Genomic DNA, 1,153,433 nt, shown 5'->3' on the forward strand with positions numbered 1-1,153,433 from the left:
AGCTTCCTAGGACCGGTTTCTGGCATTTCAGCCGTCTTCAGCCAGGCTTGCCTGAATCCAGTGGCAAAGTGAGGAAGGGACTCACGTCTGAGCATACCCTGCCAACTTATGGCGAACAAAGCGGTACAAAAGGGGGTGGTGATAGACGGAGCATCAGAACTAATCAAACACTCACACCCAGTCAACAGATCTGGGTTTGATCCATCACCGTTCTTTAGCCCACTCTGCCACCCCAGTTCAGACATGGCCATATGCAAATCAGTCTGACCCTGTGCCTCACGGTAACAGTCCAGCCCGAATTGCCAAGCCATGCCTTCCCATGACCGGAAACAAGCTTCCTAGGACCGGTTTCTGGCATTTCAGCCGTCTTCAGCCAGGCTTGCTTGAATCCAGTGGCAAAGTGAGGAAGGGACTCACGTCTGAGCATACCCTGCCAACTTATGGCGAACAAAGCGGTACAAAAGGGGGTGGTGATAGACGGAGCATCAGAACTAATCAAACACTCATACCCAGTCAACAGATCTGGGTTTGATCCATCACCGTTCTTTAGCCCACTCTGCCACCCCAGTTCAGACATGGCCATATGCAAATCAGTCTGACCCTGTGCCTCATGCGAACAGTCCAGCCCTAACTGCCAAGCCATGCCTTCCCTGGACCGGAAGCAAGCTTCCTAGGACCGGTTTCTGGCATTTCAGCCGTCTTCAGCCAGGCCTGCTTGAATGCAGTGGCAAAGTGAGCAAGGGACTAACGTCTGAGCATACCCTGCCAACTTATGGCGAACAAAGCGGTACAAAAGGGGGTGGTGATAGACGGAGCATCAGAACTAATCAAACACTCACACCCAGTCAACAGATCTGGGTTTGATCCATCATCGTTCTTTAGCCCACTCTGCCACCCCAGTTCAGACATGGCCATATGCAAATCAGTCTGACCCTGTGCTCATGGGAACAGTCCAGCCCGAACTGCCAAGCCATGCCTTCCTTTTAGTAGCATGAGCATGTCTGAAATTTTTGGGAGAGGATATTTATCAACCACTACCTGTTTATTAAGTTCTCTGAGATCAATGCATAGACGGGGACTTCTGTCTGATTTTCGGTCAGCTACGACTGGAGCCAACCACTGTGTTCCTTCTACCTCCTCTAGTATACCTTCTAATTTTAATTTTTATAGTTGATCTTTCATCTCCTCTCTAACTGTCAAAGTGACCCCACGTACATCGCTGGCAAAAGGAATAGCTCCAGATTTCAGTTTGAGCTTATGAATGTATTCGTTCAGACAGCCTAATTCATCCTTGAAGACATTCGGAAAGGAATTCTTCAACTTCAATGTGTATTCATCACCATAAGATTGTAAGTCAATTTTATTGATGTAGAAATTCTCTTTTAATAGAATGGGTGGATCACTATTTGGGTCCAACATCAACCCTAGATCTTTTTGATGTAACCAGCTCAATAAACTATCACCTTTATGTGAAACATAAATCTTTCCGGATATGTACCTATCTTTATACTCAATTAGACCATTAAAGTAACCCATCAACTTCATGGGCTCCCCACCATAAGAATAGGGGTTTATATCTGCCTTCAATAATCTCATCTTGAGGAGGAGCCTAGCGCGCAACCAAGATGGCCGCGTAGGTGCGAGGCCCCTGAGGACCTCCGCGACCTCCTACATAAATCCTGAAAATATCCTGTCCTAGATGAGGGGACTGTGTTGGTGAGCCCGAGCTGAGGTGTCACCCGTTTTCCGTTTCCAAATTGGACCTCGGACACCGGCGGGAGCGCCGATTGAGATTTGCGGCCTTCTCCACGCCGGCCCCCCGGATTGGAGTTGCGGGGTGATCCGGAGACTAAGTGATCAACAGCGGCGGGCAGGGCTGGGCGACTCGCGTACCCCGCACTTTCACTTTCGCTTTTGCACCCTCCTTGCTGCGTAGGCGAGGTTGGGTTGCGGTGGTGTGGCCTCGTTGGGGTGCCCTGCTGGCCCGCCGGCTGTGATCCGTCCTGCGGACCTGTGGTGGCCCCCCCCCGGAGCCCGTGAACTGGTTTGTCGGCCTTTTCCGAGGTGATCGGCACGATTTGGGGACTGGAACCATGTCCACAAAGCAAGATGGCGACCGGGCAAAGGTGAAATCGACCCGCCGTGGCGCAGCCCATCAGTCCAACAGCATGGACCGCTACACCCTCCAGAAGGGATCTCCCGAGGTGCCGCATAGGTCCCCTGAGGGCCCGACTGATGCTCCTGCGCTGCCCGCGGATCTGACCCTGCGAGATGTCATGGGCGCTATCGCCGAGATGAAGGCCTCGGTGGACCAGCGCTTTGACACACTGGCGCAAAAGATTGACTCGGTCCACGTGGATGTTGGCCTGGTGAGGGCCGATTTATCCAAGACCAATGACCGGGTCGATTCTTTGGCCCACACCACCTCGGGTCTTACGGCGGACGTGGCGGCCCTCCAAAAGGAGGTGCGCCGGCTTGGCCAGGCGAGCGCCCTGATGGATCGTCGACTGGAGGATTCCGAGGGTCGGGCCCGGAGGAACAATGTCCGTATTGTCGGGGTGCCGGAGGGACGTGAGGAGGCGGCGGCGGACCTGTTTGTGGAGGACCAGATTCTCACCCATCTCCAGCCCCGGGGGCTGAGTAAATTCTTTGCGGTGGAACGTGCCCACAGGGTTCCCGGAGGAAGACCTAAGGCCGGAGCCCCTCCGAGGCCTCTCATTGCCCGGATTTTCAAGTTTCGGGACAGAGACGCTATTCTTCAGACTTCTAGGCAACAAGGACCGGTCAGACTTGACAATATGGATGTAAACTTCTATCCTGATTTCACCCCAGCGGTCCAGAAGCAGAGACTGAGCTTTCTCGGAGTCAAACGTCGTCTACGGGACCTGAACCTCAAGTATGCGATGCTTTTTCCAGCTAAGTTGCGGGTGGAGGTGGATGGCCGCACGCACTTTTTTGATCGTCCCGAGGCAGCCGGGGACTGGTTGGACTCCTTGCCCGGGGATCGGGGCCGGGGGGGTGGGGGGTCGCGGTTGGAGGGGAGGGCTCGCCGGATCAGGACTGAGGGACTAATAGTAGGCCTCGCTCTGGACAACATTGTCGTCATTTTTGACTGTTCGTTAAGTCTCCCTCCTGTGGAGGTGGTACGGGGTCTCTTGGGGGCTCTCCCTCCTCCTCTGGGGGACTAGTTAGTTTAATCATTCATGGGGCGACAGGCACACTGCACTTTGGGGGGGCTGTTTGGGCTCATGCAGGGGTGCAGGGAGGGGGGAGTTCTGTTGGGATGGGTGGGTTGGGGTGGGGTGTTGTTTGTTTTTACCGCAAGGCAAACCCTTTATTGTATTGGTATTTTTAAGGTGCTCTCCGGGGGACGAATGATGGCTTCTGTATGTGATGGGGGTAGGGACCTGACTTTATTGTCCTGGAACGTTAACGGACTGGGGGATAGGATTAAGCGAGGTGTGGTCCTGCAGTATTTGAAACGACTTTCGCCAGATGTGGTCTTTCTGCAGGAGACACACCTTATTGGTAATTCCTTTTGTGCCATGAATCGGCGTGGCTATCGCTTGGTGGCCCACTCGGGCTTCACGTCGGGCTCACGGGGGGTGGGCATCATGGTGAAGAACTCGCTCCCGTTGGAAATAGACGAGGTGCGCCATGATGAGAGGGGACGCTACACTGTCTTAGTGGGGAGAATGGAGGGTAAAGTAGTTGTCTTTGTCTCAGTGTACGTCCCGCCGGGGTTACAGTCTACGACTTTTGCAGACCTAGGGCGCCTCCTCCTTGACCTTCAGGGGGGGCTTCTGGTGGTTGGGGGGGACTTCAATGCGGTGGTTTCTGGGACCGTGGATCGTCACCCCCCTAGGGACCTCCCCCGGGCGCAGGCGTGGCTGTCCGGCTTCTTAGATACACTGGGACTGGTGGACTGCTGGCGTTTAAAACATCCCACGCAGCTGCAGTACACTTTCCACTCGGGTGCCCATGGTAGCCTCTCACGGCTTGATTATGTCCTTGTCCCTGCGACCTATGTTGGGAGGGTAGGAGAGGTGCGCCATTTGGCGCGGGGTATTTCAGATCACTCCCCGCTCCTGTTGCAAATTGATGTCTTCCCGAGGGGGGAGGGCAGAGTAGCTCCAATCAATGCCTGGTACCTGCGCGACCCCACCATTCGCGCTGATTTGATTATATCCTTGCAGCGGTATTTCGATGAGAATGCGGGGTCCGTCCCTTCGGCTATCTCCCTGTGGGAAGCCTTCAAAACAGTTCTTAGAGGGGAGGCCCTCTCCTTTATTTCCCATGCCCGGAGGCGCGAGCAGGAGGAGGTGACCCGGGTGGAGGCCGAAATCGCTGAATTGGAGGGTGATCTAGAGGGTGGGGTGACGGATGCTGCACTACATGTCCTACAACTTAAGCAGGCGGCCTACAGGGCCCTCGTCACGGAGGCGGCCAGGGGCCTCTATAGAGAGCAACAGGGGCGACTGTATGATGTGGGTGATAAGGCTGGTAAATTGCTTGCATGGTTGGATAAAAAGGAGAGAGCGAGTCGTGTGGTCCCGCTGATTGAGAGGACGGATGGTGTGCGTGTCACCGAGCCAGACGACATTGTCTCTTGCTTCGCGGATTATTTCCGCGAGGTGTATTCCCCGGTTTCTCCCTGCTCGGAGGAGGATTCCCATGCCCTGCTTAGGGATATCGCGCTGCCTTCCCTTTCGGTGGAGGACAGGGTGTCGTTAGATGCCGCTCCTACCTCCGACGAAATTGCCCTCGCCATACGCTCGGTCGCATCCGGCAAGGCCATGGGCCCGAACGGCATCCCTATCGAGCTGTATAAGCTGCGACCGGATGTACTGGCACCCCACCTCCGTGCGATGTTCCTGGCGGCCCACTCGCTGGGCTCCCTCCCGCCGGACCAACGTCTGGCTACAATTGTGGTGATCCGCAAGGAAGGGAGACCTCGAGACCGGGTTACATCCTACCGGCCTATCTCGCTCTTGAATGCGGAGCCCAAAATCCTCGCCAAGGTGCTAGCCAACCGGCTGGTCGGCGTGGTGGGCGATCTGGTCCACCAAGACCAGTCCGGCTTTATTCCCCATCGCAACACGGCCCTTAATCTGCGGTGCTTGCACGGGGTGCTCGCGCGTGTCCCGTTTGTGCGGGAGCCGGCCATATTGGCGTCCTTAGACGCCACCATGGCGTTTGACACGCTCGAGTGGCCATACATCTGGGCTATGCTGGCGAAGTTTGGATTTGGCCCGGGGTTCATTAGCTGGGTCAAATTGTTGTATTCGGGCCCATTGGCGCAGGTGGTGGTGAATGGAAGAGTATCGGTCCCATTCGAGCTGGGACGGGGCACGCGACAGGGTTGTCCCTTGTCGCCGCTCCTGTTCGCGCTGGCCTTGGAACCCCTGGCGGAGTGGCTGCGGTGGCACCCTTCCATCCGTGGTCTCCGTTGGACCCCCGAGTATGAGGACCGCGTGTCCCTATACGCTGACGATATCCTTTTGTACCTAGCCTCCCCGCGTAAATCACTGATTGTCCTGGTTGATGTTTTGCGCTCATTCGGTCACAACTCAGGCCTTGTCATCAACTGGGCTAAATCATGTGTGTATGTGCTTTCCGGGGAGGCTCCCGTCCTCCCGCGGGGCTGTCCGATTCAGATTGCCTCACAGGGGTTTCGGTACCTGGGGGTTTACATTACTCTGGACCCGTAGGCCCGCTACGAGCGGAATTTGCTTCCCCCCCTCCAGCGCTTGAAGGAGGACGTCGCGCGCTGGCGGCGCCTGCCGCTTTCGCCGCTCGGCCGGGCGGCATTGTTTAAGATGATGTCGTTGCCACGCTTCCTGTACGCTCTCCAGAACACTATGGATTTAGTCCCGGCGCGCTACTTCCGTGAGGTGGAGAGTCTACAGCGCCGCCTGTTCTGGGACGGGAGGCCGCGTATTGCCCTGGCGAAGTTGACGCTCCCATGGTACGACGGGGGGATTGCCCTCCCGGATATTAAACGGTATTACTGGGCCTCCCAGCTAGCTGCAATTAATCATGGCCTTTACGGGCCCGCCTTAAACCCGGCATTTGAAATGGACAAGATGCTCCTGCCTGGTGGCGACTATAATCGAGCGCTCTACTCTGGCGCGCCCGGCCCCCGCCTGACGGGACCTACGCGTGTCATGGTACGAGTATGGCACGCGGCTAACGCAGCTATGGGGTGGAAGGACCGTTTGACCCGGGCATCGCCGTTGTACGCGTCTGAGAGATTGGGCTCCCTGTGGACCTCGAAGGGTTTCGAGAAGTGGGACACGATTGGCATCAGTAAAGTGGGGGACCTCTGGACGAGAGGGGGATTTAAAACATTCGAGGCGCTGCAGACGGAGTTTCAGCTGCAGGGCAGTGAATACTTTCGGTACTTGCAGGTCCGTCACGCACTGTGCTCAGTCTTCCCGGACGTCGCCTCCATCCCGGAGTCTTCCCCCCTGGAGGATAGAGTGCTGGATGGCCACGTTCCGGACAGCACGATCTCCCTTATTTACAAAAAATTGATTAATGACCGCTCGGGCCTGCTGACTGGCCTCCGCGAGGCTTGGGTTGCCGACGGGCTGGAGTTGGACGACGAAGACTGGATTTCCGCGGTGGCCTCTCCGAAGGAGGTGGCCATACCGGCTCGCCTTCGCTTCGTCCAGCTTAAGATACTCCATCGGGTTTACATGACGGGGCCAAGGCTTCTGCGTATGGGCTATGCTGAGGATGGGTTGTGCAAGCGTGGGTGTGGTGCTTTGGCGACTTTTTTGCATATTTTGTGGGAATGCCCGAAGATGGAGCGATTCTGGCGTGGTGTGCATGAGGTCCTGCGAGTGGTTACGCATGTCGAGCTGCTGCCTGAAGCGAGGAGATGCCTGCTAAATGTGTGGGAACCAACTGACTACTCGGTTCCGCAGACGCGATGGGTGACTCTGGGATATATGATAGCTAAGCGTGACATTGCTCAACTGTGGGGATCCCAGAGGCCCCCGGCGGTGTCGGCCTGGAAAGAACACATGGATTGGTGCATGTTCCGAGAAAAGGTGGTGTATGTGGCGAGGGGTAAGCCTGGGGCATGGGTGAAAGTATGGGGCCCTTGGAACGCCTACCGCGGGGGTATCTGCGCGCCACCACTGCTGCCTGCGGCCTCACCAGCCCCGTCCCCTTAGTTGACTCCTTTCCCTAGCCCTGAGCACGGAATTCCCCCAGTCCTCGATTTGTTCCCCTTCCCCTCTTTAGACTCCTGTGGATGGCTGGGGTCCCCCATTCGGGGAGCACGTGCTGTTACTTTCGATTGCTGGTTGCCTTGCGGGTGTGGTTTTTGTGTTGTTTGTATAAAATGAAACCGTATTGTGGGGTCAGAGTGATGTGGCCCACGACGCTGGTACCTCCTATTTTGCTCCTTTGCAACGCCAAGTGTTTTTGTACGTATGTCATATGCTCCTGTCATTCTAGCGGCCGGCCGAAAGGTTGTAGGCCCATACTTGTATATTCTTGAGATTGCAATAAACGGTTTCAAAAAAATAAATAAAAAAAAATAAAAAATAATCTCATCTTGTCCATTAAATGGTGCTCACAGAACTTTTTGGAAACAATAGTAATCTTCGCACCGGAGTCAAAAAGAACACCTGTTCCACAATGTTCCACCATAACTTCGTCTATGGGACCTTTCTTTTTGTCATTAGAAACTTGAGAGACAATTTGTCCACAATCTATGTCAGAGTTAGACGCACTGTCACTTTCATCATTCTTGCATATCATGTTGACTTTTGAATTACAAGAGGATGAATAGTGCCCGATCGTTTGCATTTATTGCATTTTGCCTTCAGTGCAGGACACTTCCTATCATTGGCTAGGTGAATGGGATTCCCACACCTATAGCATTTAAAATTGAAATTCTGATCTTTGGATGCAAATGAAAACTTCTTTTCAGAACTGAAAGTTTTTGATTTCTTATCATTCTTATCCTTGGTAGCTACATTATCCTTTCCGTGTATCTTTATCACTTGAACATTTTCACTCTTACTCTCATTCTTGGTTATCACTTCTACACATTTAACTGAATGTTCAATTTGTTTTGCAATAACTAAGACCTCTTCAAGAGTAGGGTCATCCTTCTGCCATATGTCAACTCTTACTTTTTGTACGTTGCACCCTAGCATAAATTGGTCTCTTATTCTTTCCTCTAATAGGCCTCCAAATTTGCAAGATGAACCTAATTTTCTGAGAGCAGTGACATCATTTTCCACTGATTCTCCTTCATTTTGAGTACGTCTACCAAAATGATAACGCTCAAGAATTGTGCTAACTTTAGGTAAATAATGACGATCTAATTTGAGTATGCAAATCTCGTATTCATTCAAGCTAGAGTTGTCTATATCAGGTAGGTGATCAAAGATTATTGACCTTCTGACCCTAGGCAGTGGAGAAGTAAAGCAGTTCTTCTTTCTGTGCTTACATTAGTTCCGCAAACCTTAGCATACCTCTCAAAGACTTTCTTCCATTTCTGCTATTAAATAGGCGGAGCGCCAGGATTGGACAGAAAGAAAGGAGGGGTAGCAACGTTCTGCATATTAACTAATCTGAGGAAATAGTTAAATTTGTGAAGAAAGTAAATAAATTTGAAGTAATAGAAAGCACAAATTATTGGATTGTATAAACATTTCCCTTATAAAATCAGTATAACAACAGATTTGTGCTATTAAAAGTCTTAATGCTTATAAACCAACATGAGTTGTATGCAAGTTTGTATATATATATAAATATATAAATTTCACAAAACAGAACCACCCCAAATGAAGAAATAAGTAATATAACAAAACCTTCAATAAATATCACTCACATTGAAAATAAAGTACCTGTGTGTTACATATAAAAACCACAGGAAAGCGCTGTTGTATGGAGTTCTGTTTTCGAGTGAGAGAAAACCAAGAGTACCTTCGTTTTCATACAAAGAATGGATGAATCAATAAAAACGACGATGAACAAAATATTCGAACTGTTGTATGGTAGAGTGTTTTTTTAAATTTTTTATTACGAAGTATTATGTTCCACAAAGCCTTGACGCAACCCGCTGAAAACACTCAAAATGGTTGACTTGTGACGTAAGAACGTGAAAATGTCAAAGAAGACTACGGGAGCCACCGTTGTACAAACCAGGGAAGAGGCTCCAGAGAGAAAGAAGCTCCAGAGAAGATCTATGCGCAGCGAAGGTTCTCAGCGTCACACAGTGTAGAAGCGATGACATAAGCGCGTCATCCAACTCCACACGAGGTAAGTTTTTAAGTGAAAACAAGTTTTGAAGGATGCGGTGTAATCTTGTCAAATTGCTTGTACGTTGTGCAAGACGTTATTTAAGAGGTTATTTAAGAGAAACAGAGTTGGTTGGTTGGTCACAAGAGTTGGAACCACAAATGTAGAATTTCAGGCTTGGCAAATTCGGCTGTACATCGTGAAAATACGTTATTTAAGATAAACCATAGAGTTATTTGGTTGGTCACAAGATTTTCCGAGTCACAAATGTACAATTTAATTGGCAAATGCGTAAAACAAATTATTTTGCCTCATAACTTGTCTTGCAAAGCCGAAGACACAGGTTGGCATGTATGAATTTTGAGCCACAGCTAGGCAGTTCAACCATCAAAGCACACAGAGAGGAAGACCAACATTCAGATTTACATAACAAAAGCTCAGCTATAACGTTTCCAGTAAGGTCTCCAGTCAAAGCAGACTCACCAAACAGATGAGTGTGTTGATGAAAAGAATAGATCCATACTCCACGCCAAGCAATGTTTTACTAGAAAACACTTTAAAATTAAATTTTGTGAATCCTTACTTTGTTAGCACAAAAATATTTGCCAAATCAAATAGTTGTGAAAAAGTGCTCCCAACAAAGTTTCCAGGATCACTTAAAGCCCACATCGATTTTCTCCCAATCCTCTAATACATTTCTTTTAGTTCAAGGGCGAGAAATGTGGTGAAAGCTTTAGATTTAATTATTTATGAGGTCAAATAAAGATGTCGTGACTCTAGGTAAAATAGGAAAACACTTACAAGAAAGTATAAGGTCCAGTCCAAAATCAATATCAGATGTTGGAATCTTCTTTAAGTCTTGAAATTCCTCATAAGAACAAAAAAAAAAATGAGTAGAAACTTCACTTCTCTGTATGGAAGTATCCCATGCTCGTCGCCAGTGTAAAATTATCAAAAATAAGTATTCTGGTTCAAGTTGAGATGAAAAGGAGTACGTTTATTGTAGAGGAAGTAAGATCGCATCCATCAGGTTCAATCTGTCAGGTGCAACTGACTCATCTCCACACCAGAGCATTCAATCACCATGGATATACTTCAACAAACAACAACTCCCCTGTACCTAATTCTTAAAGAAGTACCACAAGTATGTACAAGATAAATATATAAATAATAAGCACATTACTACACAAGGTTTTCTTTTGCGGAGAGAATTGAATGTTTTTCGGGGTATTTTCTTGTTTGGGCTGTGTTTTGAACAAGTAATCTCTGCCTTTTTTAGGTCTCGCTGAGTCAGCGCGCATGCGCTGCTCGGAGAGACTTTAGTAGGTGAGTTTTCAAAGTGCTGCTGGCTGGCGACAAGCTTGCGTTCACGCGAGCGTGCACGCGCGAACCGCCAGGCTTCAGCGCCATCTGTCTTTCCTCTTGCTTACTCCCTGCCTCCACCCCTCCCCCCGCCTTCGCGCTTACAGTGTTGCAGTGCATGGCTACCATGGTTACCAGGCCTCACCTGTTGGCGCTGTGCTAACAAACTTAAAGGTACACATTGTTAGTCCGTCTGACTCATTGCGACCCCGTAGCTCCCACAACAATGCATGCCCACCCCGTCAACACTCCGATGACGCTGCTTGTTTGTGTTGTGCTTATTCAGCTTTGGCGCCGCTGTCCACTCTTAACTTAACCTCACTGTGCTGGTCCCCACACCACCTCACCCCTTTAAGCGTGCTTTTATTTATTTATAAAGGTGCCTGCTGCTTTCAATTTTAGTGTGCCTTTATATATTTACCAAAGGCCCACTTTCACTTTAAGCATACCTTTATTTATTTATTTAAGTGTGTGTATAGCTTCTTTAACCCCTTTGATGAATTAAGCTACTTGTTTTTCTGCTCTCGGGATTCGAATCTCCATCTGACCCCGAACGGCAGCTGTCACGAAATCTCCGCTCCGTAACAAGGTATGTGACTTCTCACCAGAGTGATTTGGATTAAGGGTGTTCCCCACGTCTTTACCGAGGGCGAAGTAGATTATGGGTATAAACAAAAGGGAAGATCCCGGCACTCTTCAACTAATTTATAAACAATACACATTCGTTAGAAATTAATCACATACGCAGTATGTTCCAAGTCATAGAGAGAAGAGCCAATTTGCATGAGGAATATCAGGAAACAAACAAATATATGCTGTGAGTTTAGTTTAATGATTTTTAAACACAGAGCACTTCATCTAGCATATTGCATAATATATCGGACAAAACATCGGACAGAGAAGAATGTCTCCCTTGTTAATATGTATGTCCCAAATCTTGCAGTTCTTGTAAATGCTAAGTTTTGACACGTAGAGTATTCTCTCTGAAACAGCCAACGCGCGTTTCGTCACCACCGTGACTTCCTCAAGGCTGTAAGGTAATGGTAAAGCAAACATTGAAGTGTCCTGAAATTAATGCACAAGCTGCTGTAACAGCCCTTTATAAACGAATTTTTGAAAAATTCAAATAATGTTAAGAGCACTATACGTCATTGACAAGAAGACTGATTAAAAACAAGACCTATATACAATGTCACCCTCAATATGTGAACCGAAAAGTGAATAAAAAAGACATGCAAAGAAAAGGAGTAATGTGAGAAGCATAGAACAAACTCCAGATTTAGAAGAAACAATCATACCAAATAGTGACACAGTCAGAATGACTGGAAAAGTGTTCATAGCTATGCAAGAAAAAGATTGGAAACAGGTGAGAAAAAGAGAGTCTATGAGTCCGTGTTCACTTCCTGAATAAGTTAAAGAAAGACGGCTCCATTGTTAAGGAACCAAGAAAGAAAAAGAGAATTGTAAATCAAATTCTTGTATATTATTATATCACCTTCAGATATGATGGTTGCATAAATGTTGGCAATGGCTATAGTGGGCCCGATCCCCTATATATCTCCGAGGCCCCAGAAAGTAACTCGATGAATCCAGATATTCACTATCTCTTAGGGTTGCAAAAATCGTAGCTGGAAAAGGAAAGAGAGCGCAACAGTCCTTACAAGATTAGATAATTCAGTCGAGAACGCATTAATAATTACAGAGCTTAGGTGTTCTACTGCCTATACCCATAGCCGGACAGCCAGACATTCACCTTTATTTAGCTTCAAGTATGAAGTAAAGCATATTGTGCTGTAATGTGGCCGTTTAAAACCTCCAAAATCCTGTTGAGTATAGAGATCCCGTAAACCAGACGTGGTGTTGTACGGTTTGGCAACGACTGCATATGAGACAGATAGAAAACACAATTGTAAAGTAGTTTCTAGAGAATCATTTTGAAGATTTGTCAGACCTAGTAGAACGTGAACACATCGTATAAGTGTGACTTACGTACACATTAGAGTTTAAGAACACTGGTTCTTAGATCCAGGAGTAATAGATGTCTCTTGTCATTTGAGCCAAGTTAAAATACATCTATGGAAAACAGAGAGTATGCACATTAGATGCATACAACAAGAAACTAATTTAATTAAAAGATGAGTCACCTCATGTTCAATATCAATTTTGGAATAGCAAAAATAATTAAGTCTAGTAAAAGAGCACTTACGCAGTCACCAGCAAGCTAAATAGGCTCTGCTATTCTTCAAATATCCCGTGAATTCTGCTTAAGGAACCATGATAAGGTCCTAAAGTATAAGGAAAGTATGTAAAAAATTATATATCACAGTCATTTATCTTACTTTTCCAAAGTTAGACTGATGTTGGCAAAATTATAGCCATTTGACAAATAGAGAAAATAGGTATTACATCTTTGGCCAACCTTGGTGCTACACTATCTAGTAACAATGTTTAAGGCAGAAGGTCTATGCTTGTGGGTATAACTACTATTAACCATCAACGCGGACCTCCCGTCACACACCACACTATCCACTACATTTGCCCTCAATCTCAAAATACTAACATTAAAAGTTTGAGCCATTTTTCAAACAAAGACAGAAGAGTGATACATCTTTTGTCACTCTTGTTGATACGCAAACCATTTAAAACGTTTCGAGCAGAATATTTCTGCTAGCGAGTGTAGCAGCTGATTGTACGTCAACGCAGACCTCCCGCCACACGCCACACTACCCACTGCAAATACCTTCGATTTTGAAAAGTTGTCGTCCTAGGAATCCTATCCTCCTGCATCAGGCAGTCCCGTCCGAGGTCTGGTTTATGAACCAATTCTGTCCCGGAAGTGTTTCTAGCTCTGTGCCGAGTGCGCAAGCACACACGTACATTCAAAGACGGACTAAAGTTCGTCGGTGCGGGCGCCATGTTGGAGTAGGGAAATTAGGAAGAAATGAGATTCGTTTGTTAAGGTCACCACTGACCCGATATTTTAAATCATGGAATGTCCCAAAAGGTGGTGAGAAAGAGAGGTGAAGTGTTCCTTACATTGTATCGAGCGAAAAAACACTTACAATAAAAGACGGGTTATCATTTTTTAGTGCGGGCGCCATATTGGAATGGGGGAATTTATGGAAATTCATTTAATTGTTGGTGAGTCATATTAAAGTCACCACTAGCCCGATGTATAAAAAGAGGAAAACAGAGATGTGGTGCATAAAATTGATAGTAGCATAAACATATACGCTTCCAATGTCAGTACATAAATGAAGTTTCAAAAGATAGAAAAGAGGAAGGAGAGGGGAGTGCACAAAGATTGGGAGGGGAGTGCAAATAGACCCCCATCCGCCTTGATTCGAGAGTTCAATAGACCAGTCTATCGTTTCTGCATCTAAATATTTTCCGAAATAACCATTAGAAGAGTGCTGTACACTATCTTAATTCCAGAATTCAATAGGCCATTCTGTCGATAAACATCTATACATTTTCTGGTAGGGTCATTTAGGGAGTACTGTAAATGAAAAGCAAAGCAATTATCACAGTTCATATAGTAACAGTATTGACTAGTTCAAGGCAGCTTCTCCAATGCCTATACAATTTTCTGGTAGGGCCGTTTGGGGAATGCTATCAATGGAGAACAAAACAGTTGTCATCGTTCATGTAGTCACAGTATTGACTATTTCAGGGTAACCATCCAATACATCATCGTACATGAGTGTGGGTGGGAAACTCAGTTAATTGGGCAAGCCCACCTACACCAGGCGTGTTCTACTTAGGAAACGCTGATGTCATCATTGCATATGGAATTGTCTACATTTGGTCTCCATTAGTTTAACAACATGGGCAAAAGACATCTTAGGCACATTTTAACTGAAACATAATTATACATCATGGGATCACATTGCACATTACAGTAACCCTCTTGATTTAGAGCCCACAGTATAGAGACATATTCTAGTATACTTTCTTGAGCAGAGAGTCCATCTGTGACATTAGCTAGCAATACAAGTAATCACTCAGACAGGAAGACATGTAGTTCCTTATCAAAGTTTAGGCTCTGTTCTACCGCTCTTAATTTAATGATCCATTGTGTCTCCGTTCTCCGAAGCCTTAAGACTTGGTCACCCCCTCTTTGTTGTGTTTTGGTATGGGTGATGCCATGAAACCGGATATCTTTCATATTCTCTAATAAGTGTGAATCATTAAAATGGACCGCAAATGGATACTCTCTGTTGTTGTTCCTTACTGCTCTGATATGTTCCTGTATCCGCTCTTTGAGTGGACGCAGTGTACTACCCACATAGATAAGGCCACAGATACATACTAGGCAATAAACCACAAAACAGGTGTTGCAATTTATAAATTCACGCACCGTATATTTGACTTGGGTGTTGTATTTGAAGTCCTTTAGTTTGTTCAGTGCGAAGGGACAGACATTGCATTGTGAGCATTTAAAAAAGCCCTTCGGTTTGCTTGGAAGCCAAGTCGTGATTTGAACTTTGGGGGGCAAGTAGCTGGGACATAAGATGTTGCGTAAAGTAGTACCCCTCCTATGGGCAACCATTGGTTTCTTAGTGATGTGTTTAGTTAGGGATTTATCTAGATGTAATAAATGCCAATGCTTTAATAAGATTTTATACACAACATTGCTATGTGTGTGAAAATTAGTCACAAGTGCAATCTTTTCATTTCTTTTTCTGTGACTTGCCCCGCCCACTTCCGCCGGACTACGCGCCCGGAGGCGCTACATATTCCGAGGCTCCCTCGGTGGAGCGGGGGTCATCGCATTGAAGCCAGCAAGCATGGTCACTGCGCAGCTCCTACCTGGCACTTGGGGCACTTGCCATCAACTCCTGCACCTTGTGGACGCCTGGTTCCCCTGCCGCCTCGCGCCACCTGAGGCCGCCGCAGGGTCGAACCACAAGCCCCAGCATCCTCCTTTGCCCCGCCCACTTCCACCGGACTACGCGCCCGGAGGCGCTACATATTCCGAGGCTCTCTCGGTGGAGCGGGGGTCATCGCATTGAAGCCAGCAAGCGTGGTCACTGCGCAGCTCCTACCTGGCACTTGGGGCACTTGCCATCAACTCCTGCACCTTGTGGACGCCTGGTTCCCCTGCTGCCTCGCGCCACCTGAGGCCGCCGCAGGGTCGAACCACAAGCCCCAGCATCCTCCTTTGCCCCGCCCACTTCCGCCGGACTACGCGCCCGGAGGCGCTACATATTCCGAGGCTCCCTCGGTGGAGCGGGGGTCATCGCATTGAAGCCAGCAAGCATGGTCACTGCGCAGCTCCTACCTGGCACTTGGGGCACTTGCCATCAACTCCTGCACCTTGTGGACGCCTGGTTCCCCTGCCGCCTCGCGCCACCTGAGGCCGCCGCAGGGTCGAACCACAAGCCCCAGCATCCTCCTTTGCCCCGCCCACTTCCACCGGACTACGCGCCCGGAGGCGCTACATATTCCGAGGCTCCCTCGGTGGAGCGGGGGTCATCGCATTGAAGCCAGCAAGCGTGGTCACTGCGCAGCTCCTACCTGGCACTTGGGGCACTTGCCATCAACTCCTGCACCTTGTGGACGCCTGGTTCCCCTGCCGCCTCGCGCCACCTGAGGCCGCCGCAGGGTCGAACCACAAGCCCCAGCATCCTCCTTTGCCCTGCCCACTTCCGCCGGACTACGCGCCCGGAGGCGCTACATATTCCGAGGCTCCCTCGGTGGAGCGGGGGTCATCGCATTGAAGCCAGCAAGCGTGGTCACTGCGCAGCTCCTACCTGGCACTTGGGGCACTTGCCATCAACTCCTGCACCTTGTGGACGCCTGGTTCCCCTGCCGCCTCGCGCCACCTGAGGCCGCCGCAGGGTCGAACCACAAGCCCCAGCATCCTCCTTTGCCCCGCCCACTTCCGCCGGACTACGCGCCCGGAGGCGCTACATATTCCGAGGCTTCCTCGGTGGAGCGGGGGTCATCGCATTGAAGCCAGCAAGCGTGGTCACTGCGCAGCTCCTACCTGGCACTTGGGGCACTTGCCATCAACTCCTGCACCTTGTGGACGCCTGGTTCCCCTGCCGCCTCGCGCCACCTGAGGCCGCCGCAGGGTCGAACCACAAGCCCCAGCATCCTCCTTTGCCCCGCCCACTTCTGCCGGACTACGCGCCCGGAGGCGCTACATATTCCGAGGCTCCCTCGGTGGAGCGGGGGTCATCGCATTGAAGCCAGCAAGCGTGGTCACTGCGCAGCTCCTACCTGGCACTTGGGGCACTTGCCATCAACTCCTGCACCTTGTGGACGCCTGGTTCCCCTGCCGCCTCGCGCCACCTGAGGCCGCCGCAGGGTCGAACCACAAGCCCCAGCATCCTCCTTTGCCCCGCCCACATCCGCCGGACTACGCGCCCGGAGGCGCTACATATTCCGAGGCTCCCTCGGTGGAGCGGGGGTCATCGCATTGAAGCCAGCAAGCGTGGTCACTGCGCAGCTCCTACCTGGCACTTGGGGCACTTGCCATCAACTCCTGCACCTTGTGGACGCCTGGTTCCCCTGCCGCCTCGCGCCACCTGAGGCCGCCGCAGGGTCGAACCACAAGCCCCAGCATCCTCCTTTGCCCCGCCCACTTCCGCCGGACTACGCGCCCGGAGGCGCTACATATTCCGAGGCTCCCTCGGTGGAGCGGGGGTCATCGCATTGAAGCCAGCAAGCGTGGTCACTGCGCAGCTCCTACCTGGCACTTGGGGCACTTGCCATCAACTCCTGCACCTTGTGGACGCCTGGTTCCCCTGCCGCCTCGCGCCACCTGAGGCCGCCGCAGGGTCGAACCACAAGCCCCAGCATCCTCCTTTGCCCCGCCCACTTTCGCCGGACTACGCGCCCGGAGGCGCTACATATTCCAAGGCTCCCTCCGCGTCGCGGGACGCGCGCGGGCGGCGCCGGGAGAAGCCCGGGACAAGGGCGGGACCGTCTGTGGCCGTCCGGGGCCGGAAGAGGCCGGGCTGGGCTCACCCCCTAAATTGTAGGTATCTCCATAACCGGCCCCATACAGGTACTCTTGTTGATCTTTGTGAATTCCTGCAAATTACTGAGGCTGTGGACTGGGATTGTCAGTAGCGGACTAGTCTCTAAGGCAATTTTCTCTGAAAGTAAGCACTATAGAGTGCGGGTTATTCTGTGCTATTCTTCGGACTCTTGAATTTATCTCAGGGCCTTCTTGTGATTCTAGGTATAGCCCTGTTCAGTATTAGTCATGCCAACTCGCTCTGGGAAAAGTCTGAGGGGGAATGAGGGGGGCATGGTGGGCACCATGGATCAATTTATTACACGTGTGGCCAACGTCATTGACAAGGAAATCACTATGGCTGAACGCCGGCTATCCCAAAGTCCGTTTACTGATAGGCGCTCATCGATTGGCCAGCTATCCCAAATATCCTCCCCGGTTCGCACCTCGCTGTCCAACGCCCCCCACTCCTTAGATCACCCTCGAGTTGCGGCCTTGAGGGCCAACATCGAGGGCCTCGAAAGCCTGACGGCCACGACACTCAACACCCATAATCAAGTGGCTCCCATCTCAGTAGTAACTAAGTCAGGCACTCTTTCCTCCACCCCACATTTGGTAGACTCCACCATTTCCCTAACTTTGCCTTCTATGGCGGACACTGGGGTTCAGGCTGAAATCCATCTGGCCACTAATAAGAGTGTAAGATCTGCTACCACCCGGACAACTAGACTGTTAAAGAGCCGTAAGAACAAGAGGCGGGTAGGCATTAGGAGGGGTGATCTTAATAAAGTAATGAAAGGAGCACTTAGATCGCTTCAGGAAGAAAATAATCGTGAGGGGCCTGTTGCTATTGTGTCCACAAATTCTGCTGCGGATAGTGCGGATAGTGCAGCGACTTTCCCCCTAGAATCCCTCCCCACTAAAAAAATGGAGGATATAATAAAATCCTTACTCCTTCCAGTACTTGACAGAATTAAAGGGCTAACTGAGCGTGTGGATAAGTTGGAACAGACAACTTTAGACAATTTTTTTTCCCTAAAATCTTTTATAAAAATGCAGTTAAAGACGAGGGAAGAAGGACTTGGGGGGAAGGCATGACGGCAATTTGCGGTCAACAGCTCTATCTAGCTCAGTATCCTCCACTGACAGGATACCAGCTGGGTTGGAAACACCTAACTGTAACCTGTACCCTACTGTGTTAGTGGAGGATACTGCCAGTCATCTAGTTCATGCCTCCCACAAGCATGTGGCTAAATCTAAGATTCCCAAGGTTCCAAGCCATATCTCAGGCAACAAGATGACACGCCCGTTAGTCCCGGCTGGCCCAGGCGACGAAAACTTATCTAGCATGTCTACCCCGCCAGCAGCTCGTAGTATAAATGAGACCCCAACCGTTAGTTCAACTGGAATTGCAAAGGCAAACACAGTGGAGCCTGATGAGACCCCTTCTTTAACGCAGGTCCCCAATATAAATCTGCCTCCTGATTGCCAGCCCTATGTGGTTGTGCTGACTGGTGTACCGGTCCTCAGCCCGGGCAAGAGTGAGCCCTATACTGACTTGTTTAACAAGACCCTCTTCTGGCTCAAAGAGAATAGACCCTTGCCTGAGTCTTGGGAGGGCCGGATAATCCATGTACGCAGAGTGGGCTGGATTGGAAGTAGGAAAAAATCCATCAAAGGGGATTGCATTATAGTGAACTTTGAAGATCCAAAGGTTGTTAGCTACATATGTAGGGGCTCTAGGAAGGGAAATAGCATAGTAAGCAGTGTGGGCTCAATCGATACCCGGGATCTTAGTTATTTTAATCCTCCTAATCCGCTTGCGAGACAAAGTGGACCCGACACGAGGGAGAGCTGGGATAGCTACCCCTCCCGTGGTAACACTTCTAAATTCAGCTTATTCAACATAAACCTCAGCCAGCCACAGGGTTGCCCTTGGCAAGGCTATTGACTCACAACTTGCCCTAGACACGAGTGCCACATCGAAGCACCTGGTGAATTAGCCATCGGTAATTCTCCCATAGGAGATCAATTAGGGAGTCCCCCCACTTGTATTCTCCCGTCTCCACCGATCCCGTGCGGACACTCTCAGGCTACACATGATTCTAGTAGGGATTCGCCCACTAAGAGCCTCTTGACTACTTATGACGTGGCTCCATTTGTTGGTGATGTAAACAACATTACTAACTCTATTCTCACTACAGGTGCTTTAGCCCTAAGTCAGGGAAAGGATCCAATTGCGCCTCTGAAGGTAGCCAGTTGGAATATTGCCGGTTTAGCGAGAAACGTAGCCATCCCTGAGTGGAATGCATTTATTGAAACCTTTGGGATTTGCCTGTTCCAGGAAACGTGGCGCCTGGAACCACAGCATAAGCTGGGCTTTACTACCTATTTTGTTCCTGCTGTTCGACCCAAGGAAGGTAAGGGCCGCCCTTCCGGTGGCCTCTTAATTTGGGTAAGAATTTCCCTGCGGTGCTCTATTAAATGCATTGCCACTATTTCCCCGGATTTACAGAGACTCTCACTTCGAGGTCCGTGTGGAGGGCCGGAACTTGAAATACTTAATATTTATGTTAGAGGCTCCAGGGGTGGAGGATCTATTCTCTCTTCAACCGGCATTGATGAGGAACTTAAAAACTGTGGCTCAAACTCCCTTGTCCTATTAGCGGGGGATTTTAACTGTACTTTCGAACCTCTTGCAGCGGAGGACGTGCTGGGTTATAGAGATGATGACGCAAGAAGAGGCATCCCGCCCCTGTCAATTGCTCCAATTAAAAGATGGTCCCAAAACGCTATAGACCTTAACGCGCTCTGTCTGGAATATGGACTGAGAGCTACCAATGGCAGATCTAAGTCTGATCAAAAGTGGGCACATACATTTAACAGAATAGGCCATTCCTCCAAGATCGACTACATTATGTTGAACTTTTGCCTGTGGTCTTTCTTGGTGGATATGGAGGTCCGCCCGTCTATAGACAGTGATCACAACCCCTTGCTCTTGTCTTTGTCTCCCTTGTGGAAGGGCAGCCCTCCTGTCCCAATTCCTCATGTGTGGAAATTATCACATGAAGTATGTCCTTCTAATTGCGGCAGGCGCCTGAAATGGAAGACCTTTATTGGCAATGAGGCCAAGATGCGGGAGGCACAATCAATAATGGCTAATATTTCATTGCGCCTAGACTCCCCCTCCATTAGTGCACCAGAGGTATCTGCAGTTTTTGTACAAACCACAAGGGCTTTAGGTGAGTTATTTACAGCCAAGAATGCGGGCAAGGGGGCAAAGAGAGATCCAAGGAAGGGCCCACCCGGGTGGTTCTCAGATTCTTGTCGAGCGGCCAGAAGGGAACTATTAAAAGCAGTAAAAACCAAGAATAGAACCCTAGTATGTGCAGCCGGGGCAATTATAAGAGGGCACTAATAAAAGCAAAGGCAAATTGGGAAGACCAGTTTTGGTGCGATCTCAAAGCCGCTAGCACAAGGAAGGATGCAAAGGGTTTTTGGGACCTTTTGAGATCCAGGGAGAAACCTGCGGACACAATGATTACGTGCAATGTTCCAGAGAATGCATGGGTCGACCACTTCACCAAACTTTACTCAATGGCTCAGGAAGCGGGGGTTAGCTTGAGTGCTCGTCACCCTTACGATTCTGCCCAATTTAAGGATGAGCTTCAGTTTACACCCAAGGAAGTGGAGGGGGCAATAAACAATCTGGTCCCCAACAAAGCAGCAGGTATGGACGGCATCCCCGGAGACCTGCTACGCGCCAATCCAGAACATTGGGGAAAACTCATTGCTGCCCTATTAAATTTTAATTTTGAAGGGGCAACTTTTCCGACTTCATGGAAGGGTGCTAAGGTCGTCCCTATTTTTAAGAAAGGCTGTCGGAACGACCCAGCTAATTACCGTCCAATAAGTCTTTTAGATACCTCACAAAAGGTGGCTGGAAAGGTAGTTCTAACCAGGATACTGCAGTGGGTGGAAGATAAGGGCATTCTCTCTGACTTCCAGGCAGGGTTCAGAGCAGGCACGGGGACAATAGAGCAATCCTTTCGACTAATGATGCTCTATTGGAAGGTTGTTCTTTTGGCCAAGGGCAGCCTATACCTCGCCTTTATAGACTTGGGGACTGCCTTTGACCTAGTTCCCCGTAGCCAACTCTGGAGAGTGCTAAACGAACTGGGTATCCCACCCTACCTGTTAAACCTGTTAATAAATCTTCACGCTGACAACTTTGCACAGATCAGGTGGGGTAGCCAGGGGCAAAAAACAGCATGCATCCCTGTAAATAGAGGGGTACGCCAGGGATGTGTTCTTGCTCCTACCTTGTTCTCCCTATATGTTAATGGAGTGGTGGAGCACCTGCTCCAACACCCAGCAGATGCACCATCCCTGGCTGGTAGAAGAATACCTACCCTTTTATTTGCAGATGACACCCTCCTGATCTCAAAATCCCCGGCAGGTTTGCAGAGTCTGTTAACTAACTTCAAGTCCTTCTGCGATGCAAGAGGGTTAGTTATTAACACTGCAAAGACCAAGTATTTGGTCCTCAACCCCCCCAAAAAACTGGCTAAACCACCGATCTTAGATTCTGTCGCGCTGGAGAGAGTCTCTGAGTTCGATTACCTGGGTGTCCGACTCTGTGACTCTATGAGCTGGAATTGCCACCTTCAAAAGATGTTGCTGACACATAAGAGGGTGGTGGGTGCCTTGCTCAAGGAACACCGCGCTTCATCCTTAAAACCCATCGCTGCTGTTCTGGACATTTACAAGGCAAGGGCTGCTAGCGCTGCTCTATATGGGGCCGAACTCTGGGGGGTTCAAAAGGTAGATCTTCTTTCCCGTTCGGAAAATAAATTCCTTAAAGATCTAATGGGGCTCCCTTATAGCACCCCAACCCTCCCCCTGTTTCTAGATACAGGAATTCGCCCATTGAGCGACCAAGCAAAGCTTCGCCCTCTCCTCCTATGGGCAAGAATATGGAGAACACCAGAATTATCAAGCTAAGCAGACGGCCTAACCGACGTGCTGGGTTCATCAGCCTGGGCCAAAATTCCTTGGCTGAGGGAAGTCAAGCGTCTTCTCTACAACCTTGGCCTCGGCGTAAACTGGACCAATAGAACTGCTCCTCCTAAGCTAGAGTTGAAAAAGATCTACTGGGCCTGGGTAGCTGGTACTAGAAATAGTGATGCCAATTTGTGTAGGACATCTATGGACTTTCTCCTGACCAAGGAAGTGTATTTCTGTGAACCCTACCTGGACATTATTTCAAACCGCAAAGATAGGGCCTTGTACTTCCAATTCAGAGTAGGATTACTTCCCGTTGGTGATTTGACATCTAAGTGGAAGGTTCCAACCCAGACAACTTCCTCCTGCCCTTTCTGTGAAAATAGGCTTGAGTCTGTACCCCACCTATTGTTTGAATGCCCGGCTTATGCAGCCCCCCGGAGCAGATGGCTCAAGCCCCTTTGCAGAGAACTTGGAACCAGGTTCCACACAGAGGCCATGCGAATATTAAAAAACGACCCACGGCCCCTTTTTGCCTGTGGGTTAGCCAAGTTCCTAGGTTGGGCTTGGCGCATTAGATCAACTCGGCTTTCCTATCTTGTTTAATCTGTTTTTTATCTAAATATTTTGGCTTTTACTTAAATTATTGACACCAGTAGCGGTTCTGAAATGTTTGGCTATCTTTTAATGCACTGATGTCTTTTAAATATTTTAATGTGTACCTTGTGTATGTATGCTTTTAAGATATATTTATATCGAAATAAAGCCTTCTTGACTGACTGTATAATTATGTTTCAGTTAAAATGCGCCTAAGATGTCTTTTGCCCATGTTGTTAAACTAATGGAGACCAAATGTAGACAATTCCATATGCAATGATGACATCAGCGTTTCCTAAGTAGAACACGCCTGGTGTAGGTGGGCTTGCCCAATTAACTGAGTTTCCCACCCACACTCATGTACGATGATGTATTGGATGGTTACCCTGAAATAGTCAATACTGTGACTACATGAACGATGACAACTGTTTTGTTCTCCATTGATAGCATTCCCCAAACGGCCCTACCAGAAAATTGTATAGGCATTGGAGAAGCTGCCTTGAACTAGTAAATACTGTTACTATATGAACTGTGATAATTGCTTTGCTTTTCATTTACAGTACTCCCTAAATGACCCTACCAGAAAATGTATAGATGTTTATCGACAGAATGGCCTATTGAATTCTGGAATTAAGATAGTGTACAGCATTCTTCTAATGGTTATTTCGGAAAATGTATAGATGCAAAAACGATAGACTGGTCTATTGAACTCTCGAATCAAGGCGGATGGGGGTCTATTTGCACTCCCCTCCCAATCTTTGTGCACTCCCCTCTCCTTCCTCTTTTCTATCTTTTGAAACTTCATTTATGTACTGACATTGGAAGCGTATATGTTTATGCTACTATCAATTTTATGCACCACATCTCTGTTTTCCTCTTTTTATACATCGGGCTAGTGGTGACTTTAATATGACTCACCAACAATTAAATGAATTTCCATAAATTCTCCCATTCCAATATGGCGCCCGCACTAAAAAATGATAACCCGTCTTTTATTGTAAGTGTTTTTTCGCTCGATACAATGTAAGGAACACTTCACCTCTCTTTCTCACCACCTTTTGGGACATTCCATGATTTAAAATATCGGGTCAGTGGTGACCTTAACAAACGAATCTCATTTCTTCCTAATTTCCCTACTCCAACATGGCGCCCGCACCGACGAACTTTAGTCCGTCTTTGAATGTACGTGTGTGCTTGCGCACTCGGCACAGAGCTAGAAACACTTCCGGGACAGAATTGGTTCATAAACCAGACCTCGGACGGGACTGCCTGATGCAGGACGATAGGATTCCTAGGACGACAACTTTTCAAAATCGAAGGTATTTGCAGTGGGTAGTGTGGCGTGTGGCGGGAGGTCTGCGTTGACGTACAATCAGCTGCTACACTCGCTAGCAGAAATATTCTGCTCGAAACGTTTTAAATGGTTTGCGTATCAACAAGAGTGACAAAAGATGTATCACTCTTCTGTCCTTGTTTGAAAAATGGCTCAAACTTTTAATGTTAGTATTTTGAGATTGAGGGCAAATGTAGTGGATAGTGTGGTGTGTGACGGGAGGTCCGCGTTGATGGTTAATAGTAGTTATACCCACAAGCATAGACCTTCTGCCTTAAACATTGTTACTAGATAGTGTAGCACCAAGGTTGGCCAAAGATGTAATACCTATTTTCTCTATTTGTCAAATGGCTATAATTTTGCCAACATCAGTCTAACTTTGGAAAAGTAAGATAAATGACTGTGATATATAATTTTTTACATACTTTCCTTATAATTTAGGACCTTATCATGGTTCCTTAAGCAGAATTCATGGGATATTTGAAGAATAGCAGAGCCTATGTAGCTTGCTGGTGACTGCGTAAGTGCTCTTTTACTAGACTTAATTATTTTTGCTATTCCAAAATTGATATTGAACATGAGGTGACTCATCTTTTAATTAAATTAGTTTCTTGTTGTATGCATCTAATGTGCATACTCTCTGTTTTCCATAGATGTATTTTAACTTTGCTCAAATGACAAGAGACATCTATTACTCCTGGATCTAAGAACCGGTGTTCTTAAACTCTAATGTGTACGTAAGTCACACTTATACGATGTGTTCACGTTCTACTAGGTCTGACAAATCTTCAAAATGATTCTCTAGAAACTACTTTACAATTGTGTTTTCTATCTGTCTCATATGCAGTCTTTGCCAAACCGTACAACACCACGTCTGGTTTACGGGATCTCTATACTCAACAGGATTTTGGAGGTTTTAAACGGCCACATTACAGCACAATATGCTTTACTTCATACTTGAAGCTAAATAAAGGTGAATGTCTGGCTGTCCGGCTATGGGTATAGGCAGTAGAACACCTAAGCTCTGTAATTATTAATGCGTTCTCGACTGAATTATCTAATCTTGTAAGGACTGTTGCGCTCTCTTTCCTTTTCCAGCTACGATTTTTGCAACCCTAAGAGATAGTGAATATCTGGATTCATCGAGTTACTTTCTGGGGACCTCGGAGATATATAGGGGATCGGGCCCACTATAGCCATTGCCAACATTTATGCAACCATCATATCTGAAGGTGATATAATAATATACAAGAATTTGATTTACAATTCTCTTTTTCTTTCTTGGTTCCTTAACAATGGAGCTGTCTTTCTTTAACTTATTCAGGAAGTGAACACGGACTCATAGACTCTCTTTTTCTCATCGGTTTCCAATCTTTTTCTTGCATAGCTATGAACACTTTTCCAGTCATTCTGACTGTGTCACTATTTGGTATGATTGTTTCTTCTAAATCTGGAGTTTGTTCTATGCTTCTCACATTACTCCTTTTCTTTGCATGTCTTTTTTATTCACTTTTCGGTTCACATATTGAGGGTGACATTGTATATAGGTCTTGTTTTTAATCAGTCTTCTTGTCAATGACGTATAGTGCTCTTAACATTATTTGAATTTTTCAAAAATTCGTTTATAAAGGGCTGTTACAGCAGCTTGGGCATTAATTTCAGGACACTTCAATGTTTGCTTTACCATTACCTTACAGCCTTGAGGAAGTCACGGTGGTGACGAAACGCGCGTTGGCTGTTTCAGAGAGAATACTCTACGTGTCAAAACTTAGCATTTACAAGAACTGCAAGATTTGGGACATACATATTAACAAGGGAGACATTCTTCTCTGTCCGAGGTTTTGTCCGATATATGATGCAATATGCCAGATGAAGTGCTCTGTGTTTAAAAATCATTAAACTAAACTCACAGCATATATTTGTTTGTTTCCTGATATTCCTCATGCGAATTGGCTCTTCTCTCTATGACTTGGAACATACTGCGTATGTGATTAATTTCTAACGAATGTGTATTGTTTATAAATTAGTTGAAGAGTGCCGGGGTCTTCCCTTTTGCTTCTATTACGGGCCATGTGTGGCCTGTTTAATCGATATCCTTGGTAGTGGGATATCTGACCTCGATCGGCACCTTCCTGATATTGTGTTACAGTTGAATATACCTATTGTATTGAACTGCCCCACTATCTGATTCAAATCGATCAAGTGACTGTGCGACTCATTATCCACCACTACCTTGTGTATGGACTAGATTATGGGTATCTCCGTTGTTTCCATTTCAGAGGGGTAAAGGCTCTAATAAGACCTGCCAGTGTCGCCCTGCCCACCATTTTGGGTAGTACTGCTCACCAGATATGTTTTATGTTTTGACATCTCTCCTTCCCAACCCCGTAATGCTTTATACCCCCGTTATATTGTATTTCTTCCAGTGAGCGTTCACGTTATTCTGTTTGGTGCTGGGTGTTGTCCACTTTTTGGGGGGAGTTAGGTGGGGGCATCGTTCTCCACTGTTTCTCATTTGGGTAATTGGATATTCGCTAGACTAGCAGCGCACTTCTGTGAAATTATGACAATTAGCCTGCCTGGGCTATTTAACTCCGTATACAGACTGTTAATAGGAATGGCTACTTATTCTTAGTAGCAAGAATATATGCAAAAAGTGTTGATCGTAGCCTCCAGAAGGAGGCGCGAATACTTCATTTACATTCTAGTTTGTGGACTGTTGAGCCATTATTATTGAGTGCGGTTCCAGTGCACTGAGGTACCAGTCCCTGCCGCTTGGGAGGTACTTGGCAGTGTGCAGCCTTTGGGTTTAATGTTTGGGTTTCACGCTGTCGGGGTAATCTGGAGTCCCTGTACTGGATGAAGCCTTTTGAACGCGACTAGCATTTAAGCCCCAGAACATTCCCAGGCAAAACACTCTGCAAGTACGAGGGAAGAGCAAACTACCTACACGAGGCTGCTGGCCCCTAAACAGCGGCAGCTCGCAGTAAAGTATTTTACATTCTTTGGGCATAGTTCATGTCTCTGATGGTTACACGAATCAATCGAATGCATTAAATATTTAATTTTTCTACTCTTGAGTAGGCGCTCGAAATAGTATTTAGTTATGCAGCACAATATCTTGGCGCAACAACATCAACTGTTGCATGGCCAAACACTTATAAGGTACAAGGTTTAGCCATGCAACAGCTGATGTTGTTGCACCAAGTGTTAAATGGTAGCGGCAGTTTCAGTCGATAACCTTTCAAGTATTTGCCCGGCGGTAATCGCCTCTCATACCACTCGATAATTTACCAATAAAAGAGGCAGGCGCCGGAGACTGGAAGGCAGGAAACAAAGTTTTATTCCGTCGGAGCAGAACACATCAGATCAGACAGCAAGGTATCGTCACGAGGTGCTCTAACTGCATCTCTGAGACCTGGTCTCTTATACACTGGTTTATTGCTTTATTACACATAGTACATTCTTGAGATTCCCTTGATGTACGGGGGGAATATCCCCTGAAGCCCCGGTTCAGATCCGATCCCACACATAGATACAGTAGGAGTTCCCACCCCACCCACAGTAGGAGATGGCTATTGCGCAGCAGGGTATTCCGCCAATTCCTGGGGGGGTGTGTGACCGGTCGGGTCTCAGGGAGTAGGGGCTTTGATCTACTGTAATCCCTTTGATGTGGGGTGTTTCCCTTACAGTAGGGGCAATAAACTGCATCCGCAGGGCTAGGTGATGGCCTGGGACCAGTTCAGACAATGGGGCGCAGAGGAAGGGGGTTATCAAAAGGAGAGGAATGACCATGTATGGGTTGTCGGTCGGAAGTGGTTCCGTAGCAGGGCCGCGCAGAAAGAGAGGGTTTATGGCCTGTATGAGAGAGCGGGGGTGGCCAGCGCGCGGGGGATGCTCGCAGCGCCAAGGGGACCGCGCTGGTGATTGACAATGAGTGGGGAGAGAGTGGGGTGCCTAAAATGGCGGCCGTGCATTCGCTGTGCGTGGCGCTGGGGAGAGGCAAGATGGCGCAGATAATGTTCAGTTTGCAAGCTAAATTTCCACAGTCCTCCCTTTTAACATATCTCGCCAGCTTGTCTAGTTCGGATTTATCCCCATAATACTACGGACCTCCACCTCATAAAGGGCTTTCATCCGCTCTGTTTCAAAGTTCAAAGTCTTAGGGCAGATGCAGTTCATAAAAAGCAGACACTGAATCCCCAAGCAACATCCACATAGTATCACAATCGGTATTAGGATAAATGAAAACAGCCTCCATCCCCAACTTTTAATAGCGTCCCAAAACCAACTCCCCAGCGACCATTCTTCTTGCTCTTGATGGACCTCTGTGGACAGTCTGTGGAGGTGTTCAATTGCTTTGTAGACTGAGGGTGAGTTGTCTGGTACGTAGGTACAACAGCTGGATCCAATGATGCGGCATGCTCCTCCACGATCAGCCAGAACCACATCTAGAACGAGGCGGTTCTGAAGGGCCACTAAGCGGACGGCCTGGAGCTCGGCGGTGTTGTTGGCGAGGGCGCCAGCCGTAATGTTCATTGCCGTTTCGACTGCCTGGGTTAAGTGGCGGATGGCACGGCTGTTTGCCATTGGGCCCCAGAGTGGAACAAGGCCTTTGACTGCGTCCATGAACTGTGCTCCGGTGGAGTCGGCCTGTACAATGTCTTTGGCCCGTTTCTGTCGGTGATGGTTTGCTGGGGCCACACACGTCGGAGGAAGGACAAAGGCGATGTAGCAAGTGCCTCCCCAACCTCTCGGGAGCCAGGTGTAGGCCTTAGTACCACAGACGAAGTACATATTCGGGGAGGCAACAAAGGAGGGTGGGTCAACTGAATCCAATGTTCGGGTGATGAGGCAGGAGCTGTGGCCCACCAGCTGTGCCCCCAGGCCTTCGAGGCATACAGATCCAGTGATGTTGATGACGGACAGGGCCACTGTTAGGGTGGCGGCCGTCCGTTTTCGGAGGTAAGAGAAGGTGGGTCTGGCTGGATTGTTGAACACTTGCATTTCAACTCGTTCTTTGGCAGGGATGTCCATGTGAAAGGAAGTGTTCGATCTCAGAGGGCAGAAGAGGGCGGAAGTTCTACCAGTTTTGTTCATCCAGAACCCATGGTAGAAGTGTGACATGGTTCTGCCGGAAGTGGCATTGTCCTTGTAGCTCTCCTGCAGAAGGATCAGCCAGGCGAGGCAGGAACCATGGACAGAAAAAGGTGAAGGGATGAAAGGGATTGAGTGCCCAGTGGCATGCGGTAGAAATCCACAGATCCAGCAGTTAGTGGCGTTGGTGGCAAGATTGTGTTGGTGGAGCAACTGCACAAAAGAGTTATTCCAGAACTCCTTACGCCTTTCTCGGAGTTGGGGTGAAAGTGAGATCAGATGGTGCTCCTTCGTGGTGGTAGGTTGAACGGTGGTCAGCAAGGTCTTATGAGCGGGTGTGCTCTCCTCCATGATCCAGAAGGTGACCATGAGGAGAAGGCAAAAGAGAAGGGTAATAAAAAGTGTTATAGTCTTAAAGCTGTGCATTCGGTCAGTCTTTGGGTTTCTGTAGGGGATCTTCGGACGTCCGGTTGCTTCCATCACCTTCATGTCGGGCGCTTCCATCACCTTCGAGAGACTCGGTAGCGGGCAGAACCACAGACTTTGCTTAGTTTCTCTCCTGGTGGCCTTTGAAGTGACTAGGCTACCGCTCTGAGATTTCCACTTAGCCTGTGGTCTGCTTAGCCGAAGTTCTCTCCTTTCGTCGCAAGTTATACCCTTCTTTGGATGGCACAGTGGGATCGGGATATTCAATCAATTCAAGTGTCTCTGTATCCGGGCAGCGGCTCAAGGATGGTCGGTCTTTGTTCAGGAGTTCCTCTTGGGCGGTGACGTTGTCCGTGGTTGTCAGGGTCGGTGATATCTTCTTGCAGTGGTGTGCATGCAGCCAATTGCGTTTCCCCTCCACTCGAAGAGCTGTTCGGGTGGTGATCAGGACTTGCAGGGGGCCCGTCCACCGGGGCTCCAGACTCTTGGTGCGCTGGAAGTTACGCACTAAGACGAAGTCACCTGGTTGGATGTCGTGCCCGGGGCCCCTGGAAACATCGGGAATGGCGTGCAGCACCTGCTGATGGATGATAGACAACGTTTTAGTTAGATTGTACAGATAATCAGACATGAGGACGTCCGGGACGTCGTGGATGGATGTTGGTTTTGGTGCAGTCCAAAGGTTCATGGGCCGCCCGAAGACGACCTCGTAGGGGGTTAAGTGGTGTTTGGTGGGGGTGGAACGCATTGATAGCAAGGCTAGTGGGAGAGCGTCTGGCCATCTTAGCCCTGTGGTGGCGACTATTTTTGCTATCTTAGGCTTCAATGTGGCATTGTGTCGTTCAACCAGGCCTGCAGATTGGGGATGGAAAACCGCATGGAACTTCTGTTTTACACCCAACCCTTTTAAGATGAGTTGGATAACTTCGGCTACAAAGTGGGGGCCATTGTCGCTCCACAAAATTCGACAAAGGCCGTATCGGGGGAAGAATTCCTTCAGTAGTACCTTTGCGGTAGTCATAGCGGTGTTGTCATGGGTTGGGTAGGCTTCCACCCACTTGCTGAAGGCACACACAATGACGAGTACATACTTCAAACCTTGGCACCTTTCTAGCTGGACATAGTCCATTTGTAGGACTTCAAAGGGGTGATTGGGGACCCCAAACCCTCCCCGGGGTACAGCAGTTCCTTTCCCAGGGTTATGTTGGAGGCATACTAGGCATTGTTGGACTAGACGTTTGGCCGAGTCTGGTATTTTGTCGTTGTGCCAGACTTTAGAGATGAGTTCGATCATGGGGGCAGACCCTATGTGTGCGGGGGAGTGAGCCATGGTCAGCATGGGGATCAAGTATGAATCTGGTAACAACCATTTGTTCAAGTCTTTGGTTCGCCAGCAACCGTCATCGTCCTTCAATCCCACCCGGGCCCATTCAGTTAACTCGTGTGGTGTGCTGGCTAGTTGGATATCCCTAATTGTTTCCCTAGCATCCTTCCATTTCTCAGTTTGTGACCTGGTCACGTACATACGGGTCGTGGACCTATTCTCGGCTGTGGTCCGGGCAGTAATGTCAGCTAGTGCATTTCCCTGTCCTATAATGTCTGTCACCTTCTTGTGTGCCTGGCATTTGATCACAGCTAACCGTGTGGGGAGGAGGACTGCTTCGGTCAGGGCAGAGACTAGATCTCCATGCAGGATGGGTGTGCCATGAGAAGTCAAGAATCCCCTCTCTTTCCATAAGAGCCCAAAGTGGTGAACTACCCCGAAGGCATACTGACTGTCTGTGTAAATGTTTGCGGTTGTCCCTGCTGCCAGGATGCAAGCTCGTGTAAGAGCAATTAGTTCCGCCGCCTGTGCGGATCGCTGTGTGATGCGGGCTGTCTCAACAACTGTTCGGGCTGTGGTGACTGCATAGGCAGCCGAGGTGGTGCCATCGGGGAGCTTAATGCATGAGCCATCCACCCACAGTTCTCCGTCAGGGTCCGGGAAGGCAGTATCCCGGAGGTCAACCCTACTCTTGGTTTGTTCGTCGGTGAGGGTCACGCAATCATGTATAGGGGATGCATTGGGGTCAGCGTCAGGGAGAGGCAGTAGTGTAGCTGGATTCAGAGTGGTGCATCGTTTCAATGTGATGTGGGGTGCAAGCAGAGTCAGTTCATAACCGGTCAGTCGTGCGCTAGTCAGGTGTTGAGTCTTGGTTTGGTTCAGGAGGGTGTCAACAGCATGGGGTACCAATACCGTGAGGGGGTTCGAGAGCACGATCCCCTCACTTTGTCGGATAGAGACAGCAGCGGCGGCTACTGCTCGAAGACAGGCGGGCAAAGCTCTGGCTACGGGGTCGAGAGTGGCAGAGAAGTAGGCACAAGGGCGTTGCTTAGGGCCTATGGACTGGGTTAGGACAGACAACGCACACCCCTCCCTTTCGTGGGTGTAGAGGGAGAAAGGTTTAGTGTAGTCTGGGGTTCCTAGGACTGGGGCCGAGCAGAGGGCGTCTCGTAATTCTTTGAAGGAGGATTGACATTCAGGTGTCCAGGGGAGGGGGAAGGGGACATCCTTAGCCAGCAGGGAAAGCAGAGGTTTTATGGTAAGACTGAAGTTTGGCAACCACTGTCGACAAAAGGAGGTGAGGCCCACTAGGGATCGTACTTGCTTCTGAGTTTTGGGAACGGGGGTTTCTAGGATGGTTTGAATTCGGTCAGGGGTAAGTTTCCTCCCGTCTTTGGATAGTAGGTGGCCTAGATACGTTACCTGGGGCTGGCAGAATTGCAATTTCTTTCTGGAGACCTTGTGACCGCTCTCCGCAAGGAAGCGGAGGAGGTGAATGGTGGCTGTGACGGCAAGAGGAGTGGTGTCGGCCGCCAAAAGAATGTCATCGACGTACTGTATCAACACCACTCCATCGGGTAGTTGGACTGCATCCAGTTGTCTCTTGAGGGCTTGGCTGTAAATACTGGGACTCTCAGTGTAGCCTTGGGGTGCCCTGCAGAATCTGTACGAACGGGCTTTTAAGGTGAAGTCGAACAGGTAGCGGCTGTCTGGGTGGATGGGGATGGAAAAGAATGCGTTCTTGAGGTCAATAACAGTAAAGATGGTGGCAGTAGATGGAATCAGGGTGAGGATGGTGGTGATGTCTGAGACTACGGGGTACTGGGGTATGACTACTTTGTTAACCTCTCGCAAGTCAACAATGAAACGGTAGGCTTTCTCATCCCCCTCGCCTTGCTTCTTTACAATGGGTAGGATAGGGCTGTTGCAAACATTACTGACTACTTCTTCTACCACTCCTGCCTCGACCAGGGACTCGATGATTTCCACCAATGCCTTCTCGCCTTCGGGTGATATCCGATACTGTGGAAGCTTTGGGAGCACTGCATCCGGTCGGACGGTTATGTGTACCGGGTCGATCACCATGCGCCCTACATCTGAGTCGGTCTTAGCCCATAGATGTGAAGGTAATGTGTCGAGTAGGGACGTATCAGCATCGGTTATAGAGAGCATACGTCGTGTGTGACAGGGTCTGGATAGATCTGGGTTATCGTGTAGGATGACTCGAACTCCGTCTGGGGAGCATCTGATGGTGGCTCGAAAATGTTTTAGCAAATCGAGCCCCATAATAGCATCGGGGGTGTTGGAGGAGAGCAGAAAGGTCGTGTCAGTGGTGTTATCTTCTAAGTCAAAGGAGATTGGTGCTGATAAGGGGTTAGTGGAGGGCGTTCCGTCAAAGCCTATTGAGGTTACGTGTGAGCCAGACAAGGGTGCCCTAGGAATCAGTCGTTTAGATAACGCACTACGTGTCGCCCCAGTATCTACCAGGAATGGAGATTTTGTGCCCAAGACCTTAGCGGTGACGTAAGGACCTTGCTGGTCAACACGGAGTTCGACTGGATCACTCCCTTGTCCCTGGCGGTCCTATGCGAAGTCCTGGGTGCTCTCGTAGTCGGACTGCTGATACTGGTTTTGTCGGGGGCGATCAAAGGTGTTCGGTCTGCCTGGCCTGTCGTTGATGGTGTTGTTCGTGTGCCCTCGTCCCTGTCCTCTATTTCTGGGGTCATAGGCTGTGTCTCTGGGGTCCCTATTCTTGTTCATTTCCAGAAGGGCCGGGCACTGGGACTTCCAGTGTCCGAACCCTCTACAGAACGCACATTGATTCCCATCTAAGTCTCTCCGTCCGTTGTAGGGTGTAGGTGTATGGTCTCTAGGGGGTAGCTTTCTAGGGGCGGTTGGTTGGTAATTCTCTTTTGGGGGTTCCCTTCCTATGGTCACCCCTTGCAACTGTGCTATCATCACCCTCTCCTTTAATTCCTTTTTCTTCTTCTCTGATGCCCTATCGTTCTCGTTCTTCTGGTTTTCGTAGTACTGGGCCATCTGGAGAATTGCTGCGGGTTTGGAGGCTGCCCAACTACTCTCGCTGGTCTGTAGTTTCTGGGAAACTTCTGGCGACAGACCCTTTACATAATTCTGGACAAAGAGATGATGTCCGGTTGCGGTGGTCATGTCTTGGCCACTGTAATCGGAGAACACAGTCTCGAATCGGGAGAAGTATTCAGACACATCCTCCTGGGGTTTCTGGCGGCAAGCCGTCACTATCGACCAGTCTACCTTTCTTTCTGGGATTAGAGTCTTCAGTTTTAGTACAATCTTGTCTGGGAGCTCTAAGATGGCCTTCGGGGGTTTCTGTCCTGGTTCTCGCTGTTTATCTATGGTATCGAGTTGTACCCAGGTATATCCGAACGGCTCAGCGTGGTCAACTTTCCGGATTTGTTTCCACACATCAGCCGGCAGGCATAGCCCAAAGAACAAGTCGATATCTGCTAACGTCATTATCGTTGAGCCTAAGGCTGTACCCAATTCAGTGTAGAAGGCGGTCGGGTTCTTTCTCAAGTCGGGTAGAGTCTTTCTAAAGGTCAAAATATCTTGCCGGTCCCACGGCTGGTAGACCCAGTTATATACAACCCTTCCCTTCGCATCTTGGTGGTTGATGTCGTCGTGTGTTCCCTGACCCCGTGGGGGGACCCAGTAGGGGGCAGCTTCTTTAATGGGCATCATGGCATCGGACCTTCCTCCCTGAGGCTTAGTTGCTATGGGGGTTTCTGTTTTGGTGGTCTGTCCATGTTCTTTAAGGTGTCAGTAGACCTCGAGTGTACGAGTGAAGAGGTTCGCTACATCGCCCTCTCTTTCTTCCCCAATGTCTACCTTCCTATATAGGGCCGCTAAGCCTTCGGGACCTTTATCGTGGTACCTATCCTCATATGCATTCAGGGCGTGATAACAGAGCCGTACGACGAAGTGTCGTCTGCGGCTGTCGGCGTACGAGTTATACACGTCTGTTATATACTCCTCACTTTCTTTTCGTTCCACCAGCGTCCCTACTATCTTGTCAATTCCTGCTCGTTCATCCTTAGTTAATCGATTCATTCTGGTGGACTCTTTCTTTCCTATCTCATGGTCGTCTAGCGTTGTAGTCGACGTTGGGTTCGGCACAAGAGGCTCAGCCGGCGCGGAGGCCGTGAGGGCCGAGGCCCCTGTACTGCTTTCGCTCGTGTTCGGGGGTTGTGGGTGTTGCACTATTGATTGGGAGGGTGCATACGGAGGGGGCATGTAAATGATCGGGGGACCTAACAGTAACTCGTCATTCGTTCGCTGCTTGGAGGACAACTCAGGGTAGAGCAAAGAAGGGGTCCTAACAGCGTACTGGCCTGAGGTTTCGGGCTCCTGTCTTAGTTTAATTTCCCTTCTCTCCTTTATGTCTTCGTCTAACTTTCTAGCGGCAAGGTGAGCTGCCTTTCGTAATTCCTTTTCTGCTTTTACTTCTTCCCTCTTTTTCCGTTGCGTCGCTTCTTTGCGCCACATGCCGATACTGTCAAGCATAGTAGGCGTCGTCTTGTTGCTACGCAGAGCTATTTCTAGCGCTTCTATCTTATGGTCGTCGAAGGATCCCATCAGTGGCCACTGACTTTCGGGGTCCTTCTTGGTATACTTATGCCACAGTTTGCTATAAGCTACGGCAACTAGTCCATATTTAGTGAACATGTCCTTATTAGGGGTGCCTTCCAGTGGAGCCGGGTGGTTCACCTCTAATAAGCGGTCCGGGCAGAACCAACTACCAATCAGTGGGGAGAAGATAGGCATGACAGGTTTCAACGGGGACAAAAGTCAGCACTACCTATCTTTTCACTGCTTGCAAAGACTAGACAGAATATCTCTATTCTTCGTTATTTGTAAGCAGAGAATACCTCCAAAGAACCAATATCGAACAACTAGTGTTCGGACAATCAATCAATCAATCAATGGGGAGATAAAGATAGGCACGACGGGTTTCAACGGGGACAAAAGTCTGCGTTACCAACCCTTCACTATTTGCAAAGACTAGACAGAATATTCCTATTCTACGTTATTTGCAAACAGAGAATATCTCAAAAAGCACTATTCCTCAAAACAATCAATGTTCGGACAATCAATCAATGGGGAGATAAAGATAGGCACGACGGGTTTCAACGGGGACAAAAGTCTGCGTTACCTACCCTTCACTATCTGCAAAGGGAGAGAGAGAGAGAGTATTTCTACTCCTCCCCGTTTGTAGACAGCGAATATCTCAAAAAGAACAATCAATGAGCAATACTAGTATTTCCAAAGCATCAAACAATCAATCAATTATTTCTCAACTTGTCGTGTATCACGACCTTACCCGGACCGCGTGGACAGTTTCTCGTCTTCCGCCTCCAGCGCCCGATCGTCCTCTACTCTCCGTATTTGCCGCGGCACTCCTGATGGTTCCCAGTCAGGACCGTAGATCACTCGAGAGAGAGGTCTGCTCGGAACCAGTGAAGTTCGGATGATCGGCTGCCAGACGAGGGTCTATTGGGCAGGAGCTCTCCCGATCGTTGCAGTCGTTCACTCTGTCGTCGGGACCTCTCCCACTGGATCCACGTGTCGCTGATGGGCCCCACGTTTGGGACGCCAATTGTTAAATGGTAGCGGCAGTTTCAGTCGATAACCTTTCAAGTATTTGCCCGGCGGTAATCGCCTCTCATACCACTCGATAATTTACCAATAAAAGAGGCAGGCGCCGGAGACTGGAAGGCAGGAAACAAAGTTTTATTCCGTCGGAGCAGAACACATCAGATCAGACAGCAAGGTATCGTCACGAGGTGCTCTAACTGCATCTCTGAGACCTGGTCTCTTATACACTGGTTTATTGCTTTATTACACATAGTACATTCTTGAGATTCCCTTGATGTACGGGGGGAATATCCCCTGAAGCCCCGGTTCAGATCCGATCCCACACATAGATACAGTAGGAGTTCCCACCCCACCCACAGTAGGAGATGGCTATTGCGCAGCAGGGTATTCCGCCAATTCCTGGGGGGTGTGTGACCGGTCGGGTCTCAGGGAGTAGGGGCTTTGATCTACTGTAATCCCTTTGATGTGGGGTGTTTCCCTTACAGTAGGGGCAATAAACTGCATCCGCAGGGCTAGGTGATGGCCTGGGACCAGTTCAGACAATGGGGCGCAGAGGAAGGGGGTTATCAAAAGGAGAGGCATGACCATGTATGGGTTGTCGGTCGGAAGTGGTTCCGTAGCAGGGCCGCGCAGAAAGAGAGGGTTTATGGCCTGTATGAGAGAGCGGGGGTGGCCAGCGCGCGGGGGATGCTCGCAGCGCCAAGGGGACCGCGCTGGTGATTGACAATGAGTGGGGAGAGAGTTGGGGTGCCTAAAATGGCGGCCGTGCATTCGCTGTGCGTGGCGCTGGGGAGAGGCAAGATGGCGCAGATAATGTTCAGTTTGCAAGCTAAATTTCCACACAAGGATATTGTGCTGCAAAACGAAATACTTATAAGGTCCCAAAAGCGAGACCTATTGGCTATGCCAATGTTTGTTTTATTGCCTTTTTGGACAGGCTTAGCCTTTTACTTTTTGACACGGTCTGTTTTTGAACATGGCGGAGGTGTAATTCCACCGCGCCACTTTCAGTTTCCCAGTCTAGTATTGGTTGGTGGTGGGGCGGCTTGTTCTCTGCTAGGTGCGTCCCACAATATTTATATGGGACTGTGGTGGACTTGCGCAGCGGGCGCGCCACTGAAACACCGAAGGCACACCTAAGTCAAGCCCGTCTGCGTCCCGGAAGCAACCAGAGAGAGCCACTAAGCTCCTTTTCTCCATACTCCATTCAGTGTTCTTGTTTACTGTTACCTTTAGGGGTGGCCACTCCTTTGGCCTGTACTTTGTCGCTAGGAGTCACGGGAACCCCCGTTAATATGTTACATGGCAGCACCCCTTCTGTCTCGAACAAACCTCCCTTTAAGGTCCTCCTTCGTAATGTTCGGTCTCTGCCAAAACATGCATTTTATATTTATGACCTTCTTTGGGATGAGACCCAACGTCCTTTTTATTACTGAAACGTGGAAGTTGGTATCTTCTAAGCCTCTTCTTGAAACCGCTATTCCAGCAGGGTATAAGAGTAAACATTTTGACTGCTGTTCTGGCAGAGGTGGTGGTGTAGCTATTATTTTTGAAGATATGTTTCTGTGCACTACCTTTTTGGCTAAGGACTTTGCAGAGGCAGAAGCCTTTGGCTTCTGCCTAACTCTGCATCCCAATCAGGCTATTTGATCTATCGCCTCCCTGGCTCTGCTGGCCCTTTTCTTAAGTCCCTCATTGAAGTGGCATCTCAGGCTGTATTATACTTTTCTTAATGTTTGCTTATTGTGGACTTTAATATCCATTGGGATTCCCCCTCTGATAAGAACACTCTTTGTCTTACTGAAATTATGGCCCGCTTGGCTTTTCCCAGTCAGTTATCAACCCCACGCACAGCAATGGCCATACTATTGACTCAATTTTCCCTAACATAAGTCTAAGTATACTTGATCCCCTCCCTCTCCCTTGGACTGATCATCTTTTAATCCAATTTCGATTCCTGCAATTTCTCAAAGAAATCCGAAAATGTTGGTTCCCATGGATAAGTCCTGATTTATTTCTAGGATTTCTCAAGACAGCTTGCTTTCCACCCTGGAAAGTACAGTACCCTCATTGCTGGCCCACTTGACTTACATACTTAAGTTTTTGATAAATCGGTTCGATCCACAGTGATACAGCTAGCCTCTCCCAGTCGAGTGGGAGATAGGACTAAGAACTCTAGTCCTTGGTTCAATAAATCTCTTAGGGAGGTAAATAAAACCTGCAAGAAAGCCAAAAAAGTCTGTCACAGCTTTTAAAGATGGAGGATAAAATCAAGTACAAGTTAACACTCAAAAACTATACCAACCTAATCTATTTGACTAAAAGGAATTCTATGAGGATAAGATCAACAAGACAGATAATAAATTGAGATTATCTTAAAGAAACACGTTAGTTAGATTCCTTACCTTAGAATATCCCCAGGCGTCAGGCTGGATCCGGAAAGATTTTCGTCAGCAATACCCTTGCGCATCGCTAGGCGTCGTCTGCGGCTCCGCGTCCGTCATCGGCGTCGTGATCGCCGGGATGACGTCGTCGGAGTACTTAGACGCTGCCCTCGCGCGCTGACGTCAGTTCTTCTTTTTTCCGCGCCAGTAAGTGCAGATCCGGGAAGAGCATACCCTTTTAGTCACTTTTTGACTAAACTTTTTGAACTTTTTTGGTTCCTATTTCGAGTTGACCTCGACTCCTGGTGCCGGTAGGGATGCCCGGGTTCAAGCCGTGCGACGCCTGTCACCGCCTGATGTCGGTCACGGATCACCACCGCCGGTGTCTCTACTGCCTGGGGCCGACCATGATGCCGAGTCGTGCCTCGACTGCCAGGCTTTGACCTCGAAGGCTAGGCGGGAGCGGTCCCGCAAGCTGCTCGAGATCCGGCAGTCGGCTCCATGTCCCGGTCGAGGAGGAGGTCGAGGGACCGGCCGCGGAGCCGCAGCCACCACCGCTCGTCCTCGCATTCCGGTAAGTCGAGGCACAGTAAGAAGTCGAAGAGGCAACATCGCTCTTCTGACTCCCCTCGCCAGTCACGCGACTCGGCCGAGGGTTTGGGTGGCACCACCCGCGAGGCTCCATCGGAGCCGCAGGGGTCACATCCGGCCCCATACCCTTCGGTCCCTGGGCCTGATGCGACTCCGACGGAGATCCGAGACTTCCTTGTGGCCATGAGGAGTCTCGCTCCGCCGTCGAGGCCTGCTGGCATGCCTTCGAGCCCCGCAGGCCCGACTTGGAGGCCTAGCGAGCCGGCGGCTCCGGCCCCGGCGCCGTCGTCGACTTCGGTCCTGACGCCGCAGGCCCCCGTGGGTTCCAGGCCTGGATCCCGGTCGATGCCGGTCGACCTTACGACCCCTCCGCCGGCGCCGACCCCTTCGGTGCCGCCCCCGGCACCGTCTTCGGACGACGTCGTCCCCAGGTTTAGTCCCGGTCCGGGCCCGGCGTCGGAGCAGCGCCGCCCGGCGCCGTCCCCGGCGCCGATGGATGACAGATTCATCTACTGCCCGGCTCCGACCTTTCCGCCTGTCTACCAGGAGTCGGATGACGGGGACGACTGGGAGGGGTCTGAGGACCCTCTGGCACAGCAGTGCCAGTTAAGCCAGGACTGGACAGAAGAGCTGGGGAATGCCAGTGGTCTTGACACCTTCCCTGACACTGGCTTCATCTCTCCTCCCTCCGTGGCTACGGAGGAGGGTGCTACCTATTCTGTGGTGCTGTGCAGGGCTGCCGAAGCCCTTCATCTGGAGCTCCCTGCAGTGGCCGTGAGGACTAACCTCCTCACCGAAGTGCTTCAACCGCCAGTAAGCTCCTCAGAGCCTCTTCTGCAGTTCAATGAGGCACTGACGGACGTTCTGATGGGCACCTGGTCCAAGCCCACCACAGTCCCTCCTGTGGACCGGAACGTAGCCCGGCGCCACCGCCCCGCACCGGGAGACCCCAGCTTTCTGTCGGTGCACCCCACCGCTGAAAGCCTGGTTATCCAGGCCTCTACCTCCCAGACCGCCTTCCCGTCCTCTCCTCCGGATCGGGAATCCAAAAGGTTGGAACAGTTTGGGAAGAAACTGTTTTTCTCCCTTAGTTTGGGATTGCGGTCTTTCAACACTGCGTGCCTTTTGGACCGTTACACCCACTCCTTGTGGGATACAGTGGTGGACTTGCTGCCCCAGTGTCTGGAGGAGACCCAGACACGGCTCGCCCAGGCTCTTGCCAAGGGGCGGGATGCAGCATGGTTCTCGATACGATGTGGGCTTGACACAACGGACTCGCTAGGTAGGGCAATTGCGACCACGGTGGCGATTCATCGCCACACCTGGCTGAGGTCCACGAATTTCTCCGGGGATTTCCAGAGCACCTTCATGGACATGCCCTTCGATGGCCGTCGCCTCTTCGGGGACAAAGCGGATAGTGCGCTGGAGCGCTTTAAGGACTCCAGGGCTACGGCCAAGTCCTTGGACCTCTCGGCCCTGCGCCCGCAAACGTCCGATTTTCGCCCCTTTCGTGGCCAAGGAAGGGGCACCCCCACACGTCCGTCTAGCCACAGGCCGCAGAACCAGCCCCAACACGGTCGCAGACGTGGATTCCGCCGAGGCGGAGCAGGGGGACAGAGAGCCGGTCAGACCACATCTGCCCCAGCAGCATCTGCCTCAAAGCCATCCTAGTTCGAGCTTTCAGACCCATTCAACGCCAGTGGGAGGCAGAGTTCGCCATCACCTGTTCCACTGGCGTACCATCACATCGGACAGGTGGGTGCTGCAAATCGTTTGAAGGGGCTACTCCGTCCCCTTCGAGGCAACCCCTCCAGCCATGCCACCGCAGTACCACCGCATGTCGGGGGATCACTTGCGACTTCTGCAGGAGGAAGTTACGGCCCTCTTGGCCAAGGGGGCCATCGAGCGCATTCCTGGCCCAGAAGTAGGTCGGGGTTGTTATTCCCACTACTTTCTGGTTCCCAAGAAGGGCAAAGGGGGCCTACGCCCTATCTTGGACCTCAGGAGCGTCAACGCCTTCCTCCTGAAGGAGAAGTTCAAGATGCTTACCTTAGCTCAGGTTCTGGCTGCCCTAGACCCTGGAGACTGGATGGTAGCATTGGACTTGCAGGACGCATATTTCCACATCCCCGTCCTGCCGGCCCACCGGCTTTACCTGCGGTTCACGGTAGGCCACGAGCACTTTCAGTTTACCGTGCTCCCCTTCGGCCTCACCAGTGCCCCTCGGGTGTTCACGAAAGTGATGGCGGTGGCCGCAGCTCATCTGCCCAGATTAGGGGTTCCAGTCTTCCCCTATCTCGACGACTGGCTGTTGAAGGCGGGCTCGCCCCAGACAGTCGTTTCCCACCTCCAGACTACGGCCGACCTCCTGCATTTGCTGGGGTTCTCCATCACTGTGCATCTGAGTCCCTCCCAGAAGCTCCTTTTAGTCGGAGCGGTTCTGGACTCTGCGCAGTTCCGGGTCTATCCTCCGGGACAGCGGGTTTGGGATATTCAAGCTCTGATTCCGATCTTTCAGCCTTTATCCTGGATTTCGGTCAGGTTGGTGCTGCGGCTGCTGGGTCTGATGGCCTCCTGCATCCTGCTGGTACATCATGCCAGATGGCGGATGCGGGCTCTGCAGTGGGACCTGAAATTCCAGTGGGCCCAGCATAGGGGCAACCTGTCCGACCACGTCCTGATCTCAGAGGGCACTGCAAGACAGTTGCACTGGTGGCTCACGGACCGCAATTGGGTCAGTGGCAGATCCCTCTCCCTACCCCAACCGGAAAACTTAGTGGTGATGGATGCGTCCCTCCTGGGATGGGGGGGCCACATGGGAGAGGCGGAGATCAGAGGCCTCTGGTCTCCGGCGGAGTCCCAGCTCCATATCAACCTATTGGAGCTGCGGGCGATCCGGCTTGCACTGAAGGCATTCCTTCCCTCTGTCCAGGGAAGTGTAGTGCAGGTGTTCACAGACAACACCACCGCCATGTGGTATTGCAACAAACAGGGCGGGGTGGGGTCGTGGACCCTTTGTCAGGAGGCTCTGCGCCTCTGGACATGGCTGGAACATCAGGACATCACCCTGGTGGTTCAACAACTGGCGGGCTCTCTGAATGCCAGGGTGGACGAACTCAGCCGCCGGTGCATGATGGATCACAAATGGCGTCTGAACTCGGACGTGGTGCAAGGCCTCTTTCGGCAGTGGGGAGAGCCTTGGGTAGATCTATTCACCACCGAAGAGAACGCGTAATGTAATCAGTTCTGCGCGTTGGAATTTCCAAGGCGGCACTCGCTCTGCGACACTTTTCGTCGTGAGTGGAGTTGCGGTCTGTTGTACGCCTTTCCGCCTATACCACTTCTGCCCAGAGTGCTGAAGAAGATCAGGCGCGACCGGGCCCTAGTCATCCTTGTGGCTCCGGATTGGGCACGAAGATACTGGTATCCCGAGCTACTCAGTCTGTCAATCGATCCCCCGATTCGACTGCTTCTTCAGGAGGATCTTCTGTCGCAGCAGCAGGGGACGGTCCTCCACCCGAACCTGTCCAGCCTCCACCTCCATGCGTGGAGCTTGAGCGGCGGCAGTTGATGCCATTTGACTTGCCTCCTGAAGTCTGTGATGTCATTCTGGCAGCCAGGCGTCCCTCCACTAAAACGGTATACGCCTGCAGGTGGAACAAATTTGTGGCATGCTGCACAGCAAAGGCTGTGGATCCCCTTTCCGCCCGCTTTCTGAGGTTCTCCTCTTTCTTCTTTCCCTGGCCAAGCAGGGCTCTGATCTGGGCACCCTCAAGGGATACCTTTCAGCTGTTTCTGCTTTCTTACGGCTTCCTGATCAGCCTTCTCTTTTCAAGTCCCCTGTTGTTGCTCGATTTTTTTAAAGGCATTACTCATATGTTTCCTCCTGTCCCTTTCGTAATGCCTCAGTGGGACTTGAACCTGGTGTTGACCTATCTGATGTGCGCTCCTTTTGAGCCACTTCATAATTGTCCTCTTCGTCTTCTAACTCTTAAGACTGCTTTCCTGGTTGCCATCACCTCTGCTAGGCGGGTGAGTGAGCTCCAGGCTCTCTCTTCTAAACCTCCTTTCCTCTCTGTCCATCCTGACAAGGTTGTTCTCAGGACTCGTCCTTCCTTTCTCCCTAAGGTGGTAACTGCCTTTCACATCGGCCAGTCTGTTCCATTGCCCACCTTCTTTTCGCCTCCGCATCCCTCGAAAGAGGAAGAGAGGCTCCACCGTCTGGGCCCAAAACGAGCACTGTCCTATCTGGACCGTACGAAACCGTTCCGGGTGGACGACCAACTCTTTGTTGGCTACGTGGGCGCTAAGAAGGGGCGGGCAGTGCACAAGCGAACCATCTCTCGGTGGGTCGTTCTGTGCATTAAAACCTGTTATTCCTTGGCTAGGAAGGAGCCTCCTGTGGGGCTGACAGCCCATTCCACTCGGGCCACAGCGGCTACTACAGCCCTGGGTCGGGGAGTTCCTCTGCAGGACATTTGTCAGGCAGCTACGTGGGCCTCGCTGCACACGCTTGCTAAGCATTACTACCTGGACAGCCAAGTCCGGAGAGACGGCTTCTTTGGCCGTTCCGTTCTCCAGGACTTCCTGATGTGATCTTGGTTCGCAGACCCACCACCGGGGTTGGTATTGCTGGGGTATCTATTCTAAGGTAAGGAATCTAACTAACGTGTTTCTTTCAGATGAACAAGTTACTTACCTTCGGTAACGATATAGCTGTAAGAAACATTAGTTAGATTCCTTACCGCCCCACCCATCCTCCCCGTTCTGCGAACTGATATCTAGGGTTAGGGTCATCCCTTTCAGGGCCCTAGATTCTTGGTACCAGTGTCGGTCTCTTGCATGGCTCTGCGTTCCTGGCGCGGAAAGCTATGTACAAGAACTGAAGTCAGCGCGCAAGGGCGGCGTCTAAGTACTCCGATGACGTCATCCCGGCGATCACCACGCAGACGACGCCTAGCGACGCGCAAAGGTATTGCTGACGAAAATCTTTCTGGATCCAGCCTGACGCCTGGGGATATTCTAGGTAAGGAATCTAACTAACTAATGTTTCTTACAGATATATCGTTACCGAAGGTAAGTAACTTGTTCTTTAAAATTGCAAAAAAAATTCCTCAGTCCTGCAGCATGTCACCATAGTGCAGTTCCCTCGGCCAAACGGTGTGAACAACGTGCTTCTTTGTTTAAGAATAACATTGCAGAAATCCAAATTAGGCTTGCAGCAATAAATCCTCCTGACTTTTGTCTCCCTCCCCTGGATGTTGGCCATTGCAAGCTATCCTCCTTTGACCCAATCCCGCTTGAGGACTCAAGACATGCCATTTTAAACCTTAGATCTGGCTCTCCATCTGACCCTGGTCCTCCGTCTGTCTTTATCCCCTTCGCAGCTTCTGTCGGCCAACGGCTGTTGCAAGCACTACCTCAGCACAGAGACTACCCTTCTGGAAGTCTCTGAAGAGATTATGATGGCTGCAAAGCAGTCCTGGTTTTATTAGTTCTCCCGGCCGCTTTTAATATGGTCCCATATTACAGGCTACTCACCCTGATGTCGGATAGTGGCTTTAGGGGAATTGTGTTGAGATGGCTGGCTTGCTTTCTCGAGGACAGACACCTAGAGGTATGGCTGTCACCGTTTCCCACTAGTAAGAGTAAAGTCTCGGTGGGACTGCTCCAGGGCTCGGCCCTTAGTCCAACTATGTTTGACATCTGTTTGACACCTCTGGATAGCTTGTTCGAGTCCTTTGGGGCCATGATAGTGTCATACGCCAATGACTCCCAGGTACGCTTTACCTTTAAGAAAGTTGATTCAATCAATCAAAGCACCATTAAACCCTGTTTATTGTGGTCTTTCAGTGGCTAGGTTTTAACCATCTTAAGTGTAACACTGAGAAGACTGAGATTCTTAGCTTTGTACATACTTTCCCTTTCAACTTACAAACTTATTGGGCAAGTGAGGCTCCTTCTCCTCATGCCCAGACTGAAGTAGTAAAGAATCTGGGTGTCAAGATTGACAAACAACTGACTTTACAGTCCCAAATACATTTTGGAGCCAGTGCATGTTTTGTTCTGCTGCGCAGGGCCAAAAAATGTTTATGAATCCTCTCTTTGCCTGTTAGGATCACTGTTCTTCTAGCTCTGGTGATGTCTTGTCTGGATTATGCTAATGCCCTTTATGTAGCACTCCCACAATATTTACTGCAGAAACTTCAAACTGTTCAGAACACTGCTGCTCGCCTGGCATTACATCTTCCCAAGCGAGCATATATCATCTCTCATCTGAAGAACTTGCATTGGCTTCCTGTCAGAAATAGGATCTTGTTTAAGACCTTAACCCTTATGCACAGGGGGCGGTACACCATTCTGGCCTAGACTATCTGTCTTCTAGAATTCAATTCTACTCTCCCTCTTCATCTCTGCGCTCTACACATGGCCATGCATATAGTACAAACCTAGGTAGGAAGCAATGGAGCACTATACATTACATAGAGGGGTTGGGTTGCGAGATGATTTACAGGATTGTTTACATCAAGTGGGGATTACACAAATACAGTTCACACATTACATTTTGTATTTATATCCAGGGAGATTTGCCCAGAAACACACATGTTGTGAAAAAGTAATTGGCTTTCTTGACTTTACACAGCAAGCAACTGTCGGTGTTCACCTATATTACTTAATCATGTGAAACCGGAATAACAGAACAAGAATGTACTCATTGACCATTAATTCAGGGTTACTGAGTTACTGTGGAAGTGGACGGCAAGTATTCCTATTTTAACTCCATGACAAATCACAGTTTGAATTGGCGTGGGGGAGGATACCAGATGAAGCATAGAAGTGCTCACAGATCCAACACATAATTTGCATCTCATTCAAATGAACTGGCACCCAGTTGGTAAATAATTCTTAAGCTTAGTAGTAAATGTGTAGGTTGCAAGGTGTCAAACCTCGTATGACACATAACATTGTATTAACAAACTTGACAGTGCAAACCTAGATACGGCTAAACCTTTTACTTATTGCTCGCCCTCTTTCTGACATCAAATGCGAATACGCACTTCCATGATGAGCCCTGAATGTAAACTACACAGTTCAACCCAACAAACTAAGCGAGGCTCGAGATTAATTTCAATTTAATTCACTTTATTGGGTTTTTTCATATTGACTTGCAAAATTAGTTAAACACGACATTTGACCAATTTATAAGACTGGTTAAAATATTCCTCAATACAAAAGCGAACATTTAAATGTCCTCAACTACTCAAGTATTCTGCAGACTTCTTCAAAGTTCTGACATTTCATGCACTAATAGTGAGAAGAATTAAACAATAAAACGTGCATCACGTACTCTTCTTCCCAATTACATTACAAACCGACCGACTACATTAAAAACAGATCTTGTTAGTCGGCCATTTTTCACAGGCACCAATAACTGGTCTGACTGAAATCTGTCTATGTCTTAACATATGACTATGTCTATGTTTGAGCAGAGCGTATGTCTTTTACGTATTGAGGTAGACAATTAAGTAATGCAAGTCATACAATTTGAGAAAATGTCAACAATATTTTGCATTGTATATCAGCCTTTTTATATATTTACAATGATAATACTCAGTGTCTCACCAATTGGGCTGCGGTTTAATTGTCCTTTTACGGCTCTATTGTTAGAGTTAGCAGTTCACCAGGCCTATTTCATTAGTTATTTTTCTGTTTTGTTTCTTTCAATATTGACAAGTGCCCTAAATTATAGCTATAAACATAATTCTAGAGAAGGAGTAGCATTGGTTCTAGGTTTTTTGATGAGGATAACTATGTTCCCACAACAGCACACCTCTTTGTAGTTTTTTAAAGAGGCACAAGAGTAGATTTCTTTAAAAAAAAATACAATATATACGTTAAAAACCAATTGTCAGTTAAAAAACAGAATTTTTGAATACTATGACCCTGATTGAGATTGGGCTGGTAAATTCCGACCGTGCTTAAAACCCCGTTTACGATTGGGTCGGAATTACAAGTTTGTCTGTATTTAATGCATCTGATAATTATTGGATGCGTTAAATACCTCAGTTGTCATTAGATTTTTGCAGGATAAACTTGCTGAGAAGTAACATAGGAAATTGTACAGTATTTACCTTACCATCCGGATTTTGGTGCGTTAAACACCAAAATCTGCATATTATTCCCCACAAACTCGTGATAGGTGTGACTTATTGCACACGATAAATAACATACCCCGTGGTATCGTTATGTATTATTTGTGATAAATAACACCTAAAGTCGTAATCCGGGTCATAGAGTTTTCTTTGAAACCAATTTTATTTATCGTAGACAAAGGTAATCCAATACTAAGTCTCTTCATTTTTCTTTGTCATTCCAATCAGTTCAAATTGTAATAATGAACGTTTCATTTTGTTGTATTTCCGTTTCTTCATGGCTGTATAACTAATTTCAAAACATAATCATAACATCATTGCAGTAGTCTAAGCAAAAATCAAGACAGAGGAAGTTAAACAGCCAGACAAACCTCGAAGAGGAAAGAATTATAACCTGCACAAAGAGCACACCACATACGTCAATCCATGGATTAGAAAGGGATATTCAGCGGCTCCTTATCAGGGGCTTCTGGGCTCAGTCCTGCCTCCTGTGAGACCCTTGTTCATTTTTCAATTCAGCAGAGTTCATGAAAACACAAGTGTTGTGTTTTCATTCATACTGCCTGTGTGCACGTCTGCCAGTGGAGCTGGAAATAGAGGTATGGAGTGTGCTGCAGCACCCCCATACAACTTGAAACACTTAAAATGGAGAAAATAAATGAAGGGGCCCTTCAAATGTTTTTGTCTGACAGCATTTGTTGTGTTTTAGAGCTATCCCCTATGCTTTTAATTAGCCAGCATTCCCACTCCAAAAAAATTATTCCATCACCACTAAGGTCAGCCCTCTCAGTCTTATCTCCAGGCTCCTGATGACAGGAGGAGCATAAGGGGGCTGAAGAGGACGAGGCTTGCTCCTAATAAAGAGTGGGGGTTCAAAATAAAACACTCTGTTGCTGGATCTCTATATTGTGCATGTTTGTGGGGCTTAGTTCAACTATGATTCCCTCACACAGGCACAATCCATTTTATTTAGCAGACATACGATGCATGCCTCAGGCAGCACAGTATATCTGCTAAAAAGTGTCTGTCAAGTCTCACATCAGTACATCCCTGAAGCCAGTGAAAGGCCACAGATCAGCAGGGGCACGATCCCCAACACTATCCCAGCTTCTTACAGGGCTGTGCTTCCAGTCCTATCAAGAAGCTAGGAGAGAGATTGAGGCGGGGCTTCCCCTTTTCATTCCTGCCCTTGTTGCTCTGTCTGGCTCCTTGTTGGAAATCATGATTTGCTTATCCCATTGCCCAGCACCAGATTCCTTCCTGCTGCTGCCATTGAACCTCTGAATTAGCAGCTAAGTAAGCAAGGTACGTTGAAAAAATGTATTTTCCTATGTGTGGGTGGGTGTGTTTGTGAGTGATTGAGAGTGAATGGGATTGAGTGAAAGTGTAGTAGGAGTGTGAGTGTTAGAACAAGTGATTGATTGGAGGTTGTGAGAAGGAGTGGAAGTGAGTCGGTGTAGCTATCAGTGGTGCAGCAGGTGCATTTGGACCAGGGCACAGAGTCAGTGAGATTGAATAATATTAGGAAATGAGAATGAGACCCAGTGAGTTTGAGTATGTTTGTGTGTGAGTAACAGGGAGTGGGTATAAGTGAGAACAAGCAAGTGAGAGAATGTGAGTTAAAGTGAGTGAGAGGAAAGAATCTAAGGACCAGGTTATCAAAACTTTCACACAACACAGCCCAGCATCCAAAGCTGCTGCACTGTGTTGCGTAAGAGGGACAGAGCAGGAAAGTGCCATACCTACAACTAGATGACTCTATCCTGCTCTGTCCCTAGCACTCAGGCACAATTAACTGCCGTGCTCCATGCACAAACTTTTGGCTCATAGTGCAAAGATGTCTGCGTGAGTATAGCATAGGTTTTGTACTGGCAGTGGTGGCTCCTCCGCAGTGGCCGGCAAACGGATAATAAAATGATGCTCTAGCATCATTTTATTTTTTCGTTTGGCGGCTCTGAGCCAGCTTGAGCATGGAGGGGGGCGGGGCATGGGAGGGGGAGGGGGAGGAGGAGCGCATGTGTACTCCTAAGTGCTCATGTGTGTTTGGCCGGCTGTCTCAGGCCGACCAAAACACATGCACACATCGGTTTTCTCCAGCCCAGCTGTATTGAGCAGCCGGGCTGGAGAAACCCCACAGACTCCCAGGCCTGAGCAGAGCATCTTTCATGCCCCGTCAGGTCAATACCCGTGCTGCTCTGCAGCATTGGGATTGGCTGGGAGTCTGTCCCAGGGCCTGCTGGGACCCAGGAAAAGGCCAGCAGGAGAGCACGATGCGGGATGTGGCCGGCGGCGCCAGTTGCGTTCTTTTCATTATTATTAACCAGATTCGGCCCTGACCTGCCCCCCCCCCCCCCCTCACGCTCCCACACCCGCCTCACCTCCCTTTGTGAGTTTCGGCCGCCAATGTGTACTGGAAGGGTGACCTTCCTGTACAAAATACTATGCCTAGGCTAACTTGAAAACTCTCCCCACGTTGGATGTGTGCTGTACAGTGCAGCACATATGCAAACTGAGAAAAGTTAGAAATAAAAGCATTTCTCCTTTTCAACACCTGCTGTCAAGTGGCGTTATTTTGGGACACAAAACCCTGTCTACTTGTTAGTAGATAGGGTTTTGCTACAGAAGTCATGGGTGTTCTCCCATGTACCACCCATGGAGCACCCCTTGATGCAGAGTAATGCAAAGCAGCACTGCTTTGTGTTCTTTTGAGGCAAATTTCCAGCGCTAAACAAGTTTTGCTCTGGAAAGTTGATAAAGCAAACATTTTGCACAGGTTTGCCTCACGTTTGTGACGCAAACCCAGCCCAAAGGGTTTGTTAATCTGGGCCTAAATGTGAGTGTGAGGCAAATTTGGAAAAAAATGTGGTGAACTTGTAGCCTGTGTTACGCCTCACCACTTTAAAGGATCCTCAACCACCACTGCATTCTGTATAACGACTACTAAATGTTAACGGCCTCTTCAATATTCTAGCATTACAGGTATTTCATATTTAACATATTTACTGACATTAGTGCTTGTGTAATGTTATCTTTTGGCACAGGGTATAATAGTAATGAATCCTTTTTAAAAGGGCAAATTGGCAATTGCACGAAAAATCTTACCTCTATATTGATTTTTTAAAAGGCCATTCTTTAAAACATTTGAGTAGAGTACTATTTATTCGTCCATAATACATTTATATTGATTCCCTCCCCCCCCCTCCTCCTCAATGCCGCCAGATTGTTCAGGTCCCACTACCACCCTTGTAATCGTCTACCATGCATCATCCTCCTATCCTCCTATCCTCCTATCATGAATCACCAAAATCAACCAAGCAAATGAATGGCTCCTTCAAGGACTCTCCATGAGTACTTTCAAGCAAAACCTTGCACTCCGAGGACCACAGCGGAACCCCTTAGCTAATGCAAACACTCTGCTGGATTTTCTTAACTTGATCCTCTAAGCTAACATCAACACTTAAGCTCCCCCATCCCTTTAGCTACATTCTAAGCAATTATAGCATTATTTAGCTAGAATCTGCTGAACTCAAACAAGATGCACGAGCTACAACGGAAAGCGGGCAAAACCGAACTCTGGTAATCTTACACGAGTGAAAGTTCTCCGCTTCTCAAGCGGAATGGTCATTACCACAACTAAAGTCAACTGGTGCAAGTAAACCATTGCAGATTACTTTAATAGAAGCACAGCCCTCTTCAAAGCAGTCAAGCATGATATCAACCCAATACCAGGCCAAAATGCTTTACTAACTGTGAGTTGCGATACTGTTAATCAATTTTCACTGTCAAAATAAAATCACCAGCACCTGTCGCATTTACCCTGCCCGAGTGGCGGATTGTGTGAGATGGGGGTTTTCCCCGGCCAGATTTACCCATGTTAGCTGGGACTGTAGAGACCGTATTGTGGGGAGGTTAGTTCCACAGTAATCTGGGTGACAGGGGTCCAATTGGCTCTCAGCATTAAACACTGCCGGTTAAGTCTCCTACCCCTTCCTAGAGAGGGACGCAAGATGGGTTATAAATTTGCGCTCTTAGCCCTAGTACTTGCCAGGCGCTGGATAGCTATTCATTGGGCTCGGGTGGCACCCCAAACGCACACAAAATGGAGATCAGACCTATTGGAATGGGGCGTTGTGGAGTGGGTTTGTCTCCGTGGGGTCTGCACTTATGAGAATGTGGAGAGATATCTTGATCTGTGGGACATGATTGATCGCAAGGGGGTGGTAATAGTGAGTAGTCGGTGGACTCTGACTCGAGCCACTCCGCTCATTGGTGGGATCTCAACACTCCACTGCTTCCTCTGGATTGTGATTAGAGATTTGGGAGGCATGTAGATAATTTATGCCTTGCGGTGGCGAATGTATACCTTGTTGAGACTGTAGGATGTGATCGAGGGTCACGTACTAGTGTGGGTGGCATTGGACCCTTTTTGCTCTTCTGTGTGGGTCTTTTAGCTGGGCCACAAACTGGGTCCCTCAACCCTCCTTCCCACCCCCTCATGGTTGGTGGATATCATGTGATTGTTTTTACTGATTCTCTACCCCTTTTGCCCTTTCTTGTCCCTCTTCTATGCTGATAGGATTTCTTTCCTTGAATATGGAATATATTGTCATGTATCCTTACATACGATTTTTGGAGAAACCTGCGGTCTTCATCGTATGTCTTTGTACTGTTGTTTATTGTTTAAAAATGTTAATAAAGACATACAAAAAAAATACGAATCACACACCACATCAGTAGCACCGAGGAAGTTACTGCATCCATCTACACGACATACGCAAATGAGGCTTTTTTAAATGCTAAAACATAAAGACATAATGACCTCCTGACTGCTCTCAAAGCCACCACTATATGGATGTCATCCTCCAATCAACCATATTCCCTGACACATTCTTTGAGACAGATCCCTGTCTCTACTGAAAAATCACTTATGATGCTGATGAATTTCTAGCCGGCGACTCATCAGACCTTTATTGTTTCTCAAAATGCTTTTCAAAAAAATCATTGCCATGCTATGTGGTTACCAATCCGGTGTGAGATCTCGCTGCAACACCGAGACCTGTGGAATGAATGGCCATAAGGCTTCATTCCTCCTGTCCTCCTGCTGTTCATTCTCTACATCCCTCAGACTCCCAGAGACCTCCTTGCCAACCATTGGATGCACAATACACCAATACTGACATGTAGCTTGAGCCGAATACCTCAACCGCTCCTCACATAGGACTGGTAAAACTAGTGCATCATTGTCCTAACCCCTCCCCCCCTCCATCCCCGCAACCCAGTGGTCTAGGGAGAAAAACAGCTAAAACCTGTAAAATAGCCACAATTACAGTGCACGCCCATCAGTCGGAGAGCTTATTGGACTGCAGTACGGTGACTAGCCATACTCAAAAGCTTACTAGCCGCAGATTGCAGTTAACAACCATACTTTACTGGCTATGAACAGTGACTGCAAAATGTGCAACACAAATACGAAAGCTATGGGGAGCCACTTAGCAGAGACGTGTCTGATCTAGGCAAAGGAGACCGACTGAAGAGAAACTTTCAGTCGATGAACATTTAGGAAATGTTATGTTGGTGTGCATGAAAGCAAAGCCGGTTGGGGATGATCAGGCTACCAAATCGGCTGTGAAAAATCAACACACTCGTACAATAGCCTCTGGTGAGGAATAGGAGGAGCCAGTAACTCAGTGGAATAGAGTCATGCCTGCCCAGGCTGGCATAGTACCGCCATGGGCACCCTTCAGTCCCCCCTCCCCCAGAATGCATACCCAAATAACACACACACAGACTGTTGAGTTGGGTAAATTTGCTGCAGGTTTATTACATATTCCAATATGTAATGGGTGGGTTATCTTACGGGCGATCCAAGGGCAGGCAACCAACTGGGCCGTCTGCCCGCCTGATGAGCCGGCAGCGCTAGGGCGAACCCCGCCTTTGCTGCCATCCAGGTGATTCTTTTCCAGGATCACGTGCCGTTGGTAACTTCTACTCACGCCCCCCCTCTCGGGGCGGAGCGTCGCATAGCAAACCCCCGGTTGTTCAGGCCCACAACCGCCCGCAGGACTAGCGGGGTGCCGACACGGCTTCCGGGACACTCCCCTGAGGCTCCTCGGCTTTGGCTCAGGCACCCCCTATTGTGCCGCGCAGAGGTACCCTTGGTACCGCCCTGCTTCCAGATCGCCCTGTAACTCCGCCTGCAACGAAAAAAGAAACATTACAACGCTCTGAACCCCCCCACTCGACCCATACGCCGGGTAAGCGGTAGGGAGGGATGCGGCGTCCTAGGCGAACAAAGAGGTCACCAGGAGGGTGGGGGAAGGCTAAATAGCCTTCCCTTCCCCACAGTGTCCCGGAAGTGACGCGCTTGTGCGTCACTTCCTGGCGAGAGAGAGGGGAGGGAGACACCGGCCTGCGTCCCCGCCCCTTGGGAGGGGGCGGGGAGGGGTGACCAGTGCCCCGGCGGCACTAGGGCGCCGTCCGCTCTAGTGACGCTCTGCGGGGGCCGCGGTCGGCGGCATAGTACCGCCATGGGCACCCTTCAGTCCCCCCTCCCCCGGAATGCATACCCAAATAACACACACACAGACTGTTGAGTTGGGTAAATTTGCTGCAGGTTTATTACATATTCCAATATGTAATGGGTGGGTTACCTTACGGGCGATCCAAGGGCAGGCAACCAACTGGTGAGCCGGGCAGCGCTGGGGCGAACCTCGCCTTTGCTGCCATCCTGGTGATTCTTTTCCAGGATCACGTGCCGTTGGTAACTTCTACTCATGCCCCCCCTCTCGGGGCGGAGCGTCGCATAGCAAGCCCCCGGTTGTTCAGGCCCACAACCGCCCGCAGGACTAGCGGGGCGCCAACACGGCTTCTCGGATTTGGCTCAGGCACCCCCTATGGTGCCGCGCAGAGGTACCCTTGGTACCGGCCTGCTTCCAGATTGCCCTGTAACTCCGCCACAGCTCTGGAGGCGGCCACCGTCGCCGTCAGAGCCCCCCACCAAAACCGCTATAGTCTTACCTGCAACCTCTCGTGTCTAGAGCTTCCTGCAACTAGATGGAAGAGAACCATCCCTGCTGGTTATAGATGGCCCCATCTATATCCCAAAGCCCTAGACGCTATCCTGGGTCAGATAGTGTCTGCTGAAACAAAGGACCCGTTGGGCCTGTGAAGTTGTGCCAAGAACTATTCACCCCCATGCGGGAAAGTTACACCGCTTCACTAATCTGGGCCGGTGGATGCCGGCACCCAGGCTCACAAAGCCCCATCAATTTGGTGATCTCACCTAGCTGTCGTCCTCCTAACACCGAGTGTGCCTGAACCTGCGTGCCCATCTCTGGGACAGCAGCCCACTTGCTAGGTGACCACTACCCCACCCGCCTGCCTGCTTTGGCTATTATGGCGAGAAGGGTTTTACTTAACCTTTGGACAGTCCCCTTTATTCGCTAAATCCTGACGCCCGGGAGTGTTCATAGCTGACAGCGCGTGACCATGGGCAAGGGGCCCTCATGCCCTTGCCATGCATCCCTTATTCCTTATGGGAATTATGCCCCTTCAGATCCCTCTGTGGTGAAACCCCCTAGGCATCCCAGCTTCGGGAATCTGTCTGGTTTAAGCAGTGCGCACTGTCTGTGGTATGGTTCAAGCATTAAGGATTGGGTACGTCCTACTTCACCCCTCCTAGCATGCTCCCAGGTAGGAGGGTGGCCGGGGGGGTGGTGCCCACCGCCAACCCGGAACATCCCCAGCGGTGCCAAATTACTGCTCCGTTGAAGTTGAGTTTTAGTTACACCCTGGGCGTGCCAAATGTTCTATCCACATAATGTCCCCTTGTGTTTGACCCGCTGATACCCCCGTTATGGGACGGCAGCACAATATGTGGGCTAACCGCATCCCCTAAGCGAGGTAAAAGTGTCTGTATTCCAGGTTCCCAGTTTCCTGCCGCTGCAGTACACGACCAATGGCTCCGCTGGGAGATACCACCAACCGCAATGGTCCTCCGGACATTAAGAAATGCCCCATTCTCACCTGGGCCTACCTCTGAATGATAGTGATTTCACACAGCTGTAAGGCCAGAGGCCCGCCTATTAAACCTATTTACTTGTTTTTTGCTATTCAGCCCCCTTATGGTTGGAGCTCTGTGTTTGCGCAGCACGCGTGCTCCCAGGGCACGGTGTTGCTGGAAAGCTGGTGTCTGTTACCCACTCGCTGATACTCTATCTGTCGCTAACTGCCCTACTGCTGGATGCTTCCCAAGAACTGTAAACTTCGTGGTCCCACCTAGATTGATCCCATCGCTTGGGGGAAACCCAGTAGTAGTCAGGACCTTCATGGTACCTCCACCCCAGCGTAGACTATCGACCTATTTGGGACGCCAGAGCAGGAGATGCCCCCTCAAGTATCAGGTTCTAACCCATAGAAGGATAACCCAGGGGGCAGACAAGTCTGTGGTAACCAGCAGGAACCTTCGGTACAAATACCGGCCCTATCCTGAATGTTGAGGTGGATATGTCTTAATTGAAGCAACCCGAAACCTGCCTTTGGTTGCAGGGGAATGCCCCCCCCAGTGTACATCTGGACCTGTTTCTATATGGTGCCAGCAGATGTTCCTCATAAATGCCTAACCCTTGGTTTTGGTGCCAAGCTCAGTGTGCTGCCGGCTGGTATTTTGCGGCTGCTCACATGGCCTCCAAATGTATTTTACAAGACCACACTACACCTACAACACCCCTGTGCCGATGGCTTAACAAGGCTTGTTAGTTGTAGGAGATGACCGAAGCCACAATTCTGGCTTCGCCGCGTAGCATTTCAAAATTGCTTCCATTCTGAAATGGTGGGACTGTCACCTTTCTGTGTTGAATAAGCCTTAGGTGTCTCCCTTCAGTGAATAGCAAGCTCGCTCATTGCTATGCAGCGGGCACTGCGTCACCATTCGACCAACGTTATACTAAATAACGTGGCATGTAGGTAGTCCCATGCTAATGTTCTCTGCCTGACACCCCACAGAGCACTGTGCTTACAGCCTGCACTGCGCAATGTTGTGCCTTCTAAAATTCCAGGCCGCATCCTAGACAGAAGTTAGTCACACAGTGCCCACTGCTCCTCACCGCAAGACCCCTCTTCACATGCAGTGATACTTGGATTCCCGGTTAATCTAGTGTTCGGTCGATTCCGCTTACACTACCAAGTTTGGGAATGGGGGCCCTCTAATGATAACGAGGCTGTGGCAAATTTTGCCAGCGCATGGGCCGTCTGCACGGCAAACCCCGAAAACCCATACAACTGAAGAGGAGGTGTACCTTTCTGGAGGCCCCTTTTGTTCCCACTGCCCTGCACGGATGCTGGGGCGGGGATCTGGGAAACAATGACCAGCTGAGTGATCACTTGCGAGCCGATCGGGTTGGTTGCTGTTAGAAATGAGGGGGCTCTGGTTGACGCAGGTGTGAACCCACAACAAGCAGGGACCCTTTACTTCTTGTCAGGGCGTAGGATGACTCCCCAGAATAACCCCTGCTCACCCTCTAGGTGCGTGGCGCGAGCAGTCTAGGCTAAGTCTCAGGCGTACACGGTTAAGCAAATGCAATTACACATACAGTAAACCCCTTGCATGCACCACAAACGGACACCAATCAGGAAGTATATAAAAATAAGCTTTTATGTAGATTCAGCAGATTCAAATACAAGGCCCAGTAACGTTGAACTGATGGGGCCACAATTCGCAGGAATACGGTAAAGTTCTCTTTGTGTTACGGAAAGTTCTTTAGGCGGGCGCAAGGTAACTGTAGGCCTCAGCGTACTTGGGGCTGAGGCAGCGCCCGGGGAGCACACAGCAGATGACAGGGAAATAAGAACGTTGCGGACCCTGGATCCGATGCGAGCTCGCGGTCGAGTTCGTAAATACAGTACCTTGTTTCTTGACGCAAAGGCGGGTGCGGGATTTCAGCGGCTCTTCGACAGAAGAGCGAGGCGGCGTCCGGGGCTCCCACACTTCACGATGGGGGTCTGATCTTCAGGCTCACGACAAGAGCGGGGTGTTGCAGGTGGCGGGTGAACAAAGCGGGGCAGCCGGGCACGCAGATGCGTCCGGGCCGTCCGAGGCTTGGAGATGCTCACAAACGCCGATTCCGGCGGGAGGGTGAAGGTGCACAGCGAGCCTCCAACGAGCGAGGTGACGGGGCAGCCCAGCACAGCGTAGGGGGAGCGGCTCCGATCGAGCGAGGCTCTTCCCAAGGCGGGGGCGGCTAAGCAGTCCAGGTCACGGCTCAAGGAGGGACTGGGGCACGAGGGTCACAGCTCCGGCGAGGGACAGGACACCACAGTCCAGCAGCAGGCGAGTGAAGATCAGGTAGAGCCCAATGGTCCTGGGGCTCAGTTCAGGGGGCAAGCTCAGTTCCAAGCCCTTGGAGATCGTTTTGGAAAAGCACAAGTCTTGAAAGTAAAAGTAAAGTAAAAGTTTTCAGCAACAGTTTCTCTCCTCCCCTTTGGCAGCAAGGTCACCACTGCAGGCCAATCCCCCAGGATAGGGACAGTCTTCCTCCTACAGCTTTCCCGGTGCCTCCTCCTCAGGCAGAGATTCTTCTTGGTCAAAAGCGGATCTAGTTTCTTAGGAGCAGGGCTCCTCCATTTATACCACAAATCTTTTGTTCTCCCAGGCCAGGGGGGCCCTTGCCTAGTTCAGTCCGGTTCCTGAGCACTTTGTTTACGTGATGCAGGCTTCTCCTTTCAGAGTGCAGGGCAGAGTCATCAGACGCTCCACAGGGGGTGGAGCCGGCATCGAGGTAGCGGAGCACTGTCCTATTCAGAACCTAGGAGCACTCCTCCCACCCATCTACCTGTCGATCGTCCTATTCATACCAGGCTACCTAGCCCTGCCCATCTGGGTTCCCCCAGCCCTGTCACTCCCACCAGCCAGACATCAGATACACAACACGCAGAGGCGGCTGAAAGGTTTAGGCAAGCAAAGGCCAACTTTCTAAAAGCGGCATTTTCAAACCCGGAATATTAAAATAAACCTTGCGAAAAGGTGTACCTTATTATTCCGAGTTCAGGCATACTAAACTCGATCTCCTACCATGTTCCCTGGGTCGGTTAGGATCATAGGGTGTAATAATCCAGGCCGCCCATACTGGCCTATGAGAACAGGGTAGCCTTGCAGTAGTGAACACCAAGATGGCGGTAATTCACTACTAGGACATGCCACGCATCCCGGCTTGTCCTACCTTAGGCGTACAATGCACCCTGCCCGTGGGCCTACCAGAGGGGTGACTAACATGCAGCTAAGGGAAGGTTTCAGGGACCGGCAAGTGTGGGCACTTGTCGGTCGGTGTGTCAGTACCAGACTGCACGCAGGTTCTGCGATGGCAGACCTTAGACGTATTTTACCGGCCGCATCTGTGGGTGGCACAACCCGTGCTGCAAGCCCACCAGCGGTGTTTGCCTTTACATGCCCTGGCGCTCCTGGCGCACTTTACTGGGTCTGATAGTAAATCAAACAATCCAATCATGGAATCCAACCAACATATACAATTTACATAGGGAGCACTCGCACCGTGACACTGGTTGGCAGTGGCACAGCGCGCTGAGCGGCCAACACCATAAAAACACATGAGGCACAGCGACAAAAAGAGGAAGGGAGACTCACGCCAAGGTGCCAGGTCTAACACGTGTCCCCTCCAGCTGAAAAGTGGGGAGAACTACCCTACCCCAGGGAGTTCCTCATCACTAAGGCGGAAAAATCTGGACAGACCGTCAGCATTGGCGTGATCTGTACCAGGGCGATGTTCCACCGTGAAATCCATACCCTGTAGGGAAATGGACCACCTCAACAGCTTCGGATTCTCACCCCTCATATGCATCAACCATCTGAGGGGCCTGTGGTCCGTCTGAACCCGGAAGTGAGACCCAAACAAGTAGGGTCTTAGCTTCTTCAGCGCCCAGACCACAGCAAATGCCTCACGCTCAATAGCACTCCACCTTTGTTCCCGTGGGAGTAACCTCCTGCTAAGAAAGGCTACGGGTTGATCTAGGCCCTCCTCATTAATCTGTGAAAGAACAGCCCCCACACCATGCTCTGAAGCGTCTGTCTGAACGATAAACTCTTTGGAGAAGTTGGGAGCCAAGAGCACGGGCGCCGTGCACATAGCAGTTTTCAAGGCCTCAAAAGCTTTCTGACAGGTGTCAGTCCAGATCACTTTCCTGGGCTGCTTCTTCGAAGTCAGCGCTGTCAAGGGGGCAACCATGTTGCCATACCCCTTGACAAACCTCCTGTAGTACCCGGTGAGACCTAGGAAGGCTCTCACCTCCGTCTGGGTTTTGGGCGCCTCCCAATTCAGGATGGTTTCTATCTTGGGCTGAAGGGGTGCCACCTGGCCACTCCCAACTTGGTGTCCCAAGTACACCACGGAACCCTGCCCGATCTGGCACTTACTCGCCTTGATCGTGAGGCCTGCCTTGCGCAGCGCCATCAACACTTCCCAGAGGTGACGCAAGTGTTCCTCCCAAGTGGAGCTGAACACTGCGATGTCATCCAGGTAGGCTGCACTGAACGAATCCAGCCCAGCCAACACCTGGTTGACCAATCTCTGGAAGGTGGCAGGGGCATTCTTCATCCCAAATGGCATAACCCGGAACTGGTAGTGCCCATCTGGGGTGGAAAATGCTGACCTCTCTTTGGCCCCCTCGGTCAAGGCGATCTGCCAATACCCAGACGTTAAATCAAACGTGCTGAGGTAGTTGGCAGCCCCTAGCCGATCGATGAGCTCATCAGCTCTGGGGAGGGGGTGTGCGTCGGTCCTAGTGACCGAATTGAGTCCTCTGTAGTCCACACAGAACCGGAGTTCGGGTGTGGCTCCCGGCGCTGCAGCCTTTGGGACCAAGACCACGGGGCTGGCCCAAGGACTGCTAGAAGACTCAATTACCCCGAGGGCAAACATCTTGGAGACCTCCTCCTTGATGCATGTCCTCACCCTGTCAGTCACCCTGTAGGCCTTGTGCCGCACAGGTGGACTATCCCCAGTGTCCACATCATGGACGCACCAATCAGTGACACCAGGGACCAGGGAAAACAGGTCAGAAAACTGTCCCAGCAACTGGCGACAATCATTCTGTTGCTCAGGGGTCAGGGTGGAAGAGAGGATGACACCATCCACTGACCCATCTTGCTCCTTGGCTGACAGGAGGTCAGGAAGAGGTTCTGTCTCCTCTTCCATTCCAGCATCTGTTGCCAAGAGCATGCCCACTTGGGACCTCTCCAAGTGGGGCTTGAGGCGGTTGACATGTAAGACCCTTAAGGGGTTCCTAGGAGACTTCAGGTCCACCACGTAGGTAACAGGACTCTTGCGCTCCACCACCTCGAAGGGACCGGTCCACTTATCCTGGAGCGCACACGGCTCCACGGGGGCCAAGACCCATACTTTCTGTCCAGGCTGAAGCTCTACCAGAGTGGCATTCTGGTCGTACCCCCGCTTCATCTCCTCCTGGCTGGCTTCCAGATTTGCCTCAGCAAGTTGCCTGAATCGCCTAGTCTGATTCCTGAAGGCCAGCATGTAACTATATACATTCTGGGGAGGCTTCCTGGGAGATTGCTCCCAGCCTTCTTTGACCAGACTTAGAGGTCCTCTGACTGGGTGACCATACAGAAGCTCAAAGGGACTGAACCCCAGAGACTTCTGTGGCACCTCACGGTAAGCGAAGAGAAGGCATGGTAAGAGGACGTCCCACTTACGCCTCATGGCTCCTTCTAGGCCCATTATCATGCCTTTGAGGGTTCGGTTGAATCTCTCAACCAACCCGTTTCCTTGGGGGTGGTAAGGTGTGGTGAACTTGTAGGTTACACCACACTCTTGCCAAAGAGATTTCATGTACTTGGACATGAAATTGGTACCTCGGTCAGACACCACCTCTAGAGGGAATCCCACTCGGGAGAAAATTCCCATCAGTGCCCGTCCCACCACGGGGGCCGTCACTGTCCTTAGAGGAATGGCTTCCGGGTACCGGGTGGCATGGTCCACCAGGACCAGGATGAACCTATTGCCCATCGCTGTCCTGGGGTCCAGTGGCCCTACAATGTCAATCCCCACTCGCTGGAATGGGGTACCGACCACAGGGAATGGCTGGAGTGGAGCCTTCTGCTTCCTCCCACTCTTTCCACTTGCCTGGCAAGTCTGGCATGTCCTGCAGTGAGTATCTGAACTCCTGCGCATTTGAGGCCAATAAAAGTGGGTGACAAGCCTTTCAAAGGTCTTGTCCTGCCCCAAATGCCCTGCCAATGGCACATCGTGAGCCAGCCCCAGTAGGAAGGCTCTGAAGTCCTGGGGTACCACCAGCGCACGGGCTGACCCAGGCTCAGCAACCTTAGGCTCTGTATATAGGAGGTCGTTCTCCCAGTAAACGAAATGCGATCCTGACTGATCACCTGCGGCCTGGTCTGCAGCCTGCTGCCGCATACCCACGAGAGAAGGGCACTCCTTCTGTGCCTTGCAAAAGTCCTCCCTGGTGGGACCCCCTTCCTGCTGCCAATGGGTCAGCTCCGGCAGGTCTCCCAGTTCAGCTATCTGCTCCCCTGTAGGCTCCAGGGTATCCCCCTCAAGGTCTGCTTCCTCCTGGACCGTGGGAACTTCAGGGGCCGGCTTCCCGCGCCCCTTGCTCCTTCTCTCTGAGGCCGGTTCCTGGGCCTCCCTCTCAGGCTCCAGGACCTCTTGAGTACCTCTACTGGCTGCCATGGACCGTGTGGTGACACACGCCCAATCCGGCATACCCAATATCTCCAGGTGAGCACTCCGCTCCACCTTAGCCCAAGGTGAGCTCTCCAAATCGTTCCCTAACAAACAGTCTACAGGCATGGCGGGCCTCACAGCTACCTGAAGAGTACCAGAGACCCCCCCCCACTCAAAGGGAACCTGAGCCACCTTGCAGTGTCTCTCTGTGTTGTCAGCGGCAACAACGGGATAGAATGCATTGGGGACCACCTGCTCCTGAGACACCAGGTGACACCTGACAGCTGTCACACTGGCTCCTGTATCTCTAAGAGCTTCCACTCTATGGCCATTTATGGTCACCCACTGCCTGTACTTCTTAGTGTTCTCAGGCAGCTGGGTTGGAGGGACCACTTCACGGTCTCCTAGCGAGACCAGGGACATCTCTGCGGGACCCCACCCACCTTGGACATCCCTCTCCTCCCCCAAGGCTACACTAGTCACCTGCCGGGGTGGAGCACCAGTGGGTGCTGGTTTACCAAACAATGGACATTTTACATCAGAGGCAAAATGCCCCAAATTGTTACACCTGTAACATCTTACGGGCCCCTTTGGAACAGGAGGACCTGTCGGGGCCCCGGTCGGTTTCTGGGGTGGGGGAGGCTGAGAACCCTTCCCTTGGTTCCCTTGGGGACTATTTTGGGGCCCTTTTTGGAACTGCTTCGGTTTACCCCTGTCCCCCCCACTCTTCTGCTGGGGACCCTGCCCACCTTTGGCGGAATCTCCCACGGTACCCTTGTGGACCCTGGTACTGACCCAGCGGTCCGCCTCCTCAGCAAGCTTCCTCGGGTTAGTCAGCTTACTATCGATCAGGTGCTGGCGTAGCTCAGGAAAACAATTACTGGACAAGTGCTCCCATGCCATTAAATCAAGAAGTCCTTGATAATCATTTACCTTACTACCCTTTACCCAACCGTCCAGCGCTCTGCAAAAGAAAGTCACATACTCCACATACGTACTATTGGGAATCTTAGTGCAACCCCTGAACCTCTGTCTATATAACTCAGGGGTCAACCCATACCTAGCCATCAATGCTTCCTTCATATGGGCATAAGAATTACGAACATCAACAGGTAAATCTAACAGTGTGTCCCGCCCTTCACTCAGAAACCTTCCCCACAACCCCGCTCCCCAATCTTTCTCAGGGACCCGGTGGGAAGACATGGCTACCTCGTAGGCTCTGAACCACTGCCCGATGTCGTCATTCCTGAAGAACTCCTTCACTACATCCTTGGGAATATAAACTCTTGGTTCCGCCGGTACTGGCGGTGTGCTGCCACCAGAGGGATTAAGCTCCAAACTTTTTGCTTTCAGCTCCAGCTCCCTCAGCTTCATGTCATGCTCTAATTGTAGTTTCTTTTCTTCCATGGCTAATCTTTGTTTTTCCATATCCATCTGCCCATGAAGTTTTGCCATTTCCACCTCGTGTGCCCGGGTTGCTGCCCTGTCCGCCAACTCTTCTGGCGACAGGCATCTGCCAAACTCATGGACACTTTCTGGTGGAACCACTTCCACCTGATTCTCTGGGGCCTTTGACTCATACCAGGCCCTCAGCGCCTTCACAAATTGCTCCTTTTTCTTCAATCCAGTTTGGGCAATCCTGAACTTGGAGCAAAGACCTTTCAAGTCTTCATTGGTACGATCCAGAAGTGCGCCTTCTTCCCAATCTACGTCTTCAAATCCAGAGATTATGGAAGCCGCCCTTCCGGCGGAAAGTGAACCAGGCATGGCTCTAACAACGGAGACTCTTGGCAAAACAAAAACAAATGCTAGCCTTGTGGCTGTGTTACTGGTCTGCTCTCACTACGTGGTGATCAGTGATTCACTATACGCAAACCACAAATGCAAATCCGTAAATCCCACCGCTGCCACCAATGTTAGAAATGAGGGGGCTCTGGTTGACGCAGGTGTGAACCCACAACAAGCAGGGACCCTTTACTTCTTGTCAGGGCGAAGGATGACTCCCCAGAATAACCCCTGCTCACCCTCTAGGTGCGTGGCGCGAGCAGTCTAGGCTAAGTCTCAGGCGTACACGGTTAAGCAAATGCAATTACACATACAGTAAACCCCTTGCATGCACCACAAACGGACACCAATCAGGAAGTATATAAAAATAAGCTTTTATGTAGATTCAGCAGATTCAAATACAAGGCCCAGTAACGTTGAACTGATGGGGCCACAATTCGCAGGAATACGGTAAAGTTCTCTTTGTGTTACGGAAAGTTCTTTAGGCGGGCGCAAGGTAACTGTAGGCCTCAGCGTACTTGGGGCTGAGGCAGCGCCCGGGGAGCACACAGCAGATGACAGGGAAATAAGAACGTTGCGGACCCTGGATCCGATGCGAGCTCGCGGTCGAGTTCGTAAATACAGTACCTTGTTTCTTGACGCAAAGGCGGGTGCGGGATTTCAGCGGCTCTTCGACAGAAGAGCGAGGCGGCGTCCGGGGCTCCCACACTTCACGATGGGGGTCTGATCTTCAGGCTCACGACAAGAGCGGGGTGTTGCAGGTGGCGGGTGAACAAAGCGGGGCAGCCGGGCACGCAGATGCGTCCGGGCCGTCCGAGGCTTGGAGATGCTCACAAACGCCGATTCCGGCGGGAGGGTGAAGGTGCACAGCGAGCCTCCAACGAGCGAGGTGACGGGGCAGCCCAGCACAGCGTAGGGGGAGCGGCTCCGATCGAGCGAGGCTCTTCCCAAGGCGGGGGCGGCTAAGCAGTCCAGGTCACGGCTCAAGGAGGGACTGGGGCACGAGGGTCACAGCTCCGGCGAGGGACAGGACACCACAGTCCAGCAGCAGGCGAGTGAAGATCAGGTAGAGCCCAATGGTCCTGGGGCTCAGTTCAGGGGGCAAGCTCAGTTCCAAGCCCTTGGAGATCGTTTTGGAAAAGCACAAGTCTTGAAAGTAAAAGTAAAGTAAAAGTTTTCAGCAACAGTTTCTCTCCTCCCCTTTGGCAGCAAGGTCACCACTGCAGGCCAATCCCCCAGGATAGGGACAGTCTTCCTCCTACAGCTTTCCCGGTGCCTCCTCCTCAGGCAGAGATTCTTCTTGGTCAAAAGCGGATCTAGTTTCTTAGGAGCAGGGCTCCTCCATTTATACCACAAATCTTTTGTTCTCCCAGGCCAGGGGGGCCCTTGCCTAGTTCAGTCCGGTTCCTGAGCACTTTGTTTACGTGATGCAGGCTTCTCCTTTCAGAGTGCAGGGCAGAGTCATCAGACGCTCCACAGGGGGTGGAGCCGGCATCGAGGTAGCGGAGCACTGTCCTATTCAGAACCTAGGAGCACTCCTCCCACCCATCTACCTGTCGATCGTCCTATTCATACCAGGCTACCTAGCCCTGCCCATCTGGGTTCCCCCAGCCCTGTCACTCCCACCAGCCAGACATCAGATACACAACACGCAGAGGCGGCTGAAAGGTTTAGGCAAGCAAAGGCCAACTTTCTAAAAGCGGCATTTGCAAACCCGGAATATTAAAATAAACCTTGCGAAAAGGTGTACCTTATTATTCCGAGTTCAGGCATACTAAACTCGATCTCCTACCATGTTCCCTGGGTCGGTTAGGATCATAGGGTGTAATAATCCAGGCCGCCCATACTGGCCTATGAGAACAGGGTAGCCTTGCAGTAGTGAACACCAAGATGGCGGTAATTCACTACTAGGACATGCCACGCATCCCGGCTTGTCCTACCTTAGGCGTACAATGCACCCTGCCCGTGGGCCTACCAGAGGGGTGACTAACATGCAGCTAAGGGAAGGTTTCAGGGACCGGCAAGTGTGGGCACTTGTCGGTCGGCGTGTCAGTACCAGACTGCACGCAGGTTCTGCGATGGCAGACCTTAGACGTATTTTACCGGCCGCATCTGTGGGTGGCACAACCCGTGCTGCAAGCCCACCAGCGGTGTTTGCCTTTACATGCCCTGGCGCTCCTGGCGCACTTTACTGGGTCTGATAGTAAATCAAACAATCCAATCATGGAATCCAACCAACATATACAATTTACATAGGGAGCACTCGCACCGTGACACTGGTTGGCAGTGGCACAGCGCGCTGAGCGGCCAACACCATAAAAACACATGAGGCACAGCGACAAAAAGAGGAAGGGAGACTCACGCCAAGGTGCCAGGTCTAACAGTTGCCCAGACAGAACTGGTATTGAACAATTGAAACCTACATGGTCCATGTTTAACTCGGGCGCCATGAGGCGGCCTTGAACAAGGACCGGTGGACAGCAAGTCATCGGATTAACAATGAACTAATGGTGGGTTGGAGACAGAGGTACCCTCCAAAACACTGAAATCACAACGGTGAGAATAGTTCTATTAAGAAAAGCATTGAATGAATCGCTCCTCAAAGTCAAGGGACAAATACCCTGTCCGGTTACCACCAAGGCAGACGTTCCGCAATGCCAACTGTAGGCAGAGTGACACACAATCTCCAACCTAGAGCTATTCACGGCAAAATGTACCTAGAGAACCTAATTGTGCAAAACTAGAAATTGGCATACGCGCGCGCTTCCTGCCGCAAGGCAGTTCTATGGAACACCTGACAATTGTGCGACTACATGCCAGGGCTCATGGCAGGCGGCAACTTCCTATCGCCCACACCTTGCTCCTGCCGTGCTGTCCATCATAGTAATACCACAACCAACCTTGATACTCGCGCTGGCATGATACTAGCACCTGTTCCAAGCCCTCCAAAACTATACGAATGGCTTGTTCAGCTGGCAACAGTGATTTTAATGCCAAATGCATTGATCCATGCCTGTTGGGTCATCTCTACAATATACAGACAGCACCAACTTGTGGCAGACTGTCCCCAGCGCCAGTTTGCAATTCGCTCGCGTGCGGCGCACCCGCAACCACTTGGTCAAATTCCACCGGTAAACTTTGTGCTGTGATTTTGGCCTTAGTGGGTGCTAAATAGTGACCACTTAGTCTTTTGCCGCTATGTCAATGCATCCCTGTATTTCAATACGATTGGGGCACTAAGCTACACCCATCTATTGGCTTAATCAATGCTTCCATTTGCATCAGATAATAAACCACCATTATATCTCGGTTGCGTAGCCCTCCAAGAGCTAGCCACCCACCTGGGTGGCTAGGTTTCAGTTTGCTATGTGTGGTTTTTACCATATCTGTGCAACTATGAGTGACAGTTAAAGGCCTATGACTGGCACTTTCTTGCGAGGAAAACCAAACCATGCAGATGCAGAAGACCTATTGATATCAGTAATTACACAAACATACCCGTGTACGGTAGTCTCTAGGCCATACAATTCGTAGCTCTGACTAGTTGGACAATGGTGACCGTTACTGATAAGCCTGGCTAACAGTAGCCCCACAGCTGTAAATTGCTCCTTTACGTGTCAATCTCATCTTAACACCGTGCTCAGATAAAGGCCAACATAAGCACGTTGGAGGGGCAGAGTTGCGGACTTATAGCAAACCTCTTTTAGACTGTAGGCAGCGTTCCATGTTTAACTGTTTCCTAACATAGCCCAATGACCGTTCTACGTTAGGACTATCCCCACTATGGTCCGCCCTGCCCAAGGACTAATGCAATTGGGAGCGCGAGGCCTTAAGCAATGGGGGTTTGGATGTCAAGAAAACAACAACAATAACAGCCTACCCATGCACATTTCAGCAAAAGGTTAGGGCAGCGGGACCTGTGATGCAATCTGCCGATATAGTTCGAATTCTCTCGATGGCTCCAACAGTCAAACCCATAATTGGAAAGAACTCCCACTTGGTCTGTACCCCTCACTGTATTTGCATTGAGTGGTTGTTAGACCTGTCAGCCCTAGGGTGGTCTTTCCCTGTATTTTTGCCCTTGCCTCATTTTTTCCACCCTCTTTTTCGTTGGCCCTAGGTCTCTGAGCGCCTTTCCATTGCTAATCAGTGTTAAGGTGCAGGTGCTCTCTTCCCCCAATATGGCTGCCACAGGCCCCTGCTACTGCGGAGAGGCTATTTTTTTGTAGCACCCTAGTTGCCAGGAGCTGGCTGGGACCCTACAACATTGTTGCGACCCCAGCCCGCCTTTTTGTCCTATAGCTAGAGTGGGGAAGCTCCTGGAACTTGCTGGAACCTTCTAGAAAAAGGGTGGGGTTTACTTTTGCCGCCGTAGGGAGGGGTCACCTGACCTAGGGATACTTAAGGAAAGGAGGGAATATTTTTAGTCAGTTGGGGCGACGCAGACCTGGGGGAACCTACGCAGGAGTTTTAGGCGGTAGGGCCTAGTCAGGGACCTATGCCACTGAAAGTGACAGGGCTTAGGTGCTGCCTTTTAAGTTGAGTGAGGGATCCTGAACTAGCCCACTGATCTGGCCCAGCGGGAGGGGAACCCAGGGACAAACTACCAAGCCCGACTGGGAACTCCCTTCAGTCACCAACTCAACCTACCCCCCCCCAAGGAACAAAACTGCTAAGGGCGCCAGATCCAACAAGCACCAAGACTTACAACAGAAACGCACCACAGAAACGCACCACAGAACTGCTTGGGGATCGACCAGGTACCTGCGCTGTGCCACTCCTGTGCTCCCTGACTTAACCTGGGCCCCCTTCCTAGCTTGTTCTGCCACTGGCCTGTGGCCTGCCACCTCCCAGCCTACCTGCCCTGAGCTGGGGCATTTCTGGGGGGAAAAAGGGGCGCAGGGCTCCAAACCAATCGCCACCCCCCAAGCTGCAGGCCACCCCTTTATTTCCACCCCCCTCCGCTGAGGGGTTCTGAAACGCACTCACTGCTGCGGCCCGAGGCCGAGTATATTGTCCCCTGACACTCACGGGGGCCCGCGGTGAAGACCGGGGCCCCGTCGCGACCGAAGACGTCCGTGCGATGCAGGACGTAGCTGGGAGAGGGCCGCCAGAATCCCCGGGCAGGCCTCGTTAAGCCGAGACGTCTTGTCGAGGCCGCGTAGGCCTGAAGCCCACGACTCCTGTCACCTGACGGGGCGGCCTGCCAAGCGCCGCCCCCGCCGCTTCGCTATTTGTTGAGAGGGCCGAGCCCCCGCAGGCTGCGCTGACATCGGTGGCGGCGGGCGCGACGGGCCCTGACCGCCGGTGGAGGAAGTCCTTCAACCCCCGGGCAGCCTTCGGCCCGGACACCACCGGGCAGCGCATGCGGCTGGCGGGAGAGGCTCTGGAGGAAGCGAGCCCCAGCGCAGCCGAGGATCGTCAGCAGTGACCCGCGAGGGGTCGAAGATCCAGGTAACCCCTGGGGAGGCGGGCGGAAGGCCGAGGAGAGGCCCGGGAGTCGCCCCTCCCCCGGGGACGACTCGTGTGCAAGCCGGTGGGCAAGGGGGAATTAAACCAGCGATGGCACCCTCAGCTCCTCGCCCTGTGCAGGGCGGCATGAGTACCACGTGGAAGGAGTGAACTGGGCCTCAGGAGAGTCGGGGTACCCCCTATCATACCGAAGGCCTCCTACCGGCTACATTGTGGGTAATTGCCTCGCACGGCCTCGAGGGATGCTGTAAGGGGTGGACACATTTGAGGCCCCACTGACATGCCCGGATAAACTGCAAGGAATAGCGCTTTAAGGACGTAAATGGTTGGCGCTCTGATCCCCGGCTCTGATGCAACGCTACAGCTACTGCTGTGATGCCCTGACCTGGCTATAGTGCCCGAGTCCTTGCCAGCCTAGCGCTGTCATGAATTACAAGGTTTAGTGCCCTAATGAGTTGCTATGTGCAGCTCTATGTTTACAGGCCATGTTTTGAAGCGCTAAGGATATGCTATGTGCAGCGCTATGTTAAAATGCCATATTTAGAGCGCTATTGATTTGCTATGTGCGGCGCTATGTTCCAATGCCATGTCATGAAGTGCTATTGATTTGCTATGTGCAGCGTTATGTTAAAATGCCATATTTAAAGCGCTATTCATTCGCTATGGGCAGCGCTATGTTCCAATGCCATGTCATGAAGCGCTAATGAATTGCTATGTGCAGCGCTTTGCGTAAATGCTGTGTTTGACGCTCCCCAGGATCGCCAAGTGTTGCGCTTTGATTCCATGCCAGGTTTTGCTGTGTTAATGAACTGCCCAAGCTATTCCTAATGAAATGCTTTTGATCCTAAAGTTGATCTAGATAAAACTGATTGGTTTTGTTAAACCTACTGGTGTGGTGTCAATTATTGCGTGCGTTTCCTGTCTCAGTGGATGTGTGTGCTGTATGGTCACTTAACACGTAAGCCTTTGGATGCCTACCTGCTCGCGCCACGCTACCCCATAGGGCCTGGTGACCCCCGGTCCTACATTGTTGGCGAGCGGTGGGATAAGGACCTGTGACTATACAGCACCCTCCAGTGAGACGGAGGGCGCCGCAATTAGACGCCTATTGTGTATTTTAGCTCTGCATCTTTTATTGCTGCATTAATTGACCCCCACTGTCTAGACTGAGTGTGTGGAGTCCTGGTTAGCCCAACACTGTTACTCACATCCTAGTATTTTTCTTGCCTTGATGTCTGGGTCCCCACCTGTCACAATGGAGTTCCAGTTAGCCAACCTTGAGGGGTATACAGTAAGGCAGCTGAGAGAATTCGGGCAGGGGATGGGGGTGCCGGGGGTGCGGAGAGCCAAAGGACCGGAACTCCGTGCAGCCTTGAGGGAATGGGTAGAGGCCCATCCAGAGGGGAGAGGGGATGGGGGACAGGAGGGGCCGGGTGCACCTCAGGAGGAGAGCGCGTAGGAGGAGCTAGACCTGCTCAATGTTGATGTATCTGAAAACTTGCCACCAGGGAGACGTTCCGGGGCAAGCAGTAGTGCAGGGTCTAGGAGGAGTGCATCGCCAGAAGAGTATGAGAACAGGAGGGAGGAAAGGCAGTTGAAGTGGGAGCTTGCCAAGCTAGAACACGAAAGGGAAAGTAGACGACTAGCGATGGAAGAGAAGAAGCTGGCGCACGAGCTTCAGCTTAAAGAGTTGGAGCTGCGAGCTCTACAGTTGAATGCGTCAGGTAATGATAATGGTGGCAGCGTACCAAAGGCTCAACAGGAGCCAGAATGTTATCTACCCAAGGATGTGATTGCCAGTTACACTGTGGGGGATGACATCGCCAAGTTGCTGGAGGCGTATGAAGTGGCCTTGACAGCCCATGGGGTACCTGAAAGCAACTGAGGGGGTGGCCTGTATCGCTACATACCTCCCAATGTCAGGGACACCCTTTTGTATCTAGCAAAGGCGGATCAGGTCAGGTATGTCCCCATGAAAGAGGCGCTACTTAAGAAATTTGGCCTCAATCCTGAAAGGTATCGGCAGAAGTTCCGTGGCAGCCATAAGCTGTCCACGCAAAATTGGGTGGATTTTTTTGATTATGCCCATAAGGCGCTAGATGGTTGGGTGCGTGGCAGCGAGGTCCAGGATTACGAGGGCTTGTATAATCTGTTTTTAAGAGAGCACCTCTTGGATAAGTGTTTTCCGGAGCTGCGCCAACATCTGGTGGACCGAAAGTTGACTGATCCCCGTGAGCTTGAGGTTCTGGAATTCTCGAGACTGACTCCATTTTATATTGTGCCACCATTTTGTGTTGCCCTCACGTAGGCCTGTGAAGGTAGACTGGCGAACAAAGTGGCCTGGCCTTCTTAGTCTATGTATACATTAACTAGGTTTCTTTCTGACTCTGGAATGAACTGTAAGAAACTGACCTCGCAAAGCCAATTTCCCTGATCGATCTTTGTCTGAGATTGCCAATCAATGTTCAGGACATCGTTAACTTTTAGTTTCCTTGCACATGCCTTATCTTGTTCATCATCTGTTACTGTTTCTTTTTTTATGTTTCTTCATTACATGGGTTATGCTTTCAATTATAGGTTTGTCCGGCTTTTGGAGATTGAATTTGGGACATTCCTAATGATTAACTTTTGGGTTGGGATACTGTACATGTAATCATGCCATGCCCTCCAGTGCCATCTAAATCAGATTAACCTTTGTGAACTATGTAATTATAATGTTTTGCCCATATCCTGCTAAAACCCCAAAGGCTACTCACCTGCTGACCCTCCAGATTTTCCATTTGTTTAGGAATGTAATTGGTACAACACCCTTACATGCCTGGGGCAGGATAAAGAGTATATAAGACGTGAAGTAAGACCATTCTATGGACTACCTCATTCAGTTGCTACGGCTTCTGTGTGACGTAGTCACACTCATTTGATTTTAATAAAAATGTTCGATTATATTTCAGCTTCTGTGCCAAATTCTTTATTATTGGTTTGAATGGACTAAGTATCAGTGAGACCCCTGAGAAGGAGTTTATATTTCTTCAAATGGCGCCCTACGTAGGGCCTCATCAGAGAAGTGGCTATCTGTGGGAGTGATCTTGTCAGAAGTCAGAAATCTACTGAGGAGGACAGGACAGGACTCTACTAAGGAGGTACTCTGTGCATGGAGATTCTGGGGATTCTTTGTCTCTGCAGCCCAGTATATTTCTGATCTTCCTGATTTTGATCCTCCAAATGATGTCACCCCTGACTGAGAACCTTTTTGGCGTGAGTATTTTAAAAAAAAAGACCGTTAGGTCATTTAGAACTTGACAGTTAGAATTTGGACAACCATTTGTTTGGTAAAAGTCGTTATGCGGCTCTTACTGTTGGTTTTTGCCTTGGATTGGTAAGGTAGTTTAGTAACACTTACTATAGCTTTGGAATTTTGGAATTTGTGTTGGCCAACTTTGGATTAGTATAGGTTTGTATATGCGAATTGCAATTTGTGTAGGCAGGTAATGAGGAGATTTTTCTCTATCTGGTTTTGTTGAACGATGCAACGTACAGAGAGTACCTTAAGCACTACTTTGATTATAATATTGCATATTCTGCAGTATTTTTGGCATGCCTGTTTTCAAAGGTCACATTGAAGAATGTGTTACTTTTTCTTGGAGGTACCATAGTGTGATGTGAAGTAAATTAGCCGGCTCCCCTAGAGGGAATACCTAAATAGGTTTAGGTATAAAAACATATTTCTTCCTTGGTGAATCTGTATCCCCAGGGAATTAAAATATGGACATAATAAATACAAGGATCCTTTGTTCTGCGCAATCTTATGAATGGAGATATGCAGAGCGATTTTTGGTGTTCTGCCAGCCAAAGCTAGTGAATTGAGTGTATCTTGGCTTCTTGGAAATAAAGGTCTGTGGGGCTGTTTTTGTAGTCTTTTGGAACACAATTGAGAAGCGCTTCTAGTAAATATGACTTACAACTAGTATTTACAAATGGTTTGGTCTAAGTACTGTCTGTGGGCTGTCCTTTGTTTCTGTCTTGAGTATTGATCTGTGGGTTAAATGTGTGTTTAAATGTCTCTGTAAGTAAATAGCGATGGCGCTATTTATGAAATAAATGACTAAAGCGCGCTGTATTGTGTGTCCTGAGTGTTTGCTCCTAGCATTAAAATTTAATTTAAGTTGTGTTGAACCGCAGAAAAGAGAACATTTGCATATGGAATTTCACTTGGCGCAGGCGTAAAAAACTCATTTTTCTAAGGCTTTACATGAGATATGTCTAATGTCCAATCTCTGCAATTTGTAAAAAACATTCTGAGGATGATTAATATGTAGCACAATTATAGGATATTTATTTTTAAGTGCCCCAGGTGTCAAAGTCGAAATTGGGTGAGGGCACTATTTAGGCAGCATTTTTTTTCATTTAGAGTAGCTTTTAAAGTGCCTTAGGCTTCAGTAAATGCATACATTTAGGTATAATACAAATTTGCAGGTTGTTCTCATTTGGGGTTGCTTTTAATGGCTCAGTGAGCCAATGTGCCCGGTGCAGAGGTTTGAGTTTAATATCAGGGTTGAAGGTTTTGACTCTAGCTGGACCTACTAAGACGTTCATCCATTTAAGGTTGATGAAATGAGTACCATTGCATAGGGTGGTAACAAGCATTTGTTCTAAAGCTGGTATGTTGTGTCGTTGTGTTCTGTGAATTATTCACAGTAGATGTTTTTGAGTCTGGGAATAGGAGTGGATTGTGGCCCCTAAAGGGAGTAATATATATGGTATGTGGTTTTGGATAGGGTTGGTTATTGCAAGTTAGAAAGAGTTAGGTAGGCTTTTTGTCTTTGACAGCTTCAGGGTGAAGAGAGAGAGGGCTGAGGAGAGGCAGATTCTGACCTTGAGGTCAGTAAGGTGGGGGTTAGCAGTATGTTGAAACAAGATGAGTTTTTGTATGACTCCTTTGAAGAAAAAATGTTCGTGTGTTTTTCACGTTTTTGCATTTTGTCCTTCTATGAATTGTTCCTGCTGGTCCTGTGTGTCAGAAGCGACACAGTAAGTTGTATTTGACTGCTGATCACCACTAACTGGTGACCAGTTGTCAAAAGGAGGGTGAGTAAAGTAAAAAAAGTGTACTTTTAATTTTAAGCCTGACAAATTAAGCAGGCCCGAATATTGGGTTTTGGGCTGCATGAAGTGCGTGCGTCACCGCTCATTTACATGTGCTATTGTAATTTGTCTATGCTTTTTGTGCTTGGTATACAGCACGTATATCTGATGGCTTGACATGTGTGTTTTTTTTATTTTATGTATGTTTTTGTTTTATGTTGTTGCTTCTGATACTATTACAAGTTTTCCTGTGCTGTGAGGGGATGGCATGACGATGTACATCTTTGAGCAACAATTGGTTGAACTTGCTCTGATACTAAATTTCACAGATATGATATTTTCATACTGTGAACAAGACAGACAACACTTCACCAGTGCATCATGTCTATTTGGCTATAATAGTATTGAAGAAAAATAAAAGAGATATACAGGATCAAAGTGTGTCACCTGCAGTTAGTCACGTTACTGCCCTTTCCCCAAGGAACAGGCAGCCCTAGATTTATGTTTCCTTGATTGGACCTAAGGATGAAATTATAGATCTGTGACTCTTGTACAAGGTGACCTAATTTCTATATTGCATTAGTTAATCATGTTCTGCTTCCTAAGTACCAGGTTTCATTTTCCCCGGGGAAGGAACTGGAACAGTAGCCGAGATTACCATATATGGTGTAGCGGCCAGCGGTAGAATTAAAATTTGTGTAACTTTGGCCTTTTGTGTATCACCCGTACTCTTGGTATTGTGTTACATGCCTGACTACCACCCAAGTAATTTCTTGTCCTTCCTATAGATTTTTCTTTTGCCGCTTCTCCCCTGATCAATGTCACATTGTGCCTAGTTATTGGGGATTTTAATTGTGTCCTAGTTCCATTTCCCTTTTCCGTATTCCTTTCACCAGTCAGCCCATTTATTATTGTTGGTGTATTGTTCAGGTTCACACTTCCAGACCGTAGTGATGTACCAGGGAACCCCATATTATGTATAATTCCCTTTCGTATGACCAGATGGGTTTTTAAGGGAGGTATCTACATGTCCCTGATAATCTGTAGCATGTGCTTTCGCTTTTGAGGGGTTCTAGATAAGGAATTTAGGAACACCTAGACTTAATTATTGAGGAAAATATGTGTTTACCCCATTAGACAATGCCACTATGTGTGAGGACATCCATTCAGATAGAATTCCCATGTAAATATCTACCCCTAGATGGTAGAGGATATGCTCTCACATTGAAGCCACTCCTTTGAAGATTGCAGGCCACCTGCTTGCAGTCCCCTTGTTAAATACAATGAACTGTTTTTGTACTGAATTTGAAGGAAACTAACAACTGTGTCACATTTCCTACGTCACTAGGTTCTGCGGTATCAAGTCATGATAACCTGCAGACCGCTGATTTAAGCCTAATTCCCATTAGTGACAGCTACAAGATGAGGGCCGGAGGTCTTGGCCCTACAGTCCCAGCACCCAGAAAAGTAGCAAGGCTGGACAGTGATCGCCAGCGCGCCATCAATGGTATCTCCAAAGCATCGTGCTTGCTTCATCAGAAGGCGTTGAACATCAGAAAAGAAGGAGGAGCTGTTGATGGCAGGGTTGATTTGAGCCTTGAGTTTTCTACCTGTCATGTGCTGGTAACCTCTGACAGTGTGCAGCCCCTTGAACCCCTTGGCCTGAGTTTTGGCCACACACCCCCCCTTTTTCTTTGCTCAAATGGAAGGGCAGTGCACCGGAGGATCTAAGATTGACAAAAAGCACTACATTATGGTGCCCATGAAAGAGCAGCCTGAGCATCCTTTGACACTGAATAATGAGTGTTGGTGATGGAGCAGGGTTTTTACTTTAAACCCAAATACCTGTTTCATTTTCGCATGTTATAATTAAAAGTACTACTGATTAATTATTAATCACTAAAGATTTGTTGAGTCTTGTCTAATCAACCTTATTAACAGAAGAATTACACGTGGGAATGCTATTGCATGGCTAAAATAATAAGTGAACTAAGTTGGTGAGCAAACTGACAGAAATAGATGTTGCTTATGTAATGTTATTTTGTTTTGCGCTTATAATTAATACGCATTAATGGCTTTTGATGTCGCAAATGGCTAGGTAAATGCATAAGGGTATTAGCAGGGGAATAACACTGTATAATCATTTCTATGCAGTAATTATGTTTTGTGTTTCTTTTTACTTAAGTTAACCATTGTGGCCTGTTAGAAAATGGCTACCACCCGCAGCCTGCATTTGAGTAGATGAATAATTGAAAGGATGCTTCGCGCTGACTGCGACCTTGCCCTCCTGATGAACTGAAAAGCCATGAACATGATGACAAATCTGGGAGAGATGCCAAATGCCCCTGAACGTGGAGATTTGTTACTAATCCAAATACCGACATGATGAACTTATAGTGGTCCCACGGATGGGATACAATTTACCCTAAAGAGACATCCGTAGAAGTAACGAATTAGTTATGGACTCCTAATTTCTATTCATTATTTGAGACTATCAATGCGTGAGAAAAACTACCGTTGTATCTCAATGTACCAAGACGACATAATTTCCGCCATTCAACGGTTTTGTAAGATATGATTGCAACATTTGGAATGTAATTTTAGTATAAATATTAGTAGACTAGAGAGGTCTAGTGCCACTTCTTCCCGAACCAATGATCAGAGGTCCCGATGCTGACGGAGAGGACAGTGACTCTACATGACGGCTAAAAATTCTAACTATTTTGCTGAGGACCGGTTCTGACTTAGGATCTGACTTTTAGCCAGAATAGGTAAATATGAGAGAAATGAACTTGCATTTAATTGGCTTTTCTTACAATTTTTAGATAAACAAAATTCTGTTTGAATTACTGTGTCGGGTGGTTATTTTATTGTCATGTTATTTGAATATTGAGTGTAATATGATGTTTTTCACCAAATCTATAGCAACTAGTTGATGCCATTGACCTCAAGGTATATGCAGATTGGTTTAGGTAATGAAAAGGTGTTTCCCCTTATACATGGCACGGATAGAGTGGTAGGATGAATGTTGGTGTTATGGGCCCCACCAGCGTGTGATATGTGTGTGCGCGTGTGACTATGAGATCACTCCGTCTGTGGAAGTAGAGGGGATTCGGAAGCTCCGATCTGCACCAGTTTCTTGGTAGCAGAATGATGGTTAACTATTGTCTTGATCTGGTGAATTTGCGTGTATATAAGCTTATTGATTATTGATTGATATTGATGTTTGCACTAACACTGTTTGTTGAAATCGTATTGAGTTTTGTGTAGTGTGTACGGCTTCTGGGACGTAGGAAGTTGGTGATAGTTCCGTAGTAGGGCAGAGGGAGTGCTGCTCTCGGAAAAAAAGCGGGATTGTTAGCCCTGTATGTAGACAGGGAAAAACGTGTGACAATTGAAGTTGCGCGTCGCATTGTCTGGGTTCGATGAGGTAGCATCGCCGTGTGTTACCATTAGAAACTTATTTTCTGTGTGAGAGAAGTGTATATGATAGCGAAGGTTATCTGTGAAGTTCTGGTCTTAGGTATCAGGGATCCTTATGGCATTCCGTTAACGCTTATCACTAGAAAGGTAATAGGTATTCTCTGAGCATGTTGGAAGGACAGAGCAGAGGTAAGCGCTGCTTTGTTAACGTGTGATATAATTCTGTAGTAGGACAGACTGTTCGCTGTTCTCGGGAAAGACAGAATTCTGTGTGAATGTACTACATTTTCTGGTGTGAAAGTGTGTGAATGAGAAGGCATTCTGGTTAATTGTGAAACTCTTAGGAGCATTCCGGAGAAAACAGTTAATTGGTGCTTGTTAGAAGGGTAGAGTAGAGGGATGTGCTACTTTATCAACGGAAGTAACGATTCTGTAGTAGGGCAGAGGTAAGCGCTGCTCTCGGGAAAGGCGGAATTCTCGTGGGAAAGGTCTTTTGCTGTTCTGTGGCTAGCGAAGCAGACAATGGAGATGTTTGTATGTTGTAACTAACAGACTCGTAGAAGTTGAAACAAAGTCTACCGAGTAGTTTTGTAAAGGAGGGGTAGACGAGAGAGACAGGAGACAGGAGCAGAAGCTGCTGCAGCGACTGCTGACGTCAGGAAGACCGCGCTGTGATTGGACGGTGGGTTGGAACGGTGGAAGCACGGTGATTGGTGTGCTAGTGTACGCCGCGCAAGGATTGGGAGACATACTGGGTGACAAAGACGCTCCAGGATTGGTGCGTTGGTGAGGGTCGCGCTGGGATTCGTGGACTGAGTCAGTGACGTAGACGCTCCAGGATTGGTGCGTTAGTGTGAGTCGCGTTGCAATTGGACAGGAGATCGTACAGTTGTAGAAAGACAAAAGGGTTGGGGAAAATAAGAATATGTATTACCACGCTGAGGAAAAGAAAAAGAAATCCTTGTTTAGTAAAGTTAAGAACTGGTTTGACAAGGATAAGGATATTGTGACTAGGGAAGGACAGTTACTTCCTCCGATAAGGACCCCCGCATCCTTCATGGTTGCGAAATATGGGTATCATACCTGTATTTGGTTAGACAACTGGGTAAAGTATACTAAAGATGATGGAGTTTTAGCGTTCCCAGAGCATGGCTCATTTAATCTGGCCATAATGAGGAACTTACGGGAGAGGATGATGGGCCTAGAGCCTCGGCCTAGGCCAACGCAGTTCGAGGCATTGACTGAATGGGAAGATGAAGTGCATGAGCGAGAAAAGCAGAGGAGTGGAGGAAATTACAGGTATATGTTTGGGCGAAAGTATGATCGCGAAACTCATCATGATCGGATGAGAAGATGGCGAGATGCCAGCATGACTGAGGGATTATATCCTGTGAGAACTGCAGAGGAGACAGAAGGGAGAAAGTGTACAGAGAAAGAACATAATGTAGAAACAAGGAGATATGGGGCGAATGAGTCTGATGACGATGTCTTAGATGACATGTTCTACAAAAGACCACCCCCGTATAGACGAGAACCAGAGGTAGGAACAGCAGTTACCCCCTGCGGATTATAAAACAGAGGTTATGACTCCTGAGTTGAAAAGCTGTAATTCCCTTGCAGAGAGAGAGAGAGAGAGAGAGAAAGAGAGAGAAAGAGAAAGGGAGAATGAAATTGAGGATGAAAAGACCAGAGAACTAGCAAAAACAACATTTGAATTGACAGAGAAAATCAGAGAACTGACTAAAAATCTTGAGGCCGTTACGGTGCCTGTAACAATAGGTCCGGTTATGCCGATTTTCGACAAGCAGAGGACTGGCGAAAGTGGTTTGACAGTTCCATATGTAGCCAACAAATTGATAGTTCCTCCAGAGCAGACAGAAATGAGAACGGGAGAAAATCAGTGGAGACCAGGAGAAAATCTGTGGAGACATACCATATGTGGAGGAGAGTTGAATGTGAAGACTAACTCAGGTTTGAATTCTGGTTGTGTGGAAGGGAACAGAATGATTGGAGGATCGATCTTAGAACCATAAAGAGTGACAGAGCCAGGGAGTGCAGAAAAATCCGCAGGGATAACTGCGGAAGATTTGAATAATTGGCTGAAAGCTTTGCAGAGGAAAGAAAAGGAATCCCAGGGAATTGATGTATCTAGAATACGTATGGGAATGGAGGAGCTGATTGTAGGAACAATCCCACAGAAACGCTGAAAAATTATCAGGAAGGGGAGATTTTATTCCTGTGCAAGAGTATCACATGGAGAGCAAAGAACATACATGACAGATTGAAAGGAATAGCCAGTGAAATGGGAATCAACATGGACAAGGTAAAAGCTTTACAAAAGCCTTACCGAGTGGATTTTACAGATAGACATTGAGAATCTGAATAATGCAGGCCGAACAGGACAGATTAAGGAGATGATTGCTTTGCTGAGAAAATGGGGAGATGTGGAAAGATGGAAAGATAGATGGTATAGAAAGCGAGAGGATGCAGCAGACAGAACTTACTCAACATTCCCCCTGAAAGAAAAGGAGAAAGCAGTGACAGCTTATCCCATGAGGGAGATTCCAGGAGGAGGGTACGTACATGTCCTATGGACCAGACAAGATATTTTGTCATTTACAAATGATTTCCCTCGGCTAAGGGAGAAGCCCGTCGAGTGGTATAGACAGGTTGACAGGTTTGTGAAGTTGTCAAAAGTGCTGTGGATCGACCTGAATAGTCTGTTTGATATAATTGTACCAGCATACCTGTGGGCTGAATGTAAGATAGTCATAGACTGGCCCACTAAAGAATATCCGAGAGATCCAAAGACAGGAGCTCCAGACCCGGAGGTTATGAAAAAGTATGAGCAGGTTATGGCTTTCCTGAAAAAGAAGATACCCCCAAGGAAACAGACTGGGTTAAAATAGATCGAACACATCAGGAAGTGAAAGAATCAGTCCATGCTTACTATGAAAGGCTAATACTGGCTTTCAAACAGTTCAGTGGAGAGGAACATCTGGGTGACAAGGATCTGAGCCATTTTGTATATAGATTTGTGTATGGCTTGCGACCTGAAATCAGTGAGATGATTAGGCAGCATACCGTAGACTGGCAGAGCAAAAAGATTGATGAGATCCTGAGACATGCAAAATACTTCAGTGATGAGATTGAGGCAAAGCAAAGGAAACTGAAGGAAAAGGCAACGTGGGCACAGGTGAAAGTTGCAGAAAGACAGGCAGCTCAGTTGGCGGAACAAGCAAATAATCCAGGAAATAAACCTAGATTTGGCCCAGGAAAAGGGAAAGGTAATATTGAGGAAGCAAAGAAAAGGTTTCCCTGCCACAACTGTGGAAAATTAGGGCACTGGAAATCCGAGTGTAAGAATCCACCGTCTACTAATGATGACAATCCATCATTGAATTCACAGGTGCAGAGTGAGGGGTGTGGTCAGCATCAGCAACAGCAGAAGGCTGTTAAGCAGCAGAATCAGGTGCCAAAACCACCCTTGCCACAAAGAAGAGGATCCCAGAAGTACAGCCAAGATTCGGGGTTCTACGATGAAGAGCAGGTAAACAAGCCAAAACGCGCAAGCGCTGTGTCACAATATTGGCTAAGGAATGAGGGAAGTGATTCTGAGGGAGAATTTTGACGGTGCCGAAGAGAGGAGGAGGAGTGCGTACTTGGCGCAACTTTAGAAATAGACCAGGCAGGACCATTTGTAGATGGAAAAATCGATGGTGAAAGTGTTACTTTTCTAGTTGACACAAGATCAACTGTCAGGTCAGCTGATATAAAGAATCTTCCTCTCTCGGATGAAGCAATCCAAGTAGTTGGTGTGTCCAACACACAGATAAAAACTCATCTTACTGAACCAGTAGGGAAGTGATACTGAGGGAGAATTTTGACGGTGCCGAAGAGAGGAGGAGGAGTGCGTACTTGGCGCAACTCTAGAAATAGACCAGGCAGGACCATTTGTAGATGGAAAAATCGATGGTGAAAGTGTTACTTTTCTAGTTGACACAGGAGCTACAAGATCAACTGTCAGGTCAGCTGATATAAAGAATCTTCCTCTCTCGGATGAAGCAATCCAAGTAGTTGGTGTGTCCAACACACAGATAAAAACTCATCTTACTGAACCAGTAGGAGTTAGAATAGGGAAATTTTCAGAAATGCACCGATTTGTGGTGTGTGACACTAGTCCCGTGAACTTGCTAGGCAGGGACCTGCTGTGCAAGATGAATTGCACTATTTTCTGTACTCCAGATGGAATAACCTTTGAAACACCAGATGAGGATGTCCTATACAGAATGACCATGAATAACAGGGAATGTGAGGCTTTGGGAACATATGCTGTGTTTGAATTATTGTGTCGGTGGTTATTTTATTGTCATGTTATTTGAATATTGAGTGTAATATGATGTTTTTCACCAAATCTATAGCAACTAGTTGATGCCATTGACCTCAAGGTATATGCAGATTGGTTTAGGTAATGAAAAGGTGTTTCCCCTTATACATGGCACGGATAGAGTGGTAGGATGAATGTTGGTGTTATGGGCCCCACCAGCGTGTGATATATGTGTGCGCGTGTGACTGTGAGATCACTCCGTCTGTGGAAGTAGAGGGGATTCGGAAGCTCTGATCTGCACCATTGGAGCCTGAGAATGTAGACCCGGGTCTGCACAAGATGATTTGTGTCCATGTCCAATGAAGAGCACATTATTTGTAGTGTCTGCCGCAGAGGAGAGACACTGGTGCACTGCCTTGAGACATTGAGACTTTCGAGTGAGCTGTGAGTGTTTGCCAGGAGGGCACTCCAACTAAGCAGTACTATTTTCATGAAGAGGCCTGAATCGAGAGGCCCAATGCGGAAGAAGACAATGGAAGCAGATTTGATGGACGATAGAAGCCTGCCAGAGAGGCTTGGAACGGACTTTGGGCACAGTTGCACAAGCGATTTCAGTGCAATTGTATAAAGTAAATGTTAATTAAGTTCTCATTTGACTAGATTGCCATGGAAGAGGAAGTGGCTCCGCCTCTAGCATCCAAAAATGGTCCACCAGAAGTGAGTCTTTGTGCTACTATGTGTGTTCGGAGACCTGTCCCGAGAGAAGTAGAGAATAATAAGATGATGTTACAGCAACACCTTGACGACCTAATGAATATCGATATAGACCTAGATTCAGATTAACATGAGTCTTAGGTTATTGCCTACGTAATGGCAAAAGGAGGGTCTGAGGTTCTGTAATTCTCGAGACTGACTCCATTTTATATTGTGCCACCATTTTGTGTTGCCCTCACGTAGGCCTGTGAAGGTAGCCTGGCGAACAAAGTGGCCTGGCCTTCTTAGTCTATGTATACATTAACTAGGTTTCTTTCTAACTCTGGAATGAACTGTAAGAAACTGACCTCTTCACCTGAAACTGACCTCGCAAAGCCAATTTCCCTGATCGATCTTTGTCTGAGATTGCCAATCAATGTTCAGGACATCGTTAACTTTTAGTTTCCTTGCACATGCCTTATCTTTTTCATCATCTGTTACTGTTTCTTTTTCTATGTTTCTTCATTACCTGGGTTATGCTCTCAATTATAGGTTTGTCCGGCTTTTGGAGATTGAATTTGGGACATTCCTAATGATTAACTTTTGGGTTGGGATACTGTACATGTAATCATGCCATGCCCTGCAGTGCCATCTAAATCAGATTAACCTTTGTGAACTATGTAATTATAATGTTTTGCCCATATCCTGCTAAAACCCCAAAGGCTACTCACCTTCTGACCCTCCAGATTTTCCATTTGTTTAGGAATGTAATTGGTACAACTCCCTTACATGCCTGGGGCAGGATAAAGAGTATTTAAGACGTGAAGTAAGACCATTCTATGGACTACCTCATTCAGTTGCTATGGCTTCTGTGTGACGTAGTCACACTCATTTGAGTTTAATAAAAATTTTCTTTTATATTTCAGCTTCTGTGCCAAATTCTTTATTATTGATTTGAATGGACTAAGTATCAGTGAGACCCCTGAGAAGGAGTTTATATTTCTTCAAGCTTGCGGAGGAGGCGGACATTTGGGTTAGCACCTGGGTGTCTCACAAGGGCCCCGGGGGAGATGGCCCGAAAGGCGGACAGGGTTTTCCCCAGAGGAAAGAGGGGGGAGATAAAAAGGTGGAGTTCTCCAGAGGCCCACAAACTAGACAGTTTGGGAAAGGAGTAGGGACCCCACCTCAGTCCAATTTCCCAAAGCCCACTTACCCTGAGTCAGCAGCCAAGGATTGTGCGGTGCTATGAATGTGGGGAGATTGGACACTACAAGGGCGATCCTAAGTGTTGCAAGAGACCCCCAACCCCAACGGGCGGGAAGAGCCCTGGGGTGGCTAGTGTAGCGCTTGGGGTGGAGCTGCCCCTAGATAGGGAAGGGGAGTGGACAGGCCTGACCCTGGTTTCACTCGGGGATAGAGAGATGGTCCCAGTGGTGTCCCTACCCCCAAACACTGCTAAATACCAGCAGAGGGTGAGAGTTAACGGGGAGGAGGTGGAGGCTCTGAGGGACACAGGTGGAGGCTCTGAGGGACACAGGTGCCAGCATGACCACCGTAGTGAGGCGGCTGGTGTCCCCTGAGCAGGTGATCCCTGAGGAGTTCCATCCAGCCGTGTTGGCTGACGGCAGTGTGAGTCACTATCCAGTGGCTCAAGTTCCCTTTGAGTGGGGAGGAGTCAAAGGCCTATTGAGAGTTGCGGTGAGCCCTGCCTTGCCTGTGGGGTGCTTACTAGGGAACGATCTAGAGCACACCGACTGGAAAGATGTGGAATTTCGAGCCCATACTGAGATGCTGAGGTTACCAGGATGGACTTGCGTAGTCACGCGGTCCATGGCTGCCCGGCATGGAACTCAACCCGGGTTGGAGCCTGGGATAATGGCCCAACCCACGCCGATTTTGGAGAGGAGAATGTGGTGGAGGACACGCCCCGTGTGATAGATGGGGAGCCCGCGGAGGTACCCCCGAGTCCGCGGAGGTGGATGTCGTTCCCGTGGGGGACTTGCCGACCCTTGCCGACTGGCATGTGGAAGGAGGGCCTACCCGGGAGGAATTTTGTCAGACGCAGAGGGAGTGCCCCACGCTTGATGGCATGCGGCGGCAGGCCGAAGCCCAAGCGGCCAATCTGGAGACTGGCGGTTATCACGTGTATTGGGAGGATGGCCTCCTTTACAGTGAGCCTAAGGTTCCGGTGCATGGATCTTCGAGGGCCTTAGTGGTCCCCCAATGCTACCGGGCCTTCCTGTTGGAGTTGGCGCATGAGATACCCTTAGCCGGACACCTGGGCCAGGACAAAACCTTTGCGCGGTTGGTCCCACATTTTTCCAGGATGAGAGTTGCCTCGGACACCTATTGTAAGACCTGTAAGTCTTGCCAGGCGAGTGGCAAGACTGGGACTAAACTGAAGGTCCCTTTGGAACCACTCCCTGTGGTCGGGACCCCTTTTGAGCGCATCAGAATCGACATTGTTGGGCCGTTGGACCCTCCGACCTCAGCGGGACACCGGTTCATTTTGGTATTAGTGGACCACGCCACTCGGTACCCGGAGGCTATTCCTCTGAGGACCATCACTGCACTGGTGGTGGCGCGGGCCCTGTTGGGGATTTTTACCCAAGTGGGATTCCCCAAGGTCGTGGTGTCAGACAGGGGCACGAATTTCATGTCGGCCTATATGCAGGCCATGTGGAAGGAGTGTGGAGTGACCTATCTGTTCTCCACCCTTTACCACCCCCAGACTAACGGGCTCATAGAGCGCTTTATCAAAACTTTATAGGCGGATGATCCGGAGCCTGCAGAGGACTTGAGGCGGAAGTGGGACGTCCTCCTCCCTTGCCTGCTGTTCTCCTACCGTGAGGTGCCGCAGAAGGGAGTCGGGTTCAGCCCTTTTGAGTTGCTCTATGGCCACCCCGTTAGGGGGCCCCTCAGCCTAGTGAAGGAGGGGTGGGAGAAGACTTCCAAGAAGCTTCCCCGTGATATTGTCAGCTACATGCTGGCATTCCGCAGCCAGATGGCCAAGCTGTGGAAGGCAGCCTCAGAGAATCTGGAGGCTAGCCAAGCCGTCATGAAGAAGTGGTATGACCGCAACGCTCGGACGGTAGAGTTGGATGCTGGACAGAAGGTGTGGGTCATGGAGCCTGGGGAGCTTAGTGCCCTCCAGGACCAGTGGACTGGTCCATACGAAATTGTGGAGCGACGAGGCCAGACCACATATGTCGTTGACTTAAAGACCCCCCGTCAGCCCCATTGGGTGCTCCACGTCAACCGCCTGAAGCCGCACCATGAGCGATCTGAGCTTGCTCTCCTCATGGTGACGGATGGGAGCGAGGAGGAAGAGAGTGAGACTCTTCCTGACCTTCTGGCGGCCCAGGAGAAGGATGGATCGGTGGAGGGCGTGATCCTCTCCCCATCCTTGACCCCAGAGCAACAGAGGGACTGCCGCCAGGTGTTGGGGCAGTACGCCTCGTTGTTCTCCCTCACGCCTGGAATCACTCATTTGTGTACCCATGATGTGGACACAGGAGACAGCGCACCGGTAAAGAACAAGTCTTACCGGCTATCTGACCGAGTGAAGAATAGCATCGAGAGTGAGGTGGCGAAAATGCTGGAGCTGGGGGTGATCGAACCTTCCAGCAGCCCGTGGGCTAGTCCGGTGGTGTTGGTGCCGAAAGCGGCCCTACCGGGCACCACACCAGAACTGCGGTTTTGTGTGGACTACAGGGGATTGAACTCTGTCACGAAGACAGACGCTCACCCGATCCCACGAGCAGACGAGCTGGTGGACAGGCTGGGAGCAGCCCGGTACCTCAGCACCATCGATTTGATGTCAGGGTACTGGCAAATTGCCATGGCCGATGGAGCAAGGGAGAAAACAGCGTTCTCCACCCCCGAGGGCCACTTCCAATTCAGAGTGATGCCCTTCGGGCTCAAGAATGCTCCGGCCACTTTCCAGCGGTTGGTGAACCAGGTGCTATCTGGCCTGGAGTCCTTCTCAGCGGCATATCTGGATGACATAGCTGTCTTCAGTAGCACCTGGGCGGACCATCTGCAGCACCTCCAGGAGGTACTGCAGGCTCTGCAACGTGCTGGTCTGACTATCAAGGCCAGCAAGTGCCAGATTGGACAGGGATCTGTCGTTTACCTGGGACACCTGGTGGGCGGGGGTAAGGTGCAACCCCTCCAGGCCAAAATTGAAACCATCATGGCCTGGGAGCCCCAAACTGAGGTCTGAGCTTTCCTCGGCCTCACTGGGTATTACCGCCGGTTTGTCAAGGGATATGGTACCATCGTAGCCCCCTTGACAGAATAGACGTCCAAGAAGCAGCCACGAAAAGTAATCTGGACGGCTGCTTGCCAGGAAGCATTCGAAACTCTGAAACACGCGATGTGTACCGCTCCGGTGCTTGCGACACCGGACTTCGCAAAGGAATTCATTGTACAGACGGACGCCTCAGAGCACGGCATAGGTGCGGTGCTCTCGCAACTCAACCCCGAAGGCCAAGACCAACCTGTGGCCTTTATCTCCAGAAGACTCCTCCCTCGGGAACTACGGTGGAGCACCATCGAGCGAGAAGCCTTCGCGGTGGTCTGGACTCTGAAGAAGTTGAGGCCATACCTCTTTGGCTCTCACTTCCTGATGCAGACGGACCACCGCCCCCTTCGCTGGCTCATGCAGATGAGAGGCGAAAATCCCAAGTTGCTAAGGTGTTCCATTTCCCTACAGGGGATGGACTTTCGGGTGGAACATCGGCCCGGAGTTGACCACGCCAGTGCTGACGGTCTCTCCCGTTTTTTCCGCCTTAGCGATGAGAACTCCCTAGAGGTTGGGTAGCTCTCCCCTCTTTCGGCTGGGGGGGACGCGTGTTAGACCTGTCAGCCCTAGGGTGGTCTTTCCCTGTATTTTTGCCCTTGCCTCATTTTTTCCACCCTCTTTTTCGTTGGCCTTAGGTCTCCGAGCGCCTTTCCATTGCTAATCAGTGTTAAGGTGCAGGTGCTCTCTTCCCCCAATATGGCTGCCACAGGCCCCTGCTACTGCGGAGTGGCCTTTTTAGTAGCACCCTAGTTGCCAGGAGCTGGCTGGGACCCTACAACATTGTTGCGACACCAGCCTGCCTTTTTGTCCTATAGCTAGAGTGGGGAAGCTCCTGGAACTTGCTGGAACCTTCTAGAAAAAGGGTGGGGTTTACTTTTGCCGCCTTAGAGAGGGGTCACCTGACGTAGGGATACTTAAGGAAAGGAGGGAGCATTTTTAGTCAGTTGGGGCGACGCAGACCTGGGGGAACCTACGCAGGAGTTTTAGGCGGTAGGGCCTAGTCAGGTACCTATGCCACTGAAAGTGACAGGGCTTAGGTGCTGCCTTTTAAGCTGAGTGAGGGATCCTGAACTAGCCCACTGTTCTGGCCCAGCGGGAGGGGAACCCAGGGACAACCTACCAAGCCCGACTGGGAACTCCCTTCAGTCACCAACTCAACCTACCCCCCCCCCAAGGAACAAAACTGCTAAGGGCACCAGATCCAACAAGCGCCAAGACTTACCACAGAAACTTACCACAGAAACTTACCACAGAAACTCACAACAGAACAGCTGGGGGATCGACCAGGTGCCTGCGCTGTGCCACTCCTGCGCTCCCTGACTTAACCTGGGCCCCCTTCCTAGTTTGTTCTGCCACTGGCGTGTGGCCTGCCACCTCCCAGCCTACCTGCCCTGAGCTGGGGCATCTCTGGGGGGAAAAAGGGGCGCTGGGCGCCAAACCAATCGCCACCCCCCAAGCTGCAGGCCACCCCTTTATTTCCACCCCCCTCCGCTGAGGGGTTCTGAAACGCACTCACCGCTGCAGCCCGGGGCCGAGTAGATTGTCCCCTGACACTCACGGGGGACCGCGGGGAAGACCGGGGCCCCGCCGCGACTGAAGACGTCTGCGCGACTCAGGACGTAGCTGGGAGAGGGCCGCCAGAATCCCCGGGCAGGCCTCGTTAGGCCGAGACGTAGGCCTGAAGCCCACGACTCCTGTCACCTGACGGGGCGGTCTGCCAAGCGCCGCCCCCGCCGCTTCGCTATTCGTTGAGAGGGCCGAGCCCCCGCAGGCCGCGCTGACATCGGCAGCGGTGGGCGCGACGGGCCCTGACCTCCGATGGAGGAAGTCCTTCAATCGCCGGGCAGCCTTCGGCCCGGAAACCGCCGGGAGGCGCATGCGGCTGGCGGGAGAGGCTCTGGAGGAAGCGAGCCCCGCGCAGCCGAGGATCGCCAGCAGTGACCCACGAGGGGTCGAAGATCCAGGTAATTCCTGGGGGAGGCGGGCGGAAGGCCGAGGAGAGGCCCGGGACTCGCCCCTCCCCCGGGGACGACTCGTGTGCAAGCCGGTGGGCCTCATTGACCCCAGAAGGGGGAATTAAACCAGCGATGGCACCCTCAGCTCCTCGCCCTGTGCAGGGCGGCGTGAGTACCACGTGGAAGGAGTGAACTGGGCCTCAGGAGAGTCGGGGTACCCCCTTACCATACCGAAGGCCTCCTACCGGCTACATTGCGGGTAATTGCCTCGCACGGCCTCGAGGGATGCTGTAAGGGGTGGACACATTTGAGGCCCCACTGACATGCCCGGATAAACTGCAAGGAATAGCGCTTTAAGGACGTAAATGGTTAGCGCTCTGATCCCCGGCTCTGATGCAACGCTACAGCTACTGCTGTGATGCCCTGACCTGGCTATAGTGCCCGAGTCCTTGCCAGCCTAGCGCTGTCATGAATTACACGGTTTAGTGCCCTAATGAGTTGCTATGTGCAGCGCTATGTTTACAGGCCATGTTTTGAAGCGCTAAGGATATGCTATGTGCAGCGCTATGTTAAAATGCCATATTTAGAGCGCTATTGATTTGCTATGTGCGGCGCTATGTTCCAATGCCATGTCATGAAGTGCTATTGATTTGCTATGTGCAGCGCTATGTTCCAATGCCATGTCATGAAGCGCTAATGAATTGCTATGTGCAGCGCTTTGCGTAAATGCTGTGTTTGACACTCCCCAGGATCGCCAGGTGTTGCGCTTTGATTCCATGCCAGGTTTTGCTGTGTTAATGAACTGCCCAAGCTATTCCTAATGAAATGCTTTTGATCCTAATGTTGATCTAGATAAAACTGATTGGTTTTATTCAACCTACTGGTGTGGTGTCAATTATTGCGTGCGTTTCCTGTCTCAGTGGATGTGTGTGCTGTATGGTCACTTTACACGTAAGCCTTTGGATGCCTACCTGCTCGCGCCACGCTACCCCCATAGGGCCTGGTGACTCCCGGTCCTACAGTGGTCCTATAACGAATTTTAACAAATTGTGTGCATGTGTGAAGGCGTCTGCGAAGCATGGTTCATGTCGTAGCTGCTCAAACACGTGCAGTAAACTGTGCTGACTTCGATACTGTGGGACTGTTGTTAAATAGACATGCTCATCTATGATTAATATTAGTCAAACAGTGCAGCACACGACAACGGAAATTAATTCCATCATATCTCCTCCATATACCAATTCTTCCAGGCTTAGTGATGGTACAACATAGCCACGGTGCCAACCGGTGGCATACCATTTGCAATATGGGCAAGCCTACGGCGGCTGCCGGGATCATTTAAGTGCCCGCTGGGGGAGAGGGGTGGGGGGTGTTCACACTCACCGCTTGCCGCTCTTGGGGTACCCGCCGCTCCAGGAGGATGCCATGCGGCGTCCTAGGCGAACAAAGAGGTCGCCAGGAGGGTGGGGGAAGGCTAAATAGCCTCCCCTTCCCCACAGGGGCCCGGAAGTGACGCGCTTGTGCGTCACTTCCTGGTGAGAGAGAGGGTAGGGAGACACCGGCCGGCGTCCCCGCCCCCTTGGGAGGGGGCGGGGAGGGGTGACCAGTGCCCCGCGGCACTAGGGCGCCGACCGTTCTAGTGGCCCCCTGCGGGGGCCGCGGTCGGCGGCATTCAGACCAGTTATGCATATCTATCCTCGAGCAAGGGACCACAGTCACTAATAGAAGAAGGTTGAAAGGAAACCCCCAGACTGTAAAGGCCTCTGTATCCTAAAGTAAGAAGCTGGATTCACAGCCACAGAAGCCTGACCTTTTGGCATGGCTACTACAGATTCTTGAAACAGGCAGGAATGGATATGCTACTAGACCTGAAATGTCTCTGGAGACTTTGTGCCAAACATTGACCAACATCAGAGACTGCATATCCGTAGGTGACTAGAGGAGAGCTAACTCTAAACTTTGAGACGATGTCAAGCGCTAAATAAAACAAGCTTTGGCAAAGCCATTAGATCTCACCCTTGGGTCCTCTTGGCTTTGCCAGTGCCTTTTGTTGGCACTGCAGGTTTGATGACGAGTGCAGGTGCTTAGATCATGACTGTTGCAAGCCTACAAAATGACTTTGGTGCCATTTTTGTAGTTTACTTTTCCAATATGGTTCTATAAATAAAAGAAATCAAGTAGTGTTACTCCAACTCACTTTTTTTTAAGACTAAGGGAGAAGCAGCCATTTTCTGTCTGGTCCTCTCTCACCCCACAAAAAATAGAACTAAAATATTTTTAAAAAGTAAAATTACTGGGTATGGTAGGCAACAGAGGAGCGGGTGAGGAAAACAATGGTGTGGGTGGTGATGAGGGGACAAGCAGCACAAAAGAAAGAGCAACATGGTGGAGGGGGAGAAGCACATGAGCAAGAAAGCAACAGAAACGTGGATTTGGTGAAGGGCGAATCACAAGTGCTTGTGATCCAGCGCAGAGTGCAAAATCCCTCCCTACTGTCACGGACTAAAAGATCTCGCACACACTATCTATTCATTCGCTGGTGGGGCCCATAACACCAACGCACACTTACCATTAGTCCGTGCGAGAGGCGATCTATCCTTCCAAGCGCTGGATAAATGAGGGAGGAAAATACCGCTTCACCCTAATGAGTAACACACCTGCATACCCTTCTAATTCTCATTAGGCCCTAGACTCCACATTTGGTACTATCCTCCCAAAGACCGGGATGGATCTGTTAGTTGATGTATTAGTGAAACCCTAATTCTCTAATTTAACCTTTACATTAACACATTCCAATGAATAAACAACCCGACTCATTTCTGAAGTTATTGAAATCCCAATTTATATTAATATTGCAGATTAAATCATTCATTTGATCAAGTTGCCATTCATATTTACCTATTCTGGCTAAGGTCGTCCTCTATGTCAAATCTGGCCGTCATGCAAATCTATGCCCATCAATTTAGCAGGTTAAGTTCATCAGGAATTTGGGTATTAATTCAGTCCATCAGCGTTTTAGGCTAACAGCTGTCATGCAGTGTCACCGTCCTCTCCGTCAGCATATCATCAGGAAATCGAAGGAGCGACTTCCGACCTCTCTATTCTATGGGTTTTTATAATAATTTCAATAACAAAATGTAACAAAATTTAGTTTTAAATTGTTCTGATTGGCTGATCAGGGGTCAACCTCTCTGTTCCCATAAGGTTTAGTCCATGATGTCAGCATACTTGCTGGTTCCGGTTCTTTTATAAAGTCTTTTGTCTGTAGCATTGGCACCATTCCCAGTGGCCTTGATAAGTACATCTTGCCTGGGGTCAGGACGGGGCCATTGTTGCTCAACTTAGCGCAGGCACACTCCACCCAAGCCTTGTTCAGCGCTGGCAGTCGGGTTAGGAACCAAAGTCAGCCATCTTTAGGCAGGCCATAATGGACAACTTAAGCAAAGGAACACAAAATCGTAATTAATACATAGAAATGACTAATTAAATGTTATTCCCTCGCTAATACCCATATGTGTGTGTATTTATCTGGCAAAAGCAACACTCGTTGCGGGTTATAATTACAAAATAAAGCACGAATCACAATTACATCACCAAAGCAACATATATCATGCAATGTTCTATTTATCTATCATATGTATGCATACGAAATTTAGTTTACGTCATTAATTAGGCCATGCAGATGCAAATCCCACATGTATTCCGGTTATTAATAAGGTTGGTTAGTTATTTCCACATCACTCCAAACCATTAGTACGATTATAATTAATTAATCTAATTAATAAAACAACATGCAAAATGGGGTGGGTATACAAAATTTTGCATAACCCACTCCAGCAATCCCCCCTTTGGTGATTTTATCACCACACCACCCAAAATTTTGTTCTGTCTTTACGGAATCTTTAAAAAGTTTTCTTGCTCTTAATCACAATTCAGTTTCACCTTCGTCTTCTCTTTTTACTGATTCATACATACTCTCCTTCCACTCCTCCAATTTCTTCAATTTCTCTTTCTTGTTTCTTATCTTCTCTTTTTGATTTTTCTCTTTTTATTCTTTTCTTATTTTTCTTGTTTCTACAGCACATACAACATAATCTTATCATTAAAACTATGCATATTACACATGTTAATGGAAATAATATTTTACCTATAAGTGTACTACCTATTTTTACTAAGAAATTCTTAATAGCAGCTATTTTCTTTCCAATTCTATCCCAAACACCTTCAACCTCCAGTGGTGCAAGTTCATCGTGCAATTCAGTAATATTCCTAATATAAGTTTTCAGATCTTTGCTTTCGTCAGGAATGTAAGTACAACAATGTTGAACTTTCAGCATTCCACAGACTCCACCCTCTTTTGCCAATAAAATATCAAGGGCAAGTCGATTTTGCATTACCATAGCACACAAGGCAACCATTTTAGTATTAACCAATAACAAGCTTTTGCAATGCAATAGGTCTCGCATTTATAAGAGTTTGAGCTATTGGCATTGTAAAATTACAATGCCTTTTATTTATGTTTTGGTTTTAAAACAAATAAAAGCCATTGTCATTTACAATGTCAGTAGCATAAACTCGCATAAAAGCAGTGTGCGGCGTGCAGCAGTGTGCGGCGTGCAGCAGTGTGCAGCAGTGTGCGGCGTGCACCAGTGTGCGGCGTGCGGCATGCAGCAGTGTGCGGCGTGCAGCAGTGTTTCGTGTAGCAGTGTGAGGCATGCAGCACTGTGTGGCGTGCAGCGGCGTGCAGCAGTGTGCGGCGTGCAGCAGTGTGTGGCGTGCAGCAGTGTCGTGCAGCATGCAGCAGTGTGTAATGCAGCAGTGTGCAGCAGTATATGGCGTGCAGCAGTGTGCGGCGTGCAGCAGTGTTTCGTGTAGCATTGTGTTGCGTGCAGCAGTGTGTTGCGTGCAGCAGTGTGTGGCATGCAGCAGCGTGCAGCAGTGTGCAGCAGTGTGAGGCGTGTAGCAGTGTGAGGCGTGTAGCAGTGTGAGGCGTGTAGCAGTGTGAGGCGTGCAGCAGTGTGTGGCATGCAGCAGTGTGTGGCGTGCAGCAGTGTGCGGCGTGCAGCAGTGTGTGGCGTGCAGCAGTGTGTGGCGTGCAGCAGTGTGCGGCGTGCAGCAGTGCGCGGCGTGCAGCGGCAAGCAGCAGTGTGTGGCGTGCAGCAGTGTGTGTTTAGAAACGAGAATGAAGTTAAAAGTAAATTTACGTTTCATCATTGTCATCTAATGACTTCGTTATGAGAACTGATGTACCCTGTCTTACTTTGAATACTTCAAAAATAATCATCTACATAGCAAAAATCTTTCAGAGAATCAGAATGTGTACCCATTTCTATTAGTTTAATGTTTTGGCCCCAATTACCCAGGCTGGGACAAAGCAATAATAAAAAAAAAAAGAAGTAGGGGGAAATAATGAATAACGGTCCTTCAGAGAAGCAGCGGAGCAGGGCTGCACTCAAGATCTGTAGTAAACAAGCACAGTGTAGCCACACAGCTTGTTTACCTGTAGCTTGTAGTCATTTTACACAAAATGCTGCATTTTAAGACCGATCACATGCATAATCTTGTTTGCAGATTTGTTTTAAAGGCGAGCCCTCAACGTGATATACAATTTCTTAACTGTACACACAGGCCCCTAAACAGTGAGCCGTTATGCCTCATAAAAGAAGCCTAGTAAACAGTATGCCAGAATGTAAAGGTTTATAAAAGCAGCAGGCTTGTATTATGCTGTATGACGTTTGAGCACCGCATCAATGCTTACAGATGAATTACTGTACCTGCAGCCTTTTAAGGGAACCACATGCCTAATATTCTCTCCATAAGCCTTCAATTAAGGCTAGCACCCAACGCGGTACATGATTTTGTAATACCACAAGGACCGGCAATACCAAAAAAAGACTAAGTCAGCTGAATTTTTTAACAAAGCAGACTAGATCGTAGCTTTAACACATATTTACAAAAGCAGCTACCATAAGCAAGTAAAAAAAAACGAACACAAATATAGAAGACTCATGGAAACAACTAAACACTTAAACGAGATTGCACTCCTCATGTGCTTGTTAAGGAAAGAAGCACACATGGCGCCAGTGAGACGGCTGCCTATGTCCTCTCCTGAGAGTTGTAGAAACCTCAATTGTCGAACAACAAAGCAGTAAGCTAATTAACGCGGCGTGGCGCCAGATAAACACGTGCTGGTCTTGAACACTGAATGCTAGCACGTCTTTGAGCGCTTTCACAAGTTTTAGTCACGGCAAGGGCAGCAGTCTTGGCGGAGACAGAGCACACTAATAAGCAGATTTCCCCATGCTAGTGTTGACATAATACAGAGCTAATATAGATGTGTGCACACAAATTCACAATAAGCCTAAAAGCACCAAAAGCACGGACGAGACCCTTGCAGCCTTATTATGCCTTATTAAAAAAAGCTCATACATAGTAGATCAGCTGTTCGCTGAAAATGAATATCAAGTAATGCATTATATTAAAACGGACATGAAGAACACCGCTGAACGAGGGCAATGGCTCGTGATGCGAAAAAGCAGGCTTCGCTGCAGGAGGCACCACAAAGGCGGCAATCCTGATGCGGAGGGGGCACACTAATCCCCAGACCTCTGCATGCCAGTGGTGACATAATACAGAGGTAACTCAAAGAGGCCTTATACCCGATGGATCAGCAGTTTGCTGAAAAGTAATAGCAAGCAGTGCACTATATCACAATGTGCCCCAGAAACACAGCCTAACAATGTACACAGTTCGCACTGCTGCGAAAGCAGGCTTCCCTGCAGGAGGCACCCCAAAGACATCAGTCTTAACGGAAAGGCCTCATACATGGTAGATCAGCCGTTCGCCGAAAAGTAATATATGTGCTGTATTAGAACGGACACGAAGAACACAGCTGAACGAGGGCAACGGCTCGAAGGGAAGCTGGGAAAAAGGAGAAGTGTGTGTGTGGGGGGGGAGGGGTTGTGAGTCATTCGTTTTAATCAGAGAAAACTCTGAAAACAAGCGCGCACTGAAGCTGACGAAGAGGGAGTGGGAGGGGGGAGTGGGGGCGGGCACGCAGGCTGCCAAATGGTGCGCTGAAAGGGATCGCGATCGCGATCACATCACGGCGAAAGTGAAAGCAAACGAGTGCTTTCAGGCCTCCAAATGGTGCGCGCGCCCGGACGGCGCCCATGCACTGTATTTGGAGGCCTGAAAATCCACTGTTTGCACTTCCAAAACTCGCTTACTATAAGTCTCGCCAGCGCAGCGCTAAAGCGCTGTCTCAGGCGAGACCTAAAAATCCTCCAGCGGTGCTTGTTGACAAGCAATCCACTACTGTTGACAATTTTCTAATTTTGTTTGCATTCAGAGTTATTCCCACTGCTGGTATCAATGCCTGAAAAATATCACCTACAATTTCTGCCCAAGATTCTCTCTTGGTCCTAGCTAAATGATTACTTAAGCTATGTACACCATCTTCTCCTCTATCCATAAGAAAGATTTTTGGAAAGGCCTACGTAACATGTGCCATACCAATGGTCTGGCAAACGATAATATGCCCTGTTCCCACAACTAAAATATAATCCAGGAAAGACTGGATCTCTTCCACCTTTGAATCCCCATCCACCCATGATTCGATATGTATCATGGCACTCACTATTACCTAGAAAATAATTATCATACGCTGTTTGATTCCTTCGAATGCAAAATTTCCCTTTCTGAGGCCAATCTAAAGCTATAGTTGGACTAGCTTCTCCTTTCAAATGTTTTTCTTTCTCTATATCCCAGATTGTTTTCTCCACTTTCCCTTCTGCTGCTTTCCTTTGCATTTTTAATCTTCTTTCCTCAACCATGTCTAGGAATGTCTTTTCCTCCTTCTTCAAACTGCATGTTAGATTATTTCTAAAAATATACTCTAATGTTAGTTCATTAGTTTCCAAAAAGAATTCACCTAATACCTTAGCAGGTTTTACTTTGTTCAACTTATTATAAGAAGGCACTTGCGCAAAAATGTTATCTACATCTGAAAAATAATATTCTAATTTTCCTGTCTCATAGAACAAACTAGCTATTACACTACATGTTATACCATACGTTGCTGGAAGGTGATGATATGTCACTCCCTCAGAAACAGATGCAGTCCCGTACGTCCATTGTCTTTCCACATTCATACAATAATTTTGAAAACACATTATTAGAAACATCTGTTATTGACCTGTCTTTATGCAAATAATTTTTCTCTATTCTAGTTGGAACTACTTTTGGAATCTTCCCTATATTAGTTTTATTCTCACTATGTCCTTCTAAAGTGTCTATAGTTGCCTTAAAGGAAATGACAAGAGCAAGGATACTCCATAAAAGCATTAATAATCCTGTACAACAACAGCACATTTTACACCATCTTTTCATGAATGTACATCTACCTTTACTACTTTCTATGTTAGCCATCTTGTTAAAATGGACCGTGTCTTTTGACTTAGCCTCTTTCACTTCACAACTAGTTTTTCTAACCTAAGGTTCTAACACCTATTTGGTTCTACCAGTCACTAATTTTAATTCAATATCTTGTTTTCTTCATCAATAATTTTCTTAACTTATTCAGTTTGGCATCTCATCGTTCTTCACTCCCCTCTTGTCTTCCAAATATGGATTTTCCTGAACTTCCGTTTCTTCTTCTCCAATGTCGGACAAGAGAACTCTCAGGATTTCCGGTTCTATTTCATCCTCAACCACTTTCAGTACAGTCTCCTCTGGATTTCCTTGACTATCTGCCTCTTCTCCCTGTTCAGGCAGTGCCACGTACGTCCATTCTGGTGACTTATACTTCTGGTTAGGTTTCCTTGTTCTTCTACTCTCTTTGTCTTCAGTTAATTTGTCTTCTTTTGATTTCTCTTGACGTGTCACTTCATTCACCTGTTCAGCTCTCTGTGAATTTACTCGTGTCAGTCTGTATCTCAGTTTCCTTATTTTATTGGGCCAAACATCATCTCTTGCAACTCTTTTTACTTTACTTCCTTTGCCATTCTTTTCATTCCTCCAAGCTCTCTTTCTCAGAACTCGACCTTCATGTATTTTGTTTTCACTCTCTTCAGACTCTGTCTCAACTTGCTTTGTCTTTTAAGCAACTTCCTTTTCCACCACTTGTTTTGTTTTCCCTACTTCTGTCCCTCCTCGGGTCTCCGGCACGCAATCTTCCTGCTGACTACTTGTCCCTTCACCTAACTGGATGTTGCAATTCCCTACACCTCCTCGGGGGTCTTCCGCAATCTGTCCCTCTCTCTCTGTACCTGTCCCTTGTTCACTTAGATTTGTTACTTCAGGTGGAATTTCTCTCAGTCTCTCATCTAGTACTTCCTTTTCACGTATTACTTTTGTCATTCTTTTCATTCCTCCAAGCTCTCTTTCTCAGAACTCGACCTTCATGTATTTTGTTTTCACTCTCTTCAGACTCTGTCTCAACTTGCTTTGTCTTTTCAGCAACTTCCTTTTCCACCACTTGTTTTGTTTTCCCTACTTCTGTCCCTCCTCGGGTCTCCGGCACGCAATCTTCCTGCTGACTACTTGTCCCTTCACCTAACTGGATGTTGCAATTCCCTACACCTCCTCGGGGGTCTTCCGCAGTCTGTCCCTCTCTCTCTGTACCTGTCCCTTGTTCACTTAGATTTGTTACTTCAGGTGGAATTTCTCTCAGTCTCTCATCTAGTACTTCCTTTTCACGTATTACTTTTGTTGCATCTTCAGTACTCTTTCCTCTTTTCTTCCTGTGTTCCTTCTTGGAACCTTGCGCTTCTTGCTCGTTTCCAGAATCGCTGGATTCGGAAATCTGCAATCTTCTTCTTAGAGCGACACTTCTGGGGATTAAAGCTGATCTTTGTTCTGTTTCCCCCCTTTCAGAGCTTCCTTGAGTCTTTGACCCTTCGTCATCTGGTTCAGTGCTTGATCCTGATTCATCAAAGTATTCTTTTCCCGTGCTGTCCACTGGATTTGGAATTCTCAATGTATGACTGGCATGGATCCAGTTTTTCAGTCCAGCACACTTCACAGCTGTGGTCGTGGTCAAAATGACTTGTCGTGGTTTTCCCCACCTTGGAACCAGACAATTTCTTCTTCTGTGGACTTTTATCCTTACCCAATCACCTGGGCTCAGATCATGGGCTTGCTTCTTTTCAAGTGTGGTGGCATCTGGTCCAACCTGATGAAACACAGAATGAACTGCGTCAGCCAGGCCTTTACAGTATTCCAACACCATGTCATCAGAAATTGTCATCAGCTTGTTGACTGGTATAAACAAATGTTTCATTGCACGTCCCATGATTATTTCTTGAGGACTCAATCCTGTGGTTCTGTCTGGAATGGCCCTGATTGTCATGAGTACAAGAGGCAAGACATCAGGCCATTTCATACCTGTGGCCAAACACATTTTCCCTATTCTATTTTTGATAGTACCATTCATCTGTTCAACCACACCAGAAGCCTCTGGTCGGTAGGCACAATGTAGTTTTTGTTGTACATTCAATGCTTCACAAATTAATCCTACAATCTCATTATGGAAATGTCCTCCTCGGTCTGACTCAATCGTCACTGGGAACCCGAACCTGGGGATGAATTCTCTCAACAGTAGCTTGGCTACTGTCAACCCATCATTTCTTCTTGTTGGGAATGCTTCCACCCACCTGGAGAATAAGCAGACCACTACCAAAACATACCTCAATCTGTTACAGGGAGGCATCTCAATGAAATCTACTTACATTCTGGTGAAAGGCCCTCCTTCTCGACCTATTGTTCCCAGACTCACTACTGTCTTCCTGCCAGGATTGTACTGCTGACATATTAAGCATCTCTGACAAAGACTTTCTGCCACAAGTCTGAATTTTGCATTGTACCAGGTCTGTTTAAATGACCTGATCATAGCATCCCGTCCAATATGTCCTTGGCCATGATACATCCGTGCCATGGTAGACATCATGCTATCAGGCATAACTGGTCTTCCATCTCGATAGACCCACACATGACCCTTTTCCCTTGGGGCACATCCTGCTTTTACCCACTGTCTCATTTCCTCATCTCCTGCCTCATCCTGCAATTGTTTTACCTCTTCCCAAGTTCCCACAATGTTAGTGAACATCAATGAGCAAGAAGACATTTCTCTTTCCTTAGCCCGATTGACCGAATTCTGATTTCGTGCACAATACTGCGCCATGTCATTGGCGTACCTATTTCCAGTGGCAATATAATCACCACCTTGACTATGTGCAGCACATTTTACAACAGCCAATTGTTTAGGCAGCTGTATTGCCTCAAGCAACTTTCCAACCACTTCTGCATTCTTAATGGGAGTTCCACTCGAGGTCAGGAAACCTCTCTGTAGCCATAGTTGGCCAAAGTCGTGGACGACTCCGAAGCCATACTTGCTGTCAGTTATCACAGTCACTCTCACACTCTTCCCAATCTTGCATGCTCTAGTCAAAGCCACAAGTTCAGCTACCTGGGCCGATTTCACTCCTTTCAAATATGAGGCTTCAATTACTGCTGCAACTGTGCATACTGCATACACTGCACTCAGCACTCCTTTATCTGTTCTCAAACATGACCCATCCACGAACATCACAAAATCACTTTCTGGCAAAGGTACATCTTTTATGTCTAGTCGTGGTTTGGTACAAAAATCAAGCACATCCAGACAATCATGATCAACTTCATCTCTTACCTCCACAATCTCATTATCAGGCAACAATGTTGCTGGATTCACATTCACACATCTTGCAAGACTCACATTAGTTGCACCCAATATGACCTTTTATACTTAGTCAGCCGACTGTGTATCATATACTGAGTACGACTCCTTGTCAACAGAATTGCTACATCATGGGGTACAAACACTTTCAATGGATAACCCATCACAATTCCTTCACTCTGCTCCAAACTTCGACATGTTGCAGCCACTGCTTTCAGACATCCAGGTAAACCTACAGCTACTGGATCTAGCATTGATGAAAAATATGCAATTGGCCTTCTCAATTTTCTATGTTTCTGGGTCAACACAGAAAGTGCACATCCATTCCTCTCACTGCAATACAACTCGAATTCCTTCTCATAGTCAGGCATGCCTAATGCAGGTGCTTCACACAAACCATCTCTCAATTGTCTAAATGCTGCCAATTCTTCCCTGCTTAATTCAAGGGGATCTTTTACATCACTTCTCGTTAATCGCACCAAAGGCTTTGCGATCAAGGAAAAGTTCCCTATCCACTGACGGCAATACCCTACGATTCCCAAAAACATTCTTACTTCTCTTTGAGTCATGGGAGCTCTCATTCCTTTTATTATTCTGATCCTGTCAATGGTTATTTTCCTTAGTCCTTTCTCAATGTTGTGTCCCAGATACTGCACTTCCTTCTTACAAAACTGTAGTTTTGCAGGTGACACTTTAAGTCCTCCATCTGCCAAATGATTCAGTAAGGCTATTGTATCTACCTCACAGGCTTCACGTGTTTTTGACGCCACCAAAAGGTCGTCAATATATTGTACCAGTACAGAATTTTCTGGCATTTCTAGACTCTCCAAAGATCTCTTTAACAACTGATTGAATATTGAGGGGCTCTCTGTATACCCCTGTGGGATTCGGCACCATGCCAAAAAACCTCACCAAAACGAAATGCAAAAATTTGCTGACTGTCATGGTGCAATGGGATGGAAAAGAAAGCATGACACAGATCAATTACTGTGTACCATTCTGCATCATGGGGAATCTGATATAAAATCACTGATGGATTTGGTACAATGGGACAACATAATACCACAATTTTGTTCACCTTTCTCAAATCTTGTACTATCCTAAATTTCCCATTAGGCTTTTTCAGTCCCATTATCGGTGAATTACATGGACTACTCATTATTTCTCTCAAGATTCCTTGTCTGATCATTTTCTCTATTATAGGAGTTCTGATCCTGTCAATGGTTATTTTCCTTAGTCCTTTCTCAATGTTGTGTCCCAGATACTGCACTTCCTTCTTACAAAACTGTAGTTTTGCAGGTGACACTTTAAGTCCTCCATCTGCCAAATGATTCAGTAAGGCTATTGTATCTACCTCACAGGCTTCACGTGTTTTTGACGCCACCAAAAGGTCGTCAATATATTGTACCAGTACAGAATTTTCTGGCATTTCTAGACTCTCCAAAGATCTCTTTAACAACTGATTGAATATTGAGGGGCTCTCTGTATACCCCTGTGGGATTCGGCACCATGCCAAAAAACCTCACCAAAACGAAATGCAAAAATTTGCTGACTGTCATGGTGCAATGGGATGGAAAAGAAAGCATGACACAGATCAATTACTGTGTACCATTCTGCATCATGGGGAATCTGATATAAAATCACTGATGGATTTGGTACAATGGGACAACATAATACCACAATTTTGTTCACCTTTCTCAAATCTTGTACTATCCTAAATTTCCCATTAGGCTTTTTCAGTCCCATTATCGGTGAATTACATGGACTACTCATTATTTCTCTCAAGATTCCTTGTCTGATCATTTTCTCTATTATAGGAGTTACATCTTCAATTATTTCAGGTGTCAATCTGTACTGTGGAACATTTGGATACGTTACTCCTTCTTTTACAGTTATTTTAACTGGATCTACATTTCTCATTAATCCTACATCCTCTCCAGTGAAATCCCAAACCTCTGCTTTTACAGAGTTTCTTAGTTCTTTTGGTAATTCATCAGGGTTGAATACAGCATATGTTTCTGTAACTTCACTTTCTCTGTTAGCTAGGGTCATCTTATACAATACATCATCATCTGGCGTTTCAAAAGCTATTCCATCCGGAGTACAAAATATAGTGTAATTCATTTTGCACAACAGGTCCCTACCTAATAAATTCACAGGACTGGTGTCACACACCACAAAGCGGTGCATTTCTGAAAATTTCCCTATGCTGACTTTCACTGGTTCTGTAAGATAGGTCTTAATTTGCCTGTTGGACACACCAACTACTTGGATCGTTTCATCCGAGAGAGGAAGATTCTTAACATAAACTGATCTAACAGTTGATCGAGTAGCACCAGTATCCACTAGGAAAGTAATATTTTCATCATTAACCCTCCCATCTACAAAAGGTCCTGTCTGGTCTACTTCTAGAGTTGCGCCAAGTATGCACTCTTCTTCCTCCCTTCTGCACCGTCAATAGCTCTCTTCTGTGTCACTCTCATCACGTTGCAGCCAATACTGCGAGACAGCGCTAGCACGCGGAAGTTTATTTACCTGTTCTTCATTGTAGAATCCCGATTCACTACTATACTTCTGTGTGTTTTTGCTCTGTGGAAAAGGCGGCTTTGGCACCTGATTCTGTGTGGGAACAACTTGCTGCTGTTGCTGCAGTTGACCACTCACCTCATGCTGCACCTGTGGGTTCAATGATGGATTTTCATTGTTAGTACTCGGAGGAAACTTACACTCAGATTTCCAATGCCCTATCCTGCCGCAATTATGACACGGAAATTTCTTCTTAGCTTCCTCAATGTTCCCTTTGTACTTTCCATTATTACATTTTGGCTTGGTCCCTGCTTGTTCCACCAATTGTGCTTCCTGTCTCTCTGCTACCTTTACCTGTGCCCACATTGCCTTCTCCTTTAACTTTCGCTGTTTTGCTTCAATTTCATCACTGAAGTATTTAGCATGTCTCAATACTTCATCTATTTTCTTGTTTTGCCAATCTACCGTATGCTGTTTAATCATATCACCAATTTCTGGTCGTAGACCATATACAAATCTGTATACAAAATGGCTCAGATTCTTTTCACTCAGATGCTCATCTCCGCTAAACTGCTTAAAAGCTTGTATTAGCCTCTCATAGTATGCATGTACTGACTCTTTACTTTCCTGGTGTGTTCGATCAATTTTCACCCAGTCTGTTTCTTTGGGGGGCACTTTATTTTTCAAAAATACCATAACCTGCTCATACTTCTTCATTACCTCAGGGTCTGGTGCTCCTGTTTTATGATCCCTTGGATATTCCTTGGTTGGCCAGTTTATCATTAGTTTACATTCTGACCATAGGTCTGCTGGTACTATTATGTCAAATAGACTATTCAAATCAATCCATAGTACTTTAGACAATTTTACAAATCTGTCTACCTGTCTGTACCACTCGACGGGCTTTTCGCGTAGTCGAGGGAAGTCATTCCTAAATGACAAAATACCCTGTCTTGTCCATGGAACATGTACATATCCTCCTCCTGGAATCTCTCTCATAGGGCACTCTGTCACTACCTTCTCCCTTTCTCTTACAGGAAAGGCTGAAAATGTCTTATCTGAGGCATCATCACGTTTTCTATACCACCTGCTTCTCCATTTATCCACGTCTCCCCATTTTCTCATCAAAATGATTATGTCCTTAATTTGACCTATTCGTCCTGTGGTGTTCATGTTCTCAATGTCCTTTTCAGTGAATTCTACTCGATAAGGTTTCTGCAAAGCTTTTACCTTTTCAATATCAATGCCCATTTCATTTGCTACTTCTTCTAACCTTTCATGCAAGTTTTTCGCTCTCCAGGTTGCACTTTTACATAAAAATAACAATTCTTCATCCTGGTAGGTTTTCAATTTTTCTGTCGGGATAGTCCCTACGATTAATTCTTCCAATACCATTCGTAACTTGGCCACATCAATTGATTGGGATTCTTTGTCTTTCCTCTGCAAGATTCTCAACCATTCGCTTAACTCGTCTGTTGATGGTCCTACTGGTTTTTCTACGCTTCCATGTCCAAAATCATTTTGTGTTTCTGACACTGTCTCTATCATTGTCATGCGTCTCTCTGCACAATTCTGATCTACAAATGGATTATTTGTAAAATTCGGTTCCATTACACTCATAGTCTGTCTCCATGGATTCTCATTCTGCCTCATTTTTGGTTGTTCTATAGGATTACTATTTCTGTAAGGGACTGTCAAACAATGCTCACTGTCCTTCTGTTTTTCAAAAATAGGCATTACTGGACCTATTGTTACTGGAACAGTTACTGCTTCTAGATTCTTGGTCAATTCTCTTATTTTCTCAGTTAATTCCAGGGTTGTTTTTGCTAATTCTACTGAATTTTCTCCATCTTTTCTTCCTTCTGATCTCCTTTCTATTTCCCCGGTATCACTGTTTTTACTCAAGTTTAGGGATTCTGGTTCCGATTTTATAATTCGCATGGTTTCTCTCATTGGGGCACTTGGAGTTAACATTTCTGGTTCTGATCTATACGGTGGTGGATTTTTATAAAACATATCATCAAGAACATCATCCTCAGACTCATTCGCTCCATACCCTCTCGACTCCAAATTATGCCTCTTCTCTGCACACTTTTGACCTTCATTCTCTCCTACAGTTCTTACAGGGAACACACCCTCAGTCATGCTTGCATCTCGCCATCTTTTCATTCGGTCACTATGCGTTTCGTGTCCGTATGGTCTTCCGAACCAATACCTATATCCTCTACCACTTCTGTTTCTTTCTCGTTCATGCATTTCGTCTCCCCATTCGGTCAAAGCCTCAAACTGTGTCGGTCTAGGTCTTGGCTCTAAATTCGTCATCCTTTCCCTCAAGTTTCTTAAAACAGCCAAATTAAATGAACCATGCTCTGGAAAAGCTAATACTCCGTAGTCCTTGGTGTATCTCACCCAGTTATCCAACCAAATACAAGTATGATACTCATATTTCGCAATCATAAAGGATGCAGGGGTTTTCGGTGGAGGAAGTAACTGTCCTTCCCTAGTCTTAACTGGTTTGTCTTTCTTAAACCACTTCTTAATTCTCCCTAACCAGGTCTTTTTCTCCTTTTCTGGAGGGTCGTAATACATTTTCTTGTCTTTCGCACAACGCTAGTCCCTCTTTACAACTGTACCGCTAATTTATCCAATCACAGCGCGACTTCACACTAACGCACCTATTCAGAGCGTCCACGTCACTGTCACAGTCCTCGAATCCTAGTGCGACTCACACTAACGCACCATTAAGGAGCGTCTACGTCACCCTGTTTCTTCTCCAATCCTAGCGCGGCGTACTTTAACGCACCAATACGGGGCGTTTCACAATTCTGACCGACTGTCCAATCCCAGCGCGGTCGTTCTGACGTCAGCAGCCGCTGCGGCAGCTCCTGCTCCTGCTTTGGTCCACCCCTCCTTTACAAAACCGCTCAGTAAGTTTTTGTTTCAATTTCTACACTTCTAGAAACATCTCCATTGTCTGCTTCGCTAACCAAAGAACAGCAAAAAGACCTTTCTCACGAGAATTCCATCTTTCCCGAAAGCAGCGCTTACCTCTGCCCTACTACGGAATCATTACTTCCGTTGATAAAGTAGCACATCCCTCTACTTCACCCTTCTAACAAGCATTAGCTAATTGTTTCTCTAATATTTAAGACACATAGTTGGAGACCCAATGCTCCTGAGAAATAAACCTAGAGCTTCGCAATCAACACAAATGCCTTTACATTCTCACTCGTTCACACAAGAAAATGTAGTACATTCGCACAGAATCCTGTATTTCCCGAGAACAGCGAACAGTCTGTCCTACTACAGAATTATGACATACGTTAACAAAGCAGCGCTTACCTCTCCTTTGTCCTTCTAACAAGCTCAGAGAGTACCTATTACCTTTCCAGTGATAAGCGTTATCGGAATGCCAGTTGGATCCCTGGTACCTAAGACCAGAACTTCACAGGTAACCTTCGCTATCATACACACTTCTCTCACACAGAAAATGTTTCTAATGGCAACACACGACGATGTCACCGAATCGAACCCAGACAATGCGCCGTGCAACTTCAATTGTCACACGTTTCCCCTGTGTACCTACAGGGCAACAACAATTCCGTCTTTCCCGAGAGCAGCGCTTACCTCTGCTCTACTACGGAACCGTTACAAACTTCCGACTTCCTACATCCCAGAAGCCGTGCAAACAACATTAAACTCAACGTAACGCAACATAGAGTGTTAGTATATAAATCAATACCAATCAATAACCAAAATCAATAAGCAATGTACAAGCAATAATCACTAAACCAAACAATAACAAACCATAATTCTGCTACCAGAAAAACTGATCCAGCGCAGAGTGCAAAATCCCTCCCTACTGACACGGACTAAAAGATCTCACACACACGCACACTATCTATTCATTCGCTGGTGGGGCCCATAACACCAACGCACACTTACCATTAGTCCGTGCGAGAGGCGATCTATCCTTCCAAGCGCTGGATAAATGAGGGAGGAAAATACCGCTTCACCCTAATGAGTAACACACCTGCATACCCTTCTAATACTCATTAGGCCCCAGACTCCACATTTGGTACTATCCTCTCAAAGACCGGGATGGATCTGTTAGTTGATGTATTACTGAAACCCTAATTCTCTAATTTAACCTTTACATTAACACATTTCAATGATTAAACAACCCGACTCATTTCTGAAGTTATTCAAATCCCAATTTATATTAATATTGCAGATTAAATCATTCATTTGATCAAGTTGCCATTCATATTTACCTATTCTGGCTAAGGTCGTCCTCTAAGTCAAATCTGGCCGTCACGCAAATCAATGCCCATCAATTTAGCAGGTTAAGTTCATCAGGAATTTGGGCATTAATTCAGTCCATCAGAGTTTTAGGCTAACAGCTGTCCTGCAGTGTCACCGTCCTCTCCTTCAGCATATCATTAGGAAATCGAAGGAGCGACTTCCGACCTCTCTATTCTATGGGTTTTTATAATAATTTCAATAACAAAATGTAACAAAATTTAGTTTTAAATTGTTCTGATTGGCTGATCAGGGGTCAACCTCTCTGTTCCCATAAGGTTTAGTCCATGATGTCAGCATACTTGCTGGTTCCGGTTCTTTTATAAAGTCTTTTGTCTGTAGCGTTGGCACCATTCCCAGTGGCCTTGATAAGTACATCTTGCCTGCGGTCAGGACGGGGCCATTGTTGCTCATCTTAGCGCAGGCGCACTTCACCCAAGCCTTGTTCAGCGTTGGCAGTCGGGTTAGGCACCAAAGTCAGCCATCTTTAGGCAGGCCATAATGGACAACTTAAGCAAAGAAACACAAAAACGTAATTAATACATAGAAATGACTAATTAAATGTTATTCCCTCGCTAATACCCATATGTGTGTGTATTTATCTAGCAAAAGCAACACTCATTGCGGGTTATACTTACAAAATAAAGCACGAATCACAATCACATCACCAAAGCAACATATATCATGCAATGTTCTATTTATCTATCATTAGTATGCGTACGAAATTTAGTTTACGTCATTAATTAGGCCATGCAGATGCAAATCCCACGTGTATTCCGGTTATTAATAAGGTTGGTTAGTTATTTCCACATCACTCCAAACCATTAGTACGATTATAATTAATTAATTAATCTAATTAATAAAACAACATGCAAAATGGGGTGGGTATACAAAATGTTGCATAACCCGCTCCAGCACTTGCAGCGCAGAAAATGGAGGGGGCGGATATTTTGGCATGGAGGAGAGACACAAGGGAGGACTGAAGCAAAAAGAAAAAAGTAGTTCCCTAAAAGTGAGCTTTGGAAGGATGTAGGACAACCAACGAGAGAGATGGTAAGCGTATTCTCCAGGGGAGGGACAAACACAAGATGTACACGGTGGGACAAGGAAAACCATTGAGTAAGAAGCAGGCTAACGAGAGTCAAGATATAGGCAACAAATAGTAAGCAGTGGGCGGGCTATAAACCATATACATTCTTGGTAGACCCACAAAATGTCTTTTGCAACCAAACACTTGGCGCCGTCTGGCAGTCTCGATCTAGAAAGCTCTGGGGTAAATTAATGATCCAGCTACTGAAGTCTGTTCCTTCTGTGTGGACAGCAGTCTCATCCTGACTGGAGGAAGACTTGCTGCTGCTTTTCATCATTGATCGTGACTACTAGATTACGATCGTTTCTTCTCCGCCTGGAAGGAGATTGCTATCACTCATCCTTAACATCCGGTCTTGGTTTATAGATATTCCTGGTTGGGGATCTGATCCAAAGGACATCATCTTCAGTACATTCCTCACTATTTATGGAGGTTCACTGATTTCCATCGCACTCAACGCCCTGAAGAAGTCCTGTATCAGGACGAAACGCGTCGGCTGTGTTGTGTTCCTAACATGAAATGGATTAAAGAGATGATATCAAGGAACTCCCTCTTTCTTATTTGATTGGACTTGGATTATATAATTGTCCTAACCGACCTGATTGATTTAGTGTGGTGCACCTGTGCTTTTGTTTTAATTTAGCAGTCACATATGATCTGTCATGCAAAAAAGGTACTACTCTGTGGAAAACTGAAGACAAGGAAGGCATCCATCTTCCCTGCAGTTGCTGGTGTCTCACAGATAGGTCCGCAGACAAAAAGGAGCCGTACGTGGAACGTGTGAGAAGACACTAACAAAAAGCCACTCATCATCCCTAGTTTTCTTTTAATCCCTTACATATTTTATTATTTCGCTTCTCTTTTGTTTGTCCTCAAATTTTATATTGACAAACTCTTATCCTAATAGCATGTTTTTAAATTGTGTCCTCCTGTGTGAATGCAGTAGGAGTTTACGTACCGGTTTGCTCTTCTGTTAGAAAAGAGCAAATCTAGCTTGATGTAAGCCTGCTGGCTTTAAGGAGGAGAATTTCAACATTTCAGGGATCTATTTAAGACTTACCTTATTTGACTTTTCATCATAAAATTATTTACGTGTACAAAATTGTGCAACAAGTTCTCAAGGAAATCTTTCAGCATTTCTTCATCCAGCTTTGATGTGACCAACTCGTGGATTTCTGGCGCCACTCTGTGGCAACCTGGAAAATTGCTGCTCAAAGCTGTTAATTTGAAAGCAGAATAGAAGCAATTCTAAGTAAACGAGTCTCTGTGATCTGAGGCACAGTTTTTTAGGTCTCGCCTGGGCCAGCGCGCATCCGCTGCGCTGCAAGGCTTTTAGTAAGGACTTTAACCTCTGAACACACACTTGTGCGTGTGCTTTTTTTCCATGACCCGCTATTGGCCTTTGCATGCGTCTTTCTAAGAAAGACAGCACGCAATTGGCCAAAGACGGGTGCATGTCCGGCCTTCTCTCTCCCCTGGCCTAGGGAGCTCGGGAGCGAGCAGCAGCGCCATCTGTTTCCAATCATCGCGCCCGCGTCTCGTGGTCGTGTTAATTGGAAACAGATGTCGGTCGCGCCTTTGCTGCAGGCCATCGCTGCATTAGAGGTGCGTTTGGTCACAAAGAGAAAATGAGAAATAAGCCTGCCTTTCAAGAAATTTGAGATCATCTGAAAGAATGCGTTTTACAATCTGACGTTATGGCAAGCTGGATAAAATGCGCAAGTCGGCCTCTCGCTGCGTGTTCTGCGCAGTCAATTCCTGGACACTATTGAGTGCCCTGTGGGGGTAAGGGGGCTCACTCACCAGGCTTTGAGAGCAGGATCTTCCGAGTGCCAGCATGTAACCAGACGCAGGGCTAGGTCCGCCGTCATCCCAGCTCTCCTCCCTTCTTTAACACGTACTTTGCCTCCACCCTTCCCTCAGCTGCCTCCCCTCGCCTCCTCTATCCCATTTTTCCTCTCTTCCTGTGCTGACTCAACCTGAAGGTGTTGCAGCCCTTGTGACTGTCCTGCCACACATTTGGAGCGCTACTTGCTCTCTACAAACTCAACCGGAAGGTATTACTGTGCCTTACACTCAGCCTAATAGGTCTACAGGCTATTGTAGCGCTTTTAACCATCCCGGCACACATTAGGAGCGATGCAGCTCACGCTGCAGGCTCGTATAGCGCAAACTCAAAACAAAGGTATTATTGTGCCTTACACTCCACCTAATCGCTCCACAGGCTATTGTAGCGCTTTTAACCATCCTGGCACACATTAGGAGCCTGCCTTTCAAGAAATTCGAGATCATCCGAAAGAATGCGTTTTACAATCTGATGTTATGGCAAGCTGGATAAAATGCGCGAGTTGGCCTCTCGCTGCATGTTCTGCGCAGTCAATTCCTGGACACTATTGAGTGCCCTGCGGGGGTAAGAGGGCTCGCTCACCAGGCTGTGAGAGCAGGATCTTACGAGTGCCAGCATGTAACCAGACGCAGCTGCAGGGCTAGGTCCGCCGTAATCCCATCTCTCCTCCCTTCTTTAACACCTACTTCGCCTCCACCCTTCCCTTAGCTGCCTTCCCTCAGCTGCCTCCTCTGTCCCACTTTTCCTCTCTTCCTGTGCAGACTCAACCCAAAGGTGTTGCAGCGCTTGTGACTGTCCTGCCACACATTTGGAGCGCTACTTACTCTCTACAAACTCAACCGGAAGGTATTACTGCGCCTTACACTTGTAGCGCTTTTAACCATCCCGGTACACATTAGGAGCGCTGCAGCTCACGCTGCAGGCTCATATAGTGCAAACTCAAAACAAAGGTATTACTGTGCCTTACACTCTGCTTAATCGCTCTACAGGCTATTGTAGCACTTTTAAATATCCTGGCACACATTAGGAGCGCTGCAACTTACGCTGCAGGCTCGTATAGCGCAAATTCAACACAAAGGTATTACTGTGCCTTCCACTCAGTCTAATCGCTCTGCAGGCTCTTTTTGCTTCATTTTTATTGACATGGTTTTCTTCTTTTAACCATGTGCAACAAGCCATTGCGTGGTAGTTTCCGGACTTTTGTAATGTATGCTAGCCTCTCCCTTTGGACAGATATGCTGTTTAACATAATGCACAAAACCACGACCCAGTCAAAAATCTTGGGATCAGGAGGCCCCTCCTGCCCGACTCACTTTATTACACCCTCTAGTATAATTTGAACAGCACTAAACACACAAATTATTTTCTATTGCTGAATACTTGTAGAAATGCACGCACGGTCTTGTGCGGGTCTTGTGTGTTGTAGTGATTATTGCAATAAGTATGAGTTTGGGTAAACAGAATAATTTTACGAGTTCACATAATATTTTTATGAAAAGAACAAATCAAAGCTCTTCATTTTTCAACCTGATTACTATTGAAATTGCAAAGCACAGTTTAGTCAGTCAACCTTTTGAAAATATTGTTTAGTCCTAAACCTTCAAGCTACAGAAGTGCAGCTTTAATAACACAAGCATTTGCAATGCAATAAGTCTCACATTTGTGAGAGTTTAAGCTATTAGCATTGTAAATGACAATGCCTTTTATTTATGTTTAAAAAACAAACACATTAATAAAAACCATTGTCATTTACAATGTCAGTAGCTCAAACTCACGTAAATGCGAGACCTATTGCATTGCAAATGCTTGTGTTTTAATTGTCAGGGCTGCATTAGACATGCAGGTCACGTGGCAAGGAGGACCAGGGAGTTTATATTCCGCTGGGGACAGGTCCTTCAAGATCTGTGAGCAGCTGGCACTAGCTGGCGTTTCTGTGTTGGGACCCAGACTTGGAGTGTCAGGTAAGAAAATATTCTAAGATCTGTAACGTTTATGCTGTGCAGACTAAACTAGTGAAAGTGACTCACTTTGCACAAGTTTGATTCTTTGCGTCTTCGGCACAGTTCGAAAAAAATTTGCCTGTAACAAACTTGCACTAATGCAAGCAGTTTTACTAGGTTGGAAAATTAAAATGAATTGAGGTTATGTTGCATGTCATATGTGAATTGAATGCTTTTGCAGTTAATACACTGTATGCAAATATTCACATCTAGATTACGGTGACAATCTGTCTTTCTCGATACGCACTTCATTTCCATACAAAAGCTGGCAGTAGCCCCAGCTCACTTGGCGCCTCCTTACCATGATGATGGTTAAAGAGCAAAAGCGCTTGAGTTGATTTTACTGCTGCGAAAGTATGCCTTGAAATAAAATAAAAATGAAAAAAAAAAAAGAGAGTGCGACCCTTTCTCCGAGATGTGGTCTCGGGCTACCATCTAGTTAAGAAAGAGTGCAAGCAATTCAAACAAGCATTGGCATTGCCAATAGGTCTCGCCTTTGAGGCCTTATAGGTATTTAATTATACAGCACAATATCCTTGGTGCAACATCAACTGTTGCATGCCTAACACTTATAATGTCCCAAAGGCGAGACCTATTGGCTATGCCAATGCTTGTTCTAGTTTTCTGAAGGTCTCTTGAAGCCTTAAAGTTTTCTTCTGCAAAATATATGAAGCTTATGAAAACAAATCACAAGTTTGGTTAAGTACAAAGGGGCTTCAACGTTTAACCCATTCGCTGCTAGGCCTTTTCCTCCCCTGTGGTAAGCCTTTTTTTTTTATAAATGGGATAGATCGCGCTTAGGCCCCTGTAACTTTTTGACTATATAAGGTATGCATGCCAAATTAGCGTCCTTTTTTTCCAACATCATGGGGATTCTAAAGGTACCCAGGGTTTGTGGATTCCCCTGGAGGGGACCCAGAAAATAGGCAAAATACAGCTAAATTTTGTTTTTCTGGGGCAAAATGGGGAAAAAAGGGCTCCAGGTGAAAGCATCTGTTTTTTTCCCTGCAAATGGTATCAAAAAAGGGGTTGTGGTGCTGAAATCACTATCTTCCCAGCTTTCAGGGACAAGCAGACTTTTGTCAGAAAACCAACATTTTTTACACAGTTTTGGCATTTTTCTGGGACATAGCCTATTTTTGCTATTTTTTGCGCTTTCAACTTCCTTCCAGTTAATGGTAGAAATGGGTATGAAAGCAATAATGGATCCTGGAAAGCAATACATTTGTAAAACGTAGACAGAATTCAGCAAGGGGTCATTTGTGTAGATCCTTCAAGTTTTCTTTATAGAAACTAACAGTTAAATATAGGAAAAATTAAAAATTAGTTGAAAAAAACTGCCGTTTGTGTCAACGTTTTCACCTGTAACTTTGTCTAATTATGACAGCTCTTTGAAACCAATATACTGTTACATCCGCTGGACCTTTCTGGTTGTGGGTATATATAGGACTTGTATGTTCACCAAGAACCCAACGAACCCAGAGCCAATAACTGAGCAGCGACTTGCAATGATTTTTTATTATATATTGGGTGTATAGCAATTATTCTGGGAAAATGTATACATGGAAAATTCGGTATGAAAGACACCTATGTATTTCTGAAATGGGAACAAAATATAGAGTTTAGAAACAGTAGATATTTGCACATTTCCAAAATTGGGAATACCCATACTAGCATGAGAATAATAGGACATTTTTCAAAGTGACTTATTTTTTACACATTGTCTTTTATTTGGAAGGCAGAAATGCATCAAAAGTCAATAGGTAATAACAGTTGGTCTACTATTCTGTGTTACCCTAAGTCTCCCGATAAAAATGGTACCTCACTTGTGTGGGTAGGACTAGTGCCCACGACAGGAAACGGCTCAAAATGCAACGTGGACACACCACATTTTCACAGTGAAAAATGACCCTTTTTTTGCAAAGTGCCTAGCTGTAGTTTTTGAACTCTAGCTCTGCCGGCACCTTGGGAAACCTAGCAAACCTATGCATTTTTGAAAACTAGACACCCAGGGGAATCCAGGATGGGGTGACTTGAGTGGCTCTCACTAGGTTCTGTTACCCAGAATCCCTTGCAAACCTAAAAAATTGTCAAAACACATTTTCCTCACATTTCTGTGGTGCAAAGTTCTGGAATCTGCGTGGATCCACAAAATTTCACCCACCCCGCGTTCCCCAAAGTCTTCCAAGAAAAATGGTACCTGACTTGTGTGGGTAGGCCTAGTGCCCATGACAGGAAAGGCTCAAAACGCAAGGTGGACACACCACATTTTCACAGTGAAAAATGACCCTTTTTTTGCAAAGGGCCTAGCCGTAGTTTTTGAACCCTAGCTCCGCCGGTACCTAGGGAACCCTAGCAAACCTACACATTTCTGAAAACTACACACCCGGGGGATTCCAGGGAGGTATGGCTTGTGTGGATCCCCCAAAGTGTTCTTGCCCAGAATCCCCTGCAAACCTCAAATTTAGCCCAAAAAATCACTTTTTCCACATATTTTTGTGTGGGAAAGTTGTGGCATCACCAGGCTGACACAAATTTCCTACCACCCAGCGTTCCCCCAGGTCTCCCGATAAAAATGGTGCCTCAATCGTGTGGGAGACCAAAGTACCTGCGACAGGCAAGGGCCCAAAACATTTTATGATAGGCAATTTTGATGTCGCCTCAATAAGTTTTGGGCCCTTGCCTGTCGCGGGCACTTGGGCCTCCCACACGAGTGAGGCACCATTTTTATCGGGAGACTTGGGGGAACACTGGGCGATAGGAAATTTGTGTCAGCCTAGTGATGCCACAACTTTCTCACACAAAAATATGTGGAAAAGGTGATATTTACGGCTAATTTTGAGGTTTGCAGGGGATTCTGGGTAAGAAAACGTTGGGGGATCCAGCGAAAGCCATACCTCTCTGGAATCCCCCGGGTGTCTAGTTTTCAGAAATGTGTGGGTTTGGTAGGCTTCCCTAGCTGGCCGCCGAGCACGGGGCCAAAAACCCAGGTGAACCCCCCTTGCAAAACCAGGTAGTTTTGTGATAGGCAATTTTGATGCCGCCTCACTACGTTTTGGACCCTTGCCTGTCACAGGTACTTGGGCCTCCCACATGAGTGAGGCACCATTTTTATCGGGAGACCCAGGGGAACACTGGGTTGGAGGAAATTTGTGTCAGTCCGGTGATGCCACAACTTTCTCACACAAAAATGTGTGGAAAAAGTGATTTATTTCAGCTAAATTTGAGGTTTGCAGGGGATTCTGAGTAAAAAAGCGTTGGGGGATCCACGCAAGCCATACCTCCCTGGAATCCCCAGGGTGTCTAGTTTTCAGAAATGTGTGGGTTTGGTAGGTTTTCCCAGCTGGCCGCCGAGCACGGGGCCTAAAACCCAGGAGACCCCCCTTGCAAAACCAGGTTGTTTTGTGATAGGCAATTTTGATGTCACCTCAATAGGTTTTGGGCCCTTGCCTGTCACGGGTCCTTGACCCACCCACGCGAGTTAGGTACCATTTCTATTGGGATACTTGGAGAAAGGCGGGGCGTAGGAAACTTCTTCTTTCTTTCTGCAGTGTGAACATTTTGGCACAATAATGCAAGGAAAATGCGACAGACACATTTTGAGGTTTGCAGGACATTGTGGGTACGATAACTTGTTGGGATCCACAAGAGAGACATCACCATGTACTTCCATGGGTGTTTAGTTTACGACAATATCTACAGTTGGTAGGTTTTTCTTAGATGGAATGTACACCTTGGCAGAGAGACTAAAAAGACAAAGATTACTGCAAAGCCATCTATTCCTCAAGCACACACACATACTGGTTGGATTTGGCACTAGGGCGAATGATGGTTCAGTATATAAAATGTTATTAACAAGAGATTTCACAAAAATGAAATGCACTGTCAAGAATTGAAAGGACAAAAAATTGAACCAGTGACTCGCAGCTCGTGAGCTGTAAAGCCACGTCAAGACCCCAACCACTTTACAGGCCATTCACTCACCTTTCATTCGTGATACACACAAGACCATTCACACCAACAGGCACGAAACACATTAGATCTTTCACAAAAAGGGACAAGGTACACCCTGCGTAAGAAAGACCGAAAAGACAAATATTTCTGCACAACCACCTATTCTTCAAGCACACAGACAAACTGGTTGGATTTGGCACGAGTGATGGTTCAGTATATACAGTTGTATTAACCAGAGATTTCACAAAAATAAAAATGCACTATTAATAATTGAAAGGACGAGAAACTGAACCATTGACTCACAGCTTGTGAGCTGTAAAGCAACGACAAGGCACCAACCGCTTTACAGGCCATTCATACACCTTTCATACATGTGACACATACAAAACCATTCACACCGCCAGCCGCAGGCCCAGCACAGTACAACACTCACACCGGCAGACAGCGCCATTCAAGGGCCCCTCACTTTCGCACACCCACATTCCTGACACAACAACCACACCAGCTCACGTATTGCGTGGAGTGGCATTTAGCTAGCAGTGTGTGTAGTGACCAGCAGCAAGTCACTACTCGCACACCGCCAGCCAAGAGCCCGTCCACGCACACCGCCAGCCAAGCGCCAGTCCACGCACACTGCCAGCCAAGTGCCAGTCCACACACACCGCCAGCCAAGTGCCAGTCCACGCACACCGCCAGCCAAGTGTCAGTCCACTCACACCGCCAGCCAAGCGCCAATCCACGCACACCGCCCGCCAAGCACCAGTCCACGCTCACCGCCAGCCAAGCACCAGTCCATGCACACCGCCAGCCAAGCACCATTCCACGCACACTGCCAGCCAAGCACCATTCTACGCACACCGCCAGCCAAGCGCCAATCCACGCACACCGCCAGCCAAGCGCCAGTCCACGCCTACAGCCAGCCAAGCACCAGTCCACGCACACAGCCAGCCAAGAGCCAATTCACGCACACCACCAGCCAAGCGCCAGTCCACTCACCGACAGCCAAGAGACAGTCCTCGCACACGGTCATACATTTTTTTTTAAACAAGAAAGAAAACACAAACCAATTGCAACTAGATACAAAACTACAACTACAAAAACAACAGCAGTAACTAAAGACATCATTCTATTGCCAAATGTGAAACTGAACAACTATATAAAACCATACAGACCAGGCAGTACACTATTAGACTCACAGTTGCTTCCAGAAACTCTTTTGAGTGTGATACAATCTGAAACATGTGGGCACACACAACCCAGGATTAGAAGGACAATCGGCACAGTGCATACGACTCTCCTTCCGCACACCTCTTCGCAAGCAGACTCTACATCTCTTACAGGGATTGTTTTTTTGGAGCGTGGGAGGAATTAAATCAGGAAAGTGGCGATCTTTCAATGTAGCCACATTCTCTGCCACTCCAACTCTAGGAACACTTGCCTATTCCACAACAACAAGGCTGCCTATCACAGACTCCTGAAACTGAACAAAAGTCATCTATGACGCAGGAGAACACTCCTTGTACACAACAAAAGCATTGAAAGTTGCTAAATTGAAGAGATGAATGGCCAACTTCTGATACCAAATGTAAGTCTTCCGAATAGCCGTGTAAGGTTCCAACCTCTAATCTACTCTATCGACACCACCAATGTGCTTATTGTAGTCTACAATTTACACACGTTTGTGCACTTCAGCAGCCTGACCCCAAACAGTCACAGGTGAAGTACTCTCATCATGAATGGTAGTCAGCATGTACACATCCCTCCTGTCCACAAATTTCACAGCTAGCTGTTCCTCAATACACAAGGCACTGCACTGTCCCCTCTGAAGCTTTTTACAAACAAGCTCTTTTGGGTAACCTTTACGGTTAGAGCGGATTGTGCCACAAGCAAAAGTGTCCACTTTGAACAATTCCTTAAACAATTGCACAGCAGTGTAGAAGTTATCAAGGTACAAATGGTGGCCTCTGTTAAACAGTCTTCTAACAAGATCCCACACAATTTTCTCAGAAACTCCAAAAGTGGATGGACAACCAGGGGGGTCAATAGTGGGATCCCTACCAGTGTACACCCGTAAATTATAGACATATCCTGTCCTACTCTCAGACAACATATACATCTTAATTCCATAACGTGCTCTCTTGCTAGGAATGTACTGCCTAAAAACCAAGCAGCCCTTGAACAGGACCAAAAATTCATCAAGAGATATTTCTTTGCCTGAAGTATAGATCTCTGAAAATCGATCAACAAAGTGATCAAGAACAGGCCGAATCTTAAAAAGACGGTCACAGTCAGGGTTATCTTGTGGCAATGCCAAAGCATTATCAACAAAATGGAGCATCCGAAGAAAAAGTAAATAACGATCACGACTCATAATTGCAGGAAATATGGCTGTTGCCATCAAGGGACTGGTAGACCAATATGAAGCCAGGGACGGCTTCCTTATCAAGCCCATCAAAAAAGTCAAACTTCTTCATCTCATCCAGATTTGTGGGAGTCCACTGGGTAGCTCTAGAGCGGGGCCTAAGCCTGGCACTGTTGTCCCTCAAAATCTGTTCAGCATACAAATTAGTCTGCTCAACAATCTCACCCAAAAATTACATCATCCATGAACAACTGAAAAAACTGTATAGGCAAAACAAAATCACAATCCACTCTACACCCTGCATCTCCACTAAAGGCAGGCAGCACCAACTGCACCATGTTTGGATCAACCCAGAGTCCAGCATCCAGTGCTGCAATCCAGATGCCTCTTGCACCATCGGCACATCAGTATCCTCCTCTAAAACAGGCACTTCATCCGCACTGAGAGTAGCTTCATCATCCAATCATTCATGTGGAAAGAAAACTCACTGCCTGAATCTTCCCCTCCCTTCTCTCCCTCAGACGCACTGTCAGTCTCATAAGCCTGCTCAGAGGAAGATTCAAGAAGCATACTAACCACCTGCTGAGCAGTAATTCTACGGCTAGCCATAATGCTTACTAACAAAGTTAACTTGTCAAACAAGTCAACAATAACAAACCCTTTGTAAAAAAAGAAATAAACAAAATGTAGCTTTATGACAAAGACCTGTATACTCCAACACTATACCACTCACTTGCTAGAAGCAGCTAAACTCACCACTACCTACTCTGCACAGACACAGCAAGGACCAACAGTATCCCACTAATATAGAAAAAAAAAAAATACACATACGACAACGCAAAACACATCGCAAAGAATTTCATGCACAACCCATGAGCTAAATATGCTGCTATTATGACACCACTTACAAAAAATTCATCCATGCATGACAATAATACTCATTTGGAGTAAATACAACAAAAATGTTTTTCTTACCAAAGAAATGCGAATACGCAAAACTGCAGAACAACCACTGCTGAAACCGGAATCAAAAGCTTTACACTAGAATAACAAGCATTGGCTTAGCCAATAGGTCTCGCCTTTGGGACCTTATAAGTGTTTAGCCATGCAACGGTTGCATAACTAAATACTTATAAGGTCCCAAAAGCGAGACCTATTGGCTATGCCAAGCGGGCGTGCAGCCGCGAAAGTGATCCCGATCAAACATCAAAGCGGCCGCGAAAATTAAAGTAATCGCGGTTAAGCGTGGCGCGCGCGCCCGGGCACATGCACTGTAGCTCTAGGCTGGCCTGGTAGCACTTTTTGGTGCCCTCTCAATAAGTCTCGCTAGACCAGCGCATGCGCTGGGTCAAGCGAGACCTAATAAGGAGAAAAAAAAACATTACAATCACATATGCAAATTATGCACCAATCCACATACAATCCACCAGCCAAGCTAAGGGGTAGGTGGGCCTAAGAGTATAAATAAAATATTCACCCCCGAAAAATGGGAGCAACCCTTGCCCTTGAGGCCACTATACAAACATTTAAAAACCCCTGTTGTCTAGTGGCTTCTGCCCCCCATGGGGGCAGATGGGCCTAAAAAACATACTGCTAATCTGCCACCCAAAGTGGACAGAAATGGCCACAATCATCCTCCCATAAAGGGGAGCGACCCTTGTCCAAGGGCCCGCTCTCCAACATAAAAAAAAATAACCCGGGTGGCATAGTGGCCATACAAAAAAAGAAATCATCCAATCTGCCCCTCGGGGGGGGGGGCAGAAACGGAGCATCTCTTGCCCAAGGGGCCACTCCCCACAAATAAATCCCTGGTGACCTAGTGGCCATACAAAACAAAAATATGCCGATCTGCCCCCCAGGGGTGCAGAAACGGACACAATGCTTCCCAAAGGGGAGCGACCCTTGCCCAAGGGGCCACTCCCCACAAACAAATCCCTGGTGGTCTAGTGGGCCCAAACATGGCAAGACACAGCCCCCAAAGGAGAGCGACCCTTGCCCAAGGGGTCATTCTCACCCAAAAAAATCCCTGGTGGCCTAGTGGGCCCTAGATTTAAATAAAAGGCGAGATCTGCCCCCCAAACCCCTGGGGGGCAGATAGCCAAAAACATAGCCCCCAAAGGGGAGTGACCCTTGCCCAAGGGGCCACTCCCCACAAAGTATTCCCTGGTGGTCCAATGGGCCACTTTAAAAAAAATAGTGGCAAAATCTGCCCCCCAGGGGGGCAGACAGAGCCAAAAAACATTGCCCCCATAAGGGGAGCGACCCTTGCCCAAGGGGCCACTCCCCACAAACGGATCCCTGGTGGTCTAGTGGGCCAAACATGGCAAGACACAGCCCCCAAAGGAGAGCGACCCTTGCCCAAGGGGTCATTCTCACCCAAAAAAATCCCTGGTGGCCTAGTGGGCCCTAGATTTAAATAAAAGGCGAGATCTGCCCCCCAACCCCCTGGGGGGCAGATAGCCAAAAACATAGCCCCCAAATGGGAGTGACCCTTGCCCAAGGGGCCACTCCCCACAAAGTATTCCCTGGTGGTCCAATGGGCCACTTTAAAAAAAATAGTGGCAAAATCTGCCCCCCAGGGGGGCAGACAGAGCCAAAAAACATTGCCCCCATAAGGGGAGCGACCCTTGCCCACGGGGCCACTCCCCACAAACGGATCCCTGGTGGTCTAGTGGGCCAAACATGGCGAGACACAACCCCCAAAGGAGAGCGACCCTTGCCCAAGGGGTCACTCACTCAAAAAAAAAATCCCTGGTGGCCTAGTGGGCCCTAGATTTAAAAAATAAAAAGGCGAGATCTGCCCCCCCGTGGGGGCAGACAGCCAAAAACATAGCCCCCAAAGGGGAGTGACCCTTGCTCAAGGGGCCACTCCCCACTAAGTATTCCTGGGTGGTCCAGTGGGCCACTTTTTAAAAAACATTATGCAAAATCTACCCTTTCCTTTCCCCCGATGCCTCTTTTGTTTAAATACCCCCCTCCCCCGTGGAGAAACTCACCTCCTCTCTTCCCAACCCGCTGGAAGCAAATGGCTTCCAGCGCGTTGGGAATCCTCCAATGACGTGGAGAGGGTGCGGGGGAAGGGCTTCCCCTGCCTTCCCCGGTGGGGGAACGTAGATGGGCGTCCCACGTGGGGAGCGCCAGCGCTTCCCACGTGGTTGGGTGCTAGGACGGCCGGGAGCCGTCCGACGCACACGCCACCCGTGACATCGGACGGCTCCCGGCCGTTCGACGCACGGAAGGTTTTAACACATGCATGGGAAAACAGTCCTACAAAAATCATTTTTAGCAGGAGAATACTGTTTCTTGGCTGCAAGGTTTTGTAAGCAACTTTTTTTGCAAAAAGGTTTTTAGCTAAACTTTTCACCGTGGTCAGCATTTTGATCTACTGACAAAATTTGCAAACTTTGCGAAGTTTTCAACTTTACAAAGTTTTCAACTTTGCAAAGCTGCTGGTGAAATTTAAATTTCGCTCACTCCTGCTTTAAAGTAAACGCTTAAGCAACAACCAGGTGGGGCTTTTATGTTTTACCTTATTACAGAATGAGTGGATTCCTTTCAAGAAATGGTCCAAATTCGTGTATACATTATTAGTGTAAAGGCTAGATAGAATGCATGCCAATCTGCCTTGTCTGAAGACTTCAAGCATTAACGGATTACGTAGAAGAACAATAACATTTCTGTATTTGCCTTTTGCAGGGAGAATCCTTTTCATTCAATTTGGTACTTTTTTCCCCCAGAGTATATTTATTTTTTAAAACACTTGGATGGCAGTTTGGTGCAACTATTGAGAGCGGAACTTCATTCTTCCGTCTTCCAAATGCATTGGTGATGTCAGTTTGCGATGGATTTGTGATGGAATTGCGCCAGTAACTATTCAAATGACTTAAGCAGCTGCATTAAAATGTAAAAGATGCTTATGCCGCAACTCACAGATAAATTCTTCAATAACTACGTGCGTCTGACAAGGTTGCAGAGTTCTGTGGTACTGGCAGAAGGGTCCTTCCTGTCTTTGTGATTGTTTGCAGTATGTATGGCTCGCCTGGGCCTACGTGGGTGCAAAGGGTTCATCCAGGAAATGAAAGGAGTTGCTCAGTTGCAACCCAGTACCAAATTATTTGTTCACCCATGACCCCTTTTCATACTGGGTAAAGGCAATGTTCAGATGGCATCCCTGTGGTGTTCTGGTCCCCCCACATTCTGCTGGTTGCTCCTGAGTCATTCAAGCCAAAACCAGGTCTTCATGATGGTCAACCACAGTGAACTCAAGATTGAGACAGGGGACTGATTCAAGGACGTCCCATTCCTTGGATGCTGCTAAATTAATTGTGCAAACCCTTTTCAGCATAGTCCATTCTCATCACCTTTAAAGAATAAAAGGAAGAGAAAAAACACAAGAAAGAACAGTGACTGGTTTCTCTCCAGTTTGTTAAAAGTAGGAATAGCTTTGGAAGTTTGGGAAAACAACCTTTGCACATGTTTTCACACCAGACTCCATACATTTGCAAGATAGCCATCAACATATCATTATCAAACCGTTTCATGAACAGTACAGTAGAGAGAGACAGACTGCCAGAGAGAGAGAGACTGGCTGACTGACTGACCGAGAGAGAAACTGACTGACACAGAGACTGACAGACTGAGACTGACAGACCGAGACTGAGAGAGAGAGAGAGACTGAGAGAGAGAGACTGACGGAGAGAGAGAGACTGACTGACAGAGAGAGAGACTGACTGACAGAGAGAGACTGACTGACTGACTGAGAGAGACTGACTGACAGAGAGATACTGACTGACTGACTGACAGAGAGAGATAGAGAGAGACAGAGAGAGAGACTGACTGAGAGAGAGAGAGACTGCCTGAGTGACTGACTGACAGAGAGAGACTGGCTGACTGACAGAGAGAGACTGACTGACTGACTGAGAGACTGACTGACTGAGAGACTGACTGAGAAAGAGACTGACAAAGAGAGACTGATTAAGAGAGAGACTGACTGACAGAGAGAGAGACTGACTGACTGACAGAGAGAGACAGACAGAGAGAGAGGCTGACTGACAGAGACTGACACAGAGAGAGAGACTGACTGACAGAGAGAGGCTGACTGACAGAGAGAGAGAGAGACACTGTGATGGAATTAGGGTCAACGTGTGTAAGAAGCTATGAAATGCCTCTTAAGTTTGCTATTGTCTGCTGTATCCACCACTCAGAGCTGTTGCCTCCTCTCATCCACGGCAGGGCCCGGTGGAAGACAACCTATGAGTACACAATCAAGGGCACTTCTTCTGTTTCATCCGTTCACTGAGCTTGAGTGCCTCACAGAAAGGTGTACCAATCTGACTGATGAAAATGAAAAGGGGCCTGGCCATGAAGTGAGGGCCTCACTAAGAAGCACGCCTCTGTTTTTATGTGGTTGGAGGGAAGACACTTTTTATCGATCATTTATTGTAAAACGGTGTTTGGGGATGGTTCTTTATGTTTTTATATACCTGGTACAATAAATCAAGATTTTATGAGTTTATGCATCGTTTTTGTATGATTGATATATTTTATGGTTAAGCATTTAACTGAATAAAGATATGCATCTATCTGATGAAAATTTAGTTTTTTTCATTGATATTTTTGAAAACTAGTAACCTTTCAATTGTTGTGCTATGAATCAGAGACGCAGTAGATTTATATTTTTACAGTTGGAAAGTAAACAGTACATTGTTACTCTTGAAAATAAGGTTACTTTATCCTTGCACTGTCAAAGCAGTTTGGGTAATTTGGTATTTATGAACATGGAAGACCGTTTTCTCCTAATGGTATTCCTTCTGTTTTTTTCGTTTTTGAACAGGTAGCTGTAAATTCCCAACAAGGTTTGATTTTGCAGAAGTCTTGGAGATATATATAAACCAAAGTGTTTTTCCAGTTGGGAGTAATGTAATTTACAAGTGCCGACCCGGGTATGTTGTACTGCGTAGAATGAGCAACACCATAACGAGCCTTGATACATTGGAATGGTCCACAGTCCCAGAATTCTGTCAACGTGAGTATTTGGATGGTTCGCGCACACACATTTTTATGATTACAATAGTCCTATCAGATACTGATTCCCTTGTGAGTGCATGGATATGAAACATTGCTGTTACATGGGCTTGCTATTCACAGATTCACATATGAATGACTTTGATATTTTTCACCTGGCGTACACTTGAAACATAGGACCTGATGTACTAGTATCTGCTTGAAAAATATTATGTGCCAATTTGACACAGACTTTTTTTACGAGCAGTTACTTAATATGACCTACTACACAGAGATGGCTTTGTTAATTGTCCATTTACAGGAGGTTGCAAAACCAACTGCCGAATGTATGTTAATTCGGTAGGTCGATATTTGCGACTGTCTGCAAATGGCTGTGAACAATCGGATGGTTGCTTACAAGGGACAGAAGACCTCCATACCTGCATGTGCATTCACAAAAAGAAAACTTCTCTTTATTTTTATTTAAAAAGCAGCCTATATTCCGTAAAGGTTTCTTGCTGATGTGCCGAGGAGGTGCCTCTAATGTGTAGGGGCAGATAGTTCAAGAATATGGGAGCCAAATAGAAGAAGGCGCGACTTATTGTGTTTATGTTAAGTTATGTTATATTAAGTGTATTTGTACAGTGCACAACTCACCCGGGAGGGCACCTTGAAGCAGAAAAGCAGGGGCAGAGCCGGCCGTGTCTGGGGTCTAGGTGAAGAGTCATGTCTTCAATTTCTTGTTCAAGTGCTGAGGAGGTGCCTATAATGTGTAGGGGCAGATCATTCAAGGCTTTGGGAGCGAAATTGAAGAAGGCACGACTGCCCGCTCTGGTTCTGTGTATGAGTAGTAGTCCAGCCGAGCAGAGATGTCTGGGCAGGGTGTGGAAGTTGATGCTTCCGTTGAGGTAGGTGGGGCCAAGGTAGTGCAGGGCTTTGTATGTGTGTGAAGAGTTTGAAGAGCGCAATTTGTGAATGGGGAGGCAGTGAAGGAGTTTGACGTGCAGGGTGATGTGCGCTTTGGGAGGAAGCCTCAGTGTGAGTCTAGCCACTGTGTTTTGTACAGTATGAAGTCTTCTGGTCTGTGGGCGGTTATGCTGACATAAAGTGTATTGCTATAGTCTAGCTTTCTGGTGGTGAAAGCCTGGGTGACTGCTCTGCATGTGTTGACCAGGAGCCATTTGAAGATTTTCATGAGCATTTTGAGGGTGAGAAAGCAGTAGACGGTGGCTGTCTTGACTTGGCTGATCATTACATGCTGGTTGTACACCACTGTTTTGAGGTTCTTGGCTTGGGTTTTCTGGAACGGTGTGGGTTCATGATCTGCAAGCCACCAGGTGGAGCTCCATTGCAACGCATCTCTGCTGAAGAGTCCTACTTTTGTTTTGTCCGGGTTGAGTTTTAGACAGTTGGTCTTCATAAACCTGACAGCTTCAGATATGATTTACAAAGGGATATTGGATATTGGTATGTGATCAATGGTATAGAACCACAGTTTATAGTCACGAAAAACAGTTGATATTTTATTGTGACTCGGAGCGTAATAGTGATTTGTAATGAGTAATAGAACTCTTTTTAAGAGTCGGAAAGACGTATTCAACTCAAAGTAGGGGGTAGTATATCGCAAACAACTCTTGCAGTCATAAAAGTGTTGTGTATTAGGTCAGTGGACCTTTTTTTCATACCCCCTCCTGGCTGCTTCATATATTGCACACGGGATAACAAGTCCCTCCTTGCTCATTGTGCCCTAAATCACCTTTTGTGACCCTCTCATTCAGAGATTTTGTCTTGTGAAGTGTATGTTGTCACTTTAGGTTTCAAAAACATGTGTGAACTTGCTTATAAACGTAATTGCATGGCATTTTTGTTCCGCCTCTACAGTACACTGAGCCCATTTTGATTCTGTGGACTGCTTTATGTCGAGGACCTTAATTTATCATTACATTTCTTTCATCTGGTAGTCAGCCTCACCCTTTAATCTTTACCAGGGACTTTTATGAATGTTCACGGCTATGTAGAGGAGCAAAGATCTTCATCATGAGATTTTCATCACAACTTTCCTTATCTTCATGGTCAACATCTGAGACTAAGACTTCCAAGGCTAACCCTTCTGGCTTTTAAAATGAAAAACGCCATTAGCCCCTTCCCCTTGCTACATAGTTATGTTTCATGATATATATATATATATATATATATATATATATATATATATATATATATATATATATATATATATATACTGGCAGTCGCCAGTAGTTAGTTATAGTTAGGACCTATTTTCCATAGGAAGTCCGCAACATTCTATTTGGAATAACGTTGGCGCCGATTGATGAATCTTCGCGAAATTTTCCAAACTTTTGGCCAGCTCCAGTCCGCTCCTATCCTGAAAATTTCACGGTGATTCGTCAAGCGGGGGCCGAGAAAAAAGGGGGGTCCCAAAACACATTTTCCCCATGCATTTTCCCATAGGACATGTTGACGCAGCTACAGCCCGAACTGCTGAACGGAATTACACCAAATTTGGCAAAGAGGTAGTCCTCAGTTCAGACTCGTGCCTTTTGCTTAAATGGCGTAAATCCGTTCAGTAGTTCCTGATAAAATTAGAGTTAAAAAGATAGATATATCTGGGCGGAGCCTAACCACACATCTCATCGTGAGATCTGATTGGCTGCCAGTACTTCATCCAAGAAGTGTTGGCAGCCATCTTGGGACCAATATACATGATAGCACCTCATTTAAAAGCATTGCAGTTAATAGAAGGTTTTAAGACTTTAGTTACATTACAAATCATTTGTTGATGGTACCATACTCATTTTAGGAATTGTGGTGTGTTCTAAGGTGATTTTACCATGTGAAAAAGCCTTCTGCTGTGATATCATGAATCATGTTTGAGAGAAAACTATTTTCTCATGCTTTTCCCACAGAGGTTTGGAAGGTGATCTATAAGGTAAACTGAGAGCATATTTTCTGTAAATTCACATTATCTTTCTCAGTCATGTGAGAATGAAGTCTGAAATTCTCAGTAAAACATGTACATCCAACAAGGGCAGAGACTGTCAGTTGATTCCTTTGTGTTCTACTGCAGCTTCCCAGAGTATTCTAAAGAACAACTAGAGCGCTAACAGTCCTACTTATGACAAACGTATGGCACACCTGAAGCCATCTTGATTGGAATAAAGTGGTAACTCTTAAAACATTTAATTTAACAAGCATTTACAATGCAATGGTCTCGGCATTGTTAAAGTTAGAGCTATTGGCATTGCTCATGACATTATTTTTGTTTATGTTTTTGTTTTTAAAACATTTAAAGAAACGGCATTGTTATTTACAATGTCAATAGCTTAATCACTCTCACATGCGAGACCTATTGCTTTTGCACCCACACACAGAGCCACACACAGAAAGCCACCCACACACACAGAGCCACCCACACAGAGTCATATATACACACACACACACACACACACACACAACAAAAACAAAGGTTAAGGAGCGAGAAAATAAATAAATTTTAAGAGAAAACAAACTTATTAAAACTATACGAAGTAATTTATTTTCGAATTTTTAAAACCGATGTAAACAAGAAGTCAAACGATTCTTAGCACCTCATAGTAACTAAAGGCATTTGGAATTCAATGAGTATCAATATTTAGTTGTTACAGACTCAATGGGGTATAAGTTAGGAGGCAGGGTTTACCATAGCGTAAACAATAATGCACAGCAGAGTTTACCCTTTTCTTACTTTTATCTGCGATTTCCAGGGAGTTTTTTTCCCCCACATCAAGCACCTTTGCAAATAACTTGATAGGAGTAATCAGTGTAATTATATTTTGTAATGAAATTCAGGAGGAGCAGGAGTTATCATATGTACGGTTAAGGTATTTTAAACAAGGACATTTCAAGAAGGGTTTATAATAGTTGACTTGGTGAGCACCTGTGCTAAAAGTAATCTGCGTGGCCCGAGAAGCAGATATATTCTTGAAGCATTGGATCTAAAAGTGAAGTGTTTCCTTTGCTTCCAACTGGTCAGAGCCCACCGGCGATAGCCCGAATATTTGAAATATGGTTAGGATGGTGAATACTGAGGCATACTGTCCTCACACGCCGACCTGCAGGACTCCAGGGGTTCATGCTCGCCAGACAGTTGTCAGCCCTACGGCTCCACATGCATATATTTGAATGCATTTCAATAACTCCCACCCTTGTAACCCCACCACCATTTCGTTTATGGGTTCCTGGAACATATTTTTTTTATTTCCAGCACTGCCTATTATGCAGGTTTTAGCCAAAACGTACAATGGGGGGTTGGAATCACATTTATATAAGTTTAGGGATACGCGGTCCCCTAAAAGTTTAGGGTGGGGGGCTGCTGACGCTCTGTGTTGCAGGCCAGCAGGCTGTAGTCGACTAAAACCAACATACTCACTAATTTCCGGTACGTTCACAAGATTCACAGGGGTCTTCTAGCTGCCTCAAACACGAACTGCAGACAGACAGGCGAAATCACATAGCGAATAGTCAAATAGCCGGAAATCAGGATGCGCAGTAGCAAAATCCTGGGCCACAAATACAACAGGTACTGTAAAGATTGCTCTCGCGTGCTATTCCCCAAACCTCTCTACTCAATCCTAGGTACAGTCTATGGAGCAACATAGCCAATGAGCAACCGATAAACAAACTCCACTAGCCAATCGCATCACAACAGTTATTTCAACCAATTCAAGGCCATCATTCTTTCACGCCAGCACTAGAATATGTCTAACACTACCTCATTGGTTACCAGTGTTTGAGTGACTGTCTGCCAGTCTGCCAGGGCATGGACATTTTCTGAAATTTAAAGAAAAGGGGTTGAAGCTTCAATTACAAATGTGTACAAACATTAGTAGCTCACACCGCGGAATCTGACATCTGGTGTACAGTTATCCATTAACCACCAGTGGGTGCACAGGGACAGATTTATTGTTCTCTTCTGAACATGCCTAGTTAGATGACCCGTGCCTTGTAGTGCACAAAAGCGCAGAATGCATGCCGTTCATGTTGACTCAAAATTCAGCAGCCCGTATGGCAGTCAAACACAATGACACCGTGTTCTGTATCTAAGCTCTGAGATGCAATTTCCATCCCATAAAGAGCACTGAATCATCATTTTAATTGGGATATTATTCTTCCAGAACGCTAAAGCACTGAAATGAATTCTATTTAATCTTTCGACCTGAGATGTTAAGTTATTCCGTGTTGAAATATGCATTTTTTTTGTAGTACTGTGAAAAAAAGTACCAATGCATTTTGACTGAAGTGCTTGACCTGGAGACCGGACATCCATCCTTCTAAAGGTAGAATGTGCTCCAAGTCCAAATATTTAGGGGTGCTGCTTACGGGAGTTCTTACGTACGAGGTATATTTAATGTAGTCGATGTAAAGGCGGCCCGGTCATGTTTGTGTATTTCTGTTTTAGATAGATTGCGGGACGCCATTAGCCACAATCATCACGCAGGCACTTATGCGCGCGGCAGATAGAAGTGATACAATATTTCACTACAAATATGATGCGGTTCAACACAGGACGAGGTGAAACGTTAAAGAAATTGTCATGCCTGTGACCGAGATTCATGAACCATCTCGGTTCGACTTTTGATATGAACATAGTTTCACTTTCATTGAAGAAACATGTTAAAAATTGAGAGAACATAGTAAGTGTGCCTGGAAATCCGTATGAACAATGTATAGGGATCCAACACCTTTGTCATATTTAGGATTCGCATGTGCAATTTAATTCTGGCAAAAAAATAAATAAATAAATCTACGCATCACAGATCTAAAAATGAGTGCATTAAAGTTCCGAAAATGCTTGGTAAATTAAAGTAGCAGACACCCAGGGCCATCTATGGGCTTATTCAGGGCACGGAGTGCAGAAGTTTCAAAGTACAGGGGCTCTAGATCCACATAAAAACAGAGTTATACTCACACTTGTTCAACTATGCAAACAAAGCTTTATTTACCAGTTCTTACTTAAACCTAACGATCGTCCCTGTTTTCAGATCCAAAAGGAACGCGTGTATGTATATAGAAACAGAAACTAAGCTCAAAGCGCGGTCCAAGAACTGAAATGACAGGAGTATTCCATAGTGTTCAAGTCTTCAGCATGCCTTCACCAGGGGCCCACACTCAGTGGGAGTCAAGTTCAGAGATTAAGTGATTTCTAGCTCATCGGTGTTACAGAATTCACGGTGCCTGAGAGGGAGGGCCAGCAACGATGCGGCTGGTAGAGCACAGTCCGCGTAGCTGCCACCTCTGGTGCAGGAAACCAGGGGTTCGAGCCTCTAGGTCGCGTCCACATCCTGTGATTCTGGACGAATCACTTAATCTCCCTGTGCCTGAATGTGTAATGTAAATACTGTGCTTGTGTAAAGCGCTCCAATACCTTCGGGCCGAGTTCGCCCTATATAAATATGCAACCAAAAAAACATCTCGCGCCGTCAGTGCCGCGATACAACCCTCCACAAGAGTGCGGCCCCGCTCCCTCCTTGCCAACGGATGAGCAGCAGCAATAAGCAGGAGAAATGGCGCGCCTGGTCGCAGTCTCCAGGGACAGCGAGGAGAAGTTCCCGCTGTTCATCGAGGACACCCTGACGGTGAGTGAGGGCGAGGGCTGTGACCTGTGGTGCAAAGGTAGCTCGCCGACTTTGTAACCATGTTTCTCCTAGGTCAAGCAGAAATGCCTCAGAGAAACAGCGCCTCATTTTCGGATTCGGGGGCGTGTTTTTCTTTTTCTCCTCTTGCCATCGGCTGGAATGTTTACATTCCAGAGGAGAGAAAGAAAGTAAAAAACACACCCCGAATCGGAAAAAGACGGGGCTTGTTTGGAGAGACAAAGCTCTTCTCCAATGGCTGACCAGCATTTAAGAGGCCAGCCAATGAAGAAGAGGGAAGAAGAGGGGCGGGTTCAAGCCCCACTTCTGAAATCATTAAATCTCGCGAGCGAGACTGCGCAAGCGCAGCCTTCGCTAGCCGAGATCTAAAAAGGAACAACGTGAGGGGGTTCATTTTGCCATAGAAAGTATGATTAGTGCGGCAGAAAGAAAATTTAGGGCACATTTTGAGTGAATTCTCAAATCCTCTTCTATTTCATTAAAAACTTCTGACATGCAGACTGAAACATGCACTTTCAATACCAGCAGCAGACTTCCCTGGTGAGCAGTAGCTTTACTACAGTGATCTAATAAGCAACTAGAGTGCTAACATTCTGAATTTATGGCAAATGTGTGACACATCTGAATGCCTTCTTGATGGAATCAAAGTAAAAAACTGAAAGTATTTTCTACTGAGGAGACTGTAGTAAATGAGGAAATTAGGAAACTTCATAACAAATAAGTCTCCCAAAATGGCCACCAGAGACAAAAGAGCCCAAATGTAGCACAAATATCACCCAGATGTAGCCCAAGTATAGCCCAATGACAGAATGTCCCAGAGTGTTCTAACGAACAACTAGAGCGCTAACAGGCTTACTTATGACAAAAGTATGGCACACCTGAAGCCATCTTGATTGGAATAAACTGGTAACACTTAAAACATTTAATTTAAAAAGGAACACAATGAGGGGGTTCATTTTGCCATAGAAATTATGATTAGTGCTGAAGAAAGAAAAATTAGGGCACATTTTGAGTGACTTCTCAAATCCTCTTCAATTTCATTAAAAAATTCTGATATGCAGACTGAAACATGCACTTTTAAATACAAGCAGCAGGCATCCGTGGTGAGCAGTAGCTTTACTACAGTGATCTAATGAGAAACTAGAGTGCTAACATTCAGAATTTATGGCAAATGTGTGACATATCTGAATACCTTCTTGATGGAATCAAAGTAAAAAACTGAAAGCATTTCCTACTGAGGAGACTGCAGTAAATGAGGAAATTAGGAAACTTCATAACAAATAAATCTCCCAAGATGGCCACCAGAGACAAAAGAGCCCAAATGCAGCACAAATATCACCCAGATGTAGCCCACATGTAGCCCAATGACAGAAGTGTGCAAAACACTTATTTTTTGTGTATTTGCAGTTTTATATAGTGCAGACTTGTCAGGTATTGGAGTGCTTTACATGAGCATTGGTTACATCACACAAGATCAAATTCATTTTGGTTGTAGACATGGGGAGATTAAGTGATTTGACCAGAATCACAGAATGTTGAGCTGAAGCAGAAACTCCAACCTGGTTCCCCAGTTGCAAAGTCTGCAGCTCTGGAAGTAACACCACATCCTCTCCCTTAGGTGCAACATTTAATCAAGTGATCAACTGGATAAAAAAACATAAAGATTACAAATAATTTAAAAGTTCTTTGTCGCTATTTGAAAACTCAGAAAATATGTCCTCATTTTAGTTTTTTAGAGCACTAACCATAATTTTGATGCAAATAAGACCCTCTCATATATGTAATTTCTAAAGGAAATGCTCTAGGTATTACAGTTTAATTACATCAAGATGACGTCAGGCGTTCCACACTTTTGTAATAAATATAGAATGTTAGCAATCTAGTTGTTCATTGGGATACTGTTGAGAGGCAGAGGCCAGGGGCACGGACTCTGAAAATTGAAGGCAGGTAGGAGAGTGAAGAGGCAAACATTTGACCACACTGGGCAGGCAGGAAGGGCAGTGGGAGCACAACAGACTATGGAGGGCAGTGGAAAGGGGGGCAGGGGCAACAAACCAACAATACAGGACTGGCAAGAGAGGCTGTGGCAATATAATAGACCATTGTGGGCAGAAGGAAGAGGCAGTGGTAGTACAACCATACATGCCAACAGACCCGTTTCAGCCAGGAAATGTCCAATGTTTTTAAGCTCAAATGGGCTTTATTTGATCTGTCTCCTGTCTACAATCTCCTCTTTTTCAATGTAACTCAAAGGGAAAAATCAATACCCCAGTTTTTTTTCAAAATCTCCCTCTTACCAAGTTCAAAATGTTCGCAAGTATGGTACATTGGATCATGGTAGCCAGGAGGAATTGGGGTAGGGACATGGACTCGGATAACAGAGGACAGGAGGGACATGGAGAGGTACACCAAACTGACCCTACAGGACAGGCATCAGGGTTTGCAGCAGCACAATACACCACACAGGGCATGCGGGACGGGAGTGCAGCACAACAATCCATAGAAAGCAATAGGGAGGGGACAGGACCATGCACATGGACAACAGAGAACAGAGGGGAAAGAGGCAATGGTAGCTAGCTGACCATAATGGACAGACAGGAGAGAAAGCTGCAGCATAACAGACCATAAAGGGCAGGAGGGACGGATCAGGGGCATTACAATGGAACAGACAATTCAGAAGGGAGGGAATAGGGGTCTGCACATGGAAACAGAGGGCTGGGAGCAAGGGGGCAGGGCAGGAGCAGCAAGAGGACCATGGAGGTCAGGCAGGATGGGCACTAGAAACAAGACTCACCATGGAGAGCAACAGTGAGACTATGATGGCATACACACAGACCATGGAGGGAAGGTGGGAGGGGGTCAGGGCCAGCTAGCTGACCACACAGGGAAGGTGGGAGGGGCCATGGCAGCACAGAAGTCCATGCATGACAAGCGGGAGGGTTAGTGGCAGCACAAGGGCTATGATGGGCAAGAAGGAGGGTGCAGGGGCATGCACAAAGGACCATGGAGGTTAGAAGGGAGGGTCAGGACCTGGGCACAGACAAGAGAGTTCAGGGGAAGGGGCCTCACAACAGACCGCGCGGGGCAGGCAGGAGGAGCAGTTGCAGCACAACAGACCAGGGAGGGCAGAAGGGTGTGGCAGTAAAACGGACCATGGAGGACAGGAGGAAGGGGATAGGGGCATGGCATGTGGACAGGCAGGGTGGAGGTGGCAGAGTCAGGTTACAGTCATCTGACTATGCTAGGCAGGTGGGAGGGGAGTGTCAGCTCAACAGAACACTCAGAGTAGATAGGAGTGGCAGGTCCATGGAACACGGTGGGCAAAAAGGATGGAGCAGGGGCATGCACAAAGACATCGGAGAGCAGTGGGAAGGAGAATAGGGGCAGCAAGCTAAGCACAGAGGCTAAGCAGGAGGTCAATGATGGGCCATAGCATTGGGCAATGGAGGGCAAGAGGAGTGGACTGGTACATCATGCTAAATGGAGGGCAGTGGCAGGAGGGAGGAGGCTAGTCCATGGATTCAGACAATAGAGGATAGGGAGGAGGTGGATGGGGCAGCAAGCTAACTGTTCAGAGAAGATGGGTATTAGGAACTTTATTGTTTTTAAAATGTGTGTCTGTGCGAACTACTTAAAATATGAACAAGTATGCATCATAATCTCACTTTTATTCAGGAAGAAGAGGACTGTTAGAAATGGGATCTCTGGTTGGCTAGGGCTTGCGCCAAAGCCAGGCAGAGACCACCACTCTAAGTCAGGGCTGGGGAGTTACACGCCAAGATAACCCCTGCTCACCCCCTTGGTAGCTTGGCACGAGCAGTCAGGCTTATCCCGGAGACAATGTGTAAAGCGTTTGCGCGCGCACACAGCAACAACACCCTAGGCCCGCCACAAAAGAAACTCCACACAAGGTTATATATAAAAAATAGCCTTTGTATTATAATAAACACATTAGATGATAATCACATATTTTACACTGTGCCAACTGGCACTGGGCAGAATTTTACAGGGTACTATTTACACAAGCCAGGGCCACATGGACCAATGTCAGAATTAGCACAAATCACCAATAGTAAATGTAGAACATATACCAACGGAAACACAAAGTAACTGTAGAGCACAACCAGTGACTACTGGCGCAATAATGACCTCAGCATTATCATAATAGAATCAGGTATAAAACCTATCCTGTATACATCACAGGGGCATAAACACATTATGCAATTTCTCATAAGTCTAACACATTAGACCTTACCTCCTAAGTAGAATTATACTAGGGGCGTATATCACACAGGGAAGTATAATCTCCCTAACATAAACCTAAACAGGTAAAACAACCTCCTATGGAGAAATCATATCTAGAGGTATAAAACCCAGGGTGCGCACAACATACTACACACAGTACATTTCTTAACACCATAAGCATTAACCCAATAGTACTTCAATCACATTAGGGTCCAGGTTGCGCCAGAACCTAAACGTAGCAGCTGCCCACTACTTGCTGGGCAGCTGGGGACAAGAACAGGGCCTAAATGCTGCAGCTGGCACTAAGTGCTGCGCAGCCGGGGAAGCTGTCAAGAATTCCTGTCATACGAGGGGAGGAAAACGGTAACCAGCGAAAACGGACTACATCTCCCAGGATGCTTAGCGGTTGAGAGGTTATGTAAACAGGAGAGCTGTTACATAACTCAAGGGAAACACGCCCTTATGTAAACAGGAGAGCTGTTACATAACTCAAGGGAAACACGCCCTTATGTAAACAGGAGAGCTGTTACATAACTCAAGGGAAACACGCCCTTATGTAAACAGGAGAGCTGTTACATAACTCAAGGAAAACACGCCCTTATGTAAACAGGAGAGCTGTTACATAACTCAAGGAAAACACTCCCTATAAAGGGAGGAACCGGGAGGTACAAGGCTGTCGGATATTGTGTTCACACCGACGTACCTGCTTCGTGAAGAGCAGTGTTCCGGAGTGGTGCTCCAGTAAGGCAAGAACGGAGGTAGGTCGAGTCGTTACTCCCTGGGCCGTGTCTTGCCCCATCGTCACCTGTGAAGGACCCGGAAGCTCTACCGGTCAACCATTGAGCTTCGCTTTTTGACTCGGCTGAGTCCAAGCGCAGTGGCGCTTTTGCTGGTTGGAGTCGTAACTCCCAGCCCGACCAGAGACACAGGGACTGCCAGCTGTAACGCACACCAGGAGGTGTTTGCCGCGTTACAGACTCGGAAGTCCACAGGATCGATCGAGCGGCTGCTCTCGGTTCAGTCTTCTTGCTTGTGATTGGGGTATCGGTGACACATCACCAGGAGGTGACTCCGCGTCCCGGTGCAGTCTAAGGAAGAGGTTGAGCGGCTGCTCCCTTCAGGTAGAGACCCCGGCTGGGTGTTTCCCTGACTCCTCGATTCTCCCCAACACTCTTCGTGCCCCTCACAGCCTACCGATTGGCATTGTCGGCCATTTCATTTCTGCCCTCTGTTGGCATACGCCGGGATCGGCGTATATGCAGAGGACGGTTAGGACCATCCGTGCTGTGGGCTGGTAACGTACTTAGCCTGGAGGATTCCAGTGACTATAACTTTTGTTTGTTCTTTGTATTTTATTTGCCTTCATTAAAAGAACTAACCCTTCACAAGTGGTTGCGTCCTCATTGTCGTGTCTGTTAAACGATCCTGAGACGTTCAGGGCGTTACAGAAGCCAAATGAGGCATGGGCTCTCAGTGGCCCTTGAAATAATGTCCAAAACGTTGGAGCCACCTAGGCTCTAAAAACGACATGTCCCCCAGTACTGTGGAGACACACGGGGCTCCTGAAATTAATATGCGCCAAACGTTGGAGCCACGCACGGGCTCTAAACATACACATGTCCCCCTGGAGCACACTGGCTCCTGGAATAATCCTGCCCTAAGAAAGAGAAAGCACTTGCCCCCTTGGTGGAGCCATCAGGGTCTAAGATAATTATACTCCACGTTAGAGCCGCCCGCTGCTAGACGGGGCCGCTCTGACTGCCACGGGGCCCTCACTGGCCCCACATGGAGCTTCTACAGAAGCTTTGCATCTTCGTTGGAGCGCGTAGGCTCTTAAAAACAAAACATGCCCTCATAGCGTTGGAGCCACACGGGGCAATTAAGATAAACATGCCCCCTTTGTCGGAGTGGCCCGCTCTCTTGCGGGACTGTGGTAAATAATTTAATTACCGGGACTTAATTTGATGCGGAAAATCTATAACAATAGCTCAGTAAAATAAGAGGCAGAATCCGTGGTATTAGAGGTTCGGAACGGGCTTTATTCCAGAATCAATTTAAATTGAGGAGCTCCATATTCCATCACCACGAAGGTTCAGGAAGTGAAGAACGTTACTTTATTGACAAGTAATCATTTTTATACAATAGGCATTACAGTGAAGCAAATGCAGGGGGGCGTAACAATTGATAGTAAAGATAAAACATACATGCGTAGCTAGAGTGGGTGTAACTGGGCGTAACTAAAGAACGTCATCAGGTATGATGTCATAATAGGGTGGTTCCATGAAAGAAATTTCGCAATGTCAGCAGAAATACTTGGCAGAAATGCGCGCGCAGCAGCATGACGTGTGATTGACGTGCAACTAGGGGGTGAAGGGGACTTGACATTTAGCTCTACATGTGGCGACAGAAGTCTGGAGGGTCAAGTCAACCTAATCCCAAATCATATCTAACATCCTATGTTTAGAGAACTATGTTATCCAAAAGAGAGGTCTCTTAGAGTAGAATCTTATTCTATACTGACTATACTGACTGTTAGTGCGTGTACAAGCGTCTAAGTGTCTACACTAGATGCGAGGGCCGAAATCTTCCATAGTAACAGGGCTATGAATCACTTGCAAAATGACAGAGAAGCCGGGCCTTTTGCTCGGTAGCTGGAAGAATGTTTACTTAAACTACTAGACAGGAATGCATTGGATAGGGAGCGGAGCAGATAATTTCGAAGGTGAAATACAGTTTTTGGCAGGCAACAGGCTGATGTCAGGCACCGTTAGCCGCGCAGAGAATGAGGACAAAGTTCATGGATACAGATGCGAGCTCAGACTGAAGCTTTCAGAGGCAGAAGGCAGGAAAAGCTTGATGGCAGAATCAGGGCCTACTTGCCTGGACTGTAAAATGTCATAAGTAAACCATATAAAGCCGGTGGCCTTTCGTACTCAGGAATGGAATATCCGGCCCATTCATGGCGGATCTGAAAGAGGACATGTTGGCGGTGGACGCACATGTGTTTGCGTCTTCATAACTGGAACTGGAGGGAACATACATGTACTTGTGATTTATACATGAAACCGTTGGGGTCCAAGATAGGGGACATAACTGACCAGAAAAATCCATATTTCCACATTCCCTCCTTGTCCCCTACTTGCCCGTCAAGAGATATCAATCTTCATTAATCCATCGATCTGTTCATATAGCATCATTTGTTCTTCTTTCTTCTTCCGTGATGAATGAAATCTTGGTGGTGGAATACACGATGTGGCACACAGACCACAGATCGTTGGTCCACATTGTAGGCATAGACAGCAACTGAATAATATGAGGAAGCCAATACCTAGGAAGGATAGGACCTTCCATCCAAAGGTAGATAATACACTCCAAAACCAACCGGACCAAGTCCAGGTGCCTGGATTCTGGTGTATCTGGCTTACAATCTTATGAAGGCGAGTTATGGCTTTATATACAGATGGCGAATTTTCTGGTATGAAAATGCAACAACTTGATCCGATGACCCTACAAGCTCCGCCCCTATCGGCCAGGATGACGTCAAGGACAAGACGATTTTGAAGCACAACAATCCGCATAGCAGACTGCTCTTCTGTTAAATTGCCTAAGGCGGAAATAGTTTCGTTCACTACTGCTTCAAGAGTTCTGGTTAATCTACGTATCAGCTTACTATTGGTAACTGTACCTATATAGGGAAAGAGACCTTTATTGAAATCTGTATATTTTTCCCATGCTGTCTCAGTGTAATCGACTATTGGGAGATCTCTCCTTTCTCTATTATGTACTAAATGAGTATTTCTGTGATAATCAGGAGGAGCTAGGAAAACAGGTGGCAAAAGGAATCCGATGTAGCAGGTACCATCCCAATCTAGTGGCAAACGTATGTATGCCGTCTGACCACATATGAAGTAGGAATGGCGGGAAGCTCTAAATGTAGACTTGCCTTGATCACTAAATTCTATTACAGTGGTGCATCTACTATGGCCCATATGTATGGAACCATTCTTTCTTACACATAATTCACCTTTAACTGGAAATACTGACATGGCGGGCAAAATTGGAGTAGCTTCGGATTCGACATTCAGGATCATGAGATTAAGCGTGAAATTACCTAATCCATACACTTCATTTTCTAGATCAGTTCCTGTTCTTTTGGGAAGTCCCTCCTTGTTAGGGTGACAGACTTTGAGTAAAACTAAGTTCAAATTTCCCCATACCCAGTTATTCTGGTAAACTGCAGAATTCGAATCTAGGGAATTAATTAAACTAAACCATGCTCCACAGGAGCCGTTGTGTGTGAACGGGTATGGAAAGAGAGGTAGAATTCCTTTATAGTTCTGATAGGGAGGGAGTCGACCACATATCCAACAATTTGTAGCATTGCTAACCTGATGGGAATGATGTAACATACTAATAAAAGTGTTATTGCGCAGCGCAAATCTATAGGACAATTCATGCGGAGGTAATTCACTAAAAGAATGTTCAGCAGTAATATTGTAAACATGTCTAAAAATAGGATAATATATGTGCAACAATATACTTGCAGTAATTATTAAAAGACTTAAGAAAAACAAAATTAATAACGTCACTGTGCAATGACTACGCAGTGATTTACAGTACGCATGTCGTTTCAACTTTATCCTTCTGTTTCTTTCTCTGTACAGGTCTAAGGGATACATGTCAGAGACAAATTCGACCGATTCACCTTGGAGAGGACTTAAACAATCAAATTGCCTGACTTGTTAGACCTAAGTTTTAGTTTGTATTGTTCATGGTTATTCAATTCAACCAAAGGAAGTTTTGAGTCACTCGGGGAAGACACGCAAGATGTGTCGTTTACGTCTGACGGTAGTCCATGAAATTTCTTGATATGACTTGAATGTATCCAGCCTTTTCGTCCTTCGATCTTTACGGCTGTCCTCGTCGTTAGCAATACGAGTTGAGGCGACTTCCACCTAGGATCCAGCTGAGACTTCCGATCAAAGTTCCTCACTAGAACTAAATCCCCTGGAATTACGTCATGGGGTTTCACCTCGGTGTTGTCGGGAAAGGCTGCAGCTACCTGTGAACGACAAGATTGTAGTGCAGACATCAAGGAAGCCAAGTAATCTGTCAGCATATTACAGTCAATATCAGTTATTTTGCGTGGTATAGGCGTCCCCCACATATTTGGTGGTCTACCGAAGATCACTTCATAAGGGGATAGCCCTGTTCGAGAGTGTGCTACCATTCTCATGTAAAAGAGTGCAACGGGTAAGGCTACTACCCAGTCGACACCTTTCTCTCTGCATATTTTGGACAATCTAATTTTCAGGGTCTGGTTATGTCTTTCCACGAGACCTGCTGCCTCGGGGTGTCGGACACAGTGAAATTTCCACTGATAGCCTAACAAAAGTGAAACGTGTTTCATTAATTCGGATGCGAACGGCTGGCCATTATCTGAGTAGACAACACGTGGTAAACCGTACCGTGGGAAGAATTCTCGAACTAACTGTTTGGCAGTAGTCGGGGCAGTGTAATCTGAAACCGGGTATGCCTCTGTCCAACGGGAAAGAGCACAGACAACTACGAGAACATATTTGAATCCTCGACATCGTTCCATCTGGATATAATCCATCTGGAGGACTTCAAAAGGGTGATCAGGAGGCTGAAATCCACCCTGTTCTACGGGAATGCTTTTACCTGGGTTAAACTGACAACAGATCATACAGGTACGAACTTTTTGTTTAGCTGCTGCTCGTAAATGTTGGTTGAACCAAATGTGTTGAATGCTGTCTAGCATAGCTTTTTCTCCTAGATGTGCTGGACTATGTACAGTGTTAATAACGACTTGGACCATTGAATCAGGAAGGAACCACACAGATTTTTCCTTCGTCATCCATCCTTGATCCGTTTGGATCCCTCCTAATTCAGTCCATTTCTTTATTTCGTCTGGTGTAGCATGTGTCTGTATGTCGATTACGTCAAGAGCGGGATCCTTAACCATCATGCAATGTGTTGGTGTCGGGACTATTGTCTTTGTCATGTCGGATGTTTGAGTTTGAGCAGTCTGTTTAGCTGTTCTGTCAGCTAGATCATTGCCTTGAGAAATGATATCAGTAACTTTCGTATGAGCTTTACATTTCATAATTGATATTGCAGTGGGTAGATGTATTGCATCTAATAAGGCATGAATAAGGGGTCCGTGCTGAATGTGGGCACCGTGAGAAGTTAAATAACCTCTCTCTCGCCACAGCACGCCGAAATCATGTACAACTCCGAATGCATAACGTGAATCAGTGTATATGTTGACTTTTTTATTTGTTGCTTGAATACAGGCTTGTGTCAGAGCGATGAGCTCTGCTGCTTGAGCGGACAAGGTATTTATGCAATTTGTTTCAATGATTTCAGTGTCTGTTGTGACTGCATAAGCGGCCACTAGCTCTCCTGTACCTGTCCTCATACATGAACCATCTACATACAACGTCAGGTCTGGGTCTGACAATGGGACGTCTGTCAAATCTTGTCTGGGTTTCGTCGTGATAGTGATAACTTCAATACAATCATGTGCAAGTGGGTCTGTTCCATTTATAGGTAACAGTGTGGCAGGATTCAATGTACTACAACGTCTGATTTCTATATGTGGCTGAAACAATGTTAATTTGTAACCAGTAAGTCGTGCTATAGTCAAGTGTTGTGTTTGTGTGCGGTTCAAGAGAACCTCTACTGCATGTGGTACTTGTACTATCAATGGATGCCCTAATACTATGGCATCGCTTTGTCTGATTGCTAAAGCTGTTGCTGCCACTGATTTCAGGCACGCAGGCAAAGCCTGAGCTACGGGATCTAATGTACTAGAAAAATAAGCACATGGTTTGTGTGATCCTGCTTGTTCCTGTGTGAGTACTGACAAGGCAGTACCTTCGCGTTCTGTAACGAAGAGTGTAAACTGTTTATTGTAACATGGTGTTGCTAAAACAGGTGCTTGGCATAAGGCTTTCTTTAGGCTTTCAAAAGCTTGTGTATGTTCCTGAGTCCAAGGGAGAACAGTCGATGTGGCTGCCTCCTGTGTTGTCAATTGAATGAGGGGTTTTGCTAGAAATGCATACTGAGGGATCCACTGCCTACAATATGAAGTGAGGCCTATGAAAGCCCGCACCTCCTTTTGTGTCTTGGGTATCGGCATATTTGCAATTAGCTGGATGCGATCTGGTGTAAGCTGCCTTCCCTCCTTGGACAGCGAGTGACCAAGGTAAACAACTCGCTGGACACAGAATTGCAGCTTAGAAGGGGACACCTTGTGCCCCTTTTCGGCCAAAAATTGTAATACCGTCAGTGAGGCTTTCTCACATTCAGGTTCGCTTCTAGCGGTGATCAGCAGATCATCGACATATTGAAGCAGGGCAGTGTTGACTGGCATGTGGATACTGTCGAGTTCTCGTTTCAGTGCTTGGCTATAAATGCTGGGGCTTTCTGTAAATCCTTGAGGTGCGCGTGTGAATTTAAAGCTTCGTCCATTTAAACTAAATCCGAACAAGTATTGGCTTTCCGGATCTATTGGGACGCTGAAGAAGGCATTCTTGAGATCAATTACAGTAAAGAATGTTGCTTCGGAATCAATGGCTGTCAGTAATGAAGAAATGTCTGGGACTACGGGGTATTGTGGTACTATGCATTTATTTAATTCGCGCAGATCAATAACCAATCGATATACTGGCGGGGCTGTTGGATCGGTTCGTTTAAGAATCGGAATTATCGGGGAATTACATACATTGGAGTCAGTTTCCACAACCACTCCTTGGGTAATAAGCTCGTCAATGATTTGTAGTAAAGCCACTACAGCATCTGGGGGTAACTTGTATTGTCGCATTCGTGGAAGTACCACTCCTGCCTTTAGTGTGACTCGATATGGTGTAATGTTCATGCAACCAACATCTGTAGGGCCTTGTGCCCATAAATGTGTCGGTAAAGTCTGTAGTCGGTGATCCATGTCTTGGGACACGTAGTGCCCTTTGAAATCACGTAAAAATAATCTTACTCCTTCTGGAGAACAACATAAAATAGCTCCTAGAGCTTTCAAAGTTTTTATGCCTAACAAGTTTTCTGGACATGATTTAGTAAGTAATAAATCTGTAGTTCGTGTCAAGGGACCAATCGTAAGTGGAAGAGGCTGTGTTGCTTCGTTAATGATAGGTTTTCCTGAAAAGCCAAGGGAAATATTCTGTGTGCCTGAGAGGGGTGCCCCTGGAACTTCACTACGTTTTATTGTTGTTCGGCTTGCCCCTGTATCAAGTAAGAATTTTCTATCTTGACCTAATAGTTCACTGTGTACATAAGGTCCTTCTTGATCTACAGGGACCTCAATAAGGGGTAAGCCAACTTCCCTCTCTAGGCTGTTTCATGAGTATCGTTGATAATCAGGATAGTCATACTGTGCGGTCTGATACATCTGTCGGGTCGTTGTTTGTGTGGCAGCAATAGGCTGCGGTGGTGGAGCTGGCATAGACTGTTGCGGAGCTGGCATGGACTGTGCATGCTGCGGAGTTCCTTGTTGATTCTGATCCTGTCTAAGTGGTCTTGGTCTTTCTTTTGTGTTACCTATGGCGATATTATGTTTTAAAACGGGACAATCGTGTACATAATGACCTGGCTGTTTACAATAGTTGCACGTCCCTTTAACAGGACCTGTTAAAACACTGGACTGTGTTATACCCTTCTTATGACCGTCAACTGGCACTGTCTGGGAAACTAGCATTTTCATTTTCGTGTCTTTCATGCGTCTATGTTCATGTTCTTGTTCTTCTCTAATTCTATTGTGATGGTACTGTAGCATTTGTAACATTTGTGACGGAGTGTTACCTTGCCAGGTACTCTCGAACTTCAATACTCTATTCTTAACTTGGGGCAAGGCATTTTCAACCAATTTTGTCACAAACAGATGTGGATACGACTCGCTACTTGCTTTTATTCCACTATTTATACCAAAACATTTCTCAAATCGGGAATAGAAATCACTAGTGTCTTCATCTGATTTTTGTTTACAGGCTGAGATTGCACCCCAGTCTTCCTTTTTCGTAGTTAATAAACGTGGCAGTACCTGTACTAGTAGACCTGGTAGTGCTTTGATCTTGTCCCCGAGCCCTGAACCTGGACCTCGAGCTTTTTCTTCGTTTTCTAATGCTGTCCAATCTATCTTCTGGTCTCCCACCTCCCAATCCTTTTCCTTGAGTTTTTCGTAAATGCCCGCAGGCATTAATACCTTCAATATTGTCATAATGTCGGGGTAGGTATATTCTCCCATGAGTAACATATCTTTAATTTCACGATGGAAACCTGCTGGGTCTTTATCATGACTGGGTACCACTTTCTTCATTTCTAATAGTTCTATTTTAGATATGGGTGTGTATACAAACACACGTTTAAACTCATTGTCATCACCCTTTATCGGGTGCACTTCGCGTAAGGGATTCTGTCTATCCATGTAATGCGTCGTTCTTTCCTTGATGGGCGGCTAATTCTTGAAAGGAAAGTTTATTTGTTCTGGGTGGCGTAGAAAAAATGCTTGATGTACCTCCGGTAGCACCACCTGGGGTGCTAGATGTGAAAGGATTCGTTGAACGGGATATAGCAACCATAGGTGTGGATGCGGATGTAGAAACAGATGTGCTTGCCGGAACTTGTGTCGGAGTTTGCTGTTGCAGAGGTACAGACGGAGGAGGGTCTTGGCGTTGAACCCCCTCGGCAGGCGGTCTATGTGGCGCAGCATTAGCATACGCGGGAGCTGCGTCGTCTAAATAAGAGGAAAGAAAAACATCTTCTGCGGTTCTGGGATGCCCTTTGGGATGTGCTTTTATCGGAAACAATGGGGGTGGCAAGTCTCTTGGTATCTCCGGGGTAGCCTTAGGTAGTCCTTCGGCCAGAAGAGGATACATACCATTCACAAGGGCATTTCTTTGTCTGTCTGTTTGTTCTGACTTTACTCGAGTACCTTCTTCACTTAATACACTTTCTCGAACTTTATTTGAATTTTCCTTACTTTTCTCTTCCTGTCTGAGCGCTTTTTCTGTACGTCTGTATGATTCTTTACGCCATAATTCAATGGCATCTTTCTGTGACTGTCTAGCTTTCCTTTTCCATAATTCTTCTTCTACTTTCATAATGCAACCTGCATCCCAGGTCCCAGCTGCGGGCCACCTCTGACTTTCTGGTAATTCCTTGGTGTAGTCTACCCATAGATCAAGAAATAATATGGCGTCTAGGCCATGTTTATGATACATGAAAAACCCTGGAGTGTCCCTAGGAGGAATGGGAACAGCTTCTTCGAGTACCCCTTTTCTGGTTTTGATCTGTCTTAATTTCGAAAAGAGCGGCATATTGAGAACTGATCTGATACCTAATTTTGAACACGTTTAATACCATAAAACACAATAATGAACAGTCATTCACACCACAATATACAGAACGTATTTAAAACATTTTAACATTTAACATTTAATGAATAAACAATGATGGTCATTTAGGGAACTAGTCACTAAGCATAATACTCGATACTAACTAGGTAAATCTGAATTATATACTAGACATACTTGATATACTGCTAAACAGTACAGATACACTGCTGAAACAGTGCAGACCGGATTTGTGTACCCAAACCCGTCTTGACCGGCACAACCTATGTGCACGTCAGAACGCCTCCCCGATAATGGTACTCACCGGGTAGCTCGGAACGGAAGGCCTCGGAACTGAACTGAACTTGAACCGGACTGGACTCGACTCGGAACTTCGGAAACTTCGGAAACTGGTGGGCCTCTGTATACCTCGGTTCTTGCTCTCTCAGCTAGGCTCTGGTCGGGATACTTCGCACTTCTCACCGCCTCGTCTGGGTGTTGATCGCAGCCTCAGTTACCCCCGCTCGGCAGGAGGGAGATACAGGAAATCCTGTGGGTACGCGTTGTTGTCCGTCCAGCTGTGACAGGAGACCGGGCCTGCAACGCACCGCCGGCGCGTGAGATGAGAAAGTGTCCCTGTTCGGGCGCCATTTATGTGGTAAATAATTTAATTACCGGGACTTAATTTGATGCGGAAAATCTATAACAATAGCTCAGTAAAATAAGAGGCAGAATCCGTGGTATTAGAGGTTCGGAACGGGCTTTATTCCAGAATCAATTTAAATTGAGGAGCTCCATATTCCATCACCACGAAGGTTCAGGAAGTGAAGAACGTTACTTTATTGACAAGTAATCATTTTTATACAATAGGCATTACAGTGAAGCAAATGCAGGGGGCGTAACAATTGATAGTAAAGATAAAACATACATGCGTAGCTAGAGTGGGTGTAACTGGGCGTAACTAAAGAACGTCATCAGGTATGATGTCATAATAGGGTGGTTCCATGAAAGAAATTTCGCAATGTCAGCAGAAATACTTGGCAGAAATGCGCGCGCAGCAGCATGGCGTGTGATTGACGTGCAACTAGGGGGTGAAGGGGACTTGACATTTAGCTCTACATGTGGCGACAGAAGTCTGGAGGGTCAAGTCAACCTAATCCCAAATCATATCTAACATCCTATGTTTAGAGAACTATGTTATCCAAAAAAGAGGTCTCTTAGAGTAGAATCTTATTCTATACTGACTATACTGACTGTTAGTGCGTGTACAAGCGTCTAAGTGTCTACACTAGATGCGAGGGCCGAAATCTTCCATAGTAACAGGGCTATGAATCACTTGCAAAATGACAGAGAAGCCGGGCCTTTTGCTCGGTAGCTGGAAGAATGTTTACTTAAACTACTAGACAGGAATGCATTGGATAGGGAGCGGAGCAGATAATTTCGAAGGTGAAATACAGTTTTTGGCAGGCAACAGGCTGATGTCAGGCACCGTTAGCCGCGCAGAGAATGAGGACAAAGTTCATGGATACAGATGCGAGCTCAGACTGAAGCTTTCAGAGGCAGAAGGCAGGAAAAGCTTGATGGCAGAATCAGGGCCTACTTGCCTGGACTGTAAAATGTCATAAGTAAACCATATAAAGCCGGTGGCCTTTCGTACTCAGGAATGGAATATCCGGCCCATTCATGGCGGATCTGAAAGAGGACATGTTGGCGGTGGACGCACATGTGTTTGCGTCTTCATAACTGGAACTGGAGGGAACATACATGTACTTGTGATTTATACATGAAACCGTTGGGGTCCAAGATAGGGGACATAACTGACCAGAAAAATCCATATTTCCACAGGACCACTCAGCGCCAATGCCACCACAGGGCCGCAGTCGGCACCACCAATGCGCCTAGCCTCCCCCCGTAGCCGTCTCAACTCACCGGCTCTGGGCGGGAGGAGGACTTCTCTCTTCCGGGTCTCCGGCGGCGCCACTTCTCCCTCAAGGTCCAGCGCGGGGTGGGCTCCCGCCTGGATCCATTGGATTCTTCACCCGGGCCCCCTCCATGGACCCGGGGCTTTTCCTCTATCCGGCCATCACCGCGGGGCTCTCCCTCGAGCCTGGGAGCCCCGCGTCAACACGTACGCCGGCACTTCCGCTTCCGTCCGGCGGCCCCGCCCACAACCAGGTGGGCCACGGGCGGCAGCGGCGATCTCAGCAGCAATGAGGGGTAGGCTCCCTCCTTAATGCAAAATGTACAGTGGGGTGGGCACCCGCTAAGGCACACAACGCGGGGTGGGCACCCGCATGAAACAACGAAACCAGCGGGGTGGGCACCCGCAAGGGCTCACACCAGCGGGGTGGGCACCCGCTTTAATCCCGCCAGCACCACGAAGACGCAGAGTGGGCACCTGCGCTCCAAAAGCAAAAGATAAACGGGGTGGGCACTCGCAAGGCCGGCATCACGGGTGAATCCCTCAGCTGGGGATTCCCTCTCTCTCCTGGGAAGCAGCGCAGCAAGGCCTCCGCGCTCTTCCTCAAATAAAGGGCCAAATAAGTAAAAGCGCTCCCAGGCGCTAGAAGAAGGCAAAGGTCCTGGGGCAAGGAAAAATGAATCCCCAAAGGTCCCAGAAGTCCATCAGGCATCCAGGGGCTGGGCAGGGCCCAGGGAGGCAAGCCTTCCCCTGGGTCCCAGCAGCAGCACGCCCCTGGTCGATTCGAGTCCAAGAACAAGAACATTTTCATGGGGTCACAGCCCCTCTGTTATACACAGAATCCTTTGTCTCCAAAGGTGCAGGGAAACGGCGAACCAGATGCAACTGGTTCCTAAGCACTTTGTTTTGCTCAGCCCCTCTCCCTATTCACAGGACAGGCCAGGGACATTAGACGCACCACAGGGGGTGGAGCCAGCATTGTGTGGGGAAAGCCCAGCCCTATTCAGGTCCCAGGTGTACTCCTCCCTGCCATGAACCTGCAGCTCTCTCCATTCACCACAGGGGCAGACCCATCCTGAATCCTGGAGCCAGACACACCAGCCAATCGCAAGCCAGACAGTCACTGCACATTTATTATACAGACAGGCCAGCTTCTAGAAGTGGCACTTCTACACGAGACACCGTAATGCCGCACACATTATTGCGCAGCATTCACTCTCACGAGTTCGCACATACCAAACTCGACCCTGCACTCCTCTCACATCAGGACTTAACACGGTCACTCAGATCCCCCATGCATTCCTATGGGAGGGCAGGTCAGTCTCACTAAAAACATACACAGAGCGCACGCACTTTCCACTGGGACAGTGTGAAAGCGCCTAGAGGCCTAAAACCACTAGTACAACATAGGAAAAAGGCTAGGATAATGCAAAAAGTTCTAGGGGTGAACTTGCCCGAAGGGCCAAGTCCAACAAGGACGTTTGTGACTGTGACTCCGGGCTCACTTGGCAGAAACACCCCCATCGCAAAATGTAATGCCCGTGAAAAGAGTAGGTGGACGCAGTGTTATATAGAACATAGTCCTGAGAGCATGTTTGAAAATGAAAACTAGATATAGTATATGGTATAAACTATGCACCAAAAAGTGTGATATAAGATGAACCGGGGAGTGAAATATAATATGCACAATGACAGATTCATTGGAGAGCGCGAGATAGCACAGGCACTAGCGCGTGCTATGCGATATGCGCCTTGGAGTGTAATATGCACAGGACAGTGTTGCGTAACCTAACTAGTCTCTAAAGTTGTAATATAAAATATGTGCTGGGGAGTGTAACGTTGCATATGCACTGTGACAAAGATATGGATCCCAGATTGTAATATGTATGGCATAGCGCTGTGCGTTATAACATAGGCATCGAGGAAGGCACGTTAGATGGGGCAATATAACCCGTGCGAAGGCAAGTGTGGCATGACATATTCACGGGGTGGTGTTACAGTGCACATGGGCTAGAGAGTGTCATAGCATACGCACTTGCTGGTGGAATACAACACAGAGGTGTGTGGCACTCGGCGGGCACTGGTGGGTGTAACACCGCATTGGGCTCAGCCAGGAGCATGCTGCGACTCTCAAGTGAGGTTTGTCTCCTTTCCAGAGAGTAAAATAAAAAGTATTACACATCCGGCGGTGGATGTGTGTTTTATTAACCGTGAGGGTTTTTTTTTGCATAGTTTGGTCGAATTTTGTCGAATCCCCTTTGAATGGCTTGGTGTGCGTGTTTATTAAATGTGCCCGTCAATAGCTACCCATGTATGTATAAATAAACGACAAGGGTGTCTACTTGGAGAGTACCCACCGGCGGGGGCGCCGGAATTCGGCACGGTAGGGCGTCAGACATGTCAGAGCTTCACTAGCGGTGTAGATACATTCCACGTGGATTCATTGTATGCATAGTTGCCTTTTAATGAATATCACGCAAATCGTCATGATACGGTTTGTCCAGCATGTCCTAGGTGTTTCTATAAATATATATTTTTTTAAATAATAAAAAACAAAGGCCGGCCCCGGGGGATGGGGTCCCTGGGGCCATAAGTGGCCTGAGAAGGGGGGCAACGCAGCCCCCTCCTAAAGAATAAAAAAAAAAAAGGCCATGACCCGGGGGTTGGGTTCCCCGGGGGCCGATCAAGGCCTTTGGAGCGGGGCCACGCGGCCCCCTTCCAAACCTATTTTTTTCAACCAAAAAAAATAGGGTGCAGGCCCTGGGGGATGGGGTCCCCAGGGCCAATAAATTAGAACAAGAAGGGGGGGCCACACAGCCCTCCTTTTTAAAAAATAAAATAAATAAAAGACCGGCATCGCGCCGGAGGCCACGCCCCCTCCTTGCAGCACTTTGCAAACGCGCCCCCTGGCCATTTGTAAGTTGGGGAATTAATTCCCCTTCAATACTGAGGGTCCCTGAGTGCCAACTAGCCCAACAGGTATCTCCAGTATGCGCCAGGGAGCTGCGTTGCAGACAGGTGTTCTGAGGCCACGCCCCTTTTTACACCTCTATGCAACGCAGCTCTGTGGCGCTTACTGGAGGTACCTAGTGGGCTAGTTTGACCCTATGGACCCTTAGGATTCAAGGGGACTTAATGTCTCAACTTAGAACAGCCACAGGGCGCGTTTACCCAGTGGTGAATGGAGGGGACGGGACCTGAGGTGACGTGTGCAAACACGCCCTGTGGCGCGTTTTAAGTTGGAGAAATAATTCCCTTTCAATCCTGAGGGACCCTGGGGGCCAACTAGCCCACCAGGTGCTTCCAGTAAGTGCCACTGCTCTGCGTTGCAGAGAGGTGGTGCAGGCCGTGCCCCTTTTTACACCTCTCTGCAATGGCGCTTACTGGACGTACCTAGTGGGCTATTGTGCCCCTAGGGACCCTCGGGATTCAAGGGGACTTAATCTCCCAACTTAAAACAGCCACAGGGAGTGTTTACACAGTGGGGAAGGGAGGGGACGGGGCCTGAGGTGACGTGTGCAAACACGCCCTATGGCGCATTTTAAGTTGGGGAAATAATTCCCCTTCAATCCTGAGGGCCCTTGGGGGCTAACTAGCCCACCAGGTGCTTCCAGTAGGTGCCACTGAGCTGCGTTGCAGAGAGATGGTCCAGGCCGTGCCACTTTTTACACCTCTCTGCAACGCAGCTCTGTGGCGCTTACAGGAGGTACCTAGTGGGCTAGTTGGACCCTAGGGACCCTCAAGATTCAAATGAACTTAATCTCCCAACTAAAAACGGCCACAGGGCGTGTTTACGCAGTGGTGAAGGGAGGGGACGGGGCCTGAGTTAACGTGTGCAAACACGCCCTGTGGCGCGTTTTAAGTTGGAGAAATAATTCCCCTTCAATCCTGAGGGACCCTGGGGTCCAACTAGCCCACCAGGTGCTTCCAGTAAGCGCCACTGCACTGCATTGCAGAGACGTGGTCTAGGCCGTGCCCCTTTTTACATCTCTCTGCAACACAGCTCTGTGGCGCTTACTGGAGGTACCTAGTGGTCTAGTTGGATCCTAGGGACCCTCAGGATTCAAGGGGACTTAATCTCCCAACTTAAAATGGCCACAGGGCGTGTTTACACAGTGGGAAACGGAGGGGACGGGGCCTGAGTTGACGTGTGCAAACACGCCCTGTGGCGCATTTTAAGAGGTTGTTTTAATCCCCTGCCCTATTATGTAGTAGGGGCTTACAGAGGAGGTCATGCTAATCACAGGGGGACCCCAACGCATAGTGTTCCCTAGTGTATGTAGGTGTTTTCACTGTATTCTTAGTGTCTTTTAACATAGCACTGGCTCTAGGACTGGTTAGTCAGACTCAGTTACCGCCAGTATCCGTCTGAAAAAGTTGAGGGTACAGGATGATTTTGCAAAAAGGCTTCTTTCTGCTCTTCTGTTTGTTCTTTCTGCACGTTATCCTTCTTCCTGCACTTTTCTTCGTCTTTGAGGACTTCTGTTGCTTCTTTCTGCATTTCTTTTTTTTCTTTCTGTGCGTTTTTTCTTCTTTCTTCACATGTCCTATCTCTGTAGGAATAGTTAGAAATAGCATTTAAAAAACCTTTGAAATTCACTGAAAAAACCATAGGTTTCAGGCACGTTATAGTTAGGAATTAGCATTTAAAAAACCTTAAAAATTCACTGAAAAAACCATAGGTTTCAGGGGCGTTATAGTTAGCTGGACTTTTCACTCGTACAAAACCATTGAAATTCCCCTGTTATAGTTAGTTCAGCTAACTATAACTCGCGCGCCCGCAATGCACTGCTGATGACGTCACATATTACATCACTCATGACATGGTCAGTGACATCACTCACGAACCTGTTTTTGAGTTGGGTTCAGCTTGGATATGTGAGCTTCTCCTTAAAGCTGTATTGAGGCTCATCATTGGGTTGTTAGGGAAAATGTGCTGTTTAAGTAATTGTGGTGGTATGTGTGCTGATGTTTCTGAAGTCCCCTGTCTTTTCAGTAAAGGGATCAGTGGGCACATGAAGCTAAGCATTGATCTTTGCTGGAGAAGTATTGACTGCCATTAGGTCTGTGACCACAGAGCCTCTAAACTGAACTGATTTCCAACTAATCCATGCCTAGTCATAATGACTACTATGATGTCCCCAGGTATTAATGCCAGTGCAGCACCGCCTAATAAATCTGGAGATGGGCGTCATAAATTTGGGAGGGAGGATAGGGCTAATGTAGGATGGAGTCAGTGACAGCCTTTGGGCTGTCGGTACATATGCGTAATATTTACAAATTTAGCCTCCAAAGAAATTAACAAATATAGGAGAAATGCCAAAACAGAACTCTTCTGGTTTGCTTATTGATGTAACAAACAGATCTTATTTTATGATAGTGGAGGGTTACACAGAATCCGCCCCTGTATATCATTTAGTAGCTTATTGAGTTAATGTACATGCTGCAGGGTGTCAGATGTGAGCTGTGTGTCACAGAGTTGTATACTAATTAGATAGCTCAGCGAGTTAATCCATTGCAGAAGTTATTGCTTAAATTGCAGGTCACAAATTCCAATCCTGGTAAAATAATTTAGTAGGTCATGTGTCTCATGCACACAGTAGCATGTAACGTGCAGAAGCCTACATTTGAATCATTAGAAGGTTTAACTTTTTTCATTAATTCAAGCTTCATACCATGGTCACATTTAAGCTGGGAAACACCGATGAGTTAGTGCCAAAAAGTAATGCTGTTTGTATTTGGGGATTTATAAATTCTCATTGTTAGTGTGTTTTCATATCTCGGTTTTTGTTCAACTTGCAACTATGTCCAGCACTCTGATTCTTTCTCCAGTGCTGTAACAGGTCCCTGAATATAGCTACATTTTTCCACAGACAAATCAGCTCACCGGCTTTCAGCTGTCTATTGTTAATGTCAGACATAGTTCAGGCGCTTCAACCGGTCACATACAAATTCATGTTTCGAAGTGGAGTCACTGGAAACAAAATGGGATCTTGTGGCTCACACCCAAGTTTATCACAAAATTCTGGGTTCAGTATCTTTTGACCAGTTGTTATCGGTTACTGTATTTTTTGGTGCGGTAACTACAGATCCTGGGGCACTAGCATGACTAGTTGTCATTCAGTGGGGAGAAGGAACCTTTAAACCATAATACTCACACATTTTGTGTTGTGCATGGTTCAGAGTAAAGTGTGCAGTGGCGGCTTCTCTGCTAAGGTGGAGGAGCGCCGTCTCACTGCTTTGCAGCAGGCAAATAAAGGAAAGATAAAATGATAATAACTTAATGTTATCATATTATTTTATCCTTCTGTGGCAGCTTTGTAGGGCGGGGCAGGGCTGCCCTAAAGACAGAGGAGCAGGGGGAGAGGTAGGTACAACTCTGTAGGTGCGCATGAATATTTGGCCCGCCGTCTCAGGCCGGCCAAACATTCATGCGCACTTTGCATGTACTCCACCTAGGCTTTATTGCAGGCTGGGTGGACAGCATGCACAGGCTCCCACTGCCTGTCTAAGCACGGGACCACGGCTTTCAGACCAATCACAACACTGCATTGCAGCTTAGGGGAGCCTGGGTGTGCTTCCTCTTCCGTCCGGATGAGGGACGACAGAGGAGAGACACAGCAAAAAGGGAGAGGTACATTTTTTTCTTTGTTTTTTGCACCCCTGCCCCGCCACCCCCGATCCTTGTCGGCCGCCACTGAACGTATGATACATCTCCTCTAAGCTAAAAGGGTGAAACTGAAAATTCCTAAAGCAAAGCATATTTTATATATTCTGTTATAAATAGGTTTTTATTCACATTATCAAGGAAGTGCATTGTTCCTCTGGTTCATTGGCCCGAGTGCTTGCCTAGGCTCTGTAGCACAGGTATTCCGGGGACATGTTGATTGGCAGTGGAGGCTCACCCACGCATTCTCCACCTTTTTATGATAGGCAAGTGTAATTGCTTCAGATTCACTCAGGTTTAGCTAGGCCAAAGTTCTGCAGCTCCTGGAGTCATTCTCGAAATAGATCTCACATGAACTTCTGCATCTCCTATTCGTCAAGCAGAGGCAGTAGTTTATACTTTCTCCTCCATTCATAGGCTCAGTTCCAGCACTGGAGAAAGCTTCATTTAAGCATACTGTCCTCTCCGCTGATATTTGAGATCTTTTTCCAAAGCCCTAAAAATGACAAAATACTGGATCCAGCTGGATGCCCTTTATCCAAAACTGTAGACAATGGTGGGAAACAGTATCTTCTGCAACATGTATAGTTTGCAGAGGATCCCATCTGTACAACTGATGCTTTCCACACATGCCGCAAATCATTACAGGAAGAGGAATTAGTAAAGGTCCCAGTTACACAAGAGTGCACAGGTTTTACCAAGAAGTTGGTAGATGACTCTCCCACTGTTACTGGTAAAATGTCCAACGCCCCTCCATTTCAAACTTGCTGTTAGTTTCAAAATGGCCTGTTGAGAGGACAGTAGCTGCCCTTGAGTATATGTGGGAATACACTTTCAGTGTACCTCTTTTTTTTAAGTTCAAGAAAAGGTTTATTGAAAAGATCATTATGATCATAAAAACAATACTTCATATATGCAGTTATTTGTTAATACATAAATACATGAAGGTGTAATAAAGAACAATAACGATATATAATATCCATTAAAAAAGTAAAATGATAATATAGAAGATGATATGAATACAAGCAAAGGTTCACAGAAATCGTAAATAACAGTACATGTCAAAAATACACAATTAAAATAAAAACAATCTTTCAGTGTACCTCTAATCCATCTGGTACTCTCTAGGGAGAGAGCAAATACACGTTAGCATTATTCATTGGTCTCAGTGTGCAGGGCCGCTTTCAGAAAACAACTACCAATGAGTGCTATCACCCTGATGCTTGGTAGTAGCAGTTCACATTCACACTGAGGTTAGCAGAAAAAAGCTAGTTTTTTAGGTCTCGCCCACTTCGCCTTGGCGAGATCTATTGTCTTTGCTTTTCTGTCCGGCTTCCCTGGAAGCCGGGTTGGTGTCCGCCCTGTCGCCCATAGGCCCCGCCCAACCGTCATCTGTTGCTCGCGAGTCAACCTCCCCCTCGCAACGCATCCCTTGGGCACATCACTGAGGACTTAGCGGAACTTGGACTTCCAGTGAAAAATATAACGCAGATCGTCTCTCCAGCGGACAAGAATAAGAAGTTCCCCCTCTTTGTGGTAACCCTGTCGGCAAGCAAGGATGGGAAGCCAGCGGACCTCTCATCAGTCACACGGCTCTGCAGTTGCACTGTCACCACAGAAGCACCTAGAGGGAAACGAGGACCGGTCATGTGCTACAACTGCCAGCGCTTGGGGCACACCTCTGCTTTCTGCCACCAGAAGCCAAAGTGCGTACGCTGTGGAGGCGAGCACACCTCTAACCAATGCACTAGGAACCGTGAAACCGAACCAGCAATATGTGCTAACTGCACAGGACCCCACCCAGCAAGCTACCGCGGCTGTCCCTACCTGCAGAAGGCAAAGAAGGATGGACCGCGCAAACCGCCCCAACCACAAAAGACTTCCCCTCACTCAACTGCGGCAGATCAGGGACAAAGGAAGAGCTCCAAACCTGCATTGGCTCACAGGACCCCAACTGGCAATCCAACCAACAGCCCTAGCGACGCGCGTGTGGATGGAAGAACATACGCAGAAGTAACAGGACCCAAACAGAACAGCCCACCACCACCACCACCACCAACGCCACCACAACCACCTGCCCCAGCACCATCCTGTGAAATAGGCTCAGCCATCAACTGGCAGGAACTCATCACGAAGATTGCGAAAACAGTCGCAGACATGAACATCCACCCTGTGGTGACAATGGTGGCGACTCTCATCGCCGGACTTTTCCACGGCGAAGAAAACACACACAATGGCAGCAAAATCTAAAAGAAACTCCCTCTTCTTGATGTGGAATGCTAACAGCATTCAGAAGAAAACTGCAGAACTCCTGCACCTGATGGAAACCATGGATGTGAGCATAGCGCTTATCTCCGAGACCCATCTCCAAGGAAGCCAGAAGCTCAACTTAGCAAACCACAGGGTGTACCGCACAGATCGCACCACCGGAGCCAAGGGCGGAGGAACAGCGGTGATTGTCAGCACAAAAGTGAAGCACCACGAGATCTCACTACCACCAGTGGGGAGCGTTGAAGCAACTGGCATACAGATCCAGACATCTGCAGGCCCCCTACGGCTGATTGCCGCCTACTCACCCCCAGGCAAGCTAAGCCCAAAGGACTTGGATGCTTTATTGGATCCCCGCATCCCAACATTAATTGGCGGAGACCTAAATGCCAAGCACCAGTGCTGGAACTCTCGCGTGGCAAACAGCAAAGGACACGCTCTACTTGCCCACTCAAAGAAGGAGGACTTTGTAGTGGCTGGCCCAACTCAACCGACACACTACCCAGGCCCTGCACTGCATAAACCGGACGTTCTGGACATCGTCGTCATGAAGAATCTCTCCCAGTCTATGGAGTTGGAAACCCTAACTGCACTGACGTCCGACCACAACCCAGTGTTGATCACAGTTGGCGACGTGCTTGAAGACCAGCAACAGGGCACCAGACACAACTACAAGAAGGCAGACTGGAGCCTCTACAAGAGAAGCCTGGAGGAGACACTGGCCCCTGGTCCCCTACGCTGCATTGAAGACATTGACCAGGCGGTTCACCACTTCACAGCTGCAGTCCACACTGCCATCGAGCGCAGCGTTCCCGAGCAGAAACCCCAACGCTGCTCCATCTACGACCTCCCGAAGGGCATCAAGCAGTCGATTGCTGACAAGAACAGAGCCCGGAGAGAGTGGCAAAGGAATCGCACCCCCGACCTGCTGAAGAAATACAACGAGCTGACAAGACAGCTGAAGATGCAAATAAGCCAGCACAGAGGTGGAAAGTGGGAAGCAGCTACGGCTAACTTAAAGGACTCGGACAACTCTCTCTGGAAAATGACCCGACGCTTGACGGGAAAGAAGGACCCAAACCCACCGATACAAGGGAAGACTCACCTGGCATGCAGCAACAGGGACAAGGCTGAGGTCTTTGCTGACACGTTGGAGGCATCCTTCAGGCCTAACCAGGCTAGCAAACTGGCAGCAGAAGTTGAGCAAGAGGTCGCTAAGCACCACCGGGAGCACCCACCAGAAACCGAAGCTGCAAACATTGAGGAATGCTCCACAGGCGAGTTATCGGCCCTGGTAAAGACACTAAAAAACGGCAAAGCACCTGGAAAGGACAGAATAGTCAACCAAGCCATCAAGATGCTCCCAGACGCTGCAGTGGACCACCTTGCTGAGATATTCAACGCCTGCATGCAGCACCAGTATTTCCCTAAAGCCTGGAAAGAAGCAAGAGTCATCGTATTCCCCAAGGCTGGGAAACCATTACGAGATCCTGCAAATTACCGCCCTATAAGTCTGCTATCTGGCCTATCAAAGCTCTTCGAAAAAGTTATCCTTGCCCGCCTTGTGGACTTTGTGACAAGCGAAAACCTCCTCGCCAAAGAACAGTTTGGGTTCCGGAAAGACCACTCGACAAATCACCAACTCCTCAGAGTTGTGGACATCATCAGCCATGGATTCAACATCAACAAGTCCACTGGAATAGTCTTTCTGGATGTAGCCAAAGCATTCGACCGAGTATGGCATGAGGGACTGCTTTGCAAACTTATCAAGCTCAAGTTTCCAAGCTACCTGATTAAACTGCTGTCTAGCTACCTGTCAAAACGGACCTTCCACGTGGCGGTACGAGACGAATGCTCAACGCCACGCCCAATCCTCGCTGGAGTGCCCCAGGGATCAATCCTAGGACCATTCCTCTTTAACATATTCACAAACGACATCCCCACGGACCTAAAGAAGACAGATCTGGCTCTCTACGCCGATGATGCAGCAGTCATCTCCCAATCCTTCAGCGAACAGGAAGTGGCTAAGAACCTTGAGGCATCACTCAGCAGACTCTCCGAATGGTACAGCGACTGGCAGATCACCCTGAACACTAGCAAAACCACAGCAACACTATTCACCAGGAAGCTGAACAGAAAACACCCAGCGATCCTCCTCAATGGGGATGAGATCAAATGGGAAAACAGCAGCTCCTACCTGGGGGTGACTCTGGACTCTAAACTCACATGGAGAAACCACATAGAGAAGACCTGCCAGAAAGCAGCAACAAAACTGTCTGCACTATACCCACTCCTGAAGACCAAGTCGATGCCCTTGCAGAGCAAGGTGCGAGTAATCACCGCAATAATCCGGCCAACTATGACGTACGCTGCGCCAGTTTGGAGTGGCTGCCGCCCGCAGCTTCGGAAAGACCTGCAGAGACTACAGAGCAGGGCCTTACGGATCGCAGCAGGTGCTCCACTCTTCACAAGAACAGCAGACCTCCACAGAGACCTAGGCGTTGAGATGTTGGACGACCATCTCCGCAAACTCAACATGACATTCTACAAAGGACTGGATCAAAAAGATAACCCACTGATCAGGAAACTTGCAGACATTTCGACAAACCCATTTGACCGCTACCCGAGGCCCATCGAAGCGCTAAACTTGTGAAACTGAAACAACAACACAGCATCCAAAAACCCATCACTGCCTGAGGGCAAATCGCCCCGGCAGGTACCCAAAACTCATCACTGTCAGAAGGCAACCGCCGCGGCAGCCATCAAAAGCTCATCACCGCCAGAAGACATTTGGCAGACGAATACAAGACTCTGCGACTAAACTTGCTGACACCTCCGCAAACCATATTGACCGCAACCTGCGGCCTTTCACAGCGCTGACCTTGTGATCCAACCTCAACTGTGACAAAGCGTCACATCAATAAGACAACCGAAACAGCGACTAAAAAACTCAAAAATGAATGTGGAGTAATGAGGCTATCGCCTCGGTATCCAAAAACTCACCGCTGTCAGATGGAATCTGACAGGCGAAAACAAGACACACTGACCTCCCCCTCGGGGGCGCGCACTCCTCAGGTATGCAACATCATTAATTGAGAGGCACGGAGTGAGACAGTTTAATGTTTGAAAATTATTGAAAGAAGGTTGAACTGTGCAATTTGTTGGCTTTTTCTTTAAGATGTTCTCAATTCTATAGCTAAGTTTAAAATGAGTGTATTTCGTATCTGTTTCATATGCTGTTAAGGGTGTGTAATTGTCCTGTGGGCCTGTTGCCTTTGGAAATGCACGTTTCTCACCACATTCCAAGATCGCAGTCGCGCTGCCCTTTGCAATGCTTCTTCATTACGGTAAGGTCCGCTGCTCTGTATAACTGTCTTGATTCCGTGCGAAACAGTCTACTTAGATCAGTGAGAAACTGTGTTGTAGTTTTCAGGAATGAGATGGATTGATGTCTCTCCTGGCCTCTTTTACCAGTAGGAGATAAAAATCGATTGTCTCTAGCGTTTCTTTTGTCTGTTCCTGCCTACATCATTAGCTTACGGAAGAAGCACAATCTTTCACAACACATAACAGCATTGCCAAATTAAACACACGATTCGGCAAATAAACCTAAAGTGGATGCAAGAAAAAACAAGCACTTAGATAGCCTGTTGGTCTGGCTCTCCGCTATTTTTATTTTTCTATTACAAGAGTATGCCATAAAAAGAAAACAGACCTCCACCTAATGGGACCACCATATGCTTGCAATAAAAACGTAACATTTAAAAAGAATAACCGATAGGGATATGAAGCTGTTTGCTAGTTCTCTCTCTCTTTTTTGTGTGTGCAGTTTGTCATAATTTTTAGCTTCATCGTCACCCTAATTTGCTCACACCTCTTTAGCCAATGCGTACCGACTTTAATGCTTCTTATTGTGTTTGGCCCTCCCCTGGAGCATGTCCCTCCAGATTTTAGGTCGAGCCAGGCATGTAACCTGTGGCTGTTCATTGGTCAAAAGGCTTAGTAGTCCCTAGTTAGTCCCACCTTATCTCATTTTGTAACCTCCCACGGTGACACCCCCTGATATGTGTGTTGTTTCTTGGTAAGCTTTAATTACAGCCTCCGAGCACTATTTTTTCAAATAGCTTTGTCCTACCTGCTGTTGCAGGCAGGACACGCTCTCTCCTAACACTTAAAAAAAAAATGTTATAGCACGCATTTGCAATGCAATAGGTCTCGCATTTGCAAAAGTTTAAGCTATTGGTATTGTAAATGACAATGCCTTTTACTTATCTGTTTTAAAAACGCATAAATAAAAGGCACTGTCATTTACAATGCCAATAGCTCAAACTCTCGTGAATGCAAGACCTATTGCATTGCAAATGCTTTTTTATAGATGTAGTCAAAATTACATGTTATCCTTCTGTGTCAAATATTCTTTCTGACTTGGTCATGACTGTGTTTGCTAAGTAGTGTAGTGCTTGGGAACTTTAACGTCATCTTGAACAAATCACTTCCTTGTTTGGCCAAACTAAGGGAAAGTGAACACAAAAAGAAACATTAAGAATTCACAGTTCCAATTATAGGAGACCTTTTTAGGTCATAGCTAGACAGAAAAAGCGCTGTCTCGAAGAGAAATGTAGGGGCATATCAACAACAACCGGCGATAATTATCGCTCAGCGCTATTAGCGTGAGGATAATTATCGCCGGCTAGCGTGAATTTTTATCGCTGAGATAGCGTGCTATTAGCAACGCTTATCTCAATAGCGATAAAAATCCTCACGCTAACAGGCTAACGTGAGATTATCGCTGGAAACCCAGCGATAATCTCACGTTACCTTGTTGATAGGGAGAGGCAAATTTAGCCATGATATCCTCCTTCCATAGGATATCATGGCTAAGTCTGAAAAATACCAGACGTAAAAAAGCAGCGTTAACCGCGGTTAGCGCTGCTTTTTTTGTCTCTAACAGGGTTAGCGACATTCTTGATAATAGGAGAAATGTCGCTTAGCGACATTTCTCCTATTATTTTACTCTGGAACGCCCCCTTTGCATCTCATTAGAGATGCAAGGGGAAGCGTAGAGTAAAAGGGTGCTAACATGCAAATTTGCATGTTAGCACCCTGTTGTTGATAGGGTGCTAGTTTTATCTCTGCTTTTTTGGCTTTTAAAGCCAAAAAAGCAGAGATAAAGCCCTTGTTGATATGCCCCTTAGTGTTTTATCAGTGGGCTTCAGCCCGCCCATCGACCTTCCATTTGCTTGCTCCATCATCGCTGTAAAATTCTATGTTCCCATTTTTCCATGGCAAAAATGGTTTATGCCTCTCTTGTGTTTGGCCCTCCCCCCCAGGGTAGAGACCAAGTAGTTGTAAACATCCACTGACCCCATTTTGGAAACTACTTTTTTTCTTTGTCTTGGAACACTCCATACAGTGCTTGTGTTTTCAGTTCACTCGCTCCGTCCTTCAGGTCTTTTCTTATATGCAGTTTTATATAGCACAAACACCACACAAATGTATTAATAGAGTGCTTTAAATGAGCCTCAGGTACTTTATACAAGGACACATTTGTTGTAGAAACAGGGAGATTAAGTGATTTGCCCATGATCACAGTATGTGCCTACGCCGAAGCTCGAACCCAGCCAGAGCTCCATAGATGGCAGCTCTGGCTGTAATGCCACATCCTCGCCTTCTGCCCTGAACTTCGGACTGCAAGTGCTCTTAGCACTTTTTTTTTTAAACACTTAAAAAATTTGAATAAGTACCTCTCATTGCTGTGCCATAATGTGCCGTATTAATACCATTGTTTCAAAATGTTAAAGAAATACAGTATTCGAGTATTTTGTAAACCCTATCATATTTTACGTGATGTGTGTTGCATGATCTATATTGCAAACACTTTCAGAACTTTGGGCGCACAGTGTGCTCGCCCATGTCTTAGCATGGTAGCTACAGCTCTCCTGTTTAGAGCCCCTATCTCCGCAGTAATTCCCCTCAACATAATTTCACTCAACGCCACACAGTTCCATGCCACACAATTCAACACATTTCTATTCCACACCACATAATTGCACAACAAACCACATAATTCCACTCCACAACACAATTCCACTACACACCTCCCATATCCAGTCCACATCACAGAATTCCACATCATGCCACAAAATTCAACACCACCCCACATAATTCCACTCCTCTACATGCCATTCCATAACACACAATACCACTCTACATATTTACACTCCATGACACTTAATAGCACTCCACATAATTCCAGTGCACTCAATACCACATAATTGCTATCCGCATATTTCCACTGTACACCATGCCTGATAATTCCACTACACATAACTCCACTCAACATCACACAATTCCACGCCACACAATTCCACAACAAAGAATTCCAATCCGACCTACATAATACCACTCCACTCCACATACATCCACTCCACTCCACATACATCCACTCCACTCCATAACACATGGCTAAAAGACATCGTTGTCAAATACAGTGCCAATAGCCCTCGGATTACTGAGACCTATTGGCTTTGCCAGTGCTTGTTCTGTTTGTCTTTGTTTTACTTTTTTGCTTTGTTTGGAATTTCTTTAAGAGGTTTGCTTTTGCCGTCTCAAGGGTTTATGTATCATGTCCAGGTCTTTCCTTTTGCCCTCTGTGGTCTATGCCAAATATTGCAAGGGTTCTCTTCACTGGAATCAAGAAAGGCTGGGAGAAATGCTGTTTGTGCGGGGAGAATATGGCAAACCCCTTACATAGTGTAGATGGCCAAGAATTGTGTAGCTGATTTAAAGAAAATTAAATTAGAACTTGGACCTGCTCTATAGGTTTCATTCCACACTACCCTCGATCCTTTTGGCTCTACTGTTCATGGTTTGCAAGTGGCAGCGCCTGTTGAAGACACCCGACAATTTGTTGTGAGAGGATAAATTCCATAGACGTTCACCCCATCCCCTCCTCTCATCATTTAAAGGAGGTTTTAAGGACAGCACACAGCAAAGGTGTCTTAAGTTTCCTTTGTGATATCCGGCAGAAAGGACAATTCCTCCCAGTATCCACTATGGCACTCTGCACAGTAATATACATGTAAAACCTGTCGAGTATCTCCTTAAGAGGACCGCAGTTATGTGCTACAAAGAGCAGAAAAATCTGCCTGGCTTATTGACTGAAGGTGATAAATGGTACAGGAAGCAAGCACCTACACCACGCTGAATCATGTTGAGAAAGCGTCCAGCATAAGTCTTGCAGAAAAAGTAGAGCGAAAGCCACGGACAGAAGGTCTGTAGAGTGGGTGATGAATGTGACAAAAACATAAGGGAAAGAATGTGTTGTGACCCATGTTTCTAAAGGTAGTAACTTCTTATATATGATACACGCAGGAAATGACAGCACAGGAAAAAAGTATTGGCATAGCCTATAGGTCTTGCCTATGCAAGAGGTTTTGCTTTGCCAATGAATTTTAGCCATGTTGTACACGAGTGTGGCTGCTATTCAGCATGGCTAGAAGTTAGTGGCAGAGAGGGCAGTGGCATGGGTATCGTAGTGTGGATTGGCGAAGAGCAGAGTGTTGTGGAGTGGCATAAAGTGTCATGTATTGGAGTGGCATAGAGCAGAGCCACGTAGAGTGGCGTACAGTGGAGTGGTGTAGAGTTGAGTAGACTGGTACAGAGTGCATTAACATTGAGTGTTGTAGTATATAGTGGCGTGGAGTGCCACAGCATAGAATTTAGCAGTGTACAATGCAGCATCGTAGAATGCAGTGGCATCGATTTTAGTGCTGCATAGTAGAGTGCAGCGGCGTAGAGTAGAGTGGAGTAGAGTACAAGGGCGTACAGTGCAGAGTAGAGTAGCAAAGAGGGGTGCAGAGTATAATGCCTATGAGTGCAGTGGCGTATAGTGGAGTGATGCAAACTAGTGTTGGGTAGAGTGCATTGTCTTAGAATGCAATAGTGCAGAGTATAGTGGCATAGAATTCAGTGGCATAGATCACAGCGTTGTACAATGCAGCGTTGTAGAATGCATTGGCTTAGATTAGAGTGGTGCATAGTAGTGTGCAGTGGTGTAGAGTGCAGTGGTGCATAGTAGAGTAGAGTGGCAGAGAGTGTATTGGTGTAGAGTGCAGTGGCATAGAGCAGTGGTGTAGAGTGGAGTGCTGCAGAGTAGAGTGGTGTAGAGTACATTGGCATAGAATGCAATAGTGCAGAGCAGTGTGGCGTAGAGTGCTTTGGCTTAGAGTAGAGTGGCACAGAGAGCAGAGGCGTAGAGTACAGTGGTGCAGAGTAGAGTGCCATGTCATAGGGTGCAGTGTTGTAGAGTGCAGTGGCGTAGGGTAGAGTGGTATAGAGTGCAGTGGGGTACAGTAGATTGTTTCAGAGTAGAGTGGAGTTATGCAGGGCAGACTGCAGTGGCGTAGAGTAGAGTTTAATGCATAAAGTGGAGTTGTGCAGAGTGGAGTAGCCTAGACTCGAGTGGTGTAGAGTTCAGTGGCATAGAGTCCAATGTTGTAGAGTAGAGTATAGTGGAGTAGAGTGCAGTGGTGCAGAGTAGAGTGCAATGGCATAGAATGGTGTATAATGGCATGGCGTAGACTAGAGTGGACTGGTGTAGAGAGCATTGGTGTAGAACATGGCTACTCACAAACTTTTTCATGGGGGCAAGATTACAGTCTGGTTTGTACCCAAGGGCTACACCGATAGGCCTGCGGGTGGGAGCCAGGGCGGGGCTGTAGTAAAAAAAAAATCACCACCTTTTCAAAACATTACTAGACAATGCTTTATTTCGAAAGTAGATGTAACTACAAAGCTACAAGGAGGACATTTTGGTAATGCATTTTTATTGTCAGACAGTTGCAATCCTAAGCGGCATTGCATGGTAATTCTTATTAACTGGTTATTCAGCACAAGCCAAATGCAGCAGAGGTTTAACTGAGTCTGTAAAATATGTAAGTTAAAGACAGATATACTAGGTACAGTACATGTATGCTGCCCGCAATCTCGACCTTAAAAAAAAAAAAAGGACTTCCACAAAACGGAAATCAACTGTGGAAGAAAATAATGTCAGAAAATCAAACTAATACAGGACTGCAGCATATTTTAAGGGTGATAGATATGGATTCAAGACAAGCATTTTTTGCTTTTTTTTTATTTGTATTTTTATTCTACTGGAAGAAGGATTGCCACCTTTCTTAGTTATTGCCTGCAGCTGGTAGTGAGGCAGAGTATGGGGGTCAAGGAAATTACTGGTAGTGCTTCACAAGGACTACCCCCCCCCCCCCCCCCCCACCACCACCACCACTAGTTTTAAGGCTCTACAGAGGTCCCGACACAGTAATGAAGTCACCCTCATTATTATCAGCAATTCTTTTTTATTAGCAACGTCAGATTGAAACTGTTGTTATATGCGAAGACATGCTGTAAAGGTTTTTTGCAAGGTATGGAGGACTAAAAGAGGGCCATGTTTACAAGTTAATTGGATTTGAGCTTGCTGCAGGCAGTGTTAGTTTTAATATTTGGCAATTAAATAGTAAAAACTAGTGGCATAGAGTGCAGTGGTACAGAATAGGGTGTAGTAGAGTGGCATAGTTCATTGGCTTAGAGTGGAGTGCTGCAGAGTGCAGTGGCATAGAATGGAGTGATGCAGAGTAGAGTGGCGTAGAGTGTACTGGCATAGAGTACACTGACATTGAATGTTGTAGTACAGAGTAATGTGGCGTAGAGTTGCATAGTAGAGTGCAGTGGTGTAGAGTGGTGTAGAGTGCATAGGCATAGAGTGGCACAGAGAGCAGTGACATAGAGTATAGTGGTGCAGAGTAGAGTGCAGTGGTTTAGAGTAGAGTGGCATAGAGTGAAGTGGCACAGAGTGCATTGTCATAGAGTAGATTAGTGCAGAGTGGAGAAGAGAGGCATAAAGTGAAGTGGCATAGACTGCAGTGGCGTGAAGTATAGTGCAGTTGTGTGGAGTGGTGTGGAGTGGTGTGGTGCAGAGTAGAGTGGAGTTGCCTAGGGTGGAGTGTGCATGGTGTATTTGCACACTATCATTACAGACAGCACATTTTCAATTGAAATGATCATTACATTTGCACAGACATACAGTTTTACTAATAAAGCTATATGGTTTACAAATACTTGTACTGTTTATTTAAATGTTATGTGCTAGAAAAAAAGCCATTTCCTAACCCCAATTTCCAGCATGATTGTCACATAAATTCTCTTACTTTGAAGTGGGAGAAAAAAAGTAAACTCCAAGCTTCCTCAGAAGACAGAGCGTGATATTTGACCTCGGTCTTCGAATGCACAGGAAATGTGACATTATAAGGACAAGATTTAAATGTCTGTTTGCAGAAAGGAGCATTTGTAGAGGAATACAAGGAGAGGTAGTGTGAAAAGGCTTTGCTCCTTGGGAAAAACAAATTGACCCTTGACAGCCTAACACAAATAAAGCCAGCAAATAGAAAGGCAAACAATGAAAGTTACAAACCACAAAGATATCCCCAAGATGTCTTTAGCAAACCAGACAGCTGCATGTAGGCTTCAACCTAAAAAGAGGAACCTCAACTTCGATTTGGAACTTTATGCACAAACCACTGGACAAACAACCATCTTAGATATGCCTATTTTTAAGTGTAGCCACTCTTACATCAAACAAATGAGGGACAGTGGCGCAGTGAGCAAGGGACCCACGTCTGGGCATACCCATCCCACTTAGGGCGAAAAGTGTTACAGCAAACAAATGATGGACGGAATACTGACAATGCAAACATTCTCCCCCAGTCAAAAGATCTGGGTTAAATCCATAGTTCTTTTGCCCACTACGCCACCCCAGTTTGGACCCAGCAATATGCAAATCAGTCTTGACCCTGTGCCCCATGGGAACAGTCCAGACCGAACTGCCAGGCCAGGTCCTCCCTGGATCGGAAACAAGCATCCTGGGACCGGTTTTAGTGTATGTCACCATTCTTCAGCCAGGCTAGCTTGAATCCAGTGGCACAGGGTCAAGACTGATTTGCATATGGCCAGGTCTAAACTGGGGTGGCATGGTGAGCAAAAGAATGATGGATTTAAATCAGATCTCTTGCCTGGGGGTGAATGTTTTGATTTGGTCTGCATTCCGTCCATCAATTGTGTGTCTTTTGCTTCCTGGCCCTAAGTGCGCCGGGAATGCCCAGACATGGGTCCTGGGCTCACTGTGCCACTGGATTCAAGCTATCCTGGCTGAAGAGGGGTGAAACCCCAAAACCGATCCTAGGATGCTTGTTTCCGGTCCAGGCAGGACCTGGCTGGGCTGGACTGTTCCCACGAGGCACAGGGTCAAGACTGATTTGCATATGGCCAGTTCTAAACTGGGGTGGCATGGTGAGCAAAATAATTATGGATTTAACCCAGATCTCTTGACGGGGGGGTGAATGTTTTGATTTGTTCTGCATTCCGTCCATCAATTGTGTGTCTTTTGCCACTTTTGCATCTTCAGGAATGAGGCATTTTTCATGTTCAATAAGAAGGCCCCATGCTTGATATTCTTCAAGCGGCCATACCCTGACTACTGTCTTTCGAAACTGGCGCTCTGCAGAACACTCGTCCATGTATCCGTGATAGCAGAAATGATGACACCAATGGAGTGGCGTAAGTGAAGACACTGTCCTGGGCGCTGAGCGTGAAGCCGAAAGATGAGGTCTTGAGACCTGCTGCTTTCTTCTCACGGTATGCAGAAACCAAAAAGTACGCTGCTGTCTCCATTGAGTTACCACTGTAGATGTAACATGAGTCTACATTTCCGTATGCCATCCCTATGGGATGATTGTTGTTTAGGTTTCAATAATCTTTGAGGTTGGGGTCTAGTTTTGCATACACTATTTGAAAAGTCGTCCCACATTTTGTAACCATGACCATACAACGTTGATAGCTATAGTTCTGTGTTTCCCAACATAAACACCCATGGATATGCTGTGCTAGCTGATTCAGCTAGGTCTGAGTGTATTTTAAACATTTGAGGCAAAAGCAAGAGACTGCTTTTTATTCAAACCACCCCTGCTGTAGATTTGTGTTTATTTGTTTGAAATCTGTTTATTGGACCTTTACAATGAACATTTAAATGTATTTCCAAATATTTTTTATCAATCTGCTTAAACTTATATATTCCACAAAAAACACTATATAAAATAGAATTCTCATTGTAGTCAGCTGAAGAACCAATACTATATTGTTCTTTTGTAAGTTAAATTAAACACTAATGGTAGTTGTGGTACTTATTCCTCATTCTTTCAAACATACATGCATAGCCCCTCATGTTGAATGATACTCCGTCTAACTTTAGCAATTTCGATAGGTCATTGACCCTATCTTTAACATTTGTATATTTATCACCTTTACATTTTCTGCCAATGTCCTTTTAAGCTGCTCTGACCACTTTTTGACAACTGATTTTGTAATCTGATAAACGGGACATAATGTCCCAGAATGCAAAGTAAAAAAAAAGTAGACTGAAACTAGAGAGCTCTCTCTATAGTGCTATGACCGTGGATCAAACTCCAAATGTCTTTAGTACTTGCAGTTTTGGAACTTTATTTTTTTTATTTGGGTAGCCAACATTTTCTGTGAGTATACAAACAGAGATGGATGGAATGCTTGAATTAATTATAGCCTGTGGCAATCACACCATGCCCCCACAGTTTGGACCCATCTATATGCAAATCAGTTTTGACCCTGCCCGAGTAGGAACAGTCCAGCCCAACTGCCAAGCCAGGTCCTCCCTGAACCCAAACGCAAGCAACCCAGGACCGGTTTTGTCCTACTTATGGGTTCATCAGTTTGGTACAGCTTTGTTCCTGTGACGCAGTGGGCTGGACGTTCCTATTGGAGCAGGGTCAAGACTGATTTGCTTATAGCTGAGTCAAACTGAGGTGGCATGGTGTGCAAACTAACGATGGGTTGGAATGCGACCCGAATGATTACCAGTGTCTGAGATTAAATCAAGCATTTCATCACTGATGTGTAAACTTATTGTGACACCCTAAATCCGATGGCTGTGCCCAGAGGTGGGCCCCGGGCTCACCGCCACTAGAACCAAGATATACTTGGCTGGTGAGCCCTAACTAGGGCAAAAACGGTCCTAGTTTGCTTGAGTTTCTTTTCAGGAAGGGACCTTGCTTGTTCAGGCTGGACTGTCCCCATGAGGAGCAGGGTCTAGACTGATTTGCATACGACTGGGTCCAAACTGAGGTGGCATGGTGGACAAAAAACAGATTGGGATGAGGCCCAAGTGATTGCTAGTGGCTGAGATAAATTTAAGCATTCCATCCCTCACCTTGTTGTTTTTGTATTTGCTGCCCTAAGTACGCCAGGTATGCCCAGTCGTGGGTCCCGGGATCACTGTACCACTGGAACCAAGCTATACCTGACGTAAGAGCCGTAACTAGGGCAATACCGGTCCTAGGTTGCTTGTGTTCTGGTTCAGGGAAGACCTGGCATGGCAGTTCGGGCTGGACTGTTCCCATGAGGAGCAGGGTCAAGACTGATTTGCTTACAGCTGTGTCCAGAGTTGCATGGTTGCATGGTGGGCAAAAAACGGGGGATTGGGATGCAGGCTGAGTGATTACCAGTGGCTGAGATTTCAAGCATTCCACCATATTTCACACCTGCCCCTCAATTTTGCCTTTTTTTAGAGCTGCTATTAATTTAGTTCCTAGAGTCCAGGTTAATTCTTTAATTGGAGAAACTGATCCTCTTATTTGATCCTCTGGTCCTGATAAAATTGCCACTACACATTAGCCAATGAAACATGTCGACCTGCTTTGCTAAACGGAATAAGCATGTCCTTATGATTTTATTGTGTGCAGAGAGCGAATTAGTAAATTTCACACGCTCTTGATACATTTTTATCTGCCTGTAATTACCGTAATGAAAATTGAGAACACAGTTTTGTATTGATCCAATAAATATCCCTGTAGACCGAGTCAGATGTCTGCTGGACCCCTCCTTCTTTCCCTGTAACTTAGAAGATTTTGGGTGAAATGTCCCAAAACGTGTTAAGATTGCAAATCCCCTTAGAGTTTGACACCTATGAGAAGTCTGAGGCACAGTATTATTGGTATCTGTGTTTGCATAATGCACCTCTCCTGAGGTGTCTCCTCCAATTTGGCTAGAATTCCCTGCCTTAGTGTTTTGGGGGTCGGCGTCTTTAGAGGTGCACCCCGTTGGTTCTAAAGTTCATTGTTATTGCAGGAAGAGGTTTTTCTTCCTCATAGTGGACAGTGTGATATTCCTATGCAGCTAACTGATTAGGATTTGCAGTATTTGCCATGAGGGTGCTGTAGGAAAAAATATCAGGCTAGACGTACAGATATAAATGTACATATATATGTCTGTACGTGTGGGCTGATATTTTTTTATATATATATCAAAGATTGCTGGAAGCAGTAGACCTCAGTGTATTCTTGAACCTGGTATGCTTCTTTTTCAATATTTTTACTCCGCGCTCACTGCTCTTTCAGCATCATCATTGATACTTGTTCTATTTGACAGTTTTTGTTTTTAAATCAATCGATTGTTTTGCGCAACTTTATTTGTGTCTGGTTTATTTTATATGCAATATGTGACTTAAGAATCTGGGAGTACGTTTGAATCAACCCCTTTCAATGAAAGAACAGGTGAGGTCTACTTTTGGCTCCTGCTTTCATACTATGTGCCTACTTGGAAGAGTCTATACAAAAAGAAGGAGGGAGGGGGGGACCGGGAGCTAGTTATGGTCCAGTGTCTGTGCTCCGAGTTATAACTGTAGTATTGCAATGGAGACACTGTTCCTGAAGAGACGAAGGGAGAAATGAAACGAAAAAGTCTAGGCTAGTATTAGGCCCAACTACCTAAGGATAGGGGAGGGCATTCCTTAGTTTCTCATGTTGCCCTCACACACCCCGAAGGATGTCATGCTTCATCATTGGGCGTTTGCTCCTCGTCGGGCCGGCGCTGCAATGCCCTACGGGTCCCCCGAAGGGTCGCTTTAGCGGAGATCTTTTTGAGAAAACGCCGTTTGGTGCATGCGGGTGTGTGGTTTGGGTCCTAACAAAAAAAGAACTATGTGGTGGTGGAGTGTAATAGTGAAGTGGTATCCTAAAAATGTCTAAGGGTTACTAGGATAAAGTTTAATGTGAAGAGCACCCTTGACATAATAAAAGACCCGTAGGTCGGTTGTTACCTTTTTGAAATTAATGTATCAATGGGTAACAATGTGTGTGGTCAAGCGGTCGACATGTTTCGCGCCCCAATGGTCCGAAACAAAGGATCCCTGGCGCTTCTTCAGGACCAAAAAAAGTGAAAGTGCAAGTGCTCTAAGGGATACTACCCTCAGTTTGCTATCCGGGCGAACACTCCGAAGTTGCACTGCTCTTTGTGTGAGAGTCAGGTCGCACCAGGATAGACAGCCTAAAGGCACGGAGAATAATGCTCCATAGGTTAGGGGACGAGCGTACACACCTTCTAGTGAGTTTTGCTCCGGCGTGGCCTCTATACCACCTACCCCAGTCGTCCTCCTACCTGGATTTTGGGTGAAATGTCCCAAAACGTGTTAAGATTGCAAATCCCCTTAGAGTTTGACACCTATGAGAAGTCTGAGGCACAGTATTATTGGTATCTGTGTTTGCATAATGCACCTCTCCTGAGGTGTCTCCTCCAATTTGGCTAGAATTCCCTGCCTTAGTGTTTTGGGGGTCGGCGTCTTTAGAGGTGCACCCCGTTGGTTCTAAAGTTCATTGTTATTGCAGGAAGAGGTTTTTCTTCCTCATAGTGGACAGTGTGATATTCCTATGCAGCTAACTGATTAGGATTTGCAGTATTTGCCATGAGGGTGCTGTAGGAAAAAATATCAGGCTAGACGTACAGATATAAATGTACATATATATGTCTGTACGTGTGGGCTGATATTTTTTTATATATATATCAAAGATTGCTGGAAGCAGTAGACCTCAGTGTATTCTTGAACCTGGTATGCTTCTTTTTCAATATTTTTACTCCGCGCTCACTGCTCTTTCAGCATCATCATTGATACTTGTTCTATTTGACAGTTTTTGTTTTTAAATCAATCGATTGTTTTGCGCAACTTTATTTGTGTCTGGTTTATTTTATATGCAATATGTGACTTAAGAATCTGGGAGTACGTTTGAATCAACCCCTTTCAATGAAAGAACAGGTGAGGTCTACTTTTGGCTCCTGCTTTCATACTATGTGCCTACTTGGAAGAGCTCTCCTCTTTATTCCATTCTCTGGTCGAAAAACGGTGGTCCAGGCGCTGGTGATCGGTCGCCTCGACTACTACAACGTGTTGCTGACCTCCGCTAATGAAACACTGCTATCTAAACTGCAGGTGGTGTAGAACACTGCGGCTTACCTTATTTGTAATCTGCCGGCCATGACTACCTCAAACTCTTCACTGGCTCCCAGTTCGGAAGAGAATTATCTTCATACTCTGCTGTCTTACACACTAAGCCTTAATGGGCCGTGCTTCTGTTTATCTAGCCTCCAAACTTAAACAGTACTTTCCGCCCAGACTGTTGAGATCCAGTGGCAAAGCATTGTTAAATCCCACTTATCAGGAAGACCCGCTTAGGTAGCAGGTCCTTTTCCTATCTGTCCCCAGTATATTGGAATAAGCTCCCCACACTATATTAGGACCTGTAGTGGCCATTTCTGCTTCAGGAAACTACTGAAGAAAGCCTGTTCTGAGCTGGTCGCGCTATGCTGCTTGGCTGACTGGTCTCGCCGAGATATCCCTCGGGGTGATTCGAGCGCGTTATAAATGACTTTAACATTAACTTGTGTTAAAAGTAGATGCTTTCCTTCGGCCTCTCCTCTCTGTTCCTCTAATTCACCCGGACCAAAGTGAGGGAAAGTTGGCATGGTTGTCCTCTGAATCACAACCAACTTTTAGGTGCCGTCACCACCTAGTAGCTATTTCATGCAGCATGCCACAGCTTTATCTAGTGGCTATGTTATGCAAGATGCCAGCTTTATGTGACCTTCGGGGTATACCGTAGTGGCACTCCAGTATTCCATAGACATCAGAATCTTGTTTCTGGGTTTCCAAAGCTTCATCAAATCACAGACCTTGTCTGATTATCTTCTCCATTGCAACGGTGTTGTCTTCTCGTGATGGGGGTTTGATAGTGCCATTAACCAATCCAGAATGTCATAGTCAGCCATACCTGTGCATGGGGAACATGTGATCCTTGTTTGGGGAGGTGCCTGTGCTGTAAAGTGTAAATGAAAATGGCGTGCAAACTCCTCTAATAATGTTATTATTGTTATGGTTTTATAAAGCGCACAACTACCCATGATAGGTTTCCCTGGTGCTTTGCCCCTCACTGTACTTTATCAAAATAATGATGAAATATTTATTCAGAACAGCAAGATTTTTTGTTGTTTACAGAAAAGGGAGAGAGACTGATAGGATCTCAGTGATGGTGGAATGGTGTTCCACAACTTGGCCCCTAAATAGGCGAACGCACGGCTTCCTTGTTGGGCTCTTCATACTCTAGGAACTGCAGAAAAGTTGGAACAGCTAGAGGGTAGGGCAGGACGTGGTTTATGGTGTGCTACCAGATGCCTTATATATTATAGTTTGTACGTATAGCAGGGTGCTTTGAAATTAATTAGTTTTTCGACAGGTAGCCAATGGAGTTTGTTCAAAAGCTTAGATCTAAATGAGAATTTGGGGGCTTTAGAAAAAACCTGGCAGCAACATTTTGAGCTAACTGCAGTCGCTTAAGAGACCCTTAGTAACACCCAGCTGAAGAATGTTGCCATTATCCAATCTTGAGAGGATCAAATCCTGTATCGCTTTTCTCTGTGCTGAGGTTGGAAGGCAACTAAGAATCTTTCTCAACCATCTAAGCATTCCAAAGCAGGTAAAAGCTGCCTTGGTGATCTGGGTGTTCATTGAAAACTTGTTATCTAACCAGATGCCCAAATTCTTAACAACTGGTACTGGTGCAGGGCATGTCCCCAGAGCCTTAGGCGACAGATGAGGCGCCCAAAGATGGGCTGGTTACCCACTAACAGAATCTCGATCTGATCACTGTTCAATTTGAGGTGGTTGATATTCATTCAGGTCAAAACTTTTGACGGACAAGATGCATTTGGCAAGGAATGAGTGAAGGGCACTGTGGTAGAACATACTGTATTAACTCCTGCTTGTATGTATTTATATGTGTAAACATTGTTAGTTATATTTCACAAAACCAGGTAGGAGCTGTATGTTGATGTACAATTGGGGATTTACACATTTTGAATGACAAAATGCCATTACATTTCACACATATTTTCAATTTTAGGTACAGTGAAATTCAGTGGTTTTCCCTAAATAACAGTATTTTCAGTCAAGTTCTGGTGCAAGGCTTAGAACCAATGTGGCCAGGTTCCCACGTTGCACACACAGCTTACAAGACCACACCTTCCTTGCCCTGCTTCTAGTGTAATGTTCTCCTGCTTAGTCTAATTGTGTCCCCCACATTACAAAACACATATAGGTCTAATGAGAGCAGCCCCTTCCATTCCGTTTTTTTTTTTCTAGGTCTCGCTTACGCAGCGCGCATGCGCTACATAGGAGGGCCTTTAGCCGTCGCTCTGCTGGTTTTGGAAGCACACACTCGTGCTTGTGGCGGCATCCAGCTTGCGGGAGCGAGCAGGGGCGCGCCACAAGCACGAGTGCAGTGCTTCCAAAAACAACAGACTGCGCGCGCACGCACACGAGGCGCGTGCTTGTTGTTTAGTCTCCCCGGCCTTCCCCCTTACACCAACTACCCTCTTATCTCTTGCCTCTTGTACTTTCCATTCTTTTCTCGCTGTCCCACCTCCGTAGCTTGTGCTTTCCATCCCCTCTTCCTCTCACTTCCGACAGGTCCGTGCGCGCGGACCGAAAGCCTCTTTCTTGTACTCCCAGGTTTCTCTTCCTTCCTACCCTGTTTCGATCGCACTCTCTCCTCTTTCCTTGTTCGTAAAAGCCTGTTCATCCCTCCCATTTTACAGCACCATAGTCCCTCCCTCTTCCTCTCCATGTGTCTCCAGGGACTTAGGCATCTACCAAACGGCAGCGGATGTCCTGTCTGCTCTATGTATAGCGCCCAGAGGCCCAGTCACTGCTGCTTGGCGCATGACCCGCCTCCAGCAAACTCTGACTCAGGCAGCCAGCCTCTAACGCTGCGAGGACCGAGTCTGTGCACTCTTTTTAATTCTTGCTGTGCGTGAGAATGTATCCACGCTGTCTTTGGAGTTAAAGAACAGCGGGCAACCTTTGAAAAGAGGCTCAGTGGAGGTCATGTGTGTTCATGTGCACAAAGGCTGCAGCAGAGCGCGCTGAGCTTGCATCGGTTACAGTCGTGCAGTGCATGGAAGGCAGCCTTTGTAGCGCCCTCTCACAGACCCCACTGAGGTATGGGCAGCGCCTTGCAGTAATAACAGCTGCTCTCTCGGCGCTGCACAAAGCCTCACTAACACGGTGTGCAATGGAAGCCGCAACACTCTCTAGATATAGTGCCTAGAGGCAGCACACTGTATCAGCTGCCGACTCGTGGGAGTGCAGCCATCACCAAGTACTGCTCTGCTGCTGGCTTCGAGGTGCTAGGTGTGTGCCCAGATGTCACTCAGCCACACTCTCCCTCTCATCCTGTCTTCCACTTCCCTTCTCCTCCATTGCAATCCCTTCCCTCTCTCTCCACCCCCATCACGTGTGCCTCTTCCGGTTCCCACTTGCTCCCTCTCCCTTCACAGTGCTTGAATCCGTGGCCCACCGTTCTGCACCTCCCGTGCTCTCCCGTTCCTGCCCTACCTACACCTTTAAACAGCAGGGCCAGTAAGGAGGGGGTCTCAGATTTTCCAACAATTAGGCAGACAACAAGGGTCTAGCTTGTTTTTCCAGTCAGCAATACTCCGCGAGTCACCGTTTGGGGCCTGTTCACAGCTAGAAAATACTCTAAATTAATAGCACCGCTTAGCAATGCTTCCGATAAACACAGCTTAGAAGTGTTTTCTTGAAAGAAATCTACTTTCTATAAGTAGGGACTGGAAAGACGCTGGTTGGCCATAGTGTGTTTAAAATATCACTACCAGCAATGCAGCCTCGCTATTATGTTTAATGTGGGTGATGGAGTTTATCATTCTTTTTCTTGATTTTTTTGTCAAGGGGGAACAATTGCTAGCAACAATTTAGGCTGCCACAACTCATTACATACGTGGAATTTTGTGACTTCCTCTTGTTACTTGTTGAAGTGTGCTGTGCTTTATGAGGGGAGTTTGGCCTTGAATCTGATTGCGTCATTGAGAATTGGTGAGGCTGCACGGTACCGTTTTTAAAGTGCGGCTCTCGAGCCATTCCACTAACTTATATGGCATGGTTGCAGCCCCACCCCCTACAGAGCCTACTCAGGATCCTTACTTAACCTCCCCAGCCTATCCTACGGCTTCCGGGGCTCAACGCGTGCGCCTGTGCCAAGACACCCTTTTAATTCGTGTACTTTGCTGAGGTGAGATGCTGCTTAAATCATGCACACTTCTTTTTGCTTTTTTATTTTTTATTTATACTGTGCTTTGTGATCTGCAGTGGGACAAGCTTTGTAGTCGCATAGAGGCCCCGCACGATTGACTTTGCACATCCCTGGCTCACATATACTGTAACTTCCTTACACAGTATGCAAAAACAGATGCGTATGTTTCCTATGGCTGACTTCGAGGTTGTTCCTTTTCCCCCCACAAAAAATGAAAAATGTGACTATGTAGACACGACAGAAGCCTGAAGGCAGGCTGGCTCTCTTAAGTACATCTGTTGTAAACACAAGTAAACAGATAATGTCAGGTGCAATGTGTCTGCATCATGAAGCTGTGCATGGACCCCATTACACTCAAATTCCAGCCTCTGGCAAACATAGCACTGACATATCATGTTCGCTGCCGCATTTCTGTTTATCCAGTATGTTCATTTATTTAAAATGGATGTCGGTAATATTTATTAATCTGTGGGTTTAAGTAATCAATTCATTGCATCCAATCGCAAGTGAATGAAAGTTGTGAATCAGTTTTCACTAATGACTTTTAAACAATTTTTAGCTGTACTTTGAGTTGCTTACACGGGGGCCGAAACAGAGCATTTGGGAGTACGGAAAGCAGACAGTACAACAGGAGTACTCTTTTACGTAGTATTGAATGTCTTAGTGATTGGGCCCAAAATGTCCACGTCCTTATTAGAACAAGCATTTGAAATGCAATAGGTCTCGCATTTACGCGAGTTTGAGCTATTGACATTGCAAATAACAATGCCTTTTATTTTTGTTTTTTTAAAACATAAATAAATGGCATTGGCATTTACAATGCCAATAGCTTAAACTCGGGTAAATGCGAGACCTATTGCATTGCAAATGCTTGTTTAATATTTTAATAGGTCCTCCTATTTGGTCACACATAACCACCTTGTATTACATAGATTGTGACTGAGGCAAACACAAAGCAAACAAAGAGAAGAGCATAAAAAGGTACACAATGAATACAGAAAAAGACTAAGAAAACACAAGAGAAAAAGAACGCATGCAGTGGAATTCATACGAGAGAAGGGGACTTGAGGCAGTCTTCTCATATTAAGAAGAAACCCAAAGGCTATAATTTTGATCAGCATTTCACATTGGTGTTAAGAGGGACCCATCTAAATTTATTCCAAATCGGTTCAAAATGGTGATACCTCTGGCCTTAGCCATGGCCGGCTCCGCCTCGTAGATCTGACGCACAAGAACCTTCCTTTCTATGGCCTTAGAGGCATCTGAGCAGATCCATGCCCTGGATATACTTAGCCGTGCACTCACCAGAATGATCATTACCAGATATTGAGTACCTCGCTCACAGTCGTACTTAACCCCCATCATTTGTTTTCCTTGACTGTTAATGCACTCAAGTGGCCCAGTAAGGAATACAAGGATTGTGCGGTTCCTAAAGGAGGGGAAGGAAGGTCTTTTCTAAAAAGTGCCCTCACACACCCGAAGGATGTCATGCTTCATCACTGGGCCTCGCTCCCTGTCGTGCCGGTGCTGCAATGCCCGATGGGCACCCGCGAAGGAGCTCTTTGGCAGAGATTTTTTTGGATGAAGCCGTAGGGTGAGTGCGAGTGTGTGGGCTTGGTAGTGCGGTGAGTGAGTGAGTGAGTTGAAATAGGTCTAGGGCCGTCCTAACTAAATGTGTGTATTCCCAGGGGACGTTAGCCTAGTTTAAAGTAATCTGCCCCATCTGGATATAATGTTCCTATAGGGCTAGTGTGGTGCATAGGGGCCAAATGTTTCATGCCAGAATAGCCCCTAACGGGTCTGGTGGCACTTCATCAGGACCAAAGAAAAGAAAAATAGGTAATTTTTGCACTACCGCAAATCTGATGAAGTGCCACCAGACCCGTTAGGGGCTATTCTGGCATGAAACATGTCGACCCTATGCACTGGGCCCTTTTTGGCTTAGTAGTTATTGGTTAATGCGTAATACATCTAGGCCTAATTCTGCACGTTGTTTCGACTATCTGTTTTTATCTTCGGCTGTGTCAAGCCCAGAATCCTTTGAAAAAGGTGCCACCCACTATCTGGCCACATTTAAACAAATGTTTCCAGCCATTCAATTATATATATTAAAAGAAATCTCCCGAAAATGCATTCTAAACTAACTTGTAGACAATCCTTCCCTCTTCTATTACTATTTTTAGGTCTTGCCTGAGCCAGCGCGCATGCCCTGTGAGGCGAGGCTTCTAGTAAGGGCTTTTCAACTCCCACCACATGCTCGTGCGTGTCCTTTTTTTTCATCACACCTATTGGCCTTTGCGTGCATCTTTCTAAGAAAGACAGCACGCAATTGGCCAAGGCGGGTGCATGGGCCGCCTTCTCTCTGCCTTGGCCTAGGCAGCTCAGGAGCGAGCAGCAGCGCCATCTGTTTCCAATTATCTTAATTGGAAACAGATTGCGGTCGCGCAGTCCCTGGTGCAAATTCCTTTTAGCGCGCGTGAGCATGCACCACACCCAGGCTTGTTTATCTTTAATCACAGCCAGACCTGCTATGCCTCATGCATTTTCTTTCGCCCTCAGCATACAACCGCACCCTTGGCTACACACTGGCGGTGTGCGTAGTCGCGAGAGAGTGCTTAGTTTTGGTGTGACAAGCGCTGTGCCGTCTCAATGGTAATGTTTCCTCTCTAAGAGGCTGGTTTGTTTGGCATGGATAGACGGTCACAAAGAACACATCACTTGTGCTTCTTCCGGCTTCAGCAGGGGTCCTCCTAGGCCAGTATACCTATTTGAAATGCTTCTAAAATTAATCATGCAGCTGTTCTACAAATTTAAATTGCCTTCCTTCCATCCAATAGCTGTCATTAAAAAATATGCCCATTTGAAGAGAGACAGCTTTATCTCACCTACAGTTTTTGTTAAAATGTAGAGCGTCCATGTTTGAGTCGAAAAGCCCATGTCAGACCTCTGCAATGCATTGGGCATGTATAGATCTGCAATGTACAGTTGTCATTGCAGAAACTCGCTAGTCATTGCTCCCCGGCGTCGCCGCATGGACAGCCTGTGTACGTTGCTGGATACACGCATACAGCAAACCAGAAACACTAGCCCCCTAGACTTTCACCGAGTCAGATGGAGTACAGGTTCCGTATTTTGTCTTGTGGTGTTTTTTTCCTTTTACTGCCCGCATTTTCTTTTGTAGCAGTCTTTATAGTGCCTTTGACCTAAAATCAAAAAAATGTCAGTGGACGCGTATTAATGAAACGTATGGTTTATTGGAATTTTTACCGCCCAAAAAAGCCTCTAGACGTTTATCGTGCTAATGGAGGCTCCCGTGAAGTCATTGCTCGTCTACAATAGACCATAGTGGGAGAGGATTTAATTTGTACAGTTTAGGACAAAAAAAATGATAGATATCGTTGGCTAATTAGTGGACTTTGCCTTTCTCACACTCCTTCCTACTTGCTATGCATCCGTCACTCCTTAAGACGGCCAGGGAGACGAACATCGCCAAAAGATGTGCTTCAAATCGGATGTAGTTTCTTTCTAAGCAAGATAACAAAGCTGACAAAGCTGTCCCTCTAGAGGCCCCCACCGCTGCCACCCGGGCTACAGAAGTAATCTATGCTAATTTTCAAGCGAATCAAATTCGAAAATCAATTGCAGATTGTTAGAGAAAAATTGTCATTACTCCGTATTCCCTCCAACAGCAGAGATTTTCCCTTCATTTGCTGTGTTGCTTCTCACTATCTTACTGATGAGTTCCTTCATGGGTGTGTTAATTCCTTTCTCAGCTGATATGGTCGATTATCGTTCTGTCGAAGTCAAATGTATATACTAGCAGGGCCGGCTTTAGGGTGGTGCGACCTGTACGGCCGCAGAGGGGCAGGGTACTGACCTCAGGGGGCGCTGTGTTTAGCAATAACTTTTGATTTAATAGCACCTGCTGCAGAGTTCCTTGTGCCTCCAGCTTTCAGGCAGCAATAAAAATGTCAAGCTAGCTCTTGTGATTACTGTTCCTGCTAGAGAGAGAGAGGTCAGAGTTTAGTCTAGGGGCAGCTTTGACTCGCCACAAAGTAGCATAGATGGTTAATGTGCCTGCTGCAAAGAACAGATCTGTGTTTTATGTGAATAGCTGATTGGATTAGTAAAGTCAGCCTTTACCAGCTCTTTAAAATAAATGAAATGTTATGTGAGAGAGGGGCTATGGAGAGATGAGGGGCACTTTTACGGGTGGTAGTGAGGGAATCTGAGGAAGAGGTCATGGGGGGGGGGGGGTGAGTGACAAAACAGATTGTCGCACCAGGCGCCAGCAGCTCTACGGTATGCCCTGTTTACTAGTCTACATGATGAATGACCTTCCAGCTCTTGGTGCCCTGCTCCGCACACCCGCCACCTGCCCTGCATGTTCTGCGGTTCAGTTTGCCCATTGGTCCATCCATTAGAATGTTTTGCAATTGGTTTTTGGAACTGTGTTGTTTCCTGTCCTTTTTGCTGATCTTCTCTTGGTGTGTGAGGAGTTCTCGAACCACTGCTGCTAACTTCCCATTCCTGCTGATATTGCCATAAGTTTTCCTTTCGTTTTTTTTTGGGATATCTTGTACAAGGAACTAGATACTCTACTGAGGATCCCTTAGGTTCATGCACCCTTTTTAGCATGCTGCAGATGTCTGTACAGCACAGCTTAAAGACCTAGTCAAAGTCAACATCTCTGGCTAAATACTGATAATGTCCCAAAGGCGAGACCTATTGGCTATGCCAATGCTTGTTAAATATTTTCAGACCGTCTGACTACCATTTTTTCAGAGCCTTTCTCTCAAAGGATTACTTCCATCTCTCATCTTTCTGCTGTGTGTACACGCAGCTGCCGTCTGGAAACGAGATAGCCTTGAAAAGAGCAGTAGACTAGCACTGAACACAAGTAATCCAGTGGTAACGGGCAGTATGTTAGGTTTGTGTTGATCTAATGCAATTTATTGTGATATCAAAACAATGTTTTGTGGTGGTTCAGTGCTCCTAGGGTACCGTGGCATTGGTTAGGGCTCCTTGGGTACAGTGCAGTAGGTCAGTGTTGCTAAATTGCAGTGTGGGAGGTTATTGCCCCTTGAATACATTATCTTGTCCTTATTCACTCTTGGATTCAGTGCATTATTATAGGTTAATGTTTCCTCCTGGGAGGCATTGCAGTGCGGCTGGCTAGGATGCAGTAGTAAACTGTTAGAGTGCCCATTCCGAAGTAGTGTGTTCCCATCCCTCGCACATAATGTTGTGCATAGGGTTTAATGCAGTTATTCAGTTGTTCAGTGTAGTGAATAGGTGTCATAGGATGCAGTGTGAAGAGTTAATGCCACTGGAATGCAGCATACTGAGTTTGTGCTCTGAAATGGGTTAATATTATTTGAGAGAAACGTTCTCAGATGCACTGTAATATGGCGAAGGTGTGCCAGAGGATGCAGGGTGGGGGGTGCAGGAGAGTATAGTAGGTTACTGTCACTGGGGTGCACTGTAGTGGGGTGTGTTTGTGGCCCTACCATGCCGTGTTGTGGGTGTCTGTCTATGGGTGCAGTGCAGTGTAGTGTGCCTGGGTATGGATCCCTCTGATGTATTGTGATGTGGTTATTTCATTGTATCACTGGCGGCTGGTGACATTCGAAAGTGATGAGGCATAAAACAATAGCCATACTGCAATGTTGCGAGCAAGCGTAGCAAGCGAGCCCAAACCACTTACAAGTGTTCGGGGGGCTCCCCCCCACCTCATGCCCCAGGAAAATTTTGAAAAAAGAGTGGGCAAATGGTGCATTTTCAAGCAAATTTGAGATAGCAGGAAGGTTAATGAAGCAATTATGAATCTGTTCTAACAAAGACAGTGACTGGCAAAACTGTCAGTCTAATGGGATGCATATCAGACGCCGGCCTACCACATGCCGCATAGTTTGGACATAATTTAAATAAGTTATCTTAAACATGCCACTCCATCACGTAAAGGACACTGGGTCACTTGTGTTTACCTGGCTACCGATGCTGCCCGATAAGAAACAATCTTCAGAGGCTGATCAGGGAAGAGCAGTCAAGTCCTACAGCGCCCCCATCCACACTCATAACATGTCTGAATGCGTCTGGGACTTGTTTTAAATGACATTGACCCACAAGAACGTGCAACGTGATTTATTTTACATTCACTACTGCGTCCTCAGTAGCTCTCTTTTTCGAAAAAGCACAAACCTTTAAATACGCTTTACAAATAACTGTTTACTATAGTTTAATATTGACCTGTGTATGAAACCTGATCATATCGCTTTAATGTCTTTTCATAAAAGGATACTATATTTGTTGAAAAATAAAAATCTAACATTTGTGGCATACTGACTTGTGTACATTGATTGCATATCATTTTAAGAGGCTGCTAGGAAATCCAGTTGGGACAAAATATTTTTTGGGTCACGAATACAAAAGCTGCATTGCTTTTCCTGAAATGATTGGGTTGGCTCAATATTAGTAACTGTTGCCCATGGTTAAGCAATTTATTTTTGCAAGATGTGATACCATTTGTGATTCAGTAGAGTCCTTTTATGACTGTTTGTAGACACACATTTTGACACCTTGCAGGTCGGAATGAGCTCAGCCCCTTTTTGTTACACAGGTAAAAACCACTGTAAGCCTCCTCTAATTTTGACACTTCCCAACAGGGCCTGAAACCGTTCTTTACCCAAACACTCACTAATTACACCTCTGTGCCCCCAAACACATAATTGAAAATACCTCCTTAGCATTTTAACATCCCTAATTAAATATTGAACTTCTACTTTAAATTACAACTCTATGGTAAAGCAAGGTGGGAAGTTCGTGTCCTATAACGGTACTACCAGTGCAGCCAGTATTACACATCTTTAACCCCAAAAACATTGCATAACGCGACACTGCATTTGAACAGTTTTTCAACACAACATTTGTTCAAAGAACAGCAGGGCACAGAAAAATAAAACTGGTTAAAATGCTAGTTCTCCTTTAACCCTACTAATTTTTAATTTAGTGTTATCGATCAGTTCAATTCAGTTACATAATAATACTTTGAGTTTGCTTCCGCAAATTTGTAAGTCGATGTGTGTTTGACTTCTCCTTTCTCCTTGATACTTTGATTTTTGCGCTCTTACAGTACTGGAAACTATGCACATGGAAAAATAATACAGATGGCGCATAATATTGTCCCTAGTGTAGGTTTCATGATTTCAGGACGGGAGGTGAATCGCCAAGTTTTCGAAAACTGCAATTAACCAGAAGTCAGAATTCGCTTATGGCAAGTTAAACTCCTTTTCATTTACAGCGATGACAGCCTACTTTGAGAAATGCATCACAGGACATTTATTTTCTGGAACATGCTCATTCAAAGGAATAATTTGATGACAAACTGCAATCAATTAGAGTGAGTATTCTTCCATTAAAGGAATGACAGGCGTGTTACAAAATGACTCTATTGACCCCCAATCTATACCTCAGAAAGCGGCCAAATATACCCGTGCCATGCAAGGCACCATCAGTCAGTCCTAGTTTTCCAAACAAGCACTCTTCATGCTGGGGCTTTTTTAGCAAGACACTGAAAATGGGAAAAATGAAACTACAAATCCCAAAATGCATTTTTCTGTCCATGGTAAGCTCTCCCTTCACCACTCTTTATGGCTCTTCTCTCCCACAATGCCTTTCTCCCGTTTCTGGTTTTCACTTCCTTCTCTATTTTCCAAGTCTCTTGTTCTTCACAAAGAAACGTGCTTCCAATGCAAGCATTCTGTACTGCAGCATGTGACATACCTCAATGGCCCCATGTCAAGTTTGACACTCACTCCTCCAGCCAATCCAGTCCCTTTGTGAATAGAGCCGTCACGTCGAGAGTATACTACCAGTTTTAAAATATAAAATGTAAGTCCTTGCTGCTGAAGGTGCTAACCGTGACATGGGGCCACATGGCAGCCATGAGCGTGTACATTGTTTTGGTGGCTGTGATTTAGGGGGAACCCTTTGTAGATATGACCTTTCCTTTTTCCGTTACTGAAATGATATGACGTAAATTGAAGATAGAAAAAAAAAATCCTACCTTTTGTCGGGGCAACTATTGTAAGAGTAACCGTTTCCTCGTATGCTTTATGTAAAAGTAGTTAAGCACATACCCAAGGTAATTACACTTGAAGCAAGTATTTTGGTTCAGAACTTCAGAAAAGTTGCTAAAGGTTAGTTTATCGAAAGGGCACGCGTCTTGGGATCACTGTAGTAAACAGGTGTGCATTTTTGAGTAGCTATCGGTAGTAGTGGAAATGCAGCAGGTGCAGTAAGTAGCACCGCGCCGAAGGTTGCGAGTGACCGCAGCACTCAAATGATGGCGTTTATTACCAAACAAGGGGTGCCCGGGCCACTGCCATTGATGCCTTAGGCCGGGCCCACGGCGCCCCAGCTACGCAACTGCACTAATGCGGCATGTCTTCTTTGTTTAACAAATTACAAAGGTACGGTAATTTGGTAACTTGCGCCCCTGTGCAGTGCTGTCCTCTTCGCCTCTGAAAGTAGTGTGTCCCAGGCACTGTGGGCTCCTCGGGGAGCAGCGCTTTCCCTCAGTAAGAAAGGCTTCAAGCTGCAGGAGTTTGGTTTCTGTCACAGCAACAAGGCGGGAGAGGACACAACAGAGACTCGCAAGGGTTGGTGGCAAAAGCCAAACGGATTGGTTGGGACACATTTAATAATGCAATGTGTATTTCTACCGAACCCCAGTCTTGGGGAGGACAGGGGAGTACCATACCAGAGCTCTAGAAAGTTATCAATCAATTATCAAACACACACAGCTTCAAGAGGTTAAAAACCTGCACATTACCTAACAGGCCGCTGGGATTAGCTTCTTTGAGGTTCTCCAGGCGCTGCAGGGTCCCTCAGGTACCAGGGCGCAGTTGCTATAGAACCAGTCTGTGTGATGGTGCAGCCGGGTCCAGCGTGTTCCTGCTGCTGCTTTCCTGCAGGAACAGGAAGCAGCCAGCAGGCAGCCTCCTTCCCCAGCCCTAGGCCAATCACAACGCTGCGATGGCAGTGTTGTGATTAGTGAGGCGCAGCGGAGAGCGCCCCAGCCGGGCCATTTTCTCTATGAAGGCTGCATGCAGCAGCCTACATAGAGAACACTCATTGGCATAGCCAATAGGTCTCGCCTTTGGTATGTTATAAGTGTTTAGTTATCCAGCACAATATCCTTGGTGCAACAACATCAACTGTTGCATGGCTAAACACTTATAAGGTCCCAAAGGCGAGACTTATTGGCTATGCCAATGCTTGTTTTCACTTGCAATTGTAGTCGGCTGCATGTGCAAGGGCAGTAGGTAGGAGCGGACACCAGAGAAAGGTGACCACTATTGCAAAGGAAAGAGATGACCTGTGCCTGCCTACTCTGCAACTGGACTCCTACGCCAGCTGCAGTCAAGTTAGCTTAACCCAGATCTCACAACAAAAAAACTTAAACCCCACTAATGAATCATTTTAGGGGCTGCCTGCAGGCCTGGAATGGGCAACAGGTACTTCAGGTGTGGGACCAGAATATTGTTGTCAGAATACCGCTGTGAGAATACTGCGCACTGAAACATCACTTCAATGGAGTTCATAATACAAACCCTAATATTAGCTGAATTATATTTGTGAATACAATATTTAGGGCACAATATTTATGTCAGATGATATTTCTGCATACAATATTCTGACGTAGAACCCTCATCCTCCAAGAACCTACAGACAATGAAAGCCCCATACATTACAAATGATGTAGTGTGTAGTTTTGGACAGCCCTGTGCTTTCCCTTATGGTAACTTCAGATAGGGTGACAGTAAGGAAGAGCAGCTTGACTGCTGGAAATGGAGGTCAGTACCCAGAGCCGTGTTCAATGGTCTCCCTCGTGAGTGACCTTTGATCCCGGACTACAGTATCAGCGGATGCTGAGCCCGAGACGTGTCCTGGAGGTCCCTTAGCTGCTCGTGGCGGGGTCGTCTCTCCAGCTGTGCCAAGGGCACTCCAGAGTCAGCCTGCAAAGGACACAGTGGACTGAGCAGGAACATTACCGCTCATTCCAGCCCAGCAATGGGGCCTGGAAATAAACACCAGAGGGCTCAGATGCAGAGTGTAACAACCCTCAGTACAGAGGTATTCACTCCACTCTTACATTGATCCATCTGACCTGGAGGTCCCATGCGCCACCCCATGCTTCCGCCCCTTAAAACATAGTTACACACACTTAGGTGATGTAATTACCATAATGCTCTTTAGCATGAGTATAAACGTGGGTATAATGAGGGAGTATTGTTTGTACCTTATACTAGAGAAGCACGTGTACTCCTTTCCTAGGCAGTATGAGGAGCTACATTGTCTGTGCACTGTCAGGAGCTACACTGCGGATGCACTGTCAGGAGCTACACTGCGTGTGTGTGAGTTTAACGGGACGAGACCGCAAGCACAACCATAGCGACAACGAAGGGAAGCATGAAGCTTTATCAACGTACACTGTACTGTATGCGTCTGTTCTGACAATGAGTGGCCACGAGATGAGTGTCTGATAACAGAACAAACTAAAATCGCCTATTAAGTTTGGTTCTCCTTCTCGACTGTGCAGTTACAGCGCTAAGAAGTCAGGCGTTTGTCTTGTGATACACAACAGCCCAGAGTGTGTCAAATTCCAAACCCACAGCCCGTGCCGGCATCTGAACACCATCACAGCATATGGAGCATTTTTTTTCTTTTTCTAGTTCTTCTAGTTTTCTGTTGTATGTTGGAAGCTGACTAGCATTTCACCAACTCCGGGATGTTTTAAGCTCCGTGGCAATATTACTCCTGCCAGGCCAATATTTAAACTTCTCATGGTTCACCCTGATCCTACACGTGCATTGGAAGTTGGTGCTCCAGTTTCTCTCTTAGTATATGTGTCACATAACATAATAACAAAACTTAATCCGCTGACCTGTGGAAAGGTCTGTGGTGCTGAACTAGTTTAAATCCAGTCATAATCCCTTGTATTCTATCACATCATGTAAAATCCAACAAAAACAATTTGGGGGAGCGGGAGGGAAGCAAGCTATGGGTATGAGATCCTTTGAAGTGTGTGATGTGTTTTAATAAATGAGAGAAATCGTCTCTTGCCTCCGCAGCACACGCCAAGCGGGCGGGTGACTGAAAATCATGTACAGCGCGTGATACTGTTGTCAGCGGTGTTTCTTCGTGTTCGAAATGGACTAAATAACAGCAGAAACCACTGCCTACAAACAAGGAGTGTGACATTGTGTAATGTAACTAACGCTCATGTAAAGCGCTTTAACACACTTTGGGTGGCGTTAACTCTGTATAACAAGCACGCGAGTGGTGTTTAAAAAAAAAACGAGTGGTGCGCGCGCGCCACACCGAGACATGTGTTTTGAATTATCTTGCACGCATCTGTGCACGATAATTCGAAACACATGCCGCCCCTGCGGGTAACCGCAACCAATAGGCCATGGGCAGAGCAATGCGTCCGCCTTTGGCCAATTGCGTGCTGTCTTTGTTAAAAAGACGCACGCAAAGGCCAATAGCCTGGCACAAAACAGAAAGCACACGCACGAGCGTGTGCGAGCGTGAGGTGAATTTTCAAAAAGCCCTTACAACAAGTCTTCGCCAGAACAGCGCATGCGCTGTTACAGGCTCGACGTAAAAATGGAGAGTGCGCATGACTGGGTTGGTCGACCCTGGGGCCGACCAAACAGTCAGTACCCACAACAGTGGGCAAGCCACTCTCCCTGCCCTTAAGTTGGACTGCCCACCCTCCCTCCCACAACCAGGCACTCCAGGCACTTCTGCTTTCTTGCAGTGCGAGAAGCAGAAACATAAAATGGTAGTTTTACCATTTTATGTTTCTGCTTCTCCGCACTGTGAGAAAGCAGTGGGGCGACGCCCCTATGGAGGAGCCGTCACTGCATTGTATTGTGGTTTTTTTTTTTATAAGGTGCTGCTCAGTGTGCTATGTGGAGGGTTAGTGTCCCTAAGATGCAGTGCAGTGTGACCTGTTAGTGTCCATCGCATGCTGTTCAACTGTGGTGGGTTAGTGACTCTGAAATGCTTTGCCTGTAGTGCACTGTGTTGGGTTTATGTCAGTTGGATTCTGTGCAATTACTTAGTTTCATGAGGGTGCAATTGGTTATCTTCGTGCTCGTGGGATGTACCACAGTATTGGGGCCAATGTCCCAAGAAAGTCTTTTGCATATGTTACATTGGCAGGTAGAGTAAATATCTCTTAACCAGACCGATATGATCACCAAACCAACCCCTATAAGAACTCTTTATCACAGCAATTTGCATACTTGTTTATAGAGAGCCTGTTAGAAGGTGGTTCTGACACAATGGGCGGCCCGGATTTTCGCTTTTTGAGCACATAATTGTTGAGCTTTTACTGTGGGGGAGCCTCATAAGTTGGGACTCACCCACAGTAAACTCAGGATGTAAGAGACTGCATGGGGATTTTACTGGTGTGCCGCTGGCTTGACCAGGCCACTGCGCAGCAGCTGGAGTAAGGGACACCGGGCTGTTTACATGCAGACATGTGTACCTGCGTGTGCACATGTGTAGGGGCTGCGCAGGGTAGATTCCTAGTGCGCGCAGCCAAGGAGCAGGTGCAGATAGACTGGTGTGGCAGGACTAGTGCAGAATAGGGTGGTGACATGGAATAGGCTTTATACACTGGAAAGAAACATGCCAGGGAAAGTCAGTGTGTTTTACTGTGTTATTCACTTCATTATTCCCTTATGGGGAGGTGGAACCCATGGGCTAGGGTAACTTCCATAAGGCCTACAGATTCCAGACACACACTAAAGTCCACTGTAGCGGATGTGAAAAGAAGTATTCTGCAGTGTCCTAAGTCATATTTGTACTGCTTTTGAGTCATACAGAACAGTCATATTTCTCTGAGCCAGCCATGACCAGACCCAGGCTGAGGGCTGAACTCAGCTGGATGGATTGATAACCTTTCTTCCACAAGCTAAGGCCTCCTCTCCACGAAGAGAAGATGGGTGGGGCTTCAGGCTCATCCATTAGCAGCTGTCACTGGGTGCCAGGCACCAGGCTGCACCAAGGAGGGAAGACAGTGAGGGGGGAAGGAGTTGGGTTTCAGATGCCATGTGGCTAGAGACACTGGACGACGCCATTTTGAACAAACCCAGAGGCTGGACAAGGAGGGAGCAGGGGCAGGGAAGTGATGTGTCGCTGTTTGATAGGACCAACAGAGACTTCTGCCAGCCCCCTACTCAACTTTTAAAAAGTGCTTGGACAGGAAGAGAGGCTCTCTCTGGGGTGTGGTCTGCTGAGGCGGAAGGTGCTGGAGCCTGGCAATGGGCAGTTGGAAGGAGAGACCCCCTGACTGCCCCCCAGGACCCTAACAGCGCCAGAAGAAGAGCCCAGGGGGAGAGCCAGACGAAAGGCTGGCGCAGGGAGCCAATGAAGACCGCTCCCTGCAGAATGCACCATCTTGGAGACCCAGAGGGTGAAGGAGATTGCTCCCAGTGGCTGGGGGATGCCACCAGGAGCAAGAAGACGTGAAAATGGGGCAGATCGGACCCCCAGGGGCTGAGATATGACCCCCGGAAGGTAGGCGACCTTTGACCCCTAAGAAGACCGATGACGAAGCGTGTGGGGCTCCGCCGCCGGTCTCAGAGATGCCCCCGGGGTGGGTCAGGTCCCGGGGGCTGCCCCCAAGGAGAGGTAAAGACTGGGAGCGCCGTCGCGCTCCCCGTGAAGGTGCCCTGCAGGGGGGCCAGGAGCCCACCCTGGCTCCCACCGAAGACAGAGGCGTGGGAGCGCCGTCATGCCCCCCGTGAGTAGAGAAGCTGGGGAGCGCCATTGCGCTCCCGTGAAAATGCCCCCACGGGGTGCCAGGAGCCCACCCTGGCCCCCGACGCAAATGGTGATGGGGGCGCACTGTCGCGCAACCCCGGCTAGAGGAGGAGGGGCCCAGGACCCCATCTCCAGGTCCCGAGGTGGCAGAGTGAGGGGGGAACGCCATTGCGCCCCCCCGAAGATGTTTGGGGGCCTGGGATGCCATCCCCGGGCCCCGAGTGTGGAGGAGGTGGGGGGAGTGCTGTTGCACTCCCCTGAAGACCCGCAGAAGCGGGCAGACCAGAAGACTGCTGCCGGCTCCCGCGGCAGCACAAGAGGGTGCTGGCCAGGCGGGGAGCTGGTGGGGGCAGCCAGGGGTGGGCTTCCTGGGCTGCCCTCCACCAAGGACGGCGTGCGGAGGTCCCGAGTGGGACCGGGACCCCCAGGACAAAGTATTCGGCGCTTGAGGCCCGGGTGGGACCGGGCCCCCCAACCAGCAGTAGGAGCGGCCGGGGGGTGGGCTCCCCAGGCGCATAACCCTCACCTGGTGGTCCGGGTGGGACCGGGCCCCCACCGAAGAGCGGAGGCGTCGCGAAGCGCCATAAAGTTGATCGCGGCTCTCCCCGGCACAATGGGAAAGCCGCTGCTCTAATATTCATAAAGAGGAGCACAAAGCGGCCCACAATGCCTTGCCAGGCAACTGGAAATTCATCGTTTTTGTGCTTAGTGGCCCCCAGAGGAGGGGGTCACCCTCATAGGTGTGCAAAGGTGCTGGGGGAGCTGTTGAAGAAGCACAGTCTCCCCCTCCCACCCCCCAGCACAAAGAGAGGTCCCACCCTAAGTCACATGGGGACTTAAAAAGAATAACCTCTCAAGAGCTCAGCCAGCATGTTAACTCCTCTTGGGCTGGGACATTCGTTCTACAGCTGGAAGAGGGTTGAGAAGTGCATAATGGAGTGAAGGGCTGAGTAGGGGAATCCCCTGGAGGTGAAGAGATGAAATTGCACCAGAAATGCTTTTACTAATGTTATGTTCGAGGCATATGAGCTGCAGATTACACACTGTGCATAGATCGCCATCTGGTGTTGGGCCCGGATGTTTGCAGTTGTTTTTCCTCTTGGAAAGTCTTTGGAAGTCACGAGGTATGTGACTCCTCCTTTGGATCATATTGCGCATGGGCTTCGGCTCCATCCTCAGATTGTTTTTTTCCGCCATTGGGCTCGGATGTGATCTTCGCGCTCCGGTTCCGAACAGTTTCCAGATCTTCTATCGACGCACAATCCTCACCCCAATTTGCGGTATTGTTTTCGATCGCGATCTCCACACTCAGCGCGGCTCTGATCGATCAAGACCTTCGATTCCAGTCGTCGACTACGGCCTTTGGGCCTACCCAAGCTCCGGTCCTGGCTAATGGAAAGGACTCCCTTCAAGAAATGCCCTCGATGTGGGTCCAAATTCCCCCACACCGACCTTCACGAAGTATGTAACGTCTGCCTCTCTCCTGAACACGAGGCTCGAGACTGTCCAGCGTGCAAGTCCTTCCGGTCCAAGAAAACCATTCGAGACCGAAGGGCACGAAGAACTATGGCACACTCATTGACGGCGATTCCAGACGACATCTTCAGGGAAGGCGTCGACGCTCCAGAAGGACAACACACCGACGAGGGCCTCGTCAGCGCCTCCGAAGCCGACGATTCAGATGTGGAGGCACAGAGAGTCGTGAGTACCAAAGCCCCCCCCATACCCTACACGGCACCGAAAAAGGCTACGGTCACGCCTTCGCCTCCAGGCCTAGGCAAGACCAAAGACACTGCTTCCCACATCGCACCTTCGGGACCGGTAAAGAAGCCTATTAAGCCTTCCGGCAGCTCGGGCTCGAGCCAGCCCACCGTCGGTGCCGAGAAACACTCCTCCGCACCGACGCCGATAAAGAAAATGGCCTCCTCCTCGGCACCGAGCTCCATACCGAAACACTCAGCGCCGAAAACCAGCTCCGGCTCCTCGGTACCGACACCATCCCCGGAACCGAGCACAAAACACAAGGCCACCGACACCGATATCTCGAAGCCGAAAACCATCTCCGAGTAAGCAGACAGCCCTTTCCAGGCCGCATAGCTCCAAACAGCGGACTAGCGCAGACTCTAAAACAAGAAAACCCACGGCCCGATGCCTTTGGCGCTGACGGACAAACCACCCTCTGAAGAGCTTTTTACTTCTGATCCACTGCAAAAGACATTGATCAAGGACCCCAAAACCGGACATTTGATGCTCAGGGTTCAACCACTTACTCCAAAGGGCTGCACACTATCACGGGGTGGATCTCCATACCGACCCCGTGGAGGAGGACTTCCTTCTCGATACTTTTGACACCACGCATAGGGCCACCTCCATACTGCCCATGCTCAAAGGAGTTATAAAACATGCGCCGGAGGTCTTTAAAGACCCAGTCAGAGCCAGGGTCATTAACCCGCGCATAGACAAAAAATATAAAGCCGCCCCTACAGATCCCGCCTACATCAGAGGGCCAGCACCACTAGATTCCCTAGTAGTATCTACAGCACGAAAGAGGGCGAACTCCCAAGCGTCAGGCGAAGCACCATCACCTGACAAAGAGTCAAAACTCTTGGACGCATCGGGCAAGCGCACTGCATCCCAAGCTGCCAACATATAGCGCATCGCTAATACACAAGCGCTACTGGCAAGATACGACAGGGCCCATTATGATGAACTAGAAGCCATAATGCAACACCTCCCTGACAAATATAAAAATAGGGCAAACAAGTTAATTCAGGAGGGCAAAACCATTACCAATACCTCCATCCGCTGTGCCCTAGATGCAGCTGACACCGCCTCCAGAGCCATTAATACCAGCATCCTCGTCCGTCGCCATGCCTGGCTAAGGATCTCAGGTTTTAAACCAGAAGTGCAAGCTTCCATCCTGAACCACCCCTTTGACCAGGAACATCTGTTCGGCCCAAAAGTGGATGAGGCCCTAGAAAAAAATGAAAAAAGACACTGATACGACGAAAGTTATGGGAGCCTTACAATCACACCCTCCCAGGTGCTCCTTTCGCCGCTCTTCCTTTCGGAGCACATCCAGAGGCTACTCCTCTGACACCTCTTCCACTTCATATAAGGCCCCTACCCAATCCACCTTTACAAGGGGTTACCAAAGAGGCGGCTACAGAGGCAACAACAATAAAGGCAGAGACAAGACAAACACCGCCCGCTCTGCCTCCGCACCTACCCAATGACTCCCCTCCACTCTCCCCAGACCATCCCACTCCGGTCGGGGGCAGACTCCAAAATGTCCTTCCTGTCTGGACTACCATCACCTCAGACAAATGGGTAACACAAATAATTTGGTCAGGCTTCTGCCTAGAACTAATATCTACCCCCCAAACATTCCTCCCAGACAACGCCCAATGTCACACGAACATCTAACACTACTAAAGCAGGAGTTAATCTCCCTCCTACAAAAGGGGGCGATAGAACGGGTTCCTACCAACCAACAAAATATGGGGGTCTACTCCCTATATTTTCTCATACCAAAAAGGAACGACACTCTACGGCCCATCCAAGACCTCAGGCCCCTAAACCGATACATACACTCAGACCATTTCCACATGGTAACACTTCAGCAGGTTCTTCCACTGCTCTCCCACAACGATTTCCTGACCACTTTAGACCTCAAAGACGCCTATTTCCACATTCCTGTTCACAACGCTCACAGGAAGTTCCTCAGATTTGTAGTGAATGGCCAACACTACCAATTCAAAGTACTCCCATTTGGAGTCACCACAGCACCACGAGTATTCACCAAGTGCCTAGCAGTAGTGGCAGCATACCTGCGGAGACAACACATCCATGTCTTCCCATACCTAGACGACTGGCTCATAAAGGCCAGTTCATACAACCAGTGTGTACAACACACGCACGCCACTATCCAGCTACTTCACCAACTGGGCTTCACAGTAAACTACGCAAAGTCCCATCTCCAACCGTCACACGTAAAACAATATCTAGGTGCCACTATAGACACCTCAAGAGCGCTAGCCTTCCCCAGTCCTGCCAGGATAGCAAGCATTCAAGCTCTACGCGCAAAATTTCAGCCACAACACTCTCTTCGAGCTCGAGTATTCATGCAACTAATAGGAATGATGGCCTCTTGCATATTCATAGTACCTCACGCAAGACTCCAGATGCGTCCTCTCTAAGAGTGCTTAGCGCGCCAATGGAACCAGGCCCAGGGTCAATTAACAGATCTGGTGTTGGTAGACGGTCATACCCATCGCTCTCTGCAGTGGTGGACCACCAAAAACCTTTCCAAAGGGCGACCGTTCCTGGACCCGGTTCCTCAGATAGTACTGACAACGGACGCATCGCTCTCCGGCTGGGGAGCTCACCTATTACATCACACCATGCAGGGCAGATGGACACCTCAACAAAAGTTACTCCACATCAACCATCTGGAGTTACTAGCCATATTTTTAGCCCTAAAATCTTTTCAAACACAGATTTCAGGCAAGGCAGTCCTAGTCCGCACAGGGATCTCTGACATATTATCGACAGACACATTATCGAACTACACAAATATCGCAACAAATATATCGACATCAAAAATATCGACATTGTATACTTATTTAAAAAACTACACTAATATCGACACTACAATATCGTAATACAATTATATCGATCACACAAATATCGCACACATTAATATCGAAATACTAAATATCGACATAAGTTAATAAATATGACACATGTCACAAATATCGATAACCAAAATATAGACATCAATAATATCGTTTTTTTAAATATATCGACAATTCTAATACTAATAAAACCAATACTTTCAACAACATAAAGACAATATTTTACCAAAACATACATTTTCAAATGAGATTCTACTTAAACATAAACATAACATTTATAGCGATCTCTATATTTAACAACATAATAAAAAAAAACTAAAATAATTATCACATTGGCATTTCGAACACATTTAAATAAAATTAGTACACATTATAAACAATCTTTTTATATATAATAATTTAAAACTCTCCTCCTTTAAAACTAAATATACTCTTACTTAGCATTTTCCATAAAAGGAAACCAATTAACTAAAAAAAATTCAAACCATCCAATAGAAAGGCCACATACAGAAAACAACCAATAACATTCAAGAAACAATTTGAAACCACTATATAAACCAATTAAAACAAGTGTTCCACGGTGCCTTAAACCAAAGCATTGAACGAAGAAGAAGCTCTACTAAACAGAAGAAACCTACATCCTATTACTATTCTAAAAACGTAAGTAAATATTCTTTTCTAACTAAACTGCCAAATTAAACTAAAACACTAATTTATCTTTACTCAAATAAATAACTAACTTATATATTCCATCTCTTTATGTTTCCACTACAGATATTACTCCAAACAGCTAAAGAAAATATTGAAGATTGCCAGAAAAGACTCACTAAAAAGTAAGTATACTATCAAAATACTTTATAAAATATTAATTAAATCCTACTCAAACCCCAAAACATCCTAAACCCCTAAACAAATCCATGTTCTCTTTTTTAAATTGTAAAAAACCTGTATAAATTAACACCTATAGTCTATACCACTGGGCATGAGTGTAGGCTCTGTTTGCTTAGTGAGAGGTTAGGCTACTGCATCTTATTTATTAGGCAGGAGGGGCACATAGTAAGAGGGGTAGGAGACGGGGGTACATTGACATGTGGTGGGGGAGGGGGGGGTAGAGAACTGGGTGGAAAGGTTGTTCATTCTCCTGAATAATTGGTCTTGATGATAAATGTGTGGTACTTCCGGGACAGATGAAGGTGGGGGAATGTTTTTTGAATTGTTAATTTGTAAAACAATAAAATAAGTTTCTTCAATAAAAATATAGTCTATACCGAACAGCAATACCACCCCACTTAAAAAACTAAACCAACCACAACAATAAATGTTCTTTAACTTTCAGAGACTAAATCAACTAAACAACATTTTTGCGACAAACAACATCTTCATTCAAATACAACAAAAAAGACTTGGTAAGTATATATAAAAAAAATGCTTTTTTGCTAATTTCATATAAAGATATAAAGTACTATAGCATATATTTTCATATACATTTTTTCCAGAATTGTAACACATCACGATGGCAGAAGAAGCCCAATTTATAACTTCGCAGAAAGGAAAATTCCTATTGTGTTACATGGGTTACACATACACCCAAGAAAAGCAGACGGACCGAAAAGTGAACTGGAAGTGTACTAAATATTATTCTAACAAATGCTACGGCCGAGCAACAACAAGAGAAACAACTGTACTATATACAAGAGAGCATAACCATCCACCCAATCTCTCTGAAATAGAAGTCAGATCAACTCTTGAAAATATCAAAGAATTAAGCACAGGTTCACAAACTGCTACAAGTGTAATCCTAAAAGAACTATTACCTAGAGTGCCCAAAGAAGCAAGAGGCCAATTACCATCAATTGCTTCTATAAAAAGAACTATTGCTAGGACCAAAAAAGCAATCACGACAACTATACCATCCCCTAAAACTTTTCAAGAGATGAATCATTCCACCAGAATTAAGTATCACCCACAATAATGAACCTTTTATTTTTTTTGATAACAAAAGCCCAGAAAAAAGAATCATAATGTTTGCTACTGCAAACAATATAACTAAACTGCAACAATGCCAAACATGGATGATGGATGGCACCTTTACAATATGCCCAAAACCATTCTATCAGCTTTACACAATACACGGTCAATATCACAACACTTCCATACCTTTAATTTATGCACTATTACCTAACAAACAAAACACAACATAGAATGAAATGCTAGGAAAAGTAAAACAAGAATCTAATGATTTTTACCCTCAAACAATTATCATAGACTTTGAGCAAGCCATGATAAATTCCATTCTAAAACTGTACCCCCATACAGCTATCCAAGGATGTTACTTCCATCTTAACCAATGTATATGGAGACATTTACAAAAATCTTCACTAAGTGTAGAATACGCCACTAACATAAGTTTTGCACATCAAATAAAACTTCTAACAGCCCTAGCTTATGTACCAACCACAGATGTTGCAGAACATTACAATCTTTTATTAGAAAGTCCATTCTACAAACAAAATGAAGTAAAGTTATCTCCCCTGTTAGATTATTTTGAAGATACCTGGGTGGGGAGACTGCACAGATCAGGCCATAGACGTCAGCCCAAGTTCCAAATACCTTGGTGGAATGTATATGTAAGTACACTCAACCAACAAGCCAAAACTAACAACGCCGTCGAGGGCTGGCATAATGCATTCCTAACTTCTACTGGGAGAACAACTCCAACACTACAAAAACTACTAATTGCCATACAAAAGGAACAACGTTTCCAAGAATTAAGAATGCAACAATCTGTCCTACAATTAAAACCAAAACAGTCTAGACAAACTACTCAAATGTATAATTACCTACAACAACAGGTACAGCTATACCCATCCACAAGAGGACTTGAGTACTTAAATATAATAGCTCAAACTCTCTTCTAAACCCTTTTCTAAATATTAACCCACAATTCTACTAAAACAACTATCACAACATAAATAATCCACTTTATTATATCACATATTTAATTATGTGGTCTAAAATATATACATGAATTATATGGACATATATTTAGACAACATAATTAAACAAACCAAGTACACAACAACAATATTAAATATATAAGGTTTCGCCACCAACAATAAAAATATTTAAATGAACTTACCTGTGTAGTATCTCCAATGGGATAATAACATTCCTTCCAAATAAATCCAGGGAGTTCAAAATCCATAGTTATCCAAAAAATGACTATCCATTAACCATAAAAATCCCGAAAAATATAAAAAAGGTAAATAACCGCTCCTGGAAACCCGAACAATAAAGGAAGTGTTAAATAAACATTAGTAAACACAACTAATACACACTTCCTTTAAAAAAATAAGGTGTTTGAAACCGACGAAAATATCTTCTCCGTAAAACCTACAAAACAGAAACAAACATTCCCACCCACCCACAAACACACAAAACGCACGTACAAACCTCACTACAAACGTTATTCTTTTTTTTTTTTTTTTAAACTTTTTTATTGAAATCAGGGCAAGCGGTCCGCTTGGCAGAGTATACAACATTACAAAACAATTCACAAATTAAAGTATCAGATAAATCGGGCAGAGCAGAGGTACAAAAGTCAGAGTTAAAGATCAGAAAAATATTACTTATAATGAAGCAGGTCTAATATGCGTTAGTCATAGTGAACAAAAAAAAAAAAAAAAAAAACCCCAAAAGGGAAAAGTTCTAAGGAAGTAATAAGCTTCAATCCTTCCCTCGTCGCTCGCCTCTACAGCTCCTTCAAATGAATGAAGACCCCCAGATTCTATCTATCTTTTGAAGAGATTTAGCACCTCTAATCTTAGCTAGAGAGAGTTCCATGATATAGATTTCTTTGACAAGAAACCACCACTCCATCTCATGCGGTGGATTTCTTGTGATCCATGTCCGTGCAATAATCAGTCTAGCACATCCAATCAAAATGTTACTCAGAGCTACTTGTGGGACTGCTAATGAATTGCTTAAGATCGGAATTCCGAGTAGTACATTAGTTATGTTGAGTGTTATTGGTTGTGACAGAATCTGGGCCATACCTTGGCTAATTTTGGACCAAAATTCCGCAAGTCTAGGGCACATAAATAGCATATGTTCCAGATTTGCAGCTAAAAGGTCACATTTAGGACATATTGTCCGCTCGGTATTAGAGCCATTGTTGGACCATTTTGAAATTCTTTCTGGAGTATAATATAGCTGGCAAATAGTTTTATATTGCTGTAATCTCAGACTAGAAGAGTGAACAGAGCGATTTATATTACAGAGCGAAGAGGAGATCTGATTAGCAGTAATACTTAGGCCCAATCGCGAGCTCCATTTTTCCGCTATTTTCCTACAGTCGTCTAGTTTAAAGGAGCTTAAGACACTATATCCAAAACTGATGAGTGATCTGACCTTGCTAGAATAGAAACATTTCCAAATATCTGAGTCTGTTATATTTAGTAACTTCATTTTGCGTATTAAGTAGTCATGTATTTGAATATATTTAAAACGTGAAGTTTCAGATAGTTTATATAGTGTTCTTAGTGTCTCAAAAGCCAGTAGGCCATCATTACCGTATAAATCACCAAGTGTCTCTATTCCAGCCACTTTCCACACTAAAAATGTCCCATCGTGGAATATCCCTGGAAGACCAGGGTTAGCCCATAAAGGTAATTGAGGATGGAAAAGGGTCGTATTACATTTTGCCAAAATGAGTTGCCATATTTTAACGGTATCTCTAATGGTCTTGAATTTTACCCGCTTGAAATAGTTTGGATCAATCACTTTAGCTAAAAACATGTTAGAATCCTCTCCCAACGAAAATTGGTAGCAATAATACAGTTGCCTACTACGAATAAACAAGCTGCGGAGGCGACTGAGAAAAGCTGAGAAATAATACAATCTGAAATCAGGGAAGTTAAGACCACCTTGGCTAAGAGGTAATTTAAGCAGAGAGATTGATCGGCGAGCCTTCTTGTAGCCCCATATATAACTACTAAAAATCCCATCTAGGGTGCCGATCACGATCCGGCAAAAACCGGGTACGAACCGTCGGACGGAGCATAATCTCCGCCCGACGCGTACCCGGTCGTCAAATTTTACAAACAAGGAATTACGATTCGCACGGGTACACCATTACCGTACGAATCGTAAAAAAGCCCGACCGAACAAAAAACACCTACCAATGCGATCCTGGAAAGCGCCGACCTGACGTCGGGACGCACGCAGCCAGCCATTCACGACCCAGGAATCACGATTCGCACCGACGTCACCCCGCACGGTCAATATTTTGCGGCAGCCAAAAACTGCCGGGAAATCAGGACGACGCGAACAAGGACCACCAGTACGCGACGGACAGACGACGCCGCGAACAAGGAGGACCAGTACGTGACGGACAGACATGGACCCGAACCTACGAGTCATCCCTGCCCTCATAGCAGTCCACCTCCTCTACAGGTTACGACGCAGACGCCGCAGAAGGTCAGAATAACTAAGGGAGGGGGGAAAGTGGGGTGGGGTGGGGGTGGCACGACCAGGGCAGGCCACAAAACAACCACATGAGTGACACACTACACATGGCCTGGACATACCTGACTCCCATGCCCTGGTCACCACGAGGGGGTGGGGGCGTGTCCTGAAAAGCCAGCGACCGCCACAACGGAAGTCCGTCACCACGCGAACCGGCAACACAACCAGACAGGTACGTCCCGTACCCACGCCTGAAGAGCGTGGGTACGAGTCGGACCACGCCCACACACGTCACCCCAACAATGGCGGGACGGATCGAACCCACGTGGCAAAGGCCTGGGTACGGGCCGCACAAACATCACATAGCGTGGGGACGGATATGTACGGACCCTACCCCCACCCCGTATGCAAGGAGCGTACCCCCCACCCCAACAGTGCAAGTACGACCCGTACCCCCACCCGCGTATGCAAGGAGCGTACCCCCCATGCCAACAGTGTAAGAACGACCCGTACCCCCACCCGCGGACGTACGGAGCGTACCCCCCATGCCAACAGTGTAAGTACGACTCGAACCCCCACCCACGAATGCAAGGAGCGTACCCCCCACCCCAACAGTGCAAGTACGACCCGTACCCCCACCCGCGTATGCAAGGAGCGTACCCCCCATGCCAACAGTGTAAGAACGACCCGTACCCCCACCCGCGGACGTACGGAGCGTACCCCCCATGCCAACAGTGTAAGTACGACTCGAACCCCCACCCACGAATGCAAGGAGCGTACCCCCCAGCCCAACAGTGTAAGTACGACCCGTACCCCCACCCGCGTATGCATGGAGCGTACCCCCCATGCCAACAGTGTAAGTACGACTCGAACCCCCACCCACGAATGCAAGGAGCGTACCCCCCAGCCCAACAGTGTAAGTACGACCCGTACCCCCACCCGCGAATGCAAGGAGCGTACCCCCCATGCCAACAGTGTAAGAACGACCCGTACCCCCACCCGCGGACGTACGGAGCGTACCCCCACCACACCAGTGTCAGTAGACTCGTACCCTCACCTCGAATGCATTGTGCGTACCCCCACCGTGTATGTGCCAAGCGCACACATCCAGAAATCGGAGGTGTGTGTGCAGAGTCCACCCAGCAGTGCCCTGAGACAGGAGTGGTGGGTGCAGAGTCCTCCCAGCAGTGCCCAGACACAGGAGGGGTGGGTGTGGAGTCCTCCCAGCAGTGCCCTGAGACAGGAGGGGTGGGTGTGGAGTCCTCCCAGCAGTGCCCTGACACAGGAGGGGTGGGTGCAGAGTCCTCCCAGCAGTGCCCAGACACAGGAGGGGTGGGTGCAGAGTCCTCCCAGCAGTGCCCAGACACAGGAGGGGTGGGTGTGGAGTCCTCCCAGCAGTGCCCAGACACAGGAGGGGTGGGTGCAGAGTCCTCCCAGCAGTGCCCAGACACAGGAGGGGTGGGTGTGGAGTCCTCCCAGCAGTGCCCTGAGACAGGAGGGGTGGGTGTGGAGTCCTCCCAGCAGTGCCCTGACACAGGAGGGGTGGGTGCAGAGTCCTCCCAGCAGTGCCCAGACACAGGAGGGGTGGGTGCAGAGTCCTCCCAGCAGTGCCCAGACACAGGAGGGGTGGGTGCAGAGTCCTCCCAGCAGTGCCCAGACACAGGAGGGGTGGGTGTGGAGTCCTCCCAGCAGTGCCCAGACACAGGAGGGGTGGGTGCAGAGTCCTCCCAGCAGTGCCCAGACACAGGAGGGGTGGGTGTGGAGTCCTCCCAGCAGTGCCCTGAGACTGGAGGGGTGTAACACATGTGTGTGAGGCCAGAATTATCCACATGCATACTGGCTACAAGGGAACATGTCCCCATGAACTCATGTCAACAGACTCCACACACAAGTACAGTGATCACCAAGGATGCCACGATTGTCGCAGGTGGAGACATGGCCCTGCATGCATGGCCAAAGTAGAAGGGCTCCGTCACACACACAGCTCATGTAGACACAGCTCTGCGCTAAACATTGGGAACACCCTGCAGGGAAGAAAGCTGGGTACACAGAGGAAGGAATACACCCTTGGACAAGTGCACCATGCAGTAACTGCCTACATGAACAAAGAAAGTTAGCCAACACCTTGTGATGGCACACAGATCACAGGGTCCCACCAATGAGCAGTACACTACTACATATCCCACACACCCAAACCCTTACACACCACCCAAAACCATGTAGCAGCCCCACCAACACCAATACCAGCATAGCAGTAGTGTGATAATGAAAACAAAATTAAGCTTTATTCAGCAGGAGCACAATGTCCGTGGATCGCAGGCAGTTCAATCTTCACAAAGCCCATAGGGCAGTCAATGATTCTCAGCTGGATGGGGGACACAGTTGGATGCGTGTCCCCTACCTTGCCTGCACAGTCAAATGGCATCGTCTTCCACACTGGTGAGGGCATCAGGGGGGGGGGGAGCAACAGGCACCGCAGGGACATCAGGGCAAAGGGGCGGCGTTGTGGGTGCAGGGATGGAGGACTCCACCACAGGGGGTGGGTCAGTGCCAAAGGCGGAGGCCAGGATGGCACTACACACCTTTGCAAGGTCCTCCAGGGAGTCCCCTGCACCCGAAGGGACCTCAGGCCCCAAGGAGGGGGGGGGGTCAGAGGGATGGGTCGCAGCGCCACCGGGGGAGGGTGGAGACAGGGGGGGAGACTCAACCACCCTGACCGGGGACCTCCGTGACCGCTTGCGTGGTGGTGTAACTGTGGGGCTCAGGGACAGAGCGGCCATGAAGGAGTCCTTGGGGGAGATGTGGCCAGGAGAGCTGAGGGGAGGGGATTTGGAGGGAGTGGACTGGGTGGAATGCGGACTCCCACTATGGCTGCGTGTCACACGTTTGCCCCCCGACCCAGTGGGTGTGCCTACCTCACCCTGTGTGTGCGTGTCAGGAGGAGTGCGGTGGACCTTCCCTGCTGGTGTGGTGCCCGTTGATGTGGGTGCATGCCGACGTCTGGGTGTACGTGGGACAGGCATGGGAGTGGGAAGTGTGGATGGGGCAGGGGTAGGTGGGGGGAGGTCGCGCTGCAGGAGACCCACTGCTGCAGTCAGTGTGGAGTCGATGGACCTCAGCAAGTTGCGTTGGTCAGCCTGCGATGAATGAATGCCCTCCAAGAAAGCCTCGATGTTGGTGAGGGTTTTGCCGTGGGCATGGAGGACATTAAGGATCGCAGCCTGACCAACCTGCAGTTGCCGCTGGATGTCCACAGACTCTGCATTGGCGGCAGCAGTGGAGACAGGGGCAGGGGGCGCGGTGCCTGGCAGGAAGGAGACATGCTGTGACCGGGCACGCTGGGAAGGGACACGAGCAAGTGGGAGGCGGCTGGTGGAAACTGAGGGGGCGGTGCGAGGTGTTGTTCCGCTGTCAGCTGCTGGTGCAGCCTCCGCCCACTCGGCGACATCGTCCCCGGACCTGTCAGCCTCGTAGTCTGATGTGCCAGTCGACAGGTCCTCGGCCACACTCTCCTCCGCCTCTGTCCCACTCGATGTGCCAGACCCGATGTCACGGCTGGCACTGGTGCTCGGTCCCTCCGCCTGGTCTGTGTCCATGTCTCCCTCTGTGTCCCCCGACGATGCTGTGGGCAGGGTGGAGAGACAGAAATTATTCAGACACCTGTACACATCTGTCACATGAGTCCAATCTACATAGGTAACATTGCATGGCCTGAAAAGGAAGATCCCTAACATCTACTGAACAGGGTACCGATGTAGGGCATGAAACACACAGTTGGTTGAGCCACCATGCCACTGAAATACCATGGAGAGCATGAGACAATAGCTAAACACAGGAACAGGAGTCTGACATAGCACCCAGGTCCTGGGGACAATCCAGCACTGCATCTGCACCACACAGCGTTGGCTAAAATACCGATGACCAGGGACCATATCCATGAACTTGAGACACATGCTGCATAGGTAATGCTGAAAACATGCACAACATGACTCGGTCACTGCACATTGCGTGTGTGTCCAGGCACATCACACACTGCCCAGACCCAGCAAGTGGTAATCAGGATTTAACACATAGGCATTGCCCGCCCCAACAAGACCCTACACGAGGCAAATTGTGGAGACACAGGTGGCACCAACATCTCATGGTCTGGGTGATACACACAGGGGCAGGCAAAAAGCAAGATTGGACGCCAAACAGCCAAGGTGCGCCTGTACAAATAATGAGGTACCAGTGCCCATCCTCAGATGAGTATAACAAGACACACAGGCACTGGCAACTGTGAGTATGAAGAAGGACAATCAGGTCAGGCTGCACAGTGGACACCTGTACAAATTAGCACGTCTATATACATGGTGACAGGGGACAATGGCACAGAGCACAACTTACGCTGTAGACACTGACAGTGGCCACGTTCATGATGACACATACACCACTGAGGAAAAGGTGCCCCAGGGGACAGTAGTGGGCACGCAACTACATGCTACTGAATGGTAATGACAGCAACACACGTCACCATCCCTGCACTATGTGTATCGCACAGTCATGCACATCATGTCACAGGCCACTACATAGGACATGCGCGCTGTAAGGCATGACACATGAGAGACCAACTCCCATGTCTGGAGTCAGCATCAGTGCCAACTGACATGGAACCCACATGCAGTGAACTTGACAGTGCACAGGCAAGGTCCCACAACCTGTTACACACCACCCCCACACATGATGCTACAGACATTGTTCCCGTGGACAAAGCGCCAGCCTACATTACCCTGTGAAGGAGTGACTACACACAGACCAGGGAACACATTGCAAGGAGGGGAAGGGTGGCAGGGGCACAGCGCTATACTGGGGCAAACAGGATCTGCACAGCACCTTTAAACCCTGCCAGTGGATTCATGCTACTGTGCCCTTACAAATGCCGGTGACACACAACAAACACACATGTACCTACCCCCTTCCGGCTGCTGCATCGCCTGTAAGCGCCTCTCAAGGTCTGGAAAGACCACCGGCAGCACACGCCTGTGGAGGTGGCTCAGACGGCGGCGGCCGCGGTTCTTGTGGCTCTCAGGTGAGTCCCCCAGCAGGAGCCGTGCAATCCTCCGCGTCCAGCACCGGATATCCTGCCAGCGTTTCCTCACCTGGGCCAGGCGCCGCCTCCGACCATCCACACCCCTCACGGCACTGACGGCGGTCAGCCAGATCTGCTCCTTGGCAGTGGCGCCTACCTGTGAGGAGGAACAAGTGACACCACATCAATACACCAGCCACATGTCACAGAGAGACATATGGGTACAAATTAGCTGGTAACAACAAGGCATGTCATGCAGCCAACGCATTGCACCTTTGTCATAGGGACATCATCCCCTGGTGAGGGGAAAAGCACTACGTGCCACAGTGGGTACACAGGTGGAATGATGGCAATGTCACAATCAATGATCTAGGCTCACACTGTGCATCACACCCACCCCTCCTGGCTCAGGGCACTGCTGGGAGTGATGGGCACCCACCCCACCTGTCTCAGGGCACTGCTGTGAGGACTCCACACCCACCCCTCCTGGCTCAGGGCACTGCTGTGAGGACTCCACACCCACCCCTCCTGTCTCAGGGCAATGCTGGGAGGACTCTGCACCCACCCCTCCTGTCTCAGGGCACTGCTGGGAGACATCAGGCACCCCCCCCCCTGGGACCCCCCCGACAGTACATGGCATGTGTGTTACACCTGGACGCAATGGCAGAAGTCACAGTCACCACATAGGGACAGTCTGTGGCAGTGGCCTATGCACTCACCTGATAACCTGGTCGCCCATACAGCATGGAGTACTGTGGGAGGATCACATCCAGCAGAGCCATGTTCTCCTCCAGGGTGAATGGCTGTGTCCTCTCCACAGCCCTTGACATGGTTCCAGGGAATCAGTAGCAGCAGCTGGGTCGACGAATGCAAAGATGTGCAGGCAAGTGCTCCCTCATGGGACCTGGCTGCCTTATATGTGCCCTTCTGCCCAGTCTCATGCACAGGAGTACAGAGAGATTGGTCACTCACATTTGCATCCTATGTTTCCACCAATCCCTTCAAACCTAGCAGTCTGTGGGTTCTCTATCGGTTTCATTCTCCTGCATGATGTCAGCCCCACAAACACATTGCAACAAAGTAGACAAATCCCAACTGACTTCTGCTGTGCACCTTCCAGAACAATTTCGAATTTTGAACTTGGTCTCCATGACAACCAGCATGCATGTAGGCCTTAATACTTGTCCCCTATGTAATTTGGAGCATCACACACAGGTACGGTGCGTGTGGGGGCCCTAGGGCACCCCAAATGCATGGCAACGGCCCGTACATGCATGCCTACGCTCTCCATCACTTTTGGTCTGCACGCGTATGCGTACCCGTAGTGGTACGGACCGTACACTCGCATCTACGCTCACTATCACTATGGCTCTGCACGCGTATGCGTACCCGTAGTGGTACGGACCGTACACTCGCATCTACGCTCACTATCACTATGGCTCTGCACGCGTATGCGTACCCGTAGTGGTACGGACCATACACTCGCATCTACGCTCACTATCACTACGGGTACGCATACGCGTGCAGAGCCATAGTGATAGTGAGCGTAGATGCGAGTGTACGGTCCGTACCACTACGGGTACGCATACGCGTGCAGAGCCATAGTGATAGTGAGCGTAGATGCGAGTGTACGGTCCGTACCACTACGGGTACGCATACGCGTGCAGACCCATAGTGATAGGGCCGTACACTCGCATCTACGCTCTCTATCACTATGGGTCTGCACGCGTATGCGTACTCGTAGTGGTACGGACCGTACACTCGCATCTACGCTCACTATCACTATGGCTCTGCACGCGTATGCGTACCCGTAGTGGTACGGACCGTACACTCGCATCTACGCTCACTATCACTACGGGTACGCATACGCGTGCAGAGCCATAGTGATAGTGAGCGTAGATGCGAGTGTACGGTCCGTACCACTACGGGTACGCATACGCGTGCAGAGCCATAGTGATAGTGAGCGTAGATGCGAGTGTACGGTCCGTACCACTACGGGTACGCATACGCGTGCAGACCCATAGTGATAGGGCCGTACACTCGCATCTACGCTCTCTATCACTATGGGTCTGCACGCGTATGCGTACTCGTAGTGGTACGGACCGTACACTCGCATCTACGCTCGCCATCACGATGGGTACACATACGGCAGCACTCCCACAGTGATTTGGGAACATGCACAGGCCCTCTCAGCAGCAGTACGGCGGATTTTACACTTCACTGTGGTGATAGGCGACACACATGTCGGAATAGGGCGGACATACTTGTCCATGGATGGACATACTTGTCCAGGAATGGACACCAAGGCATCGTCTGTGCATTACCACATGTGTGGGGCACAGGTGTCACAGGCTGTGATGTGGAACATGCCTCCTGAGTGGAGAAGGCACCAGATGTATAATGAGATGTGTACATGTGTACTGTGTGAGGGTGCAATGTGTGCCAGGCATGCCCTTGACTCCTTTGACATGTGTGCATGTGGGACTGCGCACTTGGGGTGAGCGTCACTGGCATGGCACGGACACCAACACACGGAAGTGTCCCATGATGCCCGGTACAGGGGTCATGACACATGACTCATCACTACCCACAGTGCACAATGTGACTATGCCATATATGTGTCCGGGATTTACATCGGGTTGATGTTGTAGCACCCTCAAAAGCTGCAGCCGTTGCAGCAACCAACATGTGGCTGTGTGTAGATTGTCATTGCACACTGTTCCCAACACCATGCCACATGTGTTACCGGATGTGAGGTGCACATGTATGCAAGGGACACGGAGTAGCGTGACAAGGCCATGTCAGCAAACTCACAAGGAATGTGTGGGGAGTCATGACATGTGCACCTTCATGGCAAGGTGTGTGGGCTGGACTAGTGTAATGTCATGTGACCTGTGGCTCAAGTGTTCCGCTGCCAGTCTCTGCAATCAGCATCACACTTCTGCTGATGTGTGGGTGTATGTCACTCCTGTCTTGCGTCGGGCAGTGCACTTGCACTGGGACACAGCTATTTTCATGGCGTGGCATGGGGAGGTTCTCAATCACCGTGTGTAGCTGGGTCTTGGAAGGAGTGTCACCTTGCATCCATACGTGTCCTGGGCATGTAGCACATGCCTGACTCCCTATGTGGCATGTGTGTATTGCCAGATTTACATGTGCTCAGTAGACATGAGTTGTTCTCGTAGTGCACTCACTCTTCCTTGTCACTTCCAAATTACTGCAGAGCGCCTCCTGTTGCCCGAAGAATTCCCGACTTGGCCACCATGCAGGAGAATGACACGATCCGGCTCTACCGCTTCACCCAACCGTTGATTCTGGAGCTGACGGCGAGACTGGCACCACACCTGCAACCGCAGCACAGGTATCCTACGGCACTGACACCCCAGCTGAAGGTAATGGCTGCCCTACATTTCCTTGCCACGGGTACCTTCCAATATACCATAGCTCATGTTGGTGGCATGTCCCAGAGCATGTTCAGCGGTGTGCTGCATGATTTCTTGGAGGCCATGTTGATTCACCTGGATGACTTCATCAAGTTCCCAACCCCTGAACAGATGACTGAGGTCAAGCGTGGTTTCTATGCCCTGGGAGGGATGCCCCATGTCATTGGGTCCATAGATGGGACACATGTAGGTTTGGTACCACCACACGCACGGGAGGTGGCGTACCGCAATCGGAAGCACTACCACTCCATCAATGCCCTTGTGGTGTGTCTCTCCAACATGGTGATTTCACATGTCTGTGCTCGTTTTCCAGGATCAGCACACGATGCCTACATCATGAGGCGTAGCGGGATGCCTGATATGATGATGCAGCTGCGCAACGAACGGGCATGTGTTGTTGGTGGGTACAGTCTGTCTGTCCTGTATTCTGTTTGGCCGAGCAGCACTACCGCTTCGCCAGTTCTAACGATATCCATGTGCTTTCTATTTAGGGGACGCTGGCTATCCCAACATGCCTTGGCTGCTGACACCTCTCCGCAACCCCATCACGCCGGCCCAGCTCCGCTACAACACCGCCCATGGCCGGACAAGGCGAGTGATAGAGAGGACGTTTGGCATGCTGAAGAGCCGATTCAGGTGCCTCCACAAGACCGGAGGCGCACTCCCATATGCCCCGGCGAAGGTCTGCAAGATCTTCATGGTCTGCTGCATGCTGCACAACATGGCAGTTGAAAGAGCTGTGCCCCTCATCCTGGATCAAGATGACGAGGACCATCCACCCGTGGAGGACGAAGGGCTTGGCAATGGGGCTAGTGATGTGGAGGATGTGGAGCCGCAAGAGGACATCCGGACTCGGCTCATACGCGACTTCTTTGCTTAGTGGTGAGTACCAGGGTCTGAGTGTGCACGCATTGGTCCCCGTGTGGCATGCGTTGTGATGTGTGTCTCCACCTGCATGTATGGCACGTGGGTCAGAGGTGTGTGTGGGTGTGTCACTGGAGTGATGGTGGCAGTGATGGTAGTATTTCCCCAGGCATAATTGTGACCTAGCATGTTGTCATACATACATGTGTCGAGTAAATGCACATGCAAGTGGCTGTGCTTTTTGTGGCTGACTTCTTGTGTGTCTCTCTTCCCCAGGTACCTGCGCATGCCGTCTTCTGGTTGCATTGTTGTGGCACTGCTATTCATCATGGACATGGCATCGTGGGCTGACTCAGCGTTACAGGCACGGACACGTTTGGAAGTCTCCATGGGGTAAGGGATGCATCTGGGGTGTATTGGGTGTGGCAGTTGTTCACGATGTGTGCACACTGCCCCGGTCGGGGTTTGGGTCCTCTGCAGACATGTGGCATCCCCATGGGACACGACATGCAGCTGGGTACACCTGAATAGATGGGCTGCCTGGTTGTCAGTCATCAGTGATGGGATAGTGGATTGTGATGAAGGCATCAATGTGTGTGACACTGCCCTCGGACACATACGGTTAACATTGTCTTGACATGGCGTGGGACTTCCACATCAGCGGATGTATGGTGTATGGCAGTCTCTCCGTGAGCAGCTGTGGGTATTTAGCTGTTATCCGACACTTGTGTGCCAGTTCCATGGCTATCACGCATTTGTGCTGCAGAAGGGGGGTGCCAGTGTTGGAGCCACATGTTACTCCACATGATGTGTTCATGTGTACTTCAAGTTGCCTCTGCAATCCCAAACACATGACTATTAAAGGTGTCCCTATGCCTCCAAGGTGCCTCTTCTCAGTCAATGCTGGTGTGTTGGCACGGTGCATCCTGCATGTCTGGCATGGTATTCCTTGATTGTGGCTATGTGTCAATGTGTCGAGTGGCAAGATGCAAGCTGTGTGTGTGTGCTGAGACTGTGTAATGGGCATGATGTCCATGACTGTGTGGGTATTGTGACATGTGCCATCCCCATGCATCCAACGTTGTCCATGACCCCATTCTCTGCATCCACCGGACTCAGGCTTGCAGGACATGGTTCTGCCACCTGTCTACACGTACCTGGGTGCCCCCCAGGACACGGGCCAGGATCCCTGACCTCTGCGCATGACTGTTGCTGTACTCAATGTGTCTGTCAGCACGGTTGTTCGGCCACCCCCTCAGCTGGTTCTGACCATCACGGGTGTGTATGGTGCTCCATGTCTGTCTTGCCTAGAAAACTGTGACCCATGTGTCCTGTGCCAGACTCAGGCCCCAGGGTGTGGATGGTTGAAGTGAACAGATGACTCAGGCATGTTTAGACTGTACAAGACACATGTTAGGTAATAATGCTACCAGCAGGCATCTACTCTTAATAGTGTGATTTATTATTGGGGGGGGGGGCCAAGTGAGGGCCTTTCCGGGATTAGGGAATCCAAAGTTCAGTAGGGGAGTTGGTGTCCTTGCCATTGGAAATCCTCAGAGTCCATGCCACAGTCTTTGTCAACATTGGTCAGCCAGTGACCAGCAGGGCCATGTGGCAGAGAATGTCTCTTGATGCTGTGATGCTGTTGCTCCAGTGGGCCAGGTGCCAGGCCAGGTGTCCTGGGAGATGGTGATGTAGCAGCCACCCTCACGGTCCTTTCCGTGGACGACCCGGCTTCCTGCGGGGAACCTCAGCAGCAGGCCGTGACGACGTCTGGGATGCTCCGTCGGATGTTTCCTCCTCCTCCTCATGATCCCTCCCTGTGGGTGGTGATGTTCTCCGCCTTCTGGCACAGGGAGGGTCGGCCATGGTGTCGGCCATCCGACGGAGTTCAGCGTGAATCCCCTGGGACGCCGTCACTTGCTGAGCCTGTCTGTCCTCCATCCTCCGTTGGTGTAGCTGTAGACAGGCTATTAGCTCCGCATGTTGCTGGGCCTGCTGGACCTTGATCCCCTCGAGGACGGACACAACCTGGGCCATGCCCGTGGTGTCCTGCCGGTATGAGTCCAGGATGTTACGGACATGGGAAAATACCGGATCCCCAGCCAACTGGTCAGGCTCGCGCCTCCGCCGTCCTCCACTCCCACCACCCCTGCCCACTTGCGTCTGGCCTGCACTTGTGGGCACATCGGGTCTCCGGGACCCCTGAGGGGTGGCATTGGCGTTGTCGCCTGCCTCCTCCTGGGTGCCCGGGACACCGTGTCCCTCCTGGCGAGCCTGGCTGCATTGTGGTGTTGGGGCAGGGATCCTGGGTGTCTCCTGGGATGTGGCAGGAGTGGGGGTGGTGGTTGGCACGGTTGTACCTGACGCAGGTGCTGCAGGTGGTTGGACACCAGAGGGGCCAGGTCGGTCGGGGTCGTCCGCAGAGTGGTGAGAGTGGTCGCTGCCGGTGGGATCGGTCTCCTGCAGATCCGGGTCCTGTGAGTGTTCCCCCCCAGTGTTGGGGGGTGCAGCACGACGTTGACCTGTGTGTGAGAGAGACAATGTTAATTTTGATCCATGCAACATCCATGTTTCATCCGTTAGAAAGTTGGCACATTTCCTCTTGGAATTAGGATCTGTCTTGCATTCCACTCACAGTGCACTTGTGCATGTGTGTGTCCCTTGGGCACCAATTTGGCCCCTTTAACTATGTGTGGCACAGTCTTACTTGCTGCGTCAAGTGTGACTGCAGTCAGCAGTGGAGTGTGCATGTGTGCCGAGCTATGCATTTGCGCCTTCCTTGTAGCACTGTACATGTGCACATGGAGTGGATCCACACACTCATATGATGCAGGTGGCTGTCCTTGTGCTCGTGTACAGGTTGTAACATGGCCCTGCGTTTTGCCATGATGAAGAGGGGGGGTTCTGGCACTGGCCACCCTTGTCTACATGCACGCAGTCCACCTGCTGACGAGCAGACATTCCCACACACCAAAGGACTGATTTGCTCTCCCTGTGTCTCCTTCCTTCTCTGTCCCCCTCTCCCTCCCTCTCTGTCCCCCTCTCCCTCCCTCTGTGTGTCAGCCTCCTCCCTGTGTCCATCTTCCTGTGTCTCCCTCTCTCTCTGTCCCCCTCTCCCTCCCTCTCTGTCCCCCTCTCCCTCCCTCTGTGTCCCCCTCTCCCTCCCTCCGTGTGTCACCCTCTGTCACCTTGGCCCAGCTTCCTGGGCACACACTGTTAGCAGATCTTTGCGTGGCCCTTGGCCTGTTGATGTGAGTTTGTTTCTGATCTCCAGGCACCCATTTTGTCTGCTGTGTGTCTGTGCGCTGCTGCTGTGGTGGTGTGTGCTGCCACTCTTTCACACTGTTGGCTGTTCATTGGCTGCTGTCATGTGCAAAACAGTGCCTTCACCCCCATGTGTTGATGCAAGGCGTCCGCCATTTGCTGGCAAGTCATTCCTGTGTTGGGACACAGTGTTTGTCTGGCTGTGACCTAGGCCATATGGGCAGAGGGCATTGTTGTCTGCTTTGGAGTCGCACTATGTGATTCTTGGTGCCCAGCCTCCCGCCATCCGGGTTACCGTGTCATGTGTTGTTGTCTTCTGTGGCCTGTGACTTGACATTGTCCAGCTGGGTGCATGGGGCATGGTGGCAGCAGTGGCATGTGCCTGCTCATGGAGTGTGGTTGAGTAATGCGATGGCTTGTGGTGGTTGCGTGCCTGTTATTAATTTTGGTTGTGGTTGCAGTTCCCCCCATGTGAGGTGCGTTGTTTGTGTACTCACCCGGGTCTCGGAGTCCTTCTACTCCTTCAACTGCCTCCACCGGCAGTATGGCCATCACCCTCTCCTCCCAGGGATGGTACTGTACGGCTCTGCGGGAGGGCCCTCCTCCGGTGGCGTTGGCCTGGTCGTGTTCCTCCTGCCTCTTGGCTCTGACCCTCCTCCGCAGATCGTACCACCTGTTCTGGCAATCCTGCTTGGTCCTCCTGGTGTCCGCAACAGCATTCACAGCATCGACGATGGTCTGCCACATGGCTGTTTTGGCTGCCTGGCTGGTGCTTCTGACCAATGTTCCAAAGATCTGTGGCTCGACTCTGAGGATTTGATCAACAAGGACCTCCAACTCTCGGTGACTGAACTTTGGATTCTTGGTAGTGGGCATGGTGAGGGGTGTGGGTGGGGATGGTGTGGGTGTGGGGGGGGGTGTGGATGTTGGGGGGGGTGTGGATGGTTGTGTGTGTGTGTGAATGTGATGAGAGGGTGTTTGTGAGGGTGGTCGTGTGAAGGTGTGCAAGTGTAAGGTGTGGTGTAGCTTGTAGTCTGGTTCTGTGGTGTCTGGCAGCAGTGAGTCTGTTGCAAAGGCTCATGGTTTGTGTGTGTGGGCCCTTTTTATTGGTCCATGGGTGGGTGTGGCAGTTTTTGAATTTTGGGTGGGTGTGTTATAAGGAGTGGTGGTGTATTGGGCCTCTGTTTGTTTTTGGCAGTTGCAGGTCAGTGATTGTGTTATTTAAGTGGTTGTTGGCCATGTTTAGTGGCTGTGTGCCTTTCGAATGGTGTATTCTTGTGTTGTTTTATTTTGTCCTGGTTGTGTACGTGCGTTTTGAGCGTGTGTACGGTGTGTACATGGGCCATTTGGTTGTACGATTTTGTCCTTGTGTGTGGCTTTGTAAGACTCGTACATGCGGTTGTGATGTTGGGGCATGGGGTGCGCTCCGTACTTAGGAGGTTGTGTTGGGGGTGCGCCAGGAACGTACTGGGGTGGGGGTACGACTGGAACGTACTGGGGTGTGGGTACACGGGGGGTACGACACGTCCAGGGGTGGGGGGTGTACATTGACGGTGGTACGTCACGTACTGGGGTGGGGGGGTGTACATTGACGGTGGTACGACACGTACTGGGGTGGGGGTACGACTGGAACGTACTGGGGTGTAGGTTCACGGTGGTACGACACGTCCAGGGGTGGGGGTACGACTGGAACGTACTGGGGTGTGGGTACACGGGGGGTACGACACGTCCAGGGGTGGGGGGTGTACATTGACGGTGGTACGACACGTACTGGGGTGGGGGGGTGTACATTGACGGTGGTACGACACGTACTGGGGTGGGGGTACGACTGGAACGTACTGGGGTGTAGGTTCACGGTGGTACGACACGTCCAGGGGTGGGGGGTGTACATTGACGGTGGTACGACACGTACTGGGGTGGGGGGGTGTACATTGACGGTGGTACGACACGTACTGGGGTGGGGGGGTGTACATTGACGGTGGTACGACACGTACTGGGGTGGGGGTACGACTGGAACGTACTGGGGTGTAGGTTCACGGTGGTACGACACGTCCAGGGGTGGGGGTACGACTGGAACGTACTGGGGTGTGGGTACACGGGGGGTACGACACGTCCAGGGGTGGGGGGTGTACATTGACGGTGGTACGACACGTACTGGGGTGGGGGGGTGTACATTGACGGTGGTACGACACGTACTGGGGTGGGGGTACGACTGGAACGTACTGGGGTGTAGGTTCACGGTGGTACGACACGTCCAGGGGTGGGGGTACGACTGGAACGTACTGGGGTGTGGGTACACGGGGGGTACGACACGTCCAGGGGTGGGGGGTGTACATTGACGGTGGTACGACACGTACTGGGGTGGGGGGGTGTACATTGACAGTGGTACGACACGTACTGGGGTGGGGGTACGACTGGAACGTACTGGGGTGTAGGTTCACGGTGGTACGACACGTCCAGGGGTGGGGGTACGACTGGAACGTACTGGGGTGTGGGTACACGGGGGGTACGACACGTCCAGGGGTGGGGGGTGTACATTGACGGTGGTACGACACGTACTGGGGTGGGGGGGTGTACATTGACGGTGGGACGACACGTACTGGGGTGGGGGTACGACTGGAACGTACTGGGGTGTAGGTTCACGGTGGTACGACACGTCCAGGGGTGGGGGTACGACTGGAACGTACTGGGGTGTGGGTACACGGGGGGTACGACACGTCCAGGGGTGGGGGGTGTACATTGACGGTGGTACGACACGTACTGGGGTGGGGGGGTGTACATTGACGGTGGGACGACACGTACTGGGGTGGGGGTACGACTGGAACGTACTGGGGTGTAGGTTCACGGTGGTACGACACGTCCAGGGGTGGGGGTACGACTGGAACGTACTGGGGTGTGGGTACACGGGGGGTACGACACGTCCAGGGGTGGGGGGTGTACATTGACGGTGGTACGACACGTACTGGGGTGGGGGTACGACTCGAACGTACTGGGGTGTACCTAGACGGGTGGGGGTATACATACACGGGGGGTACGTGTCGGACGTACGGGGGCTGGGGGGAGTGTTGGGCGCGTATGCGGGCACATGTCTCCATGGTTGCTATAGGTGTTCGGTGCGGACGGTGTTTTTTCCATACGGTTGTACGCTCGGACGCACGGGATGGATCGTGATTCCTCGGTCGGACTTGGATTTTCACGTTTGTAAGGTAAATCGTCCGAGGACGTTTCGGACACATTTTCCGACCCGAGGACGTGTGGGGAATGATTCCCAGTGCGGTTCGTATGGACTTTTTACCATGCGAATCGTGATTGCCAGTTCGTACGGCACTTGTACGATTCGTACGGTAAAAAGACCCGATACGAGTCGCACGGGGGAATTTTTTACCGGATCGTGATCGGCACCTAGGCGTTTAAAGTACGTATTATTAACAAAAAGTGGTATGGACCTAAATAAGTATAAAAATGTAGGTAATATATTCATTTTGATTAAATTAATCCTGCCAATAATACTAAGAGGGACCTTATGCCACTTTTTTAAAGTTGTAACAGTTTCTTTGATGAGAGCCTCATAGTTAAGTTTAATTATTTCGTTTATCTCAGAAGAAATTTTAATACCAAGATATACAGCGGTTCTGCAAGTGCCTATAATCGGGACTGGAGATTTGTAATTCAGAATAATTTGCGTTTTGTGTGAGTTAAGTTTATAACCGGAAACGGCCCTGAATTTATCAGCCTCCTTGATAATACCCAATACTGCTTCCGGTATGTTAGTTGAGTAAACCGCTATGTCATCGGCATAGGCTGTGATTTTTAACGAATTCTGGCCATGTTTAAAAGGAGTAATATTGGGGTGAACTTGTAGCGCAGCGAGAAAAGGCTCTAACGATAGCGCAAATAACAAAGGTGATAGTGGACATCCTTGCCGTGTACCGCGGTTGATAGGAAAGCTAGTCGAAGTTAGCCCGGCATAGCAGAGTTTAGCCATTGGATGATCATACAAAGCCTGTAGCCATTTAAGATATTGGCCATGAAAACCCAGAGTGGTCATTGTTGACCAGAGAAAGTCCCACCCCACTCGATCGAACGCTTTTTCAGCATCCAGGAGTATCATTCCGAGTGGGGTGGGACCAAGTCTGGCCACATCAAATGCAGTAATGGCCATATTAATATGAGCAGTGGTATCTCTCCCCATAACAAAACCATGTTGTTGAGAGGTCACCAGCTGGGGTATAAGTGGGGCTAATCGAGTAGCTAGCACCTTGGCAAAAATTTTAGCGTCTACATTGATAAGCGAGATGGGTCTATATGACCCACACTGATCTCCTGGTTTACCTTTTTTTAGAAAGAAAACAATCTTGGTTGTATTCCAAGATTCAGGTGCCTTTCCAGTGATTCCTATATTGCTAATCACATTTGATAATAATGGCAACAGTTCCTCCGAGCATATTTTGTAAATATCTAATGGGATAGTATCCTCTCCAGCAGCTTTGCCTAGGGGAAGCGAAGCGACAGCCTTTCTAATCACTGATTCATTGATGTTATCAGAGAGAAGCGCAATTTCTTCAATCTGTTTTCCCTTAGTTAAATTAGTGTCCAAATATTCTTGAATTTTATTCATGGCCGGCTGCTCATCTGGAGTATATAATACCCGATAGTATGCCACAAACTGCTCGAGGATCTGCTCTGGTTGGGTATATACCATATTATTTTGACCTTTGATTGTTTTTATAAGTGTCTTGGATTTGTCATCAGCGACTTTGTATGCTAAAAGTTTTCCTATCTTGTCCCCGCTCTCGTATTGGGAGAGATGATACTTATGTAGGCTGTTCATATTTTTCTCCATTAACCTAGTTTTAATATTAAGCTTAGAGCTGGCTAGTTTCTGACATATATCAGCTACATTTGATATTCCCTGTAGCAGTGCCTGTGCCAGTTGATTTTCTAGCAAAATTACAGAATTGCCCAGCTCCTCCCAGCTGCGTTTATATAGCCGATTTTGGTTTAGAATAAACTGTTGTGTAAACCCTCGTATACTTGCTTTGACAGTATCCCAAACTATACTGGGTGACGCTGAATTGATATTTATTGTAATAAATTCCACTAAATGTGCTTTTAGTTGTAAGATATAATCCTTATTGGACAAGAGATGTCGTGGAAAAGTAAATATCCTTGGTTTCTGGCCAGTCTGTGGCATATTGAACGATAGTATAATTGGATTGTGGTCCGAAGACACTCTTGGACAAAGCTCCATAGAGCTGTTCGCCAAAATATTGTCTGATACCAAGGCCATATCGATTCTTGAACAAAGTTGATGAGGTGCTGAATAATAAGTAAAGCCAGCAATAGAGGGATATAATGTTCTCCAAGCATCTTTTAAGTTATGGATGCGTCCAAGTTCGATAATGGCAGCTCGGGATCGACGCATCCTCCGAAATGCTCGGTGTCTTGTAGTATCGATATCATAATCCATAATCAAGTTCAAATCCCCCATTATAATGAGTTCTCCACTGCTATCTAGTAATTCTATATTTAACCTGTCGATTATAGAGGGGTCGTCAGTATTTGAGCCGTAGAATACACAGAGAGTGTAGGTATTACCAAGCCATAGAATCTGAGCTATGGCCCACCGACCAGCTTTATCTACCTTAGTTTTAATTATTGCCATGTTAAGCCTTTTCTGTCTTAAGATAGCGACACCTCTGATTGGGGTACTACATTCTGCACATGCTATTACGTCATATCCTAGTTGCCCAAGAAGCTTACGGTCTTTGTAAATAATATGCGTCTCAGAAAGAAAAGCAAGCTGAGGTTTATAGATTTTTAGCTCTTCGGTGACCAATCGTCTCTTATTCCTACTATTGAGACCTGCTACATTCCACGCAAGACATCTAATTCTGTACATCATTAAACACATTTCGATCCTCCGCCCATTTTCGAATTTCCCAAAAATATCTCAATAAAGAATTAAAGTAATCAAATATTTTCCCACTCACCCTGATCATTTTAACAGTTTTACCCCCCCCCCCATCCACCCCTGCAGGCCCTCCCAAAGGGGTTCAGACCGAACCCCTGCCCCCAATCCCTAAGAGGAGGAAAACCTCTTATACCCTGCTGCCGTTGACTGGGCAGCTCTAGAGAGTAACAGCAGAGGAGATCAACCTGCTAGCCAAAATACATTTATTCCTTTGTGTATATTCAGAAATTCAATAAGATCCGAGAATTTATGATGCTCTGCTCCCGCCCCACAACCTGGCCACTTTCTTCCGACCAGTTGGACTGAACAGTAGCAGTAGCCTTTCCGTGTTCCAATATTTCCCCACTTTTTTTTTTATTTTTTATTATTTAAACTCCACCCTTCACTAAGATGTTAATTTAGAAAGCACTTGTTTCGCCTCCTTCTCATCTGTAAATATATATGTCCGCCCCCCATTAATCACCTTTAATCGAGCTGGTTCCTGCAAAAAAGCCTGACCGCCCAGAGCCTTAAACGGGTCAATGAACTGACGTAGCCTCCAACGTCTATCCATAGTGCTCTTACTAAGATCAGATCGTACAAAAAAGGATATAGATTCAGTCACCACTGGGGAGTTGGGCCTAGCTTTGAGTGAAACAGCCTGTCTGAGCAGAAAATTCCCAAAATAGATCAGAAAAGGGCGAGGAAATTTACCCCCCCTATTTGATACATAAGGTGGCAGTCTGTGAGCTCTCTGGATCTGGGAGTCCCAGTCCCAGTCGGATAGGTCGGGGAAAGCCTTCTGGAATAATAGCACAATATATGCCCTTGAATCAGCCCCTTCAGATCCTTCGGGAATACCAAAAAGTCTGAGATTGAGTCTTCTTTGCCGATTTTCCATATCCTCCAGCTTGTTCCCCATCTGTTCGATTTGCTCCTGATGTTTATTAACCACACTCTGACTGTTGATAGACGCTTCCTCAACAGTCGAGACCCTTTGCTGTAGAGATTCCAAATCCTGAACCACTCCTCCTACTTTATTACTTAAGTCCTGCATGAAGTGCTGAATCTTGATATTGTCTTCCCTCAATTGAAGAAATTGCTGCTGCGTTTCCTTATGTTGGTCAGATAGAGTCCGCAATAGAATATCTAAAGGAAGACTTTGTTTTCAGACCTATCGGAGTCATTAGTAGGAAGAGAATTTGAGGAAAAAAGTAAAGGAGTGTCCGACGTGATGAGATCTGGAGTTCGTTTGGGGGTGATGATATTACTTATAGGTACTAGTTTCTCAATAGGTATCGCCACAGCAGACTCAGGACCGCTAGGTGAATTAGAGACGGTTGGCAAAGAGTCAGTTAGTACCTGAGGAGGGGGAGATAAAGAGGGCGATGATATATCCACTTGTGTCTGAAATTGGGTTAGAGACACTTCTTTTGTCTGATCTTCCAATACGAGACTAGCGCCAGAAAGGCGGAGAGCCATTTTCTTCACTTTCCCGTTAGCCTGGATCCATTTACGAAGTGGGCTATTGTCCACTGTGGATCTCCCATGCGGCTCTGAGCGGCTTGTGCTAGCTTTAAAAGCCGTAGTTTTGCCCTTTTTTAGCTTGTTTTTGGCCTTAGATTTCCCTTTTTTGCGTGTATTATTTTTTTTTACAGAGTCAGTCGGTGATTTGAGTAGTGTCTCAGACTCCTCGTTATATTCCTCCTCGTTGTCTCCATTTGACACAGTATCTTCTTGATTTAGAACTGTCTCGCCCATCTCTTGTGTTCCCTGATTTAGATCATTTAGCCCAGCAGAGTTAGACACAGCAGGCTCCATGGTGCTGTTTTTCTCGAATACATCAGCTATAGTAGGTTTTGTTACATAGGAGGTGTCAGCTGATTCCTTATCGGAAGTGGATTCATTAAATCTCCTGCTATCAGTTGATACCCCCCCCTGTTTATAAGAAAAGACCGTGTTCATCTCTTCACCATCTATGCCCCCCGACAGGCCGGCAGTTGAAATGCGCGTTTCATTCGGGGCTATAGAAGCTGACAAAACCTCGAGCTCGGTGAGACAGAGTCCCGGTGTAGAGTGCCCCCCTCCATCTATGACTTGTTTTAGAAGGCCATTATTATAAATGGGGGACCCCCCTTCTACTTCACTTTCACGCCGAGAATCGTTTGGGATGGCTAGGAGAGAAGGGCGGATCAGCAGCTTACCCGTGATTGCTGAATGACCATCTGTCGGGTGTAGCTTCTGGCTGCTTCCAACACCGGTAGCAGTCTTGGTTGTAGTAGAAGAAACAGGACTAGTCTGAGAGGCGTCCGTGGGTGCTACAACCTGCTTCGTTTGCTTCGGTTGTATCAGTACATTCCGTCCTATACGGCCGCCCCGTGCAGCTGATTTAGGGGCCATAAGGAAAAGATTTAAGTATTTCTACGTGGCAGCTTGTCTCAAATTAAGCGCTGATATCGCCGGGGAAACAAAGGATGCGAGCAGGCGGGGCTCCGGGAAACTGAACGCCGGTAGAGCTGAGCGCACCGTCAACAGCAGCCGCCGAAGAGTTCTAAAGAGCGGATACATCAGTCCTTGACTACTGCAGAGAGACCAATCCTCGTGCCATCTCTCGCCTTTTGATAAGCCGGGTAGGTGTTCAGAGCGTTATTTCTCGAAACTAGTGGACAAGTAGATCAGAGTCCATTAGCAGAGACCTCCTACTGCTGTAACTCCATGGCGTGTCAGCCCGCCATCTTGACTCCTCCCCCGCAGCACTGGTAGGTCGGCTACAAACGTTATTCAAACACTATAAAACTTTAACACACCGAAATACCAAAACACTAACAAAGCAACAAACACGGAACACAACGTTAATTATAAAACCGTATACAAACTATTACTAACACCCTAACTTCTAAAACATCAATCAATACACACTTATTACAACATAACTACTTCCACAAAACACTTAAAACTATTTAATAATAGAGCAAATAACTCTTACCTTCTCAAACGCGAAACAGCTCCGAACCGCGACCTGGATTCGACCAAAATAACCCAAAACAACAGCGAGCGGTTACAAAATAAAAGAACCAAACAAACATAGGAAGTTTGAAAATTAAAGCAGCACGGTTTTAGGTGAATGCTCAGCCTGGACTTCTCACTTTATCAGTAACGATAATATTGCCCACCTCAAATGGTCAGCTGCTCAAATGACCACCAAGACAACAATTATCCACAAGTATGAGAGGCAACATATTGGAAGAAATGTAAATTAATGTCAAAATAAACTTTTGTGTTTCGAATCCACACAGTAGTTGAGTATTTGCTTGAATTCCTTTATTCCAAGATTTAGTGAGACCAGATCCGCAGCCAATGCATTTCGCACAAACATGGGATTTTCAAGGCGAGTTTCAACAATAAGAAATATTTACACGTCAAAACGGGGGGTAGTATGACGAAATCGGCAGGACCCAGAGTTCAATCTAGGTAATAGGTCGATAGCTTTAGACAGTTCGTATGGTATATATCAGACATGTTTATTGCAATGATGTAATTATTAAAATATGCGTAATAATAAACAAAATTTTCTCTCGAATGAATATACATTCCAACAACTATAAAATAAATATTATTTTCCTATCTACTATTTAATTTAAAAATAATTTGGAATTTGCATTCTGATATAACTTCTATGTTTTATCCAACCCAAACTAAAATCTACAGATTTTTTGTCAATTAAATCCAATAAATTTAACTATTCTTATTCAACTCTATAATTAATTCTAAAATTTGCTATTTACCAAACTTAATTAACATACTACTCCCACTACATACTGAACTTAATTAATTTACTATTCTCACTCCAACCTATATTTAATTAGGGTAGGTGCTGGACACTGAACTAAATTAATTTACTATTCCCACTCCACTCTATATTTAATTAAGATAAGTGCTGGACACTGAACTTAATTAATTTACTATTCTCACTCCAACCTATATTAAATTAGGGTAGATGCTGGACACTGAACTAAATTAATTTACTATTCCCACTCCAGTCTATATTAAATTAAAATAAGTGCTGGACACTGAACTTAATTAATTTACTATTCTCACTCCAACCTATATTTAATTAGAGTATGTGCTGGACACTGAACTGAATTCATTCACTATTCCCACTCCAATCTATATTTAATTAAGATAAGTGCTGGACACTGAACTTAATTAATTTACTATTCTCACTCCAAACTATATTAAATTACAGTAGGTGCTGGACAATGAACTTAATTAATTTACTATTCCCACTCCACTCTATATTTAATTAAGATAAGTGCTGGACACTAAACTTAATTAATTTACTATTCTCACTCCAACCTATATTAAATTAGGGTAGGTGCTGGACACTGAACTAAATTAATTTACTATTCCCACTCCAGTCTATATTAAATTAAAATAAGTGCTGGACACTGAACTTAATTAATTTACTATTCTCACTCCAACCTATATTTAATTAGGGTAGGTGCTGGACACTGAACTAAATTAATTTACTATTCCCACTCCACTCTATATTTAATTAAGATAAGTGCTGGACACTGAACTTAATTAATTTACTATTCTCACTCCAACCTATATTAAATTAGGGTAGGTGCTGGACACTGAACTAAATTAATTTACTATTCCCACTCCAGTCTATATTAAATTAAAATAAGTGCTGGACACTGAACTTAATTAATTTACTATTCTCACTCCAACCTATATTTAATTAGAGTATGTGCTGGACACTGAACTGAATTCATTTACTATTCCCACTCCAATCTATATTTAATTAAGATAAGTGCTGGACACTGAACTTAATTAATTTACTATTCTCACTCCAAACTATATTAAATTACAGTAGGTGCTGGACAATGAACTTAATTAATTTACTATTCCCACTCCACTCTATATTTAATTAAGATAAGTGCTGGACACTGAACTTAATTAATTTACTATTCTCACTCCAACCTATATTAAATTAGGGTAGGTGCTGGACACTGAACTAAATTAATTTACTATTCCCACTCCAGTCTATATTAAATTAAAATAAGTGCTGGACACTGAACTTAATTAATTTACTATTCTCACTCCAACCTATATTTAATTAGAGTATGTGCTGGACACTGAACTGAATTCATTTACTATTCCCACTCCAATCTATATTTAATTAAGATAAGTGCTGGACACTGAACTTAATTAATTTACTATTCTCACTCCAAACTATATTAAATTACAGTAGGTGCTGGACAATGAACTTAATTAATTTACAATTCCCACTCCACTCTATATTTAATTAAGATAAGTGCTGGACACTGAACTTAATTAATTTACTATTCTCACTCCAACCTATATTAAATTAGGGTAGGTGCTGGACACTGAACTAAATTAATTTACTATTCCCACTCCAGTCTATATTAAATTAAAATAAGTGCTGGACACTGAACTTAATTAATTTACTATTCTCACTCCAACCTATATTTAATTAGAGTATGTGCTGGACACTGAACTGAATTCATTTACTATTCCCACTCCAATCTATATTTAATTAAGATAAGTGCTGGACACTGAACTTAATTAATTTACTATTCTCACTCCAAACTATATTAAATTACAGTAGGTGCTGGACAATGAACTAAATTAATTTACTATTCCCACTCCACTCTATATTTAATTAAGATAAGTGCTGGACACTGAACTTAATTAATTTACTATTCTCACTCCAACCTATATTAAATTAGGGTAGGTGCTGGACACTGAACTAAATTAATTTACTATTCCCACTCCAGTCTATATTAAATTAAAATAAGTGCTGGACACTGAACTTAATTAATTTACTATTCCCACTCCAATCTATATTTAATTAAGATAAGTGCTGGACACTGAACTTAATTAATTTACTATTCTCACTCCAAACTATATTAAATTACAGTAGGTGCTGGACAATGAACTAAATTAATTTACTATTCCCACTCCACTCTATATTTAATTAAGATAAGTGCTGGACACTGAACTTAATTAATTTACTATTCTCACTCCAACCTATATTAAATTAGGGTAGGTGCTGGACACTGAACTAAATTAATTTACTATTCCCACTCCAGTCTATATTAAATTAAAATAAGTGCTGGACACTGAACTTAATTAATTTACTATTCTCACTCCAACCTATATTTAATTAGAGTATGTGCTGGACACTGAACTGAATTCATTTACTATTCCCACTCCAATCTATATTTAATTAAGATAAGTGCTGGACACTGAACTTATTAATTTACTATTCTCAATCCAAACTATATTAAATTACAGTAGGTGCTGGACAATGAACTTAATTAATTTACTATTCCCACTCCACTCTATATTTAATTAAGATAAGTGCTGGACAATGAACTTAATTAATTTACTATTCTCACTCCAACCTATATTAAATTAGGGTAGGTGCTGGACACTGAACTAAATTAATTTACTATTCCCACTCCATTCTATATTAAATTAAAATAAGTGCTGGACAGTGAACTTAATTAATTTAATACTCTGACTGAAATCTATATTTAATTATGGGATTAGTTAAATTTAAAAATAAATTTAAATTTTCTAAATATTAATATTTTTTAAAGTAACAATATATAAACATGTTAAATTAACTTCCCACCCTTATCCCCTATAACCCAACATTCCGCTCCTAAAATTATTTGTAACATTCTAAAAAAAATTTCTAAATTAATTTGTTAAAAAATTAACAGATATATAAACATTTTTACAACACTTCCCACCCTTATCCCCTATCAACCAACATCCCACTCCGAAATATATTTGTAAAAATCGTAAATTTATTTCCTATTTATAAATATTTTTAATAAAAAATTAACAAATATTTATAAACTTCCCACCCTTATCCCCTATAAACCAACATCCCGCTCCTAAAATTTTATTTAAAATGCAAATTTTAATTTACAATTTCTAAAATTTTTTTTATTTTAAAATTAAATAATATATAAACATCTTTAAAACACTTCCCACCCTTATCCCCTATAAACCAACATCCCGCTCCTAAAATTTTATTTAAAATGCAAATTTTAATTTACAATTTCTAATTTTTTTTTTTTTTAAATTAAATAATATATACAAATTTTTAAAAAACTTCCCACCCTTATCCCCTATAAACCAACATCCCGCTCCTAAAATTTTATTTAAAATGCAAATTTTAAATTACAATTTCAAAATTTTTTTTTTTTTTTAATTAAATAATATATAAACATTTTTAAAACACTTCCCACCCTTATCCCCTATAAACCAACATCCCGCTCCTAAAATGATTTCTAAAATTCTAAATTAAATTTACAATTTCTAAATAAATTTCAAAAAAATTCTAACAATATATAAACATTTTTAATACACTTCCCACCCTTATCCCCTATAAACCAACATCCCGCTCCTAATTTTTTTTATAAAATTCTAAATTTAATTTAGAATTTCTAGAAAATTATTTTAAAAAATTTACAAATATATAAAAAATTTTAAAACACTTCCCACCCTTATCCCCTATAAACCAACATCCCGCTCCTAAAATTAAATATACATTTCACATTTTAAATTAAATTTAATAATTAAATTTTACAATATATTACAAAAATAAATTAACTTTTTTAAAACACTCCCCACCCTTATCCCCTATAACCCAACATCCCGCCCCTAAAACAATATAAATATTTCTCATATTACACAATAACGATATTTTCACATGTCGATATTATTACGAACGATATTACTTACATCGACATATAAGTAAAAAAAAAAAACGATATTTTTCACATCGATATTAGCTATTTCGATATTTTGGACATTCGATATTTTTGACTCGATATTTATGTCCCTCGATATTAAAAAGTCGATATATAGACTGCTCACCCCGCACAGACAACATGACAGCCATGTACTATATACAAAAACAAGGCGGCTCACACTCTCCACAGCTCTCTCAGCTAGCACAGAGTATATGGAGATGGGCCATACCCCAGAAAATCTTTCTGCTAGCCCAACATGTCCCAGGAGTCCAAAACACTAAGGCAGATCTGCGCAGCAGACAAACACAACAACTCCACGAGTGGGAACTCCACCCGCAAGTTCTTCACCCGTACTTTCAAATGTGGGGGCATCCACAGATAGACCTCTTCGCCACCCACGAAAACGCCAAATGCCCAACCTTCGCCGCCAGATATCCACACCCATTGTCCAGAGGCAATGCGATATGGATGAACTGGTCAGGCAGATTTGCATACGCTTTTCCGCCTCTCCCACTCATTCCATTAGTGGTGCGCAAACTACAACACTCCCTCACACTAATCCTAGTAGCTCAAACTTGGGCCAGACAACCGTGGTACACCACACTTCTGAAACTATCTGTAGTACCGCACCAAAAGTTACACCTCTCTCCTCACCTCTTAACCCAGAACCATGGAGAGATCAGGCACCCGGACCCAGCTCAGCTCAAACTTGCGATCTGGCTCCTAAAATCCTAGAATTCGGTTGTCTAAATCTTCCCCCTGACTGCATGAACGTCATTAAAGAAGCTAGGCGACCCACCACTAGAGCGTGCTACGCAGCCAAATGGAAACGTTTTGTTGTCTATTGTCCCAACAATACCATCAATCCCCTAGATGTGTCCATTCAACACATCATAGGTTCTTTACAACACCTGCAAAGATGCAATCTAGCCTATACGTCCATTAGACTGCACCTTGCAGCCATAGCAGCTTACCTACAAAACAGACAACATCTATCACTTTTTAGAGTACCTGCCATTAAAGCCTACATGGAAGGCCTCAAAAGAATAATTCCCCCCAGAGTGCCACCCTCAACTGTGTGGAACCTAAATATCATTCTCACCAGACTAATGGGACCTCCCTTTGAACCTCTACACAAATGTGACCTTCAATTCCTAACATGGAAAACCGCCTTTCTTGTAGCCATCACTTCCCTCAGAAGGGTCAGTGAGATACAAGCACTTACCATTCAAGAAGCTTTTCTCCAAATGCACCATAACAAGGTTGTTCTCTGTACTAACCCAAAATTCCTCCCTAAAGTCATTTCTCATTTTCACCTAAACCAATCTGTAGAACTACCAGTATTCTTCTCGCAACCACAGACCGTTGCAGAAAGAGCTCTTCACACATTGGATGTCAAACGAGCCTTACTCTACTACATCGAGAGAACACAACCTTTTCGTAAGACCAAACAACTGTTTGTCTCTTTCTCACCACCACACAAAGGCAACCCCATCTCCAAGTCGGGGATAGCTAGGTGGATTGTCAAATGTATTCAGATTTACTACCACAAAGCAAAACGAACGCTATTCATTCCCCTTAAAGCCCACTCTACACGTAAAATAGGGGCTTCAATGGCATTTCTAGGGAACATCCCATTAGATGATATCTGCAGAGCAGCTACATGGTCAACACCGCACACTTTCACCAAACAGTATTGTGTAGATGTGCAAACTAAGCAACAGGCTAGTGTGGGCCAGGCTGTACTCAAAACATTATTTCAAACCACTGCAACAGATACGGGTAGTCGCCGCTAAGGATGGGTACTGCTATATAATCTATGCATAGTGTGTAATCTGCAGCTCATATGCATCGACGGCAAATGCTACTTACCAGTATGCATCTGTTCTTGGCATGTAGAGCTGCAGATCTACACAAGCCCACCCGCCTCCCCGGCTGCCTTTATCTGTTCCAGTTTATCTTATTTAGATACAACACACATGGGCATCTTCACTGTTATTACTACGCTCCATCTTTCCCTGCTGGCGAAAAACAATCTGAGGATGGAGCCAAAGCCCATGCGCAATACGATCCAAAGGAGGAGTCACATACCTCGTGACTTCCAAAGACTTTCCAAGAGGAATAACAACTGCAAACATCCGGGCCCAACACCAGATGGCGATCTATGCACAGTGTGTAGATCTGCAGCTCTACATGCCAAGAACAGATGCATACTGGTAAGTAGCGTTTGCCTTCTTTAAGAGGGACTGAAGGTCACATGTATAATGTGAAGTACTGGTGTAAGGTGAAGTCATAAGCAAAGTGGAATTAAGTTGTCAGACATTCCTGCTAGGATGTCTAGATGTATATGCATAATCCTGTGATTTCAGCTGTGATGCCTTTAGGGGCTGTAATTGCAATGCATTTTAATGATACCCAAATGTTATGAGTACTATCATTCTAAAGTGGTGTTTAAACATGTATTCTTGCTGCTGCACTTAGGTGAAGACCCCAGACTGCTCGCCCTTAAGATATGGAGGTGCATACTTTATGGTCAGTAGGAGATGCTCAGTCAGGGTTATGTGTCACCAAGGCAGGTGTACCCATTTTTAATTGCTTGTTGAGGTAATGGGGTGGGTCGCTACTGGGATGGTGCCAGTGCGCAGGGCCAATGCCACAGGTGATGTTCAACTAATTGCATTGGGGGCAAGATGATGTGCATACATGGGAGTGGTGGTACTAGACCCCACCCCCCCACGGGAGGAGTGGAGATGTTATGCAATGTCACAAAGTAATTCTAACAGCTTATGTATATTTGTAAATTGGTGCATAGTATTGAGTAGTGTGTGTGTTTAATAAATGTACTCTTACTTTTATAAAGCAAAGTACAGACTGGACAATCAATTATTGAGTGTTATTTTTGCGCACCTGCAAATGGCGATTAATAGACCACACCACCTCCCTTGACTAAGCCTCAGACTGCTCTGCAACGCTACCCTCTGAGAGTCAGGCTCTACAATTGGGTGTTTGGTTCCCAGTGAAGGAAAAATGTAGTCATGTTATTTGTGCAGGCCTCACAGATGCTGCCTCGTTTTCCAACAGAGCCACTTTTGTTGTACATGATTTAACCCGTTCCCCGCTCATGACGGAACCACTCCGTCATGAGCCACGGGTGCGCTGTGCTCATGACGGAGTGGTTCCGTCATGCTGCGGCCGTTGGCGGCCGCTCCTCCCACGCGGCGCTAATTCCCCGCCTGTGCGGGCGATTAGCGCAGTGGGTGGAGTCATGACGGAACCACGCCGTCATGAGCACAGCTCACCCGTGACTCATGACGGCGTGGTTCCGTCATGAGCACAGCGGCGCCGTCAACCCCCCCAAAACCCCCCAGCGCTGCGGCGGAATTCGCGCCGCAGCAAAGGGGTTAAAGAGACAGCGAGACAAAACTCTTTCCAGTCAGCCTTAAAACATAGCTAATAATTCCAAACGTTCTTTTCAGCCATCCTTAATATGTAGTTCGTCATTGGGAAACGTGTGTAGTCAGAGATGTTGAAACAATCTAGAGAGGCTCATGGGTGTTGATTCACCAAAATGGCTGGGGTAGCAGAAGTGACATCATACAGCTTTTCTCCTTAATGAAGTCACATGACATTAACCATCATGACATCACAACAATTGCACTCACTCTTACCATTACTCATTCACTCTCTTGCGCTCTCTTACTCTGACTCACTTCTACTTTCTCTCTCACACACACACACACACACATATATTGTTCCACATACTAACATACATGCTCAGACATACATACACTCTCACCCAAACTCTCTCTCACCCACATGCCCACACATAACGTATATTGAAAATCATTTTATTTTACTTACCAAAGATGTCCGTGAACGTCCCAGTTCAGACCCTGCTGCTCTACTTTTAATTGCATTAATACTGAGTAATAGATTAGCATTCACTGGTAATGTAATACAATATTTGCAGAAATTGAGGCTTAAGTCTGGCACTGGCAAACGCAAGTCCCCCTTGTGTTCTTGGCACTAATTTTACCACAGCTGAGGCCAGGGATAGCAAAGGCAGTGCCAGTGGTTGCACAGATCAAGCCAGGGGCCACAGGTGTGACCCCTAAATGACGACGATAGAGAGGCTACATATATGAGGTCTATTTTTTTAACCCCTTCGCTGCTAGGCCTTCCCCCCCCCCCCCCACGAACCTCCCCCCCCCCCCCCCGTGCTTAACCTTTTTTGGGGTTATTTGGGGTAGTTCGCGCTTAGGCCCCTGTAACTTTTTGACCACAAAAGGTATCCATGCCAAATTTGAGCCCTTTTCTTGCAACATCAATGGGATTCTGAAGGTACCCAGGGTTTGTGGATTCCCCTGGAGGGGACCCAGAAATTAGCCAAAATACAGCTACATTTTGTTTTTTGGGGAAAAATGGGGAAAAAGTGCTGCAAATAAAAGCGTCTGAGAATGTTGGGGGACCCACGCAAGCCATACCTCGCTGGACTCCCCCGGGTGTCTAGTTTCCAGAAATGTGTGGGTTTGGTAGGTGTCCCTAGATGGCCGCTGAGCCCAGGGCCCAAAACTCATGGGACCCCCCTTACAAAACCAGGTTGGTTTGTGATAGGTAATTTTGATGTCGCCTCAATAGGTTTTGGGCCCTTGCCTGTCGCGGGTCCTTGACCCACCCACGCAAGAGAGGTACCATTTTTATCGGGAGACCTTGGGGAACGCTGGGTGGGAGGACATTTGTGGATCCACGCAGATTTCAGAACTTTCCCACACAGAAATTTGAGAAAAAAAGTGATTATGTTCAGTGAAATTTGAGGTTTGCAGGGGATTCTGGGTAGGAGAATTTTGGGGGACCCACGCAAGCCATACCTCACTGGACTCCCCGGGTGTCTAGTTTCCCGAAATGTATGGGTTTGGTAGGTTTCCCTAGATGGCCGCTAAGCCCAGGGCCAAAAACTCATGGGACCCCCCTTCCAAAACCAGGTTGGTTTGGATAGGTAATTTTGATGTTGCATCAATAGGTTTTGGGCCTTTCCCTGCCGCGGGTACTTGGCCCACCCATACTAGTAAGGTACCATTTCTATTGGGATACTTGGAGAAATGCTGGGGGGGTTGGAACTTTGGTGTTACTTTCTGCAGCGTGAAAATTTGAGCACAATAATGCAAGGAAAACGTCACAGTCACATTTTGAGGTTTGTAGGACATTGTGGGTAAGATAACTTGTTGGGATTCACAAGAGAGACAACACCATGTACTCCCATGGGTGTTTAGTTTACGACAAAATCTACAGTTGGTAGGTTATTCTTAGACGAAATGTACACCTTGGCCGAGAGACAAAAAAGACAAAGATTACTGCACAGCCATCTATTCCTCAAGCACACACACATACTGGTTGGATTTGGCACGAGGGCGAGCGATCTTTCAGTATATAAAATTTTATTAACAAGAGATTTCACAAAAATTAAATGCACTGTCAATAAATGAAAGGACAAAAAACTGAACCAATGACTCGCAGCTCGTGAGCTGTAAGCCACGTCAAGGCACCAACCGCTTTACAGGCCATTCGCACACCTTTCATACATGATACACACAAGACCATTCACACCACCAGACACAAAACCAACACATTACAATATTCACAAAAAGGGACAAGGTACACCCTGCTTGACAAAAACAGAAAAGATTTTTTTTTTTACACAACCACCTATTCCTCAAGCACACATACATACTGTTTGGATTTGGCACGAGGGTGAGTGATGGTTCAGCGTATATATAGTTGTATTAACCAGAGATTTCACAAAAAATAAATGCACTGTTAATAATTGAAAGGACGAGAAACTGAGCCATTGACTCACAGCTCGTGAGCTGTAAAGCCATGAAAAGGCACCAACCTCTTTACAGGCCATTCATACACCTTTCATACGTGTGACACATACAAAACCATTCACACCGCCAGCCACGGGCCCAGCACATTACAACACTCACACCAGCAGACAGCGGCATCCAAGGGCCCATCACTTTCTCACGCCCACATTCCTGACACAGCAACCACTTCAGCTCACGGATTGTGTGGACTGGCGTTTGAATAGCAATGTGTGTAGTGACCAGCAGCTAGTCACTACTCACGCACTGCCAGCCAAGCGCCAGTCCACGTGCACCGCCAGCTGAGCGCCAGTCCAAACACAGTACCAGCCAAGCGCCAGTTCAAACACACCGCCAGCCAAGCGCCAATCCACACACACCGCCAGCCAAGCACCAATCCAAACACACCGCCAGCCAAGCGCCAGTCCACACATACCGCCAGCCTAGCACCAGTCCACGCACACCGCCAGCCAAGCACCAGTCCACGCACACCGCCATCCAAGCGCCAGTCCACGCACACCGCCAGCCAAACGTCAGTCCACGCACACCACCAGCCAAGCACCAGTCCACTCACACCACCAGCCAAGTGCCAATCCAAACACACTGCCAGCTAAGCGCCAGTCCACGCACACCGCCAGCCAAGCGCCACTCCATGCACACCGCCATCACATTTAGGATTTTTTTATACAAATAAGAAAACGCAAACAAATTGCATATAGATACAAATCTACTAACACAAAATCTGAAACATAATACACTACACAAATGCCAACCTTGAAACTGAACAACAAATATTTAACAATAGAGACCAGGCAGTTCACTTTACCACTCATGGATGCTCCCAAAAATGATTTTGCTTGTGGTACATTCTAAAACAAGCAGGCACACATAGCCCAGGGTTAGAAGGAGACTCAAATGTACTGCCCCGAGTGTCCTCTTTGCCAACAGACTCTACATCTCCTACTGGGAAAGTCTTTTGAGGGTGTGGGAGGAATGTGATCAGGAAAGTGGCGATCTTTCAATCTAGCCACATCCTCCACCACTCCAACTCTAGGAACACTTGCCTGTTCCACTAAAACAAGGCTGCCAATTACAGACTCCTGAAACTTAGCAAAAGTCATCTTTGACTCAGGACAAGAATCCTTGAAAACAACAAAAGCATTAAAGGTTGCCAAGTGGAAAAGATGGATAGCCAACTTCTTATACCAAATGTAAGCCTTACAAAGAGCAGCATAAGGTTCCAACCTCTGATCTACTCTGTCAACACTACCCATGTGCCTATTATAACCTAAAATGCACACAGGTTTGCGCGCTTCAGCAACCTGACCCCAAACAGTCACAGGTGAAGTGCTTTCATCATGGATGGTAGTCAGCATATAGACATCTCTCCTGACTGAAAACTTCACAGCTAGAAGTTCCTCGCAACGCACTGCACTGTCCCCGCACAAGCTGTTGACGAACAAGTTATTTTGGGAAACCTTCACGGTTAGAGCGGATTGTGCCACAAGCAACAGTGTCCACTTTGGCCAATTCCCTGAACAATCGCACACCAGTGTAGAAGTTATCTACATATAAATGGTGACCTTTGTTAAAAAGTCCGCTACCAAGTTCCCACACAATTTTCTCGGTCACTCCAAAAGTGGACCGACAACCAGGGGGGTTAATCTTGGATTCCTTACCAGTGTACACCCTGAAATTAGAGACATAGCTAGTCCTACTGTCACACAGCATATACAGCTTAATTCCATAGCGTGCCCTCTTTCTAGGAATGTATTGCCTAAAAACCAAGCAGCCCTTGAACAAGACCAAAGACTCATCCACTGCTATTTCTTTCCCTGGAGCATAGATCTCAGAAAATGGATCTACAAAGTGATCAATGACAGGCCGAATCTTAAAAAGACGGCCACACTCAGGGTGATCTTGTGGCAACGCTAAACCATTATCGACAAAATGCAGCATCCGAAGCAGAAGCAAATACCTATCACGACTCATGACTGCCGGAAATATAGCCGTTGCCATCAAGGGACTAGTAGACCAATATGAAGACATTGATGGCTTCCTTAGCAAGCCCATCAAAAAAGTTAAACCCAAGATCTTCTTCATCTCTTCCAGATTTGTGGGAGTCCACCGGGTAGCTCTAGAATGGGGTTTAAGGCTGGCACTGTTGTGCCTCAAAAACTGTTCGGAATACAAATTAGTCTGCTCAACAATCACTGCCAAAAACACATCGTCCATAAACAACTGAAAAAATTTTTATCGGCACAAAGTTTTCTGTATTCACTCTACACCCTGGAACACCAGTAAAGTCTGGCAATGCCAGCTGCACCATGCCTGGGGCAACCCAGAGGTCATCACTCCCAACTGGAAGCCTTGCAGCCCCAGGCTGCAACCCAGATGCCTCTTGCCGCACTATACCAACGGGAAGCTTTGCAGCCCCAGGCTGCAGCCCAGATGCCTCTTGGCGCACTATCGGCACATCAATGTCCTCCTCTAACACAGGCACTTCATCCGCACTAAGAGTAGCTTCATCCACACTGAGAGTAGCTTTATCATCCGATGATGTCATGTGGAGAGAAAACTCACTGCCTGAATCTTCCCCTGCCTCCTCTACATCAGATGCAGAGTTAGTCTCTGAACCATGGTCAGAGGAATACTCAACAAGCATTGGCATAGCCAATAGGTCTCGCCATTGGGACCTTATAAGTGTTTAGCCAAGCAACAGTTGATGTTGTTGCACCTAGGATATTGTGCTGCATAACTAAATACTTATAAGGTCCCAAAAGCGAGACCTATTGGCTATGCCAATGCTTGTTTCTTTGGCCAAGGACTGCCATTTTGGCTTTGAGATGACACATTTTTCTCATGACATTGAAAGCCTGTTGTTAGGCATCTAATGTGAGAAAAGTCTTCCTTTTCTGGGGGTTGAAATCTCCTTTCCATCAACTCCTTTTCCTTCCCCAGGTCTTGACCCCTTATCTTACCAAGTCTGACAGCTTATCCCTACAGTGTCTGTGTTCTGTTTTTTGTGTTTTGCTTTCCCCTCAACTACAGAACATTTTGACGTGCACGGCATTTCAGGACTTCGCAGTGGAGGTTTTCAGCTCGGTCCCAGAGTGACCCTAGGGCACTGCAGACATGCATTTCTTGTGCTATGGGTGTTTTGGTGCCTCTTCCTTTCTGCGATCAAAATTTTTGTCTTTGACGTTCGACCCTTCTCCCAGTGCCACTTCAGTCACTTCAAGCATTTCCTCATTACTCAACGGTCCCAAATCTCTGACTGAGGGCTGGATGATGTGTGTTCCCACATCGGTTTCTCTCTCTCACCAGAGTTCAGGGGAGAAAATCCTGGCACGCCTTACATTCGTCAGCCCTTGGGCAGGCAGAGGTTACACACCTTGTGTTTGTCCTTTAGGCAAGTTTGTGGAGGCACTTTGGACAAAATCTAAAGAAGGCATTTTCCATCCATCACAAAAACCACGTACCTGTACACTGTCCGACCAACATGGTCAGAACCAAATGAAAAACCTGAGATGCTAATCTTTCACGGAGTTTTTCAATTTCACTAGATTTTCATTTGATATTCCACCTATTTTCCTTGACTCGCTACAAAGCTGTCCCCATTACCTGGAGCTCTGGACCGTGCTTCTGAACTCAATAGCAGAAAAAAGAATCATACTGTGTCTGCTTCTCCAGTATTTGGGGTGTCTTTCATAGATTCACATGCCTGAATCATTCCCCGTCGTCGGAGTGGGAGTCCCACGGTACATAAAAAAGCAATAATTATGCATATACCAAACAAAAACCCCTGGTAACCTGAACCAGGAAGTAAAGTAGCCTAAGCTACAAGGGAAAAAACTTCCACAGCTATGACTATCACTGTCATTATATACAGTCCAAACTGCAGCCAATCAGGCGACAGCACCCACCAGAATGTTCTCCTCAGAGGCTCAGGCTGTCAGATTTTCTACCGCATGTCGTGTGAAGGGAGTCTCCCTGAGCTCTGCTCAGTTCTTCAAGTTTCTGCTGTTTCTACAACTTCTAGGACGTCAACTACAAAGAGATCACTCTTCAGATCTTGTGAGTCCTGCGGAAAGCTTAGGCTTTTTTCTGAAGACCCTTACAAAAAATGCATCTATTGCCTCTATCCTGATCATGAGGTGAAGGAGTGCAAGATTTGCCGCACCTTCTCTCAGAAGACCTTAAGGGATAGGGAAGGACGCCTTCTTCTGTGGCTACAGAAGCTTAAGGATAAAGATGCTCCTTTATCTGAGATAGAAACTGCCTCTGGATCCTCTATCTCGTCCAGAAAAAGGGTGGCTGAGGAAGAATCTTCTTCTACTTGGGCAAAGGTGTTGAGTAGAGCCCAGTCTGTTAAGGGCTTGGGGCAGTCTTCGTCTTCATCTAAGAAGACATCTCCACCTTCAGGATCCAAGCCCTCTACGCCCCCTAGGAAAGCAGAAAAAACCCAGCCAGCTAAGAGTTTTCCTGACAAGAAATCACCTTAGGTGAGATTGCCGTTGTCGACGGCGCCGTCGACGGCAGTGGCGTCGACAGTTATTATCGTCGACGCGATTTCAACGTCGACGATTACATTCTCGTCGCCGAGACCTACAATGATAATGTCATCAGCTTCATTGCCGTCGACGCTGGTTTCGGTGAGTGTAAAACCCATCTCGTCGACGAGGGAAGTGTCATCTCTCGTCTCCGTTCCGTCGACGGTAAAAATCAAGAAGCTGGCTCCGCCGACTACTTCGTCGACGTCTACTCCGTCGACGAAGATTGTGGCACCGTCGACAGTTGCCTCGTCGACGAAGCTTTCCCCGTCGACGGCACCCTCGTCAACGAAGATTGCCTCGTTGTCGGCATCGTCGTCGGCGAAGATTGTCCCATCGTCGACGGATGCCATCTCGTCGACGAAAACAGCCTCGTCATCGAAAATGGCTTTAACGTCAGGATTGGTCCCGTCGACACGAGTGTTACCACCTTCTCTATCTACCTGCATGGATATGCAGGTATGGACTGCGACTCCGTCGTCTGTCGTGTCTGATCAAAAGTCACCAGCATCTACGCTTCTTCAGCGTAGAGGATCGTCTTTAGAGGCTATATCGCCTCTAAAATTACCGGCGCAACTTTTACAATCGGAGGATAACGACTCCGAAGAAGATGAGAGATTTCGGACTGCAAGGAGTCCATCGGAGCTTCTCATCAAATATCAAGATGAGGATGATGAGGATGATGAGGATGAACAGTACGAACATCCTAATATGGAACCACAGCCAACACCACCTGCACCAGTGCCGTCTGGTCAAATGCCATTGGAACTACTTGATAATCTGCAGTATATGTTGCAAGATTACTATAGACGTTTTCCTCCTTCGGAAACGGCGGAATCTCTTCCGACTACACCCAGACCACGAGTACAGTTGTCGTCGCTCCAGTCACCAAGACCACCTTCTCCGTTGCCATCTCGGCAATTGCAGGTTTCAGACGATGAAAGGGAGGAAGGAGAGGTAGATGATCAATCTTTCATGTCGGAGTGGGATAATTACCAAGTACAAACTCCTTCTCCAAGTGCTCCAGCTCCGGTGGACTCTCCCCCGGTGGACATTGGGAATTTCCATTTACTTATGGAAAGTGCGACCAAGAGATTCCTGATTCCCATGGAGACAAAGGAAGATGACTGCTTCCTGTATGACTTCAAGGACCAACCAAGGAAGCAGGTTCGGGCAATCCCAATCATTGACTTTATTTGGAAGGAGGGATTGAGACTGATGGCTACCCCTAATTCTCTTCCAGCAGTGTTACCAAGGCTGGACAAGAAATATAGAGCCCCAAGTAATTCACCAGCATGCCTGATTGGTCAACCTAAGGCAGACTCGGTTATAGCACAAGCGGCTCAGAGACGGGCTAGAAATCCTTCAACGCCCATATCAGCTCCACCTGATAGAGATGGTAGAAGGTTGGACGCCATAGGAAAGAAAGTGTCTACGATGGCAGCCACCACAGTTCGGGCTGCAAACTCCCTGGCGATTTTAGGGCGATACGACTGCCAGATGTGGTCCGACATCTCTCCTTTCCTCGACATGTTACCGGAGCCTTCAAAATCCGAGGCTATAAAGATCCGGCAGGAAGGAGAGTATGCGTCTGCGGAAATCATCGACGCAGCAGTGGATGTGGCATCAACTGGTTTCAGGCAGCTGGCAGGAGCCGCAGTGCTGAGAAGGCAGGGCTGGCTGAAGTCAACATCGTTTCGCCAGGAGGTGCAGTCTAAAATTATAGACATGCCATTTGATGGTGAATCCTTGTTCGGTGCACATGTAGATGAAGCGCTACAGGCAATAAAGAAGGATACGGAGACGGCAAGGTCCCTGGGTAGTTTGCAATTCCGAAAATCTACCTTCCGGGGAGCCAGAGGACGTGGATCCTTCTCTAGCAGAGGAGGTAATAACCAACAGCGTTCCTTTCAAACCTCTCAGTATAACCAAAGATCTCAGAATTATCGCCAGCAGTATTACGGACAGCAAAATCAACAATATTCGCAGTCGCGTAAGAAGCAGTCCTTTCGCGGACGAGAGTCCGGTAAGAAGCAATGAGTTCAGCCACCTGCCACCATCTCTACCGTTCCCACGTACAAGAATTGGAGGTCAAATATCCCACTTTTATTCAAATTGGTCCAAGATTACCTCAGACAAGTGGGTATTAGATATAATATCCAGAGGCCATGCTCTGGAATTCACAAAAATTCCGCCAAATTCTCCTCCCAAAGGTCCACCCCCTGCTCATCTCAAGGAGCTTTTTTCCCAAATAAATTTGATGATTCAAAAAGGAGCAATCGAAAAAGTCCCTCTCTTACAAAAGGGAACGGGCTTTTACTCAAGATTTTTCCTCATCCGGAAAAAATCAGGAGAGTGGCGTCCAATTCTTGACCTTCGCGCCCTCAACCAATTTCTAAAGAAAATGTCTTTCCGGATGTTGACGCTCCAAGAAATTCTGCAGTTGCTCTCGATGGGAGATTACATGGCCACCCTCGACCTGCAGGACGCCTATTTTCATGTACCAATCCTACCAAGGCACAGAAAATATCTACGGTTCAGAGTGGCTGGCAGGGATTTCCAATTCAGAGTCCTCCCATTTGGACTCCGTTCTGCACCCAGAGTCTTCACAAAGGTCATAGCGCCAGTAACTGCGCATCTTCGTCTGCAGGGAGTTCAGATATTCCCGTACCTGGACGACTGCCTTATCAAGGCGAGTTCCGCCAAGGTAGCATCCGAGCATGTTCAGAAATGCCTCTTACTCTTCCAATCCCTGGGTCTATCAACAAATCTGGAGAAATCACATCTAATTCCTTCGCAAAGAAGAACGTTTCTAGGAGCGACGTTGAACACGGATCTGGCCAAAGCCTTCGTATCAAGAGAAAGGCAAACCAAGATATGCAATCTTGCGCGCTCTCTAAGTTCAAAAGAGTGCGTTTCAGTCCGTGTATACAAATCCTTCCTAGGGATGATTTCGTCTTGCATTCATCTCATTCCCAACTGTCGGTACAGAATGAGACCGTTGCAGGAGGAACTCAATCTGCAATGGCTTCAGATCACAGGGTCATTCGAGGATCTCATTCACATCACCCCACGAATGCGAGAGGCCTTTCAATGGTGGAGTCAGATGGACCACTTGAAAGAGGGTTGCCCATTTCTGGTCGAAATGCCGGATTTCATAGTCACCACAGACGCATCCCTCGAGGGTTGGGGAGCGCACCTTCTTGGAATGACAGTCAATGGCAGGTGGACTCTAGAACAAAGAAAGTGGCATATCAACCTGCTAGAACTGCGAGCCATATTCCTGGCTCTAAAATCCTTCCAGACCATCATCCGAGGAGCATGCATACTTGTAAGAACAGACAACACAACAAGTATGCATTACTTGAACAAACAAGGCGGGACGAGGTCAGCCCTCCTATCCCAGCAAGCGCAAGAGATTTGGGATTGGGCGATCCGCCACAAGATCAACCTCAAAGCCATTCACGTCCCGGGAATCGCGAATGTTCTGGCGGATTCCCTCAGCAGGACCACAACGTCGAATCACGAATGGGAGTTACACCAACCATTCCTAGACGAAGTGTTTCACGAATGGGGGCATCCCGATATAGACCTCTTTGCGACCAGCCAGAACCGCAAATACCCACTCTTCGCAAGTTGGGCTCCCCACAAGGACTCGCTGGGGAATGCCTTTTCGATGAATTGGTCGCAAATATATGCTTACGCCTTTCCACCGATCCCGTTGGTTCCACGAGTTTTGCGCAAGATCAAACAACAGCCTTGCCGCATGATCTTAATTGCTCCCAGGTGGCCCCGCCAGTACTGGTTTACAGAGCTTCTCCTCCTCTCAGAGGCCGCGCCCATACAATTTCGACCAATTCCACGTCTTCTGACCCTTCAGAACGGTCAAATTTGTCATCCGGACCCAGCATCGCTCAGATTAGCAGCATGGCTCCTCAACAGCTTGAATTTGCACACCTAGATATCCTTCCAGACTGCCAAGAGGTTTTGGCCAATGCTCGAGCGCCAGCAACTGTTAAAACCTACAAACTAAAGTGGAAGAGGTTTTGCATGTGGTGTCAATCCGTTAATCTCCATCCGATCCACGCAAAGCCGGAACAACTTCTGCCTTTCTTTCTACAATTGGCGAGGTCTGGTCTTTCCCACTCTACTTTGAAGGTGTTCTTGGCTGCAATTTCAAGATTCCGACAGGATGGTACTAACTCTCTCTATTCCAACAGAGTCATCCAACAATTTTTTAAGGGGCTATTTAGGATGTTTCCGCCTATTCGGCGTCCGCCTCCTTCTTGGCACCTTAATATAGTGCTTTCACAACTAATGAGGCATCCTTTCGAGCCCATCCACAAGGCGGATCTAAAGTTCCTTTCTTGGAAGGTTTCTTTATTATTGGCTCTAACTTCTACAAGAAGGGTTAGTGACCTGCAAGCGTTCACTATTCATCCACCCTTTCTGCAATTCACATCTGATTCTGTGGTGCTGCGCACTAATCCAAAATTTATGCCAAAGGTCACGACGGATTTCCATCTTAATGAACCCATAGTTTTGAAAACTTTCTTCCCAAATCCGCAAACAGCTGCAGAAAGGGCCTTGCATTCCCTAGACATCAAGAGATGTCTGAAGTTTTACTTACAACGTACAGCACCACTGCGCAAATCGGACCAGCTCTTGGTAGCTTATGGCAGATCACGTCAAGGCCATTCAGTATCAAAGCCAACCATAGCTCGCTGGATCTCAGCTGCAATTTGTTTATGCCATGATCAAGCTGGAAGACCATTACAAGCGACCCCAAGAGCACACTCTACGAGAGCAATCTCGTCATCTACAGCTCTTTTCGCCGGTGTGCCTCTTCACCAGATCTGTAAAGCGGCAACATGGTCCAGCTGCCATACGTTTACCAGACACTACTGTTTGGAAGCTGCAAGTGATGCGGATGGTTCAGTGGGACAAGCTGTTCTACGTAATCTTTTCAAATAAGGTGAGCCTCTGTTCTGTTGTTTTTGTGATGTGAAATTGTTTTGCATAAATTGAAACATGTGTATTTCTGTATGGTTATACTATTTCATAATGTATATGGTATATATATATATATATATATATATATATATATATATATATATATATATATATATATATATATAAAAAGTGGCGTCTTATGAGCATAAGGTTATGTACTGCTATCTACTCTGATTCAGGCATGTGAATCTATGAAAGACACCCCAAATACTGGAGAAGAACAATAGTTACTTACCTGTAATCTGTGGTTCTCCAGTATTGGTGTCTTTCATAGATTCACATGCAACCCGCCCACCTCCCCTCAGAGGCTTTTTAGGTTATGGTATATTACTTCACTCCTGTGCGAGAAAATCTGACAGCCTGAGCCTCTGAGGAGAACATTCTGGTGGGTGCTGTCGCCTGATTGGCTGCAGTTTGGACTGTATATAATGACAGTGATAGTCATAGCTGTGGAAGTTTTTTCCCTTGTAGCTTAGGCTACTTTACTTCCTGGTTCAGGTTACCAGGGTTTTTTGTTTGGTATATGCATAATTATTGCTTTTTTATGTACCGTGGGACTCCCACTCCGACGACAGTGAATGATTCAGGCATGTGAATCTATGAAAGACACCAATACTGGAGAACCACAGATTACAGGTAAGTAACTATTGTTCTTCCTACAGGCGTGACACATTTTGACAGCAGTCACATTAAGGGAAGACTATTCTGTAAGAATTTCAGTCTTCAAAGTCAGTAAACAGTGAGGAAAAAGTGGGAAGGGAGCACTAGATCCACATGCACGAGGAACTGACACCAGTGTGCATGGATAGTGTAACTTTTTTAGGCGAGATGGAACTGCCATGGAGCCCAATTGTGCCAGCTGTTGGTGCAGGAAGTTGCTGTGTCAAAAAATTACAAACTTAAATTGTGAGGCATCTGTAGTCAGAAGTATTCATCAGAAGTGAGCATTATCTATCCAATTTGGAGTGCAATAATATTGCACCCCGGGGACACCAGTGGTAAACAATTACCCACACAGTCTAAAACTGATTGACTAAGGCATCACAGACAAACAATAGAGAAAAGACAGAAGTTGGTCATCCGCCATATTGCGAAGGTATGCTGAATGGTTCTTTTGTGAAGTACTTGCCAGATTCAATGGCCTAACACAATTGTATCAAATGATACACATTGCCTTTGTCTTTCAAGCTAACTACCTCAAGAATCTGGATGTGTCCTGTGAACAACTTATATCCTACCATAGTTCAAGTCTTTGTTTTGTCAAAATCCCAACTAACTCAAACTTTTTTTGCCACAACTACTATAACATTTTTAACTCATTAGATGATGCTGTATATACACTTCACCAGAAACACCACTATACACCTAGCCAACCTCGATTATCTAATTCTATTAGAAATATTTTTTCAATGCACAACTCATAGAAAAAGCGTTGTTTGAGGCAAATAATTCCATTAGACTGATATGGCAGGATTGTATCACACCTAACAAGTTGTGCTCGATTTGGTGAGGTGTAAGAAAAAAGTATCTGTTGAAAAAAAATCAAAATAAGAACAAGATGTGGTATGAGACGAGAGGGTTTCATAAGGGTAATGACTTCAAAGGGTGTGCTGTAATATGTTTGTTTGATGTGCAAGTACAAATAAAAGCCGTAGAATCCTTGTGTTTTGGTAAAAGTAGGTGACATGCGGTTAGTGATCTGGAAGATGGAGTCAAGAGCGGTTTAGGGGAGTAGTTTTGCATGTGCACCCATACAGGTGATATGTGGGCATTGGTTAAAGCGTTGCAAGGTGCTAAAATATACTTTTGCATTGGTTTACAATGGAATTTTCATATAGAGTTATTGGAATATTTGCTATTATGCGAACAAGTCTTTTGCAAACCCATATATACAATTCTGTTATCAACCTTGAAGAAAATGTTATGAAACAGGGAGCCAGTTTAACACACTGATACTAAGACACAAGCTCATTCAGCTGTCCAGACATACAAAGTCTGTAATCAAAACAATTTCATTGGAAGCCTTACCGGATGTACACCTCTGACCGCGCACAACCACTAGGGTTTATGGGTAATTCTTCCTCCACCTGTTCTTGCTGATGGGAGCGGAACTTGTATTTGCGGCACAGCTCAGCACCAAACAACTGCTCAACAAGGAAGATTAAGGCATCATGATGTAACCCAAGCATGCGTAATCCACTCATCCCTGCAAGACTCCATGTAAAGGTAACGTCAGCTGCGAATGGAAAAGACTGAGAGCTGGTGCTGGTGTAAAGGACAGATACCCGGATAGGTTATGAGAAAGGAACCATCAGAAGATAAACAGCTAGGACAGGTTTGAGAGAAAGAAGTTCTGAGGGTGTTGAGGGGGAGAGAGAGCAAGAAAGAAGGCATAGGTGACAGAAAGAAAACCCAGATCAGAAGGGCAGAAAAAGGGTACAGATTTAAGGGATGACAGCAAAAGCAGGGGACACAAATCTGAGGGTCAGGCGTGAACAAGTCTGAGTTTCCTAGTTTGTATTAGTGGAACAGATCCTGGTATAATATTTCTGTGCAATACAAGAATGGGAAAGTTAAAGGAATTATGCTTCCCATTTAACACAGGAAGGACAGTTATTAGTAATATATTAAGAAATAAATTGTCAAATGGAACAGTTATTTGGAGTATATTTCCAGATACCCTGTACTTCTCCTTTAAATTATGAAGCCCTTACCAGTGAATGAGGTATTTCTCAAGCGACCAATGCCACGTGCCTCCTGAACTTTTTCTACTACTGCCTTCCAAGGAACTGCAAAAGGAAAACAAAAGAATAAGTCTGAAAACAATCCATCCATCTGCTCATCCGTCCATCCACGTCTCCTCTTACAGCTCCTTCCCTTAATTACTGGTAGGAAATGACATATCTACGTTCTTCATTTACATGGTGACACCTGAACTCGTTTCACCTGCTGTATTCCTCCACTTCAAGAACTCAGGTCTCACAGTGGGTTAACCCATACAAGCAATGAATGAACTGAAGGGAAAGATCTACCACTCCATCCATACAGTGCTGGAAGAAGGGGCACCTCTTAGCATGTCACCTATACAGGTTCTGACAACACTACCATTTACTCCTCTAACCAATCAAAGGAGGGAGACACTGGCAACTTCAAAATGGTACTCCCAAAATTGATCCATTCCTGTGGCACAAAAAAAACAGCAAAACGTATTATTTTCAACATTAAGTGTCCAAGGTGACAATATGTTATACATATATGGCTGTGGTAGAACATTTTAGAAATAAAACAATTTCTAAGTTGATTAATGTAGTTAAGGCATGAAGCAGTGCCACTGGTCAAACAATTCAGTTATTTCTGCAGTATTTTAGTTAGATTTTTGACCTGTCCACAGGCTGCCAGTTTATAACAGAAGTGTTTGGATGCCAGCTGATAAAACCATAATCCACACAGGCTTTAAGAAAACAATAACCTACAACAGTAGTTTTGCAGCCACACATTTTTCCCCTGAAGTCCTGAAAAACATTTAAATGTGGGTTTTGTAAGACTAATGAGGACTTACCTAGAATCCATAATGCCCCATTGAAATCGTAAATACTGTTGGGCAGAGTGATTTATTTACAGATGTTATTCCTTTAGAGGCAGAGAGGACCATCAGTTCATCTATTAGGAGTCAAGCTGACAACCCAATATAAACGATTTTTTTTTTTGCAGTGCAAATGCTCTTTATTGTCAGACATATTTGGGGCACTGTGGGTTTTTGGCCAGTGCTACTATAAGTCATATGAACTGTCTATATTTGACGCTCAAAAACTATACTATGTTTACAGTATGTGATTTTATATATTATGCCCAAGGTTCAGAATGGTACTAACATAATGCTGCAAAGCAAATTTTAAGAGCTGAAGAAACTTTCAAATCTTTATGTTCTATATATGTAGTAAAACATGGCTCTTCAATCATCTTATGAATGAAGTAACCTTCCTGCTGGTAACTGAGTTAAAAAAAATTAGCTGAGTACTTCTAAGTCTTGATTCTCAAGAAAAATAGACATAGCATTGGGAATACATGTATGCTAAATTAGCAAAACAGCTCTATCCTTGTGCATCTATAATACTGACACATCTCACTACTTGTTATAAGAAATGAAACAGAAACCTTAACAGCCTAATCGTTTGTTGCACATTTGTGTATGTGATCAACATAATAGGTTTAAGGACTTTTTCAGGAGGCCGGTGGGGGCGTGTTGTCATTTGCTTGAGACCCTCTAAAAAGGATATATTCATGACCTCCTTGACAAAGAACTTTTAGACCCTTAGTTTAAGCTTTTAGGGCACTCAGAGATGCAATGAATGCAGTACATTTTAGTTTTGTAACAGCTTGAAGGGGGAAATCTAAAACGTCCAGTAAATTAGTTTTAAAGGCAATGCTCGATGTATGATTGTTGCATGCAACAAATCACTTGCACTTTGCTGAAACGTATTTTATAATCAATTGCTTCCTCACCTGCTTTCCCAAGAGCATCTACAAAAATTCCTTTGCATGCAGGCTACAAGAAGGAGGTATCGAGGACTGCGAAAGCACCCACTTTTCCATTCAGATAACGCCTAATAAATCCCTTACGGGCACTCTAATATACCGTCCACCCGGCAGCCTAGGAAATTTTGTTAGCTCACTACTAGAGTCCACCATTTCCTCCTGCACCTCGACCCCTAACTTCATCGTACTCGGTGACTTAAACTTACATTTTGAGGACAAAACAGACAAAAATGCTGGGGACCTCACCTCAGAACTAAAAGCACTTGATCTTCATTTAATTAATTCAGAAGCCACTCACACAAAAGGCCATCTTTTGGACCGTCTCTTCACTAACCTGCCAAAAACTGAGGTTCAACCTGTGATCTCTCTCCCTTGGACTGATCACTTTCTCATCCCATTCACCTGGCAAACTCCAGTAAAAATGGCCCAAACACCAATCCCCAGAGTACACGATAGAATATGGTCTAGACTATCATTTGAGCGCTGGACACAGGAGCTAATCCGCTCCGCTCCTCAGCCACTCCCCGACCCGGTAAAAGCAGACGAGAACTTCACCAGTTGGGTCACTTCCACTCTGGATATAATCGCCCCTAAACAAGATCTAAAAAAGAAAAATAACTCCTTTAAATCTCCATGGTACTCACAAGAACTCAGGAACCTTCGAAAAATCTGCAAAATCCATGAGAGAAAGTGGAGGAAAAAGTGGGACCCCCTTATCAAGGAAGAGTATAAAACAGCAATGAGGACCTACAAAGCAGCGCGAAAATCAGCCCAAATCTCCTTCTTTGACAAAAAAATTAAAACTGCATCCAGCTCATCCCGAGAGACTTACAAAATAGTCAAAGAACTTCTCAAAATACCCAACCCCCCCTCTTTTCAACAACCCTCAGTTGCCAGATGCAACCAAATAGCAGGCTTTTTCCAGAACAAGATCATTAACATTCTGCAATCACTTCCGCCCAAAGCAGACAACAACCCCCCTATTGCCCCCCCTCCCCCCACCCCGAGACCAACCCTGGACAGCTTCAATCAACTGTCCAATGAGGACTTCTTGAAAGCCCTCTCAGACCTGAAAAGTGGTTCCCCCAACGACCCTGCTCCCATTCGAATCCTAAAACAAGTTGGACCTACCATCTCTCACCTGGCCTCCAACCTTATTAACACATCGCTGCGCCAAGGAGTGGTCCCCCCCAGCTGGAAGCATGCCATGGTCAAGGCATTACAGAAAAAACCAGGCCACGACCCCTCAGATCTATCCAACCTCCGACCGATCTCCCTCTTGCCTGGCATGAGTAAGATCGCAGAGAAGGCAGTCAACCAGCAATTGTCAGCCTTCCTCGAATCCAATAATCTCCTTCGATCCTCACAAACAGGCTTCCGTCCAGGCCAGGGGACCGAGACAGCCCTCCTGAAAGTGGTAGAGGAGGCCAGATGCATCTTGGATTCAGGGGGATCGGTTTTACTGCTCCTCCTGGATCTAAGCGCTGCATTTGATACGGTGGACCACAAGATCCTTATCCAACGACTATCTGAGCTAGGAGTGAGAGGCACTGCACTCTGTTGGCTCTCATCTTTCCTAGAAAACCGTACCTTCCAGGTTTGTGAAGGGAACGTTCGATCAGATATTCTTTCCCTCCAGTGCGGGGTTCCACAGGGCTCTTCACTGAGCCCTACACTCTTTAACACATATATGGCCCCCCTGGAGGATGTGGTCACCCCATTTGGGATAAAAGCCGTCACCTACGCTGACGACACCCAAATGATCGTATCATTCTCACTTGAAGAAGAAAAAATCAAAAACCTCCATGACTGCCTAGAAGGCATATACGTTTGGATGTCCAATTCAAGGCTTAAGCTCAACGGCTCAAAGACCGAGCTTATGCTCCTGGGACAACAACTACCATCTCTCCCCATTGCGATGTGGCCTTCATGCCTAGGACCCCTCCCCCAGCCCAAGACTGAAATTAAAAGTCTAGGGTTCTGGCTGGAACAGAATCTCTCCATGACAACACAGGCAAAAAAAACAGCCGGCACCTGTGTTGGTCTACTTCGATCAACTAGGAAGATTCTTCCACTACTCCCCACAACCTCACAAAAAATGCTCATGCAAGGTCTAATACTGTCAAGATTAGACTACTGCAATGCCCTTTTTTTGGCCGCCCCTGAAGCTACGCTCAATGTCCTGCAGCGAACACAAAATGCCGCTGCAAGGATACTCACGGGAACATCCCGCAGAGTTTCAGCCAAACCTGCCCTAAAGGCATTGCACTGGCTGCCGATCCGAGAAAGGGTCAAATTTAAAACCTTATGTACCACCCACAGAGCCATGCAAAATCAAGGACCCCCAATGTTGAAATCTATGATCTGCCCATACTTACCTAACAGACCCTTACGATCAGCGCAGGGCAACTTGGCAAAGGTCCAACGAATTAAAAGAGCTCGAACCGGTGGACGCCGTTTTTCAGTGATCGCCGCAACCCTCTGGAATTCTCTTCCAATCCAACTCCGGTCTGAGCCTAATCACATGAGATTCCGAAAACTTCTCAAAACCCACCTCTTTCCGCAATAACCTCTCCCCTCTCCCCGTCTGCTTCTACCCTCAGGTGTTTGTCTGCAATCTCAGCGCTGGGACGCTTCCGGGCAGCCATGCGCTATAGAAGTCCCAAAATTCATTCATTCATTCATTCATCAACATCTCAAAAGCAGATTAAAACGCGAAGCCTTCAGAGACTATGATATAAAATTCAACATTTCGAGGCCTTGCGGTGCACTTGGCTGGCTCTTCATCAGTGAACGGTGCAATGTGAACAATTTTGAATTGAGCGTTCTGGCCTTGATAATCAAATGTAACCCCCATGTTGGTGACATCACTACACTAGACAAGTTCATGTGTTATTGTTTACATATGTGGACTAGTACGAGTGGATTGGAAGTAAAATGTAACTAATGCCCACACTAATTGACTAACAGTGCATCATGCTTTGGCTGGTGTTCGGGAAACCCAGACTCGTAATCTGAGCATGTTTGTTCGCTGATAGTGAATAAATGAATATGCCTCAAAACACATTTCTTGAAAATCCTATCTAGTGCTTCTAGGTCTCATTCTCACTAGTTAGATATAGATCTAGTGTCTACGTGTAACATTCTCCAACACATGCATGTCTTATGATTCCAAGTGCCATATGTATAGGTGTTCAGTATTCTAAGGTGGGCTGCACAGCTGAGCTACAGAGGCTTTGCATTGGATGGTGAGGAGTGACTGAAAACCAAGGCAAATAGTCCCCAGGGGGGGGCAGAAAAGTATTTTAAAAAATGTGCCCCCTAAGGCTTCCTTTACATATTAAAAGGACTCCCTGGTGTCTAGTGGGGTATTCTACCCCCCCCCCCCACCGGGGGCAGAAAGGCCAAATACACTGGCCAATACACATTTAAAAAAAATGAGGGACCATGAAGCGACCCTTCCCCCAAGGGGCCGCTTCCATTAAAAAAAAAGAAAGAAAAAAAAGATCCCTGGCTCTAGTGGGCTTTTCTGACCCCCCCCCCCCCCCCCTCCGGGGCCAGAAACGCCAAAAAACAAAGGCAATCTGGCCCCAGGGGGGGCAGAAAAGTCTTTAATTTATTTGCCCCCTGTAGGAAGCGACCCTTGCCCAAGGAGTCGCTTTCTTTTACTGGAAAAAAATCCCTGGTGCTTAGTGGGGGCATTCCTGCAGCACGATCGCCACGATGTGTGCGATCGTGCTGGAGGAATATACTGTATTGAGACATCAGGGGAGAGGAAATACTCTTTTTTTCTCTCCCCCGATGCCTCAATACATAAAAAAATCTCCCCCCCCGCCGCCCCACCGGAGCACACCAACTTGCCTGCTCCTCCTGGACGCGCTGGAAACAAATGGTTTCCAGCACGTCCAGCGCTTCCTGATGACGTTGGCGTGCGCTGTGCACGCTGATGTCATGGGATTGCATGGGGGGGCCGGGTGGTGGCAACGGAAACTCTTCCGCTGCCATCCCCCTTTGTGGGGGCTAGATGGGCTGCCCATGGGGGGAGCGCCAGCGCTTCCCCCATGGGTGGGTGCCATGACGGAGCGGTTCCGTCATGAGCACAGCCCAACCAATGCTCATGACGGAACTGCTCCGTCGTGAGCATCGAAGGGGTTAAATGAACACTGGGAGCAATTTCCCCTAGCAAGAACTTTCTTTTTGCACGGTAGAGAAAATGTTTACCTATAAATAAGATTTGCCCTTTGAAGTTGACTGCCCAATGTGTATGGTGTTCATTCCCATGAGGCGTGCAGCGGTCTGCCCTTTATATTTAATCTCATTTAAGGATCTTTGGAAGGTGGTTTATCTATAAATGACAGTGACTCCACGATGAGAACTTTAGATTTAGTTTCCACTTAACTGTTGAGGAGTCAAGCCTGTGCTGTTGTTGTTGCTGTTTCATTAGTAGTACAGTTTGATATTTAATTTAATTAAAATGAAACTTTAAATATAGGCAAGTTTGCAGTCTTATCAGATTTAGCCCTGAGTTCTTTCACCAATGGTCTGTTGACATGTCACTTAAATTATACTCCCTCCTACCCCAGCAAAAGGTATAGATCAACAGACTAGCCGACTCCAGCCATTGGATGCTTTCACTTTGAGAGACAGCATTTTGCCCTTGCACATGTATACTTATATATTTAAATATATTTATAGAATATAGTCAAATCACAAAATAGATATTTACTCCTCCCAATTTCTGCAACATCAGATATTTTCGTAACTCAAAAGACATTTATTGTAAATTACAATGCTCAGTCCTTACTATTAACCAGCTCAAATAATCTATAGACAAGGAGCCCCATTGGTCAAAATGTCAAATGTGTGTATGCAAATTTCTATGCAAAAGCCACCACCCCCTCAGCTTGGTGCACGTCGTTATTCACAAGGGTGCATTAATCCTTCTCCCATAGAGGGCAGGTTCAAGACACCTAGTGGCGACTAGTAGAACTGCAGGATGATGTAAGAATTTCAAAGCTTTTGCATTTTACTTGTGGAATAGCATCTACACGAAAGACTATCAGTGCTTTTGAATTTGACTTGTAAGGGACACCTAGTAATGACTAGTGAAACTCCAGCTTTGTGTAAGAATTTCAATGAGTTTTCTTTTGATTTTTGAGGGGCACCTAATAACCACTGGTGGAACTGCAGCTTCATTTAAGAATTTCAATGCTTTTGCATCTGACTCGATAGGGACACTTAGTAATGACTAGTGGAACTGCAGCTTCATGAAAGAAGTTCAATACTTTTGCATTTGACTCGATAGGGACACCTAGTAATGACTTGTGGAACTGTACCTTCACTAAAGAATATACATTTGTACTTTGACTTGTGAGGGGCACCTAGTGACGACTTGCGGAACTCACCTTCATGAAAGAATACCAAAGCTTTATTAAAGCAGCAAAAGTGGATATGTGCATTTTTATGTTGAAGCCACACCCAATCAACTTTGTGAAGGACATTTGAATCAGTTGGATCTTACGGAAAATAGTCTTTACAATTCGCTTTTTATATAGCAGTGCCTTTACCGCACATGTACTGTCAGGCACGTTTTTTCCACGTGTAGTCCTTTACCTTGCATGCCTTTACCATGCATTTAAGGTAAGTATGGGGGCTTGGGGAGTCTCCCCCCAAAAAAGATAAAGATTAAATATATATGCACATATGTTTTTAGACTTACCTTACTAATACTTACCTTAGCTAGACTAATAATGCATGGTAATGGCATGCAGTTTTTTTTTACCTGCGTTGTTCCATCATACTCAGGGCCGTTTCTACCATTAGGCAAGACTCGGCAGGCGCCTAGGGCAGCAAAAGGGGGGCGGTGGCAAAAAACCTGAGTTTGGGAATCCTCTTGAACGGCCTTCGACCTCGAAAGCGCACTGGGTAGCGCCTTCTACAATTCAACGTGACGTGACGTCAGGCGCCACGTGCGGGGGCCGTATGTGCCGCTAATAGCCTGCGGCAAAATTCCCGCCCGCGGTGCTGCTGAGTCACTTGCTGACGACTACAGCCATGCCTGACGTCACCCGGCTGAGGTACTAGTGTGCAAGACGTCACAGCGAACTGCTAATGTGAGGCGTGCGTGACCTCTACTAGACCACCGACCTACCACAGAAAACCTCAGACTCCGGTGAGCCTGTTATCTTTTACCACTCTCTGTGAGTGTAGCACTGCACACTCGGAATAACTCAGTGTTTCATAGCTTTTTTATTTAGTTCGTTCCCACTTTGCGCTGCCTCTGGCATCGGCCTCTGCCGCCGGCCCCCGTCTCCGTATGCACCAAAACGATAGCTGCAACTTGAAGTTTAGCTGCAGTGGGTACGCTGTTTGCAGTGCACTACCGCTGGGGTGGTGTAATGGATCCCGCGGCTCTCTCAGGTTAACCCGACCACCATCGGCACTGGCTAACTCAGACTCCCCGTCGAGAGCAGGAACCTGCTGCCTGGCAGCCTGTAGCAGAGGGAGCTACTTGCTGCTGGCTTTTGGCTGCTGCCGAACTTAAACATCCCGCAGCAGATTCTTGACAGATTCTTGACTGTGACTGAATCAATGGTGTGTCACATAGATTTGAGCTGGGCCCTGCTCAGAGAGGTGAGTGCTGGCATGTTTATCACATTATTATTTTAGCATCACAACAAGCCCAGATCAAAACCTGTGATCAATTAAGCTGCCCCCTGTCGGAGCTGCCCCACAGGCTTTCCTCGTGTGCTGTTCAACATATGGAGGAGAACAACATGATCCGGATCACAACCCAAATGGGGCACTGGCTGCAGCCCCCACGCAGATCTGGTGGTGCCTCGCCTTCCGTTTTAAGTGCTGGCAAGGCACCCCAGCCAGTCACTTCTATGCACATGCAGTGTAGAGATTCCAGGTTGAAACGGGCTTTTTGGTTCTTTTTCCTGAGCTGCGCTAGGCTGAGTGTTGGCAAGATGCTTTTTTTATTCCCCTGGGCCCTGCATCACAAAAAACCGAAGGGCCTCCTGGCAGTCAGTGGAGCCCCCTTCCCCCGTCCCAAGCATAATTTCGTTCCCAAGCAGCCGCTCTGACTCAGAGAGCAGATCGTTGTACACCAAGGCCAGTCTACTCTGCAGCAAAACGAGCAGAGCGGCCACTGTAACTGGCAGTTGAAGTTCTCAAAGAGTGCTAAACGATTGCTGAAGAATAACTAACACCCTAAAGGCAATCCCTGACACCGACGCAACGCCTGTTTACATTTCACATGTTTTTCTCTATATTGCATTCCTGAAGACTGTGATGTTTCTGTAGAGTTTAAAAACGCACCAACATGGCGTGCTTATGGGCCATTTCAGAGAGACTTTGGAAGAGAAAGAATGAAAGTGTATAGAGATTGAAAAACTGCAGAGGACACTTAGCCTGGATGACAGGGGGAGAGAGTGATGGTAGTAAAAGGGAGGGGGCGGCATTTTCCAATTCTCGCCTAGGGCGGCAAAACACTTAGAAACCGCCCTGATCATACTCGGAGGGACATTTAGTAACAACATGAGTTATTGCAGCATTGGGACAGATTTCTTAAGCAGTTGCTTCGGACTTAAGAGGGCCATCTAGTAAAGTTCTGAAGGGCTACAGTCTTGTTAAAGAGGTCACACAGTTTTTTCTGACTCGGAAGGGACATTTAGTACTTGAGGTACCAGTAGCAATCTGAAAGGCCACACCGATTCGCTTTGCCAATGCTTATTTACTCTAGCTTTGGTTGGTTTGCCTTGACTCAGGTATCTCCTGTTGTAATAATTGCATACCATTACATTTATGGTCCTTTATGTAATTTTAAGATAGATGCTCCTTTTGTGAAAACAATGCAACAAAAGTTTACTTTTGTTACGCTATAATGTCTTTGAATTCTAGGGAGAGATTGTGGTAATCCTGGAGAACCGACGGATGGAAGTATAAATTATGATTATGATGTTAATGGCGAGGTGGATACCAAATTTGGTTCAGAAGCAAAATTCTTTTGTAACCCTGGGTGAGTAGTCAACAGCAATATTAACTTTATCAAGCAATTTTCTTATGATGGAAAGAGAACAATAAAATCATTTACTGGTACATCTAGTCCATCTTCCCCTAGATTAATCAGATTACTATGCTTTAGGAACGAGTTAAAGCTGATCAGCAAAAAATATGTGAAAGATGTTACAGTGCATGACCTCACTGTAGACAGTCTCTGCCTTCTGACGCCCTTCCTTTTGCTGCTAACTCCTCAGTCCCTTTCGCTGCAAAGTGGGTGGAAGTCATTTTTGCTAAACTCTAGCTTTGCATTAATTTTGATCCCCTTTTGGTTTAGAACATGTTGGCCTATCAATCAATCCTTATGTGTGGTTTGTTAGGTGACAGTTGCGGCGTTCTTAGCATCCTTTACCAGGCCTTTGAATCTAAGGTGTTTTTTAGGCCAAATACTGGAGTTCGATCAAGGGCCGCTGACATTTTTTGCTGGGCCTGTCTCTCTAATGTGTGTTGATGAGCTGAGCGTCATTCAAGGCACTGTGCTACTTATTGGGTCTTGAACGAGGATATCTGTGGGATCAAAACACTTTTTACTCAATGTATTACACTAGGTTGCTTATCTGGCTTCACTCAGGGTTCCCTGTGAGCTAAATACTGGGATTGCATAAAGCTCCCAATAAGAACCACATAATGACCATGCTGAATATATTGAGGCCTAACAACTGCCTTGTACAAGCTGCCCTCCAAAACCACATCTTGTCGTACACAAGGTATCCTGCTGAATCTAATCATTGGGTCACGGGGCCCAGGTAGGGTGCAAAACCCGAAATACAAGACCGGACCTGACATAGTGTAGAGCCTATGGTGGCCCGGCATGCATTGTTCCCGCATTGAGACTTTAGGGCCTATCATTACAATAGTTTTTCCTCCCCAAGAAACATCTTTCCTGCTGCAATGTTTTATCCACTTCTCTTGGCATGTCTTGCTTTGAGGATAGCCACTTTGCTGATGTATGGTTTGTGTTTTACCAAGTGTTCTTTTCACCATATCTGTATCCTATAGTCTTTGACTACTCTTGGACTTCTGGCTGGCCTTCGCTGGCATGGTTAATTTTGGGCATGGGTTAATTTTCTGCTTTCAGTAGAAGGGGATATCTCAATACTTTGCTCTCCAACTGTCCAGCAATCCCTCTGGGTCCCTTGATCTACCTGGCTTTGCTACACTGAGTTTGCCTAGATTTGACCCACAAATCACTCCGTCAGACTTGCCATGGGTTTCTGCTCAGGCTCTTCCAGGCTTTTTTTTTTTAATAACAAATTTTATGTATGTTTTTGGTGGTACATCACGGCCATGAAGGTCTATCACATACATTAGGTTGTAGTACATTGCAGAATAGTACTCATGTTTCAAACCATCAACTGAGAGGCTCTTCCAGGCTTTTGATGAGAAACCTTTCAGGGTCCCTCTGCAAAATTATGCCTGCTTGCCACAGGAATCCCTGAGGAGACTCTGGCACCAGTGTTTAGCTGTGAACTATATTCTTTTGCATCAATGCATGGGTTTTTTATACCTTGTCTCCAAGGTGCCTTCCCCAACAGGTCCTTTGGTTGTTTCTTCCATAAACATTTCCGAGCTGGGACTTTGCTATTTTTGGATTCAGAGTTTGGCATCTTCCCTATGTATTACAGTCGTGAGGACGATACTATGGGTTTCTCTGAAACCAAGTCTTCAAGGACAGGTCTGTTTGAAGCTGACGTCTTGTCCTTTGTGGATCCACTTCAGGTAGGTTGTTTGAATTTATGGCTTCTAAGTGTTGTGTTTTTTTCCCCTGACAACTACCTTGTCACATTCACAGGAGCTAGGTATGTTGAAGCATCATACAACCTTTGCCTGTACTACCGACTTTATTTGAGACCTTGCCTCATTCGATTGTTCATGGTCTCTTGGTGCTCTTTTTTGTTGATTCAATTAGGCTTCTGGCTTTACAAATAAGCTACTGCATTGGACAACTGGGGGTTGGATCTTAAGTTCTAGTTCATCAGTGGCATCCATAAGGTGCAACTTAGCACTTTCTAGCCATAAGCTGTTTTTGAGTTTCCCCGCGCCTGAGGCTGCCCCTGGCCATGATTCATAGCCTTCAGGGCAGGAGTGATGCATTCTTTGTGATCTCGTGACTTTAGCTTATCCAGAGACCTCTTAGTACCACATTCTGTTACAGTGTCCTGAGAGACGTCGCTTGTTGTTTTGAGCCACAGCTGCACTCTTTCTTCTGATCTCCTCCTGTGTTTTCTTACATGATTCAGGAGAAGTAGGGGTTTCACTCCCATTCCCTCTCTAATTGTGAGGTTGTGACCTTTCTGGTGAACCATAAATAAATGGTAGCTGTTCCCCTTTTCCCCCTTAGTCCCATTTTGGCTTGATTCTGAGTTCACCCTCCGTCTGCCTTAGCACTTTGAGTTATTCCCGGCCCTGTTTTAGTCATGAAGTTCTCTCTTGGTTCCCATTATGTAGGCAAGGGTTTGCTATTTTTAGATTAAAAGTCGAGTGGTAGGTGAATGGGGCTTTCTTATGGGTTCCCTAGGGTGATACTTATGTCAGTCTCTTTTGTCCAAGAGCTGCTCTTCTGTTTCCCTTTGGCAGATGTCTGCTTATGGCTGACTGGTCAGCTGATTTGCAGGAACTGGAAGATGGCCATCAGGATGACTTCTCCCTCTGCACTTCATTTTCAGACCAAGCCTTCATTTATGACAATGGTGATGGTGCGGAGCTACATATAGCTGCAAGCAGCCCTTTGAGTGAGTCTTTGGACCCAAGGTCCAAAATGTCTGTGCTCTTCAGGATTCCTCGGGTGATTGAGTAGCCCACAGTTTATTGGCACCATACACATCACTACAGTTCTGATTTATAGGTTAGTGAACTGGAGAGTCCCCTGCCTCGCTCAGAAACCATATCCTCGCCTATTGTTATCTGCCTGCAATTGTTGTCTGTCAACGTTGACCTGAGAAGAACAAGCATTTGCAATGCAAATCGGTCTCGCATTTGTGAGTTAGAGCTATTGACATTGTAAATAGCAATGTTTTTTACCTACACGTTTTATTTTTGGAGTGAATGTATGTAGTGTGCAAAATCCCTTGGAAAGGTCCTGCACTTCGTAATAAATATATTGAAAAAGACACAAAGTGTGGATTGTGTCAACAATTGCTTGGCACGTACCTCATGGGTGAAGTGTCGCCACACATGCACACCGTGGTGCTTTACTAGTGCGAAATTCATTAATAAAAGTGGTTCTTACAGACTAACCAACGCGGTCGGAGCATGTGAATCCGAATCCCGGCGTCTCTTTCATTTTCTATACTATTTGACTCACTCTCCTGCATCTTGGTTATCCCCCAAACACTGGGAGGCAATGAAGTTTGCCAAGGGGGCGGAGGGCAGGGGGCTTCGGGGGTACATGAAAATGTATACATTGCCTAGTTGTCAAAGGTCGCCCGGTGCTATTAGTTAAAAGTGTGCAGATTTCATTAAGATATTAAGTGTACTTTACTCGCATCTATGAGAAAATCGACATTAACTAAACAAAATGCCAGAATGCGTGTCAGTTTTCACAGTGTTTTAGACAGTACTGGTTGCTTAGTTTCATTGCATTTATTTTACTCTTTTACACAGCATCCAAAGTAGGTTACCTAACCCCAAAGCCCCGAGTTGTTAAATGACCCATAGAAGGGAGTGTTTTACAGTTGAGCAAATGTGTCCAAATGTAATTTTGGTAGTGCGATGGAATGATCAGCCAATGAGGTACTCGATGAGCAGGTATTTAACTACACGTTCAAAACGTACGGTATTGTGACTGTTGTTTGTTTGTACAAAACCACCTCTCTGAATGTGTTTATTAACACAGAGCTCCATCTACCAGACAGTGCTCACAGAGGGGCGATTAAAGCACAGGACAAAATGTATTCATTTATCCTGAGTGTGAAGGCACCCGGAAAGCTTAGGTGCCCGCCCGGAGAGGCTAGGGATCCCAGCGCTTCTACAGACTGATGAGGTTGGGGCATGCAGGAGTTGCCGGCAGACTTCCAGGTTATTGAAAGTGATGATTCTGATGTGAGACAATGGAGACTGACTTTGCCTGTTTGTCTGCACCAGTCTATATCTCTACCATCTACCGGGCTCACTGTCATGTATCCATTCATCTCTCTTTGTTAGAGGTGCTCGAGCCAATATATTAATTAGCAGGTAGAGCCGGAGACTAGTCAAGCATATCCGAGCCAGTGGGCGAGCCGTGAAAATGATCGGCATGTTAATCATACAGTAAACATGATGTAAATGTGCGATAATGTCCCTTCAGATTTCAAAAAAGTGCATTTCTTTAGTGCGTCACCTCAGTACACAAGATTATAGCACTGAATTGAGAGGAAGTTATTAAAAGTGCTTGTTTTAAGCATGAGTTAAAACACTGCCGCTCCTCCCGCCTGACAACAATGCCATTTGTGAACTAAGAGGCGTCAGTTGCCATGCATACCCCAAATGTTGCCTAGAGTCTTATTATATTTAGAGTAACATTCAAATCTAGTTAATTAAACACAAGACGTTTTTGTACAGCACGCATCTTGAACTCGCATATTTCAAAGTGGCAATAATAAAGATGAAAACGGAAATGCCAGCAGGCAAAAAAAACATGAACGGGAGTGGGGGGGGGGGGCGGGGGAGGGGGAGAAGTCAGACTGAGGGAGGGGGCGATCGGGTGGGGAGACAGGGAGGAAAATAGTGTTAGGAGTAAAGGGGCCAATAGCCGTGGAAGGATACAAATGATGAATGAGGAGGGACTAACAAGCATCAAACCAATCGGAAGGCAGCATTTGAGACAAAAGCCAATGGGCAGAGAGTGGGTGGAGCTTCCACAAAGCTTCCACACTGCAGTATATACTGCATGCCTCGCAAAGCAAAAGCAGCGCATTCGCGCTGCAACGCTAGGCGAGACCTAAAAAGGAGAAAAGGGCGTTGGAAAACAGCAGACTGCTGGTAGCCCTTGGATTTCTGTCATGGGCAATGGTAAGCATTAACTTAATTCTGCTGTGCCGTTATTTTGCATGCACAGGTTGGAGTCACTTAAGAGCCATAAGTCCCTGTGGCACTCTGCTTCTCGAGACACCTAGCAGAATGTCCAGCATTTAATGGGATAATCTAGAGACCTGGCATCAAGGGCTGCTAAATCTCATTTAGTCCCATTCCCAAAAATGATGAAGTAAAAAATAGATCAGCCCTCCCGGGCTAGAGGACCCTGGTGCTAGTGCTCGGCATTACATGGAAGCCTTGAGGAAGGCATCTAACCTGGCACAACATACTACCATGCTAAGGCTGTGCACTGCAAAGATGTCTTTCTTCTTGGGAATATTTGTTGATTGTCCTGAATAGTGAGAGGCTGTGGTGGGAGCAGTTGGCTGCTGGATATGAGGTGAGACAGTGGATTGGACATTTTGAAAAATTAAGTAGACTGATCTACAGGATTCTCCAACCCCTATTCCCCCTCAGCTGGTTTCACTTGGGGTATGTCCCATCCTGGCCCACACCTCTCACTATATAGACAGTGATAAAGTTCATAGTTCTCCAGTATTGGGGTGTCTTTCATAGATTCACATGCTTGAATATTCCCCGTCGTCGGAGTGGGAGTCCCACGGTAAATAATATAGCAATATATACAGTGATAATATATATATATATATATATACCTATACATACGTAATCATATAAAAACAGAGATATAAGCATATAATAACCTCAAGAATGTCCCTATATGAAATTTCCATAGAGATACATGGAAAGAGAAAAAAGACATTCCCAGTCTATCTCTGTCATTATGTTAGTCCGAACTCCGGCCAATCAGGCGCCAGCTCCTCTCTAGAACCTTCTCCTCAGAGCTCCTCACCTCAGATTTTCTACCGCACGTCGTGTGAAAGGGAGTCTCCCTGAGCTCTGCTCAGTTTTTTCTCTTCAGGATGACTTCAAGTAGAAGTCTTTGTTTAGACCTTGTTCTTTTGTGGAAAGCTACGTTATTCTCAGAAGATCCACACAGTAAGTGTATTTACTGTCTTTACCCTAACCATGAAGTGGGTGAATGTAAATTCTGTAGAATTTTTCTACAAAAATCTCTGAAAGACAGGGAAGGCCGTCTCTTGTTGTGGCTCCAGAGACTTAAGGATAAAGATGAAGTAATTTTCTGAGGTAGAAAACTTTACTTCTGGCTGTTTTCCCACACAGCCTCAAAACGCAGTAGTGTACAGGAGTTACCTACTCCTTTCCTTAAAAAGAAGAAAATGTCTCTGACTATGACATCTGCCACTTCTTCTTCTTTGAATACTGCTGTCGCCCACGAGACATAGTTCTCAGGCTAGTGAGGTTTTCAACTTTCCAGTTTCTCAAAGATGGCTTCATCGTCTACGATGGCTCCGTCTACGATGGCTCCGTCTACGATGGCTCCGTCTACGGTGGCTCCGTCTACGGTGGCTCCGTCTACGATGGCTCCGTCTACGATGGCTCCGTCTACGATGGCTCCGTCGACGATGGCTCCGTCGACGATGATTCCGTCGACGATGATTCCGTCGACGATGGCTCCGTCGACGATGGCTCCGTCGACGATGGCTCCGTCTACGATGGCTCTGTCGACGGTGGCTCCGTCGACGATGATTCCGTCGACGATGATTCCGTCGACGATGATTCCGTCTACGGTGGTTCCGTTTACGGTGGTTCTGCCTACGGTGGTTCCGTCTACGGTGGTTCCGTCTACGGTGGTTCCGTCGATGATGATTCCGTCGACAATGGTTCTGTCGGCAATGAATCTTTCGATGGTGGTTCCGTCGACGATGGTTCCGTCGACGATTCCGTCTACGAAGATCTCTTCAATAGCCTTCTATGCCTCAGAGCCCGTCAACTGCAGTCTCATCGGTGAATATACAGCGACTACTTCGTCCTTTGCTGCTGTTCCTTTATTACCATTACCACCGAGTACTTGACAATGTCGGGTGAGGTTATATCGGTGGAGGATTCCCGCCTTCCTTCACCATTGTTTTACCACTGACTCAGATCAAGATTCAGAAGAAAGTTTAGCTGAATCAGTTGTGACAACTATAATCGGCGGTTTTTCCTTTATCACCACAAGTGTCTGTGGTTCCGCTTACTCCAGTGGTGCCAACAACTATATCGGAACCGGTACCGGCTCCAATACTTTCTGTGGTAATACCTACAGTACCGCTGAAACATTCTTCAACTCGGACAGTACCTCCTCATGATACTGAAGAAGAAGAAGAAGTTCCTCAGGAGATCGTGAGATTCTCGATGATGGTGGCGATGCTGATGATGATGATGATGGTATGGCGGAGTGGGATAACTATCATGCCCAAACACCATTTCCCTCTCCGGTGCTACCTGGTGACTCACCACCTGTTGATATGCAAGTTCCACCAGTTAAGGGATAGGACAGCACTAACGTTCAAATTAACGAAGGATTATTTCCTGTACGATTTCGAAGATCAGCCTGTTAAACAAACACATACAATCCCTATAATCGAATGTATTGGGGAGGAAGGCAAAAAGGATTATGGAGGCCTCATAGTCCTCCAGCACGGGTGCCTAGATTGGAGAAAAAGGTACAAATCACCATTAGGAGCACCAGCGTGCCTCACTGGTCAAGCGAAGCCAGATTCTGTAGTCACACAGGCACGCCGGGCTAGAAGCCCTGCATCTACGATCACTGCACCACCTGATCGTGGTGGATGTCGTTTGGATGCCATAGGGTGAAAATTCTCTTCGATGGCTTCCACCATGGTGAGAGCAGCTAATGCTTTGGCCATCCTGGGTCGTTAGGACCGTCAAGTATGGGCGGATATGTCAACACTAGTTGAGCAACTGCCGGAACCGTCAAAGACCATGGCATATGACGAAGAAGAGGTTTATTCGGAGATCAGGTGGATGAAGCTCTCCAATCGATAAAGAAAGATACAAATACTGCTCGCTCTCTGGGCACATTGCAATTTTGAAAACAACCCTTTCGGGGTGCACGCGGACGCGGCACCTCCTCTAATTTTCGAAGAGGAATCAATCAATATCGACCTTATAACCAGGGTTCAAACCGATATTCCTCTAACCAACAGCAAACTTCTCGACAGCAATCTTCCAAGGCTTACAGAGGAAAATCCTCTTACAAGGGTTACACTCCTAAGAGACATGACTTCCATCAGTCCCAGAAAATTGGAGATCGAATCTATCGGTACTATTTTCAATGGTCCTCCATACAAGGAACCGTTGGGTTTTGGAAATTATAGAAAGAGGTCACACTTTGGAGTTCATCGAATTCCCTTCACCCACACCACCTACCGGACTGCCACAGGCTCATATCGAAGAACTGTTACAACAAGTTCAATTTCTATAACACAAGGGAGCCATAGGAGTAGTACCAAGATCTCAAAAGAGGGAAAGGATTTATTCCCGATTCTTCCTTATCACTAAAAGGAAGGGGGAATGGAAGCCCATTCTAGATCTGAGGGCTCTCAGCAGGTATCTAAAGAAACATTCTTTTCGTAGGCGAACGCATGTAGAGATCTTGCGATTATTTTCACAAGGAGATTTCATGGAAACAATCGACCTCCAAGATGCATATTTACATATCTCCATACTACGACAACATCGGAAATTTCTTCGTTTTCGAGTGGGTCGAGGGGTTTTTTCCAGTTCAAAGTTTACCATTCGGACTACGCTCGGCCCCTCGAGTGTTTACAAGGGTGCTAGCCCCTGTGCTAGCGTCCTACGTTCCAGGGTATTCAGATCTTTCCATTTCTGGACGACTATCTCCTAAAATCACAATCAAAAGTTCAACTTCTACAACACACACATCTTTGACAGGAGGTGTTTTCGCGCCTTAGGGCTCTCCATAAATACCACAAAGTCCCATCTACAGCCTTCTTATCGCACGGATTTTCTGGGAGCATCTTTAGACAGTGTCAGCAAGGGCACTTCTCTCCCAAGACCGTCTTCAAAAAAAAAAAAAAAAAAAAATTCTCCGACTGGTAACCCTTATCAGATCAAAAAGACCCGTTTCTGTAAGAATATTGAAGTCCTTTTCTGAAAATGGCGTCATCATGCATTGCATTGATCCCTCATTACAGATTACAGACACGCCCCATCCAAGGAGTACTGGATGTCCAAGAACGCCAGGTTACAGGTTCTATAAACGATGTTGTAAACGTCACAGATCGGATGAAGTTGGCGCAAAGGTAGTGGACGCAACCGTTAAATCTAACGGAAGGCATTTCTTTTCTGACAATGGTACCAGACATGACAATAACAGACGCCTCTCTGGAAGGAGGGGGTGCTCATTTGGAGGATTTATCAATAAAGGGAAAATGGTCAATATGTCAAGAAACCTGGCACTTCTACAGGTTGGATCTCATGGCTATATATTGCTGGCTCTCAAAGCTTTTCATCCTTTAATCCAAGGAGAATCAGTCCTGATACAGACAGACTATACAACCTGCATGCACTATATAAACAAGCAGGGCAGGATAAAATCTCCGAAACTGTCTCGACTAGCTCAGTCGATTTGGGATTGGTCTGTCAACCATTGCATCACGATATGCAGCAGTTAATCGACCGGGGGTATCCAATATCCTGGCGGATTCCCTGACCAGGTCCTCCTCATCGACCCACGAATGGGAGTTGCATCAACCAACTCTAGAGAGGATATTTCAACGATGGGGTAGCCCACAGCTGGATCTCTTTGCCACACTAGAGAACCGGAAATGCCGAGATTACACAAGCTGGCATCCCCACAAAAGATCTCTGGGCAATGCCTTTTTGATGGACTGGTACGATCTGTTTGACTACGTTTTTTCTTCCCCCAATCCCACTCGTACCTCGAGCTTCTGTGGAAGATGCGGAGGCAACCTTGCCATCTACTTCTATAGCCCCCCGTTGACCTCGGCAGGCATGGTTCTCAGAACTACTCCTACTGTCTCAATGCGAACCAATCATTCTACATCCTCGTGCAGATCTTCTCACGATGGACAAGGGGAAAATTTGTCATCCGAATCCCTCCTCACTGAGCTTATCAGCTTGGAACCTGAGCACTGTGAATTTGCCCATTTGGATATTCCACAGGACTGTAGAGACATTTTTAGCTCAGGCGAGGGCTCCTTCTACGGTGAAAACGTACAAATTAAAGTGGAAAAGGGTTCTCCACTGGTGTGCATCTAATGGGGTGCACCCGTTTTCACTCCACACCAGAACAATTGTTACCGTTCTTCTTGCATTTAGCTAACTCCGGGTTCTCTAATGCAACCTTTAGGGTTTTTTTTTTTTTCTGGCGGCAATTTTCCGTTTCCGTCAGGATGGTTCAACTTCCCTTTGTTCTTCAAGGATTATCCATCAATTCGTCTAGGGGTTATTTTGCAAATTTCCTCCTGTTAGACGCCCTCCTCCATTGTGGCATCTGAACATCGTATTGGTTCAACTAATGAGACCACCGTACGAACCGATTTACAAGGTCAAGTTGTAGTATCTAACATGGAAGGTGGCTTTTCTTCGGGCGCTAACGTCTTCACGTCGCGTCCGTGACATTCATGCATTTACAATAAATCCACCTTTTTTCCTACAGTTCAAAACAGATTCTGTAGTATTGCGTACAAATCCAATTTTCTTGCTGAAGGTGCCTTCAGACTGTCATATTAACGAACCAGTGATTTTAAGAACTTTCTTTGCTATCCGCAAACTCCTGCGGAGCAGAGATTACATTCCCTGGATGTGAAACGATGTTTAACATTCTACATCAGCAGAAGGGCTGCTTTACGAAGGACTGATCAACTATTCATAGCTTATGGACGCTTTCACAAGGGTCGTCCAGTGACGAAACCAACTATTGCACGTTAAGTTTTCAGCTGCCATCGTCTTCTGCCATCAAAAGGCAAACAAGCCATTGCAGTCACCAGTGAGGGCTCACTCCACCAGAGCAATGTCTTCCTCAACTGCTTTATTTGCTGGAGTGCCTTTGCATCAGAGCTGCAGAGCAGCTACGTGGTCGAGCAGACACACGTTTACAAGACACTATTGCTTGACAACTTTAAACGAGGAGGATGCTGCAGTTGGGCAGGCAGTGCTTCGCAATCTTTTTAAATAAGATGAGCCTCTTCCTTCCCTCCTCCATATTGTTTCCATTTATAATTGACATAATGATGCATTTATACTTTACAGTTATTCAGTACTGTCATATGCATAAGAAGATTGATTGTCATTACAATTTCGAAGCTGTGTGATCATGGAAACAATGATATTGTTACTGCTAGCTATTCTATATTCAAGCATGTGAATCTATGAAAGACACCCCAATACTGGAGAAGAACAATTGTTACTTACCTGTAAACAGGTGGTTCTCCAGTATTGGTGTCTTTCATAGATTCATATGCGACCCTCCCTCCTCCCTTCAGAGGCTCTCTTCTCCTCATACACTCTGAGTCACTATGGTGCTACGAAAATCTGACTTGAGGAGCTCTGAGGAGAAGGTTCTAGAGAGGAGCTGGCGCCTGATTGGCCGGAGTTCGGACTAACATAATGACAGAGATAGACTGCGAATGTCTTTTTTCTCTTTCCATGTATCTCTATGGAAATTTCATATAGGGACATTCTTGAGGTTATTATATGCTTATATCTCTGTTTTTATATGATTACGTATGTATAGGTATATATATATATATATATTATCACTGTATATATTGCTATATTATTTACCGTGGGACTCCCACTCCGACGACGGGGAATATTCAAGCATGTGAATCTATGAAAGACACCAATACTGGAGAACCACCTGTTTACAGGTAAGTAACAATTGTTCTTCCACTTCTCCACATCCCACTTTACCAAAGCTGTTCATCTGTTTCTTGCTCCAATCATCAAGAAATGAAGGAAGAAAGGATTCACATTCATGCTCTCACCCTCTCTCTATAAGGGATTTTTTCATAAGGACTCCTGCAATTCCTCTTTGTAGACTGTTAGCCCTATGTTATTACTCTTTACAAATTCACACTTTTATCTGTGACTGTTCTAGTGCTCACAGGTACAGTGGTGTATTAATGTTTAACTCTGTGCCTCACTGATGTTTTTGCCTCACCTCCACCGCTTTTATTCTATAGCCTTTTTTCACATATTTTAAGGGTGAAGCATGCACCCCTATACATTTGTTGCCCCATCCATAATGTAATGTAGAACATACATAAAATCAATTGTTTTTCTTACTTTCACAATCAGGGCAGTATTAATAAAGCTGCATTGTTCTTCCTGTTTTGCCGGTGATTGCACTATCCCTATTGCTTCCACCACCCTACATTGGCAAATTTGGTACCCATGTCACCCCTCACAGTTCATATTTCTGAATGGGCGATTTTCAGAAAAAAATGAAACTATTCCTGTAATTATTAATCCACCTATTGTGTTTAGAAAGCTGCTTAGATTGTCTCTCTCCTCCAAGCTTGTCACAGGCTGTCTAGAATGGAAGAACCATTTACCAGGTGCAGATCGGTGACCGGGCCGCCAATGTCTTCTGCCTCAGATACTGACTCCGCCACACGTGTTCCCCATTTGTACAGTTAGTCCCTTCTTGTCCACTGAATGCTTATCGCAGACAACTCCTGTTTGCTCCCATTTAATCCATTCCTGTTCAGTTGTTGTTGACATTTCTAGGCTTGCCTTACTCCAGTTCCCCTTCTAGTACTGCATTTGGTCATAAGTGTGATTTACTGTATTCATGCAGAATTAGGGCATTAATCCTTTCACTTTTTTGGGTGTTTTTGAAGAGCTGTCTGACTTGATTGTTGACTCACTGTCACCCTTCCTTTCTCAAGACAGAGCTTAGGACCTTTCCTGTTTAAATGCAAGTGTTGATCCTGGGTGCTGTTTGTGTTATGTTGCGCAGCAGTGTAGCAGTGTTCTTAAGGATGCTAATGTTGACGGTAATGTGGACTGTGTCATCAGAAGATTATTTCTACATCTCCTCCTTTTCTCCTGCTCAATGGTCAATGTGGAATTTTGGTCCCAAATGAGGGCCTTCACTGTAATTAATAGGGTAGATAGTGACCATAATCTTCTGTCATTAGAATTAAAACATACATTGGGACGCCAACATGAACTGGGGGTGTTGGAGACTTTCGCCGACTCGAATCTAATCAAAGTGGCGAGGGGCAGACGCATTAGGTGGGTCAAGTTTGTGCTATCTCCTGATAAAATAACTGAGTTATATCAACATGTTGCTAGCTCTCTAGCAGAGGCCTTCGAACTCCCGGTTGATAATTATGATCTTTCCTATTTCTAGGAGCTTGAGTATATCCATTCCAACCTTTTCTCTACCCTGGCTGACTATTTTTATACTACAGCGAACAAAAAGCCACGGGCAAAAATCCAGGCCCAATGGTTTAACAGTAACTGTAGGGCGGCTAAACGTGCTCTCGTTAGGGAGGTTAAAACAGGTTCTCTGTCGAGTATTAGAGGGGCTAGACACACCTATAAATGTATAATCTTGGAGTCCAAGTCGGAATGGGAGGCCTTGAGATGGGATAGCATAAAAGAAGCCCTGGAAGGGCCTTCTGGAACCTAGTTAGATCAGGCTCGGTAGAGGGGTCGTCCGCTATAATACCTAACCTGAGTGAGGAGGTTTGCATTGCCCACTTTAAGCCTCTCTTCACCCACATGGACACCGCATCTCTAGCAGACGTGGCTTCACCAATGAAGGATACATCTGCTTTAGCGCTATCGGATGTAAAGGATTCTGATTATCAACCTTGCACTATCCTCGAAATCCAGGCGGCCCTTAGAAGTCTCTCTTCCGGGAAGGCTCCCGGTTTGGATAGGATACCTGAAGATCTATTTTTGAGTGAACAGAAGGTTTGGGTTCCCTATATTCTGCTTTACTTTAATGCCATTTTACATGCCATGGAGATCCCCCCAACCTGGTGGGGTGCAGAAATCATTCCTATCCATAAGAAGGCTTCCCCACTTGACCCGGCTAATTACCGCCCTATTAGCCTCATCGACACCTTGCAGAAACTGTTTGCCCGCCTTTTATTATCAAGGTTGCAGTGCTGGATGGACGAACATCACATCCTTACCTCCCTTCAAGCGGGCTTTCGTGCCAAGGTTTCCACAATCGATCAATTGTTCAGACTCCAGCTGGTCTACTGGAAGACAGTGACCATGGGGGCTGGTAGATTTACTTGATCTTTGTGGATCTTCGATCTGCATTTGACTTGGTACAGAGGGATAAGCTCTGGTCGTTACTGTTAGAGATGGGTGCTCCGGTATATCTGTGCCATTTGTTCAAACGTCTGCACCAAGGCACTTTTGGAAGGGTGAGGTATGGGAGGAACAGGGAGCTTTCGGCTCCCTTTGCGGTGGAAAGGGGTGTGAGGCAGGGGTGCGTGCTGGCCCCTACGCTCTTTTCCTTGTTCCTTAACGGTTTGATCGAACATCTAATGGGAGCAAGGGATCTAGATTCTCCTAGTTTAGCAGCCCGCAAGATACCAGCCCTGATGTACGCTGATGATACCCTTTTGTTATCAAAATCCCTTATGGGTATTCAGCGAACACTGGAGGCGTTTTGCTCCTTTTGTAGATCGAGAAATCTGGAGATTAATCTCTCCAAAAGCAAATACATGGTTTTTAATGTAAAATCATCTAATTGCCCCGACCTCCATTTGGAGGGTTCCGTGTTGGAAAGAGTCTCCACTTTCGACTACTTAGGGGTAACACTCAACGACAGGATGGAATGGGGGTTGCACATGGCTAAGGCAAATATGAAGCTTGCTCAATTGTCTGGCGGTATACTAAAGGTTTATAATGAGTGTTCATTTAAGTCCTTGGGTCCGCCAGTGGAAATTTATAAAGCACAGGCAAGAGGTGGGGCGCTCTATGGGGTAGAGCTATGGGGCCATGTCAGCGCCACCTCCCTGTCTACTACTGAGAATAGTTTAATCAGGCGCCTATTGAGACTTCCCCAGAGCACACCCCTGATCCCTTTACGGTTAGATCTAGGTTTGCCCCCATACACGAGATCACCTCAAATCGCCCTTTGCTGTACTGGAGGCGACTCTGGTCTACCCCAGAGCTTCTGAGTTTTAGGGAGGACCTAAGGGATTTTTTGACCATAAGGGGTCTGGGAAAAATCCCCTGGCTAAAACACGTTAAGCAACTCTGTTATGCATTGGGTAGGGGAGACATGTGGCTTTTCCCCGAGGAAACTTGTGCCCTGACCACCAAGAGGTCGCCGCACTCAAGCAATATCGAATGGTTCTTATAACATCAAATCCCTTTTTGGGTAGGTTGACCAATAGATTTCTGGAGGTCAAGGAAAACTATTTATTTGAGAAACTCCTGGACGATATCCAGCCCTTACTGGCAAAGAAGTTATATGTCCAATTTAGACACGGAACACTTCCGGTGCGGGCTGTGACAAACAAGTGGTCTAATGTTCCCCATGTACCGAGCTCTTGTCCTGAGAAAGTGGAGAGGAGACGGATCAGCACATTCTTCTCTTCTGCCCTTTCTACTCTAAGTCCAGAGCTAAATGGATCGTCCCACTATGTAAGACTAGGGGTCTCAGGGATTATAGGTAGGTATTTCGAATTTTAAAATATGATACTACCCCCTTGATTGTGTTTGCTACCTCCAGATACCTTTTCTCTATGTGGTGCACAAGAGGCGTCAAAATGTAAAAAAGTTAAATTGTCTGAATTGAGCCACTGTAATTATTGTTATTAAGAAGGTACCCTTAACATTATCCAGCGCTGGGACTGACCCTATTTTTGTATTTTAATAGCTATACGATTTTATGACGTTTTTAATATTCTATTTTAAGCCATTTTAGGAGTAATGTCTGTATTTTGAGCATCCAGCATTGTTGTATAATGTTATGTTCGTATTTCAATTATTGTATATATGTGCTTTTATGGTTTTCAGCCGATATTAAAGCTTTTGACTGACTGACTGGTTTACAATGCCAGTAGCTCAAAATCTCGCAATTGGAGACCTATTGCATTGTAAATGCTTGTTTTAATGGCCAACACTGATCTACTTTGGTGACACTTGACATGGAATGCCCATGTTGCTACAGGAAAGGAGACTTCAAACCACCAGTACAATAGCCACTTCAGAAAATAACTACTTTTGTAGCACCTACTTTAATAAAAAGTACCCTCCCCTCATGCTTGGACATGTAGAAAATCTCTCTCTTGTATTGTTGCTACTATGATCCTGTGTTACAAGATACCATCCATTTTCCAACAGCACTTTTATGTTCGGCTTGACAGCTTGATCTGTCCCCCAGACTTCTTGCTTACAGTATTCTGAGGGTGGGCTTTCGGTCAGCCCACTTAGGGCCTGATTTATAGTCTGGCATATGGCTCGTTGTTGTACCAGGGCGATCAAGTAAAATACTCCATCACCCTGGTGGAGGGACCGCCCGCCAGATTTATAAATGACAACCAAGCTGGCTGTCATTTATAAAGCTTTGCCAGGAACCACCATTACCATGGTTCCTGTTAATGTTTTTAACAGTTTTGTGTAAGGCTCTGTCAACATGAAACAGAACAGACTTCCTCTGAGTCGACCGGTCTTGGCACTGAAGTCCACTTCAACATCAAAGCCACCATTGGCACCAAATGCCTCAACATTGAAGACACCAGCAATGCAGAGAATCCACTTAGCACTAAAATTACCATCGACGGCTGGCTCCAACGACTCGTACTTGCAGGAGTGGATGGTCGCCAGAAGCGGCATTAATTCACCCACAAAGTGGGAACATCTCTACCAAGCTCTAAACGAAGCCTCAGGAGAGGCTGCCAAGAAGAGGAAATTTTCCTTTGAGGAACAAATTGCATTGTAACCCACACCTCCTCCAAGACACAAAATACATAAGACAGGGGCACTAGACCCCTCCCTTCTCAACTTCCTCCTTCTCGTCCTCTTCCTTTGCTTCTATCTCCTCTTTCTTTCTCACTGCCACCACCCAACGTTACCTCCTCCAACTTCATCACAGGGGTCTCAGCACTCTTCCTATGATGAAGGGCAGCCCATTTTAAACATGGAAGTCCTATAATGCCACAATCCTAAGCCCAGTGATGACCCATAGGTCGGCTATGATATTGATCCTCTGGGTGATATATACCCTGATCTGTACCCGGCAGAACCTTCCCACCGAATGGCACTACCTCGTACCCCGAAGTTATAAAAAGGGTAGCTACTTTCCATTAAGTAGATATGCACGTCATCCAGGAAGTCAATGAATTTCTGGTTGAAGCACTTTCAAAAATACAGTGCATCCTCCATGTCCTCACCTTACAGAAGGGAATGCTTAGGACTGATCTTGAGACCTTCAAAGAGCCGGTCAAGGCTAGGGTCATCACACCAAGGGTCGACCAAAAATGCAAATACATACCCTCACCCTATGACCCGCCTTCATCTGTGACCATGTTCTACCGAGCTCCCTCGTTGTCCACATGGCACTGAAACACTCTAGTGCCCAGGGTACAGCGGACTGTACCCCACCTCCTGGCAAGGAGAGTAAAAAGGTTGATGAAGAGGCCAAGACGGTGTGAGCTGCACACTGTTGAATTGCTAACTTTGTCGGCTTACTCGCCTGATATGTTAGAGAAACTCCTCTGACACTTCCCTGATCAATGCAAACAGCATGTCTAGCAGCTACTTACTGAAGGCAAAACCATCTCAAATGCCACCATCCGCTGCACTCTTGACAGAGCCAAAACTGCAGTCAAGGGCGTTAATACCAAGAGTGACTCCTCCATTTAAATGGAAGAGCGTCATCCGTCTCCCAAAAATGACCCCCCCCCCTCCCCCCCTCCTCCCAGGGAAAGCCCCAATGATGAAAAATAAAATGGTCATAAAGTTAATTTATTACCAATTTTTCATCCACCCATTCTGAACCCAGTGTCAGAATGGGGCGGGGCCTTTACTGCTGAGTCGCAGCAGCGAGCTGTGACCTTAGGTTTAGAGTGCGCATTTCTCTTTGGCTGGCCATCTTGTGACGGCCTGCCAGACATGCACATTTTAAAACTCTCTAACACAGCTGTCACAGAGAAAGCACAGGCTTCCAGGGCTCTTGGGAGTGGTGTGAGAGACCACTCCCTCCTATCCTGGCATTGCTCTCATGCTGGCTACCAGCATGAGAGCGGCGCCAGGATTAGTTATGGGCATTTGCTGGAGCTTTCGGGGCCTGGAGGAGAACAGGACAGCAAGCAAGGTAAGTGGTTATTTATTTTCATTTACTCACATTGCTTGCATGCTTGCACACACCGACCACACATTTGCCCTCCGCCCCACTCTGCCTACCTGCCAGCCACAACTGGTTAGTACTAGCATCCTGGTCAGATCACACACCTGGCTCCGTGCATTTGGATTTACGCCAGAAGTACAACAGCATCTTCTAAACCTGTCATTTGGTGAACAGCTATTCGGACTGCAGATAGACCAGATGCTTGAAAAGCTGAAAAAATATATGGATACAGCCAAAGTGATGGGTGTCCTTTAGACCTCAACTCCCCAAGGGTGTTTTCATAGGTCACAATATAGGATGCGCAGTAAACTCCGTTCCCCAGACTCTCCCACCTCCTGCCAGAGGCAGCAACAACCATACCACAAACAGTCAAAATGGGGGGTTTTCAGGAGGAGATACGGAGGTAACAAAACCAGAGGGAGGGAGAAAGGAGGCTCGGCCAAAGGAGCCACCTTCTCTAAACAGTGACTTCTTGCACTTCCCCCTGATCACACAACACTTGTCAGGAGAAGACTACAGGGGTTTCGGCCTCGCTCGGAGGAGAAACCTCCAACCATGGGGTCCTCTCCATCATACCACCGAAGACCCCTCAACAAGTACATCCTCTCAGAGCATTTCCTTATGGTCGCTTTACAGGATGGCTTCCCAGTGCTGCAGCAAGGCGACTTCATGACGACCATCAATCGTAAGTATACCTACTTTCACATACCCACTTTCACATACCCTTCCATCCCACTCATCGCCACTACCTATGTTTCATGGTATGTGTTCAGGATTATCAGTTCAAAGTGTTGCCATTAGGGGTCCCCACTGCCACTAAAGTATTCCAAAAATACCTCTCTGTGATAGCTGCCCACTTCAGAAGGAGCAGCATTCAAATATTCTCTTACTTAGCTGATTGGCTGATCAAAAGTGCACGTAAATAGCACTGTCTCGCTCGCACCCAAATCACTATCTTCCTTCTCCACATTCTAGGCTTCATGATAAATATTATGATGTCCCGCCTTTTGCCCCTTTAGAGTCAACTCTTTTTGGGAGCCGTTCTTAGTACAGTCACTGGCAAGGCGTGCCGCAGTTAGGCAAGGGTACAAACATTCCAGCAGTTGCTTCCCTTCCAGACTTCCTAGTACGGTATCACATCCGTCGACGTGTGACAAGGTGTGAAGCATGAGGCGGGTTCTGCAAAGCACTGTGAGGCAGGAACGGCGGTCGGAGAACCGGACCAACCAGAGCGAAGCAAGCTGAAGAGTGAGTGGTGGAGGTGTGTATCGGGTGCCCCGCCGTCCGGTGTCCCTTTCCAGCACTCTACAACTGCACGACCCTGCCCTTCGCAGTGCCCTGAGGTCGGCTAGTGCAATGGCCAGGCCCCGTTAGCCCGCAAAATAATTCCGCAAACCCGTCAAGTCTGCGGGGGCCTGAAGTTTGAGTTGCCAGAGGAGCTAAGAGAGGAAGGCAGTGAGCCTTCCTATCCTGCCTCACTCATGGCCCCAGTCCCCCCATGCCAGCGAGTGCAGGGAGCCGACAGAGCTCTAGGCAGCAGCAGGCACCCGGTGGCACATGGGAGCAGCCGGCCTTAGGCCTGTGCAGCTTGGTCTGCTGAGGTGCCTGTGTCCCCTCTGACAAGCTTGTTCCCCGCAAAAGTGCCACTGGAAGTTAATGTGGCAGCCTGAAAGCAGCCAAACAGCCTGACAGTATTCTGAAGGTGCTGGAGGCTCATGTGTGCCCGTGGGGGCCCCCCAAAAGAGGCTGTTGGTTGTAAGAGGCCATGGGAGGTGACTTGAGTCCACTGAAGGCTGCTGGCAGCTGCGCAGGGAGAATCCCAGGAAGAGTGCACAATCCCCGAGGTGAGCTGTGACCAGTGCGCAGGAGGATTAATAGGAGGCACAAAGGGGTAATGAGGGGCGAGGATGAGGAAAGAAGGAGCTCACTGTGAGCCCTAGTCTGCCCTCTCACTCCTACATCAGATGGCACCAGCAGAAGCAAGCTTCCACAGCAGACCTCAATTCCACGTCCTCCTCAACAAACCTCTTGCTTCCATCCATACAGCCACTGACATCTTTACCTAGTCCCGAGCAGCCAAGCGGGTGAGCCCCTACAAATCATCTTCAAATAATTTTTAAGAGAGGAAATACCTGGAACGCCCTCATGGTAAGCACGCTCGTACCTCTCCTATCATCCTCGCCTCACCCCCCCCCCACCTCCCCCATTCAGGGCAAGTCCTTCGACTAGGAGGTAAGGCTGCGCTACCCACATCCTACCATTTAATTATCAGCCAATCTCTGCTGAACGCAGAATATACACAGAAAATGGACAGAATGCAGAACAAATCAAACATTCACACCCAGTCAAGAGATCTGGGTTAAATCCATTGTTTTGCTCACCATGCTACCCCAGACCCAGCCATTTGCAAATCCGTCTTGACCCTGCTCCTCATGAGAACAGTCCAGCCCAAACTGCCAAGCCAGGTCTTCCCTGGACCAGAAAGAAGCATTGTGGCAACACCCCTAATCAGCCAGGCTAGCTTGAATCCAATAGCACAGTGCGCTTGGGACCTACTTCTGGGCATATCTGGTGCACTTAGGGCAAGGAAGCAAAAGAGACACAAATGATGGATGGAATGCGTAACAAATCAAACATTCACCCCCAGTCAGGAGATCTGGGTTAAATCCATTGTGTGTGTCTTTTGCAGGACCTGGCTTAGCAGTTCGTGCTGAAACGAGTCCTTCAACCCAGGGTCAGTACCTTTAGGCTGAACTTCCAGGGGAGAACCACTATCCCCTCTGTGTGTGCCATTCAAGTCTGTCTGGTGCCGGACCCGAGTCCTTTGTCCCTGTGACAGTGCTTTTAGCCCACCATGGCTAGAAGTGGCCTCACCAGGGTCAGTCATGGGGTGCCCTGTTCTCCGAGCTAGCAACCCCATGCCCACTGGACCTTCCACTATGGACTGTTTCCACCTCCTACCCCCAGAAACCAGAACTGTTTAGGCAACTGTGACAGGCCTCCCCATCCAGCTCCCCTGACACCATGGAGGTCCCATCAGTGGACGGTCTCTTGGTACAGATCAGGTCCCTTGCTTGTGCACCAACTGAGAGCAATTCAAGCACTGGGGTTGGAAATAGGGCACTCTGGGTCTCCGCCCAAAACAACCTCCACTCCTGTTCTTAGAAGGGACATGGGTCCTCTCCCCCCCTACTATACTGTTACCTGTCTGGGTCACTACATACCTCCCCCTCACTGATAAGAGGGAACCTGGGCCACCCTCCGTAGGACAACTCCTTCTCAGACACTCTGAACCCACCTAGAGGTCTGGCTCCTTTGCAAGCTCCCTGGGGTTAGGGAACTTGCAATCAACCAGGTGTTGGCGTAGCAATCAAATTGTACAGCTCCTAAGAGTCCCTGTCATTTTCCTTCTCTTTCTCAGTGCCACTGCCCTCTTGGGACCCTACTTTGGAGGTTAAAAGTAAGTAACTCAGGCTCTGCATGGTCCCCCTCCACGAAGACGTCACTCTACTGGTCTGTTGTGGGTGCTCCATACCAGCATTTGACTTCAAATGTGTGTAGTGCAAGTCGTAGGTCCAGAAAGGTGGACCCTTTCTTCATGGTTGCAGAACCTCCTCAGCTCCGTCATAGTGTAACATGACAGGCAGTTGGGATCCATTTCTTTTCTGATAAGGTATCACAGGTGCAACAACAATAGAGTCCCAAGTTTATGAAGGAGAAGCAGAATTAAAAAAAATTACCAATTGAGATAAGCAGGAGAATTTAAGGCTCACAATTGTCTTATATGCGGATTAGCAGTATCCACCAGTCATTGTATGGCACTGCACAAACAGAAGTTCCATCCTCACCGATGATCACCAATGTGAGAAATTGGGATTCTGGGTGGTAGAGGTGCACACCCTGTCCAAGCAGGAACCACTAACCTAGCCCGGATAAGTCAGATTTTCACCATATATTTACACGTGCTCACCCTCTGGTAGCTTGGCACTTAAGAGGCAATGGCTAAAGTATTTGTGCAACTATTCAAACTGTAGCACAGTGCAAGAACACCACTAAAAGACTTTTCACCAGTTTAGAAAAATAGATTATATTTTTATGAACAAAAGAGGACTAAAGTGACAAAAATCCGGAGTTATAACGTTTTAAAGATTAAATAAAACTGCAGTGCTTAGAAGCTTAAAGTGTCAACCGGGTTATCTGTTTGCACTGGACTGGGTTGAATTCAAAAGTTCAGGCCGACCGCGATGGAGCGCGGGCTGGATATAGGGACCATTCTTGGCTTACTGAGAAGTACCTTAGATGCATTGTCGACATAGACAAGTTGTGGGAAGCTAAAGTTGATGCGTCACCGTCAAAGCACAGGATTGAAGACAATACGTCGATGCTGAGCAGCAGAAAGTCAGAAACGCATCAGAAACTGGAGAAGATGCGTCACAAAGTCGGCAATGCGGTGTCCGCAGTTCTCGCAGCAGCGGAGATTCGTCAGCATCGAGGGGGATGCGATCGATGCAACGATGTCGATGCATGTGTTTTGATTCAAGATGCACTTTATACCCACTTCCACGGGCCCAGCACTGGTTTGGCTCTGCTTGGCAGGGCAAGACTTCCAGCAAGCAAAGTCCAGGTATTGTTGCAGGATGAGTTGAAGTCTTTGATGTCCCTGAGACTTAGTACAGAAGGCAAGCCAGCATTCCCTTAGAGTCACTCGGGGTTCAGGTGAGACATGTCCAGTCCTTCCACAGTCGAGGTAGAGGGTAGCGTGCAGCAGGGCAGCACAGCAGAAAAGCAGTTCTTCCAGAGAAGCAGTCCAGCAGAGTGGCAGTCCTTGTAGCAGCACAACAGTCCTTCCTCCTGTAACAGTTATTCGCAGGTCGAGTAATGTACTGAGTTGGTGGTGTTAGAGGCCCAAAACATATACCCAGTTCTGCCTTTGAAGTGGGGGAGACTTCAAAGAGAGGCCTTTCAAGGGCACAGAGTCCCTCCCCATCCTGCCCTGGCTCCATTTTCAGAATTACAATTTAAAATCTAACTGCAGCTTAAGTTGAGATTTTAAATTGTGATTCTAGAGATATCAAACTTGGGTGTCCCATCTCTTCCAGATTTGAAATTACATCATAAGATGTAATCAGGTAATCTTAATGTTTACCTATGGGAGAGATGGGCCTAGCAGTAGTGCAAAAGGAATTTAAGAGTTTTTTTCTACCTGGATATGAACAATTTTAAAGTACATGTCCTACATTTTAGATACACTGTACCCTGTCCTTGGCTGTCCAGGGCCTAATGTAGTGGTGTCTTATATGTATTAAAATGGGAGGTTTTGTGCCTAGCAAGAGAGTTAACTTTCCAGGGCAATATGACAGTTTAAAACTGCACACACAAGCTCTGCATAGGCAGGCCTGAGACATGTTTAAAGGGCTACTGAAGTGGGAGGTGATGTAGCGCTTAGAAGGTTGAAAATCGTAGGGGTGCGTTATATTTACGGTTAGTCGGCACCCGCATATAATCAAATGTGTACTCAGGTATTTTTGTGTGCAGTGTATTAAGAATTGTATAACCTATGTCGATTTCAATAGAAGTGTTAGCTATGTACAATCATCTTATGTATATATTGAAGCAATGCATAGAGCTTAGTCCTTTGAACAATATGATGTTAAAACGTGTAGATTAGAATACGTGTCTGTAGACTGTTTAGTTTGACCACACATGAAAGAAAGACGTAAATGTCAATACTGTGATTTAAACCTGCTTGTGTAACCGAAGTAGTGGCCAGAATTCGCATATATCGTTGAGGCGAAAGGCCTGGTATTTTCTTATGTTAGCCAAGGGCAATAGGCCAAAAAGGATTTATTCCAGCAGAGGTTTTAGGCTGTAGTAAATTGCAAGTTAAAAGATGTGAAGTATGTCTGCCTTGCATGATCTCACCCCAGGTGCAAGGACAGTTGCTCGTTAGTAGAGAAGCTCTTTGTTCACAAATTGACTTATGTAGAAAAAGCCAGACATGGGAGTGCATTGGAATGTGCCAATCGTAACTCCTAGCGCGGATGGCGTCTGGGACTCAAGGCCAAGCGATGGACGATGGAACTGGACAGCGCTCTGTGGAAAATTACTGAAAGTCGACCCCGCAGAAGAGGAGGCGCAAAGGGCGTGTTCTGAGATTTGGGGTTCTGTATTAGGGACAGCGCCCCGAGGGTGGAGGCAGATCAGAGCAGCCCAGGGCAGAGGAAGGCTAGGCGAAGAGATAGAGGGGGCAACTTAGACCAAGCTCTCTAAGTGAAGACTTCTTAGGAAGTTTCACTCTGACACCTTTTATTTGATTGAGGGTCTCATGGGATTGCTAAGTAGGGATGTCATCTAGTGCAGAGTAGGGACAGAGATGGTATGGTTCAGTGTCCCTAGTATCGACATTTGCTTGGTGGTTTTCTACCTCATGCTTTTAGAGATTGTACTTTTAGTTATTTTTAGCCGTATGCGGATTCTTCGTAGAGTAGCATTTGTGTTAGTGCCTATGTACTTGTTGTGCCTCGTACTGAGGACTTTGTATCTCCAAATCTTTATGCTGATAATAAAAACCAGAGAGCCAAGAGATTAAGTCTCGAGTCCTTGAGTATGGCAATTTGGGGACAGTAATTTTGATAAATGTGTTTATTCCCTCTACGCTATTGGGCAAGTAAAAAGTTCCATCCGACCAGAGTGGGTTCTAGTAGATAATTGCGAGATACTAAAATGGGCCGGAGCAGTTGGTAGCAGAAACGGATGGTTACTTCCGATAGCGAGGGACGATTAGATTAGATAAGGATAAGTGATCCTCGAGGCCCAAAAAAAAAAAAAACGATAAGTGATGCTGAATCATCAGATGGCGAGCAGCAGACGGCAGCGGATGAGCATCGACGGCGAGTAGCAGCGCGGCCGAAAGCAGCAGTTCCAGGAGTGAGTATGAAAATGAGATGTTGTAGATTGCGGTGTTGATTTGTTGTGTGATGTCTTGCGGAGTTGACGTGTATGTCGTGTGATTGTGAGATCAGGCTGTGAGCGCGCGCAGCCTGGGAATTGTGGTGTAGAAGACACCTGAGATAGATTTTTGTTGACCACTCAAAGGAGATCGTGAGGTACCATCGATCACCTGGACCGAGATAGGGGGAGCGAACGTGTGTGTGTATGGCAACTTAACGCTGGTCGTGGGTTGTTGTGTGCGGATCGGAGTGTTAGTAACCTATCAGTGGCGATCTGTCTGGCCGGATGGGGGCAGACGGGCGCCAAACGAGGTCAACAAGGTCGAGAGACTGTGGACGAACAGTCAGAGGCTGTGGACGGACAGCCAGAGAAGTAACTTAATCGGTTATTTCAGTGTATGAATGGGACGAGAGCAAGCGTGAAACGTGTTTGGAGAAGGGAACTGCTGCGAACGGAGGAAGGTGACGTCAGAGGGTGTCGCGCTGTGATAGGCCGGTTGGTGTGAGTCGCGCTGTTATTGGAGGATTTAAGAATAAGAAGTAAACAGAGCGTGAGATCGAATTCGCGCATCATGAAGTGTCTCAGGGTTTTGCGAGAATTGTGTAGAGGCGATAATTCTTTGATAACTTTATTTCGGTCAGATGACCATAAAAGCACAGGTAAAATATGTACAAGCATAAAATACATAAATAATTCAGAATTTAAGATAAAAAGTTATTAAACAGCAGTTATCAAAGTGAAAACAATCAAGAGTACAAATATACATATTCAATCTCTGGTATGAGGTAAAAATATTTATAGGGGTACTAACGCCTTTAAAATCCGGTTACGCGTGTGCCAAACATTGGTCAAAAATTTTGCTAATGCGAAAACAATTGGGCCAGAGAGATCAGTTTTTAAGATTCTGTACATTGGTGCGTATTCCCTACAACCCATATTCCTTATCAACGGGAGGAGCCAGTATTTTCGTGCTATTTTATAGGCAGGGCAGAAGAAAACCACGTGCAAATCAGTTTCTTCCATGGCGTCACAAGCCGGACACTGCTTTAGGGTGGGACCCGAAGACCAGGTGCTTGTGAAAAATCTGAACGGCAATGTGCCGTATCTCCATTGGAGGAACAGCTTCCTGGTGAGTACGGGGGAGATGGGATCCAGCCCCCTCTCCAGTCTATAGACATCCTTGCTCTGCATGAACACAGAAGCTAGGGACCCTTCTGCCTGGGTAGCTTGAGCCCTGTCTAGTTTATATTCATGGTAAACCTTAGCCAGGGACCTTTTGGATATTTTCGGTGCGGCTCTCGCCGGGTCATTCCATAGGTCGGGGAGCCCTATTCCCACACAAATGGCTTGGATGTTTTTGACCCAGGGAATACTGAGCGCCATTGGGTCTTTCAAAAGTTCAGCCAATTCCGCCCTATATTCTTCGAGATCAGTACTGCTCCACAGCCTACGCCAAAGTGCTAGAGGTCTCAGGCTTATTTCGTCAGCTAGTGGACGCAGGCCCAGATCTAGCCTCAGGGGGAGGAGCGGAGTACTGGGAGGGAGTGCGGCTATCTGTCTAATAAACTTGTTTTCCACTAATGACAGACTCTTGCAAGACGTGTGGCCCCAAATTTCCGCCCCATACATTATTGCTCCCCTAGCCTGGGCTTTATATATCTGGATCAATGCCCCCAGTGGACGATATGATGAACCATTCATCATACGAGCAATACCCCCAGTGATCTGCGTGAGTTTGAGGCTTGCCCTGCTCTGGTGGGATCCCCAAGTCATGGTCTCGTTGATAGTCACACCAAGGTATTCAAAAGTAGTCACTCTCTCCAGCCGTCCAGCTCCCAATTGCGGATTTGGGCGAAGTTTTTGCCTCGGATTCAGAACCATATATTTGGTTTTTGCCGCATTAATTTCGAGCCCCCTATCGTTACAGAAGGCCACGAAGGAGTCAAGAATCCTCTGAATACCCATGGGGGTTTTGGATAGCAGCAGGGTGTCGTCCGCAAACATAATTGCGGGCACCCTGCTGCCATTCAATTTCGGGGCGTCAGTATATTCAGTGGCATTCAAATGGGCGATTACCCCGTTGACAAAGAGGCAAAACAGGGTCGGTGCCAATACACAGCCCTGCCTTACCCCCCGGTCAACGGGGAATCTGTCGGTCAGTTCCCCCGCCCTCCCACACCTCACTCGGGCATAGTTATTGTGATGCAATCTCTGTAAGATCAAGAGGATGTCCGGGGGGACGCCCATCTCTGCCAAGATGCTCCAAAGTTTCCCCCGGGGCACCAAATCAAAAGCGGCCCGTAAGTCCACAAAAATTGTGTACAAACTACCGCCCTCGATTTTCGCTACCCGCCAGTAGACCAGATTCAATCTAAAAACCTGGTCCACTGTGGATACCCCCCTCCTGAATCCCGCCTGGTAGGGGCTAAGGGCTCCCACCTCCTCAATCCAGTCCTGTAGCCTATTCAACATCACCCTACCAAACAGCTTCTGCGTCACGTCTATCAAGCTGATGGGTCTATAGTTGGCTGAGAGGAGAGGTGAGCCCTTTTTAAAGATGGGGACCACCTCAGCCCCCAGCCAAGTACTAGGGATCTCCATACCACCGATAACTCCATTGAAGAGTGCGGTAAGATAAGGGGCCCATACAACAGGTTCCTGCTTAAACATATCCCCTGGTAGTCCGTCCAATCCCGGCGCCTTTCCAGGGGCAAGTCCTGAAATGGCAGCAATCACTTCACCGAGCGAAAACATGTGGTCGTGCGAGAGGGAGAAGAAGCCCCTCCCGAGGACACCCCAGCACATTACATGGCAAAGAATGTGGGGTTACATACTATAGTTTGGATTGAGAATTGGCACAAGATTACACAAGGTGAAGGGGAATTAGCTTTCCCGAGGTATGGCTCATTTAGACTAGCAGTGCTGTACCAACTGAAGACGGTGATGGGGTCCTTAAGACCCTTGCCAAGACCGGCGCAGTTCGAAGCATTACATGCGTGGATTAGAGCAGCGCATGATAAGGAAAAGGGAAGAAGTCAGGAGAGGATGAGGAAGTCGATTAGGGCATTTCAGGATGCCAAGTGGGACGCAGCGGAGAAAAGATGGAGAGTGCAGACAATTGAGGAAGAGAAATTGTATCCCTTGCTGATAGACTCGACGGGGATAAGGCATGTGAAAGCACAGGATGAGGAGAGTGACTCCGATGATGGGGTATTGCAAAGACTGTTAGACGAGAGACCACCTCCTTATAATCCAGATGAAGTGGATGATAGGTGGGGTGAGAGGGGAGAAGCTAGAAGGGTAACGATCCAACCTGAGACCCGAGTAGAAGGGTTGGTTTCATTTGAAACAGCGAGTTCACAGGGTCAGTCTGAGGCTAGTGGGAGGATTGAAAGAGAGATGAGGTTACCGGATGCATTGAGGGTACCGGTCACCATTGGACCGATTGTGTCGATATACAGTCCGGAATCAGAGGAAAGAGAGAGGTCAGAACGTGTGGCAGAAAGAACGAGGAGAGAAAGCGGAGAAAGTGGGTTGGAAGGGGCAACGGCCCGACCTCCAAGCCCTGTACAATGGAGTACACCATTAGCAGCAGTGTCAGATACATCTAGGGGCGAAGAGGACCAGAGATCGGAGAGGCCGAGGACTCTGATGGAGTCGAGATCAGATTTAAGGTCATGGGTACCGCCAGAGAGGCACCTGAGCTGGAATATGGGCCAAGCGGGGAAAGCTCAAGACAGCTTTAAGAGTTGTTCTGCTCCCATAGAAACACCAGAAGAGAGGAGAGAGAAGGAACCAGAATGCGAATATGATGAGGGACGTGGAGCAAGTTGTCAGGTGTTGAAAGGAGCCTTGAAGGCAGGGATGATAGACATAGTAAGGCTCAAGGCAGAGGTGGATGAAATTATATATGGAAGTCTACCTCTTGAGAGGATAGTATCTTACAATCCGGATGAGCTGTTTTTCGTGGCGAAAGATGTGACGGTGAAAGCACGAATGGCACACGAGAAATTGAGGGGATTGGCGAAGGAATATGATGTGGATTTATCCAAGACTAGGGTGCTACAAGGAAGCCATAGGATGCATTATACTGAGCGAGAGTTGGAGGAGAAGAGGGTTGTTGGATTGAGGTCACATGCCAGAGAACTGGTCCTAGCCATGCGGCCATGGCTGACGCTGGATAAATGGGAAGAGAAATGGTCTAAGAAAAAGACCTCTAGGGGAGCAGAAGGAGGGACACCGGCTGAAGGGTTGTTACTAGCAAAGACCTTTCCCCTGAGGGAAGTGGCGAATGGAGGGTATGTGCATGTACCATGGAGCAGGGGGGATTTGGCATCATTTACAAATGATTTTCCCAGGCTCAGGGAGAAGCCTGCAGAGTGGTACAAGCAAGTTGAGCGTTTTGTTAAGATTTCGAAGGTATTGTGGATAGACCTGAACACCTTATTTGATATTGTGGTTCCAGGAGACCTGTGGAACGCATGTAAAATTGCTGTTGATTGGCCGGACTATGAGCCTGAGAGGAATATGATTACGAATGGTCCGTCGCCAGCGGTGATGAGGCTATATGAGAAAGTAATTACCTGGTTGAAATCGAAGGTTTCACCCCAAGACATTGATTGGGTGAAAATAGACAGGACGGTGCAGGAGCCTAAGGAGACAGTACATGAGTTTTATGGGAGACTTTTGAAGGCTTTTAAGCAGTACAGTGGCCTAGATGAGCTGGAAACGAAGGATATGGGACAGTTTGTGTCTAAGTTCGTGTTGGGTTTGAAGCCCGAGGTTAGTCTCATGATACAGCAGCATTTAATTTGTTGGCAGAATAAGCCCGTAGATGAAATCTTGCGGTACGCCAGGTACTGCACGGATGAGATTGAGTCGAAACACAAGAAGATGAAGGATAACCTATTGCTCATTCAGATGCAAGCTGCTCAGGGACCGCCGAATGGGGGTCCAGTGGTGAGGAGACAGGGAAACTATCAGACAGGGAATCAGAACGTGCAGGGTCAGGGAAGGCCGAGGCCCGTAGACCCTAGGACAGGCATAGATGTAGCGATCTTGAAAAAGACGACAGCTTGTCACCAGTGTCACCAGGTGGGACACTGGAGGCGCGAGTGTCCCTTGAACCCCTATAATCAGCCACAGATGGAGGGAGGAATGGGTCAGGTCCCTGGGGCGGAACAGGTACAGACGGTGACTGTACCGAGAATGATGCAAGGGGGGACCGGCATCTCGCAAGTGCAGGTTCCCCAGCCACCCAGGATACAGAATATACAGCAGGGAGCTCGAACTTATTTACAGATGCCCATGTTTGAAGTAAGCGAGGAGAAAGATGTGGATTTGCTGGCCCAGTTAAGTTTAGGCCAGGATGATGATTGCATACTTAGGGCCATTCTAGAGGTGGATCAGAGAGGACCCTTTGTGGAAGCAGAACTTGATGGACACCCTACTACCTTTTTGGTAGATACGGGGGCTACCAGGTCAACTATAAGATCAGCAGTAGTTCCGGGGGTAGCCCTTTCTGGAGAAAGCATACAAGTGGTTGGAGTAGCGAACAAAAGGCTAGTTAGCCCTTTCACAGAACCGATTCCAGTCAGGATAGGAAACTTTAGGGATCGACATCAGTTCGTGGTGTGCGATTCTAGTCCTGTTTGTTTGTTGGGGAGAGACTTATTGTGCAAGCTCAATTGCACAATTTATTGTACCCCGAAAGGAGTAGAGGTGCAGACAAGAGATGAGGATGCGACCTTTAAGGTTGCAAATCAGCGGGTGTGCGTGGAAATGTACCCAGCTTTGACAGTGGAAGAGCTTCCACAGGATTTGAGGGAATCAGTATCGGCTGACGTGTGGGACCTAAGTGGAGAGGAGATAGGCTTAGTCAGGGGAGTGGAACCAGTGAAGATACAAGTTAAGCCAAACGTGGAATTCCCGAGAACACCTCAGTATAAATTATCCCCTGAAACGATTGCTGGGATCAAACCTGTGATCGAGTCTATGATTAGGCAGGGAATACTGGTGGAGATTATGGGTAGTCCATGTAATTCGCCCATTATGGGATTGCAGAAACCAAGTGGGAAGTTCAGGATAGTGCAAGACCTGCGGAAAATAAACGACATAGTCGTTCCATGTTGTCCAGTGGTACCGAATCCATCTGTGATACTGTTTCAGATCCCATGTGAAGCTGGATGGTTCACGGTGATTGACTTGTGTCAAGCATTTTTTTCGATTCCCCTTCACGAAGAGAGCAGATTTCTTTTTGCATTTAGACTAGAAAATCGGATATTAACGTGGTGTCGTATCCCACAGGGGTATACGGAGAGCCCATCGATTTTTAATCAGCTTCTAAAGAAGAATCTCGAAAGTCTTGTGTTGCCGCGAAATTCTGTTTTGGTGCAATACATTGACGACCTGCTTGTCGCGTCAGAAACAGAAGACGCTTGCAGGACTGAGACCATTGCGTTGCTGAACTTCTTGGGAGAAAATGGTCACAAGGTGTCTCCAAGCAAGTTGCAATACTGTTTACCTGAGGTACAGTATTTGGGGCACAGAATCGAAAAGGGTAAAAGGAAGGTGTCTCCGGATCGCATTGATGCGATCCTAAGAATGCCAGTTCCCTCGACCCAGAGGGAAGTTAGAATGTTTTTGGGAATGGTGGGTTATTGCCGCCAGTGGATCCCAAACTTTTCCTTTGAAGCGAAGCCTTTACAGCGGCTGACGCGAAAGGATGTAAGTGATCCGGTACCATGGGACGACGACTGTTTGAAATCATTTCTGAGGCTGAGAGAAGCCTTATGTAGCGCTCCTGCGTTGGGAATGCCGGATTACAACAAGGCATTTGCATTGTTCTGCTGCGAAAGAGAAGGTTGCGCATTAGCAGTGTTAACTCAGAATCATGGAGGTGTCCGTAGACCAGTTGCCTATTTCTCAGCTACTTTAGTTCCAGTAGCTTCTGCGTTGCCCGGATGTCTCAGATCCGTTGCAGCAACAGGTGTCAGCATCGAGAGATGTGAGAGCATTGTGATGGGTCATCCTCTTACTGTACATGTGCCGCATTCTGTTGAATTGTTGATGACTAGGACTAAAACACAGCACCTCACGAATAATAGGCTGACTCGGTATGAGCAAGTTATCCTTGCAGCTGATAATGTGACATTGAAGAGGTGTGCTGTTTTAAATCCTGCTACACTGTTACCTGTTCCCAAAGTAGATGATAATGAAGATTGTGAGGACCATGATTGTCTCGACGTTACGGAACTATGCACCAAACCGAGACCTGACATTGTCGATGAACCACTCCCAGTTTCAGATGAGATTTTCTTTGTGGACGGTTCATGTTTAAGAGACAGTGTCGGTCGACTGAGAGCAGCGTTTGCTGTATGCACCATCACGGGTGTGGTTGAAGCCGCTTGTCTAGAAGGAGTACACTCCGCGCAGGTGGCCGAGCTCATTGCTTTGACTCGTGCCTGTTTGGCAGCTGAGAAGATCCGTGTAACGATTTACACGGACAGCCAATATGGGTTTGGTGTGGTTCATGACTTCGGACAGCTATGGTCCCAGAGAGGGTTTATGACGTCGTCAGGTTCACCCATAAGAAATGGTGACCACGTACGAAAATTGCTTGAGGCATTGCAAGGCCCTGATGAAATTGGCGTTGTTAAATGTGCTGCACATACGAAGGGGAATGATTTTGTTTCATTGGGTAACAACTATGCTGATGAAGTAGCTCGGTTTTGTGCAGAGCAGGGATGCAATTTTACGGGGACTCACATTGAAGAAACTGAGAAGGAATTGGTGTATGATCAAATGTTAGCAATGGCAGACTCTTGGGAGGAACTGAAACAGCTTCAGGAAGGAGTTTCTGATCAGGAGTGAGACAGTTGGATACGAGCTGGATGTGAGAAAGGAGAGGTGGATATATGGGTTTCGAGTGATGGACGAGCAATGGTGCTGTGCACCTTGGGAGAGACGCAATGATGAGAGTGTTTCGTCAGACTTGGTATAACCTGAAGTTTCGGTCAGTGGCTGAAACCGTGTGCCAGAGGTGTGTCACTTGCCAACAGATGAATGTAGGGAAGAGGACAGCTGTGACATTGAGTCACATAGGGAGGTCAGGGGGACCTTTTAATAGGATGCAGCTGGACTTTGTCGAAATGCCGAAGTGTAATGGGTTGAGGTACATATTAGTGATAGTATGTGTCTTTTCCAGGTGGGTGGAGGCATACCCTACACGTAGCTGTGACACGCTCACGGTAGCAAAACTACTATTGAGAGAACTCATTCCAAGGTACGGGTTCCCGACGTCCTTTGAATCGGACAGAGGAACTCACTTCCACAGCGAAGTTATGAAGTTGCTTTGTGCTGCCTTAAATATAGATCAGAGGTTACATTGTAGCTATAGGCCCGAAGCTTCAGGGATAGTGGAGCAGGTGAATGGAACTCTGAAGGCTCGAATGGCGAAAGTATGTTCGTCTACGTCTCTGAAATGGCCTGATGCCTTACCCTTGGTCCTTATGAGCCTTCGAAGTGTGCCTGATAGAAGGACTGGGTTGTCACCCCATGAAATCCTCATGGGAAGAGCGATGCGTTTGCCTGCAATACCTGCTACTGCTCTGATAAATATCACTGATGATATGATCCTGGACTATTGTAAAGGCCTTGCTGACGTGGTCCGTTCTGTGTCTCAGCAGGTGCAGACAGCAACGGTTCCAGCTGCGAGTGACTTGTGCCACGACCTGCGTCCAGGTGACTGGGTCCTAGTCCGCAAGCACGTGAGGAAGAGTTGCTTGGATGCAAGGTGGCGCGGCCCATTTCAAGTGATCCTCATCACGAACACAGCAGTTAAGTGTGGAGGTTTACCGAACTGGGTGCATGCTTCCCATACCCGTAGAGTTCCAGCACCCTTAGAAGATACAGCCCCTCTCGAGAACGAAAGTCCAGCTGAGCCGATAGAATCACCTGAGAGGGCCAGTCAAACTGTAAGGGTTGCTGAAGCGACTGATGGTGCACTGAATCGAGTTGGGGGAGGACGTGAAAGAAGTACTGACCCAGAAACAGGCGAAGGAGCAGGAGGTGCAGTGGGTAGTACAGAATCGAGTTCTGCCGAAGAGGAGGAGATCAGTGCACAGGGTATCGAGGGGAAGACCGGAGGTGCCACCGAAGCAGAAAGGGTTTGGCCCGCAAGACAGAACCGGGTAAACCTGAGGTCGGTACCGGACACAGATCTTGCACCAGTTTCGGAGGAGCCAGAAGAAGAATCAGGCGATGAGGAGTATCCTCAAGGTGTGAGAAGATCAAAGAGAACAAGAGTGCCAAGTCGGAAGTACGCTTCACCAGAGTGGGCATACCAGGTGACTGATGCCAGGGTTACCGAGCACGGGAAGATTGAGGTCGATGACATTGGTCAACAGTGTCCCGCTCCAGAGAGTGGAAGTGTTGCTGAAAGTTCCGGGACTGGAGATCGAAGGAATCCTAACAATTCATATTCCGAGTCCACCCTTTCTGAGTGTCATTCGAGGTATGATCTTGGACAATTTGGAGTTCCCGACGTTCACTACTGTGCCAGATCCACAAGAACTGATCATCCTTAAGCTCGAAATATTGCAGGGAGTCCTGGAACTGTTGGGACCAGCGGTTATGTTGGATTGATTTGAGAGGGTTGCAAGCAGAGAAGAAGATAACCTAGACCCGAGTGGAAGAAGAACAAATTTAGGGATTTTTCCGTTATAGAACGAAGAAGAAGTTAGGGAGGTTTGCCTAAGTTCACGAAAGAGACATTAATGAGAAAGAGACTTACCTTTCCAGAGACTGTATTGGACACTGAGTATATTCCGAAGATGGCAGATCCTGCAAACCCACATCGTAGGGCTAAATTGATAATAGGCACATTGATAGGAGTTGTGATAGTCACCATATTTGCAGTAGTGATAAGTTCGTACATGGTGGCTCACAGGCAAGAGGGAAAGGTTCAGGGAGCACCCACACCTATTACCCCAGAACAGAGAGGTGTCAGTATCAGAGAGCAGGGAACATCGAAATTGAGGGACGATCGCAGACTCCACATGGATTTGTCGAGGGGTGATTTTAAGCTTAACGCGTATGCAAAGCTGCTGTATGAGTATGTTGATGCGATGGATGTGAAAGATTGCTATGTGTGTATGCAGTTGCCTGCTTCAGTGGATGAGGGTATCAAGTATCATCATCTCCCATTGACATATGGGATTTCTTGTAGTTTATTGCTCAGTCTATTTTATGACAGGAGGCAGTTCGAGTATTTCTTTTCAAATTTTGACACAGTACTTCCTGAAGTTCCAGCAATAAAGCATTTGAACAAATACGATTATTATAAGAAAGAGGACAGACTCCTGAAGTATTTTAGACCGACTGTGAAGTTGGATACTGCGCATGCTCACAGGCATAACCTGACATGTGCGTTGTCTGAGACGGAGAAGAAATTCATAGATCAAGTAGAAGACAGATATAGAAAGTTGACCCAGACACGAGACACCGGAGATAGTCCAGTAGATTGGACTGAGGAGGAGAGGGCTCACAGGTCCAAGGGAAGTTATGGACCAATAGCGTTAGATGAAGTGCAGAGAGGGAATTTGTGTATTGGGCGGCCTCAATCGGCCATGGAGAAGGTTGCAGTAGGACATAGCACTTGTTCTCAGACCTTCACTCTGGACACTTCTGTTAAGGGTTTTATGCAAGGTCCAGTAGAAGTGATTCCGACAGTGTATTATGTATGTGGAAAGAATGCTTATGTCAGGTTACCCGCAAATTGGTATGGCATATGCTATTTGGCTATCATATTCCCGAAGATTTATCACGCAGAGGACTTGGAATTGTTAGAGACGAAGCAACATTCTAGAAGACGTAGGGCTGCAAACGCCGGTGCAGTGATTGGGGATATATACGGAGCAATGATACCTAGTATGGGTGTGGTGTTGAATGACGTGAAGATCAGGAGGTTGGCGACTGTAGTTGATGAGTTGTCTATGAACACGGCAAGGTCGCTGTTGTTGGTGGCTGGAGAGATGTTGTCGATACGAAATATGGTTATGCAGAATCGCCTTGCATTAGACGTGTTATTAGCCAAGGAAGGCGGAGTCTGCAAATTATTGAAGGTTCAAGAATGCTGCACATATATTCCAGACAACACGAAGGAGATAGGGAAGTACATAGATAACATCACAACTATTCACAAGGAGATTATGGACTTGACGGAGGAGAATGTATGGGAGAAGATTGGAAAAGGATTTGGAAGAGTGGGAACGTGGTTTGCGAATTTGGGAAGAGGATTTCTTGGATCAGTGCTGAAGCCAATTATCATTGCTGTGGTTTGCGTGATTTGTTTGTGGGGATGCGTGAAAGCATGGAAGTGGTATCAAGGAGGCAAGGTTGAGAGAGCTCTTAGGGCAAACGAGAAGAGGGTGGCGAAGCTCCAGGAGCAGCAATATGAGAGTCTTAAAAGAATGGAGGGAATTCGACATGGCGGAGCCATGACTAGTACGGTTTAAATCAGTTCTGGAAGAGGGGATTGTAATGGTGTGATGACAGATGTCATCAAAGGGGGGAACTGATGTAGCTCTTAGAAGGTTGAAAATCGTAGGGGTGCGTTATATTCACGGTTAGTCGGCACCCGCATATAATCAAATGTGTACTCAGGTATTTTTGTGTGCAGTGTATTAAGAATTGTATAACCTATGTCGATTTCAATAGAAGTGTTAGCTATGTACAAGCATCTTATGTATATATTGAAGCAATGCATAGAGCTTAGTCCTTTGAACAATATGATGTTATAACGTGTAGATTAGAATACGTGTCTGTAGACTGTTTAGTTTGACCACACATGAAAGAAAGACGTAAATGTCAATACTGTGATTTAAACCTGCTTGTGTAACCGAAGTAGTGGCCAGAATTCGCATATATCGTTGAGGCGAAAGGCCTGGTATTTTCTTATGTTAGCCAAGGGCAATAGGCCAAAAAGGATTTATTCCAGCAGAGGTTTTAGGCTGTAGTAAATTGCAAGTTAAAAGATGTGAAGTATGTCTGCCTTGCATGATCTCACCCCAGGTGCAAGGACAGTTGCTCGTTAGTAGAGAAGCTCTTTGTTCACAAATTGACTTATGTAGAAAAAGCCAGACATGGGAGTGCATTGGAATGTGCCAATCGTAACTCCTAGTGCGGATGGCGTCTGGGACTCAAGGCCAAGCGATGGACGATGGAACTGGACAGCGCTCTGTTGAAAATTACTGAAAGTCGACCCCGCAGAAGAGGAGGCGCAAAGGGCGTGTTCTGAGATTTGGGGTTCTGTATTAGGGACAGCGCCCCGAGGGTGGAGGCAGATCAGAGCAGCCCAGGGCAGAGGAAGGCTAGGCGAAGAGATAGAGGGGGCAACTTAGACCAAGCTCTCTAAGTGAAGACTTCTTAGGAAGTTTCACTCTGACACCTTTTATTTGATTGAGGGTCTCATGGGATTGCTAAGTAGGGATGTCATCTAGTGCAGAGTAGGGACAGAGATGGTATGGTTCAGTGTCCCTAGTATCGACATTTGCTTGGTGGTTTTCTACCTCATGCTTTTAGAGATTGTACTTTTAGTTATTTTTAGCCGTATGCGGATTCTTCGTAGAGTAGCATTTGTGTTAGTGCCTATGTACTTGTTGTGCCTCGTACTGAGGACTTTGTATCTCCAAATCTTTATGCTGATAATAAAAACCAGAGAGCCAAGAGATTAAGTCTCGAGTCCTTGATTATGGCAATTTGGGGACAGTAATTTTGATAAATGTGTTTATTCCCTCTACGCTATTGGGCAAGTAAAAAGTTCCATCCGACCAGAGTGGGTTCTAGTAGATAATTGCGAGATACTAAAATGGGCCGGAGCAGAGGCACAATCAGTGCTGCAAGCCCACTAGTAGCATTTAATTTACCCGCTCCGGAAACATGTAGTGCACTTTACTCGGGACTGTTAAGTAAATTAAATATGCCATTTGTGGATAATCCAATGTTACTATGTTTAAAGCAGAAAGCACATGCACTTTATTATTATTTAGCAGTGGCAACGTTCCCAGAGACCTAAAGCCAACAAAAACGAGGTCAGAAAAAAGGGGAGGAGGAAGGCAAAACATTTGAGGGTGACCCTGGTTAAAGAGCCATATCCAACACACCCCAACAAGCAAGAGTTGGCTAAGCTGTTTTAAGAACTCTGTTTTATTTCTTTGCATCATCATCTGGCTAGTCACCACTTAGGGGCGTACTGTTTTACAGTCTATGCTGAGCATGTGTATTTACAGACACACATGCTACGAATGGAATAGGTTTCTTACCCTGTAAGCATCTGTTCCTAGCATGTAGTACTGTAGATTCACATATGTCCACCCACTTACCTGGAAGCATTTGGTTATGCAGATGTATATTTCTTTTACTTAAACTCTTTGTATATACCTTTTTGCATGGTCATCACAATTTCCCATTCTAATGCTACATTTTAACACTCACCTCCTGTGGGGAAAACCATCTAACAATGTAGCTGATGCCCCTGTGCATTACCAACTATAGGAGGAGTCACTATACCTTGTGAACTTGAAAGACTTCTTCGAAGAAAAACAAGCTGAAAACCTATGAGCCCAACTCTAGATGGCAGGAGTATGCAGAGCATGTGAATCTACTGCTCTACATGCTAAGAATAGATGCTTACAAAGTAAGTAACATATTCCTTCCACACTAATGAAAAATGAGAAATTCAGACTGTATCAGTCAAACCTAAACAGTGTTATGTACATTTTTAAACAGATCTCATCACTTGCTCTTTACTATGTTTTCTGAAACATTTGTTCACACTGTACATTTGAGCACTTTTTTCATTTTGAAACACTGTGCCTAAATTCAACTTTGCTTACATTTTCACTTGTTTTAAATAAAAAGTAAAACTCTTCCAAGAATTTTTGTGTTTTAATTGTCCCACTGCCTACTTGATGACGTTCATAGAAAAGCGAAAAATTGCAGCATAGCGTGACATTCTGAGAAATGTAAACCAAATGGGCCACTGTGATCGTATAAGATATTTTATAAACAGCTAAGAGTAACCTACTTCACTTGTACGGTGAGAGCTACAGATTAAAATAGGAACACTTATCTTTCCTTGTCACTTATCCTGGCAATACCTGTAACTCCTAAACTGAGATGTTAATCCACGTACATTGCTTGTGTGGAAATGTGAATGTGAATGTGTATATATTATCCTAAATCATGTATACCCTATTTCTTGCACTCCACATTCACAAAGCTGTCAATCACTCTCTTAGTTGAATATTTATATAACTGCAGTAAATAAAATAACATGTTTTATTTTATTGTTTTGAGTTGATCATTAACCGTATTTATTTTTGGTCTGTTCAGGTTCAATATGCTTGGACGAAATAAACGAACGTGCATGGCTAGTGGGTGGAACAATGCTATTCCCATATGTGAAGGTTAGTAGGCATAGCAGAAATTGTAGCAGATAGGCAGTTTCTGATTTGAAAAAGCAGCTAAAGCCATTAGATAGCCTGTATCTTCACAGGATTAGCAATAAGTGGCATGCACATCACACACATTCCCCATATGAGTTTATGTACCGAGGTTGTAAATGACAGAATAATACATAACACGATATCCACCTAAGGGAAATGAAGCACTCTCACACACAGCATTCCAATAAGGAGCGGATAACCCTGCAATATTTTCCTGAGGGTATTTTAGCACAATTTACAGAATTTGATCCTCTTTCCCCTGAAAGTAAAGTAGTTACTGAGAAGTCATATTTATGGTTTTAATTTTATTTCATAGAATACCTTGGAATATTGTTGCCATTTTATATACACCCACCAGTTAGATTTAGAAGACTTTTGGCATAACCTCAAATATGTCAGTGCCACCCTCTTTATTAAATGCTAAGCTTCACATGCGTGGTCTAGAAAGGAAATAACATGAGCCCCACTCTCTTTAATAACTTATACATTTTGTGCCAAGAATAGAGGCGCATAATATTAGCAAGACAAAAACATGTTAATAATGCTAATGGCCTCATGGTCTTTGAGGGTCTTGAATGTTGAAACTCAGGCCTAGCCTGCAGCTCTTAGGATGTTTTCTGCTCAGACAGCCTCAAAAAGCCCTTTGTGCTTCTGGGTGAGTGGGATCCAAAACCCCGGAGTGCACACTAACTCACACATTACTCTCCAGATTGACCATGTTTGGCTGATAGTCAAGACTGGGCAAACATTGCTTCTGAAGGATTTCTGGACCTTGTCAGCATCTAGATGAACTAATGTCCTGTCACATGGTTTGCATGTAGCAGGGTCAAAAAATAAAGAAGACAGGTTTTTTTTAGCACTTTTTTAGGACTGTAAATGATGTTTAAATAAACTTTCTTGTGTGAAAATGACCAACCTGAAACAAAGCTTCCGTAATTAAAAGGGTCACCACAGCATCGCCAGTTACCTAGACAGAGTATTTAAAGAAAGCTCTGTTGCAGGGATTCTGTTTAGAAACAGATCTATGCCTGGGACCACAGGACGTCAGAATATAGGGATTGAGTCTCAGTACCACATCAGTACCTATGAGCCCAAATCCGACTAGCTCATAGCGCCTGACTTGCATTCCTAACCTTCCAGAGTAACATGTGAATTGGCAACCTAGAACACAAAACTCTAGTCCCCAAGGGAACAGTGGAAACAAATCATCACATTTCTTTCTCTCTCTCATGCATGTCCATAATCAACAAAAGGAGGACAAGAGGAAAGTTTACAATATTTATTGAAGCTACAGTTGCCTATTATGAAGCAGTTCTGCTGTGATTAGAAAACATATACAACTAAGCAAAGTAATCACCATGTCAAGCCCTATCATGGTGACTGATATGTCTATCTAAGTCTTCCCTCATTATATGAGCACAGAACAATATCCCTGATCTCTCGGATTAGCACCAAACCCCATACATGGTATTGTAGTTATGTGGTCCGCATCATTGTAGGTATAAAATCAGCTTATGCAAGATTGTTGTGACCGTTCCAAGACCTTTTCCCTCTGCATGAATCCTCCTCTCTATTTTTCAAAGGGCACGTCTCCATTTATATGATAAGAAGTGCTGTTTTGGAAAACAGCAGCTGTGCCCATGTTATGTCTGAATGTTGTGAGATGTTTCCTGATCAAGCACAACAAAACAAGGCACTATGTTGTTCGACCTTGTACGAAATGTACAAACTAAATCCCAAGAAGAAGAACTGAGTAATAATAACACGTGCAGCCTATTTCTAAAATTATAAGGTGGCACGAAAATAAGGGCCTAAGGTGGAACTTACACCACCACCTTGCTTGGGAAAATAACATAACTAGTAACAAAAAATATGAGGCACAAGACAAGCAAAGTTAATGCTATGGTAATTGACAAACCATTAAAAAAAAATTATAATCCTAATAAAAAAGATATAGCATGTAAATTGTGAAAACTTAGCCAAATTAAGGTGAGCCGGAGGCATTCAGAGTTTCTTCCACAAATTCAATGGTAAGTGAATCCAGAACGGATTCAGTCTCCGCAGACGCTGACTCCGCAGTTCCACAGTTTAAAAGCTCCAAAGCACAGATATGATGCATGTTATCAACCGATGCTGAGGAAGTATCCTGTTGTCCTGCATCAGTGTTATGAGAGCCAGAGTTTAGCATTCCTGGTGCTGCAGCGCCAGTCTCCCTTTGAGTGGCTCATACCATGTATCTTGAAGGAGCCGTAAGTTCATGGGACAACTCATGGGGCTGATTCCACAGTGTTGGAAGCATTAAAAATGTGTTGTATTAATTTGCCTAAAAGAGATTAGTGTTCAACAAGGACTATATTTCACTGGATGTCCTTGCAACTTGCAAGTCAAAAGTTTCTCAGGCATGGTTTGAGTCTGCTTAGCTTGTAAAAATCTGCCTTTAAAGTTGGAATGGAAGGCCACAACGAGCTATCATAACACCCTTGAGGGGGAAAGAAGAGCACGTTATTACAGCTGGTCTCTATCAGGAAAACTGATAAAATATATGGGATCATGCCACAACAATTCTGATCATTTACCATTAAATAGCTTCCATTTGTAAAGACTGTAATGAGGGAGAAAATTGAAATAACTAGTATTCCTTTTAGAAAACAGGCCAAATAAGCATCTGGTGCATTACATGTGTTGTGTATGACCTCGTATGCACGAACAAGTGAATGTCAGACAGAAGAGTTGCATACCTTTCTAGTAAGGAAGACTTTCCTATTTGTGCGTTCACAGCAATTAAAAAATGGGAGTGACCATAACTCATGAATGAAGCTGCCTCTGAGGTGCTCGTATCTACCAACAGGGAAATGTTTTGTGCAAGCTGTAAATTGAAATGTTGAAATTGGCAAACATATTACGCCATGTAATACCATACAGAAGAAAGCTTTTCTGCTATAGTGAATGGGAGCTGTTCTAACTTCTTGAGATGTAACATTGTCTATGAGGCATCTTTCTTAGCCATGAGGCATTGTTTACAAATCGGGCTGAAAGGTAACAACAGGCTTCGCACGCAAGAGCGGCGTGTGACTGATTCCCACATCCGGCCATCAGTATGAAGCAGACAATAATATCGTTGTCCTGCATTGAGCCCATCATCATGAGCTCTAAGCCATGGAAGTTTTAATCAAGGAAAATATCATCACCAATATTTATCATTGATATCTACGTGACTTCACCAATGTTATCTCACTAGTGCTCTTCGATATATCCAATCCGGAATATGATGCGGAAACAATACTAGAGATACCCAATACGAATGACGGTGTTGAAAGAATAATAGACTCAGCACAGATTCATTGGATAGATATTAGATCTTACAATTGAAGCTTTGTAGCCCTTTTTTCCTGACAAAGGCACGGTCCTGTGCCAAAACGGGCGTAGAGAAGAACATTGTCATACTAATTGTGCCACACATTTTTGTCAATGAAATTCATAATTGTATATCAATGATTATGGAAAATGTGTTTTTCTAAAAACTTGTGTGGAATGCATGAGACAACACGAATGATGGCATGAACGGATTAGTGTGATTCCATCATTCGATTTTATTAACTTTTCTCTTTATCAGAATATCTCTAATAAAATAATTTTTGTATTTTTCTATGAAAAAAAGTTATGTTGGTTCTTTCTTCTGTTTATCTATCACCTGTATAAAATTGATTGAATGATGTTTGTTGCATTTATGTTGCCTGAAGTATTTACATTGATTTAGAATTAGGGTACCGCCATGGTACGCGACCGTTCTTCATGGTCTGGAGTGTCCAGCTAAACTGCATGATGGATCTAAGCTGACTCTGCCCATGGTACAATGAAGACATGTCACTTTGCATGATATCAATAATAGATGACACAATGTTATTCAGATTGTAAATGTGAGAAGACAATGTATTAATAATATTATCAACAACAGCAAGCATTTTATCCAGATTATATTGAACAATTTGTCTTAAACGTGCAGCAGCTTCCATTTGGGACAATTTCCAAATTCAATCATATGTAGCATAAATAAATCTTTTGGAACACGGAGACTTAGGACCCAATAGAAAATCTGATAAGTCCATGTCTTTCAATAGAAGATAAGGATGTTGTTTTACTGCAGATAGTGTGGAATGTTCCAACCATTGTTGACATAATTTTCCCACTGAATAGGTAGTGACAATTCCTGAGTGTTGAGATTGGGAATAACAAGGGTCAGGTCTGCTTGCCTTAAACCCTGGTTTGGAATTTGAAAAACTAGCATGACAACCATGTGTTTCCAATGGCCACAGTAACCACCCACCAGGACCTGAGTGTGTGGTGTTAAATGTACCATTGTGCAACATACTGTCAAGTTGTTCAGCAATGAAATGTGTTAAATGTTGCCAATTTTCAAATTGTGCAAGGAAAAGAATGTTAGGCAATCCTAGACACATGGTCTGCTGAATCGTATTGTCCAGAAAAATCATTTGTGTTGGAATTAATCAAGTTCTAAATAAGGTGTATGTACCCTGAACTTGCCAGGCTTTAGTACCCCAGATGGATTTCATTTCATTTTTTTCTTTTCAGTAATCATAGCCTTTCATAGCCAATTGTGTGACAAATGAATCTGTATAGATCAGATTAGTTTGTGTACGCATATATTTTTTGGGTGGTGTAGGAACCAGTTTCAAATAAAAAGGATTTGTCATATCATATCCTGTAAAGTATGTGAATTTATCTTTATATGTTTTTGAACTCCCTTGTGGGGCAGTTGGACAATGTTCCCATTGTATATAATTAAAAAGTGTGTGTTGAACACTTACTCGAGGCAAATAGTGATGTCCATAATGATGGTAACAGAACATTTCACCATAATTAGCAGAATTAAGGTACAGCTCCTCTGACTCGAAAATGTATACTATTCCAGCTCTTAGAGCATGGAATTTACAGTTTCAACATCCCAGTCATCAGAATGTAACCCAGGTACTATCACATCCCAGGTAGAAACCCTAAACACACATGGCATCTGAAGGATCTCCGTAGGTCCAAATATATAAGGAACCTTATCCCAAATAATTCCATCAGTTACTGGAACATCTGAAATGTTCACGAGGGACAAGTTTCTATTTAGTTATTGTGAAGATGAATGAAGCGACAATAACTTGTTGACCAGCTCTGTGGCAAAACGTTCTGGAAGATAGTGGGCATTAATCAGCAGAAAAAAAACAGTCACAAATCCAATCCACAAGAATAGAAAATCAAGGAAAGTGTTATCCAAACATAAATCTAAGGAGGGACCAGAAAAGTATGTTTCATCCAGGAAAAGAAAACACAAACCTGTGAAGGTGGAGTGTCTACAATGGAGGAAGTGTCAAACAAGTAGGGTGAAAAATCATCTGCTCCCACAAGATAACCAGAAGGCATTTATCGAAATACAAGAGCTGCATGTACATTTAGAGAACTAATAAAATCCAAAATAGGTGGATCTGTAGAAATGACATTAGCTGCAGAAGATGCTGTAGTAAGTACAGTACTCGCCTCAGTCGTTTTGCTTGCTGTTGTAGTGGAAGCAGGTAGTAAATGAGGAGCATTCTCTACTGCCCAGCTGGGGATAAACCGCCTTGGAGGTGCTCACAGGCTGCAGAGGAATTTCCTGTATGCTATGAAAGGATTTAAAGAACTACCAAGGACACTATTTAGAATCTGCTACATGATGCAACTTGATGTGATCAACGTTTACAAAATGATTGTCTTTAGAACCAGGTCGTGGTGGCAAAATTATAGTTCATGTACCTTGAACGCCAAGGCCTTACACCGGTGCATGGTATGACGGGCCAAACTCCTTCTGCACAGAGATTCCCAACTTGTGGAAATAGGACTGGAGACAGTAATAAAAATTACACACTAGAAGTGTGGAGAATTCAGGATCTGTATGTTATAGTGTGAGAAGCAAAGCTTTCAATTCAGCCATCAGCGCAGTACGGTCTCCTAAGCACTGAGTGGGAGTTTTTTGCGGGTGGAACTTTCCATCCAACATCACACCAAAACAGTAGTATACACTACTGAATATTGGTGCTTGATTCTGATAACAGGCTGGGCTGAACCATCAGTATAAACTACATATTTATATTGATTAAGAGACAAAACAGTGCTGGGCATGGGATAAACATGCTCATTTTGCAGAAATTCTTTTGTCTCTAAGCATGGGTCAAAGACGAGGTCTACATCAACAGCTGTTAAGGATGTAGCCCATTGTCTCTATCTAAGATGGAGGGCTTTAGTGTTAGCAATGCTAATTTTTGTGACAGACTCTAAGGCTGGCCCTGGAGTAACGACAATAATGTGTTTCCTTTTTGCAAGCCATCTGCACTGCAGTCAGTATTTGTTCAGTGGATGCAAAACGCATTTCGGCAGAAGGAAATAAATGTGATTTATATGCAATTGGCATTGTCTCACCATTGTTAAAGGTGATATAAGTAGATCCAATCGCACCTGCTATGACATGATGACTAGTTTAGTGGTATTTAGACGTGTGTGTATCTGTCTGGTCTGATGTCCAAAATGAACTGAAAAATCAGGGTGAGTCAGTTCATATAGTGACTTAATGTGTAGTGTATGTTCTGCCAGTATAAAGGAATCCTGAAAAAGATTGCAGTATCTTCAAAGTATTTTGAGGTTGTTGTAGCTGAGCACACTGGTGGTGCAAGGCTTTTGCCTTCATGTGTAAGTTCATATCCTCAAAACAGGACACTTAGAAATGCTATATTAGATTTCTTAAAGTTGGACTTGTAGCCAATTTCTGCAAACCCCAACATTATGCTAGCTACTCTGGCTAGATGTGGGTTTAACTCATTGTCTGTCAGATAAATGCCATCTACATAAGTCAATGCGTCTGGGTCAGCATCGTGTAGAATTGACACTATGTGGACAGCAAACAGTCGCGGACTGTTCTTATAGCCCATGGCTAGTCGCGCAAAGCGATGTTGAAAACCAAGCACGTAGAAGGCAGTCCAATCCCTGCTTTCAGGCACTAAATTTTGCCAGAAAGAACCAATGAAAATGTCCAAGGTTGCTTTGTATTTTTTGTGGACTATATTATGAAGTGCCGTACTGTGTGTATTTTGTATTGGAAAAGTGTGTGTATAACTGTTTAAATATCTGTAGTCTAAGATAATGTGATATGATTAATCTGGTTTTAAAACAGGCAAAAGTGGATTATTCATTGGACACAGGGTTCATTTACTCCAATTGGGAGAGTATTTCACAAACAGGTGTTTTAGCATCCTGTTTCATGGGGATGTTGTGGGTGCACATGTGGGCTGGACCTTATGGGTATGACATGATAAGGAGAGTCCTTATCCCCGGCGACATGATTGCAATATTAGCCTGGGGCTTTTGAAAGAGCCCATTCTGCTGCATAGTCTTGTTTGACTTCATCAGGTACAAGCGCAGAAAATGAAGGAATTATTACAGCCTCACCTTGTGGGGATGTTTGGACAAATTACGGGGGCCAATCGACCTCTGCTAAAAGGATATCGTAAGATTATGTAAAATGTTTACAGAAAATTGTTCAAATGGTGCTCTTTATATCCCCCTCAATTTGTATATCCAAATTAAGGTATAGACTGCTTCATAAACTATGCCCCAATTTTTACAGTCACTTATAACAGAAACCATTCCATGGGGTAAGCACATAGTCAATATTCTGTACTTGTATTGTGGTCCCGTAAGGGGAAGCACAGCTTCAATCTGATCAATATTTTTATTTTTTGGGATGATCCAAAATTGTATTTCTTTATGATTTGTAGGAATCTTGCCCGTAATAAAATTAACAATGACAGGACTTATTGTTGGTACTGCCAGCAACTGGGCTTGCCCTGGCAAGCCTGCCCTAGCTGGGACAGCCAACAAGGTGCGTAAAACATTTTGAGTTAAGGCCTTCATAGTCGAACTAGACCAGTTTGCAATTTCCTTAAAAGTTTACAATTGTTGTAGCTCTTGAGCATTGGCATTCGCTATATGAGGGAATGGTGTATAACTAGCTAGTCTGACCAGGTCACCACATCATTGCCACGAGGACCCATACATACTGGTGCAGGAACGTGTGGAAGGGTGCCTTGGAACCAAGTTTGATGTTCCCAATGTGAGAGTAGTATTTCTAAGACCACATATGCTCTATATGCTACTGGTGGTGCAACAGCAGTGTATTCATGAAATGTGTCAGTTTGACCATCCACAGCTGGAAAGTTGACCCAAGAATAAAAGCGATGGCCATCGTTGGCTTCCACCACAAAAATAAATTCACCCCCTGATTAGTAAGGCTACGTACAGATACATGTGCATGAACTGCAGGTCTACAGTTATCCTTTTAAAGGTCCAAACTTGAACAACCAACAGAAAAATGAGGGGCTTACAAATATAATGTGGAGGATTAACCCCCCTACCCCCCAACACCACAGACGTCTCCAGTGGTAGGTGTAAGGCTATTATGGACACACACAAGCACTACTCAGGAGACCTGCTCAAGCAGTACCAGACCAACATTGGTAGCTTTATGTTGCAGGGATTCTGTTTGGAAACAGAACTATGCCTGGGGCCACAGGAAGTCAGAATGTAGGACTGAGTCTCCATACTACATCAGTACCTATGGGCCCAAAGTCGCTTAGCTCATAATGCCTCACTTGCACTCCTAACCTTCCAGAGTAGTGAATTGGCAACCTAGAACACAACACTGTAGTTCCCTAGGGAACCGTGTAAACAGATCATCACCTTTTGTTCTCTCACTCGTGCATGTCCATAATAAAAGAAGGACAAGAGGCAAGTTTACAATATTTATTGAAACTGCTGTTGTCTATTATGAAGCAGTTCTGCTGCGATTAGAAGATATATACAAATAATCAAAGTAGTCAGCATTTCGAGCAAACTGTATACACTTAAATGCCCTATCATGGTGACTGATATGCCTGCCTAAGTCTACCCTCACTACCTGAGCACAGAACCATATCAGTAATCTCTGGGATTAGCACCTAACCCATAGCTGGTTTTGTAGTTATGCGGTCTGCATCATTGTAGGTGTAAACTCAGTTTATGCAAGGCTAGTGAGCCCGTACCAAGACCTTTCCTCTCCGCATGAACCCTCTCTGTTTTTCAAAGGGCATGTATCTGTTTATATGATAAGAAGTGCAATGTTGGAAAACAGCAGCTGTGCCCATGTTATGTCTTAATGTTGTGAGATGTTGCCTGACCGAGCACAGAAAAACAGGGCACTGTGTTGTTCGACCTTGTAAGAAATGTACAGACTAAATCCTAAGAACAACAACTGATTACAGTAACATGTGCAGCCTATTTTTAAAATAATAGCGCTGCACGAGAATAATTGTTTTACGTGTGATGTGCAACTCAGTTGTGGCCTAAAACTTGCAGTTTGGCTAAAATAAGGGAGAACTACAATGGGCCTACGGTGGAACTTACTACAGGTCCAAGTTATCAGGCATGAGCAAAATAGCTATAAGTTATTGACAGATTCCAAGAGATGAGAATAGATGGCCTCTGGCAGTCTCTTGAACTGCACCCAGGTCATGAGCCTGCAGACGAGCTAATGTTTTCCAATACCCAGCTCATCAGTAAAGCATCCAAGGTTGGGATGCCAGATGTGGCAACTTTTCAACAGACAGGGAATGGAATAAACTGCCTGGAAATCATGTTCAGATTTTTTCACAACTAAGCAGCACTGCTGCTACTCCAAATTCAAATTATTTTGGCTCCTATGTAGTACCTCTTTGGCCATTTCAGATATTTGAAGCCATATTTTGGTCAAAAGAGGAGATGGGTGAATAATAAATATAACAGAAAAGCGTACAAAATGTGTCCCAGTGTCACCGCCATTGCCTTTGGATCTATCCTCTAGCTGTACAGAAATGAGCGGCTGTGTATTTAGGCAAGAGACAAAAACTTCCACCAACCACAGCCTCTAGAAAACATCAAGGCCCTGCCTGGTGACCACTTAAACATGCATGATATAAATCACTACAGTGATGAGAATGTTTCCCTTCAGACGTTGATTTTGCTTGGGATGTGTTCCTCTGACCTGCACGATGTGAAAATCCATGTGAAACGATCCTGGGGAAGATCAGCAAACAATTTTTGGGTTGTGCCCCCCGTGCTGGATGCTTTCACAATCCAAATGGCCATCTAACTGTCTTTGGCCAGACTCCTCTTCACAATTTATGTGAAGGGGTTGAGTTTGTGGGGACCATTCTCACCTGTGCCTCAGGAACCCTAGCATTGGCTTTAGAATCTTGGTGAAATACCCAAGAGCAAGGCTGAAGGAAGAGCAATGAACTGCCAAATGGGGCCTATCTGCCTAATTCTGTGGTAGTCTGTAGGATCCAGACAGTTTGGATTAGATATGTAAAAGTCCTTTAAATGAAAATGACCCAGCCACTCAATGTGAGAATCAGTCTATTAAGAAGTCGTGTCTCTTCCAACTTAAAGCAACAATGTGTTCCCCTTTTTGTTTGGCTTTTGCAAGTTAATGACTGAATGAAAGCCATATCCATCAATAGTTTAAAATAGAACCTCTTGAATGTGGACTTGATCTTTTGCCAGTTTCAAAATATGTTATATAATTTACTATCTATTATGAAAGCATTCAAGGCGTAGGCTCTAAATCTGGAAACATCCAAACCCATCTCCTGCATGAACCGTCCTCTCCAATGGAGTAAGAGAAGAGATTAAATGGATGGAAAAAGTATCCTTGTTGAAATTATCTACTGACAAGGCCTTATGTCTTAATGCCTTGATTACCTCCTCATAGGATTAAAGTCATCGAACCACACAGAAATCTGGATGGTCTGAAAAACCTGGTAAGACAGTGTTGGTTCTCCTCAAAACTGTAAGTTTCTTATGGATACTTCTACCTTTAGATACCTCATCTTTGAATATTCCAGGCACCTGGATGTATCTGGCAACTTCTGACATAGCTCTCCCATGCTCGTAGGGGTGCAGGCTTCATGTTAATGTGGGAAGTGGACTCCTGGTAACTTAATTGGAGCCATTAAAGAGCCCACCTCGGCTCAATGATATTAGTTCAGGTTTTTTTTCTATAGCTTCCGACACAGGTCTAGACTTTCCTTCCTTGGTTTAAGAGGTGATTTTTCAGTTTTCAAAACATTTCTAACAGTGCGTTATGGACCTGTTCCCACCAAAGATGCCAGGATATAAATGCTGCCATTGGTAAGAGTGTCAAATGTCTATTGTGGGACCCCAATGAAAGTGGTCTATGGTGTGTGAGCTCCAGATTAGACTCATCATCCTGTGCCAATGGATGAACCCGAAGGCAATAGAGAAAATGGAGGTCAAACATTTTATGGCCTGTTCAAAGGTGTCGGTCCAGATCTCGGTGAGTCTCCTGCTCCTCACCCTCATTCAGTTCCTTTAAGAACAAAAGAAAGAAGCACAAAAGATGTATTTTTTCCAGAGGGCGTTCAAGATTAAAAGGTAGGTCCTCACCTCCATTCTTCCCAACGTTAAAGAATGTGAGGAAGCCGGACCTTCGGACATTCCATCCCATCAGCTGTCACCCAGTCCAGAGGCAGTGTTTTTCTCTGGCTCAGACCACAGAAGAATAGCAGAATGCTGCTCTATTGTTGACTGCCCATCAGCTGTTGCCCAGTCCAGAGGTGGTGTTTTTTCCCAACTCAGATGAGGAGGAAGAACAGAATGGCTCTCCAGCACAGACCACCTTTGACCCTCGAACGAAGACCTCAGCAAGGGTTTCCAGTATGATGTGCACCAACACACACACACCAAGCTCAAAAAAGGCCTTGTGCAGAGGAAGAGCTCCACCCTCGAGAGGGTCGGGTGTGGAGCCCTTCTACTACCATGCAGCCTTCTGGCCCATCGTCACCTTCTGGTCGTTGAGCACCAAGATTCTCCACAAGCCTCAAGGACATTTGAAGTTTAAGACACCCTCGGCACAAGCAGAGGCCAGGCTTAATATTCAGGCCACCTTCGACTCTAAGCGTTACAACAAACAAATGATGGACGGAATGCTGACAATGCATACATTCTCCCCCAGTCAAGAGATCTGGGTTAAATCCATCGTTCTTTTGCCCACTACACCACCCCAGTTTAGACATGGCCATATGTAAATCAGTCTTGACCCTGTGCCTCATGGGAACAGTCCAGCCCGAACTGCCAAGCCATGTCTTCCCTGGACCGGAATCAAGCATCCTAGGACCGGTTTCTGGCTATCAGCCGTCATCAGCCAGGATAGCTTGACTCCAGTGGCGTAGTGAGCACGGGTCCCACGTCTGGGAATACCCATCCCACTTAGGGCGAAAAGCGTTACAACAAACAAATGATGGACGGAATGCTGACAATGCATACATTCTCCCCCAGTCAAGAGATCTGGGTTAAATCCATTGTGTGTGTCTTTTGCAGGACCTGGCTTAGCAGTTCGTGCTGAAACGAGTCCTTCAACCCAGGGTCAGTACCTTTAGGCTGAACTTCCAGGGGAGAACCACTATCCCCTCTGTGTGTGCCATTCAAGTCTGTCTGGTGCCGGACCCGAGTCCTTTGTCCCTGTGACAGTGCTTTTAGCCCACCATGGCTAGAAGTGGCCTCACCAGGGTCAGTCATGGGGTGCCCTGTTCTCCGAGCTAGCAACCCCATGCCCACTGGACCTTCCACTATGGACTGTTTCCACCTCCTACCCCCAGAAACCAGAACTGTTTAGGCAACTGTGACAGGCCTCCCCATCCAGCTCCCCTGACACCATGGAGGTCCCATCAGTGGACGGTCTCTTGGTACAGATCAGGTCCCTTGCTTGTGCACCAACTGAGAGCAATTCAAGCACTGGGGTTGGAAATAGGGCACTCTGGGTCTCCGCCCAAAACAACCTCCACTCCTGTTCTTAGAAGGGACATGGGTCCTCTCCCCCCCTACTATACTGTTACCTGTCTGGGTCACTACATACCTCCCCCTCACTGATAAGAGGGAACCTGGGCCACCCTCCGTAGGACAACTCCTTCTCAGACACTCTGAACCCACCTAGAGGTCTGGCTCCTTTGCAAGCTCCCTGGGGTTAGGGAACTTGCAATCAACCAGGTGTTGGCGTAGCAATCAAATTGTACAGCTCCTAAGAGTCCCTGTCATTTTCCTTCTCTTTCTCAGTGCCACTGCCCTCTTGGGACCCTACTTTGGAGGTTAAAAGTAAGTAACTCAGGCTCTGCATGGTCCCCCTCCTCGAAGATGTCACTCTACTGGTCTGTTGTGGGTGCTCCATACCAGCATTTGACTTCAAATGTGTGTAGTGCAAGTCGTAGGTCCAGAAAGGTGGACCCTTTCTTCATGGTTGCAGAACCTCCTCAGCTCCGTCATAGTGTAACATGACAGGCAGTTGGGATCCATTTCTTTTCTGATAAGGTATCACAGGTGCAACAACAATAGAGTCCCAAGTTTATGAAGGAGAAGCAGAATTTAAAAAAATTACCAATTGAGATAAGCAGGAGAATTTAAGGCTCACAATTGTCTTATATGCGGATTAGCAGTATCCACCAGTCATTGTATGGCACTGCACAAACAGAAGTTCCATCCCCACCGATGATCACCAATGTGAGAAATTGGGATTCTGGGTGGTAGAGGTGCACACCCTGTCCAAGCAGGAACCACTAACCTAGCCCGGATAAGTCAGATTTTCACCATATATTTACACGTGCTCACCCTCTGGTAGCTTGGCACTTAAGAGGCAATGGCTAAAGTATTTGTGCAACTATTCAAACTGTAGCACAGTGCAAGAACACCACTAAAAGACTTTTCACCAGTTTAGAAAAATAGATTATATTTTTATGAACAAAAGAGGACTAAAGTGACAAAAATCCGGAGTTATAACGTTTTAAAGATTAAATAAAACTGCAGTGCTTAGAAGCTTAAAGTGTCAACCGGGTTATCTGTTTGCACTGGACTGGGTTGAATTCAAAAGTTCAGGCCGACCGCGATGGAGCGCGGGCTGGATATAGGGACCATTCTTGGCTTACTGAGAAGTACCTTAGATGCATTGTCGACATAGACAAGTTGTGGGAAGCTAAAGTTGATGCGTCACCGTCAAAGCACAGGATTGAAGACAATACGTCGATGCTGAGCAGCAGAAAGTCAGAAACGCATCAGAAACTGGAGAAGATGCGTCACAAAGTCGGCGATGCGGTGTCCGCAGTTCTCGCAGCAGCGGAGATTCGTCAGCATCGAGGGGGATGCGATCGATGCAACGATGTCGATGCATGTGTTTTGATTCAAGATGCACTTTATACCCACTTCCACGGGCCCAGCACTGGTTTGGCTCTGCTTGGCAGGGCAAGACTTCCAGCAAGCAAAGTCCAGGTATTGTTGCAGGATGAGTTGAAGTCTTTGATGTCCCTGAGACTTAGTACAGAAGGCAAGCCAGCATTCCCTTAGAGTCACTCGGGGTTCAGGTGAGACATGTCCAGTCCTTCCACAGTCGAGGTAGAGGGTAGCGTGCAGCAGGGCAGCACAGCAGAAAAGCAGTTCTTCCAGAGAAGCAGTCCAGCAGAGTGGCAGTCCTTGTAGCAGCACAACAGTCCTTCCTCCTGTAAGAGTTATTCGCAGGTCGAGTAATGTACTGAGTTGGTGGTGTTAGAGGCCCAAAACATATACCCAGTTCTGCCTTTGAAGTGGGGGAGACTTCAAAGAGAGGCCTTTCAAGGGCACAGAGTCCCTCCCCATCCTGCCCTGGCTCCATTTTCAGAATTGCAATTTAAAATCTAACTGCAGCTTAAGTTGAGATTTTAAATTGTGATTCTAGAGATATCAAACTTGGGTGTCCCATCTCTTCCAGATTTGAAATTACATCATAAGATGTAATCAGGTAATCTTAATGTTTACCTATGGGAGAGATGGGCCTAGCAGTAGTGCAAAAGGAATTTAAGAGTTTTTTTCTACCTGGATATGAACAATTTTAAAGTACATGTCCTACATTTTAGATACACTGTACCCTGTCCTTGGCTGTCCAGGGCCTAATGTAGTGGTGTCTTATATGTATTAAAATGGGAGGTTTTGTGCCTAGCAAGAGAGTTAACTTTCCAGGGCAATATGACAGTTTAAAACTGCACACACAAGCTCTGCATAGGCAGGCCTGAGACATGTTTAAAGGGCTACTGAAGTGGGAGGTGATGTAGCGCTTAGAAGGTTGAAAATCGTAGGGGTGCGTTATATTCACGGTTAGTCGGCACCCGCATATAATCAAATGTGTACTCAGGTATTTTTGTGTGCAGTGTATTAAGAATTGTATAACCTATGTCGATTTCAATAGAAGTGTTAGCTATGTACAAGCATCTTATGTATATATTGAAGCAATGCATAGAGCTTAGTCCTTTGAACAATATGATGTTAAAACGTGTAGATTAGAATACATGTCTGTAGACTGTTTAGTTTGACCACACATGAAAGAAAGACGTAAATGTCAATACTGTGATTTAAACCTGCTTGTGTAACCGAAGTAGTGGCCAGAATTCGCATATATCGTTGAGGCGAAAGGCCTGGTATTTTCTTATGTTAGCCAAGGGCAATAGGCCAAAAAGGATTTATTCCAGCAGAGGTTTTAGGCTGTAGTAAATTGCAAGTTAAAAGATGTGAAGTATGTCTGCCTTGCATGATCTCACCCCAGGTTCAAGGACAGTTGCTCGTTAGTAGAGAAGCTCTTTGTTCACAAATTGACTTATGTAGAAAAAGCCAGACATGGGAGTGCATTGGAATGTGCCAATCGTAACTCCTAGTGCGGATGGCGTCTGGGACTCAAGGCCAAGCGATGGACGATGGAACTGGACAGCGCTCTGTGGAAAATTACTGAAAGTCGACCCCGCAGAAGAGGAGGCGCAAAGGGCGTGTTCTGAGATTTGGGGTTCTGTATTAGGGACAGCGCCCCGAGGGTGGAGGCAGATCAGAGCAGCCCAGGGCAGAGGAAGGCTAGGCGAAGAGATAGAGGGGGCAACTTAGACCAAGCTCTCTAAGTGAAGACTTCTTAGGAAGTTTCACTCTGACACCTTTTATTTGATTGAGGGTCTCATGGGATTGCTAAGTAGGGATGTCATCTAGTGCAGAGTAGGGACAGAGATGGTATGGTTCAGTGTCCCTAGTATCGACATTTGCTTGGTGGTTTTCTACCTCATGCTTTTAGAGATTGTACTTTTAGTTATTTTTAGCCGTATGCGGATTCTTCGTAGAGTAGCATTTGTGTTAGTGCCTATGTCTTGTTGTGCCTCGTACTGAGGACTTTGTATCTCCAAATCTTTATGCTGATAATAAAAACCAGAGAGCCAAGAGATTAAGTCTCGAGTCCTTGATTATGGCAATTTGGGGACAGTAATTTTGATAAATGTGTTTATTCCCTCTACGCTATTGGGCAAGTAAAAAGTTCCATCCGACCAGAGTGGGTTCTAGTAGATAATTGCGAGATACTAAAATGGGCCGGAGCAGAGGCACAATCAGTGCTGCAAGCCCACTAGTAGCATTTAATTTACCCGCTCCGGAAACATGTAGTGCACTTTACTCGGGACTGTTAAGTAAATTAAATATGCCATTTGTGGATAATCCAATGTTACTATGTTTAAAGCAGAAAGCACATGCACTTTATTATTATTTAGCAGTGGCAACGTTCCCAGAGACCTAAAGCCAACAAAAACGAGGTCAGAAAAAAGGGGAGGAGGAAGGCAAAACATTTGAGGGTGACCCTGGTTAAAGAGCCATATCCAACACACCCCAACAAGCAAGAGTTGGCTAAGCTGTTTTAAGAACTCTGTTTTATTTCTTTGCATCATCATCTGGCTAGTCACCACTTAGGGGCGTACTGTTTTACAGTCTATGCTGAGCATGTGTATTTACAGACACACATGCTACGAATGGAATAGGTTTCTTACCCTGTAAGCATCTGTTCCTAGCATGTAGTACTGTAGATTCACATATGTCCACCCACTTACCTGGAAGCATTTGGTTATGCAGATGTATATTTCTTTTACTTAAACTCTTTGTATATACCTTTTTGCATGGTCATCACAATTTCCCATTCTAATGCTACATTTTAACACTCACCTCCTGTGGGGAAAACCATCTAACAATGTAGCTGATGCCCCTGTGCATTACCAACTATAGGAGGAGTCACTATACCTTGTGAACTTGAAAGACTTCTTCGAAGAAAAACAAGCTGAAAACCTATGAGCCCAACTCTAGATGGCAGGAGTATGCAGAGCATGTGAATCTACTGCTCTACATGCTAAGAATAGATGCTTACAAAGTAAGTAACATATTCCTTCCACACTAATGAAAAATGAGAAATTCAGACTGCATCAGTCAGACCTAAACAGTGTTATGTACATTTTTAAACAGATCTCATCACTTGCTCTTTACTATGTTTTCTGAAACATTTGTTCACACTGTACATTTGAGCACTTTTTTCATTTTGAAACACTGTGCCTAAACTTACATTTTCACTTGTTTTAAATAAAAAGTAAAACTCTTCCAAGAATTTTTGTGTTTTAATTGTCCCACTGCCTACTTGATGACGTTCATAGAAAAGCGAAAAATTGCAGCATAGCGTGACATTCTGAGAAATGTAAACCAAATGGGCCACTGTGATCGTATAAGATATTTTATAAACAGCTAAGAGTAACCTACTTCACTTGTACGGTGAGAGCTACAGATTAAAATAGGAACACTTATCTTTCCTTGTCACTTATCCTGGCAATACCTGTAACTCCTAAACTGAGATGTTAATCCACGTACATTGCTTGTGTGGAAATGTGAATGTGAATGTGTATATATTATCCTAAATCATGTATACCCTATTTCTTGCACTCCACATTCACAAAGCTGTCAATCACTCTCTTAGTTGAATATTTATATAACTGCAGTAAATAAAATAACATGTTTTATTTTATTGTTTTGAGTTGATCATTAACCGTATTTATTTTTGGTCTGTTCAGGTTCAATATGCTTGGACGAAATAAACGAACGTGCATGGCTAGTGGGTGGAACAATGCTATTCCCATATGTGAAGGTTAGTAGGCATAGCAGAAATTGTAGCAGATAGGCAGTTTCTGATTTGAAAAAGCAGCTAAAGCCATTAGATAGCCTGTATCTCCACAGGATTAGCAATAAGTGGCATGCACATCACACACATTCCCCATATGAGTTTATGTACCGAGGTTGTAAATGACAGAATAATACATAACACGATATCCACCTAAGGGAAATGAAGCACTCTCACACACAGCATTCCAATAAGGAGCGGATAACCCTGCAATATTTTCCTGAGGGTATTTTAGCACAATTTACAGAATTTGATCCTCTTTCCCCTGAAAGTAAAGTAGTTACTGAGAAGTCATATTTATGGTTTTAATTTTATTTCATAGAATACCTTGGAATATTGTTGCCATTTTATATACACCCACCAGTTAGATTTAGAAGACTTTTGGCATAACCTCAAATATGTCAGTGCCACCCTCTTTATTAAATGCTAAGCTTCACATGCGTGGTCTAGAAAGGAAATAACATGAGCCCCACTCTCTTTAATAACTTATAAATTTTGTGCCAAGAATAGAGGCGCATAATATTAGCAAGACAAAAACATGTTAATAATGCTAATGGCCTCATGGTCTTTGAGGGTCTTGAATGTTGAAACTCAGGCCTAGCCTGCAGCTCTTAGGATGTTTTCTGCTCAGACAGCCTCAAAAAGCCCTTTGTGCTTCTGGGTGAGTGGGATCCAAAACCCCGGAGTGCACACTAACTCACACATTACTCTCCAGATTGACCATGTTTGGCTGATAGTCAAGACTGGGCAAACATTGCTTCTGAAGGATTTCTGGACCTTGTCAGCATCTAGATGAACTAATGTCCTGTCACATGGTTTGCATGTAGCAGGGTCAAAAAATAAAGAAGACAGGTTTTTTTTAGCACTTTTTTAGGACTGTAAATGATGTTTAAATAAACTTTCTTGTGTGAAAATGACCAACCTGAAACAAAGCTTCCGTAATTAAAAGGGTCACCACAGCATCGCCAGTTACCTAGACAGAGTATTTAAAGAAAGCTCTGTTGCAGGGATTCTGTTTAGAAACAGATCTATGCCTGGGACCACAGGACGTCAGAATATAGGGATTGAGTCTCAGTACCACATCAGTACCTATGAGCCCAAGTCCGACTAGCTCATAGCGCCTGACTTGCATTCCTAACCTTCCAGAGTAACATGTGAATTGGCAACCTAGAACACAAAACTCTAGTCCCCAAGGGAACAGTGGAAACAAATCATCACATTTCTTTCTCTCTCTCATGCATGTCCATAATCAACAAAAGGAGGACAAGAGGAAAGTTTACAATATTTATTGAAGCTACAGTTGCCTATTATGAAGCAGTTCTGCTGTGATTAGAAAACATATACAACTAAGCAAAGTAATCACCATGTCAAGCCCTATCATGGTGACTGATATGTCTATCTAAGTCTTCCCTCATTATATGAGCACAGAACAATATCCCTGATCTCTCGGATTAGCACCAAACCCCATACATGGTATTGTAGTTATGTGGTCCGCATCATTGTAGGTATAAAATCAGCTTATGCAAGATTGTTGTGACCGTTCCAAGACCTTTTCCCTCTGCATGAATCCTCCTCTCTATTTTTCAAAGGGCACGTCTCCATTTATATGATAAGAAGTGCTGTTTTGGAAAACAGCAGCTGTGCCCATGTTATGTCTGAATGTTGTGAGATGTTTCCTGATCAAGCACAACAAAACAAGGCACTATGTTGTTCGACCTTGTACGAAATGTACAAACTAAATCCCAAGAAGAAGAACTGAGTAATAATAACACGTGCAGCCTATTTCTAAAATTATAAGGTGGCACGAAAATAAGGGCCTAAGGTGGAACTTACACCACCACCTTGCTTGGGAAAATAACATAACTAGTAACAAAAAATATGAGGCACAAGACAAGCAAAGTTAATGCTATGGTAATTGACAAACCATTAAAAAAAAATTATAATCCTAATAAAAAAGATATAGCATGTAAATTGTGAAAACTTAGCCAAATTAAGGTGAGCCGGAGGCATTCAGAGTTTCTTCCACAAATTCAATGGTAAGTGAATCCAGAACGGATTCAGTCTCCGCAGACGCTGACTCCGCAGTTCCACAGTTTAAAAGCTCCAAAGCACAGATATGATGCATGTTATCAACCGATGCTGAGGAAGTATCCTGTTGTCCTGCATCAGTGTTATGAGAGCCAGAGTTTAGCATTCCTGGTGCTGCAGCGCCAGTCTCCCTTTGAGTGGCTCATACCATGTATCTTGAAGGAGCCGTAAGTTCATGGGACAACTCATGGGGCTGATTCCACAGTGTTGGAAGCATTAAAAATGTGTTGTATTAATTTGCCTAAAAGAGATTAGTGTTCAACAAGGACTATATTTCACTGGATGTCCTTGCAACTTGCAAGTCAAAAGTTTCTCAGGCATGGTTTGAGTCTGCTTAGCTTGTAAAAATCTGCCTTTAAAGTTGGAATGGAAGGCCACAACGAGCTATCATAACACCCTTGAGGGGGAAAGAAGAGCACGTTATTACAGCTGGTCTCTATCAGGAAAACTGATAAAATATATGGGATCATGCCACAACAATTCTGATCATTTACCATTAAATAGCTTCCATTTGTAAAGACTGTAATGAGGGAGAAAATTGAAATAACTAGTATTCCTTTTAGAAAACAGGCCAAATAAGCATCTGGTGCATTACATGTGTTGTGTATGACCTCGTATGCACGAACAAGTGAATGTCAGACAGAAGAGTTGCATACCTTTCTAGTAAGGAAGACTTTCCTATTTGTGCGTTCACAGCAATTAAAAAATGGGAGTGACCATAACTCATGAATGAAGCTGCCTCTGAGGTGCTCGTATCTACCAACAGGGAAATGTTTTGTGCAAGCTGTAAATTGAAATGTTGAAATTGGCAAACATATTACGCCATGTAATACCATACAGAAGAAAGCTTTTCTGCTATAGTGAATGGGAGCTGTTCTAACTTCTTGAGATGTAACATTGTCTATGAGGCATCTTTCTTAGCCATGAGGCATTGTTTACAAATCGGGCTGAAAGGTAACAACAGGCTTCGCACGCAAGAGCGGCGTGTGACTGATTCCCACATCCGGCCATCAGTATGAAGCAGACAATAATATCGTTGTCCTGCATTGAGCCCATCATCATGAGCTCTAAGCCATGGAAGTTTTAATCAAGGAAAATATCATCACCAATATTTATCATTGATATCTACGTGACTTCACCAATGTTATCTCACTAGTGCTCTTCGATATATCCAATCCGGAATATGATGCGGAAACAATACTAGAGATACCCAATACGAATGACGGTGTTGAAAGAATAATAGACTCAGCACAGATTCATTGGATAGATATTAGATCTTACAATTGAAGCTTTGTAGCCCTTTTTTCCTGACAAAGGCACGGTCCTGTGCCGAAACGGGCGTAGAGAAGAACATTGTCATACTAATTGTGCCACACATTTTTGTCAATGAAATTCATAATTGTATATCAATGATTATGGAAAATGTGTTTTTCTAAAAACTTGTGTGGAATGCATGAGACAACACGAATGATGGCATGAACGGATTAGTGTGATTCCATCATTCGATTTTATTAACTTTTCTCTTTATCAGAATATCTCTAATAAAATAATTTTTGTATTTTTCTATGAAAAAAAGTTATGTTGGTTCTTTCTTCTGTTTATCTATCACCTGTATAAAATTGATTGAATGATGTTTGTTGCATTTATGTTGCCTGAAGTATTTACATTGATTTAGAATTAGGGTACCGCCATGGTACGCGACCGTTCTTCATGGTCTGGAGTGTCCAGCTAAACTGCATGATGGATCTAAGCTGACTCTGCCCATGGTACAATGAAGACATGTCACTTTGCATGATATCAATAATAGATGACACAATGTTATTCAGATTGTAAATGTGAGAAGACAATGTATTAATAATATTATCAACAACAGCAAGCATTTTATCCAGATTATATTGAACAATTTGTCTTAAACGTGCAGCAGCTTCCATTTGGGACAATTTCCAAATTCAATCATATGTAGCATAAATAAATCTTTTGGAACACGGAGACTTAGGACCCAATAGAAAATCTGATAAGTCCATGTCTTTCAATAGAAGATAAGGATGTTGTTTTACTGCAGATAGTGTGGAATGTTCCAACCATTGTTGACATAATTTTCCCACTGAATAGGTAGTGACAATTCCTGAGTGTTGAGATTGGGAATAACAAGGGTCAGGTCTGCTTGCCTTAAACCCTGGTTTGGAATTTGAAAAACTAGCATGACAACCATGTGTTTCCAATGGCCACAGTAACCACCCACCAGGACCTGAGTGTGTGGTGTTAAATGTACCATTGTGCAACATACTGTCAAGTTGTTCAGCAATGAAATGTGTTAAATGTTGCCAATTTTCAAATTGTGCAAGGAAAAGAATGTTAGGCAATCCTAGACACATGGTCTGCTGAATCGTATTGTCCAGAAAAATCATTTGTGTTGGAATTAATCAAGTTCTAAATAAGGTGTATGTACCCTGAACTTGCCAGGCTTTAGTACCCCAGATGGATTTCATTTCATTTTTTTCTTTTCAGTAATCATAGCCTTTCATAGCCAATTGTGTGACAAATGAATCTGTATAGATCAGATTAGTTTGTGTACGCATATATTTTTTGGGTGGTGTAGGAACCAGTTTCAAATAAAAAGGATTTGTCATATCATATCCTGTAAAGTATGTGAATTTATCTTTATATGTTTTTGAACTCCCTTGTGGGGCAGTTGGACAATGTTCCCATTGTATATAATTAAAAAGTGTGTGTTGAACACTTACTCGAGGCAAATAGTGATGTCCCTAATGATGGTAACAGAACATTTCACCATAATTAGCAGAATTAAGGTACAGCTCCTCTGACTCGAAAAGGTATACTATTCCAGCTCTTAGAGCATGGAATTTACAGTTTCAACATCCCAGTCATCAGAATGTAACCCAGGTACTATCACATCCCAGGTAGAAACCCTAAACACACATGGCATCTGAAGGATCTCCGTAGGTCCAAATATATAAGGAACCTTATCCCAAATAATTCCATCAGTTACTGGAACATCTGAAATGTTCACGAGGGACAAGTTTCTATTTAGTTATTGTGAAGATGAATGAAGCGACAATACCTTGTTGACCAGCTCTGTGGCAAAACGTTCTGGAAGATAGTGGGCATTAATCAGCAGAAAAAAAACAGTCACAAATCCAATCCACAAGAATAGAAAATCAAGGAAAGTGTTATCCAAACATAAATCTAAGGAGGGACCAGAAAAGTATGTTTCATCCAGGAAAAGAAAACACAAACCTGTGAAGGTGGAGTGTCTACAATGGAGGAAGTGTCAAACAAGTAGGGTGAAAAATCATCTGCTCCCACAAGATAACCAGAAGGCATTTATCGAAATACAAGAGCTGCATGTACATTTAGAGAACTAATAAAATCCAAAATAGGTGGATCTGTAGAAATGACATTAGCTGCAGAAGATGCTGTAGTAAGTACAGTACTCGCCTCAGTCGTTTTGCTTGCTGTTGTAGTGGAAGCAGGTAGTAAATGAGGAGCATTCTCTACTGCCCAGCTGGGGATAAACCGCCTTGGAGGTGCTCACAAGCTGCAGAGGAATTTCCTGTATGCTATGAAAGGATTTAAAGAACTACCAAGGACACTATTTAGAATCTGCTACATGATGCAACTTGATGTGATCAACGTTTACAAAATGATTGTCTTTAGAACCAGGTCGTGGTGGCAAAATTATAGTTCATGTACCTTGAACGCCAAGGCCTTACACGGGTGCATGGTATGACGGGCCAAACTCCTTCTGCACAGAGATTCCCAACTTGTGGAAATAGGACTGGAGACAGTAATAAAAATTACACACTAGAAGTGTGGAGAATTCAGGATCTGTATGTTATAGTGTGAGAAGCAAAGCTTTCAATTCAGCCATCAGCGCAGTACGGTCTCCTAAGCACTGAGTGGGAGTTTTTTGCGGGTGGAACTTTCCATCCAACATCACACCAAAACAGTAGTATACACTACTGAATATTGGTGCTTGATTCTGATAACAGGCTGGGCTGAACCATCAGTATAAACTACATATTTATATTGATTAAGAGACAAAACAGTGCTGGGCATGGGATAAACATGCTCATTTTGCAGAAATTCTTTTGTCTCTAAGCATGGGTCAAAGACGAGGTCTACATCAACAGCTGTTAAGGATGTAGCCCATTGTCTCTATCTAAGATGGAGGGCTTTAGTGTTAGCAATGCTAATTTTTGTGACAGACTCTAAGGCTGGCCCTGGAGTAACGACAATAATGTGTTTCCTTTTTGCAAGCCATCTGCACTGCAGTCAGTATTTGTTCAGTGGATGCAAAACGCATTTCGGCAGAAGGAAATAAATGTGATTTATATGCAATTGGCATTGTCTCACCATTGTTAAAGGTGATATAAGTAGATCCAATCGCACCTGCTATGACATGATGACTAGTTTAGTGGTATTTAGACGTGTGTGTATCTGTCTGGTCTGATGTCCAAAATGAACTGAAAAATCAGGGTGAGTCAGTTCATATAGTGACTTAATGTGTAGTGTATGTTCTGCCAGTATAAAGGAATCCTGAAAAAGATTGCAGTATCTTCAAAGTATTTTGAGGTTGTTGTAGCTGAGCACACTGGTGGTGCAAGGCTTTTGCCTTCATGTGTAAGTTCATATCCTCAAAACAGGACACTTAGAAATGCTATATTAGATTTCTTAAAGTTGGACTTGTAGCCAATTTCTGCAAACCCCAACATTATGCTAGCTACTCTGGCTAGATGTGGGTTTAACTCATTGTCTGTCAGATAAATGCCATCTACATAAGTCAATGCGTCTGGGTCGGCATTGTGTAGAATTGACACTATGTGGACAGCAAACAGTCGCGGACTGTTCTTATAGCCCATGGCTAGTCGCGCAAAGCGATGTTGAAAACCAAGCACGTAGAAGGCAGTCCAATCCCTGCTTTCAGGCACTAAATTTTGCCAGAAAGAACCAATGAAAATGTCCAAGGTTGCTTTGTATTTTTTGTGGACTATATTATGAAGTGCCGTACTGTGTGTATTTTGTATTGGAAAAGTGTGTGTATAACTGTTTAAATATCTGTAGTCTAAGATAATGTGATATGATTAATCTGGTTTTAAAACAGGCAAAAGTGGATTATTCATTGGACACAGGGTTCATTTACTCCAATTGGGAGAGTATTTCACAAACAGGTGTTTTAGCATCCTGTTTCATGGGGATGTTGTGGGTGCACATGTGGGCTGGACCTTATGGGTATGACATGATAAGGAGAGTCCTTATCCCCGGCGACATGATTGCAATATTAGCCTGGGGCTTTTGAAAGAGCCCATTCTGCTGCATAGTCTTGTTTGACTTCATCAGGTACAAGCGCAGAAAATGAAGGAATTATTACAGCCTCACCTTGTGGGGATGTTTGGACAAATTACGGGGGCCAATCGACCTCTGCTAAAAGGATATCGTAAGATTATGTAAAATGTTTCCAGAAAATTGTTCAAATGGTGCTCTTTATATCCCCCTCAATTTGTATATCCAAATTAAGGTATAGACTGCTTCATAAACTATGCCCCAATTTTTACAGTCAATTATAACAGAAACCATTCCATGGGGTAAGCACATAGTCAATATTCTGTACTTGTATTGTGGTCCCGTAAGGGGAAGCACAGCTTCAATCTGATCAATATTTTTATTTTTTGGGATGATCCAAAATTGTATTTCTTTATGATTTGTAGGAATCTTGCCCGTAATAAAATTAACAATGACAGGACTTATTGTTGGTACTGCCAGCAACTGGGCTTGCCCTGGCAAGCCTGCCCTAGCTGGGACAGCCAACAAGGTGCGTAAAACATTTTGAGTTAAGGCCTTCATAGTCGAACTAGACCAGTTTGCAATTTCCTTAAAAGTTTACAATTGTTGTAGCTCTTGAGCATTGGCATTCGCTATATGAGGGAATGGTGTATAACTAGCTAGTCTGACCAGGTCACCACATCATTGCCACGAGGACCCATACATACTGGTGCAGGAATGTGTGGAAGGGTGCCTTGGAACCAAGTTTGATGTTCCCAATGTGAGAGTAGTATTTCTAAGACCACATATGCTCTATATGCTACTGGTGGTGCAACAGCAGTGTATTCATGAAATGTGTCAGTTTGACCATCCACAGCTGGAAAGTTGACCCAAGAATAAAAGCGATGGCCATCGTTGGCTTCCACCACAAAAATAAATTCACCCCCTGATTAGTAAGGCTACGTACAGATACATGTGCATGAACTGCAGGTCTACAGTTATCCTTTTAAAGGTCCAAACTTGAACAACCAACAGAAAAATGAGGGGCTTACAAATATAATGTGGAGGATTAACCCCCCTACCCCCCAACACCACAGACGTCTCCAGTGGTAGGTGTAAGGCTATTATGGACACACACAAGCACTACTCAGGAGACCTGCTCAAGCAGTACCAGACCAACATTGGTAGCTTTATGTTGCAGGGATTCTGTTTGGAAACAGAACTATGCCTGGGGCCACAGGAAGTCAGAATGTAGGACTGAGTCTCCATACTACATCAGTACCTATGGGCCCAAAGTCGCTTAGCTCATAATGCCTCACTTGCACTCCTAACCTTCCAGAGTAGTGAATTGGCAACCTAGAACACAACACTGTAGTTCCCTAGGGAACCGTGTAAACAGATCATCACCTTTTGTTCTCTCACTCGTGCATGTCCATAATAAAAGAAGGACAAGAGGCAAGTTTACAATATTTATTGAAACTGCTGTTGTCTATTATGAAGCAGTTCTGCTGCGATTAGAAGATATATACAAATAATCAAAGTAGTCAGCATTTCGAGCAAACTGTATACACTTAAATGCCCTATCATGGTGACTGATATGCCTGCCTAAGTCTACCCTCACTACCTGAGCACAGAACCATATCAGTAATCTCTGGGATTAGCACCTAACTGTGGTAAATAAAATATTACGCTGTCAGACTTTTAAAATATAAGTAAGATCATGCATAAAGCAAGAGGTTGAGTCTGTGGTATCAGGTTCATAAAGGGATTTATTCCATTAACTCGAGTCAAAGGGAGAATATTTCCATCACCAAAATTGGATCTGGAAAGGGGCTCAAAAGTATTCTCAATATTCTCAAAACATTATTCACAGAGTACAGTATATATACATTTCTCAATTGTACGTAAGCAAAAGAGCAAGAGAGAATGAGATAAGAGCATGTGGGCGTGTAAGTAGGCGTGAAGGTGGGCGTCCATGTGGGCGTCCACTTGATGATAATGGGTAATTTGTCATGTGTGGGTGGATACCTGGAGAATCCTGCAATGTCAGCAGAAATATTTGGCAGAGATGCGTGCGCAGTCGCATGACGTGTGATAGACGTGCAACTAGAGGGAGAAAGGGACTTGACATTTAGCTCTACATGTGGAGACAAAAGTCTGGGGTTATGTCAACCTAATCCCAAATCATATCTAATATCCTATGTTTAAAGAACTATGTTATCCACAAAAGAAGGACTCTCGGACAGAATCTATTCTATACTGCCTGTGCGTGCGTGTACAAGCGTCTAAGTGTCTATATGAGATGCAAGGGGCAGAAACCTTCCATGGAAACAGGGCTATGAATTACTTGCATAGAAACAGAGAAGCCGGGCCTTTTGCTCGGTAGCTGGAAGAATGTTTACTTAAACTACTAGACAGGAATGCATTGGGCAGGGACGAAGCAGATAACTCGAAGGTGAAATACAGTTCTTGGCAGAGAATAGGCTGATGTCAGGCTTCGTGAGCCGCGCAGAGAATGAGACAAAGTTCATGGTCACAGATGCAGGCTCAGACTGGAGCTTTCAGAGGCAGAAGGCAAGAAGAGTTTGACGACAGAATCAGGGCCTACTTGCCTGAACTGTAAAATGGCATAAGTGAACCATATAAAGCCGGTGGCCTTTCATACTTAGAAATAGAATATCCGGCCCATTCATGGCGGATCTGAAAGAGGACATGTTGACGGTGGACGCACATGTGTTTGCGTCTTCATAACTGGAACTGGAGGGAACATACATGTACTTGTGACATGCACATAGAACCGTTGGGGTCCAAGATAGGGGACATAACTGACCAGAAAAATCCATATTTCCACATTCCCTCCTTGTCCCCTACTTGCCCGTCAAGAGATATCAATCTTCATTAATCCATTGATCTGTTCATATAGCATCATTTGTTCTTCTTTCTTCTTCCGGGATCTTGAATGAAAATCTTGATGTGGAATGCACGATGTGGCACACAGACCACAAATCGCTGGTCCACATTGCAGGCATAAGCAGCAACTGAATAGTATGAGAAGGCCAATACCTAGGAAGGATAGGACCCTCCATCCAAAGGTAGATAATACACTCCAAAACCAACCGGACCAAGTCCAGGTGCCTGGATTCTGGTGTATCTGGCTTACAATCTTATGAAGGCGAGTTATGGCTTTATATACAGATCGCGAATTTTCTGGTATGAAAAATGCAATAGCTTGATCCGATGACCCTACAAGCTCCGCCCCTATCGGCCAGGATAACGTCAAGGACAAGACTATTTTGAAGCACAACAATCCGCATAGCAGACTGCTCTTCTGTTAAATTGCCTAAGGCGGAAATAGTTTCGTTCACTACTGCTTCAAGGGTTCTGGTTAATCTACGTATCCGCTTACTATTGGTAACTGTACCTATATAGGGAAAGAAACCTTTATTGAAATCTGTGTATTTTTCCCATGCTGTTTCAGTGTAATCGACAATTGGGAGATCTCTCTGCTGTCTATTGTGTACTAAATGAGTATTTCTATGAGAATCAGGAGGAGCTAGGAAAACAGGTGGTAGGAGGAATGCTATGTAACAGGTACCATCCCAATCTAGAGGTAGGCGTATATATGCGGTCTGGCCACATATAAAGTAGGAATGACGAGAAGCTCTAAATGTAGACTTGCCTTGATCACTGAATTTTATTACAGTGGTGCATTTACTATGGCCCATGTGTATGGAGCCATTCTTTCTTATACATAATTCCCCTTTTACTGGGAATACGGACATGGCGGGCAAGATTGGTGTAGCTTCAGATTCAACGTTCAGGATCATGAGGTTAAGTGTAAAATTACCTAATCCATATACTTCATTTCTTAGATCAGTTCCTGTTCTTTTGGGAAGTCCCTCCTTGTTAGGGTAGCAGACTTTAAGCAAAACTAAGTTCAGGTTTCCCCATACCCAGTTGTCTTGATAAACTGCGGAATTCGAATCTAGGGAATTAATCAAACTAAACCATGCTCCACAGGAGCCATTGTGTGTGAACGGATAGAGAAAGAGGGGCAAAACTCCCTTATAGTTCTGATAGGGGGGGGAGTCGGCCACAGACCCAGCAGTCTGTAGCATTGCTAGTCTGATGTGAATGGTGCAGCATCTGAATAAAGGTATTGTTGCGTAAGGCAAGTCGATATGATAGCTCATAGGATGGCAGATCACTAAATGTGTGCTTTATGGTATCATTAGTGGAGGAGTATAAGAGTGAGGCAATAGGAGGAAAAATAGCATGTAGTATTAAGCTGATACATATTATCGTGATGCACATCTTGCTCTTTGTTTTTAATATTATAGTCCAAGATCTTATGCAAGCCAGAATACATGTTCAACCGCTTCACCACCTAGTGGACTTAATTGATCAAACGGGTTCTGACCTTTTTTAGATCTAAGTTTAGCTTTGTGGAAACTGCTGGGGAGTCTCCTCTAGAAAATGGTGTTCAAAATCCAAAATTCAAGTTCAAAGTCTTTTTCCTTTGTAAAAGAGTGGTGAAGGTGCACTTTGACTTTAACGGCCGTCCCCGTGGTCCAGAGCACTGACTTTGGCGCCTTCCATCCAGGAGCGATGGAGTATTCTTTGACCTGGGTGTTGTCAGGGAAGGCGGCAGCAACCTGCGAACAACAAGAGAGTAGTGCAGACATCAAGGAAGCCAGGTAATCTGTCAGCATGTTATTATCTTTTAGGCATTGGAGTGCCCCACATATTTGGTGGTCTACCAAAGACCACTTCATAGGGAGATAAGCCTGTTCTAGAATGAGCTACAATTCGCATGTAAAAGAGGGCAACCGGCAGGGCTACCATCCAGTCTATACCTTTGTCTGCGCAAATTTTTAATGTCTGATTATGTCTTTCTACAAGGCCTGCTGCTTCAGGATGTCGCACACAATGGAATTTCCAGGTATACCCTAACAGAAGGGACACCTGCTTCATTAGTACCAGGACATATTTGTAACCTCTACATCTGTTTATTTGGATATAATCCATTTGGAGCACTTCAAAAGGGTGGTCAGGTGGATGGAATCCACCTTGTTCCATCGGAATGCCTTTACCTGCATTGAATTGGCAACAGATCATACATGTTCTGACCTTTTGTTTCGCTGCTGCACGCAGGTGCTTGTTGAACCATATATTCTGTAAGCTATCTATCATTGCTTTCTCTCCTAAGTGTGCAGGACTATGTGCGGTATTTATGATTATTTGTACCATTGAATCAGAAAGAAACCCTGATCAGTCAGTACCCCTCCTTGTTCCGACCATTTCTTTAATTCGTCCATCGTAGCATGTGTCTGTATGTCTTGTACATCCTTGGAAGGATCCCTAACTGTCATGGCTTTGGACACTTATTGAACCTGTAACTTTGTCATGTCTAGTGGGGTCTGAGCTGTCTGTTTAGCTGTTCGGTCTGCCAGATCATTGCCTTGGGAAATGGTATCTGTGGCTCTAGTATGTGCTTTACATTTTAGGATAGCTATGGCTGTTGGTAAATGTATTGCTTCCAGTAGGGCTTGAATATGGGGCCATGCTGTATCTTGACCCCATGAGAGGTCAAGAAACCTCTTTCTCGCCAGAGAATCGGTGTAAATGTTTACTCTCAGGTGCTTAGCTCTTATGCACGCTTGTGTCAGGGCGATGAGCTCTGCTGCTTGTGCTGACAATATGTCTATTCTTTTAGTCTCTATTATTACAGTATCAGTAGTCACTGCATATGCTGCCACTAATTCTCCCGCCCCTGTCCTCATGCATGAGCCGTCAACTTATAGTGTTAGGTCGGGGTCTGGGAGTGCAACGTCTGTCAAGTCTTGTCTTGGTTTAGTCACGGTATGTATTACTTCAACACAGTCGTGTGGTGAAACGCTTTCTGTACTGGAGGGCAAAAGGGTAGCAGGATTCAGTATGTTGCATCGTCTGATCTCTATGTGTGGTTGAAATAACGTTGGCTCATAGCCTGTCAGTCTAGCTACAGTCAGGTGTTGTGTTTGTGTCCGGTTCAAGAGAACCTCTACTGCGTGTGGTACTTGTACTGTCAGAGGGTGGCCCAGCACTATCAAGTCACTTTGTCTTATGGCTAAGGCCGTTGCTGCAACTGATTTTAGGCACGCAGGCAAAGCCTGTGCTACTGGGTCTAATGTACTAGAAAAATAAGCACAGGGCTCGTGTTTTCCTGCATGATCTTGTGTTAGGACAGATAGTGCTGTTCCATCCCGCTCTGTCACAAAAACATAAACGATTTGTTGTAATCAGGGTTTGCTAAAACTGGTGCTTGACATAAAGCTCTCTTTAATTCTTCAAATGCCACAGTGTGTTCTTGTGTCCAAGGGAGGACTTTAGTAGAAGCTGTATTAGGGGCTTGGACTAATTCCCCTGAAAGATCACAATAAAACATGAGAAAAAGGGGAAAACACCATATCTATTTCCTTGGCTTAATTTCTAAGGGGGCTAATTTCTAAGGGGCTTAATTTCTTAAGGGGCTAGCGGGAAGCGAACCTCCTCAGGGGCCAGCAGAAAGCCAATATTCTCCTCCTTCCCCCCCTTTTTGACAGGAGGAAATCTGAAACAGATTTCACTGCTGTCAAACACTATCAAACCCTGTGTCTTGTCAACACTATTAATCCCTGTGTGTAGCTACTGGGCGTAAGCAAAATTATAGAAGATACACAGCGTATTTGAAACGGCGAGAAATCCTTCAAATTAATGTACAAACCTCATTGTGTTAGCTCATAAGCTAGCCAAATGACATCTCATATGCAAATGTCCCTATTACATGAACCTACACCAACCTGAAGTCAATATTAATGCTAGTAGGCCCTAATAGGAATGCTAAATTACCTAAATATTCGGAAAACCAAGTTTAAGAACAGTTGTTAATGTTGATAATTAATAATTTATCTGCTAAAGAAATCAGTCATTTTGCAATAATTTCCACCTATACAATAAATAGCCTAATTTAAAAACAAGTCAACTTTTGGGGCCACCACTTACAAGAATGAGCTTACTAAAGCAAACTTTAAAAAGGAAATCCTGTCAGATATTTTCTCATTACCCTAAATACCGAGCCTCATTTGTCACTCTGTGGTGGCAGTCCTTATTTAAAACAGGCCTTCAAGAGTTAAGATGCGAGTGTACAGATCATAATTGTTCCTCAATGTCCAATCTGGAAACATATGACCGAGGCTGCCTGTCTATAAGAGAAAGGCAGTCATGTGAAAAATATTTTAGTCTTGCATAATTTTTCCTTTTATTTCATTCATCTCCAACACCAATTAGACATACACTGATAACGTGTTGTCTGCCATTTTGACAGCATGATAAAGGTAATATCACGTCTGTGAAATTTAGTAATTGTGAACAAGTTCCAGCCAAGCGCTGTGCAAAGATCGCCGTCGTCACGACTATCTCCGTACTTGCACAGGAGAACTTGGTATTAAACGCTAAACAGACTGGTCAATACAACACAAAAACAAAACATATATAAAATACATATGCCAAGCCATCAGTATACCAAGCACAGAAAGCATAGACAATTGCACTAACATATATAAATGAGCAGCGATGCGCAATTACAGTACCTACAGCTCAGAGGCGAACATTCTGGCCTGCTTAATTTGTCAGGCTTTTAATCAATAATTGATTTACCTGCCCTATACACCCCCATCTGAAATCACCGTGTCAAGTCTGACACACAGAATCAGCAATAATAATCAAAAACGAAGAACACACGAACCTGTTTGTTTTCTTTTATAAAAACAGAATCAGCAATAATAATCAAAAACGAAGAACACACGAACCTGTTTGTTTTCTTTTATAAAAATGAGCTATGCATCTTCGTCAACACAATGTACCCTAATGTCCCAGACGAAGACGCACCTCTCATCTCTCCTCACAGACTTTTAACCACTGGATCATTTATCCAATGCAACTGGTGGCAGCTTGTGGCCACAATTCAAAAATGTCTGAATTTGAAAATCGTTTTTATATAGGCACATAGCCCTTAAAATTCCAAGCAAGAGCAACATTTTACTTTCTGGTCAGAAGCAATATAACAATTGCTAAAAAATAAAACAAATCTTCTCCATAGACATTTCCTCGGGGCACTGGTTTAGCACAGAATAGACCAAGGGAATCTTTCTCGACTTACATTTCTCAGCTGCCCTGTCTTATCAGAGAAGCTAAAAATAGCCCCTCAGCGCGGCCTGAGCCTGGGCTGCCAGCCAACTTTTTTTTTTTCGTTGCTCCGGCTGCAGGCATTACACAGATGCGATGTCAGAGAAGCTTCCTAAGCAGTGCCTCTGTTCTGCTCCTCTCACCGGCCCCCACCTACACTGGCTACAAGGTCAGAATCTGTCTCCGATTTCTGTATCACATACTGCTCTACACAGCCCCCACCTTCTCCTCACTCTGAAGCTGTCAAAGACAAAAAGACTACTCAATTCCATAAAAACTGCAATAATTCGCTCAATTGAAAAATTATTTTTACATACAATTTGCACTCAGGGGGTCATAATCTCACCGACTTGACCCAGCACATTGGCTCACTGGACCACCAAGAACACAAACCTGTATTCTTGAACAATTTGCAAATTCGAAATACCCACAAATCTTTTTTTTTTTTTTTTTTTTTTTTTTTTTTTTTCAAGCTAAACTTTTCAACAATTACTTTTTCGTTAGCACTTTGTACATTAGGGGTGTCATCAAATCACAGGTGTTGCTCCTTCTCTAGCTACACCCCTCTCAATTTCCTATTGACAACGTAGTCAAATGTTGGACCATGTAAACACCAGCCATGCGCTGTTCATTTGGTGGGTGGCTCAAGAACCTTTGGGCTACTATATCATTATTATATGTTTCGGGTACTTGCGGTGGCACTCTAACTGGTCTTTCTACTGGGGCCACTCTTGCTAGGTCCTCTGAAAGGACGGGATAAATACCAGCAACGTCAGTATTTCTTTCTCTGTCAGCCTGCGCTCATTTTACCTACTCCAATTACTCCTGTAACATCTGTTCCTTGGCTTTTCCAGACTCCAGTCTACTCCTCTCTGCTTCGTGAAACACTTACTCTGACCTACTATGTGACTCCTTGCGCCAAAACTCAATGGCATCCTTCCAAGCTGGTCTACATTTTCTCTTTCATAAGAGTGTTTCGTTGTCCATCTACTTGTTCTGCTTTTACTCGTATACCTTCCTCAACTTACACGTATTCTCGGGCTTTGTCTGAATCCTCCCTACTTTTCTCTTCTTTTCTGAGCGCTTACTCTGTGCGTCTATGCTATTCTTTACGCCATAATTCAATAGCATCTGTCTGTTACTGTCTGGCTATCTTTTTCCATAATTCTTCTTCCACTCTCATGATGCAATCTGCATCCCATGTCCCAACTGTGGGCCACCTCTGACTTTCTGGTAAATCCTTGGTGCAGTCCACCCATAAATCAAGAAATAATACGGCATCTAGGCCATGCTTATGATACATAAAGTACCCTGGAGTGTCCCTAGGTGGAATGGGAACAGCTTCTTCGAGTACCCCTTTTCTAGTTTTGATCTGTCTTAATTTTGAAAATAGCGGCATTTTTAGACCTTATTACTTGAACACACTTAATACAATGAACACAATAATGAACAGTCATTCACACCACAATATGCAGAACGTATTTAAAACATTTAACATCTAACATTTAACATTTTAACAAACAACGAACAATAATGATGGCCATTAGGAAACTAGTTACTTGGTATACTTGACATACTAGATATACTGCTAAACAGTACAGATACACTGCTGAAACAGTGCAGACCGGATTTGTGTACCCAAACCCGTCTTGACCGGCACAACCTATGTGCACGTCAGAAACGCCTCCCCGGTAATGGTACTCACCGGGTAGCTCGGAACAGAAGGCCTCGGAACGGAACTTGAACTTGAACTGGACCGGACTACCGGACTGGACTCGACTTGAAACTTCGGACTCGACTTGAAACTTCGGGACTTGGGACTTCGGAATCTGGTGGGCCTCTGTATACCTCGGACACAGCTCTCTCGCAGGTGGGCTCTGGGTAGGACAATCTGCGTTCCTCACCGCCTCGTATGGATGCCTGGTCGCAGTCTGTCCCCTTCGTTGGCCTGAGGGAGTTGGCGGGAAGACCCGCGACGTGCGCGCTTGAAGTCCATCACGGCTATGGAAGGGGGCAAAACTGGACCTTCATCTCCGGCGTGTGGGGAAAGAGATTAAACTGTTCGGGCGCCATTATGTGGTAAATAAAATATTACGCTGTCAGACTTTTAAAATATAAATAAGATCATGCATAAAGCAAGAGGCTGAGTCTGTGGTATCAGGTTCATAAAGGGATTTATTCCATTAACTCGAGTCAAAGGGAGAATATTTCCATCACCAAAATTGGATCTGGAAAGGGGCTCAAAAGTATTCTCAATATTCTCAAAACATTATTCACAGAGTACAGTATATATACATTTCTCAATTGTACGTAAGCAAAAGAGCAAGAGAGAATGAGATAAGAGCATGTGGGCGTGTAAGTAGGCGTGAAGGTGGGCGTCCATGTGGGCGTCCACTTGATGATAATGGGTAATTTGTCATGTGTGGGTGGATACCTGGAGAATCCTGCAATGTCAGCAGAAATATTTGGCAGAGATGCGTGCGCAGTCGCATGACGTGTGATAGACGTGCAACTAGAGGGAGAAAGGGACTTGACATTTAGCTCTACATGTGGAGACAAAAGTCTGGGGTTATGTCAACCTAATCCCAAATCATATCTAATATCCTATGTTTAAAGAACTATGTTATCCACAAAAGAAGGACTCTCGGACAGAATCTATTCTATACTGCCTGTGCGTGCGTGTACAAGCGTCTAAGTGTCTATATGAGATGCAAGGGGCAGAAACCTTCCATGGAAACAGGGCTATGAATTACTTGCATAGAAACAGAGAAGCCGGGCCTTTTGCTCGGTAGCTGGAAGAATGTTTACTTAAACTACTAGACAGGAATGCATTGGGCAGGGACGAAGCAGATAACTCGAAGGTGAAATACAGTTCTTGGCAGAGAATAGGCTGATGTCAGGCTTCGTGAGCCGCGCAGAGAATGAGACAAAGTTCATGGTCACAGATGCAGGCTCAGACTGGAGCTTTCAGAGGCAGAAGGCAAGAAGAGTTTGACGACAGAATCAGGGCCTACTTGCCTGAACTGTAAAATGGCATAAGTGAACCATATAAAGCCGGTGGCCTTTCATACTTAGAAATAGAATATCCGGCCCATTCATGGCGGATCTGAAAGAGGACATGTTGACGGTGGACGCACATGTGTTTGCGTCTTCATAACTGGAACTGGAGGGAACATACATGTACTTGTGACATGCACATAGAACCGTTGGGGTCCAAGATAGGGGACATAACTGACCAGAAAAATCCATATTTCCATAGCTGGTTTTGTAGTTATGCGGTCTGCATCATTGTAGGTGTAAACTCAGTTTATGCAAGGCTAGTGAGCCCGTACCAAGACCTTTCCTCTCCGCATGAACCCTCTCTGTTTTTCAAAGGGCATGTATCTGTTTATATGATAAGAAGTGCAATGTTGGAAAACAGCAGCTGTGCCCATGTTATGTCTTAATGTTGTGAGATGTTGCCTGACTGAGCACAGAAAAACAGGGCACTGTGTTGTTCGACCTTGTAAGAAATGTACAGACTAAATCCTAAGAACAACAACTGATTACAGTAACATGTGCAGCCTATTTTTAAAATAATAGCGCTGCACGAGAATAATTGTTTTACGTGTGATGTGCAACTCAGTTGTGGCCTAAAACTTGCAGTTTGGCTAAAATAAGGGAGAACTACAATGGGCCTACGGTGGAACTTACTACAGGTCCAAGTTATCAGGCATGAGCAAAATAGCTATAAGTTATTGACAGATTCCCAGAGATGAGAATAGATGGCCTCTGGCAGTCTCTTGAACTGCACCCAGGTCATGAGCCTGCAGACGAGCTAATGTTTTCCAATACCCAGCTCATCAGTAAAGCATCGAAGGTTGGGATGCCAGATGTGGCAACTTTTCAACAGACAGGGAATGGAATAAACTGCCTGGAAATCATGTTCAGATTTTTTCACAACTAAGCAGCACTGCTGCTACTCCAAATTCAAATTATTTTGGCTCCTATGTAGTACCTCTTTGGCCATTTCAGATATTTTAAGCCATATTTTGGTCAAAAGAGGAGATGGGTGAATAATAAATATAACAGAAAAGCGTACAAAATGTGTCCCAGTGTCACCGCCATTGCCTTTGGATCTATCCTCTAGCTGTACAGAAATGAGCGGCTGTGTATTTAGGCAAGAGACAAAAACTTCCACCAACCACAGCCTCTAGAAAACATCAAGGCCCTGCCTGGTGACCACTTAAACATGCATGATATAAATCACTACAGTGATGAGAATGTTTCCCTTCAGACGTTGATTTTGCTTGGGATGTGTTCCTCTGACCTGCACGATGTGAAAATCCATGTGAAACGATCCTGGGGAAGATCAGCAAACAATTTTTGGGTTGTGCCCCCCGTGCTGGATGCTTTCACAATCCAAATGGCCATCTAACTGTCTTTGGCCAGACTCTTCTTCACAATTTATGTGAAGGGGTTGAGTTTGTGGGGACCATTCTCACCTGTGCCTCAGGAACCCTAGCATTGGCTTTAGAATCTTGGTGAAATACCCAAGAGCAAGGCTGAAGGAAGAGCAATGAACTGCCAAATGGGGCCTATCTGCCTAATTCTGTGGTAGTCTGTAGGATCCAGACAGTTTGGATTAGATATGTAAAAGTCCTTTAAATGAAAATGACCCAGCCACTCAATGTGAGAATCAGTCTATTAAGAAGTCGTGTCTCTTCCAACTTAAAGCAACAATGTGTTCCCCTTTTTGTTTGGCTTTTGCAAGTTAATGACTGAATGAAAGCCTGAAACTTTCCTTCACAATAGCTAAGAAGTTATTCCTTTTATAAAGCTTACATATTTCCAAAGACGCCATATCCATCAATAGTTTAAAATAGAACCTCTTGAATGTGGACTTGATCTTTTGCCAGTTTCAAAATATGTTATAATTTACTATCTATTATGAAAGCATTCAAGGCGTAGGCTCTAAATCTGGAAACATCCAAACCCATCTCCTGCATGAACCGTCCTCTCCAATGGAGTAAGAGAAGAGATTAAATGGATGGAAAAAGTATCCTTGTTGAAATTATCTACTGACAAGGCCTTATGTCTTAATGCCTTGATTACCTCCTCATAGGATTAAAGTCATCGAACCACACAGAAATCTGGATGGTCTGAAAAACCTGGTAAGACAGTGTTGGTTCTCCTCAAAACTGTAAGTTTCTTATGGATACTTCTACCTTTAGATACCTCATCTTTGAATATTCCAGGCACCTGGATGTATCTGGCAACTTCTGACATGGCTCTCCCATGCTCGTAGGGGTGCAGGCTTCATGTTAATGTGGGAAGTGGACTCCTGGTAACTTAATTGGAGCCATTAAAGAGCCCACCTCGGCTCAATGATATTAGTTCAGGTTTTTTTTCTATAGCTTCCGACACAGGTCTAGACTTTCCTTCCTTGGTTTAAGAGGTGATTTTTCAGTTTTCAAAACATTTCTAACAGTGTGTTATGGACCTGTTCCCACCAAAGATGCCAGGATATAAATGCTGCCATTGGTAAGAGTGTCAAATGTCTATTGTGGGACCCCAATGAAAGTGGTCTATGGTGTGTGAGCTCCAGATTAGACTCATCATTCTGTGCCAATGGATGAACCCGAAGGCAATAGAGAAAATGGAGGTCAAACATTTTATGGCCTGTTCAAAGGTGTCGGTCCAGATCTCGGTGAGTCTCCTGCTCCTCACCCTCATTCAGTTCCTTTAAGAACAAAAGAAAGAAGCACAAAAGATGTATTTTTTCCAGAGGGCGTTCAAGATTAAAAGGTAGGTCCTCACCTCCATTCTTCCCAACGTTAAAGAATGTGAGGAAGCCGGACCTTCGGACATTCCATCCCATCAGCTGTCACCCAGTCCAGAGGCAGTGTTTTTCTCTGGCTCAGACCACAGAAGAATAGCAGAATGCTGCTCTATTGTTGACTGCCCATCAGCTGTTGCCCAGTCCAGAGGTGGTGTTTTTTCCCAACTCAGATGAGGAGGAAGAACAGAATGGCTCTCCAGCACAGACCACCTTTGACCCTCGAACGAAGACCTCAGCAAGGGTTTCCAGTATGATGTGCACCAACACACACATACCAAGCTCAAAAAAGGCCTTGTGCAGAGGAAGAGCTCCACCCTCGAGAGGGTCGGGTGTGGAGCCCTTCTACTACCATGCAGCCTTCTGGCCCATCGTCACCTTCTGGTCGTTGAGCACCAAGATTCTCCACAAGCCTCAAGGACATTTGAAGTTTAAGACACCCTCGGCACAAGCAGAGGCCAGGCTTAATATTCAGGCCACCTTCGACTCTAAGCGTTACAACAAACAAATGATGGACGGAATGCTGACAATGCATACATTCTCCCCCAGTCAAGAGATCTGGGTTAAATCCATCGTTCTTTTGCCCACTACACCACCCCAGTTTAGACATGGCCATATGTAAATCAGTCTTGACCCAGTGCCTCATGGGAACAGTCCAGCCCGAACTGCCAAGCCATGTCTTCCCTGGACCGGAATCAAGCATCCTAGGACCGGTTTCTGGCTATCAGCCGTCATCAGCCAGGATAGCTTGACTCCAGTGGCGTAGTGAGCACGGGTCCCACGTCTGGGAATACCCATCCCACTTAGGGCGAAAAGCGTTACAACAAACAAATGATGGACGGAATGCTGACAATGCATACATTCTCCCCCAGTCAAGAGATCTGGGTTAAATCCATCGTTCTTTTGCCCACTACACCACCCCAGTTTAGACATGGCCATATGCAAATCAGTCTTGACCCTGTGCCTCATGGGAACAGTCCATCCCGAACTGCCAAGCCATGTCTTCCCTGGACCGGAATCAAGCATCCTAGGACCGGTTTCTGGCTATCAGCCGTCATCAGCCAGGATAGCTTGACTCCAGTGGCGTAGTGAGCACGGGTCCCACGTCTGGGAATACCCATCCCACTTAGGGCGAAAAGCGTTACAACAAACAAATGATGGACGGAATGCTGACAATGCATACATTCTCCCCCAGTCAAGAGATCTGGGTTAAATCCATTGTGTGTGTCTTTTGCAGGACCTGGCTTAGCAGTTCGTGCTGAAACGAGTCCTTCAACCCAGGGTCAGTACCTTTAGGCTGAACTTCCAGGGGAGAACCACTATCCCCTCTGTGTGTGCCATTCAAGTCTGTCTGGTGCCGGACCCGAGTCCTTTGTCCCTGTGACAGTGCTTTTAGCCCACCATGGCTAGAAGTGGCCTCACCAGGGTCAGTCATGGGGTGCCCTGTTCTCCGAGCTAGCAACCCCATGCCCACTGGACCTTCCACTATGGACTGTTTCCACCTCCTACCCCCAGAAACCAGAACTGTTTAGGCAACTGTGACAGGCCTCCCCATCCAGCTCCCCTGACACCATGGAGGTCCCATCAGTGGACGGTCTCTTGGTAAAGATCAGGTCCCTTGCTTGTGCACCAACTGAGAGCAATTCAAGCACTGGGGTTGGAAATAGGGCACTCTGGGTCTCCGCCCAAAACAACCTCCACTCCTGTTCTTAGAAGGGACATGGGTCCTCTCCCCCCCTACTATACTGTTACCTGTCTGGGTCACTACATACCTCCCCCTCACTGATAAGAGGGAACCTGGGCCACCCTCCGTAGGACAACTCCTTCTCAGACACTCTGAACCCACCTAGAGGTCTGGCTCCTTTGCAAGCTCCCTGGGGTTAGGGAACTTGCAATCAACCAGGTGTTGGCGTAGCAATCAAATTGTACAGCTCCTAAGAGTCCCTGTCATTTTCCTTCTCTTTCTCAGTGCCACTGCCCTCTTGGGACCCTACTTTGGAGGTTAAAAGTAAGTAACTCAGGCTCTGCATGGTCCCCCTCCTCGAAGACGTCACTCTACTGGTCTGTTGTGGGTGCTCCATACCAGCATTTGACTTCAAATGTGTGTAGTGCAAGTCGTAGGTCCAGAAAGGTGGACCCTTTCTTCATGGTTGCAGAACCTCCTCAGCTCCGTCATAGTGTAACATGACAGGCAGTTGGGATCCATTTCTTTTCTGATAAGGTATCACAGGTGCAACAACAATAGAGTCCCAAGTTTATGAAGGAGAAGCAGAATTTAAAAAAATTACCAATTGAGATAAGCAGGAGAATTTAAGGCTCACAATTGTCTTATATGCGGATTAGCAGTATCCACCAGTCATTGTATGGCACTGCACAAACAGAAGTTCCATCCTCACCGATGATCACCAATGTGAGAAATTGGGATTCTGGGTGGTAGAGGTGCACACCCTGTCCAAGCAGGAACCACTAACCTAGCCCGGATAAGTCAGATTTTCACCATATATTTACACGTGCTCACCCTCTGGTAGCTTGGCACTTAAGAGGCAATGGCTAAAGTATTTGTGCAACTATTCAAACTGTAGCACAGTGCAAGAACACCACTAAAAGACTTTTCACCAGTTTAGAAAAATAGATTATATTTTTATGAACAAAAGAGGACTAAAGTGACAAAAATCCGGAGTTATAACGTTTTAAAGATTAAATAAAACTGCAGTGCTTAGAAGCTTAAAGTGTCAACCGGGTTATCTGTTTGCACTGGACTGGGTTGAATTCAAAAGTTCAGGCCGACCGCGATGGAGCGCGGGCTGGATATAGGGACCATTCTTGGCTTACTGAGAAGTACCTTAGATGCATTGTCGACATAGACAAGTTGTGGGAAGCTAAAGTTGATGCGTCACCGTCAAAGCACAGGATTGAAGACAATACGTCGATGCTGAGCAGCAGAAAGTCAGAAACGCATCAGAAACTGGAGAAGATGCGTCACAAAGTCGGCGATGCGGTGTCCGCAGTTCTCGCAGCAGCGGAGATTCGTCAGCATCGAGGGGGATGCGATCGATGCAACGATGTCGATGCATGTGTTTTGATTCAAGATGCACTTTATACCCACTTCCACGGGCCCAGCACTGGTTTGGCTCTGCTTGGCAGGGCAAGACTTCCAGCAAGCAAAGTCCAGGTATTGTTGCAGGATGAGTTGAAGTCTTTGATGTCCCTGAGACTTAGTACAGAAGGCAAGCCAGCATTCCCTTAGAGTCACTCGGGGTTCAGGTGAGACATGTCCAGTCCTTCCACAGTCGAGGTAGAGGGTAGCGTGCAGCAGGGCAGCACAGCAGAAAAGCAGTTCTTCTAGAGAAGCAGTCCAGCAGAGTGGCAGTCCTTGTAGCAGCACAACAGTCCTTCCTCCTGTAAGAGTTATTCGCAGGTCGAGTAATGTACTGAGTTGGTGGTGTTAGAGGCCCAAAACATATACCCAGTTCTGCCTTTGAAGTGGGGGAGACTTCAAAGAGAGGCCTTTCAAGGGCACAGAGTCCCTCCCCATCCTGCCCTGGCTCCATTTTCAGAATTACAATTTAAAATCTAACTGCAGCTTAAGTTGAGATTTTAAATTGTGATTCTAGAGATATCAAACTTGGGTGTCCCATCTCTTCCAGATTTGAAATTACATCATAAGATGTAATCAGGTAATCTTAATGTTTACCTATGGGAGAGATGGGCCTAGCAGTAGTGCAAAAGGAATTTAAGAGTTTTTTTCTACCTGGATATGAACAATTTTAAAGTACATGTCCTACATTTTAGATACACTGTACCCTGTCCTTGGCTGTCCAGGGCCTAATGTAGTGGTGTCTTATATGTATTAAAATGGGAGGTTTTGTGCCTAGCAAGAGAGTTAACTTTCCAGGGCAATATGACAGTTTAAAACTGCACACACAAGCTCTGCATAGGCAGGCCTGAGACATGTTTAAAGGGCTACTGAAGTGGGAGGTGATGTAGCGCTTAGAAGGTTGAAAATCGTAGGGGTGCGTTATATTCACGGTTAGTCGGCACCCGCATATAATCAAATGTGTACTCAGGTATTTTTGTGTGCAGTGTATTAAGAATTGTATAACCTATGTCGATTTCAATAGAAGTGTTAGCTATGTACAAGCATCTTATGTATATATTGAAGCAATGCATAGAGCTTAGTCCTTTGAACAATATGATGTTAAAACGTGTAGATTAGAATACGTGTCTGTAGACTGTTTAGTTTGACCACACATGAAAGAAAGACGTAAATGTCAATACTGTGATTTAAACCTGCTTGTGTAACCGAAGTAGTGGCCAGAATTCGCATATATCTTTGAGGCGAAAGGCCTGGTATGTTCTTATGTTAGCCAAGGGCAATAGGCCAAAAAGGATTTATTCCAGCAGAGGTTTTAGGCTGTAGTAAATTGCAAGTTAAAAGATGTGAAGTATGTCTGCCTTGCATGATCTCACCCCAGGTGCAAGGACAGTTGCTCGTTAGTAGAGAAGCTCTTTGTTCACAAATTGACTTATGTAGAAAAAGCCAGACATGGGAGTGCATTGGAATGTGCCAATCGTAACTCCTAGTGCGGATGGCGTCTGGGACTCAAGGCCAAGCGATGGACGATGGAACTGGACAGCGCTCTGTGGAAAATTACTGAAAGTCGACCCCGCAGAAGAGGAGGCGCAAAGGGCGTGTTCTGAGATTTGGGGTTCTGTATTAGGGACAGCGCCCCGAGGGTGGAGGCAGATCAGAGCAGCCCAGGGCAGAGGAAGGCTAGGCGAAGAGATAGAGGGGGCAACTTAGACCAAGCTCTCTAAGTGAAGACTTCTTAGGAAGTTTCACTCTGACACCTTTTATTTGATTGAGGGTCTCATGGGATTGCTAAGTAGGGATGTCATCTAGTGCAGAGTAGGGACAGAGATGGTATGGTTCAGTGTCCCTAGTATCGACATTTGCTTGGTGGTTTTCTACCTCATGCTTTTAGAGATTGTACTTTTAGTTATTTTTAGCTGTATGCGGATTCTTCGTAGAGTAGCATTTGTGTTAGTGCCTATGTACTTGTTGTGCCTCGTACTGAGGACTTTGTATCTCCAAATCTTTATGCTGATAATAAAAACCAGAGAGCCAAGAGATTAAGTCTCGAGTCCTTGATTATGGCAATTTGGGGACAGTAATTTTGATAAATGTGTTTATTCCCTCTACGCTATTGGGCAAGTAAAAAGTTCCATCCGACCAGAGTGGGTTCTAGTAGATAATTGCGAGATACTAAAATGGGCCGGAGCAGTTGGTAGCAGAGACGGATGGTTACTTCCGATAGCGAGGGACGATTAGATTAGATAAGGATAAGTGATCCTCGAGGCCCAAAAAAAAAAAAAACGATAAGTGATGCTGAATCATCAGATGGCGAGCAGCAGACGGCAGCGGATGAGCATCGACGGCGAGTAGCAGCGCGGCCGAAAGCAGCAGTTCCAGGAGTGAGTATGAAAATGAGATGTTGTAGATTGCGGTGTTGATTTGTTGTGTGATGTCTTGCGGAGTTGACGTGTATGTCGTGTGATTGTGAGATCAGGCTGTGAGCGCGCGCAGCCCGGGAATTGTGGTGTAGAAGACACCTGAGATAGATTTTTGTTGACCACTCAAAGGTGATCGTGAGGTACCATCGATCACCTGGACCGAGATAGGGGGAGCGAACGTGTGTGTGTATGGCAACTTAACGCTGGTCGTGGGTTGTTGTGTGCGGATCGGAGTGTTAGTAACCTATCAGTGGCGATCTGTCTGGCCGGATGGGGGCAGACGGGCGCCAAACGAGGTCAACAAGGTCGAGAGACTGTGGACGAACAGTCAGAGGCTGTGGACGGACAGCCAGAGAAGTAACTTAATCGGTTATTTCAGTGTATGAATGGGACGAGAGCAAGCGTGAAACGTGTTTGGAGAAGGGAACTGCTGCGAACGGAGGAAGGTGACGTCAGAGGGTGTCGCGCTGTGATAGGCCGGTTGGTGTGAGTCGCGCTGTTATTGGAGGATTTAAGAATAAGAAGTAAACAGAGCGTGAGATCGAATTCGCGCATCATGAAGTGTCTCAGGGTTTTGCGAGAATTGTGTAGAGGCGATAAACATGTGGTCGTGCGAGAGGGAGAAGAAGCCCCTCCCGAGGACACCCCAGCACATTACATGGCAAAGAATGTGGGGTTACATACTATAGTTTGGATTGAGAATTGGCACAAGATTACACAAGGTGAAGGGGAATTAGCTTTCCCGAGGTATGGCTCATTTAGACTAGCAGTGCTGTACCAACTGAAGACGGTGATGGGGTCCTTAAGACCCTTGCCAAGACCGGCGCAGTTCGAAGCATTACATGCGTGGATTAGAGCAGCGCATGATAAGGAAAAGGGAAGAAGTCAGGAGAGGATGAGGAAGTCGATTAGGGCATTTCAGGATGCCAAGTGGGACGCAGCGGAGAAAAGATGGAGAGTGCAGACAATTGAGGAAGAGAAATTGTATCCCTTGCTGATAGACTCGACGGGGATAAGGCATGTGAAAGCACAGGATGAGGAGAGTGACTCCGATGATGGGGTATTGCAAAGACTGTTAGACGAGAGACCACCTCCTTATAATCCAGATGAAGTGGATGATAGGTGGGGTGAGAGGGGAGAAGCTAGAAGGGTAACGATCCAACCTGAGACCCGAGTAGAAGGGTTGGTTTCGTTTGAAACAGCGAGTTCACAGGGTCAGTCTGAGGCTAGTGGGAGGATTGAAAGAGAGATGAGGTTACCGGATGCATTGAGGGTACCGGTCACCATTGGACCGATTGTGTCGATATACAGTCCGGAATCAGAGGAAAGAGAGAGGTCAGAACGTGTGGCAGAAAGAACGAGGAGAGAAAGCGGAGAAAGTGGGTTGGAAGGGGCAACGGCCCGACCTCCAAGCCCTGTACAATGGAGTACACCATTAGCAGCAGTGTCAGATACATCTAGGGGCGAAGAGGACCAGAGATCGGAGAGGCCGAGGACTCTGATGGAGTCGAGATCAGATTTAAGGTCATGGGTACCGCCAGAGAGGCACCTGAGCTGGAATATGGGCCAAGCGGGGAAAGCTCAAGACAGCTTTAAGAGTTGTTCTGCTCCCATAGAAACACCAGAAGAGAGGAGAGAGAAGGAACCAGAATGCGAATATGATGAGGGACGTGGAGCAAGTTGTCAGGTGTTGAAAGGAGCCTTGAAGGCAGGGATGATAGACATAGTAAGGCTCAAGGCAGAGGTGGATGAAATTATATATGGAAGTCTACCTCTTGAGAGGATAGTATCTTACAATCCGGATGAGCTGTTTTTCGTGGCGAAAGATGTGACGCGGAAAGCACGAATGGCACACGAGAAATTGAGGGGATTGGCGAAGGAATATGATGTGGATTTATCCAAGACTAGGGTGCTACAAGGAAGCCATAGGATGCATTATACTGAGCGAGAGTTGGAGGAGAAGAGGGTTGTTGGATTGAGGTCACATGCCAGAGAACTGGTCCTAGCCATGCGGCCATGGCTGACGCTGGATAAATGGGAAGAGAAATGGTCTAAGAAAAAGACCTCTAGGGGAGCAGAAGGAGGGACACCGGCTGAAGGGTTGTTACTAGCAAAGACCTTTCCCCTGAGGGAAGTGGCGAATGGAGGGTATGTGCATGTACCATGGAGCAGGGGGGATTTGGCATCATTTACGAATGATTTTCCCAGGCTCAGGGAGAAGCCTGCAGAGTGGTACAAGCAAGTTGAGCGTTTTGTTAAGATTTCGAAGGTATTGTGGATAGACCTGAACACCTTATTTGATATTGTGGTTCCAGGAGACCTGTGGAACGCATGTAAAATTGCTGTTGATTGGCCGGACTATGAGCCTGAGAGGAATATGATTACGAATGGTCCGTCGCCAGCGGTGATGAGGCTATATGAGAAAGTAATTACCTGGTTGAAATCGAAGGTTTCACCCCAAGACATTGATTGGGTGAAAATAGACAGGACGGTGCAGGAGCCTAAGGAGACAGTACATGAGTTTTATGAGAGACTTTTGAAGGCTTTTAAGCAGTACAGTGGCCTAGATGAGCTGGAAACGAAGGATATGGGACAGTTTGTGTCTAAGTTCGTGTTGGGTTTGAAGCCCGAGGTTAGTCTCATGATACAGCAGCATTTAATTTGTTGGCAGAATAAGCCCGTAGATGAAATCTTGCGGTACGCCAGGTACTGCACGGATGAGATTGAGTCGAAACACAAGAAGATGAAGGATAACCTATTGCTCATTCAGATGCAAGCTGCTCAGGGACCGCCGAATGGGGGTCCAGTGGTGAGGAGACAGGGAAACTATCAGACAGGGAATCAGAACGTGCAGGGTCAGGGAAGGCCGAGGCCCGTAGACCCTAGGACAGGCATAGATGTAGCGATCTTGAAAAAGACGACAGCTTGTCACCAGTGTCACCAGGTGGGACACTGGAGGCGCGAGTGTCCCTTGAACCCCTATAATCAGCCACAGATGGAGGGAGGAATGGGTCAGGTCCCTGGGGCGGAACAGGTACAGACGGTGACTGTACCGAGAATGATGCAAGGGGGGACCGGCATCTCGCAAGTGCAGGTTCCCCAGCCACCCAGGATACAGAATATACAGCAGGGAGCTCGAACTTATTTACAGATGCCCATGTTTGAAGTAAGCGAGGAGAAAGATGTGGATTTGCTGGCCCAGTTAAGTTTAGGCCAGGATGATGATTGCATACTTAGGGCCATTCTAGAGGTGGATCAGAGAGGACCCTTTGTGGAAGCAGAACTTGATGGACACCCTACTACCTTTTTGGTAGATACGGGGGCTACCAGGTCAACTATAAGATCAGCAGTAGTTCCGGGGGTAGCCCTTTCTGGAGAAAGCATACAAGTGGTTGGAGTAGCGAACAAAAGGCTAGTTAGCCCTTTGTCAGAACCGATTCCAGTCAGGATAGGAAACTTTAGGGATCGACATCAGTTCGTGGTGTGCGATTCTAGTCCTGTTTGTTTGTTGGGGAGAGACTTATTGTGCAAGCTCAATTGCACAATTTATTGTACCCCGAAAGGAGTAGAGGTGCAGACAAGAGATGAGGATGCGACCTTTAAGGTTGCAAATCAGCGGGTGTGCGTGGAAATGTACCCAGCTTTGACAGTGGAAGAGCTTCCACAGGATTTGAGGGAATCAGTATCGGCTGACGTGTGGGACCTAAGTGGAGAGGAGATAGGCTTAGTCAGGGGAGTGGAACCAGTGAAGATACAAGTTAAGCCAAACGTGGAATTCCCGAGAACACCTCAGTATAAATTATCCCCTGAAACGATTGCTGGGATCAAACCTGTGATCGAGTCTATGATTAGGCAGGGAATACTGGTGGAGATTATGGGTAGTCCATGTAATTCGCCCATTATGGGATTGCAGAAACCAAGTGGGAAGTTCAGGATAGTGCAAGACCTGCGGAAAATAAACGACATAGTCGTTCCATGTTGTCCAGTGGTACCGAATCCATCTGTGATACTGTTTCAGATCCCATGTGAAGCTGGATGGTTCACGGTGATTGACTTGTGTCAAGCATTTTTTTCGATTCCCCTACACGAAGAGAGCAGATTTCTTTTTGCATTTAGACTAGAAAATCGGATATTAACGTGGTGTCGTATCCCACAGGGGTATACGGAGAGCCCATCGATTTTTAATCAGCTTCTAAAGAAGAATCTCGAAAGTCTTGTGTTGCCGCGAAATTCTGTTTTGGTGCAATACATTGACGACCTGCTTGTCGCGTCAGAAACAGAAGACGCTTGCAGGACTGATACCATTGCGTTGCTGAACTTCTTGGGAGAAAATGGTCACAAGGTGTCTCCAAGCAAGTTGCAATACTGTTTACCTGAGGTACAGTATTTGGGGCACAGAATCGAAAAGGGTAAAAGGAAGGTGTCTCCGGATCGCATTGATGCGATCCTAAGAATGCCAGTTCCCTCGACCCAGAGGGAAGTTAGAATGTTTTTGGGAATGGTGGGTTATTGCCGCCAGTGGATCCCAAACTTTTCCTTTGAAGCGAAGCCTTTACAGCGGCTGACGCGAAAGGATGTAAGTGATCCGGTACCATGGGACGACGACTGTTTGAAATCATTTCTGAGGCTGAGAGAAGCCTTATGTAGCGCTCCTGCGTTGGGAATGCCGGATTACAACAAGGCATTTGCATTGTTCTGCTGCGAAAGAGAAGGTTGCGCATTAGCAGTGTTAACTCAGAATCATGGAGGTGTCCGTAGACCAGTTGCCTATTTCTCAGCTACTTTAGATCCAGTAGCTTCTGCGTTGCCCGGATGTCTCAGATCCGTTGCAGCAACAGGTGTCAGCATCGAGAGATGTGAGAGCATTGTGATGGGTCATCCTCTTACTGTACATGTGCCGCATTCTGTTGAATTGTTGATGACTAGGACTAAAACACAGCACCTCACGAATAATAGGCTGACTCGGTATGAGCAAGTTATCCTTGCAGCTGATAATGTGACATTGAAGAGGTGTGCTGTTTTAAATCCTGCTACACTGTTACCTGTTCCCAAAGTAGATGATAATGAAGATTGTGAGGACCATGATTGTCTCGACGTTACGGAACTATGCACCAAACCGAGACCTGACATTGTCGATGAACCACTCCCAGTTTCAGATGAGATTTTCTTTGTGGACGGTTCATGTTTAAGAGACAGTGTCGGTCGACTGAGAGCAGCGTTTGCTGTATGCACCATCACGGGTGTGGTTGAAGCCGCTTGTCTAGAAGGAGTACACTCCGCGCAGGTGGCCGAGCTCATTGCTTTGACTCGTGCCTGTTTGGCAGCTGAGAAGATCCGTGTAACGATTTACACGGACAGCCAATATGGGTTTGGTGTGGTTCATGACTTCGGACAGCTATGGTCCCAGAGAGGGTTTATGACGTCGTCAGGTTCACCCATAAGAAATGGTGACCACGTACGAAAATTGCTTGAGGCATTGCAAGGCCCTGATGAAATTGCCGTTGTTAAATGTGCTGCACATACGAAGGGGAATGATTTTGTTTCATTGGGTAACAACTATGCTGATGAAGTAGCTCGGTTTTGTGCAGAGCAGGGATGCAATTTTACGGGGACTCACATTGAAGAAACTGAGAAGGAATTGGTGTATGATCAAATTTTAGCAATGGCAGACTCTTGGGAGGAACTGAAACAGCTTCAGGAAGGAGTTTCTGATCAGGAGCGAGACAGTTGGATACGAGCTGGATGTGAGAAAGGAGAGGTGGATATATGGGTTTCGAGTGATGGACGAGCAGTGTTGCCGGAGAGTTTGTTGAACCCCATGGCGAGGCTGATACATGGTGCTGTGCACCTTGGGAGAGACGCAATGATGAGAGTGTTTCGTCAGACTTGGTATAACCCGAAGTTTCGGTCAGTGGCTGAAACCGTGTGCCAGAGGTGTGTCACTTGCCAACAGATGAATGTAGGGAAGAGGACAGCTGTGACATTGAGTCACATAGGGAGGTCAGGGGGACCTTTTAATAGGATGCAGCTGGACTTTGTCGAAATGCCGAAGTGTAATGGGTTGAGGTACATATTAGTGATAGTATGTGTCTTTTCCAGGTGGGTGGAGGCATACCCTACACGTAGCTGTGACACGCTCACGGTAGCAAAACTACTATTGAGAGAACTCATTCCAAGGTACGGGTTCCCGACGTCCTTTGAATCGGACAGAGGAACTCACTTCCACAGCGAAGTTATGAAGTTGCTTTGTGCTGCCTTAAATATAGATCAGAGGTTACATTGTAGCTATAGGCCCGAAGCTTCAGGGATAGTGGAGCAGGTGAATGGAACTCTGAAGGCTCGAATGGCGAAAGTATGTTCGTCTACGTCTCTGAAGGCCTGATGCCTTACCCTTGGTCCTTATGAGCCTTCGAAGTGTGCCTGATAGAAGGACTGGGTTGTCACCCCATGAAATCCTCATGGGAAGAGCGATGCGTTTGCCTGCAATACCTGCTACTGCTCTGATAAATATCACTGATGATATGATCCTGGACTATTGTAAAGGCCTTGCTGACGTGGTCCGTTCTGTGTCTCAGCAGGTGCAGACAGCAACGGTTCCAGCTGCGAGTGACTTGTGCCACGACCTGCGTCCAGGTGACTGGGTCCTAGTCCGCAAGCACGTGAGGAAGAGTTGCTTGGATGCAAGGTGGCGCGGCCCATTTCAAGTGATCCTCATCACGAACACAGCAGTTAAGTGTGGAGGTTTACCGAACTGGGTGCATGCTTCCCATACCCGTAGAGTTCCAGCACCCTTAGAAGATACAGCCCCTCTCGAGAACGAAAGTCCAGCTGAGCCGATAGAATCACCTCAGAGGGCCAGTCAAGCTGTAAGGGTTGCTGAAGCGACTGATGGTGCACTGAATCGAGTTGGGGGAGGACGTGAAAGAAGTACTGACCCAGAAACAGGCGAAGGAGCAGGAGGTGCAGTGGGTAGTACAGAATCGAGTTCTGCCGAAGAGGAGGAGATCAGTGCACAGGGTATCGAGGGGAAGACCGGAGGTGCCACCGAAGCAGAAAGGGTTTGGCCCGCAAGACAGAACCGGGTAAACCTGAGGTCGGTACCGGACACAGATCTTGCACCAGTTTCGGAGGAGCCAGAAGAAGAATCAGGCGATGAGGAGTATCCTCAAGGTGTGAGAAGATCAAAGAGAACAAGAGTGCCAAGTCGGAAGTACGCTTCACCAGAGTGGGCATACCAGGTGACTGATGCCAGGGTTACCGAGCACGGGAAGATTGAGGTCGATGACATTGGTCAACAGTGTCCCGCTCCAGAGAGTGGAAGTGTTGCTGAAAGTTCCGGGACTGGAGATCGAAGGAATCCTAACAATTCATATTCCGAGTCCACCCTTTCTGAGTGTCATTCGAGGTATGATCTTGGACAATTTGGAGTTCCCGACGTTCACTACTGTGCCAGATCCACAAGAACTGATCATCCTTAAGCTCGAAATATTGCAGGGAGTCCTGGAACTGTTGGGACCAGCGGTTATGTTGGATTGATTTGAGAGGGTTGCAAGCAGAGAAGAAGATAACCTAGACCCGAGCGGAAGAAGAACAAATTTAGGGATTTTTCCGTTATAGAACGAAGAAGAAGTTAGGGAGGTTTGCCTAAGTTCACGAAAGAGACATTAATGAGAAAGAGACTTACCTTTCCAGAGACTGTATTGGACACTGAGTATATTCCGAAGATGGCAGATCCTGCAAACCCACATCGTAGGGCTAAATTGATAATAGGCACATTGATAGGAGTTGTGATAGTCACCATATTTGCAGTAGTGATAAGTTCGTACATGGTGGCTCACAGGCAAGAGGGAAAGGTTCAGGGAGCACCCACACCTATTACCCCAGAACAGAGAGGTGTCAGTATCAGAGAGCAGGGAACATCGAAATTGAGGGACGATCGCAGACTCCACATGGATTTGTCGAGGGGTGATTTTAAGCTTAACGCGTATGCAAAGCTGCTGTATGAGTATGTTGATGCGATGGATGTGAAAGATTGCTATGTGTGTATGCAGTTGCCTGCTTCAGTGGATGAGGGTATCAAGTATCATCATCTCCCATTGACATATGGGATTTCTTGTAGTTTATTGCTCAGTCTATTTTATGACAGGAGGCAGTTCGAGTATTTCTTTTCAAATTTTGACACAGTACTTCCTGAAGTTCCAGCAATAAAGCATTTGAACAAATACGATTATTATAAGAAAGAGGACAGACTCCTGAAGTATTTTAGACCGACTGTGAAGTTGGATACTGCGCATGCTCACAGGCATAACCTGACATGTGCGTTGTCTGAGACGGAGAAGAAATTCATAGATCAAGTAGAAGACAGATATAGAAAGTTGACCCAGACACGAGACACCGGAGATAGTCCAGTAGATTGGACTGAGGAGGAGAGGGCTCACAGGTCCAAGGGAAGTTATGGACCAATAGCGTTAGATGAAGTGCAGAGAGGGAATTTGTGTATTGGGCGGCCTCAATCGGCCATGGAGAAGGTTGCAGTAGGACATAGCACTTGTTCTCAGACCTTCACTCTGGACACTTCTGTTAAGGGTTTTATGCAAGGTCCAGTAGAAGTGATTCCGACAGTGTATTATGTATGTGGAAAGAATGCTTATGTCAGGTTACCCGCAAATTGGTATGGCATATGCTATTTGGCTATCATATTCCCGAAGATTTATCACGCAGAGGACTTGGAATTGTTAGAGACGAAGCAACATTCTAGAAGACGTAGGGCTGCAAACGCCGGTGCAGTGATTGGGGATATATACGGAGCAATGATACCTAGTATGGGTGTGGTGTTGAATGACGTGAAGATCAGGAGGTTGGCGACTGTAGTTGATGAGTTGTCTATGAACACGGCAAGGTCGCTGTTGTTGGTGGCTGGAGAGATGTTGTCGATACGAAATATGGTTATGCAGAATCGCCTTGCATTAGACGTGTTATTAGCCAAGGAAGGCGGAGTCTGCAAATTATTGAAGGTTCAAGAATGCTGCACATATATTCCAGACAACACGAAGGAGATAGGGAAGTACATAGATAACATCACAACTATTCACAAGGAGATTATGGACTAGACGGAGGAGAATGTATGGGAGAAGATTGGAAAAGGATTTGGAAGAGTGGGAACGTGGTTTGCGAATTTGGGAAGAGGATTTCTTGGATCAGTGCTGAAGCCAATTATCATTGCTGTGGTTTGCGTGATTTGTTTGTGGGGATGCGTGAAAGCATGGAAGTGGTATCAAGGAGGCAAGGTTGAGAGAGCTCTTAGGGCAAACGAGAAGAGGGTGGCGAAGCTCCAGGAGCAGCAATATGAGAGTCTTAAAAGAATGGAGGGAATTCGACATGGCGGAGCCATGACTAGTACGGTTTAAATCAGTTCTGGAAGAGGGGATTGTGATGGTGTGATGACAGATGTCATCAAAGGGGGGAACTGATGTAGCGCTTAGAAGGTTGAAAATCGTAGGGGTGCGTTATATTCACGGTTAGTCGGCACCCGCATATAATCAAATGTGTACTCAGGTATTTTTGTGTGCAGTGTATTAAGAATTGTATAACCTATGTCGATTTCAATAGAAGTGTTAGCTATGTACAAGCATCTTATGTATATATTGAAGCAATGCATAGAGCTTAGTCCTTTGAACAATATGATGTTAAAACGTGTAGATTAGAATACGTGTCTGTAGACTGTTTAGTTTGACCACACATGAAAGAAAGACGTAAATGTCAATACTGTGATTTAAACCTGCTTGTGTAACCGAAGTAGTGGCCAGAATTCGCATATATCGTTGAGGCGAAAGGCCTGGTATTTTCTTATGTTAGCCAAGGGCAATAGGCCAAAAAGGATTTATTCCAGCAGAGGTTTTAGGCTGTAGTAAATTGCAAGTTAAAAGATGTGAAGTATGTCTGCCTTGCATGATCTCACCCCAGGTGCAAGGACAGTTGCTCGTTAGTAGAGAAGCTCTTTGTTCACAAATTGACTTATGTAGAAAAAGCCAGACATGGGAGTGCATTGGAATGTGCCAATCGTAACTCCTAGTGCGGATGGCGTCTGGGACTCAAGGCCAAGCGATGGACGATGGAACTGGACAGCGCTCTGTGGAAAATTACTGAAAGTCGACCCCGCAGAAGAGGAGGCGCAAAGGGCGTGTTCTGAGATTTGGGGTTCTGTATTAGGGACAGCGCCCCGAGGGTGGAGGCAGATCAGAGCAGCCCAGGGCAGAGGAAGGCTAGGCGAAGAGATAGAGGGGGCAACTTAGACCAAGCTCTCTAAGTGAAGACTTCTTAGGAAGTTTCACTCTGACACCTTTTATTTGATTGAGGGTCTCATGGGATTGCTAAGTAGGGATGTCATCTAGTGCAGAGTAGGGACAGAGATGGTATGGTTCAGTGTCCCTAGTATCGACATTTGCTTGGTGGTTTTCTACCTCATGCTTTTAGAGATTGTACTTTTAGTTATTTTTAGCCGTATGCGGATTCTTCGTAGAGTAGCATTTGTGTTAGTGCCTATGTACTTGTTGTGCCTCGTACTGAGGACTTTGTATCTCCAAATCTTTATGCTGATAATAAAAACCAGAGAGCCAAGAGATTAAGTCTCGAGTCCTTGATTATGGCAATTTGGGGACAGTAATTTTGATAAATGTGTTTATTCCCTCTACGCTATTGGGCAAGTAAAAAGTTCCATCCGACCAGAGTGGGTTCTAGTAGATAATTGCGAGATACTAAAATGGGCCGGAGCAGAGGCACAATCAGTGCTGCAAGCCCACTAGTAGCATTTAATTTACCCGCTCCGGAAACATGTAGTGCACTTTACTCGGGACTGTTAAGTAAATTAAATATGCCATTTGTGGATAATCCAATGTTACTATGTTTAAAGCAGAAAGCACATGCACTTTATTATTATTTAGCAGTGGCAACGTTCCCAGAGACCTAAAGCCAACAAAAACGAGGTCAGAAAAAAGGGGAGGAGGAAGGCAAAACATTTGAGGGTGACCCTGGTTAAAGAGCCATATCCAACACACCCCAACAAGCAAGAGTTGGCTAAGCTGTTTTAAGAACTCTGTTTTATTTCTTTGCATCATCATCTGGCTAGTCACCACTTAGGGGCGTACTGTTTTATACAGTCTATGCTGAGCATGTGTATTTACAGACACACATGCTACGAATGGAATAGGTTTCTTACCCTGTAAGCATCTGTTCCTAGCATGTAGTACTGTAGATTCACATATGTCCACCCACTTACCTGGAAGCATTTGGTTATGCAGATGTATATTTCTTTTACTTAAACTCTTTGTATATACCTTTTTGCATGGTCATCACAATTTCCCATTCTAATGCTACATTTTAACACTCACCTCCTGTGGGGAAAACCATCTAACAATGTAGCTGATGCCCCTGTGCATTACCAACTATAGGAGGAGTCACTATACCTTGTGAACTTGAAAGACTTCTTCGAAGAAAAACAAGCTGAAAACCTATGAGCCCAACTCTAGATGGCAGGAGTATGCAGAGCATGTGAATCTACTGCTCTACATGCTAAGAATAGATGCTTACAAAGTAAGTAACATATTCCTTCCACACTAATGAAAAATGAGAAATTCAGACTGTATCAGTCAGACCTAAACAGTGTTATGTACATTTTTAAACAGATCTCATCACTTGCTCTTTACTATGTTTTCTGAAACATTTGTTCACACTGTACATTTGAGCACTTTTTTTCATTTTGAAACACTGTGCCTAAATTCAACTTTGCTTACATTTTCACTTGTTTTAAATAAAAAGTAAAACTCTTCCAAGAATTTTTGTGTTTTAATTGCCCCACTGCCTACTTGATGACGTTCATAGAAAAGCGAAAAATTGCAGCATAGCGTGACATTCTGAGAAATGTAAACCAAATGGGCCACTGTGATCGTATAAGATATTTTATAAACAGCTAAGAGTAACCTACTTCACTTGTACGGTGAGAGCTACAGATTAAAATAGGAACACTTATCTTTCCTTGTCACTTATCCTGGCAATACCTGTAACTCCTAAACTGAGATGTTAATCCACGTACATTGCTTGTGTGGAAATGTGAATGTGTATATATTATCCTAAATCATGTATACCCTATTTCTTGCACTCCATATTCACAAAGCTGTCAATCACTCTCTTAGTTGAATATTTATATAACTGCAGTAAATAAAATAACATGTTTTATTTTATTGTTTTGAGTTGATCATTAACCGTATTTATTTTTGGTCTGTTCAGGTTCAATATGCTTGGACGAAATAAACGAACGTGCATGGCTAGTGGGTGGAACAATGCTATTCCCATATGTGAAGGTTAGTAGGCATAGCAGAAATTGTAGCAGATAGGCAGTTTCTGATTTGAAAAAGCAGCTAAAGCCATTAGATAGCCTGTATCTTCACAGGATTAGCAATAAGTGGCATGCACATCACACACATTCCCCATATGAGTTTATGTACCGAGGTTGTAAATGACAGAATAATACATAACACGATATCCACCTAAGGGAAATGAAGCACTCTCACACACAGCATTCCAATAAGGAGCGGATAACCCTGCAATATTTTCCTGAGGGTATTTTAGCACAATTTACAGAATTTGATCCTCTTTCCCCTGAAAGTAAAGTAGTTACTGAGAAGTCATATTTATGGTTTTAATTTTATTTCATAGAATACCTTGGAATATTGTTGCCATTTTATATACACCCACCAGTTAGATTTAGAAGACTTTTGGCATAACCTCAAATATGTCAGTGCCACCCTCTTTATTAAATGCTAAGCTTCACATGCGTGGTCTAGAAAGGAAATAACATGAGCCCCACTCTCTTTAATAACTTATAAATTTTGTGCCAAGAATAGAGGCGCATAATATTAGCAAGACAAAAACATGTTAATAATGCTAATGGCCTCATGGTCTTTGAGGGTCTTGAATGTTGAAACTCAGGCCTAGCCTGCAGCTCTTAGGATGTTTTCTGCTCAGACAGCCTCAAAAAGCCCTTTGTGCTTCTGGGTGAGTGGGATCCAAAACCCCGGAGTGCACACTAACTCACACATTACTCTCCAGATTGACCATGTTTGGCTGATAGTCAAGACTGGGCAAACATTGCTTCTGAAGGATTTCTGGACCTTGTCAGCATCTAGATGAACTAATGTCCTGTCACATGGTTTGCATGTAGCAGGGTCAAAAAATAAAGAAGACAGGTTTTTTTTAGCACTTTTTTAGGACTGTAAATGATGTTTAAATAAACTTTCTTGTGTGAAAATGACCAACCTGAAACAAAGCTTCCGTAATTAAAAGGGTCACCACAGCATCGCCAGTTACCTAGACAGAGTATTTAAAGAAAGCTCTGTTGCAGGGATTCTGTTTAGAAACAGATCTATGCCTGGGACCACAGGACGTCAGAATATAGGGATTGAGTCTCAGTACCACATCAGTACCTATGAGCCCAAATCCGACTAGCTCATAGCGCCTGACTTGCATTCCTAACCTTCCAGAGTAACATGTGAATTGGCAACCTAGAACACAAAACTCTAGTCCCCAAGGGAACAGTGGAAACAAATCATCACATGTCTTTCTCTCTCTCATGCATGTCCATAATCAACAAAAGGAGGACAAGAGGAAAGTTTACAATATTTATTGAAGCTACAGTTGCCTATTATGAAGCAGTTCTGCTGTGATTAGAAAACATATACAACTAAGCAAAGTAATCACCATGTCAAGCCCTATCATGGTGACTGATATGTCTATCTAAGTCTTCCCTCATTATATGAGCACAGAACAATATCCCTGATCTCTCGGATTAGCACCAAACCCCATACATGGTATTGTAGTTATGTGGTCCGCATCATTGTAGGTATAAAATCAGCTTATGCAAGATTGTTGTGACCGTTCCAAGACCTTTTCCCTCTGCATGAATCCTCCTCTCTATTTTTCAAAGGGCACGTCTCCATTTATATGATAAGAAGTGCTGTTTTGGAAAACAGCAGCTGTGCCCATGTTATGTCTGAATGTTGTGAGATGTTTCCTGATCAAGCACAACAAAACAAGGCACTATGTTGTTCGACCTTGTACGAAATGTACAAACTAAATCCCAAGAAGAAGAACTGAGTAATAATAACACGTGCAGCCTATTTCTAAAATTATAAGGTGGCACGAAAATAAGGGCCTAAGGTGGAACTTACGCCACCACCTTGCTTGGGAAAATAACATAACTAGTAACAAAAAATATGAGGCACAAGACAAGCAAAGTTAATGCTATGGTAATTGACAAACCATTAAAAAAAAATTATAATCCTAATAAAAAAGATATAGCATGTAAATTGTGAAAACTTAGCCAAATTAAGGTGAGCCGGAGGCATTCAGAGTTTCTTCCACAAATTCAATGGTAAGTGAATCCAGAACGGATTCAGTCTCCGCAGACGCTGACTCCGCAGTTCCACAGTTTAAAAGCTCCAAAGCACAGATATGATGCATGTTATCAACCGATGCTGAGGAAGTATCCTGTTGTCCTGCATCAGTGTTATGAGAGCCAGAGTTTAGCATTCCTGGTGCTGCAGCGCCAGTCTCCCTTTGAGTGGCTCATACCATGTATCTTGAAGGAGCCGTAAGTTCATGGGACAACTCATGGGGCTGATTCCACAGTGTTGGAAGCATTAAAAATGTGTTGTATTAATTTGCCTAAAAGAGATTAGTGTTCAACAAGGACTATATTTCACTGGATGTCCTTGCAACTTGCAAGTCAAAAGTTTCTCAGGCATGGTTTGAGTCTGCTTAGCTTGTAAAAATCTGCCTTTAAAGTTGGAATGGAAGGCCACAACGAGCTATCATAACACCCTTGAGGGGGAAAGAAGAGCACGTTATTACAGCTGGTCTCTATCAGGAAAACTGATAAAATATATGGGATCATGCCACAACAATTCTGATCATTTACCATTAAATAGCTTCCATTTGTAAAGACTGTAATGAGGGAGAAAATTGAAATAACTAGTATTCCTTTTAGAAAACAGGCCAAATAAGCATCTGGTGCATTACATGTGTTGTGTATGACCTCGTATGCACGAACAAGTGAATGTCAGACAGAAGAGTTGCATACCTTTCTAGTAAGGAAGACTTTCCTATTTGTGCGTTCACAGCAATTAAAAAATGGGAGTGACCATAACTCATGAATGAAGCTGCCTCTGAGGTGCTCGTATCTACCAACAGGGAAATGTTTTGTGCAAGCTGTAAATTGAAATGTTGAAATTGGCAAACATATTACGCCATGTAATACCATACAGAAGAAAGCTTTTCTGCTATAGTGAATGGGAGCTGTTCTAACTTCTTGAGATGTAACATTGTCTATGAGGCATCTTTCTTAGCCATGAGGCATTGTTTACAAATCGGGCTGAAAGGTAACAACAGGCTTCGCACGCAAGAGCGGCGTGTGACTGATTCCCACATCCGGCCATCAGTATGAAGCAGACAATAATATCGTTGTCCTGCATTGAGCCCATCATCATGAGCTCTAAGCCATGGAAGTTTTAATCAAGGAAAATATCATCACCAATATTTATCATTGATATCTACGTGACTTCACCAATGTTATCTCACTAGTGCTCTTCGATATATCCAATCCGGAATATGATGCGGAAACAATACTAGAGATACCCAATACGAATGACGGTGTTGAAAGAATAATAGACTCAGCACAGATTCATTGGATAGATATTAGATCTTACAATTGAAGCTTTGTAGCCCTTTTTTCCTGACAAAGGCACGGTCCTGTGCCGAAACGGGCGTAGAGAAGAACATTGTCATACTAATTGTGCCACACATTTTTGTCAATGAAATTCATAATTGTATATCAATGATTATGGAAAATGTGTTTTTCTAAAAACTTGTGTGGAATGCATGAGACAACACGAATGATGGCATGAACGGATTAGTGTGATTCCATCATTCGATTTTATTAACTTTTCTCTTTATCAGAATATCTCTAATAAAATAATTTTTGTATTTTTCTATGAAAAAAAGTTATGTTGGTTCTTTCTTCTGTTTATCTATCACCTGTATAAAAGTGATCGAATGATGTTTGTTGCATTTATGTTGCCTGAAGTATTTACATTGATTTAGAATTAGGGTACCGCCATGGTACGCGACCGTTCTTCATGGTCTGGAGTGTCCAGCTAAACTGCATGATGGATCTAAGCTGACTCTGCCCATGGTACAATGAAGACATGTCACTTTGCATGATATCAATAATAGATGACACAATGTTATTCAGATTGTAAATGTGAGAAGACAATGTATTAATAATATTATCAACAACAGCAAGCATTTTATCCAGATTATATTGAACAATTTGTCTTAAACGTGCAGCAGCTTCCATTTGGGACAATTTCCAAATTCAATCATATGTAGCATAAATAAATCTTTTGGAACACGGAGACTTAGGACCCAATAGAAAATCTGATAAGTCCATGTCTTTCAATAGAAGATAAGGATGTTGTTTTACTGCAGATAGTGTGGAATGTTCCAACCATTGTTGACATAATTTTCCCACTGAATAGGTAGTGACAATTCCTGAGTGTTGAGATTGGGAATAACAAGGGTCAGGTCTGCTTGCCTTAAACCCTGGTTTGGAATTTGAAAAACTAGCATGACAACCATGTGTTTCCAATGGCCACAGTAACCACCCACCAGGACCTGAGTGTGTGGTGTTAAATGTACCATTGTGCAACATACTGTCAAGTTGTTCAGCAATGAAATGTGTTAAATGTTGCCAATTTTCAAATTGTGCAAGGAAAAGAATGTTAGGCAATCCTAGACACATGGTCTGCTGAATCGTATTGTCCAGAAAAATCATTTGTGTTGGAATTAATCAAGTTCTAAATAAGGTGTATGTACCCTGAACTTGCCAGGCTTTAGTACCCCAGATGGATTTCATTTCATTTTTTTCTTTTCAGTAATCATAGCCTTTCATAGCCAATTGTGTGACAAATGAATCTGTATAGATCAGATTAGTTTGTGTACGCATATATTTTTTGGGTGGTGTAGGAACCAGTTTCAAATAAAAAGGATTTGTCATATCATATCCTGTAAAGTATGTGAATTTATCTTTATATGTTTTTGAACTCCCTTGTGGGGCAGTTGGACAATGTTCCCATTGTATATAATTAAAAAGTGTGTGTTGAACACTTACTCGAGGCAAATAGTGATGTCCCTAATGATGGTAACAGAACATTTCACCATAATTAGCAGAATTAAGGTACAGCTCCTCTGACTCGAAAAGGTATACTATTCCAGCTCTTAGAGCATGGAATTTACAGTTTCAACATCCCAGTCATCAGAATGTAACCCAGGTACTATCACATCCCAGGTAGAAACCCTAAACACACATGGCATCTGAAGGATCTCCGTAGGTCCAAATATATAAGGAACCTTATCCCAAATAATTCCATCAGTTACTGGAACATCTGAAATGTTCACGAGGGACAAGTTTCTATTTAGTTATTGTGAAGATGAATGAAGCGACAATACCTTGTTGACCAGCTCTGTGGCAAAACGTTCTGGAAGATAGTGGGCATTAATCAGCAGAAAAAAAACAGTCACAAATCCAATCCACAAGAATAGAAAATCAAGGAAAGTGTTATCCAAACATAAATCTAAGGAGGGACCAGAAAAGTATGTTTCATCCAGGAAAAGAAAACACAAACCTGTGAAGGTGGAGTGTCTACAATGGAGGAAGTGTCAAACAAGTAGGGTGAAAAATCATCTGCTCCCACAAGATAACCAGAAGGCATTTATCGAAATACAAGAGCTGCATGTACATTTAGAGAACTAATAAAATCCAAAATAGGTGGATCTGTAGAAATGACATTAGCTGCAGAAGATGCTGTAGTAAGTACAGTACTCGCCTCAGTCGTTTTGCTTGCTGTTGTAGTGGAAGCAGGTAGTAAATGAGGAGCATTCTCTACTGCCCAGCTGGGGATAAACCGCCTTGGAGGTGCTCACAAGCTGCAGAGGAATTTCCTGTATGCTATGAAAGGATTTAAAGAACTACCAAGGACACTATTTAGAATCTGCTACATGATGCAACTTGATGTGATCAACGTTTACAAAATGATTGTCTTTAGAACCAGGTCGTGGTGGCAAAATTATAGTTCATGTACCTTGAACGCCAAGGCCTTACACGGGTGCATGGTATGACGGGCCAAACTCCTTCTGCACAGAGATTCCCAACTTGTGGAAATAGGACTGGAGACAGTAATAAAAATTACACACTAGAAGTGTGGAGAATTCAGGATCTGTATGTTATAGTGTGAGAAGCAAAGCTTTCAATTCAGCCATCAGCGCAGTACGGTCTCCTAAGCACTGAGTGGGAGTTTTTTGCGGGTGGAACTTTCCATCCAACATCACACCAAAACAGTAGTATACACTACTGAATATTGGTGCTTGATTCTGATAACAGGCTGGGCTGAACCATCAGTATAAACTACATATTTATATTGATTAAGAGACAAAACAGTGCTGGGCATGGGATAAACATGCTCATTTTGCAGAAATTCTTTTGTCTCTAAGCATGGGTCAAAGACGAGGTCTACATCAACAGCTGTTAAGGATGTAGCCCATTGTCTCTATCTAAGATGGAGGGCTTTAGTGTTAGCAATGCTAATTTTTGTGACAGACTCTAAGGCTGGCCCTGGAGTAACGACAATAATGTGTTTCCTTTTTGCAAGCCATCTGCACTGCAGTCAGTATTTGTTCAGTGGATGCAAAACGCATTTCGGCAGAAGGAAATAAATGTGATTTATATGCAATTGGCATTGTCTCACCATTGTTAAAGGTGATATAAGTAGATCCAATCGCACCTGCTATGACATGATGACTAGTTTAGTGGTATTTAGACGTGTGTGTATCTGTCTGGTCTGATGTCCAAAATGAACTGAAAAATCAGGGTGAGTCAGTTCATATAGTGACTTAATGTGTAGTGTATGTTCTGCCAGTATAAAGGAATCCTGAAAAAGATTGCAGTATCTTCAAAGTATTTTGAGGTTGTTGTAGCTGAGCACACTGGTGGTGCAAGGCTTTTGCCTTCATGTGTAAGTTCATATCCTCAAAACAGGACACTTAGAAATGCTATATTAGATTTCTTAAAGTTGGACTTGTAGCCAATTTCTGCAAACCCCAACATTATGCTAGCTACTCTGGCTAGATGTGGGTTTAACTCATTGTCTGTCAGATAAATGCCATCTACATAAGTCAATGCGTCTGGGTCGGCATCGTGTAGAATTGACACTATGTGGACAGCAAACAGTCGCGGACTGTTCTTATAGCCCATGGCTAGTCGCGCAAAGCGATGTTGAAAACCAAGCACGTAGAAGGCAGTCCAATCCCTGCTTTCAGGCACTAAATTTTGCCAGAAAGAACCAATGAAAATGTCCAAGGTTGCTTTGTATTTTTTGTGGACTATATTATGAAGTGCCGTACTGTGTGTATTTTGTATTGGAAAAGTGTGTGTATAACTGTTTAAATATCTGTAGTCTAAGATAATGTGATATGATTAATCTGGTTTTAAAACAGGCAAAAGTGGATTATTCATTGGACACAGGGTTCATTTACTCCAATTGGGAGAGTATTTCACAAACAGGTGTTTTAGCATCCTGTTTCATGGGGATGTTGTGGGTGCACATGTGGGCTGGACCTTATGGGTATGACATGATAAGGAGAGTCCTTATCCCCGGCGACATGATTGCAATATTAGCCTGGGGCTTTTGAAAGAGCCCATTCTGCTGCATAGTCTTGTTTGACTTCATCAGGTACAAGCGCAGAAAATGAAGGAATTATTACAGCCTCACCTTGTGGGGATGTTTGGACAAATTACGGGGGCCAATCGACCTCTGCTAAAAGGATATCGTAAGATTATGTAAAATGTTTCCAGAAAATTGTTCAAATGGTGCTCTTTATATCCCCCTCAATTTGTATATCCAAATTAAGGTATAGACTGCTTCATAAACTATGCCCCAATTTTTACAGTCAATTATAACAGAAACCATTCCATGGGGTAAGCACATAGTCAATATTCTGTACTTGTATTGTGGTCCCGTAAGGGGAAGCACAGCTTCAATCTGATCAATATTTTTATTTTTTGGGATGATCCAAAATTGTATTTCTTTATGATTTGTAGGAATCTTGCCCGTAATAAAATTAACAATGACAGGACTTATTGTTGGTACTGCCAGCAACTGGGCTTGCCCTGGCAAGCCTGCCCTAGCTGGGACAGCCAACAAGGTGCGTAAAACATTTTGAGTTAAGGCCTTCATAGTCGAACTAGACCAGTTTGCAATTTCCTTAAAAGTTTACAATTGTTGTAGCTCTTGAGCATTGGCATTCGCTATATGAGGGAATGGTGTATAACTAGCTAGTCTGACCAGGTCACCACATCATTGCCACGAGGACCCATACATACTGGTGCAGGAATGTGTGGAAGGGTGCCTTGGAACCAAGTTTGATGTTCCCAATGTGAGAGTAGTATTTCTAAGACCACATATGCTCTATATGCTACTGGTGGTGCAACAGCAGTGTATTCATGAAATGTGTCAGTTTGACCATCCACAGCTGGAAAGTTGACCCAAGAATAAAAGCGATGGCCATCGTTGGCTTCCACCACAAAAATAAATTCACCCCCTGATTAGTAAGGCTACGTACAGATACATGTGCATGAACTGCAGGTCTACAGTTATCCTTTTAAAGGTCCAAACTTGAACAACCAACAGAAAAATGAGGGGCTTACAAATATAATGTGGAGGATTAACCCCCCTACCCCCCAACACCACAGACGTCTCCAGTGGTAGGTGTAAGGCTATTATGGACACACACAAGCACTACTCAGGAGACCTGCTCAAGCAGTACCAGACCAACATTGGTAGCTTTATGTTGCAGGGATTCTGTTTGGAAACAGAACTATGCCTGGGGCCACAGGAAGTCAGAATGTAGGACTGAGTCTCCATACTACATCAGTACCTATGGGCCCAAAGTCGCTTAGCTCATAATGCCTCACTTGCACTCCTAACCTTCCAGAGTAGTGAATTGGCAACCTAGAACACAACACTGTAGTTCCCTAGGGAACCGTGTAAACAGATCATCACCTTTTGTTCTCTCACTCGTGCATGTCCATAATAAAAGAAGGACAAGAGGCAAGTTTACAATATTTATTGAAACTGCTGTTGTCTATTATGAAGCAGTTCTGCTGCGATTAGAAGATATATACAAATAATCAAAGTAGTCAGCATTTCGAGCAAACTGTATACACTTAAATGCCCTATCATGGTGACTGATATGCCTGCCTAAGTCGACCCTCACTACCTGAGCACAGAACCATATCAGTAATCTCTGGGATTAGCACCTAACTGTGGTAAATAAAATATTACGCTGTCAGACTTTTAAAATATAAGTAAGATCATGCATAAAGCAAGAGGCTGAGTCTGTGGTATCAGGTTCATAAAGGGATTTATTCCATTAACTCGAGTCAAAGGGAGAATATTTCCATCACCAAAATTGGATCTGGAAAGGGGCTCAAAAGTATTCTCAATATTCTCAAAACATTATTCACAGAGTACAGTATATATACATTTCTCAATTGTACGTAAGCAAAAGAGCAAGAGAGAATGAGATAAGAGCATGTGGGCGTGTAAGTAGGCGTGAAGGTGGGCGTCCATGTGGGCGTCCACTTGATGATAATGGGTAATTTGTCATGTGTGGGTGGATACCTGGAGAATCCTGCAATGTCAGCAGAAATATTTGGCAGAGATGCGTGCGCAGTCGCATGACGTGTGATAGACGTGCAACTAGAGGGAGAAAGGGACTTGACATTTAGCTCTACATGTGGAGACAAAAGTCTGGGGTTATGTCAACCTAATCCCAAATCATATCTAATATCCTATGTTTAAAGAACTATGTTATCCACAAAAGAAGGACTCTCGGACAGAATCTATTCTATACTGCCTGTGCGTGCGTGTACAAGCGTCTAAGTGTCTATATGAGATGCAAGGGGCAGAAACCTTCCATGGAAACAGGGCTATGAATTACTTGCATAGAAACAGAGAAGCCGGGCCTTTTGCTCGGTAGCTGGAAGAATGTTTACTTAAACTACTAGACAGGAATGCATTGGGCAGGGACGAAGCAGATAACTCGAAGGTGAAATACAGTTCTTGGCAGAGAATAGGCTGATGTCAGGCTTCGTGAGCCGCGCAGAGAATGAGACAAAGTTCATGGTCACAGATGCAGGCTCAGACTGGAGCTTTCAGAGGCAGAAGGCAAGAAGAGTTTGACGACAGAATCAGGGCCTACTTGCCTGAACTGTAAAATGGCATAAGTGAACCATATAAAGCCGGTGGCCTTTCATACTTAGAAATAGAATATCCGGCCCATTCATGGCGGATCTGAAAGAGGACATGTTGACGGTGGACGCACATGTGTTTGCGTCTTCATAACTGGAACTGGAGGGAACATACATGTACTTGTGACATGCACATAGAACCGTTGGGGTCCAAGATAGGGGACATAACTGACCAGAAAAATCCATATTTCCACATTCCCTCCTTGTCCCCTACTTGCCCGTCAAGAGATATCAATCTTCATTAATCCATTGATCTGTTCATATAGCATCATTTGTTCTTCTTTCTTCTTCCGGGATCTTGAATGAAAATCTTGATGTGGAATGCACGATGTGGCACACAGACCACAAATCGCTGGTCCACATTGCAGGCATAAGCAGCAACTGAATAGTATGAGAAGGCCAATACCTAGGAAGGATAGGACCCTCCATCCAAAGGTAGATAATACACTCCAAAACCAACCGGACCAAGTCCAGGTGCCTGGATTCTGGTGTATCTGGCTTACAATCTTATGAAGGCGAGTTATGGCTTTATATACAGATCGCGAATTTTCTGGTATGAAAAATGCAATAGCTTGATCCGATGACCCTACAAGCTCCGCCCCTATCGGCCAGGATAACGTCAAGGACAAGACTATTTTGAAGCACAACAATCCGCATAGCAGACTGCTCTTCTGTTAAATTGCCTAAGGCGGAAATAGTTTCGTTCACTACTGCTTCAAGGGTTCTGGTTAATCTACGTATCCGCTTACTATTGGTAACTGTACCTATATAGGGAAAGAAACCTTTATTGAAATCTGTGTATTTTTCCCATGCTGTTTCAGTGTAATCGACAATTGGGAGATCTCTCTGCTGTCTATTGTGTACTAAATGAGTATTTCTATGAGAATCAGGAGGAGCTAGGAAAACAGGTGGTAGGAGGAATGCTATGTAACAGGTACCATCCCAATCTAGAGGTAGGCGTATATATGCGGTCTGGCCACATATAAAGTAGGAATGACGAGAAGCTCTAAATGTAGACTTGCCTTGATCACTGAATTTTATTACAGTGGTGCATTTACTATGGCCCATGTGTATGGAGCCATTCTTTCTTATACATAATTCCCCTTTTACTGGGAATACGGACATGGCGGGCAAGATTGGTGTAGCTTCAGATTCAACGTTCAGGATCATGAGGTTAAGTGTAAAATTACCTAATCCATATACTTCATTTCTTAGATCAGTTCCTGTTCTTTTGGGAAGTCCCTCCTTGTTAGGGTAGCAGACTTTAAGCAAAACTAAGTTCAGGTTTCCCCATACCCAGTTGTCTTGATAAACTGCGGAATTCGAATCTAGGGAATTAATCAAACTAAACCATGCTCCACAGGAGCCATTGTGTGTGAACGGATAGAGAAAGAGGGGCAAAACTCCCTTATAGTTCTGATAGGGGGGGGAGTCGGCCACAGACCCAGCAGTCTGTAGCATTGCTAGTCTGATGTGAATGGTGCAGCATCTGAATAAAGGTATTGTTGCGTAAGGCAAGTCGATATGATAGCTCATAGGATGGCAGATCACTAAATGTGTGCTTTATGGTATCATTAGTGGAGGAGTATAAGAGTGAGGCAATAGGAGGAAAAATAGCATGTAGTATTAAGCTGATACATATTATCGTGATGCACATCTTGCTCTTTGTTTTTAATATTATAGTCCAAGATCTTATGCAAGCCAGAATACATGTTCAACCGCTTCACCACCTAGTGGACTTAATTGATCAAACGGGTTCTGACCTTTTTTAGATCTAAGTTTAGCTTTGTGGAAACTGCTGGGGAGTCTCCTCTAGAAAATGGTGTTCAAAATCCAAAATTCAAGTTCAAAGTCTTTTTCCTTTGTAAAAGAGTGGTGAAGGTGCACTTTGACTTTAACGGCCGTCCCCGTGGTCCAGAGCACTGACTTTGGCGCCTTCCATCCAGGAGCGATGGAGTATTCTTTGACCTGGGTGTTGTCAGGGAAGGCGGCAGCAACCTGCGAACAACAAGAGAGTAGTGCAGACATCAAGGAAGCCAGGTAATCTGTCAGCATGTTATTATCTTTTAGGCATTGGAGTGCCCCACATATTTGGTGGTCTACCAAAGACCACTTCATAGGGAGATAAGCCTGTTCTAGAATGAGCTACAATTCGCATGTAAAAGAGGGCAACCGGCAGGGCTACCATCCAGTCTATACCTTTGTCTGCGCAAATTTTTAATGTCTGATTATGTCTTTCTACAAGGCCTGCTGCTTCAGGATGTCGCACACAATGGAATTTCCAGGTATACCCTAACAGAAGGGACACCTGCTTCATTAGTACCAGGACATATTTGTAACCTCTACATCTGTTTATTTGGATATAATCCATTTGGAGCACTTCAAAAGGGTGGTCAGGTGGATGGAATCCACCTTGTTCCATCGGAATGCCTTTACCTGCATTGAATTGGCAACAGATCATACATGTTCTGACCTTTTGTTTCGCTGCTGCACGCAGGTGCTTGTTGAACCATATATTCTGTAAGCTATCTATCATTGCTTTCTCTCCTAAGTGTGCAGGACTATGTGCGGTATTTATGATTATTTGTACCATTGAATCAGAAAGAAACCCTGATCAGTCAGTACCCCTCCTTGTTCCGACCATTTCTTTAATTCGTCCATCGTAGCATGTGTCTGTATGTCTTGTACATCCTTGGAAGGATCCCTAACTGTCATGGCTTTGGACACTTATTGAACCTGTAACTTTGTCATGTCTAGTGGGGTCTGAGCTGTCTGTTTAGCTGTTCGGTCTGCCAGATCATTGCCTTGGGAAATGGTATCTGTGGCTCTAGTATGTGCTTTACATTTTAGGATAGCTATGGCTGTTGGTAAATGTATTGCTTCCAGTAGGGCTTGAATATGGGGCCATGCTGTATCTTGACCCCATGAGAGGTCAAGAAACCTCTTTCTCGCCAGAGAATCGGTGTAAATGTTTACTCTCAGGTGCTTAGCTCTTATGCACGCTTGTGTCAGGGCGATGAGCTCTGCTGCTTGTGCTGACAATATGTCTATTCTTTTAGTCTCTATTATTACAGTATCAGTAGTCACTGCATATGCTGCCACTAATTCTCCCGCCCCTGTCCTCATGCATGAGCCGTCAACTTATAGTGTTAGGTCGGGGTCTGGGAGTGCAACGTCTGTCAAGTCTTGTCTTGGTTTAGTCACGGTATGTATTACTTCAACACAGTCGTGTGGTGAAACGCTTTCTGTACTGGAGGGCAAAAGGGTAGCAGGATTCAGTATGTTGCATCGTCTGATCTCTATGTGTGGTTGAAATAACGTTGGCTCATAGCCTGTCAGTCTAGCTACAGTCAGGTGTTGTGTTTGTGTCCGGTTCAAGAGAACCTCTACTGCGTGTGGTACTTGTACTGTCAGAGGGTGGCCCAGCACTATCAAGTCACTTTGTCTTATGGCTAAGGCCGTTGCTGCAACTGATTTTAGGCACGCAGGCAAAGCCTGTGCTACTGGGTCTAATGTACTAGAAAAATAAGCACAGGGCTCGTGTTTTCCTGCATGATCTTGTGTTAGGACAGATAGTGCTGTTCCATCCCGCTCTGTCACAAAAACATAAACGATTTGTTGTAATCAGGGTTTGCTAAAACTGGTGCTTGACATAAAGCTCTCTTTAATTCTTCAAATGCCACAGTGTGTTCTTGTGTCCAAGGGAGGACTTTAGTAGAAGCTGTATTAGGGGCTTGGACTAATTCCCCTGAAAGATCACAATAAAACATGAGAAAAAGGGGAAAACACCATATCTATTTCCTTGGCTTAATTTCTAAGGGGGCTAATTTCTAAGGGGCTTAATTTCTTAAGGGGCTAGCGGGAAGCGAACCTCCTCAGGGGCCAGCAGAAAGCCAATATTCTCCTCCTTCCCCCCCTTTTTGACAGGAGGAAATCTGAAACAGATTTCACTGCTGTCAAACACTATCAAACCCTGTGTCTTGTCAACACTATTAATCCCTGTGTGTAGCTACTGGGCGTAAGCAAAATTATAGAAGATACACAGCGTATTTGAAACGGCGAGAAATCCTTCAAATTAATGTACAAACCTCATTGTGTTAGCTCATAAGCTAGCCAAATGACATCTCATATGCAAATGTCCCTATTACATGAACCTACACCAACCTGAAGTCAATATTAATGCTAGTAGGCCCTAATAGGAATGCTAAATTACCTAAATATTCGGAAAACCAAGTTTAAGAACAGTTGTTAATGTTGATAATTAATAATTTATCTGCTAAAGAAATCAGTCATTTTGCAATAATTTCCACCTATACAATAAATAGCCTAATTTAAAAACAAGTCAACTTTTGGGGCCACCACTTACAAGAATGAGCTTACTAAAGCAAACTTTAAAAAGGAAATCCTGTCAGATATTTTCTCATTACCCTAAATACCGAGCCTCATTTGTCACTCTGTGGTGGCAGTCCTTATTTAAAACAGGCCTTCAAGAGTTAAGATGCGAGTGTACAGATCATAATTGTTCCTCAATGTCCAATCTGGAAACATATGACCGAGGCTGCCTGTCTATAAGAGAAAGGCAGTCATGTGAAAAATATTTTAGTCTTGCATAATTTTTCCTTTTATTTCATTCATCTCCAACACCAATTAGACATACACTGATAACGTGTTGTCTGCCATTTTGACAGCATGATAAAGGTAATATCACGTCTGTGAAATTTAGTAATTGTGAACAAGTTCCAGCCAAGCGCTGTGCAAAGATCGCCGTCGTCACGACTATCTCCGTACTTGCACAGGAGAACTTGGTATTAAACGCTAAACAGACTGGTCAATACAACACAAAAACAAAACATATATAAAATACATATGCCAAGCCATCAGTATACCAAGCACAGAAAGCATAGACAATTGCACTAACATATATAAATGAGCAGCGATGCGCAATTACAGTACCTACAGCTCAGAGGCGAACATTCTGGCCTGCTTAATTTGTCAGGCTTTTAATCAATAATTGATTTACCTGCCCTATACACCCCCATCTGAAATCACCGTGTCAAGTCTGACACACAGAATCAGCAATAATAATCAAAAACGAAGAACACACGAACCTGTTTGTTTTCTTTTATAAAAACAGAATCAGCAATAATAATCAAAAACGAAGAACACACGAACCTGTTTGTTTTCTTTTATAAAAATGAGCTATGCATCTTCGTCAACACAATGTACCCTAATGTCCCAGACGAAGACGCACCTCTCATCTCTCCTCACAGACTTTTAACCACTGGATCATTTATCCAATGCAACTGGTGGCAGCTTGTGGCCACAATTCAAAAATGTCTGAATTTGAAAATCGTTTTTATATAGGCACATAGCCCTTAAAATTCCAAGCAAGAGCAACATTTTACTTTCTGGCCAGAAGCAATATAACAATTGCTAAAAAATAAAACAAATCTTCTCCATAGACATTTCCTCGGGGCACTGGTTTAGCACAGAATAGACCAAGGGAATCTTTCTCGACTTACATTTCTCAGCTGCCCTGTCTTATCAGAGAAGCTAAAAATAGCCCCTCAGCGCGGCCTGAGCCTGGGCTGCCAGCCAACTTTTTTTTTTTCGTTGCTCCGGCTGCAGGCATTACACAGATGCGATGTCAGAGAAGCTTCCTAAGCAGTGCCTCTGTTCTGCTCCTCTCACCGGCCCCCACCTACACTGGCTACAAGGTCAGAATCTGTCTCCGATTTCTGTATCACATACTGCTCTACACAGCCCCCACCTTCTCCTCACTCTGAAGCTGTCAAAGACAAAAAGACTACTCAATTCCATAAAAACTGCAATAATTCGCTCAATTGAAAAATTATTTTTACATACAATTTGCACTCAGGGGGTCATAATCTCACCGACTTGACCCAGCACATTGGCTCACTGGACCACCAAGAACACAAACCTGTATTCTTGAACAATTTGCAAATTCGAAATACCCACAAATCTTTTTTTTTTTTATTTTTTTTTTCAAGCTAAACTTTTCAACAATTACTTTTTCGTTAGCACTTTGTACATTAGGGGTGTCATCAAATCACAGGTGTTGCTCCTTCTCTAGCTACACCCCTCTCAATTTCCTATTGACAACGTAGTCAAATGTTGGACCATGTAAACACCAGCCATGCGCTGTTCATTTGGTGGGTGGCTCAAGAACCTTTGGGCTACTATATCATTATTATATGTTTCGGGTACTTGCGGTGGCACTCTAACTGGTCTTTCTACTGGGGCCACTCTTGCTAGGTCCTCTGAAAGGACGGGATAAATACCAGCAACGTCAGTATTTCTTTCTCTGTCAGCCTGCGCTCATTTTACCTACTCCAATTACTCCTGTAACATCTGTTCCTTGGCTTTTCCAGACTCCAGTCTACTCCTCTCTGCTTCGTGAAACACTTACTCTGACCTACTATGTGACTCCTTGCGCCAAAACTCAATGGCATCCTTCCAAGCTGGTCTACATTTTCTCTTTCATAAGAGTGTTTCGTTGTCCATCTACTTGTTCTGCTTTTACTCGTATACCTTCCTCAACTTACACGTATTCTCGGGCTTTGTCTGAATCCTCCCTACTTTTCTCTTCTTTTCTGAGCGCTTACTCTGTGCGTCTATGCTATTCTTTACGCCATAATTCAATAGCATCTGTCTGTTACTGTCTGGCTATCTTTTTCCATAATTCTTCTTCCACTCTCATGATGCAATCTGCATCCCATGTCCCAACTGTGGGCCACCTCTGACTTTCTGGTAAATCCTTGGTGCAGTCCACCCATAAATCAAGAAATAATACGGCATCTAGGCCATGCTTATGATACATAAAGTACCCTGGAGTGTCCCTAGGTGGAATGGGAACAGCTTCTTCGAGTACCCCTTTTCTAGTTTTGATCTGTCTTAATTTTGAAAATAGCGGCATTTTTAGACCTTATTACTTGAACACACTTAATACAATGAACACAATAATGAACAGTCATTCACACCACAATATGCAGAACGTATTTAAAACATTTAACATCTAACATTTAACATTTTAACAAACAACGAACAATAATGATGGCCATTAGGAAACTAGTTACTTGGTATACTTGACATACTAGATATACTGCTAAACAGTACAGATACACTGCTGAAACAGTGCAGACCGGATTTGTGTACCCAAACCCGTCTTGACCGGCACAACCTATGTGCACGTCAGAAACGCCTCCCCGGTAATGGTACTCACCGGGTAGCTCGGAACAGAAGGCCTCGGAACGGAACTTGAACTTGAACTGGACCGGACTACCGGACTGGACTCGACTTGAAACTTCGGACTCGACTTGAAACTTCGGGACTTGGGACTTCGGAATCTGGTGGGCCTCTGTATACCTCGGACACAGCTCTCTCGCAGGTGGGCTCTGGGTAGGACAATCTGCGTTCCTCACCGCCTCGTATGGATGCCTGGTCGCAGTCTGTCCCCTTCGTTGGCCTGAGGGAGTTGGCGGGAAGACCCGCGACGTGCGCGCTTGAAGTCCATCACGGCTATGGAAGGGGGCAAAACTGGACCTTCATCTCCGGCGTGTGGGGAAAGAGATTAAACTGTTCGGGCGCCATTATGTGGTAAATAAAATATTACGCTGTCAGACTTTTAAAATATAAATAAGATCATGCATAAAGCAAGAGGCTGAGTCTGTGGTATCAGGTTCATAAAGGGATTTATTCCATTAACTCGAGTCAAAGGGAGAATATTTCCATCACCAAAATTGGATCTGGAAAGGGGCTCAAAAGTATTCTCAATATTCTCAAAACATTATTCACAGAGTACAGTATATATACATTTCTCAATTGTACGTAAGCAAAAGAGCAAGAGAGAATGAGATAAGAGCATGTGGGCGTGTAAGTAGGCGTGAAGGTGGGCGTCCATGTGGGCGTCCACTTGATGATAATGGGTAATTTGTCATGTGTGGGTGGATACCTGGAGAATCCTGCAATGTCAGCAGAAATATTTGGCAGAGATGCGTGCGCAGTCGCATGACGTGTGATAGACGTGCAACTAGAGGGAGAAAGGGACTTGACATTTAGCTCTACATGTGGAGACAAAAGTCTGGGGTTATGTCAACCTAATCCCAAATCATATCTAATATCCTATGTTTAAAGAACTATGTTATCCACAAAAGAAGGACTCTCGGACAGAATCTATTCTATACTGCCTGTGCGTGCGTGTACAAGCGTCTAAGTGTCTATATGAGATGCAAGGGGCAGAAACCTTCCATGGAAACAGGGCTATGAATTACTTGCATAGAAACAGAGAAGCCGGGCCTTTTGCTCGGTAGCTGGAAGAATGTTTACTTAAACTACTAGACAGGAATGCATTGGGCAGGGACGAAGCAGATAACTCGAAGGTGAAATACAGTTCTTGGCAGAGAATAGGCTGATGTCAGGCTTCGTGAGCCGCGCAGAGAATGAGACAAAGTTCATGGTCACAGATGCAGGCTCAGACTGGAGCTTTCAGAGGCAGAAGGCAAGAAGAGTTTGACGACAGAATCAGGGCCTACTTGCCTGAACTGTAAAATGGCATAAGTGAACCATATAAAGCCGGTGGCCTTTCATACTTAGAAATAGAATATCCGGCCCATTCATGGCGGATCTGAAAGAGGACATGTTGACGGTGGACGCACATGTGTTTGCGTCTTCATAACTGGAACTGGAGGGAACATACATGTACTTGTGACATGCACATAGAACCGTTGGGGTCCAAGATAGGGGACATAACTGACCAGAAAAATCCATATTTCCATAGCTGGTTTTGTAGTTATGCGGTCTGCATCATTGTAGGTGTAAACTCAGTTTATGCAAGGCTAGTGAGCCCGTACCAAGACCTTTCCTCTCCGCATGAACCCTCTCTGTTTTTCAAAGGGCATGTATCTGTTTATATGATAAGAAGTGCAATGTTGGAAAACAGCAGCTGTGCCCATGTTATGTCTTAATGTTGTGAGATGTTGCCTGACCGAGCACAGAAAAACAGGGCACTGTGTTGTTCGACCTTGTAAGAAATGTACAGACTAAATCCTAAGAACAACAACTGATTACAGTAACATGTGCAGCCTATTTTTAAAATAATAGCGCTGCACGAGAATAATTGTTTTACGTGTGATGTGCAACTCAGTTGTGGCCTAAAACTTGCAGTTTGGCTAAAATAAGGGAGAACTACAATGGGCCTACGGTGGAACTTACTACAGGTCCAAGTTATCAGGCATGAGCAAAATAGCTATAAGTCATTGACAGATTCCCAGAGATGAGAATAGATGGCCTCTGGCAGTCTCTTGAACTGCACCCAGGTCATGAGCCTGCAGACGAGCTAATGTTTTCCAATACCCAGCTCATCAGTAAAGCATCGAAGGTTGGGATGCCAGATGTGGCAACTTTTCAACAGACAGGGAATGGAATAAACTGCCTGGAAATCATGTTCAGATTTTTTCACAACTAAGCAGCACTGCTGCTACTCCAAATTCAAATTATTTTGGCTCCTATGTAGTACCTCTTTGGCCATTTCAGATATTTTAAGCCATATTTTGGTCAAAAGAGGAGATGGGTGAATAATAAATATAACAGAAAAGCGTACAAAATGTGTCCCAGTGTCACCGCCATTGCCTTTGGATCTATCCTCTAGCTGTACAGAAATGAGCGGCTGTGTATTTAGGCAAGAGACAAAAACTTCCACCAACCACAGCCTCTAGAAAACATCAAGGCCCTGCCTGGTGACCACTTAAACATGCATGATATAAATCACTACAGTGATGAGAATGTTTCCCTTCAGACGTTGATTTTGCTTGGGATGTGTTCCTCTGACCTGCACGATGTGAAAATCCATGTGAAACGATCCTGGGGAAGATCAACAAACAATTTTTGGGTTGTGCCCCCCGTGCTGGATGCTTTCACAATCCAAATGGCCATCTAACTGTCTTTGGCCAGACTCTTCTTCACAATTTATGTGAAGGGGTTGAGTTTGTGGGGACCATTCTCACCTGTGCCTCAGGAACCCTAGCATTGGCTTTAGAATCTTGGTGAAATACCCAAGAGCAAGGCTGAAGGAAGAGCAATGAACTGCCAAATGGGGCCTATCTGCCTAATTCTGTGGTAGTCTGTAGGATCCAGACAGTTTGGATTAGATATGTAAAAGTCCTTTAAATGAAAATGACCCAGCCACTCAATGTGAGAATCAGTCTATTAAGAAGTCGTGTCTCTTCCAACTTAAAGCAACAATGTGTTCCCCTTTTTGTTTGGCTTTTGCAAGTTAATGACTGAATGAAAGCCTGAAACTTTCCTTCACAATAGCTAAGAAGTTATTCCTTTTATAAAGCTTACATATTTCCAAAGACGCCATATCCATCAATAGTTTAAAATAGAACCTCTTGAATGTGGACTTGATCTTTTGCCAGTTTCAAAATATGTTATAATTTACTATCTATTATGAAAGCATTCAAGGCGTAGGCTCTAAATCTGGAAACATCCAAACCCATCTCCTGCATGAACCGTCCTCTCCAATGGAGTAAGAGAAGAGATTAAATGGATGGAAAAAGTATCCTTGTTGAAATTATCTACTGACAAGGCCTTATGTCTTAATGCCTTGATTACCTCCTCATAGGATTAAAGTCATCGAACCACACAGAAATCTGGATGGTCTGAAAAACCTGGTAAGACAGTGTTGGTTCTCCTCAAAACTGTAAGTTTCTTATGGATACTTCTACCTTTAGATACCTCATCTTTGAATATTCCAGGCACCTGGATGTATCTGGCAACTTCTGACATGGCTCTCCCATGCTCGTAGGGGTGCAGGCTTCATGTTAATGTGGGAAGTGGACTCCTGGTAACTTAATTGGAGCCATTAAAGAGCCCACCTCGGCTCAATGATATTAGTTCAGGTTTTTTTTCTATAGCTTCCGACACAGGTCTAGACTTTCCTTCCTTGGTTTAAGAGGTGATTTTTCAGTTTTCAAAACATTTCTAACAGTGTGTTATGGACCTGTTCCCACCAAAGATGCCAGGATATAAATGCTGCCATTGGTAAGAGTGTCAAATGTCTATTGTGGGACCCCAATGAAAGTGGTCTATGGTGTGTGAGCTCCAGATTAGACTCATCATTCTGTGCCAATGGATGAACCCGGAGGCAATAGAGAAAATGGAGGTCAAACATTTTATGGCCTGTTCAAAGGTGTCGGTCCAGATCTCGGTGAGTCTCCTGCTCCTCACCCTCATTCAGTTCCTTTAAGAACAAAAGAAAGAAGCACAAAAGATGTATTTTTTCCAGAGGGCGTTCAAGATTAAAAGGTAGGTCCTCACCTCCATTCTTCCCAACGTTAAAGAATGTGAGGAAGCCGGACCTTCGGACATTCCATCCCATCAGCTGTCACCCAGTCCAGAGGCAGTGTTTTTCTCTGGCTCAGACCACAGAAGAATAGCAGAATGCTGCTCTATTGTTGACTGCCCATCAGCTGTTGCCCAGTCCAGAGGTGGTGTTTTTTCCCAACTCAGATGAGGAGGAAGAACAGAATGGCTCTCCAGCACAGACCACCTTTGACCCTCGAACGAAGACCTCAGCAAGGGTTTCCAGTATGATGTGCACCAACACACACATACCAAGCTCAAAAAAGGCCTTGTGCAGAGGAAGAGCTCCACCCTCGAGAGGGTCGGGTGTGGAGCCCTTCTACTACCATGCAGCCTTCTGGCCCATCGTCACCTTCTGGTCGTTGAGCACCAAGATTCTCCACAAGCCTCAAGGACATTTGAAGTTTAAGACACCCTCGGCACAAGCAGAGGCCAGGCTTAATATTCAGGCCACCTTCGACTCTAAGCGTTACAACAAACAAATGATGGACGGAATGCTGACAATGCATACATTCTCCCCCAGTCAAGAGATCTGGGTTAAATCCATCGTTCTTTTGCCCACTACACCACCCCAGTTTAGACATGGCCATATGTAAATCAGTCTTGACCCAGTGCCTCATGGGAACAGTCCAGCCCGAACTGCCAAGCCATGTCTTCCCTGGACCGGAATCAAGCATCCTAGGACCGGTTTCTGGCTATCAGCCGTCATCAGCCAGGATAGCTTGACTCCAGTGGCGTAGTGAGCACGGGTCCCACGTCTGGGAATACCCATCCCACTTAGGGCGAAAAGCGTTACAACAAACAAATGATGGACGGAATGCTGACAATGCATACATTCTCCCCCAGTCAAGAGATCTGGGTTAAATCCATCGTTCTTTTGCCCACTACACCACCCCAGTTTAGACATGGCCATATGCAAATCAGTCTTGACCCTGTGCCTCATGGGAACAGTCCAGCCCGAACTGCCAAGCCATGTCTTCCCTGGACCGGAATCAAGCATCCTAGGACCGGTTTCTGGCTATCAGCCGTCATCAGCCAGGATAGCTTGACTCCAGTGGCGTAGTGAGCACGGGTCCCACGTCTGGGAATACCCATCCCACTTAGGGCGAAAAGCGTTACAACAAACAAATGATGGACGGAATGCTGACAATGCATACATTCTCCCCCAGTCAAGAGATCTGGGTTAAATCCATTGTGTGTGTCTTTTGCAGGACCTGGCTTAGCAGTTCGTGCTGAAACGAGTCCTTCAACCCAGGGTCAGTACCTTTAGGCTGAACTTCCAGGGGAGAACCACTATCCCCTCTGTGTGTGCCATTCAAGTCTGTCTGGTGCCGGACCCGAGTCCTTTGTCCCTGTGACAGTGCTTTTAGCCCACCATGGCTAGAAGTGGCCTCACCAGGGTCAGTCATGGGGTGCCCTGTTCTCCGAGCTAGCAACCCCATGCCCACTGGACCTTCCACTATGGACTGTTTCCACCTCCTACCCCCAGAAACCAGAACTGTTTAGGCAACTGTGACAGGCCTCCCCATCCAGCTCCCCTGACACCATGGAGGTCCCATCAGTGGACGGTCTCTTGGTAAAGATCAGGTCCCTTGCTTGTGCACCAACTGAGAGCAATTCAAGCACTGGGGTTGGAAATAGGGCACTCTGGGTCTCCGCCCAAAACAACCTCCACTCCTGTTCTTAGAAGGGACATGGGTCCTCTCCCCCCCTACTATACTGTTACCTGTCTGGGTCACTACATACCTCCCCCTCACTGATAAGAGGGAACCTGGGCCACCCTCCGTAGGACAACTCCTTCTCAGACACTCTGAACCCACCTAGAGGTCTGGCTCCTTTGCAAGCTCCCTGGGGTTAGGGAACTTGCAATCAACCAGGTGTTGGCGTAGCAATCAAATTGTACAGCTCCTAAGAGTCCCTGTCATTTTCCTTCTCTTTCTCAGTGCCACTGCCCTCTTGGGACCCTACTTTGGAGGTTAAAAGTAAGTAACTCAGGCTCTGCATGGTCCCCCTCCTCGAAGACGTCACTCTACTGGTCTGTTGTGGGTGCTCCATACCAGCATTTGACTTCAAATGTGTGTAGTGCAAGTCGTAGGTCCAGAAAGGTGGACCCTTTCTTCATGGTTGCAGAACCTCCTCAGCTCCGTCATAGTGTAACATGACAGGCAGTTGGGATCCATTTCTTTTCTGATAAGGTATCACAGGTGCAACAACAATAGAGTCCCAAGTTTATGAAGGAGAAGCAGAATTTAAAAAAATTACCAATTGAGATAAGCAGGAGAATTTAAGGCTCACAATTGTCTTATATGCGGATTAGCAGTATCCACCAGTCATTGTATGGCACTGCACAAACAGAAGTTCCATCCTCACCGATGATCACCAATGTGAGAAATTGGGATTCTGGGTGGTAGAGGTGCACACCCTGTCCAAGCAGGAACCACTAACCTAGCCCGGATAAGTCAGATTTTCACCATATATTTACACGTGCTCACCCTCTGGTAGCTTGGCACTTAAGAGGCAATGGCTAAAGTATTTGTGCAACTATTCAAACTGTAGCACAGTGCAAGAACACCACTAAAAGACTTTTCACCAGTTTAGAAAAATAGATTATATTTTTATGAACAAAAGAGGACTAAAGTGACAAAAATCCGGAGTTATAACGTTTTAAAGATTAAATAAAACTGCAGTGCTTAGAAGCTTAAAGTGTCAACCGGGTTATCTGTTTGCACTGGACTGGGTTGAATTCAAAAGTTCAGGCCGACCGCGATGGAGCGCGGGCTGGATATAGGGACCATTCTTGGCTTACTGAGAAGTACCTTAGATGCATTGTCGACATAGACAAGTTGTGGGAAGCTAAAGTTGATGCGTCACCGTCAAAGCACAGGATTGAAGACAATACGTCGATGCTGAGCAGCAGAAAGTCAGAAACGCATCAGAAACTGGAGAAGATGCGTCACAAAGTCGGCGATGCGGTGTCCGCAGTTCTCGCAGCAGCGGAGATTCGTCAGCATCGAGGGGGATGCGATCGATGCAACGATGTCGATGCATGTGTTTTGATTCAAGATGCACTTTATACCCACTTCCACGGGCCCAGCACTGGTTTGGCTCTGCTTGGCAGGGCAAGACTTCCAGCAAGCAAAGTCCAGGTATTGTTGCAGGATGAGTTGAAGTCTTTGATGTCCCTGAGACTTACAGAAGGCAAGCCAGCATTCCCTTAGAGTCACTCGGGGTTCAGGTGAGACATGTCCAGTCCTTCCACAGTCGAGGTAGAGGGTAGCGTGCAGCAGGGCAGCACAGCAGAAAAGCAGTTCTTCCAGAGAAGCAGTCCAGCAGAGTGGCAGTCCTTGTAGCAGCACAACAGTCCTTCCTCCTGTAAGAGTTATTCGCAGGTCGAGTAATGTACTGAGTTGGTGGTGTTAGAGGCCCAAAACATATACCCAGTTCTGCCTTTGAAGTGGGGGAGACTTCAAAGAGAGGCCTTTCAAGGGCACAGAGTCCCTCCCCATCCTGCCCTGGCTCCATTTTCAGAATTACAATTTAAAATCTAACTGCAGCTTAAGTTGAGATTTTAAATTGTGATTCTAGAGATATCAAACTTGGGTGTCCCATCTCTTCCAGATTTGAAATTACATCATAAGATGTAATCAGGTAATCTTAATGTTTACCTATGGGAGAGATGGGCCTAGCAGTAGTGCAAAAGGAATTTAAGAGTTTTTTTCTACCTGGATATGAACAATTTTAAAGTACATGTCCTACATTTTAGATACACTGTACCCTGTCCTTGGCTGTCCAGGGCCTAATGTAGTGGTGTCTTATATGTATTAAAATGGGAGGTTTTGTGCCTAGCAAGAGAGTTAACTTTCCAGGGCAATATGACAGTTTAAAACTGCACACACAAGCTCTGCATAGGCAGGCCTGAGACATGTTTAAAGGGCTACTGAAGTGGGAGGTGATGTAGCGCTTAGAAGGTTGAAAATCGTAGGGGTGCGTTATATTCACGGTTAGTCGGCACCCGCATATAATCAAATGTGTACTCAGGTATTTTTGTGTGCAGTGTATTAAGAATTGTATAACCTATGTCGATTTCAATAGAAGTGTTAGCTATGTACAAGCATCTTATGTATATATTGAAGCAATGCATAGAGCTTAGTCCTTTGAACAATATGATGTTAAAACGTGTAGATTAGAATACGTGTCTGTAGACTGTTTAGTTTGACCACACATGAAAGAAAGACGTAAATGTCAATACTGTGATTTAAACCTGCTTGTGTAACCGAAGTAGTGGCCAGAATTCGCATATATCTTTGAGGCGAAAGGCCTGGTATGTTCTTATGTTAGCCAAGGGCAATAGGCCAAAAAGGATCTATTCCAGCAGAGGTTTTAGGCTGTAGTAAATTGCAAGTTAAAAGATGTGAAGTATGTCTGCCTTGCATGATCTCACCCCAGGTGCAAGGACAGTTGCTCGTTAGTAGAGAAGCTCTTTGTTCACAAATTGACTTATGTAGAAAAAGCCAGACATGGGAGTGCATTGGAATGTGCCAATCGTAACTCCTAGTGCGGATGGCGTCTGGGACTCAAGGCCAAGCGATGGACGATGGAACTGGACAGCGCTCTGTGGAAAATTACTGAAAGTCGACCCCGCAGAAGAGGAGGCGCAAAGGGCGTGTTCTGAGATTTGGGGTTCTGTATTAGGGACAGCGCCCCGAGGGTGGAGGCAGATCAGAGCAGCCCAGGGCAGAGGAAGGCTAGGCGAAGAGATAGAGGGGGCAACTTAGACCAAGCTCTCTAAGTGAAGACTTCTTAGGAAGTTTCACTCTGACACCTTTTATTTGATTGAGGGTCTCATGGGATTGCTAAGTAGGGATGTCATCTAGTGCAGAGTAGGGACAGAGATGGTATGGTTCAGTGTCCCTAGTATCGACATTTGCTTGGTGGTTTTCTACCTCATGCTTTTAGAGATTGTACTTTTAGTTATTTTTAGCTGTATGCGGATTCTTCGTAGAGTAGCATTTGTGTTAGTGCCTATGTACTTGTTGTGCCTCGTACTGAGGACTTTGTATCTCCAAATCTTTATGCTGATAATAAAAACCAGAGAGCCAAGAGATTAAGTCTCGAGTCCTTGATTATGGCAATTTGGGGACAGTAATTTTGATAAATGTGTTTATTCCCTCTACGCTATTGGGCAAGTAAAAAGTTCCATCCGACCAGAGTGGGTTCTAGTAGATAATTGCGAGATACTAAAATGGGCCGGAGCAGTTGGTAGCAGAGACGGATGGTTACTTCCGATAGCGAGGGACGATTAGATTAGATAAGGATAAGTGATCCTCGAGGCCCAAAAAAAAAAAAAACGATAAGTGATGCTGAATCATCAGATGGCGAGCAGCAGACGGCAGCGGATGAGCATCGACGGCGAGTAGCAGCGCGGCCGAAAGCAGCAGTTCCAGGAGTGAGTATGAAAATGAGATGTTGTAGATTGCGGTGTTGATTTGTTGTGTGATGTCTTGCGGAGTTGACGTGTATGTCGTGTGATTGTGAGATCAGGCTGTGAGCGCGCGCAGCCCGGGAATTGTGGTGTAGAAGACACCTGAGATAGATTTTTGTTGACCACTCAAAGGTGATCGTGAGGTACCATCGATCACCTGGACCGAGATAGGGGGAGCGAACGTGTGTGTGTATGGCAACTTAACGCTGGTCGTGGGTTGTTGTGTGCGGATCGGAGTGTTAGTAACCTATCAGTGGCGATCTGTCTGGCCGGATGGGGGCAGACGGGCGCCAAACGAGGTCAACAAGGTCGAGAGACTGTGGACGAACAGTCAGAGGCTGTGGACGGACAGCCAGAGAAGTAACTTAATCGGTTATTTCAGTGTATGAATGGGACGAGAGCAAGCGTGAAACGTGTTTGGAGAAGGGAACTGCTGCGAACGGAGGAAGGTGACGTCAGAGGGTGTCGCGCTGTGATAGGCCGGTTGGTGTGAGTCGCGCTGTTATTGGAGGATTTAAGAATAAGAAGTAAACAGAGCGTGAGATCGAATTCGCGCATCATGAAGTGTCTCAGGGTTTTGCGAGAATTGTGTAGAGGCGATAAACATGTGGTCGTGCGAGAGGGAGAAGAAGCCCCTCCCGAGGACACCCCAGCACATTACATGGCAAAGAATGTGGGGTTACATACTATAGTTTGGATTGAGAATTGGCACAAGATTACACAAGGTGAAGGGGAATTAGCTTTCCCGAGGTATGGCTCATTTAGACTAGCAGTGCTGTACCAACTGAAGACGGTGATGGGGTCCTTAAGACCCTTGCCAAGACCGGCGCAGTTCGAAGCATTACATGCGTGGATTAGAGCAGCGCATGATAAGGAAAAGGGAAGAAGTCAGGAGAGGATGAGGAAGTCGATTAGGGCATTTCAGGATGCCAAGTGGGACGCAGCGGAGAAAAGATGGAGAGTGCAGACAATTGAGGAAGAGAAATTGTATCCCTTGCTGATAGACTCGACGGGGATAAGGCATGTGAAAGCACAGGATGAGGAGAGTGACTCCGATGATGGGGTATTGCAAAGACTGTTAGACGAGAGACCACCTCCTTATAATCCAGATGAAGTGGATGATAGGTGGGGTGAGAGGGGAGAAGCTAGAAGGGTAACGATCCAACCTGAGACCCGAGTAGAAGGGTTGGTTTCGTTTGAAACAGCGAGTTCACAGGGTCAGTCTGAGGCTAGTGGGAGGATTGAAAGAGAGATGAGGTTACCGGATGCATTGAGGGTACCGGTCACCATTGGACCGATTGTGTCGATATACAGTCCGGAATCAGAGGAAAGAGAGAGGTCAGAACGTGTGGCAGAAAGAACGAGGAGAGAAAGCGGAGAAAGTGGGTTGGAAGGGGCAACGGCCCGACCTCCAAGCCCTGTACAATGGAGTACACCATTAGCAGCAGTGTCAGATACATCTAGGGGCGAAGAGGACCAGAGATCGGAGAGGCCGAGGACTCTGATGGAGTCGAGATCAGATTTAAGGTCATGGGTACCGCCAGAGAGGCACCTGAGCTGGAATATGGGCCAAGCGGGGAAAGCTCAAGACAGCTTTAAGAGTTGTTCTGCTCCCATAGAAACACCAGAAGAGAGGAGAGAGAAGGAACCAGAATGCGAATATGATGAGGGACGTGGAGCAAGTTGTCAGGTGTTGAAAGGAGCCTTGAAGGCAGGGATGATAGACATAGTAAGGCTCAAGGCAGAGGTGGATGAAATTATATATGGAAGTCTACCTCTTGAGAGGATAGTATCTTACAATCCGGATGAGCTGTTTTTCGTGGCGAAAGATGTGACGCGGAAAGCACGAATGGCACACGAGAAATTGAGGGGATTGGCGAAGGAATATGATGTGGATTTATCCAAGACTAGGGTGCTACAAGGAAGCCATAGGATGCATTATACTGAGCGAGAGTTGGAGGAGAAGAGGGTTGTTGGATTGAGGTCACATGCCAGAGAACTGGTCCTAGCCATGCGGCCATGGCTGACGCTGGATAAATGGGAAGAGAAATGGTCTAAGAAAAAGACCTCTAGGGGAGCAGAAGGAGGGACACCGGCTGAAGGGTTGTTACTAGCAAAGACCTTTCCCCTGAGGGAAGTGGCGAATGGAGGGTATGTGCATGTACCATGGAGCAGGGGGGATTTGGCATCATTTACGAATGATTTTCCCAGGCTCAGGGAGAAGCCTGCAGAGTGGTACAAGCAAGTTGAGCGTTTTGTTAAGATTTCGAAGGTATTGTGGATAGACCTGAACACCTTATTTGATATTGTGGTTCTAGGAGACCTGTGGAACGCATGTAAAATTGCTGTTGATTGGCCGGACTATGAGCCTGAGAGGAATATGATTACGAATGGTCCGTCGCCAGCGGTGATGAGGCTATATGAGAAAGTAATTACCTGGTTGAAATCGAAGGTTTCACCCCAAGACATTGATTGGGTGAAAATAGACAGGACGGTGCAGGAGCCTAAGGAGACAGTACATGAGTTTTATGAGAGACTTTTGAAGGCTTTTAAGCAGTACAGTGGCCTAGATGAGCTGGAAACGAAGGATATGGGACAGTTTGTGTCTAAGTTCGTGTTGGGTTTGAAGCCCGAGGTTAGTCTCATGATACAGCAGCATTTAATTTGTTGGCAGAATAAGCCCGTAGATGAAATCTTGCGGTACGCCAGGTACTGCACGGATGAGATTGAGTCGAAACACAAGAAGATGAAGGATAACCTATTGCTCATTCAGATGCAAGCTGCTCAGGGACCGCCGAATGGGGGTCCAGTGGTGAGGAGACAGGGAAACTATCAGACAGGGAATCAGAACGTGCAGGGTCAGGGAAGGCCGAGGCCCGTAGACCCTAGGACAGGCATAGATGTAGCGATCTTGAAAAAGACGACAGCTTGTCACCAGTGTCACCAGGTGGGACACTGGAGGCGCGAGTGTCCCTTGAACCCCTATAATCAGCCACAGATGGAGGGAGGAATGGGTCAGGTCCCTGGGGCGGAACAGGTACAGACGGTGACTGTACCGAGAATGATGCAAGGGGGGACCGGCATCTCGCAAGTGCAGGTTCCCCAGCCACCCAGGATACAGAATATACAGCAGGGAGCTCGAACTTATTTACAGATGCCCATGTTTGAAGTAAGCGAGGAGAAAGATGTGGATTTGCTGGCCCAGTTAAGTTTAGGCCAGGATGATGATTGCATACTTAGGGCCATTCTAGAGGTGGATCAGAGAGGACCCTTTGTGGAAGCAGAACTTGATGGACACCCTACTACCTTTTTGGTAGATACGGGGGCTACCAGGTCAACTATAAGATCAGCAGTAGTTCCGGGGGTAGCCCTTTCTGGAGAAAGCATACAAGTGGTTGGAGTAGCGAACAAAAGGCTAGTTAGCCCTTTGTCAGAACCGATTCCAGTCAGGATAGGAAACTTTAGGGATCGACATCAGTTCGTGGTGTGCGATTCTAGTCCTGTTTGTTTGTTGGGGAGAGACTTATTGTGCAAGCTCAATTGCACAATTTATTGTACCCCGAAAGGAGTAGAGGTGCAGACAAGAGATGAGGATGCGACCTTTAAGGTTGCAAATCAGCGGGTGTGCGTGGAAATGTACCCAGCTTTGACAGTGGAAGAGCTTCCACAGGATTTGAGGGAATCAGTATCGGCTGACGTGTGGGACCTAAGTGGAGAGGAGATAGGCTTAGTCAGGGGAGTGGAACCAGTGAAGATACAAGTTAAGCCAAACGTGGAATTCCCGAGAACACCTCAGTATAAATTATCCCCTGAAACGATTGCTGGGATCAAACCTGTGATCGAGTCTATGATTAGGCAGGGAATACTGGTGGAGATTATGGGTAGTCCATGTAATTCGCCCATTATGGGATTGCAGAAACCAAGTGGGAAGTTCAGGATAGTGCAAGACCTGCGGAAAATAAACGACATAGTCGTTCCATGTTGTCCAGTGGTACCGAATCCATCTGTGATACTGTTTCAGATCCCATGTGAAGCTGGATGGTTCACGGTGATTGACTTGTGTCAAGCATTTTTTTCGATTCCCCTACACGAAGAGAGCAGATTTCTTTTTGCATTTAGACTAGAAAATCGGATATTAACGTGGTGTCGTATCCCACAGGGGTATACGGAGAGCCCATCGATTTTTAATCAGCTTCTAAAGAAGAATCTCGAAAGTCTTGTGTTGCCGCGAAATTCTGTTTTGGTGCAATACATTGACGACCTGCTTGTCGCGTCAGAAACAGAAGACGCTTGCAGGACTGATACCATTGCGTTGCTGAACTTCTTGGGAGAAAATGGTCACAAGGTGTCTCCAAGCAAGTTGCAATACTGTTTACCTGAGGTACAGTATTTGGGGCACAGAATCGAAAAGGGTAAAAGGAAGGTGTCTCCGGATCGCATTGATGCGATCCTAAGAATGCCAGTTCCCTCGACCCAGAGGGAAGTTAGAATGTTTTTGGGAATGGTGGGTTATTGCCGCCAGTGGATCCCAAACTTTTCCTTTGAAGCGAAGCCTTTACAGCGGCTGACGCGAAAGGATGTAAGTGATCCGGTACCATGGGACGACGACTGTTTGAAATCATTTCTGAGGCTGAGAGAAGCCTTATGTAGCGCTCCTGCGTTGGGAATGCCGGATTACAACAAGGCATTTGCATTGTTCTGCTGCGAAAGAGAAGGTTGCGCATTAGCAGTGTTAACTCAGAATCATGGAGGTGTCCGTAGACCAGTTGCCTATTTCTCAGCTACTTTAGATCCAGTAGCTTCTGCGTTGCCCGGATGTCTCAGATCCGTTGCAGCAACAGGTGTCAGCATCGAGAGATGTGAGAGCATTGTGATGGGTCATCCTCTTACTGTACATGTGCCGCATTCTGTTGAATTGTTGATGACTAGGACTAAAACACAGCACCTCACGAATAATAGGCTGACTCGGTATGAGCAAGTTATCCTTGCAGCTGATAATGTGACATTGAAGAGGTGTGCTGTTTTAAATCCTGCTACACTGTTACCTGTTCCCAAAGTAGATGATAATGAAGATTGTGAGGACCATGATTGTCTCGACGTTACGGAACTATGCACCAAACCGAGACCTGACATTGTCGATGAACCACTCCCAGTTTCAGATGAGATTTTCTTTGTGGACGGTTCATGTTTAAGAGACAGTGTCGGTCGACTGAGAGCAGCGTTTGCTGTATGCACCATCACGGGTGTGGTTGAAGCCGCTTGTCTAGAAGGAGTACACTCCGCGCAGGTGGCCGAGCTCATTGCTTTGACTCGTGCCTGTTTGGCAGCTGAGAAGATCCGTGTAACGATTTACACGGACAGCCAATATGGGTTTGGTGTGGTTCATGACTTCGGACAGCTATGGTCCCAGAGAGGGTTTATGACGTCGTCAGGTTCACCCATAAGAAATGGTGACCACGTACGAAAATTGCTTGAGGCATTGCAAGGCCCTGATGAAATTGCCGTTGTTAAATGTGCTGCACATACGAAGGGGAATGATTTTGTTTCATTGGGTAACAACTATGCTGATGAAGTAGCTCGGTTTTGTGCAGAGCAGGGATGCAATTTTACGGGGACTCACATTGAAGAAACTGAGAAGGAATTGGTGTATGATCAAATTTTAGCAATGGCAGACTCTTGGGAGGAACTGAAACAGCTTCAGGAAGGAGTTTCTGATCAGGAGCGAGACAGTTGGATACGAGCTGGATGTGAGAAAGGAGAGGTGGATATATGGGTTTCGAGTGATGGACGAGCAGTGTTGCCGGAGAGTTTGTTGAACCCCATGGCGAGGCTGATACATGGTGCTGTGCACCTTGGGAGAGACGCAATGATGAGAGTGTTTCGTCAGACTTGGTATAACCCGAAGTTTCGGTCAGTGGCTGAAACCGTGTGCCAGAGGTGTGTCACTTGCCAACAGATGAATGTAGGGAAGAGGACAGCTGTGACATTGAGTCACATAGGGAGGTCAGGGGGACCTTTTAATAGGATGCAGCTGGACTTTGTCGAAATGCCGAAGTGTAATGGGTTGAGGTACATATTAGTGATAGTATGTGTCTTTTCCAGGTGGGTGGAGGCATACCCTACACGTAGCTGTGACACGCTCACGGTAGCAAAACTACTATTGAGAGAACTCATTCCAAGGTACGGGTTCCCGACGTCCTTTGAATCGGACAGAGGAACTCACTTCCACAGCGAAGTTATGAAGTTGCTTTGTGCTGCCTTAAATATAGATCAGAGGTTACATTGTAGCTATAGGCCCGAAGCTTCAGGGATAGTGGAGCAGGTGAATGGAACTCTGAAGGCTCGAATGGCGAAAGTATGTTCGTCTACGTCTCTGAAGGCCTGATGCCTTACCCTTGGTCCTTATGAGCCTTCGAAGTGTGCCTGATAGAAGGACTGGGTTGTCACCCCATGAAATCCTCATGGGAAGAGCGATGCGTTTGCCTGCAATACCTGCTACTGCTCTGATAAATATCACTGATGATATGATCCTGGACTATTGTAAAGGCCTTGCTGACGTGGTCCGTTCTGTGTCTCAGCAGGTGCAGACAGCAACGGTTCCAGCTGCGAGTGACTTGTGCCACGACCTGCGTCCAGGTGACTGGGTCCTAGTCCGCAAGCACGTGAGGAAGAGTTGCTTGGATGCAAGGTGGCGCGGCCCATTTCAAGTGATCCTCATCACGAACACAGCAGTTAAGTGTGGAGGTTTACCGAACTGGGTGCATGCTTCCCATACCCGTAGAGTTCCAGCACCCTTAGAAGATACAGCCCCTCTCGAGAACGAAAGTCCAGCTGAGCCGATAGAATCACCTCAGAGGGCCAGTCAAGCTGTAAGGGTTGCTGAAGCGACTGATGGTGCACTGAATCGAGTTGGGGGAGGACGTGAAAGAAGTAAAGACCCAGAAACAGGCAAAGGAGCAGGAGGTGCAGTGGGTAGTACAGAATCGAGTTCTGCCGAAGAGGAGGAGATCAGTGCACAGGGTATCGAGGGGAAGACCGGAGGTGCCACCGAAGCAGAAAGGGTTTGGCCCGCAAGACAGAACCGGGTAAACCTGAGGTCGGTACCGGACACAGATCTTGCATCAGTTTCGGAGGAGCCAGAAGAAGAATCAGGCGATGAGGAGTATCCTCAAGGTGTGAGAAGATCAAAGAGAACAAGAGTGCCAAGTCGGAAGTACGCTTCACCAGAGTGGGCATACCAGGTGACTGATGCCAGGGTTACCGAGCACGGGAAGATTGAGGTCGATGACATTGGTCAACAGTGTCCCGCTCCAGAGAGTGGAAGTGTTGCTGAAAGTTCCGGGACTGGAGATCGAAGGAATCCTAACAATTCATATTCCGAGTCCACCCTTTCTGAGTGTCATTCGAGGTATGATCTTGGACAATTTGGAGTTCCCGACGTTCACTACTGTGCCAGATCCACAAGAACTGATCATCCTTAAGCTCGAAATATTGCAGGGAGTCCTGGAACTGTTGGGACCAGCGGTTATGTTGGATTGATTTGAGAGGGTTGCAAGCAGAGAAGAAGATAACCTAGACCCGAGCGGAAGAAGAACAAATTTAGGGATTTTTCCGTTATAGAACGAAGAAGAAGTTAGGGAGGTTTGCCTAAGTTCACGAAAGAGACATTAATGAGAAAGAGACTTACCTTTCCAGAGACTGTATTGGACACTGAGTATATTCCGAAGATGGCAGATCCTGCAAACCCACATCGTAGGGCTAAATTGATAATAGGCACATTGATAGGAGTTGTGATAGTCACCATATTTGCAGTAGTGATAAGTTCGTACATGGTGGCTCACAGGCAAGAGGGAAAGGTTCAGGGAGCACCCACACCTATTACCCCAGAACAGAGAGGTGTCAGTATCAGAGAGCAGGGAACATCGAAATTGAGGGACGATCGCAGACTCCACATGGATTTGTCGAGGGGTGATTTTAAGCTTAACGCGTATGCAAAGCTGCTGTATGAGTATGTTGATGCGATGGATGTGAAAGATTGCTATGTGTGTATGCAGTTGCCTGCTTCAGTGGATGAGGGTATCAAGTATCATCATCTCCCATTGACATATGGGATTTCTTGTAGTTTATTGCTCAGTCTATTTTATGACAGGAGGCAGTTCGAGTATTTCTTTTCAAATTTTGACACAGTACTTCCTGAAGTTCCAGCAATAAAGCATTTGAACAAATACGATTATTATAAGAAAGAGGACAGACTCCTGAAGTATTTTAGACCGACTGTGAAGTTGGATACTGCGCATGCTCACAGGCATAACCTGACATGTGCGTTGTCTGAGACGGAGAAGAAATTCATAGATCAAGTAGAAGACAGATATAGAAAGTTGACCCAGACACGAGACACCGGAGATAGTCCAGTAGATTGGACTGAGGAGGAGAGGGCTCACAGGTCCAAGGGAAGTTATGGACCAATAGCGTTAGATGAAGTGCAGAGAGGGAATTTGTGTATTGGGCGGCCTCAATCGGCCATGGAGAAGGTTGCAGTAGGACATAGCACTTGTTCTCAGACCTTCACTCTGGACACTTCTGTTAAGGGTTTTATGCAAGGTCCAGTAGAAGTGATTCCGACAGTGTATTATGTATGTGGAAAGAATGCTTATGTCAGGTTACCCGCAAATTGGTATGGCATATGCTATTTGGCTATCATATTCCCGAAGATTTATCACGCAGAGGACTTGGAATTGTTAGAGACGAAGCAACATTCTAGAAGACGTAGGGCTGCAAACGCCGGTGCAGTGATTGGGGATATATACGGAGCAATGATACCTAGTATGGGTGTGGTGTTGAATGACGTGAAGATCAGGAGGTTGGCGACTGTAGTTGATGAGTTGTCTATGAACACGGCAAGGTCGCTGTTGTTGGTGGCTGGAGAGATGTTGTCGATACGAAATATGGTTATGCAGAATCGCCTTGCATTAGACGTGTTATTAGCCAAGGAAGGCGGAGTCTGCAAATTATTGAAGGTTCAAGAATGCTGCACATATATTCCAGACAACACGAAGGAGATAGGGAAGTACATAGATAACATCACAACTATTCACAAGGAGATTATGGACTAGACGGAGGAGAATGTATGGGAGAAGATTGGAAAAGGATTTGGAAGAGTGGGAACGTGGTTTGCGAATTTGGGAAGAGGATTTCTTGGATCAGTGCTGAAGCCAATTATCATTGCTGTGGTTTGCGTGATTTGTTTGTGGGGATGCGTGAAAGCATGGAAGTGGTATCAAGGAGGCAAGGTTGAGAGAGCTCTTAGGGCAAACGAGAAGAGGGTGGCGAAGCTCCAGGAGCAGCAATATGAGAGTCTTAAAAGAATGGAGGGAATTCGACATGGCGGAGCCATGACTAGTACGGTTTAAATCAGTTCTGGAAGAGGGGATTGTAATGGTGTGATGACAGATGTCATCAAAGGGGGGAACTGATGTAGCGCTTAGAAGGTTGAAAATCGTAGGGGTGCGTTATATTCACGGTTAGTCGGCACCCGCATATAATCAAATGTGTACTCAGGTATTTTTGTGTGCAGTGTATTAAGAATTGTATAACCTATGTCGATTTCAATAGAAGTGTTAGCTATGTACAAGCATCTTATGTATATATTGAAGCAATGCATAGAGCTTAGTCCTTTGAACAATATGATGTTAAAACGTGTAGATTAGAATACGTGTCTGTAGACTGTTTAGTTTGACCACACATGAAAGAAAGACGTAAATGTCAATACTGTGATTTAAACCTGCTTGTGTAACCGAAGTAGTGGCCAGAATTCGCATATATCGTTGAGGCGAAAGGCCTGGTATTTTCTTATGTTAGCCAAGGGCAATAGGCCAAAAAGGATTTATTCCAGCAGAGGTTTTAGGCTGTAGTAAATTGCAAGTTAAAAGATGTGAAGTATGTCTGCCTTGCATGATCTCACCCCAGGTGCAAGGACAGTTGCTCGTTAGTAGAGAAGCTCTTTGTTCACAAATTGACTTATGTAGAAAAAGCCAGACATGGGAGTGCATTGGAATGTGCCAATCGTAACTCCTAGTGCGGATGGCGTCTGGGACTCAAGGCCAAGCGATGGACGATGGAACTGGACAGCGCTCTGTGGAAAATTACTGAAAGTCGACCCCGCAGAAGAGGAGGCGCAAAGGGCGTGTTCTGAGATTTGGGGTTCTGTATTAGGGACAGCGCCCCGAGGGTGGAGGCAGATCAGAGCAGCCCAGGGCAGAGGAAGGCTAGGCGAAGAGATAGAGGGGGCAACTTAGACCAAGCTCTCTAAGTGAAGACTTCTTAGGAAGTTTCACTCTGACACCTTTTATTTGATTGAGGGTCTCATGGGATTGCTAAGTAGGGATGTCATCTAGTGCAGAGTAGGGACAGAGATGGTATGGTTCAGTGTCCCTAGTATCGACATTTGCTTGGTGGTTTTCTACCTCATGCTTTTAGAGATTGTACTTTTAGTTATTTTTAGCCGTATGCGGATTCTTCGTAGAGTAGCATTTGTGTTAGTGCCTATGTACTTGTTGTGCCTCGTACTGAGGACTTTGTATCTCCAAATCTTTATGCTGATAATAAAAACCAGAGAGCCAAGAGATTAAGTCTCGAGTCCTTGATTATGGCAATTTGGGGACAGTAATTTTGATAAATGTGTTTATTCCCTCTACGCTATTGGGCAAGTAAAAAGTTCCATCCGACCAGAGTGGGTTCTAGTAGATAATTGCGAGATACTAAAATGGGCCGGAGCAGAGGCACAATCAGTGCTGCAAGCCCACTAGTAGCATTTAATTTACCCGCTCCGGAAACATGTAGTGCACTTTACTCGGGACTGTTAAGTAAATTAAATATGCCATTTGTGGATAATCCAATGTTACTATGTTTAAAGCAGAAAGCACATGCACTTTATTATTATTTAGCAGTGGCAACGTTCCCAGAGACCTAAAGCCAACAAAAACGAGGTCAGAAAAAAGGGGAGGAGGAAGGCAAAACATTTGAGGGTGACCCTGGTTAAAGAGCCATATCCAACACACCCCAACAAGCAAGAGTTGGCTAAGCTGTTTTAAGAACTCTGTTTTATTTCTTTGCATCATCATCTGGCTAGTCACCACTTAGGGGCGTACTGTTTTATACAGTCTATGCTGAGCATGTGTATTTACAGACACACATGCTACGAATGGAATAGGTTTCTTACCCTGTAAGCATCTGTTCCTAGCATGTAGTACTGTAGATTCACATATGTCCACCCACTTACCTGGAAGCATTTGGTTATGCAGATGTATATTTCTTTTACTTAAACTCTTTGTATATACCTTTTTGCATGGTCATCACAATTTCCCATTCTAATGCTACATTTTAACACTCACCTCCTGTGGGGAAAACCATCTAACAATGTAGCTGATGCCCCTGTGCATTACCAACTATAGGAGGAGTCACTATACCTTGTGAACTTGAAAGACTTCTTCGAAGAAAAACAAGCTGAAAACCTATGAGCCCAACTCTAGATGGCAGGAGTATGCAGAGCATGTGAATCTACTGCTCTACATGCTAAGAATAGATGCTTACAAAGTAAGTAACATATTCCTTCCACACTAATGAAAAATGAGAAATTCAGACTGTATCAGTCAGACCTAAACAGTGTTATGTACATTTTTAAACAGATCTCATCACTTGCTCTTTACTATGTTTTCTGAAACATTTGTTCACACTGTACATTTGAGCACTTTTTTTCATTTTGAAACACTATGCCTAAATTCAACTTTGCTTACATTTTCACTTGTTTTAAATAAAAAGTAAAACTCTTCCAAGAATTTTTGTGTTTTAATTGCCCCACTGCCTACTTGATGACGTTCATAGAAAAGCGAAAAATTGCAGCATAGCGTGACATTCTGAGAAATGTAAACCAAATGGGCCACTGTGATCGTATAAGATATTTTATAAACAGCTAAGAGTAACCTACTTCACTTGTACGGTGAGAGCTACAGATTAAAATAGGAACACTTATCTTTCCTTGTCACTTATCCTGGCAATACCTGTAACTCCTAAACTGAGATGTTAATCCACGTACATTGCTTATGTGGAAATGTGAATGTGTATATATTATCCTAAATCATGTATACCCTATTTCTTGCACTCCATATTCACAAAGCTGTCAATCACTCTCTTAGTTGAATATTTATATAACTGCAGTAAATAAAATAACATGTTTTATTTTATTGTTTTGAGTTGATCATTAACCGTATTTATTTTTGGTCTGTTCAGGTTCAATATGCTTGGACGAAATAAACGAACGTGCATGGCTAGTGGGTGGAACAATGCTATTCCCATATGTGAAGGTTAGTAGGCATAGCAGAAATTGTAGCAGATAGGCAGTTTCTGATTTGAAAAAGCAGCTAAAGCCATTAGATAGCCTGTATCTTCACAGGATTAGCAATAAGTGGCATGCACATCACACACATTCCCCATATGAGTTTATGTACCGAGGTTGTAAATGACAGAATAATACATAACACGATATCCACCTAAGGGAAATGAAGCACTCTCACACACAGCATTCCAATAAGGAGCGGATAACCCTGCAATATTTTCCTGAGGGTATTTTAGCACAATTTACAGAATTTGATCCTCTTTCCCCTGAAAGTAAAGTAGTTACTGAGAAGTCATATTTATGGTTTTAATTTTATTTCATAGAATACCTTGGAATATTGTTGCCATTTTATATACACCCACCAGTTAGATTTAGAAGACTTTTGGCATAACCTCAAATATGTCAGTGCCACCCTCTTTATTAAATGCTAAGCTTCACATGCGTGGTCTAGAAAGGAAATAACATGAGCCCCACTCTCTTTAATAACTTATAAATTTTGTGCCAAGAATAGAGGCGCATAATATTAGCAAGACAAAAACATGTTAATAATGCTAATGGCCTCATGGTCTTTGAGGGTCTTGAATGTTGAAACTCAGGCCTAGCCTGCAGCTGTTAGGATGTTTTCTGCTCAGACAGCCTCAAAAAGCCCTTTGTGCTTCTGGGTGAGTGGGATCCAAAACCCCGGAGTGCACACTAACTCACACATTACTCTCCAGATTGACCATGTTTGGCTGATAGTCAAGACTGGGCAAACATTGCTTCTGAAGGATTTCTGGACCTTGTCAGCATCTAGATGAACTAATGTCCTGTCACATGGTTTGCATGTAGCAGGGTCAAAAAATAAAGAAGACAGGTTTTTTTTAGCACTTTTTTAGGACTGTAAATGATGTTTAAATAAACTTTCTTGTGTGAAAATGACCAACCTGAAACAAAGCTTCCGTAATTAAAAGGGTCACCACAGCATCGCCAGTTACCTAGACAGAGTATTTAAAGAAAGCTCTGTTGCAGGGATTCTGTTTAGAAACAGATCTATGCCTGGGACCACAGGACGTCAGAATATAGGGATTGAGTCTCAGTACCACATCAGTACCTATGAGCCCAAGTCCGACTAGCTCATAGCGCCTGACTTGCATTCCTAACCTTCCAGAGTAACATGTGAATTGGCAACCTAGAACACAAAACTCTAGTCCCCAAGGGAACAGTGGAAACAAATCATCACATTTCTTTCTCTCTCTCATGCATGTCCATAATCAACAAAAGGAGGACAAGAGGAAAGTTTACAATATTTATTGAAGCTACAGTTGCCTATTATGAAGCAGTTCTGCTGTGATTAGAAAACATATACAACTAAGCAAAGTAATCACCATGTCAAGCCCTATCATGGTGACTGATATGTCTATCTAAGTCTTCCCTCATTATATGAGCACAGAACAATATCCCTGATCTCTCGGATTAGCACCAAACCCCATACATGGTATTGTAGTTATGTGGTCCGCATCATTGTAGGTATAAAATCAGCTTATGCAAGATTGTTGTGACCGTTCCAAGACCTTTTCCCTCTGCATGAATCCTCCTCTCTATTTTTCAAAGGGCACGTCTCCATTTATATGATAAGAAGTGCTGTTTTGGAAAACAGCAGCTGTGCCCATGTTATGTCTGAATGTTGTGAGATGTTTCCTGATCAAGCACAACAAAACAAGGCACTATGTTGTTCGACCTTGTACGAAATGTACAAACTAAATCCCAAGAAGAAGAACTGAGTAATAATAACACGTGCAGCCTATTTCTAAAATTATAAGGTGGCACGAAAATAAGGGCCTAAGGTGGAACTTACGCCACCACCTTGCTTGGGAAAATAACATAACTAGTAACAAAAAATATGAGGCACAAGACAAGCAAAGTTAATGCTATGGTAATTGACAAACCATTAAAAAAAAATTATAATCCTAATAAAAAAGATATAGCATGTAAATTGTGAAAACTTAGCCAAATTAAGGTGAGCCGGAGGCATTCAGAGTTTCTTCCACAAATTCAATGGTAAGTGAATCCAGAACGGATTCAGTCTCCGCAGACGCTGACTCCGCAGTTCCACAGTTTAAAAGCTCCAAAGCACAGATATGATGCATGTTATCAACCGATGCTGAGGAAGTATCCTGTTGTCCTGCATCAGTGTTATGAGAGCCAGAGTTTAGCATTCCTGGTGCTGCAGCGCCAGTCTCCCTTTGAGTGGCTCATACCATGTATCTTGAAGGAGCCGTAAGTTCATGGGACAACTCATGGGGCTGATTCCACAGTGTTGGAAGCATTAAAAATGTGTTGTATTAATTTGCCTAAAAGAGATTAGTGTTCAACAAGGACTATATTTCACTGGATGTCCTTGCAACTTGCAAGTCAAAAGTTTCTCAGGCATGGTTTGAGTCTGCTTAGCTTGTAAAAATCTGCCTTTAAAGTTGGAATGGAAGGCCACAACGAGCTATCATAACACCCTTGAGGGGGAAAGAAGAGCACGTTATTACAGCTGGTCTCTATCAGGAAAACTGATAAAATATATGGGATCATGCCACAACAATTCTGATCATTTACCATTAAATAGCTTCCATTTGTAAAGACTGTAATGAGGGAGAAAATTGAAATAACTAGTATTCCTTTTAGAAAACAGGCCAAATAAGCATCTGGTGCATTACATGTGTTGTGTATGACCTCGTATGCACGAACAAGTGAATGTCAGACAGAAGAGTTGCATACCTTTCTAGTAAGGAAGACTTTCCTATTTGTGCGTTCACAGCAATTAAAAAATGGGAGTGACCATAACTCATGAATGAAGCTGCCTCTGAGGTGCTCGTATCTACCAACAGGGAAATGTTTTGTGCAAGCTGTAAATTGAAATGTTGAAATTGGCAAACATATTACGCCATGTAATACCATACAGAAGAAAGCTTTTCTGCTATAGTGAATGGGAGCTGTTCTAACTTCTTGAGATGTAACATTGTCTATGAGGCATCTTTCTTAGCCATGAGGCATTGTTTACAAATCGGGCTGAAAGGTAACAACAGGCTTCGCACGCAAGAGCGGCGTGTGACTGATTCCCACATCCGGCCATCAGTATGAAGCAGACAATAATATCGTTGTCCTGCATTGAGCCCATCATCATGAGCTCTAAGCCATGGAAGTTTTAATCAAGGAAAATATCATCACCAATATTTATCATTGATATCTACGTGACTTCACCAATGTTATCTCACTAGTGCTCTTCGATATATCCAATCCGGAATATGATGCGGAAACAATACTAGAGATACCCAATACGAATGACGGTGTTGAAAGAATAATAGACTCAGCACAGATTCATTGGATAGATATTAGATCTTACAATTGAAGCTTTGTAGCCCTTTTTTCCTGACAAAGGCACGGTCCTGTGCCGAAACGGGCGTAGAGAAGAACATTGTCATACTAATTGTGCCACACATTTTTGTCAATGAAATTCATAATTGTATATCAATGATTATGGAAAATGTGTTTTTCTAAAAACTTGTGTGGAATGCATGAGACAACACGAATGATGGCATGAACGGATTAGTGTGATTCCATCATTCGATTTTATTAACTTTTCTCTTTATCAGAATATCTCTAATAAAATAATTTTTGTATTTTTCTATGAAAAAAAGTTATGTTGGTTCTTTCTTCTGTTTATCTATCACCTGTATAAAATTGATTGAATGATGTTTGTTGCATTTATGTTGCCTGAAGTATTTACATTGATTTAGAATTAGGGTACCGCCATGGTACGCGACCGTTCTTCATGGTCTGGAGTGTCCAGCTAAACTGCATGATGGATCTAAGCTGACTCTGCCCATGGTACAATGAAGACATGTCACTTTGCATGATATCAATAATAGATGACACAATGTTATTCAGATTGTAAATGTGAGAAGACAATGTATTAATAATATTATCAACAACAGCAAGCATTTTATCCAGATTATATTGAACAATTTGTCTTAAACGTGCAGCAGCTTCCATTTGGGACAATTTCCAAATTCAATCATATGTAGCATAAATAAATCTTTTGGAACACGGAGACTTAGGACCCAATAGAAAATCTGATAAGTCCATGTCTTTCAATAGAAGATAAGGATGTTGTTTTACTGCAGATAGTGTGGAATGTTCCAACCATTGTTGACATAATTTTCCCACTGAATAGGTAGTGACAATTCCTGAGTGTTGAGATTGGGAATAACAAGGGTCAGGTCTGCTTGCCTTAAACCCTGGTTTGGAATTTGAAAAACTAGCATGACAACCATGTGTTTCCAATGGCCACAGTAACCACCCACCAGGACCTGAGTGTGTGGTGTTAAATGTACCATTGTGCAACATACTGTCAAGTTGTTCAGCAATGAAATGTGTTAAATGTTGCCAATTTTCAAATTGTGCAAGGAAAAGAATGTTAGGCAATCCTAGACACATGGTCTGCTGAATCGTATGGTCCAGAAAAATCATTTGTGTTGGAATTAATCAAGTTCTAAATAAGGTGTATGTACCCTGAACTTGCCAGGCTTTAGTACCCCAGATGGATTTCATTTCATTTTTTTCTTTTCAGTAACCATAGCCTTTCATAGCCAATTGTGTGACAAATGAATCTGTATAGATCAGATTAGTTTGTGTACGCATATATTTTTTGGGTGGTGTAGGAACCAGTTTCAAATAAAAAGGATTTGTCATATCATATCCTGTAAAGTATGTGAATTTATCTTTATATGTTTTTGAACTCCCTTGTGGGGCAGTTGGACAATGTTCCCATTGTATATAATTAAAAAGTGTGTGTTGAACACTTACTCGAGGCAAATAGTGATGTCCATAATGATGGTAACAGAACATTTCACCATAATTAGCAGAATTAAGGTACAGCTCCTCTGACTCGAAAAGGTATACTATTCCAGCTCTTAGAGCATGGAATTTACAGTTTCAACATCCCAGTCATCAGAATGTAACCCAGGTACTATCACATCCCAGGTAGAAACCCTAAACACACATGGCATCTGAAGGATCTCCGTAGGTCCAAATATATAAGGAACCTTATCCCAAATAATTCCATCAGTTACTGGAACATCTGAAATGTTCACGAGGGACAAGTTTCTATTTAGTTATTGTGAAGATGAATGAAGCGACAATACCTTGTTGACCAGCTCTGTGGCAAAACGTTCTGGAAGATAGTGGGCATTAATCAGCAGAAAAAAAACAGTCACAAATCCAATCCACAAGAATAGAAAATCAAGGAAAGTGTTATCCAAACATAAATCTAAGGAGGGACCAGAAAAGTATGTTTCATCCAGGAAAAGAAAACACAAACCTGTGAAGGTGGAGTGTCTACAATGGAGGAAGTGTCAAACAAGTAGGGTGAAAAATCATCTGCTCCCACAAGATAACCAGAAGGCATTTATCGAAATACAAGAGCTGCATGTACATTTAGAGAACTAATAAAATCCAAAATAGGTGGATCTGTAGAAATGACATTAGCTGCAGAAGATGCTGTAGTAAGTACAGTACTCGCCTCAGTCGTTTTGCTTGCTGTTGTAGTGGAAGCAGGTAGTAAATGAGGAGCATTCTCTACTGCCCAGCTGGGGATAAACCGCCTTGGAGGTGCTCACAAGCTGCAGAGGAATTTCCTGTATGCTATGAAAGGATTTAAAGAACTACCAAGGACACTATTTAGAATCTGCTACATGATGCAACTTGATGTGATCAACGTTTACAAAATGATTGTCTTTAGAACCAGGTCGTGGTGGCAAAATTATAGTTCATGTACCTTGAACGCCAAGGCCTTACACGGGTGCATGGTATGACGGGCCAAACTCCTTCTGCACAGAGATTCCCAACTTGTGGAAATAGGACTGGAGACAGTAATAAAAATTACACACTAGAAGTGTGGAGAATTCAGGATCTGTATGTTATAGTGTGAGAAGCAAAGCTTTCAATTCAGCCATCAGCGCAGTACGGTCTCCTAAGCACTGAGTGGGAGTTTTTTGCGGGTGGAACTTTCCATCCAACATCACACCAAAACAGTAGTATACACTACTGAATATTGGTGCTTGATTCTGATAACAGGCTGGGCTGAACCATCAGTATAAACTACATATTTATATTGATTAAGAGACAAAACAGTGCTGGGCATGGGATAAACATGCTCATTTTGCAGAAATTCTTTTGTCTCTAAGCATGGGTCAAAGACGAGGTCTACATCAACAGCTGTTAAGGATGTAGCCCATTGTCTCTATCTAAGATGGAGGGCTTTAGTGTTAGCAATGCTAATTTTTGTGACAGACTCTAAGGCTGGCCCTGGAGTAACGACAATAATGTGTTTCCTTTTTGCAAGCCATCTGCACTGCAGTCAGTATTTGTTCAGTGGATGCAAAACGCATTTCGGCAGAAGGAAATAAATGTGATTTATATGCAATTGGCATTGTCTCACCATTGTTAAAGGTGATATAAGTAGATCCAATCGCACCTGCTATGACATGATGACTAGTTTAGTGGTATTTAGACGTGTGTGTATCTGTCTGGTCTGATGTCCAAAATGAACTGAAAAATCAGGGTGAGTCAGTTCATATAGTGACTTAATGTGTAGTGTATGTTCTGCCAGTATAAAGGAATCCTGAAAAAGATTGCAGTATCTTCAAAGTATTTTGAGGTTGTTGTAGCTGAGCACACTGGTGGTGCAAGGCTTTTGCCTTCATGTGTAAGTTCATATCCTCAAAACAGGACACTTAGAAATGCTATATTAGATTTCTTAAAGTTGGACTTGTAGCCAATTTCTGCAAACCCCAACATTATGCTAGCTACTCTGGCTAGATGTGGGTTTAACTCATTGTCTGTCAGATAAATGCCATCTACATAAGTCAATGCGTCTGGGTCAGCATCGTGTAGAATTGACACTATGTGGACAGCAAACAGTCGCGGACTGTTCTTATAGCCCATGGCTAGTCGCGCAAAGCGATGTTGAAAACCAAGCACGTAGAAGGCAGTCCAATCCCTGCTTTCAGGCACTAAATTTTGCCAGAAAGAACCAATGAAAATGTCCAAGGTTGCTTTGTATTTTTTGTGGACTATATTATGAAGTGCCGTACTGTGTGTATTTTGTATTGGAAAAGTGTGTGTATAACTGTTTAAATATTTGTAGTCTAAGATAATGTGATATGATTAATCTGGTTTTAAAACAGGCAAAAGTGGATTATTCATTGGACACAGGGTTCATTTACTCCAATTGGGAGAGTATTTCACAAACAGGTGTTTTAGCATCCTGTTTCATGGGGATGTTGTGGGTGCACATGTGGGCTGGACCTTATGGGTATGACATGATAAGGAGAGTCCTTATCCCCGGCGACATGATTGCAATATTAGCCTGGGGCTTTTGAAAGAGCCCATTCTGCTGCATAGTCTTGTTTGACTTCATCAGGTACAAGCGCAGAAAATGAAGGAATTATTACAGCCTCACCTTGTGGGGATGTTTGGACAAATTACGGGGGCCAATCGACCTCTGCTAAAAGGATATCGTAAGATTATGTAAAATGTTTCCAGAAAATTGTTCAAATGGTGCTCTTTATATCCCCCTCAATTTGTATATCCAAATTAAGGTATAGACTGCTTCATAAACTATGCCCCAATTTTTACAGTCACTTATAACAGAAACCATTCCATGGGGTAAGCACATAGTCAATATTCTGTACTTGTATTGTGGTCCCGTAAGGGGAAGCACAGCTTCAATCTGATCAATATTTTTATTTTTTGGGATGATCCAAAATTGTATTTCTTTATGATTTGTAGGAATCTTGCCCGTAATAAAATTAACAATGACAGGACTTATTGTTGGTACTGCCAGCAACTGGGCTTGCCCTGGCAAGCCTGCCCTAGCTGGGACAGCCAACAAGGTGCGTAAAACATTTTGAGTTAAGGCCTTCATAGTCGAACTAGACCAGTTTGCAATTTCCTTAAAAGTTTACAATTGTTGTAGCTCTTGAGCATTGGCATTCGCTATATGAGGGAATGGTGTATAACTAGCTAGTCTGACCAGGTCACCACATCATTGCCACGAGGACCCATACATACTGGTGCAGGAACGTGTGGAAGGGTGCCTTGGAACCAAGTTTGATGTTCCCAATGTGAGAGTAGTATTTCTAAGACCACATATGCTCTATATGCTACTGGTGGTGCAACAGCAGTGTATTCATGAAATGTGTCAGTTTGACCATCCACAGCTGGAAAGTTGACCCAAGAATAAAAGCGATGGCCATCGTTGGCTTCCACCACAAAAATAAATTCACCCCCTGATTAGTAAGGCTACGTACAGATACATGTGCATGAACTGCAGGTCTACAGTTATCCTTTTAAAGGTCCAAACTTGAACAACCAACAGAAAAATGAGGGGCTTACAAATATAATGTGGAGGATTAACCCCCCTACCCCCCAACACCACAGACGTCTCCAGTGGTAGGTGTAAGGCTATTATGGACACACACAAGCACTACTCAGGAGACCTGCTCAAGCAGTACCAGACCAACATTGGTAGCTTTATGTTGCAGGGATTCTGTTTGGAAACAGAACTATGCCTGGGGCCACAGGAAGTCAGAATGTAGGACTGAGTCTCCATACTACATCAGTACCTATGGGCCCAAAGTCGCTTAGCTCATAATGCCTCACTTGCACTCCTAACCTTCCAGAGTAGTGAATTGGCAACCTAGAACACAACACTGTAGTTCCCTAGGGAACCGTGTAAACAGATCATCACCTTTTGTTCTCTCACTCGTGCATGTCCATAATAAAAGAAGGACAAGAGGCAAGTTTACAATATTTATTGAAACTGCTGTTGTCTATTATGAAGCAGTTCTGCTGCGATTAGAAGATATATACAAATAATCAAAGTAGTCAGCATTTCGAGCAAACTGTATACACTTAAATGCCCTATCATGGTGACTGATATGCCTGCCTAAGTCTACCCTCACTACCTGAGCACAGAACCATATCAGTAATCTCTGGAATTAGCACCTAACCCATAGCTGGTTTTGTAGTTATGCGGTCTGCATCATTGTAGGTGTAAACTCAGTTTATGCAAGGCTAGTGAGCCCGTACCAAGACCTTTCCTCTCCGCATGAACCCTCTCTGTTTTTCAAAGGGCATGTATCTGTTTATATGATAAGAAGTGCAATGTTGGAAAACAGCAGCTGTGCCCATGTTATGTCTTAATGTTGTGAGATGTTGCCTGACCGAGCACAGAAAAACAGGGCACTGTGTTGTTCGACCTTGTAAGAAATGTACAGACTAAATCCTAAGAACAACAACTGATTACAGTAACATGTGCAGCCTATTTTTAAAAAAATAGCGCTGCACGAGAATAATTGTTTTACGTGTGATGTGCAACTCAGTTGTGGCCTAAAACTTGCAGTTTGGCTAAAATAAGGGAGAACTACAATGGGCCTACGGTGGAACTTACTACAGGTCCAAGTTATCAGGCATGAGCAAAATAGCTATAAGTTATTGACAGATTCCCAGAGATGAGAATAGATGGCCTCTGGCAGTCTCTTGAACTGCACCCAGGTCATGAGCCTGCAGACGAGCTAATGTTTTCCAATACCCAGCTCATCAGTAAAGCATCGAAGGTTGGGATGCCAGATGTGGCAACTTTTCAACAGACAGGGAATGGAATAAACTGCCTGGAAATCATGTTCAGATTTTTTCACAACTAAGCAGCACTGCTGCTACTCCAAATTCAAATTATTTTGGCTCCTATGTAGTACCTCTTTGGCCATTTCAGATATTTTAAGCCATATTTTGGTCAAAAGAGGAGATGGGTGAATAATAAATATAACAGAAAAGCGTACAAAATGTGTCCCAGTGTCACCGCCATTGCCTTTGGATCTATCCTCTAGCTGTACAGAAATGAGCGGCTGTGTATTTAGGCAAGAGACAAAAACTTCCACCAACCACAGCCTCTAGAAAACATCAAGGCCCTGCCTGGTGACCACTTAAACATGCATGATATAAATCACTACAGTTATGAGAATGTTTCCCTTCAGACGTTGATTTTGCTTGGGATGTGTTCCTCTGACCTGCACGATGTGAAAATCCATGTGAAACGATCCTGGGGAAGATCAGCAAACAATTTTTGGGTTGTGCCCCCCGTGCTGGATGCTTTCACAATCCAAATGGCCATCTAACTGTCTTTGGCCAGACTCTTCTTCACAATTTATGTGAAGGGGTTGAGTTTGTGGGGACCATTCTCACCTGTGCCTCAGGAACCCTAGCATTGGCTTTAGAATCTTGGTGAAATACCCAAGAGCAAGGCTGAAGGAAGAGCAATGAACTGCCAAATGGGGCCTATCTGCCTAATTCTGTGGTAGTCTGTAGGATCCAGACAGTTTGGATTAGATATGTAAAAGTCCTTTAAATGAAAATGACCCAGCCACTCAATGTGAGAATCAGTCTATTAAGAAGTCGTGTCTCTTCCAACTTAAAGCAACAATGTGTTCCCCTTTTTGTTTGGCTTTTGCAAGTTAATGACTGAATGAAAGCCTGAAACTTTCCTTCACAATAGCTAAGAAGTTATTCCTTTTATAAACCTTACATATTTCCAAAGACGCCATATCCATCAATAGTTTAAAATAGAACCTCTTGAATGTGGACTTGATCTTTTGCCAGTTTCAAAATATGTTATAATTTACTATCTATTATGAAAGCATTCAAGGCGTAGGCTCTAAATCTGGAAACATCCAAACCCATCTCCTGCATGAACCGTCCTCTCCAATGGAGTAAGAGAAGAGATTAAATGGATGGAAAAAGTATCCTTGTTGAAATTATCTACTGACAAGGCCTTATGTCTTAATGCCTTGATTACCTCCTCATAGGATTAAAGTCATCGAACCACACAGAAATCTGGATGGTCTGAAAAACCTGGTAAGACAGTGTTGGTTCTCCTCAAAACTGTAAGTTTCTTATGGATACTTCTACCTTTAGATACCTCATCTTTGAATATTCCAGGCACCTGGATGTATCTGGCAACTTCTGACATAGCTCTCCCATGCTCGTAGGGGTGCAGGCTTCATGTTAATGTGGGAAGTGGACTCCTGGTAACTTAATTGGAGCCATTAAAGAGCCCACCTCGGCTCAATGATATTAGTTCAGGTTTTTTTTCTATAGCTTCCGACACAGGTCTAGACTTTCCTTCCTTGGTTTAAGAGGTGATTTTTCAGTTTTCAAAACATTTCTAACAGTGTGTTATGGACCTGTTCCCACCAAAGATGCCAGGATATAAATGCTGCCATTGGTAAGAGTGTCAAATGTCTATTGTGGGACCCCAATGAAAGTGGTCTATGGTGTGTGAGCTCCAGATTAGACTCATCATCCTGTGCCAATGGATGAACCCGAAGGCAATAGAGAAAATGGAGGTCAAACATTTTATGGCCTGTTCAAAGGTGTCGGTCCAGATCTCGGTGAGTCTCCTGCTCCTCACCCTCATTCAGTTCCTTTAAGAACAAAAGAAAGAAGCACAAAAGATGTATTTTTTCCAGAGGGCGTTCAAGATTAAAAGGTAGGTCCTCACCTCCATTCTTCCCAACGTTAAAGAATGTGAGGAAGCCGGACCTTCGGACATTCCATCCCATCAGCTGTCACCCAGTCCAGAGGGAGTGTTTTTCTCTGGCTCAGACCACAGAAGAATAGCAGAATGCTGCTCTATTGTTGACTGCCCATCAGCTGTTGCCCAGTCCAGAGGTGGTGTTTTTTCCCAACTCAGATGAGGAGGAAGAACAGAATGGCTCTCCAGCACAGACCACCTTTGACCCTCGAACGAAGACCTCAGCAAAGGTTTCCAGTATGATGTGCACCAACACACACACACCAAGCTCAAAAAAGGCCTTGTGCAGAGGAAGAGCTCCACCCTCGAGAGGGTCGGGTGTGGAGCCCTTCTACTACCATGCAGCCTTCTGGCCCATCGTCACCTTCTGGTCGTTGAGCACCAAGATTCTCCACAAGCCTCAAGGACATTTGAAGTTTAAGACACCCTCGGCACAAGCAGAGGCCAGGCTTAATATTCAGGCCACCTTCGACTCTAAGCGTTACAACAAACAAATGATGGACGGAATGCTGACAATGCATACATTCTCCCCCAGTCAAGAGATCTGGGTTAAATCCATCGTTCTTTTGCCCACTACACCACCCCAGTTTAGACATGGCCATATGTAAATCAGTCTTGACCCTGTGCCTCATGGGAACAGTCCAGCCCGAACTGCCAAGCCATGTCTTCCCTGGACCGGAATCAAGCATCCTAGGACCGGTTTCTGGCTATCAGCCGTCATCAGCCAGGATAGCTTGACTCCAGTGGCGTAGTGAGCACGGGTCCCACGTCTGGGAATACCCATCCCACTTAGGGCGAAAAGCGTTACAACAAACAAATGATGGACGGAATGCTGACAATGCATACATTCTCCCCCAGTCAAGAGATCTGGGTTAAATCCATCGTTCTTTTGCCCACTACACCACCCCAGTTTAGACATGGCCATATGCAAATCAGTCTTGACCCTGTGCCTCATGGGAACAGTCCAGCCCGAACTGCCAAGCCATGTCTTCCCTGGACCGGAATCAAGCATCCTAGGACCGGTTTCTGGCTATCAGCCGTCATCAGCCAGGATAGCTTGACTCCAGTGGCGTAGTGAGCACGGGTCCCACGTCTGGGAATACCCATCCCACTTAGGGCGAAAAGCGTTACAACAAACAAATGATGGACGGAATGCTGACAATGCATACATTCTCCCCCAGTCAAGAGATCTGGGTTAAATCCATCGTTCTTTTGCCCACTACACCACCCCAGTTTAGACATGGCCATATGCAAATCAGTCTTGACCCTGTGCCTCATGGGAACAGTCCAGCCCGAACTGCCAAGCCATGTCTTCCCTGGACCGGAATCAAGCATCCTAGCACCGGTTTCTGGCTATCAGCCGTCATCAGCCAGGATAGCTTGACTCCAGTGGCGTAGTGAGCACGGGTCCCACGTCTGGGAATACCCATCCCACTTAGGGCGAAAAGCGTTACAACAAACAAATGATGGACGGAATGCTGACAATGCATACATTCTCCCCCAGTCAAGAGATCTGGGTTAAATCCATCGTTCTTTTGCCCACTACACCACCCCAGTTTAGACATGGCCATATGCAAATCAGTCTTGACCCTGTGCCTCATGGGAACAGTCCAGCCCGAACTGCCAAGCCATGTCTTCCCTGGACCGGAATCAAGCATCCTAGGACCGGTTTCTGGCTATCAGCCGTCATCAGCCAGGATAGCTTGACTCCAGTGGCGTAGTGAGCACGGGTCCCACGTCTGGGAATACCCATCCCACTTAGGGCGAAAAGCGTTACAACAAACAAATGATGGACGGAATGCTGACAATGCATACATTCTCCCCCAGTCAAGAGATCTGGATTAAATCCATCGTTCTTTTGCCCACTACACCACCCCAGTTTAGACATGGCCATATGCAAATCAGTCTTGACCCTGTGCCTCATGGGAACAGTCCAGCCCGAACTGCCACGCACACCTTCGACTCTAAGGCCGTCGCCGGCGGCAAAACCACCATTTACACCTAGGATTTAATCGATGCCGGGCACCAACAACTTGGGGAAAGCAACCCACAGAGACACCAGGAGGAACTGGACGCATTTAGTACTTTCCTTTTGTTGCTGTCCTTCTGGGCAGCCAAGTTGTGGGTAACATCACTTACACTCTGCTCCTGATGATGAAGCTGTTTCCTTGTACCTGCTGCCAGGGCTGCAGTCTGCCGACGTTCACTGCTAAAATCATCCTTTTCTGACATTTGCAGCCAGGGACCTCCTCTCTGCAAAGAGATTCAAACTAGCTGCTTGCAATGGCCCACACTCTGCATTACAGCCTTTGGGCTCGTTCCAATGCTGCTCACCTTCCCCTGGTACGGGATTCATGCTGCAGCCCTCCGCGTCTTTCATACAGCAGCTGGAACCCTCACACAAAAGCCAGCCAATTGTTTGTCTTGCTCCTGTAAATTCATGACGTAAGTACTCGAAGAATTCATACAGGGAGAGATCGCAGGCTCCCAGAATGGTGGTTAAAGGAACTACTACACTATCAGCATTCTATTTCTAGGCCATGACATTGGTCCAGAAAGGTGAGGGAAAAGCCGCACTTGCGATGGCTTCTTAACCAGTTGCCGCCATGTTCCCTCTGTTCCACCAGGGTTAGTTTACATTCTAGTTCTGTCCACCCACAGGCGTTGCCTGTAGTTCCCAGTAGGACATGAGAATTTTCTTGAAAATTATGGCAGCGGCTGCAGCACATCTCTGGATGTCAGGGGCCCTAGTCTTCTACCTCGACTACTGCCTGTGGAAGGCATGCTTCCCTTAGGCAGTCGTCACCCTCCTCCAGACTGCGATGAACCTCCTAATATCGTTAGGGTTTACTTTTCACGGGCCAAAGTCATATCTGACTCCTTCGCAGATGCTGCCCTTCTTCATCGGAGCCACCCTGTAAACGATGCAGTTTCATGCCGATCTCACAGAGACCAGAGGCCAGGAAATTGGGGCTATGGTCCCAATGTTTCTGTCTCTGTCCTGAATCTCAGTGAGGATGAATCTGAGGCTGCTGCCTTTATCCTGGCGGTCAAGCACTCCAGATGGCTTATGAAGGCTGTAAAGTGGGATTTGAAGTCCCAGTGGACACAGCACCAGGGGGATCTTTCTGATTTGGTCTTGGTTTCTGAGAAGACTGCAAACAATCTGCAGTGGTGGCTGCAGGACCATGATTAGGTCAGCGGCAGACCCCCTCTCCTTACCCCACTCAGGGCACACAGTGCTGACCGATGTATCGCTTCTGGGTTCGGGAGGTCATTGGGGAGAGGGTAGATCAAAGGCATCTGGTCTCTGGCGAAGGCTGGCTCCTACCATTCTTCTGGAGCTGAGAGCCAATCTTTTGGCATTGAAAGACTTCCTGCCCTCCATTAAATTGAAGCATGGTTTAGGTGCTTAAGGACAATACCACCGCCATGTGGTTCCGGAGCAATCAGTGTGGAGTGGGGCCATAGACCTAGTGCCAGGAGGTTTTGCATCTCTGGATGTGTCTAGCTCACCAAGGAATGTTTCTGGCTGGTGTCACATCACCTGACGGGTTCCCTGAAGGCAAGAGTGGGTGAACTAAGCTGGTGACGCTTTGAGGATCATGAATGGCAGTTACATATGAAAGTGGCGTAGTGTCCTTTATGAGAAAGGGGATAACCCTGGCTCGATCCTTTTGCCCCTGCTGAGAATGTACAATGTCATCTCTTTTGCATGAGAGAGTTTCTAAGGCCTCTCTCACTCAGAGACGTTTTGCATATAGATCAACTCAGAACTCCTGTATGCCTTTCTGTTGATTCCTCCCATGCCTCAAATTCTGGAGAAGATCATAACCAACTGAGCCCAAGCCATCCTAGTGGCCTTGAATTGAGCACAGAGAGTGTGCTTTCCAGAACACCTGTGCATGAGCATCTGTTCTCTGATCAGGCTGCCCCTTCGGGAGGATCTCCCTGTTGCAGCAGCAGGGCAGAGCCCTGCATCAGGTCATAGTTGAAGATTGGGCAGTGGCAGCTGAGCTCTTCCTTGACATCATCTTGGCAGCCAGGCCTCCCTCAAACAAACTGCATACGCCTGTCTGTGGGACAAATTTGTAGCTTGGTGTGCTACTAATCAGACTGACCCACTTCATTCTAAGCTGTCTGAAGTGTTGTTGTTGGTATTGTCCCTTGCTCAATAGGAATTTGCTCTGGGCACTGTTGAAGGGTATCTGTCGACTCTTCTAGCCTTTTTACAGTTGTTGGACCCTCCTTCATTGTTACAGTAATGATTTTTCTTGAGGGTTTACAGTAAACTGTTGGTTGGGGCCCACTGGTGAGTCGTGAGCCAATTTTTGGTGAGTCGCCAAAGTCCTGCTCTATATGTGGTTAATATTAAGGATGCAAGGGAGCTGAGCATAGTCCATATATCTAATTTTAAAACAAATCCCTGTAAATATTCCCAAGCAGTGCTCCTTGAACCATCCAGTATTTGTTGGTTCTGTTTTTTTTAATTACACAGCCATTTCAACAGACTGCTTACTGTGCGTGATCATGCACAACCATTTCACCTTTGCATGCCTTTCACTCATAAATTGGGAAATATGAATGTGCTGACTTTGGATATGTGGAACAAGATTCTAGCACCCGGCATTGGCTCAAAATCCTTTACTTTTTGGGTAATTCACTTAATCTTATGTGCTAATAAGAAGATTACTTTGACCTTGTGAAATGAAATCTGCTGCTCTAAAGTGCCCCAATGTCCTTGGGATGTGTTTGCGCTGTATAAAACTACTGTGCATATTGCACCTTGCTTAAAAACAAAAATGGATATGAGGCCTTCCTCCATGCTCTGCTGCAGAAGGGGTTTTTCAAATTTGCTAACATCTCTGATATCAATGCCAATATTTTTTAGAAGCCAAATGATTTTAGTGAACAAATGAAACGGGCCAGCATCATACTCTGAAAAGTGTTCCAGCTGAAGACTCAACTGCAGTTCATGATCTGCCTCTTCAATGGGCAAATCAGTATCTTAGCCATAGTCACATATCAAAGGGCGTGGTCAAGGTTGTGACTTTTACAATCACATGTTGGTATCATGTTAAAAGATTGCCTCAGTCTTATGTCCATTAAAACTAGGTGGCTCATGAAAGTTTGTTGTTCTAAAAGTTGGATCGTGGTTCTAAAACATTGTGGAAGCACAGATTTATAGTATATGTTGCCCCCTTCTTCTTTTATAATGTCCCAATGGGATTTGTACTTGGTTCTTACACTCCTCATATGAGCTCCCTTTGCACCTCTCCACAGCTCTCCTCTTTTGTTGCTCACCCTCATAACAAGCATTTCTCGTAGCCTTAACAACTGCAGGTGAACGAGCTACATGCCCTCTCCGTCAACCCACCTTACATCACCTTCTATCCAGATAAGCTGGACTTGTAGATCCTTCCTTCCGAAGGTAGTAACTACATTTATTGTCTGGCAGAAGTATACCCTTCTGCCATTCTTTACTCCATCTCACCCCTCTAAGGAGAAGGAGAGACTCTATCAATTTTATCCGAAAAGGGCCCTTAGATTTCATTTTGATCATACCAGAGAACACTGAGTGGACGTCTGACTCTTTATTGGATTCACTGGAGCAAAGAAAGGCATTGCTGTGCATAAGAGGACCATATCCTACTGGTTCATTCTCTACATGAGTATCTGCTACACATTGGCCGAAAAGCAGTCCCCAGAGGACTTGCGGACTCCCTCCACCAGGGCCAAGGCTGCTACCACTGCGTTGGCATGTGGGGTGCCTGTCCTGGACATTTGCCAGGCAGCAGCGTGGGTGTCCTTCCATATGTTCACAAACCACTTTTGTCTGTACAATCAGGTGCCTTGGGAAGGGCACTTTGCCAACTCAGTCATGCAGGACTTTTCGGTTTGTTTACAGACCCACTGCCTGGGAGGTACTGCTTTGATATTATTCAAAAGGTAAATAATCTACTGTTAGAAGTCTGTATTAGAAGAACGCGTTGCTTACCTTTGGTACCACGCTGGTAGAGACTCTATCTAACCGCAGATTCTTTGTTGACTGTCTCTTCCTCCCCGCTCTGTGTACTGGGCTCTTCTCATTTAAAAAGGGCCCAATTAGAGATCCGCACACTAGTCACTACCAATCTGAAGTTTGGATTCTACACCTGCGGGCATGCATGGTTCAGAAAGCAACTGATCAGCATGAGTGTTGCCTATATAGGGTCCTGTGCTTCGCTTTCAGAGTACAGCGACTTTGTTGAGGAGCTGCGTGGTCTCTACTGACCACACGCATGGGTACTGCTTAAGATTTTCCTGATCCAGTCTGAAACCTGGGGAGTATTAAAAAGGTGACACATCTATGGTGAAATGGTCTCTGCTAGAAACAGCTTTTCCAAAGGTAAGGCTTTAAGTAAAGGTCAGTTTCTCATGCAGGGTGTTAGGAATATAGTGGAGACGTTTCGACCTAGCATGCTAAATGAGGATGCAAACCTGTAGAAATAAACAACATTATTTGCATGTGGGATAGTGCTCCAATTAGTTACTTTTGATAGGCACTAGTGTCAGATGACCAGTCTGTCTGCTACTAGGCTACTGAGTAACCACAGTTTCAGCAAGAACAGCAGATCAGCTCACGGGTTGGATGCACAAAGTAATGGTTTAAAGGATATGTTGGGGAACATAGAGAACTTTAGACTTTGCTCGAAGGAAGCAGTAATCTCATGATTGTATCATTAAGAGAGAAAATATAAAGCAATGCAAACATCTAAAAGGAGATTCTGCAAATGCTGGGGTGGATGTCCTCTGATGTTCACCCTTAAATGTTTTGGTTGCGGTATAAATTACGAAAGTAAATTCATATCCTTTTGGATACCCATGTCTTAGCATGGCACAGGAAGGGGGTGAAGAAAGACCCCCCCCCTCCGCCAGGAAATGGAAGTGTATTGCCTGCATTCCCATTAGCTGGAGGGTGGAAACCCAGACACTGAAGTTAGGAGGCTGGAGACCGGGCCACGTTTTCAAATTCCATGAAGACCTTGTTAGCAAGAATCTGCCATTAGTTCTTCCTTAACACCACCATTTGGTGGATGGTAGAGGTGAGGTGTCGGACTACAATTTCTGTTGTTCAAGGTGAGGACATTTTACATGACGCCTGCCCCAGATCTGCTGCTTCTGGAAGGTTGATGACAGCCGGGTGCAAATATCTCACACCTCATTGTTCTCACGTTGTGGGTAGTCCACCTTGGACTCTGCCTGTTTACCTGCTGTGTGAAATCTCAGTTTATACAAAGACTGCATCTACAGGGCAGTCTGCGAAAGGGCACTTGAAAGTGAACCAAACCAAACAGTCTGTCAGCTTGAGGCAGTCCACGCATTCTCTGTGGTTCAGTTTGCAGTAGAGTAAAATGCACCACAACAAGAAAAAATAGAAATATTGATGGCAGTGTGAGATGAAAGGATTATAACTGGAACGGGAGCGCATGTAGCAGCAACCAGGCCATTTAAGACTTATTATTATTTAAATGTTTTGAGGCTTGTTCCCTCTGTAAACGATGTCCAATTATCCTGTTTAAAAAAGAAACTCCGCTTTTACTGATTTTAATTCCAGGCATAATCTGAAACTAAATAATATGAATCGTGATGATGCGCATGCCAAAGAAACGTGAATCATGCTGGTGCGCTGCAAATAGAGCTTGAAGTATGAATGTTGATGCATCTCAACATGATAAACTTGTGTTTAAGTTGTTAATCCCTTCCCCTAATATTTACCCCTCATCACTCTTTATTGTGCTCACTGAAGTTTTGCAGACTGGACAGGCTTCCTCTGAGCCCCTACTGCCACTTAAATGAGGCTTTGACTGGCACATTAATGGGCACCTGGGCTAAGGTGAACCGGCGTGTCACCAGGCGCCACAGACCTGTACTAGAGAACCCCTACTTTTTAACTCTACACCCTACACCAGAAAGTCTGGTAGTTCAAGCTCCCACCAGCATGATTTTTCTGTACATGGTTAAACAGAGACCCCTCTGATGGGTTCAGGAGTCCACCGAACTACCAGAACTGCCCACTCGCAGACAACCCTCACCTGTCAAGAGGCCCCTCAATTACAAAAAGTGCTTGAAATAGAAAAATAGAAGTGCAGGTACTCTGTACCAGAGTACCTGCTTGTTTCCGAGAAGTTCCGGTGCTCTCCAATTAAAAGTATTATATTTCTCTTGAGAAGTACCGGGTTTCTCCCTCACAAAATAAAAAAGTTCCGGTACTCAGTACCGGACAGTATCGACCCATTTAGACTGGGCCATTGGAACAGGGGAAATTTGGGTTGCTCTTTCAATAACAGCCGGGAAAAGCTCTCTGTAGTCGAGACCTGAAACGAGGCTGGTGGTATGAGGGGCTAACACCCTACAAGGACACCATCATACAGATACTACACAGGAAAAACAGAATCCTGCAGAGAAGATTGTACTGCTTTACAAGTTACTACATGCAGCCAAAAATAAAGAATTTTGAGCAAGGTAGAAAAAAAGGAAGGAGATATAAAGGCATGTTAGCATTGACTTCAAACATGCTGAAGAAGTTTATTGGGGAATCCCACGTGTCTGATGCAATATTAAAACCAAATTACATGTTATTCACCAGAGAATGGAGTCAACATATTAAAATGCTATATGGAGTAGATATGATGTATTGCAATTGTTTCTTTTGCATTAGTCAGGATCTGGGCACCCTAGGTGTATACTCACAATGTCATTGTAGTAAAGGCTCAGACTTGCAAGATCCCCGAGATGATCAATGAGGTAATCCTATACACACAGCACACCTGCTTATGCCAAGCCATCAACATGTACACTACATTCAGGTACTAGGAGCATACGGGCTGAAAATAGGCCATATGAACTCCGCACTTACCCATGAATCCTCAAGCACAGACCACTGACTCGCTGCCCAAATACAAATATTCACAAATATATTCTAACTCCACCATTAGGCCTAGGAAATGACAGCAACAGGCCTCGATATTAGAAGAGAAGACGGCACAATAACACTTCACTTAAGGAAGCAAAAAGTAACTTCGGGGCCCTTGTGACAACGTTGTCAGTCAATGGGAGTTGAATCAAGAGTTGTGCTTCATTCGTGAAGTTGTAGACTCTTGGGACCCGAGCTGGAGTGACCTTACGTGCACAAATGATCGCCAAACATTCAGTGGAAAACATCAGACGTCGGGTGAGATATTTGTGCCCCGGCTCAGAAAGCGGCGGCTCTTTCAAACTGCACCTGTGCGCACGTCGGTCAGCCAGCCCATTTGCCTGGCCCTCTAAGCTCCTTCCCCATACTTTAAATATATCAGTGGTGGGTGAGATGAGTGGTATTCGTTTAGGGAAGGAGAGACTACGCACTTAGTTTAACAGATGTGGGAAACAGATTGAAAGCAGCGCCATGAACCGTCAGTCCCTCTCCCTCACCCCAAAGGGCTGAGAGGCGTGAGAGGCGCTTGACAGAGGCCTGCCAGGATCCCGGAACTGGACAAATGGTGAGCGAGAAAGGACCAGGCCGAGGACTGAAGGGTAGATTCAGTGACGCCACCTGCCCCAATTACCGTGTCCATACCCCCAGTTAATGCTTTCTTAGCTGACGTGCAAAACGTAAGTTCAAGCGCATGATAAAAACAACTTAATTTATTAGAAGTACCCCCAGTTAATGCTTTCTTAGCTGACGTGAAAAACGTAAGTTCAAGCGCATGATAGCCGCTATGAGCGCGCGTGTGCACATCCGTACGCCAATTAAAGTAAACAAAGATGGCGTCGGGCTGTCCACATGCGCGTGCATGTTTTGTCCCTCCAAACGCGTGCACAGCTTGAATCGATTACAAAAGGCCTTTGCATGGCGAGAGCAGCGCTGCACACTGCTAACGCCAGGCGAGACCTAAAAATCACTTCTGAAGACCAGGCACATGCTCAACTGTTTCCACTTCCAGAACACATGCCACTGAGTCCCTTTTCTTTTCCTAGGTCATCAGGCACAATTCTGTGCCCAATGGCCTTTCTCCAACTCCTGTCGGCTTCAGTGCCTTTTTCCATTGACTGTGCTTAGTATTTTAGATTTAGCCTTTCTATAATAACAAGATTGCTTAAATGCTGTTAGAAAACTGGGTATCAGTGTGTCATGGCAGAAGGCGCAGGTGTACAGACATGATTTTTTTTACTTCTATCAAGTACCATTTACAGACTTATAAAGTCTCATTGTTTCAGAGCGATGGTAGCTGCTTTTGGCCACTTTGGGGTATTTGTATTGTATTGCAACATTTATATAGTGCTTGCTACCCCTATGCAGGGTGCTAAAGTGCTTGCCTATATGGTAAGTGTTTCCATGTTGTGTGTGATAACCACCGAAGTCCGGTTATTGGAATATGGGATGCAGCGCTTAGTAGTTTGATGGATGAAAAAGTATGAGATAGAGGTGTGCAGTTTATGCTTTTTAGTAGGCTGGTAGCTTTGAATCACTCTGTAGGTCCCTTTATGGTATTTCATATAATCATAGTCCAGCTAGCAGATTACCACACTGAGTTGTCCATTCTGAGATGTTTTGTTGTTGTTATATGGTTTACTGCTATGGACTAGTACAGTACTGGGTGATGGACATGATCCACAACAGTTTTATCTTATGTGAGTGTAAGAGTGTCAATCAGTATATGTAAATTATTATGCAGTCTGTATGAGCTACAATCGACTGCCCCACTGCTGAGTGTTATGGTATTAGTATTATTGTGGGCCATGGGGGTTTATAGATTGTATTGTATTGCAATGACATTTATATAGTGCTTACTACCCCTGACGAGGCATTTACACTTTGGTTGATTTTGAATTATCCTTGTGCCCTTAAAGAAACCATTCCATGCATTTAACTGCAGTGTCTATGTAGTTAATTACATTAACCTGTGTACTTTATTGTTGTATTTCCTTTTAGCTGTAATTTACCAAACATCACCAGACATAGTGGAGGGAACACACAGCAGCGCGGGGCAAGAAGAGTTTAAATATCAAGCAGGCGTAACCTACTCTTATCATAATAAACAATTATGACTAATTGGAGAGGCGTCCATTCACAGTACACAGTATGGAAATTGGAGTGTACCTGCACCCGAGTGCAAAGGTATTTATGTTTAATGGTTTATTCCTTTGACCCCACACATATGTGACTGCAAAACAAAATGCTCCTTAAGTTATTGTACAGGCAAACCTTTTTATGGAGAATACAGTTATTATGCGTGTTTGCCTGAGAGAGCTCTTGTAGAGATAGCTAAATTACCAAGAAGCATTAAGATGCAAAGTGCAGCAGACTTAAGGAAAGACACTGAAAATGACCACGAAGATTAGAACAAATTCTAACTGGACGTTGGACCTGCGCATAGGATTTGAATTAAACGTTTTATGGGTAAGCAAATAAAAAAGTGGCACTGTATTTGTAGAAAGCACTGAGAATGGACCCTATTTTGGGGTTAGACGTCGGTACTGGCCTGACTGTTGGTGTGGCCTTCCTACATGGGGAATGGCTAGCTTCAGAAAATTAAGATTTCTGTGCATCAGTGCTGGCAGAAGGCAACCCCTTTGCTCAAATGCCATGCTTCCAGCCATACTCCTATGTTGATGGCTTGATGACACTGCCGTCCTGACCTGCATTAGTTTCTAACTAGCCCTGTGTTTTTCCAACAGTGAAGTCTGAATTCATGCAGGCACCCTGGAGATCCTTCATCTGTTTTAATGTTGTTGAATTGAGATAAGTATGAAGATAACCCTCTTCTCCCCTCTCCCCCACAAAATCCTCTCAGGATGAGCCCATCAGATTATATTTATTTTGGAAAAGCAAATTGGTCCTCATCCACAGAGTGGCGATTATTCATGATTAAGGTGGATCCCATGGTAGGGGAACTTTTACCTTCGAGACTGGCTCAGTCACCCAGTCTTGTATTTTGAAAGAACACTTTATTAAGGAACTAGATCAATGTGTCACCATTTTTAAAAGCCAATGCCTAGCTTTCTTTGAAAAGATCTTCATTCCCAGGATTTTAGCTGAGGTGGTTAAAGCGGGCTCCCAGAGAATCTAAGGCTCTGAAAGAAGCATCCAGTGGATTTAGATGTTTTTATTTCCCCAGTAGAGGGGCGCCAGTGGTGACTTCAGTGGAGCTTCATGCATCGGCATGATGTCAAGGTACAGATTGTGCCCTCTTACGATCAATGGCTAAGAGAAAGACTGATGTGCTTTGTTCACAATTGGTTTTATATAACCTGCGATAATTGGTATCCCCAGACTGCCACAGGATTTCATATAGCATTTCTTGTTTTTATATCTTTGAAAGAGAAGCAGCTTTGATAGACAAGGAAGTGTTAACCTTGGCGAACAAGTGGGTGAGAGGGAGGAGATTTGTCAAGACTCATCTGTATCCTAGAGCTTTTGTCAGTAATATTTTCCTAGCAGAGAAAAAGGACAAGGAATATACCTCGTAATCAACATCTGAGAATTTAAAAAGGGGTTTGGCTTCCTGCAGTTCAAGGTGGTGAGTATCCATCGTCATACACAATAAAAAGTATACATATTGAAAACAATTATTGATGCCTGGTATATGGATCTGAAACACCCATTCAAGCCTAAATCTGCAGCTAGAAAAACAACAAGGCCATGCGTTGTGAGACTCCTTGGCACGTGTACTGCCCTCGTTTCAAGATGACATCCGGGATGACCTTGTCCAGATAACTCGAGATGGGCAAGAAGCAGCTCAATGGCTTATTCGTTGTGGATTGCCACTGAATTATTGGGTCGGGCCATGGCCTCCTCTCTGGAGTTACGTCGCTGCGCCTGGCTTCATGCCTCTGATTTTTCAGAGGCTGTTTAATCCACTTTGATTGATATGTCTTTTGATGGCGCCCATCGTTTAAGCGCATAGGCTGTCCCTGCCTAGCGACGATATCAGGTGAGGTAGGGTGGAGCAGAACCTTAACTCTGCTTCCATGGTCTCCCGTACTAGGATGGTACGGGGAACTGTCATATTTTTTGTTCACATCTGTGCCATTTCGGGGCAGTTGCCCATTGGCTTTCTTGTCAAGTCCCCTTTGTATCTATGGGTCACACCCGGTGGGTGTTCCTGTCCTCTGCAGGTACACTTTTTCTTATTGTACGGTCAATGACAGGATGTAGATCCCACAATATGTGACATAGATTGTTTTCTGGACTCAAGTACGCCTGTTCTTACAGGCTCCATTCAGCAGGTTAGATTTTTACCCAGGATCTTGTTCTATAGTAAGTATCTTGCTTGCATTGTGCGGATGCACTGCAGCCGTGCTTCCTGTACTGCAGGGACCATCTTCTATATGCCTTGTAGGCCATTTTGGGATCTGTTCTAGTACTTAGTATCTCTTATAGGGACTTCCATTGTGTGCCTGTGCAATTTATTGGTTGTGAATTCGCCTTGCACCTGCTCCCAATGCAACCATCGGAGATGTTGTCTCTCATCCCCATAGCACCTGTCTTTTCTACTGGGCATATTTTCTCGTTTAGCAGGAGCAGTGCACCGAGTGGCGCACTGCTTTCCCTGGGTTGGATTCCCACTGTGGCCTGCTTGTAGCTGAGTCCCACAAAAAAAGTAAAAAATAAAGAAAAGGAGCCAGGGTAGGAATACCCTGACCCCCACATATGGTGGGGTGGGGGGTCCAACAGGGACCCTGCTGGGGTTTAAATGTATTTTTTTTTAAATTGCGCCGGAAATTTGCAAGTTGACCCATGGATCTGTGTCCCAAAAAAAAAGCCAAATCCTGAGGGCAGTTTTTATAACAATGCGGGGGTGCCCTTGCGGCACCCCATGCTCCCCGGGGACCGCCACCTCTCCAGGGCAATGAATAATAGAAATACTGGATGGCCCGCCACACCCCCCACAGCCACAGGGACCCCCATCTCCCTGAAGCTATTTGTTTAATTAGTGCGAGGGAGGCCGATATGGCTGAATGAGATTGCCCCAGACTTTGTTGAAGACCGTCGTTAATCTTCTAGTTTGTATATGACTCACACGACGGATGCCATAAGAAACATCTACCTGCCAAACTGTGTATTCTCCATTTCTGGATATCTGAAACTATCCCCACAGTCGATCTGCCAAAGCTGTGACGAACCAGCAACCGGATTTTGAGGGGATCTCTGAATACTATGATACATTGTGGAGCAGTATGGCAGAGCCCATCATGTCCCTTCTAATTCCAGACAGAGCTTTTATTTCCATCCAGACATCATCTCAATTACATCTCAGTTTCTGGCATTCCTGCACTATGTGAACGATATTACCTTTCACTCCATGGTATCTCTAGCATTTGTGGTCACTAGAGACCCTGGCCTCCATTAACAGGGGAGGGGACAGTGCCACTTATATAAGATTTTTTCATATCAAGTTTTAATCTGGCCTCCCATAAATATTTATCTATAGTTGGAGAAAATGTTACCAGTCCTTACCCGTGTAATCTAAGCCTGGTCAGGTGTTCCACCAGTCTTTGAGATGCATTTGTAATGGAAATGAAAAACCAGAGTCAATAATTTTTTTGTAGTGCCACAAACCAATCCTGTGTAGGTTCCCCATATCTGTAGTTAACCGCTTCCGTACGTCGGACGGCCTCTGGCCGTCTGACGTCACGGTGGGCGTGTGCAGAGGACGGCCGGGAGCTGTCAGAACCGCACACGCTTAGCATTCTCCCGCACAGTAGGGGAATTCCGGCCGCAGCGAAGCATTTAAGGCCTTGGGATGCAGGCCCAATGTGTTATTTAAACAGTGTAGTAGTTTTCAGTACCTGCAGGATTGGTGTGATGTAAGCTTGTAGGACCAGTGGGCTTCTGCAAAGGACATTATCCTGCCTTCCATCAGTAGCTAGTCTATTGTAGTCGCCCCCTTGCTGACAAAATCAGTCACTATGGGTTTGCAGTTACTGTAGCAAAGAGCCCTTTTCTAAATAGTCACAACCCCCCCCCCCTCCCCCCGCCTACTGTTTTCTTGGTATTTGATGTGATTTCAACTGGAAGTGCACTGGGTTCCTGCTAACTGGGACCTCAGTGCCAGATCTCTTTCCCAAAAATGTGCAATTGTTTACCTAATTGGTAATACCTTATGTACCCTCTAAAAGTCCCTAGTAAATGGTACATAGGGCCTGAGGTACTAAAGAGGGTCCCTGAGGACTACACCAACTATTGTGCCACTCTAAGAGACCCTTCACCAAGCTCATGCAAACTGCTACTGCAGGCTGTGTGTCTTGGTGGAGACAAAAGTGAAAACATGACATGGCACACAGCCAGTGTGCCATGCCTGCAGACACAGCATGCAGTATACGCAAGACATCTCTACAGTAGGCCTTATCGCCCTAAGGCAGAGTGCACTATAGTACATGTGAGGGCATAAATGCATGAGTAGATATGACCCTGTGCCGATTAGTTTCATTACTGCAAGTACAAGTGATCAGGGAAGCCATTTTTCAAGCCTGTACTGAACACTAGTGAAAGTGAGTTCCACAGCTACATGATGGCTTCAATGATGATAGGGATGTTTGGTGTCAAACATCTCAAATTAATAAACCCAGACTAATGCCAGTGTCAGATTTAGTGATACATGCACCCCTTAGTGGTGCCGCCTAAAACCTACCAGCTACTGGTGCAGTGACAGTTTGGTTTTCGCCAGCCTGCCACCAGAGACGAGTTTCTGACCCCCAAGGGTGAGAGTGTTTTCTCTCAGAAGGCCAGAAACCAAACCTGCTCGGGCAGTGGGTGTTTTCACCACCTTCCACAGGATGACCTGCAGATTAGCATTCCAAGGCAGGGTAGTTTCAAAGGGCCCACCGCCTTTGGTATGCGAGTCTGGTTTCTCTCACAGGAGAAGAAACCAACCTCCTTTGTCTAGAGCCATTTGTCACCTTGACAGGTGGGAAAATTAGCTAGTCTGATAGGCCTGTCCACCCTCATGCTAGTGCCACCCATGAGATGGGTTACCTGAAGTGAAGGCGACTTTTACAGAGTTAGCCATCTTGGTGATGGCAAAGCTTAGGCATTCTGGGACAAGGTTATGGCCACCTCCCCCAGGTAATGGTCATATAGGGGGCATAGTGATGCATAGAGTATGTAGCCCATTGGCTACTACACTACACTTCTCTAATGCCCCTAAATTCAGTATTTATGGCGGCCCCTGGCACCAGGGAATCAGATTCTGGTGGCCAAAAAGAAGGGCTGAAGAGCCACAAAAGCAAGAACTGCAGAAGAAACAACTGACTTGGCACCAGCCCTGCTGGCCTGTTCTTGACATTTGCGCCAAAGTATCCTCTCCCTGCAAGTTGCGGATCCCCCATAACCTGGTAGGACTGCCAGCACTTCTCCAAAGACACAGTAAATTCAGTGGAGTAGCGAAGCTGTTCCCCTGCATCTTGCAAGTACCATAGAGTGAGCTGTGTAGCTCCAAGACCACGTAAACCAGACGCCGGAAAGTACCACTGCACTCAAGCCACGTAGCCTGAGCTGAAGTGGGCCAACGGTGTCAACAGACTCTAAGGTTGCCCTGCTGTGGACTTCTCAATACCACCTACAACATCTGCTTGCAGGCCCCATCTATCACGACTGCTCCCAGGGATGAAAACCCAATGCCTGAGGACACCTCTGCACCCGTTGCCGCTGGCCTGTGGAGATGAGGACCAAAGGTGTCCCCCCTTCCATCCCTGAGCATTATGAGGCCTGAGCACCAGCTTGGCTCAGCCTAACTGGTCTCCCAGTCCGACCCTGCAGCTGCTGTTCACGAAGACCGATCCCCTTTGACTTGCATTGGGGACCCAACACAGTTTGGCACCAATGCACCCTGCCACCTTCGTGCCCCTGGAGGTGATCTGCTGGTGCTGCCTCGGACCTTGCCCAATACACACCTCAAGTCCAGGAGGTTGATCTTGTAAGTCGCTGCAAAGAACTTGTATGCCGTATTTGTTTATCCTCCCATAGATAACATAGCAGCCTCTGAAAAATGCACTATTGACTTTTCAAGCGCAAGAGTATTTCTCTTGCGAAATATATTACCTGATCATATTGATTCTGGTGCCTAGACATATATAAAGATACGTGTTATTTTTATGAATTGTTGTGGATTTCCTTATTGAGTTGTGTGCATAATTTATTGACTATAGTGTGTATTGGCAGATGTCTAACGCTACTCTTTGATAAGCCTAAGGCTGCTCGACCACACTGCCCCCTAGAAGAGAACCTTGGAATACTATAGAAAGTCCCTGTCCACTCATAAAGGCATTCCTGGACTCTTTGCACGGTGTATCTCTTTTTGATATACTACATAAAGAGCCGGATTCCTACAGTTACCTTTCTGGATTTTGCCTTTACCCTGTAGAGGTGACCCTTCATGTATCTTTCCACCTATCGCACTTCATGGTGTCCCTTCTGCCACCTGTTAGATGTGGTTCGGAGGATTGGGTGGGCTTTAACTATGTTTTGATTCTCCTTCGAGTAGAGCATGCCCATGCCTCCTGTTTTGCTCAGCAGATTGTCTTCAAATGAGACCCATCTTGTTTTTTTCTAGAATATTATGAAAACTGTATCGAAGTTGTGGCAGTTGGAATGATAGCCGGTAATTTTCTGAGTGAGGCAGTGTGAGACCTCTGCAGTCCGTGCTAGCGTGCAACTTGTCCTTTTTCAACTATTTATTAAATCACACAATCATATGGGTCTTTATCTTTATCTGGTTTAAATAGGACTACTGTTCTCACTATGTGAGCCTCTGTGAGTGTGGAAGAGTCTTCGTGGATTGTGTTAAACATCTGGCACAGAAGGAGGACCAGTATTTTCTTGTTTATTTTCTAATGTTCTGCCAGATGGTTATTTATCTCATGGAAGATTATCAATAACCTGGCTTACTTCCTCCTCGGTTATGTCCTTTGCTAGTGGATCAGCTCTGCAGGTTACTTGTTTGGTGAGCACCCTGTCAGAGCCTACTTTATATTTTTCTCCACATCCCCAGACTCAACTACATCTATAATATGCCTAGCCTCTCTCCTATCTCCTACCTATCCCTCCAGAATTCTCCTTCATGATACATTGTCCTCTACTCCGCCCGGTAATAGACTACAGAGTGCCCTCATGAATGGTATTTTGCAGCCAAAAATACATAAAATACCCATGACTATATCAATCTTTATAGTTTTAATTGTTTTAGTCATCACTGAGACATGGTTCAATGATTGCTATTTAGTCAGCATGTTTAAATTCCTCTCCTTCAATCACAGTATCATACTGGCAAATAGGAGCCAGAATATTGAGGATGTCCTAAATCATATGAACCCAAAGTTGACAGAAGTCTTGGATGCTACAGTCCCTTCCTCAGTCAGAAACCATAGTCCTTCAAAACTTCCTGCTTGGTTTACTGACAGATTGGGTCAACTGATGTAGGTGGGCAAAGCATTAAAAAAGACAATAGTGCAAAAACCAAGTTACTTACATTTAACTGCCGACTTCCTGCCAGGGGTTGGCTACTCATCTGCTTGCACTGGGGCAAAAAATGAGCAGTACCAGTCTTGAATCTCTATATACCCTAACTCCACTAAGTAACCTTTCATCATTTTTTTTGTGCAAAACCTTTTTATTGGATTTTAGCATTAAACATGTCATACAATAATCCGACTCATCTGTTGCGACATTACAATTGATGTCAACACTTCTGCGTCAAATCGCCGAGTGACTATTATTGGGGGGGAGCGCTTCTCCGCCTCTAAAGGATATGCCGGAAAATACCGTTGAATATGCCGTTGGTAAGGTTACTGTGCCACCCATACCTGTATGACAGTCACTAGTCCTTTGTTCCCTGTATAGGGCAATGCTAAATGGCAATCCAGGTTCTAAACTGAACTGGGGAGTCATAACTCGGGAAGTTAGGGATCGGGGGGCGCAGAAGGTGGGGGTAGATGTGGTACAGCTCCATATTGTCACGTTAACTGCGGGCAATAATTTCCACCATTCCAAACGGTGTGGCCTGGGGGGGTGAGCTAGTGTGATGGAGGGGAAATTTGGAAGGATCAATGTGCGCTGGGCCCTGGTTCCGTCTGGGTGTCTTGTGGGGGTTCTGCGCTAGCAGTGTGTGCTTGCTTGAAGTCATGGAGGAGCATCGCCCATAATAATGAAATAGGTTGCCATCGCATGACGCGAGCTTCCTCCTGCCGGATGAGATCTTCCTCAACCGTGGCCCATTTCTTTACCGCCCCCCACCATGCTTCTATAGGGAGGCCACCCGGTGAATGCCAGTGCATTGCTATACTGCGTTTTGCTAGAAGTATGTCTAGCATAGCAAATTTGGTTTCTACCTTCTTTCACTTCTTACGTTTAAATATGCCCAGGGCGCACGCTTCCCACGTGTGGAAATCTGATAAACCCGTGACTGTTTGTAGTGTTGTGTGTACCGTTGACCAAAGGGTTTGTATCGTGGGGCATGTCCAAAACATGTGAATGAATGGGGCATCTGGAGTGTGGCAGCGGGGACATTCAAAGCGGGACGTCGGGTAAAAGCGTTTTAGCCGTGCCGGCGTGAGATAAGCACGGTGCAGCACATTAAACTGTACATTTTTTAATCTTTGATTGCGGGACACTTTTTTGTGGTGTTCTAGGGCTATGATCCACTCTCATCATGGAGGGCTCGGCCGAAGTCCTCCTCCCAATGGAGGCGTAATCGTGTCAGTGGTGTGTGTGTAAGTTCCATAATGGATTTATAGATCCATGTAATGTGATGTCTGCCCGTCCCCATGTGAAGTAGTGTGTGCAACACCGGGTGTGTCTTGGGTTCTCCGTTCCCGAGATCCCAGGTCCGTCTGCAGTCTGCCACCAGCTGCCGGTGCAGTAGGAATTGACCGACCGGGAGCCCGCTTTCTTCAGCTAAGCCTGCGAACGAGATCAGTTGGCCGTCGGTGAATAGGGCTTCAGCTCCAGTGAGCATGTGTTCGGTTCAAATCCTGAGCTCTGCTGCGGTGTAGTACCCGTGCCCCTTAGGGAGGCCTACTAGCGGCAGTAATGGGGATTACATAGGTGTCCCTTTGGACAGACGGTGAATCCTCATGGTACAAGATCTAGCCACTTTGACCAACAGAGGATGAGCAGGGTTGGGTTTAGACCCTGGGAGGAGTATTCGGGTTAGTTCCAGGATTGCTCTCTATCCGTCCTGGGAGTCTGCCTCCCCGAGATTGTGATGTGCTGTCCAGCGTGACAGCCACTGCAGTTGCGCTGCCAAAAAACAGGCTTCAAAGGACGGGGCTCCCATCCCACCCTTATCACGCGGCAATTGCAGGGTCGACAAGGCCACTCTGCATCGGCCCTTCCCCCAGATCAGGGAGATTAGTAATGAATTTAGCTCTTGGAAAAAAGACAGCGGTGGGATGACCGGGATATTAGCGAAGTAGTAAAGGAGTCGGGGCACCATGATCATTTTGGATAATGCTACCCTCCCTATGGGAGCCACGGGTAGGGTTCGCCAGAAGCTAATTTGGCGTTTAAGCCCTCGGAGGGCTCGGTAGTTGTTGCCCTCCAGGAGGTCCCGAGGTGCATGGTAGAGTCTGACACCCAGGTATCACAGGGTGTCCCCAGTCCATGCCAGTGAGGCATCTCCCAGCCGAATTTCTCTGTGCAGTGTGTTCGGGTAAGTAACCTTTCATCATATGCAACAATCTGGTTTCCTCTTGCATCCAAAGTAACATGCTTGCTCCATCTTCTGATTTCTGTTCCAATCTTATGGCATTCTGCACCAAGAAAATTGTCACCCTGAAATCCTTATTCTTTGAACCTCCACATACAAGCATCAAAATAAATTGTTCATTGTACACAACATTACAACGGAGCATATCTGATAAAGGGTGTCCTTAATTAACTGACGGTTTTAAAGATGAACATCCGAAGTGCAGCTATGAAGATAATGAATGTTTTTAAAACACATACTGACGCAAAACAAATAAATTATCAGCAGTATCAAATATGCACTAAAGTTCTTACCTTTTGCAATTTTATCTACAGGGCTTAAACACACGAGCAGACAAATGTAAAACCTTGAAAACGCTCTTCAGAAAAAATCTCTCTGCAGGCAAAGCAAAATTATTATTTTGCTATTTGTATTTGTTTTCTCACACCAATGAACTCTTTCGAATAGGATAGGCTCCCTGGTTCTCTTAAGGCCAGGCAGGAACAACCCTGTTTATTAAATCAATACTCCATATTCACCGACTAGTGCCTCACTAGAATATTAACTTTATAGGGAAGATTTTGGAAGTGTATGGCTATCACAGATGATCGGCAAAAAGGTATTTTGCTGGGTGTCAGTCACTCAAGGATTCGCTCTCTGTGTAATTCTGAGATTGCCTTTGCACTGGTGTAAATACTACTGGATAAACTAAAGGCCTGTTATCAATAAATTATGTATGTCATGCTGCAACCTATTTAATATTTTGAAGAAGGAAGTCTACGCTTGTATCCTAATTAGGTATATTTGATTTATCTAATAGCATATCTAATTTGTGAATTGTTGATTTTACCATCAGGGTGGGATACTTTGTTTCCAGTGCCCCTGTCAAAGTAAATTTGCTATTATGTTTCCAGTGCCCCTCTCAAAGTAAATTTTCTATTGTCAAACTCAGGGAGTTCCATTGTCCTCGAGGGACACAATGATGGCATGTTTTTAGGAGGCCTGGTAGATAATGTACATAAAATGAATCTAAGTGCTAAATTATTATATGGGACTCCAGAAAACATGACATTTCTGCAGCCTGAAAGGCTACTCTCCTACCCTCTGTCTATAGCCTTTGTGTAAAAAGCCAGTTTGCTTTTTGAAACATCAAAATAACAAAACAGCTGTAAATATCAAACTAATAAATCAAAGAGAAAATTATCTCCGTCAAGGAGATATCAACAGAAATCTAGAATAAGCTTCCAAAAGCCCTTCAAACATTGCCTTCTACATTTGAATTTGACAAAGTTGTAGACCCGTAGCCTTGGTAAATCATTCATGCATGTTCTACTATGCAAATAAAATAGTGTTTGTGTTGTTGGTTATTTATCTACTGCATAATTCTGCACATAACTAATGCCGGAGGACAATAGTTTGCTGTAAAATGTATGTATTAAAAACTATGATAACATTAAGATAAAAAAACAAATGTGTTATACAGTCTTCAAAATATCAGAGTAAGGCCTGAATTGAAACATAGGTCCATCAAAAATGTTAAATCTCAAAAGGAAAATAAATTATAAAGTCTATAATGGAAAACATTTTTCATGAATTATCTCTTGCATTTGAAAAATGCAATCTCAAATATAAAGTTAGCACGGCAGAGTCTACGTAATATGGACAAAGTATAGTTGAACGCCTGTGTTATAGTTGAAAGCCTATGGTGACTGAACAAAGATCAAAATTGATCAACAATATATTATGAGAAGGACAAGGAGCACCTCCAAAATAGACCCTTAAAAAATATAGAACGTTTAAGGATGCACGGATAGCTTTATGATGACAAGATCTGATTTATTATTATTAAAATTTCCCTGAAATAAAACTAAAAAGATAAAAGTGCTTACTGTTGATTGAAGTTCATAATTCATTCAGTTGCAGAAGTAATAATGTTTGCAAGTGTTTTGAAATTTTGTAACACTATAAATTAATATTTATAGATTTATAGATCAAAGGCTTCCGATAATAGATCATGTTCGAAGCAGTTTAACTATAGGAAACACAGCATTCGGTGAGGATTGTTTGCCATGTCCTTCCTTATCGTGTCTTACTCGTCACAAGAAAATGTTAATAAGCGCATTGGCAAGCCAATATGGCCCTGCTCTCTGCTATGTTATGTAATGTTATGCAGATTTGCAGAGAGCGCCCTACCGCCTGGGAGGGTATCTAAGCACTTAGCAGGTGTGAGTCTAGGCACACCTAGGGTCTAGTGGGACTACTCAAAAATCCAGTTCTTCAACTTCTTGTGAAATTCAGGCCGTGAGTAGGAGGCTCTTATGTGTAGTGGCAGGTCTTTCCATGCTTGAGGAGTGATGTAGGTGAAGATTCAACCTGAAGATCTGGGTTTCCGTATGTGTGGGATTTGTGCAAGTAGGAGTACAGACGAGCGGAGTTGTCTGGAAGATTTGTGAAAGCAGATGCGATTGTTGAGGTATGCTGGGCCACTGTATGTAGGGCCTTGAAAGTGTGGGCGAGGAGTTTGAATTGTGCTTGTTTGTGGAGCCAGTGGAGATCATTCAGGTATGATGTGAACTTCTAAGGCTGAGTTGTTTGTTGGCTTTGCCAATGTTTCTTTTTTTTGCTGATCACACACAAATGCATGCTCACAGATGAGCAATTTTACAATGGATTTTCTATTAAAAAATAATTGATTGCACAATGGCTGCATAGCACAAGCATGCATAGTGACGTGTATACACATTGGTTGCCCATGCACATGCAAGCCTTCTGACGCATTTGTACTCGTGCGTCATGACGCATGTGAGTGCATGCATGGTAACACATTATGGCCATTTTTAATATACTGTTCTAGCACGACCGACCACCATGTTAGAAAGGTACATTTAAAGGTTAAAAAAAGAAAACAATGAATGCTTAACTTTGCAGCTGTTAACCCCTCGTAAAAATTAAAGCAAGGGTCTTGATTGGTTTGCTTTATTAAAAATCTTTGCATCCATCACACTTCAAAATTGCAAAAACAGTGTTTCGCTTGTGCTTTCTTAACTTCTGGTATATATTTAAATATTTGTACAGTACATTTACATGTATTTAAATTGTATTGTACTAGGAAAAAATGACATTCTTCAGCCTTTCCTTTCACTCCTTTTACTCTAGCAAGATTGCCACATAGTCCTCTCACTTTGTAGTTAGGAAAGAAAAGTAAACACCAATCTCTGTTAAACGAATAAGCAGCAATTTTGTCAGACGACATAGCCCGACATTTACCCTATGGCTTTGACACTCAGCAAATGTAACAAGATAAAATCAAAATTTCAAGTCATCTTTATTGCTCATTCAATTTCAGAACTCCAGCAGTTATTTCTGTGCGTGCTGCAGCACCCACCACGCCCCTACATCTGGCGCCTGTGGTAAAGCGGAGAGGAGAGTGAGAAGCATCAGGGAGCAAAAGAAGGGGAATAAAAAGAATCCTTGGTTTTGTCAAATGATTAGTAGGAGGATGAGGTCAACTGACAAATCCAACAGGATCCTTGACCACCACCACCCCCATCATCTTACTTATAGCGATTGTTAGTTAAGCCTACAAAGCATCACAGCATCTGAAAGTCAACTCAGAAGGTATCCTGAATATTATCGCCCTTGTCCTACAGTCGTTTCAGTGAATACTGCATCTTAGACCTGTGTTGCAAGGTAGACCGAAGAGAAGTAGCCTGGTAATTGGCCAGCGAATAATTAAGGGCCGCTGTAAGCACCCTAGCTGCAAGCAAACAGTTGAAATGATGGGCTAAAAGTTTCTTGCCCTCCCTTCAGCTTCACTTTCATGAGAGCAACAAGAAGCTCTAATTTATTCCACCAGCTTTCTAAATACTCGGTGGGAGAGAGGTTCAAATTTAGTGGTAAGGGGTCAGCAAACAATGCTTTGGCAAGCTGTGGTAAACTGGATGAAGAGATTGCCTACCCCCTAGTAGTGTCATGCCAAATTGTATCTATTTTGGTAGAGAGAAGCAATTCACAATATTTGCACATATCTATTTAAGCTATAGCAGCCTTTGGTGGGGAAAGGGTTAAAAAAACTGCTTATAACTTTGAAAAGCTGGTTGGAGGTATTCAGAGCTCAGACATTCTGTAAGTGAAGTATGACCTCCTTAAACAGTTTTTAGCTCCTTCTACAATGGCATTAAATTGTAAGCCCAATGCAGGGCGTAGCAGAGTTTGGCCTTTTCTCATTAGAGTTCCACTACTATGATCCCCCAAATACCCTTTCTAGACTCTCCCCTAATCTACCCCTCCTTGCATCAACCGACACCCCTTTTACTATACCGATCCCCCCCAAAACAAGCCTTCTAATCTCTTCCCTCTGACTCTTCCCCGCCACATCCCTTTTTACTCATTCCAACCCTCCTCCTACTGCTATGACCTCCAAAACACACAAACAAAAAAAGTCTAAATCCTTCCCTTTTCTATCCCTTCAATATCCTTTTCAATCAAAATAACAGACTAACATGCCCACTTCAAAAATTTCATATTTCACTATACTAGTTCATCATTAATCCTTTATGGGTTCCAGAGTAGTGTGCTACTCACCAAAAAAGCACTTCAACACCTCATCAGGGGTAGCAAGCACTATAAAATGCAAACTTTTTTCCCCCCGTTCTATCCCCCTGCCACTCTTCTCTATCCAAATAACTGAATAACATATCCACCACTCAAATTACTTTCATATGTCACTATACTAATTTTCGGCACTAATCCTATATGGGTTCCGGAGTAGCGTGCTTCTCGCCAAAAAAGCGCTTCGGCATCCCATCAGGGGTAACAAACGCTATATAAATCCAAACCTTTTTCCCTCTTCTATCTTTCCCCTACCCTTCCCAATCCAAAAAACCGAATAACATATCCACCACTCAAATGACTTTCATATTTCACTATACTAATTCAACACTAATCTTTTATGGGTTCAGGAGTAGCGTGCTACTCGCCAAAAAAGCGCTTCAATACCCCATCAGGGTTAACAAGTGCTATATAAATGCAAACCTTTTTCCCTTTCCGCTATTCCTCTCAATCCAAACAACTGACTAATATCCACCACTCAAATTACTTTCATATTTCACTATACTAATTCACCTCTAATCCTTTACGGGTTCTGGAGTAGCATGTTACTCGCTGAAAAAGCGCTAAGACGCCTCGTCTGGGGAAGTAAGCGCTATAGAAATGCAATTACAATACAATACAATACAACATAGGTATAGGGATAGTGGGGATAAAACGACTCTTCCAGCTGGGACCCATCACATTCTGCCATGTTTCATATAACAAGCAAAAGGTCTGTAGGATATTTGTGGGTTGTGTTTGAATTTCGTGTAGGGTGTGTCGGGTGGCAGCAATCATACAGGATTATTCCTCCAGTTGAAGTTGGTAAGGTAATAGGCATCCTGTTTTTTTCCTGTCTCATAGTGCCTTTGCTTCAGGTTCAAGAGGGATTTTTCTGCTTTAGAATTGAATAGGCCACTGAGTTCAGTTTTATTGTTCTGAAGAATTTGCCTAAGTGTGTCTTGTTGGTGTGAAATATTATAGCTATCAGTGAGGTAGGCTACTTCGCCCTCTAATGTTAGCTGTGCTGCAGATGCCTGTCTTTTTGCAGGTGCTCAGTCATGCATCAGTCCCCCCAATATACTTGCCTTCCCCACTTCCCATAACACGTGAAGAGGTCACTGAAGGGCGATTTTCCTTCAAGTATGTATGTTATGTCCTGCACTTTGTTTGTCTTCTGGGGTTTTGAACCTAGAAATACTGAAGCACCATAGGCCCTGTAAGGGAATAGGTGCACCTACCGCAAGGTAGATCTTTACCACGTCATAATCAGAAGTCTCATACAGGACATTCTCCATCTCCTCAGTATATGTCAGGAGTGAAGGTGTTGAGAGGTAGTAGTCTATCCTGGTTTGGGTGGCATATGTACACAAAGTGAATGCGTAATCACTGTCAGAAGGATGAACTAGTTGTCAGGGGTCTATCAGTGAGTGATTAGACCTTAGTCTGCTAGAATTTGGATTTGTCTGACTCTTTGGTGCAGGGGGTGGTCACATGATGGTCGGATTTATCTAACACTGAGTCCAGGACTAAGTTCCAGTCTCCCCCCTAAAATTATCCTTGCCCTGGTCATTTTGTCCCCACAATTGTGCATAATGTATGCTAACATTTCCATTTCTTTAAGCTGTACTTTGGCCTTTATCATTGTATGTCAAGGATATGATTGTCCTTCGGTGTTCATTGCAGTTGGGTACAACTAATTTAACCAAATGCATATCCATCCCATGAAAGTCTGACTCATTCCTCCCACCAGCATACCTTTGCTATTGCTCTCCCAACATGGCATTGTTAGTAACTGTTCCCAATTTCAAAAGCTCTGCAGGCATTAATGGCACACTATCAACCATGTAAACACAAACTCCGATGGTTTCTGTATAAATATTTTAACTTCTTTTAATCCTTTCTTAGTGTAATCACAAGGTGTACATTTTACAATGGCCCATCCTGCTGCTCCTTCATGTTGTTCTGGATTAGACACCGTACTTCTACTTCCTCCTCACTCTCACGTCCATCAACATCTGCCACCTGAAATTTGACATTCCAGCTCCATTTCTTTTCACTGTCAGTCACAGATCCACTCTTTGCAGCAGGAGTTCACTCATCCTGGAATATTAAAGCTCTCAACTGCAGCAGAGATGGTGTCCTCTGGGTTTGCTTGTGTTTATGTTTTGTCACTCTTACTGTCAAAACAATACATTTCACTTTTGTTTGCAGTACAGCAGTACTCTTCTGGGTTTTCCATGTGATGAAACGTTTCTCATTCAAAGCACTGTGTTCTTTCCTCAATCTCTTAGACTCACTGTCTTTCTCCACTTCGTTAAACATCTTCAAAGGAGCTGTCAGGAAGAGGCACTGAGCTTGCCCTTCCAGCCATGTATTCCAGTTTACTTCCTTTCATCTTAATACTCTTCAACAACATTCTCACCAAGAGAAAGTCACTTTCTCTTGTAGCTCTGTCCATTTAGGTTGGTGTCGTCCAATAGATCACGTACTTCAGCCAGTGATTGCTAGACCTCATAAATTGATCGCTCACAAATTTGACTGCTATTTGCCCCTTTCAAACTATGTCTTGTGGATACTCCTAACCTCAGATTCTTAACCTTTAAAAAATCTGCAAGTGCAGACTACATCTGGTAGATTTTTCAACATAGCCTCTGCGCACCAGTAGGTTACGTCATGCAGCTCCGCATCAACAAGGTTCCATCCCGAAAGTGACAACTAGACCTGCACATAAACACCATCCAGGAGGGATCATGTTAGTTCCGTTTCTTTCCTTTCGTGCTTTCCTACATGAATCTGGAGGTAGCTCCTAACTTTTTTGTCAGTTGATATGCTTTTTCTCAAAATTATTTTCCAGCTTGCAAGGGAACATGTCCCCTCCTAAAACTACATGGTTTGAACCTTGTAGGGACTGTTGCAAGCAGATTGCTGTGATGGATCCCCATGAGGTGCGGCTCTGGTGTTTGGGCTTCAGCTATGATTCCAAGTCGTGTGAGGAGTGTGCCCTTACTCATGCAAAGGAGATGTGGGATCGCAAAGCCAAGCTGTACATTGCTGAACACCAGTGGAAGTCTCGTAATCCTCGCTCCCCCTCGAAGTCGAGATTAAGCTGCTTTAGTTTGCCCTTAGAGGCACATGACCACCCTGTAGGAGGCAGAATCAGCCATTTTCTTCTGGGACATCAGGCCATAATGCCAGACAGGTGGGTTCTGCAAATAGTTTAATGGGGCCTCCCACATCAGATAAATAAAATAAATGAGCATTTTTGCATTTTACTACAGGATGTTCAGGATGTTTTGGCGAAAGGAGCCTCATCCTTGGAAATTGGAACTGGATGTTACTCCACTGTTTCTTTATTCCAAAATAGGGTGCAGGCCTTCATTCTATTTTAGCTCTCTGATCTCTCCATTTCTTCCTGCAGATGGACATATGCAAGATGCTCACGCTGTCACAGGTTCTGTCCGTCCTGGATTCAGGAGACTGTATGGTAGCATTGGATCATTAGGACACCTATTTCTATGTTCCTGTCCTGCAGGCCCACAGTTGTTGCTTGCCATACAAGGTGGGCCACTAGTATTTTCATTTTGCTGTCTTTACCCTTCAGCTTCACCAGTATCCCTTGGGTGTTCAAGATGGTGATGGTGGTGGTCACAGCATCAACACTAATATATACACAGGGGTTCCAGGGGAACTAGTTTAAGGACTAAACCACCTTCAATCCCCAAAAGACACAGAATTACACTAACGGAAGGTTTAAAGTCCAGTAATAGAGGACAAAAGGCCGCGAGATGCTGCAAAAGACTGTGTAAAATTTCTTCAAATAGTTAATACATCACTAAGCTGGAAGATTAAGAGTCCATCAGCCCACCCTGGTTGGCGGAGCTTCGTCATTTGAGACTCTTAGGGATCAATGTCTAGGCCCACTGATTCGAGCCAGCCGGCCCCTGCTGTGTGCCCTAGTTAAAGATCCCAGGATCGACAAATCTCCTGCCACAGTGTGCAGTATAACTATTGAAGACTCAAAAAAACAACAAATGCAGTGCTCTAACGTGAAAAGTGTTTAAAAATGATTACGTGGTCAAAAAATATGTTTATTCAAAATTGACCAGGTGTCATGTCTAAAACCAAAATAGTCATCACAACTCTGACTATTCCCTGTCTTGGTCTTGTGGGGTTAACATGTTTCAGCCATCAGGGTCAACTGACCCGGCTTTCTTCAGGACCTAATTTCGATGATATTAAAGGCTACTGCAGGATTTATTCAGTGAAAAATAGTGTAAAAGAAAACTGTGTGAAAACAGTGTAACAAACAGTGTGAAGAAACAATGATTCTCAAAGAGGATTTATGATGTTCATCATAAAAAGTAAGTGTGTGGCAAAAGCCACCCTACCAGACTAGCAAAGTTTTGCTTAGGTACTTTTACTTTATCTTCTTTCCTAAAAGGAATAATGAGAATCAGCCCATTAAAAATATTCCATATACAGACAATGACAGCATTCGCGACCTTCGTCCTATAGTGCCTATTTGTGCACTATACTAATTATAGAAAACCCAAAGCGTGGTTTACAGATCAATAAAGTTTTTTGAAAAAAGAAGAACTTGAATTGCACTCACCCAGCTTTTTGTGGGAGGAAAGCCTCACCTCACCCGGCTGACTGCTCGGTGAAGGAGGCACCGCTCTGTTGAAATGTAAGGATAAAGAAGAACAAGTTGCACAAGGATACTTGTACCCTAAAGGTCCCTACACAACATTCAACATCTAAAACCTATATGCTCTTGACTTTAGAAAACATCCCCATCATATATCACAGACCAGATGTACCAGGCCAATTGTTAACTTATCCCATCTCAATATGCAGTTTCTGATGTTACTAAAAGGAAGACAACCCATTTCATACACTACATGAAATGTCTCCGCCCAATTTAGCCCATCCGCTCACGGGCACAACCAAAAGCCCATTACTTCAAAAATTCACTCAATGATCTTCAAATTAGTTCTCCACATATCCAACTGTCAATCCAAAGGTTGACCAGAGAAACTAGCATTAGCGAAGAGCCACGATGTCCCCCTCCTTACCTGTCCGTCGGTTCCTCGGACTAGACTGCGAGCAGTCTGGGAGGTGACAGCAGGCAGGAAGGGGATCCTAAAATACCCGCTCTAATTGGTCAAATTAAGGGTGGGACGTTCTTACAACAGGTGTGTGTAACTACGTTCCGGGCGCCTATTCTTAGGCACGCATGCGCTGAAGTCGCAACGTAAATCACTGAGCGCATGCGCAGTCTACATCCCCATTTCAGACCTCGCAAGAACGCGGAGGACAACATCCCTTTCTACGTGCATGCGCAATCCACAATGTCAACGCGCCAAAAGCGTCCCTCAAAGGGCCCAGGGCACACCAAACTATCTGCCCAATTGCCCAATTAGTCACGCATGCGCGAAAGTAGAAACATAATCACTAAGAGCATGCGCAGTCACATCCCCATTTCAGAACTCGCGAGGACGTGGAAGACAACTATACTTTCTACGCACATGCGCAGTACCCAGTGTCAACGCGCCAATAACATCCCTCTAAGGGCCCAGGGCACACCAAACAGTATGCCCTATTGGCGCACACCTATGCGTCCGCACCGCGCCCAAAACGAGACTAAACATGAAAACATGTGCCAATGGCACAACATTCTTCACAATCAACACCAATGTGCCCACGCTGTGCAAACATTCCTCAGACTTGCCATGCCTAGGCCATCGTGCAGAGGACGGTCAAACCGAGTGGAATGACAGTTAGCTATCATCTTATACACTTATTAAAAATGGTTGAAAAAGACGATCTAGGAAAAAAAGGGCGATCTATGAAAAACATGTGTATTCCACTCAGGCCAGCTCAAGTGAGGTGGTAAGAGGCTGCCGCCTTTATCTACATAATAGGTGTAAAAAAGGTCGAGGGGCACCAAAAGGGGGCCATTCGGAAGAGACTCTTGTATTAATATTTTAATATTATCACTTGCTCAATCAATGCTTTCGACTACCAACCTCATGAGTAGAAGCTCGTCTCAGACAAATGAGTCCGTGTTGGTCGGAAGGTGAGAGTAAGAGTAATGTCGGTCAGCCGGCAAGTCATGATACAGGTGCTGATTCATTTCGATAGGGTCTGCTTCTATCTATAAAGGGTCTTTAAGATAAGAAGTATCATTCAAGTTTCCATGATGAAACCAGGATCTCGACCCATGTTGACAGTGTTTATAGGATCTTAAAAGGGTATCGGTGGAGTACATTGAAGCGGGCCACCCATATTTAAATTCAGGTGTAAAACACTCGTGATCTAAGGCCCCCCTTCCGGAGTTACCAGGGATATGTGATATTGTCCGTTGTTGTGAACAAACTATCCTTAGAGACGTGAACTAGCATCAAACAATAGGATATCACTAATGCTAGGTACTCAATAATGTCGTTCCTTGTGGATTCAGTACTAACCCATATCATGGCTATCAGAGACACACAATCCCATAAGTGTGGAGTCAAATGGAGGTCCATGGAATGTTATCATTCAGACCATGTGTGTCCGTTTTCAATTTGAAAATCCACCTTTGTTCCTTGGTAAACAAGAACCTAGAGGTGTCACTGACATGTTGAGGAATAAGAGGTCGTTCAGGAACGACATTATTGAGTACCTAGCATTAGTGATATCCTATTGTTTGATGCTAGTTCACGTCTCTAAGGATAGTTTGTTCACAACAACGGACAATATCACATATCCCTGGTAACTCCGGAAGGGGGGCCTTAGATCACGAGTGTTTTACACCTGAATTTAAATATGGGTGCCCCGCTTCAATGTACTCCACCGATACCCTTTTAAGATCCTATAAACACTGTCAACATGGGTCGAGATCCTGGTTTCATCATGGAAACTTGAATGATACTTCTTATCTTAAAGACCCTTTATAGATAGAAGCAGACCCTATCGAAATGAATCAGCACCTGTATCATGACTTGCCGGCTGACCGACATTACTCTTACTCTCACCTTCCGACCAACACGGACTCATTTGTCTGAGACGAGCTTCTACTCATGAGGTTGGTAGTCGAAAGCATTGATTGAGCAAGTGATAATATTAAAATATTAATACAAGAGTCTCTTCCGAATGGCCCCCTTTTGGTGCCCCTCGACCTTTTTTACACCTATTATGTAGATAAAGGCGGCAGCCTCTTACCACCTCACTTGAGCTGGCCTGAGTGGAATACACATGTTTTTCATAGATCGCCCTTTTTTTCCTAGATCGTCTTTTTCAACCATTTTTAATAAGTGTATAAGACGATAGCTAACTGTCATTCCACTCGGTTTGACCGTCCTCTGCACGATGGCCTAGGCATGGCAAGTCTGAGGAATGTTTGCACAGCGTGGGCACATTGGTGTTGATTGTGAAGAATGTTGTGCCATTGGCACATGTTTTCATGTTTAGTCTCGGTTTGGGCGCGGTGCGGACGCATAGGTGTGCACCAATAGGGCATACTGTTTGGTGTGCCCTGGGCCCTTAGAGGGATGTTATTGGCGCGTTGACACTGGGTACTGCGCATGTGCGTAGAAAGTATAGTTGTCTTCCACGTCCTCGCGAGTTCTGAAATGGGGATGTGACTGCGCATGCTCTTAGTGATTATGTTTCTACTTTCGCGCATGTGTGACTAATTGGGCAATTGGGCAGATAGTTTGGTGTGCCCTGGGCCCTTTGAGGGACGCTTTTGGCGCGTTGACATTGTGGATTGCGCATGCACGTAAAAAGGGATGTTGTCCTCCGCGTTCTTGCGAGGTCTGAAATGGGGATGTAGACTGCGCAAGCGCTCAGTGATTTACGTTGCGACTTCAGCGCATGCGTGCCTAAGAATAGGCGCCCGGAACGTAGTTACACACACCTGTTGTAAGAACGTCCCACCCTTAATTTGACCAATTAGAGCGGGTATTTTAGGATCCCCTTCCTGCCTGCTGTCACCTCCCAGACTGCTCGCAGTCTAGTCCGAGGAACCGACGGACAGGTAAGGAGGGGGACATCGTGGCTCTTCGCTAATGCTAGTTTCTCTGGTCAACCTTTGGATTGACAGTTGGATATGTGGAGAACTAATTTGAAGATCATTGAGTGAATTTTTGAAGTAATGGGCTTTTGGTTGTGCCCGTGAGCGGATGGGCTAAATTGGGCGGAGACATTTCATGTAGTGTATGAAATGGGTTGTCTTCCTTTTAGTAACATCACAAACTGCATATTGAGATGGGATAAGTTAACAATTGGCCTGGTACATCTGGTCTGTGATGTATGATGGGGATGTTTTCTAAAGTCAAGAGCATATAGGTTTTAGATGTTGAATGTTGTGTAGGGACCTCTAGGGTACAAGTATCCTTGTGCAACTTGTTCTTCTTTATCCTTACATTTCAACAGAGCGGTGCCTCCTTCACCGAGCAGTCAGCCGGGTGAGGTGAGGCTTTCCTCCCACAAAAAGCTGGGTGAGTGCAATTCAAGTTCTTCTTTTTTCAAAAAACTTTATTGATCTGTAAACCACGCTTTGGGTTTTCTATAATTAGTATAGTGCACAAATAGGCACTATAGGACGAAGGTCGCGAATGCTGTCATTGTCTGTATATGGAATATTTTTAATGGGCTGATTCTCATTATTCCTTTTAGGAAAGAAGATAAAGTAAAAGTACCTAAGCAAAGCTTTGCTAGTCTGGTAGGGTGGCTTTTGCCACACACTTACTTTTTATGATGAACATCATAAATCCTCTTTGAGAATCATTGTTTCTTCACACTGTTTGTTACACTGTTTTCACACAGTTTTCTTTTACACTATTTTTCACTGAATAAATCCTGCAGTAGCCTTTAATATCATCGAAATTAGGTCCTGAAGAAAGCCGGGTCAGTTGACCCTGATGGCTGAAACATGTTGACCCCACAAGACCAAGACAGGGAATAGTCAGAGTTGTGATGACTATTTTGGATTTAGACATGACACCTGGTCAATTTTGAATAAACATATTTTTTGACCACGTAATCATTTTTAAACACTTTTCACGTTAGAGCACTGCATTTGTTGTTTTTTTGAGTCTTCAATAGTTATACTGCACACTGTGGCAGGAGATTTGTCGATCCTGGGATCTTTAACTAGGGCACAGCAGGGGCCGGCTGGCTCGAATCAGTGGGCCTAGACATTGATCCCTAAGAGTCTCAAATGACGAAGCTCCGCCAACCAGGGTGGGCTGATGGACTCTTAATCTTCCAGCTCAGTGATGTATTAACTATTTGAAGAAATTTTACACAGTCTTTTGCAGCATCTCGCGGCCTTTTGTCCTCTATTACTGGACTTTAAACCTTCCGTTAGTGTAATTCGGTGGTCACAGCATACCTTCGGAGGCTGGGTATCTGAGTTTTCCCCCTACCTCAGTTGACTGGCTGTTGAAGATGTGCTTGCTTGCCACAGTCAGTCGTGGACCATCGACAGATGACAGTAAACCTCCTGATACCATTAGGGTTTACTGTCTATGTGCTGTAGTCGCACCTGACTCCTTCACCGAGGCTTCCTTTCATCAGAGCCATTCTGTATACAGTGCATTACAGTGCCATTCCCCAGATCAGCGATTCCAAGATATTCAGGCTGTGATCCCAATCTTTCAACCTTGATCCTAGGTTTCAGTGAAGTTTTCGCACTGAGGCTTCTTTGCCTACTAGCCCCCTGCATCCTGCTTGTCGACCATGCCTGATGGCATACGCAGGCTCTGCAGTGAGATCTGAAGCGCCAGTGGGTACAGCACCAAGGTAGCCTGTCAGATTCTATCCAAGTTTCGAAGGAGGCTGCAAGCAATCTGCAGTTGTGGCTGCTCTATCCCCATTGGACCAGCAGCAGACCACTCTTACGACCCCACCCAGAGCGGGCGGAGGTGAAGGATGCATCACTGATGGGCTGCGGGGGTCATCTGGGAGATGTGGATATCAGAGGACTCTGGTCTCTGATGGAGACCTGTCTGCACAGCAACCTGTTGGAGTTGCAGGGCATTCGCTTTGTGTTGAAAGCCTTCCTGCAGTCCATCAAGAGGAGGCTGGTTCAGGTTCTCACGGACAACACCACCACCACGTGATATTGCTGCAAACAATCTCTATGCGTGGAGATTAAGTGTCCACAATTGACTGCATTCGGTCTCCCTTCCGAAGGAGTAGATGTCATCCCTTTGGCCAAGCATCCTTTGACAAAGTCTGTTTACACCGGGCGCTGGGACATGTTTGAAGCTTGATGTGGTACCCATAGTACAAACCAATTGCAGGCCAAACTGTGATATGTATTGTTTTTTTATTTTGTCTTTGACGCTGCTTACACTTGCAGTGGGCTCTGTTATATGTCCGCCTTTTGGGTTGACTGGACCTTGTTCAAATCATCTGTTGCAGTTCGATTTCTTAAAAGCCTATTTCATATTTTCCCTCCTAACCATTTTGTTATATAAATCTTAATTTGGTCCTTACTTTTCTTATGTGCTGCCCTTTTGAGATGTACAGCTTCCCTTTACACCTCCTTACTATTAAGATTGTCTTTCTTGCCGCGATAATTTCAAGATAGTCACATGAGTGAGCTACAGGCTATTTCAGTCTAGCCACTTAACACCACCTTCTTGCATGACAAACTGGTGCATCCTTTGTACTGAATGGTGTGCCTCCCTTTCATGTCACACAGTCCATCACACTTCCAATGTTCTTTGCTCTACCCTGTCATTTGAAGGAGTGGCTCCATTGTTCAGACCTCAAAGGGGCACTGAGTTTTTACATCAGTCGCACCAAAGGCCACCAGGTACACAAGGAGCTCTTTGTGGACTTTTCTGAAACAAAGAAAATCAAGGCGGTGCAGAAAAGGACGTTGTCCAGGTGGATAGTCCTCTACATTAAGATCTGCTACGTGCTGGTCAAGAAGCAGTCTCCGGAAGGGCTAAGGGCCATTCCGCCATGGGTTCTAACTCTGCATTGGCACTCTGATTGCCTGTCTCGGTTATTTGTCAGGCTGCAACGTGGGCTTCAGTGCACACTTGTACGAAGCTCTACTGGCTTGATAAGCAGGTTCAACAGGAAGGGCATTTTGGCCATTCAATCTTGCAGGACTTTTTGGTCTGAGCCACCCCACAGATCCACCACCTGGGAGGTACTGATTTGGTATCTGTTCTAAAGGTGAGGAATCTGTGGTTGAAAGCCGTTTTCAGCCTACTGTGATGAGCTTTTCTCGTCTGAAACAGTGTGCTAAATTTCCTATGCCCTCTGGATTTAAGTCCTGTTGGTCCTGTGCTCGCCAAATGTTGAGTATGGACCCACACTCTATCTGTACGGGGTGCTTGGGCAAGCACCACAACGCCAAGTGTGACACCTGCCAAGGGTTGAAGCCGAAGGGCTTGCGGGAGAGGTGCATGAAACATCTGATGGCATGGTTTTCGCTGACCTCCAGCTCTTCGAAGGTGTTGGTAATCCTCCCAATCCAAGGATCGTTCCCTTGAGCGCTGTTCTTCTCCCTGTGGTCAACAACATCGATCCCCATCTCCGGCTACCTCACATGGTAAGCATTGTCGTAATAGATCGAAGTACCTGGCCTCTGTGGCTCCTTTGACTAGCGGGCTTGGTGACTCTTTTACTTCCGCTTCGGCATTGCTCCTGCGCCTCCAACCATTTCCTGGAGCCGGGGCGACCTGGAGCCAGGTGCAGGAGTACTACAAGGCTCTCCATATTGTCTTTGGGCACACATCTCCACCTGGAGCGCCTGTGGAACCCAAAGAGGTCATAGGTGCAATAACTGTGCCATCTCCTATGGGTTTGCCCTCTATGGCAGTTCCAGTCTCGGACACAGAGGCGTCAGTGCACAATCCTTCGGGACCGCCACTAATGACGTCTGTTGACTCTGACGCGACGTCAGTTGACCCACTGGGGCCTATTTTCTCTGCGCCGAAAGACTCCGAGCTGGAGTCCATGTACTTGTCACGAACAACAGGAGTATGACCCATAGACCACGATGTGATATGGGTAGAATGAGATAATGAACAACAATATCACAAATGGTGTAATTTAAGAAAGGCGGTTTAGACAGAGCATGTCAAAGACCATTGCAAACCGGAGAAAGGAGAACTCTTAGTCATTGAATTTACAGAAGTGCACAAGGCATCATATATTTACATGTAGTCAGGGACAGTTGTATCAGCACTGTGAGCAAGGTAATTCAGAAAAACAACCCGACATTGAACTTGGTGCTATAAAGTGCAAGTGGCAAAACAAGTGGCGACGCAAGTGGCAATGTGTGTGACAGCGAACACGGCGCAAAGTGCAACTGTATATGTACAGTGAAGAATGGTTCAATACTGACAGGGTCTCTTTAACGTTTTGCAGCCATGATATGTTTGGGGCATGTTCGAGGGTCAGACAATCCCTAATATCTTGAGTTAGGCCAACCGCCTACCTTCCCCAGAACAAGTACCAGAGTAATACAGGTGCTAGGGATATCAAATCGGAAATATGTGAAATGTTCAGTTATTGATGCATGTTAAAATTTGAACAACTGTTAGGGAGGGATAAAACTTTCTTATAAAAAACGTCTTCTAACCTTTGAAGCACGTCGACCTTTGACGCTCCCCAAATTCCTGCCCCGTAGGTAGCTGATGCTACTGCTTTTGCAGCATAAATCTTTTTTATTGGTTCTATCGGTTTCGTACCTAATTTTTTTATAAACGAAAATATAGCCATAATGCTCTTTTCTAATGCATAGCCTCTATTTGTGATCATATTGGACCAAGTACCCACACTATTAAACATAACACCCAAGTACAAAAAAGACTCATCTGCCATCATATATATTGCCATGGATATTGTAACCACTATGTTTTTTACAATTGGCTGGTGCAGCAGTATAACATAGGCAAGGGTGGTTAAAAGCAGCATCTTTTCAATCTGAGGTAAAAATTTGAATATTGGACCTGCTATACGACTGAGATTATTTATTTGGCAAACATGTTGATGATGCGCTGTAGCCTTTAAACACAGAGACATACATGGCATGATTGCTAGGTTTGTTTCTAAACCATCAATCTTTTCACCTTTTGAGGGGCTAGAAGGAGGAGCCAGAACCGGCAGTGCCCTTATAGATGTGAGTACACATACCAACCTCATCAAATAACCTGTCGTCAACAATATGTCCCGCAATACAGACCACCACCACCGAAGAGCCACCAATCAAGGCAAAAATCAGGAAGCTTCCAGATGACAGTGACCGGTTTCTTTCAGCAGGCACACCATTTTGGAAGACACCTGTAGGCGAAAAGACCTTTTAATACAGCCTGTGGCAAATTATAACCATGGATTGTTGTCTTAGATCTACATTGTAAGGCATACAAAAACATCCTCCAACATTACCTTCCAAAGAGACACATCAACTTCTATGGCTGTTGCAAGCAGGGATCTCCATATTGATATAGAAAGGAGCTATAGAACTGGTCCTCGAATCACACTTAATTATAAGCTTCTTTTCTTGCTTTATTCTGATAAGGAACAAATCAGGAGACATGATTTTGGATCTTCGTCAGTTGAACACATTTCTCAAGAAGCAGGCATTTCACATGGTGACAGTGCAAGAAATTTCCCAGAAACGAGACTTTGTCCTAAGACCCAAGACCTACAGGGTGCATACTTTCATATCACTATCTATCTCAACCAGAAAATATCTCAGATTTGAATTGGTTGGACATCAATATCAATTCAAAGTTATTTAATCCAGACACAAATCAGCCCCCATAAGGTTTCCATTGTGCATGGTTTCCGTCCAAAATATGAACATAATGTGTTTCCCTACCTCGACAACGGGCTTATGTCTCATGGTAACAAGGAACTCTGTGAATGCCACTATACAACTCTTTCAACAATTAGGCCTTACATTCAACAAGTACAAATCAGACGATCAGCGTGAGAATGTAAATGTCTCTTTTAAGAATGTCACTCTGCATTCATTTATTCCAAATTACCGCCTTCATAGGCAACCATTCCAAAAGGAGTTAGACCAGCAGTGGTTTCAAAGCCAAGGCTTCTTCAATGAACTCATCTCCTTACACTGCTTACCCTGCATGAAAGTTCAGCAGTAGAAATCACCTTCCTTTGAGAAAAATCTGGCTTCATGATGACAACGGATGCCTGCCTAGGTGGGGGGGGGAATGCATCTACAGGATTTGACAGTGAGCGGTCTATGATATGTGGACGGAGCTCACCTTCATATCATTCCGCTGGAAAGGAGAGTCATTGCTCTGGGTTTGCATTCCATCCTTCCAAGAATAAAAGGAAGTTTTCGAATGACCTACTAGGTCAAAACACTTCAATGTACTATAGCAACAAACAGGGAGGCATTTTGTCTAAAACATTATGGGATTGGGCTATCGTGTACCACAATTAGTTAACAGTCGAGCGTGTTTGCAGAAAAGACAATTTATAGGTAGACAATTTAAGCAGAACATGCAAGGAATGCCTTGAGTGGCAACTTCATCAAGCCTATTTAAACAAGATCTTCCTACGCCTAAGCGAATTGAATTTAGAACTGTTTGCAGTCAAAACAAAAAATGCTGCTATTATGCCAGCAAGCATAGCATACCGGTATTGTGGGGGAATACTTGATCAGGGACCTTTGCATATGCTTTTCCCCACTCTTTCCCTATTCCAAAGACATATACAAGATAAAGATGGAGCCGTATCGGATAATACTAATCGCCCCATGGTGGCACAAACATTACTGGTTTACAGAGCTTATTCTTTGCACACATACCATTGCCACCTCTACCAAACCTGCGTTTTCACGACAAGAACTACACCTGGAACCAGCATCTTTAATTTTATTGGCAGGCTGCTGAACACAGTGAGTTTCGCCACTTAGAAATTGCAGATGAATGTAGAACAATTCTGGCAAAGGACAGAGCTGTATCAGCAAATAAGCTTGAATTGTCTTTAATTCACAAGAATTGAGCAGTGACAACATTTTGATTATTCTAATTTAAAATGCTTAGTAGGTTGTACCCTTCACTAAACCCATCTCTGATGATAATGGTCCTGAACACCTTCAATCCTTGTCTCATATTTTGCAATCTAATATATACAGAGCTACACAGTGCCCAGCTTACATCATATTTCAATTGTTACCGACACCACCATATAAGGCTAAAATAATTTGATCCAGGCACTGCAAAAGAAATATTTCTGCATGAGTAAAAGGATTCAGACCAAGGCTTCAAGCTTTGGCACCAAAACCATAGAACAATACCTTCCTTCTTGAAAAAGGATTCCACCACTGCATTACAAAGAGGAGCAAGCATTCCAGTGACAGAATGCTTTTTTGTTATTCCAGCAGACAAATTGTCAAGGTGGGGCTTTAGAGCCATTTCTCTGTATTACTGAAAAGTATGGAACATGCTTGAAGGCCTTTCACATATGCAGAGTAGCCTCTTTTTATTATCTAAAAACTTACCAAGTTAGAGATCAGGACACTTGTACCAACAAATGTTTGCTCTCCACATCTGAGGATGTGGAAAAGGAAAATAAGAAACTGACTTCAGCACACAGGAGTTAGGCATCTTTGCGGCTCTGCTCCCTCTCTTCCTGTGAGGTAGGGAGCCAACACAAAGCTGCATGGTGCCACCCAGTGGTGTGCAGGAGCATTACTGAAGAACGTTTCTGGATTGAGTCTGGCACTGTAAAGTACTCTAAGGTAATGACCTCAGTTAGCTAGAGTATCCACCAGAAAGAGCATTACTGAAGGTAAGTACCTTGTTCTTTTTTTCTTCAGGATCTTCTTGCCAAAGGAAAAGAGATTCTTTAAAAACTAGATTTGAGGAGTATCACACACAAGTCAACCACCATCTATTGGACTATGTTTCTTTCTACTTGCAACCCATATGTGCCGAGTGGGAAACATTTAAATCTAACTATTGATTCTCTTCCTTCAATTTGCAGCAGTCGGCTGTACTAACCCGGATATTCCCGATGCAATCAGGACTTCTGGCTTTGGTACATCTCATACCTACACAGACTCTATTACATTCAAATGTAGAGATGGGTTTGTCATGAACGGCAGCAGTGTTATTCACTGTGGTGCTGATAATGAATGGAATCCACCAGTACCAACATGCACAGGTAAGCATTGCTAAAGCATAGATATGGGTTTCCTTGTTTATGTATGTTTGACATAGTGTGTTCTACTGTGAGAGTAGCATTTCTTAATCTTATTTTAAAGTTTTAAAAATGCTAAGAATTAGCTTTGTCTGTTGTGTCTGGGCATCTCCTCTGTACTGTAGACCCCTCCTTCAAATTCCATTTGACATTTGAACATTGACACATTTTCATATTTTTTTCTTCACGCTTGTGCCTTACCATTCTGTGTGTTTTCAGCATGTCCTGCTGTGTTCTATCAAGTGTCTTCCATCTAGTGTTGGGTGCAGAATGATACTAGCTGTTTCTCCTCAAAGAAGTGTTTTCAAGGTGCCTACCTCCCTTGAAATCCACAATGCATCAGGACACAAATCCCACCTCAGATTGTATTTTTGGGCCATTGGGGTCAGATGTTTTTGAGTGCTCTGTTATAGTAATGCTCCACTAGAATGTACTGAGACCACATGATTGAGAATGGAAGACTTCCACTGTGGCATCTAGCAGACCATCCAGCACTGATTTGAGATTGCGATGAAGAGCTTGGGGTAAGGTTATATGATATGTTGGGGGGAAGGTTATGAAAAATAACTCTGTCTTAATTTTGACACTTTTATAATAGAAAGTTTCCACCATTGGGTTTGTAACCTCTGACTACCTAAGGGCCACAGTGAAACCACCTGTTTGTAGTTCAGTGGTTTTCATTGCAAAAAGACAATTCAGCACATAAGAGACAAAAGATGGGTACTGTGTGCTGTTTTGCAGCTCTAATGCTTTGTGGAGTCCCATTCTGGCATGTTTAAAAAAATATATATATTTATTTTTATTGTAAACAAATCGACATTACATATCTTTGTACGACAAGAGCGAGTGGTTGTAAATATTCCAATGATATGGGTTACAGTAAGTCAAAAAACAGATATACAAATCAAGACAGTTAGGGTGTTTCTAGAGTCTCATCATCATTCTGACACCCTCTGACCACATATACTGACTTTTCCCTAAACATGCACCAGTCAAGCTCTTCCTTCCATTTAACTAGTGTTGGCGGTTTGCGGGCTCCCCAGCTTTGCGCTATATTTCACTTGGCTACCATTAGTGCCAGGATCGCCCATTGCTTGGTGTAAGAGGTGAAGTCCGTCGGCTCCCAAATGTTTAGGATACATCTGCGGGCTTCGGGCTTCGGGTTGCAGGTCAACTGCGAATACGTCGCGGAGAGTGCGATGCACTAGTTGCCAATACGATTGTATACTCACACACTCCCATATTATATGGATAAATATAAATACCCCCCCCCCCCCACATCCGCGTCTGCACTCTCCATTTTCCATTCTACCCATCTGTACTAGGTCTGGTCCAGTGATATATATTCTGTGCAGAATTTTAGCTGCACCAACCTCAGCCTAGCTTGGACTGCCACTTTCTTCGGGGAGGAGACTGCGGTTTGCCAGTCTTCGTCATCCAGTTCAATTCCATCTTTAATCCATTTGTCCTTAAGGGAGTAGAGAGGGTCTTCCATATTGTTTATCAATTTTTTGTAGATCAATGAGATCTCGGTAAGATGACCGTCCAGTATCCTATCCTCGAGAGGAGATGCTTCGGGGAGGGGGGCGGATCTACCAGCCAAGTGAGTCTGGAGCGCGTGTCGGACCTGCAGGTATCTATAGTGCTCAGTACCAGCCAGTTCATATTGTTGTTGGAGAGCAGCAAATGAGAGGATAGTGCCCCCTACCCAGAGATCCTTTATCTGGGAAATACCAATATAAATATTTGGGCAAGAAACCCTCCCTTGGCTACGGCAGATCTGTTGCCAGTCTCTGGAGGAAGGAGAGGTACCAGAGGCATGGAAGCAGGCAGTGGTGACTCCCTTGCTCAAAAAAACATCCTTGGACCCTACCATTCAAGCAAATTTTAGACCAATCTCTCTTCTGCCATATCCAATCAAAATTTTAGAAAAGGCAGTTAGCAAAATTCTATCAGGCTACCTTGAGGACAACTCCCTGCTGGATAGGGACCAATTTGGCTTTCGCCCAGGACACAGCACTGAGACTGCTTTGGCAACCATAATGGACAATCTAAGAATGCATGCTGACAATGGGAATTCCTCTGTCCTAGTACTATTGGACATGTCAGCCGCATTTGACACTGTGAGCCATGCAGTATTAGTGGAGAGATTGAAAGGCATAGGAGTTAAAGGACTGGCCTTGCAGTGGTTACAATCTTATTTGTCGGGAAGACAACAGGCCGTATCTTTGATACCGTTCACCTCCGATAAGTCCCGAGTACACCATGGGGTGCCACAGGGCTCGGCGATCAGCCCTGTTCTTTTCAACATCTATTTACGCCCTCTATTCCCCATTATTAAATCTTATGAAATTGACCTGGTCAACTATGCAGATGATATCCAACTGGTGTTTTCCCTGGAGGGCAAACAAGCAATATCTATGGATACCTTCCAGGAGTGCATGCACCAAACCGCTGGTTGGCTCAGGAAAAATTCCCTACAGTTTAATGGGGGGAAAACAGAGGTGGTGTACTGTCCTGCTACTAGAATATCTCGACATCTACCGGTGGAGTTTAGGCTCACCCCTGAGGATGAAGCCCTGACTCCTGTTAAAACGGTGCGTAATTTGGGGGTCATGGTGGACGATAATCTCCAAATGGAATCACAGGCCAATAAAACTGCTAGTGTCTGTTTCTCTTTACTACGTATGCTACGGAAGGTTCTTCCGCTACTACCAGAAGACACTCGTTTGCTTGTAGTAAGGAGCATAATCCTGAGCAGACTGGACTACTGCAATTCCCTGTATTTGGGAGCAACGCAATATATTTTGCAGGGTTTGCAGAGAGTCCAGTCTACGGCACCTAAGCTGGTACTAAATAGACAGCGTAGGTCTTCCACGACATTGGCTTTGAGAGACCTACACTGGCTGCCCATTAAGGAGAGAATTTGCTTTAAATCTCTCTGTATTGTACACAAGCAGTACATGACCTGGGTCCGATCCCCCTGCAGGAGATGTTCATCTGGTATATTCCCAGGAGGCATCTTCGCTCCTCGAGCACGAATCTGATCACAACCACCAGATTTAAGAAATCCAGGATGGGGGGTAGAGCTTTAGGTGTGGCTGCTGCGCACCTATGGAATGAGCTGCCCCAGAACCTTAGGCAGGTTAGCTCTCTAACCTGTTTCAGGAAGAGTCTGAAAACCTGGTTATTTCCAAGGGGCGAGTGATAGATCCCTACACTGACAACTGGTTCTATTGCTATAGTGGGTACTTTTCCAGTCGAAGCGCCAAGATACCCGTAGGGTGGCAGTCTGCACTATATACATTTTAATTCAATTCAATCCCTTTAGTGTGCCAGAGGTTCCCCAGCTGCTCGGAATTCCAGAGGGAAGTTACCAGTGTGAACCTGCGGTCCCATCCCAAATGCTTGTTCACTTCATGCCAAACGTGCACTGAATGCGCGTCGGACCCAAGTAAGGGGCTATCTACGGGGTCTGGAGTAAAGTGCTCTATTGTAGTCCCCAACTGGGAGGAGCCACTTGTCCATGGCGTATCCTGGGTCGTCAGGGCGACCATACATTCCCTGGTTTATCGCAGCCAGATGAGCTGCCCAATAATATTTTCTAATATCAGAAAGACTGATGCCGCCATCATACCAGTTGAGGGTGAGTTTTCCCAATGCGATCCGGAGCTTCCCGTCCCATAAAAGAGTTTGTTGCAGAGTTTCTATTTCCTTAAAATAGGATTTGGGGACTGGGTCCATAGAGTTTTGGAGAGCATAGAGAAAACGGGGCAAAGCCGTCATTTTAAATAAGACGGCCTTACCAAGTAGGGAGAGGGGCAAGGACCTCCAGTGACTTACCTCGCTCCTCAATCTCTGAATTGGTGGCAGGAGATGACGAGTGTATCGGAGTATGGTGTTTAAGGTTACAAAGATACCAAGGTATCGGAAACCGTCCGCCGCAATTTGTATCAAGCAACCTGTTGGGAGTCTTGGCGGCTCGTCATGCAGGACATTGATCAGAGATTGGGACCAGTTTATGGTGAACCCGGAATATCTGCCGAATATGGCGAGAATATCAAGTACGCATATCAAGGAGGCCCTCGGGGAGGTCAAATACAACAGCACATCGTCTGCATATTACGACATTCTGTCTTCCCAGTCCGGGGCCCACTGCATACCATGGATCATCGGATCTTTGCGGATCCATGCCGCAAACGGTTCCAGTGCCAAGGCAAAGAGGAGCGGCAACAAAGGAAACACCCTGATGCGTCCCACGGCTCAGCTCAAAGGTCCTCGATGTAGGGTTTTTGATTTGCCTCTTTATGAATAACCACCACATTAGCAGTCCTCTGATCTACGGGAAGTGCCCCCTTGTCTCTGCTATCCATAAACATGGAGTGCAAGTAGGGAGCTATCTTGTCCGGTCTCAACTTGTACAGCTCGATCGGGATACCATTAGGGCCTGAAGCCTTACCGGACTTAATCGCGCGCACAGCTTGAGCAGCCTCATCAATGGAGAAGGCGGACTCCAGATATTCACGATGCTCCTCAGCCAGGGAGGGAAGCAAGATGTCGCGAAGTAGGGCGACGCTGTCTCGCTCTGTATAGTGCCCCTCTGTTCTGTAAATTCCCTGATAATCAGCGAACCGGTATGCTATGCGTTGTGGGTCTGTAATAAGTTCCTCACCCTCGCCGATCAGCTTGGGTACCAGACGCGATGCCCATTCCTTCCTGTCTAGCCATGCAATCAATTTTCCTGCCTTGTCTCCGTGTTCGTATAGTCTACTTTGCAGCTCCCTCCCCTGTGCCTTGGCTCTATCTGTCACTATGCTCCTAAATTCATCTTGTTTTAGGCTTAGTATGTGCAATTTGTCACGGGTTACTATATCCTCTAGCTCCTTCTCCAGTTTAAGCCCTGCATCTTCCACCATGTCTAACTCTTTTTGCTTTTCTTTTTTCTTCCCCATGATAAGAGATAGGGCCTCCCCCTGGATCACTGATTTGTATGCTTCCCATAACGTCTGGGCAGAGGTAACTGATCCCTCATTTTCTAGAAAATAGTGATCTGTGGTCCGGATTAATTTCTTTTAAGTGTCGGGGTCATGTAGGTACCACGGATTAATGGGGGCAATTCTCCCTACACTAGCCTGACCCAGAACTAGTCGCATTCAGACAGGAGAGTGGTCCGAGATGCCCCTACCCAGGTGGCGAATTTCACAGATATCACAAGCCTGTGTCGCCGGGACCAGGATATAGTCTATCCGGGACAGACTCTGGTGGGCGCCGGACCGGAAAGTGTACTGGGTTCTGTCTGGGTTGTGCGTCCTCCACCCATCTACCAGTCCCACCGCCTCCAGGAAGTTAGAAAGCCACCGCTGCACGGGTCTAAGATCTTGTGGGGGGTGACGGTCGAGCTGACCAGATACCACTGCATTAAAGTCTCCCCCAACTATTAGAAGGCCCGGCGGGAGTGTCCGCAGCACTGCACCCACATCTTTGCATGTCTCACCCTGAAGGCCAGGAGGGACATATACTGAAATGCACATGATAGTTCGACCCTCCCATTGCCCCGATATTCCCACATATCTACTCCTGTTATCGGACCATGTAGATTGTGCTGTTAAAGGAAACGATTTCCTGATCAATATTCCTACCCCCCTGGAGCCAGTTGTAAAGCACGTGTGGGCCACCAGTTTATAACCTCCTCGATTCATTGATTGGCATGTGTTGCCGATTAAGTGAGTTTCTTGCAACAGGATAATATCTGGGGCTTGCCTTTTGAAATACTGATGTACCATATTACGCTTTATCTTATCCCCCAGTCCATTGATGTTCCAGCTAAGGACTCTAACCCCAACATCCCACTGAGTACCCATCTGAGATTGTGTGTGTTCCACATTCCCGCTCTATGTCAGTGCCTTGTGTAGTCGATTGAACCATACATTCAAGAAAAACATAATCAAACAACATGAAAATTCCCTCCCAACTGCCCCCCTTCCTGCTCCCCTACACTCCAGGCTTTGAACTGCCCATGATTAGAACTTGCAGAGTGCCTGTCGCCCCGTCAGATGACTAAAAGTAGAAACGCAAGGTACGTGGTGTCCTCCCCTCCTTCCCTCTACGATAAATCCCAATCATATAGTCTCATGCTGAGAAAATCAAGTCACCACACAATATAATGCACCATGGGGGCCTGAAACATTCAAAGTTACTCACTGACATGGCCCTTTCGAGTTCCCAGTCCTGGCACATTTAAGGCAACGCGGAGGCCCATTTCTGGATCCCCAACAACCCCCCCCCCCCCTCCACCACCAGGCTTACCACCTCCCCCAATGTTTCACCAGGTCAACGAGTCTCCAGCCACTCCGCTGCCGCTTCAGGGCCTTAAAAAAACCAGGCTCTACCATCAGCCTCAACGCGAAGCCTGGCCGGGAACAGCATGGCGTACTTGTATCCTTTGTCTCTTAATCCCTTTTTTATTCCCAGAAAGTCTGAGAAAAATGTAATGTCAGCGTTTTCGTATTCCAGAGGCGGTCCCGCTCTGGCGTGTTGGAGTATGACATCTCGGTCGCGGAAGTTGAGTACCCTGGCTAGGATCGAACGAGGGGGCGCCCCGGGTCTAGGCCGGCCCCAGGGAACCCTGTGAGCTCTTTCGATCCCGAAAAATTTCCCAAGCCCTTTGGGTTGCAAGTGTTTCAGGATACGGTCTTCCACGAATAGATCTGCAGACTGCCCCTCTGATTTTTCAGGGACCCCAAGGATGCGCACGTTATTGCGGCGGAGACGTTCTTCATAGTCATTGAGCTTGGATTCTGCGAATTTCTGAAAGGATTGCAGGTCTCTGACTTCCCGTTGCAGCTCCGAGGTATCTTCCACGAGGCTCGCCGTTTTCAGCTCCACCTGTTTCACCCATTCGTTGTTTTTGTTCATATCTGGCCGGAGAAGATTGACCTCAACCGTGATGGCGTCCATCTTGTGTTCTAGTGAGGTTTTGATGTCTGCGATTGCTGCCAGAACATCCTTCAGCGTGGGTTCCGGCGTTGCTTCTCTTTGCGCTATGTTTCCCTTACCACCAGGGGATGCATCAGGCATAGAAGTCTAGGGAAGGGCGTATTTATCCAGCCGACTTTGTTGCACTGGTTTACTGCCCCTTGATGTCGACATGGTAGCCCCAGATTACTCCGAGTGTGGTAGCAGGGGGATTCTTGCTCCTCGAGACAGCTGGTCACTCCGATGCTTCACCCCACTCCCCTTATGATCAAGAGGGACCGGCCAACAAATTAGCGACCGGCTAGGGCGATCTCCGCACTCCCAGTGACGACAATCCACACTCCCAAAAGGGCAGCTGCTTCTTTCAGGCGATCATGCACCGCATGTGGCCCTTCCAGAGGGGGGACCCAAGTTTGAGCTCAGCACTTGTCCCCTCTACTGCGTGGCAGGTTGCGCCAGGGTTTCTATGGATGCTGTCGACAAGTTACTACTCCGTGGGGGCGTCACAATATCCTAACTGAAGGCACTACTTCAATCAAACTGGTAGAACTGCAATGGTGGTCTGTCAGCACCAGAGGGCGCCGCAAGTGTCTCAGTCCCTAGGAGAGGCCCTCACAACTTGATCACTTAGGCCTTCGTGTGCCCCGTATATATGGGTGGGGGCCTGTTAGAAATGCGCTGGCAAGTCTCTGTCCCACAGGTCCGGGGCAGTAGAGGCGCAGTGCCACCCCAGTCCAGAATGTGACACCAAGACTGGGCACTCCTGCCCCCAAAATCGGCCCTGCAACGTGCCGTTCACCTGCTCCCGGGGGGCCCTGCAGTCACGACGTCACTGTCACCGGAGGGGGCCGGCGGGAGGGAGGCGGGGGGACTGCCCCGAACAGACTCCTATCGGCAAATGCCGGCTTTGGCTATGCTCCACAATGAAGGCCCAGGAGCACTCCGGTCCCGTACCGGTCACCTCGGAAATGAATGCCCCGACATCAGGACTTTCTCCAGGCCCCGGGCGCAGCAAGAGCCTCACCTCTGGCACCCCCCGACCCCAGACCCCCAGCCGGGGGTATTCGTGGAACGGGCCGCTCTCTCCACACTGGCCGCCACTTAAGGCCCCGGTCTCTCCGTCACGACCAGGCCACGCCACGCTCAGGCCAGATTGCAGTCTCTGGTGAATCATCGAGGTTTGTTCGTCCGCATATAGGTAACGGATATGTTCCCCTGCGGAATTTATGGGATTAGGTCCCGGATGGGTTTAGCGGATAGACGTGGGAGGAGAAGAGGCTGCAGAGCTCCGCTAGGCTGCGACCATCGCACTTCGCAGCTTAGCCACGCCCGCCATTCTGGCATGTTTGAAAAAGATGTCAAAGGATTCAAGGTCAATGACGATTTGGGAGGCCTAACAAGATAGCATCCTAAAATTTCCAGAAGATGCAGACATAGAGACAAAGGTTCTCTGGTGGCCCCAGAAAACCTGTATCCAGGATTAAGATCATACCTCTGATTTTGAGCTCTGTGGTGGGGGTCAAACCCCCCCAGCCAAAAAAGGACCCTTTACACACAAACAGGGGACCTACTCCAAGGGCATTGGCCTTCAAAGGACTCTCAGCTCCATGAAAAAGAATGGCCATGAGAAGATGAAATGTCTTGTCGGGTAACCTCCGTGAAAGAAAGCTTGATATTCTGTACCACCTTCTTTGGTCAATCAATACTGCTCAGCACTGGAAACATTCCTCGATTCTGGAGGAGGCTTGACGCGGAGATGGTCCAACCAATCTACATGCTGAATTGGCTTTGAAGTTGACAAGGACCTCAAAACCCAGTAGGGATTTGACCTCCACACATGAGCAACAACAGGAAGAAAGCAATGTCTTCAGACACCACAACCAGACATATGACATAGGACAATCTGCATTGATGTCCGGTTATCCAGACCTACTGGGAGGGAGTGACGAGAGTGATGTCCAGAGTTATGACATTGAAGGTCCCGACATATGCCAAGTGGCTTCTGAATGTACACGGAGAGTGTAGCTGGCCCAAATACTCGACATTGTGGCTGGAGGTGGGGGCCGGGGTGGCAAAAAGGAATGTGGCACAGTCATGGTGCTTCTGCCAACAAACAGTGACCTCCTTTGCATTCCCCCCAGGTTATGTAACACTTGTTGGGGGAAAACTGGGGTTTTATCTTACTGAATAAAAGAGTATATCCATTGGGCACTAAATAACATTTCCCACAGTTAGTGCTTGGAATTTTCATATTACTACTCCAGATCACCCACATCGCTCCCACAAGCACAACACTAAGATCTTGCACTCTTGCTGGAAGAGGTGAATGTGTTACTTCTCAAAGACGCAACAGAGACATTGCTAACACACACCAGGCAGGAAGAAAGGGTGTACACTCTATATTTTTGAAAATCCCAAATTGGCAAAAGCTTGCACTCACTGCTACACCTAAAGATACTCAACCGCTACATTGTATCCACCCACTTCAAAATGATAAAACTTCCCCAAATATGTAACTATTTGGCGACACTCAACTTCAAGGACACCTACTTTCATATTCCAAAACACCCGACCAGTGGCCATTACCTACGGTTCTGGTAAGAGGAACCAATTACCAGTCCAGACCTACCTTCTAGGGGAAACTACCATGCCACAAGGGTTTATTAAGTGTCTGTCCATAGTAGCAGGGCATTAGTGGAAAAGCCAGATCCATGTGTATCCACACTTGGACTGCAGGCTGGTAAACGGGACAATTCAATCTCAATGTCTTGCTGAATAGACAGTCTTTCTCCTACATCAATTGAATTTCACAATAAATGTAAAAAATCACGCTTGCGTTTTCAATACATGTTTATAAGAGCCACACTCAGTGCTGTCAATGGGGAAGCCTACACCATCAAGGAGAGACTAATGGCATAGAGACTGCTTCCCCAGTAACAGACGATGTGTCTTCTGGTAGTGCGAATGATAAACACGTTTTGGAATGATGGTGCCATGTATTGCTTTGGTTCCAAAAGCACAGTTACACATGTTTACTCTAGGAATGTTTTGCAGGACAATGATAACAAACGACTGAGAGCCCAGTGTTGGTGAAACGCATTGTTGAGCACGAATCACAGCGGTAGAACAAAGAAAACTTGTTAATGGGCATATAGTTTCTCAATCAACACCTGCACATGACCATCAACACAGTTTGGGAGGGGCACATATATAGATTCAGCATTCAAGGCGAAGGGTCACCTCATCAGTACCTATTACACATAATTGTGGTTAAAACTTGTGGCTGTGTAGCTAGTCCTATGAGTATTCTAATACACACTTCACAATGTGGTACTAATTTGAAAAATGTGACCACAATGCATTACAAACAGAGGGACTCACATTCTCCACAGTTAACCAAAGTGGGACAAGCAATCTGGCATTTGTTGCTCCGCCTCTTATACACTTTGCATATTAGTAGCACACCTACCCAGGTGGACAGCGACTTTGATAATCTCCTAAACAGGCAGCACCGAGAGACTCAGGAATGGTAAATCCAGTTCAAGTTCTCATACACACTGACTGCTGCTTCCACAAATCTGTAGTGGTGAGGGGAGGGGTGTAAAAAAAAAAAAAGAGATCACTTACCTGCCGGCCGGCCGCCTCCATCCTCTTCCTAGCTTCTCTGCTAACAGGCAGCAGGATGCACCCAGGCTCCCAAAGCCAATCACAATGCTGCAATGCAGCGTTGTGATTGGTCTGAGCATCGTGGCTCGGCGCTCAGACAGGGAATGGGACCCTGAGCATGTTCTCCAGCAGCCTGGGTGGAGAACATGCGAAGTGCGCATGACTGTTTGGCTGGCCCAAGACAGCAGGCCATTGGCACTTAGAGAGTGCCACCACTCCTCCCCCCCAGCGCTGCCCATCCTAGCTCCGCCCCGCAAAACTGCCTCAGCACAGGAAAATAGAATGATAACCTCGCGTCATTATCATTTTACTTTCCCTTTTTTGCAGTGCCGAATGGCAGTGGGGCGACGCTCCTCTGCCTTAGTGGAGCAGCCGACCCTGGATGCTGTCAGCCTCGAGGGACTCCCTTAGTAGTCCTGTTTGCTACAAACACAAGATGTCTAAATTTCATCTCAATGAATACTCATATTCACTCTGGAATGCCCTCTAGATAAATTGTTTAGGCATATTTGCATATGTTTTCCCCCCTCCTGTTGATTCCCTATGTCGTGTGAAAAATGCAGTGGGCACCAATGACACTTACTCTCATCTCGCCAAGATGGGCTTGTCAGCCCTGATACTCTCTTCTATTTGAGATCTACTTGCATCCACACCAGAATTTGCCTTTGCGTCCAGACCGTCTTAGTCAGGACTGAGATGAGCTAATGCATCCTCCTCCCAAGTTACTCAGACAAGTGATTTGGCACCTGAGGTATGGAAATTCTGAAAGAAACTAGAAAGCCAACTACATGTGCACATTTTGCTGCTGAATGGAAACGTTTGCATCTTATTGTACTACCCAACCTTTGGCAGTAAGAGTTCAACACATTGTCTACTACCTTCTCCATCTATAAAAAGCTGGATTCATTTAGAGTTCCTTATATGTACATCTAGCAGCAATTGCTGAATGCCTACAGAACAGCGAACCACACCCTGCATTTAAAATTCCTCTCATTAAGGGTCATCTCTCCTAGAATACCTCCATGCCTTCATGAGTCCTCAATATCGTCCTCACCAGATTAATGGAGGCACTTTTTGAGCTGCTCCACTTGCATTCCACGCAGTTCCTATCCTAGAAAATAATCTTGATTGTCAGCATCACCCTTCTCAAATGTTGAGTGAACTTCAGACTTTCTATAACAGAACCTTTCTTGCAGGTACTCAAATACAGACTTGTGATATGCATATATGCTCATTTCATATCAAAAGTCAGCTCATCATTTTATGTCAGTGAACCAATTGATTTACCTTCATTTTTAGATCTTGCCGAGGCAGCGCGCATGCGCTGTCTCTCCGAGACATCTAGTTATTTGTATAGCGAGGGTAATCCTGCCTGCTGCTTGCCTCCTGCTTGCAATTGGCTTCACTGTGATTTCCGGCCTCCCTATTGGTTGCTGATCCGATGCATCACTTCCATTTTTATCGGAAGCAGCACTTACCAACTACAGTTATATTGCACTGTAGAGCCTTGTCCATTTCCTTTAGGGACTACTTGGCCTTTTTTTTTTTTTATCGCATGGTGCCCGCTTCATGGGCCGTGGCAAAAAACAGATGCTTCCCATATTTTTTTTTAATCGCCACGGCGCACACTTCATGGGCCGTGGCGATTTAAAAAAACAGATTAACACACGCCACTGTTGTACAGCCCCCTCTCCAAATGGGGCTGTCCCTGACGCTTCCTACCACCGTCGTGTTTCTTGTAGCCGGTAACCCTCCTTCTGTGTGTTCGCTGTTGGCTGCTCCTGAACGTGCACCGCAGCGTCTGCAAACTCCTGTGTGCGGCATCAAGCACCCCTCCTCCTCGCCTCCCGTCTCACTCCATGGTTTACCTCGGACTCCCTTCTCTCTCCACATTTTACCTCTGCCCCCCTCCTCCTCACCTCCCGTCTCACTCCACATTTTAACTCTGCCCCCTCCCTCCACATTCTACTTCTATGTCTCTCCTCTTTTTTTCCATTGTTTTCCTATCCTAGTTCCACTGTCTTCAGCTCTTCTTCCAGTCTTATCCCCTCTCTCCTTTTTTCCTCCCAGTTCGTCTTATTCCGCCCCTAAGTACTTCTGCCCTCCCTTGCCCTCCCCACCCTTGCTCCGTGCTTCCTACCATCCACCTTCTCTCCTTCTCCCCACACTCTTGCTCCACCGGCCTCTATGCCCTGATCACTCTTGACCTATTGGCATTGAAAATAACAATGCCTTTTATTTATGTTTTGGTTTTTAAAACAGAAATGAAAGGCTTTGTCACTTACAATGCCATTAGCTTAAATTCGCGTGGTAAAAAAAATGCAATAATTTGCGAGAGTTTAAGCTATTGGCATTGTAAATGACAATGCCTTTTATTTATGCTTTAAAACAAATATTTAAATAAAACGCATTGTCATTTACAATGCCAATAGCTGAAACTCTTGCAAATGCGAGACCTATTGCATTGCAAATGCTTGTTCAATAAGCTGCAGTCTGTTCCAGAGTAAACCTTAGCCACTTTAGATTTGGAAGTGCTATTATGTACCATGTAGGTTGTACTCGGTCAATTAGAAAGACCAGATATTTATTGCATTTGCCCAACATCAACTTGGCATCCCTATCTCAAACCCAAGCATTGCTAGGTGAATTGTTAGGTGTATTTAGCTAGGCTGTGCCAAAGGCAAATGCACACTGTATACCATGAACATTCTGCACATTAAAAAGGAACAACATAGTGTTCTTGTGCAATATCCAACTAGCAGATATATGTACAATTGGCAGTTGGTCATCCCTCTTCACACATTCACCAAATATTATTGAGAGGACATTCATTCCTGCTAAGAAGCTTAGCCCTTTCAGTCTCTAAATCAAACTTTGTGCCTGAAGCCTTCTGTCCTTTGTTCGCCGGCCACCACTTTCAGGATCTGGGCACTGCTTTTCCATGTTTGCACAGAATGCGATCTACAGCAGCACATACTTCAAACTGAAATTGTTGCCCATAACAATCTGTTTTGTAACGAGCATTGCTGTATGGTCACATGCACCCTACCCAGTGCCCTGAATGCGAAGACAGGTAGTTGTATCGGTCACTTTAATTACTGTTCCCACCTACATTTTACTGGATGCTATTCCTTTCTCAGACCATAAAATGATCTATAGCTTCACTAGGGTTGCCATCTTTCCAAGAGAAAAATATCAGCCATTTGTTGTTGTTTAAGAGTCTGCAAAGGCCTGTACGTGATACTAAATAGGATTAAACATAGAAACGTGTGTATTCATTTGTAACTTGACTTTTCTGCCTGCTTACCTTTAATTAATAGTCATGGATCATTAACGCAGATCAAAAACATTTTTAAAAGTGCTTTCTATTTATATTTGCTTGTTGAACTATGTACAGACAAAGGCAACAAATACCGGCTTTAGGTGATTTTGCATATTTTTGTACTGGCGAGAACCTCAAAATACTGGTGGTGCCGGTAGAAGACCTGTCAGATGGCAACACTAGTTTCTACACATATAATTATCCTACGGGGGTGGGGAAATGGGGAGGGTGGGGTAGGGGGTAATCTGTTATAGAGTCTGACTCCCCGTGCATTGTGGCTTTCAAGCGAATTATCACGAGTCGCTTTGAAACCAACACAGGTTGGCAGGAGTGTGCAAAGCATGTGACTCCAGCACAACAGACTAAGAACAAATTGTTACAGGTAAGCAACGTTTTCCTTTTTTACTGCTTTCTGCAAAGCACTTAGCTGCTGTATTTAGAAAAGTGCATATGAACTAAAATACATTACTACACACTGACCTTCCTGTTCGGTGTCCGCTCTCACCTCGCGCAGCTCCACCATTGAGGGACTGCCTTTGAGCCCGAGCTCCGTGCCAGGTAGGTGTTCGAGGCCCTCCTCCACCCACAGTGCCTGTGCCTCATCCCGCCTGGTCTAGTGGAAGAACAATCTACTCTTCTGCTGTTCCACTCTGTTTTCTGTGCCCGTTTTCCTCTTTTTGCTCTCTGTTTTTCGCTTCTGTTTTGCCCTTTCTCTTTTGCTCTTTCTGTTTAGCTTTTCTCTCCCTGCGCTTCCGTTTTTGTCCCTTTTCCCGTGCTCCCCTGTTGCTGCCCCTGCGGCCCCTCCCCCCCAGTGTGTCGATCCCAGCTTACCGCCCGACCCCAACTTAACGGCGGCCGCTGTGCAGCTGCACTGCTGGTGCACTAAAGGTGAGCTTGTCTGCACCCGTCGGTGACCCAACCACGACCAGCGCCAGGGACCCTGGTCCCCCGACCCATCGATGGCAGACCAACCCCAAAACCGATGCTCTGCTGAACACTCATCTACCAGCCGCCTGGCCCCCGCATTCTGTTCACCAACATCATTGCCTACCCCATCGCACCCCACGCCCTCGCCTCCACAGACTACATACTATTCAGCGATCTAAACTTCCACCTGGACATCCACGATGACCCCAACACCACCGCCCTCCTAGAGAACCTCACCAACATAGGACTGAAGCAATTTGTCTTAGCACCCACTCACACAGCAGGACACACACTCGATCCCATCTTAGCAGGAGAAAACAGCGTCTTCTTCAGCCACACCACGGAACTGCTCTGGACTGACCACCACTGCATCCATTTCTCCTTTTGTGTCCAGTGGGTTTTCTAGTCACTAAAGAACACCTCACATCCGCCCTCACCAGCACTCCACCCCCAACCACGCCAGATGCCAACACCGCGGCAAGCAACCTCCACCGATGGATCATCAACTGCGTTGACACACTCATCCCTCCCCCCCCCGCCGGAAGGCTACAGGACGACACAACAAGAAAGCAAGCTGGTTCACCATGGCACTCCAAGAATCCAAGCGCTCCTGCCAATGACTTGAAAAGACTTGGAGAAACAACAAAATCCTGGAAACGCGCACCGCCTATAGAGCAGCCACCACAGCACACCACCAACTCATCAAAGCCACAAGGAAGAACTTCCTCCAAGACAGAATCGTCTCCAATGCCCCCAACTCCACCCTCCCAAGACCTCTGCAACAGACTCACCTCAAGATCAAGACAACTCTACGACAACTTCGACGACCAAGACCTCTGCACCCCCTAAACTCCCACGCCCAGTGACGCCACCCAACAGACCCTACTCACCTGGACCCCGCTCACGACAGAAAACACCTTAAAGACCATAAAGAGCATCCACTCCGGAGCACCCTCAGACCCTTGTCCGCCCCACGTCTTCCACAGGGCTGCCACAGCCATCGCACCCGAGCTACATCGAACAATCAACTGTTCCCTTGAGACCACCACATTCTCCAACGGCTGGAAGCACACAGTCTAACCCTCCATAGACCCGACGGACCTCAAGAACTTCAGGCTCATCTCTCTGCTTCCATTCGCAGCCAAAGTCATCGAAAAGGCCGTCAACACCCTGCTGGCATACTTCATCGAAACCAACGACGTCCTAGACACCTCCCAATCCAGATTCTGCAGCAACCACAGCACCAAGACCACCCTCCTCGCCACCACTGACATCACCGCCCTCCTCGACCAGGGCCAAACGGCAGTCCTCATCCTCCTGGACCTATCAGCAGCCTTCGACAATGTCTCCCACTCCACACTAGTCACCAGTCTCCACGACACCAAGATCCGAGGTAAGGCCCTAGACTAGATATGCTCATTCCTCATAGGCAGAACATACACAGTGAGACTCCCGCCCTACCTCTCAGAACCAACAGAGACCAGATGCGGAGTATCACAAGGATCCTCCCTCAGCCCCACCCTCTTCAACATCATCATAGCCCCCCTCGCTACCATCGTCTGAAACCACATGCTCAACATCGTCTTCTACGCCGATGAAATCCCAGCTCATCCTCTCCCTCACCAAAGGACCCAACATCACCAGGCACAACTTCCAAGAAGGGATGAAAGCCGTTGCAACCTGGATGAAGAACAGCTGCCTAAACTCAACTCCGATAAAACAGACGTTCCCATCCTCGGCTCTAACCCCTCAGCTTGTGACGACACCTGGTGGCCCCCTGTTCTCGGAAACCCACTCACCCCGACAGAAAATTCACATAACCTCGGCATCATACTGGACTCATAGCTCACTATGAACTGCCAGATGTAAGCAGTCTCCTCAGCCTGTTTCAACACCCTCTGCATACTCTGTAAAATATTCAAATGGATCCCCTCCGAATCCAGAAAAACTGTCAAACGCCCTCATCACCAGCAGACTAGACTACGGCAACACCCTCTATGCCGAAAGCAAGAAAAAACTCCTCTGCAAGCTCCAGACCATCCAGAACGCCGCAGCCAGACTAATCCTTGACATTCCCAGGCACAACCACATCACCCAACACCTCTGCGATCTGCACTGGCTCACCGTCGCACAAAGGATAACTTTCAAGATGCTCACACATGCGTACAAGGCCCTCCACAACATCGGACCACAATACCTCAACAAACGTCTCTCCTTCCACACCCCCAAGAGAAACCTCTGTTCAGCCAACCTCGCCCTACCCACCCTCCCACGCTTCTACAGGAACAGAACAGGTGTAAGGTCCTTCTCCTACCTCATAGCCAAGACCTGGAACAAGCTCCCCCTCCACCTCCGGCAAAGCCCCACACTGCTCCAGTTCAGGAAAGACCTCATAACTTGGCTCTTCAGATGACCCCAACGGAACTGAACATCTGACTGCTCCGCCTCCCCCCCCTCACCACTCCCCCCCTGTGCCTTGAGACCCTCACGGGTGAGTAGTACGCTTTACAAACCCCTGATTGATTGACGCTAACGTTTTCCAAACCCCTACAGGCTTTCCTTTGCTGCAGAATACACAGTATGCAACTTAAACAATCTTACCCCAAAAGTGTTATGTACTCTTTCTAAGACTGATTGAGAAAATATATCGGTCTATGCGTTCATTCACTTGTAGACCCTTGTTTATTATGTGTAATATGCTGTGCTATCTTTAAAGATGCTCCATTTCCCACATTTTCAAATTGAGCTCTGATCCAGACTTTGAAGATAGATCATAAGTGGAGTGTGTCCATATTGAATCGTTTCGCTCTTATGCAGTGGCGGGCTGAACCTAGCTACAAGGGGAAGAATTTAATTATCAAATTTTTGGACAGTGCAGAGTGTGAATTTAGAGTGCTTATGCTGGTAAGATGGATAATAGCTGGGAGGATTTTAGGGTCCTTCTGGACGACGACAATGTTAAGATCAGGTTAAAGTTCTCGAGTGGAGCATTCCAGCGGCTTCTGGCACTGAAGGAATAGGTATGGTTTGATCGCTTTTTTCAGTTTATTTCTATTTTCCAAAATAGCGTGATTCTGGCATCAGCAAAACTTTTGCTTGCTGATATTCTAGTCTTCCTTCAACCAATGTATGTTTGGAATTAGTCTTCAAAATGGGCCAATTATTAAACTGAAATAATTTTACCCTACCTCATAAAAATTAAGACAACTTCGGACTCTTTTTTTTTTTTTCCTTAAATCATCAGAAGATTGGTATGGACATCTGCTGAAGTGTTCCATCGTCATCAAGTTTAAATATACCATTCTCAGAAAAATAATTTGTCATCATAAATATTATATTTGATTATAAATACGATTTCCTGTTTCTAATATTTATTCTTTGTTTCCTAACTTATGAAAATCAGTGTTTAATTAGTGTTTATAAAGGCCACCACCATTGCCCCTACCATCCCTCCGCCCCCACTAGACCAGGCATCTTTGAAGATTTTGCATTGGCGGATCTACAGATTCAGAGCGGCCTTCCCTTAGATCCTTAGTTTAATAAGTACTGGCACAGCTAATAGGTTTCCCCTAGTCGAACTCTATTGGCCTTGTCAGTGCTTTTTTCCACGTTTTTTAAAGCATATTAGCTATGCACTTTTAACGCTGCAGCCTACTGGAGAAATGCAGAGGGTGTGACATTATGGCCAGAGCTGCTGATTTTGGAGCTAAGCAAGCATAGGGCACTGCAGGACGCAGGCTTCCCGTAATCCAGAGGAAGGAAATGCTCAATTCTGGCCAACAGCATGTATTATAGTTCATCATTTTAAGCATGTTATACTTTTTAGGTCTCGCCTAGGCAGCGCTTGCGCTGTCTCGTTGAGACATGCAGTATACACTATAGTGTGTATAAGCTCCACCCACTCTCCACCCATCATTTTCATTGGCTGATGTCCTAGATGGTGCCTTCTGATTGGTTGTAGGGCTTGTTAGTCCCTCCTTATGATGGACATTTCTTCATTTGTGTCCTTCCACGGCTATTGGCCCCTTTACTGCACAGACTACTTTCTTCCAATGCCTTCTCACATCCCCAATGCCTTCTCACACCCCCATACTATTGCATTGCCAATGCTTGTTTTATTTGTCTCTGCCAATGCTTGTTTTATTTGTCTCTGCCAAGGCTTGTTTTATTTGTCTCTGCCAATGCTTGTTTTATGTGTCTTTTATGTGTCTCTACCAATGCTTGTTTTATGTGTCTTTTATGTGTCTCTACCAATGCTTGTTTTATTTGTCTCTGCCAATGCTTGTTTTATGTGTCTTTTATGTGTCTCTGCCAATGCTTGTTTTATCTGAGATCTCTGTTTAATTATTTAGGATTAATACAGCCCAAGCCTCGGACCTTCTTTTAATTATTTATCATTATACAGCCCAAGCCGAGGATCGAACTCTGCTCTCCAGCTCCAAGGTCGGCAGCTTTATATGTTACGCCACCGCTCGTGGCTTCAAAACAAGCCCCCTTAAATAGGGGTTTATCTTTGTGTCCATTGCATGCACTCTAGTGCCCCTGGGGCAAAAGCAGGGACCCACTAGAGTGCTTCTCTATCAGAATGCACTTTGCGGTCCCCCCGGGGCACAAGCAGGCATCCACTTCAGCATGCCTAAGCAAGCGTGTGATGAGTCGATGCTTGTGTGTATGCTTGCACACGCGAGGCTGCAGGAGTGTACGGATGGCGAATTTCACGATCCCCAGGCAACCCTGGATCTTTTAATTTTTCTGTTGCTCGGGAGTCAGACACCACAGCCGGGAGCCCTGACGTCTTAGATGCTCTTGACAAACATAGACAAAGGCGTCACCAGAAACGCGTCTGTTTGGCCAGAGATCGGTGAAATAAAATTGCGGAACTCACCACCGAGAGTGCTTTTTCCGACCAGGGTACGATTACCCTTTCGGATTTGGAAGCAGTGATATGCATGCGGGAGCACCCCTGCAAGGAAAGCACCCACCCGTGAGTGCATCGAGTTGGTGACTCTAGAAGCTGGAACATATATATTCTGAGTTGAAGCCACATTAGCTATCCCGGGTGAGATATGCTATTTGTAATCAGTTGCATTGTTTGGTTTTGCCACATGCCAGATATTTAATCAAATAGAAAACCATGATTACACCATTTTATATTGTTTGGAGGTAAGGTGTTACTCGCACTAATACGTGTTTAATATTTGCCCACTAGGGCATAATTGTGCGCCATGGTTCAGTGTAGATACACTGATCGTGTACTCCAATGGAGCTCACTGGGGCAGATCGATAGTAGTACTCATATAGTGCTCACTGGGCTGATGTATATGAGTTTACAAGTGTGCGTTATTTTGCTACATTATTCCCCCTTTTTTTTAGTTTTGCTGTTATAAATCAAAAGGTGTCTGTGATTTATATTCACCTTATGCATTTGCAACTATGGTTTCAGAATTTCAAAATTGGCGCTTAAAACGGACTTTCCAGTCTTCTGTCTACTGTTACGTGTATACCGGAAATGTATGTAAGCCCTTGGCGAATTTCACGATCGCCAGGCAACCCAGGAGCTTTTAAATTGTTCTGCTGCCCGGGGGTCAGACACCACAGCTGGGAGCCCTAATGTCAGCCCGGAATGAGGGAGATAGGCGGGGAGGGGGCAGTCTTTGAAGTATTATAAAATAAAACTTACTGGATTCATGAGCAGTAGCCTTTATCACTACTCCCACCAGGCCCCAAAATCGCCAACGTACTTTCTTCACAGGCCAACATGGCTGCAAATCTAAAGTTCTACAATTACGTAAAATAACCATTAATAAAAGAGATAAAAGATCAATATGGTTCCAGTGAGTGAGAGGAGGATTTCATAACTGACAAACAAATTGACGCAAATTGAAAGATAATACCCTAAAATTAACCCGTCTAATCACCGCCCAAAGTTAACTTTTAAAAACAACTAAACATTATCTCCCTAAAAGTGTGACTGTTGCTGTGCTCAGACTTCATTATTTCCTTTTATTAGCGTTCCTCTGACAGACCCTCTGCTGGCTTCCCTGTAAATCCTTCTTTCTGCATTAGCCATACTGCTTCAGATTTTGTGATCAACGGGTCGGAAGCATATGACAGACCGAGGCATTGAAAACCAGAGTAGGGCACATCAGCATGGCTACCTTTGTCACAGATGCTTTAGGCCACCAAGCGCGCCAGGCGAGGAATTAGGACAAGCAGAGATCAGAGAGATGTACGCAGAAGCCAGAATGTATTTGATTGTGTTTGCTGCGGCAATGGTAGCACTTGGGAGTCATAAGTTCTGACGGAAGTATATCCGCAAAAATGTCATGTTTGCCTTCCAGTTCTGTTTAATGGTCAAGTATAAGCTGTGAACCATACTTACAGTTTACATATGTAAACGCATTTTAAAATATTGAAAGCCTTTATTGTTTCTGAAATTGTGCATTTAAGCTGTAGAGTTGAGACCAATGCATACGCAATTTCAATACAGCTATTTTTAATCCAATGAAACATCTGTTGTTTATGTTGAATAAGTAAACAACGATGATTAACCCCTTAGTTGCTGAGACTTTTCCTCTGCTACTGCTAAGCCCTTTTTTGTTGTTTGGGGTACTTTATGTTTAAGCCTTTATAGCATTAATCCACAAAAGGTAGCCAAATTTGCATCCTTTTCTACCTCATACCCTGGGGATTCAAAAGGTACCAGGGAACAGAGAAAAAAGCCAAAATATGCTATTTTGTTTTTTAATCTAAAGGGGAAAAAGTGTTGTGTAATCAAGTGTTTTTTTCTGGAAATGTCATCATTGAAAGATTTGCAGTGTTACGATCCCAAATGTCCCACTTTGAGGAACTAGCAGGGCTGTAAATACATGTTTGCCACAGTGTTTGCATTTTTCTAAGTGGTAGTCAATTTTCACCCTTGTTGTGGTTACAACCTACATTCAGTTTGTGGTGGAAGCCGGTGTAAAGCCATGGGTGAACCAGAAAATAAATACATTTCGGAAAACTAGATACACTTCTGAATTCTGGGTGATTTTTTTTATCTGACTCATGGTTTCCCTAAAGAAAATAGGTATTGAGATTTAAAAAAAATTGAAATAGTAGGAAAAAATAGAAAAGCTAACAGAACAGCGATTTTATCTGTAATGTTTTGCCCCGATGACCTATTTGCAAAAGCAATATACTGTTACATCAGTCAGATCATTCTGTTCGCAGGGATATATAGGGGCAGATTTATGTTCCATGGCGCATCCCTGCAAATCAGCATGGATGCGCCAGGGAAGATGCGTCACGCAAGTTTGCCCTTGCGCCACCGCAGGACCAGCAGATGCGTGACGTATCTGCCGGCGTAAGGTTGGCGCAGTGCTGAAGTTGTGTCGCAAGCGCGACGCAACTTCAGCACTGTTCCAACCTACCCCATACCTAACATGGTGCGTCAAGCCTTACGCCTGCTTCAAGCAGGCGCAGGGTTTTGACGCATCAGCGTTGGGAAAGTGACTCAGTGAAATCTTATAGATTTCACTGAGTCACTTTTCCGGGGCGTTCCTGTGACGGAACGCCACCCCTGCGTGGAAATGCCCACATGAAACCTGATGCAGGTTTCATGTGGCGCAGGGCTTTACACCATGACGCATCTCCATAGATGCGTCACGATGTAAATAGGGCGCAACGTGGCGCAGGGTTTACGCCGCCAATGCGTCACAAAAGTGACGCGACGGCGGCGTAAAAGTGGCGCAACTCCAACATAGATCTGCCCCATAGTGTTTGTTGGTTGCTCATAAACATGCAATACAAAGAGCCAAAAACTGAGATGCAGTTTATAATGATTTTCGGTGTAGGTAAAATGTAATGATTGATAAATGGGTATGAGGGAAACCTACTTGTGTGGCTGGGACTACTGACCTTGGCACACAAGCTCCTTTAACACAACGTGGAGATATTAACATTTACTGAAAAAGAAAATACCTGTTTTGGCAATAGTGGTGGCTGCGATATTTGGGCCTGGACTCAGTTGCCTCCCAGGGAAACCTGCCAAACCCCGACACTTGGAGAGCTAGACACCCAGGAGATTCCAGGATGGTCTGACTTGCATGTATTTCATTAAGTTTTCCTACCCACAATGCACTGCAAACATAAAAACCTTGGCTAAAATCATACATTTCTCCCACATTTCTGTGAAGGAAACCTATGGAGGCTGGGGAAGACCTCTTAATTGCTACCACCCACAATAACTGCACATTTTTCAATAAAAATGGTACCCTACTTATGCGTCTCCATCAAAATTGTCTCACTTAAGCAACATGGGTAGCTATGGTATTTGGGCCCACACTGTGCCGCCACCCAGGGAAACCTTACAGACCCAGACATTTCTGAAAACTAAACACTGTGGAGAGAAAGACTGTATTGCCCCTAGTGGGTGTGAAGGGGTCAATGGAGCATGCCCAAGAGGCAGCACCCTCAGAAAGAATAAATCCCCAATGTACCCCCATGGTGCAGAAATACAGTATGCACATTGATGTACCATGCACCATGCACAATCCTGTTGTCTAGTGGGATTTCTACCTCTTGAGGTCAAAATGACTGTTATGGCCTTTGGTCAGTGAGCGCACTGATCCTTAACCAAGAGACTGCTTCCTCTACAATGAACTGCTACCTTGGTGTTCAGTGGGGTTGATCCCTGCTGGGAGAGTTCTATCTCAGAACTATCACCAAGTAGAGATCTACAATGGAGCGACAACAGTGGAAAGGGGCTTTGTACCCTTTCCAATTCTGTTTCTCCTGCAGACATTGGTGTTTGGGGGTAAAAGCTATGCCTTCCAGCATGAATCAACAGAGAAAGTAGACTACGGCTTTAGCACGTTCTACTTTCACTTTGTTCTGTTGTGATGCCAGCTCTCTGTGCTCGCTGGTGTTATAGCAAAACTAAATAAAAAATCAAACTTGGGACATAAAGGAGGCTTCACCCTCACACTCTAACTATAATTTTACTTATTGTATACTTATATGTGTATGTACTTTGGGTGTCTGGAGATCAACCCTAGGACTTGTCTGCTTCCGCTTAGGGACTTCTTTTCTGTTCAACTGCCTCTATTTAACTGTTTTGATAGAAAACAACCAGCAGAGCTCAGTAAAATACCAGAATCACTTTAGCATTCTCTCCATTCCAGTCCATAGAAATTGTCTTCCATGAGCACCTGTAGAAAATAATATTTTTTTCACATTTTGTATTTTCAGTGATATGACCACCAAAGGCCCTGATTTTATATTAAAAACAGTGCTTTGGACTATACCATTTCCCTCTAAAAGGCATATTTATCTCCATGTGTTCCCATACCTAGCATATCGCGCAGTTTGGTGCTTACTTTCCCTCCATGTTAAAGAACAGTAGATGTTTCAGCACCCAGGCTAATGTGCTGCATAGCTATATACATATAAGGTCCCAAAGGCGAGACCGATTGCATTGCAAATGCTTGTTTAATAGGGTTGTTCAAAGTAAACTCAGCATGTACATTTGAAATGTACCTTAGAAAGCTATGATGGATGCACCCCGTGATGTCCATGTGTGCTGGGCCTGAATCTCCAACTTTTGGACGGGTTCAACCACGTCCAGTGATAAAGAAGCAGTTACAAATCATACCCTGGAGTTAACCTACGGCAGTCTAATTTAAGCGACGGCTAAAATGGACACCAGGTCCACATAGAAGCAAAGCAACGTACAAGATGTCCGGCGCTGCTTAGAAACGCATAATAGGAATGTGTTTTAATTGTGCGTTCCAGTGGAGTGCTAGTCCTCTTGTATGCTGATCTCAGTGTCTATCAATACATAGCAGTTACAGAGAGAGGGGACAGGATGTGGCGTTTGGGCTAGATCGGCTGACCTTGAAGCTGGGGAACCGGGTTGCAGTCTCTTAGTAGGAGGCTCAACATCCTGTGATTCCGGGCAAAGGACTTCATCTCTCCGTGCCTGTGAATATGTCCATCTGTAATGCAACTGGGGCGCTTGTAAAGCTCTCCAATAACTTCGAGTCAAATTTGATCTAAAATTGCCCAAAATGTTTTTTTGAAAAGAACAAACAGCAGGAGGAGTATAATAAACAAACACAAGGGAGTGTGGAAAACTACAGTGGGAGGGAAGAGGTGATAAGTAGCTCAAACAGTGGGCAGTGGAAAGATGGAACACATGCACTCGTATGAAGTGCGAGGATGACATTTTTAAAAAAAGTACCTCAGATGCTTGCGGCCTGTGGAAGGACACCCTTTTTGCCAACCGGAAAGAGTGCTTAGTCCAAGCTCCAGCCGAACCCAAGGAAAGAGAGGAAGTGCAACCTGATGACGTCAGCTGTTGCTGACTAGTGAGACGCAAGGTAACGAGAGTGAGTTGCAAAGCCTACGAATGGTAAGGAATGGGCTGGCTAAGAGACTTTGCAAGCACAGCGCTATCACTGTGTAGGGTAAACCTAACAAAAAACTTGCTGAAAGTGGTAGTCATTTTTTTTAACAACAAATTTTATTGATTTTCCATGGTACCAAATGGGCGAAGCCCGATGAGCATCAAACACGCAATAATCAAATCGTACAAATCCAAGGCACCATATGTCATCCCCTTGATAAGCCTGCAGAACATCAGACCCAATCCCCCCTCCCCCAACCCCCGCCCACACACCCTATATATAACAGCACAGGAACAAAATGCAAATATGCCCTTTTCCCTCTGCACATCTCGATTCCCTTAAACCGGTGAATTGCTCACAATCAATCTATCTAATGGGTCTCTGGATAGTGGTCGCCCAATACCTCTGTAGGTTGCCTAGCATGCCCAATTCTTCTTATGTTTCTGCGGGCAGCCACGCGCCTAAAAGACCGCAACCTCTGCTGAGATATAGCGGTCCATTGCCCTCTTCCAGACCCCTACACTGGGCGGGTACGTATCTTTCCAGTGTTGAGCAATGTCACGTTTGGCAAGTGTGAGTCCCAGGAACAATAAATGACGCTTATATCTGTTCCCCCCTATATCGTCGGTGCTCTGCAGAAGGATCAGCCTAGGGTCGGCGGGAATATCCCGCGCCAAATCCTGCCCCAAACAAGACCGAACACCTCACCAGAAGTGTTGCAGCGCTACACAGCTCCACACAGTATGAAGAAAGGATCCCTCCTCCAACTCACAACGGAGACACACGGTGGATGGAACGGCTCCCATTTTATACAGGCGTAAGCGCGTGTAATACACCCTATGGAGGTACTTAAACTGAATCAATCTGTATCGGGTAGCAACAGCTGAGTACCGGGGACTGGCCAACGCCTCAGCCCAATCATCGTCTGTGAGTGTGGGAACATCCGCCACCTATGTCACCCGAGTACGGTGTAAAGTGGTAGTGGAGTGTGTAGTGATCGTTTGGTAAATCTGTCGGATTTTACGCGCACCTAGATCCCCCATGAGTAGTCGACCTTCCAGCGGGTGAAACTCTGGAAGAGTTGTGAGGCCCCGTATGAGAGGGGAGACAGCGTGTCGGAGCTGCAGGTATTTGTGGAACTGCGTTTCATGGAGGTTAAAATCGTCCTGTAGCCTTTGAAAGGATTTCAGAGTAGACCCCTGCATTATGTCACCCAACGTGGAGATCCCAATATCATCCCATCTACGGAACCACACCAGTGTTGAGACTGGCCTAAGGTGGGAGCCCTGCCACAGGGATGTCGCCACGGTCAGTCTGCCCCACCACCCCATTCGTCTGATCACTCGCCTCCAGATCGGAATGACGAGCTGACAAGCCGGGGGAAGTTCTGCTAGTGATGAGGAACTGTATAAGAAATGAAGCAGTGGTGCTTCATCCATGAAAATACGTTCTACCGCATAGGCGGGGTCCGCCTGGGGGCCATACCACCAGTCGTTTATCACAAGAAGATGCGATGCCCAATAATAGGCCTAGCCATTGCCGCGGCAATCCCGCCGCAGTACGTTGTAGATTGGATACACGTGGCTAGTGCCACCCGAACCGCACCTCCCCCCAGGGAAACCTATTCAACAACGCATTGATTTGACAAAACCACGACGGGGGGAATCAGAAAGGGGTAGTTTTGTAGCCGATAAAGCAGAGATACCATTTTGAATATGGCGGATCTGCCGTATAACGAGAGTGGGAGTTGAGACCAGACCGTCGTCTCGTCCCTAACTGTAGGAAGCAGTGGGGCAATATTATGGGCCCAAGCTTCAGTAGGGCATCGCGTAATATGCACCCCGAGATACCGAAAACTCACCTCCGCGATTATCAGCTGCGAGGCCTAGGCCGGAGATCGCTGGTCTCCACAGATAGGAAACAGAGTGGACTTGGACGGATTAGCGTATAGCCCGGAGGTTTCCCCGAAGATCCGTAGTATCTGCAGCACCCGTGGCCCGGAAACCCAAGGATCTGACATAAAGAACAAGGCATCATCCGCATAGAGCGCGATCCTGTCGGAGCACTCTGGAGAACAGTCCAGACCGCGTAAACCCGAGTCTCGGCGGACCCATGCAGCTAATAGCTCTATGGCGGGGAGAGCGGGAAGCCCTGCCTGGTGCCTCTACGGATGGGGAAGGGGGCCGACCGGTGGCCCGCAACGTGAACCGATGCCGTGAGATCGGTGTAAAGTAGCTTCACATACGCCCTAAAGCGGGGACCGAGATTGACCCCTTCCAAGAGTTTAAAGAGATATGACCAGCTCAATGTGTCGAACGCCTTGTCTATATCAGCCAGCAGGACCGCCGCGGGATGTTCCAAGCGGTGGGCCGCCGCCACTGCGTTGTGGGCGAGCCGGATATTATGCCTAGTGGACCGCTGTGGCACGAAACCAGACTGATCAGGGTGCACCAGATCTTGTATGCACGTACGGAGGCGGTCTGCCAGCACCTTCCCCAGCAGATTGGGCTCAAAATTCAGCAATGAAATGGGGCGGTAGGAGCCGGGGTCCACAGGTGGGCGACCTGGTTTAAGGAACACCACAACCTCAGCATGTCTCCAATTCAGAGGGAGAATATGCTGCTCTGCGGCTGCGTGAAGCACCTTGAGCAGATGAGGACCTAAAGTCGTAATGTGAGGCCGCAGAAAATCACATGGGAACCCGTTGGGGCCCGGCGCCCGGCCAGGGTGGGTGTCGGAGAGTGCCGACTGCAGCTCCTCCAAGGAGATGGGTTCATCCAAGGCAGCGCTTTGTTCGTCCGAAAGGCGACGGGGAGGGATGTCCACAAAGAAGGCATCAATGAGAGGTTCCTGGATGCCCTCACGCTCCCCGTATAATGTCGCATGGAAATCAGCAAGTGGTAGTCAAATTTTAACTAGCTGCAACAAACAGTGCTCAGAAAATTAGTACATAGTTTTGAGTTCTAAAAATCAGCAGTTCATAAAGGTGCAGATTCACAACTACTTAGGCACATGGAAACTTCTGAGATCTGCAGCTTACCAGCAGGATATCGTAATGATGGAACGCCAATGACAATAAGCGAGTCTGAAGCATTCTGTCTACTATCGTTGGGGATGGTCAGGGGAGGGGATGTGTAGGCTGTGCATACGCTGCGAATGACAGTCCATTTATGAGTGGCACTCTTTAATTATAATTTAACACATAGCTGCAAAGAGACCCTATGTCACGAGAGTCTTAAACATAACCAAAACATACTGCAATGCAAGACATGCACGTTGGATTTAAAAAAAAATGTAAATGTGGGCTCAATTACAAAGCAAAATATTTGTTGTTGCCTAAGAAGTCCGATCTGGCTGTAAACAATCCTACGCACTGTATGACCGCTTGGAACCTTGGGAATCCGACAGTTTACCAGTAAGCGCAGTCTGATTCACAACCCCGCAAATTAACCCATTTTAGGCAGACCATGTGTGTGATGATTAGTAAACTTTCAGAAGCAAATTATCTTCATATGAAGAGCTAGCCAGAGTTACCCGCCCAAATGTTAGTTACCATCATCAAGTCGCCCCTCCAACTGATCAGCTAAAAAGGGGTGAACGTGTGCCCACGGGATTCTGTTCAGCAGTTCCTGGGCACCCGAGTCCTCCGGTTCTGCAGATGGCTCTATCACAGTACCTCATCAGGTAGCCACCATGTTTTACATTCGGCTCCTCCCACTAACGAAGTTCTCTGGGCACATGCTTCTATAGCATTCCTTCCTCCAGGCCTTCCAGAACATATCTGAAGGCCATTCCCATAATCACTCCTAAATATTACACTATGTCTTAATATGATCTCCTGTGCCCTTAAGGAGCTATTAACCTTTAGGGTTCATTTAGATTAATGCAAACCAAGCATTCCTAAACAATATAAACCTGATTCTTTTTAGCATGCTCCCTACTACCTTTTTGCATTCTTCATATTCCGAAAATTAAGTGAAGCTTCTATTTTGATAGTCATAGCTGCCAAGTAGACCCATGTCAAGTGTGATAGTTATTGTTAACAACCACTGCTGAATATTTAATGAACAGTGACAGGTATTCGGGAGTTTAGGTTCACTTTTTACTTGTATGGACTGAAATAACCAAGCATGTTTTTTGGTTATGACTGGGTGAAGGTGCCACATGTGAAATTGGGCCAGCTATGAATATTGGCTTTACTCTGTCAGTGGAAAGCATTCACCACTGCCTGTGTACCAACATGCATTTGAATCAACGTTTCTGGGCCCACATCAGTTTAGGTTATCTCCTTTACTTACTTTATAACTTGGTGCCCCATTAGATCTTTATCAGTCGCACTGAGGGGAAACAGAGTTCACATTTTATATGCGATCAGCTCTAATACGTTTAGATGTGCAACCAATTGGCTACACAATGAGGACCAGGAATCAGTATCTAAGTTCAAGGGTGTTTATTACAAATCAGTCATCAAGTTTAAGTAAATCACTCTTTAGACCATACTGTAGAGGTACAAAATTAGAACAGGGAGGCTAAGCCCCCTGAAGAAGTTTAGACTGACAAGAATTAAACAAACAAGCAGCTCAGTTCCTGCAATACAAAACAATAGTATGAGAACCTGATGCTCGGAAAATAATCTAAGTGGTCTTTTCTATACATTAGCAATCTAAGTCTCCCAAGCACAGACCAAGGAACGAGACTGTTCGGACTTCCGAAGTTAAAGAGTTTCTGTGGAAAACGATAGGCACAAGAGTATAAGCAACACTAGCTGTAACATTGCAGAAGTTCAGTCAAGAGTCTTCAGTAGGTCAGAAATAAGTGTCAGTCTAAACCACTCTTAGTGGAGCAGGAACAGGACATAGGGGAATTTTTCAAAGAGTCCATTCAAGGGGAAATTGTTTGGGAAGGAGTCCAAGGAAGGTTCTGCATAGGGTCTTCAGAAGGATTCACCAAAGAAGTCCAGCGCACCATCCATAAAGGAAGTCCGAAGTCATCGGCGTGCCTCAACCAGGGCAAACGGTATGTTATAATCAATAAAGTCCGTCGTCAACTCCCCTTTAGTCGCATCATCAATAGAAGTCCATTGTATTTGTTTCAGTCTCTATGTGGATTCACAAATTGCACATTGCAACAGTAGTGAAAAATCCCTCACTGGACATGGGAGCACCGTCTTGTACACACACTCATGTAAGAGATGAATTGCCTCGTTCATTAGACTTCAATTTTCGTGTGCTGGTTGCCAAGGCCTCTTTCACAGGCTATGTGTCTATTGCTGTTACAATAAATGTATCTATTCTAGACAAGCAATGGATGAGAATACCTGCAAGAGAAGGAAGTCAGACGGATACCGGAGCAATTATTAAATGAAATGCAAGCCTCTAGAGTAAATGCTAACTTAAGGCATTAAATCAATGGTGCACATTAAATTTGTGTGTGCACACTTAAACATATAAGAATATAATTTCTTTATTACTTTCAGTTCAGATTTCATTAGCACATAGTGAATAATCAAATTACACAATAGTAAGTATGACTGAGAACTACTTTTGAAACTACATACATGTAATATTAATGCATACATTGAATAACCTTTGTTTTTTGACTTGTGCTAAGATACTACACATATAATGATCATTGAGAGCTAATAACGATGTCCCTGACAGTTACAAAGACAGTATAGCACACATTTAGGAATCATGAATAAGGCTTCAGCGATGACGTGAAGAAGACAGTTTAAAGTAAACTACACATTACTAATGTTCGTCTTTGCAATATAGCACACATACTCCATGAATCTTTTAGCTTTTAGTTGCAATGAAGCTTATACATTTTATTATTACACAATTATCACTTTATTAAACAACGTGAAATTATTATTTCTACTTCAGTTGTATAAAATGCATCTCTAATTTAATGAAAAAGGTTACTAAGTTAAACATCAGATGTATTTATTTCAACTTTAGTATACATTCTATATGAGAACTGTAAATTCTTCAGTAAACACTATTTTACAATAACCATGTCAGATGCAAAGTGTGTATGAATCATTATGACACGCAAGGCTCATGTGCAAAGTACAGGCTCATTTTGTGTGTCAGGTGTCATTCACTTTTAGGTTTTAGTGACGTGGAAAGAGTGGCCAACTGTGCGCTGCACCACTTACCGCAGGTACCTCCAGCAGAACCTGAAATGCTTAAAATGTATAATCTTTAATATGGGTACTGCCTTAGCAGAATAAAAACACCGTCAAAAGTTACATTATCATTTTCATTATCTCACATTCTCTTCATTGTTAAAAAAACAAATGTGAAAACAGGTTTCTGAATTCTGCACCAAGCATATGAGGATGAGTGAAGCATAAGGACACAAATATGTTTGTGAAAATTATTGTGCGCTACTAGCAGATGTTATAACAGTACAATAGTGTACACTTCCGTTAACCTTACACTAATGACCACCCAAAGATTTCAGGCAGGGGTTACTAGCAGAAATGTCACAAAAGTGTTATCAGTATGAAACCTCCACATAACTAATGAAATCGCAGCCAAAGCTGCACACGTCCTCTGGCTAAAAGATCTTAACCACAGCAATATGTCTCCCCCTCATCTTGAATTACCATTACCTTATCACCTTTTCAAAATGCAACCGTTTTGTCTTCATCAGCATACACGTTTCTGAAAACAAACATAATTTTCTACCAAATGCCTCTTCCATTTTAAGCAAACAAACTCAATTTTCTAAATTTATTTTCTGAAAAAACATACTTTTTTCCTTCAAAATCCTGTTTCCATTTTTAATAAACGCACAGTTGCCAAACATCAGCTAGCATTTTTATCAAGTACTCATATGTATAAATGCTTGACATTGACAGAATGTCAGATGTGGGAAGAATGCATTAAGCATTTATCTTACAGAGACTTCTAGCTGCAGATTGCTGACCTTTGAATTTTCCCAGGTGTCAGACTGGATCCAGAACATTTTTCATGAGCAGTACCCCTGCACACCAGTAGTTGGCGTTGATCGGCTCCATGTGCGTCGTCCATGCTGAAAGTGACTTCCGGGCACCTATATGGGTGCCACTTAGGCGTCTTGGTTCTTTTCTTTTACGCCAGCCACCGCTGATCTGGAGAATAGCTACCCCACAGTCACTGTTTGACTGGATTTTTTAAACGTTTTGTTGAGTGTTTTTAGAGGAATATCCTCCTGTTGTCTTAGGACATGTCATCCGGGAAGACAGGATTCAAGGCCTGTGGAGCCTGTCGCCGGCTGATGTTGGTGATGGACCAGCACCTTGTCTGCCTGTGGTGTTTGGAGCGCGACCATGACCCGAAGTCGTGCTCCAGTTGCCGCGCCATGAACCCAAAGGCTTTGAGGTAGAGCCCGCAGCTGGGTTGACTCTGCGCCTCTCCAACTTTCCGAGAGCCGGAGCGACCCCCGCCAAACTGAAAGAGTTCTGTGAGGCCATACACCTCATTTTTGGGTGACCCAACCCCTCTGGTGCGCCTTCAAGCCCATGGTGCTGGCATCTCCAGCGGGTCCCCATGGATCCATTCCTGGATCTGGACAGGCGCCGATTGTGCCATCTAGACCTTCCCCAATGCTGGTCCTCCTGATGCCAATGCTCCTGATGCCACCGTCCCCATTCTGATCGCCGACTCGCGGGCTGTTGCCCGATGCCGGCAAGAACTTTGCTTCCTAGATGGGAGCCTGAGCCCTATTCTCTTTGGTTAGGACTCGAAGAGGAATGGGAGGGGTCACATTCCCCTGCAGAATACCAGCCCTATAAGGAAGACCCTAACATGTACTGGTGTGAGAAACTGGGTGAATCTGAAGCCAGTAGAGTGAATACTTCTCGAGATACTTGTAAGCTTTCTTCCCCTACCCTGGCTACAGAGGAAGGAGCTTCCTATGCAATGGTGGTGTGAAGGCTGTCTGAGGTCCTTGACCATCAGTTGCTCTTGGTGGCAGTCAAGACCTTGTCCAAACACAACACAGGGGCTTCTGTGAATGGAACGATCGCCCCTGCCTTCATCCCGCTCCAGGGGACCCACACTTACTCACCTAACACCCTACCCTGAAGAACATGGTGGTCCAAGCCTTGACATTCCAAGGCGCATTCCCTGACGCCCTCTCGGATAGGGAATCCAAGAGGCTGGATGCTTTGGGGAAGATGATTTTTTCGTCCGCCAACCTGGCAATGTGGTCTGTGAACACCGCATGGTTTTTGGGCTGTTACTTCCACACTCTGTGGGACACAGTTGGGCACAAGTGCTGCCACTGGTCCCAGAGGAGGCCCAAACTGTGTTCTCTCAGGCTGTTGCCAACAAGGGAGATGCAGCAAAGAACACAATATGATGTGGACTTAATGCGACTGACTCACTGGGCAGAGCAGTTTCATCGATCGTGGCCCTAAAGCACCAGGTGAAGGAGGCTTCCCTTATGGACATGCCCTCGATTGCACCCATCTCTTTAGAGACTAGGCGGATTCGGCGCACGAGCGCTTCAAGGACAGTCAGGCTATGGCCAAGTCCTTGGGCCTTTCTATTGCTCACGTCACCCCCAATCCGCCTTTCGTGACTACGGAAGGGGCTTCCAGCCACACATGCTCCCCAGCCTCTGCGTGGATGAGGACGCGGTACCAACACACCTCATCGCTCGGGGAGCCAGCGTTCTAGTCAGTCCACCATTCCCCTGGCAGCAGCAGTCTCCATACCTTCCTAATCTGCCCCTTTACTACCTTGGGCACCCAGTTGGCAGCAGGATTCATCTTTACCTGCCCCACTGGTATTCCATAAGATCGGACTGGTGGGTTTTGCAGATTGTCCGAAGGGGCTACTCCCTCCCCCTCATCACTATCCCTCCCTCCATGCCTCCATCTCATGCCCGGCTGACGGAGGATCATCTGTCACTTCTTCGCCAGAAGTCATAGCTCTCTTGGCCAAGGGAGACATGGAGAGGGTTCCAGGACCAGAAGTAGGCTGTGGTTGCTATTCCCGCTACGTTTTGGTCCTCAAAAAGGACAAAGGCTTTCGTCCTATTTTAGATCTATGAGCCCTCAACTTCTTCCTCAAAAAGTAGGAATTCAAAAGGCTCATGTTGGCTCAGGTCTTGTGTGCCCTGGACCCAGGAGACTGGATGGTAGCGTTGGTCTTGCAGGACGCCTCTTTCCATATTCCCGTCCAGGCTGCCCATCTATGCTACCTGCGGTTTATAGTAGGCCACAAGCATTTTCAAATCACTGTGCAACTCTTTTGCCTTACCAGCACCCCTTGAGTATTCACTAAGGGGATGGCAGTGGTTGCAGCTCAACTGCGGAGATCAAGGGTGCCAGTCTTCCCCTATCTCGACGACTGGCTGTTGAAGGCGAGCTCACCCCAGGCTGTTGTCTCCCAATTACAGACTATGGCGAACCTCCTGCACTTGCTGGGGTTCACTATCAACATGCTGAAGTCACACCTGAATCCCTCTCAGACGCTCCCTTTCGTCGAAGCTGTTCTCGACAATGCAGTTTTGGGCTTATCCACCAGAGCAGTGAGTCCAGGATATTCAGGTTTTGATATTTTGGTGAGGCAGACCCTGAGGTTTTTGGGACTCATGACCCCGTGCATCCTGCTTGTGACACATGCCTGATGGCATATGCGGGCTCTGCAGCGGGACTTGAAGTTTCAATGGGCACAGCATCGTGGAACCTCTCCGACTTGTTCCAGATCTCAGAGGGAACTGCGAAAAATCTGCTGTGGTGGTTAACGAACCATGATTGGGTCAGAGGCAGACCGCTCTCCCATCCCCAACCAGATCTCACAGTAGTGACAGATGCGTCACTCCTGGGCTGGCGCAGCCATCTGGGAGAGGTATAGATCAGAGGACTCTGGTCTCCAACAGAATTTGAACTCCACATCAAGCTGCTGGAGCACAGTGTGATCTGCCTGGCAGCAAAATCCTTTCTACCCTCCATCAAGGCAACAAACACGGCAGGTGGGGTTGTGGACCACGCGCCTCTAGATATGGTGTGAATAGCAGGGCATATACCTGGTGGTTCAACACCTGGCAGGTTCCCTGAATGCCAGAACCGACAAAAACTCAGCTGCCGATGCCCATCTGGAGGTAGCGCAAGGTCTCTTTCAACAGTGGGAGTTCCTTGGTTTGATATGTTCGCCTCCGTCGCAAACGTGCAATGTCAGCAGTTTTGTGTGCTGGAGTTTACAAGGCGGCTCTCGCTTAGTGACGCTTTTAATGTTGGGTTGAGCTCAGACCTCCTGTACGCCTTTCCACCCATAAAACTCCTGCCCAGAGTTCTCAGGAAGGTCAGGGGAATGACCGGGACCAAGCCATCCTTGTGGCTTCGGACTGGGCACGGAGAGTCTGTATTGCGAGCTGTTGTGCATGGCCATAGATTCTCCGATTAGGCTGTCCCTTCAGGAGGATCTGCTGTAGAAGCAGCAGGGGAGGGTTCTTCGCTCAAAGCTGTCCACTCTGCCTTCTTGCTTGAGATTGAACGGTGACAGTTGACAGCTTTCGACCTTCCTCCCGAAGTCTGAAAGTCATCTTGGCAGACAGGTGTTCCTCCACCAAGATTGTGCACATCTGCTGTAGAAAAAATGTGTGTCATGGTGTGCAGAAAAACATATTGCGCCCCTTTCTGAAGTTTTGCTCTTCATTCTTTCCCTTGCCTAGCAGGGCTCCGCCCTTGGCAGTCAAGGGCAATCAGTCTGCTTTTTCCGCCTTTTTGCAGCTGCCTGACCAACCCACATTGTTCAAGTCCCCTATTGTACATAGGTTCTTATCAAAGAGACATGTTAGTGATAGAGTCCTTACCTTAGACTATCCCCAGGCGTCACACTGGATCGGGAACGTTTTTGTCAGCAGTACCCCTGCGCGTCGGTAGGCGTCGTTGTGCGGCTCTGTGCATGCCGCTGGCGTCGTATTCGCCGAGATGACGTCATCGGAGCTACGTAGACGCGCCCACACGCGCTGTCAGTTCTTTCTTTTTCCGCGCCAGCAAAAGCAGATCCGAGAGAGAGCGGTACTCCTAGTTAATATTTTAACTTTCTTTCTGAGACTTGTTTCTCTTGCTTGTCGAGTACTCGACTTCTGGTGCTGTGGAGATGCCAGGGTTTAAGTCCTGTAGGGTCTTCCGTCGGAACATGTCGGTAGCGGACCCGCATGACATGTGTCTCTTCTGCTTGGGGCAAGCCCATGACCCCGATACGTGCCCCGATTGTCGGGCCATGGTGCCGAAAGCTACTGGCCTTTAACGACGCGCTTACAGATATTCTGTTAAGCACATGGACCAAGCCTAACACAGGGGTTCCTGTGGATAGGAGTGTGGCACGACGCCATCGCCCGGCCCCGGGCGATCCCAGTTTTCTCATGCAACACCCAACGCCTGAGAGTCTGGTTGTCCGGGCCTCTGCCTCTTCGAGCGCATTCCTTTCCGCACCTCAGGACAAAGAATCTAAAAAACGTGTGTAGTTTGGGAAAAAGATTTTCACATCTGCCAGTTCGAGCGGTGAATACGGCATGCCTGTTGGGCCACTATTCTCACTCTGTGTGGGACACTGTAGCACAGGTGCTGCTTCAGTATCCAGTGGAAGCTCGAGCGGTGCTCTCCCAAGCCATTACCCAGGGTAGGAATACTGCAAAATTCACTATCCGTTGTTGCCTTGACACAGCCGACTCCCTCGGCAGAGCAATTTCCACAACAGTGGCGCTACGCTGTTATGCCTGGCTTCGGACAACTGGCTTCTCTGGGGATGTCCAGAACACTTTGTTGGACATGTCCTTTGATGGCACGCGCCTCTTTGGTGACAAAGCGGATAGCACTTTGGAACGCTTTAAAGACTCCCGGGCTACAGCCCAGTCCTAGGGTCTTGCCACCACGCGCGCTCCCTTTGGGTCTGCCTTTCACTCCTTTCGAGGTCAGGTGCGAGGTGCGCAAATGCGTTCCTTTCAGAGCCGCCAGCCTGTGCAGCCACAGTCTCAGCGCAGCCACGGCCAGGGGAGCCCATCGAAGTGGGACACGGGGCCAGTGGTCGCGTCAGTCCACCACCATTCCTGCTACCACAGCCTCGAAACCTTCCTAGTCTGGTGTTTCAGGCCCACTAAATGCCAGTGGGCGTCAGTATTCGCCTTCACCTCCCCCACTGGCACACCATCACTTCATACAGGTGGGTTATGCAGATAGTCCGAAGGGGCTACTCCCTCCCTTTCGGGACTACCCCTCTATTCATGCCGCCTCAGTACCACCACATGTCGGGGGATCACTTGGCGCTTTTCCAGCAGGAAGTTGCGGCCCTCTTGGCCAAGGGGGCCATCAAGCATGTTCCGACACCAGAAGTAGGGCGTGGTTGTTACTCCCACTACTTCTTGGTTCCAAAGAAGGACAAGGACCTGTTTCCTGTCTTAGACCTCTGGAACGTCAATCTCTTCCTCCGGAAGGAGAAGTTCAAAATGCTCACGCTTGCTCAGGTCTTGTCTGCCATAGATCCGCAAGACTGGATGGTAGCGTTGGACTTGCAGGATGCTTATTTTCATATCCCCATCCTGCCAGCCCACCGGCATTACCTACGGTTCACGGTAGGCCACAAGCACTTTCAGTTCACCGTGCTCCCTTTCGGCCTTACCAGCGTCCCTCGGGTGTTCACGAAAGAGATGGCGGTGGTCGCGGCTCATCTGCGCAGATCAAGGGTTTCCGTGTCTTCCCATATCTGGACGACTGGCTGTTTGAAGGTGGGCTCGCCCAGGCAGTCGTCTCCCACCTCAAGACTACGGCCGACCTCCTGCATTTGCTGGGGTTTTCCATCAACGTGCCGAAGTCGCACCTGATTCCCTCTCAGAAGCTCCTCTTCATCGGAGCGGTTCTGGACACGGCACAGTTTTGGGTTTATCCTCCTGAACAGCGAGTCCGGGAAATTCGGGCTATGATTCCAATCTTTCAGCCCTTGTCCTGGGTTTCGGTCAGGACGACCTTGAGGCTGCTGGGCCTCATGGCCTCCTTCATCCTGCTAACCAACCATGCCAGATGGCATATGCGGGCTCTGCAGTGGGACCTGAAGTTCCAGTGGGCGCAGCATCAGAGGAACCTGTCCGACTACGTCCAGATCTCAGAGGGCGCTGCACAAGACTTGCAGTGGTGGCTCACGGACCAGCGTTGGGTCAGCGGCAGATCCCTCTCCCTTCCCCAACCGGAGCACACAGTGGTGACGGATGCGTCCCTCCTGGGATGGGGCGGCCACATGGGAGAGGCGGAGATAAGAGGCCTCTGGTCTCCGGTGGAGTCCAAGCTCCATATCAATCTTTTGGAGCTCAGGGCGATCCTACTTGCACTGAAAGCATTACTTCCCTCTGTCAAGGGAAAGGTTGTCCAGGTGTTCACAGACAACACCACCTCCATGTGGTATTGCAACAAACAAGGCGGGGTGGGGTCGTGGACCCTATGTCAGGAGGCTCAGCACCTCTGGACATGGCTGGAACGTCACTGCATTTCCTTGATGGTTCAACACCTGGCAGGTTCATTGAATGCCAGGGCGGACGAAATCAGCCGCCGGTGCCTGACGGATCACAAATGGCATCTTCACTCGGAAGTGGCACAAGGTCTCTTTCAGCAGTAGGGAGAACCTTGGTTAGATCTATTCGCCACCGAAGAGAACGCGCAATGTCAGAAGTTCTGCGCGTTGGAGTTTCCAAGGCCTTCGGAGATGCTTTTCGTCACGAGTGGAGTTGCGGGCTGTTGTACGCCTTTCCGCCTATACCACTTCTACCCAGAGTGCAGAAGAAGATCAGACGCGACCGGGCCAAAGTCATTCTTGTGGCACCGGACTGTGCTTGAAGAGTTTGATATCCCGAGCTACTCAGTATGAGCGTGGATCCCCCGATCCGACTGCCTCTTTGGGAGGATCTTCTGTCGCAGCAACAGGGGACGGTCCTCCACCCAAACCTGTCCAGCCTCCACCTCCTTGAGTGGAGCTTGAGCGGCGACAGTTGATTCCATTTGACTTGCCTCCTGAAGTCTGTAATGTGATTCTGGCAGCCAGGCGTCCCTCAACTAAAACTGTATATGCCTGTCGATGGAACAAGTTTGTGACATGGTGCACAGCGAAAGCTGCAGATCCCCTTTTTGCCCCTCTTTCTGGGGTCCTATTGTTCCTTCTCTCTTTGGCCCAGCAGGGCTCTGCTCTGGCCACTATCAAGGGCTACCTTTCTGCTGTTTCAGCCTTTCTCACGCTACCTGATCAGCCCTCTCTTTTCAAGTCCCCTGTTGTCAATAGATTTCCCAAAGGCATTACTCACCTTTTCCCTCCTATTCCTTTTGTTATGCCTCAGTGGGACTTGAACCTGGTTCTCACATACTTAATGTGCGCTCCCTTCGAGCCTCTTCATAACTGTCCTTTGCGGTTATTAACTTTGAAAACTGTCTTCCTGGGTGGCCATCACCTCCGCTAGGCATGTGAGTGAGCTCCAGGCTCTTTCATGTAAACCTCCTTTCCTGGCGATTCATCCGGACAAGGTTGTGCTTCGACCACGTCCCTCCTTTCTGCCGAAAGTAGTCACTGCCTTTCATCTCGGGAAAACTGTCACTCTGCCCACTTTCTTTCCGCCTCCGCACCCTTCAAGAGAGGAGGAGAGGCTCCACCGTCTGGACCCAAAACATGCGCTTTCATTCTATCTCAACCGCACACAACAGTTCCGGGTGGATGACCAGCTCTTTGTTGGCGACGTGGGCGCCAAGAAAGGCCGAGCTGTGCACAAGCGGACTATCTCCCGATGGGTTGTCTTGTGCATTAAAGCCTGTTACTCTCTGGCTTAAAAGGAACCTCCGGTAGGGCTGCGCGCCCATTCTACCAGGCCGACAGCAGTTACTACAGCATTGGGACGCGGTGTCCCCCTGCAAGATATCTGTCAGGCAGCCACGTGGGCCTCGCTGCATACTTTCACTAAGCACTTTTGCCCTGACTGTCAAGTCCAGAGAGACGGCTTCTTTGGCCGGTCGGTTCTCCGTGACTGTCTGGTGTGATTTCACTTAGCCGACCCACCACCGGGGTTGGTATTGCTTGGGTATGTATTCTAAGGTAAGGATGCACAAGTTACTTACTTGTGTAACAATATATCTGTAAGAGACATTAGTTAGTGATAGATTCTTTACCACCCGCCCATCCTCCCCGTTCTGCGAACTGTTCTCTAGGGTTCAGGTCATCCCTTTCAGGGCCCTAGTTCTATTGCACCAGTAGTCGGTCTCTGGCATGGCTCTGCGTTCCTGGCACGGAAGTCGTGTACAGAACTGACGTCAGCGCGTGTGGGCGCGTCTAAGTTGCTCCGATTACGTCATCTCGGCGAATACGACGCCAGCGAAGTACGCGGAGCCGCACGACGACGCCTACCGACGCGCAGGGGTGCTGCTGACGAAAACTTTCCGCATCCAGTGTGACGCCTGGGGATATTCTAAGGTAAGGAATCTGGATGTATGACATTACAACGCGTGTCATTACAACGCGTGCAGTTACATCGCATGCGTTACAACGCATGCGATGTTACAACGCTATGCCATTACAACGCAAGTCTTTACATCGACTTGCACTAGATGGCGTGCTAACATTAGAAAAGTGTCATTTACTATTCCAACTCTAGTCCACGTAACAGTAGGGAAGGTGTTGGGATAGTAAACTACACTATTTGTAATGTTAGCACGCCATCTAGCGCAAGTCGATGTAAAGACTTGCGTTGTAATGGCATTGCGTTGTAACATCGCATGCGTTGTAACGCATGCGATGTAAAAGCTGCGCGTGGTAAAAACCGCGGTGTAATGGCTGTTCCCCAAGGAATCTATCACTAACTAATGTCTCTTACAGATATATCGTTACACAAGTAACTTGTGCAATAGGTCTTGTCCATCTCTTTCCTCCTTCATCATTTATTATGCCTCAGTGGGGCCGTAATTTGGTTCTGACTTTTTTAATTTGCGCTTCTTTCAAGCCTCTGCATAATTGTCCCCTCCATCCTGTCCCAATAAAAACAGCCTTTCTTGTGGCGATTACATCTGGCCGTAAAGTGAGTGAGATGCTGGCCTTATCATCTAAGCTGCTTTACCTCTCAGTCTATCCTGAGAAATTGGTGCTTCCCACAAGGGCTTCCTTTCTCCCGAATGCGGTCACACTATTTCATGTAGGCCAATCTATCGCACTGCCCATCTTTTAAGCTTCTCCACATCTCTCTAGAGAAGAGGAGCGACTCCACCGTGTAGACCCAAAAAGAACGTTGTGGTTCTACCTTGACTGCACACGAGAGTTCCAGGTGGACGACCAACTCTTTGTGGGGTATGTTGGTGGAAAGAAAGGTAGGTGCCCTGCATCAAAATCTGCTATGCACTGGCCAAGAAGCAACCTCCTGAAGGGTTGGGAGCTCTTTCCACCACAGCAAAGACTATGACCACTGTGTTAGCACAGAGTTCTGGCGCTGGACATCTGCCAGGCAGCAAAGTGGGCATCTCTGCACACGTTGACCAAACATGACTGTCTGGATAGTCAGGTCCTTAGGGATGGGCACTTCGATCATTCGGTCCTACAGGACTTCCCTGTTTGAAATTGGGCCGCAGACCCTCCTCCGGGGAGGTATTTCTTGGGTGTCTATTCAAAGGTAAGGAAACTGCGGCTAGAAGTCTGATGAACAAGTTACTTACCTTCGGTAACATCTTATTTCGGAGAGGCTATATCTAGCCTCAGATTCCTTACCGATCCATCCATCCTCCCCGCTCTGCGAACGGATTTCTAGAGACAGGGCTGACCCCTTTGAGGGCCCTAGTTTTCCACACCATTGGTCAGCGTTTTTCATGGTTCCGTGCTTCTGGCATGGAAACTTGTGAAAAGAAACCGACGTCAGCATGCCTAGGTAGTGCCTATGTAGGGGCTGCGGACACGGCGTAGCAGATGCCACGGCACGGGCGATGCCAACAACGCATGCAGACCCGACAGACGTCACCTACCTTCGGGCAGGGGTATTGCTCACGAAAATTATTTCTGGATTCAGTCTGACGCCTGGTGAAATTCAAAGATAGAGAATCTGCGGCTAGATATAGTCTCTACCAGATAATGTAGAGGGCTTGGTCAATCTCCAATTGACAACCTTTTTGGACAATAATACCTTACTGGACTCCTCCCAGACAGGTTTCAGAGCAAAAAAATCGCACTGAGAGCAGATTCTTCTAGTTCTCTCCGCGGCATTCTATACAGTCTCTCATAGTCTGCTTATTAAGAGACTAAATAAGATAGGGCTCCACTCCACTACTCTTCAATGGTTTGAATCCTTCTTGTGCAATAGATCCCAATCTGTCCAGTTGGACACATTTAGATCATCACCTAATGGTCCAAAATGATCATCCCCTTACTGTTCAAAATGCGGCGCACCCCAGGGCTCTTTCCTGAGCCCCACACTTTTCAACGTATATGTTGCAGTCCTTACCACATTGGTTAAAAACTTGGGCTTTGACATTTACTGTTATGCATCTCTATCAGTGAAAAGCAGTCTGAGACCCCAAAAATTTAGCGTGGTTGTGTCTTGGAAGTGATTAGTTGGATGACGGCACATTGTTTAAAACTCAACGCAGAAAAAACAAAGATTTTGCTGTTAGGCGGAGCTGAACAAATTTGTGACGATTCTTGGTGGCCCACCTCAATAGGTACTGCACTGGAACCCAAAAAATAACGCAAAGAATATAGGAATTATTATTGATCGTTCCCTATCTATGCAAGATCAGGTAATGTCCACATAGGGTAAATGGCTTTGGTTTACTGAAACTGCTTAAAAAAATTATTCAGATGTATCTCGATTGACTGGTGTCGCACTGTAGTCCAAGTTTTGATTGTTCGTTGTTTGCAATATGGAAATGCTTTTTATATAGGAATGGTGGACAATCTGTTTACGCGTCTACAGAGGGTTCAAAACGCTGCAGCTAAACATATCTGTAATAAATAAAGATAGAGTTCTGCCTCCGCCTGCCTAAAAACTGGCTGCTCAACACGCAAAAGAGCTAAGTTTAAGCTCTCTACCATACTCACATGGCTCTGCATAACTCTGGCCCTTTGCTTTTAAGGCAGAAGGTTGAATTCTACCAACCTTCAAGAAATATAAGATCAACAGATCTTGCCCTGGCCGAAACTAGAAGGATTTAGTGGGCCGGAGCAGGTGGTTGCTCGTTTACCCACTTGGCTGTGGCTCTCTGGAATGCTGTACCTTTGGATCTCCGCCTTTCCGAGGATTACCTCGTATTTAGGGTAAAACTGAAAACATGGATTTCCCTGTCTGATGCACCTGCACCCTCTGCTCAGTGCTGCTTTCCTGCTGACTATACATATGTCTGTCTCAGCGCTGTGATATCCCTTTGGGGATGATTGTTAGTGCATAAATACTTTAAATAATAAAAAATAAAAAGGCTTTCCCGAAGGTGTTACTTGTTTGTCTAGTGTTCACCTACTGTGAGTAAGGCTTGGCAAGCAACACTCTGAGTTAACAAAAATTTGGATTAGCACCTTACCAACAATTTCAACACCACTCTTTGTTGATTATACAAAAACGGTTCTTTCTTCCAGCTTCAGTTGTAACATGTAGAAATCCTCCAAGTATACCTAATGGTGAACACAGCAATCAACCTCCATTTCACGTTGGAACATCTGTAACTTATCGTTGCACATTTGCTTAATTTAAACTACATGGAGAACCAACAATTCATTCTCAAAGTGGTGGAACCTGGAGTTCACCAACTCCAGAATGTCGAGGTATGGAATGTAATCTTTGTTAGTATTAGAATCCGGGGTCTCTGGTTGGCGCAGGTATGCGCTTGCGACAAGCAGGGACCCTTTGCTCTAAGTCAGGGCGTAGGATTACCTCTTTAAAAATAACCCCTGCTCACCCTCTAGGTAACGTGGCGCGAGCAGTCAGGCTAGATTCCAGAGGGCATTAGGTTAAGCATTCAGGGTATCCCACACAATAATCACCACCCCACCACACAAAGACACAAGGCTGTATTTATATCCAAAATAAATTCTTTATGTAGAAGATTTCTTCAGGCAGGTTGTCAAAATACAGTTCTCTTGCTTAAATAATGTTCCAGTTACTTTTAAATGCTTTCAGGCAGTCCACAGATGTTAAAATGTCAAAATTCTACTTAGCTTCTTTCGGGTGTCTGTGCGCTTCGTAGCGCCTCCGGTACGCTTCGTACGAGGTTTTGGACGTACCTTGCAGTTTCTCACGCTTCTCGCGTGAGCACGCGTACTCTGGATGTGAACCGTACGGACCGTACCCTCGTAGGTACGCGTCGTACACGTGCGGTACGCCTCCTGCTGAACCTCACGCTTCTCGCGTGAGCAACGTCCTTTACTTTCAATGGAATACGGTTCGTACTTCTCCGGAACGCTTCGTAGAGCTGCACCGATGGTTGCCGAAGTTCACGCCTCTCGCGTGAATCGCGTAGCGGGTCTAGAGTGCTAGTACGGCCCGAACAAAGCAGCAGACGGGTCGTACTTCAACATGCTCGCACACAGTACCTTAATTCTTGCAGAAGGATGGTCGCAGCAGCTTCAGGGGTCCCTGCAGGAGCGTCCCACGTCGCGTTGTCGTCCCTCCTGGTCAGTGGGCGGCGATGCTTCGTGGGTTGCTTCAGGATGGTCCCAGCCACACGACAGTGCTCAGAGGAAGGGGGGGCTGCTCGGGGGCAATTCCTAGTGCGTTGCAGTGCTCTCGGCTTTCCAGGGGATAACCAGTGCGTCGCAGGTCCTCACTGTGATCTCGGCGGCGCAGGGTCGCAGAGGCTCGGCGTTTGGACGTCCAGGTTCTCCTCTTCACGATGCTTGCTACGGCTCGGGGGGACAGTTGCTTGCTGTGCTAGGGCCAGGCAGGCAGGCCTTTGCGGTGCTTACGATAGTCCCGGTGGCAGACGTCGCGGTGCTTGGAGAGAGAGAGGAGCACACAGGTTCTCTGGGCAATGTTACAGGGTCACCTCCAGCAGCTTCTCTTCTTCTTGGGGGAAAGTAGCGCCCACTGTTCCTGGGGCACAGTTCAGGGGGCAAGTTCACCAGCAAGCCCTTGGAGATTGTTTAAAAGCACAAGTTGAATCAAAGTATTGTCCTCTAGTCTTTTCCTCTCCTTCCAGCAGACAGGCACCCACTGCAGGCCAGTCTCTCAGGCAGAGAGACAGTATTCCTCCTTCAGTTTCTCCAGGTCCTTCTCCTTCAGGCAGAGGTTCGTCTTGGCGCAAACAGGATCTGATTTATTAGGAGCAGGGCGCCTTCTTTTATAGCACAATTCTTTTGTTCTTTGTCGCCAGGGGGCCTGGGCCTGGCTCAGTCCAGTTCTGGAGCACTTTGTTGTGGTGACTCTGCTCTTTCCTTTCAGCAGCAGGGCAGAGACATCAGCCGCTCCACAGGGGGTGGAGCCGGCATTGTGGTGGCAGAGCACAGGTCTATTCAGAGTCAAAGGTGTACTCCTCCCACCCATCCTGGTGTAATCTATCTACCCACCACCTGGCAGCCAGCCTGTCTCCTGGAATTCCCCAGCCCTGCTCCTTTACTGTTATTAGGCAGAACACACACACACACAGCAGAGGCGGACTGAAATGGCCAGGTCAGTAAATACTAACTTTCTAAAAGTAGTATTTACAAACACAGTATATTAAAATAAACTTTACTAAAAGAAGTATTTTATTATTCTGAGTTCAGGCATACTAAACTTGACTTTCTACCATGCTCTATGAGTCCACTGGGATTACAGCGTGTAGTAATTCCAGCAGCCCATTCTAGCCTATGGAGAGCAGGTAGCCTTCAATAGTGAAAAACGAAAATGGCTGTAATTCACTATTAGGACATGCCACACACATCAGGGCATGTCCTACCTTATACCTACAATGCACCCTGCCCTTGGGCCTACCAGAGGGGTGACTAATATGTAGTTAAGTGAAGGTTTGGGGACTGGCAAGTAGGTGCACTTGCGCAATCAGCGCGACAGTACCAGACCGCGCGCAGGTTCTGCAGTGGCAGACCCTAGACACATTTTACTAGGCCGCTTCTGTGGGTGGCACAACCAGTGCTGCAAGCCCACCAGCAGCATTTGTATTTACAAGCCCTGGCACTCCTGGTGCACTTTACTAGGAGCTGATAGTAAACCAAATAAGCCAAACATGGACACCAATCAATGTATACATTTTACCATAGGGAGAGCATATGCACCTTAGCACTGATCAGCAGTGGTAAGGTGCCCAGAGTCATAAAACAGCCAACAACAGGTCAGAAAAAATATAGGAGGAAGGCAAAAAGTTTAGGGATGACCCTGCAAAAAGGGCCAGGTCCAACAGTTAGTCTATATGCAACACAAAAGGGGTTTCTCCTAATTTAATGAGGATATATAAATGTATACATTGAGTATGGACATTCTCATAATAGATATAGTGAGAGAAGACTATCATGTAACACTACCCTTGTGAATTATGTAGTTGGTGCACACAGAGAACGGAGTAAGAATATTGTTTCTAACTGAGAATACACAAATTGTAACAGTGAATACATGATTCATGCAATTACATTTCCGTAGTCCGCAAGATTAACCACTAAACTAAGGAGTAATTTTACAGAAAAAGGCCATTCAAATGAGGACCTTTAGTGGACTAAAATTAAATAATAAAAACAGGACAGGACACTGTGTTTGCAACACACACCCTTGAGTAGAGAGAACAGTCGTGGATACTCTGAATATCCACTCATTTGATAGGACTAAATGACATTGTGGAGTGGAATTGGCTCTAAATAAAATATTGAGTTCGTTTCTAAAGTTTAGCACAAATTTAACTTAAGAAATCATTGCCATATGCTTCCTAAAATAATGTGCACGATAGTAGGATAGAAATAGTTTTGATGGTGGATGGTACTCATTTAGGTCTCGGCACCACCGTGCACTCATGTAGTCTATAAAATTGAAAATTTTCTTTATATTTCTTTTTGATATGAGGATTTTGAAACAGTGTTTCTCAAACGTTTATGCACTTTAAGTATTTCTCCCATTGTCTGACAATGTAGCCTACATGTACCAGAAAGACTGTGCTGAAGTTACTAGTTACGGATTATGACACTACGTGCTTCTCATACATCGACAAACATATCACCAGGGTTGGATTACACTTAAAAACACAAATCCACTGTTATGAAATCACCTTTAAGACATTGAAAGTGAATGCCAGTGCAAGCAGAGGAACTATGGCTCGGGTATGCGTGTGACCAGTATGGGTCTGAAAATTTGCAAAACTTATTGGACACTTACCTCATATTTTTTATATGACGGTGGTGCTGCCTCACACAGCAAACATAGTTGGCTTTTTTGTAACCTTAGGGCCATTTGATACATTTTCACATGGTTTCCAATTAACAAGTGTCAGTGAATGTGTTGACATGTAATTTCATGCAGATTCATTTAGGAGTATTTAGCTCAGATAACTATTACTGGTTAATTTCAGAATTTTGGGCGTATTTTAGGAACCATAACTTCATTTTAATTGTGTTTTAAGGGTGTTTCTAAGGGTTAGGTAAAGGTACATTAATGAATTATGAGGAGAAGATATCATAACTTATCCATAACATAAGTTAACGTTTTTCAGTGAAAAATTTAACTTAAAGGGGAGTTAAGGTTCATGAAGTGTTAAATGCATGACATTTACAAGTTGAGGTTGTAGCTTAACTACCACCCCAGGTATCATTTTGCGACAGTGCAGGTCTCCCCTCCAGCCCTTTAGATCCCACAGGTCTTTGTGATAGATTCGGTCTTTTTGACTCTTGGAGACTCCAACACCCAGATACTAGAGATTACACCTTTTTTCCCATCCCTCACAGTTCTTATTCCAGAATAGACTATTTATTGATCTCCAAACCCCATATTGACCTAATAGATCAGACAGACATTCTGATGAGAATAATCTCTGATCATTCAGCCATTAGGCTCTTCCTTACCGGTGCTAATGTCGTTTCCCCTCGCAAAATTTGGAGGTTCAATGGCGAATCAATCAAAGACTCTGCCTCCAGGGAAGTGATTGAGAAAACCATAATAAACTACTTAGAAGACAACTCAATTGACGATACCTCCCCTTCCAATCACTGGGAGGCGACGGTCTGGGGTGCCCTTATAAACATCCAAGCCAAAATTAATAAGGAACGCAATAAAAACTTGATGGATCTAGAAAAAGATATTAAAACTCTGGCATCTTCCCACATCTCTGACTCGAACACTCAAACTCTTTCCACCCTCTCCAACAAAAAATATGAACATAACAGAATTTTGACCGAAAGAGCAGGTGTATGGATCAACAAACTAAAACACAAACAGAACCGCAAGTGTATTGATTCTCTCACTGATAAATCAAATGTTACCCGCACCAGTCCTCAAAATATTTTGGAAATTCTTATGCAATTTTACCAAGCACTATATAAAGATGATTCGGTCATCTCTGCACCATCCTGCGCAGCCTACTTCAATGACATTCCTCTCCTGGCCATCTCTGATCAAGAGAAGCTGACTCTTAGCTCCCCATTCTTGATTGCCGAACTTGACTCAGCAATAAGTTCCTTGAAACCATGTAAAGCTCCAGGCCCTGATGGCTACTCATTTAACTTCTTTAAAACCTTAGCTCACTTACTCAAACCAACTCGTTTATCCCTATATCAACCCTTTGCTGACTCTTGGACCATCTCGGGCACTACTAGCGAAGCCACCATAGTTGTAATCCCAAAAGGCAGCAAAGACCCAATGCAGGTTAAGAACTATAGACCAATTTCCCTAATTAATCTTACACTAAGATACTTTGTAAGAGACTTGAACCTCTCCTTCCCCGGCTGATTGATCGCTCACAGGTGGATTTCATGAAGTATAGGCTATCCAATCAATCAATCAATCAATCAATCAAGGCATTTATAAAGCGCACTACTCACCCGGAGGGTCTCAAGGCGCTAGGGGAGGGGGGTCTGCTACTGCTCGAACAGCCAGGTCTTGAGCTGCTTCCTGAAGGCGAGGTGGTCCTGGGTCAGGCGGAGGTGGGTCGGGAGGGAGTTCCAAGTCTTGGCGGCGAGGTAGGAGAAGGACCTTCCCCCTGTGGTGGCTCTTCGGATGCGGGGGACGGCGGCGAGGGCATAGCCGGTCGATCGAAGCTGGCGTTTGGGAGCGTAGAAGTTGAGGCGGCTGTTGAGGTATCCTGGGCCTTGGTTGTGTAGGGCTTTGTGTGCGTGGGTGAGGAGACGGAAGGTGATTCTTTTGTTGACCGGGAGCCAGTGCAGGTCTCTCAGGTGTCCGGAGATGTGGTTGCGACGGGGGATGTCCAGGATGAGTCGTGCTGAGGCGTTCTGGATCCGCTGGAGCCTCTTCTGGAGTTTGGCGGTGGTTCCGGCGTAGAGGGAGTTGCGGTAGTCCAGTCAGCTGGTGACGAGGGCCTGGGTGACCGTCTTCCTGGTCTCGGTGGGGATCCACCGGAAGATCTTTCGTAGCATGCGCAGGATGTTGAAGCACGTCGAGGAGACGGCATTGACTTGTCTGGTCATGGAGAGGGAGGAGTCCAGGATGACGCCGAGGTTGCGTGCGTGGTCTGTCGGTTTGGGTGCGCTGCCTAGGGCGGGGGGCCACCAGGAGTCGTCCCAGGCGGAGGGTGAAGATCCAAGAATGAGGACTTCCGTCTTGCCCGAGTTCAGTTTCAGGCGGCTGTTCTTCATCCATACGGCTACCTCTTTCATACCTTCGTGTAGGTTGGCTCTGGCGGTGACGGGGTCGTTGGTGAGGGAGAGGATCAGCTGGGTGTCGTCGGCGTAGGAGATGATGTTGAGGTTGTGCTGGCGTGCGATGGCTGCGAGGGGGCTCATGTAGACGTTGAAGAGGGTAGGGCTGAGCGAGGAGCCTTGAGGAACGCCGCAGATGACTTCGGTGGCTTCTGATCTGAACGGGGGGAGGCGGACTCTCTGTGTCCTTCCGGCGAGGAAGGAGATGATCCACTCCAGTGCCTTCTCCTGGATTCCGACGTTGCTGAGGCGCTGCACTAGGGTACGGTGGCAGACAGTGTTGAAAGCCGTGGAGAGGTCAAGGAGGATGAGGGCCGCTGTTTCTCCGTTGTCGAGCAGGGATCGGATGTCATCGGTGGCTGCGATCAGGGCGGTCTCGGTGCTGTGGGTGGCCCGGAAGCCAGACTGCGAGAGGTCGAGGGATCCGTTCGTCTCGAGGAAGGCGGCCAGCTGCTTGTTGACGGTCTTCTCGGTGACTTTTGCAGGAAACGGGAGCAGTGAGATGGGGCGGTAGTTCTTGAGGTCGGTGGGGTCGGCTGATGGTTTCTTAAGTAGAGCGCTGAGTTCGGCGTGCTTCCAGCTCTCCGGGAAGGTAGCGGTGTTGAAGGAGGTGTTGATGATGTCCCGCAGGTAGGGTGCGTTGACAGTGTCGGCCTTGTTGAAGACGTGGTGAGGGCAGGGGTCGGACGGAGATCCGGAGTGGATGGAGTTCATCGTGCGGACGGTGTCTTCGGTGCTGATCGGGGTCCAGGCGCGGAGGTTGGTGGTGGGGGGCGCTGGTTCGGTCGTGGCGTGCGTCGGTTGAGTGCTGAAGCTGTTGTGTATGTCCGCGATCTTGTTGTGGAAGTATTAGGCGAGGGAGTTGCAGAGATCTTGCGAAGGGGTGATGTCGTTGTTTCCGGCGTTGGGGTTGGAGAGCTCTTTAACGATGTTGAAAAGTTCCTTGCTGTTGTGTGCGTTGTTGTCCAAGCGTTCCTTGAATGCAGTTTTCTTGGTGGCGTGGATCAGTTGGTGGTGTTTCGGGTGGCGAGCTTGAGGGCAATCATGTTGTCCGGTGTTGGGTCTTTGCGCCAGGCTTTCTCGAGGGCTCTGCAGTTCTTCTTGGAGCTCTTGAGTTCGTCGGTGAACCAAGGGGCTTTCTTGCTGCCGGGTCTGCTTCGTGAGGTTGGTGGCCGCTTCACTGGGGTTCGTTGCGCTGGTGGGTGGGTTCATGCTCAGGGAAGTCGCGAGCTGGTCGGCTGTGATCTTGTTCCAGCTTCTGCGTGCAACCTGTTGCTGGTGGTGGTGGATCGTGGTCCTTCTGAAGCTGAAGTGGACGCAGCTGTGGTCCGTCCAGTGGAGTCCGGTGGCGTGGCTGAAGGTGATGTCCTTGCTGGATGAGAAGACGGGGTCGAGTGTGTGTCCGGCGTAGTGGGTGGGGGTGGTCACCAGCTGCTTGAGTTCGAGGTTTGCGAGGTTGTCCAGCAGGGTGGTGGTGTTGCGGTCGTTGTTGTTCTCCAGGTGGAAGTTGAGGTCCCCGAGGAGGATGTAGTCAGCGGAGGGGAGGGCGTGCGGGCTGACGAAGTCGGCGATTTCTTCGCTGAATTGTGTGCGTGGTCCCGGGGGTCTGTAGATGAGGGTGCCTCTGAGGGTCGTCTTTGGGTCGGTGTGGATCTGGAAGTGGAGGTGCTCGGCGGGTGCGAGTGTGTCGTCGGTGTTGGTCGTGATGCGGATGGTGTTCTTGTGGACGATGGCGATGCCTCCTCCAGTCTGGTTGACGCGGTCCCTCCGGATGATCTTGCAGCCGTCTGGGATGACGATGGCGATGTCGGGCGCTGAGGAGGCGTTCATCCAGGTTTCCGTGAGGAAGGCGACGTCTGGGGCTGTGATGTCGAGCAGGTTCCAGAGCTCGACGGCGTGTCTGTGGACGGAGCGGGTGTTGAGCAGGATGCACTTGAGGTGGCTGCTGCTGTTGCGCGTCGTGGTCTTGGTCAGTGCTGGAGTAGTGCAGGTCCGGATGCAGGCGAACTTGCAGGTGTGGCAGCAGAAGGGTCCGTGGGTGCGTCTCGGGGTGGCTCGGTAGCAACCCGGGGTTCGGCCGGCGTTGAGTGCGTGGAGTTCGGTGGCGTCGTAGGTCAGGCGGGTGGGCTGGCGTCTGCGGGGGCCAGGGGGTCTAGCGCTGGGCACGGTCCAGGCGCGGACGGGCTTACCTTTGGCGCACCTTCGGCGCTCAATCGGTGCTCCCGCTGCGCGCGTCCGCTGCGCGGTCGCTGAGGGGGCGTCATAAGAAGGGAGCCGGGAGGGCGGGTCAGCTGGGAGGCGGGAGCTTGGGATCCAATCGGCTGGCGGGGGGGCGGGGCCGCAGGCAGGCAGCGGCGGGAAAGCGAGTGCGGGCTTGGCGGGCGGCCCTGCGGCGGCAGGGGCGCTCGCTGACAGCAAAGGCGAGCTCGCTGACGGCAAGGGCGAGCAGGCAGGTAGGCACAGCAGCAGAAGGCAGGAGGCAGGAGCAGGAGGTACTGGGAGCGTTGGGGTGGCCAGGCCGAGGCGCAGTGGTCACCCAGTGATAATACCCAACTCCTATGTCATGAGAAGAGCCAAATCGTCCCCTACACAAACAGTAGTGATTACCCTCGATGCTGAAAAAGCTTTTGATAGAGTCTCCTGGACCTTTCTCCGTGAGTCCTTACTAAAAACTTTATCTCTGAGAATCTTATACCAAAATGGTCATGGCTCTCTACAGTGGTCCATCAGCTAAAGCGAGGTCTGGGGGCCTACTCTCCTCCGCGTTCAACATAGGGAGAGGTACAAGACAGGGCTCTCCCTTCTCCCCAACCCTTTTCATCCAAATTATAAACTAAATAAAGACAAATCAGAAATACTTGCCCTGAATAATCTGTGCTCCAGAAACCTGTTCGCGTACATAGGCCTAACCTAGCAGCCAAAGTTTATTAAATACTTGGGCCTGGAGTTCAACTCAGATGTATTAGATTCCCTTTGCCACAACGAGAATCTAACGTTGAAAATCGTATCGCTCCTGGAGAGTTGGAACCCCAAATTTATTACATGGTGTGGCAGTATAGAGTCTGTCAAAATGATGACCACCCCCATAATGAACTACCTTGCGAATATGCTTCCATTAGCTCTATCAGATGATTTCCACCAAAAATTTGACAATTATTAAACAAATTTCAATCAAAAAACTTCGCCTTCCTCTTCATCTTGGTGGTGTGCATCTGGCTGGTTTCAGAAACTAACAGACGGCTTTCCTCGCGGGTCAAGGCTCCCTCCGGTTTTCCCAATCGTCAGACTACACCACTTCTTGGTGATCAATTGAGAGGGAGCTACTGGTTGACCTCCACCCTATCTCCCTCCTAACCAGTGCCCCAAAACTCCCTGCCTCTGGAAAATACATTCTTAACACCACCAAAAGAGCCCTCCTGAAAATCCTCAAGTTCCTCGAGGTACCGTAAATCTAATATGATCTCCCTTTGGAATAATCCTAAAATTAGAATCCAAGGCGTTCCAGTCATTTGGCCACATTGGGCCTCTAAGGGTATTCGTTTCTTAAAATATCTCATATCTCCACAGTTCCCAGCCTCTTTCAAAGGATTGTGATCTCACTTTGGCCTACAGGACTTCTATCTATATGACTATTCAAACTTAAAGTCAGTCTTTCCAAACTTAATCGCCATCCCAGTATGCCCTCTCTTCCCAAAGTCATTTTGACCTTTAATAAGTCTGGGCACTTAGCTTCCAAGTTCTATCGCTTCTTGAAACTGAAATCTGATAACCTAATCTTGTGCACTCAGGCAAAATGGGACCCCTCTGAGACTCTCACTCCGGAAACCTGGAACCTAATATGGAAGTCAGTAGTCTCTCACAAAATCTCTCCCTCTCTCTCCCAGGTGACATTCTGGCTACTGCACAGATTTTTCTGGACTCTGTACCGTCTCCACAAGCTATCCCTCAGAGATAATCCATTGTGCTGGAATTGTAATAACTTGACTGGTGACCTCCCCCACCTCCTCTTCTACTGCAGGGCAGAAACTCCGTTCTGGGACTTGGTATTCAACTTCATTCACACCCTATGTGGGTCCAACTAGAAAAGAACTTTCTATCCCTGGTCCAAGGATTCCTGGACCCAAAAATCAACTCCTGTATTGATAGCCTCTTGATTGATAATTCACTTAACAGCTGCATGCAAAACAGTACTCGCTAACTGGAAAAACACAGCAGCTACCTCTTTCCGATCTTGGTTAAACTGGGCATCCTTCTTGAGAGGTGCGGACAACATCGCCCTCCGAAACTCTCCATGGATAGTCAGCAATTCCTCTGTCTGCACAGCCCTCATCAACTACTTTGCCTCCACCAAATGTCCTTAAAGACCTATTGTGCGAGTAGCTGGATCTATTCCTTGTTGCCTATCGCCTCAGGTATGTCTTTGCCCTGAGTAGGCCTTCTATCTGCACCACAATTCTGGCTGACACTATTTTCCTTGCCTCATGTTATACTATTCACTGCAAGATACATGACACCATGTACCATGTATTCTGTGTGTGCTGAGCCTCTCTATACATAGCTTCTCACTCAATTGCCTACTGGTACCAGATTAATTTTTTTATTATGATTTATACATTTTTTTGTTGGGTGCAGGACTTTTATACTGTTCTGATTTGATGCGACCCGCCTTAGTTTTATTATATGTTCATGATTTCCTATGTTAACCAACTATACCGGTTCCTCTGTACCAGGTCGGGCTCTTCAATATGCACTTTTTTGTATTCCTTTGCTGTTTCTCCCTCCTCTGTTCATTTACCTTTAAAAATGCTCAATTAAAATCTTTTTTTTTTTTTTTTTTAATTAAAACCATTGATGCACATTAATGAAACGGATTTTGTATATGCATTTGTTTGAAGATGCACAACCTATTTTCCATTGCTTTATAGTACTTTCTGTCTTATCTTCTTCATCTTCCATACCAAGCTTCAGGATGACACATTCAGCTACCTTCTTTACATATAATAGATGATTCAACTAGAGGTGCCATAATTATTTCCCCCATGGCATGCGAGTCGAACACAGCACAAAGATCCTTTATAAGGCATCTTTTTGAGAACATTCTTATGGTTTTATATCCTTTGGAGTGCTTAGCATAGGGTTGACCTTTGGGGCCTGGGTGACCCAATGCCTTGGGGCCAAAACATATATATCAAGAGAATTACAGCAATTATGTAAGAATCTAGGTGCTATCCATTGCATAGATGTGTTTAGGCTTTTAAAACATGACACCAGCATGCATATAGTATTTGCTACCTCACGATTTCTTGCTGCAATGTGGTGGGCTCGTCTGCAATTTTTAAAACCTTAATGAAATGTATTTTTATCTGTGGTCATTGACAAATTGCGAAAGATCTTCTCTTTTATCAATGTATTTTACTCTTTTAAATATTTCTGCCAAAATCTTTTTTTTAATTGTTGACATGAAATGCTGTCTTTTATGGTTTCATAACTGAAATAAAGAATTTCTACTACTATATATATCAAGGGGGTGGGGGGGGGGGGCTGCAGCACTCTCTGTGACCCTTAATTGGCCTTGGAGACCCCATCCCCCTGCTTTTACCCTTGCATACTAAATCACTCATGACATTCTCATTGACTACATTTAGAACATCCCATATCACATCTGAAGTGCCATCATTGTTAACAATACTGTGCATGGCGGGGGCCAAGTTATAATTACTCTAGGGCACAAGTTATTGTTACTCTAGGGCACAAGTTATTGTTACTTGAGTTAACTATAACTGATGAATTTCAGTGGTTTCAAATGGTATGTTTTACGTAACATTTTAACCTAACTATAACATCCCTTTTAGCTTTGTGTTTTTTTCAGGAAATTTCTATGTTTTGAGAAAAAAAATTAAGTTAGATATTTTTGCAACTCCTGACTGTCACTATAACCTTTGTTTTTTTCAGTGACTTTCTAGTTTTTTTTTAAACCTAAAGTAATGTCCATCTCAATACATAGTGGGGACTGTTGGACGCAGGGCCTGGCATTGTTGTTCTGTCCTCGCCAAAGCTTGCTGCCACTGTCCCCTCCTCCTTACCATCCATTGTCCTAGTCCATGCTCCTTCCCGCTCTTTCCAGGTCTGTTTAGCCGTTATTTTGCCACTGCACTTCCTGCCTGCCCTGCACATTTATCTCACTGCCTATACCCACCTCTTCCCTGCCCTTAGTTGTCCAAATCTATAAACCTGCCCCCCACCCTACCATGCATGGCCCAATGTGCTGTTTCTGTCCGCTCACCCTGCCCTCCGTTGCCTGAGACTATGCCCTGTCACTGCTCTCCTGCTTAGCCTCTGTGCTTAGCGGGCTGGCCCTACCCAAATTCCCTGTGCCTTCTGATGTCTGTGTGCATGCCCCTAGTCCCTCCCTTTTGCCTGCCATGTTCCATGGAGCTGCCACTGCTCCTCCTGTCTACTCTGAGTATTCTGTTGAACTGCCCTGCCTTCTATGGTCTGAGTTCCATGCCCCTATACCCTCCCTCCCTTCATGTTCCATTTTGCCGCAGCTCCCTTTTGCCCTTGATGCTCTGTTGTGTTGCAAATGCTCCTCCTTCATGCCCTGTGTGGTCTGTTATGAAGCCCCTTCCCCTGCCTTCTGTTTTCTGTGTCCAGCCCCGCCCCTTCTGCCCTCAATGGTCCTTTGTACATGTCTCTGTCCCCTCCCTCTTGCCCTCCATGGCCGTTGTGCTACCACTAACCTTCCCACCTGCCATGCACTGTCTTTGGTTCTGTCACTACCACCTGCCCTGTGTGGTCTCTAGCTACTACCGACCTCCTCATACCTTCCATCTGTTAAATAATGTACTCCCTGATAGGCTCCCTGTTGTCCTCCATTGTGTGTTGTGTTTCCAGTGCTCGTCCTGCCTGCCTTGTATGGTCAGCTTGCTGCTCCCACCCTGCCCTCTTACCCACTGCTGCCCATGTGTGGGCCCGTTGCCCCCCTCCTGCCTTCCATGGTCCATTTTGCTGCAACTGGCCCCCCTGCCTGTCCTGTATCGTCAGCTTACTGCCCTTTTCTCCTTCCCCATCGCATGGCCCTATCCACTCCCTATTGTTTTCATTGATCAGATGTGCTGCACTGCCCTCCCGCTTGCCCTGTGTGGTGTATTGTGCTACCACAATCCCTGGTGCTTGCCTTTAAGGTTTGGTGCCCCTTCCCCGTCCCTCCTTCCGTCTATTGTCTGAACCCATCTCCCTCTCCCATTCACCCTGCCCTTCATGGTCCATTGATCCATACAAGCCAACACTTTGTACTTAGTAGGAGAGACATTTTGAAAAGACAAACGAGGGAATTGATTTTCCCAATTGACTTACATTCAAAAAGAGGAGATTTTAGGTGAGAGACATCCAAAATAAAGCCCTTTTGGGCATACAGAAATCGGAAGTCTCCTGGCTGAATCAAGTCTGTCGGCATGTATGGTTGTACTCCCACTACTCCTCCTTTCTGACCTCAATGGTCCATTGTGTTGCCACAGCTTCTCCAGCCTGCCAAGAAGGTTCAACTTGCTGCCTCTGCTCCTCCTCCCTGTCCTCTATTGTAAGAGTATGTGCCCCTAACCTCTGTTTCTCCATTGTGTTCTAATGAACAACTAGATTGCTAACATTCTGTGTTTATTACAAAAGTTGGCACATCTGAAGTTATCTTGATGGAATCAAAACTGTAAAACCTAGAGCATTTCCTTTAAAAATTATCAAATGAAGGGGTCTTTTCCCATAGAAATGATGGTTAGTGCTCTAAAAAACTAAAATGAAGGCACATTTCCTGAGTTTTCAAATACCGACAAAGCTCTTATAAATTATTCACTATCTTTATGATTTCTTTATGCAGTTGATCACTTGATTATTTGTTGCACTTAGGGGAGAGGATGTAGTGTTACAGCCAGAGCTGCTGACTTTTTAAATTGGAAACCAGGTTCTAGTTTCTGCTTCGAGTTTGAGCGTCTGCTCTACATCCTGTGATTCTGGGCCAATCACATACTCTCCCCGTGCCTAAAACCAAAATGAATGGGTTCTCGTGTTATGCACTCCAGTACCTTTGGGTCATGTCCGTGCTTTATAAAAAAAAACAATATTAAGCATTTGCACACTTCTGTCATTGGGCTTTACTTTGGCTATGTTTGGATGGTATTGGGGCTGCATTTGGGCTTTTTTTTCTTTGGTGGTCATCTTAGGAGACCTTTTTGTTATGAAGCTCCCTAATGTCCTCATTTACTGCAGTATCGGCAATAGAAAATGCTTTCAGTTTTCCTCTCTGATTCCATCAAGATGGCACTCAGATGTGCCACACTTGTCATAAATTCAGAATGCTAGCACATTAATTGCTCATTAGAACACTATGGTTAAAGCTGCAGTTCATAACCAGGGGATTAACTGGCAGTCTGCTTCTAGTGTTGAAAGTGCATGTTTCAGTCTGCATGTCGGAGTGTCTTAATTAAATAGATGAGGAAGATATTTGAGAACTCATTTAAAATGTGTAACAATTTTGCTTTCTACAGCATCAACCATAATTTCTATAACAAATGGAAACCCCATTTTGTTCCTTTCTAAATGAAATGTTTTAAATTTTAACGGTTTGATTTATTCAAGATGGCTTTAGGACTGCCACACTTTTGTCATAAGTAAGACTGTTAGCGCTTTAGTTGTTCTTTAGAACACTCTGGGAGGCTGCAGTAGAACACGGAAGAATCAACTGCCAGGCTGCTACTGTTGGAAGTACACGTTTTTACTGAGAATGTCAGACTTTACTCTCACATAGCTGAGAAAGGTAGTGTAAATTTACAGGAAATATGCTCTCATTTTAGCCTCTGGAGCACCTGCCATAACCTCTATGGGAAAATCATTAGAGAAAACAGCTTTCTCTTGAAAATGATTATGAAATCCCAGCAGGGAGTCAGCATTTTTCACTGGGTAAAATCAACTTGGAACACACCAAAATTCTTAAAATCAGTATGGTACCACCAAAAAATGATTTATATAGTAACTAAAATCTGTTATCACCCTTCCTTTTTGTGACCCTAAAGAACAGCCATTCACTACAATATATTTCAATGAGGACCATGTCCCAGACTCCTTGTAGTGGTGCCACATGACGTCCATGTCGTGGCCTGCCAATAAAGGAGGGGTCAGTTTGCTCCCCCCACCCCACACACTAGCTCTTGCATATTTTTCTTAATTCATTTCCAGGACATAAGGACCATGTTCCTGAGTCTTGTAATAACTACCAAAACATGTTGATCAGGTTGTCACTGATTAATCAGGATTGACTAGTCTCCTTTAAATTGTTCAATCAGAACATAGCTGAATACCAACTGTCCAGATAAATAAATACAAAATGTAACCCTCTTTTTTTTTTAAACTAATGAACGGATTTACACCAAATAACAAACAGTACAGTCTATGGATCAAGACCTAGCTTCCTGCCAAATTTGGTTAATTATGTTCAGCAGTTTTTACTGTAGCTTTGTGTAAAGAAGGCTATGGAAAAAGTACAGAGATTTTGCCTTTTGGGATCCCTCTTTTTTCTTGCCCCCCCCCCCCCCCCAACCCCTTGACAAATCACCCTAAAACTTTCCAGGGAGGAACTGAAGGGGATGAACTTTCGTTTCTGAAAACTATGTGAAGATTCGTCAAATGGGGCCAAAGCTAATAGCAAACCAAAAAACGCTCTCTCTCTGTGGAAAACGGACCTAAATAAAACCACATAGTGGCAACTGCCAATAGGTAAGATATGTATGTGTATATCAGCTCCCGCCAAGTAAAAGCAAACAGTTATGTCCCGGGGTGGGCAACCCGGGACATAGCAGAAGTCGGCCCTGGGGGGTGGCTATCCCCAGGACCATATATGTTGTTCACAGGCCAGCTCCGGGGAGGTGGTGGTCCCCGAAGCCATATATGGCCTGGCCTCCCACTTCAAAATAGTTTTTGGGCCCTGAGGAAGCGATGGTCCCAGGGGCACGGGGGTCTGGGCGTTCCTTATATTATTTAATGTGTTTTTGCCCCAGGGTGGGGGTGGTCCCTGGGGCCAGGGGGGTCCGTGCAACCCCCGCGCTGTTATTGTAATAGCCTCAGGGAGGTGGTGGTCCCCGTGGCTCAAAGAGCCTCAGGAGGAGGGGAGCCATGCACCCCCTTCCTATTTTAATAAAATTCCCCCGGGACCAGGCCCACCCAGGAGCCCTTTTGAAAACAACCCATGCTTGTTTTTTTAAATTTTATTTTTTGCTGCAAATTTTGCGATATTGCGACAAACTTTTTTTTTAAAAAAAAAATCTTTTTTGGCCTGGCACGTTTTTTGTGTGCGTTTGTTCTGTTGAACTCGGCTAAAGCCGAGTCCCAACATAGGTGGCAACACTTCCTGGTTGAAGTGTAGGCAGTCAATCAGAGCTCTGCAGATCTCTGCACAAGGTTGTCATTATACACGAAGACTTTTGCGATCGTAGATAAACAAATTTTGATTTTCCCTAAATTTCTCAACTACTACTGAACGGATTTACAACAGACAACAGAAAGCACAATCTGCTGACCAAAAGCTAGCTTTCTGCCAAATTAGCAGAAATGCCTGCAGCCCTGCGGTTCAGGCTGCAGACACTTCTAAAGAGTCTATGGGAATTAACTTAAGAAACACACTTTTTGCCCCCCGCCTCCTTTTTCTCAGCCCCCGCTTGACGGATCACCCTGAAACTTTCCATGCACAACAAGAGTCACTGGCACGCTTTTTTGGGGGAAATTTTGTGAAGACTCATCAAATGACGTCAAAGATATAGGCAAATCAAAAACCACTTTTCCTATGGAAACATGGTCCTAACTATAACTACCTGCTGTAGGACATATATATCAGATCACGAGACACGTCATGTGATCAAGCTCGCCTGAAGCGTGTCATGGCAGGCATTATGCCTGTTTATTGTGTGGATATTATGTCACAATAAATTCTTCACTGCTTTTTGAACATTTTCCAAGCCTCTTTGGATTGATTTTGGAGCGCACTGAGGTCCGTGCCTGGGTATCCTGTTGGAGAGTGTCAGGCCAGGATTTGGAGATATATATATATATATATATATATATATATATATATATATATATATATATATATATATATATATATATATATATATATATATTCACTGAAAAAACCATAGGTTTCACACATGTTATAGTTAGCTGGACATTTCACTCGTAAAAAACCAATGAAATTCCCCCGTTATAGTTAGTGCAGGCAACTATAACTCACGCGACCGCAATCCGATATTACATCACTGTATTTAGACACCTATTTACCCATGTCTTCTTCCATTAATCTTTAGCTATACATATATTACAAATATTTATTTTTCATAAAGACACATATGTCATCAGTGATGTAATATCGGATTGCGGTCGCGTGAGTTATAGTTGCCTGCACTAACTATAACGGGGGAATTTCATTGGTTTTTTACGAGTGAAATGTCCAGCTAACTACAACATGTGTGAAACCTATGGTTTTTTCAGTGAATTTGCAAGGTTTTTTAAATGCTAATTCCGAACTATAACGTGTGTGAAACCTATGGTTTTTTCAGTGAATTTGTACGGTTTTTTAAATGCAATTTTTTTTTTGAGATTTTTGGTAAACCTATGTATAAAATAATATATGTACTATATCCTGCATTATGGAATGGTTAATTTTTTTTTTAATGCATTTTTTTCCGTGCGCGTACGGTAAGCTGACGCTACGCGCTCCGTACGTCATAAGTACGGTGCGCTTACGTGATACGATGCGCGTACGGTAAGCTGACGCTACGCGCTCCGTACGTCATAAGTACAGCACGCTTACGTGATACGTACGTGACGTACGCGTACACGCGGAAGCAACGTCGTGGTTACGCAGGGGCGTGTAATGCGCATGTGCGAGTGCGTCTTCCGTACGCGCTCCGTAAGCGCTCCGTAAGCGTCACGTTCGCGCATGCGTACTTGTTTCCGAGCGCGTACCGTAAGCTTACGGAGCGCGCACGGTAGGTCATGTGATCCACAAAGAACACTTTTCATTGGTTGAAACTACTTTCAGTTCCAGAAACTTCCCACACCACACCCATTCCCCTCATTACTGCTTGAGATCCCCTAGGAGAAGGAGCTGAATTGACATTGAGATACAATGGCAGAACAGCAGACCTCTTCTGAGAGTGAGGCTAGCGGCACCACCATCATCCAGAGAAGGAGGAAACAAAAGAATTCTTTTGTATGGGAGTATTTTACTTTTCCAGAGGGGGAGAAAAAGGTCAATGCTCCATTGGTCACTTGCACACTTTGTGACCGTGTTTTATCTAGAGGAAATCCAAGGAAGAAGTATTCCTTTGGAAATCACTCTATGATGAGACACCTTAGGGATAGACATCCCAGGACCTTTGCTCGACATACTGGAGAAAACTCTTCAGTAAGTCACCAGAGCCCAACCTCAGAAGCTCAGCCGAGTACATCATCGGCAGCTCAGCTGAGCCCTTCCTCTGAGGTGGGAGCATCACCTTCTTCTGCTCCTCTGGATGTTAACCCTCGATTTGGGAGGGTTGCAATGAGGTGTACAACGTGTTGTGGTCTTATTGTTTTTGGGGAGACCAGTGTTTCCCTTATTAACAATAAGATAGACCAGCACGTTTGTAGACGCTCATAATATTCCCATTCTTTCTTTCCTCCATCCCTGTATGAACCCAACGGCTCTTTTAAGAGCCAACCTTACCTCACAATTTTTTTTATTTTTTTTTAAGCTTTCCTTTTTGAAAAAATTTTTTTGCCGTGCGCGCACGGTACGCGTAATTCCCCGAAGTTCGCGGAATTTCTCCGTTTACGCCGTGCGCGTACGCTACGTGCATTCGGCGATATTTCGAAAAAAAATTAAAATTAATTTTTGCCCTTGGGGGTCCTTCTGGGATCCCCTGACAAAGGCTAGGGGGTCAGGAACTGTCCAGCCTGCCCCCATTTCACGTTATCCACCTTTGTTTTTCACCCCCTCAGACTGCGAGAGACAAAATGGCGGCCGACACTTCCTGGTTTCGACCGATTCGAATGTTTACTGAGATCTAACAACCAATCAGAATCGCGCTCGCGCACGGCAGCGTGCGCGTACGGTAAGCTTACGGTACGCGTTCGGAGCGCGCCCATAGATATATATATTGATTTAAATGCTATTTTCTCAGGAAATACTGAACAGATTTACACAAGACCTTCAAAAGGCACATCCCTGACCTGAGGGCTACCTCTCTGCCAAATTTCAACTAATTCTGTTCAGCTGTTCGGGCTGTAGCTTGGACTAAAGGTCCTATGGAAAAATGCATGGGGAAAACGCGTTTTGGGACCCCCCCTTTTTCTCAGCCCCCGCTTGACGAATCCCCCCGAGACTTTCAGGGTAGGAGCGGAGCGGAGCGGAGCGCCCCACCTATTTTGAGAATTTCGCGAGGATTCGTCAATCGGCGCCAAAGGGATTCCAAATAGAATGTTGCGGATTTCCTATGGAAACACGGTCCTAACTATAACTATCTACTGGCGAGTAGATAGTTATAGTTAGGACCATGTTTCCATAGGAAATCCGCAACATTCTATTTGGAATAACTTTGGCGCCGGTTGACGAATCCTCGCGAAATTTTCAAAATAGGTGGGGCGCTCCGCTCCCCTCCTACCCTGAAAGTCTCGGGGGGGATTCGTCAAGCGGGGGCGGAGAAAAAAGGGGGGTCCCAAAACGCGTTTTCCCCATGCAATTTTCCATAGGGACCTTTAGTCCAAGGTACAGCCCGAACGGCTGAACAGAATTACTTGAAATTTGGCAGAGAGGTAGTCCTCAGCTCAGGGAAGTGCCTTTTGCAGGTCTGGTGTCAATCTGTTCAGTAGTTCCTGAGAAAATCAAAAGTAAAATCATCTATATATGTGGGCGGAGCCTAACCACACATCTCATCCTGAGATCTGATTGGCTGTTAGCACTTCATCCAAGAAGTGTTGGCAGCCATCTTGGGACCAATATACATGATAGCACCTCATTAAAAAGCATTGCAGTTAATAGAAGGTTTTAAGACTTTAGTTACATTATAAATCATTTGTTGATGGTACCATACTCATTTTAGGAATTGTGGTATGTTCTAAGGTGATTTCACCATGTGAAAAAGCCTTCTGCTGGGATATCATGATTGAGAGAAAAATATGTTCTCATGCTTTTCCCACAGAGGTTTGGAAGGTGATCTATAAGCTAAACTGAGAGCTTATTTTCTGTAAATTCACATTATCTTTCTCAGTCATGTGAGAATGAAGTTTGACATTCTCAGTAAAACATGTACATCCAACAAGGGCAGAGACTGTCAGTTGATTCCTTTGTGTTCTACTGCAGCTTCCCAGAGTGTTCCAAAGAACAACTAGAGCGCTAACAGTCCTACTTATGATAAACGTATGGCACACCTGAAGCCATCTTGCTTGGATTAAAGTGGTAACTCTTAAAACATTTAATTTAAAAAGGAACAAAATGAGGGGGTTCATTTTTCCATAACAAGTATGATTAGTGCTGCAGAAAGAAAAACTAGGGCACAATTTGACTTCTGAAATCCTCTTTTATTTCATTAAAAAATTCTGACATGCAGACTGAAACATGCACTTTCAATACCAGCAGCAGTTTTCCCTGGTGAGCAGTAGCTTTACTACAGTGATCTAATGAGCAAAAAGAGTGCTAACATTCTGAATTTATGGCAAATGTGTGACACATCTGAATGCCTTCTTGATGGAATCAAAGTAAAAAACTGAAAGTATTTCCTACTGAGGAGACTGCAGTAAATGAGGAAATTAGGAAACTTCATAACAAATAAGTCTCCCAAGATGGCCACCAGAGACAAAAGAGCCCAAATGTAGCCCAAATATCACCCAGATGTAGCCCAAGTATAGCCCAATGACAGAATGTCCCAGATTGTTCTTAAAAACAACTAGAGCGCTTACTGTCTTCATTATGACAAAAGTATGGCACACCTGAAGCCATCTTGATTGGAATAAACTGGTAACACTTAAAACATTTAATTTCAAAAAGGAACACAATGAGGGGGTTCATTTTGCCATAGAAATTATGATTAATGCTGAAGAAAGAAAATGAGGGCACATTTTGAGTGACTTCTCAAATCCTCTTCTATTTCATTAAAAAATTCTGACATGCAGACTGAAACATGCACTTTTAATACCAGGAGCAGACTTCCATGGTGAACAATAGTTTTACTACAGTGATCTAATGAGCAACTAGAGTGCTAACTTTCAGAATTTATGGCAAATGTGTGACATATCTGAACACCTTCATGATGGAATCCAAGTAAAAAACTGAAAGCATTTCCTACTGAGGAGACTGCAGTACATGAGGAAATTAGGAAACTTCATAACAAATAAATCTCCCAAGATGGCCACCGGAGACAAAAGAGCCCAAACGTAGCCCAAAATCACCCTGATGTAGCCCAAATATAGCCCAATGACAGAAGTGTGCAAAACACTTTTTATTTTGTGTTTTTGCAGTGTTATATAGTGCAGACTTGTCAGGTATTGGAGTGCTTTACATGAGCATTGGTTACATCACACAAGAACAAATTCATTTTGGTTGTAGACATGGGGAGACTAAGTGATTTTACCAAAATCACAGAATGTCGAGCTGAAGCAGAAACTCCAACCTGGTTCCCCAGTTGCAAAGTCTGCAGTTCTGGAAGTAACACCACATCCTCTCCCCTAAGTGCAACATTTAATCAAGTGGTCAATGGGATAAAAAAACATAAAGATAACAAATAATTTAAAAGTGCTTTGTCGCTATTTGAAAACTCAGAAAATATGTCCTTATTTTAGTCTTTTAGAGCATTAACCATAATGTTGATGCCAATAAGACCCTCTCATATATGTAATTTCTAAAGGAAATGCTCTAGGTATTACAGTTTTGATTACATCAAGATGACGTCAGGCGTTCCACACTTTTGTAATAAATATAGAATGTTAGCAATCTAGTTGTTCATTAGGATACTGTTGAGAGGCAGAGGACAGGGGCACGGACTCTGAAAATTGAAGGCAGGTAGGAGGGTGCAAAGGCAACAATTTAACCACACTGAGCAGGCAGGAAGGGCCGTGGCAGCACAACAGACTATGGAGGGCAGTGGAAAGGAGGGGCAGGGGCAACAAACCAACAATACAGGACTTGCAAGAGAGGCTGTGGCAATGTAATAGACCATTGTGGGCAGAAGGAAGAGGCAATGGTAGTACAACCATACATGCCAACAGACCCGATTCAGCCAGGAAAGGTCCAATGTTTTTAAGCTCAAATGGGCTTTATTTGATCTGTCTCCTGTCTACAATCTCCTCTTTTTCAATGTAACTCAAAGGGGAAAATCAATACCACAGTTTTTTTTCAAAATCTCCCTCTTACCAAGTTCAAAATGTTCGCAAGTATGGTACATTGGATCATGGAAGGAAATGGGGTAGGGACATGGACTTGGATAACAGAGGACAGGAGGGACATGGAGAGGTGCACCAAACTGACCCTGCAGGGCAGGCTTTAGGGTTTGCAGCAGCACAATACACCACACAGGGCATGCGGGACGGGAGTGCAGCACAACAATCCATAGAAAGCAAGAGGGAGGGGACAGGACCATGCACATGGACAACAGAGAACAGAGGGGCAAGAGGCAATGGTAGCTAGCTGACCATAATGGACAGACAGGAGAGAAAGCTGCAGCATAACAGACCATAAAGGGCAGGAGGGACGGATCAGGGGCATTACAATGGAACAGACAAGCCAGGAGGGAGGGAGTAGGGGTCTGCACATGTAAACAGAGGGCTGGGGGCAAGGGGGCAGGGCAGGAGCAGCAAGATAGCCATGGAGGTCAGGCAGGATGGGCACTAGAAGCAAGACACACCATGAAGAGCAACAGTGAGACTGTGATGGCATACACACAGACCATGGAGGGAAGGTGGGAGGGGGTCAGGGGCAGCTAACTGACCACACAGGGAAGGTGGGAGGGGCCATGGCAGCACAGAAGACCATGCATGGCAAGTGGGAGGGTTAGTGGCAGCACAATGGCTATGATGGGCAAGAAGGAGGGTGCAGGGGCATGCACAAAGGACCATGGAGGATAGAAGGGAGGGTCAGGACCTGGCCACAGACAAGAAAGTTCAGGGGAAGGGGCCTCACAACAGACCGCACGGGGCAGGCAGGAGGAGCAGTTGCAGCACAACAGACCAGGGAGGGCAGAAGGGTGTGGCAGTACAATGGACCATGTAGGACAGGAGGAAGAGGATAGGGGCATGGCATGTGGACAGGCAGGGTGGAAGTGGCAGGGACAGGTTACAGTCATCTGACAATGCTAGGCAGGTGGGAGGGGAGTGGCAGCTCAACAGAACACTCAGAGTAGATAGGAGTGGCAGGTCCATGGAACATGGTGGGCAAAAAGGATGGAGCAGGGGCATGCACAAAGACATCGGAGGGCAGGGGGAAGGAGAATAGGGGCAGCAAGCTAAGCACAGAGTTTAAGCAGGAGGTCAATGATGGGGCATATAATTGGGCAATGGAGGGCAGGAGGAGGGGACTGGTACATCATACTAAATTGAGGGCAGTGGCAGCACATCAGACCATGCATGGCAGGAGGGAGGAGGCTAGTCCATGGATTCACACAACAGAGGATAGGGAGGAGGGGGATGGGGCAGCAAGCTAACTGTTCAGAGAAGGCGGGTATTAGGAACTTTATTGTTTTTAAAACGTGTGTCTGTGCGAACTACTTAAAATATGAACAAGTATGCAGCATAATCTCACTTTTATTCAGGAAGAAGAGGACGTTTGTGACTGTGACTCCGGGCTCACTTGGCAGAAACACCCCCTGACCCTCCACCCCCTATCGCAAAATGTAATGCCCGTGAAAAGGGTAGGTGAACACAGTGTTATATAGAACATAGTCCTGAGAGCACGATTGAAAATGAAAACTAGATATAGTGTATGGTATAAACTATGCACCAAAAAGTGTGATATAAGATGAACCAGACGTGAAATATAATATGCAATACATTGTGCGCAATGACAGATTCATTGGAGAGCGCGAGATAGCACAGGCACTAGCGCGTGCTATGCGATGTGCGCCTTGGAGTGTAATATGCACAGGGCAGTGTTGTGTAACCTAACTAGTCTCTAAAGTTGTAATATAAAATATGTGCTGGGGAGTGTAACGTTGCATATGCACTGTGACAAAGAGATGGATCCCAGATTGTAATATGTATGGCATAGCAGTGTGCGTTATAACATAGGCATCGAGGAAGGCACGTTAGATGGGTCAATATAACCCGTGCGAAGACAAGTGTGGCATGACATATTCACGGGGTGGTGTTACAGTGCACATGGGCTAGAGAGTGTCATAGCATATGCACTAGCTGGTGGAACACAACACAGAGGTGTGTGGCACTCGGCAGGCAATGGTGGGTGTAACACAGCATTGGGCTCTGCCAGGAGCGCGCTGTGACTCTCAAGTGATGTTCGTCCCCTTTCCAGAGAGTAAAATAAAAAGTATTACACATCCGGCAGTGGATGTGTGTTTTATTAACCGTGAGGGGGGTTTCTTACATAGTTTTGGTCGAATTTTTGTCGAATCCCCTTTGAATGGCTTGGTGTGCATGTGTATTAAATGTGCCCGTCAATAGCTACCCATGTTTGTATAAATAAACGACAAGGGTGTCTACCGGAATTAGGCACGGTAGGGCATCAGACATGTCAGAGCTTCACTAGTGGTGTAAATACATTCCACGTGGATTCATTGTATGCATAGTCGCCTTTTAATGAATATCACTCAAATCGTCATGGTGATAGGTACGTACGGTTTGTCCAGCATGTCCTAGGTGTGTCTATAAATATATATTTTTTAAAAATAATAAAAAACAGTGGCCGGCCCTTTGGGATTGGGGTCAAAAAAATATAATTAGGAGACAGGCCCTGGGGGATGGGGTCATCAGGGCCAATAAATTAGAATAAGAAGGGGAACCACACAACCCCCCTTCTTAAAAAATTAAAATAAATAAAAGACTGGCATCGTGCCGGAGGCCACGCCCCCTCCTTGCAGCACTCTGCAAACGCGCCCCCTGGCGAGTTTGTAAGTTGGGGAATTAATTCCTCTTCAATACTGAGGGTCCCTGAGGGCCAACTAGCCCAACAGGCATCTCCAGTATGCGCCAGGGAGCTGCGCTGCAGACAGGTGTTCTGAGGCCAAGCCCCTTTTTACACCTCTCTGCAACGCAGCTCTGTGGCGCTTACTGGAGGTACCTAGTGGTCTAGTTTGACCCTAGGGACCCTTAGGATTCAAGGGGACTTAATCTCTCAACTTAGAACAGCCACAGGGCGCGTTTACACAGTGGTGAAGGGAGGGGACGGGGCCTGAGGTGACGTGTGCAAACACGCACTATGGCACGTTTTAAATTGGGGATATAATTTCCCTTCAATACTGAGGGCCCCTGGGGGCTAACTAGCCCACCAAGTGCTTCCAGTAAGCGCCACTGAGCTGCATTGCAGAGAGATGGTCCAGGCTGTGCCACTTTTTACACCTCTCTGCAACGCAGCTCTGTGGCACTTACTGGAGGTACCTAGTGGGCTAGTTGGACCCTAGGGACCCTCAGGATTCAAATGAACTTAATCTCCCAACTAAAAACGGACACAGGGCGTGTTTACACAGTGGTGAAGGGAGGGGACGGGCCTGAGTTAACGTGTGCAAAAACGCCCTGTGGCCTGTTTTAAGAGGTAGTTTTAATCCCCCTGCCCTATTATATACTAGGGGCTTACAGAGGAGGTCATGCTAATCACAGGGGGACCCCAACGCATAATGTTCCCTAGTGTATGTAGGTGTTTTCACTGTATTCTAAGTGTCTTTTAACATAGCACTGGCTCTAGGACTGGTTAGTCAGACTCAGTTACCACCAGTATCCGTCTGAAAAAGTTGAGGGTACAGGATGATTTTGCAACAAGGATTCTTTCTGCTCTTCTTTTTGTTCTTTCTGCACGTTATCCTTCTTCCTGCACTTTTCTTCGTCTTTGAGGACTTCTGTTGCTTCTTTCTGCACTTCTTTTTTTTCTTTCTGTGCATTTTTTCTTCTTTCTTCACATGTCCTATCTCTGTAGGCATAGTTAGAAATTTGCATTTAAAAAACCTTTGAAATTCACAGAAAAAAACATAGGTTTCAGGCACGTTATAGTTAGGAATTAGCATTTAAAAAACCTCAGAAATTCACTGAAAAAAACATAGGTTTCAGGGGTGTTATAGTTAGCTGGACTTTTCACTTGTACAAAACCATTGAAATTCCCCCGTTATAGTTAGTTCAGCTAACTATAACTCGCGCGCCCGCAATGCACTGCTGATGACGACAAATATTACATCACTCATGACATGGTCAGTGACATCAATCAGGACATCACTGATGACATCTCAAATGACATCACTGATGACATCATCCTTGTGATAGAGTGGCAGACCTCCTCTCACCCTAATATAACCTTTGATACACACATTCAAAAATAGAGACTAAAATTTTCAAAACAATGGACATACCAATACCAGTTACAACAACCTCTTCAGTAATTCTAGGATCCACATACACATCCACTCATTCACCAACAGTCCTATACAGTCACTCATACATGTACTCACTCATCATATGTACTCATACACCTATACATCCTGTTACACAATGCCACTCATCCATAGAGTTACTCACACACATAGTCACTCATGCTAATAAAGAATCAAACATACATTTACTTGCATATACAGTTATACACACACCACCACACTTACTTCTACGGAAACTTACACATACTTAGTCTTTTAAACAATCACTTATAGAAACACATACTTATTCATACAGGAACTCTTTCAATCTCTCACTCTCACATATACTCACTTATATACACCAATAGTCACATATACTAGTTTAAAACATATGTAGTTACTCATAAAGACACTATTGAGACAGTCATTCACTCACTAACACACCCATACACACACTCATCCACCCATACAGTCCTGCACACATGCTGTCTTCAACACATACAAACAGTGAGTCACTCATTCATGCACCTATGCACTACGTAATACCCCCACCGAACCATGCAGACACTCAGACTGATACTCAAAAAACCAACTAATAACCTATATAGACACCCATGTAGCTACTCACCAACCCATGCAGCCACTTCTACACAAAGTGAGAGACTGATACAGATATTTACATATTTAAACATTACTCACTAAGCCATGTATTCACTATGATACACTTAATCAGTCAGTTACACAATCAATTTTTCAAAAACAATAGACACTTATATACCCATTTATTCTTCCATCGACCTTGAGATATACATATATAAAACATATTTAATTTTCAGAAAAACAGACATTCACTGGATGATGTCATCAGTGATGTCATCAGTGATGTCATTTGAGATGTCATGAGTGATGTCATGAGTGATGTCACTGACCATGTCATGAGTGATGTAATATGTGACGTCATCAGCAGTGCATTGCGGGCGTGCGAGTTATAGTTAGCTGAACTAACTATAACGGGGGAATTTCAATGGTTTTGTACAAGTGAAAAGTCCAGCTAACTATAACACCCCTGAAACCTATGGTTTTTTCAGTGAATATATATATAGATAGATAGATAGATAGATAGACAGATAGATAGATAGATAGACAGATAGATAGACAGATAGATAGACAGATAGATAGACAGATAGATAGACAGATAGTTATAGCTATATATATATAGATATATCGAAATCCAAATCCTGGCCTCACACGAGCTTGATCACATGATGCGTCTCGTGATCGGGAAACTCACTAAATACAGAAATGTGCACCAATGGCTGTAGAAGCAAACGTCCCAGCAGTGAAACTAAAAGACAGACTGGTAAACAGTTTGAATTTCAACTGTATCGAAACTTCCACATTATGCTCATAGTACAATTAGCCATTTCTACATAGATGTTAAAATGATCTGAGAGTAGCAGTTGTACAAATAGATCATATTTAAATCAGTATAGATGTATATATTTGAGCTTATCCTAAAAGTAGAGTCATCTCTATGACATATCAACTTTAAGAGATATCTGGTTAAAACAATATATAACCATATTTAAACTATATAACAGAAGTGCAAATAAGCTAGCGGTAAATGGCTTTTTTCAAAAAGGACAAATAGTCTTTTAAATGATTTACAGCATTGAGATGGAGGAAAAACCGCATCTGTGCAAATACGCAAATACAGTACTAGATATATTTGAATAATAGCGTGCTAACTGATTAAAAAGTAGACAGGTCATCAAAGTGCTTAATAATTAAAAGCAGATGGATCATTAATACTTTATACACATAAAAAGTGTAAGTGCAAGCTTGATCCTCAGTTCTTCATTATGCGCATGATACATAATACCTAGTAAATAAAGTGCAAGTGCAAGATTTTTTAAATATCCTTAATAGGATATATCAATTGATACCTAGGTAATGTTAATATACATATAAACATAAACTTGAACCTTATATATGTAAAGAGAATGGTTGTTAACAACTGTATCCATAATCGAGGAATAGTCAGTACAAAGAAAACCTGTATATAAACTAAATTATTCAGTCAATCAAAGAGAACTCCAGTCACAATAAATTGCGACAGGCACAACCAGTACATGTACTAAAAACAATCCCTTAAAATATAATTATAATGGATAAAAGATCTCACTCATGGAATACATAAAACCAGTCATATCAAAAACGAAATATAGTACAAATGAGCAGAACTCACAACCCCGTGCAAAACTAGTGCTGTGCATCCTATAGATTCAAAAAGCAGCATATATTAAATTCAAGCCTGAATAATAATAAAGTGCCAGTGCTAGGAGTATTATGTAAAACATTTCAGAAATATTAATAAATTAAGATATGAAACATACGAGCAAAACTAAATTAATTATTTAGAGGTAAATTCATTGGAGACTCTGAAAAAAACTGCTGAAATAGATTCATATAAAGACATGATCATATGGGCAAAATGAGATGGGTAAAGTCAGGGATGAAAGAGTAGAGATAATTACAGGAAGTTATGCATGGCTTCACTAGTATTCATGCCATTCGGCATTTTAGTATCTAGGGCTAGAATAAAATGACATTCCAGTTGCCGCAGACTTTTATCACGGTTCCCTCCCCATCTGGGGATGGGAACGGCACCTACAACAGAATATGACAAATCTTTCAATTGATTCTGATGAACCGATTTAAAGTGCCTGGCAACTGGATAGCTAGTCTGAATTCACAATAGCCCTGACATGCTGTAGAATTTGTTTATGCACAGGGAGCTTAGTGCTCCCTATGTATTCTAGGCCGCAAGTGCACCGAAGAATGTAAATAGCAAATTTGGTGCAACAAGTGAGGTATTCCATAATTTCTATTCTTTTATTACTGAATGCCGTCACATAGTGTGTTATATTGGTTGCAAAAGTGCAAGCACAGCATGAGGTACACTTATGGAAACCCCTACTGACAAGCCAAGTGCCTTTAGGTTTAATTTTAGGGCTTGATTTCACTAAGGCATCCCTCATAGAGGGTGCCCTCGTAAATGTTATGTCTGGCAAAGCAGGTAAAATGGATCCTAGTGTCATGTCAGTGAGTATTATCGGCCATTGAGAATAAATGATTTTACGAATTTTCTGTTCCTGCTGACTAAAGGTAGTTATAAGTCTGACATTACGTTTTTCAACATCATTATCTGCATCGAGCACTACCTCAGCAGAGGCAATACAATCTTTGGATGCAAGCAATTCCTCTCTAGAACGGTCATTGGCTTTTTTCAGTGCCACAGTCAACTGGGACATCTTGTATCCTCTATCCAGAGATCTAGAGAGGGCCTCCTGCTGACAAGTTTGTGCATCTGTGTCTAGACTGCAAATTCGGCGAATACGCACAAATTCGCCATAGGGTATACTCTTAATCAGATGGGGGGTGCGAGCTTTCTGCATGTAAAATTGAATTACTGGCAGTTTGTTTACGATGGAGCTTAGTATGGATTCTGTTCTCATTGATATATACCAGAACATCTAAGAATTCTACACACGTATCATCAATTGTAGCAGTACATTTCAAATTTAGCTCAATAGAATTAATGGCATTGACAAACTCAAGTGCAGTTTCATTTGTTCCATCCCAAATTAGACAGATATCATCTATGTAACGCCAGTAATGCTTTACATGCCTATACCAGTCCTTGTGTTGGGTCATGAGGACACATCTCTCCCATCAGCCAACATGGAGACATGAATAGCTGGGGGAGAAACATGCCCCCATAGCCACCCCACTAAGCTGTTGGTATATTTCCTGATTAAAAGAAACATAGTTATTGCAAAAACACATTTCTGTCATCTCAATCAGCATACAGTTATGGTCCTTCATACTGATATCTCTGTTGTCCAGAAAATACTTTGTGGCAGCTAGACCGTCTGAGGGGTTAATGCTTGTGTATAGGAATTCAATATCCATAACCACCAGCTGATAACTAGGTTGCCATGTCACCACATTGATCATTCTTAAAAAATCAGTAGTGTCCTTTACATAAGATGGCAGGGACATTACATGGGGCTGTAAAAAGTAGTCCACATACTTTGATACATTTTCAAGCAGACTTTTCTGTGCTGAAATGATAGGGCGTCCAGGAATGGGAACAGTCTTTTTGTGCACTTTAGGCAGGAAATATAAAATGGGAGTAACCGGATGCTCAACTTTTAAGAAATTAAATTCATCTTTCATAAGGAGCCCCATCCTTTTCCATTGCGACAAGCATTTGTTCACTTTATCCTTGATCAGCCGCATATCCTGTTTGGAAGACTTTTTATAGCAACGGGCATCAGAAAGATGATGGCCAGCTTTAGTAACATATTGGTTACGGGGCCAAAGAACTACATTACCACCCTTATCTCATTTGTTAATTACAGTGTCATGATTTCTTTCCAGTTTGTTGACAAGAGAGTGATATTGGGAATTCTTTTAGTTCCTAACACGGTGACTTGACATCACAGATTTGTTGAGATGCTTGAGTTCCTCTACCACCCTGTCACTAAAGATGTCCACTGCATCTTTTGGCATTAATGGTAGAAATGACGATGCTGGTCGAAACTGACTTTTGGCTGCTTTGTTAGTCACAATCCCCATTGCTGATACTGCTTGTTGTGTAGATACATCAGCGCTGTCTGTTAATAATGCATGCATTATCTGTAAATTGGGGTAATCCTTTACTTGGAGGGTGCCATCGGTTGTCACAACACCTGATGTTGAAGCTGAAGGAATAGTCATAGGTTTGTTCAGTTGAAAGTATTTAATAAGTTTAACCTTACGAATAAATTTAAAAACATCAATTCTAGTTTTGTTGTAAGAGAATTGATTGGCCGGGCAATACTACGTGAGTCCTAATGATAATAACTGGATCTCTGCCTTGCATAGCAATATTTCAGTAAGGTTGATGACTATGTTGTAATTACTATTTTTCTTCTCCAATTCCTTCGCGTATTCCCTCTCCTGGTGGTGTTTGCGATGTTTAATCCGCCTTTCCCTCCTGCGTTGATTGATTGATCCCCTTGCTGCGGTTGAGGTTTGCAGGGTCGCTAGGTGTACCTCCGGTCCTTCCTGAGAAAATTCAGCTCTTCCCCTGGGGTAAAATTACTGAGAGCAACTGCAGAGGCCCTCGATGTGCCAAGGCGCCCATCTTCCGAAACGCTATTAGATGTGAGGGAGGTATTGTCGGATTCAACATCGCCACCTGGATTACCACTGGCCGCCATGCTTTGTACAGGATTCATTACCTTATTCGTCATAGCTTGTCGTTTATAGTTGTCAAATTTTTTCGAAAAGCTACAAGATTCTACCCGTTGCGTAGTCGTTCTGATCTCTAGCAAATTTGAACACCTTACACTCCTTGATCTTTTCTTCATGCTTTTTGATGTAAAGTCTGTCTGCTCGTCCTTTAGTTATCATATCTGTTTGGCCTGTGGCATCTAACAGTCCATTAATACGGTCGATCTCTACCAAAATGGCATTCCGGTCTATTTCAGCATATTTTATCAGTATATGAATCATGTTCATAGAGGCCTGTAGATTATTTTCAGCCCGTTCTTGCAACATGGCCGGATTAGGGTTCTCAAACGTTGGCGCTATGAGAACACCTATATAAATACATACATACACACACACATATATTTCACCTACCTTAATTATTCTTACCTGCATGGTAAAGGGAGGTGCATGGTAAATGTGTGTAATGTTAAAAAAATGATTGGTGAAGGCATGCGTGATAAAAGCATGTGCTGTGACATCGTACAATGAGGCATCTTCCCACCAAATGTCTTGTGAAGCAGCTGGTATGGTAATGCTCAATAGACGCCTCCTGGGTGATATCCCACGCCTGGACAACGCACTCCTGTAAGACGACCTCCTACCTTGACTATACGATGGTGAGTGCTAGTCTGTATGGTGGAGTAGTCAACTTTAAAATTGATCACAGATTAGAGAGGGATCATCGCCTGCAAAACTTCTGTCTTAGAGCTGATACGACCGTATTAGGTCAGGTACAGATAGTGCAGGGTGAAGCTATCACTGAGAAATTTAAAACTCCTTAAATGGAGCTCGGATAATATTGAAGGCTTGACAAGCGAGGCAGAGGGAATCCTGAAGAAAATATCATCCAGTGAGGAGAACCAGATAAAGGCATGGGAGTGTCTCTCGGAGACCCTTGCAGCAAGATACTCAGCCAACAATTTGGAGAAAGGTTAAAAATATTACCCACAAGCGTTTTATCATCCAGCCAAAGCCGGTTCGCCTTATCAAATCAAGAATCAACAAAGTGCTCTATCAACTGCGGCGTTCGCCACACGATTTAGTATTACTGAAAGAGCCTAAAAAAAGCGACATGGCTGCTAAAGAAATAGAGATTAGAAGCACTGTGGGCAAAGCTACTTTACTCCTCCACATGGAACGACCATAGAAGCTTCTGGAAACTAGTCAAGGAGCTTGATAAGCGAGGAAGAATGGATTAAATATCTAAGAACGCGTTATAAGGGTTGACCATTCTGTCCCATGCCCAGGCCTGACCCCACACGAGTTGGTATCCCTGAAAACCAATAGCAGTGGTGCTACCGACACCCTAGAACACTCAATGGAACCCCAGAACTTTTCAATCGATTCCTTGGTACAAAAATAGAGAGACGCTCTCCAACTGTGCACCCGACCATCATGGCATACCGACTGCACTCCTAAAGCACAACGCTACAACCTGGGCTGGGTTCCTGAACTCAGTGTTCAAGCAAATACTGCTGACTGGAAGCATTCCTGAAAGCTGGAGAGGCTCAGTGATCTACTCCATCTTCAAGGGTGGGGTAGCCTCGTCCCCTAGCAATCACAGGTTGATATCACTGCTCAAAATGGGCCTAAAATATTTCTTAACACTACCACAGCAAGATCTACAAGAGTGGGCGACGGAGGCAGAAAAGCTGCCAATGAACCTAAGAGGGTTCACCAAAAATCAAGGAACCACCACCAACTTTATGGAAGTGGACCTCATAAGGAAAAGAGCATGTTACACCAGGACACCGCTATTCATGTGGTTTGTGAACTTCAAAGTGGCCTTTCACTGTATCCCTTGAGGCCTGCTCTGGGAATAACTATTACGCTGTGGAATTCCACAAAACCTTTAAAGAGCTGTCCAGCTGATATACACAAAAACAAGGATAAAGATCAAGGTGGGGTATGGGCGCCATTCATCTAGTAAGGTTAACACCTCCCTTGGATTGAAACAGGGATGTGTATTGGCAGCGCAGTTGTTTAATTTGTGAATCGGGATCTCTCACTCTCCCTGGCAGTAGTGGTGTCACATGCACCTAGCCTCGGGTCTCAACAGTTGAGCAACATCCTGTATGCAGATGATCTGCTGTTGTTAAGCAATACCTGTGTGGACCTACAGAGGCTGAGCAACAGGCTCGCCGAGTACCCAGTATATAACCAGTTGGAAATCAGCTTAAAAAAAACTAAAGTCATACCGTTGAAACGACAGAAATAGCGCCGAAACGGGTCCAACATTGATGACGTTGCAGCATATACATATCTAGAGTTTAAATTAGACTCACGAAATTCCTTTGCCATAGAAAAAAGCTGCCATTGCAAAAAATTAGGCCTTTAACTTCACCTTTTCAAACCTTAAGAAAAGTCTGTGGGGCCATAATCTAAAGGCGTTGATAAGTGATCAAATCAAAACTGATTCCATCTTTATCATATGGAGGCAAGATAATTCTGGGTGAAGATGTGGACCTCCTGGAAAAGCTTGCAATACGAACGTATAAACTAGCATTTCAGATTCCAAAGTCAGCCTCCTCCACCAAAGTAAGATTGGAATTGGCCCTGACAAAACAGTCACTAGCCCAGCAAGGGACCTTTGTGAAGTGCTGTCATTGACTGCGGAGTGCCCCCAAGGAATCGCTGGCTAAAGTAGTCTGGGCAGAGATAAACCTGACAAGGGGGAAAGGTCAATTTGCCGAATACCTACAGGAAAGTATACAGAATCTTGGTATCCAAGACTTATGACAACTGAACACGAGTGACTAAATTTTAGGAAATTTGTCAACAAATGCATAGAAAAGCAGATTGGAAGATGAAGCTACACTGACAAAACGTTCACATGGGTGGTTAGTAATAAATTCATATAACTTAAGCAAGGAACAGCCCTACTTTGAGGCAGCACTGTCATTGACTATCAAGATGAAACGGATAAAGATGAGATTTTGATGTTTTTCCACTCTCGACTTCGCCCCCAAGTGGAAGAAGGCAGTCCACATGAAGATGCATTGTGTCGCTTGTGTCGCCAGGCAAAAGAAACATTTATACATATACTCTGTGTGTGCCCTAACATGCTAGTATACTGGAGGTCCTTGCTGCGTAAGGAGTTCTTATCCTTAGATGTTAGAACCTGCAGGATGGCGGTCATAGAGGCTTTAAATCCACTCAATGTTATGCTAAACATTCGATTGGTGCAGTTTTTAGCAATTTTTAACAAACAGATACAAATTTTAACTTGAATGCTGTCCATGGGTTAGATGTGGGCTTCTATAACACTTCTAACTCACGAGGGTTTGCCAGGGACAGTATAAGAGAATTATTGATCCTTATCAGAGCCGCTATCGAGAATCAATTAAAGGGTTGGTCAGGTTACGATCATGAGAAATGGCCTAATCTTTGCCCACCCGTGGATGCGCTGATTGCGCAGTAAATCCTACCCTTGTATAGCTGCATCAGTGGTTGCACTAGGTATCTAAGCCTATTAGACAGATAGGAGCATGTTCACAAGTTTGCCTTTTTGCACATTCCTGTTGATGCTTCATCCAAGCATGTTGATAATGCTATTTTGCACAGCTGCACTTTGTAGGCTGTACAACTGCCCTAAGCCCATTGCTCTAGGCACTTTGATAAAGCTGTGCACGTATAAACTCTCATTAGGTAGTTAGGAGTATTTTTAAAAAAATACTCTTTACTGTTTTGTGCTCAGTAAACAACATGGCGGATACATAATTTGTTTCAAATTTACGAGTCATACCTTTGACTACTATTTGGTTATGTAGGAGGAGACCGTGAACAATTCCCAATATGATGTCACATTTGCACTCCCAACCCCTTCCCCACCCCTTACAGACCCCGATATGTCTGCCAAGGTAGGAGTATTTTTAATAGTTGTAAACTGCCTATGCCTCTTTGCACAATTGTGTTAATGTACTTTTAAGCACCTTGATAATGCCTCTTTTGCACAGTAGTGTCATCGTTTGCATTAAACATTACGAACAGTGTTTTTGTGCGCTTAACCCCAGCTGGTGATGGGAGTTGACGTCTCGTCTCAAAGTGTTCACACTGTTTTTGTTTCTTTGCACAGTGACCTATGGATATCTGCACGTTCCACAGGCCTTATGATCCTTTGTAGCTTAGGATCATACACATATATATATATATATATATATATATATATATATATATATATATTTGTGTTTTATAATATATTCTCAGTGATTTCCCTGTGCCCATTTACACGATACAGGAAGGCCAATGGTTTTAAATAAGTCAAAATCTTCATATTTTTATCCCGTTATTGGAATACTAAGACCCATGTATGCATGATTTTTAGATTTGGCTCTGAGCGCCTGTGACAGACACACCGGTGCTTAGACAGCCTGAAGTAGCGATTCATTGACTTTATATGTATTGCTGACTGTTGCAGATTTTGTGCATGTTTATGGTTTTAATTAACTAATAAACAACATTTTTGATTGATATTCATCCGGGTGTTCTGCCACTCTCCCTTTTACCTCACTGCATCTGGGGCCATGAGAAAATATATTTTCCCCTAGGAGTAAAAATGCCTCCACATGCAGGAAGACATGCCCCCAGCATCAACTGTACAGGAAGTACAGTTGTGCATGTGGAAATCTCAGTGTATAACCTAAAGGTAGTTCACAATCGTTTCTTAGGAATATGACTTTTGTGAATACTCAGCTGTTGTAAATTTCCAGGCGTACCTTAAGAAACCTTTGCGAATTCCAAAAAGTCTGAAATCTGCACCCATACAAGGACAGAAACCTAGAGTAGCAGATTTTCAACTTCCATCCTGTTTACTACTGTCCCTTAAATTGTCTACTACTGCATTATGGTCTGCCCTCCTGAAGATAGTACACCCCTTCCTAGTCAGAAGAATGGATTAAGCATTTGTCTAATGTCCCCTGCTGTGTAAAGGACTTGTCAGACAACTCTCTGAGTTGAGAACAATTAGATTTAGCACTTTACCAACAATTGCAACACTACCCTTGGTTGATTACACAAAATACTTCTCTTTTTTTCAGCTTCAGTTATGACAGGTAGCGCTTCTCCGAGGATACTTAATAGTGAACACAGCAGTCAGCCTCCATTTCACGTCGGAACATCTGTAATTTATCGTTGCAAATCTGCTAACTTTAAACTACATGGAGAATCAACAATCCGTTGTCAAAGTGATGGGACCTGGAGTTCACCAACTCCAGAATGCAAAGGTATGGAATTGACAATTTTTGTTTTCCAGTATGCAACACAAATTGGGTTTCCCCTAATTTAATGTTAATGTATACATATATACATTGAGTATAGACATTCTCATGATAGATACAGTGCTGAGTTTAAATACAGACTAATTGTTGCTCAAGTCAACATGCTGCAGTTGAAGATCTGTCCATCTATACTTTGGTTATTGGCAACCTGTTGGTAGCTCAATGAAAGGCCTTTGTGACGAATTGGGAGTAAAACTATTACATGAGCATTGCAAACATGAGGAACAAGTTTTGAGAATTAACTAGTAATGGATTTTACACGGTATGGCTTTTTACATTTTAATAATTGTACTTGTGTTTTCGTAATCTTGCTTAGCACAGCCGAACTTGATTAGGCAATGAGATCCGCAATTTAGTTTATATCATGGAAGACGTGGCTATCGTAGAAGTGATTGAAAAAATCTTAAAAGGACTGAGAGGTGGCATTGTGATTCAGTGCAGCTAGAAGTACTGTAGAACATAATATGGAGGCATGCATTGAAGCCTGTTGTTCAGTAAAGGTATGTTTGTGTTGTAATATTCATAACCTCAGAATTTCTGAACCGCCTGACAACTCGAAGAACATAGCTTTGTTACCTTTCCATAAACCATAGCTGAGGGCCCACCTAGACTACTATGTCTATTTCTGTATTTTGATAATTTAAAGACAAATTAGAGACCCTCTGTTGGATTTGTGCTAATATTAAGTCAGAAATCTTACAGAGAGATGCAAAAACATACATTTGTACTATTTGGTGGAATGGTGGGAAGGAGATATGGATCTGTGGTATAAATAATTGCATTAAGACTATATTTAAGGGAAGATTTCCTTTCTGAAAAAAATGCCATGAAATGCAACTTTTCTCTGAAAAGCTCAGGGAAAATAGAAGAACCAGCTTTCAGCAGTTAGTATCAAAACTATCATTCTCAGCCATGGCAGTATTTTGAACTGAACCCTACATCTATGAACGTGTTCTGTTGCTAAGTTAGTCAAAGCGGCTTTTACTTTTGTGCCTGACCCTGCTCCAGCCTCAGTCATTGGTTAATAGGCAGTCCTCTAATTGTGTCTTATGTGTTGTCTTCATCATGACCTCCAGCTCCTTATAGTTACCTGCCTTGGGACTACCATTATTGACTGTGCTTCTTTTTGGAGCTCTTGCTTTATCTTTTAAACCTCTCTTTGCACAGAGGCCACTTATGCCTTCTGAGAACATTTTTGGCATTGTTAATAGTATAGTAATACTACTTATTTCACACACAGACTGCACTAGTGCCGGGTCAGATAGGCACAAAAGAGCATTGAAACAGCCATTATACAAGGGAAGAACCATGTGAGGAATGAATGTAATGCTAGTGGTGATTTTATTCATACCACTGTGTGTGTGTATTTGTGTGTGTTGCACAAACTGCAGGGGTATAAACTCCACTATATTTCACACACAACCGAGAAATATGGATTTTTATTACCGTTCCCTGTGAAATATGGATTTCATCATCATAATGGCACCACAAAATCACTCTGAAGAGCTTTAAAATTGGAAGAACTATTAGGATTATGCAGCATGGAGGCAAGATGGCGACCGCTAGCTTAGCGGTGTGAGCAGCCTTCCGTTTTGCTCCCTTACTCCCTGACCCGAAGACAACCGGCACTGTGGGAAAGATTCAACGCCTACCTGGTCTTATCGTGCGCCCGCGGTGGCGTCGGCCCTTTTCTCGCTGAAGCCGGAATTGAAGCGGAATTGAAGCGGCTGTTATTCCGGTGTTTTTCCACCTAGCTCCCCCTCCTCACTGCCCTCGGGGTGCATTCGAGCCGGACCTGCCGTGAAGTTCTCCTTCTGATTTCATCGGTGCTGAGCTGCCCGTGTCTCGGAGTCAACTGTTCTTTATGTGGCTTCTCCTCGCTTTACATCGCTGGCCTCTACATTTGACTCGGCGTTTTGTGCTGTGGCGGGCTAGACATTCAGCATTCTGCTCTGCTCCACATCCTCTCACAATGCCGCCAAAAAATGCTAATCTACCAGCAAAACCTCTAAACACTTGTAGCGGCAGGAACAAACATGCCCGCATTAATGGTGCAGAGGAGCTGGAAGCTGCTAATTCACCCCGTGCGGTGTCTAAAACAGGTGAGCCTACATCTGCTTTCTCTTCCAAAAAAGGGGGAGAACCCTCGAGCTGGAGCTCTAGCCACACTGTTCCTTCGCTTTTTGAGAAACATGCTGCAAAAAATGTGAAAAATTCAGGCATATTGGCTCCCACTATCTCTCCCGCCCTGGCAGGTACGGGCGATTTCGATCAGCACAATAGCATTGATAATACCGCTATTGAACGGACAATGGGAGTGGATGGAGGTATTGCTGCCGCTTCTTCAGCTAATATTATTTTGTTAAACCCTGAGTCTGCATTGGAAACGATGAGCTCCTCTGACCTCTCGCCCGCACCTGGAGAACCGCCACACAGCATTCTGGGTCCTGTAGTTTCTAATACCTCGAGTATAGCTATCGATGTTGGTGTTTTGAGTGGTGAGTCGCTGTGCGTTCCTGCTGATACCTTGACTGGCTTCACGACTACTTTCATTCAACCTTTGTCTGTGTCTGCTGCCGCGCCATGTCCGGAGGTTATTTTGGAATCTGCTGAGAATTTCTTTTCCATGTCCGATCTTACATCTGACGAAAGTCTGGATAAGGACTGGGCTGAATACCCGGAGGATAATAGCTCAGGTGAGGAGACGGGGGTCACTGAGACTTCACCTGTCTCTGGTGGAACAGTTAAAAAACATATTAGAAGGAGACCCTCATCCAGGAATCGGTCTAATGAGGTAGAGGACCCCTCATCTACACAACATAAACAGTCTAATCTTCCGAATTATCAAGTTATTCCTAAAGGACTTGATTCTGACCCAAGCTCCGAAGTGACTCTCTCCATGATATACCAGACAATGCTGGCTCATAGATCGGACACAAAAATGGAGATTGCCTGTACTCAAGGCACATGTCAAAAGGTGAAAAACACGGTGCGTCGTTTCACAAAATACTGCACTGATATGACAGCGAGAGTATCAGAAGCAGAAGCTAGGATCTCTACTCTCGAAGATGAGATTGCTTCCCAAAAGAAGGAACTTGCCTCTGTTAAACTTCATCGGGATGATATCACCTTTAAGCTTGCTGAGTTGGAGAACCAATCACGGAGAAACAACCTGCGTGTGCTAGGTGTTCCAGAGAATCTTGGTGGAGCAGATGTTCGGAAATTTATCTGCGAACTCTTCCTGGCAGCTTTTCCGGAACTCATTTCTTGGGACTGGCCGTTGGTCATTGAACGTGCTCATCGCTTCCCACTTCAAAATAAATCCAAGCCCAAAGAAGGAGAGTATCCGAGAGCTATTCTGGTCAGGTTCAATAATTTTTTAGCTAGAGAAGCTATCTCTGATCTGGCCAGACCTGACAAAAGGCGTTCTGCCAATGGCTGCTGCTTCTTCGTCCGGCCGGATTTCTGCCAATCGACTGTCACCAAGCGGTGGCAATTAAGGCAACTAATACCAGGTTTCCAAGGTAAAGGTGTCACTGTTTATTTACAAAATCCAGCGAAACTCAAGGTCATCTTCAAAAATCAAACTAGATTTTTTGTTTCAGAAATTCTGGCAAAAGAATATTTAGACTCTCTATGATTCAATATTAATCTAACATTAATTTTCTTTCGAATTGTTATTTCAAACATTACAGATATTGTGGACTCTCATTACTTGCTGGCTGGATTAAGCTGTTTTTGTGAACTTTAATTTTCCTCTCTTCGGGTCATCTGGGAAAGGGGGGGGAGGCACTCCATGATCCTAGGGAATGGCTGTCCCTGTGCCTCATGAGGTGGGTAGGGGCGGGGGTGGGGTGTCAGGGGGGGTCAAGGTGGGGTGGTGGTGGGAGCAGTGTGGGTGGTGGGGGTGTAATTCAACTCCAGTCAAATTTGAGCAATGCATAATGATTTTAACTGACTACTTGCGGGATATGGAATATCATTTAGACTGGTTTATCAATGATGTTTCTCTGGGTAAAGTGATGAAATTCCCAGCTAGCGTGATTTATCTTCAATTTCATATGGAGCCATGCCTGAAAAACTACATTTTCTTTTTTTTTTCTTCTTCTTATCTCTCTTCTAATGGATAGGGTAATTAAAATTTGCTCTCTTAATGTTAACGGTCTCAATGATGCGAAAAAGAGGGGTATACTGTCTAATATGATTCATTTGTTACAAATAGATATACTCTGTCTACAAGAGACACACATATCATGGGAAAAAAGGGATTTGTTAAAACATCTGGGATTGGATATGTTAATAGTTTCCAGGCAGACAGGCATCAAACGTGGCGTAGCCATACTTATGCGCCGGAATCTGGGTACTGTAATTAAGACATCTGCGGATAAATGGGGCCGTTGGGCTGCGGCCGAAATTTCAATTTTTCAGAATAGATTTTTGATCTATTCAGTCTACGGCCCCAACCTGGATGACTCTGAGTTGTTTAATTACCTAAACCAGGAGCTCGCACTCAATAGTATTCCCATTAGTTTTTTGCGGGGATCTTAATATTCACATCGAGGCTAATTTTAGTATTAGACAAAACCCAAGCTATAAAGGTGCGAAGCCACGTTCTTTTAAAGCTCTGCGGTCTCTGGTATTAGATAATGCCTTATCTGATGCATGGCATAGTATCCACCCAGATGTCCACGGTTTTACTTTTTTTTCTGCCCCACACAGGAAATTTGTTTGTATTGATTACTTTTTCCTATCCCAGTTTTTTTTGGATAAAATTGAGCTAGAAGTTTTACCTAAACTCTTATCTGATCATAATCCTCTCTGTGTAAAGCTCAATCTCCCTCTAGTTGGACCGGGTAATAAATCTACCTGGACATTTCAGCGGAATCTACTCTTACAAAGTGACTATATTCAATTCATGACTAATGTTATTCAAGAGTTTTTTCAGATTAATAATGAATCGGCTTCAGTCCCTATAGTTTGGGACACTTTCAATTCAGTTGTACGGGGAGAGACTCTAAAATATGCTAACCTTCAATTAAGAGTTAAACGGAATAAATTTAAAAAGGATTGTGATATGGTTCTACATGCGGAGAAACGACTTGCTGAAAGTATTAAATCGCATAATGATATAGAGGAAGCCCAACTTGATTTATCGATTAAACGTAGCCTGGTTTATGCACACATAGCTGATCAAGTGGCTCTACATTATAATCAGCATCGAACGGAAAGCTATGAACTGAGTGAAAAAAACTGCAAAATCCTAGCACAAAGACTACGTCAAAGAGCCACGGCTAACGAGATTCTCAAAATTCAAGATCTCAATGGGGGGTTTAAAACCTCCAAAGAAGAAATACTTGCAGCATTCAATGAATTTTACCAACTGCTGTACCATCAACCAGACAGTGTATCTGGTCTAGATATCCAACAGTATCTTGACAAGATTAACACTTCAAATCTGTCACCAGCACAGCTGGAACACCTCAGTGCCCCAGTTACCTGGGACGAGATCGAATTAGCCATTACCGGTCTTGCGGCCGGCAAAGCTATGGGCCCCGACTCTATTCCCCTAGAATTTTATCGTGTATTTAGAGGAATGATAAGGTCAGAATTAATAAAAATCTTCAGCTCTGCCTTTGCTGGTAATCCACCGGAGTCATGGTCTCATGCTATTATTGTTATTTTTAAAAAGAAAGGCAAAAATAGTGAAGAATTAAGTTCATACCGACCTATCTCTCTGATTCCTACTGATAGCAAAATCTACTCGAAAATTCTCGCTAACAGACTCAATCCTCTGATGCTGACTCTAGTATCTATTAGACAACATGGCTTTATACTGAAAAGAGACACCACAGACCATGTTAAAAAAATAATTGCATTATTAGATTGGGCCCAGACCTCTAAATCCCCAGTGGCTGTGGCCCTGTTGGACGCAGAAAAAGCGTTCGACAGGGTCTCCTGGGAGTTTCTATGGTCTGTTCTGTTATGGATGGGCTTCCCCCTTTCTTATATTAATGCAGTTAAAGCCCTCTATATTCAACCTAAAGCTGCCATAAGAATAACCAACTCTCTTTCTAAGGGCTTCGTGATAACAAGGGGGACCAGACAAGGATGTCCGTGTTCCCCCTTGCTCTTCGCATTATACCTAGAACCATATTTACGGTGCTTATCCTCCGCGGTAGATATTATACCTGTAACTGTCAATAACAACTCGTTCAAAATTTTCGCTTATGCGGATGATGTTGCCGTAACCACCATAGACATTAGACGTGCACTACCAAAAATCATCCTGCTACCGAAAGAATTCGGCTTGTTATCTGGTTATAAATTAAATATATCTAAAACCCAATTAATCCATTCTGATTTTGGCCGTCCTAACGAATTAGTTTTTGACTCTGAAGTCCAATATTTGGGGATAACTATCTCATCTAAGGTCGAAGAGAATGTACGTTTAAATATTGAACCTATCTTGGACTCTTCTAATAAAACTTTGGAGAGATTAAATAATCTGCATTTTTCCCTGTACGGCCGAGTTAATATAATTAAAATGGCAATTTTTCCAAAGTTTTTATATTTATTTCGAACTATACCACTTTTGTTTTCCGCATATTACTTCACAAAAATTGACAGAATGATCTCCAGATTCCTATGGGGGTATCATCGCTCTCGTCGAGCGCTGAAATGGTGCTCTCTTCCCAGGTGGAAAGGGGGATGGGGAGTCCCCAACATGCGTTTGTATTATTGGCTCCTCTCTTTAAGATCCATGAGAATTCTTCTTTTTCCAGATATCGCTGTTGAAGAATCTCTTTTTCCCTCAATTTATGAATTACTGTTAGGCAAAGCTGCTCCTCAATGTTTAGTTAAAATCATTGAACCCAGCTATTATAAAAAAACTAAATTCAAGATTATTTTAGCCTGTGCTACTATCTGGCGCCAATTTAGGAAAAAAATTCTTTGCTCGGGCGGAATTAACTTCTACTCCCCGATTTTTAATAATCCTGCTCTACCTGCAGTCTTTCATGACCAAATCATAAAAAAATGGTCGCTTTTAGGAATACGGATCCTGGGAGACTTATATCTAGATGCCCAATTTTCTTCATTCTCAGCCCTCCAAACTAAATATGGTCTAGCACAACATCACTTTTTTAAGTATTTGCAGATTCGGAGCTTCTTAGAATCAAGAGGACTTCTTAATCACTCATGCATGAGCTCCAATAAGATTCTAGAATCTCTGTGGAAAGCACAAAAAATAGGCCAAACCTATCAAATGACTGTTAATCAACTTGAAGACGACTTATCTTCTGTGGAAAACAATTGGCGTAGGCGGCTAGACTTAGTAGTTATTGATATTGGCAGATCAATTGAGCTATCTATTAAGATACTTTTTAATGGATCCCTCCAAAGCCAACATTTTATGTCTATTTTTGATCTCTATTACTCTCCTATCAAGATAGCTAAGTGGAAGGCCGGGGGTATATCTAGATGTAACCGCTGTAATGAGACGGATGCGGATTCTATCCATATGTTTTTTAAATGTGAGAAATTATTTTGCTTTATTACTACCATTGAATCGTTTCTTAATAATAATTTGGGGATTGCTGTAAAACTTTCTCCTGATTTGGTAATTTTTGGTACTCAGGCAGATCAGTCTGGGATTAGATCAACATCTGAAGAAGCTTTTTTGTTTATCTGTATGTCCGTTTTCCGCCTCTGTATTACTTCTTGTTGGATTGATAATGATCCCCCCACCTTTCATCAATGGCAATCTAAATTACTTTCTATTTACCATTTGGAACTGGCCATGTATAGGCTTAAGGGGATAAGGAAAAAAATGTTTGGATCAAAAATCTGGGATCCTGTCACAAAATGGATTTAAGAGATTTTCCTCTGTTGTGTTCTTTTTTTTAATTTTTATATTGCTCAATAAATGACTGTTTTGTTGAAGTAAAACAATAAATAAAAAAAAATAATAAAAAAAAGGATTATGCAGCATGGGGGATCAAACTATACACAAAGTTAAATAAATTATGCAGTGAAAAACAAATTATGTAGCACATTCTCTGGCAGTATTTTCATTCATTTCAACTAGAATAACATTTTTGTCTGAAATGTGCCCGGAATTAACTATAACTCACAACCTCGCCATGCATTGCTTATACCCTTGCATATTACATCACTGACATCATTGATAACATCACTGATGACATCTGAAATGACATCATTTATGACAACACTGCGCATGGTGGGGGCTCGATTTATAGTTAGTTCAGGGCTCGAGTTATAATTGCTTCTGTTAACTAGAAATGGTAAATTTTTGTGTTTTGTTTCAAGTTTGAAATGTAATGTTGCAACTGCCATTGTCATCCAACTGTACGTCACTTTAATCTTTGAATTATATATATGTATTATCCTCCAACCACCCCCAAGAGTGCTGGTAAGGTAACAAGCCACTCCAGTAGGTTTTACCTTAAAGAAAATGTTATTGCAGCAGAGAATCATCAACACAATGCGTTTCAGCCCTCTCTGGGTCTTGGTCACATGACCTGTGATCCCTTTCCCTGGGCTTAAAACGTACTCACTTGAATAAATAGTGAAAACAGACTTCTTTCATCATGCTTTACATGATTTGTGTTGCAATACCAGTGTCTCAATTAAATACAAGTAAAACAGATTCATTTGTCCACCGTTAAACGCATTTTTAAATTGTCAATCAATGCTCAATGTAATTAAATTCATAGTCATCATAATGCTTAATGTAATTAAATTCATAGTCATCATTCATTCGTTGAACTAACCGATCAGGTGTTCCCTTATACTCTGTGTGCAAAACATAATTGATTTACGTTAGGATTAAACTCTGCTTATTTTGAGGTTACAGTAGCCGTACACTCAAAAAATCTCTTTGATTACTTCATTGTTATTAATAATCTATGGACATGATTTCACAATATTGACATATCATACATAATTCATCATAGCCTTTGTATCTTGACTTTATTTTCGTAACTCTTTGTCATAGTAACAAAGTAAGCACTTTCATCTCGTGCACGGGCCATATCTTCGTTTAACTGTATTTTACAACCACAGTAGTTCGGGTGTCTCTCTCAACCTGGCAGACAATCCTGAATTTGTCCTGCAGAAGATCTGTAGAGAAAATCAATCAAGGTAACTCATGATTACTGTTTGTACCATGTCTAACAGTTTATACTTCTTAGCCATACTCAATTAAGATTACGATTTGCTTAACATCACGGATCAACATAGTAAACTTGGGGCGGAGTCCTGCCGAGATAAATCAAGCATTCCTGTCCTACAGATGCACATACGTCTCCTCATCTGTATTCATCCCTGCTGGGTTCATACATCCGGCCTCTAAAATCATTGTGGACTCCATCCTTCTAAGTTGTACTAACTGATGGCCCTCCCTGAGGTGTTTTGGCACCCCAGGTAGTCCCCATCATGATGATCATTAAAATGTCTGGCTGTGCTATAGCTTACATAATTATTGGTAATAACACACCAGTGGTCCAAAATCCGCTTCTTAACCGGGAAAATTGTGGACCCAATGTACCACGTGTCTCAAGGGCAACTGAGAAAGTAGACCATAATCAGTTTTGCAAGTGATCAACTTGGATATCACCCACCTCTTTTGTGTCCGTACCAGTAAGGGCTCTTTGATGTTGGTACTGAATATACAGGCCTTATATTGCCCACACTTTCTGAAACCTTTCCCTTGTTGTAACCAAATAGCTTTGAACCAACATGTCTTTCAATGATTTATTGCTTTGGAACGTTATGGAGGGATGCATCCCTACTCTAGTTTGGATAAACGGATCAAGTAAGAGTATGTCCCAGCGTTATTGCAACAACTAATATATCCATCTATCCATCTATCTATCTATCTAGATCGATGTGTGTGTATATATTTACTGGAAAAAAATCACAGTTGTAGGAGTTATGGTGGTTCTGGCTCAAACAAACAATATGTGTTGCCCGCTATGTTTAACTTTTACTTCCAGCACCCTTTGCAAATGGGTGTTTTGTGTGTGGTGGCTGATGCAAGTTAAGGAATGTGTTGCAAACCATAGCTGGCCAATTTCACTGATTCTCTACATTGAGCCATAATTCAGCTTGTAAGTGTTTTTTTTTTTTTTATGAATTCCTTTTTTTTTATAATACAACTTATTCCCAAACCCTGATGCAAATGGCCTTTCTTTTTAGGCCATGTGACCTACCCGCTGTTGGTGACCCACCCCCACTTCTCCTGGCCTTCAGCAATGTGCTGCAAGGGGTTGGCCTTGGAGCCTCCTCTGAATCTGACCCTGCACCCAAACCACTACTGGCGTCTACCTGCAGCTGTCAAACACACAAACGATGATGGAAGAAATAACTCTAACCACTAGCAGGGTAGCATTCCAACTTGTCGTTATTTTGCCCACTATGCCACCTTAGTTTGAACACAGCTTTACTGATACTCATGAAGACTGAATAGCTCTGACTAAATGGTGATCCTGAAACGCATTAAAGAGTAAATATATTTTTCTTCTTTTTCTTCTTACTTTACTAAGGGCATTTTTAATGAAAGCTTTCTCTATCAGATGCTTGTAGACTCCTTTGCCGAACTTTTTTTCGCAAATTTTGTGGTGGGGTGTTTACCCTTGTTAACCTTTTTGTCTTGTGAACTCATACAGTTTTTTTATCCCGCACAAGTAATACTTAATTGAATGTATATGGATTTTTCTAGGGGGTTTGGCGTTTACAGTTAAATAAACAATATATGTATGTTTCACATTCAGCTGTTCAATTAGTGACTGCTACCAACCGTAGGGAAATTATGAAAGTTATATATTTCATAATACTGAACAAACTAAAGCAGCTGCTTTTAACTTTTTTACATATGTGGACCCCCAATGAATCCCTACTGGAAGCCGAACATTCCCCCGCCTAAGCAATTTCTCTGACTTGAACCTCAAATTAGTTGATATAAATACGTAAACAAGTACACATCAAACAAATACAAAAAATATTTTATTGAATTCTCAAACAAAAATATGCGACAATTTAAATTTTAATAGAAAGTTGTCACTTTTTAAATTTTAGGTTTATTTCTATAAGCAATGTGTTGAACTCTGGCATATCAATGTATTTTTACCTTCTAACGGATGCTTTTTTTGTCAGCACATACCAGTGCTGGTTGAATTGTGGCCACCAATCCTCTATACTACATTCTGTTTATTTTACTTGTGCTGCTCCCACAAATCAAGATAAGAATACTGTTGGAAGTGGGGGTCCTAGTCACTCACCGCCGCCACCAAATGCTGGAGGCGGAGTCCCTGTCCCACACCGCTGTTGTCAGGTGAGAAATCCAGACCCCTCATTTCAACGTTAGGCTAAGTAGGGACACCGTCTGAGATAGCCCAGCTCACCCCCTTATTAGCTTGGCACGAGCAGTCAGGCTTATATCCAAGGCACGAGTGTGCAGTATGTGCAACCACACTCACAGCAACCCACTGATGTCACCACAAATAGACTCCACACGAGTTTTTATAAAATAAGTATAATCTTTATATAAGAAAATATACGATATGACCACACAATACAAAACCAACATACAATAATGGGTATTATTCCTCCCGATGGATTAGTAGGTTCTAATTCCAACCACCGCTTCTAACCAACAGTCACGTTTACTTCTGATCATTCCCAAAATATTAGGCCGGTCGTATTGCTAGAATCACACACGTTGCAAAAGAAAAGAAATACTGCAAGGCGTAATGATATACCCCCGTACTGTGCACTAGAGGAACAATGTCATATGTAGCGCCACAATCATGTACTTTGCAACAAGGGAATAATGCAATGCGTATCACGACCAGCATGCCCTGTGCAAGGAAGAAACAAAGAAATGCGTCACGCTACCATCATATACTTGTGCAATGGAAAACAATACAAGGCGCCACATTATAATCATGTACTCTGCAAGGGAAAAATAACGCAGTGCGTAGCGCACCCAGCATGTAGTTTGTCAGGCACAAATTAGATCAGGCCTCATACAACAGTTCGATAGTTCGTTAGCAGCAGTAATGCAAAGTGTAATACAACAGTTTTAGGTGCTCCGTTAACAGATGCCCCCAATCATGGATCAAAGATGACACAAAAGTACCGCTTCTCACTCCAGCCCCTGTACTGTCCCTCCTTGGGTCAGCACGGGCCCAGATCCGAGCCGAAACAACAGGCTGACAGAAGCAAGAGGCTGAGAGCGTGTCCCTCCAGGCCCACACCCCACCCAGGTGGTGATCCACATTACCTGGGGGGGCACAACCCCACTCTCCTTTCCTTCTTCAGCGACTTGGGCTTTGATCCAGAACTCCGTCAGATGGGCACGGCAGACTCAGGCTGGTGATTCAGCTCCTCGGGGGCTGCCAGTCTGGTTCGCTACTGCTTCACTCCGAGGGCCCGATGATCTGGCCCTCCTTCCGGCGGTCTCAGTAGACACCGAGACCCGCCCTGAGCACTGCGGAGACCTACTTCGATTGCGGTGCACACACCACCCAGGCACTCCTCACAAGCGCAGGTGGTTGCACCGCGACACGCACTCTGCGCGTCCGAGACTCTCCTCTCCTCTGGTGCACACGATGATTAGGCGCTCTTCACCAACGCCTCAGCTTGCACCACGACTCGCACCATGCGTGTCCGAGTCTCACCGCTTCTCCTGGTGCACATGATGACCAGGTGTGTTAACCAACGCCTCAGCTTGCACCACGACACGCACCATGCGAGTCCAAGACTCACTTCTTCTCCTGGTGCACACCACGACCAGGTGCTCCTCACCAACGCCCTACCTGCACCACGACACATACCATGCACGTCCGAGTCTCCTCTCTCCTTCCAGTGCACACAACGACCAGGTGCTCCTCACCAACGCCCAGGCTGCAGCACAACACCCACACTACGCGTCTGAGTTTAACTTCCTCGCTCGGTGCACAGAACGACCAGGCGCATCTCACTAACGCCCTGGCTGCACCATGACACAGCTCCTTGCGCGTCTGTGACTCAGTTTACTCCTGTGTCCCCACGATCACAACGCATCACTTCTGAGGGTCTCAAGCTGCAAAAGCACGCGCACACCGCGTTGTTTGGGACATCTCTGGAAACTTTTATGTTCCTGTGTTAACAAACAGGGAGCCAGCTCACCTCGGGCCCTTGGGGTTCAGGACACATCACAAAGCACAGTCCTGTTCAAGAAGGGGGGGGGGTGACACCACCAACTGCAATGTCCCTTCAGTCTCTTCCTTAGTAAAAGCTACAAACTGCAGGCCAGCCCCAGATCACAAGGCAAGGGTCAGTCCTATCCAGCAGTCTCTTCAGCAACTTCTTCCTTGGCAGAGGTTCTTCTTGACCATGAAAAAGGTCACACCTCTGCACACTCGACCTGTCCATTTCGCCATTCAAAACGACTCCAAATTCTAGGGGTTTCAGTTCTCTTAGTTATACCCCTTCATGTCTTTGAAGTTCTTTGTACTCAGGGGTCCCTGACCCCTCCCTAAATCAGTTCTGGGTGTCTCCCTCCAAGTGTCACCTTTCTCCCTTTGATACTGGGGGTCTGGATCCTTAATCACTCAGCTGGAGATGGGTCAATTAGTTTCTAGCACCAGCCCAGTCCTTTTCACCTCCCGGACTTCTCCTCCCCCCACTCTCCAGATGCAGGCCAGCCTGGTGCCATCTCAACCCCTCCCTGGGTCAAGACCTCTCCCAGCTCCTCTCACCTCACAGATCCAGACAGTCAATCCACATTCAGCAGAGACACACAGAAATGCATAAAGCACAAAACTCTCAGCCACTTTCCAAAAGAGTAGTTTATGAACACACAGTGACAAAACCACCTTCACAGAAAGATGCGTTACCACACTGTGAGTTCATACATATTAAACTTCACCTCTCCATGATAAACTTACAGGAAACTAGGTTACCAAACACAATACCCAGCCTCCCCCATTCTATCCTATGGGCAGAATGGCCTTTCACCAGTGACGAACGAAATGGAGTGTTTTTCACTGTCAGGACATAACACACACCTCAGTAAATGTCCTGCCTTTTACCTACACTGCACCCAGCCCAGAGGTTACCTAGGACCTAGCACAGGGGTGCCCCATGTGTATTCAAAAGGGAAAGTAAGGCCTGACAAGTGATTTTATTTGTCAGGACAACATGCTACTTTAGCACTCTGCACGCAGGCTCTACACTGAAGGCCTGAGTTCCCTTCTCTGCGCACATTTGCATTACTAGCCCCTGCACACACAGTGCACATCACTAGGGACTTTACTAGTAAGGCCAACATACTAATCATGGCCAACCAATCACCACTACACTTTACACAGGGAACCCTTGTACCTTGACACTGATTAGCAGTGGCAAAGTACCCAAACAATCTAAATTGGTAACTCTATGTCGGGAAAACGGTCAAGGGGGAAAGCAAAAAGTTTAGGGAACTTTAGCCAAAAAGGCCAAGTCCTGCACATACCAAGTTAATTTTTAGATTCCAATTTCCTACACTTTTTGAGAGCGTTTTAAAAACTTTAAATGTTTAATTTTGCCTTTTTATGTATAGGTCTATATCTTCTAATTTATAGTACATTTTTTAAACCATTGCGGACCCCAGGTGTCTGCGGACTATAGATTAAGAACCACTGACCTAAAGAATCAGTTAGTGCAAGGCAAAGCTCTTGCAGTGCGATTAGCTCATCAGCATACCAAATGAAATGCTGTATTTTTTTCTTTTTTTTCTTGACACTGTACAAATAGTGGCGCCTTCTAGCACTTTAACAAAGTAATGTGTTAGTGGGTAAACCACTACTAAATATTGATTAGTACCGGTCTCTTTGGTGTAGGAATAACCCGATGTGTTTATTGATTATGGACACCCCTTGCCTAATGGAACAAACTGGGTGTGGTGCAGGCGAGCAATTTGAAAAATACATTAAGTCAAAATGAACGTTTGTTGTGCTTGTTGAGAAGCAGTGCAGAACCACCCGTTCTCAACTTGTGAATATTCTCCAGACGTCAGGCTTGCTGTGGGTAACCTGCAACAGCTGCACAGCAATAACAGCTGGCTCCGCAAGTCTAAAACTTCCTTTGGATATGACAACATAGTGACATGTAATACGTCACTTCCTTGTTAAATGTAGGTCTTTTCAATTCCCTACAATGCAGTTGCGAAGCTCCTCTTTCGTTACTTTACCAATAATAAACAAAATATTGTATATTTATACAGGGTACTTTCTTCAAGCTCACGTCACCTCTCCAAAACGTCAAGCAGATGTTGATCTTAATTCCTCATGCCTTATGCCTATGTTGCTTAAGACTCCACCATAACTTTGATTCCTGTGAAAAATGTGCCCTCATACTGTGGTAAATAATTTAATTACCGGAACTTAATTTGATGCGGAAAATCTATAATAATAGCTCAGTAAAATAAGAGGCAGAATCCGTGGTATTAGAGGTTCGGAACGGGCTTTATTCCAAAATCAATTCGAATTGATGGACTCCATATTCCATCACCACGAAGGTTCAGGAAGTGAAGGACTAACTTTATTGATAAGTAATCATTTTTATACAATAGGCATTACAGTGAAACAGATGCAGGAGGCGTAACAGTTGATAACAAAGATAAAACATACATGCGTAACTAAAGTGGGTGTAACTGGGCGTAACTTAAAGAACGTCATCAGGTATGATGTCACAATAGGGTGGTTCCATGAAAGAATTTCGCAATGTCAGCAGAAATACTTGGCAGAGATGCGCGCGCAGCAGCATGACGTGTGATTGACGTGCAACTAGGGGGTGAAGGGGACTTGACATTTAGCTCTACATGTGGAGACAGAAGTCTGGGGTTATGTCAACCTAATCCCAAATCATATCTAACATCCTATGTTTAAAGAACTATGTTATCCAAAAAGAGAGGTCTCTTAGGATAGAATCTTATTCTATACTGACTATACTGACTGTTAGTGCGTGTACAAGCGTCTAAGTGTCTACACTAGATGCGAGGGGGTAGGAATATTCCATGGTAACAGGGCTATGAATTACTTGCATAAAGACAGAGAAGCCGGGCCTTTTGCTCGATAGCTGGAAGAATGTTTACTTAAACTACTAGACAGGAATGCATTGGGTGAGGAGCGGAGCAGAGCAGATAATCTTGAAGGTGAAATACAGTTTTTGGCAAGCAGACAGATCGAGTCAGGCACCGTTAGCCGCACAGGGAGTAGGACAAAGTTCATGGATACAGATGCGAGCTCAGACTGGAGCTTTCAGAGGCAGAAGGCAGGAAAAGGCTTAATGGCAGAATCAGGGCCTATTCGCCTGGACTGTGAAATGGGATAAATGAACCATATAAAGCCGGTGGCCTTTCATACTTAGGAATAGAATATCCGGCCCATTCATGGCTGATCTGAAAGAGGACATGTTGACGGTGGCCGCACATGTGTTTGCGTCTTCATAACTGGAACTGGAGGAAACATACATGTACTTGTGATTTATACATGAAACCGTTGGGGTCCAAGATAGGGGACATAACTGATCATAAAAAATCCATATTTCAACATTCCCTCCTTGTCCCCTACTTGCCCTTAAGAGATATCAATCTTCATCAATCCGTTGATCTGTTCATATAGCATCATTTGTTCTTCTTTCTTCTTCCGGGATGAATGAAATCTTGGTGGTGGAATACACAATGTGGCACACAGACCACAAATCGCTGGTCCACATTGTAGGCATAAGCAGCAACTGAATAGTATGAGAAAGCCAATACCTAGGAAGGATTGGACCCTCCATCCAAAGGTTGATAATACACTCCAAAACCAACCGGACCAAGTCCAGGTGCCTGGATTCTGGTGTATCTGGCTTACAATCTTATGAAGGCGAGTTATGGCTTTATATACAGATGGCGAATTTTCTGGTATGAAAATGCAACAACTTGATCCGATGACCCTACAAGCTCCGCCCCTATCGGCCAGAATGACGTCAAGGACAAGACGATTTTGAAGCACAACAATCCGCATAGCAGACTGCTCTTCTGTTAAATTGCCTAAAGCGGAAATAGTTTCGTTTACTACTGCTTCAAGGGTTCTGGTTAATCTACGTATCAGCTTACTATTAGTGACTGTACCTATATAGGGAAAGAGACCTTTATTGAAATCTGTGTATTTTTCCCATGCTGTTTCAGTGTAGTCGACTATTGGGAGATCTCTCCGCTGTCTATTGTGTACTAAATGAGTATTTCTATGATAATCAGGAGGAGCTAGGAAAACAGGTGGCAAAAGGAATCCGATGTAGCAGGTACCATCCCAATCTAGAGGCAGACGTATATATGCAGTCTGACCACATACAAAGTAGGAATGGCGAGAAGCTCTAAATGTAGATTTGCCTTGATCACTGAATTCTATTATAGTGGTGCATTTACTATGGCCCATGTGTATGGAGCCATTCTTTCTTATACACAATTCACCTTTAACTGGAAATACTGACATAGCGGGCAAAATTGGTGCAGCTTCGGATTCAACATTCAGGATCATGAGATTAAGCGTGAAATTACCTAATCCATATACTTCATTTTCTAGATCAGTTCCTGTTCTTTTGGGAAGTCCCTCCTTGTTAGGGTAACAGACTTTAAGCAAGACTAAGTTCAGGTTTCCCCAAACCCAGTTGTCTTGATAAACTGCGGAATTCGAATCTAGGGAATTAATTAAACTAAACCATGCTCCACAGGAGCCATTGTGTGTGAACGGATATGGAAAGAGAGGCAGAATTCCCTTATAGTTCTGATAGGGAGGGAGTCGGCCACATATCCAACAATTTGTAGCATTGCTAGCCTGATGGGAATGATGTAACATACTAATAAAAGTGTTATTGCGCAGCGCAAATCTATAGGACAACTCATGCGGGGGTAATTCACTAAAAGAATGTTCAGCAGTAACATTGTAAACATGTTTAGAAATAGGATAATATATGTGCAATAATATACTTGCAGCGATTATTAAAAGACATAAAAAAAACAGAATTAATAACGTCACTGTGCAATGACTACGCAGTGATTTACAGTACGCATGCTTTTTCAACTGTGTTTGATTATTTCTTTCTCTATTCCGGTCCAGAGGATACATGTCAGAGACAAATTCAACCGATTCACCTTGGAGAGGACTTAAACAATCAAATTGTCTGACTTATTGGACCTCAATTTTAGTCTATATAGTTCTGAGTTCGTTTGCTCAACCAAGGGGAGCTTTGAGTCTGTCTTTGAGGAAATACAGGGTTTAGTCTCTATATCGGATGGTAATCCATGAAATTTCTTGATATGACTTGAATGTATCCAGCCTTTTCGACCTTCGATCTTCACGGCTGTCCTCGTGGTTAACAGTACGAGTTGAGGTGATTTCCACCTAGGATCCAGCTGAGACTTCCGGTCAAAGTTCCTCACTAACACCAGGTCCCCGGGAATTACGTCATGGGGTTTCACCTCGGTGTTGTCGGGAAAGGCTGCAGCTACCTGTGAACGACAAGATTGTAGTGCAGACATCAAGGAAGCCAGGTAATCTGTCAGCATATTACAGTCAACATCAGTGATTTTGCGAGGTATAGGCGTCCCCCACATATTTGGTGGTCTACCGAAGATCACCTCATAAGGGGATAGCCCTGTTCGAGAGTGTGCTACCATTCTCATGTAAAAGAGTGCAACTGGTAAGGCTACTACCCAGTCGACACCTTTCTCTCTACATATTTTGGACAATCTAATTTTCAGAGTTTGATTATGTCGTTCCACGAGACCTGCTGCCTCGGGGTGTCGGACACAATGAAATCTCCATTGATAGCCTAACAAAAGTGAAACGTGTTTCATTAGTTCGGATGAGAACGGCTGGCCGTTATCTGAGTAGACAACACGTGGTAAACCGTACCGTGGGAAGAATTCTCGAACTAACTGTTTGGCAGTAGTCGGGGCAGTGTAATCTGAAACCGGGTATGCCTCTGTCCAACGGGAAAGAGCACAGACAACTACAAGAACATATTTGAATCCTCGACATCGTTCCATCTGGATATAATCCATCTGGAGGACTTCAAAAGGGTGCTCAGGAGGCTGAAATCCACCCTGTTCTACGGGAATGCTTTTACCTGGGTTAAACTGACAGCAGATCATACAGGTACGGACTTTTTGTTTAGCTGCTGCTCGTAAATGTTTGTTGAACCAAATGTGTTGAATGCTGTCTAGCATAGCTTTTTCTCCTAGGTGCGCTGGACTATGTATTGTATTAATGATAACTTGGACCATTGAGTCGGGAAGAAACCATACAGATTTTTCCTTCGTCATCCATCCTTGATCCGTTTGGATCCCTCCTAATTCAGTCCATTTCTTTATTTCGTCTGGTGTAGCATGTGTCTGTATGTCCATTACGTCAAGAGCGGGATCCTTAACCATCATGCAATGTGTTGGTGTCGGAACTATTGTCTTTGTCATGTCAGATGTGTGGGTTTGAGCAGTCTGTTTAGCTATTCTGTCAGCTAGATCATTGCCTTGGGAAATGATATCAGTAACTTTCGTATGAGCTTTACATTTCATAATTGATATCGCAGTGGGTAGATGTATTGCATCTAATAAGGCATGAATGAGGGGTCCGTGCTGAATGTGGGCACCGTGAGAAGTTAAATAACCTCTCTCTCGCCACAGCACGCCGAAGTCATGTACAACTCCGAATGCATAACGTGAATCAGTGTATATGTTGACTTTCTTATTTGTGGCTTGAATACAGGCTTGTGTCAGAGCGATGAGCTCTGCTGCTTGAGCTGACAAGGTATTAATACGATTTGTTTCAATGACTTCAGTGTCTGTTGTGACTGCATACGCGGCCACTAGCTCTCCTGTACTTGTTCTCATACATGAACCATCTACATACAACGTCAGGTCTGGATCTGACAAAGGGATATCTGTCAAGTCTTGTCTAGGTTTCGTCGTGATAGTAATAACTTCAATACAATCATGTGCTAATGGGTCTGTTCCGTTTACTGGTAACAGTGTGGCAGGATTTAATGTACTACAACGTCTGATTTCTATGTGTGGCTGAAACAATGTCAATTCGTAACCAGTGAGTCTTGCTATAGTCAAGTGTTGTGTTTGTGTGCGGTTCAAGAGAACCTCTACTGCATGTGGCACTTGTACCGTCAATTGGTGTCCTAACACTATGGCATCGCTTTGTCTGATTGCTAAAGCTGTCGCTGCCACTGATTTCAGGCACGCAGGCAGAGCCTGAGCTACGGGATCTAATGTACTAGAAAAATAAGCACATGGTTTGTGTGATCCTGCTTGTTCCTGTGTGAGTACTGACAAAGCAGTACCTTCGCGTTCTGTAACAAAGAGTGTAAACTGTTTATTATAACATGGTGTTGCTAAAACAGGTGCTTGACATAAAGCTTTCTTTAGGCTTTCAAAAGCTTGTGTATGTTCCTGAGTCCAAGGGAGGACAGTCGATGTGGCTGCCTCCTGTGTTGTCAACTGAATGAGTGGTTTTGCTAGAAATGCATACTGAGGGATCCACTGCCTACAATATGAAGTGAGGCCTATAAAAGCCCGCACCTCCTTTTGTGTCTTGGGTATTGGCATGTTAGCAATTAACTGGATGCGATCGGGTGTAAGCTGCCTTCCCTCCTTGGACAGCGAGTGACCAAGGTAAACAACTCGCTGAACACAAAATTGCAGCTTAGAAGGGGACACCTTGTGCCCCTTTTCGGCCAAGAATTGTAAAACCGTCAGTGAGGCTTTTTCACATTCAGGTTCGCTTCTAGCGGTGATCAGCAGATCATCGACATATTGAAGCAGGGCAGTGTTGACTGGCATGTGTATACTGTCAAGTTCTCGTTTCAGTGCTTGGCTATAGATGCTGGGGCTTTCTGTGAATCCTTGAGGTGCGCGTGTGAATTTAAAGCTTCGTCCATTTAAACTAAATCCGAACAAGTATTGGCTTTCCGGATCTATTGGGACGCTGAAAAAGGCATTCTTGAGATCAATTACAGTAAAGAATGTTGCTTCGGAATCAATGGCTGTCAGTAATGAAGAAATATCTGGGACTACGGGGTATTGTGGTACAATACATTTATTTAATTCGCGCAGATCAATAACCAATCGATATACTGGCGGGGCTTTCGGATCAGTTCGTTTAAGAATCGGAATTATCGGTGAATTACATACATTGGAGTCGGTTTCCACAACCACTCCTTCGGTAATAAGCTCGTCAATGATTTGCAGTAAAGCCACTACAGCATCTGGGGGTAACTTGTATTGTCGCATTCGTGGTAGTACCACTCCTGTCTTTAGTGTGACTCGATATGGTGTAATGTTCATGCAACCAACATCTGTAGGGCCTTGTGCCCATAAATGTGTGGGTAAAGTCTGCAGTCGGTGATCCATGTCTCGGGACACATAGTGCCCTTTGAAATCACGTAGAAACAATCTTACTCCTTCCGGAGAACAACATATTATAGCTCCTAGAGCTTTCAAAGTTTTTATACCTAACAAGTTTCTGGACATGATTTAGTAAGCAATAAATCTGTAGTTCGTGTCAAGGGACCAATCGTAAGGGGAAGAGGCTGTGATACTTCGTTAACGATAGGTTTTCCTGAAAAGCCAAGGGAAATATTCTGTGAGCCTGAGAGGGGTGCCCCTGGAACTTCACTTCGTTTTATGGTTGTTCGGCTTGCCCCTGTATCAAGTAAGAATTTTCTATCTTGGCCTAATAGTTCACTGTGTACATAAGGTACTTCTTGATCTACAGGGACCTCGATAAGGGGTAAGCCCTCTCTAGGCTGTTTCATGAGTATCGTTGATAATCAGGATAATCATACTGTGCGGTCTGGTACATCTGTCGTGTCGTTGTTTGTGTGGCAGCAATAGGCTGCGATGGTGGAGCTGTCATAGATTGTTGCGGAGCTGGCATGGACTGTGCATGCTGCGGAGCTCCTTGTTGGTTCTGATCCTGTCTAAGTGGCCGTGGTCTTTCTTTTGTATTACCTATGGCGATATTATGTTTTAAAACTGGACAATCGTGTACATAATGACCTGGCTGTTTACAATAGTTGCATGTCCCTTTTACAGGACCTGCTGAAACACTGGACTGTGTCATACCCTTTTTATGACCGTCAGCTGGAACTGTCTGAGAAACTAGCATTTTCATTTTCGTGTCTTTCATGCGTCTTTGTTCATGTTCTTGTTCCTCTCTAATTCTATTGTGATGGTACTGTAGCATTTGTAACATTTGTGACGGAGTGTTACCTTGCCATGTACTCTCGAATTTCAATACTCTATTCTTAACTTGGGGCAAGGAATTTTCAACTAATTTTGTCACAAACAGATGTGGATACGATTCGCTACTTGCTTTTATTCCACTATTTATACCAAAACATTTTTCGAATCGGGCATAGAAATCACTAGTGTCCTCATCGTGCTTTTGTTTACAGGCTGAGATTGCACCCCAGTCTTCCTTTTTCGTAGTTAATAAACGTGGCAGTACCTGTACTAGTAAACCTGGTAGTGTTTTGGTCTTTTCCCCAAGCCCTGAACCTGGACCTCGAGCTTTTTCTTCGTTTTCTAATGCTGTCCAATCTATCTTCTGGTCTCCCACCTCCCAATCCTTTTCCTTGAGTTTTTCGTAAATGCCCGCAGGCATTAATACCTTCAATATTGTCATAATGTCGGGATAGGTATACTCTCCCATGAGCAACATGTCTTTAATTTCACGGTGGAAACCCGCTGGGTCTTTGTCATGACTGGGTACCACTTTCTTCATTTCTAATAGTTCTATTTTAGATATGGGTGTGTATACAAACACACGTTTAAACTGATTGTCATCACCTTTTATCGGGTGCACTTCGCGTAAGGGATTCTGTCTATCCATATAATACGTCGTTCTTTCTTTTATGGGCAGTGAGACATGTTCGGGACATACAAAAAGAATGTACTGCTTTCTGGATTCTAGTATTTCTCTAATTAACTCAGTACCTGAACCTCTCCATTTATTCGTGAGTAATTCAGTCAGTATATCAGGTAATGGACCAGGATCGGAGTGTTGGCTTTTATATAATATAAGGAGTTGTTGAACCATATAGATACCAGCTAAACGCTGTTCATCTGGGGTGAGGTTCAAAAACGTGTGCGCTAATGTATCATCACTATATTTTCCGGGGCTATCAACCCAATGAACGGCTGACCTGGCTAATTCTTGTTCGTCCATAGAATCGAGTAGATGATAACCCCTTCGTTCTCGGAGTAATTTGTCAGCGGCTTGGAACGAATGTTCGGGGGACCTTATATTTATTATAGGAGTTTGGAAATTTCTGCTATTATCTGGACGTATCGGACGTATCGGATCAGTAAAGCATCTAGTATTATTGCAAGATCTTCCTCTACCTACATAGGCCATGGTTTCTAACTGTCCTGTGGGCAGTTCTAATTCTTCCTCCTCCTCGGTTTGTTCAGGCTCGTCTACTGCTAATCTTTCTTCGTGTATTCGTTCTACTTCTTTGCGGATCTTGCGGCACATAGCTACTATACATGATCGTTTATCATGTCTCCCCTCTGATATATTCCGACTCCATGTGGTAAGAATTTGCATTTCTTCCGGATTTACCCCTGGTCGGTCTTGATTTCTGATCACACAATTTATGAGGAAACGTAACAGTTCCCCCTGTATCTCCACTTTCTGGTACTCCAAGGCTCTATTAATACTTTCAGAATCTCGTCCTGACTGGACAAAGTGATATATATTTTCTAAATGTGTAGTCATTCCTGGTAGCCTCCCTAAATATATTGCAGCTCGTCGGATACGTAATGATGCCAGCAGCATTTCGTCCCCTTTTCCGGACACCGGGTCATATCTACAATCTATTAGAAGTTCCTTAAGCGCGTCGGGAGTTACTAGTTTGGGCGTACGTTGGTGGGCTAATTCTTGAAAGGAAAGTTTATTTACTCTGGGTGGCGTGGAAAAAATGTTTGCTGTACCTCCCGTAGCACCACCTGGGGTGCTGGATGTGAAAGGATTCGTTGAACGTGATATAGCAACCATAGGTGTGGGTACAGCTGTAGAAACAGATGTGCTTGCCGGAACTTGTGTCGGAGTTTGTTGTTGCGGAGGTACAGACGGAGGAGGGTCTTGGCGTTGAACCCCCTCGGCAGGCGGTCTATGTGGCGCAGCATTAGCATACTCGGGAGCTGCGTCGTCTAAATAAGAGGAAAGAAAAACATCTTCTGCGGTTCTGGGATGCCCTTTGGGATGTACTTTTATCGGGAACAATGGGGGTGGCAAGTCTTTTGGTATCTCCGGAGTAGCCTTAGGTAATCCTTCGGCCAGAAGAGGATACATACCATTCATAAGGGCATTTCTTTGTCTGTCTATTTGTTCTGATTTTACTCGAGTACCTTCTTCAATTAATAGATTTTCTCGAACTTTATTTGAATTCTCCTTACTTTTCTCTTCCTGTCTGAGTGCTTTTTCTGTACGTCTATATGATTCTTTACGCCATAATTCAATGGCATCTTTCTGTGACTGTCTAGCTTTCTTTTTCCATAATTCTTCCTCTACTTTCACGATGCAATCTGCATCCCAGGTCCCAGCTGCGGGCCACCTCTGACTTTCTGGTAGTTCCTTGGTGTAGTCTACCCATAAATCAAGAAATAATATGGCGTCTAGGCCATGTTTATGATACATGAAGTACCCTGGAGTGTCCCTAGGAGGAATGGGAACAGCTTCTTCGAGTACCCCTTTTCTAGTTTTGATCTGTCTTAATTTCGAAAAGAGCGGCATATTGAGAACTCATCTGATACCTAATTCTGAACACGTTTAATACAACAAAACACAATAATGAACAGTCATTCACACCACAATATGCAGAACGTATTTAAAACATTTTAACATTTAACATTTAATGAACAACAATGATGGCCATTTAGGGAACTAGTCATTAAGCATAATACTCGGCACTAACTAGGCAATTCTGAATTATATACTAGACATACTTGATATACTGCTAAACAGTACAGATACACTGCTAAAACAGTGCAGACCGGATTTGTGTACCCAAACCCGTCTTGACCGGCACAAACTATGTGCACGTCGGAACGCCTCCCCGGCAATGGTACTCACCGGGTAGCTCGGAACGGAAGGCCTCGGAACTGAACTGAACTGGACTCGGACCGGACTGGACTCGACTCGAAACTTCGGAACCTCGGAACTGGTGGGCCTCTGTATACCTCGGATCTTGCTCTCTCAGCTAGGCTCTGGTTGGGATACTTCGCACTTCTCACCGCCTCGTCTGGGTGTTGATCGCAGCCTCAGTTACCCCCGCTCGGCAGGAGGGAGATACAGGAAATCCTGTGGGTACGCGTTGTTGTCCGTCCAGCTGTGGCAGGAGACCGGGCCTGCAACGCACCTCCGGCGCGTGAGATGAGAAAGTGTCCCTATTCGGGCGCCATATATGTGGTAAATAATTTAATTACCGGAACTTAATTTGATGCGGAAAATCTATAATAATAGCTCAGTAAAATAAGAGGCAGAATCCGTGGTATTAGAGGTTCGGAACGGGCTTTATTCCAAAATCAATTCGAATTGATGGACTCCATATTCCATCACCACGAAGGTTCAGGAAGTGAAGGACTAACTTTATTGATAAGTAATCATTTTTATACAATAGGCATTACAGTGAAACAGATGCAGGAGGCGTAACAGTTGATAACAAAGATAAAACATACATGCGTAACTAAAGTGGGTGTAACTGGGCGTAACTTAAAGAACGTCATCAGGTATGATGTCACAATAGGGTGGTTCCATGAAAGAATTTCGCAATGTCAGCAGAAATACTTGGCAGAGATGCGCGCGCAGCAGCATGACGTGTGATTGACGTGCAACTAGGGGGTGAAGGGGACTTGACATTTAGCTCTACATGTGGAGACAGAAGTCTGGGGTTATGTCAACCTAATCCCAAATCATATCTAACATCCTATGTTTAAAGAACTATGTTATCCAAAAAGAGAGGTCTCTTAGGATAGAATCTTATTCTATACTGACTATACTGACTGTTAGTGCGTGTACAAGCGTCTAAGTGTCTACACTAGGTGCGAGGGGGTAGGAATATTCCATGGTAACAGGGCTATGAATTACTTGCATAAAGACAGAGAAGCCGGGCCTTTTGCTCGGTAGCTGGAAGAATGTTTACTTAAACTACTAGACAGGAATGCATTGGGTGAGGAGCGGAGCAGAGCAGATAATCTTGAAGGTGAAATACAGTTTTTGGCAAGCAGACAGATCGAGTCAGGCACCGTTAGCCGCACAGGGAGTAGGACAAAGTTCATGGATACAGATGCGAGCTCAGACTGGAGCTTTCAGAGGCAGAAGGCAGGAAAAGGCTTAATGGCAGAATCAGGGCCTATTCGCCTGGACTGTGAAATGGGATAAATGAACCATATAAAGCCGGTGGCCTTTCATACTTAGGAATAGAATATCCGGCCCATTCATGGCTGATCTGAAAGAGGACATGTTGACGGTGGCCGCACATGTGTTTGCGTCTTCATAACTGGAACTGGAGGAAACATACATGTACTTGTGATTTATACATGAAACCGTTGGGGTCCAAGATAGGGGACATAACTGATCATAAAAAATCCATATTTCCACAATACACTCCAAACCTATCAAGGAGAGGGAAGCCTAGCTCCCCATCCAGATCTTCTTTTCCTAAGAGGGAGGTGTGTAGAGACAAATATTCTCATTATAAGAATCGCAAATTAGAGTCTCTCACTCTGGGGATGGGTCTATGAGTCTCCTGTTGAAAATTCCGCATCTGGCCTTCCCAGTGCCATTGCCCAAACCACAGCAAATTGCTACCGTTATTCCGGCCATGATCCAGATTCCTGAATCCTCTGTCTCCTTCTAGTGCACCTGCTGGGCCTCATGGAATATGAAGGAATTCAGCCTTTTCTTCTGTTTTCGGCTCCAGGGAGACGTCTGTTGATCCTGTTTAGCCCCCAAGAAAATGTTTGCTGTGGGACAGATTGTAGAGTTAAATACAGCTCCGCAGAATTGGCCAGTTTTGGTTCAAGAAGGGGAGAAAGCGGCATAACTTACTGTCTGAAATTCTACAGGCTGCTTGTTTAACCTCTGCTGCCTTTTAATGGAACCCTCATGTACCCAGTACTCGTGGTTTGGGACAAACCTTTTTCTACTCCTGCTTTGAGGTGTCAGATTGCTAGGCATTACATACTGTGTATCCCAAGAACCCCTTTTCCAGGCATTCATTTGAAAGCTTGGGGGTGCCGGCCTCTTCATCCATGGTGCTCCCACAATGCTTCTCTTCTCGCCTCCTGAAAAGCAGTCTAAGCACATAATAGGGGGAAAAAAGATATTCTCTGGGAACCTGTTCCTGTGCTTCTCCAGTGCAATCGCCTTCATATGGCACTGGTCCCAAACATCGTGGGAGCCTGCCATAACCTGTGTGGCCCTATACACATTTGGTCAAAGGTTGAGAAGAAGAAGTCAAATAAGCTTGGAGTGCCAGGCTGGATGCAAAGAACTATTTAGCCAGGTCCATAGGCATGGCCCTTGTCATTAGGCATCACACATCGATGCCTTATATCAGTTTTTCCTGGCGATGTCAAGGTGAACTTATAGGCATGCCATGCAGTGTACAGATTTTCAGAGATGAATAAAGTTCTGTCCTGAACTACTTGAAAAAGAGCGGCACCATGGCATTTGCTGGGTCTTGCTTCCTAAGTGTGCCAGTACATCGAAAATACAAGAAGTTACAGAGCTATTCAAGTCACTAATATGTTCATCAGAGGCAATCCACCCAACCAGTTCAGCAGCCACAATAGTTCTTTTCTTGACTTCAGGGCCCGAGTCTGTGCCAAAGACAGGTAAACATAGTCTTCCCCATTCTCCTCCCACACCCCTGTTGCAAAACCTCTTTAGTTCGCCTTTGAGGGAATGTGAGAGTGCAATTGGGGGATGCTGCCCTTATTTTAAGGTGAATTGACGGGCCAAATAGTGGATACTGGTTGATCCCTCCCATGTAAGGCACTTCTCCTCACATTCTCCTGTTTGTTCTGCTGTGTTAGACAACCATCCACAGACTCTTTCCAGGTATGTGTGGACTCTCCTGAGTAGGTGAGCCATTGAGCTGATTCTTGAGGCAGAGAAAAGCCAGGGTTCTTATTTCTTCTTCTTTGTGGTCCCAAAGAAGGATGAGGTGGCTAGATCATCAAGTGCTGAACAACTTCCTGTGCAAGGAAAAGTTGAACATGCTTTCTTGTTTAGGTCCTGCTTTCCTAAGATTCTTCGGATGGAGCCGGGTGACTGTGCAGATGGACTTGAAGGCTAAACTATCTGTGATTTTCAGTGAGATCCACTTGTTGCCAATTTGTGTTACTCCATTTTGGTATTACATCTGCCACTTGGATCTTCAAAAGAGCATGGCTGTGGCTGCTGCTCATCTCTTCAGGTTGGGGATACACGTATTGCGCATACCTTGACAAATAAGCACGGTTTCTCTCTTTTTGACTGGGGTTTTTTGTCAGCCTCTGATGACAAGTCCTAACCCAAGCCCAGTCCACATTTGCTTTTCATTTGTGCTATTCTGGACACCGTTGCTCTCAGAGCTTTCCTCGCTGCTCAACAAATCCAAGATATTCAGAATATGATACTCCTATTTAGGATAGGGATCTCCTTTGTGTTCTGCCAATTATTTATCTGCTGCCTCTTAGCCTCCTTTATTCTGCCTTTCCACATGTGTGATGTCGCAGGAGAGTGCCTCGGTGCTGCCTCTGCTTTTAGTTGGCACAGTACCATGGAAAATTTTGGACAGGATTCTGATTTCTCTAAAGGTGCTGTGGGACCTACAGAGATGGCTGGTGTAAAGCGATCTGATCTGATAAAAACCTATGTCTCTGTCAGCAGATGTTAAGGCAGTGAGCTGTATTTCGTCTCTTAGTCACTTGGATGACATGAGATTTTAGGCATTTGGTCTTCTATAGAGCAGAAGTACCACATCAGTTTCATTTAGTTATGGGCAGTTGTGTTGGCCCACAGAGCATACATGCCCTTTGTCCAAGGCATAGTTGTTGACATCATCACCAATAACACAACTGCTAAGTCGTATACCAACAAGCAGGTCACTGCAGGTTGTGTCTTGAGGTGCTGAAGAAGTTGTGCTAGGTTGCAGCTGATGATGTTTCACTCAGTGAATCACCAGTCTTTCTCTGCCAGCGTGATGGCGTACAAGCTGATCATGCTGTGCTCTGCAGTTTCTATTGGAGGGGTCCGTAGGGGGTTGTGATCCACATAGGTTGGGATTTCTATCTCCATCACAATTTCTACTTTTTCCTCGAGTTCTGAGGAAAGTGAGACGGAGCGCAGTTGATTCTGATTGCTCTTGAATGGGCAAAGAGGACCTTTTACAAAACTGCTGCACCTGATTGTCTTCCCTAGTCTTCGTCTTCCACTCAGTGAGGATCTCCCTGTGCTTCTCAAATGGCAACTCCTTGCTGGCACAATAATCTCAAGTATTGTGGGAGATGGCCCATCTGGTAAAGAGCACCCTGCCTAAACACGTGTTCCACAGCTTGGGGTTAAATTACTCCACCCTAATCTCCATACACTCCTCATAGAGACGGAGTGCTTTCAGTTAGCCTGCAGACATTTTGAACATGCTGTCCTTCCACCAAACGCTGCTGGTCTTGTTTTCTTAGGTGGTATGCTGAAGAGAGGGTTAATCCAATTAATGCACGTGTGCCTGATGTTTTGCTCTTTACTTGGCCTAGAAAGCCTTCACCATGGGTATGGTAAAGGATTACTTGTGTGCCTTATTGGCTTCTCGCTGTCTGCCTGTTCAGCCTTCATAGTTTAAATCACCAGCTGTAACGTGAGTTTTGAAAGGACTGACTTGTTTCCTCCTCCTCTTCCTTTCATAATGTCCTTGTCCATTTTGAATTTGGTTCTCTTTTTTTTTTTGCCAGGCTCATCCTTTGAAGTTTTGCATAGTTGATTTCTGAGGCTCCTTACTTTGAAGATGGGGGGGTTCCTCATTTCTGTCACCTTGGCGAGTCGGGAATTGCAGGCATTTTTGGTTCATCAGTTCTTTATTTCAGGATACGTTGGTGCTTCCTGCGGGGGCCTCCTTTCCATCTAGGGTGGTTTTTCCTTTTCACATATAGTAATGCAGCTGAATTTCTTCCCTACTTCGCATCCAGTTAAGGAATAGGAAATGTGACTTAGTTTAGACTCACAGCGGGCTCAGAGTTTCTTTTCCCAGCGGCACACAAAAAGGGCAAGCAAGTCCATGCTGGAAAGTACTCGGTATCAAATTGTGATATGCTCTGAGTAAGAAGGATCCATCCAAAAGTTATCAGAGCTCAGTCCACCAGGGCGAAGGTTGTTTCTTCTGCATTTTCCAGGGTGTTGCTGTTTAGGACATCTGGCGAGCAGTGATGTATGCTTCAGCGAATACCTGAGCATTACTGCCTTTACTCCAGTGCTTAATTTGAGCCAGTGGTTTCCGATGCTCGGGCCCGCCACTTAATTGTTTACACCAGCGCTTGTGACAGTCTGTCACAAGGTGGCGCTGTCTGGCTAAGTTAGAGATGAACACAACAACAGTTAATTGTTAATTCAATATACATTAAAAATGACTATCATCGATATAGAGGAGCCTAGCGCGCACCCAAGATGGCCGCGTAGGTGCGAGGCTCCCGAGGACCTCCGCGACCTCCTGCATAAATCCTGACCGAATCCTGTCCTAGATGAGGGGACTGTGTTTGTGAACCAGAGTTGAGGTGACGCCTGTTTTCCGTTTTTAATTCGGACCTCGGACACCGGCGGGAGCACCGATTAAGGTTTGCGGCCTTCTCCACGCCGGCCCCCCGTACTGGAGTTGTGGGGCGATCCGGCGACAAAGTGAATAACAGCGGCGGGCAAGGCTGGGTGACTCGCGCACCCCGCACTTTCGCTTTCGCTTTTGCGCCCTCCTTGCTGCCAGGCGAGGTAGGGTCGCGAGGAGGTGTGCGGTGGTGTGGCCTCGTTGGGGTGCCCTGCCGGCCCGCCGGCTGCGGTCCGTCCTGCGGAGCGGTGGTCGCCCCCCCCCCGGAGCCCTTGAACGGGATTGTCTACCCCCTTTTTGAGGAGATTGGCTCGATTTGGGACCGCGACCATGGCCACAAAACAAGATGGCGACCGGGCTAAGGTGAAGTCGACCCGTCGTGGCGCGGCCCATCAATCCAACAATATGGACCGCTACACCCTCCAGAAGGGATCTCCAGAGGCGCTACGTAGATCCCCTACGGGCCCGACTGACGCTCCTGCTCTGCCCACGGACCTGACCCTCCGAGACGTCATGGGCGCCATCGCCGAGATGAAGGCCTCGGTGGACCAGCGCTTTGACACTCTGGCGCAGAAGATCGACTCGGTCCTCGTGGACGTGGGCCTCGTGAGAGCCGATCTCTCAAAAACAAATGACCGGGTCGATTCTTTGGCCCACTCTACCTCGGGCCTCACGTCCGACGTGGCGGCCCTCCAACAGGAGGTGCGCAGGCTCGGCCAGGCGAGCGCCCTGATGCATCGTCGACTGGAGGATTCAGAGGGTCGGGCCCGGAGGAATAATGTCCGCATCATCGGGGTGCCGGAGGGACGCGAGGCAGAGGCAGCGGATCTGTTTGTGGAGGACTTGGTCCTCACCCATCTCCAGCCTCGGGGGCTGAGTAAATTCTTTGCAGTGGAACGTGCCCACAGGGTCCCCGGGGGTAGGCCTAAGACCGGAGCCCCTCCGAGGCCTCTCATCGCCCGGATTTTCAATTTTCGGGACAGGGACGCTATCCTGCAGACCTCCAGGCTACAAGGGCCGGTCAGACTTGACAATATGGATATCAATTTCTATCCTGACTTTACTCCGGCGGTCCAAAAGCAGCGACTGAGTTTTCTCGGTGTCAAACGTCGCCTACGGGACCTGAATCTCAAATATGCGATGCTTTTTCCGGCTAAGCTGAGAGTGGAGGTGGATGGCCGCACGCACTTTTTTGATCGTCCCGAGGCGGCCGGGGACTGGCTGGACACTCTGCCCGGAGATCGGGGCCGGGGGGGGTGGGGGGGGGAGCGGTTGGTGGGGAGGGCCCGCCGGATCAGGACTGAGGGACTAATGGTAGGCCTTGCTCTGGACTGTGTTATTGTCACCATTGACTGTTAGGGTAAGTTCCCCTCCTGCGGAGGTCGTGCGGGGTCTCTTGGGCGATCTCCCTCCTCCTCTGGGGGACTAGTTAGTTGTCTTTCCATGGGGCGACAGGCACACTGCACTTTGGGGGGGCTGTTCGGGCTCATGCAGGGGTGCAGGGTGGGGGGAGTTCTGTTGGGATGGGTGGGTTGGGGTGGGGTGTGGTTCGTTTCTACCGCAAGGCAAACCCTTTATTGTATTGGTTTTTTTGAGATGCTCTCGGGGGGACAAATGATGGCTTCTGTATGTGATGGGGGGTAGGGACCTGACGTTGTTGTCCTGGAACGTTAACGGACTGGGTGATAGGATTAAGCGGGGTGTGGTCCTGCAATATCTGAAACGGATTTCGCCTGATGTGGTCTTTTTGCAGGAAACACACCTCATTGGTAACTCCTATTGTGCCATGAACCGACGTGGTTATCGTTTGGTGGCCCACTCGGGCTTCACATCAGGCTCACGAGGGGTGGGCATTATGGTCAAGACTTCGCTCCCGCTAGAAATAGATGAGGTGCGCCATGATGAGAGGGGACGCTACACTGTCTTGGTGGGGAGAATGGAGGGCAAGGTAGTCGTCTTTGTCTCAGTGTACGTCCCACCGGGGTTACAGTCCACCACCTTTGCGGACCTGGGACGCCTCCTGCTTGACCTTCCGGGGGGGCTTCTGGTGGTTGGGGGGGACTTCAATGCGGTGGCTTCTGGGACTCTGGATCGCTATCCCCCTAGGGACCTCCCCCGGGCACAAGCGTGGCTGTCTGGCCTTTTGGACACGCTGGGATTGGTGGACTGTTGGCGTCTGAAGCATCCCACTCAGCTGCAGTACACCTTCCATTCGGGGGCCCATGGTAGCCTTTCGCGGCTTGATTATGTCCTTGTCCCTGCGGCCTATGCCGGGAGAGTGGGGGAGGTGCGCCATCTGGCGCGGGGTATCTCAGATCATTCCCCACTCCTGTTGCACTTTGATGTCTTCCCGAGGGGGGAGGGCAGGGTAGCTCCAATCAATGCCTGGTACCTGCGCGACCCCACTATTCGTGCTGACTTGATTAAATCCTTGCAACGGTATTTTGAGGAGAATGTGGGGTCTGTCCCGTCTGCCATTTCCCTGTGGGAGGCTTTCAAGACTGTGCTTAGAGGGGAGGCCCTCTCCTTTATTTCCCATGCCCGGAGGCGCGCACAGGAGGAGGTGACCCGGGTGGAGGCCGAAATCACTGAACTGGAGGGTGATCTGGGGAGTGGGGTGACTGACGCTGCGCTGCACGTTCTACACCTTAAGCAGGCGGCCTATAGGTCCCTCGTCACGGAGGCGGCCAGGGGCCTCAGCAGAGAGCAACAGGGGCGATTGTATAATGTGGGTGATAAGGCTGGTAAGTTGATTGCGTGGTTGGATAGGAAGGAGAGAGCTAATCGTGTGGTCCCGCTGATTGAAAGAATGGATGGTGTACGTGTCACTGAGCCGGAAGGCATTGTCTCTTGCTTCGCGGATTATTTCCGCGAGGTATATTCCCCGGTTTCTCCCTGCCCGGAGGAGGATTCCCATGCCCTGCTGCGTGACATCGCGCTGCCCTCCCTCTCAATGGAGGACAGGGAGTTGATGGATGCCGCCCCCACCTCGGACGAAATTGCCCTCGCCATCCGCTCGGTCGCTTCTGGCAAGGCCATGGGCCCGAACGGCATTCCTATCGAGTTGTATAAATTGCGACCGGACGTACTGGCACCCCACCTCCGCGCTATGTTCCTTGCGGCTCACTCGCGGGGCTCCCTCCCGCCGGACCAGCGTCTGGCTACCATCGTGGTTATCCACAAGGAGGGCAGACCGCGAGACCGGGTTACATCCTACCGGCCTATCTCGCTCTTGAACGCGGAGCCTAAAATCCTCGCCAAGGTGCTCGCTAACCGGCTGGTCGGCGTGGTGGGCGATTTGGTCCACCAAGACCAGTCCGGCTTCATTCCCCATCGCAATACGGCCCTTAATCTGCGGCGCTTGCACGGGGTGCTCGCGCGTGTTCCGTTCGTGCGGGAGCCGGCCATCTTGGCGTCCCTGGACGCCACCATGGCGTTCGACACGCTCGAGTGGCCCTACATCTGGGCGATGTTGGCGAAATTTGGATTTGGCCCGGGATTCATCAGTTGGGTCAAATTGTTGTACTCGGACCCATTGGCACAGGTGGTGGTGAATGGTCGAGTCTCGGCCCCATTCGTGCTGGGACGGGGCACGCGACAGGGTTGTCCCCTGTCGCCGCTCCTTTTTGCATTGGCCCTGGAACCCCTGGCGGAGTGGCTGCGGTGGCACCCTTCCATCCGAGGTCTCCGTTGGACCCCCGAGTATGAGGACCGCGTGTCCCTCTACGCTGACGATATCCTTTTGTACTTAGCCTCCCCGCGCAAATCACTGATTGTCCTGGTCGATGTTCTGCGCTCCTTTGGCCGTAATTCAGGCCTTGTCATTAACTGGGCTAAATCCTGTGTCTATGTGCTTTCCGGGGAGGCTCCTGTCCTCCCTCGGGGCTGTCCGATCCAGATTGCCTCGCAGAGATTTCGATACCTGGGGGTCTATATTACGCTGGACCCGGTGGCCCGCTACGAGCGAAACTTGCTTCCCCCCCTCCAGCGCTTGAAGGAGGACGTCGCGCGCTGGCGGCGTTTGCCGCTTTCGCCGCTCGGCCGGGCGGCACTGTTCAAGATGATGTCATTGCCACGCTTTTTGTACGCTCTCCAGAACACTATGGACTTGGTCCCGGCGCGCTACTTCCGTGAGGTGGAAAGCTTACAGCGCCGTCTGTTTTGGGATGGGAGGCCGCGTATAGCCCTGGCAAAATTGACGCTCCCGTGGTACGACGGAGGGATTGCCCTCCCGGATATTAAGCGGTATTACTGGGCCTCCAAGTTAGCTGCAATTAATCACGGCTTCTATGGGCCCGCCCTAAACCCGGCATTTGAAATGGACAAAATGCTCCTACCCGGTGGCGACTACAACCGAGCGCTCTATACTAGCGTGCCCGATTCCCGCTTGACGGGACCCACGCGTGTCATGGTGCGAGTATGGCACGCGGCTAATGCAGCTATGGGATGGAAGGACCGTTTGACCCGGGCGTCACCGTTGTATGCGTCGGAGAGGCTTGGCTCTTTGTGGACCTCGAAGGGCTTCGAGAGGTGGGACATGATAGGCATCAGTACAGTGGGAGATCTCTGGACGAGGGGAGGATTCAAGACATTCGAGACGCTGCAGGCGGAGTTTCAGCTGCAGGGCAGTGAATACTTTCGCTACCTGCAGGTCCGTCACGCACTGGGTTCCGTCTTCCCAGACGTGGCCTCCATCCCGGAGTCCTCCCCCCTGGAGGATAGAGTGCTGGATGGCCACGTTCCGGACAGCACGATCTCCCTCATTTATAAGAAATTGATAAATGACCGCTCGGGCCTACTGACTGGCCTCCGCGAGGCTTGGGTTGCCGATGGGCTGGAGTTGGACGACGAGGACTGGATTTCCGCGGTGGCCTCTCCGAAGGAGGTGGCCATCCCGGCTCGCCTTCGCTTCGTCCAGCTTAAGATACTCCACCGGGTGTATATGACGGGGCCAAGGCTTCAGCGTATGGGCTATGCCGAGGATGGATTGTGTAAGCGTGGGTGTGGTGCTTTGGCGACTTTTTTACACATTCTGTGGGAATGTCCGAAGGTGGAGCGATTCTGGCGTGGTGTGCATGAGGTTCTGCGAGCGGTTACACATGTCGCGCTGTTGCCTGAAGCGAGGAGATGCCTGCTGAATGTGTGGGAACCGACTGATTACTCGGTTCCGCAGACGCGATGGGTGACTCTGGGATATATGATAGCTAAACGTGACATTGCTCAGCTGTGGGGATCTCAGAGACCCCCGGCGGTGTCGGCTTGGAAAGAACATATGGATTGGTGCATGTTCCGAGAAAAGGTGGTATATGTGGCACGGGGTAAGCCTGGGGCATGGGTGAAGATATGGGGCCCCTGGAACGCTTACCGCGGGGGTATTTGCGAGCCGCCGTTGTTGCCTCCCGCTTCACCAGCTCCATCCCCATAGTTGACCCCCTCCCTCAGCCCTGGGCACATTGTTCTCCCAGTCCCGGATCAGTTTCCCTCCCCCTCTCTAGATTTCTTTGGATGGTTGGGGTTCCCCACTTGAGGAGCACGTGTCGTCATTTTCGATTGTGGGTTGCCTTGCGGGTGTGGTTTTATGTTGTTGTGTTGTATAAAACGAAACCGTATTGTGGGTTCAGAGTTATGTGGCCCGCGTTGTTGATACCTCCTGCTTTATCGTCTATGCAAAGCCAAGTGCCTTATTGTATGTATGTCATTTGCTTTTGTCACTTTAGCGGCCGGCCGGAAGGTTGTAGGCCCATACTTGTATATATTTGAGATTGCAATAAACGGTTTCAAAAAAAAAAATAAAAAAAATAAAAAAAAATGACTATCATCTGCCGCCTAAGCCATTCTTATAGTTTGGGAGCCTGAAATAGTCAGAATTGTCACATTTGTAGTTGTGTGATTGTTAATATTTGTGTTTTTACTATCACTGACAGCATGGCAGGGGCAATGTGTGGTGCAAGCTACTGTGACCTCCTGACGAGAGGCCTGGTACTTAATTCTTTTTACATATTATGGTTTAAATCTTTTTATTGAAGGACAAGTCATGATATTTAGAGCAACAGTCCAGTGCGTATGTGGGTCACGCAGGACCGCATAACGACTAGTTGACTTGCGTGGTATACAAGAGAAACATAGGGAAAAAAATCAAGGAAAGAGAAACAATACCCCCCGCCCCATGAAAAGTCAGAGAGGAAAGAAGAGAACGTGAAAAACAACCTCCCGCACCCTCACCCGGCCAGAGACAGGACAATGGTAGAGTCATTCCTGAGGGGTACCCTCTCAAGCGTGCGCATTAGGCGCCTCTAGGTGGAGTAAGCGCAAGTACTGGGGCATGTTAACTCCCTAAAGTCCTGGGTCAGCAAGGACAAGAGTGGTTGCCATAATTTGCTAAAGTCCACCCCTTTTCCCACCATGGTGAGCAAGATTATTTCCATTCCTAATATGTGCCACAGTCGGTGTAGCCACCCCGTGTGAGTCAGAATTCGTGTGGATTTCCAATGGGTGAGAATATTTTGAGTGGCAGAACCCAATGCGAGCGCTATCTGCTTGTCCCGTCTAGACTTTAATGGGTAGGTAAGTGGGTTGGGCACTCCTAACAGAACGTATGCTGGAAAGCACGGGATCTCTGTGTCAAGATATTTGTCTACTTCGTCAAGCACCTGGGTCCAGTAAGGAGTCAACCGATCACAGTCCCAGAGCAGGTGGACGAGTGTGCCCACCCTCCCGCACCCCCTCCAGCAGTCAGAGTTGTGTGTCTTGTCCATGTGGTGCAGTCACTCGGGGGTGTAGTACCAGTAGTATGCAAGCTTGGTGTAGGTTTCCGTAAGGCCTGTGTGAGTTGCGGTGTGTCGCGCTCTGTGACAGATCCCTTCCGATTCAGCATTAGTGAGATCTCTGCTCAGGTCCCTCTCCCACCGAGCCTTACCAGCATGGAAAGTGTGGGTGTGGTGTGACAGGAGCATTCTATATAGGTCTGTGATCAACTTCTTATCCGAAGAACGGGTGATCAGCCACCCCTCGTAGGGTGTGAGAAGTCTGTGGGCCTGTGTACGGTTGTTGGGGTGAGAGGCCCAGTGGCGGAGTTCTAGGTAATGCAGTCGTTCAGTTTCGGGAAGGTCGTAATCCGCGCGCAGTTGCTCAAAAGGGATAACCCCTTCCGAATCGTAGAGTGTACCCAATGCGCAGCAGCCTGCACGTCTCCAGATCGGGAAAGATTTGTCCGCCAGCCCCGGCCTGAAGTCAGGATTGCCAAAGATTGGAGTAAGCGGGGAGGGGAATGTCGTAAGCCCATATCGTCTATTCGCATGATCCCAGGCCATCAGAGTGGTGCGCGTTATTTGAGATGCATAGAGGTTGGGAGGGCGTTGCACCTTCTGGAGGATTGGGATTTTCATTAAGGAGGTGCCTGCGACCGCGCGATCCTGGAAGAGCCAGTGCTTCTCTGACTCTGCCCAGCTCCACTCAAGTACCGCAACTGGACGCCTCTGAAATATAGTGCCAGGTCTGGGATCCCAAGACCTCCTTCGTTGGGTGGGAGGAAGCTGACCGACCTCTTCATCCTCGGTTTCCTGCCCTGCCAGATAAACTGCGATAGTTCTGACTGCACCCATTGGATCCAACCTGTAGGAGGCTGTAAGGGAAGGATTTGGAAAAGGTAGAGGAGTTTGGGAGAATTTGCATTTTCGCGGCTGCTATACGCTCCAGCCAGGAAATGGGATAGCGTTTCCAGTGCCTCAAGTCCGTGCGGATATGGCAGTGCAGGATCCTGTACTTAGCTGCCCTCGTGGCCTGTAGCATAGGCGCCAGCTGGAGTTCCAGGTACTGGACCTTACTCGAAGACCACTGAATGGGGTGGCGGTCCCGAAGTTCTGCCAATAGCGGAGGCGGTAGAGAGAGATTCAGTGCGATTGATTTTGCGACGTTGACCTTGAATCCGGATGCCCCTCCGAAAGAGACAAGCTCTTCCAGAAAAGTGGGCAACGACGTGGCTGGGTTCGCTAAGATTACTAGGACATCATCTGCGTATAGGCAAATGGTGTGTGTGTCGCTGCCAAAGTGGATGCCCGTGATCTGTGGGTTTTTCCCGGACTCTTTGAGCCAGGGGCTCCATGTACAGGGCGAATAGCAGAGGTGACAACGGGCACCCCTGCCTGGTGCCCCTGTGGATGCGAAAGGGACTCGACGCGTGCCCATTCACCCGTACCGTCGCAGAAGGGTCCCGAGAGCAATTGAGGATCCAGGTCCTCATTTTCTCCCCCACGCCGAACCGGGCCATCACCCATTCCAGGTAGGGCCAGTGGACCCTGTCGGATGCCTTTTCGGCGTCGATGGTGAGTAAAATGTACTCACCTGGGATGCGGGAGGCTTTCTTGATAAGGTCGAGGACTCTCTTTGTGTTGTCTGCAGTTTGTCTCTGCGGTATGAACCCGGCTTGATCAGGGTCAATCAAACTGGGCATGTAAGGGGCCAGGCGTGCCGCCAGAATACTGGTATAGAGCTTCAAGTCAATATTCAAAAGCGAGATGGGCCAATACGCCTTGCATAGCGACTTGTCCTTGCCCGGTTTGTGAATAACCACCAGAGCCGCCTCTAACATAGAGGGAAGGATCGCTCCAGCCGCAGCAAAGGAGTTAAAAAGACGAGTGGGAAGAGGGGTAAGTGTGGGACAAAATTGCTTATAAAAGGCAGCGGTGTACCCTTGGGGATTTGGCCAATTTCAAGCGGGAGATAGAGGAGATCACTTCTTCTGGGCGGATCTCTCTTTCGATGTGGTCAGCTTGTGCCCGGGAGACACATGGGAGAGCTATCTGATCCAGGTATGTTTCCGCAGCCTCGCTCCCTAAGGGCTGTACATCGTAGAGTTGAGCGAAAAAGTCTCTGAAAACCTCCGCGATGTCAAAGCCTTCTGTGTGGGTGTGACCCACTTGGTCTTTGACCTCACGTACCCATTCCCACTACCTGATTTCCCTCAGCTTGTGCGCCAAAAGCTGGCCACATTTATCGCCCCCAATATAAAAGGAATGACGCAGTCGCAGAGCGGCATATTCTTCCTTGTCGCGGACCAAAGCTGCAAGTTGCGCCCTGACTGTCTTTAATTGGCACCATATCCTTGGGGCCCCTGTACGGCGGTGCATCTCTTGTAACTCCCGAATCTTCTGGGAGAGATCCTCCCTTTTGCATTTGCGTTACGCGTTCTCCGCCGCAGATATAGCAATAACAGACCCCCGCACAACTGCCTTCAGGGTCTCCCATCTGGTGGAGAGGGACGTGTCGGGGGTTGTCATTATGGGAGAGGTGGTCGTCCAGAGTATGTTGGATCTGTGCCACGACGTCAGCGCGACGGAGGAGGGTATCGCGGAAGCGCCACTGTCGGGTAAGCCGTCGGATAGGGGGGGGGGTCAATGTGAGTACCACCGGGGCGTGATCCGATAGGGCAGCCACTAGAATGTCTGTGGAGGATGTGGCATCTCTGAGGAGCTGGGAACCCAGGAAGTAGTCTAACCTGGCGTAAGTCTTATGGGCACTGGAATAGTAAGAGTATTCCCTAGAGTTTGGGTGGTAATATCTACAAATGTCAGTCAGTCTTGTGAGTCCTGTGCGAGAAAGGGCGCCCACTTGGCCATAGCGTTGCGCTGAACGGTCCAGTTCGTTATCTAAAACTAAATTGAGGTCCCCCCCTAAAAGAATCCTGCGTTCCGAGGTAGCTGTGGCCTCGTACAGAGCTTCGTGAAGAAATCTCTCCTGCCCTTCATTCGGGGCATAGACAGACCCTATAATAAGAGTGTGGTTCCCAACCTGTAATTGGTAAGTCAATAATCGGCCCTTAATTTCAGCTCCTTTTTGCAACACCCTCCCGTTCAAAGCCCTGGAGCGCAAGATAGCCACCCCCGCTGTCTTGGTGGGAACAGAGGAAAAGAACTGTGTCTGGAAGGCGCGTGAGCAGAGCCTGTGGCAGTCCCTGGACAGCAAGTGCGTTTCTTGTAATAAACACATCTTGGCTCCTGAGTACTCCAGGTAGGCCAAGATCGCCCTCCGTTTGATAGGATTGTTTAGGCTTCTCACATTAAGTGTGAGGACTTTGAGACTATAGGGTGGCATCTACAGTGCAGTATAACATGCAGAGCTGAGCATGCGCCGCTGGGGTGGGGGGGCCCACTCTTGAGCATAAAAGCGCCAGTGCGGCAGGAGGTGTGCGCCGCCAGGTCCAGGATAGGGGACAGGAAGTAGACAGGAGAGAGGAAAGGAAGAAAAGATAGCCCCAAGAATAAACATAAACTTCCCAAATCCAACAAAGAGCAAAACGTAACCGTATATCTGGAGAAAGTCCATCTTCCGCAGAAGATTGGTTAAACATCGTTGTAGGGTTGTCGTGGCCCCGCACTTCCCCCGCCTCCCCCTACAGAACCACCCGAGGTAGAGAGAGAATAGTTGGAAGGAAGAAATGTAAGGATACAGGACCCAGGACTATTCAGGAAAGCTGAGACCGGGTGAGGGCATCCGGCAACGTCTCCACAGCTTCCCGCTGTCCCTTTGCTACCTCTGCTGGGTCCGGGCACTGCTGCTGGCCGGAGCGACGTCTGAATCTCTGCAGCCTCCATCGCGGGCGTGTCTCATCAGTGCCGCTGTCCTGGGAGTCTCCGCCGTCCTCCACCTCCCGCACGTCAATGCCCAGCAGCCGGCTGGCCTTCGCCAAGGAGCGTAGTTGGTACAGCTTGCCATCGTAGCGAAAGATGAGGCGGAATGGGTGACCCCAGGAGTAAGTAATATTCTGCTGGCGGAGGACTGCGGTGATGGGCCTGAAGATTTTGCGCTATTGGAGTGTGAGCGCGGCTAAGTCCTGGTAGAGAACTGGCGACTGGTCACGGAAGGAGATGGGATGCATAGACCTGGCCTTACGGAGTATTTCCTCTATGGCGCAAAAGTCCTGGACACAGACCAGAATGTCCGCTGGGGGGCAGTGTCCGAGCAGGGGAGTCCCACCCGGTGCGCTCGGTCAATCTTAAGTTCAGCGTCCAGAGGGTTGCCCAAAATATGATTAAAGAGTTTGCGTACATATGTGACAATATCGCCTGCCTCCGTGTTGGTGCTCACTCCCCGGATCCAGACATTATGGCGCCGGGAGCGATTCTCCAGGTCCTCCAGGTGGGATTGGTCATGTATGCGCATGAGGTCTTGCTGCACGAGGGAGACCTCGGAGTCCCGGGCGTCACCTCCATCGCCGCCACCCGTTCCCCGATGGCATCCATGTCTTTACGGACCTCCTGAGCTCTGCCACAAATTCTCTCTGCACCGTGTGGATGTCGTCCCGTAGGGCCGAAAACAGGGATTCCAGGAAGGCCCTCGTGACAGGCTCCCCTACGGGGCCACTCTTGGTGGTCGGAGAGTGGTCTGTTTTCTTGGCGGGGTCAGCTGGAGTCCCCCATGGGGTCGTACGAATAGCTCTTGCAATGATTTGCATTTTTTCTCTCGGGTGAAGCCCATGTCCCAACCTTGGCGTGCGGAGCGCCGACCGATGGAGCAGGTCCTCCGGGATGGGATTCCTCCACTCGAGTCAGCTATCGGAGAACCTGGTCGGCACCCACGAACCCCGAAGAGGTAGGCCGCAGGCGGCGGAGGCATCAACATCTAGAGCCACTGGGCCCTCCGGGATGTTCAGGTCAAACCTCGCTGCCTGTAGAGACTACTGTCTGCTGCACCATGCTCCTATGCCACCAGTGGCCGAAAGGGTCAGAGCCGCCCCTCTAGACCACCCGGGGGTAGGGCGGGGAGTGAATGGCAGAGCCTAGAGTCGGTGTCCCATTCGGTGCAGGAAGAGCGTGGCTGGAAGGGCCAAGGGCACGCTTCTTTCGCTGGCCTCCCCCGTGTGTGGAATACACTCGCCAAAGCCGCCTCCTCCACTGGGTAGCGCGCGCTCACCTTCCAGCCGAGCACGGCCCACGTCAGGACTCTTCAGGCTGCTCTTCCCTCTCCTGCTGTGTCGCTTCGGGGCCCCACAGTCCCCGACGTCAGCCGCTCCCCAGCGGGCCCGGGAAAAAGGCTCCTCCGGTGGAGGGGATGTGTGTTCCCAGGCGGACCCCCGTCCTCGGCCGCCTCTCAGTCCGTCAGCCTCTGCCAGTCACATGGTGCCAGGGGGGCCTCCAGGCACCGCTCCCCACTGTGCAGCGCCGATGCAGTATGGGGGTATGTGCACCCTGTCACTGCGAGGGCCGGGCACCCACACTTGGGCACAACGCGTTGCTCCATCGGAGCCACCGCAGGGGCCGCCGGCTGTGCCAAACTTTTTACTACGTGCAGCAGGCCGCAAACCCGGCTGCCACCGGTCTCTTCAGCACCGCTCCGGGCCGGACAGGAGACTCCCGTGGCTCACACACCTCCAGGCAGCAAAATTGAGCTCTGTTGGACGCAGGGAGAGGCCTGGGTCCGGTGCTTTCTCGGGCGGTTAGCGGGAGAGACGGGAGGAAGCGTCTCACCTCTCCGCCATCTTGGCCATGCCTCTTTTTACATATTAAGCACTGCTTTATTCTCAGGTCCGAAGGAAAATTTAGTTCACCGGGTCACTGTTGAAAGACTCTTTGGTGTATTTCTCTCCTCATGCTCACTATACTACGGTACTGTTTGGCTATTCACTCAGAAGGTGGATAGTCTGTAGAAAGAGCGGTCCATTAAAGAATAAGTTGCTTACATTTGGTTACAATCTTTCTGATGAATTCCCACAGGTTCCTGAGCTCCTGCTCGCCTCCCAACTCTGATTAATTTTCTTGTGTTGTAATCTATAACTTAAGGTTGGAAGTTAGTTCTACTTTTTTTTAATACATTGTTTGTTAATCATTACACCGATCTTAGGGCCATATGGATCAAGCCTTTTTCCCGTTTGGCAAACGGGCAGATTCTTAGAATCTGCCCGTTTGCGAATGGGAAAAAGCCTTTTGCGATGTATAATCCCAAAAGGCCATTGCAAAATAGAGAATCGCAAAATTAGCGATTCTCTATTTTGTGAATGCAATTAAGGAATTGCAAATTGAGATTCCTTAAATGCAATTCTGGAAGCACCACAAATGTGCTATTTGGCCTTAAGGAATTGCAACTTACCACCAACTTCAAGTTGGTGGTAATTTGCGATTTTCTTCAAAAAAGCACTTTTTTGATTTTTTAAATGTTTAAAAGTGCCAAATGTCACGCATACATCCGGGCATGTATGTGAGCAAAATGTGCACACATGCATATTTCAAGGGTGCAACAGGGTGTTCTTTTGGCACCCTTGCAACCTTGAAATTGCATTCTCAATTTGCGATTCTCTAATTGGTAATTTCAAATTGAGAATGTCTTCCTAGCCTATAGGAATGAATGGGAAGGTATTCCTTATTTGAGAATCTCAATTTGTTATCCGCAAATAAGGAATATGTATGATTCGCAACATTTTTAGCAAATCCTACATACAATGCATTTTGCGATTCTCTAATTGCGATTCGCTAAAAATCGCAATTTGACAATCGCAAAACTCTTTTTTGATACATATGGCCCTTATTCTCCTCTTCTGAAGGACTGAGAAAAATGGACTGAGGTCAGCATGCAGTGTAGTGTCTTCTTCATATGGTTCCATGTCATCATATCCAAAGGAGGTACGTACGTTCCGTGGCTTTAAGCCAGGCAGCACAAACATCAAGCACTGTGGAAAGGTTGCATTTTCTCTGGGTCAATGGTTTGATCACTAATAACTTTGGCCCCCAGAATGAACCTGCAACAAACCAGGGGACTACTAAGAGTGTGGCGGATTTGGTGAAGATCCATCAGGCAGTTCAAACATTATAAGGGGGGGGCGGCCAAAAGTCATTTTTCCACCACAAGTAAAACCTATATTGAGTTCCTGAAACCCTAGATGGAGATTCAGGGCAAGGTAATACCAGGGATTATCACACGTGGGTAAATGCTGTGCATTCAGGGAACTGGGGGCTGAAAGTGGTGCTGCCTGCAACAATAACTTAAGCTGCTGTCTGTACAGGGAGTTACAGGGGTCACAAACCTGGACCCCAACTTTGATGGGCATAATGGTAATCTCCAGGATTATCTTGCCTGAGAGAAGCACACCCCACATAAAGGGAATCCTGGGCACTCCCCCAGCAAGCATGATACTGGTTAGGAAGTCCTTGGGATTCCCTTAATGTGCTTGGTGATTCTGGACCCTAGATAAAGTGGTACCATAGATTACCTTGCCTGAGGAACACCTAGGCATTCAGAAAGCTGTGGCACAAAGTTTTGATGTCCACCTCCGTCCAAATCACAGCAAAAGGGGTCCAACCCATGCTTGTGCCAATGATCTCTTCATTTAGAACATATCATTTTTTTTTTTACTTTTAAGTTCGCAAATATCAGAATCAATACACAAATAATAAAGGAAACTTTGTTGGACTATTGTCACAGCAGCAATTCATTCATGCATCTGCAACATCCACACACGGAGTAGAGTGCTACTTCCCACTCATTTTCAAGGGCCGAGGCCTTGCAGAGAATTACTGGGGCACTCTTGTGCCACAATACTCAGGGGCACAATGGTAATCCCCAGGATTACTTTATCTGGGATACATATATCCCTACATAAAGAAAATCCTGAGGATTCCCTCACTGTATGCATGGAGCGGGAGTGCCTGTGATTCTTTTTATGTGTGGGGTGTTTCTACACCTCAGGCAAGGTTAGTACCTGGGATTGCCTTGTGTGCGGAACACGTAAGCATTGAGGGCAATGGCGGTCAAAGTGGTGCTTCTTGGCCTCAAGGATTAAGTATACTGTGAGTGGAAGTCCACTGACGGCTTTTCATCTTCATGGTGATTCTGCTCTCCTGCTAGGTAGTACCAGGAATTACATTGCCTGGGTAGCTTTTGGTCATTCAAGAGGCTGATTTGGGGGATCAAAGTGGCCCAAAAGGCTTTAACTGCTGATGTTCAGGAGAGTGCTGCGTGTACCACCATGTGCCCCAGCAGGCACAAGCACTGTGGAAATCCTCAGGATTACCTTGCCTGAGATGCACTAGCGACATATCAAGGAAACTCCAGGTACTTTGTCACCAGTATCACATAGTTCTTAGGAACCACTCAATGTTTCCATCATCTGTCTGCACAGCAAATTACATCACTGGATTTCCCATCATCCATCTGAACAGGAATTGGCATCAGTCCTTCCCCTCCCAGGACTTACTTAATGATGGATGTGCATTGGACATGCCAAAGCCGAGCTTATCTGCGTTTGGACCACTCCTAGCGCCAGGAACCCTGATCCTTCTCCCTTCTGCTGCTACTCCGCAGTGACTCCATGCCCTCAACCCCAGCTTCTGCTCCCCCCACCATACCACATCAAGGGAGCATACTCCTGCACCTCCTGCAAGTTTTCATGCACATACCCACATCCTGCACTCACCGCACCCCCACCGACCGCACACAACACCCCTGTCTCACACATTCCTGTAACCAAATATTCAACACTCTGCACTCACTTACCTGCTCCTCAACACCTGCTCACTCAGCATATACGCCACTGAGAGCTGGGGTCTGCTGCAATTTAACACCCTGGACCTACTATTCCTCATGGAAACCTGGCCGAACCCTGCATCAGCACCTGACATTGCCACAGCCATCCTTCCTGGCTACAAGATCAGCAGGCAGGACAGAGTTCAGAAGCCCGGAGTCAGAACTGCCAACACTCAGAAGAACGCTATCACCTGCTTTATCTCCATGGACATGTCCACTTCGAACAGACCATATCTACCGCGCACCAACTTCACTAACACCATCACCAATTTTTTCGCACCACTCGCCCCCAACATTAGCAATTACATCCTAGTTGGAGACCCAAACTGAAAAGCACTCATCAAAGACCTTGAAAGCCTGGGCCTCACCCAATGAGTACATGGATGTACCCACATGGCTGGACACTGGAATGGACGCTATATTCACCACCTTCAACAACATTGGAGTCGAAGACCCCACCCCATTCTCCTGGACAGACCAATCTCTCATCAAGTTCAGCATCCCTGTCCTGGTCCAATACATCAGCACCACTGCCGAACCAGCGTGCCAAAACTGGAGCAGCATCACTGAAAAAGGCTGGAACACCACTCTCAACACCCACCAACCCGAATACAGTAACAGCCTCCCCAAAGCCTCAATTGCCCCCCCCCCCCCAAACACAGGAATGCAACTAGATCTAGACAGCAGGCTAGTTGGTACATGGAAGAACTAAGACTGACGAAATGCCACTGCAAACAACTGTATGCAAATGGAGGAAGAGGCAGGACAATGCAAACAGGACCATGTTCAAATACGCCCTGAGGCGCTACTATCAAATGAGCCGTATCACCAAATGCACCACTGTGACGGATCGCATCGATTCCAGTACCTATAGTAGCAAAGAAACCTTAGCCATTGTGAAGGATTTCACCTCACCAGCGGTTGCCACCAACCAGATTACCCCCTCTACAGCAATCTCTCTTAATTCAACAACAAAATCACTGCAGTTTACATCATTTTGAACCTGCACCTGAAACCCAGGAACCTAGCCAAACGCTTACTGATCTTATCCAAAGAACCAATGCTATCCACATGGCCCATCATCACCTCAGAAGAAACTGCAGGCACCATGAAGTCCATCCCCTCAGAGGTTCTAACGGACCTCTGCCACCACCATGCCTACTCTAGAAGACTGCGACCCATCAGCCTATGCTAGCACCCATTCTGAATGTCTCTACCTCTTCTGCGACCTTCCTCAAGAATTTGGAAGCCTGAAATTGTCCTCACATTGCTGAAAAACCCCTCTGAACACCCTTTAATGTTTGGAAACTACAGACCGATCTCCCTGCTACCATTCCTAGCCAAGGTCTTTAGAGAAATTCATCACCAGACGCCTCAACAAATAACTCAATGACCACCAACTCCTCAACACCACTCAGTCTGGTTTCAGATCCAACCACAGCATTGAAACTGACCTCATTGCTGTCACAAATGACATCCACATGACTCTGAATAGAGGAGACACAGCGACTCTCGTCCTCCTGGACCTCTCTGCATTGTTTTACAGAGTCTCCCGCCCCATCCTCATCCAACACCTACATGACCTCAAAATCCAAGGAAAGGTCAATGGATCTGCTACTTCCTGACTGGAAGGTCCCAGTCAGTTAGCTGAGTACCATACACCTCATGTGTCCACACACTCATCTGCAGAGTTCCACAAGGATCCTCCCTGACTCCGACCCTCTTAAACGCATACATGATCCCTCTGTCCAGCATCATCCAATCTCACAAAATCAACGTCCTTTCTATGCTGATGACACACTGCTAATTCTTTCCCTCATGGACAAAACACCAAGTACCCGGTCAAGTTCAATGCCTGTACCGAGTCACAGGCACCCACTGCATCCCCTGAGTCAAAGAATTGAGCTGGGCTTGGGTTGATGGCCAATGGCAGTCTGTCTATGCACAGAACTTATACTATGATAATTACCGTGATATGCTGTTTTATTTTTGTTCTTCTCTTTCAGTTGTGTGTTGATTTTTACTAAAAATTGAATAAATACATTTACAGTAAGAGAAGTTCAGCTCTTGCATTACTGAAATCAACCACTGGATGAAGACTAACTTTCTGAAGCTGAACACCGACAATACTGGCAGCGTGAACTTCGGGAAAATTCCTTCACCATGGGACTGCACCTCCTGGTGGCCAACAGAGCTAGGACTGACTCCCACACCTACAACCCACACCAAAAATCTAAGGATCGTCATCAACAGCATACTCGATATGACCGCCCAAGTCTGTGGCGTCACCGCCTGATGCTTCCATAACAGGCAGCTACTGAGGAAGATTTATTTAATGCTCAAAGTCACACACACCCTTCTAACAAGCAAGATGGACTACGGGAATACACTCTAGCATACAGAAAAACTAGATCCAGCGGTCGAGCCTTTCTGATATCTCTCCTAAACTGTGGAATGACCTGTCTCTACACATAAAAGCCTCCTCATTTATTGAATTCTGCAAGAAGCAGAAGACCTGACTTTTAGAGTAGTCCCAATAGGCCCTTGGTTTGGTTAGACTCACACTTGCTCAATGCTAGGAAACCCTCCCGGGAGATAGCATGTGCTCTACAAATCTGCATACCATAACATGCACACACAGCACTCCGCTGATAGCACAAAACACATCACTTTATATATACTAATGCTGACAATGCTCACTTCTGATACCTATGCTGAAACACACGTTTTTTTCAGGCCTTAAACATTTTGAACACACAATCCTGTCATCTTTTAAATGCGTACAGACACAAACACACTGCTGAATCCTGACTATATATACACTCAGACTAACATATACTTGCAATAATATGCACACATAGCACACAAGATACACATGCTTCACGTGATGCGCATTTTCTAACAAACATACAGTCAATGCAATACAGATACCCACTGATACAGTAAAACACACTCCTGATGCATACACACTTAATTTATATATAGATCAAGATATTTATTTATTACCTACTGATGGTCACCAATAGGTAGTTATAGTTGGGATGTAGTCTCAATAGAAAGAGCGTTTTTTCATTTGCCAGTAACTTTGGCATCGTTTGATGAATCTTCGCAAAATGTTCAAAACAAAGTTGACACTAACTTCAGCTGCTATCTTGAAAGTTTTGGGGTGATCCGTCAAGCGGGGTCCACGATAAAGGGGGGAGGGGGGTCCCAAAACACATTTTCTCCATGTTAATTTCCATATGAACTTTTGACACTGCTACTGCTCGAACTGCTGAACCGAATTGCACCAAAATTGGCAGAAAGGTATCTGCTCGTGCAGAAAGCGACCTTTTTGTTAAATGGTGTAAATCGGTTCTAGAGTTGTGGAGTTATTTAAAGGTGTGTGTGTGAGTGTGTGTGTATGTGTGTGTGTGTCTTTCTGTCTGTCTGTCTCTCTCTCCGTGGCACCTCCCAATCTTGATCTGATTGGTTGCCAACTCTTCACACCAGAAAGTGTTGACTGCCTTCTTGTGACTCAGTTGAACGAGTCAAAGAAAAAACATTTTAAAATAAAGGGGGAAGGATAGAAACACCTTGACCCCCCTCCACCCCCCCCCGGCCTCAAATTTAGTGAGATTCACACTGGATCCGTGATTCCCGCAGAACTCTAAAAAAAAAAAAAAAATAAGCGTGGACTCAAGCATTTTAATTATAGTATCCCATGTGGGCCAGGTCCCGGGGGCATTTCTCAAAGGAGGAGGGGCACCGTCCCCGCCCCCTTCTGAGGTTTAATATGATCCGGGTACCATCACCTCCCAGGGGCTCGCTAATTTTAAAGCGGGGGGCCTCCGGGACGCACCAGGCCCTGGGGACCACACCATCCCAGGCCCATATGCATAATATAAATCAGGGGGGCCCTCTTTGACCCATGACCCGAGGACAACCACCTCCCCTGGACCAAAATTAATGTGCTGGTGGACCTCAGAGACCTCTCCAGGGCCCGGGAACCACCACCTCCCCAGTGCCATCCTGATTTAAAAAAATTGGAAGGGGGGCCACACAGTCCCCGGCATGGCCCCCCTCCCTGGCCATTCTCGACCCAGGGACAGCTACCTCCCTGGATCAGCCCCAAAATCAAACAAAGGAGGGGGCCGTGCGGCCCTCCTCCTGAATCCAACATGGTCCTACAGACAGCCACTGCCCAGGTCCGGCTCCTGCAACGTCCTGGGGTCCCCACCCCTGGGACATTGCAGTTTGCTATGGCTTGGGGGGAGCTTTATCGCTCCTGCCAAGGCATAGCAAACACTGCTCCGCTTTCAGCAAGTGAGAGCATTAAAAATACTCTTGCTTGCTGAAAGCGGAACTGAATTGCTTTGGGACAGAAGGAGATGCATGTTTAGCAGTTCTCTTAGTCCAAAAGCAACGGTGGGACCAGGGCACTCAGACTAGAGGCGAGCAGACGGAGTACTGAGGCCAAAATAGGTCTGGGAAGGGGGCCGCTAGGCTCAGCCGGACTAAGAATTCAAACCAGCCCAGGCAACTAAGTCCGACCGGCACTTCTGCAAAACCGGCCCCCAGTAACAAAAAACAACCCCCACCCCTCCAAAACCAGCCCCACCCTTCCAGCCAACCGGAAATCGCCCGGTGCCTGCTACGACCAGTCCGGTCCTGCCGCTAGGCCCCCCTCCCATTATTATTATTATTTTTTTTAATTCAAAAAGGAGACTGGGGGAAGGGGTTCCCGTGGCTGAAATTGGTCAGGTGGGGAGTAAAGTAAAAAGTATATAAAATAAAAAGACTGGCAAGACACCGGAGTCCTGCCCCCTTTCTCCACCACTCTGCAAACGCGCCTCTTGGCGCACTGCTGCTTGGGTAGTGAAGTCCTCTTGGGGGCGAGCAAGCACTCCTGTTACCTCCAGTAAGTCTTACACAGTGGGATTGCTTAGAGGTCTTCGGAGGCCCTGCCCCTTTTCTCCCCAACTCTGAAACGTGCCTCTTGGTGTCCTGCTAGTTGGGGGATGATGTCACCCAGGATTCTGAGGGTCCTTGTGGGCCCACAAGCCTTTCTTTTACCGCCAGTAAGTCCCACACAGCCTGATTGCTGTGAGGACTGTGGAGGCCTCGCCTCCTTTCTCCACCACTCTGCAAACATGCCTCCTGGCGCTATACTGCTTGCAGAATGAAGTCCACTCGGCTCCAGAGGGTCCTTGGGGGCCACGTAACCATCCTGTTATCTCCAGTAACTCACACACAGCAGGATTGCTGAGAGGTGGTCGGAGGCCACGCCCCCTTTCTCCACAACTCTGCAAACGCACCTCCTGGTGCACTACTGCATAGGGGTAAAGTCCCCTTGACTGCTGAGGGACTTGGAGGCCAAGAAGCACTCCTGTTACCTCCAATAAGCTCCTTATAGCGGGATTCCTTAGAGCTAGTCGAAGGTACTGCCCATTTTCTCCATCACTCTGCAAACATGACTACAAGTTAAAAAAACACAGAAATTCACTTCAAAAACCAAAGGTTACAGGCTTGTTATAGTTCGGAAAAAGAATTTAAAAGTTATAGTTAGTGCAGGCAACTATAACTCACGCGACCGCAATCCTCTGCTGATGATGTCAGATATTACATCACTGATGACATATGTGTCTTTATGAAAAATAAATATTTGTAATATATGTATAGCTAAAGATTAATGGAAGAAGACATGGGTAAATAAGTGTCTAAATACAGTGATGTAATATCTGACGTCATCAGCAGAGGATTGCGGTCGCGTGAGTTATAGTTGCCTGCACTAACTATAACGGGGCAATTTCATTGTTTTTTTACGAGTGAAATGTCCAGCTAACTATAACATGCGTGAAACCTATGGTTTTTTAAGTGAATTTGCAAGGTTTTTTAAATGCTAATTCGTAACTATAACGTGTGTGAAACCTATGGTTTTTTCAGTGAATATATAAACATATAAATATAATCTGCATATCTATATAAATATAAATTCATGCAAACATATACATATATGCATGGTATGTACATGAAAGTTTGAAAAACTCTAATACAAGCAAAGCTAAAAAGCCACCTAATTACAAACAGAATTGCTTTAACTTAAACGAGGGCGAGACCTATTGCATTTTCAATGCTTGTTTACTTTGATTCCATCAAGAAGGCATTCAGATGTGTCCCACATTTTCCATCAATTCTGAATGGTAGCACTCTAGTTGCTCATTAGATCACTGTAGTAAAGCTACTGCTCACCAGGGAAGTTTGCTGCTGGTATTGAAAGTGCATGTTTCAGTCTGCATGTCAGAATTTTTTAATGAAATAGAAGAGGATTTGATAAGTCACTCAAAATGTGCCCTAATTTTTCTTTTTTCCTCACTAATCATAATTTCTATGGCCAAATGAACCTCCTCATTGTGTTCCTTTTAAATTAAAGTACTCACTCTCTACTACTCACTCGCTACTACTTACTACTACTCACTCTCTACTACTCACTTTCTACTACTCTCTACTACTCTGTACTACTCACTCTCTACTACTCTCTACTACTCTCTACCACTCACTCTCTACTACTCTACTACTCACTCTCTACTACTCTCTACTACTCTCTCTCTACTACTCTCTCTCTCTACTACTCCCTCTCTACTACTCACTCTCTACTACTCTCTACTACTCTCTACTACTCTCTACTACTCACTCTCAACTACTCACTCTACTACTCTCTCTACTACTCTCTCTACTACTCTCTACCACTCACTCTCTACTACTCTCTCTCTCTACTACTCACTCTACTACTCTCTACTACTCTCTACTACTCACTTTCTACTACTCTCTACTACTCACTCTCTACTACTCACTCTCTACTACTCACTCTCTACTACTCTACTACTCTCTACTACTCTACTACTCTCTACTACTCTCTCTACTACTCACTCTCAACTACTCACCCTCTACTACTCTCTACTACTCTCTCTCTACTACACACTCTCTACTACTTGCTCTCTACTACTCACTCTACTACTCACTCTACTACTCACTCTACTACTCACTCTCTACTACTCCCTACTACTTCCTACTACTCACTCTCTACTACTCTCTAGTACTCACTCTCTACTTCTCCACTACTCTCTACTAATCACTCTCTACTACTCACTCTGTACTACTCTCTACTACTCTCTCTACTACTCTCTACTACTCACTCTCTCTACTACTCTCTCTCTACTACTCACTCTCTACTACTCACTCTCTACTACTCTCTCTCTACTACTCTCTACTACTCTCTACTACTCACTCTCTACTACTCTCTACTACTCACTCTACTACTCATTCTCTACTACTCATTCTCTACTACTCTCTCTCTGCTACTCAGTCTCCACTACTCACTCTCTACTACTCTCTACTACTCACTCTCTAATACTCACTCTCTACTACTCCCTCTACTACTCACTCTCTACTACTCTCTACTACTTCCTACTACTCACTCTACTACTCACTCTCTACTACTCTCTAGTACTCACTCTCTACTTCTCCACTACTCTCTACTAATCACTCTCTACTACTCACTCTGTACTACTCTCTACTACTCTCTCTACTACTCTCTACTACTCACTCTCTCTACTACTCTCTCTCTACTACTCACTCTCTACTACTCACTCTCTACTACTCTCTCTCTACTACTCTCTACTACTCACTCTCTACTACTCTACTACTCACTCTCTACTACTCTCTACTACTCACTCTACTACTCATTCTCTACTACTCATTCTCTACTACTCTCTCTCTGCTACTCAGTCTCCACTACTCACTCTCTACTACTCTCTACTACTCACTCTCTAATACTCACTCTCTACTACTCCCTCTACTACTCACTCTCTACTACTCACTACTACTCTCTCCTACTCACTCTCTGCTACTCTCTCTACTACTCTCTACTACTCTCTCTACTACTCTCTCTCTACTCTCTACTCTCTATTACTCATCCTCTACTCTACCTCTCTACCTTTCTCTACCTCTCTCTCTACTACTCTCTACCTCTCTACCTCTACCTCTCTACCTCTACGTCTCTACCTCTACATCTCTACCTCTCTCTACACGCACACATATGCACATATATGCATTTATATATATGTATGTGTATATATATGTATATACATACATATATAAACATATATATAATCTGCATATCTATATAAATACAAATATAAATGCATGCATATATATACAGATATGCATGTTATTTACATGAAATTTTGAAAAACACTAATAAAAGCAAAGCTAAAAAGCCACCTAATTACAAACAGAATTGCTTTAACTGAAACGAGGACGAGACCTATTGCATTTTCAATGCTTGTTTACTTTGGTTCCATCAAGAAGGCATTCAGATGTGACACATTTGCCATAAATTCTGAATGGTAGCACTCTAGTTCCTCATTAGATCACTGTAGTAAAGCTACTGCTCACCAGGGAAGTCTGCTGCTGGTATTCAAAGTGCATGTTTCAGTCTGCATGTCAGAACTTTTTAATGAAATAGAAGAGGATTTGAGAAGTCAAAATGTGCCCTAAGTTTTCTTTCTGCAGCACTAGTCATAATTTCTATGGCAAAATGAACCCCCTCATTTTGTTCCTTTGCAAATTAAATGTTTTAAATGTTACCACTTTATTCCAATCAAGATGGCTGCAGGTGTGCCATACCTTTGTCATAAGTAAGACTGTTAGCGCTCTAGTTGTTCTTTAAAACACTCTGGGATTTCTGTCATTGTGCTATACTTGGGCTACATCTCGGTGATATTTGTGCTACATTTGGGCTCTTTTGTCTCTGGTGGCCATCTTGGGAGACTTGTTATGAAGTTTCCTAATTTCCTCATTTACTGCAGTCTCCTCAGTAGGCATACTGTCAGTTTTTTACTTTGATTCAATGAAGAAGGCATTCAGATGTGTCACACATTTGCCATAAATTCAGAATGTTAGCACTCTAGTTGCTCATTAGATCACTGTAGTAAAGCTACTGCTCACCAGGGAAGTCTGCTGCTGGTATTGAAAGTGCATGTTTCAGTCTGCATGTCAGAATTCTTTAATGAAATAGAAGAGGATTTGAGAAGTCACTCAAAATGTGCCCTAATTTTTCTTTCTGCAGCACTAATCATACATTCTATGGCAAAATGAACCCTCTCATTTTGTTCCTTTTTAAATTAAATGTTTTAAATGTTACCACTTTATTCCAATCAAGATGGCTTCAGGTTTGCCATACCTTTGTCATAAGTAAGACTGTTAGCGCTCTAGTTGTTCTTTCGAACACTCTGGGAAGCTGCAGTAGAACACAAAGGAATCAACTGACAGTCTCTGCCCTTGTTGGATGTACATGTTTTACTGAGAATGTCAGACTTCATTCTCACATGACTGAGAAAGATAATGTGAATTTACAGAAAATATGCTCTCAGTTTAGCTTATAGATCACCTTCCAAACCTCTGTGGGAAAAGCATGTGAAAATAGTTTTCTCTCAAACATGATTCATGATATCCCAGCAGAAGGCTTTTTCACATGGTAAAATCACCTTAGAACATACTACAATTCCTAAAATGAGTATGGTACCATCAACAAATGATTTATAATGAAACTAAAGTCTTAAAACCTTCTATTAACTGCAATGCTTTTTAATGAGGTGCTATCATGTATATTGGTCCCAAGATGGCTGCCAACACTTCTTGGATGAAGTGCTGACAGCCAATCAGATCTCACAATGAGATGTGTGGTTAGGCTCCGCCCAGATATGTATATTATTTTACTTTTGATTTTCTCAGGAACTACTGAACGGATTTACACCATATATGCAAAAGGCACATGCCTAACCTGAGGACCACCTCTTTGCCAAATTTCAAGTAATTCTGTTCAGCCGTTCTGGCTGTAGCTGTGTCTAAAGGTCCTATGGAAAAATGCATGGGGAAAACGCGTTTGGGACCCCCCTTTTTTCTCGGACCCCGCTTGACGAATCACCCCGAGACTTTCAGGGTAGGAGCTGAACGGAGCGCCCCATTAGTTTTGAAAATTTCGCGAGGATTCGTCAACTGGCGCCAAAGTTATTCAAAATAGAATTTTGAGATTTCCTATGGAAACTAGGTTGTAACTATCTACTGGCGACCGCCAGTAGATTTTATATATATATATATATATATATATATATATTACCTACTGGCGGTCGCCAGTAGGTAGTTATAGTTAGGACCCCTTTTCCATAGGAAAACCTCAACATTCTATTTTGAATAACTTTGGCGCCGGTCGACGAATCCTCACGAATTTCTCAAAATAGGTGGGGCGCTACGCTCCGCTCCTACCCTGAAAGTCTCGGGGGGATTCGTCAAGCGGGGGCTGAGATAAAAGGGGGGTCCCAAAACGCGTTTTTCCCATGCATTTTTCCATAGGACCTTTAGAACGAGCTACAGCCCGAACGGCTGAACAGAATTACTAGAAATTTGGCAGAGAGGTAGTCCTCAGGTCAAGGAAGTGCCTTTTGTAGGTTTGGTGTAAATCTGTTCAGTAGATCCTGAGAAAATAGCCTTTAAATCAATATATATATCTGTGGAAGCTTACGGTGCGCTTACGGTGCGCTTACCGTAAGCTTACCGTAAGCTTACCGTACGCGTACGGTGGCGTGCGCGAGCGCGATTCTGATTGGCTGTTAGATCTTAGTAAACATTCGAATCGGTCGAAACCAGGAAGTGGCGGCCGCCATTTTCTCTCTCGAACTGTCAGGGGGGTGAATAAAAAAGGTGGATAATGTGAAAAGGGGGCAGGCTCGACAGTTCCTGACCCCCTAGCCTTGGTCAGGGGGTCCCAGAAGGACCCTCAAGGGCAAAAATAAAAAAAAATTATTTTTCGAAAAATCGCCGTATGCGCGTAGCGTACGCGCACGACGACCTGCGGAATTACGCGTACCGTGCGCGCACGGAAAAAAAAAATTTGCGAAAAGGGAAGCTTAAAAAAAAATAAAAAAAATTGTGAGGTAAGGTTGGCTCTTATAAGAGCCGTTGGGTTCATACAGGGATGGAGGAAAGAAAGAATGGGAGTATTATGAGCGTCTACAAACATGCTGGTCTATCTTATTGTTAATAAGGGGAAGACTGACCTCCCCAAAAACAATAAGACCACCACATTTTGTACACCTCATTTCAACACTCGCAAATCGAGGGTTGATGTCCAAAGGAAAAGAAGAAGGTGATGCTCCAACAACAGAGGAAGGGCTCAGCTGAGCTGCCGATGATGTACTCGGCTGAGCATCTGAGGCTGGGCTCTGGTGACTTACTGAAGAGTTTTCTCCAGTATGTCGAGCAAAGGTCCTTGGGTGTTTGTCCTGAAGGTGTCTCATCATAGAGTGATTTCCAAAGGAATATTTCCTACTTGGATTTCCTCTTGATAAAACACGATCACAAAGTATGCAAGTGACCTTTGGAGCATTGACCTTTTTCTCCCCCTCTGGAAAAGTGAAATACTCCCATACAAAAGAAGTCTTTTGTTTCCTCCTTCTCTGGATCATGGTGGTGCTGCTGGCCTCACTCTCAGAAGAGCTCTGCTGTTCTGCCATTGTATCCCAATGTCAATCCAGCTCCTGCTCCTAGAGAATCACAAGCAGAAATGAGGGGAATGGGTGTGGTGTGGGAAGAATCTGGAACTGAAAGTAGTATCAACCAATGAAAAGTGTTCTTTCAAGCAGTAAAGAGGGGAATGGGTGTGGTGTGGGAAGTTTCTGGAAGTGAAAGTAATTTCAACCAATAAAAAGTGTTCTTTGTAAGTCACATGGCCTACCGTGCGCGCACGTGACGCTTACGGTGCGCTTACGCAGCGCTTACGTCACTTTCGCGCATGCGCATTACACGCCCCTGCGTAACCGCGACGTTGCTTCCGGGTGTACGCGTACGGCACGCACGTATCACGTATCGCGCATGCGCATTACACGCCCCTGCGTAACCGCGACGTTGCTTCCGGGTATACGCGTACGGCACGCACGTATCACGTAGGCGCGCTGCACTAATTACGTCCAGAGCGCGTAGCGTCAGCTTACCGTACGCATATTTTACAAGCGCGTAGCGTCAGCTTACCGTACGCGCACGGAAAAAAATGCATAAAAAAAACCGTTCGATAATGCAGGATATAGTACATAAATTATTAAAAAAAAGGCTTACAAAAAATGAAATAAAAAAAAATTGCATTAAATTATAATAAAAATATAAAATCGAAATAAAAAACCACTATCCACATTGACCCCACCCCCTGTGCTTTTGGTGGCGTTAAGTGGGCGCGCACGCCACGAATGGCGTAAAGTAACTTAGCATTTAAAAAAACGTACAAATTCACTGAAAAAACCATAGGTTTCACACACGTTATAGTTAGGAATTAGCATTTAAAAAACCTTGCAAATTCACTGAAAAAACCATAGGTTTCACACATGTTATAGTTAGCGGAAATTTTACTGATAAAAAACCAGTGAAATTCCCCCGTTATAGTTAGTGCAGGCAACTATAACTCACGCGACCGCAATCTTCTGCTGATGACATATGTGTCTTTATGAAAAAAAATATTTGTAATATATGTATAGCTAAAAATGTATGGAAGAAGACATGGGCAAATAAGTGTCTAAATACAGTATTAGCATCAGCAGAGGATTGCGGTCGCGTGAGTTATAGTTGCCTGCACTAACTATAACGGGGGAATTTCACTGGTTTTTTATCAGTAAAATTTCCGCTAACTATAACATGTGTGAAACCTATGGTTTTTTCAGTGAATATATATATATATATATATATATATATATATTCACTGAAAAAAGCAAAGGGCACCTGGAGGAATATATATATATATATATATATATATATATATATATATATATATATATATATATATATATTCACTGAAAAAAGCAAAGGTTAAAGGGACGTTATAGTTAGGAAATGGAATTTAAAAAAACTTAGCATTTCTCCGAAAAAAACAAAGGTTACAGAGACGTTATACAAAACCAGAGCAATTCAGCAGTTATAGTTAGCTGAGCTAACTATAACTCACACCCCTGCAATGCACTGCTTATGACCTCACATATTACATCACTCATGACATGGTCAGTGACATCACTCATGACATCATCCAGTGACTTTGAATGTTTTTAAAAAGTTTGAGTTTTAAGTATATATACCAAGATGTATTGGTGAATCAGTGGGTGTATGATTGCCTGTATGGATGATTCCGAGGGTGTGTGACTGACTAACTGTATAAGTGAGTGATTAGGTGTCTCAGTGAATGGATGGGTGAGTGACTGCGTTGTGTGAATGTCTGTATCAGTCTGTCAGTTGGTGTCTAAGTGACAATGAGTTTGTGAGTGGGTACGTGTGTGGCTGTATGGGTGATTGATTGGTTGGCTGAGTACCTGTATGGGTGTGGCGTATCTGTGTGGGTGGGTGAAGGGGTGTGTGACTGTCTGCATTGATGAGTGAATGTGAGTCAGTGGCTGTATGGGCTAGTGACTGCATCTGTGAGGGTCTGTATGGGTGACTGAGTGTGTGTATGACTGTGTCGGTGAGTGAATGGATGTGTAAGTGGTATTTGGGTGAGTAATCGCATATGTGAAAGGTAGTATAAGTGAGTGTTGGAGTATATGGGTGACTGTGTGAAAGAGTGCTTGTGAGAGTGGCTGTATGGGTGAATGTGTGCTTGTGTCAGTGACTATATAGGTGAGTGAATATGTGTTAGTACCAGTATAAATAAGTGATTGGGTGTGTGTATAACCATATGAGTACGTGGCTGTGGGATTGACTGGGTGAGTGGGTAGGTGTGTGTGGCTGTATGGGTGTATGAGTGGATATATCAGTGGCTGTATTGGTGAGTGAGTTGGTGTACGAGTGGCTGTATGGGTGGATATGTGTTTGTGTAGACCTATGAATCAGTGAGTAGGTGTATAAGTACTGGTACAGGTGTGTCAGTGGTTTTGAGAATTGTAGTGCCGAAGTTGAAGTGGTTGTATGAAAGGTTATATTGGGGTGTGAGTGGGTGCATTAGAGATTCTGTGGATAATTTAATCATTGGTGTCATTTGAGATGTCATCAGTGATGTCACTGACCATGTCATGAGTGATGTAATATGTGAGGTCATAAGCAGAGCATTGCGGGGGCACAAGTTATAGTTAGCTCAACTAACTCGAACTGCTGAATATCTCTGGTTTTGTACGAGTGAAACCTAAGTCTAACTCCAACATCTCTGTAACCTTTGGCTTTTCTGTGAATTTCTAATTATTTTTTTTCCATTTCCTAACTATAACGTCCCTGTAACCTTTGCTTTTTTGCAGTGAATGTCTTAAGGTTTTTTAAATGCTAATTCCGAACTATAATGTCCCTGTAACCTTAGGTTTTTTTCAGTGAATTTCTATGGTTGTTTAACTAGTAGTCGCATTTGCAGAGTGGTGGAGAAAGGGGGCTGGGCCTCCGACCAGCACTCAAGAATCCCTCTGTGTAGGACTAACAGGAGGTACTAGGAGGGCTTCTTGGCCCTCAAGGTCCCTCAGGAATAAAGTGGACTTCATCCCCTAACCAGCAGTACACCACGAGCTGCATTTGCAGAGTGGTAGAGAAAGGGGGCGTGGCCTCAAAGGACCTCTTGGCAATCCTACTGTGCGAAGTTTACTGGAGATAACAGGAGGGGTAGTTGGCCCCCAAGGACGTCCCTGGGGGCCAACTACCCCTCCTGTTACCTCCAGTTAATTCCGCACAGGAGTATTGCTGAGAACTGGTAGGAGGCCACCCCACTTTTCTCCACCCCTCTGTAAACACGCCTCCTGGAACATTACTAGTAGGGGGATGAAGTCCCCTTGGCTATTGAGGGTCCTTGGGGGCCAACTAATCCTCCTCTTACCGCTAGCAAGTCCCACACAGTCGTTGTTCGGAGAGGTTTTCGGTGGTCACGCCCCCTTTATCTACCACTCTGCAAACGTGCCTCCTTGCACACTACTATCTGGGGGATCAAGCCCCTTTGGCTCTTGCGGGTTCTTGGAGGCCAACTAGCTCTCTTGTTACCTCCTGTAAGACCCTCACAGCTGGATTGTTGAGAGGTCATCAGAGGACACGCCCCCTTTCTCCATCACTGTGCAAACACGCCTCCTGGGGCACTGTTACTTTGGGGAAGAAGTCCACTTTAGTGCTGAGGCAAGGGGACCTCATCCCTCACGAGCAGTGTGCCGAAAGGTGCATTTGCAGAGTGGTGGAGAAAGGGAGCATGGCCTCCTACCATCTTTCGATACCAAAGGGGATCTTTCAGCAATCCCACTGTGTGGGGCCTGCTGGAGGTAACAGGCGGTCTTGTTGGCCCCTAATGACCCTCAGCAGACACAGAGACTTCATCCCGCAACCAGCAGCGAACCAGAAGGCACATTTGCAGTGTAGTGGAGAATGGGGCGGGGCCTCCGTGAGTTGCAGGCTTTTTAAAACATATTTCTATTTCATTTTTTTAGGAAGGAGGGTGTGTGGCCATCCTTCCCTGGACCATACCCTGGGGCCCAGCCTTTTATTTTATAATTGAAATGGAGCGGGACCGAGTGCCCCCCCTCCAGGCCATTTTCGGCCCTGGGGTCCCCATCCCCAAGGCCTGCCCCCCTTTTTTTAAAATTTACATTATTTTAAAAAACAAGGGAGGGGGCTGTTTCGGCCCCAGCGACCATACCCCCTCCCCCCCCCGAGTCGAGTCTTTAATATATATATATATATATATATATATATATATATATATATATATATATATATATATATATATATATATATATATATATATATATATTTTTTTTTGAAAGGGGATGGGAGCCGCGCAGGTCTCTTCCCCAGGCCGATTTCAGCCCCGGGGACCCCATTCCCCAAGACCAGGCCTTCATAATAATTTTTTTTTTTAATTGGGAGAGGAAGCACCCCTCGCATTATGATTTATTTTATCCCCGGGGAGGTAGTAGGCTACGGGGGGGCGTAGGGCCTCCCCTGTATTGTTTTAAAAACAAATGTATTTAATGGATGTACCCCCGGGAGGAGGCAGTCTCCAGGGCAGCGGGAGAGCCGCGAGGCTCCCCTGCATATGATTAAATCACTGCCCCGGATAGGTGGCAGTCTCCGGGGATTTCAATAGCCAGAGGAGGGGGCCCTGTGCCCCCGGGATTTAGCCCACCTGGGGGGTTTAGAAAAAAAAGACATGTGGAAGCCCCCCAAGTCTTTTTTTTTTTTTTTTTGCCACTTAGTTGTGGATCCTTCCCCCTTTTCTTTTTTTTCCCCCCCTTTTTTCTGGGACTCTGCTTTAAGCCGAATCCCAAGATGGCTGCCAACACTTCCTGGTTGCAGTGTTAACAGCCAATAAAATTTTAGTAGGATTCGCGAGTCCACTGCAAGGACTCGCGACCCCAGATATTTAAACTTTTTAGAGATAGATATCTCAAAACCTACTGAATGGATTTACAGTAAATCACACATTTCCTTTCCCAGCACTCCATCTCGGAGAGCTTGATGGTCAAAGCCTTCATGTCCAGGATCAATCCCGACTTGTTCCCTACCATTGCACCGGAAAGAAAATCCAAGAGGCTGAATAGCACTACGGTCAGTGAGCACCATGTGCCTATTGGACTGTTATTCCCATGAGTTATGGGACTCTGTTTCAAAGGGCTGCCTATGGTCTTGGAGGAGGCCCAAGCCATACTCACTCAGGCTATTGCTGACAGGCGAGATGCAGCTACGTTCTCTATAAGAGTTGGGCTCGACACGACCGATTCGCTGGGCAGAGCAATTTCATTGATTGTGGCCTTGCGGCACCACGCCTGGCTTAGAATGACTGGCTTTTCCAGGGATGCCAGGCTTGCCTCAAAAATGCGCCCCTCAATGGCTCTCGCCTTTTTGGAGAGAAGGCAAATTCATTGCTGTAGCGCTTTAAGGACAGTAGAGCTATGTCCAGTTTCTTGGACTTCTTTAGGGCCCAGTGCCAATCCCAATTTGCTCTCACCCTTGTCATGGCCATGGAAGGGGTCTCCAGCCACGCTCATTCCGTCCCAACCATCATGGCCAACAGGCTTACCAGACTTTTTATGCCGAAGAGTGCAATTCCCACAAACAATATGGTACAGGCAGCCAGCGGTCGGCTCTTTCCTCTCTCCACCCCCCTGGCAGCTGCTGCCTCTGCACCTATTTAGTTTGCCCTTTGACCATTATGGGCTGTCAGTGGGAGGCAGGATACATCAGCACCTTCCCCACTGGACATCAGATTGTTGGGTCCTCTAGATAACCAAAGGGGCTGCTTCGTCCCCTTTTTAACTAAACGTCTCCCACTTACAATTGGCTGACGAAGGACCCTCTCTCCTTGCTCTTGCTCCGTCAAGAAGTGCAGGATATCCTGGCCGAGGGAGCCGCAGAGAATGTGCCTGCTTCAGAAGTAGATTGGGGTTTTTATTCCCGTTCTTTTCCGATGCCAGAGGACAGACAACTTTGTCCTAAGCCTGGGAGACTGGATGGTAGCGTTGGACTTGCAAGACACATACTTCCACATCCCCGTCCTGCTTTTGGCCTCATCAGCACCCCTCAGGTGTTCACAAAAGTGATGGCGGTGGTTGCAGCTCATCTGCAGAGGTCAGAGTTCCAGTCTCCCCCTACCTCGAGTATTGGCTGTTGAAGGTAGGCTTTTCCTAGGCAGTAGTCTCCCACTTTCAGACTACGGCAGCCCTCCTACATTCGCTGGGCTTCACTATCAACATGCCTAAGTCACACCTGACTCCCTGTCAGATGCTCCCTTTCATCAGAGCTGTTCTAGATACAGTGCACTTTCGGGCCTACCCTCTGGAGCGGCGACTTCAGGATATTCAGGTTGTGATTCTGATGTTTCAGTCTCTAGTCTGGATTTCGGTGAGACTGACTCTGAGGCTATTGGGCTTCATGGCCCTCTGTGTTCTGCTGGTTACTCATGCACGTTGGAATATGCAGGCTCAGCAATGGGACCTGGAGTCCCAGTAGGCACAGCATCAGGGGAATCTCTCCAAATGGTCCAGATCTCAGAAGGAACTTCAAAAGATCTGCAGTGGTGGCAAACAAACCGCAGTTCAGTCAATGGCAAACCTCTCTCCCTTCCCCAACCAGAACTGACTGTTGTGACCGATGCGTCACTAATGGGCTGGCTTGACCATCTGGGAGAGGTGGAGATCAGAGGTCTCTGGATCTGATGGAGTCCAAGCTTCACATCAATCTGTTGAAGCTCCGGGCAATTCGTTTGACATTGAAAGCCTTTCTTCCTTTGATCAAGGGAAGACGGGTGCATGTGTTCATGAGCAACACCACCGCCATGTGTTATTGCAACATTCATAGTTTGTGTGGGGTCATGGACACTTTGTCAAGAGGCCCTGCGTCTCTAAACATGGCTGGAACATAATTTCCCTAGTGGTTCATTACCTGGCAGGCTCTCTGAACACCAGAGCGGACAAACTCAGCCGAATATGCCTAGTGGACCACAGATGGCCTCTCCATCCGGAGGTCTTGCAAGGTCTCTTTCAGCAGTGAGGAGAGCCTTTGTTAGATCTGTTTGCTACCTCAGAGAATGCTCAATGTCGGCAGTTTTGCACGCTGCAGTTTCCAGGGTAATGCTCGCTCTGAGATCCTTTTTGTCTCCAGTGGTGCTCCAGCCTTCTGTATGCCTTTCCACCAAACCCTCTCCTGCCCAGCATTCTCAAGAAAATCAGGAATTACCAGACCCAAGTCATTCTTGTGTCTCCAGGGAGTCTGGTATCCCGAGCTACTGAGCATGACTATTGGTCCTCCAGTCAGGCTGTCCCTTCGAGAGGATCTTCTGTCGTAGTAATAGGGGAGAGTTCTGCATACGAACCTGAGCATCCTCAACCTTCACGTGTGGAGATTGAGCGGCAACAGTTGACAGCTTTCGAACTTCTTCCCTAACTTTGTAATGTTATTCTGGCAGCCAGATATCGCTCCAGCAAGTCGGTATACGCCTTCTGTTGGAACACATTTGTGTCATGGTGTGCTTCCCACAATGTTGACACCGTTTCTCCACCTTTGTCTAAGGTTCTTTTGTTTACATTGTCTTTGCCCCAGCAGGGCTCTTCCTTGGGCACAGTTAAAGGTTATCTCTCTGCCGTTCCTACATATTTGCAATTGCCAGACCAACCTTCTCGCTTAGTCACCTGTTGTGGCTAGGTTCCTTAAACGCCTGCTTTATATGTTTCCCCCTACACCATTCACCATGCCTTCGTGGGACCTCAACCTGGCCCTCACCTTTCTTATGGAGCCCCTACACAATTGCCTTCTTAGGCTCTTGACAATAAAAACTGCTTTTTAGTTGCCATAACATCGACAAGGAGGGTGCACTCTCTGCGTACCCTCCTTATATCACCTTCTACCCGGATAAGCTGGTTCTCCAGACACGTACTCCTTCCTTCTTAAGGTTGTGACTCCTTGTAGTCCAGAACATCACCCTGCCTACCTTCTTTGCTCGGCCTCATCCCTCCAAAGCGGACTCGATCCAAAAAGAGTGTTGTCATTCTACCTTGATCACACAAAAGAATTCCGGGTAGACCATCAACTCTTGTGGGCTATGTAGGAGCCAAAAAAGGGACGGTAGTGCAGAAAAGGACCATCTCATGGTGAATTGTTCCATACATTAAAATCTGCTACGCATTGGCCAAGCCCCCTGAGGGCTTGCAAGCTCACTTCTCCAGAGCCAAGACTGTGACCATTGCATTAGCGCATGGCATCCTGGTCCTGGACATCTGTCAGGGAGCAACGTGGGCCTCACGGCACTCGTTCACCAAGCACTACTGCCTGGACAGTCGGGTCCGTCGCTAATGGGCACTTTGCACGTTCGTTCCTGCAGGACTTTCTAATTATAATTGGCTTTGCAGTCCCACCTCCAGGGAGGTATTGCTCGGGTGTCTATTCTAAGGTAAGGTATATTCAACTAGAAGTTTCTATCAGATGAATAAGTTACATTCCTTCAGTAACCCCTTATCTGGTAGACCCTCACATCCTGCTCACTCTGAGAACCAATTATGATGTAAGGGACACCCTTACATCATAATTGTCACACCAGTGGTGACAGTGTTCATCGTGGCTCCTCACTTCTGGTGTGGAAAGTCGCCGCAGTAACTGGCGTCAGCATGACAAGGTGCCGCCTATGTAGGTACTGCTCATGTGACTTCCGGCCCGGATGAAGCTGGCGCTGAGCTGAATGACGCCACCTACCAGCGTGCAGGAGTACTGCTCGAAAATCTTCCTGATTAATAATAATAATAATAATAATAATAACAATAATAAAAGGCATTTGTAGAGCGCGCAGCTACCCCAGATGGGGTGTCCCGGCGCTATAGCAGACGGTGAACAAGGTAGAGGACAGTGCAATACTAGTCATTACGACTAAAAAGCCAGGTTTTCAAGGCCTTTCTGAATTCCTGTTCAGACTGCATCATGCGTAGGTGGGTAAGGAGGTTATTCCAACATTTAGTGGTTCCCACCTCAAATGTTCTACCTTCCTTTCTTGCTTTCGCAAAGCGCGGTATGGAATGAAAGCGTTTGTGGTTGGACCTTAAAGGTCTGACTTGCTGATTCTGATGCCTGTGGATATTCTAAAGTAAGGAATCTGTGGCTAGATAGTCTCTCAACCTGTTAAGGTGTTACCAGAGGTAAGTAACTTGTTCCACTATGCCACCCCACTCTATGCTATTCCACTCTTCGCCTCTCCACTCTATTCTACTGCACTCGATTCGACTCTATGCCACTCCACTCTACCCTACTCCTCTGTATGCTATTCCACTGTACACCACTACACTGTACCTCACTCAACTCTGCCCTACTCCTCTGTATGCTACTCCACTGTACACCACTACACTGTACCTCACTCCACTCTACCATTCCACGCTACTCGACTGTACACTGTTCCATTCTGCGCCAATAAACTCTACGCCACTACACTCTACGCTATTCCACTGCAAGTCACTCCACTCTCCTCCAATCTCTCAGGGGTGTGGAATTTAATAAAATATCTACTTGTCCATGGGGCAGGTTACTTCATAAATCTACTTGTCCAGTAACAAAATCCACTTGTCCCTTTGGTGTCATGTTGTGCAGCGACAAATTATGGCAGCAATCTCATTATATATGAGCTCTTATATAGTCTCTCTGATTATGCCAGGGCTCATACCATAGTAGTGTTTGAATACTACTATGTTGCTACGTTTCCGCAGATCGACATACTGGGACTGAAGGTAGTGGTAAACAATAGTTCCAGGGTTGGAATGTACTTCTGAGTCTGAGTCTGTGCAAACCTACTAACTTGCATGTTTTAAGGGTTTTCAACAACTCTTCTCTAATCTTTTCCAATACTGAGAAATGTTGGAAATTTACTCCTGACAATGGCAGAAGTAATCTTTCTTCCAGAGTTGGGGAAAAAATGGTTGGAGGGAAAATAAACTTGCAAACACTCCGGTTTTCGCATGAGCAAATCTACACATGCATATTTGCTCCTGCTAAAACGCAGTTCACATATATTTTATAGGAGTACTATTCTCTTGCCCTACTGCTGTAAATTCGTGTGAATTCACGAAAGCCATATTGCTGCCCTTAATGCAAGGACATCAGTGGCAGCTGGTATTAAGGGGCGAAAGGAGCATTGCCCCACTAGCTTCAGAACTAGGATCCGACGGGGAGGAGATAAGAGAATGTGTACACAATGTAGCAGCTCCCTTCCTAGAAAAAAAAATGGAATTTGTATTCAACACGATGCAGTGAGCACTTCATTTGATTCAAATGAAGTGCTCACTGCTTGGTGTGAATACAATTTTTTTTAGGAAGGGATGAGGTCACGTCAGAGACCTCCTGCACATGTGCTGGCCGGGGCTAGGACTATTGCTCGCCCTCGATGCAAAATCTAGAAGAGTGATGTCCGCATGAAGGGAGTGGCCAGAAAAAGGAGAAAATGATTGGTTTTCAATAGGGCGCATATACTGTCGCCCAGGCGATATTAGCACACTATTTAAATGAATGGTAAGGGGCAGGGCTAGTGGGTGAGTGAGAGAGTAGTGGGTGGCAACAATTGGAGCACCCATTGCCTTCACTGTACTTTTAGGCCTCCTGGTTGGATAATGGAAGCTGGGGGCGTGGGCTGTGGAAGAGTTGGCTGTGCAGCTCTGATTCCGGCATAATCGGCATGCAGGCATCTGGTGTGCTGTATTCCTGTTAACTGTGTTTGATCAGGACGGACTTGCTGTGAACCCGACTGCCGATCCGGTAAGTACAACATTTGAGATAAAATCATGTTTTGAAGATTGTGATACATATGATGGATGGGGACTTATTTGTATGCATACGAATATAGAAGCAAAACCCTGTAAATGTGGTGTGGTGTACAGTTTGTGTCTCCTAAACATAAACTGCGCGATGGCAGTAACGCGAGGTAAGCTTTTATGCTCCAAGCCTCCCCCTTTAAAAAAATCACATTGCTACCTCTGTTGAGTTAGACATGTTCTGAATGAATTCTGAACTTGCTTTTAACTAGGGCTTCCTATTACATATTATAAAGTTCTCGAGGGCACAGCAGCTGCGAGATTTCTGCAGATAAGTCACATAATTCTGATAGCGTTAAAAGCCTGGCAGTATGTGTGAAGGGCATTGGTGCACATGCACGGCCTCTTGGCGCTGTGTAATATATCTCTGGCTACTTCAAATTCGGGACGAGAACAATCCGTGCATAGTGTGTATATTGCTCAGATTTTCAGCAGGAAAAGAGAGGTAAACGGCCACAGGTACGGGGTAATGAGAGGTTGGGACCGGTGCAAGGTACAGCAGAGAGGTACTGAGCAGCAACAGGTACAAAGAGAAAGCGACAGGGACAGTGAGACATACGGAAAAAGAGAGACGCAAGGCTGGATGAGACAGGCGTACAAGCAAAGGCACTAGCTCTGTTCTTGCTACTTTGCATCCCTTCACTTCCCTGCATGAGATCCATATCTCCTATTTTCCTGCATGCCCGCCCCTCCCACTCACAAACCTCACCAGCCGCCCCTGAAGGACATATACCAAGGGTGCACTTTTGAGACTTTCTTTAATAATTGGGCCCCTAATTTGGTCTGGCGTTAACCATGACCATTTGTGTTTATTAAAATCCTCTCTCTCTCTCTCTCTCTCTGTATCGGCTGGCTTCACGGTGAGTGACAGCATTCTGCTCTTTCACAAGGAGCATATCGGCACACAAATTTGTTTTGTTCAGTGCTAGTAACTAATGTGGCAGTGTGTGCTTTTTTGAGACCAAAAACTATTTTTGCTTTAGCCAATGTTTGTTATAATGGTGAGGGTCCGCCAGCTCTCACATCAATAAGGTTTTACAAAAACCATGTCAAAACAAGTCACGCATTGCCAAAACTAAAAAGCTGACCACAATTTCAGACCTATTGGCTTTGCCAATGCTTGTTTATTTTTATGTTTCCCAAAATCTTATTGAAACTGGTTACACTGATTTTCTAATATGAATATTTGGGGGAAATACTAGCATGCATCAACACATTTTACTAAATGATGCTGCAAAGAAATGGTACCTGAAATTTTACAGTAGTTTAGCAAAACAAAATGTTTCCTACTTTCATTTTTTAGTAACATTTTATATTGAAAGCAAAGAATCATTAATCTTGCTTTCAAGCTTCTGCAAATATTTGCATCTAATAAGAGAGCATTCTGGGAGCATTATGCATAGCCTCATATTGCTAAACTTTGAAACCATTTCTACACATTTTTACACTGGAACCACTGTCAGTAGTGCAGTCAGAACTTACATTTACTGAGCGCGCTCACCCTAATAATAAAGACTTTCAATTAATGAACCATAAATACAAGTTTGAACAGCATTAACATATGCACACAAATATTAACTTAACTGCAGGCAGTGCCCTTCCCTGATCCTTAATGGGGTACTGCAAACTGGCAGCCGAAGGGTTTGTGCTGCTGGGGGTTGGGCCTGCTTTGACCCCAAACAATATGTCCTGGGCGTCGGGCTATAGGAATTCCACATCCCTGAATCTCTGCCACTCCTCTGTAGGCCATAGCACTCTGTGCTCTTCCACTAATACCAACTCTGCTGTACACCACTCCACTCCATGCTATTCCATTGTACACCACTTCAGTCTACCCCACTCCACTGTATGCTATTCCACTGTACGCCACTCCTCTCAATGCCATGTATTCCACTCTGTGCCACTCCTTCACTCCACTGTGTCCCCCCATTCCACTCTACACCACTCCACTGTACACTACTTTGTCACTCAACTCTATGCCACTCCACCATACTGTACCAGACTCTGCTCCATGCCACTCCACTGTGTTACACTGTAATCCACTCTGTGACACACTACTCTGCAACACTTTCCAATACTCAATACACCAGTCAACTCCAGTGTACACACCACTTCACTCTACAGCACTTTGCTCCCCTGTATGGTACACCAGTCCACTCCACTCTACTCTACAACACACTATTCCACTCTATGCTGCGCCACTCCACTGGACTCCACTCTGCCCTACCGCCCGACACTTTACCCTGCTCTATGACAATGCACAACAGCCCACTCTCCACTACCACACCGTACTGCACTATGCAGCTGCACTCTGCAATACTCTATTACATTCTGTCCCACTATACCACACTGGAGTCGCGGCCGGCATGACTCGCGGGGGAGGGGGGTCGCGTGGGGAGAGGTTTAATTTTAATTATATGTTTTTAAAAAATAACTTACCTTAGCCGCCCGATCCGGTCCCGCGTCGTCTCTGCTCCTCGCAGCCGCAGGAAGCAGGCAGCCTCCCTCCCCTCCCCTAAGTCAATCATAACGCTGTGATGGCAGCGTTGTGATTGGGTGAGACGCCGACCACACAGGAGTCTATGGGGAGGCCGTTTTCTCCATGCAGGCTGCATGCAGCCTACATGGAGAAATTGGCAGAGTGTGCATGACTGGTTTGGGTGGCCCCAGAGGCTCGACCAAACAGTCAGGGCCCGCAACATTGGGCTAGCCACTCCTCCCCTGCTCTGTTGCAGGACCAATCCAACCAACCCTTCTGCTATCTCGCAGTGCGAGAAGCAGTAACATAAAATGGTATACCATTTTATGTTACTGGTTCTCGCACTGCGAGAAAGCAAGTGGGGCGATGCGCCTCCGCCCACATGGAGGAGGCGCCCCTGCCACACTGTACTCCACCATATGCTCCTCCATTCCACTGTAGAGCACTCTACTCCACGACTCACCACTTCACTGTACTGTTGAAGACAACACTCCAATTTATGACACTTTACTCGACTATGTGCTGCGCCTGTCCACTCTGGTGTACTCCATGCCACTGTTATATACAATTCGCCGCTGTACTCTGACACTTTTGTCCCCTGTACTCTACACTTTTTATTGAGATTTTACAAGACGTACAAACAATTTATAACCCCATACATGACAGTGATTCTTTGGTGGTCACCGGATCTTTATTTTAGGTTTAGGAAATACATTTCTATTTTCAACAGTCTTTAAGCTCTGTCTGTCCATGGCATTCCCTCTGACATTCAGGATGAAGTTGTATGTCTTGGGCGTGCAACAATTATGTATACTAAGGAATTAACTAGCCATTGTCCTAGTCGATGAGAGTTATAAGCCTCGATTTCAGTAATTGTGTGCGTCCAAGTCTACTATGGCATGTAGGGCCGTAGTGCTTGGGAGGGAAGAACAGAGTGTTGGAACATGAGCACCCATCCTCGTGGTGACCCGGGATCTGGGGTGTAGCATGGCTGTCTGTGTCGTGGGGATCAATTATCCACTACTGCTCTGGCAGGCACGTGCTGGCCTCTCTCGCTCTCTCCCCCCCACTCGTTCAAACGCAACCAGAGTCTCCAATCAGCTGTTCGCCATTGGCACCCAATGGAGGCTTTCTACGGGTGCAAAGCCATGCCTTCTGCCATTGCCCTTGTCACAACCTCTGCCCCACCCCCCCATCTGTTGTGTGGCGGGCCCTTTTGACTCTTCCAGTGGCGTGCTATGTCTCTGCCAGCTACACCCAGTGCTAGATCAAGAAAACTAATTCCCATTCTCTGTCCCTGCCTGCCAGTGAACAGACCTAACAGGCAAATTTCTGTTGTGCCATGTCCTGTCTACCTAGGGTGCTGTCCAGGTCCGCCACTACTCCCTCCAAAATGTGGCGATGTGCGGGTACTGCCACACCATATAGGGAAAGTCTGCGTCCACTAAGTGACACCTGGGGTATTTCTGGGTCTGGCTGTGCAGCATCATGTTGATTTTGTGCGGGATGAGGTATGTCATGTGCAAGTAATTTAATTTCATGTATTTAAATCTCGTGTTCCTTGTCAGTGTGTAGGACTGCTCCAGTGTCTGTGCCCATTCCTTGTATTTCAGGGGTCTGCCCAGTAGTCCCTGCCAGCGATCTCGGACATGCGGCAGACCATTAACGTGCATTGCCAGTAGCACAGCCAAGAGATTGGTCTACGGCCATCTGCAAACATGAGCAGTGTTTGTAGCATGTCGTCTGTGCCAGGTCCTGCAAATTTCGCATTGAACTCTTGATCATACCATAGGTCAGGAACTGCACCCCAGGGAGCCCATGCCCGGCCACCAGGCTATCCATTCTTCTGAGGTTTCCCTCCTCATAAACATCTCCCAGGTTGTTGAGGCCAGCTTCTGTCCAATTCTCCCGCCTTCTTGCCATGAGGAATCCTCCCCTCAGCGTAAGGATTCCCACTAATGATAGGACAGGCGCATAGTGGTAGCCTCCCCCTAGCTTTTTGGTCTGCTCACTTCCATCAGTCCAGTCCTGCGGCCAGAGGCTTGGGCTTGTGGGTCAGTCCTCATTTGCCTCCTATCATAAGTACCACTAAGGCCCCCTCTCGCCCAGCTCATGTGTAGTCCAGCCTGCAAGTCATCCAGCCAGCCATTGCAGCTGCTACGCCAGGTAGTACTTCTCACAGACGGGCACCTCCAGATCTCCTTACCGGGTTGGTCACTGCAGCACTCTAAGTGCCACCCTGTTTCTGTCCCCATCCCAAATCAGCTCTCGTAGCTATGAGGGGTAGCATTATCATACTGGTAAGGGCTAGCCGTGCCATGATCGGTAGCTGTAAGGTGCACCAGAATCTCACACAACCACAGAGGTTTCTGAGTGCCCCCCAGCTTGCCCTCAACTTGTCTGTGTCTAGAGGTATATGTTGACCCTGAAGTACTGGAGAACCTATAGCACTTATCTGATCCCCGCCCGTTGCATCAACACTTGGGACTACAGCAAGTCGTGCCTGACTGGGGAGGCACAAATTTTACGTCAGTTGGTGCACAGGCCGAGATCCGACCCTCCTCTTCTAGGCGAGTCATATTCCATGGAAATCCGTCCATGGAATTCACGAGGTAAAGCAATATGTCTTCATTTAGGTAGATCATGTGTTCCCCCTCCTTCAGTGGTACCCCTCTGCCCAGGCCTACCACCCTGAATATTCCAGCAAAGGGCTCCACTGCCAAGGTAAACAGCAGCGGAAACAAAGGTCAGCCCTGCCTCGTGCCCCGGTGTACCTCCAATACCTCTGAAATTACCTTGCTCACGCAGACCAGTGCCCACGTGCTTGAGTAAAGAAGTGCTACCCATTGTTCCCATCTCTCTCCCAGGTTAATCTTATGCATGGCTGCCCTTAGGTACTCCCACCTCAGCGTGTCAAAAGCCTTGCGTATGTTGACGGATAACGCAATGGCACTTGGGTAGATAAAGATATCTGTTTCCCCGAGTACCTTGCATAGTCTTCTGATGTTGTATGATGTATTGCATTGCGGAATAAAGCCATTCTGGTCAGGGTGGTTAAGATACTGCATATGGGGCAGCAGGCAGGTGGCCAGCACTTAGCTCAGAAGTTTACACTCTAAATTCAGCATGAGGAGTGGTCTGTAAGCCACTGCCTCTGGTCGCTGATCCGCTGATTTAGTTATTGACACAATGAGGGCCTCTCTAGAGGTATCCGTTAGGAAACCGCTCTACAGAGCTCCTGCATACGTTTCTGTTAGCTTTGGGCCCCTGGGTGTGAATACGTCTGGTAGACCATCTGTCTTCCTGTTATACGGTTTCCACTAAAAAATGTAGGACTGCGTTTGAGAACTACAGGACTCAAGAATGCAGAACTGAGTCCATCTGCATCTTCAGAAACTATTGACCTCATTCCTAGCTAAGCTATCTCACGGTGCCTCACCGACACACCTAACCTTCCCAGGGTGAAAGGTGATTTGGCAACCTCGACATTGACACTAATCACCAAGGGAATCATGGAAACAGATCTTAGCCCTTTTGTTGTGCCCTAGGTAAAACACAGGAAGAATACAAATAGTGTTTTCAATAAATTTATTGAAACAATCGTAGCCTTGTACAGAGAGAATGTGCTGCGATTATTAGGCAGATGAAGCAAAGCAAAGTCACCAGCATTGTGAACATAGTAAAGAGAATAAACAATTCAACCATGGCAATCTGATTTTTAAATAACTATATTCCTACCTCACTGTACCTTACTCTGACGGCATGATGGGTGTACCCTCTGCCTGATCTCTCAAGATAGCCTGAGACTTCATACCCGAGTGACTTGGTCTGGAGTTGGATCAGCAGCCCCTCTACAGGATCAGCATGGAAGATCAGCATTGGCAGAGCTGCATGTCGAACACAACATCTGTTCCAGGACTGTTGTGGCTGGCGTGTCCACTCTGACCTACAAAGGGATAGCTCACTGTTTATGTACTAAAACTACTGTGTACGAAATACAGCTCTAATGCAATGATGTGTCTAGGTGTTAGAAGCTGTCTTTGAGCGTAAAGTGCATGTACCAGGATATCTCGTTCCATGTTCCTATCCTTGAACGAAGAGTACAGATTGTGTAGCAAGAAAGTCTTTCTAAAAACAAGTTGCATGTGCAGACACTGCGCGCAGTCCAGGTAGGCCTCAACCCCCACTTCTCTGACAATGCCTGGGTCATCATATAGTCCCCTTAAGTGCTGAGTAAACAATTTGTGTATCTCTTTCTGTTAATAGACAGTCGGGCCCGCATGGTCTGCAAAACTTTGACAAGTTTCACCAGCCAGGAAAGCAGCCTGCCTGCCCTGCTGACCCCTGTGTGTGCCATGGTGATATATTCCCTCTTATCTAAGGTTCTCAGTCGCTCCACTCTGGTAGCATGTTTCTTCTTCTCCTTCAGAAATCTTTGCTGGAGTGCTGGATTATTTGCAAAGTCCCATTCCAGTCCCCTGATTTCTCCTTCTAAGGAGAACAGTTATCTTGTCAGGGTTCTGCTGACACCCACAGACTGCCCGAAGCAGAAGCCTCTCACCACCACCTTCAAAGCATCCAAGTCCACATTTGTCTGTGCTGCCATGTACCAGTTGTGTTGGAAGTAGTCACTAATGGCTTCTACTAGTAAATTATGGAACATTAGATCCTGCAGGTGCGTCGCCTTAAGCCTCCTCCAATTGGGGACCGGGTAGAGCTGTCTATCCCAGCTGGTACTCATGAGTAAGGCATTGTGATTTGAAATCCTGCGATTAAAGCACTTCATGTGTGTGAGGAGTTTGGCTAGTCCAGGTGAGCAGATTATCCTGTCCAGGCGGACATGTAGGACATGCACTGCCGAATAGTAGGCATATTCCCTCTTCCCCACATTCCTGTCCATCCAGCTGTTGGTTAGATCACAGTGTGCCAGCCAGTCACGGGAATCTCGGGCCTTGCAGACACTCAGGGAGTCTGGTAGCGAGGGTACCGATATGTCCAGGTCTTTGTCAGTCGCTCAGTTAAAACCCCCCCAAATTATCAATGAGTTGCTCCCATCTCTAGACAGTACCTGAGTCAGGGAGTCCAGCAACTGAGTCTGTCCTGTGCTCGGGGCATAAACACGGCCCACCCTGCACCAACACATATCTGCCCTCCCCATTTGTTGTCACCTTTTGTGCTTTGAAAGGCGCCCCCGGTCTTACCCAAATCAAAGCACCTCATGCAAAGGACAAGTAGCCCATTGCATACAGCTGTCCCTTCCAGCACCTCCTTAAATTCGGTATCTCCCCTTCTGTGAAATGCGTTTCCTGTAACAGGCCCATGTCAACCCCATGGGCTTTAAAAAGGGCACTATTTTAACTAGTAGTCCAGAGGCCACACATGTTCTACATGAGGGAAGTGTACTTAGTCTCGCCAATTGCTGTCTCCAATAGTCCCCATTTAAGGGTTCCAAGCCCTCCCGTGGTGCAGTGGTTGAGGGTTCGCTCTCTCTCCCTACAACCCGTGTAGGTCCTGAACCAGGCAGCTAGCAATCATACAATGGACAAATCGAGATCGAGGTGGCAACAAGCTGTCATCCAGCAAAGTCTCGCTCATAAACAATTTCAAACCAGTTTCCCACTGCGTTTTGTACTGAGGTTGGTCTTGGGGGTGGTAGCCACTCGCAGTCTCTCCTCGCCCTGCCATCTCCAGCCCACAATCCACACATCTGTGACGCAGGCAGCCTCTATGTCTGTCCCCACAGTTCAACCCTTCGGTCTCGGGTGACTGGGCAAGACTCAACACCCTCTCGGAGTCTCTTCACTCTCTCTTTAATGAGTCTTAGGCATCCCCGAGGCATCAGGACCTCATTGGCTTGTCCGGCCTACAGTTTACTTGCAGGTCATCTGCTGATCTGGGAGTAATGTAGGGCTTGAGCCCTGGACCTGCCGGAGGCTCTTTGTGTTCTCTCTCGCTGCTAAGTGACCCTTGTTCTTATTGGATGGAGAAGTGAGTCAGGATGGAAAATGTGTTGGCCATCTCGAGTGCTGCAGATTGCTCAAATTCTACCTGGACCCTAGACGGTCTTCTGGCTCGCTCTCCCCCTAGTCTCCACTTTCAGCGTGGCTTTTCTTCCCACTAGCGTGCACCCGTGCCTTCTTTGTAAGTTTCTAGCCAGTCCCACACATCGGCAGGGGTCTCGAAGAACAAGCCTGGTCCTCAAATTGGACCCTTGGGCAGGCAGGGAAAAGCAACATGTATCTCAACTCAGCCTCTCTCAGCTTCCTCTTCGACACAAACAAGGCCCTCTGCTGCTGGACGGTCATGGTATAGTCCAGGACAATTGCCACTGCAGCATTGTCCACTTGGTAGTGGCCTACTGTTCGGGTGCTTTGTAGGATGTCTTCCCTGTTGCTTAAGTGCAGTAGTCCCACCACCACGGGATGGGGGCGACCTCGCCGGTACACTGCAACCGCTTCAGGGCAAAGAATTGCGACAGTCCTTGGGGGGGCTACTTCCTGCCCCAACTACTTCCCCAGTTAGACTATCGTGTCTTTCCTCTCAGTTCATTCTGGCAGGCCCACTATGCAATTTTTGTTGTGCATACTTCGGCCCTCTGCTCTGCCGGAATGGGTCTCCACCTCCTTAGCTTTGCCACGTCTGGGCCAATGCCCATCAAGGTCTCCTCATGTTGCTTGACCTTATCTGCCAACTTGCAATGGTCATCGTGCAGGATCCCTAGATCGACGGAGACCTGTTCTATATCATGGTCCAGGACTCCCTATAGGAGTTTACTGCGTTGAGAATGAGGTCCAGCTTATCCGCTTGTGTTGCAGCCCGGTTCCCTCTGTTGGTATTGTGGGCCCTCCATTGAGGCCCCAAGTCCGTGGAAGGCATTCTGTCCCCCAGGGCACCCCCAAGCGGTGGATCCTTCACCGAGCGGCCCATGCTAGTGACCTGGGCTCGCTACGCCCCCTAGGCACCGAATGGTCCTCCTCAAACCCCAGCCAGGCCAGGCAGGGTCAGCTGCCTCTCGCCCCCTATGAGGGCGTCACGTAGGCCTGAAGAACCTCTCTCTACAGCCTGTATACAGCACGCAGCAGCACCCCGCCAATGTGCAGCACCTGGGGGGTATGGTGGAGGAAGCTTGTCACTCATCGTCCCCTGGGGCCTCTTGGGATCACTCTGGTCTGGCCACTCCTGGCCTCGGCTAGCTCTGTGGGATGTATCCCCCCTCTCACCATCACATAGCCGCTATCTGCTTCTGGCTCCTGCCCAGGAGATGCCCTCATGTAGCCATGCCAGGGCGAAGGCTCCACCTTGTTGGGGGGGCTGCCGCCTGTTGCAGGATCGATGCAGGCTAGAGGAGACTACCAGAGCACTCATCAGCAGGCAGCCATATTCTAGCACGGCTAGCCACCCTGTACCACAGTGCTCCACTTAAAGACACTTCACTCAATGATTCTATGATTTGAAACACATTTTTTTTTTTTAAATACACTGAAGAAATCAAAGGTTAAACTTATGTTATATTTAGGAAAACTTTAGTTATTCTTTCTATACAAACAAAACCTAAACTACACAAACAGAAATGCTAAAGTTATAGTTATAACTTAAATTTATAATTTACGCACCACCTTTAAATTACTATAACTTTATTTATTCATTGTATACAAACAAATCTTAAATTACACAAAATGTAGAAACTCTAAAGTTATACATATACGTTTAATTTATAATTTATGCAACACCTTCAAATTATTATAATTAGCCCACCTGCATACACAGTATAATCAACTCGGTATCCATAATATATTAACTATAACTACCTACTCTACCAAGCATTCTGTCCTTACAAAATTGATTTGTGATGTCATAAGTGTTGTTCTAAATGCTATAATTTTAGATGGTATAACTGATATAATATCAAAGAGTATAAACAGTGCATGCAGAAGGTGCAAGTTATATTTAATGTATAGTGGCTACCTCTTATAATGACTTCAGGGACTGCAGCCTGCTAAAGCAAGCATTTGTATCTGACTAAAGGGACCAGCAGAAACAGCATACTGTACTATATCCTTCTATAGAAAACACCTTTTCTGACTTATAGTATCTTTAGTAATGGCCTAAGGTACTGCGGCCCGCTACAGAAAAGATAAGAGTCTGACTTAAGTGGCCTCTAGTACAAGGATAGATACTGCTGCATTTATGAGGAAAGTGCCAACTGCAACTTTTCAAAACTTCGAGTGCATCTGAATGCCTAATTTGGCTGAGGATTTTTGTGGGCTTTTTGTTTTCTAGTGTTTTGCCTTTTGATGGTGCAGAATATGAAAATGATAATTAGTGGATCTGATTGTGCAATATGAACATTCTGGTATTCTAACAATGTACTGTTGCTAAGACTGTTGTAATGCTTAGGTTTAGTCATGGCTGGAGGAAGTGTAAAGAAGAGCTGGGAATTGGTGGCTGAGGTAGGGTTAGAATGTTATCTTCAACAAACCTGATTTGAAGAATTTTTATTTGCCTTATCTTACCTTTATTACACTGGTGACGTGCGGAAGAACCCCTTTATATGCACAATCTCAACATCAACGTTAATACCTTCATGAGTTTTCTTGAACTAAAGAATCCTATTTTGAACTGTAGTGGTGGACACTAACTTCAGTTTTAAACATAATTTCTTCAGAACAATATCGGGATTAGAGGGGAGAGCAGGGGCGGCTCCTCCGCTATGGAGGAGGAGCGTCGCCCCACTGCTATTTAAGCAGTGCGAGGAAGACGAAACATAAAATTATATGAACTTAGAGTTATTATTGTTTTATGTTTCCTGCCTCTTCACAGACGGGTGGGTGGGCGGGGCTCCTCTGCTCTCGGAGCAGGGCAAGGGAGGAGTTGTTTGCCCACTCCTAAGTGCGCAATGACTTTGATCGGCATTCTCGGGCCGCCCAAACCAGTAATACGCACTTTTCCCGTTCTCCATGCAGGCTGCATTACAGCCTGCATGGAGAGCAACCCCAGGCCCCCATTCCTTGGTTGAGCATCGAACGAGGTTGCTCAAAACCAATCATAACACTGCATTGCAGTGTTGTGATTGGTCAGGGGTGCCTGTCTGACGAGGGGAGCAGAGATGCGGTACCCAGTGCGGCAAGATAAGTGTTCTTTTTTTATTATATATTTTCTTTTAATTGCGCACCATCTGCACCCCCCACGCCCGCACCCGCCATGCCACTCGCAAACCATGCCGGCCACCACTGGGGGAGTGTAATATTGATGGAAAACTAACCTCGATTATAACAGCGCTAATCATAAAGGGAAAGATCTGTAACATTTACTATCAATTACATGTCGGCTTGTTTCATTTTCGTTTTGTATATTACTGCTACCAACTTTCCACTTTCTCCGAAAATGTTTACAGTGTGAATCTTCACTTTTCATAATATGCTTACCATGCACGTCTTCTGCAATAAGCCGACTCGTTGCCTCCACCCTTTGTTTTCCAGTAGCTGTGCTTGCATCGCAAGCTATCGAGTGCATGTTCAGCCCCTTACTACCGATCACTGTGGATTTCTGAACTCTTTGCTTCATCATGCAACGCCTGATGCCATCATAGTGTTAAAACAGCGAGGCGCCCATCATTCTTTGTGATCGCAAGGGCCCAGTCCGTTGTTATATCAAATTGTACACTGTAGGCAAATCAGCACAAAGAGAAGCACAAGAAGTCTGTTATTCTGAGACTACACGTTTAAGGAATAATAAGCAAATTCTACCGGATCTTCCGTACTGTAGCATTAAGAAAAATAAAAAGAAAGAATAGAGGGAAAACAAATAACATTGTTCATGCAAATTTTGGATCCTAACAGTTTTCTTTCACAGCTAAAGGACTTCACTGTGGTATCTTATCAGAAACCGGCAGCCACTTGTTTCAGATTTATCTCCAAATTGCATTGATTTTCTCTTTTTTGTTAAAACTGTCCATACATTACTTTCACCTCAATAATTTGCAAAAACGATTGTGTTTTCCATCCAAAAAGTAAAAGCGCCACCATTTTTCCTGTCCAATCCTGGTCAGCCCATACACATTGGGCAAAATGGAAAAAAAGGTTTCAACCATTATGCCAGGGTTTGTGGAACATCTCTAAATAAGCAGAAAATATCACTTTAATGCAGATATTTTGGGTTTGAATGAGTTTGAGATTTGCATAAAATAAAGTTGAACATGTATTATTTCCCAAAATGAGCTCCAGATTATAACATTATAACGTCCAGAAGAGAATGCAAGAGTAGAGTACCTAAAAACCTTGATTCTACGTGTAACTTTGGGATGTCCTCTGAAAATGGCTTTCAACATCAATTCATGTTAGTCTGTGTGCTAGAAAAGACAAGACAAAGTTTATGGCAAAAGGATGACCCACCCCCTCAATGAAGGAAGTCACAATCTTTGTTAAAGCATGTGAGCATTATTTGGCATGTGTTGAAGTGATTCATAAAGATAACTTTCAATATGATTGAGGGCATGGTGAGAAAATTAGTGTGGCAAATACAAAAAAAAAACCTGACTCTAAGAAGTTTCAAGGAAAAAATGCTTTAGATGCGGAGGTGTGTGTCACATGACCAATTCCAAAGAATTTCCAGGTTGGAAAACTATTTGCAAAATATGTGGAAGAAAGGGGCATTAAAGTAAATGTTGTAGATCTGGTATTAACTAAAAGAAAGTTGGAATAACGGATTATACTATTGAAGATGACTCTGAAGAAGTGTTTTTACAGATAAAGGAAAAAACAAATGAAGGGCCTTTTGAAGAAGTGCAGCTAGAAGTCATACCTGTTAAGATGTTATTTGACTCATGGGCAAAAATAATGTGAATTCCAAAATATTTCTTTGATTGCGAAATGAGAGAGAAGAAAAAACTGTACAGGCCTGATATAAAACCCAAAGGTTACGGTGGATAACCTATTAAACTGTTGGACTATTCTTGCAGTGGTATAAAATTTGGAGGAAGGTTTGTCGCTGAGAAAATCCATGTTTCCATTAAGGAAGATTACATAATCAGTTTGTTCCATTTTGATCCCAGTGAAGTGCCATTGATTAGGTTGAAAGAAAAGGGTGAAGTACTTCAAGTACCCACTAATGATTTCTGTTATTAGAAGGATTAACTGGAAATTTTTAGAAATGAGTTGGGTTGTCCTAAAAATGATCTCCATCTTATCCAAATCAAGCCTAGGTCTAAACCCAAAATAAGTAAGTTAAGGAATGTTCCTGTTATGGTGAAGGAGGCTATGGCTCATATAACTGAGAAGTTAAAAGAAAATGGCATCAGTGAGGAGGTTGAGGCCACAGAATGGTTAGACCCAGTGTCAATGGCACGCAAACCCAATGGTGAAGCAAGATTGTGTGTAGATTTATGGAAACTTAATATATGTTCTCTGGTTGTGCTAAGCAATTTTCATCACTAGATTTAACATGTGCTTACCATCAGGTTTAATTGCATCCCTAGTCACAGGAACACCATTCAATCCGAGTAACATCAATCATCTATTCTTTTGGTACGTTGAAGTATTTAAGGATACCTTGTGTCATCCTTACGCTTCTACAGTGTTCAGAGAATGAGGGAATTTGAGCTAAGGGGCATTGAAATGTTAAAAAAATACTAAGATGATGGTTTAGTGTGTTGGAAGAGTGCGTTGGATGGGGACAAGACTGAGTAAAGTTACCTCAGAAGGAATACAACGTAAGAAGGAACTAGTTGGTACTACTAAGTAAATGCCTAGCCCAGTTAACTAGGATGAACTAATGAAATTTCTAAGAAGGGCTGAGTACTATTGCAAATTTGTTACTAATTGTGTAGAAATAAGGATGAGTATGAGAAAGTTATCGAAGAAAGGTACTGCATTTGTTTTGAATCATATTTGTGAAGAAAACAATAGTGTAAAGGAAACATAGAGAAGGCTCATAGTCTAAGCATGGATGTTGATTCACCAAAATGGCAGGGGTAGCGGAAATGACAAAACATGCAACATCACCTGTGACATCACAGAGTGTGACGTAACTTAATCTTTAGCCCTGATGACATTGTAGAAATTGGCATCATGTCATGTTTGGCCCTGATTTAGCCACAGGAAGTGACATTTAGGAAGTGGGCGTGAAATTACATAACTATGCCAGGACAGGTTATTGAAACAACTTTCTGTGATTCCTTCTTTCTCTGATGCAATTTAAGGTTCCCACATTGTGTATATTTTACCTGCATGACTAGTATTATACTGCCAAGGCCAGTGAAAAACTGGAAAAATCAGCTGGTTGTTTTTCCACTTTGAAGTCTTGAAACTATTATTACAAGAGGAATTCACTTCAAAATATTTGAAAGCTTTCTAAACTAACCCTCTTTGATTATGAAAGCAAACAGAGGTCGAATTGTCCTGTGATGAAAATATATAAGTAATTTTACTTTGTTTTGATATACCAACCTAGGCTTATAAAAAAGTTTAAAAACATTAACAACTAGCCCATACTATTCTGTGAGAAATTTGGCCACTCTAGATTAATTCCAGTCTAGTAAAACGAACCAGAACCTAAAGCCTGCAAGATGAGTAAAATGGTGCTTGGTGGAGCCAGGGGCACAGAAATCCTCAAAGGAGTGTTGCTAAGCAACACCTGTCTTGATGGGACAAACTGAAACAATTTAAAGTTTCAGCAGTGTACTGTCCCAGGAGCCTGGAGCAGCTGCTGTTTTCTAGACTGATAAATCCGAACACGTTGTGTTTATTTTCTATCACAGAAATGGTGTTGCCTGTAGAACCTGAAGCCAGGGTCACAAGGTCTGTGTCAGGGATAGCAAGGGTCTAACGAGGAGTTGCAGCTGGAACCCCTGGCGACCCCTAAATGACGTCCATGAGTCTAAGTAGCTTTCAGCCAGGAAATGACACTTTCATGATGATAGATGCCTCCGAACGATTGATGGTCAACAAAGGACCATCTTGTTTATTTTACGTGATCTAAAGGGAGCTGAAGTTAATTACTCCGTTATAGAAAAGGATGCTTTGGTGGTTTGCTGGATAGCGAGAAAGTTGAGAAAATTTGTGTAGGGCAATAGGTTTGAACTTGTCTTGAATCGCTAAAGGAGGTTTCCACCAAGAAAAGGAGTGGCTTGATTTGAAACTGGATTTGCAAGTGGGTAGTTGCTCTCCGGGACTTTCATTTATCATTGACATATATATGTAGTAGGAGCCAAACATTTGTTAGCAGATTGTTTTTCTTAACTGTGTTAAGCAAACTATAAAGGTGATGTCTTTGATGATGGGACTTGTAAGGAAGATGTAAATGTGTGTGAGGTAACCAGAGGTGTCAAGCCAGGAGGAGGAATAGCAAAGGGAGCTAGACAGCAATCATGTTTTGCAAGAGGTGATTAGCATGTTGAAGGGAGTAGGAAAATCTAAGGAACATGTCATGAGAAAAAGGGGAACTAGTGTAACATAAAAAATGAACTCACTGAAGGATGCTTTGGTCATGGGAGGTAGCAGATTAGTGCTCCGACTAATTTGAGAAAGATCCTAATAGACAATGCTCATGAGTCATTTAGGCATATCTGGACTTGATGGTAGAGAGTAGTGAGGAGCTGGTGAGAATATTTAAACAGTGGCAAAATTCTGAAATGTAGAATTCAGCCTACGGTTTAGCATAGGCCAGCATCTGGTCCCTGGGGAGATATAGCTTTAGTTATTATTGGCTCCATCAAAACACCTAGTTTAAATAGGTTTATTTTGCGTTGTATCAGTATGTACTCACACTGACCTGAGATTAATGTGGTCAATTCTGTAGAAACTCAAAACATCATCTGTGTCCTTAATGAATTGTTTTGTAAGGAAGATTATCCTTCTACCTTATTGATAAACAATTGAGTTCAAATCACCTCCAGAGATGCAGAAGATTTCTTAATGAACAGAGGGATCAAATATAAGAAAACAGCTTTACAGCATCACAAAGTCAATTGCATGAAAGAACACTTTAAGCAAAGTTTTAAAGGAGTCAATACAGCACGCAATTGATTACGGGCTGTATTAAAAGGAAAAGATAAAGAAAAAAGTAAGAGTGTATAGATTAGATTAGATCCTGAAGTGGATTAAAGGTGAATACCTGGGATAGAACAACTAGTTCCAGTGTATATTTGGGAATGCTAGGACTTGGGTTGTGGACATGTCCAAAGGGTATCAAGGTGAATCCTAGGCAAGCCACTTCAGATTCAGAGACCTGAAGATGAATTGCCAGTTAGTTCTTAGGGGACGCATCATTTCAGGGATTTTCAAGGTCGGCCGAGGACCAGTGAGACCGCCACCAACGAACCTGAATACCCAGTAGTAAAGGGCAGCATAGCCAACAATGGCAGTGAAAGTTAAGAGCAGCTAGAGAATAACTAGAGGTTTCTCTGAGGCAAGAGGAGAACTGAAGTGAGAAGTGCAAATGCACTTCAGGGAAACCCGTGCTATACCCCTTGACAGACTAACTTTGAGGAAATCTTTCAGCAGCTCCTGATACAAAGGCACTGTGAGTGAGCGGCCTGAGAGTGCTGTGGGTAAATCCCAAAGGCCTGATCCAGTAGAGACCAAACCATGAGGCAGCTTTTAAGAAAGCTCCAGACTAAGGTGATTTTTGACCCCACATAGCATATTAGGCTAGCCCCTATTTGCAGCAGTAGGTGGTGCTACAGGTTAAGTCTAATATCAAGCCTCTGGAGTACTGCAGATAAATTGCAATGTTCTCACCTGTCGTGTAGTTCCTACTAATTCATACGGCCTGCGCGTTTGTTGGACTACAAACTTTGGGCGAGGTGCCAAGACTGATGCCATGCACCCCCTCAGGATATGTCGGCCTAGAGACCAGCTAGCTCACAGTGCTACCATAAGCCCCCCTACCCTTACCAGGGAACAAATAGTTTCTGGAAACCACTGAACATGACAACCTTGACCCCTCAGGGATCGTGGAAACAGATCAGAACCTTTTGCTTAGTCACTCGGGCTTACTTGTGTTCAGAGAAAATATACAGAATACACAGTGGGATGTTTTCAATATATTTATTGAACCAATGTTATTCTGTTATAGAATACATGCGATGTGATCAGTAGACAGAAGCAGATGAAAGTGATTACAAGCACCAAAAGTGTAAATAGTAGATACAGTTCTACCATGGGCTAAAACAGTACATATATATATATATGCAGGTATATAAACAAAGCAATTATCTGGTGTACTTCGACTATGCAAAACCCTACTCTAAGTGTACTTAGAATGTGTGTAGATGTAAAGCAAAGAATCCCCCCAAGGGACAATCCAACCCCATTACCTGGTGGGAGAGAATGTAAGGTCCCATCTTGGTCATGAACTGGACACCCCCTCACAGAGATGTCAGAGCGCTGTGTGGTGAAGTCTCAGCATGCAGGGACCCTCAGTGTCCGCTGAAATGCCTCCTCTGCTAATCTATTTGGATGCTCATTAGTTATAATAGAAAGCAGCCTTGGGAAGTACGTTGTAGATTAGTGATGTTATGGATATGTAGATAGCTCAGTCGCCCCGTGGAAGAAGCTAGAACGACATTTGTACTTAGTGCGCAAAGAGGCCGTATACATGGTGTTCGAGGCATCGTGATAATGTTGTGCAAAGCTATTTGTGTAAACAAAGTCGTTGTCATGTATGCAAATATGTGCAAAAGTTCACAGCAAAATTGTTAATGTGAAAAAGAGGACAATGTAAGGAATGAGCAGCTTCGTTACCTGGGCCTAACCCATGAACATAAAAAACACAGAGGTCAGCTAGGGACTATGCCCATGCTTGAGCACCTGTAGTAAAACCAGTTGTTAGGCTCAGCAGAGCACCTTAGGCTTGGCTCAGTATGAGACCTAGCAGAATGTCTTATGTAAAGACCAGAGTTAGGTTACCACTTTTAGTCACCAGAGGGAACATTGGGTCAGACAACTTGGTGAAATGTAAATGGGCCTTTTGATTACCCTTGTTAGGCTTTGAGGGCTGCTTACACCCACAGGCTTGTGACGAAAGGTGCAAAGCACCAGAACTGTACTTTCTACCAGGAAGATAAAGCAGGACATGGCTGCTCCCTATTTTATACTGGTCTTAAGGTATGTTAATTGTGTAGCTTGCTGGCCTAGACATCCCATGAGGAAGGAGAACTGCACATTTCTGTATAGTAACTCCTATAACACCATTTCTGTTTTGAGCAAGTTATTTATCTAACCTAACTTTTAAAAATTCTATTTTGTCTTTAATCTGTTCTTATATGTGTTTGAAGACGATCCCTTCAAGTACCACGTTTTTATTCCTTTTTTGTGTTTTTTTATTGAGTGGATTCAAGCATTACAATTGATGGAAATCAGAAAACAATTTCATTGAGCAGATCTGTCCAATGGAGCAATCAATACATGGAAAAAGTGCTAGTGCAATAAAGATAAAGTGCTAACAATACAAACAGAAATACAGTGCAAATATCACAAAATGAAAAAAAAGAGCAACAGCCATTATAGATGACATCGTTACCCTTGTGTCAAGTAAAAGAAAAAAAAAAAGTTCACGTTAATACACAAGATTAGTTCCCATCTAAAAGAGATAAGACCTGCATAGTAGAAAAGATAAAGAACATTAGTGGGTGAGAGTGACACCAAGCAATCTAGAATAAATTGTTAAAAAACCCTGACCAGGTCGCTGAAAATCTACGAAGGAACCCTATACGTTTGGCATATGCTTCTTCCCAGATATGTGTCCTAACCATATTCTCATGCCAATGACGATTCAAAGGTATTTTATCGGACTTCGAATTCTGGAGAATTAGGGAACTAGCCACTGCTGTAGCTATAGAGAAAAAATATTGCTGGTACTTTGACAAGTGCTGGACCTTTATTGAAGAACCAAATAAGACCAAGTTAAGCTGTCTCAGCAGCTAGGCCCTGGGTTTTTAGCCCTTTCGTTTAGCTTTAATCAAATATCAAGTTTTTCAAAAACAAATTGTGCTATGACAATAATTTTGCTTCTAGGATCTTAAGCCAACTATATTCTCAGGGTCTAACTGGAGTCGGCAATTGGTATTCTTGTTTATCGCAGCTGGGGGAACAGAAAGTGATTGGTAACTTTTTTTTTTTACTATTTAAAGAAACCGGGTGCAGTGTTCGCAAAAAAGAATGGCAGACCTTACGTGAAGTAGGGCATAGAGCGCTGCGAGCTGCTAACTATAAAAGAATGGCCTTTTTGTCAAGATGGATAACCTACTATACACAGAAAAGACTGCACAAGATGTTCCCAGCTTTCTCAGAATATTGTTTTACATACAGGGATCTAGAGATAGGGTCTTGGAATTATATTTTTTTGAATTGCCGGAATCTACGTCAATTTTGGTCTGAAGTATTGCAAATGATAAATCAATTGTTAGCACGATCAGTCCACATTACCCGTTCAGTTTTCATTTCTTATCTTGTATTGCCAATTGGTTTGGAAAATGTTTTGGTAAAATGCTCCACCAAACATTATTTATTGCACAAATGCATCTCTACCCTATAAAGGTTCAACACACTGGCACAATTACAGCCAATAACCACCACTTCTTGAGCCATATAGCTATACAATTTATAAAAGTTGCTTTCTGGTAGAGACTTCCAACCGCAGATTTGTCACCTTAGACTATTTCCCATGGCATCAGACTGGATTCGTAAAGCCTTGAGTTCAACTCTCATCAGCTTCTGAAGTGATGTTGTGGTGCCCAAATAAGTGCCACCCTTGCGCCAGACATAGTTTCCTTTCGTTCCGCACCAACAGCATGTATCTGGAGAGCTACAGCAGACATTTATTTTATCAACTTTTTTTGACATTTAGTCTAACTCTTTTGAGCATTTGCTCCCAGTGTACCAGGGTATGTCCTCTGCAAAACCCTCCAAATTTAAGCAGTGTGGGGATTGTCATAGGCAGATGTCTGTGTCTGATCCCCACTTGGTTTGTCTCTGGTGCCTGGAATAGGAGAACAAGCCCAAAGCCTGCACCTAGTGCAAGTCGATGCAACCGAAGGTGAGTCGGGAGTGGGCGAAGAAGGTCCTGGTGGCACAGCAAAAGAAGGGTCTACGCTGTTTCTGGTTCCCTTTCCGTTCTTGTGGAAGATCTCGGGCCTGCTCCGAGGCGCTCTCTGGTAGATCGTCTTCCCACTCCAAGACCTTCTCATCGAAGTAGAGTAAGTTGGAGTAGCACAAGAAAAAGAAACTGAAGCATTCAGCTACACTTGTTAAACCATATGCTAAGGAGCCCTGCTCCCGCACTCCTCCTGAGCGATGCCTGTCTAACTTAAAGATTTTCATGACGTCATGTATGCCATCTTTGGGCCACCTCCTCCCTCTGGTGTGCCTTTGGGCCTGACTCAACCAAGAGATGCCCCTACTGTATACCGTTGGCAGGTTTGCCCTTCACGCCAGCCAGGCCTTCTGCATCCGCCCCGGGATCCATACTGACAAAGTTAAGGGTGCCGCCATCCACCATGCATCATCGGAGCGATCATCATTCCCGATGTCAGCCTGATGGCTCCGCTAGACATTGTTGGCGCTGCTGTCCAGGCCCTACCAATCTGTGGACTTTTCACCCATTGACAGGTCTTTGAGACTAGGAGGAGGTGTATGAATCCCTGGAGCATCCTTATGAGGATAACTGGTATGGAGAAGGTTTACCATACTACCTGGGGAGGGCCATGTCATTTAAGGTGGTGCTGCATTGCTATGCCTGGTTACAGTCCACTGATTCTCATCCAGACACGGTCAACATGGCGTTCCAGCACTTCCGTGAGAGCAAGGTCACTGCCCAGTCCCTTGGGCTTTCTTTATCAACACAGCCTCAACAGCAATCCTTTCACCCCTACTGTGGATGTGGAAGGGACAACTTGGGCATCCATAGTACCAGCCGTACCCGGTCCAACAGACTGACCATTCCTTTCAGGAACGTGGCCTCGGAGCCCACGAAGGACATGGGAGTCAGTCACACAGGGCTGCCCAGTCCCCCACCCCTATAGCTGCTGCAGCCGCCAACCTTCTTCGGTGTGTCCTCCATCCAGCACAGTCATCCCATTGGAGGCAGGATCAGGCACCCCATGCACCAATGGTCGGTGATTACAGCCGACAAGTGGGTGCTTCAGATCATGCAGAAGGGGTACGCCCTACCATTTCTGGAAGTGCCTCAGCCTCTTCATCCCAAGAATGGCTGACAGAAGACCATCTCTCCTTACTCCTTTTAGCCACAGGAGCCATCAAGAGGGTACCTGCACCAGAAGTAAGATGTGGTTGTTAATCCCACTACTTTCTGGTACCGAAGAAGGACGAAAGCCTCCAAGAGATCCTATACTAGATCTGTTCCATCGCAACTTCATTGTGAGGGAAAATAATTCAAGATGCTCACATGGGCTCAGATTCTGTTTGCCCTGGATCCTGGAGACTGGATTGGAGTGCTGGACCTGCAGGACACATATTTCCATCTACCCGTCTTGCCAGCCCACAGGCGTTACCCTAGGTTTACTGTGGGCCACAAGCATTTCCAGTTCGCTGTGCTCCCCTTTGGCCTCACTAACGCTCCTTGGGGGTTCACAGAGTAATGGCAATGGTTGCAGCACATCTGCGAAGGTCAGGTTTCAGTCTTTCCCCTAATTCAACAACTGACTGTTGAAGGTGGGTTTGCCCCAGGCAGTTGTCACACATCTCCAGACTATGGGGAACATCCTGCATTCGCTGGGTTCTTTAGGGTTCACTATCAACATGCCGAAGTCACACCTGATTCCTTCTCAGACACTTCCTTTCAACAGAGCCATTCTAGGCACAGTGCAGTTCCGCACCTACCCTCTGGAACAGCGAGTCCAGGATAATCAGGCTATGATTCAGTTGTTTCAGCTTTTATACTGGATTTCAGTGAGACTGACTCTGAGGCCGTTGGGTCTCATTGCTTCCTGCATCCTGATGGCAAAACATGCCCACTGGCATATGGGGGCTGTAAAGTGGGATCTCACGTGGACTTAGTATCATGGCAATCTTTCTGACTGGGTCCAGTTATCAAAAGGAACTGTGGAAGATCTGAAATGGTAGCTAATAATCTGTGATTGGGCCCTTGTCAGACCTCTCACCCAGAGCTCACAGTAGTGGCAGATGCGTCACACCTGGATTGGCGCAGCTGGCTGGGAGAGGTTGAGATTAGAGGACTCTGGTCTTTTGTAGAGTGTCAGTTCCACATTAGTCTGCTGGAGTTGAGGGCTATTCCCTTGGCATTGAATGACTTCCTTCCGTCCATTAAGGGACAGCTTGTTCAAGTGTTCACGGACACCACCACTGCCATGTGGCATTGCAACAAACAGGCAGGAGTGGGGTTGTTGACCCATGCCAAGAGGAATTGGCATGAGCACCAGGACATTTTCCTGGTTGTGCAGCACTTGGTGGGATCTTTTAACACCAGGGCAGACCGACTCAGACTTCGATGCCTCCCTGATCACGAATGGTGTTTATATCCTGAGGTGTTGTAGGATCTTTTCCAAGACTGGGTAGACTGGCTCGATCTGTTCACCACCACTGAGAACGTGCAATATCAGCACTTCTGCACACTGGTGTTTCCAATCGTCTCTTGCTCTGAGACGCATTCTGCCTCGAGTGGGCCTCTGGATTCAGGTACGCCTGTCCGCTGATACCACTCCTGCCTAGAGTTCTCAAGAAGATCATAACCAACTGGGTGCAAGTCACCCTAGGGGCCCCGAATTTGGCACAGAGACTTTGGTCTCCTGAACTCATGACCATCTGTCCTCTGGTCAGGCTGCCCTTTTAGGAGGATCTCCTGTTAAAGCAACAGGGCAGGGTCCTGCACCCGAGCCTGCAAACTCTCTACCTTCATGGCTGGGGATTGGGCAGCAACAGCTGAGAGTTTTTAATGTCCCGCCCGAATTGTGTGCTGTCATCTTGGAATCCATTCACTAAAACTGTCTATGCCTGTAGTTGGGATAGGTTTGTGACTTGGTGTTCCTCACGTCATGTGGACCCAGTTTCTATACCCCTGTTAGAGGTTTTGTTGTTTGTACACGATTAAGCCAGGCAAGGCTTTGCCCTGGGCAGTGTTACGGGCTACTTGTCAGCTATTTCGGCTTTTCTGCAGGTGCCGTATCAACTCTCTCTATTCAAGCCACCGGTTGTGACTCATTTTTTAAAGATTTACAGTATTTATTTCCGCCTACTACTTTATGATGCCCCAATGGGATCTTAATTTTTTCCTTACTTAACCTCATTTGTGCTCCCTTGCATAGTGAGCTACAGGCTTGGTTGGTTCATCCTCGAGTCATCAATATCTTCCCTGACAAACTCGTCCTTCAGACGTGTGCCTCTTTCCTCCAGAAGGAAGAAGGCTGAGTTGTCTATGAAACATCATCATTGTAACATCTATAGCAATTGTTTTGTGTAGTACCAAGAAGAAGTGAAACCACTACCTATTATACCATATGGAGTCCTGAATGACTTTCTACCTTTACACTGTGGAATGGTAAAACTACGTTTTCCTAGGACATTAGTTGTATCAACTGATAACATGTGGCAGGAAGCAGGAAATAAATTATATATATATTCACTGAAAAAACCATAGGTTTCACACATGTTATAGTTAGCGGAAATTTTACTGATAAAAAACCAGTGAAATTCCCCCGTTATAGTTAGTGTAGGCAACTATAACTCACGCGACCGCAATCCTCTGCTGATGCTAATACTGTATTTAGACACTTATTTGCCCATGTCTTCTTCCATACATTTTTAGCTATACATATATTTCAAATATTTTTTTTTCATAAAGACACATATGTCATCAGCAGAAGATTGCGGTCGCGTGAGTTATAGTTGCCTACACTAACTATAACGGGGGAATTTCACTGGTTTTTTATCAGTAAAATTTCCGCTAACTATAACATGTGTGAAACCTATGGTTTTTTCAGTGAATTTGCAAGGTTTTTTAAATGCTAATTCCTAACTATAACGTGTGTGAAACCTATGGTTTTTTCAGTGAATTTGTACGGTTTTTTAAATGCTAAGTTACTTTACGCCATTCGTGGCGTGCGCGCCCACTTAACGCAGTTCGTTCCGTGCGCGCACGGTGCGCTTCGCGCACCGTGCGCGCACAGTAAGCCCACTTTACGCAGTTAGTGCCGTGCACGCACGGTGGGCACGCGGTGTGCTACGCGCACCGCGTGCCCACGTTACGCTAGATGGGCCATGTACGCACGATGCGCTTCGCGCACCGTGCGCACATGGAGGACATATGATGCACTTCGTTTTGAAAGGTAATATTTTAATTTTTCGTAATTTTTATAAGTGGGGTGGAGAGAGTGTTGTTAATTTTTTCTTTTATTATTTTTGTTTAAAATATTGTGGTTTTTCTCACCTCTAATAAGCCCTGCACATTTGGTGACATACGGCCACCAAAAGCACAGGGGGTGGGGTGAGTGTGGATAGTGTTTTTTTTTTTACATTTTTTACCGTACGCGTACGGTAAGCGTAATCGGCGAAATTAGCGAAAAAATAAAAATTGCATTTTTGGCCTTGGGGGGTCTTTGGGGACTCCCTCAACATGGCTATGTGTGTGGGACCTGTCTAAACAGCCCCTTTACATGTTTATTGATTTTATTTAACAACCTAGCTCTCAGTGCGAGAGAGAAAATGGCGGCCGCCGCTTCCTGGTTTCGGCTGTTTGGAATGTTTACTAAGATCTAAGAGCCAATCAGAATCGCGCTCGCGCACGCCACCGTACGCGTACGGTAAGCTTACGGTAAGCGTACCGTAAGCTGGCTCAGATATATATATTGATTTAAAGGCTATTTTCTCAGAATCTACTGAACAGATTTACACCAAACCTACAAAAGGCACTTCCTTGACCTGAGGACTACCTCTCTGCCAAATTTCTAGTAATTCTGTTCAGCCGTTCGGGCTGTAGCCCTGTCTAAAGGTCCTATGGAAAAATGCATGGGAAAAACGCGTTTTGGGACCCCCCTTTTATCTCAGCCCCCGCTTGACGAATCCCCCCGAGACTTTCAGGGTAGGAGCGGAGCGTAGCGCCCCATCTATTTTGAGAAATTCGCGAGGATTCGTCGACCGGCGCCAAAGTTATTCAAAATAGAATGTTGCGGATTTTCTATGGAAAAGGGGTCCTAACTATAACTACCTACTGGCGACCGCCAGTAGGTAATATATATATATATATCACTGAAAAAACCATAGGTTTCACACATGTTATAGTTAGCTGTACATTTTACTGATAAAAAACCAATGAAATTCCCCCGTTATAGTTACTGTAGGCAACTATAACTCACGCGACCGTAATCCTCTGCTGATGCTAATACTGTATTTAGACACTTATTTGCCCATGTCTTCTTCCATTAAATTTAAGCTATACATATATTACAAATATTTTTTTTTCATAAAGACACATATGTCATCAGCAGAGGATTACGGTCGCGTGAGTTATAGTTGCCTACAGTAACTATAACGGGGGAATTTCATTGGTTTTTTATCAGTAAAATGTACAGCTAACTATAACATGGTTGAAACCTATGGTTTTTTCAGTGAATTTGTATGGTTTTTTAAATGCTAATTCCTAACTATAACGTGTGTGAAACCTATGGTTTTTTCAGTGAATTTGTACGGTTTTTTAAATGCTACCTTACTTTACGCCATTCGTGGCGTGCGCGCCCAGTTAATGCAGTTTGTTCCGTGCGCGCACGGTGCGCTTCGCGCACCGTGCGCACACGGTGAGCACGCGGTGCGCTTCGCGCACCGCGCGCCCACTTTACGCAGTTAGTGCCATGCACGCAGAGTGGTCACGCGGTGCGCTGCGCGCACCGCGTGCCCACATTATGCGGGATGGGCCATGTACGCACGATGCGCTTCGCGCACCGTGCGCACATGGGGGACATATTATGCGCATCGTTGTGAAATGTTTTGTTTATTATTTTCATTTATTTCATATGCCATGCACAAATGGAGCCCTTAGGGCACCATTTGCACATGGGGTGTGGAAAGTGTGGCTAATTTTTTATTTTTTGAAAATTTTTTACCGTACGCGTACGGTAAGCGTAATCGGCGATTTTTCGAAAAAAAAATAAAAAAAATGTTTGCCTTTGGGGGTTGTTTGGGGGCCCGTATATCACTGCTGGGTGATTATTATCTCAATATACTGCCCCTTTACACATTTTTGGGCTTCATTTATGCTGCCCCACTCTGAGTGCGAGAGAGAAAATGGCGGCCGCCGCTTCCTGGTTTCGGCCGATTCGAATGTTTACTAAGATCTAAGAGCCAATCAGCGCACGCCACCGTACGCGTACGGTAAGCGCACGTAAGCGCACCGTAAGCTGGCTCAGATATATATATTGATTTAAAGGCTATTTTCTCAAAATCTACAGAACAGATTTACACCAAACCTACAAAAGGCACTTCCTTGACCTGAGGACTACCTCTCTGCCAAATTTCAAGTAATTCTGTTCAGCCGTTCGGGCTGTAGCTGTGTCTAAAGGTCCTATGGAAAAATGCATGGGAAAAATGCGTTTTGGGACCCCCCTTTTATCTCAGCCTCCGCTTGACGAATCCCCCCGAGACTTTCAGGGTAGGAGCGGAGCGTAGCGCCCCACCTATTTTGAAAAATTCACGAGGATTCGTCGACCGGCGCAAAAGTTATTCAAAATAGAATGTTGCGGATTTCCTATGGAAACGTGGTCCTAACTATAACTACCTACTGGCGACCGCCAGTAGGTAATATATGTATATATATATATATATATACATTGAGTGCTCCGTTATTCAATTATTATACACCAACATCTCCCCCTGACAAAGGGGTCCTTCAGACACGTGCCTCTTTTCTCCCAAAGGTGGCCACGCACTTTCATATTGGCCTCTGCCTGCAAGGAGGGACTCTTAAGAGAGTTCTCTCCTTCTATATTGATTGCACCAAAGACAATCAGGTGGATAATCAACTCTTCATTGTGTTCACCAGAGTGAAGAAGGGCAAGGCTGTTCAGAAATGGACCGTCTCTCAATGGATTGTACTCTTCATAAAAATCTGCTACGCATTTGGCAAAGATGCAACCACCTGAGCTCTTATGAGCTCACTCCACCAGAGCCAAGGCTAACACTACTGCATTAGTGTGCTGGGTACCTGTCCTGGATATTTTCCAAGCGGCCTCATGATGTCCAGCCACATTTTCATGAAGCACTACTGCTTGGATAGTCCGGTCCATCGTGATGGGCATTTCGCCTGCTCATTCCTCCTTTGGTGTAAGCCAGGTTGCAATCCCACCTCTAGGGAGGTATTGGTGGGGTAGTGTTTATTTTAAGGTGAGGAATCTGTGGTTAGAAGTATCTATCAGAAGAACAAGCTGCTTACCCTTGGTAACTGATGGAAATTCTAAACGCAGATTCTCACCGACCCTCCCAGCTTTCCTGCTCTGCCAACTGGGCTCTTTACCCAAAGAAATCTTGTTAGACGCTGCACACTGGTCGAACCATTAACATTGCTGTTTAAGTGGCTCTAAGTTTCTGGCGCGGAAGTAGTGATGAAATAAACTGATGTCAATGCACCTGGGTGACACCGGTAGGGGCACTGCGACGTCCCTTTCGACGCATATGATGCCGACACTGTGCTGAACAATGCCACCTACCGGCCCGCGGAGGTACTGCTCAAGATTTTCCAAATCCGGTCTGATTTTTCTATGGTGAGGAATCTGTGGTTAGAGTGTCTCATCAGAAAAGGCTTTACTGAAGCTAAGTGACTTGTTTGTCCTTGCACGGTTGCAGTGATTATCCATGCATCAAAATAATGTCTGTATTCTGTTACGTGATTCTTCTTGAAATAAAACTGGCACCAAACTCTGAACCCAAACTCATCCAAAACAACTTTGAACATGTCTCAATCCTATTAATATCCGTTATATTCATAAATTCCATGGATTCGTTTTATTACTTGCTCTGAAATATTGTTGCACTGTATGTATGTATATGTGCCATTATTTTTTAGCGGAAAATTGTGAACCACCAAATATACCACATGGGAAAATCAGTGAACCTACTTCATCACCCATCCACAACGGAATAATTGAGATAACGTGTGACAGTTTGTATACTTTGCATGGCGAAAGCAGGATAGAGTGTGGAGAAGACAAACAATGGAAACCGAAAGTTTCAGAGTGTTGTAAGTATCAAGACCGCTCTAATAGATCTGTTTTTCTATATCTGGAAAATGTGATGCTGTTTTAATGATATGAAACAGTTATATACTCAAGTCTTGCAGTGTGTACAGACTCTCATTGGAACCACACCTGTGCCGTATGATGGGACATGGCTTTCACTCGTAAGAAGTATGGTAATGAGTTTAATGTTTCTCCTGTTCTCCACCATTATATAAAATTTAATTTCCCAGGTGTTCCTGTAGCTCATCACAATGGTACCGACCTCAGTAATGTAGTTTGTATCATTATCCGTTTTAAGATTAGCTTGGTATTATAAGCTATGGCAAGAAAGTAGGCTGAGTAGTAACTTAACCTATATGCCTAAGATACAAGGTAAAAACCAAATACTTGTTTGGCTCGCGGTAGGTGGGGCCTCATGATCACAAGGTTTTGTAGAAGTGGTCTGGTAATCCTGGGATAATCGATGTGAGGATAAAAAAAGAACATGGATTCATACATAAATTTACGCGTATGAAATGGCAATGGAATAGGCTCGGAGTAAGAGCTAGGCAGGGAGATATTTGACGAGATTTGTTTTCCACAGTTTCTGAACTATTGTAGGTCACTTGGGCAGGGTGATGAGCTGTTAAATATTTCATTGAATTCATAAAAGCTGATATCCTTTTTTGGTTAAGGGAGTTTTGTTTTTTGGTTACCTGTATTTTTGACTGCTAGAATTCTAAACCAATGCCGTTCTGTCTGGATGTAGAGCTTGTTTCTGAAAAACCCTAAACTAGTAAGTCACTTTCTGGACACTCTCTGATTTTCTGTTTTTGGATGTCTGGTCTCCTTATCTGCCCCTGCAAGCTTTATTCCCACTCACAAAGGAGCATGGATTCAAAGCAGGCCCTGTATTTTTCACCAGTAATGGTTGATTTTCAAAGAAATTTCTTATAGGATGCTACCAGCTCCATGTCTGTCTGTCTGTCTGTCTATCTGTCTATCTATCTATCTATCTATCTATCTATCTATCTATCTATCTATCTATCTATCTATCTATCTATCTATCTATCTATCTATCTCTCATAGAGTAGCGGTAGTCACTCTGTAGTTATTGCAAAGGGTTGCCCAGAGACAGAAATTCCTCATATTTTTGCACCTTGATAACTTTACACCAGTTTGACGAATCCCGCCCAGGAAAAATTGTTTGGGTTCATGGACAACATGTTTTCATGTTTATTTTATCTTAGCACAAGTAGACCCAACCCCCTGCAGCACAAACCCTTTGGCTGCCAGATGACAGTACCACATTATGGATCAGGAAAGGACATTGTCAGTAGCTAAGGTAATATTTGTGTCCATATGTTAATGCTGTTCGAACTTGTATTTATGGTTCGTTAATGCAAAGCCTTTATTATTAGGGAGAGCGCCCTAAGGAAATTAAGTTCAGATTGCATTGCTGACAGCGGTTCCAGTATAAAAATGTGTACAATCGTTTGAATTGTTTAACAATATGATGCTACATATAATCCATCTTCAATTAGATTCAAATGTATGCAAAAACCTGAAAACAATATTGATAATTCTTTGCCTTCCAAATAAAATATTTAATTTAAAAAAAGGCAACTAAGAAAAAAACTTTTTGCTAAACTACTGTGAAATTTTAAGTACCATTTCTATGAAGCATCATTTAGTAAAATGTGTTGATGCATGCTAGTATTTCCCATAAATATTCATAATGGACTCATTGTAGTGTCTAAATTTTCGACTCTTAGTGGTCCTTACAAAAGAATACTCAAACGCCACTGGTCAATTTTGAGGTTGGAACCTGATTTAAAATATCTATTTACACAAGAACCTATCTTCGCGTACAAAAGAGGCAAACACCTTAGAGAAATACTCAAACATCCAGTGGCATACATTGATCAACAGGAATACAAAGGGACAATACCTTTCTGTAACTGCAGCAATTGTCATAACATAATTCCAGGAGCTTACGTTACACACCCCATGAAGGGTCACAAGATCAAGTTGAAAGTGACGGCAACATTTGATACCGCAAATGTTATTTACATGTTAAAGTGTCCATGTGGAAAGATCTATGTTGGTAAAACCGAAAGGAAACTAAAGATTAGGATAAATGAACACAAAAGTAATATAAGGACCAAACAGTTGAAATCCACAGTCACTTGTCATTTTATGGAAGCGAAACACAACATCAGCCAATTGAAATTCCTTATTCTGGAAATCATCGAGAAAACTGAAGGAAGAGACAATCATATCTACCTGTTGCAACGCGAAAACTTTTGTATACGATACCTTGAAGCACTCAAGCCACAAGGAATGAACGAGAGAATGGAATTCCTGTGTTATTTATGACCGAGAGCTGGTTTTCACCGTGGTCGACTGCTAGATAGAATTCTGACTAACGTTGAGTTGCTATAACATCTTACACCTTTTTCCCAATTATTTCAATTGTTGCTTATATTTTATCTTCATACCAGAGTTAGAAATGTTTGCTAATAAGAACGTTTTAGCAATGCACTTTATATTATTTTCCCTTTTTCATACTGTGGTGTACCGATTTTCACAGTCGGTTGTTTAGCACATTGACATAGGAAAAGATGTCTTCCACCTTCTATACACGCTGAATATATTTCTCGAAGATAGTCCCATTTTTACTTTCACTTCCAGTTGATCGGCGATAAGATGCACGTTTTGATACTTGATTTGAACGCACATGGGGTTGTGATAACGAACATATACCCGCTTTCGAACAAGCCATCACAGCCATCTGAGTGAGTATGCACAATGGGCATAGAGAACTGAAAACGTAGCATGCTCTAACGTAAGGTGAACTTTTTTCCCCACTGCTTGTTTGCAACTCTTTGGTATGTTTTCTGGTAGTATTCTTGATAATTTTTCACATGCACTTTTCATCTCATAGACAGATTTTTAAATCTCTGCAAGCATTGCGCGCACATTTAACATCAAACTTTTGAGCACGCAGCATGTTGTTTCAGTAAGGAATAATTTTACAGCACGTGTCACTTTCTTTGTCTCTCTGTTGCCGGCATTTTGAAACTGTTCTTTCAAATGTACCTCTGGTCATGCATGTTTATTTTCCTTTTGCACCAAACAATTTAAGGTGACTTTTCGTTATTCGCTGAAAATCACATGGACATGTGAGTACACGTTTCTTTTCACCGCCGTGATTATAGGATATATGCACACAAACAATGAGAAGCATTATTTAACTCCATTTGTTCTTTAGGATAGGATGGTCATTTATAGAGCGCATACGTATGCCGGAGCGTCTTGGCGCTGGTAGAGAGAGAGAGAGAAAGGATGTCTTCATCCGCGAGTCTTGTCAAAAAGCCATGTTTTTAACTGTTTCCTGAAGGCCAAATGATTGCCTAATGATTTCATAGAATGAGGAAGCCTGTTCCAAAGACTAGCAGCCCGGAAAGAAAAGGCTCTGCCACCCCATCTGACTTTACGTATCCGATTTATCTTGATGAGGCTTTGTGTGGTAGACCTTAAAACCCGGCTGGGCACATATGGAACGAAAAGCTTCTGAACGTCCTTGGCTCCTCCTCCAAATATAGCCTTGTGCACTAAACATATTGCCTTAAATTCTATGCGCTGCTGGATCGGGAGCCAGTGTAATGTTTAGAATCTCTACATGACCGCATAAGGTTTCCTCACTGTATTTCATTTCACATTCGCAGATTTAACCCCTGATGAAGGGCGGAATGCCCGAAATGCATAGGGATATGTAAAAATAAGGAGAATCTAATCCATGCTTGAAATAGTGGATCATGTTGCAATGCAGTCTGGATATTGTAGTCTGGTTTGATACCATGATTTGACTTGAAAATCAATTTATTTGGAGAAAAAATAAATTTAAGAACTTATTGAATGAAGAACTCAAGATCACTGTTATTAAGAAATCAACAAAAAACCTTCCTTGATTTCTATCAAGGGTTTTGCTTTGTGCCCAGGGGGACATACCCCTATTTTAGGGGGTGCTATTGACTTCAAGTATTACTTACGCTCTGGTCCGGAGGGCGATTCCCCGGGAGCACAACACACACTGATTAACGCTAAAATGTTTTCTTTTGAACTGATATACAATTAGCTGTGCATGGACTTCAATCCAATATATATTTGCCATCAACACGTCTCTTCTGAATAAGACTCGGTATGTAGTCCCAAGCTGCGATTTGTTAACGTGCTACTGAATCACAATTTGGGTTTGTTACATGGCAAAAGGCCTTTGTGTCGTTGTTATTTCGTGATTTTGCAAATTGGACTCATTACCAACACAAAATGCCCCCACCCCGGTAGAAAGTGGCTTTGTTATTCTCTGTAACTTCCCCAACACGAACTAAAGGCATTTACAATAAACACCTCTATCAAATATTTGATATAAAGAACCCTCTCCTAAAAGTGCTGGTGTCTTTCCGACCCTGTTAAAAAGTTGTCTTCCTTGCCTCTCGGCAGTGTACACAGATCCTCCAAATTTGAGAACTAAGGAATATCATAAATCTGATCAACTATTCTATGGATGTATCAAACTGTCAATGATTATTGCAACAAGGCCTGGCTTACAGGATAATGCTGGTATTACACTGTTAGAAGTCAGTAAAAGGGTGCCTACAAGGGATTTACTTTCAGAATATAATTCAGTAGTTATTTATACAAAATTACTTGCTGTTCAACCCTGGTCAGTGGTGAACTAATGATTAATCAAAACATAAATTCATTTTTCAATAAAAAAAATTGTTCAAATTTAAATCTTAACACAGGGCAAACGTTTCTTCAAAGCAACGTATATTTAATATAAATACAACTAAGAACAGGGGAGATTCAATCAAAATCAACCCAACATAATGCTGGAGGTGTCCTAAATTAACCTGCAAAGCAATTATGTGTACATCTATTCCAAATGATAAACAAGGAAAACGGTCCTCCTAGGATTTTTCAGCTGGCTCGCCCTATCCTGGAATATCAGATTCTCTCGCTTCTCAACAACTCCCTAGCCATTGGTCAGGTGCCAAGTAACCTGAAGGAGGCCAGAGTTATCCCCTTATTGAAGAAGCCAGGAGCCGACAAGGCTGATTTGAAAAATTACAGGCCAATTTCACAACTGCCCTTTCTGGCCAAAGTTATGGAGCAACATGTCCTAAAAAATCTCCCTGAGTATTTGGACACATTTAAGCTGCTGCACCCACGTCAGGCAGGTTTCAGAGCCTTTCATAGTACGGAGCTAGTCATGTTGTCCGTCCTTGACGACCTTAGATTGAATGCTGATAGGAGAGAGCCGAGCGCACTTGTGCTCTTGGACCTCTCTGCAGCATTCGATACGGTCAGCCACTCCATCTTGCTGACCCGTCTGATGGACCTGGGAATCAGGGGTACGGCCCTTGACTGGCTAAGATCATTTCTCTCTGGCCGCTCACAAAGGGTGCAGCTCGGCGATTGCTCCTCCAAGAGAGGTGTCATCCCATGTGGCGTACCACAGGGCTCTGCGTTGTCCCTGCTGCTCTTTAATATCTATTTGCAACCCTTAGTCTCCGCTCTATCCAATCTGGACTGTCGTATTTTTAATTATGCTGACGGCACCCAGCTTATTCTGAGGATTGACAATTCAGCCCTCGCCCAAGAGACGGCCCAAAATATCTTAAGATTCACAACTAACTGGATGACAGCTAACTCTTTAAAAATCAACCCCGATAAAACGGAGGTTCTTGTCGTCCCAACCATTAATAACTCCTGGGGTGGCCTGTTCTGGCCCAAAGAACTCGGGACTCCTCCCTGTCCAACCCCAGTCGTGAAAAGCTTGGGAATCAAGATCGACACAGAAGCGTTGGCCTTCCTGACAAACAAAGTTAAATCTGGCTCACCGGCTGATCCTTGTCCTCCTAGGATTTTTCAGCTGGCTCGCCCTATCCTGGAATATCAGATTCTCTCGCTTCTCAACAACTCCCTAGCCATTGGTCAGGAGCCAAGTAACCTGAAGGAGGCCAGAGTTATCCCCTTATTGAAGAAGCCAGGAGTCGACAAGGCTGATTTGAAAAATTACAGGCCAATTTCACAACTGCCCTTTCTGGCCAAAGTTATGGAGCAACATGTCCTAAAAAATCTCTCTGAGTATTTGGACACATTTAAGCTGCTGCACCCACGTCAGGCAGGTTTCAGAGCCTTTCATAGTACGGAGCTAGTCATGTTGTCCGTCCTTGACGACCTTAGATTGAATGCTGATAGGAGAGAGCCGAGCGCACTTGTGCTCTTGGACCTCTCTGCAGCATTCGATACGGTCAGCCACTCCATCTTGCTGACCCGTCTGATGGACCTGGGAATCAGGGGTACGGCCCTTGACTGGCTAAGATCATTTCTCTCTGGCCGCTCACAAAGGGTGCAGCTCGGCGATTGCTCCTCCAAGAGAGGTGTCATCCCATGTGGCGTACCACAGGGCTCTGCGTTGTCCCTGCTGCTCTTTAATATCTATTTGCAACCCTTAGTCTCCGCTCTATCCAATCTGGACTGTCGTATTTTTAATTATGCTGACGGCACCCAGCTTATTCTGAGGATTGACAATTCAGCCCTCGCCCAAGAGACGGCCCAAAATATCTTAAGATTCACAACTAACTGGATGACAGCTAACTCTTTAAAAATCAACCCCGATAAAACGGAGGTTCTTGTCGTCCCAACCATTAATAACTCCTGGGGTGGCCTGGGTCGCTGAGTCATCAAGTCTCTTCAGTGGTGAGCACCTGCTCTGGTATCTTGAGGCAACTGAGGAAGTTGGTCCCTATTCTATCTACCTCCTCCATGAAATCCATAGTCTCGGCTACAATTTTGTCGCGCGTCGACTATGGGAATGCGCTTTATCTGGGCCTTCCTCAGAAGCTCACTAACCGGCTCCAGGTGGCGCAGAATGATGCTGCTAGGTTGGTTTTCAGCCTTCCTAGGAGGGCCCATGCATCACCTCTGCTCTTAGATCTACACTGGTTGCCCGTTAGACAACGCGTGAAATTCAAGGCCCTGTGCATTGCCCATAAGTCTCTTTATGGGCAAGCCCCTAGCTACATTAGGGATCGCCTGGCTAAGTATGTTCCAGGACGTCTACTTCGATCTGCAGATGCTTTCCAGCTAGTCTGCCCCCGCAGCAATCTGGTTTCCAAAGGCGGACGTGCCTTTTCTGTTATCCTGCCACGTCTTTGGAACCAATTGCCGGAGGCCCTACGGAAAGAACCAGGCCTACTCCCCTTTCGTAAGCTATTGAAAACGTTGCTCTTCAGAGACTCTTCCTAAGATCCCTGTCACCAGGACTGTCTTTGCCGGGCTGTTTTGTGTATCTCCTTCTGCCAGCGCTAAGAGACCTGTCGGTATATATGCGCTATATAAATCCCCCTACAAATACAAATACAAATACATCCACCAAAAAGTACCAGTGGTTATGCGTTTTAAGCCTATTTTGTGTAATGTATAAAAGAGCTATAGCACAGTATTGAAAGTACTCTAAAGGAAAGAAAGGCTAATAGAGCCTTGTATTTCTTTATATAAGAATGAATTAGATTCCATCCAAATGTTCCATATTAATTGTAATAGTTCTTACATATGTTTACACTTAAGTCTCAAATTGATGCCCTGTAATTGCTTATGAATATCTCTGTGAGCAACACGTTTTTGCAAACTTAATGTTGTTATTAAACAGTAGGAAAAAGAAAAGCTCTGTGTGATTTTCTTTATACTACAAGAAGAAATTATAAATACAATGCAACATGTTTTTGAGAAAATGCCTAGCCATGTAGTTTGAACTGTAATTTTCTCTTGTTATTTTATGATTACTAATTATATTTTTTCTTTCAATGCACAGATTTATCGTCGATTTTCATTGCCTGTAAGTAATTATTAGATAACAACAATGTTTATGAATTATAATTTGACTTAATATTCAGTAAAACAAAGTCTGTGTGTGTATGTATAGCACAAACCTAGCCCAAAGGCAGTGGAGCTATGAGCATTGTTATTAATTTTTTTTTGTAACAACATTTTATTGATTTTTATTTTTCTTCGCAGCATATATGCACAGAAAGTAGCAAGACTGTGTGTTGTACATTATATGACAGTCCAGATCGCATATTCTGACAGTTCTCATGCTACACCTTACAAAAATCCAACATCTTGTGTTATAGGTAACATTATTAACTTCTACTTGCACGATGATTTAACCTTTACTAAGCCAATTTGAGGATAGTGTGGTAGCATATCAACTCGCCTATAACAGTACAGGACTTTGCGCACTCTTATATTACTGTCTTACCTGGACATAGTATACTTAAAAACCCCACAACTGTAGTACACCCACCCCCCACACTCTGGTACTGCATATGTACATTCACCAAAAAAGAAGAATTCTCTCCAGAGTCGCTCGCCAGCACTGGCGCCATCATTTTCAGCATTTTCATCACTCTGATACAGATACCCAGGGTCAGGCCATTCTAATCTATAGGTGTAGTTGCCACCTTAGGTATTACTGAGATTAGTGTCTAAGGGTATGTCCAAAGATCTACATGCCTCCAACATGATGTCCCAGTCCATCGCAATCGGGGTCTTGCGCAATCCCCTGGCCTCTTCCCGCCTCAATGCAGCGCTCTCTGCAACACCCCACCGCGTCAGTTTGCTGTGCCATGCATGAATAGAAGGTGGCGTCTTCGACTTCCACCGCATGGTGATCGCTCGCACCGCCAAGAGGAGCGCCAAGTTTTCAAATCTATATTGCACTTTATACTTAGAAGTTCCCTTCCGTAATCCAAGGATACAGCTCCCCACCGTAGCACCTATTTCCCTCTTTGTGATTACCGCTGTGTGTCCCCGAATCAAGGCCCAATATCTACCGATCCGCGGGCAGGACCATATCATGTGTGCTAGGTCTGTTCCCTCTGACTGGCATCGAGGGCAGTGGTGACGTGTCGTCAGGTACATCCTGTCGAGCCTACTTGGTGTAAGGTACGCCCTGTGCAGTTTGAATATATTTAAATTGCGCGTACCGTGATACCCTTTTAGGGTGTTCCAACACTTTCTCCCATTCCTTATCCTCAAGAGCCCTGTCCATGTCCCCCTCCCAGGCGGTGCGAAGCGGTGTCAGATCTACTTGTGCATGGGAGCGTAGGCCTACGTATAACCACCTAATGAGATGCCACCCCCTACCCATGTAGTACAATATTTTGACTAAGTCATTAGTGGGGGGCTCTTGTCTTTGCGGGGCCCAGTACTTTCGGACATATTGTAGCAGTGCGGCATGTAAGAGGTATAAATGATCAGGCGCTCCCGTTTCCCGAACAAAATTATCGTGGTCTAGTAACATCCCCTCACTGAAGAGGTCTGAACTGTAGTGACCGCTACGTCCACCCAGGGTGTAAGCCTACGCATGGACAGCCGTCCGCCCTGTAGGGTAAACCAAGCAAAGGAATATTACCGGCATAGGCTGGGGAGACCCCTGTATACTGCAGCGCCGCCTTCCAGCACCGCAACGCCGTATGCAGAAGTGGGGGGAGGCCCCGCGGCATCTTGCTATGTGGCAATAAAAGGGTGTTTAGCGGCCCCTTACTTATATCGCGCTCAGTCATCCCTTTCTCCTGCAAGTTACGCCCTGCTATCCAAAAGGTTTACCACAGCAGTTGACAGGCATAAAAATACACCCTAAAATCACGTACCCCTAGACCCCCTCCAGCCGTGCTGCGCTGCAGTTTCTTTAGGCTAATCCTCCGCCTGCCCGACCCCCAAATAAGGTCAACCAGCAAGGTGTTCATCAATTTAAAAGTGCTGTTTGGGAGCATAAGTGGTGTGGTAAATAATTTAATTACCGGAACTTAATTTGATGCGGAAAATCTATAACAATAGCTCAGTAAAATAAGAGGCAGAATCCGTGGTATTAGAGGTTCGGAACGGGCTTTATTCCATAATCAATTTAAATCGATGAGCTCCAGATTCCATCACCACGAAGGTTCAGGAAGTGAAGACCGTACTTTATTGATAGGTAATCATTTTTATACAATAGGCATTACAGTGAAGCAAATGCAGGAGGCGTAACAATTGATAGTAAAGATAAAACATACATGCGTAGCAAAAGTGGGTGTAACTGGGCGTAACTAAAGAACGTCATCAGGTATGATGTCATAATAGGGTGGTTCCATGAAAGAATTTCGCAATGTCAGCAGAAATACTTGGCAGAAATGCGCGCGCAGCAGCGTGACGTGTGATTGACGTGCAACTAGGGGGTGAAGGGGACTTGACATTTTAGCTCTACATGTGGCGACAGAAGTCTGGAGAGTCAAGTCAACCTAATCCCAAATCATATCTAACATCCTATGTTTAAAGAACTATTTTATCCAAAAGAGAGGCCTTCTTGGAGTAGAATCTTATTCTATACTGACTATACTGACTGTGAGTGCGTGTACAAGCGTCTAAGTGTCTACACTAGATGCGAGGGCAGGAATCTTCCATAGTAACAGGGCTATGAATTACTGGCATAATGACAGAGAAGCCGGGCCCTTTGCTCGGTAGCTGGAAGAATGTTTACTTAAACTACTAGACAGGAATGCATTGGGTAGGGAGCGGAGCAGATAATTTCGAAGGTGAAATACAGTTTTTGGCAGGCAACAGGCTGATGTCAGGCACCGTTAGCTGCGCAGAGAATGAGGACAAAGTTCATGGATACAGATGCGAGCTCAGACTGGAGCTTTCAGAGGCAGAAGGCAGGAAAAGCTTGATGGCAGAATCAGGGCCTACTTGCCTGGACTGTAAAATGGCATAAGTGAACCATATAAAGCCGGTGGCCTTTCATACTTAGGAATGGAATATCCGGCCCATTCATGGCGGATCTGAAAGAGGACATGTTGGCGGTGGACGCACATGTGTTTGCGTCTTCATAACTGGAACTGGAGGGATCATACATGTACTTGTGATTTATACATGAAACCGTTGGGGTCCAAGATAGGGGACATAACTGACCAGAAAAATCCATATTTCCACATTCCCTCCTTGTCCCCTACTTGCCCGTCAAGAGATATCAATCTTCATTAATCCATCGATCTGTTCATATAGCATCATTTGTTCTTCTTTCTTCTTCCGTGATGAATGAAATCTTGGTGGTGGAATACACGATGTGGCACACAGACCACAGATCGCTGGTCCACATTGTAGACATAGACAGCAACTGAATAATATGAGGAAGCCAATACCTAGGAAGGATAGGACCTTCCATCCAAAGGTAGATAATACACTCCAAAACCAACCGGACCAAGTCCAGGTGCCTGGATTCTGGTGTATCTGGCTTACAATCTTATGAAGGCGAGTTATGGCTTTATATACAGATGGCGAATTTTCTGGTATGAAAATGCAACAACTTGATCCGATGACCCTACAAGCTCCGCCCCTATCGGCCAGGATGACGTCAAGGACAAGACGATTTTGAAGCACAACAATCCGCATAGCAGACTGCTCTTCTGTTAAATTGCCTAAGGCGGAAATAGTTTCGTTCACTACTGCTTCAAGGGTTCTGGTTAATCTACGTATCAGCTTACTATTGGTAACTGTACCTATATAGGGAAAGAGACCTTTATTGAAATCTGTGTATTTTTCCCATGCTGTCTCAGTGTAATCTACTATTGGGAGATCTCTCCTTTCTCTATTGTGTACTAAATGAGTATTTCTGTGATAATCAGGAGGAGCTAGGAAAACAGGTGGCAAAAGGAATCCGATGTAGCAGGTACCATCCCAATCTAGTGGCAAACGTATGTATGCTGTCTGACCACATATGAAGTAGGAATGGCGGGAAGCTCTAAATGTAGACTTGCCTTGATCACTAAATTCTATTACAGTGATGCATCTACTATGGCCCATATGCATGGAACCATTCTTTCTTACACATAATTCACCTTTAACTGGAAATACTGACATGGCGGGCAAAATTGGAGTAGCTTCGGATTCGACATTCAAGATCATGAGATTGAGCGTAAAATTACCTAATCCATATACTTCATTTTCTAGATCAGTTCCTGTTCTTTTGGGAAGTCCCTCCTTGTTAGGGTGACAGACTTTGAGTAAAACTAAGTTCAGATTTCCCCATACCCAGTTATCCTGGTAAACTGCAGAATTCGAATCTAGGGAATTAATTAAACTAAACCATGCTCCACAGGAGCCGTTGTGTGTGAACGGGTATGGAAAGAGAGGTAGAATTCCTTTATAGTTCTGATAGGGAGGGAGTCGACCACATATCCAACAATTTGTAGCATTGCTAACCTGATGGGAATGATGTAACATACTAATAAAAGTGTTATTGCGCAGCGCAAATCTATAAGACAATTCATGCGGAGGTAATTCACTAAAAGAATGTTCAGCAGTAACATTGTAAACATGTCTAGAAATAGGATAATATGTGTGCAACAATATACTTGCAGTAATTACTGAAAGACTTAAGAAAAACAGAATTAATAACGTCACTGTGCAATGACTACGCAGTGATTTACAGTACGCATATCGTTTCAATTTTATCCTTCTGTTTCTTTCTCTATACAGGTCTAAGGGATACATGTCAGAGACAAATTCGACCGCTTCACCTTGGAGAGGACTTAAACAATCAAATTGCCTGACTGGTTAGACCTGAGTTTTAGTCTGTATAGTTCATGGCTATTCAGTTCAACCAAAGGAAGTTTAGAGTCAATCGGGGAAGACACGCAAGGTGTGTCGTTTACGTCTGACGGTAGTCCATGAAATTTCTTGATATGACTTGAATGTATCCAGCCTTTTCGTCCTTCGATCTTTACGGCTGTCCTCGTCGTTAGCAGTACGAGCTGAGGTGACTTCCACCTAGGATCCAGCTGAGACTTCCGATCAAAGTTCCTCACTAGAACTAAATCCCCTGGAAGTACGTCATGGGGTTTCACCTCGGTGTTGTCTGGAAAGGCTGCAGCTACCTGTGAACGACAAGATTGTAGTGCAGACATCAAGGAAGCCAAGTAATCTGTCAGCATATTACAGTCAATATCAGTTATTTTACGTGGTATAGGCGTCCCCCACATATTTGGTGGTCTACCGAAGATCACCTCATACGGGGATAGCCCTGTTCGAGAGTGCGCTACCATTCTCATGTAAAAGAGTGCAACGGGTAAGGCTACTACCCAGTCGACACCCTTCTCTCTGCATATTTTGGACAATCTAATTTTCAGGGTCTGGTTATGTCTTTCCACGAGACCTGCTGCCTCGGGGTGTCGGACACAGTGAAATTTCCACTGATAACCTAACAAAAGTGAAACGTGTTTCATTAGTTCGGATGAGAACGGCTGGCCGTTATCTGAGTAGACAACACGTGGTAAACCGTACCGTGGGAAGAATTCTCGAACTAACTGTTTGGCAGTAGTCGGGGCAGTGTAATCTGAAACCGGGTATGCCTCTGTCCAACGGGAAAGAGCACAGACAACTACGAGAACATATTTGAATCCTCGACATCGTTCCATCTGGATATAATCCATCTGGAGGACTTCAAAAGGGTGATCAGGAGGCTGAAATCCACCCTGTTCTACGGGAATGCTTTTACCTGGGTTAAACTGACAACAGATCATACAGGTACGGACTTTTTGTTTAGCTGCTGCTCGTAAATGTTTGTTGAACCAAATGTGTTGAATGCTGTCTAGCATAGCTTTGTCTCCTAGATGTGCTGGACTATGTACAGTGTTAATAACGACTTGGACCATTGAATCAGGAAGGAACCACACAGATTTTTCCTTCGTCATCCATCCTTGATCCGTTTGGATCCCTCCTAATTCAGTCCATTTCTTTATTTCGTCTGGAGTAGCATGTGTCTGTATGTCAATTACGTCAAGAGCGGGATCCTTAACCATCATGCAATGTGTTGGTGTTGGGACTATTGTCTTTGTCATGTCGGATGTTTGAGTTTGAGCAGTCTGTTTAGCTGTTCTGTCAGCTAGATCATTGCCTTGAGAAATGATATCAGTAACTTTCGTATGAGCTTTACATTTCATAATTGATATTGCAGTGGGTAGATGTATTGCATCTAATAAGGCATGAATAAGGGGTCCGTGCTGAATGTGGGCACCGTGAGAAGTTAAATAACCTCTCTCTCGCCACAGCACGCCGAAGTCATGTACAACTCCGAATGCATAACGTGAATCAGTGTATATGTTGACTTTTTTATTTGTGGCTTGAATACAGGCTTGTGTCAGAGCGATGAGCTCTGCTGCTTGAGCGGACAAGGTATTTATGCAATTTGTTTCAATGATTTCAGTGTCTGTTGTGACTGCGTAAGCGGCCACTAGCTCTCCTGTACTTGTTCTCATACATGAACCATCTACATACAACGTCAGGTCTGGGTCTGACAATGGGACATCTGTCAAATCTTGTCTCGGTTTCGTCGTGATAGTGATAACTTCGATACAATCATGTGCCAGTGGGTCTGTTCCATTTATAGGTAACAGTGTGGCAGGATTCAATGTACTACAACGTCTGATTTCTATATGTGGCTGAAACAATGTTAATTCGTAACCAGTAAGTCGTGCTATAGTCAAGTGTTGTGTTTGTGTGCGGTTCAAGAGAACCTCTACTGCATGTGGTACTTGTACTGTCAATGGATGTCCTAATACTATGGCATCGCTTTGTCTGATTGCTAAAGCTGTTGCTGCCACTGATTTCAGGCACGCAGGCAAAGCCTGAGCTACGGGATCTAATGTACTAGAAAAATAAGCACATGGTTTGTGTGATCCTGCTTGTTCCTGTGTGAGTACTGACAAGGCAGTACCTTCGCGTTCTGTAACGAAGAGTGTAAACTGTTTATTGTAACATGGTGTTGCTAAAACAGGTGCTTGGCATAAGGCTTTCTTTAGGCTTTCAAAAGCTTGTGTATGTTCCTGAGTCCAAGGGAGAACAGTCGATGTGGCTGCCTCCTGTGTTGTCAATTGAATGAGTGGTTTTGCTAGAAATGCATACTGAGGGATCCACTGCCTACAATATGAAGTGAGGCCTATGAAAGCCCGCACCTCCTTTTGTGTCTTGGGTATCGGCATATTAGCAATTAGCTGGATGCGATCTGGTGTAAGCTGCCTTCCCTCCTTGGACAGCGAGTGACCAAGGTAAACAACTCGCTGGACACAGAATTGCAGCTTGGAAGGGGACACCTTGTGCCCCTTTTCGGCCAAAAATTGTAATACCGTCAGTGAGGCTTTCTCACATTCAAGTTCGCTTCTAGCGGTGATCAGCAGATCATCGACATATTGAAGCAGGGCAGTGTTGACTGGCATGTGGATACTGTCGAGTTCTCGTTTCAGTGCTTGGCTATAAATGCTGGGGCTTTCTGTAAATCCTTGAGGTGCGCGTGTGAATTTAAAACTTCGTCCATTTAAACTAAATCCGAACAAGTATTGGCTTTCCGGATCTATTGGGACGCTGAAAAAGGCATTCTTGAGATCAATTACAGTAAAGAATGTTGCTTCGGAATCAATGGCTGTCAGTAATGAAGAAATGTCTGGGACTACGGGGTATTGTGGTACTATGCATTTATTTAATTCGCGCAGATCAATAACCAATCGATATACTGGCGGGGCTGTTGGATCGGTTCGTTTAAGAATCGGAATTATCGGTGAATTACATACATTGGAGTCAGTTTCCACAACCACTCCTTGGGTAATAAGCTCGTCAATGATTTGTAGTAAAGCCACTACAGCATCTGGGGGTAACTTGTATTGTCGCATTCGTGGAAGTACCACTCCTGCCTTTAGTGTGACTTGATATGGTGTAATTTTCATGCAACCAACATCTGTAGGGCCTTGCGCCCATAAATGTGTCGGTAAGGTCTGTAGTCGGTGATCCATGTCTCGGGACACGTAGTGCCCTTTGAAATCACGTAAAAATAATCTTACTCCTTCTGGAGAACAACATATAATAGCTCCTAGAGCTTTCAAAGTTTTTATGCCTAACAAGTTTTCTGGACATGATTTAGTAAGTAATAAATCTGTAGTTCGTGTCAAGGGACCAATCGTAAGTGGAAGAGGCTGTGTTACTTCGTTAATGATAGGTTTTCCTGAAAAACCAAGGGAAATATTCTGTGCGCCTGAGAGGGGTGCCCCTGGAACTTCACTACGTTTTATTGTTGTTCGGCTTGCCCCTGTATCAAGTAAGAATTTTCTATCTTGACCTAACAGTTCACTGTGTACATAAGGTCCTTCTTGATCCACAGGGACCTCAATAAGGGGTAAGCCAACTTCCCTCTCTAGGCTGTTTCATGAGTATCGTTGATAATCAGGATAGTCATACTGTGCGGTCTGATACATCTGTCGTGTCGTTGTTTGTGTGGCAGCAATAGGCTGCGGTGGTGGAGCTGGCATAGACTGTTGCGGAGCTGGCATGGACTGTGCATGCTGCGGAGCTCCTTGTTGGTTCTGATCCTGTCTAAGTGGTCGTGGTCTTTCTTTTGCGTTACCTATGGCAATATTATGTTTTAAAACTGGACAATCGTGTACATAATGACCTGGCTGTTTACAATAGTTGCACGTCCCTTTAACAGGACCTGTTGAAACACTGGACTGTGTTATACCCTTCTTATGACCGTCAACTGGCACTGTCTGGGAAACTAGCATTTTCATTTTCGTGTCTTTCATGCGTCTATGTTCATGTTCTTGTTCTTCTCTAATTCTATTGTGATGGTACTGTAGCATTTGTAGCATTTGTGACGGAGTGTTACCTTGCCAGGTACTCTCGAACTTCAATACTCTATTCTTAACTTGGGGCAAGGCATTTTCAACTAACTTTGTCACAAACAGATGTGGATACGACTCGCTACTTGCTTTTATTCCACTATTTATACCAAAACATTTCTCAAATCGGGAATAGAAATCACTAGTGTCTTCATCTGATTTTTGTTTACAGGCTGAGATTGCACCCCAGTCTTCCTTTTTCGTAGTTAATAAACGTGGCAGTACCTGTACTAGTAAACCTGGTAGTGCTTTGATCTTGTCCCCGAGCCCTGAACCTGGACCTCGAGCTTTTTCTTCGTTTTCTAATGCTGTCCAATCTATCTTTTGGTCTCCCACCTCCCAATCCTTTTCCTTGAGTTTTTCGTAAATGCCCGCAGGCATTAATACCTTCAATATTGTCATAATGTCGGGGTAAGTATATTCTCCCATGAGTAACATATCTTTAATTTCACGATGGAAACCTGCTGGGTCTTTATCATGACTGGGTACCACTTTCTTCATTTCTAATAGTTCTATTTTAGATATGGGTGTGTATACAAACACACGTTTAAACTCATTGTCATCACCCTTTATCGGGTGCACTTCGCGTAAGGGATTCTGTCTATCCATGTAATACGTCGTTCTTTCCTTGATGGGCAATGAGACATGTTCAGGACATACAAAAAGAATGTACTGCCTTCTAGATTCTAGTATTTCTCTAATTAACTTAGTACCGGACCCTCTCCATTTATTCGTGAGTAATTCAGTCAATATATCAGGTAAGGGGCCAGGATCGGAGTGTTGGCTTTTATATAATATAAGGAGTTGTTGAATCATGTAGATACCAGCTAAACGCTGTTCATCTGGGGCGAGGTTCAAAAACGTATGTGCTAGTGTATCATCACCATATTTTCCAGGACTATCAACCCAGTGAACGGCTGACCTGGCTAATTCTTGTTCGTCCATAGAATCGAGCATATGATAACCCCTTCGTTCTCGGAGTAATTTGTCAGCGGCTTGGAATGAATGTTCGGGGGACCTTATATTTATTATAGGAGTTTGGAATTTTCTGTTATTATCTGGACGTATCGGACATATCGGATCAGTAAAGCATCTAGTATTATTGCAAGATCTTCCTCTACCTACATATGCCATAGTTTCTAACTGTCCTGTGGGCAGTTCTAATTCTTCCTCGTCCTCGGTTTGTTCTGGTTCGTCTACTGCTAATCTTTCCTCGTGTATTCGTTCTATTTCTTTGCGGATCTTTCGGCTCATAGCTACTATGCATGATCGTTTATCGTGTCTCCCCTCTGATATATTCTTACCCCACGTGGTAAGAATTTGCATTTCTTCCGTATTTACCCCTGGTTGATCTTGATTTCTGATCACACAGTTTATGAGGAAACGTAACAGTTCCCCCTGTATTTCCACCTTTTGATACTCCATGGCTCTGTTAATACTCTCAGGGTCTCGCCCTGATTGAACAAAATGATATATATTTTCTAAATGTGCAGTCATTCCTGGTAGCTTCCCTAAATATATTGCAGCTCGTCGGATACGTAATGATGCCAGCATCATTTCGTCCCCTTTTCCGGGCACAGGGTCATATCTACAATCTATTAGAAGTTCCTTGAGCGTGCTGGGAGTTACTAGTTTGGGCGTACGTTGGTGGGCTAATTCTTGAAAGGAAAGTTTATTTGTTCTGGGTGGCGTAGAAAAAATGCTTGATGTACCTCCGGTAGCACCACCTGGGGTGCTGGATGTGAAAGGATTCGTTGAACGTGATATAGCAACCATAGGTGTGGATGCGGATGTAGAAACAGATGTGCTTGCCGGAACTTGTGTCGGGGTTTGCTGTTGCAGAGGTACAGACGAAGGAGGGTCTTGGCGTTGAGCCCCCTCGGCAGACGGTCTATGTGTCGCAGCATTTGCATACTCGGGAGCTGCGTTGTCTAAATAAGAGGAAAGAAAAACATCTTCTGCGGTTCTGGGATGCCCTTTGGGATGTGCTTTTATCGGAAACAATGGGGGTGGCAAGTCTCTTGGTATCTCCGGGGTAGCCTTAGGTAGTCCTTCGGCCAGAAGAGGATACATACCATTCACAAGGGCATTTCTTTGTCTGTCTGTTTGTTCTGACTTTACTCGAGTACCTTCTTCAATTAATACATTTTCTCGAACTTTATTTGAATTCTCCTTACTCTTCTCTTCCTGTCTACGTGCTTTTTCTGTACGTCTATACGATTCTTTACGCCATAATTCAATGGCATCTTTCTGTGACTGTCTAGCTTTCCTTTTCCACAATTCTTCTTCTACTTTCACAATGCAATCTGCATCCCAGGTCCCAGCTGCGGGCCACCTCTGACTTTCTGGTAATTCCTTGGTGTAGTCTACCCATAGATCAAGAAATAATATGGCGTCTAGGCCATGTTTATGATACATGAAGTACCCTGGAGTGTCCCTAGGAGGAATGGGAACAGCTTCTTCGAGTACCCCTTTTCTAGTTGTGATCTGTCTTAATTTCGAAAAGAGCGGCATATTTGAGGACTGATCTGATACCTAATTTTGAACACGTTTAATACCATAAAACACAATAATGAACAGTCATTCACACCACAATATACAGAACGTATTTAAAACATTTTAACATTTAACATTTAATGAATAAACAATGATGGTCATTTAGGGAACTAGTCCCTAAGCATAATACTCGATACTAACTAGGTAATTCTGAATTATATACTAGACATACTTGATATACTGCTAAACAGTACAGATACACTGCTGAAACAGTGCAGACCGGATTTGTGTACCCAAACCCGTCTTGACCGGCACAACCTATGTGCACGTCAGAACGCCTCCCCGATAATGGTACTCACCGGGTAGCTCGGAACGGAAGGCCTCGGAACTGAACTGAACTTGAACCGGACTGGACTCGACTCGGAACTTCGGAAACTTCGGAAACTGGTGGGCCTCTGTATACCTCGGATCTTGCTCTCTCAGCTAGGCTCTGGTCGGGATACTTCGCACTTCTCACCGCCTCGTCTGGGTGTTGATCGCAGCCTCAGTTACCCCCGCTCGGCAGGAGGGAGATACAGGAAATCCTGTGGGTACGCGTTGTTGTCCGTCCAGCTGTGACAGGAGACCGGGCCTGCAATGCACCGCCGGCGCGTGAGATGAGAAAGTGTCCCTATTCGGGCGCCATTTATGTGGTAAATAATTTAATTACCGGAACTTAATTTGATGCGGAAAATCTATAACAATAGCTCAGTAAAATAAGAGGCAGAATCCGTGGTATTAGAGGTTCGGAACGGGCTTTATTCCATAATCAATTTAAATCGATGAGCTCCAGATTCCATCACCACGAAGGTTCAGGAAGTGAAGACCGTACTTTATTGATAGGTAATCATTTTTATACAATAGGCATTACAGTGAAGCAAATGCAGGAGGCGTAACAATTGATAGTAAAGATAAAACATACATGCGTAGCAAAAGTGGGTGTAACTGGGCGTAACTAAAGAACGTCATCAGGTATGATGTCATAATAGGGTGGTTCCATGAAAGAATTTCGCAATGTCAGCAGAAATACTTGGCAGAAATGCGCGCGCAGCAGCGTGACGTGTGATTGACGTGCAACTAGGGGGTGAAGGGGACTTGACATTTTAGCTCTACATGTGGCGACAGAAGTCTGGAGAGTCAAGTCAACCTAATCCCAAATCATATCTAACATCCTATGTTTAAAGAACTATTTTATCCAAAAGAGAGAGGCCTTCTTGGAGTAGAATCTTATTCTATACTGACTATACTGACTGTGAGTGCGTGTACAAGCGTCTAAGTGTCTACACTAGATGCGAGGGCAGGAATCTTCCATAGTAACAGGGCTATGAATTACTGGCATAATGACAGAGAAGCCGGGCCCTTTGCTCGGTAGCTGGAAGAATGTTTACTTAAACTACTAGACAGGAATGCATTGGGTAGGGAGCGGAGCAGATAATTTCGAAGGTGAAATACAGTTTTTGGCAGGCAACAGGCTGATGTCAGGCACCGTTAGCTGCGCAGAGAATGAGGACAAAGTTCATGGATACAGATGCGAGCTCAGACTGGAGCTTTCAGAGGCAGAAGGCAGGAAAAGCTTGATGGCAGAATCAGGGCCTACTTGCCTGGACTGTAAAATGGCATAAGTGAACCATATAAAGCCGGTGGCCTTTCATACTTAGGAATGGAATATCCGGCCCATTCATGGCGGATCTGAAAGAGGACATGTTGGCGGTGGACGCACATGTGTTTGCGTCTTCATAACTGGAACTGGAGGGATCATACATGTACTTGTGATTTATACATGAAACCGTTGGGGTCCAAGATAGGGGACATAACTGACCAGAAAAATCCATATTTCCACATGTTCGTAAAATAATAGAGTAGTCGCGGAAGGACCAACATTTTGACAATCGCTGCCCTGCCTGCCACTGACAACGGAAGGGATGTCCAGAAGTTAATGCTAGATCGTATGGCTCTCAGAGCTCTGTTCAGGTTGCCTTCTAGCATATCCGTTTGTGTCCTATATACATGTATGCATAAGTACTTAAACGTGTGGGGAGCAACCTTAAACCTCAGCAAGCCAAATCGAAAGTCCGGTAGAGGTGCCTGCTCTTTAAAGAAGAAAAACGTTGATTTCGCCGGATTAATAGCTAGACCTGACAGTCTCTCAAAGGAGGCAAATAGCGCAGCTATAGCATCCATAGGGTAGTGGAGGTCGCGCAGGTATAGTATAATATCGTCGGCATATGCCGATAGCAGGTGCGTGGTGTCGCCTATTGTGATCCCCAAGTCTGACAATTCCGCCCTGATCCTTAATGCCAAGGGTTCAAGGGCCAGTATAAAAATAAGCGGTGAGAGTGGGCACCCCTGTCTCGTACCCCTATATATTTTATATTCTGCCGAGATATGCCCTCCTGTCCGTGCCCTGGCTGTGGGAGCATTGTATAGGAGTCGGATCCAAGCAATGTGCTCTTCTGGCAGCCCAAATCTTGCCAGGGCCCTAAATATGTATTCCCATTTGATTGTGTCGAACGCCTGACGCATGTCTAACGAGATACAGCCTGCATAGTCTGCTCGGCTCGGGGACTCTGCAAGAAGGTGGTGCAGTTTTCTAGTGTTCAGGGATGTACTGCACGCTGGTAAAAAGCCTGTCTGGTCTATATGACTCAGTTTATGTACTGTTGGCAGGAGTCTGTTGGCCAGGATTTTACTAAGTATTTTGTACTCCGTCGACAATAATGATAGGGGCCGGTAACTAGCCATATCTGTGGGGTCCCTGCTGCGCTGTAGTGAGGGGCAAAGCTCCCTCTTTCAATACCTCTTTATATAGGATATCCAATTGGGGTACAAGGAGATCCGCATAAGAGGTATAAAATTCAGCCGGTAGGCCGTCCAACCCAGGGGTTTTGTTGCGGGGGAGGCCCTTAATGGCAGCCCTGATTTCGGACTGAGTTATTGGGCCCAGCAATTCTTTCCGAGCCTCCGCCGACAGCTGGGGGCATTGAATTGTGGATAAAAACTCGTCCATGGCTGTACCTACCCCCTCCTTAGGCGCACTGTAAAGTCTAGCGTAATATTGCCTGAAGGCTTCATTAATTTCTCCTTGGGTAGCCGCTATATCTCCCGTGAGGTTAGTAACCTCATTAATCACAACATTGGGGGGGGTCATCCCACAGTAGTTTCGCCAACAACGTCCCCGCCTTGTCTGCTTCTGTGTGGGTCAATTGAGTGTATCTTTGATGGTCAATGACTCGGAGGGACTCCAAGACTTCGGCATGTCTGATTCTAGCTTCCTGCAAAAGGGCATGCTGGGCCTCGTCCTGCACAGCTTCCTGACCTTCTCCTCAGTGTCGATCAAAGACTTATTTATTTCTTGTCTTGCCCCTACTGTTGCCCCTATGGCCTTCCAGCGAACCACTGTTTTAAAGGCTTCCCACTCGATCAGTCTGGTGGACGCTGTGTTACTGTTGTCAGCAAAATACTGCCGGATGGTGTCCGACATGGTAGCGTGGAACACTGAATCCTCTAGCGTTTGAGGCCACAACCGCCATGTTGGCACTGGGGTGGGCACCCTGCCCCATCCAAGCACCACCTCTAACGGACTGTGGTCGGAGAAGGTCTTCGCTAGGTATGTAGTATTTAGAACCTGCATTGCAATAGTAGAGGAGCAGTACATCCTATCAATTCGCGTGTGTAACATGTGTACTGGGGAGTAGAAGGAATATTCCCTGTGTGATGGGTGCCTCATCCTCCACACATCGCATAACCCCCAGCCCTCCGCCCATTCACACAATGCATTTGCTTGTTTACAGACCCCCGCTAGGGGGGTAGGAGGGGGGGGGGGTGCAACCTATCCAGCAACACATTCATCACAGCGTTATAATCCCCCCGATAATCCATGGATATCTTTCCCACCCCACTAGGGCAGTTGACAACCTACATAGGAACTTGTCCTGGTCCGAGTTTGGCGCATATATGGAGCCCAGTACTACCGACTGGCCATCTAAGGTGCCCCTAGCCAGGACGTACCGTCCTTGCTGATCTGTTCTCTGCTCTGCTAGTACGAATGGCACTCCATGCCTGACCCAGCCCGTGCATACCCCAAACATGTGGTCGAGAACACCTGCCCTCTCCATTTCTTACGCAGCTTCCTTACTTCCAACTCAATCAAATGGGACTCTTGCAGGTACACTATCTGCGCCTTGCACCTTAATAACTGTGCATGCACTCTATGTCGTTTCTGAACTGACCCCAGACCCCTAACATTCCACGTTATTATGGTAAACTTATTCTGTATCAACACGTGTCTGGATGTGGCCACCGTATAGGCAGCAGATCTGGTTTAGTGCCGTGCCTACGCAATAGAGTGCACTTCGCAGGACCATTACCCTCCCCAACTATTCCCAATACTCGGTCTGGTCGTAAAACTATACCGGACCACCCCACTAAACAAAAAACACAAAAACTCGTGTAACATCTATGCAAAGCGTTCGCATATTGGGGTACATGGCCAAACCTACCCATGCAGCACTGTCTCCTGCTCTGATTTGCCCCGGAATTCAAACGGCCCCCAGGCCATAATTACAAATAATACAATGCCTTTATACCACATATACTGGTAAAAAAAAAAAAAAAGGATAACGTAGTCATATACATTACTGTCCAGTTGCGAGTTCGTAATACTGTTCACCCAGTTCCAGGAATCTGTCCATCTGCAGTCTGTGGGGTTACTGAGGGGAACAGGGCCACACTCCCATCCGAGTCCGATTTCTGGGTGTCTACTTCAGACGCAGTCTCGTCGCTGATCTGCGCCGCAGTCCGAAAGGAGGAAACTGCAAGAAGCACCGTCGCCTTGTCGCACTGTATCTGTTGAGTCATCGGCCGGAGATGTGTGTTCCGTTTGCGCACTCGTTTTGAAGCACGTCGTCCCGCCGCGCAGCCACTTTGCATAGTCGATGTCGGAGTCTGAGAGTTAGCCATCAATTGCCTCCCCAGCTCCATCACTTCCAACCATTCCTCCACGTCACCTGGACTCTCAAAAAAATACGTTTTCCGTTCATAAATGATCCTCAACCACGCCGGGAAGAGAAGGGCGTATGGCAGGCTCAGTTCTCGTAGCTTCCTCTTGACTGACAAAAAGGAGGAGCGCTGTTTCTGCACAAGAAGCGTGTAATCTGGGTACAACGAGACCTTGGTATTCTCAAAATTAATTTGAGGTATCTCTCTTGACTTCTGCAACAGCGTGTCCCGATCTCTGTAGTTTAACAATTTAATTATAAGTGGCCTCGGTGGGGCTCCCAGTTTCGGACGGCCCGTGGGGATCCTGTGTGCCCGTTCAATGCAGAATTGGTCAGAAAGACCCTCCGAACTTACATGCTCCTTGAGCTACCCCTCCATATAGCGGGCCGCGTCGGCCCCCTCGCTTCTCTCCGGCAGACCTATGACACGGATGTTGTTCCTCCGCGCTCTTCCTTCCGCATCCTCCACGCGGTCCATGAGGGTGGCTATAAGGGACTGGAGTTGTTTGATGTCAGCAGTGTTTTGGATTTGCTGGGGGGACAAGGCTTGTAGAGTTCCACTGCGTGATCTTTTACCTTGTCTGCAAGTTTGGCGTGATCCACCCGGAGCAACGAGAGACCAGACGTTAGCGCGCCGATTTGCACCTCTATGGCCTTCCTAGAGTCCCTCCCTTCCTGCAAAATCAAATCCAGCTTGTCCGCCGGCTCCGCTGTGTTGGTAGGTGGGATGCAGCTGGCTTGCTGGGAGCTGCCCGACGATAACGCGGTCTCCGGGAAATGGTCGGTTCCAGCCACACCTTCAAATTGTTTGCCCTTCAATCGCCCCATCACAGCGAGTGAAACGCCCTGCTCCCTGTGGTCGAGGCGGAGTGACAGCGTGGCACTCCCCAACTCCGTGGGGGAAGCTCCTGTACTTTTTGGCCACCCCCACTGCACCGTGATCCCAACTGACTGCACTAAGCACAGTCCGTCGCGCCCTCCACCGAGTACCGGTCTGTAGGCCACCGGTCCGTACCACCGTATGCAGTGCCCCAAATGACAGCCTTCTGCCACAGTGCGCCGTCTAGACATGCAGGTCCGATTCCACAGCAGGGGGACAGGGGAGTGGGGGCACTCCAGGTGACACACACTGTAGCAGCACTCCAGGATCTGTACCAATGGTCGTTATGGCCACTCCACCAGTCATGCGCAGCGCCAAGTAGCCAGGTATATAGTCGTCCACAGGCTCGCCTTAATGCACTGACACAGGCGCTCATGCGAGCAGACAGCTGCAGCACTGGTTGGGGGGAGCCTGCAGCTCTCCGTAGGATTCTCCTCCTCCAGGTGTGCTGGTGGTGGCACACACCTACATCCTCCCGGTGTCTCTTGGGCTCACCCCCTCGGCTTCGCGGTCTCGTGTGGGCCGCGCTAAATCCACAGCACTAACGTGATCGCGCCCTGGGACTCGCGCTCCAGGCCAGCCCACCTGAGCCGCGCCGGTTGCGTCCCGTTGCTTGTGCCCCTCCGTCGGCAGTGTGGGATGCTGCCCACTCACCACAACGCCGTTCCATTCCATTCCTCCACCAGATCACACCGTGCAGCAATCAGGCCGTCCCAGGCCGCACGGCACCCCGCAGGCCCCGACAGCGATGATCCGCTCGCTCCCCGTCTCTGCCTCTTCGAGAGCCAAAATGCGCCACGAGGGTCGGCACCAGCTAGCTGCCGCCACGCCCGAGATCGGCAGGTGACAGAGACCACAGGATATGGCAAGTCTACAGGATGATTACTGCCAGGGTCCGGAGCTCTCTCAACAGGCAACTGCCATGACCGGCAGCTGGCCACGCCCCCCCATGAGCATTGTTATTAATGTTTGTTAATTTCTCAAGACATGTATATATAATCTTTGAGGAACGCCTGTCTTTGACATAATCTCACTTAAGCGATGCACGATTTCGTTTACAATATTATTGTGTCCAGGAAATGTGAATAAGTTGATCTCAGCCTTTGGCTTGGTTCTGCAGTAAAAAGCTTTCAGAAAAGCTTGCAAGTGGGCTCTGTGTGTGTAGATTGTAACAAGGAATGTTTGGAATTTAAAAAGTGATTGACCAAATTTGTGTTATGCAGTGACTATGTTTTCCTGCAAATTGAGCTCTAAGTGTGCCGACACAATTGTTTGCATCGTATGCTTACTAGAGCTGGGTGACGCCTTTAAATTATCTTTCGAGCCTAAGGTTGATCAAATGTTGGTAATAATAGGGGAATCAGTATCATTTAAAATGCTATAGGTACTATAAAAGTTCCAGCAAGTAAACAATAATGATGGCAGGAGAGATAGTCAAGATACTGGAGAAATGGTGAGCTCAATACCATGGACTTGAAGGAGATTGTGTCCTAAAATGAGAGATAAATTCATAATATTAATATTTTCATGATGATTCATAAGGTGAATATAATGTTCCAAAATACCTGCCCATCAAATATAGAGGAGAGTCTTGGCAGTGCTTAAATCCATCACACATGTGCCCGGTCTTCACATGATTATAGATCTAGGAGTCAGTTCAACATCCTTAAGCAAAGTTGGTGTAGGCATTGTATAATTGAAAATCCATTTTATCTGAATGAGAACAGTTGATCGGGAATTTGTAGCCAAAGTCAAAGGTTAATCATGCTGCGGTAGTTCCTGATCATTATTGCTGTCTTTCAGACAGAAAGGCTAGCAAATTAACCAGCTTCTTTTCTGCATGACATATATCAAGAAGTGGGGCATTTTCACCAAGAGCACAGTTTATGGATAAATGAGATGTTTTAAAGTCTCCCATCTTTTTCTCCAAAATTCTTATAACATTAAGACAGGCATGTAGGGTGTGTGCATGATTGCCTAATTGCACACAGCCTTTCCCGAAGCTGGGCATGGTAGATGGATCAATTTGATGTGGCTTGGAGATGTATATATAACTTTTATAATCTTATATTGAATATCCACAACACGAACACAAAAATAAACATTCATCAAAGTTCAAACAGCAAAGGGTGCTAAAAGTATTATACCACCCCGCTACCACAAACTCTCAACAGACCATCAACAGTTGCTCAGAGAGGAAGTTCAGTCACTTCCAAAAGAAACAAGCATTAAAAATGCAATAGGTCTCGTCTTTGTCGAAGTTTGAGCATTTGTTGTATGCCTATGTATAGTGCTTACTTTATACATTGCGTATATAGTGACATGTTTATACTTTTATGTGTGTGTATGTATATGTAAATATATATAAATGCATGTATGTAGGTGTTTATATGTGTAATTGCTAATGAATGGCATGTATTAATTATTTGCTTATGTTATGTGCAAAGATCTTTTCATATAGATATATATATATAGTAATATACTTATGTATGTATAGATTGACATATATGGATATATGTATGGTTACAGATATATCTAGGCGATTATATTAATATTTGCTATTTATAGCTATGCAGGCTTATTCATATATATTTGCCTATATATTACTGATTAATGTTTATGACAGGAGCAAATATATACTTGCATGTTGGGAACTATATATGTTTTGGGTTCTATATACAATGTGTGTTGTAGAACATGTATGGTTATGTGTATACATATGTAGTTATGTATAGCTGTTAATTGTAATGCATGTGTATACATAGATATGTATCTGCGTATATACATTTGTATATATATCTGAATGTATATTCATGGCATAATAATAACTTGTAGCCAAATGAGTTTTAAATATGTTTTATTTGTTGATATATATTTTTATTTGTTTGTACATTGACTTATTAATTATTTGCTTATTTAAGGTAGGTGTTCATCTTGAATAATTTCCACTATGCATCCATTGCAAAATATTACATTAAAAGTTTTGGGTAAGTGTGGCATCAGAGCATCTCCAAAATCCTCTATGTCTGCCTCTATATTTAGAAAGTCCATTAGAATGGTGTTTTCGATGTCCATTGATTTATATAGCTCTGTGTCTTTTACTTGCACTGTTATTGTACTTTTTTCTTGTGCTGTATTTTCTAGTCCATATACGGTGATTGTTAATTTTTCTTTAGGTGGTTCAATTATCTGTAAAGCAAAGAAACAAAATAATTAATGCAGTGTTAGGTTGGTAGATAAGAACAGAGAGTGATAGACAGAGAGTGTTAGTTATAGAGACACAGATAGGAATAGTTTGACTTGTGTTATGGAGAGGGTATGGTATTGGTTGCTAGAAAGAGTGAAACAATGAGTTTGGCAGGGTGACAAAGGGAAATAGATATATATGAGGAGAGTGAGTATGTATAGAGTTTAGGAGACAGTTGTAGTTATAAAGAGATGTTGAGTGAGGGACTGATGGTAAGGTAAGAGAGGGAGGTAGAAATGCGAGGTGTTTGGTGTGGTGGTTTATTGGGTATATGCGTATATTGTTTGTTGTAAGCTTTATTGATTGGTATAGTTATTTGCTCTTTATACTTGTTCTTTATATACTGCGTTATTATAATTTTTGTGGTGTGTGTTCATGTAGTTTATGAACTTTACTGCAAATGTACCTGTTTGTGTGACAGATAGGCAAGGTTAATATAAAGAAATGTATGATGAGAGAGGTATAGAGTAATAGTATAATAGAGGTAGGTGGAGAGATAGCTTGGTGGGGTTAAGCTAAATATAGGGACAGAGGAAGAGAGTTAGGGTGGTGAGAAATGTAAGTAAAGGTATGAGTGGTAATGTTTCATTGTGTGTGCAATTGGGATATAGGGATAGTGAGTTTGTTAAGAGATATAGAGCGTTACAGGTAGAGAGAAATAGAGAGAGTGTGTGGCAGAGAGGAGGTAATAGTTATAAAGAATGATATTAAAGTAAAGATGCAGTAACAGGGAGATGCAGTGTTGGTAACTTAGGGTCATACAGGTAAGGGAGTACATGTGGTAAATAGAGTGAGGTTTTTGGAGGGTGGGGAAAATGGAGAATAGTATGTTAAAATGTTTGTGAGGAAGGTGATATTGGAGGAGAGATGACTGGAGATATAGTTAAGTGAAGATGTGTGTGTACAGAGTGTGGCATCTTATTGTAAATATGCAGTATTGCAGGGCTTTGTTGTATGGTATGTCTAATATCTATTGGTATTGGGCAACTTTGGGTTCTCGGTTATGTTATTTCTATAAGTAAGGCTTCTGTTGAGAAACAACCTATTACATTTGTTATTTATGAGAGTAACATATGGTCGAAGAGTTGTAGAGATGTTTTATGGCAGAGACAAAATGTATAAACGGAAGATATAGCTGCATAAATGTATTAGACAGAGATCATTTTAAGTACAGATAGAGATAGACACAGAGTGTATATATTAGTGAGGTTTAATTTGGCAATGTAATATAGGTTGTAGAGAAAGAGTTGTAGAGAAAAGCAGACCTAGAGAGTGTTGTGCAAGTGAAGAAGGAATGGAGAGATAGAGTGGGGTTGTAAAAGACTCAGGTAGAGGAAAAGGTTGCATGATAGTAATGTTAGGTAAATGTAAATGTCAAGGTACTTATAAAGCGCACTGTCACCAGACGGCCACCTTGCGGTGTCGCCTTTGCGGTTTCCTGCCGCTGATACTCATACCGCTGTGGAACCCCTCCTGGCTTTCCCTGTGAAGTGTCCACTCCTGGGCACCCCCAGGGTGAAGCCAGGCATCCTTAGCGCTGTTGGGGCCGGTGTGGAGGCTAAGCAAGCTATTGCCCAGAGTTGCAGCGTGGGGCCCGTGATTAGAATAGGCACCGAGGCGAGAATAGACAGGTCCGAGGAAATTGAGCCCGAGCCCCGCCGAGGCGGGATTCGAACCCTGGTCCCTGGCCAGTTGTATTAATACTTTTTGGCCATTAAATTCATGCACTGTTAAGTGTGTCATTTTGATGTAAGTTCCAAGTTGTACTGGGAAATCCGTTGCTTCTCTCCATAGAGTTATTTTAACGGAGTCTGTTGTATCATTTACAGTTATGCATTTCAGTTTAGTTTCTTGCCCTCCAATAAATATTGTTTTAGTTGTTTCTTCCTGCAAAACAGAAATATATTGTTTACTTGTTGTATTTGTATATTGATTGTTATAATTTAATGGTGTGCTTTAGGATGGTATTGGAATGGAGTAGTAGTGCTTAACAGGTGTATTATATTTTAAAAAGTAGGTTTTGAAAGTAGCTGTATGCAAGTGTGGTGGTTTACAACACTTTTAGCGTGTTTATATGTGTGTTTGTTTGCAAGTAAGTGTTTTTCTGGATTGTAGGTCTTTGTTACAAAACTATTTGTATAGTAAAGGCATAATTAAAGGTCATAAGTAATAGTAATTCAATGCTAATTTGCAATATGTTGTTTTTATACTGCAATGATGGTGTATACGAAAGATATTTTTATTATGCCATAATGTTTTATAATTGGTATATAAATACTATTGCTTATATGCACTTGCTTATTTGTAAAGATATAAATAAATGTGTATATTTGTGAGTATATAGTCATAAATGTATATATATATATGCGTTTATATGTGTATATAGATAATATATATGACTATACACATTGTATATTAATCCTGAGATCAATAATAAAGGAGCAGGTAGAGGGAAATAGGCTAGGTCTACCTATGTATGATATGTAATTAAAAAATCTGAAGTCTCAGATAGAAAATACAGCAGATAATTATCAGTTAAATGTGTTGAAAAATGATGAGCATAAAGTAGGTAAAATGTCCTTTTATGAGTCCCCTCACTCACCAGGGTTTCCCATGGTGACATTCTTCATCATAGGGGCCATCTCAACCTACTGTAAGTTAAGGCGTGCTTCGACTTGCGGAAATACGTAGGAGCACTTTAGTGACACTATGTGTGGTGTGGTATTGTGTATGGAGTGTTGTGATTTTCTTAATATTATGTATATGACTTTTATTTTTGCTCCTAGTTGATTTATTAAAATGAGGTGAGTTTTTAGGGGGTTTGACTATAATGTGCCATACAAGGGACATTTGATGCATTACACCCATAACTTTTAGGGACTCCTCCATTTATTATATATCAACTTGGAGTAAAAATGAACATCATTTAGCCCATTAGTTAGATATTTTGACATAAATAACTTTTTTTTATACACAACTTTGCAACATACATAGCTTGTTGTAATTTTGTCTACTTGTAAAAGCATATTCATTTTGTAAATAACTCACCTCTGATATTGTCCCTGATATGCTCATTAGTGATTTTATGTCAGCTTCTCGTATTGTTTTGATTGGCGATAGTGGTGGTGCAGGTGGTTGCAGAATGTATTCAGCTTCTTGTCATATTGCCTGTGGTATAATCAATGCTGGCATCCTGGATATTTTGGTCTGTTTGGTCAAGATGACAACATTATTTTTAAGAAGAAAATTTCGGATGATAATTCCATTGTTTTCTTTTGTTTGGCTGAAATACTCGTCATTGTAGCATGTAGCTTTAATTGATGCACTCTCCTCTGCTAGAGCTAGATGATATAATATTTTGTTTTCTTGTTTAGCATTTCTGTAGTGGGTTTTTGTTGAACATTTAATTATGTTTGCATGTATAGCTTTTTGGTAAGGTTTGCTTTCTTTGTGCTTTGCTTGCTTAATTTCTTCTATGGATATCATCTGAAATGAGAAAACATATGTGAGCATACATAGAGAAGCATAATTTCTGTATAGTTCTGTATCTGGAATTAGAATTGCATAGTAAATATACATATTGCTGTTCAAAGAGCTATCCATAATGCTTTGTGATCACTGTAATATGATTCCATTGTACCAAAGTGGTGTAAATCTCCATTTGTATATATATGATCTAATATTGAGTTGTAGTCTGTTGTGTAGTTTTGTACTTTTTGTTCACAGTTGTATTGGGTGTGCATATATTGTAATAGTAGTGTTGTGTTTTGTGTCTCTTTTGTTAAATTTATGTTAAAGTCGCCCATTATAATATATTTATATTCAGGGTAGGAGTTCAATATGGGTGTTAATACTGTTAACAGTGTTTGTATATGTACATGTGGTGGCTTGTATAGTATTATAAATAAGTAGTTGGTATTATTAAGTTGTTTTGTGAAATGTATAATGTCAATATTGTGGTATGTTTCATATGTTGGCAATGAGGAGATATATTTTTTATAATAAATTGCTATTCCGTGATTTGTTTGTTGATTATGAAACTTATCAAATATTAATAAATGGTATTGCGCAATGTGAAAAGTTGTTTCATTTGCTTTTTTGGTTGTGTTTATCTCTGTGAGGCATATGATATCAGCATTCATGATATTATTGTCTGCCATCATTGCAGTGTAAGTTTTTTTGTAGTGAGCGTATGTTAGCACAATTATATTACAATGTTGGTTGTACTGACTGATTTGTGGGATTGATATTTGCAACTGTCTATCAGTTCTTAATCTGTGCATTTCTTGATGTACTTTTGGATGTACAACTATTTTGTCTTTATTAAAGTGTTTTATATATATGTTAGATAATGATTTTGCTCTGCTTAAAGCTACATAATGTAGGTGATGTATTTTGCTATTGTTAAAGTGGATATAAAGTGGTTCTATGGTTTCTCCTGGAGTCCTATGTAAAGTACGTGCAGATGATTGGCGTAAAGGAAATTTCTTGCGTATAATAGTGATAAACTTTTGTGTATATTGGAAATGTTGTGATATAGCATGTATAGGTGTCCAATGTGCCAAGATGTTTCTGGGATATATGTGTTTATTTTCGTGCCTTGTTGTTTTTCCAATGTTTTTATTATCAAAACTAATCCATATAACATTTGGGGTGCTGTTAATAGTTTCTACTAATTCCACTATACCAGTTGCACCATTAGTTACACCATCATTAACATTTATATTGCAAGTTAGATCATATCGCAATTTTAATGCAATATGCAATATGTATGGTAGACCCATTGTTTTAGTTGGATCTGTGGGTAATTGTTTGAGTATTTTTTTTTTACTTGCTCTGTAAGATCAGATGAAACTGTGTCTATGGCAATTGATGTGTAAAGAGGGTAGTTGACTATATGTTGCATTAATACTTCATTATTAATGTTATTAACTTCTTTGTTTGTTGACATAATATAAGGTATAGTTTTGCTAATTTCTATAGGTGGCTCTAATTCTCGCGTTTGTATTTGTATAATGTCTGTATTTGTTTGTTTTCCTTCTCTCAATCTGTTAAGTAGTTCAGCAAATGGCAGGTCATTTAGCTGCCTCATAATTTTAGTTAGTTCAAATAGTTGGAAATGTGTTTGCCATAAGTTAGTACTTATTGGGCCATGTGTATGTCTTGAATTTTCAAATATGTATGTGTCAAAAACTGGTTTTAATTGATAGAAATCTCCAATAGCTACAATGGATATCCCTCCAAATGGCATATTAGACATTTTTATTTCTTGCAATCTATTATGTATGAAATTGAAAATATTTGTCCCTACCATTGATATTTCATCTATTATAAGTATTTTAAGGTGCATAAGTTGGTTTTGTAGTGTACTTCTGTTTTCATTAGTTAGGGGTTTATGAGTTAAGGTTTGTGAAACTGGTATCTTAAATGTACTATGTAGAGTTTTACCATTTATGTTATGTGCTGCTTTGCCTGTTGGAGCTGTCAGTAAAACATGTATGTTATCTGGATTGTCTCCTGCTTTTGTATTGTAGTAACGTATTAAAGTTTGGTAAAGTGCAGTAATAAGGAAGCTTTTTCCAACTCCTGCACCACCTGTACAGAATGTGTAGCAGGGTGTTTCTTTGGTTTTTATCCAATGTAGGGGATGATATATAAAGTTGAGTTGCTCTGTAGTGAGATTTTGCATAATAGTATTGTATTGATCATTTGGAAGTATATTATTAGTTAGTGCCTCTTCTATAGTTGTACTTCTAATGCCTAAATCTAATGACAAGTCATAGATTAGTGGTTCATTAACTGGGGCTTCATTGCATATTGTGTTTAGTGCTTCTGGAGACATTGGATCTATTGGTTCTACTCTCCAAGGGTAATACAGCATTAGCAATTCCCTATAATAATTTTCAGAGTCATTTGTTTTATTAAACCGGCAATAACGAATAATTTTGGTTTTTTTGCATTTTATATAGTCAGTTGTTGTTTCATATTGGGAATTAATTTCAAGTTCTTCGTCATCTGAGCTGTAGAAGTTATTTTCTGTGAGGAAATTGTCATTATCGGTTACTTTTTTATATTTTTTAGGGGGGCATTCTACATGGATGCATAGTCAGCTAATGTACATTTTTCTAATGGCTGTGGCCGTTTACTGTACTTTACAATAATATTATCATATTGTATGCTACTGGATGTATCCGGAAATGAATTTATTGTATCTGTCTCTCAATAAGTATGTACGTTTTTCTGGGGGGCTAGTATTAATGAATATAAATGATCTTGAAGTTTTTCGTAAAGGAATTTGTAGTATTAGATATGCTGCTTCTTGTGCACTTATTTCTGTACAGTTTAAGAATTTGTTTCCTATGTGTTTAAGATGTTCTTTAATATCTGCATTGTGATATACTTCTTTTGCTGCTTGTGCAATTATTCTGCTCATTCCGCGTTGTGATTTACTAATATATGAAACAATATATACTGCACATGCGTATGCATCTAGTATGTATTGTATATCTATGTTTGCTTGCCATGCTTGTAAAATGGTAGTATTGTAGTTATTAATAAAGCATTCAGCTGGTGTTCTTTTTAAAAATATAGTTTTCTTTTCTATAATAGATTGGATACAAAGAAGATATTGTTGTATATCTAGCTGCATATTATCTAAAAATTGACTTAATGTGTAACTTTGAAAGTCTTGTGTGTTCATAGTTGCATGTATGCCTTCTATTTGCTGTAGTAGTTCCTTATTTGTTTTGTCTAGTGCTAATGGTTCTAGTATAATTGTTTCTGGCATTGGATACTTTGGGTGATGAAATTTGCATGTACGTTTTTGCTTGGTGCGGCAATTTTTTGTATGGCCATGTCGTTGTAAGGGTAGTAAAGGTTCTATACATGTATTTTGTGTTTTTTCACATGTTATATACTTATCTATGAATGTGATGACTTTGTTCAGTTCAGATGTTTCATATTGTGGTGCATTTTCTATCCATATTAGAGCATGTATATGCGGGGATCCGCGCTGTTGGAATTCTACTCTATAAAAGTAATCTATTATTTTTCCAATAGGGTTACTTTCATGGAATAATATACAATTAAAGAATTTCCTAACTTGAAAGTCAAAATGTCTTGCACATGTTATTGGATTTTGTTGTATTAATGTGCATTTTGTTTCCCATGCCATATTTTCAAATTCTTCTTTTGTGCATTCTTTCCTTTTTTCAATGCGCAATAAAATGTTAATTAAATTATACCATTTTGTTTCTGCAGCTGATAATGTTAAAAAAAAGGTTGGAATCCCTATTTGTCTTATCATAGCAAACAGGTCTTTTTTGCAATGCTCCCAATATGGTGGTGAACTGCGAATTGTCTTAAGTATGTTGTAACCCTCATTATATTGCAAAATGGAATCTAATCTTTGCTTGATGTCTTTTGCAGTAATGACTCTGCCATTATTAAAGTATTTTCGAAGCAATATATATATTTTGCTTTGTATTTGTTTAATGTGTAATTTTTTTAATTTAAAGAATATATTTGTTATGGATTTTGCTACTCTTCTGTCTTGACTTCTTAATTCCCATTCACAGATTGTGCTATAATGGATTGGTACATGCCTTTCTTTATTGGTAGGCCTTCGTTCTCCACAAAATATTGTTGGGAAAGCTAAGTATTCAGAGTCTTTATCTTCATATAGACCTCTTGGTGTGTTATATTCTGCAGGTGCTAGACTTAAGATATTAATGTTTTCCGTAGTAATAGTTTCATTTGTTAACATAGTATCTAAGTTTCCGGCTGCAATGTTGTCTGAGGAATCTGATGTATTGTTTGTGTCATTAGTATCAGTAGAAGGCATAATATTTTCTGGTTGATATTCCCAATCTGGATTATTAGTGACGCCATATTCTTGATACATAGTGCTATTATTTGCTAAGTATAGAGCAGCACGTTTTACTTTATTTGGTCTAACATTCTCAAAATGTGTATAAGATTTGTAACTTAATTTTCTTTGTAGTTTTAGGAGTATTGTCATGTTATCATGTAATTGCCTGGGTAATATAGTAACTGTGGTCATTACATCTGCAGGTACATTAACTACTGCACCTGATAATGATTTTTGAAATCCACGTGGCAGTGTTCTGATTTGTTTAAAGGGTATTCTTGGTGAGACAGGTCTTTCCTCAAGATTATGTAAGTGCAATTCTGTTGGTATATTGGGGAATGACATTCCATTGTAAAAAGAACAGGGTGGTATTTTGTCTTTACAAATATATGTGTAACAAGTTTTGCATATAACATCTGTTTTGTGTTTACTAATGTTACATTCGATAAACCTAGCACGTTTTTGAATACTGTGTGTTTTTAGTAGTGTTGGTTTATGCCATAATTGATTGCAAATAGTGCAGGTGTATTCTGGTCCATATGCTATTTGTGCATGGAAGTCACTAATTATATTATTAGTTGTTTGTAAAAGTATATTTGCATTCATGCTAACTGGATCTTGTGTGTGTTCTTCTGTATGCTGTCTTTTTCTGCTATTTGTTTTTTGTATTATTTGCATTGTAGTAGGTGTTTGTGTATGTGACTGTGCAGTATACGTAGATGTGTTTGTTAAGGCATTGTAATTACTATTAGTCAGGTCGGGAGGCAATATGTTTACAGTTGGAGGAGGTTGCTGTTTTTTTGCTTGGTTATTGGTGCTTGTGTTTTGTATAATTGTATGTTGTATTTGCAAGGTAGTTTGTGACTTATGTGTTATTGTGTTTATATCTGCTGTGTAGTAGGCAAATGAATTTGTGCTTTAGAAGGTTGTTGTGTATTTGCTTGACTATTGCTAGTACATTGTTTTTGAATTGTATTTTCTACTTGTAAGGTAGTTGATGGTATATGTGGTAATGCATTTTTGTGTATTTTTGTGTTATGGACATATATGCTTTTTATAGTTTTATATTTTTTCTGGATGTGGTTTCTTTGTGTTTAAGTGATCTTTTGGTAATTGTTGTTATTTTTACCGGAGTAAATTGCAGGAATATAAAATCTGAGTCTGTTAACTTTATTTCATTAGCTAGCTTTACAATGTATTTAAGGACTGTATCACAGGCATTCATTTTTATAGCAATGCATGTTCCATTTCGATGAGGAATTGCATTTTCTCCTTATGTATGTGAATTGAATATAAAGTATGCTTCTAATGTCTTAAAGATTGAAATTACATATGTGCCCATAGTACATAATATGCCTGCATGTATGTCTATTGTGGAAGCAAATGTTGTTATATTGGTATCATTGAAAGTTACTGCTGGCATGATTATGTCTCCTATAAAGGGTTTAGAAAGCTTTATAGAAAATATGAGGTTATTGTGTTGTATGTAATTTGGTAGATAATCAGTTAGCATAATTATTTCATTAATTTTGAAGTGCATTTCTGTATATAAAGCATCTCCAAGGTCCATAATGGAAAGTAAATCTTTTGTATCCCATGTATATGCTGATTTACAGTTGTTATGTAGTATTGCAAATATACTATTTGGTAGACATTGTGCACATATTTGTGCATTTCTAATGGTTGTATTTTTTTGATTGTTTTTTGTGGGATTCAGTAAAGCTGATTCTGGTTGTGACTGTGCTAAAATTACTTGCTCTAAATGGTGTTGCTGGCATATTTGCTGATGCTTTATGAGTGCATTTTCACTAACAGGTTGTTGTGTTGCAAATGTGTTATTAATGCTACTTTCTGTGACTATTTTTGTATTAGTTTGAGTAACAGGTATGTATGTCATATGTAAATTATCATCATATGTGGTTGTTTGTAAATTACATGGTGATGGAGCTGATTGGCGTTCATTATGTGTGTTCATAGTATTACTATTTTGTGTTGGAATATTGCATAGTTTTGTAGTGTGCGTAAGTGTTCCCCTAACTATATCTGCATATGTGTTAGTAGAAGTTGTGTTTTGGACTGTTGTAAATGGGTTAGTCAGTGTACTTATGGCATAGTTACTTGTAGGTAGTGTTTGTAGTTTTGTTATTGTTGTTAGTGAAAGGCTATTTGGATTTGTTTTAGCAGTCTGTGGCTTATGCAATGATGTAGATGGTTGCTCTGCATCCATAATGCAATTATTATGTGTTTTGCTGGTATTATTATTAGCTGTGTGTATGTGAGTTGTGGTTATGCGTGTAGAAGATATTGGACATGTTTCAGTAGTATGCACATAAATGGGTTTGGATATTACACTACCTGCATTGTGTATTTTTTTATTGTCTTTATATTCATGGTTAATTTGTATGCTACACAATTAGTATTTGGTCGCTTTATAGCATTTGCAAGTTTAGTAATGTATTCTATCAGTTTTTCAAAAGTCATTTGCAAAGTAATACATGTTCCATTTGGGTGAGGCATTCCTTCACTATCACGGCTATGTGAATCAAAAATAAAGTATGAATTGTTATTGCTTATAATGGATATAACATACATATCCATACAAAGTAATACTGCTGTGTGCAAATTCAGTGAAGTTTTTTAATGCTGTTTGTATATTTGGATACAACGGATCGAATTGTTGTAATATGTTGCCATAGTAAGGCTTACTAAGCTTGATAGAGTAGATGTTATTATTGTGTTGTATGAAACTTGGTAAATCATCTGGATGCATAAGTTGTTCTTTATTAATAGAATGCATTTGTTTATATAAAGCATCACCTAAGTCCATAATGTAATGTAAATCTTCTTTACTCCATATATTTACTAACTTGCAGTAGTTGTGTATTATTGCAAATGTGCTATTTGGTAAGCATTGTTTACCTCTTGAATCATGTGCAAATTTGTCATTGCCTTGGTGATAATCTGCTTGTATAAATGTACTCATTTTTATATTAATGCAAAATATATTTTTTTGGTTTGTTTAATGGAACAGGATCCTATAAGTATGGTACAGATATATTTAATGTATTTACGTTCTTTTATTTACCTACACATACATATGTTTTTGGTCTTTGGTGCATATATAATATGTTTATATTTATGTATTTATTTGCGTTCTTCCCTAGCTAGAGGTGTGTAAGTGAAAACAAGTAAGTTACTATTACCTTGTTGATGTTTCGATAGTGTATTAGAAACCTGTAGAAGAATAAGAAAAAAAAACTGGTAAGTAAGTATATATTAATTTACATGGATTCAATGTATAATAATAAAGAATGTAAGGCTAAAAGCATTTATGAGAATGGAATAGAAAGATCTAAATAGTGGATAATATTTAGTAAGAAAGGAGGGTATATAATATAGGAGAAGGAATGATAGAGAAAAACAAAGTGAACTGCAAGTAAGATATAATAGTAAATGTAGACAAGGATAATAGTAAAGGAAATAAAGTAATGTATCTACACAAGGAGAAAGTTAGAAATTAAGGTAAGTGATGGTGGCTGTTATCTTATTCTCTTTTGGGTTTTTTGCAGGCAAAACCCTGGACGTGTATGTGGAGAGAGCAGCGTGATAGGGGAGGCTTAGATGGTGCTTGTCATGCGATATGTGAGGCTTGGATGGTGCTTGTTTTGCGGTATGTATACCATGTTGGCTGCGTAATATGGTAAGTAATTGCAGTTGCGATTTTATTCTTTTTTGTTATTTTTGGGTGGTACCTTGGATGTGAATGGAGGAGAGAGTGATGTGGTAGGCGATGCTTAGATAGTGCCTGTTCTGTGGTATGTATACTCTGTTGACTGCAGAAGCAAGGTAAGTGATGGCAGTTGTGATCAAAATGCCTTTTGTTATTTTTTGCATGTGAAATCCGATGTGTATGTAGGAGAGAGCAGTGTTGGTGTTTGTTTTGTGTGGAATGTATGGGTCAATGACAGCTCTAGCAAAGTGAGTAATGGTGGTTAGTTAATGGTTTTTCCTGCATGTTTTGGAATTGGATCCCAGGTTGTGTATGTAGGAGAGAGCAATGTGTAGTGTGTGTTTATGTGGTCTCTATAGATGATGCTAGCTGTAGTATGGCAAGATGGCAGCTGTGGTACTAATACTGTCTTTATGTTTGTTTTGCAGATGCGTATGGCAGAATCTGTGTGGATGGTGTTTTTGCAGTATGTATGCTATAATACTAGCTCTAGTAAGGTAAGTGATAATGAAGTTTGCACTTATTTTGTTAGTTTTGTAGGTGGATGATAGGCAGTGTATGTAAGAGAGTGGTATAGAACAAAGTTTTTTGTGGTACAAAAAATAGCAGACCTAATGGAAGCCCCAAAAAAGCAAGAGCTAAAAAACGCAAGGGCTTAAAAACAACACTTAATAATAGAAGCAGGAGAAGCATGTATGTCGGATAACAAAGTTTAGACATTTAAGAGACAGTGTAAGATTAGGAGTAAGAGATATTAGAGGTAAGGTATAAAAATAAACGATTCTAAAGTGATAAATGATAAGTAATATAAACAGAGGGAAGGGATGATAGTAATGTATAATAGAAAAGAGTCGTAAAGGTAAAAAGGGTATAGAGAAAGGAGTAGTAATGGTGGCACAACAACTACTACCTAAAGAAGTGTGCACGAACACAGTGCGTTGTTGTGTTAACATGCATTGTGTGGTGTATTATTGATGGCAGTTATACTAGTATGGCATAGTTTATCATAGAACTACCTATAAAACACTTAAATGTTGCCATGCATTTGGTGGAGCAATATTGAGAGGAGAAGTTTGTTAGAAATAGAGAAGTGAATAGGATTTGGAAAGCAAGAGATACAGCATTGTAAATCAATGTAATGCATAAATAAGGGAAAAAAATTATTAAAGGTAATAATGACATTGAATAGAAAGTAATGTGATAGAAGCATAGTAAAATGAGATAGTGAGTAAAAGGCAGAGGTAAAAACAATAGTAAAAGAAGAGAGTTGGCTAAAAGCATGAGTAAATATAAGAAGCAACAGAGAGCATCAAGAAGTGTGGGAAAGTAATTAATCTGGGTGAAAGCATAAGAGGAAGAGGTAAGCTTTGTTTAGATAGTAAGAAAAAATAAGTATAAATGAATAGATAGGCAATAATATACAGTAATTGAGAAAGAAAGATAGAAATGGAAATTTGGGAAGAGTGATAAAGTAAAGGAAAACTTAAGCGAAAGTATTAAATAGTGTGTTGCACTAATTGGCATTATTTAAAGCAGTATGTATAAACAGTGCTTTATGTTTGTTGGCATGCGTTGTGTGTTGCAATACTGCTCTCACTCACACAAGTGTGACATGCTTCATCATTGGGCTGCTTACAAATCATCCAAACATAGCCACGCAATGGGTGGAGCATTAGAGATGAGGGAAGGATGCAAGAGAAAGAGAAATGTAAAGTAACTGGAAAGTAAGAGATTAAATTTGCTAAAACCAAGACAATGCAGATAAAGGTAAATAAGAAAGGAAAGATAATAAAAGAAGTAAAAAGGCAAGAGGGTAAGTAGAAGGTGGTAGATAGAGAAAAGCAAAGTATGGGAAAATTAGAAGGCAAATTTTAAAAGATAGAAAGACATGGATGTCAAAAGCAACAGTGATAAGTAACATTGAGCAAGTAATAGTTGTATGTGTAAAATGTTGCAGTATCAAGTCGGAACGTGCACAATGAAATAGTATGTAAGTGTATCTGATAATTACTGTTGTGTGTTTTAATGCTGCCTATTGGTATCGACGTGCAACATGGTATATAATGGGGTTAATAACAAAATTGTTCAGCATAGGCACAGATTGGTAGTAATAGAGAGTGGTGGCGTCAATACAGTTTGAAATGTATAAGCATAATTAGCAAATTTGGAATATAGGTAGGTAGGAAAAGCATGTGGTTATAAGCTGTATATGGAGGAGAGAGCAGTGTGAACTGTTAGTTTTGTACAGTAAGTGTGGGGTAATGATAGCTCTAGTAAAGTAAGTAATGGTAGTTAGTATTAATGGCTTTTTTCTGCATGTTGTAAAATTGGATTCCTACTTGTGTATGTAGAATGGAGCAATGTGTAAAGTGTGTTTATATGGTGTCTTCAGATGATGTTAGTTCTAGTATGGCAAGATAACAGCTGTGGTTAATATTGCTTATATGTTTGTTTTGCAGATGGATACTGAAGTGTATATGGACTAATTTGTGCAGACTGGTGTTTTTGCAGTATGCATGCTATAATACTAGCTGTACTAAGGTAAGTAATAATGTGTTTCTTACTTTTTTCGGGGGGGTTTGTAGCTGGAGTATAGGCAGTGTATGTAAGTGTGTGAAATAAGACTTAGTTTTTGTGGTATAATAATAATAGAGGAAATGATAGACCAAAGAAGCAAGAGTTAAGGAAAGCAAGGGCTTAAAAGCAATAATAAGTATTAGACGCAGAGTAAGCTTTTCAACAGGCTAACAAAGTTTATACATTTTTAAAGTGTAAGAGAAAAAGTAAGATATTGGATAAAAGGTATGAAAATAAAATGATTGTAAAGTGAGAAATTGGTAAGGTATATAAATAGAGAGAATGAAACAGTAATGTATAATAACAAAGAGTTAAAAAGGAAAGGAGGTTAAAGAGAAAGAAGAAGACAATGCGGTACAATAACTATTATTTAAAGAAGTGTGCATGTACATAGTGTGTAGTTGTGTTGACATGTGTAATGTAATGTAATATTGCTGTTAATAATACCAGTGTGACATATTTTATGATAGAGTTGCCTATAAAACACGTAATTGTTGCTATGCAGAGGGTGGAGCAATAGGGAGAGGAGAAGTTTGTAAGAGATAGAGAAATGGATAGTAATTGTAAAGGAAGAGATCAAGCATGGAGAAACCAAGACAATGCAGAGATATGAAAACAAAATTGTAAAGGGAACAATGATATATTGAGTAAAAAGCAATGTGATAGTAGTAGAGCAAAAAAAGAGTGACAGTGAAAGGCAGAGGTAAACACAGCAGAGAGGGCAAGTAGTGGCTATAAGCATGATGGAATAAAAGTAAGAAGGAAGAGCATCAAAAAGTATGAGAAAGTTATTAATTTGAGTGAAAGTGTAAAATAAAGAGGGAAGGTTTGGTAAGATAGTAAGAAGAGGTAAATGTAAAGGGATATAAAGACAATCAGGTGGAAATGCAAATATGGAAAGAGCATGAATTAAAGGAAGACCCAAGAGTAAAAAAAAACAGTGTGCTGCAATAAACGGCATTAATTAAAGATGTATGTGCAAACAGTGTTGCGTGTTTGTTGGCATGCGTTGTGTGTTGTAATACTGCCCTCACTCACACAAGTGTGACATGCTTCATCATTGGGCTGATTACAAAACACCCAAACGTAGCCACGCAATGGGTGGAGCATTAGAGATGAGGGAGGATGCAAGAGAAAGAGGAATGGAAAGTAACTCGAAAGTAAAATATTACATTTCTAAAACCAAGACAATGCAGGTAAAGGTTTATATGAAAAGAAAGGTAAGAAAGCAAGAGGGTAAGTAGAAGATGGTAGATAGAGAAAAGCAAAGTATGGGAATATTAGAAGGCAAATTTCAAAAGACAGAAAGATATGGATGTCAAAAGCAAAAGCAACAGTGATAAGTAATGCTAAGTAATTAATAGGTGTTTGTGTGAAACGATGCAATATCAAGTTGGAATGTGTACATTGGAATAATATGTAAGTGTGTCTGATAATTATTGGTGTGTGTTTTAATGCTGCCTATAGGTATTGACATGCAACATGGTATATAATGGGGCTAATCACAAAATTGTTCAGCATAGGCACAGATTGGTAGGAATAGAGAGTGGGGGAGTTAATACAGTTTGTAATGTAGAAGCATAATTAGCAAATTTGGAACATAGGCAGAAAAAGCATGTATTTATAAGTTGTGTATGGAGGAGAGAGCAGTGTAATGTGGTAGTTTTGTGCAGTAAGTGTGGGGCAATGAGAGCTGTAGTAAAGTAAGTAATGGTGGTTAGTATTAATGTTTTTTTCTGCTTGCTGTAAAATTGGATTCCTACCTGTGTATGTAGAATAGAGCAATGTGTAATGTGTGTGTATGTGGTCTCTACAGATGATGCTAGCTGTAGTATGGCAAGATAACAGCTGTGGTGCTAATACTGCTTATATGTTTGGTTTGCAGATGGATTCCGAAGTGTGTATGGTAGTATCTGTGCAGATTGGTGTTTTTGCAGTATGTATGCTATAATACTAGCTCTAGTAAGGTAAGTAATAATGTGTTTCTTACTTCTTTTTGGGTTTTTTGTACTTGGAGTATAGGCAGTGTATGTAAGAGAGTGGAATAAGACTTAGTTAGTGGTATTATAATAATAGAGCAAATGAAAGACCAAAGAAGCAAGAGTTTAGGAAAGCAAGGGCTTAAAAACAAAGAAGTATTAGAAGCAGAGGAAGCATTTCAGAAGGATAACAAAGTTTATAAATTTTAGAAAAGTGGAGAGAAAAAGTAACAGATATTAGAGAAAAGGTATGAAAATAAAATGATTCTAAAGTGAGAAATTGGAAAGGTATATACATAGAGAGAATGTATGGGTAATGTATAATAGCAAAGAGTTAAAAAGGAAAGGAGGTTAAAGAGAAAGAAGAAGACAATGTGGCACAATAACTATTATTTAAAGAAGTGTGCATGTACATAGTGTGTAGTTGTGTTGGCATGCGTTATGTAATGTAATATTGCTGTCAAAAATACTAGTGTGACATAGTTTATGATAGAGCTGCCTATAAAACACTTAAATGTTGCTATGCAGAGCGTGGAGCAATAGGGAGAGGAGAAGTTTGTAAGAGAGAGAGAAATGGATAGTAATTGTAAAATAAGAGATAAACCCTAAAGAAATCAAGACAATGCAGAGATCCGAAAAATAAATTGTAACGGTAAGAGTGATATATTGAGTAAAAAGCAATGTGATAGTAGCAGAGCAAAAAATGAGTGACTGAGTGAAAAGCAGAGGTAAACACAGTAGAGAGGGCAAGTAGTGGCTAGAAGCATAATGGAATAAAAGTAACAAGGAAGAGCATCAAAAAGAATGAGAAAGCTAATAATTTCAGTAAAAGTGGAAAATAAAGAGGTAAGGTTTGGTAAGATAGTAAGAAAAGGTAAGTGTAAAGGGATACAAAGACAATAAAAAAGACAGATAAGAATAAGGAAATAGGGGGAAATGCAAATATGGAAAGAGCATAAAATTAAAGGAAGACCAAAGAGTAAAAATAAACAGTGTGTTGCAATAAATGGCATTATTTAAAGATGTATGTGCAAACAGTGTTGCATGTTTGTTGTATTTTTTGTGTGCTGTCATACTGCCCTGACTTACACAAGTGTGACATACGTCATCATTGGGCTGCTTCGAAAACACCCAAGTGTAGCCACGCAATGGGTGGAGCATTAGAGATGAGGGTAGGATGTAAGAGGGGGAAATGTAAAGTAACAGAAAAGTAAGAGGCAAAATTTGCCAAAACAAAGAGAATGCAGAGAAAGGAAATAAAGGAAGGAAAGGTACAAAAAAAGAAGTGAGAAAGCAAGAGCAGAAAATAAAAGGTGAAAGACAGTACTGCTAACAACTGGATACTTAGAATGCAAATTGTAAAAGGTAGTAAGAAATGGATGTCAAAAGCAATAGTGATAAGAAAAGGAAAGCAACTTATAGTTGTATGTGGTAAATGTTGTAATACTAAGTTAGAATGTGTACATTGGGATAGTATGGTAGTGTGTCTGATAATCGTTGTTGAGTGTGATATGGTTGCCTAGATGAATTGGTATGGTGTGCAAGGAAAAGCAACAGCCTAAAAGCAAGTATAAAAAAGTAAGTAGGAGAGAGCATTAAAGAAGAAAATTAAAGGTAAGAACAAAAGTGCAAGAGAAAGAGAGGGAAGATTGCAAAAAAGTGTAAGGATTAATATTGCAAACAAGAAAAGGTAACAAAAATGAATAAATAGAGAATAGAAAATACAAATGGAACAATGCTAGGTACTAACTGTTAAAGGAGGGTTAAAAATAGTAGTAGGTAATGTGTTGCAAGAGCAAAAAAGTAGAGGGTAATGTGTTGCAATAACTGGCATTTATCTTACAGGTGTGCATGAGCACAGTGCGGATTTGTGGGCAAAAACATGCAGTGTGTGTTGCAATTTCGCCCTTACTCCCACAAGTGTGACATGCTAAATTATTGGGCTGCTTAGTAAAGACCTGTTTGTAGTTATTGGAGGAGAGGTGTCTATGTGGTTTTTGCTTTGTTTATGAGCCACCCAATTTGGACAGACTCGTTTGCTTTTCTTTTGTCATGAAAGCATTTGTTATCGTTTTGGACGTGTTTCGTGTTTCATGTGTCTATTACTGTACGTTTGTTAATGTGTATTGACGGAGGAGCGTTTCTGCATATAGGTAAATATATGTCTTGCTGTTGTACATTTTTTTATTTTATTTTTTTTGTTTTGATTATTTCTTTGTTTGCAAACGGTTTTTTTGGGAGCTAATACATAGTGGTGATAATATGACATTGATGTGCCGGCTGCCATTTCGTGGTATGTATGGTGTGTCATTTTCTAATGCTTTTCTTTAGTTTTTGTTGTGCAGGCGGAGGCCTGGAGGAGAAAGCTATGTGGTTTGCGAGTTGTCTGTGGCATGTATACCCCAATGGCTGCACAAGTAAGGTAAGTGATAGCAGTTGTGATCTTATTCTATTTTTTTTTTTCGCAGGCCAAACCCTGGACGTGTATGGAGGAGAGAGCGGCGTGGTAGGCTATGCTTAGATGCTGGCTGTTCTGTGGTATGTATACCTTGGTGGTTGCGCAATTAAGGTAAGTGATGGCGATTGTCATCTTATTCGGTTTTGGTTTTTTGCAGGCGGAACCCCAGACGTGTTTGTAAGAGAGAGCAGCGTGGTAGGGAAGGCTAAGATGATGTCTGTCCTGCAGTATGTTAGGCTTAGATGGTGCTTGTCCTGTGGTATGTATAGTATGATGGCTGTGCAAGTAAGTTAAGTAAATGCGGTTGTGATATTATTCTCTTTTGTTATTTTTGCAGGTGTTATCCCAGATGTATATAAAGGAGAGAGTGGCATGGTAATCAATGTTTAAATGCTGGTTGTTTTGTGATATGTATACATTGATGGCTGCGGAAGCAAGGTAAGTAATGGCAGTTGTGATCTGAATCTCTTTGATTGTTTTTGCAGGCAGAATCATGGATGTGTATAGAGGAGAGAGTAGTATAAACTGTTTGTTTTGTGCAGTAAGTATGGGTCAATGACCGCTTTAGTAAAGTAAGTAAGGGTGGTTAGTATTAATGGTTTTTCCTGTATGTTTTGGAATTGGATCCCAGGTTGTGTATGTAGGAGAGAGCAATGTGTACTGTGTGTTTATTTGTGGTCTGTATAGATTATGCTTGCTGTAGTATGGCAAGATGGCAGCTGTGGTACTAATACTGTCTTTATGTTTGTTTTGCAGATGGATACTGTACTGTGTATGGTAGAATCTGTGCAGACTGGTGTTTTTGCAGTATGTATCCTATAATACTAGCTCTAGTAAGGCAAGTGATAATGGGGTTCTTACTTCTTTGCTAGTTTTGTAGGTGGAGGATAGACAGTGTATGTAAGAGAGTGGAATAGGACTAAGTTTTTTGTGGCCCAAAAAATAACAGACCAAATGGGAATCAAAAAACCAAGAGCTAAAAATATCAAGGGCTTAAAAGCAACAATAAATATTAGAAGGAGAGAAAGCATTTGCAAAGGATAATAAAGTTTAAACATTTTATAGAATGGGTAAGAAAAGGAGTATAAGATATTAGAGACAAGGTATGAAAATAAACGATTCTAAAGTAAATTGCTAAGTAATATAAATAGAGAGAATGTATGATAGGATTGTATAATAGAAAAGAGGTATAAAGGAAAGGAAGGTAAAGAAAAAGAAGAAGACAATGTCTCACAACAACTACTATCTAAACAAGTGTGTATGAACACAGTGTGTTGTTGTGCTAACATGCATTGCATGGTGTAATATTGCTGTCATTTATATAAGTATGACATGCTTTATCATAGAGCTGCCTATAAAACATTTAAACGTTGCCATGTAGATAATGGAGCAATAGGCAAAAGAGACGTTTGTAAGAGATAGAGAAGTGAATAGGAATTGTAAAGTACGAGGTACAGCCTGATAAATCAATGTAATGCAGAAATGGGTAAAAAAGATTATCAAAGGAAATAGCGGCATATTAAACAGAAAGTAATGTGATAAAACATAGTAAAATGAGAGACTAAGTGAAAGGCAGAGGTAAAAACAATAATAAGAGTAGAGAGTTGTCTAAAAGCATGAGTAAATAAAAGATTTCAACGTTGCCATGTAGGTAATGGAGCATTAGGCAGAGGAGAAGTTTGTAAGAGATAAAGAAGTGAATAAGAATTGTAAAGTAAGAGATACAGCCTGGTAAATCAATGTAATGCAGAAATAGGGAAAATAAATTATCAAAGAAAATAGCAGCATATTAAACAGAAAGTAATGTGATAAAACATAGCAAAATGAGAAACTAAGTGAAAGGCAGAGGTAAAAACAATAATAAGAGTTGAGAGTTGTCTAAAAGCATGAGTAAATAAAATAAGCAACAGAGAGCATCAACAAGTATAGGAAAGTAAATAATCTGGGTGAAAGCATAAGAGAAGAGGGAAACTTTAGGTTAGATAGTAAGAAAAGATAAGTGTAAAGTAATAAAAAGGCAATAAAAAAGACTGAAACTGAGAAAGCAAGATAGAAATGGGAAATTGGAAAGAGGGAATAGTAAAGAAAGACTAAAGTGGTAGTATAAAATAGTGTGCTGCACTAATTGGCATTATTTAAAGCAGTATTATAACAGTGTTGTATGTTTGCTGGCATGCGTTGTGTGTTGTAATACTGCCCTCACTCTCACAAGTGTGACATGCTTTATCATTGGGCTGCTTACAAAACACCCAAACATAGCCTCACAATGGATGGCGCATTAAAGATGAGGCAAGGATGCAAGAGAGAGAAATGAAAAGTAACTGAAAAGTAAGAGATGGTATTTGCTAAAACATAGACACTGCAGACAAAGGTAAATAAGAAAGGAAAAATAATAAAAGAAGTAATAAAGCAAGAAGGTAAGTAGAAGGTGGTAAACAGAGAAAAGCAAAGTATGGAAATATCACAATGCAAATTTTAAAACACAGAAAGAAATGGATGGCAAAAGCAACAGTGATAAGGAACCTTAAGCAAATAATAGATGTATGTGTGTAATGTTGTAGTATTAAGTTAAAATGTGTACATTGGTATAGTATGTAAGTGTGTAATAATTATTGTTGTGTGTGATAATGCTGTCTAGAGGAGTTTGTGGCGTGCAAGGAAAGCAAGACCATAAAAGCAAGCATAAATAAAGTCAGTAGTAAAGAGCATTAAAGAAGAAAAGCAAACTTAATCAACAAGAAGAAAAGTGCAAGAGGAAGAGCGGGAACATTGCAAAAAAGGTAAGGATTAATATGAAAGCAAGAAAAGGCAATGCAAATGAATAAACCAAAGATAGAAAATAGTTATGGAACATTGCTAGGAACTAACTGCAAAAGGAGAGCTAAAAATAGTAGTAGGTAATGTGCTGCAAGGCCAAAAAAGTAGAGGGTAATGTGTTGCAATAACTGGCATTTATCTTATAGACGTGCATGAACATGGTGTGAAGCTATGGACAATGACATACACTATGTGTTGCGATTTTGTTGTTACTCGCACAAGTGCAACATGCTACATTATTGGGCTGCTTACTAAAGACCTGTATGTAGCCATTCACAGGGCGGAGCCATAGGTAGGGGGGTAGTATGAAAGACATAAAAATGGTTAGTATTCGAAAAGTGGCAATAAAAGATAAATAAGATAGGTATGCTGAGAAATTTAATCAAAGAAGGAAAAGAGTAGGTAAAAAGGAATACTGGAAAAAAATGCGAAAGAGATCAGAAAGAAAAGATGTATAAGGAGACAAGTCGGGCTAAAGAAGACAGAAAGAAATAGTAATAGTAACAGGAAAAGAGCAGCACTAAAGGGAAAAGAAGAAATAGACTTATGTAATGCAAATAATAACATTATTGTAAAATAACATTAATAATGCATAGCTGTGTTTGATTATCTGTTGTGTTTTATTACTGTTTATAAGCACTTGAGCATGGCAAGCTCCAAATGAGGCTGCTTGAAAAGTGTTTACCATAGGCATACAGTGGGAAACAGAAAGTGGGGCTTATACAAAATAATATGCAAAAAGAAAATAATAACGCTATATACAAACATAGTTATAAAGTAAACAGTTGGTTAAGGAAGTTCTGTATAGAGAATAGAGTGGGGTAGACTTGTTTGTTTTCGCAGGACAATGCATTGATGGTAACTCAAGTATAGTAGTGATAAGGTCTTAACATATAGCTTATTTGTAATGGTTTGCAGATGAAGACCACGTTATGTATGCAAAAGATAGTGGTATGGTTTATGTGTTTATGTGGTCTGTATAGTTGTGCTAGCTCTATCAAGGCAATAGATGGTGACTCTGTTATTAATACTGTCTTTATGTTTGTTTTGTTCTGAAGTGTAAATTGTATATGGAGAACATGCGCATGGACTATGTGTTTGCAATTTGTATGTTATGATTTCAGCTGGAGTTAGAAAAGTGCAGAAGTAGCAGGTGCACACTTATGCATAACGTTACACAACAGACAAAGAAAAGGAAAAAAAAAAGCTGGTTAGTATGACAAATATGTGTATGAAAATTGTTATAAGGTATATAGAGTGTGGCAATTAAAGCACAGTAAAAATAAAATGTTTGAGGTGGTTGTGTACAGCTATATAGCGCAATGTGTAATTAAGCATTCTGGTTAGCATACATACGATATAAATGGAGTAAAGGCTGTTTAAAACTGATAACAAAGCTTATTTAGTATATAGTTATAAGGTACTCACTGTTATCCAGGCCCAGAAGTATATTAGCTTTATGTCTGGCAGCAGATGGTGCAATCAGACAAAATGCCTTGTATGTTGTCATTTCCTGTTATAATATATAGAATAGTAAAAAGTATTATTTAAAGAAACACCCAAAGATCCAAACACTTATACTTCATGTAGTATGCAGATGCGGTAATTAGCGTATTTCTTTTGAGAAATTAATGTTTTTTTCATATGTATTTCCTATGTTTAAGTCGCGATGTAAAAAGTAGCATAATGAGGTCTTAATGATTTCAGGTGATTTTGTATGTTACAACAATGCAATTCATAAATTAAAGCAATGCAAAAGGTAAAATCTACATCGTTTATATGCAAGAGTCTTCAACTTAGACTGTACCCTGCAGGTTGTGTATAATAGTGCAGGGGGAGAGTGCTTGGTGTTGATAGTGGGCACTTAAGTACTTCGCAGGTGTACAAAACACCCCTGGTAATTAATGCGAGTTTGTTATTCTGATTGATGCAAGAGCTTTTGTAGCTTTGCTTTGCGTGATTTAATTTAAGAGCACCCCATTTAAATCATAATAATGCACACGAGAATCTACTTAAACTAAAGGCAAGTATAAACAATGTAGCTAAATGCAAAAGCAGTAGGATAAAAATGAGGGAGTCTCTTAGTGCACTTGAAGGGTAATAGTAATGTACCAATGTGCAAACAGTGGCATCTTAAATAAACACAATCAGGAAAAAAAATGTGCTGTACGTTTGCATAGAAAGCAATGTGCGTACATGTTCTTAAGCCAATGTAATAAGCAGCATGTTTAAAAAATGTACGCTTTAGAATGTTAAAGCGGCAGTAAGTGTAAGCCTGTCGTTAAAATAGGGTCCAACATATTTTACCATTGTTTTGTAGCTGTGCACAACAGAAAGAGTAACAAAAGCGAACATATTTGTAGAGCAGATACAGGCATACAAATGAAAAGTAGCAGATTCACAATGGCATTAAGAGATACAATGTTTGGCGCTTTACCTTTGACCTTATATTACATAGGGCAACATTCTTGTGACTGTTTTGAAACAGTACAGAATGGAAACGGTAACATAAGTAAATCAATTGATGGCACAAACTGAAGAACAGCCACAAGGATTCAAGTGAAAGTTTACAAAACCAGAAATGCATTAAGAGATACTTTGTTCTTTTTGACAAACTGTAACCGGTGCAATCCAATTGTGCGCTAGAAATAGAGACTTGGATGCAACGACAATCAAATAATTGTATCTGTAAGAGCTACTTTGTTTCGCCTTAATTATACGCAGATGCAGAGACTATTTATTGGCCTTACGAAACATATGCAAGTATTGTAATCATATTCGATTAAAAGGTAAGGGCACGGTGACGGATATTCAAAGCGCAGCATGTTGCAAATACCAAAAGTGACACTGAGTGCGTAAGTTTAAAAGCGGGTGTGCGCACCTGGCAAGCGGGTGTGCACACCTGGCAATGTATGCAAAGTGGCAAGTCGCCGATGAAAAATGATTTCAGTTTCTAATTAGTAAGGTATACAAACAAATGCGCTAATACACAATAAATGTTTTTAATGTCTAATAGTAAGCGTACCTACAACTATTGTTTTAGCAACAGTTAAAGCGACAATAATTGGCCCCCTGGTACTATATAATAAATTGCATTATTTTTTTCACTGTTTGATAGGTGTACACAACAGACAGTATTAGTACAGTCAATGCATTGCTGGTGTAAATGGTAGAGCAGATACAGTATCTTAATAAAAGATAGCGTATTTAGGTAGTAAGTAAAATATAGTTGTTTATTTGCCAATCGGTACAAAAATGTCTATTATGCATAATTGTAAGCACAGCGTTATAATTATCGTCGCTTCAGATAAATAAAGCGACAATCCCTGTAAGTCCACCCTTTGTAAATAGGGTTCAACATATTTTATTACTGTTTTGTAGCTGCACACAACAAAACCAGTAACAAATGCAAACGTATATCTATAAACTATAGAACATACAGGCATTTAAATAAAAAGAACAGAACGACAAAGGCAAGTTGCTAAAGTAGTAGCACTTATTTCTGCGATTTTACACGTAAAGCGGAAGTGTATATATCACATTGGAAGTAAGATACTTTAAAAAATATCAAAAGGCGTACTTTAAAATCAACAGAAAAGTCTATAGATATGCAATGTCAAGGCAACTTGTCGCGTTGTAGCAGCAAAAGTACTTGAGATCACGAGGTCTGCGGGATGGCGCTGTCCCAAAAAATAATGTGAGGACTTGCTCGCCGTCTTTAAGTACAGGTTAAGGTAATAAAAGGGCAGTGACCGAAATGGAATAACAATAGGTGCAACACTTGTTGTTTACATGTGCATGTTGGGGAACTGTTGTCTAGACGCATGCTAATTCGTGTGAGATCCTCCTAGTAAGGATGAAAGAGAAGTTAAGGCGGTACTTGATTCAAGCGTTAATGAATCTGTCTGCCTAACGTCTGGAACTATATGTAAAAGCGTGCAGCAAAGAGGTGCCGCTGCTGAAAAGGCATTGGGCTCCAAGTTGTCTGCGTGCTGTATGAGCACATTTGTTTACTGGTACGGGTTACGCACGTATCACATAGGCCAATAAACATGATGTACCTATAAAATACATGCACATTTCCTATAAAAGCATACCTTACATTTTAAAAACAAAACCAGCTGGTACACAAACAGCACAAATAAATAAACAGAAAAAAGCTACCCCGGAAACATATCGCCGACGTTACGTTTTGCTGTATGCGTAGTCAAGTAGTACCGCCCATTAAAAAAAACGAACCCAATATACAAACATTAGGACATTCGACATCCCAAAAACAATAGAAGGTAATAAGAAAAGCATAATCGCCATGTTCGCAATTTTGTACCGCTAAAAGAGAACATTCCGGAGGATTCGATTCGTGCAGATGAGACACAAGGCAATGATTTTCGGCAATGCAAGGCAGTTTTCGTGAAACCTCAAGCATGCATTTCCAAGTAAACTAGTGCCATGTATTTTGAAAGCATACAGTTTACAAAGAACATCAATGAAAAAAAAATTCCCAAACTTATCCCTACCTTTACTTTTCACTGTCCGCGCAGTCTGGTGGTCGTACCCCTACGTATGGAACAATTCAATATAGCAAGCAAAGCAGATCCGACAGAATAAAACCCATCAATGTAGTAACAATAGCAATTCGCCAATCCCCCCAAAAAAGCACTATTTTTTGGCATGTCCATACTATACATTCAGATAACCCTGTAAAAATATCAAACAGATATCAAAAAAGAAACAGAACAGCACACTACCAGGACTAATAAATACCACCCAAAACCACCCTTCTAATATCACACTAACCGCACCTTTCACTGTGTGCATAGTTAGGTTGTGCTGCTACTTATGGTAGGAACCTAATATACCAATAAAAGCAGTTAAGACACTAACAAAAACAGCGAAGACAATAACATAAATGTATACGAATGTTGCAAGACAACGTAATAGTTTTACGTAAGTGAAGCATATCAATTATTAAAGAAAGTCTCCTAAGTGCAGAATGTTACAATATTTCCTTAGAATGACACAAGTAAAGTTTCCCACAGTGAGCTACATTTACAAAAAAATATCTTATGGTAAAGTACACATAAATTGGAGTGCCCTAAAAAGTGTAAGGCCCTACTTTGGAAAAGAAAAAGCGGAGTGTAAAAGAAGCAACATATGCACGGGAAACATACCATTAAGATTGCACGTGCTAATTCGGAAGTTCGCTAAGATGGTGATACAGATTACAGATCTCGTCTACCCGACCAGTCACCTAACAGCCAGCTGTAAAGATTGTATCTGCGAGGACGGAAACGTTTGCCTACACACAAGTCACCTAATTTACAAAACAAACCTTGCCTTAATTCATAAAACATCCTCCTAGTTTACTTTACCCTAAGTACACATGCAAGAAAAAAGCAAAGAAAGGATAGTACGACATGTACTTTTCCATAATTGTAGTGGCAATTGTGTAATTAAACAGTACATCACAAATGTGCACCCACTCCAGTCTATTGGTAACCACGAAAATAAAGAAACATAAAAAAAAACACAAAATTTCGACCGAACACAGCCTACATAGCCTACATTAACAATGTAGAAAAGCATTAGCAAATATGAAAAACAAATGGAATTGAATACAGTAAAATACAAACAAAATACACTTCTAAAACATTTTAGCAACCTTACCTTACAGTGGCTGCGCAGTCCATCGTTACCGCTAACCATGGGACTTGTAACAGTATACCAAGTGAAGCAGAAGGGACACAAAGTATCGGAAATAAGAAAACAACAAAAGCATATTCGACAGCTGCAGTAACATAACTTTATTTACATAAGCATATCATAATGAAAGTGGAACAAAGCATGGCAGATATACGTACAAAACGCAGTATCTTCACAAACACACAGCAAAAGTCCAAAGTAATCTAAACCTACCTTACAAGTTAGTGCATTGTCCCATTTGTACCTTTTACCGCAGGACATTCACGAAGATATCTCTCTCCGCAGATTCGACATAACCCGACGATTATTAGCAATGGCAATGATGTTTGGTTACACATTAAACACGCATTTGTACAGAAAACAAAAAACATGTATTTAACAGCATAGTATCTACACAAGCTGCATAATATAAAACACTCCCAATACATAACATAGACCTTACCTTTTATTGGCGGTGCAGTCCAAGCCTACCGCTGCTGATAACATAGCATAGTTTCGAACCCAAAACTTATTTCTACCTAAGCATCATATGGATAGTGCCCCGCCCTTTTGTACCGCTAATCAAGAACATCCTGGAAGACACCGATGTGTGTAGATATGACGTAAGAAAACGATTCTCAGCAACGAAGGTCACATTTGCTAAACATTAAGCATGCATTTTCCAGAAAACCACCCCAAAAAAAAATACAGTCTAAGAAAAGCATATTCGACAGTATGCAAAAAATTACTTATTTTTTCCTACATAAGCATATTGTACATTATGAAAATACTAATAACAACGTAAACATAAGTAAAAGCAAAGACAGTAATTACACAAACAGCAAGAAGAAAAAAGAAAAAAGCATATGTAACAAAAGTGAAACTAATCACTTAACCGATATAAGCATATTGTACAATGTAATTAATGTGTAAAATCATAAAACATACGCGGAAAAAAAAACACGCAAGATACCTAAAGGATATTATCGATCTTACCTAACAGTAGTTGCGCAGTCTAGTCCTACCGTAAAACGTGAGCCAATATAATAAGGTAGGCAAAGTAGATACAAAAGGACATATTAAGAAGCAACAAAATCATTTACCACAGTTCGGAACCAAAAACGTATATTTACATAAGCATCATCCAGTTAGTACCCCGCCCTTTTATATCGCCAAGACAGTAAATGCATAAAAAGGACGTGGAAAAAAAACCACGCAAGATACCTTAAGTATATTAACGACCTTACTTAACAATGGTTGCGCAGTCTGGTTATAACGTAAACCGTGAGCCAATATAATAAGGTAGGCAGAGTCAATACAAAACGACTTATTAATAAGCAACAAAATCATTACTTACCACTGTTCCGAACAAAAAACGTATTTCTACATAAGCATCATACAATCAGTACCCCGCCCTTTTGTACCACTAAGACAGAACATTCCGGGAGACACCGATGTGCGTAGATACGACGTATGAGAACTATTACCAGTAATGTAGGTCACATTTTGTTAACATTAAACACGCATGTTCCAAAAAACCAGTTAACGCCTTTTTCAGAAGAATAAGGTTCCCACAACAGCATAAATAACAAAAAACACTATCCAAACATAAGATCAACCTTACCTATCACCGTTTGTGCAGTCCGGTCGTAGCGCAACCTGTGGAAGAACCCAAGATACCAACTAAAGCAGATTCGACATAAAAGAAACCCAATAAAGTAATGACAAAAGCATATTCGTCAAATGCAAAACAAAGCACGATTCCCCTAATAAAGCATACTGTACATCTAGAAAATTGTCTAAAAACATTTAAGTGTAGGTAAAAACAAAACGTACACCGACAGTACTAATAAATATTCCCAAAACAATAGTCCTGAAGCATAACGTCGATCTTACCTTTCTCTGCCTGTGCAGTCTGGTCGGACGGCTACCTATGGAACCAACCCAATATACCAATAAAAGCAGATTCGACACCAAAAAAAAACAACTAAGATAATAAAGAATGCATATAGGACAGTCTCAAATCAACTTACTTGTATTCCGTATGTGAAGCATATCAATTATAAAAAAGCGTCTTTTAAGTGCAGAATGATACAATATATCATTCGAATGACACAGAAAGTCCCCCACAGAGAGCTTCATTTTCTAAAAAATATCTTACGGTAAAGTACACAAAGTTGGAGTGCCCTAAAAACTCTAGGGCTGTAGTTTGGAAAGGAAGAAGCTGAGTGTAAAAGGGACAACATATGCACGGGAAACATACCATTTAGCTTGCACGTGCTAATTCGGAAGTGTGCTAAGATGGTGATACAGATTAGAGATCTTGTCTGCCTGACCAGTCACCTAACAGCCAGCTGTAAAGATTGTATCTGCGGGGACGAAAATGTTTGCCTACACACAAGTTACCTAATTTACAAGACAAACCTTGCCTTAATACATCAAACAGCCTTCTAGTTTAGATAGAAAGGATAGTACGACATGTACTTTTCCGTAATTGTAGTGGCAATTGTGTAATTAAACAATACATGACACATGTGCACCCGCTCCAATCTATTGGTAACCACGTATATAAAGAAACATTTAAAAAAAACACCACCACTTACATCCCCAAAAAAATTGTCTGTCTGCGCAGTCCGGTCGTACCGTTACCTATAAAACAAACCCAATATACCAATCAAAGCAGATTCGACACCACAAAACCAAATAAGATAAGTACAGGCGCAAAACAAATTACAGTTTATCTATATAAGCATACTGAAGATCGCGAAATAGTATAAAACACCTAAAACTTCTAGGTAAAAACAAACATAGAAACTACACAAACAGCAGATAAAATAAACACAAAAACAACCCCTCAAACATATCATGGACCTTACCTTTCACTGTGTGCGCAGTCCATTGGTACCGCTACCTATACAACAAACCCAATATACAAACAAAAGCAGATTCGACACACCAAAAACAAATGAAAGGAATAACAAAAGCATAAGCGACATGTTCGCACTATTGTACCGCTAAAACAGAATATTCCGGAAGATGCCGATCCACGCAGATAAGACACAAAACAACGTTTTTCGGCAATGTATGTCAGATGTGAATAAACTCAAAACATGCATTTTCGAGGAAAAGTAGAAAGCATGTATTTCAAAAGCATAAAGTTGACAAACAGCATTAATGCAAAAGCACTCTCCTAACATAAGACCTACCTTACCTTTCACTGTCTGCGCCGTACGGTCGTATTGCTAGTCGAACGAACCCAATATACCAACCAAAGCAGATTCGACACACAAAAAAGCCAATAAGGTAAGAAAAGCGTATGAGACAATTTCAATACAAATCACTAACCTTCCATATAAGCATACTGCACATCTTGAAAAATCAGCAAAAACATTACACACATAGCTAAAAACAAAATATATTACACAGAGTACTAAGAAACACCCAAAAAAAAACACCCCTCAAACAACACAAACCTTACCTTTCACTGGCAACGCAGTCAGGTCGTACTACTAGCTATGGAACAAACCAAAATACCAATGAAAGCAGATCGGACACACAAAAAATCAAATATGATAAGAAAAACATATTTGATAGTCGAAAAACAAATTACAGTTTATCTATATAAGCATACTATATATATCGCAAAAACAGTGTAAAAAACGTAGAACTTCTAGGCAAAAACATACACAGCAGATAAAATAACACCAAAGATAACCCCAACCTTACCTTTCACTGTCTGCGTAGTCCGGTCGTACCGCTACCTATGAAACAAATCCAATATAAATCAGAGCAGATTCGACAGCAATAAAACAAACACAGTAATAAGAATAGCATATTCGACAGTAGGCAAAAAAATTCTATATTTTCTACATAAGCATACTGTTGACTTTGACAATACTAAAAAAACGTAAACATAAGTGAAAATAAACACAGTGACTACACAAACAGCAGTAATAAATCAACACAAAAAACTACCCATAGTATAACTAAGCCCTTACCTTACAGCGCCTACGCAGTCCAGTCATACCGCTATCTACAGAAAGTTACCCAAATGACCAACTTCGGAAAATTCGACATAAAAGAACATAAATAAACGATTAAAAAAAGCATATTCGACAGTATCATTAAATTAACTTACGTCTACATAAGCATACCATACATGTATTTTGTAACAAACACGTGGGAAAAACAACATATTTAAATTATATAACTTTATGCTGTTCTCTGCAGTATTCCTTCCAGCACACTTCTTGACCTCCTTAGGAGTGTTCCAAAATCCTATAAAGGGAAAAACACAAATTAAAAACAAATAATAGAGTAAATAAATTTGCAATCGTATACAAGGAATAGAAAAAGAACAACCAATATCGCTCACCTAATTTCAGCTAGCATCGACAACACGTATCGCAGGTAACGCAGAACCGACGCAAAAAAACTTAGACTTCTAGTTAAAAACAAACATAGATAGTAACTACACAAACAGCAGATAAAATAAGCACTAGAACAACCCCTCAATTATTACCAACCTTACCTTTCAATGTGTGCATAGTCCTGCCGTACCGCTACCTATGAGGCAAACCCAATATACCAATAAAAGCAAATTCAACACAAAAAAAAACAAATACAAGAATAAGGACAGCATAGTCGACAGTAGCAAATTTTCACATTTTATATATAAGCATACTGTACATTATGAGAATGCAGTTAAAAACGTAAATATATAAGTTAAAAACAAACACAGTAACTACACAAACACAAGTACTAAATAAACACAAAAAACCACCCCTTAAGCATTAATCACCCTTACCTGACAGTGCCTGTGCAGTCCAGTCATACCGCTTACTATGGAAAGTTAGCCAATCTACCAACTTGGTGAAATTAGACATAAAAGAACATAAATAAGAGAATAAGAACAGTATATTAGACAGTTCCATTAAATCAACGTACATCTACATAAGCATACCATACATCTGGTTTCTAACAAACATGTAGTAAAAAAACAACATATGTAAATTATATACCTTTATGCTGTTCTCTGTAGTATTCCTTCCAGCTCCCTTTTTGACCTCCTTAGGGCTGTACGAGAATCCTATAAGCAGAAAAACACAAATTACAGACAGACATTAGAGTAAATAAATTGCAATTGTATCAAAGCAATAAAAAATAACAACCAATATAGCTTACCTTATTTTAGCGACCAGCGACAAAACGTTTCTAAGGTAACCCACAATCCATGCGGTTGTTTTCTCCATACATCTCCGTGGCTCCGTCTGCAAACAAACCAAAAGAGAGCATTAATATCCCAACCATCATCACTTACCTTGTTTGTGCAGGCACCGGGGAATATATACCGCAGAAAACTCACAGTCCACACTACTCTCTCCTCCATACACGCTAAGGGCATCGCCTGCAAAACAAACAAAAAGAGAGCATTATTATAACAACCGCCATCACTTACCTTACTTGAGGCAGCATATAAATATCAATGTATATCTACCACCGAAACTCGCAATCCACATACCTCTCTCCTGTGAAAACGTACAGGGCCCCAACCAAAAGACAACATTATTGTGAGAGCCGCAATCACTTTCCTTACTTGATCCAGCATCTAAGCGTCAGGGATACAAGCCACAGGACACTCACAAACCACGCCACTCTCTCCTCGCCACTCTCTCCTCCATACATATCTGGGATAACGTCGGCAAAAAAACGAAAAGAGAATAAGATAACAACAGAATGACTTACCTTACTTGCGCAGCCATCGGGGTATACATACCACAGAACAGTCACCATCTAAGCCTCGCCTACCGGGTCTCCGCCTGCATGAAAAACAAAAGAGAGAATTAGATCACAACCGCCATGACTTACCTTACTTGCGCATCCATCGGGGTATACGTACCGCAGGACAGTCACCATCTAAGCCTCGCCTACCACGCCGCTCTCTCCTCCATACACGTCCGGGATTCCGCCTGCATGAAAAACAAATGAGACAATTAGATCACAACCGCCATGACTTACCTTACTTCCGCAGCCATCAAGGTATATGTACCGCAGGACAGTCGCCATCTAAGCCTCGCCTACCATGCCGCTCTCTCCTCCATACACGGACGGGGTTCCGCCTGCATGAAAAACACAAGAGAGAATTAGATCACAACCGCCATGACTTACCTTACTTGCGCAGCCATCGGGGTATACGTACCGCAGGACAGTCGCCATCTAAGCCTCGCCTACCACGCTGCTCTCTCCTCCATACACGTCCGGGGTTCCGCCTGCATGAAAAACAAAAGAGAGAATTACATCACAACCGCCATTACTTACTTTACTTACCACAGAAAACTCACAAACCACGTAGCTTTCTCCTCCGGGCCCCCGACTGCAAAAAAAAAAAGCATTAGAAACCGACGCAACATACATTCCACGGAATGGCGGCCATCAACATCGCAACGTCATATTATGCTGCTTCGTATTAACTCCCGAAAAAAAGCATTCACAAACAAAGAGATAATCAAAACAAAACATATATTTACCTATACGAGAAAGCGCTCCTCTGTCAAACCCCAAAACACGGCCAAAACGATAACAAATGCTTTTACGACAAAAGTAAAGCAAACGAGTCTGTCCAAATGGGACGGCTCGAAAAGCAAAGTAAAAACGTCACAGACACCTCTGTTCCAATGGCTGGACACCGTTTAGCATAAACGGTGATGCCAGCCAATGGAACAGAAGGGCGGGGCTTAAAGCCCCTTACTGAAAATACCCTGTCAACACTAAATCTCGCCAGCGAGACTGCGCATGCGCACAGCCTACGCCAGCCGAGACCTAAAAAGGGCCATAAAATCTGTGCCATTACACCAGCAAGCCACAGGGAACAAGTCACTTTACTGTGAAATTGGACCTCAGAGCTCTAAACAGGCACATTCTCTCGGGTGTCATCCCTTTGCTACAACAAGGCGACTCCTTGAACACACACAAGCCACCATACACCTACTTCACCAACTGGGTTTTACAATCAATGCAGTCAAATCCCACCTTCAAGGAATAGCTTACCCCTGTGCCGCCCAGATTTAATCCTTCCAGGCACTTATTCTCCAGTTGGAGCCTTGTCAGCAGATAACTGTGAGAACAATTATGTGCCTCCTCTCCACCATGGATTCGTGCATAGCCATAGTACCTCGTGCCAGACTCAATATGCGTCCGCTGTAAGAGTGCTTATCGCATCAATGGAGTCAAGCTGAGGGTCAATTGGAAGATCTAGTTTTGAAGCTTGCCACTCTCTGCAGTGGTGGAATCCCAACAATCTCCTAAAAGGACGGCCTTTCCATGGACCCAGTTAAGCAGTTACGCAGAGAACCATATCAATGGATGCCTCCCTCATTTGGAATTGGGCTCTCTGATTCAACATCCACCTGTTAATGCAGTTTCTCCTGGGAGTGGACACCGACTTTGCAGATCTGCTCAGCGGGAGGCGCCGACAAGTCAACGAGGGGGAGCTCAACCTGTAAGTCCTCCTCCCATTCTTTCAGTGTTGGGGCCACCCAGAAATGGACCTTTTGCCACAGCAGAAAACTACAAATGCCCAAACTTCGCCACCAGGTTTCCGTGGTTCAGGGGCAACACACTATGGATAAGTTAGTCTAAGATATTTGCTTACGCCTTTCCACCTCTCCCACTGCTTCTGTTTGGGGTTTGCAAACTTTGGCAGACATCTCTTACCCTCATCCTAGTGGCTCCCACATGGGTGGGACAACTATGGCTCACCACACTCCCAGAACTATCCGTAGTTTCCCAAGACCTAGGGCATGTTATGCTGCAAAGGGGAAAAGATTTGTTCACTTTTGTCATTCCACACACATTGATCCTCTAGAGTCCAAAGTTCAGGATATTGTCTGTTATTTATTTCATTTACATACCTTTGAGTTAGTCTTTACATCTATAAGGCTACACCCATTAGAAGTAGCAGCAAATCTCCAAAATAGACAACAAATTTCTCTGTTCAGTATTCCAGTTATTAAAGCCTTCCTAGGGGGCCTAAAAAGAGTTGTTCTACCTAGGCATGTCAGTGAGCTTTAGGCACTAACTTTAGAAGAATCCTTTTTTCAACTATATAAAGATAGAGTGGAACTGCATACCAATCCTAAATTTCTTCCAAAGGGGGTATCTCAATTCGACCTCAATCAATTTATCGAGTTGCCAGTATTTTTCCCCAACCTGACACAGTTGCTGCACTCACTTTAGATGTTAAAAAAAGCCTTCATATAACATATTGATAGAACTTAATCATTTAGAAAAATACAACAACTCTTTGTTGCCTTTTCAGAGCCACACAAACGAAGAGCCATTTGTAAATCAGGCATTCCATGTTGGATTGTCAAGTGCATTCAACCCTGTTATGCTAAAGCTAAAAGAACTCTACCTATCCCTCCAAGAGCTCACTCTACTCCTAAAGAAAGGAGCTTCAATGGCCTTCTTAGGAAACATACCTATGGCTGACATTTGTAGAGCAGCTACATGGTCTACACCACATACGTTCACCAAAAAATTCTGTGCAGATGTCATGGCTGTTCAGCAAGCTAATGTTGCCAAGCAGTTCTACGTACACTATTGCAAACAACTGCAACCTCCATAGGTTAGCTACTGCTTATAGAGGAGATCTGATTTACAGTCTATGCTAAGCATGTGCATCTACAGCCACACATGCCTCGAATGGAAAATGCTACATAGCCAGTAAGCTTCTGTTTGCGGCATGTAGTGCTGTAGATTCACATGCACCCACCCTCCTTCCCTTTGCAAATTAGTTACCACACCAACTCAATGGTTGTTACTTTTCAATGTTTTACAACTTCTATTTCGGTCTTAAACCATTGATGCATAATGATAGGACTCACTATTTGGGGAGGACGCCTACAGCACACCCCTACCTATTATTAAATGTGTTTCTTACATTGCAAAAAGCATTTCTGTAGTCCCAGCACCGCACTCATGTATCATGTTGTGTGTACCATACCATAAAGTGATGATCCCTCTGAAAACCACCTCCTGACATACCATCTTATTTAATTGTCAGAAACTTTCTTCTGAAGAGAGGATAAACTTCCACAGGAATTTTATTTAATGCCTAAAAGAGCCCTTTTAGAGCCACATTTCTATAACCTTTTTAAATATCTTCCACAATGTACATAATCTGTAACTCAGCTCCACACTTTTCAGAGTTTAATATACGTTCTTCAGGAATATTTATTAATCATGTCATCTAGAAAAACAACCTAATATAAGATTCAGCTAACTTAATCTAACATGTATTTTAATTGCAAAGGCATTGTCAATGCATTTAACCTGTCATAAAGGGGAGAGCTAAGGTGAGTGAATTTTGATTGGAAAGTAGGTAACAGCATTAGATGTATGTAAAAACAACATTATTTATAACAATATGGGGACATAAAGACGTACTTTCCCTCCGATGGAAAGTATTTGGCATGGGTCTGATCAACCTTCATAAGAGTTTTAGCTCAGGGAACCTTTTCTACTCAAAAATGCCCTGAACATGTTCAGTGGTGTTCTGAGGTAGAAGTGCTCCTCAGGAGTGTCGAAATAACCTTATCAGGTTGTAAACCAAATGTTGATGGACAAAGTCACTTTCAGTGCACCAGACCTCAAAACTTCTTGCCCTGTAGGTGCAAAATGCCTCTGATGTTGAAAGAGCTACCACATAAAATGCTATTCAAGTTCAGGGAAAACCAAAAATGGTGCTGTTGAATCTCGGTTAGCAGATCAAAAAGCGCATGTCGAGTTGTGCGCGTTGTATTAACAATCTGTTCCTTTATTTTCCGTACTTTAAAACATCTAGCCAACATGTGTTTCATCTGACATCATAGCCTCAGGGCTAGAAAACATGTACTCTATATGTGTTCCTTGATTGTGGTCACAGAGACGAATCAGGTTTTTGTTGGTCCTCCGAACGTATGCCCCCCACACACACACACACATCCTAGTTTTAGTTGTTTTAAAAGAAAGTGAAGTGGGTGACATCATATGAGTCTCCATGCATTGCTTGAGTGTGAGGTGCATTGAATGTTGGCAGTTGTAGAATGCTCCCTTCAATAGGGTTTCCCCAGTGTCAGTTATTCCAGGTGGGAGACCAAGAGGCTAAGCTGGTAACATCATAGAACCTAGTAATGTTTACTATTACTAGAATACTCAAACCTTGTATTTAACATGCAACTGTGAATAAAAACCCCATATTTTGTGGCTGTAAATGACGAGAATTTTCTTTTGCAAAGATAAGAGAATACTTCTGTCAGCTTTTTGTAATAGTGTGTGTGTTTCTCAAGCCTCCTTCCTCAGAAATCTCTTCTGAAGTAGTTCTCTAATAGAACTTCTGAATATAGTTATTAAAAAGTGAGTGTGTGTCAGGGTATGCATTTGGCTTTATTGGAGGTTATATACTGTTTTCCTTAAGTCTGCTACTATGGGATCCATTACGATGGCCTGAAGTCCGCACGATACCGCTATTATGATGCGACCTCACATGGTGCGCTCGCATGCTCCAATTTCCCTATGGGAGCTTGTGTTGCGCCCTTAAACTGGCCGTTAACACAAGCTCCCATAGAGAAATGGGAGATTGTGTTAATCTCTGCACCCTTGCCTGCCACAAGGTGCAGGGATTAACAGGGGGACACCACAGGTGTTCGATCTGTAATTACCAAAGTGGTCTGTTTCTTCTGCTTTGATGCTTTTTATTATTTCATTAAAGCTTGTATTACAGTGCTATGATAGTTAAAAAAATACCTTCTTCCCAAAGTATAGGATGTAGGTCCTTGTTACAAAGAAGAAAGGCCTTTACCAACCAGTATAGCCCAAGGTAGAAGGGCTGTGTAGTTCAGGACATTGCAGCCACTGAGGGTAGAACGTTCTAAAGTAAACAGGGTGAAACAGAATGACAAGCATTGGAACAGTGGAGTAAGTGGCCTATACCACCCATTATTGGCATTAAGCTGCTTCATTGTCTTCAGTGGGGCTCGCTACATTCCAGGGTTGTAATAATCCTAAATAACCAGTAATCGCTTTCCAAACCCCCCTAATGATCATGACAAAATCTTATGTTTTCGTTTTATATTGCATAGACAGTAACCTCTTTAAGGAATCTATGTAGGTGTTCATAAGTATAGACTCAGACTTCATTAACTAGCTAATATGAGTGTTTACCACTTCCAGACATGTAGATGAAGTACAAAATACTGTTTTCACTTGTGGTTTCCTGGTTCCTTTACTAAACTTCACTCTGAAAGTTAGTTGTTTTTGAGACTAACATTAATTCCAGATGCAGCATTAGTTGATATATGTTGATTATATACATACATATACATATTATCATTGATATCATTTGAGATGTCATCAGTGATGTCACTGACCATGACATGAATGATGTAATATGTGACGTCTTCAGCAGTGCATTGGGGGGGCGCGACTTATATTTAGCTGAACTAACTTTAACTGTGGAATTTCTATGGTTTTGTAAGAGTAAAATGTCCAGCTAACTATAACGTCCCTGAAACCTATGTTTTTTTCAGTGAATTTCTAAGGTTTTTTTAAATGCTAATTTCTAACTATAACGTACCTGAAACCTATGGTTTTTTCAGTGAATATATATATGTGTGTGTGTGTGTGCGTATATATAGATAATCTTTCTTCCAAATTTGAAGTTTCTACCATATGCAGATATTATAATTTCCTCGTACAAATGTCTCAGAAAGCTAAGTCATGTGCCATATGCGCCATAAGTCTGAATTTCCTTCTCCACTACCTCATGATGTTGATGTGTTATCACTTACAATCTGACATTATAACATTGATTCCTGTCTTTGAGTGGCTACATATTCATTTATTGGTCCTGATTCTCAAAGGTAAACTGAAATCTAACTTTAGACCTGAAGTCTGAGTTTAAACCTTAAGACTTGCGGTCTAAACTTAGACTTCAGGCCTAAACTGAGACTTTAGGTCTAAAGTTAAGCTGTAGGTCTAAAGGTAGGGTTTGGACTAAAGTTACACTTTAGCTCTAAAGTTAGGCTTAGGGTCCAAAGTTAGGCTTTAGGTCTATAGTTAGGCTTTAGGTCTAAAGTTAGGCTTTAGGTCTAAAGTTAGACTTCAGGTCTAAGTTTAGCTTGGTGAATCAGGCCCAGAATCTCCAAGTGCCTGTGACACTACAAAAAAAGAGTATGCATGGATTTCAAACCTCCTGACATCCTCTCATGCTACAACTTTATTGTTCTGCTGCAGAATCAATACAATGTGTCACATAATGATTTGGACATTGTTTTAATTTGAGATGTGCTGCGGTGGTCAGCCGATACTGGGTACAGGTGTGGCTTTTGACTGTGTTCTGTCCCACTTCACCCTAACTTTGTACCTGCTGGATAGGCAACAGTGCCCAAAAATCACAAGTCTCTGGGCATAAAATTTGACCACGCTTTCTACGTTTGCCCACATCCTACTGGACATGATCTTTGATCATGATCAGTGACATCTGGGTAGATGGCATTGACATTGACTACATTCTCCCCTCTCATCATCAGCCCCTCTACCCCCATGGACCACACCTTGCACCAAATCCCCAACCTCGCCTCCTACATCATGTCCTTCTCCTGTCTCACTGGGATCTGTTTTCTTAATGTAATTTTCTGTCATGAACGGCACTCACTAAGCCTGTGGCCTAACCCACACAAACCCTCTGAGCCATGACATAAGAAACTCAGACGTGGTGATGGTGCTTATTCACCAAACAAAACCAAAGTTATGAGTAGGGGTGGGCGAAATTTGCGAAATTCACTTTTGCAAACTATCGCGAAAATGTAAAAAATCTCCGCAAACACGCGGAAATATCGCAAAGACGCAGAAGTTTTTTTCCCGCCAGTTCGCTGTATTTTCTGCGTGGTCGCGGCTCGCCAACTTACCCATGCGGTTGCTCACGGGCGCGGCCATCTTGTTTTCACTTGTCTGGCGGTGCATGATCGCGAGAAGACGTGATTGCGTGACAAATGACGTGATCGCGCGACGAATGACGTCAATGCGGGCGCGAACTGTCGCGAGACAGCGCAAATGGCTACCAACAATCCAACATCTCGTGGAGAACACGACCGGATAGGGAAAACTTGTCGGCGAACGCAGGGATTCAGGTAAGGCGAACGCGACAATGTATTTTTTTACAGCGCGAGCAAGAAAAAATTTCCGGTACGATGCGGATTGCGGAAATTTTGACATTTTCGCGCTCTCCGCGGAACGCGAAAATGTCAAATTATCGTAATTTCAGCGAGCAGAACGGAATTTTCGCCCAGGCCTAGTTATGAGATTTCAAAAACGTACTTTTCCTATTACCTATTGGCATTAACCACAGCTACAGTCCATATCGATCACAGTGCAGTGTGGGATTTAACAGCAGTAACTAAATACACAAGTCATACCAAGCATTTTATTGGTGACATTGGAAAAGTAAGATATGTCTGCTGTTTTTAGAGAGGAAGGGACTTAAGAAGAATGATGAAAGAACAGAAGGAAAGAACAGGGAAATGCAAACTATCAGGGAGCGATGAAGTGTTGGGTGGAAGAAATCTGCAAGTTCAATTAGCTTCAAGCAAGGAATGCTGCATTAAAACATACTAATCAAGATATGTTTATGGACAGATCTTAATTGATGAAGCAATATATTTTCTTTTTAGTTGAAATACTGCTTTCCTGGAACGTTGACAAATTATCAATTCATTGGGTGCTATTCCTTGTAAATACCTGCACGCATAAAATACTACTGGTGTGTTTTGAAATGCTTCACACTGTTTGGATGAATGCAGTTCCCCATGCTTAGTTGTCGTACCGTTTCATGCTTAAACCATGTGCTAATACTGTGCTCTGTAATCCTTTTGGAATTAATGTATGCCTCATCTAAAACCTTTTTTTATCCTTTTTTTTCTGTTAGGTATTATTTTGCTTGTTTTCCTCGTAATACTGGCTTTCTTCATCCTTTGCTACTGTTACAATAAGAAGAAGCAAAGGTAAATTGAATTTCACACTTCTAAATGTGTTTTTCACTTTGTGTTTCCATCTTCTTGGTATTTCCCCTGAACCGATCATAGTTAGTTCTTAGAGAACTATAACAACTTTGGTTGTCTTTCGCAAGAACCTTGTATTATGTTTATATAGGAAATATTATACATTTGCTGCCTATCTTTTGATTATTAATAGATATCCTTAGTAACCAAATTTTACAGAATGCACATGGATGATCAAGAAGTTAAGTATGTAGGTCAACAGACCTAATGATCTAACTGTATTCCCCATATGAACTCTGAAAAAGCAATACAAATGTTTGTGTTACCGCCCAGTACGGGCACAGCAAAAATGGTATTTCAAATTCAGCTTGGTCAGCAGTCGGCACACAATTATTTTGTGTGTGTGTTGAGTATCCTGGAAAAGGGGAAAGAATTGAGGATCTCCTTCGCTTCCGGTGCCATCTCAGTCCCACATTGATGCCATGAGGATACTCGAAAGAGGATCTAGGCCATCAAGACAATCTCATACTCCCAGGTTCATTAAAGTTCTAGAACAAGCGTTTTCTAGTTAATTCCTTAGTAAGTATTATATAGACTCGATCCTTTATTGAACTTTCCAGAGATATCCTCATTTTGAGGACTTACAAATCCATCCAGTTGGCATGTTGTTTTTATCTTGGTGTACCCTTTTATTCAGAACTGCTTAGAAGATTTTAGTTTTCAGTCAAGGGTTTGGGGGGGTGCCAAACTGCCAGCAAGTCAGTGCTTGTTTTCTTTTTGCATTCTAGTAGATACACAGTGTGTTTAATGATCTCCAAGTAGAAAATTGTTTGTCACCGGTGTGGGGCAGCTAGTGTTTGCGTCTCTCTCTCGACGGGTGTGTCTGGGTTCCTGCGAGTTTCAAGCAGAAAGTACCAAGTAAGTTTGGGGGTGCTTGAAATACTGCTTGTAGTATATCAGGTCATGTTCCATTCCACCGCATGCAGGTGCATCCCATGGCTTATCAACCAAATGACTCCCAGAGGAGCATAACATTAAAATCCTCAAACCTACTTCCTTCTCTCTGCTGCCAACTTGTGATCATTTTGGCTACAAACTGCATCGCAATCTTACTTTTACGTGTGCTAAATGAAGGACAAAGATCTTACACTGCTTAGAAGCTGAACAAAATTGTAGAATATCTAAATAAGCTAATGTTTGACATCCTAAAACTCATACCTCAATTCTCAGAAACTACTAGAGGATGGTTGAGCCTGATGAGGACCTCTCTCAGCACTCAGAAGAATGTAGTTTCTGTAGAGACAATAAGTTGAATTTAGAACTAACAGTATCTCATTAATCCTGGCTTTTAATGACCAAGAACCATAAGTAACTCTTTCAGGACATTTCAAGAGATGTATTTCTATTATGTGCCATACCCACTATTGAAATAGTGATTTCAATCTCCTCTCAAGCACATATGTATACAGGCATTACCTTTCAGATTTAAATCCATATAAAACCATCTGGTTTCTAAGACGAGAGTGGCTGACTCTTTGAAATGTTCTCCTTGCCTAAATGTGAATGCACAACCTGTTTATCTTCAGGTTATTGTGGGGAACTTGACTGCATTGTGCCAGGCACCCTATCCATACACAGTTATCCATGGTTTTAGTTCAGTTGTTTTCCACAAGCATCAGAAGGACCAGACAGGGTTGCCCTATATTAGCTCAAAGGCTCTCCTGTGTACTTATTATGAAGGACCTTAATACATTATGGTTCTAAATAGGAAGAAGGGTCATTGAGTGCTACTCTATCAACTGATTACACTATGCTTAAACTTCTCTATGGCTATACTTAACATAATCAGTGATTACTCCCAGGTTTGTGTAGAAACCTTAAGAAAGAGTAATATCAGAATTTCCTTCCTCAGTTCTTCTGAACTCATGACTTGCTTGACCAGCAAACATCCAGGTGTCCAAATCCTACAAATGTCCAGCCTTTTCCTTAACCAACCCCATTGGAGACAATTAAGATAATATTCACTTTATTCTGCCACAAAGCCTCAAACTAGGAATTGGTTACTGCTAAATCTAAATAATTTTTTCACACTTCATGCTGTAAAAATTATTTGGGCTGAACCGATCACGTACATCCTGAGTTTGCACTCCTCCTCTTGACTATATATTATTTGAAGGAGCTTATTCCATCCGTGTCTGCAGTACAGATCCAAGAATTGAACTCAGAGTGTAAAAAGAGCTAAAGTAGCAGGAGCACATTTCTTTACCTTCTCCAGAATTGGATCTTTTGTAGATTCCCATGCTTTATATCCCCGTCGTCGAGCTGGTAGTCCCAGAGTAACCTCTCAATAGCAGTACCATGTTAATATACCTCTAAGCCTAAAACACATACTGTTTATTAGTCCTGTTACATCAGTTAAAATAACCAAAATTCGCAATCAGAAATAATCAGCCTCATGACCACACCCTTAAAGACCATGCTAGATTTCTACCTCCCGTCATGTGTAAAGGGAGTCCTCGGAGCGCTGCTCTTTTAGTGACAGATAAATAACTTTTTCTCTCAACCTAAATCTGATATTCAATGAAGATTTATTCTTATTTCTCTGGGATTCAGGTCTAAAGACAGATAATGTCTGACACATCTACAAAAATGTATTTTCAGACCTTATAGAACCATTTACAAGAAAAGGCTACACTCTGAAGACACTCATAAAGAGTTTGTTTATTGTCTATACCCTTATTTCATTAGGTTAAAGAAAGCAGAATATGCTATATTTTCTCAACTAAAACCTTAAATGTTAGAAAAGGAAGACGTCTAATTTGGCTCAAAAAGGTTAGCATCTCCATCACTGACACTGAAGCACAAAACTCCTTAGGCTTCCACCGATGACTTGTCAACGATGAGACTGCCGTTGTAAAGCTCATCAACAACATTATCATTGACAGAGGCGTCATTGACAGTCTTCATCGTCACCTAAAATCAGGCAAAAATGACAGTGGTTTTATCCTCTACAAAGATGACTGCTACCTCATTGGTGACAACGCTGCCTTCTATTGTACCTTAATGACGATTGCAATATACTCTCTTGTCAAATCGACGATTCCACCATTTAATTCCCCCACAAATCAGTGAAGCTTTTACAACCGTTGAGGATTCCAACATCTACCATTGATGATAAAAATGTGTTTGTTTCCAAAGCCATAAAATCTTCTAATAACTGACAAAATTGTGTTTCCTCTGGCAACACAATTTTGATGCCAGAGGAAAAACCTGGTCTGCACCTGGAACAGACACCGTCTGGCAAAGTGTCACCAAATCTTCCACAACACTGGTTTGAGTCTGAAAGATTGGAAGATGAAGGTATGTTTTGTTCAGTTTGCAGCCCTACCCAACTTAAAGTAGTGTCATCCCACACCAGAACGAATTTCAGCAGAGCGTCTGCCCATCGTGCTACCGGAGGCACAGAGTTCTGAGAGTAGTGGACTTGGAATAAGGCCGGGTCGTTAGACTTGCTGTTTCCTCATCCTGAAAAAGACCTCATGCATATGTTGGACCTTTGACCCCTGAATGCCTTCTTAGGAAAGAGCAAATTCTGAATGTTGACATTGGCTCAGATCCTGTCTGCTCTTACTCCTGGATACTCAACAGTGTCCTTGGACCTGCAGTATGCGTATTTCTTATACACGTTTGGCGGTCCCTGAGGTGTTTCTTGTGGTACAAGGTGGGACAAGAACATTTTCTGTTTGCTGTGTTACCATTCGGCCTCACAAGCACGCCTCGGAGGTTCACGAAAGTGGTTGTTGACCATCTTCACATGTCAGGGTATCCTGTTTTCCCCTACCTAAAGGAGTGGCTGCTGAAGGAATGCTTGCTGCAGTCATTTGCGGACCACCTATAGATAAATGCAAAACATTTGACATTGTTGGGTTTCACGATAAACCAGACTAATTCCTCCTGGTTCCCTCAGAAAACCTTCCATTCACTGGGTCATTCCATGACACAGTAGAGTTCAGGGCTTGTCCTCCAGAGCATATAAACTGGGCAGAGATCATGAGTGGCAGTGACATCCCCCAATAGCGCAATTTGTCTTCCGTCAGTGGGGAGAACTCTGGCTAGATCTTTTTGCCATAGTTGAGAATGCACAGTCTCTCAGCAGTTCTGTGCTTTGGCATTTCCCCAAGAATTCTTGTTAGGAGACGCAATCTGACTGGAATAAACACGGGAAACATGTACACCTTCCCCATTGCCATTCCGGTCCTGAGTGCTCAAGAAGATCAAGAACAACTGGGACCCAATTCATTTTGGTGGATCCAGGTTGGGCCGAGAGAGTGTGGTACCAGACTCTCCTGAGCATGAGCATCTGTCCTCCGATCAGGATACCACTTTCATAGGACCTTGTTTCCCAGCAGCAATGCAAAGTCCTCCACCCAAACCTGTGCAACTTACACCTCCATGCGTGGACATTGAGTTAACTGCTTTTTACCTGCCACCTGAGATGGTAGATGTCATCACCGCCAGACACTCCTTCATGAAATCCATCTATGCATACTGCTTGCACACTTTGTGCCCTGGTGCAGTGCCTGAGTCACACACACCTTACAAGCAAAGATGTCAGACATACTTTTGTTTTGTCTTTAGCTCAGCAAGACCTTGCAATGGGCACTGTAAAAGGTTATTTGTCAGCCCTTTCAGTCTTTCTATATTTGCCTGACTAGCTATCCGACTAGCTATCCTTGTGATGAGATTAATTAAAAGTTAAAAACATATGTTTTCCCCAAACCATCTGTAATGCTACAATGGGACCTTAACTTGGTCTTGACATTCCTCATGTGAATGCCTTTCAGGCCTTTACATAGCTGTTTGCTGCGTCTACTGGCCTAAAAGATTGTTTTCTGCATTGCAATTGCGTAAGCTCATCACATGAGTGAACTGCAGACACTGTTGGTGCAACCTCCCTTCACCACATTTTTCACAGAAAAATTGGTGCTGAGGACTCCGGCAGCTTTCTTACCAAAAGTAAAGTTGTGACCACTTTCAATGTTGGGCGATCCATAACACTACCAGTGTTCTTTTCTCCCTCTCATTCCTCAAAAGAGGAGGAGGGTGTCCATCGATTGGACCACAAAAGAGCTTTAGGAGTTAACAATCTGCTTTTTGTGGGGTTTTTGGAGCAAATAAAGGGAAGACTGCACAGAAGAGAGGACCCTGTCAAGGTGGATAGTCCTCTTCATTAAGACCTGCTATGCACGGGCCAAGAAGCTTTCTTACCAAAAGTAAATTTGTGACTACTTTCAATGTTGGGCAATCCATAACACTACCAGTGTTCTTTGCTCCCTCTCACTCCTCAAAAGCGAAGGAGGGTGTCCATCGATTGGACCACAAAAGAGCTTTTGGAGTTAACAATCTGCTTTTTTGGAGCAAATAAAGGGAAGACTGTGCAGAAGAGAGGACCCTGTCAAATTGAATAGTCCTCTTCATTAAGACCTGCTATGCATGGGCCAAGAAGCATTGCGAAAGGTCTGAGAGCCCACACCCCACCGAATAAGACCGGATTCAAACTACACTGCACCTACAGGAAGCAGATGTCGTCACATGCAGGTGAAAGGTGTGCCTTTGCTGTCTGTGCTCCAGCAATGACTCAAAGTTTTGTGGCAATTCTCCATAATGCACCTGTTAGATCTGGGAGTCCCTAGTTGGCAGGGTAGGTACCACTGTCCAAGTAGGGACCCTTGCTTCTAGTCAGGGAAAGGGGGATACACTGTTAAGATAACCCCTGCTCACCCTCTAGGTAGCTTGGCCTGAGCAGTCTAGGCTATCAAAGGCAATGTGTAAAGTATTTGTACCAACACTCACAGTAACACAGTGAAAACACCACAGATTTACTCCACACCAGTTTTAGAAAAATAAGGTATCTTTACTAAAAACTTCACAAGACCAAATACTACAGACAAACCAACAAACAATTAAAAAGGTTACTTCAAAGATAGTTCAAGAGTTTGCAGAAAGTACTCCAGGATGTAAAAATCAGTGTCCTGCACAATGCGACTCTCAATGCACAAAATGCGACACTCTCGTGCCCAACAGTACCTGTAGTTGCGATAAGGTTCCCAAAAGCTATAACAAGGAAGATGGCAAAGGCGATGCGATACTCCTGAGATCTTGGGGAGGCTTTGCAGCAGCCCTGCTTCACGCAGCAGAGGTGGATGCGCTGGCTCCGATCTGTAGGGGGAGGATGCGATGACTTTGGCTTTCGTTGCATAGGTTTCTTAGGGGGAAGCTTCACGCACAGGTACGATGCGACGATCTTCGATGCAGCGTGATGCGCGGCGCAGCGCTGACTTCTGGCGCTGCAACCTTCGATGCGTCGCGGTGCGCGGCGCGGCGTTGACTTCTGGCGCTGCAACCCTCGATGCGTCACGGGACAGGACTCTGCGTCGACACACGCAGCGACTGGATTCTTTCACGCACCGGCAGTGTTGCGGCCCGCAAACTGGTTCTGCGACGACCCTCGCAGCGTCAGGAATCTTCTCGCACCGGACGATGCTCGATGCACTCGGCGATGCGGGGACTCCGGGTGCTGCGATGACGCCGCGATGAAATTCTCCTCGCACTCTCGTTCTTGCGACACGCAATCGGATGATGCGTTGGGTACCAGTTACTCTTTTTCACGCTTCTGCTTCCCAGCTCCCAAAACACAGCAAAACGACCTCCTGAGGCCCCAAGACTGGGCAAGCACTCCAAGGCAGGTCAGAACTCTTTCAGCAGAATTCCAGGGGAGCTGGTGGTGAAGTCCTTTTGTTCCTGGGACTTCTTAACAGGGAGCCAGCTCTTCTCAGGCCCTTGGAGATCAGAATCAAAAGAAGGGGACACAGCAAAGTCCTTCCCCTCCCCTTGGCAGCAAAGCAAAACAGCAAGCAGGCAGTCTTCTCCTCTTCAGTTCTTTTCAGCTTTCTCCTTGGCAGAGGTTTCTTCTTAGTTCCAAAGTGATCTAAAGTTTAGGTGTCTGGGGTCCTCTTCTTATACCCCTCCAAGTCTTTGTCTCTCTTTGTTTCAGTGGGGGATTCCCCTGCTCAAACCAGTTCCTGGGTGTGCTCTGCTCTGGAGCACCTGGTTCCTTTCAGAGTGAGGGGAAGGGTCGTTAGACGCTCAGCAGGAGGTGGAGCCTTCTTTGTGCCAGCAGAGGCAGAGTCCTCAGCCTGGCCAGCAGGGGGTGGAGCCAGCTTTGTGCTGGCAGGGGCAGCCCTATTCAAACCCAGGGACTACTCCTCCCACCCATCTAAAGCAGATCTCCCTATTCACCCTGCTGCTGACTCATCCAGGCTCCTGGAGCCACCTAGCCCATCACATGACACCAGTCAGTCAACCAGCACACAGGCACGCAGGAAGGTTAAACAGGAGAATAGCTACTTTCTAAAAAGTGCTATTCTCACACAGTGAATTTAAAAACCATCTTGCTAAAAAGATGTATAATTAAATTCTGAACACAGAGATACCAAACTTGGATTTTCTATCTTGCCCTTATGGGAAGATAGGCATGTAAACAGCCTTCCCCATTCTATCCTATGGGCAAGATAGCCTCTCAGCAGTGAAAAACGAAAATGGCTGTAATTCACTACCAGGGCATGTTACACACCTCAGTACATGCCCTACCTTTCAGATACACTGCACCCAGCCCAGGGGGGTACCTAGGGCCACCATAGGGATGCCTGATATGTACAGAAAGGGAAGGATAAGGCCTGGTCAGTGGGTGCACTGGCCAGGTCGACATGGCAGTCCTGGACTGCACATAGGCACTGCAAGCAGGCCTAAGACATCATTTTAGGGCTACTCCTGTGGGTGGCACAATCAGTGCTGCAGCCCACTAGTAGCATTTGAATCACCAGCCCTGGCACACTCAGTGCACTTTACTAGGGGCTAACAGGTGAAACAAATATACCAATCATGGATAACCAATCAATATAACAATTTATACAGAGAGCATATGCACTTTAGCACTGATCAGCAGTGGTAAAGTGCCCAGAGTCCTATTGCCAACAACCACAGGTCAGAAAAAATAAAGGAGGAAGAAGCAAAAAGTTTGGGGATAACCCTGCAAAAAGGGCCATTTCCAACACAACCCCCTTCCAGCCTAAAGCCAGGGTAGACCAAGCGATACCTCGATGGGATTCCCTGCTTAGGGCGATAGAACACGGAAACTGGTCCAAACAGCAGGGCACTATTCCTGTTCTATGCCTTCCTGAACCTGGTTGGATCTCTCCATCCATACTCTCAGGGTCCACCAAGCCAACCCATGTGGAACCCTTCTCCTCACCTGTGGACACCACCTGTGCAGCACCTAGCCTTAACTTGCTCACAGGTGTGTCCCAACAGACAGACAGCAGGCCGCAGTGACCAGTGACAGTGGTCAGGGATGAGACCCAGGCCTTATGCCTCTCAGGGCCCTCAAACCCCTGTGGCGTCAGAAGGTGGGGGGCAGTAGCCCCAGGTGCTCGGCACCCTTTGTCCACTTCCTTTCCTGTCAGGTCGGGTCTGACAACCTGGCACTGACCCACCAGCCCCGGGCCGGTATCCGGTGGCTGGACAGGAGGCTGGGGTAGGCTTTTCCATACCCAGTCCTCCTCTTCCTTGGGGCTCTGTACCCTCCCACTTGGAGCGGTACCCCCTTCTAGAATAGTCAGGGCACCTGTGGCAGGTGTCCTGCACCATTCGCCCACCAGTTCAGGGGTTCTATCCTGCAACTGGGATCCCAGGTCAGGGGGGACACCCTGGACCTGGCCCTCCAACCTAGGGTCTACACCCTCCAGGTGAACTGGGGTCAGAGGCGAGGACTCCCTCCCTCTGCATCCCCTTCCAGAATTCTGCACCCTCCTACTCGGAGCGGTACACCTCAAAGACAAACTGGTAGAGACACTGCTTACAGATGTCCCTCCCTCCAGTTCAGGACCTCTCTCCAGCAACTGGTCTCTGAACCTAGGGTCTAAACCCTCATGTTGCACCGGGGTCAGAGGCGAGGACTCTCTCCCTCTGCACCCCCTTCCAGAGAGCTGCACCCTCCCCACTGGAGTGGTACCCTGGAAGCCAAACCGGTCAGGACACAGCTTACAGATGTCCTTCCCCCCAGGTCAGGCAGATCCTGAACCTGGCCTCCCAACCCAGGGACTAAACCCTGCGGTTGCACACCTGCCTGGCATGCCAGGACTTCTGGGGTCTCACACAGTATCTCCCCGAGGGTGACACATGACTCATGTGTCTCGTGACAGTCTGCCTGGCGCAGATCTCCCGGCCCCTGTCCACCCGACAGTGCGCGAAGATCCCCCAGGACAGAAGTGGTGTCACCATGGTCACTCCTAGGGGACTCAGCCCTTCTGGCTGGTCCCTGACCCACTGGTTCTCCCACTGGGGAACACATCCCCCTCTCACCCCTCAGTCTGGACTTCTGCACCCTCCCAACTGGAGCGGTACCGCCAGACACCAGAACCACTGGAGCTCTGTTTACAGAGGCTCCAGGTTCTCCTGACACTAGGAGATCCTCCTCAAATGGCCTACTAGCACTGTCTAGGCCCCCAACCTGGTGTTCCCTTAAGGGACCCACCAGGCCCTGAGACTGGGTTTCGGGCACCTTGGGACCCACAGTCCCACACTCACCCCTTCTCCACTGAGACAGGACGTGAGCCCCTACACCCCTCCCACTACACTGGGACCTAACCGGGCTACACTGAACCTCTTCCACCTCACAGGTCTGGAAGATATCTGGGCCACTCCTTTTGGGATCACTCCCCAATGCCTCTCCAGACCTTTTGGCATCCAACCAAAGGTCTGCCTCCAACGCAAGCTCTCGGGAACCAGAGAACTCACACTCCACCGGGTGTTGGCATAGCTCTGGAAAACAGGAACTTAAAATATGCTGTCCAACAAATGAATCACACAGCCCCCCACAGTTGTTAACCAAGCTACCGTTTGCCTCACCCTTCAGTGCCTCACACAAGTACCCCACACCACTCTCCTGAGATTGGCAAGACAGTACCTGACTGTCTCTGTCACACAACTCACACTCTTCTGGGCGGTCTCCACACTCACACACCAAGGTTTCCACCATGGGGGAACCCCTCTCCCTGTACCTCTCATCTAGGGTCAGTAGAGTGTCCCGCCCACCACTAGGAATAAGGTCCCCTGTGCCAGTTCCCCAATCCACTTCAGGGACACTGCACCCCACTGGAACTACATCATAAACCTGAACCCCCTGGTGTATGTCAACCCCCTCCCTCAAGTTAGGCGCCACATCTCTGGGTGTTTGTACCTCTCCCTCAGCACTGGATATTACAATCTTGCTGCCACCATCCGAGCTGGACTCCACCTCCAACTCAGCAAAGCTCACTTCTTGAGCTAACCATTCTTCTTCAGCTGAGACACTCATGGCCTCAAGCCTCTCGAGCTCCAAATCAAGCTCCCTCATTCTTAATTCATGTGCCAAGGTCAATTTCGATTCTTCCAAGGCATACATCTTCTTGCTCTCTTCTACTTTGTTCTGGGTTTCTATTTCCATCAGCTTCAACTCAAGCCTCATGACTTCAAACTCATGATCTCTAACCCTTTGATTCTCCTCCAACTCCTCTGGAGTGAGACTCCTACTGGAATGGGAGCTGCCAGCCCTTGAGACTGGTCCGATCACGGGCAGATCTGGGGGAACAAAACCATTCTCTTCATCTGCATCATCTTCCTCTTGGGCCTCCCAACAGGCCTTCAAGAATCTTTGTAGCACATCCTTTCTAGATCCGCTTTTCACAGGGCAACCAAGGTCTTTGCAGAATTGCTTGAGCTCCTCAACTTCGTACGAATACAGATCCTCAATGGAAAACTCCAATTCTGCCCTCTCACTTGTTGCCACCTGAGACATGATGCTCTTGAAGAGTTACTCAAAAATAGAACCAAAAATACAGTATGTGGTTGCGTATTGGTCTGCACTTAAACTAGTGATGTACACCAATTACTGTGGGTCAAGTACAAATACAAGTTCAATCCTCACCGCTGACCACCAATGTTAGATCTGGGAGTCTCTAGTTGGCAGGGTAGGTACCACTGTCCAAGTAGGGACCCTTGCTTCTAGTCAGGGAAAGGGGGATACACTGTTAAGATAACCCCTGCTCACCCTCTAGGTAGCTTGGCCTGAGCGGTCTAGGCTATCAAAGGCAATGTGTAAAGTATTTGTACCAACACTCACAGTAACACAGTGAAAACACCACAGATTTACTCCACACCAGTTTTAGAAAAATAAGGTATCTTTACTAAAAATTTCACAAGACCAAATACTACAGACAAACCAACATACAATTAAAAAGGTTACTTCAAAGATAGTTCAAGAGTTTGCAGAAAGTACTCCAGGATGTAAAAATCAGTGTCCTGCACAATGCGACTCTCAATGCACAAAATGCGACACTCTCGTGCCCAACAGTACCTGTAGTTGCGATAAGGTTCCCAAAAGCTATAACAAGGAAGATGGCAAAGGCGATGCGATACTCCTGAGATCTTGGGGAGGCTTTGCAGCAGCCCTGCTTCACGCAGCAGAGGTGGATGCGCTGGCTCCAATCTGTAGGGGGAGGATGCGATGACTTTGGCTTTCGTTGCGTAGGTTTCTTAGGGGGAAGCTTCACGCACAGGTACGATGCGACGATCTTCGATGCGGCGTGATGCGCGGCGCAGCGCTGACTTCTGGCGCTGCAACCTTCGATGCGTCGCGGTGCGCGGCGCGGCGTTGACTTCTGGCGCCGCAACCCTCGATGGGTCACGGGACAGGACTCTGCGTCGACACACGCAGCGACTGGATTCTTTCACGCACCGGCAGTGTTGCGGCCCGCAAACTGGTTCTGCGACGACCCTCGCAGCGTCAGGAATCTTCTCGCACCGGACGATGCTCGACGCACTCGGCGATGCGGGGACTCCGGGTGCTGCGATGACGCCGCGATGAAATTCTCCTCGCACTCTCGTTCTTGCGACACACAATCGGATGATGCTTTGGGTACCAGTTACTCTTTTTCACGCTTCTGCTTCCCAGCTCCCAAAACACAGCAAAACGACCTCCTGAGGCCCCAAGACTGGGCAAGCACTCCAAGGCAGGTCAGAACTCTTTCAGCAGAGTTCCAGGGGAGCTGGTGGTGAAGTCCTTTTGTTCCTGGGACTTCTTAACAGGGAGCCTGCTCTTTTCAGGCCCTTGGAGATCAGAATCAAAAGAAGGGGACACAGCAAAGTCCTTCCCCTCTCCTTGGCAGCAAAGCAAAACAGCAAGCAGGCAGTCTTCTCCTCTTCAGTTCTTTTCAGCTTTCTCCTTGGCAGAGGTTTCTTCTTAGTTCCAAAGTGATCTAAAGTTTAGGTGTCTGGGGTCCTCTTCTTATACCCCTCCAAGTCTTTGTCTCTCTTTGTTTCAGTGGGGGATTCCCCTGCTCAAACCGGTTCCTGGGTGTGCTCTGCTCTGGAGCACCTGGTTCCTTTCAGAGTGAGGGGCAGGGTCGTTAGACGCTCAGCAGGAGGTGGAGCCTTCTTTGTGCCAGCAGAGGCAGAGTCCTCAGCCTGGCCAGCAGGGGGTGGAGCCAGCTTTGTGCTGGCAGGAGCAGCCCTATTCAAACCCAGGGACTACTCCTCCCACCCATCTAAAGCAGATCTCCCTATTCACCCTGCTGCTGACTCATCCAGGCTCCTGGAGCCACCTAGCCCATCACATGACACCAGTCAGTCAACCAGCACACAGGCACACAGGAAGGTTAAACAGGAGAATAGCTACTTTCTAAAAAGTGCTATTCTCACACAGTTAATTTAAAAACCATCTTGCTAAAAAGATGTATAATTAAATTCTGAACACAGAGATACCAAACTTGGATTTTCTATCTTGCCCTTATGGGAAGATAGGCATGTAAACAGCCTTCCCCATTCTATCCTATGGGCAAGATAGCCTCTCAGCAGTGAAAAACGAAAATGGCTGTAATTCACTACCAGGGCATGTTACACACCTCAGTACATGCCCTACCTTTCAGATACACTGCACCCAGCCCAGGGGGGTACCTAGGGCCACCATAGGGATGCCTGATATGTACAGAAAGGGAAGGATAAGGCCTGGTCAGTGGGTGCACTGGCCAGGTCGACATGGCAGTCCTGGACTGCACATAGGCACTGCAAGCAGGCCTAAGACATCATTTTAGGGCTACTCCTGTGGGTGGCACAATCAGTGCAGCAGCCCACTAGTAGCATTTGAATCACCAGCCCTGGCACACTCAGTGCACTTTACTAGGGGCTAACAGGTGAAACAAATATACCAATCATGGATAACCAATCAATATAACAATTTATACAGAGAGCATATGCACTTTAGCACTGATCAGCAGTGGTAAAGTGCCCAGAGTCCTATTGCCAACAACCACAGGTCAGAAAAAATAAAGGAGGAAGAAGCAAAAAGTTTGGGGATAACCCTGCAAAAAGGGCCGTTTCCAACAGCACCCGAATGTGAGTCAAGACTTGGAGGCAAAGCTGTACATCGCTAAACATAAGAAATGTCATTCTTCACACAGGTTCGCTTCCTCCCCAAGTCGCGGACACAATCACTGGCCCAGACACACGACCATTCCCACGAATGTTCTCCTTCCCTTTCGAACTCTTCGAGTAAGTCAAAATTCAGCTACAAGCATGTGCAAGCGAAGTTGAGACTTGACCCCATCCTGCCACGCCGATTCTAACGACAAGACGTGACAAGGTCAAGATTTCAGCCGCACTCAGAGGCACTAGTTATGGAACCAATACCTCAGCTACTCCCGACCCTTCAGCAAATCAGGGCATTCAGAGACTACAATGCAAATCTTTAGAGTGCTTCCAGCTCACTGCACTTTCGGGCACACATAACTGCAGGGGCCTCAAGTCTGATTACTGCTGACGTGCCATTACTACAACACTTTCCGTCCCTGTGGGGCCCATTACGAGACTTGTACTGACTCCGGTACAGATTTCCACTCCAACCCTGAGATCCATGTCGGTTCCCGTCTCCCCAACAACGATACTGATTCCACCTGCACCGATTGATGACCCTGTGTCAACACCAATATCAGATGCCCAACTCAACATCGGCCTGACATCGACCATCATTGAACTACAAAGATTGTCTCACTAGGCACACTGCTCCACAAAGTCTTCGACCAGTAAGGAGAATCATAACTAATTTCCGACATATCCCCCAACATAGAGAATGCAAAAGGATTGACGCTTTTGGTAAGCATATATTTTCTTCTGCCAGCTGGGCATTGTGTCCATGAATGCAGTCTGTATGTTGCCCTAGGGAACTTCTGCAGCAAGATCTTGCTGGCGTTCTTGGAGGAACTTAGGGCCTGCTTGGCGCAGATGATCTATAATGGGCAGGGCACCGCAAAATACTTCTTCCGTGCAACTTGGATACCATGGGATTTAATAAGTCTTGTATCTTCAGAAAGAAGGCAGACTCTGCACCTGAATGTTTTAAGGGTGGTAGGTCCACAGCATGCTGCATGTGACTGTTGGCTCCTAGCCTAAAGGTAGCAACAGCCCTCCCAGTCAGTAATGCTCACACCTTACTGATGGATGCAGGATTCAGTCCAGGTTGACAATTAATCAAGTCTGACAGATGAGTCTTGCTGATAGTCCAAAAACACTACCCGCAGCCTTTCATTTCCCTCCCACCCAATATTTCTACTGCACCAGAATACATTTTGGAAAAGCATCTGTCCATGGTGCAGCAGAAGGTCCACTACTTACTTTCCAAGAGTACCATAGAATGGGTACTGGAGTCACATAAAGGCGAGGGTTGTTATTCAAGTTACTTCCATATCCCAAAAAAAGTTCCTTCGACCCCTGAAATCCTTTCTGTGGAAAAACAAATTCAAAATGCCCATGTTGACTCAGATCCTATCTGCTTTGCACCCACGAGAATGGATGGTCTCCTTGGAATGGACTTTCAGGACATGTTTTTCATATAACCTTTCTGTAGGCCCAAAGGCTTTACTTGTGGTTCAAGGTGGGTCAGGAGCACTTTTATTTTTACTGTGCTCCCATTTAGCCTCCTCTAAGAGCCCTGTGGGTTTCACAAAATTGATGGCAATGGTCCCTGCCCATCTTTGGAGGTTGGGAGTTTCCACATTCCCGTACATCGACGACTGGTTACTGAAGGTGCCCCTCATGGTCAGTCGTAGATTAAATCCAGATGGCGCCAGGGCTACTAACATTATTGGGATTAACCATAAACGACCAAGATTCCACCTGCTTCTCTCTTAGAGATACTCATTCATTTGGGCAATTCTGGACAATGCATTAAAGGCTTTTCCTCCCCAGCAATAAGACCATGTCATTTGGGGTATGATCTCAAATTTTCGGACTGATACCAGTGATGGTGGCTCTGAGGTTTCTTAGCCTTGTGCATTCTCCTTGTCAATTATGCCATGTAGGACATGCAGGCCCTACAATGGAACCTGAAATCCCTGTGGGCCTAGCATCAAGGCCATCTTTCTGACCCCATCCAGGTCTCAATTGACATGGCCTAAGATCTGCTGTGGTGGTTGACCGATCAATTTCTCATGCAGCTGATCACTTACCCATCACCATCCAGAGTTGACCATGAGGACAGATGCTTCATTACTGGGTTGGGGTGTCATCTGGGGGATGTGGAGACCAGAGACCTAAGGATTCAGATGCAGGCCAGCTCCTTAACACCTTATAGAGCTACAGGCCATTTGTGGGAACCCGAGGGCTTTCCTAACATTCATTAAGGAGAAGCTAGTACAGGTTCTCCAGACAACACTACTGCCATGTGGTACTGCAACAAGCAGGGTGGAGCTGGCTGCTGGGGTCTACGCAAGGAGGCTTTGCGTCTATGGAGTTGGCTGGAGCAGTAGAGGATTTTATGGTCACCAACTACCATGGCGCTAATGCAGGTCGCTAGACCCCCGCTTGGGCGGCCATAAAGGGCTCTTTTTGAGGCTGGGACTTGACTTCAAGGACGCCTATTTCCCCATTCCAATCCATCCAGCACATCGCCGGTTCCTCAAGTTTGCAGTTGGCGGACAGCATTACGAATTTAAGGTGCTTCCTGTTGGAGTCACTACCGCACCCAAATGTGTTCACTAAGTGCCTTGGGTGGTAACCATTCACCGGCGCACACAAGACATCCACGTCTTCCCCTATGTGGACTACTGGCTCATCAAGAGTGCCACTTGTCAGAAATGCCACGAATACACTCAGGTCACAGTCAACCTACTTCATGAACTAGGCTTGACCACCAATGCCTCAAAACCCCACCTCCAACCCCTCCAGGTCCAAACTTATCTGGGTCAATTCTCAACTTGGAGGTGGGCATGGCCTATCCAAATACTGCCAGGATAGTCTTTTCAGACACTCATCTCTCTTTCAAAACCAGATAAACAAGTCAAAGCACAGTTTTACGCCTCCTTGGCATGATGGCCTCCTGAATTGTCATAGTACCCTATGCCAGGTTACACATGCAGCCATTGCAGAGCATAAGTGGTCTCAAGGGGAGGGCCGGTGGAACGATCTTGTGTTGGTCGTCCGTCAAACTTATCATACTCTGCAGTGCTAGAACACAAACAACCTGTTGCAGGGAGGCGTTTTCTCAACACAGTTCCACTGAAGACCATCACAACAGACGTCTCCCTTAAGGAATGCAGAGCACATTCACAGGACCTGACTGTCCAAGGCCAATTGAAACACAGTCACTGGGGTCTTCAAATAAATTACATGAAACTAATAAGTGTTCAGCTTGTGTTAAAAGCTTTCCTTCCCCACCTAATTGGCAGGGTTGTCCTCATCAAAACAGACAACATGACAGCCAAGTATTAGCTTCAGAAGCAAGGGGGCACCAGATCTCCTCAGCTTTCTCACTCCTTCCGACACAAGATCCATCTGTTAGCACTATACTTGCTGGGAGTGGACAACGACTTTGCCAACCTCCTCATCGGGATGTGACAAACAAGTCCACGAATGGGAACTCCACCCACAAGTCCTTCTCAAGTACTTAAAGCATTGGGAACTACCAGAGATAGACCTCTTTGCCACAGTAGAAAACTCAAAATGCCCAAACTTTGCCTCTAGGTTCCCACTCCCACAGACCAGGCGCAATGCACTGTGGATGACTTGGTCAGAGATATTTGCTTACACTTTTCCTCCTCTCCCACTACTTCCGTTTGTGGTTCAGAGGCTTCAGCAGACATCTCCCCCCTCATCCTGGTGACTCCCACCTGGGCATGCCAACCATGGTTCTCCACCCTCCCCGAACTCTGGTTTCCCACAAGAGACTTCCCAAAAGCCAGACCTTTTCACGCAGAACCATCGAGAAGTCAGGCACCCGGATCCTAGGTCTCTCAGTCTTGCAATCTGGCTCCTGAAGTCCCAGAATTTGGGTACCTTAATCTTCTACCCGAATGCATGAACATTCTTCAGGAGGTATGCATGCCTACTACTCATGTTTGTTACACTACCAGGTGGAAGAGACTGGTCTACTAATGTCGTCCCAAACAAATTGACCCCTTATCAGTCAAAGTCAAAGAACTTGCCTGCTACCTGCTTCACTTGCTAACATATGGTTTAGTCTTCACATCCATATGACTACACCTAGCAGCTGTAGCCGCCTATATTCAGAACAGGCAACATGTTTCCCTTTTCAAAATTTCTGTCATTAAAGCCTTGATGTAGGGTCTTAAAAGAGCAATTCCTTCTCGGGTCCCACTAGCCCTGCCATGGAACCATAACATTGTATTAAAGGGACTAATGGGTCCTCCATTTGAACCCCTCCACTCCTGCCCCCTCCAGTTTCTTTCTTTGAAGTATTTCAGTTTTTTCTCTCAACCTGACTCAGTTGTATAATGGATGTCTTGGTCCATGCCTCAGTTGTTAAACGAGCCCTCTTGTATTATATTGACAGAATGAAATACTTTAGGAAAACACAACCGCTTTTTATTGCTTTCCCCAAACCCCACAAAGGGCAAGCCCTATTTAAATCAGGCATTTCGAAATGGATTATTAAATGCATCCAGACATGCACTGCTACAGCTAAAAGGACCTTATTTTTTCTTCCTAAAGCCCACTCCACTGGACAAAAGGAGCCTCCACGGCTGTCCTTGGGAGAATTCCTATATCTGACATCTGTAAAGTAGCTATATGATCCACACCACATACTTTACAAAGGGTTATTATGTATATGTGCTAGTTCGCCAACAGGCCAAAGTTGGCCTGGCAGTTCTATGTACATTTTACCAAACCACTGCGACTTCTACAGGCCAGCTACCTGCTTTTGTAGGACTACTTTTCAGTCTATGCTCAGCATGTGTATCTACAGTTGCACGTGTCTCAAATGGAAAATGTTACTTACCCAGTAAGCATCTGTTTGTGGCATGTTGTGCTGTAGATGCAAATGCTCCCACCCTCCTCTCCAGACGCCTGTTACTGTTACTTTTCTATTTCAATTTCTCTTTCCATGCATGGGCATCTCTCTATTACAACGCTTCACTTCTCATTTCATCTTCACCAACCATGCGGAAAAACAATCTAATAATGGAGTCGATGACCATGTGCATTACTAGCAAGAGGAGGAGTCCCAGTACCTCGTGACTTGAAAGACTTTCTTTGAAGAAAAATAACTTGCACACATCCAGGTTCAAGTCTAGTTGGCAGTATTATGCACAGCATGTGAATCTATAGCACTGACAGCCACTAACAATTGCTTACTGGGAAAGTAACATTTTCCTTAATTCATGGTGCTGAAGAAGGGCAGAGGTCTTCATCCTATTCTAGATCTTCACCCTCTTAATGCCTTCCTGTGAAAGGACAAATTCAAGATACACTAGCTTGGGTTCTGTCTCCCCTAGACACTGGATGGTAGCGGTGGACTTGCAGAACTTTTATTTAAACATCCCCGTCGTACACGCCCATAGGCGAAACTTGGCTCATGGCCAACATGGAGGCAGAACCTGGATTAGCTCTGCCCCAAGGCTATAATATCATGACTCTTAACAGAGGGGCGCGGCGGTGGCATCGCCATTATCTTTAAAGCTGGTTGTATCTGCACTGTTATGAAAGACGTTCTGCCAGGATGTGAGTATGCTCGATTTAAGATCGTCTTGAATGCCAACTTTACACTGACAGGACTTTTGATCTATCGCCCGCCTGGCCCCTCTAAAGAATTCAGGGACGAACTGACCACTGTGGCAGGCATATTGGCTATGAGATCTGCCCACTTCAGTATTATTGGTGGTTTGAACTTACATCTAGATAATATTCAAGACTGCGAGATAGGCAACTTTCTCGCAGATCTGACTGCCCTTCAGCTTACCCAGAGGGTCCTCGGATGTACACACTCTGCCGGTCACCTACTAGATCCGTATTTTTTCTAACCTATCTATTCTTATGGTGGACACACCAATCCCGATGAGTTGGTCCGTTCATTATTTTATTTCCATGACTCTTCTGGGAGTAGGGCCAACCCAGGGAGTTACTCTTAAAACGCCTGTGGCATAAACGGAACCTCAAACAGTTCCACAGACTTCTCTTGACGCATACACCTAATCTGTCTAACGATCCGGAAGTGGCTGCAAGTGCCCTCTCTAACTGGATCTTTCACTCCCTCAATACCCTTATTCCAGCGAGGTGGACATAGAGCCTGAGTAGACATCCTAGCCCATGGTATAACAGCAATCTGGCTGCAGCCTGGAAAGTCTGCAAAAGTATGGAATGGGCGTGGAGGCGGTAATATGATCCAGTTCTGAAAGGGAAATATCGGGCAGCTATCAAAGATTACCACAAGCCCATTCAGAGGGAAAGAGCTGCTTATTATGCAGAGGTGATTAGAGATAGTGGCAACCCCGCCAAATGCATTTTCACCATACTTAAGGACCTTAAATCGTTGGGGCAACTTAAAGCACTCTCCCTCTCTTCAAATCAGCAATGTGAGGTTCTGGCTACCTTCTTTGTTAAGAAGGTTGAAGACATATACAGAACATTTCCTCACTCTGCGGTTAGGGAAGGCCCTGCTCATGGGCCTCCTGTTGCCCAGGCTCTCTTGGCCTTTCCGGCACTCTCAGAGGAGGAAATGCTCACGATATGCAGGAAAATTAAATCGGGTCCCCTGCATACCCCCTTAAACCTGACCAATTTCTCAAATCCCTGCCTTTGCTCCTCTCCCAGTTCTGCAAGTTGATCAACATGTCCATGTCCACGGCGGTTGTCCCTAGGGCCTGGAAACTGGCCAAGGTGGTTCCTCTATTAAAAAAGGCCACATTAGATGATTCTAAACCAGATAATTACCGCCCCATCTCTCTTCTTCCATTTGCTTCCAAAATTGCTGAAGCTTACATTAATTCTATCCTCACACGGTTCATTGAAAGTAATAACCTGCTTGACCCCTCACAAAATGTGTTCGGCCCCGTCACAGCACGGAAACGGATATCCTGGCTGTGACTGAACATCTAAAGGGCGCACTGGATGCAGGGCAGACATTAGCTCTGATATTGCTAGACCTGAGCGCTGTATTCGATACAGTGTCCCACCAGATACTGCTGTAGCGCCTGAAGGAGGCTGGTATTTGGGCCTGGCCTTGGGCTGGTTTGCTTCCTTCCTTTCCGAGAGAACTTCTCAAGTAACCGTGCCCCCTTTCAGCTCCAACGTACATGCCATTCGGCAAGGGGTCCCACATGGGATCAGCTCTCAGCCCTACCCTATTTAATATTCACATCCAACCCTTGGCTGCAGTTGCGAGGAGCAGAGGACTAACTGTGGTATCAAATGCTGACGACACACAGTTAGTCGTGGCACTATCTAATGACCTGTCGCAGGAAGGGCTTACATTTAGGGAGGACCTTACAACTATAGCAGACTGGATGACTGCCAACTGCCTCCAAATTAACTTGAAGTGTATCAGGAGGCCTATGAGGGCGGGGGGGGGGGGGTTCCTGGAGTCCTTGAGGAAGGCGATCATTGTGATATTGCCGAAGCCTGATAGAGACAGCCAGGTGGTCTCCTCCTACCGCCCACTGTCAATGCTAAATGTGCACCTGAGAATCCTGAGTAAGGTACGGGCCACAAGATTACTGGGATTCCTACCACACCTGGTAGCGGAGGACCAGTGTGGCTTCATCCCCATAGGAACACGCAGTGCAACCTCAGGAGGTTGTCGCTGGTTCTTCACTCTCCTGGCCTAAGCGAAGGGCAGTACGCCATAGCGTGACTAGATATCGAACAAGCATTTGATTAACTCTCCTGGGACTTCCTATGGGAAGCACTGTATAAGATGGAAATTGGTGAATACTTCATAAAATGGGTGCAACTATTATATAAGGAACCCCTAGCTAGGGTACATATAGTTGGGTTGGTATTGCGTGGCTTTGCATTGCATAGGGGGCATTGTTGCAGGTATTCTGCTTATGCGCAGAACTATGCGCAGGAACCCAGGCCCTCAGTGAATTGCGGCGTACCAAAAACTCACCTCAGAACCCAGAACCCAGAACCCCTATCCGGCCAGCATCAGTGTCCCATTCGTTATCCGAGATTTAGCTCGGCGGTCCCAATGTATAGCCAACCCAGAACAAGCGACTTAGTATATTTCTCAGAAATGGTGGGAATCAGAAACACCTTTTCGTAATTATTCTCGTACCAGTCCACAACAGAATAAACAGAGACACGGGAAAAGTTTAAAGAGTTTATTTTATAAACCTCGTGTCCTAATATGCAGCAGTTTGGCTAACATTAGCAGACAAACGATTAAAATCAAAACCATCAGCATAGTTACAATACCATAGAAAATGAAAGGAGCAATCATACTAAAATGACAGTGGCTCTAGGCCACCTTCCTTTCTCTAACACACTAATAGTATTATTAGACTAATAGAAGGTCTCTAGGCTTGAATGGGGAACCCCATACCCTATAGATCGGCTCAGAGAGTTCACATCACAGGATCAGCTATGCTCTGCTCCTAGGAACGCTCTTCTTCAGAATGTGTTGAAAAACATGTAGCACTGCAATATTAAAAGCATTCGACTTTCAGGTATTTGCAGCTGTGTGCGTGTTATGGCTAAACTAGTGGGCCGATCAACCTGAACTCAACAACATGCACCGTCTAGCGATCCAGACTGTTTCTGTTACACTGTGTACAGACCAAGGTCGCTATTCACTGTTCAAGATGTTAACAACAGACAGTTCTCATGTGAAGCAAAGTCGAGTAAGCATTTCTCAATTCTAATAACATGTGACTACAGTGTCGTGTGCAAAAGCAGCAAAAGCGGCAAGATGGCTTTCTAACATTTAAACGCGGTTATGCTAACATAGCGTTGTACATAGGTAGATAACGATCATCACTACATCCCCCCATGATCAGACCAGTAACCACTAGGGGCGCACTAGCAAGAACACAGAGTTCAAGTTCGATAGAACGGAACCAAGGGCATGAACCAGAAGTCCAAATAAGGGAAGTGAAAAAGTACGAGAAAAATAATTTCAATGGAAAGAGTTAAAACGTAAAAGGGAGGTGAAAAAATCACACACAAAAAAAACCAAAAAAACAATCAAGGACTGAGGACCGAACGAAAGTACAAAAGTCAATCCATCAAAGTGTATGCACAATACGTTGCTACCGCTTCCAAGAGGAAATCATTGGAACGTTCCGCAAAAGTATCGGCCATCCAGTTCAGGACGGGGAAAGAACAGACGTGTTCTTCAACCACCGGAGCCTCCAGCACCTGGCGAGGACAACCGGTGGGTATCTCAAGATAACTGTTCGACAAGAAGTCTATCGCTGCATTTCCGATGTCCCAATTACCAAGAACTCCATGCGCTGCAGCACAGGCCATAATCCCGACGCCAGAACAGTCCGACTCGTGGGCCACTAGGGGGCTCACAAGCCGATCATAATCCAGATCAGGAGACACCGTGTTTGACAGATACAAATCCAGAGCCCATTGGAACGGACAATCTAGGCAATGAAAGACAGGCTGCACACAAATAAAGTAGGCAAACCGGAAGGACAATCCATAGGCTACGCTCAGAGTCGCCAGTGGTAAGGTGCCATAGAATTCAATCATCTGGTTACGAAGATGGTGCAGTCGGGACATGTTGTTGTGCCACGCAAGTCGTGCATCCATAGCGCAAGGCACAGATCAACAAAAGTATTCCAGCTACGAGGGCAAGAAGTAAAGGGAGACCTCCGAAGACACTGGAAAAAATAGAATGAAAAAAAGCCGGGATCACTCCAAAAATAGTTTGAAAAGAGGTCACGAGGCCGGAGCCCATGATTTAAAAAAAATGAGCTATGCCACTTGTGGAAGAGGCATTAAAGATAGTCTGTATCAAGGTCCCAAAATGAAGGGGAAGATCAGTATTTAAAAGAGCCTGCACCTCAGTGCGCGTGTTCGCCATGTGAAGGACAAATGTTTCCCTGGATGAAGTCAAAGCGACCTGTTTCTGAGACAATAGAGCCCTTATTCTGCTCATCTTATTGAACTCTGCTTTCAAGGTTGGAATCGAAGGCCATATGGAGACATCCAGCCGGCCATGCGGGGGTGGGAAAAGGACGTTATTACAGCAAACCACCCTCTGTGATACAGTCACGATGTAGGGAACTCCCACTAGCATCCCACAGCAAGCTTCATTATTTAACAGCAAATAACTACCGTTAGCAAGCAGAGTAAAAGACGGGGTTATAACAGGGACAGGGATCCCTTTCAGGACGCAAGCTAAATTAGGGGCCTGTACATTACATGCACCATGCAATTGAATGTGCCTACACACAACAGAGTGATCCGGTGCAGAAGTGCACTCTTCACCTTTCAAGTAAACCTCCTTGCCGTCCCTCACACATCTGTATGTGAAAGGGAGCGACCAGACTTCATGTAAGAAGGCAGTACCCAACTGTTCGTACCTGCCCAACGCATAATGTTTCATGCACAAACTAAACTTGAACAAGGGAAACGGTAGAGTGATCAACCCATGTACAAGCCACACGGCCGAATTCAGTTCGGCAACAGAGAAAGGCAAAGGTTCTAACTTTTCAATGTGCAGCAATGAATATGTAGCATCCTTCATGGACATGAATTGCTGTTTCGCAGTCAAATTAAAGGGAAGGAATAAAGATGAAGTATTCATGTAATCCCAAGGGACTTTCCCTGCCTTCAATGTTTGCAACGTCCATGCAAACTGCATAATGGAGCGCAATTGGTTCTGACCATGATACAATACAGATAAATCATCCTGCACAATGTCTACTACTGATGCAACAATGTTATCTAAAGTATAGATTCTGGAAGACAGGGTGTTAATGCTATTATCTATAACAGCCAGCACTTTTTCCATATTGGCCTGATCAATAGCACGCAATCTGGAAGCAGCCTCAATTTGTGACATCTTCCAAACTTCGTTATAAACAGCATATACCCATCGCTTGGGTCTGCCAACAGCAGGACCCTTAACAAAATCATTCAAATCTATTTTGTCATTTAATCGCGCTAAATGGAGCTTAACAGACGATAAAGTGGAATGTTGCAGCCAAGACTGGCATAACTTCCCTACCGAGTATGTAGTTACAGTGTGAGAGGATTCAAAACGGGGGTCCACACAAACCTGTGTATACCCCTGCTTTAAATCCAGAAACCTATGTTGACAAGAGTCCGCACTCGTTTGCCACACCAACCACCCCTTCGGGTTCAATGTAGAAATATTGAAGGAAGTATTGGAAACCTGTGTCCGCAACATATCAAGGGATAGACCCGTGTGATTACCCCAATTTGGATAAGCACCCAGATCCGGCATGGAGGGAGAATTAAATTTTTTAGTGGTAGCCAATCCAAAACAGGTCGTCTGAAAAATGGAAGAATTTAAAAACAACATATGATTCGGGATGAGACAGGCACGATGCAAAGCCTCTGTTCCCTGTACCTGCCATAGTTTGGAACCCCAAACCGATTTAAGATCGACTGTAGCTTTCCACAGATCATACCCGCCAATTGCCAACTCGTCCATAAAGGACTTGGAATACAATAATTTGGTGTGTGTCAGTCTAATTTTAGAAGCAGCCTCAGGCGCAACCTTAAAATAAAAAGACGCTGGATGGGCTACACTAAAATCAGAAAAATAAGTGAACTTCTCCACCAGCGTGGTAGAACTGCCCATCCTAGGGGCGGGGCAGTGTTCCCATTGTGTAAAATTTACAAAATTTCTAAACGTATTTGCCTTGTGCAGGAAATGTGTGCCATAATGTTGATAACAAAATTGTTCATCATAATTAGCAGTATCTAAATACAAATCCTCAGCATCAAAAGCAGCATAATATTTCAAATCAGAAAACCGTGCTTCTATGGCTTGAACATCCCAATCATCTGAGTGAATGTTCTGTTTAACGACATCACCCTTAGAAACACGAAATACATTTGGCACATTAATCACTTCAGTGGGGCCATGGATTTGAAATTTAACAGCATCCCATCACGTACAGGCCAGGCAGTAATGTTCACAAAAGTCTGGTCCCTCTTCATTATGTGTGATGAGGAGTGGGGGGCCAAAGTTCCATTAATTAGTCGAATCGTAGAACGTTCATTCAGGTAGTGTCCATTGATAAGTCTAAAAAACACTACCACAAAGCCAATGGACATAAACAAAAAAACACATATGAGCACCAGCCAAATGTAAGTCCAAGGGGGTATCAAAAAATGTCTCTTGAACCAAGCCACAAAAATCGAAACCTTGGACGGGGTAATGGAAGTCACTGAACGAGAATCAAAAGAGTCTTGTGAGAGGGCAACTGTAGTGGATTGTAAAACAGGCAAGGTAACGTCCGCAGGATAAGCATACTCAATTTCTTCAAGCACGCCACCAGGTGTTTGTGGCAACAAGGGACCAGTAACTGCATGCATCTCGATGGCAACATCAGGCACAATGTCAGAAGCTCGGGCCACAACAGAATTTCTCAGCATCGAAGGGCATGATACTGCCAGAGTCATACTAAGAAGAATCGGCCACTCGTTGTAGTTTGACATTGTCAATCGAAATGTACCTGTTATCCTTTCGACCAGGAAGAGGGGGTAAAATGACAGTTCTTGTACCCTGCACTCCAAGCACTGGAACCGGTGCACGATAAGAGGGGCCGAACTCCTTCTTGTTCTCCACCTTCTCACGGACCAGATCACCAACTCGGGGTAGCCAGCCGACTACCAGAATCTGAACCTCAGCTTCAGATGAGGAGGGTACGTGTTCCTTCGCTAGACTGTTTCTGGCTTCTTGTAGAGTCTGCAATACAGCACAGTGTTCATCTACGTCAAAGGGTGCGGCTGACGCCACCAGTCTAGACCATCAAGGTCTGGAACAAACATTCGAACACCAAAGAGCATCATGTATGGGGTCCGCCCACCTTCTAGGGAGATTATTAAGTGCACGTTGCACGTCATACAAGTGGGCAAGCCAGTTCCGGCCAGTACCCAAAACTCGGGCTGTCAAAGATTGCTTTAAGTCACGGTTCATTCGCTCCACTACACTATTGCCCTCAGGCCGGTAGGGAGACGAAAATTTGACTTGGACCCCCAAATTTCTCATGGCCTCTTTGTACGCCTTAGAGGCGACCGCCGGGCCCTGATCAGAATGAAAGGTACCACACGCAAAACTCCCAACAAAGACACGCAAATCCTTAATGACAGTGCGAGAATCAGCACTCCTTTGTGGCCATACCCACAGAAAACGTGTGCACGAATCCACTGCAACCAAGATGTATTTGAAAGCAGTATCAGAGGTAAAAGGACCGCAGTGATCTAAATAAACACAACCCAATGGTTTACTAGATATGTACAACTGAGTTTGCGGTGTGCGCGCCGCAGAAGAAGGTTTAATCTGCTGGCAAATATCACAATTAAGAACATAAGCCCTGGCTTGTTTGTACAAACCGCACCACCAGTAACGTTGTTGTAACAAAGATATAGTAGCCGCAACGCCGGCATGCGCGGACGCGATGCCCTCGTGGGCCGCTAATATCAAAGTAGGTCTGCAGTCCACGTTGGGAATCAATCTGTCACCAACGTCATTAATCCTCACTAATGGGACTTTATCAGGACTTAAGCGATAATGGTAACGAGCAGGGAAACCCTTCGGTGGCTTCGTGCCCTGCTCTGTAGCAGCAATAGCTGCCAAGATGTCATCATCGATCTTACTTTTGGATCTTGTAACTGCTGCTACTAAGTATGTCGCCACTGCTGTTTTTGCTGCCTCGTCAGCTAAGCTGTTGCCGACAGCATGGACACCAACGCGTTGGTGACCAAGAGTGTGAATTACATTCACGAGAGGCAGACGGTCTTTAAGATCTGCCACTCGAACCCAAAGCAGCTTATGCTTTATAGTGCTACCTTTGGAATCATGGTAGTCATTCTGAGACCAAAAATGTAGATTGTCGTTGTAAGATTGAACACAATAAAAGGAGTCACTCACTATAAGTGTAGTGACTCGGGATCAGCAAACTCCAGTGCGAGCACCAGGGCACGTAGCTCCGCCAACTGAGCGGTACAATCACCCAATGACTGCGTGTGCACTACATCGGACATGAATTCACCATTCACGAAAGTACCAACCACAATTGCGCAAGCCGCTGAATAGGCGTGTTTTGAACCAGTTGCGGGTTGCGCAGACCCGTCAGTGTATATGACACAATGGTAATCCGCGAGCGGGCGCAAGGACAGAGGAGCTGGATGAACGAATTCATACTGCAAAAACTCCTGAGTCTGAAGCGCCGCATCAAATATAAAGGTGACGTCCGGCGAGGTCAAGGAAGTGGCCCATTGTATCCACCTTGGATGCAATGCTTTAGAATTCGGTACACTTGCTTTCGTCACCGCCTCTAGGGCGGGATAAGGTGTAACCACCAACATGCGTTTTCCTTGTGACAGCGCTCGTTCTTTCAGAATCGCCATCTGTACTGCTGTCAGAACCTTCTCGACAGCGGAAAAACGCAGTTCAGCTGAAGTGTACAAGTGAGATTTGTAAGCAATGGGGACGTTGTCGCCCTCATTGAACGTTAAGTATGTGAAACCAACTGCGCCGGGCACAATTATTATGACCAGGTTAGTGTGATTATCACGTGTCAGTAAGTACTTAGAAGCAAGAAGATCAGCTTGCAATAACTGCAATATAGCTGAATGCTCAGGCAGCCAACAGGATTTGGAAAAAGTAGGTTGTACCAAGGCGTAAAGCGGCCTGATACGCTGGGCATAATCCGGGATATAAGTTCGACCGAAATTCAGAAAACCCAGCAGGGATTGTAATTTCTTCAGTGAAGTAGGAGCACGGAGGCATGCACACTTTTCCAGAAAGTGCGGAGCCAATCTTCGACCTTCATTGTTGAGTTCGTACCCCAAGAACAACACTGTATACTCTGCAATGTGCGACTTCGCAAAATTGAATTTGTAACCGAAGTCTGCAAACAAAACAAAAATGCGATCAACGCGTCGAAGATGCGGGTCTAACTCGTCATCCGTGAGATAAATGTCATCCACGTACGAGTACGCATCTTGGTCTACGTCCTCCAAGAGGGAGACCACGCGAGCGGCAAAGACTCCCGGGCTGTTTTTATAGCCCATTGGCAATCTTTTGAATTGTTTTTGTTTGCCACCAGAGGTGAACGCCGTCCACTCACTACTAAGAGAGGACAGGTTATGGCTGTAGAAGCCATTGGAAATGTCAAGTGTGGTTTTAAACCTTTTTCTCACAAGACTATCGACGAGAGCCGAACTATGGGTGTTCTGTACTGCACAGGTCCGGCAATGAGAGTTAAGGTGCCGGTAATCCAAAACTAGGCGGTACGACCCGTCAGGCTTCGTCACAGTAAACAAGGGATTATTCATAGGTGACACACATGTTTCGATTACTCCCTGATATTCCAATTGTTCAAGGATAGATGCTACGTGAGATCTAGCTTCACGACGCGTGGGGTATTGGGCTTGTGGCTGGGGCATAGTCCGCAACGGAATCTCATGGCCAGGGGGAAAATTTATCCCAGCCCACCTGAGTCCGATATAACGCAGGCGCTTGCACCTGAGCCCATTCCCCGGCATACTTATCAGCTAGGACCTTAGGCACTGTGTGCGCAAAGGACGGGAGGATTACCTCCTCCCCTCTAGGAGCAGCCAAAACGAAAGCCGGGGGCCAATCTGCCTCCGCCAACAAAATATCATAGGTAGTGGTCAGATTATCCCAAAAAAAACCTTGAATTGTACGTTGTATGTCACCTTCAATGTGAAGAACTGTATTATATAGCCTATCAGGGAGAGACACACGAGTGTCAGCAGTTTCAATATTGACGAATATATCAGTTGCTGTCGCCACCAGATATGGACGCAGTGCTTGTCGCACTACTGTATCTTCCGCCGCGCTGTCCAGCAGCGTTAGCGCCCATGTTAGGTTCTGAAGCTGCGTCCGTACCATCTGAGGCATACCTCGCTGTCAGAGCAGCAACTTTCTTCTTCTGAAACGGGGGTCGTTGACGTGCAGAGTCTTCTTGCTTGCCTTTGCCGTGAGTCTGTCGGGATTGCTCACGTGCTTGCGGTGCACCCCGACTTTTCCCAGCGCCTCCGCCACCGGATTGTGAAGCCGATGTTTCCTGTGAAGAACGAGGAGAGCGTTGTTCAGAAACCTGAAATCTATCAGGTGACTTAATAGTAGCACGATCGCGCAAATCATAAGTGCGTTCACTACTTGACTGAACGGGAGAGGCAGGACGAGACCCCTGTTTCTGTTGCTGTTTTTCCTGTTTTTTCGCCCTCCAACTTTGTTTAGGAAAGTTAGGGCGTTCGTCCTTACCAGACGAATTTGCCTTTGTCTGCTTAGAATCAGGATTTTTCACAGTCGGCTTAACCCCTAAAGTGCTACGACCAACTTGTTTATAGGCCATCGCGATAATTTTCGCGAATTCCCTCGGCTTGTCGTCTTCGTTCACTGCGTCTAACTTATTAAGCACCTGGAACTGCATAGCATCTCCTTTGAGGTTGCCCAAGATCATGGTAGCAACCACATCAAAGACTCCGACAAGCCGCATACCCAATTCAATAGCAGCCTCCGCACCCTGATTCTCCTGAACACGTTTTATAACGGAGGGCAGTACCGACAGAGACGGAGTGCCATAGCACTTTGAGTATGTCGCTGCAAAGACCTTACCCCAGTTTTCACAATCTGCCATACCTGGGACCAAGTCTTTAGGCAAAGCAATGGTAAGGATCCTGTGCTTCTCCACAGGAGATGTACGCGGATAAACCGCTTCAATTTGATCAAATTTCTCAGCAAGCCAATAAGGGAAATCATCCCTATTCTGGCGTCGCTTGCCCACCACCGAATTGACCATAACAGGACTAAGAACCACCACGTGGTGGTTCGTCGGTTGTCCCGCAACAGCAGTAGCGACCACCTGCACGTTGCGCGACACGTACTGCACTAGAGCCCTATGTACTGTAATCAGGGCAGTGTGCAGAACGCGCAACTCAGCCACCGCTACCTGCAGGTAACGGGGATGAGGCGTAAATCCGGCTAACACCGGCCATGTGGCCCCTGGGATTGACAAAGGGCCCATTCTTGCCGGTGTAACCGCATGGGGAAGGGCGCCATTAAACCAAATGTTATGCTGCCAGGCAGAAAGAGGAATTTCCTGAGTCCTATATGGCGTATAGTTGGCTGGTAGCGCCGTGGCAGTATAGGTGTGGAACGTATCATCGTCCTCACTCACCGCCGGCAAAGTAACCCAAGAGTAGAACAACTCAAACGGAAACAACGCATCGGCACTTACTACAAAAATCACAGCCATACCATCGTCTGGCACCCCATACTGCGCCAGATGACGTTTCAGGGGTGCCCGGCTATGAGCCGGAATATCAACCGCCATCAGGACTCCAACAGATAATCTACAATATATCAGTAGCACTAGGGTTCAGATTAAATAACCTTTTTAATGATCAAGCTTGAATGAACCTATTTAGTCGAAACACAGGTAGGTTAAACCGTCACTCCCGTTATCCGGAAACCAGAGTGAGGGTGTTGTGGACTAATACAAGCACTACTAAGGCATCTCAAATCAATAGACCAAACGTTAGGTGCGCCATGTTGCAGGGATTCTGCTTATGCGCAGAACTATGCGCAGGAACCCAGGCCCTCAGTGAATTGCGGTGTACCAAAAACTCACCTCAGAACCCAGAACCCCTATCCGGCCAGCATCAGTGTCCCATTCGTTATCCGAGATTTAGCTCGGCGGTCCCAATGTATAAACAACCCAGAACAAGCGACTTAGTATATTTCTCAGGAATGGTGGGAATCAGAAACACCTTTTCGTAATTATTCTCGTACCAGTCCACAACAGAATAAACAGAGACACGGGAAAAGTTTAAAGAGTTTATTTTATAAACCTCGTGTCCTAATATGCAGCAGTTTGGCTAACATTAGCAGACAAACGATTAAAATCAAAACCATCAGCATAGTTACAATACCATAGAAAATGAAAGGAGCAATCATACTAAAATGACAGTGGCTCTAGGCCACCTTCCTTTCTCTAACACACTAATAGTATTATTAGACTAATAAAAGGTCTCTAGGCTTGAATGGGGAACCCCATACCGTATAGATCAGCTCAGAGAGTTCACATCACAGGATCAGCTATGCCCTGCTCCTAGGAACGCTCTTCTTCAGATTGTGTTGAAAAACATGTAGCACTGCAATATTAAAAGCATTCGACTTTCAGGTATTTGCAGCTGTGTGCGTGTTATGGCTAAACTAGTGGGCCGATCAACCTGAACTCAACAACATGCACCGTCTAGCGATCCAGACTGTTTCTGTTACACTGTGTACAGACCAAGGTCGCTATTCACTGTTCAAGATGTTAACAACAGACAGTTCTCATGTGAAGCAAAGTCGAGTAAGCATTTCTCAATTCTAATAACATGTGACTACAGTGTCGTGTGCAAAAGCAGCAAAAGCGGCAAGATGGCTTTCTAACATTTAAACGCGGTTGTGCTAACATAGCGTTGTACATAGGTAGATAACGATCATCACTACAGCATGACAGGGATGCCCTCTGTCTCCGTTCCTATTTGCGATAGCTATGGAACCGCTTGCGTGATGTCTTGTATGAGTGGAAAAAGAACTATTGATGGACAGAATGCAGAATCCAAACTGGGGTGGCGTAGTGGGCAAAAGAATGATGGATTTAACCCAGATCTTTTGACTGGGGGAGAATGTTTGCATTGTCAGCATTCCGTCCATCATTTGTTTGCTGTAACACGTCTTATATGAGTGGGACATACAAGTCCGGGACACCAACATGTGGTATCACTATACGCGGATGACACTCTAGTTTATTTTACAAACCCCAGTCATTCGTTCCCAATCATGCTGGAGGCTCTGGTGGACTTTGGTAAGCATACTGGATTATGCGTCAACCACTCCAAGTCTAAATTGTTCCCACTAGGCATCTTGGTGGAGAGACCTGCTGTGGATTTGCCGGGTCTGGCCCTCCCCTGGGAGAGGAAGTGTGTGAGATACCTGGGCATAAGGGTCACACACGATGCTAAGGAGTTTGAGGAGGCTAATATAGGGAGAGGCTACTTGGAACTGGAGAAATTGCTGGTTGAAATACTCTGGCATACCGGGAGGAAGCAAGTGAGTTTGATGGCCCTGTACTTAGGCCTTCCTGATTATTTACTTGGCCACCTACAGGTGATTCAGAATGTGGCGGCCAGAGCCATTCTCTTGGCAGGGCCGAGAACACGGACGACCCAGCTTCTGTCTTCCTTACACTGGCTACCAGTTCGAAAGAGAATTCATGGGCAACGTGTACAAACAAGGATAGCGAGGGCGATTAACCTTCAAATACAAGAATTCATCATCATCTAAAAGGTGATTATCATGCCAATGTTTCAACAATCCATTAATCTTAGTTGTAAGAGAAAACACAGGGTTATGTGGAATCTTCTGGTAACACTGTACATTGTTCAGTGTTGAATATATTTCTTGTTCATAATCAATTGTATTCATTACAACCAGATTACCACCTTTATCTGCTTTTCTAATGATCAAATCAGAATCATTGACTAAGGTTCTTAACGCTTGCCTTTCATGTACTGTTAAATTATCTTGCTGATATCTATATCATTGTTTGTATATATATGGGTTTTGGATCACTTATTCAAATCATCGACGTGACTCATAGAATGGATGTTTGGCATATATTGTCACAATTTCAGTTCGGTTTGAATAGATATACGTGTTGTAATGTGATTTAAACATGGCGCCCATGATCATAGTTTTGGAGTCAGTCACTTTCTTTATTTCTACCTTTTTTACTTATACGGAAGTAGTTGAATGGCGGAAGCACTCGCTACCTGTACTCGGGTTTCTAGAGCCGTTCGAGGTGAGTTGGGTCAGGGGTATTGTTAGTAGTTATATTTTTTGGGTCCTGGAGTACTGCAGGGACGTTAGTAATCACAAGATCGTTTTGCTTGCAGGTTCACGTACATCAGGGACGATTTGCTGAAACAAACTCGTTTGCTATTGAATTGGTATACGACGCGGCATTGCCGTCAAATAGGGTAAGAATCGGGTATGCGTATTTTCTCGCTGTTTAAATTGGCGATTTTTGACTAGTTTAGTGATATATTATGATATAGAACGTTTTTTCAGGTGGTTGTGAATTCGGGCCATATATACCTCGGTTGATTCATAAAGATCACGCACTATTTTGATATTGGAGGATATTTTCTGCAGCTATACAAGACTTTGAAAGGTATTGACATTCGTTTTTTAGTTATTCCAATAGCGTATTGGTTTACCTTGCCTCATGTGTGACGCAGTTATTAATTTAGCACAATTTGTACCACTACAGGTTTTCAATTCTTCAGAAACAGAGTTACAGATTTACTTATGATATTATTTGTTAACCGCACAGAGCATGTTACTCACTAGGGTTGGTGAGTGAATCAATTATTGGTAACAATTTATGTTGTCACAGGAATTCAATTTCGTTTTTTACAGTGAGTTTATTTTAGTCAATGATTACCATATATGCTGATGAGTTAATAATTTTCATACACATGTATACTCACGGAGTACATGTTTGCATTTGACTTAGCACCTGTGATTCCTCTGCACTAGTCCACAATTTTGGGGCATGTATTTGTGTGTTGTCTATTATCATTACAATTCTCTACAATTGATATTTATGTTGCTTCCAGCCCTGAGGAAGTCGTATGGGTTAATCCCTTCAAACGACAAAACGCGTTGGGAGTGGAAGAATCTTTTGTGAATAAACAAGAAGAACTGAAGTCTCTATTGGATAATTCTTTCCTACTGTTAACATATATTTTAATTTGTAGCGTGTGCATCAATAATATTTATTGTACCGAGAGTATTTGGGCGGACAGAAAGCACAAGGTGCTCGATATCCGCACATGCAGGCATATGAACAGAGGGTGTGGTCGCTGAAGTATTCCCCTGAAACACTAGGTAGTCTGGAGTCACCTGCATAGCATAGCACTAAGTTTACTGAGCCCTAGGTGGGCGGAGGGGGAGGTTGGGGGGGGGGGGGGAGAAGTCAAATAGTGTATACATTCGTATGGTTGAGATAATAGTTTTGTGTCTTGTATGTAATGTATTCAATGTCACTACTTATTTGAAATGCCAATGCAAACATATATTTAAAAAAAAACAATGACTAAGGCAGAAATATATGGCCAAAACAATATTAAAACATTTCAGGATGGTTCAGTTTATCAAATAACATACATAACATAAACATAACATAACATGTGTATTTGTAAAGCGCACGTTCACCCTTGGGTATCTTGGCGCTAAATAACAGATGTTTATTGTTACCCAACTCAATGGTGCTCATTTTATCAACCCCAGATGGATGAAAGGCTGAGTGGACCCGCCGGGATTTGAACCTGTAACCATGAGGTCAAACACAGGCCCCTGCAGTGGACGCGTTAGTCAACTAAGCCACCAGACCTGACATACAATAATACATGTAGTAATTCACTATTAATGCTGTTATTGTCAGTGTTCGATACTGTACAGTTTGAGTTTTTCTTCTTTCTTAAGACTTGCTGCAAGTAGCCACAGCATCCAGAAACAAAGATCTCTCAAACTAGATTCATTAGACTCCTAGCTCTTGAAGTGCTTGAAGAAATTAGAAAAGTCTCCCAGGTCACTCTTCCTTCCACCTGGGAGACTTGGAGTAACCAGAATGTTTGAAGCCATTACAGGGTGGCCCTGCCACTCTCCTGCCAGACCCCAAGCACAATTTAAACTCCCCTGCCCTTCTTTGCACTTCACCAAGCAGATATGCAGATTTTGATGCCACAGGCTGGGGCATGTGGGGTGTGTTTTTGGCCCTTGACTAGGCCTGTGATCCAGCTGCCCCAGGCTAGGAAATTGTTCTTCCAAGTATCCTCCTGGACATACCTTTTATTTGTACTCCGGATGCCCCAGCCTCTCTTGTAGCACACCCAGATTGTGATGGACAAGAGTCATGTGGGCACACAAGCCTGTGTAACAAGACCCACCATGCACAGTTCTGTGTGTGTGGGTGCTGAAGCCAGCACTCTTCATTCTCTCGTCTGGGTCTGTTAGGTCAGGGTTCCATTTTGCAGCGTGCTCCACCAGACACGAGCATGGAGGCATACTGCAATACTCCGCAGGCTCTGAATAGGAGCATGCAGCACTCCATGGCATCTCCAGGGTGCTGACTTTCCCAATGGTATATGCCGATTGAGGGAGGGGAGTGCTAGATGCTTTAGTTTGCACCAGCACCCGTGGTGCTGGGTCTCCATGGGAATGCTTGAATTAACAGAGTGGGCGCCCCATGTGCAGTGCTCCTTGCAAAAGACTATTTAAAAACTGTGAAGCATGGCCAAAGTGGAACACTGAGGGTCCGCCGGGCAGTTATGCACATGAGTGGAAGCAACAAATGCTTTTTTTCTCTGGCCCGCTGGGCCCATTTAGTTTGGGCTTTCCTCTTTTTGCTCCTGGTGGTGGCTCTCGCTGTCGGGAATGGATACATTTGGTCTCCTGGCCTCCAAAGGTTTGGGGCTTCTAGGAGCTTGATGTTCCACTGCTCTCCTTCTGTTAAAGAAGAGCTCAGGGCCTGCCCTTTTGCTCCTCATAGCCAGTTGGTAAGGCTTCTACTGCAGCTAAAGTACCTGGCTGCCTGTCTCTAGCATATGGGATAAGGGTGCAAGCCGGTGTCCCTCAGAACCTGGATATTGGTAACATAGAAAAAAATTGGTTCTGTTGGGCGATACAATTGCTGTGATAAATGTATTCCATACAAGAGAGAAGGAAGTGTGAAACACCTTTTCTCTTGTATTGATTACATTTATCACAGCAATTGTATCGCTCAACAGAACCAATTGTTTTCTATATTGCCTCTCTCTAGCAGCAGTGGCCGTGCACAACCCCAGACTTGCCCTCACTCACGGTATGTTTACCTGCTCTGGGTTCATCCTCAGAAGAACCTCTCCCTTGTCCAGGAGTTTTAGGTGTGGGTGGTAAGTTCCAGAAAGTGGCACCTCTACCATTGTCCAAAGACATGTCATCACTCCACCCCTGTCCATGCCTCCTGCACAGTCTTGGGACTTCTCAAAATAGCGACATCAAGTGGTCACAGCTATCTGAGTTTCTTAAACAGTGTTTTGAACTGACACTGAAGCCTTGTCCCTTCCCTCCAGGATTTTAGAGGAGAGCCATCTTGTGAGTGGTAGAAAAGGTCTGGCTACCTCCCTTTAGTTCTCTGGGGCAAGGTATGCCCCGGCTTGTCAGTTAGTGTGAATATAATTAACCTATGCAGATTCTACCCCCACCCTCTTCTTCTCTGTGCTTAATCACCTATTGTGTGAGGGGAAGGCTTTGAGCTATCTGCTGGTAGCAGAGTAATTAACTTGGCCCAGCAGAGTGTGTCAATCTGAATCTAATTTAGGGCTTACTCAGAGTAATGTGACCATTCTCATATATAGGAAGTAGTGCAAATATGGCCAAATAAATATAATACTTGCATGTGTAACCTCTGTTTACCTAGGCAAACACATGTTCATCATATTTAACGTTATTCGGTCAATCTTGACTATAAAAGCACGATAAAAACATATATAGAGATTTCACACTTCAATAAAATCGTAATAAAATGTCACACTTAAGCTCAAATATTTTTCCTTCCTTAAAATGGTAAATTGAATTCATACTAATAGCCCAAATTTCACATTGCCTATAGGGATCCATTGATGCCAACCAAATCTCTACTGAGCAATCAAGGGGAACCTGCATAAAATTCAAAAACATGTATCACAATGCACATTTCTTCCTCAGTCTCAGCGCTTGAGTGATACAATTCAGAACTGGAGACTTGAGACCCTGTGAATAGTGCAAACCCCCAGATTGAGTATTAAAACATCCTCCACAGAGGATGGGGCGAAGGAACCGTTTTCTAAAAGAGGTATACAAGGTGCAAAATAGCATAAAGTGCTTAGTTGACTGAAGTGACCTCCCATCGCAAGTGCAACATGGCAAACCAGGTGCCAGCAATAGGGAAGGCCACTAAGTAATGAATTGTGTTCACTCTTAATCGTGTCTGAAACAATCTTAGTTCCGATGCCATTATCCATGTTAAGTATGACTCCATGTCTTGGGTGGTTGAGAGCGGGACTTATGATTGAATGGTTACCATATCAAGTACTTTTATTTTCCTAGCGCCCTTTTTTTTTTAATAAGAATCTTTTCCTTGATCTGGACCTTACAGTGTGCATTAATAATACCCGTAATCCCAGCTCTTAAAAACTATTTTAAACATATTTAAGCCATGACATGGCTGTCCGATTGCTTTGCACTAGACAGTCTTTTACTGTTCTGCGTGAAAAAGACAGTCCAGGAGTGGACCAAATTTTGATCCATAGTACAATGGGGGCCAGGCCTACTCTATCTTCTAGGAAGCTTGCACCCAATTAACTCTGAGTTACGAGGTTTGGAGTCAATTTTGGAGTTCCCTGTAGCCTATTTAAAAATGTATTCTCCACCACCTACAGGGGTTTAGCTGCTGTGTACCTCCAAACGCCAGCCCGTATTTACTGGTAGCTACATGTTCTTCTCAGTGACTGTCTGATGTCCGATTCTTCTAGGAGCTGCTTCTTTCTAGAGCGTTGATCCGGGTGTAGCTAGCAGTGTGCAGCAGGTGCAGTGGCACTTGCCCAGAGGCCCAAGGTGCGAACCAAACCCTAATTAAAATGTTAATTTACTATCTAACCAACTGAGAGGGGGGCAGCTTCCTTCCTTTCACTGGGTCCCATGACACCCTTGCTACAGCACTGTCCATTCTCCCACTCAAAGCCGGAGATTTGCGCGTCTATCCGCACCCAGGCTGCCAAGGGCTCCATGGCCAGGGCAAACAGATAGGGGGACAGGGGGCACCCCTGGCGTGTTCCACATTGTACGGGGGAAATTAACTGAGGTCGCCCTCGCTACCCTGACCGAGGCCGTAAGCTCCGTGTAGAGAAGCCGCACGTATGATATGAACCGCAGACCAAAATTCAAGCGTTGCAGCAGCAAGAACAGATATCGCCAGCTGTGGGTGTCGAACGCCCGATCCATGTCCGCCAACAACAGGGCTGCTGGAACCCCCAACCGCTGCACCTCCGCGATCGCCACATGGGCCCGCCGAATGTTATGCCGCGTAGCGTGGGATGGCATAAAACCCGCCTGATCCGGGTGGACCAACGAGGTGATGTATGGCAAGAGGCGGTTGGCCAGGGCTTTCGCCAGGATTTTTGCCTCCACGTTGAGGAGGGAAATCGGATGATACGAGGCGTGTTCCTCCGGGGGTCTGCCTGGCTTGTGGAACACCACAATTTCGGCATGCCTCCAGTCCCGAGGTAACAATCCACAATCTCGAGCCTCCTCCACCACCGCCGTGTAATGTGGACCTAATTGGAGGAAATACTTCTTGAAAAACTCACTCGGAACCCATTTGGGCCCGGGGCCTTGCCCGGGTTGAGGCCACCCAGCGCCTCCCCAAATTCCTCCACCGTAAACGGGAGATCCAATTTAGTCTGATAAAGCCGTGATAGGGTGATCACGCAAGAACCGCTCTACTTCCGTTTCCGTGAGGCATTCACGGGACTATATAGGCCTGCATAGTATATAGCGAAGCTATTGGCGAGCGCGCCTGGATCCGCAAGAGGTGTGCCCTCCGGGTCTACGATCCTCGGGAGATCCTGGGTATGATACACCCCCTGACACAGCCTGTGTAGTATTGCACCTGATTTATCCCCCCATTGGTAAACTCGACTCCTGGTGGCTAGCCAAGCCTGGCGTGCCTCATCGAGCAAGAGAGATCCATACATCTGCTGTGCGTAGAGTAGCTGCCGGTGAGACACCTCACCCCCATCCTCCCGGCTCTTACGCTCCAATTCCGCGACCTCGGCCTCCGCTTCAACCAGCCCCGCTCGGTGCTTTCGGCTGCGCAGTATGAAATATCCGCCCGCATAATGTCGGCTTCAGCGCCTCCCACAGCATGTCCGCCCGGACACGGATCCCACATTCAGTGTCAAGTATTGATCTAATGCCGTAGTCATATGTGCCCTATAGTCATTTTGTTGCAGGTGCCACACCGAGAGCCGCCAACGAAACGGCCGCCCCGCGCCCCCCATCCGTAGGACCGCAGACACTGGGGAATGGTCAGATAGCCCTCGCGGAAGAATCTCCGCTGCCTCCAAACGGGACTCCGTGGCCCCAGAGAGGAAAATGTAGTCGAGGCGGGAGAAGGAGCCATGTACCGCCGACAGGTACGTGTATTCGCGGGCAGTGCTGTGGCAGCGCCGCCAGGCATCCACCCATGCTAGGCCACCGATCAGCGCATTGAGTTTCGTCGGCCCACCCTCCCCTCGCCCCCGGCCCCCTGACTTTCCGCCCAGTGCGCCATGAGTTGTTCAGCACATGTCCAGGACAAGGGGGGGGGCGTACACACTACCAAAGACTACCTGTTCCGCCCCTATCTGCCCCAGAGCAAAGATATATCTCCCATGTGTGTCTGCCCAAGTCCGATGATGCGTAAATGGGATCCGTTTGTGTACCAATATGCCAACACCCCTGGAACCCTGAGCAAACCCCGAATGAAACACTTGTGTGTATCCATAGCACTGGAGGCATAGCACTTTCGTCCCCAACAGGTGCGTCTCCTGTAGGTGCAGTACATCCGCAGCGGCCCTCTTCGCGTACTGCAGGATAGCCCCCCTCTTTATTTTATCCAGGGCGCCCCGGACATTCCGGCTCAACACTTTTATTGTGGCTAATCGCCCACTAGACCCCCGGGAATCTGCCGCCATGGGAGGTATAACAATGGTATAATAGCAACGAAGAGACTCCGGCGTCTGTCTCTGCCCATGCCCAGCTCTGTACAAAGGTACGGTCAACACCTAACCTAAGACCCCGACTACCCAACACACCCCCCAACCCCCCCTCCCCTCCCCGTACCTCACAAACACTGAAGTACCTGTCGCGGTGAGAGACATCCTAAGGCCCCAACAGTGAACCTCAGGAGTTCCCAACCAATGGATGCCCAACTTGCCTCCCACAACTAAACCACAGAATCCCCACCCGCAACCTGCTACGGTGGTATCTGCCCTTCACGCCATTCTCCGGGAACGCCATTGTCTCTTTGCACTGTTTCCCGCCGCCTCATTCTGGGATGAGTCGATTCCCTATCAGGGGGTCTATGAGGACGCAGCTTTACTGTCTCATCCGTCCATTTAAATACTTCCTCCGGCGAATCAAAGAACAATGTACGGGACTCATAGACAACCCTCAGGCGAGCTGGATAGAGAAGAGCGTAGGAGAGATGAAGCTCTCGCAGCCGGGCCTTGGCCGCTAGGAAAGACTGGCGCTGCTGTTGGACCATGCGCGTGTAATCCGGGAAGACGAGGATGCAGGAGTTTTCAAAGTGAAGAGGCTCCTTCTCTCTGGCTTGGCGGAGAATGACATCCCTGTCATGATAATTCAGGATTTTAGCGATGACTGGCCGCGGACGGGCCCCCACCGGCGGCTTCTGGATAAGTGCTCGGTGCGCCCGCTCCACCACGAAGCAGCGGGACAGCGATTCAGGTGGGAGCCAGCCCTCCAGCCATTGGGAAAGAAAGCGCTCCATGTCGCAGCCTTCCGGAAAACCCACAAAGCGCAAGTTGTTTCTGCGAGCCCGCCCTTCTGCATCTTCGACCCTGCCCGCTAGGCCCCGCAGGGGCGACTCCAAGGCCGCAACCTGCTTCCTCAGCGTCGCCACCTGGTCCTCCACTCCCGACACCCTGGTTTCAGTCTCTGTGATGCGGGCAACCGCATTGCGCAGATCCTGGCGCAGCAGCATCACATCCGAACCAACTGCCCGGGCACGAGAATTTATCAATCGGCCCCTGTTTCGCCACGCCTCCGCCATGTTTGTCCTTGGTCATTATCGCAGACCCCACTCCAAGGCCACGGCCGCGAAAAACCAGGCGGGCCCGAAGATAGGTCCCCTCTGCCACCTACGATGCCGCCTCCAGTATGTTGCCCCTGAGAAGAGTCCTATGCGCCAATCGTCAGGTGAGAACCGTGGGGATCAGGGTCCTGGCCTCCCCGCCCCAGGCACCCAGCCGCCGCCACCTGATCCGCGTGCCAGTGGCCTGTTCCGGACTAGGCCCAATCACCACCAGAAGGATCCAGGCGCTACCTCTCAGATAATGCCCCGGGGAGGGCGCGACGTCCGCACCAACCCAGCCGGCCAACCGAGGCAGGCCCCTCTGTCTCAGGGGTCCAGGATGCTGCAGCCTGCCCTGACCGGGCCGGATGTCTGTCCGTCCGTCCCAGCCATCCCCAACAGGTCTCCTCAACCCCTGCGACCCGAATCGGCTGCCAAACCCCCGAATCTCTGGTGCAACGGGGGGGGGGAGAGGGGGAAAGAGCGCGGCGCAAAGGGACCCGGGGAGCAACTCGGATATGGGGCCCACTGCCCGGCCGGGACACTCACCGCACCTCACCGCCACGCGTGCCCTTCCAGGCCAGGGCGCCCCAGGAAGCCTCCACAGGCTGGGCTGATTCGTCTTCCCCAGGGTGCTGCTCCGCCACCAGCCACCTACGCCGCCGTCCGGCCACTGCTAGGCTAAGTGTGGGTTCCCGCCGCAGCTCCACTCATACAGGCCAGCCAAGGCCCCGCCTCTCCTCGCACGGGAGGCCGCGGCTCACAGCGCCGCACTAGGCCGGAAAACGCCGCTCGCGGGGGCACCAGGCCTCCAAAGTCGCTCGGGCTGCCGCCGCTGCCAGTCGCACCTCACAGCCGTCAAGCAGGGCACCTCAGCTCCAGGAAAAAGGATAGATGTGCAGGATAAATGTAACGGGCGGGCGGGAGCCGGCTCAAAGCTCGTCCACCATCTTGGCTCACCAAGCCACGCCTACAGCCAGGTCTTTACCTGTAATCGTTTGCACTGATTTTTAATAGGCACACATTCCGTTGTCGTGGTATTCAGTTTTTTGGTAGGTCTTGGACACTATTGCCAGAGGAGAATTTCGGACAAAGTTGTTTCATGTTCTGGTGAATTCAGATGTAATGTCTAGCCAGCAGGACTGTGATGGTCCCTGAATTCACATTGAAACTTCTTGAGAACGGAGTCTCAACATTTGTTGGACGCATTACATTTGCATTGCGCCAAGCAAAGACTGACTAATAATATTGCAAATTCAAAGGTAATGAAGTCAAGAGATTCTTGCTGTTTTGAAATTTGTTTTTTTAATGTTAACCCAGCACTTGAGGAGGTGAACTATTTGAACTATCTGGGAGTCTATTTTGACACAGGTAGACTGCAACCCTCAAGCTCCCATCTGACTAAGTAGGCCTCGGGCATGGTGCCCAAGAATTCAGTAATACTTCGATTTAGTTGTGGATAAATGGGGCCAGTCGTTGAGGCATACACCCGAAGTTGTATGTGACTGAGTATTTGGAGTTGAGATTAAGAGTAAAAGAATTGCCAGACATTGGCAATTAAAGAGAATCACTTCTTAAGAAACCAGCTGCATGTACCATAGTAATGGCAGTAAACTCAACAAAGTGCTGAGAGGTGAACTCTGAGGCCAGGCTTAGACTAGCACTATACTGATGTAGGATTTTGATCAGCCACTAACATACTACAGATTAGCACTAAAAACATTCTTGCTACTATACATTTTTTACCTTTCCCATGTCTGATTTTTCCATGTTAAGAATTAGCTGCATATCGTTAGGGTAGGGGAAATTGGGGAAAATCCAGAAGTTACAATCACAGCCTCCAAGAGTGCAATCAAAGGTAGGTTTTAGTACTGGTCCGGAAACTGATAGACACTTCTGTCCACAGATTCCTTACCTTAGAATTATCCTAAGATGTCAGACTGGATCTGGAAAATCTTGAGCAGTATCCCTGCACACCAGTAGGTGGCGTTGTGTGGCTCCCTGGATGCATTGGGATTGCAGCCCTTATAGTTCCACATCCCTGTCCTGCCTGCCTACAGACGTTACCTGCAGTTCACGATCAGCCAAAAACCCTTTCAGTTCGCTATGGTTCCCTTTGGCCTTACCGCCGCCGCTCGGATGTTCATCATGGTGATGGTGGTGGTTGCAGCACATCTATAGATTCAGAAAACTTTATTCGATTCACTGAATCATCAAAGCATAGTTAAAACACTAAAAACATTGATAAATAACGCAAGTACAGTACATTAATCCTCATAATATTTACAATCAGCAGCAGCAAAATTATGTATCAGTGTGCTACATTTACATAGTTGGAAATCTTCGATTGTTTTTATCACTGAAGTTTTGTTTAGTACCCTATGTGCAATATTAAGCGTAGATTCTATAAAGTGTCAAGTGCAGGTTTGTTCAACCTTATTAAAAACAATTAAAATACATTTTCTATCATATTATTCACAATATAGGCTGGCACGGTTTTATGGCATGGGTTACATTTACATAATTAAAAACTTTCGTTAGATTTGTAGTAGAAATTTTAGTCACCATATACAATTTTTAACAATAAATTTCACAAAGTGCCAAAAGCAAATTAGCGAATACTCTTGTTTAAAAGTTCACTATTAAAAATATTCGACAATGCTTCGATGATGCCACAGAATTCATTATAATTAAGTCTCAGTAAAATATGCCTTCAGAGATCCATGTTTTGAAGTACACATCCTAATACCAGGATAGTAATCCCTGAGGCTACTCATATTTAAAAATAGCATATAATATCTTTAAAATGTTTGCCCTTCCTTCTTTCTTTTAAAATTTGCAGTCAATAAAAATCTACTAACACCGAAGACAATGAGTTTTGAGGAATCAGTTTTTAATATACGCAACATATCATTAAAATTTCTAATATTCATGCTTCTGCCTAAGGGTTTTATCCACTTTCTTCTGGGGTTTGTATATTTAGGACTGAAGAATAAGACATAAGTAATATCCTCCCTGGCCCTCAGATGACACAAGAGTACATTTAGAATCTTTGTCTCCATTCTGTTGCTGTCCCCATTTTGATGTAAAAGATCTTATCTGTAGCATACCGTACCTGAATTTCAGGTATAAAATGTTTGCCAGTTGGGGTTCAATATAGTCTAAAAATGGTTCGAAATAAGGAGTTGTTTTCGACATCAGAAATTGGGTTGTGAGGGTTCCTGATGTACTATTTGAGGTAACTCTATGCCAAATGAAATTCCAATAAATGGTTTTAATTTCCCATTTTGAATCAGGTGTCAGCAGGCTCGGGTATTCACAGAATCTGCTCAGACTTAAGTTAGAGAACCACTTGCGGATGTGCGCCAACCAGGGGAAAGTAGTATGAGTGTCAAGTGTCAGTAACTCACTCAATGTTTGTCTATATGTTACTAGTTCATCTGTGGTCCAGATTCTGATCCAATATGACAGGGTCATCCAGATTGCCTTGTGTTCAAGATGTTTTATACCCAGGTCATATATTAGTGGGATCGGAGGAGTATTTTGGGGAAGTGCCACAAATCTTCTTAAAACCTTATTTTCCCCCACAATTAAAGCGGAGAGATTTTCCCCACTCCACAGCTCTGAACCATATAGTGCTGCAGTTTGCGCTCTGGACTTGTAAACTTCCAGGGCTGGTGATACTGCCTTTGTCATAGTTGCATACTGTTTTTTTTATGACTGGAGCAGAATTTTGCAATAAAATTGTTTTTGATTTCATTACCTGTGAGTTCCACGAAAGTTTTGAATCAATGGTTACCCCTAGATAAATAAAATTCGAAACACGCTCTAGGGTCACTCCGTTCAGGGCTATGTTGTTTTTAAAACATTTGTGGGGTTTTATAGCCATGTATTTTGTTTTAAAGGGGTTGATTTCCAGACCTTTTAGTATGCAATATTCATTTAGTGTGTGATTTTGCAAGCCCTTTTGGGTTTGGGATAACAGAATTGTGTCATCTGCAAATGTTAGTACGCAAATGTGAGTCCCCCCAAGTTTTGGGGAATCATGTTGTGATTTTGGGCGAAACTGGACCATGTCGTTAACATATAAAAGAAACAAGGTTGGCGCCAGGACGCATCCTTGACGCACCCCTCTCTTGACTGGTATTTCCTCCCTGAGTTCCCCCCTTTTGCCCCAGCGGACTTTTGCAAAGTTACCCTCATGAAACCTAATCAATTGAATTAAAAGCTCCTTAGGTACTCCCTGCTGTAACAAATTTATCCATAGTAGGTCTCTAGGAATTGAATTAAATGTGGCCTTTAAATCGATAAAGGCGGCATATAAGTGGCCAGGTCTCAACTTTGTATATTTCCATGCTATAGTTACAAATCTAAACACTTGGTCTATCATGCTAGTTTTCCTTCTAAAGCCCGCCTGGCAAGATAAAAGAACATTGTTTTCGTTCTTCCAGTCGGCTAGCTTATCCAAGATTTGCTTAGCGTAGACTTTTTGTAATAGATCTATCAGACTTATGGGTCTGTAGTTGGCGGGATCGTCTCTACTGCCCTTCTTATGAATCAGAACGATTTCCGCTCCCTTCCATGACTCTGGAATTGGTTGTCCACACCTCAGGTGCATGTTTAAAAAGGTCCTCGGGTATCTTATCGGCTCCTGGAGTTTTAGATGACTTTATGGCCGCTATCGCTAGTCTGGTATCTTCTATACTAAAGTGTAGTGGTGTAACCTCATTTAGAGTCAGCAGTCCCTCGGCACTACCTATGGGAACTTTATCTACCAGTTTTGGCGGTGCATACAAATTAGCAAAGTGTCTGTCCCATGTGAAGGGGTCTAAATGGTAGTCATGGGCCAGTTTGTTTGTTTTGCTACCGTGGGCTATGATCCGCCATAACGTGGACTGATCGCCAGTCTTTGCTGCTACTATCAGGTCCTCCCAGCTGGCATCTTCCCAGTTTCTTCGAGCTACTTTCAAGGTTTTATTCTATATATATTTCTTTTGTATCTGATCGCAGCTATCTCTTAAGATTGAATCGCCTTAATGAGGCGTTGTTTGGCCGCTACACATTCTTTAATAAACCAAGTATTAGATGGTCTGGTTTCAACCTTACGGTCAGTTTTCCCTGTTTGTGCTTTGGTTAAATAAGGATTTATGTTTTCTATCAACTTTTGGTGAATCTGTGTTATAGTTACATTTTCAGTACTTCAGTTTAAAAAAGAGGCTAGAAGATCACTAAAGATGTTATATATTTTGGTGAGGGGTTTAAACTTGGTCAACTATAGTAGGCCATTTTACTGCCCGTCTATTATTGCTTACTAAGGGCACTATGATCTCATCGCTCATTTCGGTTTGTGGCGACGAATGTGTCAGAAACCATTTTCCCACCAAGTCTAAACACAGTGGGAAGTGGTCACTTTCTCTTCTGTCATCTACTTTAAAATCCTGTACATAAGCCCAGTGCGCTACGCTTATCATAATGTAGTCTATTCGGGATGCAGAGTGACCTCTTGAGAAAGTATTTAAGTATTAAAGGTCAGAGGGGGATCTGCCATTGCAAGACCTTAGGCCTTTCTCTATGGTTCAGTTGAATATTTGTATTGCAGAAACAGAGCACCCCACCATTTTTTCCACTCTGAGTGGCGGGATCCCCCTTGCCAAGTCTTCTTCCTCAAAGATTCGTAGCAACAATTAAAGTCTCCCCGACTATAGTGGGCCCATTTGGTACATTAGAATCAAGGATCTCTTCCAGTTGTTGGATTATTAATGATTCTTTAGAATGCTCCCTTGGTCTTATATATATATTAAAAATGTACATTTGGGACCTATTTGAGAAACTCAATTTTAGACCCAGGATGTGATTCAAATTAGTTGGGACGATTTCTATAGCTGCATTTATGTGGTTTTTTTACCCAAATTAGTAGCCCGCCTGACGGTCTACCTTTGCTTAGCTGCTGGGCCTCTATGCTGAATGTTCTATAACCCACTTTGTATAGTGGCTCCCTCGCCCATGTCTCCTGGAAGAGCCAGAAGTCAAAGTTATCAATATAATCCTGCCAATCAGGCTCAATTTTTTTGGGCAGTCCTGCTATATTCCAAGAGACTAACCTCACACCTCAAGATGTTGAACCGCTTGGTGTGTTAGGCGGGCAATCGATAATGATTGTGTGATCCAACCCTTGTGACTCAAAAATGTTAATTACTTTGCTTCCTTCAAGATCTTTTCTTTCATGATGTGGATCCTGGATAGATTGGATGTCTGGGTTTGTTAGACATTGGTCCCCGTATGTCGAAATGGGAGTCCCCCCTCCACAGAATGTGATCTTGTCTGCAGGTTCAGTCAGTCTACAGCTTCAAGATTATTTGTGCCCTCTCTTGCTTTTATGGCAAAGTTGTGTCTATCTGAACTGGTTCTGTTCTGTCTGAGACTAATTTTGGAAATAAATAAAGAGAGGGTATGTAAATTCATGGTAATTACATTTTCAGCAAATATTTTTTAGTATAGCGTTAGTTTTATGTCATCTAAGCCCCCCTCCTCCTGATGCAACCGCTCCGCATTATATATATCAGGTCTTATGACGGAGGCACTCTCGGTTATTTCTGATCCAATGAATCGCCTTATTTATAAGAGAGTCCTTGTCTCCCTGGCACCCTGCTTTAGTCTTGGACATTAGTTAAAAAGACATTATAGCCGCTCGGCTGCCCCCTATTTGCATGATGGCTTATTGGGTAAGGTTCCTGGTTTAGTTGGGGGTCCCTAATCTCCTGCCTGATATTTGGGTACAACTCAGGATTTCCTTGGGTGGCTTGTAGTTGCCTCCTTACTGATTGAACTTCTCTAAGTGTGCAGTTTTATGTCGTGCATGTTGGTGCAAAAGAGGCAATCCAGAATAATTATGTGTTTTAATCGCTTGAGGCCTTATTCTGGGTGGAGATTGTGATATATAAGTCCTGTGATTGTTCTGGTTTTTTACTTGGTTTGATGGCAATTTCGGTCCACCTCGGGGTGGGATTCTACCTGGACTATTGTCTATCTGGGTGTTTTGAGGTTTGCTCTTTGTATGTTCTACTACATCCGATACACTGTCCTTAACTACTAGATTTTTGTGTAGGTTCGTTGTTAGCACCCTCAATATTTTTTTATTTTTCAGCTATAATAAACATTTCCAACTGTTAGTTCCAGTACAATTAGAGTCATTAAAGCATGTCAAGGTATCACATAACAATATGCACACCGTCGGGGAAAGTCCATGGAGTTCTTTCTTCTGGGCATCTGATATTCAGTAGAAGACCTTTACACAATTCCAACTATAGTTATATAGATAAACAAATATCACTTCATTACAGAAAGGAAACATACGGTTCTGACTGCAGGAATGCAATCTACAACATAATTGGTTATTTTACATTACACAAATTGATTTCACCAGCTGTATGCAATTTAGGGCCAATCCTCTATGTGGGTTCTGGGTTCGTGTCAGCTCGTTGCGTGAGTGGGTGTTCGATGAGGTACCTCGTGAGTGGAGCCCATATGTCTCGAGGTCTGGAGGAAGCGGGAATCAACTCCGCATGGGTGATCAGTTGCCCTTGCCACAGGATCATATCTCCAAGCCATTCCTTAAATTTTGGAGCCCTTCCCCTACCCCATCGACAAGCCACCCGTCGCCTGGCCAATATTATGCTAAAGGCAACAAATGTACGCTGGGGGGCTGGAATAGTCTCCCTATACCCCAACAAAGCTAACATTGGGGACATCTGCATTTCCAGTAGGGTCATTTGTGCCAGGGCTTCGAATATCTGCTGCCAGTACCTGCCCCACAAGACCATGCCAGATGAAGGAAGTCTGCACCGTCTACTTTACATCTCTGGCATTGTGCATTTTCTCGCAGACCATAGCGATGCAGACGGGCAGGGGTGTAATGTGTACGATGTATGAATTTATAATGTGTAATACGTAACAGTCTGTTCGAAGAGACAAGTTCGGTCAGTTTGCAACAGTAATCCCACTGCTGATCCGTAATGTCGCTCCCCAGCTCCATGCTCCATTTTGCTCGGGCTGGGCAAGGCGTGTAATCAATATCCGTGTATAATCTGTGGTAAAGGGTTGACACCAGCCGTGAGGTCTCAGAGGTGCGCAGTATATGGTGCAGTGGGGCAACCGCGGGGGGCTCCTGGAGATAGGACAGTGTATATTCTTTTATGCCCTGTCTCAGTCAAACATATAAAAATATATCCATAGAGGATTCCTGTGCTTTTTGAAAGAGTTGTGACATGTCTTTAAATTTACCATGGCGCCTCAATCATGCTTTTAATTACAGTGACCTCTTCCTGGACTGCTTTAAGTTTTGCACAAAGATCCAACACAAGCGTATGAGTGTCTAGTTGTTGCGTATGTGTTTCTTCTACACTCTTGTTTCCTATGGGATGTCCGTGACCCTCTATTTCTGTAGTTTGCTTTTCTTGGATATCCTCCAAATTTTGTGCTAATGGTAGGTATCTATTGGAGCACTCTATAGTTGGGATCTCTCTACAAGTAGGGCTTCCCTGTATCATGTGTGTATTACCCAATTCAGATGAAGTAGGCTCACAGCAACTGGATGTTGTCTCCACTAAGGGTGTAGTTAATAATTGTGAGGTTGTCATATTTTGAGCTCTGTGAACCATAATAGTAGGAATACTTGATTTTAACGCAGTCGCTTTTTCCTTTTTTCTAAAGAAAGATGGAATTTTGCTTTTACCCTTGGTACTAAGCTCCTTTCCACTGGTTTCCACTTCTTCTATTAGGTCATCGATAGCTGCTAAGGTGCAGTTGTCGGCCGCAGATTTAGCAGGTTTGTGGGTCCTAGCTATCTTTTTCCTTCCCGACATCACCTCTGCTGCTTTCCTTTTCCCCATTGTTACCCACACCCTTTCTAGTGATCCTAATAACTTCGGTAATAAATCTAATCCTAATGAGCTTTGTAAGAGATGAATAATTTTAAGCTTGAGAGCTGAAATGGACCAATAGTGAGTGGTGGGAACAATATTCAATCTATAGGCAACCTGTATTAGATCCTATAAGTAAATACTAAAAATACAAGATGCAACAGGGGCCAATTTACCAGCAGTTATACAATAAGTCCAGGGACCTTAATAGTCAGCTTGCTGCAAGGGGAGCTTGCTAATGTTTAAAGAGTCAGGTTGAAGAATACTTGACAATTATACAAAAAGCATGTGGGCTATACAGAGTCACCGAAAGTTGTTTGAAGATCTCACCACAGCAAGCCGCTTCCGGCAGGAGAAAATCAAGGGGGTTGGCCCTGACCGGCCTCTTCTGGACACTGACGGGCAAGGACGGGCCCAGGCTTGGCCCGGGAGCATCCCGCGTCGCGGGAGGAGAGGCTGTGCTTTGAGCACAATGGAACCTCAGGCGCCTCCCCCCTCTCTCGCTGCACCTGTGGGTCTCTCGTTGCACCCTGGGAGATGTAGTCTCCAACCAGGGTGTGATGGTCTCAGCGCTGGATTCCGGAGGCCCTGGGACTCCTGTCCCACCAGGGCAAGATCAGCGGGATGGCGGACGGCAGTGCGGGCACAAGGACACAAGAACAGGCTCCTACTTCACTTTATGTGAACGTAATTGACAGCAGCTGACTGCAGTATATGTTGAATTACAAAAACGTAGTCGGGTGCCTTGTAAACTGTCATCTGTAATTACTGTGTGCCCAGTCACTAGGTGGGCTGATGCATACATCTTGTGCTGCAAGGACACACAGCGTCATACATAATGCACACCGTGTTCTGTATTCTTCAATTTCCGCCAGACTACAAGTCCCAGGATTCATTAAGGAAAGGTTGCAGCTCATAGACTAGCTTTACGTGTCCCCGGTGACCTATTCCCACTCGACAAGCAAACGAGGAAACTAATGACTATTAATCCTGCGAGACCACAAAAAGCAGCCTTGACCGCCAGGAGCTGTGGGATCGTGGTGCCCTCGGCGGGCACATCTATAGAGGTCAGGGGTTCCAGTCTTTCCTTACCTCGACAATTGGCTATCGAAGGCAGGCTCACCCTAGGCAGTCATATCCCACCTCCAGATTACGGCAGACGTCTTGCATTAGCTGGGGTTCACTATAAACGTGCAGAATTTACACCTGACTCCCTCTCAGATGATCCCTTTAATCAGAGCTGTTCTGTACACAGTGCAGTTTCAGGCATATCCTCCCGAACATAGAGTCCAGAATATTCGGGCTGTTTTCCGATGTTTCAGCCTCTATCCTGAATTTCCAGGAGATCGACTCTGAGGCAGTTGGGCTTCATGTCCTCTTGCATCCTGCTAATGACACATGCCCATTGGCATATGTGGGCTCTGCAGTGGGACCTGAGGTTCCAGTGGCTGCAGCATAAGGGAAATCTCTCCTACTTGTTCCAGATCTTGGCTCGAACTATAAAAGATCTGCAGTGGTGGCTGACAACCCGCGATTAGGACAACGGCAAACCCTTGTCCGTTCCCCAACTAGAGCTGACTGTACTGACAGATGCATCACTCCTTGGCTGGGACTTTGTTCTCCAGCAGTCTGGGCTCCACATCAACTTGTTGGAGCTTCAGGTGATCCAATTGGCATTAAAAGCCTTTCTTCCTTCGATCAAGGGAAGACCATGTGGTACGGCAACAAACAGGGCGGGGTGGGTCGTGGACCATTTGTCATGAGGCCCTGCATCTCTGGACGTGGCTGGAACATCGGGGCAATTTCCTGGTGATTCAATACCTGCTGGGCTCTCTGAACCCCACTTCGGACAAACTCTGTCGTTGATGGCTGCTGGATAATGCATGGCGTCTCGATCCGGAGGTGGTGCAAGGTCTCTTTCAAGATTGGGGAGAGCCTTGGTTAGATCTGTTTGCCACCGCCGAGAATACGCAAGGTCAGCAATTCTGGGTGCTGGAGTTTCCATTGCGGCTCTCACTCTAAGAGCTTTTCGTTGCAAGTGGAGTTTTGGCCTCCTGACTGCCTTTCCGCTGATATCACTCCTGCCCAGAGTTCTCAAGAAGATCAGAAGCGACCGGGCCCAAGTCATTCTTGTGACTCCAGATTGGCCACAGACAGTCTGGTATACTGAACTCATGAGCATCAGTCCGCTGATCAGGCTGCTCCTTCAGGAGGATCTTCTGTCACAGCAACAGGACAGGGTCTTGCACCTAAACCTGCGTACTGTCCGCCTTCATGCATGAAGATTGAGCTGCAACAGGTGACAGCTTTAGACTTTCCTTGTGAAGTCTGTGATATTTTTCTGGCAGCCAGGCATCCCTCCACCAAGACACTGTATGTGTGCACTTAGGATAAATCTGTGACACAGTATGCATCCAAGAAAATTGACCCCTTTCTGCACCCCTCTTCCAGCCTTTTAGTTACCCGTTGTGACTCGTTTTCTTAAGGGACTTCACCAGCTGTTCCCTCAAAGACCATTCATCATGTCGCTTTGGGATCTCAATCTGGTCTTAATATTTCTGTTATGTGTTCCCTTTGAGCCCCTGAGCACTTGCCCCAATCGCCTACTCACCATCAAATTCGCTTTTCTGGTGGGCATAACATCAGCCAGTAGGGTCTGCGAACTGCAGACACTTTCTGTGCACCCTCTTTACACAACTTTCTATCCAGGCAAACTGGTTATGATGACCCATGCATCCTTTCTTCTGAAGGTTATACCCACTTTTCATGTGGGCAAGAATATCACCTTACCTACCTGCTCTGCTCTGCCTCATTCTTCTAAAGAAGAGGAGAGACTCCCCAACCTGGACCCAAAAAGAGAATTGTTGTTCTATCTTGATTGTACCAAAGAGTTGCAGGTGGCCAATCAACTGTTTGTTGGGTATGTCAGGGAGAAGAAAGGAAAAGCTGTGCAAAAACAAAGCATTTCGCAATGGATAGTGTTTTGCATAAACATCTGCTACCCATTGGCCAAAAAGCATCCCCATAATGGCTTTCACGCTATATATACCAGAGACAAGGCTGTGACCACTGCGTTACCTCGTGGAGTCCCTATCCCAGACATCTGTCAGGCAGCAATGTGGACCTTACCGCACACATTCACCAAACGTTACCGTCTAAACAGTCAGGGCTGTTGTGATTGGGTAGCCTGTTCCGTCCTACACAGGTTTTGGTCTAATCTACTCGCAGACCCACCTCCAGAAAGGTATTGCTTGGGTATCTATTCTAAAATAAGGAATCTGCAGCTAGAAATATCTATCTGATAAACAAGTTACTTACCTTTGATAATGCCTTATCTGCTGTAGACTATCTAGCTGCAGATTCCTTACCAACCCTCCCATCTTCCCCCTCTGTGAACTGATTTCTGTGTACGTTTACCTTTCTGAGGCAGTTAGCACTGCACACCTGTGCATCAGCAGTCTTACTAGCTGCGCACTTCTGGCGTGGAAAGACGTGAAAAGAACCTGATGTCAGTGCACTGGGGTGGTGTCTATATAGGCACCATGCTTGTCACTTCTTGCGTGGATGACACAGTGCCAAACGACGCCAGCTACCGGCATGCAGGGATACTTCGAAATTTCTGGATCCAGTCTAGGGATCATTTTTAAATTGGTAATCTGCGGCTAGATAGAGTCTCTACCAGATGAGACTTTACCGAAGGCAAGTAATTTGTGCTACGGCCAACTCAGCAGTGGATAAGTGGATCACGGAAGCACTGGATGTAGTTGCACCGTGGACCACGAAGACCCTACAGAGATGGTCCAAATCAGCACCATGGTATAAAGAAGAGCTCAGAATCGCGAAGCAATGCTGCAAACGCCTTGAGCACAATGGAGGACAGATTTCTCGAAAGATAATAAGGATGCTTATAAGTTAGCCCAAAAAAAGTATTACTCCCTGATGAAAACAAGCATTTGCAATGCAATAGGCCTCGCATTTGCGAGAGTTTAAACTATTAGCTCTGCAAATGACAATGCCTTTTATTTGTTTTAAAAACCAAAACATAAATAAGACATTGTCATTTACAATGCCAATAGCTCAAACTCGCGTAAATGCAAGACCTAATGCATTGTAAATGCTTGTTTCGTTTCCAGCACTGCTATCGAGAAACTTATTTCAGCTGCAAAGGCCCCAGATGATGTTATTCTGTGGGGCTGACCACAATCCACCTAGTTTACCACTAAAAACCATGCCCAAAGCCCGTAAACAAATCGGGCATGTTTTGCTATGGCTACAACTTATCACTGAAGCGAGAGTGACACAAAATGACCGCCGTGATGCTGATGCACAGTCCTAGACGACACCTTTACGGTTACATAGCAGTCGAGTAACAAAATCAATGACTCCGTAAATATAACACCAGGAGGTTAGCCACTCTGTTGTACGGGTAAATGATCAGTGCCAGGTTTCAAATAAGCACATAGTGAGGAAGGGAGTTCTCAGTGATTAAAATGCACACATTCTGCGGCATGCTTGAAAAGCTGAGCTGCTTACAAGCTGCTCGGATTTCTGAAGCAAGCACATTAACCCACTCAGCTGAGTCCGTTTTAGAGAAGACAGTAACAGGAAATACCATCGTTTTAAGGATTAACCCCAAGGATTAAAACTATTAACCTGTTTTTTTTTTTTAAATCTTGCTCTAAACACGTGTAAATCCTTGCACAGCGAATCCTGGACTTTTTCCGTTTTAAAAGGAAGAGACAACAGAAGATGAAAGTCTGGTTTCCTTGCCCACGGCAACAATGCATACACATCGAAGCAGGGCCCTGCTGTGTCTTGTTTTACTGCGTGTTGTACCAATGCCACTGTTTCACTGGGGTCAACAATAAAGGAATAAGAACAACAATAAAGGAACTCCCATGTTGCCAGTGTGTCTTCCTTTAATAATGGTGAAGAACCGCAGCCCACAAAAGGAGCCACGTTGTCTTGTCTACTTCTACTGTAGCCCCCTCTCACTCCTGTTAAAGACAGTAAGATTTAAATTGTGCTCGCAACAAATGAGAATTTTATTTTTTATTGCACGAGAAAAATATTGAAGTAAACGACTGTCAAAGAAAAGACTGCTACTTATTTCCTATTTATTCACATGCTGAAAACGCCTGCACGCCATTTCCTTTCGTTTTCGTTACTTTTGTTACAATCTTGGCACCGGCGCGGGTGCCACGATTGCATCAAATGTAAAGAAATAAAAAAGGACTTTTTTTTCTATTTCTTACTTTTGATGCAATCGTGGCACCCGTGCTGGTGCTGAGATCATAACAAAAGTAATGAAAACGTAAGGAAATGGCGGGTGGCCGCGAGCATAAAAAAATAATGATAAAAAGCTGCTATCTCAGAATGGTGGTGGAGCGGGCAAACGTGGCATAAAGTGGGCATGGTGTACTGAATGTCTCAAAGCCCGTTGTGCTTGCAAGAAACTCAGTAAAGAAAAGAAAAGAGTGCTTACTGACAATAAAAAAGCATTCTGTGTAAAAACCGAAGTAAAGGGGCCAGTCGCCATGGGAGGTAACAAATGAACAGGAGGCGGTACTAAGGAGGGACTAACAAGCCTATTAACCAATCAGAAGCTTGCATTTATGAAGCACAAAGACACAAGCTAATGACACACGTGGGCGGAGACTGGGCGGAGCGTCTACTCCGTACTCCACTACAAGAAGTCTCGCAGAGCAGCTCATGCGCACCGACTCTAAGCTCAACCTAAAAAGGCGTTCCATCTATTATAAGGAGAAAATAGAAATGGCAAAAAACTCCTCTAAGGAACTATTTGCTACCCTCAAAGACATATCCTCTCTAGAGAGAATGCCGATACTGCCTACCAGCTCATCTGAGCTGTGCAATCTGATCGCTAACTTTTTCCTACTCAAGGTATCCAAAATATACAACTCCTTCCTTGAGGAGGCCTGAAACAGCCCTAGCACGCAGCCTGAGAGACCTACTGAGCCCAGGATTAACCCTCTCCTGGAATTGCTGACCCACCCCCCCCCCCCCCCCCACCCCGCACCATTGACCGACCTGAAGGGGGTGGCCCTAAGCATTAAATCTGGCTCGCCAATGGATCCAGCAACGGCGAGCAGAATGAAGGAGGGGCTTGATGTAATACTACCCTATGTGCAGCAACTGCTGGAACTATCCTTTCAAGGTGGGGTGGTCCCGAGGAATTGGAAACAAGTGATTTTTCTGCCCTTGAAGAAAAAACCTCAGTCAACCCTGAGCTACTGGAAAATCTCCGTCCTATCTCTTTACTTCCTTACCCCTCTAAAATAGCAGAGAAAGTGGTGAACAAGCAATTAGTGGCCCATATTAATCAGCACAATCTTTTTCATCCCACCCAATCGGGTTTTAGAGCCACATACTCGACTGAGTCAGCGCTTCTCTTCGCCATGGAGTCATTGCGTGGCCGTGTGGATGTCGACCAGACAGCGGCCTTGGTCCTGCTGGACCTAAGTGCAGCCTTTGACCCAGTATCCCACAAACTGCTCCTACAGCGACTACGGTTAGGCGAGGTGGATGAAGAAGCGCTGAAGTGGATGAGTTCCTTTCTACAGGACCACAGCTTTCAGGTTGCACAGCATCCTCATATGTCAAAAACATTACCACTCTCACAAGGGGTCCCACAGGGCTCAATTCTTAGCCCAACCTTCTTTAATCTATGTATCAGCCCCCTGGCAGATATTGTGGAAAAACACAAGATCACCTAGTGTCATATGCGGATGACACGCAAATTGTAGTCACTCTAGCCCAGGACTCAGACGAGCCAGCAACCCAGTCCTCCTGCCTAAAAGACGTAGCTTCATGGATGTCAAACAACTGCCTGAAACTGAATGGCAGTAAGACTGACGTGATGGTCATAGGGAAAGCTCCGTCCATCTGGTTCTCGGCTTGGTGGCCCCAGAGGTTAGGGCCTGTACCCACTCCTAAAAAAGAAGTAAAAAATCTAGGAGTGTGGCTCGATTCGAAACTATCCTTTGAGATGCACACGAGGAAAGTCCCAGGGAGATGCTTTGGTATCCTTCAAATGTTAAGGAAAACCTTTGATATTCTTCCCGCCTCAGCCAAGAAAACCCATGTCCACTCTCTTGTTACATCGCAACTGGACTATGGAAATGTCCTTTATTTGGGAGCAACAAAAGGAAGCTTGCAGTGGCTGCAACGCATTCAGAATGCGGCAGCGTGCCTAGTTCTTAATCTGCCCAAGAGAGCTTCCTCGACGAAAGCCCTTGAGACCCTTCACTGGTTACCGGTTTGCAAAATAATTCTTTTTAAAGCCTTGTGCTTTTGTCACCGGAGTCTACAGGGAAAAGGACCCAGCTATCTGCATGATCTCCTGACCCCTTACAATTCCACTCATCAGTTGAGGTCGACAGGAGAGCATCTGCTCAAAGTTCCAAAAATCAAAAGAGCCAGAATGGTTGCGCGCTCATTTGGCTATTTGGCATCCGAAAATTGGAAAACACTGCCGCCTTTGTTGCGTGCTGAAACATCTGAAAGTGTTTTCCGAAAAGGCTTGAAAACCTGGCTTTACTTGATGTGAGCTACGCCTACTGGCCCTATCTTGCATGTAGCTGTGTTCTGTAGCGCGGGTACACACCAGTCGGTGTAGCCAGGTGCTTTATAAATGATTATAAATAATTAATAAATAATACACGCCACTCGCCTAGATCAGTGACAGATGGATATCTTGAGCATGAGATGAAAGTAGGCAGACAAATATTTAGACCTCATTAAGGCCATTTACCTCGTTAGTAAATCTGCAGTGTTGCAGGGTTAAAATATTCTGTAGTGTCATCTGCATCAAACACTGCTGATAAATCCCAGATAATGAGCAGGCAGGACTCTCCTTTGTCCAAGATGCAATGGACAATGTTCACAATCTTCAGTATGGTTGTTCCAGGGTAGAGGCTTGACTTGATGGTTCACCAACCAACATTGCTTAATTATCAATCAATATAGGTAATTTGCAACAAATCTTTTCATAGCTTTGCCAATCCAAGGCAGATTACATACTTGTTCGGAACTGTAGAGTAATTCTGGATTGACAGAGAAGGTGTGATTTGTCCAGAATCAGGAAAGATGCCTTTTGAGGAGAAAGTGTTTATCCACATCAAGGGTGTTAAAAAATATTTAATTTTTTCCCAACAGTGTAGGCAGAAAGATGGTTCATATAGCTCTTTGTTGGTTTGAGTTTCTTACTGAGTAGGGATGACTTTCCTGTTTTGTCTGGGGAAAAAAGTGAAGGAATTGTTCAAATTTTGGGTGAGAAAGAGAGGTGTAGGATTATTGTGGGGAGAGGCGTTTGACTTAATGTACCAAACTCTAGATAAGCTGCTGTTTGGTCGGGTACTTATTTGATCCTGAATGGATTTGGATGCTATAATGGATTTTTTATATTCATGCCTCAACTTTTTTAGTCGGAAGAGTAATGAGGAGGAGTTTGTTTTGAATCATTGGCTTTCTGCGTGCCTAATAATTAATACGACTCAATGCACCATCACCTTACACAAGAAAAGAAGAAGGCATGGCATATATATAGATTCTTTTCACTTATTTAAGTGTCTTTACGTCAGGCTTCACCCATGAGGCATTCTATGTTCTCTAGTATTGTATCTTTTATAGATTCACATGCTTGAATCTTCCCCGTTGTCATGGTGGGAGTCCCACAGTAACAGTAAAATAGCAGTATTAAAACTCAACATTCAAATGCTCATAGGAATTCAGTTGCATTTAGCAACCTATTACCATTGTTTTAAACATCCAAACTCCAGCCAATCAAAGCATTGACCATAGAGTCTCCTTCCCCTGCAGGGCTACCATACCTCAGATTTCTGGCCACACGTCTTGTGTTAGAGAGTTTCCCTGAGCTCTGCTCAATCATAGTGTTTCTACTGTTGCCTTTTTGAACTTCCAGCTAGCAGTTTAATTTCTTCACTTCAATCTTCTTCTGCGGTACAGTCCAGAAGTGTGAGTATCTATTTTTCCTTCATTATGTCAGAGGCTAAAAAAAGGTTGTTTAGGCCCTGAAAGACTTGTGGAAAGTCCAGACTATAGTCTGAGGACCCACATAAGGAGTGTCTTTATTGCCTGTATCCAGACCACAAGCCCAGAAAATGCAAGTACTGTCATACTTTTTCCACGAACACCCTCAAAGACCATGAGGGTAGGCTGTTTCTCTGGTTGCAAAGGAAGAACGTGGCAAAAAGCTCTGACTCGGAGGCTGAGGAAGAAGCCCCATACCACCTACAGAAAAAGAAAGGAAAATTCAGGTGTTGGAGTAAAGAGAGGGTTGAGGAAAAAAAGGGCTAAAAAAGAACACCCCGGTCCCTCTTCTTCTCACCAGAGGTCTGGTTCTGCTCCACCATCGATGCCTCATACTCCTTCCAGGGAATCCTAGGCTGGCAAAACCAGCTTGTCGACGGTCCCTTCAACGAAGAAATCGCTGTCTACAGCCTCCGTCTCCACTGCAGCTGGCGCTCCGCCGACGGTTTCGCTAGCAACTGCGTCTACGCCAACGGTCAAGACGGTAGCTTCATTGACGACGGCAGTGGTAGTGTCACCGTCGCCGGCTATGGTTAGCCTGTCTCCGACAACAAGGGCTTCACCGTCGACGGTTCAGCAGGTTCGTTCACTGTCGACAACTCTTCAACTGCCGCAGTCAGTTATTCTGTCGACGATCCTGCCAATGATCCTGCGACGATGGAAAAAGTCTGCTTCTGAAGCTGATTTCTCCGGCAGGATTTTTCAAAGATCTCTCCATTACCTCCTATGTGTCTCCTGGATTTCCAAGAATCTGAAGATGATGGCCCTTATGGCCCTGCATACAGCCCCTCACAACTCAGGGTTAAGTGTCACGACTCGGAGGAAGAAGAGGAAATGGATGACACATCTACTTATTTGGATTATTCTTTCACTGATCCAGGGAGTCCCAGTGCTCAACGTTTGGGTGCATTTCAAGAGCACTACCCTTACGAAGAACAGGAAGAACAAGCTTAGGATCCCTCCACAAATATTCTTGTTTCATTAGTCACGGCCCTTAGGTTGATGCTTAATGATTATTACAAGAGGTTTCCTGAGGGGAACTCTGCTCCGCAGATGCCTCCTGTTCAGGAGACTCCCATTCCTGTGTCAGTGGTGGCGCCCCCTTTGCCAAAAAGCAAGACCGTTCCGCCACCTTTGGAAATTCATGCACAAATTCAAGATACTGATAACCACCAACTAGAGGAAGGGGAATTGCAGTTGGACCCGGATGTCCATGATTAGTGGGACGACTACATAGCTCCTTCTCCACCTTCTCCTACTCCGCCTCTAGCCAATTCCCTGCCTGCAGATATTGGTGGGCTCCATGATCTGCTGGAACGCGCTTCTAGGCGCTTTGACCTTCCTATGCCTGCCAAGCAGGCGGAGTGTTTCTTATATGACTTAAAGTCTACAATGCTCCACTCGATCAATCCCCATTGTTGACTTCTTATGGCAAAAGGGCCTGAAGTTGATGAAGACACCAGCTTCTATACCAGCTGTGGCTCCGAAACTGGACAAGAAGTACAGGGCGTCCGAGGACTCTCCTGCATGCCTGATTGGTCACCCTCGGCCTGATCGGTTATTATGTAAGCTGCTCGGAGGAGATCCGAAAAGCCTTCTTCTCCGTGTGCGGCTCCACCTGACAAGGAAGGGCGCTGACTAGACAAGACAACTTCGGTAAAAGGTTCTCCGCTTTGGCAGCCACTCACATCAGGGCCTCCAACGCCATGGCTATCCTCGGGAGGTATGACCGCCAGATGTGGTCCGACATCTCTGCCCTGCTGGATTTTCTTCCTGAGGACAAGAGGAAAGAAGGGAGGTGCTATCGGAAGGAGAGAGAGCCTCTGACAAGATGATTGATGTGCCCCTGGATATTTAATCGACTGCCTTCAAGCAGATGGCAGAAGCGCGGCTACATCTTGGACGAATCTGCAGCAGAAAAAGTATCCTTTCTTCTGTGGAAGAGGCAAAGGTCAATATCTCTCTTGGCCTCGGCTTCGACAACGTTACCAGCCATATTATCAGCAGGGGTTTCGTTCTCAGTACACTTCGCAGCCCTTTCGGCAAACCTCAACACAAGCCTACCCTAGAGCAGCAGCGTGTTGACACCTGCCATCAGGAGGAAGGGCTAACAACTCCAATAAGAGGATCTGCAGGCCCCTGCTACCTTAGCCCACTTCAAATCGGCTGCACTTGCTCCAAATTCTTCAATCAATGGAAGCTTTTATCTTCCAACAAATGGGTGTTAGACGTTATCCACCATGGTCACACAAGGGAACTTGTTCAACAGCACCCGAATTTGCCTCCACAAAGCACTTCCCATCGTCATCTGTGAATCCTCAAGAAGGAAGTCAAAGTCAAAGAGGTACGTACCGCTCGATCAGTGCAATCTGGGGTTCTATCCTCACTTCTTCCTGATAAAGAAAAAGACGGGGAAATGGAGGCAGATAATGGATCTCAGGGCATTGAACAAGTTCATCAAATCTCAACCCTTCAGAATGTTGTCGCTCCAGGAAATCTTGCTTCTCATGGATTCAGAGAACTATATGTCCTCCTTGGATCTTATGGACGCTTTTTTCAGGTTCCCATACATCCCAAACATCATCGTTTTCTCAGGTTCGAGGTGGTAGAGTGCCATTACCAATTCAAGGTGCTACCATTCGGTTTAAAGTCGACTCCGAGAGTCGTCACCAAGTGCTTGGCCTCAGTGGCGGCCATTCTCCTGTGATCCGGTCTTCAGGTGTTCTCTTACCTGGACGACTGGTCAGTCAAGGCTCCATCGCTCCAGCCTGCCGGAACATCGAAAGACACCCATGTTCGTCTCTTTCGCTTCCTGGGTCACAGAATCAACCGGGAAAAGTCCTCTCTGGCTCCTTCCAGGTCAATATTATTCCTAGAAGCAAACCTGGATACAATGCATTCAAAAGCTTCCCCCACAAAAGAAGGGATCTTACGCCTCCAGAAGACGGTACAATTCCTGTCTGCAAAAAAGTGCGTTTCAGTAAGGACATACAAATCAATGCTAGGAATGATGTCCTCCTGTTTTCCGTTGATTCCTCACTGCCGCCTAAGAATTAGCCCTCTTCAGGTGCAGCTCGATGCTCAATGGACTCAATCGCAAGGCTCATTCGAAAACATCATTTCAATCACATGATGATTTCTGCAATGTCCTGGTGGGCAGTCAGGCACAACTTTTCCCAAGATCTTTCTGTCCTCACAACAAAACCAAAGTTGGTAATGACATCGGACGCTTCCATGGACGTGTGGCGTGCCCACCTGCAGGACTTGCAGATTCACAGGAGGTGGTCTGGCCAGGAAGCACAGTGTCACATAAATCTCTTGGGACTGAAAGCAGTTTTTCTGGGCCTCCAAATATTCCTGCCAAGGATCAGAGAATCGTCGATCCTAATTGGATCGGACAACACCACCAACATGTTATATCTGCTGAAACAAGGGAGGGTAAGATCTCATGCTCTCTCAATCCTGGCTCAACAGATCTAGGAATGGCTGATAGCCCACGGGATATCAATCCCAGTTCAGCATGTGACAGGATTACAAAATCATTTGGCCGATTCCTTCAGCAGGGACACCAAGCATTGTCACGAGTGGGAACTAAGCGAGGATCAGCTGCAAAAGATTTTTTGCCGTTAAGGGTTTCCAACCCTAGATCTGTTTGCTATGTCTCTCAACAAAAAATGCAGGATCTACACCAGCAGATTTCCTCAGCCAGGCTCTCTAGGAAACACTTTCCACTTCTCATGGGAGGGGACTTTTGCTTACGCTTTCCCTCTGTATTCTCTCATTCCAAAGGTTCTGCAAAAGATCAAACAGGAGCCTTGCCGCATCATCCTTATCCCCCCGGCGTGGGCACGACAATACTGGTTCACAGAGCTGTATCGCCTATCATCCTTCTCTCCATGAACCTGGGCCCAGTGTTTCATCCTCAAATCCACACATTACACTTGTCGGCTTGGCTCCTCATCACACAGAATTCGGGCAATTAGCAATTTCTGATGAGTGTCAAGCAATACTGCAGAGAGTCAAGCTCCTTCTACGATAAAATGCCAAATGGAAAAGATTTTGCATATGGTGTACAGCACACTCTTGCAATCCTCTCTCATCGCCGCCTGAGAACGTAATTCCCTATCTCTTGTCGCTCGCCAAAGCTGATCTAGCGCATGCGTCCATCAAGGTGCACTTACCAGCAATATCCAGATTCAGACAACGCTCTGGTTGCTTGTCTTTGTGGTCTAATAGACTGGTAAAGGAATTCATGAAAGGACTTTTCAGGGCCTACCCTCCAGTAAGACCTCCTACATTGCTATGGCAATTGAAAATTTCCCTGTTACAGCCTATGAAGTCAGCTTTGTACCAATTCACAAGTCTGATTTGAAATACCTCTCCTGGAAGGTGGCTTTCCTGTTGGCAATTACGTTGGCTAGACGCATTAGTGAAATTCAGGCCTTTACAACAACTGAACCTTATCTGTAGGTTCTTCAGGATAGAGTAATTCTTCGTACCAATCCATCTTTTATTCCTAAAGTACCTTCTACATTTCATCTAAATGAGCCAGTGGTTTTGCCCTACTTTTCAGCTCCATCTTCGCCAGCTGAGAGAACACTCCATTCTCTGGACATTAAACGATGTTTAAAGTTCTGCTTGCAAAGGACTCAGTGTTTCCGAAAATCTACTCAGTTACTCATTGCCTTTTCTGCCCCTAGGATGGGTCAGGCTTTGACGCGGGCGTCTATTGCTCGCTAGGTCTCATCGACTATTCTCTTTTGTCATGAGAGGGTTGGCCGCCCTCCACTTTCCAAAGTCACAGCTCATTAAACACACAAGGTGGCAGCTTCCTCTGCTCTATTTGCCGGAGTGTCCTTGCCTGACATCTGCAGGGCATCAACATGGACGAACGTCCATACCTTCACGAGGCATTATTGCCTGGATGTTTGCCAGAAGGCGGATGTAGCTGTAGCTCAAGCTGCTCTGCAATGTCTTTTCGCATAAGGTATGGTCTTCTGCATGTCTGTTGTTCTTCATATACTATTGTTTTTATGATAAGTCATTTATATGTGTAGAATATTTTCTAGTTCAGGTATGCGTATACATATGTGTATGTATATATTACCTACTGGCGGTCGCCAGTAGGTAGTTCTAGTTAGGACCTATTATCCATAGGAAATCCGCAACATTCTATTTGGAATAACTTTGGCGCCAGTTGACGAATCTTCGCGAAATTTTCAAAACTGGTGGGGCGCTCCGGTCTGCTCCTATCCTGAAAGTCTCGGGGTAAATCGTCAAGCGGGGGCCCGAGAAAAAAGGGGGGTCCCAAAATGTGTTTTCCCCATACAATTTTCCGTAGGAACCGTTAATCGCAGCTACAGCCCGAACTGCTGAACGGAATTACACCAAATTTGGCAAAAAGGTAGCCCTTGGTTCAGAGTCGTGCCTTTTGTTGAAATGGTGTAAATCCGTTCAGTAGTTCCTGAGAAAATCAAAAGTAAAATCATATATATTTCTATGGGCGCGGTGGATCCACGCACCCTGCCGAGCACGAGCTGTATGCTAATTGGCTGTCAACACTCCAAACCAGGAAACACCCTGACCCCCTAGGCCTGCTCAGGGGGTCCCACAAGGACCCCCAAGGCCCCAAAAAATATATATATTTTTTTTTTAAATTGGCAAAATCAGCGCTGGGTGCGCGGATCCTGCCGATGGAAAAAAACAAAAACGAAGCGCAGGCTCCCGCTCTTCTTTGTTAATTAGCCCCCAGGGGGGCCAAGTCCCGGGGGCATGATAAAAAAGAGTGAGGTGGGGCCCAATCCTCCCCACACTGCCCCGGGGACCGCCACCCCCAGGGGCTTTATCATAATATAGGCGGGGGCTCACGTCCCCCCCACAGCCCCAGGGACCGCCACCCCCCGGGGCTTCTTAAAATTAGTTGCGGGGGGGCTCTCAGGCCCCCCAGGCCAGGGAACACCACCCCCGTGGCTTTAAAATATGAATGGCGGGGGGCTCACGGCCCCCCGCAGCCCCGGTGCTTTATTTTTTTTCAAAATACCCTGTGTAGGGGGGCTCAAGCCCCCCCACACGCCCCGGGGACCGCCACCTCCCCAGGGCACTAAAAATTCAATTGGGGGGGTCCATGACGGACCCCCCAGCCCCGGGGACCACCACCCCCCGGGGCTTTGTAAAATATGGGAGTGCGGCCCCCCTCCTGGAGCCTTGTCGAGGGCCTGGGGACCGCCACCCCCCAGGGCCGGCTCCTGCAGTGTCCCGGGGTGCCCACCCCCGGGACACTGTAGTTTGCAATGACAGGGCAGGAGCCTCACGGCTCCCACCCTATCATTGCAAACTGCTTTGCTATTTGGAAGAGAGAGCAGGAAACCTGCTCCCCCTGTGGAAAAGCAATGCCGGCTCCCGCAGGACGCAGGGAGCCGGCTGGGACCGTGGGGGGATTGGGGACCCCCCCATGGCCCCCAACGGAGAGGGCCAGCCCTGGGGGATGGGGTCCCCGGGGCTATTAGTGGCCCGGGAGGGGGGGCCATGCGGCCCCCCTCCTCAAATTGAAAAACAAAAATATATTTTTTTTTAAAAAAACAACAGAGAATTAATTCCTCCTCAATCCTATGGGTCTCTGGAGGCCAACTATCTCACCGGGTACCTCCAGGAAGCGCCACGGAGCTGCGTTGCAGAGTGTTGTAAAAAGGGGCGTGGCCTCTGAACACTTTTCTGCAACGCAGCCCCCTGGCGCATACTGGAGGTACCTGGTGGGCTAGTTGGCCCCCAGAGACCCATAGGATTGAGGAGGAATTAATTCTCTAACTTAAAACGCACATTTGCGGACATGTCAGCTCAGGCCTCGCCCCCTTCCTTCACCACTGTGCAAACACGCCCCGTGGCGCGTTTTAAGTTGGGGAATTAATTCTCTTTCAATACTGAGGGTCCCTGAGGGCCAAATAGCCCAACAGGTATCTCAAGTATGCACCAGGGAACTGTGTTGTAGACAGGTGTTCAGAGGCCACGCCCCTTTTTACACCTCTCTGCAACACAGCTCTGTGGTGCTTATTGGAGGTACCTAGTGGGCTAGTTTGACCCTAGGGACCCTTAGGATTGAAGGGGAGTTAATCTCTCAACTTAGAAAGGCCACAGGGCGCGTTTACACAGTGGTGAAGGGAGGGGACGGGGCCTGAGGTGATGTGTGCAAACACGCCCTGTTTCGCGTTTTAAGTTGGGGAAAAAATTCCCCTTCAATCCTGAGGGACCTTGGGGGCCAAGTAGCCCACCAGGTACTTCCGGGAAGCGCCAATGCGCTGCGTTGCAGAGAGGTGGTGCAGGCCGTGCCCCTTTTTACATCTCTGTGCTACGCAGCTCTGTGGCGCTTACTGGATGTACCTAGTGGGCTAGTTGGACTATAGGGACCCTCAGGATTGAAGGGGAATTATTTCCCCAACTTAAAACGCGCCACAGGGCGTGTTTGCATAGTGGTGAAGGGAGGGGATGGTGTAGGAAAGTGGCTCCATATATACTGGAAAAAAGTAAAATCAGCCGAACTACGAATTATGATTTACTCACCTGTTATCAGGAGAGACCTCAGTGCTGCATCTTTGAGCCCAGTACTGATCCTGAAAAGTAATTTTAACCGTACTTACTAGTAACTTGAATTTCCTTCCATAGGATATCATTGCCTGCTTTTTGCTGAAAGTTTCCAAGTGTTGATTTTTCAAACTTACAAATATTCCTCTAAAATCGCCTGTATGACTTAAACGCATTCTTTCAACTGTTTACAGGAGATACACCAGTGCTGGATCCACGATCCACCACTGAGTAAGAAAAAGTAAGGATAATACTACTTACCTGCTAAGTGAATTCCCTCCCATAGGATAACACTGGTGATTCTATGTGAAAAAGTTTCTAAGTCTCAACTTTAAAAATACAATAATATTCCTTAAAAATCACTACTGTAACCAAAATGCTTTTACTCAACTGTTTACAGGAGATGTCCCAGGACTGAATCTAGGATCCAGTCCTGTGGTTAGGAAAGTAATACATAAAGTAACTAATTGCATTGAACTAGAAATTCCCATTGAGCTCAATGTTGCATTGTGTTTGAAATTGTGTTGCCCATTGCAACAACTGTAACTACTGTACTTAAAAGTCTATTGCCTATTTGCAAAGTATTTAAACTAAAGTAATTCATTCTGAGAAAGTATATTTTCTAATGTAATGTATAATGTAATTATAATGTAATTTAAAAAATAAAATATCTAGAAATAAATAGTTTAAAAAAATGTAGTAAATCAGTATCAAAAAAATAAATCTAACAATTAATACATTTAAAAATTGTCATTTACAAAACCTTTGAAATTCACCGAAAAAACCATAGGTTTCAAACATGTTGTAGTTAGGAATTAGCTTTTAAAAAACCTTCGAAATTCACTAAAAAAACCATAGGTTTCAGACATGTTATAGTTAGGAATTAGCATTTTAAAAACCTGGTCAGTGATGTCACTGACCATGTCATGAATGATGTAATATGTGACATCATCAGCAGTGGATTGCGGGCGCGCGAGTTATAGTTAGTAGAACTAGCTACAATGGAGGAATTTCTATGGTTTTGTACGAGTGAAATGTCCAGCTAACTATAACACCCCTGAAACCTATGGTTTTTTCAGTGAATATATTATATATATATATATATATATATATATATTATATATATATATATATATATATATTATCTACTGGCGGTCGCCAGTAGATAGTTATAGTTAGGACCGTGTTTCCATAGGAAATCCGCAACATTCTATTTGGAATAACTTTGGCGCCGGTTGACGAATCCTCGCGAAATTTTCAAAATAGGTGGGGCGCCCCGCTCCGCTCCTACCCTGAAAGTCTCGGGGGGATTAGTCAAGCGGGGGCTGAGAAAAAAGGGGGGTCCCAAAAAGCGTTTTCCCTATGCAATTTTCCATAGGGACCTTTAGTCCAAGGTACAGCCCGAACGGCTGAACAGAATTACTTGAAATTTGGCAAAGAGGTAGTCCTCAGCTCAGGGATGTGCCTTTTGCATATATGGAGTCAATCTGTTCAGTAGTTCCTGAGAAAATCAAAAGTAAAATCATATATATATCTGGGCGGAGCCTAACCACACATCTCATCCTGAGATCTGATTGGCTGTCAGCACTTCATCCAAGAAGTGTTGGCAGCCATCTTGGGACCAATATACATGATAGCACCTCATTAAAAAGCATTGCAGTTAATAGAAGGTTTTAAGACTTTAGTTACATTATAAATCATTTGTTGATGGTACCATACTCATTTAAGGAATTGTGTTGTGTTCTAAGGTGATTTTACCATGTGAAAAAGCCTTCTGCTGTGATATCATGAACCATGTTTTAGAGAAAACTATTTTCTCATGCTTTTCCCACAGAGGTTTGGAAGGTGATCTATAAGCTAAACTGAGAGCATATTTTCTGTAAATTCACATTATCTTTCTCAGTCATGTGAGAATGAAGTCTGACATTCTCAGTAAAACATGTACATCCAACAAGGGCAGAGACTGTCAGTTGATTCCTTTGTGTTCTACTGCAGCTTCCCAGAGTGTTCTAAAGAACAACTAGAGCGCTAACAGTCTTACTTATGACAAAAGTATGGCACACCTGAAGCCATCTTGATTGGAATAAAGTGGTAACACTTAAAACATTTAATTTACAAAGGAACAAAATGAGGGGGTTCATTTTGCCATATAAATTATGATTAGTGCTGCAGAAAGAAAAACACATTTTGACTTCTGAAATCCTCTTTTATTTCATAAAAAAATTCTGTCATGCAGACTGAAACATGCACTTTCAATACCAGCAGCAGATTTGCCTGGTGAGCAGTAGCTTTACTACAGTGATCTAATGAGCAACTAGAGTGCTAACATTCAGAATTTATGGAAAATGTGTGACACATCTGAATGCCTTCTTGATGGAATCAAAGTAAAAAACTAAAAGTATTTCCTACTGAGGAGACTGCAGTAAATGAGGAAATTAGGAAACTTCATAACAAATAAATCTCCCAAGATGGCCACCAGAGACAAAAGAGCCCAAATGTAGCCCAAATGTAGCCCAAATATCACCCAGATGTAGCCCAAATGTAGCCCAATGACAGAATGTCCCAGAGTGTTCTTAAGATCAACTAGAGCGCTTACTGTCTTACTTATGACAAAAGTATAGCATACCTGAAGCCATCTTGATTGGAATAAACTGGTAACACTTAAAACATTTAATTTAAAAAGGAACACAATAAGGGGTTCATTTTGCCATAGAAATTATGATTAGTGCTGAAGAAAGAAAAATTAGGGCATATTTTGAGTGACTTCTCAAATCCTCTTCTATTTCAATTTAAAATTTCTGATATGCAGACTGAAACATGCACTTCTAATACTAGCAGCAGACTTCCGTAGTGAGCAGTAGCTTTACTACAGTGATCTAATGAGCAACTAGAGTGCTAACATTCAGAATTTATGGCAAATGTGTGACATATCTGAATACCTTCTTGATGGAATCAAAGTAAAAAACTGAAAGCATTTCCTACTGAGGAGACTGCAGTCAATGAGGAAAGTAGGAAACTTCATAACAAATAAATCTGCTAAAATGGCCACCAGAGACAAAAGAGCCCAATTGTAGCTCAAATGTAGCCCAAATATCACCCAAATGTAGCCCAATGACAGAAGTGTGCAAAACACTTATTTTTTGTGTATTTGCAGTTTTATATAGTGCAGACTTGTCAGGTATTGGAGTGCTGTACATGAGCATTGGTTACATCACACAAGATCAAATTCATTTTGGTTGTAGACATGGGGAGATTAAGTGATTTGACCAGAATCACAGAATGTTGTGCTGAAGCAGAAACTCCAACCTGGTTCCCCAGTTGCAAAGTCTGCAGCTCTGGAAGTAACACCACACCCTCTCCCCTTGGATGCAACATTTAATCAAGTGGTCAACTGGATAAAAAAACTAAGATTACAAATAATTTAAAAGTTCTTTGTCGCTATTTGAAAACTCAGAAAATATGTCCTCATTTTAGTTTTTTAAAGCACTAACCATAATTTTGATGCAAATAAGACCATCTCATATATGTAATTTCTAAAGGAAATGCTCTAGGCATTACAGTTTTGATTACATCAAAATGACGTCAGGCGTTCCACACTTTTGTAATAAATATAGAATGTTAGCAATCTAGTTGTTCATTGGGATACTGTTGACAGGCAGAGGCCAGGGGCACGGACTCTGAAAATTGAAGGCAGGTAGGAGAGTGCAGAGGCAACAGTTTGACCACACTAGGCAGGCAGGAAGGGCATTGGCAGCACAACAGACTATGGAGGACAGTGGAAAGGGGGGCAGGGGCTACAAACCAACAATACAGGACTGGCAAGAGAGGCTGTGGTGATGTAATAGACCATTGTGGGCAGAAGGAAGAGGCAGTGGTCATACAACCATACATGCCAACAGACCCGTTTCAGCCAGGAAACGTCCAATGTTTTTAAGCTCAAATGGGCTTTACTTGATCTGGTTCCTGTCTACAATCTTCTCTTTTTCAATGTAACTCAAAGGGGAAAATCAATACCCCAGTTTTATTTCAAAATCTCCCTCTTACCAAGTTCAAAATGTTCGCAAGTATGGTACATTCGATCATGGTAGGCAGGAGGAATTGGGGTAGGGACATGGACTCGGATAACAGAGGACAGGAGGGACAATGAGAGGTGCACCAAACTGACCCTACAGGGCAGGCATCAGGGTTTGCAGCAGCACAATACACCACACAGGGCATGCGGGACGGGAGTGCAGCACAACAATCCATAGAAAGCAATAGGGAGGGGACAGGACCATGCACATGGACAACAGACAACAGAGGGGAAAGAGGAAATGGTAGCTAGCTGACCATAATGGACAGACAGGAGAGAAAGCGGCAGCATAGCAGACCATAAAGGGCAGGAGGGACGGATCAGGGGCATTACAATGGAACGGACAAGCCAGGAAGGAGGGAATAGGGGTCTGCACATGGAAACAGAGGGCTGGGGGCAAGGGGGTAGGGCAGGAGCAGCAGGATGACCATGGAGGTCAGGCAGGATGGGCACTAGAAACAAGACACACCATGGAGAGCAACAGTGAGACTGATGGCATACACACAGACCATGGAGGGAAGGTGGGAGGGGGTCAGGAGCAGCTAGCTGACCACACAGGGAAGGTGGGAGGGGCCATGGCAGCACAGAAGACCATGCATGGCAAGCGGGAGGGTTAGTGGCAGCACAATGGCTATGATGGGCAAGAAGGAGGGTGCAGGGGCATGCACAAAGGACCATGGAGGATAGAAGGGAGGGTCAGGACCTGGGCACAGACAAGAGAGTTCAGGGGAAGGGGCCTCACAACAGACTGCGCGGGGCAGGCAGGAGGAGCAGTTGCAGCACAACAGACCAGGGAGGGCAGAAGGGTGTGGCAGTAAAATGGACCATGAAGGACAGGAGGAAGAGGATAGGGGCATGGCATGTGGACAGGCAGGGTGGAGGTGGCAGGGACAGGTTACAGTCATCTGACAATGCTAGGCAGGTGGGAGGGGAGTGGCAGCTCAACAGAACACTCAGAGTAGATAGGAGTGGCAGGTCCATGGAACATGGTGGTCAAAAAGGATGGAGCAGGGGCATGCACAAAGACATCGGAGGGAAGGGGGAAGGAGAATAGGGTCAGCAAGCTAAGCACAGAGGCCAAGCAGGAGGTCAATGATTGCCCATAGAATTGGGCAATGGGGGGCAGTAGGAGTGGACTGGTACATCATGCTAAATGGAGGGCAGTGGCAGCACATCAGACCATGCATGGCAGGAGGGAGGAGGCTAGTGCATGGATTCAGACAACAGAGGATAGGGAGGAGGTGGATGGGACAGCAAGCTAACTGTTCATAGAAGGTGGGTATTAGGAACTTTATTGTTTTTAAAATGTGTGTCTGTGCGAACTACTTAAAATATGAACAAGTATGCAGCATAATCTCACTTTTATTCAGGAAGAAGAGGACGTTTGGGACTGTGACTCCGGGCTCACTTGGCAGAAACATCCCCTGACCCTCCACCCCCATCGCAAAATGTAATGCCCGTGAAAAGGGTAGGTGGACGCAGTGTTATATAGAACATAGTCCTGAGAGCACGATTGAAAATGAAAACTAGATGTAGTATATGGTATAAACTATGCACCAAAAAGTGTGATATAAGATGAACCGGGGAGTGAAATATAATATGCAATACATTGTGCGCAATGACAGATTCATTGGAGAGCGCGAGATAGCACAGGCACTAGCGCTTGCTATGTGATATGCGCCTTGGAGTGTAATATGCACAGGGCAGTGTTGTGTAACCTAAGTAGTCTCTAAAGTTGTAATATAAAATATGTGCTGGGTAGTGTAACATTGCATATGCACTGTGACAAAGATATGGATCCCAGATTGTAATAAGTATGGCATAGCGCTGTGCTTTATAACATAGGCATTGAGGAAGGCACGTTAGATGGGGCAATATAACCTGTGCGAAGGCAAGTGTGGCATGACATATTCACGGGGTGGTGTTACAGTGCACATGGGCTAGAGAGTGTCATAGCATAAGCACTAGATGGTGGAATACAACACAGAGGTGTGTGGCACTCGGCAGGCAATGGTGGGTGTAACACAGCATTGGGCTCAGCCAGGAGCACGCTGTGACTCTCAAGTGAGGTTTGTCTCCTTTCCTTTCCGGCGGTGGATGTGTGTTTTATTGACCGTGAGGGGATTTCTTGCATAGTTTGGTCGAATTTTTGTCGAATCCCCTTTGAATGGCTTGGTGTGCATGTGTATTAAATGTGCCCGTCAATAGCTACCCATGTTTGTATAAATAAACGACAAGGGTGTCTACTTGGAGAGTACCCACCAGCGGGGGCGCCGGGATTAGGCACGGTAGGGTGTCAGACATGTCAGAGCTTCACTAGCGGTGTGAATACATTCTACGTGGATTCATTGTATGCATAGTCGCCTTTTAATGAATATCACGCAAATCGTCATGGTGATAGGTACATACGGTTTGTCCAGCAACACAGCCCCCCTCCAAAAGAATAAAAAAAAAAACAAAAAGGCCATGACCTAGGGGTTGGGGTCCCCAGGGCCGATTAAGGCCTTGGGAGGGCCAAATTAATTTTTTTCAACAAAACAAATTAGGGTGCAGGCCCTGGGGGATGGGGTCCCCAGGGCTAATAAATTAGAAAAAGAAAGGGGGGCCACACAGCCCTCCTTCTTAAAAATAAATAAATAAAAGACCGGCATCGCGCCGGAGGCCATGCCCCCTCCTTGCAGCACTCTGCAAACGCGCCCCCTGGCCAGTTGAAAGTTGAGGAATTAATTCTCCTTCAATACTCAGGGTCCCTGAGGGCCAACTAGCCCAACAGGTATCTCCAGTATGCGCCAGGGAGCTGCGTTGCAGACAGGTGTTCTGAGGCCACGCCACTTTTTACACCTCCATGCAACGCAGCTCTGTGGCGCTTACTGGAGGTACCTAGTGGGCTAGTTTGACCCTAGGGACCCTTAGGATTCAAGGGGACTTAATCTCTCAACTCAGAACGGCCACAGGGTGCGTTTACACAGTGGTGAAGGGAGGGGACGGGGTCTGAGGTGACGTGTGTAAACACGCCCTGTGGCGCGTTTTTAAGTTGGGGAAATAATTCCCTTTCAATCCTGAGGGACCCTGGGGTCCAACTAGCCCACCAGGTGCTTCCAGTAAGCACCACTGCTCTGTGTTGCAGAGAGGTGGTGCAGGCCGTGCCACTTTTTACACCTCTCTGCAACGCAGCTCTGTGGCACTTACTGGAGGTACCTAGTGGTCTAGTTGGACCCTAGGGACACTCAGGATTCAAGGGGACTTAATCTCCCAACTTAAAATGGCTACAGGGTGTGTTTACACAGTGGGGAAGGGAGGGGACGGGGCATGAGGTGACGTGTTCAAACACGCCCTGTGGTGCGTTTTAAGAGGTAGTTCCCCTGCCCTATTATATACTAGGGGCTTACAGAGGAGGTCATGCTAATCACAGGGGGACCCCAACGCATAGTGTGCCCTAGTGTATGTAGGTGTTTTCACTGTATTCTGAGTGTCTTTTAACATAGCACTGGCTCTAGGACTGCTTAGGCAGACTCAGTTACCACCAGTATCCGTCTGAAAAAGTTGAGGGTACAGGATGATTTTGCAACAAGGCTTCTTTCTGCTCTTCTGTTTGTTCTTTCTGCACGTTATATTTCTTCCTGCACTTTTCTTCGTCTTTGAGGACTTCTGTTGCTTCTTTCTGCATTTCTTTTTTTTCTTTCTGTGCGTTTTTCCTTCTTTCTTCACATGTTCTATCTCTGTAGGCATAGTTAGAAATTAGCATTTAAAAAACCTTTGAAATTCACTGAAAAAACCATAGGTTTCAGGCACGTTATAGCTAGGAATTAGCATTTAAAAAACCTTAGAAATTCACTGAAAAAACCATAGGTTTCAGGGGCGATATAGTTAGCTGGACTTTTCACTCGTACAAAACCATAGAAATTCCCCCGTTATAGTTAGTTCAGCTAACTATAACTCGCGCGCCCGCAATGCACTGCGGATGACGTCACATATTACATCACTCATGACATGGTCAGTGACATCACTCATGACATCACTGATGACATCATCCTTGTGATAGAGTGGCAGACCTCCTCTCCCCCTAATATAACCTTTCATACACACATTCAAAAATAGAAATTAAAATTTTCAAAACAATGGACATACCAATACCAGTTACAACAACCTATTCAGTAATTGTAAGATCCACATACACATCCACTCATTCACCAACAGTCCTATACAGTCACTCATACATGCACTCACTCATTATATGTATTCATACACCTATACATTCTGTTACACAACGCCACTCATCCATAAAGTTACTCACACACGTAGTCACTCATGCTAATAAAGAATCAAACATCCGTTTACCTGCATATTCAGTTATACACACACCACCACACTTACTTCTACAGAAACTTACACATACTTAGTCTTTTAAACAATCACTTATAGAAACATACTTATTCATACAGGAACTCTTTCAATCTCTCACTCTCACATATACTCACTTATATACACCAATAGTCACATATACTAGTTTAAAACATATGTACCTACTCATAGAGATACTATTGAGACAGTCATTCACTCACTAACACACCCATGCACACACTCATCCACCCATACAGTCCTGCACACATGCTGTCTTCAACACATACAAACAGTGAGTCACTCATTCATGCACCTATGCACTACGTAATACCCCCACCGAACCATACAGACATCAGACACTCATACTGATACTCAAAAAATCAACTAATAACCTATATAGACACTCATGTAGCTACTCACCAACCCATGCAGCCACTTATACACAAAGTGAGAGACTGATACAGATATTTACATATTTAAACATTACTCACAAAGATACACTTAATCAGTCAGTAATACAATCAATTTTTCAAAAACAAATCATCCATTTAGACATTTATATACCCATTTATTCTTCCATCGACCTTGAGATATACATATATAAAACATATATAATTTTCAGAAAAACACACATTCACTGGGTGATGTCATCAGTGATGTCATTTGAGATGTCATCAGTGATGTCACTGACCTTGTCATGAGTGATGTAATATGTGACGTCATCAGCAGTGCATTGCGGGCGCGCGAGTTATAGTTAGTTGAACTAACTGTAACGGGGGAATTTCTATGGTTTTGTACGAGTGAAAAGTCCAGCTAACTATATCGCCCCTGAAACCTATGGTTTTTTCAGTGAATTTCTAAGGTTTTTTAAATGCTAATTCCTAGCTATAACGTGCCTGAAACCTATGGTTTTTTCAGTGAATATATATATATATATATAGATATAGATCTATCCGCCGCCACTGACCCTTTGATAACTGCTTACTATTCTGATTCAAGCATGTGAATCTATAAAAGATACAATACTGAAGAAAAAACAAGTTACTTACCTGTACTCTGTGGTTCTACAGTATTGGTATCTTTTATAGATTCACATGCGACCCTCTCTCCTCCCCTTTCAGGTTCACCTTCCATACCTCTCTTATTCCTCTAATTGTACTCGTGCTCGAAATCTGAGGTATGGTAGCCCTGCAGGGGATGGAGACTCTATGGTCTATGCTCTGATTGGCTGGAGTTTGGATGTTTTAAAACAATGGTAATAGGTTGCTAAGCGCTACTGAATTCCTATGGGCATTTGAATGTTGAGTTTTAACACTGCTATTTTACTGTTACTGTGGGGCTCCCACCATGACGACAGAGAGCATTCAAGCATGTGAATCTATAAAAGATATCAATACTGGAGAACCACAGTGTACAGGTAAGTAACTTGTTTTTTATGCAACGAGCAAATAATACTCATTCATAGCGACTTTACATAGACATCACATTGAAAAAATGCATACACAATGTACAACATTATTACATGATAAAACTTAATAACTTTACATTAATAAGTGTCCAACATGTATATTCAAATGTAGTATTCATTGTGAGAAAGTGTCCAACATTATTAACCAATCAAGGTTACATATTTCCATCACCTCGGGACATATTGTAGCCCTCAGAAATAAGGCCCAAAAGGTACCAAATTACCCTTGGTAGTCGGAGTTCATTCTAAAGGTCATAGAGGTATCAATACTCTTTGCCTTCTCATGTGTGTTACTTTTCTCCTTTTGTTAAGGAATGACTGTCTCCTGCCCACTTTAATATATATGCTGACATGTTTCGACCTTCTTGTAGGGCCTGGATATTTCTAGCGAAGTTCTTCCTCAGGTCAGGAACTGTGCATGTGAGGGACACATTCAAAGAGTGCCAAATTAGGATGCTCCACCTTCGAGGAATATTGGCAGGGTCAACTGAGCCGAGCTCATTTCCTTTTGCGCAGATAGGCTTTGAAAGTTCAATGGCTGATTTTTATGCTTCTGTGCCTGGATGGATCGAAGTGCATTCCTTGTCCTTATTAAGGCATGGTTTCATAGACCTATCTGCACTTCATGTGTGGTGGACCATATCCTTGACTCAGCATATGGCCCGTCTATAAAGGGTCCCCTGTATGTCCTCGTTAAGTTGTGTTTGTGAGCCGGGGAATGTGGGCTCCTCAGTTGAGGTCCATCGGAATATGAAGCTGTCATTGACTATTACAGATACAGAGTAATTGACGTACTCTTTGACAAGTTGCAAAATAATTTATTGTGCAGGGGATATATACATTTTCAATACATTAGTTTGTTCCCCGCCCCTTATCACCTCAACTGGATCCCTCCCTGTCATGATAGACACATTGAGAAGTCCTTTGTGGCAGTTAGTTTATAAATAACCTAATAGAACTCTAACAGTAGAATCCAAACATATTTAATGTTCTACATAGCCATTCAGCTATAAAACACTCACAATATACCATCAACTCCTTGGATGCTCTGCAGGTCAACAATTGAGAAATTCAGTGTAGGTACGTCAGGGCTTATAGCCAGACTGCCGCTGCCACAAAGTTTGCTAAATATTACCAGGCAGAGCCAAGTAGGGTGCTGTTCTGAAAAAGGATCATTTAGTATAAGTCTTGGTGGTAAATACAGGGTCTCTGCAAGGTGTTCTCTGAGAGAATAGAATGAAAAGCAGACAAGATGAGCCTTCTTTAGAAATGTTTCTAAGGGCTGGTGGTACAGTATAGCACAATACAGGACTTATGGTAGGGAGTCAAACGGTAAAGATATTTTCTCATAATAGCTTTTTTAAAAGGTGCATGCTGGCAGTGGGCTGTGTTTTCAATATCTTTATCCACTGAAAGTACAGCACAAGACAGGCTTTATTGTGAAAGTTCAAGAAAATTGTTATAATACAAGTATACCACTGAAAATATGTCAAACATGAACAAAGTTAGATCTGGCGTCTGTTTTATCTAACAACCTTCTGTCTTAGTCCATATTATTCCACATTATCCAGTCCAGCATGTTAGTAACTAAGTCCTTGAGCTACTAATGGAACATTCACTTACCTGAAAAACCAGTCTCTACCATGGGTATCTTCATTGAACACTTAATAGTTATTCCCATGGGAGGTATCCTGGAAAACAAAATTGGAGTGAAAGTCATCTCTCAGCATAAGACAGTCTATGCAAAGGCAACATTTGCTTTCTATGTTTTGTCTTGTAAAGTGGGGGTACTGTTTACAGACCTGCAAAACAGCAGCTTAAGTAAAGACAACAGTGAGTAACCTCATCCTGATCATCTAAAACACTGCTATCCCAGACAAGTGAAGTGGATTCCGGAAAACTGAGCACAGGGAGCTAACCTGGGGGAAGTCTGGCATCAAAATTGCTCTAAATTGATCTGGTCTGAGGCCCAAGGACTACAGTGGTACTGGTAGCGAAGCGGATGATGCGTTTTTTCTCTGAAGAAAAAAAGATTTTTCAGAGTAAAGCTGTCCAACACAGAATAAAAAGCTGGTGATTTCTTAGCAATGTGCATCACCAGTTTGTTACTGCATTGGGTAATCTTACTTACAGTAGAGTAGTGAGGGTTACTTTGTGGAACAATTAAGAAAAGAAAGGGAAATGCATGACTGCCTCAAGCTTGGCCATCCTGGGACCAACACTGCAAGATCTAGGGTACCCTTTTTGACACTTGGGAGGAATGGAGCTGAAGAGGTGCTCTGTGAAATCAAAGCAGTAAAGCACCTGCCTGCATCAGCATTGCCAAATAAGGGGAGACATCCCTGAAGAACTTGGAGGCAGCCATCTTTGTAATAAATTGTTCAGCATAAAAATTGTTCAGAATGGTAAGATTTTTTAGTAACAGACACATCCCTGCACACAAACTCCAATACACACTTGACAGTTTAAACAGCACTTTAAAGCCACCTCGCAACGAGAGGATTATTTGATATTTATACCACACAGAGTGATAAGAATCTGACATCAGAGCTAGATTACAGTCACTCATATTGCCTTACCTTAGTTTCTGAATTGTTAGATTAAACATTTCTAGGGCCCAGTCATAACTATTTGACTGGTGCCTACATTTCCAATATAGTCTCTTGAAGTCAGAATCGGCCTTAGTTTCTTTTCATCACCCTGATAAGCACTCCCATTTCTGATGGTTAGTTCTTCACCTTTTGCACATCCCCAAATGCCACGCTAGACTCAGACACTTTTACACAGTACTCTGACTCCATCTCTGCATCAGAAACACACGCCACTGTGACATCACTTGAGCAATAAAGCGCTCATCCGGGGCACCTACCACACTTCTCATTTTTGCACACCCGTCAATGCGGATCTAGAGCTTCTTTCCTCAACTCTTCCTCTGTAAAAAAGAGCATTCTCAAAACAAAATTCCCTCAGGCCAGTGCTTCACGGATGCTCAGACTTGATCACCGTGAAGATTGCCTCTAGTGTCTGGGGTCAGGGCATGATTAGAGTTCATCGACCGGTGCCCCAGTATGAACCCCAAGGCCATCAAAGAACATGATGCCAAACATTTTATGCACCTGTGATGACCTTGGGGGATCAACGTCATTTACCATCCAGATCACGAACAAGATCTTCCTCCTTTCTCTAAGTCCTCCAGAAAAACAAAGTAAACAAAATAATATGACCAGGCAAGTGAGATCCCTCGATGTCGTTCAAGGTCCAAGGGCAAATTGCTGCTTCAGAATCGTTCACAGAGCTGAAGCTTGTCCATATATCTCCACTTGCACCACATCCACTCCCACACCACTGACCTAAGTGCCACTTCAGGGCGTTTGCCGATCCATTTGCCATCGATGCCTGCTGTGAAGATCCACCACTGGGGTATCCAGAATTCCCACATGCCAGGGGCCACTCAAGCCATCTTTCCCCATGCAGTGTTAGAGATATTGTGGCATGCAGCAGTCCACTCTGATGCACCTCAGAGCCCAATGGGGCCATTTGGGACTCAGCTTCAGGTTCTGCCTAAATCTCTTCCCCTGGCACGGCTTTTTTCCTCCGAGGAAAACACCTTTGGTGCTGGTTGGATTTGTACAGAGGTAGGTGAAAAGGCATGGGTCGTCATACCCAGCAACCCTACTCAACAACACCTACCAAGCCGCTTAATCTTCCCCTTCTAGAATTCCATGACGTCAGACCAATGTGCCCTTCAGATTGTAGAAAGGGGTCAGCCAGACCCTTGAAGCAGCTCACCCTGCATCACCCCTCCCTCCCAGTGGCAGGAGGAGGTGTCAGCCTTGCTACAAAATGTAGTGGTTGAGTTGATTCTAGAGCATGAAATTGGGCAGGAGTGCTACTGTCAGTACTTACTGGTCTCCAAGAAGGAAGGAGGTCTTCGTCCTATGCTAGACTTCAGGTTCTTGAACTTATTCCTATATATGGAACAATTCAAGGTGCCGCCCTTGGCACAGGTTCTTCTGGCACTTGAAGTGTAAGACTGGATGGTGACCCTTGACTTGCAGGACATATATTTATTCTGCAGTCTCACAGTAGGTACCTTTGTTTTGTGGTAGGGTCCACTCACTACCAGTTTGCGGTCCTCATGGTCGGGCTGACATCGCCACCTCAAATCCTTACAGAGGTAATGGTGGTGGATGTGGCACATCTCAGATTGACAGGGATCTCTGTATTTAAAGGCAGGTCACCGTAGATGGTGTTGAGCCTTCTGCAGGCAGACGCACCTTCGACTTTGTTTTCCAGTCAACGTGCCCAAATCTTAGAGCCCTCTCAATGCCTTCTGTTCATAGGGACATTGACAACTTCTATGAAAGCCTTCACTCCTCCCTAGAGGAACCTGGACATTCACAATACGATTCCGATGTTTCACTTAGAGGAGTTGGAGATCAGAGGCCTCTGGTCTCCATAAGAGCAGGTACTGCCTATCATTCTGCTGACACTCAGGGTGATTCAGATGGTGCTCACTCTGTGCAATGTACAGAAGCTGTTTACTGTATTAAATCTTGCTACAGATTGATTTCTGAGCCTGTTTTGTATGTAATTGCCAATAAAATATGTTGTTAAAAAAGGTGAAAAATGAGAGGGTTGGTCCAAACCGCTTGCTTATCTGCTTAAATCAATTTTAGTTTTCTAATGGAACTTTTTTTCTATGCCATAACAAAAGATGATAAATGGAACATTGTCTTTACATAAGCTTTATTTTATTTTTTATTGATATGCTATTTACTTTGTGCTCAGCTGGCTTGCACATGTGGGAATCAATTCAGTGTTTATCAATATTTATGAAGAGCACATGATGGAAAAACAACATTTAGTTTGGATTGTATTATTTCTTCTCCGTTTTTATAATCTTCTTTAAAATATATCCTGTATTATCCTGCTTGCAAGCATTTCCAAAAAGTGCTTCAATCTAGAAGGGTTTTTCCATGTTTTTTCTTGATCAAAATAATTCACATCCGTTTGTAGTGCTCTGTGCTTTAAACTGCCTTTTATGCTTTTTAGAAGCTATCCTACAAATGAACAGAAAATCAATGGCCCTGAAGCGATTCATTTGAGGGAGGAAAGTCAAAATATGAATGCTTAAGGTATGGTCAAATAACATGTATACATACTTCTCATACTCGGGCCGTTGAGAAACCATTGTATGTATTGTTTGACAATACAATTTTCTGTTCAGTATGCATTTGATGTCCTCTTGTTTCACTTTTTTTGTAACATCTTTTTCTTTCGCTCTCTCTCTCAGCCCTTTACCACTACTGTTTTTACCTTTCCCTCTTCCACCTAGTTTCTAGTTTGCAAATCTTTCTTACTTCCATGTGCTGAAGCTATGCTAGTTTGACTGTGTATTGCTTATGGCTGTTATATCTGAATTAATTCAGTTCATTACTTCATTAACGTGTTTGTTCATAGATAATCAAAACCAGAATTTATCATCTGTCCTTGGAAAAATACTTGGTTGGGTCCTTTGCTTTTGTGTGATTGTCAACATATATTTTTGCTCCATGCCTTTCTAAAGTTAGTCATTTGATATCTGATGATTTTCTCACTCTGCTAATAGCTTATGATATAACTTACCCTAACCGATTGTGCCCGGCCCATTCCACTGAAACAGCTCTTCATTCTAGCTATTTACATTCTGGTTCTTAAACCACTGATTAAACGGGAGCAGCAGTGTTCTCAATTGCATTCCTTGAATGGCAAGAATTTATATCGAGACTCTACGCTCACACGTTTTCTGTATCTACATAACTCATGAGCTTTGTGGAGCACCTTTAACTAAAGGCTTCCACAATTATCTGTCCTTGCACTCTCCTCTAAATATACTGCCTGTGCACTATTTTCTTGACCGTCCCCATCTTTTACCTACTTTTTCTCAAAAGTTCCTTCCATCCATTAAGGGAACGCTGGTTCAGGTGTTCATGGACAACACTACCCCTGTGTGGTATTGCAACAAACAGGACGGGGTCAGCACGTGGACCCTGTGTCACGAGGCCCTGCACCTGTGGACCTGACTGGAACGCCAGGACGTCTTCCTGGTTGTTCAACACCTGGTGGGATGGGAACACCAGGGCAGACAAACTCAGCCATCGATGCCTAGCGGATAGCGAATGGCATCTGCATCCGAAGTTGATGTGAGTTCTGTTCCAAGAATAGGGAGGACCTTGGCTCGGTCTGTTAGCCACTGCTAAGAACGCACAATGTCAGCAGTTTCGCTCGCTGAAGTTTCCAAAGTGGCTCTTGCTTGGAGATGTGTTTCATTTAGAATGGAACTCTGGACTCCTGTGTGCCTTTACACTGATACCACTCCTGCCCCGAGTTCTCAAGAAGATCAAGACTGACCAGGCACCCAGTCATCCTTGTGGCTCTAGACTGGGCATGGAGCGCGTGGTATCCAGAATTCCAGGGCATGAGCATTTTTCCTTGGATATGACTGCCCCTTCGGGAGGATCTCCTGTCACAGCAGAAGGGCAGGGTCTTAAACCTAAAAATGGGTACTCTCCACCTTCATGCCTGGGTATTGAGTGATGACAGTTGAGTCTTTAATCTTCCTTCCAAAATCTGAGATGTTATTCTGGTAGTCAGGCGTCCCTCGACAAAAAACAGTTATGTTTGACTTTGGGACAGGTGTGTGGCTTGGCGCTTCTCATGACAAATTGGCCCATGTGCTGCCTCCCTGTCAGAGGTGCTATTGTTGTATTGTCTTTAGCCTAGAAAGGCCTTGCACTGGACTCTGTTTAAGGTTACCTGTCTGCCATTTCAGCTTTTCTGTGGTTACTGGATCAGCCCTCTCTGTTTCAGTCATGCCCCAGTAGGACCTTAATTTGGTCTTAACTTATGTGTTCCACTTTTGAAACTGTGCACAGCAGCCCCCTAAGACTTCTGACACTTAAGACAATCTTTCTAGTGGCAATTACACCAGCCAGGAGGGAGAGCAAGCTTCAAGCTCTTTCATTTCACCTCCCCCCCCCCTTGAACCTGCTTCTACCCAAACAGGTTGTTCTTCCCTGTGCCTCCTTCCTGCTGAAGCTGGCGATCCCCTTCCATGTTAGCCAAAACATTGTTACTGACATTTTTTGTTACACCTCATCCTTCCTAGGAGGAGGAGAGGCTCCATCATTTGGTTCCCAAAGGAGATCTCTCCTTTGACATTAATCGTACCAAAGAACACCGGCTGGACTGTCCACTTTTCATTGGGTTCACTAGAGTAAAAGAAAGGCAAAGCAGTGCAAAAACGAACCATCTACCATTAGATTGTGCTCTGTCTAAAAATCTGTTGTGTTGGCTAGGAAGTAGCTTTCTGAAGGCTTGAGGGCTCATTCCACCATAGCAAAAGTGGCCAGTACTGCGTTAGGAAGTGGAGTGCCTCTCCTGGGTATCTGTCATGCTGCTATGTGGGCATCTCTCCACGCGTGCACAAAACACTACTGCCTGGACAGTCAGGTCTGTCGGGACTTACATTTTGTACGTTCAGTCCTCCTGGACTTTTTGGTTTAAGCCAGTTTGCAGACCCACCTCCGGGGAGATATTGCTTAGGTATCTATTCTAAATTCAGGGATCTGTGGTTAGAAGTCTCTGTCAGAAGAACAAGGTACTTACTTTCGGCAACGCGTTTTCATGTTAGAAACTCTAGCTAACCACAGATTCCTCACTGACACACCCATCCTCTCAGCTTTGTGAAATGGGCTCTTCCCAAAAGACCTTGTTATATTTATCACACTGGTTATACAACTTTCAGTCATTGCTACGCGACTTTGGCACGGAAACAGCCATAAAAGAATCTGATGTCAGTACACCGGGGTGGCGCCTCTGCGCATGTCACTTTCGACACAAACGGCCTGATTGCCACCGACCGGCATGCAGAGGCACTGCTCATGATTTTCCGGGTTCAGTCTAATATTCTAAGGTGAGGAATCTGCGGTTAGATAGAGCCTCCACCAGAAAAAGCGTTACCGAAGATAAGTATGTTGTTATTCTGGCTCCTTTCACTTCTCACTGTTAAACTCCGAAATATAGTGCCTTCATCTATATGAGTTGAACATCCGCTTACCTTTTTTAAACCTTTGCCCGGACAGCATCTACTTGCCCCTCTTTCTCTCGATATAGATATATATATATATATACATATATATATATATATATATATATATATATATATATATATATATATATATTCACTGAGAAAAATCAAAGGTTAAAGTGATGTTATAGTTGGGTATAGTAATGGTTTACTTACCTAAAAAACTGAAATTCAGTGGGAAGGCCATAAACAGTAAAACAAGCGCACCATAACCGGTTACTTGTGTTACTGGTTGTGGTTGGGCCTAATCATTTAGCCAGTTACACCCTAGTCTTAATTTTTACAAATTCCCATGAGCTTGGGTGTGAACCCCCCCTTATCACTTCTCTGGACAGACCACTGTTTGATGAATTTTCAAATTCTGAAAACAAACGAGCTGGTAAAATCGAACAGAGTGTCTAGACTAGCTATGAGATAGTAATCTGTCCTACCAATCTCCTTCGGGAAGGTTTACCTTCCATCTGAGTCTTGAGTAATTTAAATGTAGAGGTTGCTCTGGGGAATTCTAACGATTCCTTTTACCAGGCACTTGACCACATCGCCCCTCTCATACACACTCCTGTAACCCCTAGCAGAAACAATGCCCTCTGGTTTAAAACTGGAGAAATTCAAGTGGAAAAGGTTGGAAAGGCTTTGGCAAAGGACCAAAGCTACCGCAAATAAAGATTAATTTAAATTGCTGCTGAAGAGCTATCACAATGCTATCAAAATGGCTGTAGAAACTTTAGAATAAACAAGATTGAACAAGCAGGTAATTCCACAAAAACTCTCTTCAAAACACTCAATGATTTCATCAAACCACACACCTGCACATGTGTGATCCCGGCTACACGAGAGCTTGGTGACTTGTTAGCCAACTTTTTGTAGAGTAGATAAATAATATCTATGCAAATTTCCTCCACCCCAGAGCCAATTAGACTATCTTTGTGATTTTAGTGTGCCTTCTTTTATCTGGAAAGTTTTGTACATCGCACACTGGAGCAGATCCAGGGGCTGCTAGAAACAGCTAAATCAGGGTCACCATTGGACCTGTGCCCTCCCAGCATTATAGCGAGTCTCTCCAGCTAAATTGCTCCTGCCATAACATCCCTTTTTAATCTGTCCATATACTCGGCCTCAGTCCCCATCATCTGGAAAACTGCCCATGTTTCCCCCAATTTATAAAAGCCCAAGACTGGCCCTAACAATCCCTCAAATTATCGCCCGATCTCTCCTTAGCAAACTTTTAGAGAGCATTATAAACAAGCAGCTCTCTACTCTCGAGGTAGAACATAAGCTCCTCGATCCCTCCCAGTCAGGCTTTAGAACTTGTCACAGTACAGCGAGTGTGCTAGTCTCTGTCACTGATACTATCACACTATCCCTGGATGCAGGGATCCCAGTGATGCTTATGCTTTACGCCTTCGACACAGTCTACCATGATATCTTAATTTGCAAGCTGCACTACATGAGTGCACTGCAAAGCACTCCAGTGATTTGTTGATTTCTTGAAAGGCCATACTTAAATTGTCTCTCTGAAGCCCTTTAAATCACATACCATGCGGGTCGGGAAAGGGGATCCGCAGGGGTCCACACTGAGCCCTACATTATTCAATATCTACATTGTCCATTTGGTACAAATCGTGAAGACATGTGGCTTTGAGACAATACCCTATGTAGATGACACACAGTTGGCCATCTCCTTTGACCCCAATCTGGAAGGGGTAAGCACGCTTCTCCGATTGTATGAGGAAAATAGCTTCCTAGATCTCAAAAAATTCCCTGCAACTAAATGGAGAAAATAATTAAATAATTCTATTCAGGAAAGCTCAACACCTGTGAAGTCAGATTGGTGGCCATCTGAATTGGAGTTGCCCCACCCCGAAACAAGTAAATAACAAGCATTGGCATAAGCCAATAGGTCTCACCTTTGGGACCTTATATGTGTTTAGCCATGCAACAGTTGCATAACTAAATACTTATAAGGTCCCAAAAGCGAGACCTATTGGCTATGCCAAGCGGCCGCGAAAGTGATCGCGATCGCGATCAAACATCAGAGCGGCCGTGGGGCCGCGAAAGTGAAAGTAATTGCGGTAAAGCGCGGTGCGCGCGCCCACGCACATGCACTGTAGCTCTAGGCTGGCCTGGTAGCACTTTTTGGAGCCCTCTCAACAAGTCTCGCCAGACCAGCGCATGCGCTGGGTCAGGCGAGACCTAAAAACCTTGGTGTTAAGCTAGACAACTCTCTGTCCATGACAGAACATGTCTCAGCCCTATGTGGAAAATGTTTTGCCACCATGCGATTATTAAAAAAAGAAATTCTGCAATTCTGGGCCAAGTACAACCCCTTCAGCATCTGACTCAGTGGTTGCCATGGCAAGCAGTCAAAGGCTTCTCAGGGAGTTAGTGGGGGGGGGGGGGTGCAGTGAGTTAATTATCGTTTCTTCCCTGTATACCATACTGCACTAAGTTTAGCAGTTTTCCCAGAACGTTATGCTTGATTTATTCATTTTCATAGATCACAAAGTGAGCTTACTGTGAATCAGTAGTTAAACAGATTCTGTTAGTCCATCAGCGATACTGTCTCCCACGAAAAGTAAATCATCAATACTGCAAACACATGCCGCTTCACATATTTGTACTCCATGCTCGTGTCGACTTCCAATGGCCTGTTAATAAGTTAGCATAAGTGGGGCTAGACTTGAGCCCGTGCTCTTCAACCTTTGTTCCTAAAAATAAAAGGCCTTTGAATGCTTGATTCTTATCATGTAATAAATTATTCAGGATATCCTTGGGAAGATTTACATGAGGTAGGTGCAAGCATTCCTGGGCAGTGGTGGTGTGTTGGATACTTCACAGTCACATTGCCCATTGGAGAAAAACGTGCCCAGTTTCTTCATTGAACTGCTTGTGAACAGTACGTCAGATGACTTATTTTTCAAGGGCCTGCCTTTACGTTTGCCACTTTTCTTAGAGAAAAATACTGGCCATCTGTGAACGTTTTAAGATTCGGTAAAGGCCCGAATATGATTCATAAGTGGAACTTAATATGAAATGGTTTGTGTTCATTAGGTCGAAGCCTACCAGCTTACCGGGGAATGCATTCCACCTATTTCTTACCACCTGCTTTGTGTTCTGTCAGTTAATTATCTTGCTTTCTTTTCGCTTCCTTTATTGTTTTAGGCCATGTGGCTTGTGTTTGTCCCCCTTGCTGGGCATAGCCTGCTTACCCTCTCTGATTGGCTCCTCCATATTCCCACTCGTGCTCACTTTCCGAGTTCTATTTTTTCCTTTTGCATGAAGCCCTCCATGAGACTGTACGTGTTTTGCAGTTGTCTCACTTCAATGCTTCTTTTTTTTGCGGGTTGCAGTAATCGTTAAACTGTAAGATGCACACTATGGTGTTGCCTGCAAATACATTCCACCTGACTGTATGTGTTTAACTTTGTAGGTCTCGCAAAGGGCAGCGCATGCGCTGCCTCTCCGATGCATCAAGTAATCTGTATGATGGCTAAAACTCCGCCTATTGGCGGCTAATATGTCCTGCTGCTCACCATTTGTTAAACGTTGCATTGCTCTTCCTTATCTCGCTTATGGTTGGCTCACGGTGCGAAACGTCACTTCCGTTTTGCAGGAAGCAGCACCGACCAACTACTGTTTAGTTACACTGCTGGGCTGTTATTATTCCATTTAGGGACTATTTTTATTGCAGCTTTGTACCCGCGTGTGCTTTTCCGCCTGTTGCTACTGCGCCATGCGCCCACTTTTGTATAACACGTCATACTTATTTACAGTACGGCGCCCTCTTTTGTATTTATATGCACAGTGTATCTAAAGCGTCCTGAAAAGGCATTAGTCCCGTCACCGAGCCCCTTTCTCTTTGCTGCATCCCATCTCATGGTGACGACCGCTCCCCCGAGCACAGTCGCCTTGGACCTCAGCCGCCCCTCAGGGGCAGCCTGCACACGGTGCATGGGCGCCTGCACGTTTAGAAGAGAAGTCTGTATTCCCAGACTGCGGGCCCTTAAAAAGAATGGCGCAGCTCTTGCTGTTGTTATAATCCCTGCTGCGTATTCAAAATGCTGCTGTCCAGGAAATATACGCACTGTGTTTCTAAAGCGTCCTGAGAGGCATTAGTCCCGTCACCGAGCCCCTTTCTCTTTGCTGCATCCCATCTCATGGTGACGACCGCTCCCCCGAGCAGTCGCCTTGGACTTCAGCCGCCCCTCAGGGGTGTGCTGGGGCGGCAGGCTGCACACGGTGCATGGCCGCCTGCACGTTTAGAAGAGAAGTCTGCATTCCCAGACTGCGACCCCTTGAAAAGAATGGCACAGCTCTTGGCAAGCTCTCTATACAAGGACTCATGCAAAACACGAGCTGACCACATTTACACGATTAGACCTGAAAGAGCTTCTTTTAAACCTGCTTTTTTTCTGGTGTGAACCTTGCATGGCCTTACTCAGTAATGGTAACGCTTGTGGTAAATAGTCCAACATTTATACCTCATAGGTGCGAGTGATATGCATGGTAAAAGGACAGTGCCTTCGAGAGTGAGGCTATGCTTCTAAAACCACCCTATATCGTCCAGTTTTATATTTGCATTAAGACCGCTGAGAATCCTGCATTCATAATCCTTGACGGCCATTTTAGAATTAATTAGGACATGACATCTTATTTTAATCGCTGTCCTATTCAGAGTGTTTGTTGAATGAGAACGCGTGCTTAAGTAAGAAAAACTGATGGGCCTGTGGGAAATTAACTTAACTTCAAATTGTATCTAGTGCTTCATACTGCACATTTTATTGTCTAAGCGCTGTAAATTGCAGGAGTTGATATTGTTTGGTTAAATGACACTCATTTAATTTACTTTGGGAATATGAAAGGCTGCGTTGACCTTGACGAAATTCGAAAGCATAACCTATAGCTAAACGCATATTTACTTCAGCAGCGAACGTTCAGCTCGCTGAGCCATCGCGCTGACTTCCAAACACACACCAGTTTTAGAGCAAACTAACAAAATATAACTGATACTTCCCTTTCTAAGAAAGTAATTGCTTCCCAAAATCGTTCAAAACTAACATTTTGGTACATTTGCTCAAAAACGTGAACAGCCCAATTAGTAACCGCTAAAGCAGCTTAAACGATCAACATTTTCAAAATGGTTGGCAGTTATTAAAATGATTGACATATTGGGTGCCCACGCAAACCAGCGACTATTTCTTATCTTTTTTCTCGATGTTTGTGTCTGACTCAATTGTCATTTGATACATGCTATGCTCACATTTTTATCCTGTTATTCTTATACGTATTTGTTGCTGTGAGGTTTTTCTTACAGTGACTGGGTGAAAGGCAGGCACCATCCTGGAGTAGCCTAGCCATGCAAGCGTGTGATGGACCCATTCCTTAGGAGATTTTCTACAGCGCCCATGAATGCAGTACTACACTTGGGGGCTGACCGACACAGTCCCCGCAGGGGACCCTCATAAGAGGGCGGCCCCTTTAGTGCCACAAGATGGCACACTGGACAGCCTAGTCTTTTGGCCAGAGACCCCTGCTGGGGTCCCGCGTGTCACTTCCGGCCGTGGGGGGGTTCAGGGAGAGGTATATAGTCCTCCCCCGCCCCCCTGGCGGCCTCTTTGTCTCCTCGCCCTGACGCCGACTGGACGTCGCCCGGGAGCTGCTGCACATCATGCGGTGAGTGCATACCATTGCCCTCCCCCAGCCCGAGCTCCCAATATGGGGTTGTGTCCAGGGCAGGGCGGCCCATGCATGTCTGCGGGCTGCCTTGTGGGGTGGTTTGGTCAGCTCACGGGCGTCACAGGCGCCTCTGCCTGGCTGCCCCCGGCCCCGTGTGGGATCTGTGGGAGCTGGGTTTGCTGCCGTGGAGAGCCAATGCTCCGTGCAACTCCGCCCTCCCTTCTCCAGCCCCGGGTGGTAGAAGCGGAGGCCCACGGGGACTTTCGCCACGTGGTGATTAGTATACCGAGGGGGACTGCCCGATGGGGAGCAGGCACTGCGAGGATCCCTCCCCCGCCAAGTTCCCAGAGTGCAGCAAGGGATTATTGCCACTTAGGCCATAGCTGCATCTCATAGGACCAGTGTCCGGGCAAGCGCTCGCGCCCGCCAACCGGCCCGTGTTTCACCATTGACCTCCCCCCAGCACAGGGCAGGGAGGCCCGGCCTTTGTTGCGGGCTGCCTTGGAGGGGGGTTGGTTTGCTCCCGGGTTTCACAGGCGTATGTGCGGGGTCTGTGGGCGCTGGGACTGCCGACGGGGAGAGCCATTTGTGCTCCCTGCTATCCGCCCCTTCCCCAGCCCCGGGTGGTGGAAGCAGAGGCCCACGGGGACTTTCGCCACATGGAGTAGGAGGCCCGAGGGGGACTGCTCATTGTTAGCAGGCACCGCAAGGTATTGGCACATGGCCAGGCAGAGCTGTGAGCTTTGACTTTCAGTCTGGTGAACAGCAGTAGTGAAAACTTTTCACACACTTATGAAAAGTATCTTCAAAGAAGCCCGTCTGCCCCAAGACTCGGTGGGCAAATGTATAGAAGGATGATTGGTTCTCAGTGCTTTTGCACCCCTGACTCATAGTAATCTGTGTCTAACTGGACATGTGCCCGGACAAGCGCTAGCGCCCGCCTTCCGGGCCGTACTCCACCGTGTCTAGTGGCACGCCAGCTCCTGCGGGATCATGCGGCTGGGGGACAGCGGGGCAGCACGGCCCTCCCGTTCTCAGCCTATCCGGGTGGGGGCTCTCTGCCTCGCTGCTCCTGCCTTGGCAGCAGGGTCGGGGGTAGGCATCAGCTGTGGCGGGTAGGAGGAGTGGGTTGAGCTATCTTACAGGCCTCCTGGTGGCGGATTCCGGTCTAGTCTGGCAACTCCAGTGCCTGGCAGCACTTCCCCGCCCCCTCTGCCCGCCACTAACTTGGGGCAAGCTTTGTCTGGGTCCCTGGTCCCGGAAACAATGGGGGAAAATTAATGTCCCTGGGGGGAAGCTTACCAGGCTCTTTCGCGGCCCACGCAAGGTGTCAGGAGCTTGCACTTCCGTCCGGCAGCGGATTTGGCCCCATGGCCAGAGTCACTGTATTGGGTCCACAGGAGCAGAGGGAACGGGTTCAGGTCTCAGGTATCGGCTTCTTTCGATTACTCGGGGCGAACCACAAGTTATATCCTTCATAGCACACCTCCGGTAAACCCCTGCTGCATGTGCGGCCTAGCGGGCGCCCGAGGCCCTTCTGCCTCTGTGCTGGCTCTGCCCTTTACTCCTGGGTAAGCGCGGCCTGGGATGCGGGCCTTCTCCTGAATATCTAGCGTTTTAGGTCCCTGCGATGCCCTGCGGCCCATGATATCCAGACAGTAATTTTACTTTTGGGGCATATAGCGCTGCTGCACCCTCGTGAGCGGGGTACCTGGGAGGCTACACACTGGTAAACTGTAATAGTGAAACAATTGGTCACTCCCGACCAGTGCAGCTGCAACGTCGTGTGCTGGGTAATGAACTATCAATTGGTGAGTACTTGGCGTGGTTTGTTCGTTCTGCCGGTGAGAGCGGACCTCCGGGGGTGGCTGATAGTGAACAGCGCAGCTGCACCAACAGTGTATTTCGCTATCCGTGTTTATCCAAAGGCTCCGGTGGCTTCCTTGGTGTGGGGATGTGACAGCCACTCGTAACTGGCCGATGTTAATGAGGCGAGGGGGCGAGCAGCTGATGGCGATTGGCGCAGCTGCACCGTCGTTTGGATGGTTAGTTCGTCCCATCGCTCGTTACTTGATTTGGTGTTGCTGCCGGTGCACAGTGCAGGTGCACGCCCCACTGGTCGATATTAGTGAACTGTGAGCAGCTGAGGGCAAGTAGTGTATGCCCACCAATTTCCCTCTGCACTGTGTTAGCGCCTTGAGACCCTCATGGGTCAATCCTGATTGATAGTCAGGAATGTAATGACTGCGGGTCGTGTAGTTGGAGGATGGGATCACAGTGGAATTCATCAGTGGCCGTCCCTGTTGCTGACTCAGTCAATTGACCTTCCCTCTTAATCTATTTGGGTGGCATGGGCCTAGCAGTGGTCAGTGTCCCCCTCTTGAATTCGCTTTGTTGCAAGGATAGACGAAGATATATTTTGCCTCGCCGGTTTTTCGCAGCGCTTAAGCTGGGCCGATGGTTTCTAGCGCTTGGCAACGGGCACCTGCACCTATGACTGTTGCCGCGGCGTGGAACTGTTTGTGTGGTTGTTTGTGTACTTGAAGTCACTCTGACTTTGCTGCCACCACATGTGGTAACCAAGTACTTGGGCCTAAGCTTGTAGCCTGTGACTGACGCTCACAATTTCTTCTATTTCCCACAGTCCCACCCTTTATTGGTGGGCTTATGGGATCGGCCCCACAGATCCTGTGAGCAGCGTGCATAAGGGATCCTATCACTGAAAGCAGACCGCAACAAATAAAGCAAAACAAAGCCAACACGTTGTACACAAATTGGCAACAGACAGTGGTCAGGGGCCTTGCACCGGGGTACGGCCATGGAGTTGGTTATCGGCAATTTTATAATGCGCAGATTTGACCCAAAGGCATCAGTGTTGCAGTATTTTATCAAAGCTGCGTGCGTGTTTGTTGAGTAAGTTTGATGTTAAGTTATCGTAGCAAATGCTGAGGGTCGGCTGGCGATGCAGAGGTGACTGGTGTTGCCTGGGCGCACATTGATTAATACCTCCTCTCTGTTGGCTATGCACAGCCATCTTCAGGATGCTTGGGGGGCTCTGGCGCATTTTAACACTGCATTTTAGAAGGGTGAGGTCAGGCGAGCATTCTTGTGTACATGCAGTAGTATATTCAGTTGCCCTTGGCAGAAACTTAGTTGGGGGCCCCTGTGGGAACAGCTTTGAATTTGATACAGTCCAGCTCTTTCATGCCCACTTCGGGAAGAGTTACTGATGGTGCACGGGCATCCCCTTCCAATTTCTAAATGTGTTTCCATTCAATATTCGGGGATGGTGACGTGTTTGCAATACGGTAACACAGCAGCAGCTCACTAATAGTTATGAAATAATAGGTGTCTCTACCAACTAGCATTTAGGAGGTTCTGTTTGGATCTAAAAGAACCTTTTAGCGATGTGTTAGGGTGGAACACATGGATCAAGCGGCGCATGGTGAAGCTTTGCAGGGAGGCATACTGGGCTCGGTAATCGGAGCACTGTGGGTCGGTAGTGTGACCGTTGGTGTTAGTTTTGCTCTCACAGGTTGAGAAGAATAAAAAGAGACTTGTACTTGGTTGGCGCCAATTTGATAAGGGACTGTGTTCTTCGCAAGCACAGGTGCCACCTGTCCAGAATCGTTGCATTTTCAGTTTACTACTACCCCCAAGCCATATTGGGCCTGTTTGCCTGGTTGGTGTCCTGTGCTCGAGAGGGGCAGATTTCGGGACTCTCGTCGTAGGGGAGGGCAGTGCTCTCTCTAGGTGCAGCTGCCGCTTGGGGGGGCCGTGGAGAGCAGCTTGATGATGGCACCATGGGTCAGTGAGTGGCGTGCTCAGTATGAGGCGAAGCCGGCACGAGCCGGTTCCCCCCTCAGCGCAAGGGTGTACATTGCGCAAGGCCTGTAGTTTGCATGCGCCCATCTCCTGTACTTACGGTGCCAGGCTGTTCAAGCTGACTGTGTATAGTTGTGATACTCTGCCCCATCGGGGCTACGTCAGTCTTATACCATACCAGGCACTTTGACTCTACTTGTTTAATCTCATAGGACACATGTTGGCACGTAATGGCCATGTAGGCGATTGGTGTGGCTGGTTTTACTTGAAGGGTCCTGAGGTGGGCAGCCAAAATCAACAGTCGAAAACTCAACAACAGGGGTTGACACGCAGTGGGGGGGCCCTTGGCTAGGTGCACTGGTAAGCTTTTACCTAGACAGTATTTATGTAGTGGTTATTCATGTACTAAAGTAGGGATACCTTTGGCAGTATTTACATGCCGGGAAGTACGTGGGAGGAAGCAATAGTTTCCCTAGTTGCGCAACATGTATATACATTTGTATAGGGTGCTTGTTAAAAGCTTCCTTGGGTCCTACGAGTGCCAGGCAAACGGGGACGACTTGTACAAGAGATAAACATGAGTAGTTACTCAACACAGTGTGTTAGAAGGGATGTTGCCTAAGCGGAAATCAAACTGGCCTTAAACGCTTGATGGAGACAATTAGTGACATGCCTAAAGAGGGAAAACCTGTGTTAAAGGGAGGGCATGCCAAGGGAGATAGCTTACATATTTTCTCTGAATTTCGTCAATTCAACATGCCTAAGTAAGCGAGGAATGCCCGAGTGATGGGTTGGACCTGTTATTAATTTGATTAAACACACCAAGTACTGCGAGGGAGTGACATTTGTACTCATATCAATGGTTCTTCCAGGACACATCTCCTTCAGTACACACACCGCCAGATAGGGCTTCTCTCCCCTGGAGCAAAGGGAAGCTAAACACCATGGACGGCATAACGCCAACGTTGGCAACGTTAGCTAAGCTTGCGGCCAAGCAGTGGGCTTGTCCAACTTATGTGATAATGTTAAGGGTTGCAAGCATGCACCAAGAGATGGATCCTCGAGACCATCCAAGACAGACAATAAGACCCGCCCTATAGCCAGGGAGCCAGGCATTTGCAGATGCTGCCAGCTAACTTGTGGGTTGCGGTGCAATAAGCTGAGGGGAACATGGGGTCAGAGTATATTTGGCTACAATGAATTAAGAAGGATTGTTTTGGCGTTCACCTGCTCAAGAAGGGCCAAGTATTCGTTCATGTTGTTCCCCCTCTTACGCGGCAGGTACACGAGGACACCCGTACTTATGTCGCATATCCCATGGCAGGATAGTCACCAAAAGGGGGGAATGGCCATTGACAGGCCTTGCCAGGACAGGGATAGCCACTCACACTAACTGGCGCCTCTAGGAAGATAAATGTTAGAAGCACAGACTGGGTGTGCTGGGCCCAAAACCCTTCACCGAAGCTACGGGGGGCATCAGTCTGTCAGGTGTTTTCGAGGGTCGGGCAAGGTCATTAAAGGGCCGTAGTGCGTGACAGCATTTGCAGGGATACAGAAGGGTCCCAGCGGATCCACCAAAGGGACCACAGCGGAACATGTGACACAGAATCTGGTAGTCCGACACCATTACTGGGTCACAGGTGGATAGCAGGGACCGGGCATCTGTGAACAGTCAAAGGTTCAGCAAGCAGGGTAGGCTGCGTAAGTTGTCACTTCACAAAAGGGTGCAGTGTGTAATAATGGGCACCATACACTGAGCCAGGCATTTGCGGAAGTTTCCATCTAACTAGTGGGTTGCGGGTAATAAGCTGTGGGGAACATGGGGTCATAGCAAAATTTGGCTACAATGATTAAAGAATGAATGTTTTGGCGTTCCGACTGCTCAAGAAAGGGCAGGTATTCGTACATGTTGTTCCCCCTCCTATGCGTCAGGTACACGATGACACCCGTGCTTAATGTCGCCTATCCCATGGCAGGATAGTCACCAGGGGGGGGGGGGACAGGCCATTGGCATGCCTTGCCAGAACAGTGATAGCCACTCATACTATCTGGAGCCTCTATGGAGGATAAATGTTGGAGACACAGACTGGGGTGCGCTGGGCCCAAAAACCCCTCACCAAAGTTGCGGGGGGCATCATGCCGTCAGGTATTTTTGAGTGATGGGCAAGGGCATTAAAGGGCTTTAGTTCATGACAATGCATTTGCAGGGATGCAGTGAAACACGTGACACAAAAACTGGTAGTCTGACACCATTACTGGAGTAAGTGTCAAGGGTCACAGGTGGATAGCAGGGACTGGGCATCTGTAACCGGTTGAAGGTTCAGCAAGCAGGGTGGGCTGAGTAAGTTGTCAGTCCACAAAAGGGTGCAGTGTCTAATAAACAGGCACCATACACATATTCCCTCAAACCAGTTTTGACACCATTACTATGTTCGCCAGGGAGCAATCCAAAAGAACTGTAAAATTGTCTGGTCAATGGGGCGAAGTAATACACCCTAGAAGAAGACCATGAAGACCACAATGTGCAAATTAGCAACCAGTTGGGGACAGCTGAACTTTTGTGGTCTGAAATCACCCAGCTCCCGTTGCATGGAGTTCTGTTGGGGGAGGCGTTGGAGCCTGCGCGCAGGAGGGTCATCTGCACTATACGTTAATTCACTGAGCAGAGGGGATTTGGCTTCCTTAGACATGGGATGCTACACGCCAAATTCACAGGGTGCTTTGAGGATGATGGGAGAGGCACTATAAATAGCTAAAAATAAGGCCCCTACTTTAGGCAAAAGGACACTGCTTCAAAACATGAAGGCCACAATTTGCAAATTATGCAACCAGTTAGGGACATGTGAACTGTGGTGATCAGAGATCACTCCCGGCTCCTGTGGCAGGGAGCCCGATCTGGGGAGGCAATGGAGGCTGCGCGCAGGAGAGTCAGATGCGCGATACGTAAATTCACCGTAAAATGGGGTTTGGATTCATAAGACATGGTTTGCTTCACGCTAAATCCACAGGGTGTTTCGAGGACGATGGGGTACATCTCTCCAGAATAGGTATGGACTTGTTCCTCCTGGACCTAGGGGAGGCCCTGGAAATAGCGGGATGTAAGTAGGAGCGCCGGACTTAGTAGGGGGCCCTGGCTGCGACGGTCGCCACACCCATGGCGATCCAAAGGCGGAAAGGTACTCAGGGGTACCCTCTTCAGGAGCACAAAGGGGGCTGAGGCCGAATATCCCCAGGAAGTCTGTGCGGTGGACCCTGGGGTGCGACGGCGCCTCATCTGTCCTACGGGCGGTTGGAAACCTGTACAACCGGGGGTCGCTTGAACGCTCCGCCCCTCGTAGGGGGGGGGCGTGAGTTATATGGTGGGCCAATGTTTCACCGGAAGTGGGAGGGGCTATCCCCTCACCACAACCGCTAAGCAACGATTGGCTAAGACCACAATGCAAGTTGCCCATCAGGTGGTAGGCCGCGAGGAGCGGCTTGCCTTTTGATCGCCTGTAAGATAACCCACCATGTTGGCATATTTGGTATGCTAATAAACCTGCAGCAATTTTCTCCAACAAAAAGTTGTCTTGTCTGCTTATTTATGCTACCTGTATGTTGCTGCGGGAGGGCTGGTGAGTGTGGCCGATATTGGCACTATGCCCTCGGGCGTGAGGGGTTACATCTGCGAGGCCTGTCGATCCCACCCAGCCCCTGCTCCCCAGCCCGCCCCTACCCCCCCCACAAGCCACTCACTAACACCAGCCAGGAGCGCCTCCCCAGCCTCAGAAACTGGGGGCTTTTTTTTTTGGCATATTTATATAGCGCGAACTTGACCCGAAGGTATTGGAGCGCTTTACATAGCACCGTATTTACATTACACATTCAGGCACGGGGAGATTAAGTGATTTGCCCAGAATCACAGGATGTGGACGTGACCTCGAGGCTCGAACCCTGGTTTCCTGCACCAGAGGCGGCAGCACAGCCGACGGACCACATCCTCTCCCCTTGACGTGCCTTTGAGAGAACCTTGCCGTGGTCCCGTTTAATTAAAATCAATCACTTTTACAGCCCTTTGCCTGGCACCTGGGACAGCGTCACACTCTCCATAAAAGTGCAACTGCGGCGGGATCACAGGCAGAGGTCTTCTTTTCATGTGCATGGTCTGCCAAGGGGGCTGTGCGCAGCCGGTGCCATTATCGAGCGCTAAAACGGAGCGGGCTAGATAACACCAACTCTGCGGAAGACGTGCCTTTTTTGCATGCATGTCAGTAATGCTTTAAAGAGTGCTCCCTATTTTTTTTTGTGTAAATTTTATATAGCGCAAACTCGACCCGAAGGTATTGGAGCGCTTTACATAGCACCGTATATACATTACACATTCAGGCACAGGGAGATTAAGTGATTTGCCCAGAATCACAGGATGTGGACGCGACCTCGAGGCTCGAACCCTGGTTTCCTGCACCAGAGGCGGCAGCGCAGCCGACGGACCACATCCGGACCACAAGAGGCGCTGCTTTAAACCGAGCCTTTATTGGGCGTGACGGTAGCGCACAGTTTCAAACCAAGCCCCTCGGATACCTATGGCGGTAAAAGGTTACTTGGCACGGTATTTAAGACGCATTAGTTTACACCGAGCCTTTGGCGCAGGTATTGTTACCTGGTTGATGCGCGCCTCATATTTAAGACACACTGGGGCTTATTTACAAGCCTCCTTGCGCCGCTGGTACGTCACTTTTCCCATATTAAAAGTGACGCACCGGCAGCGCAGGGGGCTTGTAAATAACCCCACTATTTTAAACCGAGCCTTTCATACGTATTGTGTTACTTGCTGATGTGCACACTTTATTTAAGGCGTGCTGTGTTACACTCCTCTCTGTGACATGTATGGCGGTAAAACAGTTTTTTTTGCGATTTAAGAAACTTTCCTCTAAAACGCGCCTCAATTGTTCTTAAGTTACCATTATTGGAGAGAGGCACAGCGTCGGTGTGTGCCATGTCTGCAGAGGGCACACACCTTGAGGGCACACACTAATCGGTGCATAAACACACTTTCGACTTTGCTTATGCGAAGCAAGTTTGGCAGTAAAACAGGCACAGTTACTGCCAGCCTGGCTTCTTGTAAGCAACAACTATAAGTACAACGTGCATGTTTACGCACCACTTGTAGGTTTTCTAAACACATAAAATAAAGGCATTTCCATTTACAATGCCAATATCTCAAACTCTCGCAAATGCGAGACCTATTGCATTGCAAATGCTTGTTTTCCTTTCTGGACAATAAAGCCTTCTAGGTATTGAGCTGGGGGTGTTACTTTTGTTGACATTATATTTTTGAGTTTCTTGATTTTTAACTGGGCCATTAAGCAGGAAACATCTTTGCTGTCCCTCTTTCTTCTCCATACCCTCTCTGCTTTTTCTGCAGAAATGAAACGTGTGCCGCAGTTTAACGTTCGTGCCTTCTGAAGAGCTTCACCCTCTGTATTTCATTATCTGAACTGGTTTTCTCTTCGGATTTTTTTTTTATCTAATCATGGCGAGTTGAAGGCGTGGTCTTTCTCTCGACACACGTTTTGCTTGTATACAAGGGCTATGCTGCCTAAGCCTTTTGGTGCTTTTGTCTGCGTGCAGTTCTGGTTTACAAAAAAAGGGCAGTGTGGTTTCACATGTCCGTTTTAATTCGATGAACAGGTTGAAATGTACTACTTTCTTCAGACCCTGTGGTGCTGTGATGAGCGTGACTTCAAAGCCCCGCCCTGAAACCAGTGCTTGAAATGGAAAAATAGAAGTGCAGGTACTCTGTAGCAGAATGCCTGCTTGTTTCTGAGAAGTGCAGCTACTCTCCAAATAAAAGTATTACGGGGCATATTATCAACGGCCAGCGATAATTATCGCTGGCCGTTCTTAGCGTGAGAAGTTGCATCGCCGGCTATCACAGATAATTATCGCCATGCTAATGCTGTATTAACAACGCATAGCACAATGGCGATAATTATTCCTGCAATAGCTTGTTTTCCATGGAACATCGCTGGTTTTCCAGCGATGTTTCATGGGAAACGGCGATAACCTTGCTGATACGACCCTGTGGTCGTATCAGCATAATCCACCTCCAATACAAAGTATAGGTAAGTCAGCATTTTTGCAGACGTTAGTTTTTGGCGAAAACTGCTGTTTTCGCCAAAACCTAACGTCTGCAAAAATGCCTGGGACTCCTTGTAAATATCGCGATGTGCACATCAGTAATATTTACAAGGTTGTTCTGCCCAGTGACGCCCACTTTGCATCTCATTAGAGATGCAGAGGGAGGCGTCGGGTAAAAGGGTGCTAACATGCGCTAATGCATGTTATCACCCTCTTGTTGATAGGGCGAAGAGGGCCCTTGATAATATGCCCCTTGGTCACTCTTAAGAAGTGCAGAAACTCTCTCTCTCAAAATAAAAAAGTGCCGGTACTCCATACCGGACAGTACCGCTCATTTAAAGCTTTTTTTAGCACAACAGTGATGCTGTACATTACAGCAGCAGGTGACGGGTCTGAGCAACAAGTCAAAGGGCACCAGCAGCACAGCGACCACAACGAGCTACAGCTGACTCGCGATAAAGGAAAACATTCAATGGAATTCACCTGGGGCTTACTCCTGTCATCCCTGCATTAGCAATGGGCAGGCCAGCAACCCATATTTGTTTTCAATTTTATATAGTGCGATCTCGATCCGGACGTATTGGAGCACTTTGCAGGAGTTCCAGTTGCATTCATGGTTTTAAGACACGCGGAAATAAAGTGATTTGGCCAGAGTCACAGGATGTTGTTGAGCCGACGCCGAGAATCGAACCTGGTACCCCCGTTCGAAAGACTTAAGCTTTTGTCGCAACAACAAACCCATCAGTTACCATCATTTAAAATGGGAAGCGCCTTATGTCGTTATTTAAATATCTATAACTTGGATTTTAAAGCCTGCCTTGACAGTCTCTCGCACCAGTTTTCAAAAGAACTCCCATTAACATGCATGTACAGTTCTCCCAAGACATTTGCACCTTTTTTCTCGTTTATTTAGGGATGGAATTTCCCTAGTTCTCGTTTGTGATTACGTAGAAATGGGATTGGGGGCTCCTGGGGGTGGCAATCGCAGATTGTCCACCCCCGGGTAGCTTCGGGCAATGGTATGCCCGGACAGGTGGGGCGCTCCCTGATTGGAATTGTGGCAGCGCGAGCGCTATGGTGACGTAATAACCGTCACGCATAGCTGCTGAGGGGCTTTGAGGTAGGCGGTTGCGTTTTTGGGAAAAGCAATTAAAAAATTGTGCTTTTTAGTCAGAGTTATGGACGCAGCCGCTTCAGTACGTGAAGCGCTGCGTGTATTGTGTGAAGCAGGACGAGAGGACTTAGTAATGCCTGGAGTTTTGTCACAGGCATGGGTGGGTCTTGAGCGGAAGACGTGCAGGACGGCGGGAGGTGTGTCAGCTGTGGTAGCGGCATGCTTATCGAGTGAGGGCTCTCCAGCTCCTTCACTCGGTGTGAGGAATTTACATGAGGATTCCTTACCTCTGGAGAGTAGCGTGTTGCTGCCCCAGGCTTCTGGTGTTGTGTCAGCGCCGGCACAGACGAAGAGATTGAGGGGCAGGCCGCGCACGCGTGCTTCCAAGGTTTTGTTGCCACAGCAGCAAAGGAAAACAGTGAAAGGCTTGGTTTCCCTTCAAACAGCTCAGGGATTAATGGGGAAAGAAAATACGCTATCTAGTGGTTGTTTACAAGAAATACATGATTCTAAGGGAAACAAACAAGCATTGTTGAAACAAAAGCATGACATTTGTATATTTAACAAGCAACAATTACGTGGTTCAAGCTTGATTACACAGCCATCAGCGGAAAGGTGCTTGTCACCAATGTTTTCTAGTGCAGTGGGTGATCTAATGTCACACCCAGTACATGTAAACCGCGATTTAGACGGGCGCAATTCTATGACCCAACAGTTTACTGATGAGGAATTGCTCTCATCGAGAGCGACCGGGGAAGCATGTGGGGGCGATTCTTTTACTGTTTATACTGGCGAAGTGATGGGAGGTCAGGTGCATGATGACCTGGAGGAGAAGTCGGAGGGTCATTGGGTTTGGATGCCTAAAGAGATTAGGGATACGGCTTGACTCTCACAGTTTGAAGAGGTTAGATCACATGTAGCTGCGACTTCAAGCGCCTTGCAGCCCTCCGGGGGCAAGACGCTGCCATGCACAAAAAAGGGCAGTGGGAGCACGCCTGCCAGGCTTCTTGCGTCCTGCAACGTACGAAGTATGGAGGAGGGGGATTTTTGGGCGAAATTCCCCACGCCGTTGGATCCCCAAAAAGTGTCTCGTTTTGCGAGAGGGATAAAATGGGATGTGTATGATGGGGGTATTGGGGATGGGGAGCTTCCTGGTTGTAGTACAAGGGGTGGTAGAGCAGGTGAGGAGGCGGTTTTGAAGTACACGTCAGTGGAAGCTGATAATGCCTCTTTGGAAGAAGGGAAAATTGGGGAGGAAGATACCCTGGTGCAGGACTTTTCCGTTTCTTTTGGGAAACAGGGGGGTCTACTAAAGATATTTCCCGAAATTATTTTTCGCAGGGAAAATCAAAGGTTGACGCACTAAAGGGGATCAAGCCCGGACCTGACACTACAGGGAGGAAGAGGAGAATATTGTCGGAAGACAGACAGGCCATGACAACAGGTGAGGCACTTGTTAAATCTCGTCGCAAAAGTTTATGCGTTGATAAGGGTGTGGGCACGGATGGCGGTGATGACAGGGCAACATTGGCAGCTAGTCAGGCAGTTGCAGATACTGGCAGCTCAGACAAAAAACATCATGAGCCCGTAAGTACAGATAAGGGGACTAAAGCAGAGGGTAATGCACCGCAGTCATCAGGTTTGAAGCGCTTACCTTACATGGGTTTCTCGATGCCATTGGGTGCCCATTTATCCAAAGTCATGAAAGAAAAGATTTGGAGGGGGGATTTTGTGGATGTATTTAAACTCCTGCATAGGGAGGTCCAGACAAAAGAGGGTTCAAAAGAAGAGGCGTGGGAGTTGGCCAGGAGACCTAGGGTGCCAACTAATATAGATACCTGGACTTCGGCGTTTCTCATCTTTGCGAGTATATATTGTGAACGTATTCCTGACAGGTCAGTGGCGAATTTTAAATATATGGATACCATCAGGAAAGCGGCCATTGAATTTGGTGGGTACACATGGTTGCGGTATGACGAAGAGTTCAGGGCACGATTAGTTCTTATACCCGAGAAACCATGGGGCGAAGTGGACAATGAACTTTGGGTGCAATGGATGTATCCACAAAGGACCCCGCCAGCCATGCATACTGCGAGTGGATTAGCAGTGCACAGTCGGCCCTTTCAAAGTAAGCCCACCCTGGTGGGGGTGGGCAGTTGGAACAGACAACAGTCTTTCATTTCCGGCGCATGCTGGAACTTTAATAAGGGATTTTGTACAAAAAACCCATGTAAATATAAACATGAATGTTCACGATGTGGAGGGAGACATGCCGTCACTCAATGTTTTGGGGAGCAATTACCTTGGGGGAGGGGGGGCGGTTTGCCAAGTAAAGGAAGGGGTGGAGGTTTTCAACCTGGAATCAAGGGCTTCTACACCAATTAACATTGACAGATTGAGTGCATATTTGGCATATTACCCTGACACACATGAAGCATCACTGCTCGAATGGGGTTTTAAGGAAGGGTTCAAGCTAGGATATCAGGGACCCAGGTTTCGCCGTTTTGCAAAAAATCTAAAGTCTGCAGAAGAGTTCCCACATGTTAGGAGAAAATTGTTGACAGAGGTAGCAGAGGGTAGGATGGCAGGCTCTTTCGACACATGGCCGTTGGAAGATCTTATTGTGTCACCACTGGGTGTAGTAGCTAAAAAAGCGGAAGGGGCATTCCGAATGATTCAGCATCTCTCCTGGCCACATGGTTCATCCATCAATGATTTCATTGCTAGGGAGGATTCCATGGTAAAGTTTGCTTATGTGGATACGGCTTTAGGTATGATAAGGCTTTCAGGACAAGATTCCGAGCTGGCGAAATGCGACATTAAGTCGGCCTTTAGGTTATTACCTGTTCACCCATCCGATTTCTCCTTGCTAGTCATTCATTTCGAGGGAAAACAATTTGTGGACAAGGCCCTTCCAATGGGTTGTGCGACATCTTGCAGGCTCTTTGAATCCTTTAGCTCATTCTTGCAGTGGTGTTTTTCGTGGGTAACAGGCCACAAGGGAGTAAGACACTATTTAGATGATTTTCTGTTTATGGGAACGGCAGGTTCCCAACAATGTGGCAAAGCGTTGGAAGATTTTCAATCATTCACGCAAGAGATGGGTGTTCCCTTAGCGCCAGACAAAACAGAAGGGCCTAGCTGCTGTTTAACATACCTAGGTATCGAAGTGGATACCCATAAGATGGAAGCTAGACTGCCAGGGAAAAAGGTGCTTGAGATCACCAGGCTACTGGAATACACCATAAGAGCCGACAAGTTGAAGTTGTGTGAGGTGCAGTGCCTACTGGGCCATTTGAACTTTGCCTGTAGGGTGGTTAGGGCAGGAAGGACATTTTGCAGAAGGTTGGGGTTCGCCATGTCAGGCATTCAGCTGCCTCATCATAGGATCAGAGTTACTGCCAATATAAGGGCTGATTTGGTAGTATGGTTACACTTTTTGAAAGATTTCAACGTCGTTACAATCTGGTCGTTGGACGAGGATTTTGTTTGGGAAATACAGTTATATTCTGACGCGTCTGGTGCCAATGGCTTTGGCATATTTTGGGAGGGGAAGTGGTGTGCGGAGCAATGGCCACACGCATGGATTGCTGAAAAGAGGAGCATAGCTTATCTAGAATTTTTCCCGCTTATAGTGGCATTGGCCATCTGGGGTCCACAGTTAGCTAACAGAGCAGTGGTCTTCAATGTGGACAACAGAACTGTTGTTGATCTAGTCAATGGGCAGAAAGTCAGAGATACAAAGTTACTAAAGCTTTTGCAAAACTTTATGTTAAGATGCTTGCCGTTTAATATGATTTTCAAAGCTAAACATATTGCGGGAGTGGCAAATAACATCGCAGATGCCCTCTCTCGTTTCCAGTGGGCGAGATTCCGTGGTTTGGCGCCCGGAGCAGACTGTCAGAAGACACCGGTCCCCCGAGAGGTGTGGGATTTGGCGAGTTGACCACTCATCATCTCATCGAGAGCTCATTAGCTACCAGCACCAAGTTGGCTTACAGACGTGCTTGGCTGGAATTTTTAGAATCAGGTGCTAAGTATAGATCTCCTAATGGGACAGGTTTCAGACAGCGTAATGACGACATAATTAGATTCATTATGGGCAATATCCACAGGAGCATATCTTCCACTACTATAGCCGGAAAATTGGCTGGGGTGTCATTCTATGGAAAATTCTTTTGGGGTTATGAGCCTTCAGCGGGTGAGATGGGTCGGAGAATATTGCATGGTTGGGCGAAGATGAAAAAGAGGGGTCAGTACAAAAGAGAACCTATATCGCTGAAATTATTATACAAGATTACATGTGTTCTCGGTCGGGTATGTTTTTCTCATTTCGAATATCATTTGCTGAAACTATGTATGATTTGGCTTTTCTTTGGAGCATTTCGAATTTCAGAATTGTTGGGTACAGTTCATGATGAGAGCCTAAAAGTGCATAATGTTTCTCTTTCTCACTCCTCTATTTCTATTTTCTTAGAACAGTCAAAAACGGACCAGATTGGTAAAGGGTCGAAGGTGGTTTTACAAGCGATTAAGGGCCCCTTATGCCCTAAGCAAGCATGGTCAGATTTTACGTTAGCGGGGGGGGGGGCAACATCAAATTTTGTTTTCAGGCATCAGGATGGATCCCGGCTAACAGCCTACCAAACATTGGCGATTCTGCGCAGAGCGTTAGAAAGGGTAGGGGAAGACCCCGTTCATTTTGGAACACATTCTTTCCGAATAGGAGCGGCTTCAGAAGCTGCCAGGTGGGGATTTTGCCTCAGTGATGTTACAAAATTGGGACGTTGGACATCGGATTGTTGCTTGCGCTATATTCGACACTTAGAAGGCGATGTTCCTAAGTTATGATACTAATTGCCTTTTCTTTTCAGGTGTTTGTGCCAGTCACACATTGTCCCAACGCCGAGTGTGGATCATTGGACATTCTTTTATTAAGTGGGCCGCTAAACAAGCGGAGAAAAGGCAGTTTGGGAAAAATTGGGGTTTCCGTTCTGAAGAGATCCTGTTGTCATGGTTTGGTAAGAGCGGCATGAAGTGGGGTCAGCTTTTGCCTCTGATCAGCGAACTGTCTTGTAGAAGTAAACCGGCGATGTTGCTGATTCACCTTGGTGAAAATGATCTAGTACAATTGTCAGGTCTTGGCTTAATTATCGACATGAAAACAGATCTTAAAATCCTGTTAAAGACATGGCCTGAAACAAATTTGGTTTTGACAGCATTAATGCCACGAAGAGTTTGGAAAGGAGCAGAAAAGTTTACAGCCGTAGAAAGGGCAAGGCGGAAAGTAAATAGAGACCTTCATCGTTTCTGTCACAGTGCCGGAATAGGTTGGTTGACTCACGAGTCCATTACAAAAGATGACTATCAATTTTTTAGGCACGATGGCGTTCACTTATCTTTCATAGGTAATGAAATTTATCTGCTAAATATAAGGGAGAAGGTTTCAAAAAAATTTCAGATTAGCACATGGTGTTAGGTTTACTCTGTTTTAGCGACAGTTTTTCACTGTTATAATAACAAATTGTTCTGATGTTGAAAGACTTTTTTGCGGCATAGACATTGATTCTCTTCATGTCCCACAACATTCCCTACCCATTCAAACTCCCCCCCCCACTCCCCCTCCCCTTTTCCTTTTGTTTTTTGTCAAGTTTTTCTTTTTCACAAAAACTTTTTCATTTCCCTTTAACTTTTTAAGATATTGAGTGGTAGGTTTTCGACTGTACTGCTTGGGGTTTTCTTCTTCGAATACTGTTGGAATTTTGGGGGCATTTTTTGACAAAGTTTGAGATCCACAGCAAATATTATGCATGAATAAAGTTTCACCTGGTTGGCGTCAGAAGTGGCATGTGTTCTATCAACTGATGACAAGCGTCCAGTCAATAGAGAGTAGTCGGTTTTTATGGGGGGGGCAGGAAAAACTCCTGTTTTAGGGTTTTTCCTGGTGGCAGAGTTGGAGGAGAGCAAGACAGGCAGGAAGGGTTGGGGGCATCAGGAATAGTTTCGGACACAGGGAAGCAAGGGAGCGAGGTTGGAGGCAAGGGGTTGGCAGGAGAGGTAGATAGGGGTTTGGGGAGGAGGATTAGGCCGAACAACGTTAGGGGAAGTTGGTTGTTGGGAAAATTTTGTAGGGGTGGGGGGTGATAGTTCGAAATATGTATTTTGTGATAATGATGGATTATGTTGCCCACCTGTCCAATAAAGCGGCCTTTTACCCCACTTATTGGCTTAAGGTCATTATTATTGCCCGATGGGGGCTCCTGGGGGTGGCAATCGCAGATTGTCCACCCCCGGGTAGCTTCGGGCAATGGTATGCCCGGACAGGTGGCGCGCTCCCTGATTGGAATTGTGGCAGCGTGAGCGCTATGGTGACGTAATAACCGTCACGCATAGCTGCTGAGGGGCTTTGAGGTAGGTGGTTGCGTTTTTGGCCCACCCTCCCTCCCTCTATATGAGTTTATAAATTTTTACAGCATATGCATATAAAGAAAAAAAAATCCCTTTTTGGTGGTTGTCGCTTGGCCAGGTGGCAGAGTTGGAGGAGAGCAAGACAGGCAGGAAGGGGTGGGGGCATCAGGAATAGTTTCGGACAGAGGGAAGCAAGGGAGCGGGGTTGGAGGCAAGGGGTAGGCAGGAGAGGTAGATAGGGGTTTGGGGAGGAGGATTAGGCCGAACAACGTTAGGGGAAGTTGGTTGTTGGGAACATTTTGTAGGGGTGGGGGGTGATAGTTCGAAATATGTATTTTGTGATAATGATGGATTATGTTGCCCACCTGTCCAATAAAGCGGCCTTTTACCCCACTTATTGGCTTAGGGTCATTATTATTGCCAGATGAATCATTTTGCTTTCTGTTGTCCTGGAGTCAATCATTAGCAATAATAAAATGGTAATACATGTGAATGAGGCGGCAACTTCTGAAGACAGACTGAACAGCAGCCTTGGATATTTGTAAACCTGTTGTTGGTGTTATCAGGTAATTTGGCTCGAGGGGGGGCTTTATATCACAGCAATCACTTAACGAAAAAATGTAAAAAAAATTTGTTTAAACACCTTTGGATTTATAATCTGGGAATACATTTCATCAGTTATTTTAGCTCCTTCCACAAAATCGATGGTCTTGGTAAGGCGCTCCAACATTACCAGCAGCATGTCAGAGCTCGCACGCCAGGCTCTGTTGATTGCTTTCTTAGGATTCCTTAAGTAGTTGTACATAAAAGAAAAAAGTCGGGAGACCAACTTTACAGTGACCTTCACTCTACTTTTGCTCCTAGTCTGGTGTGTTCTCCCCTTACATTGTAAAAGCTTCCAGAGCCACTGTACAGAAAGTGAAAACGCAATAGGAGCAGCGAGGGAGCAGTATCTTCTTTGCATGAAACATTGTCTACACAGGCCTCTTTAGCAGAGCACTCTCCTGTGGGGAAAGAGGGTTGTATGAACCGATGAATGGAAACATCCCACCGCTCACTGACCAAGTGAGGCGAGTCACTAATGGAGGGGCAGGTCCACTCCTCAAGGAAGCCTCTGAGCTTGCCCAAAGGATACCTTACAGCTGTTGAAAGTAGCCTGACCAACGTGGAAAGCTGCTGGAGCAGGGGTTGGAAAAGCGTGGAACGTTTACTGTTTACAGGAATGCAGATTGGGTTGCAAATCACCCCAAATCTGTACGAGACATTTTTCCAAACTGACCTGTCTGCACACAAGCATTGAGAGAGATGAGCTTGGGACTTGAGCTACCACTACACAGGGTCAGTGGGTGAACATTCCAGCTGTCATCAGGTCCAATCTGTAATGACATTCATGCATATGGTGTCACTTACCAATGCCCAATTAGACTCTTTTAAAATTTCGAAGCCTTTCAGTATGAGGCGGACAAGGGATCTGTAGGTCAGACGCTAGTAAGAGGTGTTTTCGCTTGAGAAAAAGCCAGCATAGCAGCTTGCTCCCACCCTGTGGAGCATTGAACATAGCAAACACAAGGAGATGATGGACGGAGCCCTGAAACTTTTCAGACACTCACCTCCAGTCACAGATCTGGGTTGTATCCATCATCGTTCTTTCGCTCACTTTGCCACCCCAGTTCAGACACAGCTATATGCAAATCGGTCTGGATTCAACCCAAATCTGTGACTGGGGGTGAGTGTGTGAAAAGTTTCAGTGCTCCGATCATCATCTACTTGTGTTTGCTTTGTTCGCTCTAAGTTGGCGGCGTATGCCCAGATGTGGGTCCCTTGCTCACTTTGCCACTGGATTCAAGCTAACCTGGCTGATGAGGGCTGTAACCCCGAAACCGGTCCCAGGATGGTTGTTTCCGGTCCAGGGAAGACATGGCTTGGCAGTTCGGGCTGGACTGTTCCCATGAGGTACAGGGTCAAGACTGATTTGCATATAGCTGGGTCTGAACTGGGGTGGCGAAGTGAGCTAAAGAACAATGATGGATTCAACCCAGATCTGTGACAGGGGGGTGAGTGTCTGAAAAGTTTCAGTGCTCCCTCTATCATCTCCTTGTGTGAGCATTGAACATATGCAAGACTTCATAGCTCTTCCTCTCTTTACAGCCAAAGTGACTGACTAGACACCACACTGAGAAAGGTCTCCCTGCTTAAACAATAAACAATATCCCACACAACCTGTATTTCTTCTATAGTAGCCCAAAGTGCACAGTGGCCTGACCAAAAACAAATTCAAACAATTTATAATTAAAGCATTTGTATACTTTTTTATTTTTGATACATACAGAACAAAAACAAAGATTTGATGATTATGTGAATTGTAAATCATTTCTTGGATATGTGATCAATAAGTACGGACGTATATATTCACCAATGGAAATAATAAAGACATGCAAAAATAAAAAGTTTACAAATGCATTAATTCTAAATTGTTTGAATTTGTTCTTTGTCAGTCCACTGTGCACTTTGGGCTACTATAGAAGAAATACAGGTCGCGTGGGATATTGTTTTTTGTTTATGGTCTTTGTCTTCCCCCTCATCTCAGACCTAAAATTGAAAAAGTAGGGCTACCTTTCTCTTATGGGGTGGTCACCCTGCTTAATACGTGACGAGGGACCTGTGTAGTCTGATCCCTGCCAGGGCAAGCAGTAATTTCAGGCAGACACGACAGCTGTCAGCAAACCCTTTTGCTCTACGAGGAGGAGTTCAGAGCATCCCACAGCCTTCCTCCAGAAACGTAAGAGATAAAATGCTCTTAGAAACAATGAACTATGCTCACAGAAAAAAATAAGATGATGAATTAAAATGAAAGCCCTGGATGGCCTGCTGATCATATGAGATAAAAATAAACTTTGTAGGTATCTACCCTTTCCTACTGAGGCGAAATGATTTGATGCCTTTATCTTCTATAGTCATTGTTATGTTTTTTTACAGTGGAATATTGGATGTCCTATGCTCCCACGCTATGGGCCATATGTACAGAGCATTTTTGCCGTCGCATACGAACCGAATCGCAGGATCGGGCTGTTTGCAATTGCAAAAATACTTTTCCTGATGTAGAAACACTCAAACTGCAACTGCGATTCTCCAGAATCGCAGTTTGGTTTACAAATTGCTATGTGGAAGGGGCGTGTTTAGAGTGCCCATTACAAATAGCAATTTCTGGGGTTATTGTTGTAATTTATTAAATATTGTAAGTTCACAGGCATGTTTTTATAATGTCATATGTATTACCTATGCAATGGTTCGCTCCGCTCCCCCTGCCTGTCCCCAGTTGTTGGATGGGTGTGGAGCATCCTCAACTGCTTGAATTAAGCTGTATTTAGGTCTAAATCCCTCTTTGGATATTGTATGGCCTAAATAGTCGACCGAAGTGACCTTAATCTTGCACTTATCCAATCGCACTGTCAACCCAGCTTCTGAGAGTTTATGACACACCCTGTTGAGCGTCTCATCATGTTCCTCCTCAGTAGCCCCATACATCAGTATGTCATCCTGGAAACAGAGTGTGTTTCTGACCCCATGCAGTACTTGTTGCATTATTTTTTGAAAGATGGAAGCCGCCGAAGCGAGACCAAACGGCATCCTACTGAACATATATGCCCCAAACGGAGAACTGCAAGCAGTTAGGGGTCTTGATTCAGGGTGCAGTTCGACCTGGTGATAGGCCATGGACAAATCAATAACCGAAAAGTAACAGGCCTTCCCCATCGTACTCAACATTTCATATATATTGGGAAGGGGAAACCTCTCCACCCATATATTGTCATTGAGTGAGCGGAGATCCACACACAGGCGGATGCCTTGCCCATTGCCTTTGGATGCCAGAACCAAAGGTGCGAGCCATTCTGTGGCCTCTACGGGTTGGATGACCCCCATCTCACTTAGTTTGCCCAGTTCCGCTTTGAGCATCTCTCTAAGGCGGAAAGGGACGGGACGTGTCTTATGCACCACGGGTTTAGCCCCTTGCCTGACCTTAATCTTGTGTTGAAAGTCCCGTAACTTGCCTAGACTCTCCGTGATCAACTTTGGGAACGCCTCTTGTAGGAGATCGTTGCTGACAGGAACGTTGACTAGCAGTACTTGATTCCTATCATTTGGATCCAGAATGATCCCCAGTTCTTTCTGATGTTGCCACCCTAACAAGTTGGCCCCACACTCTACCACATACACTTTGCCCACCGTGGAACTCCCTTTAAAATGTATGTGGCTGCTTGCCATACCCACCAGAGGAATGGGCTCTTTCGTGTAACCTTCCGGAGATATATCCGGCGTACATAACCTCATTTTACACCCTTTTAGAGACCCCTCAAAATCCTTTACATTTATCAACGTAAAAGGTGAACATGAATCCGCATACACTTCCAGTGGTTTGTTATCAAATAACACAACACATTTGGGATAGTTAATCTTTGACTCTGTATCACTGTCTTTCACTTGAAACACAAATCTGGCCTGTGGTTCTTCCTGAGTGCTAACCGCACTGACTGTGTTACTTACGCCATCTCTACATACCCGTGCTAAATGCCCTCTCCTGTTACATTTTTTACATAAAACACTACGTGCCATACACACAGGATTGTTTGCAAGATGGTTGCTGCTTCCGCATCTAAAACATTTCAAGGCATGCCCTTCCATATTATGTTTTACCGTAGCATTATCTTTAGTGCCCCGCTTGTCCAGAATCTTATGTACACTTTTGTCACAGGCCTCCATTTGTACTACTGAAACTACCTCCTCCTTAACTTTTATCTCCTTTACACATTTAGCCGTGTGTTCGATGGATTGTGCAATCGAGATAGCCTCCCTTAGCATAGGATTCTTAGCTAGTAGTTTCTCTTGAACCCTGTTATTGTTCGTGCATCTGACCAGCTGATCACGAATGAGCGAATCATTTAGATCCCCAAATTCACACAGCTGGGAGAGGCCCCTCAAAGCCGCAATATAATTGTTGATAGACTCATTTTTCCCTTGCACTCTGCTAAAAAATGTATGTCGTTCTAGGACCACATTAACCTTGTCCCCAAAGTGTGTCTCCAATTTTATTAGAGTGATATCGTAAATGTCATATTCATCCTCATTATCCACTTCTGGTTCCGGTAAAGTTTCGTACACTTTGCGACCATGTACCCCCAAATTATGCAATAGAATGTGTTGTTTCCGGAGGGCAGAGAATTTCTCCCCCCCATTGCAATCAGGTAGGATTTGAATAATTTTGTCCAATCCTTCCAATGTATCTCCGGATCCCCACATTCATTCAGAAAGGAGGGTGGCTGGCTAATACCTGGGGTGCCCATTGGGCATAGAACTGTTACCACCTTTATAGACCCCGGCTGAAATAACCTCCCACGGGAATTCTATGGTAGGTAGAAAGCTTGAGTTCACCCCTCAATCCTACCCGTGATGTTAGCAGGTTCCTTATGCCAAGCCGACTTGAAAGGCAGATGCCCCTTCCGCACCTCTTCAAACTTCCAGATTATAGGTGCTCTGGAAAATTCACAAAGTTACTAAATTCCCTGTCCTCCTCTGGGGTGGGTATAGCATAAGCTCTAACTTCCGGCTGACACACTCTCTGCGCTCCCACCCCAACGACTTACTTGTGGGAATCTCCTCAGGATGTCCGACGATGTGCGAGGCTGCTGACACACTCTCTGCGCTCCCACACCAACGTCTTACTTGAGAGAATCTCCTCAGGATGTCCGACGATGTGCGAGGCCAGCGCCTCCCTCTGCCAAACCTGGAGTCCTTGGCTAGTAGCACTGAAGCCCCCGACTTCTCTACCTGGCCGCCGAACCACAGGTGCCAGAGACGCTCGAAACTCACCACCGCACGGCCCTCCAGTGGTTGGGGCGCCGGAGCTTCGCAGGACCGGAAGAACTCTACGAATGTGACAACACGCCCACAAGACTGGCTCCGGTGCGCAGAGGAGACTCGGCTTCCCCCGGCCCTCAGAGGCTGAGGCGCCGGATTGCAAGACGGAACTGACGAAGAAACACCCCCGGCACAGGAGGTGGAGCACCAACTCTGAGGAGACTTCCTCTTCCCTTCACTTGCCTATCTCTGAGGTCCCCGAGGTAATCAGAGCGAAGATTCACGGTAGACTTGAAGGAGTCGAAGGGAAACACCACAGTCGCACATCCCACTGCGTATGCCCTCGGGCGGCTCCCTTAGCCGAAGCAGCGGCTGCCCTAGGTGCCGGATGCCCTCACGATCACAACGGCACTTCTTGCATTACAGCCGGCCAGGGCAAAGGCGCCGGTAGCGAACTCCGGAGTTGGAGGTACCTCGTACTGGAAGCTTGACTAGCTCTGCCATGCGCCGCTCAGTTCACTAGACGGTTCCTGGAGGCACTGACCAGCCGTAGCACGCGCCCAGCAAGAGTAGGACCGGTGAAGTTTTTGAGCGGTGCACCACTTTAGATTTTTTCTGTGGGGCACTAAGTTTGTAATACACACACACTACAAGCCTCTCACCTTTATGTTCTCACCCAAACAGGCTCAAAGCGTATCTCCACGCATAAGTAAATGGGTCCTAGGGTTAGAAAATTACTGTTTTAAGGTGGAATATTTGCCAGGTCCTGAAAATGTTATAGCGGACTATCTATCAAGGTCACCCTTAGGTGGCAGTCACATGAAGAGGGGCTAGATGTTCCCATATTTCCAATCCATCTCACGTCGATTACCAATGATGAGTGGGAGAAGGGAATGAAGGAGGATACAACCATGGAGACATTAAAGGAATTCATCACCAAAGGATGGCCAGAGAAAATATCGGAAGTTCCTGACAGTATCAGAGACTTTTGGGAAGTGAGACTGGAATTGTTCCTCCTCGCGGGTCGCATACACCGGGGGTAAAAAATCATTCCGCCCAGGGATATGAGGAGTAAAATAATTGACTTAGCCCATGAGGGGCATCTGGGCAGGAGCCTCACGAAGAACAAGGTTGGGAGCTGTTATTGGTTTCCTAGGATGGATTCCATGATCGAAGTAAAAGTTAAGGAGTGTATCAGTTGTGCCAGAAGTGATAAAAGTAAAATCCCACACAGAGCTCCATTGGCCCCAGTCAGTGTTCCAATGACCCCATGGACAAAGTTGGCCATGGATATCATTGGACCCATGGATATGTTAGGCCCACAGAAGCGTTTCATGTTTGTGCTGGTGGATTACACCTCCCATTGGGTCAATTTCAAGTTTACTGCATCTACAACGACCAAGAACCTCATCACGTTTTTGAAGAACATCTTTGTATATGAGGGTATCCCAAGCACCTTAGTCACAGACAATGGGGTGCAGTTTGTCTCTGAGACAATGAAGGAGTTTTTGGAGGAGCTTAATATAAGGCATGAGAAGACTGCACTCTATTGTACGAAAGCCAATGGCTTAGTTGAGAGGGTGAATAGAATGGTGAAGGAACACATTCAACTGGCAATCACCAATGGGTTCAATGTGGAAGACTCGTTAAGCGAGTGGTTGTGGGCATACCACACCGCTCCCAATGTTGTTACAGGAGTGTCTCCCTTTGTGTTCCTAAGAGGGAGGGAGCCCGGTACCAAGATGTATCCCAGGTGGTTGGGAAGTGGGAAAAGTGTCTGTCATGATCTAGACCAGAGCAGAAGGAAAGTTGAGGGTCATCAACAGAAGTACAAAGCCTGGTATGATGTTAAACACGGTGTAAAGGATGTGGATTTCGAGCAAGGTACACTGGTGAGGGTCAAGAAACCAACACATGTCCCATCGGGTGCTAGTAAGTACGGGGATTCCACACGGGTAGAAAAGGCAGGTAAGAACGTAGTTCGCCTGGAAAGTGGGCAGACATGGAGTAAGGATAGAGTTGTGAACGCGACCTGATCAGGGAAGGGTATGCAGCTAGGTGACCACTTACACAGTAAAATGACAATTGGTAATGGGCTCAGGTTTTCCTCCCCTACATAGGGAGATGTGTTGTAATTTATTAAATATTGTAAGTTCACAGGCATGTTTTTATAATGTCATATGTATTACCTATGCAATGGTTCGCTCCGCTCCCCCTGCCTGTCCCCAGTTGTTGGTCCCTCCCAGGGAGCTCAAGTTAGAATGTTGGTGTACCATCTTGTGAGATGGAGAGTGGATGATCAGGAATTAAGATACTTGGACTCACCTGTCTTGGAAGCTGTGATTCATTATACTTTATAACAGTTATGTATCAAGGTTTTGCGACCGAAATGCAGTCGCAAAACCTTGATATTTTACCACAAACTCAAAGTTGGTGGTAATGCATTTGCAAATTGGAAGGGGTCCCTATGGGATCCCTTCCTCATAGTGAATGTTGGAAAAAACAATTTGGAGAGCATGCAGTGGTCCCACGAACCACCGCCTGCTCTTAAACGACAAAAACAAAACCTTTCATTTTTTATTGTTGCGTTGCATTGCGTTAAAAAAATATATATTCTAAGGCAATCACAGACATAGTGGTCTGCTGGAGAGCCAGGGCAAGGGTAAATGGTTGTGTTTCTCGAGCAATAGATCTGCAGAGAGGTACGAGACGGGGTTGCCCCTGTCCCCCATTATTTTTTCTCTAGCCCTGGAACTGTTGGCGAGCTGGGTTCTTGGGGACCCATTTATCCGGGGAATAGTAGTGGAGGACACTTGGGAAGAAAAAATATAATTGTACGCAGATGACATTCTGCTGTACGTAAGCAGGCCCCGTACGTCCATCCCGAGAATTCTACATATCTTTGATCTTTTTGGTAGCTACGCGAGGTATCAAATTAACTGGGATAAGTCCCTGATCTTCCTGCTGGCCAAGGGTCCCCTATCCCTACCGAATAGGTGTCCAGCCCCAGTGGCCACGGATGGATTTAAATACTTAGGAATTGAGATAACCAGACTGGAAGATCTATTCTTGGCACTCAATATTGTCCCCCAGATTGATTGTTTTCAAACAGATGTGAGCCACTGGCGTACGCTCCCACTCTCACTGATGGGAAGAGCGGTCCTCTTAAAAATGATGACCGTCCCTCGAATCCTTTATGTTCTCCAAAACACACCAGTCAAAATTTCTGAGTCCTATATGCGGAGGCTTGATGGTATCCTGAGGACCCTACTGTGGGGCAGCAGGGTAGCGTGAATTTCGCTAGCAAAACTATAGCGAGGCATCTACTATGGGGGATTAGCAGTTCCTAACCTACGAGCATAATACGGGGCGGCCCAACTAGCGGTCGTGAACGAGTGGGTGTTTGGGGAGAGACAGGAACAGGCATACAGAGTGGACCGCCTGGCCATGGGGAGCAGAGATTACCCGGCACTCCTTTATGGCAAGAAAGGCTGGATCCAACTGCCGCCCCATAACTTGATTGTGCTATGAGCTAGGAAAGCCAATAACAGATGTTTGGGGTGGGATGGGAAACCTACAGCGGAAACCCCACTATGGGATAGTGACCTGTTAAGTGAAGTCAGGAAGCTGAGAGCATACACAAAGTGGCATATGATAGGAATTGAGAAGCTTGGCGATACATGGAGGTCAGGCCCACTGGTTACCTTTGAGACATTAGTAACTGAATTTGATCTAGCACCATCAGAAATAATCCGATATCGGCACTGCAACATGCTCTGAAAAGCCACCTTCCTGAGAAGGAGACGATTCCAGACTACTCTCCCCTTGAAGACAGACTGCTTTTGGACCCGAAGCCCCTTAAGGCAGTGTCATTGACATATAAAAAAATTATTAATAACATGCCGGACAATCTCGGCAAAATACGAGAGGCATGGTCGGCTGATTTGGGAGACGTAGACTAGGAAGAATGGAACAAAGCACTTCAGAGTCCAAGAGAAATAGCGATAAGGGCAAGGTTTCGGCTGGTGCCGCTTCAAATACTTCACAATGCTTACTTGTCCAGGACAAAAGTGTTTAAAATGGGCCGGATATATTCGGCCAGCTACCCAAGGGGGTGCAGGATGTTGGGTGCAATCTTTCTTACACTATGGTCCTATCCAGCCATACAGAATTATTGGACCAAAATAATAGCAGTAATGAGTGAAGTGGCAGGGGTACAAGTACCGCTAGACGCTAAGTGGCTAGTGCTAAGAATGTCAGTAGAGCAGAAATGGCCAAGACATGTTGATACCTGATTGGGAGTGGCAGCAGTGGTAGCAAAGCGAAATATAGCCAAGCTGTGGGGAGTGGGTAGACCCCCAGCCATAAAAGATTGGAAGGAGGACCTGGACTGGTGCCAACAGGCGGAACAAACAATCTATTGTGCCAGAGGTAGTCCGTGTAAATTTCAGAAAATATGGGGTCATTGGATGCTTTTTCGGGGAACGTACAATCTAATGAGGGAAGGGGTGGGAGGTGTTTTTGTAGCTCTGGGAGGGAGGTAAGGGTGGGTATGAAGTTGGGCATTATCGTCGATTATATCAAGGTTCAAATATACTAGAATAAATGTGATAAACCAGATTTAGCCTCCTGCGAATGTCCTGAATATGAAAATGTGAGTCATAAAATTGCTATGTGTCTTAATTAAACTACAAAATAAAAAGATGTTTAAAAAAAATGCTGGTCATGGATGTGTGGGCATCTACAGTGGCTAACTTTAAATGCATTTGTAATATTTTAACAACCATGTCAAACATGATATGGTGGTTTCATGTGGACAGAGCTTTCAGACACTCACCCCCCAGTCACAGATCTGGGTTGCATCCATCATCGTTCTTTAGCTCACTTAGCTACCTCAGTTCAGACCCAGCTATATGCAAATCAGTCTTGACCCTGTACCTCATGGGAACAGTCCAGCCCGAACTGCCAAGCCAGGTTTTCCCTGGACCGGAAACAAGCATCCTGGGACCGGTTTCTGGGTAACACCCCCCCATCAGCCAGGCTTGCTTGAATCCAGTGGCAAAGTGAGCAAGGGGCCCACGTCTGGGCATGGCTGCCATCTTTGAACGTTTTTGTTAAAATACTACAAAACCATTTCTGGGTGTGTGCTGCACATGCATCTATCTTGAAATGGGTAAAACCTGGATTTTTGGATAGATGTGTAGCAATAGAATGGCAGGTGCAAAAAATGTATATAAACAAAATGAAGTGGGAGGGGAGGAGTTGGAGGGCAGCAAATAGAGAGGAGTGGAAGAAAAATGGAGGAGGAAGGTGGCAGAGGCATTTATTTAAAAAAAAAAAAAATTTAGCAGGATAGGTAGGGGCATGTGAAGCAATGGACACATCAGGCCAGGCCGTTCACTTATTCACGGTATTATTCCTGAGAGGGTTCTTGAGTTTGCTGTAATATTGCCTTGTTGGACACACACTAGATAATTAACTATCTTGTTGTTAGGTTTGTTTTATGTAATAAGTCTCTTGGCAACAGCAATTGTCTATGCCACCTTTTCAATTTAATTGCGGACCCCTATGGCCGAAAACTAGACTACTACATATAGCCGCAATATTGGAAGAGGCTCTCTCCCGCGTGCACGTAGACGTCGTTGTGAAATTCTTTGATCCTGACACTAGCGCGGAAGTATGAGCTTTCCATTTAGACTGTGGGGTTGTTAGTTGTGGTTGGCTGCGTTACACGCAACTTATACGGCTTTTGTTGCTTATGTGTAAAGGTAATCCTCAGATTTATACCGTTTTGGGGTTTAAACTGGGTGGATGTGAGATTACAATATTGAAAGGAAACGCACCCCTGTTGTATTTTTAAGGTTAGTTGATGCCATCTTTTCTGAGCTTTGGGCAGCTTGCTTTTGTGACCTGTTCTGAAACTCTTGGCATTGATATATATTTTTTCAGACGCATCTTGATACATAGAGCCATTACCTTGGGGGGATGTGTAATTGCACCACTTCTGGGAGAAATGGAGAAATGGTAGTTAGTGTAACTTATTCCGTCTTGGCTCTGTGAGATATGTGATACTGTCGCAAAGTAGCTAAAATCTGATATTGCACTGGTTTACGGCAGTTGTGGGTTGAAGTTATATTTTGCCGAAGGTCATTTTTGGGCGTCTGTGACCTCCTGGCACCTCCCTTATTTGAAGACTCGTATGTCGAGGTGAGAGGTTGATGCAAACACTAATTTGTCCGTATCTGTTTTCTGATGCACATAGGACTATTTCTATTCCTGTTTATACTCTTTAGGGGGTCTCCATATAGCTTTCTTCCTTTGTTGTCCTGATGATGACCCAAGTTGATTTGATGATTTGTAATGGACGGTGTTTAGATAAAATAGATGTGTTTATTTATTCAATTTACCCATCTATGTACATGTGTTTGTGAGCAGCAACAAATAAAGATTTCTGCATGCCAATATTTTTGTACATCCTGTTTGAGTGCTATACATGCCTTTTTGTTTATGTCTAGTGCCAATTAAGAAGGATATACATAATGTAACCTCCGGACCTTACCTTAAAATCATAATTTTCTACATTGTCAAGTGCAGTGCTTTTTTGCTAGAGAAAATGTTATGTGCTAGTTTCATTAACTGAATGCTCACAGTCATACACGACGTGTAAAATGATTGTGTTATCTTTTTTGCTCTTTTCCAGGAACTGACCCGTTATTCCAAAGTTTCGTCTGCAGGAGTGGTCACTGCTGCACTTGCTTTTCCGGAAGATGAAGACGCCAGTGGATTGTTGGTCTATATTCAAGAGACAATTTCAGGAGTCCCTATTTGGAATGTTCGTTACCGTGGTTCCTTGCACAGATGAGCAACAATGGCAAACCTGCAAATTATTTTATTATTATAAATATCAGACTACTAGATTTAGAATTTTTGTATGTAAACGTTGCAAGGATTAAAGTGCCTCGTGCTATATCACCACGTACACAAGGTCATAAGTGAGATACCAGGATTACAGGTGGACAAAAACTTACCTCATGAATGAAACCTGAATAGATGATCTTGTAAAGAAAAAAAGTTTTAAAATTGCCTTGTGCTTTATTAGCGTCAATTGGAACAACCAAGAACACAGGTTATCCAAGGTTTGGACAGATAATTCTGTGCTCTTCAAAATCCCTGTATTTTTTGTACGGTGACATCCATCCTTCTGCTTCTGAACGAACAATCTGCTTCTCCACTCTCCACCTATGGAAAAGTAGTGAAGCAGAGGGTCAAGGCACTGGGCTGGGGTGAGGAAACCACCATTCCCAAACACAATTACTTAACGAGCTGTATGTTTGTGGTGAAACCGCTTTCTTTTTCATGCCTCAGCTGCCCAACTATAAATTCGATGCTGCTACAGATGGTTTCGTCTTTAGAGTCATCTACACAAATAGGTTCTCCATTTCTCAGTGCTGAAACAGGAGAGAAAGACTCCCCTATTGCATTAATAAGCGCAGCCACCAGGTACCAATAGATCACCTGGTTTGTCGTCACAAACAATGTAAATTAATTAAACAAGAATGGTACTTATATGATAGATAATAGACTATCATATTGTTACCAACAATATTTGACACCATTATACACCATACACACACATCCAATAAAACACATTAGATAGAACATCTCATACACTTCAAGACAGCTAGCAACATCAGGCTATTCCAGTTCACTGGCCAAAGGGCGAGTTACCAAACCAAAGAGATCCATAAGCAGTTGAAAAGCTGCACAGTAGTCCTCTCCGACACCAAAACCACACAAAACACTGCACTCAACAACACTAGAAAGCTCTACTAATGCAGACTGTGTGATATACAATTGCAAGCAACATAAAATAAAGCCTCTGAACGGGAGCAGTATCATTATTTTCCATTGGTCTTAAAAAACGTCGCTGCCAGAGTGTGCCTTTCAGATTCATTAGGCCAGTTAGCGTCTGAGCATTGTCCAATCTGTGCACTGAAAATATATGTGCAAAACTGATATCGTAAAACTATTGTTAAATATCGTGTCAAGAATTCTTAACATCTTTTTGTCGAGAATTTGTTGCTAAAAATGGATCTAGGCTTCATGGAGACTCTTATTCTTCCCATTACTTAAATACAGTGTGGCCTGCCCTATCTTGTGGCCTGTGCATGCTAGCCTTTTTTTTAAATGTTGGTCTGAACTTTCCTATAAGTCCTTTGGTTGAACTCCCAGCCAATGCCCCTAAATGCACTGTAACAACCACAGCCGTAAGAGCGGTGGGGCCGGGAGAAGAGGGATTTCGACAGACGAGAACGAGGGGAAATTAATTATTTATTTAATTTTCCCTCGTGGTCGGCTGTTGATTCCCCCCCAGCCCGGCCTCATCACTCCTACCTGCACGGGCTGTGGCTGAGCAACCATCAAGAGAGAAGAATGTATGTGTAAAATATTAAGTTATTGTCCCCAACTTCAGTTGATGCCCTCCAATCATTTTATTGCACTGAAAAATAATGTATAATGAAGTGCTGTTGCTTATTGTGGATTTCCATAATTTTATAATATTTGTTTGTTGGCAGAGAATTTACATACCTAGTAAGAATGCTAAAAAGAGTGCCATTGACTCACTTGGGATAGATATACAACAAACACCAACGGTGTACCTTCTATGCTTACACTAAAGTTGCCTATTAAACGCACGGTCATAAAATATCATGAAGTCTCTTACTTCATCTTTTCATTTGGTTTGGTTTACAGACATTTGAGGGTTTTTCTCATAAAATCTCACAATTTGAAGCGTTTAGTTACCCTGGGTGGTGAACTCTGCTCCGCTGGCATCAAGTTGGCGAGCGCGAGCGAGGAAAATCAACCCCCCCGGTGAAATTTTTCCTCGTTCGCGATAGTCAACATCAAGTTGGCAAGCACGAGCGTGGAAAATCAACCTCCTGGTGAGATTTCTCAACATGGGGGGGGGGGGGGTCAGGTTTCTCATTGCGAGTGGTCGCGTATGATCACGACTGCTCACGTTGAGAAACTGCACGTTCGCATTGAGAAAGCTGCTGCTCGAGTAAAAACCTACTTGAGCGGCAGAAAAGGAAAGCTTGAGCTGTGCATTGTGCCGTTCGCAATGATTGCACAGTGTGCACAAGCATCCGCCACTGTGCAATCAGCACGAACTGCATTTTTCTATCGCACTCTGGCGCTGGCGGAGCTCTGCGTAGTGCGGCGGAGGCTTTTTTGCACTTCGCGGAGTTGCGCATAGTGCAACTCCACGAACTCCGCCCAGGGTTGTTTGTATGTAGTCCAGACGCTACTGGATTTAGTTAACATTGACACTTTGGGATTTGTTTTGTTTAGATCTGATGCTGAGAATTAAACTCTATCCAAATTTAGACATTCTGGGATGGGTACAGAACAATAGTGCAATGGTTAGTACCACTGCAAGGGTTCAATAGTTTTTGACTGTTATTGTTTTGTTCTGTTGTTATTATATCCTACTGTCATCTAAGTCAAGTGTAATGCTGAGAACTGTTACATGTCACAATATCTACTTTCAACAATATCCAGTTCACAATACAGATTTTAATTATATCATCAAGCGGAAGTATTGATTTACTATTCATATTTCCCCGTCTACCTAACTTGACGAAATACAAATTGTCGATGTCACTGCAGATCGACATTTTAGCCCTATTATTATGCCCCACCTCCACTCAGCATATCTATTTTGGATGCATGCTTCTAAAATCTATTTTTGGCTGAGATTTGGTAAATATATTGTGCAGTATGTTTGATTATTGATGCTACTCAGTACAGAATTCATAGTAGCAGCTTTAGGCTTCTTATATTTATATTCTAAAACATGGAGTTTTCTGAGTATTTACTGCTAGACTATATATTACTTACAATAGTTTAACTTTTTGGGGGGGGCAACGTACCAGTTGTGCACAGAAGATAAGTTAAGTTCCAAAGCACATAATTATGTACTACTGGGCTGTCATTTTATCACAAGCATATGTGACTAGTGATAAATATATGGCTACAAGGTATGATCTGATTGTTGTTCATTTTTATTTCATTACTAAACGTGAAAACTATACATACACAATTCAATGGTTCCTTAAATACCCATTACTTTTCCAGAGTTGGACAGGATGATAAAATGTAAACATTGGTAAAGCATTCAAATGACAATAAATAAATCTAGTTAAGGGAAAATAAACCAAGAAAGACGTGTGTACCATACTGAAAGAAAATGCATTTACTATTCTCTTTCTGTTTCAAACTGTGATATTCCTTCTGCAGATGTTTTGATACAGCACTTTGCAAGTTTATGCAACATATAATATGCATATGTCATATGTTACATGCCCCATAATCAAACAGAGATAGTAGGGATTTTTCTAGGTGAGTGCACTGCCAATAAGGAGAGTGACTGCACTACAACCTTTTTTTGGCTCCTCTCTCTGCCTACCAAAGGGGGGCCCATCTGGGCTGAGCTACTTCATTGTCAGTGGAACTGAGGTGCCACGTGTGGCTGATAACCACTGGCTTTTCGGGGAATGTCCAAGCTTTGCTTTATGGATATCTCTTGTGATGGCTCTCGCCTCTTTGGTGAGAAGGCAGACTCAACAGTGGAGGGCTTTAAGGATAGCAGAGCTACTGCCAGGTCCTTAGGCATATCCAACAACATTCTGTCTTTTGCCCCTTCCATGGCTTTGGTAGGAGCTACCAACCTTGTCCTCTCCCACCCATCCACCACGGCCAACAGGCTTTTTGTGGCAATGGATGTGTTGCAGCCACTTGTAAGATTCGCCTCAAGCAGACGCATTCCCACTGATCACATGAGGCCACCAGCCAGATGTCGGGTCAGTCTACCACTGCTGCTGCAGCCTCAAAACTCTTTTAGTTTGCCCTTCTACCACCACGGGCAGCCCCGGGAGGGTGGGGAGGGTAGGAACTGCCATCATCGGCCTTACAGGGAGTCTATAACATCAGACAAGTGGCTTTTGCAAATCGTCCAGAGGAGATGCTCCATCCCTCTTCTGGAAACCCATGTCACCCACTTACGACTGGGTGACAGAGAACCATTTCTCCTTACTCCATTAGGAAGCATTGGCTTTTTTGGCCAAAGGGGCTAACTAACAAGAGGGTGATAGTATCAGAAGCAGGTCATTGTTGGTATTCTTGGTACTTTCTGGTGCCCAAAAAAGACGGAGGTCTTTGTCCTATCCTAAACTTGCGCCTTCTCAACTTCTCCTGCTCAAAAGAGAAGTTCAAAAGGTTCTCCTTAGCTCAGGTTCCATATGCCCTGAACCCTGGAGACTAGATGGTGTTGTTGGACGTGCAGGGCACATATTTCTACATCCTTGTTCTGCTAGCCCACAAGCGCTACCTGCAGTTCGAGGCAGGCCAGAAGTACTTTGTTTCCCATGCTCCCCTATGGCCTCACTAGCGCCCCTCGGGGTTCGCAAAAGTGATGGCGATGGTTGTAGCACATCTGCGGAGAGGAGGGGTCCAGTCTTCCCCTACCTTGATTATTGGGTGTTGAAGTCGGGCTCACCCCAGGCAGTTACCTCCCACCTCCAGACTACGGTTGACTTCCTGCATTCGCTGGGGCTCACTATCAACATGCCGAAGCCCAACCTGACTTCCTCCTAGAAGCCCTCTTTCATCAGGGTTGTTCTGGACACAGTGCAGTTTCAGGCGTCTTTCCATCCGAATGGCGAGTCCAGGATATTCAGGCTATAATTCAGATGTTTCAGCCTCTATCCTGGTTTTTGGTGAGTCTAACTCAGAGGCCGTTGGGCCTCCTGTATCCTCCTTGTGACACGTGCCCATTGGCATATTAGGGTTCTGCAGTGGGACCTGAAGTTCCAGTGGGCACAGTATCAGGGGAATCTTTCTGACCTGGTCCAGATCTCGGAGGGAACTGCCAAAGGACTGCAGTGGTGGCTGACAAACCACAATTGGGTCAACAACAGACCCCTCTACCTTCCCCAACCAGAAGTGACTGTAGTGACAGATACATCACTCCTGGGCTGAGGTAGCCATCTGGGAGAGGTGGAAATCAGAGGAACCTGGTCTCCGGCGGTGTCCGGTCTTCACGTCAACCTGCTAGAACTCCAGGCGATCCAGTTAGCATTTAAAGCATTTCTTCTTTCAAGTAAGGGAAGGCTAGTCCAGGTGTTCAGACAACAACACAACCATGTAGTATTACAACAAACAAGGCGGGGTCATGTGCCTCTGGACATGGCTGGAACATCGGGGCATTTCTCTGGTGGTTCAACACATGGCGGGCTCTCTGAACACCATGGCAGATAAACTCAGCCATCTACATCTAGCAGATAATGAATGTTGTCTCCAACCAGAGGTGGGTCAACATCTCTTTCTAGAGTGGGGAGAGCCTTAGTCAGATCTGTTCGCCACTGAGCAGGCGCAATGTCAGCAGTTTTGCAAGCTGGAGTTTCCAAAGTGGTTCTAGCCCAGAGACGCTTTTCATTTCAAGTGTAACTCCAGCCTCCTGCATGCCTTTTCCCCAAAACCACCCCTGCCCAGAGTGCTCAACAAGATAAGGAACAACTGGGCTAAGTCTTTCTGGTTACTCCAGATTTGGCATGGGGAGTCTGGTATCCCATCCTCCAATCAGGCTACCCCTTCAGGAGGGTCTTCTGTTGCAACAGCTGGGCAGGGTAGTGTGATGTATTCCGCATTCCAAGCTGTCTAACCTTGGAATGTGGAATGCACAGAGCTTTATCCCTAAAGTTCCGTTTGGTGTCAGTTGCTGCCGGGGAGCTGAAGAGGGTTGAGCAAAAAACCTAATTACTTCACTCATCAATATCTGCGTGGCTGTATTTATCTTCCACAAATTTGGCGACGATTTACACGCTATTGCCGACCCTCGGAAGAAACGGTGAAGAACCTACCTGTCTTTACATCAAAGAGAAAAACGGAAACTGTAAGTAGGGTTTCCCCTTACTCACCAAGCACCGAAAGGTTTTTGCAACCATCCAACTTCAAATTCTTCCACGTTATCAGCTCCCACGTGTTCCCGTAGCCCAGCTCGTTTAAAAAGAAAATATACACAGTTAAAATTGGCTATGACTTCTCCTGCCTGGTTTGCGTCAAAGTCCAGGCATTGAATGAACGGACAGCAACGCTAGTGTCACCACGCAAGAGAAAAACGTGGTGGACATTTTGTTAGCCTAGGCGTTTGGTCCAAAAACATTAGCGTCATCACGCACGCTAAAATACGTGGTGGACATTTTGAGTATCCACGAATTAGTAGACGTTAAAAGAGCTAAATAAAACGCTACATCAAAACAAAGTTTACGTGACATGTTTAGTCTTCTGAAAAAACGATTATTTTCATGCAGAAACGAGAATCCTCAGTAAAAATTCATTCAACATGTTGAGAACCGCACTATACGTTTGTAAATCGTTAAAGTGCTGTACAACACTGTGACACGCACACATGATTAATCTGCGTGCCAGTTAGGAGAAACATCACATGAATGCATTCAACAGGTATGAGGATCACCTTACACGTTTGTGAATCGCTCAAAGCACTATCCAACACTGCGACACACACACATGATTGATCTGCGTGCCATCTATGCCACAGGAGTCCCACACGAGTGGGAATCGCGCAAAAAAAGTTGTGCAATACCGTGACACGCACACGTTTTCCCTGTGTGTCATTCAGGCCAAGTTTTCACACCGCACCAACCGTTTGGGATTCGCTCAAAGCGTTGTGCAACACTGTGACACGCACACAAATCTTTTTTTTTAAATGTATGCGTGCATATTAACATTGTAGTTTTTGGTGGATTAATTTGTTTTACAGTTGACCAACACTGTGATACGCACATATAAATTGATTACATCTACATCTAAATTTTTTCCATCTGCGTGTCAATTTTCAACGTTTACAGTACTGTGATACGCACACATATCATTATCTTGGTTTCTTATTGTGTTGTAAACTTTTGCATTGTTGCATTGAGCATGCAGAGTATTAATGCTCCACCTCCCTTTCTCCAGGTTCCTGGAGACCGTCCTATTCCATGGTGTTCATGGTATAGAGCTTTTACAAAGTATCTTGGTGCTATTGGTGGAAACAGATATTGTGCAGAAAGGAACATTTTTTAGTTGGAACACAGTTTGGGTTTTGAGGGTCAGTCTGTTTATGAGCATCTACCACCTTATGAAGTAAGAGAAGAGGATGATGATTTTGATGAATATCAAATAGCAGTAAAAAATTAGAAAAACAATTTGATGTACTACCTAGTTTAATTGTTAATAGACACAGACACAAGTTTTTCACCAGAGAGCAGCAACATGATGAACCTATTGTAACTTATGTGGCTGTTTTACACACATTGGCGGCTGAGTGTGAATTTGAAGCTTTCACGTCACAACTTATCAGAGATCAGATTGTGGTCAGGTGTTGGGATAAAAAAGTTCAAGAGAAGTTGTTGACATTAAAAAATCCTACCCTAGAAGAAACAATGCATATAGTGAAAAGTATGAAACTTTCAAGTAAGTCATCCAAAAAATTGACAAGGAAAAGAGAAAGTGGTGTGTTTGTTGTTGAGGACAACAGTAAGGCTAATGCTAGTTATATACAAAAGGGCACTAATAAAGTTGTTACAAAGAAAAAAGAACCAAAAGATAGTTTTTTCAGAACATCTTTCAGATGTGGTAATCCTAGACACGGTTTCAGTGGACGTCCTTGTCCTGCCATGAACGTAAAGTGCAGGTTATGTGGTACGACGGGACATTTTCTAAAAGTATGTCAGTCTCCTAAAGAAAATATCAAAGTTAACTCAATTGTTGACAGAGAATTTAGTGATGATTCTAGTAATGAACAATTCGAGAGAGATTTTATTGTGGTTGTGCAGGGAGGAAGTGAGATGGATTGTATCGACCCATATGAGAATATTGTGGTTGATGGTAAGACAGTTTATTAATTGATTCAGGGGCTAAGATGACAATGGTCACAGATGATTTGTTTAAATGACACTGAGAACTGGAAAAAAAATTCAAGTGTCGTTAGTTACAGAACATCCTGTGTGTGAGCAGTCAGTCCCACAAAATAATGGTGTGAAATGGATTGAGAAATTTAAGGAAGTTTTTAGTGAAAAGTTGGGAAGGATTGCAGGTTTTAAGCATTTGATTAAAGTACAGAGTGGCACCACTCCGGTTAAGCACAAACTGAGAAACGTTCCTTTTAGTATACGAGAAGAATTGTCACAAATACTTAGGAAAATGTGTGAAGATGATGTTATAGAACCAATCGAATCTTCTCTTTGGTTATCTCCTTTAGTTATTGCAAGGAAAAAAAATTGTCTACTTAAGAGTTTGTGTGGACCTTAGAAGCTTGAATGAAGTTATTTGGGTAGACTCTCTACATTCTCTGGAGCAAAAGTTTTCAGTGAGATCGATTTGGCTTCCGCCTATCATCAAGTTGTCCTTGATGAATCAGCCAAACATTTTACAGCTTTTTTTTCTCGTATCTGAACTTTCCAGTTCAAGAGGATGCCTTTTGGATTGGCGTCCGCTGCCTCAGCTTTCCAACGTGTTTTGGAATATGTTTTAGGTGGTATAAAAAGAGTAGTAACATGATGAGATTATGGATTTGGTTTTAAGTAAGTTGCGAAAAACTGGAATTGTTGCCAACCTGAAAAAACTTGAATTTGCTAAAGGAAGCATAGAATACTTGGGACATGGGATCTCTGAGAAGGGTGTTTTACCTAGACCTGGGCTTGTCGATGCCATCACAAATGCACCATGCCCAACAACAAAGGAAAATGTGTCATCTCTTTTGGGAGCCTGTGAATTCTATGCAAAGTTTTGTCAAAAAATGTTCAGCTAGAACAGTGAACCGAAGGGAAATGCTTAAAAAGAAAAAAATGTTTGAGTGGTCTTCTGTGTGCCAAAAAGAATTTAAAAATCTAAAGAAAGAGATTAGTTCTGCAGAAGTATTAGCACCATGCGACCCTCTGAGAGAATGTATTATTACTGTGGATGCAAGTAATGATGGTTTGGGAGCAACATTGTCTCAAAAGAAAAGTAACGGGAAAGAAGTCACTTTAGGTTTTGCTTCAAGGTAACTAAAAGAGAATGAGAAAATATTTTCAGTGATTGAAAAAGAACTTTTAGCGTGTTGTTGGGCGGTGGAGAGATTTAAGTGTTTCATCTGGGGGAGAAGATTTGTATTACAGACAGATCATACACCATTAGTAAACATTTTAAGTGGAAGCGTCATTAGAGAACATACCCCAAGACTGTCAAGATTGAGTGCCAAGTTGTTGCAATATGACCTGAGAATAGAATACATCCCGGGTGAGAAAAATGTAAAGGCAGATTATTTATCTCGCTCTCCTGTGTCTGTCGATATTTATCCTGATGATTGCGATGAATGTCTTATAGCTTCAGTAGATGTTTGTCAGGGAGAGGGGATTAGTGAAGAAGAATGGAAGTCAAACATGGAAGAGGATGGTGATTTAATCATAGTTAAAGGTTTGATTGAAGGGTGGCCTAAAGAAAGGATGGTACCTGTGAATTTGCAAGTGTACACTAAAATCGCAGATGAACTTCATGTTCAAAAGAATGGTATTTTAATGAGGGGTGAGAGGTTTGTTCCACCTTTTGGTTTGAGACAAAGGATTATTGAGAATGCTCATGAGGGACATTTAGGACAGACGATAACTAAGAGAAAGATTAGGGAGGATTACTGGTGACCAGCAATGGACACTGATATAATTATGAAAATAGAAAAATGCGTCATCTGTGCTAATAGTGACACGAGTATCAAACTCCCTACCCTTTCTTTTCAACTGTGTGCTTTACCTGAAGGCCCAGGGAATAAAATTGCGGTAGATTTTATTGGTCCATTCAATATCTTACCACGCGGGTTCAAATTTGCTCTAGTCATGGTTGACTATTGCAGCAAGTGGTGGGAAGTAGATTTCATGGATGAAGCCAACACTGGTTTTGTTTTAAAGTCTCTCAAGAAACTTTTTCTTAGGGAAGGCTTTCCCAAAGAAATAGTTTCAGACAACGGGGTCCAGTTTATTTCTAGAGAATTTATGGAAAAGAATGTTATTGTACATAAACGCATTGCTTTGTAACATCCACAAGCCAATGGTTTGGTAGAAAAAATGAATCGCACTTTGGTTGATTGCATTCAATGGTCCGTTCAGAATTCTGTTCCTGTTCAGGAGGCTGTGGATAGTATGTTGTGGTCCCATAGTACCACTGTTCAGGGGACGGATGCCCTCGTCAAAGCTCTGTCCAGCCTGGTTAAGGTGTTATCAGTCTAAAACTGAAAAAAGTAATGCTATCGACGAAGTAATACGCCCCAAAGTAGAGTTGTCCCAGAGCAGGATGAAAGAGTACTTTGACAACAGACACAGAGTTCGAGAAGATTTTTCATCCATTAGTGTGGGGGATTGGGTTCGGATTAAGGTTCCTACTCATGTTGTGAAAGGGAATTCGAAATTCAAGGATCCTGTCCAAGTTGATGCTGTGTCAAAGATTGCTATTAGAGTTAATGGTCATGAATGGTGGAATAAAAGCAGAGTGCACAAAGTTGTGGTCATGAATAGTGAGGAGTGTGTGTATGATGGCCAAAGCAATATGTCTGACAAAGAGAGAATCTTACTCAATTAATTTAATGGTGTAAAAGATGTTTCTCTCGAAGGACTCCGCAGAAGCAAGAGGTCTGTTTCTAGACCCATTACATTTTGTGATGTATAGAGTTATTTATGTTCATTTCTGTTTTTAGTTTATATGTTTGAGCATATCTCTTTTATATGGGTTTGTGAAAGGAGGGAAATATGTTGTGGTGTGATGTATTCCGCATTCCAAGCTATGCAACCTTGGAATGTGGAATGCACAGAGATTTATCTCTAAAGTTCCGTTCGGTGTCAGTTGCTGCCAGGGAGCTAAAGAGGGTTGAGAAATAAACCTACTTACTTCACTCATCAATATCTGCGTGGCTGTATTTATCTTCCACAGGTTCTGCATTCAAACCTGCATACGCTTCGCCTTCATGCTTGGGAGATTGAGCGGTGACAGTTGACAGCTTTTGACCTACCTCCCAAAGTCTGTGTTGTTATCTTGGCAGCCAGGCGACCCTTCACAAAAATGGCCTGCCACAGGGACAAGTTTGTGGCATGGTGCACGTCCATGGACATCGATCCTCTTTCTGCATCCTTATCACAAGTTTTCTTGTTTGTTCTTTCTCTGGCCCAGTAGGGCCTTGGTCTGAGCACTGTTAAATGATAATTATCTGCCATTTCAGCATTCTAGCGGTTGCCGTACCAACTTTCCTTTTTCAAGTCACCTTTTGTAACTAGATTCCTCAAAGGCCTTCAACACATGTTTCCTCACAGGCCCTTCATCATGCCCCAATGGGATCTTAATTTGGTCTTCGCTTTTCTCCTGTGCACACCGTTCGAGCAGCTGCACAGCTTTCCACTTTGCCTGCTTACCATCAAGCCAAACTGTGGACTAGTGCTTAATTTCGTCCAAAGGTTGTGACGCCTTTTCATGTAGGTCATACCATCACCTAGCTTACCTTCTTTAATCCGCTTCACCCGTTGAAAGAAAAGAGACTTAATCGTCTGGACCCAAAAAGAACATTGTCATTCTATCTAGATTGAACAGAAGAGTTCCAGGTGGATGATCAACTCTTTATGACTGGGCTACGAAAGGGAAAGCTATGCAGAAAAGGACCATCTCACAATGGATAGTTCTCTGCATAACGATCTGCTAAGCATTGGCCAAAAAACAACTTCCTGAGGGCTTGCGTGCTAATTCGAGCAGATCCAAGGTGGCAAGCACTGCTTAGTTCGAGGAGTCCCTGTTCTCGACATCTGTCAGGCTGCAAATTGGGTGTCCTTGCACACGTTTGTCAAACATTACTGCTTGGATGGTGAGGTCTGTTGTGAAAGGCACTTTGCCGGTTTGGTCCTGCAGGACTTTTTCGTTTAATCTGTATAGCAGATTCACCTCCGGGGAGGTATTGATTGGTATTTATTGTAAGGTAAGGAATCTGCAGCTATAAGTCTCTATCACATGAACGAAGTTGCTTACTTTCAGTAACACATTATCTGGTAGAGACTTTATCTAGCCACAGATTCCTTACAGACCGTCCCATCCTCCCCGCTCTATAAACTGAGTCATAGGGTCACCCTTCTAAGGGTATTACTAATACACAGCAGTGTGTAAGCATTCTTCGGGGTGCCGCTCTTCTGACATTGAAAGTCATGAAAAGAAACTGACATCAGTGCACTGGGGTGGCACCTATATAGGTACCATGCGTGTAATTTCTTGTGCTGATTGCGCAGCCAGCACGAAGTCAAATGACGCTACCTACCGGCAAGCAGGACTACTGCCTGAAAATTTCCGGATTCAGTGTGCCACCTGGGGAGTATTCAAAAAGAAAAGAATCTCAGCTGATAGTCTCTACAAAATAAGGCGTTATCAAAGGAAAGTAACTGGTTTAACTGCGCGCATCTGTTTTTTTCTTTTTTAAACCTCTCATTATATTTGTTTTTCAACGTACATTACATTACATGATGTGTAATAATGTGTTTACCAAGTTGTTTACATACAATTTCGCAGGCGTGAGATTCCGTTTTCACATCTCAACTTTCTATTGTATATACACAACTAAAAACTTAAAACGAGCCAGTCAGAAATTTGTTTCCTTCACTGAATCTAAGAATCATGCAGTAAACCCGCTGTGGCATGGGGTAAGCCTTTAGTAATTTCTGCAGTTTATGGTACCATCATAAATATACCAGGGTCATATATTACAAAGTATGACAGATTGTTTCATGCGCCTCATCTACTGAAGATCTCGCATGCTGTGGCACATGTGTGGCCATCTATTTAGCAAAACTCTGTATCACTCCACCTCATAAATCTGACAATGGGTGTTTACGCTACCCACATTCTTCTACCCACTTTTTTAGATTTGAGGCAAGTAAACGCACTCAGTAGGCAAACCTCTGGCTTACAGTCGATCTCTCTTTCTAGGGTCCCTCCTAACTGCTGAATTATTTGTGTACAATATGCTCTAATTTAAGGACAACCCCCAACCCACGTGGAAGAGGCCTGCTACAAGCGACCTACATCGAGGACAATGCCTAGGCTCATCCAATATATATCACCCACTTTTACGGGGGAAAGATCCATCTGCGGCCATATTACACAAAGTGTCCCGGGGGTGCAATGAGCGTTTGCGTACGCTTTGCGCTCCCCCGGGGCATTTTAGTATTACAGAAGGGACCACAGACGCTTGTGTGCGGATCCATATGTAATACCGATAGCGCTGGCGCTCGTAAAGCGCCATCTTCAGTGGGCATTTCCTCATTTGCATGGGGGCGTGCCCCATGCAAATGAGGGAATCCTGTTGGCTCTGCCCCCACCCCACCCCATATTACAGACGCGGGTGCAGAGGCAAAGAAGTTCTCAGGAGACGCACTGTCGGTGCGCCTCCTGAGAGCAGCCCTCTGGAGGGGGGAAAGGGGATCCTATGGACTCCCCAGACATGCCCTTGCAGGCAGGTGCAGTTACTAACTGCACCTGGATGCAAGGGGATCTCTAATCCCCTTTAAAAGTGCAGGCGGGTGCCACAGGCACTGTGAAAACACGGAGCGGCTTCAAAGCAGCCACTCTGTTTTTCACATGAATGCGCTGCGAAGGGTGGAGGCCTCTGGCATGGTGGCGTATCTGGAGAATTTGCAGTGAGTAGAGGTGACACCTCAGACCCTTTTGAAGTCTTATGCCCTATATAGGGCACACAGAGTGTCGGCAAGATGCACTCTATCTGGGGGCTCTCTTTGACTGGTGATGGACAGGCTTCTCCAATACTGTGACCAAGATATAACATTGCACAAGGCAAGCGATGCGGGTCCCTTTAAGGTTGAGAACTGTTCTGTGTCAATGTTCCCAAGTACACTCTCACTATATAGAATGAAGGGGCCTCTTTTCAGGATGCCAAATGAGTATTAAGAGAGGAAGGCTTGAGCTACGTGTTGAGGTTTCCAGCTAAGCTTATGATCATGATAGATAAATCATTTTTTTTTTATGGAACCTTCTGAAGCATGGGACTGGTTGAGTTATTCTGAATCAGAAAAGTCCAGAGTCCCCCGCAGCTGAAGAAACAGAAAAAGTAAGAGACCACAAGTTCAGCTGAACTACAAAAAAAAAAACAATGACTTCACAGATAGAACAGAGAGATGGCTGCAGTAGTAATAGCGGGTATTGTAGTCTGATTGCAACAACAGTTAGGTGAGGACAGTAGCAAATCTGGTTCAGAATCGGAGGGGGTACCTATGGAACGATTTAGTATTTCAAATTGGGGGTTAAAAGTTAGTAGTAGAAGTAGGGAATTCTTCATTGGCTGCAATGTTGATGCTCTTTTTGGAACGTGGGATGATGAGATCCATCCCTAGGCAGGTAGCCCCGGAATAGGGGGCAAAACCTATTTGTCTTAGGAGAGGCCTGATTGACCTAGCTCAGTATACATAAGGTACATTTATTGGAAGGGGGTCAGGCCCACGAGAACAGAAGTTTTAAAACAAAGTGCACTCCCCCAGATCACTTTCAGTACGTATTGGGGGTGATAAGGTATCCATTGAGATGACTTCAAACGTTTATTCGATTGGGTGGTGGGCCATTGCTGTGCTGCTCTGGGATATGGGAGTACGGCTTGAATGCTGATTTGTCATGTTAAGTTTTGTGAGTTCAGTCATGATTCTTCTGAGCAGCTGTGCTGAGTGGTGAGGCTCACTCTCACAAGCAATGAGGTGCCCAAACTATTGAGTGACACTGTTTCTTGCAAAAAGGCAGGGTGGACCTCTATCAGTGTTTAATATGGCATCACAAAGAAATACATTTTCTCTTATTACGTGGCACTGGATGGGGTTTGGCTTGGCAGTTAAAACGTATAAGTTCAGTGAGTACTTGAAAAGAAAGTGTGTTCATATTGGCATCCTTCAGGACATACATCGTAATAAGGCTAAGATCCCTAGATCACAAAGCAGATGGCGGGAGGGTAAATATTTGTGACTCGATATTCATCATTTGCAAACAGGGACCGTATCTGGATCACAGCCTGAGTCCTGTTCTCTACCACACAAGTGAAACTAAGAGGGGAGGTATTTACTAGTGGCAGGCAGATTGGATGGACAGGAGTTATTGCTGGAGAGTGTATATGCACCTAACCAGGACCAAATATTTCTCCATACCTGGTTGATCGTACAACTAAGCCAGATACCTAGTGCCTCTATGCTTATTGAAGAGAAATTGCATTATTGATATGCACTTGTATTGCGCTACATCACCACTACCTGGGGCTCAATCCATCAAAGTGGCCAAGGCTTTACTCATTGGATAGCGGATTAGAAGTGGCACATTTTTGGAGGCTTCATCATAGATATGATCGAAACTACTCGTTTTACTCCAATTTATAGGATGTCCATGCAAGACTGGACATGGTGTTCAGTTGTGGTATGTTATGCCAACACATGATAAGCTTGGAATATTTGGGTAAAACTCTGTCAGATCATAATTCGTTTACGGTGAGTGTGCAATTAGCAAAGCTCCTCAACAAATACCCTCTTGGAAGTTGGAGCTTAGTGCCCTGATGGATGCCCTATTCAGGGCCGCATTGAAGGACATAATTACAGAGTATTTCTGCATTATCCCGAGTACGGCATCTCACATTATGGTTAAATAGGAGGCATTCAAGGTGGTAGTGCATGGTAACTGAATTGATAAGATGATGGATGTTGGGAGGGCAGTGAATGATGAATTGAACCTGCTAGATAAAATAATTCATGATTTGGAATTAGACTCAGTAGAGTACCAAACTGCTAGGGTTAAATTAACCGAAAGTAAGGAGCGGTGTACTCAGATCATTGAGAAGTTGTTGGGTATTGTAGTGGTAAATACAATAAAAGGACTACACAAACAGGATATATGAAGCGAAGGGTAAACCTGGGACGTTTATGGCCTGGTTGGGGTGCCTGGAAAGTAACGAGACTCCGTTCACACATATTCAGGATGTTGGTGGGCAATTAATTTCAGAGACTCCAATTACACATTTTGAGGATGCTAGTGGTCGATTGATTTGTTCATAGACCCAAATTAATGATACTTTCACAGACTATTATAAAGCTTTATACACCCAGTCTGAAGAGGCAACAGAAGCAGTGGAGTCATTCTTTGACAGGTCACCTTTGAGTATGTTCGACTTGGAAAATATGGAGGGCCTGATTACTGAAAACGAGATAAGACGTGCCATTAGAGAAATAGCCAGAGGTGAAACACCAGGGTAGACGGGTTCCCAGTACAGTGTTACTCAATGTATCCTAATCTATTTGTGCCACGTTTGATAAAGGTTTATGCAGCACCTATGGAGAACGGTGAACTCCCCTCTTCAACCAGGGAGGCCCTGGAGGTTCCACTTCTTAAACCAGGAAAAAATGGGGACACGCTGCAGCATTCTATTTCTATGTGGAACCTGGATTTTAAAATAATTTGCAACGTTTTGGCAACAAGACTATCAGCACGATCCATAGGGACCAAAATGGATTCATCCCAACTTGCAGTACATTGGGTAATCTCAGAAGACTATATAGAATTTGTGATGCAATGGAAACCTGTTGATCTAGAAAAAGCTTCTGATACCATAAGATGGAATCATCGCTAAGAGGTTGAGTAGAATGAGGTTGGGGAACGGGCTGGATTAGAATATTATAGTAATATTCTCTAACCCAATAGCTGGGTAAAAACAGAAGGGTATGCATCTTACCAATAGCGCATATTTCATGGGACACCAGGCAGGTTTGTCCTATTTCTCCCTTTTTAGGTCTCGCCTGACCCAGCGCATGCGCTGGTCTGGCTAGACTTATTGAGAGGGCTCCAAAAAGTGCTACCAGGCCAGCCTAGTGCTACAGTGCATGTGCGCGGGCGCGCGCGCCACGCTTGAACACTATTACTTTCACATTCGCGGCCGCTTTGATGTTTACCGCAATTACTTTTGCCGCTTGTTTTGCTCAGCGCCAGGCGCTTCAAAAAAGACCGTATGAGATAGTTCCGTGGGTTAGGCATCTGCTACAAAGGTTTGTGTATCCTGAGCGTGGTGGAGTTCACGCTGCACTTTATCCTTCTGAGACTCAGAGGAGAGCCATTGTACAGAAGTCCAGTCTTGTGTTTTAGAGCTCCCCAGCATGACCTGATACTCTGTCGCACGACACAGAGGCTGTGGCAGGACTGTGCAGTGCAGCGTGCGTGGAGCAGCCCTGGACACAGCCACTGCCTCGGGACCCGTCTGACATGGCACAGCAAGCGCACTGCAGGGCGGCTTCACACACAACGGACATGCTAGGATTCGCACTTTTATGCTTCTACATTCTCAATATTTGTGTCTTCTCGGACTAGGTGGTGGGTTCAACGCAGAGGTTCCAGTGATTTCAGAATAAATTTCTTTAGAACAAGGTAGTTTGACTTAAACATAAGATCAGATTCGAAATTTGCTGCCTCAGCGGTGCAGCCTTTGCGTTTCTCTTCTATAAACCATCTGATCGGTATTTATAGCGCTGGACAAACCTCATATGAGCATCCCTCCCGGCACGTACCTATTTCAAAAGACCTCGTTTATCGCCTGTCCTCTGGCAGTTTTCCCCACGCCCCCCCATCCCTCCCCTTACATATTAGGAAGTTTCCACGAGCCTGGCGTTAAATGAGGAAACCGATTTTAGGTTTAGCTACAACGGCTTCACGTGCGTGGCTATTCCTGAGAATAGAAGCACTTGATGCCAAATTAGTGAAGACTTTGGAGAATCGACTTCTCATCATAATAAGGATTTGGTAAATCGACATCAGTTAATCATAGTTTTCATAACACACAATATGACTCCAATGGGGACAATATTGCATGTCCGAATACCTCTGGCTCATCTTGTGATAATTTACAGAACTGTTCTTAAAGGTTTTGTTCACTTTGTTATCAAGCTTTCAGCCAGTTTATAATTTCTAATTATTCACTGCTGCAACATAAATACGATCCACACGTTATTAACATCACATATCACGTTTTCTAAAGAGACCCGTTTTGCGGGCGAGTGCCCAGACATATAAAATACACAGTTTCGGTGTTTGGCCCTTGTGAGCACCAGGTCACGTTTATTTTCTGCAAAAACTGTCCTTTCAAATGAGCGTTGGCAATATAAAATAAAACAGCTTTATTAATGTTTCCTGTACCATGCTACAAAAGTAATTGTGTCTAACTTGTATATGGTAAAATCGATCTGTAATGCGCTGATCAATAAACAATGTAAATTCCCTTTAAATCGTGGTAATTGTTATGTGGGTGCTGGTGTTGGGCTCCCACTTTGTGGGTGATTTCTATTACCTATATATGATGAAGTAATTCCAGCACGTGGCATGAGCAGAGACAAATAGGCACAGAGTTTGTCCCCTTAAGGGGACTTCCTTCGTAGCAGCAGAAACGGTTTTGGGTCAGAACACTTTGTGCCTAGGAATCATTTTTTTGCTAGTGGCACCTTCACCTAACTGGTCCACTGTAAGAAAGATATCTTAAGTGAGTTATTGCTGTAATTGGAATGGCTACTGCACCACTGATTTTACTTGAGTAACACACCCCCCACTGACATCCCAGCTCAGCCCTTTGCATTGGGCAGCACATGTTAGGGTTGGGAAGGCGCATTGTTTTGAGTTGCATTTCCGCAGGCTTTGTCTACATTCTGTGAGTCCGTGACCTCATGGCGGCCAACCTGCCAGATCACCCATGCGTGGAGGCCAGTCTCTTACCAAACGCCTAAGCAAGCGATGCTTCGTGGCCTGACAAGGAACATGTTCGCTACCGACTTCTGCCAACGTGATTGGAGCACTTTCATCAGCGTCTGCTGGCGTCCATGGGGTGGCTACTGTGGGCATTGTTTTTATATTTAAGAAACAAACCCTCCAAAACACTGATTGATGTCTAAAATACAAAAAAAAATCCAATGACCCCGACCTGTAATGACTTTTCTCATTCCGTATAAGGCGAACTGATGATTTATTTAGGCCTCATATGGTGGCCCGGGGCAGGAAAAATATTCATAAGAAGGCCCGTCCTTACGGAAGGTGACCTTCTGACCTTCGCCCCAGCTCCTTGAGGCGGGAGCTTCCCTCTCCTCTCAATGAGGGCGGGGACTCGGGGTGCTTCATCAATTTCAACAAACTCTCAATGCCCCCTAAATGTCTCACTGGCTGACACTATGCTTATGTCAAGGTTATTACCTTCGAACAGGTAGAGGGTGCTGATAAATTAAAAAGTGAAAGTGATGCAGTCTATAGCCATGACTATGTTACAATTCAAAGCTGTAAAAAGCCCTGTACTTTTCTCTGTGGAAAACACTGACCTGTCAAAGAGCCCTGTTTTTTTGGTGTTGTTTCTTCCACACAGTGCTCTTCTGTGCAGACACAGTCTTGACTGTAACTGTATCAAATAACATAGACCTGTCAGACGTGAGTCTACTCATATTTAAGGCGATGTTTTATCCAATTTTCAAATGTGAATCCGCTTTTACCCCAAGAGTTGTATCTCCCCATACTCTTCTGTCCAAGTTGATTGATTGCAGTTCTACTTTTTGCGCAGGAACGATGTGTTTTCCTATTCAAAAATCAATACAGCCCACAATTAGCATTAAAACTCCACCGCCAGCACTGTAACCAAGGCCACCTCCATGGCAGCGTGATGTTTTTCTAAAATAAAGATTGTACCGTCCTTAGGCGAGGGAGGGAGTACATTGCTCACTATAGCTAGCAAACGCAATTTTGGCAGAGCAGAGGATGTCAGTGTTTATGCTCAATGGTTATTGCATTTCCCTAAAAACCTAATAGGTGACAGAAGTAAGCAACAAGACATGCATTTGATTGACCGAGTTGCAAGAAGATAGCCAATAAAAGAACACTGGCTTCTTTCTGACCTCTGTTTATGCAGCCAACTCAAAACCAGGGTCAATACAAGAATGTGCGAGCGGAAATAAGGTTTTTTAATTCCATAAATTAATCTTGTGGCCACATACATTAAAGTCACATCTGTAATATAATGCGGAAAAATTTTGTGCTGGATAAACTAATGATGCATAGACAACGCAATTATTTCACTCCGCCACAGTAATCGGGAAAAGCCTGTTTTACAACAACAGTCTGCTACAAACTGTGTGTGAGACTGTGTGTGTGTGTGTGTGTGACACTATGTGTGTGACACTGTGTGTGTGAGGCACTGTCACTCTACTCACTACTACTTACTCTACTACTCACTCTCTTTTACTCACTCTCTACTACTCTACTACACTCTACTACACTCTACTACTCTACTACTCACTCTCTACTACTCTCTAATACTCACTCTCTACTACTCTACTCTCTACTCATTCTCTACTACTCACTCTCTACGACTCACTCTCTACTACTCTACTCTACTCATTTTCTACTATTCTCACTCACTCTACTACTCTCTACTGCTCACTCTCTACTAACTCTCTACTATACTCTACTCATTCTCTACTACTCACTCTCTACTCACTCTCTACTTCTCACTCTCTACTACTCACTCTCTACTACTCACTCTCTACTACTCACTCTACTACTCTCTACTACTCGCTCTCTACTAATCAACTTCTCTACTACTCACTCTCTACTACTCTCTTGTACTCACTCTCTACTACTCTTTGCTAACTCTCTATCTACTATTCACTCTACTCTCTACTACTCACTCTCTACTACTCACTCTACTACTCTCTACTACTCACTCTACTCTCTACTACTCACGCTCTACTCTCTACTACTCACTCTCTACTAGTCACTCTCTACCTCTCGCGCTTCCTCTCGTGCTACATCTCTCTCTGCCTATATACATACATACATAAACATATATACATCTGCATATCTATATAAATACAAATATAAATGCATGCATACATATATGCATGTTATGTACATGAAAGTTTGAAAGACACTAATAAAAGCAAAGCTAAAAAGCCACCTAATTACAAACACAATTGCTTTAACTTAAACGAGGGCGAGACCTATTGCATTTTCAATGCTTGTTGCTGTTGCTATCGAACCATGGGTATTGGCATACCATATCCCTCCATGCATACTATCTACTACTTTATGTCTGTTATGGAACCAGGGATTTCCCACCGTGTGTCTCCCGAGGGAATATGGGAAAGTCTCTAGGCTTAAGATAAATAACACTAAGTCATATGTCTTTCCTGTTAAATGTGATGCACAGGAACTAGACCTGGTTGAAATCGAAATGTCTGGGTGTAAATATATACCATCGACCATTTGACTAGAGGGATGGTAACCTGGGTGTTGCGATGAAGGTATTGAAGGGATCAGTGGGATTTTGGTGGTCCCTCTGATTACCGATGATATCAAGGATAACCCTCAACAAGATGGTGGTCCTTCCTAGGCTACAGTACATTTTTATTAACCTTCTAACCTGGGTTTCTATCAAGTAGTTTTAGCAGCTTAACACACAGATTAGAGAATTGATATGGGATGGAGAAAGACAGAAGCTGGCATTAGAGACACACAAATGTACAATAGTGGAGGGTGGCCTTAGTGTTCCTGACCTCGAGCTATATCATCAGGCAGCCAAACTGCAATGGGTGGCACGTTGGATGGTTGGGGGGGGAATGATGATGTGAGGGGGAGAGGGTGCTATTGATGTTACCCCGTGGCCCTGCGCTTACCCATCACATCCAGCCTTCTTACTCTCGATACAGACTCCCTGGACTGCCTGACCCTTTAAGGCTTGGCTGGAACATCCTGACGAGGCGGAGAACAACCCGGGTTCTTCCAGCCAATCCCTGTTGTTCCTGGCCGTGAACACCCGGGAAGAGATCGTGGAAGGCGGTATTTTTGGAGAGGAAACGCCGAAGCTGGAGAGGACGTCGCGGGATGAAAGACCTGAGACGGAGCTGAACAGAGTTGTCGACAGGGAGGAAGACCGCCAGCCTGTTTCCGACGTCAGAGACCCGCTAGGAGGCCAACGCCCCCACGAACCGCCCACCATGCTCCTGGAGGAGCGTGGCTAACCAAAGTATGTGCATGGGTCCAGGACCTGAGAGGGAGATGGGGAGAGAGGCACAAGAAGGACGGGGAAGAGTAACTTACTGGTCTGTCGGACAGAGAGGAGCTAAGGGATGCTCTCTCTCCTAATTATCTTTTTTGTGTTGTACGTTCCATAATCTCTTGAGCCTACTGGCATATAATAAACCGGTGACTTAACCAGGCAGAGGCTGTTAGAAGCCATTTTTTGGGTTATTCTTGTGCACATTCGGTGACGGGCCAAAGAGATACTTTACTTTTATTTTATTTTGGTGACCCATCTCACTTTGTCCACTTCCCCTAAAAGCTCTTTGTAACATTATTGGGCACTAACCATTGTTTTTCTCTTTCCTCTTCCCCGAGGGGCACTGGTGCTTGGCTCTCCTGGCGTGGCTGACCGAGGACGAGTCCAGAAGAAGAGGATTGAGTGTGCATTCACTTTGCTATTTGGGATAATTAAAGGATTACGGTTATAATCGGAACAAGAGTACTACGTGACTCATTAATGTGTGTCCTTGCTAAAGCTGACAGATGAGGAACTGGTAAGTCGGGAAGGAGCCAAATCAACGGGCTTTGATTGCATTCTTGATAAGAAAATCCATGAAAACACCGGGGCCAGATTATTACCATCAGTAGCACAGAAATACTGGAACAAATGTGTCTCAAAGACTTCTGATCACCCCCTATATGCACCAGCGGTGCCTCTGATTGGCCTCCTGCTTGGAGAGCTACCCTGATTCTCCACTGCACAATATTTAATATATTGGACAGAGGTGAGAATCCTCACTGTGGGAGACATTTACGCAAATGCAGAGATTATCTCCCAGGAGACATTTATGGATGAATATGGCCAGGCTTCTGGGCAGTTTCTGCCCTATGGATCTCTGAGAAACATTTGAGGGACTGTGGAACATAGAACAGGTTGAACTCCTACAACATGCAGTACTCCAGCACTTTATGACAATAGGGAAAGGTAGGCGCCTGCATACATAGTCTTTACCAGGATGGTGAAGAGAGTAGATAAAGCCAAAGAAAGGTAGGAAACATGTCTGGGACATGAGATAGAAGTTAAAGAATGGGAAAGAATACTGAAATACACACAAAACAGGTTTAGAAATATCAGACTAATGTATACCCAGTTTAACGTTTGGCACCAGGGGCCGCCTTATCCATGCAGCACATTTTCCTTCATTGCGCTGGGCCACCTTGTAAAAGGTGCGCCCAGTGTAATGAAGGAAAATGTACTATATTATGATGAATGTGCTGCCCTCAGGGCAGCTGCGAACTCGCATGCATATGTTGTTGCATTGGTTTTGGCCCTCGGAGCCGTCTGCCCTGCATTCCAAAACCTGGGATCTCACCTGATAATTTATGCTGATCTGCTCACTGCCCCCCCACCTCCAGGGTCACATTATTTATTCTTATTTCAAGGGCCTCTCCTGAAGCAGAAGTCACTTCCAGTTTTTTGTACGGCAGAGGGTCCCATTTAGGCTCTGCATTGGACCCAATTTCCACTTTGATATTTTTCACCTCTGCCCTAGTTCCACACCATCATTATTCTGTTTCAGTCTCACCATTATGCCTTCTTCCAGATGATATGCACCTACTGCATGCCTTGATTTGCAACTACAATGTCACAATTCGAATGCCCTAACTCCAATGTTTTAAATCAGGGACTTGATGATCCCAGGGGGCTACCCTCCTTCAGTACTGCAGTATTTACGGACATATTGTTCTGTGCCCCAATAGGTCTGTTAGGTTTCGCAGGAATCACCAGACTATACATGTCAAGTAAGTGGTTTATTTGTACATAAATCCCGACATCAAAACCAAAGAAAACAAATGTCTAGCGTCCCTTTTTGGGGAATTCTTGGCTGTTCCTTAAGGCCTTGACTTTTCTCCACCACTCAGTCAGCCCAGTCACGAGAGGAGGTCCCATAAACAAAGAAAAAAACAAGAAAACAGATTGTCAGCGCAATGCGCAAATACTGAGGTGGGGGAGACAACACACCCGTCTGCTTCGGTTGAAAAGTGTGAGAGAGAGACCGCCACCGTCAGTGTAGAGAACCCCAAGGTCCCGTTACGTTAGGGAGTTCACAAGGGTTTTCTTTCTCTTTACCCTGGGGCGCTACTCCCGCCCTCCACCCACTCTCCAGGAGTCTTGCACGTACCTGTGCAAGCCACGCTCCTCCTGGAACGCGGCTGGGCGAGTCGTTGGCCTCCTGGCTGTCCTCCGTGGCCTTCACCGCCAGAATCCCCATTCACCAGGTCGTTTTCCCTTCTCGATCATCCTCAGAGTTGACGGGTGTTCTCCCTGGTCTCCGTCAGGGTGACTGCTTCCTCTCGAGTCCTTCCTCTCCCGGCTCCTTCTTCATCGTCTTCTTTTTCCTCTGTTGTGTCGCTCTCCCAGTTCCAGGAGGCGTGGCTTATGAACTCCTCGGCTTCCGGATTGTAGGAATTAAAGGGCCTGCAATCCTGGTCATCCAGAGCCTCGCCAGTGTATCGTACCTCATACAAAGGTCCCGGAGGCTGTAAAGAAAGCAGAGTTGTGGGCCAGTGAGGCAGGGTCTCTTCTTCCCTGGGAACAGGGTTACCGGGATCCGGCTCCTGACAAGGTCCTCATCCAGGCCCGGTTCGAGCGGGTGGGCCAGGCCCACCCAAACAGGAGCCTTGGCCCGCAGTGAGGGCTTGAAGGCAGGCGCGCAAAGCACACGTCGTGTGTGTCAGCCCGGGCCGAGACAGCTTCCCGGGCGCCCACAGACAGTTTCAGAGATTATTGCAGCCGCACCCGAGTACTTCACAGGTCTTTAAAAGACTATTTACATGTTAACGAGGCTTTGTTTATTTCTTCACCCCTTAATCTCCACATGGCAAAGGCGACAATGTTCTACTGCGTTAGGGTGACCAGATTCTCAAAACAAAAAACGGGGACAGGTCATAGACATAGAAGTAGGACTACGATTTGCAGTAACCACCGACATAAAAGTAGGACTATTTGACAGCTGTGATAAACATAGAAAAAGGACTACGACAGCTCCCTCCAAGACCGAGATGAAGCATTACAGATGACAAATCAGAGGTCTTTTATCGGCAGTAAGCATTAATTCCATTTAAACAGACTTTGCCTCAACATTTGCTTTAGTCCAAGTTTGTTTTCTTATTAGATAAGTATATATATTGGGATTGTTAACTGAACAATAAAGAAAATTGCACAATCGAAGAGGAGTTTGTGCTCTTGTTTTTGCCACGAGGAAGTGAACGAGTGCATCGCTAGCGAGTTTGATAGATATATATATACACACATATACACACACACACATTCTGTCATCGTCAAAATCAGATACTGCTGTTTGTAGAATACTCCTTCCCATAAAGCACTCCCCCTACGTTCAGCGCAGTTGACTGAAATATAAATAATGTTTGCTTTATTTACGTGGAAACATTTACGTACATTAGCATAGTAAATAGTTTAGAACATATAAGACAGGGCTGGCTTTAGTGCTGGTGGCGCCCTGTGCGACAATGTTTGTTGGCGCCCCCCCCAATGACCACCTCCACCACGGATTCTCTCACTAGCACCCTTTAACAGTGACCAAGTCACCATAACCACACTCTATCAGATGCATTATATATAGCGCCACTCATACCAGTGTAGGGTGTCCAAGCACCTTGCATCACACACACATTACACAGAGACAATCAATCATACGTGTGTAAATCAGTGTATAGGAAATGTTACATAAGCTAAAGGACTGAAAGTGTAGGAGTCACATGTCATCCATACTGGTAGGCAGTATAGTTTAAGAGTGCTTGGTGTGGAGAAGCACAAACACAGAGTCGAAAAAGAAACAGCATAGTTGGGAGTTTTCTTTAATATTAAGAATCGATTTCTAGCCAGATTAACCCTTTTTGAAACATTAATCAATGTTCTAATAATGTATACTTTGCAGTGTGTATGCACTTCTAGGATGAAAGTTAATAGCTCACTTTTCTATATTAGGACTTTAAGTTATAAATTGCAAGTAGCAAAAAAATGTCTCTTTTGAAAGCAGTAACCCTGATGATCTGTTTACATCATACGCACTCTGTAATCTACTTGGTACACGTTCTTTGCAGCAGGCATATTAACCCTCTGCACTAACTTCAGCCAAGTCAAAACCTCAACTATACAAAATGCTGATCTCTCTCCAGGAAGATAATTAATCACACTCTTGACATTTATGTGAGGCCTGGTAATTGCTGGGGGAAAGAAACGCTACACGGCGCCCCCAGGAAGCCAGCACTGGTGCGGATAAAACTCTCAGGGTTAAAATACACGTTGCGGGCTTGCAGGCTGGGAGGGCAAGGATTCCTGGATGATGCAGCTCTGATGCAAGGCAGTGTCCCGACGGTGCTGGTAGGGCTGGGGAGGCGTCACGAAGCTGCTGCTGGATTCTGCTGTAGTTTGAGACTGTCCGACCCTCGCTCGCTTTAAGGCAGAGCAGGGTCACGGTGGATTGCTGCAGGCTGTAAAATCAGGGTCATGCCGGTCACAGGTGGTTCTAACCAGCTGCATGATGACGTAGGTGGCGCTGTGTAGACAAAGAGAAGGGAAATCCAGAGAGAACATGTCTCTCTTCAAAGGATTTCCCTTCCTGCTACAGCGCTCACCTCAGTGACGTCACCAAGCTGTGCAAACAGAGCATGCGCGCAACCGGAACAGTGAAAAACCGGGACATTTCTTTGTTCAACCCGGACACTGTTCTAAAACGGGGACATTTGACTCCATTGGAGTACAGTGTCGGGACACGGGGACATTTCACAAAAAACGGGGACCGTCCGGGCAAAACCGGGACGTCTGGTCACCCTATACTGCGTGGATATTTCTTTTTCTATGCAGCGCAGGAGAAAATAAGATTGTTTATTCCTTATACCTTTCCTGTCCCCTGCAGCTGCTTATCACACCAGGCTGTGACACAAAGTTTGACTAATGGAGTAGGTAGGAGAATGCGTTACTAGTTGTTTTTCTTTTTAAAATCTGCACAGGCCCAGCAGGGCACATACTTCATGTGTGCTTCATTTAAACAGTTTTTATCCTTATCATGGCCGATGCAGGACAACAATAAGACAATACAAAATGCCCAGATAACGATGGTGAATAATGATCCTGCTGGAGATCAATCATTTGTCTGTTAGTAGTTTTTAAATGCAGATGAACTGTATTTTATGTGGAAGCTCAGTGGGTTACTGCCTGTGTCACAGAGATCCTTGTGTTACTTGCAGTTCAGAAGTTACAATCCTAACATAGGACAGCGACCAATGAACTGTCACCAAAGAGCTGCATAAACATGAGTGGTATAGTTAGAACTTCGCTTTCTTTTTTTGTGATACAGTTAGAACTTCCCCAGTCTTTCATTATTCTAATATTGCTAAAATGAGTATGTTTGGGCAGATATACATTTTAATCAGTAAAGCCAACCCCCCCGACCACTGGGGTATGCTTTAAATTCTGTATTTGTGCTTCTCCAGACCTAACCCTCTTAAAACATGCTGCCCACCAGTATGGATGACATGTCATTCATACACCTTGTAATCCTCATTGGCTTATGTGACATTCCCTGTAGGCTGATTTACCTAACCCCTGATTTACCTAACCCTCTTAAAACATGCTGCCCACCAGTATGGATGACATGTCATTCATACACCTTGTAATCCTCATTGGCTTATGTGACATTCCCTGTAGGCTGATTTACATACTTGTATGATTCATTGTCTCTGCATAATGTGTGCGTGGTGTAAAGTACTGACACACACTACACTGATATGAGAAGCGCTGTGCAACAAACAAAATGCATATGAGAGAGGGGCTACGTAAAGATGAGGGGCACTGTTGGAGGGTGGCAATGAGGGAATCCGAGGAAGAGGTCATGGGGTGGAGGGGGGAGCTAGGGAGAGATGAGGGGTACTGCTGGAGGGTGGCAGTGAGGGAGTGTGAGGAGGAGGTCATGAGGGGGATGGGCTACAGAGAGATGAGGGGCACTGGTGGAGGGTGGCAGTGAGGGAATCCGAGGAGGAGGTCACAAGGGGGAGGGGCTATGGGGAGATGAGGGGCACTAGTGGAGGGTGGCAGTGAGGGAATCCAAGGAGGAGGTCAATAGGGGGGGCCATGGAGGGATGAGGGGCACTGTTGGAAGGTGGTAGTAAAGGGTATTTACGGAGAAAGAGGTTATTGGTGCGGCACCAAAAAAGACTTTCGCATCTGCGCTGAAGCCGGCCCTGTCATGGCCTTTCTGTTTTTATTTATTTAATTAGCAGTCGAGTCCTAGGGCTACTGTGGAACATACTTTAAAGTGCGTGCTAATTAGATTTACCGTTATATTCAATGTTTTAAATTTGAAGGTGATTTTACTAATGTTTTTACCGGGAAAAATGAAAGTGGGGCCCGATGGTGCCTGATATGGGGCTGGGGCCCAAGGTCAGCTGTGAGATAAGGTGCACTGGAGAGGAGTAGTGGATAATCAAGCCTGTAAGGGAGTGCGCTGCAGAGTCCGGGGTCAGGTGGAGGTAGTAATGAAGAGGGATTCTCCCTGAAGGCTCACACAGAGGGAGCCCGAGTAGTGTCACTTGCCTGAAACTCCCACCTCAGAAACCTCCTCTTCCCATCAAAGGAACATTAGATGGAAAAAACACTTTTTGAGAGTGAGAACATTTAGAAAGAGATTGGAAAAGAGTGCGTTTTACTGGGCCTTGTAAGACTAAGACGAGATAAAGGAGGGCCCTGAAGCAGGCCTGCCTAGACATATATGCGACAAAACGAGACCGCAGTGGCCCACCCAAATCCACCCTTGGCCCACCCAAATAAAAATTCCTGGATCCGGGCCGGTCCTCATCTCTTCCAACCTTCCATCCTCATTTTTAAGTGCAGTCTGCCATTCCGTTATGTAATGCATACCCAGTTGTGCTGAGCAAGCCCCTTTAGTGTGGGCCCCAGTTGTCTTAGATCTCTTGACTTCTGCTGCGCTCCAACCTTTGCTCACAGATATTTAGTTGAGGGTCTTTCATCAATATCAGCACTGTTCTTTTGTCTCAGTGCGCTCTTCCCTTGCTGTGCAAGGGGGTCTGAAAGGCCATGTTCTCATCTGTCTTCCCCAGCACTCCCACAGTTACCCAAATTGGGACACCCCTCCAGAGCTCGTGCCATTCACATGCCACTTCTCCTGCGCCCCTACCATGCCCACATATGGAGCGATCTTTGCCTATCCCAGCGCACGTTGGCTTGGTATTTGAGTCTGGGGGCCCCGAGTTCAGTCTGCTATGTCTGTGTCAGATTTTCTAGTTGGGAAAAGAAGCGTTATCTGGTCGGGTTACGTCCCCAGATTGCACAGCCAAGCTCCAAAGAGGAGTTAAATCCAATGTTATAAAGTCAATAAACAATGGTGATCATTAGGATGATATTTATTCAGTACTGTTTAGAAATCGAATTCATTTGACAGGTTAATAGTTCAAAACCCGATAGTAGCACCAACCCAATGCATTTCGGGCAAACCCTTCGTCAGGGGAAATTGCATCTAAAAAATGAAGTGCAGAACTGCAGATGTAAAAACAAGCAAACTAATGGATGCATACAAAGGTTAGATGATGCACTGATACCTAGGGTAGCAGTGTATGGTAACAAGTGCCAAAAGGATATTCTGCGGAAGGTTAATGAGAACGGATGTAATTGTAGATTGGTGACAATGTTGGGTAGACTTCTACAGCTCACAAGAAAGTAAAAACATGCCTCAGACCAGGATGGGGTGAGGAAGGAGAGAGTGATGCCGTAAAGTCAAGCAGGTAACGAAGTGCCATAAGGTGTCAGTAAAAGATGAATGAAGCCGGATGTGGTTTAAGTAATAAATCATGCTGTCAAGTGAACATGCTACAATTAACTGACTCGTGAAGCTCTCTGGAGAGCAAAAACGTGCTTCAAGTAATTAAGCAGGTAGCGGATAAAAGATTCCGACACGTGAAATGTGCTTGAAATAGTGCCAATGAAAGATAAACGTTATCGAGTTACAAAATTATCATTGAGGGATTAAAAGAAAAAGAAACAAGCACACGTGCCATTCTTACCCAAGCTCAGACGCAAGACGAGTTTCCCGCATTCAAACGCAAGTGCGTGTGCTGCACGGGTGAACAGAAAGACTATAAAAAGATGGCGTCCCGGAACTGGGACACCGAAAGCGTGACGGGGTGTATGACATTCAAAAGAAAAAGCAACTGCTATTGTAGCAATGTAACAATAATTGGCAAGCGTATGACGAAAATACTAAACGAGCATGAGAAACTAATAAAGATTAAGCAAGCATATGGAAAAGCAAGTATATACAAAATGGTGGCTGTCTTGGAATGGTAGATCGAACCCATGAAATGAGATGAACAATACCCAACGTGAACGTGATAAATAATTACTAATCACAAGGAAGATATACACATGTAGCCCATAAGGTGAAGCTGGCAAAAAAATCCAGCGTCAACATATGAGAACATGTTCATGGCAGCCACGTTGCAACAGTCAATCCATGATTTCACAAAGAGGTCTAAACTTGTTCATTTTTTGGATCAGTAACTAAAATAATTACAGTGACTGGTTTACCAGAGAAGTAGCAAATCTGCATCCATAAAAGTACTCCATAGGTGGATGCAAGTTTTAAGCTTTTCAAAATTCACAACATTGGCACCAGCAGGCTTGGAAACAGGGCCAGCTTTAGCAGTGGTGACGCCCTGTGCGACAATGTTTGTTGGCGCCCCCCAATGTCCCAATCTACAACGGATTTCCTCTCTACCACCATTTAACAGTGCTCCTCAAGTCTTTATAACCACTCTCTCTCAGGCTGATTTAGTTTTATAGCGCCACTCATACCAGTGTAGGGTGTCAGAGCACTTTAAATCACCACACATTGGCACAGAGACAATCATACATGTGTATATCAGTGTATAGGAAATGTTACATGAGACTACAAGGTGTAGGAGTCACATGCCATCTATACTGGTAGGCAGTATAGTGTAAGAGTACTTGGTCTGGAAAAGCATAAATTTAAAACATAACATCATTGTTAGGGGTTTTCTTTAATAATAAAAATGTATTTCTTCTACCCAAATGAACCCTTTTTGCAAGTTTAGGATAATGAAGACGACAAAAAGACATCTAGCGCTAATGCATATCTTGTAGTTTGCATGCAGCACAAAAAGCTCACTATGCTATATTAGGATTTTAACTTCTAAACTGTAACATAAGTAACAAAGGATCCCTAGGACACAAGCAGCAACCCACTGACCAATTTACATTATATGTATTTTGTGACCTGCATGGTACACATTCTTTTCAATAGGCACATTAACCCACTGAACTACCTTACCACGAGTTACAACTTCCACTAGACAAACCTACCCTCTCTCTTCAGCAGGAACATTAATCACTGGAGTGATCTTGACGTTTTTATTGATGGCTAAAAATTGCTGGAAGCAAGAAACGAGGCAGCAAGTGCTTTTAAAACGAAAATAAGCTTGCAGCCAGGACGCCCCCATCCCAAGTCAGTGCCCGGTGCGGTGGCCGATCGCACCGCCCTAGAGCCGGCCCTGCTTGGAAAGCTGCATTAGTCCCAAGTTTCCAGACATACTACTGGCAATCAAACACTCAAAAGGTCATAGGATGAATGCTTGCAAATAGTCTAACCGCTGACAATTCCTCAGGGTAGCATTTCAAACCATTGTTTATTGCCCACAGTGCGACTCTAGACAGAGGGCCAGATTTAAAGTTTCCTAAACGGAGTGAAGACTTTATGTCCGCTATTCTCCCCTAACTTCCATTTTGTTTTTACAGTCCCTTGCTGGCAGATGTGGGACTGTAAAGAAACAAAAAGCCATCTGACAAGCCACTCTAAATAGGACGGATGGTTGGATGGCTTTTCTCCAACTGCACTTTTTATAGGACGGATGGTTGGCTGGCTGTTCTCCAACGGCACTTCTTACTCCACTGGCATACAACTTGCGGTCCACCCACTCAAAATCAGGCGAGTGGACATAGAGTTTGGCAGACAGGACACTCCATCACCAAACTCTAAATCATCTTTAGAGGCACACCGAATGCAAATCAGTACTGACCCTGCTCCTCATAGGTCAGTACTTGGTCATCTCACCCATTTACCCTGCGACCCACTGTTTTTTTTTTAATTTGGGAAATTTGAGACTCACCAAATATCACTGACTAAGCTATTCCTCTGGGTGGGTTGGTCGTGAATTTAACAATTTCCATGACAAAGAACCAGCATTACAAGTAAGTTACTTGTTTTCTTTATCATAGCATCTTTGCTGAACCCTAAATAGAATTGCAAGCTAACTAAAGAGTGTAAGTCTGTGTTGCAATTGTCTCAATTGTTAGAAGCAAGTTGTAACATCTCTTTCTGAACCTGCTAGAAGTAAGGGTGACACCTTCCTGTAGCCACTGTATTCCTAAACATTTCAGATTTTCATGTGGAAGTAACAGGTGTCTCTTTAAAGGGTCATTCATTGGAGAAAATACAAGTGACTTAAAATTAACCAGGCAGGCAGCTTGAGAATTGTAGAGGAGATTGACAATCACAAACCCAGAATCCGAGTAGGTGAAGGCAACCTGAATGAGTTTCAGAATAGATCCAGAATCTCGTAAAAATTCCAAAAGAAAAATCAGGAGTAAAAAACAGCAGCTATGGTCAAAGAACGTACTGGAGTATTTGCAATTCATGGTACTGAGAGGTCCAGCTCCATACTTAGGGTAATGCACAAAGTATATGAAGTTGTAAGTAACATACACAAAGTAAAGACGCCATGATAAGTTAGGATGTAACAACATTACAGATTGCGGAGTTGGCCATGATGTTTTGAGTGGGAAAATGTATGTCACTTCCTGTTTACTAATTGAAAATTTGAATAACAACCATCTTGTGAAGGAGAGATTTTACAGGGATGTGCTGAAAGGGAGGAGGACATTTAGATAAAGTGTCTTAAACTGAATTTGAGGTAAGGTCCACAGCTAATGATGTGTTTACCCCCCATTTTATTATACATTACTCACAGCTAATGTTGTGTTAACCTCCCATTGTATCATACATTTTGGTCACGTGTGATGGGCTCCCAGGGCCTAAGAAGGCACGTAGAGGGGGCCGCGTGCCCACCCTCCCCTTAATTAATGCATCAGGCCGCGGGGGATGGGGTTCCCAGGGCATCATTGGCTTGAGGAGGGGAGATGTCCCCTATATTATTTTTACTTATAAACTTCAGGACAGGGGACAAAGTCCCAAAGTCCTATAATGGCTGCCACCAACATTTTTCTCATGTTGCTGGCAGCCAATCAGAGTGCTGCTCCCACGGGAGTCTGACTCCCACAGGAGCGAGATGGTCCAGGGAAAAAAGCTTTGTGGGCCAATCAAAATGCTATATTTTTTTTAAAACTAGGTTTGAGGAACTCTCTCAAGTGTCCCTCGAATCCAACCGTACAGATATAGAAATATTTTTGAATCTGAATTTTTCAAACACTACTGAACGCATGTACACCAAATCACAAAAACCACAATCTGCGGATCAAAATCTTGCTTCCTGCCAAATTTGGTGTAATTGCATGGGGATTTTGCATTTTGGGACCCCCCTTTTTTACCGGCCCTTGCTTGACGGATCACGCCGAAAATTTGCATACACAAACTAGGCAAAAAAAAGCACTTTTCGGGGAAGTGTCATGGAGATTCGTGAAATGGTACCAAAGTTATTAGAGACACAAAAAAGACATTTCCTATGGAAATGCTGACCTAACTGTAACTACCCAGTGGCAACCATCACTGGCTAATATTAAAATAAAATATATATGTATATATGACTGCAAAAAAAAAAATCAGTGCATGGTGAGGACATGAGTTATAGTTACTTAAGATAACTCTAACTGGTGAATTTCTATAGTTTCGTTTGTGTACAATCTGAACCCAACTATAACATTTCTGTAAACTTTGTATTTTTCAGTGAATGTCTAAGGTCTTTTTAAATTCTATTTCCTAAATATAACTTTCCTGTAGCCTTTGTTTTTTTCAGTGACTTTCTACGTTTTTTTAATGCTATTTCCGAACTATACCATCCCTGTGACCTTTGGTTTTGTGTGAGTGTGTGTGTTTGTAAGTGGCTGTGTGTGTAAGTGAGTGGGTATGTGAGTGGGTGTATGCATGTGAGTGGGAGTGCGATTGGATGTATGGCTATATGGGTTTGTGAGTGGTTTTGTAGGTCTGAGATTGACTGTATTTGTGTGTGTGTGTGTGTGTGTACTGTGGGTGTGAGTGGATGTGTGAGTGGCTGCATTGTCGTGAGGGTTTAGGGGTGCCAGCAGAAGTTGCTAAGTTAGCATTAGTTTGTGCTTTGCATCGCCGCCATCTTGCCACTTATGCACACGACACTACATGCCTTGGTTCTCGTAAACACTTTTGCTCGTGCTGCTTCACATGGGACTGTCTGCCTTTCACTATTTCTGTTGTGCTCGGAGTTCTCGTCTGTACATCGTGTTCAAGGCCAGAAAACAACTTCACTGGTTAATCGGCTTTGGTCCGTCCCACACACATATAGACATAACATGGAACACAGCTGCGCTTCTGAATTTTCAGGTGCTTTTAATATTGCACAGGATGCAAGTTAAAAACACTTGGAGAAAACCTTTCCAGAGGAAGAGCTGTGCTCGTCCGGAGATGTAAATCGTATTATCTAAGACTTGAGGTAGGGGGTTCCGCTGTCCAAGCCCAGAGGTCTTCCACTGATATAATAAACATAGCTTTTAGCAAGAGGAGGGTGGTAAAGCGCTATATGGCTTCATCAACTGATATTATAATATGCTTTCCCGTTCGTATTATATGTTTTTATGCATTTCTTTGCTAGTGTTAGCACGTATACTGCATTACAGAGAACGTAAGTTGAAATAAACATTTTAAACTATACAATGTCTCTGGTTACTCACATTGTGAACAGGTAAGAGTGTCTAAGCGAAAGAGTGTCTTGTTCCCATGAATTCTGAGAGGCCCTGAGTCGCATGTTCTAGGATAGCCAATCATTGGTAGCTCCGCTGTAGTACGGAGAATGAATGAGATACTATAGCTAGCTGGATAGGGGTTCTGGGCACTGAGGCGTGTTTTTGGTACACCACAATACACCGTGGTCCTGGTTTCCTGAGCATAGTTCTGTGGATGTACAGAATCCCTGCAACATGGCGCACCTAACGTTTGGTCTGGTACTTATTTACGAGGAACTTTAGTAGTACTCAGTGCTTTTTCACAATCCCCTCGCCTCTGTTTCCGGAAAACATTGGTGATGGTATAACCTGCCTATATTGTCGCTTTTATAGGCGATTCAAGCTTGAAATTTACAAAAAGGTATCGTTTGTATTTTGAATTACAGCCCAACTTTGTCTTGCCGCCTTTTAAGTTGAGTGTTCTTTTCTCATTTCTTTATGGCTGACGTTGACATTCCGGCGCATAGCCGCGCAGCGCTCCGGCAACACTTGACAGCATTTGGAGTGCCGGACGCAGGGGTCAATCTGATCTTTGTGGTCGAAGCTGACCCATTATATACATATGAGGTGTTTTGCTCTTGGGTGACCTTTCCAGCAGTGGAAGGGGTGGATAATTTATGGAATAAATATAGTCCTACCCAAATTCCTGTAATGTATCGGCCATATAGAACTCTGGATGTTCCATTGTCGGCTTGGCAACATCGCATTTGGTTTGATGGCGCCCTCCCCCAACCCCTGGCACTTGTCAGGTTAGGCCCTTTATCTATAGATGGGGCCACCTGGCCCGTGTTGGCGGGTTTCACGCCGCATCCACGGTATTTAACGTGTGATGTACAGGCTTTCCGCGTCATAAACATTACGATAGTCCATGTGTATTGAGCGCTGGTACAATTTGTTAATCGCAATGTCCAGGTGGGAGCACCTGGGGTTGCACAGAAACCAGCTGGTGTTGGCGGTGTTACTATTAGTCCCGTCATAGTTAATTCGGTCATGGGCAAGCCTCTCCAAAATAAGGAGGATTTACTTTATTGGCTTGCTGAGAAATATGACCAGCTGGAAGCGGTGTTTCCGCATACAACTCCTGTGGAGAAACACAGGATTTTAATGATTAGTTTGCAGAAAGACTTGGTACCCGAAGTCTCTGATTGTGAGAGTTGGGGTAAAAATATTCGCGGCGGTTTATGCAAAGTGTTTTGGCACACCATCCATGACAGTACTCCCCTCTGTGATCAAGCGTGTTCAGGATGAACACGGACCAGAGGCGGTAGTAGAATTGGGGAAGAGGTTAGGTGGAGCGTATGACGTAGTTGCTGATCTGATCCTTGCCAATGTTAAGGGAGATGCAGTCAACTTTCAATTGTCGAATGCTTTGGCTCTTGTCCCGGAAGTAGACAAGCCACGCGAATTACCTAAAATTATAGCCCAGGCTTATAAAACAGTTGGGCGTAATAGTTTGGGTGTTAAGCCTTTTGCTAGAATACCTGCACAACCGCAGGCTCAGCTGACATCTCCATCTGATCAAGGAGACCGTCCACAATTTCCTAAAAAGAATTGGAAGAATAAAAAACGGGAAGTCACAGCAGAAGCAAGGGGGGCATGCAGAGTCCCCTGCACCTTCGTCTCGGAATGCACTTATGAACTGCGTGACCGCACGAGAATTAGATCTTCTGATCGATTTCAGGTTCCTGATACGCGTTTTTCACAGGAAGCATCAGGCTCACAAGCCGGTGGAGGTGATCACCAGGAGCGCGGAAGAGGTCGAGGTGCCCCGCAGGGACGCAAGCAGCCACGTGCAAGTGACGGAAAGGGTAAGCAAGACGACTTTCCTCGTCAGCGCCCTCCTTTTCAGAAGAAGAAAGTGGCCGCTTTAACTGCGAAGTATGCCACGGACGGTGAGAACCCAGCTCCGGAATCTAACATGGGCGGTAACACTGCTAGACAGCGCAGCGGAGGTTACAGTAGTGCGGCAAGCGCTGCGTCCATTTCTGGAGGCGAAAGCAACTGATACTTTCATTACAGTTGAAACTGCTGACACCCGAGTGGCTCACCCTGACAGACTATATGAAATTAGTATTCTCATTGAAGGTGACAAACGCATTATCAAGGTTTTTTGGGGGAAAATCTGACTACTTCGTATGACATCCTGTTAGCAGAGGCAGACTGGCCCTCGCCTTTTGTTCTGGAAGCTCCAAGAGAGGAGGATGTAATCCTCCCTAGTTTTTCACACGGTGTCTCAAAGGAGCATGCGCAAAACCAAAGGAATCATTTCCTTTGGTTTTGCTTTGTTCGCCATAAGTTGGCAGGGTATGCTCAGACGTGAGTCCCTTTCTCACTTTGCCACTGGATTCAAGCAAGCCTGGCTGAAGATGGCTGAAATGCCAGAAACCGGTCCTAGGAAGCTTGTTTCCGGTCCAGGGAAGACATGGCTTGGCAGTTCGGGCTGGACTGTTCCCATGAGGCACAGGGTCAGACTGATTTGCATATGGCCATGTCTGAACTGGAGTGGCAGAGTGGGCTAAAGAACGGTGATGGATTAAACCCAGATCAGTTGACTGGGGGTGAGTGCTTCCAATGTTCAACACTCCGTCCATCATTTCCTTTGGTTTTTGCTTTGTTCGCCATAAGTTGGCAGGGTATGCTCAGACGTGAGTCCCTTGCTCACTTTGCCACTGGATTCAAGCAAGCCTGGCTGAAGATGGCTGAAATGCAAGAAACCGGTCCTAGGAAGCTTGTTACCGGTCCAGGGAAGACATGGCTTGGCAGTTCGGGCTGGACTATTCCCATGAGGCACAGGGTCAGACTGATTTGCATATGGCCATGTCTGAACTGGGGTGGCAGAGTGGGCTAAAGAACAGTGATGGATTTAACCCAGATCAGTTGACTGGGGGTGAGTGCTTACAATGTTCAACACTCCGTCCATCATTTCTTTTGGTTTTTGCGTTGGCGTGTCTGATATAAACACATACTTATGTGCTTTCTTGTGACATTTGTCAGCAAATTAAGCCATCTACTGTGACCCGTCCATCACAAACACCATTATGCATATCCAATAGACCATTTGCTTGAGTTTATTTGGATCACTGCGGTCCATTTTCCTCTGATACTACCTATAAATTAATCTTAGTTGCAGGTGATTCGTGGACACGTTTTCTATGGGTTTGGCCACAACGCAGCGCTCGAACTGTAATCAGGGATTTGCGTGTCTTTGTGGGACTTTTTTCAGTGGGCACCTTACATTCAGACCAGTATCCGGCGTTCGCCTCTAAGGCGTACAAAGAATCCATGCGGTCTTTGGGGGTGCAAGTCAAATACAGGCCTGAAGGTAATTCAGTTGTGGAGTGAATTAACCGTGACTTAAAGCAATCCTTAACAGCTAGAGTCCTAGGCACTGGCAGGAACTGGCTCATCTATTTGTAAAGCGTACAACGTGCACTTAATAATCTCCCTAGAAGACCTCTGGGTGGGCGGACCCCTTACGAATTGCTCTTTGGCATGAAAATGTTTGTGCCAGACCTTGATGGTCTAGCCGTCCCGTTTGACGTAGATAAACATTCTGCTGTATTACAGAACCTACAAGAAACGAGACAGTCTAGCAAAAGAACATTGGACCCATGCCACTGATGGTGCACTGCAGATTCCGGTAGTCGGCTGGCTGCCTAAAGTTGGAGAACTGGTCAGAGAGAAGTTGGGGAACAAAAGAGAATTTGGTCCATCCTATCGAGCTCCGGTTCCAGTGCTGGGCGTGCAGGGAACTCATACAGTCATTTTACCACCACTTCCTGGTCGCAAAAACAACAGATACGTCTCAATTGACAATGTCAAGCTACAACATCTGGCCGATTCTGAATAGTTTGCCTCCTGCATTATCGTATGCCTCTATTCCAGGAAATCCTGTGTTGTGCTCATTAAAAAACACACTTCTGGACACTGCCATAGAGATGGACACTGTTACCAATCCTTTGCTGGTTCTACAGTCCTCAGCTGCTAATGAAGAAACAGAATATGCTTACCCTGCAAGTGGGTCGTTGCCTGGGTTAAATGCTGCAACCAGGAACGAGTCACGTTTTTCCCTTTGGCTCTCATCGACTTTGACCCCATCAAAATTTGCAAGTTTTATTTCCTGGTTTAAACGCACTTATTTGGTTCCCCCTTGGATATATATTTGGCTGGTGCTCATCTTTATATTAGTTATGTCCACTGGGTTTGTGACAGTGTTTTTTTCTTTTGATCAATGGGCACTACCTTAAAGAACGCTCTGCTGTGGAACTGGTAGATGGAACTTTGGCCCCGCATTCTTCAACGCACATCATGAAAAGGGACCTGACTTGTGTCAACATTACAGCCTGGCCAGTTACGGATGGCATAGTTTGGGATACAGTCCTGTTTCAAATTCATGGTCCAACAGAGAATATTAATGTTCCGAATGTACTTCGTGTTTCAATGGGTGATGTGGTTAAATATAACATACGTTCTGCTGACTGGGATGTACGAGCAATACAATCTCTGTTTTCAGATTTAAAATACAATGCAGCATTCGATGCTGAAGAATTGTATTTGAATTCTGCAAATTATGCTGACTTATTTTGCTACCAGCATTACGGCCACCATTATTTGCATAAAGCTACTACATTTAGAGCTGTTTTTAATTACACACAATGGGAACATTGCCCCGCCCCATCAATAGGGAGTTAAAAAACCCTGTTGAATAAATTTACATATTTTACGAGTTTTGATAAATCAAACCCTGAATCATACTATTTTAAATTGAATTCTAAATTGAATACGAAAGTTATGCTTACCCACACTAAATTGTTATACTCTGATTCCTTCATCTTTAAATTGGCAGTGGGTGGCTATGATCATTGGAAAAATACAGTTGATTTAAAATCAGTTTGGGGCTCCAAAACCTGGCAGGTGCAGGGCACAGAAGCTTTGTATCGTGCATGTCTTATACCAACACAAATATTGTTTTTAAATGATTCAATCTATCAAACTACTTGTCTGGGCTTAGCTACAACTGAGGGCTCCTGCTTTTCCATCACTTGCTGAATATACAAACTGGAATATTACTACCAATTACACCATTGAGGAGTTGCAGTCTTTCTTTACAAATGTGACATTTAATATCTCGAATCTTGACTCTGTGGTTTGGCAGGTTAGTGCAGATGCATGTCAAATGCGTTTCCATAACAGGGCTCCAAGTTACACACAGGATAGGCCTGATCCACGATTTTCAACAACACATTTAGTTACAACGTATTCTGTTGGTAGATTATGTCAAGATTGGTTACAACACTACCTTAGCTTCTGATAAACAGCATTTGTCAATGTTATCAAATGATATTGATTTATCAGATTTTATAAAAGGCCCGATTGACCCTAGGCCTAAACGATAAATATATGCTGTTTACAATGAAATTTGGAAATTGTCTCAAATTGAAGCAGCTTCACTTTTAAGGGCGATAGACCAAGCTAATCTTTAAAAAGTTCTTGCTGTGGTGGATAACAGTATTAATACCCTTTCTTCCAGGATATATACGTGGGACAATATTGTTTCATCTGTGGTTGATATTGCACAGGATGATGTATCTGTGTTATATCATGGTCAGAACCATTTGCGCTCTATTATGCAGTTAGCATGGACCTTGCAGACACTTAAAATGGGTCGAGTTCCATGGGACTATGTGAACGTGTCCTCATTGTTGTTGCCATTTCATTTGACTGAAAGACAACAGTCTATGTCCATGAAAGATGCCACTTATACACTTTTACAAATAGAGGAATTAGACCTTTTACCTTTCTCAGTAGCTGAAACAAACTCTGCTGTTTGGTTCATTCACGGGGTAATAACACTGCCGTTCTCCTTATTTAAAATTACATCATGCATGAAACCTTTTCCCCTAGGTCGCTTTGAACCATTAGGAAACTCTTTCCTTCATGAAGTTTGGTCACTCCCCTTCACGTTTAGATGTTTGCGTGATGACACAGAGGTGTATCTGACTGGTGAATCTTGTGATTCTTCCATTGGACACTCCCTTGTGAGCAAAAATTTACAGTTGCATGGCGCTTGTAATTTAGAGGCGCCGAATTTGGCGTACATTTTAAAAGGAAAACCTGTCCCATCGATTAAGCTAACTTTCACACTGTTGTTTAACGGCAGTTATTTACTTCTGAATAATGAAAAATGCTGCAGCATGTTAATAGGCATCCCGTACATTGTGACTGTGTCACAGCGTGTAGTTTGCTGCAAAAATGTGCTGTTTCCTCCACCTCGTGGGAGTCCTGATATTTCAATTTGGCCTTCCATTCCGACCTTGAAGGCAGAGTTCGACAAACTGAGCCGAATAAGAGCTTTATTGTCCCAGAAAGAAGTTTCTCTCACTTCTGCCCATGAAGTTCAAGCACTTTTAAACAGACCTCTCACAACATTTTGGTGAACTAATTCATTCTATTTTCAATGCTTCGCATACAACGGGGCTGGGGCATTTTTTTAAAGTTGTGGGCTCTGGCCTTGTAACCTCTTTTCAAACTATTTTTGGTGTGATCCCAGCTTTTATTCATTCTAATTTTCCAGCGTCTTCGGTGGGTTGCCACTTACACTCGCCTTTGCTGCCGGGGTATTCCTGTTGGTTTGCCTGCTCAGAAATGGCTGCTCCTCTTGTGGTCGTTCACAACCCGGCCCATCATTAATGAGCATGTTTGCTCCTTTGAATTACTAAACTGGATGGCATCTACTTTTTCAGACGATAACAATGATTTCCTGTTGGAAGCTGTTGCCACTTATTGCTCTTACACACTGATGGATTGATATGGCCAAGCCACATTTTTTAAATTTTTTTATTATTACCATAAGGATATTTTTTTTTAAACGAAATAACTTTTCTCAGCATGGTTACAATTCCATATAATACGAACGAGGAGAGCATATTATAATGACAGTGGATTAGGCCTTATAGTGCTTTACCACCCTCCCCGTGCTACAAGCTATGTTTATTATATCAGTGGAAGACCTCTGGGCTTGGACCCCTACCTCAAGTCTTAGATGATAGGATTTACATCTCCGGACAAGTACAGCTGTTCCTATGGGAAGGTTTTCTCCAAGTGTGTCTAACTTTCATCCCGTGCAATATTAAAAGCAGCCAGAAAGTCAGACGCGCAGCTGTGTTCCATGTTATGTGTATACGTGTGTGGGACAGACCAAAGCCGATTAACCAGTGGAGTTGTTTTCTGGCCTTGAACACGATGTACAGACGAGAACTCAGAGCAGAACAGAAATAGTGAAAGGCAGACAGTTCCCATGTGATGTAGCACAAACAAAAGTGTTTATGGGAACCAAGGCATGTAGTGTCGTGTGCATAAGCGGCAAGATGGCGGTGATGCAACGCACAAACTAATGCTAACTTAGCAACGTCCGCTGGCACCCCTAAACCCTCACGACAGAACATGTGGAAACCCATGCCGAACATGCTTATGGAATTTGATAATCATTCTCTTATCATTATTTCCTTTAGATTATATTTACAATTAAAATCCTATCAATATTCAATTGTCAATAGAATAGGACGTGACAAGAATTTATAATCCAAACGATGAAGTTGAAATTGTGAGTCAATTTGAGGGAATCCAACTATAATAAACCCATGATACCACTAGTTTGTCCACCTACCTTCTTATAGTCTAATACATTCAATCCTAAAATGTAAAAGATGATGCAATGTCACCATTTCCAGTAAATATTAATTACCCAAGTTCACTTTGCTTCACAAACACGTAGAAAAGCCTACCTTATTGCCGGTTCTAATTCTGTCCTGGTACTGTATAAAGTCAATGTCTTTTTCTTGTGTCTTTTATCTGCCTGAGAGTAATATTGCTTCATTATTGTGTATGAATGTGAAAGTGGCTCTGTGAGTGGTTTTGTAGGTCTGCGAGTGGTTGTGTGAGTGTTGTGTGGGTATGCAAGTAGGTGTGTGAGTGAATGGGTGTGTGAGTGGCTGTGTGGTTCTGTAAGTGGGTGTGGTGGTTTTGTGGGTGGGTGAGTGGCTGTGTGGGTGTGCAAGCTGGTGTGTGAGTGGTTGTGTGGGTATGTAAGTGGATGTTATAATGTGTGAATGGGTGTGTAGGTGGCGGTTTCAGGCGGGGTTGCACTGAGCGCCGCAGTGGATCCATAGATCCCCGTGTGCCAAAAATCTAACTTTTTTGGACAATTTCTTACTAAGCACTCTTTCTGGACCAAGATCTAGCTTTCTGCTGAATGTGGTGTAATTCCTTTCAGGGGTTCGGGCTGTAGTCATGTCTAAAATCCCTATTTGAAATTGCAAGGGGAAAATGAGTTTTGGGACCCTTCTTTTTCTCAGCCCCCGCTTGACAAATCCCCCCGAAACTTTCCAGACAGCAGCTGAAGTGACTTGCACATTAGTTTTGAAACGTTTGTGACAATTTGTCAAATGGCATCAAAGTTATTAGCAAAATAAAAAAGCTTTTTCCAATGGAAACTAGGTCCTAACCATGACTACAGCCAATTCAGATTTTACACACACAAAACCATACAAAATTCACCAGTTATAGTTAGTTATCTCAAGTAACTAGAACTCGTGCTCTGAGGTAACTGTAATTCATGCCCCCGCCATGCAGTTTTCTCATTAATAATTTTGTGATATTATCAATGATGTCAAAGAAGATGTCATGAGTGATGTAATGGGTGGGATAATTAGCACTGCATGGCGCGGACAAGAGTTATACTTGCCTTAGGGCATGAGTTATAGTTACATGAGATGACTCAACTGGTGAATTTCTATGTTTTTGTGTGTGTAAAATCTGAACCGAACTATAAAATCCCTTTGGTTTATTAGTTACTTTCTAAGGTTTTCTTAAATGCTGTTTCCTAATTATCACGTCCATGTAACCTTTCTTTGTTCAGTGAATTTCAAAGGTGTTTTAAATGCAATTTCCTAACTATAACGTCCCTGTAACCTTTGGTGTTTTCAGTGAATTACTGTATGGAGTCAGTGTATGGATGTGTGAGTAGGTGTGTGAGTGACTGGGTGTTTCAGTAAGTGTGAGTTGTTTTGTGGGTCTGTGAGTGGGTGTTTGAGTGACTGCATGGGTTTTTGAGTGGGTGACTGGCTGTGAGCGGGTGTGTTAATGGCTGTGTGGGTCTGTAAGTGGGCGTGTGAGTGGTTATGGGTGGGTGAGTGGCTTTGTGAGTGGCAGTGTGGGTCTGTCAGTGGTGTGTGCGTTGTTTTGTGGGTCTGTATGTTTTTTAAATTGGGGTGTGAATCCGTAAATTTGTCGCTAATTTGCATGGGGGCCAAGTTGAGTGCCACGGTGGATCAGTAGATCCAAGCGTGTGAAGAAGAAAATGGTTTTGGACAATGTCTTGCCCATGAGGGGGCCCTCACAGACCCCTCCATCAGTCCCATGGGGCCAGGGTACTGCTATCCTGACCCCTTATATCCTATTTACACTTTATTCCCCCCTCACCCCTCCTCTCAGGAGCCCTGTCCCGATTGACAAAATGGCGGCTGCAACTTTTCTCTCAGGTTGCAGCCAGCCAGCACTGCTGTTGGAGCATGGATCCACATTGTTTTGATATACATAAATCTTTTTTCTTTAATAACTCCAATACTACTGAACAGATTTACACCAAATTACAAAAAGCACTGTTTGTGGGCCAAATTTGGTGTAATTCGGTTCAGCAGTTTGATATGTAGTCATGTCTAAAATCCCTATTGGAAATTGCATAGGGAAAACACGTTTTGGGACTGTCCTTTTTCTTGGTCCCTGCTTGATTAATCACCCTGAAACTTTCCAGACAGCAGCTGAAGTGAGTGGCAAACTAGTTTTGAAAATTTGGTGAAGATTTGTCAAACGGAAACAAAGTTATTAGCAAAACAGAAACCACTCCATCTACGGAACCTGGGTCCTAACTATAACTACCTGATGACCACCATTAAGTTGTGTGTACAGACCAAGGTATGACTTGGTCTAGTCAGTGTTTCTCAAAATTGGCCACCTAGATAGTTTTTTTTAAGCTGTATAAGAATCTCAGACAGATATTTCACCTCCTTCAGAATATTTGTGCTGTCATGAGAGAGGTTCTGTGATTGTACTTGATGAATTAGGGAGCCACACTGTTAAGTTCAGCAGTATTATACTGATTATTCTCAGGGATGTTGGTATTTCTGTACCTGGACGAGTGGTTACTCAAAGCCAGCTCACCGCAGATAGTGTTCAGTCACCTTAAGAAAACAGCATTGCATCCCTGTTGTTTGACTTGGGTTTTCCATCAACATGGCCAAGTTAAACCTAAAGCATGTTCCTTACCCCCTGTTCATAGGGGCAGTACTAGACACATCTGTGCAAGCCTTCCCTCCTCCTCACAAGATCGACGACATTCAGGATATGATTAGTATGTTTCAGGAGGGAGCCGAGTTTCCAGTCCTGAAGGCATTTTGCCTGCTTGGTCTATTGGCTTCCTGTATCCTCCTGGCCTGTACACACCCTGGCATATGGGATGAATATAACTGCTGAATTGTTATGGTTTTGTGTCTGTAAAATCTGAACCTAACTACAACGTTCCTTTCCTTTCTAGTGAATTTCTAAGGTTTTTTTAATGCTATTTCGTAATTATTACGTCCCTGTAGCCTTTGGTGTTTTCCGTGAATGACTGTATGGTTGTGTGAGTGGTTGGTGTGGATGTGTGAGTGGTTCTATGGGTGGCTGTACGAGTGACTATGGGTGTGTGAGTGGGTATGTGAGTGGTTGTGTGGGTCTGTGTGTAGGTGTGAGTTTGTGTGTGTGTGTGTGGCTGTATGGGTGTGTGCGTGGCTGTGTGAGTCTGCAAGTGGGTGTGTGAGAGGTTGTCGATCTGTCATTGGGAGTATGTGTGTTTTTTAAATTGGGGTCTGGATCTGCTGCAGACTCACACGGGAGCCTCGATGAGTGCCACGGTGGATCCGGGATCCTAGTGTGTGAAAAATTAAATGTTTTTGGGCAATTTCTTGCCCATGAAGGGTTCATCATAGACCCTTCCATCAGTCCCATTGGGTCAGGATACCGCTAACCTGACCCCTTATACCCTAGTTAAAAATACAGTTCCATCCTATGAGACTTTGGGATGTGAATGTGCGCTGTTTGCATTAAAACTCTCCCCGACCTGTACATTCTCTGGTCTATTAATATATCAACCCCCTGGCCCTTCCAAACAGTTTATAAGGCCCTTCCTGATGTTGTGAGCGGACATAGTCTTCGGTCAGCAAGGTTTACTGTGCTAGGTGATTTAAACTTGCACCTGGAAAACACTAACTGCGAAGTATCCAAATATTTTATAATGGATCTTGCAGCGGACAAATTGTATTGACTCGTTAAAGCCTCCACTGATAAGCATGGCCATTTACTAGACCCTATATTCTCCACCTTATCTGAAATTGTAGTAGATCACTCAATAGAAATTATATGGTCAGATTATAAACTTATACCATTTCAGGTATGTAACACAGGTGTAAAATTAATCTTCCTTGTCATGCTAAATTAATATGGAATTGGTCTAAATTAGATATGGATGTGTAGAAGAACATGCCTGTCAAATCAGTCCATGAAAGGACTGGGGATATAGATAACAAGTACAATAACGACCGTGGATGCTTAATGCCTTAAACATTCTATCCCCTTTAAGACAACAGAAAACCATTTGCCCTGGAGGAAGGGCTCCATGGTTTACTCAGGAAGTTATAGAATTGAAGAAAGAATCTAAAACATTGGAAATGGCAATGAAAAAAAGATATAATGTAACGGAAAAAGAGAATTACAAGAAGGCAGTGAAAAAATATCATTGTGCCATCAGGGAGGTCAGAGTTAATTTTTTTGCATCGAAGATCAATAATGCAATTAACTCCTCTAAAGAATTATTCAACGTTGAAACTGGCAAATAGCAAAAATGGCACTCCTTTATCTAGAATGCGGTATAACATGCTTGCCGACTTCTTTCTGGGGAATGTCAATAATATCCACCTTACAGTGAGAGACTGAAGTAGTTTTCAAAGTCCCACAATCAAGTTTTCAAAGTCCCACAATCACAGGAATTAAAATTAAACTCGTTCCTGGAAATAACTGAGGAAGATACTGAGGGGATTCTTATATCAGGCTCCCCACAAGACCCTTTCCCCCGAAATTATGTTAAAAGGTGGGAAAGCAGTAATTACCATTTTGAAAGACATTTTTAATAGTTCCCTCAACACAGGGACTGTCACAGCATCCTGGAAACATGCCATTGTTAAGTTGCTATTTATAAAAACCATGAGCTGATCACTTAAAATGTGAAAACTACAGACCTATTTCACTTTTCCAAGAGCCAAGGAAGATCTTGGAAAAACTCATCAATAAGTCTCTCGTCATACTAGGAGACAAATGACATATTGCATCATTCCCAGACTGGTTTTAGACCGGGTAGTAGTACCGAGACGGTGCTGCTTGCAGCAACAGGGGAACTTAAAGCCAAATTGGAGCAGGGTGTGATTGTAGTCCTGATACGATTGGATCTTAGCGCTTCTTTTGAGACCGTCTCCAACACTGTTAGTCAGAAGGTTGTAGGAAGCAGGCATAACCAGAACAGCATTGAAGCGGCTTACCTCCTTCCTCCAAAGTAGAACGTCTCAGGTTTGTGAGAAAGGTATTCTGTCGTCGGAAATGTATACCTTAAAGTGTGGGGTCCCGCAGATATCCTCACTAAGTCCCATCTTGTTCAATCTGTGTGTCCTTTCGCTGACTGAAATCATACAAGCTTATGGTTTCTCCTCAATATCGTATGCCGATGACACACAGATCATCATCTCCCTCTCCAATCAAATAGATGGACATTTACCCACCTTAACAACTACCTTAAGGAGATAGTAGAGGAAAGCAGCAAACATTTTGAAACTAAATGGGGAAAAAACTGAGGTGATGGTGGTGGGAAGTAACCCAGTGAGATGGCTAGATTTGAATTGGCCAGACTCTCTTGGCAATCAACCCCATTTTGGATGTCAAGAGTCTGGGTGTATGGCTTGATAACAAGATTTCAAACGCAAATCAGGCAAAACAAAACTGGTGTCTACTTGCTTTAACATGTAAAGGACCTTGAGAAAGATACTTCGTTGGTTGCCAGAATCCTCACAAAGGATTGCAGGGCATGGCTTAGTCATATCCAGTCTAGACTGTGGGAAATCCCTGTACCTGGGTAGCCCCAAGTCAGTCATAAAAAGACGCAAAGTTATTCAAAACACCACAGCTCATGTATTGTTGCAAATTCTTAGATGGCATTCTATAACTGCGGAGCTGGCAAACTTGCACTAGTTACCAGTGACTAAAGGAATCAAGTTTAAGACACTGTGCATGGCCCATCGAGCGACGTACCAAGTGTTCTAAATTGATTCAGAAATTTCTCACTCATTATGGCCCCAATTAGATCGCTTCGCTCCAATAGCCAACACCTGTTTAAAGTACCCAGGAGTAGGAAATCCAGGAGTGAGGGGGGGGCTCTGTTGCGGTTGTGGTCCCCAAGTTGTAGAATGCTGTCCCAGCACATAAAAGAAAAACTGAGTCAGAATTAAAATTCAGAAAGTTGTTGATATCGGTTCTTTTTACTGTCCTGGAAGCATCATTCCTACCTTTAGCTGTTTGCACTGAGAGACCCGTCTGGGTGGCAATGCGCTCTACAAATCCTAAGGTACAGAACAGAATAGAATTTGTAGAATGTAGAATGAGTATAAAAGGTGGACATCAGACACCACCACTTCATAACACTTCTGGACCCGTGGATACTCTGGCAGGAAGAGGGACTGCTGTGCTTTTGAAGGACTGCTACTCTGGTGGACTCCTGCTTTGCTGACCTGCTTCCCTGATGCCTGGGTGAAATTGACTGGACCTGCATCTCTTGATCTACTCAAAACTCAGAGTGACTCCAAGGATTTGTTGGCTGGCCTCCTGATCTGAAGCCTAAGGACATCCAAACACCCTGCACTTGGACTCTGCCATCTATGAGCCTACCCTGCCAAGTAGTGTCACCAAGGCCTGGACCCTTGGAAGTGGGCCTATGGTACTTACCAGCAGAACCAACTATCATCTCTGCTGAGCAGGGCATCCCCAAGCAGAACCGACGCATCTCCTCGGCTGAGCGACGTATCCTTGAGCAGAACCGACTTATCGTGGCTGCTGTGTGGATTGGACCTGGCAGAGAAGTCCCACATTGCCCTCGCAGTCCTCAGAACCTACATATCATGAAAGGCGCAGTGAACCTCCAGCCCAGGTCCTCGCATCTCTCGTAGACTGCAGCCTTGACAACAAAGTCAGACTCGACAATGAAGACGGACTCTGCATCGCAGCCTCGCAGGTCCTCAGAACAGATGCATCGCCAGCTGCGTGCTGCATCCCTGACTCCAGACTTCGCATTACAAGCCCTGTCGATAGGATCCTCGACTACGCAACAGGGCCTTGCACCGCTGCCTCTCAGAACCAACACATCGCTTCAGCTGTGCAATGCCTGTTCGACTCAGATCCACACAAAAATCCGGAACCAGGATTTAAAGTACTGTGTACTGCAGGCCAAACTGGGTCCCCATATCACTTGTTGGCACTTTGTGCTCTTTGGCGTTATTTTGACATAAAACTTAAAAATTGAAGATCTCTGGTTCTAGTAATTGGATTTTTGTCGTTTTGGTCTCGTTATATTAATAAAAAATAATCTAATTTCCTAAACCTGGTGTGGGAATTTCTGTGTGTGGTGTTTTACTGTTTGAAGTGTTGCACAACAAATACTTTACACATTGCCTCTAAGTTAAGCCTGACAACTCTGTGCCAAGCTACCAGAGGGGAAGCAGAGGTAAATTTGGGGTTTGCTTGTGCCTTAACCTGAATAGGATTGTGGCTGCTGCTTGACCAGGGCTCCCTGGTACAAGAATCCCAAGGAATAGAATAGAATTTACATTTTATTCCCCCCTTCAAGAACTGTGTCTCAATGGACAAAATGGCGACTGCAACTTTCTCTCTGGTTGTGGCCAGCCAATCACAGCACTACCATGTTAGCACGTGGATCCGCGGATCTACGTTTCTTGACATATCTTTTTTCTTTAATAACTCCAAAACTAGTGAACAGATTTACAACAAATTACATAAAGCACTCTTTCTTGAACAAGAGTCAGCTTTCTGTCAAATTTGGTGTGAATCTGTTCGCGCTATAGTGGTGTCAAAAATCTCTGTGGGTAATTGCATGGGGTAAACACCCCCCCCATTTTATCACCCCCCCACTTGTCAAATCACCCCAAAACCTTCCAGACAGCAGCTGAAATGAGTGGCGAACTAGTTTTGAACATTATGTGAATATTCGTCAAACGGCGCCGTCATTAGCAAAACAAAAACCGCTCCATTTATGGAACCTGGGTCCTAACTATGACTACCTACTGGCTACCGCCAGTAATGTTTCTCAAAATTGGCCATCTAGATATAGATTTTTTTGAAGTTGTATAATAATCTCATAGACAAATGTTTCACCTTCTTCAGAGTGTTTGTGCAGTCATGAGGGAGGTTTAGTGATTGTACTTGATGAATTCTGGAGGCACACTGTTAAGTTCAGCAGTTTTATACTGATTCTTCTAAGGAATTCAGGGGTGTCGGTATTTCTGTACCTGGGTGACTGGTTGCTCAAAGCCAGCTCACCGCAAATAGTGTTCTGTCACCTGCAGGTAACTGCATCCCTGTTGTTTGACTTGGGTTTTCCATCAACGTGGCAAAGTTTCACCTATATCCTTCTCAGCACCCCCGTTCATAGGGGCAGTACTAGACACATCTGTGCAAGCCTTCCCTCCTCCTCACAAGATCCGCAACATTTTGGATATAATTTCTATGTTTCAGCAGGGAGCTGAGGTTCCAGTCCAGAAAGCGTTTGCCTGCTTGGTCAGTTGGCTTCCTATATCCTGGCCACGTATGCACCCTGGCATATGAGGGCCCTACAGTGGTGCCTACACACACAGCGATTCGACAGTGGGGAACATTTGTCAGACACCATTGTGATTTCCAGGGACACTGCAGCAGATCTGGACTGGTGGTCAGTGGAGGAGTTTTTGTTTCAAGGGATGTTTTTTCTGCCCTCCCCCAGCCATGACTAATGTGTGACGGTGTGTTCTTCAGTTGTGTGTTTCATATAAACCCTGTGTTAAAACAATAACGCTGAGCTCCTATTTCAGTCATATTTACTGACTAAGGATTCTGCAGCTTAGGTGAAATCACTGAAGGATTTTCACCATTTTGTAATTCTGCTGCTAAGATTCTCCTCTCATGTTTACTGTAGAGGTGTGTGTGTCATTGTACATGCAGATGATAAAGAAGTAAACTTGCTCTCGGGTTTTCCTTTGGATAGCCAATGCCCTCGTTGCCTCCCCCGTTTATCTCGCTATCAAAGCTCACCTTAAGGAGACACTGCTGCTCTGCATTTTCTGCAATAAATTAACTAAACCGCCTCACTTTACTAGGGACCCCAGTAAATTAAATTTGCCAATCAGGCCTAAACCAATGTTACCATGTATTAAACATGCACTTTAGCACTGGTTAGCAGTGGTAACTTGCCCAGAGTCATAAGGCCAACACAACTGAACTCAGCACAAACAGGAGGTCTGAAGGCAAAAGGTCTGGGGGTGACCCTGCAGAGAGGGCCATTTCCAACACTTTTCATGTGTGAATTGTCTTGATTTCCACTTTCTGTTTAGCAGAGTTCTCGCTATAGAAATTACACTTGTGTCCAAATATTGAAGGAATGGGATTAGAATAGCAAATTATCATTTCACTGAATATCTGTCTAGCAGTAGAACGGTTTATTGAAGCACTACAGAATTATGCAAGGGACACACTTCAAATGACATCCGTCATCTCTTCATAGCTGTGAACACTATGTTGAATGCCATCACGTTAGTGCTGCCAGAGGCAGTGTGCTGACAATGATATTTCCCACATACTATAACTGACAACTGCACTTGTTATTCCACTAACTTGCATTTAAGAGGATCTCTTTTGTATAGTAGCAAATGCCAAATGTGGAATTATAACCTGCCCCAAGATTCCGTTATTGAATTGAAGAAACACTTTTTTTTATTGCACTTAGAATAGTAAAAAGAATAGTAAAAGGGTGAGTTATAATGCATTCATTTACATGCGAAATATATATGTAGGATGCTTTTACTGTCATCTGTAGGCCTGAAAAGCAAAATGCTATAGTATGATAGACAAATGAGTTTTGGCAACAAGAATGACAGATAGCTGGTTATTGTTTAGCCCAGTTTACAAATATGCTCTAAAAGAACTTTGGGGCATATGCATCAACCAAACTAATACCGATTCCTTAATAGCGAAAAATAAGGAATCGCCATTAAGGAATCGGTAATTGGCATGCATCAACAGATTCGGTGAAATTTAGCGATTCCTTAAAAATCGCTAAATTTACCGATTCCTTAATAGCGGGGCACGCAAACGGCCTCACTAGCAAATAGCGAGTTCGGTAATACCGATTTGGCTAATAGCGAGTTCGGTAATACCGAGTTAGCTATTACCGAATCGGTAATAGCGAAATCGCAAATTGCCGCGTCGCTCCGGGAACGGGCTGATGACATCACCAACCAGGAAATACTGCTGCCCCACCCACATAGCCTCGACAGAGGAGCAGACAGGAGCTGGAAAGAAGGACAGGCTGTGCAGAGTGAGGCCACACAGATTCTGCCATTCACATCAGACATCCATCATGTCGCAGGAAGTGCCATCCAGCGCAGAATCTGCACGCAAGCGCAAGAAGAAGTTTTCGGACAGGGAGCTGGAGTACCTCATCGAGGGAGTGTCCAGCAAACACGACCGCCTCTTTGGCAAGCTGTCCCTCAAGGTGCCTGAGACAGAGAAGCGGCGCATCTGGCAGCGCATCCGTGAGAGGGTCAATGCGGTTGGCGTCACTACCCGCAGCATCGACGACCTTAAAAAACGGTGGTATGACCTGCGGAAGCGCGCCAAAGAGAGGATTGCTGAGAGGCTCCGGGAGGCAAGAAGGACTGGAGGCGGAACATCCACTGCACCATCCAACACAGCCCTGGAGGACCTTGTGGAAGGGACGATAGAGCGGGAAGCCGTCGTGGGGGTGACCCAGATGGACACGTCCGGCGCAGCCACAAGTGCCCAAGGTAAGATGCATGCCTGTGCCACACCCAGCATAGCGTAAATCCATACCCATGCCCCCAGCCCAATCTCACTGTGTCGGCAGCTCTGGCACAGACTGCTCCACACATGACACTACTGCATCTTGGGAGTTGTAGTCTAGTCAGCCCAGAGTGCATGTACAGGCGTAAATCCTATGAGCATACACCAAATATTTTGTACATGGCTGTAGACTGTTCATTTGTTGGACCACAGAGGGACATTAATGGGTACAACACTATGTAGGTGTAATCATCCCACTAATCATGCACTGTTTCACACACAGATGCATCACCTGGGGACTCTGACGACAGCGACCAGCTGATCATTTCTGAGACACCCGTGGAGTCAGACCAGGAGACAGCGCAGGATGCGCACGCACCGCCAACACCTGCCACCCCACCAGCACCACCTCCACCAGCGCCACAATCAACGGCACCAGCACCAGTGCCACAAGCCAAGGCACCAGCACCTGCGCCACAAGCAACGGCACCAGCAAAACAGCCTGCAGCTAGTACAGCCACAATACCGCAGAGGCACAGGCACCAAGTTGCGCCCTTGCAGGAGATGGCAACCCCCCCCCCGCAATTGGCACCCACGCAGCGCACATCCACACCACCTGCTGCACCACCTGGAGGCTCAAGACACGCACGGCGTCACAGGGCCCGTCGCAGTTCCGTCTCCTCAGCAGACCAGGATGTCCCAACAACCTCTGCAATCGAGGAGAGGATGCTGCGTACACAGAACCTGCAGGGAAGACATGTGGCTAGCATCAGCTGCAATATCGTGCGCCTAGCGAGGGAGATGCGCGCCATGACTGCAGCAGTCACCGACATGGGCTCCGCGGTCAGGGACATGGGCACGGCGGTCAGGGACCAGACCACTGCGGTTGCTGATGGCAATGCTCAGCTCAGGGAGGAGGTACGTGAGCTCACCCGTGCCATCAGGGAGGGCCATGAGTCCCAGAGGAGGAGTAACCGGCAGCTAATGTTGCGTTCCGCCGCCGCTACCAAGGCCATACAACGGCACAGCAACTGCACCGCTGTGTTGGCACGCCGCACAGTCTCCCTGCAGGTGGACCTTGGGCACTTCTGCGGTGATGTGGCCAAGTCACTGGAACACATCACCACTGCTGTGGAACAACTTCAGAGCAGCACATGCAGTGCTGCAGCATTGGGAGGGGATGACACCAGTGAGGCTGCCTCCAGTGTCAGCAGCGTGTCACTGGCAGAGGCCAGCACCAGGCGCCGCAGTTCGCGTGCCTCCACGGGGACAGGCCGTGGTGAGGCTTTGGATGCACCTGAGCGGAGGCTTGGTGTACGTGGCAAGCGCCACTAGAAATTTGGACATGCTGCAGGTCCATGGTGGAGCAACCATGGCCATCCAATTATTGTGTTTGCACAGGCCTGACTTTAAGGCACCTTTTATTTACATGTATGCAATCGGAGCATGATTCACAATGCTAGTTCTGTTGCACAATCCTCAGTGCTACTGTGCATTAAACAGTTGCACCCAACACCAACTTGTAATGTCTCATTTTACCCAGGGTCAAAAATGATTTTGCATTATGTATGTCCGCCTCCTATGGCCCTCTGCTGTGTTTGGGATGTGTGCCTGTCGTCGTTGGGCGGGTGGTTGGTCAGCCTGGTGGTCGTCATCCCTGTCCACCTCCATGGGTATCCCCCTTCTGGTGGCAATGTTGTGCAGCATTGCACATACAGCAATTATTCGACAGCATGTGTCTGGTTGGTATAGCATGGCGCCGCCAGTCTTGTGGAGGATACGGAAGCGGCTCTTGAGAATCCCAAAAGTCCGCTCTATCACATTCCTCGTGCTGATGTGTGCAGCGTTGTAGCGATGTTCCTGAGGGGTTGCTGGATTTAGGTATGGGGTGAGTATGTATTCCCGCAGGGCGTAAGCACTGTCACCTAGAAGATAGAAGCATAGACTTAGCATTGGTGATGTACATACATGTGTGGTGTTGGTGTGGGGAAGCATATTTCTACGTACCTAACAGGAGTCCCTCTCCGAATTCTCCATTGATTAGTCGCCTGTGCATTCCACTGTTGCGGAATATGTATGAGTCGTGTGTGCTCCCTGGGAATTGTGCCACTAGGTCCGTTATGATGTTGTTGGCATCGCACACAACCTGCACGTTGATCGAGTGGTATGACTTGCGGTTCCGGAATAGGTACTCATTTGCTGACGGAGGACATATGGGGATATGCGTGCAGTCGATGCATCCAATCACATGTGGAAATTGGGCCACCTGGTAGAATGCCTGTTTGGTGCGGTCCAACTGCTGTGGGGTTGTGGGGAAGCTGATGTGTGTGTGGAGCATTGTCAGCATGGCATCTAGGAATTTCTTGAAGAAGCGTGACAGTGCGCTTTGCGAAACACCTCCGGCCACCGCAATTACCCCCTGGAAACTCCCTGAGGCCAGTAGGTGCAGGCTGCATAGGACCTGAACGTGCGCAGGGATAGCATTTGTCCTGTGTGTCTGGTGCTGCAGTAATGGTTCCAGGTCTGCAATCAGGCGCATGATCATAGCGCGATTGAGGCGATACTTCTGGTACACCTCGTCCTCATTCTGGCCGAGCAAGGTTATGCGCAGTCTGAACACTCGCTCCTGGACCCTTCTCCTGCGCTGTCCTGCTGCATTGATCCGCATCCTCCTTGCAAGCACGTAGAGGGCAGCCATTTTGTGGGAGCCAACAGGGTCTCCTGGGCCACATTTAAGGGTTTAGTGATTGCCTCAATCATTTGCACATGTAGGAAGAATTTATCCTCATCTTTTTTTTTTTTTTTGTAACTTTACCTCCAGGTTTTGATTCCCCTTATTTAGCTCTGGCAAAATAGCGATTTTTGGGATTTTCGTTATTAGCGAGTTTTGTTGCATTGGGGTGCGATTCGTTATTTGCTATTGGCAATTTCCGGGAGCTAATAGTGATTTCGGTAATTGCTAATTCGGTATATAGCGAATCGGTAAATTAGCATTTTGGGTATTAGCGATTCGGTATGTTCGAGGTTATTTATTTAGCGAATCGTTATTTGCTCGGGTTTTGGGTTGATGCATTGGGATTGGGTATTTTTCACGCAATACCGGGAGCTATTAACGAATCGGTATTTTACCGACTGGATTTTGGCTTGATGCATAAGGGTGATAGTCTAACGTGGCACAGATCATGTATTTTACAATTATTATTTTTTTTTTAAATCAGCGCTTCATTTTTTCGGTTTTACATGTGGAGGCAATGATGTTAAATGATTGCCATTAGACTGAGGTTTACAAACATTTACATATTATTGAGCATATATGATGCATGCCAACCACATGGTGGCATGATGGCCTAGCTGATCGTCTGTATATTAAATTCTGTTAGAATGGCCTCGGCCTTTATGTTCTTATTAGTGAAACCTGGGGATGTCAAACTAAGCCTCTTTGCCCAACCCTACAGTTTGCAAAGCTAAGAGGTATCACCTATGTGAGAATTACTTACTTAGAAGATTTCTTTTATCTATGTTGTGTAGCAGCATGGCTAAAAGTTAGAAAAAAGAGCTATTTGTAGCCATGCTACATACAAAATGGCCAAAAGACATTGTAAAACCCAATAGCTCTCACATTGGTGAGACCTTTTGACTTTGCCTGTGCTTGCATTATTAGAGGGGCAATCTCTCTTCCTAAGGATTTCACAGGCAGCTATGACTGTGTGGATGGCTTGCTGCCTGTGGGGAGGAAACGGTCCTAAAAACAGAAGCATATGGTCTGCATTACTCACCTTTATGCCTACCTTCTCAAGATGAGTGAAACATTTGTTCAGATTTTTCCAATATGCCATTGTGAAATGGAGTAATAAATGTGTTTTATGCACATGCAGTGGATCATCTTGCATGACCCATCACATTGCTTGAAGGCTGATGTGGATGGGTCTTTCTGGGACAGTGTCACTCTTCAACATTGTCAAGAGCCATCTTCAACATAAGAGTGTAAAAGTGCTGAAGTTGCTGGCACTGACGCAAATTGACCCACATGGTTCAGCAATGGGATGCTGAGGGGCATATTTATTAGTGGGGTTGCAGTGCACTTGCAGTACACAATGTTGTGCATGCACAACATAAGCACAGAATGCGACACGCAAGGCCACTTATCATTTTTTTGTGGAGTTCTATATAGAGCGAACTAGACCCAAAGGTATCAGGGCGCTTTACATGAGCACCAGTTACGTTACAGAGGGGCACATTAATTGTTGGTAGGCACAGGGAGATTAAGTGATTTGCCCAGAATCACAGAATGTTGAGCTTCCCTGCCAAGACCCGAACCCGATTCCCCAGCTCCGAGGTCGACCGCCCTAGCCGTTAGGCCACATTCTCTCACCTTGCGTGGCCCTGAGTAGCTTCATAAATTCAGAGTAACGCAACGCAGAGCAAATTACTGCGTTGCATCACTCTGACCCAGGGAAGTGTTCTGACACAACATCCATGGATTTTGACACATTCTAATATTTACCAAAAGTGGTAGACCTAGGAATACACTAAAATACTACACCTTCCCAGGTGAGGAGCAACGAGGTTAAATATTTTTTATTTCTCCTTGTTTTTTGATCAGGGATATTATTTTAGTGCGTAAAGATGCCCTTTCCTACACAAAAACAATCCTTACAACGCAGGCACCCTTTGACCATGGTGAAAGGGTTCCTGCATCGGCGCGAGGCAGCCAAAACAGCACCACCGCAGGGACAAAGGCAGGAATGTGCAGTATTCTTTTAAATATGGCACATTCTCGCCCTTTCCCTGTCACACAGTGCAGCAAGGTGACTTGCTGTGCTGCATGACTTTACCATAAATATGGCCCCCAGTGTCAAAGTCTAGTTTTTGACACTGAAGGAACAACTTTCAACTCAAGACAGCATTTAAGGTTTCAAGGGTAGAAAAAGAGGGGTAGCACCCTGCATATCTCTAGATCCTTCAACTATTAAGCCATGAGGCAATCAATCACCAAAAGGTAGATACCACAGTGTCTACAATCATTTGGGCTGACTTCTGAGGATATTGTACAGGCTCTCTACATAGAGAAAAGAAGGCTGCGTAGGAAATGTTTTTTTGATGGTGTTAGCATTTCCTTGACAAAGATTTATATTGGAGCAACTTTTCTCCTAATTCAGTATGTCGACATCCGCATCAAAAGATTAACTGTTTCTTGTAGGGCTCTGCTGCATAAAGCTGCTCGCACATTTCATGCTCCCTTCCATGGGTTGGAGGATCTTGCAACCTGTAAGCATGCTTTTAATCCTCATCAAATCAGAATCCTCTTCTACATTAACAAACATCTGCATGAGTGACAACTAACAGCCTTCCCCTTCTACCACAGCTTCTTCAAAGAAAGAGATCAGAAGTCTCGACTGGCTGACGAATAGAGGGGCATATTAACAAGGGCTTTATCTCCGCTTTTTTGGCTTTAAAAGCCAAAGAAGCGGAGATAAAAATATCACCCTATCAACAACAGGGTGCTAACATGCAAAATCGCACCCTTTTTCACTACGCTTCCCTTTGCATCTCTAATGAGATGCAAAGTGGGCGTTCCAGAGCAAAATAATAGGAGAAATGTGGCTAACCCTGTTAAAGACAAAAAAAACAGCGCTAACCACGGTTAACGCTGCTTTTTTACGTCTGCTAATTTTCAGACTTATCCATGTAATCCAATGGGAGGTGGATTACATGGCTAAGCCCACCATGTGCTATCAACAAGGATATCTCTATTCTTGTAGTTTTATCGCTGCATTACCAGCGATAACCTCCCAAAATGCCGCTATCACTGGATTTTTTAGCGCCTAGGCGGTTAGCGTTGTTAATAACGCGATAACCAGGCGATATTATCCAGTGATAGCTAAAAAAATTAAAGCTAAGCGCCCTTAGCTTTAATTTTCCCTGTTCCTTGTTAATATGCCCCAGAGTGTGGACTTCGTCAAGCACAACTATTGGGAAGATGCGCACCCTACGTGCCCACTTAGCAGATCTGAGAGATTTTTCTGGTATTGTGTTTAGCATATAGATTTTACTCGCACAGGCCAACCAATTTTATTTTACTCATTATCTATTCCCCTTTAAAATTCCCTTATTCCTGAAAAGGCAGGATAAGAGGGAGTTTGCCGTCTGTAAGATGTTGATTTCCACTGACACCCTACTATTGCTTTGCTACCCTTTTCCCCGTGCTTAAAATCAAGGGTTCCTTTAATAACAAGGCTAATGGCAGAGGCAGTGGTTCTGCCATGAGCTTGGTGGGATCCGATTGACGTACTGGTTCTAATTCAGTTGGTCTCCTAACTGCACTCCTTTTGGTGCACTTTGACTTTTTGAATATTTTCTCAAACAAAACGAAACACAGCAGTTGGCACATTGGGGTATGTAGAATAGAGAAGTGCATGCAAATCATCTCTAATAATGAAGAACTAATTGTCATTAAAAAAACATTTTTTAGGCAAACTCATCTAAGAAGGTATATTCTGATCTGCTTTGAGATGAATCAGTTTACATGGTCAATAACATTTGATGAGATTGAAGGGTAAGTACAGCTGGGTGTTGATTTCACTAAAGTATCCTTGTCTGGAGCCAAAGCTACCTTTGTCCTTGTAGGACAAGTTACTTACCTTCGGTAACACCATATCTGGTAGAGACTCCATCTAGCTGCAGATTCATTACCTTAGAATTATCCCCAGGTGTCAAACTGGATCTGGAAAATGGTCCTAAGCAGTACCTCTGAGTGCTGGTAGGTGGCGTTGATTGATTTCGCATGGCGTTGTCTGCGCCGGAAGTGACATGCATGACGTCGTCTATGCCGGAAGTGACGTGCACGGTGCCTTTATAGTCGCCACCCCAGTTTGCTGACCTCAATTACTTTTTGCGACTTTCCACACAGAAGTGCGGAGCCACGAAGAACACTGACCACTGGTGTGGGAAACTAGGGCCCTGAAAGGGGAAAACCTTGCGCTGTAGAAATCCAATCGCACGTGGGTCGGTAAGGGATATGCGGCTATACTGTCCATCTGATAAGAGACTTCTAGCCGCAGATTCCTTACCTTAGAATGGATACCCAAGCAATAGCTCCAAGGAGGTGGTTGTCAGGGCCCCACAAGTCTTACCTGGTATACTTGCGGAGTGATCTCGCAGAGACGTCGTGAAAAACCTCCACCATACCCTACCTTTCCCTAGTAAGGGATAGTATACAAACCGGGACAAGGATAGGTGTAGGGCAAGAAATACTAAAATGAAGAGTGGGGCTATACTCGTCAACAAAGAATGAGATGCTCGTATCGATGTAGAGATGCTCTGGGATCACCAGATGGAAGGAGATAACCATAGGTATTAATGTCTACTCTACCTACCGAAGGAGCACACGTACAACAAACATACTGACACCAAGGTATTGTCAATGTATATAGTCACCTGGAAGACGTAAGGGGAGCAGAAGAGAATGTCTTCAGGGATGCAGCCAGGTAACCACGCTTCCTGAGTGTGTTGAACTATACCAAAAGTGAAGCGCTCCTGCGCAACATGGTAATTGAAGTGAAAGACGGCAACGCGCTCCAGCGCATACCGTAGTGAAATCAATGTGAAAGAGTTCCTGCACTCTTTATGGGCAAGAAAACAAGCGTCAACACGCTCCTGCACTTGTCACGGTTCGGGGAAGAGGGAGATGCTTCAATGTTTAGTGGGGCATCAGTTTCGAGACCGTGCTCCAACGCGTCCCGTGGAGCAAACAAATGAGGAAAGCGCTCCTGCGCGTCTGTGGCGGCAATAAGAGACCGCGCTCCAGCACGTCTCATGGGGCTACAACGTAAGAGTGCACCTGCGCTTCAATGAGGGCAACAATACGAGACCTCGCTCCAGCGCGTCTCGTGGGGCAACAAAGTAAGAGAGCGCTCCTGTGCTTCAATGGGAGCATTAATACGAGACCGCCCTCCAGCGCATCTTGTGGCACAAACAAATGAGAGACCGTGCTCCAGCGCGTCTCGCGGATACAGCAATGTCAGCGAGAGAAGCGCTCCAGCGCATCTACGAACAGGCACACCTGCGCTCCAGCGCGAGTGAGATGGCGAACCAGGAGGGTGTGGTATGTTGGTAAAGCCAAGTCACGGACTTCACGGGCTCCACTCCGAACAGTACTTGAAGCACTGCCGGGCTGAGATCCGCGGGCTTAAATGCGGTCTCACCCGGTAGTGCAGGCTTCAGTGTCAGATTACTTCCGAAGCATGAAGGCCACAGCGTGACGTGTTCTGCCTTCAGTGACAGGATCGTCCGCGGACCGGATCCAACCAAACATTCGACATGCATTCAGGGTGGAGGGCAGAACATGACAGTGGTTCTGCAAAACACTTGCATACCAAAGAAATCCTGCAAGACCGAATGGGCAAAGTGCTCATCCCGGTGGGCCTGACTGTCCAGACAGTAGTGTTTTGTGAACGTGTGCAAGGAAGACCACGTTTGCTGCCTAGCAGAAGTCCAGGACCGGGACTCTGCATGCTAGCGCAATGGTCGCAGCCTTGGTTCAGGTGGAATGAGCACACAGAACCCACAGGGGAATGCTTCTTTGCCAGTGCATGGCAGATTTTAAAGCATAGCACGATCCACTGGGAGATGGTCAGTTTCTGCACAGCCTTTCCATTCTTCGCTTCAAATTAATCCACGAAGAGTTGTTCATCCACCCGGGAATCTTTTGTGCGGTCATGGTAGAATGACAATGCTCTTTTTGCATCCAGTCGGTAGTAGCTCCTCTTCCTTTGATGCATGTGGCGGAGTGTAAAGGGTAGGCAGGGTGATGGACTGGCTTACATGAAAGGAAGTAATGACTTTAGACGGAAAGGAAGCTCTAGTTCATAGAACCAGCTTGTCTGAGTAGATGTTCAGGTATGGAGGCTTGGATGACAAACCCTGAAGCACACTGATCCTCCTGGCAGATGTAATTGCCACCAGGAAGGCGGTCTTGATGGTAAGGAGCCTGAGAGGACAGTAGTGCAAGGGAGCACACATCAAGAACGTCAGGATGAGATTGAAGTCCGACTGAGGCATGATAAAGAGAGAAGGTGGAAACATGTAAACCTTTCAAGAACATATGTACAATAGGGGAATTGAAGAGGGATGGCTGGTCAGGCAGCCACAAAAAGGCTGAAATAGCAGAAAGATAACCCTTTAAGGGACCCAGAGCAATGCTGGGCAGGAGAAAAAAGAAAAGAGCCTAAAAAAGAAAAGAGCCTAAAAAGGGGGAGCAGAAAGGGGGCCAACCTGCTTTTCTGCACACCATGCCAAAAACTTGTCCCAAAGGCAGGTGTATACCGTTTTAGTGGAGGGATGCCTGGCTGCCAAAATAAAATCCAGACTTCGGGTGGAAGGTTGAAGGCTGTTAACTGTCGCCGCTCAATTTCCACACAAGAAGTCGAATGTTGACAGGTTTAGGTGTATAACTCTCCCCTGCTGCGACAGAAGATACTCCCAAGGGGCAGCCTAATTGGAGGACCGATAGCCATGCTCAACAGCTCGGGATACCAAACTCTGCGAGCCCAGTCCGGAGCCACAAGGATGACGTAGGCCCGGTCGTTTTTAATCTTCTTGAGAACTCTGGGCAGGAAGCGTATAGGTGGAAATGTGTACAGGAGGTGTGAGCTCCACTCGAGACGAAAAGCATCTCCGAGCGAGAGCCACCTTGGAAACTCTCGAGGGCAGAAATTCGGACATTGCCTACAAGGCTCTCCCCACTGCTGAAAGAGACCTTGCACCACCACCGGATGGAGATGCCATTCCTGATCTGCTACATATCTTCGACTATGTTTGTCTGTCCTAGCAATCACAAAGCCCGCCAGGTGTTGAACCACGAAGGAAATGCCCTGACGTTCCAGCCATGTCCAGAGACGCATGGCCTCTTGACAAAGGGTCCTCAACCCACCCACCCGGTTTATTGCAGTACCACATGGTGGTGTTCTCTGTGAACGCCTGCACTCAGTGGTGGCTGCCTCTGTACAGGGGTGATGGGGCGGGAGGGGGAGGCTTGAAAAGAATAAATAAAATAAATGTTCCTTCTTCGCAGCCACACATCTCTTCTCCGTCCTCACTCCCTGCCACCAGAAACACCCAGGCTCCCGGACTCTCCCAGCCAATCACGACGCTGCAGTAGCAGCATTGTGATTGGTCTGAGCGGCCTGTTTGGCTGCTCAGGCAGTACCTGGAAGGCTGGGCATATTCTCCACTGGGCTGTGCAGCACAGCCCAGTGTTGAACATGGCAAGTGCGCATGACTGTTTGGCCAGTCCCAGAAGGGCGGCCAAGCCATCATGCACACTTAAGGAGGGAGTGCAAACCACTCCTGCTCACTCTGACGGCAGCGAGCCCAGCCCCGCCCGACAAGGCTGGAGTCCCGCATAGAAAAATAAAATGATAACTTCTTGTTATTTTATTTTTATTGTGCACTGCTCAATGAGCAGGATGGAGGCGCCCCTCTGCATTAGCAGAGGAGCCGCCACGCCCTGCACTGGGCGGAAGGTAGAAAGACTTTCAATGCCAATCTGTTCGCCCGGAGCTCCAGAAGGTTGATGTGGATTCCGAATTCGGATGCAGACCAGAGGCCATCTGGGACCAGAGGTGCCAGATAGCGCCCCCCCTCCCCCCCATCCCAGGAGTGGCACATTTTTCCCTACTGTGATATCTGGTTGGGGACTGAGAGGCGTCTGCCACTGACCCAATTGCAGTTTGTAATCCACCACTGCAGATCTTGTGTAGTTCCCTCCAAGATCTGGACCATGTCAGGGAGATTTCCCTGATGCTGCGCCCACTAAAACTTTAGGTCCCAAAGTGGAAGCCCACATAAGCCAGCGGGGGCATGTGTCACCAGCAGGATACAGGTGGCCATGAGACCCAGCAGCCTCAGTCAGTCTCACCGAAATCCAGGAAGGATTCTAAAACATCAGTATAATAGCCTGAATATCCTGGATTCACCACCTGGGAGGATAATTCTGAAACTGCACCGTGTCCAGACCAGCTCCGATTAAAGGGAGTGTCTGAGAGGGAGTCTGGTGTGACTTCAGCACATTGACAGTGAACCCCAGCAACTGCAGGAGGTCCGCCCAGGTCTGGATGTGGAAGACGACAGCTTGGGGTAAGTCCGCCTTCAACATCCAGTCGTTGAGATAGAGGAAGACCGGCACCCTTGATCTCTGCAGACGAGCTGCAACCACCGCCATCACCTTGGTAAACACCGAGGGGCACTGGTAAGGCCATAAAGAAGCACAGCGAACTGAAAGTGCTCGTGGACCACCATGAACCGCAAATAAGGCCTGTGGGCAGGCAGGACAGGTAAAAGGGAAATATGTATCCTACAAGTCCACCACCACCATTCAGTCTTCCGGATCCGGGGTAGACAAGACCTGAGCATGGGTGAGAATTCAGAATTTCTCCTTGCTGAGGAAGAAATTGAGGGTGCAGGTATAGGATAGGACGAAGGCCTCCATCCCTTTTCGGCACTAGCAAGTAGCGGGAATAACAACCACAACCTACTTTTGGCGTGGGAACCCTCTTGATGGCTTCCTTGGCCAAGAGTGCCTTCACTTCCTGGCGTAGCAAGGATAGATGGTCCTCAGTCATTCTGTCACATGCAGGTGAAATGGGTGGAGGAGTAGTCACGAAGAGGAGGGAGTAAACCCTCCAGTTAATCTGCAGAACCCATTGGTTTGATGTTATAGAACGCCAGTGGTGCAGGTGATGGTGGATGCTGCTGTCCACTGGATGCCCATGATGATAAGGGGGCAGACTATAATGGCTTGGAGGCTGCGACTGCTGGGGGTGGTGGTGGACTGGTCTGAACTCTGGCTGCCTGACCCACTAGGTCTGTGGGTACCATGTCCTTGGCCACGCAGAAGTTGGAAAGCTTGAGCGCCGCGGGTGACTGGGTGGGTACAGATATGGCTGGAAGCCCTTTCCAAGGCCACGAAAGGAGTAAATGGTTCTAAATAGAGATTGAACAATGTGGGTGCAAATATAGAGCCTTGAGGAACACCTTGATCTACCGCCAAAGGAGATGAAAGACTGTTTGCTATTTTGATCATTTGGGATCTATCGGAGAGGAAGGAAGGAAATAATTTAAGCACAGTGCCCTCCATGCCCATTCTCTGTTCAAGTGTGTTAAGGAGAGTGTTGTGATTGACAGTGTCAAAGGCTGCAGAAAGGTCAAGGAGAATTAAAAGACAAGACTGCCCCGAATCGAGTATCCGCAGCGCGTCATCAATCACTTGCAGCAGGGCTGTTTCAGTGCTGCAGTTTTGAATGAAGCCGGACTAGAAATTGTCAAGAAGATCATTGTCCTTGATATGACGAGAGAGTTGTTTCGCTACACATCTTTCTGTGATTTTCGCAAGAAAAGGTAGGTTAGTGATGGGGCGGAAGTTGTTGAGGTCGTTCGCATCAGCAGTGGGTTTTTTAAGCAGAGGGGTGACCTGCCCAGTTTTGAAGGAAACAGGAAGGGAGCCTTGACAGAGGGAGAAGTTAACCAGAGTGGTCCAATAGGAAAGAGAATGGGTATAGAAGGCAATGGCAATGGCACTAGGGATGGGGTCAAGAGAATGGTTGGAGGGCTTTGTTTCGAGGATGCACTTGAGGAGGGCACCTTCAGAGATGGGGTCAAAGTTCTGCCAAATGGCTAAGGATTTATGCTCCTCTGTAGGGGTAGGATGAATGACCTGATCCACAAATGATTTCACTTTTCCGTCAAAGAATATAGCAAATTCCGCTACTTTCTTTGTAGAATCCTCCAACTTGGAGGTTGGGGGAGAACAGTTTGGATTCTTGATGAGATCGAATAGCTTTTTGGGTCTATTTTTGGCTGAGTCGAGGAGGGTTCTGAGGTGCGACGCTTTTCCAAGGAAGATGTGCTTGTTGTACTTGGATTTTGCTGAACGGTGCGTGGCCAAATTAGATTTTGCTGAACGGTGCGTGGCCAAATTAGCGGTGGAGGGTGCTTGTCTCCATTGTTTCTCCAGGCATCTTAGGTACTTCCTTTCTTCATAGAGGGATTTGTTGAACCAAGGTGCTGAGGGAGTAGGCCTTTTGTTTTTGCTTTGGAGAGGAGCAACGTTATTGATTTTGACTGCAAGGACTGTGAGGCATTGGGAGGTGAGTTCGTTAACATCTAGGTTCGGATCTAGCCTTGGAAGTGATAGCAAAGCTGATTCATAGAGGGTACCGAGGTCAATATTTTTAGTGTCACGGTACCAGGTGGTAGCCCTCTTAGGTTGGCCGAGAGTTATAGCGTGTGATAGGTGAAGAGAGAATGGGATGAGGAGGTGGTCAGACCAGTCTACATGAATAGGGGTAGCGATAGTAAGCATGCCTGCTTTAGAAATAAAAAGGTCCAGGATTGAGCCCTTGGAGTGTGTTGTTTCTGTGCAGTGTTTGATAAGATCGTTTGCAGAGAGGAAGGTGGCCAGCAAATTCGCAGCAGAGTCTTGAGGCGAGCCCCAGTGGAGATTGAAGTCACCCACGAAGATCTGATTGTCACTTTGCGAGTATTGGTCGCTGATGAAGTCAGTGAGTTCCTCCATAAAGGAAGGGCCGCTACCAGGCGGGCGGTAAATGGCATGGAATCTGAGGGGTGAGCGGTGGTGCAGTTGACACTCAAGAGATAGGCATTCAAAAGTGTGGAAGGAGCTGTTAGGAAAAGCCTTAAGTTGAAGGGATTTTCTAAAGATGATTGCAACACCTCCCCCAACTTTGTCAATTCTGTCATTTCTAAATATAGAATAGCCTGTGGGTAATAGGAGATCAAACATAGAGTGAGAGATTTCATTGAACCAGGAAGAGCATGTCAATACTGTGAAGGATGATGGTATCGGAGATTTCAAGTTTGTGTTTTATTGCAGATCTGCTGTTGTGAAGCAGACAGCGCAGCTCTGTCGAGACTGTTTTGGTGACGGGGCACTTGGGCTGAGGGGTGATAGGGATATTGTACTTATACGAGGGTGCTGGGTAGGGTTTAGGTGGATGAGTGGTTCTGACAGAGGAGATGGTCGGAATAGTGTAGATAGTAGGGTTACTTGGAGATGAAAGTGGAAGAAGGGTGGCGTTCGAGGGCTTGTGTGATTTTGCGATGTTTGCAGACGACAGGTTATGCTTGGCTATTATGGGGTGTGGGGGGTGAGGTGCATCTCGTGGGAAGGTGAGTGTTTTACAAAGGAATTGGGGTGTATGGAAAAGTGGACAGCTAGGAGCTTAAAAGTGAAATGGTAGCTTCAAGTTGGGAGATGGAGGTGATAAGAGAGCCTAGCTTATTTTCCAGAGAGAGTAGGGCAGAGCATGGCATGTTGGGTGGCTCGATGGAAACAGGCGGGGGTACAATTGGAAGGCAAGGAAAGGTGGGGGAGGGGAGTTGGGGTACAGGGTTCAGAGGTGGGGAAAGGTGGTGGTTGAGAGCAGGCGTTGGTGCATCAGAGGAGAAAGGAGAGTTGTCTTTGTTGGCGTTGCAAGAAGGATAGTAATTAAGGACATAGTTAAGGGGAGATAGGTGAGGAGTGAGGCGTGGGGCGGAAGGAGAGGGGAGGAATGTGTGGAGTCATAGGAATGAAGGAGGTGTAGGAGGAAAAGAGGGGAGGGGGTTGGAGAGGTCCTGTCAGCTAGGTGAGGTGGCTGTGAGGGAATGGGCATCTGGCAGAGTGAGGGGGGTTGGGAGATAGGGAAGTTGAAGAAAGAAAGTGGTTCTGCTAGGCCCGAGAAAGGGAAGGGGGTTACCAAGGGGGGAAAGGGGGTAGCACAGCATTGCTGGAGGAGTGGGGGGAAGGAGAGAGATGCAATGGGTTTGTGGTGAAATCGGGGTACATAGCGAGGGGAGGAGGGGGTGGAGAAGAGGAGGTAATAAGGGGAACGTTAGGAAAGTTAACTAGGGGAGAAGGTTGGAGGAGAGGTGGACTAAAAAGGGGGTGGCAGGTAGGGATAGGGGGGAGAAGATGAGATTGGGGTACTGGGACGGTGCAGATTGGACGAGGAGCGTATTTGCTAGAGGTAAGGCGGAAGTGATGAGGGAGGGGGGAAAATGTGAAGGGGAAGAATGGGAGAGGAGGGCACAGGGGAGGGGGAGGGAAGAGGGACGACCTGTGCCTCTCGAGGGTGCAGCCGATTGGAGTGTAGGAGGGTCAGGGGAGGAGAAAGGGAGTAATGGGTAGAGCTAGATGAAGAGTCAAGGGATAGCCCGGTCGCAGGGGAGGGGAGTAGGGAAGGGAAGAGGTGGTCAAAGAGAGAGAGACAGGTGTCTTTGGCTTGGCTCATGACAGTACCTTTGTTATAGAGTGAGATAGTGAGGGAGCCGTTAAAACACGCAGAGGGGGACATTTTTTGCTGTTTCCCATGAGGGATAGAGGAGGAGGAGGTGACGTTAAGGGAATTATATAAGCTGGTGGACCAAGAGGGGATCTCGTAAGTGAAAAAAATGAAATCGTTTTTGAGCCTCCCATAACGACCATTGTAAAACTGATCAACAAAAAGGGAATCAGGGAAACATTCAATGGTGTTATGCTTGAATCGTTTTGCTGAAGCTTTAGTCAGGTTAGGAGGATAAATGATTATATAGAAGGGTGTTACTAGGATAGCGGTGGTAAGGAGAAGTATAAGGACAAAAAGAGGGTACATATTCCAGACGTCAAGTGGAGATATCTGAACTAATGTGCAGTCCGGGAAGTGAGGCGATTAGGAACAGGTTGTTACTTCAGAGCAGGAGAAGATGGGGGGCACAGATTCCAGTAGTCGAGAAAGCTTTACTGCTTGGGAGTCTCTATGATTCCGCTGGTATTTGATGGGCCCTTCACCTAGGTAATCACATAATATACATGGTGCCACCTGGCACTAGATCATATTTACAAGGGAATTGTTTACACATGACAGGGGCAACAGGGCCACTGTCAGAACCATCACAAAGCGAACTTAGTAAAAGTAAAACAGATCATAAATGTACAACCAGTAACCACTGGTAATCATTGTACTTAGCAACAGCCTGTAACATAAACCACATTATGCACAGCATCACATTATGCGCCAAGCGCATTGTATGCCCATTATCGCAACAGTCTAATATTAGACCCTAACCTCCTAAGTATCACTAACATTAGGGGCATAAAGCACAGGGTGGGACATAGTCTCACTAGCATAAACCATAATATGCAAGACAACCTCAATCATAAAAATCACATTTATAGGTAACCAGAACAGGGTGCGAAAATCATACTACATGATACATTTCCTAGCACCACATAATCACATTTGGGCCTGGCGCCCAACAAACCTCCCAGTCCCCCTGGCCAACTGGCCATCTCAAAGGGGCTCTAATGCTCTGTGTCCAGAATGTCAGGGCTGCTGTCAATGCAGCGAAGGTCCAGGGTGCGCACTTGCGCAAACCTAAATGTTGCAGCTGGCACTAAATGCTGCGCAGCTGTGAAGGTATGGGGCAAAGGAGTGCATCTCACTCCTAACTCAATCAGAACTGCCCCCAAAGATTAAATGGCCTAAACGGTGCAGCTGGCACTACTTGCTGCGCAGCTGTAAATGAGGGAAAGGCCCGGGCACTCAATGTGCCCTTTGAATAGATAGGTAGAAACGTTGCAGCTGCCCGCGTTGGTGCGGCGCAGCTGGGAATAGAACAAATGGGCCCTGGCACAACTCTGCCCTCTGGGCCTTGCTGGGGCTCTAAAAACAGTAATATTGCCCCTGTTGGAGCCACACGGGGCTCTAAAATAATTATGCCCAAGCGTTGGAGCCACCTAGGCTCTAAAAACAAAGCTGAGGACAACACGGGCCCCTCTAGGCCCTTCAACAAAAATGTGCCGCCTCGTGTGAGCCATACGGGGCTGTGAAAACAAAACAAGCTCCCTCAAGAATGGGCCCGCTGGCTTCATGGCCAAAAATGCCCCCTAACAATCAGGGAGCCTCGTGGGAGCAGCACGCTGCAAGACGGGGCCGCTCAAAAATGTAGAAATGCCGCTGTGCCTCTAAGGGCACCAACAACCTGGAGGCCCCACTCACCGGGACTCTGTAGCTGAACTCCGGTCTCCTTTTCACTCGGTCCCGCTCCTGAGGGCCGGGTCTTCTCACAGGCGGCAGGCGGGGCTCTCTCACTCATGAGAGCCTCGCTGGGGTCTGTAGCTCTGTCGCTTCCGTGACCGCTGCTTCTCCTCAGACCTTCAACTCTGCCGTTTTCAAGTTTCACTGTTGCTCCGTGGCCTCCAAGCTCTCGTGGCTACCAGGTGCCGTCCCTTCGCCGGCCGTGTGTGCTGTGGTGGTCCCAGTCGCCACCGCCAGTGCTGCCAAGAGCCGGCGCCCACTCCAACAACCCGCAGCTCGCTGAGCCGACCGCTGCCCCGGGCTGCAACCGTGCAATGCACCACTCTGCCAAAAATTCGCTATCCCAGCAAACTCCCATGCCAGGTGTATAAAATCTGCAACATCCTGCCCACATCTGAGACATCTAGCTTCCTCTCGCAACCCAAACTGTACTGGGGTGCAGTAAATCTGATGTAGATATTTAAAATGGATAATACGAAGATTGCAATTAGCGGTCAGCTGCCCAGTCAACTTGCAACAGACCTCCCAGTTTTCCCGGGACATGGGCAGCACCAATACCAAGTTCCATTTGTCCAATGCAGAGGTATCCGACCACTCATTCTCCCGTTAAGAAGCATTATATATTTTGTAGTCTTGCTATCCTTAAAGGGCTCCAGTACTGAATCTGTCTCCAAAGAGAAGTGAGCCATCAAAGGAAATGTCCATAGGCGATGCTTGGACATAACCAGAAAAGCCAGTTGTCCTCAGCCAGGCGTGGCACCATAAGACTGCTGTCAAAACCGCTCTGCCCAGTGAATCCGTGGTATCCAGTCCACAACGTATGGTGAACTTGGCTGCATCCCTCTAGACTGCAAAATCCTGGGAGAGGAGGGCCTGGACCTCCTCCGGGACCATCTGCAGCACCTGCACAACCGTGTCCCACAGAGCGTGGGAGTAGCGGCCCAAAAGGCACGTGGTGTTCACCAACTGCAGTGCAAGGATGGTGGGAGAAAACATCTTCCCTAGGGTGTCCAGCCTCTTGGATTCCTTATCTGGGGCTGCGGAAGGGAAAGAGCAATGGGAAGTGGAGGCTTGGAACACCAAGCTCTCCAGGGTAGGGTGTTGTGTGAGGAACTTTGGGTCCCCTGGAGTGGGGCGGTGGTGGCGCCCCACTCCAGGGGCGCCACCGCCGTTCACAGGATCCCGTGCTGGGCTTAGACCAGGTCCCAAGCAGGACGTCAGTAAGGGCTTCATTTTAGGGGAGAAGCGGTTCTTAGGGGGACATTACCGGCTTAAGCACATCCATCATGACGTTAGTCTTGACCACCACACAGAGGGGTGGTTAAGATCCAGGACATCGGCCGCATTCCTCACCACCATTGCAAAGGAGTTTTCTCCTTTGTAGCCACGGTAGGGAGAGAAACATGCTGGTATCTGGAGAAGTGTCCAGTCTGCTGGCTTCTGCCAAATCCTCAATCCTGTCCACGTTGGGGTCAAAGGGCTGGTATTCTCCAGGGTCCAGCGACCCCCTACCACTCCTTCCCAAGTCCTAGGCCATAAGATAAGGGCTCAGGCGCTGGCCTGGAAAGCATTGCTCCAGTCGGTGCCGGAGTCGTCATCGGGCATCGCCCATCTGTCTCTGAGTCTGAGTCAGGGATCAGAATGGGGATGGTACTTTCGGCATAGAGACCGGCAACAGGGAAGGTCGAGTTGGCACGACTAGCGTCGGTTCAGATCCATCTTTGAATCCAAAGGGCTCCACAGGTACTGGGGCTGAGGCCTAGAGCGTGGACACAGCAAGGGCCCCTCCCATACCCGCGGGGCCCAAAGGTGCGCTGGTGGCCGCTCAAATATGAGGTGCATGGCCTCATAAAACTCTTGAAGCTCAGCAGGGGTTGCTCCTGCTCCCGGAAACTCAGGGAAGCGCGGCGCTAACCCAGGCGTGCGCTCAACCATGGAGCCAGGTCTCGAATGCTGACGCTCCCTCATCAGCTGACAGACGAGGTGAAGTCAAAGACTTCATTGACTTCTTGCTTTTCTTCTTTCGATGAGACTTACCCAATTGGCCCGATGACTTCTAGTATGGCAAAGATTTTGGGGTCCACAACTGCTTCCAGGATCTTCCGCTTGACCGGGATCGAGATCGTCACGGCATTGCAAGTCAAACAAGTAGGAGCTTGAGGGATCACTCCCTCAAGTCCTCCAGGTTCATGGCGTGGCAATCGGAGCAGACCTTCATTTCATGGTCGCGTTTGAGGCACCAGTGGCATACAGGGTGCTGTTATGTCACCAACATCAGCCGCAGGGCTTGAAGCTGGCTTTCCGGGATGCCATCCCTGCCACACCAGGAGAAATCTTTTTTAAAAAACATTGACAAGTCTGTCTGTGCTTAATTGACCATTTTGTGCTGTTCGTGCCTTTGTCTCTTGTGCCTTGTTGTTTTTTGTGACTTTGTGCCTGTGTATTTTTGTACCTCCATCTCTTGTGCCTTTTTGCCTTTAGTGCCTTTTTGTCTTGTTTTTGTGCCTTTTGCCCTTCTTTTTTCACTGCTCCTTTCCCGCCGCTGCTGCCCTCTTTGCCCCTCCCCTGTTCCCACCTCCCAGCTGCTCTCCCTCCCCCTGGCCCCTACTTATTGGCGGCTGCTGTGCCTGTCCGCGACCCAACCGTGACCAGCGCAAGGTACCCTGGTCCTCCGACCCTCCAACGCTACATCTCCTCGGCCCTCCTTGCACTCAACACAGGCCAGGACAACAACTGCAAGCCTTCTTTACCTGCTGACACCCACAAACACTTCACCTGCCACCACTCCTTTGCCTTCACCGAGACCCAGGACCCACCACAACCCTCCCGCCACAACACCACTGCACCCCAAACCCTGCTATGCATCCTCCTCAACGTCCGCTCCCTGAAATCTGGGACCTCCTCGACAGCACCACACAGGATGTCGCCTTCATAGAAACCTGGACGAACGCCACCTCTGGACCAGACATCACGATCGCCATCCCCGAAGGATACAAGATCACCCAGAAGGACCGCCCCAACTTCCCTGGAGGAGGCATTGCCTTCGCCCGCAAATCCAACCTCCGACTGAGCACCCACACCGACGGGCCCACAGACCTGATGGAACACCTACACTTCAAGATACAGACCAACCCGACCACCACCCTCCAGGGCACCCTCATCTACAGAACCCCCGAACCCCGCACACCTTTCAACGACTCCATCACCAACATCATCACCCGCAAGCCATCACCTCAACCAAATATACCTTGCTGGGAGCCCTTAACTTCCCCCTCAACAACTCCAAGACCCCAGCTCCACCTCCCTCCTGGACAATCTCCTCAACATTGGACTCAAACAGATCATACCAGAATCCATGCACTCAGCTGGACACATCCTCGACCCCATCCTCACAGCAGAAACTCCAACACCTTCAGCCACACCTCCGAACTCCCATGGACAGGCGATCGTTGAATCCACTTCACCTTCAAAACAACCACCACCTGTAAACCTCCACACCAGCTCCCAAGCAGAAACTGGAACATGATCTCGGACAACAAGCTCACCGCATCCCTCAGCAGCTCCACTCCAACCTCAACGGATGACGACCCAACCACCGCAGCTGGAACCCTGCACAAATGGATGACCGACTGCACCAACACCATCACCCCCCCTCAGGAAAACCACCAACACACATGCCAAGAGAGCCAGGTGGTTCCCACGAACTCCGAGAATCCAGACAAAACTGCAGATGCCTCGAAAAGATCTAGAGGAATTCCAAAACAACAGCAGACCATGACAACTTCAAAGCAGCCACCACCGCCCACCTCCAGCTGATCACAAACACAAGGATCAAAGCACTCCAGGACAGAATCTCCACCCACACACACAACAGCAAGGAACTATTATGCATCATTAAAGAGTTCGCCCAACCCAACAGTGAGACTACAGATATCCCCCTCCTCCCAGGACCTATGCAACAAACTCATCTCCTTCTTCCAGCACAAAATCAAGACCATCTCCGACAACTTCGACGGCGATAACCAACACGCGGGGAACCTACACCTCCCACTCCTGAAACCACGCAGCCAACACTTGACAGCTGGACCACTCTCACCACCGAAGATACCCTGAGGACTATGAAGTCAATCCACTCAGGACCCCACGGAACCCTGCCCCATCACATTTACCACAGAGCCGACTTCATCGCCCCCAAACTTCGTCGAATCATCAACTGCTCTTTCGAGACGACTTCCTTCCCCGACGACTGAAAACACGCCGAGATCAATCATCTCCTGACAAAACCCTCGGCAGACCCCACCGACTTCAAAAGGTTCAGACCCATCTCCTTACTCCAGTTTCCAGCATAAGTCATCCAAAAACCCATCAACAGCTTTCATTGAAGAAAACAACATCCTCGACACCTCCCAATCCGGCTTCAGGAAAAACCACAGCACTGAAACCGCCATCCTCGCCGCAACAGACATCCGCTCCCTCCTGGACAAAGGGGAGACTGTGCCTCCTGGACCTCTTTGCAGCCTTCGAAAAAGTCTCCGCACCCTAGCCCGCAGACTCCACAACGCAGTGATCCGGGACAAGGCCCTCGACTGGATCTGCTCATTCCTCGCCAGCAGAACGCAGCGTGTCAGACTCCCACCCTTCCTCGCGGATCCCACACCGACCACCTCGGAAGTTCCCCAAGGATCTTCCATCAACCTCACCCTGTTCAACATTTACATGGCCCCACTTGCCCCCATCGTCAGATCTCACGGACTCATAAATGTATCCTACACAGACGACACCCAACTCATCCTCTTCCTATCCAACGAACCCAACGTCTCCAAACACAACTTTCAAGAAGGAAAGAAAGCAGTTGCCAGATGGATGAAGAACAGCTGCCTACAACTCAACAGGGACAAAAAACGAAGTATTTATCATGGGGACACACCCCAACACCTGGAACAACACCTGGTGTCCCCTCGCCTTCCCCCACAGATCATGCATGCAACTTCGGAATCATCCTGGACTCCGAACTCAAAATGGACCGCCAAATCAACGCTGTCTCATCCTCCTGTTTCCACACCTTCCGACTCCTATCAAAGACCTTCAAATGGATCTCCCTCGAACACAGAAAAACCTTTACCCACGCCCTTATCAGCAGAAGACTCGACTACGGCAACGCTCTCTATGCCGAAATCAGCAAGAACCTCACCCGCAAACTCCAGAACATCCAGAACACATCCGCCAGACTAGTCCTCAACCTACCTTGCCACTGCCACATCACCCAGCACCTGCGGACACTAAATTGTCTCCCCATCGAGAAGAGAATCACCTTCAAGCTTCTCATCCACGCCCACAAAGCCCTGCACAACACCAGATCTGCATACTTGAACTACCGCCTCTCATTCCATGCACCCCAAAGATTCCTCCGCTCAGCCCAGCTCTCCCTTCTTACAGTGCCCAGCATCAATAAAACCAGAACAGGGGACCGTTCCTTCTCCTTCATTGTGGCCAAGGCCTGGAACACCCTCCCACTCCACCTCGGACAGACGCCAACACTCTCCAAGTTCACAAAGGACCTCAAGACCTGGCTCTTCGACGGATCGCCTTGATCATCCTGAACCTGCATTCCCTCCCCCCTGCCCAACAGCACCTTGAGACCATCTTGGGTGTGTAGCTGAGCTTAATAAACCCACGAATGATTGATTGATAAACGTTTTGCCAAAAAATGACTAAGGGGTAGCGCTCTCCAGACTGGGGCTGAAGGAAAATAACTTGATAGCTAGGGTGGTCACTAAAGGCACCGCGGACGTCACTGCTGGGGCTAACAACGCCATGCAGAGCCAATCAACGCCACCTACCGGCACGCAGGGGTACTGCTCACAAACATTTTCTGGATCCAGTCTGATGCCTGGGGATAGTTCTAAGGTAAAGTCTGCAGCTAGACATCTATCAGCTATACTGAATGGTGCAGTGGAACCCACCAAACTTCTGCGTTTCTTTCTTAAATTAAATTCAACCTTTAAGATTTTAATCTTTTATTAAAGAGTATAAAGCAAATATTTCAATTTACTGACATTTCCTTGCGGCATAGTTATTAGCTAGAACACCCTAGGTTACAGATTCAAACTGAAGTGTCTACAAAACACAGTACTGCACATCAAACTCCCCTTCATGACCCCTCAGGATAAAGTGATCTAGATTCACCATAGTTGCAGGGCCAATCTATGCAAGCTGCAAGGCAGTGAAAGTGCAAGGACAGACAGGGCTGAAGAATTTTGCTGCTGCAGTTGTTGGCAAGCACTCGAATGCACATACAGCAGCTTGTCTGAAGCCCCAGTTGCTGTTGCTTTTTAACTTATGTCTGCACGCCAGCTACAATCCTACTGATGCACAGCAGACCTATACCTAGACCAGTCTATGTAGGTTGTAAGGCAGTGACAATTCAAGGACAAACAGGGATGCACAATATTGCTGCTGCGGTTATTGGCAAGCACTCCAATGCACAGGCAGCAACTTACCTCTAGACATGTGACCATAAACCGAGCTGCCCCTTTGCATAAGGGCTTGCTGCCCACCTCACACTGGGACCCTTGGATGGAAGAGAAAGCAAAACTAATGCCACCATGTGCTTGTCCCTTTTCTATTATCTGGTGCTGTCATCGTGTGTGCACCCTTCCACTGCTCCATTCTCCTGTTGTCACCATATGCACATCACTCTACTCACTTCTATTATCTTTCACCATGCACCAATCCCTCTATCTACTGCCCCATCCTTCTGCTCCCTTCACCAGATGCCACCGTGTGCCCATCTTCCTTCTCCTGTTCTCTCCTGCCATGCAGCCATTCCTCTACTCCATTCTGCTGCTGTTACCAGGTTCTCATCCTTCTACTCTCTTCTATTGTTACCATGTGGTCACTACTTTCTTCTGATGACACTGTGTTCTATTCTCTTCAGGTACTGTTATCATGTATCTATCTCTCTACTTACTTATTCAGTACTCTCACCATGCCCCATGTCTCTTTACTTCACTTTTTCAGTCCTTTATTATTATGCTTCTTGCCAGTTTATCCCTTCTGCTGCTGTCTCGAGGTGTCCATCCCACTACTAATTTCAGTTATTGTCTGTAAAAACCCAACCTTTTTGGACTGATTATTCGACTGCTGACTAGTCCCCAGTGCAGGTTATCAAACTGTATGTGCAACTGGATAATCTATGATTGGAATATTTAACTTACTTATAAGTCCTTAGTATATGTTACAAAGGTTAGCCACGGCCAATAACTTAAGGATCACTAGTGGTGTCGTACTTTAATCTTTGTTACCGCGTAGGGAACAGGGCCCTACCCCTGTCTATCTTGGTATTAGCAAACCGCAAATGGTAAATGCGGCATGTACGAGTGCTTTATATATCGTTCTAGCTATGAATGCACTGTGTACACGTTATTCTGCTTCACTACGCGGGTTCCATTTTGGAAGCAGTGGCCATCTTGTCATTGCCCTCACATAGGCTATAATGGAGTAAATACGGGCCTCACAGTACATGGGCTTCTCCTCTGACTTCTCTGTGACCTGGGCAGCTGGCTCTGATGCCCCAGGTCAAACCGGTCTCACGAGCTCCCCTTCCTCCGTCCACCTGTGATTAGCATCAGGGCTTGACCCGTCATAAAACCCTTTCATTCTACACAAGCCTCCGGCTAATCTCTTTCACACCTGCTTGTTCCTGCTTTATGACTTGTTTCCCAAAACAGGAGATGCTCGTGTTTATTGGGGGGTCTATTGACATCCGATGTGGGATCTGAACCTTACTGTGTAAATCATTGTGGGCTGGCCGAACTGGAATGTGGGATGGTCATCATGACTCTGCTTTTTCGTTTGTAATGTATACCTTTATATGGCCATATCGTAAACCAAGGAATGTGTGCCTGAAGCATGATATTTTGTACTTAAGGAGAAGCCCGTTCCTATGATTTTCAGCAGTCTCCTGAGAACATACACGCTGTTGTACTTCTAGGATACCTGTAATTGGTCTGCAGTCAATAAACAAATCTTTGACTTCACCCAGAAGACTCTGTGTTTCTGTAGGTCTGGAACAGGGTGAACCCAGAAGTCATAGGGTGTGTGCCCCTGCACCGCTGGGTCTAAAATACCCAGTACTTCAGTTTGGCGCCCAACTCGGGACGATTTCAGCGGTACCAGTCCAAGCCAGAGGTTCGTGAGGAGCTTCGTGTGGAAATTCCGGAGGAAGGCCGCCACTTCATCGACCCCTGCATGACGACGTGGTCCGAAAGTCTTTTCTGTGAGGTTCTCCGCGTCCCGACGGCTACGAAGGACTGCTGCCCTGATTAATCGACCTGTTTTGGACCCTTGACGAATTTGAGAGAGCGAAACAATCGAGAGAGTCTTCTGGTGACGCCATCGATCAGCAATATTCAGTTAAGTATAAGTGGAGCGTCTCCCATTTGTTTTGGTATCCTTCGGGATCATTTTGAATTAGTGATTTGGAGTTTGCAAACGCCAAAGCCAGAGGACTCGTGTATTCACGAGAATATCGTAATCGATAATCCTTTGACGTTTGGATCTAGACTAGTGAGCAAAGATGCCTGGTTCTGGACTATTTGGTAGATTATTCTGTTTGGGTTGTAGAAAAGATTTCCAGCTAGAGGAATCATGTCCGGTTCCTCCGGTTGGAACTCCAACTTATGAGCTCTATGTAAAACATGGCGTAGGCCCCATTGCATATAACGAAGTATGGATCCACTACACTAGGAAAGACAGTGTTTTGAAATGGCCCCAAAATGGTAGTTTCTATACCGATATTTTAGATAATTTGGAAATTAAATTGTTTAAGAAGAAAGCCCGGCCGGCGATGTTTGACTCTTTCCGCTTATGGCGAAAGGAAGCCAAACAGAAGGAAATTAAGTTAGCGAAAAAGAATAAGAGAGAGAAAGGTATGACAGTAATGCAAGCAGCTGTACAATTTAAAGACAATGAGGAGGAGCAGATGAGTGAGCAATTGCACAGGCAGCGCAAGTTAGGGATTGACAAATGTTACCCAGTTTTACCACATTCTAAGCAGAATGAGTTAGAAGAAAAGGAGAAAGATCCCCTGATGTCACATTTGTTGAGTTCGCCACCCCCGTATGCTCAAAATGCCACGGCACCTCCCCAGCTTGTGAATATGCCACCTCCAGTGAATATACTGCAAGCCTTGCCGCTACCGCCAGTTGCTTTGCAGCCGGCTCTTATCCATGTAGCGCAGCCCTCTCAAGGGCCGCCAGTTGTGCTTCCAACTGCCCCCGCACTTCCTGCGACTTTGCCTAATACAGCAGCTGCCTCTTCTGACACTCTTCCTTGCACCACTCCAGTACCTGTTTCTGCATCCTCTTTTCTTCCCTCTGTGTATCCCCCTGTTTTTGCCTCAACTTCTCCTTCAGCGCGACAGCGCTTAGCTAATGTGGTTACTACATTAATGTCTCCTCTCTTTGAGTCATCTGGTGCGACTCCTGGTTTACAGCGTAAGCAACTGCGCAGTCAATTGCCTAACCCCGATGAGAAAAAGGTAATAGATAACATGGCGCGTAGATGGATTGTTTTCCCTTCACTGTATGATGTGGAATCAGTTGTCAACGTTTTCCATCAATGGGATGCCCCAAAACAGAGATATGTGTTTGAGAAAATGTGCGAAATTCTCTGTGAAGAATTGGAAGATAGTGGTAAAAATCCGAGCCCGCAGGAATTGTGTAGAGTGAGGTTCGATTTTGGAACTGGTATAATTGTGGACCGCGAAGTAGATAAAGCAGTTGCGGTTGTATTGTCCTTCAGGAATGATGATTGTCAACAGTCATTGTTTGAACAAGATGTCCTTGTGGGGAAAAAGGTAAAAGCGCGACAATACCCCATGAGAGAAGTTCCCCCGGTATGGAAGGAAGCAGTTGCAGCTGGTGCCGGTAATCCCGCTGTGCCAGCGCATTTTCAGCGTGTTTGGGTGCATGTTCCATGGAAGCGCTCAGAGGTGTTAGCGCTTAAGCAGTCATTGCCTGATCCCCGTAAAAACCCAGCAGGTTATTATAAGGAGTTGTCACAGACGGCAGGGTCATGCGTTATGAATCTGGCCGACATAGACATGTTATTTGGTAATGTTGTTCCACAGCCTCTATGGGGATCAATTCGTAATGTAGATCACGATGCAGAACTAGGGGATACATGGGCTAACATCGTTGCTGCTGATGCTAGACAAACTGGTGGCGCGAAACCAGAACCTTTAGTAGCTGAACTGCCTGGTAGAATCATCACGTATATGAAGACAATAATGCCTGCGATGCACGTAAATTGGGACAAGCTATCTGCATGTAAGCAGAAGAAAGATGAGACAGTGTCAGACTTCTTTACTAGGTTTGAAGAAACGTTTATTGATCACAGTGGGCAAGATATGAGTACTGAGGGTGGCCAACGGTTGTTTGTGGATAAGTTTGTGCAGAATCTACTTCCTGACCTGTGTAAAAAGTTAAAAGATTCAGAAAGTTCTTGGGCTGTTTCTTCTTCAGCGCAAATACTGGCTACTGCACAGTATTATGAAAATAGAGATAAAGACGAGAAAGATAGAACAGAGAAGAAAACGAAGGAACTAAAGACAAAGGTCCTTTTACAGCAGGCCTATCCGCCACGTGGAGGTCAGAATAATTATAGGCAACCCCAACGTGTCTATCACCAACCCCAACAGTTTCAGAACAATCAGCAAATGAACGGGTATTATCAACCACGTGTCACTGTAGGTCCCAACCAATGTTCATACTGCAAAGAGGAAGGTCATTATAAATATAGTTGCCCTAAATTAATGCAGCGGAACGGTAATGCGTATGGCGCAAGAGGTAGGGGTGGTCAACAAGCTCCTAGAGGCAGAGGGCGTGATAATGCTCCCCAGAACGCGCGTCCTCTGCCGCCTCAAAATACCATCAATAGTTTCGACCAGCAAGCTAACGCGACTAGTAATACGGCCCAGTATTATAATAATGATTATTATGCAGAGGACGGTGATGCAGAAAGTAATGATTACTAGGACAGCCATAGACAGAGAGAGGGAGTTGTTTCAGTGCCAGTGGATCAGAGTGGACCGTATGTTGAGGTGACTACAGCAAATGTAACGGAGCCTTTTCTGCTAGACACTGGTGCTGCAAAGAGTTCAATCATGCATTCAAAACTCCCTGGCGCACCTTTGTCTGGCGATATAAATGTTTCAGTAGGTTTTTCTGGCGCCTCAGTTAGGAACCCGATTTCTAGTCCCATGTCACTTTCTGTTGGACCTTGCGAGCTGAAAGCACCCCTGATCCTAACAACAGGTTGTGGTGAGAATTTGCTGGGATTAGATTTGTTGAAAAGATTGCATGCTACACTGTATTGTTCTCCTTCAGGAGTACAACTTACATTAGGCAAGAAAGTGATTTCCCCAATGTACTTGTCTAAAAATACAATGCCACCTGAATTGTCATCCCTTCCGGATGCCCTTTGGGCTACTGGTCCCAATGATGTGGGCCTCTTAGAGATACCGCCATATGTGGTGACTTTAAAGGCTAATGTCAGACTGCCACGTATTCCCCAGTACAAGATCTCTAATGAAGGCCAGAAAGCATTGTTAGACATTGTCAGCGACTTGATTCATAAGGGTGTGATTGAAGAGACAAGAGGCAACGTTTGCAATAGTCCGATTTTACCTGTCTTAAAACGAACGGATCCTTCACAGCCACCTGTTTACAGATTTGTGATTGATCTCAGAGAGGTTAATAAGATTGTTGTGCCACAGTTTCCGGTTGTCCCCGATATAACTGCCTTGTTAACGATGATTCCAGCCTCTGCTGCATGGTTTTCAGTGATTGATTTAAAGAATGCTTTCTTTAGTATCCCAATTGCAGAAGAGAGCAGAGATATTTTTGGTTTTAGTCTGGGAGGCCGAAGCTTCCGCTTCAAACGCGCTCCCCAGGGCTACTGTGAAAGTCCATCAATATATAGTCAAGCTTTGAAAGCGCAGCTTGATGCACTTGTTTTACCTAGTGGCGCTATCCTGATTCAGTACGTGGATGATTTACTAATTGCCGCGGATACTGAGAAGATTTGTAAAGAAGCCACATTGTCACTGTTGCGCCATTTATCCGCTTTCCACCACAAAGTGTCTCTCTCTAAGCTGCAATATTGTCGACAAGAAGTGACCTACTTAGGTCATCTCTTGTCGAAGGAGGGAAGGAAACTGACCCCAGAAAGAATTCAAGCCATTGCACAGTTGAGTGTGCCGAAAACACAGAGAGAAGTACGTGCTTTCTTGGGCATCACTTCATACTGTAGGCATTGGATCCCTAGTTTTTCTTTGTTGGCAAAACCTTTGTTAGCCTTAACATGCAAAGACACACCGAATCCTATCCCATGGTCTGAAGAGTGCCAGAGAAGTTTTGTGGAATTGCGTAATGCATTGTGTTCAGCTCCTGTGTTGGGTACCCCTGACTACAGTAAGCCTTTTACATTGTATGTTCACGAGAAAGATGGTTGTGCGTTGTCAGTGTTAACACAGCCTTTTGGCGACAGACCGCGCCCATGCGCATAATTTTCATCAACCTTGGACCCTGTAGCGAGGGCATTGCCAAGCTGTCTGAGAGCGACAGCTGCTGCAGCAATGTCTATTCGACAATCTGCTGGTTTGGTAATGGACAATACATTGATCGTTATGGTTCCACATGCTGTAGACACATTATTAAATAGAACCAAGACACAACACTTGACTAGTGCGCGATTATCAGGTTATGAGCTCACACTGTTAGCAAATAACATACACATAAAGAGATGCAATACGCTGAATCCAGCCACATTGTTGCCAATTCCAGCAGACTCAGATGAGATTGAGCAACATGACTGTCTGTTCAGAACAGAAGAAGAGACGAAAGGGAGAGTAGATCTAAAAGATACTCCCCTGACTGAGTGTGATGGCACTTTATGGGTGGATGGTTCATGTTTCAAACTCCCTAATGGTGACACAACTGCTGCATATGCTATCACGACTTTACACACGGTCGTGGAAACTGCACGAGTGCCACATAATTCGGCCCAAGCAGCGGAATTAATTGCCCTCACGAGAGCGTGTGTGTTGTCTGAAGGAATGAGAGTAAATATATACACAGACAGCCAGTACGCCTTTGGCGTGGCTCATAATTTTGGGCGACTGTGGAAGGAGCGTGGGTTCCTGACGTCGCATGGAGCTAAAATTCAGAATGGCAAGTTGGTGAATGATCTCCTTGAGTCACTGACCCTACCGTTGCAAGTTGCGATCATGAAATGCAGTGCGCACAGGAAAGTCACAGATGATGTTGGACGTGGGAATGCGTTTGCTGATGAGACCGCGAAAGAAACAGCACAGAATGTGAAGACTAGAATGTATGTTGCAGGCCCCGCAAGATGGGTTAATGATGTGGGAATGTGTGAGAACACAATAGAGAGTGTGAAGTCGCTTCAAGCTGAAGCCACAGAGGAAGAGTTAAGCAAGTGGAGAGAAAGTATGGGTAAGTTGGATGAGAATGGTTGTTGGATTGATCTGACAGAACATAAGCGATGGTTATTGCCTGATGCATATGTGCTTCCAGTGGTTACTATGGCACATGGAATGGCACATATCAGTACGAAAGGTATATGCAAGTTGTTGGCTCCAGTATGGCAGAATGCTGGGATTCCCAAGTGTGCAGAGAATGTGGTCAAGAATTGCATAGTATGCTTGAAGTACAACCCTGGTAGGGGAACCCCAACTCCAGCTGGTCACTTTGCACCCCCATCATGTCCATTTGAAGTTTTGCAGCTGGACTTTATTCACATGGAAAGGTGCAACAACCTGAAATATGTACTGGTGGTTGTTTGTGCTTTCTCAAAATGGATAGAGGCTTATCCTCTGAAAGATAACACTGCCCTATCCACAGCCAAAGCCCTTGTGAAGGAATTTTTCCCTAGGTTTGGAATGCCAAGAATGGTGTGGTGTGATAATGGAAGTGAGTTTGTGGGTAAAGTGATGAAGAATGTATGTGAAGGGCTAGGGATAAAGCAGAAGTTCCACGCTGCAAATCACCCCCAATCAGCTGGATTAGTAGAACGCTACAATGGAGCCTTAAAGCTCAAGCTGGCCAAAATCCAGGCGAGCACCGGTCTTAAATGGCCTGACGCTCTGCCTTTAGCACTCCTGTCCACCAGAATGACCATACACTCACGAGTGGGACTTAGCCCTTACGAGGTTGTTTTTGGCCGCCCGGCCAACGTATGGGGTGTACCGAGGCCTACGAAGTTCAGTGAGATTGAACATCCAGTACTACTCGATTACCTGTATGATTTGACTGTTAAACTGCGTGTTTTGCACCAACAGGTACATGATACTCTTCCCCAAGCTTCTGAACCTCCTGGACACCCTATCAACCCTGGCTCGTGGGTCCTGATCCGAAATTTCCAGCGTAAGAGCAACGACGAGCCTCGCTGGATCGGCCCTCACCTTGTATTCCTGTCGACAAGATCAGCGGTGCGAGTAAAAGGGAAGAAACACTGGATCCATGGTACCCACTGCAAAGTAGTCCCTTTGCCTCTGCCATATGACCAGTGGGTCAAGGAGGGTATCGCCGACTCTGAGACAGACCCTGTGCCTCGTTTTGTACCATTCAGTGACGCACGCCTAAGAGGCACAGTTTCAGACCAAGAGAGTGACAATATTCTGCAGGAAGCTGTGCCACCATCAAATCGATTGGACACCACTGAGCCTGAACTTTTGTTTCAAGACCAAACAGCACCTGGCCGTCTCCGCTATAATTTGAGACCTAGGCCCATGGACAAATAAAGATTTCCTTATTATTCCCTTTTTGACATTTTGGCTCTCCCATCTGAAGGACTTTCTTGATTTTTGTTTTTCGAACCACCATCCGGGTTCTGCCGCAGGGTCGCGGTGCCAAGACTTTGGGGTACAGGCCGAAGACGTTAGGTCAACGGTTCTGGTTGGTCTAGGGCGTTTCCCTGGACTGACAGGCGTACTCCTTAGCAGAAGACACTCATCCGCCGCGAGCGGCCCGAGTAGAGGATGGAGTTTTTTAAGATGGAGAGACCGATTGAGGAAATGAATTTTAACGCAAGGATGTGTAGAATTGTAAAAAGTAAATGTTTTGTATTTTTGTGCCTTTTTACACTGTGTAGTATCATGATGTTTATTGTAGGATTTGTGTTCTTCTCCGCTCAAAAGCCCATTACACCCACTGAACAGCCTATACCTCTTTCTACCGCCTCCTCTCACTCCTTTCACCCTTTGCCTGAGCACGAACAGACCAGACGATCAGAGTTCGTAAATAACTCGTTTATCCAGCTCTTGCACCAGCACCAGCTGGTAATGAATACGACCAATTGCTGGGTGTGTGGGTTAATGCCACATACCATTAACAAGGGTATTCCCTACCTGGTGCTGCCGTATAGTTACAATGGATCGTCATGGGCATTCCAGACCATGTTTCTCTATGCTCTAGATACGTACTCCCCTCGCCAACCGCGTTCCATCAGACCTATCACCAATAATAAGGCTTTGATAAAAGGAGTTGCTGATATGAGTAGGGATATCGATGCCTACTCATCCATTCCCAAAGAAGAGTTGAGACCTTATGTAGGATGGAACGCGACGGGGTATAGTGTTAGTCTGGGTGAAAGACAGCGAAAAATCTCATCTCCAATCTGGGTCGTACCCCACATGGGTCGGTTCTGCTTACAAGGTAATGGTCAGAATCCTAGAGCTCAACTGGGAAGAAGTGACTGTACTGAAACGTACACTTTCCCGTCACAGTTTTCCCCTGCGTTTTTGGCTGCCAAGGGCACATATTTCATCTGTAATGACCGAGCATATACATGGTTGCCCCCTGATTTCTCGGGCACATGTTATATTGCGAACTTGCTACCGCCGACATTTACTGCCGCCTCTGACTATCACAAGACCAGAGTTGTGAGAGGCGTGATTAGTAAGGAAGACACTGCGGGTCAGGAAGCGGGAGACTTCTTCTTGGGTTTCCTGCCGTTTTGGGGACCTATGGTGAATAGTAGGAACCTGAGACAGCTGACTCGTGTGGTTGAATCCACTGTCAATGTAACGGCTGGTGCCCTTGGTAATCTGACAGCTGAGCTCCAAGCGGATCGCCTTATGACTTTGCAGAACCGCATGGTTCTAGACGTTATTCTTGCAGACCGCGGTGGGGTATGCAAGGTCATCCAATCCAGTTGCTGCATTTTCATACCAGATAATGCTCCAACAGTGTATCAAGCCATCTCCAAACTCCATAAAATATCTGAATCCATACACGTGGATAAGGGAGATTGGTCACTGGTGGGGTGGTTCTGGGAATTGATATCTGCCTGGGGTTGGAAAGTTCTGATGGTCATTGGAATGATCTTAGCCATTCTTTTCCTGTTCTGTCTGTGCATACAGTGTGCTCCTGCGATATGTGGCCTCTGTGCTACCTTATGTGTAAGGAAACCTGTATCGAGGGACGAGCTAAGTAATAGGATGATGCTACAGCAACATCTCCATGACTTCGTGAACATTGACCTAGACTCGGATTAAGATGAGTATATTGATTGCCTATGTAAGGGCAAAAGGAGGGTCTGTCGTACTTTAATCTTTGTTACCGCGTAGGGAACAGGGCCCTACCCCTGTCTATCTTGGTATTAGCAAACCGCAAATGGTAAATGCGGCATGTACGAGTGCTTTATATATCGTTCTAGCTATGAATGCACTGTGTACACGTTATTCTGCTTCACTACGCGGGTTCCATTTTGGAAGCAGTGGCCATCTTGTCATTGCCCTCACATAGGCTATAATGGAGTAAATACGGGCCTCACAGTACATGGGCTTCTCCTCTGACTTCTCTGTGACCTGGGCAGCTGGCTCTGCTGCCCCAGGTCAAACCGTTCTCACGAGCTCCCCTTCCTCCGTCCACCTGTGATTAGCATCAGGGCTTGACCCGTCATAAAACCCTTTCATTCTACACAAGCCTCCGGCTAATCTCTTTCACACCTGCTTGTTCCTGCTTTATGACTTGTTTCCCAAAACAGGAGATGCTCGTGTTTATTGGGGGGTCTATTGACATCCGATGTGGGATCTGAACCTTACTGTGTAAATCATTGTGGGCTGGCCGAACTGGAATGTGGGATGGTCATCATGACTCTGCTTTTTCGTTTGTAATGTATACCTTTATATGGCCATATCGTAAACCAAGGAATGTGTGCCTGAAGCATGATATTTTGTACTTAAGGAGAAGCCCGTTCCTATGATTTTCAGCAGTCTCCTGAGAACATACACGCTGTTGTACTTCTAGGATACCTGTAATTGGTCTGCAGCCAATAAACGAATCTTTGACTTCACCCAGAAGACTCTGTGTTTCTGTAGGTCTGGAACAGGGTGAACCCAGAAGTCATAGGGTGTGTGCCCCTGCACCGCTGGGTCTAAAATACCCAGTACTTCAGTGGACTGCAGCATTTGTTGTGCCATCATTACAGTGACAAGGTGAAAACGTGGCTCCAGGTCTGCCACTACAGCCTATTCAGGCAGCTTTTAAACTGCCAATTCGACATGGGAAAACAAACCCTTTTGCCAGGTCAGAACTATCCTTTTTCGATATTTATAAGTCACCCATTTGAAATAAAATCAATTTATAGAGCGCAACAATTGCTCAGGAAAGAACTTCAAGGCGCTAGGCCCTAACTCCACTACAGAGCCCAGAAAAGAAAAATAATTAAAGATCATGGGTAAATAAGAAAGATCTCAGTTTTTCAAGAAAATTGAACGATTTGAGGCTGTGGGAAGAGAAAGAGGTAAGCTTAGAGCCGATTACAGCAGCAGACTAGCCGCCGTGCCTCTTACAGCGGAATGTGTGAAGTTGCAGAACAAAAGTGGTGGCCGATCTCAAACATCTAGTGATATTCTGGAAATTGATAGGACCCAGCTTCAAAGCTGCTGTGTGAATGTGAAATAAGATTTTACATTGAATTCATTTGGCCACCGATAGCCAGTGTAGATCATTTAGAAAATCTAACGCCAGACAATGTCTGGAAATATTAAGTAGCAGCCTTGCTGCTTCATTTTGTGTAAGCTGGAGTCTATCAAAATGTATTTTGGTACCCCTAGGTATACAGCATTAGAATAGTCGATTCTAGAGGTGATTAAAGCATGGATTACTGTCTTCCTAAGCATCTTGATTTTTACGGAATTAAGCTTCAGATGGTTATGGTTCATCCATGAGGCTACAGATATAAAGGCATTATCTGAAATTATGTCTCATAAACACATCATCTACTAATGAAGCGATTAATTGGGTATCATCCGCATAGGATATTACCTCAAAGCCAAAGCTCCAAATGAGTTCAGCTAAAGGAGCCACATAACATTCAAAAGAGTGGGGATTATGGCAGAGCCTTGAGGCCCTCCGCAATCCAGCCGGATTGGTTGAGACATATAAGGGTGAAGCCGGGCCAAATAAGATCTATTGGTAAGGAAGTTAGTAAACCATTATAGAGCAGGCCTTTCAACACCAATCTCATCAAGCTGATGGATAAGAATTTGGTGAGAAAAGGTGTTGAAGGCTACAGATAAATCAAATAGTGCTGTTTCTATCTAATATACTTTTCAATATTTCTGAAAAGGTAGGATGCAGGGAATTAGTCCTGTGAGATGCACAAAAGCTAAATTGGAAGATATCCAGAAAGTTATTGTTATATTCTGACTTCATGGTTATGCATGATCTGCCTGTAGAATCCTACAGTAATGACATGGTTTGGAATGTTGTCAGTCAAATGAGTCAGAGTTGACTGGGCTGAGCTGCCTGCTGGCTGCTCCTGGTGGGGTCTACTCTGATCTCTATCTCATCTACTTATGGACTCCCTGTGATCTTGTAGCTATCTTCAATAAAACCTCTCTGAATCATCTCAACCAGCGTGGACTTGATCACTACAATTTTTGGCGACGATCTTAAAAAGAACCCTCATCTATCATCTCTTCAAACCTCAAGATAATTCAAGTACAGACTCTACAGCTTCTCAAGCTAAGCATCTACTTGCAACTGGCATCCTTGACCCCACCAGTGACCTCCCATCGGTCGCCCACAGCAATCTGCCAGTTGTTCTGTGCTGTGCCTTCAGTGAGGGTAAGCCTACTTACTAAAGCCTACGCTTTGTGCTGTGCCTTCAGCCAGGTTAAGCCTACCAATGTCTGCCTGCCAACGTCTGCGTCTTATTCTGTGCCTTCAGTGAGGGGAAACCTGACACTCTTCAAGTCTTCAAGCTTGCCACCACCTGTATTCTGTGCTGTGCCTTCAGTGAGGGGAAGCCTGTTTTATCCTTTTCAGTGCCACACATCAAGAGAGGGTAAGCCTCTGCTGTCTGCTGTGCCCTCAAGGGGGTAAGCCCAACGCTTTTGTCAAGTGCTGTGTCCTCAAGTGAGGGTAAGACTGTGCTGTGCCCTCAAGATAGGGTAAGCCTGACACTTTACTACGTCTTGTTCCTGTGCTGTGCCTTCAGAGGAGCAAAGCACGTTGTTATTTAAGACTGTCAACACGGAGTTCATGTGTTTTTGGATGTGTGACATTTGGTTGGCAAGCAACTGTGAATGGCTTTAGGTGAAAACCGGCATCTTCGTGAGTTTCCTTCCTACACTGCGATCGTTAGTACAGCCTTCCCCTCTCTGCTGCCTTCCCACACCGGGATCGTGAGTTTTGTGCATTTCAACCGGCTTGGAAGTTTAAAGAGTTGAAGCATCGCTCTAATTTACATGGGAAGTTATCTTCTGCGCAGACATTTTTTACACTTCGCCCGTGTGGAGGGCGTTTAGTTTTTGTGTTTTTCAACTATTCTAGTTGTCCTTTTGTTTGCGACTTCTGGGGTGAGTTTATTTTATTTATTACTATGGCCCCAGTTGCATCTTTAAAAATCTGGCAAGTCAACCGTCATTATGGCAATTCACAGTTGGTACGCGCGAGCCATGCTTTGCATGCGCCTACCTGTCCGTTCTGTTCCTCACGCACTCTGAGTTCGGATCCTTTATCCTGCGGTCTGTCGTTTGGTGCGCGCTAATGCCGGGAGTCACCCGGTATAGCGTGAAAAAGCGTCCCGCCATTTTGTGGCTGGAACCAGAAGCTCTGTGCACTCCATGCAATTCATATGGGCCCACGAGACTTGATGCTTTAACACAATTGCCAACCACGTTTTTTTAAGTCTTCAATAAAGTTTTTTTTAATGACAAGGATGCCGCGATATATGAATACTCCTCCTGCCGCATATGTTTTAATGGATGCAGGAAAAAGCAAGTATGGTTGGCATCTAAGTCATTGTGGCTCTTGTTACTCATTTTTCACAACTGATTTATTTGTTTCTCTTCCAAGATTATATATTTGCATGAGGTGTAGGACAGTACTGGGTTTCGAAACCCAACGTAAGTGCAACAATTGGCATTTTCAACACGTGGTGTTGATTTAAAGTTCTCTCTGGTTCAAGGACGGGACACAGATACTATTTACATTTAATAGTGCTCAATTATTCTTAGGAACGCCTGTCGCGGTGATAGGCACACCCTTTACTTTATAACATGAGTGTGGGGATGTTGTAATGATTTAACACAAAATGTTTTATTCCTCTAGTGAATGTATTTCGCGCAAAAATGTTTTAGTTCATAGATTAGTGTGATAATTTTCTACAATGTCTTGTGTTTGCTGTACGCCAATGTTGTTTTATCGCTATGTACAAGTTCTTGTTTTTTGTTGGCATGGGAGTGGGTGCAAGTCCCATTTACTCTGTTATAGGGGGTTAGAGTCCCACCTATTTATAGGGGGTTAGAGTCTCACCTATGTATTTAGTAATGGGTGCCAGTCCTATTTACTAAGTTTAAAGGGAGTTTTAGTCCCATTTTGTATGTTTGTGTTGCAAGCATGCTGCGCAAGTCAGTGGGTTTTAGTCCCATGTGACGTATTATGCACATTTTCTTGACCTCTCCGGAGGTGTGTTGTGGGGTCTTTCCCTGTTATAAGGTGCATATCATTGTTCACCTCTAGTCGAGGTGCGTCCGTAGGTGGACATCATTTGTTTATTGCCTTCACTGTAGTGCACGGGTTACCTTTCTTAAGGTGTTTAGTGTTGGCAATTGTTTTGTTTTCAATAGTGCACATATACCTCCACGCGAGGTTGCCCATGCAGATGCAAATGTTGTTACCCTTGGTGGGTGTGTGGTTTAAGTCGCCACAGTGCATGGGTTACGTTAATCTGGGCGTTTTGTTTGCACGCTGTAGCCCAGTTGTGGTGCAATTTGTTGACATTCAAATGTTTTACTTGTACATGCTCAGTGGGACCATTTTCTCTCACGAAGTCACAGGTACGTTGGCGGCAATGTTATCTCTTGACTTACGCAAGCCTGAAGTATTTTCAAATTGTAACGTTATCTAGCGCACAACATGTTTGCCTCTACAGGAGGTGTTTCAAATGGGGCACATTCCATTTAGTGCACAACAAATGACCTCCACTAGAGGTGAGTAGTATGGGTCACAGTCCCATCACTGCAGTGTACGACATTTGACCTTTAGATAAGGTGTGTCGTTCTTCTCGACAGTGCACAACATTTATTGTCTTTACCCGTTGTTGGGTATTAGAGTTTAGTCTCTTCACAACCGTGCACAAATATTTTAATGTGGTGTGTTTATTGGGTTTTATCTCATTAGTTTAGTGCACAGTGTGCACCCGTTCATCACCCGTTTTTTTTATATCCTTCACAGAGCATTTGGGCTTAATACATTTATCCTATATAGGGTGTGTTTGACCCCTTTTGGTGCACAACATTGTTCTACCTCTATCCAGGGAGCTATGCATGGGTGTAATTAAATATATGGGTTCTCACCCATACCATAGGGGTATTAACGCTAGGTTTTGTTCTGATTTTATTTCTTATTTTTTTTACATTCAAGGCGACTATGCATAGGTCAATGTCCCTCTGCAACTCATGTGTTTTACTGTCACTAGAGATATGTTTTGGGTGTACAGTTTACAGTCCAATTTGCTCCACGCAGAGTGTACGTTACGGGCGTCAGTCCCATCGGTTTAGTGGTGCATGAATCAATCAATCTGACACACTGTCTGGCGAAGAAGTATGTTTGCTCATGTGTGTACAAGTCAACTAGTTTTCATCATATGCAGAGGTTATTTCCTTTTTTCAAGCATTCTTGGCATTTGTTTTTGATTGTCTGCTTGATTTTGTGTTCCTTGTCGAGTGAAGTGCTCGTCTAGACTTAGAAGCCTGATGGATATTGTGTATTCAACCGAGTATTGTGCGTTCAATTGTTACAAGGGAAATACATTTTCTATTACGTTTTAAGTATTTGATTTTCAGCGAGGCTACCACGCACATTATCTCGCACTCAGCCATACAGAGCTTCTCTTGCCTCCGTGGTGTTTGTGCACAACTTCTAGGTTTCTATCCTGGGTGTTTCGTCATCGGTGCATGTGCTGCCTAACAGACTTTCACACAAGGTTCATGGTTTGATTAATATTTTGTCTCATAGTACATTATGTGTACATCCACTATGCACAATCGCTTGACCTCTCCGGAGGTGTGTTAGTTAGGTTTTTGCCTTTCATCCTGTACGTAACATATGACCTCCAGTCGAGGTGCGTCCTAACTTGGACATTACATTACATGATGTATACATTCACTACAATGCATGTTCTTGTTTTACTTAAGGTGATGTTTTTTAAGCTGATTGACAGTTTGTATTGGTTTATAAGTTAGGAAAAGTCACACGTACATGTCTTATTTAGTAAATAGGTGATTGAAAGACAGCAACCGAGTATTCTGTCTATTCAGTATTATCTTAACATTTATATTAAGAAGTGTATTGTGTGGGGTGGTATAGTGTTTATATCATCTTTGCAAAGTCCTCATGCATTTTTGTGATATTTTTTTTATAGTGAACTATGTTTTCCACTGTTTCTGCTCAAATGTTTATATGCGCCATATAGATACTGGGGTACGTTAGGCAGGTTAATGTCTTGTCCCTTATGCTAGGGTGCCTTGTGTTTTCTAAAGCTCGGGTGAGTAGTCGCTCACCGGCGTGGGATCACCGGTCTGTCTTCATCATTTTTGTCCATGGACTTTAGGTATACACCAAGTTGGTAAACACTGTCAAGTGTCCATTTCACTATCCTGTTTGCACTTTCTATGTAAAGGTTCTCCATCAAGAGTTTTTTTTTTTTGCATGCTTTTTGCTTCTCTACTATAGCTCTGTATTGTCGTTCAGTTGTACAATGATTTTCTTGGTTTTACATTGTGAGTTCAAGGACCTGAAGATCTCACTTTTGGAGTCCATTGTTCATTAGTTATTTTCACATTACAGTCTGTTTTCACCTTTTGGGTCTTAGTCCCTTTAGCACATTTGTGCATTATATTGGTATATTGTTGTTAACGTTTTTCACATGCTGTTCAAAGATTCTTTGGTCATGATCCATATACTGTCTTGACATTGACGAAGTTGTTTTTTTTGTTATTGTAACTTGTTCCCTTGTTCTTTCTTTTCTTTGTAAAAGGGAGGATGGGTTGTGCCTATTTTCTTCGCTTCATTCTTCTCTTTACTTTGATATGTTCTATTCTCGCTCGCTCTCCCCTTTCCTTTTCTTTCCATTCATTTCTTCTGTTTTTCCTCTTTCTGGTTTCTTCTTCCTGTTTCTGTCATGCTTGTTCTTTCGTTTATTTGGGAGAAAAGGGGGTATGTTATATTCTGACTTCATGGTTATGCATGATCTGCCTGTAGAATCCTACAGTAATGACATGGTTTGGAATGTTGTCAGTCAAATGAGTCAGAGTTGACTGGGCTGAGCTGCCTGCTGGCTGCTCCTGGTGGGGTCTACTCTGATCTCTATCTCATCTACTTATGGACTCCCTGTGATCTTGTAGCTATCTTCAATAAAACCTCTCTGAATCATCTCAACCAGCGTGGACTTGATCACTACAGTTATGTTGGTCCTGAAACTTGGGGCCAGATTTATCAATCTGTCACGCAAGGCAGCAAGAAAATTTGCTGGGATGCGTCAAGGAGCAGGAATATGCCATATTTAACAATATATGCTGCATTCCTGCTCTCTGCCTGAAATGGTGCACAATCTGCTGCCTAGCGTCAATGCAGGCACCCTTACACCATGGTGCAAGGGTGCCTGCATTGCAGGTGGGATTGTTTTACACCTTCCTGCGCAAAAACAATACTCTGAGGCTTCTTCCTCTTTCTAAGTGTGCTGCAGAATGCCAGTCTTGGTAGATCTGGAAATGCACCAAAATCCATGGGTGGATGTGTGGGAACATCAACTCTCCACCCATAGCTTACTAGGGCAGAGTAATGCAAGGCGCTCCTTGGGGTTTATTTACAAGCCCCTTGAGCCACCGATGCATCACTTTTTTCCCATGTTAAAAGTGATGCACCGGTGGTCCAAGGGGCTTCTAAATAAGCCTCCTTGTGTTACCCCAGATTTACCAAGCAATGCAGGACCATGTAAGTTGGCCTTGAGTTGTTTGGTAAATCTGGTGTTCGTATTGCAATGCCTTGCAACACCATGAGTGACGCAAGGGCAATGCAGCTCTATGATAAATCGGGCCTTTAGTTAGTAACAAATTTATGTGAGATTCTAGCATGTTTCCCATGTCTGTTATAAGGTATACAGGCCTAAAGTTCACAGAGACTGATGGCTCTGCGCCGGCTTTTGTTAGAATGGGTATAACAGATTCAGATTTCCAAGATTCAGGTAGAAAAGCTGAGGTAATAGTGCATTCTGTAAAGCACAGACGATAAAGTAGGAGCGCCTACATTGAAGATAGAGAGGGCATGGATCATTTGGTTAACTTAAAGACCAGTTGTTGAAAAGGGGGTAACATCACTATATTAAAAATGAGAGCAAAGGGTCGGCTGGGCAAGATGGCCGAGCGGTCGTAATCCGTCTTGGCTCCCGGTCCGCGCGCTGTTCAGGAGCTGAAATCGGCAGTCCCCCGGAGTCCCTGGGGCTGAATTTGGCACCATTCAGCGGCGGAAAATGTAGCACGTTGCTGGAGAGCACTTACCTGCTCCATTAGACGCGGGATCGTTCTTGGTGCGACCTCGGAAAGATCTCGAGGCCACGAGGCAAAATGGCAGCTACCGGGCGGCTTTGAGCTCCGGACCCTGTTGATGCCCGCGGAAGATGCCGCCTTAAGACCTTGGCCTCTCATCTCACTATCTACACTTGCGGTGAGCCTGGCCCCATCGCGACGAGCGGGGCGCCCTCGCTGCTTTTCCCCGAGGCACGATCCCGACTGCACTGTTTCGCGGCCCGCATGCCTGTCCCAAGATGGCGGCGCCTTAGGGACATCGGCTCCAACGACTTACAACCGGGCTTGCAAACCCGCGATCGGATGATGCCCAGCAGCGTGTGGAGGGCCATTGATCTGGCAGCACCCACCCGATCCAGAGGCAGATAATCCTGCGACTCACTCACCTCTTTGCAGCATACTGGACCACATCTCTGCTCACAGGTGATCTTAAAATGGCACCCTGCCTCCCCTGGTGAAGGGCCTGTATTAGCACCTGCCCTCCCTCGACGGGACCTGTAAATGCTGAGGTTAGTGGCTGCCCTCATCTGAATGGATTCCTCGGCTTTCTAGATAAGCTTACCGGCCCCTGGCTACCCTGCGCCACTTTCTCTTGAGGCGATCAGGCTCGCACACTCCTCCTCCCCCACCTCTCTGGGGCCTCCACCTCCTACCCACCACTCCAGGCGTTACAATAACCAGCACGCGTGCCACGCCTCGGCCGCCCCAGCCCCACACACTACCAAACAGAGTCCGTGACCGCCTTCACAGCAACCAAGGGGGGCCCCCTAGGGCCGGTCCACATGCTGCCCAAGAAGGGGACGACGAGAACATCCACTAAGGTCTCTGACTTCTTCCCGGCCTCTGACAGGCGTCTAGCCCTACGCGCAGATGGCGAAACGGCCGCCATGGCTCTCACGAAGGCAGAACTTCTGGCCATGTTTAAAGACTTCAAGTCTGAGCTGCGTACAGATCTTGGCCAGGACATTAAATCATCCATGGAGCAGCTGCGGGCTGACTTGACCGAAAAGCTGACTTCCCTCCAACAAGACGTGGACTCTGGGCACCCGAGTGATAGATTTGTTGGCGCATTCTCAAGATCAAGAAAAACTCACATCCGAACTCCAAGATGAGGTTCATCGCTCCGTGACCAGGTACTCCAGTCGCAACTTAAGATAGAAGACCTTGAGAATAGGGATCGGAGGGAGAACATACGTATTAAGGACCTGGAGGAGGGGGCGGAGGGGCCCGACTTGGGGGCCTTCCTGGAAGGGCTCTTTGCAGAAATCTTGAGTCCCCAATTCCTCAAAATAAAACTCGAACGGGTCCACCAAGTGGGGGCTTTGCAACCTGGCGAAAAGAGGAGGCCCGAGACATTTTAGCGAAATTCCACTCCTTTAAAGTCAAAGAGGTGATCCTCGTAGTGGCTAGGTCGAAGGGAGCCATCTTGTTTCAAAATCATGCCTGTACGATCTACCAGGACCTAGTGCCAGCCACTCTAGCACGGAGGCAGCTGTTCAGACCAATCACTTCCAAACTACGAGATGATAAGATCAGGTATCGATGGAGTTTTCCGTTTGGACTCAGTTTCGAATTCCATAATAAACAGCGCCATATTTCTGACCTGCAGGAAGGCTTGGATCTTCTTGGTCTCTCCACTGAGGACAACGACTCTACCCAGGACAAGACCGGTGATCTTCGCAGGACCGCGCCAAACGCATCTGCGTGGTCGGTGGGCTCGCGTTGAGGCCTCAATTGAATTCTCGACGAGTGCCTTATGGAACTGTATCATCTCTCTGGCTCGAGGGCCCTAAACCTAGCAACGCCATGACCATTGGATGCTGCTCTGGACAATGCCTAGACATGATGGGGGAGGGTGGCGTTATCTCACTTCTACTGGCTGCCTTACCCTTCTTGAACTCATTTTAACGTCTGCCACTCAGGATATCCTACACCCTAGACCACGATTATGACCGGGACGGTGGACTCTCCCCTTGATGGTGTCGGTATGCGTTGTTATTTGCTCCATTTGTATGTACTATCTAATTCCTTTTTCTCGAGGTCAGTCTTTAGTTTACTGATGCAGGCACATGGGAATAGGACTAACTTCCAACAGGTGGAGGCTCGCCTTAGCGATAACTTATTAGCGCCTCGCAGTCGCTTCTCCGCTGATCCTATTTGCACTGCTCCGGGATGGGCGAGGACGGGGACCTCGGACCCGTCGCCTTCCCGTACTCCTGTGGGGTTTCACTACCCCTAACAGGGCACTGACAATGTTTTTTGTATTCTTCTTAAAATGGTTCAGATTTTGTTTCCTTCTCTTTTTGGGGTTTGAAGGGAGGGGGTGGGTGGGTCATGGTGGTGGCTTTTTAACACCTTGTATTGATAGGTTTACAGATTACACAGTAATTTTTTACTTCATTAGAGGGGGGTGGTCTAGCCCTTGGGGACCACTGATGGTTCGGGTCATGTCAGGTATGGCGGGGCTCTCATTGAGATGTTGTTTTACCTTCTAACACTATGATAATTACCATTGGCACCTGGAACGTTAAAGGTTTTAACTCCCCTCAGAAACGCCAAAAGGTATGAAAGTATATCATTGATCACCACCTAGAGGTGGTGACCCTCCAGGAAACGCATCTAGCTAGATCTGAGGACACACGGCTTCGACACAAACACTACCCACTGATTTATAGATCCTCAGCACAAACGAAACATAGGGGGGTTGCACTCTTATTCTGTTCCTCCACCAAATTCCAACCATTGGATATACAACGTGACAAGGATGGCCGCTGGTAAAGGGTCGCTTAATGGGGAAACTGTGCACCTTCGCGGCAGTATACGCCTCCAATGCTGGCCATACGTCCTTCCTACACACTCTTCTGGGGAAACTATTGGACTTTTTAGAGGGGCCGCAAGTACTCATGAGCGACTTCAATTTAACTTGGCAGAGGGACTTAGACAGCACCCACCCACAACGCTCAGAAATGGGTTCTTTCTCCACGGCCATACAACAACAACTTCATGACATGGGTCTTTTAGATTCATGGTGTACTTTATATCCTAATTCTCGAGACTACACATTCTACTCGCATGTGCATCGCACGTATTCACGCCTTGATTACATCTTTATCAGCCAATCACTCCTAGGCGACCTACAAGAAGCTAAAATATTCCCTATCTCAATATCAGATAACCGTCTCCTAGCAGTCTCTATGTCCTGGAGGGTAAACTCTTCTGCTTCTCCCAGATGGTACTTCCCGACTGAGCTTACGCGGGATAAGGAATCCTGCACTAAACTAAGGGAAGCCATCACTGAATTTTTTTACATTAACAAATCAGAGGACACATCGGAACTTACCACCTGGGACGCCTTTAAGGCAGTCTTTCGGGGGACATGCATTTCCCTTAATTCTGCATTAAATTCACAACGCACCAAAGAAAGGGAACTGTTGGAGACAGAACTGGCCTCCACCGAACAAGCTCATAAACTGAACCCCACTAGGCAATCCCTCCGCGATTTGACAGCGCTTAGGGGTAAACTCCGAGCCATATACAACAACAGGGCAGAATTTACCCTACTGAAACTATGTCACTTATCCTATTCTCAGGGCAACAAGATTGGCAAACACCTTGCTAGGCAACTCAAGGATAAACGAGTAAGGGAGTACATTGGCGGTATCCGAGGATCACATGGAGACCTCACCCATAGTGACGAGGAAAAAGCGGAGCTCTTTGGATCCGTTTACAGAACCCTCTACTCTGGGGACCACTTAGATCCCGACACCCAACAGGATTACCTCCACACCCTTCAACTCCCACAAGTCTCCCCAGAATGGAATGAGCTACTTTCTGCCCCTATCACCTCCGAGGACGTTGCCTCTGCTATTAAGGCTCTCAAACGTCATAAGGCTCCAGGTCCAGATGGGTATACCGCTCTATTTTACAAAAGTTTGCCCTTGATATTACTCCGCACCTTACACGGCTCTTAAATAAAATGGCAGAGGAAGGCTCTATCACCGGCTCCTTATCGGAAGCGATGATAACTGTTATACCCAAGCCGGGAAAGGATCCCAAGGCTTGCGCCTCTTACAGGCCTATCACGCTGCTTAATCTCGATGCAAAACTATACTCCATTTTCGCGAAACGGCTGAACGATCTTATGCCTGATCTCATATATCCAGATCAATCGGGATTTATAAGGGTCGCCAAACACACAATAACACCCGTCGCATTGTACACTTAATCGAGAAGGCCAATAGACGTCGGATTCCCGCGGTCTTAGACGGGTTGGACGCGGAGAAAGCTTTCGACAGGGTAGACTGGGCGTTCCTTTTCCACACCTTCACGGCCTTCAGCTTTGCACCCAAATTCCTCTCTATGATTCGGGCTAATTACCTTCAACCCCACTCTAAGGTGATGGTCAACGGTGTGCAGTCGCCCTCCTTCTTATACTCCAGAGGTACCAGACAGGGATGCCCCCTCTCCCCCTTACTTTTCGCCCTTAGTATCGAGCCCCTAGCAGCGGCAATTAGAGCAAACCCTGTAATCCAGGGGATCCCCTTCATGGGGGGAACACAAAATCTCCCTTTTCGCTGACGATGTCCTATTATCCCTCGCAGACCCAGCCACGTCCCTCCCACCCCTACTGTCAGAACTAGTTCGGTTTGAAGCAGTAGCAGGCTATAAAGTAAATCAAGGCAAGTCGTTTATCCTTAATCTCACTCTCTCACCAGCGGAACTATGTAGGCTCCAACCTCTCACGCCCCTCCAATGGACCACCTCCTCTATACAATACTTGGGCATCCAGATCACACTAAAAGTGGAAGGACTCTATACTGCTAACTTTCCCCCCCATACTCGCGTGTATCCAAGCAGAGCTCAATAAATGGAAACCCCTCTTCCTGACCTGGTTGGGCCGAATTCACGCCATAAAGATGACTCTTCTCCCCAAGCTCCTTTATCTATTTCAAGCTCTGCCCATTGAACTGGAGAGGGACTTCTTTCGACGCGTTAAAACCATGATCTTGAACTTCATATGGCAGGGGAGGCGGGCGCGCTTCTCATTTTCGATACTTCGCCGCTTCAGAGGGGAGGGTGGGGTCGGACTTCCAGATATTCATTTATACTATAAGGCCGCCCAACTACGCATTCTGTTCGAATGGTCGAAGCATGAGTCTGATAAACACTGGTTACATATGGATCGCAGTGTGACTGGACGGACCATATGGGACTTGATCTGTCGCCCTAAACACAACAGACCCAAGAACACCTACATTAGCACTCCTACACGCACAACCCTCAAGGTATGGGATTCGGTGGCAAGTGACGAGAGATGGACCTCTTTTCCCTCCCCTTTCACGCCGCTACATTTTAACCCTGCATTCCCCCCAGGTTTACAGGCCGGTCCATTTGATGCTTGGCGGGAGGGAGAATGTTTAGCCCTAACACACCTCTTCCATAACTTTGACCCCCTTACTTTTGACAGCTGCAAAAGAGAATACGACCTACAGAACACAGAAAGATATTGCTATAACCAATTACTGCACTGGGCCCTCACACCACAAGTCCGAGAGGCGGCCACTCATCCCCTTACAAAATTTGAATTTTTTCTCACCAAGGCTACCTCCATGAAAGGCGCGATTTCCTTTATCTACAAGTTACTCCTTACCACTATACTCTCCCCACGACCACGCTCTATGTCCATGTGGGAGGGTATCCTACAACGAGGCATCTCAGATGAGGAATGGTCCCATTTATGGTATGACATCACGAAGTTCAACCACTCCGTAGACATTAGGGAGGCACACCTTAGGACCATGATGGACTGGTACCTCCATCCCGCCAAACTACGACAGATTTTCCCCGATTCATCTGATAGATGCTGGAGGGGGGTGTGGGCTACTGGGGGACTTCCAGCATATCTGGTGGGACTGTCCACACATACAGCCTTTCTTGGAAGAAATACTTGCACATTAAGGATATGCTGGGATACCCTATCCCAACCACTATGGCAGAGGTTCTTCTGGGACTTCGTGATCCATCCTTAGAACACCAGACCCGGGCTGATAAAACTATCATGTGGCTCTGTATAGGGGCGGCGAAGATTACATTGGCAGCAGCCTGAAAAAGAAGATAAGCTCCGGCAATTTCCCTCTGGCACTCTAGGCTATGGAAACTGCTTGGTCTGGAACGAATGTCGGACATTTTCAGGGATAATTTTAAGAACTTCGAATTTAAATGGGGCCCCCTGGTCACCTTTCTTTCCCATGGATTACCATCCGCTGTTTGTCCTTCCTATGTCAGAGCACTACACCTCGTTCAGATATGAAGTGCAACCTGTCAAACAAATTGAGGAACACGTTGTTCTTTTCTATGTGCCGCCACCATGTTAGGGGAGGGTGGGGGGGGGTAGGAGAGGGTTGGTTACTCATTTTGTGTTCACTGCTCCACAGTTAGGAGCTGTTCTAATACAACTGTAGTACTTTTTGTATAACGCCCTCAGACTAGAAGGAATCCAGAGCGAGCTATCACGAAGGACGATGGGACATTTTTGGCTTTGTTTGCTGCATTGTGCAGAGCGCAGAAACTTGCCCTAAGCCCAGTTACGTTAGAGACTGTACCACTTAATTGTGCACTACATTAAGATTGGGTCGAGGACTAGCTCTGATGATGTGTATGACACTTCACAGTTTCAGTCCTGTAACAATTCTTTAACGTCATGCCTGTAAAGAATATGATGATAATGTTATATGATGTACTATGTCAAAAGCTCAATAAAAATATGTTTGACAAGAAAAAAATGAGAGCAAAGTCCTAAAGCTCCGGACTGTCTTATACTTCCCTCCACCAAATCTTTGTAACCTCAGAGCCTTTAAAAGTGGTTTGGATCGACAACATTTTATCACTGAAATAGTGAGCCAATGCATCACATCTAGTGTGAGAAGGAAATGCCATTGCAGAACTGGTTGTCCAGGAGGGGTGGCGTGTTAAACTGGTCACAACTCAGGGATGTGCCCATAGCTCTGGCCCAGGGAATTAGTGTCCCAAACATCTTGGATTAGGGCAGAGAGATGCACTGTGGCAGTCATTATTGCCAACCCCACAGGAAATGAGAAGGAGTGGGTAGGTTTGCCCAGTGGGAATTGAAGCCCCATGGAAGTGCCCCCCACCCACCACTTCGAAATTGGCATAAAAGTGGTTGTCCCTCCTGGTCCCCAGCCTCAGAACACTGCTGGTTTCGGAAAGAACAGAAGGACTGCACTTGCTGAACCAATGGACCTCAGAAAGAAAGGCTGTACCCAGGAAAACTGCACCTAATGAACTTCAGAAAGAGAATGGCTGCTCCTGCTATTGAACATGTGGTGACAAATCCCAAGGACTGGACCGGCTGCCACTTGTGCTTAGGACCAGTGAGTAGACTCCAATAACTATATATTAAATACAGATAGGTAAATGTGACAATAACTAAAATATGTTGAATAGTACTCAACTAGTTAGGGTAGAAGGTCGACAGAAATACTTGTTCAAAGACTGGTGCTACCACAGTATATGCTTCTGCTACCTGTAAGGGCAATGATGGTGTTAATCCAAAGAATAACAAACCATGAAATCATAAAATGATATACTGGAGCACTCTTATCTTACAAGTGATTTAGTATGCGTTAGAGGATATTAGATTCTGTTTTGGGTCACACTTCCTTTTCTCTCTGGTGCACCTTTTGTGGTCTCATTTAATTTTTGCCCCAGAACACAGGTGCTCTATCACAGATAAGGCCTGTATTGTATTGTAATTGCATTTATATAGTGCTTACTACCCCTGATGAGGCGTTGAAGCGCTTATTCGGCGAGTAGCATGCTACTCCAGAAATCATAAAGGATTAGAGGTGTATTAGTACAGTGAAAATATTAAAGTAAATTGAGTGGTGGATATGTTAGTCAGTAATTTGGATTGAAAAGGATAGTGGAGGGCTAGAAGAGAGAAAAAGGTTTGCATTTATATAGTGCCTGCTACCCTTGATGGGGTGTTGAAGCGCTTTTTCGTCGAGTAGCACGCTACTTCAGAACCCAGAAAGAATTAGTGATGAATTAGTATAGTGAAAATAGGAAAGTAATTTGAATGGTGGATATATTAGTCAGCTATTTGTGTTGAGAAGGGGGGATAGAGAAGTGAAAAGGGTTTGCATTTATATAGCGCTTGCTACCCCTGATGGCGGGTTTGAAGTGCTTTTTACACACCGCATAGTATGTTTTCTTTTTCTTTTTACATTTTGACTATCCTGTCAGGTATTGTTCTAATTATGCTGTAGTAACTAGCATGTGTAAGGAGTATTATAAGTCTGCTATGGCGGTGTCTATCTGATTCACTTTTAAGTTCTGCTTGTACTATCGACAGCAAGCAATGCATGTAACTCATGTATGAACTGAACACATTTTAAATGTTAGGTTGGTCTCACATGCGCTGTTTTCATGTTTGTTTACTACAAAAAGCCTTGAACAATAGCCAAAGGCTCATAGGCTACTGCTACTTGTCTGTTCATGGGTAGTCTTGAACACCGTTCAGAACCAAGACTTCTCCGGACCGCTGGACTTCAACTGACCATTGTCATTGATCTTAATGTCAGCTTCATGCGGCAGAGCACCCCACCGACCACACTGTTGATGAGAAAAATAACCAGAGAAGTTTCTATGTTCGAAGGTAAAATCTTATCCAAGACCAACGCGAATGCCGGATCCGACCCAAACGCCCATCACAGTTGGCCTGTAAGTCTAACGTTGCCTTGGACCCTTGCGTTCAAGACTTATATACTACCGCTAATAGTAAAAAAAAAAACAGTGACTTACCTAATTTTTTAGTCTAAAAAGAATTAATTTACGAAAATCCTAACTCGGATTCCCTTTATTTGATTTTTGTTGTTTTGGTGTCTATTTAATGATACAAATGTATACACATTTTTTAATTGGCTTGGATTTATTTCTGTATCGTGTTTATTACTGATTGACTGTTTTGGTACTGATAACTTCTTTGCATTTGTTTTCCTTTGAGTTGAGCTTCACTGCTATGTTTTACAGCTATCCAGTACTGTGCTGTGGTTTGATTTAAAGAACCCTAACCGGAGACAGACTGGTGGTATTATTACCACAACTACAAATCCACTTTTCTCACATTGTCATGATGTACCAAGCCAACCCCTCTATTCCCATCTGTTACTCTGTCATCAGGCTTCAATTGCTCTACTTATGGTCTTAGCATCCTTCTAGGAAGCTCTCTCGTTTCTCTGCACATGCCTTGTTGGATTAGGGTAGAGAAGTGGAGAGCTATCTAGATGACCGTTGTGTCCAAGGAAAGTGCACCCTCACTCTGTGATGTCACTTGGAGCTCCTCGTGCTCCTTACCATTTTCACTACTACACTTTTTTGGTCTGTAACAAAGCATTTCAGTTTCTAGGTGGGATTGTACTCCATAGAAACCACTGTTTCACACTCCTTACTACTCCATTTCACTATGTAGTCCATGAGACTTAAATTACAATATGTTCTCCTCTATATCCTATCCCCTCCTTCTACTAGTTATTTTCTCCTTTCATTGTCCTCGATTTTTAAATACCCGTGCCTCAAGCCCCTTGACTTCCTCTTCAACCACTTTCAACTATCCTGAGATCCTAGTGGTGTTATCACCTCCTGCACCTTGTTTTTAAGATAAGACACCAGCTGTTCCATCCTTTCAATTTCAATTGAGCTGCAAAAAACTCTTGTACGTTGCCCGGTGTGGGATGCTCTCACTTCTACGGAACCCCAGGATCTGCCCATGATTACTTGTTCCTTGGACTGACTTGCAGTAGCTACAGCCTCATTGATTACATTTTAAGGAGGTTCTGTACCCTCTACTGTTGTGTTTCGATTTAGATACCCGTATATAGGTTTGCCTGAATCATGCCCTTATATAGGCACAACTCGCTTTGCCCTTATTTAGGGATTAAACCCCAGCCCTGATTTAGGCATTAGCAATGCTAACCAAATACAGGCATGGTCACCTACATCCGCCCATCCCACGTCACAACGAGTTCTTAGAAACCCGACCCTTAAGCCGAACGGGACTTTCCCTAGCTAGGATTATTGATTTCTCCAAGAACTCATCTATTATGCATGAACTACTATTCCTTAGGGGTTCATCCATGACGTCTTCCTCTGCCCGACTTTACATCAATGCTAGCATTCCTAAGTACCTTCCAGGTATAAATATGCCTTCCTTACCCTGGCAAACCACGGCACGACTCAGCACGACTTGACTGCACAGTTCGCCATGGCAAGTTCCGAAGAGACCATATGCCGTCCTGACGCACTGACCAGACGCTGTCAACCCTACTCGCAGAGAATCCAGCTTCCAGTGTTCTGACTCCCTTCGCGGGGTGTTAGAGTTTGAGACCCGGATAGAGATTCCCACCTTGCTCATGCTAAAGGTATGGAGCCGACTAGAACCTAGAGGGACTCTTGGCATACTAAACTTAGAATAAACCATACTATAGAAAACAGCACCTACTTCTTACCTCGCACTACACTTAGGTTAGGTACACTGGGGTAGAACTATTTAGAAGCATCAGACGAGTATTCACTTTTTAGCCTGTGTTATTTATGTATGTAGATATGAATATATGTCATAGCTAAAAGACAATGCTATTGCAGTATTATTTCTTCTTACTACTTACACTGTGCGTATTATATATTGCTTTCTGTCTAATGGTCGTAACAGCTCATATCGCTTACACGAGAAACAAGACTGTTTAATAAACCCTTTTATTGAAATGCCCGTCTATCTATTTCTGTGTAACTCTGGAGAAACTAAGCATGCACGATTGACTGAGTGAAACTGTTATCTATGGTTTCAACGATTCTGAGATGCGTTCCGATTCGAAGGGAAACAAAGTTGTCATGTTTATGCGGTTGTCAGAAACTAATCCCTTCTTGTTCATTCGAGAAGTTTCTAGTAACCTCTGAGTTAGCTGGCACACAAAGTAATTAAGTTTAATGTACTCGATAGGAGAATCCTGACCTTAGTCCTATGCAAAAACTTTAGTGTATATTATTCCAATGCGCAGAGCCTATAAAGGAAATAGGAACTACACTACATGGCGCCCAACGTTTGGTAATGCACTAATTTAACTCTAGATACTGAAGTAACTCAGTCGTGCTTTTCTCAGAGACCCCTGCTCATAATACTCCATAAGACGTCTGGAGTGGGTAGGAATAATATCCGCCCCAGCTGAGTAGGACAAGAATCCTATGTATTGGTATATTCAACGTTGAAGGATACAGTATTCCAAATTATTGTGCACCTTATCTTTGTTTCCTTGAAACTTGTTCTGCATTTTTCAAAAAACAATGTCCCAGAACGGGGATAATACAGAGGCTGCGGCTGACCAAGTCGTAGCAGCCTTTAATACTACAGGTTTAAATGAAACCGATGAGGGTGTTATAAACATCCATCCAAATTTAAGAAGAGCCATCACTCTAAAACATGGCCTAACACCAAGAGGTGGTAGAGCAGTTTTTGTGATAGAGGCACATGAATCTTTTCAGACAGAGGTATTCTATTCATGGATTGGAATTCCCAGAATCAAATCCAGTAATAAAAATGTTTCTTTTCTTCAAAGAAGATGAACCACCTGAGGAATACATTACCTTCGAGGATATTGAAATTCCACTCACATACCAGGAGCATCAGCTCTGGTTTAAAGGCGCCCTTAAACATTACAATCACATAACCAGGCTCGGTCCACTAGGTAGACCAGGAGCAACATGGCCGATTTTAGCCGGCTACACACCTCATCCTGACATCGAAACAATGTCAGACGATGAATTACTCACTCAACTAAAAGAGTTAATAAAAATTTACAGACAGTTAGTACAATATGTCATGCAGACTTTAAAAGTCCAACCACCAATAACCATTCCAAATCAGACCCCTCATCAGGGGAATAAACTAGAAATTACTCCACAGACGTTACACGCGGTCATGGGTAAAATGCCCACAAAACGTGAACAAATTCCATTCTGGATAGCTAAAAAAATTACTCAATTCGAAGCAGTATTTCCTAATACTAGCCCTTATGAGAAACACAGAATCCTAACAATTTGTTTACCAATGGGGATCACACCACACCTGGAAGACTGCACCACTTGGGGCACAGTCTTTGCTGCCATCTATACTAAAACACATGGTGTTCCGTCTATTGCGGTAATACCTGATGTCCTGAAACAAATTCAAAATAAATACAGGGCAGAGCCTGCTCTGAATTTAGGTATGAAATTACTGAAAACCTTCAACCAGGTCTCAACAATAATATTATCTAATATTAAAGGAGAGGCAGCATCAGTGGCGATCCACCAGAAATTAAGGGAATTTGATGTAACAGAACATCAATATGAACTACCCAGAATAATAGAAAAATCCTTTGACGAATTAGGCAGAGACAGTTTAGGTGGGAAACCAGTTAAACCACAACTGTCTGAGGATCCAGAAAAAGACTCAGTTAAAAACAATCCTACATCTTCTAAAAAGAAGTGGGAAAACAAAAAACAATTTTCAAAAGAGAATCGTTCTCAATCCAGAGGTAGGTCTCGTCAAAAGGAGCCCTCTGAAAGGAGGTATAACCTCAGGAATAGGGATAATTTGAAAAAACCTAACAGGTATCAAGATACTGATACACGTTCCTCTTGTACCTTTCAGACATCTTCACAGACATCCGAAAGAAGAGGACGGTCAGATCACAAAGAAGAATGCGTGAAGTCCAGAAACGATCGACATGTTCAGAAAAACAAACCAAAACCTCAATTCACTAAGAAAAAGGTAGCAGGTCTGAAGATCAGACATGCCGAAAATCCTGAGGACACAACTCAAGAACAGAGAATGGGCTCAGACACTGCTGAACAGTGCAGCAGAAGTAACAATAGCTCGCCAGAACCTGAAGGAACTTCTGGAGACAGTGGACTTGAATGAGTACATAACAGTTGAAACTGTAGACACCAGGGTTAGTTCTCCACAAAAGGTATATGAAATAACACTCCAGATGGAGGGAGACATACCAAGAAAAGTGAAAGCACTCATTTGGGAAAAGCTTTGAAGGGGTTATGATATACTTCTAGCAGAACAGGACTGGCCACCCAAATTTGTCAGGGAGTGCCCACATGGCGAAGACATCATTATGCCAGCCTTCTCCAACCATGTTCCTATACATTTTAAATATACTTATGCCAGGAAATGGGCAGTAGCCCAGGCCCCTGCATTATACAAAAATCATGTAGGATGGGATGAGGACTCACCTCACCATAAAATCCAATTAAAATGTCAACCTACTGCGCAAAGGCAGTACCCAATTAAGCAAGAACCTAAAAAACAGGTCAGGGAGATCTTAGATCAACTTGAATACCAAGGGGTGATTGAAACATGCACCTCATCAATGAACAATCCTTTGTTTCCTGTTTCCAAACCTGACAACACATATCGACTAGTTTTGAATTACAGACACCTGAACATTTGTTCTAAGACATTTGCAGTGCAAAATGCACACAGCACAGCATTAATGAATACCATTGTGCGTAAAAAATATAAAACAACATTGGATATTTCAAATGGTTTATTTTGTCAAAACATAGCACCTGAAAGTAGGTACTTGACAGCTTTCTCAATAATAGGGGACCCATCGTCACCTCTGTCTACTCCCACAAGGGTTCAAGAACAACCCAGGGTTATTCTCAGCAAGAGTAACAGAGTTACTACAAATTTATGATGATGGGGCATTGTCATATGTCGATGATATCTATCTGACAGACGATGACCTGGATAGGCACTTGAACAGGGTGAACACCATTATACTGGGCTTCGTCTCTGAGGGCTATGAATTCAACTTTAAAAAATCTAGAATTGCCCATCTCAATGTCCTTTTCCTAGGATATGAACTTTCAAGTGAAGGCAAAAGCCTGGCAGCGAATGTTTTAGAAAAGTGTGCGCTGCTCCAACCGCCAAAAACGCTGAAAAATTTACAGTCGATTCTAGGTTTCCTGAATTTTGGAAGAACTTACATTCTAAATTACGCAGAAAGGGTTAAACCTCTCTACGGACTAATCAAACCGAATTTCAAAATCAAAGATTGGATACAGTAACACACAGAAATCCTGCGTTCACTACAAGCTGACTTGTTAGCAACAAATCACTTACAAACACGCGTAAATACACGCAATTTAGTGATCTGAAAATTTCGGGTCAATGCGGATTCACCTACTTAACTTTTAATGAAGGTGAAAAAGTACCAATTGCATACAAATCACATTTGTACACACAAGTGGAAATGCGATGCACTTCGACAGAAAAAAATCTGACAGCAGTTCAAACCGCTGTAGCAAAAGAAAGAGCTCTAGCTCAGGGAACCACATTATTATCGTGACTCCTGTACCAGCCTTAGAGGTGGCAACAAAAGCGAGCATTCCGAATGCAAAAGCTTTACATCCAAGATGGATGGTTAATTCTCTTGCTGCAACAGATGTTGAATATGTTTTTGATCCTTATTTTAAAACACAAGCATTCATGCAGTACGAACACAAATGTCCTCTGCTTATTGAGATTCTCCCTCTTGACCAGTATGAATTCATAATTTATACTGACGAATCAGCACAACCCGCTACGGAAAATAAGCAAGCTTACAGTGCAGCCTGCGCGATCGTTAAAGGTCGTATGCGCAATGGTAAATTCCGACCGATGGTCACTAAAACACAATCTCTAGGAGATTGTACAGCTCACGAGCTGAACTACAAGCATTCAAATTGCCACTTGAAAATACGGATCGCGAATTCCCCACACTTATAGTGTGCGATTCTTTTTACTGTGTTCAGTCATACAATAAAAATTTACAGAATTGGCTTCAAAATGGTTTCAAAGATGCAAAAGGTGGCACAATCAAGCATAAAACACTTTGGGAACAAGTAGTCCAGTTGCGAAACTCACTACAAAACACTCACGTGATACACACGCTGAGTCATCAATGTGATGGCGTTCACGTTGAAGGGAATTCATTGGCTGACGAGGGGCTGTGCAAAAGGCTTCCGTAGCTGCGATCACTCGTTCAAAAACGAGAATAGACAGTGAGATATTGTTGGCTGTCAATGCTTCAAGCAAAGGCAGTGGTGCAGCATTACCTAAAAAGTTTCCACTCAAATACTCGTATATAATTGATGCGAACAACGTTCCGTTTGCTCGAATCCCTGGAGTGGGGGATAGGGAAATTCCAAACATGGAACGTAGATTAGGACTAATCCTAGCAGCACATGAAGGGATAGCCTCTGCCCATGCAGGTGTTTACGCCACAGTATCGTTATTAAAACCGAGATATTGGTGGCCCGGCATCAGGAAACAGACCAAAAACTATGTTTTGGAATGTGAAATATGCCAGAAGATGAAAGTCTCTACAGTGAAACGTCCTGCACAGACGCCCCTGTTAATCTCAGATAAACCATTAGCGTGTGTTTACCTGGATCACTGCGGTCCTCTGCAAAGGGATGGTAACTATAAATATATCATGGTCGCAGTGGATTTGTGCTCAAAGTTCCTATGGATGTGGCCTCAGCGCTCGGCTGACGCTCGAACTGTTATAAAAGATATGCAAATCTTTATCGGCACATACGCAATTGGCACACTACATTCTGACCAGGGCCCTGTGTTTAGCTCTCGGGCTTACAAAGAAGCCATGGCCAGTTTGGGCGTTGCATTGCGGTACCTCTCTCCGTTCCATCCTGAGGGAAATTCGGTTGTGGAAAGGAAAAACCGGGACATAAAGCGAACTATAACAGCTAGGGTATTAGGTTTGGGAGATGAGTGGGTTAAACATCTTTATGGGATCCAACGATCATTACACAATTTGCCAAGAAGTTCTCTAGGGGGCGGTCACGCCATATGAGGTCCTATTTGGGACAAGAATGTGGGTTCCTGATCTCGAATATAAAGGCGCAGTGGTGGAAAATAAACCATTTGATATCAAAGATCATTTGGCTGTTTTACAGGACTTAAATGAACTAAGATCGAAACAAAGCAACGTGTTACTGAAGCCAACCACCAATGGGGATAATCCAGCCGTCCCAGCAAGGCCTGTCTGGATCCCTAAGCTTGGGGATCTAGTCAGAGAAAAGATCGCGGACAAGAAGGAATTAGGGCCTTCTTACAGACAACCGGTACCTGTCCTAGAAATCCACGGATCAAGAACAGTACTTCTGCCACCCCTTGCTGGTAAAAAGGAGAAAAGATTTGTGTCCATCGACCTCATCAAACCACACTATGTGGCCGATACTAAACAGTAGGCCATGTGGACTCCGACCAAGTAGCAGACGCACTCCTCTAGCTACTATCCAAGAGGTTCAAACTGAAAGACTCATCACCATTGAGAATCCAACAATAAGAAATGAAGGACTAAGCAACAATGCTATGGAACTCATTCCTCTTGAAACCCAAATAACAGTTCCTCCTGATACACCGGTCTACACCAACGTAGCAAGTGATCCACTGGTTCCAGCGATTTCAACGAATCCTGATGCAATTTCAATCATTGACAGAACTGCTTCTGGCTATTTCAATAACTTTGATATGTTTTCTGAGGATCCCAGCAAGCCTGAAACGACGCCAGCCAAAAGAACTTTCAAAGAATGAGCACAAGAACTTTTCCAACACGTGAAAAAGACTTATCTGGTTTCACCATGGATTGAACTATGGATTATTTCTTGAATATTTTTCTTTCTGCTTTGGCTAGCTATAGTAATAACTCTGAGCATGTTGATAGATGGAAGATGTATTCATTTGGACACAGGAAGTAAAAATGTGAACTTACTTTTGAAACCACACAAATCATCCCATCGTTAAGCAAGAGACTTGTCAGCAGTGGACATCACAGCCGTTCCTATACAAGATGGTATAGTTTGCGACAAAATGGATTATGATATATTCGGTCCGTCTGAACTTTTGAAGATTCTACACTTATTTAAAATTTCATTAAGTGACTTTATTACCTCTAGTTCCTATGCTGAGGATTGGGACTTTGAGACTGTTAATAATATGATGTCTGATCTAGAAAGATCTGCTGCATTCTCTAACCATGAATACTTAGAGGGTTCAACAGACTATGAACAGCTTTTTTGTTACAACCACTATAGTCATCATTTCTTGCATAAATCTGCAACACCTAGAAATGTATTTATGTATAATCAATGGGAACATTGTCCTACTCCACCGAGGGGTAGTTCAAAAACATTTGCAATGAAGTTTCCATATTTTGTGGGGTACAATATATCCAAGCCAGAAACGTTTTACTTTAAGAATGTAAACAAAACAGGAATGAAAAATATGTTAACGAATACAAACCAGATTTATTCTGCCGCCTTTAATGCCCAACTGTCTAGACAGGGTTTCGACTTTTGGAAAAAGACAATTGAGACCAAATCTGTCTGGGGTACAAAAGATTGGCAAGTGCAGGGGATAGAAGCTTTGTTTAGAGCCTGCATCATCCCACAGCAGATAATGTTTTTGAATGACACTGTCTTAGCCAAGATCAAAGACATGAACACACCGTCCATACCTACACCTGCAAGTAATAGCACTACACAGGGGGTGGTCGACGTACATATTATTTTACAAAACAACAGATCAGATTCCGAATGGAAAAAATTATTGCTCTGGCCCAGACACAAACATCTGTCAGGAAAGATTCCAGAACAAGACACAAGGTCTAACGATCAATAGGCCAGACCCACGCTATGTTCAAAGACAGCATCCAGGCGTAGTAACAACATACAGTGTAGGAAAACTATGTCTTGATTGGCTACAGACATCTACACTAGAGGATGTGAAACAACACTTATCTTTACTTAAAGAAGATGCAGACCTTAGGGAATTCTTGCTAGGTCCAAGAAAACCGCGTTTCATATATGCCGACATCTATGCTGCTTATAATGAAATATGGAAGGTGACACAAGCAGACGCCGCAGAACGAATACGAGAAATTGATCGTATTAATTCAGAGAAATCTCTCGCTGTGGTCGACAATGGGTTAATGACTCTGTCATCCAGGATATATTCATTGGGCAACATTGTATCCTCTGCTATAGACATTGTGGAACAAGATTTGTTCCTGCTGCGTCAAGGCCAGTTTCAATTACGTTATATTCTGTCATTAGGCTGGACACTACAAAACTTGTGTGCAGGCTATGTGCCTTGGCGTTTGATCAACACGTCTTCTCTGTTTTCTGATTACAATCTCACGGACAAACAGATCAAACTGGCACAAAGGGGAGCGAAGTATACAGTGCTGAGTATTGAAAGACTGGAAACATTGCCATTTACGGTAGCAGAAAAACCAGCTACTGGATGGATCATACATGGCAAAATAACTCTGCCTGTTACAACTTTCCATTTTCAGTATTGCCTTAAACACATGCCAGTAGGCAAATGTGAAAGGTTGGGTAAAGAATACATCAGGACATCCTGGGATTTACCTTACACACACAGATGTTGGAGTGGGGGGCGTGAAGTGTTTATTAGCGGTACACACTGTGAAAATGCACTGAGCGGTTCACTCATATGTCGGGATATTAGTTTACACGGGGCTTGTAGCGGTTCCACTGCTAATTTATCCTGCCACCTGCAAGGTTTACCAGCTGTTGTGATTAATCCGTTTGGACAACTTTCAAATGGGAGTTACCTCATGTTGAATGATCAGAGCTGTTGTGGCATGTTGCCAGATATCCCATACCTAGTAAAGGTTACTTCCAGGGTGACTTGCTGTATGCAAGTCTTGTTCCCCCAAATAGACACAGCCAGGGAGTCGCCTCTATGGCCTTCACTAAACATCTCTTCTATAGGAATTGATACTCTAAGCAGAATAAAAGCCATTCTTTTACAACAAACTGTGCCTTTGACCTCGGCCAAAGAAACCTATGATCTATAAGTCGCAAGGACTTAGGCTGAGATACAGGCTCTGTTAAGGACAAATTACCCTACACATTTCACAGAAATGTTGGGAAGTATCTTAAACATGTCTGATCCGAGCGGTATTGTGCATGTATTTAAGACCATATGTTTGGGGCTGTTAACACCTTTTCAAGCAGTCCTCGGAATCATTCCAAACTTCATGCACTCGGTGTTAGGTGGTCTGCCGCCAATTCTAGCAATTGTCGCAGGAATCCTATTTTTATTCCTACTGCTGCGCTATGGCAAGCCAATCCACCAGCGTCACTCCCGGCACCTTGGAAGTGTCGTGAACGCATAGTGCAACTATTGGGTTTACCTCGTCTACGAGAACTAAATACCACATGGTTTCTGTCGTTCAGACCAATCTGGCAAGATTGCATCTTACCTGTTCTATGCTGCCTGCTTTGCGGTGAAGAATGCGTACTAGACATCTAACACTTCCATCAGTCATGCCAACGGATATCGATACTCTGCTGGACCCGATAACGGCCCATGCTCTGTGTTGTCCCCAGAGGCTACCGATCCTGATGACAGCATTTGTTGAGATCTCACAGACGCAACATGCTACTGCTGAGGTACGAGATGGATCAACAGGCACACAGGTATCCACAAACACTGCTACTGATGATGCATCACATCTATGTGCAGTTAGTCTTCTAAACGAGGTAATCGACCTATCACTGACAACAATAGACAATTTTTTGTCTACAGGATTAAAGGATTTCATGTTTTCCCCAGCATCTTCAAATAACTTTTGATTTGACTCACAGTGTACCATATAATCTATGAATTTGTCCTTCATTGTTTCAAAACAAAAAGACTAAATTTGGAACTTTCCTAAGATCGCACTTTTTGAATTTTCTTTTTCTTTTATGGCTACAAGCTCTGCTTACAGTAGAACTATTCTTAGAGAACAGACTTCTTTAAAAAACTTCCAGGGACACATTGTCACCTTTTTCTCACATTTATGTAATCATGACATGAAACGGATCTGAACCATTTTCCTTTCTGTACAAATGGACCATTTCATTACATATGTGTATATATTTCTGTTCATTCTCTTAGCATTCACTGTAAATATATGCTTAGAATGCAACATTGCTTTGATATGTACAGCACCTGCATTTCATGTGTAGCGAACTTTTAACAAAGAGTTTTTAGTATGCTTTTACAAAAGTTTTTAGTGAACATGTGATACTCAATTTTATGTGTTTAGCATGTTTAGCATTTAGTAATTTCGATCAGTAGTCATTGGAGTGGGTGTTGTATTTCGATTTAGATACCCGCATATAGGTTTCCCAGAATTATGTCCTTATATAGGCACAACTCGCTTTGCCCTTATTTAGGCATAGAATCCCAGCCCTTATTTAGGCATTAGCCATGCTAACCAAATACAGGCATGGTCACCTACATCCGCCCAATCCACGTCACAACGAGTTCTTAGAAACCAGACCCTTAAGCCGAATTGGACTTTTCCTAGCTAGGATTATTGATTTCTCCAAGAACTCATCTATTATGCATGAACTACTATTCCTTAGGGGTTCATCCATGACGTCTTCCTCTGCCTGACTTTACGTCAATGCTAGCATTCCTAAGTACCTTCCAGGTATAAATATGCCTTCCCTTACCCTGGCAAACCATGGCACAACTCCGCACGACTTGACTGCACGGTTCGCCACAGCAAGTTTGGAAGAGACCATATCCCGGCCTGATGCACGGACCAGACGCTGTCATCCCTGCTCACAGAGAATCCAGCTTCCAGTGTTCTGACTCCCTTCGCGGGGTGTTAGAGTTTGAGACCCGGATAGAGATTCCCACCTCGCTCATTCTAAAGGTATGGAGCCGACTAGAACCTAGAGGGACTCTTGGCGTACTAAACTTATTGTCTTGTTTTGTTATTTATACTTTGGTGGCTATAATCAGCCGAATAAAGTTAAATTTGACTGACTGACTAAATAATAATAACATTAACACATTAAAATAAAGTATATACAAATAAAGTGAAAAAGTGAAATATTTTTCTATATTTCATTGTGAATTAAACAAAATATTTCAGTATTTGAGCATTTTTTTGGTGAAAATGTGTTTCTGTATTTTTGTGTGGTGTTTTGAGATTAAAATAACAGAAACTGCTTATGCCTGTGGTCCCCACCTTCCATTAATTACTCAGTGGGGATCCCAGGATTTCGGTAATCATTCAGTGGAAGGTCCACATAAGTCAAGAGGTTAAAAACTGACGCAGGAGACCAATTTGCTGGTTTAGGGATATCCTCCGATCTAGCCCCTAACCAAAATGCCTTGGATGCTATGACATCCTGGGCCTTGTAAGGCCCAAAACACTCCATATCTATCACCTCAAGGGCCATGACCCCTTTAACCCATCTACTTAAGGTAGCTGAGGATACTGGAGTAAATGGTTTGCATAATTAAATCAATAACTGAGGTTCTCAGGGTCTTGGTCACTTCACATAACGTTCAAAGGACCTCACCATACATAATTTAGAATCAATGGAAATGAAGGAAATTCCATAAAGGTGGAAGCATTCTTGGTACGCCTTGTAATGGTAAAATGAACCCTCACTGACAAGAAATGCATTGTAGAAATATTCAGGGATCTAACATCTGATACCTGAGTAAATGATAACATGCATAGTAGCATAACCAACTTGCCAGACAGTAACTTAAAAGAAAGGTTGTCATTATCCTCCCATTTGTAACACCAAATCCAAATTCACATCCCATAATTTAGAGTATCTAATAACCTCCTTCATCAATCTGCAAATGAAAGGACTACCGTCAATTTTGTGATGCCCATTAACAGTCGTATAAGATTTCTGACTAGCCATCAAAGAGGCTCAGAAATGTAGAACGCCTGTGACAAAATGAAACAGGATCCATACCCTGTTCCATGAACCAGCCATTCCAAACCTACCCGAAGGAGTTATAGGCTTTAATTGTGCCTTGTGCTGACGAGGCCCTGATATACGAGCGCTGGGATGCCCAAGGGTAACCACGCGCTATACAAGACTCAATAATAATAATAATAATACCCTGAAGCAGATTCAGAAAGTCCTGTCATGTCTGCAACCAACCTGAGATGGTCCACTCTACTATTGGCAGGTTGCGCACCAGCACAAGCATGTGATACTATCCTTGAGGACTCCTCAATACGGTAAGGGTACTGGGGCAGATGGACTGGACAATCTGCTGTAAGACCACCCTGTGCCACACATCTGGGTACCATGATGAAAGGCAGAAAAGCATAATGATTTCCCCTGGACCACTCCTGAAAGCAAGCATCTGTCGCTAAACCTTCTGGATCTAGCCATGCACTGAAATATCTCTATAGTTGAGCTGTTATATAGGAGATAAACAGGTCTACGTCGAATTGTCACGTTTCTGGGTTAGGCCCAGGAAGAAACACTGCCATTTTACATGCAAACATTTCTAAACGTTGCCTTCTCTTCCTACACAATGGCGTTTGACACACATTTGCGTGTGTGACAGTGCAGGATTAGTTTCTCTGAATTCACATTGCTTACAATTCAACTTCATAAGTACGCTATCATGACACCTTGAACGTTTAGTACAAGGCCTAAACACACATTGTGCAAATGTTGTTGTTTGTTATCCGTCCACAAGGCGACAGGGATATCACAAGAGGATAAACAATGATGACCTAGCTAAGCCTCGACACGGATGCATGGATATTGTTACTATATATACACACGCATTTCCATATTCAGGCAGAGGAGCACTTCGCTGTCACTGGGAGGTCAGAGTCACAGTCCAGCCAATTCCTGTTTTGCCTCTGCGAGGACAGATGTCCAACTTGTGACCAAGATGGAGACCTGAATACATTTACCTTCAGGTAATGTGGAGATAGATCATCCATCAGGGGATTCCTGGCAGAACCTTTGCCCTAGGCAGCTAGAAGAGGGAGCGCATAGGAAGAGTACACTATACACAGTACTTATATGCCAGCATATATATACTGTCCTAGCACAATAGTCGAATCGTTCATCCTTTTCACCGTTCTTATATTACTAATCACCTTTATCTGCTTCAGTCTATTAATCATTGCAGTGCATATATTTTACTCTAGAATCACAATGGTTCAATAAATATTGAAAAGTTTCCTTGTGTAGTTCTTGTGTAGCTCTCTGGGCATGCAGGAGTGACTGTGTGAAAGGGTTCCAGATCTGTGTCCACAATTCCTTGGGGAGTCAGGTTTGTCATGTTCTCAGGTGGCCCAACCCATTTGTTACCTAACTAGGTTTAGGGGTTCTTATGAGGGAACTGTGAGCAAGCAGGTCTTTAGGCCAACATATCCTGAATCAGTCTGACACAATTCCGACTTTTATGTTGTCCAGCAAATGAACAGTTCCTACTGAGAAAGTGGAAACCATATGACAGAATGGATCCCAAACCATGCTCAAAGTCTAGAAAAGCTGCCCACCCAGATGGAAGTCACTGGTATTGTAGAGGTTCCTAGAGTACCAGTCTCTTACTCAATGTGTGTCCCTGGAAGCCATTCTGCTTTCAGACATATCCTTTGGGAGACACAATTCCCACAATGCCCTGTCAAATTCTGCTTCAGGTTTTGGTCTTTCCGCCATCATCCCATCTGTTTATGTAACTGACTGCTGTCAGACTGTCGGTGCATAGAAGGACTGAACATTTTATCTTGCCTTTTACTGGATTCTGAACTGCAAATTAGCCTGAAAGAGGCTCTAAACAATTTATGTGCTTTGACAACTCCTTACTGGTCCGTCCGCTTCCAGTTGAGAAGATGCCACATTTGGTGCCTAACCCCAGAACTTGCACCTAATTCTAACAGTGTATTTGGGGAAGTTGGAAAGATGGCTCTTCTGTTCCATGTATCTATATGACATAACCACCTGCTTATTTCTTCTCCATTCCTGAGTATTCAAGAGCCAGCTGCAACTCTCTTATCTTCATCTACTGAAGAACCCTGTAAGCAAAGGGAAAGATCGCTTTATTCGGGGATGAAAGAAGCCCCATCAGTCTCGCCAAGTGCCAGAGAGAAACTTGCTGCTGAGCCAAAGTCATTCTCAATTCTTTCTTGATTACCTTCAACGTTGAATCCGGAAGTAAAAGGACTTCTTTGTCTGAATCTAATAAGAAGCCTAAAAATTCCATCCATTTTGAGGTCTCCAGATCCAACTTCTCCACATTTATTATAAAGCCCAAAGACAGGATTAATTCTACAGCAATCTACAGCTGACTCATCAAGAGCTTCTTCTCCTGGCCCAAGAATATCCCATTGTTCAAAGTTGGAGTAGTAGTAAACTTTGTTAATAAAAAAGTTAATAAAAACAACTAAATATAAAACAAGCAAACTCAAACTTGATGACTATGAAGGGAGGCTCCGGCGAAACAACTTACGCATACTGGGAGTGCCTGAAAAGGCGGAGGGGCCGGCGCCAGACCTATTCGTAGAGGACCTTATCCTTAAACATCTGCAACCTAAAGGCCTCAGCAAATTTTTCGTCATAGAGAGAGCGCACCGGGTTCCTGGGGGGCGCCTACGGCCGGGAGCACCCCCACGCCAGATGTTGGCAAGAGTTCTAAACTTCAAGGACAGGGACGTGATCCTGCAGACGGCTAGAACAGCCCCCCCCCCCACTCCACTTGGACAACGCAGTAATCACCTTCTTCCCTGAATTCACGCAAATGGTGCAGAAACAGAGAAGGCCCTCCCTAGGTGTAAAGAAGAAACTTAGAGACCGAGGGTTTAAAAATGCGATGCTCTTCCCGGCACGCCTTAGTGTGGAATCTGCGGGTCGAGCCTGGTTCTTCGAGCACCCTGAATCGGCATCCGACTGGCTTGAGAGCCGGACAGACCGGCTCCCGGGCGATCATAATGGCAGTGCTCATCTGACCCCCTAACCGCGAGTCGGGGAGATGTGGAACGAAGATACTACACCTGTGGACTTACATGGGGAGCCGGGACTGCGATGAAGGTATTGGGGATCCAGGGGGGCTGCTGGCCATCGAAGGATCTTTCCGGGAGCATGCCATCTGCGACCCCTGAACATGACTTTCATTTTGGGAAGAATACTGTGATAACTTGGCGGGGGAACGGGACAATACGCCCCTCATTTTTCTACATTTAGTTACTCCATAGGGCAAGTTATCAATGGGCAGTTCTAAGCCTATAGTGCAGGAAGCAGGGAGGGGGGTTGTTGGGTTGGGGTTTGTTTTTGGTTTTGCATCATGGTTTTTGCATCGACAGTTCACATCGACCTTGTAGTAAAGAACATGGACTCCTATCCGATATTTAATGTGTGCACGATGGGACAAGAGTGTTAAAATATTAAATTGGAATGTTAACGGGCTTGGGGACAAGATTGAGCACAGTGTTGTTCTCCAATATGTTCGAAGACATGCACGTGTCTTTGTTATGCTCCAAGAAATGCACTTGGTAGGGCACTCATGTAAGGTGATGCACAGGTGGGGCTACACAATGATCGCACACGCAGGATTCACATCAAACTCGAGAGGCGTAGGTATTATGATGAAGAAATAATTTCCTCTCACTGTCAACTCCATATGGGCTGATGCACGGGGCAGATATATTGGAGTCACGGGTATATGGGAGGGACAGACCATCACACTTATGTCAGTCTACGTACCACCGGGGCTACAGGCCACCACACTTACAGACCTCAGCGCTATTTTGTTGAAGCTACCGGATGGGCTGCTAGTGCTTGGGGGTGACTTCAATTCTGTAGTTTGAGGCACATTAGATCGCTACCCTTCCCGGGTCATATGGCAATCGTTCCATTGGCTACCGGATTTCCTGGAAACTCTAGGGCTGGTTGATGGGTGGAGGACATACAACCCAGGCAAAATGCAGTACACTTTCCACTCTGCCACACACCATAGCCTTTCCCTCATTGATTATGTTCTCGTCCCAGCACCACAAATCCCGTATATCCATGAGATTAGACACTTAGCTAGGGGCATCTCCGACCACTCCCCCCTGTGGGTACACTTAGCCTTCAGCCAAACGCAGGTGGGGAGGATTGCTCCCATCAACCCATGGTACCTACGGGACCCTACAATTCGTAAAGACCTGATCAAATCAATGGACAACTACTTACGGGAAAATGAGGAAACGGTTGACTCTCCTCAGACACTATGGGAGGCCTTTAAATCTATAATCCGGGGACAAGCCCTGTCACTGATATCTGGGACAAAGAGGGATAGACACAAGGAAATCTCAGATGCTGAGGCAGACATTCACCAACTAGAGCAGGAGCTAGAAACTTATATTACACCCGAGAAACTCCACTCACTCCACCTCAAACAGGATAGCTATAGGGCATTAGTGACTGATAAAGCTAAAACTCTGGGAAGGGACAAAATGGGTAGAATTTATGAACTAGGCGATAAAGCAGGGAAGCTTATAGGCTGGCTCGATAAAAAAGAGTGGGCTAGCAGGTTGGTCCCTGAGCTTCTAGATGCTGACTTGACTCCCATAACGGACCCTCAGGCTATTGTCAACCAATTTGCTGATCACTTTCGCACCATCTATACGTCTGTAGCTCCATACACGGAAGAAGATTCTACCGCATTGCTGAGAGATATTTCACTCCCCACTCTGTCAGTTACTGACCATAACTTCCTTGATAGTGCCCCGACTACAGAGGAAATAGCGCTTGCGATAAGGTCATTGAACTCCGGTAAGGCGCTGGGCCCCAATGGCATTCCTATTGAACTTTACGAACTTCAACCAGACAAATTAGCTCCATATTTGAAATCCATGTATGAGGACAGCCGAGAGCGGGGATTATTGCCAGCAGATCAGAGAGTAGCCACTATTGTCATCATTCATACAGAAGGTAAATCCAGAACTAACTGTGCATCGTATCGACCTATATCGCTCCTTAATGCAGAACCTAAAATCCTGGCCAAGCTATTGGCCAAACGTTTAGTGAAAGTAATTGGGGGTCTCATACACCCGGACCAATCTGGCTTCATGCCGCACAGAAATACAGCACTGAATTTACGCAGGGTCCATGGCATTTTAGGTAGAGCGGCCACTATCCAAGAACAAGCAATAATCGTATGCCTAGATGCCACCATGGCATTTGACACAGTGGAATGGCCCTACCTTTTTGCAGTTCTTGCGAAGTTGGGACTGGGTCCAGCAATTATACAATGGATAAGTCTCCTGTACAGTGACCCTCTAGCGCAGGTGGTGGTCAATAATAAAAAATCTGACACATTTCGGCTTAGTCGTGGGACCCGTCAGAGATGCCCTCTCTCCCCCCTATTATTTGCTTTGGCCCTGGCACCCCTTGCGGCATGGATCCGGAGAGATCCGGTTATACGCGGGTTGCGATGGTCCCTTGATTGGGAAGATCGTATTTCCCTTTACGCAGATGACATTTTACTATATCTTGCTTCCCCCAGGCGATCCTCGATTGTGGTCCTGGATATCCTGGCTATATTTGGCAGGTATTCCGGGTTCAGTATCAATTGGCAGAAATCACTCCTTTATGCCCTCAAGGGAGACCCGCCCCCGCGAAACTGTCCAATACATACTGCAACGGATGGTTTCAAATATTTGGGAGTATTAATCTCCTTAGATAAGACGCTTCATTACAACTGTAACCTTGTCCCACCTCTACAGAGGCTCCAAAGAGACGTCGCTAGCTGGAAGTCACTCCCCCTCTCGCTGTTAGGTAAAGCAGCTCTTTATAAAATGATGTCGCTACCCCGATTTTTATATGCATCGCAGAATTCACTTGATCCTGTCCCAAGCTCATATTTTAGAGAAATTGAAGGGCTCCAGCGGGACCTCTTATGGGATGGAAAGCCGCGTATCTCGCTCTAGAAACTCACGGTCAATTTGTATGATGGGGGCATCAGCCTACCAGACATTCAGAAATATTATTGGGCAGCGCACCTTGCTGCTATTAATCACGGCATATATAGCCGATCTGATGACCCCGGATATAACATTGATAGGTGGCTCCTCAAGGGAGGGACTTGTAACCGAGTGCTCTATTTCAAACCAGGTAGATATCCACTTACGGGCCCTACCAAACATTCCGTTGATGTCTGGCATGCAGCCAATAGATCACTGGGGTGGGGGCAAAAACCCATGCTGGCAACCCCATTGTGGGACTCACAAATGCTTGGTGAATTATGGCGCTCAAAGGGATTTGATAAATGGGAACTAATTGAGATCTCACTTATCGGAGACCTGTGGGACAAGGGCGAGGTGAAACCCTTCGCCGCGCTTCAACGACAACATGAGTTAGTGGGGCTCGAAGCGTTTTCGCTATGCGCAAGCCAGTCATGCTCTTCACTCGCTTCTTCCAAGGGGATCCTCCCCTCTGGAGGCCTCCCCCCTGGAGGACAGGATACTTGATGGTCATCTGCCCGAAAAGACCATATCCTTAATATATAAAAAGCTGATAAATAACATGGAAAACCCCCTCCATGCACTGCTGGGAAGATGGGCGAGTGACCGCATTGAAATGGATGACGAAGAGTGGCAGGAAGCAATATCCTCCCCGAGAATAGTCGCAATCCCAGCACGCCTTCGGTTGGTGCAGCTCAAGATCCTCCACAGAGTATATGTCACGGGGACCACGATTGCTACATATAGGAGTCTCCGGAGGGGGGAACTGTAGAAGAGGGTGCAATCAGATAGGAACATTTCTTCATATAATTTGGGAATGCAATCATATCCAAGCCTACTGGCGAAAGATACATGAAGGACTGGGTGCAGAGTTGACGATCCCTCTCCGCTTGGAGGCTCGCAGATGCCTCCTCAACATCTGGGAACCGACAGATCTTAACACTCATCAAATGCAGTGGGTCACACTAGGGCTAATGGTAGCAAAAAGAAATATTGCACAGCTCTGGGGAGCAGCAAATGCGCCCACGATTGTAGACTGGAAAAAGACCTTGATTGGTGCATGTACAGGGAAAAGACAGTCTATATATCCTGTGGTTGCCCCCGAAAATGGTTCAAAATTTGGAGCCCCTGGAACGCTTATCGAGGAAATATACGTACCCTGCCCCGTAGTGTTGAAGATGATGATGCCCCTACTTCGTAGCATCCAACGAAAAAGTAATGTTGTATTGATGCATAAATGTTTGTCTCCACTGTATGCGCACATGCTAAAGTCTTTGTACTGTATGCTTTATGTCGATGATTGTTAATAAAAAGAATTTTTAAAAAAACAAGCAAAAAACTGTTAAATATTCTAAGTGCAGTGTGCAAGGTACCAATATAGGGATATGTAGAAAAATGAGTGCATTATTAAAAATCTAAACAAATATCAGCCCAGCCGCCAGCAGCTTAGTTCACATGATTATGACCTGCCCTTAATCACTCGCTGGAAAACTGGACAACATTAAGATGTCTCTTAACTGTTCACCCCCCAAATCGAAACGCTGAGCATGGTTACGTTTATTTTTTTAACACCCTTTCTCAGCCCCAGGCCAACTGGCCCGCCCTGCATGAATGACCATTTGTTATTAGATTTTACCCTTGCTTATGGTTGGGTGTCTCCACAGTTATTGGACCGACCTGGTGCCTGAGTTCATTAACGAATTTGGCGCATCTCTCCAGGGCCCATGGTGCAGTGTTTGTGAAGCATGTTGAAGAAGCTTCCTGGCATGTACGTACCCCATGAGCAAGAAATACCGGCCTGAGCAGAAGTCTTCGATGAAAGTAGTTTGGGGCAACTAAATAACAGGTGTAGCCATGATTCATGATGGTATTTACATAGCCTGCATTCCCCTGATCCTCCGCGGCCTGTCTAAGCTGGGTTAAAATCCTTTATTGGCAACACTAAAAGCCGCATGTGCAGAATCTGTATACGTGTTTGTGCAATACAGCTTTCAGGTAGGATAGTGCTATGATGTTATCCACTGTGGATGCCGCTCCTCGAAAGCCTGATTGAAAAAGTGGCAAGATTTCTGCTCTCGCGCCCAAGACTCTAGCTGCTCCAGCTGGACGCCGGCATAGGCCTTAGCCTCTATGTTCAGAAGTACTATAAGGTGATCGTTTGAGGCTATGGTCTGATCCCACTTCTTGAATATGGGGCATAGGATAAATCATTCTCCAGGCATTAGGGACGGGTGCAATTAGAAAGGCAAGATTGAAAAGGGAGTTATCAACCTAGCCAATTTGTCTGGAGCACATTTGAATATGCTCAGAGGAAGGCCGATAGGGGCCGTAGCACGATCATTTTAAAGTGCCTGATTATGCTGTCAACCTTCTTAGAATTTGTTATTTCTAAAGTGGCACTCTGGGACCAGTCAGGATATAAATCCAAATCATGCACTAGTTCTACTCTATTCAGAAGTCTGATCGTTGTCTTCCTAACTGTTGAGTCTGCAGTGGAATTTTGATTAAGATTAACTACCACAGACCAGGGGAGGGAGGGGGGGGGGGGGGGAATAGAGTGCCTGCGGAAAGATTGCTGTGCCCTAGTGCAGCTAGCCCTCGAGGGCAAAAATCCATTCATTATCCGGCGATTGGTATGCCATCCATGCCTGCAAATAGTGTATTCACATAAAAAAGAGTGGCAAGTCTACCTTTCGCCTGCTGATCGATGTACAAGGAGGCCCTGGGAGCAGATCTTCAGTTCTGCAGTAGTCGCACAGTGGCGAAGCGTTGCTGTAAAATGGCGGCTGGCCGTCTTCGCTAAAGAGACTGGGGGAAGCTGGGGAGACGCTGAGCGCTGATCATTGTCGGCTGTGCAGATGCTGACGCGGCTTGGTGCGCGACCCACATGGTGAAAAGCGGCAGCTGTAGCGAGGTGGAGAGACGGCATGAGAGTGAGCTGCGGACCGGTGCGGCCTATTAATGTGCCGCAGGGGCGGCCTTAGGCATGTGCAAGCTGTGCACCTGCACAGGGCCACCAAACCCCAGGGGCCACCACGAGGAATCGGATACAATACATATTCGTGGCGGCCCCTGGCAGGGATTTGGCGCATGAACGACTGAGGCATGCTAAATCTAATGTGATGCACGCTGAATGGTTGTTCTTATACTCTTTTCCTTTCTAACCCAGTCTCGTCTTTGTGTGGGGTCGGCCTTGTTTCGGGCTCTTCTGGTAGGTCTTGTGCTTGTTAAGAACTTTTTTTCCAGGAGAATCGAGCTTGTTTTAATAGTCCAGATCTGGCACCTCCGGAGGCTCGCATGCGCACGCATGCGCAGTGCCCGCGAGTCCTGCAGCGAAGGGGTTACAGAAGCACCATGCATCACTGGCGGCAGGAGGGGTGGCAGCACCCGTGCCCGGCGTGCAGCGAGCAGCACCCAGACCGGCCGAGGCCATGCACCGGCGCGCCTAGAGACCCTGGGCAAGAAAGGCCGCCTTGCAGAGGATAGCATGCCAGTGTGCAACCTTTGGTGCCAGCTGCGAGGTGAGCAGCCCGAGGGTCAGGGCATGGGGAGGGGGAGTGAGGAGGTCAGCGTGTGCCACTGCAGAGTGAACCCGAGGGAAGGTGAGCCATTGGACGAGGGTGTGGGGAGCCCTGGGGAGGAGGGCAGATCAGGCATAGGAATGTATCCCAGCCCGTGGGGGTGAGGAGCCGGGGGCGTGGGGAAGGTTGGGTGAGGATGTTATTGTAGATGGTGTGTGCTTTGGGTCTGGGTGGAGGTAAGCCATGTGAGGTGGCGAGCTGGAGGTATTCTGGTGGTCATGGGAAGGGAGGGCATGATGAATCGTGAGAGAGAGCCTCTCTCTCACGATTCATCTCTGAGAGGGCGTGGGTCGGAGAGGTGGTCACTGTGCGCCAGGGGTAGGGAGTGGTACGGATCGGCGCTGTATGTTGAGGGAAATGTGAGTCAGGAGTGCAGGGGCGGTGTTTACTTGTGGCTGAGGGGAGGCATGGTGACTTTTGGAGGTGTAACTTGGGAGGCACGGTCGTATTGGGGGGAAGAGGAGAGCAGGGTACGAGGTGTTAGACGTAATGTTAAGGATTCATTAAAATGATTACAATTACTTATCAACAATCATGAAAACAGAGTATGAAGCTGATACTTGTGATCTAATGAGTGGATCTGCCTGCACAAATCTTTTAAAACATCGAGTGTTCGAATGTACTTGGCATTTGGATATGTCTGCTGATATGGTGTTGAGGCAGACATGAAATGCAAGCACCTATGGATGGACGCCTGGAATAGGATGGCAGTGCCTACCCATGTTAACTCAATCTAATGCCCTTTTGCAGAGACCTTGGTAGGAGACTGGCTTCTTGATCATTTCTTTAATTACATTCCAGTGCTTGTTATGTGACTAGCAGAGAAAACTAGTTTAACTAGTCCTCAGTTTGCAATTGGTAAAGCAGCCTTCTCTGTCCATACCAGGGGCATAGTTACCATTGGTTCAGCAAGTACAGTGGTACTGAGACCCAAAACCCTCAGGGGCCCATTGAACCCTGATAATTGCTATATTTTACTTCCTGAGCAGCAACCAAAGGGGCCATTTTCCTTGCTTATGCCACGGCCCATGGGGTCGTTGATACGCTGTGCTAGTGATTCGTACGTCTGCTTGAAAGTTGTCTCCTGACTGGATGTTCCTTGCACATTAATTTTGCTTCAGTGAACCTCTTGTGCCTTTTCATAGCCTTAGGACTCACTGTAATTAATCCTTGTTTAATAGGTGCTCTGTAAAGCAAGCAGAACTGGTTGCTGGAACATGGCACTATACAAGAAACCTTAATTAAATATATTGTATTTTGTCTTTTGACAATGTGGTAAAGTGGACGAGTCTTTGGTTACCTGTAGGCTGTCTTCAGGATCAGTTAGTGACGTACTGAGACAGGTCTCTGTGTGCCATGATTTCAAGGTAGCTTACTCTCTTCCTGCTAAGGTCACTTCCCAAATAGATCATGAACTATTCTCCAGGCTCTACTGTTCTCAGTGGACTGATAAAACAGACCTTGTATGCCAAGTCACATGATCTACCCTATAGTTTTATAACACTCTTCAAAAAAAACCTCCATATGTGGCTAGTCCTCATAATGTGTCATACATGTAGTGGGAAGGATAATTACTATCAATCAGTCAGGGTTTGTAAAGCTCAGCTGCTTCACACATAAGGGTCTCGAGGCGGTGTGGGATTCATGCTGCTGGATCATGCTGCTTGTTGGTTGAACAGCGAGGTCTTGTGGTCCTTCCTGAACTGCTGGAGCGATGGTGAGGCTCTGAGGTGCAGGGGAGGGTTTTCAGGTCTTCACTGCCAGGTGGGAGAAGTAGCGACCTCCACTGTTTTATCAGCGGCTGCATTGGGTGGCTGCTAGGGAGATGGTTCTGGAACATATTTTCCTGGTAGGTTGGTGGAAATTCACTCGTTCATTAAGGTATGCTGGTCCTTCATTGTGTAGTCCAGGGAAGACATGGCTTGGCAGTTCGGGCTGGACTGTTCCCATGAGGCACAGGGTCAAGGCTGATTTGCATATGGCCATGTCTGAACTGGGGTGGTGTGGTGAGCAAAAAAACGATGGATTTAGGCCCAGATCTCTGTACTGGGGTGAATGTATGACATTGTTCTGCATTCTGTCCATCAACTGTTGTTTTTGCAAGAAAATAAAAATGACACATCAAAATCTTTCAGCAGCCGCCACTGCTGATTGTCTTCTTTTTTTCCCTACCCACTGCTAGCCTCGCCCGCTGCATTGCAAGCAAAATGAAGAGAATTCGAGTACACAAATCTGGTTATTCGAAACGAAAGAGAAAGGTGGCTCAGCAGGCTTTCGTAGTGTCACAGGAAGGAGCAATCCTGAACTTTATCACCCAAGGGAAACCTAAAGATGGAGAATCCTCTGGCCAGAGTACTGCTGATGCACTAGGTAAAACAGGCGCTGACGACCATAAAGAAGAACCAAAAAATGATGATATCCATGAGCAGAATGATACTCATGAGCAGACCAATGAAAATGAACAAGGTGACTCTGAAATTGATACAAACATGCAGCAATTACCAACTCAGGATGAGGATTATTACAAAAGACCCTCAGACAGAGAAACTGAAACATCATTCATCGGTCCATCAACATCTGGCATTCTGAAGGAGGTTCAGAGTTTACAGACGGATGATGCTGGTATTGAAAAGGAAGCCAAAGAGCAAGACCATGTTACAGACCCGTGTTCTGAATATGATTTATGTGATTGGAGGGATCCTACTTTGTGGCCGAACTCTCTTACGGACGCGCAACGTGTTTTTCTTGTTGAAAGGGGTCCCTCCAGAGACCCAGATTCTAAAACAAAGTATCCAAGTGATGAGCACTCAAAAAGTAAACGTCGTTTTCCTGTTACCATGTTACTGGTCATCTAACGCCTTTTCTGGACGTTTTATTAAAACACCTTCCTGAGCTCCGCCCCGCCCGGACCCCCTCTTCCGGGGCCCCCTAGCTGCGCTCCCTGCACAGAGCCACCATGAGCCTAGAGCCGCCCCTGTGTGCCGTGAAGAGAGCTGGTAGCCGATCGGTGCCGTGATGCTGGATCGCAGTGTAGAACAAGCGCAGGCCAAGTAGAAGCTGCGTGACTAGACTGTGCGGTGAGCTGCGGCGCAGAATCTATCTGTGTGCCCGCTGGCCCTGGGTCGGGTGCTGCGAGGTGGCTGGAGGTTCTCTGATGCCTGGCTTGTGGGGTCAATAGAGGACTGCCTGAGTCGGGTTGTGTGCAGGCCTGAAAAGCAGAGACCGTGGGAGCTGGATTGGAAAAGGAGCGTGAAAGCTTCTGTTCTATCAATGCAATCTGGCCTGGCTGTGGAATTACACTGAGGCGCGAACTCTGGGGCCTGCACAGTAAATCATCCAGTGGTCGCTGCGCACCGGGATCAGGTGGGTGTTTGGAGGCGCCATTTAATAATCAAAAGGGCCAGGACTTGGTGAAAGTATGAGGCCCCAGAAAATTAGATAAGAGTCTTTCAGGGGCAACATGGGGAAGACAGATAAACATCAGGCACACCACAATTTTGAAATGAGAAAGCCTTTCAGAACCCAGCAGGATGCGCTGTCAGACTCAGAACAGGAACCACCAGACAAGTGCTCCACGGTGCTGGAGGAAACACTCCTGGCGATGCAGAACAGTCTACAATCAATAGATGGCAAAATAGATGTGTTCAACCTGCGAATGGATAATTTTGCTGCTAAGCTTGACAAGCAGGGTGCCTGGCTGGGTGAAGCAGAACAGTGCATATCAAATGGATGACCTAAAATCTGTCAAGTCGAAATGCCTGATTATGGAGAAGGTGTTGGTGGTGATTTAAGCAAAAACGAGAATTTAGAGGTGCGGTCCCGGCGCAGTAACCCTCCTGATTACTGGTTTGCAAGAGTCAAAAAACACCGGCAGACTGGAGCTATATATTGAGACAATGCTCAAGGAGATATTCGGACCGTAAAACATGTCTGAGGTCCTGATTGTGGAAAGAGCCCATAGGTTGTTGGCAGCAGGCCCTGTTCTAGGTGCCCCGCCACGCCCAATCATTGCAAGATTACTTAATTATAGGGATCAAGATGTGGTTCTGCGACTTGCGAGGGAAAAACAAACCAACAATTACAAGGGAAAGATATTGCATTCTACCCTGACTTCACTGCCTCAGTTCAAGTGGTGCAGCGTGAATTCCTCCCAGTAAAAAAGAAGCTACAGGCCAAACACATCCAATATGCAATGCTTTACCCAGCTCGTCTATGCATAGAGGTTGATGGAAAGAATAAGATTTTTACTTTGCCAAAAGCAGCCATGGACTACATCAAATCACTGAAAAGGAATCGTAAAGACCAGGCTGAACGATGATGGGTCAGACGGATACTAAGATGAGGCCAGGACGTTTTGGGCTATGCAGCGGCCGTTGGATGGAGTGATCAGCATCGCCATATAAAGTATGTGCTGATGGACAAATGGTTTGGAAGGGCGCACTGGGGTGTGGTGCTGCAGGCTCCGGCACGACAAAGGTGGAATTGATGGGGATGCACCCCAAGTGAACTGAACGTAGTCTGCGGTACGAGGCCCCGGATGCTATGGACTTGGATCTACTGCACATAATGTACATTGATCATACCGTATAAATTGGGTACACCCCGCCACCTCTCCTATTAACGGGAGGGATTTGAGGCACTAGCGGCCCCTGACGGGTATACCCCTGTGAACCACTGCTGAAACTAGAACTTGACAGTTATTTTCCTCGAGGTGATACATGGCAATTCGTTTTTCATAAGGAATCCAGAATTCCCTCATGATCGTTTTTCAACCTGTGCAGCTGGTTAACTCCAAGGCAGTCTGGAGGGGAGTGCATTACCCCCATTCTCTGCGAATCCTCTTGTCCAACCAATAAACATAACTGTTTACTGCCACCAGTAGCCCTTGCTCCGCCCAAAAAGTTCAAAGGTGATAGCTATATTATGAATCATTATAACTCGAGTTTATCTGTCGACTGGCTGTCTTCCCCGATGACAACATGGTTTTTATCTTGTCCTACATCATAGCAAGCGCAGCTTCATGGTCAATCCCCTTAAGTCAAGAGTGACAACCTGCTGCTTTACAATCTACATGAGTTTAAAGAAGCTGTGAGAAAACTCTTTGCTAAACACACTTACATGCAAGCTAATGACAATGAACTGCTCAGTCCTAGACAAGGAAATAATTGAATCACACCAATTTTAAAAGGCTGGCCAGGGAAACAGAATGGCCTGAAAGAAAAAGACATCCTTATTTTATAAAGAACTTTTATGGAGTTAGTTGTAACTTTAGATCACAGAATTGGCAAAAGAAATTGAGAAAGGTCCTGTATTATCCTTAAAGTAGTTGTAGTTAGACAAGAGAAAAAAAATCTATAGAGAACAAGAGCTCAGATGACATGGAGCCTATGCAGATTGGTGGAATATGAGGCTCACTTTCCAAAGAGGGAAACAAGAAAAAAAAAGAAAAATATTTATTTTGTATCTGTATTACAGGAATCCCAGGCATTTTGACCAGGACTGCATAGCTAAACCTTAGACTCCCAAAACCCTAGGAATCCTAATACAATGGTGGTTGTGTAAGGCCAAATACAGGGAGAGTTAAAAATCTAAAGCCCTTGGAGAAAGATGAGACCATTTCTACAAGGAATTCTTCTTGCTTGGTCTCTCAGTCTGGCCAGTACTTGGGCTAAAACACTCAAACACCTGACGTCTGACACCCGTTCTGTCCTCTCAAAGCAGACATTTTTTGAATCTCATGTTAGACTTTAAGGCAAGAGGAAATGTGTAAACCTCTCACTAGCAAATGACGTGGGAGTTCCTGTGTGCAAAAAGAAATAGAAACCTTAAACCTATGAAATCAGTAGATGTGTCTGAACTCTCCTCTGGCCTAATAACCTATCACACTCAAGACATCACCATGCTTTGTAACAATGGGCACACAGGAGTCATTTGTTTATGACTTAATTGACACTTCTCTGTATGAGGCCATTTTACAGGCTCCTTAGCTCAGATTACAAAATCCCATGCTAAACTGGCAAATAAAAAAAAAAGGAACCTTAGATTCAACTTGCAGCTTTCACACTTGTTACCACAACATATCTGATGTGGTTTTGCCCTTGTCTTGTGCATTGGTCAGTTGTTATCAAGAGGGCTAACTCTTCAGCTTTTTATCAAGATTTCAGTGATATCTTTGATAAGATTCAAGCTTTAGTACCTGAAGAATTAGTTGGAAGAATTATTGGCAAACAATGTCATAGGACATTTAATTACTCCTGCTTCTATTTCACTGTACTTTGTGCCGAAGAAGAGTGGAGAGCTCAAGGCTTATATTGATTATCGTGCTTTGAATCGAGTGGCTATTAAAAATCAGTTCCCTGCCTATAATTCTTGTGCTGCTTAACCAGATGAAATACTCTACCATTTATACTGAACTGGATCTCACTGGTGCATATCATCTTACCAGCGTCATTGAAGGACACGAGTGTCAGACCTCATTAAGCACAAAATACTCATCTACAAGCACTCTATTATGCCTTTTGGACTCTGAAATGCACCAGCGGTGTTTTTTTAGTTGTTTTTTAATAAATTAGGTCCTGAGGGATCTCCTCGATATGTGTATAGTGGTAAACATCAACAGCATCTTGATCAACTCCCATAGCGAAGAGGAACATGTGAAACACGTTCCAGCTGTTTCAAATGTTTATGTCATAATCAGTGGTCTGCCAAAATAGAAAAACATACTTTCCATTCCACCTCTGTAGAATTCCTTGGATTTCATATTATTTACAAAGGAATCAAGATGAATAATCACAAAGTTGAAGCAATCTTACACTGGCCAACTCCTAACAATATAAAAGAAATCTAAAGATTTCTTTAATATTGAAGAAATGTAAAGCTATCTGTGTCTCACTAATTTCTATCAGGGGTACCTTTTGATTGGTCTATGGGGGCTGAGGAGGACTTTGCATCCTTAAAAAAATGTTTCAAGTCCACTCCATCCTAAAATATCCAGACTCAGCTTTTGTGGGAAGTCGATGCCACTCAGAGTGCAGTCAGGGGGTGTCCTGTTGCAGAGGAATCCCGATATTGAACAGAAACATCCAACAGCATTTATTTCCAAAAAGCTATTACCAGCTGAAGAAAACTAAATAGCTGAGTGAGAGTTATTAGCGATTAATAAGGCATTTCAGAAAGGGCATCATGACTTGGCACACCGTCACCACCTACTCTATTCACAAAACCCTGCAGTTTCTTCTGTCTCCTAGAGCCCTAAGCCCTTTGCCGATGAAATGGAGGCATTTTTTCAGTGAATTCCATTTCTTGCGCAACATGCTCAAGGAATAAAGAACCCTATTCTTATACTGGGGGAAAGTTACAACTCATGCCGATTCCAACTATTCCCTGGCATACTATTAGCTTTGATTTTATAAGCAACATGCTTCCAAAGCCAGGTAATAACATAATTATGTCTGTTGTCGATTCCTTAACCAAGATAACACATTTTATATCCTTAAGTACCCCAAAAGTCTTAGAAACAGTCCATCGAGGATTTTATCCAGAATATGGTAAGATTACGTGGGTTACCATCAGCAAACAAGTCAGACAGAGGTCCACAGTCTGCCTCCAAGTTTTGGAGAAACTTGTGTACAGCCTTGGAATCAAACATGTTTATCCTTAGCTTACCATCCCCAACCCGATTGCACAAACCAATCATTGGAACATTACCTAAGGTGGTTGCTAGCCACAGATTAATCCACCTGATTGGAAAATCTGAGCATAGCTGCGTTTGTGTAGGAAAAGAATGTTCATTCCAGTACAGGTTACTCCATTTTTTTGCCTAAAAGAGTTATATTCCAAAATCGGAAAGAAAAACCCAACCCTGTCCTAGAATTCAAAGAACATCATGAAAATGTTGCAAAGATTCAGCTACAAGCTTTTGAACAACTACATCTTACTATGGAAAACACCAAGATACAAACTGTTCGACATCAGACTAAAGAGCCATCTTACTAAGTTGGGGACTCTGCATGGTTGTCCACTAAAAACCTAAGATTAGAAGGCCCCAGACAACTGCAACCAAGATATTCAGGCCCATTCAAAATCACACAAGTAATAAACATTGTGACAGTAAAATATCAACTACTGATGATTTAAAAATACAACCAGTATTCCATATAACACTGATTAAACCCTTTGTTAAAGACAACTGCCTGTCCCCCAAACAACCCACCCTTCTAGGAAAATACATGAAATATGTGGTGCACTAAGGTTAAAAGGCAAATTGCATTACTTAGGTGACTGGAAAGGCTATTGACTCAAAGACAAATCGTGGAAACCCACTGTTCACATTCATGCCCCCAAATTGGACTGGGCACTCCATTTCAGAAATCACACCAAACATAGACTGGTAATTCAACCTGTTGGGGGAGTGGGGCATGGATGCTATAGTGACTTACTTGTCTTGTGCTTCTGGAGCCCGTCCTTGAGGACCAGGAAAGCCAAGCCAGAAAATAACACACTTCCTATGTCCTCAACTATCTGGTGCTTCCCAGTGATATTATCCACCATCCAGGACATTTGTCTTTATAATTCCCCCCAGCACCTGCCTCTGTAGATTTAGCACTCAGGGTCCTGTAGCCTTGCCCATCTTTACTATAACTAGATACATGTGCATTGGGAAGTCTTGCCATGGTACAAACAGAACTTCCCAAGTCATGTGATATTACAGCAATCTTGGATGGCAAATGGTATTTAAATCCCACCCGATGGACATGCCAGTTGCTTGGTGTGAGAATATGGATTATTCGTTGGAGGAGAAATGAGTACTCATCAAGTAAGTTTTCAATCATTTAAACCTGAGCTCAGAATAGAGCAGACAGTCTTAACTTATGAGAAATGCGTAAAACATTTTTTTAGGTGCATGACAATCTCTACAACCAAAGGAACGTTAGGTGACACCCAAAGAAAGAGACTAAAGGAATAGTGAGAAGCCTTGAATCTCTTCACATCATAGTACACTAATTCACCTCCTATTCTCTCCCCTTAGTGGAGTGCCTCCACTTACCGCAACCTCAGTGATAGGTCGTACTATGCAGAGGTGGGGGGGGCTTTGTGTCACTCCTGCAACAATCATCTGAAACAAGAACTGGTTACTGAGCTTGACAGTCCCCCATTCAGTTGAGATTTTGCTAACTCATACTCAAATTCAGCGTTTGACAAAGAGCCGACTGATTAAAAATGAACAGGTGAATTTAGCGGCTGAGAATATTTCACTCAGAAGATCCAATACCCTGAATCCCACAACACGTTTGCAAATTTCTTAGACAATGATGATGAGGAATGTGATCATGATTGTATTGATGTAACCAAATTGGGCACCACACCAAGACCAGACATAGAGGATGTACCACTTGAACTGGCTGATCAAATTTCATTTGCAGATGTTTTTTGTTTGAGAGCCCATCATGGAACATGGAGAGTGACATATGTAGTCTGCAAATATTGTGGAAGCATCATACTTGTATAATAACGTCAGCAAAAGTAACAGAACTGATTGCTTAACACAAGCATGCTGCTTAGCTAATGGATTGATAGCTACAATTTACACTGACAGCTAGTATGGTTTTAGAGTGGTCCATGATTTCAGACAATTGTGGTCACAAAGAGATTTAATGACATTTTGGTAACCCGATCAGAAATGCAACACACATTTTGGGCCTGTTGGAAGCATGGCAGCTACCTACCGAAAGTAATTGTAGTTGTTAAGTATGTTTCTCAAAAGAGTGGAGATGGCATGGCCACTTTGAGCAATAAGTAAACACACCATGTTAAAAAATAATGTGCTCCTGAATCTGCTACATTCAATAAAATAAAAAACAATGTCAAATTTAAGAGGACAGTAAAAATTATTTTTTTATCAAATCCAGTTCAAATACTGGATGAGATTAGAAATATATAAGAAGCACCAGAAGATGAAAGAAAGAAATGGGAAACAGCAGGCTGTACAAGAAATCTGAATAAGGTTTGAATGACAACTACAAATAGCATGCCTTACCCAATTCAATGATGTTGCCAATGTCCACGTTGAGGAATAGTCTAACACATATTGGTTGTGATACCATGGTCAGACTTGTCATTAAGTACTGGTTTAAATCACATGTTAGAACTGAGGCTGAACGTTTGCGGCAGCGTTGTGTTACTTTACAGTAAATAAATGCCTTGGATGAAAACATATGTGATAATGAGTCACATATGAAAGTCCAAAAGACCTTTCACTAGAATCCAAATAGACTTTGTAGAAATGTCTGTTCACAGTAATCAGAGACAAATTGCAAACTTCTTTACAATCAGATAAGGGGACTCGCTTCAAAAGTGAGATAATGAAATTATTGTCCACAGCCTTCCAAATTGTGCAGAAGTTCCATTGTAGTTACAGAAGCACCAGGAGTAGTGGAGTCAATGGCACACTGAAATCAACTGAACGAAACAGGTGAGACTTAGGTTCGTTAAACCCGATGATGTTAGGAGGTCAACGGTCATCCGGAGGTAGTCAAAAATGGACTGCAGTCAGCCGCCAGTTGTCAAGTTAAGTGAATAAGGAAACTCCCAACTGCTATCACTTTCACGAGCATCAAAGGGGCGCAGAAGAGGCAGAAGGGAGCACAGTAAATTGAAAGAGTTCCTGGTTCACCTTGAAACAGATGTAATGCCTGTGGGAAATAAGTATGGATGTATGAAAAAGCACATCCTGCAAGTCCAAGGACACCATCAAGACTCCCAGGTCCAGAGCAGATAAGATTTGAGCGAACGTGTGCATTTTAAATGTGTTCTTCTACAGAAAAGCATTCACAGGTTTAAGGTCCAGGAAGGCCTGAGGTACCCATCATTTCTTGAGACAAGGAAATATCATGAATAACAATCCTTGCCATTTTCTGAATCCGGTACTTGTTCCATGGCACTTTTGAAAAGAGAGGTGAATTTCCTACAGCAAAATAGACAGATGCTCCTCCAAGATTCATTATGGTGCAGGAGTAAAATTTGGTAGGGAGGGAATGAAAGGTAGGGTATAGCCAGTTTGAACAATCTGCAAAGCCAATCTGTTGGACGTGATTAACTGCCAATCTGGGAGGAAGTACCAAATTCTGTCTCACACCAGTCAGTCAGGCGTGAAATGCAGAGGACAAACTAAGGCAGCTTGTTGTCTTTTGTAGCAGGGAGAGGCGTTGCTGGCCGGTAAAATGTTTGCTGGTGCCACATCTGTGACCTCAAAATGACTGAACTGTCTGCTGCATCCCTGGCTGTGAAGTCTACCGCTGCCTTTAGGCTAGCCAGCTGGAGTTGCCCCTATATTTCCAGAACCGATGGGAAAATTGCTTTGCAGACGTCGCCAGCCCCAAGGAAGGCACAGTTGCCCTGCTATCCTTAAATCATTCCAGTCTTCAGTCCACCTTTCCTCTGAAGAGACTCGACTCATCTAAGGGCATGTCCATCAGCAATTGCCAGGAAATCCGAGTGACCTCATCTAGGCATATCAGCGGAGCACCACACTGGTGCTAACTACCCTGCCAATGCAACCAATGGTATCTGCCTGAATGAATGATCATCTGAGCTAAGGAGGCCCTAAGGTCCTCGGGACCGCTGCCAGGATCTTGCTGGCTGTTCGCCTTAGCATATATACATCAGTCAAACAGACAGGGAGAGCTAACGGGGCACAGTCAAGCTGGCAGAAGAAAACATTCGCTTGCTGAAAGCATCAATCCTTTTGGATTCTCCATTTGGTCAGAAATAAGTTGCAATTCACCTTACAATGAAGCCTGTACAATGAGACTTGCCGGAGAAGTGTGCATAGAAAGAAAGTCTGGATCACCGGGCGCTGGCCTATGCTGCCTGGCCACGGGCGAATAAGAATATGACTTGGACCAGGCTGCCATCAAGACCTTGAGGGCATCATTGAATGGAAGCAAGAGCTCCAACATCGCTAGTCCATGCTGTAGTCCAACATTGCTAGTCCATGCTGTAGTATCTGTTAAAACCTTTGTCTTAGTCTCAATGGAGGGTGGCTGTAACTATAGTTCTTCAGCTGCACTCTGAACCATTACTACAAATGAGGCACTTTCTTCCATTGGTGGCCCCTGTAGCGAGTCGAGCTCTGTTTCCAGACAGATTTCAAGCCTGCTGGCGTTTTATAAATCAAAGCATAAAGTATCATCAGTTTTTTTTTTAAACCATTCTTATCAGGTGATACTCAATCTAAAAATCTCTGTTCTCATGATACATACATGGCAAGTAGAAGGCGCCCATCACAGGCTGCTGTATCATTAATACAATTAACAGGGGCCCTTCTTCAATCAATGCAGTCGGCCATCTTTCTAGTCATCATGGACTTTTACAACCCCTCATAATAGGTTGTGAGTGTCTGCGATGGAGCGACTTATTGTCTGGACCACTCCTGTCTCATCCTTACCTTTAGGACCCAGGACCGTGTCTTTACCTCTCCGGTCGAGCCAGGTCAAAAATGTGTTGGCCTCATCTCTCACATCATATAGCCGTCATTAAAACGCCTGTGCATGGCTTCGTACCCTATGTTCAGCCAAGTCTCTAAGATCGTGTTGTCTAAGGCACAACCAATATCTAAGCTCTTCCGTCTCCTCATTCAATAGTCTAGCCTCTAAAGCCATGATCTCAGTCTCAATCTCAGTGCATTTGAGGTGTTCTTTGTTGCCCCCCCGTTAATGCCTCTGCCAGTCCCCTTACTAGTCTTGAATGCCTCCCACAAGACACACCTTGAGTCCTCTGTCCCAACATTCACAGTAAAGTATATCTCTGCACTCTCCCTGATCTTCTCTTTGAGACCTTTTTCTTTCAGAAACTAAGGAGCAATCCTCGGAGGCAACACAAATTCTCTTGTGGGCCCCTCTAATGTCAACCCCAATGGGGAGTGATCAGAGATACCCCTTGCATAATGCATTACATTTCTAAATATGCCAGCATACAAGTGATGCATGTATATATGATCCATGTGCGCCGAGGTGTATGTATATTATTTCATTTGTGGGTGATGGAGCCGCAAGAGGTCCACCATCCATAATTTCTCCATCAAGGTTCCCAGGGGCCCACAGTCAGCTAGCACTGGGTTCCCAATCAAACCCTGGTCCTGGCACTGCATTCATATCTCCACCCATCACTAAGATCCGTCTGGCATGTCTGATAACATGGTGCTCACCAGTGAGAGGGTCTCCTCGTGTAGGCACGAGGGACGTATACCGAGCAGACAATCATATCGCCATCCAATGAAATTGACAGTGCCACATATCTACCGCAAGAGTCTGTGGTGTACCCTGCATGCGCCACCAACTGGTAGCCAAATCTATCGAGGGCTTTATAGTGGTTACCGTCCTGGGGTAAAACCAGGCACGTGGCATGCCTAAGTATAAACTGAAGAACCAGTGCCCTCTTAATCTTGTTACTCAGACCTTTCACGTTCCAGGTCCAAATATTCAGTTCCTTCTTAGCTGGGTACCCCACCGAACTACGGTTGCCTCATCACCATCTTGAAGCCACCCTTCCCCCCCCAGTCTGCCACTCCCAGCCCATGCTAATGTATGTGAAAGATATCTCTAATATCATGAGTTGTCTACTGATGAGTAATAATATATGAAGCAATTAAGCCTAAATGCAGTGTGCACTGTTCACAATTTTATGAATCGCAATACTAAACATCATTCTACTTTTCATACATTTTTTAATCTTTACTTTCGATTCATCTCTGCTATTATTGAAGCATAATATGCCATTTGTGTAATTCATTAACATTCATGAAAATCACATATAGATAGTTTCACAAAACGAAAAAATGACAATATTGTTTTGCCTATTACAATTTTTGGATTATCATCCTGAGTAATTCGTGCCCAATGCATTTGGGGACAATTAAATCCCTTCTTGAGGGGCAATCCAAACTCCGACAGATATCTGTTTTACACAGAATAGTTATGAAAGATGAAATTGAGTACGTGTTTGAGGAGAGAGACTCATTCAGAGCTGTACAACTCCATGCTTTCATTGGATACTAGGGAGGAGGAGGAGGGCTGAGAAGGGCGGGAGAGGGGGGCGGAGGAAGTGGGAAGCAGGTGCTACAAAGCGTCTTGTTGTTAAAGTAGCTGGCAAGCCACAAAAAAGGAAATAGTGTTCTTGCCGCTATTTTGGAACTGGGTAAGAGTTTCAGAGTGCTCTCCACGTGGCAACCCCCCACACCCCCAAAAAATCCAGACACAAGCTGATATCCAAAATGAAAAGTGCGGTTTGTACAGCACAGTTAGGTGCAATAGGTCTTGCATTTGTGAGGGTTAGCGCTATTGACCTTGTAAATGTGAATGTTGTTTACCTATGTGTTTTGTTTTGGAGTCGAGTGGATATATTTGGTGTGGAGTGGAAATTTACAACTTGCATTGGAATTGTTAGTTGTGTAAGTGCGTGGTAGAACTGTGTGGTGTTGGGTAGATTTCTGTAGTGGAATAATGGTACATGGTGGATAGATAGGGGTGAGAGCTGCTCAGAATAAATATCCCATATTAGGATTTGTAGACACCAATTTATAGTGATGTTAAAATATGCTGACGTTAAGATACCCTAACATTAAGTAAGGTATGCCAATATCAAGATAGGCTGAGTCAAAATAGGCCTATGTCAACATACGCCGTCATTAAGATATGTTGATTTGATTATACAGCAACATTAGAATATGGTGTTGTTAAAACCTGAAAAGGTTGTACTGCTGGCTCATGAATGCACTACACACAACTAGATGCCTTTTTGTGTATGCCCGCTTGTGTGTGAGTGCGTTTAGTTACACTGTTGATATGTTATTTAAATGTATATCATCTTGCAAATATAGTGTATGCATGCAACCTTCTTTAATACTTATTAGGTACGTATCTGTATTTGCATATTATTCACGACAGACAGATGTAGATGGTTGTTGGAAGGATAGTGCGTGGGTGGCCCAATGCAGGATGTTGGGTGTTTGAAGGACAGTGGGAGGTGGATGGACAGAGGGACAGAAGTGTTTGTTGGAAGGTTAATGAGTGGGTGGACGGATGGGCAGAGGTGTGTTCTGAAAGGATAGAGGGAGGGTGGAAGGATGGATGAGTGGGTGAATGGTTGGATAACAAAGACTGCAAATTGCAACATAAAGCAGGTGTGTGTGCGTGTCTCAATATATACATCATTGGCAAAGTGAGATACATTTTGACAGTGTTTTGTTGCTAGCTTTGATACCTCCCTGAAAACTTAAGATTGCCCCACACACCACAAGTGAATGTATTGATTTGACAATTTGTTTGCTGCTTCTTTGAGCAGGCGATGCAGGTCTTGTGGCTTTCCCACGTTTTGCTGCCAACCATCTATTTTCCTTCTTAGTTCAAATAGTACTGGTGCATTTACACACAAGTTGCTTGTCAGTGTTTTTAGGTCGAGCCTGCGAAGACTTCATGTAAGGGCTTTCGAAATTTAAGCTAAGAATCGCACACGCTCGTGCGTGTGCTTTTTGTTTTGACCCTTTGCGTGCGTCTTTTTAACAAAGACAGCATGCAATTGGACAAAGGCTGGCGCATTGCTCCACCCATGGACTATTGGTGGCGGTTACCCACACGTCCGCCATGTGGTTTCAATTATCATGCCCAGACACGGGTGCAATAATTGAAACCAGATGTCTCGCTGTGGAGCGCGCGCACCACTCGTGTGCTTGTTTCCTGCGATGTTGGTGAGGAGGGGGTCGGGCCTTCCGCAATCACTGGATAATTTGTTTGCGTTGTTCAGCACGGAATATTTACACTTTTTATTTCAGGACAAAGCAGCGTGCATCTCGGCAAGATGCAATTAGGATGTTTAATGCTGGGCTAAATGTATAGGTTGACTAGTTATAAGTGTTAATGCGGTAGGCATCCAAATGTGAACTTTACATTTTAGTATTTGCTCACTTCAAATGCAGTGGTCCTGATTGAAGAAGCATTTTGTGCAACTGGATTATTCTTGTATAACTCGCGTCTAATCCGGGCTCAGTGCGAGCAATTTCCCTGACGGAGTGGCTGCCCGTCCTTTCACTCTGGGACCGACAGATGCGGTCTTCATATAGCGAGGGGCGTCACTTCCGGGGCTCCTTTGTGCGAAGGGGGAGGCCATATAGCCATCCCCCACCATGCTGGCGACCTCTTGTTCGCCTCGCACACCGCATGGACACGCGCTGTCTACACCTCGCGCTGGAGCTGACCCGTATAGGTGGTGAGTGCAGTCCTTGCCCCCCCCGAGCCGTATCGCCCCTTGCGGGCGATTTAGGGCGGGCGGTCCAGCCTCGGCTGGAGGCCGCCGGGGATGGGGGGAGAGCAGGGTGCAGCTCCGGTCAGGTCAAGCAGCCGGGCTCGCTCGGGCCAGCCTGCGGCTGGTATAAGTTGTCCCCTGCAGCCTCGCCCCATCCTGGTGAGTGGGGCCTTGTGCCCACCCTCTGTTTCGCCCGGGATTTGCGGCTGGGCCTGGGGGGAGTGTGCCGCCCCCCCGTCCTATGCTGCCTGGCCTGGTGTCGAGCCGTCCGTCTGAGGCGGGGAGCCTGGGGCCGAGCAAGATTGAGGCGCTGGCGCTGCTTGGTACCCAATAAATAGGTGTCAGGGTGCCCCCCTCCCCGTGCGCTGCGGTCCAGGCCGGCGGTGACTTACGGAGCAATGCCATTAGCGGAGTGGTTACTGCCGGTTTCTCCAAAGTCTGCAATCATGGTTTCGATTCCTGCCATCGTTTAGGCGGGATGGTTTAAAATTGTAGTTTCGGAGAGCCTCTCCTTACTGCCGGTGCGGGTCGGCGTTGGGTGTTTCCGTGAGCGTGGAGGGCCCCTGCTTGTGAGTGCAACTCGGCCCGGGTGCTCCCGGTCTCCTGTTTTCCACGGGGCCCCACGGTGCCCGGTGGCCCTGGAGTCCGCATGGGTCACGGTCCGGCGCTGGCAGCCAACCACGGGGCAGGAGCTGCGGGGGCGATGCCTCCTGGGCGTTGGCAGGGGAGAGGATGTGGTCTGTCGGCTAGACTGCCGACTTTGGTGCTGGAAACCAGGGTTCGAGCATCGGGATCGTGTCTGCATCCTGTGATTCTGGGGAAATCACCCCGTGCCTGAATATGTAATGTAAATACGGTGCTCATATACAGCGCTCCAATACCCTCGGGTCGAGCTTGCGCTCTATAAAAGATGCAAACAAAAAAAAAAAAAATGTCAACAGGCCAGTTGTATTAGAGGGCTCCCTATTGGTTCGGGGGCGAAGGCTCGGGTAACGCGCCGCGTTTTCCGACTCGCGCACCGTGGTCTGTATGGGTCTGCGGCCCATTAACAGAGGCCCTTCCAGGAAGTTACGGGCCAGGATGGCACAGGGTATCACGCGCCGGATATAGGTCCGTGACTTACGTTGTTTTGTTCGGAAATAAGCTAGGTGTTGGATGTGTTGCCCCCCCCACTGTTCGGTATGCAAGATTGTCGGGTTCCTTCACCTCTTCCTGCTTGTCTGTCTGAGTTTTAAATTGCAGATGGTTTAGAAGCCGTGGTGTTTTCAGGAACGTCCAGCAGGTCGCACATATTAACAAAGACAATTCGTTTCAGAGACCAATGCAACTGTGACTCTTTTATTTTGCACATTGACATTTTCTTGTCTTCGGCTGCCTTCTCCCTTTGTTCTGCTCCTGGCGAAAGAGTGTTTTTCATTAGAAGCAGATGACTAAACACCCACTGCATGAAAGGCTTATTTTATGATAGGCTTTCTCAATGGCGTGGTTTTGGGTCCTTGGCACGGATCCACACCAGCGAGTCTGGACTAGTAACTCGGGCAGGAATATGTTATGATAATACGGTGCTATCAAAGATGCATGCAACCTGCAGGGTATAGGCGAGAGCCTTATGATTTCCCCCCAGTTTTTTCATTATCCTAATGTTGCAAAATGGGTTCAATTGGTAGAAATCAATTCGTATTGTTATTATCAAAGAGAACCCCCCCATCCATGGTGCTAGGTTTTAAATTCTAAGTTTCTGATTCTCCTGACCAAGCACTCTTAAACTATCCTGCCTACCTGTACGGATGACCTGTGACTCCTACACCTTCTGGTCCTCTCGCTTTCCTATGCATTGATATACACACTAAGGATTGATTTTCTACATGTAATCTGTGTGATGTAAAGTGTTCCGACACCTTACACTGATAGGAGCGGCGCTATAAAATCAATTAAATGCACATGAGACTGAATGGTTACGGAGGCTTGAGGGGCACTGTGAAAGGATGGTTATGAAGAATCGTAGTGGAGGTTGTCATTGGGGGCGCCGACAAGCATTGTCGCACCGGGCGCCACGAGCGCTAAAGCCGGCCCTGAGGGAGATCAGAGAAACATATTTAAAATTATCCATGTTGGAACAGCAGGGGCTTTCAGAGAGGGTCCGGTATAACATGACAGTTATGGATAAATGATATTTAAATTAAACAACCCCCCTTTGTCGCCTGGCATGCCGTTTCCCTGGTCGTGATGCGGGCTTTCGGGATACATGAGGCTGGTAAGTGCAGGCATTGCCTCCCCCCTCCTCTCTCCATCCCACCTCGCGGTGATGCCAGTGTGTTACTTACTCTGCCCCTGCTGCATACCCTGTGGTCTGGCCGCGCAGGAGGTCCGCTGGCACGGTGCTAGTTGTGCAGCTGTGTTTGTGGCCCAGAGCGGGGGCAGAGTTGAGAGGAATTTCAGCCGGCCTCTCCCCGATCAGGTGATCCTAACTCCAGCGCGCGGTGAGCAGGCTGGCTGTGATTCGCATCCCCAAGCAAAGAGGTTCACTTAAGGCGCATAGTACCGAATAGAGGTGTCCTCCCTTGATCTGGCTCGGCGAGAGGTGTCGGTACACACATGCGCGGCCTGCGGGTCATGGGTTCGAGCCCCGATGGGCCAAGGTATAATTTCTCCCCACTAGCCACAATCGCACCAGACGCGCGCTTACAGAGGTGGCCCCGGCGTGCTGGGGGGTGGGAGGGGCAGCGAACGGTGCAATGCCGAGGACTCCGTCCAGCGAGCCAGCATTTGCAGGGAGAGCGCCAGGAGAGCCCTTGGGCCCCCCCCGGCCCCACAGACAAGCTGCTTTCGCCCCAGCTTCAGCACGCTGGGGCGGCCCCGGAAGTGTGGGGTGCCCGGTTCAGTGAACCGCAGCAACCTTGGTTGATTAGTCATGGTATTGCGGGTGGCAAGGTTGAGGCAGCTGAGTGATATTAATCACCACCGAGCCTATGCCATGAGTGGATCCCAACAGGGCCCATTCAGACCCGCATCTTGAGGAAGGCTGTGGGGAGGGACTATGTTGGGTAACCGTTACGTGCCGGAATTAGACCCTGTGGGTGTATGTTGCGGCGAGCCCGGCTGTGCTCTGATGCGCCGGGAATCACGATGAGGCCCACATGGCTGGTTGTGACCTCTCCTTGCTAATAGCCTGCGGCTTGCTGGAGAACTTTATTACTGGGACGCACGAGTTAGGCAGCCCCGACACCCCCCATGTAGAGTTCTCCCCCGACAAACGCAGCGCTAGGCCTGCACACCCTGCCAGCTACTTACGATGGCGAAGGTAATAGGGAGGCCCACACCAGCCGCTCCAATGTTGGCCGGCAATCGTGACATAACAATGCAGGGAGCATGTCACAGTAACAAGTTTGAGAAATTTAGTTCTTATGTGCGGAAATTCTTGGGGCGAAAATCTAGCACACAATTTGTAGTCACTGCAACAATGCCCCACAGCCTGGAATCCTGGGCAAACCACTTAACCTCCCCGTGCCTTACAATATGTGAGGTCCTCAGGTTACGGAACTGGTGCTCATGTAAAGTACTGCTTGGTGACCCGACGTTTCGGGTCGCAGTTCGCACCATATAAAAACTCTATAAAGAATTTAAGTAAACAAATAGTCGTAGTCCAGCCGAGAGGGCATACTAAGATCCAGTGACCCAGCTGCCCTCAGGTAAGGCAGAGCTAGCACTCAGTGGATACATGCGACCGATAAAATTCAGGGTTTTTTTATGGTTCCAGTCAGGGACCTTAATGTAGGCTGCAATTTTGCACTGGCCATTCGCCATAGCGCAAAGTGAGACTAAAGGCAGCTACTTTGGCTCTGGTGCGTTTAACATGGCATTTTAAGGTTTGAGGCAGGAATGCCTACTCGTGTACCACAGCACATGCAGTAGTATTAGCAGCTGCCCTTGGTAAACACTTAATTGAAGGCCCCTGTTTGGAGCAGCGTGGGTTTCGATAAAGTCCAGCCCCCCTTTTATGCCACTTAGGGGAAGGTACTGACAGTGCACGGGCACACCCTTCCAATTTCTAAAATGAGTTTGCATACAATATTCAGGGTGGTGGCGCGTTTTCAACATGGTTACACAGCAGCAGCTCACTATTAGTACAGAAATAATAGGGGACCCTCCCACTTAGCAGATAGGAGGTTCTGTTTTACCAGTGAAACCTGCTAGTGATGGTAAGTGTGGAACACATGGCCTAAGCAGCGCATGGGGAAGCTGTGCAGGTAGGCATACCGGGGTCGTTAAGTGAAGCGCTGTGGGTCGGTATTGAGACCATTGACGTTAGTTTTGCTCCCACAGGTGAGAGGATCGAACAGAAACCAGTTCTTGGTTGGCACCAACGTGATAAAGGACGGCGTCCTTTGCAAGCACAAGGAGTGGCTAACCAGTGGGTGGCGACATACAATTAGGGGGCCATCCACGATGGGGGTAATTCAAAGGGTGGTCCAAGCAGACTCATGCATCATAGGTTTAAAGCATCCAAGAAGGATATTAAGGGACCGATTTGAACATGCCCTGAGACCCTAAAGGCGTCGATTGTTCTCAGGACTTCAGCTTTGCGAGTACAAACTCATGGAGCTGCCCCGGTCCACTGGTCTTCGGTTTATAAGCTTTCATGGCTGCAGCTCCAGGGTTTTCAATTTCTGTTATGTTCAGGGAGAGCTCTCCACCAGCCAGGTCACATGACCGCAGATTATGCGTAGGCAGGTGACGAAAGCACGTTATGTTAGCCAGCGCCAGATACCACCGGGCGAAGGTATTCAATTAGTCGGAAGTGGAAATGTGAAAAAGTTTGTCCCCACCAGCACAGGAGCTTTATGAATGGGCGCTGTCATTCGCCAGGCTGGGAAGAGGTGGTTATAGCACAACTGCCCACAACTACCTGTACAATTGGCTTCTCTACTTCAGAAGGGGCAAGTGTTGAGCATGTTACTCTCTGTCCTCTTATCCAAGTACATTGGCTAACTTCTTGGCACGTTGGGATACTGTAGCAAAAGTTGTTATGGGACCCATAGGCTGGGTGAGGGACGTACTTGAAATCTGTTCTTATGCCCAGGGTCTGCCTGCATTGCCACTGGTTAACAGCCCTTCGGTGGGAAGTAGAATTACACTCTCACTCTGGTAGTTACAACCCAAAGAGAGGTGCTGCGAAACGCTGAGCTGCATTCGGCACGAGGGCCCTAGTCAAACATCGGCTGGCACCAAACAGACAAATACCATGCACTTGGGTGGGCATCCCTCTGCAACCATGGGTAGGTTTTGGGTCGCCCCAGTAAGACATACTTACCCGCGCTTTAGCCAGGACAGCAGGCGGGTGGTGGTCGTGCCACCTAACAGGGGTGCTGCGGTGTGTAAAAGTTAGTAAACACTGTGTTAGAGCCAATGGGCAACAGGGTATTAATGACCTGGCATTACCTTTATTCTGGAAAAGGCCAAGTAGTTGCACAGAAGGTTCCCTGTCTGTCTCCTACAGACTTGCCTGCCCCCTGGGTTCCCCTGCTATCGGCTGAAGATTGGAAGGGGCACCTTCTGCGACTGGTATCACTAGCACGGGGATAGTCAACGCCGGGGTAGATATACCATGAAAGGCATGATTACTACATTGGTTTTCCCTAAGTTTTGGGGGTCAAACTAGGTTGGAGCTTTTAATCTACAGTCCTTAGGAAGCACTTCGCATTCCTCCGATCCAAGTAAGGGCAGTTGGTGACAGATAAGTAACAGCAAGGCGGGTACCAGACACCGACTGGTCAGTGACAGTGGGCCCCGGGGGCACGCGCGCTTCACAAAACCACAGAGCGGCAACCAGTCGGGTACCAGGGGGCAAAAACCTAGTAGATAGGTGGAATATATATGTCTCTCGGGCCCTGCAGCTGGGTGGAGGTGGTCCCATCGCAGGGTACACACAGGTGAAAACGGTGTGCTTCTCAAGGTTCTCATGACCAATACGGTTTGTGGTAGCACACCAAGCTGATTGTCATCCTGGGCCGCATTTACACAGCCCAGTAGGAGCACTTCAGCTGGGGGGAGCCAGGCCCATTTAGAGGCACGCCAGGGGGGAAATGCGAGGCTCTCTAAGGTTCCCATGACCTAGGCGGCGCGTGGCATCGCCTGCATCAAATGTTAGGCACCATAGTACAGACAGTGCGCCCGGTATTGAATCAGACAGATTCTCCTGCGGGTATGCCTAGGGGGCTCCCCAGAGGGAGCTGAGCGGGCGATTTTCCCTGCAGGGATACTGTCACAGTGTGCTTACTTATGGACATTCCTCTGCACCTTCATTTGGCAAGCACAGGGACGGTTCAAAGGAGGTTGTTCCTCCTTGCCAGAATAGCCATAGTAGGCAGGCGGGTCGAGGAGTAGTCACCTAGCAAGAAAGGCTGCGGTCCCATAGATGGGCACGCTGGTGTTCAGACACACTCGGCGCTGGTAGGGCGGCAGCTAGGTGAGATCAGCAAATAGATGGGGCTTGTGAGCCTGGGTGCTGGCATCACCCCCTGCCCAGACTTAGCTTGGGCTGAGGCAACTGAAGCAGTGGAACTTTCCCTCATGGGGGTGAATAGTTCTCGTCGGCACAACTTCCCAAGCTTAACGGGTCTTTTGTTTCATCAGCCACTACCTGACCCAGGTTAGCGTCAAGGGCTTTGGAATATAGATGGGGTCATCTATAACCAGAGGGATGGTTCCCTTTCATCTAGATTGCAGGAAGCTCTAGACAGGAGAGGTTGCAGGTAAGACTATAGCGGTTTTGGTGGGGGGCTCTGGCGGCAACGGTGGCCACCTCCAGAGCTGTGGCGGAGTTACAGGGCGATCTGGAAGCAGGCCGGTACCAAGGGTACCTCTGCGCGGCACCATAGGGGGTGCCAGAGCCTAATCAGAGGAGCCTCATGGGAGGGTCTTGGAAGCCGTGTCGGCGCCCCGCTAGTCCTTCGGGCGGTTGTGGGCCTGAAAAACCAGGGGTTTGCTATGCGACGCTCCGCCCCGGGAAGGGGCGTGAGTAGAAGTTACCAAGAGTCACGTGATCCTGTAAGAGAAAGGCAGGGTTCGCCCCAGTGCTGCCCGGCTCATCAGGCGGGCAGGCGGCCCAGTTGGTTGCCTGCCCTTGGATCGCCCGTAAGATAACCCACCTATTACATAACGGTGTATGTAATAAACCTGCAGCATTTTGTACCCAATCAAACATATTTGTGTGTGTGTTATTATTGGGTAATGTATTTTGTTGGAGGGGGACTGAGGGGTTCCAATGGCGATACTATTCCACTGACTCTGCATCTCTAGCTTTTCCACAACTTGCCTCGGCCTCGCTCTGTGCCCCAGTTTCTCTGACTTTTACACTGTGCCTATCTCTGCCTCTTGTCTGCTTTTCCTCTCTCTCTCTTCCACTGACCGTCCCTGCCTCTCTCTCAAGCGCCAGTCTCTGCCTCTCCCTTTATCTTTTACATGGCCATGGCGCAGCACACCAGAACCAAAAACAAACTGCAGAGATATTTCCGAGCAGTTGAACAGCACTCAACTTCAAGTCGCACAAACAAAAAGCATTGGCATAGCCAATAGGTCAACTGTTGCATGGCTAAACACTTATAAGGTCCCAAAGGCGAGACCTATTGGCTAAGCCAATGATGGTTTTGAATGGCAAGAATCTATCTGGGCTTCGAAGCTGTGGAAAGTGATTATTGTTTGCACCAGACACTAAACTTAAATGGACTTTTTTTGATGGCTGGGAAAATAAGGGGTTTATGATATGGGGGGCAATAGGAGGTTCAGATGGAAGGATGGATTTACTCACTGATTAAATGGTATAGCCACTGGGCAGATGGACATAAGAATATATGATGGATTGAGTAATAAATAGGTGAATAAGGCTCGGTGAGTGAATGCATTTTAGATGCGTGTGTAGGTTGACAGGCAAGTGGAGTGATTAAATATTTGGTGGGATGGAAGAGTAGCTGATAGATTTATTCACAAATTATTTGGTGGACAAGTGAATGGATGGATTCATAGATTGATAAATAGGTGGCAAGACAGATGAAGAATTGAAAAGATAGGTGATAGAATGGATTAAAGACATATTGATTTAGTAAACACGGGATGTACAGAAGGACGGGCGAACGATCGATTCATACAGGGATAAGCATGCGGATAGATGAAAACATAGGTGAGCAAGTCAGAAGACTGGATGGTTGAATAGTTAGATAGACATACACCTTGACCAGATTCCACCTGGGAAGTTATTTATACGTGCTTGTGCCATGGTGACGTCTAAAGCACAATGTTTTGGGCCTTCTGAGGTGGGAAGCGTGCTTCCAAGATGTTACACTGATGAATTCTGTTAGGATAATGAATTAGCAAAATAACTCCACCCTTAAAACGCATACATACGATTAAAATAAAGAAAAATCACACAGTGGGTTCGGATGCATGGCTCTCCATACCCCACAAGCCCTCAAGTGGGTATGAGGAAGCGACATATGAGAAGGGCAGAGAGGGGGGTTTGTAGCAGCTCCCTTTGTAGCGGAAGCGAAGGGAGCCGAGTGCATGACTGGGAGCAGAGGCAGCTATCCTCATACACACTTCCCCGGGGCGGCTGAGATGCTCTCTCCGGTTTTCCCTGGAGGTCTTCACTGTCATACCGAATATATTTACACACAAGTGTGTCTCGTTTTTGCTGTTTTTCAGGGCCACTACTGTAAAGCTAGCCTTTATGATCCCATGTAAATACATATATTAAACAATTCTAACATACACCTTTCAACAATTTAAACGTTAAGATTAAACAAGTATTGGCATAGCCAATAGGTCTCGCCTTTGGGACCTTATAAGTGTGTAGCTATGCAACAGTTGTTGCACCAAGGATATTGTGCTGCATAACTGAATACTTATAAGGTCCCAAAAGCGAGACCAATTGGTTATGCCAATGCTTGTTCACTTTGTTAGCAGCATCTTGGAATATGATGCGCCTCAGTCGTTTCCATTAAAATGCCTACCACTGCCAGCGCTGGGTAAAATTGCCCTGATCAAAATGGTGGTTTTCCCGCACCTTTAATACTATTATACAGTGCTCTCGATATGCTTACCTAAATCAGGTCAGTGACCGCATTATCAGCACCCTTACTGATCTCCCTTGGGGAGGGCTAAGTTTTATAACATCTCTGTAAAGACATCAATTTTTTGCAGTTGAGGTGAACTGGGGCGCTGCTGTTAGACAATTATATTGTTTGGCTGCCCAATTACAATTGGTGGTGTGTCGGCTGGATGAAACCAATTCTCTACAAATGCCTTACCAGTGCAACAGAACTAACACTACAGAGGTATTTACACATTTGCACAGAACACTCAACACAATGACTTCTCAGCATTATTGATGGTGGTGAAGCACTGCTGATGTAGGACACTGAGAAGCACTTGCACAAGAGAACACGTTGTACGTGATTTGCCATTATGGCTTTTGCCAACGTTTGCGGAGCTGTCCTTGTGGATAGCAATAGTAAACTGCACATTGCTGGGCAGACTTAAATTGTTGGTTTTTGTTGTTTATTGGCATTTGCTGTTCAATCAACTAACAGTTACATAGTTCTAAAATGAGTATCTTTATAACGGATAAAGGCATTTTCACATATCATGCATGCATCGTATCTGTTTCCACCCACATTTCTCACATTCTAAATAAGTGCAGTTTACACCCAACATATGAGACAAGCGCTCGCCAGGCAGCCGCGCTTTACTTTTAATGTTAAAAGTAAAGTGCCGGTGCCGCGATTATACCAAAAGTAAAGAAATAGATGTTTTTTCTATTTCTTTACTTTTGGTATAATCGCTGCACCCACGCTTTACTTTTAACGTTAAAAGTAAAGCGCGGGTGCCGCGATTATACCAAAACGAAAGTCATCGTGATCGCTATGAAAGCGAAAGTCATCGCGATGACGCTCTCCTGAGTGCTGCTGGCTGGCCTAGCGCATGGCGGCTGCGCACGTGCACGCTCATGTGCACTCACGCACTAGGCCAGCCAGCAGCACTTAAAAAAGTCACTTACAAAATGTCTCTCCGAGCCACCGCATGCGCTGGGCTCAGTGAGACCTAAAAAAGGTACAACGTTGGCTTAAAATATGGATTACATAGCGCAGCACTAATAAAGGGAAGCCTCAGACAGGTTTGGGTTTCAAGGCGGAAACAGGAAGGCAAAAGAACGTGTTATTTAGAGATTTTTAAAATTTAGCACCAATCAAGGACTACCATCCTGACCGAATTTAGCGCTACAGAATAATAAGCAACGTAACGAAAGTACATTTTTTAGATCGCGAGAGCCTGCCTGTTCCAAGGTAGGAGAGTCAGCAAACCCCCTCCAGGTGGCAAGTCGCCCCCTCCCCTCTCCTGCCCCCCTCCCACCAAACCGCGTACCTGTACTTCCTTAAATCATCACTGACAAGCGTGCTTTGGTGCCATAACAGGTTGCAGTTTTTTTAACATTACATATTCATACATTTTATTTTCAACGTTCATGGTCATAACCTCTGATTGTTTAGTGTCCATGCTACATGTTGCATTTACTGGGCTTTTCCCCTGGTTTGCTTGCAGTATGGACCCAGCCTCCTCAATTTCCCGGGAGGGGAGAGACCTTCTGTCCGGGCCTCTGAATTACGGATCTAGGCTTTAACTTGCAACTGACTTGGAGGGTATCCGTCTCCAATATCTACTCGACTTTTGTAACAACTTCACATAGTCCAGATGATTTGGAGATTAGCCCTGAAACGCCGGATGTGGTTACCACTAAATCAGCTGGAGCTCTCCAAATCTTTCCGCTGCTTGATCTGGCCAATGTTGAAAGGCTCCTTAACCACCTCAAATCGGGCTCTACCCAGGATGCTGCCCCCCCAACGGTTCTCAAGCAGGTCTCTGAAACAGTATGCCCGGTGATAATGCAGGTCATCAATGCCTCTTTAGCTTCAGGAGTAGTGCCCCCCAATTGGAAGAAGGCAAAGGTTCGTGCCCTACTGAAAAAACCTAATTTAGACCCGGAAGATCTGGCGAATTACAGGCCTATCTCGCTTCTCCCGACCCTCGGTAAAATAGCCGAAAAACACGTCAACCAGGTTCTTTCCTCATTTGCTGAGTACACTCTTCCCAGACTGGATTCAGAGCTAAGCAAGGAACAGAAACTGCACTGGTGGCGGTAGTGGAGGCGACCAGGGCTATTGTAGATGCGGGAGGCTGCGCTGCAGTGGTCCTACTGGACCTCAGCGCAGCCTTCGATACTGTAAACCATTCTATTCTGCTGCATAGGCTTCGCCTTGCAGGGATTTCCGGTTTGGCTCTTAAATGGCTTCAATCCTTTCTATCAGATAGATACTTTTCCGTCTTTGAGGATGAGGTGTCATCAAGCCAGCTGCAACTGAGTCACGGCGTTCCCCAGGGTTCATCCCTCAGCCCTACTCTGTTTAATATCTATATGAGACCTTTGGCTGAGGTGGTGCTTCCTTGGGGAATTCAGCTTGTCACCTACGCCGATGACACGCAGCTGGTTTTTTCCCTGGTGAGAGACGATACCTTACATCAGGGGATTAACAATCTTACCCCTTGTCTCTCCAATGTTCTTGATTGGATGACCTCGTCCTGTTTGAAGCTAAATGGAGCCAAGACAGACATCATGCTGCTGGGCTACAAAGCCCCAATCAATTTGGACCCTTGGTGGCCGCAGTGTCTTGGACCCCCTCCGAAGCCCAAGACCAAAATTAAAAGTTTAGGGGTTTGGTTGGACTCTGCCCTGAACTTCCAGCATCAGGCTAACAAAGTAGCCTCGACTTGCTATGGGCTTATGAGAGTTCTTAAAAAAATCCTAAACTTGCTTCCTTTTGAAGCCAGACGTATATTAGTACAGTCGCTTGTTCTCTCGCGACTGGACTATGCTAATGCTATCTATCTGGGGGCCTCTGCAACTACAACAAAAACCTTGCAAGCTGTACAGAATTGTGCAGCTTGCTTACTCATGAAAGTCCCTAAACGATCATCAGCTAAACCCTCAATTAGACTGCTCCATTGGCTTCCAGTCCATGAAAGGATTGTGTTTAAGACTATATGTTTGGCACATAAGTCTATTCACAACCTTGGCCCTTCCATTCTGGATCCTTTCTTTCGTCGCTATCATTCGGTCAGATCTCTTAGATCGAACCAACGCAATCTGCTGGTTGTGTCAAAGGTCAGGCTGGCTCGCATGGGTGGCCGTCGACTTTCGGTCCTAGCAGCTAAAGAATGGAATAAACTCCCTGACAACATCAGGCATGAACTAAATCATACTGCCTTTAGGAAGCAACTAAAGACATTTTTGTTTAATAACATCCTCTAATGCTTGACAGTGTCCTTGGTCTTTAACAGCGCTGGGATGCTCTAGGGTAGCCATGCGCTATATAAGAAGGTATTCATTCATTCATTCATTCATTCACTTGCCCGGGCTGAAAGTGTTGCCCCGCTTGACCTGTACCCTTTCGTAGGCCCTCCCTGTTCCCAGGGGTCCCTGCCGTACGGCATTCCAAGGACCTTACTTGAGCATCTACTCTATCTATCTTGAGGCTGAGTCCTACATCTTTCTCCCTCGGTACCCCTGCCATGAGGCAACCCAAGGGTCCTGCGGGAGCATCACATCTATTATTTCTATGGCGGCCAGCCGCCCCTTGGCTCCCTCAGTGCCCCTGCCATCAGGCATCCCAAGGACCCTGTGAGAGCCTACCATCTATCTTTTAGTAAGTTCCAGCTTTTTACTACCTTCCTTGTGTTCGTTCTGCCACGCTACCTACGGTTTCACGACCGGAGGGAGCTCCCCCCTATCCCGGCCCCCTTTCACTCTCAGTTGAAACCCATCTGCTCCAGTACCCCTATAAAGTTTAGGAGGAACATGTCCATTCCTACCCCAGTAAGGTGCACCCGTCCTCCAGGTGGTAACCCGAGGATCTCAAGTTTATGAATCCATGCCTAACGAATCCCCATCCGTTGGCTTTACAAACGTTCACCATGGTAATATTGAGTTTCCGTCTGGTTTTCTCCACCGCCCCCAAGTCCAATGCCCCTTGCCAGGCTCTCTGTACTATAATTTCCAAGAAAATCAATTCAGCTGGATGTATCAGGCGTGCTAGAGCCGTGAGTCCTTTCTGCATATTTTCTAACAGAGCCAGCCTACTCAAGGCCGCCAAGTCATTTCCTCCCAGGTGGACCACCATAGCATCCGGTTTGCCACCTTGACTCACTGCTTCCTGCGCCGCGGGTAGCAATTGATCCCATTTCATTCCCGAGCACCCCAACCAGACTATCTCGGTATCCCGCAGCCAGATACCACCGAACTCGCGTCTTGCCGCCCATTGTTGGGCCCGTGTCACATAGAAATGCCCCATGATCCACACCTTCTTGCGCGAATTGTCCACATCTAAATGGGTGCCGACGGGTGGTGGGGGGGGGGTTAAAGCAAACTCAGTACATTGTGGGGCGTACCATGTAGGCTTTCCTGTTTTCTGTTTCAATTCTTAGTAATTTCTGGTGGGTTTTTTCCAGTGTTTTCAAATGATTTGACTACCTTACAAAAACAGTGGTTATCAGTGATTATACATTTTCGCACCATTAAAAACAGAAACAGTGTTTTGCCGGTGTTTATGGAAAGTTTTGCTTTTTATTTTAAAAGTTTTATATAGCGCTGGCTAGACCCGAAGGTATCAGAGCGCTTTACACGAGTTACAGCGAGTTACAGGTTACATAGTTACATCACTTAAATCAAAGAGTCACGGGGGAGGAGAAGGGAGAGGGGGGAATACACAATTGGATAAACGAGTAACATAATGTCAGATGTCCAGCTGGGTAGGTGACGGCCGAGGGGGTGAAACCAGGGCCAGACTCCTCTTTAGCTGCATATGAAAGCTCCACTGGGCATCGGCCAAGGTTGCTCGTGCATCGAGGTGAGTACAAACAGTTTTGGTAACTGTCCAGGGGGCGTCGTCAGAGGTCCATCAGAAGTTCAGAGGAACGTTATTATGAGTTATATATAGTGCTGGCTAGACCCATAGGCTACACACTGTTACAGAGAATGAAAACAAATACACATTGAGTAAAAAATTAAGCAACAAATTGGGAGAGGAAAGAAAGGTGAGACAAATAGAGAGGAGTGGGGAAAGAAGGAAGTGTGAAGGGGGAGGATGAGGGAAAAGACGGCAGGAGAGACGAAAGGAAATCTAACCAAAGACCAACTTGGTAGGTGACTTTCAAAGAGGGAATCCACAGCCCGTCTCCCCAATAGCTAAACAGGTAGCTCCATCGGGCATCAGTCAGATAGCTAGGTCTCAACTGATGAGGGAAAGTTCACAGAAGAAAATCCAGTGGATAGACAGGGTGGGAACTGTGAGCAAGGACGGGTGAGGGCAAAGGTCAATAGCTAGAAAGAGGAGAAGAGTAGAGAAGAGTAGAGAAGAGGGGGGTAGGAGGTATGGAGATGGGAGAAAAGTCCAGTAAAGAGACGCAGGAGAGTTTGCCCAAAGACCGGCTGGGTAGGTGATGGTCAAGGAGGGAAATCCATAGCCCATCTCCCCTTTAGCTCGCGAGGTAGCTCCACCGGGCGTCAGTCAAAATGTCAAGGGCTCAGCTGCCGATGGAAAGATCTCCCGGTTAAATGACATGGAGAGAGAGCAGGAGCAGGGTCGGTTTGGGAGTGCCCCAGTGCCTCAGGAGTCCCCCGCGGCCGTAGTCAGGACTGGCCCCAGTCGCCATCTTGGGGACAGGCACTACAGCAAACTCCACCTCCGCCTGAGATGCAAGCATTGTGAAAGGCAGATGGGAGGGAGCCAAGAAAGTACGGCAGCCTTTCCAGCAGGAGACGAGGACCAAGGTCCAGCAGGTCGTTGGGCCAGGAATCCGAAGGTGTAACAGGTACTCACTGTGGATGATGAAGGTTCAGCTGAGCGTTGGGTGCTCCTCATGGCAGCGATGGCATTAGCCCAAGATTCAACGGCACGGGGCATCAACCAGCTCCGGTGGCGGTCGCCATCATAGGGTCAGGCAGCATTGGGGACCCGATGTGCTTGCAGCACGGGTTGGCTCAGATAGGGAATGTGCATCCCAAATGGCATCTGGTGAATGGATGAATGGAACCCTTCCTTGATGGCACTAGGAGGAAAAAGGGTGCACCGCTACAACGGAAACTCAGCTGTCGGGCACGACCGAGCCATCTCCAGCCTGTACACGCCCTGTGCGTAACTGCCGGAGACCTGCCGACTGCACCCTGTTTGAGCCAGTGCGTCCAGGCAATGTCCGCCGAGTCTGAAAGATGCCACACTGTACCAGGTACAAGAATCTGGCAACAGCAGTTGACACGGAACGGGCTAGGGACTGATCTCACGGCTACTCGGGGGTGCATTTAGAGACTGCCATTTTGAGTTCAGGCGTCCGCTTCAGAAAAGGTGCCGTTCTCGATCCAGCAGGCAGTAATCCACGATTCAGCCGCGTTTCTGAAGTCGTGGGGCATTCCGCTGCCTCGCAGGGCGTGGATCTTGGTGATTTTGGGATTCCCATACACGATTTCTGCGGTATTGTGTGGTCGAGGCTTGTGGCCATCTTGGTTAGGCTCCTCCTCCTTTTGGCTTTTATTATTTCTTGCCTTCTGCACTGATAGTCATTGGTATATAGACAGTGTACGTACAGTGTATATGAGGTCCAAATAAATTTTGCAAATCAAACTTATTGTAGTACACCATACAATACTTCTTCAGTGAGTCTTTGGTCATGTGTGCTCACTTTTTCCTTCCCATGTAAACTTTTTTCTGTGAAAAGGCCCTCTCAACATTGGCACTTGAGATGGGCAACGCCAAAACAGCCAGTACACAATTTGCTAACTCTGGCCACTGACATAGCTTTCCATGCCAATAGTGGTGCACTTGAAGATTGCAATTCTCTGGGCAGGTTCGGAAACATTTGTTTTGAACTGGGCGCTTATGCCCTTAGTTATTGAAGAGGTCAAAAATGAAGCAACACTTTTGAAACTACGGAGAAAACTCCCCCCAGTTAGGTTTCTTTGACTTCAAATGCCATGGTTGGTGAAGGGACACTTCCATGCATCATTGCAAGCCATGTCTCATACATTGTAAAATGAAAGTTCCTGAATTGCTTCTCAACATTGCTTTGCTTACCAAGTGGCAAGCACTCTAACATGGAACATGTTGCAGTGCCAAAATCACTAATGATGTCGCCCAGCCTACTCTCAAGGAGATGTTTCACATCTACACCAATTCTGCTGAACACTTGGCAGAGAAGAGTGTTTTCAGACTCTAGTTGTTTTATTATGTCCTCTACAGCAGTTATGTTTTCCTATAAAAATCTAAGAATGCAGTAGAGTGTACTTTTTTTCACATCACTATCAATATGCGACCATAGATCCTCACATTTCTTGCCCTTGGCATCATCAATTCTGTAAACAGTTGCCACATGGATAATATAGCATTCACAGCCCCTTGGACTGAGAACCATCAGCTAAGTGACACAGTTGTGATGACTCTTTCTTTGATGCCATACAAAGCAAGAAATATTTGAATTTTGGTTCCCGCGCATAACAAAACAGTGCACTAGAATGGACAAAAACATCAATAGCATTCTTCATTAAATCTGAAGATTGTAAAGATGCTTTCAGCATACCATCTAACAAGTGGCAAGGATCTCTTACAGGGTAGCACATGAGCTCAGGTATCGACTTTGACAGGTTATCACACGACTTTTTCATATACGTAGCAGAATCACTGCAAATACAAACAATATCACTCCAATCTTTGTTGAACTTGGAAATAACCTTTTTGCAGCAGCATTCCAAATTACATTGCATTCCATGTTTTCCAAAAGTCTGGTGTCATGTTTTCACCACTATCCCAGATGCTCGGTGATAACACTCTTTTCAAATATACTTGTCACTATACCCTGCATTGAATGTTTAAAGCCTGAGGTGTTGGCAATTCACCTACTATCACTACTGACTCACTAGAAACTGGAGGCTGATGTATCAAGGGTTTTTACCCATTCTCTGTAGGTAAATTTGATGGCACATATTGGGAAAGATTCTTATGAAACCAGCCATTTCACCTATCAGGGAAAGAAGCCAACATGTCAAATAGATTTTGATGTTTCCTGATTCTCTACAGTTTATAAAATCATTAAATAAGACCTAAAACATGCTTCTAAACCCCGCATCTTTAGACCAAAGACTACAAAACTGAAAAAAGCAAAAGGAAGAAGAAATTGTATTTTAGTGACATGCCTAAACAACAAAACCCAAGCAGAATAATGTTAGCCCAGTCTTTCTTCCTGCTAGCTTGTATAACAAAGTTACATTGTATTGGCCCCTTCTGGAAGAAGAAAAATGACTCTTTCACTCTCCTTTTCCTTTCTTTGAATGGCATTTAGTTTGTGGCTCTGCAGGTGTTTTTTCAGTGTCTATATGTTTACACTGGTGAGGGCTATTTCCCTTTTGGTAGGGTTTTATCAGTTATTATAGGTTTAAACCTAAAACCGGACAGCCTAGGCGTACGGAACGCTTGACCTGCTCACTACCCAACCCTAGTCCTGCTGCCGTGGTGGCCGCCCTTAAACTGAAAGAGTGGGAACCAAACTCTTTTGCTGGGAGGCCCATCGCCTCCAGGGTCCTTCTCATCACTGCTATGAACTGGGAGCGGCTGAGGAATGACCCATCCTTAGGTTTAAAAAGCGGCCCATTACGGTCTTCCCCAGGTCCCAGGTATTCTCGCAGCAGGCAGACCGGGCAGCAAGCTGCGTCCTTAATGCAGTGTATTCTGGTCCATGTCCCCCTTCCCGCCTGGTCCGTTTTGGACCATCGTAGCAGTATGTCCATGCCATTACTGCCTATTTCTATGTCCCGTCTGTGGATGCATGCTGACCCCGGGTCACTGACTGATGGGGCTACCAGCTCGCTGACCCTGTAGGCCCCAAAGAATGCTAGTGCGCTAAAGAGCGTTGTTTCATGCCTGGAGGTGCATATCCCTGCCAATGCCCTCAACATCCCCTGCAACGTGCTAAAATGGATGGGGCGTCTTGCATCTTTCTGTGCCCGTTGTACCCTGCTCCAACCTCTCATTGCCATTTTGCATTGGGAAGACCTAGTTGGGTCTTCCCTCGCATCCATCTTTGTGTAGTAAGCTACCGCGTTTAAGTGTGCCTGGGCCCAGGTTTTTGTCTTGCCTGACATGAACGCCCACTCAATGAAACCTAGGACTTCCTCCTGTGTAACCCTCTGGCCCTCTTTTATCCCTGCCCAGGCCATGAATTTTTCCCAACACTTACGGTAACGTTTGTTGGTTTTGGGGGCCAGTGTATGTCCAGTAGTGTCTTCAACCCAGGTCCGCCCATGCTTCTGCTGGTACTGGGGTCATCTCGTTGTCCGCGTATGGGGCAAGCTTTCGGAATTTCTCCCACTGGAAATGAAAAATGGCATCCGCCACTGAGTTGTCTATCCATGGGATATGTCTCGCCCAAAGCGCGATGTTGCCCCTTAGCTTGCAGCAGACTAGTTTCCGTAGCAAGGTTGCCACTGCCGGGCATTTTGCTGACCCCATGTTAGTTGCCTACACAACTGCGTGGTTGTCAGACCATAGCGTTATCTGTATGTTCGCTAGCTGCAGTGGCCAAATGTGAAAAGCCAATACTATTGGGAACAACTCCAACAGGGATATGTTCTTGGTGAGCCCAGCACTCTGCCATGCCACTGGCCAGGCCCCTGCCGCCCATGCGTTCCTGAGGATTGCTCTGAAGCCAAACCCTCCGGCCGAGTCTGTGTAGAGCTCTACCTTATCACCAATACTATGTAGTCAGAGACAAGGCCGGGCGACTCTTGGCCAATAGGCTGAGGGTCCAACATCAGGAATATCTGACCCAGGAGATCAGAGACGCGAACTGAGGACCCCCACATAGCAGAGACATTTTAGGGACTTTATCAGGACCTATACACAGCACAAAACCTCTAGCCGGAGGGGATATCAGCTTACCTGCAGGAAGTACACACATCCACCCTGACCTCGAGCAGAGGGAAGAGCTGGACTGCCCCATCAGAATCTCCTGTATATCTTGCCTAAAGCTGGCTAAATACCCAAGCCCGGATAGCTTCCCGGCCCTTTTTTACAAAACGTTTTGCTCAACCCTAGCACCGCTTCTGGGTTGATTCTTTAATGTGTTGGGGAGTTCTACAACTCTCCCTCCATTGATGAAGATGGCCTCTATAGCTGTGATCCCCATACCAGGGAAGGATTCTACCCAATGTTCCTCGTACAGGCCGATTTCTCTCTTAAATGTGGATCTTAAAATCTTTACAGGTATCCTGGCTGCACGTCTCAACCCCTTGCTACGGGTCTCGTTGACCTGGATCAAGAAGGCTTTGTCCCACAAAGACACACAAAGTGTCTTACATCTCATTGACAAAGCTCAGAGGTACGGTCAGGAACGAATGCTGTTATCGGTCTACGCTGAGAAAGCGTTTGACAGGGTCCAATGGCCATATTTAAGAGGCAACCCTGGAGCACTTTGGAATAGGTGAAAGATTCCGAAAGTGGATTTCCAGGGCTTATGATCAACCAACCGCAGTAATTCGGGCAAACAGACACTCCACTTCTCCACTCACGATCAACAGGGGCACAAGACAGGGATGCCCGCTGTCACCTTTACTCTTTGCTCTATACATGGAGCCTATGGCGTATAGAGTTAGATCTAACCCAGCAATATAGGGAATCACATTCGGCGGCGAACAGTATACCATAAGCCTATATGCCGATGATGTACTAGCGACTTTGGAGTATTCTACTTCCTCTCTACCAGCATTCCTGGAGGAACTTGCAACATTCGGCCAAGTACTAAGGTTTAAAATGAACATCCACAAGTCGCAAGCCCTTAACCTAACTCTGCAACAATAATCACTGTCAAACCTCCAACGGTCCTATCCCCTTCAGTGGGCCACTACACACATTCAATATCTAGGACTCCAGATATCCCCTGCGTTACCTGAGACGGTGACCCTCAATTACCGTGCTCCGACTCACCAAATCCGCTCTGATCTTGGCTACACTGGTGACACCACCCCCTCTCTTGGCTTGGGGAGATAGCAGCAGTGAAAATGGCGGCCCTTCCCCAAATTCTGTACCTATTTCAGGTCCTCCCATTAGACCCACCACCGGGCTCACTTAGTTTCCTGCAGAATGACCTGAACCATTTCATATTTCAACCCCCGTCTCTGCAGAGAATTGGCCTACAGACCTACTTTGGAGGGCGGCCTAGGTGTCCCAGTCCTTGTCCGATATTGCAGGGCCACCCAATTAATAGTTTCTGTAGAATGGTCACGTGCAGAGTCTGAAAAACACTGGCTCTTTATGGAGAGGGCACTTGCGGGACAGCCCCTGTGGAGGATCCTCTTCCTTCCCAGGAGCGCGCGGCCCCCCAACCTGTACCTCTCTTCCATCACTAAACCTGCGCTAACGACCTGGGACAGGGTGGCAACTAAGAGGTCCCTCACCTCCTTCCCTTGCCCCCTGACACCCATAGTTGGAAACCCAGACTTTACCCCAGCACTTACTGATCCTGGGTTACCCCCAGTGGAACCAGCCCGAATGCAGATCGATAGGACACCTATTCGATGTTGAGGGCCCCATCCCATTTGACTACCTTTGCCAAGAACACAACCTCCCAGAAAGTGAATGTTGGCACTACACCCAAATCCACCATTGGGTATTGCACCTGGTCAAACCACCCAGGAGCACAGTGACACCTCACTCCATATGAACGATGGTTACATTCCAAAACACCGGACACACGACTCATTACACATCTGTATAATTATAGGCCCCTGAAAACACACTAACGAAAGCCCCATGTCAAAAGCGATGGGAATCTGAGATAGGACGGGAACTATCCTCAAAAGATAGGAAGATATTTATCATCGCACACGACACACAGCCCGTAATACCTCCGGCATCGAACCGGCCACTAAAATAGTAACATATTGGTACCTTACCCCCCCCTGAGTGCATAATTTCACTCCATCGAAATAATACGACTGCTGGCGCCAATGTGGAGCCTCAGGCACGCTCCTTCACATCCTATGGGTCTGCCTGAAGCTAGTTACATACTGGGCACAGGTTCTTAACGACATAGATAAACACATAGAAACAGAAATCCCCCCGATTCCCAGCATATGTACTTTTGGGTCTTCCTAACACTTACCTTTCCACTAAAGTCTCGCAGGGGTAGACAGACTGGACTAGCGCTTCTGGCGGCCCTTCGGAAAATATTGATGCACTGGGGCTCGGGACACATCCCCACACATCAGGGATGGCTCCATAAATTATGGCATATAATGGGGATAGAGCACATCACCCTCACACTGGCAAACCAGAGCTCTACGTTCCCCAAGCTTTGGAAGCCCTTCCTGTCCCTATTGACTATGGAATTCTGGGAGCTAACATGCCCCAAGTATGTACGCCTACTCCGCTTAACGGATGTTACGATTGCATTAACACATGGCTAATGAAATGGGTTTGGTGAGAGGATAGGGGCCCCTTCTTACCGCTTTCTCTAACCAGGTCACCAGGTCCGTGGTGGGTGGGAGAGGGGGGGGTGTTCATATATAATTGTATTCATTGCAACTGGTGGCTTCGCCATCAGCCGTTTTCACACCTGTTTACTGAGAAATTCCAATAAAGAAATTTAAACCATAAAGAGCCCTCCAGCAAGACCATGACTTTACAAAATTGAAGACGTAGTAAGAATAAGTTAGGCTAAAGTACAAAGACACGCTGCTGCTAGTAGGCAGTATTTGCATAGCCAGTAAGGCATGTTGCCCCGAGTACAGCTCATTCCAAACTCCTTCCTCCCGCGTCTTGCTGGTGTCACACTACCATCAGGCTCACTTCTACAGGGAAACCCCCAGAGCATGCTCTGCATCTCAGCACAGTCTGCAGCACTACAGAGACTCTGAACATGGCTCTCCTTGGAAAGAAATGAGAGCGAGGTGTGAAACACACAAATAAGAGCAACATGAGCTGTGAACTATCAAACATGGATAAAATTAGCTGTTATGTCCTTCGTCATATTCCTTTAGTAACCCTGTACATCGGCGTGCTTTAACCAGAGACTGTCGTTTGGTATCAATGCAAGATGTCAGATTTACCAATCTCAGAAATCTATGCGCTGATATATTAATTGACATCACAACATCGAGAGTGATTAACTCTTCACACTGTTAGAGTTAGACAAATTGGTAGCGAGGCCCCACACCCTGGATTTGAATTTTTGGATTAAAGCAAAATAGCCTACTTTACACAGGACAAGGACCTAGCATGGTCTGATCACCATGGCATCTATTTAAAAACCTGTCGAACTAAGTCACATAAAGTAACTAAATGGGAAGAAACCAAAACGGGTCAAAAATGGAAATCAGTGACTCCTTAGGCTTTTAAAAGTTGCGCCTTAAAAACGGTGCCATTTCCTTGGTGACAATTGTATCTCAAACTGCTAAAGAAATGGTTGACAGTTATAATAAAGCATTAACAGCTACTCGGGAGACTAGGAATGTTTTAAAACACGTTAATGGTTCACCCCTAACGTCAAACAGCAGAAGTTGGCCCTGCGTAGACTTCTGCCTAGGTAGCGTAAAGTATATGAGCACAGTGAAAATACGTTAGGTTTACACCATGAGAAAGTATAGTTATTCAATAAGGTGTGCTAAAAAGAAATATCAAAAGAAAGATTTTTTCCACCGGTATATGCTTAGATAATATTTCAGCACAGTGATATAATGGCTTTCACTCTCAGAGATGGACTAAGAATCTCACAGATTACTTTCCCATGAAGTGGAAAAAAATCAGGGAAGACATGTCAACATCCCAGATCATTAATGCAAAGGCTGCCAATCGGCAATTAGTTAATCCGTAGAATTGCAAGTATCAGAGTGACACCAAGTGCAGGTAAAAGCTTGCCCATGTTTTCAAATGCCAATGTTCTAACAAATGAAGATGCTGAAAACCTTGTGCATCATAGCAAACTGCGGGGTCTCCTCTTGAATTGTGCACTCAGCACCACTCGACTTTACCACTCTACTCTGCGCAACTCCACTCCACTCCAACCACTCTACTATACACCACTGCACTCTATGACAGTATACTCTGCAATACTGCACTCTATGCCACAAAACCCTGCATCAATCCACCCCTGCACTCTATACGCAAATCCACTCTAGTCTACTCTGCACCATTACAGTCTATAGCACTCTACTCTATACCACTGCACTTTATGCCACTTAACTCTACTCTGAAACAATCTACCCTATGCCACTACAGTCAATGCCACTCTATTCTGCCCTACACCACTCCACACTAGACCACTTTACTCTGCACCGTACGCTACTCTAATCTGTCACTGCACTCTGTCACTCTACACCATTGCACTATATGTCGCTTTACTCTGGATCAATGTATGCCACTGCACTCTACACCACTGCACTCTCTGCCACAGAACTCTATGCATTTTTACTCTGCGCTGCTTTACTCTATGCTACTGCACTCTACTCTGCACCACTCTACTTTACTCGACACCAATTAACTCTACACCACTCTAATCTACTGTGTACCACTGCACTCTTACACTGCATGTTAAGCCACTTCACTCTATACCTCTCTACTCTACTCCACTCTACTCTATGACAGTGCATTCCACCCTGCTCTAATATGCACCACTGCACTCTACACCACTCCAGTCTGGGCCATTCCACTTTGCACCACTCCATGACACTTCACAATACTGCACTCTATGCCACTATTCTACAGCACTCCAAGCTACCCAGCACCACTTAACACTACTGTAAAGCAATCTACTCTTTGCCACTGCACTCTGAGCAGCTCCACTCTATGACACTGCAATCAACGCTGCGCCACTCTACGACACTGCACTGTATGGCACTGCTCTCTACCCTGCACCACTCCACTATACTCTGAAACAATCTACTTTATCCCATGCACTCTATGCCAATCCACTCTATGCTACCTTACTCTAAACCACTGCATTCTATGCCACTTCACTCTACACCACTTTACTCAAACCCACTGCACCTATGCCAACTACTTTTCACCACTGCACTTTATGCAACTATACTCTACAATGTTCTACTCTATGCTACGGCACACTACACCATTGCACTCCACATCACTCCACTCTACGCCACTATGTACCACTGTGCCCTTCTTAACTCCTCTCTGCGCCACATTATACCACTGCACTCCACAGCACTCTACCCTGCACCTTTTTATGCCACTTCACTCTATGTCACTCTACTCTGCAACACTGCTATCTCTGCCACTGAACTCTGTGCCACTCTACTCTGCATTGCTCCACTCTACGCCATTATACTCTCTGCCTCTCCACTTTAATCTAATCTGCACCACTGCACTCTATGACACTCTACTCTATGCCACTTCACTCTGAAACAATCTATTCTATGCCACTGCATTCTAATCCACTCTATTTTACTATGCACCATTCCACACACCACTTTATTCTACACTGCTGAACTCTATGCCACTCAAAACCAATACTCTCTACGCCACTGCACTCTATGCCAATCTACTCTGCACAACTGTACTGGACTGAGACCACAATTCTTTGACTCTCTTTGGGCAGCAGGGGTAGGATTTTTTTACATGACCTCAAAGTAAATGAGGTGGCAGAAACTACCGCATTGACTTGTTCTTTATAGGACAGCTGGTTATCTATCAATATACCCAAGTTTTTTACTTTCCTACTAGGCGACGGAAGTGGTCCCAAAGAATCTGGCCACCATTCTGAGGTCCAGAGATTTAAATCATTACCGAAAAGGACCACCTCAGTTTTGTTGGAATTCAACTTAAGGCAATTTTGAGCCATCCAGTTACCAACCTCCGTCATACAGTCCTTAAACCCAGAAATAGTATTCTGATGTCCCCCCAGGAGCAGAGACACCAGAATCTGGGTATCATCTGCATACGAGGTAAGATAGAACCCAAAGGATTCTACCAAAGGGGCCAACTGTTTTACGTAAATATTAAAAAGGGTTGGACTGATGGAAGAACCCTGTGGAACCCCACAGGGAAAGGAGAAGGGTTTGGCGGAGAAATCTCCCAATGTAACCGTTTGTACTCTATCTTCCAAAAAAGGATTTGATAAGATTCCAGGCATTGCCTTTGACTCCAATTTCATATAGACGATCCATCAATAGCCCGTGATGGACCGTATCAAAGGCCGCTGATAGATCCAACATGATCAGAGCCGCTTTTCCTCCTTGGTCCAGTATGGCTCTGATCTCCTCAGTAGATTTAAGGAGCGCCGATTCGGTGCTGTGTCCTGCCCGAAAACCATATTGATCCAACACGTGGCCTTCTTCCAAGAAACTACTGAGTTGAGTGTTCATTATTTTTTCCGCAATTTTAGCAGGCAGCGGGAGCCTAGATATGGGCCTAAAATGGTTAGGATCATTGGTGTCCAATTGTGTTTTTTTTAAAAGCGAAAGGATCGATGCTGATTTTCAATCTTTAGGGAAATAGCCTTTTTCGAACATGGAGTTAATCATGGATGCTAAGATTGCCGTAACTGGTTCCTGTGTTAATTTCAATTCTGATCTAATTTTATCCAGCAATTTTCCAACTTCTGAGACTGTAATAGGACTCTTTCAAAATTGGACTATTGCAATAGCCTTTATCTAAATATTCGGGAAGGGCTATTAAAAAAACTCCAATTATTACAAAATGCAGCCGCTCGATTTATCTCAGGGATTCCAAAATATGCTGCAATCTCGTCTGAAATCAAAAAACTGCACTAGCTTCCAGTGAAAAAACGAATACTGTTTAAAGCCATGTGTGTCGTGCACAGGTCACTTCAAGGCAAGGGGCCTTCTTACCTGACTAAGCACATTCGGTGGTATGCGCCCAGAAGAATGTTACGTTCTTCTGAGGCAAAATTGTCCTCAATTACTTTGGCAAAAAAAACTAATTGGGGACGACGAAGCTTCTTAGTTGGAGCAACTAAGGCTTGGAATACTCTGCAACGATACCTCAGAGACACTTCAAATCACCTGAGTTTTAGGAAGGCACTGAAAACCTGGCTATTCACGCTCTAATGGTACTGTTCATATCCAACTCAACCTAAGGAGGGACTTCTTCTATAGCGCCAGGACACCTGCGGGTAGCAGCTGCGCTTTACAAATTTTATAACATAACATAACATACTGTATGGTACTGCACTCTACACCATTGCACTGTCACTTTTCTCTGCCCCTCTCTACGCCACTGCACTCTACACCACTCTACTCTATGCCACTGCACTCTGACAGTCTACTCTACAGCAATGCACTCTCTGCCACTCTACTTTGCACCAGTCTACTCTGCACCACTAGTCTACTCTGCACCACAGTACGCCACTCTGCTGCACTGCAATTTACCCCATAGCACTCTACGCCACTCTAATCTACAGTGCACCACTGCACTCTACACCACTTCACTCTATGCCACTCTACTCTGCAATACTGCATTCTACACCAATGCAACCTTTAACACTACTCTACCCTGCACCACTCCACTCTACAACACTTCAATGTACTCGGTAAAAATCTACTCTATGCCACTGCACTTTATACCACTCTACTCTGGAGTAGAGTGGTATAAAGTGGGGTGGCATAGAGTAGATTCTTGATTGCAGTGATCAATGCTGTGCCACTCTACTCTATGCCACTGCACTCTACCCTGCACCACACCACTATGTTTTTCAACATTCTACTCTACGCCACTCTACTCTAAAACACTGCACTCTACGCCAATTCAGTTGACACTAGTTTACTAAAAAACAATGCACCCTACACCACTGTACCTAAGCCAACTTTGCACCACTGCACTTTACAATACTATACTCTACAACATTTTACTATGCCAATGGACATGTCACTTTATACCATTGTGCTCTACATCACTGCACTCTATGCCACCCTGTTCTACTCTGCGCCACTGTACTCTACATTACTGCTCTCTGCACCACAACGCCACTGCACTCTGCCACTCTACTATGCATGACTTCACTCTACTGCACTCTACTCCCCTCCATGCAACTGCACCACTCTGCACCAATGCACTCTACACAGCTATGCTCTACATCACTCCACTCAATGCCACTGCACTTTACCCTGCACACCTTCAAACTGACATTTCACTCTACATCACTACTCTGCAACACTACCCTCTCCGCCACGGAACTGTATTTCACTCAACTCTGTATTGCTCCACCCTACGCCACTGAACTCTACGCCAATTCACTCCAAGCCACTCTAATCTTCTCTGAACCACTGCACTCTACGCCACCTCACTCTATTCTCTAACAAACTACTCTAAGCCACTGCAATCTACGCTGCTCTTTCACTCTGTGCCACTCCACACTACAACACTTTATTCTACATCGCTACAGTCTATGCCACTGCACTCTACACCAATGCACTCTACACCACTTTATTCAAAATCAATATACTCTATGGCAATCTATTATGCATCACTGCACTCTGTCACTTTACTCTGCATCACTCTACACCAATGCACTCAATGCCCCTGCACTCTAAGACACTCTACTCTGCAGCACTGCACTCTCTGCCTCTCCACTCTGCACCACTTTACTCTATGCCACTGCATTCTACTCTGCAACACTCTACACCACTCTACCCTATGTCAGTACACGCTAACCCACTCTACAATGCACCACTACACTCTCTGTCACTTCAGTCTAGGCCACTCCACACTGTACCACACCACCCAACTCTTCAATACTACACTCTACGCCAATACACTCTATACCACTCGACTCTGCACCACTTCACTCTACTCAATCTACTCAAGGTCATTCTACTGCACTCTGCATCACTCCAATCAACGCTGCTCCACTCAACTCTATGGCACTGGCCTCTACCCTGCACCACTTCACTCTACCCTGAACCAATCTACTCTACTTCACTGCACTTTTTGCCACTCTTCTCCACTTAACACCACTGCACTCTAAGCTTCACCACTCTACACCTCTACTATGCCACTATACTCTAAACCACTGCACTCTACACCACTTTCCTCCAAAACAATGCACCCTACACCACTTCACCTATGCCAACTACTTTGCACCACTGCACCTTACACCACTATACTCTACGTCACTGCACTCTACACCACTCTATTCTATTCTTCAACCCTGTAATCTACATAATTGCTCTCTGCACCACTCTACAACCCTTCACCATCTGACCCTGAGCTTTGCATGACTGCACTGTATACCACTGACCTCTACTCTCCCCACTCAGCTCTACCCTGCACTACTCCACTCTACCCTGCACCACTCCATGCCACTCTGCACCACTCCACGCAACTGCACTATACCACACTGCAATCTACTCTGCACCGTTTTACTCTATGCCACTGCACTCTACACAACTTATTTCAAAACCAATTACTGATTATGAGGTGGATTAGTGTCAGGGTAGTGGCACCTCCAGGGGAAGTGCACCTTATCCAATTGTGCAATGTCTATAGTACGGTGCTCGTAAGGTAGGGAAAACCACCCATCTCCCTATAACGTGGTCTAGACCACTCAGTTAGTAAATCACAAGTCCGTGTCGAAAGAAATATCAGTTTCTTTATTCTTCTTCTGTCGTACAAACACCAGTTTCAGCCAACACGTGTTTCGTCATTGTTCGGGTATCAAATACCACGACTTCTTCAGGGTTGAGAAATCATATCTAACATAAAATAATTTTATAACGTTTGCACCTCCAAAATATCTAAAATAACCACGGTGACTTTAGTGCAATCTTCAAAGGCACTCTTATGTAACAAATTTGGTTATGCGTGATCCGTGGAAACCCTTATACACAATTCATCTTAGTACATCTTTGTACATCTGATTATTATTACAATAGGTGTTTTCCAAACATTCATCTCTATACACACTAAGTGGATTCACCTTTTGCGTATTATCACAGTCCTAAGTGTCACAGATATAATGTCACAAAAACACCTTCATGCCACATATTCTGTGTCTACATGTGGTGTGTTCCATGCACTTCGGTCAAATATGCCCGCCATGCATTATTATAAGTGATATAACAAGATTATATTCAAAGTCATGGATACCTGGTAAATTAAAGTGTCGTACCTGAGGAGAAAGATCCACAATAAAAACATAATCAAATTACTATCGTCTTCCCTACAATAGTTAACATAATACACACAGAATGGTGCATGTACAATAGTAGTTGTAATATACCTACTTCGCTTACGGTGATGATTACAACCCGTAGGCTGTCACTCTGTAAGTGCAGTGGTCGAAGTGGGCGGGATCGGCGGGGCACGGCGTGCCCCTACTTTTTTTCAGTAGATTCTGTTCCCCTACTTTGTTTATTTTAAACATTCATCCCAAGAGGGTAGAAATAGCCAAGGCCTGCAAACAAGGCTTGGCGTTCGTGGCCGTTCGAGGACGGGCGTGGGGGCAGAGGAGGAAAAGGACTCATTTACTTCTTGCCCAGATAAGACAAGGGCAGTGTGCACTTCTGTTCTGCCTTTGGCAGCTGCCCTCCCCTCTCTTTCTTTCTCTTATTCACTCTCTTTCTGTCTCGCTCCTCCTCACTTACTGAAAACCGTGACTTCAAGAAACGTCTTCCACCCTCTCTTTCCTCCTTTCGTTTATTTGTTCCCCTGTGAAATGGATGCAAAAACAGGAAAAACACTTTAGTCCTCTTTTTCTGACATTTTTGTTTTTCACAGTGCAGCCTCAAAAATAAAAGTTTCAAAATATGAAAAATAAAAAACAAAATAAAGCAAGGCAGAGTGTTCGCAAAGTGGCCAGATTGATTTTATTCACACTCAAACACGTTTGCGCAACTTTATAGTTTGCCAGTGAAGCGCTATCTTTGTTTTGTTGTTTTTCTTTGAACATCATTGTTTTCCCTGGGTGGGGAAGCGCACTAATCCTGGAGGTACTGCAATGCCTGATTGATGGGTGGATTGGTAACCATGTTGTTCCTGCTTACATTTCACATGGTTTACTTTGTTTTTTCCAGGCTGTTGGTACTTTTTTATTTTTGGCAGCATATTGCTCTGGTCTAGTGCGTAATTTGAATTGAGTTGCATCCAGGTGTTTATAGCGGGCACAATTGGGTTGTAGTTGAATGCAGTGCTAGTTTCTCTCAGTGGGGCAGTATGGTGTTCAGTGGGGGAGAGGATGTGGCACTATGGTCAGAGCTGCCGAATTTGGAACTGGGATACCAGGTTCAGCCTTCATGACCAGTCCCCCAGAACACTCTTCTGAGGGAGCACATTCCCATGCTAGACCTTAGAAGCACCCGCTAGACCTTAGAAGCCCTGGTGTCTTAGCACTAGCAGGTGGACCCTAGTGGTGGCAAGTGTGGGTTAACCTTGATGCCTGTCCACCACAATCCATACCGAAGTTCACCTTGCTGCCTCCTTCCTGGAATCCAGCAATTTTCTGAAACAATAAAAATGTCATGATAATGCTGGTGATTAATGTTCTTCCTAGAGATAGAGATAGATCAGAGTTTTGTCTAGTGGAAGTTTTGACTCATGGAAAGGTAGTGCAGAGGGTTAGTGTGTTTGCTGCAAAGAACATGTACCATGCAGATCACAAAGTGCACATAATGTAAATAGGTCAGCGGATCACTGCTTTTATCAGAGAGATCCTTTTGTTACTTGCAGTTTATAAGTTAAAATCTTAACATAGAACAGTGAGCTACTAGCTATCATCTAAGAACTGCAGGCAAACTGCAAGGTATAAATTAGAGTGTTATGGTTTTTTCCCCAGTCTTTGATTAGCCTAACGTTGCAAAAGGTCATTCAAGTGGAAATCATTTCTGATAATTAAAGAAAAACCCCAACCATGGTATTAAGTTTTAAATGATCAGTTTGTGTTTCTCCAGACTAATCATTATTAAACTGTATTGCCTACTAGTATGGTTGTCATGTGGCTCCTAAACCTTTTAGTCCTCTGTCTAATGTAACATTTCCTATACAGTGATTTACACACGTATGATTGTCTGTGTGTAATGTGTGCTCTGACACCCTACACTGGGTATGAGTAGCGCTTTAAATCAAATTAAATGCCTCTGAGAGAGAGTGTAGTTATGAAGACTTGAGGGGCACTGTTAAAGTGTGGTAGTGAGGGAATCCATGGCAGAGGTGGTCATTGGGGAGCCCCAACAAACACTGTTGCACAGGGCGCCACCAGCGCTAAAGCAGGCCCTGCCCTTGAGGCCAGTCCGCCTCACCCATTGGTACTTTCATTGGCCTTGTTTCAGCAGTAGTAGCTTCAATTCACCAGGGACCGGCATTGCAGGATTTGCACCCACACAAATCTAAGTTCGCAAACTTCACAGTCTCTCTGATTCATGCACAAGCCCTTTTAACATGTGCTGCCTGCTTTGGGGTCACTGGAATTATGCAGCAAAGGAGGACTAAATTATGCAGCAAAAAAAGGCTGCAGCTTAATGCAGTATATTTTCCGATACTTTATTATTTTGCCATTATACAAATGCTAACAGTCTCTGGAAAGATTTTGCCTCATTAGTGCCAGTGTAACATACAAATGCAGCAGTGAGAAAGGTGATCAGTCAACCTTTGTGAAGGGCTGTCCACTCCGCAGCAACATAAGCCACATTTTTTGTAACTTTTGATCCGTTTGAGCTACAAACAATTTATTACTTAAAATTGTCAGATTATGTATCAGATGTTGTGTTGTGTCAACTATGGCAGCGGCATAATTAATAATGTAATGAGTCTGCCATGCATGCACCAAAGTGCAGCATAATGGACTCTCTGAATGTGGCACAAAAATGTAAAAATACTATGTAAGTCTGCGCCATGCTCAATTTCTCTAATACCCATGCAAAACTTACCCCTAGTGACATTAATGTCCGACTACGCAAAAATAAAAATATCAAATCAGGCAGATGACTTTAGGAAAAGCACTATTTGAGAGTCCGGAGAAAGAATGGAGAGAACAAACAAACTAACTAAAGAACTGATTGGGGGCACCATAAAACAACGAAACATTGGAGCTTGCATCGTGAAGTGGGGAAGGAGAATTGGGGACTGCACGATAGATCTGGAGTAGGTGATTCGGGCTGGGATTGCTACCTATAGCAGGAAAGACTTGTGAGACTACATGTTAGAGTAGGTATGGGTAAAGGAGAGATATTTTTAACAGCTGCAGCCTTGAGAGAGATTGCGTCGGCTACAGCCTAGAACCGGAGAACCCAATTTTGCATGCATCCTCTGAGAATACTGCAAATAGCTGCAAGAATTAGCTGAAACAAAGGCGGCCGTTTCTTGCACGAATTGCATTGAAAACATCCCTTCATGCTGTTCGACTGAAATGCAGGTAGATGAAGATTTTTATTGACGTTTTTCTGGAAACGATTTGCTCAGCAATCTAAAGCAATACATTGTGACAACACTGAAGAGCACAGGACAAGGGTTTGTCATGTTACCGGCACCTGTCCGGAACAGAGCACAATTTAAGAGATGCCAGAATATGCTAAACAACTGTCCCAATATGACCTGAAACAGAGATATTTGCCCGAAAGGGGCAGCAAAATCCTTTCATCCAAGGAAATCCTTCGATAACGGACTGCCTCTTATTACACCAAACTATTACATCTTTAAAAAAATTAAAGCTTTATATTTTATCAGCTGTTTGTAAGTCAAAGGTGCATATTGCAAACGTATTAAATAAACAATGTACCATCCTTTTCGTTTAAAAATGTTTTTCACTATACTAAATACAAGTATCGCTTAAAGATTAAAGAAATGTGTTTCTAATAAGTGAACATACGACTTAAATGTCCATTCTACATTTATGCGTGCACTGCTAATTTATACGTGTTGCTTTTAGAACGCGTTCAAGCAATCAGAAGGCTGAGAAGAGTGCTAACAACATAACGTCATCACACAAATCTCACACCATCTCATGCATGATTTTACTTTAACGTACCTCCGAAATTAACTATTGAAACATAGAATAATTTAAATGCACGGCTTCTTAACGGAAACTCTTTCCTCCTTGAATTGAGTGTTATCATTGCATGACAAGTATGCCCACGGTCATGGGGTGAATATGAGCCTGTCTGCTAAGATATACTTACTTGTAAAGTGCTGCAGGTGCCTTTGTAAAATGAATCACTGCTAACGGTACAATGTAAATGTAAAATAGTTAACTTGTTGATTTGTTTGTATGCACGCGACTCCACAACGTGAAAGGCATAGTAGAGTAGGGCAACAAAAGAACTACAGAGCGGGATCCAGTATCATGCTGTGAATTCCTGTCTGGACACTGACATAATTACTCACCTCAATTGAAGTAATTACCCAGTAGTGGGGTTTTGAGAAAAGTGCACTCTGGGAGTTGCAGTCTTGGTTCTTTCAATTGAAGCAGGTGAACACAATTGTAAAATAATCATTGTAAAAGGAAAGCTTAGTATTGGAATCTGGTGTAACTGGTAACATGAAGTCAGCTGCCCCCTTCGCCCCGAGTAGTCTGGCCCAGAGAAAGGTGATTATGTTGTAGTGAAGGAGAACTCCAGCACATCACTTCAGCCTCTGACAGAGTGGGTCTGCCGCTGAGGGGGTGGGAATGGGAGGTCGCGGCTTCCCGCTGCAGCGAGGTGTGCGTGAGACCATCCGCGGTGTAGACCACTGGCTTCTATCCACGGACGACACAGACAACCGTCAGATTGCTCATCTGGATTTAAGCGAAACCTACGTCTTTGACTTTCACTAATTAAAGGCAGACGGACTGAAAGCGGTGTCCTTACAATTTTTAATGGATATTGTTGATCACTCACCCGCGGAGTGCCCCGCCCGCAGCCCTTCCAGACTAGTGGAGCAGGGAGCTGCCGAACATACTGCCTCACAGCGAGCTGCAGACCACACCAGTCACCGGAAATGACCTCGCCAGATATACACAGAAATTCTGGAGTGCGATATTACCGTAAAAACAGAACTGGGAGCAAACACTGGGTTCAATTTCTCTATGCTTTGTGCCAAATCGCAGAGTGGGTTTTCTATACTTTGCGGTGTTTTGCTGCCTCCAGACAGATGCCCAGGGCGAAAGAGCGACGCCAATAAAGCCAGCATACAAGTGCATCAGTGAACCATCCACAAGACCAAAGGACTGACAATACCCGCCTTTTCAGCTCTGTCTCGGTGACCTCTCGGTGGCATCGGAATCCCTGCCCTACACTGCGCCACAAAGCCCATCTCCGGAGGCCTGAACCCGGCTGAGCCGCGCTGCGCTGTGCGGGGTTGGCCGAACAAAGCACTGGAAACGAGGGTTAATTTGCTGTGCACGCTCACAAAATTAGCCTCTATTGAGTAACATTCAAGGTCAGTCACATCGGGTTTTTTAATGCTCTCTTTTGTGGCCTGACTTCCCCAAGCCATAAAGGGGAGACCTGGCCCCAGAATGTTAATAACGGGCCCTCTGACACCGCGCCATTTCTGTCAAGATACAACGCATAGTGGCGTCCAGTGCGTTTCCTCCTTAGTAGCAGCTTCAAGGACAAGCATTTGCAATGCAATAGGTCTCGCATTTACGCGAGTTTGAGCTATTGGCATTGTAAATAACAATGCCTTTTATTTATGTTTTACAAACAGACACATAAATAAAAGGCATTGTCATTTATAATGCCAATAGCTCAAACTCGCGTAATTACGAGACCTATTTCATTGCAAATGCTTGTTACTTTATTCGTCCTTCACCAGCAGGATTTACCTTTAATAAGGAGAGGGGTGGAAAGTCTTTCCTCTAATGGCCCCTTCTCCATCAGGCCGTCGGCGGAAGCTTTGCATCGATTGAGCCTACAGCGGCTCCGTCAACGGAAGCTGGCAGTCTACCCAAGTCTAAATAAGGTGGAAGGGGCAAGGTTTTGGGGGAAAGGGTATTCCGCCACATCTGTGACAGAGTACGCTGTCTGCACAATTGTAAATCAGCACCTTAGTAATAAGTTTGTTTCTCTGCAAAGCGTTATGCCTATTCATCCTTTCATTCTTCCAGTGCTGATATGAAGACTACTGACTTAAATAAAAGAGAGCTTTTTTTAACACAAAATACACCTGTTGTGATGTGTAGTGTGTCTGTAATATTGCAATGGGTTGCATTACAAAAGTTACAGGTGACTCACAGAGCGGTGCCAAGTCAAACTATCAGGGGAGAGGAGGTGGTCCGTCGGCTAGACTGCCGACCTTGGTGCTGGAAACAAGGGTTCGAGCCTCGGGGTCGCGTCCACATCCTGTGATTCTGGGCAAAACACTTAATCTCCCCGTGCCAATGTAAATACGGTGCTCGTGTAAAGCGCTCCGATACCTTCGGGTCGAGTTCGCGCTATATAAATATGCAAAAAAACAAAAGGCCTAGATTGCTTGGTGGGTCGATGAGCGGGTTCGAAGTAGTTTAATCACGGATTTGAAAGCCATCAAACTCTTAGCTGTATCAGCCAATCAGCCTTCCGAGGTCGGTAATGAGAACTGCTGACTTGGGTAATAAATAATTCAGCTATTCCTTTAAATTGAAGGCCTCTGTTTTTGTGCTGCTAAGGAAACGCAACAAAATTATGTCAGGTCACTCCTCCGTTGCCAGTATCATAAAATCGAATGAGTGTTCAGAGAGCTGAATCGTTTCAAGTTGCATCTAATTGTACAAATCACGCGCCCACAGTCACTGAAAACGGGCTCCCTTCAAGCAAGCCAGTGGCGCGCGCTCTCGTCGGCTTCCGCATCTCCCTGTGTCGTGGCTCGCGGGGAGCACTAATGATGAAGGAGGCGAGGCCAGCACGCTGCTGTCTTCTCTCATCACAGTGACACCAACCCTGCTGCCAAACCTGGAGTGGACGAATGCAGGAGGAGTTGGATCTGAAGTAAACACACACTGACGGCTCGCAAGCACAGGACCTTTAAGGCCACCAGTAGGCGGTAAATCTTCTAACATAACCTGCCTGAGAAGGACCATTGTTTCCAGGATACTGGTACTGAAATGTGTCTGCCGGCTCAAACAAGCATTGGCAAAGACAAAAGATTTGACCTAAGGAGGCTATTGCATGCAAATTGCATGTGTGCATACCTGTACTACATGTGTTAGCACATACAAGTCAAACTTGTTGGCTTTGCCAATGCTTGTTTTGCTTTATGCAGCTGGATTGTGTGCCCTTTTGTGTGTGTGAATTAAAATATGTGTTTATATATGTGTGACTTGCACATGATTCCTTTTCCAAACATTGACAAAAACATGTTGCAGTTAAAAAAAACAAGCAGGATAAGGGAGGGGGTAGGGGAGAGAGGCACGCAGGCTGGTATATGGTGAGCACTTTCGCGGCCAATTTGATGTTCTCAGTGGCCGCGCGGCTCACTGAGAACATCAAAGCGGCCGCGAAATGAATGACACAGGCTGCCAAATGGTGCGCGCGCCCGGCGCACATGCACTGTATTTGGAGGCCTGAAAGCACTAGTTTGCACTTCCAAATCCCCCATTTACAAAAGCTCTCGCGAGAGCAGTGCTAAAGCGCTGGCTCAGGCGAGACCTAATAAACGAGTGGTCCGCGCGCGCGCGCCACAGCAAGCCATGTGGTTTCAATTATCGCGCCCGTGTCTGGGCACGATAATTGAAACCACATGGCAGCGGTGCGCATACTTGCTCGGGCCTAACACCAATTCTCAGACAATCCACAGCATCATATGTATTAAATCTCCGCTTATATCAGACACTATATAATCATCATTGGTGAACAGATCATTCATTATTGGATGATATTCAACCACAGATTAACTTTTACTGCTAGTAACATATTATCTCCCAAAAAATAATGTAGTTCCTGGTCCACATTTAATCGGGTTTCCACAGAGTGCAATTTCATAATCGAAAGGGCTTCCCTCCTGCAAAGGGCCAATTCCCTATTGCCTCCTCTCGGATGTCTCTGTACTTGCTCTATATCATAGAAGGAGACGGTCTTATTCCCATCCTATAACGGATATTTCACTATATGGGCAGAGATTGGATATCTTATATCACTCTGTTTTACTGCTTTCATATGTTCACATATTATTTCCTTCAAGGCTCGAATCATACTACCCACATAACTCCTTCTACATGTACATTCAATCACATAAATGAAAAATCGCGTGTTACAATTGATATTAGAGGTAACAATGTGTCTCTTAAGTTTGGGATCAAAAAAGTATTTTTTCTTATCATTTGCATGCTATACACAGTCCGCATTTATAAAAACACTGAGTATGAGAGGTAAGCCAATTGCTCTCCCGTTTGGCTGTCGGGTAACTGGGGCTCAATATGTCTCTGAGGCATGTCCGCTTATGAAAAGTAATATCCGGTCTGTTTGTAATGCACACTTCAAGGAATTTGTCTGCCTGTAATTTGTGCCAATGCCTATTTAAACTGCGCACTAGAACCTGTGACAATCTAGTATAATTAGTCACCATGCATACCTTCTCATCACGTGCATTACTTGTTGGTTGTACCCTGAGTGTGTCAAGTCTGTCCATGTCCCTAATTCTTTGTAGAGCTTTATCCAATGTGTGTGTCATAGCCCCTCCTCTTAAAACGTGCAATCATATCTTGTAAACATTCCAAAAATTCAGGATCATAGCTGCAATTCCATCTGGCACGTGTAAGTTTCCCAAAGGGGATTTCCTTAACTTGATGTCTGCGATGTCCGCTTGTCGCGTGCAATTCTGCATTGCACGCAGTTGGCTTCCGATATAGCCTACTGTGTATTCTACTGTCTCTTATGTACAATTCTACATCATAATAATTCAACTTGTGTCTACTGTATTCATGAGTAAACTTGATATTGGAAGGATTGTTGTTAAGATGTTCTATAAAACCTTCAAGTTTCTGAACCGTGCCCGTCTATCATTAAGCAATCGTCTATAAAACAACCCCAATATAAGATGGAGTAGTTTCACTCGGAGCCAATGGTACCCCAGATCCAACTCTCCTCCAGCCAACCCATGAAGAGGTTTGCATAGGAGGGAGAGAATCTGGAGCCCATGGCAACTCCCTGTGTCACGAACATCATACTATTATCCCAGTTTAAGTCAGACATTATATGCAATACATGTTTTGTGTCTCGTATATAGAATGGCAAGTTACTCACTAAGGGTTTTAAAAACAAATCTACATACTCTGAAAGTCTCTCAGTAGGCCCTTCATTGCCAGATATTATTGGTCTTCCGGAAGGAAAAGATAAGCCTTTATGAATTTTCAGAAGTGTATAAATACAAGGATATTTGGGTCGGTCTATCTTCAAATAGACATGTTCATCATCGTGCAGTAACCCTACTTCATGCCCCTGTTTTAAATGTCTGTTAATCGTCCAATCAGATTACCAGTAAGGCCTTCATAACAGTCCTGTTCACTCAATTGCGCCATAATGTCCCCTTCGTAATTTGACGTTTTATCACAACTATGTTTCCACCCTTGTCTGCCTCCTTGATTACGATATCATCATCATTTTCTAGAATTTGCAAAGCCTTACCTTCACCAATGGTCAAATTATCATTTGTATTAATGTTGGGTCTCCTTCTATCCATGGAGCTCTCCAGATCTCTAATTACTGATTTGTAGAAGCTGTCAATATTATTACCCATCTGTACGTTTGGGGTCCATCTCGATTTCTCCTTAAGCCGACTAGTAATATTAGGATCTATCGCTATGTTCAATGCTCTCAAAAGTAAAGCGGTGGAGACTAATTCATCTTCATAATCTGTAATGGATAATAGCATCTTGGTGTCAAGAATGTCTTGTATTGATAATTCACTTGAGGCAAAATCGTTGTGAGTATTACTCTTTTTTCTTTATTACATGATTGATTAAGTCGAAAATGCTTCTTAATCTTCAAGCACCTTATACATTTATACAAGTCAATTTTTTTATTTATTATCATTTACTCAGAAAAGTAAAACAAAACAGTGCTGGTTACACTTAGCAATGTCCATTATCATGACACATACATTATAGGTTACATACACAGGTAATGCATTGTAAAGAGTTGCCTTAATTTACATCTCCGACTGTCAAAGTGTCTGGACCCCCGATAGAAGTCAATTTTAAATTTAGTAATATTTCCTATACTATTCGGACAATAGCCAATCCCCTTAGTCAATGGTGAGATCATGTCAGTCCTAAGAGTTTCATCAGTTAGATTTACCACTAAAATGTCATCTACTTCCTTCTGTCCCAGGATCTTGTCCTCATCCCCTGACGTTCTTCTGTGGGCACCCCCTCTCTTCCTTCTCCTTTTTCCTTATGGGTGTGAGGCGTCTGTTCATCTCTCGGTTGCCCTTTAACCGTAATACTTCCCTTAAAAAACTATTTTTACTCGTCAGTCCAATGGATGTGCCCTCTTCCCTGCCTGACTCACTCTCACTGGCGGCAGGTGTATCTAATGAAGTGGAACTAGAACTCATGGAGTGTCTCTCTTTCGGTATCGAACGCATGTCTTTTGATACCAGATCATCGAATTTTCTAGCAAAAATAAATACCCTCCCGTTTAAGTAGTCCAGCTCATCCCTTCTTAATTTTCTGGATTTTCTTTGTTTAATGTCCTGTTGGTGCCTCATTATAACTTACTTCAAAATACCATTATTTTTATCCGTGCCTCTGGCAGATTAAGAATTTTAATCTCCAATTCAAAGATATCTATTTCCTTCTGGAGTCTTGCCACTTAACAATCACAATTCTCAATTAATATACCCATTAATGTGTTAGAGTTATCTGTTTGTTCTTTCTCCCATGCAATTAACAGGACTTCATCCAAGTCAAAGTACGTGGGTATTCTCTGAGATCCGAGTCCTCTAGGTATTCGATTAAGTTTCATGTACTGCCTTAATGTGGCCCCATCCCTCACTTTTTTTCAATTTCTCCAGTCTAATAACATTTTCTCTGAGTCCCTCTTGTTTGTGTAGGTTTCCACCTCCTGCTTTCACATTATCAGAAATGCCTCTGTTCAAATTAGTGAATAAATCATCTGCCTTTCTATTCCTGTCAGCTCGTTCATCAGTTAGTGTCGTCATGGTGTACCCTGGCTGCTCCCTGTCCGAAAACAATTACTGATTATGGAGTGGATTGCTGTCAGGGTAGTGGCACCTCTAGGGGAAGTGCACCTTATCCATTTGTCCAATATCTATAGTGCAGTGCTCGTAAGGTAGGGAGAACCACCCCTCTCCCTATAACGGGGCCTAGACCACTCAGTTAAAAAAAATTATATTCCCCAGCACATGCTAAGTATCTTGCACTTAGTAATTCACAAGTCTGTGTCGACAGAGATATCCGTTTCTTTATTCTTCTTCTCAAAACCAAAGCACTTTACGCCAATCTGCACTGTACTTTACACCACTTCACTCTGAGCCATTCTACTCCACTCCACTCTACAGCACTCTACGATGCCTATGCAACTCCCTCTATGCCACTTCATGCTGCTTGACTCCACTCTATTCTATGACACACTACTACACTCTGTGACAATCTACTCCACTCTACATCACTCTATACTACAACACTCTACGCAACACCCTCTAAGCCACTCCACTCTATGACTCTCTACTCAACACTGACACTGTACTCCCCTCTACGCCACTCAACTCTAAGCCCTTCCACTCTGACACTCTACTCCCTCCACGACACTCCATAACACTGTCCACTACTCCATGGTACTCCACTCTACTTCACTCCGCTCCACCCCACTCAACTCTACTGTATGTCACTCTACGCCACTCCATAACTCTTCACTCTATTCTACTTTATGACACACCACAATCCTTAACCCCACTAACCTTTAGCCACGCTGAACAGCACTCTGATGTACAACATTGCTGAAGCATAATGGCAAAGCCATTAGGTTTTGCATAGGCGAGACTTATTGGCTTTGCCAATACTTGTTTAATTTGTATTCAGAAGGTTACAGTAGTTAATCCCTTTGTCAAGTCCACATTGGACTTCTGAAACAATCTATAAGTGGTTACCGACAAAAAACATTGCTAGAATGCAATAGATACAGAACACTATCATAAGGCTACTTTTTAAACTTTAAAAAATGCATAGTTTCTCTCCTCATCTTAAACACCATCACTGGCTGAAAATCTACAAAAAGATATAATTAAAAGAGGCGTGTGTAACTTTTGAGATTTACAGGAAGTCTGATTCAGCATTTTCTGAGTTAGAAATTAAAAAATACTCACCCACATGAACTCTAGTATTTTTCAATAAGTTTGACACACGGAGGTAGAGCCTTTCTAAAAGCTAAGGCTAAGTTATGGAACCAACTACAACTGACCATTCATTTGGTACCAAACTCATTTAAAAAAAAAATATATATATATAATTTGGCTAGTCTCAATCTAGGTCCCCATTCTGTAGTCCCACTTAACCCTAGTTTGTTTTCAGCGTGTTCTTTTGCTAGCTCTGCCTCAGATGTTCAATTCATCATTTATCAATACGTATCACTCTCATTGTCCGTTGAGCTCCAAGATAATCCTAAACAGAGAATAAAGGACTTTACAAATGCACTAACATAAAAATAACAAATAATACATAGGAGCCTGTTATGATGTCAGTCCATTTGCATATGTTCCACTAGTAGATGGTAAGGTGGAGGGAATTCCAAGAGTGTCAGTTGTGCCTGGCATCTTGGAGGGGACTGACCCCAGGTTGTGTCACCAGTAAAGCTTCGCTTTTGAAATCTATACATTGGTGGGGAATTCAGGTTCTGTATTCTCTAGTGCCAGAATTAGAGCTTTAAGTTCTGCCAGCAGCGCAGTGCAGTCACCAAGTGATTATGCGTAGGTTTTCTCAGGATGGAATTCAACGTCTTGCATTTGCTCCAAGTGATTGTGTTTAGGTCTTCTCAGAGTGGAATTCACCAACTTGCATTTGCCCCTTCACGGCAGCGCACTCAGAAAATTATTGGTGCTTTGTCTCTACTGCAGGCTGTGCAGAACCATCAGTATAGATGATGTAATCATACTGATCAAGAGGCATGACTTCATTAGTTAGAGGGTATTCGTTTTCTTATTGCAGGAATGCCAATGTTTGTAGTGTCGAGTCAAATTTGTAGTCTACATCCACTGTATCCATCTTGGACGTAAAGCCTTAGCGTTAGGAACACTGGTTTTCATGACAGCCTCTAAGGCTGGCACCGGAATCACAACAATTATTAGTTTCCCCTGAGCCAATGCTCTCTCTCTCACTACGGCAGTCTGTACCACCGTCAGGATCTTTTCTGTAAGTGCAAAACGCATTACAGCATTGGTATGAATCCAATTATATGCAATTGGTACAGTGTCACTTCATTGAATGTAAAATAGGTATACCCTGATGACTCTGCAATGATATGATCACCTGGTTTGTGGTGTTTACACATGTGTGTAAGTGTTTTGAAGCTAGCATGTCAGCTTGTACTGAACATAAAAGTTTTGTGTTTAGTTGTCCAATGTGTACTTGAAAAGTCTGGACAAATTAAGTTGTTGAATGGTTTAACCCCTTCTGCGTAATCTGGAATGTATGTTCTGCCAAAATATAGGCATCCCAATATGGATTGAAGTTTCTTCAATGTGTTTGGTGGCTATAAAAGCATACACTTCTCTAAGAAGAGCATTGTAAGGCTTTTGCATTCACTTGACAGTTCATTAGCCAGAAACAGGACGCTGAGGTGGGCAATTTTCGATGTATTTTAAATTAAAATTGTAGCCCATGTGAGTAAATCACAGAACTATGCGATCTACTCATGTTAAGTGTGTAGAAAGGTCATCATTAATCAAATAAATGTAATTCTATGTCCCTGGGGTAATAAACAGAACTTCCATTGAGAACCCAGCATGGACAATGCAGTCAAATACCTGCTCTCAGGCGCTATATTTTGGCAGAAAAATCCATTTAAGATATCTTTTCTTATAAACAAGTTTTCATGAGCCAACAGCGAAGGCAAGAACAAAAGAAAACAAAAACACCAAAATTAAAGCTCCAAGCTGATCAGCCCATACCCATCCCCATCCTCCCCCCAAACTTCTAGCAAATTAAACTACATGATTCACCAATGACTCCAATGTGGAAGTCAGACCATAGTAGTCTCACCATTAACCTCCGATCATAAAAAACCTTTTGGGGCCACCCGCTAGCAACATAAATGGATTCCTTTAGTTTTGCACACCAGTTCAACCCAGCATGCCACTGTATTGCTGGTGGGGGATGTTGTTTCCAAGCGAGGGCAATATCTCGCTTGGCCACTAAAGTCGCCATCTAAATTAAGGATCTGTCTCCCCAGGGTCCCTTCAGACCTTCTAGTATTCCCAGTAGGGCCACTTTAGGATGCTTGCTTTGAGTTACCTTTTCAGAATTACTCTTAATTTGAGGTTTACTAGGTCTGGCTCTCAAATTTTATCTACGCCCTCTTCAATAATTTTTGGAAATTTGTGCTTCAGCTGTCCCTGCACCAAATCAGTGAGTCACTGACATATAGTCAACGCTGCGGCTTCCCTTTAATGTTACTCAACATTATGGCAGTCATTGCGGCAAAATAGCGCATCAGTTTCATCCCCAAATCCAGGGCAGGGGCTGCTCCGTACTAATTTTTAATCGTTTTCCGCACTTCTGACAAAACAGCAAATGAGGGTGTACCATGAGTTCCGGTATATACTGCAGCAAAGACTAACTCATGTCGTGCAGTCCTTCCACCGGGGTGGTGGGGGCATCTGTATTGGCAAACATATTGTGCAATCCAGAAAGGAATTTCCTCCCGTCTGGTGGGAATTTTACCAATAACAGCATTGATAGTCTGTGGACCAATGCCTGGTGTAGCCAATTGTGGTTGTGCAATCTGAGCAGTCCTTGCAGGATTTATTCTCATTGATCTCATGACATGACAGTCTGTGTTAAACATCTATATGTTTTAACCAGATCTGTGTATAATGTACTCAGTTCTGGACCTCCCAGATTATCTAAATTTGGATATGGTGTGTAACCAGCTAGAACGGTCCATGTTGCTCCCTCATTGCTAAGGGGACCTAATCTAACATTATTATGCATATGTGGTAGGGCACCTTCAAACTAATTTTGATGTTCTTGCTAAGTTAATGGCACTCCTAGAGCTTCATAAGCTGTGTAATTGTTAGGTACTGTATCTTCAGTGTATGTATGAAACAGTCTTAGAGTTGTATTAACTGGTGGGAATGTAACACATGAGTAGAATACCTCTGTACTGAATGCTTTTTGAGCCTCCACCGCGAAGGTAATGTCTCCACCCGTCTGGGGCAAACCACAATACAACAACATTTGTGTAACCACATGTCTGCAGTTACTACGTATGTTGATAACCGGGTCGTCGGTTTTAGACATTTGGATTTCTGGAATCAGAGAGGATACCACTATGGGGAGATCCTTAAAAGGTTCAAGCTTGAACACCCTGCAGCAAATGCATAGGATTAACCTGATCAGCTGAGGAGGTTTTTCCCCAGACACCAAGGACGTCTCCTGTTAATAGGTGAGTAAGGGTCCTTGGGTATACAAAAGAAAACTACTCAGGCAATCCATTAATAAGAACTCAAGCTAAAATGTTGGAAGCGCCATGTCTACGGCTTGTTCTACCTTCGGTAAACTGCGTTGGTTCGACAACATAAACATCAGGATTGTGCCAGATTGATTCTGCGCACACCCCCAGGATATGTTGGCCTAAAGTCCTGCTATCTCTCAGTGCACAATGTGCACCCCTAACCTCACAGAGTAAACAATATATGTACAACCTTAGAACATAAAACCCTGATCCCCCAAGGAAATTGTGGTAACAGATCTAGAACCTTTTCATTTGGATTCTCCTGTCTACCCAAAGAAATACACAAGAAATGCTCAGCAAGGTGTTTCAATATTTATTGAAGCATTGTGATTCTTGTATAACATATGAGCACTGTGATAACTAGTAGAATGAAACAGATTAGCGTAATTAGCATTACAAGAACAGTGAAAAAGATTAACATTTCCACCATTGTGCTAAAACAGTGAATATATGTGGGCATATAAGTACTGGTATAGTGTACTCTTAAAGCAAAGGAGGACTGGGGTGACCCAGACCTGCATAGCGCACAGCTGAAGAACTATAAAAGTTTCAAGCTTGTTTTAATTTTCAACTCAATAGTTAAAGCACAAAAGGAAAACACTTAGAACTGTGCCAATTATTACAGGTAAATACCAATATTCCAACAGTTACACAAAAGTAAGAGACAATAGAAAGAACAAAACATATGAGTTCAGGCGACTTGTTGATGCACAAGTTATATGAGTTAAACATGGTCAATGTTCATTGTAAACGAAAGTCCCAATGCATTTCGGGTTGTTCAACCCTTCTTCAGGGGTTGCGAATGTACACAATCAATATTCTGAGAGTCCACCGTAAAGGCAACTACAACAAAACAAAGAGCAACAATGGGTGTATATCCTTGATACATAAGGGAAATCGAACTAGGATTTGCACTCAGTGAGAAACATAGTGATTGAAAAGCAAAGAGACCTCCAGTGATTACATTGTTCGGTGAAGCCACACCCGTGTGAAGAAAGTATAATGCATATCATTAATTGTGTGGAGATCGAGAATGTAAAGACCCAAGTGTTGTACGCGTGAAAACAATTATAAGCGTGCTCGAAACAGAACCTACGTTGTGAAAGGGTTCCTAATGAACATGGCCGCTAGCTCTGCCCGTGGAAATTTGATTACTCACATAGAGTGATACTCTGTAGGGGTAGCGCGAAGTTGGGTATCATGAAATCTGTCTTCTAAAAATAAATAGTAAACACAAAATAAACGCGGTAAAACAAGGTGCCTGGTCATTGGCCCTTGAAGGGAAAACCTTAGTGTTAATGTGCGCTTACCGGAAAGAAACAACGTTTATTCCCAAATTTTTAGAGAGCCAATCTAAAAGTAAAAATTAAAGTAACGAAATTACTTAGAGCCACAGTCACAATGGTGACCCTAAAAGATTCGAATGCATAAAGGTGAAAAGTTTCAGACGCTTACCAGCGGATATTCAAAAAGTGCAACGCGATGCGTGTCCCGTTACGGTTAGAAGGCGTGCGTAAGGACGTGTGTGTTACGTGTTGAAATTTAAAGGGGCCACGATGTGAAGAAGAAAGAAGCTTTATTGACAACAGTGCTAAAACGACAAACAATGAGTCTTATGGGCGTGAGGGTAAAGACAAATCATAAAAATAGACCTAATTTCAACAATACGTCAAAGTGAAATGAGGAAGAGAAATAAGAAAGTGAGGGTTAAAATCATGTAAGCGGCCAGCCGAAAATTCAAAGGGAGTGCAAATCTTTTACAAACTGCGGTATTTCACCGACAGGTGCATGTTCATGGCGGAGTTGTACAGATCAAGTTATGTGGATAAAATGAGGCATTCAAACATTCAAAGGAAACATAGAAGCTCCACATGATCATTTAACCCGCCTGGTATCGAAGTACCAAGCTTTTTTATCCAAAAAGTTTCTTTTCGAGCTAAACTGAGGTTCAAGTCTGTACCTGGAGTGGATGAAATTTTTTCTAGAATGGTGAAACGTAATTGTGGTATGGTGTGTGAGGTGTTGTTCCAATGCGTGGCTAGGCAAGATTTGAGATTTTTGTTACGTATTGTGCTTTTATGCTCCACTATTCTGGTTTTAATTTTTCTGGAAGTCCTGCCTACATAAACTAGCCCACAGGGACAGCGAATCGCATAAATCACTCCCTCTGTATTACAGTCTGAAGAGTGTCTCAATTGGATTTTTTCACCCGAATGGGGATGCGAAAAAGTGTTCCCAAGAATGACGTTACCACATTGTCCACAGTTGTGGCATTTGCTCATTCCTTTATAAATTTGTCTGGTGGAAGAGTTTCGCCGTTTCAATATTTCTCTAATGTTCTTGGATCTCGTGTATGCGAATAAGGGAGGCCCTCCGTATAAATCTTTGAAATCTATTTCTTGAGCAATGATCTCCCAACGTTTATGGACAATTTTCTTGATTTGGGAAGTTTGTGTAGAATGTTTTAAGACAAAAACTTCACGTTGAACCACTTCTTTCCGTGATGGGAGTAAAAGATCTTCACGTTTTGTTCCAATCACAGTTTTTTCAGCCTCTGTGAGTAGGTCCTCAGGGTATCCCTGTGCTAAGTATTTCAATTTTTGTTCTTCTATCAATTGAATGCATTGAATGTTATCAGATGTAATCCTTTTAATTCTGATGAACTGTGAGACCGGTAGGTGTTTTTTAAGGGAGTATGAGTGTGCGCTATCAAAATGTAGCGCATTGTTAACATCAGTCGTTTTTTTATAAACTGATGTTTGTAGGCCCTTAGATGTTTTGGTGATTTCTATGTCTAAAAAATGAATTTGGTTGTCTTGAATGTTAGAGGTGAACTGAATCCTTGGGTTACAGAGATTGAGTTCCTGAATACAAGATTCCAATGTTTGTCGTGAACCTTTCCAAATAACGAGAATGTCGTCAATGTATCTTAGAAAAAGAATCGTGTGTTCTTGCCATGTGGGGTGTTGAAGAATATGTTGCTGTTCAAAGTATGCCATGAAGGTATTGGCGTATGCAGGTGCCCCGGGAAATCCCATGGACGTGCCTGTTTTTTTAAGGTAAAAGTGCTCTTTCCACTGGAAATAACTATGGTAAAGTGAGAAATGTAACAGCTCCAGTAGGAAAACGCTCATGTCCGGGTCCAACGGGGATGTTAGAAGTCGCCATTCCACCGCTTCGAGTCCTTCTTGATGAGCAATGGATGTATATAACGCAACCACATCAATGGTACAGAGTAAAATGTCTTCCTTGAGACGGTGTTGTATGTTTTTCAATTTCAGAAGACAGTCGGTGGTGTCTTTGACATAACTTGCCCATGTTTGTACCAAAGGTTGTAAATGATGATCTAGGAATTGTCCAATAGGTTCATGAATTGATCCACAACCTGCCACAATGGGACGGAATGGAGGATTTGTAATGCTCTTATGTACTTTAGGAAGCATGTATATGTGAGGTATTTTTGGATTATCAACAGATAAGAATTTTTTGGTGTTATCAGTAATCAAGTCTTTGTCCATCGCTTTTTGTAATAATGTACGTAGTAGATCTTTAAGTTCACTGGTGGGATCACGATCCAGACGAATATAGGTTTCCTCATCATTGACATGAGTACCAACACTATGTTCATAAAATGCTGTATCCAGAATGACCAACGCGCCTCCTTTGTCAGCCGGTTGAAAGGTTATCTCAGTATCTTGCTGAAGTGCATTGAGTGTCCTTAATTCTTTCTTAGATAAATTAGCATGTTGGGGTTTCGAGTATTTGATGTGTTCCAAGTCTTTCTTGACCAACAATTCAAAATTGTCTAAAGTCTTATGCGAAACAGGAGCCATAAATTTACTCTTGGGACGGAAGCGTTCTGGTGGTTTATCAGTTTTCTCGAAGGTATTGTTAGCAAAAAACCATCTCAATCGTAGTTTTCGCATGAATTTGAACAGCGATATTTCTGTCTCTAGTGAGTTAGAGGTATATGTTGGAACAAAAGATGTTCCTTTGTTGAGTACTTTTAGTTGTTCTGTGCTCAGATCTCTCTTAGAGATGTTGATTACGAGGGAGTCGGTTTTTTCACATTCCTCTGTGGTCTGCCTGTTTCGGCGTTTTTTTTTAGTGTTTTGTCCCCTGCGAGTGGGGTGTCTGGTGGTAGATTGGATGACTGCCCCTCTGCTAAAAAAGACGGTTTCAATGTGGATGTAGACGCTATATCTTTACTTGATGTGTCCATCTGTGTGGTATGCAGTTTTGCCGGGAGTTTTCGCATTGATAATTCTTGGTCGTCCACTACACTCTCTTCCGACGAGGTGTTTCCTGGTTTCTGAAAAAAACGTTTTTGAGCATATGTTTCGGCCCATGTATAAACCTCGTCTAATTTGTAGTCGATTGTGTCGCGTCTGAACTTGCGGATTTTCCGTTCATGAACTTCTCTAGCGTGAAGATCCAATCTGCTGTTGATATCTTCCAGAGTCTTAGACCAATTTTCTTGTTCCATCTGCGTTTGTATTTCATCTTTGAGTTTATTGATGTCTTGCTCAAGTTCAGTGATAGTAGCTGAGATTTCTTCTATGATTAGTAAAATCAGATCCAAAGAACATTTGTTCAAAATAGCGTACCACCTTGACATAAATGTTTTGTTGAATTTAAACAGCATCGGTTTTAAAGCTATCCTCAAACCCCTGGAGATCCGTTTTACTTTATGATACTCGATAAGCGTGGTGGCGTGGAGACGTTGATTAATTTCTTTCTTCATAGAATATTCCAATTGTTTGAGTAGTTGAGTTGTAGTTCCAACGGTGGAACCAAAGGTACGTGCTTCGTTTATCAAAGAATAAATTGATTCTGCCTCATCTGTTGAGTAGGCTTTAGTTTCAGCCTGATTGGTGGTCAAATCTGCTATGTCTTTAAAGGACATATTTGAATGGTGGGTGCTGGTTCAAAGGGTGGGCTAGAGGTCTATAAAATTGCAAAAAGCTATGAGCCTGCACACCATAGTGTACTCTTACCCAACGCTCACTAGCCTAGTTCTGCCTAGGGTGGGTGATCTGCCAGATCTCTGCAGGAAAGGACTAACTCCACATTATCTGTGGGTTAGTGTCATCAGGCTTCCTATCTTGGTATAAAGCTGGACATCCCGCGTGTCGGTAAATAGGAATCAGATGTACTGGAATTACAGCATGAAGTGACCTTGCAGTGTCAGCTGAGTGCTCCTCTGTCTAAACACGGAAGTGGTTGTGTATTTATAACAACTCCCATGTAGCCAAATCGCAACCCTGTCAGGCCGCAATTGTTTATTCTAGTTGGATAGCGTTTTCCCCTTACGGACAATATCAATGATGACATTTTGCACAGTGAACTTTATCCCCTGAACCAAATGTTCACAGTGTTGTGATAATGTACTCATGAAGTAGAAATGTAAGCAATGCAGATTCAGAGAATGTTATCCTCGATTGTCACACATGCAAATGAATGTCAAAAGTCATCATGTGAAAAAGAGAAGACAACTTAAGAAACATGAGAATGTAAATGGCAGTGTTTCTTACTAGGCCTATTCTGACCCGGTGATAATACAGTAGGGAAGTCTGCAGGAGTAGGGTCAGAGTCTTCATTGGACTGTGCAACTACTTCTACATGAAACTTGGGGAAGCCTGCAGGCTGGCCATACATATTTGATAAGAACTGCGTTCTTGCCTGTCGAGGAGCTGGATTGAGTATGCCATGAGGAGTTACTTGATTGCCGAGACAAACTTGATCCACATCTGTCTGGAAGGACCAGCATGAGAGGAGTTTGATTAACTGAGACTGCCCATGAAGCAAATGGTTGTCCCAGCCCAGCTGTCTAGCACAGGCAAGAAAGACACATAGGATGAGAAGCTGCTCACTATATCCGCAGCTTGAGAATAGTGAGCCTGTATCATTCCTGATGTAACTTATTGTGTCTATTTCAACCGTTTTGGGGAAATCGTCCCGATTCTTGAACCATTTCAAATATCATTCTAGCCTGTACAGTTCAGAAAATCACTGATTGAAGCTGCAGTCAAGAATAACTTTGCATATAATCATGTTTGTTCAAATAGTTCCAAAGCAGTTGTAACAAAACCCACTGTTATCTATCTGTACCCAACATACTATTGCTCACCAATGTCCAGGCACCACTATGTTAAGGTAATTCTTCATATCAAAAGCCAATATCTTGAAAACTTAATTCAGGTGTAAGAACGGAGGAAGGTAAATGGGCACCTATAAGGAAAGGGTGGCGAGGAGAAAGGAAAAACGGTAGAGAAGGCTCTACTCCCTTTCATGAGCCACACTAATGTGTCCCTCCTATGTAGTGTATTGACCAGTTCCCATATGATCACCTTGTCATGTGAAGAGTTCAGGAAGTTGCCACTGATGAAAAACCACACTCCAATGACTCCTATATCCAGCCCAGGGATAACGTTCCCCAAAAAGGAATGTGCTGCCAGTCCAAGAGAAGACAAACGTTTTCCCTTCTAATTCCGTCCTTACAAGAACAGGGTACCAAAATAAATATGGATTCCTAACCTCAACAATTCTTTCCATATTCCAAAAAGCTGCTTCTACAGTCTGTGTCATCACACTAACCCCCAAGAACAACACAATTCACTGCCACCGAATCGGCAGTGTGAGAAGGACTCTTATGGTAGATAGGTTTAAGACAACCTTTTAAAGAAAGCTATCCTAGTGGTAGCTGTGGAGAGCAGCCTTCAGACTAAGTCTCAGAGGAATGTAAAGCAGCTTGTTTTACCTTATAATCTCTTGAATTACCAAATGAAAGGACACCACACAGGTATATATATCAAATATAAATGTATTTATTACTAGACGCACTCTACTAATCTCTTTATGAGATTAGAAGTCAGGAACATATGCAAATATCAACGTTTCACAATAAGTTAAGCACAAATATGGCTGGGGCCCTAGGGGCGTACCAGACCATATACTTAAAAAGAGGTTTAGGAATGTCGACTTGCAAGGGGACAAGGCCTAGGGCCTGTAGAATTGCTGGGGTCTCACTAATCCACCCAAGGCAGGTAAGTAAAGGACCCACGGGAGACGCGTGCAGTGTGAGAACACAGCCACGGGTTCCCGATTGATTTCAAGGGTTTTCACCTTTCATCTGTTTGAGCCATAGGAGGGGCTTGTGGTCAGTCTGAACTATGAAGTGAGTGCCAAACAAGTATGGCCTCAGCTTCTTCAGGGCCCACACCACAGCAAAGGCCTCTCTATAGCTCACCAACGTTTCTCTCTAGGGGTCAGCCTTCTGCTTATAAAAACTACTGGCTGGTCTTGACCTTCATCATTCATTTGAGACAGTACAGCTCCCACACCCAGCTCAGAAGCATCTGTTTGGACAATTAACTTTTTTGTGTAGTCTGGACTCTGTAAGATGGGAGCAGTGCACATGGCCTGCTTTAGGTCTTCAAATGCCTTTTGACAGCTAGCTGTCCACTTAACATTTTTGGCATTTTCTTTGAGGTAAGATCATTTAAGGGGGTCACTATAGATCCATATCCCTTAACAAACCTCCTATAGTACCCAGTCAGGCCTAAAAAGGCTCTCACCTGTGTCTGGGTGGTTGGAGCTACCCATTCCATTATGGGCCGGATTTTGCTCTGCAATGGTTGAACCTGGCCTCCACCTACACGGTGGCCCAGGTACACAACCTGACTCTGCCCTATCTGGCACTTAGTGGCCTTGAGAGAGAAGGCCTGCTTTTTGCAGAGCCTCCAAAACATTTCTGAGGTGGACCAGGTGATCCTGCCAGGTGGAACTAAAGACAGCAATATCATCTAGATAAGCTGAACAATAAGTTTCCATACCTGTCAGAACTTTATTCACCAACCTCTAAAAAGTGGCAGCTGCATTTTTCAAACCAAAGGGCATCACCACAAAGTGGTGGTGCCCATCAGGGGTTGAAAATGCTGATTTGGCCTTGGCATCATCAGCTAACTTGATTTGCCAGTAGCCAGCTGTTAGGTCAAATGTACTCAGATATTTGGCTGAGGCCAAAGTATCAATGAGCTCATCCGCCCTGGCAATTGGATAGGCATCAGTCCTGGTTACTGCATTGAGGCCTCTGTAGTCTACACAAAACCTCATTTCTCTTACCACCCTGGGTATGAGGTTTAGGCACAAGGACTACTGGACTAGCCCAAGGGATATCTGAAGGCTCAATTACACCTAGTTCCAACATTTTATGGACTTCAGTCCTGATACAGTGCCTGACATGGTCAGGTTGCCTGTAGATTTTACTCTGGACAGGCAGACTGTCTCCAGTGTCCACCTCATGGGTGCACCAGGAAGTCTGACTTGGGGTCAGGCTAAACATATGTCTGAACTGCTGCAGAACTTGTCTGCATTCAGTTTGCTGATGGTCAGCGAGGCTGCTTGCCAAAGCAACACCATCTACTGACCCATCATCAGGCTTCTGTGAGAGCAGGTCAGGGAGAGGGTCACTCTCCTTCTCCTGTTCCTCATTAGTTGCCATAAGCAAGCCCATGTCAGCCCTGTCAACATATGGTTTCAATCTGTTGACATGGAGCACCCTAAGGGGCCTCCTGGGCGTTCCAAGATTCACCAAGTAGGTGACTTCTCTCTTTTGCTCAACAATTGTATGGGGTCACTCCACTTGTCTTGGAGAGCTGCTGGGGCCACAGGCTCCAACACCCACACTTTCTGTCCTGGCTGGTATACAGTCAGCACAGCCTTTTGGTCATGCCAATTGTTTTGTAGTTCTTGGCTTGCCTCCAGGTTTTTAGTTGCCTTCTTCATGTATTCAGCCATCCTGGAGCGGAGACCAAGTACATAGTCCATCACATCCTGTTTGGGAGGTTTGAGAGGTAACTCCCAGTCCTCCTTCACCAAACATAATGGACCTCTTACAGGATGCCCAGACAGAAGTTCAAAAGGGCTGTAGCCAACCCCATTCTGTGGGACCTCGCTGTATGCAAACAGAAGGCAGGGATGTAAAAAGTTTCATTTTCGCCTAAGCTTTTCTGGGAGGCCTATAATCATTCCCTTTAGGGTTTTGTTGAACCTTTCAACTAACCCATTGCATTGTGGGTGATAGGGAGTAGTGAACTTGTAGTTTACACCACACTCCTTCCACATTGCTTTTAGATACCCTGACATGAAGTTGGTATCTCTATCAGATATAACCTCCTTAGGGAAACCCACTCTGGAGAAAACTCCAATGAGGGCTCTTGCCACCACAGGGGCTGTGGTGGTCATGAGGGGAATTGCTTCTGGGTACTGAAGAACCAGAACCTTTTGGACCTGGCGGCGCAGGTTACGCCTTAATCTCCTGGGTTCTCCTGCTTCAGCTAACAGAGACACGGGGACACTCTGTCGGCGTAAAAGATCAGATTTTATTAGCTGCAGCTAGTACAGTTGTCCAGAAGACTGCCACTTCACTCCGTGGCGCACAATCTTATATAGTACATAGATAACATATACATTAACAAAGAACACACCTAAAACATACATAGAGGACCAATAAGGTAAGGTTAAAGACAGAACATGTCCAATAGAAAAGGTTGAAAAACAAAGATATCGAGTAACTCGAAGAAGCCTCTCCTCCAACGGTGTTTGCCATCCCTCCCACAGGTTAAGGTATTAATATGTTTGTAACTGGTTTGCAGGTGGCGAGATACGTACGTGTGTTTTGGAGGACAGTTGTGAAACAAGAGAATACGAGCGGAGGAAAGCGAAGGCCAGAAGATAAGATAAAGTCAGGAGAGAATAGTGTGAACCAACAAATAGTTAAAACAGGGATTAGAAGAACCAGACAGGGATTAGTGTACTCGGCCAGTCTCTAACACCAGCTTCGTAAACAGAGGCACAAGGCTATTTTGACACAATATTGCAGGAAAAGCAGAAAAGACTTTGTTCGTCGTGCTGCCTGAGTGAGGGCAACACAAAATGGCGGCAGAGCACAAAATGGCGGCTCAATGCGATCGTGATCGAAAATCGAATTTCCTCAGCCCTCCTTTTGCCAGAACTCAGGCAAGATACATAGACTCACGTCAATCTGAGTCGATGTCGATGGCCATGAGGTCATCAAGCTGTTGCTGTAACATCATTCTAATATTCTCTATTCTTTGTGCCTTGGGTTTTGGGATGCACACAGTAGCACAAAGGTCGCAGATGGCGGGACCACAGTGCATACAAAGACAACAAGAGAATACGAATGTTAGCACTTTCCAACCCCATTTGGGCAGTAGTCCCCAAAACCATCCCAATAACTACCAATCTTCTTCGTCCTGATGAATCGACTCAGAGATTACATGTCATTAGAGATGGCCTGGTATACTGTCGGAGCGTCATCAGGTATATAAATACAGCAACTCGATTTTATCAATTTGCAGACTTCACCACGATCTGCAAGAATAACATCTAGGGCAACTCGGTTCTGTAAAGTCATAAGATGATCCGCCTGTAGTTCCGCTGTAATGTTACTTAAAGCTCCTACAGTGATGTCTATAGTAGTCTCTACGACACGAACCAGTTGCCTCATATTCCTGCTGTTTGCCATAGGACCCCAAAAAGGAAGAAATCCCTTTAGGAAGTCTCCTCCCTCTTGACCTGCTGTGTCTTTGGAATCAATAATATCTCTGCCATATCTGTTTTTATGAAAATTTTGGGAAGCAGTGTATGTAGGGGGAAGAAGAAAAGCTATATAGCAAGTTCCAGAAAAACTAGTCGGCAACCACGTATAGGCTCTATCATGACAGATGAAATATGTGCCCTGAAATGGCACTAATGGCGGCGAATTCTGAGAGGAGTGAATGTAAGTATGGGAACAAAAGCTTTTTCTCTGTTCGGGGTCAGTAGTTTGGCCATTGATTTGCAAACAGAAATTGCCTTGATGAGGTGCAGTCCAAATCGGTGGAGATTTTCCTTGTTTAACCTTATCACTAAGACTTGTAATGTAATGAGTGACATTCCAATTAGTGTATGCTTTTCTCTCATCGATAGCAATTTTGCTATTTTCCATGATTTTAGCCATAGCTACCATTCCCTTTATCAATGAACTATGACTGAAATCTGGTTCACCAATATAAGAACTGACAGGTCGTTTGAATCGGCTTTGATAGGCGTTAGAGAAAATTACAAAATAAGCCCAAGCGCAACCTTCATAAGAGAACGGAAGGACTAAATATGGCATCCCTTTTTCTGTGGTATGAGGCATTAATCCACACCCAGCAATCGGTTGTATTAATTACTAATTGGTGTTGGTGTAATAATTGAATAAACGAATTATTGTAGTATTCGATTCTTCTTACGAGTTCATGTTGAGGAAGTGTATGAAAGAGATGCGGAGAGATAGTGGAATAAGAAGGCACAGTAATAGAAGAAGGGACAACTTTTTGCTGCATAGCATAAACAATCCAACCTATACACGCCAATAGAATACACAATAATATGAAAACACATAAGGTTATACTACAACGACTGTATATTATTTTACAATGATTATTCTTCATTTTTCTCCTTTTCTCTCTTTCGCCTAATGTAGTTTCCATCTTCTAAATGGATGCTCACGACAATCTTCCTTAATCACTTGATTACGATTGTCTGCCGTCCTATGACACTGCAAGTCCTGCAGGCCTATTGCCACTACTCAGGTCACAACCAAGACTCCTACCGTGACCCTGCAACCGGGATAGAAACTACATAGAAGAGAGATCCTCAAGTTTTCTTCTTCAGTCTGGGTCTCAAATCGTAATGGGTCTTATCAGGTACAGTCTGATCCTGAAACAATGTTCGTGGGTTTGTGGTGTTCAGACGAAAATGTGATGGTACAGCTTCTTGGAGAATGTCGTCGTTTTCTTTTTCCGACAATGTTCCAGTCAAACGTGCATCACTAAAGGGTACAAATCGGGGAACCTTCTCGCTTTCAGAGTCACTTATACCCTTATGAACCCACTGATCAAAGGGCAAAGGCAAAGGAACCTTCTTGCAGTGCACGCCGTGAATCCAGTTTTTCTTTCCTTCGACCTTCACTGCTGTACGGGTTGTTAGGAGGACCCGATGGGGCTCCCTCCAGCGAGGCTCCAAATTCTTCATCCTTTGAAAATTCATCACACAAACCCAGTCACCTGGTCGGATGGAATGACCTGAGTCTGTGGAGGCCTCTGGCAGAGCGCTCTGAACCTGTTGATGAAGAATACGCAATTTAGTTGTGAGGTCATGCAAGTAATCAATCAACATTGGGTATGGCAAGTCTGAATACTTTTTAGGGCGAGGGACTCCCCCATATATTGGCTGGGCGTCCAAAAACTACCTCATAAGGGCTAAGTCCCAAACGAGAATGCACAGCCGTTCTGGTAGATAGAAGAGCCAAAGGTAGTGCATCGGGCCAACTAAGGCCTGTACTAGACTGTACTTTAGCAAGCTTGAGTTTGAGGGTGCCATTATAGCACTCCACTAGACCCGCTGATTGTGGATGGTTTGCCGCATGGAATTTTTGTCTTATACCAAGACCCGCACAAACCTTTTGCATGACTTGGCCCACAAATTCGCTCCCATTGTCACTCCAGACAATGCGCGGCAAACCGAATCTAGGGAAAAACTCTTTTAGAAGTACTTTGGCTGTAAATAAAGCAGTATTGTCTTTCAGGGGGTATGCCTCTATCCATCGGGAAAAGGCACATACCACCACTAGAACATATTTGAGATTGTTGCATCGTTCCATGTGAATGTAATCGATTTGCAACACCTCAAATGGATAGGTCGGAGGAGCAAAGTGACCTGTTGGAGTTGGGGTTCCCTTTCCCGGATTGTACATTAAGCAAACAATGCAATGTTTCACTACATTGTCTGCACACTTTGGTATTCCTTCGTTTTGCCATACTGGAGCCAGAAGCTTGCATATTACTTCGGCACTTAGGTGGGCTGGACCATGCGCCATAGTAACTACAGGTAGTACATAGGCATCTAGTAACAGCCAACGTTGGTGCTCGGACAATTCCACCCAACACCCCATCTCATCTAACATTCCTGTACTTTCTTTCCACCTACTCAATTCTTTCTCTGTAGCCTCTTCTTGAATTGATTTCACACTTTCTACTGTATCCTCATACATTCCTCTTTCTCTGACCCAATTTGCAGGGCCTGCAACATACATGCGACTTGTAGCATCTCTGGCTGTCTCTTTCGCTACCTCATCCGCAAATGCATTCCCGCGACCAACATCGTCAGTAATCTTCCTGTGCGCACTACACTTCACAATTGCTATTTGGGTAGGCAAAGCAAGTGACTCAAGAAGATCAGTCACCAACTGACCATGTTGTATCTTAGTGCCGTGGGAAGTAAGGAATCCCCTTTCTTTCCACAAACGTCCAAAATTGAACGCTACACCAAAAGCATACTGACTGTCGGTGTACACGTTCACTCTTTTTCCTTCGGTTAACACACACGCTCTGGTTAAGGCTATCAGTTCAGCTGCCTGGGCTGAGTTATGTCTGATGCGTGCTATTTCCACGACTGTATGCAAGGTAGTAACAGCATAGGCTGAAGTTACTTCTCCATTAGGAAGCTTAAAACAAGAACCATCTACCCATAGCGTTCCATCCGGATTCACTAATGGCGTATCTGTTAAGTCAATTCTACCTTTTGTCTCTTCCTCAGTACGAAAGAAACAATCATGTTGCTCCTGAACACCTTTCTCTTCTGGAAGAGGCAACAGAGTAGCTGGATTTAAAGTATTACATCGTTTGATGTCCACGTGACTAGCCAAAAGCATCAGCTCGTATCCAGTCAAACGAGCACTCGTAAGGTGCTGTGTTTTTGTTCTGTTTAGCAAAGTATCCACTGCATGTGGCACCTTAACAATGAGAATATTATCTAGCACCACTCCAGCAGACTGTCGAATAGAAATTGCTGCTGTCGCTTTAAGACAACTAGGCAATGCTTTAGCTACTGGATCTAACGTAGCCGAAATATAGGCACATGGCCGCTGTTTATCTCCAAATCGCTGTGTTAAGACTGACAACGCACAACCTTCTCTTTCATGAACGTAGAGCGTAAAAGGCTTACTGTAATCAGGAGTACCTAGTAAAGGAGCAGAACACAGAGCAGCACGTAAGTCCGTAAAACTCCTCTGACACTCGTCAGTCCATGGAAGGGGCTGAGGCGTATCTTTCAAAGTGAGTGCCAACAAAGGCTTGGCCAACAGGGAGAAGTTAGGGATCCACTGCCTACAATAGGAAGTAATGCCCAGGAAGGCACGTACCTCTCTTTGTGTGGATGGCACAGGCGTTCGCGCAATAGCTTGGATACGTTCTGGGGTTAATCGTCTTCCCTCCTTTGATAAGAGATGACCCAAGTAGGTAACCTCTTGGCGAACATATTGTAGCTTAGAAGGTGAAACCTTATGATTAAGATCCGATAAGTGTCGCAACAATGCAACCGTCACATTCTTACATAGATCCTCTGAATCAGCAGCGATTAGCAAATCGTCCATGTACTGAATGAGAGCAGCACCAGATGGCAAAGAAAAAGCATCGAGATGACATTTCAAAGCTTGACTGTGAATAGAGGGACTTTCACAATAGCCTTGAGGTGCACGCTTGAACCGGAAGCTTTGGCCTCCTAGAGAGAAGCCAAAAATATCCCTACTTTCTTCGGCAATGGGAATACTAAAGAAAGCATTTTTCAGATCGATAACAGAAAACCAAACCGCTGTAGAAGGTATCATCGTCAACAGCGCAGTGATATCTGGGACAACGGGAAACTGTGGTACAACAATTTTGTTGACCTCCCGAAGATCAATTACAAAACGATAAACAGGAGGCTGAGAAGGATCAGTGCGTTTAAGAACAGGAAGAATAGGGCTATTACATATGTTACCTCTCATTTCCTCAACCACATCTTTCCGAATCAAGTCATGAATGATTTCCAAAAGCGCTTTTTCACCTTCAGTGGAAATTCTATATTGAGGAACACGTGGCAATTCAACATTGGGCTTGAGAGTGACAACATAAGGTGGAATTTCAAGACACCCAACATCATTTGGACCCGTAGCCCAAAGCGTTGTAGGAAGAGAGAGTAATTCAGGAGGAAATTGATCTTTAGACAAGTACATTGGAGAAGTCAGTTTCTGTCCTAAGGTGAGATATACACCAGAAGGAGAACAATATATCGTTGCATGCAATCTTTTCAATAGATCCAAGCCCAATAGATTCTCGCCGCAACCATTCGTAAAGAGAAGCGGAACTTCTAAATCATAAGGGCCAATTGAAATAGGCAAAGGACAAGAAACCGGATTACGAACTGGGGCGCCAGAAAAACCTACAGATACATTTGTTAAGCCAGACAAAGGTGCCCCAGGGAGTTTTGAATGAATGATAGAACTTCTCATCGCACCAGTATCTAAAAGAAATGGCTCTGAAACACCCATTGTAGTGAAATTAACATAAGGTCAATTCTGATCTACTGGAATCGACACAACTCCCTTACTTTTTCCATGGCTGTCCTAGTTAGCATGAAGACTTTCATTCCCGTCTTCAATGTAATAATCCTCATTGTAATACTGTGTAGACCGAGCGTTTTGCTGATCAAAGTAGTTCACGGAACTAGAGGGAGGAAGGGAACGCTGTTCTTGGGTCAATATACCTCGACCTCTACCTCTGTTTGCTGACTGGAGGCCGGCACGACCTCGTGAAGCAGATAGTGTCCCATTTCGCTGCAATAAAACCGGACAACTATTCTTGAAATGACCTTCCTCTCTACAATAGGCACATTGATTAGGACCTAGCAAAGGTCGCGGAATATATGGCTCAGGCTTTTGATACACCCTCTGAAACTGCGGAGGCTGTTGAAACTGGGGCTGAGCATAACGAGGTGGATAAGCCTGTTGCAAGAGAACCTTAGTTTTTAATTCTTTAGTCTTTTTCTCTTGCTTATCTTTTCCTTCTTTATGTCTATTTTCATAATATTGAGCAGTAGCCAATATCTGAGCTGAAGAAGAAACAGCCCATGAACTTTCGGAGTCTTTCAACTTATGCGACAGCTCGGGAAGCAAATTAAATACGAACTTATCTACAAATAACCGCTGTCCACCCTCCATAGTCATGTCCTGACCACTGTGATCAATGAATGTCTCCTCAAAACGAGTGAAGAAATCGGAGACACTCTCATCTGTTTACACACGGCTAGTTTATCCCAGTTAACTCTCAAGGCAGGCATCATCGTTTTCATTAATGTAATAATCCTACCAGGGAGATCTGAAATCAAAGCCTCAGGCTTCGCACCACCCACTTGGTCTCTATCTGCGGCAATTATAGCATCCCAGTTTCCACCTAATTCTTGGGCATGATTCTCTTTACGAATTCTAGCCCATAATGCTTGTGGAACTACATTCCCCATCAACATATCGATATCTGCTAAATTCATGATGCAGGCTTCAACAGTTTGTGACAATTCTTTATAATAACCTGCAGGGTTTTTACGAGGATCCGGTAGAGACTGTTTAAGGGCTAAAACCTCAGATCTTTTCCAGGGGACATGTACCCATATTTGCTGGAAGTGAGCAGGAATAGGTGGATTACCACCTGCTCCTGGAACCTTTTCTCTCCATACCGGAGGAACCTCTCTCATTGGATAATTTTTCAGTGTCAACCTAACTGAGGGATGGGAATCTAAAAAAGTCTGTGAGGTAAATAAGGTTCTATAGGAAACAAGTGTCTTTACAGCGTCCTCAACCTTAGAACCCACAATGAGTCCCTTATCAAAATCAGCCTGAATATCTAACAGACCCTGAGGAACCGAACCCAAGTCCATATCCTCCCATCCTTTAATAAGAGTATCACACATAGTATTGAAAACATGTCTCTGCGTAGGCGCATTCCACTGTGAGAAGGTAGGAAAAATGTCGGGTACACTATACCGAGGACCCTTCTCAATCCATTTACGAGCGAGAGAGTCCAACTTTTCTCGTTCTTCGGAAGCTGGGAACTGACTACGAGACTGTCTTCGAGAAAAAGCCGGAGACACATTTAATGCCTCAAAGAAAGGTGATAAAAGACCAGAGACTGTTTCTGTGAGTCGTTTACGCATTGACGGAGAGTTGGACATAAGGATAGGGGACAAGGTATTAGGCGAACTAACTGAAGGGAAATCAGTAATTACCGGAGGAGCGGAAGGCGAAGAAGATGAAGGTAAAGGAGTCGAAGTCGAAGCTGGCAAAAGCGGCAATACTTGATGGGGCAAATGTGGAAGAGCCGGAGCAGGCGGAGGCGCAACTGGTGGCTAAACAGGCTGTAACAACGGGGGTACATTAGCACCTTGTGCATAGGGCGGAGGCAATCTCAATAGGTGAGACATCAAGGAATCCTCCTCTAAATCCTTTCTTTTATGAGAGGGGGAAGCTGGCAACATCGGATAGCATTTATCTATCGCCATACGATGCTGTCTCTCTGAAATTTCCTTCGCATTATCAACTTCATCATCTTTGAATTGCTGAGCAGCCTGTATAATGGTCATACCCTGTGCTTTCTTATCTCGTTTTTCTTGCTTAATTTTTCTCTGTTTGGCTTCCTTACGCCAAAGGCGGAAAGAGTCAAACATTGCCGGCTGGGCTTTTCTTTTAAATAAAATAGCGTCCAAATTATCTAGAATGTCAGGCTCAAAGCTACCATTTTCTGGCCATTTTAAAACACCATCATTCTTCGTGTATCGGATCCATGCCTCGTTAAAGGCAATGGGGCCAACGCCATGTTTAGAATAGAGCTCATAAGTGGGAGTTCCAACCGAAGGAATCGGACAAGAGTCCTCCAGCCGGGAATCCCTATTACAACCAAAACAACAAAGTTTCTCAAACTTAGTCAGACCAGGCATCGTTATTTCACTGGACTGTTCACAAACATCAAGGGGGTTAAATCAATTAACACAGCACAAATGTACTTACCCCTCGGCTTTGGTTATTGCAATACCCGAATCAAAGACCCAAAGAACCCAGTGGCGGATGGTGACATTTGAAAGTGGTGGAGCGTAAAATGTTTGGCATACTTCAGCATAGCCAGCGAGCGTATAGAGCGTGCCCGAACAACCTAAGGGGAGTTCGGGGGGGGGTTCTCCCCCCGAGAAAAGTTTGAAAAAAGAGTGGAAAAATGGTGCATTTGCAAGCAAATTTGAGAAAGCAGAAAGGTTAATAAAGCAATGAAGAAAGTGCAGTTATTACAGTAATAAAGAGATTATGTCATATAATATAGGTAGCTGCTTATTCAGTATAACCACAGAGCTTCATAACAGACTTTGAGATATAATGCATTTCTGAGTACCTCACAGGTGTTTTTTATTTAACAAACAACTAAACAGGTGGTCGGAAACTAGCAGCATTGAACATACATATGTTTACTTTTTGTATCTAAACTCAGCACGTCTGTCTTTAAGAGCAGCAAACTTTTCAATTACTTGAACGATAAAATCAGAGATATTTTGAACTAACTTGCTCTCTATCGAGAGCATTGCCAAAGCATCCAGTCTTTCCTGAAGCATGGTGTTTCTTAGGAATGTCTTAATCCTCTTTAAGGCGGAAAAAGATCGTTCTGCCTCTGCTGTTGTCATAGGAGTGGTTATGACAATTTTAAGTAAAGTCACTGTCTCTGTAAATGTCTTTTCCATATTAAGTTTATGAATTAAAGTCAGCAAAGCCCTGGCATCTCTGGCATTTCGGTACACAGGCATTGAGTACAGTACAGTCAGCTCACTTTTGAGGTTCTCTTGGTTGAGCATAGGATAAGCTTCCACAGCCTCATGCAGAGCATGCTCAGGGAAGGATTCACCATATTTTGCAAAGTTTTGACTTTCCAATAATGCGGCACTCACCAAATGTTTTGTGAAAGCAAAACGTTCTTGTGCATGCACAATTACAATGTCACATATCTCCTTTGCATTTCGGACCAGAGTGGTGATGATTTTCCTGTGGTTTGCAAAAATTGAAGCCTCTGGCAGTTTGCTGTCTAAATTGTCAACCTCATTTCTCACTATGCTTATGCGCTCGACAAACATAGCGGTATTTCTTTTCACAGAGACAGTATCGATCTCTCGTGCTTGTAACTGATTGTATACATTTTCGACAGCTGACATTATGTCTTGAAATAAAAACAGAAAGAACTGAAACTCTCTATCTTCTAGTGTTCTAGCAAAGCCACGGGCTTCACTTTGAGTTTTGAAATCAAAGGTTTCATTGACTTCTATATTATGAAAACATTTCACAAGGTCCTCCCTATATTGATATATTAGTTGGACTGTACGTATGTTAAAGTTCCAACGAGTTGAGGATCCCCTTGGAACCCTTTTGTTCACAATCTCCTGAAGTGCTTCCGTTCTTTTTGGGGAACGTGAGAAGAATGCTGCCATGCCTCCTACATCCAGAAAGAAACTTCGTGTCTCGGAGATCTTTGATACTGCCTGCTGCATAATAAGATTAAGTTGGTGGGCGTAACAGTGCACGTAATGAGCATAAGGGTACACATCTCTAATTCTTTTCTGTACTCCACCAAGGCTTCCACTCATTACAGACGCACCATCATAGCTTTGTGCAATACGTTTTTTTTTTTGGTGCACCTCTGGAAAAATGAAGTTCAGTTGACGCAGTATAGCTGCAGTAATGGTTTCTGCAGTAGAGTCTCTTAAATGAGTGAAACCATAGAACCTCTCCACAACATTATTGTCATTGTCCAGGTACCGAAAGACTAATACGGACTGTGTTTGTGTGGCCACATCAGTGGTGTCATCAGCCTGAATAGCCACAAAGTCTGTGTTTTGCAACTCTTGGACAATATGGCTTCTCATAATTTCGAGCATACACTCAAGGAGTTCATTTTGTATAGTTTTAGAGGTGCCCTTAAAGACTGTAGCAGTTGCTAAATGTGCTTCCATTTCTTTGTCTATGCTTGCTATTAAATCCACAAGGCCTTTGAATATTCCTGGATTTGTGGAATCTTCTGATTCATCATGGCCTCGCAATGCCAGTTCGAAAGCACCACAGAAACGAATGCAATCAATTATTTTTGATAGTATGTGCCTATTCCTATCAACTGTTTCATTGTGTTTCTGTATTGTTTGGCGGTATGCACTGTTTATGTGCTGCTCAATCGGTGTGTCTCCCAACATTCCCAGTCTTGTCACGTTTTCCATATGCTTTCTTGTGTGTGCATGCTTCTTGATTTTTTCAGACAGATGCTTCAAGTCTATCACTCCTTCTCTTGTCCAAGGAAAATCACCATTAAACAGCAAGCAGGGGAAGCAGAACAGTTTGTTTCTTGACGGACACCCTGTAAGCCATTCAGCTTTTGTGTACCAGGTGTTTGAGAATGTACGTGTGTAAGATTTTCCTCTGTCCTGGGTAACTTGTTGTAGTTGTAGGTCTGGCCGATCAGGTCCTAATCTCTTTATCTGTAGTTTCTCTTCTAGTGGCCGTGCATGGAATGACCGTGTAATTAATTGTTCTACCGTATTCATCATGTCGATGTTGTCCTTACCAAAATGAAAGAAGCCTGTCAATAGTCAAAGTACAACGTATAAGATTTGGTGCAATAATATCAAATTTCAGTATAAATACATCTATCTTGTGCATTTTCGCAATATATCTCCAACAGCTCCCCTTTGCGCAACAGGACTGCTAAAAATACAGCCTTACCGCTGCTCGCTGCCTCTGTGTGCCATAGTGGTTGCTGAAGGCACTGAAACAGACACTGTTTGAGGGCCTTGAAGAAGGCAAGGAATAGATAGTGCCTTTCACAACCGTTATTGCCCAAACCACAGGGCTAAGGCTCAGTATTAGTAAATTCCATCCACTGAGGGAGGGTACAATGTACAGAATGTGCACCCACCCCAACCACCATGTAGAGTGACCACAAACATAGCCCTAACTCCAATCTAAATACAAATATCATCAGTTTCCTTACCTTTAACACTGGTGTTTGCTGGGTCGTAGCTGGGATGAAAGAGCAGCAAAGGAGGTTGGGGCCTCTTGTTCTTTGTCCAAAAATTGCCCAAAAATTAGGTAAAGGTTCCAGTTGCAACTTGTCAGGCTTTACCAGGTGCTGAAAATAAAAATATAACAATTTATTTTTGAAAGATTAGGGTAATCAAACAAAGACTGGGGGAAAAAAACATAACGCTACAATTTTTACCTTGCAGTTTGCATGCAGCTCTTAGATGACAGTTAATAGCTCACTGTTGTATGTTAGGATTTTTACTTACAAACTGCAATTAACAAAATGATCTCTCTGACAAATGCAGTGACTCACTGACCTCATGTGCATTTTGTGACCTGCATCAGGTACATGAACTCTCCTGAAGCCTAATGCTAACACTGGGGGTTTCCAGCTCAGAGGGTGATTAAAAAGCATTGGTTCGCTCTGTCCACAGGGGCAAAATAAAGTTTCCTGACCCCATTTAGGTGGTCAAACACAGTCGTAATTTCAATGACTATTTGATACAGGCTTATAGACCATCTACAGCTAATCAGACCCTCAATGCCCAATGGGGATTAAGACAGCACACATGTGATAATTGTGCCTCTTGTGACATTTAACAGCAAATTCATAAGTCATGGTTCTCAGTCATGTTTATTGAAATTCTATTCAAACTGTACAAACAACAATTGCTTATACTGTATTTTGTGTCCTGGCCAACTAGTAGATATATCAAGCAACAGTGAGCACATTGATCATACTCGAGTAAAGTGGCTAGAATAAAGTGACCCATGTGCCTTGTTTTGATTTAAACCTTTAGTGTTCTGTGGTGTCCGTGAAGAGGCACCCAGGTAACTAACAATGTTATAGGTGCAGTAAAACTTCCAGCTACCAGTCAGTTTACACAAGTTCCTGATGGGACCGCGCAGCGTTTCCTATGCACCAGATCAGCGCGATCAGATGGAGAGCTCCTCTTGAGGTTCTCCTTTACATTTTAATAGACAAGCTGGCCTCAAACACTGCTAATTGGAAGACCACTCCCATAGTACTTTAAAATGTTTTCAGACATACACCAATATCAGCTATCCAGCATCTTCTCTTCTACTACAGAAATTGTTGAGATGCGTGGGTAAACACATTACAGAAGCTGTACGTGTATGTGGTAAGTATAAAAACTGCACAGCAACTCCACTCCTGTTACAGAGTTGTGTAAGGGAACGTGGCGCATGTTACAACTGCCATGCTTGCCTTGGCAGCAACTTTACTCCTGCTAGAGACACAACAAATGCCGTACTTTGTACCTAGCACCATTGATAGCAAGGGCATAAACTAGGTTCATTGTAGCTGCTCCTAGTCAACTTTGGGAGTTGAGCATTACTCTCAGTGAATTGATGCCCTCTACATTGTGCCCATGTTCCTAGGGCTCAGTAAGCAGAACCATCAGCAGTGCCCGGGGCCCAGTCCTCGATGTTCTCGTATCCATGGAGCATGAACTTTGACCATACCCAGCAAAATATGTGCACCCAAACAGAGCATTGAACCAATAGCTCATTAGATATGGCCTTCATCTGTGTCTGTAACTCTCTAAGCATAAAGCATTGATTTCATTTGACCATGCCCTGCGCACAGCTCAATGGCACTATCGCCCGCTTGTCAATGTCATGACACCGGGGGGTCATGCACAGTTAGTTCTAGATGCAGGGCATAAAGGGATTCCAAAGAGAGCTCCAAATAAATATAAAGGACAGGGAAAAAGTCTATCACACGTACGTTTGATTTTTTACCGCCATACTTGCAACTCCATAAATGGGAATAAGAGCTACATCATTCTCCCATCGTTGTCTACTCTGACGAAGACATGAAACACCCCCAAATGTCTCATGCCGACAATTCAAACAAAGAGCAAACACCTTACTTGGAAACGGAGAAAGCATTCAAAAGTCACCAGCCATCACGTTTATTTTTATTAGTTTCAAGAGAGAGACACGAGCAATTCCGTCGGCTGCGCTGCCGCCTCTGGTGCAGGAAACCAGGATTCGAGCCCCGAGGTCGCATCCACATCATGTGATTCTGGGCAAATCACTTAATCTCCCCGTGTCTGAATGTGTAATGTAAATACGGTGCTCAGTACTGACGGTGCTATGTAAAGCGCTCCAATACCTTCGGGTCGTGTTCGCGCTATATAAATATGCAAAAAAAAAAAAAATGTGCAGCGTAGCCGACGGACCACATCCTCTCCCCATTCACATTTATTCGACGGCACGGCGGCCTTGAATGTCGCAGGTCTGTCGTGCAGTAAAAAAACCCAAGTTAAAGAACAGTACTACTAAGTGATGTCACCTCGGAGCACCACGTCGAGGAGCTCCACTGAGTGATGGATGCTCGCGTTTCCAGAAAAAGGCACTTCTGCGCAGCCTCTGAATGCTCATCACTTGTGAGGCCGGCACTCATAGACATTACATGGTGAATGGATGTGGATCAGGAATTGAACATCTGGCAGTGGACAGGGGAGCTTGGCGGTGCAAAAGCTGTATGTCATCCTGGCCATTATTGTCGCATGAGGCACCATGTGAGCATCCATTAGATGACATTATGCAGAGGAGAGTTTTCCGTGTATATCAGAGCCTCGTAGAAGAGGCGCTCTCAGCTCCCCCCATCCGGAAGCGAGACAGATAGGCAGCGAGGCAGCGACTGGATATTTATTTACCCAGCAGAAATGGCAGCCTTGGAGTTTATTAGTATCGCTGCTGCCCGGGCCATACTTTGAGAACCCCTGGACTTTAAACAGAAGTTTCATTCAAATGGGACATTTAGTTTTGTAAGATTGATTGTGATAATCAAGCAGCGGGAAGGAAGGCATTTTTCTGAAAATGAGGGGGCACCGCCGGGCCCTTATTAATGTGACAGAGGGAAGCTGGCCAAGCGAGCGTGGCACGAGGCTGCGGGACATTTAATGATGGAGTAGGCTGTTTCTTTAGTTTACGTGTTGCAAAGTTGAAAGTGCCTCCAACGTTTACACAATTAAAGCTGGAATGGACCCATAATTATATATTCAAGGAGATCTTGAAATACACACTCGAATTTTCTCTATTATTATCACGTTTTACATTGCAAATAATTTGCTTTTTGCCCATTGCATAACGCATCAAGGCAGAATGGCAAAAAAGCTGACCACCAGTATTATCGTCACGTCAATCACAATATAAGGGAAAAGCTCACGTACTATTGTCGTTCTAGGGCCCGAGTCACAATGCAATATTGTAAATCTATGCACCCAGATCTTGCCAGATGCTTACGCCGTCGCCTACATAAGTTTATCTGGATCAGCCATGATTGTGGACGCGACCTCGAGGCTCGAACTCTGGAAAGTGAAACCGCACCAAAGTCAGCAGCGTAGCCGACGGACCACATCCTCTCCCCAGTCCCCATTCACATTCGGCCACTTACCACTAGCAGCACTAGACAAATATAGACACACCGGCAGCATGAGGTCTGTCTACCTTGGTACGACGACGACGACTCGTGACTGACTCCGTGAGTGACTCATGTGGCAGCACTGGCGCGGGGACGACACGTGCCGACAGCGAGCGTATCAGCGTAGAGGTCGGGAAATCAATGGCCAATCACTACTGCATGGCTTGGCTTCACATAAGCCAGCCACAGTGTGATTGGCCATACAAGTGCGGCACTGGGCAGTTGCCACCACCCACGCGCGGCACCATGCAGGCTGCGGTGTCTTAGCCAATCCTGGCGCTGCATTAGCAGCGCCACTGCAACAGGATTGGCTAAGAGCAGGGTTACTCCCTGCCCATAATGAGACCCGAGGGCTGCGGTATGAAGAAGCACCATCGGGTCCCTCGCCTCGCCACTGTCTGAGTCGCTAGGGGAGGAGGGAAGGTCAAGGTATTGTGTGCGTGTGCGCATGTTCGGGCCAGTCATAAAAATGACTAGCCCAAAAATTGACATGCGCACACTGCTGCTGCTGTCCTGCTGCGCTATTTTCGTGCTGTGTCACTCACTGCAGCAGCCCCGCCCCCACACCCTCAGCGCCATCCAGATTGAGTCGGGCTTGTCCCGGGAGCTAGAGCGTGCCGTTGACACCAGTCTAGAGTGCGAGTCAGTGCGATCGATTTTCAAAATATTGTTTTTCAAAATGTTAGCATGACTGTGACGGTCGTCCATGTGCTTAGTGGGGCAACGCCCCAACGCCCCCAATGGACGCACCGCCACTGAAAGAACCTAAGAACCAAAGAACCAAAGAAGCAAAGATCCAAAGAACCAAATGTGGGAGCGACCCACCAATACTTAACTAAGATGTCTTCTTACACCAACAGAGGCCCCGTCTATCGTCTCGCTTTACCATACATCATCGAGAGAGAGCCAAGGCAGGGCGGCAGTCAGGGCAGCAGTCGTCAGTAGCCGTCAGGAAGGAGTAACCGCGCTGCAAAAGACTTTCGGACCACTTTCAACATACAGGGGTCGCTTGACGTGGCTCGCGATTCCTCCAGAATTTTCTTGCGGGGTTCCTCACGACCTTCAGGCAGAACCACTACCTCTGAAGCCGCCCCACGTTGGGTGCCAGTTGAAGAACCAGAACCTTTTGGACCTGGTGGCGCAGGGTACGCCTTAATCTCCTGGGTTCTCCTGCTTCAGCTAACAGAGACACGGGGACACTCTGTCGGCGTAAAAGATCAGATTTTATTAGCTGCAGCTAGTACAGTTGTCCTAGAAGTACACACGGTATGTTCTCAGGAGACTGCCACTTCACTCCGTGGCGCACAATCTTATATAGTACATAGATAACATATACATTAACAAAGAACACACCTAAAACATACATAGAGGACCAATAAGGTAAGGTTAAAGACAGAACATGTCCAATAGAAAAGGTTGAAAAACAAAGATATCGAGTAACTCAAAGAAGCCTCTCCTCCAACGGTGTTTGCCATCCCTCCCACAGGTTAAGGTATTAACATGTTTGTAACTGGTTTGCAGGTGGCGAGATACGTTCGTGTGTTTTGGAGGACAGTTGTGAAACAAGAGAATACGAGCGGAGGACAGCGAAGGCCAGAAGATAAGATAAAGTCAGGAGAGAATAGTGTGAACCAACAAATAGTTAAGACAGGCATTAGAAGAACCAGACAGGGATTAGTGTACTCGGCCAGTCTCTAACACCAGCTTCGTAAACAGAGGCACAAGGCTATTTTGACACAATATTGCAGGAAAAGCAGAAAAGACTTCGTTCGTCGTGCTGCCTGAGTGAGGGCAACACAAAATGGCGGCAGAGCACAAAATGGCGGCTCAATGCGATCGTGATCGAAAATCGAATTTCCTCAGTACCTGGTGGCATGATCCACTACCACCAGGATAAACCTATGCCCAGATGCTGTTGGAGGGTCAAGGGGACCAACAATGTCAATCCCTACCCTTTCAAATGGTACCCCCACCACAGGTATTGGTATCAGGGGGGCCTTTGTTGTGTCACCTGACTTACCACTGGCTTGGCAAGTGACACAGGAGCGGAAAAACTCCTTGGTGTCCTCTGACATGTGTGGCCAATGAAAATGTGGAACAAGCCTGTCCCAGGTCTTGTTTTGGCCCAAGTGTCCTGCTAAAGGGATGTCATGTGCTAGGGTCAAGAGGAACCCCCTAAACTTCTGAGGTATTGCCAACCTCCTGGTGGCTCCAGGGTAGGATCTCTAGCCTCAGAGTCCCTCATCCCAATAAAATTTATGGGACCCACTAGCACTCCCAGCAGCCTCAGCAGCAGCCTGCAGAGGGGTTGAAGAGTGGGGCAGCACTGTTGCTCCTTACTCAGATCTTCCCTGGAAGGTCCCCCTGCCCCCAAGAACTCAACCTGATCAGGCTCAAGTTCCTCTGGGGTAGTTACTTCTTCAGGATCTGCTTCTCCTCCCTCAGGAGGGGAATCTAAGATCTGGGACAGAGGGGAAGGCACTGCCTTAACCCTACTGCTCCTCCTCTTGGGTAGCACCTGGTCCATACTTTCAGGATCCAGAGCTGGTTCAGTTTGATGCATTTTGGCTTGTGACCTGGTCACAGCAAATACCTCTGCAAGTATGCCCAACATCTCAGCATGAGTCCATATCTCTACTTCAGACCAGGCTGAAGTCTCTAGATCATTGCCCAATAGACATTCGACAGGGAGGTCTGCACTGACTACTACCTTCTTGAGGCCGGTTACCCCTCCCCAGGAGAAATTCACAACTGCCAGACTATGGTTGGTCCTGACATTGCTTGCATTGGTAATCAGGTACATTTCACCCAGAATGATCTGACACTAGCAGCTGTGTCCCTGAATGCCAAAGCCTGTTTGCCATTTATTACAGGCTCCTGTTTGTATTTGCCCAGATTACTGGGGCTCACTAGGAATGAGATATCAATGTCTTCATCACAAATCAGCAATGCCTGAGTGGGTACTCTGACTAGGCCAGAGTCCACTTCAGAACCCAGGGTCAACCCTACTATACCCTTATTCTGATTACCACCTCCATCAGTAGCTGCACTAGGGGGAACAGTTGCCTTAGGGGCAGGAGTGGTGGTGGTTTGGTCTTTGGACTTGGTACAATCAGAAGTCCAGTGCCCTTTCTGTTTCCAGAATTTGCAACAGGGCTTCTTTTGGTCTTTTCCCTTTGTAGACTGTGAATCCCCACCAGATGCAGATTTTTGGGGCCCTTGTGAAGACTTCTGGTCTTTTGACTTATCCCCACCTTTCTCAGAGCCTTTAGGATCCTGCTTCTTAGTGTCACCCACTTGGTTCTGGGTTTTCTGCCTCACCCTGGTTCTGACCCATTTGTCTGCCTTCTTTCCCATTCTTGGGGAGAGGTCAGATCAGAGTCCACCAGGTATTGATGCAACAATTGTTTTTGGCAATTATTAAGGATCTGTTTTCTCATCATAAGATTATACAATCCCTTAAAATCAGTAACTCTACTACCAACCAGCCAACCCTCCAGAGCCTTGGTTGCACAATCTACAAAGTCTGTCCAGTCCTGACTCTGTGCTTTCTGGGTGTCTCTGAACTTCAACCTGTACTGCTCAGTGGTTAAGCCAAAGCCATCTATTAATGCACTTTTCAGGACTTCATAGTCATCAGCATCCTCTTCTAACAGTGAGGAGCTTGTCTCTACCTTTATCTGAAAAGGAGAGCCACAAGATTGCTGCCCACTGTTTCTGGGGGACCTGTTGTACTCTACAGGCCATCTCCATAGCAGGTATCCATTTGTGGATATCATCCCCACTCTGGTAGGGAGGAACAACCTTGGGTAGGTTCCTATGGTCTGGAATGTAATCTCTGACTCTAGGGACACTGTTGCTGCCACCAGGGGGTACTAACCCCTCTCTTTTAGAAGCTCTCTGGAGCTCAAAGGCTTCTTTATCTAATGCCAACTGCTTGGCCTTAAGGGCAAACCTTGCTTCCTCATACTGCAGCAGTTTGTACATTCTTTCAGTGGAGGTCTCTCTTCTATTAAAGTATGAGCTCCTCTGATGGACAGATTCTCTGCCAGAGTGATATGCGTGGTCAGAGTCCCTAGAAAGGGACCTAGGCCTCTCCTCCATTCTGTCAGTTCTCTTAGGGAGAATTCCTCTGCCCTGTTCAGACCCATGTGGGTCTGGCCCTTCAATCACAAAGTCCTGGTCATCTTGATTTTCATCATCTGACCCAGACACTGTAATTGATCCACTCCCCGATTCAGATCTGTTAGCTCCTAGAGCCAACCTCAGATCATCTGCTGTCAGCAGATCTATCGGGCCTAGTGTGGAGGGACTCTGTCATAGCTTCAGGTGTCTTGCAACACACATGGCCTTCAAGTCAAAGAAGGTCATGTCCTTATACTGAGGCTGGGTGGACCCACTGGCTCCATCCCTTGAGGATATTCTGGTGTTGTGCAGTGTTGTACTACCTACACTAGTTTGTGGCCTACTGATCCTAGCTTGAGCAGTAGCAAGGGTGTGCTTTCCCTTCACTCACAGCTCTAAGTTCAGTAGAACTTATTGATACTAAGCTTGACTTTTATATGTACCTTGAGTACCTTTAGTGGTTTTCAGTTAGTAATTCAAATAGAGATTTTCTGGTAAAACAATGGTAAGCTGGCCACCAATGTGAGAAGTTGGCCTGGCATATGCTGGTCACTAGTTATAGTGGCCACCTTGCACCAGCCCAATTCGACTCTTATGGTAGATAGGTTTAAGACAACCTTTTAAAGAAAGCTATCTTAGTGGTAGCTGTGGAGAGCATGTATACATGTTACACCTTCCCCCCGTTTTTTGATTACATTGCATGCACGGGTTTATACCCGTGGGGACTTTTTCATCAAGGTTACCAATAGGTTGCTAATAGACTCCTTAGGCCCACTCTTCCATTAAAAAAATATATTTTTTTTGCACTGATCAATCCAAGTTGGCTTGATTCATCCCTTGATTACCCTCCTTCAATGCCATGGAGGATTACCAGGGATTAAGTTTCGGTGATGAAGCTGCAGCAGAGATATTACGAGCACCGTCCCTGCTGGGATCTGATGGCAGTTCTGCCTCGGTCAGCCAGTCAGAGGATTGGTCCTCTTTATCCAATATTAAGCATGAATGGCTTAAAGTTACTCTACACGGGGCAATGATGACCGAATATTTGAGAGCTAATATAGCTCCTAATGGCCTCATTGTCAATAATTTCCTTCGCCTCTTCTTAGAAGACGCCACTTTTAAGAAAGAATGGTCCCTAGTTGCTTGGAAATGCACTTGGGACTGGTTGATTCCTATTATAAATACAGCGAAAAGAATAGCAGACGCCTTACTCAGCAGAATCCAAGCGGCAGAGAGTGCCATCAAAGTGACGATTCAGACAGCAGCCTTTAAGAGCAAGCTGTCGGAAATTAATGCGGAAATTGCTGAAAATAGAGAATATCTCATGAAACAAAAGATTTCAAAGCTACAAAGAGACATCCAGAAATTCTCGACTGAGAAAGTATATCCCTATCTTAAAGCGGACTATACGAGTTCCGTGACTGGAAACTCCTCAGACGATAGCTCTAGTACTTCACGGAGAGGTTCAACATCTAGTAATGATTCAAACACTGGGAGTTGGAATAATAGAAAGACACGACCTTACCAACCACCTATGTTTCCTTCATACAATGCTCCACCCTACCAGGGACCACCCTTCTGGCAATACCCAGTATATCCACAAGGCCCACCACCCTTCTATCCAACTGGACCTGCACCTCCTTTTTTAGACAGAGGTTGGGGCAGAGGAAGAGGCCACAGAAGAGGCCAAAAAAGAGTGCAATGGCAGGACCAACCAACAGGGTCAGTGGAAACCAGGAGTAAAACCAAGGGGAAAAGAAATTGATTGTCAACCTTTCCTCCAGAGCCATCTCACCTGTTGAGGAACATGTTCTGCAGAAAGGATTAGGCTTTGTTCCCACCCCAAGAACTGATACGTTCAGGGATCGCTGCGAATTACAAAGCTTTTTTCGCAAGATTCGTCTTCAGGCCTTTTTCCATGACCAACCAGCATATACTGCCGATGATTCAGGCTTGCACAAACCATCAACGTTCACTCCTACAAGTGCTATTGTTCCCAATGAGGTTCTTACTTTCGAACAAGCAGTATTGAAAGATCTCAATACGAAGGCTAATTCAGCACCCTTCCACAATCTTTCCACCGAGGAGACCGTTGCCATCAGGGCTTTGGCTAGCGATGATTCCATCACGATCAAACAAGCCGACAAGGGTGGGGCTACTGTCATAATGAACACAGAAGACTATAACATCGAATGCGAGAGACAATTGAGTGATAGGAGGTACTACACCCCGATAAGAGAAAACCCCACGCAGAGATTATACAACATCATCAATGCTATGACATTCCCAGCTGAATCAGTGGGTTGGATCTCAAAAAAGGAGGCGGATTTCTTAACAACTAAATAACCTGTTGTACCTTATTTCTATTGTCTCCCAAAGATTCATAAAGAGGTGACACCTGTACCTGGACGACCAATCGTGTCCGGCATCGGTTCCATACTTGAACCTCTCTCGAAATTTGTAGACCATTTCATACAACCTTTCGTCAAGGAGACTCCCTCCTTTGTCAGAGATACGACCGATGTGCTACGTCTCCTTGAGGGGGTCCGACATCCAAATGAGGTGAACCTTCTGGTTACCTTGGATGTTGAGGCCCTCTACACCAATATTCCCCAAAGAGCAACATTGGATGTCATTGAAGACATCTTAAACAATGCCGAGTGGGATTCCCCTACCCCGGTGTCATTCATTATGGAATGTGCTACTATTGCACTCACAGAGAATTATTTTCAGTTTGGTACCCAACTTTTCCATCAGACCCAAGGTACTTCAATGGGTAGTACCTTTGCTCCCAGCCTTGCATGTTTATACATGTCAGCTTTTGAAGAGCGTAAGATCTTCCATTCTGATAATCCGTACTTCCCAAACATCTTACTGTGGAAACGGTTTATAGATGATATTCTTATCCTTTGGAAGGGAGACATTACCAAATGCAATGAATTCTGCACATGGATTAATACCCTTAATCCATTTCTGAAGTTCACCAACACAATCTCTATGAGTGAGATTCCTTTTCTCGATCTCCTCATTAGGTTGGAAGCAGGGATAATTTCCACAACCCTTTATCGGAAACCTACTGACAGAAATAGTTTCCTGTTATTCAGCAGTCACCATCCCAGAGCACTTAAACAAAACTTACCTGTTGGACAGTTCCTTCGTATCAGAAGGAACTGTAGCACCCTTTGTGACTACAAAAGGGAAGCTAATATTTTGAAGCAAGACCTGCTTCAACGCGAATATCCCAAACAGGTGATTGACGACGCCTACAAAAGGGCGAGAAATAACAATCGAGAGGGCCTTTTGGAAGACAGGATTAAACAACCAGACACAACCATCACATGTGTCACCACATTCACCCCCGCTTATAATCGATTAAGGAACATCATTAGAAAGAACTGGGGCATTCTCAACACCGGGATACTGAATTTTTCCATACCCAGATTTGCATTCAAACGAACAAACAACATCAAGGATATGTTGATACATACTAGACCTAAGAAACCTCACAACATGGTACAGAATACGCTTTGGGACTTACCACCAGTCCAGGGGCACTTCCCTTGTGGATCATGTTCTGTCTGTCCCCAAACTAAGGTTACGAAACTACTGAACCTCCCGAATGGTGTCTGTTGGCAGCTGAGGAAACATACCACCTGTAACACAGCCAACTGCATCTATTTGGTGAAGTGCATCTGTAACCTCGTCTTCATAGGGATGACTACAAGGAAAGTAAAAGTATGAAGAATGGAACATAAGAGCACTTTCAGATGTGCTAAGACCAACACCAAAATGACGACTCACTTTAAAGAAAGAGAACATCTCCCTGATTCTTTTGAGTGGTTCGTTCTAGAAGCGCACCCGGGCATGTCAAAGGACGCCTTGTTTCGCTTAGAACAACGGTGGGTCCTGAGACTGTCATCCGATAAAACGGGTCTCAATGAAGACATACCCTGGAGCCTTCTGACCTAAATACAAGATATCTCTTGTACGAGTTCAGCACCACCTCGATGCATGCACTACTCTATTTTAGCCGGTGCATTCTTCGTAAAAACTTACAACATTGTCTTTTTCTTTTTCTCCGGCATGCGGGCTTCTCCTTTTGGAGCATTTGATTACCATCAACAAGCCCCAACCCACATCACATTGGCCTTTTAATCATGAGTTCCTTGATGAAACTCTTTTCCGCTTTAAATTATCCTTGCACCACTGCTGCCCTTGTGTGTCCTTAGGAAATATTCCTCTACAGATAAACACCTCCTTGTCTTGGGGATAGTTGGACAATTCGAGTTTCTTTTCTCTGTCCAACCCCTCTCATATACACTACGTATACTTCTCAACATGCGATCAACACATTCAGATCGTGTGATCCTGATTGGACCACCAGGCGATCACATGACTGCCTTGGTGTCATGTGATTACTCCTCCAATATGGCGCCGGCAATTTGTCGGCGTTCTAGCGTCTCACGTAACTCTTCGGCACTTCAGGGGCCACGCCCACCCCGTCCTGCCTCCCTTTATCTCTTCGTTTGTTTGTATCCGGCAACCAGACCGTGTGGACCGGCCGATCCGTCTGGGTAGGATCAACTCTTTGAACCTGCTAAGAGAACCGTAAGTAATATGTCTGTGTTTCTCTAAGACGCATATGCGTTTCTGCCCTCGTGTCCTCACGCCATTCCCCACCACGTTTGGGCGATAGACTCCATGTACAAGTAAGCGCCCCTTTCTCTCTGTTTTTTTAAAATACTTGAGATAATGACACCACTCACCTGATGTACATCACGCTACATGGGTTTTCTGATTAGAGCTTTGTTTAGTATTTCATTGTCTCCTATTCAACTATAGGGGTGGTGTAAGCTTTATTGAACCGCCCCCTACCTCCCACCGACATTCAGTGCGCTTACCTGATTAACGTCATACCGTTCTTCATTCAATTACCCTTGGTGGCGATTGTTTATACCTTCAACCTCTTGTCTCTTGACACAACGGGTGGTAATTCATCTATGACGCTCCCTTTCAGTATGCTTTGATAAACTAATACTTTCTCATTATATATCAGGGCACTAGAATTCAGTGTCGACGGCGACCGGTACTATTATGGCCCGGACCATAAATAATGAGGGTGAGAATTTCTTGTGGTCTGAGAATTACGATTTTTACAATAGTCATTCCTTCCATAGTGACTTTGTGTGTGTCAATCCACTACTTTATCTTCATCACCTGAACGTGCATCAATTTATTTACGACAGTTTGATTGCATCAAGCATGTCACTGCCCATGGGCCCTTTGCATGCGTTTGATGCACTATCACAAATTGAATCAATAGTATTGGTTTTGAACAAAATGATATCGTAGTGCTTTATCTTTGACTGTTTTAACTGTTTTTTATCTCTACAGGTTAATACTTGATTAGCTTTATTCACACCAGAGGTACCCCCACATTTTTTAGGGTGCTGTAATGGTGGTCACTTTTCACTGTAAGTGTTGGGTGTCCACCACCAAAAAATGTGTAGGTAGTATTTAACTAGGTCCTGAGGAATTGCCATCGAGTTGATAATAGGGCAAGAAACATGTCGACCTCACTTTTTAACGTATCATAGCACAACATAGAGTGACTATACGCGACTCTTCATTTTTAATTAGGGGAATAACCAACTTCATTAAAAATTATTTTGATTAGATTATTTTTCCCTATTTTAATTTCACTTTACACTTCACTTTCACCTACACTAGGACCCTTACTCGCACTTCACCTGCCGGCCTCGGAATAAAGATCTCCGTTAAGTAGGCCCCATCACGGGCGCCTGATCGTGCATTGCAGCGCCGGCCCGAGTAGGAGCAGACCCGATGATGAAGCAAGACACCTACTTGTCAGGTGTGTGAGGGTCTTTTTCCAACAAGGAGTTCACTCTCCTGTATTGAACTGGTGCTTACATCACAGTTATTACCTGTCATCTCTCTTTCTGTTAGGAACTGCATACTCTTTGTTTATACATAGTCTATTGGGTAGGTATGCTGGACCTCATTATAAAAACCCTTGTTACACCTTCCCCCCGTTTTTTGATTACGCTGTGGAGAGCAGCCTTCAGGCTAAGTCTCAGAGGAATGTAAAGCAGCTTGTTTGACCTTATAATCTCTTGAATTACCAAATGAAAGTACACCACACAGGTATATATATCAAATATATATGTATTTATTACTAGACACACTCTACTAATCTCTTTATGAGATTAGAAGTCAGGAACATATGCAAATATCAACGTTTCACAATAAGTTAAGCACAAATATGGCTGGGGCCCTAGGGACGTACCAGACCATATACTAAAAAAGAGGTTTAGGAATGTCGACTTGCAAGGGGACAAGGCCTAGGGCCTGTATAATCGCTGGGGCCTCACTAATCCACCCAAGGCAGGTAAGTAAAGGACCCACGGGAGACGCATGCAGTGTGAGAACACAGCCCAGGTTGCCTATTGATTTCAATGGTGCAAGTCGCAGTTGGAATTTTTAAGTTTTAGGGTACTTCTAGAGAGTCTACAAGAAAGCCACTTACAAGGTAAGTAGTTCGAGGGCCAACACCCACAGGAGCACCGGAGTGCCAGAGTTACCTGGCCTCAGGATGAAGAAGACCTGAAAGCAGAAGGGACAGTGTTCACAGTCACTTGCCAGTGACCCGAGGCCAGGAAGATGGATGCCCACGGAAGTCGGGTGATTTCAGGTGATAAAGGGTGTTTTGACTCTTCATCCATGAGGTTCAGGAGGTGTCGACGACGACCAGAAGCTGGATTTGGAGTGTCCCACGAAGTCTGCAGCTTACTGAGGTGTCGGCAACCGGATTGGAGCCAACAAGTCTTGGCAACAGCAAGTCTCGTGGAAAGTGACCAGCAAGGTCTGAGGGACTCACCCAGCAAGGGTAAGTCAGGGCAGGCCTGGAGCAACCAGGGGAGCCCTTTGGTTCGATAAGAAAGTCTTCAGGGGACCCACAAGCCAGCCTGCAAGGGATCGCGAAGACGCATCATGAGGATTCACTTCACAGGAGCCCACGGTCACTCAGGACAAGGTAGGCCTCTGATTTTCGAAGGAAATCCTGCTGGAGGGTTGGACCACATGTGGTCTAATGCACAAGTTCGTAGAATGTCGTGAAGGGGTTGCACTCGACAATAGTGCACGGTACCCGGGTTTTGCTGTTCCTCGTCACTCGTGGGGTCCACTCACCTCAGCTTTGCTGGGGACTCACAATGGTCGTCGAGAAGTCAGGAAATCCACTTCCGGGGCTGCAGGGACTTCGGACTCCGGCGGGAGCGGGAAAGTTTGCGACCGTTGATTCAAAGTTTTGGTGCCTGCCAAGCAGGGGAGTCACTCCTTGACTCCAAGGGAGATTCTTCAGTCTTCCAAAGGTAGTGGAACATCGAAGGTCCAGGATTCTTCTTGTAGAGTGTCGTCCAGGGATATCTGATTTGCAATGGCAAGGGTTCCCTATATTATACTAAAAGAAAGGGAGGGACTAGCTCTATGACCACTCCTCTGGGAGGGTCAGGGGAGTGGGTGGTTACACCCACTTCCCTTTGTCCAGTTTCGCGCCAGAGCAGGGGCAGGTAGCCCCTGAACCGGTTTGAGCTGGAATATGCACAGAGGAGCCTACTGCTCCCCCAGTGCAGGACTTCAAAGCACTCTAGGAGTGCACCCACCCAGCCCCAATACACTAAATCCTGTCTGGAAGGTGGTTACACCCCCCTGTGACAGGATGCCTATTGTTGGGCCTCCTCCACTGCGATTTTCAGTCAGCAGCAGGAGGGCGGCCCAGTGTCTGTGCTGGTGGCATCCATTTTGTGATGCCAGGGCTCTTTCAGATTTCTACCGTGTTTCCACAGTAGGTACATGTCTTCCCCTCTGGAAGGGTGGGATCGTACTCTCACACCAGTTACTGGTGTGGGGGTATGATTCCAAGTTGTTTGACACCAAACACGACATGTTTTGCTGCAGTCATTGCAAAGTTAGCATTTACCGCTAGGTTATAATGCACTTAAGAGTATATGGTTTAACCGCATCCACAAACAGCCACAGAGAATAGACTCTGCCAGCTGCAGAGGGGCCCTGCTCAGGCAGAGGCACCCCCTCACATTGTAAACCAAGCACCCTGCCCTCGGGATTGATAGGGCCTGCCTTAGCGGTGACTGATAGGTTTATATGTGTGTGTAAGGTGAGATATAGGAACCTATACCTCAGTGAGGAGTGCTAACACTACCTCACCCAGGCTGCAGTAGCTGGCCTGTGGTGTCAGATTTAGTCTGCTTCCCAGGGGTGGAATAATACGTGCTTCAGCCCCTGGTAGGCCTGTGAAGTACCTATGCCCTTGGTACCTAAGGTACCATATACTAGGGGCTCATAAGGTACCACAGTATCCAATCACTAGTGCATCTAATATGCACTCCAAGTTGTTTAGAGAGAACAGAGAGACTGGGGCCCTGATTAGCAGGGACCCAGCCATACTATAGCCAGAAACCAGTGTTAACATCAGGAAAAAAATGGGGGCAACATAAGTGCAGATCCTACTCTCCTACAAGCAGATTATTTTTTTTAGGACCAGCACCTTTCAAGGTTGAGTTTTGTTTACTAAGTAATACTGAATAGGAGTTTCTAACCCATACACTGCCTGGATTAAGTCATGATTACTGATCCTTGCTAACCTGAAAAAGCAAATTGCTTAAATGTGTACCATGGCCATCCAATCTGGAGCTCACCCATATGGTGGCCCCGACATTAGTGATACACAAAGGACCCGCACTGGATACTGCCCAGTATACAGTGATGGCTAATTCTTGAAAAGGTTTCACATCAGTATCTAAAGCCAACCTCAAAAGGTCTATCAGCTAACCTCCTTTCAACATAAAGCCCAGCAAAGAACCATAACCGTCATCTGTTCGAGCAGAGAGTTTGAGCAATAAGACGCTTTTTAAGGCCACAACTGCACAATTACAATGCATCTTTGAAACTAGTAATAGTGAATGCTACAACAAACATGAACGAAAGAGGATTAAAAGGCAAGAATGAATACCAAAGATTTTTAAAATTATGGTATGAAGCTGGTTAGTTAAAGAAAGCAAATAGACAGATACCATAAATAGGAATAATGATATTGCATTTAGGCCCTAAGGTATACCAGATTAAGCTGAAAATGGTCATTTGGACCAGTTGCACAGTTTAAGTTACTGGACCTAACAGCAGCAACTGAACATGCGCAGACTTAGGCCATGATAAACAACCACGTCTTACACAACACCATGAGGTATCATTCTCTAACTGTTGAAATCCATGCAAGTTTAATTGATAGATTTCACAGGAAAGAACTATTCTGGAATGGTAAGTAAACTGTTTATACTGAAGGCCCTAGCTATAGCAACTGCTGAAAAAAAGAAAATAGATACTTGAAGTGAAACTGGAGATGTGAATAAGGTATTACATTTTCCATCCAGACCATTGTAAAGTCATCAAAAAGGAACAGACCATAGTCTTCAAGGAACCAGGCAAGCTGAAGTTACCTATAAATTTGGCAGGAATCAACATTAGAGGAAACGGAATAGGCTTATATAGAAAACCATATACCAAGGAAAATATCAGAAACATATCTCTGAGCTTAAAGGAATAATTTAATACTAAAAGAAGTATACATTTACATACAGCAGTAAACTGTTGTACAAACTAAAGTCACCAATTTTATATGTATCTGCACGAGGTTCAGGCAGACAGCTGCCTGACACCCTGGTACATCCTCTAATGTCAACTAAAGGCAAACACATAGTATCCGTAAGATTGGACGGCTCAGTTGACCACACACATTCAAAATCAACCAGCAATACTTCAAATCACTTTTTATCCTTGACTAGCCTACAAAAAGATAAAGATCAGGAAAACATGTGACATTCTGGGCAACTCTAGGTATACAAAAAAGAAACAATATGATGTTGAAAATCCTTTCATAGAATGTATAAAAAAATACTCTAGCATCTCAAATAACAGAAATTCCTTACCCCTCCCCCTTGGGAAAAAAAAATCTAAAGGACATATCATGTTCCTCCAAGAAACTGATTTTAATAACAAAGAAGCTTAAATTCTTAATGCTAGAGGGCCAGACTGGCTGTAGCGGGCACAGGGCGTTTCCTTGGTGGGCCGCCAGGGTGGGGGACGGTTTTTGTTACCGGGGCCCCCTGAAACAAAAGCAGTTGCAGTGGTTTCCATGTGCACCCCTTAAAACACCCCCGCGACCTGCTGCTGTTCCCAGTCCGGCCCCTGCCTCTCACCCAACAACAAGAGAAATGACATCACCGCTAAAACTATAATATATTGTCTGTGGAGAAAGATATACATGAACCACGGGTTAAAAAGTGACCTGTATATATGTACTTCTGGCTAAGATGTTGTGGAGCTTGCAGCTTGAGCACATTACTCTGAACTCCGCCACCTCAACCAGGCAATTATGAACACATACGCCCCAGCTGACCTGGGAAAAGGGATTCAGTGGACCAAAGGAGAGTCCGGGATAACGCCAGACCCTGATCCATAGAACAAGACATGGCCACCACCAAAGAAACGCCACAGATCGGATGAGGCAGCCTGACAGATCGGTAGAGGCAGACTGACAACATGGTGGCTATCCCCTCTAAGCAGGACTGAAAGCAAAGGCTAACAGATTGCGCCCGTACCATGCATTAAAAAACAAAGGACTGAGTTGTTTACCGGCAGATCTCCCCTCACACCCCAAAAAAGAACTAGGGACGCTTGGGAATCTCCAAACGCAAGACTGAAGAGAAGAACCAGGAAGCGTGTGTGGCGGGTGGAGGTAAGTGGCTGGCCATCTTTTACAAGAATAATTTTGTCAAAAGACTGACAGACTCAGCCAAGCCTTTTAGATCAGCATCAAATCAGCCATTAAAGACTTGCATGCTGGAAGTGGAGTACACTCAGGGTCATACCAAAAGCAAGAGGTTGGACCATCCAGAAAACTGACGCCTTAAACCTGAAGTAAGAAAAATAACTCACCATATACACACTGGGACACCTTTAATGAGATAATATGAGGGCTAGTGCTGACCCTTTCAGCTGTAGTAACACAGGAGACAAGACTTTAAGAATCTAAATTAATACCCGAGCTCAAAGACCTGGAAACCCTAGATAATCTAAGTCCAACTAAATGACAATTGGCCTACAGCCAACTTGACCTCATTACGACTAACAACGCTGAAGTGACAATGTTAAAATTGGGAAATATGTCTATGAAAGGGGGAATATAATAGAATCAAGTTTAAAAAATACATTATGGGCACAGCAAGCACAAATGTATTTAGCAAAAAGACTGGTAAGGATGCAGACATATGAGAAGCCTTAAAAGATTTCTGTAAAGCAATATACTCCTGAGCAGGTGAGTAAGTTAAATAAAGACATATTTAGACTCTGCCACTCTGATGCACATCCAGCAAACAGACCAAATAATGAGACCAACCTATTAAGGGAGCTGAGGTTGCAAAAGCCAAGAAAGAAATGCAGCCGAACGAAACTCTTGGGCCTGAAGGCATTCCCTTCTCTTCTATCAACTTTTCCTCCCACAAATAAAATTACATCACTCAATTTGTCTTCAAATGAACAGTTACCTCCACAATGACTGAAGCAGATATTATCCCGATTCTTAAATCGGAGAAGAGCCCCACTGAATCTCCCTCCTATAGGCCAATCGCCTGACTAAATTCTTTATTCACCAAAATCCTAACAGATTTTTATATGAATCCTATTAAGTAGGATTTATAAAAAATGATCAAGGCCCCAATAATATTCACCCAATAACATATGTAAAAAGAAAAAGCATCACAAAAGAGCATTCCAGCTGTTATGCCGATATTGGAACACTGAGAATGGGTTTGATTGCATAAATTGAGCAGACCTAAAACAAGTTCTAGATCAAACAACCAAGGCCTCTTCATGAAAAAGTGGAAAATAACTAAATTACAATGACCCCACAGGAGGAATCTGGGTAACAGAGCACAATATGAATAATTAAATTTGCAGAGGGCCATGAGGCGGGGCGGTCCTCTCACACCACGGCTCTTCGCCCTAACAGGCAAATTCCTCACAAACAAAATTTGGCAGAGGCAAAGGTGCATCCCACCTGGCTCAGAAGAGCATACAATATATCTATTTTCAGGCGATAAAATACTAGCATTAACAGACCCAACAAACTTTATCAATATGAAGAGATATCAGGATTTTAGATTACGAAACAAAAATCGGTAAGGTTACCCATCTCGGTCACGGACACACTCATGAAACTGAGGACAAGTCAGTGGAGATGGGCAAACACTTCTATAAAATTCTTAGGAATAAACCTAATGAACAAGCAATACAAAGGTTTCCCCAAAGTAACAACTGGTATTAGAGCGGGACAGGGAATTAAGTACAAGAAGAAGAAAAGCAACCCACCTCCAATCAAATGCTCTATATAAAAAGAGTCAAACACAGATGTTAATAACGCAAAAACCTTTCTTATGTAGAGTAAATCAAATATTTGTCTTTATTTATACGTTCATGATCATAATCAGTATTTTAGAACACAATAACTTTTACATGATACTTTAACAAAACAGAAACCGTCTCACCCTCACACACTATAACTCATCACACTCACAGACTTCATACATACCACTCATACCTAGCAAATACAATGACTCATTAAAACTATCTTTTACCATGCCTCAGTGACACAGAACATATATGTATCTAAGGAAAATGAATTACTGTGCTGTTACTAGTGGTATAGTGCAGGTAAGCATAGCACATTTTTGAAAATAGAAATGAAAGAGGAAAATAATAGAATTAATCGATGTAATAGCAATATTATGTGTTTAGAGGAGTTCTGACACCTTTTGGGACTGTTGCCTTGTTTGAAAGTTTGATCGTGTACTTACTGTGGATGTGCTGCTGAGAGCCACTGACGATGTTAAGGCTGTCAGCCAAATAAGCGGGGTGCTGGTTGTGACAGTTTGTATATGATGCAGCTAGTTTAGAAGAAAGTGTGAGCTGGTAAGGGGAACCAGGTGCAGTTCATCAGTAAAGAGCTGGCGTGGTCATGCATCTTCGGATTATAGATAAGAAATGCTGCAGAGTGTAGGGTGGCTTTCATGGGGCCCAGTGGAGAGCCTGGGAGGCCATGGCGCCCAGCAGTGCCATCATCTAGCTGCGGGAGTAAGAGGGCTTGAAAGGAAGCTCTGAGCTCCCTTTCTGAGGGGAACAGTTTCACCTTTAGTAGAGAGAGGTGGTACAAGGTCTTTCTGATTGCTTGACAATGTGTTTCTTGAGGCTGAGGTTGAGGTTGGTGTCCTGGGTGAGGCCTGGCATTTTCGCATTGAATGAAAGTTGGGGTTCACAGCCTTTGAGGGTCATGTCATTTAGCAAGGTTTGGGCTAGTATTTGCTTGCTGTTCAGAGCAAACAGGATGTTTGTCTTGGTAGAAGCGAGTTTCAGGTAGATAGCTGAGATGCAGAAAAGGTTTGAGCATCAGTAATGCAAGGAACTTGCAGAATAAAAGCACTGGAGTTACTTCCGGTTGAGTAACATAGTTATACTCTAAGATCCATCTCCTATCCATTCCCAACAAATGAGAAAAAGTACTAGCCAGAAAAGCTCGTAGGCTGGTGATAATTTAGGCCAGCAAACATGAGACAATGTGTTGCTTTGGACTCAATCACACAGTTGAATAGGTCTTTGAGTGGACATCTTCTCTTTTCGTTGCCCTGTGAGAACGATAATTGAAGAAAGAATATGGCTTGGCTAGTAGGACTGCTCTACAAATCTAAAAGAGGATTCTGAAAGGCCAGGTTTAAGGTTGACAAACTGTCTAAAGCACATGGGCTGGACACAAGTTGATTTAGAAATCTAAATGTAATTCAAAGGGTTATTACAGTTACTACTTCCCGATTTTGAGATTTACAGACGTACACTTAGAATAACCTGTGCTAACAATATTACTGCACATCTTTGCATTTGATTTCAACCATAAAAAGATTTCTGAGAAGAAATGCAGTGCTTGAACATTTTAGGGAATCCTTTGGTGTGCAAAATATCTGCAGTAATACTGATATCACACCTTTTTTCTATTACCACACAAAGCCTTCTTACCGCTTTTACAGTTGTTACCGCTTCACTTATGCTACAGCAAGTCCAAGCTAAAGGAGAAACTTGGGCATGAAGGGAACATTTTGTGACCACAATAAACAACAAAAGAAGGGTGGATTCTTTGAGCAGTCCCTGGTTCAAGAGAACTATTGAGAAACTGAGCACTCCGGCCCAGGGTTATGATTACCCCCTACCAACCTCCCAGAGATCTCCTTCCTAGTCGCCACACACCGAATAAGGAAAGCTAGATGGGGTGGGCGCTCCTTCTCTTATAACGCAGCCAACTCCTGGAACGCCCTCCCATTGCATTGGCGGAAGGAGCCTAACCTGCTGATATTTCGAAAGCTCCTAAATACCTGTCTTTTCAATGACTGTACCTAATCCTCTCCTTTCCTGTCTCTCTGTGTTCGTCCGCAGCGCTGGGAGGCCTCAGGGTAGCCATCACGCTATATACATTTTATTAAAAAATAAATAAAGCAGAATTTTGAGGAATTGAGGGTTGGCAGAGCACCGTTTCTGTGGGGCAATATGATGAACAATTGTGCTCTAGACGCAAACAGAGACAGTACAGGTCAACTACTTCCAAGTGAAGTGAATTATTTTGTGCTTACCAAGACATCTAATAATGTTTCATATGGAACCCAATAACTAGCCTACCTGTTGTATTTTGCTGGTGAGTAGGCCAATATTTAGGAATGTCAGCATTATGGATGATGACTTGGTGCACCTCAAGGTTAGCCAGGAGTCAGCTAAAACATGCTATAGTTTATCAGGGAGAAGGAGGTGTCTATGATTTTAGTGACCAAGCAGTAAAAGCCACTTTTGGAAACAGAGTCGATTTCCAAGTTCATTCTTGAATTACAGTTAAAGACGACAATCAGGGTATTAATTAAAGGTAGAGTGGCATGTACAAAAATGGAAACAGAAGGTTTGGTAAAGACAGGGAACAAGGTAAATGTTAGTGACTGAGAAAGATGACTTTCTGTTGAAACAAAGCTAAATCAGCCCAGACTAATAATGAAGAAATGGCGAGACCTAATTTGGCATGCAACCGAGAGGGGCTTTACCAGTCCAAACAGAGCCTAGAAGAATAGCAGACTCATTGCTGTAGTGCGTTGATAGTGTACAGTCCTTCTTTCCCCAGTCGTATGTTTAACTGTTATTTCTTCTGCGCCAAAGTCTTCAATCTATGTAGAAAAGAGAGGGATGAACAATCTTTTCCTGCTCCTGGGATGGGAGTCCAGGTTCCAGCTATAAGATGAGGATCAACCCACATTCCAGAAACAGGGGCTACGAGAATTAGATCGGTTGATTCCAGTTTGCGGCCAGTGATTGATCCTCTGGGCCACTAGAAGGATAGAACAAGCAGACAGGCTTAGCTGATTAGGAAGCAACTGTGCTGTGAGGAGCCATCACTATTGCCCACTAATGTACCACATAGGCTGCACACCTCATGGCAATGAGAGTCACTTTGAGACAGAATTCCAGTGATGCACAATATCTGGCAGACATGGGCCTTCAACTTCCATTTCTGTGTGACATGAATAAATGCATATTTGTCCGTTTTTTCTATTAGAAGCCTTCATACAGCATAGGCAGGATCACAAAGTACAGTGGAGCACTTTACCTAGGACTGGGAAATACATGACAACGGTACCAGAAGCAAGGAGAACTGGTTGACAAAAGCATGAACTGAGAAAACATCACAATGAGCTACACCAGTGCAATAAGGCAGTGGCACATAAAAAGTCATGAATATAGTTAGCATGGTTTCATAGTTGGGTCTGGGAGATAAGGGATGATGTGTTGCTATTACAACCAAGGGGAGAGTGTTGAGCAAGTTAGCATGGTTTATTGGGTTGGATGACTTTTTATGTGGCATAAAGGGCATAGAATTGATGTTTGCTTGCAGTAAGAGTCGATGGATGTCCTTAGAAGTGGTCGAATGCGGTGATGCGGTCCAATTTAGAGTGACCACTGGTCAGAAGGGAGCCACCATGAAGAGCAGCATCCTCAGGAATGCAATAAAAGTCAAAGTGAGAGAGTACAAGCACAAGTAGTACGATGCAGCATGTAGGAGTATAGAGAAATGGCTTGATCTTAAAAATCCATAAACTGTTGGTTCAGCGCCATTGAAACAAAATAAAAAGATAGAATACTTGGAATATCCATCCCAACAATGCCAGTACGATGGCCTCACTTGACCAACAGATTACTCCTGAAAATATTTAAAAGACCATAAAAGGTATGATTAATAATTTTTTTTTTAAACTAAAAAAAAAAAAGGCTGTGGGACAGAGGTCTTCCTGTAGAAAGCTATACCTTTCAAGCCAAAGTGATACAATAAACCCCAAAATTATTTTCAAACTCTGTAGAGAGTTTGAAAACCTCTAGAAGAAACACGATGTGCTTTCTGCAGCAATCAGAACTTTGATTAAAAACAAAGGTCCGAAACTAAAAAAGACTGACCAGCTTTTTTTAAAATTTTTATTTTTTTAAGTTGACAGGAAATTATTAGCTAGTATTATCGAAATGTGATTAGAAATGTTTGTCTCCAATGTGCTGAACAGAACCAACACGGGATTATAAAAGATCAGCAGGTATTCAGCAGACTAGAATGGGCCTATTTACTTCAACCGCTATCATAGTAACTAATTGTGCTTCAACTGAACCAGCCGGCTAAACAAACTGCTCAAAATTCTTGTAGTGAGGCAAAAGGCTGCACGCTTTTTTATTGAAACAGCAATTATCTAAAATAACACATGAAACAGAGTGAAGTTACTTGTCCCAGTTTATAACGACTATATCAAGCTTTCAGGCCCTAATAAGCAACCATGTAGTTCAAACCAAAAAACAGAAACAAAGTAATTATCTGTACCAAAACATGTTTAAAACCGCATTGGCAAAGCCAGTAGATCTCGGCAATGCCAGAGCTATTGTCAATGTGAATGTCTTTTAGCCATGTTGTCTAGAAGCACATCTGCTGTTTAGCATGGCTCAACGTCACTGAAAGCCCAGAATCACAGGATGGTAAACCAACGCCATGTCTCTTTGCCCCTCATGTTGAGTTTCTGGTCTTGCCCCTCCTAACAAAAACGCACTTATACATGGCATGAGCTGGCCGCATCTTTGCGATTTTTTTATTCACTTTAACCATGCTGAACAGCAGATGTGCTGCTAGACACCATGGCTAAAAAACATTCACACTGACAAGGCCAATTGCTCGGGCAATGCTAAGATCTATTGGCTTTGCCAATGCTTGTTCGGTGTTGACGGGGTCTTGCTGAAATGTGGAAGTGATAGCAAGTAACTGTTGAGGTGCTTTGAAGTGAAACGAGGATATGGTGTAACAGCCAGAGCTGCTGACAGGGGAACTGGGGAACCAGGTACGAATCTTAGGGTCGGCTGAACAGTTTGTGATTCTGGGCAAATCCTTTACACTTCCCTGTGTACAACAATGAATGTGTCATTGTGTAATGTAACTGGTGAGTACTTAAAGCGCACCAATGCCATCGGCTGGTGTTAGCACTACGGCAAGATGGAGGATGGAACAAGCGCTGTAATACCATTGGATCGTACAAAAAGAATAAGAAAATAAAAGCAGCAGCAACGAGGGCGGTAGTGGGGGGGGGGGGGGTCAAGCAGGGAAGCACGAGGGGATGGGGAGTTTGGCAAGCCATGACAGGAGAGGGCAGGAGGACGCAACAATGGAGGGGGGAAAATACCCTAATTGAAGTAGGATCAGCGACAAAAATGAATGGGTCATTGTGGACTGTAACTGGTGAGCACTAAAAGCGCTCCAATACCATTGGGTCGTGTTCGTGCTATAGCAAGACGGATGACGTAGCGAGCACTCAAATACCACTGGATCGTGTAAAAAAATTAAAGAAGTTCTGTTCAGGTGTTTACAACTTTTTAAGAAATACATTTATGTACATGTGCATGCATTTTAGTGGTATGTGTACAAATGGAGAGTACGGCAAGACGGAGGACGGAACGAGCGCTCCAAAACCATTGGAACGTACAAGAAAAATAAAAGCAGCAGCGATGAGTGAGGTAGTGAGGGGACGAGCTAAGCAGGGAAGCAGGAGGGGATGGGGAAATGGGCAAGCAACAACAGGAGAGGACGGGAGGAAGCAGCAAAGAAGGGATAAAAAAATACCTCAATTGAAGCAGGATCAGCGACAAAAATGAATGTGTCTTTATGGAATGTAACTGGTGAGCACTTAAAGCACTCCAATACCATAGTCTCATGTTCACGCTAGGCAAGACGGAGGACAGAGCGAGCACCCAAATCCCATTGGATTGTGCAAAAAAATGAAATAAACAAGTGCTGTTCGTGTTTCATTAACTTTCTGAGAAATGCATTTTACAAACACTCTTATGCATTTTAGTGGTATGTGTGTAAGTGTACAAGAAAGATGGCCTGAAAACACAAGTGCTCTTATGAAGTGCTTGAAAACAATGAAAAAATAGCTCTGCAAAACGGGAGCAGTGTTGAGAAGACATGTACTTGGTCCAAGGGCTATGGAAGGACGGAACACAAGAAGAGGGCATGGCGCCCACATGCCATGATCAATGGCATCAAAAAAAGTGAGAGCGATGCTGAAGTTTACCAATTATAGGAGCTAGACAGCCTGTAAGCCCACAGAACACAACACATCTCTTCGAGTTAAGAAAGACAATGCAATATTCGATAAATGTCTGGACCACACCCTCTGGTTCAACAGAGAAATTAAAATAAAGGCAGTACAATTTAAACAAGCATTGGCATAGCCAATAGGTCTCACCTTTGGGACCTTACAAATGTTTAGCCATGCAACAGTTGATGTTGTTGCACTAAGGATATTGTGCTGGCTAACTAAACACTTATAAGGTCTCAAAGGCGAGAGCTATTGGCTATGCCAATGCTTGTTTTTTGCAAGGGAAGCTAAAACCCCACTGTACACTCATCACACATATGGCTATTCATTCTATGCCCAAAGGGTACGTAAACTTCTGTAACCCAAGGAGAGTCTGGATCGTATGGGGGCAACCGGGACAGTTCAAGTTAGACAGCATTGTGCACCAAATTCCACGACCGATTCCGGTCCAAGAGAGTTTGTGTGGAAAGTATCCCAATAAATATTGAAAGGAGATAGACAGAAAGACAGAAATTGGGAGTAAGAAAATTAGTGAGCGGGAGAGAAAGACAGAGGGAGCGATAGAGAATGAATGACAAAAACTGAAACAAAAGTATAGAGATGGAATTTTGGAATTAGAAGAGAATATGAGGGGAGGAGGGAGAGAAAGGAAAACGGTGGGGTAAAGAGAGAAAGATGGAGGGGAGGAACAGCGAGATGAAACAATGTAGGAGACAAAGGTGGGGAAATATTGAAGAAATAATGCTGTGAGAGAGAAAGAGACCAAGAGAATGCAAGAAAGTGAACCAAACCGATAGTGGAGAAGACAGAGATAATAATGGGGAGTTGGATAGAGAGGAAGGGATGGTGGAGGTGGGAGAGGTAGAAGGGGAGAGATCCATGAGGGAAGAGAGAAAAGTATGTCATAGGAATGTAGAGCTTGGAGAGAGGTGTCAGCTAGAGAGGAATAAGGAGACATGGAAGTAGTAGGAGAAGGAGAGATCAGTGGGGAGGGATATATAAATAGGAAACCTGGAGGTGGGTGGAAGAAAAGAGAGTGAAAGAAAGAGAAGGGAAGGGGAAACAGGTTAAGAGTGGAGGAGGAGGGAGTAGAAGAGGGAGTCGTGACTTAGGGAGGAAGAAATACATGGAGAAGGACTGAGAGATGAGAGAGTGCAATATAATGAATAATATAGAGACGGGAGGGAAATAGTGGAGGCGGAAGAATGAAAGAAGGAGTTTTCTCAGGTGGAGTTAGGGTCGAAAGAAAGAGACCAAAAGAAGGAAAAGGGAGGTGTTGGCTGATTGAGAGAGAGGAACCCTTATAGAGATGTGCAAACAGTTGGCAGAGGGAAAGGGAGAAGGTGAGAGCATCGTGGAGAGGCCAATGGAACTAGAGAGAGGAAATGTCGAGCAAAGGAGTAAATAGAGGGAGTAATAAAAGAATAGGAAGAGAAAAGGTTAAACAGGGAGAGACTAAAGGAGAGTGGAAGACTAAAAGGGAAGGGCACAGAAACTAATTGGAGTGGATAGGACGGGGTAGAGAGAGAAGAAGGGATAAAGAAACAGAGAGAGATGGAGAAAGAGTAAGGGAGAATGTGTCAGCAAAAAGAAGGGAAAGGCTTAAAAAGGGTGAGAGAGAAGCTGGAGGAATGAAAAACCAAAGAGAGAGGGAATGGGGAGAAAGACATGTAGAGTGACGCAAAAGAGAAAGAAAAAAAACAGAGACAACGTGTAGAAGTAAACGTGGAGAGGTTTCATCATAATTTAACTAAGAATAAAAATAAACTGATAGCAGCATGCGACCAAGTGCAGAAGCCTTCCTTGTACAGAGATCTAATGTGAGTAACTGTTTTACTCAGTTGCTGAAGTGGAATTAGTGGGCACACGCACAGAGCGAGCAGACAGACAAGGTGGCAGTCAGTTTGAACTAGAAACAAAGTGCTCAGTAAATGATTAGGAGGGAAGGAGCGAGGGGTTAGCAGGGAAAGGAGGGTGGCGGGGAGGGGTGGGGTGAAAGAGCATGAGTCTGTGTGTGAGGACAGTAAAAAATAATGATATGATATGAGGTGTGTTTTAGGAAAAGTGTGCATACGGAAAGCAGCCTGTCAGAATATGGGCTGGACCTTCCCCTCCTTAATCATAGGTTTACTCATAGACAAAACTCCTTCCCTCTTCCATTCACTCACTCACTCACTTCAGGCCAAGTCGTCCCCTCGCGCTCTCCCTCTCTCTGAAGTCCCCGAGACAGAGTCAGATCTCACTCCTCTGACAGCAACGTATCCAAAGAGCACTTATTTCTTTCTGAGAGGGAGAGAGCCTCCTTTCTAGAAACTTCCCTATAAACGTTTCATCATAACCCGCCTTTAGTGGAGTGGAAGGGAAAAACGGAAACCTGTGCTTGTTTGTGGGGCGAGGAGGTACACCAAAAAGCGAGGCACTTTTAAGCCAGAGGCTCACCACAGGCTGCTGCCAGGATGCTGCGCGTGCTTCTGCAAGGCTGCCCGGGGGTGTTGCGCAGCAGCCCCCCTAACAGTGCGTCCGCCTTAGTGCCGCATGAAGGCACTGGGGGCATCCGGTCTAGTCCCTGGGCTCAGCCAGGGAAGACGTCCGGCAAATGGTTACTTCCGGCGGAAGGGGGAGGGGGCAGGGGTATTTAGGCTGTCCCCGCCCCTCCCTCGCCCTCTTGTCCCTCTCGTCTCGCCTTGCTCGGTCCTGTCCCCAGGAGCTGCCTTATCTTGCGGTGAGTGATCTCCCCCCCCACCTCCCCTGAGGCTGGGGTTGCTCAACCCAGCTTTGGGTTGGCGGCGCCCCGCCAGTGAGGGGGGGGGGGCAGCTCCGGGAGGGCTATGGCAGCGGCACCCCCTCCGTTCAGTGCCAGCACTGTGCGGACTGGGTAGGGGGCAATGAGGGGGAGGTATGCGGTGTGCTCCGCGGCTCAGGCGTGCGGTCCGACGGGAGAGGATGTGGGTGCGCTGCCGACTTATGGTGCTGGAACCAGGGTTCGAGCCTCGTGGTCGTGTCCACATCCTGTGTTTTGGACACACTAGTTAGTCATCCCCCCATCATGTGCGCTGCAACCTTGGCTATGTGCGCCAGGAACCAGACCGCGCGCGTGTGCAGCGCCAAATGTCACTCCAAACGTTTACTTTAAAAAGTGAAAAGATGATGCATTTTCACACATACAACGCCACGTTAAGGGTCTTAAGGTCGGTTTGCAAATTGGATAAACACTCCATGACATTAATTGGTTACACAGGCAAGTCTTTCTTTATTTCTTTATTTCGGCCTATTAGGCCATAAAAGATACAATAAAATAATGTAATTCAACATAAAAACATCCACTTATATTAAGACCATTCCATAAAAATCGTAAAAATTCATTTGCATGGGGGTTCTAATCACGGGAGGGAATTACAGTTCATATCATCAATATTCAGTCTTTTAGTAATTTTCTCCTTATCTGCCACATGGCCATTATGAATTTGGCAACTGCAAAAACTATATGGGGGAGGGTACTTGTTTTCAATATTCTGTACAAGTACAAGTGGCTCCTTATACCCAGGTTTCTGCATAGTGGCGCTAGCCAATATTTCCTTGGTCTGTTGTAAGCTGGGCAGAAGAACAGTACATGGATTTCCTCCTCATCATGATTACTACACCCTGGACAGATTTTATCATCCCTCTTTGTCCATTTGCAGGTAAAAGTTTTAATAGGCAAAGTGCCTAACCTCCATTGAATGAACAATTTTCTTGCTAAAATGGGGAAAATAATGTCCATAAAACCTTCAAAATGATAGGAATTTTTGGAGTCCAGGAATCGATCAGTTAGAATACCATTGTTGGATGCAGAGACACTTCTACTGCCGGACTGATGGGTTTAAAAGTAGAAGTGTTTACAACCTTCAGAATTGCCCCAGACAATTGGGACAACTTAAGCCGACATCTTGCTATTTGGGGTTCCCAAGATAGGTTCTCATGTAGGGTTACCCCCAAGTACTGGAAAGTTTTTACCCTCTCCAGTCTTACTGAACTCAGTGATGGGTTAGGTCTGGTTTTGGGTGAGGGGTTAAATATCATGAACTTGGTCTTCTCTGTATTGATCTCTAGACCATATTGTCTACAGAAAAGACCAAATCCATCTAGAATCCGTTGAATCCCCATCGGGGATTTTGAGAGCAGGAGGGTATCGTCCGCAAACATGATGGCCGGTACCCTCCTGCCCACCAAAAAGGGAGCGCCATTGTCCCCAACATTGTCAAGATGAGATATGACACTGTTAACATAGAGGCAAAACAGGGTTGGCGCCAAAACGCAACCCTGTCTTACCCCTCTAAGGACGGGAAACCTAGATGACAGCGCTCCATCCCTCCCACACCTAACCTGAGCAAAGTTGTTGCCATGAAGCCTAATTATGGCGTGTAATAGATGGGTAGGAACACCCAGCTCCTTCAGGACCTCCCATAATTTCTTGCGGGGGACCAGGTCAAAGGCTGACCTCAGGTCCACGAACACCATGTACAGCCTCCCCCCCTCGATCCTCACAGTTTTCCAGTAGAGGAGAACGAGGCGGAAAATCTGATCCATGGTGGACGTGTTTTTCCTGAAGCCAGCCTGGAGGGGGCTAAGGATTTCATTTTCCTCCATCCAGTCTAAAAGGTGGTCCAGGAGGAGGCGAGAGAATAGTTTTTGGGGAACATCTATGAGGCTGATCGGCCTGTAGTTGGCTGGGAGAAGAGGAGAGCCCTTTTTAAAAATAGGTACTATCTCCGGCCCCAGCCAAGTACAGGGGATCTCCATACCTCCCGCGATGGAATTAAAAAGAATGAGGAGGTAAGGGCCCCAGATCTCTGAGTGATCTCGGAAGAGGTCACCGGGCAATCTATCGAGTCCCAGGGCCTTCCCCATCGCCAGACCCTCTATTGCACTGACCTCCTCACCGAGGGTAAATTCCAATCCAGCTACAGGATTGGATAAAGCATCGGAACCCACATCATTAGCAAATTCAGAGGTTTCATGGTACAATTTGCCAAAGTGGGCCTCCCAAACAAAAGCTGCAATGTTTGGCTCCACTGCAGCTTTAGGTTCTCCTGTGCCAGTATTTACCAAAGACCAAAATCTTCTCGAATCCCTCGCTTCTAATGCTAGGGAGAGGTCCTGCCATCTATTCCAATCCCATTCCGATCTTACTAATGTCATGGCTTTCCTGTATTTCCGCCTGAGCTCAATGACCTTGCCCTTGTCAGAACCTACTTTTATTGTGTTTATTAGATCTGTCTTGATCTTTTTACAGGAGGAGTTGTACCAGGTTGGGGTTCGAGTCTTTTTCTTCCGTGGCGGTACCACTGGGTAGAAAACTTCACCTAAGGCTCCCACTAAGTCTTCGTGGATTTGGGCTAGCTTCTCGTTAAATTCTAAGGGTCTGGGCTGGTTAATTAATACATCCAATTCTTTTAGCTTAGGGAGTGCTAGCTGATAAATTTTGCTTATACTCTCTTCTGAATTTACCAATTTCCCCCATTTTACCCTGCATCTGTTGGAACTAAGAACCAAATTCCCACTGGGCTCGACGGGGAGTGATCCAGCAGCACATGCGGGGTGCACCATATCCAGTAGGAGTGCGTTGTGGTCACTGTCCGTTCTTACAATTACTCTAAAATCCTGGACCTTGGACCACAGACCAATGTCTACAAAAATGTAGTCCAGCCGCGATTCATGATCCTTCCTATTGAAGGTACATAATGAGGGAATGTCAGAAGGAGTGCGTCCATTGCAGGCCCTTAGCGCAAAGTTTAGTGTTAGGGACATAATTTGTACTGCGAGAGGGGACCAAGATTTGGGGTGGGGGGATTGACATGGTGGAACACCCCAAACGTCGTCTTCAGCAGTAAGGGCACCTTCCTTTAGACCTTCCAGGGGTTCGAAGTGACAATTAAAATCACCGCCCATCACTATCTTACAATTGTTTGGAAGTTGGCCCAGAAAAGACGAGAGATCATCTAGTGTGGGTGATTCCATAGCCGCACTGACTGGGCGAGAGTACACATTAATGATTGCCAGATTTAAAGCATTGGGCCACTTGAGTAGAACACACTGTATGTCCTGCGAGAGCGTAAGCACATTCTCCGCATTACACCCACTGTGACTAGCTACCCAAACCGCCAAACCACCTGAAGGCCTCCCTTTACCAGTCCAACTGGCTTTAATTTAGAAAACTGCATATCCTACTCTACACAGCGGTTCCCTGGCCCAGGTCTCTTGAAAAAGGCAGATGTCACTGTTGCCTACTAGTGAGTCCCAGTCATTTGTATATAATTTATTGGCAATACCCGCCACATTCCAAGAGAGAACCTTCAGGATTTCAACTGGAGGTTTTAATCCCAATCCCCCAGTTTTCTCAGGTGCGATGTCCAGTGATGAGACTAAGGGCCCTTGCAGTGATATTTCCAAAATGGATGGGGCAGTAGATGTTACATTGGGACCAGGCGGGACTATCGATGTTAAGTTGTGACCAGGTGGAATCTGAAGTAAATTGATTACTTGGCCCCGGGAGCTAATAAGAGTTAAACTCTCCCGACGGGGTGCATCAAATTCTCGGGTGATAGTATCTATATCACCTCTCACGGTCCCCTGTCCTACAGGTTTACTAGTAATACCTTGGGTATGCCGTGAGGATGCACCCTTATATAGTCAATCAACCTGGTCAAGACAACTATACCTATTAGGGTGTATATAGTTGCCGTGAGCAGTGATAACATTACGGGTGGGCCTGTATCTAGACCCATCAACAGCAGATCCCACCCTTGTCCAGCCATCGTCCCTCATCGTAGTCAAGTCACGTGCGTTGGGGTAAAAATATGACAGATGAACCAATTTGATGGATGTGGCTCCTACACTCCCAAGCCAATTACAAATATAAGGCGCAACCTGCGGACTCTTAAAGCTTACAATTATACAATCCCCCACACTTTTCTTGACAGTGTACCCGACCCATGGAACCCTTCTAACCATAAGAATTTCTCCTCTTAGATTAGGTGGTAGAGGCCTTTGCATGTTTAACCAGCTAGTAACCTTATTACGTAGGGAATCATAGGATCCCACCACGTTGTCGGAGAGCTCTGGTACCCCCTTCAAAATCACAGTGTAGGCTGCCGCCTCTGGGGGCAAGTTAACTGTTTGTCACCAGTTATGAGGACTAACTGACCGGGATGGGCAGTTAACTGTGTCATTTGCTGGTCTCTCCTGGCCTGGTGTAGAGGCCGGAGCAGACGGCTTCGACCTCCTGGCAGTTGGTGCCGGAGGCAGTTGCCTAGGGAGAGGTACAGTGGCAAGTTGTGGTAAGGGGACTATAGTGGTGTTTTCCCGGGAGGTAGCTGTTGGTAAAATAGGAGCCACAGTGATTGAATCAGTTGAGGTGTGAGGAGTCCCAGCATTTGTCCCATGGGCTCCGTGTGTACTTGCTCTTGGCCCTAGCTGATCACCACCCCCACTACCTAGTCTTTCTATAGCTAGAAGTCTGGCCTCTATAGAGTCTAATTTGAGGGAGAGAGGATCCAGCAAGCTTTTGAGGATACCAGTAAATGAGCGGATAATGTGCTCTGAGATGCTGGGGGCACCACCACCAAAAATAAATGGGCCGGTGTGCATGGGTATGGAGGTGGGGGGTCCTCACCGTTTCCGTGTCGTTCCTCGTGGTGGATGTTACGGGGGTATCCGGACTATCTACAGTAACATTCATTATGGGATCAACTTTAGCCCTTTTGGCGCCTTTGGACTTCCTAGATCTCTTCCTTTTCGGGGAAGCGTCTTCTCTATGTCCCATACATTCCACTGGTGTGGCACCGTCCCCCAGAGCCCTAGATGGCACTAACTCAGCAATGGGGGGGGGTTCCACCTCATCAATAATACGTACTGAGTCTCTGTCCCTATGAGAATTAGATGGTGACCTTATTTGGTGTAGGACCGACTCTATGGTTTGATCAATGCCGTCCATGAGCGATAAGTGCGTGGCATCAAGTAGTAGCGATGATCCAACAGTGGACAGTGTCCCTGATGAAGCCGGATGCGAGTTTTCCAAACCCTCCGCAATTTGCTTTCCCAACACAGGGAGTCTCTTATTGACCACTGTATTAGCCTTAACCAGAAAATTATCCAAAGTACCTGAAACCATGGAAACAGTCTTACGTCTAGTTTCTCTAGTGGCCATTTTATTGAATCCAAGCTTCTTGACAACCAAGCGGAACTGTAGAGGCAACCTTGAAGGTAGGGCGTTTAGGAAAGTGACCCAATCCGACCCAGCCTCCAACGGCCTCCAACGGCCTTTGGTCCTGCGCGCGTCCCGCGCGAGTGGCTGATGGATTAAATAGGAGATGTGGGCGGGAAGAGGGCGTGTAGCAGGCCAGATGCGTCAGTGTTCCTCGCACTGGCCTGTGGCCCTCGCAGTCCTCGCAGTCCCTATGCCCTCCGGAACTCCTTCGGCGTTTCCCTCAGCGGTAAAATAAATAAGAGATGTGGGCGGGAAGAGGGCGTGTAGCAGGCCAGATGCGTCAGGAGCTCCTCGCACTGGCCTGTGGTCCTCGCAGTCCCTGTATCCTCTGGAACTCCTTCGGTGCTTGCCTCAGCGGTAAAATAATCCTTCCTTTGGCCCCCCCCCCAAGTTTCTCAGGCTGCGTGGGCGCGTGGGTGCCAACGCACCGTGCCGCCCCCTCTCGGCACCGGCGGCGCCTCCAGCACGGCCTCGCCACCCCGGTTTCCCCCCCAGCTGGCAGGTCCGGTGCGCGGGGAGGAGTCCGTCTGCCCAACTCAGTGCGCACAGAAGTCCGACTTTACAAAGAGGGGGTCCGTAGGTCGGGCTAGGGAGCAGGGAACAGCGCATAGGCCACAGGCATAGGCCACAACACAGCCGGGGACTCACTTAGCACCGTCCCCGGGGCTCAATCCCTCACAGGCCAGTCCAACAGGGCACCCGGAGCACCGCTGACAATTCCACAGGTCCAGCAAAACCACTCTCGGGGGCCGGCGACACCACAAGCCGTTCCCCAGTGGCCAATACAGGGCTCCTCAGGATTCAGGAAGCGGGCGGACCCTCAGGCGGAAGTGGGCAGAATCTGCGTCACTCATCCTTGAAGGGAGGGACCTTTTTGGTGTCAGGCAAGTACACTTCAGGTTTAGAAAAGCACAAGACTCCAAGGGGCATATTATCAAGAAAGGTGTTAAAATTATCGCCGCTTTAGCGGCAGGAAACTACCGCTAAAGCGGCGATAATGTGCTTGATAATATGCCCTTGAGCATTCCAATAGAAGGCCATGTTCTGGTGTGAACATGGGCTTCTATTGGAATGCTCAAGGGCATAATATCAAGCCCATTATCGCCGCTTTAGCGGCAGTTTCCTGCTGCTAAAGCGGCGATAATTTTAACGCCATTCTTGATAATATGCCCCCAACGGTGGTACCATCATAAGATTTTACTAAAGATTCTTAACTGGAGTACTGTTCATTGGGTGGGGAAATGTTGCCCCTTTTGTTACTTGCAGTTTAGAAGTTTGAATCCTAATATAGAACAGTAAGCTATTAACTATCAAAGAGCTGCATTTCCATTCATTGCAATGGCAAAAAACCTGCGACAGACCACCCGAGCGGAAGAGTAATGTAGCTTTTGATTGTAAGAACATAAGGGTGTTTTTGAACAGTAAATAGAAAAATTCAGTCTGAAATTTAAAAATCAGCATCAAGAGGAATAACCTTCAATCATGTTTTACTTGCAGATAAGTTTAAACAAAACACAGAACAAGGCACAGTAGGGCAGCCAATTCAAGGGAGTTCCTCAAATACTAAAATAGATGCCTAAATAACAGCCAACCTCTGTACGTCTCAAACCACAAAGTGACTAGCTAGAATTCAAGCTCTGCATTTTCGACCCAATACCTCCTGCTATGCTGTAGGTACCACAAGGGAGAGGGGCTGCAGCTTGCAAAGAGAAGAGCAACTTTAAAAACACAGCGTGTACTTCCTGAAAGTACACGCTGGGTTTTTAAACTTGCTCTACTCCTTTGTTTGTAAAGCGCCATGTGGGGAACAGGCCCAGCTCCAGGAATTTTTATTTGGGTGGGCCAAGGGTGCATTTGGGTGGGCCACTGCGGGCTTGATTTGTCGCATATATGTCTAGGCAGGCCTGCTTCCGGCCCCTCCTTTATCTCTTCTTAGTCTTACAAGGCCCAGTAAAACGCATTTTTTTCCAAATCTCTTTCTAAATATTATCATTCTCAAAAAGTGCTTTTTCCATGTAATGTTCCTTTATTGGGAAGAGGAGGTTTCTGAGGTGGGAGTATCAGGCAAGTGACACTTCTCAGGCTCCCTCTGTGGGAGCCTTCAGGGAGAATCACTCTTCATTACTTCCTCCGCCTGACCCCGGACTCTGCAACGCACTCCCTTACCGGCTTGATTATCCACTACTCCTCTCTAGTGCACCTTATCTCACAGCTGACCTTGGGCCCCAGCCCCATATCAGGCACCATAGGACTCCACTTTCATTTTTCCCAGTAAAAACATTAGTAAAATCGCCTACAAACTTAAAACATTGAATATAGCAGTAAATATAATTAGCACGCACTTTAAAGTATGTTCCACAGTAGCCCTTATGACCAGACTTCTAATTAAATAAACAAAAACAGAAAGGCCATGACAGGGCCGGCTTTAGCGCTGATACAAAAGTATTTTTTGGTGCCACACCAATAACCTCTTTCTCTGTAAATACCTTTTCTACCACCTTCCAACAGTGCCCCTCATCCCTCCATGGCCCCCTCTATTGACCTCCTCCTCGGATTCCCTCACTGCCACATGCCACAAGTGCCCCTCATCTCCCCATAGCCCCTCCCCCTTATGACCTCCTCCTCGGATTCCCTCACTGCCACCTTCCAACAGTACCCCATATCTTTACTTAGCCCCTCTCATATGCATTTCATTTGTTGTATAGCGCTACTCCTAGTGTAGTGTGTGTCAGTACTTTACACCACGCACACATTATACAGAGATAATGAATCATACGAGTATGTAAATCAGTCTACAGGGAATGTCACATAAGCCAATGAGGATTACAAGGTGTAGGAATCACATGTCATCCATACTGGTGGGCAGTATATTTAAAGAGGGTTTGGTCTGGGGAAACACAACCTTAGGATTTAAAGAGTATTCCATGGGGGTCAGCTTTACTGATAAAAATGTATATCTGCCCGAACATACTCATTTTAGCAACATTAGAATAATGAAAGACTGCGGAAGTTCTAACTATATCACAAAACAAAAAAAGCCAAGTTCTAACTATACCATTCATGTTTGTGAATAAACTTCTCTCCTGCGCTGCATAGAAAAAGAAAAATCCACGCAGCAGAACAGTAGGCAATGTTTACCATTGTCAAAGAAAGGATTTGTCGCCTTTCCCCATGTGGAGATGAAGGGGTGAAACAATAAATAAAGCCAGGTTAACATGTAAATGGTCTTTTAAAGACCTGTTAAGTACTCGGGTGCGGCTGCGATAATCTCTAAAGCTGTCTGTGTGCACCCGGGAAGGTGTCTCGTCACACGACACACGAGGGGGGAGTTGGAGCACTTTGAGCCCCATGGCGTTGCGCGCATGCCTTCAAGCCCTCACTGCGAGGACCAAGGCTCCTGTTTGGCTGGAACCGGGCCTGGTGCGGAAGAGTGTGGGCTTTTGTTTAAGTATTTATGTTAATCACATGAATACTTAAAAGCCCACAATCTGCCCCGCAGGTGCCGACAGCCGCAAGTCCCCAACCCCCGCCTTACCTTCACTCCCAGTCCCGACACCGCATCCAGGAAGTGAGTGATTCACTCGCGGGATGTCGTGGGTGTGTGCGCGCTGCCCATACGGCAGTGCGCGCTCTCGATAACAGGTGCGCGTGCGCACCTTAACAGGAACAGTGGCTGTAAGTCAAATGAAGTGCAGCCGTGATGCGCTCAAGACAAATGGTGGGGGCGGGCACAGGAATGCGGAAGCCTCCCTGCGTGCACCGCTGCTCGGTCCCGAGACCCCTAGGCCATGGAAGTCTCTGGGAAGTCTGAAGTGATTCCAAGAGGCCCTCTTCCTAGAGCAACGCATGCACGCTGCGCTAGGCGAGACCTAAAAAATGATTGGCAGCATAACTTTAATGGTCAGACGAACCCATTCAGAGAACAAAATTGCGCCCTTCACCCTAATGCCTCTTTAGAGTATCCCTAAATTACTAAAAACATTCTTGAAAGAGACTCCACCTTCTATCCTATTTATTGCCTGTCTCTCCTTCCATCGTTTGTTATCACGGACATTAAAATGTCCTTCTTTTCTAAAAGTACTCCTTTCGTCCATCCTACCTAAATGTACTAAATAGTAATATGTATTTCCTAACATTCTAAATACCACCTTTTTGTCTCTTCTCTTTTCTCCTCCTTTTTGGAATGAACACATTTGTCTAAGAAGTAATTCATCTTAATTTAGTTACACAGTACCTCTCAACAAAAAATCTGACATGATCTATGTAATTCCCAAATGTTCCATGAGCAGGAACATCCTAGAGGAAAACTGAGCTTATCTGAGAATACCATGGGAGGTGAAAAAGCTGATGCGCTAGTGGGTTGCTCAAATGTGATGCATGCAGTCACTTTGGAATTCACTAGTTGCAGAGATGGAAGGAAAACACTCAATTATGTTCAGGGAAATAATAAAAATGTTACTATTCTGATCTTCTCTCATCTCTCTCCATTATCATTCAGCACAGTGATGCCCTTTTTGGTTTGGTCACACTTTATACAAACATGGAAATAATGTGGAAGTCAACAAAGTGACTGTAAGCATGGGCGTGGCTTGGACGGCGCAGTGAATGGTGGCTTAACTGCACTGCTCCTGCCGTTGCTGATCGACAGGTAGTCTTACCAACCATCCAACGTTGCGGTCGACAACCCTGCTTCACAGTTCCAGGAAGCAGATGACAGCAGGCATCTCCTGAGCGAACAATCTCCCGGAGTGAAATCTTAATTATCGATCTTCCTTGCAAAGGAGCCACGAGTGCGGGTTTCTGCCCCTGGAGCACAAAATGGTGGCAGTTACAAAGCGGATCTAAGCGGTCCCGGCGGCCTACTGATATCAGGTGAGACCACTGATGCACCAATCCCTGAGAGGCTGCCCCCTGCTGAGTGACTGCAGGCATCAGGATAAAGTTGCACTAATATACAACGATGTTTGCGCTTAGGTAAAGCACCGGGCCCAAACGGGTTTCCGTGCGAGTTCTACAAGAAATACTCCTCTCAAATATCTGTACATTTTTTGGCACCTCTTCAGGTTGCGGTGGAGGACGGCCGGCTCCCGGCGGACTGGCGTGACGCTGAAATTGTAATCTTTTTAAAACCGGGTTGGCCCCCAGAATTGCATACCACATATTTGATCTCCCTACTAAATGTAGAGGCAAAACATTTAGCCAAAATCATTTCGAATCACATCTTTCCACACATAACAACTTTAGTTCACCGGGACCAAGCGGGCTTTATGCCCGGTTGAGCCATTCGACATAATATCAGACGTGCACATAACGCTATCGCCTCTGTAGATTGGCTGAATGAGCCGGCCGCACTTCTTCTTGCCGATATTGATAAGGCCTTTGATTCTCTTAGCTGGACCTATCTCTTGGCGCTCTTGGGTCGTTTTAAGATTGGCCCGTGACTGCTCCAATATATTCGACTTCTATACACTGAGATTACCGCCTCGTTACGGATCACTGACTCAATCTCGCGGCCGTTTCGTATCGGAATGGGTACCAGACAGGGAAGTCCTTTATCTCCATACCTCTTTGCAATTGCGATGGAACCACTTGCAGAGTAGGTGAGAATCGACACCCAGGTACACGTCCAAATAGATCTGGCCCACGTCTGCTGCGCATAATGCAAATTTTCTGTGAAAACTCTGGTATTTATATGAATGCCCGCAAGTCGTTTCTGTGGCCTCTGCGCGGCGATGACCAACTCAGGACTTGGACACATGAAGTGACGGTTGTGCCAGATGGCTATAGGTATTTGGAGGTGTTTCTGTCGTCATCTCAACCCGTCTCCTGTAGTAAGAACCTGGCCGCTCTATTGACTCAAATTATGGAACAGGTGCACTCCTGGTCACATCTGCCTCTGTCATTGTTTGGCAGATCAGCTATTTTTAAAATGGTCTCATTACCTCGCCTCCTCTACGAACTTTAAAATCATCCCTATCCGATATTACATACAAGGTTTTGGCAACTAAACGTGGTCCTTAATCACTTTCTCTGGGGTGGGGGCTTCGTGTGTGTTGCACTGCGAACGTGCTTTCAGTCCACTTACTGTGGGGGTCTTGCGACTCCAGACGTTCAGGCATACCATGCTGCGTCTCATCTCCTCATTTTAAATGATTGGTGGTATGGAGATAGGAGAGACCCTTCCTATGCAGTTGAGCGCTGGCTTATGGACTCTAGATCTATACACACAATCCTATAATCTAGCGCGGCGCTTCAATCTTTACCACCCGCAACTTGGACGATTTTTGTGATATGGCGAAAAACACTGCGTAGGATGGGGGAAAGAGACTCCTTTTTGGCACAATGGTCTCCTGCCACAATTGTCTGGGCTATGGAGGTTCGTGGGCTGGGACAGTATTGAGAGCTCAATAACTGACACCGTCCTCCATGGTCTGACCCTGAAGTCTTTCCAACAGCTACAATACGAATTCCAAATGCAATGGTCACAATTTTACCGCTATTTGCAGTTTCGCCACGCACTCTCCCCATACCTGGCTCAGCAAGACAGTACTCCCGACTTTAATCCTATTGAGGCCAAGGTGTCCCTGGGCGAGACGGGTGCGCAGAAAATCACAGCTCTATACCGCACATTAGTTACTAACAGCCACACAACACTTAACAAGACCAGAGCAGCCTGGCAGGAGGACTTGGGTCCACTTGAAGAGGACGACTGAGTTGAGGCTCTTGGGCCCCGAGCGCGGCGGCCAATGCTGCGTTCCTTCGCCTTATACAATTTAAATATCTACACTGGGTGTACTTCACTCGCTGTAGGCTTTGGCGCTCAGGGATGTTCACATCCCCCCCGTGTTTGCGCTGTGGGATGGTAGAGGGCACTTTCTTCCATACAATATGGGACTGTACTGCGGTTTTGGCGCGGGGTGCTGGTTTGTCTTTCCGAGGTGCTGGGGTGAAACTTTCCACAGTCACCGCGATTGACCCTGTTGCATATCACATAATGGATTGGAGGCAATAGACATCTGTTATTTCTGGGGCTTACTTTAGCCAAGCTTAATATCGCCAAGGGCTGGAAGGCGACGTCCCCGCCATCTATAGGAGCCTGGAAATGGGGCCTTGATTCTCCATGGGACTAGAGATTCCGATATTTAAAGCACGCGGGTGTCCCCAGAAACACCCAAAGATATGGAAACGGTGGGCTGACTATCGGGGTCCATATCTTGAACCTGTTCCTCCTACGTTATGCAATGATGATTTGCCATAGAGATCAAAAGTTGGGTGATCACGGTGAGAGTAATTGTACCTGTACTCAAACATTACGATGGGAGTCTGTGTCTAATAATGTACACAGAGACTTTGTGATACTGATGTTTTTTGTTTGCAATGTTTTAATGCGTTTATTCAGTCTCCTGCTTACTTCTCTTTCCAACGATTTTATAGTGTAAAAGTTGACATCTTTAATACTGCCATGATACATATACAATGTGCTGCCCTGTGTCATCTGGACCTTTTGTGTCAGTCAACAATAAAATTTGTTGTGAGAAAAAAAATACAAAGATATTAGATCACAGTGTTGACTGACCCTCAAATGGCGGCCGCCACAAGGCTCACATCACTCTTGGTCTCCCTGGTCGCTGCTGATTTTGCTAGAAGCAACACATTGCCTGCTTCACAGACCCTTAATTCAGGAAGTTATTAGTTCCCCTATGCAATGAACTATGATGCCTCTGTACTGAGATATCACATATCCTCTTCTGTGCCCATGACGAGATAGTCTCGTCACGGTCGCGTCACGGTCGCGCTGTGCCCATGACGAGACTATCTCGTCATGAAACCCGCCCACTAATGTAACGCCCGGCACAGGAGGGGGAAAGGGTGTGGCACAGAAGGGGTTAACTCTCTGCCTGACCCTAAGATGGCCACCTCCCAATGGACCTTTATGTGATCTAAATCATCACTTCACATACAGAGACTGAGCCATAGCGCCAATGTCTCTCTCATTTCTTCTCATTTGACAAATCCTACACAGCTGGGCATAAACAAACTCCCCATGACACTCCGAGGTGCTCCGGGTCTATCTACTTTTCTCCCTGTCACTGGTAACTCTGACAACTGTGCTCTTGGTCTCCGATTGACAAGATCCTGCAACAGGTTCCAGACACCTATATCCCCCTGTGTCCTCCAATACCTGACCTCAGCGCGCCATCTCCGGTCAGCTCATCTGTGAAATAGTGAATAGAACAAAGGTACACAATGGCGCACCCCCAGCTTTGGCTTGCTCCAAGGAAAAGCATGAACAAAAGAAAGACCAAATCAGGGAACAAACACACCAAAGCGGATCCCCCACTACCTGACTCACCAGTTAAGGCTATGAGTGAAGGTACAAACACTATTCTGTTATTGATGGAGCCGAGCTCAGATTTGATGGACTATAAATCCTGCTGCATAACATAAGTGTTACACTTGGTAGATTTTGCTACGTCATGGACCATTTCCAGTTTTTTTGAGTATCATGATGGACAGTTTTATGAGTATCATGATGGACTGTTTTTTGAGTATCATGTCCACCATGATACTCAAAAAACTGGAAATGGTCCATGACCTAGCTAAATCTACCAAGCTTAACAGAGATGTTATGCAGCAGGATTTATACCCCATCAAAACTGAGCTCATCTCCATGAATAACAGAATTGCGGAAGGCCGCATTAGTACTTTGGAGGATAAATCCCAAACCTCACCAAGAGATATCCAAAAACTACAAATCACTAAAGGAACACTGAAGAAAGACGTCACCGAATTGGAGGATCATATCCGCAGAGGGAATCTGCACATCTTTGATCTACTGAAAAGTTCAGAAGATGCATCTTCCTCGTGCTTGGACATCCTAGAAAAATGGCTCCCCCAATAACAGGCCTCTCCTTTAAAAAAAAAAAGACTTCGAACTCAAAAGGGCTTATCGAGTACCCTCCTTCAGACCTACGAACAGGAACACTGCCAGACAGATAGTATGCTGTCCCGAGATTCCAACATGCAGAAATGATCCTCAACTATGTACGCAAAACAACCACATCCTCTGGCAAGGGCAGACAATCTACGTTTCCCAGGACTACTCCAGACCTACACTGGAGACAAGGAAGGGCTTCCTAGCTCGCAGATCCAGTCTTAAGTCTTTATACCTTCAATTCTCATTCATTTGCCCAGCGAAATTTAAGATCGACAACGGAAAAAACCATAGCTTCACCAATCCAAAAGACCTACGGTCATTTCTAGACGACAAAGGGTCTATCTCAATGGACGCTTGACATGTCCCTGCATCTGCTCTTGCTTCCTCCAGGATCCCTGTGACCTAGGCCACCACAGAGTTCTCCGCTCTATATTCTTTTCTAACTCCATATCAGGCATCTATTGGGTCCTATCTTAATGTATCGCTCATAGATGTCAGAGATTTTTCTCTTACTGCATGAATATACCCCTGCTTTAATACTGCTGTACATTCTGACGATATGACACAAGATACAAAGCTTTTTCTCAAGTAAGATCCACTATCAACTATAACCGGTCCTGCAGATTCTCAGAGGTTCAAAGTGAGCCTTAATCGCAATTCTTTACCCTAACATCAACTCACTCTCCCTTTATACATTATTATATAACAAATCATATATATCAAAACATATTTCATAACGCATACCACAAAGCATAACATAAAATATATCATACCGTATCACATCACAACACACCATACCTTAGCTCATTGCATCGTATCCTCACACCCTCACATCTCCGAATACCATTACACCACATCATACCATATCACATCACAATACCATATAATAACCACATCACAGCACAAATATACATAACAAGACCACATAAACCTGCACACTATTAGCCTTTTCTCCTTTACTTTATGTAGGTGAGGAAAGTGGGGTGCTCAATGTTTGATGTACACCAAGCCTATTACTGATGTTATTCTGGAAGTTTTGGGGTATTTAGCCCAGCTTGTATCATTTTTAAGTAGCCAATATGGCTTGTTCCTACTATCTGTTCGCAAGTTTACATGTTATTGTTACTCATTTGCTGCTTGCCATTGCCAATGATGGCGGTCCTTGCCCGCTGTCGTCTCCCTCTCTTACAAGGCTTCGGGTGGTGGGGTGGGGTGTGGGGGGTAGGGAGTTCTGGGTCCTTATTTCTCTTCTGAATTTCCATTTTCATTTTCTTCCTTTTTCATCTCGTCCTCTTCCTGCTGTAAGTATATCGCCACCACAGGTGTTTATCCACACTCCGCTGTTAATGTTGAAGTAAATCATTTCACTCACCGCGTATCGAACTCTCCCACTAGCACTATGTCCAGGGTCCTCGCATTACTTTCACAACTCTTTTAGCTCTTTCCTTTCGCGCAACTCCAGCTACAAGTTAGCTTCCTGTTCACTCAGCCATGTTTATCCACACTGGCAATGAATAATTCCCCATTAGACAGAAGTTTAAAAGTTGTTTCCTTAAATGTGTAGGACATCAACCACCCAATAAAATGGAAAAAATGAAAACTACCTTTTTAAACTGAAACCGGATGTAGTCCTATTACAAGAAATAAATATGTCTCAAGGAGGGCTTGAGAACTTTGGTAAGAGCTGGATCGCTGACATTAGCTCGTCCAGTGAAAACAAGAAAGGCAGGGTCACCACTGTAATCTTGAAGAATGCAGGTTTTCCTTAAACCCTCCAGGGCACACAGGTCACTACACAAACTGCGAAAGATTTAGCTTACACAACTCCTGGAGGCTCAACACCCACACATCAGAGATTACACCTTCTTTTCAAACCCCCATAAATCCTACTCCAGAATCAACTATTTAATGATATCCAAACCACATGTACATCTAATCGACCAAACAGACATACTACCAAGATTAGTCACAGATCACTCAGCCATAACTCTCTCCTTACCGGCACCAATGCGATACCCAGAGTAAGATCTGGAGATTCAAAGACAAATCAATCAGAGATGCTTCATCAAAAGAGAAGATTGAGAACTCCATTCTAAACTACCTGGAAAACAATATTAGCACCAACACCTCTTCCTCCAACCACTGGTAAGCCCTGAAAGTCATGGTAAGGGGCACCCTTATTAATATACAAACAAAAATGAACAAAGATTACAACAAAGACCTCCTACGCTTAGAACAAGACATTCAATCTCTGGAGGAAGCTATTCAGAGGTCTGACATGGACCCCCTAACCCTCTCAAAACTCACCAACAAGAAATATGAATACAACAGAATCCTAAGTGAAAGAGCAGGTATATGGATCAACAAATACAAAAGCTTAAATCTATACAACGCAAACAGTGCAGGGAAAATTCTGGCCTCCTACCGAAAACATAAGCAAAACCATAAGCGAATTGATTCCTTCATGGATAAATCTAACGTTACACATACTAAACCACAGAAAATATTAGAAATACTTAAAGATTTTTACCAGTCTTTATACACATACGACTAAGGGATCCAAGCATCAGCCTGTGCGGAATACCTCAGAGACATCCCACTTTCGAAAATCTCGGATCAAGAAAAAGCCGTTTTAAGCTCCCCATTCTATCTAGAAGAGATAGACTTAGCAATTAGATTGTTAAAAACAAATAAAGACCCAGGCCCAGATGGTTACACTGCCAACTGTTATAAAAACTTTTGCCCATATACTTAAACCAACTCTTCTGTCCCTTTTTCAACACTTTGCCGACTCGGGCACTATATCCGGGACCACCAGTGAAGCCACTATCGTTGTAATTCTCAAAGAAGGGAAAGACTTTACACAAGTTAAAAATGACAGACCAATCACCCTAATTACCCTGGATGCAAAGATCTACTTTGAAGGACACTGGAACCTCTTCTACCTCGCTTAATCGAGCACTCACAAGTAGGCTTCATGAAACCCAGGCTATCCAACTATAACACCCAGGTCATCTGCCATATTATTGAAAAGGCTAAATTGGCCCCCTCCGAAAAGGTAGCGGTTACCCTCGACGCTGAAAAAGCATTCAGTAAGGTCTCATGGATTTTTCTCCACGAACCTCTTAGGAAATAGGTGATACTTTTACCAAAATGGTCATAGCCCTGTATAGTGGCCTGTCTGCTAAGGTCAGGTCTGGTAGTTTATTTTCTTCTGCATTCAAACTAGAAAGAGGCATGAGGCAAGGATGTCCCCTCTCTCCCTCATTATCCATCCTAACCCTTGAACCATTACTTCACAAGATCAGATCCAACCCCCATATCCATGGCATGGCCTTCAATAATCTCAAAGTGAAAGTTGCGGCCTACGCTGACGACATCGTAATAATGTCTGAAAAGGCAAGCCAATCTATCGCGGCCCTACTCCAAACCATTGAAGAATATTCCCAAGTCTCTAATTACAAACTTAAAGACAAATCTTAAATTCTCGCTTTGAATAATCTCTGTTCCAGCACCTTGTTCATTAACACAGGTCTAACCTGGCAACCAAAATTTATGAAATATTTGGGCTTGGGAGTTCAACTCAGACTTACTGGAATCCCTGAAACACAATGAAACAAAAGCTCCAAGAAAGATAGAAACCCTACTTGAGGGATGGAAGCCTAAATTCTTAATGTAGTGGGGCGAGTGGAGATAATCAAAATGATGATCAAACCAATTATCAATTGCCTTACAAATATGCTACCTTTAACTCTATCCCAGGATTTTTTTTTATATATTGACAAACTATTAAACAAATTCCTCTGGCAAAATAAAAGACGGGAATCTCAATAAAACAATTACGCCTCCCATTTCATCTCGGTGGCGTTAATCTTGCAGACTTCAAGAACTATTAAACCGCCCTCCTGGTAGACAGGGCTCACTTTGGTTCGCCCAAGCCCCGGACTATACCCCCACATGGCTTTAGATAGAAAGGGAGCTTTTAGGCAAATTTGACCCGATCTCTCTCTTAACTAGCAACCCCAAACCTCCTCTCTGGTAAGGAATATGCTACTTACCAGTATGCATCTGTTCTTGGCATGTAGAGCTGCAGATCTACACACTTTTGCATAGATCGCCATCTGGTGTTGGGCCTGGATGTTTGCAGTTTGTTTTTCCTCTTGGAAAGTCTTTGGAAGTCACGAGGTCGGTGACTCCTCCCTTGGTTCGTATTGCGCATGGGCTTCGGCTCCATCCTCAGATTGTTTTTCGCCAACAGGGAAAGATGGAGCGTAGTAATAATAGTGAAGAAACCCATGTGTGTTGTATCTAAATAAGATAGACTGGAACAGATACAGGTAGCCGGGGAGGCGGGTGGGCGTGTGTAGATCTGCAGCTCTACATGCCAAGAACAGATGCATACTGGTAAGTAGCATATTCCGTTCGAGGCATATGAGCTGCAGATGACACACTTTTGCATAGACTATATAGCAGTTCCCAACCCTAGCGGCGACCACCGGTATCTGTTGCAGTAGTTTGAAAAAGTGTTTTTAGTACAGCCTGGCCCACACTAGCTTGTTGCTTGGTTTGCACATCTACACAGTAATGTTTAGTGAAAGTGTGCGGTGTTGACCATAAAGCTGCTTTGCAGATATCATCTAATGGGATGTTCCCTAGAAAAGCCATAGAAGCCCCTATCTTTCGTGTAGAGTGGGTTTTAGGGGGACAGATAGCGTGCGTTTTGCCTTGTGGTAGCAAATTTGTATGCATTTTACAATCCACCTAGCAATCCCTGATTTAGAGATGGGGTTGCCTTTATGTGGTGGAGAGAAAGAGACAAACAGTTATTTTGTCTTTCTGAAAGGTTGTGTTCTCTGGATATAGTAAAGTAAGGCCCTTTTAACATCCAGTGTGTGTAGAGCCCTTTCTGCAACAGTTTGAGGTTGCGAGAAAAAAACCGGTAATTCTACCGATTGGTTTAGATGAAAGGGGGAAATGACTTTGGGTAGGAATTTTGGGTTAGTACGGAGGACAACCTTGTTCGGGTGCATTTGGAGAAAAGGTTCTTGTATAGTAAGTGCTTGTATCTCACTGACCCTTCTAAGGGAAGTGATGGCTACAAGGAAAGCTGTTTTCCATGTGAGAAATTGCAGTTCACATTTATGCAAAGGTTCGAAAGGCGGTCCCATTAGCCTTGTGAGAACTATATTTAAGTTCCACACAGGTGAGGGTGGTACTCTGGGGGGAATTATTCGTTTGAGGCCTTCCATGAAGGCTTTAATGGCAGGTACTCTGAAAAGTGATAGGTGCTGTCTGTTTTGTAGGTAAGCGGCAATTGCTGCGAGGTGTAGCCGAATGGATGTATATGCTAGGTTACACCTTTGTAGATGGAGTAAGTAGCATATGATGTGCTGTATAGATACGTCTAGAGGGTTGATTGTGTTGTTATGGCAACTTGGACCCTCCTGAGGCGCAGCCGGGAGTAGAAGGAGACAGAACTATTCACTGTTTTTAAAACTTAAAATACTGTGGACACATCCTCTGTGTGCAGGCACCCTTCCACGCTGAAAATGAGCGCTGGGAAGGGCGAAATCGCCGCATTTCCCGCCTAATTATCTCCCCTCGCCCTGATTGGGCACGCCCACTAGAGGCCACGCCCCCTTAGTCCTAGCTATAAAAAACGCACTGAACTACAAGTGAGTCAGATAACTTGGACCCTCCTGAGGCGCAGCCGGGAGTAGAAGGAGACAAAACTATTCACTGTTTTTAAAACTTAAAATACTGTATTTTTGTCACTTGGATTTTAACTCACTCACCCCTCCTGGGACACATCCTCTGTGTGCAGGCACCCTTCCACGCTGAAAACGAGCGCTGGGAAGGGCGAAATCGCCGCATTTCCCGCCTAATTATCTCCCCTCGCCCTGATTGGGCACGCCCACTAGAGGCCACGCCTTCACCTATCCCCTTCTTCAAAACATGTGCATGTACCGGAAGCGCAGCGGACGAGCGCAGCGGGCGTGACGATTGCGCGCCAAAGGCGCGCATAAGGCAAGCTCGTCTGTGCTCGTCCGGGCCGAGACCGGGCCTAGGGCCACCCCCCCTATATCCCCGACTATAAAACTCAGACATTACAACTCGGAAACTCTCATGGGATTAAGACCCACCGGCAGAGATTGCCTTCAGCCCCAGTTTCATGCAGAAAACATCCCACATTCCTGCCCCTCCTGCCAATCAACCCTTAAACCTAAGCCGGCTCCAGACCATTCACATGAGTACCGCATGTTCTTGCTCAACTGCAGATCCCTGCCCAAACACAGGGCAGAGTTTGCATTATTGCTGGAAGAACGTATGCCAGACATTGTCTTCCTAACAGAAACATGGCTGGCCACAGATTCGGACCCCGCGGTAATCACAGCCCTCCCTCCCGGCTTCCAAATCATTCGGCAGGACCGCCCTGAGGGCAGAGGAGGAGGTCTAGCTATCATCTATAAAGACCAATTCCTCTGTCGAGTAATTCCGGAGACCATCCCTGACTGCGAGAGCCTAGCCTTCTGGCTCGAACTCTCCCCTAACACCTGCTTCACAGGTACTCTAATTTACCGCCCTCCAGGCCCTCCCAAACAATTCCACAATCTTCTCGCCTCGATTGTGGCGGAACGCGTCAGCACTTCCTCGAACTTCACCCTGTTAGGGGATCTTAACTGCCACTTTGACTCCACAACCGATCACATAGCCACTATGATGATAAACGACCTAGCAGCGCTGCAGCTAACCCAAATCGTTAGGTCCTCCACTCACGTCAAAGGCCATTTGCTGGACCCTGTGTTCAGCAATTGCGCAGATCTTACATCTAGCCTACCAATCCCCCTTCCATGGACTGACCATTTACTAGTCCCCATCAACTGGACCACACTCAAACCTCCAACCATCAAACCCACAGTACGAATAGCCAGAGCCTGGTCCCGCCTTCCAGTCGACAAATGGATGAGCAAACTCGCTAGCAACCCTCCTCTCCATAATAAGGATCCACGCCTAGCTGACCAGTCCTATGAAGACTGGATCACCCAATCCCTTGACAATACTCTCCCCAAAAGAAAAACCACTCTAAAACGTTCCCACAAATCGGCACCATGGTATTCAGAGGCCCTTAGGGCAAAGAAACGCCTATGCAGGAAAGCTGAAAGGAAATGGCGTCTGGACTTCTCTCCAATAGGAAAAACCCAATACCGAACGCTACTTAAAGAGTACAAAGAAGAAATCAAAGCCACTCAAGCGGCATATTTTTCTAACAAAATCATGTCAGCCAAATCAAAACCTAGGGAGATTTTCCTAATAGTAAAAAATCTCTCCAAGCTACCACCCAGCCCACCTGTAACCACATCCACAGAGCATTGCAACAATGTGGCAGCCTTTTTCCACCAAAAAATTGACAAAATCTACGCCTCCTTTCCCCCCCTGGCCACCTCCGTTCCAGCCTCGACTAACACAGTCTTGGCACACCCTACCTTACAGACTCCCACTACACTAGCTCACTTCCCCCCCCTAGATCTGGCATCTCTGGAAACTGTAGCCCGGAAAGTCAAATCTGGCTCCCCCAACGACCCAGCCCCACCAGACATTATAATGTCAGCATCTCAGGTCACCCTACCCATCATAATGGACCTCCTGAATGCCTCTATCTCCTCCGGCACGGTCCCTCCTGGATGGAAACGGGCCATGGTTAAAGCACTACTGAAGAAACCCAGTTTGGACCCATTAGACTTCAGCAACTATCGGCCAATCTCCCTGCTTCCCTGGCTGAGCAAGGTGTTGGAGAAATACAGCCTTCTGGTCACCTTCCTAGAAACCAACCAACTGCTAGACCCCACCCAGACAGGCTTCCGACCCAAGCACGGAACCGAGACCACCCTCCTCAAGGTCACCGAGGAATCCAGAAAAATCTTGGACCAAGGAGGATCAGTGGCAGTGATCCTCCTTGACCTCAGCGCGGCCTTTGACACGGTCAGCCATGACATCCTGCTGAACCGTCTGTCTAATGTTGGCGTCAAGCACCAGGCTTGGCTATGGTTCGAGTCTTTCCTGAAAGACAGATCCTTCCAGGTATTCAACGGTGAATCAGTATCTACCAGCAGACCTTTAAGGTGCGGGGTCCCACAAGGCTCCTCTTTAAGCCCGGCGCTATTTAACATTTATATGAGGCCACTGGCTGAGGTTGTTCGTCCGTATGGAGTTAAGATCATCTCCTATGCGGACGACACCCAGCTGGTGGTCTCACTGGCACATGAGGCCAACATTCCCATGAGCGGGGGACTCTGTAAATGCCTTGAGGAAGTAAAGAGCTGGATGTCTTCCTCATCACTCAAGCTAAACGGGGACAAGACGGAGCTGATGCTTCTAGGTCCCGCGAATCCTAGCTCCTTCAATTCCCTGTGGCCACCCTGTCTGGGCACCCCCCCAACACCCAAGGACAACATCAGGAGTCTTGGGGTGTGGCTCGATAAATCCCTGTCATTCGACACACAAGCTACCAAACTTTCCGCCACCTGTTTTGGCCTTCTTAAAATGCTCAAAAAAATTCTTCATCTTTTACCCATGGAGGCAAAATAAGTGGCCATCCAGGGTCTGATCCAGTCCCGCCTGGACTTCAATAACGTCCTATATCTCGCTGCACCAGACTACACACTGCGGAGACTTCAAACAGTGCAGAACTGTGCAGCTCGGACACTGCTCCAGCTCCCACGCCGACAATCCGTCAGAGCTAGTCTGACCAGTCTACACTGGCTGCCAGTCCGCCAAAGAATCCACTTCAAAGCCTTGTGTATTGCCCACCTGGCTTTCTGGGACAAAGGCCCAATCATCACCCGCGACCTAATCTCTCACTACCATCCAAGAAGAAACCTACGGTCAAACCAGACTTTTCTGGCCACCGCACCCAGAATAAAAAGAGCCAGAGCAGGCGGTAGGACCTTCACCCATAACGCTTCCAAGCTTTGGAACGCCCTTCCTCTTCATCTGAGAGCCAATTCTAATCTTACCTCTTTCCGGAAACAGCTCAAGACTCTTCTCTTCAACTCCCCACAATAATTCTGGTAACTATCCCCGCCTCTGCCTATACATCTGTCGGTCCCTCAGCGCTTGGACGCCCCCGGGCATCAACCGCGCTTAATAAATCCACATACAAATACAAATACAAATACAACAACAAATCTTTTCCACTTTGCCGCGTAGCAGGCTCTAGTAGTAGGGCGCCTAGCTTCTCTGATGACGTTGATACAGTCAGGGGGAAGGTTAAGGTATCCGAATTTTAGGATCTCAGGAGCCAGATCGCAAGGTTGAGCTGAGCTGGGTCCGGGTGTCTGATCTCTCCATGGTTCTGGGTTAGGAGGCATGGTGAGAGGTGTAACTTTTGGTGTGGCACTACCGAGAGTTCCAGCAGCGTGGTGTACCACGGTTGTCTGGCCCATGTTGGAGCTACTAGAATCAGTGTGAGGGAGTGCTGTTGTAGCTTTCGCACCACTAATGGAATTAGTGGGAGAGGCGGAAAGGCGTACGCAAATTTGCCTGACCGGTTCATCCATATCGCATTGCCTTTGGACAATGGGTGTGGGTATCTGGCGGCGAAGCTTGGGCATTTTTTGTTTTCGTGGGTGGCGAAGAGGTCTATGTGTGGATGCCTCCACATCTGAAAGAACGGGTGAAGAACCTGCGGGTGAAGTTCCCACTCGTGGATCTGCTGCGTTTGTCTGCTGAGCAGATCTGCCATGGTGTTTTGGACTCCTGGGACATGTTGGGCTAGGAGAAAGATTTTGTGTGGAATTGCCCATCTCCATATGCTCTGTGCTAGTTGAGAGAGCTGTGGAGAGTGTGTGCCGCCTTGTGTTTGAATGTAGTATATGGCCGTCATGTTGTCTGTGCGAATAAGGACTGCCTTGCCTAAAATGTGAGTGTGAAAGAATTTTAGGGCTAGAAAGATTGCCAGTAACTCCAGATGGTTGATGTGGAGTAACCTTTGTTGCGGCGTCCATGTGCCCTGCACTGTGAGGTGTAATAGATGAGCTCCCCAGCCGGAGAGCGATGCGTCTGTTGTTAGGATTATTTGTGGAACCGGGTCCAGGAACGGTCGACCTCTGGAAAGATTTGTGGTGTTCCACCACTGCAGAGAGCGATGGGTGCGACCGTCTACCAACACCAGATCTGTCAGTTGCCCCTGGGCCTGGTTCCATTGGCACGCTAAGCACTCTTGGAGTGGACGCATCTGGAGTCTTGCATGAGGCACTATGAAAATGCAAGAGGCCATCATCCCTATCAGTTTCATAAACACTCTTGCTGGGAGAGAGTGTTGAGGTATGGATCTTTGACGCAAAGCCTGAATGCTTGCAATCCTGGCAAGATTGGGGTAGGCTATGGCTTTTGAGGTGTCTATGGTGGCACCGAGGTATTGCTTTGTGTGGGATGGTATTAACTGGGATTTTTGGTGGATCACCGTGAAACCTAGCTAGTGAAGTAGTTGGATTGTAGTAGCGGTGTGATGTACACATTGATTGTAGGACGTGGCTTTTATTAGCCAGTCGTCCAAATATGGGAAGACGTGAATGTGCTGTCTTCTGAGGTGTGCCGCCACTACCGCTAGGCACTTGGTGAATACCCTTGGTGCTGTTGTGACCCCGAATGGGAGCACCTTGAACTGGTAGTGTTGCCCGTCCACTAAAAATCTGAGGTACTTTCTGTGGGCATGATGTACCGGAATGTGAAAGTATGCGTCTTTCAAGTCCAGTGTGGTGAGAAAGTCGTTCTGGGAGAGGAGCGGAAGTACCTGCTGAAGTGTTACCATGTGAAAATGGTCTGAATGTATGTATGTGTTTAGAGGCCGGAGATCTAAGATAGGTCGTGGAGTCTCGTCTCTTTTTGGTATCAGAAAATGTAGGGAGTAGACCCCTAAATTTTGCTGATTGGCGGGGACTTGTTCTATTGCCTCTTTTTGTAGGAGGGAGATTACCTCCTGTTTTAGTAACGTGGAATGTTCTTGTGACATTGGGCGTTGCCTGGGTGGAATGTTGGGGGGGGGGGTAGATGTCAATTCTAGGCAGTACCCTGAGCGAATAATTTGGGTCACCCATCTGTCTGATGTGATGGACTCCCAGACGTGAAGGAAATTTTGTAGTCTGCCCCCGACCGGAGTGGGATGGTCTGGAGGGAGCAGGGGGAAGTCATTGGGTAAGCAGTGTGGCAGAGCGGGCGGTATTTGTTTTGCCTCTGCCTTTATTGTTATTGCCTCTATAGCCGCCTCTTAGATAACCCCTTGTGAAGGTGGATTGAGCAGGGGATTTGTAGGACGTGGACGCGCTATCTGAGGAGTAGCCTCTGCCCGTGCCCCAAAAAGAAGAGCGGCGAAAGGAGCGCCTAGGGGGGTGTGACTGTAGGGCTCCCATAGATTTCGCCGTATCTGTGTCTTTCTTCATCTTCTCGAGGGCCTCATCTACCTTTGGACCGAATAGATGTTCTTGGTCAAATGGATGATTTAATATGGAGGCTTGTACCTCAGGTGTAAAGCCTGAAACTCTCAGCCAAGCATGGCGACGGAGGAGGACGCTAGTGTTAATGGCCCTGGAGTCTGTGTCTGCTGCGTCTAAGGCACAGCGTATAGAGGTGTTAGTTATGGTCTTACCCTCTTGAATTAATTCATTGGCCCTATTTCTGTATTTTCTGGGAGATGGTGCATGATGGTTTCTAGTTCATCATAAATGTGCTCTGTCGTATCTGGCCAATAGCGCTTGAGTGTTGGCAATACGCCATATATTGGCTGCCTGTGACGCAGTGCGCTTTCCTGACGCGTCCAGGAGCTTTGACTCTTTGTCAGGCGGTGGTGCTTCGCCTGACGCCTGGGAATTTGACCTCTTCCGTGCAGTGGATACCACTAGGGAATCCAGTGGCGCTGGCCCTTTGATGTCGGCAGGATCTGTGGGGGCAGCTTTATACTTTTTCTCGATGCGTGGGTTTAGGACCCTAGCCCTGACTGGGTCTTTAAAAACCTCTGGCGCATGTTTCATTACCCCTTTGAGCATAGGTAGTATAGAAGTAGACCTATGTGCGGTATCAAAATCTTCCTCTACTGGGTCAGTGTGTAGCTCTACCCCGTGATAATGTGCCGCCCTCTGAAGTAGGTGGTGAAAACCTAATGAGTGTTCTGGTGGAGATGGCCTGGATGGATAAAGGTCATCTTGTGGGACATCTGGAATGTCTGGATTATTATAATCGTCCCATGGGTCTTGGGATCCTGTAGGGGTGGGGTCTTGTGGCACATCTGCTGGATCGTAGTATAGGTCCCCCTGATCATCATGGTCTGGAGACGGGGTCGGAGAGCGATGAGGCAGGGGTGGAGAAGGCGGAGGGGGCGGAGGTGGAGAGGGTGGAGGAGGTGGGGAAGGCACTCTGAAAGGGGAGGTAGCACAGTCTTTCCTCTTTGGAGGTGGAGGCGGAGCTGGTTTGTCCAAATGTCTCTTTTTAGAAGAAAGTGCCAAATGTCCAGTTTTTTGATCCTTGGTAAGTGTCTTTTGCAAAGGATCTGCTGTAAACAGTTCTTGAGACAATGGCTGTTCGGTCGGCGCCGAAGGTTTCGGGGCTGATGGCTTTTTAGGCTTGTCCGTGCCGTGCTTTTTTGGAACCTCCGATTTTTTGGTCGGCGCCGAGGCAGGCTTCGGCGCGAGAGTGTCGGTGCCGAGGGCCTTAGGATGTTTGGTCGGTACCGAGAGGCTGGGTTTCGACACCGAGGGCTTTGGTGTGGAGCTCGGTGTCGGGGTAGAGGGCGATTTCTTTTTCGGTGCCGAAGTGTGTTTATCGGCACCGCTGGCAGGCTGGCTCGAGCCCGAGCCGCCGGAAGGCTTATTAGGCTTCTTCACCAGGCCCGAAGGTGGGGTGTTCGAAGCAGTGTCTTTGGTCTTGCCTAGGCCCGGAGGCGAAGGCGTGACCGAAGCCTTTTTGGGTGTCGGCGTGGGAGGGGGTATTGTACTCACTTCCCTCTGCGCCGGGGTGATGTCCTCCACATCCGAGTCATCGGCTTCGGAAGCACTGACGAGGTCCTCTTCGGTGTGCTGCTGTCCCGGAGCTTCGACGTTGTCCCCGAAGATGTCGACTGGAACGGAAGTCGAGGAGTGCGCCATGTTTCGTCTGGCCCTTCGATCTCGAATAGTCTTTTTGGAACTGAAAGACTTGCAGGCGGGACAGTCTTGAGCCTCGTGTTCAGGTGAGAGGCAGAGGTTGCACACCTCATGAAGATCGGTATGGGGGAATTTGGACCCACATCGAGGGCACTTCTTGAATGGAGTTCTTTCCATCAGCCAGGACCGGAGCTTGGATAGGCCCGAAGGCCGCTGTCGACGACTGGAATCGAAGGTGTGTCGAAGAGAAGGTGATTGAGGAGATCAGGATCTGAACAATACCGCGAAGAGCGAGGATTCTGCTTCGATCGTCGAACTGGAAATGTTCGGAACCGGAGCGCGAAGTATTACATCCGAGCCCGATGGCGGAAAAAAACTATCTGAGGATGGAGCCGAAGCCCATGCGCAATACGAACCAAGGGAGGAGTCACTGACCTCGTGACTTCCAAAGACTTTTCAAGAGGAAAAACAAACTGCAAACATCCGGGCCCAACACCAGATGGCGATCTATGCAAAAGTGTGTAATCTGCAGCTCATATGCCTCGAACATATATTTTCCCCCACACCAAAAGGGCCCTCTTGAAAACTGATAGAACCCTAAAAACCCCGATTTTTAACTTGCATATGACCTCCCTATGGAACAACCCTAAAATTAGAATCCACGGTTCTCCTGCCAGTTGGTCTCACGGGGCTTCTAGAGGCATTTTCTTCTTGAAAGGACGAGGGCTTTCTCAATCTTCGCTATCCTTCAGAGAACTGAAAAAACACTTTAACCTACAGAACATATATCCTCATGATTTTTTTAAACTTAAAGTCGCTTTTTTCTAAATGAATACTACCAAATACCGACCCTTCCCTTACCAAGACCATCTTATCCTTTAATAAATCCTGTCACCAGGCCTCCAAGTTCTACTATCTCATACAACCGAAGTCCTCCACCACATCCTCAAAACTCCAAGCTAAGTGTGACCTCACTGAAAAGATTACGCCACAATCCTGGCACCAGATATTGAGGTCAGTGATCTCATATAAAATCTCCCCCACTCTTGCGCAGACCAAATTCTGGTTATTACACAGGACCTTCTGGAGCCCTGCATGCCTTCATAAACTCTCCCTTAGAGAGACCCCAGAATGCTGGCACTGTAATGACCCCATGGGTGATCTCTCCCGTCTCCTCTTCTTTTTGAGACTCGGTGTTTAGATTTATCCATTCTATCTGCGGATTCCTTCTAGAATGGACTTTCTTAACATTATTCAAAAAATTCGTAGACCCAAACATAAGATATCGCAACGACAGTCTATTAATCAATATCCTCCTTACTACTACATGATCATCTGGACTCCAGCAGAGCCATCTCTCAAATAAATCAGGACATCGTCCGCGTATAGGGCTCTCCATGCTGTTGTCTTAATCATGTATGAAAAGGTTTCTCACCATTAAAGGGCAAATCATATCTGCATCACTAAACATATGCAAAGAGTTATCAAGGCATATCCTTGACCAAGTTTCCAGTGCACACTTTCCAATAGTAGAAAATAAAGTGGACTTTTTCTATGCAACTGGAAAAGAACTGTTTCGAAGTACTTAACATATGTGACTTCTTTAGCAATTGCTTAAGAGGCCTGCTAATATTTGTTCGAGACACAAGTTACTTGCATGCAGGGAAAAACTACTTGACATGAAAACCTTCATGCCCCAAGCATCCGGTTTTGTTTTCCTTTTAGAGATTCCTTGTTGGGAGAAACCAGGTTGTTTGACTTAAGTTTTGGCAGATTGAGGCCTATCAATAGCATGTATCTTTTAGGCTGAGTCCACTTACTCTGAAGCTTTGCATTTGTTAGTATTTTGCTGACAATGATTTAATATGGCAGGAACCAGTGATGAGATGAATCAGGTAAAAGGCCTGTGAGACAAAATGGCTTTCATAGGTGCTGGGGCAAAGGGTGACCCAAGATAGTGAAATTCTACGAACGATAGACACTGTGGTACTTGACAGCGACCTCTGTGCTGCCACTTCTTTTTACTCCGTTGCTAAAGGATTGTCCTCCCACTCTCATGGAGAAATGAAGAGCAGCCAACGGTGCTGTGACACAACCCTAATCACCATAGCCATCTGTAATGGAGGTCAATCACTGACATCCAATTCGTGCATTTAATGCATTGTATGAAATCAGAATTTAGCCATGCCAGAGTCCAGCAAACAAAACCCAACACGATGTTAAGAAAAAAACTGCAACAAGGCAATTTCCAAATCATATGGTGCTTTGCAAAAAAAAAAAAAAAAGGCATCTTGGGTGACAGGAAAAGCCACATGGAGCCATTTTGTCACATTCAGTAATGCCTACTAGCTCCATAGCTGGAGTTATTCAGGTGCGTCCTACACCCACTGCTGGAACGAAGGTTTTTGGTTTTTTTAAATCTTTTTATTATAGCCTTATAGCCCGCCGTAGCGGGCTATACCGGCTGGTAAAGGCCCGCTGCATCGTTAAAGGCCCGAGCCGAAGGCGAGGGCCTTTAACAAAAGCAGCGGGACTTTAACAGCCGGTATTGCCCGCTACGGCGGGCTATAAGGCTATTAGAGCATTGGCCCGTGGTAGACATTACCTGTCACATAAATGTAACATTACAGTTGCAGCTAGGTCTGCACATCATGAGCGCGCGCAGGAAAATAAATGAACATACCTTTGTTTCTGCCAGACGGTGTAAAATACGAAACTCGGACTCCACTGACTGAAGGTCACATTTAATGAGGATTGACAATGACCGGGGATTCATGAAATCGAAGTCAAGAATGCCAGGCAAAGGAAAGATGTTTTCCGTTTTCAGTTATGGGAATTGGTGATTATTCTGCTCATGCGCCTGGTACGAAGTGGACATTTTGTAAACAAGGAAGAGCCCACCCCATGTTGTTGTACTCCGGAAGCTAGAAAGCGCGCCAGTTTTACTCACGTTTTTTGACAGGAGGGTCTTTGCCATTCGTGAATTGCAGTATTCTTGAGCTGCAGAAAGGAAGGTGATATTGGCAGACTGAGATGATGCTTGGCACATGGCAGGTAAATACGGAACCGTTTCCCCCTGAGCTATTTCAAGGAGAAGTTGTGATTGGAGGTCAGGGGCGCTGCTGAGGCTGCTGGTTTGCTTGCAGGGAATTTGTATTCTTTACAGATGGCGTGCTTTGTGTCTCCCAGTTAATGCAGAGGTATTTGTGTGGTGATGGTGCATTTCCTCTAGAGTTTGCTGAGAGTTAGCCTGATTTCAATGAAGTACCCTAAACAGTTTTTCAAAAGCTGGTCTTTATGTTACAATATTGAGGTTCGTAAGTTCAACTGCCACATACATTTACTTTACAGTATTGACTACTGATATACTATCAAGAGAAGCATACACAGGGAAGATTGTCAATTTTGGGAAGTCGATGTAAGTGCAGATTGATAATAAAACTTGAATATTTTTTTGCCAGTGATAAAAGCGCACATTATCAGAGGTGTAAGTTATCTCTTTATAGACAGTTTATTTCACTGAATATGGGGAGAGGATGTAGCCTTATGGCTAGAGCTGTCAACCTCAAAGCTGTGGAACCGGGTTTGAATCTCTGCAATGACGCTCAGCATCCTGTGATTCTGGTCAAATCACTTAATCTCCCAGTGCCTTACAAAAATGAACGTGTCCATCTGTAAAAGAAACTGGTGCTCAAGTAAAGCGCTCTGATACCTGATATCTTCGGGTCTTGTTTGCGCTATATAAAACTCTAGAAAAAAAAGATATATATATATAGTCAATCTTTGTGCAGGCCTGCTATTGTCGGTTCATTGAAACAATGGCATTGATGGATATGACTAGATGGAGCAAATCCAAGGGGCTACACAAGGCGATTTATTTCAAAACAAGAAAACTCATACTTTTCAGAATTTTTGCACAATTAAACTCTTTATCTGCTGGAAAATATTTAGTGGAAGCAGTAACACTCTAAGCAGTTACCATAAGAGGTTTGCCTTTGTACAGTGGTATGAAACTGTATACAGATAGGGAGAATAAAAAACAACAGACAGCTAAGTTTGTGAAAAAATATCATTTATTACAGCATTAACATCACCTTGTACTACAGTTACAGTACTAAATCATGGAATAACAAGTTACAAATTTAGGAGTTAAAAATGCACACTAATACTTTTGGAAAAGAAGAATCTTTGCAAAGCATGACAACCATCAGAAATAATTTGTTACAGTAAGGTTTCATTTATAAGGTTTCATTTCATTAAAAATTGTACATTGCCATTAAATGTGATGTTACAGTGAGAGAAAATATCGGTAATAATTTTTTTCTTATTGCGTTCTGCTCTGCTACCTGGTATCTTCAAAGAAGGATTGTCTTCTATTTCTACACAAGTTTCTGGCCCATTTATGTATTTGTTAGATATTTCTTTCTTGGTATTGTCACCTGCATTTTCTAGTACAGTGGACCATATATTTCGATCTTCAGTTGAAGCTTTCCAGTAACTCTGTACACTAGTTTCGCTTTTGTGGCCAGTGACTGCCATAATCTGTCTAGCTTCAAGACCATTATCTGCAAGCAATTGCACAGCTGTAGCGCGCAGACAATGGGTTGTGTAAATGCGACTTAATCCTGCTTTTCTGCTGATTTCTTTCATTAGTCCTCCAATTGTGTTTTTCCCAAGAGGCTTTTTGAAATACCAAACAGAGGCACTTGCAGCATCCTCCACAGTAAGTTTCATTCGTTGAACGTAGAAGCATGTGCAATCTCTGGGCAATTTGGAAATATAAAATTTCAAAGATTTCACAGGACACATATCATTGCCTGGCTGGGCATAGATGCGACCTCTGTTTTGGTATCTTAATTTCTCATCTACTTCTTTGTGGTTTTTTGTTTGTTCGTTAAAAGTTAAGGTTGCATACTCTTGGTTGTTTTCATCTACTTGGAAGGTGAAAGCATTTTTAGGCAACTCCCGTAATCCTTCCCTGCCACGTCTTGCAAGGTGTAGTTGGGTATCAAAAAAAACTTTGTACTGCAGTGAAGTAGGTTCATCACAGATCAAGATACCACAGTGTTTTATCAATGACAAGTCCTGTGCTGATAAAAATTATTTTCTTATACTGATATCTTTGCCTTCTCAACGTTGTTTTTTTAAAATTGCTACTAACACATTGTTAGAAGGTGCAAATACAGCATCATGCATGATATTAACAGCTCTGCTAAAAGGAGGATTATTAATTGGTCTGTTTAGTCCAGCCCTTGCTGATATAAGGCTTTGATTACTGTAACATTCCCCCTTAGCATTTCTTACCTCTGCATAAAAAATGTCTCAGAAGGCTACAGAGTTCAAGCAGTGGTTTCATCTCAAAGTCCTGCACATACCCATTTTCTACCAACCAGTCTCTGAATATTTGAGTCGCCCATTTTGTTGCTGTTCTTGTGTTGGTTTCAGCCCTTTGCTCTTCAAGTATATCCAGTTCATGTGCAGCAAAGTTTTGGTGACGTTTTCCAGGCTTCTCCATTTGAACTCCAGCAGATTTATTTACCCATTCATCAATGGAATGGTGTCCAAATAAATTGAAAGATATTTGTCTAGGCTTTTCACAAAACTGTACATATCTTGGAGGACTTGCCATTGCTACTGCTCAGCTCTTCACCTTGGTATGGCTGTTGAGCTAACTGTGATTTTAAACAATAGAATGGACTGCTCTTGGCAGCTTGTGGAGTTTAGAACACTCAGTTAAGAGGGCCTTTACCAGTGAATACAGATCTCTGGAGCTGCATTGTCTTCAATGGAGCTCTCAACATTCCAATGCTCTAATAATGAAGATTCCTTGAAGCTAAAGGAAACATTACTAATCTTCAATCTTAACTTTCCCTCATCGACATCTTTGTTAAATTTGTAAACAGTCCACCATCATTTCTCAATGTATTTATGAAATAGCTACGGATATTTGGCCTCGCTTGTCCTTCAATTAAACTGACTCTGATTCCACCTTCTACTAGGATTCTATATTGCATGCTGCTTTAAAGTGACCGTGTCAAGTTCCACTCACAGAGATTGATCCTCTACCCTGAATTTGTCTTCTTGGTGGGTTAGCAATAATTTAAGCCATCTGAGTTCTTATGTTTTCCTTTTAATTTACAGATTAAAATGCGAAGATGTACTAAACGTTCTACACTTTTTGGGTTTCACAGATTTCCATTTTCATGAATTTAATTCCTCTTCTCAGATGTCGAGTGTTTATTTATGCCTTGCTGAGTCTCTGTAAGGCATGTTTTCCATGTCACTGGCTGAACAACTTTCCCTTATACAGACAGACCGATCTCTCTTGGTGTTCAGAGTATCAGATGTTGTCTAGCACCATATGAAATCGGTTATGATGTAGGGTTAAAGCAACTGAAATGGACATCACAAGATCTTACACCTCAGTTATCAACTCGGACTGTGATCTCCACCAACATTGGCTAGTATGGAAACTCATAAGCTTTGCAGGACTTTGAGCAAATAATGTGTCATAGAGATATAAATTAGGCTCTTAAGGCTACGTTATGATCCATGCTTAACGTACTGTTTTTTATTATGAGTAATCATGAAGGTTAAAAAAAAAATGACCACCTGATATTTCAGTAATATGTGACAGAATTATTTTAAACAGTTGGTAAGCTCAGGCACTTTATTGTGATATTAATTTAAAATAATTCTAAACATGTCAAATAAATCTTAACCCTTAAACTGATGTCACTGCATACCCAATTAGGAAAAGTTTGAATACATTGTTGGGGAAGCAACATTTAACTGTTTTACCTGGCACAAACTGATCTAATGTTGGGGAAACAAGAGAGTTAAGTGAAACGCTTTGTGGTTAAAAATGTTATGTTTGTGACTGATGGTTCATTTATTTGAGTTTTTACATTTTTGTTCTTTTCGATAAGAAATATATTCTTCTTTTATAATTAACCATTTCATCATGCAATGTTTTGATGTAATCCTCTTTCTTTTATCTCAGTGTTTAATTCTTAGTTTGATACAAGTTAGCAAACATTTTATCTGCTGTTCTGTATTCAAACATTTAGATCAGGTTAGCAAATTACCCAAAGTAGTGCAGTCATTGAGAGAATTTAATTATATAGAAATGTGAGAATGTTTTTTTAATGCATATTTATTCCCAACCTCTCAAAAATTGAAAGATCTCAAAAACCTTAGTTACTGAAAATGGAATACATACAGAGGGAATATTTGTGCCCGCCTCTTCTACCACCCCCCAACCCCCGCTTTCCCTTGATAATCTAGAGCCTGCAGAATAAGGATGAGTAAACAGATTATTGAATTTTGACAACTGTGGGATCAGTATAACCCTCAAGAGATACTAATGTGTACTCCTTCTTCTGAGACTGTGCAGTGTATAATGTTATTGTAATGTTTATTAGAGCATTGGAATGTTGAGAGCTCCATTGAAGACAATGCAGCTCCAGAGATCTGTATTCACTGGTAAAGGCCCTCTTAACTGAGTGTTCTAAACTCCACAAGCTGCCAAGAGCAATCCATTCTATTGTTTAAAATCACAGTTAGCTCAACAGCCATACCAAGGTGAAGAGCTGAGCAGTAGCAATGGCAAAATAATTTTTACCAGCACAGGACTTGTCATTGATAAAACACTGTGGTATCTTGAACTGTGATGAACCTACTTCACTGCAGTACAAAGTTTTTTTGGATACCCAACTACACCTTGCAAGATGTGGCAGGGAAGGATTACGGGAGTTGCCTAAAAATGCTTTCACCTTCCAAGTAGATGAAAACAACCAAGAGTATGCAACCTTAACTTTTAACGAACAAACAAAAAACCACAAAGAAGTAGATGAGAAATTAAGATACCAAAACAGATGTCGCATCTATGCCCAGCCAGGCAAAGATATGTGTCCTGTGAAATCTTTGAAATTTTATATTTCCAAATTGCCCAGAGATTGCACATGCTTCTACGTTCAACGAATGAAACTTACTGTGGAGGATGCTGCAAGTGCCTCTGTTTGGTATTTCAAAAAGCCTCTTGGGAAAAACACAATTGGAGGACTAATGAAAGAAATCAGCAGAAAAGCAGGATTAAGTCGCATTTACACAAACCATTGTCTGCGCGCTACAGCTGTGCAATTTCTTGCAGATAATGGTCTTGAAGCTAGACAGATTATGGCAGTCACTGGCCACAAAAGCGAAACTAGTGTACAGAGTTACTGGAAAGCTTCATCTGAAGATCGAAATATATGGTCCACTGTACTAGAAAATGCAGGTGACAATACCAAGAAAAAAATATCTAACAAACACATAAATGGGCCAGAAACTTGTGTAGAAATAGAAAACAATCCTTCTTTGAAGATACGAGGTAGCAGAGCAGTACACAATATGAAAAAAATTATTACCGATGTTTTCTCACTGTAACATCACATTTAATGGCAATGTACAATTTTTAATGAAATGAAACCTTATAAATGAAACCTTACTGTAACAAATTATTTCTGATGGTTGTCATGCTTTGCAAAGATTCTTCTTTTCCAAAAGTATTAGTGTGCATTTTTAACTCCTAAATTTGTAACTTGTTATTCCATGATTTAGTACTGTAACTGTAGTACAAGGTGATGTTAATGCTGTAATAAATGATATTTTTTCACAAACTTAGCTGTCTGTTGTTTTTTATTCTCCCTATCTGTATACAGTTTCATACCACTGTACAAAGGCAAACCTCTTATGGTAACTGCTTAGAGTGTTACTGCTTCCACTAAATATTTTCCAGCAGATAAAGAGTTTAATTGTGCAAAAATTCTGAAAAGTATGAGTTTTCTTGTTTTGAAATAAATCGCCTTGTGTAGCCCCTTGGATTTGCTCCATCTAGTCATATCCATCAATGCCATTGTTTCAATGAACCGACAATAGCAGGCCTGCACAAAGATTGACTATATATATATATATATCTTTTTTTTCTAGAGTTTTATATAGCGCAAACTAGACCCGAAGATATCAGGTATCAGAGCGCTTTACTTGAGCACCAGTTTGTTTTACAGATGGACACGTTCATTTTTGTAAGGCACTGGGAGATTAAGTGATTTGACCAGAATCACAGGATGCTGAGCGTCATTGCAGAGATTCAAACCCGGTTCCCCAGCTTTGAGGTTGACAGCTCTAGCCATAAGGCTACATCCTCTCCCCATATTCAGTGAAATAAACTGTCTATAAAGAGATAACTTAACACCTCTGATAATGTGCGCTTTTATCACTGGCAAAAACAATATTCAAGTTTTATTATCAATCTGCACTAACAACGACTTCCCAATATTGACAATCTTCCCTGTGTATGCTTCTCTTGATAGTATATCAGTAGTCAATACTGTAAAGTAAATGTATGTGGCAGTTGAACTTACGAACCTCAATATTGTGACATAAAGACCAGCTTTTGAAAAACTGTTTAGGGTACTTCATTGAAATCAGGCTAACTCTCAGCAAACTCTAGAGGAAATGCACCATCACCACACAAATACCTCTGCATTAACTGGACACAAAGCACGCCATCTGTAAAGAATACAAATTCCCTGCAAGCAAACCAGCAGCCTCAGCAGCGCCCCTGACCTCCAATCACAACTTCTCCTTGAAATAGCTCAGGGGGAAACGGTTCCGTATTTACCTGCTATCATATTAAGGAATGGTTTTACCATATCTGGTGAGGTACACCATCACTTTGATCCAGTCCTCCTTTGAGACTGAGTTACCTAACCCTTCTGTGACATCATCTAGACTGGCTACCACTCCTTCCGTTGCCAATTCAGACTGTTCCGTATCTTTGTCATCTTGGCACATATTCCACTCTACATTCGTATTCCTGCAACTTGACTCCCAATCTTGCTAACCTGAACAATTCTTTATGCATCCAGGTCCCAAAACTTTGAGGAAAGGTTTGTGATCCGTCCTTAATAAAAACACACTTCCCCATAAAACACCCTAAAAGAGGCAGTTGCCCAAGCAGCTGCCAAAGCTTCCCATTCAATGACAGAATTATTTATTTTTGCATCCGTCAATGAGCATGAAGCAAAAGCTACAGTTTTTTCCACCTCGTCACGCATTTGTGCTAAAAATGCCCCTTTCCCTACCATACTGGCATCCACTGTAACTATGGTTTTTAAGCCACACTGAAACTGTACTAACAACCCTGTGCTTGGGCAATACTGTCTTTGACCAACGAAAAAGCTGATTGTTCTTGTTCACCCCATATGAACTTCTTGCTCTTCTGCAATAATGCTTTCATGGGCTCTGTCTTACGAGTGAAGTCTTGCTCAAATTTTGAGAAATACTCTACTAGGCCCATAACAGACCCAAGTTTATCCCTGTGGACGGCTTGGTCAGACGCCCATTCTTCCATACAGAATCACGGGCCCCGTCTGCATGGCGCTGGGCCTCGAGGCGTGTGGGGGGACTGTCAGTAGGGGGTAACCACAGCACATCACCAGGAGGGGCTGTGGAGAGGAGCGGTTCCCCCTTGCCACCCTCATCAGTTTTGCCGCCACTGAAGGAGAGGCTGCGGCCGGGACCAACAGCGAGGGCACGTTTGTGCGCGCAGCCCAACTGCTTGCCCAGCAGCCATAGTTGACTTCCTCCTCCCCCCAACGCAGAAACACAAGCCCTGTCCGCGCGGTGCCAGGCCTCGGGGCGTGCAGCGGGAGGGCCCGACGGCCTATGGAAGCACGGCCTACTATTGAACGCGCATGAGATGGAGGGCTGTAGATGACCGACCCATGTGAGATACGATACTATAGCGCCAAAGGTTAGTGGGGGGGGCTAAGGAGGTGTTGGGACCTGCTAACGAGACACAACTACAGAAGGCAAGCGGGCCATACCCACACAAGTGTGAACCAGGCTGGGCATTATCGGAGCCGACCGCGCGGCGGAACGAAGCGCCGCACCCCGGGGGCAGTGGAGCCGACCAACTCGAAGATCAGGACCCTGGGGGCGAGGTGGGGAGCCCACTAGATGAACGGACAAAGAGCACAGGGACATCAGCAGTGGACCCCTTGAGAGCGGAGATCAAGGCCAATCAATGTGGAGCTAACTGCAGAGTGCAGGTGTAACAACAAGTGTACCATGGCAATAGCAATTCTCACAGCCCAGTAAAGGGTAATAGACCTCGGGGGTCAGGGGACCCCGAAAGCTAGCACAAAGACCGGCAGCCAACATCGGCGCTCAAGAGAAGGCAAACACACACCCTAATAGGGCTACGGAGGGGGACACCCAGAATGCTCCCCATGGTTTACAAACGAACACGCATAGCCGACAGCCTACCAGCTACCCCAAACCAATGCAGAGTATGGGGTGCCAACGCAATGCTGGAATCACGCAAACACCGGCCCACACAAGACAATCCTTTCCAGAAGTCAATGTCACCCGAGTAGAGGGGGAGTCAACGCAAACAACGACAATGTCGGACATGGTACTTGATGCCATAGAACACTCCAGGATCTCTATGGAGGATAGATTCGGGGAGCTGGCCACGGACATTAACCTCCTGAGAGATGATCATCGCAAGTTAGCCGACAAAGTGAAACAAGGGGAGAAGACAATTCACTCAATTGAACCTCAAATGAAATCACAGTAAGCAACCCTAAGCGACCTCCAAACGCGAGTGAAACTCCTGGAAGACAAAACAGACGATTTGGAAGGATGCTTGTGACGAAGTATTATAAGGGTTCTGAACCTACCAGAAGGAATAGAAGGACTCGACCCCATAGGGTACGTCGAAACATGGTTCAAAACGTTTACCCAGCGACTGACCTGAATTTCTTCTTCTCGGTAGAAAGGGCCCACGCGTCTTGGCACGTAGACCACCCCCACCATCCCCACCCAGACCTTTCCTGCTGAAATTGCTTCACTACAGAGACAGACGCAGTACTCAGGGCGGCAAGGCAACAAGGGCAACTCCAGGTCGAAGAAAAGCAGGTCATGCTGTTTCCAGACTATTCCAGGGAGGTCCAGAGGCAACACACGTCCTTCCTGGAGATAAAGCGGAAGCTGCGCCAAAAGAATATCCAGTACGCCCTCCTGTTCCCAGCACGCCTTAAAATCATACATGACGGCCGCACAAACTTCTTCATGGACCCCAAAGAAGCGTATGACTGGGCAGAACAACACATGCAAGGCATTGAGACCCGAGGCACATCGCAAGTCAGCGACATCACCGCAAGAAAATCACGCTAAAACAGTGGAGTCCAAGACTCGAGCCTACAGCAAAGAGCTCCCCAGACCTGGAGCAAATAATAGCAGAGCGAAGGAAGGCACTGCAAGCGGCAGCACGAATAGGCCCGACAGTAGAGAGCACCGATGGGGAAAAAGATCCTCATCTCATCACGTCAGAAGAGGAAGTCAGCGATACAAACAACTCCCGGGATGGCTCAATCACCCCACCAATGGTAACCCCACAGACGGTGGACACTCATTTAAAGAATGACACTGAGCAAAGTAAGTGAGTAAACACCCCCCAGCATATCCAGCATCGTCCATGCACCCAGTGAATGGATCTGGGAAGAACAATGAAAGACAATGGGACTAACTGGGGGGAGAACTGAGAGGGTGTAACACCCACCTGCTAGATACAGCACACAGGGGGCGGTGGGACCCAACCGGCATCACACTCACCTTTATATGCTGTGACGAGCCACGCTTACCAAAGCTTGTAGAAGAGAGTGACCACAACCCCCCAGTTACCGTACTAGAGTATGTGCATAATGTTTAGTTTGAACGTATTGCCCAAAGCGACAGGTTCCCCCGGTTGGGAGTATTCCCGTTACACAGTTACACCCCCTTCCCCACAATACGTACCCAGGTTTTCCCAAACACAGTGTGCAGGCGGGCAGGTCAGCCAGATGAAAGGCGGCTGGCAACAGTGTGGGGAGACACAAGGGGCAGATATCCTTCCAGAGGAAAGGGCACCAATCCCACAGACAATATCGAATGATTACCAAAACTACTAGCACGGACATTACAGTCAATGTTAGGGGAATGCACACAGAGAGCAAACGATATGCCATTTACTGATACATTAAGAGGCAGCACGCGCAGATAGCCATGTTACAGGAAACACACTTAACACCATCAAAAGCAGACCGCCTGCACAGGAAATGGCGGGGAAACATATGTGCCACAACCTATTCGGCTTTCACCCGAGGCACCCTAATCTGGTTTCGACCGGGGAACTCCTTCCAGGAAGTCAAACGCACAGTAGATAAAGAGGGCCAATACACGCTCTTGGAAGGGCTCTTAGAGGGCCAACCTATACTTTTGGGGAGTATATACACCCCCAATACAGAACATGACAAATTCTGGGGACATCTCAATGGAGTTCTGGCCCAATACACATCCACACCATGGCTTCTAAGAGGCGACTACAATTGTGCGCTGGACCTCCACCTAGACAGATCCCACCCCCTCCTCTACACTCCCCAGCGCATAAGCAGACAGAACGGTTACACACATGGGTGAGGCACTGGCGGATGCATGGCGGGTCTGGAACCCAGACATCAGGCTGTACTCATTTCACTCGATCCCCCACAATTTTGGAGTAAGGATTGACAGATTTCTCTGCTCCATGACACTGCTTCCCAAAGCCCAACATTCAGACTATCTAGGCCGGGTCCTATCGGATCATGATGCTCACATACCAACTGTTAGACCTGTCAGCCCTTTGGCTGTTCCCTCCTCATTTATATTTTTTTTCCCTTCACCCTCTCTTTTTTTTATTCCTGTCCATTAACTCTTTTTGGTATTGATGTAGAGGCTCTGGGCGCCCCATTCTCACTATCTGAGGGAGAGGCGCAATGTGCTTCACTGAAGAAACAGGAAGAGGGAGGTTAGTCTCACAAAATGGTGGTTCCAACTGTCGCCTCAGAACCTGGGCCATAGACTGCCATGAGAGGTTCCGGAACCTTCTGGGCCACTCTGGCCAGTCAGGCCCCAGGTGATAAATAGAGGTGAGGGCGGGGCGGCCATTTTAGGATTCTGTTGAGCTGTGAGGTAGACAGGAGTAAGGCACCTGAGTGGAGAGGTGGCTGCGCTAGATAGGGAATGGACAGGTCTTAGGGTCTGCGCGACTTCCCTCATCAGCTGACACCACCCTAAACCTTCTGACCGGTCCCTGAACACCGCCAATGACTCTGGGGGTCATCGTTACCTTGGGGCCCTCAGCGTGGACAGAAATCCTGAAGGAGGACCAGGGGAAGAATCGTCGTCCGGGACTACCTTCGCCCTATTCTTGGTGTTATCTAGGATCCTGAACCCAATTGGCCCTAGCGACTGGCCACCGTCCCTGGCCGTAGTGGAGGTGATCGTGCCCCATAGTGCAGAGACTCGTAGGCCTACTCATCTGCTTGATGTGAGCCCGGCACCCTTAATTTCTGCCCCCCCCTGCCTGAGCCCTACCTGGAACGCTCACCGCCGCCACATCAGGTTCGTGAGGTTGCCTGTAACCCCAGGGAGAGGCCTGGGATCGCCGGGAGGTCTGGAGAGTTGTCGGGACTCCTTGGTGTAAGCCAGCAGGCATTGCGACTGTCGGCTGAGGAGAGACTTGCATCCAGGAAGTGCGGGCGGATCCGGCATTGAAGCCGCCGTCCTAGAGTCACATGAGCGGGGCAGACGCCGAAGCGCCGCCCCGCTGTTGCCAGCTGAGAGAGGAGGCCGCGCCCCCGCAAGCCGCGCTGCTACTGGCGGCTGCGGGAGCGCTGAACTGAGGAAGCGGAGCGGAATCAAGCCTGCGCTGGGCCTGGGAGTCCGTACAGAGTGAAGCGGCAGCGGACGAGCGAGGACCCCGCCAACTGAGGAATCCCCTCTTCGGGAAAGTCCTTGGGGGAGGTGGTCGGGAAGTGCGCACTGTCCTTAATCTCCTTAAAGAAATCTCTCGTTGGGCCACAAGAGAACCCAGCTTCGTGAGGAGGATCCCAGGTGTAAACAGTAAGCTGGGCATGTTAAGAGGGGGAAGGGATTGGAGAGATACCGGTTCAGAGTATTAATACCGGCACGTTGGCAAGGTTCCCCCGTGTGACTAAAGTTAATCCTTTGACGATTTCCAGCATAGCGCAAGAGGTAGCCGTTGGAGGTTTAGCCACAGAAAATCTATATGTACTGCCTAACTGTAACGGATCCATATTGGTGAGAAGGTATCCTGCAGGTAAAATGCTTAGATTTGACTAATTGACTGTCAGCAGCATTGTTAATCTCTAATTCAGAACCCCAAGATGAGAAGAGCTAATTAATAATGACAGTGTAAGATTCAGAAAGTACAGCAGACAGAGAAACCGTCTATCAGGAGAGCGCCATATAGTTTTAAATGAACATCTGAACTGTGTAATATGTGAGTGTTCTTCAGAGCGTGGTCTGTGAGGATTTTAATTTTCCCTCCAGAGTCAAGGCGCAGGGGGAAACCTCAGAGAGTGTTTAAATATTTGCTGTGCTAGAGTTAATACCGAAGGAACTGTTACTGTCAAGTGAAATGTAATGAAATGTTTTATCCTGAAATGTGCTGGATGACAAGAAACTGATTAGCCACGTTGAAGAAGGAAAGATAAAGAGTTCTTCCAAACTTTATAATTAGTCGGTGTAGCGTCATTTTTATGTGGTGTTGCGTTAAGGTGTGAGTTGGGTGTGATGCAAGCACGACATGCCATACTGGAATAAAAGCCCTTTGGCCTGAGCCAAGCTACCTCAAGGAGGTTAGGTCCAACAAGTTGGTGTTCAGCGGTGGGATACTGAGTCTGTGCTTGCATCCACTCATTAGCAGTTTAGCGCGCGCCACACCCTACACCTGATTGTTTTTTATTGGAGTTTTCTCCAGGTTGTCTCCCTGATTGGAATTTTTCGAAATTGTCCTGTGGTGTCCTACATCTTAAAGGAAGGGTCTCCTTTCGTGAAGTTCTTTTCTGCAGTGTTGGGTCCCACCTGGTAGGATGGAGTTTGAGTTGGGTAGGCTGGAAGAGTATACCGTAACCCAACTAAAGGAATTCTGCCAGGAGAGGGAGGTATTTTTCAAGCAGGGGGCGAAGAAAATAGAACTCCAAACTAGCTTGAGAGCCTGGGTTATGGCCCACCCTAGCGGAAAACGGTAGGAGGAGGGGCCAGGACCGTACATTACGGAAGGGACCGAATTACTTTTCCCCCCTGAGAGCGGCAACATGGACGTAGGACCTACTGCCCCTTCAAGAGCGGGTAGTAGCGCTTCGGGGAGGAGCCTGTCTTCAGCTGACTTAGTTGACAGGAGGGAGGAGAGGCAATTCAAAATGGATCTAGCCCGCTTAGAGAAAGAAAGGGAGGAGAGGAGGTTCCTCCATGAGCTCCATTTAAAGGAATTGAATCTCAAGGCCCTACAGTTTGGAACCCCCAGAAGTCCCATTGGTGGCAGCGTACATAGAGAGATCACCAGGGAGCCGAGTCCCTATCTGCCAAAGGACGTAGTCGCCAGCTATGGTGTCGGGGATGACATTGCTAAATGGTTGGCTGCCTATGAGGTCTCCTTACGAGCCCATGGGATCCCCGAAGCTCAGTGGGGGGGTGGTCTATAGGTATATGCCTCCGATGGGGAGGGATGCCTTGTTAGCTCTGGAGCAGCGAGAACAGACCGATTACCCCACCATGAAGGTCGCCCTAATTAGAAAGTTTGGGCTGACCCCTGAGAAATACAGGCAGAGATTTCGGGGTAGTCAAAAGCTGGCCACCCAAAATTGGGTGGACTTCCTGGACTACGCCAAGAAGGCCTTGGTGGGCTGGGTACAGGGCAGTGAGGTGAAAGTCTACGAGGGGTTGTATAACCTGATTTTGAGGGAGCACCTCCTCCAGAAAAGTTTTCCGGAGCTGCGTCAACACCTGGTGGACAGCAAGCTAACTAATCCTAGGAAGCTTGCAGAGGAGGCGGATATCTGGGCAAGTACCCGGGTATCCTCAAAAGGGACTGGAGGGAATTTCCAAGGGGCTGGTCAGGGCGCCCCCAGAAGAAAGAGGGGGGAGACAAAAAGAAGGAGTTCTCTAAAGGCCCCCAAAAGAGTTCGCAAGGAAAGGGATTAGGATTCCCTTCTAAGGTTGGCCCCCACAAACCCCCTTATCCTGACCGTGGTCAGCAGCCTAGGGTTGTCCGTTGTTATGAGTGTGGCGAGATTGGGCACTACAAGGGGGATGCCAAGTGTCCCAAGAGACCACACCCTCCCATTGGAGGAAAGACCCCTGGGGTGGCGAGTGTAGTGCTCGGGGAGGAGTTGCCCCTAGATAGGGGAGGTGAGTGGGCAGTGCTAACATTAGTGTCCCTAGGGGATTGTGAGATGGTTCCTAAGACCCAGGTGCCCTCGAATACTACTAAGTACAGGCAATGGGTCCCCATCAATGCCCAGAGGGTGGAGGCTCTGAGGGACACAGGAGCCAGCATGACTATGGTAAGGAGTCAGCTGGTGTCCCCAGAGCAGGTGGTTCCCAACGTAGTCCACCCGGTTGTGATGGCTGACAAACGAGAGGGTCACTATCCGGTGGCCCAGATTCCCTTTGAGTGGGGAGGGGTTGTGGGTCCTCTAAGAGTTGCGATAAGCCCTGCCATGCCGGTCGACTGTCTGTTGGGAAATGACCTTGAACATACGGCATGGAAGGAGGTCGAGTTCAAGGCCCACATGGAGATGTTGGGGACACCTGAGTGGACTTGTGCCAACACACGGTCCGTGACTGCCCGAAGAGGGAGTTCACAGAGGTTGGAGCCTGGGACAAAGGCCCAACCAGCTGCCAAAAGGGGTAAACGGGGACAGGGGAAGCCTGCCCCGGCATCTGCACCTCAGAAGGTGGATGGGGCGACTGAAGTGGTCCCGGAGTCCACAGAGGGGGATGTGACTTCCCTGGAGGGCTTACCTACCCCTGCAGAATGGCAGGTGGAGGGAGGACCTACTAGTGAGGAGCTTTGTCGGGCCCAGAAGGAGTGCCCTACCCTTGAGGGTTTGCGGCGACAGGCTGAAGCCCAGGCAGCGGGTAACGATTCGGGGAACTTCCACATATATTGGGAAGATGGTCTCCTGTATAGCGAACCCAAGGCTCCGGTGCATGGGTCATCCCGGGCCTTGGTAGTTCCCCAGCGTTACCGAGCCTTCCTGTTGGGATTGGCTCACGAAATACCCTTGGCAGGACACTTGGGACAGGATAAGACTTTTGCTCGGCTTGTCCCTCATTTCTACTGGCCTCAGATGAGGATTACGTCCGACACTTTTTGTAGGACGTGTGTAACCTGCCAAGCTAGTGGGAAAACAGGGGTGAAGCTGAAGGCTCCCCTGGAACCACTGCCTGTCGTTGGCATCCCCTTTGAAAGGGTGGGCATCGACATTGTTGGGCCATTGGATCCACCAACGTCTGCCGGTCACAGGTTTATCCTGGTTCTGGTGGATCATGCCACCCGGTACCCAGAGGCTATCCCTCTGAGGACCATTACTGCACCTGCGGTGGCGCGGGCTCTGATGTGGATTTTCACCCAGATGGGGTTCCCCAAGGAAGTTGTGTCGGACAGAGGTACCAACTTCATGTCGGCATATATGCGGGCTATGTGGAAAGAGTGTGGAGTCACTTACCGGTTCTCCACCCCTTATCACCCCCAGACCAATGGTCTGGTGGAAAGGTTTAACAAAACCTTAAAGGGCATGATCAGGAGTCTGCCCGAGAGCCTGCGGAGGAAATGGGACGTCCTCCTACCTTGTTTGTTGTTTTACTACAGGGAGGTACCACAGAAGGGAGTGGGCTTCAGCCCCTTCGAGCTGTTGTACGGACACCCTGTGCGTGGACCCCTCAGCCTGGTGAAGGATGGATGGGAAAGAACTCCCAGAAAACTTCCCCCGGATGTGGTGAGCTATATGCTGGCCTTTCGTAGCCAAATGGCTCGGTTGTGGAAGCAGGCTCCTGAAAATCTAGAAGCCAGCCAGACGGTCATGAAGGAATGGTATGACCGAAATGCTCACCCGGTGGAGCTGGAGCCTGGCCAGAAGGCGTGGGTGATGGAGCCTGGGGAGCTTAGTGCCCTCCAGGATCGCTGGTCAGGCCCCTTTGAGGTGATTGAGAAGAAGGGTAAGGTCACATATGTGGTGGACCTTAAGACCCCCAGGCAGCCCCATCGAGTGCTCCATGTCAACCGCCTCAAACCCCACCAAGAGAGACCAGAGGTCACTTTGATGATGGTGACTGATGGGTCAGAGGAGGAGGACAGTGAACCTCTTCCTGATCTGTTTGCGTCCCAGGAAAAGGATGGGTCGGTGGAGGGAGTGATCCTTTCACAATCCCTAACTCCCGAACAGCAGAGGGACTGTCGCCAGGTTTTGGAGCAGTATGCTTCCTTGTTCTCACTTATCCCGGGAAGGACTCATCTGTGTACCCATGATGTGGATACAGGGGACAGCCCACCTGTGAAGTCCAAGTCCCACAGGTTATCGGATAAGGTGAAGGCTAGCATCCATGGAGAAGTCACCAAGATGCTAGAGCTGGGAGTAATTGAACCATCAAGCAGTCCCTGGTCCAGTCCGGTGGTACTGGTACCCAAAGCTGCCCCGCTGGGCACTACCCCAGAACTCCGGTTCTGTGTGGATTACAGGGGACTGAATTCTGTGACAAAGACCGATGCTCATCCTATCCCGAGGGCGGATGAGCTCATTGACCGGTTGGGAGCTGCCCAATATCTGAGTACCTTTGACCTTACATCCGGGTACTGGCAGATCTCCCTGACAGATGGAGGAAAGGAAAGGTCAGCCTTCTTCACACCTGAGGGTCACTACCAGTTCTGTGTGATGCCCTTTGGGCTCAAGAACGCCCCTGCCACTTTTCAGCGGCTGGTGAACCAGGTCCTCTGTGGTATGGAGGCCTTTTCGGTTGCGTACCTGGATGACATCGCTGTCTTCAGCAGCAGCTGGGAAGACCATTTGTGTCACCTTCAGGCTGTCCTTCTGGCTTTGCAGCAGGCGGGTCTGACGATCAAGGCCAGTAAGTGCCAGATCGGACAGGGGTCGGTAGTGTACTTCGGTCACTTGGTGGGTCGGGGCAAGGTGCAACCCCCTCCAGGCCAAGATTGAAACCATCATGGCCTGGGAACCCCCCAATACTCAGACGGAGGTCCGAGCCTTTCTGGGCCTCACTGGCTACTACCGACGATTCGTCAAGGGATACGGTACTATTGTGGCTCCCTTGACTGAGCTCACTTCTAAAAAGCACCCTCGACGGGTAATCTGGACCGAGGGGTGTCAACAAGCCTTTGACACCTTGAAAAAGGCAATGTGTGCGGCACCTGTCCTCGGGGCCCCTGACTTCTCCAGGGAGTTCATTGTCCAAACGGATGCGTCGGAGCATGGCATCGGGGCAGTGCTGTCGCAACTCAATGAAGAGGGTCTGGACCAACCGGTGGTTTTCCTGTCTAGGAGACTACTCCCCCGGGAACAGAGGTGGAGTGCGATTGAGAGGGAGGCTTTTGCGGTGGTGTGGGCTCTGAAGAAGCTGCGGCCATACCTGTTTGGCTCGCACTTCCTGGTTCAGACCAACCACCGGCCCCTCAGGTGGCTGATGCAAATGAGGGGCGAGAATCCCAAGTTATTGAGGTGGTTCATCTCCCTACAGGGAATGGATTTTAGGGTGGAACATCGCCCAGGAGTGGACCACGCCAATGCTGACGGTCTCTCCAGGTATTTCCGCCTTAGTGAAGAGAACTCCCAAGGGATTGGGTAGCTCTCCCCACTTTCAGCTGGGGGGGACGCGTGTTAGACCTGTCAGCCCTTTGGCTGTTCCCTCCTCATTTATATTTTTTTTCCCTTTACCCTCTCATTTTTTATTCCTGTCCATTAACTCTTTTTGGTATTGATGTAGAGGCTCTGGGCGCCCCATTCTCACTATCTGAGGGAGAGGCGCAAGGTGCTTCACTGAAGAAACAGGAAGAGGGAGGTTAGTCTCACAAAATGGTGGTTCCAACTGTCGCCTCAGAACCTGGGCCATAGACTGCCATGAGAGGTTCCGGAACCTTCTTGGCCACTCTGGCCAGTCAGGCCCCAGGTGATAAATAGAGGTGAGGGCGGGGCGGCCATTTTAAGATTCTGTTGAGCTGTGAGGTAGACAGGAGTAAGGCACCTGAGTGGAGAGGTGGCTGCGCTAGATAGGGAATGGACAGGTCTTAGGGTCTGCGCGACTTTCCTCATCAGCTGACACCACCCTCAACCTTCTGACCGGTCCCTGAACACCGCCAATGACTCTGGGGGTCATCGTTACCTTGGGACCCTCAGCGTGGACAGAAATCCTGAAGGAGGACCAGGGGAAGAATCGCCGTCCGGGACTACCTTGGCCCTATTCCTGGTGTTGTCTAGGATCCTGAACCCAATTGGCCCTAGCGACTGGCCACCATCCCTGGCCGTAGTGGAGGTGATCGTGCCCCATAGTGCAGAGACTCGTAGGCCTACTCATCTGCTTGATGTGAGCCCGGCACCCTTAATTTCTGCCCCCCCCACTGCCTGAGCCCTACCTGGAACGCTCACCGCTGCCACATCAGGTTCGTGAGGTTGCCTGTAACCCCAGGGAGAGGCCTGGGATCGCCGGGAGGTCTGGAGAGGTGTCGGGACTCCTTGGTGTAAGCCAGCAGGCATCGCGACTGTCGGCTGAGGAGAGACTTGCATCCAGGAAGTGCGGGGCGGATCCGGCATTGAAGCCGCCGTCCTAGAGTCACATGAGCGGGGCAGACGCCGAAGCGCCGCCCCGCTGTTGCCAGCTGAGAGAGGAGGCCGTGCCCCCGCAAGCCGCGCTGCTACTGGCGGCTACGGGAGCGCTGAACTGAGGAAGCGGAGCGGAATCAAGCCTGCGCTGGGCCTGGGAGTCCGTACAGAGTGAAGCGGCAGCGTGGGAGTTAGCGGACGAGCGAGGACCCCGCCAACTGAGGAATCCCCTCTTCGGGAAAGTCCTTGGGGGAGGTGGTCGGGAAGTGCGCACTGTCCTTAATCCCCTTAAAGAAATCTCTCGTTGGGCCACAAGAGAACCCAGCTTCGTGAGGAGGATCCCAGGTGTAAACAGTAAGCTGGGCATGTTAAGAGGGGGAAGGGATTGGAGAGATACCGGTTCAGAGTATTAATACCGGCACGTTGGCAAGGTTCCCCCGTGTGACTAAAGTTAATCCTTTGACGATTTCCAGCATAGCGCAAGAGGTAGCCGTTGGAAGTTTAGCCACAGAAAATCTATATGTACTGCCTAACTGTAATGGATCCATATTGGTGAGAAGGTATCCTGCAAGTAAATTGCTTAGATTTGACTAATTGACTGCCAGCAGCATTGTTAATCTCTAATTCAGAACCCCAAGATGGGAAGGGCTAATTAATAATGACAGTGTAAGATTCAGAAAGTACAGCAGACAGGGAAACCGTCTATCAGGAGAGCGCCGTATAGTTTGAAATGAACATCTGAACTGTGTAATATGTGAGTGTTCTTCAGAGCGTGGTCTGTGAGGATTTTAGTTTTCCCTCCAGAGTCAAGGCACAGGGGGAAACCTCAGAGAGTGTTTAAATATTTGCTGTGCTAGAGTTAATACCGAAGGAACTGTTACTGTCAAGTGAAATGTAATGAAATGTTTTATCCTTTAATGTGCTGGATGACAAGAAACTGATTAGCCACGTTGAAGAAGGAAAGATAAAGATTTCTTCCAAACTTTATAATTAGTCGGTGTAGCGTCATTTTTATGTGGTGTTGCGTTAAGGTGTGAGTTGGGTGTGATGCAAGCACGACATGCCATACTGGAATAAAAGCCCTTTGGCCTGAGCCAAGCTACCTCAAGGACGTTAGGTCCAACACCAACCCTTCGATGGAGACCCCTGACCCCCTGGTGCCCACATGGAAACTACCACGAGAGTGCCTTACAGACCAAGTGTTTTGACACGATCAGGAGAATAGCATCTGGGAATATTTCGCAACAAACGCCAACACGGCAGCATCCAGGTCGCTAGAGTGGGATGCTTTTAAAGTTGTTGCTAGAGGGCAATGCATACAGCAGATACACCGCCAAAACCAATCTACACGAAGGAATGAAAGAAGTAGCCGAATGGATGAAGAACAGCCATTTAAAACTTAACTCGGACAAAACGGGAGTCCTCATCTTAGGATCATCCCCCTCTGCCTGGGACGACTCATGGTGGCCACCGGCCCTGGGTACAGCACCCATACCTACAGATCACGCACGTAACCTGGGCTTCATCCTAGACTCCTCCCGCTCGATGACCAGACAAGTCAACGCCGTCTCATCTTCATGCTTCAACATCCTACGCATGCTCAAAAAAATCTTTCGCTGGATCCCCACCGAAACAAGAAAAACAGTCACCCACGCACTGGTCACCAGCTGACTGGATTATGGAAATACCCTTTACGCCGGGACCACAGCCAAACTACAGAAAAAACTCCAACGCATCCAAAACGCCTCAGCCAGACTCATACTGGACATTCCCCGTCATGCTCACATTTCCGGTCACCTGAAGGATCTCCACTGACTCCCCGTCAACAAGAGAATAACGTTCCGTCTCCTCACCCACGCACACAAGGCCCTCTACGACCTAGGACCCGAATGCCTCAACACACGACTGTCCTTCTACACACCCACCCGCCAACTACGATCATCCAATCAAGCCCTTGCCGCAATTCCGCGCATCCACAGATCCACAATGGGAGGAAGATCCTTCTCCTACTTAGCGGCCAAAACCTGGAATTCGCTCCCCACTCACCTCCGACTTACACAGAACCACCTCTCCTTCAGAAAGCAACTAAAAACCTGGCTATTCGATAAGTAATGCACCCACCCTCCCTCAAGCGCCTTGAGACCCTCCGGGTGAGTAGTGCGCTATACAAATTCCTGAACTTGAACTTGAACATAGTTGGGGTCCGGAAAACACTTGCAGGGTGCTACTGTGCATGGAGACTGCACTGGCAACATTAACCAAAGATGCAGATGCGAACAAGGCTACCCCAACCCAAGTAGCGGCAGCCAAGTCGTCCTACGCAGAGACATTACGAGATATGCGCAAATACAATTTCAGGGCATAAGCGGCCAGGGCTCATAGAGGGCGATAGGGCGGGGATGCTTGTGGCCTGGTTGGCTCGACAAGACACAGAGATAAAGCCCATCACTGAATTAATAGATCAGACAGGGATGCCTCGTCATTCCCAGGTAGAAATACTACAAATTTTACACGACTTCTACACGGGGGTCTATCGAAACCCCGCTCCGTGCAGCCAGCAGGCGATAGAACAATTAGTGAGCCCAGCAACAAAAAAAACCCTGGCTGAAAAGGTCATGTCCACAGACGTCTCCTGGGCAATCCGCACCCTGGTGGGTAATAAAGCCCTGGGAATAGACGGTTATAAAGCACTATACTAGTACTATAGCACATTCTTGGGCCAACTCGTACCCCGGTTAGTAGACATGTATGAGGACGCACTGGAGCGTAGTGAGTTACCGGGACCCCTTAGAGAATCTGTCCTGGTGGTGTTCCCAAAACCGAATCGGGACCCGAGCCTTCCGGCTTCGTATGGGCTATTAACACTGCTAAATGCGGATTGTAAAATCATGGGGAAAATACTAGTAGAACGATATTCTCAAATTCTCCAACCACAGATCCATCCGGACCAATGTGGTTTTGTCCCAGAGGGAAACACTTCTCAGAACTTACGCAGATTATTCCATGTAGAGGACAGTGCGCATCCACAGTTCCCCAGAGCGGCGTACCTGATCCTTGACTTAGAGAAGGCCTTCGACACCCTCCTTTGGTCATATATGTTTGCAGACATCCGACGGCTTGACCTAGGCCCGACCTTACTGGCGTACACACGGCTACTATACATGAATCTCACATCGAGGGTACGACTGGGTAAGTACATCTCAGCCCCAATCCGGGTAGAGCGGGGCATGCGACAGGGGTGTCCCCTCTCCTCGCTGCTGTTTGCTTTGGCAGTGGAACCATTAGCGACACGGTTGAGACGGGAAGGGGAAACATGGGGCATCCCGATAGCAGACACGGTCCACAGTGTGTTGTTATATGCGGATGACCTGCTACTATATGTGCACGACAACCTCCGATCTGACCCTAATCTGGACGGTGTTAATGGAATTTACAGCAGTGTCAGGCCTCAGAGTAAACTGGGATAAATCCGTGGTCTACCCGCTAAGCCCACACCTAGCCCCCCCTCGACATTACGGTGGGGGATCAGAGAATCGCCTGGAGCAGTGCGGCACCTAGGTATCTAGGAGTACGGTTGTACCATTCCCCTAGTGACATCTACGAAGGGAATCACCTTAAGGCGCTGGCAAGCATAAGGACAGCAGTGAGCTTCTGGAAGATGCTGCCTCTGGCCTCCATCGGGCACGTGGCTTTAGCCAAAATTATCATAGTCCCATGGTTACTGTATCACTTTGCTACCTTCCCAGTCATTCCCCCTCGCATCTTTTTTCGAAGGAACTGGACACGCTACTCACCTCCCTCATCTGGGGAGCGGGCCGACACAGAGTGGCCCTATCTAAATTACTCCTACCAACAGATCGGGGAGGACTGGGGGCTCCAGCCTTTGAGGCGTATTTCCTAGTGACCCAACTACAGTGGCTCTCACACTGGACTGTGGAACGCCACATAGGGGATACTATTTCTGACACAGTGCGTATACCCCTGCCAGCACTCCAGCGTATGCTGCTGCCCGGCACTAAACCCAAGCGCACCTATCTCTTACAGGTGTCGATATCTCGTACTTGTATGCTGAGGAAACATCGCATGTCCGGGGAGAAACCCCCGTATTCTCCACTGCTCCCATTGATAGGGTTCCACAAAAATGAGAAATACTATACGGCCTAAACCTTGCGAGTGTGGACTGAATGCTCATTAACTGAGCTAGAGTCTCTGTTCGAGGATGGGCACTTATGACCCTACCATCAGTTGGTGGAGGAGTACGATCTCCCCCCAGGGCAATTCCTACTACATACGCAAATTATAGTGAGCAGCCGCTTGTTTTGGGATCCAGTCGAAGGGGAACCACCGACACATCCAGTCATACATACAATCCTCCATATGGGGGCACTTAATCACATGGTTGTACAAAACCATCCGGGAGCTCATACTCAACCCACTAACCTCGTTACAACAGACATGGGAGGAAGCCATAGACCGGCCGCTGAACGACATGGATTGGGAGCAGGCCATAGAATACCCCAAAAAAGTATACAGAAACGTCCAATTTAAAAACTTACAATTTAACATCTTACACAGAGCGTATCTAAAACCAGAGCGCCTGCAACGTTAATACCCAGACACACAATTCCTATGTCCTCGATGTCAGGCTCCGAAGCGGATTTTAAACACATGTTCTGGGGGTGCCCTACCATACAACAGTACTGGGACTACAGTCATGAGGTGCTTCGTGCAACAACGAACATTACAGAGGTAAACTCATGAGAAGCATGCGCACTGGGCGTGTTCAGGAGATGCAAAACAGAAAAGGTGCTGATTCGATTTATGTCCCTCCCACTACTACTAGCGAAAAGAGGAATTGCCATATATTGGCGAGCCCCGGCGGGACCCCCGGTGGAGGCCTGGGTGGGCACGGTCAAGAAATGGGGCGCGGCAGAGGAGGAAGCGATACGGGATGAGGAGGTGAAAGAAACACGTAAGCACCACATATCCATGTAATGAGCACAACTCCTACACCAATTTAAGCAGCAAACCACGCGGGAAGAACCGCCCAAGACATCCCAACCCCAGGCAATACCCAATACATTGATAGGGCCTGACGACAGACACAACGAGCTAGGCCGAACACAAAACCACGCCCCCTTACAACCGCAGCCGTTCATCGCCAGATAACCACGAGCACTCAAATAGAGAGCCCCTCTTTTCCGCCCGCACGCCCCCCTCACCGATCCCGCATCATTACCCCGCTTAAATACCAAAGTTACTAGTTAGAGATACAAGCCGGCAGCTATGGTATCGGCACCAGCAGATAGGGAGAGTCACCTATTCACCGGGCCATTACATAACGACTCCCAGTAACGGTGCAAGCAGGTATGGCTTATTATCCAGGGGGACATGTACACAGGAGCACATACACAACGCAGACCATACCAATGTGCAAGTAACATCGGGAATGTAATTAGGATAAGCAGCACCTATGTACGAAGACAAATACCAATGCAAATCGCTAGATGAAACTATACAAGTATATCTGTGTATGTAATCCAAGTAAGAAGTTCTGTCTATGTCAGGACTCACAGGAGGTTTCCTCCTTTTAACGCAACGCTGGCTACCATCTCCCCCCAACTAAATTATCAAAGGTCAGTTCATCCCTCAAGCTGGAGTGCTTGTTGGCACCGATGGAACTTCAAGATGACTGCCAACATGCACATACTGCAACAGCACACTACTGTTAGCAGTCTAGTCTTTTAGGCTTCAGAACACCTGGTGAAGTGTGCTTCAACATTCCACTGCGCACTTCACTGAAGAAATAATTGGAAGAGCACCTGTTTTCCCCAGCGTCGTGGAAGTCAGTTAGGGTAGTTGCGATAAGATAAAATTGGGGTTAGCTTCATCGGAAGTACATTCCCTCACTAATCAGGTTAGTGTTAAACTATTTAGCTAAAATAAAACATTCTGTGAGAAAAGGTTATGGTGTCAGAGGTAAATTTCTATTTAAAAAGGAAACAAAGTCAGAATAAATTTTCCTTTCTTGGAGAAAAAAAAACTGGAACTACCTTTCAGTAATTGCTTTCCTTATTCAGCTGTTCCAGAATCTGTCAGACCCAGACCACTGAAACTTGTTCACTCTTCAGAGAATTAATTAAAAGGTGAAAGTCAGGGTCAAAAGCCCAGCAGTTCACTCTTCAGAGAATTAATTAAAAGGTGAAAGTCAGGGTCAAAAGCCCAGCATATTTCTTTCTTGTTGGACTCGGACTTCTAGCAAGTTCACCCCTAGAACTTTTTGCATTTATCCTAGCCTTTTCCCTATGGTGTATTAGTGGATTTAGGCCTCTAGGCGCTTTAACACTGTGTCCCAGTGTAAAGTGCGTGCGCTCTGGGTTACATTGAGTGAGACTGACCTGCCCTCCCATAGGAATGCATGGGGGAATGTATGTGTCCCTGGTAGTTCCTGATGCGTGGGGAGTGCAGGTGCGAGTTTGGTATGTGCGGACTCGTGTGATGAAATGCTGCGCGATGATGTGTGCGGCGTCAATGTACCTAGTGTGGAAGTGCCACTTCTAGAAGTTGCCATTTCTGTGTGCAGTGTGAGATGAGAGCCTTGTCTGGCGATTGGCTGGCCGAGGTCATGTGACGGGCTAGGGAATCCCCAGAGTCAGGAGGAGTCACCCAGTGGTGACTGGGGAGATCAGCAGCCAGATGGGTGGGAGGAGTACACCTGGGACCTGAATAGGGCTGGGCTTTCCCCACACAATGCTGGCTCCTCCCCCTGTGGTGCGACTGATGACCCTGGCCTGTCCTGTGAATAGGGAGAGGGCTGAGCAAAACAAAGTGCTCAAGAACCAGTTGCATCTGGTTCGCCCCTCCCCTGCACCTTGAGACAAAGGTAACATGTGTATAAAAAGGGGCTGTGTCCCCTTACAAAATGTTCTGCTTTGGATCCTAGCAGGAGGGGGCTTGCTGCTGGTGGGGCCCAGGAGGGACCGCCATGGGGGCTGCCTCCTTGCTGGAGGGTCCTGTGTGCTGGCCCCTGGGCCCTACCTTGCCCCCTGGACGCCTTCAGGACCTTCTGGTCCTTTTACTGGTCCTTTTACTCTGCCAAGGCTTGATACAGCCTTCTAGCGCCTGGGAGCGCTGAAATTGGGCTCCTGAAGGAGCACTGGAGCTCTGCAGCATGCTGCTGCCTATTGCCTGAGGGAATCCCCACTGGAGGGATTCCCCCGTGATGCTGCCGGGAGCGGGTGAAAACCCCGCATTATAGTGCGCGCCTAGCGGGAGCCTACTCCGCTTGATGATCATAGTTTGCGCGGGTGCCTACTCCGCTTATTTTTTTAATTATTATTATTCCAATACAGGTGCCCACCCCGCGACTTTGCCGTATTTGTGGTGCTCGGGTGCCCACCCCGAGACTTCAGCCTTGATGGCGGCGGGTGCCCGCCCCGCCGGGTACTTTTGATTGCGAGGAAGCCTACCCCTCATTGAGCCCCAAGAAGAAATCATAGCGGCGGCCCGAGTCACGGACCGGGCGGAAGTCAGGCAACGATGTGCCTGGCGGCGGGCGGGACTTCTGGTCTTGAGAGGGAAGTCCTGTGCACGCTGCCGCTGCCGGAGAAAGCCGCCCGAAGGAAATGCGAGGGCGCCTGCCGGTACGGGGCTCCCATTGCTGAGGGAGAGCCCCGCGGGCGCCAACCAATGGAGATGAAAGGCGGAGGGTGCTCGAGGCACATTGCCGGTGCCTGCCCCCACCGCGTGCGGGAGAGAAATGCTGCCACCGCTGACACAGGAGTCCTCCCTCGGCCCCCCCCCCCAGCCTGTGAGTTCTACAAAGGGAGTCCGGGTGGGGAGAGGCAGGCTCTGAGCGGTCCCACCAGGGAGCGGGCCGCGGGACACAGTTGTGTCGAGCCCCATGTGGCTCCAACGGAGGGCACCCTTGTTAAGGAGCCAGGGCGCCCCCATCAGGCGGGAGCATGGTTGTTTTCAGGAGCCCCGTGTGGCTCCGTGGGGGCATTATTGTTATAGAGCCCTGAGGCTCCAACGGAGGGGGCATTATTGTTCAAGAGCCCTGAGGCTCCAACGAAGGGGGCATTATTGTTTCAGAGCCAGGAAAGGCTCCAACGCTTGGGAACATGTGTATGTTTTCAGAGCCCAGGGGGCTCCAGCGTGTTGGCATGATTAGTTCGAGCGCCAGTACGCTCCCCAGTACTGGGGGACATGGTGTGTGTCGAGCCTAGGTGGCTCCAACGTTTTGGATATTGTTTCAGGGGTCATTGAGAGCCCATGCCTCCTATTTGCCTTCCCCAGCTGCGCAGCACTTAGTGCCAGCTGCAGCGTTTAGGCCCTGTTCTTGTCCCCAGCTGCCCAGCAAGTAGTGGGCAGCTGCTACGTTTAGGTTCTGGTGCGACCTGGACCCTAATGCGATTGAGGTGTTATTGTGATGCATATATTAATGCTTATGGTGTTAGGAAATGTACTGTGTGTAGTATGTTTTGCGCACCCTGTGTTATACCTCTAAATGTGGTCTTTTCTGATCATGAGGTTGTTCTTGCTAGTGAGACTATGTCTCCCTGTGTGATGTACGCCCCTAGTGTATTTATACTTAGGTGGTTAGGTCTAATGCGTTAGACTAATGAGAAATTGCATAATGTGTTATGCCCCTGTGATGTATACAGGATAGGTTTTATACCTGATGCTAGTGTGATGACACTGAGGTCATTATTGCGCCAGTAGTTACTGGTTGTGCTCTACAGTGCTAATTTGTGTTACAGTTAGTATATGTTCTATGTACAATTGGTGATTTGTGCTGATTCTGACAGTGGTCCATGTGGCCCTGTCCCGTGTAAATAGTCCCTTGTAAAATTCTGCCCAGTGCCAGTTGGCACAGTGTAAATTGTGTGAATATTATCTAATGTGTTTTGGTATAATACAAAAGCAATTTTTATATAATACCTTGTGTGGAGTTTCTTTTGTGGTGGGCCTTGGGTGTTGTTGCTGGGTGCGTGCGCAAACGCTTTACACATTGCCTCCGGGATAAGCCTGACTGCTCGTGCCAAGCTACCAAGGGGGTGAGCAGGGGTTATCTTTGGCGTGTAACTCCCCAGCCCTGACTAGAGTGGTGGTTTATGCCTGGCTTTGGCGCAAGCCCTAGCCAACCAGAAATCCCATTTCTAACATTTCTCATGCCGTGTTAGGTTTGAAGATAAATAAGTGAAGGCCCAGTTAAGAACTCCAGTAATGTTCTATGGCCAGAATAAATTAACTCTTCAGCAAACATTAAAACCGGGGCAGAATAAATTGTGCTTCCAGCAAACATTAAAACTGAAGGCCTGAATAAAAGGAACGCTTTCTTTTAACATTTAACCTAAGTTCTGAAGCATTGTTTAAAAACTAATTAAAGACAGAAAAACAGTCATCCTACTTCAGAAATCCCAGTTCAAGGCCCACTCCAGTCTCTTAACAGTGAGTTAATAGAAAGAAAGAGAAACCCAAATAATACGTAAATTAGGAATACTGAAATAAATACTTACCGTATCTTTCTTACATTAAGGCAGAGCTTTCCAAACTCTGTGTCGCGACATGGTACTGTGTCGCCTGCAAAAGGTGGGTGTGTCGCGGGATGATGCCGTTACTGTGCAGTTTGTACGCCAGACGTACCCGGAGAAAGGAGAGGGAGACAGTTTGGCACACGGCAAATGCGCAGTTCGGTCCATAGAGCCATTCCCAGCAGGAGTGTTCGCTCGAGGACGAGGAGGAAACGGCGGGTCCGGAGAACAATCGGTGGCTGCCAGGCTCCGCTGTCTGTCTGAGCCCCCAGCACCATGATATCGAGCCTCCAGCTGGCCTGACCGACCCGCTGCACACTTCACTCTGACACCGTAAGTAAGGCCTTGACATTCAGGATACAATGCTTGTTCTCTCTGTTTGAGGGAACAAACGCAATGTGCAACACTCGCACTGTTTGAATGGCAAGCACCTTGATGCGAACAGAAAGCGGCATACTCAAGCAGGCCCCTCAGCAGTCCAGCTATTCACAAGTTATTTTCAGCTTCCAGGCAGGGGCCCATAGCCAATAGGTATCACCTTTGGGACCTTAAGAAACTGTTATTGCGGCGCCTTAAGTGACGTGCAAGAGTTTTGTGACACTTTGTATAAATGTTCGTGCTACCTGCCTAAATGTCCACGTGCCGTTACCAATCACCGTGAGCTCCCTACTTCTAATAAACAAACCCACGCGTTCCAATATAGTCCTTGCTGTCTTCTCGCTATGAACATCAGACATATTACTAAAGGTCGTTATTTGATTGACCTCGGCAGGATGAAAGGCCGAGTCGAATCAGTGGAATTCGCTACCCCGACGTCTGCATCAAGTGTGTCAACCCACTGAGCACCCTTTCCGAGTGCATTGGTGCCTGTTCAGTGCCTCATCCACCTGAGATGCTCAAGGACCTCCTTCTAAGCACGAGTTGCTACCTGCCACTGGAAGCCCACCCAAGACACTCAGGGTGGTAGTGTCACACGGGGGTGGGGGATCTTTAATCATAGATGGTCCCAGGAGGCACCGCGGTTTCAGATGCACACTTTGCATCCACCGCAAAAACAAACACTCAGCGCACCCCCCCCCCCCCTTCACAGCTACAACGTCGTGATTCCTCGGCGATGAGTCACTCTGGCTGTGAAATCCTCCAAAACCAGCCTCTCGCCCAAGAATGTTCCACATTCCTCTCACAGTGCCTGGAAGCAGCTGCTGGGGCGCGGCCCGCTAGACATCTGTAGCCCACAGTCCCCTCGGTCCAGCCTCATCGGCCCCCGACACAAATCCCCTAAATGTGATTGACCACCCCGTGCTGACTGTGGGTTCTGAAGTTGGGTGTGGGGTGGGAGCCCTGTGGCAGAGAACAGTTTCAGCATGGCCGGCTCCAGCTTTCATCTTCTTGAAAATGATAAAATTAACACCACTGAGCTGGGTAATTAAAGCAAAATACATTGTGCTCATTTTATCAGTCTCAGAACAGTGAAAACTGTGCTTGATTTCGAAAGTTTGGACTTCAGTTCTCACGGATGCATTCCCCTTGCATTCCCATTTCCCTGTCTCCCCCTAACGCGCGCAGACTCAGCTGCTCCATGCCAACGCACCCCATTTATGACTAACGCAAGGCATGCCAGGATAGCGTGCTTTCAAGTGTCCGTGGTGCCTTCAGCCACTCCTGTCTTGACATCTAACAGCACTATCTATGCTCGGACTTTCAGCCCTTCGTACAATGTTAAAAACAAACATTTACAATGCAATAGGTCTCGCATTTACGCGAGTTTGAGCTATTCACATTGCAAATAACAATGCCTTTTATTTGTGTTTTCGTTTTTCAAACATAAATAAAAGGCATCGTCATTTACAATGCCAATAGCTTAAACTCGCGTAAATACGAGACCTATTGCATTGCAAATGCTTGTTTAAAGGAGGCCTCGAAACAGGTCTCTTTCGGGCTCTGTTTTGTGCTGTGGCACATTTTTTTCCAGACTGTAGTGAAAGCAGGCACATCGATGTGCGCCTGCTCACTTCTTACTAGTGGAGAAGTTACGGCATCATGTCTTGGCAGGTGAGCGTTGTAGGGGGAAGGGAAATCCTTTAAGAGCGTCATTTTCCCTCGGGATTTCCCTTCTGTTTTTGAAACTCAGGAGCAGCAACATTGTTGTAGTGGTGTCACCAGGGCTTTAAGTGGAAGTTTTTTCACTAATTTACAAGCCATAATTGCTGCTGATATATCTTATGCAACTAACAAACATTGACAAAGCCAAGCGTCCTGACTTGTTGTAGGTATGATGTTACTCGTAGTATTGTAATTATAATTGCATTTATGTAGCGCATACTACTCCTGACGAGGCGTCGAAATATCCTATATCTAGATGTAATGACAGAAAAATACAGGTTGGGCGGCACACTATGCTAACTACAGATAGTTTTTTTAAGCCACACCCTTAAATACCTTTGTCACACCCCTTTGAGAGCCCCCTCATTTTTTCACTCCACTTAAAGCCCTGATGCCACATGTTTGAAACATGCATGTTGGGCTCGTAGATGCATTAGGAAAGCCCAATGACAGAGTGGGAAAACAGTGATATGAGGTAATTCTCTATGTTCATCTATTTTCTCTTCTCTTTTCAATTTGATACGGGTTTGACGCTTTCCTACTTGGTGCTTTTCTCACCATACATGCTTATTTTAACCTTGTGCATATGCAGAAGATTTCTTGAAAATTACAGACTTATCCTTACGATAAAAGATTACAGATACAAACAAAATTGTACTGGAATGTTTGACAAAAATCTGATGGGGTGTTACCAGAGGTATTCAAAAATTGAGATATCACAATATGTAGCAAATTAAAGAGAGATGTGAATGTATTAAAGACTGAGTGAATTTCTATGCACTTTAGGTAAACATTCGTCCTAGAGCATTATAATTGCTAGAAACGAGTTCAAGGTGTCACACGTATAGTGACGTCATAGCTGCTCCAGAGAGGCACTGGGAGAGGGATGTGGCGTCACGGCCAGCGCTGTCTACCTTGGAACTGTGGTCACAGGTTCTAGTCTCGGCGTCCTGATCCGAGGAAATCATTTAATCTCCCTGTGCCTCAAAAATAAATGCGACCTTGTCTAATGTAACTGAAAGTCACGTAAAGCGCTCCAATACCTTTGGGTCGAGTTTGCACTATATAAAATTGCAAATAAATAAAGCAAGGACCTAGAGACACGCATATACGTGTATGGTGTAGACCAGGGAGGAAGCGGAGGAGCATGGTCAGCGGGAGCAACAGCTTTATGTACGAGACTATCAACAAAGCAATCAGTGTGCTATACTAGCCCAAAGTGTGACTCGACCTCGTCCTACACTCAAACAAGCGCGGTCCGAGCTTAACACAAAGTTCTGAAATCATCGCCGACTTGCAGCGTTACATTTATTTGTTTATTTATTCACATGGCAATCACTTATTTAACACTATACTTAGATACATTTTTATTTTAAGTCTATCGTCCTTCTTGTCCGTTGCTTTCTCTAATAAAGCAGCATTCCTTGCATTTGCTTTGAAATTCATTTCCATGTACAGCCGTTTGGTCAGGATGTAGCAAGCAGTACACTCTGTACCTAGCAGCCTGTTAATGACGGATATCTCTCTAAACTGTGCGCTGCAACTGAAACCGGATCCCTAGCAACGCGCTATCGTGGAGGTAGAAGAAAGAGGTGAGAAGCCTCAATTCGCCACGGCTCGAGATGCTTCTAAGATAATTCCTTGACACAGATTGTGTAAATATTGTTTTGCAACTTTCTGATCTATTGAGCGACACATATCTTTGCACACATTACGAGACTCCCACATTGCATGGAGACCCGGCAGAACAGCCTTACACCAGTTCCTATAACTACTGAAGTGCTCGAAGCAGCGCATGCATAATTACGGAAACCTCGGTGTCTTTTGAACTTCAAAGTTAGTTGGAGGGGTACACACCTACAAGCAAAGTGCCTTAGTTTTTAACACAAAGCTTTGAAATCATCGCCGACTTTTGTTTATTTTTTGCAGCGTTATGACGTGTGTGAACATAGAAGCTTAAAGCAACTTTACGGGGCTATTATTTCTATACCTACAAAAACAAGCGCGGTCCGAGCTTAACAAAAAGCTTTGAAATCATCGCCGACATTTGTTTGTTTTTTGCAGTGTTATGACGTGTGTGAACACAGAAGCTTAAAGTAACTTAACAGGGCTGTTATTTCTGTACCTATAAAAAAAAATTAAACATCAAAGCGGCAAAAGTGAAAGTAATCGAGCAGAGCATCAAAGGGCTGGGTGAGAAGGGAGGGGGGAATGCAAGGGTCAAAGCGGCTTAAGTGAAAGAAAGCTATAGAGAAGGGAGGGGGGAGTGGGAGCAGCTGTGCACGTGCACGTGATCGTGCACTCAAGGTTTAGGCCAGCCAAAAGACTGTGGGTAGCACTTTGAAAATCCCACATATAAAATGTCTCTTCGAGCCTTTGGCTCAGCGAGACCTAACAAACTAGAAATCCCATAATGTAACGTGCCACTGGCTGAGAAACCAAGACAGCAGACCTTTTGCACACTCATCTGTCGTGCATTTCCCTGTTTCACCCCTCCAGCACTCTGCACCCACTGTCACTGGGCCCTCTTCTCTGTCCTGCACCTCCTCTGTCCCCCTCCTCACCCCCGACTTGCAGGCAGGTCAGCGCTTTATATGTCACATGACCGGTCCCTTGACAGTTATGCGGCAAAGCACCCAACCTGTATATTGGTCATTTCATACACTGTTATTTTTAGCCAAAGCAATAATTCCAAACACGGTGGCTCAGGCTCGACCTAAAAAGGAAAAGATGAGAACAAAATGAAGGATAGAAAAGGAAAGTAAAATAAAAAAATCATTGAGCAGTGCTCCAGCGCAGAAGTGGAGAAGGATAGAAAATGTCATCCAATGAAAAAGGTAGGCATTATTGCTTCCCTAACAATATACTGACAATTCCACATTTATAGTGTCTGTTGGAGAACGACTATTTGGAATTTTTGTGCTACTTCCAATTTAAATCACACCCGAGTGGCTTCCTTGTTAGTTCTGTATATCGTCGCACCAGAGTGTGCATTCTAAGTTCTTTTCCATGGATATTTTGCAAGAATCCTGTTTTTAAAAAGCTTTTACAGGCACGCAGTATTGAGATGTGTATTGGTTGCTCTGATCGAAGGATGCAACAAAGGAAAATAAAGGAATGTAGTGCAACCAAATATGGTTACACAGGTGTCATTCAAATGTTGAAATTTTTTGCTCGGATGTCAATTTTAACCAGGAGCACTGGAATTATGTGATTCTGCAGAAGCAGAGTTGTCCGTATAATAATGGAGTCGACACATTTGCCCCATTATCCACCATCTCCTGCATAATTTGCAGTTTTAAACAAAAAAATGTTCCTAGCTCAAATAGATAAAAAGTTACGGAAAATCTCACTGTCATGTTACCGCACACTGGAAAACCTCTCGCAAAGATTGACTGGTCATCTTTCAGTCACTTATCACTGTATTTGGGTGATAAACTGGTGCACCCATGTATATATACAGAGGGAGTCTTAACATGGGTGAAAATGACAAAATATTGAAGTAATACTGCCACAAAAATGTGCCTTTTCTTGCTGCATAAGTTAGTCAGCCTTGCCACATAATTTGATCCTTCCCTGTCACTTAATTTCAGTAGCCCTGTCTATAACATGTTTTTCTAAACAAAAGGGAACTCGCACTGGCAGTGAACACGAGAAGTCTTTGGCAATGAATACACGAGATGGCAGTGTACTTCAGTTAACGGTCTCTCTATGTGTGGAATGGTTGTTGGTTCACAGTCATTCCAGCTAACACCATTGACAGCAGGTGTCAACCAGTCAAGAGGGCCCTTCAAGGACTATGTGAAACTAGAAAGAGTGACATCAAGAGTCATTATACACTGGACAGCCTTTAAGACGGACGGGTACTACTTACCTTACTACTCTTTTCTTGACTTCTCCTGTTAGTGTGCACCCAACACGGGCCAGCTTCTCCTGCGTGGCCCTTGTTCCTCCCTGCTGCCTATGCTGGTTCTGCCCCTTCTGCCTTGTCCATCCTAGGTCTCCATCTCTTCGCCTTCGATGGGGAGTGCCATACAGCAGGCTTTTCAAGTATTTACCTGACCTCTGTTGTATTGCCCCAATGTACTTCTTAAATGTATCAATAAAGTAAGTAAAGATATGTTTATTCATGTTTCCGGCACAAACATAACCTTACACCCAGTTTTGCCAGTCATTGTCTTTGTTAGAACAGATTCACAATTGCTTTATTAACCTTCCTGCTTTCTCAAATTTGCTTGAAAATGCACCAATTGCCCACTTTTTTCCCAAAATGTTCTCGGGGGGGGGGGGGGGGTGAGGTGGGGAAACACCGTCCGAACCCCCCTTAGGTGGATCAGGCTCGCTCGCTATGCTCGCTCGCTTCACTGCATTACCGTGTCGCAAGATGATGCATGTGAAAAAAGTGGGTCACCAACATGAAAAGTTTGGAAAGCTGTGCATTAAGGAATAGCAGGATCAAGTGCAGATTGTACCTGAGAACGAAAAGAAAAGAGATTTGAGTGAAGACTTCTCATACAACCAAGCAAACAATACATGAGAAGTAGAAGAGAAGTAAGTTTCAGTAAACTTTCAGGTAAGATAAGTTATATATACACCATAGAAAAATCAGTAAGTTAAAAGGCACAGTAAATAAAGGTTTTTACGTGTTAATGTTGCAGTCCTGTAAGAAGAAGAAGACGTAGCTGAACAGGCAGAATATTGGAGCAGTATCTTCTCTGTCCCAACCCCTTTTCCCCCCTTAGAACTTACCTGCAATGGAATACTAAAGGACCTAGCAGGGTTGGTTCTGAGAAGGGTATTGGGATCTAGCGTCATTCTGCTCCTGTGTGGTTCAGACAGCAATACGTATTAGGACCCTGACAGAGTGAAGTGCCCACGTTGGTACAAGCACCTGAGCAGAATGGCAGAAGGACTTGATTGAAAAAATTTGGGCGAGATTTTGAGTAATATACAAAGGAACTTGGGGGCAGTTAGAGAGGAAAATAAAATACTAAGGCAGGAGATAATTACCTTTAAAACAGAAACCCCAGTCCTAACATCAGCACTTCATCCTTTGCCCCCACACAAGTAATACACTCATCATCCCCAGTAATTCCTCTTGCCCCTTCAGAGCGATTCAATGGAAACCCGCAGAAAGCGCACATGTTTTTGACCCAATGCTCTCTGCATTTTATGTGCCGCCCAACGATCTTCCCCGATGCTCAATCCCGAGTGGCGTTTATCTTGTCCTACCTTAGTGGGGATGCCGCCTCATGGCCCATGCCATTAGTAACCAAGGGTGACCCAATTTTGTACAGTTTAAATGACTTCAAGAAGGAATTTCTCAGAATTTTTGTTAGGAGAATAGCATCTCAAGTTTCAGACAACGAACTGTTGGAGTTAAAGCAAGGAAACCGAGAACTCGTGTCTTACCTAGCCCAATTTAATAAACTAGCGGTTGAGACCAACTGGCCCAAGGATAAAAGAGCAGCAGTATTCTACAGAGGATTGCGAGAGGAACTGAAGGACTCTATCTCAAATCCCTAATCGCCCCACCAATATCTCTGCCTTAGTGGATTTAACCTTAGAGATTGATTATCGGCAAAGTGAGCGGAAAGGAGAACGGCGGAAGGAGTTTAGACCAAGTGTTCCTCGTTTTGATCGTGTCAAAACAGAATCCACACGGACAGTAGAGAGTTCATCAGGAATTGAACCCATGCAAATTTGTGTAGTCAGAGGTCCACCCTCTAAAGAAGAAAAAGAAAAGAGAAGGCTGAACAAACTGTGCCTATATTGTGGAGGAAGTGGACATTTTGTCAAGAACTGTTTAAGGAGACCAAAGCTGCCTGCAAAGGAGAAGGAAAACTAGAGGCACCACAGGTAAGCGGAGTTGGACCTGTGGATGCGAATGGAAAAACGACTCCAACAAATCACCAATTGGCAAATACACTACAAGCCTCCTCTCCCCATTTGGTTATGACTGTGACATTAAGGTTTAGAGGTATGGTTTTGACAGGAATAACCATCATGGTGGATTCAGGGGCAACAGGTAATTTCTGCGACTACAAATTCGCTAACCTGATTGGTTTACAAGCTATCAAGAAGGAGAAAAGTGAGAAGGTCAGAGCGGTGGATGGTACAGAATTAACTTCAGGGCCCATAACCAGCCATACAGAATTGGTACACATGACTACTGTCGAGGGACACCAAGAGACCTTGCAATTTAATTTAGTAGACGCCCCCCAGTTTCAACTGATTCTAGGTTTACCATGACTAACTGAGCACAACCCGTTAATTGATTGGGGAGACCAAACTATTCAATTAAATTCAAACTACTGCACCAAAAATTGTTTCAATGATCAAACACATTTTTCTGTGCCCTGCGCAGCCACCCAGCTGTGTGAAGGTGGAAGTTCGGTATGTGTGATCCAAACTACTACGTTACCAGAAGAATACCAAGACCTTGCTGATGTATTTGATGAGATTAAAGCCGAGACCTTACCCCCCCACAGGCCCTATGACTGCAAAATCGATTTAGAACCAGGGGCTAATCTACCATGCAGCAGGGTTAACGCCTTAACGGAGAAGGAAAACATTCATTTGAAGGAATACCCAACTAAGAATCTGGAGAATGGATTTATTCGACCGTCGCAGTCCCCTGTCTCTTCCCCACTTTTTTGTGTGACGAAAAAAGACGGAGATCTCAGGACTTGTATTGACTTTAGAGCAATTAACAGGATAACTGTTAAGAATCATTATCCGTTGCCTCGCATTTCGGTACTAATTGATCAAGTGAAGGAAGCAAAGATATACACTCGTCTAGACCTACGAGGAGCGTACCACTTGATTAGACTTCGGGAAGGCGACGAGTGGAAGACTGTGTTCAGAACCAAATTTGGCCTTTATGAGTATCTTGTGATGCCATACGGTCTCTGTAACGCACCAGCGGCCTTCCAGTACTTTATCAACGATCTCTTAAGTGAATTCATTGACCGATGTGCTATAGTCTACATAGATGACATCCTGATTTATTCCAACACGGTTGAAGAACACCACGACCAGGTTAGGGCTGTTTTACAACGTCTACGAGAGAACTCTCTGTACGTTAAATTGGAAAAATGCCTTTTCAACACAGATACTGTAGAATTCTTAGGTTTTGTGTTATCGCCTGCAGGAGTTCGAATGGATGAACAAAAAGTGAAGGCGATAACAGATTGGAAATCTCCTACCTGTATCAAGGAGGTTCAAAGCTTTATCGGATTCTCTAATTTTTACAGACGATTCATTAATGGATTCTCCAATAAGATACTTCCGCTGACTCGTCTTCTGAAGAAGGGAGTTCCGTTCCACTTGTCCGAAGAAGCAGAAGAGGCTTTCCAGTTGATGAAGGACTGTTTCACCACAGCACCAGTGTTGCTTCATGCAGATGCCTCTAAGCCTTTTTATCTGGAGACAGACGCATCGGACCTAGCCATCGGAGGGATACTTTCTCAGAGGCACAAGGACACGGGACAGTTACACCCAGTGGCATATTGATCCCGCAAACTTAATGATGCGGAATGCAACTACACTATTACAGAAAAAGAACTCCTGGCAATCAAGGATGCCTTCAAAGATTGGAGACATTATTTAATGGGGGTAAAACACATGGTAACAGTGTTTATAGATCACCGCAACCTCAAATGTTTGCGATCTGCTCGAACTCTCACACCACGTCAGCTGCGTTGGTCTCTTTACTTTGCAGACTTTGACTTTGTCATCACCTTTCGTCCTGGATCAAAAAACGGAAAGGCTGACGTCCTCTCAAGACTCGATACAGAAAATCAAACTTCAGCTATTGAAAATCAGCAAATCATACCTGATGGAAAATTCATTGGAACTATTTCCTTAGAACCTTTTGAACATCACGTTCGGAATTTGATGTCCGACCTTGAAATGGAGATCTGGGCCACGGAAGATCCACAACATTTAATTCGCAATGGCCTCCCCTACTTCGGCACCACCTTATATTTACCTACCAAGGAGCTACAGCTGAAGGCGATGCAGGAATGTCACGAAAACCCTCTGACCAGGCACAAAGGTGTTGTGAAAACTGAAGAATTACTCAGACGTCGTTTCTGGTGGCCATATATGTGCAGAGACGTCCGTCAATATGTGTTAGGCTGTGAGATTTGTGCACGAGTAAAATCGGACAGGCAAGCTCCTAAAGGTCTCCTACAACCCATGCCAACTCCCCCATATCCTTGGCACACTGTCTCCTTAGATTTGATTGTTGATCTACCTTCTTCCCAAGGGTATGATACCATTCTTGTGGTTGTCGACACCTTTAGTAAGATGGCACATTATATACCCTTCAAAGGTACACCCACTGCTAAACACTTGTCCCAACTTTTCAATCAACATGTTATCCGCCTTCATGTAATCCCTAGGGTTCTCATTTCAGACAGGGGCTCCCAGTTCCTATCACGATTTTGGAAAGGCTTACATCAAGGGCCTTAATATTGACCATTGGTATTCCACCAGTTTTCACCCAGAAACTGATGGTCAAACTGAACGCATTAACCAAGACTTAGAACAACACCTCAGACTTTATTTGTTAGATGAGGAGGGTGACTGTCCTGACCATTTATGGACTGCGGAGTATGCTCACAATAATGCTATAAATGTATCCACTGGCCACTCCCCTTTATTTATAAACTCAGGCAGGCATCCCAATTCTCATGCTAATTTTGATGAAGTTAATGTCCCTGCTGTTCAAGATATCGCCCGACAGTTAACTAAGATCCATCACTCAGTAACCCAGAATCTGTCGATCGCGAAGGATCGTTAGAAACACTTCGCTGACCGAAAACGTAAAAAAGAACCTGAGCTTCAAGTAGGAGATTTAGTCTGGATGAGTACAAAAAATCTCAGACTTAAAGGTCCCCATAAATTTCAGCCTCGTTTTATGGGTCCTTATCCAATTGAGAAAATCATAAATCCAGTCACTTATCAACTATCTCTTCATAACACTACCAAAATTCATCCAGTCTTTCATGTTTCTCTCCTCAAACCAATTCAACCGGGGTTGTGCAGGACCTCCCCTCCTGTTTCTCTGATTGTTAATGGTGAGGCAGAGTATGAAGTTAAACGAATTTTAGATTCAAAACTCATACGTAATGAACTTTTCTACCTCATTGATTGGCAGGGTTATGGACCTGATGAACGTTCCTGGGAAAAGAGTACTAATGTCCATGCTCCTCGATTAATTAGAGCTTTTCATGCACAATTCCCTGCTAAACCACGATTGGAGGAAACCCCGTTGGGAGGGGGTACTGTCAGGACTCACGGGAGGTTTCCTCCTTTTAACGCAACGCTGGCTACCATCTCCCCCCTACTAAATCATCAAAGGTCAGTTCATCCCTCAAGCTGGAGTGCTTGCTGGCACCGATGGAACTCCAAGATGACTGCCAACATGCACATACTGCATCAGCACACTGCTGTTAGCAGTCTAGTCTTTTAGGCTTCAGAACACCTGGTGAAGTGTGCTTCAACATTCCACTGCCCACTTCACTGAAGAAATAATTAGAAGAGCACCTGTTTCCCCCAGCGTTGCGGAAGTCAGTTAGGGTAGTTGCGATAAAATCGGGGTTAGCTTCAAGTTGGAACTACATTCCCTCACTAATCAGGTTAGTGTTAAACTATTTAGCTAAAATAAAACATTCTGTGAGAAAAGGTTATCATGTCAGAGGTAAATTTCTATTTAAAAAGGAAACAAAGTCAGAATATATTTTCCTTCCTTGGAAAAACTTTAACTACCTTTCAGTAATTGCTTTCCTTATTCAGCTGTTCCAGAATCTGACCTTTTAACACACTGTGTCTTCTTTGACTGAAACTTGTTCACTCTTCAGAGAATTAATTAAAAGGTGAAAGTCAGGGTCAAAAGCCTGGCTGTTCACTCTTCAGAGAATTAATTAAAAGGTGAAAGTCAGGGTCAAAAGCCTGGCATATTTCTTTCTCATGCCAGTGTCAGGTTTGAAGATAAATAAGTGAAGGCCCAGTTAAGAACTCCAGTAATGTTCTATGGCTAGAATAAATTAACTCTTCAGCAAACATTAAAACCAGGGCAGAATAAATTGTGCTTCCAGCAAACATTAAAACTGAAGGCCTGAATAAAAGGAATGATTCCTTTTAACATTTAACCTAAGTTCTGAAGCATTGTTTAAAAACTAATTAAAGACAGAAAACCAGTCATCCTACTTCAGAAACCCCAGTTCAAGACCCGCTCCAGTCTCTTAACAGTGAGTTAATAGAAAGAAAGAGAAACCCAAATAATACGTAAATTAGGAATACTGAAATAAATACTTACCTTATCTTTCTTACATTAAGGAATAGCAGTATCAAGTGCAGATTGTACCCGAAAACGAAAAGAAAATAGATTTGAGTGAAGACTTCTCATCCAACCAAGCAAACAATATATGAGAAGTAGAAGAGAAGTAAGCTTCAGTAAACTTTCTGGTAAGATAAGTTATATATACACCATAGAAAAATCAGTAAGTTAAAAGGCACAGTAAATAAAGGTTTTTACATGTTAATGTTGCAGTCCTGTAAGAAGAAGAAGACGTAGCTGAACAGGCAGAATATTGGAGCAGTATCATCTCTGTCCCAACCCCTTTTCCCCCCTTAGAACTTACCTGCAATGGAATACTAAAGGACCTAGCAGGGTTGGTTCTGAGAAGGGTATTGGGATCTAGCGTCATTCTGCTCCTGTGTGGTTCAGACAGCAATACGTATTAGGACCCTGACAGAGTGAAGTGCCCACGTTGGTACAAGCACCTGAGCAGAATGGCAGAAGGACTTGATTGAAAAAATTTGGGCGAGATTTTGAGTAATATACAAAGGGACTTGGGGGCAGTTAGAGAGGAAAATAAAATACTAAGACAGGAGATAATTACCTTTAAAACAGAAACCCCAGTCCTAACATCAGCACTTCATCCTTTGCCCCCACACAAGTAATCCACTCATTATCCCCAGTAATTCCTCTTGCCCCTCCAGAGCGATTCAATGGAGACCCGCAGAAAGCGCACATGTTTTTGACCCAATGCTCTCTGCATTTTATGTGCCGCCCAACGATCTTCCCCGATGCTCAATAACTGCTCAAGATATTGGATGGTGCTGGGAGTTGAGACGGCTTTGGAATATTCGAAAAAACTTATCCAAGAAATCAATGATCTGAAAAGAGAAATAGTTGGAGACAACACTTTAACAAACGCTAAAGAAGCATTGGAAAAGGCAGAGAAAACACTCGCCGAATTCCATACCTTCACACTACAAAGAAAGTCAGACAAACTACAGAAGGATATACAGAATTATGACAGAAAGATAACATATCCTTATATTTCAGACGATTACTACCAGCAGGATAATCAAGGCTTTTACACGAATCGCAGCAGACAGGGCCCACGAAGATTCACCACCTTGTCGAATTCCTCCTTTGGGAGTAATTCCGAAGGTGAAAGCGATTTAGCTTCGACAATAACAGCACCGAGATCACAAGGCCCCCAACAACAGTCTTTTTTAGGGGACGCACCATGGAGTTCCAACAGAGGGAGAGGGTTCCAGAGACAGAGAGGCTGGTACCGGGGCAGGGGCGGGAACCAACAGGCCCACACCCAAAGGGGAAATCAGAATCCCCCGCCTCAACGAGGCAACCAACAAGTCAGATTCTACGACCAGGTGAACCATGGGGAAATTTCAACAAGACGCCAGACATACCGATGGTAACATCAATTTCCCCGAATATAACGTCTGACACCTTAATTACTGTAAATTCAGATACGACCTTACCATTGACAGATGTTCCTCTTAGAGAGGTTGACACTAGAGCTGCCCTCATTCCTAATAACATCCAAACTGAATCGGCGATTGCAAATGAGAGTAATCCTATCATTAATCTCTCAAACTATACTTTGTCGCAAGAAGAAAATAATATCCTATCCAAAGGGCTATCTTTTGTGCCCACTCAGAGAACAGATCCTTTTATGGTAAAACTGGAACTGATGCAGTTCTTCAGAAAGGTCAGACTAAAGTACTTTTATGCACATAGAGAACCTTTCGCTCGGTCTAGTGCAGCAACACCTTTCAAACCCAATTCTGTCTTTACACCCGGTATACAGAATATGAGCCAGAAAATTGTAGCTTTCGAGCAAATCGTCACACACGAAGTTTTGTCCATATTGGACAAACCTAGATTTGTCCCCTATAATATTCCATTGAGAGAAAAATTGGCCCTACAGTCTCTAAAGAACAACGACCAAATAATTATTAAAGCTGCGGATAAAGGGGGTTCAATCATAATACAAAATCGGAGTGATTATGTGGATGAAATCCAAAGACAACTTAATGACCGTGATAGCTACCAACCAATCACAAAGGACCCTACACCCGAAATAAAAATTCTGATTGATTCCTTATTAACACATGCACTTGATTCAGGTTTTCTTAGTATTCCAGAGTCCAAATTTCTTATCCAAACTAACCCCAGAATTCCAACAATTTATACTTTGCCGAAAGTCCATAAGAACCTTGATAAACCACCGGGACGTCCAATTGTATCGGGCTGTGGCTCCATACTGGAACCTTTAAATCAATATATTGATTACTTTCTACAGCCATTTGTGATTGCCACCGAATCCTATGTTCGGGATTCAACTCAAATGATCCAGTTCATAGAGGACCATCCATTTGATAAGGAGAAACAACTTTTAGTAACTCTAGACGTTTCTTCCTTATACACAAGCATACCACAAAAAGATGCTCTGTTTGTAATACAAGAAGTACTCAATACAAGACCTGCACCCCATAGAATCCCTACGGATTTCCTAATAGCCATGTTGGACATCGCAATGACCAAAAACTATTTTGTGTTCCATAACCAATATTTTTTTCAATGCAAGGGCGTTGCCATGGGCGCAAGCTATGCGCCGTCCTTAGCAAATCTGTACATGAACCATTTTGAGTGGACCTTTCTTTATGACGAAAGCAATCCTTATAGAGACAGCATCAATATATGGAAAAGATATATTGATGATGTTTTTATGATTTGGACCGGCTCAACTACGACCCTCAAGTCGTTTTTTGACTGGTTAAATGGAAGATCCGATGACATACAATTTACAATGAATGAAAACAATGAAACCATAAGTTCCTTAGATCTAAATGTGAAAACTGCAGATGGGGTATTGTATACTGGATTGTACAGAAAACCAATTGAGAGAAATGCTCTTCTTAGCTATAATTCGCACCATCCCCGCAGTCTTCGAGACAATTTGCCCTATGGGCAGTTTCTTAGACTGCGCCGTAATTGTACGCTGAGAGCAGATTATTTTGCGGAAGCAAGTGTTCTCACAAAAAGGCTAAGAGATAGAGGTTACCCTAACATCCTCCTGAAACGGGCTAAAAAAAGAGCCTGGTACTGCCCACGAGAAACTCTACTAGAGACTAAAAAAAGCGAGAAGACTAGTGATAGAATAGTCTGTGTTACCACCTTTAATCCAGATAGCCAATCCATTAAAAAAACTATTGCCAAATATTGGAATTTGGTAGCAACGGAAATTGGAACTACAGAATTACCGCTATTTGCCTTCAAACGTGGTAAGAGTATAAAAGACACAGTAGTCAGTGCCTACCTGCATGGTCCCCCTAAACCAGATTTACGTTCTCAACTATCATTGCCACCTATCTTGGGACATAAAAAATGTGGCAACTGCAAAGCTTGTGACTCTTCAATAGAGGGTATGTCTTTTGTGTATGGTACAAAGAACTTTACTCGACCTACATTTACCAATTGCAACAGTAACAATGTTATCTATGCAATTTATTGTCCATGCGATAAAGTATATGTAGGGCAAACTACACCAAAAATCAAATGTAGAATTCTGCAGCATATGAGCAGGGTCAAATGCAGAACGCAAGGTGCACCTCTAGTTGACCATTTCCTGAGTTTCAATCACCCACCAGATAGTATGAGATGGACAGTGATTGAGAGGGTGCGGCTGCACCCGAGAGGTGGGAATATCCATTCCATGCTCAATTACAAGGAGTGTAGGTGGATCCACTCCCTAGACTCTGTAAAGACAGGGCTCAACGAAAACGAGGAGACCAACAAACAACTGGGAATGCTATGCTTTAGGTAATTATACAATTACCACTCAACCTGTCTGTGATAAGTTTTGGGGAAGTTCGCTAACATTCCTTCATGACCACTCTAATGCACATGTGTTGACATCAACGTACTCAGGAGGGCTATTTTGTATGAAACCCAATTTACTGATATGTTTCCCCTGACATTATTCTGAAGATACATGCTATCACTACCTGTTATTGTCCTGTCACCATTGTGCGATGAAATGTTGTACACTGCGCATATATGATGACATGCCTTCAATTTCACTTAAATGCTGCATGATATGCAATGTAAGTAACAATTGCCCCCTAATGTTTTCATATATATATATATATGGGTCAAAAGAATTTCCTGGGTCTAGAGGTATCCATGACCTTTGACTGTATTCGGAATAACTGCTTCTGATTACAGAACATTGAAAACTTTATCGGCATCGGTGGGTTAATAGATTTATTGTTCTCAAACATTTTTTACATAATGTGTTTTGTTTACAAATATCTCGAAATTACCTATGTGGTATCTAAATGTTTATATTGCTAAGTACTGTTTGTTTATTTCTATTGCTTTTGGGAGTTGAGCCATCAGTTTCATTCGTCTTTATATCTATGCCTATATTGCTAAGTACTGTTTGCTTATTTAATTGTATTACCTTTGTGAGTTGAGCCATCAGTTTCATTCGTTTTTATAAGCTGAACACTTCTACGCGCACTGGCAGGCTAATTAGAGCCTTGCGGTTGAGTAAAACTGCTTTCCGGCTGGACTACACTTTTAAACCAACATCGCACACGACCCAGCTAGGTTGGTTCAAACTCTAACAAATGCCGTATTTGGAGCATTCATTTATCCCAATAGGTTCTATTTATATTATCCGATTCAACATTTAACAAAATTGTGAAATTACAAAACCATAACGGAGACGCACTCCAGTCCCATTTCTTTATCCATGGCAGCTACTATTTAGCTGCTGCACGTTCCACGGTCAGGTTGGTGGCGCATTTGAAACTGACTCCCGGAGACTCCGAGAATACTTTGCATACATCAGGTAGGAGCGATGGCTTCACGCTTGCAGCGCGTGAAACGATGACGTCTAACTATAGCCGATTAACTTTATTTGAATTTCGCTTCATGGGCCATAGTTGGTATTTGAAGTAACTCCTGTACTGTAGACCATTGAAGAGTTTACTTCACGCACTTTAATGGACTCTACAAACGTTTTCAAGCCTCCCTAACAAACACTCGTTAATTGGGTCATAGGTCTGATCTGTAAGGAAAGAAATTATAACACTCTTCTAAACACGTATACGATCTAACTCGCTACAATGAGGGGGCACTGATGAATTATCGTTACGATACTATTAGCACTCAAATATGCTTGCGTTCTGTATGAATTGGAGCCCATGATGACTCCAGAGTTCAGAAATTATAACACTCCTCCAAACACTCATACGATCTAACTTGCTACAATGAGGGGGCACTGATGAATTATCGTTACGATACTATTCGCACTCAAATATGCTGGCGCTCTGTATGAATTGGAGCCCATGATGACTCCAGAGTTCAGAATGTTTGAAAAGTTTTCTTAGCATACTAGTCCAGTATTTAATGTGGGCTGATTTGTGATTTATTCTAGTTGAAGTGATATCCTGATGTCCCAGACTCCAGCATTGCCAAATAAATTATCCTGAAGTCAGGTGAGCTTTCCTATGGACCACTAAGCCTCAGTGGCGCCTAACCTAAACTCTATAGTCATTATTCTGAATATCCCTATTTGCGTTCAAATTTGCAGTGACTGATAGCTGGCACGCTGACCGGAATGACAAAAGGAGCACATGAGTTGATAACTAGGCGAAGAAGAACTTAGACCTTCTGTGATATTGGTAAAAATTATATTTTTACTTGTGGTATATGGTGTTTAAGTAAGGCTGGCATTTAGTACTTGATTACTAATGTGCGCATATGTCAATAGGTAATCCCCTCTGACTGCCACTACGCCATATTGTCTGACTTCGGTCCCTTCACCGCTATTTGGGTGAGTTTACGGGAAACTTATACCTTCCCTATCTTTACTTTTAACACAGCAGATATTGATCTATATCTATTTCATGCAGGCTGTTATACATCCCCAATGTCCTGAAGAAGACCCGACATGACCATATAGAACAACTGGTCGACAAAGGGTCGAAACGTTGACGGTTCCACAGTCCTGCACTAATTGGAATACCTTGTATATACAGATTACAGGACGTGTGCCATACAAGGCTCATTACCTATCCATAAACTAGCCGAGGACTTTTTGTGAAATACTTCTTTTGTATTTTATTATTATTGTATATATTCATTTTTACACTATCACACAAAGTCACCCTATTCACTTTGTCACTGCGTCGTTGTTTTGTAAATATTTTTGTATATACAGCCCGTTCGCATTTTTTGTACATATCTAAAGGAGTTGATGAATGATTTAAAATTCACATGAAATACTAAAAATAAATTGTTACGTTCTTTGAAATATTACTCAGTCTTTAAGATTAATTGCTTGCTAGATCATTGATTGCTGTGTTTTTGTTCTATTGATTTTTCTTCATTGTAAATACTAATTCCCCTACGGAACCATTGTTCATATATATTTACGAAGCCCAGGTTCCTTGGGTTAAAGGGTTACCCCTGTGTTCTAAACTCCTGCTCAATCCCGAGTGGCGTTTATCTTGTCCTACCTTGTGGGGATGCCGCCTCATGGCCCATGCCATTAGTAACCAAGGATGACCCAATTTTGTACAGTTTAAATGACTTCAAGAAGGAATTTCTCAGAATTTTTGATAGGAGAATAGCATCTCAAGTTTCAGACAACGAACTGTTGGAGTTAAAGCAAGGAAACCGAGAACTCGTGTCTTACCTAGCCCAATTTAATAAACTAGCGGTTGAGACCAACTGGCCCAAGGATAAAAGAGCAGCAGTATTCTACAGAGGATTGCGAGAGGAACTGAAGGACTCTATCTCAAATCCCTAATCGCCCCACCGATATCTCTGCCTTAGTGGATTTAACCTTAGAGATTGATTATCGGCAAAGTGAGCGGAAAGGAGAACGGCGGAAGGAGTTTAGACCAAGTGTTCCTCGTTTTGATCGTGTCAAAACAGAATCCACACGGACAGTAGAGAGTTCATCAGGAATTGAACCCATGCAAATTTGTGTAGTCAGAGGTCCACCTTCTAAAGAAGAAAAAGAAAAGAGAAGGCTGAACAAACTGTGCCTATATTGTGGAGGAAGTGGACATTTTGTCAAGAACTGTTTAAGGAGACCAAAGCTGCCTGCAAAGGAGAAGGAAAACTAGAGGCACCACAGGTAAGCGGAGTTGGACCTGTGGATGCGAATGGAAAAACGACTCCAACAAATCAACAATTGGCAAATACACTAAAAGCCTCCTCTCCCCATTTGGTTATGACTGTGACATTAAGGTTTAGAGGTATGGTTTTGACAGGAATAACCATCATGGTGGATTCAGGGGCAACAGGTAATTTCTGCGACTACAAATTCGCTAACCTGATTTACAAGCTATCAAGAAGGAGAAAAGTGAGAAGGTCAGAGCGGTGGATGGTACAGAATTAACTTCAGGGCCCATAACCAGCCATACAGAATTGGTACACATGACTACTGTCGAGGGACACCAAGAGACCTTGCAATTTAATTTAGTAGACGCCCCCCAGTTTCAACTGATTCTAGGTTTACCATGACTAACTGAGCACAACCCATTAATTGATTGGGGAGACCAAACTATTCAATTAAATTCAAACTACTGCACCAAAAATTGTTTCAATGATCAAACACATTTTTCTGTGCCCTGCGCAGCCACCCAGCTGTGTGAAGGTGGAAGTTCGGTATGTGTGATCCAAACTACTACGTTACCAGAAGAATACCAAGACCTTGCTGATGTATTTGATGAGATTAAAGCCGAGACCTTACCCCCCCACAGGCCCTATGGCTGCAAAATCGATTTAGAACCAGGGGCTAATCTACCATGCAGCAGGGTTAACGCCTTAACGTAGAAGGAAAACATTCATTTGAAGGAATACCCAACTAAGAATCTGGAGAATGGATTTATTCGACCGTCGCAGTCACCTGTCTCTTCCCCACTTTTTTGTGTGACGAAAAAAGACGGAGATCTCAGGGCTTGTATTGACTTTAGAGCAATTAACAGGATAACTGTTTAAGAATCATTATCCGTTGCCTCGCATTTCGGTACTAATTGATCAAGTGAAGGAAGCAAAGATATACACTCGTCTAGACCTACGAGGAGCGTACCACTTGATAAGACTTCGGGAAGGCGACGAGTGGAAGACTTTGTTCAGAACCAAATTTGGCCTTTATGAGTATCTTGTGATGCCATACGGTCTCTGTAACGCACCAGCGGCCTTCCAGTACTTTATCAACGATCTCTTAAGTGAATTCATTGACCGATGTGCTATAGTCTACATAGATGACATCCTGATTTATTCCAACACGGTTGAAGAACACCACGACCAGGTTAGGGCTGTTTTACAACGTCTACGAGAGAACTCTCTGTACGTTAAATTGGAAAAATGCCTTTTCAACACAGATACCGTAGAATTCTTAGGTTTTGTGTTATCGCCTGCAGGAGTTCGAATGGATGAACAAAAAGTGAAGGCGATAACAGATTGGAAATCTCCTACCTGTATCAAGGAGGTTCAAAGCTTTATCGGATTCTCTAATTTTTACAGACGATTCATTAATGGATTCTCCAATAAGATACTTCCGCTGACTCGTCTTCTGAAGAAGGGAGTTCCGTTCCACTTGTCCGAAGAAGCAGAAGAGGCTTTCCAGTTGATGAAGGACTGTTTCACCACAGCACCAGTGTTGCTTCATGCAGATGCCTCTAAGCCTTTTTATCTGGAGACAGACGCATCGGACCTAGCCATCGGAGGGATACTTTCTCAGAGGCACAAGGACACGGGACAGTTACACCCAGTGGCATATTGATCCCGCAAACTTAATCATGCGGAATGCAACTACACTATTACAGAAAAAGAACTCCTGGCAATCAAGGATGCCTTCAAAGATTGGAGACATTATTTAATGGGGGTAAAACACATGGTAACAGTGTTTATAGATCACCGCAACCTCAAATGTTTGCGATCTGCTCGAACTCTCACACCACGTCAGCTGCGTTGGTCTCTTTACTTTGCAGACTTTGACTTTGTCATCACCTTTCGTCCTGGATCAAAAAACGGAAAGGCTGACGTCCTCTCAAGACTCGATACAGAAAATCAAACTTCAGCTATTGAAAATCAGCAAATCATACCTGATGGAAAATTCATTGGAACTATTTCCTTAGAACCTTTTGAACATCACGTTCGGAATTTGATGTCCGACCTTGAAATGGAGATCTGGGCCACGGAAGATCCACAACATTTAATTCGCAATGGCCTCCCCTATTTCGGCACCACCTTATATTTACCTACCAAGGAGCTACAGCTGAAGGCGATGCAGGAATGTCACGAAAACCCTCTGACCAGGCACAAAGGTGTTGTGAAAACTGAAGAATTACTCAGACGTCGTTTCTGGTGGCCATATATGTGCAGAGACGTCCGCCAATATGTGTTAGGCTGTGAGATTTGTGCACGAGTAAAATCGGACAGGCAAGCTCCTAAAGGTCTCCTACAACCCATGCCAACTCCCCCATATCCTTGGCACACTGTCTCCTTAGATTTGATTGTTGATCTACCTTCTTCCCAAGGGTATGATACCATTCTTGTGGTTGTCGACACCTTTAGTAAGATGGCACATTATATACCCTTCAAAGGTACACCCACTGCTAAACACTTGTCCCAACTTTTCAATCAACATGTTATCCGCCTTCATGGAATCCCTAGGGTTCTCATTTCAGACAGGGGCTCCCAGTTCCTATCACGATTTTGGAAAGGCTTACATTAAGGGCCTTAATATTGACCATTGGTATTCCACCAGTTTTCACCCAGAAACTGATGGTCAAACTGAACGCATTAACCAAGACTTAGAACAACACCTCAGACTTTATTTGTTAGACGAGGAGGGTGACTGTCCTGACCATTTATGGACTGCGGAGTATGCTCACAATAATGCTATAAATGTATCCACTGGCCACTCCCCTTTATTTATAAACTCAGGCAGACATCCCAATTCTCATGCTAATTTTGATGAAGTTAATGTCCCTGCTGTTCAAGATATCGCCCGACAGTTAACTAAGATCCATCACTCAGTAACCCAGAATCTGTCGATCGCGAAGGATCGTTAGAAACACTTCGCTGACCGAAAACGTAAAAAAGAACATGAGCTTCATGTAGGAGATTTAGTCTGGATGAGTACAAAAAATCTCAGACTTAAAGGTCCCCATAAATTTCAGCCTCGTTTTATGGGTCCTTATCCAATTGAGAAAATCATAAATCCAGTCACTTATCAACTATCTCTTCATAACACTACCAAAATTCATCCAGTCTTTCATGTTTCTCTCCTCAAACCAATTCAACCGGGGTTGTGCAGGACCTCCCCTCCTGTTTCTCTGATTGTTAATGGTGAGGCAGAGTATGAAGTTAAACGAATTTTAGATTCAAAACTCATACGTAATGAACTTTTCTACCTCATTGATTGGCAGGGTTATGGACCTGATGAACGTTCCTGGGAAAAGAGTACTAATGTCCATGCTCCTCGATTAATTAGAGCTTTTCATGCACAATTCCCTGCTAAACCACGATTGGAGGAAACCCCGTTGGGAGGGGGTACTGTCAGGACTCACGGGAGGTTTCCTCCTTTTAACGCAACGCTGGCTACCATCTCCCCCCTACTAAATCATCAAAGGTCAGTTCATCCCTCAAGCTGGAGTGCTTGCTGGCACCGATGGAACTCCAAGATGGCTGCCAACATGCACATACTGCATCAGCACACTGCTGTTAGCAGTCTAGTCTTTTAGGCTTCAGAACACCTGGTGAAGTGTGCTTCAACATTCCACTGCCCACTTCACTGAAGAAATAATTAGAAGAGCACCTGTTTCCCCCAGCGTTGCGGAAGTCAGTTAGGGTAGTTGCGATAAAATCGGGGTTAGCTTCAAGTTGGAACTACATTCCCTCACTAATCAGGTTAGTGTTAAACTATTTAGCTAAAATAAAACATTCTGTGAGAAAAGGTTATCATGTCAGAGGTAAATTTCTATTTAAAAAGGAAACAAAGTCAGAATATATTTTCCTTCCTTGGAAAAACTTTAACTACCTTTCAGTAATTGCTTTCCTTATTCAGCTGTTCCAGAATCTGACCTTTCAACACACTGTGTCTTCTTTGACTGAAACTTGTTCACTCTTCAGAGAATTAATTAAAAGGTGAAAGTCAGGGTCAAAAGCCTGGCTGTTCACTCTTCAGAGAATTAATTAAAAGGTGAAAGTCAGGGTCAAAAGCCTGGCATATTTCTTTCTCATGCCAGTGTCAGGTTTGAAGATAAATAAGTGAAGGCCCAGTTAAGAACTCCAGTAATGTTCTATGGCTAGAATAAATTAACTCTTCAGCAAACATTAAAACCAGGGCAGAATAAATTGTGCTTCCAGCAAACATTAAAACTGAAGGCCTGAATAAAAGGAATGCTTCCTTTTAACATTTAACCTAAGTTCTGAAGCATTGTTTAAAAACTAATTAAAGACAGAAAACCAGTCATCCTACTTCAGAAACCCTAGTTCAAGGCCCGCTCCAGTCTCTTAACAGTGAGTTAATAGAAAGAAAGAGAAACCCAAATAATACGTAAATTAGGAATACAGAAATAAATACTTACCTTATCTTTCTTACATTAAGGAATAGCAGTATCAAGTGCAGATTGTACACGAGAACGAAAAGAAAAGAGATTTGAGTGAAGACTTCTCATCCAACCAAGCAAACAATATATGAGAAGTAGAAGAGAAGTAAGCTTCAGTAAACTTTCTGGTAAGATAAGTTATATATACACCATAGAAAAATCAGTAAGTTAAAAGGCACAGTAAATAAAGGTTTTTACATGTTAATGTTGCAGTCCTGTAAGAAGAAGAAGAAGACGTAGCTGAACAGACAAAATATTGGAGCAGTCTCTTCTCTGTCCCAACCCCCTTTCCCCCCTTAGAACTTACCTGCAATGGAATACTAAAGGACCTAGCAGGGTTGGTTCTCAGTAGGGTATTGGAATCTAGCGGCATTCTGCTCCTGTGTGGTTCAGACAGCAATAAGTATTTAGACCCTGACAGTCTAACTGTATCTAAATTGTTAAAGCCTAATAAACAAATTTACACCCCAAAAAAAAAAAAGGACAGGCCTATGCAAAATAATCATACTCTGGGTGTGCAATTAATGCTCAGGAAGAGTAATACTCAATCAGTAATGTATTCAAACAGAAGATAAAAACAAGTTTGAGGGCTAACAGCCCCTCTTTTTTGTCAGTATGGCAATAACGGGGTTTTTTAATACAGGCAACAAATTAGTAGGCGAGAAATGTTTAATAATGGAAGTGGTTAAACGATAGTAGGCACCTCACGAGAAGGGCGGAGGGTAAGAATAACCCCAAAGCAAAGGCCCCCTGGGAGTGGCCAATGCTATCTTCAGCTGATGTTGTGCAATGTTTTGTTGACCTCGAACAACTGCTCAATAAAAAGAATTTATAAAAAATAAAAAAAATTGAAACAGTTAGAAGTTTTACATTTTGTTACATTCCTCAGGCTCAAATAAATATAGTGTTGGCCTACCTTTGCATTATTAAAACTTTCTGTGATTAGTGGTTCTTTTGCATATACATAGGTGCTGGCTTATACTCACACTCAGGGCATCATCATTTTCCCTACGGTATGCCCTTCTTTTACAGACATTTTCAATCCTTTATTTGTATACTATAGGGTAATTATGTGCCTTTGATATTCTTTTTGCAGAAAAAATGTTCATTATCAGCTCTCTACCCTGTTAGGTGGATGCCTACTATGTCCCTTTATTGGACGAATTCTTGCCTGGAATTGCTAGGTTACATTGAGGTATGTTTTTCAACGTACTCCTTTAGTTATCTTAATTGCCTTTTGTATACCTGGCTTATTCCTAGAACTAATTGGGACCTCATTGCCACATTTACAGAGCCACTTATATAAAAAAATACTATTATTTATATTTTACTGGTACTATAGATTGGGAAGGGCCCAGATTATTTATACTGTTACATAGTGCCTCTCACTTTAATTAGACACATCAATTCCTTCTGGGTTAGCATGCATTGCTACCCTTGAGCAATGCATGCCTTGTTGTGTGATCATTATCCCATTTGGTGTTTTTAGATTGGGCACAATCCCTACTGTGGTTTTGTGTCATCAACTTGGGAACTTATTTTGAGGTCCTTCTAGTTCACTATGATACACCTTTTTGTGCATGGTTTGCACATGTGTGTCTCACAGCCACTCTTGGCCTGTATTGCTTTCAAGTACAATATTGGAATTCATTTTGATATTTCTTTCAATTTTCTTTTCGTTTTCAGCTTTTTAACTTTGATGTATATGTAATATGGGTTCAGGCAAAGTATCAATTGTCCTGATAATGATCATCCATTGATAGTGGATCGAAACATCATTGATTGAATCACTCTGACCCGCATGTTTATGTTTAATTGGTTCCTTGGGTGCAGTAGTGATGTTGGACTAAGTGTGACACTGTAAATTCATGCAATCTTTTTTTTGTCACAAATTTGTTGCCTGTGTTAAAAAGCTTCCTTGTTGCCACACCAACAAAAACAACGGAGGTTGTTACCCCTCATACTTGTTTTTATCTTCTGTTTGACTAAATTACTGATTGAGTATTACTGGGCATTAATTGTATACCCAGAGTATGATTTTATTCTGTAGCACTTAGGGACCACTGTTCTTCTCTTGGTCCTTAGGCAGCTGAGGGTTTCCCTTGTTTTGTTTGAAATCTAATTGAATAAGTTAAAATTTATTAGGAAGCTTGTGCATTTCTCTTATTAAAGAAACACCATAGATGCAGCCAACTATCCCCAATTCGCAAGTGCACCTTAGCTCCCAAAAACCATACAAAATGTTGTAACCTATCAAGTCTTCAAACACCTAAAGGTACATCGCCTGCTCGAGTACAACAGTCTAGCATTTGTCCTGGGAAGGAACCAATACAGACCTTATTGATCTAAAGGAATAGTTACTTTGATCAACGGACAAAGAATCCACAGTTATGGCCAGAAGGGATCTTTCTGTAGACCTTAACAACACTGACAATGACATCCAGCTGGATCAGGCAGTACATGTGTGAAGTGTTGAAAACAATACAACTGGCTAATTTAAGGACCAATTATTGGGTGGTGTATCTAGTAGAACAAAACAAGTCCATTGTCGCTACCGTCTAGCATTTTTTACTCCAGTGTCCTGTTACATGCTTTTGGGGTCTTCCCTATCCCTGTTTCTATCTAGCATTTATCTACAACAGCTATGTTCACTCTTATCTGAGCTTGGTGACCAGGGCAATTTCCACATCTACGCTGACTGTGCACAGTTGTTTGTCCCTGCCTGGCAGTTTCACCAATGACCACAGAGTGTTATGTTGCACATCCTAATGGGAACAAAACCAAATTGGTTGAGTCTAATACCAATATGCCAGAGCTCATAACTGTAGAATTACCCACATGACTGGATGGACACCGTTGAAAAAAAGAACAATCTCTGTCACCAACAGCTGTTCAAGAAAGGCTGTACAGAACATTCAGAATTGTTTTCTGTTCTAAAATTAAAACTATCCAGTTTATGTTCCTCACCTCACCTATTACTACGGATATCAATAATGCACCTTCTGTTTGTTTTCCTATGATACTCGTTCCGTAAATATTAACCAAATAACTACTTCTTCTGATGTCCTTTCCTTCACTCAGTTTCCCATTGTTACCCCTAATATTACTATCAAATTGCTCGATTTGTATCATTCTGGATTTCTGCCATCCACACATTTTACACAATGCTGTTAAACAAACTGGGTGAGCTTTTATCTTAGCAATTCTTCTCTATCTACAGCCACAGTGCCCAGTTCTTGGAAACAGGGTACAATGGCTCTTCTATTTAAAAGTCTTTCTGATAATAAACAGATTCTTTTAAGAAGGGTGAGTTATCTGCTGATCCAAAAGGCTTGGCCAACGTCTGGCTCATCTTTCTTTTACTTCTTCCAGCTAGGTTTCTAGAAATGCATATCAATCTTCAATTATCCTCCTTCTTGGAAGCAAATTACCTGATTGCTCCTATTCAGTTAGGTTTTAGACCTTCTTATAACACTGAATCTGCACTACTATAATTACCAATGATATTAGGATGATGGTGGACCAGGGTGACCTGTTGGCAGCATCCAATAGTGTCTATCACTCCATTCTTCTCAACGTTTACAGGTCTGTGGTATTCAGGACAGTGCTATTAGACGGTTGAAACTGTTTACAAACGGTCTTCACAAGGTTGTACACCTGTCTCTTTATCAGTCCAATATCCAACAACTTACCTGTAGTGTTATCCAGGGTGCTTCTTAAAGTACTAAAGGTTTTATTGTCTATGTGGTTACTCTTGTTACACTTACTCCCTCATATGGTCAGTCTGTCACAGCGTATGCTGATGATACTCAAATCATCTTATGCTTGGATCAGGCTACTTTTCATTCTTATCAACAATAGGAGCAACAGGGGGATCAGGAAGTCAGACCACCCCCCACTCCATCAATTATAAACACAACTAGGTCTGACCTCCAAGAGCAATCCGTCACAAAATTTTAGACTCCTGGGAGTAACTATACCCTTTAGAGAACACCTTCCCAGTAAAGTTCCGTTAAACAATCCACAAACTGATTAATCCTTGCTGCTCCAATTTAAAAAGAGATTGTCAATAACCACATCGCAAATAAATACCACAGTGATAAAGAACCCTCGCATCAATGTGTGTATCAAATTCATCTAATGAAATAAAGTAAAAAATGTGAAAACGGGGGGGCGTGGCCTGCGACCGGAGAAAATGGCCGCAGCCTAAGAGGGCTCCTGCGACTATCGAGCCTGCCCCGATAATCCTGACATGTATCCTGATGTCTGCGGGATATAATTGGAGATGGAGGTGCCGTATTACCTTCGGCCCCCACTACCGAAATCTGGGGGAAAAATAAGCCGTCGGAGCCGCCGGAGGCCGGGGGCCAGAGCAACGGCCTAGACCCTGCGGCAAAGCCGGGGAACACAGTGATTGCCACAGCCGCAAGCAGGTGAGAGGAGTACAGCGGCCGGTGCGGAGATCGGGGGCGGTGCCGCTCGCATCCTGCAGGCGGCAATAGATCTGCAAGTGAGGCCGACCAGCCTGCCACCACAGTGACAGTGAGACGCAGGCGGAGATCCGGGCGGCTGCGGGCCCGTCGACACAAAGCACCGCAGCATTGCAGTGAAAGTGCCCTGAGAGAACCTCAAGCCTGGTCCCATAGAGCATAACGGATTTCGGCGGGCTGGGGCGGCCCTCCGCGACCCCTACCCCGTGAAAAGGAGCTGATCGGGGAAAGAGCTCTGCCCCCAATATACTGAAGCCTGGCGCTATGTGGGCGTAACAGTGGAGGAGAAGGCAGAGTGGGATACTCAAGAGATAAGGTGTCAGCACTCTGACGACTTGCCAAGTGACTGTTGAAACAGTGGTGAGGACCCCCGGGGTTACAGAGGCTGAACACTGGCAATAAGAGATAACCGTCTGGTCAGGACGAAGCAGGAGGCGCGGTCGTGGCGACGCAGAGATCACAGTCCGAACAGCGCTAATCTGTCTGAGGCCCATAGCCTTCTCTGCACACAGAGGATTGCGCCCTAAATAAAGAGACACAAACGCTGGATCGTGCAATACCACATTCTACAGTCGCAAGGAAGCATCCCACTGATCCAGGATTGCAGCCGGGATATCCGCAGTAAGAGCGTACAGAGACACGCCCCCCCCCCTGCTGATTTGATGCCGCCTGTGGGTTGCTCTCCTCAACACCTACAGCGCCATGAGTGGCAGGGGCCCAAGATCGTTGCAAAGCAACCGCATAGATAAATATGCCATCACTAAAGACCAGCAAGGCGCGTCCGACGCGGCGCAAGGAGCTCCAGCTGGTCAGCTGGCTGAACAGCAAAAAGAGATCACACTCCATGATGTGATAGCTACTCTTCAACAAATGCAAGCCTCCATCGGCACCATCTCTTGTGACGTGACGCTGCTTAGGGCTGATATCTCCAAAATGGGTACGAGGATGGCGGAAGTCGAGGCCACAACGGCAGCCCTCTTAACAGACACGAAGACCCTGCAGCGGCAGGTACGCCATCTTGAACTAGCCAACAAGCAAATGGCGGAGAAACTCGACGACCAAGAAGAGCGCGCGAGGCGCAACATCGTTCGCTTAGTGGGTGTGCCGGAGAGTATTAAGGGGCCTGCGCTGGATCTTTTTGTGGAAGAGTTGATCCAAGAACAACTACAGCCCCGCAGACTTTCTAAATTCTTTTCTGTGGAGAGGGCCCACCGGGTACCGGGCGGCAGGCCCAAACCGGGAGCCCTCCACGGCCTATTCTGGCGCGAATATTTAACTTCAGAGACAGAGATGCAATCCTGCAAGCGGCTCGTGTGGGACCACCTCTCCGGATCGATAACAGTGTGATAACCCTTTACCCGGACTATACAGCCGCAGTCACTAAACAACGGCACAAGTTTACAGAAGTTAAGCGAGAACTCCGCAACAGAGAACTAAAATATTCCATGCTCTATCCAGCAAAGTTGAGAGTGGAAGCAGAAGGCAAAAGTTGGTTCTTTGCGACTCCGGAAGAGGCGCAGGACTGGCTGGAGGGCTGGCAGCCGGCTAAAGGGAGCAACAACCAGGAGGCGAGAGCGCAACAGCGGCCCAAGCAACCGGTCCACCACGAAGGGAGGGAAGGAACGCCAGGACCGACCGCTGGGATGGAAACTGGAAGTGACGTGGAGTAACAATTTAAAAACACCGCCTCAAGGCCCAGTGGCATGGCCTGAGCAATATTGACTCAATGAGACCCGCCCCTACTCCATGTCAGAGCCCAGATGTTGGCCCACAGAGATGCTGTTGAGAGGCAGACTAAGTACTTCGCCTGCAGATTATCGAGGCAAAGACTAAGATTGCCTCCACGAGGTGACGTATAAATACTGGGCCCCAGGTGTGAAAGACACTGGATACAGTTCACACATCGTAGACTCAAAGAACCTTTATGGGGGGTGCTCGATGGGTCGCGGGGGGACTCTCCCCCCCCCACACGCAGGTACACAGTTATGGGACTTAAGCACTCTGCTGAGTTGGGGAGGCAGGTAGTTTTACATCTGCTAGGCAGGGAGACAGGAGGAGGGATGGGATCAGTTAATGTTAGGTTTCTTAGTTTTAGTGGAGACCTTTCTTTGCAAAGATGTGGCGAAGAATGTTATAGACTGTAGCATGACAGACAGGTTTGGAGTAGCTCGAGGCAGAGTTCTCGTAACAGAGAATGATGAACCAGGACGAAAGAGATAACGTCTCGCGCACACAAGACGGTCAACAGCAGGGATCCCCATTGACTGTGATATCATGGAACGTGAATGGATTAGGAGACAAAATCAAACGGGGACTGGTGTTACAGTATCTTCGACGAAAGAACCCAGCAATGGCGCTCCTCCAGGAGTCGCACTTACAGGGGACGACAGTTAATTCCCCTGGATCGATGGGGCTTCCGAATGGCAGTACACTCCGAATTCACCTCTGGGCCTAGTGGGGTAGGGGTCTTTCTCAACAAACGCTTACCTTTGGTTGTAACTATGACACACCGAGATGATCGAGGTAGATTTGCGGCAATCACGGGCCAATGGGATGGCAGAATATACAATATAGTGTCAGTATACATACCCCTGACGCTACACCAGACTGCCTTTTCAGACCTCGGGAAATTCCTACTCACACTTCCCTGCGGAGAGCTCATTCTTGGTGGCGACTTCATTGCCGTCATGGATGCAGCTATAGACCGGCAGCCTCCCAGAGATTCATGTGGTCCAACCTATAGACTGCAGGAATTTGTAGATGCGCTCGGACTATTAGATACTTGGAGGACTAGACACCGGGAGGAAAAACAATACACATTCCACTCTGGGGTACATCACAGTCTCTCCAGGCTGGACTACATCTTTACATTAGCTACAGGGATACTAGGTATGACTGACATTAGACATTTGCCTAGAGGTATTTCGGACCACTCCCCGGTTCTCATCACTTATGCCCCATTTACCCCGCAAACTCGTAGACTGTTCCCCATCAGGCCGGGTAACTTAAGAACCGTAAAATTAGGAAACACCTCCTTAAGATGACGAAATGTTATTTTGAAGAAAACCTATGTTCAGTACCCTCATCGATCACCATATGGGAGGCATACAAGACAGTGCTCCGTGGACATGCCATTTCGTTGATAGTGGGACAAAAGAGAGACCACCAGAAACACATTGACGACCTAGAGTTGGAGATTTCGCTGGCGGAGGCAGCCCAGGTAGCAGACACTACTGACGAGACGACACACAAATTACACTTGGTACAGCAGGAATATAGAGGCATACACGCGCAAAGAGGCCTCAGATAGACTGACTAAGACGCAACACATAATCTACGAGCAGGGAGATAAAGCAGGCCGATTACTGGCCTGGTTGGGAAAGAAAGAAAGAGCGAGTAACTGGATAACTCAGATAAGGACAAAAGACGGAGATTTAGTTACTGCACCGCAGCAAATTACTGAAGCACTGGCGCAACACTACAGGACAATATATACACCAGTAGCTACTGTGACGGAGGAAGAACACTTCGCATTCCTGCGAGATATACACATGCCCTCACCTTGACGGCAACGCCATGGCAGCCCTTGAGGTGGACATTACACCAGAGGAACTTACACAAGCCATTAGGGCACTGCACACGGGAAAGGCGTTGGAACCCAATGGGATCCCGGTAGAATTCTTCAAATTGGCTGCCCCTCAGCTGGTGTCAAACCACCTGGCCATGTACACCGAGAGCTTGGGCAAAGGGATTCTACCCAAAGATCAACGGCTCGCCACCATAGTTACAATACATAAGAACGGAAAACCGGCGCACAAATGTACATCTTACAGGCCAATCTCCCTCCTCAATGCAGAGGCAAAAATACTCGCGAAGACACTGGCAACCAGGCTACAGCCACATCTCTCAGCAATAATCCATCCAGACCAGTCCGGATTTATGCCCCACCGCAACACAGCGCTTAATATTAGAAGGTTGCACGGTGTAATAGAGCGCAGATCGACTATAGAAGAGGACGCAGCCATACTTTCACTAGATGCGAGAATGGCTTTTGACCTCGTGGAGTGGCCTTTTCTCTTCGCAGTCCTTAAGCGTATGGGATTTGGACCAAAATTCTGTGCATGGATCCACCTACTGTATACACAGCCAATGGCACAGGTTGTAGTTAATTGCCATTTATCGGCTGAGTTCCCGCTGGGCAGAGGGACGAGGCAGGGTTGTCCGCTGTCGCCACTCCTCTTCGCAATAGTACTGGAGCCCCTGGCGGCATGGATTAGACAAGATCTCACAATACAGGGGATGAGATGGGCCAGCGGATGGGAGGATCGTATTTCACTTTATGCGGATGATATGTTATTATATTTAACGTACCCAGCACGATCCATCAACTGACTTCTGGATATATGTGCAGCGTACGGGCGGATGTCAGGGTACCGCGGCTCCAAAGAGGGTGCGCACTTCAAATAGTCACGGGCGGGTTTAAGTACCTAGGAATCTTCGTTACACAAGACCACGCGCTTTTCACGGAAAAAAACCTGACCCAACCCCTGGCGCGATTTAAAAAAGATGTAAAACTTTGGCGCACACTACCTTTGACGCTCCTGGGGCGAGCAGCCCTATTCAAAATGATGGCGCTCCCCCGGTTTCTGTACGCACTACAGAATACACCGTTCCCTGTCCCAGATGCATATTTCACAGCAGTCAATGCGGAGGTGACGTTGCTGCTCTGGGATGGAAAAACACCCTGAATAGCACTACATAAACTTACCAGAAGCTGGTATGATGGCTGGATTGCTCTTCCTGACATCAAAGTCTATTACTGGGTTTCCCAATTAGTCGCAATCAACCAATGGCTCCATGTCCCCCAAGAGGACCCCGCATTCAGATTAGATAGACACCTCCTAGAGCCATCGGGGATCATGGGTGCCCTATACAATAAAAGGAAATGCCACAATATTACAGGGTCGACACTACACACGCTGCGCATATGGTTTGAGGCACAACGGACACTAGGATGGGACGATGTTGTCACACTGGCAACGCCATTGTGGGATACAAAGCGACTCGGAATGCTGGGCAGGACCAAGGGGTTTCGTAATGGGACCTAATAGGCATCTCAAAAGTTGGGGACTTATGGCAGATGGGTGGAGTGGTTGCCTTTGCCCATCTCCAGGCCACTTATGGCATGGCCCAGACAGAATTATTTCGCTACATTCAGGTCAGGCATGCCCTACAGTCTCTAATACCACCAAATACGAGGCCCGAAGAGTCCTCCCTGTTGGAGGATCGGCTCCTAACAGACCACCTCCACGAAAAGGCAATCTTCCTGACTTACGGAAAAATAGTCAGTAATCACAAAGACCCCACGGTAATGCTGAAGGCTACGTGGGAGCGCGAACTGGGAGATATTGACGAGGCAGACTGGCGGGAGGCGTTAGCATCCCCCAGAGAAGCTGCAACCCCATCATGACTACGGCTAGTACAATTGAAAATTTTGCACCGCACATATTACACTAGGACACTCCTGCACAAGATACATTGGGCGGACACACCGCTCTGTCTTCGACAGTGCGGTGAGGATGGCACGTTCTTCCACACTATCTGGCTCTGTCCCAAAATAGTGCATTACTGGATGGCAGTAATGCGGACGCTTTCCCAGGTCACGCATATTAACACACTTCCAAGCCCGAGGTCCTGCCTGCTCAATATCTGGGAACCAACGGATCTCAATGCGATTGCTCAGGATTGGGTAACTTTGGGCATGACAATAGCAAAACGTAACATTGCACAGCGTTGGGAATCCAGAACTAGCCCCACACTTGCTCAATGGTGTAAAGACATAGACATGGCGATGATGGCGGAAAAGTCAGTGTATGTCCATCGGGGGTGTCCGAAAAAGTGGGAAAAGGTCTGGGGAGGCTGGAACATCTACCGGGGCAATATATGTGAACCCCCCCACTGGACGAATCGGAATCCGATGTCAGTATATAAACAGTCTATGGTGGGCGCTCACTTAGTATGTATTTCCAGTGGGGTTATGTGGATGCTGGAGATGAAACTGTGGGGTATGTACTATGAGACGTACGGTAATGATTATGTGGATACCGAAGGAACTATGGCCTCATGTCATGCGAAGAGAATACCAATGTCACACTTTGCAAAATGTTTAATAAAAATTGTTTAAAAAAAAAAAAATGTGAGAAAGGTTAGAAAGCACCTCACATGCGCAAACCCACAGGGCTACTGGATGATATTCGCCAGTGTGCCCACGTTATCATCATTGTTTGCTTTCTTAACCTTAACAAAAAGAAAGGAAAAGAGGTGTGTGTTAGAATTTTACAGAAGTGGAAGGTCAAAACAACATGGAAAGTGTGTGACTGACAACACTGAGGCTTCGTAATTCACTCAGTGTTCATTCGTCCCCAACTGTGCAAAGAGAACAAAGTTCTCAACAAATTAAAAATGGAGGTATCACTCACAAACAACACAGCCTTTATTTATTGTTGTGAGGGTCCCCAGTTTAAAAAGCAGGCATGTATCTGGCCACTTTCATTTGCCAATGTCCAACATGTTTAGTTGCCAAACCATCTAGGCAACTTAGTCAGGGCTGTTGGGGCACTAATCTTCACCCGAGTCTTTTTTCACACCAAATCTGTGGTTATTGACAAATTAAAAAGAAGGACGTGCCAGTCATCAACAACCCTACATCTACTTGAAATAATAACCCCTTACATCAAGACATATAACTACCGAGTGGTTGCTTGTGTCCAGCGTACCTACAACCACCTTCCGTACAGGAACTTGTGCCAAATGGTCGCGTTCCACTTTGAAGACTGCAATTGTCAGTCCTCTCCTGAAATCACACACACAATAAATTATTCGTAATAGTCCACGTGACTTCACACAGCCGCATTTTGAAAGTATTATATTATTCGTTATGTACATTACCCATTATTGATAATAGTGTTGATAATAGTGGGACCCTCAAATGATAAACACAAATGCTTTCTCTAGTGGCATATTGATATATTAATATAGCGACCGATATTCTCATTAGACTTTCTCTCATAAAGCAGAGGTACCGCTACTCCACCTCTACTGCTGCATTATCATTCTAATGTAGCAAATTTTGAGTGGCACTATAGCCAACTATTTAAGCATAAAGGCCAAGTTGCAGCTCTCTCGCCCTTTAAGAAGCCCCCCGCATGTTCCACCATTGGGAACCGGCCCGCTCACAAAGACCCAACTACTGGAACGCCCTTACCGCATTTGTGCACTCGCTGCACTTCCTCTCGTCCTGCCCGAACACCCGTCCCCGGCGGCAGTGTTGTTTTAATGACGCCCGGGACCACGTGACACAGAAGGGAAGCCCAAGGATTGATGTTAATGCGGCAGCCATCTTAAAACGGGAAGGACGTCCATATAAAAAGGTCAAATTTCAGCGTTGCAAATACCACAACCAATGTAAAAAGTGTATTTAGGACCTAAAACACAATTAAACAATAATTATTTAATTGTAATGTGTGTAGATTGGAAAAAGAGAAGATTTACCAGGAACCGTCATAGGCAAAAGTACACTCAAAAACACATTACTAGATCGGTGGCCATTTTGAACTGGTTTATTTATGCTGGGCTCCTACATTTTAAAGAAACCTCCCGCTTAAACACTTCAATAGTTATTTGATATCAGTCTGTAGTCCAACAAGACAACACCCAACTTGATTGGACTTCCTAGATGAGAAATATTGTAAAGCATAGAATCGGGCATCAATTTCTGAATGGATCACCTGATGATGGTGCAGTTCGGGTTCTTCAATTTCTCCCTATTACCACGGACAGAGTGATTTCACAGTCACACACACACATACGCATCATACGCTGGTGGGGCCCATAACACCAACATTCATTCTATCAATCTATCCGCACCTACTCAGAAGGGAAAACATTGGTTCCGAACCACACTGCTTCCTTGATGGGAACTTTATCACTTTCCCTCTGTATCAAACCCTCGCTTCTCTTCCCATCAAGAAATAGGTCAATGAATCATTTAGTTGGGATTAGCTTAATGACTCCTTAATTCTCTAGTATTATTCAATAATACATTTCAATAAAAGAACAACCTGACACATGAATTCAATTAATATTTCTTTATCTAAATCAAATGCAGTTTAAATCCTAGTTAATAAATTTCATCTTTTGTCATATTTACCTATTCTGGCTATTTGTCCTCAGTCAAATCGTCAAAGTTCTTGTTCTATCATGCAAAGTCACCGTCCTCTCCGTCAGCATAACATCAGGATACTGTAAATGACGTTCAAGAAGTGGCGCTAATACCTCTCTAGTCTACCATTATTTATACAAAATTTTACATTCCAAATGTTGCAATTGACATTTTCAGAGATTCTCATTGGTTAATTGAAATACATTCTAATGCATCAGGAAACATTCGATGTCGTTCCCACATATTAAAAGTTCCAAAACGAATGTATGGGAATATTAGCAATCCATAGTTCAGGTTGCAACAATTTCTGTTGAAGGGTTGGCCTTTCGCCCAGAGCAGCCTTGATGGGCACAGTGATGACAGTTCACCGGCAGGTCGCAGCTGCTGAAGTTTGCGCAGGCGCATTTCTCCTTTCCCTTCATTGATATTACTTCGTAAATGTCTGATTCAGTCGGCGGCCATTTTATAGCAGGCCCAAATGGTCAACTTAAGCAAAGAAACACAAAAACGTAATTAATACATTGAAATGGTTAAACAGTGTTATTTCCCTTGCTAATACCCATATGTGTGTGTATTTATCTAGCCATATGCAACGTTCAAAGCCATTAACACTCGTTTATTTAAGCATAATTCACGATAACATCACATAAGCAACGTTTATCCTATTAATATGCATACAAACTTAGTTTACATATTATTTTTTCCATGCAAAGCAATCCCACGTGTATTCTCTCGGTTAATAAGGTTGATTAGTTTCCATACAACAAACTGTTAATTATTATGATTAATTATTAATCGTTTTAATACAAACATACATAAATGGATTGGGTACATAAAAGGAAAACATTTTACCCGCTCCATCAATCCCCCCTTTGGTGATTTTATCACCATAAAACAAAACCCACAAAATTAATTTATTTTCCCCTTTTACGGAAATTCAAATGTTTTCTTGCTCAATTATAATTCTGTTTCCCCTTCATCTTCTCCTTTTGTTTTGTCATACATACTCTCCTTCCATTCTTCCAATTCTATTTCTTCAAAATCTCTTTCTTGTTTCTTTTCAATCCTTTTGATAATTTCTCGTCTAATTTTCTTTTTATTTCTTTTATGTATGCAACACATACATCCTAGTCTAAGTATTAATAATATGAAAATAAATTACACACGTTAATGGAAATAATATTTTCCCTAATATAGTACTATCTAATTTACCTAAGAAAGTCTTAATAGCAGCCATCTTATTACTAAATTTAGTCCAGATACTTTCAACCTCCAGTGGTACTATTTCATCATCCAATTCTGTAATATTTTTGATATAAACCTTTAGATCTTTGTTTTCACCATGAATGTAAGTACAACAATGTTGAACTTTCAGCATTCCACAGACTCCACCCTCTTTCGCCAATAAGATATCAAGGGCAAGTCGATTTTGCATTATCATAGCACGCATAGCAACCATTTCGGTGTTTACCAAAAGAAATCCTCCAGCGGTGCTTGTTGACAAGCGATCCACTATTGTTGACAATTTCCGAATATTATTTGCATTCAAAGATATTCCCACTGCTGGTATCAAGGCTCCAAAAATGTCACCTACAATTTCTAACCAAGTTTCTCTTCTACTACGCATTAATAGGTTACTTTGTCCATTATTTTCTACTCTATCCATGTGAAAGATCTTTGGAAAGACCAGGCCAACATAACATGTGCCATACCAATGGTCAGGCAACCTGTAATAAGCCTTGTTCCCACAAATGTAGTACAATCCAGGAAAGACTGGATCCTCTCCGCCTCTAAATCCCCATCAGGATGCAATAAAATATGTATCATGGCACTCACTAGTCCCTATATAATAATAATCATATTGGGATCTTTCCCTCATAATACATAATTTGCCTTTCTGCGGTGTATCTATAGCTATTGTTGGACTAGCTTCATTTTTCAGCTCCTTTTTTCCGTCTATGTCCCAAGCATCTTTCCTTAATTCATGTCCTTCTGCCTTTTTATGCATTCTTGATCTCCTTTCTTCAACCATATCTAAAAATGTTTTCTCTTCTTTCTTCAAACTGCACGTTAAATTGTTTCTAAAAATATATTCTAAGGTTAGTTCTTTCGTTTCTATAAAAATCTCACCTAATACATTAGCAGTTTTAGCAGGATTAAATTCGTTATTCATGGGCAATTGTCCAAGAATGTTATCTATATTTGACAGATTATATCCTAATTTCCCTACTTGATAAAATATACTTGTTAAAACACTACATGTTATTCCATAAGTTGCTGGGAGGTGATGATAAGTCACTCCTTCTGAAACAGAGGCAGGCAACTGCATACATACGTAGCAATCCCTTACGTCCATTGTTGTGAGGAATACGACAACCCGGGAGACCGAGGTGGTGTTTTTAACGGTTTTATTGCTCTATGCAGTCTTTTACAAATGGGGATGGGCCTGTAATAAGGCAGGGGGGCCTCTGCGGTCCTTTCCCTGGGTTCTCTCCTTCCCGCCGTGGTCCTTCCTCTCCGGGCTCCGGCACTGTAGGGGTCGTGTTGAGCTTCTTCCCCAGGGGCTCAAGCGCTCAAAGAAAGGAGAAAAACAGCCCTGAGTAACTGGTATTTAGGCTTGGTTTGTTCAGGAAAGGGGGTGAGGGAGCACTCGGTGCACGTTCGGTCAGGCCATGTGTGAAGTGGTGCTCGGGAAGGGGTGTGAATGGGATTTAACACCAACACGCTAGCTTCTAGTGCCCGGTTGTCCCTTTAGTCAGTACCTCCCTTTCTACCTCCCCAGCCCGAGAGACGCTCTCGTACCTTGGAGAGCCACGCTCCTCCGGGAACGTGGCTGGGCGGCTCACGGGGTCGGTGGCCGCCTGGCTCTCGTAGCTTGGGTACTGCTTCCTCTCCAGCCGTCGTCCTCCGCTCCTCCGTCGCTTGACGGCAGTCCCACGCCTCGTCCTTACTCCTCCCGATGTTGACCTTCTCTCTCTCGCCTTCCGCTCCTCTGCTTGCCAAAAACACTCTCTAGCTCCGCTGCTCATATACCTCCTTCCTCTCTCCGGTGTCCGCGCACACTGGAGGTTGGAGCTCTCTCTCTATATCCGCCCGGCCTTCTTCGTCGTCACTGTTGGGGGCGGAGCTATCATCGAATCCCTTCCAGTTAAAGGTACAGAGGCCGGGTTCTTCGTTCGCGACGGGTGGCTGTGCTCCTGTAGGGAACCACTCGTTCTGCTGAGGAAAAGAAAGAAGGGAAAGGTTGTCGGTCACAGTCTTGGCCTTTACGACAGGCTCTTCAGTCCGCATCCCCCTGTGACACACCTCCCCCCTAGGTTTCTCCCGATTGGGGAGAGGGTTGCGAGATAGAAAATCCGCACTCTGGTTTTCCGCGCCTTTCCTATGCAGTACTGAGAAGGAGAAGGGCTGTAGAGATAGGAACCAATGCATCACCCTTGGATTTAGGGAGATGTTGCGACTCATCCACCGCAGGGGGCCGTGATCAGTGTATAGGGTGAAGGTCCGGCCCTCTAGATAATACCTCAGTTTGTCCACAGCCCATTTTATTGCCAAGCATTCTTTCTCCACCGTGGGGTATTTCAACTCTCTAGGGAAAAGCTTTCGGCTAATGTATAAAATGGGATGCTCGGTCCCCTCCTGGCCTACCTGAGATAGGACTGCCCCAATGCCATAGTCTGGTGCATCCGTGTGGAGAATGAATGGACGTGAAAAGTCAGGGGATGACAATACGGGGCTGGTGGTGACCACTCTTTTTAAGGCATTAAAGGCTTTCCACATCGCGGGGGAGGGTGTCAGCAAGGTCTGTGCTTTTATATTTTGTTTGAGGGTGTCTGTGAGGGGTGTGGCTATGTCTGAGAACTGAGGAATGAAACGACGGTAGTATCCTATCAGGCCTAGAAACCCTCGCATTTCTTTTTTTGTTTTGGGAAAGGGGGTTTCTGCTATTGCCCGGACCTTTTCTATTTGGGGCTCTATCATTCCATGTCCCAACACATAACCCAGGTATTTCACTTTGTGATATCCCACCCGGGATTTTTTTGCATTTACGTGTAGCCCGGATTGTTTTAGGGCGTTTAATATGGTAGTTAGATGATGTAGGTGTTGTTCCCAGTCCGTGCTGAAAATCACGATATCGTCGAGATATGCCGAGGAGAATGATTGATATTGTCCCAACACCTGATTCATGAGGCGCTGAAAGGTTGCTGGGGCTCCATGTAGGCCGAAAGGCAGGACGGTGAACTCGT

General features: G+C 45.4%; 1 pseudogene across 1 annotated transcript; it reads left to right on the forward strand.

The window, feature by feature from the left end:
- The first annotated feature begins 21,136 nt into the window (after positions 1-21,136).
- Positions 21,137-817,172, forward strand: LOC146870136 (complement component receptor 1-like protein; annotated as a pseudogene). The gene is made up of 13 exons (XR_014978076.1): positions 21,137-21,329; positions 125,526-125,717; positions 256,540-256,657; positions 296,300-296,373; positions 415,670-415,855; positions 445,995-446,174; positions 490,073-490,252; positions 527,208-527,393; positions 624,663-624,836; positions 632,699-632,722; positions 694,324-694,399; positions 776,396-776,478; positions 815,168-817,172. The product of XR_014978076.1 is annotated as a complement component receptor 1-like protein (transcript).
- The last annotated feature ends 336,261 nt before the right edge of the window (positions 817,173-1,153,433 follow it).

The sequence above is a fragment of the Triturus cristatus genome, chromosome 1_1, assembly GCF_964204655.1.
Source record: "Triturus cristatus chromosome 1_1, aTriCri1.1, whole genome shotgun sequence".
Lineage (NCBI taxonomy): Eukaryota > Metazoa > Chordata > Amphibia > Caudata > Salamandridae > Triturus > Triturus cristatus.